General features: G+C 37.2%; 4 protein-coding genes and 1 long non-coding RNA gene across 19 annotated transcripts; 4 read left to right on the forward strand and 1 right to left on the reverse strand.

Annotated features, from left to right (window-relative positions):
* Positions 1-66,261: 66,261 nt before the first annotated feature.
* Positions 66,262-97,399, reverse strand: LOC148057632 (uncharacterized). 2 transcript variants are annotated; one of them, XR_015704445.1, is made up of 6 exons: positions 97,374-97,399; positions 95,539-95,609; positions 76,521-76,614; positions 74,167-74,288; positions 69,133-69,250; positions 66,262-66,605 (listed from the first exon to the last, which is right to left on the reverse strand). It is a non-coding gene; the product is annotated as an uncharacterized LOC148057632 (long non-coding RNA). The 2 variants fall into 2 exon arrangements; XR_015704440.1 differs by lacking the exon at positions 66,262-66,605 and adding an exon at positions 66,768-68,095.
* Positions 97,400-98,817: 1,418 nt separating this feature from the next.
* MEOX2 (mesenchyme homeobox 2) lies at positions 98,818-152,095 on the forward strand. The gene is made up of 3 exons (XM_009461161.2): positions 98,818-99,638; positions 137,735-137,907; positions 150,840-152,095. Exons 1-3 carry the CDS (start codon positions 99,128-99,130, stop codon positions 151,062-151,064), a joined length of 909 nt encoding a protein of 302 aa, XP_009459436.1. The 5' UTR covers positions 98,818-99,127; the 3' UTR covers positions 151,065-152,095.
* Positions 152,096-163,642: 11,547 nt separating this feature from the next.
* On the forward strand, positions 163,643-365,025 carry AGMO (alkylglycerol monooxygenase). Of its 2 annotated transcripts, none has more exons than XM_087756255.1 (13): positions 163,643-163,669; positions 178,224-178,354; positions 191,733-191,884; positions 251,858-251,961; positions 257,915-258,010; positions 271,950-272,016; positions 273,573-273,638; positions 273,754-273,833; positions 274,977-275,111; positions 275,605-275,721; positions 284,109-284,191; positions 285,331-285,436; positions 363,653-365,025. In XM_087756255.1, exons 1-13 carry the CDS (start codon positions 163,652-163,654, stop codon positions 363,731-363,733), a joined length of 1,236 nt encoding a protein of 411 aa, XP_087612381.1. In that variant the 5' UTR covers positions 163,643-163,651; the 3' UTR covers positions 363,734-365,025. The 2 variants fall into 2 exon arrangements, with proteins under 2 accessions (XP_087612381.1, XP_009459452.1); XM_009461177.2 differs by lacking the exon at positions 163,643-163,669 and adding an exon at positions 171,292-171,480.
* A 15,324-nt stretch (positions 365,026-380,349) lies between these two features.
* DGKB (diacylglycerol kinase beta) lies at positions 380,350-874,443 on the forward strand. Of its 11 annotated transcripts, none has more exons than XM_087773968.1 (29): positions 380,350-380,365; positions 482,940-483,025; positions 490,263-490,333; positions 539,025-539,285; positions 572,907-572,983; positions 578,911-578,931; positions 595,879-596,032; positions 598,928-598,963; positions 600,526-600,666; positions 608,895-608,944; positions 610,658-610,732; positions 611,277-611,396; positions 621,760-621,877; positions 624,621-624,709; positions 624,790-624,906; positions 629,168-629,266; positions 637,796-637,828; positions 641,616-641,732; positions 647,477-647,550; positions 654,719-654,793; positions 666,209-666,294; positions 668,737-668,826; positions 671,342-671,502; positions 732,843-732,907; positions 790,007-790,097; positions 795,626-795,821; positions 859,821-859,941; positions 861,841-861,901; positions 871,972-874,443. In XM_087773968.1, the coding sequence occupies exons 4-29, from the start codon at positions 539,216-539,218 to the stop codon at positions 872,077-872,079; spliced, it is 2,445 nt and encodes an 814-aa protein (XP_087630094.1). In that variant the 5' UTR covers positions 380,350-380,365; positions 482,940-483,025; positions 490,263-490,333; positions 539,025-539,215; the 3' UTR covers positions 872,080-874,443. The 11 variants fall into 11 exon arrangements, with proteins under 11 accessions (XP_087630094.1, XP_087630101.1, XP_087630106.1 ...); XM_087773975.1 differs by lacking the exon at positions 380,350-380,365 and adding an exon at positions 381,388-381,419; XM_087773980.1 differs by lacking the exon at positions 380,350-380,365 and adding an exon at positions 448,861-448,920.
* Positions 874,444-926,113: 51,670 nt separating this feature from the next.
* Positions 926,114-994,249, forward strand: ETV1 (ETS variant transcription factor 1). Of its 3 annotated transcripts, XM_087774039.1 has the most exons (13): positions 926,115-926,299; positions 926,826-926,959; positions 927,742-927,829; positions 929,599-929,646; positions 939,558-939,611; positions 960,198-960,327; positions 961,914-962,102; positions 965,912-966,159; positions 979,055-979,121; positions 981,551-981,621; positions 984,671-984,840; positions 988,845-988,946; positions 991,508-994,249. In XM_087774039.1, the coding sequence occupies exons 2-13, from the start codon at positions 926,915-926,917 to the stop codon at positions 991,727-991,729; spliced, it is 1,434 nt and encodes a 477-aa protein (XP_087630165.1). In that variant the 5' UTR covers positions 926,115-926,299; positions 926,826-926,914; the 3' UTR covers positions 991,730-994,249. The 3 variants fall into 3 exon arrangements, with proteins under 3 accessions (XP_087630173.1, XP_087630165.1, XP_087630184.1); XM_087774047.1 differs by lacking the exon at positions 979,055-979,121 and having other exon boundaries at positions 926,114-926,299; positions 981,553-981,621; XM_087774058.1 differs by lacking the exons at positions 926,115-926,299; positions 926,826-926,959; positions 927,742-927,829; positions 929,599-929,646 and adding an exon at positions 929,834-930,166.
* The last annotated feature ends 129,884 nt before the right edge of the window (positions 994,250-1,124,133 follow it).

Raw genomic sequence — 1,124,133 nt, forward strand, 5'->3', positions numbered from 1 at the left:
CGTATACAAGTATCAAAGCTTTTATGGGAAGTGTGGAAATAAATACCAAAAACTTCCCACAAATTCTGAAATCTGAACTGTGTCTTGGCTTTACAAATGACTTGTGGAGAACTATTTTTTTTTTCTAAAATAAACAACTGACAGCATTTACCAAAACTGTACTGTTTTATAGCAAATGAAGTGTGGGGGGGTGAAGGGGCATTTCACTAGAACGACTTTCCATGAGCGTATTCCATTTGGTCAATTTTCATTGGAAAAATAATAGTCAACTCTTTCCAAAGAATGCTTCCATTACAAAACTGAGAAGATCCTCTCACAGCCTGTGCAGTGACAAATATCCTTTAAACTGAGCGCAGAGTTGAGGTGATGATGAGCTAGGAGAGTGGCTTGGTGTGGGATCATTTCCAGGTGTAGAACTGCTTCTATTTTGCCCCTATCTGAGAACACATTAGGAAAAAGTAATAAGCTCCCTTTCCTCCCTATTTACTAATCCTGTTCATCCCTGGCAACACTTATGCTACATGTCATGATTGTTAAGCTGTAGTAGGTTAGATAAATAGGTCTGAACGTTGTAAGTTTGAGAAAGAAATCTGTTGTAAGGCTGGGAAGTCTCAAACTCATCTCTTTTCCCCAGAGCAAGTGAATGAGGGAGAGCTGGATCCTGTAGAGAGGAGTGGAATTAAAAGAGTGAGCTTTAAAGAGTGAGAAGAGTGTCGAGAGGAATCCCCGAAGACATCCCGTTAGAACAGAAACCACTGGAGAGGAGGGATGATCCAGTGGTCGACGAAAGGTCCAGGCTGAGAGCTGGGAGATCTACGGCAGCCCGAGGTAGTTCTTGAAAGGTTGGCTGCTTGCCTGTCTGCCTGTTTGGGGTGAGGTTGAAGCCCCAGACCTGTCAAATTCTGCGTGCAGTTCTCTGCTCTTTTGTGAGTTGGGGCTTGGATTTCTGACTCAGTGCCAAGGGCCTGTATGCTCTGCACCTACTGAAATATTTGGGGTATTGTCAGGCATTGTAAACTTATTCTCGGGCTGTGTTCATACAGAGCTATTCTTGCTAGCATTCCATACAAAAATATCATTTTAAGAGGTGTTGTGAAAAAGATCACTAGCTGAAAAGTTAATTTCCTGCCCAAATGGATGACGCCTGCAAGGTAAAAATAAATGTATTTAAAGAAATCGGCTATCTAAAACAGTCTATTTCAAAAAGAGTTTACTTTTGTCAATAAGGCAGAATCTTGTGAATCTACACACTTCATAATTTGCACATAAGGTTGGCAGTTTTTCCCCACTTTTTAGCAATGATTTAATAGCAGAGAGCTGTAGCAAGGGCTCAGATTACTAGGACTATATTATATTACACAATATACTGCAGCATATTTACAGAAGAACTTTATTAATTTGTATTAATATGAACCCACCCACTGTAAATTACTGCTTTTTCTTTCACCCTTTTTTTTTTTTTAATGCCACAGCAAGGAGCACATTTCAACCCAGCATCCTGAACAAGCAGCGAAGTGGCATGATGGTGGATGTGGGAAAAGGACCACATGTGAGAAATCTTCCTTTTAGATCCAGATGAAGACAACATTTTCCTCCATGCTATTGGATTAGTAGTCAGGAGACCCATGTTCTGCTCCTGAATCAGGAACTGATTTGCTGTGTGACTAAGTAACACTTAATCTTTCTTATTCAGTTCTGCAACAGTCTGTGAAATGACGATAAGACTTTGATGCCTTTGATATCCTTTGCTTTAAGGTCTTGTGTACAGTTTGTATGAGGTAGCATTATTTGCTCTTAAAATACATCCAGTGATTGCTCACAAAGCAGTTTGGTTGGAATTGCTGAAAACTGGAGTGGCTTAAAATACCTTTGCATAGGGTGTAAGAGGAATGAGAATTTGGTTCTTGTATCTGAAAGACTGTCTACATGGAATGTGAGACCAAATCCAAGTTAAGTTGTATAGAAAGCAGTTGTCTTTAGTTAAAACAAAGTGGTTCTTGAATCCAGAGCCAGTTGGGAAACATTTTTGTTCATCTGGACAATGATTAAGAATAGGAAAGAACAGAACCTGGCCATATATTATACTCCCTAATTTTAATGAGGAGATGATATTTATTCCATCTAAAAAGGTGTTTCTGGCTAATTACATGATTAAAAATTTGGCTTGGCATTATCTGAGCTTGTACAGCAAACCTGACCTTGCGTTTTATAGGATTTTAAATAGGATTACTATGAAGCAGAGAGCAACTAATTAAAAGATGGCAGGTTTCCAGTTTCCAGTTGATGACCTGCTGCTGCTGCTGCCGCTGCTGCTGCTGCTTGTTGCTGTCCCCAGAGTGAGGGGAGCAATACGATCCTCCGCTCCGGGATGTACAGAATGTTCTGTGGTGTTCGAGTCAGGCGCTCTATGGAAATTTAGCAGGATCTTGCATCCTCAGTGCTTTTCATGCGCTCTAGCTGGGGAAAACTGCCAGAAAGCCAAACCAAACATTTTTATGGGTTTCCTCAGGCCCTACCTCCACATCTTGTTGAAAAATTAAAGCACACAATCATGGGTGGGTCTGTTGAAGCAAGCAGGCACTATTATTCCAGGTTTTCAAGGTTGTTTTTCAGTCTATGGATCCAGTCAATTAAGGAAGAACACGTCTAAACTCTTCTCTGAAATTTCTCATGAAAAACCCCCGTCCAGGAACACTTTCCAAATACTGGTCAGCAACTGCAACAAGAAATAAGAGAAGGTAGAGGTTTTGCTAGAAGCATGAGTATCACAGAAACTTAGCAGTTTAGTTTTACTGATGAAACAGGGTTTCAGACGAAAAGGTCCAGTAACACCCCCATTCCCCATTTCACTCCCACTATTTGAATTCATAATATACTTAGAACAAAGTCTTGTCAGAATTTTTTTAGTTATTATGGCTAGATAGGAATTTAAATCCTATAACTAAAGTATCAGCTGTGGCAGCTTGGAGTTCAGTGCAGGTTAACCACCTAAATATTTGCCCAAATTTTCAGGTTAAGTTTTCAGTCCGTGCTTTGCTCTGCTAAGGCTATATGTTTATCATCACTTGACCAGCTAGTTGCAGCTTGTGCACATATCCTCAAACAAGCTTTAAATCGTACTTCTTGGCTGCCATCGTACTTCTTGGTCTTTAACCCCTGCATAGCAATGCCAGACAGTAAGCTTCATTTCTGATGCAATTTTATTGCATTCTTTCTGCATCCTCATCTTTGATCTAGAAAGATCATCCTGGCTGGATAGGAAGCTAGTTCAGGCTGTGTATTTAGTTCATGTTATAAAAATTAGTCTTAAACCTTTCAAGACATATGCATACCTAAGAGCAATTAAAGGGATTTTATTTCTGTACCCTTTTAAGAGATTAAACAGTAGATGCCAATTGTGCCAAAATGTTTTTCTAGTACAAACTCTGCAGGAGCCAAAAAATACAAGACATCTTCAGCCAGAGGCATTGCCAAGTGCAAGCATTCAAAATAAAACTGTAATGTGATTGGGTTGCATGGCACCATTTAATCTGAGGACAAATTTGCAGAATTTCCTGGCTAAAAGCCCTGAGCTACATAGTTCTGCATGACACGAATCTCTGAAATTGCTCCATGCTGGATTTGAAACCCTATTATTTTGGGGGGTAAATGAGGAGGAAGGGTGGCATCTATTCCTTTTGTACCTAAATATTACACATCTCCACTACGTTTATGATGAAACTTACTCTTTGCATTCTTACTGTTTTATACTGTGTTTTCCAAACTCTTATCTTTTTTGACTTGTGAGTCCCTAAATGGTATGAATCTCACAACTGCAATTCACTTGCATATATTACTTCAAGAAGGGTCTCATAATTCTTAAAATATGTATAGGAGACAGCGGGGGAGGGGAATAAAGTGATTTGTTTTTACTTCTGCATTGGCAGGAGAGAGATGGTCCAATCTTGTTCTAAAAGTCAGTGTCCCTAAAATATGCTTTATACTATGGGCTGAGCGCTGCCCACGTGAATGCTTTAGAGGCCTCAGTTCGCAACTACCTAGAGGCTCCTGGAACTGTTAAAGTCTCATTTTGTTCCTTCAAAGTGGAAAAAGGAGCCTGGCCCAAATTAAGCTAGGAGTGCTGTTCCCAAGGCATACCAAGCTTTATGGGACTTCAAGCACAGTATTTCAAACTCTTAATTCAGAAGTATAGGGGAAAGCAATCGCCACTATATTATGCCTCTTTTTCTAAACAATCCAGTATGTTTTCTTTTTGTGTAAATGTGATGCAGCTGGTTCTAGTACCATATTTACAGTAAATATCCTTTTTGGTAAACTAAGGGCTTATTGAGGCAGTGCAGTAATAATCTGTTAAAGGATTTAATCCACTTTTTGAACAGTTACAAAGCATGAATTTTTTTTGAATGAATGAACGATCTGAGCTTGTAAGACAAAATCTTAGCAATGCAAAAGATCAGAAATAAGCCAATGTTTGTATTTTTAATCCACTGTTTGTGAAAGAATTGTGGGTTTTGAAGGAATCCTGACTTTGCTTGAATTTAGCGAAGTAAGATCTAAGGGCTCTTCTGTGTTGAATTTCTTCAGGAGTTCAAATGAAAATATGGAACTTTCCACCAGAACCTATTGCTTGAATTTAATGAATTAATTAGACACAGAAAAATGTTAAAACGTGTAGAATGAGAATGACTTTCCTCCCTTTTTTAACAATGTTAAGAAAATGGACTTGTGTTATGGATCATAAAAACTATCATTGATGCAATCTGTTTTAAACATCATTTTATCCTGGTTGCTTTTTTTCTGCATCTTTTTGGATTAAACAACATTTTTCAGTAGAGATGATGGTTGTTACAGGCTGTTTTCTTCAAAGAGATTTTCTGCATATATCCCACCATGCAGAATCAAGTAAACTTGGAAGAAAAAAAGAAGGCTCACTTTTCTGTGAGCCTGCTTAACTATAGCCATATTCATTTATATGACATTAAATTATCTGAGAAACCTGTTTGTCAGAGGAGAAAACTAATGTTAGCTTACAAGGAGCTTTAGGAGCCTTTTAAGGAGCCCAAAAGTGTATAAAACAAAAAGTTGAACCTTTAATTCAATACTTTTTCAGTTATATCAGTATGACTCTTTAATTTTGAATTCACCTTCATTTCAGACTAGTCAAGCGCTATTTTAGACAGCCTGAGGACAGTTTTGGTCCTCAGATTTAAAGACCTTACATGAGAGTTCCTTTTGCCAGGTTAAAATTACTGACAGGTAATGGACTTCTAGCTGGGTCAGATGGCAAAGTGTCATCCTTCGCTGTGCAAGGCTGCATATTTACCCCACAGAAAACGGTCAGCCTATTTAGTCTTTTGCTCCTGCCTCTAATTTACAGAAAACTTCACTGTCACAATGAAAAAGCTGCTTGTGTAATATAGCTTTTCTCCTCAGAGAGCTTGATGGGCCTCTAGAACCAAGAATTGTGTCCAGATGGGCATTTATCCTTCCAGGTCAGTTTATCAGTCAGGAACATAGGAATGAAAGTGAAGCCTTAAGTTGTCTGTTCAAGTTCTTTAATATAGCCACCATGTATTTTCATAGTTTGTTAAGTTTTTCTGAAGAGTAGTTATGTTTTTCGCCTCTTTACTCTGGAACAGGTCTTTCATCAGAAGGTTACTGCTGTAATGGCTAGACACCATCTTTCAGTTTCCAGCCTCAAGTAATTTATGACCAGTGCTTGCTGACTTATTATTGTGCCAGCCCTGTCTGTTGGCTTATATAACTCTTCTGCTTTCCTGATGTTTACTTGCCCACCCCAAATTAATTTTATAAGGCTACACCAGCAGAACTTTCTTAGTTTCCTCTCACATGATGGATTATGAATTCCTCTGGCTATCCTAGTATGCCATATCTACACCTGTTCTAGTGATGAATTCATTTTCCTTTAACACAAGTTGTATGCAGTTTTCCAGATGAGGTCTCCCAAAGGTTGCACGGTTGGACACTAAGAATTTGCTACTCTTCCTTTAGTGTTACCTTAACAAAGCATTGCTTTGATAGCCTCCTGCAGTCATCTGGCAGTTCCAGAGCAGACTCTACTGAGTCTTTTCCAAATGAGAGTTTTAGTTCTTAGCCCTCAATGCATGTTTTGTTATTTTCACTACCGAGTGTCATCTCATTTCTGTTCACAAATATCCAGTTCTTTCAGTGGGTTTTCCTTGTCCTCTTGTATGGTGATGTATGCTTCTTTGTGTCATCTGCATACTCCACCTGTACTCCCATGTTCTAGAGCCAGGGCATTAATCAAAACGGTAAATCAAATCAATCCCTTGTGTTCATAACCCCACCTCCAGCCTGACCCTTTCTTTCAATTTTACACACTACTCTCTCCGTTTTTATGCTTTCTCCATTTTTATGTGCTTGACTTCATGCTAACATATGCTTTACTTAGAGACTGCACTCTGTTACTGAGCCTGGGAAGAGAATCCGGATCAGCATCTTTCTCCCTGGCAGATGTCTAACAAATAACTGAAAAATCCACTAGCAGACTTTTTATCTTATCTTCTTAATTATGCCTAGCCTAAGTAGTGCATCAGTTTTCCTGCTAGCTGTAGTAGCAGAGGTGAGGTCAGCGTTCATGCTGGGTTGGTTTTGGTTTTGGAATGGGGATTTCATTGGTTTGCCCATAAATAATTTCGGTTTTGTGTTTTTAAAATTGCTGGTTTATTTAGCACACTAAGTGAGAAAACATTCAAAACACATCTTCTAATTCAGAATTATGCTGAGACTCTCAACAATATACAGATGTTCCACATTTTGGTCATGTATCATCCCAGCTTTCGATAGATAGCATAACACTCGGCTAAACTGCAAGACTGAGACTATCTTGTCCTATACTGTCAGAGGAGCCAAGTCCAGGGTAAATTGTGCTTTCCTTACTCTGAATACAATTTTGTTGTCATTGTTGTTTGGTTGTTAATGGTGTCAGTTCACAAGTTTCCATTTCTTTTAAGGCAGGAGTACATCAAGATCCTCACTGAATTGCAGTTTAATAGAAAACCTCCAGAATTTGGGATGTTGGCTCTGTCACACACATAATGAGTCTGCCTTCTTTTATGGTTGTGTGTGTCAGAGTGTACAAATAGCTAGCTGGCTACAACTGCAGGTCTTTTACCCAGAACCACACTGGGAAAAGCATCAAAATGAGGTCCAGCATCTGAAAACAAAAAATTCTTATTAGATCATTCTTCACCTCTGGAATCCAGCACAGTGTCTATTGCTCTCTTTATTAGTACCTCAGGCAGCTCAAGCAATACAAACAGTGCTATTCTTGGCCTCATCTAAGAACAATCGTAATATCAGGGAGAGTTTCATAGTGGAATCCCATCTACAACCAAGTTACACCTCGTGTGGGCCAATGTTCTCAATCCTTCAATCACATAAACCAGTCAGTGGCTCCTCTCACTGGCACAAATAGTATTTCCCACCAGGGCAATGAGTCTTTCAGACTCTGAGTTTTTCTGCTCTCAATTCTGAATGCACATTAGCATTTGGATTGAGGCAGCTAGATCTGAGCAGGCTCCAGGGCCCATTAAATTTCATCATCTTGAAGTTCACTGGTATCATTGTTATATATAAAAAAACCCCACACTTAAAAAATGAAGCACACATTCCACATGTACTAAGTATAACTTTCATCACTACGAGTATTTCCATATTCAAAAAATGTGAATTCATATTTGATTTGTGCTTTATGAAAGAAACTATTATATAAAGCTTCCATTTTGGTTGAGTAAGTGCAGTTTAATTTGTAACTTCTCAGAGGATTAATTACAAAAAGAGAAACAATAATGACAAATGGAAGGATTTGTTTATCTAGATTGATTTAAAAATAAACAGGATCATAGGGCTGGCTATTAGTATGAACTGGTACTAGAGCACACAAAAACCTTTTTCTGGCTGGCTGGGTGGGTCTGGTTAAACTCGGTATGTCTATGAAACTGTAGCTAAGATCAGTAGACCAAGTTGAAGAATTAAATAACTGATTCACTTTTCAGAATAGCGTTGTCTTGCATACACAGGATTTGGAACTTTTCAAAGGTATTCTGCCCTTCACACAACCACTTTGGTATTTAAAAAAAAGATAAGGGCATATTTCTATCCACAAAAGTTGCAGTTTTGAATAAAAATCAGGTTTATGTTGGAAGTTATTGACTAAATCCTTAAAGGAGATTTTTTGAGTGTGATTTCCATGGATTTAGTTGCAAAACACTTAGGTACAATTTATTTATATTGTTAGTAATAATTAAACACAATAATGTTTTTACTCACATCTTTGCATTCTACCCCCACCTGGCAAACCAGGTTCAGTTCTGGTCACCTTTCTGTTAACCTTCTCCCTTGCAAACTGATTATTAATTCTGACTCTTTGTTTTTGGTTTGTTAGCCTGTTTCTAATTCATGGCAGTATTTTACCTCTCACCCCAATTTAGTTGCTGTAAGGTTTTTTATGCAACAAAGCAAATGCCACTTTAGAAAAAAGGAGTTGTGAAAGACTCTTAAAGGGACCTTATCAAGCACTTTAATCCTTTTTTTTTTAATATTTTGCAGGAAAGGAACTAATATAAAAACATATTTACAGTATAAATTTAGAAAATAATGAGATAATGAAAATATTAATATTACTCTGCTGTTTTGGAAACATAACTATAATAGCTCTGAAGTAGTACATGAAAGCCTGAAGGTGAAACAGAAAATGAGTCTGACTAACTCTGGGAGCCCAGCCAACCACTGATTGCAAGGAGTTTAGATCTAAGGGGGAGTTAGGCGCTGAGTGGACATACTAAACATAGTGATTAGAAAAGGAAAGAATTAATAAATACAGAACATTCATAAAATGAACCTTCAAGGCGATGGATAGTGCAAAAAGGAAAGTTCTTGGGCCAGCAGAATTCCTAGTCATTTACACATTCCAATGAGTGAAAAGATATCATATGGAAAAAGGCAACATGACTTCTAAAGCATCGCAGATATTCGTAATATTCACAATATTCCTATTTATAAACGAGGATGAAAGACACATATTAAATGTAGTTTGACATCTGACCAAAGATATAGCACTTTTGCATGTCAACTGATATTCTTGGATGCAAAAAAGAAATCTGAATTGGATTTCCTATGGCACAGGAACTTGGAACAACATGAAAGTAAAAGTTTTGGAACAGCAGTCAATCTAGAGATAGAAAGTGACATCAGTCAACGTGAAGTGACATAAAGAAAGCAAAAGGAAAAGTAGGAGGGAGCCATTTTGTGTTCATACTCCCAACAGGTACAACTACATTGACAAGATGAAGGAGAATGAGACAAAACAGAGACTAGCTGAAGCTGTCAGCCCATGTATTGACAATGAGCCAAATCCTGAAGGTGACTCATTATGAAGACGTAAACAATCCTGGTCGGTGACTCAGTGGTGAGGAAGCTTGGCTAAGACATCTGTAGTCCATATAAAGAAAACAGGATGATGAGATTTCTCTGGGGTATGGTAAGATAAACTATGGGACAATAATATTGCACGTGCCTATGATAGCCTGTAGAAAGTTGGGACATTCTTACCCTTTATAGCTCATGGAGGAATGTACATATCGCCAACAAAGGAAGCTTTGATTGGCATTTGCCAGAGGAATCTGAGAGGAGCACTGGAAATGGATATAGTGTGAATCTTCTGAGAGTCTGTGGAGGAAGGAAGAGGGTGGGTGATGAATATCATCATGTAGGGAGTGAATACTGCAACACAGAGAATATTACACAGTTTGGTCAGTTAATTTGTTACGGCTTAGAAACCACGATCTGCGTAGAAGGGCCATCTCCTTTCTGATTTTAAAAACTGGCAGTGTGTGCCCAGGAGGATCTCAGCAAAGTGAAATATGGAAAGAACATAGATTTTCTAAGAGTTATGCTCCGTAGGTGATGGGGATGATTTTAAATAAAAGGTGAAGATTATGCATCTGTGTACTGCTTGAAGAAGCACGCTGGACAAGAAGAAAACACTATCACTAATAAAAATTAGCTTCGGGTCTAAAATAAAATCTTTATAGAATGATTAGAATAACTAGAAAGCAAACATATTGCGCATTGTTTCAGTCTGCAACAAAAGAGAAAGCAGTAGGTGAATATTTTTGAAAAACTGCTTATAACATTTACGAAACATATGGAAGTGAAACCCTCCAGTTTGTGATATTGTAATGAAAAACTAGGGATCGGTGACAGCAGGCAAAGCTGTAGATCGGCTCTCGTCACTATTTGTAGACTCAGGCGTGAAGCAAGACTCCATTTTGATAGATTCTGTGGAAATACACAACAGATCGAAGATCCTTAAAGCATTCTATAATTTACAGGTGAGCGCAACTGAGTAAGAGTTTAGCAGCTCTGTGAAGACTAACAAACATATTACATCAAAGATGTCCTGCATTAGACAGAGAAATACTTTGCACTCAGCAATGAGATACCGATTTTTGAGTATTTTTTGAGTAGTTTGAGAATTATCAGGTGGTATTCTTTGGTTCTGCAGGCTTGTTTTCTCTCCCTAGCCACCTCTCTTCCAGAGAAATACTGCTTCACCTTCCACTACTCTTATTTTTCAATAGGTTCCTCACACTATTGCTGTTGTACCAGAAACACTATTTGATGGTATGTCGCAGACACTGCTTCTGCAGGAGTGGGACCTGGCTGTTGTGTCTGAATTTTGTGGCCACTGTTGAGGGAAGTGTGTGCGTGGCTCATTCCCACACCTGTTTCCTCCCTGTGTTTCACTGTCAGGGAGGTTCTCCGGGGTCTGTGTCATGGAGGAGCCTGGGTCAAATGATTTTTCTGGAAAATGTTTCTCTTTATGTCTATCTTCCTCTTTATACACATGAGAGAAATAGAGAGAAAAGATTGTTAGGAAGTCATTACTGAAGGAAAATAGAATTACAAGAGGTATTTCTCTGCTAGGAAGAGAGCTAGTCTTCAGCTATCCCCTTCTCATGACTCTATTTTTTTTCTGTTCATTAAAATTGGAATATTTTTCAGTTTCTAGGGTATTGTTAGGTAAAAAGTTAAAGTTGCATACAATGCCGAGAATTCCTCTCAAGAGATCAGGAAATGTTACCTTCTTGGCTACTGCAGTGAAACCTGAAACTTTTGTTTTGGAGTTGCATTTTGCAGACTCCAATCCTGTTTGATATTTGGTAAATGTATCAATTTGTCAACTAAGCACTAGATTTTTTTCAGCATTTTTTCCTAATGAATTCCTATTAAAACTACTGCAAGGAGACTAAGTTCCTGTTCATCATGAATAAAGTGTACCACAGTTTGGTCCTAAATGAACTGGTAGCTATGTACTTGCAATCCTTCCCAGCTGCTGACAAAGACCTGACTGAGCTGGCTAAGCCAGGCAAAGAAGCAGAACTTAAATTCTCAAGAGCTTGAATCATGGAACATAACTTTAAAGGAAAACATTGACTGGGGGTTTTGAAGGAAGTAGAGACATTTTGACCACTGTTGCTTAACAAATATGCTGTTTGTCTGTACTCTTTCTGCTTTTATAGAACATTTGAATTTCTAAATTAGTTAAAATAAGACCTTAATAAAAATCTACTTTTCGAATTGCCGTGCATGCTGCAGAGTACTGATAAAATTCTATCTACCTTGGCTCAAATATGGATTTCAAAGGTGGTTTTTTTTGTTGTCAGTTAAACATTTGGGACAAAATTAATTGGATTATTTGAGCACAGCCCTAAGTTCTGAGGGCATCTGGTACTGTCTATTCAGTAGAAAGCACTGTCTGAAATGGATGCTGCTCTAAGCTGCATGGAACAGAAAAGAAAAGCATCTGACAGGATTGTGATATCTTAGGAAGGCTTTCTTCTCATGTTCATCCAGCTGGCAATCAGCGTTGTACCTCCTGCAAAACAGAACAAAGCAATGAATACCCCTCATTCATTTTTCCCAAAATAAGAATCCATCAATCTGAAGAGATAACACTTAGGTAAACTAGGATCTTTAGAATTTTGGCTCAAATAAGGTGATAACTGAAGAGATATGTTAAGGGATGCAGGAATAACACTGAAGGAGAAAAAGGTGACTCATCAAAAATAATAAGAAACTATCTTAATTCTAGGAAAGGTACCCTTGGTGGTATGAACTCAAATGCTGTTTCAGTTGCTTTCTTATTCATGAGAAGCAAACAGTTGTTCATCTGCTGAACAGATTCACACTTTTCAATTGTATAATTAAGAACAATTATTTTTGGAAATCCAGGGTAAGGATCTCCAAGGCATCTCAGTGACTTTGGTTTACCATTAGATAGGCTCCCCAGGTGCATTTTTTTAAAAATGATAGTCAATATCCAAGTTACTTAAGCACTCCTGAAACCCTTACCTCAAATGCACATCTGCCTATCACTAAAGCGAGAGATGTTCTAGTCTCATATACAATAGCATGATGATAAACACACCGGATATGGGGTTTAGATGAGTCACCATAACAGTTCCTCAGGGGACCCAGACCATGAATAACCCTCAATAAGCCAAATTAGGTAGCAGTAAGGGAGGACCCTGTAACCCAGTCTGTTGCTATGTTTCAAACAACCCACTCTGTTTCTATGCTTCAGGCACATACTCTCTGTTAATACCCCGGGCCAGCTACATATTTCACAGTTAGCATCACAGAGGAAGTGTGGTTACTAATCGGATGTTACTCGCTCTGTCCCTCTTGGGTAGTTAAAAAGAAAGAAAAGGAAATTTTATATTGTTAACCCCCCAAAATTTAATCTCTGCTTTTAGCAGAGATTTATTGACCGTGGATTCAAAAATATGAATTCATAAACAAATTATAATAAATGAGCCTTCCTGGGATTTCAGCTATGGTCCCTTTATCCACAGCGTATTGTAAGGCACCACCTCGTGTGCAAATTGCAGTTAACTTGTAATTTGTTTTTAGGACCAGATCTGTAATACCTCCAATGCTTCTGTCACTCAGTATTTTCTCATTTTGGACTAACTGGACAACACTCTCCAGTTTACCGGACTGTACCAGAGATTTATTAGTTTAGAGGCTTTTGGATACCTTAAATCCTTTATGATCAGGAAACGTAATATTCTGAGACCAAATCTCTCCCAGATCACACAAGCTTTATCAGTTTTTGTCTGATGATCCATTTTGCATTGTTTTTATCCATTTACAACTTTGGCAAGGCCATATTTTAAAACACAAAATTAAACATTAATCTTCATTTCTCTCTTTCCTGGCCCTGAATGCTTGATTTCTCAACCTCAGTTTTGTTCCAATCTATTTTTGAATGTCTTTGCATACTTTGATGATATATTACTTATGAGATAATATGAAAATGTGGAATTTTAAAAATATCTACTCTTGCGGGTCATAAGGGTTTTTTTTCCATTTTGCTTTTTGAGGGGGGTTTGGGTTGTGTGTTCTTTTAACAGAAATTGCTTGACTTGCTGTGCTTCTGCCACATATTGGACCTCACATCTCTAGGCTGACACCTGTTATTTTCACAATAGCCACTTTTTACGTTCTTTGAAGTCGTGACAGGTGTTGCAAAACATAGGGGTTTTTTATATCATGTTGGCTTAGTTCTTATTAAAACCAGAAAATATCTTTTTTCAATTACTTGTTCTGCTTTAAAAGACCTCCTCTTCCCATGGTACAAAGGAAATGGATATTTGTTTCAGGGTTCATATGTTAAAATTAAGAAGAAGCCAGGTCTAATACAAACACAGAAGTAATGACCCCTACCTTTCCTGTGGTTTATTCTGTAACTGAGTTGTTATCACACTGGAACATGAGGAGGGAGTCATTGCGTCTTGGTTGAGAACACTAATGGACAACAGCCTTTGTGTTAGTAAATATTTTCAGTTTCTTTTGCACTGCACAGTTCTTTCAGATCTGTCACAGCTCTTGCAAATTCTCCTTGAGTAGTTTGCTGTGCCTGTGAGGTTCAGCTCGGAAACCTTTCAGTGTGCTTTTCCCTTAGCTTATCTCACTTTCTTTCAAAGTCAAAGTGGAAAGCAAAGGGGGATGAAGTCGTTTTGACCCTATTCCTGCCTCCTGATGAGTAAAGACTGATTTTCTTTTTTTATTATTTTATTTGCTATAGATTTGATAGAACTGACAGAGTACTGGTTTATGAAGAGGAGTGATATCTGTGGTGTGGAAGAAAATAAGGAAAGATTTCTTTCTGACAGATCTGAAGCACAAGTAACCTAGAGGTTCACATCCTTAGCTATAAATTCATAGGAAGATCCTTGGGGACTGAAAGACATATGACTTTTTTCTTTGTGATTTCCTCAGAGTTCTACCCTTAACTCCAGCCTTCTCAGAAGCATGGCCTATTGCTCCGTGGGTGCATTCCCTGGTGTATTTTCCTTGCTTGTAAGGTTTTGAAAAATCATGCCAGATCATGTTGCTATAACATTTTAACCTTGCTCCACTTGGGAATCAATATCTTGCTCCAAACACCAGTTGACAGACATTGGTCTTCCTGTTGACTTTCCAGTATTATGAATGACTCAGATTTCTGTGATAGGCTTTTAGAATAATTTCAGAGTAATTTGTAGAACAATTGCTTGCCTTGCAACTGCAATTTATGTGAACTGTAAAATTTCAATTTAGCAACGAACTTAAGCGCATGTTTTAATTTAAGCTTTTGCTTTATTCTACACATTCAGAAAATGCTTAAATACATGTTTAGGTACTTTACTGAACTAGAGTCACTGGCCAGTATTTGAACTGGTGAATTCCCAGTATATAAATAAAAATACAGTGTAGTTTGTTTTGGTACTACAAAAGCTGTCAGTAAAGCTGTCAGGTGCTCACTGCTTTATTTACCTCTTCCACTTCATTTTATGGCACATATTATAAATATCAAAATTTAAAAGTAATGCTGTCCTCTTGACCTTATTTCTTTTATAGTGAAGACTGGATGTGACTGCATGTCTTTAAAAACAAACAGTCATTTTTTTCAAAATTGTAACGTAGCGCTCACTGAACAGTTTTGATACATTTTTAAAGCCAATTGTATTGCTATACATATTTTTTTAAAAAATGTTTGGATGAATTTTAGAAAGATATTATTACTTTCTTCAATTTGATTTCTAAGCAGCATTCTGCATATAAAACAACTTTAAAAACTCACTTTATGAACTAGTTGGTAGATTCTTAGCTAGTATGTTTGAAGGCTGACCGTGCTCAAGCCAGTACACCCTACCTCTCAGCTAAACGTGCCTGTGTAGCTCTTGCATTGGGGCTGGATTGCAGTCGGCAGGGACCAGAGACACAGAGGAATAGAGGGAACTGCCTGCACCTGTCTGCACAGGCATATCTGTAGTTTCACTAGGTATAATTCACCTCATAGGGCTGGAAAAGAGCCCACACATTTTTCAAATCCCACTGGAGCTTTACTTTGAAGACTTAAGTGATAGAGAGGTCTCCTGATACCTACATATTCGGTGATAAATTGTACTCATTTATGAATGCATATACTATACCTGCATGTTGTTCTGAGGTGTTACCCATAGGTACCACATTCCTCTGATGATAGCTAAAGCCATTACACTGTTAACCAACTGAAAAAACCTAGGTGCCATTTAAACAGATGTTGTACCTTTCATCAATAATGCCTACTATGTTTTCAATCCACTGAAACACAAGGTGTTTTCTGCACCAGGTGATATAGAGCAATCACAGAAGAAGCTGATATATATACAAGAAACAATCTACATCGTGACATTAAATATCTAAAGTTCTGTAAGCGGTGTCTGGTGTGTTTCCAGAGGGGAATCATCTCTGAAGGTGGGTTAGCAGCTTTGGGGAGGTTGCTGTGGGGGACAGGAGTGGGGAAAACTAGGAAAATCTTCTTGCTTCAGAATAATCATTGTAGCCCTCTGAACTTTTAAAAGGCAAAGCTATTAAGGAAAAGCTCTAGTTGGTTTTTTTGTTTTTGTTTGTTTGATTGGTTGTTTTTTTGTAAAATGGTACAGCACTTACGTTGCTGCAGCACTTTTATTTCAGCATTGGGGAAGTGTGTTATATTTACAGCCTCATCTGAGGAAAACAATGTTTTATGATGTAAAGACAGAACCAGGTTCTCGTATTCTTCTTAATAGTGTGCAAACATCGTGGTCTCAGTTGGTAGTGTTTATAGCAGACATTTTTTTTTTTTAATTTGATTTGTGTGGTTGTGGGTCCCAAAGTTTCTTTAGAAAAATTAGCAGTTTGGTGTTGTGAAGGAAATGCTATTTGTAAAGGTGACTTTGAACTTAATCCTGTGAGGTGCTGAGCATTTGTAACACCTATTAAAATAAGGAGGATTTTCTGGGTTAGGCTGGCATTCATTATGTCAGCTTTCACGTTGCACTACGGTTTTAATCAGATATCACCTGCAAGTGTAGTGACTCTCTGCATTTTTCCTGCACTGCACTCTGTCATTTTTCAGCCTGGTTGGGATATTCAGCCAGTACGTGGAGTTGTTTCACCTGAGCCTGGAGTCACTCATGTATCCAGACAGAAAACCTACTCAGAAAAGCGCCTGGACATACCTTTAGCTTTGCATGGAAACCAAACCTATTCAAATGCAGGAGTGCTTTACTGACCTGGAGCACATGTTATTTGTACTGGGAACTAAAAGCACAGCTACTGTCTAGGTGTGTAATGACTTCCTCTGGCTTTTGCTGTCACAAGCAATGGTCCAGCCATTAGGAGCATCTGTTCTTAACCACCATCTATCTACTTCTCATTACTGGCAGGAGAAACAGTCTTTACTTACTTGTAGCCTTTATATGAGGAAAACTGCTAAAATAATCATGTACCACTGGAAGCAGAGTCGTCCTTTTGGAGAGTTAAACAAAAAAAGGCAGAAACTCTTCAGCAGTATTACGTGTTGTTTTCTTTAAAAGAAAATATTAAATGAAAGCAGAAATCTCCATACCCCAAAACAGTAGCTAGAAATGAGCAGCTTCTGCTACAAACAACATGTAATGTTTGTGAAACAACGATAGGCCTTCTGTTTTGCAGAGTACGGTAAATATAAGTTACCTTTCCATTTAAAAAAAATATTTTATTTTTTAAATGGATGCCAAGGCAATACTTGTTAACATGAGAAAAGGAGAGGGTGTGAAGGGACAGGGAAGTATTTTCATACTGTTTTCATTTTCTAATACAATGCCCTTGGAAAAAAAAGGCAGAGGATGACATCATAAATTTGGAATTCCAAGGTCACAAACAGGAATTCAGACAACAAATGGGAGGGTTTAGGAATGTACATTGTAAAAATAAATCTATCAAATTTAAAAAGAGAAAATAGTAGTATTGAAATGTGGTATTTCCAAATAGATATTTGTATGGTAAATGCATCCCTTTCCCTGAAGGATTACTTCATACATTTTCTAGTTTATTTTGTTATATTCAATAATGCAAATATGAAGAGGTTTTATATTTGTCTTTTTTTTTTTTTTTTTTCTTGGAAAACTACCACCGCTCTCTTAATCTTGGTATTTATCACTCCACAGGAATGCTTAATTCAGTTTTGAAGTTTCATATGATGCAGTAGAGTTTTCTGCATCTCTGTAGGTAGCAGCCAGGGACATATATGTAGCAGTGATAAAACTTTATTGAAAACTACATAACAGGAAGCTTTTGAGATGGAATTTTGAAACTCTTTTCTGGAAGGGATATTAGTACTTTTTTTCCCCTCTCTCTCCCTTTGTACCTGGGGTTTTGGCATTAGGATGACCTAAACAAGAACTGGAACTGCTGCTTCTTTAATGAGATTTTTCAACCTTATTTTTTGTATTAGATTGCCCAGACTAAAATCATAAAAATCTACTGTACCGTATAAACTATGCACTGTTGTTAAAAAGTGGACTTTTGCTTTGTAGGCTACCGTACCTATTTGTTCCTGTTTCCTTAATATTGTTTTCTCCAGATGTTGGAAGTTAAAACACCCTTGTTATTTTTTTTCCAGTGTCACTCTTTGTTACTTTCCATAGGCAACGTTCACCAAAGCCAGGCAGTGGAGGAAATAACAGATGTGTTAGCCTCAAATTATGGGCATAAAAATAACCTTAATAAAATAGGTATTAAGTGACAGCACTTTACAAAAATCCAGGTCTAATTTACTCTAGCCTAGAAAGCAATAACTTAAGGGGACCTCAGACATGCATCCACGGACTCCAGATAGTTTGTAGCAGAGCGACAGTAGCTTGGATGATGACAATCCCAGCTTGCTGTTGGCGGCACATTCCAGGAGAGGCTGTCAGGGTGTGTTTGCGCTAGACACTTTTCTGCCTGTAACACTATTGTTTGCTCGTAATTAATATTCCATTATAGACCTGCTAATTCTGCCAGAGAAACCCTCCCTCCTCCTTAATAATAATAGTAGTAACAACACAGCTAAGAATAAAAAAATCAGCCACATTCTGACTTTGAATGCAGACAAAATTGTCACCCTGGGTTTACTCTCCTTTTACCAGGCCTTTGGTTCCTGCTGTTCACAGAAAGCTGCAGATGGCTGCCTCAGCAGGAAGCCCTTCCCCCTTCCTTAATGGAACTCGTGGGAATGCGGGGATCCTGGAACCGAAGCCCTCCTTCCCTTCCAAACCTCCTCTCCAAACCCCTACTGAGTAAAAGGAAAAAAATCCCCACATCCCTGGAAACATTTTTGCCAGCCTGTTTTTCAGTAAAAACTTAAATTAACCACTTCACTCCTGATTATAATAAAGATTTGTTATTGAAACAGCTTCTCTTTAATGTACTGAATCATTTCCACCCGCTTATTGAAGTCGTCCATTTGGGTTGAATTATAGCGTCCTGCTTCCATTATGTAATAATTTCAAATAAATGAAAACAGGTTTGAATTCTCCAACAATTAGCAAAGTTTTAGCACGTTCCCCCTCCCCCCACTCCTTCCCAGACACCCCTCCAAAAAATGAGATTAAAAAAACTCAAAACTTTGGCGAAGTCACATCCCAAGTTTTCATCTCTTGTTAAAATCTTCTCCCAGATTTACTCAAACACATCATATGGGTTAAGTTACGGCTTCCCTTCATATTTATTTTCAAGTGCAAAATAAAAACAGCTTAAGCATTGTGATTTGATATTAGGAATGAAAGAGTTAAACGCCCGAACACAGCACTCCATTTATAATTTTTGTTAGGAGTTCCACACTGAGCATTAGAGTGAGGTGTGTCTTATAAAGAGGGTGTTTATATTGGATTTGATATAGTTAAGAGATTCAGCTTACATGTAATAGTCTCCTCTAAGAAGAAGCATAAAACAGAATGAGTTCAGTGGGATTTGCTGAAGTATAAAATATAGTATAAAAGTCTAATCTTATAGACTAGTATCAAGCACAGAAGAATTCATCTCTTGCAAAACATCCACTGCAGAAAGGGAAAGAAGAAAATGGGGCCAAATCTGTAGCCATTATTTTCAGCAATAACCTTAAGGCCTCCAGCATGCCCTACGTTTGCTCTTCCAACATGTGCAAATCAAGGCAGTGGGATGGGGTCCATAGTTCAAATGGATTGGAATATGTTCCTTACAAAAGAAAAAAAAATTAAAATTGCCCACTATATTTGTGGTGCTTTCACTAAATCAAATGGTGTTTAGATCAGGCCTGAAGAAAATGTGGAAACATTACAATGCAGAAAGAGAAATAATAGAAATTTTAGATGCATTTGTATGCTATAAAGAAAGAGGGTGGCTAGTGTCTATTGCAAAGGCTTAAGTAATAACCTTGGGTTCAGAATCTGGAAGTCTACAGTAACTATGTTGTATAAATAAACAATAGCTGGAATACAAGAAGGATCTTTGGATTAGAATGGTGAGCAATCCAACTTAAAAATGTCTGACAAGTCTGCTAATAAAGAAAGGCCGTCCTGGATGGCTCAGCTAATTGAAAAGATGCTGGGCAAATGGGGAAGGGTGGGGGAAGAACTGTTCTGCATCTGACTTAGGCAGATTTGACTTCAGTTCCACCTTCAGTGTGGTACCAAAGGTTTTAGTTTCCCTGACGCCCACAGAAAAAGCAAAGCCTCTTGAACTGGGATGTTATAAATACTGCAGAAGTAAGGAAATAGAAAGCACACTAAAAAGAATTCTTAAATAGTAAGGACCATATGATGTACCCTGAAGGCCAGTGGGGATTAAAGCAATGGTTTCATTAGCTTTGCAGTAAGAACAGTTCAGGGAGGACTGTAGAGTGGAAAAATAAATATACATCTGCACTTAAACACTAGCCTAAAAAGAGGAACATATGGTAACCTCTGGGTGCCAGCTTTTCTTAATGAAGGTTGCAAAGCCTGTTACATTTGATATAAAGTCTGAATGAAGACATATAAATATTACACAGCTTCTTAGAACTGATGGTATCACACTCCAGGGTTGTTACTTTGAGTTCATTTGCTGCCAACAGGGCCATGATTCAAAATACCATCAAAGGTTGAAAGTTTCCAAAACTGCATCTGCGTATGTAATTGTTAAGGAATCTTTAGAAGTACATATTAGGAATGAGAGGGCTTAACGGGAGGAACGGGCAACTTTTGAAAGCAGTTGACACCACTCGTGTCAGCTTGGAAAAAAAAAAAATACATTCCTGCAAAGCAAGTGAGTGCTGTTTGGTGACAGATATCAGGGCATCGCCAGTAGGAAAACAGGAATGAATAGAAAACCACTAAAAATAGAAGCACTGAAAGGGCAAACAGTAATTTTTTTTTTTTTTTTGCCAAATATGAGTGCTATAATCTACCCAATAATAAGAAATAAGTGGCAAGTGATGTCGTCATACAGTATTCTTGTCAAATGGTCAGCATTTGGGCTTCGTGGTTTTCAGAGACAGATTTATTGCCCACGATGAGGGGAAAGTTCTACAAAATCCACTCCATAAAAAAATGTTTTTGTGTATGATCTCATTCATTATGACTTTTACTATACAGCAGAATGAGAAGTGATCATAGTAGAGATACTTGAAAGGTGAAATGTGACCAAATGTTGCCTAAATATAATAGATAAAACATGAATTGCATTTCAGGAAAGAAAAGTAGTTACCCTGGAAATACTTTAAATGTTTGCATGTGTAATGGTTCTCCAAGACCCAGCACACTAATGATGGGCCATTGCGCTGAGCTGAAAAGGAAATCCATTCCTGTACACTGCCCCTATCCAAGTCCATTAAGAAATAATGGTTCTAAGATGAAAGTCTTGTTAGGGTTTCAGTGAAAATGTTTGGCACACCAGGATGAAAAGTCAACAATCTGCTTTTAACAAGAGACACTGGAAAAACTTTGGTTAACATACCACTGAAAATATTAATTCTCCTTAATGGCAGGATGCAACACAGCTTTTTATAGTTTTTGATCCATGTCATAAATTTGGCCATGACAAAGGGATACTCCAGCTTTAGCTCACTGGCAGGAACATTAGCTGTTTCCCACCACTAAAAGGTTAGGCCTTTGGATTCTCTGCAATGCACCAAAGGGCCAAATTCTTTGCGTGGAAATAAAATGACATAGGCCAAAGAGTGAGAGGAAAAAAGAAGCGTAGTCAGTGTGTAAGCTGTAGCAGATTTAATTTATCATCTCTGTTTTGCATCCATCGCCTTGCTAAGGGGTCTAAATACAATACCAATAGGAACATTTATTTTAAGATTAAATGTAGAGGGCTGGTGACAGTATAAATGTAGATGTTCCAGCCACTTCCCGTCTGTTTCAGGTAAATACTTTAGTGGGAATGTCTAGCTCTGTATGCTTTTTCTCTGTGTAATTGTATATTATCATGTAGTATAGGAGGGAAAGTGTTTCTTTTATCAGTTCAGTGCAATGAAATTTGGAATCCATTCTGAACTAGAATCTCTCCTCTGAAACAATGCTCCATTTGTTCAGCATATGAACATAGAGTTGCCTCTTTAGTAAAGCTGATATAAAAACTTGATAATTTATTACTTCAATAGCAAAGGCGCCTACTAGCTAATACCACCTTTGAGCCTGGTACAATGCGATCTATTTCCTTTACAATAAATAGAAGAGAACAATAGAAATTACACACCAGAAAAAGAATTCTTGTTCAGCCAGCTTGCAAATACAGCATTGTTCCATACACAGTAAATTTCAAATACAAAAACCTGAAAGTTTGGCAAACTGTGACTGATTTATGCATAGACTAAATTTCACCTCTAATGGCTTCGTCTATAGCAGAAATGTCACCTTTATGTAGAATATTGACTTAAAAATCTCAAAACACTTTACAGAAATATCCTATCCTGAGACATATTTTGTAGATCAAGAAGCTTAGGCAATCAAACCAAGTTGTTTGGCAGATGAGTGGCTAAAATTAAACTGGAGATTCCCTGGATCCCAGCACAGTGCTGTAGTAACTTCTCCTCCCTAGAGTTAAGTGTCCTCTGAAATGCCCCTTTTGGTATTCTTCCTAAATCGCTCTTTTGGGTTCTTGTCTTGTTTTTTCACTCATAGAATTCCATATCCTTCAATTATTCCTGATCAGTGAACTAAATTATCACCTTCATTGATACCAGTCTACCCTGCAATCTGCTGAAAAGCAAAATACATGCTTCAGAAACTAAAACTAGGCAGTGACTTCGTAGCAGTCAGTGGATACTGTCCACCACAGGTCTCCAGCAGGAGCATTATTTGAGATTCCTGTGACTGTAACTGTCACTGGAAACCACAGAGACAATCCATGGAAAAGATTATACAGTCCTAGAGTTTGCAAATCTGTGGGTAACTGCCATGAAATCAAAGGGCAAGACTATTAGTGCCATTGATTTACGCATTCTTTTATTTTTTTCTAATTCTGACCTGGGGCTTGGAAGCACCATCTAAGTGAGAAGTTTGTGAAGAGACTGTCATCTCTATGCATTAAAACTGCTGGGAATAAAGCGAGCTATTGTTGCATGTTTGGTCCTGGAGTCTAATCTTGATTCTACCCGCTGTTTTTTGAAAAAGGCTAATTAATCATACTACGCTGAGAGGCTTCTTTGTGATCCTATCCTTAGGATCAAAATACTCCCTTATTTCTCAAAGGAGCATTGGTTTTTAAAGATAAAAAAAACCCTGTAATGTACGTAAGTGTGATAAGTAACATCTTAGGTCACTGAACTTATCTGTCACTGTGATATTTCCTCTCCATGTTTGAACTAAGACACAAAATTGTTTGACATTTTCTGCTTATGTTAATTTTCCCCCCATTATTTTCCTTATGAACTAGCACAGTGCTGAAAACTTGAGTGTGGAGGAAAAAAATCAAGATTTTTCTATTAAATGAAAGAAAAAGGGAGAACTTCGGCACTGTTTTAATAACTTAATTTCTATGAAGAATTGGATTTTGTCTCTTTTTCCTTTCAAATCTTGTCTTCTGATTCAAATTTAATTTTGTAAAGCAACAATTTTGGTTTGGATGATATTCTTTAAAATTTTCTCTGTGCTTTTAAAAAAAGGGGTACAGAGGGGAGAGAAGGAAAGAGGGAGTAAAAATTTGAAAGACTGAGATGCAAGCGGAATCATGAAACTATTCAGTAGCTAAGACTTTTATTAATGAAAGTGTTTATCCTGTGCTTTGAACAGTGGGGAACTTAGATTTGGCCTGTCTTGTGACCTCCTTCCTGGCTTCCAGTTGACATTTTCTGAGAGGTCTACGCTGCTGATACTAGTAAGAGGGAGGGAGGTGTTCCAAGGAGTGAGAATATCATGCAATAATTAATAAAAGAGGTTGAAAGATGAGTAGGAGCCTAAGGAGATACCTCTTGGCATGTGCTGTTATTTATATGCATCTTTCCAGGTATCAGCGCTTCCAATCTTCTCTCTTCCTGTGACTCCCTGTGATTGCTGTCAAAAATTTGTAAATTATGAGTCCCTCTCACACTTCAATTGTGACATTTTTTTCCTTTGGCTTTTTAGACTATTAAAAAAAACAAAGGAAATTAGATGATAAAAAACAAATTAAAATAACTTCAGTATTTCCACTGTGAAATCTGTCAGATTTTGCCAAGTAATTCACTTCATGTGCTACAGTATTTGATTCTATACAGAGATAACAAATCTGCACGATGACTAACAGTAGCCTGGAAAAAGGTTTCAATGGACAGAAAAGGACTTAAAGCTGGTTTATTTTATTAGTTAATTGTTACTTTCTCATGTATGTTTTCTTTTTAACAAGTCTCTGGAACAAAGGTAGCCAGGGAAGCACAAGCATTTTTTGCCACCTGTTGTTCTCTCAGAGTACTATCAGGCTCGTTGGTCTGTATCCTTGGACTGGAAAGAGAGGGATACTACTGACATTTCAGGTAGTCTTTGAAGAATCAAAACAGGTCCTGGAAAACTGCAGCTGTCTAAAGGGGTTTGGAAATTGGCGTCAGTGGATGGGACCTGGACGGGACTTCCCTTGGCAGCTTCAGCTCCCCAAGGCCAAAGCTGAAGCTGAGATTTCACAAAGTGCTGGGTTTTATTTTATTTTTATTTTCATTTATTTTTAGTTTAAATAGCTAAATGGTCCCACTGGGGACTGTGATCGGCATGCACGCTATGGACCTGCCTGGGCATTGTAAACTAGGACAGAGTTGGCCTAAGAACTGACAGGCCATCACTGGTTTCACAATCAAATAGTTTAGGCCCTACTGTTTCAACTTCCTTTCAATAACTGTTGAATTATTGCCTCCTGTTCACAGACACAGACTGGCTGACTCGGTTAATCTTTGCCATGTCCAGCTTCTCTGGCCGATAGGAAGCAAAGTGGTGTCCACAACCTGGCTGACTTAGAGCTGAGATGTGTGCTCAGAAGCTTTTTGGTCAATTGTACAGGGACTCTGGCAGAGTGTGTTTTAGAGCAAGGATGTTGCATCACCCAACCAAGGGAGGAAAGCAACTGCTTTTCGCAGCCAGAATCTGTTCTTTTGGCTAGTACAGGAGGGGCTTAGTATCCTGTTTCTTTTCTTGGCTCTCCATAAACATCTGGCAGGGATGCCTATGTTTTCAATCCTCCCACTAAATTTCTTATTTTCTTTACTTGGTCTGAACAGAGTTCCATTGCAAAGTTTGCCTGATGACTTCTCTGATCAAGCAAGTCAGTCACTAATCACTGCTACTTTGCAACAGCTACAAATGGACACTCTTGTAAAATGGCAGAATCACCTTGGATTCAGCCCATGCTAAAAGCATCCATGGGGGAGTTGCTACAAACCCTATTGCACTTCACTCATTTATGTGGACATGCTCTGACTAATCCAGAGAGAAAATTTCAGGTTTTAACTCAATGATGTCATTACTCAAAATGTATCTGGTATTGTGTGGGATGCAAGAGGTGTGTGAGAAGGGACGGGGAGTGTATCGGGGTAAGGCATCCTTTGGCCTTGCACTGCTAGTGCTGACTGCCACAGCTCTCACCCACCCCTTACAGCAGTTGCACAAAATGTTTTGATTCTCAGCAGCAAAGCTGTGTGAAAGAGGAGCTGCACAAATAGCAAATGCCCTGAAATGATACAGAATTGGTTGGATTAAAAATGCTGAAATGATCCTAGCAGGCCAGCCACATGCCACGAAAGGCCCCTGTCAGTGTATCGCAGGAAACTACTGCTGGACCCAATGTCAGGGCCCTGCAGGCACTGCCAGGCCTGACTGCCCCTGACCAGCCTCCCCCCCGGCTCCCCCACCCTGCCCATGGCCCAGGACCCCATGTCAGCACCCTGGGGCCATCTATCCCTGCCCCAGTGATGCTGCAGCAGGGCCAGTCTCCAGCTCCCCACAGCCCTGCCATGGACCCCACCGAGCCGGGCCCACCCAGGGGCCCACGTCCCAGCCCAGCCCATTCCCCAGGGAGGTGCCTGATGTCTGGGGCGGGCGTGCCCCCGCTGCCCCCTGACTGCCCTGCTCTTGGCTGTGGTGGTGGGCCAGGCCCTGGCTGCCAGGCCCAGCCCTGCCCATCCCCAGGGAGCCCCTGGGGGAGCTCCCAGCCCCCGGTGTGCCCTGACACCCATGTCTGTGATCAGAGTGAGGGTGTAAGCAAGATGAACCAGCCAGGGGCCAGAAAGATGGTTTTATTTCTCTGTCGTCTTAGCACCCAGTCCCCAGCTGTGGTCTGTCTATGATGTGCAAGAGAAAGGTGACAACTGAAAAAAAAAAAGGGAAAAAAAAAAACCAAACAAAAGAAATTATGCTATGTAAAGCAGATATGAAATAATTCTTCCTGACTTTTATGTGAGGGGCTGAAACCTCGAAGTATGAAATGTGTCACATAACATGGAGGTGCAATATGTACGGTTGTACCAAAGGTGAGGGGATGTAGGAGATATAGGTCCATCAGTTTGGACATCTGAAAGGACTGCACTTCCATTTAGCCCAGTTTCCTCTCGCTACCTCTTCGTCTATATCAACATATTTATCCATGGAAGAAGAGGCCAAACAAATTTTCCTTAAAGCTCAATGAGAGCAAAAACTTTATTAGAGAGTTAGTTTCACCTTAGGAACTCGATGCCATAGTCCCTGACTTTCCCTGTGTTTAATCATCTTCACTGATAAGCTATTGTCATGTTTAAGGATTGAATTTTACTAAGTTAGTGTTCAGAAAACAAGTCTTTTAAAAGTCCTTGTCAAAAAGGCTGAAAAGCTTCTTGTTATTTTGCAGAATTTCTCCCTGTGTGTGCCTGTAGTCTGTGCTCAAGCTTATGTCTGATAAGCAGCTCTCCTTAAGCCTTGATTGAGAAGACTTGTTTTCCAGGCCCTGTATCAGTTCTGTGACCCTCCTTTGAACTCCAGGATTTGATATCCTCCCCAAAGCACAGACACAAGTACGGTCAAGTACTTGCCTTATGAGTGCTGTGCATAACAGCAGCTGGATTACTCCCTTCTCATTGCTTAATATTCTCAGTTTTACACATCCAAAGAAAGTATTTTTTTGTCATTGTGTTGCACTGACATTAAGCTCTTCAGAATATCTTTTGTGGTAACAAAAATTCCTAACGATCTCAATAAGGCACAGACTTCATCCTTAGTATTTAGATGTTAGGCAAGTCTGCAGTTTTCCAGGTTTACGGTCCCATGTTCCACCTGGGGAATGTTAGAGCTTCTGTTACTACAGCCAATATCAGTATCTATAGTTTGAAAACTATTCAGAATAGATTGAAATGAGAAGTTCCAGAATAGTTATTCCAAAACTTCCAAAGGTGTGCTCTGCTCATAGGAGTACGTTATATTTCAGTCATTGCCCCAGGGCTGGAAGGAAAGTGGGTCCTTCACATGTAGGGCTTCAGCAAAATGATAACACATTGGGTGATGGAAAACAGAAAGGTAACTCGATATGTTTGGAGTTTCCTTGCTCTTTTTTTCTGTATTAATTAGTTGCTTGCTTTCTTTTCTCCCACTCCGAGAAGAAAGGAGGGCTGGAACTCAGTAGATGCAAGAAAAACATAAAATTAAAAGCTAGAAAAATAATCAATATTAAGACTCAATAGGGGTAGTTTGGACGAGTTGCTAGGTCAGCCGCTGTCATGCTTATGTACAAAGGGAGAAAGCAGAAATGGGAACTGATTCCAGCTTTGCCAAAACTCTGTTATGAGCCTGAGGAAATAGATGATGTATGTCTTAGATTCCCAGTATGTAAAAGGCAGCTGATAAATTGTTTATTAAATACCTGGAGAACCAGTGACAGAACACACAAAGAATTTTTTTTTACACAATTTTGCTACAGCGTAATTGTATTCCTTTATTTTCAAGATATCCTTCCAATTTATTGCAGAAAGGAATATAATTGTAATCTGGACCTCAAGCAAGCCCTAAGCCCCACCAGCAATTTTGTACTTTTTTTACTGCAAGACTCTCTTATCACACCTATTTTGCCTTTGTTTTGCCATGATTTTTTTTTATCCCCCAATGTGCATAATATGGTCAATATGGTGGGACTGAAAAGCACATTTTCAATTGGTGTGCTATAGAACATAAGCATGGAATAATGCTATATATTCATGTAGAACTGGGTGGGTCTGCAGCTTCAGGACTCCAAATATCCAGGGATGAATAAAAATTCTCAGGAAGACTGCACATTCACTACATTGTTTCATGTTCAGCTATAAGATCATGCAAGTATCTGTATTGATATTTAAGCATTTCGAGAAAGAGGTCTGAATCTGTCCTTGCAGCTGTTGTAGAATTTTCTCCAAACTGTTACGTGAATCAGTTCCCTTTACTTGAATATCTTGCTACTTTACGAGACAAACTATGCTGTATATAACATATTTTGCACAATTTGCTGCAGTTAGAGTTCCCAGATCTTCCAATATGGGGCAGCAGTTGCCAAATCCTGGCAGAGGAGAGTCACTTATTTCCATCTGTGAAAATATAGTCCTCTTTCTCTATGTAGGCAGAGAGAAGTTGCTAAAACAAGCCACTGGGAATGTGGAGGAGATGGAGTTTGTTTTATGCTTGCTTTTTTTTTTTAATTTGCTGGCAGAGCAGAAGTAATGTGGCCCAGGAATGTTTCCATTTCTTACATTCTTTATTATGGTGAAACCTACACGTTAATCTTTCATGTGATGTAGTTTCTGGTCAGAACTGTGATTCATCCTTTAATTACTGGAGGTGTTTTTAACTCCTCTGAGTTGTTTTTCTAGCTAATTCAGTGTTTAATACCACATTTGAATTTCTTCCCAATAGAAACTGATGCTTTGCTCACTAGATGCCACTACGATATTTTAAAAGACCTCTGGAATGTATAATTTCTCTCTTCTCCCTCTTTGCGGAACTTTGTTCCACCCTTGGATCATATTTATCCCACACTTGGAGGTATAACAGATATATGTGAGGCTTCTGTATCTGAAAATATTTTTGTTCTTCAGTATAGCAATTTAGCAGCATTTGCTCATACTTACTGACAAAGAAAACCTAATAAAACAAACAGAAATGATGATGACTTTGGCTGAATCTTTCATGGTTTTGACTAGATTCTCTCACTAAGCAAATAGACTGTTAGCTCCAAATTTCTCCTGCTTCCTCCCATCCTCTGACAGTCTTTTCACATATGCCCTTGTCGTCTTTGATTTGTACCTTCTCTGCTTTGTTTTCTATGCTCGGTTCTATGTTCCTACTTAGCTTAAGTCTTTACTACTCAGTCCTTCCAAAAGCATGGGACTGAAATGATGTGTGCCCCCGGTGCTGCGTTTTGCTCTATTCTGGGATATCTTGCCTACTTTGACTTCAGTAAAGGGACTCTCTTAGGCTTGATATTCATATATTGCCTATCAGAATAAAACATAAATAACCATAATAATAATCCTAAATGAGTGTCTGCTTTTGAACAAAGCATTGGTTTATGTTTTTTCTTTTTTTAAGTCTGCAAAACACATTGCCACATTTTCCACAGGCTCATCTTCTGCACCTATCAAACTGCAGCTGTTATACAATCAGTGTCCATTTGGTCAGCCAACAGTAGAAATGTTTTCATTGAGACCTACACTGAACTCAGCATAATAGCAAACAGGTGGTCAAATTAGAAGAAAAACAAGTTTTTAAAAAAATCAGTGAGTGAAGCAAATGAATATTCAGGTTCTTAAATGTTGATCAGAGAGTGATTAAAAATCAGCTTATATAGACAGATGCTTTGGGAATAGAGCTATTGAAACAGTCCATGTCTTGTGGGAAAGGCTCAGTCACTGGTGGGAGTTGAGGGGAAAACTCAGCAGATAATTCAGATGAATATTGTTTTGTCACTTTCAGTATACCAATGGAAATGATGTGAACTTTTGGAGATGTATGTAAATGTATTTAGTTGATAAAATAAAATCCAAGCTGCAGCGTGCTGCCCGACTTTGGAAGCTCATATTGCATAATGATATTACTTCTTGTTGACTGGCAGAAGAATAGCGTGGTTTTACATCTATCTTCTGACTGGATGAGCGTTGCTACTAAATCAGAATATAAGCATGAATGGTCTCACTTTTATTGGACAGCTTTAAAATACACATTTCATCTGATTGAGCAAGCTTTAAGCTTTCTTTTCACCGAGTGCTGAATGTAAGTGAAATCATTAGAAAGGAAAACAAATATTGTGCAAAATAAATACTGTTATCATAAATATAATCTAAATATTGCTGATCAGCACATTGCAGAAGCACATTTATGCCTGTAGCATATCCAAGCTCAAACAGCAAATTGCTAACAACTGAAAAGAAAATGCCAGCATACTAATAATTTCTAATGGCATTAAATAATAAAAATATATCACTGTAACAGTAGAAAAAATGATCAGAGATGGTCATTTTGGCATACAAATAAAATTATCACTCAATAATTTTATGAATTTTTACAAAGTGAAAAATACTGCATCATCCCAACCTGAAAAAAAACTCATTTACTTAGGTATGGCACCATGTTAAGAAGCTGCCATAAAACTGAACCTTCGCTCATGTTTGTTTACACAAGAAACATCATGAAAAGTGCTTAAACTCAGTGCTTTGGCTGCAGCAAATGAACCTACCCTATAGTAAGGCTGCAAAACTTATTATTTATTAAGAGCAGTGACAAATGCAGTTAACTATTTATTTAAATGTTAACATTAGAAGTGTTTAACAAAGGGAGAGGAACCAGGAAGCTCAGTTAAAGTTGCAGATCTGTTCTGAAATCTCAGCATTGTTCCTTTTATTTTTCTCAGCAGCATGGGTTCAGGATGGAGTTGTTAGGTTTAAGTTAGAATTTCCTGGCTTTTTTTTGGTTTGTGTTAAACCTCAGTATTTTTAAACATACTTTCACAAGGGATTCCACTGGTCAATTCTTCTCCCTTTTTCCTTTTTCCCCAAGGTTGTTTTATGCATATGTAATCATTTTACAGAGGGCATACAACAATTTGAAGCACACTCTTTCCAGGCTGTCAGTTCCAAACTAGAATAACCAAATTTAACTAGTATTTTCTGTATTGCTGTTCCAGTGCTTTTTCTGTGTTCAAATCATATTGCCTTTTTGGAAAAAAAAAAAAAAAAAAAGAAAGAAAAATAAAAAAAATAAAAAAAGAAAAAAATAATAATAAAAAAAGAGCTTTTTTCATGCTTTCCAGGAGATCCAGCTCCAGGCTGACTTCTGCAGATAAGAAATGATATCTGGCTTTCTCTCTCTTCTGCTATCTGCATGCTACTGCTGTATCATGGTATTCCTCACCTTCAGTGGCAGCATACAGCTGCTGCTTCTCTTTCCGCTTAGATCCACTATTATGAATGGTACTAGCTGAAAAAATGCAAACAAACCATAGTACTGCAGAAGAAGTTTTCTGTCCTTTTTTAAATTCAACAAAAATTTCTTCTTAATTTTAAGAGGGTGAATATGAGGAGTCAATACTGAAAAAGTTAAAGTAGAAATGATGAACTTGAGTCAAAATTAATTTTTTCCCGTTTGTAAGAAGATAACTCATTTGATTTATTTTCTTCTTTATTAATTTGATTTATTTGTTTGATTTGTTTGGGGTTTTTTTGTTGTTGTTTCGCCAGCTCACCAGGTTGAGCTGTAATGATGAGCTGGAGTTCCCACACTTCCTTTGTGCCAGCCCAGGCCATCCTCCTGGATGTGTTGGGCTCTTTTCTTGTGGCTGAGCTGCTTTGGAGCAGTCTTGCAGTAGTTTATGAAATGAAATGCTGAAGTACAGGAGGGTGACTCTGAAGTGAGACGTTTCAAACTTCATATTTCATAGAATCATAGAATCATAGAATCGTTAAGGTTGGAAAAGACCCTTAAGATCATCGAGTCCAACTGTTAACCTATCACTGCCAAGTCCAGCTATACCATGTCCTCAAGCACCACATTTATTCGTTCTTTAAATACGTCTAGGGATGGAGACTTAACCACTTCCCTGGGCAGCCTGTTCCAACGCTTGACCACCCTTTCGGTGAAGAAGTTTTTCCTAATATCTAACCTAAACCTCCCCTGGCGCAGCTTGAGGCCGTTTCCTCTTGTTCTGTCACTCGTTACTAGGGAGAAGAGACCGATCCCCACCTCACTACAACCTCCTTTCAGGTAGTTGTAGAGAGCAATAAGGTCTCCCCTCAGCCTCCTCTTCTCCAGGCGAAACAACCCCAGCTCCCTCAGCCGCTCCTCAAAAGACTTGTGCTCTAGACCATTCACCAGCTTCGTTGCCCTCCTCTGGACACGCTCCAGCACCTCGATGTCCTTCTTGTAGTGAGGGGCCCAAAACTGAACACAGTACTCGAGGTGCGGCCTCACCAGTGCCGAGTACAGGGGCACTATCACCTCCCTGGTCCTGCTGGCCACACTATTCCTGATGCAAGCCAGGATGCCATTGGCCCTCTTGGCCACCTGAGCACACTGCTGGCTCATGTTCAGGTGGCTGTCAGCCAACACCCCCAGGTCCTTTTCTGCCAGGCAGCTCTCCAGCCACTCCTCCCCCAGCCTGTAGCGTTGCATGGGGTTGTTGTGACCGAAGTGCAGGACCCAGCACTCAGCCTTGTTGAATCTCATGCAGCTGGCCCCAGCCCAACGATCCAGCCTGTATTTCTTGAATAATGTTTCTGTTTTCACTCTGATTCAGAATTGATGTCAAAATAATGGAATTGGGCTTTTATGCATACTCACTGCAATGAGAATACGCTGTCCTTATACATGTATTTCACGGGCCCTACTTTAAATTACAGGCATGAAATTCTTTGCATGAAGTAGCCAACAGGTGTTGTTCTCTCGATCCCGGTGAAATACTCCCTAGCGCTCCCTGGTGTTGCAAGGACGGCTGCAATAGCAATAACGAAAATAATGAATGCAATAGTAAAAATGAAAAATGACCTATTTTTAACTGCTTCTTTACTCATAAGTCGTTCTGTTATTCCTGTTTTACCAGTATGTTAACGATGAAATCTAAAGCCATGCATTATTTAATGTGACAATATTGTGTAACTTTTCTCAACAGAAATTTAATGGTACATATTTTTTAAAAATAAAAAAAAAAAGTGAGCTCACCATTTTTAAAATGTGAGCTCACCATTCTAAGTTTCAGCACCAGTTTTCACTTGAGAAGTGTAATCATATTCTGCGGTTACAGTTTCTTGATAAAAGAATATATATATAAAAACATTCCTTTGTGGAATTCATTTGTGGAATTTTTCTGCCTTCTATCATTCTGGCGTGTGTGTGCACCATGGGGATCTGTGCTTTACAAACAGAAATTACCCATCAGATAGATGCATGAGATTATCCCCAATTCCTGTTAAAGGGAGCTAAGCATGCAGATCATTTGGGTGTTTTCAAATATTTCAGCCAAAGTGGGTATGTGGTCTAACTTTATTACTGTGGGAAAGCCACAAGCAACATTCTCAGTTGTGTAAACTGATCCAGTAACTTCAGCTTTGCTGATTTATGTTAACTGATGATCTGACCCAATGTTTAAAGGATATTAAACATATCAGACATACAATAAAAAATAACTGTTGATTGACTGTTTCTTACAGAACTCAAACACAGAGAATGGGCATTTAAGCCTTTCGGAGTCATTCAATATTCTAAATGATGGTTGAACGCAATAGAGCTATTCTAATCTACGCCGGCTAAGCATCTGATGCGATAGTTCCGACTGCTGTTAAGATAATTTGACTGTTTCTGTTTACTGTGGTATAATACAAGAGCACTGGGACAGTTGGCAAACTTAAATGGCAACAAGATTACTATAGATAAAAATAAATATTTTCAGAGCACATAATTAACTATTATGTTAACCAATATTTTAAGGCAAGGAAATTAGGATTGCAAAATCACTTTGCCCAGGATAAAAATATAAAACGGTCCTGAATTCTTCTGTTTCACTTCCTGAGCTGACCGCAAGTTTCTGCATGCTAGGTGCATGCTTTCTGTTAGGCATAGTGTTGCTTTGTTTTCATTATGGATGAGCACAATGGTGGTCGGAGGAAGAAGAGTCTGTTTTTCTCTGAATCATTTGACACTTTTCCCTGTCAGAGGAAATGATCCTGGCTCAAAGGACTCATCAGCCTGACCAGAATTAGCAATTTCCAAACTATTAGGTCAATGAAGGGATTTGCTAGGTATCAATTCCTTTTAGGCAGTTTAAAAAGAACTCTGTTCTGGCATCTTTCCAAATTTTATATTGTGCCTGGAATTTCAGCCTCCAGCCTTTCACTCCAGTTCACTGGAGTTTACCCAGTGATCATTTGATGTTGATGTTTTGCTTTGACACGGTGCTAACATGATGTGCTGAGGATGGAGAAAATATCAAAGAGCACAAAAAACTCTTTTGCTGTTTAAAAATATTTGAAACCAAATCTAAACTTTGCTGATAGCTGAATCCTTTCTTTTTGTGATTTTTGGATCAGATAGGCTTTTTATCCAAACTATTTATCCTAATCAGCAGTTGGAGGAGAGGAATGTTAAATAAACTATTTTATTCTGATTCTTTCTCTGGATGTTTACCAGGCTGTTGACAAAGGCCAGAGAATGTTTAATGACTTGGTGGGGAGACTTGAAACAGAAGTGGGGATCACACTGGATGCTCCTTATTTGCTTTCTTTCACAGTGCAACAAAAGGGAAATGATGACAGACCACCTCTTGATACCCAGTTTGATTAAGAAAATTTATCATGTTCCTTGTCATGAGTTCAAGTCTCCCACATTGAATAATATAAACATTCTCAAACAAAGCCAGAAATAGGCAGATAAGACTCAGATGTCTCTACTAGAGAATCTTATTCAGTCTAGATACGTGAACATGACCTCAAAATAACTCTCATGTAGAACTGGGGAGGATTTAAAAGTACTTGAAAACCTTCTCCCTATACCATCAACGCGGGTCTCCCAGTTTGGTGAAAGAAAAAGTGGTCTCCTCCATTTCTGAAGTCGTCTGTACATTCCTTGAGCTAACAGTAATCAGACACATAATCGGGAACTCATTATTTCCTGGAACTTTGAATTTATTTTCATTCTGTCAGTTCTCATATAGAAATTTATCCCCCAAATTAGAACAGCATTCTGGCAGTCACATTAGAGAATGTTACAAAGGAGATAAAAGTGGCATAGAGCAAAAATATATTTCAAGACTGTGTCATCAGATTTATCTTACCAAAGCAGGAAGATTATTTTTTGACATGAAGAGATAAATATAAACAAAAAAAGTACACATTTGTTATTTAAAGAATTTGCTCTGTTCGTGGTTTTGCACACTTCTGAGCACTCCTGGACATAACCAAAAAAACATTTCTTTAGTGGTTTACTCACAGAAATCATGCATTTTAGTAGTGTATTCTGATGAGCAATAGACACCTTTAAGAGACAAAACTCAGAACTTGTACTTTCATACGGAATATTGAATGTTGTGTTTGTATGAAAGTTTCAAGGAAGGAATTGAGAGGAAATCTGAGATCACGGATAGTGCTGTTTTTGTGCCATCCAAACTTGGGTTGCTGTAGGAACACTGTAGAATGAAGATATCGCCTGTCTCCACAAGTGTGACACATCCATTAAGTGGAATCCATCCAGCTGAAGCCAAAGCTTTTCAGAGCTTCAGTACAGCCAAACTGTGCCTTGAATTTTGGACAATGAGGAAACAGAGAAAGGATTAAGTTCAGTAAACAACGTGCAGAGGCAAATAGTTTTTCCAGCCCTAGAATCAGGGCTTGGTGCCCTAGCCCTTCATCTCTGGAGACCTGATTCTCATTCCAGGATAGGTAATAAATAACATACTTGTTTGGTCAAGTGGTTATCCTCCATTTGCCAGCTTTTAAGATTCTTATTGTATATTGTAGACTGGCTTTTCATAGGTTGATTATCTTCAGTTCAGAGTAAACTCCCAAGCAGAATTTTCAGCACACTCTGGTAGCTGAATAGTCTTTATAGGTGGGTGGTAGAAAAATAACCTTTATTTTTATGCAATACATATGGTAGACATGTGGCAGAAAACAGAAAATGACAGGGGATTTAAAACACCGTCAGAGAAAATCAAAGGGATAAAGTCAAATGAAGCAGATGGGCTTATGATGTTAGTGAGAGTTGATATGTATCTTTAGGTAGAAATTACATAATAATTTTGCTTACTAGATCTCTTCTAGTCTAGATGTAGGATTTTTACAATAAAAGGTATGTCTGCTCCCTGAAAATTCCAGATGCGGTAAAAAAAAAAAAATTCAAGCAATGCTTGTTTAGATAAAAAAGCTCTGAAGGATGGATCATAGCTTAAATCTAGGGAATATGATTTGCCCAGTAAAACGACTGAGAGTGCAGTCATGCAAAAGTATATAAGAGTATTTGAAAAGGTATTTCCACATGTAATATTGGATTGTTTTGTTTGGAAACATTTAAATCTGTAACTATTCAGAACTTTGACCTAGGGGTGAGAGGTCAAACAATAAATATGGTTAAATGGCGGGCATTTCTGGTCTACGGATATTTCACCTTGAGATATTCTTCTTGTATGAGTACCTTTGTATGTGGATACTTTCAGACCTAGTTCTTTTATCACATTCCTTAATTCAGTGTCTGAGCACCCTCAATAAGATACTGAGCAATAGCATGGGGTATTTGTTTTTCAGATCTCATTCCCATAGGGAAAAGTACGTTTAGATTTGTTTTGGTAAAGCTTCTTTTGATTTGTTCTTCTCTTTTTATAGATACAATTATGGTTTTACAAGTCCATCTAAAAGAAATGTGCTTTGACCTTGGAGCAAAAGGTGGTGAGATTTCTAAAGTTTATTACTTGGTGAGTGGGCCCATTTCACAGTTTTGAAAGGTCTGTGAGAAAATCTTGTCTCTTGCCTAGATAAACACTTGAATTACTGTAGAGAGCTGCACTGTTCCAGAGGAAGAGAGCTATTAAATATAGTCTTCACCCCAGACTTGAAGCAGTTTTATACATGCCCTGAGACATGGATGTTGGAAGAGAAGGCCTGACATTGATGTAATGATCTGTGATAGCAAGTTTCCTCATGGTGACTTCATATTCTGTGCCTGAAACTTGCCTTAGCTGATGCTCCAATGTGTATTGAGACTGAAGATCTGTTGGTAAAAGCTTGGGATATAACAGGATGCAGAATGGAGTTGGACTGGACAGGTGCCATGAAAATCCTAGTGAGGACAGCAAAGAGATTACTTACAGAGCTTTTCACTATCGTCCTTTCCAGTTTATGCTGTAATCTCCCAATATGACCTAGCTGAAATCAGCAATACCATATTAGTGAATTTCTCATTTTTAGACATTCATAAAGGTGTGCAAAATTTGACTCTCATCTTGAAGAGTATTGTCTTTTGACGTTTGAGAAAACGAATGAATTGTTGCCTTTCTTCTTGGACTGTTTTAATTGACCGTATGTCACTTTTTTAGTCTAGGCTATTTAGGCTCTTATAATGTTACCAAACATCAATGATATAGGCTATACTGGAAAATCTCATTCCTGAAGAAGTAGGTTGTTTTCTGGTAACATGAGTCAGCAGTGACTTCAGCATTTCTCTCTTTTTCCCTGGATAGGACAGAAGATAAATGTTTGGAGTCTGGATTCTTGTTTCTCCTTTTACATTTGTTGACAGCTCTGGTATTTTGAACGATAATATAGGGAAAGGAGTATAGTATCATGACAAGTTCAGCTGGAAGAGTATCCATCTCACTTACTGGACGTCATAGGAAGGAAGGCCTATTTGGTATTAGAAATTGTGTGGGTCCAAGGAATGGGTTAAGTTGGAGTTGGTGTTTTTGCAGGAAGTGGAAACAGGGGCATAACAGAAGTGGAAGTAACTTCCTGGTTGTCAAAGCAAATTCGCCTTGGACTGAAGAGAGATTTGAGGTCCTTATATATTCATACAGAAATGTTGGCTCTTGTGACAAGAAGAATTTAGGAAGGTTACCTTTAAATAAAAATCAGATAAACTTTGGAAAAATAAGATGAGTGAGAAGTATTGATCAGATTGTAATTCCACAGGAATTAGGCCAGAATCTATGGATAATCATGCAATTATTATCCACACTAGCCAGGTCCAAACTGATCAATGTGGTTAGATAAAGAACATATAGATTTGTATAGTTTGCATGAAAAATCTGGAAACAACACATATGGACTGGGTGTCTGCACTGGAAGTACAATTCAAGGGGAACAGAAAACCAACAGGAAACTAAATTTTAGAAGACTTTTCCTGTTAAAGACTTATTCTACTGTCCAATACACTGTGCCTACAGCAGTAAACAAAAATGTAAGCTTTTTCACTAGGTAGCAGTGCTGAATAAAAGAGAAATCACTTGTGCTGAGTAATACATTTAAAGTTATTTCACGTAGTTATTTCCATGGAGATATGAATATTTCTGACATGATAGTGTTCTGATGACAATGTGAATAAGTGTATGCTCCCAGATTCTGTTGACATGCACTTTAAAGACATAAGGCAAACATTTAAATCAGAGATGGAAGTGTGTATGGGAACAATTTTCAATTGTATAACTCCATGCAGATTTGGTATTAATGATGTTCCTTCTTACCCATCTGTGCGTAAAGCTACAAGATCTGATACACAACTGCAGCATCAACATGGCATGGCACAACCGATTACATTTGGAACTTAAGAAAAGTGTGTTCATGCTGCCATCTTGTCTTAAGTTTTGGGAGGGATTAATGAATCTAAGAAACATAAAAATGGAGTCAAGCAAAGTGATTTTGATCGGTAACAGGGAGTCTACATCAGTCACTGAAAACTTGTGTGGTGGTAATCATCAGAAAACTTTGGGGACTGGGAAGCCTGCTGTGGCTTGCAGTAATTGTTACAATCCCACCAAAGTTAATAGGATATGAATATACATAACTGTCCTTTGCACCTTGGAATGTCCTTTGCACTGCTGTTTGCTTATAAGATTTTTTATTATTATTATTTTTGTAATTGGGGACAGTAGGCTTAAAGGGCATTACAGTGATATTGGCATAGACTATAAAACTTATCAGATGTTCACTGCTTATAAACACAGTACACTCCCTCGCTCACTCTTTGATCTTATAACTAGCAAAAAAAAAGGGGAAATGACACTTAGAACCTTTTGTTTCAGGCTTTTAATTTAGCTTTATAACACACTCAGATTGCATGCTGCTGTATCTATTTAGTAGATCAAGAAACTGTGGGACAGAGGGGTTAAACGACTTATCCAAGTTGCAACAGAGATTCAGTGACAGAACTGGAAATAGAAGCCAAATGTCTTATTTCTCATATCTTTGGTCCAAGTCATCAGATTCAAGATTAAAAACCAGACAAAACTCAGGAGCTTGGCTGTTGAGGAAACTGGTAAGTTGAGTTCAGAGATTCTTATGCTTACAAGTAAATTTGTTTGTAATTCAGGTGCCAAGATAATAAATGAGATATAAATTATAATGCAATTCATACTTTTGCATGATTATTTTTATTGGAAAGTGCAGAAATCAAATCAAACTTTGCAGGGAAGCATGCTAGTTTCAATGAATTTTTTCTCAGGAGAGGCTTTGCAGGTTCAAGATGGAATTTGTAATTACAGAAACCCAACACAGAAACACTGGATGTGATGATGGCTAAATGGTTGGGGTGCTTACCCTCAGTTTGGGGAAAAAAGGCTCAGTCTGTGTTGCATCGATTAAGGATGGTGATTTGAGCCTGGTTCTTTCGCATTATCTAGGGACAGTGGTTATTCTGGTGATGCTCTCCTGCTGTTTTCTCTCAAAATACTCTAAAAGTTGTCTGTTTCATCCAAACACTACATAGGAAAATCTTCAGAAAATTATTTTTTTTTGCTATGAAAATATCCTTTCTTCTCACCCAGCTTCTAATATAGATCCTTCAGTAGTCTGTTAGTAACATGTTCAAAGTTCAAAGCCAGCAGTGATCTAAATCATCATTATATAACCGATACAAAATATCTGAGCCATCAAGACCAGGTGTTTACAACACAAAAATCATTACCGTAAATGGAACACATTTCTATTAGTTTTTGACAGTTTTACTAAAGCAGCCAAAGCCTGAATGGATTTTGAGCCAGAATATCCTGCTCAACTGTAGAAATCTTTTCTATTCAGGCCAGAGGTACGTTGCAGCAGAAGGCAGGGGCTAAGCACAGTTATGATGCGGAGAGGGAAAGGAGAAGTGGAGCTCTGCAAACCATATGACTGTATGTGACCCAGAGTTTGTGGTGTGCTAAGTGATGCTAACTGGAGGGGAAAAGGAAAGAGAGAGCACTATAGCCCTCCTGAGTTTCCCCTGCAGTCTGCCCCTAGAAAGAAGCCTGCTTTGTGTGTTTAACGAGGACTTCTAGCCTTCAGTACTCTTGATTATGTTTATTTTTTTAAATTAAATGATTTTAAAAAAAAGAAACTAATTGGATACTGCATCCACGAATCCAACTTCGTAGTTAACATATTGGGATGCTTGGACTGAAGCCAACTCTGTATTTTACTTTCTGATTTTTGGAGCATTATGTCATGATGAAACCAGAGAAAGTGTGTAATAGATCCATCCCCTTGTTATCTGTGATCTTACTAGTTCCACAGCTTGCAAATCCTCCAAATTAGGTTCACATATCAGCACTTCAGTAGTCTTCAGCAACATCAGCTTGACACAACATAACAAGCTTTCTGATACTGAAATGAACGGTTGCCCTCTTAGCAGCAGTGGTATAAACTGGATTTCACTTTCTTTAATGGCTGAGTAACTTTTGTTCAAGTATTACAGGAATTTATTTCAAACCCTCCCCCTACTTTTTTTTTTGTGTGTGTGTGTCTGTGAATTAAAGTTTGTCAGTGAATGGTCTCTTTCTCTGCAGAAAGCTTGAGCCAGCTGAACTCTGATATCAAGTGCAGAAGTCCTACTGATCCGTATATAAAAGAACATTGCAAATTTACCTCTTCAAAAGTTAGAAAATGATCATTATGTTTTTATAGATAACATCAACTTGGTCTCCTTGTGCATGAGAACTGCAATTAGGATGTTTAATGGCATAATTGTAGACAGCACTTTTAGGAGGCACACTGAGCACAGGATGAACAATCCTTTTCCTGCAGCCCTTTGCCTCATTTACCGGACACCTTCTAAGCTGTGCGGCAAGCGAGGCAAGGGACCGACGGACAATGGGCTCATTCACTGCAGAACACTGATTCATTTCTGAATCACCTTTCACTCTGCGCAGGGAATGAAACGGGGGGGGGTGGGGGTGGGGTGGTGTCTGTGGAAAAAATAGTGTGCGTTTTGTGTAATTAAAGATTGTATCATGATGTACAAGCACAAGAGAACGGTAGTACAGTTGAAAAGAAGTGCTTGATTTGCAGATTTCTTAACTGTTGCATGTGTGATGTTGAACCTGCCAGAATGGGTGTTTTCTTGTCGTTTTCTGATTTTGTCATAAGGTATACGTGTACACGTTTGGAAGTGGCTGTTCTTTATGTTCATATAGAATTGACAGTAATTTTAACATGTGAGGTGATTAAATTTGAACAGGATTTTCCATGTCAGTAAATGTGGCTTTATCAAGATAGAAATTTTCATAGGAAAGCATCCATTTTTTTTTCTTTTCTGAAGATTTCACAGGAGATAAAAATATTTCAGGTCTGTCAGTGTTTAATTTCTGCCTCAGCATAAGCTTAGCAATGACATATAGAAATTGTTGCTTTGGATCTTTCATGCCTTTCTTCCCAATAGAAAAGATGCTGTGCATCTGGACTATGTTTTCCATACTGCATGGCAGTCAGTCCCTGGGGATCCATGCTAGCAGAGAGAATAGATCCTTTTATTTCAGTTTGGATTTGACAGATCAGATAAAATACGTTGATTCAGGGATTTTGAAATAAGTCACCTAAAAAGCTGAAAAAGAATAAAGAGAAATGTTTAACTTTTGTCTCAGTTAATTATAAAAATAAGTATCAGAATATGAGACTTTCCTCTGGGGTGGAAAGTTCATTTTTGATCAGCTATGCCACTTACAGATTAGGCAAAGAAGATGGTTATATTGCAAATTCTGATTAAGATATACTATCTTATTTTTTATCTTTTTTTTTTTTTTATGATTTATATTCTATTTCAGGCTCTGTGTGTGGTCTGGACAGGGCCTCAGTAGAGCAGAGACTTCAAGACTTGTGCCAAGCTGTGCAATGTTATGGTGGTCTGATGATATGGGTTGCTGCTATTTTCTATTTTAATAACAACTGTTTTCTTTTAGCATTATAAAGCTGGCAGTTGTTAGTGTTTTTAATTGAACTACCCGTGAAGTGTGAATGATAGGTGGAGCTGGCACAAAGGATGATCCAGAATGAATTAATAATATTAATAATAGGACTGGAGTTTATTTCGCCTGCAGTGACTAGCCAATAGACTCAGCATTTGTGTGTATGTGTCTCCATCACCACCACAAGCCTTAATACTTTGTATAGTCTGTTTCCCTTTAAATGCTGCTTCAGGCTTCAGTTCACATGTCTTTCTTTAGCTCATACTATTTTTGTAGCAGAGCCAACAGCCTGACAGCACTTTTAAAAAAGAATGAATGGGGTTAAAGTACCCAAGTATTGATATGCTGTTTTAATGGCTGCTCCCCATAGTTTTGACTGCTGAGCAGTCAACTATTGGTAATTCACAGAGAACAAATGATTGAAATTCAGATTGTAGTTTTCTTGTGAACTGTATCACAATTTTCTTAGCCTAACAGTGAAACACTTCCTTTAGAAAAGTTCCTTCTCATAACGTCACTGTCAGGAAGGTTACTCCAGTCTGTGTTATCCCTGTCCTACCTGCCCTAAACGGATTAATTTACAGAGGTGGCGCTTGTTTCGAACATATATGTATCTAGCCTGTGCTGTGGTGTGCCTACTGGCTCAACACGTGTGAGAAGAGACTTGGGAACCTCGTCCAGGACAGGCCAGTGGGCTCTCATTATCCAGCCATCTGGACCCCAGGTTATTGCAGATATGACATGTGCAGTAAAGGCTGCCACACAAATATGTGTTATGAATTCAGCTCATTTTATTTTGAGTTATAGAGCTTTGAATTCACTCTGTTCCTTCATCTACAATAAACAAACACATGTGTATGTCTACACACACACTATTGCCTTTATATGCTGTCCCTACCTGCTCACCCACTCACACCCTGATTAGCCTCACTGAACTTGCTCCTGTGAAAGTCCATCATTCAGCTTCCATGTGCTTCACCTCTGTGAGGTTATTATTTCCACTCATCTCATACTGGCCCTTCTGTCTCGCTGACTGGCTTCAGTGACATTTACAATGTTCCAGGAAGATGATTTCTCTCTTTGTCTCTTTGTTAAATGAGGGCCATGACCATGTGTGGGGGGAGAAACCTGGCAGTTCAAGAATGGGAAGCAATTATACATCATACACCCTGTAGCTTTTATATTTATATTTTATATTAACGATTGCTGTGAAACGAGAAGCCAAGCCTTTGAACAAAGAAATATATAACAAGCTGGGACAAGTGTGGTGAGGCAAATGTTCATGTGGAACAAATATTTCTATAAACTGATTCAAGAGCACAGGAGAATTTTTAAGGGACTCATTTGCAGGACATAAATGCTGACCTTATGTAGTCTCTATGTATAGGAACCTTCCTCAAAGTTGTACTATAAAGTACAGACTGGAGTTGGAGGAATTAGTTTATAAAGAGAGTTGATTCCTGAAGCCTTGTCTTACCTTAATCTCTGAACCACTGGGGTAAGGGATCGTTTGGCGACAGCCACACTGTCTGACTTTGAGCACTCAACTGAAGCTCCCAGCCTGGAAGACTAGCCGTTCCGAACTCCTTACATGTACTCAATGGAGGATACAGACTCATCTAGAGACTGCTTCTGAAAAACTGCCTGACAACTGCCTGTCCCTCTCTACTCACTGTGGAAATATCAGGGAGGAAGACAGAATCCTAAGTCAGTAGGCTAAGATATGTGATGTGAAATGCCTGTATGATCCCACACTGTCTTCTGTCAGTTCCAATTTTTTCTTCCACAAGTTTAAATTATATGAAGATGTAGCAAAGTGGGTTTTTTTCAGCTTGGAAACCACAGGCATATATGGCATTGCACGTATTTTGGATGAGCCCCCTCTAGTATAATACCTGCTGTACATTGTCTGAGACTGTGAAGGAATGGATGACTTGAACCCATGCATTACTCTGGGCAGAACACAGTACAGCTACCTTTATGTGTCTAAATCACCATATGAAAACAATCCATTACTCTGAGAAGGCTGAATTTATTTAATTATATTAATTATTTACAAGTTCTTACATCATGAGACTCTTTGCACCCTAAAACAGTAACTGGATTTGTTACTGGATCTCCATTCCCTGGCTCCTTGTTTTTCTCTAAAATAAACACCTTTGGTTTCTTTTTTCCTTGTAGGCTTTTTAGTGACTTCTAGCTCCTATTCTTTCTTAACCTGGCTCTCATACTTCCTTTTGACTTTAGCATAGTGCTTTCTCAGTTAACCACATTTCCTCAGTATCTCTTTGGCCCCCTTTTCCAGTTCAGTTGAATATAAATAGGTACAGATTGCCATTCCAGCCATTTCTCTCTATAGTCATTGCTTCTGGTGTCATGTTTTATTAAGATGCTCTTTGAACTGATATTGTCTCTTCGCTTGTTAGGTACCTGGCATATTTTCTCACGCTAGAAAAATAATAAGGTCAGTCTGCAGAAATTCCTTTCAAACATTACTGGGTATCCTGTCTGGTAGGAGAGATGAACCTCTTTCTCTATGTTTAGATAGCCATCCAAATCCCTTTTGTCTCAGCCCTCTTGTGCATTGTTCTGGGAGTTTTCTTCCTGTGGACAGCTCAGCAGATTCATGTGGACCATCTCCAGGTCAGTCCCTAGGTTTTGCTGCTTTACAGCTCCCAGTTAATAAAGATTATGAAAAAAAGGGTCATTGTTGTCTCTGTTCCCTCTTGTTCAATTTGGAGGATGTTCTGGCACGCAGTAAGCTTCAGTGAATCCCGGTGATCTGGCACTGGGTCTGGGCTTTGCTTACTTCCTAACTTAGGCTTATAGGCCAGGAAAATGTTGTAATGTAGTTTCTTCTCTCCAGTTAGTCCTTGGAGATTCCTCCTCTTCAGATTCAACTGCAGACCTTCATATATTATTTTCTCTGCTGTTTTTTAGCTCAGCAGATTTCTTATAACTTCCTGCCTAACGGGTCCATCTCCTCCTCTTCACTTCTTGTATGAGCACGAGGTCATGGTGAGGTTGTTTACTCATAAGTCTGCTTCCAAAAACCCTTGTCCTTTCAGTTTGTAACCTTTTAAACCCTTGCAGGACTTTAAACATTTTCAGCTTAGTTGATTCTTTTCTTCCGAGTTTTCAGTTTACGTGATTAATCTTTATTTTTCAGTGTGTGTACTTGAGTGCTACAAGATTCTTATGCAAACACGAAAGACAAGAAATAAATATATTGTACAAGAGGCAACTGGATAGGAATGAGAAAAGGGTAACTTCAGTTTTAGCCTAACAAAGAAAGGAAAGAAAAAGGGAGCTGTGATTAGGACAGGAAAGCTCCAAAGAGCAGAAACTAGGCACCTGTTCTTCAGGTGTTTCACAGTTGGGATTGATTGATTGATCCCAAAGGACAGCGTTGTAAGATTGTCACGCTGAAGTTTGACACCTGTACTCTTTTCCCTGTACATTTGTGGTCACAGTTGACAGCGGATAAAATCTATACTCATAAAGTAGGATTTGAGCTTAAAAAATCTCTTTCTCTCTCTTTTGTGTTCAAGAAGGTCTGGACACAGTGTGAAATACAGACAGTGACAGTAATTTAGAAAATTCTGGGCATTTGTACATGAATAAGAAAACGTTCCTTGATTTTAAGAATATTATCTAAAAGCTTTACTGATGGTTGAGGAGCAGAAAGAAGAGACTGTCAGAATTATGGCTATTTACCTTTAGGCATTTAAAAAGTAAGCACATGTGGATGGCTGACCCCTCTGGTACTGGGAGAGAGGAACCAGAATACAGCAACCTAGTCTATCAAGTTGTGTTCCCAGATCAAAGGTAGCTAACAGCTGCTGGAAAGGGAAATAGGATAAGGAAAAATGCAGACCTTTGGAATGATATGAATCAAAGCAATAAAAAAAATTTCTTGGGATGAATCCTAAAGCAGCTGATATGGGAAAACCTGGTAAGTATACAATTTGTGTGAATTCAAAACCTAATTACCTTTCAAGGTAATACAGATAGGCATCTGGGGGCTTGTCTTCAGTGTGCATTCTACGTGAGTTCAGAAAATATTCAGTTAGGAGTTAATTAAGCATCCTGTCCAAGATAGGATAAAGGTGATTTTGCTATTCACTGAGCAGGCTTACTGTGAGTGAGTTAAACTGATTTGAATGAGGGATGCATCTTCTCTCTGAAACAGAGAAAATATCTGAGAGCCAGGATAACGATTAATACAATTTATTTAGAGTTTGGTAGGTCATACATAAAAAGAGATTTGGAACTGCTTTTTTTTTTTTTTTTCTACTTGAAGGAAATTGGATTTGCAAAATTATTCTTTCTCACTTGTCCAGAGTTAGGTGGAGAACTTAATTTTGAGCAACAAGAAAAATAAACTCACTATCTCCACCCTTTCACTCTGATAAAGGTTTGGAGAATGGGCCTGTAGGCTGATAATTACGTTGTTTTCAATGCTGAAGTCTGTTTTAATGGAAATATGTATCAAATAGTTTCCTATTCACAGAAAATGCTTTTCATTTTTAAAAAGTTTAAAGTGTTTCAGGAAATATTTTGAACTTTATAGTTCCACCCTCCTACTGACAAACCCATACTAGAAAAAAAAAAATCCAAATAAGCATCAAAAATGTCCAGTGCTCATAGAACCAAACACACTGTTTTAGTAATATCTTGTCAGCACTGCCATGGTTTCATAAAGCAGATCTTCACTGGAACTGTTCTTTCTTTCTTTTCAGACGTATACTGATATATTCAGATATATATGCAGAGAAAGCTCTTTTTCTTAGTTGCAGTCTTTTCATGAACAGTGTAGTAGGGTCTGTGCTGTAACCTCTCCCAGCCAGAGAGTCTACTGCATAAACTGCTCAGAAATATAATGATGTGTTTGGAGTGTGTGTGCATAGCAGTCTTCCTCCACTTTATTAGATCAAGTCATTGTATTTAATCTCTTTGCACACTTTGGATTGTGCAAAAAGAACAGAGACTGTTTTGTACATTGTCAGCACCTGACTTTATAGACCAGACTGAATTCTGGAAATTCAAACCAGAGCTCCAGTGTGTGGTACTGATTCTCCAAACCACAGCCAGCACTGGGCAATGCCCTCCCATGTGGTGCAATGTAAAGAAAAAAAGGATTTTGAGGGATGACAATGATCATTCTTAAGGAGAAATGTGACAGGTAGTGTTGCAGGTAAGATTTTAGTAATGGGAGGGTTTTGCCAATAGGGATGATGCTTACTGTTAAAGATAACTTCTCTTCTGAAGGGAATCCTTCAGAATATAGGGAGGGAGTGACCATGAAGAATTTCTTCACCTTTTCTTTGGTGATAGTGGCCAGCAGATGGGATTTCTGAAACTAGAGCAAGAAGTCTTTTGGGGAATTATATGGTGGAGAGGAAAAGCCTGAATGATTTGTCATTGGAAGACTTTCTAAAGTTGTAGGACTTGATATACCTACTAAAACTGAAAACCACCTACTAATTAGAAAGTAATAAGAAATCCTACTAATTAGAAAGTAATAAGAAATATGGATGAGTCTAACACTAGTGATTTTTTACTTTTATTCTCATATATAGTCAGTTTATAGGTCATTTGCTTTTTTATTGATTTGTGAGGACTTCATCAGACTACTTTTGTTCCCATGAAGTATAACAAGTAGCAAATGAACATCAATGGATTGAGTTACTTTGCACCCAAACTCTATGAACTGCCTTTTGTTTCTTGTGTTTTCTAAGTGATATAATTTAGCACAGAACTACTCTGAAGCTGCTTTTCTAATGACAGGTGAGATTGACTGAGACATGTGTACTATAATCCCTGCATTTGCATTTATTGGTCCTGTAGATGTGAACTAGAAAAATCTTACTTACAACAAAATTGGTATAAAAGAGATGACTTTGAACATACTGACCACACACACAATCAGTTAAAGCAGATGAGGTTCATCTCTTCCAGAACCTTAAACATAACACTTTGCACAGGATTCTTCGCCTAGGAATTCTTATGTGATACAAGTTCCCTAATGCTTTACTTAACTGTTATCAAATCGTGGCCTAGATTACATTTATAAATAAAAATATAGAACAGGACCTTCAGTTCCCATGTTTCCAGTTCGTACTTTAATCAACGTGAGTTTGAGGATATTCAGGCCTTTCCAGCATCAGTTATGTTATACAGCATTCATTCTTCTTTCCCACAGGACTCTGAATAAATACTAATTAAAATTAAGCTAAAATGTTCAGCTTTTTAAATATGTATTTTTTTTTCAAATGTACTTTTCTTCCGGATAACAAATGTGAATATAGACTTATTTCCTGCCTAACTTACTTTCCCATGCCTGCATGTTTTCTTCTTTTTTGTCCTTTTTTGTAAGAAGGAAAGAAATAGTTTTGTAGAAAGTTGAACCCACAAAATCCACTGGGTATTGTTCTATGCTAGAGATTGCTAAGCATAGTATGCTAACAATGGGCCAAATACTGTACTAATTTCTCTGGGATAACTTTTGAAATCTGGGAATTTTGCTCATTGAAGGAGGACAGCAGAGCCTTACCATACAGCAGAATGCCCGGAACACTTTCCTGAGCTCATTTGTCTATCCTGCTGTATAAGGTTTCTCTATACCATTGGTCTTTCACCTGGCAAGGTAATATAGTAAGACCTGATGTCTTAAAACTATACAGAATTGCTAATTCATTAGGCCTTTCCGTTAGTACCCAAATAGCTGGCCGAAGTCTGATATTGTTATCTATCTGGAATACGAGAAAGGAATTTTTCTGATTATGCTCCATTTTGGCTCCCCCTTAAATCTTTAAACTGATTGCTAACATGTCTCAAACACACACTTCAGACTTTCTGCTCTTTATTGTGTGACATGTATTAATTGGAATTAAACATTCCAATGCAGAGAGTCAAATATGGAAACGTAAAGGGAGGATAAAATTCAGGGCTAGCAAGAGTATTTATATGACAATAGTGCCAACAGAGCTGGTTAGCTCAGGGACTTGGGTCCTTAGTGAAGGGAGAAGTTTGAAATGGATGACAGAAGAGAAGAATGATGTGGTATTATAGTGTATGGTAGAGGTTAGGTCTGATTTTAATAGTGGGCTCAAACTTGTGGCTAACTGTCATTGTGAACACACCTTTGTGTAAGGCTACAGAGTGTCCTCTAACGGCTGTGGAGATGGGGGTAACGGGGAGTATGGAAAGCACTTAACAAGTTTCTCACAGAACACTTTTGTGTATCTCAGCATAACTTTTCCTTGAAGCCCAGGCCAGAGTTCTCACTTTGCAATTTCTTGGAAAGTACTGCATGGAGTCAGATAGGGGTTATGGCATTTATAACCCTAAATGTCATTATTAGTAATAATTTCCAGTTGCTGACAAAGGCAAAGCACCACACAGTTGCTCCATAAACAAATATTTATGTATAATACATGGAAAGTGTAAACAGCTTTCACAGTGTTTCTTAAATAATTTCTCAATGCGATCAAGAAGTTAACCTACAAGTGTTTCTTCCTGAACAGACCAGTACAATCTGTTATTATTACTATATACACTCACAGAATTTAAGTTTGTCTTGTAACATTGACTTATAATGTAAAGAATCAGTACTGCATTTGGATTTCAGTGCTTTAACGAATGTATATGAGGACATTCTTTCCTGTGTAATCTCCATTTCAGAAATTATTTCAGTCTGTGTGGCCTGGAATACAGAAGTGCAACTTAGATTTTTTTTTTAAAGCTGGCAAAAAGATTTTCAGTGCTTTTCAGACCTTTCCAAAATGCTTCTCTTGTCAGCAAACAAAGGTTTGGCAGAGCCTTATAACTAGATGTATTCAGCCCTTTTTCGTGACTTGCTTGCATCAGCTTGTGGGTGGGCAAATAAAAAATCAAGTATTGCCAAACCTGAGCACTCAAACATTATGAATTGGGCTCCAGAAATTCAGAAAACTGCTTTAAAATTCATGAACTTAAAAAAAAAAAAAAGTATTGAAGAGATGGGTCTTTCCATCTGCTCTGTGATGGTTGAGCATTTTGAGTCATAATTTAAAACTTTTCTCTGCAGCCAATACAAACCTAAATCTATTTTAAAGGGGAAAATTGCACTTAAATTCATGTGTCTTTGCAAGATTCCAGAAGTTGAGCTTTTAGGAACACCACCAAATAACAGCAGACTTGCAGTAAAATTATAGTAACTGCTGACATTGGAAGTGTGTAATCTGCAGCAACAGCATTACAGGTTTTGGGATGAGAGCTGACAGCAACATCATTCTTTCTCTATCATTCCGTTTATCCTCTAGCCAAGACCCTTGAGCTCCCAGTAACACCTGTGTGTATGACTAGAACTGGGCAGAAAGCAGCAATCCCATTTCACAGGGTATTTGGATATTTCTAAATTTAGTTTCATTCACGCAAAACTAAATTTAGACATGCTCTTTGAAATAGTGTGCTAGTCTTCAGACAGCTTTACTTGAAGTCCGTACTCACAGGAGCACTTTGGAAAATGGCATTGGCCTCATGGTGTCCTTCAAACACTCCAAAGAGCTTTGAGTAGAGTAGTCAAAAAAGCTTCACTGCACTGGAGTTTCCAAAGAATACGGTGTTTTGTCAAAATGGAAGCTTTTGGAAATGTATCAGGTTTGTTTCATTGCTTTTGGAGGGCAACAGATAAGAAAAAAAATATTTGTGGTCCAGGTTGGAAAAAAGAGATAGATCCCACTCAGCTTTTTTTGTTGTTGCATGGATGAAGAACTATTCTTTATATCAGAGCAAGAATTTGAACCTCTGATGTCCCAGGCTTTTGTAACAACCGCCATGTGAGAGACAGTTGAATTCCTCCAGCATAAATCTGCCACACACATACAAATTTGAGAAGCTTTGTTTTCATTCCAGTATGGAAAAGACTTTCATGTTTGGCTGAAAAAAAAAAAAAAAAGAAGAAACAAAAAAAGGAAAATAAAATTAAGTTGTTCTGGAGTCAGTAGTAGTCTGGAAGCCTTAGGAAGCTCCATCTCCTGGGGAAGTCTGCCTACCTTGGACCCTATGGGACAGAGGCTGTGGGAGTGAGGATCCTCCAGCTACTCCTTCTGGCTCCCAGTTCACCTGGGGGTGCTTCTGCTGGGCTGGGTGCAAACACAGTTGAACAAGAGACCAGGGCTTGCTTCAGAATCAATCTGGGATCTGGCACAATATTGAGAGATGGGAATTATATATCTATAACTATACTGATACAGATCGATCTCTCTCTCTCTCTCTCTGCATATATAGTTAAATGTACTTATGCATATAAACTTTAACAATTTAATTTTGACAAGTGCCAACTGAAGAAAAAAGTTTCTTCTGAATTTTTGTGACTTATTGCTGACTAGTCTCCTGCCTAACTTAGCTCTGAGCCTTTGAGAGTGTAAGAAGTGCTAAACAGCCTGCCTGCACTGGTAAATTATTCCAGAAAGACCCCAAAATATGTGTGTCTAATTACCCTACACTCTTCCAGCTGAAGTCTCCACTCTTGCTATCTGCATGTGGGCAGTTACATGGTTCAAACAAAACATGTTCTTCCCTCCTTTTTTAGAAATAACAAAATGTTGACATTTGACACATGAGTTGTACCAGTAACAAGGAAGCTGGATGTGTGTGTTTTTGAAAAGCACCAGTTTTGCTTTTCCCTCTCTTTGGGAACCTCCCTGAAAATTTGACTTAGGTCCAACTTCTTCAACAATTGGCCAAGACATAATTCCCAAATTTCCCTTTCCATCTCTCCCCACTGAACAATATCCTACTTCCCCTGACATGTCTGCTAACTTTTCTGGGAATCTTTATACAGACCACAATAAGCTCAATATTTTCAAGATGAAAATCCACAGCAACTTTTCCTCTGCCAGCCTCTGACCATCAGCTCTTTTCTTTTTTCTGTTTAACGCCAATGTTGATGTCAATCTTTCTCTTCCTCCGTCTGCAGCTCAGTTGTTATTTACATGCATCCCACACATCCAGACCCTTGTGTATTGTTTCCCTCTGCTCTGTCTTCAGTCTGCAACCCTGTCCCTTTGTCCTCCACTACCAAGATTCTGGTTCATACTGTGCTTATCTCATGTCCTAACGGCATTTCTTTTCCAGTTTACTCCTCTACACTATGCCATGAAATCATTACATATACCTCCTGAGAAATTCTTCCTGTACTTTTTCCTGACCACTCAGGAGGAGTAGAAATCAGTTGAAGATATGAAATTCAAGCTCTTCTTTTCCATATTCCATATTTCTCACACTCATTTGTCTTCTCCTTTGCCATATCCCAAAGCTCTTCTGAGCTATTTTACAGAGGTCACCCTTTTAGTTATTTCGTTCCAATTTTGAAGTATTCTATTTCACAAAATCTCCAATTATACTGCTGTAAAGGATTTTTCTGCTTATCTTATAGACTTGGCCCTGTTTAAACACTGCTGCTAACTTATTACAGAGATAAGATTTTTATTATATTTTGGCACAATGATGTGCATAGAGAGGTCTGTTTATATAGAAATGAAGTGTTTAGCTCTTAATTACCAGACTTCATCCGTCATCTCTGCATCCAGAGACTCTCTGTAGCGAAGTCTTTTACCAATAGGAAACAGTCATTCTCCCTTCTTTCTTTATGAACGCTCCAAAAGAAATAAGTGAATTAGCTATACCAAATACACTTTTGAAAACTGGAATTACATTGTTTAGCTATTACACCATCCGGTAAAATGACATATGAGACTATGTCATTTCATCTCCCCAAAGCAATAATGGTTTATGCCTGCTCAACTGTTATGCTTCATGGCCTTAATTCCTAGGCAGAAGTTCTGGAATCTGCTTTCTGAGATTAGCGGTGCCCTCTCGCCTGATTTTAAACAAAAATAATTGGAAAGGCACATGTACCAGCTTCCAGTTTATAAGAGTTCATTATTTGAAATCCCCTGAGCTCCTCCAATTAGAAAACAACTTTTTGACTTAATATCCTTCAATTGTTAAAAACTTGCGTCACTGAGAGATCACAGTGAAACGTAAAGGTCCCAGCACATTGGCACTTGATTGTGAGGGGATGTGATTGTTCCACATTTAGACTGGAAAGGGTTAGGAACTCCGCTTCCCAATGTGCTTAATGAATGAAAGGAAAATTGGACCCTTGAGCCAGAGGCAATGACCTAACTGAGTGAAAAATGTTTGCAGGTTAACAAGGGCAACTGTTCCTTGCTATAATTCCCACTGGAGGTGAATGACAAAAAAGGCCAATAAACCTCAGACTTTGGATTATTTATTAACCTGTTTTCTTCCTAGAAGAAAAGACATTACTGTAGATCTTGGAAGACAGAACTGAAAAAAAGTGTCCTTTTACAATGGGTAAATTAATGACCAATGCACACTGCTTAAAAAGACTAAGGTGTAGTATTTAGTATCGTTGTACTCTCTGTGATCAGTCAGATTTTTACAAAGGCAACTTCACTGGGACTGAAACGCAAGTATAGTGGAAATAAAATTGTTATTAAATGACACTAATTTAAACCATATTAGAACAAAATGTAACTGGAAATGACATATAAGCATTGTTGACACTGAATCAGAGAAACATATTTTATGTCTTGTCTTTACAAGCATTGCTGCCTAACATGCTGACACAGCAATCTGTAGCTTTCCTACAAGTACTCAGGAACTAGGGTGTGGTGGGATAGCCAAGTGTCCTGATGCAGACTGGAGCCTCTCTAGTTGGAAGTCATGCAAATCTCTTCTCACCCTGGAGGGCAGACTTGGTTTCCAATCTAAATCGTTTGTCATGAAGTAATGGAAAGATTCCTCTTGTCTTCACTGAGATCAGGTCTGGAGCCTAACACAGAGGCAAGGGAAAAAAATTGCAGGGTAAACGCAGAACAATGCAGGAAAAACCTTAAGACTAGTAATAACCAGTAGAGCAGCTGTCAAACTACCTTTACAAAAAAAATCTAAGTGATGCCTTTTCAGGAAACAATGTAGACTAGTCAGGAGAGAATTGAAGGGTATGATCCAAAGTTGAGCTGTTTCAGTGGGCTTTGTATTGTATTAGTCCCTAACAGAATATACAAATAACGTATTACTTCCTGTATTTGAAGTGCCAAAATGAGACAGTTGCAAGCATTCTGCAAACCATATGTCTGAATCAGTCTGGGACTGAAGCAAAAGGAAGGAATGTGCATTTGCATAATGCAACTCTCTCTGCAACATAAATATGGTACCCATAATGCATAGATGTATTTTGAGTAATGGGAGCTGCATTTGACTTTCACGTTAAAACAACCCTGTGTTTTTCAAAATGCTCTTTCCTTACCCTGTTTTGTACCTGCAAATGAAAAGGTGAATACCATATTTATCTATTGCTTTCCTCTCTGAGTGACAGAACAGCCTTCATGCTCAGATCTGCTCCTGAAAATGTATGATTAATTTTGTATGGTCTTTAGCTGTGTGTTTGCAAATCTCATCATTGACTTCAAAATGGCTAGATATTTGACATTTGATTACTAATTTTTAGCTAAATAAAGTATCTGAGAGAAGCAGAGGCTTGCTTTCTATCCCAATGACTTTTAAATAATGCAGGTCACGGTACCTTTGTAGGAAGATATAACTTCAGTTGGAGTTCTTATCTGCTTTCGTGTATGCATACAGAAAGAAATAGTATTTTAAAGATGGATTTTTTCCTATAAATTAAATTTAGTTTAAAATACAATGTGTTGTAGCACTAGTAGTGCTTTATTTATTTCTTTTAAATATTATTTAGCCTATACTATTATCCTTAACTTGATACTTAAGTTGAACTTGCATTTTATGCAGCGCCTATCAGTCAGAAACAAAATGTCCAGTGACATCTGCTAGCAGTGAGCACACTGATTTTTGCTTTTCTGGGACTCCGTATGTACTTTTCTGCCCCCTTACCTAAACCAGTAAACACCTGAATTCTTAATATCCTTTTAAGAATTAAAAAAGGCTGCTCAGCATTTGTGATAGACTGCAGGATTTGAAACAGGACAATCCAAATGATTGAAAACAGTTTTGTAAATAACCGAGCATGTAATAGAAGAGGCAAATATCTGTGGTAGTAATAGGGAAAAATGAATGAGTTAGAACTGGACAAAAATTTGTGTGTGAGAGCTCAAATTTAAATGTGTCTGTAAGGCTAAGATTCAGATACACAAAGCAGACCTTGCAAAATGTCAAATATGTTGAGAGGGTATGTATGGCTGAGTTGGGCCCAGAATGACTGATGAGTCCATGACTCACGTTGTCATCTTCTTGTAGACATCTGTTCTGCAGGGTTTCACCTATAGGAAATTAGTTCCTTGCAGGAAGGCGTTGTCTGTTTTGCTGTGTTTTTCTTGCCATGGAGAAGGAAAGGCAATAGTCATTAACAGTCTTGGAAGGCTATTGTAGATCCCGAGTACTGTATAACTGTAGTATAAAAATTGTTGTTGTCTCTATTGCAGTCAGTAGCACTGCCCCTGTATACTGCAGGCAGGTAAGAATTGTGCTTTCACAGCTGAGTGCAACACCTGAGCTAAACCAAGAGTCTTCAATAGTGTTATAAGATCTGCTGACTTCAGGATGCAGTGACCAGCTTGAGATATAAAGAATCATAGTATCATAGAATCATTTAGATTGGAAAAGACCCTTAAGGTCTTTGAGTCCAACTGTAAACCTAGCACTGCCAAGTCCACCACTAAACCATGTCCCCAAGCACCACGTCTACACCTCTTTTAAATGCCTCCAGGGATGGGGACTCAACCACTTCCCTGGGCAGCCTCTTCCAATGCTTCACAACGTTTTTGGAGAAGAAATTTTTCCTAATATCTAATCTAAACCTCCCCTGGCGCAACTTGAGGCCGTTTCCTCTCATCCTATCACTTGCTACTTGGGAAAAGAGACCAACACCCACTTCGCTAGAACCTCCTTTCAGGTAGCTGTAGAGAGCAATAAGGTCTCCCCTCAGCCTCATCTTCTCCAGACTAAACAACCCCAGTTCCCTCAACCACTCCTCAAAAGACTTGTGTTCTAGACCCTTCACCAGCTTCATTGCCCTTCTTTGGACACACTCCAGCACCTCGATGTCCTTCTTGTAGTGAGGGGCCCAAAACTGAACACAGTACCTGAGGTGCGGCCTCACCACTGCCAAGTACAGGGGGACAATCACCTCCCTGGTCCTGCTGGCCACACTATTCCTGATACAAGCCAGGATGCTATTGGCCGCCTTAGCCACCTGGGCACACTGCTGGCTCATATTCAGCTGGCTGTTGACCAACACCCCCAGGTCCTTTTCCACTAGGCAGTGTTCCAGCCACTCTTCCCCAAGCCTGTAGCACTGCATGGGGCTGTTGTGACCCAAGTGCAGGACCCAGCACTGGGCCTTGTTGAACCTCATACAGTTGGCCCCGGCCTATCGGCCCAGCCTGTCCAGGTCCCTCTGTAGGGCCTTCCTACCCTCCAGAAGATCAACACTCCCAGCCAACTTGGTGTCGTCTGCAAACTTACTGAGGGTGCACTCGATTCCCTTGTCCAGGTCATTGATAAAGATATTAAACAGAACTGGCCCCAATACTGAGCCCTGGGGAACACCGCTTGTGACCGGCTGCCAACTGGATTTGACTCTATTCACCACGACTCTTTGAGCCCAGCCATCCAGCCAGTTTTTTACCCAGTGAAGAGCACACTCATCCAAGCCATGAGCAGCCAGTTTCTCAAGGAGAACACTGTGGGAAAAGGTGTCAAACGCTTTACTAAAGTCCAGGTAAACAACATTCACAGCCTTTCCCTCATCCACTAAGCAGGTCATATTGTCACAGAACGAGATCAGGTTAGTGAAGCAGGACCTCCCTTTCATAAACCCATGCTGATTGGGCAGCTGTTCTCAAGAAGGTATGCTTGAGAGTAGCTGCTCAGGAGCAGCTGGCAGTGCTGCTCATGGAGATTCCCAGTTCTTAGGTCCAGTCTTCAATGTCATCCCTAGCATGACTGAATTAGTAGGTGTTACAGCTGTTTCTCACAGCTTGAGGCCTGGTTCAACTGTAGGGAAGTCTTCTCACCATCAAGTTGTAGATACTACAGAACTATGCTCTCTTTATGCAGAGCTAGTGCTCCTAAGTTGGGTGCGTAAAGTCTTTATCCTGTGTCTTTGTCTAGACGAGTCAGATGTATTTCTGATTTTAAGAGGAAATTAGGTGAAAACTTGCCCATTGTTGCTGGACATTGGCTGCAAAGTTTCATCTCTTGTCTTTTTATTGCATATTCTAGGGAAGTGTGAAAGTCCGCACAGTGGGTCTTTTTATTAAAAAAGAGGGAAAAAGAAATCAAAATAATTAAAATGAGAAAATAACAAAGATGAAAAAAAAATTGGTGGGTAATATTTAGGTTACTAGAAAAACGCTTCTTTGGGAAAGTAGCCAAATTACTAACTATAAAAGGGTAGGAAGAAAAACTTTTGGTGCCATGAAAAATTAATGAGTGAGTAGGAGGTCAGAACTACAGTGACTTGTAATTCAGCTCAGTTTGTATTAAACCTGGATATGAACTTCTGAACTTGATTTTCCACTACCTTTCTAGTTTGGGATATTGGTAAGAAATTATTAATCATGAAATATATCAGTTTCCTTCTGAGTTATATGGGATATTAGTGACTCAGCTGTACTGTTCAGAGATTTGAAAAGCTTGCTGCTCTCAGTTATCATTTATAGCTCTTTATACCTATGTACTTCTGTTTGTAATTTAGGTTCTTCTATATGTATTGTTTCAGAGTTTAAAAAATATGATTTTCTTCTTTAGAGTCCTTCAAACATGGATAGACATTTTTCTCTGTTAAATTCTAAACAGGATAAAATTACATTGCAGTAAAAAGCTAAGTTACTTAATAAAATAAAGATTTTGGACACAAAATTTTTGTTTAATTTCTGCATAAACTCTGTGTTATTCTTTAACACGATTTTTGTAGGCAACTATGCTACCACTTGACTACTGCTTTTTAATGTTCTGCAGGAGAAAAAAAATTGTGCACATACTGGAGTTTCAAAGCACAATCCATGTGTAGTAAATAAAGTTTTTGTATTTTTTCCAACAAAAATGAAATCTTATTTTCTTAACTGGGTACTTTTCCCAGGCAAATAGTGTATAAACTGAATAGGCCATGAAAGTTCACTGACAGAATTGTGTAAAGGTGTTATAATGACCCTAAAAACCTACTTATACACTAGTTGTTTCATACAATATTTGTAAACCTCACAAATATTACTATACATGCTTGCATTCATATCATCGTTGGCTATGATCTTGTCTCATAAATTAACTAAGGTTGGGTCTCGTCAGTTCTCAGATAGGAGACCTCCAAGGAAAACCCAGATGGTGCAGGCATTGATAGTGATTCAGTGGGAAGACCACCTACTGTGTTAGTACTCATTTTTCCTCTGGATTGAGAGCGTTGTGTTTGGAAGGACGTTGCTCTTCTTTTCTGAGGTTAAAAATCAAGAACCTGACCAAAACTAAGTATTTCAAAGCATCATAATAATAATAATGCTATCACACCTTCCATAAAAGTACAGAAGTGGCTCAAATATTGTCAGCTGAAATCAGAAAACTATTAGAATTAATTGAAAATGCCTTTTTTTTTTCCATTCTCTCTTCATTCTGTGTCTATCCACCCACTCTGTGAAATATTCACTGATAACTAACAACTAAAAGCAATTTTTTATCTTCATCAGCATTTTCAGTAAGCTTTTGTAAAACACTCAAAACTCAAAAAGCATGACTACAATAGAAAATGGGAATTCCCTGAGCTGGGAATTTGTAATTTGGTCCTTATCTTATTATTTCCTTTTGCAGCATAAACCAGATAAAATGTTAAAATGTAATGTGTTTTGCATTATTTCATTGACAAATGTCATCTTGTCTTGTGTCTCCATTCCCCTCTATGGGCTAGAATTCCTGGTTACCCCATACCTCTTTGGTGGAGTGGGGCAGGGTGCAGGCATTAAACAGTGCTGGCTGAAAATTTTGGGCCAGGTGCTCTGTGGCAAGTGAAGCACTATTTACTGTGCATTGTCTCAGTAGTCTGTCTATTCTCCTTATTGTTCCCCACATATTTAATGTCTTAAATTACTATTACAGTGCATCATGGCAATTCTTGTGTTTGCTTGTTTTTTTTTCCCGTTTCCTCTAAAGTTCTTTATAAAAACCAAAATTATTCACTGCACGTAGACATTTGTCATGAAAGAGAGTTTTAAATCAAAAAATTGGATGAAAAGCAGTTAAAGTAGAAACAAAGTGTAATCATTCCTGATACTATTCTGCCCACATGAAACTTCTCATTAGACAAGTTCAGGGCAGAAAATAAAGATAATTTTGCACAGTGTGTTTGTTGACTGTTGTCTTTCACCCTAGACAAGACTGTGGTTTAAAGAACGGCAGATATTCTTGTGGGCAAATATAGATTTCCTCACAACTAAAATCTGAATGATGTAATTGTGAATTTTGTATGAAGACTGACAAGATTATAACTGTTTTCTAATGTTTAGCACCTATAATTTTAGCATGGAAAGAGATTTTCTTCTAAATTAAATTCCTAGAAGCTTTCACAGCTTTAGAAAAAAATATCTTTGACATTGACAATTGGCCAATGTATTCATATCTATAAATGATGGATCTTTTTCACAGGGGATGTGGAAGACAGAGTTTGCCTTTTACTCTTGGAGTGCAGTTGCTGTCAGTGTGATGTGTCAGAGAGTGTACAGTGGAGTAAAACTCCACATACAGTTGCAAATATTCAGTCTATAGTGGGTTCATTGAACTTGATCTTAATTCTTCATAAACACAAAATAGTTCTCAAGTCAAATAGTATTTTCAGGGAAAGTCACAAGGAAATTACATGTTCTGAAGACACCAGCAAGAAATCACAACCAAGAATAGAATAACTGTAGACTCATAATGTGAAAGTCTCTACTCATCCTAAGATTTCTCATCGACAGGGAGATGAAAGAGGAGGAAAAAGAGAATAATTAATGAATTTTGCTCATAGTTTCTAAAAGTTAGAGATAGAGGTTCTGAAAATATATTTAGATCTTTATGCAAGTGATATGAAAACTTTGCTGTTTGGAATTGACCTGTAGGATGGTATCATCTTCAGGTTCCAAGAATTCATATTGTTCAAAACTAACCTGGGTTCCTGGAAAGTAAAATGGGAAATCTCATTTATTTTGCTAATGTTCCAGTTTTAGTAACTGTCATGACAGGGATGTTAAGAACATTCTTAGTGTAAACACTATTAACAACACTAAACTTGAATAAATTAAATTCTCTATTTTCACTATGTGCCCTCTGAAAATGTATCGGTGTAAATACTGAGCTAGACTTGACATAAGGTCTGGTTTTGGTGGAGACAACAGAGTAGGGTGTGTTTAGGAATAATCCTGGATTTCTTCTCACCATCAAGAAGAGTGGTCACAACTGTTGCGATCAGACATAAGACTACTGTCTATCTTCTGCTACAACTTTGTAGGATGCCAGAGGTACCTCAGAGTCAGGGAGAGGACTCCTATGAAGGAAGGGACCAGCATGACAAAGCAGCAAGGTGAAGGAATGAAGCCTTAAGGGAAAGGAAGTTTTTTTTTGTGAGAAAATGCTTTCTTCTGGGGTCTTGAATGAGTCTTGAGTTCCTGGGTCACCATTTCTTCTCTGACAGCAAACAAAACCCTAACACAAATCCTCCTGTGGCTGTTAGCTCCTCCGTTAACTCCCAGTGGCTGAAGTCTGCAAAGGATCTCAGTGTTTCAACCCTGTTGTTAATCACAAGGTTGATAATATGATACCAATTGACAGATTTTTTCCTGATTTTCTGGTTTGCATTTTTAAGAGAAAATAACATACATGCAAGAAACATAGAACAATATTTTTGTCATTCTGAACTTTTCAAAATTTTGGTTGTACCAGAACTGAGGCTGCAGATAATTTATAGTAATATCTGCTGATTTCAAAGATTTCCTTTGGTGGCAGGGGAGGAAAAGGTGCTTTGATGCTGCTGCATGGTTTTGCTTCCCCATTTTCAGAATGAAATGCTTTGATATTTCTTGTCACCTTGTTTCTTATTTTGAATTAAGTACAATATTAAAAACTACAGACAGTTTTAAAAGTGGAAATCAAAACAAACAGATCAACTTCAGAGAGCTTTCTTTTTTTATAGATTTGTAGGGCATGTTCAAAATTTCTTAACTGCAGAATTTCTGATGGAACACAAAGAGATAACTTGAATTCTTTTGGCATCTCTAATTATAAAAGGCTTTGCTTACATGTTTATCCACTATTTTAGCAGGAGAATATTTCAGCATACAGGGTGAAATCATTAAGGGGTGAATCGGGATGTTGTAGCAATGGGAGTCATTCTTGCTTGTTGCAGAGGCTGGGAGGCGTGCTGAATGAGTCAGGAACTGCAGAAGGTAGAAAGACCATCTTGCATGTACAGCAGCTCCATGGTGCCCTGATGATCTGGGTTCTCTTCCTACCTCTCTTTGCTGGGAGGTGGTGCCAGGTGACTCTATTAAAACTGGCTTCTCAAAGGCAGTCAGAAACTGTGCGCTATTTGCTTTCTGGGTGTCTGATGGCAGAGGCTATGGAGGACCAAGCTGCAGAACTACTCAGCACTCACAGTTGTAGCTAAAATCAATGGGCAACCGTGATTTTAAAAGCTATAGAATACTTGCTGTGATAGACTTTTTAAAAAAAACCATTCCTACATGTGTGAAATCAGTCTGCCAGCTCTAGCTATGTATCTCTGTTACTTCTGAATAAGAATGTGGATGGTGATTTCCCCTGAACTTATAACGGTATTATCATAATTTGTAGCTGATTGAAACACTATGCAAATTAATGTCATTGTGAAATCTGAGAGAATCAACACAGATTCCTCCTTCAGAGTAAGACTGAGCTGTGTACCAAAATGTGACATGAAGTCACACCTTGAATTACATAGATAAAATGGAATATTCACTAGATGCTTATTAAGAATATCCCCAATGAAATGAAAACTCTAAGAAAATACAGTAGGTGATCACCTAGTGCAAGACAGTAATTATCATGTATATGTTTAAGGGGACAGAATTAACATTTTGACTGCTTTGTTATGAAACTTCAGTGTGCTTTTACTGTAAGGATGTATTTAAGTGTGAGTTTGTAATATGTTGAATAGGTTGTTTCAGAAAAAAATAACTGTGGTTGGTACAAAGCTTTATTTATATTTCTTAAAAGCTGAATCTAATTGGAGTAAACTTTGTTTTTTCTATGTTGCGTGCTTTCCCTTTTTCACTGCTAGTGAGTTTCCTTTTATGCTTCAGCCTTATCATCAAACTATGAGGGCATTTAAGGACTCTTGAAGACAGTGTCCAAGTGAAGAGTTCTTCTTCCACAGTCCTAGTAGATTTGTAGTAATCCACTTATAATTTTACTTGCAGTCTGCTAAACTGGAATATACAGCTCAAAACCAAGATCTTCTAGAACTTTGGGGTTTGATTCCAGATTTGTTAAGGTTTATTACCTCTGGGAGATTTTTAAAAATGAGACTGTCACTGCAGAGTCAGCAGAGGGGCTGGCGTATTCACAATACACACTGATATAATAGGAATTAGGATGGATTAAAAGCTTTGATGGAAGGGTAGAAGTAGACACACTGTGTACAGTGCTCCCCACATTACCTCTTGCTCTGTTTGGGTTTCTTTGTGAGATGTCCTCTCTACTTTTACCAGAAATAGGTCCATATTACAGCCAGAATTTTCAAAATTGATTAAAGACTCTGAATATTGTCAGGTTCTGAGCATTCAACATGAAACATTGTTAAAGTTGCCTAATATTCAGAAAGTGCTCAACACCTCTTTTATGAAAATATGTTTCCTTTGAGCCAGGCCCATAAAATTATTGGTCACCTCAGAACATATAGATCTGTTTCCTTCCCCACTAAGCAAAAAAACCCCAGCTGGACAAAACTGCTATTACTTCTATAGCTTACCATGAACATCAGAGCTTGGCAGGATTTCACTACCTTCAGTTTCTTCTACCAGTGATGCATAACAGTGATTAAATAAGTTCTGTCCTCCTTTGGACTATGGCCATGGTTTAAACTGCTCAGAGGCAACTGAGTCAGATCAGGCTGAGTGCTACCTCCAAGCTCAGCCCCTTTTCTTGATCCAGTGTTCCCTCCTGGCCTCTGTGGTTTCCTCTTTGCAAAAAGCACCTCTCCATATTGCATTGGTTAGCTGCTTCTGAATTTGTGTGCAATATGATGTGAGGTAGCAGATTCCCTGGCCCACAGGTTATGTAATTTTACAACCTTAAAAGGTAAATTATTGATAGATTTCTGGTGCTCCAAAAACAAGTAACTGGAATATTTACAGAGTAAGATCTGGACATGATCTTTGCTTGAGTTTATTATTCTGCCTGTTGCTCCCCCATGCTTCCCATGCCTCTAGACAGACTCAGTTTAATATCCATCCCAGATATATTGACATCTCCAAGCTTCTGGCAATCACCGTTATCTGTCACACTGATGTGCTACACAGGAAAATTGTTTTGCATTTTTTGGTGGAGTTATAAAAAGTTATTGGCATAGGTAGTTTGGAAGACAAAACAGCTTTCTTACCCAGTGAGATAGCATTGTGTTCCAGAAGCATCTGAAGGGAGTCAAGCCTAGTCCACACATATGTTCTATTTCACATGGTGTGTTGAGGCCAAAATTTGGGGCCAGCTGCTCCTAAGTCTTTGGCATGTGCTTTTCTTTAACCACATTGAGCATTGCCTGTGTGTATGTGCTTGCACGGTTGTGGCCTCAGCTTCAGAGCCATATATATGTTTCTTAGCCTCTCAGTGTCTTTTTTTTCTTAAAAAAAAGGAAAATACATCATTTGGAGTCAAGTCTAGAAAAGCAGTTTGCTGTCTTTTGGCTTATTAAAATGCAGTAGTACCAGAAAATATAATGTGACAACAACCGCCTGACTTTTGCGTCTATATGGGATAGACTTTAATATTGTTTTAAAACTTAGACGATATAGGAAATGAAGCCTCAAAACTCATGTATTCTCGTTGCATGTAAACTGGTACTTTTTTGTCACACATGAGGACAGACATTAAAAACAACTTTATAAAGTATTTATGAGGTTTTGATTTACCACAATTATTTTCTCTGGCTTTTAGAGTCTCTGAATAGTATCTTAATGCTAGATCATATTTTCTGACAACAGAACACCAGATACACTGTAATGATTTGGCATTCAGCCTTTTGGAATGAAGGCCAAAACTGGCTAAATAAATCTTTTCCAATAGCAAGGAGCAATGATTGCATTGTAAACTCTGGATAAATCTGTGATATTACAAAAAGCAACTGTTTTGCAATAAATTGAATTGGAAAAAAAAATGTATGGAAAAAATTTCCCATACTGGAAAGATGCCAACATGGCATTATGCTACCAGAGTCTTCTATACTCTTGCAACTGAACATTTAATAATGTGACAGAACGTTTTTTTCCTTGATTATTACACTCAAGGTTGGGTGAGAATCCCAGAAGGGAGTAGTATTTAATAGAAATGTTAACTTTATTAATAACATATAAAACACATTGGGATTCCTAGTAGTCAATTCTACACATGGTTAAGAAAAGGCAGGTGGTCTGTGAAATAGCTTGGGCTCATGCTATGCAAGATTTCTATCACGAGAGACAAAGCTCTGAGTTGCTTTGTATTCAACTGGAGACACTGGAATAAAATATTCACTCGCATGCATTTATTGCTAGTGATGTATTACTGTAGGTCTTAGAGGCAATGCAAGAGATCAGGGCTGCTGTGCTAAACGCTGTGCGAGTGTGTGGATAGACATCATCCTCACCCAGAAGACCTTATAATTGTAAATACAGGTGCCTCAGACCAGGCGGAAAGGGAAGCAGACATTTAAAAGAAACGACCTATGGAAGCCACAAAACTACCAGTGGCAGCAGTGGAAGGCGGAGCGGTCCCAGAGGCTGAGCTTCATGCTGTGAGCTGTGACTTTCAGTCCACCGGAGGGTGGGTTGGTTTGTTTTCCCTTCCGATTTTCGCACGTGGAAAGACTGTATGGAAACACATAGCCGCACATTGATACGACTGTGCAGCCGTACAGGTCCCTCCAGCAGCTTTGTGTGTGCGTTGGACGGGAGAAACAAGAGGGCCCCGTGCTGCTCCTCAGGTCAGGGCCTGGGAGCGGAGGGGCGGGTGCCCTCTGTGACCTCCTGCTGTATCTCTTCTTGAGAAACTTCCCCGGTTTTGCTTTAAAAAGGGCCAGAACCAGCTGAACAAATGTATGGCTATTTGGTGTAGCGTTTCCATGCAGTTCAGGTTAATAGTTCAGTTACAGTGCAAAGACTAAATCCATGTTCTCCAGATAGTGTAGCCCCTACCTCAAAAGAAATAATAGTAAGTAGTAGTAGTAGTAGTAGTAATAATAATAATAATAATAATAATAAGAATAAGAATAAGAATAAGAATAAGAATAAGAATACAGCTATCCCATTATAGTTAGGCAAAGATTTGGAGAGGGAAGGACAAATCAGAATGCAGAAGGCCATACTGAAGTGCAATGAAAGCTCTCGATGGCTCATAAAGCCCTGCGAGGGCAGATTTTTAACTCCCCCGGCTTTATTATGACCCTTTGCATTACCATCTGGAGCTACTGCAGCAGCTACAATGAAAATCAGCAGGGACCGACGCCTTGCCCGGGCTCCCCGCTCCCCTCCGCTGCCGCTGCCGCGGGGCTGGGTCAGCGCAGCGCCGGGCGCGCTGCTCCGGGCCGGAGCGCAGTCGGCAGAGGGCAGAGCTCGGCCCCGGCCCCCTGCAAGGGGCAAGTCACCCTCCCCGGGAGCAGGCGGCAGCGGGGGATCTCGGTGGCTAAGGACGGCTGCAGTATGTACAGGCATGCAGGGAGAGGAGCCTTGGAGTATATCCAGGGCGAAAATCTTAAAGAGTCTTAGCAGCTGAAAGATGTCGAATGCTCGCCTTAGGCTGCGAAGCGTCTGGCACGCTACCGGGGAGTGTGTCAGGATAAGACTGGTACCGTGGCGCTCCAGGGACCGCGCAGAAAACCTTATGATTACAGCTGTAACTTGGCCGCCTCCTGAGTTATCGCCTTCGGTTTCAAACCTCACAACCCATCTGAAATGTAGCGATGTCCCAGCATGATGCACTTAGCACATCTGATTGTTTAATTATTATCCTCCCTTCCACACATGTAGAATCACAGTTTCACCTGCTCATGTGGCACCCACATGTGCTGTCCTGAACATCAGCGTGTGAGCGGCTTGGGATCACTACCAGTGTGGTATCTTCTTCTCCTGCCTTCGTTCATGCTCTTCATTCAAACCGTGGCTTCTGCACACTCCTCTAGGTACCTAATGCATTAACAAAATAATTGTGCAACTCATGTAATACTTAGCAGAATCTTTGTTAACTGCTTTGAAAGTGAAAAGTGCCTTCTAAATAAAAATAGTTAGAAAGAATCCTCGTGCAATAGCTAAACACTTGCCAGGGAAAGTAAATACAGTTTTTGAATTTTATTTTTTTAAAGGCTTCCCATCATTTAAAGCCACATGGACTTTAATTAAGTGCTATCATGTTGGCTGTTCTATGAAAGTATCTCAAGTGTTGCTCAATAAACACAACAGCATAGGTGTTCTCTCAGAACTATGTCAGAAAAGAAAATACATTTTTATTCTGAAAAATACCCACTCCAAGTGTTTTCACTGTCATTATGCAAAGAACACATCCCACTTCCTCATACTATAGCATTTTTTTAAAGTTATTAGGTGTTTAACTGCATTTCCAGAGCAAAAAAATTCATCTGAAAGAGGCTTCAAGGAAGAGGAGGAGGCAGGAAGATTTAGGCAGAAAAAAGGTTTGAGAAAAGCTGCCAATAAATTTATGTCCAGCAAATGAATGCATGTAAGAAGAAAAGGAAAATCCCTAGCAGGAAATATAGATAGACTTCCAGGAATCAGGTACTTGCTGTGTGTATTAATTAGATTAATGTGCTCCTGGTCCAAACCAAAGCATGCTGAACAATACGGAGAGAGGAATCAGTCATATGTTTTTGGTTCCTGTTACGGTCCATTTGCATTGTTTGGGGACTTTATGAAGTGTTTTTGTCACAGAGGCTGGTTTCCTCCACCAGTCTTGTCCTCTGGCAGGCTGGCAGCATGGTGAAGCATGGATAGCAACATTGCTTATGTTCTTGTAGCAAAGGTAGGATTCGGACTCTGTGTTTGGTGCTGTGGCTCTGGGTTCATGTTGTCATTCAGACATTCAAGGTAAGGGGGCCAGAGGGCGGATAAGCTTTTTTCCCAGCAGCTGCTAACAGAGTTTGCAATGCACACTTAAGATGCCACCAGACCAGAGGCAGAGTGATTTAATAAACAGAGAGTTGTCTTGGGACTTTGCGTCCTTTCCTGTCTCTGCCATTGCTGTCCTGCTGAATGACCTTTTCAGCCTAATGCCTCAGTTTCTTCAGCTGTAAAATGGATGCAGTAAGCATTGCAGAAGTCATCAGGAAAGAGCTTTTCTTTCTAGAGAAAAAATGTGATGTATAATAACTGGGCATTATTTATTTTTATCTGGGATGTTTTAGAAGAGAGGGCAGGTTTCGTGTGGTCCCATTTTCTCCTCCCTCATCTTTGCAATACTGTAAGGATGGTGTTAGTGTGTTTTTTATAATTTCTGCTTGGTTGTTTCACTCAGTTCAGAATAAATAAGTATCCATGTGCTGTTCGGCCAGTTTTGAATGCTTCTTCCTTAACATTCTCTCAAATAAGTTGAACATATATATGACGTGAAGTCCCTGTCGGCAGAGGAATCTGGCAGTCAGGCAGCAATTGGTCACAGAGCACTAAAATTAGAGGTAGGGAGTAGGTGAGAAATCTTAAGAGTCACTGTTTGGGAGCTTTTTAGATATGCAGAAGAAGGAGGTGTTTAAAAAGCATTCCAAAACTTAAGTGTGCAACATTACACAGATACTTATTTTAGAAAAATAGATCTTAAACTTTGTAGATTGCTTTCTATTTTCATATCAATAGGGTATTCAACATTTTCAAGTGATAGCATGCCAAGAACATCACAAACATTCAGCCACGGTCTAATTGTGCTGACTAGTTATTTCTAATCTGACAGTAAGCAGTGAATTGGTTAACAGTGTGGGTACTTAAGTGTGCATGTTTATGCTTCAAGGCTGACACTCCAGCAAGATGAATGGGGGAAGTTAACTTTGCTTGATGCTATTGTTTTAGCTGGTAAGGATGAGGATTCAACAAGATGAAAGTATGTTGGTTTACATTGTCAAGCCTATCTTCACAACCAGAAGCTAGAAACTTCCTTTATTATGAGAAAACAAACACATAAATTCTGGGAAATAGAATAAAACCTTCCATTAATCTGCATGAAAGCCTTAAATCATTCAGATTCATAGATTTGCTACCTATGGTAGTTTTTTTGGTCTGCATTTGGAATAAGAGTTTACCATGATCAGACAGCATCGTTGCTCGCATCCATTGATGGGCTAAGAAATGACAGTAATAAAAACAGATACAGCAGGCCTCTGTTTTCTTCGAAATGTAGCTTTTTGGAAATGGCGAAGAAGCAGAAAGAAATGCCAATAGAATACTACCTTGTTCTACTGAAATGTTCTTTCAGAAAAATAAATGAGGTTCTGTTCTTGGCTCTCTTTGTCTTGTTGAACAATATAGGATAACTCATTTGATCTAACTTTACACCAGCTTCCCAACTGCGAAACAAGAATGAATGAGTTATGGATGCTTTCTAAAAATGTTGAGAAATTCAGACGAAAAATTATTATGTAATCCCTAAGCACCAAATTGGATGACCTTTATTCATGTTGAAATAATGAGAACTGTTTACAGAGTAACCTACCGTTCACCATGAGTAAGGATGACAGAATCCAGGCTGGTTTTGTCTTGGCCCAAAGAATACTTTTGAACTTCTGTTTTTGTTAGGTTTTACAGTTCCATTTTCATAAGATTAAAGGGACCTGAAAATGAATAAAATTGCAGGTTAGTGAATGATGCTGTATGTTTGAAGATATCCACACTCTAACTTAATCACTGAACGTATCTCTGAATACTAGTATCTCATCTGTAATATTACTGCTGGGATTTTCAGAAAAATAGCATGTAATGTCAACTCTGTACTTAAACTGTAACCAACAAACCCTGGGGAGCTATCAAGTTATCAGTCTTTAGTACTGAAAACATAACACCGGTTTAAGTATAGCTACTCAAAATGGGTCAAGTTACACCTGGGTTATGTTTTAGTGGACTAAAATTAATAAGGTATTTTCAGCCAAACAGGCAAATTCATAAATGTAGATATTTGTAACCAAATTCCTGATTATATAAGCTCATTTTTATTTAACCCTGTGAAAATTGGTTAGGTGTACCCACACGCATGCAAAACCACCTGTGAACACTGAAGTTCTCAATTCCTTGTGGCACAGAACCTCAGGCTGGAATGGAAACACCAGCACATCAGCAGTCAAAATCTGGATTGGATGCTAAGATTTAAGATGTTTGGGTTTGGAGTTTGAACTTTGCATACTTTAGAGGTAGATGTTATATACTCTGAGTTGAGATCTGTAGTAATTGGTAGGAAATAAGAAAAAAATTGTTCCTTTCGAAACAGAAATGCTTATGTTTCAGATATCTCCATATATGTTCTGTCTTTCTAAAGGCAAAAAAAAATATTAGAGGTCATGATGTAAGAGCTAAATCTGAGCAAGTCACTTCTGAAGCAGCAGTAGAGTAAACATCTTTGGTGGCCTGGGTAAAACAGTTAATGTTTGTCCTATGTACATTTTAATTAAACATGTAAAGACAAAACTGCTTGTCAGATGGGCTACTAGAAATGGAGAATTTTGAGGCTCATGGCAGCCAGTATTTCACATTTACATTCACCGTTTTTCTGTGATTCTGTAAAGGTTATGTCTCTCTATTTTCTCTCCAATTCTACTTGTGAATCTCCAACAGACAGTATGGGTTTGGCCCCAAGTGATTAGGTCTCTTTTTTCAAAGCACATAAATTATTTCTGGGCCATTAATTCTGGGAGAATCTAATCCCAGTTCACTGTTGATTTTGGAAGGAATAAGTTAAGCTCTTCAGCCTATTTAGCAAGGTTGTCACATGTCTAGCTATATGGACTCTTTAACACATGCTTCAGTTAAAGATCCAGACAACAAACTCTAAGCTTGCTTTTTGTAACACTTACTGAAAAGTCAAAGAATCCACAGATGCCTAAATGAATTATGGTGCTACTAATAAAACCTTTAAAAAGCCTGTAGAATATATTAATCCAGTTTTTCCTAATGTTTTGAGGTCTTCATACATAAGGAAATGAAATTAAAAAATCCTTGGTACTATTGGCTTTATGCATGTGTATGCAATATTTAATTTTGAAATTAAGTATTTCAGAACTTCTGAAGTGGAACAGAGACACAACTGTCCTTTCCAAACTGTACTTTCCAAAATGCAAATAGCAAAAGAACACTAGAACCAGTTTTACGATGTTTCTGCACTTAGTCTTATGATGGATACCGATCCATTTAGTGGTTTTGTCTTTTAATTAGAGATATTTACATACTTTTCTCAACATACTTTCATGGTCATCACATAATTTTGTGCATATGTACATAATATCTATCTATATTAGAAAACTGTTATTTCCATTTTCCTAGTAGGAAATTGAGGCACAGAGAGACTAAGGGACTTTTTCCAGATCACAGAGGACATGAGTCAAAGCAGGCTAAATGATCTTGCATTTAGGGTTAACTTCTAAGTTACTATATGTCTTTCCTTAGGACAAATCAGTGTAAACAATGAATTAAACTGCTAAATGTTTGTTTGAAAACCAAACAAAACATTATTAATTTAATTTGGTGAGTAAAAAAACCCAACAACACAGAATATTTCTACAGTTAGCCTTATTTTGATGTGTATTTTGGGGAAGGGAAGAGCAAGATTGTTATTTTTTCCCATCAGAAATATCTATGTAGTTTGCCAATATCTGCTTTGGCAATACTTTACTATTAATGTATATATTTTGCCTTTTAGAAAACTGGTTTCCCAAGGTTGCAAAAAACCATGAGCAAAATCATGTGGCAGGAAACATTTAAACATGAAAATATGAAATATAGTTCAGATTTGATAAATTCAGTGTCAAAAGACACACTTCACGATACTTAAAAGACATCTTCAGCCTAAAAATACACTCTTGATTGAGAAGAAAATGAAGGCAGCAATAGAAATCCACAAAACTAAAACCAGGAGTAATAGCAATGAGTTTAAAACTGACTCTGGGGAAATATGGACAATTGACACAGGAAGCTGAAAGTATCTTTGAAAAACTCTGTAGAGGACAGAGGAAAATAAGAAACAATACTTTAAGTATATAAAGAAAAAGTGAGATCTTAGTAATGATTTAATCCAGTACTCAACAAGGATAGTAAAAACATGGATCATGATGTGCAAAAGGCAAATGTGTTCATGCACATCTGTTCTTCTAGAAAAAGACAGGAAGATCTATTTCTACCTTAAAGCTAATGAAAAATATTTTCTATCCCATCAGTAGCTAGAAACAATGCTCAACAAATATTATTACTTTTTTTTTTCCAAATTGGCAGGATCAGATAATAGCCTTGATGCAAGGTAAGGTGGTTTATTTCAGTGTATTAATAATTTTTTAATTATGGAATTCTGGGGAAATTGCAGAAGACTTAATTAATGCTGTGATTTTCAGTTAAAAATCTGTTAAAAATCATACAAAAGACTGACTAAAATGGAGGGAGTAAAGAAATAAGTATATATATAAAATAGTCATGCAGGGAAAGATATTTCTAGTGTAGTCCTGTGAGGATCTGTTCTTTCTCCAGCGCCATTCAATATCTTTAGCAAAGTCTGGAAGATGTGAAATTATCAATAGCAAAACTTACAGGTTGCAAAATAATTTGGCAATTAATGATTATGAAATGGGAATGAGCTAACCTGGAGTGCTCATTAAGATAGATTCATTAAAACAAGATATTTTTGCATAGACAAACCTGAGGTCAAAGGACAAAGAATTTACATAACACGTATTGGGGAACTGAATCCTCCAGAGCAGGTACTCTAGAAAAGACTTAAATAATAATTTGAAAGTAAGCTACCACAATGATGCTATGATTAAAATGTCAGATGCAATCCTTTCATGTCTAAGCAAGGGATGGAGAGGGTGATACTCCCGCTGTGGATGTCATTAGTGAGAGCATTCCTGGAATACTCTGTCCAGTTCTAACATTTACACTTTGAGAAGGACACTGACGAACTGGAATGGGCTCAGAAGAAAACTGCAAGAAAAGTATGAGGTCTGGGACATGTGCCTTATACTGAGACACTAAAGAAGCTCGATTTACTCAAGGTTAAAAGGAGACTTTATCACAGTCTGTAAGACCTTTCATGGAAAAGATGTTCTTGACCAGTCTGATTAGTTAACTAACAAAGTCTTTAAAATTAATTTTTAATTTTTAATTATTGCTGTTACTTGATCATTATCCAATTAATAATAAAGATGGAACTACTGGAAATTTAATTTTGACAATTCTGAGCTGGAAACAGAGCACAAATATCAAGTGATAGTAATTAATGTTTGGAACAAATTCCGACATAGCAATGTGCTGGATTTTCCATCTGTTGCAGTTCTTAAATTGAGCTGTAACATATCTCTCAGAAAGACACCCAGTCTAGAACAGATATTATGGCTGATGCAGAAATTGCTGTGTCCTGTTCTCTAATTTATATAGCAGGTCAAGTTAGAAGACCAAAAGGTATCTCCTGGCTATAAAATCAGTCAGGAAAAAGTAGCTAAGGTACACTATGGTAAAAAAGACAGCACATCTGTACTCCGAATACCACCATCACAATAAAAAATGGAGTGAAAAGGGAAAATGATGTTAAATGACAGAAGAAAGGATGACTGTTTTTAATGCATAGCTGACAATTAAAAGACCATATTTCTGATACTGAGCCTGCATCTAACTTCCTTACTTTGTCCAATTCAAGTAATTTTTGCTAGGTACAGTTTTGTTTAATTTGCTTTGTAATTTCTACTGATGAGTCTGAATTAAGTTTAGAGCATGCAAATCAAACACAATGATCATTGCAAAACATACTGGATTTGATATATGGTTGTTGTACGCACCAAGGAGGCACAGGGAGTTTTTCTTTAGCTATTCTAAAAAGAGCTGGAGTGCAGATGGGTCTGACTGAAAAAAGTATACAAATATATCACATGTGTGTTTATGGTCTTCTGTCCTGCTTAAATCAGGTTCTCCACTGGCACTTCATTCTACTCCATTGTTAAATGTGTGTATTAATGGCTACAATATTTTGCAAGGAAAGGCTAAAGGCATTAAGACTTTGGGGTTCTTTTGTTTGTTTTTTTTTCCCTAAAAGAAAGCATTGCGGTCTGTGATGAGAAAGGGCTTTATAGCGGCAATGGCACGTGTATTCATTCAAGAAACATAAGTCCTCTAGTGTCATCTAGTAATCTTTGGGAAGGTCCATAGATTCAAATGTGCATTATATTTTGTGTTTTATACATATGGGCCAAAATGCAACTCTGTTGGCTCAAGTCCTTATATAATGTTATCTAATGCACTGTTCTTTCATTTCTACTGTAACAGGCACACTTCTCTTTAGTGAACAAAAACATATATGTTTTTATGCTCTGCTTCATTTTGAGAATATGCCTCTGTTTATATTCCAAGCTCTCTTATTAAAACACATATGTCCTTCTTGGGCTGGTTACCAAAATGACTTCTTAACAGTCTTAGTTACAAACACTTTATGACTTCAACAAAAAGATAGTGTTAAAATTGAAAGCTTCTTCAAATAGGCAACCACTTCACAATTCTTTACCTGAAAGCTTTTATCATTTACATTGCTTGGTCTTTTCTCTGCTTCCTCTTATGCTTCTTCTGCCAGTGTTTGGTATTTGTTAAACTTCCTCATCTATTTAGAAGATTTCTTGAGCTTGGAAACTTTCCAGGGGGAAAAAAAAAAAGGCTTTCTGTGAACTCTGATAAATTATTTTATTAACAGTGAAAAGTTAGTAATTTCAGTTCTAAATACAAGGACTATGTGATTTTGTTTGTTTGTTTGTTTGTTCTGTTTTTACATCCCAGTAAATTATTCTGCACAAGTTTTGCTCATTTCTGAACAGATTTGGCCTCATACAGAAAGTCTTTAAGGATTTCATCTATATCATTAGAAAATACTCTGAGGGTGGGAACATCTGGAAATAAACTATATGACCCACTTTAGCATACTTTGCACTGTGAAAGCTTGTATATTATTTCAGTGGCCCCTGGAGCTGCTGTTCTGGAGAGTTTCGCTCAGCCTGGACCTCAAAACGACTCATCTCTTCTATCCCTTGCTCCCCCAAAATAAATTCATAACATTCAGGGCATGAGGGAGGATTGTGAGCATATTAATGTATAGATCACTTTTGGTTAAAGAATACTTTGCCCAGTATAGCCTGTATTCTTCCGTTTCAAGGCTTCTGCCTCCCAGCGCAGCCATGAAGAAATTGCTTCCTTGTCTCACCAGGAGAGCCATGACGGCAAGTACCTTGCTTGTTACTTACTGCTCTGTGGTGTATTAAAGGCATCTGTATTGAATCATTCATTTGTGCAGCAGTTTGTGCACAGCTTAGTGAATGAAGCAGTGAGCTAATGAATGAACATTCCTACTTAAAACAGACATATATATCTTTCAAGTTGTATTCCTTCATCTCGATGGCATACCTCAGCCCATTGGCTCAGTCCAAAGTAAATCCATAACATGTCATAGCTGGACAGACCTCTGATGAGATTCTTTTCAACAAGTTAGCATACTGTTAAGTCATTATTTTCAAGGTCTCTAACACAGAAGTCCCTTGTTGAACAACTTTGCTTTATTTGGCCCACTGTGTGAAGGCACGTTTGAGTGAGATTTTTAATTCCCAATTCATGAATATTATTCCAACACAAATGTAAATCTTTGTAAGCATTGGACTACTACTGTGCATTCTAGTAACATATGGAAGATAATACTGTGCCCATTCTTAATCACTTAATTAAAATAATTGCTGGAACAACTTTATATAGCAATATATAGGTCTTTTTTCTGATAAATTTGTGTGGTTAGAATAAGTCATAGGGAGGGATTTTTACTGACTTGTCAATGGTGGTGAGTCTTAAAGCAATAACTTCAGTAACAAGACACTATATTCATTCCCACTTGGACAGAGTCTTGAAGAAGACAGAGTGGAGCAGTGGTGCAAGCTGCTGCCGGGGCTTGTCTAGGGATCTCCTGGCTCCATGCTGGAGAGGAAACCAAGGAGAGAGTGTTGGTTGGCTCCCTCAGCCTACTGGTTGAATCCAACCTGTCATATTTTTAAAACACGCAAGCAACTGTGGGTGTCTTTTGGAGGAAGTAATTGCTTTTAGCATTCTTTTCCTATTGCTTTCTGACCACCTCAGTACTTTCTTAAGGTGTTGCCCTTTATAACAGGAATGTGAACTATAAGTAGGCCTAAAGAAAATCAACAGTGACTCAGAAAATGAAAATTATCTGGAAAAAACACATTCCTTAGGAATACAGTATCATAGACACTTGATTATTTCTTCTTGTGGAAGGGGCCAAGGTGTTTTATGATACCATACAGTTGTAGCTGAGATTGGCCTGTAGCCCAATCAACTAGTCATTCCTTTCTCGTGTATTTCTGTATTGGACTTATGCTGAAATGCCCACAGGAGATTTGGGTAACTCTCTACAAATGCTTTTGCAGGTAGTGAGTGTTAATATAATTTAAAAAATCTGTTGTTTTCCCACCCCTCTCCTACTCTTCACCTCTCTTTGTGAAAAAGGTAAATCATTCAGAGGTTGCTTTCAGCAAATACCAGTTTGTTGAATTTACAGGAAGGGCTGCAGTTCCTCTATGCGCATGATGCTTTCTAACACATCACAGGCATCTTAAATAAAAACCATAAAAAACACACATGAAAACAAACAAATTCCTTTCCTCCCAAAATATCCATACAGGAAAATGCTACATAGCTAAGTATGCTAAATACAACTCTACCAGTAGCTTGTGCACCAAATTATGCTCACTGAATTGTGGATATCCTTTTTGGAAAATAAGGGCGTAAGACTCCTTCTTTCTTCTAACAGCACAAGTTGAAAAAAGCAGACATATTTAGCCGTCAGCTGCCTAAGGAAATGTCACTTACCAATGTTTAGGATGATAGATTGCATCCTTTAGATGTACCATTCTCTCTCCTTCCTCTCCAAGGAGATCCATTCTCAATTTTTCACCCTTAAAACCTAAAAGAATCATAACAAAAGCTTCTCACTTAATTCATCAGTTCTACTTCCTTCATTTTGTGAGCATTTACATAGCATAAAATGTGGTGCTTGTGGCACTCTGCTCTTTGCCCACATGTGAGCTTAGGCACAGCTACGCTGGTCAAACAAGCGGAACTGCTTTTTAAAAAAATTAAAAAAATAAAACCCTGTCTCAAATGCTCTTAGAAATATCTATATGAAAAGGAGTTTGTCCCTCTCTCCCACATATAAAATTACTCTGAAGTGTTGTAACAAGTTTTGGATTATCAGCATTCAAAGATAAATGAGACCAGGAAAAATGAGAAGTCTAAATCAACAACTTCCTGTAATCTGTGATTAAAAGGGCTGGAATATTCAAAATTATTCACAAACCTACATAAATGGGTATTGGGAGTCACATTACGGCCAAGATCAAGTGGATAGCTGTGAAGACAGCCCAAGTCCAGCTTGACCAGCTCCAAGCCATGGTCATAAAACCCGTGACTGAGATGCCTCTTGCAGAGCTGGTGCTCTCCAGTGCACTGCACCACTGCGGGGCTCATTACGCCGGGGCACAGCACCAGCCCCGGGGTATTATTTGCGGGGTATTTGGAAGGTGAGCCTTTCGAGGCCTTCAGTCTTACAGCACTGTTATCTCCACTTCAGTGTCAGCTATACTCAGTGTGGACTAGACTCAGTACATATACATTTTTTTGCTATAGTTTACGAGTACTCTTCATAACAGAAATACATCTCTGAGATTTCTGAGTGGGGTCTGAGTAGCCTTGGGGTTGCAGCATTATAGAAATGAGCTAACACTGCTTCTGGATTTGAAGTGGCCATACAAGTAATATATCAGTGTTTGCCTGCAATATGTCTGAGCTAATTACTCTTCTGGATCCAAACATGCCAGCCCTGATCTGTCTGTGTCTATACAGACAATAATTGTCTGCAGATAATGGTGTACAGTTACTGACACTTTGGACATATATAAAGAGTCAGTCAGGAACTTTCCATTCATCATCTTGTACAGAGAAGCGGAAAAACAAACCCACCTTAACTCTTTATTGCTCTCTTTTCTATTTTAACCTTGGTGTTACATCTTCAGTTAAGTTTCCTGCATATTCTGTGTTCTGTACCGAGTGCAGCAGTGTCAACCAGAGACAGTAGGAAAGCTCCTGAGATTAGGCACTGCCCTGAGAGAAACGGTACTGGATCCTACTAGAGATTCTGCAGGTTAGTTACACATGACTGAAAATGGACAGCAACAGATAGATGTTAAAGGAAAACTGAAGGAAAAAACCCCAAATCAACAAGCAAATATTTCATATTTCCCCGAACTACTCCACCTCCAACAGTTTGTGGCTCAGGAACATTTTCATCCAAAGTGTTGTCTCATGCTTAATAGTCACTGGTTATTGCCATGAGTTTAGCTTGTGGCCTTGACAATCTTATAGCAAGACAATCTTATGACAAGTTATAGCACCCACAACTTCTGTTGTTCCATATATATGAAGAACTACCTCTCTCTGGTCATTTTGGAGGTGGTACCTGCTACCTTCCTTTGATTCCCACTAGTTCCTAAACTGGAGGAGAAAAAGTCATTCCTTATTTACCCTTTTCACATCACTCATGATTCCACAGACATCTATCCTACTGCATCTTTCTTCTGGGACCTCCTTCCAATTTGAAAATTAACCATTTAATTCTGTCTTGTCCCTTTAACCAATTAAGAGATGAAAACCTTCTCTCTTATCACAAGGCTGTATGGTTTTTTAAGAGGTTTTAGTGAAAGATCTTGTCAAAAACGAGCAAGCTTTATCTTTTTCCTTGTATTTGTTTAAGGAATTCCCTATGTCACTGAAGTTTATTTATACACCAGTTTTACTGTTTATTATAGCTTTAACTCATTTTCCTGCTACAAAATCAGTTTATTGGCCTGCACGTCCATTGATCTGTTATTTCTAGGTATTTGGTATCACATTAGCTGCCTTCTTGTCCATCAGTACAAAGGCATTTTTAAGAGGAGGCACTGAAGAGGCTAATACAGGTTTAACTCCCGTTAGCATGATGAAAAGGGAATTGAACACACTTCTCACCTGGCATGAATGGCAGCCCTGTAAGAGTGTGGGTCCTCCTTCAGTTTTGTGAACCATACCCTTTGTTTCTTCAGCTTTTTTTTTAATATCCATGAAAATAAACTATTTTTCATCAATGGAATGCTGCGCACATTGCATCACATCAGGCAAGAGAAAACAAAAAAAAAAATGTATTTTGGTTCAACCAGAATCAGTTGTGGTTTTCAGGGGTTTTTTTCTGGTTTGTCTTGAAAAAATAAAATCTCTATTTGCACAGCATAACGACTTTCCAGGAAACAGATTATAACATTTGATTCTGCTCTGAGTACGTACCAAGTTTTGACTTTTTTTCTTTAAACTAAATACGATGCCTCGGTTCATACATCTGTGAGATCAAAAATGCATAGTTCCAAAGCACCGGTTAGGAAATCTCTCAAAAAAGCCCAGGTGTCCAAGGAACAGTTTGACAAGCAGAGAGACAAAAGGAACACAGGGAAAGGAACAATGTCAGAGAAGTGTGAAGACAAAGGGTCTGGAGGCAAGGTTCGTGCTCAGGGTCAGAGGGGGAATAGAAACTCCACCGGTGTCAGCTTTCTCTCTGTAATGCATCTCTGTCTCAATTCATGCTAAATAGATCGGCACGTACTGCTGACAGCCTATTATTTTACAACCCATACGCTTTCTAATATATTTAGATAACAGTACAGTTCAATCCCTTAGCTAGATTATCAATAGGACGTAATGACAATCCACATATTTATAGATTTGTTTTATGGTAGCATAACAGTGAGAAAAGTGTTGTCTTTTCTGGGGACTCTGGTGACAGCAGTACTCCTCAAACGGAAGGGAGAGAGCTGGCCTCTTAACTGGCCTCTCCTTCTGCTACCAAGAGCTGTTTGGAGATTGAGTCAGCGGAGCCTAGGGAATGGCTCAATCTTATATAAAGCAGATATCTGCAGTAAGTCAGATTAGTTGTGCCTGAAAGTACCTGCTTCTTCCAACTGTAAGTTTGCATATTGTCAGTTAGGCTACAAATGGCTTAAGTTACGTGAGGTGAATCTCAGTTCAGGATGCCTAATCTTTTCACCACTAATGCTGCTGTATTATTTAGCCAGCAGAATAATATCTAGTTCTACTTTTGAGAACAGAAATATCTCAGGAAAAATTTAGTAAATTCCCAAATGATCTTTATTTACAGTTTGTCCAGCTTCTGTAATATTGCTTTGACTAGTTTTAAGACAGAGGAAGTTGGCAAGCTTTGTATCTATCCCCTATAACAGCAGTTACCATCAGAGGGCAACAGCCAAAGCCAATCCATCAAACTCGTCATTTGCAATGTCTCACTTTCAAACACCATTTCACACCACACCCTCAACATATCAAGAACAGCACATCAGGAATATCCGTGTATGAGGGCATGTGTAGATGGGAGGTATAATCTGAGGCTTGTTTGAGCTGGGGGTCATATATTTGTTGTATGAAGGAGATAGTAGTAATAGCTTGCGTATGTGTAAATTTTCCACCAAAACCAGTCGTTCACCAATCTCTAGGCCTTGCTTAATACATTAGCTTTCTGTCCCAGACCACTTTTTCTTCAGTGCAAATTCCTTGTACTTCTCCAGAACTGCCTCCTAATCTACAGCCAGTCAAGTGGGCAGTAACACAGGCGGCAGCTGCAGACTTTGCCTGTTGAACTCACAGGTTTCCTCCCTTTCCACAGAGCGGTGCAAAAGCAGAGTTGGGCTAACCGGCGTGATAGGACCTAGCCATATCAGCATTTTTAAATAGATTTCTTTCAAACAAATATAAATCCTGGTATATGAGGCCTGGCTACAGTTTCAGTGGCTTGTTTTTCTTTAACTAGTCAATGAGGGCTGTATGAAAATAAATTTGGTTTTAGCAAAATTTGAAGTCTATCCCAGAAACTGTTTTCTGTTTGTTTGTTTTTAAATCAGCTTAATTAAATAAATTGACATTTACACCTGGTACAGACAAGCTATAGCTTCTATGTTTTATGAAAAGATAGTAAGTTTCAGGTCTTAAAGTTATGACAATAATATTAAAAATATGATTTATGATCAAAGTTTTACTAATGTGTCTATATCCAGCTGTTGAAAAATGCTGAAAACTTTTCCAGCCAAGGCCTTATGGATACCTTCATTCCATGGCTGCTTTTTTTGTCCATACTTTTTTCCAAGATGCAGTATAATTCCACATTTTAGCCAAAGATTCCAGTCTCATGCTATATAGACTGTCAGTTGATTCTTTGTCTTCCTGCTCTTCTGCAGCATGCCAACACTACTTCTTGCTCTCCAGCTTTCTTTTGGAGAGCAATTTAATTGCATTTGAATGCCTGGTCCCTGGACTGTTCTGTGGAGCCAGGTAGCTGATGATCAGGAAGCCAGTCTTTGGAGTCCAAGATTGCAGCTGGAAGCTGCTGGAACAGGCTAACCAAAGAGGAGCTGTTGAAAAACAGAGCAGCAGCAGAGGCTGATAAAGATGAGCTGTAAAAGGCTGTCTTCAAATTCTCTCTCCTGTGGAGGGAAGTAAGTGCTAACCCTGGCTATCTGGAAAATCTCATGAGGCCACAGATCTAGAGGGATTATTATATTTTTTTATTAAAAATAAAATGTAGTTGCGGGATCTGAGTCCTCCCCCATACAAGAGAGTACGTGGGGTTTCTTTGCAGTTTTCCTTCTGCTCCCACTGAAATCAGCTGGAAATCACAGTTGATCTGGGTGGAAACAGAATCTACACAAAGTTCAGCTGGCTTTTCAGCTGAAAGCTCCCAAGGATTTTATCACTGGTCAAAGATTCCTTCCTGTCTTATGCAGAATTTTCTTTTAACCATATAAGCTGTATTTTTCCACACTAGCATATGTTCACAGAAATATTAGAACTGCCATACCTAATCAGACCAGTGGTCCATCTAGGCTAGTATCCTTGGCTCCAGATACCTTAGAGGAAGGTGCAAGAAAATTCGTAATATCGTATCCCAGAGGAAGTATCTTCCTAATCTTTGGCAGTTTTTGGCTAGCTATTGCCCTGAGCATGAGTGTTTATATTCCTTATACACTTTTATCCTATCTACATGTCATCTATCATGTATGTTCTATTGTTTGAACTATTCTCTACAGGTTTAGGCATAAAGGTCACAATAGGACAGAGGTCATAAGTCACAGTAGATCAAAAGCCACAGCGTGTCAAATGTTGTAAAATAATTCATGCTCATGTATACAGCACGTATATAAAGTGATAGCTCATGCTAAGGCATTGCCTCGCATTGCTCTTACAGCTACAACTCCCCTAAGAGCGTTATAATATCCTATTGACTTTCTTGTGGATTCATCGTGCTGTGAATTATTTCTGGCCAGTGGAATGCATGGAGTTACCTTTTGGGTATTACTTAAGCAGGCGTCTTGTGATTTTGCCAGAGATCTTTTTTGCAGGAGTCAAGGTGTGTATTGTTTCCCTAGATTTTTTTTTTTTTAAGAAAAAAAAAGAAAGGGAAAGAAACTGAAGATTTACACTTTGGCTTAAAGATATATTGGGTATATGAAAACAGCTCTTTTTTTTTTTCTCTCCCATAAAAGAACTGATCCCATGGTCTCAGCAGGGATATGTATGTGAAGCCACATTCAATAAACCTTAGGTGCCACAATTTTCCTCTATTTCCTCTTAAACCAAAGAATAGACAACTGCCACATATCCTTTTTTCCCCAGCATTCAATCTTCTTAATTTCCTACATGCAGTTACTCATGTTTTTTTGCTCCTCCGTCATTGTTCTGTTCATCTTGGAAGAAAAAAGAGATAAGGAATAAAACAAAAAGCTCTGTAAATGATCCTTTTCCTAAGGACACTTTACTCCTAACTGTTTGACTTTTCACCCTTTGGTTGCTTAGTGGAAAAGCCATTACTTGCTTGCTGAGGAAAAAGCATTTAATGAATCACAAAATCATTCAATTATTCTTAAAAACATTTCACATCACACATCTTTTTCCAAGTAAAGTGTGCATTTTTCACATTTAAATGGTGCATAACTGCCTCATACAATGTGTCCCTAGAGTTAGAGACATTTTAACAGAAGGGTTCCAGGACTATACAGAGCATTTTGATATATATTAGCATTAAAGACCTTGCATTAAAGATACAGAATTTCCTCTTCTCTCTTCACTGTCTTTCAACAATATTTATGTAAAATTGCATTTCTGCTGTTGTGAAACGTCTAGCTTTGTACTGAGCTGAGATCTGCATGCTTTGCTTACTTCGGCATGCTGCAGTACCACATGGTAAAAGTGAAGTATATAGTACAGCTATTAGCTAATATGAGGCAGCAAAGTGTTTGGAACGTTTTTTAAATGAAAGGACAATTTATTTAGGAAGGCAAGTAAGAGATTTCCTCAGAAATATACATTGTTCTCAATCGTTATTGAGCCTGATGCTGATCTCTCACCACTTTTTCTCTGTTTTTATGAGAGAAGTGCTTTCTGCAGACTGCAGTAGCTGCCATTTCCTACACAACTTTTTCTTTTTCGTTTTTTTTTCCCCTCTGAGGTTTTTTCTTAATGGACTTACGTTGTAAAATGTTCTTTTCTGTATTTTACGAAAACATATGTACTTTACCCAGCAGAATCAGGTGGCTGACTTGGTTTGTAAAACCAACTTGAAGGCTGCACTTTTGCTGGGGCAAATGGGAATCGGTCTGTTTATTTGAATGCCAGTATATGAAACTGTACCAACTAAGAATCTGGCCTTGAATTTATAAACTTTCCTGCACTTTTATATCCCTGTAATTTAAACAACTAGTTTTTTCCATAGCAATGATTTTTTTTTTTTTAAATTTAATAGGAAAGAGTGGTATTTATAAAATAGCTTTAGGCTAGCTTAGATATCTAACTTAGGCACAGTTTTAAGAACTAAACCTAGGTGTTTGTACTTCCCTGCATAGCTGGCAGAGAGACAGAGGTGCTGGGGGGCTGTAGGAGCAGGGAGCAGCTGCAATTCAAAGCACCTAAATCAGATGCCTGAAGTAGACAGCGTGAATAACCCTCTAGATGACTGGAATTATTGGACCACATTAGAGAGAGAGGAAAAAAGTGAGGCTGGCATATGGTGAGTGTCCTACATATGGTATGTTGTTTATATGTGTTTTTTCCGTTAGCATTTCTCTTTCCTTTGTTGCTCCACCTCCTCCTGCAGTCTCTCCTAACAAGAATGTTAATTCAGAAACTTTTGTGGTTGAAGAAAAGTTTTCAGACCGACCTACACTATTCTCAAGAGCACAAAAATCAGGCAAAATGAGTTAGCTCTCTCTCCTGTACTCTGGCTCACTTACACAGCGCTCTGTGTGTTTGTGCGTAATTTTCTATTTCCTTTTATTTCTCTGGAGCCGATAAGGTGTGGGGGGGGTTAAAATCACTTTGCCATAAAATTTAGTATATTTCACCCCTCAAACCCTGTGTTTTGTACACACTCAAATATCAATACATTTTGCAATAATTAGAAACAATAGGCGTCACTATGATAGACACGTGCTCTTCGTACTGCATTAATTCCTTCGGTCTGGTCAAATCCTGGTCTTATCCAATGTAGCTTCAGGGGGCAGCTCCCTTGTGCTGCCAAAAACAGGCTCCACCTGGTTCCGATTAGCTTTGCACTGGTTGGATCTGCCCAGTGATGGCGTAAGAAAATACGGAGCAGAGAAGCCTGCAATTGAAGCCGTAGATTCATGGCCTATAAAACTAAAAAGGCTATTATGGTCATCTATTCAGTCTTCCCCCCTGTGTAAGGGGCACCAGAACTTTTCTGAATTACTCTTTTTTTTTTTTTTTTTTTGTGAACTATAGCTTAGATTTTAATGGAGAAAAGCATTCAATCTTGATTTAAACCTTCCAGTGTGTTTCTCCAACTACATCTTCTAACCACTGGCTCTGTTATACCTTTGTCACTGGACTGAAAACTTTAGTGTTATCAAATTTCTGTTTCTCACATAGTTATTTATAAGCTGTGATCAAGTAACCTTTTAAGTGCCTCTATGATAACCTAAATAGATTCAGCTCCTTGAGTCTTTCAGTACAAGGAATGTTTTCTAATCCTTTCATCATTCTTGTTGCTTTCCTCTGAACCTTTTCCAGTTTTTCAACAATCTCCCTTGAATTGTGGACACAGTATTTCCAGAACTGGTTGCATCGGTGCCAAGGACAGAGATAACACCACCATATTGTATATTTCTCTGGTGATGTCCCCATGGGTTGTATCAGATCTGTATCTACCCTCTTGTACTCACAGCTCTTCCCAGCTGATTATCTGCTCTGCAGGCTTTTTCAGACTGACTTCAGTCTGCGGGCAGGGTCCCTACCTTGTGGCAGTGACATACAGTCTTTATTATTAGAGCGGTGTTTTATGTTTAGACCAAAATTTACAGTTTGTTTAACTGTGGCCAGTTTCCTGAGCAATTTGGGTTCCACAGTGACTTGGCTCACTATTTACTAATCTTCCAATCATTTCAAATGCAAGCTTTCTAAATATGTTTTCTTATCACTGATAAAAGAGTCACAGACAGAAAAAAAAATCACAGGGCCATGCCTTTGTGGGTCACTGTTAAAATAAACACCACTGGTTATTTTTCCCCACTTACTACATGCTTGAGATTGAGATTTGACTCTATTTAATAGGTACAATATTGATTTTAATAAATTTTTTCTTCACCAAAATATTATGATTAACAACTAAAAGACTTTCCAATATTCCTCTGCATATTTAATACTACTAAAATTACCTTTATCCTACCAAATATATACTCTTATTCAACAATATGTAGTTAGCTTTGGCAAGATAATTTTCCATAAACTTCTGTTCTCACTGCTTTGATTAAAATGAACTAATATTCCGAGAAGCCATTCCTTATTTTGCTTGAGATCAATGTGTGGTTGAAATGCCTATAGACATTTAGGTCATCAGATTTATTCTTTTTAACTATTGACGAAAATTTTTGCATAGTTGTCTTGAACCTCCCTAGTTCTCCAAAACGTACTAAAAATCCTCACTAACTGTGCAGACAGGTTCTCTGCCAAATGTATTAAAATACCTCCATGCAAATTATTCAGGTCTACTGATTTTAAAAATGTCTAGTTTTATTAGCTGCTATTTAACGTTCTCCTGCACTACTCCTGAAACTGAGCTTCATCATAATCATCTGATATGAGTACATCACTTGACTTTTTCCCAAAATACAGAAGAAAAATATTTGAGAAGGCCTTTTTTAAAAAAATGTTATTACAAAAAGTCCTAGTAATTTCCATCTAATAATGGAGCAAGGCAATTGTTAGGATTTTTTGTTCATAATATAATTTCAAAATGTCTTCACATTGTCCTTATCTCTGTTTTCTCTTTGTGACCTTTGGCTTTCTTTAGCAATGCTCTATAATTCCCAGCTTCTAATTTACATTAATTGCTACACTTTCCCCTGCTCCTCCCTTTTGTTTTGTTTTTTTAGTAGCTGCCTTCACATACAAAGTCATTTTATTATTTTCAACAAAAGCGTAGGAGGTTTTTCCTTGATTGTGACTTTTCTGAGGTGTCCTTTACAGTGCATTTAGCAGATTGAAGTTGTCAATCAGTTTTTTCCTTTAATACTTTCTCCAAATAACTGGTTCACACTCACTGTTATCTTTGCAAAAGCTGACTGTCTTATATCACCAAACACAAAGACTGGATTTTAATTCATTTGTTTATAACAAATATAATCAAGTTGTAGCTATGTGCACATCAGCAATTAATTTTTAATTCTCTGATTCCTATGTCACACCGAAGTCTAGTAGAGAATTCCTCTGTGTTGGATGCGGTTACGGAAATTGTCATTTTTAATTTGTTTAATGTAGCTGATGTTTTAGTATAGACATTCTGAGGTTTCCAGCTCATATTAATATTATTCCATACCCCATAAGCATTTTTTCCTTGTTAAGATATTTCATGACCTGTATGGAAGAAATACAGACTTTTAAAATTATTATTTCAATGTGACAGCAATGAGAATCTTTCAAATGAGGCATAAAAAGTGAGATATAAAATATCAGTCTGATACAACTACAGTTTGAATTATTGCTTCATAATAGAACGTGGTTTTAAAAATATTGACACAGTTACTGAGAGGTGTGAAAGTTTTAAAGTACAGAAGTCGTTTGGGTTTTTTTGGTAGGAGTAAAGTGTGAACCTGGATTCACAGTGTTCTCTCATAGCCTCTGTTTATTTACAGTATCATATGCAGGTTGCTCTCTTCAATGCTTTAAGCAGAAATAGATAACAGACTGCAAATGCAGCTACAATTATAACAAATTATAAATTTCTGGAAATCGGGTCTGAAATTCCAGCCTCTTTGAAGTCAGTAGCACTCAAATTGTTAGACTTCCAGCAATTTTCTTCGCAAAACGCTGTTCCATATTATAATGATTTAACTTGCCACTAGCTTCATGGTAAAGTTCACTAACTGGACCATAACTCCCAGTTACCTCACTCTGATTTAATCCCATTCTTTAAGAGGGTGAAACCTATTAAAAAATGGTATTAAATAAGAACGCTTTCAGGGAATGCATCTCCTAATTCTTGCTACGTGATTCCCTAGAAACATTTTTAAAGAGGAATACTGCATTTCTATTTGTGTCACAAGCAAACTATTCTTAACGACAGATCTGAACTGAATATCTGAGGTATACGTTTCTAATCTTAGGTATAGTTGCCTTATAATGATCCGGTTTCATTTCTTTTACCCTTTATCTTTCCTATTTAGATGAAAAGCTCTCCCGTTCAGTCCACAGCACATGATGCAAAAGGGCAAAGATCTCCATAGAGATGCTATTAAAATATTACTGATCATTCAACCGGTCACCATCTAAAATTAATTAGTGCGGTAATAAGTATTTTATCAGCAAGAACACAATGTATTACCTGTTTTTAGCGATTTTATGCCAGTACCTTATGGACGTATAATACTGCCTTACGTATATGACGGTTCGGAAAGGAAACACCAAACACGTTTGGAGAATACGATCAGTATTAAATGGATTAACAATAGATTTGGCTTCAATACAATAAATCCAGAGAGACTCTGCAAGCACAGGAACTAGCTACATTTTCTACACAGATGTATTTCCTACTATTTAATGTACATAAAACACATGAATTGAATTTGTTATTGGTATTCTGTACCATGAAGAGAGTCAGGAAAAAATCCATATAACCGTGCATGAGGGTAATGCTACATACGAGAAAATAGCATATTGTGCCAATCAGGCAAGTATTCACAGCAAAATGGTTATTAGGGGACGTTCATACGAGCGGGAACACTTGTTTGATTTGGGAGAGGCCAAGGTTGACCGGGCCTAGTGACTAATACACCCTATCACCAGTCCAGAATAGTTCTTGAGGCTATGTATCTGGGAAACTGGACTTTCTCTGCTCATGCTCTTTCTGATCAGATTTGTCTTTTTCTGGCAGCTTTTGCCAGCAATCAGATTCACTGGAAACATAAAAGAGAAAATGATTGCTGGAGTTGTGCTGAACAAGCGGAGCATTATCTTTCTTCTTGCTCTGTTTGCCCATGTGCACAATGAAAGGAAGCTGGCAGAGGTCCTGGTCCAGGAAAGGAATTAGGAGCTTTATCATCAGACAATAAGTCGAGCAAATTGCAGACCACAAACTACTCCTCTTCAGAGTACTGCTGAAGGACTCATGGCTGAACTCGGTGCCTTAGAGGTACTAGGAGGAAGTACAGGGAGCTTGTAAAGATGAGTAGCCAGAAAATGAGGGATGCTTGTGCAAGGTCTGCTGATGAGCAGCGGACAAAGGAGAACACAGAAAAAAAATCTAAAATTCTAGAGCCCTGATGTCCTGGTCTTTTTAATTTGTTTCAAAAGGTGCAATAATCCATCATACTTACTGCTCCAAAGCCTTTGTTGCTCACGTAATAATCTTCCAAAGGAGAGCACATTTAATGAAAGATTATGATAATGTACATGGATTATCAAATGAAACCAATAACTAAGAAGAGGACTATTTGTTTAACAGTGTTTCCATTCGATATAAATAAATGAAAGAAAATTTTCAAAGGAAGGAATTAAAAAACAAAGAGACTTCCACGACCAGTGAAATAAAATCTTTCTGCCCTTCATCGTCTTTGTTATCACACAGCTCTTCCTCAAATTCTGATTCAAGGGGTACAGGGGAGAGGTTTTAATATTATATCCTGTAAAATTAAAGATTACAAAGTGGAACATTGACATGGTGACTGAACCCCTTTGAGCTGGTCTTTGGAACCTTGGAAGGAGTCCAGATTTTTGCTAACTCTTTGTTTTCGATCCAAAATAATCTGGAAATAGTAGCTGTAACAGGAGTGATATTAACGTATACCTGTAATAAGGACACAAATTGGTGGAAATATGTCAGCTTAGTCCCTTCTACTAGCGATACGAACTTTACCTTAACATGATCATCTCACACAAATTCTTTCAAATGCCAAACGGTTTGAGGGTCATTTAAAGGTTTGTTTTTTTTTTTTTCCATTATAAATTGACACACACACAGAAAGAGAATTGAAGAAGATTAAGCAGAAATCCAATCCACCAAAAATCTTTAGGGGTAAATTGTTCCCCTAATAATTGCTCAATCTATAAACACCTGAATAAGATACCTAGAGAAAATTGTTTGAAATTCTTATAGACTCCGTACCTCTGAAGATGCTGCAAATCTGGTCTACTAACACTGGTTAACTGGTTACATAAGGAACCAGGGAATCATGAGCAGTGCTTAATTTTCTGGAGTGAGAGGTTTTCTTCTTTTCCCTACCCTTAGCTTGAGGATCAAATTTTCCATACAAATTGGCATGGTGTGGTAGATTTTCCCTCTGCTATTCCATATCCCTGATATTCTCTGTGTGGGGAACTGCCACTAACGCCAAAGGGATACTTGGCTCGTTGTGCTCTCCTGATAGCTACTTCAGAAATGCTGTCAGATTAAATAGCGAGGGACAGCAGCATTTTAGTTGTGATCCATCAGGCGGATCTGAGAGGAGCCGTTTGCCCTCAGAGAGGATAGACTTTCGAGACATATGGTGCTATAATGGGGGGGTGGGGATTTTTCAATTCCAATCCACCCATTCCGGATGAGAGAGACTGAGCTAATACCCTCGTGTATGGTACATTGCATCTAGCTACGGAAGTAGCGTTAGGATGGAATTTATGGACTCTCTAAATTGTTTGCCAGGAAATGTTTACTAGCTATGCACAATAAACGACTGTGAAAGCGTATTCCTGTGTTTAATATGATATGGTTATTTCCTTATATTTGGGTCATACTATTATGATACCAATAAAGGAAACTAAAAAAAAAAAAGAAGAAGAAAACAAACAAGCAACGTACGTTCATATTTATGGGACTTCATTTGGGAAAGTCTGATTGACTACAAATTGTGCAGGGTAAACTTACTGCATGCACCCCTGGATACGCGCCATGCCTGCCATATTAGAAATTAAATACATGACTTATTTTTAGAGCAAAATATTCTCATCATCAAGTCAAGGTATGTTTTAAAAAAAGATTTGCTACCGCAGCTGCAGGGGGTCATACATAATGAAATTACTGTACGTGTATAAGGGAAGACTACCCACCTCCTTTCCCAAATGGGTACACAGCTTCACAATTTAGAAATTAAACAGGCAGCTTTGGATTGCAGGCTGAAATCTTGGAATTTTGCTCTGGGATGTGACCTTTTCTCCCATAGAGCTCACTGTTGTACCAGGGACTACTGTACAGTTTTATAGGGTGTGTTAGATTAGATACATTCCCAAACATTTTCCTCAGCTAGGAAGCGAAGTCAGAACTTTGTCTGGTAATCTGTGCAAAGAGCTTTTTCTGCTCCTTCATTTGCTTTAATGCGAAGCTTTCTATTTTTGTATAATGCATCTAAGAACTCTTCCTATTATTAAAAGAAAACAGGCACTAACCTAATTTGTTTTAATTGTACATTAAGGGTTTGAGCCTGGAGGTATGCTCGTATTTTTGCATGGTTGAACACCCTCTTTTAGTGTATGCATGTGTGTATTTATACATCCAGTATGCTGTTCATGATAGGATTTTCAAAGTTTAGTAAACAAATCTCTGTAGCAATGCAGTTTCTCAGTTTCTACTTGCATTTTCTGCAAATAAGAATAACTACAATAGACAAACATACTTTCTCTCTTGCTTACTATGAATATAACAGGAGATTAACTGATAAAAATAAATGAAAGAAAATTCAAAATTAGACAGCTCAACTTCTATAGCAGATCATTTAATGATTTTAGTGCAATAAAAATTTGAAAATGTATTAGTAAAATATTTTATCCACCAGGTCTCTTTCATACGTGTTTGTTTCAAAATGCAATTTTCAGTGGTGAGGTTTTTTTAACCACAAGGAACAGTATTTAGGTTTAGCTGCACTTTTTGTAAATTGCTATTACAGTCTAACAATGAAGCTGATCCTGCGAGGTCGATGGGGAAAAGAAAAGACTCAGCACTTCTCAAGGTCAAGTCTGAAGACAGTTCATGTTGTAAAACATTTAAAGGATGAATTGTTTCTCTAAAATGTTTTCAGAGTCCCTGCAGTAGTAAAAGTATATGAAAAATACATTATTCCGTGATACTGCTAGAAGTAAAAAGTAGTAATAAGAAAGAGGCACTACAAATGTCTTGGTGACAGCAAAACTTGTTTCTACAAATGGGAATTTGTACGTTTGGATGCACTATGAATGCATGATTCATACCATGGGATATTAGTTTTCATTCAAACCTGATTGTTTCAAATGAAAGAGCTTTAGATAAGATTTTTTTAATATTGTAAATATCTATCTCAGCTTAATCCTGCTGCCTACAACTAATGAGATGAAAAATCCAAAATACTTCCAAGGCAGTTTACCTGGACAGTGTCTGCTTTATTAGTTTTAATCGGAGTTGCATTGGGTATCATGAAGGAAAAGGCACGGCTTTCAGTGTAACATAGCCAAGAAGCTGACATGTCTTGTGCCTTTCTCTTCCATTAGAGACATGCTATGCCTCCAGATGCTGCAGTCTGGATTTAGGGGCATATACTGCTCTTGCACAAATAAGAGTTGCATATGTTACGAGTTAATTCCATTTTGTTGTGTTCTCTTGCACATGGCGTTTTGAAACAGTTAAATGGAAAATATTTTTAGTTTACCGTCTTGTATTGAAATATACTTGGATTATTAAATAAAATCTAAATCCCTAAGTGATACGTTCTACAGCTCAAATGCACAAATGCGTAAAGTTCATGGACAAAATCCCTATAAGGGAATTGCACAAATCCAGACAGTGTCCCCACATACTGTATTTTGCATTTGTGTCTCATTCAGCTGAAAAGTATGCCAAATAACATACCTCTTCTTCGCTGTACAGCTGAGCTTCACCGAGCCCACAGAGTTAGGCACTTTCCGTTTAGAAAAGAAGGGGTAGAAATAAATGGGCTTCACGCTTTTATTGTGGGTATCTAATTTAAGTCAAATATATGAGATAGGCATCGGTGAAGAGAGGAAGGTGGCCCCTGAGAGTGATTCAGTGCGCCAAAGTCCAACACGTATACTTAGATGATGTGAAAGTGCCTCAAAGATAATCCCTTACTGGAGTAGTTTATTGAACCCACCCTGAGCCCTGTCTGCATTGTATCAAAGGACATGCAAGTGTGATGCCTAATAAAGCATAACAAATACAAATATCTTGGAAAGGTTCATTTCAATAAGTAGTATAATATATCCACAGCTCATCAATAAAGCTACATTCTGTTTTGGGGAAATAAAACAAAAAAATGAGTTTATGCAAATGTGTTTCTGGAAGGCGTCTGTCTCCTTAAGGTATGCCACTTGGACCTTTCTTCAAGATAGTTAAGAACTTGCCTTTTTTTTTTTTTTTTTTTTAACATCAGTAGTGTCATTGATGCCAGCAAACTTAAAATAGTTTCCTGAGTCAGAATTTTTGAGACAGATGCGATTTTGTCTTTTGGTGATGTCTCTGCAAATTAAGCTCTTCTTGGCATGTATTTTTTAGGGAAATCTTGCTTGCCTTTTTTTTTTTTTTCTCTCATTCTTTCACAAGCCATCTAAAAAAACCAGTTTAATCTAAAATGATCATTTCAAACAATTGTTACTTTGTATTTAATTTCTCCTATCCGGTATCTGTTGTAAGCGTTATCTGCTATTAGGCTTTGAGGAGCATGATGCAGCTAGGCATAGAAAAAGTACATGCAGATTTTAGCTCTTTGTTTCCTACAGCTATTATTAATTAAGGTTCCAATCTTGCAAATGCTTCTAGCCAAGCAAATCGCCATGAATGCAAACAGGACTCTCAAAACACAGGAGTACTCCCACATGAAACTGGTGAAATGAATAGAGCCTGAGTTCTGCAGGGCAGTGAATATCTTTCCGTTCCGAATACTAGCTAGTTAGGGGTTTCTGCTCCAAGTCTAGAGCTCATCACACTATAAATCATAAGCAAACACACCTGCAAAGTAAGTGACATAATCCCAGCAGCTATTAAAACCTAGATATTTCGTAGTTATTTATTCTTGATGCATAGATATACGCATATGTGTCTTTTTCTCACTCCAGAGCAGAGCAAATTAGAAATGACTAAGAATACACTCTGTGAGTAGTATTTTACTCATTAATGTGTAAAAGAGGTGATGAAGATTAGTGACTTATCACTCTCCTAACATCCCCTGATGGAGGCAGAATTATGAAATATGCCCCCTGCTGCTGGTCGGGCAAGGGCCTGGAAGTGTCAGCCAGGGGACAACAAATATTTCAGGTAATGGCGGGTTTTTTTCCCTACTTCGGTCTTTGTAATGTAAGCATACTGCGTATTTACCCAGTAAACGGGTATAAGTCATAGCATAAAACATTTGATACACAAAGATTTGAATCACCTGTATTTTTTATTCTGGGTGATTAAAACTTGAAGTATAATCAGCAAAATATTAACTGCGCAGCACAGTAAGAAGTAAGCATTGTGATAAATACAGAGTGCTGAAAATACACTTCGCCTTTTTTCCATGCACAACTGTGTCTGTATTTTCAACGGGGGCTCTGGTAAAATGTCTTTCAAATATATATACAGATCAAAATCCACAATGCAAATTGTATCAGATAATAAAATGAATAATATGTAAAAATACAAGCCTTTTTTTTCTCTGTGATTAGTAATTTTAATAGGAGAATGGACTGAGTGTAGTGTCTAACTGTCAAGATCTGGAGAAAACAAAATGGAAAACATATTTTTCAGGCATCATTGACTTGCCTGTACATGCACTTTGAATACATTTCTAAATACAAATAAAAGATACGTACTATTAAAGTACCCTACAAGGCTTGTCAAAACTGTTTTTTAGTTCAATGTTCTTAAGTGGAGATAATACTAGAAAGAATGAAACAATTCTTAAATTGCAATATAACATGCAGATTGGGAAACAAATAGCATTGTGCAAGATGGTTCAGTTTGCAAATAAATTATCTATTTAAAACAAACACGCACCCAAGTTTTGAAGAGAACTTGTTCTGGGGCTTTTGCGTATCTAATGTGGAATGCAAGTTTCCCATAGCTTAAACTCTAAAAGCACTCCTGAAACATCATAGTTCAGGTGTGAAGCCTCAAGTACATTAACCATTTTAATATTTCATCAGTTTATTTAAATTAAATAGGAAGCATAAGATATTTTACTGGTTAGAGTGGGCTGGCAATTCCAATAACTTTTAATGATGTAATGCAAACTTGTAAATCATTTTCAGTGAGGGCCTCATAGTTCAGCACAACTTTTATGTAATACACTAAATTGCTGGCATAGCTTTAAAATTTGTAATGCTTGGATATCATGAAAATTAGAACAGAATCCATATGTATATGGGAGAAGTAGCTGAAAATATGGATTCAGGCTTAAAGTTTTCATAGATATGTTGTAGTCTTTAAAGCAAAAATTGTGTCTGATGTGTGTGTTAAACCATGGCACATGTAAATGTTAAAAAGAGTGAAATGGAAGTACACCACAGAAATGCAATGTTAAAGTTATGTGGTACGTGTTGTGGTAGTGTAATTTCTCACAAAAAATGTTTTTATGGCGAAGTATAGTGAAGATACTGGTATACCAGAGGTTTATGAATGGTAAATGTGATTATCGTCATTCTTAACTAGTCAGGGATTCAGTATTTTTGGTAAGTCAGTCAACAAATTATTCATTTTCTGTGCAAGGATTTTCAGTTAAGGTATTCAAGCATCTCTGAAATGATGCATAATCCCCAGGCTTTATTATTGCTTATATCTGTAGGTTTCCATTGCAGCACAGGTATCAAGAGAAACAAATTATATTGCTTCTATGGGAGTTAAACAGGCAAAATGTAGGGGAAAAAAGAAAAGACTGAAAATAAACATACATCTGTTATGAATCTGGAATGACTCTAAGGTTAAATAATGATGCCTGCCTTCACCAAATTGCCATGGAAAAATACGAACTGATCATAATTACAGTACAATAAAACCTCGTCCTCTTGCTTTGGTAGGCTCTTGAGTACAATAAAATCTTTGGCTAAAATAAACTGAATTCATAGTTGTAAGCTTTCTCTTTGACAGTAAGGAGAATATTCTTAAATGGCGTAAATTGCCACCTTTTTGCTGACTTCAATGAAGTTATGACAACTTATACCACTCAAACGGTGGTCCCCAATAAGACTATCTGTCCGATCTTACTGTAATATGCATATTGCAAATATGCAAACCGCACACTAGAAAGAACTGTTCAAGAATCCTACTTACATTCTGATAAATATTCAGGAAGATGGTGCTCTCAGCCTCCAACGTAAAAACTGAGCAAGACTACGACAGTCCTGAAGAGGAGGAATTGTACACTGGTTCATTCAGGTCAATTTTATATGATCTCTTTCCCCATAAATCATAAGTTTTAAAAAAACCACCACCACAACCAAAAAACACAAAGCGAATGCAAATATTAGCCCATACATGAAAATATAAATGATGTTCCAAACTGTGTTGGCTCCAGATGTTTTTATGAGTTAAACAGTTTACTGTTTTCATATATTTAAAACATTCTATTTTTTCACTTGATGCTATAAGCTTTGGGCAAACTTGCTGGCATTGATTTAAGTTATGCTTTTGTGCCACATGTAGGTCAAACGCACATTCTGAAAAGATACAATACGAACAGGAATTCAATCATTAATATTGAGAGGTAATAACTGCTTACACTTTCTTCAGCAATTATTTTGCTGAGAAGCTTTGCACTGAAGCTTTCTTTGACTGAAAAGTCATAAATTTTTACAAAGGATGGTATCGCATAGCCATAGTTATTTGATAACTTCACACAGAAACTTTTTGAATCATTTCAGTAAGCGTTTGAAGTTGTTTATTTGCCTCAACGTTAGTTGCCTATATTTGCATTCTCCTTATATAGTTTAAAATGAAAGCATAAAGCTCTATAGAGATTTGTATTTCCAGTTCTTGCATGCTTAAAACTTCTTATTAAAGAAGTAATAAGAACACTTGATGTAGGACTCGTGTACTTATTAGGGGACTCAAGAGCCCAAGGAAGCAGAGTCCCGAATATTCAGATTTGGTTATGAAGCTAATAGCAAACACTTTGCCATGCCATTATAACTTTGCTATTGCGGTCGTCTTTTCTTTCTTCTTCACCTTTTGGAGCCTCTCCTACCTCTCCCTAAAAAGTGCTATTTGGCTCCGTCTCTTATTTCTCTTGGAAACCTAATCTTTCTCCCTCCCCCTCGCACCCTCTCACTTTCTTCATTGTGCTTCACTTATTTCACTTTTTTATCCTGTGCGAGAAATCCTGTGCGGCCATCCCCTAGAATTAAAAAAAGGCATTTTTACACCGGCTTGGGTTTGGGACTTCCCCGGCCCCTCGCAGCTGTGGCGGTGTCAGGGCTCCGGCGGCGGCGGCCCTTGCAGGAGGGGTCCTGGCATTCCTGCCCCCCCAGGCCCCGGCCCCGCTCCCGGCCCCCCCGACGGCGTCTCGCCCCCGCGGCCGGGGCGGGCGGACTGACAGCGGCAGGTTGGAGAAGCCGCGGAGCGGCGCGGAGGGGAGCGGAGCGGCCGCCGGGGGGGCCGCCCCGCCGCTCCCCGCGCTCCCACCTGGGGCCGCCCGCGCCCGGCCCCGCCGCCCGCCCCCGCAGCCCTCGGGCCGCCGCGGCGGGGAGACGGGCCAGGGCCGGCGGAGCCGCTGCGGGCGCGACGCACCGCGCCGGTGAAGTTGTCTGGCAGCTCTCGCTTCGTGGCACTGCCCGTTCCTCAGGGGCACCCGGCAGCCCCGTGCTCGCAGCCCGGCGAGTGAGCGAACCCAAGAGGGGTCCAGCCACTGAGTTTTCTTTGTACTCCTCTCTTTTAATATTAGAGCACATATTGAAACGATAAACACAATGAAAAGCACAAAATATTTCATCAGTGTTGTAACTGTATATTTCCTTTATTCTGAAGAAATATCAAGTTTTGAACAGTGCACGGAGGCAGCAACTTCTGCTTTGGACGCCACTCTCTTTTTAAAGACCGCATTGTTACAGTTAAATCTAAAGACAATTTTTAAAAAGCATTAGATGTCAGAAAAGGGGGGAAAATCTTACCGTCGAAAGACTGCTGCAGGTTCCAGCTCAGCCTGAAACTGCAGGGAAAAGTGGAGCAGCTGCTGAACAAAAGTTTTAGATTTTTTTTTTTAGAAAGTCTGCAAAACTAATTTCCCACAAAATAGGACTCAATTTCCGTTTAAGAAACTAGCTCTTGCAAATCTCATACAATTCCTGATTTTTTCCAATAGCAATTGAAATTCATTTTATCTTTCGCACATGGACCCAAGAATTTAGACTTAAATTGCAGGAGCGCAATGGTTTTCCTTTTTTTTTTTTTTTTTTTTTTTAATTTTGATTTGGGGGGGGAGGAGGAGGAGGAAGGTAGAGCGAGGAGGTAGGGCTAAGAAACAAAACGTTTGCGCAGTGGGCACCCTTTTGGTCAGTGATCAATAAATGCGTTATCCTAATTTAAACCAGTTAACAGCCGCCTTCGTGGCTACTGTTAATTCCACTACACGCATGTTAAAAAAAAAAAAAAAAAAAGCCAAGCCCAGACTATCTAGGTTGTCCCTCTTGAGCCACTAAAGACCCCAACGAAGAAACTGAAGATACGGGGAATAAAAATGATGCGGGTTCTCGTTTCGAAGGGGCAGGGGGCAAGAGGGGAGACGTGTCTTTCTCCGACCAGATTTGATCGCCCGGCGGGCGCCGGTGGTTTTGCTGCAGAACCAACCCCCGCTGCCGGGGGCACGGCGTGAGGTGCCTGCGGGAAGCCCCGGGGTGAGCCGGGCCTCTGGGTGCGGGCGGAGGGGGCGAACGCCCCGCACCCGCGGCCGCACCGCGCTCCTCGGCGCGGGAGACGGCGGCGGCCGGGCCGCGCTGCGCCCTCCCACCTGGGCGCGCAGGTGAGGCGCTGCCAAGCGCCCGCCAGCCCCCGGGCGAAAGGGGCGGCGGTAGCCCCCGCACCCCCGCCCGCCAGCCCCGAGTAAACCCGGCGGATTTGGCTTCGCGTCTTTATTGCCCTGGCCCGCCCGCTCCCCGGGGGGCGGTGGCACTCCGAGCGGCCCCGCCAGCCCCGACGGCGCGGTGATGGCCCCTGCGGGGGCCGCTCGACTGCGGGGGCACGGCCGCCCCCCGCCCTCCCCCCCCACCCCCGCCGATCCCCCCGGGGGGGGCGCGGGCGGCCTCGCCGGCCCCGGGGCAGCCCCGCCGGGCGCCGCGGTGGGGAGGCGGGCTCCCGCGGCCCGCCCGGCGGCAGGGGGAGGCGGGCTGCGTCCCCGCGGAGCCGGCCCCCCGCCGCGGAGCCGGCCCCCCCCCCGCGGAGCCGCCCCCCCGCCGCTGCCGCGGGCGCCCGGGGCGCGGGCGCGCAGCGCTGCCGCCCGCTGACGGAGCGGCTCGGCGCGGGGCCGGCGCTGGCGTTTTGGAGGGAGTTTGCATGTGGTCAGTGCTGTGTTGCTAAGCCAGCCCCCAGCTCACATTACACACTACTGTATTTATAACCTCTCGGAGCTGTTTCCCCCTTCGAGCAGTTCTCTGGGACCACCTTCTATTGGCTTCGACCTCTCCCACTTCTTGACATCTGAGCAGCTCTGAGAAAGGCTCATCTAGGTCCGAGTGTTTACGCAGCGGAGACTGGCCACTAGGGCTAAAGACCTGGATTATCTGAGCTCAGCTGCCTGCTGCAAAGTCTGTCGTTGCCGTTTTGGAAAAAAAAACCCCAACCCCGATCTGTTTACAGTGAAAGTTGACAAAGGGTGGTGAAGTTGGATCTTTCCTAAACTCTCCTGCCTGGAACCTGAGACTTGCATGCCATGGATCACACACTCTTTGGCTGCCTGCGCAGCCCCCATGCCACTGCGCAGAGCTTGCACCCTTTCTCCCAGTCTTCTCTTGCCCTGCATGGAAGATCTGACCACATGTCCTACCCTGATCTGTCTTCTTCTTCTTCCTCTTGCATAATAGCGGGATACCCCAATGAGGAGGGCATGTTTGCCAGCCAGCATCATAGGGGGCACCACCACCATCACCATCACCACCACCACCACCACCAGCAACAGCAGCACCAGGCTTTGCAGACGAACTGGCACATTCCTCAGATGTCGTCTCCTCCCGCCGCGGCCAGGCACAGCCTCTGCCTTCAGCCCGACTCAGGAGGACCCCCGGAGCTGGGCAGCAGCCCCCCCGTCCTGTGTTCAAACTCTTCCAGCCTGGGCACTAACACCCCCACGGGGGCAGCGTGTGCGCCAGGGGACTATGGCAGGCAGGCTCTGTCCCCGGTGGAAACAGAGAAGAGGTCCGGCAAAAGGAAAAGCGACAGCTCAGGTAACGGCTCACGCTTTCCCCTGCGGGGCGGGACCCCGGGCGGAGGGGGCCGGGGGGAGCAGCGCTGCCGGGCCCCGGGTCCCCCGCCGCGGCTCGGCTCGGCTCGGCTCGGCTCGGCTCGGCTGGCCCCGGCCCGGCTCGGCTGGCCCCGGCCCGGCCCGGCCCGGCCCCGGCCGCCGCGGTGCTCCCGCCGCCCGCTGACACCGGGCTGCCGGGTCGCTCCTTCCCTCCAACGCGCTCTCGGGATGTCCATCATTAAAGCAAGCTTTATTAGGGCTCCGCGGGGGGGAATAAAAAGGAAAAATCCAGCACGTGATAGAGCATGAAATCAAGGTGGTGGTGGTGGGGGGAGAGTTTCCTACAGTCAAGGAGAGAAACGTTTGTAGTTTTGGTGAGGATTTTAGCATCTGGTCCCGCGTCCCCCTCCCCCCCGGCCCGATACGCCACCTCTGCTTCAAAATTCAGAATATAGCGCGCTCCTTCCCCTCCGCCCCTTCGCCGCGGAGCTGACTGCGGTCCCGAGGCGATTGCACAACGCATGGAAACTCTGCCTTGGAAGTGGGGATTCGGGAGAGAAGCTGATGCCTTGCTGCCCCATAGGATCTGGGCGCGCCTGCATCAAATCCTCAGCGTGGAAGGGGCAAAATTTGGAGTCTGTAAAGCAAACGGGTGAATGGGAGTTTTAGAAAGCTGCTTCACTTCAGTTTGCTGGTGGCGGGGGCGGAGGGAAGGAAGGAGCTGTCTGACTTTTAAAATCACTGCAATTCTTACTTAGAGACAAGCGTAAAAACATGTAGACCCGCAGTCATTCCAGAGCGATGATTTGGCATCACTGAGCGTGCAAAAAACCTTGACATAATCTCCGCTTTTTAAAACGGCAAAGCCTGTCAAAGTCCCACTCTGACAAAAGCCACTCGGCGAAGGCAACGCGACTGATGGCACTTCCGTTAGGGCGCACATAAACCGGGGAGGCATCAAAAATATACTGAGACAGGCAGGAGGCACTTGAAAAAGAGAGGGCTCAACAGTTTGAAAACTCAAGAGCAGGCGTAGCGAATTGTTTGTTATCGAGGAAGAGAAAGTGAAAGGCTTTTCCAGATATTTATGAAGCTCACAACCGAAACCGTGACCTCTTTCACTCTAAATGTTGTGAGCTTGGTAAAGTGGTAAGCAACAACTATTTTAAAAAATAAGCCTCAAGGATACCGTCGTTTTCTTCATTGTCCATTACATTAAGGAACATGCACAGTAATTCAGAATGGGTTTAACTGAATTTCATCTGACGTAGCTGGTATACAGGCTTAAAACTCTTCCAAGGTTAAAAGCTGTATTTAGTTAAAACACTGGTGGCGAAACCTATTGTTACATCTTCGTTACATTTTATGAGATAAAAGGAATTCTCTGATTTCGTGAGGTGTATGAGCAATACTAAAACTGGAGTTCCCATTACTACCAGGAAAATAACTGGATGCCTGTCGGTGTAAGGATTTATTGTATTTGTCAGTCTATTTAAAGCTTAAGGAAAAAAGGAAATCAGTCCCTTTCACTGTCAGGGAAGTATCTGTATCACTTTCTGTTTATTTCATTCTGCAATGCAAACGAAAAAGACACCAGTGGGGAATGTCCCAAACCTTACCCTGAAATGATTGGCGTCTTCACTGGATTTAGTGGACAAGGGTTCGAGCCTTTAGCCATGGTTACCCTTATCTTGCGCTGCACTCCGAACCTCACTTTACAAGACTTTCTGAAGATCAAGGCAGGTAACTATTCCCTCCTCCCTTCCCCGAAGAAAAAAAAATATTGTGGACATTCACACAATTGTGAATCTCTCAAACTGAAAATAGGCATCTTTTGACAACAGCTGGGTAGCTGCTGTATCTTTGGTTTTTCTTCAGGAAAAGCCTGAGTTTTGGACTGAACATTTAACCCCACCCCTTTATTAATCCTGAACTCTGGTGCTAGATATTTAATGCCCTTCTAATGTATGGCAGCAAGAACTATTTTTAAGTTGCTGCGTTTCTATATTTGTCATCCATAATTGCCCCTCATTTGATTAAAAATCATCCCCTTTATTTCTCATGAATCTGTTTTTTTAAACAAATTACCGTACTTGAAAGGATTTCATCCACGCCTTCCCCACTTTTTGGAGACATATTCATCACACTTGGAACTACTTCAATAGGCGTTTGTATAAAACCCTAATAGTAAATAACTAAGAAGTGAAGAGAGACTGTTTAAGTTTCAGTGCCAGCATTCTGAGACAATTATTAATGCTCTTGCTTATTTACAGATATATTTCCTCTCCTTAAGCATATCACTTAAAGCCACAGAATGTTCAGTGTTTTCTGAATCCGTTCCGCATTTCAGAGCTCAATTAACCTTAGCCTACCCCTTTCTTGCACTACTCTGCTTTTATTTCTGAATGTTTAAGATCAGGAACATTGATTCATAAAGCTGAGTTTATAGATAAAGAAAGTAAAACGTGAACATTCCTTGTATCATTTATCTCCCAAACTAGTAACTGGTGCTCAGCCATATAGATACTCTGAAAATATACCAGCAGAGGTACCCCATTCTACTTATTTGTTATGCTGGTGGGAGTGTAATTTTTTAAAATTATAAACAAAAATCCAGAGGGTGAGCAAAATATTGGACGATGGCCTGTGTGTTTGTCCCTGTTCTTGTTCTTTTTTCCCTGGAATTCAGATATTGCAGGGGAATGGGAGGACAGAAATATTTTGCGCTATGCTCTGTTATACTTTTGTTTGGGATTGAGAAAGCAAGGTGAAATGTGCTTTCGTGGTAGTTTTATAAACTGTCTGACTTACAGTTTTCTTTTGCCCTAACCCAGGTTTTAAGCAGTTTGGGAACTTCCCTTTGAAGATATTGAATAGGCTGCCACAGAACAGGGTGAAATTGTCAACTGTCCTTGTTGTAAAGGACTGGGAAATACAGCTTGCTTAGTCATCGACCCCTGCATGCTACAGCTGTCGGTGTCTCCAGGTTTTGTAGTCTCTCTCTCATTGTCTTCAGAACATTCCTTTCAACCTGCGTAGGCCCAGAAGTGGGTCAGTAAACTAGCCTGTGAGTTGAGGAGGGATGCACACACATCTGTAGATGTTAATGTTTTGCGGTGAATAATGGCATCTGCATCCTTGCCTTTGTAACTCAGCTCCGCGTATGTCAAGGATGTAGGAGTAAAAAGACGATACTAAATTTGAGGATAGGTTGCAAATAAATTCGCTTATTTTAAAGTGCATTAATGGTCAGAGTTATCTGTGTGCTAATGAGGTGCGGATGAAAACCATGCTGAGTGTATCAAAAACATATTCTTGGAGCGCTTTGTTGCTTTGTGGTATGAGTTGTTCTATATGGAATATTTTGGATTTTTCTAATGCCTCCCCTTCTCATTACTTGCCTGTGACTTTTGAGGGCATTTTATTTTTGGTTTTTATAGAGTAGGTTTTGATTCTCAGACGATGCAGAACACATCAAATGCAAAATTACTACTGCGATTGTCTAAGTTGGCTTACTTAGGTCCAAGGTTTCTTAAAACTTCTGTCAGGAGAAAAGCATATTAATGCCTATATCGAAAGTGTAATATAGGCTTACTGAGAAATACGAAAAGAAAGTGAATCTGTTAGCCTTAAGGAAATCTAAAATGCTACGGCGAAAAAAATATCTGTACTGTGGTGAAAAGATCAGGGGGAGGCTGAGTACTGTTGAAGGAGTTCTAAGCACTACAACTATTCAAACATTTAATTGCGATAGATAAATGTATAAATAAATTTGATTCCAGTTAAAGTCTAATGTAACTAAACACATGACTCGAGGCATGAGCAACTTTTTTTTTTTTTTTTTTTTTTTAAAGTTTGACATGGAAAAATGTTTTTATATAGCGCAAATTTCCAAGGAAAGGCTACCAGGTAACAACAACTATTCATATATTCGACTGTATTTACAATAGTATCCTATAGAAACACTGCTGTTAAACCTACAAAAACATTTCAGGAATCCAGTGTTTCAATAGCTGTTCTGCTGGTTTTTGTTCATTGACAAATCACATGAAAAGAAAACAATACTATTTTTTCCAGTGTTTTAACATCTTTTATAACCTACCTATTCTCAACATGCAAGCAATAAAAAGTTACATCTCCAGGGAATTTATTTTAAACACATCTAAATACCATAAATCATACGTGCTTGTTTGAAATGGTCTCTAAAAAGCAGGTCATTTTGATAAATGATAATAAATACTGTGAAATCATGGGTTTTGAGGACTTCTGATTGGTTTCTGAAAAACATCAGTAAGAAAAATGAGCTGCACACTTGTAGTCAAAAAAAACTGTGTAACTGATTCATCAATATGTCTGTGCTTTTCAGCATGGTTGTAAATGGAAGAAAGAAAAAATACATAATAAAGCATAGTTTTCTCTGGAAAGAGTTAATTTGTTTGGTATCCAGTATCAAAGCATCACTTGCCATTAAAAAAAAAAACAACAACAAAAAACCACCTCTGTAGATTTCATGAATTAAACAAGTTCAACATCTGATGAATAATAATCATAGCTTTAGGAGAAAACTTTTAAGGCTGATTGCTTAGCAAATGTTGGGCTACCTAGTGGGCTACTTGCCGGATTGTTTAATAGATGAAAATTTGCAATATGTTCCCTTTTGCTCTCAGGAAATATAATCAGGAACTTTTCTAGGACTGTAAAATTTTTAAACACTATTTTACTGATACATTCTCAGAATTCTTTGCCCATAGCCAAAGAGTAATTTTGTGTGGACAGAAATAAGTATGGCCTCTAATTATGTATTTCTGTCTGTTTATATATATCATTCAGTAGGATTTACACTTCCCCCCCCAACCCGCCCTTTTAGAAACATTGGGGTCCCAATCCAGACATTCACTGCAGCACAAATGTTTTTGTGAGAAGGTCTATTGACTCTAGTGGAACGACTGAAGTGCTCAAGCTTTTTTAAACCGTTGGAGCTTAATTCTGTTACTCTGTTTTAAATCTTTGGCACAGAAATGTAATTGCATGTTATTCTTTTATTATTTGGTAGTAAGCACTATCAGGGATCCCAGTCTTCAAAGCAAAGTCGCTGAGGGGCCTGGATGAGTAAGAAGTGTGGTACTAGAACCAAATGCAGGAGGAGATATGGCCACATGGGGATTAAAGATCCAAACATTCTGGCAATATCTGGAGAAAATGTCACTAAAACTTTTCAAAAAATCATGGTTGTAGTTACCTTTCCGGATTTTTAAGCTGCTGTTGTGTGGTAGGGAAAGAAAAATGCTTTATAATTCTTGCAGATATTTACTGATAAAATATTAGGATTGCCTGATTGTTAGAGCATTGCCAATTCAGCATTATATATATAAATTGAATTTGAATTTCATTGGTTTTAACATCCTAGGATAAAATTTGTGCTAACGTATCTAGCATAACTTCTCTAGTATTTTGCACAGTAAATAATCAGATTTTTTCTGGATTTTTTCTGTCAGACTTGTTGTCCTTTTTAGACATGCTAATTATTTAATAAGTGCTTTTTAATTGAGCCTGTTAATCTGCATATAGTTTGCCATTTGGAAATACTCATTCTTTAGCAATGTGATAACTTGATATGCTGTATCACTAAAGTACTCAAGAGTAGGATTGAGCTCTGTGTCTTGAAATTCAAGGGAAGGTGACAACATTATCTTTGCTGCTGTCTGCTAATAATCTGATATTGCTCACCGGATTATTGCTTTCAGCAGATACAGTGTTACATGGCAGTATGAATGGTCCCTGTAGCATGTTTCTTTCAGTAGCAAAATGTATGCTACCAAGCACTTTTGCTAGTCTCCGGAAAGGAAGCGAAATAAATCTGGTTTCATCTGCTAGAATGAGCAAAGTTTAAATCCATCGGTAAAATGTAGTTGTGGTGGGGTTGGCTTCAGTCCTTAGTTTTGCTATGTTATCCTGTGTCCTTGTTCTAATACACTTAAGAATGCAACTTGAAAGGACACGAAAGGAAAGTAATATTTTTAAAATATAAATACTTGCATATGTCGCTAATAAGGTTTCTAACTAAAATAGTGTGGTGTTAGAGAGGTTTGATAAACAGTGCTTGAGGCTACTTCATTACATCAGTGCACAGCTGGGCACTGAACCCAGCCTTATGATCTGTCTCAAGCCTGTGCCCTGTCCTTTTATGTCTGTTTCCCCAACCTATACAATGGCAATACCAGTGCTTTCCTTCCATTTGTAAAGTACTGTAAGCTTTTATTTAATGAAAAGCTTTGTGTGCGTGTGTGTGTGCGTGCGCGCTTTTTTTAGTAGGCTTTAAAGACTTACAGATCTGCATCACCATTTCTCAAGTACTGCTGGTGGCAGGGCAGGAGCGAGATGGTGCGCAGCCACCCCTCAGAAAAAGCCGCCTTCCCATTACTCACCGGGGCAATCCCATCACCTTTACCAGCATGACCTTGTGTGGCTGCATAGGTGTGCAGAGCAAGAAGTCATTTGACTTCTGGGGTGAGTGTCTGGGGTCTCTGATGACCGGATAGCTGCTTTTCTATTGTGTTTAATGAAAGTTTGAATTCAAAAATAGCCTGATGCAATTGCGTTGGATGCACACAGTCTAGTCTTGTATGTATTTGAAGTATCTGAATAACTAAAAAAAGTTATTAAAATAAGTGGTGTATAAACATACCTGCTAAGGGAGGTTTCACATGGAAGATATTGATGACTAAACTCCCACTGATTTTTGGTAGGGCCAGATTTTTAGACATGCATTCTTACTGTGAATGCAGCTTAGCTTGGGAGAAGACGATAGACCAGTGAGCCGTGCTAGTGCTTAAGCTTTTTGTGATACGCTGTCTTGCATGCTTCCAGCGGCAAACACAGCAAAGGAATGCTTGTTTAAAAAAACCACTGCTGCCATCAGTCTTAAGATTTCTAGTGTGGTGGAAACACATTTGTCGTCCTTGTTATGTATTGATATCTATTACAAAATCTGTTTCCTTTGAGAAGTTTACCTAAACCATATCCATTTAAGATAATATTTTAATAGACTAAAATTTAAATCACACTGATGTTAAGCAGTCTCTGCTATTTTATACATATATATCTGTAATATCACTAGTGTAGAGTTGCATCCCTGTATCCTAGCATTCACTGAGTGATGCAAAGTGGAAAAAAATCATTAATATAATGGGATATAATAGTAAACATCTTACTGCCATACATGAAAAGTTGCTTCTGAAGTCTTCTACTAAACATTATAAATAGAAAACCTAGGCTGTCAAAATTCTACTCCTTAACGTTAATGATATTAAAGATGTCATACTTATTGTAGATTAGGGAGGATGTCCTTCATTTTGAGATCTTGGATCTACAGAAGGCAGTAACATACCTCCTATTTGGAACATGAATTTATTTTCCATATGGAATTGTGAATTTTACAAATAGTTTTGGAGATAGGGTACTTGACTGGAAGTCGTGCACATTACTAAACAGGCATGCGATTATACATCAAAAAAAAATAAGAAATCTTATTTGGAAATAGGCTACTGAATATTTGTTATTTAATGATGAGTGTAATCATTCAATATTACGCAGTCTGGAATCACTGGAGTTTCTTGCTCAAGACAAAGAAAAAAAAGCAGTCTGAGCTTTGTATTGAAAATTACCTGTGCTGAAAAAACCTTGCAGTATTAGGAAAAAGGGCCCTTAAAATACATAAACAGAAGAAAACATACATGAAAACTTAACGGTTATTTGAAGGAAAAGTCATTTAGTACTCAAACCTATGTTTCCTTTTATCTTTCTTTTCAACAAACGAAACAAAATAATTGACCAAACAGCAGAAGAAACAAGTCTCCAAGGAATGAGTCAAATCTTTCATTTATGATGGAAGAGCATAGTTCTACTAAACCAATAAAATCCAGTGGATTATGAAACCCTAACTGGAAGCCAAGTAATCTTTTTTCTTTCTTTCTTTCTTTCTTTCTTTCTTTTTTTTTTTTATGAAGCTGCTTCTTGGACTAGAGAAAAATTGGTTGATTGAACATTATTTTATAGCAAATAGGATATGAAAAACTAAAACTGAAACAGATTACTGCAGGCTTTTAAAAGTCCTCCTTCCTTCTGCATTCTCTCAGATCTCTAATAGCTATTTTTTATTTTTAGCAAGTAAGCCTGAACAAATGCTGCCTTACATAAACTGCATTAGATGCACTTCAGTATCCTCTGCCACCATTGTGAGTTTTAATTCTTAGACTGTGATCCTACGATGATGCCAGTATGCATTTAATTTTGTATGTTGGGAGATGAATGAATCTTGGGTGTGCTGAAGTCAAAACTAACTATTGAGTGGAGCCAGGACTTCACAGCAGAAGTAGTCATATTACTTTGATACGAACACACCTGAAGTTAAGTGTATGTTTACACATTTTGGTGAATTGGGGGCATTAGTCACTTAAATTTACCAAGCGGAAAAAACTGTTTCCCACTTTGGTCCTTCTAAAAATAGATACTAAAAAATCTGTTGGACATATGTGGACTGACAATACAGCTCTGAAGAGACTTGAATGAACCGTGGGGTTTTCTACCTGCCAAGCAAAAAATGGCATATTCCAGAAGAATGCAATGTACCCTGAGCGTGCACGGGGGCTTCCTTGGAAGGGGGTGTTTTTACAGGGTGAGTGAGGCTTCTTAGGCACATGGGTCTCAGTAGCTTTTCAAGCCTTTCATTTTCTTCCAGCTGTAGGCTCCATCTTCGTAGGATATGAGGGCAAGCAAAACCTACTTGTTAAAATGTGCTTATTACTGTAAAAAGAATGGTAGGAACAGTGACTAAATGTCTCCTAAATTCATGAAAATATCAGCTGGTTTAGTGAAGGAAAAAGAACTGAAGTCAGATGTGTTGATAAACCATACAATGGCATATTTTGTGAGGCTTTGCTACACTGAGCTGGTAAAAACAGTGTGAATGGAAGCCCGTGCGGCTACAGCGACATTGACTGCTCGAAGATGCCTTGTAAAGCTTTGTGCTTAGAACGCCAGACGGTATTTTCTGCCAGATGAAAACAGGAGTCTAGTGTGGGCTAAGGTGTGTTCACTCTTTTCAAAGTGATATTTTTTGAACTAGAATTTAAAACCTAGTAAGAGTCCATGAGGCATACTCGCCTTACGTAGGGCTTGGGGAGAACCGGGAACATTGCCTGTCCTTTGCACTTTGGAATTACTAACTTCATTGACTCAAAAGTGACACAGTAGTATTAAGCTCTTTTTTCTTTTCTTTTCTTTCCTTTTTTTCTTTCTATATTCTTGTTTTGGGAGTACCACAATGACCTCAAGCCGCAGCTGTGTGTTAAGTCTTTGCGTTCCTGAGGACGTTAGAACAATACACACCAATGGTCTCACTCCTGGCTCCCACTCCCTCCCTCCCTCCCTCCCTCCCTCCCTTTCTTTTTTTTTCACACAAGTCCATTTATGAAGGAGTCTGTGCCTGTATATGCTTTCAATTTCCATTTATCCTTGCAGAATGAACACTTTCTTTATTGTAAAACAAAAAATATCACCCTTTACCTTAATCAGATTTCCATTAGATGTTAACCTACAATAACTTAAGAACTGCAGTGATCCGCTAAATAGAACAGTACTGTTAGCCAATGTTAGTCTGTTAGGCAATGCAAGATGAAACAGTTATGGATCAGTGGAGCAGAGTCAGAAAAAAATAGGAGGCTTCATTAGAAGCTGTTCATAAGGCAACTTGAATCTGCAGCATTACCTTTTTTTGTATTATTACCACCTTAATTTACATGATTTTCTAATAGATTATATTGGGCCAATAAAAAGAGTGATTATTCTGTCTGTATTTTTTGTTTATGTGAAATAATATATTATTATTAAAAGTAGTAAATAGAACAACTTAAATTATAAATTAAAAAAAATGATGTGAATAAGCACAAGAGAAAAAGCTGGAGACAAGGGTGCAAATATTTTGGATTGGTTTACATGATGGAGAAATACGCTGCCAAACTTTCCTGTAGCTTTGGTTTAGCTTTGCATTTTAATTTTTTTTCTCCGCTCATTCTGACCCCTTGGCTTTTTACACTTCAATACATTGCTGCAACTTTAGGAGGCAAACATCTTTATTGCTTTAATATGAGGGTACGTACAGAAATCTAACAGTATTCAAACCCTATAAAGCTATCTTTATTTCACTGGTTCCAAATTGAAATTTAGACATGTAGAGAAGGCGCCAATTGGGTTTGCAGTCTGCTGGCATGAGAAGTATCAGAGATTTAATGTTTTTGTATTTGCAAACATATCAGGAGAACTTTGCCAGACATGACACCCAAACAAACACTTTTTTTGGATAGAGATTCTGTGTTTCAAGTACAGTGGCTAAATGCGTCCAGCCGTTTTGAAGTATGTTTGGTGAAATATAACTTACAGAATGACCCAATCCTTCAAAGTTCTTGGGAAAGCTGTTTCCTTCCCTCCTGCAAAAGCCACTCAGTTCTTTGCCAGTCTGTGTACTAATGCTCTAATCCTGTCAAAGCATAGGTTACCGTGTATAATTCTCCTGGAATTAACAGTGTAACATCATTGAAAAAGTTAAGCGCAGGCATGTCGGTTGCTACTCTGTCATTGATTCCTTCAGCTTGATGGTGTGTGGCTAAGAAATGTTTGTAGTTCCACAACATATGGATAGATACCATAAAAATATTATTTATGGAGGCTCTGGCTTGCTTTGTGTTTTTCAAGCATGTTTCCACAACTAATTGATAGTCTTAATTCACACACACAGAAACTAAAAGCTGCATCCATGTTAACCTTGAAACATATGGTTGACTTGATTATGTAGATAAGTGGAAAGCTTGGTGCTACCCATATAGTGGAGTCTGGCTACATGTAATTGCTGGCCTGTTAATTAAAAGGACCTTGTTAACATATCAGCAGACTCTTACTACAAAAGGCAGAGGTGAAATCCACACTGAGCTAGAAATGCAAGAAATACTGCTCTTATCTGAGCTGTTCATATGAACCTACATGGAGCCTTACTAGTTCAGAAGTTATTTGAGGGGAGTACATGTTCCCTAAATACTTCTGGAAGAGTATTTCTGCAAGTTTGGGAACAGCCATACTGAAACAAGTCCAGGGAATGTGTGTAGCATATTGCACAGCAAGCACAAAAAGGAGGTCTCACTAATCAGCCTTTGCACCTTCCCTGCCATGTCATTTAATGTCTCATATATCTCTGCTCTCCATAAAGCCTAAGAGATAGCTTTATGCAGTTAAGGTCAGTTTCTTTATAAAAGCAGACAGCCTTTCTTTTCCTTCCAAGGCAAGAATGCACAGATGTAGGAAAAAAATGCTCACAAAAGAGACCTGGGGGTAAGCACAAAGCATTTTTTTACAGGGGCAAAACAACTTTGTCCTTGGTTTCCCCAGTACAAGGCCGTGGGCTGCTGCTTGTTCTGAATAGGGTGAGAACTACGGTTTAGTAGATCTTATTTTGCCATGAGAGTTTGCAAGTTGCTTTTATCAATCTTCTCTCTCTCCAACATGTTTTCAGACTGTTTTGCAAATGACTTTTACACCACTTAGCAGAAATCAAATCCTGTTTTCCTGCCCTGGGCCTCTCTTGGCTCCTATTTTAACCCTGCCAAAACCAAAGCTGATGAAATGATCCTACCTTTCAATCATACCCTTTTGAAATTCCCTTCCTAGAATCCTTCTTCTGGTTCCAGCTTATCCTCTCAGAGTTAAACTTATTTCCCTGCAAGGCGTTGCCCAACTGCTGCTCAGCTGATGTTTCGGATCCTGTTTCTTATCTACCTCAATGTTTTCTCCGTGCTGTCTTAAGTGTGTTCTTCCTTTTTCCATTCACACTCTTCGCTGTCTTCGGTACAGCTCACGTACACGCAAGAAACATCCAGAAGCAATATTCTGTCATTATTCCATTGGCCCCAAACCATCAATTTTTTTACTGTGAGCTTACTTTTGGTAACTGCAGGTCAGTCCTGGCTCTTCTATGCATTTATGGTGTGTAAGAAAAGTGTGCGAGGCTGAGAGTAAACAGGAAAAAAAAAAAAAAGAGAAAAAGAAGATGTTTCGTGTGCTCTCTCTTCTCTTCTTGAGGTTTTAACTTCATAAGGGTGTGCACCACAGAGCAGATTTTGTAAACAGCTATAGCGGAAATCAAGCATGACCCAGACATGCCAATGCTAATGGTTAAGATTTAATACCAGTGATGTACCCAGTGTTGAGCAGGGCCTTGTGTAAAAAGAAAGTATTTGAAACTAAGCCAAATGTGTGAAAAAAAAAAGAATCTAGCGTTCTTAAAATGCACTCTTTTAATTCCAAGATTTTAGGTAGTAATTACTTGTGCTAGAAGGAATGTGCATCAAAGAAAGTAAAGTCTCATTTTGAAGGGGCCTGTAAACTCTTTAAATAGCATTGGCAATTTGTCCTTTCACTCTAGTTTTCTGTAAGGAGAATTTTGAAAACAGTAAATTTTTTTTTGTGATTCCATTTCATTGATATAATAGACATGAACATACATTTTTTGTGTGTGTGAGTGTGTGTGCATGTATGTACCAAATCTAAAATAACAGCAGATAGGGACCTGGATAGTCCACTTGATTTGACTGGACCAGCACTTGGTTATACTGTGCTATTTTATTCCTAAACGTGTTTTAAAAACAGTTTGGGGAGGATGAGGGAGCTGCAGGCAGGGAGAGAAAAGAAAATGTACAGGGGTCTTGCTGATACCTTTTGAATGCTTGGTCTTGGCAATTTTGCAGTTATTTTCAATATCTAGAGTTTTTCAGTGTAATATCAGCAAATAGAGTGCATGGTAAAATTACAGAAGATATTAAATCTGAACTCTGGAGACATAAACTCACATGAGGATCAGATCACAAGACTGGCTGCTTTCCGGCTAGTCTCCAGTGGGCTTTTTTCCATATCACAAAAATCACCATACAGTTTGGCACAACCTTCAGGCTCAGTGAAGAGGGTTCTGTTCCAGGACTGAAATAGCCAAAAGCACTAGATGCCAGAATTGAGGTGCATTTGCAGTGTAGGACGGAGACAGTTTTACAGCTTTTGTCTCAACTCTTCTTTGCCCTTGCTAGAAATAAATCTCTTTGGGTTTTGGTAAGAGTTCTATCAGCTTTATAGAGGAAAGAGGGAGGAATGAGACGCTAACCTTAGTATTTGTGACTTTATAAATAACGAAAACGTAGCCGTATGTTGTGTCAGTAACTCACATTTCTGCAGCACACACTAGAATCTAACAGACAGTATTTGAGAAGATTTTAAAACATTGGCAACCATATACTTTTCTAGTCAAAATTAGAAAAAATTTAACCAAGAAAGTTGCAGCCTTCTGAAAGTGATGGAGTCCTGCTCCCTTCCCCCACCTCCCATCAGCAAGCTGATGTTTCCAGCAACTTCAAAAACAGAAGACTTCTCTGTAATCCTAAATGTACATAAGGAACAGATTAAAGTCCCGATTTGCGAAAAAATTTGAGCATATGCTTAAGAACCATTGACTTCAATGGGAGTTAAACATGTCCTCACACACGCTTCTTGAACTGGAGACTAATAAGGATATTAAAAAGGATCAAGAGGCTGCCCCCCTTCAGGAAATGCTTCAAAACTGTCATAGCTGAAAGCTTTTTTTGTCATAATCATACTGACTTTCATCACTACCCTCCTCACCTCACTTCCGACCTTCACAAAAAGGAGAAAACAACCCTTCTCTCCTTCTCGTCCCCTCTCTTCTCCTCTCTTCTCCTCTCTTCTCCATGCTACTCTATGCCAGGCTGAGCTTTCTCTGGCTCCAAAAAGGAGAGGAACTACAGACTCTGCAGTGTCCATTAGGGTTACCATTATTTCCAGTGTAATGAATGTGGATGATGGTCAGATGGTACAGTGGATGGTGGTTGAACAGTCCTCCTGAGAGAATTAATCACAAGATAATTAATTACATTGCTGTCTAGCTATGCAGACCTAGGAATGATTGGAAGGACATAAAACACAGTACAGGTTAAAAAAAAAAAAAAAAAAGAAAGAAAGGAAACCTTGCTAAAAAGTCACACGTAATTTGCCTAGAGGAATCCTCTTTACAGGGAAAAAGGTACCCCCCACCAAACAGTAATCCATATTAATATTCTTTTATTAGACAAGTGACAGATGGAGTGAAGCAGTGATGACTAAAAGGCTTGAGTGTGGGTTGATTTCTTTCAATTCAGTATGACAAAACGGGTTATGTATATGGTTTGTGAGTGTGGTACTCATTTATTAAATGCTCATTTGGACTTTAAAAAATAGCTTGCCTTCATTAGAAGTCTCAGGAAACAGGCTCCATGGTGTAATAAATCTCACTTGCAGGAATTTTGGCCTGATACTCATCTTAAAATAGTCCGAACTTTCTTTTTCTGAACCTTGTCTCATGTTCTACTACAGTCCTAAGTAATTTATCCCTTCTCTTCATCATCCAGCTTTAGAAGGCAATTCTCATGCATCCTTATACACAGGATTAGTTAGTTTGGGGACGAGTCTTTGTTCTTATCTTTAGGTCATTCATTCCAAATTTTTCATTTTATTTTCTTAATGAAAACTCTTCCTACAACTGAAGGTCAGAGGTAACTTTAGCATAATGTCTGTTTAGCATAGTATCACTTATAGACAATAATTTATATAAGAATCATAAAGCAGTAGAAACATTAAACCTGAATATAGTTTTGAAAAGAAAAACTGATGAGAAGAATGTTCATGAGGTATAGCAAAAGCTGAAAATGGACTGTATGTTTCTTTCTGTCTCCCATATTTTATTAAATTAGCTCATGTAAATTAGTAAAGACGTTTCCTGCCAACTCTGTTTACGTGCTTCATGAAGCAGCTTTCTTTCATTCAAGTCAGAAAAACCCACAGATTTCCATCCGTGGTTTTGTGTTTTCACTAGTCACTGTTTCCTTTGCTGCTGTGTGTGTTGTAAAACTAAAATGAGATATCCAGTTTTTCTTTACTTTTGTCCAGTGGAGTCTACTTATTCATGAACCTGCTTGAAAGTGTTGAATGTTCCAGTATTCACTGTGATACGCCTGCAAAATTTCTGTCCTCTTAAGCAGAGACTTTCTTAAAATGTTTGAATTTGCACATTTCTGCAGAATGGGTTTTCCCATAGTAGAAAGAGGACTGGGAACAGACCTTTACTCTCCCAGGGTTAGTATCAGGTAATGCGATGCATTTCCTACATCATCTGGTTTAGTTGCAGAGGTGTGGCACTACCACATAGTTACATTTGCCTGTCTGTCTCAATAGTTGCCCTCTAACATTTAAATACAAAGTCTTATGACTACTTAGCACAGCTTTCAACTGTCTTAGGCTGTATCAGGGTCCAGGCACAATGATGTATCCTGGACTTTTGCAGAGCATTGCAGCTCCTGTATCAGGCTCCGCACCACTGTAGGATGGACGTAATTGTCCTGAGCAGCAGGAATTATGTAGCCTTAAAACTTCCCTTAGCATGGTGTGGCACAGCACATGTTGACTTATGTTCTACTTCCACATCATGATGCGATCTCCTTTTTGTTTTCTTATATAATTTACTTGGCAATTTTCTGCCTGTTTCTGCTACTGTGTTGTGTTTTATGCTGATTGTCAGTCTGTTCTGTCTTCATATCTGTGAGTTAATCTGTGACCACTTTTTGATAGCCAAGTAAGATGGATTCATATTTTTTAAAATGTATTAAACCAAGAAATCTTGTTCCAAAAGATATTGTTTTGAAAGTTATATTTTTACAATAACTTTATACAAACTTTATGTCTGCTACTAATAAAAAAGAAAATACTGCAAATAGTCCCTAACTGGGCATTTTGCTAAGTTAGTGTTTTATTCATCTTATTATACTAAGGAATTTAAAAGCTAGAAAAGCTGGCATTAAACTGAAAGGGCAATGGAAAGTTGGTAGCCTAAACATTTGTTTTGATTCATATGGAAGGAAAGAATTTGGACCAGATGCTTGAAAGAGCTCAGAACCCAGCAGCCCCCATTGTTCTTCATTTAGGTGCCTAAATGGTAACAGTCGGGTGTGCAGCTTTCTTGAAAGCTGATCCTTTTGTGTTGAGGCAGCTTTTAGGCTTTAGCCTATCTCTTCCTGGCTGTAGAACTTTAACTGTAAACATTTTATTCCAGAATTGTCCCTTATCTATATCATTCTAGCACTTGCTTATAGTTAAGAGATCTATTGTTAATATTGCAGGGCTGCAACTTCTTCAGTGTGTCCTGAGTTTTAAAAATATGTCCCCCTCAAGTTGCTTTCATACTGGGGACCTACTTCTCTGCATCTAATGCTTTGGTAATACATTTTCAAGGAGTTCAACCAGCGTGTGGACTCTCTGAAAAATTCAGTATAGTCATATGCTTTTGTTTGCTATAGGCTGGCAATCCTGTAAAATATAACATATTTTAAAGAAACCAGAGCTGTGCACTTTCTTCTATAAAGTAAGCTGCCAGTCCTAGAAAATTTCTTGAGTCAGGCTAACGTACAGGATGCTTGCAAATCATTGTGCTTATGCTTTAAGGTTCATAATATACAGATTATCATAGTATATGTAATTGCAAGATTGAGTTAAATCAAGATCAAATAAGGCATCTTGTGTGCCTTCTTATAGTTAAAAATGGTAGTAAAAATTGGCTCTTGATTTTACACAAGTTCTGTATACATGCACACACACTCTCACACAAAAATACAAACACAGTAAAAATACCATTTCAACTTTTATTGTGCTGTGGGCTGTATAAGATGTATAAGATGATTCAAAAGCTCCTTTGGACTTCATTCTTGGGTTACGAGTTTTTAAAATTTAGATATAATTACTAAAAGGAGGGGACTATTAGTAGGCTTAGAAGACTAATTTTTAATAAATAAGCCACCATACTACCCTGCACCCCAAAAGCAGAAAAGATGAGTGTCTTTAAAATAAGACACTGGAAAGAAATCAAGGAGAAAAAAGTTGAGCTTCCAACTCTGCTATAGACTTCTTGTATGAATTTGTCTACTAGAACATTGCACAGAAGCACCCAAGCAGTCTCCAGAGCTGGAAGTTAGCACATGTAAGTCATCATCGTGATTTTGCCAGGCAAACTGTCCCTGCTGAGAAGCAAGCACGTTATTTTGGGCAAATCACCCGGACTATACTCCCTACAGGAGTCCCTGTGTAGACCTGCTAGTTTCATTTCCTTCAGAGTAATTTCAATAATCTTTACACAGTGCTTTAATTATTCTATACTTCAGATCTTCAGTCTGTAAAATGGGCAAAACTAGCTTACAGTTCCTTATGTATAAACAGAGTTGAACCATTCAGGATGCCAAGCTAGACTGGGGAGTAGGAGGAGTCAAAATGCAATGATAATTCCTGTTACTAAATGCTGGGTGAATTACTGATCAAGGTATTTTTGAGCCGGTATATGGCTCCAAAGGATAAATAATACTTTTTATTTTATCATCTTAAATAGAGGCATTTTTATCATTTTGATGATTTTTTGAGCCAATTATTGGCAGATGTGCTTTAGCCAACCATATGTATAGAGGTGATGTACAGATATATTTCTCTGCCTCAACAAATATTCCAGCTTCTTTCCAAATGGTGTGTTTGTTTGGCTGATGCATGACCTCCGCCAGACATTTTTCTGAAATTGAATCCAGATCAAATGGAATGCCCTGCTGACTGGCTGGATCTCAGTGCTTGCCTTGATCAATGTTCCTCACCCTTATAGAAAATGGGCAGTTGTCAGGTTGTCTAGGATTTTCAACATAGGTTCCTATATGTTATCCATAAATCTATTTTACCTTCTTTGACAGAGGCAAATATCACATCCAGTTAGCACAGAAGACTACAGCAACATAAATTTGGTAGTATCTTGCTCTAGAATGTTTTTACTTATTTATTTTTTACATTGAGACTACACAGTTCTCTGAGTAAGCCTTCACATATTGCAAACCTACCAACTGCTGAAAACCCTGTGCCTTTTCCTCTTGTTGGACTGAGTTTGATCAGCCATATTGTACAATTTATATTGGGTCCCACTAAAGTTTCATATCAATTTTCATGTTTTATTGCTCTGATGTAAAATTCTCCTCCACTAGGAACTGTTGTGAATTGCCATATTGTGAATTGATTCTCAGAACTAAGAACTTCTATCCTGAGATTTAATTGGAAGAGATCAAACACCCATTTTTTTCTTGCCTGTCACTGACTGACTCATTGCCAGGAGATATTCAACAGTCTGGCTCCTTTTGCTGTATTTTCAAGTCTAAATGTAGGCCATCAATATACCTGGATATTTTTCAGTACAGTGGTTATTACATTTCTGTACAGAGCTCTCGGAAATTGTGTGAAGGGTGCTATATAAATGTACAGATTAGAGTGGAGTGGATTAAATAGGGCTGGATTTCTGGAATGCACATCACCCCTTACTATGAGTTCTCTTAGTGTGGTTAGAGCCAGCCTGTACTGCATGAAAATTTTTTTGTGATGTCCATTTAACCAATAAATCTGTCATCACTGACTGGTCTCCATTTCCTCTGAAATAAACAAATCACTATTAGGTTCTTTGAAGCAGCAGACTGCCAGGAAACACAAAAGTCACTTTTGCTTCATCCACGGAGATAAAGTAGTTAGTAAGTGGAAATGAGCTGCAACTGAAGGAGCCTCAGTGTTCTCACACCTGCTAGAAAGTACAGTAGATTTCCACACAGCAGGAATTCAAACAAATCTCAGATCACTGTGTTCAGTGAAAGTGAGCTTGCCCAGCCAAGAAATGAATTGCAGGCCCTTAGAAACTACTTAAAGAAAGCCAGTTTCACAGGGACAGAGGAAATTTGAAAGAGTCTAGGAAGCTCTTCTAGGTCCGTGACATCCATTGAGTCAGCTGTTGTTTGCCTGGCACCATATTTCTGACCTCCACACTTCTCTGGCTTTTGAACTAGGTGGTCCTCTGCTTGCTGCACTTGGTGTTTCATTCCACAGGGTACCTCTCTGTGCCTTGACTGCCTTTAGCACCAAGTGTTTTCACATGTAAGTTTGCATCAGCTTTTTCTTTACTCTTGAGCTGGGGTATATTTTATTGCAGTCTCTCTTTCCCAACAATTTGTGGCTTAAGTCTTATCTTTTACCACTTTCCAATGTGAAAAATGAGTCTTGAAAAGCTAGTAAAGTCCTTAATTCATTCTGGTTGTTCTCTGCTGAACTACTTCCACTGCTGAAAAAGGTTGTGGAAGTTAAGCTTCTGACAGGTGAGCATAGTTGTTGTAAAGAGAAAAAAATCTTGGTTTTAGGTTCTGTAACTCAGTTTTAAGTTAAGTAGTATAGTTTACTTCTTCATAAAAGTGAAGGAAAATGTTCCTGTTAAAAATTTGCAGTTATTTTCAGCAAAGTATCTTTAAGCTTTCTTCCTAATGAAAACTGACTTTTGACTTGTACAAATGTCTGTGAATATGAAAACTACAAGAAACTGCTAATGGAAGCTGAACTCATGACAGGAACAATCAATAATAAAAGAAAGATTACTTTTTTTAGGAAAATCTAATGAATCTTTATTAGGGGTGGACCCCTGGCCCAACAAAATCTGATGAGAATTTTTAAATGGGACAGCTTTACAACATAGTTTATAAATAGTGTTGAAAAACCTTTCCTGTTTCTTTATCCATTCCATTTTTTATGCTTGTTTCTAAATCATTTGATGCTTGTTAAGAGTTTTAACATCAGTATTTCCAGTGACATTTTTTCTTTGTTGGAAAACTGTGTTACAACAGTTTCAGTAAAAGTTCTATCTTGGATTTGGATCCACAGACAGTAATTTTTTTTTGTCTTTAGTCCTTACCTAAATCCTTTTAAGTGACTTATTTTCAGACTCGTGCTGACATTCCACTCTCTTTTTTATTGCTGGAAAATTTAATACTTCACATTTTGAACTCATGATAAAGTAGAAACTATTCTTGTAATTAGTGCAAACATAAACACAGGCTTCAGTTATATCCTGTCCAAATGCTTATTCTAACCCCTGTATTCAGATTGTCCTCTGATGCTTTGTGTATATACTGTGTTTTATAAGTTAATATGGACTTTGAAAAAAATTTACGTTTTTACCAGTAGTGACTTAAGGGGACATTCCTGTATCTGTCTCTTTCCTGCCATGGACTGGGTGTTTGCATGCTCCCAGCACAGTGCTGAATTGTCTCTGTCTTCCTTGGTGGGAAGATACTGGAGGGTTGAAGGGAACTGGAGAGAAAGACAGTGCTGTGCAGGTCCAGGGGGATGTGCTTTAGCACACCCTGTCCTGAGCCAGGAGCTTACCCCATCACACAACCTCACGTGAGGGTGGGATGGGGCTGCCCTTCTTCCTTTCTTTCTTATTCTCTGGACTTATAATTGATTGCATTAGTGACAGGGAGATGGAAAAACGGACCCATGGTAAAATGGTATAAAACGAAACCAAAAGGCGTATGGCACTTGCTGTGGTGCCAGATGCCAGATCTAATTTAGAAAACTTCTGGAAATAACTTGGGGCTCCAGTTGACAATATATATTTCCTGGCTCATGTTTAATCCCACGTAAGTGGTGTTTCTGTGAATAACAGAACAAAAGTGAGGAAAAGAAAGGCATATATCTGTCTGCCGTAAGTATGACAGTTCAATTCTTACAAAATACACTACTTGCTTATAAAACTGGGATTAGTTTCCAAATTACATTTGCCAAAATATCCTGAAACGAATCCATATACACTCTGAAAAAGTGCTTAGAGATGATTTTTCAAATGTGATTTTGGTAGTTTAAAAAGTCCTGAAACTACACAACTGTTTAGGTCCTGATGTATCACAGACATAATCTGTGGTCATTAGGAATAAATAATGAAATGGTGGAAAGAATTGGAGAGAACAGGAGAGATTATAAAACTTGAATTTCCTGAAAATGCTAAATCTAGCTGGTGGGAATGTAGGAAATATGAAGTAGAAGATACAAAGTCTGGTCATGCCTTATCGTTTTGTTTTGTTTTTTTTTTTTTCCTCCAGTTATCATCTTTTTTTTGTTTGTTTGTTTGTTTCCCAGAGACTTATGGCCCATCATTAACAATAAAGGCTGACGGTTGTTCACATGAAGAAGCATCTGCACACCTGTATCTTTGTATCAGTCAAGTAGCATGTAGACTTCTGCATAGATGGGAATCCTGTTTTTGCCACTTTAAAGCTGATCTATAAAAGAAATAGAGGGGAAAAACCCATAAGATTAAATAAGCACAGGTATACCTTAAAGGACGTGTGAATAAAAATTGCATAAGGGTTCTTGGATTATGTCCTTAGATGATTTATTTATGTAACTGCTAAAGCACCTTGTTACAGGAAGAAGGAAAATTTGAGGGCCACTAAACACTTAGCTCTACATTACATGAACTTCAAGGAATTTTAGTTATATGACAACTGTAAAGAATGTTTTTACATTTTACTGAGCAAATAAGGGATCACTTTCCCTGTTGATTCATTTAATATCTCTGAAGCTGTAAAGAAGGCAGTGAAAAACCAGATTTTTTCCAGATCAAAAATAGTAGGATGAGGTAGTGCTAAAATAGGATCTTCAGGCCATTTTAAATAATTCTGGAACTCAAAACTTTGAAACTTCTGTCTATGGTTTGATAGCCAGTTTTATAACAGTTAAATGCTTGGGAGTTTCCTGTTTACTTTGTCTTCCAACAAAAAACTGACCCCCAAAAAAGCATCACGCAGATGGTATAAATCCAATCAGAAGGATACTTCTTTTCTAAGAATTAATCCAGTCACATAAACCTAGGTTTGGAATGATAGGGAAAGTTCCAGGTAAGCATCAAAAAATTTCAGAGGTTGTTCAGAGCAAAAGCTACAGCTGCTTTTTCAAGGCTGGTTCACTATTTTTATTTATGCTGGTCAAGTACTTCTAGTGTGTGATGAATTGAAATAATAAACAGTTTTTAAGCTACTTTACAAGAATCCAAAGATGTTATGTTCATGAATTCTGTATATTAACATGGCAGAAAAGAATTCTGTGTGCACTACACAGCTTTTGTTTGTGTTGTGCGTATGTGCATAACTTATTAAACCAGAGTTAAGAGAGCTTTGTATCTGCTCCTGTAAGCCATGAATTCTGGAGCCACGCTTTTCTTAGGGGAATGGAGATTCAGTCTTGGGGGGGGGGGGGGGGGGGGGGGAAGACCTGGCTCTGCATTTGTGAGCATCTCACACTCCTAAGTTTTATAATTGTTTCAGTGGAACACAGTTGTCTTAGAAAAGTTGTGTCTTGGAGAGAAAAAGCTGCCAGGTTGCTCAGGCTATTTCTGTGGGGGGCTTTAAACAGCTAGAGAGAGGCCTTGAAGTGGACTCTTTACTTCAAGGGGGAGCCAGTGCACAGAGCAGGAGAGGAAAGTGGTATGTCATGTGAATCTTTATGCTAAGCAGACTACTTGTGTGTTTATGTATCAACTCAAACTTTTTTTCAGGATGCGTGACTTAATACCTGCATATGCATTACATCAGTTAGCAAATCTTGCTCCTTGGTGCCTGCTTTGTTTCGGGTAGGACGGGGCATAATCTTCATCATCTGGAGTGAGAGTTAAGCACAGTGAGAATCAATCCAAGCAAATACACAGAGGCTAGGCAGTGACAAGGGCATCTGCCTGCACGTCTTAACATCAGGAGGAGGGGGGGGTGAGGCGGAAGGCATTCAGAGAGAAGGAAGCATTTCAGACAAGTACTTTGGTCCTGTCTAGAGTCAGCTATGCTTTGTCCAAGTGATGATTTGTACCGCATATAACGTGCCATCTCCTACATTTTTCTTAATATTGATTTAGAGTAAATGAGGAGCTGAACATAATTTTTGGCATCTCAACATTATTGCCTTACTGGTTCTCAAGTACCTTTGTAGAAATATTGAATGCTTTGAGAAAGGAATGGTGTAGATATTCCAGGACATTGTATTCATAATGATTCACAAGGCTCTGGATCTGAGAGGAAAGTCTGTGTGTAATAACCTGTTAAAAATGGGATAGATGAAGTTGATGATCAATAGCAGCAGAAGATGTAGAGAAATGACTAATCCGGAACAGCATTGTGGGTCACTGAAGGTCATTTTCCTTAGAAAAATGGGTACAAAAGGCAGTGTACTTTCCTGAGCACTTTCTACCACTTATTTCTTTTCACACACGCTTTGCTGAGAATTGTGAAACAACTTATTGTTCATATCCTGTATGAGTGCTCCGTGGGATTGTGATTTGTAAACAGGTTTTCAGAACTGGATTTGAGCTAATGACTTTCATACACTATGTGTGTTCTTTTACGAAGTTTTAAAAATTATTCTGGTTCCCCCAAACATCTCCTGTGTGCAAAGGGAGTTTCAAAACGGCTGTTTTCTAAATATGCTTAGGAAGATGAAAGTCTAAATACTGATAAGTGATTTTACCCCTGGGCAACTTGACATGAGTTGCCTAAAAAGAAACGTCTGATTTTCATAGCTCTCTTACTGATAAATGGTTATCTTGCATTTGCAATGACACTTCTATAATTTCAGAAATTGCTTCTACCCTGAAACCATTTTTGGGTGATTGTGGCTTGTATTCCTGCTTCCTAAATATATTTCTGGAGTTTTAGGGATGTAGTATAGGGATCCCTTCATCTGTTTGAATTATTCATTTATAAAAGGAATAGATCATACACATATTACCAATTTGCCATGTAGAAGATAAACTGATTTATACCCACAAAGACTGGTACCCTCACATGTTAAAGCATCTGAATTACTATGTAGCTCAGCAGACCTGAGTATCTGTTGACATAGCTCTCACGAAAGGTTTGTTCACCTTCTCACAAAAGTGTGCAAAGGTTTGCTAAGAACTATATATATGTTTTCATGTTGCTTTTGTCCGTCCTTTCTTGGTTTAGACCCCAACATGCTTCTTTTCCTTAGCTTTTTGACAAACACAAGTCTGAGGACACTGCATATTTTGACCTTTTCCTATGATTCTTTAATTTCCCGCAACCTTTGAGATAAATTATACTTTTTTTTTGTCATAAGCATACTGTAAGGAATTTCAGAATTGCACCACTTAAGAAGACCATTTTGACTCAGAGAAACAGACTGTGTTGCTGTTGCTTCTGCAGTTGTACCTCAGCAAGATGTCACCTGAACATCATCCTATGCCCTGTCTGCACACCTTTGACTAGATCATACACAGTCTGACTCCTCCTTGCCCTTATTTTCCCCCAGGTCTGTTATTTAAAATGTGAGTTTCATGTGATGCTATTTATATGCAAAACAATATGTAACTATACAAATTTGGCCAGTTATTGCCACACCTTACTCGAATAAGGATCAAAGTCTTGTTCGAGATAGGAACTGTTGTTTTCAGTTAGATGAATTGGGAGACTAAGTTGAAGGATGTCACAACTGTGATGTTTTCCCCCAGTCTTTCCTTAAAACCTGCTCTGGTATAATACCCAGGATGATGATAGCTGGGATGCAGTGATTAACATTTTCACTTGTTTGTTACTGCCAGAAAGAAGTGAGGTGCAGCATATGATAAATGCATTGTCAGCTCTTGGGAGCGTGGACTTTCATTTGCTATTATGCAGTGTCCAATATAATGAGGAGGCCCTTTAAACAACACTACTACACTAATACTAAAGAACTATTTGGAAGTTTCTCTGTCTCATTCTATTTGTGCATACATGTCTTCATTCAAAGAGTGAGCTTCTGGGCTCTTTCTACAGTTTTTGAACCAAACAAATGTCCTCCTAGCTAGGGAACTAGCCTTCCTAGCCGAGACAGGTATTTCTCAGTCTTTGAATTTTAGGCTTTTCCAAGTAGTATTATAAAAATGTGTTTGTTTGTTTATTTTCCTTTAAGGCTTATTAGGGTCATGCATTAGTGTCCTGATAGTGTCCCTTCCCTGAGAATTAATGCTGAGTAATTTCAAGTTATAGCAAATTATCTGAAATAGGCTCCTATTATCTCTCAGTGCAAGTTAAAGCAAATAAAATAAAAACAAACCAGAATTACCTCTTAACTGATTAAAAGGCATTTTTGATGTATTAAGATACACAAAAGCAAGTGTGGGTCTATTCGGTAGCTTTTGGGGGCAGGTCCTATTTACAAACAGGGCACTATCCACACAAATAATCTTGTTTGACTTGCATGTTAATATATGGATGAATTAATGCAATACTCATTAATATGTTGAAGGAGGATGGTTAACCTGAACCTCTTATCTGGTCACCATTGATACAATCCAGGAAGGAATGACCGGTGATTTTTTCATGTTCTCAGCCTTTTCTTATCAATGTCTTCCTTATTTTGTCCACAAAACTGAAGATTAACTTGCATGGCAGTTATTGCAAGACAACTTTTATTATGTCAAGGGCTTCAAGGTCTGACATCATGAAAGTGAATGAAGAGAGAAAGGGGTTGATATTGAGATTTTTAATAGGGACTAGATCACCTTGAAAGGGGTGAAATTTGTAGAACTAGGAATGGAAGCCATCATTGAAAAAAATTTTATGTATACATTTTTATTGATGTGACTTAAAAGCTAAGGGAAGTAAAATGAGAACTTTCTGTTGTAATTGCATGACTATGAGATTTTTTTCTTCAGCTTTAGGTCTGGATAAACAGCTGAATGACAGAACACCAAATAAGCAAGCGGTCTAAATCCCGAAATAGAATAAGTAGATGTGTAACCAATGAGGTCTTTTATGGTGATGGTAGACCAAAGTCTCCCTTGGAAATAAGGTAAAAAAAAAAAAAAAGAAAAGAAGAGACAGACTTTAAAGGGAAACTACAACTCTCGGAACAATGTACTGGGATTCTCTGGTGGGTTAGGTAAAACACATGATACAAAAATCATTTTTTTTTTTTTTTTGTTTTACATTTTGAGGCATGAGAAGACACAGATTTCCTGCTTTCAAAAAGAAAGTGAAAATATATGGGAGTAGGAAGGCACCAAATTGTGTTTAGAAAAAGCTTAGTGTTCAGCTAAATGCACAGATGCATAAACTAAACACTTTTTATGCTTAAACCACTGTTTATATAGTAATGAGGATTTTCCATCAATTTCTTCAGTTAAACGGTAGCTGTCTTTTCGCTGTTTAATGGAAACAAGGCAGTCTTGCATAAAAACATCAGATGTAGCAGCATGTTGTGCTTTTTTATCTTTTATATGCGTTCAGCAGAGTCGTAACCCTAATAGACCAACATTTTAACCTCCTTTCCTTTTGAATTTTGTCTCAGATTTGTGAAATGAAGTGGGTCCAATTTTGCTTAAGAAGCAAGCTGGGGTTTGGATGATAGAGAATGTTAATATCCAGTTTTTGTTTTGAAAGATGGAAAAAGCTTGTTTATGACTACGAACATCCGCCAAATGCTCTAACACCAGCATAAATTAACTATTTACTCAAACCCATGTTTACATCTGTGAAAGAAGCTATTGCTCCATGTTTTCAGTGCCCCAGAGGCCTATAAATCCCCCAGAAAACATTGCAACAATGTAAAACAACCCAGTGCAGTTATTCAACAAGTACCATTTTTATAGGGCTGTGCTGTACGGGAGTATGCTCAGCATCTACAATAAATCCAAGTCCTAGTGACATTTGCTCTACTGACTGGAGTCACTAGGGACCGCAGAAAGGAAGGGAGATGCAAGTCATGCTAGTTGGACATTTTAAATAACCAGGCAGCAAGCAGATGAATCCTAGAAGTGCTGTGTTGCTAAGGAGCTCCCAGCAGAAGAGCGGGTAAGAGAGGGAATGAAGTTGTTCAATACTTACCTTTACATCTGCCTCATGACACTTTGTCTCACAACAGACAATTGAGATCGGATGCTTCAGTTTTTGTTTTATATCAACAGAAACTATCAGCCAGTACATCACAGGGATGGCTATGCTAAATGAACAGTCCCTCATTCGTAGGCATCCCTTTTGCCGCAAGATCCTGAGCAGGGATGCGAGAGGCCCATATTCTGGATGGTTATCAATGGGTAAAAAAGACTGGAAAAGCTCCTTTCTTGGCATTAAGGTTTTTCAAAGCTGTGCAAGTTTAAAATAAGATACCCTGCATAAAAATAGTATAATGTCCAATCATCTTATTTAATTGGGCAGAAACTCAGTGATTGAGTAGTTTAAAATTAGATGGAATAAAGTTTTTTATATTGAAAAGAGTAACGCCCCAGAGCTCATGTCTAACTGCTATAATTCATATTGTTGGAAAGCTGCAGACCTTTATTCCACTTCTTAAAATACCTCTTGAATTTGTGCCGTTTTGGAGCTGCTACATACTCTTTTTTGGAGCTGCCAGACCAGAGTACAGGAGGTATTTTTTTGAGGTTCAGAGGGGGATTTTTCTACCTCCCCCTCCTCACCCCAGTAGCACTGGCAAATGCAGCGTTCATTGTTGTTGCACGAAGTCCAGCCCTGGAATTGCTGGTTACTGGTATATATGCTGGATTTCTTTGTTGGTTCAAGCCTCTGCTTTTTAGAGTACACTCCTACATCCTCCAGTAGGTCTGCTAATAATTTTATTGCTCTTTTTTCCCTATTTCTGTGATCTGATAACCTCAAGTATTGCATCTACTCTTACTGCAGAGCATGCAACCCTAGGTTATATGGATGGGAAGAAGAGCAAAGAAATAAAACACCAATTTTAATTTCTTAGAAAGATGGAGTTCAACACTTTCAGAGTCAAAAGGCGGGATGATGTTTTACCTCCAGCCTGCCAATCGTTACTGGAGGTGATAACCAATCACAATTGAGAATGTGGGGACTGATGTGGGTTGTTTTACAGAATAATTAAATAACCTTTGTATTGTTTTCGGTGTTACAACTTTTAGGATGCAGAAAAAAAGTTATACCTACCCAACTTGTATCTTCAATTGTAATGAATGTTTCTTAGTTTTCTTATCCCAGTAGAGGTAGGTATTTAAAATGAGCTTTGTTTAAAAGTAAAACAAATACTTTTAAAACATAGATAGGCTTTACTATGCTTTGAGATGCACTGTCAGACTATTTTACTAGCATATTACTTTACCAAGAAGGCCTTTCTTCTCCAGCTTATACACAGCAAGTTGTGAGGTGAATGATGGAAGAGTCAGGCCATATTATTTAACATTTGTGTGCCAAATGGCATCTCTTATTTGGGAAAATAAAAGTTTCTACTTTTGCATTAGTATAGTGATCACAGAAAGACTTTCCATTACTAAAAAGGAGTTGGAAATGAAGCTGGGGACAAAATGACCTTTTGATTTGACTGTGGACTTGTGGTGTAATTATTGGATGCTCTTGGGTTTTGGGGGATTCTTGTCTTTTTTTCCTTTTTTTCTAAATATATCTGTTCTCAGAGTGCTCGCTTGAGACCTGAACTTTATGTACACACTGACATGTTTGCAAAATCAGGCCCTTATTACTGTACTTTCTCTTTCCAAATTAAAAATTAAGGCTATGTAAGGAATATCAACTACTTTGGAAGTAGCAGTCCAATTTAGACAATTAAAGGAGGCTTAGACCTCTTAGTTACTTTAACTATACTCTACCACAAACGTATAAAAGGGGGCAGTATAAGTATGGCATAAAAGTTTGCTGTCTCAAAAGCTCTACTTGAACCTGTAGTTGAAGTGACCTTCCGTCTTAGATATATAGTAAATATTTTCTTGCACTCTAATCTTAAAATAATAGGAAGTACTCCAAACAATTATGTTGCGGCTTTTTGCTCACATCAAAGTTGAAGTTTTTTTTTTTTTATTGCACCCTGCCAAAGCTTTCCATTATGAGTCACAAACTTTAGCTGTACAACAAGTTTGATTGTTAGCAATCAAGAAAAATTATTTATCAAAAAGCTCTCCTAGACTGTAAAATTAATAGTAAAATAGATTTAGCAGAAAACTTAAACGTGCACTGTTAGTTAGACTTTATTTCTTTTACAGATTTATTTCCTTTACCCAATATACTATTTAGAGAACTATTTGGGGTTTTCTGTTTAATTATGTGAGCATTTTTCCGTCCCTTAACAATTGTACTGTAGTTTGAAAAAGGAAATTGTGTTAGCTTCAAACATAAGAAATCCTTTGGGTGTTTTTAATGGATTCTGTCATTTATGATAATCATTTGAGAAAACACAAAGAAAGGAAAATGTGGCATGCTGCTAAGTAAGAGAACTTGTAAGTCAAAAAGAGCTGATAGTCAGGACTTCTAAAGTAGTCATTAGGAGGTTTTCTATCTAGTATTAACAGATAGTAATAGTTTTAAGTGAAAAATGAAACTTTCACGGTTGGTCTGAAAACCAATAGTATAAATAGTTTAAACATCTGAAAAATTTTATTTTATAACCCTTTTTATTTTGGTTTCCTCTGAAAGACAGGTAATTCCATTTAATTGCATGTGGGAAAGTACTTTCCACTGTTTTTCCATTTTTATAGTTAGTGTTATACTTCAGCACAACGTTGTAAAGTAAACTGTGAATGAAATAGTGGAATACACCCAGAACAGCCACCCTGTTTGGTAGGAGAGTGTGCGTGTATGTGTGTTTTTCTGTTCTTAAAAAAAGTCTGGATATCTACTAAAGGTATGTTATAAGCACAGCTGGGCCTGTTGGCTTCATTTTAATGCTTTCTGAGGGATAATAAGATTTACAAAACATGTCACTAAAACATATGCAGGCATATGCATTTGCACAGAAATCTATGATATTTCTTAAAGACCTAGACAGCGATTACATTTGTGCCTCATGCTGAAAGCTGTAATGCCACACTAGCTGAGCCATGTCTAAGAGGGGCAGCCAGCAAGGCAGGGAATGACCACGTGAAATTGCTTGTGAGGACCGCGACACTCATCAAGACTGTGAAATGGAAGGTGATTTGTGATCCTGCAATTCTGCAAGGTGCTACATACACTGCAGAAGCCAGTTACGAGTGTTTCAAAGGGACAGGTTTTAGAAAGAGTAAAAACATTTGAGGCAGACTGGGAAAAAAAAAGAAGGGAGAAAAGGCACACTAACATAGGATTAAGCAGAAATATTGGATGTTAGATTTGCTCCAGACACTGTTTTTTTCTGTCACATGTTCAACATATATAAAATTTTCACTACATCATTAAGGAGTTCCAAAGAAATCTGTTCCATGATGAATGGAAAAAAAAAATCAGCCAGTGTAACACACGTGGAAGAATTACACTGAAAAATACCACTGTGAAATGGCTTCCTGTTTCCTGTAGCAGCAAAATAATTCTTAGAAAGAGTTAAAGTAGAATTGTTGGTACCCATTTATATTTTCCTTTGTGTAACTGTATCCTGAAGACCTGCTTTGGAAAGATGGGTGAGTATGGCAATATGGAACCCTAAAGAAACTCCAACTGTATTAAACTTCTGTAAGTGTTTCAACTTTTATTGCTAAGTATGGAAAACTAAAAGCCTGGATTCTTTGGCTTATGTGCAAACTATTTATTTTTTTGTTCAGACAGGAGCTCATGCAATTGCAATAAAATTTTTTAAAAAAGCAAACTTAGAAGTCAGCAAGATTTTGACTGTAAGTAAGTTCTGCATGTATATTTTGAGAAAATATATATGTAGGAGCCTAAGAAAATACTTTTCTTTAATCAACTCAAGACTTATCATGATCATACACAATGGCAAAGATGCAGATCTATGTATACTTGTGAGAAAGCATCTCCTCAAAAAGCTCATTGGCCAAAAGGATTAAATCATCCAGAGTGCATTCTTTATCATCAAAGTATTTTAGGTTTGGTTTTTTTTTTTTTTTTTCAGACAGGAATTAAATATGCTCTTTGGTTAAACCTGAGTCCCAGAACACTGCCTATGTTGGCTGCTCTAGTATTTTTAGCAGGACAAGGGTCTCCCTGCTTCACAAAGTTAAGATGAAAACTACAACCCATCATTTTAGGGAGATAAGACTTGTTGAGAGGTGATCATCTAACTAGGTTCTGTATGTCACATGCTCTTTTCTTAAGCAGCCACTTTTCTACAGTTTGTAGTGCTTTAGATGCTTTAGATCTTTCATGTACCATCTTTGCAGAAAAAAAAAAAATGTTTTCCTAAGTACTTTTATACAATAAAGTAGGGCCAAAAGGCATATTTTAATGCCTCCTTGGAGTTTTGATAGAACTGCTATCCAGGGAAGGGCTTCCATCAGACCGATGGTGATGACTGAGGCATACACAGTGTTTGGGGTAGGTTTGGTTGCTCTTCACTTCTATTCTGCTTCCTTTGCATAGGAAAGAGCCTCTGTGGGAGATGTCTAATAGGTGAGACCCAAGGGAAGAAAGAGTATATAAACTCCTACCTCAACTACCGTTTTCTCCACTTGGATGTCTTTCTTCTAAGAGGCTTCTGCATGGAAAATTTCTTGGTTTAATTTTGTAGGTTATTCAGGAGGACCACTAATCTGTGGGGAGATGGTGCTGGCAGCTCTCACTCTCATTTAATGGAGCTCTTCTACATGAAAGCAAATTATAAAAATGGTTTGTTAAATACGTGAACAACCACCATGTGTATGTTATTTGATGCTGCATGTAAGAGATGTATCTCCAGAACTCCAAGTGGGAATTGGAAGTCCCACTGGATAAAGTCCTATTAAGATGCAGCCTGTAAAGTTTCTTTAAGGGAAATCGTGTGTCTCCTTTCCTAACATAAGCTGTAATTATACAAACATTTGGGACTGAGAGTAGTGTCTTCCACATGAAGATCTACTAACTAGTGTAATTATTCATATGAGAGAATTCATATGTTGTCTTCCATATTTGCATGGTTTGAAGAAGCGACATGTGCATGCTATATAGTTAGATTGACAAGATGACCTGGCAGAAGCACATCTTTTCCAGCATAGGTATCTTCAAGAACCTGCAGCATTAGCTATCACAGCGTTACGAATCACTGTTTCCGATGCTGCAGTGTAATTCCTAGACTTGTACTTTCAGGAGGCAGTAATAACAAAAAAAGTTGGCAGCAACAACTAGTAGGTAATGGTTTAGGATGGTATATAGCGTGTTTCAGAATACCCACAGGTTTTGCTGTGCCAGTTCATGGTTTTTTTGGGAGTGGATATGAGGCTGTTTTAAATCGTAAATTGTCACAGACTGGGTTAGAAAGCATTAACTCAATAAGCAAACAAAAGGTTGCTTTCACTAGAATGAAAAGAAGGATTCATGTAATTTTGACGTTGTACTTGTGCTACTGTGCAGCTTTGCCCGTTCGCACATGCAGAGTCGTGAATTATGGAAATGATGATGCTGTTTGTTCCAATTTTCAGAAAGGATTCTCTAAATACATTTAGTGAATTGCAGCTCCAGAAATACTTTTAATGACATTCTCAAAAGAGACACTCAGATTGAATATGTTCAGTGATTTGGAACTTTACTTTTAACTGAAAAAAATCTTCTAAGAATATTATTTAAATCGCTTTAAAGAGAAGAAAAATTATGAAACAAAAATAGATTAATTAAGTCTGCAGCATTTGGTTGCATAGTATCAACTGGTGCAAATAAGAATAGGTGCATCAAAATAAGCATAACTATGTAGTTTTGCATAGTCCAGGAGTTAACTAATTTTTTTGGTACAAAGATTATACTCAAAAGTAGGGAGTGAGGATTTGAATTAGGATCCTGCAAAGCAATGGACAATGTTTTGGACACAGGGTAATTTTACATATGATTTCTGAGCAACTTTGAAATGAAAATAGAAAAAAACATCATGGAAAAACTGCATAGTATTCTCTATTAAATGTCAAAAATGTTTGAAAGTGACTATTTCTGGGTAAATCTTGTTCTCACACGTAGTTGCTAGCAAAACAATAGGAACCATATGGAGACCTTTATGCCAGATCCTTGCTTGTGTCTCAGTGAACTATTTCATTTTGCCGGAAAATATAATTAACTATAAAGCAACAGAAACAATTAGATTAGGCAATTCAGCCAAATACCAGTACATGCTTCTGGCCATTAAAAAATATTGTTGTCCTCTCCATAATATCCCTTTGCAACTGTAATGGTACAAAGTTGCTTATTTTCTTCATATGTGTATTTCAGATTAATGATATTTTGCTAGATTATTGCTCTGATACTGAAGTTCTTTTCCCTAAGTTCATATCGTGAATATCTTGAAGGAAAAAAAAAGAAAAGCATTTGCGTTGAATCACGTATCATTGTTGTGTCCTATTGACGTTTAGAAGCTCTAAAGCTTTTGTTTCCATGTTAGTGATTTAAACAAATGTAGAGGAATTAAGTTTGAAACAAATGCTCTTTCTCACAACATTAAACTACTCAGAAGTAACAAGTTTTTTTGCATTGATTACTTTGTATAGATTGCTTCATTTTAAAGTAAATAACCATGCAGTAGTTGTTCTTTGCAAACACTTGAACAACATTTAGAGGAAGGTATGCAATTAAGAACATTTAATTTAGCCACCTTCACTATAAATTTATAGTGAAATAAATTTAGAAATAGGTTGTTCATGGTAGAGGCTTTCTGAGAATAAGCATTGGAAGATGTGAGTGAAAACCTGGAGACTGAATAACAACTCTAGGGGTGAAATTCTGATGGCCTTTTTGTCACAAATCATTAGTGGTTATTGTCACTACTCACTGTCAGTATGGATATCAGGATCTGAAAACCATCTACAACTGCTAATAGAGCGTTACCAAACTGACTGACTTTTGAAAATTCTTGTCTGGGATCTTCCATTGCAGGTATTAACTGAAAGTTCATTTCTGTCTGAGAAATGAAGGTATGTCAGCTTTTGAACTAATCCAAGAAAAGTAGCAGGTGCTTCTTGCACATTTTGCCTGTGATTCTGACCCAACCCAGTTAGCAGCAGATCTTTGTATCACGGATATTCTGACCAGTCTCTTTTCCCTATTCAGTGACCAGTCCTTTTTTTTCCTAGGCATGCATCAAAAGCAAAAATACCAAAATGACCACTTTTCATTTTCTACACATAGGGGTTAGATCCTGTGTTTGCTTGGTATGCTTCATCTCTCAGTGATGTAGAGAGAAGGAAATAGGAACTCTGGTGGGAAAATGCAAATGTTGGGATTAACAGCAATCCTTTCCTTAGAGTAAAGTCGAAGTAACTTTTGAGGGTGGGGAATAGTGCAATTAGTAATGATTCTTTGTAAAACAAATTGAGCTATTATTAAACTCAGGAAAAATCTAAGTCTCCAAAGATCTGTAGAACAGTCATTTATAGCTTTGAATGTCTTTCCAAATGGTACCCTCTACATCAGTTACCAACAAGCATTTTTGTCTAACAGGCAATATTAAAGATGCTGCCTGGAGTTTTTGAAAACTGATAAAAACAGTTCTGAGAAAGAGGTATGACCTGCACCCCTCAAAGCAGTGTTTAACTGCCCACATTACTTGACATCCAAAGAACAAAAGTTTGCAAAACAGAGACTGATAAGGTGCTAATACCTGCATGTAGGCTACATCTTCTGAGAGTGTGCCAGAATTTGTCTGGGAGAAGGCAGAGGACAGACGATATAGATTGCTGTATTTTTCACCAAGTGGTTTGTACCATCTGTATATATTTTATGCGTGCCTTTTGAGAGACAAGGAGTGCAACTTAGATCCCCCTAAGGCTTTGTTCTCTGTCTCTACACCTACCATTTGGCATAAGATGTAGCCAGTAGAAGAAAACTAAGGTTGCTGTGACTTTTTGCTTGTCTTAGTTGCAACAGCTGCAAAACAGATGTAGGCTGACATGAGTTCTGCCAAAAATCTCTTCCAAGTCTTCCACCCATTTTCCACCAAAGAGAAGCTAGTCAGGTGATATGAACAGAGACCTGAAGGTCAGAAAGAGATGGGAGCTCCCAATACTGGCTCTATAGAGACTGTTAAAAAGAAACAATCAGAAAACCTAGCTTTACTGCTTTGGAAATTAAAACAAACAAAATTTCTAAAATTACTATTCCAAGTAGTATGATGTCAATAGGAAATAAAAGGCAATCTGTACATGAACCCACAGCAACACTGCAGCAGAGAAAGAGATGACAGCAAGAGTTCATAACTGGTGTTCTTCTAACTGGCATCCATCTAAGTCTATTTTTAGATATATTTTCAATATCTCAAATGCATTAATCAAAATACCATTGTCTTGCTGGCCAGATCTTTGCTGAAACAAATTTCCTAGGATTACAGTTGTTCTGGTGTGTGAACCTCGGTGCTGAGAGGGAGTCAGCTTTCTGTGTACCTGTCTCAGGTTTCTGCATACCTCTCCAACTTTTGCTTTCAGCAATATTTGAATATATCATGTGGGTTTTTTCAGAGTATCTTGACTATTACAAATGAATTCAATGACATTCACAACAAGTAAATAAAAACCTGAAACTCTTCCACTGTGTCAATCTGCTGATGAAATCATACTGCTGACAAAACTGTGGCTGCCAAGCACTTACACTCCAAGGTAGTATCCAGCAATGGCAGAAATGTCTAAATAACCATTTGTCCAAGGATGCTTATATTCGCATAGGATCTCTGTGGGCTAGCATTGCTAGCAGTACTGAATCCTCTGTGCTGGCAAAGATGAAGGACAAATGCTACTCATGCAGATACATTTCCCTTTCCTTACATCAGTATCTCAGGAACCTGGATTTTAGATGCTAACCACATTTGTAAATTGGGAACTCAGAACCATGAGGATTAACCTGAACGATGACTTGGCTCAGTATGGTTTTAATTCTGTATTAATTATTTAATTCAGTAATTCTGTTTTCCTCATGGAACCATCTGCTTGTAGAATAATTGCTTGTGTTATAAATCTCAGTCACTTACAGAGATCAGCATCATCCTGAGAGACATTTGGATGGGTACTTCTGAAGTTTTTCCCTTTGACCATTCACAACTGCAGTAGCTACCAAGGTTTTATAACTTTGACCCCACTTGCTGTTGCATTTCCAGGCTTACGTCTCTTTCTAGTATTTAATTTTCAATATGGTGTCAGTGTCATCTGTAGGTGCATTACTTTTATTTAAGGTCGCAAGCTTTAGTTTGGAAACCAGTGAGCCATGGATCTTTCTTACAGAAAGTACTGACACAGGAAGACTTGGCTCATGGCCTCACACGGCCACAGGTTTATCAAGACAGTTAAGAGCACTTTAGCAGTGACTTGCATGAAATACTTTTCCATGTTGTACTGCAGAGAAGCAGTATGCACACCCACCTGCTTTCAAACATGTATGAAACACATCTCTGGTGGCATAAGAATGGTAAGTCTGAAGGCTAAGAAAAATGAGTTAGGTATCTGTCTTCAGTGATTCATTGGAATGCTGATATAGGGCTTTAAGTATTTAAGTTCAGGTCACCTACGTAGTATTTGGACCTTATGATGAGGTGGCAGACGAGGAAATTTCAAGGAAGAAAAGGAACGTGCATGTTTCTGCAATGGAAAAATGCGGAGAGAAGTTATAGTGACTCTAATTTGCCAACTAGTATGAAGGAAGAAATGTGAACTTCTAGGTTTAAGGTGGTTTTGATCTGTCAAGTTTTCTGTGCTGAGTTTGGATAACGGACCTTGGCCCCACACTGTAGTCATTGGGTGTGCTATCTAATGAGGTCCTATCCTAGAAAATCCCTACTCCAGTTGTGGCTGAACAGCTGCCAAACCCACTCAACAACGTTGGTGGATACCCTCAGTCATACACACCAGCAGTATAACCACGTCTGAAGCAAAGTTCTGTGTGTCATGTCAGCAAAAGTTAAGAGGTTTGGTGATTTGAACCCATTAGCTTTAAAACATTTTAAACTAATGACTATAGCACTGAGTCAAACATCAACAGTTCTTATAAAAAAAAAAAGTTCCCTTCCAAGCAACAGAGTAACTGACAAAAAGTGAAAACATAGATAGTTGACTGTAGTTTTGAAACCAGATCCACTGGCCAGTTGGACAGTTTCAGGCATGTTGATGATTCATCTGACACAGAGTCCCAGGGAGTGATTTCTTGTGGGCCTGTTCATTTGGATGTTGATGCAGGTTTCTATTTAAATCAGCAACTGAAGTGTGAATTTATCTGTGACATTTTTAAGATGGTTCATGAGGCCAGAATTTGACTAATGATACTCCTACTGATCTCCTGCTAATTTTGGATTTATAGGTGTTGTATGATACCCAAACTTATAAATGTCTGGTCCTTTTTTTTTTTTCCTTTCCACTCTCTCTTTCTCTGTTTTTTGGGGTTTTTTTTGGTTTTTTTTTTTTTATAGTTTGATCTCCATTTATTTAAACAGACTTTACTGACAGCAACAGAATGACTGTCACTGAGTTCAGTAGTTTGACTCAGGACCAAATGTACCTGTTTCTGAGAGTAGAAGGAATGAGGAGGGTGGTAATGAAACTTTCAGCAAAGCTCCTCTGATTGTGGCCAAAGTATTCCTTAGGCAATGAGCTGCAGTGGTAGCAAATTTCCTATACTGATACCAGCTGTGGCATTACCTCCCTACCTGCAGCTTGGCATGAGTAGGAGGAGATTGTATTATATGTGATGTGCTCACTGATTTCTTTTTGATGTGTGTCGAATTTCCTATGCTTCATCTGTTACCTTTCCCTGAAAGTGTAACTGGACTAAACCTTAAAGTGTGTTTGTTAAAATAGAGCTTTGACTTAAAGTATTAGTGAAATGATAGGAGAGAGAGATTCTTGAAGTATTACTTATTAAGGCACTAGTCAAATGATACACATCCTGTGCTGGGTGGATGCACTGAGAGTTGCCAGAAGTGGGAAGAAGTTGACGCTTTGCAGAAATTCTACAGAGAACTGTTAGGAAATGAAACACTGAAAAGTTTTACACTAAAGTTTGATGTGCGTGAATGGAAGCAGCAGCATATGACTGTCAGAATTACTTCTGCTTTCCTGATTTACAGTGAAGAATCCATAGGTATGAAAGCAAGGGTGTGTTTCTGAGAGAAGAAAGTTTGAAGAACGTAACTTAAGCACATTGTTATCTTTGGGCTTGTTTCCTATTTAGCTGTACGCTTGTCATTACTTCAATTTTTTAATCCTTTTTTTTTCAGATTCCCAAGAAGGAAACTACAAGTCAGAGGTCAACAGTAAACCCAGGAAGGAAAGGACAGCTTTCACCAAGGAGCAAATCAGAGAGCTAGAAGCAGAATTTGCTCATCATAACTATTTGACCAGGCTGAGGCGATATGAGATAGCAGTAAACCTTGACCTCACCGAAAGACAGGTACTGATGCAAAATAATAGACTTTAAATGCTTGCCCAATATTTACCAGTGGTTAGTATCTCCTCACAGTAGAGCTCTTCTTTATGTTACTAATAGATATGTTGACATATCAGATTGAATGTTTCTAGCAAAATGATATACATTTATTACCTCTCTGCTATGCAAGTAATTTATATTTTTATATGTACCAGCTACAGATTAGTTTCATCTAGTAGGCAGAGATGGAAGATAAAAGCACGAGTAATATATCTGTTAAACTGGTGGATATCTTTTCTAATTTGTCCACACTGATGTGGCTGAAGAAGTGGTAGGTCCCAAATACTGCATGCACAAGCAGTTGATTTGCCTGCATACAACAAATATGAGCATCTTGTTTTAGTCTATTAAATATATGCAGTTGCCATTTGTCCAGAGTTTCTGAACATCCTGTTTCCAGATGGCAGCAAGAATGGGAACACCATCAAAACTGGAATACAGTCATTTTTAACCACTTTATCTTACCCTGTGCTGTGAAAGCAGAGGAGACGATGGAATTTCTTATCACTGTTATTGGTTTCCTGCTCACCAAACCCTGGTCCGGGAAACACTTCTGCACGTGCTCAAGTTTCATCATGCATGTTGTCACATTGATTTCTAATGGAAATATTCGTGTTAAGCATGTACTGAAGTGTTTCAGGATCTCAACCCAACACACTAAACAGGTAGTCAAGTCACATTTTAAATAATAATTACATCAACACACACATTTAAAAAAATGTGTTTTAGTAAAGACATTTAGAATATTGGACTCAGGTACACCAAATCTGATGAAATACTACCTACAGTTTTATCATTAAAATTGAAAACTTTTTGCCCACAGATAGACAGTCATCCTTTCTTCAGGAATCAATGTTAGATTGAGGGATTGCTTTAGATACAATCAGTAAAATGACGATATATTCAAGGTAAGGTATCAAAATAGCACCATGATTTGTGAACTCTAGATATGAGAAGTTTTGCAATTTTCTTGAGTTTCATTAACACCTGCTATAAGCAGACATCTCAATAAAAATCCAGCCTTTTCAATACATATGCACACACATTTACTCTCACAAGCAAATGAAACAATTTTTTTCTTTGAAGGCTTCTAGAGAATGGCTGTCCCTTCCAGCTTGTCAAGAAGGCGGCAGTAATTTCTCTTGTTTGACTTGAATCCATTGCCAGGTTCCACTTAAATATGTTTGTTATATTTGTGAAGCACACCATTTTGTATCAAACAATTGATAAAATTTTGCCTTTTTCATTTCCACTGACTAAGGTAAGCTGGGACAATTAGATTAATGTAGAGTCAGTGCGGAACTGAGTAAAAATAAATAAATTTAAAAATGTATCTGCTGGCCAATTTGATGGGAATCAGTCAGCTGAATTCAGAAAACATATCCCCATATTTAATAATGGTGAATTTGGCCTGGAGTTTAAGTATTCTCCCTGATAAATTCTTTATTCTTTTCTGCAAAGATCAGGTTGAGTAGTACAACTAAACGAAGAGACAGTCCACTATCCTAAAGGAAATAGTTAAACTAAAAGCATTTAACATACTGAAAAGGGACAGAAAAATATTGAACATCATTGTCTTTGGAGGAGAAAATACAGCCTGTGCTACACAAGCACAGAGAATTCGTTTAAGTCATTGGAGCACTTGCTGTTTTCTAGCTGTCACATAACGTCAGTTCTAAGCATTCTGCTGATAATCGTGATAATTTCTACAGAATTATAATTAGTCTATCTAATTATGTAACGTAATTCTTCTCTGCTTCCCCAGATTATCACAGAGTGACAACTGAGCTGCTAGAGATAACTCCTTTCCTTCCTTCCTTCCTTCCTTCCCTTCTTCCTTCCTTCCTTCCCGCCGTCCTGCTTAAAGCCACCCGTGCTTAGAAAAGGAACACATTAAGATTTTTAGCTCGATGGACTCCAGTTCTGTATCTTGCCACAATAAAATGGTCTGAGAGAAATAAAAATGATAGCATAAAAACTGTATTGTTAATTGAAAACAAAAAGAAAACGGAGAGAAAATTCTGGACATACTTTTCAGTTTCTGCGTCATACTAAACCAAGTAATGATGTCACTTCCAATGTTGTCAATTAGAAATGTCTCTTTTTTAAATCAAAAATATTTCTTTGATGGAAAAATGGTGTAAATAGGCATGGAACTGGGTGTCGGTTTCCATGGTATATGGCAGTCTTCAGAAGTTGAAGACAGTAAATCAAAAGGCTTGACTCTTCTTGCATACTTGTTTTACATCAGTATTCCTACAGTGACTTAAGAAAAAATACTTAAGGGTGAACCTCGTATGACACTAATATTTCTTTTTTTTTTCCAGTTAAGCTACTGAACTCATATTCAGGACCTGTCTTTCTGTCATTAGCAGAATGAATGATTATTCTTGAGCGGGATAACAGCACTTATTTGTGTACTTACTACTGTTATTACTTTCTTTTACTAGCTGTCCCAACAGAGGAGATCATATTTGACACCTGTCTTAAACAGATGCAACAAACCCAGTCCTTTCTCTAAAATTATTATGACTGAACTAAAATATATTGATGGAATTCCAAAAAACCCACTCTCCAGTGAGGTAACATTTTTAGAAAATTACTATTTCTGGAACAGTTTTCCTTTACTATTTTTCCCCCAAAGGCTGCATTGCAGAAAATGGTACCTGATAGGCAGTAGTTCCTTTGTCTGCAATAAGTGAACACACAAGTGATAAATTCGATCTCATCACAGGCTATAGACCTATTTGTGTTGGAAGCTCTCTTGATCTCTCATGAAACATTGAATTGGCACACAGAGAACTGAACCTTGCTTCAGATAATACAATGACAAAAACCAGCAGTTGGTATCAGGTGAACTAATGTATCTGCTCAGAAAATAGGTTTGAGAGCAGGTCTAACCGCTGATGGAATGAATTGTTTGGCATAATTGTTTTTATTAGGTTTTTAAAAAATGAAAAGCATCATCTTATTCAGCGGGCAGAAGAACAAAAGCAATCTGGTGAAAGTATTGTTGGGTCATCCTAAAGTTACAACTTTCAGTTATTTCCCAAGATGTAAGATAAATCACGGAGCTTATTATCTTAAGAAAGCTCTATCTTCCTCTTGACTATAGTGATAATTTCAACCATACGCCGCAGCTTAAAAGAGGCACTGACCAACTAACACTTCATAATTACCTTCCTGGCATTTAAACAAGCTGTAGAAAAAAGCACATGTCTGACCATATTTAAAAAGCTATATAAGGGTATTAAAGTTTTCTACAGTCATCAAAGTAAGGCTCCATTTGGCTTTTGAAACAACTTACAAGATCAGTTAAAACATAAATGACTCATGGAAGGCCATTTCACAAAAATAATAATGAAAAAAACCCTCACAACATATGGATCAGGAGAAGGAAGTAATCCTATCACTCCCTAAAAAGGAAACCTGAGTTACAAGACAGGAGGATGAAATGAAATAAGTGCCTCAATTGCCTAGATATTAAGAGTGCACTTTGAGAGCATTATAAGCACATCTGGTGGTAGGATGGCTCTATTATGGTATTGTAAGAATTCCAGCAGTATAGGTACATATAATTCCTGCTCCATCTCTTATAGAGTGCACTCACAATCCCTGCTCAGCCAGCAGTTAATAATTTTCAGCTGGCAGGCCTCTATTATATTTTGAAGAGCCAGTTAGACTAAAAACTGTCTTAGCTCCCTAGATATTTGTAACCTTGACAAGCGCATTCTTGGCTTTTTTGTACATCCAGATAAACTTGGAGAAGGTTCCATGCAAACTTTTTAATATCTCGCTGTGGGATGAGGAGAGGAACCAGCTGCAGTGGGGTATCAGAGGCGTGGCAAAATGGACATTTTTATGGAGTTGGTCCTGCCAAATATAGAAAGAGTAGGAGATCTTTCCACCTCGCAAGATCTTTTTGCATGGAGCTAATCAAAAGAGTAATGTTGCAGTTCTGCAGGCTAGCTAAGGTTACCGGAATAAACAGTCCAAATATGTAATGCTTCTGTTTGCCAACATAAACGGAAAATCCCACCTAGTCAGATTAAATTCTGCTGATGGCAATGAGAAGGTTTATTTCTTCTTAACTTTAATTTCCAATACCCACCCAGAAGACACCAATCATTTATAAAAGGCCTGGAGCCATTGATTTTGCATAGACAAGAGACAAAATTTTGTCAAAATGAAGAGTGCTTTTGCATCTGTGTGTGGCTTCCATGTACGTGGTACCAACACAGGATGAGTGACAAAGGAAGAAGCTTTCCAATACCTTTTTCTACCAGAAAGAGAAGTGGGCAGCATTATAATTTAAATGCATATGGGGATGTTGGTATAGTATGTAGGGCAATGGGGCCATAACCCACACTGTAGTACTGCATTGCTATGACTATACAAATAATAAATGAAGTTTTCCATCAGAAAAGTTTCCTCCAGACCAGGTTACCTCAATCCTTCATCACAAGTGACTATATTAAAATCCTTTTCGGCATCGCAGAGCTCGTGGGAGGCTAATCATTGCATTTTTCAGACTTGACTGGTAAGGTAAGAGTAGCTCCCCTTAGTCACCTGTGTGAGAAACCAGGGAGCTCAATGTTCCTCAATTAGGTGTTTGTTCTGAACCACCTCTGGCAGAGTCAATGTCTCTCCATGCATAACACAGCATGACTAGTTTCCTACTTTAGGAACCTAGATTTCTAAGGTTAGGTGGTGAAATTATTCCCCTGTATGCTTTCAAACAAAAACAATGGATTGATAGGACAAGCTTGACCATATCTGTCTGATTTATTGTGCTGTCACATCTTTTCTGAAAGGCAGCTGCTCATTCCAAGCTTCCATGTGCTAAGCACTCTCTATACACACTATAATAATGAGCCTGTGTGGCTTGAAATCTTTTGGATTGTTTGTTTTATTTAAAGTAACACTCTTAATAAAATAAAACTCACTAATACTTTTATATTTTTTGTGAGCAATATAAATACCAGCAGTAAGAGTTACTCTGCTAACTCAGTTTGTTCTTTCTTAGGAAAGAATGCTCCTGGCAAACTTAATTATAACTCGTGCATAATTTTGATCTGTACGATAATTCTTTAAAAAAAAAAAGTACATGGCAAAACTTCAAACAGTGTATTTATTTGTGCAGTATTGATTGAATTCAAACAAGCAATTCCATGTGCAAAGATCCAAGTGCCTCAAGCTGTTAGCTGTGAATGGACCCTACACCTGCAGAGAAACGCCATGGGGTTCAGGGTGGGGAGAAACCTCTGTCTGTGCCAAGCTGCATATGCGATATAGACAGAAATATTAGCAGCTCATACAGCTCTGCTGTCCCATAGGCCTACTTTTTCTTAGACACAAGTCTGGAAAGATGCGGCTTCTTCTGTTGCCTGTTTAAGGAGATAGAAGCCTTTTAGGTTCGTCATTTATGGCCACTTTAGAAAACACAGAGAAGAAATCAGTGAGGAACAAATGGTATTGGAGAGGTACAAATGAACATGTAGAATAAAGGAGATATTTTTTTATGCAGGGCATTGAAAAATGTAGAATCTCTTTCCGGTTTCACTAGTTCCTTCTCCTCAAGGCAGGCCCTGCTGAAAACAGCTGCAGCTTCTTGAGGCTTACTAGCTTTAAAAGTGGATGTTGATTTTGAGGCTAGTTTACTGTCAAAAGACTCAGGACTGGCTTGTTTTGGAAGGCAAAAAGGTCCCTCCAGATTTGAAGTCATGAACTGTGAAACTAGTTTAAGTGAATACAAGTAAGGGTGCTTCTTACTTGGGCAGGGAGTTGGCTTCCATAGCCATAGAGCCCTAGAGGATTGTCATGGGCCAGTAGTCAGAGGTTCCTTTCTGCTGAGCCCCACTTCTTGACATTTGCCTTTCTTCTTACTAAAGTAGTAGCAGAAAAAAGCATCAACATACTCATCCAAAAGCCAGCCTTGATTACCCACCGTCTTTTAACTTTCACACTCAGTTGACCTGTGCAAAATGGGTGCAGAGTGATGCATGTTAGAATTTTTTTCTCATGAAATAAAATGCTCTACATGTGAGTAATTCATGCAGGTAAATGCTTACACAAAGAGACAAAGCTTAGCTGAAGGTGATCTTCCCCACAAATCAGTTTTCCACCATGTGTTTCTTTTGTAGATTTCTATATATACGCAAAGAAATTGGATGAAGGTAGACTCTGAAAAGATAAATTATAGGAGAATAATGTAAAGGGAGTTCTAGCAGCAGCCTCACAGATTGCCTTTCTTTGCCTCTGGATAAAGAAGAGAGACTAATTTTATAAGAAATACTCCCTTAGATTATGTACAACAAGCCAATAGGAGGAAAGAACCTGAAATAGCATGACCCATTCTGCTTAAGGTATGTTAACCTTGAAGCCTAGTTAAGAGAGGTTTTGAATAGGGAGGGTTAGCTGTTTGATCATTAAAATAATTTTGAAGATCAGTGGTGGAGAAGGTGGCAGTTCTTTGGATGGAGAAGAGGAAGGTAAACTGAAATGCTCTCAAAGACTTCTGAAAGTGGAATGAAATACTCCTATCACTGCTCTCCTCTGAAATATAATGTCTATTCCATCCCTGTCTAAACGTGGGAGGTAGAAAGGAGAATGTATCACCTAAGCAGTACCCAAACCTCAACTGACTTCTATGTAACAAAAAACCAGAACTCACTCCTACACCTTCCTGGGTGCCAAAAGCTCCAGCTGTCCTTTGTGCACCTGCCAAAACCTCCCCTTTTTCTCAACAGCTGCTGCAAAGTACTTGTGCACATTCACTGCAAAGTCCTGTAACGTAACACTGAGCAGACTGCTTTAAATCAGTGAGCAGGTGACTTAAGCAATTTTAATCAGAAGGTTCTGGTACCACTCATTAATTTCCAAAGAAAAGTTATTTTTCTCCAATTCAGGTATTTTTGTATTATTTCATAATAACTAAGAAGACATTTAATACTCAGATTTATTTAAACTGGTTTTAAGCTCAAAATATATGCAAGATTTTTAAGAGGAGTTTTTTAGAATAGAAATTGGAATTCCTTTAAATCATATAAAGAAGAAAATTAAGTTTAATTGAATAAAACTACCTTAACTTACTCTCCCATGTATCCAGCATGACTGAAATCCAGCTGAACTATTTAAAATCTCATGTTATCTTTAGTTACTGAAGTGAACTGATAACTCTGGCTACCATTTCTGTAAATATTTTAAACTAATAGATTTGATTCTTCCAACCCTTATATTTATTCATAGTCTAGAACAGGAAAAGAAACTTTCCTGGTTTTACATTCCTATGTGCTTTTATAAGTTTGTTGAATAAATTATCACAAAAATACTATTTTTATATATGCGAAAAAGGTAAGTTTCAGCAGTATAACACCAGTGATTTCTGTAAAGTTCAGGAGTTTGACCTTCTTTAAAACTTGGCAGCATAAGTGTACTGTCTAAAAATAACAGGAATGTTTTCAGAGCCAAAGAAAGTTGAGAAGTAAACTTTTCAATTTTTTTAATTTTGAAGAGTCAGGGTTATTTTTTGTTATCCATATGTTTGTCTGCATTAGAGGAAAGTAAATCGTCAGATTAAAAAAAAAATAATAAAAGAAAATGGACAATGGCTAAACAGGGGCAGAATGCTTAAAAGGCTTGGTGATGCGGTCTTTCCGACACCTCATTTAGGTATAATAAAACACGGAATTTGGGATACTGACTTCAAAGACTCATACTTAGAAATATGCATCCCTTATAGCAAAATAATACCTTCAACTGGCACAGCGCTCTTGTTTCTAATTTTTAAGGTTCGTGAGATATCAGGCCTCAAATTTTAATCTCGTTTGGGACTCATGCCACTAAAATCTGGAATCAAAAACCTAATTTAGGAAAGAATCTTTCATTTCAGAAAATACCTTTTTTAAAGAGAAATGTCTTTTTTCTTAAAAGAAGAAAGACAGCAGACGGTGCAACTAAGGTAATTTGAATTCAGTCATGCTTTCATTTTTCAGACAAGAATGTCTTTATTTAGAAATATTAATTATAGAAAGTATCTGTTTAGTTTTTCTCTGTAAGTACAGAATGCTAAAATCCCATGTCAGAAGGAAGTATCTGCATTCTACAGAGCATGGTAGAAGTCAGCTATTCTTAAAGTTAATGTGACTGAAGTTCTCTATTGAAGGAGTATTAAATCAGAAGTTTAGGTGATATGCTCATTTGGAACCAAAATGATGTGTTGATGTCCACATCATGAAGTTGTATTAAAGATATACATGCAAGACAGCACATAATGTGGCCCTTAAGCCTACTAAGGACCTATATATCATAAGTATATAATGATTACTTTAGTAATGTCGACACTAACAATGTCAGCCCCCTTGTTTTGAATCTCCTCCTGTGATTCCTACAGAGTAGACCTTAAAACAAATCGGTCACAGCAAAAACATTTCTCTTGTACAGCAGGAGATGCACAATGTGAAATCATTTACTCGTATCTTAAGTAACAGTCTAATCATCAGATGTGGAGATGCAGATGCTAAACAACTTGTTGACTAAGGGAAAAGAAACTGTGCTCTCGTGCCAGTAAGCAGATGTGCTCAATAGACTGGCTCATAAGTGCTGATTTAGAAACAGCTGTAAATGCTACCATCATCTTTAATATAGTTCATTTCCCTCCACTTCCTTTGTTTTCCGTACATACATATGCTTGCTCTATACAGTTAAGTTGTGCTAGTGAGAGGGTGGAGAAGAGGGAGTGCATTTTAATAAACAATAGGCAATCAGACCTGATTTTGGGAGGTGGTGAGCACTCAGCTCACTTAGACTTGAAAAACAGCATAACAAGGTTCATAAAACCTATAGAATCAAGTTTTTCATAGTAGATCTTTAAACTACTTTAAAAGGATATTGGTTTTGCAAAAGTTGTAAATGGCACAAGCTAGTTCTTTCACTGGAAAAAAGTTTAAGAGTTTTTCAAATTCACTTCAGTAAGGGCTTTTTCTCTCTCCTTTATTTTTGTTTTAATTTTTTCTTTATTTTTCTTTCTGTCATTCTCTCCTTTTGCTCTCTCTCTCTCTTTCTTTCTTTCATTCTCTCTTTATTTCTCCTCTCCTTTTTGATTCTCAGGGTGTTTTGTTCTGATGCATGTTTTGTGGAACACCTGTAAGTTTCACAAGAGTTGTGTGTTTGAAAAGCATAGTTTTCCATGAATTCAGATAAACTGACACTCTGAAGTACTTCACACAAAGTTTGCTTCACTTCCTTCCTATTACCAAAATATAGATGGATCACATATCAGTAACAACTATACCCTCCATAACTGACTCTTCAGCTCCAAAGGAAGTTCAAAATTCCAGTATCTGAATTTGATCTCTAGAGGAAATAACAAGTGAAGGACCTGTCTCATATTATTAGCACATGAGCATTAAAGACTTCATCTAGAGTCCATTGAACTAGATGGAAAAACTCACACTGACATTAGTGTACTTTGGATCAGGTCAAAAGTGGATTTCAGTACTTTATAATGGAGGGCATAAAGAAATATATATAAAAAATACGTAACGTATTCCCTCATATAAGAGTCCCTTTGTATGTTAACGCACCAACAGGCATCAAAATAAATGTATAACATTTTCAGTAATAAACTTTACTATAATTGATTTATAGCTTTTGAAAATAATCTTTGACATACTAGATAAAGAAATTTCTTATTTGATATTCTCTTAGTGAATCAGATGCAGATTATTTGAAGTCATTAATAAAAAAGCCTGAAGTTTTTTTTTAACTTTATTTTTTCTTTTTTAAATTGTTACTATTTTCTCTTTATGGGAAGCCTGACCATCTATATGCCAGTCAGTAGTATACCTTCTCCTATGGGAGCACCAGGGTTACTCTCTTTCCCCTACACTCAAGAGAGTGCATGCAAAAGTAGCTGGAGTCCTTTTAGCCCTACTTTTCTTAAATGCCATGTTTCCCAGACAGTGGGTCATGTGCAGACATAGCATATGCATACTGGATCCTCTGAGGAATTTATGTATCTTGTGCTTATTCTTGAAAAGGGAAATCATCGTCCTTTAATTGATTTATATCAATTAATATACAGATGCTGACCTAGACTCATCCTTGGTGGAGGCATTTCAGGGCATGGTCGGATGAACTAGTCTGAGGGCAGATGATCTGAATGAAGAGGTACTCCCCAGCCTGTCCGTGGCTACTTATTACCTGGAAGCTGGTGTCACTCAGTTCTCCTGGGTTTAACGCTCAAAGAGAGAGACTGGTTTCTACCGTGTTTTCGTGAAGTGACCTGAATTATAAAAAGCAGCAGCAACAAAATATTGTAAGAAAAAATGGAAAACAAAAAAGAATAATTTATTAAGTTGGAGTCAAAAAAGGCAAGCGAGCAGATGTGAGAGTTTAGCTCTGTCTGTGAGAGGAGAACAGAAATGAGCACCTGCATCAGGAGCCAGGCAGCAATCGTCCTGCTCACGTTTGTTCCAACCAGAACAGTTTCTGACAATGATTGTAGGACTATTAGCTTCAGTTTCTCAAGTATCCAAAAATGAAATGGACGCATCTGGAAGGTGGTTTGCCTGGATCTCTCCTGTTCCAGTAAGTTAAAGTGAGCTGAATCCAGGTCGTGCATTGAAATTTTTGCTTCAAATGCATTGCTGTTATTTTTCTTGAAACCACTTTTTGTATACATTATTATTTTGTTTTAGGCTCTCAATGCTGTGACTTATTCTGTCAATTTTCAAGGACATAAAGATATCCAGAGAATTGCTTAGATCTTCTAAACATCACCCCAAGCCTGTCATTTCTTCTTATTGAATAAAATTCTCTGGTCCCTTATTTCAGAAGAAGAATGATAATATTCTGTGGTACTGGGTTGAATCCGAAGTCTATTATTTTTGATGTTTAGATTATGATTGCAGTTCCATCTACTGCACTGTCTGGCACCAGTATAGTAGTGTCTTTTACAAGAGAAACTTCATTGTCTTAAAAAGCAAAAATAAAAAAAAAATGTCACCTTAACTTCCCCTGGAAAGCTGCCAATGCTGTACTAATGCTGTACCCTTTTGAAGACACTCTTTCCATGGACACCTCTGATACATTACCCGAGTATGAGAATTCCCAACATCACAGCAGCCAGTAATAAATACCTTCCCCTTTACACTCCTTTCACTTTACAAGCCAGATTCTTTGGCTCTGATGAGTTGACTAAAGGAAGGGATGTGCTGTTCTTTGAGGCTCTTAACTAACCTGGAATCATTTTGCTCTGTTCCCAAGTGATTGGCTTTAACAGCTCACATTGGCTGTAACAGGAATAGAGCATAAAAAAATAAATATACCTCTCTTCCTTCCCACGTATGTACATACAGATAGTGACGTTAACTATCAGTAGTAAAATTTTAATGTAAAATTCAAAGTGATAGGAAAGGTTAAACACTGCAATGTTTCCTGGATGTATAAGACAGATTCAGCAAAACAGCATTTTTGTGGCTCGATTACTCATGTTGTACAATATGTCCTGCTGTGCCTGTTCCTTGCTGTTTCTTTTAAAACTCTGAAACACATTCTGCTAAACGCAGCAGAGGATACACCGACATTGCAAGCTTTCTTGCTTTCTTTCCAAGTGAAAAGTTGCAGACGTTGTTTATTTTTCTGTGGAACCTTCATGTGAAGAGCTGCACAGACACACACGCACGAGATTTTTTAGCAACATTAACTCTAAATGGATCAAACCCAACAGTCTTCTATTCATACTGTTTTCAGTGACAATATTTTAAAAGTTGATTTGAAATCAGCCTTTAATCTGGTCTAATATATTTGACAGATGCTATGAACATCTTTTTTTCTTTTTCTTTTCTTTTGGCTATTGAAAAAAAAAGTCCTTGTGGTTTGCAGTGCTGGTACTTTAGAACTGTGCAAATAATTTAGGTTTACTTCCCCCCCGCCCCCCATATATTTCTATACAGAGAAGGGGAGGAGTGGAAATGAGTTTCAGCTGGAGTGAAATCTTGGGGTTTAATGTGACTTAAATATAGATACATTTTTAATCTTTCATGCTATGAATTTCTTTTCCATTCTCATCTGAAATTTTTTGCTGATTTTGACTCAAATTTTAAATGTCTTGCCTTCTGGCTTTTGGAGCATTTATTTGTCTGAAAAATTTGACCAGGGTCTATGGCTAAATGTAGTAGAATCGAGGATCAGTCAACTAGAATCATTTAAATACATTTGTGAAATAGACAAGGAAGTTGTAAGTTTTGACAATAAGAAATGCTCTTTCAGATAATTCAGCAAGTAAAAAAAAAAAAAAAAAAAAAGAGAGCTTTTAAAATGCTCCACCTGGAACTTACCACCAGTTTACAGAAACAAACAGGCAGAAAGCAATGCAGACTTTTCAGTGCAAGTTCCTTTCCAAAGTAACTACCCTCCTTTGAAGGGTAATTAATAGCACTATAAGCACAAGCGGCAGCAGTACGGGTCCCTGCCAGCAGACTGGGCTCTCTGTTACATGAGAGGTAGGTTCTTCTGCACGGTCCCTTGATGGGTACCATTTTGCCTCTGTTTCTCTGCCTGTGAAATGGCATGAATACGTTTTTCAAGAGTATGTTAACTTTTTAATGTTTTCTAAAGGACTCTGAGATCTTCCTGTGGAGCTATCTGCTGCAGATAACTCCTTTCCCTCCTTTGCAGTCATTATCCTCACATCCCAGGGTTCACGTCCTATCCAAAACTGGATCGCCTGCTCCTCAGGGAAGGCTTGCTAAGCTTTTTACCATACAGACAGAAAGGCAGCATGTTGCACATGAAAAAAAAGAAAAAAACTCAAGTGCGGTGCTACAGCTAGCAAGATCATTATTACCTTCAATGACCCCATTTTTTTTTCTTGTTTTGTCTCTTCCGCGAAGGTAAAAGTTTGGTTCCAGAACAGACGAATGAAGTGGAAGCGGGTAAAAGGGGGCCAGCAAGGGGCAGCAGCCCGGGAGAAGGAACTGGTGAATGTGAAAAAGGGCACGCTGCTCCCCTCCGAGCTCTCTGGCATCAGCGCAGCTGGTCTCCAGCACACGGGGGACTCACTAGCGAATGACGACAGCCACGACAGCGATCACAGCTCTGAGCACGCACACTTATGATACACAGAGAGTGTCCCAGCTCCGTTCTCAGGAAAGATGCTTTGCTGGCAAGCCTTACACAGGCATCGTTTACGTATGCAAGTGACTCTGGCAGTGATTTTTAAAGTTGTTATGGAAAATTCAGGCTTATTGTATCTGCTTTTATTGATTTTTAGATGGTTTACAGTAAGTGCCATGTCGTAAAGGTGCCTCAAGAGTGGAGAAGTGGAAGACAAACTTACTTTGAACATTCCAGATTTGTTTGTCATGTTTATGACAGCGGGCAGGTATTTTTGCTTTAGCTTGCACTGAAAATTACATTGCTCTCAACAGACGTTATATTCTGAAAACCACAGTGCCACAAAATCACTATCTAGTGGATAAGAAATGTATTTTAACTCTGTATATATTTACCTTACAGCATTTTCCTGTCTTCACTAATTTTAGCAATGCATTCATATTAGCTGATGGCAATAGTCACTCATGACAATAAATGGCTTTTTGTCTCTTTATTTTTGTTTTGTTTTTCCAAAGACATACAATACATGCAGATACTTTTGTTCAAGTAGAGAACAATACAATAGTGTCTGCTAGGACACGTCCTTGTATGACAGACAAAACAAACCTTATGTTGCATTTACTATCAACTGCTGCTAATAGGGTATTATTAAACTTACCTAGCTCCTCAATTCTTCTTATCTTATAACTGCAAAAAATGATTTTTAGGATCATAAGGATAGTCCAGTAGCCTGCCAAAAAATGTCATGTTCCACTCATGCTCGGTGGAAACTTCCCAAAGGATTATTCTTTTCTACTTTGTCATGATTGAGTACATCATTGATAAATACTGACACTCTGCAGAAATGTTGTCGCTTCATCTTCAGTTTAAAAAAAACAGCAGATAAGCTGAAAGTTATTATCAACTGCTTATGTTGGTAGAAATCAAAATATGAAGGTAACTCAGTATTGTGTCCCATGTGTAAAATCAAGACACATTTTCTGTTATAAGCTTTTGTGTACATACAGGCAAATACCAAAACCCAAAATTTAATGCAAACCATTGATTGTACTTTGTAAAGAAATATGTTTAATAAATAATCCTTTTTAAATAATTCTGGTCTCTCTACAGTGATTTCATAGGATACTTAAAGTGTTTTTTGTAAAAGTTCTAAGCAGCTCTGCCTTTTTGGGTCTTTTGGAACTTAGTCTGTCTGTGGACAACACAAAGCTATGTTTTCAAATTTAGGCTTTTAATCATGGATGAATCTTCTACCTTGATCCATTTGGGAAACTCTTTCCTTTAGCAGGAAAAAGGCATCTAGCAGCTAATGATGTCTTCAGCCAAAAACAACAAGAGTCTGTTCAACCATTTTTCCAGATTTAGAGCAAATATAAAGGGTTATTTTGTTGGACCTTGCTGAAATGGATGAAAGGGAATAAATATCAGGACGGGATGCATACTTATATTATCATGCCTTTGTTCAATAAAGCTGTTCAGGAGAAAAAACCAAAATATCTCAAAAAAATTTGGAGATTAATTGGACTGGGTAGTGTGATAGAAGGAGCTGAGTGAAAGAGCGAGCGAGCAAGAAACGTGCATACCCTAGTAAATGCTTGTGAGCATTCACTGAAGCTCTGCTATGTGGAGAGTAGGGCATCATAAAAGTTAAATGTGATCAAGAACTCTGTGGCTGTTTTCCAAATCCTTTCCACGGTAGGTTTGATCTTTCTTGCACGTTAACTGTTGTCATGATCATTTTAGTTTAAAAAATCCAAGCAATGGGTAATTAATTTCTTTAAAGACTTCAGAGCATTTTATTGATTCCAGCAGTTAAGGGTTTTGCATTTGTTTTTCAGTTCTTTTTCAAATGCCTTTGGCATACAGAATATTGCTGAGAATGGGAGTAGGACAGAGAAGTAAGCCAACTACTTGTGAATACTTGATATTTTTTGTTTTCATGGCTGGATGGGAAATTTTTTTTGAGGATTATCAAAACAGGAAAAAAACCCCAATGATTCAGTCTAAAGCTTTTTATTCTTGGCTGGTTTTTTTCTCCCTCTTAAATGAAATATAGCTAAATTTCAAAATGGAATATTAGAATGAAAAGTTGAAAAAAAGCATCTTGAATTTTCAAATAACACTTTTTAACAACAGAGATTTAGTCAAATACAATGTGACTTGTTTTGCTAGTAAAGAGAGGATTATTGTCTTTCAAATATTCTTTTTGCCAAAAATGCCTTTCAGGTTTGCAGAATTGTTTGTTGCTGTCTAAGGCTGTTGCTCCTTAAGACTGAATCTGAAAAGGGATCAGCCAAGTTGGAGCTGACATTTTACAAAACAAATGGAAGTGCTTTATTTACATTACCTGAAATGCCCCAGCAATGTGTTCCTAGCCCAAGGCATTTTGAGAGGTATATCATTCTGTTAGCCGCACCATGATTTGACTGGGATATTTGCAGTGGTGGAGCAGCCAATATGCGTGATGATGGCAATCTGTGAGCCATAATACCCTCATTACCAGGAAGAATTTTTTCCTATTGAGAAAGATAGTATTTTTCCATTTACCTAGTTTTAACTGAATCTGTTGAGACTTAAAGCACAGATTGAAGAGAGAGAAGCATGTGCAAATGGATTTACACTGCTAGGAGAATTTTTGTTTAGATAATTGAATGAACCTTCAAACAAAGGACCAAATTATGTAACTTTATATTATGGAAAAAAAAGACGACTAACCAAATTGATCTTCTTCCATCCTTTAAAAGCAGCTCAGACTTTGAATTTGGCTGTAAGGTGCTAACTGTATGTAGCAACCTCTCAGATTACTTAAAGACCTCTGGTGGCTTTAAACAACTGTTTTGTGGGTACAGCATTGGTAAGCGCAATATGGTGCAGAGAACCCACACTGGCAGAAGTTGAAGTTATGAAAATCTAAGCACAGTGAGCTTCCTACCATGGTCTTGAAGGAATTTATTTACAAGCAGAGCCCCACAGAAATACAGACAGGCTTCTTCCAGATTTCAGCTAGCTCGTATTCAAGGCACACACAGCAGCAATGAACACCCTGCGCTTTAACTCCACTTTGTGGGTTAGCGAGTCTGCTCAGGACTCATCAATGCAGATGATGTCTCATCTTGTTCTGAATACCCCTATTACTCAAAAACTGTCTTATGGAAGCCCCTGGGATCAATCCCCTGCTGTAACATATTATGACTTTGTATCAAAGTTTTAATAATAATTTTGTTGCTGAAAACAGCTATGAATTAAAGCTTTTGAACTATAACTTGAAGTTTTGATTTATCTTCATTGGCTTATATCCGCCTGCAGACTAAGAGGGTTCTTCTACCAATCTAGCCATATGGTATAGCTAAGACTATACCATTTAACAGATGAACAAAATCAAGCCCTAAGATTGTGATTTGCCCAAAGTTGTGCAGGCACTTGGTGGTAGAGTGAAATGTGATGAAACCTAGTTTGGTTTATTTATCTTTATTAGTTCCTGCTATTAAATAGTGGCTAATCACTTTTCATGACTTATTGTCAATGAATCCTGCTTCTGAGAACTAATGATGTATTTTTTGAGTTACAGTAATTTTGATATCTATCTGTCCAGAGTCTACCTCTCTCTGATGTTCTGTTATTAGTGTATCGCTGAGCCAGACACAGAAATGTGTACTCTTAGGAAACATACACGGAAAATATAACTGGCTGCAAAAAGGCGGTGATGTTTAACAGTTAATTTTCAACATGATGGATGATAAGAATTCCTTTTTCTGCTGTCTCTGAGGTACAAGGGTATATATTATTTGCAGGGTTTCTTTCTCTTCCCTTATGACTGTTGAGTTTTTATTTTGTGTTTTTGTTTACTATGGCTTCACCGTTTTCGGATTTATTTTGACAATAGCAGTTGAAGAGGTGTGGTTAAAATAACACCATTGCAAGCTGGCTGAATTTATTAAATCACAAATTGGAAGTAGTCTGAGAATTTAATTAAATGCATATCTTTTCTTGACTTTCTTTTCTTTTCATCAGATCTACAAATAGTCAAAAAAGAAGCACAAGAAGGAGAGACTCTATGCCTATGTCTTTCCACCACGGGCCAAGTTTCAAGGTAGTTTATGTATCCTGCTTTCTTAAATGAAGGCTCTGGCTGCTGCAATAATATTATTTGCACAAATAAAGAGAGAAACACCATTAGGACGTGCACTCTTCGTAGCTATGAGGAAACATAGTTATATAAGTTAGGGACAAAATGTCAGCTTGAGCCTTCATTTAGAATTTCCTGGCATCAGTCAGTTTACGTCTCTTGGGTGAGCTTGTATTTAATAGAGTACATGCAGTATTTAAGATTGGCTACAAGATTCGAGAAATTTTAAAGAGTAATGTTTAACCAATTCTGTACTGTAATTTAATATTGTTATGTAATGTGTGTGGATTGAAAGGGAGAATTCTGTACACAACCTGATGTCTATATTCATTTAAGAAAGGCAATGTAGCCGATAGCCGGCAATAACTGGCATAGGGTTTCAGTGATGATGCACATTATTACCTCAGATTAATAAGGACTTACTAGAGCTCATTTGCTTTTATATATTTCTATTCATTTTCATTTTAAGCCCATAGTCTTTTGACATAATTTACAGCTGAAAGCTGCAGTGTAGGAATCAATTTCAATGTAATTTAAGGCCCCTGGCTGTTAGTCAGGGCCTCCATGTGGCGTAATACGAGGTTATCACAGTCATCTGTACAAATTGCAAATGCATTAGAAGTTTCTCAGCCATTTATTACTTCTGTCCAAGTCGTGCATGCAGATCTGTTAGCCATTGTCCTTTTTCTGGCATCTGAACTGTCATGACTCCTATCTGTGGAAATTTGGTGAAACTTTACTTTCATTCAGTTAAAAACAATCACCTGGGCAGTAGACATGGTTAGTATCAACAAACAGTGAAGACCCCAAAAAGTGTTGTAAATGAAGAGCTTGTTAAATAGTAGCTGTAGCTGGAAATAATCACAGTTCCCTTTTTTGCAGTGCTTTTCTGTAGGCAGACTCCAAAGATTTTTTAAAGAAAGGTAAGTTTTGAAATAGCCTTTTTAATGGATAAATGACAAGGGACTCAGGTAATTTGTACTGGCCGTCTTGTATCATAGGCCCAGTAAGCCTTTTGGTTTTAGGTTCAGTGCCCTACTAAATGTGCTGTGAGGACTTTGTTCTGTTCTTTATCTTATTTGGCCTTTGAATGCTTTCTATGACAACCTCGTCCAACCCTTGCAACCCTGACTGCTTCCCCTAACAGGATTCACAAAAAGAGTAAATATGTGGTTCTTCCAAGCAGAAGTGAAAGATATAGTTGAGATAAGGTATAAGAATGTGATCCAGGACATTAAATAATAATTAAAATGGCATTAGCTCTGTTCAGAGGACTAATTGACTGGAATAAAGCATGTTGCCACATCCCTGTTCTTTCCATGAATAGTTTCATATTTTTGTGTACCAATGTGATTTTTTTAGATTTTTTTACCTATTGTGTTTATATCTATTAAGGTTATATACTTGAATTTAAATATTCAGTTGTGATGTCTAACAAAATAACATTACTAGGCCACAGAGACTTCTCTCTTGAAAGAAACCTTGTAAAATGTTATTTTACATTAGTGACCAACAAGATTCAGATTCACTTATCCTTTAAGTAAACAGTACAACAATTGATTTCTGTAGCAACTTTCTTGTCTTATAACCACATGATAATATCATGGGTTTTGTGTTGTAAAAGTGTGCTCCAAAACCATATGAAGCAACGAACGTGGCAAATATCTATAAAAGTGGTTTAGTATTTAGGGACAGATTCTCATCCTTAGTGTCACCACGAATATATAGACACTGTATGTGTTAATTAGGTTTGCTTACGGACTGCAGGATTTTTAGAAATATGCCTATTCTGAATGCTTACCACATTATTTGCCAAGAAAGTCACATGCACAGCTGAGAAAATACTGAAATGGGCATTTTCCCAAATTAAAAATTTATCTTGAAAAGTGCCCTTAGAAAATTTTTATGCAATATCACCACAGAAATGCATTTAAGAGAGTAAAAACTACCAGGGAAGAAAAAAGCTCTAGTTTGGAATTACAACACATTGTAAATAATTTTGTATATGTATGTCTATAATTCTCACATATATATCTATTCATTGGAACAGTGGAAATAAAATGCACAATTTTTTAGTTCATAAGCGATATGAAATACACCATAGAGCTGTTACTTTTCTAATTTTAGCATATTTGCATAAGACATTTGATTCTGATGACAATATTACCAAGAGTTCTCAGGATTCCTTTTATATAGAATATTTTTGCAAGAAAGAAGTAAAGATTCTTTTAAGGAAGCAAAGGACCTCATCTAAAGCCTATAGATGGCAATGGAAAGATTACGATTGATTTCACAGGGATTTGGATTTAGCCCAAAGTACACACAAAAGTTCATACAAATCAGTGAACAGTCCAGGATTAAGACATTAGCCAGTAATTTCCAAAGTGACTGTTGACTTTGTGCCTCCGTTATGACACACGGTATACCGATTTCAACAAAGTTTTGAGTACACAGTGAAAATTAGGACCACTTTATGGAAATGTGAGTTGAGGACCCCATATTACTAGCCAGTTAAGAAAATTTTGTTCTTGGTTCTAACAAGAGTCTTATAATACGAGATTTCTATAGCTGGCAAATCATCACATTAGGTTATTAAATTGTAGGTTTCATAACCAATATAAAAGAAACTTGCTACGCTGCTTTCCTTCTCCTGTAATTTGTGGCATTAATAGATAAGAAAAATAAAGCACATTCTATATAGGGGTAGGTTTGAACAGATGTTCCCAAATGGTTGCAGGGGGGTCGGAGTGTCGAGGAAGGTAAAACTTTCCTTCCACTCAGATGTCTGTCTTGAATTTCTCACAGTTTTTGCAGACAGTTTGGCTTACTTCCAACATACATCGTTGCCTGTCTGGTATGAAAAATGCCATCTGTGGTGTATGGAAGTTCTTTCTTTAAAAGTGGCCTGCTAATTATTCTTCAGGCAGGTGTTACTAAAGTGAAGTCAGGTGTCAAGCATGGTATAACCTTCGAATTGCCTAAAATTGCTGTTCTTGTATGTATTCCCAAAAGAATAGAACAGAATATTACAGAGAATTGAAATGTTGGTTGATACAGGATTGAGATGACTCATGCAGCAGTATATATTGTGGTGACACTCGAAAACTGAAAGTTAAAGGATGTGGGTTGAATAAAGTGCACAAATTTTCCAAAACAAATATCCTTCTGATTCTTATAAACTGACTTCCTATTCCTTTACATTTGCACTGTCATCTTGCAAAATGTTAAAAATCTTGATGCTCTCAAAAATTTCAGATGGGATAAAAGGTGGTGGAAAGAATTTCCTTCTGTGCTTTAACAGACTGGGAGAGCTGTTTGTTGAAAAGACCGTGGAAGATGGCTGTATTTTGTGAATGACACCTGCAAATTCTCACCTATATTCACTCTCCAAAACACTCGTGCTTTAGAGCTTTTTGAAGATTAATAGGATGGTTAATGGGCCAGAATCAACACATGGGGGCTGCAGGCAGCCATTCAACTGATCCATGAGCCCCAGCTCCCAGGATAAGCACTGCTGCTGCCTCTCATTTACAATAGCTAGTCTGCTCCTCTGTTCCTTACATGACATCAACCCTCCCAATAGAAGATGAAAACTCACCACACTGAGCCAGATGTTAAAACACTTCTCTCTCCCTAGCAGATGAGTGTTGTTAGGAGGTGAGGGATTACCAGCATAAATGCAAGGCTTCCTATTTCCTATGCCGTTTTCAGAAGTTCTTTTGAATAAACAGTCCTTTTACTCTTTGTAATCTTGGCGTTCAGAATGAATGACATTGTTAGTGGTTTAAAAAAATGAGGATGAAGAAAGCACAGGCACATTTACTCCTTTTGACAGTAAGACTTCGCATTGTTTGCTTTATCAGTGATGAAAGTAATCCAACTTTCTCCCCAGCCTTATGCAGAACCCTTGATAAAATATTTATGATAGATTGATATGACACTGAGATAAAGAGCAGTCCTGTAAGTAAGTGAGTAGCTAGTGCTGTTACATTTTTGGTCAACCCTGAGACATCTGGATGATTTTGAACTACCAGTCTTCTACTACAAAGAACAGTTCTACTTTCATAAGGACTTCCTCTTGTGTTTTCAATATCATGCATAGCCTCTGACTGACTTAGCATATTGCGATAATGAGATGTACACAAAGCACTGGCATGCAGTATTATTGAGATGATTTCCTTTTTGGCTCAGCCAGATTCCTGTTAAAAGTTATACGGACTCTTAAGAGACTAACAAAAGAAGAATTAAAGATCCAGCAATGGCACGAAGATAAGCCTGATGAAGCTCGAGTTAGGATCTCGGGAAAATTAAAAGCAGACTTTGTATGACTACATTTATTGAAATATACCATTGACATTTCATTACACAACAAACCCAAAAAAAACATAAAACCCTTTCTTGGCCCAGGTTGAATACCTATCGAAATCCCAGTATTTACTTGTTAGAGTGGATTCTTCATTAAATTTGCAGAATAGATAAACACATTTTGATTAGAAAGAAAGGAAAACAAAGCTGAAAACTGCACTGAAATTCTTCCTGTGCTGTAATGCATTAATGGCTAAAATCCATCCCATACCTGCTCACATTATGGATTAAATGAGGATGAAGCCATAATTTTGTGACTGAGTCCTTCCTACAATGGCCTTTTGAATGAATTTGTGAATACAGCATTTGACAGTTAAATAGGGAGATTTATTTTAATTCTAGCAGGAGACTATAGTCTCTTAACATGTTTGCAAGATATGTGCAAACACCTTCCACTGCCTCAGAATAGCAGAAAATCACACTGGTATATAAAAAGGCTTTTTCACTGAACAGTCCTTTTGGAGACATCATTGATGAGTCTGATAAAGCTCTGAGGACCAAGGCAGATACAGGTTTCACAGAAATTTTGACAGCAAAGATTATATTATCATCCAGGTATTTAAATTGGCATCTAAAGAATCATGCTGAAAGCTATATGCAGCTTTATGCAAACCATACACACCTGTTATCCCTATTTTTGCCTATCACTGCCGTGCAGCTCTCTCAGGTGAAATTTCACAGCTGTATAACAATTCAGAGAATGACAACAGAAGAAATGAATGTGAATAATGGTGTATCTAACTGCAACTGCAGTTTGCTTACTTAGCACTGCTTTGATTACTGGAATTACACAAACTGGACTTTAATCTGGACACTGGATTTCACTCCTCTGTTTTTTAGTGTCTCCTATCTGGAAGGAAAACAATGTATAGATTTTTTTTTTTTTAAGTTAATTGGGAAAGCCAAATATGATTGCAACAATTACTTATATCAAATACAATTTGTGATTTTTAGTAACTATGAATTGGCAGGTATGTCTTACATATCAACAGAGTAATAGCAAATTCCACAGACTAGCATCAATAAAATCATGTCTGGGTATTGTATCTCTCAAATGCAAAGAAAGGATGACAACGTATGGAAAAAAATTCATCAGCTCAGTTTCCACACTGATCTTCTCCAATTCAAGTACAAGCATGTCTTAACCTGGCATAAAACATCAGATTTCATTTTGCAAGTGATGTTGTGATGCTCAAGGCAATAAGGATATCTTATTTTTAAGGAAATTTAAGATCTTTTTTTGTGTGTTTGTGAGTTACAAAACTAAGTGAAGACTTAGTGATGTATCTGAGGTTAAATCAAATCATTCCTCTGAATTCAATTAAGCTGATTCATCAGAACTCTTCATAGATTATATCTATTATATCTATGATCATAGAGTACTCAATCTGTGAACTTTTTGGAAAACGTAATTCTTGTTCTGTGGAAACTTTGATATTTGAAATTAGTTTTCACCCTAAATCAAGTTGCAAAGTGAACCAGATCATAACAAAATCATCAACAAAGAAAACATTTACAAAGCAAAATTGAAACTTGTAGAGAACATACATATAAAAAATGTTTGGAGTTAGAATGCTGCTTTCACATTTCATTTTTTGTTTAAATTAAGAAATTGATAACATTTTGTTTTGTCTTCACACTACTGCAGTGGCTTAGGCATCCCGCATAGCTGTGCTTCAGAAAAACAAAATTAGATTAAGTACTTATGTGAGCAATGGAACAATTCAGAGAATTTCAGTTGCCCAAAATAGCCAAGAAAAAAAATGTAGAGATTATTCCCTTTCTCATTTGGGCAAATAAAAAGAAAACTCTCAGCTTCTGAAACACCAGCTGGCATAAGGTCCAAGACATTTTTAATATGATAATGTCAGTAAGATAAGATGTCTGTGGAGGAAGTTTATTAGGAATGTGCTTCACTGGAGCACATTGTCTGGATGTGACAGATATCAACATTATACACACTATTTGCATACCTGGTAGTTCAGAATTACACACCAAATGTCTCATTGCAGATCCTAACGTCAGCTACAGTACTGCAATGCTAAAGCAAATACGGATCTGTATGTGATCATTACATCTAGTGTCTAGCAGAGAAAAAAAAAAAAAACAAAAACAAAACACAGAAAAAAGGGAAAGAGTCCTCTAAGAATCCTTTTCATTGACAGTTTTCTTTGCTCACTACATTAGAGTAAAAGCCAGGGTTTGCTTAGGTCGAAAGGTAAAAAAGCTGAAAAAATATAAAGGCGAAAAAATATAAAGGCGAAAAAATATTGAGAGCTAAACTGGAGATATAGATCAACATGTTTCAAATTCCTTTAGCTTTGTGACAACACCTGGACTCCAAAGGTACACCTATATTCAGTGGCACTCCTCAAAGACAGTCTGAAGTTAATATTAACTTTCTTTTCTGAATTCTGAAGAGTTGGTAGAGGAAAGTCTGTGTTTATTCTCGGTTTCCCCACTTCCTATCCAATCCCTTCCTCTCACTGCATTCCAAATCCAAAGACATACCTCTCTGTGGCCCAAAAGAAAGGACTAATGATGTTACAGAAATGGCTCAAACATGTCAACAGCAGTTTTACTGACGGAGAATCGTGGTCTAAAATCGTCACCAGTTTACAAGTAACTATAGAGAGTTGTGAGGTCCATGTAATTTTTTTTGGAAACTGAAAAATGCAAAATAATGTATTTTATAAATTGTATTGCTTTATTCAGATTAACTATTCAGATTGTGCTAGATTTCGTAATCTTTTAAGAATGAACTTGCATTCCCCACGTAGCTTATCAGTCTCTTAAAAGCTAGAGAGATGATTCATGTCAAAATTATGGAGTTGATTCATTGCAAACCTACTCTAAGTAGACAGAACTGACCTTGATAGTTGCATCTGGACTCTTGCAAATCTTTTCCTAATTTTCCACTATTTTTGTCTCCCAGTATCTTGAAAAATTGCCGCAAAAACCCACAAACCCCTAAGCATCCCCCAAAACACTACACATACAAATCTTACTATTCTGATTGGGCTTTGGCTCAGGTATTAAACCAGTAAGTGTTTCAGAACAGGTAAACAGCACAGCAAAGAAAACCTTACAGACATCTTGATCACAGCTGCTGTATAAGTTACACCGTAACATTGGAAGGATTCCCCACAACTAAATATCAGGGAATACATTCCATACTTATGACATACAAATTTGAAGCCTATTTCATTCCCTGAACATAAAAAGAGATTAGCAACATTCATGAATATATGGAGAACTAAATTTTGGAACTAGGATGAAGGAGGAAAAAACAGGCATTTCATAAGTGAATTTTGTAGTGGATAGTCTTTTTTTCCTCAAAGCAATGTGTATGCGTAAATGAAATTTCAGTTATCTTTTCATTTATATTCATCATATTAAAAAGAGGACGAAAAAAGGCAAAAAAGCGCTTTTGCTATGGTAGAATGTGACATATATATTACTTGTAATTTGATTGATCATACTCATTTCAATCATTTATTTTATCAAATAAATTTTAAAGTTATTCTTGCTTTTCATACAATATTAAAAAGTGTGGGGCATGAAATGAACTTCAAGCTTGCAAAATGAAAAGCACTCAAAGAATGAAAACATTTATCCTTAACTTTAACAGATAGTTCCAGTGCTTATGCATTACAGTAGTCTTTAATTACCTCATCATATGCTACCTTGTACCAGGGCCTCTAACTAGATTTCTGCTCTAGATTTCAAATATTCCAGAAACTTCAGGGTTGCTATAAATTGGCACTTCCTCGCTTTCCTTTAAGCTTTTTTTTCATAAAATTTTTCCCCCTAATAATTATTTGCAGATTTTTGTTGTATTTATTAATTAGTTTTTGCTCTGGTTTTCATTTTTCTTTCGTCCAAATTTCAGCTTTTAGTTGTTTCTGAAAGCTTCCAGGGCCTTCTGGAGCTAAAAGCTTCAGTTTGTTACCTTCTGAAAGGGAGACTGTTGATTAAAAAGGGTCTGTGACTTCTGGCTTTACCTGATTGCTGATTAGGAAAGAACCTATTTAGGTTAGTAGGACTTCAGCTAGTAGGTATTTTGGTAATTAGAGAGCTGGCTGGGGTGTGAAGAGCATGCTGGAATGTCTCCAGGTAGGATGGGATTGCACAATATTGTCAGGTTTGGTCCTCAACACACAACAGATAAATTACCTGGAGTGCATTGAAAGTACTGGAGCAACGAAGAACGCCCTTACACAGGGCTGGGCTGTGGGAAGCACCTGGTGCTTCTTCCTGGGGTGGTCTCTGTGGGAGGTGTGCTGTGGCACTGGGTAAGGGAGCAGTGGGAGGAAGCGTGTGGCTGTGTAGCTTCAAGGATGACAAGCAGGTGACGGACAGGGTCTTCATAGAGCCCCTGGAACAGCATGAGCATCAGCTGCAGGATGTAACAAAAGAAGGAGAGCAGGAGGCTACTTGTGGATGAGTGGTGGATGGAGACTCTCTGGGTGGAAAAGGCTGACAGCATGTGACTCTGGGCAGCAGGAGAAAGGCTCCTTTTTTGCCTTCAGACCTGAATTTGCAGCATTGATGCAGTGGCTCAAAGGCAAGGAAGGGGAACAAACTCTGCTAAGGGGGAGCACAGAGACACCTGGACCAGAGGTGAGCACTAGCTCCGGAGTGGCAGGGAACAGTGGCTCGTAGACTCCCTTTGCGGGGGGGGGCAGAGAGGGTAGCAGTGTCCACCTTCTACCTGGCTTACTGGCACAGGGGGCTTGTTGCCTGCCAGAGGCCCAGGTAACTTATTCATTAAAAGAAAAGGGGATTTACACCTTTCCAAAGGTGTTCTACCACCTTTGGTAGCCAAGCATTTTACTCTCTTCATTTTGTTCAAGCGTATTAATTGCACTCAGCATTTATAACTCACTGTAGTTTATTTAAGGGAGTCATCCACAGAAAATAATCTCTCCGTCAAGGACTAGGGATTTGCAGGTGAGGAAGAAATAGAAACTATATGATTTTCCTAGGAAAAAGAAATTACTCCCTGTTCCTTATGATTCGGAAAAATAGTTGATTTAAGGTCAGATAATGCTTGAAGATCTCAAGCTTTAAAATATTACCCAGTTATTTTTATGAAGTACATCTGCTGCTGGTACTAGAATATATCTTTAAAAAGATGTTCAGTGTCAATTTATGACAACTGTCTTTCTGTTGAAGTTCAGATATATGTGCATAACCTTTATAATTCTCTAGGACTGTTCTTTACGATAAAAAAAAAAAAATCAGTGTTTTGGTTAGTCTCGCTTGAAAGGTAGTACTTCCTATGCTTCCACTCAGAAATGACCCAAATAATTCCTGCCTGCACCCATGCAGTAAAGTGGTAGCATGTGCTGTACCTCATGTCATGAGATATTTCATAATTTTGGATCTACCTAGTGTTGATATTCATATGCTCCTAATTCAAAAACATGAAAGAGACTATTCTGGTGATAACAAATAGTCGTAATCACTGGTCAGATAGTACAAAGATCTATTAAATAGGTTATAACATGTCTGATCAAATGATCTTGACATATAAGATATCTGTCCTGAATCTGAGGTTGTAAGCTATATAATGCTGACAGTAGGTTACAGCATGCAGCAACTTGAACCCTGGTGTTCCTAATAAATTAAACTAAAATAAGATTTTTCAGAAATAAAAGTGCAAGAAACTGCACAGCAGAGCATGCCAAATAAAATTTAGAAACACTCAAAACAGGTGGGCAGGCTGTTCTTCTAAAGTTACTTGATAGGCCTGCCTTGAAGATGGAATTTATTTTTCCAGTAACTCCCATCCCATCCCCTCTCCCACCAAAAAAGCAAAACACATTTTTCCTCAGTAGGAACAAAAGGTTAAAGTATTTCAAGAGCAGAAAATGCTGAAAAAATAATACAAAAATACCCTTAAAAACTTTCTGCCTTATTCTTCAGCCTGCCTGAGTACCCTGATGACTGCTTCCTGACTCATTAGGCAGCTGTGTTGTCTGCATCAGAACTGGGCATGAGCGAGTCAGCTGGTGTTGGGCTCTCATGGCTTAAAAGCAGCTTCTTGGAGCTGTTTCAGGTTGTGCAGTGATAAGCAGCCCAAGAAGCCAACTTCAGGGAGTGCCAATAACTGACCTAATTAAGAGTTCACCTCTTAAGTAGATTGGTAGCTGAACACCCAATAGATAGGGCAGCCTAGGAGCCCACCCGTGGGCAGCTGAACAGCCCAGGCAATGAGGCATGCAGGCAGAGGATGAACAATCATTTAGTCAGACCACATGCCTGTTTATTGACAAACCTTTCTACAGAGCTTAGGCATGAGATACCGAGATAAGTTTGATGTTCTGAAATTCCCAAGCTTTCCTCAGCAGGGTAGAGTCTAGACTACCACATCATCCTGATCATCCTTTCTGTTGTGAATGTCTGCCTTGACTTCAGTCCAGAACAACTCAAGCCAGTCTTAGCGTTTTGTTTTGTTGGGCTATTTTTTCTGCTGATGGAGCATGTTAAAATGGCTCAGCACAGTGTCTAATGACCACCAGGGCTTGCACAAGGAAAGCGCCGAGAGTGCACAACATGCAGCTGGAAGTGGGGGAGGGCTGAAACCGCTGCTTAGACTCTCTTGGGAACTTCTTGCCATTACAGCACTGTTCAAGAAGGCTAACATGCAAACATGTTAGAGGGCTTTCTGCTTGTGATTGGCTCACCAAAATGAGTCAGAGCTTCAGGATGAACCTCCCTGCCTGTCTTCCTTGCAGTCAGCATAGCAACTACACCAAAAGGGTTTTCTATCTCTAACACTGTTTTATCTGAAGAGAAAATAAACCAAAGTAGCTTCTGAAATACTGAAAACTGAGTTTTTGCTGTTTGTTGAGGACTAATAAAAATACAGAGCGTGAATGCCAATTCCCCTACTGCTCACTGTGTCCTAACAGGGTTAGCCATTACCTTTGGACCTTGTATGTCTCAGCTTGGAATGTCAGCTGATTTTCTGGGTTGCAGCAATCTCTGCCAGGTTCCTCTGGTCTCCAGGAGAACCTCCCTCCTGCATCTCTGAGACACTGTTGTCCTCTTCCTGATCAGGCCGTTGCCTCCTCTTCTCATGCTATATCTTTCATCTGCTATACCTCTTGAACTATCCACTCCTGGCTTCCTTGCAGCCCGATGGTCCCTTGTGGTTCCCATGGAAAGCACCATCTTCCTCTCCTTCCAGAAGATGCCCCATGACCCCACCCATGTGTCGCACCTAAAACATGGAGTACCAGGGAGCCTTCCTGTTGAGCCATAGCCCATCCATAAAATGCAGTATATAACATATATGGTTCTGTGAATAGGCAAATAAAAGAAAAACCTTCCATCCTGCTAGAGATTGGCTTTCCAGAAAAAAAGGATAACTTTGAAAAAGGCAGGTACTGAAGTGCTGATGTAAAGGAAGCATCAACTGTTTGGATGTAGTTGCATGCTGACATATGATAGCCTGCTGAAGCCATATTTTTGGCAAATGCACAGGAGGCGGTGACTCCGTGAGCTGTTCAGTTGATGTAATAACTTGCTGCTGCTGAAATGAAGAAGTCCTGTTTCCACCTCATTCTCCCATCTCTGGTTTGTAGCTGTGTGGTCCTGCCCTCTTTCTCCTGGGCTTTCATGCCAACTCCTGGACTCCCTGGACCCTCTCATGAGCCACTTAGCTCACCAGAGCAGTAGAAAAATTCAAAACTATTTCTTTTCTGGCTTAATTTCTTCCTATGAGTTTGTGAGGTAGATCAACTCATGGAGGAATCAGTCAGTCCCTGTGCCAGGGCACGGTAAATGGTGGAGGATGCCTGTTAGAAGGAAGGAGGGAGAGAGCAGTGCTGCCCACCCATTTCCAGCAGAAAGTCAGCATCTGGCTCAGCTAAGAAGGGGACCAGAGTCTAAGGTGCAAATGATTCCCATGTTCAATACACTACAGGACAGAAGAAGGAAAATAAGGAATTTTAATAATAATAATAATTAAAAAAAATCTCCATAAAAGAAAGGAGAAAGCTATCGGACATATCACTGTGTTTAAAACAAAAAAACAAACAAAAAAAACCCCCAACCCCCCAAAAAAAAACAAACCAAAAAAAAATCCAAAACAAAACCAAAAAAACCCCACCAAACCAAAATCAAACAACAAAAAAAAAACCCTGCTACATAATCAAGAATAGATGCTAATAACAAATAAACATAGATGATAAAGTTCTAAGACTAGTATGCACATTTATCACAGTAAGATTCCCCAACAGACTGCCTGAAGGGTATATTATTTTCTCTGGACATCTTGGCAACCCTTAAATTAATTTTGCTAACAAGTTGCACTGAATTAAATAATTTAGAATGATCATCTACGAGCATTGTTCTATGGTTAGCAGTCCTGCACAGAAGAAATGGAAAGCTAGCAGTAAGTGGCTAGGTGCATGGCATGATGTCGATTAATATTCAGAACATCCCTGTCTTCAGGTTTCTGGAGTCAGTATTATTCTGTAATTGAGAATTGTGTATTAATACATATACCTTATATAATATGAACAAATAAACACTTGAATAATTTTTTTCTTAAAAATTAGGTCTGTATGATGTAGGGTTTATCACTGGCAAAGACAACATTCAAAATATTTCATAATACCAGTTTTATAATAACACTGATGCATTTAGTAGTGCCCTAACAACATCCATTGCCAAGCATGAATATAGGTGCTGAATACCTGGGAAAAAAATTCTGACATCTGCTCATCACAATGTACTCATTTAAAGTGTGTCTATATTCAAAGATACTATTATGTAAACAGAGCAAACTAAGCCCAGCTCGGTTCTGGATGTGATTCAGTGTGCTGTGAATGATTGCCAAGGCAGACTATACCGCCCATCCCAATTTCAACCTGCCCTAATTCCCTTTATGAGTTTATTATTTAGTGCTGGTTTAGTGCTCAGAGAGACCCAAACAGGAAGCGTCTGGGCGTTCTCTGTTCATGAAGTGGGTGGGATGGAGTTCTTTAGAGAAAACAAAATATGATCCACCTACAGATCGTGTTAGGCCAGCTCCCCAATTTCCTTTAAGTAGAACAGAGGCTTTTGTTGCCTTAGTTACTGGAATGATCTACTAGTCAACAGCAGAATCCCAGTCTCCAGACAGAACATCCTTCTGCATTTTTGATGGCAGCATAGGATGGGAAATATCTACTGTAAAACGAAAAAAAAAAATAGTAGGTTATTTAACTCTGCAGAAAATAAAATAATAATAAAAAAAAATCAACTCTTGCAAAAAAAAAAAAAAATCTGCAAGGTCACTGAATGGAGGGAGCATTGTCTGGTAGAGGGTTAGAGCTTCCGCTAAAGCAACATTCCTGGGTGCTTTATTTTCTATTCCTTTCTTAAAAAAGAAAAGAGCGAGCACTGGAAACTGCATGCTAAGTTTCAAGGCTTAAATAGACAACAGCAGCTACATTTGTAGAACCAGATTACTGAAGTTTGTCTAAAACTTATAGACACTCCAGGTAAGATTTAAAATTGTTCTTCTCCTCACTAGAGGTGTAGCTATTGTAGTGCTATCATCTGTTCCTTGGACATAAAAGCTGGAAAATACAACCCATCTGTTTCCCCTGTAAGGCATAATCAAGTCCAAATTCTTTCCTTTAGTTCTGAAAACAAGAATTTCAGTATGGTGATACTTCGGTGATAATTTATATTGAAATGGGGGTCCAAAATAATAATTTTTTAAGAAATTATAGAGTCCCAAGAACCCGATGGATTTTCTTCTTTACCAGAATGGTGTGATATGAGGTAGTGGTTCCGTGGTACCTGAAACGTATCTCACCTTGTGTGGCCCTGGGCTCCCTTGCCCTGCTAATTGTTCTTCTCACCCCAGAGCAGTCCCCAGATACTGTTCACTGATAACATTTTTTTTTTTTTTTGGAATTAAGTTTTGGTCATTTTAACTCGGCAAGCTGATAGTGGAGCAAGATGAACACCAGCACCAGAGCAGTGAAGGGCTCAAGGTGGCTTGCTGGGACAGTGTGGCTGAGGTTAGGGCGAGTTCAAGGAGCTTGAATGCGAGAGTAACGCCATAGAAATTCTTAGGCTAATCTAAATGAAAAAGGAAACATTTTCTACTCTATGTCATTGCCTGCAATGAAGATCTAGTCCGAATGCTGTTGATTTGTGTGATTATGAGTAAATTCAAAATTTTCATTTAGATTAATTCACATTTTAGAAGTTAATAACTAGAGTTCTATAAGAACCGCAGATTACCATAAATTGGCATTGAAGTTGAGAACACGAGGATGTAATTTTAAAGCATTTTAATAAGTTTATTAATTTTTACTTGTATCGTAGTACTAGTATAAACTATACATATTAAGAGAGTGCCCGAATCTATTTCAGCATTAACACCTTTTTAAAATATTTGTGCTTTGTTCAGCTTAAAGTAAAATATTTTTATTGGTACTTCCAGTAATTTTCTGACATTCATGCACTACAGTATTGTTACATTATTCAAACTGCAGAATATTGTTTAAATCTACCCCCCCACTGTTGTTTAAATGGCAACATATTTAATACAAACATCACAAATGTCCATTACTTCAATTATTTTAATGTCAATTTCTACATATGGTTCTTTTTCTAAACAGAAATTTCAGCTGAAATTACCTGTCATAGGTCCTTTCCAAGACTAAGGGCTGATTCGAAGTAGAAAGTTTTTCTTAATCTAATGACTGGCAGGGTTTAAATTGTGGCAAAATCCTTTACAGCAGGATTTACAGTCCATTTCTTCTGCAAATTCGGTAAGTAGAACTGAATGTTTGAGATGAAGGGGTTGTTGGGACATTGTGTTATTTTATTTCTGGCTAATCTATTTTATCACAAAGCTTATTATTTGTACCAACACCAAACATATCAAGTGTGATTGACAAACATTTGACAGGGAAATGCATGCTCCTGAGCTTCAGACTGAAGGCCTGAACATACAAAGCCTGTCTTTATTCCGATTTCTATAAAGTCATTTTCTACAAGGATCTAGCAGGTATTTATTTTCACTGTTTCTGTATATTTCCCTGGTTTTCCCTCCTAAATGAAAGCCTAATAGATGGCTTCTAGAGGCTACCTTCAACATAGTCATGTTAATTGGATCTATATAAAATTGAGCAGTGATAAACACTTTTGAAAGCTAAAAAATAAAAACTTTTAATGGGAAGAGTGCTGGACTGACCAAAGGAGCCAACAAGTGCTAGTTCCACTTTTTTCTCAAAACCCTTAACATTTTAATTTTATACAGTTCTGCATTTTATGCAAAAGTCACAACCTGAGCAGTATTTTTTTTTTTTTTGTAGAAACCTATCTGAAGCTGAAAAAGGATAGCTTGAGCTCTGCTGTTCAGGGATTTTTCAGGGTGAGAAGGGAACTGGGACACGCAGCGGGTAGGTGTGCGAGGGCTTTCTCTTGACTCCCAGAAGTGGGCTATGCATGTCATGACACATTAAAAAAAAAAACAAACAAAAAAACCCCCCGAAACCCCAAACCTCTAAAGTGGCACCATTCAAAGAGAAATAAGAAATTCGAAAAAATAAATAAGAAGAGAAATAAGAAATTCGAGGCTTTCCCAAAAGCAGCCTTCAAGCTCCCCAGCGCCGCGGGGAAACGAGATAAGGCCTCCGAGCCGAGGTAACGGCCGGAGCGCTGCGCCACGCCGCGCCTGGGCGCAGGCGGCGGAGCGGGGCGGGCGGGAGGTCCCCGCTGCCAGCGCACCTGCAGCCGCGGAGCGCAGCGCAGCGCAGGGGGGCCGCGGCAGCCGCGCCATGGGCAACGAGACGGGCGGCCCGCGGGCGACCACGCCGGGGCAGCAGCTCCGCGCTCTCTTCTACGTGCTGCCGCCCGGAGAGAGCTCCTTCCGCACGGTGGAGGAGGTGCCCGACTACGTGGAGAAGGTGAGAGCCCCCTCCCCTGGCCTCCCCTCCGCCGGCAGCATCCTTCGCCGTCTCCTCCGCCCACCTTGCGCGCAGCTGCCGCCTGCCTTTTTTCAAAAGCCATAGGCGGCCCAAGGAAACAATGTCCGCGAAAGGGCATCTAAATTAAGATTAAATACCTTGTCTTTCTCTGTCTGCTTTCACTCCTGGGCTCTCTGTTCTGCAGGCTGCCTGTGTAACAAACTGCCTATGTAACCGTGCACTCTATTTTAATGTATTTTACATGAAGGCTCAGATGCTTTCCCCAGATAGCAGGAGCTAAAGTTTTCAGAGAAGCACCCCAAATATCTGAGGGTTGATGCTAACATGGTCAGTGCTGCTGGATATAATGACAGCAAAGTGAACTGAATAAACCAGTGAAACCTGATACTGTGTTTGGCTATTACGGTTCTTAAAACAAGCACAAAGTCAGGTCTTTTTGTGCCCTTAAGGCGAGTACTACAAGTTGAGTCAAAGAAAGAAAAATAATAATTTCTATTTAAAATAAAAAATAGAGATTGTTTAAGAGAATGAGAACAAATATTTGTGTTGGGACAGTGCTGTCTCCTAAAGCTCCAAGGCGAGAGTACAGAGGTCAGGGGTGAGAACTCCCATGTCAGCAGGCAGCAGCATATCCCTCCCTCCCCTCTGCCCTGCCAGCTTATCCACTTCCATGAAGGTACCTTTGCTCCCTTCTGTCCTGCCTATCACACATATCTTGGTGCCTAGCTCCTGCTGAACCTGGAACCAATGTGAGCTTTTCATGGAGACAGCAGATAAATGCTATTTTGCCCTTGTCAAAGTAAATTCAGTCCAGCTTCACTGACGATCCACACTTTACAGAAGGTCCTGTTAGCTTTGACTAGCTCCTCTGCCAGGTAAACCTTGGACTGCTGTGCAGGAGCTGCTGTTGGGCTGCAGTGGGTGAGTCATGGGTTGAGCAGGGCGGTGCAGCACCGTCAGCAGCTTTCTGGGAATGGCGGTGTGCAGCAGCCCCTTGCTGATGGCTGTTATCAGCAAATATTGCCCTTTTGGATAGGGTAAGCAGAAAGCTGCTGGAAACCCAGCCTGTGTGGGCAGTGTCTGGTCGATGGCCTGCTTTCCTCAGAGGCATTTTGCAACTAAGCTATAGTGTCATGATCGAGGAAGACTGTCTAGAGCTTGACAGTTTTGCCTAGTCAGCTGATCTCTCCCTCCAGCTCTATCGCTTTTCTCAATCCCTGTTACTGTTCCTGGATTTCTAACCACGTATCATTCACTTTACTCGCCAGCAGCATTCCTTAACATCCCTGGGTTTTCTTCTCCCATGCAGACCTGTGCAATATTCAGCTCAGACTTTGGCCAAATCTGGAATTTCTTTTACTGGGCACACAGCTGTAAAAGGTTGCGGAAGGACTTTTAATGCTTCTTTGCTTTATAAAAGTGCCTGCAGGGTTCTGCTGTTGTAGAGCACCATTGTGATAGGTTTGTAAGGCAATATATACCTTGCAAAGAAACTACACTAAAAAAAGATTTCCCATTGTCGTTATACTTTCCTATAGTTGCTATCTTGTGTTAGTTGTACTAGAATCCTGCACACCCCCCTCCCCCCCAGTGTATTTGTTGCCAGAACAGATCTTTTGATACTTGGTTAGGTGGGCGTGTAAAAGTATTAGTGGTATAACTGTCTTAAGCTCAGGCTTTGGTCTGAGCTTAGGCAGTGTTCACACCTCTTCTTCTGGCCAAGTGTTTGTGGGCAGAAGGTAACTATCTACCATCCCTCTCCAGCCGCTTGTCACTGTTGTTTATTTGACTTACTAGTCTGGCATCTTCTCTTGGGCTGTTTAGGGAACGCTTGGAAGAGCAGCAGATCTGTTGGATTCAGCAGGGCTAGGTTTAATAGTGACCTGATGAGCCATGCAAGAGGGGCTTGGAGTGGTAAGCCCTTGAGTTGGTACAAATACAAAAGTGGATGTCTGAGCTCAGCCCAACACAGAAGGAAAAAATTTATAGTGTAGAGCTGGTAATAAATGAAGGCCTCAGCTCAAATAATTCACTTTAAAAGACAGCAATGACGATGTGGGTGTGAAACAAACTACTGATTACGTTAGTGTCTCCTAAACAGTTTTGGTTTTTTGTTTGTGTGTTGGGTTTTTTTTTGGTGTTTTTTGGTTTTTTTTTTTTTTCTGGGACACCATATAGAAGTGGGATTTAGATCTTGGCTCTGTGATCTATCATGTATCAGATGGATGAGGGTATTTCTAGTACATTAGATCACATGGCTACAGCTGTGGGGATATGCACCTTCCAACATCAGGCAGGTGGCAGAACCTCCTAATTCACTCAAATATTCATGTTTTTAGTGACTGCAAAATTAAGCACTTTGGTGATTTACAAAATATATGCACTTCATAGGAGTAGCTCCTTTGAGCTAGAGTCAGCTGTGCTGTTACATCTGGGCAGCAAATGACAGCAGTGGGTGAAGCAGCTCTGCTTTTGAGAACAGAATAACTTAGTTAGCTTAACTTGTGTGGTGTATTTTCTGGCTGTGGTTATAGTACTTCCATTTTCAGAGGCAGGACAGCTCCTGGTCCCTGCATTGTGCTCTATATGTTGGCAGAACTGTATGTGAAGACCCCAAGTCCTGTTTAAAACATGAGCTGATGAGCTACCAGTGACTAATAGAGAAGGTCTGCAGCCGTGTCCAGGGAAAAGTCACCCTTCCAAGTAATCTCCAGAATTCTGGGAAAGGGGTCCAAATCTTGGACCATAATCATAGAATTTATTTTTACGCAAGCTTTTGTCACGTAGCATTTGAAACCCTTAATTTTCCCTTATTTCTAGGAAGAGAAAGTATAAGTCAGTTTTCTTTCTCCAGGGCAAAACATCCTGACTCTTACAATGTATACTGATGCTTGCCCTGTCCTTTCACGAGCATCCTCTGTTATGGATATAAGATGATGCTCTGCATGCTCTGGTGTTTTTTGATTCTCTCATAATCTCCAGATGGGCAGATGGAGTGCTGCTTTTTGCTTGCAGAATATAGTTTTAATGAACAACGACTTCACTTTTCTCCTTGAGACATTCTGAAATTATCACTTGTGCTCAGCAAAGACTTTCCTGAGTCAGACTCAGGGAGAGCACTTTCCTTCTGCTGAGAGCCCCAAAGTGAAAGCTTTAAATTTAATAATCACTGTTTTTCTTTTCTATTTACTCTCTGCTTTTGAGAGCCTAAAGATTAAGTTCACATTTAAACCCAATTCACATTTTAGGCTTTGCTTCTAAATAATGAGGCACAGAACCTTCGTATTTAGTTTTACATGAAAGTTGAGATTCTTATGTTATAAGGACCTGGGACTTTAAGAAAACAGAAACTGTTTCAAGACTTGCAATAAAACCATGAATTTATGCTGAGTTTCAATTTGGAATATTATTTTTTGCAACTGTATAAAGCAGAAACTGATTTTAAACGGTCATTTGCATTCTGTAAGAGTTGGTTACTTATAAGGGAACCCCTCCTGCTCAGTGCTCAGAGTAAGACTTTCAAGTTATGGATCAGTTATTTAGGTAAACCACAAGCTAATGCAAATCTCCATTAAGTATTTCTGGTGATGAGTGAAGAGAAAAAAAATGGAAACAGAGAGAGAGTGTAAAACATTTATAGACCAGAAGATATTAAAAGGATCCAGCTTCTGTCTCTGACCTCTGATGCCAACAGCTATTTCTTAACTTTGTGCCATTTTGTTTGTAGGGGCAATCCTTGAAAACTTGCAGAGCTACCTATCCTCAACAGGTTCCTTAAAAGTCTTCACTGTCATTTTAACTTAAACAAAAAAGGAAAAAAAAAAAAGTAATGGTTAGGCTAGTGAGACCATTGTCTGTCTTATTGGCTGTCTCCTTTTTTCCTGAATTATTTGCATTATCCTTCTGCCGTCTTATATCTCATCCTTAGACTGTACGCTGTTTGGGACAGGGAGTGCCTTTTCCTTCTGGTTGTACGGCATCTAACACAGAATGATCCTGCTCCGTGACAATAGTTGTTAGATGTTATGGTCACATAAATAATACATACTGGTCTTGACATAGTTGAGCCTTTTGATCTGCTTTGGACAAAGCTTAATATGGGTGTGTGGGAGAGAGGTAGTAATTTCTTAGATACTAAAAGGTATACCATAAATCTTTCCTTTTGCAAGCTCCTTGATGGGCAGGAGGTTAAGGCTGTCTGTTTCTCTGTCCTCCTTGCTATGACACTCCCTATCTGTGAGTCAAAAAGTGCTGTCAAATGCTTGGCTGTCTCATAGCTTCACAGTGGGAAGAAAATATTTAATGAAGTCAATGGGAAAGAAGTTAGTGTGTATTAGTATAAAGTCAAGTATTTTAACCATTTCAGAGGTTGCTAGGTAAAGTGAATCGCCACATAGAATACAGTCATCATATATTTCCTGTTCACTATTTTAATTTCATGAATAAAGCATCCCATTCTTTCTGTTGTGAGCCCATTCAGTTTGCTGTGCAGCTTCTGCTATTCCATAACTTCAAACTACCTGTAGTCTGTGCTAGACCTGGCTCCTAATATCGTGGTCAAGTGTTTCTTAGTTGTTCTTAATAACACTCTTTTTCTCTCTGCTGGAATGTACAGCTGTAGTCATTAGCCCTTGTTGGACAAGTTAGGAATCTGGTCTTTAATTATATCAATTAAGAATAGTACATTAAAATTCTTGTCTACTTAGAAATGAAGCAGCTAGAGCAAAACAAGGAGTATTTATATTTTCCTAGAATGTTTCAATGATTTCAAATGGAAGGTTGTGGGGCTTGGATTTTATTTCTTTATTTCTTTATTATTGATTTCAAGTATCCAAATATTTACCACATTGGTTTTCTTGAGTGCTGTTCAGGCTTTATCCATAGGTGTTCTTTTGCCTTCGAAGTTTCTTATATAGTCAGTTAACACGTATCCCAAACAGGCTTTTAGATACCTAAAATGCTGTTAAAGAGCAAGCTAGGCATCTAAATTAAAAAGTGCCATGTTGATATTAATCTCTGTTCATCTGTTATTGTAACCTAACCCTGAGCTGCTGAAGTTTATGAACTTCCACATTTCCTAGACGCTATAAATCTCTTGCTACTTGCATGGTTTGAATCATCCCATTCTTCTTGGACTGAGCAATCTGGTCTATATCCATCTTAGTCTCTTTAGTGTCCCAGCCTGGTAGGAATTCCCGGATCATATCTCACTTGGCAACAAAAATGAGCACCCTCCAAAATGCAATGGCATTTGCAGAGGCAACATGCTGCTTCCATTCAAATGTTGTAGAGGCAGGAGCAGCCTGTCTTCTACAGCAGTGCAGTTTGGAAGGTTTCAGTCTGTGAATCTCTATGTGTTTGCAGGTCACTTGAAGGGGGCAGCGGAAGACGACTAACAGGGCAAGTTTAGCAATGTGATGCCTCCCATAATGGTGCAGAAAGTCTCACTGGTCTTGCGTTTCTCTAGCCCTGCAAAACATGGTGGGAATTTTATGCCGTAATACCACCAAGAAGGAGTTGTCTGAATGTTTCCAAGGTCACCTAAAAGTTTTCCACAGAGTGAGGGAAACAGTTGAAGGAACATTTCACATGCACAGAGGTCTGATGCAAGTAAAATAGCTGCTTCCTATTTTCCTTGCCACAAACCTTCTAGATTTTGGTGGTGGTGGCTGATATGCTGCCACTGCCCCATTATTCCTTTCACCCCTGGAGTGCAGGTAGTGTTAGGACTCCAGCATTAGTAAAAAAGCATATGCTTTTCCAATTACTGTTATTCAATCCTTTTTTCCTTGCCTATGCTGATGAAAATTTGGGAACAGCTGTAACAATCTTTCTCCACTTATGAAACATGGTATTGTCACAATAATGCTACCAGTCCTACCACTGGTCACAGCCATACCTGTCTCTACTGGGTGCTGTTCTTGTAAATTTTCAACTTGCCAGTTGATCTGGGACGCAAGATACACAGTGTGACTTGAATCCTAGATTGAAGCAGTGTTGTGAGTGAGAAATGTTTCAGTCTTACTCATCATTGTACTTTTCTTCAGAAAGGCAGAAAATTATTTTACAGTTAGTACAACCCAAATGAAAAAAGGGACCATTGTATCATTGCTACTTGGTCTGGAAAAAGAACATGTTGTATGGCCCAAATTGGAATGGGCTGCATAGTTACTGGATTCTCTGATGAAAATGCATACAGAAGAGTGGTTGCTATCTGCAGCAAAAAACATGGCAACAGAAATACTGAGTAGAAAGAAACTCACTTTAATATGTCTTTCAGATAATGTTGCTGGATGCCAAATTCAGTGGTTGAACACATTTGAAAACCTCTTACATATCAAATCGAAAGCAGATTCTGTTTTACCTTGTGGTTAGAGGAGTCCACAAATGTTGCTTCTCTCACTGATTTGCTTGAATATGAGAAATACGAGTTTGGAAAGACTTTTGTGTTTTGTTTTGATTCCATCTAACAATTTATGTGCAGAAGATACAAAAGAAAATAATATGAGAAGAGGTTAGTGCACTGGATTTATACTGGTGTTGTGGATTAAATGGTAGCCTTGGTTGTTCTGATTTGTAAGGTCCGTGTGGAGCTTTATCACAGTAGCAGCTAGTAAGGTGCCAGCCAACCCAAGAAGCATCTCGCTACATAAACTGCTGTTAGAAAAGGTGGATCTAATTCTATTTGTGTTGTGACTATTTATCTTCAAACTCTTTTTCAGAGTATTCCATTCTTCATTGCTTTTATTGGGCTGGAGTTTGCTGTCAGCTGGGTTCAGAAGCGTAAGCTGTCAGGTCGGATCAATGATGGTATAAGTTCTCTTTCTTTAGGTATCCTGTCTCGACTGCCAGAGTAAGTATACATGTTGTTTTGGCTTAAGATTGTTTTTAGTCACTAAGAAGGAAGAAAAGAGAATTATATATTGAAGTTGTTATTGCTAACCCAAAATGATTAAACAAGGCATCTGGATCTTACTTTGCTAAAATGAAGTTGCATGAAGAGTGTAAATATCTTTCTAATATGTAAGGCTAAATATGACACTTGCAGGATATTTTCCAGCTCCAACTATATTCCTCTATATTTGATCTCGACTGATTCTGGGACTTCAGCTGTCTTGACCATTTCTTATGTTAGACTGTATGTTAAAATCTGAGGATTTTTTCATTAAACTTCAGAAAGAAGAAAACAAAAGAAAAACAATAAACCATGTCCATTATTTTCATTAGCCTTTAAAAATAAAATTTTGTGCATATACCCAGATTGATAGAATCATGAATATGCATGTAATCCAAAGTTCTTTGAACTCAGTCGTAATTTTGTGTTTGACTTCAGTGGATTTTAATGCCTGAGAGAATTGTTGCAAACATGGTCATCTAATCTACTCTCCAATGTAAAGGCCATAAGATTTACTTCAATTAGTTCACAGTGAACAGAGCTGTGTTTTAAAGAAATAGGCACTGTGGATTACTAAATATCCAGTCACAGGAAATCCAGCAAATTTTTTATATAAATTGCTCTAAGTGTTTTTCAGGAGCTCTAACTACTTCCAAGGAATATTATGGTTTAGATCTGCCTTTGCATGATATGAGCTTACAGATGATAGATTTTATTACATCTCTTCTGTTAGAATAGGATTCCATTTCTATTCTCCATGTGTGAATTTACAGGTTACCATCAAATTGCATATAATCTGTTCATTACATAAACAAAAGTTTCTATTATTTGAATTTGACTATATGGTGTATTTTCAAGTTACTAATTATTCCCACAGTCCTTTTTCTGAATCCTTTGCAGTTTTTCAGCCTTCTTAGTGTTGATGTCTCAAGTGCACTCCATTTTTCAGAAATTACTACATCAGTGCCAAATAATGAAGTCATTTGTTCTCTGTTTCTACTTGTTGTTTCTCCCTTTATATATCCCACGTCCTTTGAGCCATCCTTCATCCCCAAATATTTTTTTAGATTTCTGTGGCCTACATTCCTCATTCATAGGCAATATGTTCTTATATTTGGCCACATAGAAATACATGGATTGTACAGTTGGTCGTCCTGGAATACTTTGAATCCATGAAATGTTGTCTTTGTTACTTAGAGATCCGTGGTTTTTGTCATTGCAAATTTTACTAGAAATCTTCTCTTTCAATCCAGGTTATTGATAAAATACATTAAAAGAGCACAGCAACAAAAAAAGTATCCCTTCTGGTTAGTAGCACCCATTTTCTGAAATGTGCAAATCACCCACTTTGTCATCTATTGAACATTTGACATTTACTTGATTTTTTTTTTAAACTTTCTAATCAAGAAAAGTTTTGACAAGGTCTATGTCTGTGCCTTTAAATTATGTACAAAGACAACTTGTGGTGGATTATTTTACTTATCAGTAGTGAATATCATGGATGAATCCTTTTAAGGAGTTTGGTAGATGAATAATGTCACTTAGAGACACTTTCCAAAACTCTTCCTATATCTGCAAGTAAGAGGCATGAGATTTCAGCATGAGAAATATTCAAACATAGTGTCCAAGTTATTTGAGAATTTTGTGAAGCTATTTTTGTAGGTAGCGTACAACCTATATTCAAAGCATCTTGTTGCTTTTAATATGACTTGTGAGCATGATCTTGAAGGAGAAACATTCAATTTTTCCTTATATTGCAAGCTGTAATAACTTAAATATTTATCAATACATTAGACTTGTGTGTACCAACACACAAACCTGATACTCTAGTTTGCCGGCAGCTAATATTGAAATAGGTCAAATGTTGCTTATTCAACTTAACCCAAATTTTCTAGATAGTCATACACTTCACAGGTTTACCATGCTAAATACATATTTTTTTAAGCTGAAATATTCAGGACTGATTAAGTTAAACAAGGGGACTGAGATACATGTAAAGTAAGTTTGAATGGTTTTGCAAGGCCTTTTGGCTTTATTTTAAGAATACTAAAATGCTTCAGATGCACTTATTCCTGGAAGGAAATGCTTGCTAAGAAAACTAGCATTGCATGTGTGGAATGCAGCTTTGCAAGGTGCTGAGTACTTTTATTATTTTGGCACTCAGTACTTTGCTGCAGAATTTGGCTTGCAGGCTATGCATTTTTTCGTTCGACTAAGAATTGTCTTGCAAGATTTTTTCAACTGAGTGAACGAAATGATCCTTACGGACACAAACTTCACAGGATCAGGCAAATCTGCAGGATCGGTACACTTATTCATTGCTACACCAGCACAAGAAGTCTCTTCCATGTTGCTTGTGCAGCTCTCATGGCTGGAAATACAAGACCCTCCTCAGCAGTTCTTTCCAAAAGAGAGTTCTGTAAAGCTTTTAACTTTCTGGCAGAATGTGAAACAAGCAGCCAAAATACAGACTTTGTAATTTATTTAATCACATGTTAATATCAGAATTATAATGGTGACTGCCTACTGTAAAACCCCTTTTGTAAGCAAGAGGAGTTGTGAATAATAGACTGGCTAAATAGGCTTGAACTGAAAAAACAGAACAGTTTACCCTTCTGTCTTCTGCTTCCATGGTGTGAAAGAACTGGGTCAGAAAAAAAAGGAAAGGAAAAAAAAAAAAAGCACATTCAAAATCTATTGCTAAGACTTTTACTTCAGTCTTTCCCTTTCAGGCAGAAAAAAGGTAGGGAAAGCTGACAGAAACTGCTAAAACAATATTTCAGCAGAACCCACAGCATCAGGGGAAATAGTAGTGCAAATCATTAACAGCTGAAGGTTAGATTAACACACCATTGATTGTATCCTCTCCCAGGGACTAATTTTCATTTTCTCAACTAGCAGCAATGGTTTGCCACTTCCTTAAAAAAATCTGTGGTTGAATCTAAAATGGTGGGCTTCAGTCTGTTAGTTAGAATGAAGCTACAGATGCATCATTGCAAAGAGGTCTTTACATTTAATGAAAAAATTAGGAGTCACAGACCATATTCAGCCTCTGAGTATGTTTTTCCATTTCACAGTCTGTATAACAGAAGTACTACATATCTTGAGGGAAAACAGTATTTATTCAGTGTTTCTTACTTCATTGTTGGAGAAAATGCAAATCATAAATTGTTGATATTCGTATGCCAAATATTAAAAATGTAGGTGTAAGAGGAAAAGTCTAATTGGACAAGGTAATGTGTTTTGTTTTTAGGCTTATTAGACTCAACAGCATGTAGTAAGTCGAATTGCTTTGTGCGTACATATCGTCTCTTGTAAAATAGCCCGTACGTTTCTTAAATATAATTTTCTCTGCCTTAATGCATACTATGCATTCCTCTGCCTGTATGAATACTAAATGTTATATCCAATGAAAAGTAATTTGGGGGAAAGGGAGAAACTTGAATTACTAAGCTTACTCCCAGCATCCTAAATGTTGGTGGTTAAAAAATTTCTGAGAACTTTTATTCTAAATAAATAACTTTTCTAACTAACCATTGCCAGGAGACTTGAAATGCTGCTTTAAAAATATTCTCCCAAGAGAAAGTTTATTTGGGGTATAAATATCCACTATACAAGTATGTGCATTATTTCATATTGGCCCATTTCTTCTCTTAAAGCAGCAGAACATAAATCAAATCAAAAAGTGTTTGGGGGATAACTGAGGTAGGTACATTTTCAAACTAGTTGGGAAAGTCTCCATTCTTTATGGTCATGCTCAATTGCCAGTTTTTAGTGTTCAAATCTGCAACACAGTCATACAGTGTGTGAATGTATATATGTCTAACACTGTTTTGTCAGTCAAGTCTGCAATGAACTCCATTTCTAAAGAGACCATTACAATTTTTATACATTATTTACTTTGTTTTTTGAAACAGAGGAGATTGAAGTTCTCTGAAGTGGTGTTGAACATCAGAAAGGAATGAGAAAATGCTTTTTGATTACTCCATGCTCTTATGCATCTCAAGATATCTGTACACGGGCAATAATTGAATCAATAATTGAATCCTGTTTCTCCTGTAAACCAGCGTGGTTCACAGTTTTGTACATCATCTGGATTTTAAATAATCTTTTTCCAGAAGTTAGATTGAAGAGACAGTTTCATGTACATTTTAGACCAGCACTGCTGCCAAATGAAGCACATTTGACTCTGGTTGCTCATTCCTGCCTCTGCACCTTCTCTCCCCTTTTGCCAGCATCAGCATTTGTGTCACTGTGTGGTGAAGTGGCCCAGGAAGCAGATCCAGCACCTCCCCATCATATTAACCTGCATCAGTTCTTACTGTGCAAAATCGTGTACCAGAACAAGAAATGGGCTTAGAAAAAAGCAGTCAAGGTTGCAGGATAAGAAATACTCAATTCTTTTGTAGCATTACTGAGTTATCTGCTTTAAAACATACGTAAAATTGCAGACTGAAACCAGAAGTTTTCAGTTCTTAATAGTAGCAATATGCAGAACTGATTAGAATGGACTTGGTTCAAGTTGGTGCAAGCAGTTCACAACCCTGTGGAGCTGGCAGTGTCCTGACAGAACACAAAATACTTGCCTGCATGGATTTATCCATTAAAAGTAGGTCCTGGTTTCCTGAAGTATGTACTAGATACTTCACGTACGACTGTAGAAAATGATGATCTCACAAATTAGTGATTGCATCTCTTAAAAGAAAATTTGATACATGCAGTTCCTCGTAAATTATATTTTCACTTCAAGACTTATTAGGTACATTTTTTTCCTCCGCATCTGTTTGACTAAAGCTTTGGACAGATGTTTATTTAGAGCATGGTCAGATGTGTTGCTTCTGATCCAGCTGCCCCCTCAGATCTGCCAAGGTAACTGCACATTTAATTGCTCCCTAACCTGGTCCTGACAAAGTAATCCAGCTAAAAGCAGAAACAAAAGCCCCCCAAGAACTATAAAAGAGGTGTTTAAGCTCAGCTGCATTCATTTTGACAGAGCCAGGTCAGGGAGCAGCTATGCATGCAATTATGCTGGCAGGTCTGAGGGCTGGTAACCACCACACTTAGGGCAGTGATGAGCAGATGGGGCTAAACTGGAAAGGTAATCACTTAACCTGGTTAAATGACAAGTAAAGCTGCTGTGCCATGCCATGCCCCTAAACTAACCTAACATCTGCTACTGCACTTCTGTCCTTCCTGTACTCATTTACATAGTCCTCCCTTTCTCTTGTGTTGGTTCAGGTGCTCATCTGATCCTGTGCAGAGGTATTTCGGTTCACTATGGGAGCAAAAAGGTATTTGCTTAAGGCAGAGAGACAGGCAAGTGAGTGGGAATGTGGCAGCCAAGAGCTGTATTGGTTTAGGCTCTATTGAACCTGCAGTCACGACCATGCCTGCAGCAGCTAGCTGTGGCAATTTAAGACACTACCTGCCAATAGATGTTTCAAAAAAATACGATTTTAATAGGTAACAAGCCTGAAGAGACAGAATCTACTCACCTCCCCATTCCTCCCACTCTCCAAGTAGCACTGGGTAGTTATATATTTCATAAGAGCATGCTCCTGGCTGCACTGTCCCGTATACACGGCTAATTGTTCCCACGTTTTGCCATAGGTCACAGCCCTCACAGCTCTGTTAGAAGAACAGGTTTTGAAATAACTCACTAATCTTCCGTAGGTAAAGCAGTCAGAGTAGGATAAACAGTTTCAGTAAGGGGGTAGTGCTGTGCAGTAGGAGCTGGTAACATTTTCAGCAGGCAAACCTGACTCTAGAAGAGGGTTTTCTAAATCAGTTCAGTTAAGCTCCTGGCAGTGACTGCCTACAAGAACAATTTTTCTTTGTCTAATTAGTTTTTTTTGATCTGGTTTGTCATCGATGAATTGAGTGAAGCTAAATCAGTAAATGTTAGGATAATTAAGCCACACAAGAGTTACTATCTTCTCACTGCATCAGTTGAGCACAGTTTTATAAATTTGCTGAAAATCATGCTGTGGCCTTCGGCCAAATCCAGCTGTGCCCAGTAAAAATGCTAGCGCTTCCAGCCTGCTGTCAGGTGCTCATCACCACCTCCCCAGTCCCCTGTTACCGTCTCCACTTCTCTCGGTGGTGAGTCCTTCCTAGGCATATCAACAGCATTACCTTCAGTGGTTTAAATTGTAGAATTTTGTTAACCTGGTTCATTTTGTTTGAAGCAGGCTGGAGAGCACAGGAGTACCAATGAGCATCTCTAGACAGCCTGGCATGCATGGAGTGCTACTTTTTGGTGATGACTAAGGAAAGCTCTGAGCCAGAGTTTAAAACTCCGGAGTTTCTAATGAAATGACTTATAAGCTACTAAACATTACAAAGAAGAATTTGGGAGAGAGACTTGGGAGATTCGGGAAGTTCTCAAACTAATTGACTGAAACAACTGGTAGTCCCTACCTACCATAATGTTCTAGAGATTGCGGTATTTCGCACGAGCCTGTCAGGGAGGCAATTACTCTTTTAGGTTGTAACCTCTTACACAGACACAGCTGTTTGCAGAATGCATATTTGTCTATGTCCTTACTATTGCATCATTGCCTTTTTCTATACAGTGGGGCCTGTTTGTGAATCTCAGAGCCCAGCATTGCACCTGCCATGTCTTTAGAAACAAAGACAAGCTATCAGTGTCTGTTCTCAGATATTCTTGTGCTCTTCTGTGAAAGCACAGGCTGTGAACTGAGTTTGCCCTTATTGGAAATATGTTATTAATTAAGTTCAGTAGTCTCTGTAGCTCACAAAATATACCAATTTCTCAGACCCGTTAAATGTTTTGTAGATTTTTATTCCATGTTTCTGTATTTTTCTTTAAGATAAATTGTGTCAGTTTGCATGCATTTTGCAAAAAAACTCTAAGGAACTGCTTCTGTGTAGAGTACCCTTCTGACTGAAGCACTTCTCTGCTAAAAAATGCATTAAGCTTAAATCAGGAATCCACTAGGTGGAGCACAGGGGTAGCATTTTTAGAGCTGGCCAACCTAGTTTCATGGGTCAACACCTAGAAGTTATAGAAATTGGGGAAAAATGTCTCTTAATGATTCTGTAAATCAGTGTTAAAGATCTGAAAAGAATAGACTTTCACCACTGTGTATATCACAAAAACAATCATTTTAAAAGTTCAGAAGTATGACCAAAGCAGTTTAATAGAAATTCTCATGTAAATATTTTTCCTTATTTCATTATTTGATGTGCTATGATGTCTCACTGAAGTTACTTCACTGTATTTTTATAGACCATAGGAGGAGTCATCTGTTACCAGTTCCTTAATTCTAGATAAATTCAGCAAAACTAATCTGAGTTGAATGGAATACCCTTTTCTCTTTCCTCATTACTTCTGCTTATATGTGACCTTTGAGAATATTATTAGCTTGTTCCTAATCTAACTTAAACTCTAATGCAAATTTTCTGACTTCAGTGGAATGGCCAAGTAGGAGAGATCAAAATCAGATCCTCTATTGGAAAAAGGTACTAAGTAAGCATTTGTATTACACTTCTGTGGTGCTATTTATACAAATATTGAAAAGTCAGATCTGTTGTCTCACAGAAGACAATGTTCTAGAATCTCCCAGTATTGTGTATCCTGAATTTACTGGAACAGAATTTATTGCCCAGTGTGCTGGGCAGGTATAAATAGGTCTAAAGAAATATAACTTCCATAAAGGAAGAAGAGTAAGCTACAATGCCAGAAGCTCAGCTGTACTGAAGTTTTTAAACTAGGATTTGTAATCTTTTAAGGATCAAATGTAATTAAATTTACCAGAAGACCTTGCATAAACTTAAGGCAAAATGTGTTACTACTATGGATTATATCACTAAAGGCAGTGGAACTTCTCATGAAAATATTTAAGTTTTGCTGGATTTTTAATTGATTGCTTATTTATGTATGAAAGAGCAAAGATAAACAAGAGACTTGAATTATATAGACAGGACTTGGACTCAATAATAAGAAAGTGTAACACTGACTTTTGTTCTTTTTGTTTCCAAAACCTGTTGTTTCATGTTTTATTCCACCCACTACTGTAAATTAATATTAGTGTCTTAGATTAGAGGATAAAAAGTGAAGTGCAAGAGGAATAGGTTTGGTGAAGAAAAGGTCAGCTCTGTCAGACAAAACGTTATGCAATACTGCGTACAATACAGCTAGTAGGGATACCAAACTCACCTCCATTTTACTTCATTTTGCATTTGATAGGTTTTTTCTCCTTGAGGAGAACGGGGGATTTGCATTATTTAGGCTAAAATGCTAGAGAAGAAAGCCATACTGAGGAAGAGGAGAGGCTTTGATTCAGTTTTTGTGTCTGGTGGGAACATTTTCTCGAAATGTAGGTGCTATTTCCTGTAATCAAGGGCTTTCCAGAGCCTGATAATCATTTCCCAGCTGTATCATTTTGGTGAATTATTTTTTAGCCTTGGGTTATTTAATGACTGGTTTTGCATATTAAGAATGGGAGAGGATCATATTCATCTTGATGATAGAAAACAGGGAATAGAACTCCCACAGCTCCCTCTCCCTTTTCCTCCACCTTGTGGAAAGTTTGGCTTTGTGTTAAAGCGTGAAAAAAGCCTTGACTGCAGTATGTCAGGCATATTTCAGCTCGATTTGTGTCAACCCTAATAAGTCAGCTGACAAGGTAATAAATTGGGTGTCTGTTCAAGGCCTGGCACCTGTACAGGAAATAAAAGGGGATTTCAGTTGCAGGAGGTTTGCTTTGTTTTGCAAATGGACCTTTTCTCAAGGCTCCTCTACTTCCTCCCCCTTCTCCTCTTTACTGAAATCATGTTATCAAAATGTTTATTTCAATTGTGACTGGAGCCAGTTTTTCATCTGGAAAAGAAAGCTCTATGAGTATCTTTGGAAATGGAAATCCCTATGCTTTCCACTCTGAAACAAAGGCTTACAGACCATTTAATTATTCATGTATCCTGCTGTGACATATATGGTCTGAATAATTTCAAATTATTGAGGAGAAACTGCCTTTGTTCAGCATTTTGGAACTTTACATTCATGTAGTTTGAATCAGGCTAGGGAAACTGAATTTATTTAACCCAGGGAAACTGTATTAGTAATAACTCACTATTTTTAATGATAATATAACTTTGTGACCAGAGTGTCTTAACATGTTTCCCTCTGTGTCTGACCTCCAAGGATGCAAGTCTGTTAAAAGCCCTTGAGAGCTGAGCTTTTGTAGGTCCAGCTGTAGAGTTGTGTTTTTAGCTCAGGGGCCGCGGGTTGGTTCCCAGTGTGATGCGAGGTGGTGACTGCAATAGCGGTGAGAGCTGAGGCGGTTTCGTTGGGGTCTTCGCTTTTGACACACGGATGTTCCTCCGTGCTCAGAAGAGAGACAACAGCTATTGTCTCTGACCCTTTTCCCTTTTGGTGACTGTCCTGGGCACCATGGAAGAGGTTTCCTAAAACTGTGGTTTCAGGCTCTAAGGCTGGTCTGTGAGCTGGAGGAAGCAAAACGGGACCTAATATTCTTTGAAAAGAGGCAGCTGCCTTTCCAATTGAATTTCCTCCACCTTTTCCCTCCTTCATTATCCCATAGGGATCTACCGTAAGTAGATCTTCATGTCCACGTGGAGAGTTCATCTCCCAGAATTTCCTTCTTGGACTTTTTTAACTAGAGGAAGTGATAATCTGACCCAGTGGAAGGAGAAGGAGGGAAATGGTTTATTAAAAAAAATATTATCACCTTTGAGCAAAGTATGTATGAACTTGAGAAACAAGGAGATGAGAACCCTCTCTCAAAGTCAAAACAGTCGCCTAAGTGCATACTTTGCACATAGTAAGAAAATTTTCTGCAGAAATGTTCAAAATCCAAGAGGATAAATTATGCAATGTATATAATAAGGTTTTCTATATAGTCTGTCTGTTCCAGGATGTATTACTCCTTATGCAGAGTATTTGACTAGATGACAAAAGTCTTACCTATCTGCTTCTATCATATTTATGGTTAAAAACTAACATTTAAATGAGGAAAAAGTTTTCTTAAGTTCTCTTCAGTATTTTCAAGAAGTGAAAATGGAACTTGAGGGAGAAAAAAAGGAGCAATATAAACCTTTAAAACTCCAAGTGAACTTTCAGAATCATAATTGAATGCAAGCTCTGGACTTTCCTATCTATCACACTGTAAATTTTTAAAAAAATACTTAGCTAAGCAACTCTTCTTTCTCCAGCACTGCATAGTGATATGATGGATTACTTTAAATTAATTACCATAATCAGCTGGTGTTATGTGCTGTAGAGTTGTGATTCAAGCATGAAGGGAAGAATAAGCAAAGTCTGACTTGTACAGCAAATTACATGTATAAAAAATGTGTTGCAGGGTTAGCTCAAGTTTTACACTTTGGCCTCAGCCTGTGGAAAAAAAAAAAAAGAGGACTTGAGGGTGAAATACTGAAAGCTGATCAAAAATGGAGGAAATGCACGAGTTCACATATCTTTGGATGTACTGCAAAGGCATTATATGTTAATAAAAGCAAAAGAACAAAGTAAGAAAACAGTACCTAATAATAAGTGATACTCTATGTTGCAAGAGGTGTTTTAAATTTCCTGGTCATTGAAAAGATGTTAAGAAATGCCCATTTCTTTGTGTTTGAATAATATCAGCTCCCTTCTGACCTGTTGTGAAAGGGATTGAGAATTTATACTGAACTTTACAGATGCCTCATGAGGTGAATTGCAAAAACCTGGTTGGACACACATCATCTTCTTTAAAAATATTTATAGAACACAGCTCTTATGAAAATTAAACATGTTCCAGGTGTGTATGGTCCAACTTCTGGGCATAGCTATGTTGTTTTTGAAGTGGTAGATACACCTGTCATTGCTAGTCAAGAGAAATTCTTCATCTGCCAGCTGCTGAAATGAAACTTCATGGGTTTTGTTGTGTTTTGGTTTTGTCCAAGAGAAAAATTGAGATGATTGTAGTAAAGGTAGGAACGAGTTGCAGGTAAGATGTGGCAGCTGGCTGTGGAAAAGATATTAGTTCTCTTCTTCCGGAGCAACAACTCCTTGTACAGCTTCAGCTTCTCAGGATAAAATGGCGGATGTGATATTATTCTGCTTGCAGGCTAGTATTGGGAGCTTGGGATTTTCAGCTGACTTTGTTCCTCATTAATAGAGAAACTAGCAGCACAGGAGCTCAAGATGTTTCCTTCCAGCCTTATTCAAAACACTGTTATGGGACGAGGTGCTAATGCCAGAAGTATAAAAGCTCTGAATGGATATCTCTACAAAAATATGGAGGTGACCGCAAAGTTCAGTCATAGCATGGGGGATGGTTCGCAAGCTGAAACAGCCACGTTTTGTGAGGTTCCCTCTTGTTTCAGTGCAGCTACCCAAAAGGACAGGGCATGGCCAGACTGTTTTCAGGGATGTTTCCCAAGTGTGTGAAACAAGGCTTTAGAGAGGAGGAGGAGTATAATATGTCCTTTTTTAGTTTTGCAGATGCAAGTATTTTCGGGGCCATGCTGTAAACTAAATCATCAAAATCATATAAAAAATAATCTAGCTGAAAAAAAACGAAAAAAAAAAAGGCAGGTTTTGAGAAGAAGTACTGTTGAAAAGTGGCATTAAGACAAGAATGAGCAGACACGGACAGAGACACACATGGAGACTCTTTTAGGTGATTTCAATGTAAGGTGAAATTCCAGGTGAGACTAAAGTGAAAGAGAGATGTTGGTCTGTGAGCCTTTCAGCTGAGGTTTTGCAAGGCTGTGACACCTGTGTGCAGTTTGTTACCACCTCTATTCAAGTCGTGTCTTGCAGGTATGCCATTTGCAATCTCCATTTGAAGTTCCCTGAATTTGAATCCCTCTGTCTTCCTCCAACCATGAATATGATTTATAGATTTCTAAAATCTTCCACAACTTTGCACAAAGGTGTTGTTCTACTGATAATCCGTGTCGTGTGTGTCCCCCCCCCCCCCCCCCCCAAAAAAAAAGATACGGCAGCAAAACATCTGGAAATGAGATTAGTTTTTCCTGTGTGTAGAGATGGTGCTAATGATAAACTTATTTATGACTCTTAGGCCTTAAACTGAGGTGAATTTGAGCTATTCATATATATAAAAAAAGGATATGTGTGACTTTCCTACAATTAGTATCTTTTCCTTACATTTTTCTGCCTGCTGTTTTTCAGAAGCTGCCCCAGTTCAGTTCACCACAGTCCCACAAACATTTTCAGCAGCACAGCAAAAGGGGGTAACAGGAGAGGGTGTGAGGAAGCTGCTGCAAATCATTCTGTGGATTACTCTCTTCTACAAAAATGTCAGTTTAAATACACATCAATCTGCAGCTGAGGTGCCATTTCACAGCTACCTAAGCCAATTTTCACCTGGGCCACTCCAGTGCCCGTGGCCTCTCATCTCTCTCATGCTGGGGTTAATGCTTCCCAATCTGTCAAAAAGCTCACCCAGCAAACCCAAAGCAATTTGTTTGGAGACAGTTCAGCCTCTGAATCAGTGAAATGAGACGGGAAGTAGTGGAGCGCTGAGGGGAGGGTGTGACTGTGGCAATCCAAATTTGTATTAACCTGAACAGCTGTGGGGAGTTACTGCTGGATCTGGCCTGTGCATCCAGAGCTACTTTCTTTCTCCTCCTGGCCTCAGCACTGACCTGCGTTAGGTCAGGGGTAGCTGCTCACTCCCTGTAGTCCAGGAACTCGGCAGCAATAAAAGCTGCTGTCTGGTGGCTTTCCTGCCTTTGCAAATTCATGATTTTTTCTCCCCCTTTCTGGCAATCCTGCCATTTCCCTCTACCAATTGCCCTTTCCCTTCTTTTCAAAGGCACTGGGCTTTGTCTCCTCCTGCTGCATTTATACTCTTTTAAAGTGAAGTGATATGTTGAGCAGATCAAGTATCTCACTGCTCCCAAAAGTCTTGTCACTTTCCATGCCCTCCCTTACAATGGAAATAGCCAAGGTATTTTGATGTCATACGTTAGTGTTTGAGCATAATTGCTGCTATACTTCAGTCACTTGTGAGTTAGCAAGGATGGGTTTCTTCCAGACTTGGGAGAACAGGAACACCATGGCACCTGCCGAGCACAGGAGTGCCTCAGCCTTTGAGCATGCCTAATGCCACAACGCAGGTGGGGAATGGGTGAGGGCTGATTTTAAAAACATCATAGACCTCAAGTGAAAGTTCCACTGAAGTCAATAGTAGTACTACTTGACAAAAACTGCAGAACTTGGAGACTGGTTTTATGTGTTACAAAAAGACTCCCATCTGTTAAATGGTAAATATATAGTAAAAAGGTTCTGTAATTAAAGTTGACACAATTATTGATAAAACTTTTTGGATCTTTATTTCAGTGTTTTATTCAGAAGTGTTGATTTAATTAGTTACATCTACGTATGGAATAACTACAGACTCTTTGAACTGCCCTGGGACTCGCCATGGACGTGGTATTTGACACTCCTGGGAGTGGACTTTGCATACTACTGCTTTCATCGCATGAGCCATGGTAAGAGTTAACAAGTTTTTCATGCATTAAAATAAAAAATATATTAATTATTTATTAATAAAATGAGGTATTTAGTTTAGTTTCTGTACTTAATCTACTCTAAGCATATATAGCTGCTCTTCTTCCCAAGGATTACCAAACATTCTCTTTTACTTTAAGCATGGAAAACAGTTTATACATCATACGCTGTATAATATATGTGATTTTGTGAAAAGAGGGAGTATCATTTTGAAAGCAGTACCACAGTGAAAGTGAAGTATCATAGGAAAAAATTAGGAAGTGCATAAAAATTTAAGCTTAGTATCCCTATATGCCTGTATGAAAAACGTAGCGCAGTACAGATAACTATTTCAAAAGAACCTCGTGGATGTACAAAATGGAGGGCAGTAAAAAGCAAGGTCACCAAAATAATGGCAGGACAGCTGGGTATCTTCATCTGTTTCTGTGTGGTTTTAGAAATCTTCTTAAACATTCAATCATTGTTTAATTGGTAAATGAATAAAAATGTTTCTATACTTTATATATATATATGGATATATATACACCCATATATAAATCAGATATTTTAAAAATCCTGTCTGCAATTAACACTTGATGTTAATTAAGTAAATGCAAGCCTTGCCTTGTTTTTTTTTTAGAAGTACTTTTTTAACCCTACTTGCTTTTATACATGAAAGAGAAAAAGCACAGTTTAGAAAGGATTTCACTTTTATTTATTGTAACAATGGAGCCCATGTAAATCATGCCAGTCATTTCTGTACATATATATTGTGAATATGTAATAATATCGATCCCTATATATCTGTCTTGTTAAATATTTCTGTTCTACGGTGACAACACATTTTTGCTCTAGCCTTTTATAGTCTGTCTGAAAATGCAATAACGCTTTCTATCAGTCCTAATTTTGGGCCTGATCTAAAGTCTGTAGCAATGAAATAAGGATCTTCTTGTTGTTAAGAGACTTTGGACTGGGCTTCTCAAGGCAGAGTGCCCACAGCTCGCAAAAGCTGTGGGATCTGGTAACGATACTTTATGTAATGTGCTTTCAGAAAGGGAAAATGTTTTGATGCCTATAGGTCAGTGGAATATATGGAAGTAGGTAAGAAAGGAGCCTGAGCTGCTGCGGGGAGTGGGAGGGAGGAAGGGTCCCTCCCAGGTGGGGATGGCAGGCGGGCAGGCGGGGGCGAGAACAATGCAGGGTGGGTGCAGGGGACAACAATGGTGCGGGGGGCCGGGGCTGGCGGGGGGACAGGGCGGGAGGCGAGGAAGCGGGGGGAGCTGGAACAATGCGGCCGGGGGGACATCGCGGCCGCGAGCTGGGAGCCCTGCGTGGGCGTACGCGAGACTGGGAATACGCTTCGCAAACAATGACATTAACAGTGCTGGCAGGGCTACAGCCTCAGGCTGAGAACTGGACCAGAGCGGGAGGCTATTCCTGCATTTTAAAATAAAAATAATTGCCTTCAAGTGTTAGAAAATCACTAGCCTGGCTGTGCTTTCACTGGAGTCAGTGGTAAAATTCCCACTGGCAGAGAAGGGAGCAGGGCCAGCTCTGTAGTCTCTAAAGCAATTGCACGTATTTCTGTTCCTGCAGCAACTTTGCGTTTATTCTCGTCTGTTTTTCTATATTTTGAGAGGAACGTTGGGATTGTACACTTTGAAATTAATCACTCTAGCAGTTTTAGAATTAAAATCCAAACCAATTCTGTCTATCAGTAATGGAGTTCAGGAAACTGCATAACAAAATGCTTCTCTTGTCTTAAGAAGGTCAGCGCTGAATTGTTCTATAAATGTTAATTTACTCTTCAGGTTACGGAAATGTGCTTGCTTCCCTGCTACTCAGCAGGGAACTGATACAACGTTATAGAAAATCACTCTAAATGGAGATTTTAGCTTAACCAACACTCTTTTCTCTGGTCAAGCAATGATGAAATCCGTAGCACAGCTGTGAAAGTCGGCTGCTTCAGAAGTTGCTAAGGAAATACAAGCGTAGGAGATGCTTTTAAAAAATAAAATGTAAACTCCTGAAAAACACCTTTGCACTTTGAGAAGTTAGGGCCCTGGAACAGTCTCTGATACAAGTGGACAAAACACACCGTTGCACTAGAAAGTGACAGGGCCTGGTGATTCAGGCTTGGATCCTAGACCAAAGTTAAAAATTAATAGCACATGTATATCCCAGGAAATTCAAGCTGTGTGGGCTTATGTGTGGGGATGTAAATAATAGCACTAATTGTTTCAAACTGGAAAACTAAAATTCAGATACATTTTGCAGTTGTTTCTTAATACTTGATATAATTTTGATACAAAGAAGAATCATCATCATCATGTAGCTTTTCCCGTCTCCAAGCAATAATTCGATAACTCAAACCCCTGGCTTTTTACTACCTTATTTCATGTTGTCCATGCAATAATTGGATTGTCCATTCTTCTATTTGAATAAATAGTCTGAATCATTACAGATTTTCAAGTTTCTTCTGCAGCAGAAACTCTACTATACAATATCAAGTTTTTACCCAGCACTTGGGAAGCTATTTTTTCTTCTTCACTATATGTGTGTAATAGCTATTATCATAAACTGAAGTTATACAGCAACAAGAGGAAGTATTTTTAGGTGTGATCTCATTTTGCAAAGGATAGAGTTATTCTAAGTATGTGCTTGTGTTTTCCATTGTTTGCAGTAGCCACTAAAAAGTTAGAAAATAAAATGTTTCACCACTTATTCCAGCATTCTTCTGGGCCTGATCCAAAAGCCATGGCAGTCAATGGGAGTACTTAGTTAACCACTGCTTTTTCTCCTGGCGTTTTAATGAATTTATAAATCAATGTAACTTTTCCCTTTGTTTCAGTAAAAACACCCGTTATGGCTGTAGTATTAAGGAAAGCAAGCTGTAAAATCACAGGTTTTATTTTAGGTTTTTTTCAGGGAAGGATATGTGTGGGTTTGAGGGATTTTTACCAGATATTTTAATCTAGCATATATGGATTATTCCTCAAGTTTCCTCTCCAGGTGCAGAGTCCTTGCTGAGTTACTCCTGCTAGAAGGGGGGATTTGGTGGTCCCAGAGCAGTGCCGAGCCCTAGCCGTGGTGCAGCACACCCCTCCCCATGCCCTGGCCTCGCGGATACTCCTGTAGCAGACATATGACAACGGCAGTAAGGAATTTGGAGGCTCTGTAAACTAATTTCTTCAGCAGCCACACCTTTTAATCAGGGGAGGAAATCTAGAGACTTCCAGATCCATGCAAAAACAAGAGACGCGCTCATGCAGAGCCCAAGTCCCAGCTGTGGGGTAGCGGGGGGTTTCGTGGCCGGCTCGAGCGCAGGGGGCTCTGCTGAGCCCCAGGACACCCCTGGGCTGAGCAGGGCCCTTGGTAGCAGCTGTGCTCTAAACCCCGCATCCCAACAGGGGACAACGGGGAACAGTGAAATTCCAGTCTTCTGTGGAAGGAGTAGTTTTCAGTCTATGCTTGCCGGTGGGTTGTGTCCTGCAGAGCAATGTGGTTTTCTGTCAGCCGGGGGACCCTCCTCTCCTCTTTCAAGCCCTGGAAGAAGCTGTCCAAGTCTGGCAGCCAGCAGGTTTAGAGAGCCTGTCTCTTTTTAACAGCAGCTTCCAACACCTCTTCTTTTGTTCTCCTTTACTGCTGGGGAATTTCCATTGCTTCAGTGTCCCTCCCCTCAGACAACCTGGGAGAAGCGAGTTTCCTTCAGCGGGGCCAACCTCCGCAGCAGCTGCATTGTTCTGCCAGGGCTGTGGCGGCCCGCGTCAGGCGCTCGCCCCCATTGTCCGCTGGTGGCTTCCAGCTGCCCTGTGGGATACGTGACATGGTCCCTGTCAGTGAAAGGCTGAGCCAATATCAGGTGGTGGTTTGAGTTACGTGCAGAGTTCGTAAAATAGACCTCAACTGATAAGTATATCCGCGGCAGATTCCCCAGCTGCTACATAAAATTTTGAGTTAATGGCGTGTCTCTTAATAATTCTGAGCTTATTTATGGTGGATGAGAAATAAGCCTTCTGCTACACCAGGTGTATTCTAGAGCAATAGTCTCTGAGCTTCTCGGATTCTCCCGTCCCACAGGACTGACCTTTTGGCCAAGGCCAGCTTCTGAAGAGTCAGAGGACAAAGAGGAAACCCTGAAAACTCACTTCAGCTTTGTCCCTCAAAAGGCCATGCCTCATAGTTGTAGCAAAATGTCTTTCTTTCTAAGATTTCCAAGAATTGGAAGCTTTGTGAACTTTTCATCTCCTATTTTGTGGAATTTTTAAAAAAGGGGTTTTCTCTTAGCCATGACTTAAATTGCTTCTGCCTCTTCTCCCCGTAAGCATCTTTTGTTATAGTTTCATAGAACAATTTCTTCAGAAGCAGAGCTGACTTCAGAAGTTTCTGGCCACTCTTTCCTACACCATGCTGCAGTTTACCACCCACTCCATTCTGAAAAAACCCTCCTGCACGGAGACTATGTGCATAAGATCATGGAAATAGTCCATGTTAAAAAAAAGGGTTGTGTTGGGTTGCTTTCTTAAACAATTCAACTCAGTTCAGTAGTCATGGGGTCAACTGAGCCATGTCAAGGACATAAGCAACATAAGCCAAACTTACTAGCACAGAATCTATGGGATAACTGGAGACTTCAGAGAGAGCAGAGAGGATTTTTGAGTCAGTAGTGCACAGGCAGGTAACTCATTCTTTTATAAGGAACCAGAGTGGATAAATTGGGGCAGGTAGTGTCTGAAGATTCATGCCATTAAAATGACTGGAATGGGCAACAGTAAAACCTAGTCCTATTCTTTCTGCTAATTATATATGTAGCCTGCAATAATAATCCTAATATGTTATCACTTTGGACACCAGTACAATGGTTCACTGTTGAACGAGGAGATGAGTTTGAACTTGCAAGCTCGTTAAAGGAAAAGACAGCAGGGCTCAAAGTCTCTTCACCATCTACATTTACTGTTCATTTTTGGAGGGTGTATTGGAATCATATGATTGTGCTATCTTTATTTATCTGACCCATTCCTGCCTTTGAAGTGCTCCTTTCATCTGCATTTTATAATGTACTTGTCTGAAGTCAGTATATTAGAATAGACTTGTTAAGTAGATTTTATATTAAAAATTGATAGTATATTGAAATAATTCTGGATTTAAAGGATTTCAGATTTATAGGAAACTCATTATAATAAAATGATGTCTGACTTTTGTTATTGGGAACGTGGTCAGAGACACAAGGTTTTCTTTTCAGGAAAATCTGTATTCCCCTAGAAATACAGTAAACGACAATGTTCTTAAACATGCCAAAGGCTCCATTTGGGGGGCAGGGGGAAAGGGTTGGGTGGTGGTGGTGTTTTTTTAGGCTTGTCCTTGCATGTGGGAAAATGCCACTGTTTACCTGATGAGAAATTAGTACCATATTGATTATCCAGCATGAAACAAATTTAATTCCACCCCAGTGAAAGATAGAAAACTTTGGGAACTGTCAAGTGACTGAATGAAGCTCTGCTCTTTTTCTTGTCACAGCTTATGTTGATTGCAAAGGGAATTGAAACCCAGTAATTAAGAGAAAAATATTCTCTTCTTGTGAATTTAAGAAAAACATTTTTTGCCATTCTGTCGGTTGTTTTTTCTTATTTTTTAAACAGGCTTGGGAGAGCAGGATATTAAAATGCTGGCTGCTTGCCTCACAGAAATAGCTGGTTGTCATATTTGCTGTTCTATCTTCTGATTGATTCTAGTCTGATACCTGCAGACAGTGTAACATCAATTGAAAATAAATAGAGAGTTCATGTGATTACGATTCATTCCCTGCCTTCCAACTCCACTGTAAATAAATGACATAATTTGTTATTTCTATATGCTTATTTTTATAACTATATATTTTGCCTTTCTCTTTTCAGAAGTAAGAGGTACTCCTTTACCATGTGTTATTTTCTGAGTGGAGGCTGAATTTGTAGAAGACCACAGTCAATCTTAGTGAACAAAAATGTTGCATTCTTTCTGATATTTAAATGTATGTTTTGGTTGAAGAAGTTCACCTGAAAACTACCTCAGCTGCAATGAGGCTCCCTGACATGGAGTGGTCTAGGGTCCCATAGATTATAGGAGCCTGCCTGTATTGTTTTCAGGTTGTTATTGTTCATAATAAGTTCCTGTTGTTTGAAAGACTGTGATTTCTTGTATACTGGCAGGATTAATGTCCTGATATGGGGTGAGGTTGACTCAGTCTGTTAAATTTATTGCGGCACATGCAGATATCAGAAGCTCCTTCCTGTTTTACTTGAGAAGCTGTGAGATAAGTGACTTTCTGAAAAATCTCTGAAACCTGAAGGGTTTAGAACATTGAAATAAGAGGAAATCCGCTAGGGAGTTTTTGCTTAATATTAATTTCTGAATATCCAGAAGAGGTTTATGGATGAATAGATTTTCTAAATATGTGATATGCCAGAGGTTGTTAAGAATGATGGTAATGACAAATCCACTGACAGGTTGGACAGCAGACAAAGTCATCAGCTGTGGATTTTTGGCTATTTAGAACTGCTGTAGGATGTGCTCCAGAGTAGGCATATGATGTAGTGGAGGGTGGGACATGGCTCATTGCTACAGATGAGGGATTAAACTCCATGGGTTCAACATCTAATCCAAGAAGGCATAAGCTGCTTATCTTTGGGTGATGGAAAAGTATTAGGAGAAAAGTCATTATGCATGATTCTTGTAGTTTTTCTGTAAATATCTGGTAATTGCTTTTCTTTGCTACGGGATACTAGGAGAGATGGATCCCTATGGTTCTTATAAATTAGGCCTTGATATGAGTATAAAAGCACTCTTTTTTTTTTTTTGGTGATGCCAGAGACAATATATCTTTTAATCTTAAATATCATGAAATATGTATTCATGAAAGCATGAGCTGAGACTATTATGACACAGGTTTTTTTATATTAAAAATTCAGGTGGTAATTCCATCTCCTCTCAGCACTGTTTTTCTTTTCTCAGGCTCCCACCATCAAGAGATCTGGCAAACTCCCTGGTACAAAATGAAAAAGAAGCCATATTACTCCATTTTACTTGTTAGTTGTCTTTTCTTATGGCTGGAAAAGGGGCCAGCACAAGGTTAATATTCAAATCCTGCTTTGAAGATTTACATAATACATTGGCCTTCTCGAGGCTCTATACATAGGCATTTTTTAACTAGAAGGGTACCTGTGTGTGTCTGGGCGGTAGAATCTCATCTTTTTCCTACCTGCACTGCCTGGGTTGTTCCTGAGTGCACAGACTGGGGAAAAAGCTCTGGATCTGGTTGCACAAAAACAAGCTTGTAACATGCTTTTACAGTAAAACATTAGAAAATGTAAATTAAATATCCTTAAATATTCAAAACTGTGGGGAAAATCACTGTTCTTTTTCATCGACATTTTTCTTTAAGGTGATAAAACCTAAACTTTCTGAAGCTTGAAATGAATTCCAAAAGTCATTTGTGAAATTACTCTCTCGTGAGATCCCTATGAAATGTCCACAGTGCGTGAATTAAACGAGCGGTTGTAATGAAGAAACCGATACATTGCACACGTGGCTGTTGTGATTATGATCACGCTCCTGACTATTAAACTAATCTGATAAAAGTGTCATTGTGCATGAACAATTTAAAACAGTATCTTATGGGATGAAGTGGGAGAAGAAATTTTGCTATAAATTAGCGTGGGTTGACCATTCAAAAAGAGAGCTGTCTTCATCCATTCATATCCTTGGCTAGTGCTGCCCTCTAGTCTGTGCGTGTGCATTTTAAACAGGGGAAAAAAAAAAAATCCCTTTTTAGTGAGTGGAGACATGAGTATGAAAGCATCTAACTCACTGTGCAGAGAAACAGTTCATTTGACATACTTTTCCAAGTGTGCTGCTGAAAACCAATGAAATGGTGCATAACACTTGTACTTCTTAAGGTGTTATAGAACATACAGTAAAATGTGAATTATCCAAGCTTTGAAGTGAACCTTTTTGCAGTTAGCGAGTGTGGGAGAGGAGAAACTAGTTTTTCTGCAATAGTTTGAAGATTTTATTTTTATGGGGTTTTACCTGAAAAAAGGTTTGAAATAGTTCTATTAAAGACACTATTTGACCTCCTAAATGTTGTAGAACCACCTTCAATCAGGTGACTTCATAAGTTGGAGAGCAACTGTTGGGAAGTTCAACTACTTGTTCAAGGAAAGCAGTTCTTCTATGTCTGTCTTCTCTTCCTTTTTTGTTTCTGTCTTAAACTTTGAATATGTATCTTACGCTAGAAACTTACATTTAGAGTAAGTGAAAACCCACCTGAGAATATATATTCTTGTTTCCCTTGATCTAATTTTAAGCCATGTTACTTCAGCTAAAGGCTTCTTACTAAACTAGAGAGAAATGTAAAAATGCTCACTAATATTGATTTCCTGAATAAGTTGCACACAAATCACTTGATCCAGACTCATTTTAAACACATTTATTTTATGATTGGAGATGCTAGCTCTCAGTTTCTGTTACAGCAGCTTTGCACACTGTCTTGCTAGAGGGCTCTGTCCTGGGTTGGAGGGATGCTCGAAGAGGGGCAAGGTTCATTTTTATGTCCCTTCCATGTTGTGCCAATCTGCTGAAATCAGTAGATCAGCAATAAAAGGTACCAAATGTAACAACGGCTTTTAATTTGTGATATGAAAATGTGATTGTAAGGAATTAGATTTAAAGTGAAAGCACACGTCATATAATGCAGCAGTGGTAACTATTTTTTGTCACTAAGTTTTAAAGTAGAAGCAGAGGCCTAGAGAAATAAAAGGCATTGTTAAAACAGATGGCCCATGCTTGTGCTTTTTCTGTTACAAAAAGTTGTTGTTTTTCTCCTGCTGTGCTAGCAAAAATTCCCTGGTCATTATTGCTCTGTTTGTCAGTCTGTATAGTTTTAGCATGGAGAAAGAAATGCACAGAACGCCATCTCTCTGCATCCCTGCTCTGAAGCAGCACTTTAGCTAATAGGCGCTACGAAGGCCTTACGTACTTTGCAATTTCAAATGGCTCTTTTGAAATTTCTTATCAAACACTTTTCAAACTGTGTAGAATTTAGCTTCAGAGCACATTCACAGTCTACCTGCACGGAAAGGTAAGATGGCTCCGGGGGCACATATGCGGTTCTGTGGCTGGGGGATGCGGAGCAGGGACAGGGACCCAGCTCTCCTCCTGGGGAGATGGGCCACTCTGAAGGGCTTGGGCTCGTACTTCTGTTCTTCGGTGGGACATTGCTAAAAACTCCCATTTCTGGACTATTTTTGCTATTTTTGCTATTTTGCTATTTCCATTTCTTCCAGGGACACATGCTCTTAATGAATTTTTTTCTGTAGTTTAAATACAGTTTTCCAGTGTGTATCCATTAATACATGTGTTTTTTACGCTTGTATACATAGAATTTTTTAAAATTATATTTGGTATCAGCTGATGTGACTGAAATATTTCTGAGTGCGTATAATCAATCATTTCAATTAGCTAAAATAAAAAAAAAAAGAAAAAAGATCATAGAATCATAGAATAGTTTGGGTTGGAAGGGACCTTTAAAGGTCAGTGTCATGGTTTAACCCCAGCTGGCAACTGCCCACCACACAGCTGCTACCTCACTTTCCCCCCTGGTGGGATGGGGGAGAGAACCAGAAGAGTAAAAGTAAGAAAACTCATGGGTTGAGATAAAGACAGTTTAATAGGTAAAGCAAAAGCCGTGCACGCAAGCAAAGCAAGACAAGGAATTCATTCACTGCTTCCAATTGGCAGGCAGGTGTTCAGTCATCTCCAGGAAAGCAGGGCTCCATCACATGTAACGGTTACTTAGGATGACAAATGCCATCACACCAAATGTCCCCCCCTTCCTCCTTCTTCCCCCAGCCTTATATGCTGAGCATGATGTCATATGGTATGGAAGAGCCCTTTGGCCAGTCTGGGTCAGCTGTCCTGGCTCTGCTCCTTCCCAGCTTCTTGTGCACCTGGCAGAGCATGGGAAGCTGAAAAGTCCTTGACCAGTGTAAGTGCTACTTAGCAACAACTAAAATATCAGTGTGTTATCAACATTATTCTTATACTAAATCCAAAACATAGCAGTATACCAGCTACTAGGAAGAAAATTAACCCTCTTCCAGCCAAAACCAGGACAGTCATCTAGTCTAACCCCCCTGCAATGAGCAGGGACATCTTCAACTAGATCAGGTTGCTCAGAGCCCTGTCCAACCTGACCCTGAATGTTTCCAGGGATGGAGCATCTACCACCTCTCTGGGCAACCTGATCCAGTGTTTCACCACCCTCATTGTAAAAAATTTCTTCCTTATATCTAGTCTGAATCTACCCTTTTTTAGTTTAAAACCATTACCCCTTGTCCTATCGCCTGCAGGCCCTGCTAAAAAGTTTGTCCCCATCTTTCTTATAAGCCCCCTTTAAGTATTGAAAGGCCGCAATAAGGTCTTCCCCAGAGCCTTCTCTTCTCCAGGCTGAACAAGCCCAACTCTCTCAGCCTTTCTTCACAGGAGAGGTGTTGCATTCCTCTGACCATTTTTGTGACCCTCCTCTGGACCTGCTCCAACAGGTCCATGTCTTTCCTGAACTGAGGGCTCCGGAGCTGAACGCAGTGCTCCAGGTACTCTCCAGGTGCTCTCAGCAGAGCAGAGCAGAGGGGCAGAATCACCTCCCTTGACCTGCTGGCCACGCTTCTTTTGATGCAGCCCAGGATACGGTTGGCTTTCTGGGCTGCGAGTACACATTGTTGGCTCATGTCCAGCTTTCATCCACCAGTACCCCCAAGTCCTTGTCTGGAGGGCTGCACTCAGTCCCAAAGACTGTCCATTGCTAATTGCACCCTCGGTTTTACTGACTGATGCGCACTCCTTACAAAGACTAGGTGCATGATTATTTGCAAATTTGAAAAGGGTATTGTTTTTTTTCTGTGAGTAAGAAATTTAAAATAACTTTTTAAAGAAGACTAGAAGTGCATTCCACCCCAATTCCCAAATGGCAAGCTGTTCCTTTCAGGATATTACTCAGATTTCTAGAAGCTGGATGTCTGTAATAGCTTTCCTTGCTTGCTAAAAATCTAGTGAGGCCATTACCATTTAAAATACTTTATTATACATTTCAAGATTGGCAGTTAACATTTAAAGTATGTTTGGAGCAGACAAAACATTATTGTATCTGGACAATGTTCTTTGCATGTATGTTTCCTTCAATGCATCGTTATTGCCTTAATTAAAGTATTTAAACTGCTGAAAACGCTTTTTGAGCATAGGAATGGCAATCTTTTCCACACCACACTCTATCTAAATTGATAGCATGCTGGTGGAAGGTGTAACTTAATAAAAATTGCTAAGTGGATTTTTTTTGCCTTTTTTTCCTCTTTTTAATAGCTAAAATTGTCAGTAAATCCTTTTTTGGCATAACCTTTTTTTTTTTTCCCCAACCAAAGATATTTAAATAACCTACAGTATTTTTCAATTAGTTTTTCTCAAGAATCAGTAATTGTCAAACCTGAATAAATTCAGCAAGGTTAAATATTTTAAAAGTAAAATTACTTTTTTAATCTTAAAAATGAAGGCATGCTCTAAATAGGACATAAACATCCTGGTGCGAGAAGATATCTACAATGGTCTCATGTATAAATATGTATGACAGACAAATATCCCAAATAAGAATCACTTAGCTGTTATTATGGTATTCATAGTTGGATTCCACAAAGCACTTGGATTTTAGCACTGGATGTTGGCCTCTGGGCTACTTATTTTGATGGCTAAATGGGAATCTTAGTATTCAAAAAATTTATTTCTGCTTCTGGTAGACAAAAATTGTGAATGATCAAATCATATGGGTATGTATGCATGGGGAAGTGCAAGGTTTTGTAGGGTCTAGGAGAAGAACTCTTGATTCTACCTAGTTTTTAACCTTCCAGAATCTCTTACGCACTTTTCTTCTGAAAAAAAGCATGATCATGCTCAGCCTCTCTGAGGACAAGTAAGTGGCAGTCATTATGCAGCCTATCAGTAAAACCAAGAGGGCATTTCTTCAGACGTAATGCAGAGCAACCTGGGTACGTGAGCTTGTAAAGCACGGGTGAGATTTTCCGTTGTTACTTTTAACTTTAAAAAAGTTAAGAGAATTCCTTTCTATTTAATGAACATATGTCACAAATATCACTGTCGTTCTCAGAATACCTTGCTGTATTATAGTTGTAAGTTCAGCAACGGCAAAGCTATTGCTAAGTATAAAAAGGGAAGTGCAGAGTCTCAGATTGCAATGCCACTATGGCATGAGACGTGTTTTCACAAGGAATCATTTCAGAAATCAATGATGTCATGTTCGTGCTTTCCATGAACTGGAAACTGGCCTATTAAATTGAGACAGAAAAAAGTATTATTTTTTTGATTCTACAGCACAGTGGTGTAAGGAAAGTATACGCTTTATATGTGCATCATATATTTTACATACTTTTATGTTTTCTTTTATTTTCTTTTAAATTATAGTCACTATTAACACATATCGATGCTGAGATCCTAAAAAGTTTGTAGTCATAAAAATAAAATCTTATCTTTTCTTCAGTAAGGTAACCTATAGTGTGTTGCAGAAATAAAAATAAAAGTTTTTCACCTGAAGCTGTCTTTTAATTTAATATAGTTTTGACTGGAAATTACCTTCTGTGTAAAAAAAGAAAGGGAAAAAGAAAAAAAAAAAAGAAGGAACTGTTCCTGAGTTGTTTGTTGCCTAGAAGTGATAGGAGGCAGGAATGAGCAAACCTGTCAAAGCCAACTGTCAAGTCTTTCCCCCTATTTGCAGCTTTGCTCTTCTCCTGATCTCTCTTATCCACTCATTCTAACGTGAAATTTTAAAATTTTTTATTATAAATGTTGTTTTGGTACTTAAACATATATTTGATTTGTTGATTTAAGGTTGAAAAATAAATTTTAAAATATTATGGAGAAATGCAGAGTTAAGTATGTAAGGTTGTTATATCATTAGCAGCTTCCCTTGTACCACATGGGTAAAATGAATCTGAGTCATGAATGCTTTGCAGCATTCCTATGGGACAAATGGCAGTGGGCAAAGTGCCCACAGTACACATACAAAAACTATAAATAAATTCATACTAAATGATAGAATTTTAAGAAGCCATAATATTCATTTTGCTCTTTTGTCTTTTCAATATGGGTATGATTTTTAAGTTAACCTCTCTTCTAAGAGCATTTCAACTTCACCAAAAAGAGTTAAGTTGGAAAGCATGAAGCTGGGTCAAAGAAATAACAAAGGCGAACTGAGTGCAACCTCAGGTAAACAACAGACTTCAAAAAAACTCATTGCATAGTTTGAATTCTTTATTTCTTGTCCAAAACATTTTGATAATCAATTTCAGATTGGATACCAGGATGGTGATTTGAAAAATTTAATGTCAGCGGTAGCTTTAAATTACTGAATAATAAGAAAAACTAAACTCATAATTAGATAGATTCAGAAATTATTGACATTTTCCTTTGCTAAATATGTATCTTTGGTAATAACATTTGAGTCTCTTAGAGTTGATTTTTTCATAGGTAAACTTCAAAGTGTTTTGTAAAGGAGGTGAGTTTCACTATCTCCCTCTGTAAAACAGGGGAAGGATGGCATAGGCAGATGAAGAGACTTTCCTAGAACAGTGGCAGAGCAAGGGACAAACTCAGGGGTGAGCTGCTCAGACTGGTGCCTCCAGTCCAAAGGCAGTGCTTCCATTACAACAATTCTGCAAGTGAAGTGTTCAGGTTTTTTTTATTAAATTTCATTTTATTATCTTTTTTAAGTGAATTGATACTCACATTTCCTGTTTTGTGACTATCCCAAAACTGAAGTTTAATTGGCCTAAGTTTTGCTATATAGTTTATTCACAAATCAATCTGTATTCTTACTTGTGATTTGAGTGGTTTCTTCTGGATGTATGTAACACTTAAAACAAAAAAGCCTGTTTAAAGATGTAGGATATTTTGCATGCATTGCAGATATGACTGTGTAATAAATACAATTGCATATGTATGCTCTCTGTGGCTACAGAAGTACATATTCACAGAGTAAAAACCACAGTCAAAGGAATCCAGACTGCTTATTTTTATACTTACTGATATCCCAGGGAAGAAGGTAAAAAGCAGTTTATAAAACCTGGACAAAAGAAGGATGTAACTTTTTTTTGTATTCCCTTGGGCTGAATCTCAGCTGAAATAACTGACAGTTTTTGGACTTACCGAAGGAAATGATGAGTGAAGATAAATATCCAGATGTTTGCTGGCCAGATGTGTGAGGTTACATTTTGGAAGGCAGGAATGCTCTACCTGTGTCTTCTGAGAAGGAAGCTGTAAATAGTAAACATGCTAAATTTTTATTTCTACAGTTTGGGGGGGGGAAAAAAAGGGTTCAAAGCAAAGCTCTTTGTTTTGCCTTCAATCTAGCGTCTTAAGAACAGATGCAGGTTGCACATGCAAATTTGCACAGCATACAAGTGGGATTTTTTTAATGGCCATTATGTCTGCGTGGCTAAATTGACACCCTTTGTGCATTGTTTTTAATTTAGGGGAGATGCAGCTTATGGAACCATCTTAATTTTCCAGCAGTAGGAAATAGGTGTGTCGAGTCTTTGAAAGTTTCCTATTTTCTGTTCCCATGTTTCAAGCCACTTATTTACGACAACAAAAAATTTAAACCTTGACTTTTTCCCCTCTTTCCCCCGCCTACGCTAAGTCTCTCCCTTTCCCACCTAACATACAGATCTGCTTCTTTTCAAATAAATTGTTGGAAGCGGCTGCCTGCTCATACAGCAGCACAGCTCATCTCAGCTTGTGCTTGCTCTCAAACTTGGGAAGAGGAAAGAAAATTCTTGTTAAAGTCAAGTAAATAACTTAGCTGCTAGGCAGTAGGAAAAATATTGGATTTGATTGTGTATTATTCCCATATGGGTGAGATATATTTAAAATTGAAAAGGAAACCAGCTCCTTTAAAACTTAAAGGGACAGATTTTCAGAAATTGGCAGCCAATTTTCACCTATAATTGTACTTAATGTGGAAGGGATTTTCCTCTGCTGATGAGGGATAAGAGGGTCTTGCCACCAGACTAGCAGTGAGGCAGAGGAGGCCCCTTCCAGCACGTAGATGTTGTTACTGGCCAGATCTTTCTCTCCTTCCTTGGGCTAAAGATCTCCCATGGCCCACAGGGCCCTGGAGAGACGGGCGAGGGCTGGAGCCTGCCCCAGTGCATGGGAGGTGATGAACTCATTTATGTGAACTCCCCACTCCTTTATGAGCTCCAAAACAAGCATATGAAGAGTGAAACTTTGTTTTTTTATTAAAAAAAAAACTTTTAAATGGGGTTATCCTTCTCCTGGGCAGTCAGTATTGCAGCATGTTCCAGCACTGCAAACTCCCTTAAATGGCATGGCCTGTAATTTTAAATGGAAACAGCCTTGAAGGGTTTTTTGTTTATTGTGCTTATGTAGACTTGTTTTTGTGTTCCCATTCTGCCAGTGTGTAAACATTAGAAAACATAATAACCATGTAATTACAGAAGTCCAGTCTGTTCCTCCTTAGAAAAAATAAAGAGCTTCCAGAAATCCTTGTCTCAAAGACACAGGCTGTCCAACCCCAAATTTCTTCAATGACTTACTCATTTCTTCCCAGTCGAGTATGAGAACAAGTAGGCTCTGGAGCACGACCTGAAGATCGCCCATGGCAAGCATGCAGACATAGCTTGTTTCAATTTCGGTGTAATCCTCAAAACATTGCTTGGAAGTGTCATGTGCTCAGGACAGGGAAAGCTGTTCAAACATGCATAGAAAGTGTGGAGGTATCACCAGATGCAATACTTGCTGTCACAAGTCTTGCATGTAGAGAGGGAAGGGGAGCAGTTAAGAAGAGAGAACAAGGAAGAGAGATGGAGAGTGACCACGAAGAAGTGATTATAGAAGTGGTATAATCCTGGTCCTGGAAGTTCATCCCTGCTCCTAGGACAGCTGCTGCTCCCCATGAGGAGAGAATAAATTGCCAGGCCCTTGGAAAATCCCCTGCAGCTAAAGGTTGAGTAACCAGGTGGCATTTGGAAGCTGCTGGGGTCCATCACTGTGGTTATGGTGGGCACCGCAACCCCTCGGGAAGGCAGGGTTTCTGGACCCTGCCACCCACCTGCTCTTCCCACTCATGGCTGTGGTTTCCTCATGCAGGTGGGGGGACGGGAGAGTGGAGTGACAGTACACATAGTTCAGATTTGCTAGTCAAACTAGTTGTTTTTCAAGCATGTTGTGGTGGCTTATCTACAAGCGTTGCTGGCGTTGCCAGCTCTTGCAATATTATTGCCTGTCTTAAGAACTTTATTTGCGGTGTTGGTTTTGAAATAATTCTGAGATTATTTTTCTTTGGCTTTGATTTTTGTGCCTATAGGGCACATTTACTTTGGTTTTTTTCTGCATCTTGGAGGAGCGAAATCATTTTTATAATAGCGGAAAGGGTCTAGACTACAGCAGTTGAAGCACTAAGAGAAATTTTAGATATTGCAACAATAACTGTATAGAAGGAGAAGACTGGGGCAGGCAAAGTGGGGTGCATTCAAGTAGGAAAATGCTATGGATCTGCCTGTGTGAATGGGATATAGAAGCACCGCTGGATGTGGGGGAGAGCATGGGGAAGCATGAATGGAGCAGAGGAATGTGACAGAAAACAGTAGGCATTGGGGCTGTATGGAGGAATGTATGTGGAGTCAGGACGAGTTTAGGAGGAGTGGTCTGAGGCTGAAGGAGGAAATTTAGGATGGACAGATTTATGGCTACTGCATGACAAAGTTGAGGGATAAAGCCCTGTCCTATAGAAGCCTGCAGAAGTTTCGCTGTTAATTACAAAATGAGAGTTTGCACCAAAAATGAAGGGAAGTCCTCTTTTTATATCAGGCACTAAGAAACCCTGTATTTTCGTATACAGCTAAAATGAAGTTTTGCCATAAAGTTTCAGCAGCCCTTTCTAAGTCTGCTGAAAATACTCTAGTCACTTCCAAATTAGTTATGCTTCAAAAGCTGATGGTTGTCAATCAAATATAGTGATTTTTCAATGCGTAGGACTGGCAATAGTAGTTTTTAATGGGTGAGTTGGGTAAAATTGGCCTCTACTCTCTGTTATAAAGGAAAAGGCAATGGCAAGTGCTAGAGGACAATATTTTATGTATAGTATGTATATTTTTTTAATATTTTTAATCTCTTTAGAGATATCTAAGATTTTTCACTTGTTTATGTTCAATAAAAGGCTGTATTAATATTTTTTAGTTACATGCAGATTTATGTCTATTAGTTGAGTAATACAAGGATCCCTTGAGAGGTGCGCTACTGAGTGTTAATATAACTGCTGAAAAGTTTCACACATTTTTTTAGTTGGGAATAATGTCCAATATGTAGTGTCTTTTGTGTGAGGCGATAGCACAACATTTTACACATTAATCAAAATAATTCACAGACCTTACTTCATCTTCCACTCTAGTAGGATATGGTTACTACACAAATAACTTTAGGACAGGAAGTAAGAATAATACTGTAATTAACTGAAATTGCAGGGGAACTTAGGTAGTCAGAATGTAATTATGCAAGGCAGAACTCAGTCAGGAAACAGGATTAACTTTCCTGTTCTTTTGAAAAATGCCAGATGATTGCTAATATTTATAAATGGTTTTTACACATCAACTGCATGATGATGCCTGTGACAGAGGAGCTGCCTTTAAAATTACGCTAACCAGTTGGTTCCTCTCTGACTCAGTGATAAAGATGCTTCCTCCAGAAGCAGCTGTTAAATTTCCTTCTTGCAAGATAGAGTTCCTTAATGGTGTCACATCCAAACATTGGCCCAATCTTTATTAGTTTGTCAGGGCTAATTTGATTGCAGTATATCCAAAGTAAAGTCAAATTGAAAATGACTGAGTAAAACTGGTTTATTTTAGGAAAAAAAAAAAAGTGCATATTCTATGTTATGTCAGACACTGATACAGGAAAGTTCAGCAATGGAGTTCAGCATGGCAGATACTGGCAGATTACTGGCTAGTGAAATGCACAGTTATCTCTAACTTTCAGAGGATTACAAGACCCTTCCTGACTTTAGTAGGAATTGTTTATATAATCTGTATGATTGCTGAAAGTGTTTGCCATGTGGTTCAGAAGTAGCACAACAGAGGTAGAGTCAGAATTAAACTGTGCCAGAAGAAATAGAAAACAGGAATAGCTACTAAGTATTGTCAATTAAAATCCAAATGCAGGGAATGATATTTAGTTCAGGAAGAAATTCACTGTATCTGTGATTTGCTCTAAAGACAGCTTTAGAATGCTAATTGAAACCAAAGCATTGCAGCCCCCAAGTTTGACTCAGGTGAATGCTGTATTGGCAGTGGCTTTGAATGTTAAATATTAACAAGGTCACATGAGCCACAATGTAGTCCTACTGTATGCTATCAGTTCTCATACACTTGCCACAACTTTAATTGTAAGCCTGGGGTTATTCTTCAGGCAAGTAATGAATTTAAACTTTGATTATTTTATTTATTTATTATTTATAAAATTGTGTTTGTAATACTTTTAAGGATTTTAAAATTAAATACCTGACTATTATGCTGATCTTTGAAACAGCTTGCAATTGTTAGCTATTTTGAGATTGGGATTTATTTTAAAGTAAAAATTCAATTTCTTCTTCTAAATTTCTTTTTTATCCATAACTGTGAATAACTCCATTAATTCTCTATAATCTACTAGGTTGATACATTACAATATGATGACCATTAAATATGTTGTTTTGTGAAAGAGAGCATGATGTTATACTGATTACAGTTTAGTGTAAAATACCTATTTAGAATATTTAAAATAGAATATTATTCTCAATGCAAACTAAATGATAATTCTGCACCTAATTTTACTGCATTGACTTACTTAGTCTACAGGGTAAAATCACAATAAATCCTATATCCTCTTAATGATCTTGAGAGATTTGTTCTGCTTTTGACATGTATATTTGTATGGAAATAAGATTTCAGTAAGCTGTATTGCTTACATTAGATGCCTAAGTGCCAGTCTTTCTGATCAAATAGCATCTTGAACTCAAGGGCTGAGTTGCGACAGTTCTGTATCTTGCTTTAAGGAAAGCTAACCGAAAGCTTACTTCTGTCTTTTTGGCTTCCCATAGTGGTGAACAGATCAGCAGAGAGATACAAAATGTTAATCCTTTGTACTCACTAAAGTATGTCTGACATCATGAGCACAATTCTGTGGTATTTCTTGGGGAAAGACTTGCCAAGACTGTAAAGAAAATGTTTTTGCAGGGAGCCTTACTTTGTCCTGACATTTATGTGAAGACACAATTCGACATGAACCTTTTAGTCTTCCTCTTCCTTCAGAGAATAATGAAAGGAGCCTATTCATCCCGGTCTCTTGGTGTTTTTGTGGAAAAATAATAGTTCAACTACACAGGCCCACTCCTCATCTGAAATATGAGTAAGCCCTGGAGCCGGAGCAATCTGTGCCCACTGCATATTTCTACCAGGACGCTGGACTGTTGCCATTGTTAATAACGTTGAACCTAAAATCAGCATCCACAAGTGCAAGGAACAGATAAAAATACTTATAAAAGATCAATGCGTATAGTATAAATATACCAAAGATCACATTAGAAAAAATATGTAGGATAACTGTTTATTATTACATTAGGTTTTAAAATATTTGCACTCAGAAATGGCCTTCTCTCATTTTGTAGTTGGGGAATATTCCTTTGGGAGCAATGGCAGGATGTTTTCTGTTAACCTCATTTTTTTTTTAACTAGAAAAGGAAAACCTTTTCTAGCCAATTTTTCTTTTTTTCTCCCTGTAACTAGGTAATAAACTTGTATCTAAAAAAACACTTGCTAGAAAGTGCTGTTATCTGTTCAAAATTTACGGAAACACTGTAGTTTAATGGTACAATAACTAATGCTCAATTACAGAGGAATTCTTCCGGAAGAACAAGTCATGACTGCAAGTGCCAAATAAATCTGGTGGTGTGACATGGATAGTAAAATTTCATAACAATAGTAATCTGAGGGTTATGCTTTCAAAGCAGATTGTGTTGATAGTACTACAGCTGACCTGGCCATGTTTGATTTGGTGTGTATGTGGGGTATAATGCTACTGAACTATTGAGGATTAAACAGGGTGACAGGGTATATGAGGTGAAGAGTCATGAAGTTATAATCCAGATTAAGTACTTTAAAAAAAAAAAATGGTATTGTGCCTGTGGAGTTCTAAAAAGCCTGTGTGTTTCCTCAGATTGGTACTCCTGACTGCAGTGTTGTAACCCAAATGCATGACTATCAAAATAAAGGAAAACAATTTTGTAATGCCCTATAAGAAGAAAAATATTTAAAAATTTAAGGGGAGAGAGAAACGAGGGGAACCTCATTAAAAATTGGAGTACCATATAGAATGAATTTAAAAAATGAATCACCACAGACAGTCTCCAGGTAGTTAGACATAATATATAGGAGAGGGGTTGCAACTTCACTGCTACTGTGAGTTGCAAGACTGCTGCTGTGCCTAGTATTGGAGTTGACAGGGAAACGGGTAAAATTCTTAGATTCCAAATAACCTCAGCTTCCACATCCTTTTGGCATTCTGCTATTAATTATTGCATTATAAATTAATGCTATTTTTTTCCACCAATGATTTTTAAATCTTAAAACATGAATCCTAGTGTTCTCAGATAAGGTATGCATGTTTAAGTGCTTATATTTTTACTAATACATTAAGTAGAACAAAGTATTACTCAATTTATTCTTTTAGATAAATTCAAAAGACTTTCTTTTGCTGTAAGTACTAAATACAAACCTGCAACAAAGTTTTAATGATCCTATTTTATTACCTGCTAACATATTTTCTTTTAAGTTTTGAGAAAAAATAGTGTAAACCTCTATTATTGTTATGATTTAAGTTAATTTTTTTTCAGAGCATCACAAACGTTCTGGTAAAATGCACAGCTGACTTCTTAAAGAAGTCCGTTCCTCATTTATATTGCAGAAATGTGATAAAGATCCGAAAAATTTCTTACAATTTCAGGTTTCCAATTAAATGAGACAGTCCTGGCAACTGAAGACATATTTTTAATGAAATAAGATGAATTGCTTTTAGGACTAGAAGCTTTTTTTGCAGATGAGATGGTCTTCATTGTTTTCATTTAATAAGTGAATCAGGAACTTTAATTTTCTAGTTGGCTGAAGTGATGTTGGTAAGGTTTTGTATGAGCATGATTTGTAATGGTATAAATTCCATACAGGGTGCATAAAATAAGATTATTTTTAATCTTTAAGAAGCTGAAGAAATGAAGAACTGGGGAATTCATCTAACCCTTTTTTTAGTGACTGTAGGTGACATAAGAAGCATAAATAAGAATAGTATCTCAGAAGTCACTCGTCATTTGGTTGCTGGAAACATTAGTTCCTCAGCATAGCATAGGGAGTAATTGCTAGAGCAAATGGCTTTTTGCAGTGTCTTGGATATGGTGATGGCACTGACATTTCAAAAGAACATGTGTAGAATTCAAATGTTGTTTAACATACAACTTATATAATGTTTAATCATATATTCATTTTAAATAATAAGTAATCGCTCTATAGCAATACAGTAGCAAGTACCAGAACCTAGATTTTAAAATTCTAGGTATCAACAATTGATTATCAAGGTATGTAAGTCTATGGAAATAGCATCATTTTGAGAGGTGACTCCACAAAGCTGATATTTAAACGTTTCTATTCTAGCTGAGTGTGTGTGCGCGCGCTGGTAAGGATGGCAATTCATGTCTATTTGAGAGCCTGGTACTTTACGACCATAGAGAAGTAGCTCTCCACTAGCTCTGTGGATAAAGTGAAAAATGTTTCCATTGTTCAGAGTTCCCATCCTGGAAGACTAGGTGACCTAAGAAAAAAGAACAAACAGAGCTGACCTTGTGGTGGGGAAAGAAACAGGCATGGCAAAGAAGGGGCTGAATTTCTTAAGATTCTAGTTTGCCTTACTTCTTTGAGCAAGAGACTGTGAACTGTTGCAAGGTAAGGACTGAGGACAGTTGCTGCTGTTGCCTGAGAAATTAGGAGGTCATTTGGGTTGGACCTCCTTTACATGTGGAAAAGGTCAGCGGAAATGTTACTGGGGATGTGCTGAGGCTGTAGCATTTCCCTGCTGGCTTAGGAGGGAGGGCCTTTCCCTTACTGCACTGTGACTTGTAATGTACTTTACATCCAACCGTAGTGGAGGAAGTATGGAAAAGTCATCTTTGCAGGAAGAAATGTTTTTGAACCTGTGCATGTTTAATGGATAGCTATTTTTATGTGTTCATAACATTATAAATATATGGAGTATTTTCTATTTTAAAATGTTTTCTTGAGACAAATGAAAAACTTTAGACACTATGAGGGGTGAGGCCACTAGGGTAACAAAATGTATTGCTTCTTATAAATACATCTTTAAAATTGAGTCATGTAACTGTTGAATGACAAACAACTTCTGTTAGTCAATGTCTTGAAAACTCGAGAGCATCCCTGTGATTTTCTGTGTATCTGTTAACTTCTTCAACTGTTACTAAATTATACAACTGTTGAGTTGTACATATAAAAATATAAGCATAAATAATGCCTAAAGATGCTAGTAGATAATATTCTTGCCATAGTTTTTAATGCCATGTTCAATACATTTTTAAATTGTATTTAATTATAAAATATGAAACATTTTTTAAAATTATGTTGGTGATATACTCAGTATGGAGATATCTAGAACCAGAACCAGAGCTTTCCATTTGCCAGTCCAAAGTGAATTGTCAGTCACATTTTGAGGTCATATCTTGGACAGTCGTGGGCTTCTGAATCACTAGGCTCTACTTTTTGGTGCGATAACCTGTAAGGTGAGACAGATCAATTTACTGAGATAAACCAAAATATGATCAATATAATTTTCTGATTCACTGGATAGATCCCATTCTGTGATCTTGAGTCAGTATGAGAATTAAAGGGAAATATATAGATCTCTTTGACCCGAGCACCAATTTCTGATATTTTTTTAAAAAGCTTAGATTTAAGGTAGAACATTGTACTACTTTCTCATGTCTGAAGGGGATAACCTAAGGAATACTTTTTCCCCTGAGAGACTGAAGAACATTATCTCTTCCAGAATAGCTGTGTTCTGTAGTAATTGCTCTTGTGGAATTAACTGCTGCTCATGGGGACGTCCTTGATCTAGCTGCTTTATTTCTGATAGCCATGGGAAAACAGAGCTCATTGCAAGCTCTAAGACTATTCTGACAAAGCAGGATTAGTTTGTGTTATATTTTGCTTCCTTGGTTTGCAGTATGCAAAAGAACTAGCTGCAGGATAGCTTGGGTAATTCCACCCAACCTGTAGTCACCTGGGAAAGTCTTCACACTTGGTGGCTTTTATCTCATATTGCTTTAAGCAGGAATTAGCCTGTCCACCAAGGACACATAGAACGTATGGATCCTCTGAAAGCGTATTGTGCTGGCTGCTGTTTCACTGCCTATGGAAGAGCTTAATCATGGATTATGTTCAAGATCTGTGTTGCACAGAATGATGATTAAGTTTTTATGAATGGTTTTAATTAATGATGGCAGATACATAATTGCTAATATTCTTTTTGTAAAGGTAAGCATGGTTCAAAAATTTATAGTTTTATAAAAACATTTTTTTTTATGTGTGGGATGGCTCAAGCAGAGAAAAATATGGGTTTGTACAGCATGAATGTTACTTTACTACTGCCACATTCTGACTCAATAGCAACATGTGCATATATTTTTGAATGAAAGACTTTTCCAGTTGCTCAGTGTTCAGGATGAATTTATTATGAAATATTTAAGTGCCATTAACGTTCTCTTTGAGCAAAATAACAGCTTTTGTGGGAGGTCAGTGTTCATTCAACTTGTTTCCTTACTCTTAAAATTGTCCATCGTGTGAAGGATTTGTTTCATTGATATACTCTCCTACTGGCCTAAAAAAAAGCAGCAAATTCTAATTTTAGACAGGCTAAGCCCCACTTCTGTACACAGTAAACAGACATGTAAGGGACAAAATCTTCATTCCCTCTACCTGTCTTATTAGACTTTGGAAGCAGTAGTCTCTAGTTTAATAAAGACCCTGTCCTCCAGCTGGATTTGTGAAGGTAAATGCTCCCACACAGAGCTGATTGAAACTAATGCTTCTTTTATGTGAATATGTTATACCTATCTAGACCTTATGGCACTTGATACAGTGAATGCAATCCACTAGTCATCAGTATTTTATGAAAGTGAACAATTTAGTCTGTGATGTCTCAATATCCTGTCATATTACAAGCTTCTATCTGTCATTTAAATAATTTGCATTGTATAGTGCTCGTGGTTTCTTTATGTTGTTGATTTCTATATTCACTTTGAAACTTGATTTAAATTCCTTATGCCTTTTGCAGTACATTACCAATAAATGCTTCTTGCACGTTGTTCAGTTTATAGCAGAGAATATTACTTTTTTATTGGTAATTGCACAGCAGATTATTATGTGGTGAAAAAAAATCCATTCTTTTCCTAAGGTATAAAATCAAGTTCCTCTCTGTTTTGCGGATGTTAAAAATCCCTTGACACTCAAAGAAGAAGAGTGGGAGCATTAACTCTCAGGAACCCTTGGCTGAGTATCCATGAAAAGAGTCTTTCTCCTCCCAGCACAGGGGACTAAGCTTGTTAGGAATGCTTACTGTGAAAGAAACACTTTATGTAATCTTAATAAATAAAATAAATTTAAGAGCATTTTCTTAAGCAGGAGGGGAGGAATGGGAACAAGTTCAACTTTTTATGTTATTAAGAAACATACAGAGTAGGACAGATTATCTGAGAATTTGTCCAAGCTTCTAAGCATGAACTGCTTTGGGGAAAATGACTGTAAAAATAATTTTCCCTACCTATTTTTAATATTTGATAACTTCAGTGGAAAAAAAGATGTCATTTTTCTCCCTCTTCCAAAAGATACATGCAATAAATAGCCAAACCACTTGCACTGTAAAGGTCATAAAGGCCTTGGAAGTAACTTTTAACATGGTAGCAAAGAACCTCCTAATTATTAGAAATGAGAGGAGTTTTTTAGTCAGGGTGACTGCTCTGCGTACTCAAATAATATTAGTGCCTGGCATATAAAAATAAAGGTTCTTGCACTGTAATTCAGTATAATCAGAGCCTCTATAATGCTTTTATTAGTTTGCCTTGCAAACTTTTTACAGATTTTGCAGATTCACAAATTTTTCTGAATATGTAAAGGTATAACCCCCCCAGCTGCAGGAGTCAAGCCTTTAGAAACCCGGAGCGGTGCTTGGAGGTGTGGGTTATCTCGTCTGACACAGGTCTGGCAGATAGCAGGAGACAGGACTACTGTGCCTAGGGGAATTGCTGGCCGCCCTCGCTAGAGCCGAGGGCTTTGTGTGTGCCGGTTGTTAAGACAAACAGGGAAAGCGAGTGCCAAGAGAGACCGCCCTGCAGAGCTGCGGATAGATGTTATTATTTTTAAGAAGAAGCCCTCTGGTGATATAACAGGGCTGACCCTGTTAGCGGAGGCTTCATAAATCTTTCTCAAGTGAAAGTTCCTGGCCGCGCAGGTTGGAGGGCAGACAAAAGAATCAAAAGAGCCAGGATGTGAAGTCTCTGTACTGTACATGTGAGGGCTGCCTATGGGACTCTGCAATAATACAACAATAGCCAAGATTGCAAGGCACAGCTTCAGTTCACTGCCTGCTTTCAACTGCTTCTAATAACAGTTTTAATTTTAGATTCCTCACAGCCTTCTGCATAAAATCTTAAAGCCATAACGATTCTTTACCAGAAAAAAAGAATTAAATACCATTGAAATCTCAGCTTAGAAAACTCTCTCATTTCTCTCTTAGCAATGTAGTAATAATTAAATATGGTGATTAGAATGGAAAACGTAACAAGATGAAGTGGCTAGAATATCAATGTGTTTGATTCACTTTGACTTTCCACATATTTGCCGTGCTGTGATGAAAAGAACTTTATATAATGTATTATCTGTCAACCTACAGGAGACCTTTTTATATTGTTATCATCTGCTAATCATTTGAGTTCGATGCTTTGCAGTACAGGACCTTCTCAAAGCTGAATGAAGAAGCCTCCTTGGAGCATGCTGATGACATGCCAGTCTCACAGTCCAGAATGAAACTGAGAAACTTTCTTTGTGGTTAATACTTGCACCTGTTCAAACATGATATATGTGTATGGAATATACATAGCTGCTCTTACTCCACCAGTACTGAAGCCGCAGGTCTTGGTGTTTGCCAGCTGTGTACTGGTGACCCTGCAAATGGAATAGACACTTTTCAGGTCCAAAAATCACAAAACTTCTGCCATTTGAGCTAACTGGGCTTATAGTAGCAGTTAGGTGGTTTTGCGCTGCAGCAGGCCTTAGAGATGACATAATCCCTAATTCTGGGCTGTATCCGGAGCTTTTCTTTTATCCCTATGTGCAGTTGTGCATAAACAGTTGGAAATTAGTTGTGTTACCCTGGAATCCATAGTTCTTGTGTAAGAAGAAAGGGAAGGGTGGAGAAATCAAAGTATAATATTTAGACAAGTATGTAGGGCCAGTTTTAAGGCCATTTAAATTGAATAGGGAGACTCTTAGGTTTTTCTACTTGGAGCTGGAACAGGAGCAGAATGTATGTTGGTAGAGTTTATATGCTGTAGTGTATTTCTAGGGCAAGTTTTTCTTTCTTTATTCGCTATTTTAACATTTCAGCATATCATCATTCCCCCAAGTGGAAAATTTACATGAGGTGAAACATAATGAAAATAAATGAGCAAGTCTTGATTGGCTTTGCAATTTACGTAAAATGTTGGCAAGAGCTTTGATTAAAAGTTTAAGTTCACACAGGCTTAATCAAAAAGAAATTAAAATCCTATAAAAAGACTGTTCAGGATTCCCTTACAGAAACCAGAATTGTCAGCAAGAGCTAATTTTATGTGTTTATATCAAGACCAGGAGAAAGGAATGGAAAATAAAGCATAATGGGCAGTTGAAGTGTAATTAACACAGGTACATCGGTGTACTCCCAGAAAGTATGATAAATGATACACGCTGTAGAGCAGTCAGCTTGGGGCAATACTCTCCAGTGGAAGACTCCGCCTGATCTGGTTGACAGGGAAGGGTACCACCTCATGACATGAGCCAGGAATGAATGAGGACAACCCTAATAGCTGATAATGGGTGGACTTACATGTTCCTTTGCAGTAAATCTTCCCGGACTTTATATTCTTATGTTATAATCTATGCTCTTTTCTTCAATAGCTCAGGAAATTCTTACTGTACATGTTGGAAGTTTTTAGGCAACACATTATACCTAAATAAAATCAGACTACATTATTCTTCATGTGACTGAGTTACCATTCACATTATCCATCATCAGGAATGCAAGTTGTACATTGAAGTGCGTTTAATTACATACCAGGAAAGAAATGGAAAGGTAGTGTAATGAGTTCAGAATGGAAGAAAAAAATTGAGAAAATAGGAAAAAATTGAAAAGTGTTAATGCTGATTTAACAGAAAGATTCTCTGCATTAAAGATTTAGCCAGTCACACTCTTTTACACGATCTTCTACAGCTTAGCAGACTGGAGAAATGTGATTTTTAAAATGAAAGATAGCATATCAGGAAAAGAACTTCATTATTTCACAAGTGAAGATTGAATTATTTATGCTAGTCATTGTTGGTATTTTATTATTGTGGCCTGAGCCACCTATTTTATAGCAAATTTCACAAAGGTGTAGATCTGAAAAGAATTCAGCCCAATAATTCTCATTGTAGATGCCCTGACACTCCTGTGCTTTCCAGTCTTTACCAAATGAAAAAAAAAAAAACAGTTTCCACTGTGTGGATTTATGTAAGTAGGTAAGAAGCAAAATGAGCAAGGTCTGTATTCTTGATAGCCAATGTTCACCAAAACCTCTGAACTTAATTATGGATTTTTTAAATGGAAAATAACCCCAAATAATTTCACTAGGAGCATGTTATTACTGGGACAACTAATAATTTCCCTTTTGGAGGTGTGAACCTTTAATGTGTTTGAAGCTATTTTGTATTTTTGGCAGGTATTTGTAATTGTAATTAAATTTGAAATATGCCAAATGCTTGATCCTAATGGACTCTGGGCAGACAATAGCTTATAGCAAACAGGAGAAAATCAAGGTCCTACATATTGGCATGTGCGTTGCTGCCATAGTAGGCGATCTTTATTTTAGCCAGCTACAGACCTTTTATATTATGGGGAGAGTAATCAATAAATTGTGTGCTAGTAACAACTGTTCCATGTATCACATCATATTTCTGTATTTCAATACCCAGCAAGGGTAGAGGGTCCCCATGTTTTATTATACTGAACTGTACCTGTTCAGTTCTCAAAGCCAGGTTAGGAAGAGTTGTTTTCCAATTCATAGTAATTGCAAAAACAAAAAAATCACTTCCTTCTGCCAAAGGGGAACAAAGCAGAGCATTGAACAGAAAACTCTATTTACCCAACATTCTCACTTGCCCAATGTCTGTGGCTTTACAAAAGAATTGCAAGTTCTGCGAAATAAACAAACTACATTCCTTGTAAGAAATGTCCATGAGTAAACTACTCACAGTCCCTTAGAAAAAGCCAAAGGTGCTTTTGAAAATAGCAATTTAGATGCTTTGACATTGGGGCCTGAAATATCTAGACTGATTTAGCAGAGAACCATTTTTATATACAGTTCTGATTTGTCTTTTTTCTTTCTTTTTTTTTTTTTTTTTTTTTTTTTTAGTTAAGGAGGGGTTCAGTGTACAAGCCCCCAGTTTATATTGTAGATACCAGACATGAATGCATGTACTGTGCATGGGATTCTGTGAAATGCATTGACTTTTTAAATCTTGTAAAAAATGGGCATGGCCCATCATCAGCTTTCAAGGACACATTCATTTAGTAAGTGTTCAGAAAATACCAGATATGTCAAGTCTCGCTTTGGCAACAACTTTCTTGGAGATGCCCAATATTTTGCTTATGACTAAAGTAATGACGTTAGAAGGAGGAACCATAACAAATGCAAAATAAAATGGCTTTTGATATGCTTTCTATCTAACCTTTAGGTAGTCAGTATAAAGAGTTTAATGAAGAAAGAGACCATCTTGACTTAATCAGAGTAATTGCTGGAGATTTAAATACTGTTGCACACAAGTAATTTTTTATTAAAACTGATTTGAGAGAGTCTGCATTTAATATAAAAAGCACATTTTTCTGCTGGCATGGGAGTGAGAACAGCAGTGTGATCTGTGATGACAGCACGTGACATGTCCAGTGTCCTAGGATCCAATGGTTGTTTTGCTTGGCCAGGGTCATGCAGCAAATTCTATAGGATTTTGTCCCCCATTGACTGTGCTGGTGACAAGATCTGAAGTCACTCAGCGGACAGAAAATCAACAGCTATTCAGCATATTGCTTGCATGTGCTTGACTCTACTGTTTTCTGTAAGGTTTATTAGCTGCTTTCATTATTTTTTGTAGTAAGCATTGCACTTTCTGATCCAGAACAAGTTTAGACAGCAATAAAAAGTGATTTTGTGCTGCTTTTTACAGTTTTAACTATGTTTAAAAGTAGAAGCACATGACAGTTTATTGAGTTGCATTGATTTTAATGAGTTTTCAACAGCTCATCTTGAATATTTTTTTTTAAAATGTTGCAGTTCCAATGTGAAATTTCCTCCCTAAAGCATCTCAGTTAGTTGTTCAGATTACACTGTAAAATGAGAGATTTCCTTTTTCTTCTTTACTGGAGAGTTGGCATACAGTTTGTTTTTCAGTATTTAAAAAAATTGCTCAAACAAATACCAGCGTTTGTTAAAAATAATTTCTAAGTGTGTGTACCAGAGCTTCTGTATGCACACCTGTGAAAAAGAAACAGAGAACTAGAGTTGAATTCTCACCCATCAGTGAAGGAAATTCCCTTTTGAGCTGTACAGTGATTTGTATGCAATGTCTTTGTATGGCCCTTACAACTAGAATATCTCATACCTCACAAATGATATTAAATATTTCCTCCTAAGGGGATATTTTCTTTTCACGGTACATTTTGCAAACATGAGCATAAAAAGAAAATTATATATATCTAAATACATCTTTCATTTCAGTGTTTTGTTGGAGGACTTTTAACAGACAGAAGCAATTTTATTATATATTCTGTCTTTATTAACAAATAGTGTGCTATTAAGAAACTGAGAAACATTTTAAAGTACTGTTTCATGAACAAGTTTGTCTCCATTCTACTGATCCTTATTTTAATTTATGTGTAAAAAGCTGCTGTCAAGAGAGGGCATATATATATATGAGTTAGATGAAAGTTGTTTTTTCCGTAAGCAGTAATTCATGAATGCCACTCAAAAATGACCAATTTGACTTTGCAATGACAAAGAATGGCAAGAGTTTTCTTACCATGGAAGGCCCAGACATTGTTTTTGTGTTGCATGTTTTGGTGCTGTGTGTGTATCAGTAGCACATTACCGTCAGCTTTAAATCTTGCACAGCTGTTTTCCAAAACACACTTTTCTGCCAGAAAGGAAGAAACCTTTTCTCTTATGTATTTACTGTCCGTGGTGGGAAGCAACAAACAAGTGCTGGGAGTTAATCTACTCCTCCCACTCACCCCTTCCCCAACAACAAAAAAACTCCATCCATATATTTCTTTTGTCCCCTTTTCCACTGACTCAACATATGAATAATTTGTAGAAACATTTATAATTACTCATAGTTGATTTCTTCATAAGGACCACTTAGCTATGAGTAAGCCCATAGTAATATTCAAAGGGAGAAGTGTATATCTACATGCAGATTTTTTACATGTCTAGGTTGACTTTTAACAGTCTGAAACTTTGTATGGATGATAAATGAGCTGAGAGTGGTCACCAAAGGACAGACACGTGCATAAACAAATATGTTCAAGGAATTAAAAAAAAAAAATTAAAAGCATGCCAGAGAGCAGGGTACCTTTAATGTGAATGTATATACACGTCTCTAAAGTTTTTTTCATGATTTTCAGTCAAATTATGTATTGTCCAATCTATCTTCCTTTCTCCTTTGTACAAGATCTTTGGCTGGACTTCCGTGATGAGTTTCAAGAGGTGGTTCTATTATTTTTTTTGTTGGTCTTTCAGTATGCAAAATGCTGAAGTTTTTAGCTCTTCTACAATGACAAGCAATTAAAATCTTGAGACACATTTTGCAGGAAGTCTGGATTCACAGTCCTACCCAGGACTGGATAGGATTCACAGTCCAGGGATCCCTGCACCTACACAGCTGTTACTATTTGCACTGCAACACCTCTTGCCATCACACCAGAGAAGAGCAGGTCAGTCATCTGTATCCAGCTGACTTAAGTGCTTTAAACAGCAGCCTTTCAGGTGAGGAATCCTACTTTCCAGTCTAAGGCACAGATTTTAGGACTGCAGGGAAATGCTAAAGCATGAGATAAGCAGGGTTTGAAAACTGCTTGTTTGAAGTTTACTTTCGCTTGTCTTAAGTTCGGAACAGTGCGTGCCCTTCTGGACATCCATACCTTTCCCTACGCACGTGATGAGAGATAGAAGCACTCTCTGAACTTGATGCCTGACTTTTAGGTATTTCCATGCTCACTGTTGTTATGACTGTGTTTTTATAACTGGGTCCAAATGCCCTCCATGCTGGGAAAAGCAGGGGTTAAAAGGAAAACTAAACAGATGACACAGCCAAGGATGACAGTCCCACTTCTCCTCTTGTTTTACAATCCCAGCCAAAAACTAAGCCAGTGAGCTGAATTACCCTGCTGAGTGTTGTCGTGAATGCCAGAGCGAGCAGGCGTGTGTGGGGGTGTACAGGAGGACAGAGGGGAAGAGCAGCCGAAGAGGGACGCATGATCGCTGCTTTGGTTATAGCAAACTACCAGATGGGCTTTGCCGTGTGGTCTGGCTTCTCCCTGGAGCTCCCTTCCCCTTCCCACAGAAAACATTTCCTTTCCATGTCTCCAGATGCAAACTGAAGCAGGACTTTAAGGCCTTTCTGTTTAGGGTGAATCCAGTGCAGCCAGGGTGGCACAAGGGAAATGCCCATGGGGCTGGATTTGGCAGATTTGCATGTCCCTGTGTAAATCCCCATATTTCTGTTATTTTTGATGGACACACACTATTCAGCGCTGCCAGGGGAATCACGGGGTCTGCAGAGAGAGCTCTCAGATTTCCGTTGCTGCAACAGCTGAGTGCTAAACCCAGATAATGCTGGCAGAGGTGAAACATTGCCACCTCCTTCCAGAGCTTTGGAGGATGCAAGGTCAGAAGGAAATCTGTGTCAGGCTTTGAGAGATGCCAAACAGGGGCAAGTCTGTAGCTGAACCAAAGCTGATAATTTTATTGAAGAGAAGAAGCTGCCAATCCATAGGGCTGGTAGGAAGAAGGCGTGAAGGCAGCGGCTGGCAGGAGCTCTAGGAGAGGTGGGAGTCTCCCAGATATCCAAATGTCTTTCTAGTCTTTCTCCTGCTCCCAAGGTGCAGTTTCACTGATTGCTAAGCATTTTCCACACAATTTCATTTGCTTTTTTATTATTTGGCTTTTGAGGGAGGAAGTGGGCGGTGGGTGGGGTGGGTTTTTTTCTGGTTTTTGTTTTCCATCAGAAAAACTTCAGTGACTGTCCTGTTACTCCATCAAAAACATGCCACTGGAGCTTTAATTCCCTGACATCCTACCAGAGGGGAAGAGCGAGGAGTTTGGATAAAAGCTCCATTGATAAATGGCAACTCTGAGAATGTGTTGCCATTTTCTCTTGTCCTTTAGTATGCTGCTACAGAGTCAGCAATTTTGATGATGTTTGACTGTCGTAAGTTCATGTGAAACTTTTGGACAAGATGATTTTTAATATATCAAGTACATAAAAATGTGTTAAAGTCAGACTTCTGTCCTGGCTTAAAATCACTTTTAACTTAAAACCACTCTGAACTAGACTGGTCCAGTACTTTTTTAGGAGTCTATGTGAATCTGAAATAAAATAACAAAGCATGATAACCTGGGACAACAGCTTTTAGTAGATAACTAAGAAATCATTTTAATTCTGTAGAAAGCACAATTTGTCTTGCAATTTCATCCAATCTAAAATTTTAAGAATGGAAGGAATCGCCTCTGGCCAGGCCCAGAAGACATCAGCACATACTGGTACCTTGATACATTGTCATAATTTCATTTTTTAAATTATTTTCTGCTTTACCTCTTGAAGTTGCAGAAGCACTTAGTTTATTTGCTGGATGTCTGTATTTAAAATACTTGATGTAAATTAAAATTAATAGAATGCAGAAAGTAACCTCGAATAGGACTCATAAGATGTGTAAGTAGCCGAAATGATTCCACATTTGAAATATATAAGTGAAGAATTAAAGAACTGTGGAATGAATCTTGCTTTGTTTCAGCAGAAATCTTTTTTTCATCAGACTGTGGTTAAAAAGAACCCCAATCAGTTAAGCACAATAACTGTTTAACGTCAGATTTCTAATGTGTACTGTTACTATGTTTGTTCCCAAAACATGAGAAAAGCCTCCTCATAAACTAATAACATGTACTTCTAGTGGCCCAGCAGGATAGAATAAATATATCTGCTTTTTGTTAACAATGTATCTACTAGCTGCTTGAAAAATTTCATAATAGAAAGACACTCAGAAGGGAAATGAGTATTTTATTTTATCTATTTGTTTCTAATTTAAAATTGAGAAGGAAAGTGAAGCTTTTTCTGGCTATAATAAATTCAGATTTCCTAGAAGGACACACGGATTCTTTTGCACTTATCTTTTCATTTTCTATTCAATAACTCTTCCACAACATGATACATCATAAAATATTGTTTATACAAAACGTAATCAAAACCTTTCCTTTACAACCAGGTATTTTTTTATTTCTGAGTAGTTCAAAACCAGAAACTTGAGGAATATCCTTCCTAGGAAGATAGGGTCTCTGGTATAGCCACATGTAAACATTAAAAGGTCTTCTGTTTCAAGCCTCTGGTTGCTTTTAAATCACTTTAATCTCTGCTGCTAAAGTCAAGATGTAATGAATGTTTGGTGCTGGCTGGTGGATTTTGGAGATGGGCAGAATGCCGTGATGCCCTAGAAGACATAATTAGGGGTCAGACTAGAGAAAATCTTGCAAAAAGCTGTTTGAGCCATTCTTTGAGAAGAAAGCTGACACTGTGCTTCCATACATCAGTCAGCAGAGCTGGCTTGTGTCATCTCCAGAACTGTGGCCATTCAGATCATGCACAAAGAATGTGTCCTCTCTTCAGCGTAACATGAAATTTCAGTTTTTCATGTTTGTACTCCCAGCAAAACAACCAAGTGTGTAATTGTTAATCCAGACTGGTTTTACTCATCCATACCAGATACCCAGGGCTATTTTTGCCAGCCCTTGATACACCTTTTGTGTTTTGGTGGAGGAAGTCTGTACTGTACAATCTACTGAGCCAGAAAGCTAAACAATTCCAGCGCCTTTCGTTTTCCTGGGAGTCTCTGGGATTGCACATATCCTCACAGAAGGGCTGGAGGGCTTGACCAGAAATGCCACCACTCTGGAAAGACACTGGAGGAACAGGCTGTGAGAACACGGAAGGTCTCCGGGGAAGGGCAGCGTTGAGCCCCTTGGCTTGGAGGGCTTTTCCCACTGCCCAGGGTACCCATTTTGGAGCAGGCCGTGTTTCCAAAGTGGCTTCCCACTTGACCCCGGGTATAAACTGTTTTCCTGTTGGCTGATTAGGGGAAAGGCTGCAGCAGGAGATTAAAAAAAAAAAAGAGAGAGATTCAGGCTTCGTTCTGTATGCAGTGGATTATCTGTGACTTTGGGGAGGACAGTGCATGCCCAGCCCTATTTCCAGGGTGTTTCCAGCCACACCAAGTGCTTTCTAAAGAAGTCCCAGGAGCACAGTACTTCGCAGGAACAGGATGTATTTATTTGCCAATGTGTGGATTGAAAGACTGATCACATCAGAAAATCTTGGGCTTGACCTTGGGTTACACATATGTAATTTGTGATGTATCCACACACCATACATATACATTCATGTTACCAGTGTGCATATAACACGAACAGTTCCTGTGATTTGCATGTATCTATTTTAGGATAAGAAAGACAACATTGAGCCAGTGTCATTATTTTTCTCTTACAAGAAACTCAAAATTTTGGTAGTACTGCTTGATTGATTCCAGCTATAGCCAATTTGGCAAATAAAAAGTAAATTTTTCCAGTTTTTTAAGCAAGTCCATAGAAACAATGTTGGGAAAGGAAATTGTATCTGGCAAGTTAAAGCAGCCTGGATTGCTATCCTTTACTTCACGACAACATACACCCACACAAACTTTGAACTCCATTGCATCCTAAGTTCCTGCTGGCTGCATTTCCAAAAAACTCAAAATATTTCTAATAAAAGAATTCATCAGCCAGCTTTTCCCTCTGAGCTCTGAAGTAGATGGTGTGACCTGTAGTTACCAGTTTCCAAAATTAATGGATGAATCATAAGAAGACATACTTCATTCTTGTTTATAATTTGAAAATGTTGGCCCTTGTGTTTAGGAACTTTTTTTATTTTCATTATTCACAATTTCATTATTATAAATGTGGGAAAAGTTCCTAGTGGGAAAAGAATGCTGCAGACACACACACAGATCCCAAAGCCAACCCCCGCATTACAATTTTCCTATTGCCTCACATCTGGAACGTGTAACTTGCAAACTCAACCATAACAAGAATTATGGTTGAGCAAGTTAAAAAGTTTGCATTTGATGAGGAGAGGAGTAAGGTTGACCCTGATAAGGACATTTTTTTCTATACATGAAGCCACATCTTTTTTCTTAAAGGAAAAGAAACAGAAAATACGTTCTAACTTTTAGCCTAAACCCAGGAAGTTAAAACCCTGCTAATGAGAGCTCAAGCTCACACAGCTGGCTTACAATCAGGACTGACTGTACTCCACATTGTCTTACACATATATCCAGTCTTTTTTATTTCTTTTAAACAATCATCTGTACGTTGCAGCTGGGACATGGTGATTTTTTCATTTCATAGTTCATACCTCATATTTAGTGAATAGCACAGTGAAGGGTAAGTTGAAAAAGGGGTATTGGATTGGAGATTTTGACTTTATCTTCCATTAGACATAATTCAGAATTTCTGTACTAATGCTTGGATAGAGTAAAATAAGACCAAAGTCAAAACAATATAATTCACCTAAAATGATCATATATTTCAAAGTATGCTAAAATCAGAAGCATAAAAAATAACAGGTTTATTCTATCCCTGATATAACTCAACTGAATTCAGTAAATGTACTTCATAGATGATTGTCTCCTTTCATCATTTCGAGTTGGAGAATTAGGAAGTATTATACTTATGGAAACCTTTGCAAACCTGATGTGTCTGAAATCTTGATTATAGATTTTGTGCAAATTGACAAAATGTAGTTCATTACAGGTGTCTAAATGTGAGTTCACATTCCCATGAGCTATGCAAGAGTGTATAAAAAGCGTGAATCTACAGTTGAACAGTAATTTTTTATCTTCTCTATCTTACTTTGGTAGCTAAACTCTGTTAGAGTTTATAAACATCCATTACAGAATGACCTGAACCTGATTCAACAGTCTTACAGTCTTTGTAAAAAAAGATCAAACAGATCCAATTTCCATTTTCCATGGTCAAAGTTATGGATGGAAAAATTACACAAAAATTCCGTGAGATCATAACCACCAAGTTATAAGATTATGATTCTGTTTTCAAGGCTGATACTGCCAAATAGAGACTTGAGTCTTGCCAGAGGTGTACTCCATCCTGCATGAGTAAAGAAATGGGAGATCTGAAGGCTGACAGAAATCAAGCAGAAAGCTTGCTAAAGAACTGTAAAATAGAAAATTTTCACTATGATGCCCTAACAAAAGTTTCTCAGGAAGTTATGATTCAATAAACCCATGAAGACCTGCTGCATTTCCAAATAATAGGAACTGGGGAGGTATTAACTGAAAGGTTTGATTGCATAAATATAACAGTGGTGATTATGAGCAAGAAATATAATCAAGAAAAGGGAAAAGAAGAGATGGATCACTACCAAGCTACAATGAATGCTGAGGGTTACAGAGGTAAAGCTTTATGGCCTTACTAATGCTGAAGATGAAATTATTACAGATAGGTAAATTATTACAGATCAGATCTCCACAGCTACTGACTAATCTTTCTATTAACTGCTGATGAATTTACATGAGTTATTTGGTAAAAAATGGAAAGATTCCTGACTACTGCAGCTAGATGCATAACATGTGTTAGGCACACTTCTTTCAGATGTGTGCAATGAAAGCATCATTCATGGAATAGCTCCCAAACAGGAGTATGCTGTCCTGAGAGCTTAAATCCTCCCACTCCCGAAATGATCAGATCAGCATGAAGAATGATTGAACCATTCTCCCTGTCCGCTCCCATTGCTGATCTGTAAGAGAACGCTGTAAAATATAGGTGGACATAAGATTAGCATATCAAATGCACAGTGGAATTTGCTCATCATCTGAAGCTGAAAACGTTGGGTCTTCAGAGCAAACAATTCCCTTTGGTGAGAAACACTGTATCTTTTTCAAAATAAGTGGAGCTCATTAGCAAAATGAGCTAAAGAAATGCAATATATTATATTAACCTGGCTGTCACTTCTTTTCAATAGCTCAGTTTCCAGATTTTTCTCATGTCTTTTACAAATTCACTGATTTTTGTACTTGATGATGTACTTTTGGTGTTGTGTTTTTCCAGTTTAACTGCACAGAGGCAGCTAAATAATTAACAAGGATATATATTGACTGTGCAATAAACTTGGCCAAAATGAAAGTCATTGCACCTATGGATGCCTAAAATGATTGACTGCAAAGCAGGAGCCTGTGAACGGTACAAATTTCAAGTAATTTGATTTCCAGGTACTGAATCTGATGCTTGGCATCTAAACAAATCTGTTGTAACTATAAGCAAGATGGTGAAATGAAGGCATTTCCCTTTTTGACAGGTTTCCTCTTCACTACTTCCAGGCAGGTTGTTGCCTTTTAGAAATCTAAAACTGCTTTGTGCTGACAAAGAGATTGAAAGCCATCAATAATATTGGCTCTGCTTACCTTCCCACTGTACTGCAGAAAAGGAGTCAACCTTCTGAATCTTACAGAGGATCTGGCTTTCCCAGCTCAGTATGAGCACGTGATGTGGGGGTTGAAACACCAGTTTCAGCATTTCACTATGCTCTTGCTGTATGCCCCAATACCCAGGAGGTAAAAAACCCAAAGGAATCTAAATCCTACAAGACTTGGTACTTTCTATATATTTGACAACCCTTACCTGATGGCAGAAATTAGCTGCCTTACAAAAAAAAAAAAAAACCACAAAAAAACCCAACCAAACCAAAAAACTCATACTTGTAGATTTTTTCCATTTTACAAACTTAGATCTGATGATATAATATTACCAATATATCAGTAATTGTCTATGTTTAAATACATGTACATAGATAATGTGATGAAGATGACACATGATGATGTTTGAATATAAATGTTTTATTACCAAATATAGTACCTCGTCACATAAAACCAAATAAAATATCCAAAATATTTACCTAAAACTTAATAAGAACTTTAATTTTCTGTACTCCATTTTCATGTTATGCTTGACATAGTGGAAAAACAGTTTTCTCCCAGAAACTGATGAGATTAGGCTCTGCACCCATTATGGCGGTTGTCCTTCCATCAAGTGTGTCATTAGCTTTAGCATGGGTTTGTGGACAGATTTTCACAACCGGACTGTATAAATTTTACATTTTTAGCACTTAGATTGATGCTTTGAACCTGAAGGATGCACAGGGATTGCAGTCCTGTAATGAAGTGTTATAAGTATCATAAGATTTACAGAAGCAGTTCCTAACATATACGTCTAGTACATGTAAAGTACAAGTACTGTTCATATTTTATTAGTTACCATACTTCCTCATTCCAAATGTTTAGATCATTATTTAGAATGTAGCATTGTTAGATTGCTTTTGGTTTTAATTTTTTATTTAACTCGTACAACTTGGCTTGATTGCAGGGAATATAAATTGGTTTACATTAGAATGGATGAGTGTGTGACTGAACCTTAAAAAATTACTTTCTTTAAAGGTTTTGTTTGTTTATTTGTTTGGTTTTTAGTCAAATTAAGGAGTCGAGTGAAGTTTTCTGTTAACCTTTATCAAAGTTCTTTTAGATTTGTGTGCCTTGAGTTTGAATTCAGGTGTGGAGCCCATACACTGAGACATGCTTGGACCAGTATTGCTCAGAGGTATTTCTGGTGTAGCAGCAGCACTACAGAAGGCAGATTTTACTATTAGTAGGTTCTAATACTGCACTATTACTAAATCGCATAATTTTATTACAACTGACACAATAATTGTAGTTTTACTTAAGCCTTACCCCTTGGTCCTACTGAATACCGAAGAAAAATCTTCACTCTCAACAGAAATATTTTTAAACAGTAAATTTCTAGATTTAGTGATTTCAGTAAGAAAAAAAAAAAAAAGTCAGCAAGTGTGACTCAAGTGCATTATACACATTCTGAAATCAAAAGGAAAATTGTCCCAACCCCAAATTTGTTGTTGCTTTTTAATGTCATTGATTTAGTGTAGTATTTGTGGGTCTTCCTAGATCTATGTTCCTGATTTCGTAGGGACTGTTCTCCAAGGATGGGTTAAAATGTCTAAAGGACTACCTTGTGATGATGGATAAAAATCAAGCATTGAAGAATTCGCTCTATCTCTTTTTTATTATTTTTTAAATTTAATTTTTGTGGGTTTTTTTAGTCTTTTCTTTATTGTTACAGTGACAAGCTTATATTGATAAGGTAATTCCAAGTCACTGTATCTGAATTTTCCTTAATTTTCATCATTTAAAGATGTTTGAAATTTTGAAAGCAAAATTTTGCCTTACTTAGGAATAATCCCTTCGGGAAACTTTAAATCCCAGTCAAGAGCCCCATGCACAGAAAAAAAAAAAATTGGTCAGCTTTTCTGAAGCACCGACAGCTTTGGCTTAAAATTGCAAAAACACTCTTAAAACCACACCCCCAAATCTGGATATTATTTGGAAATATACCCATATGTTCACCATCCCTTGCTATTATTAAAAAATGGATTATTTTAGCAACAACAGGGTTTCCTCATTTTTGGTTGATCTTGATTTTGAGTTCAGGATGCAAAATGACAATGTCATGCTGAGGGCATTTCAGTATTTTGGAGACAATTTCTGTGATGAGAAAAAAACACTGGAAATGTTTAACATCAGGTTTTAACTTCTTACAACAAATTTTGCTTCTACAAAGCTTTAGTAAATACTAAACTTCATAAAGTCAGTAGAACTCTGATGCCATGAGTTGTTTTGAGTTTTGGATTATAAAAAAAATCAAGATGTTTTATTTCCTGATGTGTCAGAATAACATGACACTCAAAAGTAAGATTGGGCTTTTTCTTGTTATGTGCAAATTTGTTATTGACTTATAACAATTGTTTATGTGGTTAACAAAGAATCAGATTTCTTAGAGGCGGGCAAAATTTGGAATGGAAGATATATGCTTTACTTATTATTTACATTTTCTATAAATTTAGCCAATGTCATTGCCTTGTGGAAAACTGGATTCAGAATTTTAACTTTAAACAATAAAAGTATTTTGATGCTTGTCAGTTTTAGAAGAATATGTTTCCTTCCCATTTTTGTTATCCTTAAAACAAAAAAAATCCTTCAATTTCTAGTCCTAGCAAGCAAAGAAGCTTAATAGTAAACACCTTTAAACCTCAGAGTTTTTCAACATATGCATTCCAATCTAAGGAATTTTTACACAGAAAATATATGTTTCAAAGAGATTTTTTCTGAAATTAAAAATCAAAATTTGTTGTGAGAATGAAACTGATGCAATCAGCTAATTTCTTGGAAACTGTAAAAAGTGTCTGTCAGTCACTAGGAGAAAGATTGCAGCTGTGTAGGGTTTAATTTATTGTTGTCATGGTCCCCAGGAAAGAAATCTAAGTGGAAGGCAGGGAACAAAGTCCCATTTCTTTTTCCATGCATCTTTAAATACATCAGTAGCATCTGGACATCAGTTTGATCTCTAAAATCGAAATTGGGTTCAATAGAGTACGATAAGGTGAGAATTTCAAAACAGCAATAAAAGTAGCTGTTGGATCTCCAGCATAAGGGTAGCAAAGTGATGCCTCTGAACATGTTAAGCCTGGTTGGAGAACAGACCAGAAAGTTACTTAACAGAAAGTTAAGTTCAGGTAAGAGGAACGTGAATAATTTAAAAATAAATATTGAAACTATTCTTGCTGTATGTGAGGAACACCTGCAAAATGAATCAGATTTACGTTAGTGAGTGCTGTGGTCTTTGTCATCAGCCCAATTAAAAGACCCGGCTGAACACTCTATGGCTTTTTAATTCCCCATGCGCTTTCCAGAGAAAAACATACGTATGGCTGTGCAGATGCACTGCAGAGCACAACTGCCTGGCAGATCCCACCATCGGTGCGACTTGGTACATCAATTCAGGGCACAGCTGAATTAGTCGAGTACCATGACCGTGAGTCATCTCATCTAGCTAGAACAGTATATATATTAACTTTCAATGCTTTTGTAGGAAATAAAGAGTTTTGACCTTAACTTTGATATCCATTGCATTATAAGGTCTTTTGTACAAAATGAACTGAGAACAAGATTTCAACTAATAATTACTAGATAGAGCAAAACCACGTCTGTGATAAATTTCATTTTTACTGAAGAAGCACTAATATTTTATTTAAGTGATAAAGGATCATTTCATCTGTATAAATATACATATAATATAAAAAAAGTTTGGTTCTTATGTATGCTTTAATACTTAGTACAAGTCTGCACAATCCTGAAGAACTGGGGTGACTCACTGGGGTGAGTCATGTTAGCAAAATAATTTACACTTCTTACTTAATCCCACTGTCAATGGACAGACATGGTTGATCAGCTAGACACCAATATAGGTTGTTAATCAGGTTATTAGTGCTAATGACAGTTGATCCTGTTATACTCCCTATTTTTAACTCAAATTCCTACTGAAAGAAATATGCCTATTTTAAAATAGCAATTATTTTTAAAATATTGACATATTTAAATTTATCATGATCTATTTTAACATTTAGTAACAATACTTTTCCTAAAAAACTATTCTTTGTCCCTAGCATTGCATTGATTCTCTCCACTAACTGCCTAAGTCCTTTATTACTTTCCTGCAGCAATAAAGAAATTAAGACATTTTGGACTTAGTAAGTAAATAGTTAAAGTGCATACTCTATATCTATGGAGTTATAAAATATAAGTTCTTAATATTATAACTGTTAAAGTCTCCTTGGAATTTTAGTATTAATGATTTCTTTGTTCTTAAGTTACATCCCCTAGCCTCTCTTCTTGGAGGCTTTCCTTCATAGCTCCCTGAGCAGTACTGAGGCCACACATAGCAAATACATAGCTGATGCTTATTTATACAGGATTTGACCTGTCTGTTCTGCTCGCCTCTTGCAACTTCTCCCTTATGGCCTCAACATTTCACTCAGTCAAGCCCTGTAAAATTGTGCTTGTTTGTGGGAAGTACTTTTTATGAGAGAATATAGTATCATTTTCGTTGTTTTTTGGTCATTGTCCTCACAATTGCTATGGTAGAGTTGGTTGCACAGATGTATTTTGAGCTGAAAATTTTTCATGACTGTTATGTAAGGCTGCTTTACTTGCAACAGGCTTTCTCAGCTGTCCCTTGGCTGTGACCTATGACATCTTCACTCCTCTACTTCTAAAACCATTTCCTAACAGAACCCAGCAGATCTCATCTATGATAAATTGTAATTCTGTGTTGCAGCTGGAGATCTCATCAGATGTGCAGTGTGTTCTGGGGCTCATTCATTAATCCAAAATAGTGGCCACAGGCAAATCCCTACATGCATGTTTGAAGTTTTAAAGTTCAGTTGTGCTGAAAACTGGCCTAGTAAAATAGGCTAGGACTAGGAGCTGTGTTCATAGTCAGTCATCTCTACCTGTATACCAATGGGTGACTGCAGAGGAGATATCATTAGGTAATACATAGCAACATACTTACACAGAAGTACACAGAGTATGGTATGTTTATGAACTCAAAATCCTACATGCATGTTGCTCAGCTTTCTTGTTTTTACATTTGTATAACTTTAACTTCAAAGGAGCCATCCTGTTAAGAGCTCAAAATCACACCTAATCTCCTCATCTGTTGTCTGTAGCCTGCCTCTCTTCCATATTTTAAGTGATTTTGTACTGATCTTCTAGGCTGAAGAAGCATTAAATCCATCTTGACATGCAAAGTGACAGAGTGAATAGCTGAGGGGCAGAGAAGTGTTCTTGTTCTTTGTCAAGGCCTTTACTAGTCAGTAGAGGGTGGCCATGAATATAAGGTGGCATTTTTTGACCATGTTCTGCCTGCCATAAGCATCACTTGGGGTCATAGCAACTGGCCTAATTCTAAACCAGTCTCCCATGAGGGTGTTGTTGAGGTAGGGCAAAGCCGTATCTGGACAAATCAGCAGCAATGTATGACTTGGAGCTGGTGAGTTGCTCTCACAGGCCCTGGAGCTGTAGCTTGGCCATTCCAGAGACCTGGTTGACATCCAGAGATCAAAGCATTAGGTGTCACACTGAAAGAATTAACTTGTATAGATTCAGGATAAATGATGAAAAAAAGCTGGAAATTTCAGAGCAGAGCAGCTATATTTCTCAATAATCATCTCATTGATATTTTCTAGTACGACTGGAGATTAGTCAAGGAGGTGAATTTTTCTTGTCAAGACTTCCTCCAACATTTTGACATATAACAAAGAGTTACAAGGAAAAACTTTTTTTTTTTGTACTGTGCCATCAGCAAATTTTTTCTACCCAGAAATAAAAAATTAACGTAGTACGTTTCTGAAAGTGACTAGGAAAAATCTTCTGGATCTTTATGGTTGGTGATCATCTTGATTTATCTGAGAATTTAATGCAAATGCTTGTCATTTGTGGTTCACTCTTTAAGCTGCAAGAAAACCGCCCCACCTGTAGATTTCATGGTCCATGAGGTCATAAACTACATACTGCTTGGGTCATGAGGTTGGCAATTTATATGTAAGTTCCTAACATCTGTAGGACTCCAAAGGTGTGAAATTCTAGAGTTTAAGTTCAAAAAAGTTTATTAACGGTCTCTAGAGAGTCTCATTGTTTCACAGGCTTTATTATCTCCTGTTGCTCTAGTCTAGCACTGCAGCTCAAGAGAAGACTGACACAGCCTTCTGTACATACACACTGCTGAGGCCTCAGCACCTTACAGGATTAAGAGATTAAGAGTCAGGTAGAATATTGGTATCTTTGAAAATATGCTAGAAGAGTCATAGAGAAGACTGTGGTGACTGGCATGGAGTATACTGGTTTTGCCCTTGATTCTTTTCACTTTTTAAGTGTCCTTCTGATATTCAGACTGATTATATATGAGCATTCTGCTCTCCTCTGCTGCGTTAAAACAGAGGGAGAGTAAGTAGTCCAGAATAAATATCTTCATTAAAATATGCAAAAGCAGAATCAAATCTGCATAAATGAACATCTGTATATACAGTACACTAACATAATATTTAGTCAGATGATCACATACCTATTATGGCTGTGGCCTTCAAAAGAAACTCCCAAAAACTACCTCTCAGTATATTTTGCTGCATAATAAGCTCTTTCAGCTGAATTTCTTGCATTAATGCCTATTTTATTGTGCTTAAATTATGAAGCTGGCATTAACTGATGTAATGCATGGATAGATACTAAGTTGTTCCAGTTGTTCAGTTTCTTACACAAAGGCTATCGAGACTGTACATGGTGCAAAATAAAAGAAGCATTTTAAAATCTCTGTGATTCTGATTGAACAAAACACTTGAACACCCAAATAATCACATTCCATATGTAGCAGGTCCCAAATTAACAATACCCTTGAGATACAACTGCTCATCTGACTTTCCCTGCTATGCGAGAATGCTGGAATATAGTGAAGGCTTCTAATCTCTAAAACTCTGATTTATCACAACAGTAGATACATGTATAAACTAGAACAAGAAAACTCTCTGAATACGTATACCCAAAAACTTTGAAATGTGTCAAAAAGATGTGAAAACCCATGTATTGCCTGCCCACCACATCATTCCAGGGTGGGGTGCAACTCCAAGTAATTTGTAGTGACATCCTGATTTGAATAATCCCCATGCAAGTTTTTTTTTTTTCTGTGCTCCTTGGAAAGTCTCCTTCTTTCCATCAGCTTTGGCTGTGCTCACTCCAACTGTCATTCCATTGCCAGACCAGCCCAATATGTTTAAAGAAAGTGTGCTGTGTACTGTCACTATAAATGGTAAATAAACGAGCCAAAAACCCATACCATGTGTCAATGAAAATGCTTGCATATCTGCAGAATCAGGATCAAGAAAATGTGTGAAGTGTGTTGTTAAAGCTATTCCTGAAATATGATATATACTGGGAGCTGTAGTATACTTTTAGTTTCAAACTCTTCCTCCAGCATTCTTCTGGAATAATTATGAGGAAATGAAGCAACAATCAATAACTATGAATATTAGTAGCTGAAGGAAGTACCATATTTTATGCCTGCTTTAATAAACATATATGAAGAATAGGTATAGATAGTTTATACATTTTTGTAGTTTCCTCTAAGGCTCCCGATAGATGTGAACTGGAATTTCACAGTTCTTCATGTGGCCTCATGCTCCTGCAACTGGTATGCTTGAAGAGCTGAATCAAAACTTAGACTCTAATCCACCAAGATGTCATTTAAAATGTGAATAGACATAAATGCAGAATAATTTCTAAACTTTTATAAGGTGTATGATAAGCACAGTTTACTCTGTCTTAAATATTATACTGTATGATATCAAACTGTAGTGGAGGGAGCTATTTGGAAAGTAAAGATGGCTGCTGAGTGGATTGCTCTTACGTCCAGTTGTAATACTGTAAAGCTTGTCACTCCTGTACTGTTTGTTAACTTTTTCACTGGGTTATTAGAATCTTTACAGCATCAGAGTGTACCCCACAACTGGTGATAAGTCTGCTTTGCTAAAAGGAATTTACATCTGCTGTCATGCAAAAGCCATTCTCGCATTGAATTTTAAAATATCCTTTATCTTATATGTGAAAATTGCTTGTATAGTTTTGAAATAAATTAATGCAAATTGAGAGCTTAGAGATGTTAATTTTTTTCTTGCACCTGTGAAATGCCTTCCTGAATTTAAATTAATAGCCTCTGAACTGTGACCCATGTTAGATGAAGGAGAGATTTAGACATGGTTGGTGCAGTTGTAGATTAATGTGTCATGCAATCTGTGTGACTACAGGTTAGTCATGCCCATTAGTTTTCCTTCAAAATTTCATCTTTTGATACAGGAAATATGGTTTAACTTTAGATTTTGTTTATATCTAGTAGTACTTAATCCTCTAGATTAAGTTTTTGTCTTTTTTTTTCTTTCTTTCCCTTTTTATATGTTTTGCTACCTAATTTGTGTTACAAAAGGTAAAACTTCTGTTACACCTACCAGTTTCTCCTCTGGGTAGGCAGCATTGTAAATTATTAAATACAACTACAGACAGTGTCATGATAACTTTTAATGTGATGGTGAAATGAGAGCATTGATCTTATGTAATTTGAGTCAGAAAAATCTGAACAGGTAAACTATTTGTAACTTCTTACAGCTGAATAGGAACATAAGTAATATTAGTAACAGAAAAAAGGCCATCTGGTCCAGCTTGCCTGAGTTTGTTTGATTGGTTCATTATAATCTCAACCACCTGCTTTTCCACTGAGCTCTACTTCACCAGTCCTATCCTATTCCAGAAACAAATGTATATCTGTCTCTTGTACACCTTTATAAATCTTTCCTTATAACTTTGATCATTCAGACCTTAGGGAGTCTTATGGCACAGGAGATCCCAAAGTCTCAGAAGAGATTAGAGCTGGTAGGTTCTGAATGCTCAACAAATACACAGAAAGAAATGCTCCTGATCTAAGGGTTTGTAATCTAGTTTCAGAGAAACTATGTGGATGATTAGAAGAGGGGTGTGATAGAATTAGGTGAGCATCTATGTGGTGATATGGTGGCCTTGACCAATTACAAAATGCAGATGTTTATTTTGCTCTTAGATTTCACAACAGACACCTATGATATTTATAGACTGTACTGACATCCTGCGAAGACATGTATTATTCTTTTCTCCAATTTTTATCACGGCAGTGCTATCTTCCTTGTAATTTTGAGGGGGAATCATAGAATCATAGAATCATTAAGGTTGGAAAAGACCCTTAAGATCATCAAGCCCAACTGTTAACCTATCATTGCCAAGTCATAAGGAGAATAAGGAGAGTATTTAGTACTCTTAAACTACAGTTCTTTTCGCTAGTAGCAGAGGGAAGTAAGCAACAGCCCTGTGAGGTAATATTTTCATTCTATAAACTAAGGACCAGAGAAATTTACTGCCCATGTCTCTCAATGTCTCTCAATTCCCATTTACTTTATTAGACATGCTGCTTCTCTATGGCAGTAGTTAAATAACTGGGAATGTTATTTAAATGGCATTAAAATGATTTAAACAATCACTTAATACTTTAATCAGTTTCTACAAAATAATGTCAACCTTCATATCCTTCAAGTTCTTTATAAACACATGTGAATTTACTGTCCTGATGTGTTTCATCAACTAAGTCTAAATTAGGTTCAGTTGTGTTCGTACAATTTTCCTTTTTCCTTTTTCTTCCCCTTCCTTGGAGGTGAAATAAAGAAGGTTCCTGTCCTATAGCCACTATCCTAGATTTTGTAATACTGGCACCAGGTGCTGTAAATTATACTGCTTTGATTATCTGGGTCTTGATTCCCTAGTGCAAGCTCCTAGCAATTCCTCTGGAGTTTTAGCAAAGGATATTCTTAGCCTGGACTGGCACAGTTGTGCTGTGCCTCCCTCTGGCCACTGCTCAGCTGCTGCTGAGTGTCTTTTGGCTGTGCAGCTGAAAAAAAAGACTTCATCCATTGCTGGGACCTTCTACCAAAGAATGTAAATTAGTGCTGGGATGAATACAGGGCAGTCATTTAACTTAGAAGCTCTGAGAGCTCCCATGCTGGGTATAGAGATAATGGGTACTGGTGCGCATATAAAATATCCTATGAAATTATACATAAATGTTTACTGTTTGATATGTCTTAACACACTGTAAAACTTTGTACTTACAAGTATGTTTTCCATAAAAAAATCAACACTTTGCAGATAAAGAAAAAGATTCTCTGTTTCCCTCTCCTCCCCTGCTAACTGTGGGAGGAGATTGGGTGTGGAGGAACAGGATTTTTTTGGTAAACTAGAGTTACATTTGGCACAATCTGTCTAAAGAGGACAACAGCACACTCTCATTTTGGGTCAGTTTTTTTGTCTAGCAAAGAATTTTAACTGGAGATCTCAAAGCAGCGAAAAATTTCTGTTTTTATATTGAAAATAAAATACCCTACCCTTGCCAGATAATAATGACACTTTATAAAATAGAGGAGCCTATATTCCTTAGGCAGATCTGTTTCCTATATACAACTTTGTGATTGAGGTAAGTGTGCAGTCTAGTATCTTGCACTTCATAGCTTTAATGCTTATTTTTGTGTGTTTGGAAACCAAACAAGGTACAACAGATGCATCCTGCATTAAGCTTTCAATCTTAGCTTATTTTATAGCTTAGAGATAAAGATAAAGGGTAAAAATTAATTAATTTACCCTGGGATATATTAAAATGTCATAATTAATCAGTTAAAAATCATTCTTTTCCATACTTGGTATTTTCTGCCTCTGAAACCCTTTCCTTTCTGTTAGCTCTGCTACTAATTATCCAAACACTAGCTGTAGGCCTTTAAAGTCAGAAAATGCAACATCAGTCAGGAGACATGTGGCTGCAAAAACCAGTGAGCATGTAGGAGGAGTGCCTTTACAGGTCAAGTGCTATAGCTGTTCTTTGACAAATCAGTCTGAATTAGCATCACAGCAGCCTGTTGGTATTCCTGCTCCCCCACACCTCCGGCTTCATCTGTTAGCTGCTGCTGTTGCCAACCCTCATTTTAGACTCCCAGACGTGTAATCTGTTTCAGTGCTTGCTGGCAGTGCTGGAGCAGCTTCGACCCCACAAACATCACTACCAAAACTTATGGCAAACATTGAAATAGACTCTGCACCTGAAACTCCACTGTGTGTGGCTTTACCAGTCTTCGGCTAGTGATTATTTATTAATAATTAATTAATAATGGTGAAAGAAGAAATGGAATATAAAGTGACTGTTCTCACTGGTGGTCAGAGTTCAAGAGATAGTATCAGTAGCAATGGACACTCAAGTAAAAGACTTTCTTAAAGGCTGTTTCATGCCTTTTTGCTGAATGTGTTTGATCGTAGTGCCAGTACCTATATCCCCAGGGATGGCTCCAATGTAAAGATTGTAATTGTGTAGACCTGATTTAGGCACATGTCTTTGTTCCCTGCTGAATGGGTAGGGCAGGGAGTGGTGGGAGGGAAAACCTTGAATTCTTGAATTCTAGCATTCTGGTACTAGAGGCATCTGCTAGATAGTCCTAGCTGACACACTTAGGGATGGGCTCTACCAGATGGACCCCAGCTTGGTAGGGTATCGAGGCAAGCTTATATGCCCCCTTTCTTTTTCACCTTTAAATTGAGGCTGAGTGCTTTGACAGTTGCCTGTGTTCTGGTCACTTTATCTAATCTATCTGTCCACATGGCTTCCACGTCCTTCTTGTTAGAGTGATAAATGGAAAAGCCTATTAAAGTTTCAGCATGCTTAATAGTGTCCAGAATCAATTTGTTGTATGACAGATGCTGCGATAGGTAGCTACTTGAAGGACACAGAGGATCTACGGTTAGCTATGTGCTTTTAGAAATCAGAGTATAATATAAGTACTGACAACACTGGTCCAAATGTAATCTGTGGAAGTGCAGGTTTCTTTTTGTATGCATCACATATGCTGTAAATAAGCAGTATGCCTACCAAATACAATGGATCTATTAATGTTAAATAAGCATATGGTATCTGTTACTATATTGGTTCTTTTTATTTCTCAGAGAAATATAATGACACTTGTAAAACAAATGTATAAATAAATATGGGTGGCCAATCTCACTAAATACCCGAACTTGACTTCAAAGGGTTAACTGTCCTTTGTTTGTATAATATATAATGAACTTATTTTGAAATTTGTTAAAGTTAATGGATATTTTTCAACTGAATTCAGTAAGTTCTGGATCAGGTCTATAGAGCACACAAAACTCACGTGCATTGCCTAAAGTGTCTGTCTGGCTTTTTCTATGGTTTGCAAATCTACGAAGGAGTAGGACAAAAGTTGGATGTCAATGTTTTTCTCTAGAATATTTTAAAAGTTTATTTAAGGGAGGTGGTGTGTCTTGATGTCCCTCAGGCTTTCCTGATATCTCAGTAAATTTCAATAGATTCCTTTGCAAATCTAGTCTGCATTTCCACACATCTATCATTCAGGAACTTGGCTTAATAAATAATCTAAAACACCCTGCAAGAGAAAACTGTGTAGAGCTAATACCTCTTTTACACCAGAATAACTCCATTGGCTTAGCAGTGTTAATTCTTACTGTATCTGGCTTGGAAAAATGAAGAACCAAATAAATGAATGCAGGAATTCGACCTGCAAGGTAAAAGTTATGTGAAGGGGCCATGAATATTTCCTCTGAAAAAGTATGCTTATGCCTTTGAGTTGGAGGATTTTAATTCATTCCAGTTCATCCTTTTTTCTTTTTCTTTTTGTTTGTGCGTGTGTGTGTGTTTCCCTAGCATTCTTTGAATGTATTGTTCTGAGGGGCAAAAAGTAAGATTAATGTGGCTGAGTTAGTATCAGTTATTGTTTTCTTCCTAATATCCTGCAGCTTTATGTTGCTTTAATGTATGCACATTCAGAGTTTTGAACATTGTGGGAAAAGGTTTCACTGGCATCCATTCTTGCCATTAAAGTGCTTCCCATCTGAATATTGCCTGCCAAAGTATGTGGTATCCTGCAGAGCAAGAGGATGAGGACATAGATTGCAATGAAGCTGAACAGTTTGCACTTCCTAACGGTGACACCAGACATCAATCTTTTGTAGAGACAGCCCAGAATACAGGAGAATAAGAACTCTCACCCCCACTCCCCCACCGAAAAAACAAAAGGAGAATTATCTTCTCTTTTTTTCCATTTCATTCCAGCAGTTTCCTTCTAAGATCCTCCAAGATGAATACATTCTCAAATTGCATAAGCTGAAATTTCAGTGGCTGAGACGCTTTTGGGGAAGGAAAAAAAAGAAAAGAATTGAAGTAAAAAAAAATGTAGGTTCTCTGAAGTAACTTTTTTCTTTAAAAAGAATTTATTTAATTTAGTCTCAGTTCTCTTTATCGTCAAGCTAAGGAGTAGAGTGCTAATTTGGTCACAGTTAATGTGTTTCACACATTTATACCACAGTTTGACATCAGTATTCAGTAACACCAAGTTATATTATACAGGTTGGCAAATGCTCAGAACTAAAGATTGCTAGTTCTGTAATCGGCCATATTTGGAGAAACTTGAGTCAAGTCTGCAGTTTGTATAAAGTGGCATAGATCTGTAGAAGTCACTTTGCACCAGCTGCTGAGGATCTTCTCCTTTACACAGAAATTTGTTGCAGGTTTTTATTTTAATATATAAATCTAATTTCACCAACAGGATGATTTATAGTTGTGCAATTAATGAGCCATATGCTCCTCTTTGTAGTAAAAAGGTGCAGAAAGAGCTAAGTGCTGCAAAAAATTGCTACATCAGTGAGCTGCAGAAGTTAACATATACTGTGTCACTCAATCAAGAAGTTGTGAGGGTGTAAGGTGGATAAACCTTGCTATAACCAGTAGGAACCCTCAAGAAGAAAGGATGACTGAAGAACTTGGGCCAAATATTGGACTTATGCTGGGAAATGCTTGACGGGGCTTGGGACTGGGTTCACAAACATCATTTTGTGCTATGATTTAGCTATCCTTGAAACTGTTTTCAGACTCTTAGAGCTAAAGAAGTTCGTACAAAAGCCAGAAAACCCAGAAAAACAGGTACCCAAATCAAGATTTGTACACCCACGAAGGAGACAAGTGATTGTTTAACAGCTGCTGCTGTCATGGTTCCTCACGATTCAGAGACTCGGTTCTTTGCTACAGCAATCATCCAGAGCTCAGGCAAACAAAACTTTAACCAGCTGCAGAGCTGCTCCAAGCAACTAGAGAACTTGAACAATTGGCTTCAGGAAGGTGTGAGAAACAGGCTGGTTGGGCAAGTTGGTATCAGAATTTGTGTGAGACCTGCTGCGTACTGAAAGACTTGCCAAATATTCCACTATTTTCAGACGTTACATTACTAAAACTTCATTCCTTCTGTGTGTTTCTTCATCTTTTGAATTTTTCCTGTTTGTCTTTGTGGAAGTGTCCAAATCCAACATTTGCATGCTAAAATTGCTTTGGATCATTTATCTTCTCAATATCTTTCCCCATGAAGGAATGCACATTCATTTTCTATTAAAACTATGACTGAAGTCAGAGATTGAGTCACTGCGAATTAATTTCTGAATCCTTACCTAATAAACTTTATTCCTTTGTGGTTTTCCATGGCATGTGTGGAAAGAGACTGTTCAGTTCCCAGCAACTGTATGAAAAGCTCACAGGCCGTGGGTTAGGACTGTCCTAATGTCATTAACTGAGACTCCTACTCTTGTTTACATTGATATAATACGTTGCATGAAGTTTGATCCATGCAGCTTAACTTCTGAGGGAACTAATTCTACTAGAAGAGACTCAGTCTTCAGGAACACTGTGTTTTTTTCTAACCTTTCCATTGGTATCTTATGCTTACAAGGATGCCAAGAAATAACGTAGGGCACGTATGGGTTGAGAGGACCATTATTTTGACCTGGCCAAGCTCTGCTTTCCTAACCACATGATATCTTAAATATTTTACAGATTCAGAAGTGTATCTGAGTATAATTCACAGTCCCCCGGATTCTTGCTAAGAGGGGATATGATCTGGCCCATTGTTTGTTCTGGGTAGCATATGTAATACTTTGGCTTGTCTTGATTCTTCCCACGTTTCCCTAGACCATTCTGCATCTTAAGTTTTGCAGATCTTATTGTGGATTTTTTGTGTGGGAGCAGTTTTGTGTTTTCAACTGGTATGGCAGCAGATCAAGCAGGAGGTTTTGGCTTGTGGACAGATTCTGGAGGCAGGTTTTGTAGAAGGTTGCTCCCATTTTTGGCTTGTAAGCCATGGGAGCATATACCATGTATTACTTGATTATAAGTTAGCCCACTCACCAAATAGTTTGCTGACCACATACAGTAATTTAAGAAGAGGGCTGAAAAACAGAGTTAATACTGAACAAAGCACAGAAAAAGCACATTGCACATCACAGAAGGATCAGATGCTGAACGCCTTGTGAAATTTCCTAATTAAGCTACTGGATTGCAACCATGTAGGTTACAGAGTATCTCATGCTAGCGTTATTTTCTGTTTGACACTGGCTGTGTGACATGCCGTATGATTGCCCATCCTGGAATTACCTGGGTACCACAATGTATTTCATTGCAAAATGACGGAAGACGACTAGATAGTGCTGAGACTGAAGAAGTGCTTCTGAGTTGTTCCACTTCTCCTCCTGACACACAAACTACTGGAGCAAAGGCAAACGTAGTCTGTTTTTCTTATTATTCTAAACAGTAGTGGAACTCCTACTTTCTAAATTCTGAGAACTGATCTGTGTCAGGTACATGCACAGAGAGACGCTTCTCAATAAAAATGTGCAAAAGAAGAAAGTTAAGAAAATTGTTTGAAGCTGTATAGTGAATCAAGTCTAATTCACCACTTGAACTCAGATCTCCTTATGGCTAGTCTTTTTGATTTACATATGTGATCATCCTGAGAATACAAATTGCTAACGCTCACTGTAGCAAAGACTACAATGTAAGAAAAATGTGTCTTATTAAAAAAAAAAAAAAAAAGTGTACATTTCCCTGTATACATGCTGCTTTGTGTGTGGTACATAATACAGTCTCCCAGATAAATTCCTTGGATCTAATCCTGTTCTCATTAAATCCGCACAGCTCTACGCTTACACTAATGTAACTGAGGAAAGAATTTGTTCCTATAAGAATTATATTTCTAATACGAAGGAAGCAGAGGCTTTTGGCAAATAACCTGTCTTGCAACTCTTATTGAACAACACTAAAACAAAAAACATAAAGCAAAGTTGGATCAGAAGAGTAACAAAAGAGGGACTACACCACAACAGACTAAACAGGAGAGTTGTGTACGGATCATATCTACTTCTGTTGTGGAGATAACTAATCTGTGTAGGTAGATTGCTGTTTTCATGTGAGGTGGAATGGATTGTAGGGTTCTTTCCAAATTTTAATAAAGGCATCCGTTCTGGGTCCCAAAATACAGTTTTTTAGTCAACTTTTATTAAAAAAATATGGTAATTGTCTTTCCCAGTAACAAACTGTAAGTGGTGCTCTGTCTCAGTGGTTGTTCATCCAACGCAAGTGGAGAATCCAGCAGGGAATGAGACTCTTTGAAAAAGCCCTGCATGAGAAGAGACTTATTCAAACATTTCGGAAGAATCAACGGAACAGATCAGTTACAACAAGGCAGGAAGGTAGTAAGTAATCAAACAGTTGTTTTGTGAATAAGAAAAGCTAATAGTTTAGTGGAGAAATTATTTCAATACTATGTATACTTCTGTTTTATCTGTGCAGGGAGGGTTGAAATACATAGAAAAGGAATGAGTGGAAGATTTACTTTCCAGGCCATTTTTCTTTCCTCAGTCATCCTGGGATTTTTACTAATGCTGACTGGAGAGAAGTAGACCCATGAGATGGTCCCTTTTCTATTGCTTGTAGGCGAATGCAGCACAGAGTACCTGCCTCTGAAGCACTGCAGGTTACAGCTGCTCTAGGAAGCAGCAGTTCCACGCTGGGGTCAGCAGGGACCACATCATGGGCGCAGGGTTTCTTGCCACATGCTTGGCTTTGCGGAGATCATCATAATGTGGTAATCCGTGGCACAGTAAATGTAATTTTGATATCTTCTAAGTTTCTGGCTAGGTAAATTGTATTTCAGTTCCTCACTGAATACTGAAGGTATCTAATCTTGTAACAGATGGCAAGCATAGTCAAACTGAAGGTTTTGTTTAAATTTGAGTAGATGCTGAGGGGAAACTTTCACCTGTTCTCCTAGCTACAGTCAGCGTTGACTGAAAGAGAATGGAAACTTTACATGACTCATCATATGGATGTATTTCTAAATCATCTGTATTTTTTTCCACTTTACTTTAAACCCAGGTCTTATAAATCTGTGTTTAAAGAAATTACTCCCTTTTAATTAAAAGATATATCTAATCTTTCCTATTCACTAAAGATTCATCAAATCTTTACCATTTCACTGATTTTGAGGATTGTGTAAAATGGTTGTTTTCATTGACACCACTCCTTGAAATGACTACAGGGTTTTTTGGCATATATATTTTCTCCTGTTGTTAATCAAAATGTGGTGGGCTGTGGAAATGACTGAAAGCTACAGAAATGAACAACAACAAACTCTCATTTTGAACTCTCCCCATTATGTATTCTTAAAGAGAAATCTTATGTGCACGATGACCAGTTTCTACTACCACAAAAGAAATACTTCAGAAGTAGTGAAATATGGCCCAGGCATTGGATCTATCTTTGGGTCTCATAGAAAGGTATTTGATTACTGCCAAAAAATTAATTTGAAATAGAAAAAAATTAAGACTAAGTAGAATAATTTGTTGCCATACCAATATGGTTGTGATGGTGTGTGAAACAATTACATTTTATGTATTAATTAGGAGAAGGAGGGAGGGAAGAAGTGGAAAAGAAGGATAACATCATTAATCTTTTTTCCTTTTGGAAAACCCAGAAAAGAAGATAAAGTGGGACTGCTGCAAAAAGCCTGGCTCCAACTTCTTGATAACTGGTGCTTAGAATCGTAGAATCATTAAGGTTGGAAAAGACCTTTAAGATCATTATTGGTGCTGCAAGGCTACTATTAAGTCCCCCAAAGCCTCCTCTTCTCCAGGCCACTTCCCTCAGCCTCTCATTTTCTCTCTTCTATCAGTAGAATTCATATATTGGACTAATGCTAAAAAAGACAAATCTTCATTTTCCTTTAGAATTAGTGTTAGGATACAAATATCTCAACTGCTTGGAGTCCACTGATTTTAGCAAATGCAGGTCTGACTCTGAAATAACTTCATGGAGACTTAACGAGCTAGAGTGAAAACTGAGGGCCAGATGATAGTCCATCTATCATCCAGCAATTCCTGTGTAGCACCAATTTTCTTTCCTTCCTCACCTATCTACATGGCATCATTCATTCTCTTTTGGGATTACATGCTGATTCTTTTACAGTTTATATTGGGTGATAGAAGAAAATATTAATTGATTCTGTACAGTGGTAATAATAATATAAGATGTAGTTGTTTTGTTCTTTCCCAGATGCGAATAGCTCATCAGGTCTTCACCCATTAAGAGGAACCTGGGGAAAGCCAAACCAGGAAAGGAGGCCCTTGCTGTGCTAGGTTATAATTTGTATAACTTTCCTCACAGCCACATGAAATGGAAATGCCACCTTTATCTTTTGTTAGAGATAGTTCTTCATAATAGCAGAAGATACAGGTGGTTTCCAAGACCCAAGTGAGTGGAGTACTCAGGAACTTAAAGCTGGTCCCACTGTGAGCAGCAGGTTGGACTAGAGACCTCCTGCGGTTCTCTCCAGCCTGAATTATCCTATGATTATATGATGTTTATTCTCCTGAATCAAAAATAACATTTTTGTGCATATGTGTATTGCAGTTATGTATTTTTTTTTATTGTATTTACCAATCATATTTAACTTATAAAACATAAAAAAATTCCATTAAAGCATTGTGGCTTCTCCAATTCCATCACCTGCTTTTTTCCTGTGGCTTCACGGGAGAATTTGACTGGAGAGAAAAAAAAAAAAGCAGTAATACTTCCTGTTTTCTACATAGACTTTTTTAAAAAACTGTGTTGGAATTGGCCATATCTCAGTCTTTCTTTTTTGGTCATTATGTAATAATACATATGAGAAAGCGCATGTGAGAGAATCTTTTATAATTTCATTCTCATTCAAATAACTTTTCTCATTTTGCTTCAAGTTATCGTCATTATGAATGAAAAAATCAAACCACAACTCTTCTATAGACACATACATTTTGGTTTCTGTCGTGAGTAGTTGGTGAGCAGTCAGCTGTATTTCTTGAAGAGTGCTTGGTTTGTTTTTTACATTTGTGAGATGTCTTTTAGGCGTTATGATTGTGATATTTTTAATGTACTGATGTTTTACAGACTGAGTTTTGGGGTGATCTATTTCACACATTCATGATGTTATTCTTTTGCTTCAAATAAAAAGTTACTGATGATCAGTTTCTTCAGATACATTTTTAAGACAAAAATTATTTCTGATCATCAACTTTGCCTGTTTCGCCGAGGAATTTAACACAGTCTGTGCCATTGATGTCAGAAAGAATAGGATTAAGGAGCAGGATTTAATTTACTTAGCTGTAACAGAAGAAGTCAGAAATAGCTTTAGCAGTTAAATTACTTGTGGCAGAATTGTTTGTTTATGTCCCTAATATTCCTGTGGTATATTTTTGAATGATAGATCATTTAAGCTGACTCGCACATCTGAAAGATTAACATTTTACCAATATTCATTTACCTTATTCGATATTCTTGTTAGTGTAAGAGACAGTTTAACTGAAAAATGAATGCTAATAAAATGCCTTTTTAGTAATTCATTTCGAAAACCATTTGACCTTAACTACAACGAAAGTAGACTGTAAAAATCATCATAGATTCCCTTCCTTGAACTTTTCACAATGCTGAAAAATGACTGAGGGAAAGAAGCAAGATCTAGTTACTGTACCCTGTTTGTACAGCTGTACTTCATTGAGTGGAGGCTTGTGTTACACACAGTTTGTGATAGGAAGTAAATGCTTTTAAAACAACTAAGGAGACAGGTCTTTAACCTCCACCTTTTCAGATGCTTTGTTCACTCATTTAGCTTCTGTCGAGGTCTTGGGAAACATTTCAAATACAAATTATTATTGAGTACTGAAGCTCATCTGAATAATTCATCTCCTAGTGAGCTCATTAGGCGGAGATGCATTAAGACGTTTTGTTTTTTTTTTTTGAGAGAGAGATCACCAATTCTTGATATAGTGAACACTTGTTCCTTCAGGAACAAATGTGTTAAGTGTCTCAGGATAGTTGAAATGACAGGTTTAATTCAGCGATTGTAAGGATTTTCAAGGACTTAGAGGACATAAAAAAATGATGTTGTCATGTAAATTACCAAACTGTCAAAATTCATTAGATTTAAAATTCTCAGTTTCTAGCATACAAGACACCTTCTGTTACAAGACTATCTAGTCCCCTGAAATGGTGACGACACCTTGAGATTCATTAAGATGATTTTTTGGTGTTACTTTGCATTGCAAGTACGTGTTAATCACCAGACCTAAACTATTTGATATAAGCTTGTCACCAGATAATTTCAGGACTTTAAATACACATCATAAGATCGTTCTGTGAATGCGATTCTAATATTTACCAAAGGCACTTCTCTAATTGCTCTGGTGAAATAAGGCAGTGGCAATGGGAGTGTGCAGCTGGCAGACAGCCAGATAACTTTTAATTTCTGTAATCAGCTGAGGCTTTGTGTATACTTCATCCCTTGAAATACATGTGACCTTAAATTTAGGCTTATGATAAACAGGCATTATTTGGGCTGCACTAACCACCCACTTTCTCATTTTGCTATAATTAAGGTCATCCTCATAGCTGTACATCTGATGGCCATGAACATTTCTATCTTAAGCTCCCACTTAAGACTGTCCAGATATCAATATACAATGCAGAGGGGCCACACAGATCTGCACTTAATGAGAAAACGCCTTGAAAGGATTCAAGATTTTGAAGTCGTCTTCACTGCAGGGCATTAGAGGTGTCATGCCTTCAGAGGACATGGCTGACACTGGTTTTGCCCTTATTCCAGCAACTTTTTTGAACTGTAACACCATAGAGACACTGCTCTCCTTTGGCTGGGTCCAGAGTTCCCAGCAAGCAACCATTTGTTTTTCCATTTGTCACTAGTGGGCAGGCAATGGCTGTGTTTTGTGGTCTGTGGTACAAATGGGCTTGAAGATTTACATGTTTCAGAAAACTGTAAGCATAACAGCAGACACCAGTTAAGTTGTTTAAATTTGAAGCGTAAGATTTTGGGAACATTTTGTATCCCCTTCTAGTCTTGAAATATAGCTTCAGTAAACAAATGCAGGCCTGAAAGCATCCTGAGTCCTTGTCCCTCTGAATCCCGTAAGAGAGCTCCTACTGACTCATCAGGACGTAGCTCAGGCTTTCTAGCTGTTTAACGCTCATCTCTCACATCCTTCTACTCTTCCAGCAATGATTTTAGTTCCTGTCACAGCCTCGCCTTCCTCAGTATCAAAGTCACATTGACTTGTGTCCACTTGCTAACATTTAGCCCAGTCTACCCAAACTCAGCTCTGAACATTAGGTTTTATTACCTGCTATACTATGGTAAAATAGCAAAGTGTAAATTGGGGGATTAGTTGCTTTTACCTTAAGGAAAAAGGCCTTGGGAAACAAATGTTGCTTTGTTCTCTAGTACATACCTCATTAGAAATTATGTGTTTTGCAGAGGTTAATATACTGTGGGCAGCGCACCAAGTACATCATAGTTCTGAAGATTACAACTTATTCACAGCCTTGAGACAATCTGTACTGCAGAAATACACCTCCTGGGTAAGTTGCACAAGATTTGACAAATTCATATCAGCAAGATTTAGCGAAAGTGAAAACATAGTGTTTATTTCCCTTTGAAGAAAAACATATAAATTATTTAAGATGTTTGACACTGAAAGCACAGAAGTTGAAACTGAAGAATCTGAGAGTCATAAGCTTTAAAAACACATTCATTAATGTTTTTACAGCAAACTGAGAAGAGATACAGTAGTTAAGTTTAAGAAGGTTAATTATAACCCTGCATTTATATTTTCATAACTTTTTGAGTAAAATGGGACAAATTTTTTCATTCTGTTATTCATGCATAAGTACAGGAAAAGATCAGAGTATCACGTAACTACTCTAGAATATGTCTGTATAACTGAAAGGAGCAGGGAAAGAAATCATTACTGAAGATTGCTTTGGACATGTAAATGTATTTATTTTCTCTGCTCATTCATGTCATGTGTCGGTCAGTACACCACTGCTTTTACCTAGCGTTATCTCAGATACATTTTTTTTTAAATGATGAGGTATGTACACACGCAATACAAATTAAGACGAGTACTCATTTACAGATTTAAAAATGTATATTTCCAAATACATTCATAAATGTAACATACTATTCAGTGTTTAGTTTTGGGCCCAGGATAACTGCTGATTTCCTCAGTTGCACTCATGTTCTCTTTTGACTTTATTTTTTAACTCAGATTGTAGTTTGGTTGGTTGGTTGTTCTTTGTTTTTTAAAAAAGAATAATGACTTCAAAATTTGAATTTTCAGAATCAGAGTTCAAAAAGTATTTTTGTATATATAAAACATACAAATGCTCTTCTCCAATGAGGTATAATACTGGTGGTGGAGGAAGCCCACAGTCCTCTGGCAATCCCTACAACTAGCCTATGAACAAATGACACAAAGCCAAGAGTGTGTGCTCACACATGCAAATCCAGTGTAACTCCATTAACCTCAGTAAAGTTAGTCTGGATTTATGCTCACATAACTGAGCATAACTGTTCATAACTCTTTCAAGCCCATGACATTAGATGAGTTAAAGTGCTAGGTTCCAAAAAAATGACTAGTTCTTCTGGAAATTGTGAAACAGATACTATTCATTTTGTTTCTTAAAGTCTTCTCTGTAAATTGTTATTTTTTTATGCAGAAGATAGTCATCTAATCTAGTAGGAATGCCTCAAATTTAAATGGCCATAATGAACAATAGCGGAAGGGATGCATCTCTGTCACAACTCTGCTTCCTATGTAAATACTGCCATGTTAAAGATTTAACCTTTGCACATTTACCCATTGGGACCATATGTGCAAATGCTTAACAAAAACAATAATTCAAAAAAGACAAAAAGCCTGTGTGTGCATATGGGTGTGTGCATGAGCACTTTGTCTGCCTTCGTGGTTTTGAGGATGATACCTCAGAGAGAATAAAATATTCAGGAAGGCCAAGATGTCTGGCCACCTTAGATTCTGAAGACCATCCTCAGGACCACACCGGTATCACTTGACAAATAATGTATGTACATTTAAAATTCATTTGCTTTGAGCAGAAGGAAGGCAACATAGGAATCTATAATAGTTTCGTGTGCAGTGTTTTTCCACCCAAAATTTGGTATTAGCCAAGACATTTGATTAATGTAAATATTGGTTTACCTCCCCCTATAACTTTTGAGAGGTGTGCCAGTTTACTTTCTCCAAAGCCTTACTGTGCATGAACACAATTCTTGCTAATTTCTATAGCACTGCTGGTTTTTTGGACTGCCAGACTTGTCCAGAACCCCATGGATGCATCTACCTCGAAGCTGAAACTCCGTGAAGCCTTTAGTTACTCTCTGAGAGTGATCTGCTGTTGCTGAATGTGTACTGTTGAAAGCAGTTTGACGTGCAGTTTTGTGGAGGCTGTGAGAAAGTCGTGTTGGATGATGTGGGATTGTGGGACTGTTCTGCTGCCAGCTCTGTATGTGTTTTAAGTTAAATGTTATAAGATAAATAAATCAGCATATTAATCTGTGTAGGTTTTGCTTGACCTGATTGAAAAGATGTGAAATGAAAGAGAAGAGAAAAACATGCTTGAAGTACAATCAGTGGTGTGAGATGTACTCCTGAACTTGGAACCAAATGTGTATTGCTTCACATCTTTTGTACACACAGTGTTTCTGTTACTCCAGTGGAGGGGCCATAATGAAGCAGACCTACTGTTAAGACTGAGAGATGGTTTTGAAGCCCATTTTGCAGGAAAAAGATGTGGAAAAAAATGTATATTCATTTTTAAGACGAAATCAGCAAGCTAACGCTACATAAATCTTTGCTTCTGATGAAACACTTAGTTAAAGTGTAATTGTGAAAGGAGAAAGTAACATATACACCTTGAAAAGCTAAGATTTAATTCTATGAGTACTAGTTCTTAACTTTCCTCCAAGGGTAAGATTTGATTGCAAATAATAGATCCATAATAATGTGATAGCTTACCAGTTCTTAACTTTCCTCCAAGGGTAAGATTTGATTACAAATAATAGATCCATAATAACGTGATAGCTTTAGACTATACGTTTAGATAAAGGGTTGAATTATGTGTTGTTGGTTTAAAAGCAGTGGAAACATCTGTATATAAATCTGCAAAGGAAATAGGTAACACTGTTCAGCACAGAGTCACAAAGTTCACTTCTTATCTACTGAGGAGTCTGCTAGGTTTGAGATCTATAAGGGATGGGGTTTTTTTTATCCTTACCTTTAAGTCCTATAGAATCCTCACAGAAGTATAGCCCAGGTGAACTAGCTGTTGGCAGCTGCCCTGTGGCCCCGTTGTGCCCCACCAGTGAGAGCTGCCCACATCGGCAGGTGGCCCTGGAGACTCAGTGTGGAAACAGAAGGGCTCAGTGCAGGAAACTCAGCCCTCCTGCTAAACCTCAGGAGTTTCAACATTTTCCCTTTCTGTAGTGGAAGCATTTATAAGCTTTTGCTTACAAATGAGAGGGAGAAAGGTAGACCATGCAGCAGCCACACACCCTTCAAAAGGGGTAATGCCCTAAGTGTGAAGGCACACAGCTGCAGTGCAGCTGCCCCAGATAGCAATCCCTCTCCACCCCCTCAATGAGTGCCTTTCCCATCAGGTTATCAGTTATCGTGGCTCTCTCTCAATCTCTGTTGCTGAATCCACAAGTGGGAAAAGATCTGCAAGCGTGATAAGTGTTTTTCCGAAGTTTTGACCAGAAATTCTATCTTAGAGCCATGAAAGATTTTCCTCTACAGATTAGTGAAAGGTGGTACATTCCCATGAAATTTTTTCATTTGCTGAATTAGCATTTCCAGTGAAAAACTATTTAATGATTTTTTTTTTTTTCCCCTGACATTGGTCTTGTTGTTCCAGTAGAACCACAGATAGGACAAACCAAATCTTTTGTGTGGGAGATGTTTTCATTCCTCCCTATGAGTTCTACTTTTGTAAATGATCTTTGAAATCCTTTCTGTGCAAAATAAAGCTTACACCTTAAGGAAACATGAGGAAGCTAGGAAAGCATTCTCCTCTGTTAATCTCAAATTTATCTGTAGATTTATATAAAATTTCCCTTATCTCACCGCTAGCGGAGACATCCTAGTACTCATTGTGAGAAGTAGGTTAGAAAATAAATATGAAGATGATTCTTCATTCCACTCTGAGTCATCTGTGAATACCACCAAATTGCATCTGATACTTTTAGGGAAAATGCATATCATTTTTAACCCTGCTTTAAATCCTGCAACGACTTCCATGAATAATCTGAAAACCATCTGTATTTTTTTTTAAATCAACTTCCTCTCCATTCCTTTTAAAAAATTTCCTGCTCTTATCATGCCATTAGACAGGTACAATCAATAACAAGAGAAAACTGCAGTAGCTTTACTTAAATCTGGTCATGTGTCCTACTCCGTTGTTGGCTTCTTTGTAAGATAACCTTTGCGAAAAACCATGTCAGCCTTCTGGCGGTTATGGGACAAATATCTCTCAGTCTCTTTTTTTTTTTTTTTGTAGCTCCCCTACTTTTAATAATTAAATACTAAGGGGATCCAGCTTAGAGGAATGAGGAAAAAGGAACTCAGAAAAGAGATTGACTCCATGCTAATGTTTAGGGCATTTCTTCTAAAGTGTGGGAAGCTTGTACTACATTTCTGTTTCAGCATGGAGAACTGCACGTTTGAAAGTTGCTCTTCTGTTTAGTAGTCTTCTGCACAAGGCAGCGTAATCTGCATTTTCAACTCTTAAACAATGCTCATGCCCACCTCTACTCCAGAATTTCATGCCTAAAAGCCACATCCCCCCATGGCATTTACTAGCTTCTGCCTTAGCTTAGGTAAGAGTTGCTACCAATTTTTGTGAGTTTACTTAGGCTGAGTGATTCTTAGGGATTCAATGCACAAATTTCACCTTCTAAATACATTTTTCTTTCTTTTTTTGTTTTATAAATGTTACACAAACACTTCAGCCTTTGAGAATCAGACTGATTAAAACAAAATATCTGTTTACATTCTTTTCCCTAAGTTCCGGAAGCTCAGCATAGTTCTTCTACCACCTTTGAATTCCTTCACTTCTTGAAAAGAAGACCATTCAACCAGAAATGCCTCATATGTAGTTTGTGAGGCAGCTGTGATCCATGAAGCCTTTGAATGTAGCTTTTGAAATCACAGCTGTGCCAGTCCTACCAGGTGATTCTGAAACTGCGGTGACTTCAGGGTTTCTTTCTTGTGCTTCAGTCGTTGTGTGGTGTTGAAGCCAACAGACCGAGCTGGGATTGCAGGGCCTTAGTCCTCCATTGGCTCATGACAGTGAGATATGGCTGTGATGACTTTCTTGAGAGCATCAGTCACATCATGGGGATTGAAGTTCATTTGTTTCACAGCCCCAGTGGGACATCTCACCTATTGGGTAGGCCTTTTGACAAAAACTGAGGGAACATCATCATTAAATGCTATGTGCAGACCTACACTAAAGGATTCTGGCTCAGGAGGCCTATCATGGCTATCAGATTGCTTTCTCTGATGTTCGAATATTTGATTTTTGTGAGGAAAATAGGAATTTGAAAACACAGTTTGCTAATTTTGCTGTGTTTCACAGGGAGCTCTTATCTGCTGCCCAGATTTTCCCTGAGTGCTAAAGAGACTTAAAGTTTTGAAGATACCTCCCCTACTGTTTGGTTTAGAAAAAATCCCTGTGTTTTAGGGAAGGATTAACTTATTAATGCATCTGGTATAACACAATGTCAGGTAGAAGGGAAAGAAAAGATAAGCCTTTTTCTGAAGAAAGCAGACTGACTTTTAGCATGTGAAGGTCTTGGAGTCTTACTCTATTGCTCAGCCAGTTAAGCAATTAATTGTGAAATTCCTGGGACTTTACTCTCTGTGTAAGTTACCAGTGTCTTTCCTAAGTAAGCAGTTTTCTGAAACTATTCTCATGCTAGCACATCTTTAGAACTCAGCAACGTGTCGGGGCTTTGAGGGAGATGCCGTGTGGAAGTTAGGGTGTGAATTTGTAATTAACTCTGAAAGCCAAGTAAGCTGCCTTGCCCTTATGGTGCTCACGTAGGGCGTTTGGATAGAAAAGCTATAGTGTTATAAATTCACACTTGCTTACTCTGTGATAATTCTCCCCTATAAGTGAACCCTTCATGTCAAGGAGATGTTGCTGTCTGCTCTGTGTAGTACACAGAATAAATATCTAATCTCAGGATTTCTGAGTTCTTTTCTTGTTTTTTCTACTTGCTCACATTATGACTTTTGACGAATAACTTTGCAGCAATTTATGTCTCATTTGCTATAGCAAATCTAGTAGTAACATAATAATCAGTATCTATTCTACATAATGTCTGCATTATGGAGGTATTAGAAGAAGCAGTTATCTTGCGCAGTGCTTTGAGCTCTTGAGATGGTACTTTGTTATACCATCACAAGTTTAGAATGATATATCTAACGTATATTTTTTTCTCATTTTTCAGATTTTAAACTTGCCCATGGCTCTTTTCATCCCCCCTTCAGTGTTTGCTGTTCATCTGCAGTTTAATCTACTTTACCAGTTTTGGATACATACAGAGGTAAACGAGGTTTTTAAGCCATACCTAAACAGTTAGCCTGGAGCAGTGTCCTGGAAATCCGCTAGCAGCTGATTTATTGTGTAAGAAAAAGCTTTGTCTGACTTCTCTAAGGAGAAACATCTGTTCATTTTTATTCCTTTTTCTGAATATATATTGCTAAGTTTATAAGAAGCAATGAGGCCAGTTGGTCCCAATTAGATTAAAAAAAAAAAGTAACTGTAAGGAATCAAAACTTTTTGCTATTTTAATACTATATTTTCCTATCTTGCAGCTTATTAAACATTTCTGGCAGATACTGAAACTGATTTCATTTCTAAGATAAATATTTTAGGGAAAAATATCCAAAACCCAGTGCTTCTTAAAGATTGTTTAGAGTTGCAACTAAAGTCAGATATTGCTTCCTTCTTAATGCAAGTAATTCTCAGATGAAAAATGCTCTTTGATTATCTGATGACTATTTGTTTATGACTGCACCTACTTATTTGCGTTTTGTAAGTGCATAGACCATATCTAGTTTACATACATATACAGTTAATATCCCACTGTAATTAGTAAGTAGTTTCGCACCCTTCTCTGGTAGTTGAACGACCCTCTGCCTTCTCCCTTGCACTACAGTAAAGGTGTTTAAAGTATCCCATGTTATATGTCAGTAGCATATTTCTCAGTAGCTCCTAGTGGGCTGCAGGCTAATTGTCTCTACAACACTTACTCCTTTGATTATCCTGACTATACAGATGCCTTTTTCCCTCTGTAGTTTCATTATGTGATCTATAGGATTCTTTTGGAAGACAATTTTATTTTCTTTATCTGCTATTTTAGGTGATTGTGTTGCTTAAATTACAGTTTTTATTTTCTCTTTTCTGTGTGTTTCCTAAAAAAAAAAAAATTAAAAAAAAAAAAGGAAAAGAAGCTACTTACAGTGACCTAATAGCAAACTTATGTTGTTGAAATTTCACTTCTGTTGGGCACATTTCTAAAACTGTTAATACATGTCTGTTGCTCTGCAACACCATGTGAATAGGAAGGGCTTACAATAAAATGTCACACATATCACCAGAACTGGCATAAACTCAAGCAATACACAATTAAGCTTGTCAAAATGTTTCGAACAAATTTGAACACGTTGAAATTATACCAAATTAATATCCTGAATCACATGGTAGCAAAGTTTCTTTGACCATGCCTTAGGTTCCCCAAACTGGTTTTACTGTGTTTTATCACTAAGAAAAAGGTAATATGCCTCATTTACCTCTTCTCTGCTGTCTGGAGCCATTTGTTCCTTGCCTGAGATGTTTCTAATGTTCTGCTGCGTAGCAGTAACCCAATGAGTCTCAGCACTGGTGCCACAGTGTGCATCTAAAGTGAATTTCAGAGGCTTATGAATTGCCTTCATCCCTCTGAAGTGCTAAATCCTTCATAGGGCTTAAAAGGAATTTCCATAGCGTATGTGCCTTGTGCCAAGTTTAGACACTAGTCTAAACAGGAATGAATTTCAGTCTCAATGAAAAGATAAGCATTCCATACTATTAAATTGTTGTGCCAGTAGAAAAACAATGGATCTTTTGTACTGATCCAGTTGATTCAATCATAGATCTTTGTTTACAAGGGAAGATATTCTTAATGTTGATATTGTTGATTTTGTAGCATAGCTGAAATCAGCTGAAATATGTTGAAGTCATACTTTAAGGTCAAAAATGATGTCAAAATAGAAATAAGTTTACATCACGTATTAGCAGATTTCCTACTCTCAAGGGCAAGGGTGTAACAGACAAGAGAAGGGAAAGAAAGGATAATAGTAGCAGCTATTGCAGCAACGCAGGTTTATATTAGCCAATATTTTTGGTGAAATTAATACGATGCTTCACTATTATACCGGGGGTTTTTTTTGCAACAACTGTTACAATTTAACTGCTTAAAGTTGTGGCATTCCCAATTTTTTTAACAGTCCTTTTCCTGAATTTTAACAGTTCTATCTTACACAGATTATAGTAAAATGAAAATCTTTTCTGTAAGTCTCAGTTTCCAGCAGTTTCCCAACATATGAGATTTGTTTGGGGCTGCAGGTCTGGGGTTATATAGAAAACAGCATCCTGTCTCAGTGACTGCTGCTAGCCCTTGGTCTGAGAGCTGAGATTCATCAGCCCCTGGCAGCTCTGGTGTCCTCTGGGAGCCCATGGTGGGTGCTGTTACAGTATGTGTCATTAGGGGTCTAGTGGAGATATGATTCATTATTTCTGTTCTGCCAGTGCAAGACGTAATTGTTTGCTTCTAAAATGCAGAAAAATTTGATAAGAAATGTTAAGTTTGTCCTCACATTTCTGTTGCTTTTGATCAGTATCGGTGTTTCCTTAGGCAAGATTTGGCCCCATATTGACTAGTCAAGTATGTTTGGAAATCGTAACTTCACAACTTTTGATTACACGCCCTTCTCCTTCAGAAAAAGAAAATCTAGTAAGATACAGTAAAAAATTCTCTTTAATAGGTGATATTTTTTTCATAGCACTGAAAAGCTTAATAAAGGATATGCATAATTTATTGTTTTATAAAAGGAAAAAAATATATTTAAGTACTAGGAAAGAAGGAAAGTATATGGAAGTTTCTGAGGGAAGATGTTTTCTTTTAAGAGTAATTTAAATTGAATTCAGTAATTACAAGAGAAGGATCGTGCTATGCTAAAACTTTCTATGCCATGCCATGTTTCAGCCTAGAGCAAAAGTTTATAGCGAAAGTATGATCCCTGATATTTTCCTATACTTTAATTTAGAATGTGTCCAGTGCTGTTTCAAACAATGCTAAGAGAAGTTTCCTGTGCTATAACTTTGACCTTCTTCAGTATTTGTTAAGTCAGTTTTTGTTCAGCGTTCCTTCCAGCAGATCAGACATGGTCTATTTTATTTTAACTCAAGTGGCTCGTATATTCCTGTGAAGACAGTACACCAAATCATAACGATCAAAAGTACCCGCTCATTCTATCTCAGACTTCTTTATTTCCTGCATACTTGGTATGCATTAGCTTTTGGCCTTTTCTATAAAGTAGTACAGCATTTTAAACATCATAAATCTTATATAAAGATTATACTATACCATTCTTTTAGTAACAAAAAAAGATCTCTAGCACCAAAATCAGAAGGGGCTATTGATACGAGAAGGGCATTTCTGTAATTAATAAAGAAAGGCTGAGTGCGCTAAAGTGAAAACACAACTTTGACTTAAGTTATTAATTTGCATTTAACTATATTCTCCCATTAAAAGAACTTTGCTGTCTGAAGTCCACATTTTTTTTCACTGCTTCAGTGCATTATTGCACTGTGTACATGGCAATCTGAAATGATATAAAAAATTTTCCAAAGATTTTTTAAAAATCTCTTGAGCAGCACCAAGGTATTAAAATAAACTCATAATAGTTTATTTAAACTAAAAATGAAAATAAAAACCAAACCCAACCCAAAAATAACTGAGAAACACACTTTTCTGTAATGGTGCCTAAACATAGGATCTCAATAAATCAAAAGAAAACAGGTTTTGGTGCTATCCAATACTATTTAGGTCAACAGAATAACTCAGTCAGTAGATCTGCTCTTAAATGGTCTGGGGGAAATGTTTCTATGACTAGACCATTCTCATCTAGATCATAAGGAGAGTAAGAAAAAAATACATTGGTCAAAGCGCACTAAAAATCTAATTTTTCAAAAGCCACAAAATGTTTCAGGACTGTTACTGACAGACAGAAATACTCCATTTCAGTTTATTTTCACAGGTGATTCGGAAGGTCTATGGCTCATATTAAACTATATCCTTCCGTTATGCATTTATTACAACCAATAAGTTAGGTGTGTTTATAACCTGATAGACACCTGTGAAAAACAGAAATTAGTTTCTGTTGGTTTAGCTGTAATTTTTATGAGATGTCAAATTGTATTTGGAAAGTATCAACTGAATCAATCCCTGTTGGTAGTAATTGCAGCAGCAGATTATTCCTTGCCTGTTTGATCTTTGACATGCATTCATTTCTGCTTAATTTTCTAATTTAAGGAAAGACTGTAATCTGCCCTTTACCATACTCACAGAAGTCAGGTTTCTTAAGGCAGCTCTTCTCTTGTTTAAGTCTTCCTACCTCATCAAATTCTGGGAGCAGAAAAAGGTGAGCCACTACTGTTAACCAGGAGTACCATGGGTGAAAACATGCAAGGAATGGGAAAAATTTTGGCAACATCTCATGCAGGCTGGAAAGAGAGATGTGAAATTGCTACAGATATAGGCCAAAATACATTTGTTTTTGTCAGAAAACACCAATTCAGTAAAACCGAAACTTGTTGTGGAAGTATAGTGTATTTGTAAAAAAATACTTTGCACTCGTGCAGTGTGTACTGAGCTAAGTTTCTGCCTATGACTTTCTTTAGCTTTGACTTATGCTCAGGTTTTTTTAATGAAAAACATTGAAAGAGAGAGAAATTGTGGAGGCTTCACGCTTTCAGGAAAAGGAATTCTGTTCCTGGCCGGAAGGCATGCACAGCCTGTCAGGGCTCCCTGAGTACAGGTGAGCTCTTGTGGCCTAATCTTGAAGTCCTTACATCAATCAGCTCTTACCTAGGAAGATGGCCAGCTTCGGAAAAAATCTTCTATGTTTTGTTTTGTTTTGTTTTGTTTTGTTTTTCCAAATATAAGCATAGGGTCAATAAGGAAATTAAACAAGCAGATTAAAGAAACAAGTAAAATTAAGTAAAATACATAAAAATGTACATATTTCTTTTAAGTAGCAGTACACCTGTCATTACTGTCTCAATAGCAAAAGCTATTCTTGAAACTCTAGACGACATATGGGTCTTTTTAAGCAGAAACTATTTGAGACAAAAGTCTATTGGATGGCAGTTAAAAGAATCATAAAATCATTAGGACAATGTGATAAACAAGTAACAGCATGAGACAATAGATAAAATATTCAGTTATTTATTCTCGGGCCCTAACAATTGAGATTGGTCCACTATTTCTTTGCAAATTTCATTTTTCCATTTTCTTGGACCTACCTTTTCCACATTGTGTGCTGTAGTCTCATTTAAATAAACAAGAAAGGAATGCAGGAGTAACCAAGTGTAGCAAGGTTTATTTAAAGTACTTTCAGTAGTTACTAATTTAGAAGCAATTTAGTAATCTGTTTCTTAAAACTGAAAGGTAAATTTGATCAAGAAATGAGACTGAATTTGAAAAGCATTTTAACAAAACTTATTTGACTATAATGCTTTTAAGTGTTTGCAGTGGGAAGAAGATAGTTTTGTTTTTGTGGTTGTTTTGTGGAGTTGGAGAAAGATTTTTTGGTAATGAGCTAAAATCTCCAATAGTCTGCAGATGAAAAATGGAGATGCTCTGCTGGTAGGTAAAAAAATCTTGGGGCCTTGTTTACAAAGACATATATTTAAGCTTAATTTAATGTACTATGAATAGTTCCTATAAAATCAGTGAGTAATGAGTCAAATTTAACGTGTGGAAATTTTTACAAAATGGTGATATGCAAGTGGTATTGAATGGATCACAGTGGAAACAGAGTATGGTGGACTGGTCTGATTTCCTGGTCGAGGTGAGAAACATGGTTTGTTTGGTTGGGTTTTTTTGTTTTGTTTTGTTTTTTAATAAAGAACATCACCAGGAAAAGGTAAAGTCAGTAATAATCCAAGGTATTGAGTATAATTGTAAAATTGCAGTCTCTCTTGAATTTGATGCTGGAAACTAATTTTGAACTCAAATAGCATATGCCAACAACACCTTTCATTTTCTGTATTCTAATACATTGGTTCATTTAATGAAAGAACAAGTCTATTTTCTTTAATTCAGCCACTATAGCCAAAAATAGACATGGGTCTCTCTGATGTGCCCTTTTAAATTAGAAACACACATACCTGTCCTAGTCAGGTTACAAGGGTTCAGCCTAAAAACTTACCATTCATGAGACTTTTGCTAAAAGTCATCAAAAAGATGAATGCAATGTAGAGGTGATATATAACCATTCTCGTAGTCTAATGTTCAGGATTGTGTCTGACAACTCTCAGCGATGCAGATGATTTAAGCAGAATTCCTAGAAACAGGTCATGTCGTCCTACAGCCTACCGGCTTTTAGAAGCTAGATTTTCTCATTGTTACAAAGATCCAAGAAATTATTCTAAAACCAGTGGGGAATGAACTAATCGCTGATTTGCATAAAGAACAAAATTTTGGTTTACAAAAGAAAGTTCTGGTCCCGTTCCTGATAGCTGATGCTTTTATCATTCAGAAATTCATTGTTCGCCTGCACAAACTGTCAGCTCAAGCGTTTACTGTGGAGAGAAGGAGAACAAATAAATCAGTAAATACCAGGGAGATAAAAATACTTTCTTTAATGCAGACAGTGCCTTTGTAGGTCCAGATAGGATATATATACAATATAGACAATAAAACTCAAACATGATTCCAAGAAACAGAGATCTCACTACTTCAATCCAGCATGTCTGCCAAAAAGGCTTATTAGATTTTCTGACCAACCTGCAGGATGAAAGTCTTGTCATCATTGCACTTGCCAGAGCGTGAAGAGCAAAGCTAACAACACTATCGCTAAGCGGAAATACTAGCAATAACTGCAAAATATGTTCCACTTTTCCATGTTTCACTCCCCCCACGAGGGGAGAAAAGTATTATCTTTCTAGATATATAAAGCATATAACTGCTTTTTGTTTTAAATAAAAAGAATAACAAAAGAGAGAGAATAAAACATTTGTAAGAGAGCACACTATTCCTGTCCTGCTAAGTGTAGGCTGCACTTGACCACAGTTTAATCAGGAAAAACATAGTGGGATGAGGTTTGGAGTTCCTTCCTTGGCACCTAGGACCTCAATGATGATTAGGGTTGCCAAATTTACACCTTAGTAGCCCCAGAATGAACCTCTTATTTTAAACTTAACTGCTCCTTGGCACATTTAGGTATCTGAGTCTACCCAGAAGTGCCTTGACATGGTGAGTTAAGTATTTTACTCTTATCTAGCTTCTCTTTCAACTGAACTGCAGAATAGAGAGGGACTTAAAAATATGTAAGTCATTTAAACGAACTGAGTAGTGCTCTGCACTCAGTAGCTCTGATTTCAATACCGAGCACAGAAGCCATGATCTTTTTAATTCAAAAAGTGGCTGCTCCACAATAATTGGCTTATATTGGAGATTTGCATTTGATGGGCAACAATCTGGGCAGAGGAACCTTTCCCTGTTGAAGCTGGGTCATTAGTGAGGCCAGAAATGAAAAGTTTATGGGATAAGAACATGAGGAGGAACTTGACTTTCCATCCTAATAATTAAGTCCTTGAGTTTGAGTGTTGGCTTCTGGTCCTTGCACCAAAGACTATTCTTGCAAGAGGCAGCTGTGAAATGTTTACTTCGGCAGCAGTGGGCCTGACTGTTGCTAATCTGCCTGCAGAAACCCTAAAACTAAAAATCATATTTCAAGAGTTTTATTCAGGCCATCTGTGTCTGTTATGTCTCTGGAGAATTATCAAGATAAAAGTGAAATGAGCTACTTAGAGATGCAACACATTTCAGTACATTCTGCATCCTGCAAAACTAAACAACTCATTTACAAAATGAAGTTAATAGAATAACGAAAGGATATCACATTAATGTGGAGATAAGTTAAAGATACTGCTCTCTGTCAAAAAAGATAAATCTAATTTTCGATCTTAACGTATTACAGGTAATACTCCTGAATTTTTCTCATAGCTTGTACTCATTGAGAGTCTGTTTAAGTTAGTTATGGCTTCAAAGCCAACAGAAAATTTGAAAGACCCTTATTTGTTAAAAATGTAAAGTGTAGGACATTGACTATATTTTGATCTATTTAAAGAGGAAGGTGAAGACCTACACTTGGCTGTATTTTAGTTTATTTCAGGACTGTCATACTGATTTATTACTTTCCGTTTTTTTCCCCACAATTGCAAGCATGTATTTGTCAAGCTGCTGAAAAATACTGAAATTGTATAGTAATATTTCTCCTGAAGTTTGTTTAAAATGCTTAACTTGATATATTACTGAAAGAGTAACTTTCTCCGTGCTCTGCTATTTGTAATGCTGCAATTAAAACAACCAGTTAGTGTAGGTTTTCTCTCATTTTTAGTGGATAAATTGATTGAAACTTCCTGTATGTGCTCATCTTGCCCACAACAAGGCTTAAAAAAACGTTGCATCCACTTTTTGAAAGATTTAACTGAAATATTCACATAAGATGCCAATTTGATTCAAACTTTACCTCCTGGTTGAGGTGTAAAACAATGAAAAGTGACAAGAGCCTGCCTTCAAGATAATTTATTATAAACACATTTCTTAAGTCTGTGTGTTTATTAATAAATATTCCCTAAACTGGACTATCCATTAAAACTAGGCTTTCACCTCCCATTCCTACAATCCAGAGTTGTCAGAAATTTGCCCCCTGTGTAACTCCTTATGATCCCAACAGGCCTGATTCCTCTCGCTTGTTTTATTTCTAAACTATAAATATTGTTTTTTCACTCCTCAGTGTGGAAATTTGGCTACATCCATTTTACATGCTTACTGGAGTAGAAAACTGCCTAATCAGATAGGAAAACAGTTGGCGGTATATAAATCAGGGTTTGCCGAGGATTTCAAAGTGTGAAATTGGCAGACGAGCACATGTCCTAGGAGTTCTGCCTTTCCCCAGCTTCCCTGTAGAGATTTCACATGGCAAATATGATCACCAGGGCCATCTGTATAAATACATGGGTGTGTTGTCCTGAATTAACACAGCAGCTCTACTGGGGAATGTAATTAAGGTCTTATTTTTAAATTTCCCCACCAGACTGTCTGAAATATAGATTTATATACCAGGAATAAAAATCTTATCTTGATTTTGATAAGGAAATCAATAGTAATATGTGGTTTACTACCAAGTAGTCTAACAGAAACCCCAAAGTTAAGTTCAGAGTGCTCCTTGGTGATGCTCTGGGGATGAATTTGCCCTCTTCTGTCCTGTAGATCAGTAACACTATGATATTGAAAGTAATGCTGTGCTACAAACAGCTTTTCTTATACTTAAATAAAAAAAAAACCCTAACTTTTCTATATATGAATGGTTTTACTGTAACATTGCCTGCTCTACTCAGTCGACATTCCTTCCTAACGTTCATGTTGAAACAGAGTTAAGTAAAGATTCATGTTGTAGTGGTGACAGGAGGAGTTGTTACACAAGATGTAAAGTTTCCCTTGGATTTCATGTCACGATTTTTTCTCATTATTTAAACAAGAACTACATTGAAGTGGTGCAGGTACCAGGCAATAAAGATTTCCCTTGGTGCTGACAAACTCTGAGACCGCAAACGGAGGTGCTTACATGCCGCAAGAGATATTGCATAATGTTCTTTTCCTTTAGGCTAGGGATTGCTGTCACAGAGGAAACATCTTTATATAAGAACTACTATTACAGAAAAAAACATTTAGTTCTCATTATATATGTATATTTCACTTCCAGCATGTTTTATTCAGTAATGTATGGAAACCGTTTCTAAGCATGCAGCTTTTAGCCTGCCTTGTTTACTAAACGGCTCTTGGAATTGCTTCAAGTGTTGTCAGTAATTCTGCTTTATTATTTAGCCATACCCAAGTACAATAATGGAGGGAATATGTTGTTTGTTTTTAAAAAAAAAAAAAAAAAAAGAAATAGGAACACATGTTTTGTGGAGAGATCTGACAAAGTTTTTATAAGTGGTATACATAAGATACCTACATATCTGATTTGTAGTTCATCGAGTCCATTTATAAGGATTTTGGCAGGTAAAAAATTATTTTTGTGGCTATGGAATGTTAAAAAATAAATAAAGCAAACAGGAAAATAATTTTGCTGGAATGCTGCAGTTCATCTGTGGGTCATTGGCATGGGAGTTGAGGTGCACATGATGTGTTAATTGAGAGAGGAAAAATTGGAGACGGGAATTGATTTAGAAGAGTAGGTGTCTGTATCACAGACAGGGAAACAAACACAAACGTAACCCCCCCCGCTGTGTTGGTCAAAATACAGATAAGGTCATCGTTGGACAACAGTTGGGGTATTTCAACTTTTAGGAGATTGGTAACTATTTTTCTCTATTCCAAAAGTCACTGCAAGATGATGATATAAAGAACAAGAATATTTTATATTCACAAGCAGACTCTTTTTCCTTTCAATAGTATGAAATAGGGTTTAAAGTGCAGTTGATAGGGATATTGAATAATGACATTTCCCATTCTTTTTTTTTTATTTTGAAGCTACTTTCCAGTAAGAAGGTCTGAAACAAAACGTTATATTGCATACAAAAATTACAGTAGCAGAAAACTTTCTCTTTTTTCAATGAAAGTCCTGCCACAAAACCTGAGAACTCTGCTGCTATTCTTATCACATTTATTTTATTAATTTTTTAAATTTTTGATTTCTTTTCTTTTTTTCTGAAATGTGGACATTGTGAAAATTCTTATTCTAAAAAGCCGTTTTGAATACAAAGCTATTTTAAGCTGAAAATGTTTTGCTGTTTTGAATGACTGAGACCTAGTGGTGTATATACTTTGGTGATTAGTTGCAACTGCAGCCTAAGCCTGGTTACTGCTACCATGAACACTTACAAGCTCCTTAGCAACTGCCATTCTCCAAGGAAAATGGTTGGACACAGTGAAGGCACAGAAACGAGGGTAGACTGACAGCTGAAAGGTAGATGGGTAGGTGGAGTACCTGTCACTGCCTTTCTCCTCTCCGTTGCCTGTTAGGCATTCTTTTGAACATGGGCTGTTGTTATGCCACATTACATTTTGTTAGAGTCAATTCTTACAAACTTCAATCATTTCACTGTGATTTCAGTAAGTTCCTGTCAGCCCGAAATGACAGGGTCAAAGTCTTGCCTAGCAAAAATTGTCTTACTATTCTAGCCTTGACAATTTACTTTGGAGAAAGATCTGCTTGTAGGAGTTTTGCCCCCAGTAAGATGGCAGAATATAGAAAAATTCAACAAAATTCAACAAAATAATGATGTTCTTTGCCATGTGGTGCTGCAGGAGCCTTCAAAATTCAGCTTTCCAGCAGTGATATGTTTCTGTTTATTGGAATGATACATGGATATATTTATAAAATATACCTTTATGAAATATTTATAACATTTTTGGCACCAAAAGTTTTCCACTGACAATAGTTTTTTCAGTTTTAGAAATGTGCTAAATATATAGAAGTAAACTTACTGATAGCAAAGGAAGTTTCTAGAAATAGCACCCTGTTCATTTTGAATATCTGATGAAAAAATATTTTTGATGTGTTTTAGCCAAAGTGTTTATGGATTGCTAATTTCAGCATGCTGGATTTTTGCTTGGTTAGGTACAGAGTTCTGTACCACCTCTGAGCTTAAAAGTCATGCAGTTAAAATTGTTATATCAGATGATATTTCCATCAGCATGTGGCTAGTATGTCTTTGCAATGGCGATATCCTTGGCTGAATAATGAATTGAAGTAGGCTCAGGCATCAATCACTAATGGTACTGCAGAGAAGATATTTCAGTAGATTTGTAAATGTCATCACCCAAAGAAAGACTATGTAGTGGGCTGGGACCATTTTAAAGGATGAGAAAGGTTTCATTTTCCAGAGAAAATACTTTCTCTAGGATTAGTCAGAAGTATTTATTTAAAATTTTACATAAGTTTCTGAGGTCCTTAGGGAGCTCCAAGACACAAAGTTCTACTTTAACATACTGATATATTATATGGACTTTCAAAAGGATAAATTTTAATTTTAAAATATGAATTTAATCAGCTGGATATTGAAGACTTGAAGGCATTCATTATGAGGACATTTTATTATAATCCACCTGTAGGCTAAAAGTGAAGACTGCTGTTCCTTAGTGATTCTGGGCTCTCCTAGCACAGATTTGGTTTATTTTCACAAAAATTGTTAAAATACTAAGCTAACAATATATTGAAACCAAGTGGATCAAAGTTAGGTGTGGTCTAATAGATAAATCACTGCTTTCTCAGGTTCTGGGCTGCAGTTCAATCCAAGACATTTGACTCATTAAATTAATTTAGTAGTCACATCTCACATAGCATAAAACAGTGGGATTTTCTGCTTGAGAGAGGTGGGAAATGGAGCTAGCATGAATGATGAATTGTTTCTCACCTTTAGGTGGTCTTTTCAGGCTTGAACTTATTTTGAGAGAGAACTGAAAAAAACAAATGGTCCTACTAATGTTGTCCTTGGCTTCTGAGTTAAACAAAACAAAACAAACTTGTCCCAGTATTCTGCTTTTCCAGTCAAGTGTGTGTAGGATTTTGAGACAGATGCTCCAAATATTACAGTTCTCTCTAGCTGAAGAATTTGCTCATTTCTATAATCCTTTAATTACAGAAATGCTCTACTTAACCTATTAAGTAGAAGTTATTTTAGCTGTTATTAAAGACATAAATGAACAAAAGGTATTTGTTCCTTTTATTATGATATTTGACTAATTCATAAAAATTTAAATACATCTGAAGAATGTCCCATGTCTACTTTTTGAGTCCAGATCTACTCCCACTTGCACAAGTGTGAATTTAACAGAAATGGAACTGGCGTATTTTAGGACTTTGTTCTGTAAACCTTAAATGAACAAAAATCCTTGTATGTTTAGTTATTTAGATGAATGGGCCTGCTCTTATGAGTAATGACTGTCTGCCTCTCTACTTAATGTGTTATGTGTTTTTTGCCAATATTATCTCTATTATTATATTACAAATCACCCATTTCTGCAGTATGGGTATTAAATTTACTAATTAAGTTCTGTAAAAGACAAAGTGATAGGTTCTGGGTTTTGTTTCTTAAAGGTCTAAGCATTTTTATTCAACTGCCTTTCCCACCCCACCCCCCTTGCCTCCTTTAATTGCAAGACATTATGGTCATAATCAGACACAGTGAATAGATACCATTTTAGGATTATTTTTGAACGGAAATCTTTTTGGTCATCCAGTGATTGCATCTATTTGTGATTGGTGGTTTTGTGTTTGGGATTAAGCAATGGTTGCTGGTTTTGGGTATCCACACGCTGCTGTTGAGCTAACCAAAGCACAAAATTTGAAGTTAATGCTGGCTTTCCTCTGGCTCCATAATACAGCAGAATACCTAATTTAGCATAAGCCCTGTTGATACAAACTTAATTCATCAGCATTTTCTGACAAAGCTTGAATTATTAGAGTAAGTTTATGGCAATCAACACTTCTGTCATTTTTGGTCTGGTACTAAAATGATCAAGGCTAGATTTTTTGTACTGTTGAGTCGTTGCCTTAGACTGCAGCTCCACTATGAATTTATGCTGGTCTACTTTCTTTTCATGCCTCTGACTCATGCCAGTGTATTTGTGACCATATGTTGGATCAGATTCAGGAACTGATCCAGTTAAACTAATTTAGAAAAACAAAACGAAATTAGTTTTAACTTGCATTAGTTCCCTAATCAGGTTTGTTGTGTTACTGCATTTGTGCTGGGGTAAAAGAAGGGTATTGACAGAAGGAACAAGCAGTCAAAGGTACTGAAGGAGGAAGGAGTACTTGTTTCTGGTTCAGTGCCAGCCATTTGCTGATGTAAAGTGTTCACATAACTGGGATCTCAGAGCTACACTGGGTCCCAAGCAGTGCCAATGGATATGGGTAAAAAATGTGCATGAAATGATCTGTATGGAATCATGAACTGATAATAAATATAAGAGTAAAATGTGCTGATGGATCAAAAAGAAGTTTTTCACTTTTTTCATTAAAATTCTTGTAACAGTAATACAGTGAAATGGTCCAGGCAAAAAAATTGCATTCTTGGTTTTTTATGCAATTCTCCTTAAGATAAACATCCTCTTTATGCATTTCCTCCCCTTCTTTTCCCTCCTTCTTCTTGATTTTATACAGTATTTTCAAATTCATTGAAACATTACTTTTTTTAAGGTTATCACCAACCTTGGGCCTCTGGAGTGGATTCTTAATACTCCCAGTCATCACAGAGTTCATCATGGTAAGCTAAAAGTGTAACTTCTTATTCCTCAGTGTGTTTTTTCTCATGGTCGCTATTTGTATAATAATAATGAAGTACTAAAATTGTACTGTAAAATTAGTTTTACAGAAAGAATTTAATTTTGATCACTGCCTCAAAAATAGTCCTTGTTCAGTTAGAAATTTCAAAGTATTTTAAAAAGCTTTTTAATAACTTAAATTTAATTTTAAAATTTTTACATTTAAGATTAATTATTGAGCAGACATTAAGCCTGGATAATGTGAAATAATTGGAAGACTTTGAGCAAAACAATTACACGTTTGTAAATATGAAGAGCAATAGAAAAATATCTCATCCTTCTCTGACTACTAAAACATCACCAACTTGTCAATCACTAACAGATGCTTTTGCATTCAAATTTAAGCACTGAATATGCAACAAGACATGGTTACCTTTTAAAGAAGAACTGTTAAATGTTTTAGTGGAATTTGGTTTCAGCTGTCTGAATTATTGAAAAATCTCACTTCACACAAGTGCATGATGATTGACTTTTCATGAATATTCCGAGGTATTCAAGACCGCACTGCATATGTAAATTGGATTAATAACTCCACTGCATACTGAAAAATGTCATGAACATATCTGAGGAATAGAACTGTATTTCCTAGATGCCCTTGACTCATTCGGTGTGCAGAGATAACAAGTAAAAAAGTAATAGTGGAATGGAAGAACAAAATAATTTGAAACAGACTCAAATGCAGTTATATGTACAGAGGATGTTATTAATATTTATTATGTCCTCCATGTGTAAAGTGTTTATGGGGCTGTGTAGACTTTTTAAAAAGACTGTGGTGCTGTAAGTGTCTAATCCTTAAAATTTGCACAAGTACTGGTAATCCTGGGGGGAGACACTCTGCTCTTATTTGCTCTGCTGTAAATCCAAACTAATCCTGTGATCCCGATCAGAGTTAAGCAGAATCACACTGGAGCTGATCAAGTGTTGTACAGTCACTCCAGACAATCTCCACAAACTTGGGGATATGTAATCAATGTTTCTTTGCTCATACTTTTGATACAGCTTATATACAAATACATTCCCTAGAAAACAGATAGAAGGATTGGTTTTCCTCACACTGAAGTTAATAATAGTGAAGGCAGGATCAGACATATGGCATAGAAGATAGAGACAGCTGAAAGCCATTAATGAGATGATTGTGCATAAATGTATTTAGCATGTATTTTCTGAAGTATAAACTGGTGAAATTATTTTTTGTTTGCTTTTTAATTTGTCTTTATAAATATATTTTGAACTGAGTTTACTCTCCAAATGAATCCTTTTATTTCACAGAAATTTTGGGTATGACGCGTTCGATTTGTATGTTTGAGTAGAAAGAGAGCAATAAGCCTGGTAAGAAAAAAGAAATTTTATGGATGTATAAGAAGTGGTGTGTTAGCTACCTTTTAAAATTATTTTTAGATTATGAATTGGTGCTAATGATGAAGATTTCCCTTCATAATTCAGCTATATGTATTCTTATATATGCAATTACTGCTCTCATAAATTATTTTTATTATAGGTAGAAATCCTTACTGTATTGACAAAAATTATGGCGGCACACTCATTATCTGGGACAGGATATTTGGTAAGCAAAAAAAAAAAAAATGTTCTCTCTCATGTTTAGTTAGTGTGGCAAAAATATGTATACTTTTGAATTTGATTGTTGGTTGTTTTTTTTTTTTTTCTTCTTCTTCCATCAGGAACATTTGAGGCAGAAGATGCAAAAGTTGTATATGGCTTAACACATCCAGTAAATTCATTCGATCCCATCATGCTCCAGGTGCTATATTTGTATCACTGACTCTGGTATCTTCAACAGGCACTCATGTTCAAAAGAAACTCCTCTCTTAGGGAGAATTGGGGCCATCCTTGCATTACTGCACAGTCAATTAAATTATCTACAATTTCTTCAGTATTTCATTACAAAACAATTATTTCTACTCACTGCATAGAGCATATGCAGAGCTTGTAGTCATCATGAAAATACAATACAATAAAATTAACAACTAATTACAACGGAGATATAACAGGCCTTGGACGGAATGATGTCCATTTTGCAGTATGCAGAGCAATATGCAGTGACACACAGAGACAAAAATATGTATTTCATCTGTTGTTCATCTTCTCTAAATATTGCTATTTCATACATAACCCCATGGTGTAATATCTTTACTTTTTTTATCTCTTCTGCATATTTGCTGTTCAAGGTACTCCAGAATGATTTGTGTTGATAGCATTATATAGCAGCCATCATGGTCTCAACAAAACCTCCAGAACAAGTTGAACATATTTTTTTGTTTAAAAGAAAACAAAAGAAAAAAGAAGAAAAAGTACTTAGTGTGGTGTTTCTTAGATTTATAGGTCCAAGCTTCACTTAAGCTGGATAAAAATTTTCTGTAAAAACCTCCAGGACTGAGGAGTATTGAAGTCCGTGTTTGCTTTTCATGACTGTTCACCCACGGAGGCATCTCCAAGAATGAGAAATTCTACCTGCAGGGGTGTCTGGGCTGGAGGCTGTAAGGATGGCCAAAGCCTGTGCAATTATATCTGTTCCAGTCAGAAACTAAGTAATTTAGTTATTGATAGTATGTCCTGTCAAGGTCCCAGTAACCAAATTCTAATTTAAAACTACCATAAATATAGCTGTACAATATACCGTTAAATACTCTGGATTGATTACAGAAGAGACAGATTTTCCTCTGGGCAGAAGTCATTGTAATCCTCACTATAAACCAAAGGCTTGTTATGGCTTCTGCCTATTTCAGTCAGGTTTTCTGAACTTCTGACTGTCTTCATCTATTCCTAATTTAGTCTCTTTAGACTTTGAAAAATCATTTACTTGAGAGCTAAAACTGAATAAAATATCATGTTTTATTAAATTTTATTTTACTAACAATGAAAAATTACTTGCTCGTTTTTTCAGTTACGTCCCTTGGCTCATATTTGGAACACATTTTGGGCCACACCTGGATTCTGCAACAAGCTTTCTGTCATATTCAAAGGGCCAGGCTGGGGACCAGGCAAACCTAGACTTGGCCTTCCTGAGGAAATCCCAGTGGTAAATAGAACATGCACACACTTTCAGTTTTGTGTAATTCACTTGGACCTCTTAATGCTACTGGATCAATGTTAAAAACTCTACACATGCTATTTTAAATTAGCAAATTAGCAGTCATAAAGCATAGGGGAAGACGAAATGGGAACAGAAATTGAAGGAAATGAATGTTTTACTCTGTTTTTTTCTTTTTATTTGAAGGAAAACATATATTTTTTATTTATCTTTTCATTATTCATTTCCTAAAGAGATTTTCAAAATTGTTCTATAGAGTACGGTAATTCCTCTTTTTCTTTTAGCTGTGAACATACGCACACACGCACAGAGTTAAACTCTGTCTCACGCTAGGTAGTACATAAGTTTGATAGTTGATTAACTTTGTGCAATTATGTATGTCCCTTAATCTTTTTTATGTTTGTAAATATAAAGAATACTAAGTAATAACAGGCTGGAGCAGGTCACTGTCGAAGGCTATTATCTGTTTTGTTTCATACAGATCACTGGAAAAGAAGTTCCCTTCAATCCAAGTGTACCAGCTTATCTTAATTGCTATGCAGTTGTACATTTTGCTGTAATAATGGACTTGTTTACTGAACTTCTTGGTACTGTGACTGTAAGTAATTCCTATCTTTATGAAACAGCATTTCATGCTACCAGTAATATGACACACAACATATCTAAATAATAAAGCACTGAGCAGAGGCTCTACAGCCTGACTCATATCTTATTTAAACTATTATAATAATAACAACTAGATTCTGTAAAAAGAATCAACATAAATGGCTAAATACATAATTATATAATATTAAATATATACTGTTTGACATTGTTTATTAAACATATAATATTAAATAAATAAATAATATAAATATTAGGTACAAGAAATAATATAAATATTATATTTATATATAATTTATATTTAAATATAAATAATATAAATAGAAATATATAAATAAATACTATAAATATTAGATATAACATTTTAATTATTTACAGATTAATATGCTTAATCAATTAAACTAAAAAATAAGAAATGTTCTATAGAAAATGTATGTGGCTGCTTCAGTTTTTAGGACCTCATGAGAGGAAAAAGGTATCTCAGACTTGAAACTATGTAGGTTTTAAGATGTCAAGATTAGTCATATTGTTAGACGCCAATAATGCCCAGGCTTTAGAAGGAAGATTGCAAAGGTCTTGCGGTGCTTGCAGGTGGGAAGCTTGGTGTCAGTATGAGTTCAGAGTTGGAGGAGCACAGACTCAGGGCAAATCCTTCTTCCAGTTTTGAACATACAACAGCATTGACAGAAATATGCCAAGGAGAGGCACATATTTACCACCTCGCGTTTGGGCTGACGGGATCTCCCTGGTAACACGATATGGTTACTCCATGGATACCTGCCAGTCTTTGAAGGTGCACAACGAGGCCATCTCTGTCTACAAGAAGCAAGACTAACTGCTTCCATGGCTTCACAGCCTTCCAACCTCCTTTTCATTCTTCCTTCCTTGACAACGCTTTCTACTTTACTAAAGCTAAAATCTTCTAGTTATGAAGCATAATTTTAATGCTTCTAATATTCCCAGAAATCAATCAGAGACCTACCAAAACACCACAAAAGTCTACCAGTTTGGTAAAGCACCTTTTGACCACCTTCTTAAACCCTTTCTAAGACCTCCTTGGTTAAAGAGCTGTCTTGTTTTTCTGTTTATGTCACCTACATTGCCACAGGCCTGCTGTCAGGGTGCCAAGGACTCTCTGGGTTCTTCAGTCTCTGCTTGCCTGTGGATATGCCTTGTCCCAGCATGCTCACCCAGCGATCTCAGACACTTGGCCAACAGTGGTTACTGTCCCCTGACCACCTTGATGGACGCTGCAGAACAGCACCCTTCCTGCTGGGGCCAGGGCCCTGCCCACTGGCTGCCACCAACCCCCTCCCTCCCCCGCCCCCCTTCCCAAGGGAGCATACCCTCTCGGTGCATGCTGACACCTTTGCCCATGTCCAACATGTCTGAATGCAGCCAAGAGGCAGATTTCTAGAAATAACTCTCTTTTGCATATCTGACTGTGGTCATCCATGAAGGATTCCAAAGGATGGCAAAGCCATTTCAAAGCTATCAGAAATCTTGTCCGAACATTGACATTTGTTTTGGTCTTCTGACTCAGACATTCCTCTTGCATCCCAGGGCAAGAAAGGCAGGAGAGGAACTCTGCCTGCAATAATTTCTTGTGATACGTGGCAACAGGCTTATAGCAGCTCTGGCAGCTCTGCATATACTAGCTGCTACAGCCATTTTTTTTCATGTTTTTGGTTAGATGTATTCTGAGTAGCACATCAGACCAGTAGAATGATGCAATTTTTGAGAAAAGTTTACAGAGTAAGTATTTTATATATTTATTCCCTATGTAATGTAAAAGCTACCTCAGGCATACTCTTCTGATTAATATTAAGTTATTCTACACACTGTGTTCACCTCTGTAAAGGGTCACACTACAACCACAGGGAATTAAGAGATTACTAAGCCATCTGAGGCTTAGTCTATTCTAAGTAATTTCTGAGGACAGGAAATTAAGCCAAAGGTAAGGATAAATACCTCCAACAAATACAAGATATACAGTATGCATAATTGCCAATGTTCTTAACTTGAGAAAAGCCTCTGCAAGATTTTCCAGATATGCCTCTAGATTCCTACAGACCAGAAGCAAGTCATATTTGCATAGGGATCAAACTGTGGGTTTTTCGTTTAGTTGGGTTTTTTTTGTTTTTTACTTTGTTGCCATTGCTTTTGGCAGCAAGGAGTCTGCTCATGAGTTTTTTCTTATTTTATTCTTTTCTCTTTTTGCCTTTTTCTGCTCCTGAAAGGAAAAATAGATGGTCCAAATTATTTTCTCTTCTGATAACCGCAGCTGTTTAAGAATAAGTAATAAGGGAAGTTGAAAAATGCACCCAAGCCCCAGATGATCATTAAATTCTTGCAGCCATGGAGGAAACATCTTGAAGATCCACCATTTATGAACTTATTGTATAAAAACAACTAGAAAATTCTCTGCACAAAACTGTAGGGTTATAAGGTAGTAAGGATAAGGAGAGCAGGGGGGACTAGAAGCACCTCATCTCAGGACATAAACTTTCAGCGTGGGTGTAGAAAGTGCTGGTCCCAAGGCAGAGTTCCAGCATCGCTCTGCAGTGCAGTGGGGAAGCTGTCATGAGAAGGAAGCTTGTGTATGAATAACTTTACTTGGCAAAAATCTTTCTTCAATATCAGTTTTCCACTACACTGAGTTATGAAATGTCTATGGATACAACTGGAACTTTCTGTCTGGCTATGAATTATGTCATAACTGTGGCATAGCTCCATAAATGGAGAGAGCTAACTGTTTTCCTCATTTTTCGGTATAAGTTCCATTTCATAATAGCCATAAGACACAGCACACAGCTATTACATTTCTCAAGTGATTACAGTTGCTCAGTGTTTGGTCTCACGCCCTGTAGAAGTGTTAAATTTCTCGATCCATAAAGAGCAACCATATACCTTCAGTCTGAATGACCTACATTTAACTTATGAAAAGAGCAAAACAAGAAAGAACAAATATATATTTTCCACAGGAGAGAGCATTCAGTGTTTATTTTCTATATAGTGATCTGCACTACATCCAGAGAATAAAAATTACTTCTGAGCTCTGCGCATCTAGATCTGATCCAAAGCTCATCGAACAAATGGGATTTGGATCAGTCCCAGAGAGAGTGCTAGGAGTGTAAAACTGCAGTACATTCAAAGCAAAAGTCTCATAGCTCCAGAACTGCATGTATCACATAAATCAAAGTGAAGTGTACTTTAAACACATTTTGCAGTGTCTTTTTTATTGTTGATAGATACTGTAACATTTACTGTGCTTATAATGCTATGAATATGCGAGCAGTTTCAATTAGACAAAAAGTAATAAGGGATAAAATAGATCTCTTGAAAGCTGAGAATGCAATTAATGTATCCATTCGGTAGGACATCACCAAGTACTGTATATGGAATATTGCTAAGAATTTACAATTTTTTTAGCAATTCTAAGTTAAAATAAATTCAAACAGACAAAGACACCTAACAATACAAATTTCATAGCATTGTTTTAGCATTCTTCATTTGAATGTCGAAAGTGTCTGATATATGACAGCAGGGCATCTGTTAATTTATGAAACATGCTGACATCGTTCCTAGCAGTTCTTTTGAAACACTGAACCCATCAGGGTGAGAAAATGCATCCATGTTATTCTTCAAAAGGAATAAAACAACCTGAGTTCTCTGAAATATAAAAGTCCATTTGGACTATTTCAATGTTCATCTAAATACATATTTGGAATAACATATTTCCTTCATTTAAATGAATTATTTTTTCATTACTAAAAAAACATTAAAAAATAATGCTGTGGCATTCTGTTGGTTACCAAGCCATGTAAACTTCTTCCCAAATTCTATTCCCCCCCCTTTTTTTTTGAGGCTCCAAGATAATTTTAAAGCTTTCAATGGAATCAAAATCCAACAGAAATATTTTTTTCTGTTTGATTGCAGCCAATAACCACATTACGAAGTTGTGGCTGACTTGTAATTGGGGAACCTGCTGTGGTCCCACAGGCTTCTCTGTTTATACAAATACTCTAGTATATAAATACTCATTTATTTTATATATACATCCATGCATATTATGTTTAAGTGGAACGAGGATGCTAGCACTAACGAAGGTGTAAAAGGCACATTCTTTTCACACTGCAACTTGCAGTGTGTAGATTTAATATATGATGTTTAGTTTAGTGATATAACCCACTGACTATTTTGTTGGTTTTGGTAGAGTAATGCTTAGAAAATGGATGCCTCAGCTGCCAGCATCCACTTCATAGGGTGATATATGTTTGAAAGTAAATAAAAGAATGAAGGCAGCATGTAACTATACCACTGGACCTGTAAAGAGAAAGTTATGGAAGCAAACTAATAATGCTAAAATTTATGCTACATGGCTGGTTTTCTGAAAGCTGTTATTCCCAAATGGCATTATGGTGTATTTCACCATAAATTTCTTGGTAGTCGTTGACTAGGAGCACAAATGAGGGAACATATTTTTTTGCTCTATGTGGATGTGGTATATCTATAGTGAACGGTAACTTACGCCTTCTACCTTCATGGTCCCCAGTAAGGCTTTATGCCTCACCCTTCATCACTCTGGAAAGCTGAAGACTTGGGAGGTGGAAGGCTGCAACACTGTCCTTGGGCACTGTAGTGCCATGCATCTGTGTGAATCTGATGACAGTGCCAATTTGCAATATAACTGTGATCTGCAGGTTGTTCTTTAGAGTCCTCCAGTCCTTCACATTCTGGGCAACAGATGGTATTGGACCATAAGAAGTTTTACAAACAACTAGTGTTCAAAATGTTATGGTTCAAGTAGGAGACCATCTGAAGAGAAATGGAAATTGGCATGAGAAACAGAATCTGTAAAATATGATTATACCTGGCTCAGGTAGTTATTATTCCTAAGAACCTCATATAGCATTTTAACCATTTAAAGATAAAGGCTTGTTTATATTTGAGTTTGATTTTCCTAAATGATAAGGTTGCTTCCGTTCTTCTGATTTACTAACATTCATTAAAATGTATTTCTATTCTTATTTTTTTTCTGGAAATCCATGTTTAAAACTGAACTGCAATTTATTAATTTCCTTTCAAGTTCTTAATCTGTGCTTTTTTCTTCTGTGGTTAAATAAATGTGGAGAGTCAAATGATAACTCTAGGCTCGAATTATGCACATCTTGGAGAAAATGTTTAAGAGAAGTGTGCAGGGTTACACTCCAAATTCTTCTATTCAATCATTTGTTTCTTTGTGGAGAGAAAACTGCAGTTTGAATTACAATATTACAGTGTCTCTAATATCAAGCTTATCATTTTTTCAAGATCCAACAAAAACAATATAATAGAAAGACAATAAAAAAAATTACTGTTTCCTGAAAATATGCTAACTTTAAAAGAGCAATTTTTAAATTTTTTTCCTACTCTTCTAGAAATGGCAATTAAAATATATCTTTAAGCAAAGAAAATGATAGAAGTTACGAGAGAAAACACCACTAAAATATGACCCAAAAGTGTCTGCTTCAGAGAACTGTTTCCATCATCCACTCAAACCCAGTTCTTAGTGTAAGGCCCAAATTTAGCCTGTAGACTTGCAGTCTAGCTATTGGCAAGAAATAGAACCATTCAGAAAGTGCTCTCTCTCCACTGATTATAGAGAAAGCTTAGGTTAATAACAGGTTATTAGGCACTTCATTAAAGGCACTTAAAGGAAGGTAGAATGAATCAGCACCTCAGTTTTCTGAAAGTGGAATCACAAGGAAACCCAGATGCCTAGGACTTGGTGGCTGGTTTACTAATGCTAGCCAGCTCACAAACACTTGGAGGGCAGAAAAGGGTGAAATCATGCATCTCTTTTAATCTGCAAATTGGAGACACCCTTATTCATTCATAGCAGGTACTGCTGGATCCTTCCTGAAGACAAATATTAACATTTGTTCTCTCAAAACCATTGCAGGCTCATTCATTTTCCATGAAGTTTGATTTTAGCCATATATTGTAATGTAGCAATTACATGGCTTGCTTGAAATTTGGATTTGATGTTCAGTTCTCTTTCCTGCCTAAGGAGGACACAAAACTTTATGTTCTGTTTCTCAGAATAGTGCCCTACCACTGTGGGAACATTTTTAAGGCAGTTTGTAGAAGCTAGTGCCTTGCACTGGAAACACAAAGCAAGATCAGACCCACCTGGTCAGAAGGACTAGGTTTAAAAAAAGGTGTAATTCTCTAACTTAAAAGTGAGGACAGTCTCTAAGGAGGAAAGTCTTGAATTCCAGTCCTAGTTCTGGGGCAAACTCCTTTATTTGACAAGTAACAATCATTGAAAAACATATCAAAGCATTTCTAAGAAATTTATGGGTGACTTCCCTTATACCTATGCCACGTTATGTTTTTCTTTGCTCACTTCTTGAATTTTCGTATGACCCAGTTTCTACAGCAAGCTGAAGCAGGAGTTGAACTTACTGTGACTAGATGAGCAGTTTAAGAACTACTCATTTTATTAAACTTAGAGTCTGTGCCTGATTTTTATAAAAAAGTTCTGTCCAAAAATTTTGTCACTTCAAAATAAATTGCCTCATGTTAGCAATGGAAAGTCTTTTAAACTTAGGATAGTCGTGGGATTTTTGGATTCTAGAAATTGAAGTTTTCAAAAAGAGCACCCTCAATCTTTTATTGACGAATTTTAAAACTTGTATCTGGAATTTGCAAATGTATTCCAAGTCATACAAACCTTGATAGAGGACTATAAACCCATTAGAGCATTTTTTGCTTTCTTGATTTAAGTGACAGTCTCAACACAAAACTCCTATAGAGTCCCCCCAGGGCTCAATATCCTGTCTCCTGTGGTGGCTGATAGCAGATGCTCAGGGTAAGAGCATAAGAAAAGTGTAAAGAATATCATTTCTCAAGCATAAGTATATACAAGTAGATGATGGTGGTAATCATCAGTCTGAGGTTTTGTAAGTTTATCATAAGGAAGGATGGAACAGATTAGAAATGTAGTGATACAATAATGAGTTTGATCTATTCTGGTATAAATCTGTGCAACAGAGTGGCTTGACAGGTGTCATTTGTGAGAAGTGTGTTCTGGCTTGTAAAATGGTGAGGCTGCTGTTTAGCTCGCTCATTGCTGGGATTGTGTTTTCTTTGTTTGATAGCTGTTTCTTAAGGATATCTAAGTAGGTGCTTGTGATTCTTCAGTAAAACAACAGAAACCTACCCAGCCTGAGTGTGTGGTTTGATGTGTTTTGCAAACATGGGCACTGTAATTTCACACAGCTGTAAAACTTGAGAATATCCTCTTGTGGCCTCCCACGCTCACAGATACTTACCTTAGATCTCTTCGAGGGGTAGGGGCCACCACCGAAGGAAGGTGGGCATGTCACTGAACGGGATTTATTGAAATCAGGGCAGACATTCGTAGATTTTTATTTTTCCAATGCCTGCAATCTTAAAGTGCAAGATGCTGTTCATAAACCTTATTGCTATTGAAGCCAGAAAGGATTCCTGTAACTCAGCAAAATCCACTACTTTTGTTTGGGGTTTTTTGTTGTTTTATAAATGAAAAAACAAAGGCTTTTCAAAACTAATATTTGAAAGGAAGTCAGGGAGGGAACAAGAAAACTGATTAAATATTTGATTTTCAAAGGCAGCTGTGTAGAATACAAAAAAATATTTAATAAATGAAAAGAAAAAATTCAAACTTCACAATGAAAATAATTTCTGTTTTCCTGAGTCTTGTTTATATCATTTTGATGTAAATTTTAAGGACATAAATCCTCATGCTGCTATTCATCCAAGTACTAACACACATGTTAATGTTTAAAAGTGTTTTAAGTTTGATTGAAGTTAATGCTATGAGTCGAAGAGTTTTGCTGAATTGGGAACCAAGTGTCGAGTTGTCATGAAGGGACAACATTCATTTTTTTTCTTCTTAAATATGGTTATGTTGTCATGTCATGTGAATTCTTATTCTCACCAATGTATTGTTTTTGGTACCCATTGGGATTCATAGATGACAATTTTAAGACCTGATAACATAAGATGAAGAAAAAGAACAGGGCTGCTAGGATTTTTATCTAGAAATAAGTTTTTTCCCTCTTGGGTAAAGGCATAAAGGAATCAAATAACTTCAGGAAAACACACAGTGCAAAAGGGAATATCTTAATCATTATTTTGGAAATACAGCATTCAGGAAACAACTATAAAGGTGGTTACTCCAGATAAGTGTGCTATACAGATCAGATATTTTTGTTGTAAAATTTAAAGTAACAAATGACTTTAAAAGCAGACACTGACATCACTGAGTGAGGAAGTTGAAGCTACTGTTCTGTGAAAACTCAGTTGCTCTTCAGAAAATTACTCTAAATGAATTCTTTGTCTACTTTTTAACAGGCGTTATCACAGGGAACTATTCTCCTGAGAATTGGCTTTATCATTGTGTCCCTGACCTCTTTCGGACTACTTATGGAGAACAGGCAAGATACAAAACATGCTTTTTCTTTTCATCTCTCATTATGCCTTATTTATCATTATATGGAAATCTCAAGTGTGTCAGAAATTATATTGATAAAGAAATATAGGTACACTCAGACACATGTGCTGCTGTCTGTTGACTAGAAAATAACACATGAACAGCCAGCACCTAAACCCAAGAGTGTTCCCATAACAATTAGTGGCTATGTCTATATTGTCCCTTGCAGAAAAGTTATGGGATGGGCTACTCATGTCACCCTCTGTGCTTGCATTTGTTGGGTCCACATCTCTGGTTTTGGGACACTGACAGGCCAGTGAGACCTGCAGGCTGTTCCAAGGCTGTTCAAGTTCAGACTGCAATCATACTGTGTAAGTCCTGTGTAGCATGCCGTAGGTGTCAGATATAATGATGGTATATGAAAAGCACAGAATGTAGCTCAGAGTAGACTCAAAATCATGTGAAGGATGGTGTAGACTTAAGACTAAATTTAATCAGTATGGCTTCAAATCAAATTGGAGCTTGAATACACTAGCCCAGTGAGACATACACTATGGAAGTAGTCCATATGGGCACCGTGACCCTACAGAAGAATAAATAGCAGCTCCAGTTTCTTACAGAGAAACTATTTTGCCCTGCCCACAGAAATGTGGAACAGAAGCTTCATTTGAGATTGAGGTGCTAGCCCCGCTTTGCACCTGCTGTTCATTATGTTTCCAGACTTTCACTTGTATGGATTGAATAGTTTATTTCAGGACAGGTAAAAATCTGTCAATATGCCAGAGACATGTTAACTTAGTGGGTTAATGTGAATTAGTAAAAAGTTACAGATTAAAAGACTCTGAACTACTCATGTAGCAGTTTTCAGAATTTTGCTAGTCTTTTTGAGATCAAAAGACAATAGCCATATATATACATCTACTATTGTGTGAGTTCATATATAGTTTGTGAGTATGTGTATTCCTACCCCCAGCAAACTCAGTGTCCATATAAGATGTATACTATAAAACTTAACTATACGGTTAAGAAAGATGACTTGATTTAAGTACAGGACATTGCAGACTATTTCTACATTCTCTTTTTCACTGAAGTTAACAAAGAAGAAAAGATTGGACTTTAATCTAAATTACTTCCCATTTCTAGGCCCAAAGCAGGAATTTTTGAAATCGTCCGCTGCTTGGTCTTTGTAGGTGTATACAAACTTGGCTACTTAAGGAGTCAGTTTTCTTCCTTCGGCTATGCATATGAGGTAAGACATTTATTTTGAAATGTCTATGGTAATGACCCTAGATTTTTAATCTTTTTAGAAAAAACAGTAACACTACAAATTTATATTTTGCTTCCTTATTTTATATTATACTATTTTAGTAGAATATTGATTTTTTTTTCTTATTTCTTTATTTCTCACTTTTTGTGATTAACTTGTAAGAAAATTATTGGGGTTTGCTACAGAGATGCCAATTTACATTGACGAAAGTCGGGAAAGTGTCCACTTACCAGTTCTTGCAAAAATAATATATTTGTGGCCATATGTTTTGATGGGAATAACAGAAATATGTTGCTCAATTTGAATTGATTAACTCACCTTTCATGGGGCAAATCTGAAAATGCTTGGAGGCTGGACAAGTCTTAAATATCAAATATTTTGTTCTGTACTTATACTGTACCTCAAAAACGGACTTTTAGCCGTTGACAAACATGCAATATTGGACTAAATAGGCCTTTGGTCTGATTAAGTATGGTCTTTTTTTTTTCTTAAGACTTATTTTTATCCTGTTTGTGACTTTTGCCTTTTCATCTAACATTTTTTTCGGTACAGTTGATACAGCAAAAAGACAGTTATCAGCAAGCTTATTAACAGTTTGCTAGACTAGTAGAACTGTTATCAGAAAGTTAACTTTTGGCTTAAAACCAGAAAAAATGAAATAAAACAGTAGGGATCGAGACTCAGACCTGTTACTGGTGGAGTTCAAAATGGTTCCTTTGACCTGAAACATCTGCAAAATTTATAGCAACTTTCCTAATTGGAGGTTTCTGGTAGTAGTGCTAATTCTCCTGCTTTTCCAAGAGATCAAGAGTGGAAAAATATCTTATGCTACTGTGGGTCTTTTTGGCCTTCTGTTTTTTGTCTTTTTACCTGGGGTAGGAAATAATAATTGTTGGACAATATTTAAAGCTAGATAAATGCCATGAAGCAGGAATTGTTTTGATTTTTTCCCTTATTGTTATATTGTCAAAACTCTGGTGTATAAATCAAACAGTTCTTGAATTCCTTTGATAAGAGTCTGCCAGACCTGAACAGATATTTTAAGGTTTTTACTTGCTTAAATATCATTTGGAAAGTGTTTTCATTATTTACTGAGTAGCCTACTACAATAGATAGGCTTGAAGCAAAGAATTCTAAAATTTAGCAATTAATTCTATGGCCCTTGAGATATAGCTCTCAGACTTGAGATACTTGGGTATTCTAACTGAATTTGGGGAGAATTATATGTCAAAATATATACTCTAAATTAAAAAAAAAATTCATGTACTTGCTGAGGTGTGTGTGTACACGTGTAAAAGTGTCTCCTACTAAAAAGCAAGTAGAAGTAAAATTATCAGATTGTTATTTCTGATTTCTGTTGTTTGTAGTGAACTACACGGCTTCCTATTCTGTCATGAAGAAGAAAATAAAATGAAATGGTTCTTATTCTGTTCTTTACATCTATCTGTCATTAAAATATTAACTTCTTTGCCATCTGTAATTCTTTCCTACTGTACGTTCCTATCCTTTCTTCTGTCTAGTGTTTTTCTTTTTGTCCTTTATACTATACTTCTCTGTTACTCTTTTTTTAGTCCCTTGTTTGGCACTGACTAGGTAGTCCATGTTTAACAACAGGAGCACTTTGCTCACATTTTTTTTGCTTTGAAAATACTGAAAGACTAGGTGCTGCCAGAGAGACTAGAATACATAATGCTTCTGAATAATGCCAATAGATCCGCACTAGAGACTTACATTTTATCGTAAATCAGCAAGTTTGTCTTATTAATAGCTTTTGTGATGTTTGTGATGAACATCAAAGGGTCCCCCATTTTGATATAAATGATCCACCACCATGGGTTTTGCTCTTGTGCTCTCAATGCATTGTACAGTTTCTGGATTCATGGTAGGAATGTTCTTATGGGTGGTAATGTTGTTATGATGGGTTTTATGAGCAAAAAATTCTAAGCAAAGAGAAAATGCCAGATATTTGTCAATTTGTCTTGAAAAGTCTTCAAATATTAAAGTTTTTTGTCATTATTGACCTGATCATTTTGAACCAGCAGATACCAGAAAACATAATAAACAAACAAACAAACAAACAAATAAATAAAAGGTTTTCTCAGAAATTAAGTGTAAAATTTGTCCTAAAAAATGTTTCTTTTCAACATTATAACAGGTTATCTATCTGTCCGAGTATAATAGTGTAGATAACTTCAAAAATCTTGTGAGGCCCATAAACATAAATCTATCTCATAAGCATTTTTTTTTATTTCTGCTACATATGTCCTACTAATTTTTATCTGCTTGCTTTTCAACTTTTTTTGCTCTGTTTCTCCTTCAAATCCACTTATAATTTTTGAGAGGTGTAAATTAAACCATTTATTTAATCTTTCTGCTTGCCTCATACCTATCCCATCTTATACATCTAGATTTATCTGCCTTTCGTCTTTTTAATGTTATATTTTCAGTACTCGTAATTTGTACTATACTTAAATAATGTACTCCTTACCTTTTCGTCATTTTATGTTAACAAAAAACCAATTCTTTAGTAATCCAGTATTCATGAGCAAATAGGAATGAATGCATGACATCATGTAAAAGAATTTCTGTTGACTTACTTTTTGGGTCTATAAATTAAGTCTTTCAAGGGCACTTAGGGATAAAGAGAAATAGACTGCAAGAGGCATGATGGCACTACTCAGTGTGTCTAGAATTTAACAAATAATTCTATCCCAACATTCTTAAGTTAATGGTGCACATTGCAGCCAATAAGTGCAAGACTGATTTTGCCATACAACATGTTGAATATTTAACGAAAAATTATGTGACTCCTGTCTATACATGTTAGTTTTTCTGTCACTCTGTTTCATATGTTCATATTTCTCATGAATATTTTAGAACCAGTAGATAAGATTTCAGAAGTAAATATCCTTGCAGTACTATTTGCAGGGTACTCTAACTAGTAAAAATAGGTGATTTAGACCACAAATGATTGCATTTGGCTCATAAAAAGGTCTGACAATTACCAGAACTACTGCATGGGAGGAAGGCTTTCTGGGTAAAAACTAGGAGGAAAATACAGAAGAAATGGAGAAAACTAGGGGAGCAGTGAGAGAGAAGAAAAGCAGAGGAAACAAGGAGCGAGCCTTTCTTGTTTTGCCATTAAATTAACTCAGGTGGCTGTGAAAAAAGCAGCTAATGATTGCAGTTCCAGCAGGAGGAGCAGTCCTGCCCTCTGGCTCTAGCCTCTTACCCTCGCTGCCCATCTAATTGGGTCGGCCTTATCCAGCCAAAGATTTTTCTTCAGATAAGTGAGTTGATGCAACTTGCTGTGGAGCAAGAAAGCATGCATCTTCTGTTTCTTGTGGTGTATGTATTTCAATATGGACAGTTAGGTGAAAGAAGCAGGGTCTGCTTTTTTTGGAAGAAAAAAAAAAAAGTGATGTTTGAGGAAATTTTTAGATCTTATGAGAATTGTTTCCTGGGTGGAGGTCACTGAAAACGTTGATGATAAGGGCAGAGATACTATATTTGACTGGTTGTAGACAGTAAACTAAGGAGCTAATGTGTTTCTGCTTGAGGATCTCTGCTGCCACATCCTATACTAGTTAGTTTTCTTTAGGCTGATTACTTCATGCCTGTGTAATGTGATGATCATATATATTACTATAGCCAAATCATTTTCAGTCAGGCTGGGCCTGCAGTCTCCTAACCACCTGGAGGTAGCAGAAAACATTGCTTGTGTGTTCAGTTATGTGACAGTTCAGCAGGCACGATATGTAAAAATAAATCTGTGATGATGGTACATCTCTTCAAAGTGTTTCCATCCAACTGCTCTGGTTTGGCATCGGTCAGCATATTCCATGAGCTGATTTTGGTCAAGCACTGGCTGTTATTTGACAGTAGTACTAATGAGGAGCAAGTAGAAATGAAAGCCATTGACATGTTGTTGGAACTCTTGTCTTAAATATTTTCACCAACTCTCATAGTGGCTGCAACTCAGTACTGAGAAAGACTCTTAAACTAAGGGGCTAGGAGTGAGGAAGGTGGAGGAGGAAATACAGATGTCTGTCTTGACGTGCTTGTTTATCTTTTACCTTTGTTTCAGCTAGGGCATTGTATCTGAGAGTAAATCTCTTTACCCAGCCTCCTCCTGCACTGCAGCTTCCTCGGCTGCCTGGCTATGAAAGCATTGGCAGGCATGTATTAATTTACAGGTAGGAAGGATAAAAATCTAAGACAACTTTAATTGGGGAAAAGAGAGAAAAAGAGAGGTTGTATACACATGTGCTATTTTAAATGAATAATTTGTTTTCTGTTTTATGTGGGCATGTGGTGTGTTAGAAGTATAACCAACTTTGGAAGATATATAAAATATTGTGCTGCAGGGTATAATTCAGCCCTTAACTAATGAAGGCAGAAATGAACTTCGTTGTGGTCAAATTGTTTATTTACTCCTCCAGAGTATCTAAACTTGGTAGATGCAGCTGTTCCAAAAACTTTTGGAGACGGTATTCTGTACCAAATGGGTTGCTTCTCTGAGCTTTGATGCAATTCTGGTATTTCTTATAAGTGTGTCAGCTAATTTATCTGGATAAAATATATAAAATCTCTTTATTAAAGAACTGATTTGCACTGTATTCTGCATTCCACAGCAGTCCCTCTTAATGTGATATATTACCATGCTACTTATTTCTCCTTTCATCGTACAAAGACTTGCTGTTACCTCACTTGTTTCTCAGTGTAATTTACCAGTGTTGGAATACTGACTTATGAGTACTGACTTAAAACAAACATTTACTCATAAGAACTTATTTCCACATCAACGATAGTTTTCTGTTCTGTAGCATTTTTTCTTGGTTCCTCGTTATGATCATCTGTGCCACATTTCAAAGAGCAGCATATCCCATATTTGGTTTCCATTAAGGTGAAAGCTCCATGCCCTGTGCTATGATTTACGACCTCAGCATTTATGCAGTCTCTGTGCCCTAACTAGATTGGCTGGTATATTTGAAATGTATTTTAGAAGTGAAGCTGGGGATGGAAGGAAACTCTACTGCCTTATGATAAAAAGCCTTGTCAACACACATGGAATTAAACAAACACGAGTTGTAATCTGTATTTTCTATGTTAGCTTCATTCAGAAAAGTCCGCAATACCATGCAGTGTATCCCTGGGACTGGACTTTTAATATTCTTGACAACTGCCCTAAGGGGAATAATGTCCCTTAGAAAAAGTCATAGTAAAATCTGGCAGTAGATTAAGTTAGTTTCCACTTAGGTGTGACAGCAGAGTCATTACTGATTTTGGACTTAGCCAGTTTGAGAGTCGGCTTCACCACCATCAACTAAAGACTATGATGTATAGTTCCAGATGCTCTGGCCAATTGACCGTAAAATTGCTCCGCATTTCTGGCAGAGCAGCCAAGCTGGAGCTTTTAAAATCTCCACTCCCCGAGCTCAACACCCTCCCCCCTCTGCTTAAAAGCTGCTCATTATTCTTCTTCTGCCCGCTGATCTTAGCAAAAGAAAAACTTCTGGAATCAATTAGAAGTGTCTGCACTTGATGAGATTTGCACGTGAGTTCGGAATTGCGAGGCTTTGATAGTGTCAGCCAACAGCTGCAGTTTCAGGTGGTAAAATGGGGGAAGGAATTTTCCAGGGTTTATTTACAATCATAAAATAAAACAAAAATCAAGACAAGTTGGAAACCATCTAATGTGTCGTTAAAACAAAGCCTGAATTGGGTTATATATTTATTTTGTCTGAAAAAAGTAAACTGGTGGTTTATGATCAGGATCTTTTCAATTACCTTGCAATTATTAGGCTGTATAGAGTGGTTGTAATAAAATGCAAGCTGTGGTCTGCTTGCTGTAGTTTTAACTATGAAAGAGGCATCTGCTATTACTTTTGTCACTTTAATTGCTTGACAAGACAAGGAGGTAGTCATACTTAATAGAAATCAGAAGCATGCAGTCAAAGATGAAGCAAAGGTGGAACTCTGGAGACAGAAAATACGTATTCATGTATACTGTCTGAAATTTTGCATTTTGTTCTGTCAACACTCACAATGATAGTTGTAAAGTTTATTTTCTGACCCTTCTTAGCCCAAAGCAGTTAGTGATTGGCTTGTATCTGTATGCAATGTTTGCATTTTAAAGATAACAGTCATGCCAAATAAAATTATTAATGTTCAGTTATACATCTGAGAGTGTCTTTGTAAAAATGAAACTGTGCAATTTCACACATGTTGTTACTAATTTACATTGCAGACTGGCTTGGTTCATAAGTCAAAGCATAATTTTTCTAAAAGCCAGTAATGCTACAAACCCCATCAAACTGCATTCTTTTCTACATCATAATAACACATGGGTAATAATAGAAATCTCCATACCAGTGAATTGCTTCACCGATATTAATCCCTGGTGACAACTGAGATACTCCACATGGGTAGATGTTTCTGTCTGTGTAATTGCAGTTCCAGTACTAACTGACATTTTTTTTTTGTTAATGCATATATTTGTTTCATACCTGGATTTCTTCTGTAGAGGTAGTACTGTTAGGAAAAGTAATCTGTAGAGTAATTTTTAATTTGCTCTTTAAAGAGCTTAAGAAAGTAGTTCCAGTGAAGGAGCGCTCAGAGAATGCTTTGTTTGCATTAGTCATCTGTGTAAGTACAGAGGCACCTCTGCATCGCAACACAAGCAGGGCTGGCATACACTGGAGTGAGAGGCAGGTGTACAGACAGACCCCGTGCCATTTGGGTTCTGTAGGGGAGATGCAAAGGCAGTCGGAACAGACACGAGTTTCCTGTGCTTAACAGAGCCAGTGCTTACTGATCGCTTTACACTCTTACACATTTTATGTTCAAAGTTGATTTAACGTATAGCGTAGTATAAAACCCATTGTAATCTCTAAGAGTCAAAGGCAAGGCTAAGATGTGATTGCTGTGTCCTGAATGAAAGACACTGGCTTACTTGCTGAGATTTCCCATCCATGCACATGGTGTGGGGAGAAGCAGAAGATACCTTCTGCATCCGTCAGACTGTGTCCCCCAACCATGCTGAGCACCCTGGAGTGCGGAGCCTTCCAGCCCCACTGTGCACAGCCAGTGCATGTGTGTGCTCTGTGGCATGGCTGTCTCTAGCCTATCAAGCTCACCTGTGTGTAAGTGTTTATTAGGACAACCTGATATGCAAATTAGTAGGCTTCTTTCCAAAATCAGATAGTCTGCTACCAAAACTATTGCAATTGGCAGGTGGGAATTGTCGTAACCTTAAAAAGAGGAGAGCTGTGCCTGTGTTCCCAAGACCATGAAGGCAGATGACTTAGTTTGAATTTTATCCTCAATGTGACAGGCAGAGGGATTGAATTAGCTTTTAGGAGATGACAGCTTTAATTAAGTTAGCTATTTCTGATGTGCAATAAATCTGGGTTTGGCAGATACAAGGTGACCACAAAGAACCAACCTAGTATTTAAAGCATTTTGGATATTTTTGTCTCACAAGATTTAAATAGAGAAAACCCAAATGTAAAAAAAGACATGCAGTCCAGGGCTACCCAATTTATACATCTTGCAAGGGAGATGGAGGTACAAGATTCTTCATCCCATGAATGTCCACTCCCACTTCTGTAACAGCGAGCAGAACACGGCAGCTGTGAAAACTTAGCATTTCTGGAATAGAATGGCTGTGTAGGACCCACAGAATTGGGCTGTAACATAGACCATTGGAAAGCCAAATCAATACCTGTGTTTAGGAAAGCAGAAATTAACTCAAATATTCTGTAATATATTTTATTAGAACTCATTATTAAAAGCAATCTTTTGCAAAGTGTATTTTTTCAGAAGCTTCTTATGAACAACAAAGAAGAAAAAGGACAGTGAAAGTTGAGCCTCTGTTTTTCTACTAGCAGCACCTGAAATAACCACGGAGGCTGAAAACTAGTTCATGACATCTGGGCAATTGCATGCTAAAATCTAACCAGTCAGTGCCTCTTGTCTAAAGTGGGCAATAGATCAATAAGATAAAATCAAACCATTGTCTGTGCTGTGATTTTTTTTTTTTATTGCTGTCTTGTTTTATCATTCCTTTGTATGAGTTCTGTTTTCTATGATGTTTAGAGGCAGGGAATATAAAGCAACAATGTTATATTTATTTTTATATTTGGGAATTACGCAAGGCAAAGAGAATGTTTTAAAATTTCCTTCTCCTGCCAATGCCAAATAAAAATTGCCTGATGAAAGAAGATTAGCAAATGCTGTGTTTAACAACTGATTCCCAAATGCAGAAACACACAAAACAATTTGTATATTTTAAAGTTAGAAATTGGTGTTATGGGAAAAAAGTACATGTAAAGCTCTAGTTATCACTTGAAATGAAGGCAAAATAATGCAACAGCCCCCTATGATGTCTGGGAGTGATCACATCTGTCCTGACAGAATTAGTTTGGTTTATCTTCATGCAGAGCCCATGAAATGCCTGGAATAGGTTGTTTGTTTTGCTGATTGGAGGCTAATACATAGTTGAAAATGCCTGGTTGTAGTTTGAACATTTTAGATTTTATGGAGAAAAGGATGCTATATTTTGTCCTTAGCTATTACCTGAGTTCATTGAACATCTGCATATGACTATAAATCTCTAGATATATTTATTTCTCTTCTTGTTGGCTTCATGTAACTTGACTACAAAGAACAGTCAGAAACAGTTAAAAGTGGCACTTAAGCAGGATGTTAAGAAACAGAATCTGGCCATTAACTGCATTGTTTTATATCTCCATGTCTCCATACCTATCCATTTTCCTCTGTCTGCAAACAGTCTAGTTTTAGATTATAACATCTTAGGGCAGATACCTACCTTTGTGCATACATAAAGGGCCTACCTCACTTCTGTGCACTGTGTAAGCAGTGAATAGAGCTGCCATCATCCTAGTTAAATTCCTAGTCGTTTCTTATTCCTGGCTTTCAAGTGAAGCCTATCAAACAGTTGCCTTATTTAGAAAACTGGGGGTTTTAAGTATACATATTTTTTTAAGTTCTCTGTTGTCTTCAGCTGAGTACGTTCTAGCACATTATGAGATGCGTTCAGGAGTCTAATTCTAATACCTTGTTGGGTCATCTTTGCTTTTAATGAAAGTGTTGACCTAAACTGAGTCCATTCCAAATCTATCCTCCATACTATGTGTATGGATGGTAATTAGCTTCTGGGGTTATCTGGGCCTTATTAAAATGCATCTGCAGACCATAAAACATGTAAAAAACAGGAATTCAACTGTCAGACTTGTAAATTGGACCAAAAAATGTGTTACCAAGATATCAACAATGGAGAAGAGCTTAATAAATTTTAAAAATTAGGGTATAACTGGCTAGAATTTGCCATGCCCTATGGGTAGAAGTCTAAAATGTGCAGTTGGCTGACAAAAAATGGCATATGTTTTTATTTCAGAAAGCACTGAAAAATATTTGAGACTTTTCTAAATAAAAGGGTCCAATTTTTAACTTTTCTTTTCTCCCTCTCCTCTTCCTTTTATTACTTTTGCTTTTTTCTTTCTATACGTGAAAAAGGAAAAATAATAAAAGGAAATGAAGAGGATTAATATGAGGACTTACACAGAGGAATTAATTTGAAAACTTGAAAAATAAAAAGAAAAAAACATATTACTAATGGGGAATTTCCAAAAAGAACAATTTTAACCAGTTTTAGCAATTGTGTATTTGCATCCAAAGCCAAGATTTCCGATCAAATCTACTATGCTCCGGACAGACTTGTTCATACCATTTTATGGCCCTCTGTCATTAACTACACAGTAGTGAACATATTTTGTCCTATCAATGTACCGAATATTTGAATTGGTCAGTAAAGACTCACAGCTCTGCTGGAATGCCGAAACTGGCATTGCTCTGCCCCATTCACTCAAGTAATAGAGCTGTAGGAAAATATTATTTTCTGTTTCACTAACCAAATCAAAATAAAATAAAACCTACAAAAAAAACCCCAAAACCTCTTGGTTTTTTTCCCCCACTATTACAAAATAAAATTAGTCAAATGCCAGAAGAAAGTATTGCCTGAAGCAAAACTATCTCATTTAAACTTCTCCATTTAAAATAAAATCAAAAGTCCTCAACTTGCTGTAAATTCATTAATCTTGAAATGACACATTTCAAGAAATAAATTGTTTGATAAAATTGTCCAATCTCTACTTCCAAGAGCAGAGAGAGATTAGTGAGTGTTTCATCTGAGTGGCTATATGAGGATTTTGCTGTTGGAAGTAAGAAGCTTTCCATTAGCAGAGGGAAACTGGATATCAAAAAAAGCAAACACTGTCAATTTTTAACACAGTCCTTGGTATTGGTAGAATATTAGGGCCTGAGATTCAGATTAGCTTTTTCACACCCTGATTTTTTCTGTCATTATACATTATTCAAAGGTATCTCACTCGAAAGCGATAATTTCAGAGTAAGAATTTCTCAGTAGAGGCTCCATGAAGATCTTAGAAAACCCTTTCAAAGCTTGAAGGAGAGCTGGGTTCACCTATGTTGGGGGAAAAAAAAGGTCTCTGTTTTAGATGTATATGTGGTGCATAGCTATCAATTAATTATATCAAAGAACAAGAAACATTTAAATAATAGCATGGTATATTCTTATATAACTTTATTTCCCACTGTAATGTCAATTTGTACAGTGTTACTCTGATTAAGAACAGTGATAGAACAAATATAGCTTTATAGACTTAACTTTTATATAAATTGATGCCATCTTAACTTGATGGTTTTGAGTATCTTATTGGACTATTTATCATCTTCTAAGTATTTACTAATTTCTGCCAGGTTCTTATAAAAAGTCTCAATCCACTAGATGAATCAAATCTGCTCCTTCCAGTGATGTAAAACTGACAGCTCCACTCCTGGTTAGTGGAGAGTTAAAAAAGAGGAAAACAGGATCATTACTGGGTCCAGGTTTATTTTTTTGGCTTTGTAAACTCTGTGGCTTTCAGAACTTATTAGCATCAAATAAAAATCAAAAGCATCAGATTGCAAAACTAACAAAAATAATAGCTGTGAAAGCAGCATGCAACCAAAACTGGTCCATTTTTCCTGGACAGTCCACATAAAATCTGCCCAGCCAATTGCTTTATGTCCTCTGCTGTTTTATTTTGATCTTTGTGTAGATCAAATTATGTGGTCTTCATGATTTTATTTCGCTTTGTAATGTGCAGTAGTCTATGCTATTAAACTCTACACAAAAGCATATTGCTACTGTAAAATCCACATGTGTTAGACTGTGCATATTTGGGTATATATGCCAGTAATTTCAGAGAACCCATAATACATTTGGCAGCGGAGATTCTGATTTTCAGAACTGTTCATGTGTGGATAAATGTTTGCCTCTTGACTTAGACAGAGTCTTTAGAATGCAAATAATCTTTGGAAAATTGTGGTTGAAAGGGAACTGTGTTGTTAGCTTAATTGCTAAGAAACTGAAGATATGCTAAATATCTTATAAAACAAATAAAGGTAGGTCTTCTGCTGAATGTCTAGCTGTTTGAAGGACAGCTCAGCTAAGACACATCACATTTTTGCCTCCAGTCCAAGATGTGGTCATCTTTGGGGGAGGAGACTTGGAAATTGGTAACTGTAAAGTGTATTATCAAGTGAAACATTATTCTTTGTTGGACAGAGTATGCATATTCAAATAGTAGCCAGGTTAAAAGTGGGGTGGAAGGAAATGGCCTGGGAGGGAAGGCAGACATGACAGACCCTCTCCAGTCCATGCAGGACACAGCTGGTCCAAAGGGTACCCATAATGATCTGGGAAAGAGTTAGGGTAAGGATGGAAAGTAGGGAGGATCTGTACATTCTCCCAAACTCTTTTTATTACTTCCTTTGTAAAGGAACTGAATGATAAGAAGTTGCTTCTGTGATCCCACCCTTGCAGTACTGTAAAATTCAAACTTTACAGGGAGAGTGGGAAATGAGAGAAGAGCCTTGGGTTTATACAGCATTATCTGCATAGCTTATATTACATCCTTCCAGCCCAGCTGCCCTGATTTCTAAAGTATTTAGTCATGTCCTTGCAGACAGATTATCTCTTTGTAGTTTGGGGACAAGGTCGAGGAACCACGGTTAGATATACTAGAGGCACATGCTAATCTTATTTCCCCAGTGCTCATGAGTTCCTGAATCAGTGATTTAAGCTTCAATGTGATGTTGAGTTGTTGTTTTGTCCCAAACTGCAGAGGAGACATTGCTATTGTTCATATTCATTAGCAGAAGTTTTCTCCCTTAAAATTTGTATGAAGTCATCAAAGCTGCAGGTCCAGCTAATGTTGTACTAGTGCCAGGCAAGAATGCTGTATGACTTTTCTCCACCATCGTTTCCCTATTACAGTTAATGCAGTCCATCTTACTGAAACCAAAAAGCTATTGCCAGTACACCTCTTAAATTATTCTCAAGCTGCCAGCTGTGCCATTTGACTTTGATCCTTTCTTTCATGGTAATTGTCATGCTGAAATGTAAAACTAAAATATATTCTGCGCCAAGTGCCACCTTTTCTTACTTTTGAAGGATATTCGTCTTCATGAGCTTTCTGCAGATTTTACGTGCTATTAATAGTCTTCTGTATGTGCTATTGCTGCCATCAAGTGTAATTATATAATTATGCATGTGCAACTATTCATATACAGTAATTTTTAAGGAATGCCAGCTCTCTGGAGCTCATTCTCATCCAGCATTTTCATACTGGTTAGCTTAAAAATAACACTTAGCATTACATGAAATGCATGAAACACCTCGTTGTTTTATTTTAATGGGAGCTAAAAAATTGAAAAATTCTGGTGGAATATACACTTTGAAGTATGTTGCTGAACAGAAGAATAGATTGCCTTGTTATTAGATGAAATTTGGTAGTTTAGTGACTTGCTTTCCTGTTTTGTTTTGCTCTTGCTGTTAAGATAATTGAGAAAAACTGTGGGGTCATCAATGTAAATAAATGCCTCCATTAACGTGAACAATTATATTCACCTTGCAGGTGTTACTAAATGCTAAGAAAAACAGCTCTAAAATATTATTCTGGCCAATCTGGTTTAAAAGAGTCCTTTCCAAATATGAAAATGGATATTATTTCTGATTCAAAATATTTAGAGAGGGAAAAACCTTTCAACTGTTTATTTAGTGCTTTAGGGATCTCATTCTTAACATTTGGGTGGTTTTGATCTTTACTGTATTAAGGAGGTCCTGAAGCACCTTGCTGGCCATTCACTCTACGGTAGCAAATCAGTATTTTAATGCACTAATGAAAGGCTGGACTGCAAGTAGCAAAATACTTCATCACTACAATCACTGTTTGCAATGTGCTCCTTAAGAGTAAATATTTCCTTTATTAACTCTGAAGTCAAACTAGTTGGCATCCAGGTTTTCTAACAGTTGTTCAAGGTACTGTCAAGTCACAGAACAAAATGATAGTCCTGCTCCCAGGCATGTACAGTGTAAACATGAGATAAAAGGCAGCAGATGAATGTAGACAAACATTAGGACCATTGGAGGAGTATTTCTATGAAAACTGAGACTGTTGATAATGGGAGCTAACAGAATTAGCTCAGGGAACAGAGATAAGCTGAAAAGATCCTTGAACTGTTTAAAATTATCTTACTTTTGAAAAGGAAACCAAAGGAAATGTACATAGAGAGGAATGACATAGCCAAAGGGACAGTCTAAGACACCTATTTATTTCAGTAGCATTCTGGGCAGACATCAGTGAGGTATAACAGTTTTGGCAGAGAGAATTGCTATACTGGAGGTATGAGAAGACAAGGGCCTGGATGAGAATCCTAGATGCATGAATGAATAAGACTGATTATTTCAGGTATGTTGTTAGGAAAGAATCTGCACATGTGGATATGGGGAATCACAAGAGAGATGGGAATCGAAGATGATATATAGCAGTGATGATGATATCTAGAATTATAGGGAAAGAAGGAGGCAAAATCTAGTTGGAAACAGAGGAGATGATAAATAATTTAAACTATATTTAACCTAAGCTGACAATCAGGCACACAATAATATTGGGAAGACTGCAATTTAGTTGGCAAGGGGAGGGGGACAAGACTTGGAGAAGACAGTGGGATCTGCATAGAGATGACAGAATTTGTGCTGGGGGTATTAATATCTAGAGGAATATAAAAGCAGAACAAGGATAGAGCTTGCACAAAAACTCAGTATATGTGAGCTGTACATGATGGCATAAAAACTTGATGTATCTACTGAGCCCTACATAATGGCATAAAATAAACTTTATTTATACAAGATCTACACAATAGATATTTTCAGTAAAAGAAAAAATGAAAGAAATATCTTTTATTTAAAGAAAGATGTCCAAATATACAACAGATGAATAGATTTATCCTTGCTGAGTTCACAGTGGTGATAGTTTTTTACTTTTTTTTTTTTTTGAATACATAAAAATGAAATTTTCTGGCAACTGGGACCAAATGTGATCCCTGATCATGCTGCAATAGAGCGCTCTAATACTACAAACAGACTTTACTATCATCGGCGAGAATTGACTGAGGATTCATCTGTGGTATAGCAATTTTTCAGCCACCAATGTCTTCTTCAAAAGCAGGAATAAATTGAAGTAGTGTTGAGAATGCAGTAAACAATGCTTGTGACAAATCAATAGCCAGAAAAATTAGAGATCAGGGTGCTAAAAAGGAGTTAAATCTTTGCCATTAGCTGTCCTCGCTGGTACATACAAGAACATACAGACACCTGCCTTTAATCTGGGTAGAACTTCATTTATTATCTCTCTTCATATGAAAAAGGACCCTCTAAAATAAACTTTAGTATTTACAAACATTTCCAGAAAGAAGGAAAGAACAAATCACATAGAAAATCTGAAGTAATATATGAGCAACAATAAAGAAAGACTTCAGGAGAGATCTTCAAATAACTGAAGTGTTAGTGAGACATAAGGACACTGGAAGACTTTATGATGGGAAGAGGTGAGGAAAAATAAACTGATGAAGTTGTGTGAAAGGATGTAATAGAAGGAAAGGAAAGGAAAGGAAAGGAAAGGAAAGGAAAGGAAAGGAAAGGAAAGGAAAGGAAAGGAAAGGAAAGGAAAGGAAAGGAAAGGAAAGGAAAGGAAAGGAAAGGAAAGGAAAGGAAAGGAAAGGAAAGGAAAGGAAAGGAAAGGAAAGGAAAGGAAAGGAAAGGAAAGGAAAGGAAAGGAAAGGAAAGGAAAGGAAAGGAAAGGAAAGGAAAGGAAAGGAAAGGAAAGGAAAGGAAAGGAAAGGAAAGGAAAGGAAAGGAAAGGAAAGGAAAGGAAAGGAAAGGAAAGGAAAGGAAAGGAAAGGAAAGGAAAGGAAAGGAAAGGAAAGGAAAGGAAAGGAAAGGAAAGGAAAGGAAAGGAAAGGAAAGGAAAGGAAAGGAAAGGAAAGGAAAGGAAAGGAAAGGAAAGGAAAGGAAAGGAAAGGAAAGGAAAGGAAAGGAAAGGAAAGGAAAGGAAAGGAAAGGAAAGGAAAGGAAAGGAAAGGAAAGGAAAGGAAAGGAAAGGAAAGGAAGGGAAGGGAAAGGGAAAGGGAAAGGGAAAGCAACCTGATTTGTCAGGTAAATGGGGAAATGTTATGGAAAAAAAATATATTGCTAAATGGTATTGCTATCACATGTTTCTAGGAATAAAATGTCAATTCACTGGATCGTTCTCATGTAGGTCTAATAGGTGAAAATAGTGGTAAAATTAAAGTGAAAATTAAATCAACACAACAACTGCTTGAGAAGTTTCATAACAGCAAGTTTGGTGCAATTTTGAAAAAGTAAATAACATTCTGAAGTAAGACAATCCGAGTTGGTGGGCTTTTTCTAAACAAGAGAGAATGAAGATATACAGGCAGACATTTATGGTGAAAGTGGTACACACTGCCTTCTAAATGTTTTTATTTTTTTTTAACAACTGTAACCCAGTGCATGATTTGGGACTATTCTGGAGGATCTACCATGCCTGAGGGAATGGCTCTGAAGTTTCACTATGAGAAATATAGAGATAGTATTATTTTTTGCATTGATTTAATATATGCATACATTTTCAGAAGTAGAAGACATTATACATTGACTTACATTTAAATAGATTATAGAACCCAGCTGAAATGATTAGCTTCTTGAAAAGCAGTGCAGCAGGAAAAAACTTAGATGATTATAACATCTGCTGTGAAGTTTTGCATGTCATAATGCTATTTAAAATAGCCATAGTACGTACTTTGTGTATTAGTGAAAAACATAACTTGGAAATGTTTGCATCTGACAGTGATCTATTTTAAGTAAAAGAAGAATATTGTTTAGGTGCTAGTGAGAAGTGTGAATATTGTGATTGGCTACTGCACAGAAACTTGCAGACAGGTAATATGTGGTCAGCAAATGAATTGCTACTGTGTAAGCTTAAAACTGTAGATGCAAAAGCTAAAATAATATTTACCTATACATGGTATAAGGAATCTTTATTGGCAACTGGTATTCACAGACTATTTGAAAGGTGGTATTGGCCAGACACAAGTTATTTGGCAGAGATCTTGCCTAGTATATATTTGCAGAGCCTGTCTGCATAAGGATGCTGGCAGGTTTACCCTGATTTCTATTCCAGGTGACAAATTTCTATCCAAGCATATGAGTGATCAAATATTTTCCACTGGAATCTGGGCACTGTAAAATTTCTGAAGCTGAGTAGAAAAATTGCAGGATTTGCTTAAACTATAATAGCCTCTGCATACCAGTGTGACGGCAAAATATTTCCACTTGGACATCAGGGCGAACTGCACTGAATTGAACTAAACATTTTTCTGGAAGACTGATGGTATTTTGTTGCCACTTGTCAATGGCATCTTCTCTTAACCTAGAAGCTGTGATCTCCATGGTCTTCAGTTAATTTCTGTGTGAAAATTAAGCAACAGCAATGGAAAGTACTGGTGCACTAGCTTTATCTAACAAAGCAAAGAACTCGGTCCAAACCAGATGAAAGCTATACCATAACCGCATTAGCTTACTTCTATCCGATGCAAAGCCAATTAAGAAATAGAACAGTTTCCATTAGTTTATTTGTCTTTCCTGGAGCAATTGCAATTGCTAAACTTTCCTAAACTATACAAATGTGGAGTCTCCCCTTGTGACAGGTTGTTTAAATTTATAACTAAAGCTAGCATTTCCATCTCCAATAAAAGCCAAACAGACATTTAATTATGGAGCGTGACATTTTTGACTAACATAGAGCCAACAGAGCCTGTCAGACAGCCCTCATTGTTCATGAATTTTGAACAAATTGGGGATCTGTGAATTTATAGCCAGGTTTTTCTCTACTATTGTTTAAAATAGCACACATGGAAAATACGCCATGGGTGTGTTGTAATTCAGCTTTAATGATGTAACACTTGGTTTCAGTCAATTGTTGGAGGATTGCAGTAACACTGGTTTAGTGCTTCAGACATTGCATGTTCCTTAGCAATTATAGTCCAGCTTTTAATAATGGCTTTTGGCGGGATATCCACAAGTGAAGTCATAGCAATTTTGAAAAAGAGCTAATAAAAATACACCTGCCTTGTAGTGGAAAACGAGCCTTTAATATCTTTGCTTTGAAGTTGAGTGAAGCCCACAGCATTAACTAACAGATACCAGTATTATGATGCAGTAATCCACTCCCCCAGGGGAAGTCAGGGGATTGAAGTATGAAAGGCTGCTATTTTCTAGTCACATATATTTTAGTCACCATAACATCATGAAGGAAGAATGGGAATAACGAGGTGATAATAAAAACTGGAAGGGGTGTTAGCTGTAAAGTTAGGAATATGCAAAGCCATCACAAACCGTAATTTAAGGATGCTACAATTTAAGTGATGTATAATGAGTCAGTTGTTAGTTTTAATACAATTCCTTATTTAAATACATCCAAATCCACTTTTTGTTAGAACAATATATAAAATATTAAAGCAGCGCTTAAGAAAAAGAACAGGAAATATTTTTTTTCACACAACTTCTCAGCTTTCTATTCTGTTTCTATGCTGGATCAGTTTAGCTTTTGACAACAATTTTCACAGCCACTGAATATTTGCGGCCATTAATAACCCTCAGTTGGTTTTCTTCACCAAAAGATCAGGGTGGATTCGTTTTGCCCTTTTGTTAAATTCTCTTTTATATTCTCTCCTGATATACTTCATATGTTTTGAATTCTTTCTCATTTTAGGAAGTGGTTACATCGTTGTGGCATATACAGTCAAGTTACATGTCTTTCTAGGGCAGTCCATAATGCAGTTATAAACTTCTGCTTGGAAGAAGTATAACAAAATATATTTTCAATAAAAATGGTGGGAAAAAATCCAACCTCTTTACTTCTAAAATGAGAATAGGAAGTTGGAGGATCCATTCCTGCCTATTGCTAAATTAGTGACTGCTTAGGCAAATGACAGAATCTTTCTTTATGTTGGTTTAACTGAGTGGAAAATGCATCCAAGAATGCCCACATTATAATGCGTTTATTAGGTATGATTACTGTGTTTGTGAAGAGCCTCTAGAATTGCACTATGGAAGGCCTTAAGCAATTGGAAGTTACACTGTTGAAGGAAACACAGTTCCCTGTGTTCTCATTTTTATTCTGCACAAAACTTTGTTGTCTATTATGGCACTCTTCTCCTGTCACGACGACGGTTGTACTAGTCTTACTGTAGTGAACATGCCTGAAGAAACTTTAAGCCAGGAATGTATAATTAGAGCTCAGCTTAGGCTCACAGTTGTTCAGTGTGATATATTATACAGCTATTTTGCAATCATTGCTGTTGCAATTAAGATCCAAACTGCAAAAAAGATTGCATGGGTATATATACAAATGGGCCTCTTATCATAGTTGGAGGAGAAAAGAAAATAAAATGATTGGTATATTCTTAGCACAAGATTAATCTGGAAATCGGCAGAGCTACTTCCATATTAATCACTAGATATAATTTATGAAAAAAAAGTCTAAACCATTTTGGTAAGGAATTTGTCTGCAACCCAAAGTAGCTCAGGAACCTGCAGGATACAAATCCTACAATTAGACCTACAGTTTCAGCTGTGTTAGAGGCTCCCCTTCTTAAAATAACCAGAATTTGAACTGTATACCTTCAGGGCTTGATGCTGCTTCTCTCATCCTCACCCCCACCAACATAGTAGGTTCCTCTAAGTGGAGAGGTGAAAGATAAAGGGCGCTTAACCCCATGCTGGCCTGATCAAACACCGTTCCCTGCTAACACAGGAAGAAACATTCATCAAAGGGATATCACTTGAGTATGATCCTACAAAGACATGCACACATGCTTAACTTCATGTTAATGGGACTATTTAGGTGCATGAAGTTAAGCATGTGTTTTAAATCTTTGCTGGATTGTAGTCTATATTTTCCTTTCCACTAACCTGAGCCTTTACGCAAGGCAGTTACCTTACTGGTCTGAAATGCTGAAAATTCTCTCTGTCTATGGAGAAGATTTTATATGTCTGAATTCACTTATTGATCTTGCCTAGTTGCCATGGGATTTTAATTTTATTACGTCTGTGTTTTCTATTTTTATTTAGGGTTAGTAGCGCATTTTTACAAATTTCAAATAACTTGTATAAACTTGCTACTTTTTCAGAGCAAGTATTTATATAATTACTTTTCAAATAAAAATCCAAATAATTCTTATTTTATATTAAAAATCTATTAATAAACACTTCTAACTTTTGTACTAGTTTTTACTCTTAAATAAGTCTTTAACTTTCTCTCAACATTGCTATAAAATAAATAAGGCAATTACCTATTTTACTGATTTCTCTTGTATCGTTTTAGGAGTGAGTGAACTTGTGCTGAGGTTGGAAGATTTCCTATTCAGCATCCAATTTAGTAAAAAGAATGTAGAGAAGTGCTGAATCAGAGCAAAATATTTAGTCTCTGGAAATAGGAAGAAACATAGTGAGCTTTTAAGCTATTACAATATTCAATCCCATAGCTAAATTTAAGTACACTCTGCATTCAGTGCTAGTCACAAAGATTTTGTTGTGCTGGGTAAACCAGATATATCAGGAAGCCAATCCGTCACACTTCTTACAAACTTCATAGTACTGTCACTACATATTTTACTGCTGTTCTTCTCTTTGTAGAATTCAAGTGTGTAATTTGCATCATTACTCTGAAAGTAAATTGCTATTGAGTCTTGACACCTGCCAGCACTGGTGTTCATTTCAAGCTGTAAAGCACTACTTTGAAATAAATATTGGGAAACTCATTAAATGTTGTCAGCTGTATTATCCATGTTAGCATAAAATAATACAGGTAAATATTTCTGGATTCTATTTTCTACTAAAAAATGAACAAAACTCTTTGTGAACACTTTTCTATACTTTAAAAGTATTTTCTAAAGCTAAGTCCCACGATTTTTATCGATTTTATACACACACTATTTTTCCCATATGTTCCTATATGAAAAGCATGTACAGTTTCTGTTTTTATACTTAGAAAGTTCAACATCCAATTAAAGGATTAAGTGGGCCAAGTCTGACAAGAACTCTGAAAGTTAAATTCCCCTAGCCTCCATTACTTCCAAATTCAGACAGAAACTAAATTTCACCAAACTTAGAGACTGCATAGTACTTAAAGTCAGTAGAACCTAGATTCTGACCCTGGTGGGTCCTGGATAACTCACAGTCATTTCAGAGGAGTGGAGTGTAAATATCTGAGGAAATTATTTTATTATTTTAGCATTTGCATTAATGCTTATGATCATTTCTGCTTTACTCACTTCTAACAGGAATCTTCCCTGCCTTGTGAAGCGTATTTATCTGCTCCATCTTTAGGTAGACTGTGTCTAACTGGGTTTAGTGAATCTGGACTGAGATGTGTCATAATGAAAATTACCCCTGCAAATGTAATGTATTAAAACAAAGGTGTTTGTAATCATACATATTCAGCAGATGATTTCAGCTGGAAAGTGTATATAAATTAATATTAATTTCCTGTAGTGTGGATAGACTTATTTTTTAGAAGGTTGAAGGGAGAATGTGAGAGGAAGAAAAATACTCTTATCATTAGCTTGATGTGCCTTTCATACTTCTAGTCCCACAAACCAGAGTCGCCGATCCAGTTCAAAAAAAGATTCTGAAATATTTTTTTTTCCCCAAAGGGAACAAACTGTAACATAATGCCTGCCAGATAACTTGGGATCATCCCACTCTTTTCTTGAACTTCCACCAACTCCAGTACTAGTGAGTTCAAATTTCTTGTCTTAATCGTCAAATCTTCCATGCAAGTTCTCACTCTCCTACTCCATGCTCCTGACTGCATGGAGCTAGTTTCCCCTCACCTTCTGTTTCATCAGGGAGGTCGATCTTGAGCCTGTGCCTGATTGCTTAAGTGTTCATTCTATCTGGTTACTCCTCTCTTTCATTGAAGTGATTTCTTAAGTTACTATTTACTAATGTCTCCCTTAAATCCTTTCACAGATCTGCTTCTCTCAGGGCTCGTGAAAGACAAGAACCAGTGTGTTAGAGGACTAGCCAAAAAGAGACATTTAGATGTCTGCCGGCCTAAGGCATGTGCTACAAACATACCTCACAATTGTCTCTCTTATCTGTAAGCTCTTGTTTGTTGTTACAGGTTATAAGTTCATGAGAATAAAAAAGACAGTTTAAGGCTTGTTTGTAACCCTTCACTTATTGAAACCCTGATCATCATTTCAGCTGCAGAAGTTGACTGTGGTAAAATAGTAAACTGACAAGGCTAACCAAAATGAATTGCTGAATTATATGTTAATAGGCACTGTTATGTCTTAGTAGATTTTCGGCCAAAGACACATTAAGAATTTGCAAGGAGGGATCTGTGACCTCTGTGGGGGCCCTGTCCTGGGCCATGCAGCAGATGCTTTGCTGTGGCTGAGAGGGAGAAGCCCTGAAAGCAGGTACACAGTATGCTTTGTCCTGGAAATCATCGGGGAATCATTCAAACAGTATTAGAGAGCATTGTTATAATGAAACCCTTGAATCTGTGTACGAGACTAGAAATGGAAACTGACTGCTAGGAGGGAAGCGTATGGCTGAATTTATGTTGGGAAGACAGAAGAGAGTCATAGATAACTGCCCGGGGGCACAGACCTTTCACGCTGAGAATCGTGGCCTCAAGCAGAGGTGTTAAATCAGTGTTCCCAGACTGAAAAATTTTACATCACTGAGACAAATTCAAGCTTCCTGCCCTGATGGAGCCATCTGATGGAAGCTTTGAGCAGGGAGTTGGACCATGATCATATAAATTAAACCAGATTTTCTGAAGAGGAAATAATGCAGCTGTATACATTTACTGAGTCTTCTTCAGAGCGAAATGTCACGATAAGGTATATAGATGCTTTGCAAGTTCCTTTGAGGTATAATTTATATAGCTACTAGGCATATTAAGGAAGGGAAATTGTATATTGAAAGTCTAGTAGTTAATAGCTGATGACTAAGCATTAACCAGATAGCCAAATAAGAACTTTGCTACTTTTGGTAATTAACTGTGTTTGCAATTTTACATGTACAGCTAACTTGAAGTACACAATGATAGCCACTGAACTTGAGCCTCTTAAAGCATTGTATTTTCTTGGATCTGCCTAATAAAGGTGTTGCCATTTATGTGTCCAAATCAGTTTAATCTAGGCATAAGTCCATGGAAAAAAACACTCCATATTGTCACCTTTTCAATCATAAATCAGACAGGGTTTTAATGTTTTCTGCTTTAATGTTTTACATGTAGAGTGGTATGAATCTCCATGTTGTAGCTTTTCTGTGTATTCTGTAGATTACACCTGGCTGCCTGACAGAAAGCTGTCAAAGTAAGTGACCAGAATTAATTACCATTCGGTAGAGAAAAAATTAAATAGGGATGAGGAACTCATAGGATCTCCACAGAGTACTGTACTCCTATACAGCTCTCTACATTATGGTTCATTAGGTGTATAAATAAATCTTTTCAGTACACTTTGGCAGTATGGAAGTAAATTGTCATTTTAAATTAAAATCTCGTTAGTGAGATAGTATATACCTCGCTATCTGAAATACGCTTATTTTTTGTATTGTTGCCATTGACTTAACTGTTAGTGTTCTCTAGTCACCTGAGCTGGATAATAATAAAAAAAGACGTGAAATGATTCTATTCATTTTGGATTTGAACTTTCTTATACCTCTTCCCAGTGCTGCATACCCAAGGGAAAAGAATTCCTTTATTAAGTCTGAAGCCTAAAATTCCACTGCCTCAGCTCTTAAGAGGATTTTAGAAAATGAAGAACCCCGCCTACAAGAGAGGCTGAAGAAGGGAAAAATAGCCAGTTTACAGGCCTGAGGGGATTAATAAATCTTCCCATATTCCTTGGAATCTCATTGAACTAAAGTTACAGTGAGGCCACGGAGACAAAGGTCTTATGCCTTTTGCTTTCCTGATCAAAGTGGAAAATATAATTTTTTGGAGAGCGAATGGTATTTTTCCCCGCTTATTTTATCTCTAAATCTCTATGCCACCATTTGTTTTATAGATTGGAAATTCAGAACTTCAGGTTAGCAAATTAATTTACCAAATAAAAAAAATGAATTATAATGGTTTTGACACTGTAATGGTTAGGACATCCCACATATTGAAAGTACAAATTTGTGTGTTAATGTGGGAGAATTTGGAAAATATTTCTGTAATCTAAAAGTACACTATTTATGTCCATGCTGGAAAGATTGAAACACATTGTCAAACTGAAAACGTAGAATAGAAGAATTAAAGAATTTGCCTCTACTTAGACCACTCATCTGAGAACTGACGTGATAATACTTCCGCAATGTGATTATTTAAAAAGAAATAATCTACTGAATGCAAGGGAAGGGTTGACTAAACTTTAGTAAACCTAGCTGGAAAGGACAGAAAAGAGGAGGAGGTCAGTGGAGAGCAGATATTAAGGGGGAAAAAAACTTTTGGATAAAAGGAGCCACTTTCAAAAATAATTTTCAGGTTAGCCACAATTCGGAGACAAATACGAAAGGGTGGGGAGTTGTAGAACAACAGGCCAGCAAAGGAAACAAGAAAAAAAAAAGTATGAAAAAAATTCCAAGAGAAAGACAATGTTTATAGTCCAACAGGAAATGAACAATAAAATCATAGTGCTTGTGAGATGAGTTGAAAGGAGAAAGTGGAGAGCACAGAAGGGCAAGCTAAGATAATGCCTTCATTTTCCACAAGCAGCAGAATGCAAAGGGTGGTGAAGAAGGAATATTCCTGAATGTAAAAGGGTGAGGGCAAAACTGTGATCTGTGTAGCTATGTGCCCATCTTGCTTTGGCAATATAACAGTAAAAATGGGTAAGTTCAGGTAGTTTAACTCTGGAAATGGGGCCTTCTTTGAAACTGCCAGACTCTGTATTAGAACTGCTTAAATCCTGCATTTGGGCTGGGTTGCAGACTTGTAATGAGTCCTGTGAACAGAGAACAGAATACAAGTGTGAAAGAGCATCAGAGATGCTACTGACCTATGATGGTACCTGATGGTGTCTTTTTGTGAACTGCGTGTAGCCATTGTGTCACTGTTGTGGTTTGCTAGTATTCATGTCTGTTTGCACTCAACTTGCACAGATTGAACTGACTAAACAAGTTACAAAGAGGGAAGAAAGCACCTGTGCAAAGACTTTTTTGCTAAGAAAAGCAGGGAATGGAGCAGAGAATATAACACTCCTTATATAGGAAAGATATGGGTCAATTTTCACTTGTGAGTGTGGCCATTCTGGCAGGCCTTCTTGTGTACTTTGGATACTAACACTGGTTTGACAATACTGTAAGGCTCAATCTTTTATTCTAGTAACACATCTACTGTCACAAAAGTCCTGTATTTTTTTGGTTTTTGGAAATTCCTGAGTTACCTTATAGAAAGATGAGAAATTTCAAATGTACCGATGCCAAAAGAGCAGATGTAGTTTCAGCTTAAAAAGGAAAAAAAATTGCATAGACATCTCTGTGAGGGATTGTTGAGTATTGTTTGGTGTAGTGGCATCTAATTTAAGGCATCAAAGTCTTTTATTGGAGCTGGCCCCAGCAGGCTTATATAAGTCTGTCTGCCATCTCCCATTAGCATGTGCTAGTTGCAAAAGAATGTGGGAACCAACAGTGGATTAAAGATTAAATGAAGCTTGGATCTAATGTAAAGGAAATGCCACCAGCTACCAGAAGGTCCTTAATAACTCAGGTCAATAACTGTTTTCTTCTTGTTGTTGACGGTGCAAAGTTATTTGAATGTTGCAACATAATGTGTAGTCTCAAAATTGTCACAAAACTTTGAGACATTCTTGTATCCAAGACTAAGAGCAAATTCCAATAAAGATTTAGGAGCACAATCTTTTCAGATTTGCTTCATTATAAACTTCTCAGAGAAAATGCTATGTATCTTTTCATAAAATTTAATGTTAGAGATTTCAAACAGAAAGATTTAATAATATTCTTAGCAATATATTCTAGCAATTCAATTGCACGGATTATAAAACAAATCATGAGAATACATGGTGCTAAATGTCTTCTTTTTACTCATAGTTATAGTAAAAAGCATCCATCAAGTCACTGACATCTTCTTCCCCTTCAGTTGAAGTGTGGTGAACCATTTGTTAAAGCACCAAGAAACGTTTTAAAAATCAAAGGTAAAGACAACAAGGTCATTCATGGCTATTTACTCCCTACTGAAATGAATACCAAAGAATGTTATCTGTCATGAAATTCCACTTTTGTCCACTTTTTTAAAGAGACAAATGGAGAAAATAAGGGAACACAGATATAAACTTAGAAATGAATTAATACCTATGTGTTCACATATATATATAAACAAAAATAAAATATACATATATTTGTTGAACATATGTAGTAACACATGCACATAAATGCTGTATATCAAATAATATAGTATACAATATGTATCATAGGAAACACATTAAAAAATGAATTAATATTTGTCTTCGTAACAATAAGCTAGATCATCACTCATCCTTTTTCTTGCCTCTAGACTTTCTTCCAAAGTCTTTTGAGTCTGGTTTTGCCTATCAAAAATACAGAAATAGAGGTGGGGTCACAAATTGCTAGTACTTGCAGATGCATTGATGTTTCCTGATATATTGTTTGGCACTACATATTTGTTTTGCCAATACTATGATTGAGAAAGCAAAATCCTTAAAAAATATTCATTACAATTTAAATATTTTTTCAGGGTCTTGCAAAAGAAACATTTTGATCCCTTTTGTTAAAAAATGCAAACAAATTTTTTGTTTGAAGTGAGCCTGAAATCACCAACTGTTCTGTCCTAATTTTTTTTTTATCTCCAGGTGAACTAATAATGAGTACTTTATGTACTAATTTGCCTATGTTATTTTTCTTGTTACTTCTCCTGTCTAATCCTTAATCTGTGAGACATCACTCCTTTCTTACTGAATACCTACCAAGTGGTGGCTCATCTGTCCAACAGCATTATTTTTATTATTATGGATATATAGATCTTGTCTTGAGCTGTTCAAGAGGGAATATTCTTAAGTATTAAACAGACATTGCATTCTTGATTTGGGCTTTTTGATTCATACTTCTAGATTTTTAAAAGGATTGCCCTACGCACATCTCATTTTTGTGTCTAAAAAAAATTAAAAAAAAAATAAAAAAAAAAATTCACCTGTTACTCCTGCAGAACTGCTGTGCGCTGTAGCTATCAGCTGCAGCATATTCAACAAAGATGGGGTAATTAATAAATTTAGTTCAGCCTTTATCTTATATATTAGGTTTGCTTCTTAAAAACACCTTCATAAACAGAATATTGAAATACTGAGACCCTCTGAATACACCCTTAATCAACTTTAACCAATCTGCTGATAGATGCGTAGACATACAGACTGCGCCATGTGCTTGGGTTTAGTGATGGGACATAAAAACTAACAGAAATGAGAATAAATCATCTGGAGATGGTAACATATTAATAGCATATTTGTCTGCTGGGGAATGTTCTCTAGTCTTCAGAGATGCAAAATGTGAGTAGTATTGTAAATTTTAAAAGAAAAAGCCCTGAAGTAATATTTGGTACATTGTAATTAGTAGTATTTTTAAAATAATTGATTTTTTTTTCCCTCATCAAATTCTCAAACTTTTCAGCTAGAAAGTCACTTCACAAACATCTTGAGTTATAGGGAATCCACAGCTGAGGAACATGTGTTAGCTTATGTGGCAATGAGAAGTATCTGGTTATGCAATTTATACGTTTGCATTGCCAGGTTCCACGACAGACCTCTACTTCATTGATGCAGCATGTAATGCACTGCTTGCATGGGAAGACAAATGAAAAAGTACTAGACTGCTTACCATCAACTGAAGCTAATATGTCATGTGGTGAATGCAAAACCAAAAAAGAAAAAAAAAGGATGTGGTTGATGACAAAAGGTTGTTTTGGCCTCGGAACTTGTCACGAGATTCTGTAATAACAAAAAGTTCACAAAGGCTTAAGAAGAGGCTAGAATAGTTCATGGAAAAAAAAATCATAGAAGGTTTTTGTATATGTAGAATCTGTGGCTGGTTCAGGGATTCCTTGAACAAGGACTTGACAATTTGTGTGATTTAAAATTTCATTCAAATTCTTGTGCATAATATCTGATGATTATTTTTTTACCAACACACAACTAAGAAAGAAGAAGTGCTAACCTGTATTCAGAGGACTGCAGGCTTCTTTTTATTTGAACTCTAAATGTCAGTTTTCCATGAAACTTTGCCATTTTGATTTTATATGTTTGCAGTCAGGAATGGTATGGTTAATTCCTAGTAAATATCTGCTGGTAGTAAAGTAATTTGTGTTCTGTGAAAAGTGCTGGTATTCAATATAGACCAATCATCAATGATCACACTTAAACAAAAAGAAGCTGGAAATTACTGACTGATTCAGAAAAAAAGACTAATTTCTTTAAGAAATTGATTGTCTAATTTGCACAGTAACACAGCACAAATGGCAAGTATGGACAGATGTAGCTATTGTACATCAGTACAAAATACATCGCTGAGTTTGGATAAGGATTGTATACGATTGTACCCCAAAAGCTTTTCAAAACACACAAGAATAGTGAGAAATAGTAAATAACTTAAAGAAAAACGTGAAAACTTATTACTACCTTTGCTATTTGTATCTAAACAGCCTACTTTTCAGACAGAAATGTGAATTTTGATTTACTAGCATGTTTACAGTAAAGTTTATGGTAGGTACACCTGTGAATATGAGTATTTAAAGTACATCAGATTTCAAATGTGTATGTTACTTATAAGAAGCTTTCTTATGGAGTTAGAAGCTGTGACATTGTTATTGGAAGGGTCTTCAGACTATTAGATTATGAAAGTCTTTTCCTAAAGTTAACAATGACAGCCATATAAAAGGAACTTTTATGAGTTTGCACATACTTAAGTGGAGTTATAGATGCTGTAGGAGTATTGTCAAGCTGCCTGTGGTTTAAGAACTAGTGACAATAATGATTCTGTGACTGTCTTCCAAAATCTTCAAGTGGCTGATTGTCTTGAGACACCTCCCATGTCCCTCAGAAAGCTCAGAGTAAGGGAAGGTGAGGCAAGACAAGAAATTCTGCTGGCTTCCAGGGCCCTGCTGCTCCAGGGCTAGACAGAATTTAGGCTGTTTAGTAACTTTATCACAGGGGGACTTGGCACTTTCAGCCTTGGCTGTCTTCCTCGGCTAAAATGTGTTAGGGCCACCACTGTGCATAGCAGATGAAAGGTAGGATCAGGGATATGAAAGGAACTTTGGGATTGCCCTCTAGCCTCACACTGTTTTCTGCATTAGTCAAGAAATGAATTGCTATTTTGGCCAACTGCACTCCTAGAGATTCAAGGACACCTAAAATGCATTGCAAATAGCAAACAAAATAAGAAACATTACAAAAGTAATTGGGTTTTTTGGTGGTTTTTTTTTATTACTTGCCTTTTAATAAGAGTCCCCACAGACCAAGAACCCTCAGCTATATATTACAGCTGTTTAAAATTCCATTGTTTAGCAATCAACCCATTTTTTCTGAAAAGGATTAAAAACTAAGCAACACTTCATGTATGTGAAACACAACACAATGCAAGGCTTATTATCTTGGTGGAATATCACATTAACATGGCATGATCGGTGCTATATTGCCTTGGTGTTTAAGCTAATACATCTGAGTTTCCTCAGGCAGCACATGGTCTTTGCCCTTGTGGGCAAGCTTTTTATTTATTGATGTTTTTTTTACAAACGAACATTTCATTCAGGAAAATAATAATTTAAAAACCCTCACATAGTCTATAGCAGTATGTCAGAGTTATTCTAGCAGAAATTAAACTTTTAATAAAACCTTTCATCATATATTTAAAAAGGAAAACGCTGATCAGTGAACATCATGCACTGCCCTTTTGTGAGCAGTGATGCTATACCAGTGAATGCATTTCACATGCATTTGTGTCCTCTTTACCCTTATACACACTCAACACAGAAACTCAACTGCCTACTCCTTTTCCCTCCCACTTGCAATTCTCTCCAGCCCCCGACTGCAGTATAACCGCGTCCTTCTCGTGTCCTGCGCCCAGTTCTTTCCCTACCATACCAACAGGGATATTAGATACTGAGTGACTGAGTGACCACGTCCATCCTTCATGTAATACTGAGGGTACCGTGGTGGAGAGCCACAGGTTCACAGAAACAGGATAAGTGAGATGATGGGTTGGGCTCTGAAGGGCATAGAATACCACACAAAACTGATAAAATTCATAGAAATGGATACTGAACTGTAGGGCTGCAAGAATCACAGAAAAAGCCTGCAGTCCTGCCTTCCCCAGGCCAGAGTCAATAAGACTTCCTAACAGCCATCCTAGCAAAAATGTTTCTAACCTGTTCCAAAGACTTTCAGTGGTGGTGATTCCCCAGGCAATGTATTTCAGTATTTCATTGTTCTTGCAATTTAAAAAATTACTAAGCCTGAATCATACTTGCTATCTCTTGTCTTACCCAATGTGGATATAGTTTTATTCAGTTTGTTTTTCATACAACTATGTTAGTTGTTATGCTTTACATATGTATTTGTGAGGATTTTTTTATACATATATGTGTTTATAAATAGTTTATTTGACCTTTTGTTACAGTATGTTTCAAATATTTCCTGTTCATTCCGTCTTGTGTTTGGAATCAGGAAAAGTACACGATTTAGGGCAACTTATATCTTAATATTCTTTCTTCATAATGAGGGGTTTTTTGTTTTGCTGTGTTGGTATGTTGGGTTTTTTTAACATTTACTTCCTTAATATTGTTTTTTCTAAGGTACTACAAACTATCCTTAACTCCTTTTCACCTTAGATGTTTTCCTTGAGAATTTACAACCAATTCTGTAAGTTTCTTGAAAACATAATTGCTGCAGTGAAGTTCATTGTTTTTATTTCTTTCTTAGTCCTTCTTCATATCCCAATCATCACGAGGTAATATTTCATGGTCACTGTGACCCCAGTTGTCAAATTATTTTTTTGATATTCTCATTGTGTTACCCCCAAAAGTAAGAACCAAATACAGAGGGTTATTCCTTCTTACTGTTTTTACACTTTCTGTATTAAGAAATCCTATAGTAGTAAAAAAGCTTAAAGGAAAAGCTAGGTACTGCTTAATTTTTTTTTCCCCCAAAAATGTCATGACAGTTACAATTTTGTATTATTATCAAGGCTCATATGATGGATTTTGCCAGTTGCTTACAGAAAACCTCATACTCAATAAAATAAATTATTAAGCAGCCAAGATGTTGGATATGATTTTCAATAATATCAGCTTGGTCTTGTCAAGTAAAATTGACTCAAAATGAAAATGCAGACTTTTATGAAAATTTGGTATCACATTGAATATTTTTCTAGTCTCCTTGAGCAAAGGCAGCAGATTTTCATGTGTTCCAAACCTTTGCAGATAATTATTTTCTTTTTTTCTTTTTTAACATTATCCATGAGTTAAATATATAGAGTAAACTAAATAAAATATTATTCAGAGCAGCTCTATTACCATCTGATTTTGAACTTAATCTGGAATGACATACTATAAGCAGTAAGAACTAAATCACATGAGAATCAATTAATTGGCATTATCAAGAAGTCTGTAAAAATAATTACTAAAGCAGAAGTAAGTTTAAGATTCTGAAGCATTGCACTACCTGGAACACAAGCAGCAGGCAGCAGATATTCTATAAACCAGGAATTTTGCCAAACCTTCTCAGGATGAAGTCCAAATGAAATTTTTTCAACCCAGCCAGATTTTCCATACTGAACCAAGGAAATTGCAGCCCAGCAGAGTCCTAGGAGCCCTTGCATACACTTCATTGCAAGTGAATGTCTGTCTTTTTTTTTTTTTTTTTTTTTTAAATGGTGTCTGTATTAGATACCAAGAAAAACGTATGTTAACAGGCTGACAGAACATAAGATGTGAAAATACTGGAAATGGTGCTCGCATAACAAGATTTACGATGTGATGTGCATAATGTACAAACTGAGGTTTTGGTGCTGCAAAAGTTTACATACGTTATTAACATTATGTACATGAGTAATTCCTGAAGGATCAGATCCTACAAGTCTCATTCGAGTCACTATTATTTGAACATGTTTATGACTGCAAGACTCAGCTTGCTTATCAGAAGGAATGAAAGCACTATAACTTCCAAAGGTCTACAACAAAAACATTGCTGTTTCTTTATTATAATGTTCCTGTAAGCATTTGTTTTCATAATACCACAGAACAGTTTCCTTCATTTCACAGTCTCATCCCAGCACACTTATGCATTTGAGTCCATGCTTTAGACTTAGTTGTCACTGGTATGCTTTATCCATTATGCTGAAATCCCAAAATAGTCCCTAAACCAAAATTTAATCATTCTTTTTGTTAGCAGACCTACAATTGTCTCATAAAGTCATCAAAATAGGGTAGGTGATTACAGTTCTTAGATCTAGGTGAGAAAAGGGAAGTCATGCAGGAGCAGATAAGAGAAAAAGAAAAAGGAAAATCTGTATGCAGCATGACCTTAGCAAGTACATCATGATGGCTGAAATTATGTCCTGACATGATAAATGGGCAAAGACTGACCTGTTCTGCCAAGACTGTTGGGGCAGAGGTCACTCACACGGGAATGACTGGGACAGTGCTATCCAATTATAATGGGGAAAAAAAAGACTGAAAACCATTGCTAATGTGGTTGTAAACATTCTGTAAAAAAGGAGCCTAAATAACCACAGCTTTGATCACTTATTGCAACTGAATCTTTCTGAAGGCTTTTAATGTTTGTTTAAATAAAATTATGGAGTAAAAAAAATTCTTTAAATGAAAACCAAACCTGATTCACCAAACGTAAGCCAAGTTGTTCAGAGCCATAGCTGCTCTCTGCTGCAGCTGCTTCTGAAAGAATTACCCAGAGAGAGAACAGAGATAGATTTTACTACGACATGTAACTGATGAGTGATGACTTATTTCGGTGCCGAAGATGATTTGCAGTTTTGACTATAAAAAGGGTACATGTGGCCATGTATACTGGCAGCATTCATATGCCCAAGATATGTGAGTGTTCAGTGTAACCACACTTATAAACATGATTTAAATGAGAATTTTCTTACCCGTGGAGGAGGATGGGGCCCCTTGTGGGTGTATGAGTCTGTATGTGTGTGCTTATGAGAGACAGAGCTGTACGGAATGATGAATAGCACAGAAAAATATTTTTGTCAGAATAATGTAATTTGCTGTCCACATGTTCTTGGTACAAAGCTGATTTCAAATACCTGAATTATGGAGACTTTTTACCCAGGACTACATTCCAACAGGTGTTGTGGATCAAGTAAAATGATTTAATTGCTACTCTTTCAAGTGGGGGCAGGAAAGCAGTCATACAGCATGGCAGAGTGTCAGGGAGCAGCAGTTTGTAAGATTCCTGCTGGGGATGCCTGTGATGTGAGGAAGTCCTTCAGAAGGTGTAACCTGACTCTTGTATCTCCTTCCTATAACTACTGAAACAAAATCCAGGGGGAAGTTTTAAAGCGACCATCTTTAAAGGTGAAGGAGTACTCTTCTCTGATCACGTCTGTCAGATTGCGAATGTAAAGCCAGTAGTCTTGGCCTGGTTTCAAGCTGATGTGCATTGCCAGAGGAGAAACACCAATCAGGTCCTGGTGGTAGCTCTGCATATTGGATTCAGGCTTTTCTGCATGAAGCAGTTGCAGCAGCTGAAATAAGCCTGGTTCTAACTGAGGTATGATTTTCATAGAGTTTGAAATAAGTATCTTTAAAATGTCACATCAAGGCAGGGCAGCTTTGGCAAATACGCGTTATCCGTGGATGGGACAGCAAAGTCTCTTCCTCTCTCTCACTTATTTTCTTTTTTTCTTTGCAAGAGTGTTTTGGTTTGTATTTTTTTGTTGTTGTTTTCCCCTTCTCACAATTAGTGTGTTAAATTCCAGTGACTTGTTAAGGACTAAATTCATGGGCCCGCTGATCCAGTCTGCCCAGCCCTCTTCAACTTGTGAAAGTTTGGAATACTCAGTTGCAGGTGCTCCTTCATAGAAAGAGTCATTACCTAAAAAGTTATATGTCTTTAGCTCTTCACACCAAAAAAGGCAGTTTGTCCATTTTCTCTTTCCTTGAGATCTGTTTTGGTGAGCCTCTATCAGTTGTCGGAGGGCCAGGAGCATCACCCAGCAGCAGCACAGGCCATACTCTTCCCTTGCACAAGCTGCAAAGGTCAACATGAACAATGACATTCCAGCAGCCCTGGCAGGTCTAATTCATGGTGAAATCTATTAGTTTGTGGAATTGTCTTTCTAGCTCCATTCCTTGGGAATACTTAAAACATGTCAGTGCAAGACATTGGGAAATAGAGTCTGAAGAGCTTGTTAATCTTATGACCAATAATTTGATAATGCTGTTTTTTGGGGGGTTTTTTTGTTTGTTTTGGTTTGGTTTTTTGTTTTTTTTTTTTCCCCCAAAGCATCAGCAAGCCTAGATAGAACAGGAGCACACCTAGGGCTTAGGATAATGCCACGCATTGGCAGGACTGGGGGCCAGCAGTGGCTATGGCTGTGAAGAGCAGCGAGGGGCAGATGCTCTTTGACTGCTTGACCCTCCAGTTCTGCTGCTGCCTTGGTGGCAGGCTGCAGAAAACCTGCATATGTACAGTCTCACCTGTAGGACTTGGGCATGGAAGTCCTTGTGAGGCTCAAGTCCATCCTAGCAGGCTCTTTGTCCATGTGACAGGCAAGTCCATCCTGTCTGAAGAGCAGCTTCAGGGCCACTCTTGGCAGTTGGTGTGAACGCTCCCAGGGACTGCATCTGTCTTGTCTGTGTGCAGCTCTGAGGCTCCTTGTCAGACCTACCCACCCTGCAGGCAGTGAACTTCTCAGGAGAACGTAAGTAAAGCTATAAAAAATGCCCTATGGATTGGTGTATGCAGTACAGACATTTCGTGCTCGGAGTAGTGCAGTTGCAGCCACTGAAATAACAGTTCTAGTAACATTTTAATTTTTACTGAATGAAGATAATTTTTAGAATTTACACTATTTAGCTGATGTACTGAGTAAGAGCCATTGCCTCTAGCAACAGACATTGAGCATAATCACCTTTCAGATAAATCTTTTCCTTCAGTTTGTGAATTGGAGATCCCTGGAGGCTGGGAGGGTGTTCTGGAAAGATATCACTGCATGCTTGCCCTCTGCTAACACTCTTCCCTAGGCATTAGCTTTTGGCCACTGTTATAAATTGGATACTGAGCTAGACAGACTTTTTGATTTTACTAAGTACTTCCTTCTTAATAATCTTAAGCAATAAACATAACAAAAAGAAACCTGGCAGTTTGTCAGGTAAATTCCTTCCAAAGATATGAATATTTTTATATCATTTTACATGCATTGCTTGTTCTGTGTGGTCTGTTTCATTCAGTCTACACATATGCATCAGGCAGTGCTACTACAAGAAAATGAGACCACTTTCAAGTGCTGCCCTTTGTCCCTGTCCCCCGTCCCCCCCAAGCTGTCCCATATTTATTAAAGACTCTCAAGTCAATTCTAGACTTTTCTTCCTTCCAGAAAGAAATTCCAGATTCCCTCATTCCTAGTGTCTAAAGGTATGCTTGTTTAAAAATAAATAAATAATTAGAACCTTCCTCTTAAAATTTTATTAGGCAACCACACATTACTGTTTTGAGATTTTGGTTTTATTACCAATATTGATTATTACAGTCTGCTTTGGGTTATCCATGGCAGCTTATCTACATTGTAGATGTACAGCCTAGATAAATACAGAGACACTGAGCTTGATGGCTGCAACCCGGATTATTGGCTCAGTCCTGGCACTTGACAAATGATTATACTTTTTCTACAAAGTTTTTGTCCAAGAGCAGGCTAGCAGTTTTTGCTCAGAAAGGAGCATAAACTAATAAACCCAGTGGGATGTGCGTTGCACACTGAATTACGCACATGACCATTTGAGATCTGCCTGCCTGTGTCCCTGATCCAGTGGAGCTGGGGTTGTGGAGGAGCAGCGTTCCCATGGCTGCCTGTAACACTCCTTAACGCTACCGACTCCAGGAACACTTGTCATTTGGGCTGTTACCCTATGCTTTCGCAAGGACACAGCTCACATTCCAATTTGTGCCTACGCCAACAAACCTGTCTCCTTCATAAACACTGATCTAGGTAAATCACAGTCTAAAAGTACCATGTTCTCTGTAGGAAGTTGGTCAAATAAAGAGAAATCTTTTTTGTTGTGGCTCAGGACAAACCAATTTTCACCTGGACTGACCCAGCGTGAGCTTGTCTCTGTCTTCCACTCCTCTGCGTTTTTCTATTCCAGATGGTATCCCAGATGCCCAATGTTATTGTATATACCAGAGAGGTGACAGTATTTGTGTTACTGTTCAGTTAGATGATTGGAGTGCTTTCTCAGAGGTGTGAAGAATTTTTAATGTAAAGAAGAGTCATAACTAAGGAAAAAGAGGGATCCAGACAGAATCAAAGGAGAATACATGCTTAGACATATTATTCAAAGTCACCCATAGTATAGAATTGAAGATTTAATAATCATCGTCCCAGGGAACTTTTTAAAAAAGCATCATCATTGGAGAGTAGAACAGAGGACGTACAAGACTTTTCTAGGTGAGGACTAGAGGAAAGACCATAGAAACACAGAAAGACTGTTGATCTACAGTTCTTTTTTCTTAAATACAGGAGATATGTGGGCTCCAGACTTCAAATGGAGCCCATAAACATGAAAGAGTTTTTCCCTAGACTTCAACGGAAGAAGGTTTTTTCTCATGGCATGCTTTTCTGATGTTTTGATATGGTAGGGAATTTTGGTGGTTGCTGTGTGTGATTTCTGTGCATGTGTAATTTCCTCAAGCTTAATGGCTTTCTTTAATGGCATACATAATTCCATCAGTTGTTTGTAAGTCTCCTCGTGTTAAAAAGACATTTTCAGCTTGACCTGTGTAAGAAACCATATTGGAGCACAAACTGAACTTCATGCTGAAGGTCAGTTCTGGTACCTAAGGTTTTCTGTACACTTCTAAACAGATTTGAGCCTATAAAATTCCAGGTTTTAGATTTTTCAAAAGCTGCTTACTGTTCTTCATACTGATAGCAATAGAAAAATTTTTGGTTTGATCAGTTCTGAATGATAAATCACACCTTATTCAGATCCCAGACTGCATGGGGACAGCTCTTACCTACCATCACATGTACATACAATGTAAAATTACTATTAATGGGCTTAATAGTAGCCTGTCTTCCATATATTTTGTTGACAAATAGGCCTTGAAAGTGATATATTTTGTTTAAATGTTGCAAAGTAATGTCACACACCCAGAGATTTTAAATGATTTATTATTTATTTATGTTTACATTAACTAATAAACAAGCCATCACCATACAAGCAGTTTTCCAGAAAACCAATTCTAAAGAAAAAAAAGCCCTGATATTTATCATTCTGAATGATAACAAATGGAACCTTCACTTTATTTTAATAAGTTAATACTGTCGTGTGCAAACCTCCTTCTACACCTTGTATAATGAAATAGCTGTCAGTTTTGCATGTGGAATTAGGTATGTGGTGAATACATAAAAATGAACATTCTTCTGATTCTAAATGTGAAAAGCTGACCTTTTAAAAACACTTTAACAACTTCTAGTGTTATCATAAATCTTACCAATTCTTTAATGTTGCAGTTTTTTGGTTGCATGTATTACACTAGTTCTTCTACCAGTCAACTTTTTTTACAGGGAAATTTGGGCCTGGGGCCAGGTAGAGCTTTGGAGAGCTTTTAAGTTTGAGAGCCTGTTTCACAGCTGGAAAGCTCCCCAAAGTGAAGTGATCCCAGAAGAATATGTTTCCCATTACCCAAATCTCTACCAAATCATGCCTTGTAGCTCTAAAATAATTAAGACTTTGGAAGCCCCAAGAGGTCTTTTTTGATCCATGAATGAAGTTACCCCAGGTTCAAATAACTAGAACCTGACTCCCTCTTAACCAATGAAACACAAAACCCCTCCATTTGTCAATGTAACATAAAGAGAATGCTCCAAAATGTCAGCCTTTACACTTTAATGGATTCAACCTCAGGACATGTCAAGAGTTTTGATTGCAATTGTTGGAGATCAGGCTGAGGTGTCTTGTGCAAGTCCCCAGGGCAGAAGCGTTACTGTTCTATAAAATATGATGTAAACAGACACGTTGCTTTATTTTGAAGTTTGAATGATGATGAAATTGACAAAATCAGAAGAAACCCTTCAAGTCCCTTGTGTTGTTATTAGTAATCCATTCTTTTGCAGAGTAAGAACGCTATGATTAATTTTAAGAGACAGGCCACTGCTTCTGCTGTAGGAATAAGAAGGAAATAGATTTTTGTTGGAAAAGGTAGCATACCTGGGTATTATGGAGTCTTTTTTTAATTTCATATTGAATTAAAATGATAGAATGACTATGGAAGGTATCTTACTGAGAGAACATGTAGAGCTATGAAGCAGAAAGAAACATTTCCAGATTCACTAGAGGAAGAAATCCACTGGAAGGATTTTTCTGGAAAAGTAACAGGGTAGGGTTAATATAAGTATCCCAGCTTCACTGAGATTCAGAAAGAGAAAAGGATGATATTCACAGGCTGTGGTTCCTACAAGATGAAACTCGTAGGAAACATAACAACAACATAAATTTCTTTGCATTTCTTTCAGTATTTATTAGAAAAATTCAACACTTCAAAAAGTTTATTAGAACCTGCTGTGGGATTATGCAATGTCAATGTAGTTTTTAGTCTACTTCTAAAGTCTGTGACTTCAAAAAAAAGAAAATTTTGCAGGATGCTAACTTCTGAACATTTATTCCAGTATTCTTGTGCTTCTTTAGTGATTTGTGGATAGCTGGGAAAGAAAGCGGGATACATGTTGTGAGGGGACAACTGATGTCACTTGGGCATCTCAGAAATTAAATGTGCTCACAAATCAACCATCCATATAAATTTAATAATGCTTATTTGTAATTGATGATGAAATTTTAATCCCTCAATTACCATCACCTGCAAAATCTGAGAACTAAAAGTATATTCCTTAACTTGAAGATTTTTTTCTGAACCCAGTCTACTGACTAGAATTTCTGATGTGTAACAGGTGGTATTAATTTATTATATTTCCATATTTTAATACAGCATAAACACCATAGTAGTTAAAGTATTCATTTAAACAGCAAAAATGTAAGGAAATTCATCAAATACAATAGAGGCATTTACACACCTTGCCTTTAGTGTTTGCATATTTATGGTTGGTCTACCTACTGAATGATGATACTGAAATAAATGTGGCTTAAACAACATTGTTAAATTGGCCAATGTGCCTTATTTCTGGCCATATGAAAGTATTCTTTTCTTTATATGTTCACTGCTTAGAACCTGTTTTGGAAGAAGAGATGCCAGCTGATGGAGATTTTTTGCAAATACAATTATGTTCATCTCTTGAATTGCCAATGTTCCATCAACTGGCAGCAACTCCAGACACTGGTGATTGACAGCTAGACTAGACTGGTAGCAAAAGGATTTGCAGCCTCAAGAGAGACTATCTGAAGCAGCTAAGACCAAAATTCTCACTAAAAATTCTTCCTTACACTGGAAGTATCCAGACTTCAGATGCTTTGCTTGCTCAATGCTGCTGCAGTCTGAACATGCCTAAGTCTGGGACCAAGAAGAAGTTCCCCTGCCTATACCACAGGGACTCCAATTCCAATATACTTTTACAGAATACTGTCATGGCACTGACAGGTTCAAGCTCCCTTCAAGATGCAGCAGCAGATGTTTTGTTACAGCACACACACTGTTAGTACTTCTCCCTCTCTCCCCTGAAGTATAATAGGCTAGCAAAGACCGAAGTTGTTCAGGAAGCAGAAGAACGAGATACAATTCTTTTTTTCTTTCTGAAGAGGCAAATATACATCTTCTACCTTCCAGAACAGACTTTATTTTATCTGGTGAATGTCCTTTTAATGCAAAGTTTCATGTTGAAGTCGCATAAAAAGCAACAAAAGCACGGACTGGAATTGAGATTTCTCAAGTCAGTAGTTTGTAGAGTCATGTTCACCTTTTTTGGTAGACATTTTCTCTCGTTTCTTAAGTCTTTTATCCTGTTCTTGTGTAGAGGCATAATTTCAGCCGGAGTGGAAGACTGTTTTCCCTTTTTCAATACAGATTTTAGTATGTGTGTTGGAGCATGCAAAAGAATGAATGTGGATGTGAACTCCCTTGGACTAAGGAGAAAATTGAAGTAATCATCCAAAACAATTTATCTTGTGACTTTATAATAGCTGAATTTTTTGGAGCGTGGCTTTGTAAAAGTTGGTACAGTCATCACCACCTGCTTCTCTGCCTACATTATAAAAAGACTGACTCTTGCTCAGCTCTTTGAGGTACCCATTTGTTGGGTGCCTCACCTTAGGAAACAGACTTGAATACCTGACCCAGGACACTCATACAATAGATCATCAGTTAGGTCCAGAAGTATTCAGTTGCACTATAAATTGAAGTGCTTATTCTCTGGGGAGAAAAGGTATTTTTCTGTGATTGTTGGTTGCAGTTCCCTGTTTGGTGTCCTAGCCCTCTTGGACCTCCTTTTGAATATCTTTATTTTCCCTGTACGTTTATAAGGTGTCTTAATCATCTATGTAGAGTGAGTGGGATCCGGGTTACAGTTTCTTAGCACTGTGGATCCTGCCCTGGGTTACATTTGAACCTGTGACCCAGAGATGTAAAGTTCCATGTTGTATTTCCTGTCTTTTAAGTCATCCAGCTCCACCAAATGTATTCTTACTGTTGCTAAAAATGTACTGCATATTGACTGCTGACAGGTTAGACTCTTTTTGTCCAATTGTTTCACATATTACCAAGATTTGTACATCAGGCCTGGCAGCGTTATTCTTCCATGCTTAATGCTGGTCTTGTGCTTATATTTCAAGATTAAATTAAAGTGTTCCAGAAAAAAATAACTGCAATATAATTAGATTTATTGTTACATTCCCTAATTTTTCTATTAGTCACTTTTAAAATTGGAGGCCAAATTTTTGCTGGCATGAATTCCTTTAATAAATTCCTTTCTGTCCAGAGTTCCCTTAATAAATTATCGTTCTTCTTCAGTGTGAAAAGAGGTGCATTGATTTGTGCTTTGAGATTTCATGGATTAAATCTGACTTCAGCTTTTCATCTGTTGCATTAATCATATTTAACAAAAGACCTACACAGACAATATGTTTATAAGGACTGGTTATTAAGCATGCTGTTTCCAGTACTGTAGATAGCAGACATTGTCAGTAAGCAGCCAATTGTATTTTATTTTACTTTAATGTTACCACGTGGGAAGGCTGACAATTAAACTCTCTCGTGTGCTCATTTTTCAGGAACAGTGTGTTGTATTTATACCGATATTAGAAATATTTATGCATCCAGCTATTGGCAAATAAGACTGTTTTCTTTTTTTAAAGAAAAAGATGAGTGGAATGAGTAGTTTCTGGATGAGAATGATTAATCATGCTCTCCATGTCCCGAGTTAGAAGTACTTAATTTATAATTTGAAGAGTTATATAAATAATATAGAATGCTGTTGAATAACATTCCCAAATAGAGTTGGATTAACATTTTGGTACTTTCATAATTATATGGGACAATATTTGGGTTATATATTGCTTTAAATTCTATAATTAGCACTTCTAGTATGTTTTTAAGAGCAATATTGGTCTGAGGAGGGACAAGGAATTGGCATAGTCTTTGATTTCTTTCTAGACTAGAAATGGCTTGGTTATGCATATGTTTATTTTCATTTTCTTCATGTGTTTCTTCCTCTTCCTCCTCCATTTAGCCTTTCATACCTACCTGAACAAACAGACTTTCACTTCCACAATCAATATTTCATTCTGACTTTCAGCATCATTCATATTCCTTGCATTCCTTTTTAGCAATGCACACTTGCTCACTCATAACAAAAAACATGCATTGTGGTTAGGCGGCAGAGGTCAGCACTAGTCTTGCGTCAGAGGTCAAACAAGATCACTTACATTCTTTATCAGGGTCATTTCTTCTCCCTGGGTGGGATATGAACTTTTCTTTTTCTAAGAGAGGAAACAGCACAGATGTTCACCACTCCTTGTTCAGAATTTCTGCTGCATGGTTTATCATCATCCTTCATGTAAACTTCCAAAACAACAAGGCATGAATCACCCATAACTTATCCTACTAGTTATGTTCAATATTCTAACAGCAAAGTAACTGCACAGTGTATTTAAATAATACACTTGTGATGTATGTAAAAACTTAATTCCATATTTTTTAAGTTACATTTTAAGATTTCTCCAATAGTCATAACAAATATTTATAAAATACTCAAAGTGTTTATTTCTGGATTTTCACAGAGATGAATATATTTTTCTGTTGCATATGATTTCACACTTCCTAATATAACTTGACTTAATATTATAAATATTATTTTTGTTCCTTTTTTCCAAAGTTTGTACAAAATAAATAACATTTAAATGGAATGATTGTGGTTAAAAATGTTTACATCTCTTGTGATAATTTTTCTCTAGCTAAAATTAAGCTCTTTTGCCATTTTTTCAGCTGTAGAAAGGCAGTGTTACTAATATTTCTTTTTATTCTTGTGTTTTATTGATCCTAAAGGAAATAGGGTATTAATTATGCTTTCACCACCGAGTATTCCTCTTTCATGGATGAGTGAGGTAACACATAAGAAATTCTGCTACTAATCTTCCCATTCATGACTGAATTTTTTGCCAGTATGTGTCAGCAACATCCCACTTCTAGGTAGTTTTATGTCACAAGCATTTCTTAGAAGATATGTAATTCTCTATTCTGTTTACTTCATGCTTACCCTTTTTGTTCCCAAAAGTTGGAATATGAAACTAGCAGTATGAAAAAAAAAAAAACAACAACCAAAACCACAACAAACCTTCACTAAGAAGTTTCAACATTTCCGATGCTTTCTTCCACTTTTTAAAAAGTGTTGGGTTTTGGTTTTCCTCCAAAAACAGTAGATAATCCTCGCTATTGTGTTCACTTGCTCCAGAAAGCAGCATTTCCTATTTGTTTTGAGGCATCAGTACAACTAATGAGCCTTTTGGGTTCTCTCTCGAGTGCCTGGGTGATATAGCTCTGTCTACACTAGAAAATAGTGCAGCACAACCGGAACTGATCTCTAGAGCAAACTGGTTGGCACTGAAGATCTTAATCTACACTCTACATGTTTTGCTTTGGCGTGGCTGTAGCCTGGTCTGCGGACTGAATGCCCAGTAGCAGCTGGAGAACATTAGGAGTGCTGCCAGAGGGCATCTTCCAGTTGCGTTTCACCCCAAAGGAATCCAGTTCTAACACTCCAGAGCTGCAATGTGAACCAAAGTTCCGCAAGTGGGGGTGACCAGGAGATTTGCTTTTAGAGTGTACTGACCTCAAATAAAACACTGTGGTAAATGCATCCTTTGCACCTTAGCATCTTTCTAGGTATGGGAGAAATTCAGTATTTATATCAACTGAAAGCAGAGTTCCTCTTTTTTCCTCTGTCAACATTGAGCTGAGTTTGTCACCTTATATTCTCATATGTTCTGTCTCCAGGTTAGTTTGGCCCTTCTTGCAATCAGGTGCTGAAGAATTCAGTTTCTCATACTATTTTAAATGCCTTTTCAAACATATTGAGAGTTTTGACTTAGGTTTCGAGTGACCCAGGATTCCATTCCTTAACTGGGTATTCACAGAGAAAACAAGGGGAAGAGGAGAAAAACCAGGATCATGGGAGGCTGACATTACTTCTGACAAACCATATCCAGTACAACTGAGCCCAGACCTAAAAATTACTGACTCATATAACAAGAATAATTAGGTAAAGTCAATTTACTGACTTAACAGCACCATCCTATGTTATTATTGTTTGTGTTACAGTAATACCTAGGTGCCTGTTAAGGTTCACCATCCCATCATGCTAGAAGAGTCTCTTTTCCTCAGTCCAGGGACAGGACAGAACTTAATGAGCAGGTAAGACAGAGGGAAAAATGGTCAACCAAACAAAGTTCCCAACTCATTTTACAAAAGATGCAGTAGTTGTAACATAACTTATTGGCAAGGTGTTGGAATAGGCTAGGTGTTGGAGTAGTTGTTGATGTGAATAGTACCAGGCAAACAGTATTTTGCAGTATTTGCATGGACACATTCTTAAAATTGCTCTCTTGCTTCAAACCACTAATTAAAGCAGGGTGTGTGTATTATACGTTGGGAAATATGTGTGAGTATTTTCATGTACGGGGAGTGTGTGTCTATGTAGGGATCTTTCCATAATGGAACATCTGTCTTGCTGAAGTTATCTCGATGGGATTACCAACTCAGACATAGTTAATGGATATAATCCTTTAAGCTAAGTATTATTTTTTTTATAAAACCTGCTGTCACTGTACAAAAGAGTGTAGATATACACTATATGAATTAACTATGATGTTTACGTCACCACAATATGGCATGCTTACTTACTTCACATATATGCTTGACAAAATGCCTGTGTATGACTTCCTTTATTTCTTAGTATTTCCCTACCTTGACCCAGAAAGTTACAATGGAGTCAAACTTGCCCAGCAATGCCATTTTCTTTTAACCCAGTGTTGCACCTTAAAGCCACATGTAAGTGTGAGCCATCAACTTTGTATTTCTACTCCAAACCTTCTAATATTTTTTTAAAACGGCAAGGTTTCAGGGTGCACACTCTTATCAGTTGTCTCTAGTTTTGAAGAGATAACGCTTCATAAACCATCCTTCCTGATATTTTTAATACATATTTGTTTATAAACCAAATTAGCTGTGAAGATTTGTTAAATGACAAATGATACTGAGGTAGATTGACAAATTGTTCTTGTTAGTGAAAATCTAGATGCAAGAATTTGTTGATTTCTGTAAATGGAACAACTATGTGCAACTTTTGAGCACAGAAAAATGAAATACAGATATCTAGAGGAGCAGCAGACTTGTCATCACTCTGCCTAACACTTGCATCACATTATAATCCTGAAAAAGCTTACTGCCCTATTTCCATTAATTTTCATAACTTATTTTGGCTGTTGCATAGTCCAAATCTTGCATAGTCCCACCATTTAATTTTAAAATTTATATGCTTTGAAAAAATGTATAAGGCAAGAAATATTCTTTCACTCTTATGCTGTAGCTCAGATTTACATTTTTAGAGCCTCCATCAGCTTTGGCAAAACGAAGATTAGTTTGATCCAACTTCTGAAGCTGGGAGCTAGTCCAAGACTCTGGTAGTCAGAGATCTGCGAAAGCGTGTTGCTGCTCTATTACCTGACACTTTTGGCCCTATTTTCAAGATTTTTATACACTCTTTTTATTTTCTTGTGTGTATAGGGCTCGTATTTTCTTTTTCTCTGAGGCTGGAATCTGATACTATTTTCACTTAGCATCTTTTGCACGCCACTAACTGCATTATGAAGCAGTTCCCCAAGGCCAACTCCACTGCTCTGGGGATATGTCAACAAATAAGTGGTTGAGTTGGCTTAACCATGGAGATTCCCACCTCTTATGAGTATTTCATCTTAATTAATAAAACAAGCCTGAACTTTTACAAAATGCTGATGCTTACAAGGAGTAGCCTTTGTTTCACTGTGCCATCAGTTTTCTCGGCACCTGAACATTGATTCTGAGTAGAAAAAAAGTTGCATATAATATGCAGATGTACACTTGAGCATTAATAATCCAGCTATAATCAATCAAAGTAGGAATGGTCCAATTATTCCACGAATATAATTTACTGAATCAGTATCTGTGGATTAAGTTTGCCACAATGTAACTAGCTCTGCTGAAACAAGTAAGATGCATTGTGAAAACAGATATATTGTTAAGGGAAGTCTCTTATCTGCTTGTTTCTATACTTGCTCTGCAAACAATATTTAGATTAATTTATCAAGATGTTAGAATACAAATTTCAAATCTGAAATTTGCAGACCTGAGTTTCTATTTAGATATATTTTTGAGAATTTCTTCTTAATGTTACATATTATGAAGCATTTCAGAAATGGCTTTGAGGGTGATAGAAAGGCAGTATGTTCATACATACAGCTTAACCACAGAAGAAGCTGTATTTTTTTTTTTCAGGTAGAGGTGTCTACAGAGAGGTCATGATACAGAGGAGACAAAGGATTATTTTTTTTTAACTCTTTCAGCTCTGAGTTGTTTAGTTTTTGTTTGCAAGTAACTGCCACAGAAATTGCCATGTGGTGAAATTCCATCTGCAAGGTAAGATGTAACCTTTGCAAATTTGAAGGTTACCAAGGTATTTTAGGTATTCCTTTTCTGATGCAGAGAAAAACCAAAATGGGGAAAGAAAATGGAAAAGTTGGCAATTGGTCTTTACACACTTGTGGCAGTAATTAGAAAAATATCCAGAAAATAAAAAGGGTCATTATAAAACACACTGAATTAAAAAAAAAAAAAAGAAATATTATGCTACCCTAATTCTCCTATTCCAGATGAAATTGAATAAAAGGCAATGTTGCTAATTATAAAGTATCGCATAGTTCATTCAGTCAAAAACATGAAAGAATTAGTGGAAAATTAGGATGCTTTCACTTTGTTTTCTGATATAAATAAAGTTAATGTCTGACACTTTAGCAGTGAATTTTCTACCAGTGGAATATTTTGAATATTTAATGTTTTTGAGGTTTAGCATTCTGCAAAAAAAGATAGGGGTTTTGGTTTGGTTTTTTTTGGTTTTGTTTTTTTTTTTTTTGTGGGGGGGATGTTTTTTCCATCCCATTTCTGAATTCTCATCCACATATTCTCTGTTTTGGTGTCTAGATACACTTTTCTACCTTTTAAAAAAAAAGAGTCCCTCCCACTTTGTTCCTCTTCCCTCACATCCCCATCAATGCTCATTTTCAGGGAAAGAGAAAGGACATTAGAGGTACAGGGTATAGGGAACTCTTGACCCACTTTGCAACACAACAAGAAATAAATCGAACTCAAATGTCTTTGGCAATTTGTCGCAAATCTGTTCAGCTATTCTCCAAGACTTTTCCCTTGACACCAGCAGAACTTTCCACCTTTTTTAGGTTCACTCTGTTGCAAGTGGCCTACATCACATGCGTGTGCTTCAGCTTGACAGGTCACAGAAAGTATAGATTAGCCTTTCACCTCCAGCTGCCCCTCCACTCGACTTCCTCTAAGCAGTATTGGCTTCTCCAGCTAAAAACTGCTTTTCACATATAATGAAATTCACAAGTGCATTGGAGGAAATGTGATTTTTTTTTTTTTTCTGCCCCCACAATTTCAATAGCAGTTTATTCCTTTAAAAGGCAAATTGCAGAAGGGAATAACTTTGAAAGCAAACTGGAAATATAAAGACAGGAAATGAGTCTGTGACTGTATAACTGAGTTCATAAATGGGTCCTTTTTTGGTATGAAACTGGGCTTTTAAAGTAGAAAAATCACCTACTTAACAAAACCATTCTCTGTTTCAGCACTGCAGGAGCATGAAATAAATCCATGTTTCTTTCTAATATATCATACAGTCTATCAAACTATTTCCAAATGACCGGAGTTCTAGCAGTGCAGCAGAAGGTTCCATACCTCTGCTGGGATAGTGAATTTTTTAATATAATCCTTTGAATTTCCTTGTTCCTTCTGGTTTACAAAGATGCCTATAAATCCTTCCTTAATCTGCAGGTGAGACAAGTATATTCTTTCTGAAATTATGAGCTACAGACACTCTAACTTCCCTCAGAAACCCACTTCAGTTCTGTAGTGAGGATTTCTGCATTTTAATGCATTCAAATGTATTCTGCTGTGTAAGTTTCAGAATGTCTGTATATGCTCATTCTACATCAACAGTTATTCAGAATCACCAGGATTGTCCCTAGTCACTGAGTTACAGTGCTATCATATCAAATGGCATTGATGGAACACCTAAATCTTGCCTACACTGTTTAGGGCAGCATGCAACCACTATAAATTCTTACAATTTCTCTCTAGCTTGACTCGATCTCCCAGGTGAAAAATAAAAGTAATCAGTTGCTTTGTTTCCCCCCCGCCCCAGAATGAATACGTAAAAAACATGTACACACAAAGAATGCGCATAGTAAAGCAGTTCTGTAGGATTTAGACTGATTTCACTAAAAAGAACGTTTCCTTCAAGATTTCCTAATTTTTCTGCTTGTTGAGAAGTTTTCTCGTTTTCTGCTTCTGAACTTTGAGATGAGACACTCCCAAGTGTCTTTCCTTAATACACTGCCCCATCACAGTTTCTTCCTGCTTTATGGAAACAACTTTTCTTCCAACTCAGAGGTTTGAGGAGAAAGAAATATTGCAAATGCTGTTTATGTTAAACATAAAAATATCTGGGGGATTTTTGCAGATTTGGGTTACCTCAGATTGCATTGTGCATCAGAAGGTGAAAGTGCTGCATAGCCAGGACACCTTGCAAGCAAATGGAGAATAAAGGCCAAAATCATTGTGCGCATTAGAAGATTAGGGATGGTTTGTGGATATCCAAAGTCTTTTAAAAAAGATGGTGGTGAAGGAGCTGGAGATGATGCTGATGTCCTATTCAGTTCATGTGGCTAAGGCTAGCAGCTATGGTGGGTGACTGGGATCTCTGCAGGTTCAGATATTCTGCTTTCAGTAGAACCAAACTTAACCTTGGAGCTTTGGAATTTTTTTTTTTTTTCCCTTAAAAAGCACCCCTGTGCTCTAAAATGTATTTTACTGCTGTAGCCTAAAGATATCATGGTATTACCTTAAGGTATGTGGACTCTAGGGATCACACACAAAATGAATGACAAAATGATTGAGTAGTTAGGAAGAACATCCTGTATCTCAGGAAACCTCATATTGGTCTTATTTAGTCTTTAATCAGTTTTGTGGGGTTTTTTTGTTTGGTTTGTTATTGGTTTTTTGGGTTTTTTTTAATCTTCCAAGGAGCTATGAAACAAGGAATGATAATTAGATTTTCACTCTAGGCAGAGTAACAAAATACACTGCTATCTCAAATCATGATTAGCTACTAAGAAAAAAGATATAAAATATTGTGTGGGAGAAAAAGTGGAGGAGGGTGTTAATGATAGTTTGTCTTTGTATTTTTTAAAATAGTAAAGGTGGCACTCTGCTGAGTCATTCTACTATGTATCTGAAAATGGCAGATCAAAAAAACGTGAGTTATATTTGATTTGGCATTTAATTATGGTCAACAAAACCCGTGAAGCTATCATATTTCTTCATCCTTTGAATTTTATTTTTAAAGGTGATTTTGTCTGTCTATCATGTTAGAATGTGAGGTTTTTTCTCTCTTTTGATAGGTTGTGTAGGAATGGTATTTTCATTATTCCTGTAGATGGGAACTTAGAGAAACATTATAATTGTCTTCATTGACAGATGAATTATATTTTTTTAAAGGAAAAAAGAATTGACTGGATAACATCTTAAACTTATTTAAATATAATTCTTCTTTATGTTGTTTTAGAGAAAAAATGTCTTCTTGAGTAAAATAGAATAGACTGAAAACATCTTAAACTTATTTAAATATGATATTCTTTACTGTGTCTTATGGAGAGAGTTTCTTTTCAAAATTCTGAGCCAAATTCCACCATGTTACAGTCATACAGTTTATATTATTTTTAATAATAGTATATTTAATGCAAAATATAGCCTTCTACAATACTTTTTGCATTGAAAATTAAGATATGCTACCTACCTCATAATTACCCCACGGCTACAAAAATTAGTATCATTTAAAATTAAATAGTCAGTCTTCATCCAGTCTTAGACTTTTTAAAACATGAAACTTTTGAGTGGTTTGCAAAACTCAATCAACTCAAAGTTGATTGAAATATTTTCTTTTCATAAGATGTTTGAATATATTTGTTTTTATTTTCAATAAGTTCTTATGCTTAATTAAGCGTAAGAATTTTGGTGAGGTTTTTTTTCTGGACAGTTTTCTCTAAAATGTATTTGAATGAGATCAGCTTAACTTCTAGCCAGACGAGTATGCATATGTGTAAGTTTGGATGCTGGAGTAATCTGTATAAGGAGCCCTACTTTCTAAGTGACTCGTTCTCTTTTTGACTTGGAAGAAGATAACTTAAAATTAGCATACTGTCTTTCCACAAGGTATTTTTATCAAATGTTTAAAGGTATTTCAATGCGTTCATGTACAGAATATCACTAGAAATATTTTCAAAGATGGACAGGGATAGATACACAAAAAGACAGGCATCTGATTTCGTGCAACTACATCCAACTTCTGCATCATACCAAAACTCTCCCCTTGCCCCTCTGCCCTTCACTACAGTTAATGCTTAATCCCTAAAGCTAGGAGGTGGCCAGCTGGTGAGGTGGCCTAAGCCACCAGCGTTTCAGCTTCTAAATACATACCAGACAAGTTCAGATACAGTTATGCTGCTCAGACTACTACCAGAGTCTCAGAAAAGGTATTTCTCACCTATTCTTCTGGGGTATACTAATTCAGCAAGGTTCAGGACACAATTACCTCAAATAGTGCAACAAGGATCATCATAAGTAAATTGATTTACAGCTCTCCTAATTTGGTCAACAGCATGTCTGCCTATTTCTTACGTGCACCAGAGAGCTGAGTTTAGCTACTTTTCTATTGACTACTGCATCACTGGTTTAGCCCATGAAACATAAGCAAAAGGAAATGGTGGTAATGCCCTTCTAAAATCTGCCTAGGATTTGGAAGGAAGACTCAAGTTCACCATGCTTTTCTGCTGTTTGATATTGACCGTGCTTTTAAAATTAGGACTTCTGCTGTTCAGGAGAGGGCCAGAGTACCTTCTGTGGATGCTTGCACTCAGGCTTTTTTGTTTGAAGCTTTTGTTTGGTTTTGTGTCAAAAAAAAATCAATGCTCTATGAAGAAATTGAACTCAAGGTCTGAGGGCTAAACAGAGTGATCAAGCCACCAAGCGGTACTCCTTGTCTGTCTAGTTCAATGGGCATACTGAGCATACAGAAGGTACAAGAATCTCCTCTAATTTTCAGTTTAACATGAAAAACATTTTTAGGCACTCAGATCTGAGGGAGACTTCAGAGTTGAAAATATTAAGGGTAGGAAAAAGTTTCCTTTGCTCCTACATCTTTGAGAGGCAGGCCTAATGCTCCTACTGAGCAGCTTAGTGGATCGCTCCTCTGTTTGCCTGTATTTATGAATGTTTTTTGGTACTTTTAAAAGTTGGCATGTCCTGTATGGAACATGGATAACTCAGGGTGAGTACCTGAAGGTGTATTTGGCTTCAGGTGTTTGGCTCCCAATTCCCATTATTGTCTGTGAAGGTTAGATCTGTGCTACCTAAAAAGTAAAAGTAACCTTTACAGGATTTTTTTGTTTGTTTATTTATGCCCAGACCTTGCAATTTTTGAAGTTCTGTGAGGCACCTGAGAAATGTTTAGTCCTGTGGCTTTATGTATTCTAAAAGTTCACTTCCTATCACTGAAGCATCACATTCCTGGCAGGACTATGCTCCTAACTTCTAACTTGATTAACAAAACTCCCCAAGCTAGCCTGAGTTCAAACCTGTATTCCTCACATAAGCCGCCTTCAAGAATATTATTCCACACCTATTTGCCAGCTGTTTCCTTCTGACCTTCCTGTTGCTGAAGCCTTTATCCACCCTTGAGAAAGCTTCCAGATCATCTTGCACATCTCCCTGGACGTGCATTATCTCCTACGCTCCAGGCGTTGTTCCCTCCCATAACCATCCTAGTCTCCTCACCCAGCAGTGTTATGAACTCCTGGGCTTCAGGACACATTCTCTTTCCATGTGCCATTTAATTGGATGCTAGGTAGACAGTTTAGCATTATTAATAGATATTATTATTGAATAGTATTTTTATGCTAATATTTTAATTTTTTGTTATTTTCCTTGAAGTAAGAATCATCATTATGCTTAAACTTGCTAAGGAAAAAAAAATATTATTAGTGTATTCTGGTTTTTTGTTACAATATTGTGTGCTGAACGAGTCCAGCAATAATATATCTCTGTAGAGAGAGAAAAGGAAGACGGAGAAAACAAAGACCCTATTCTATAATTAGGCTTTCATGATGAAATTCAATAGAACAGATTAATTAACGTTAGCCTGATTTTTCAGGGGACCTTCAAAACTTTTGTACTTCACCAGCACAAACAAAACATGAGTGAAAAACATTTTCTTAAATCATAGGCTAATGTTAAATGACTCAAGGCCACCTTCAAAACCTCCACACTGTTCATAAAGGTATGACGATCAAAAAGAAGGGAATATTGCCAGCATGTTGAACTATACTGCTTTTTAACTGACTGCACATATAACTTTGAGGGCAGTTTATAGGAGAATGAAGTTACTGTGGCCCTGGACATTTTGTTAATTACTTTTCAGGGCTGGGTGAGAAGTCCAAAGGTTAATAGTGATTTATGGTTATCTCTGAAATTCTTAAGCAATGAAAAATACCTATATTTAGTCTAAGAACTTTGTTAGGGACAAGAAAAATCACCCTAAATAGCTCTTTGCCATTAAAAAAATAAATAAATCAGTCCTTGTGAAGAAAATAATTATCTCAAGAAATAGAAATGAGGGAATATGGCCTGGGAATATCCTGATAATCAGTTCAGGCAGGAATCAAATGTTTCGGATTAGGTAACTGTTCCTGCCGAGGTCCCTTGCACCAGAGTGTCTGTTAAGCAGATGAAGAAAAGTTGCTGGAACTCATTTTTCTAGGAGATGAATTTTTTTACATTTCTTCACTCTAATTGGTTACCTCAGTGTACAATAACAAGAAATTGAGAAGAGTGTTCCAAAGCTGCAGTTCTTGGTCCCCTGTTACCTCTTTGAGCTGTCTCATTAAGGAGGATGGGACTACAGACGTGAGTCAGTTCAGGATTTCACCCAGTGGAACATACTAATTTTCACAAGAGAGAAAGGGAATTTTCTCTAGTTTGCTGGTCCTTCTGGTTACTTTCCTACACGCTAAATCTGTCATCTGCTTACAGTTTTGCATGTGCTTATGTGCATCTAGCTGAATCTTAAAGAATTGCAGATGTATGTGTATTTCTGAGAAAGGCATGCCTATCATTCCTCTTTGAGTTAAATGGTCTTTCAAACATCCATCAAATACATATTTTTCTTCATGTAAAAGCTTTCTGCCACATGAGAGTTTTTCTTCATTAAAGCTAGGTCATGATTGTAGCATTGATAATACTTAGTTAAACAGTCTTAGAAATTGTAACTAAGAAAAGTTGTGTGTATATGGTATCCTGGATACACCCTATGTGGAAAAGAAAGTAGGTCTTTTTTATATATGTTTTGTTTCATATACATTCAGTTACCTGTATGCATGCTCTTGTGGTCTATACACAGTTCCATTGGGTTGGCTTTCTAGTGTTAAGCATTATTAGAAAAGTTCGTAATTGTGCTTTCATTGTTCATGGTTGTATCATTCTGTATTTTTTTTCTGAGCTTCTGTCATGGCTGATTCCTAGTAGTAACATCAAAAAGATACAAAGAGGGGAGAACAAAATGGAAGGAAAGAATGGAACAGTACTGAGAAATGAAAGCTAAAAACTAAATATATCACCTGCTTAGAACTAATCCCATTTTAACATGTTATAAAGATCTCTGTGAAATTTGATGATGCATTATTTTTCATATTTAGAGCTGAATGTAGTCCATAACGTTTTTATGCTTTCAGCTTTGGGGGCAAAAATGCCATACCAGTATCTTTAGATACCAAACAGTATTTAATTCTGAATGTAGACATTATCGAAACTTTAGGTTCATATTATTTCGCTCAGGTTCTTAAAGTAGAAGTGAGATGAAATGGAAGGAGGCTTATCATAAAGCTTTTCAGTCACTCAGGCACGTGTAAAGACAGCCGAGACTTTGGCAAGAAATATTTTGGAGTTTAGTGTAAGACTCTGGCTTTCGGCAGATAGCTGATATTTTCTGTATATTGTCTTTGTCCTCTACACTTTTTCCAACAGTGTCTCTCAAATCTGATTATGAGTAAGTTAAAAAAAAAAAAAAGGAAGAGGTACTGTTTCTGTGATTTCACTTTCTTCTCACCCAAAACCTCTTTGCCTCAGTCCAGCCACCTTCTTTCTATGGATCTTTCTTTATGGGATTTGCAGTTCTAAGCATTGGCAGTGCAGAAATGAGCATGCGTGCTTTACCCAGGGATATTCTTACATACTCTGAAAGCTGATCAGTTTCTTTTTGGTACTCCCACTGCTAATGGTATGATCACGCTGCTTTCTACTCCATTCTCCAGATAACGTGTACAGCAGTTTACTCACATTCAATGCACAGAAGGATACATTCACTGAGGAGAATTCCTCTGTGCATTATAACATGTTGACATTCCACATAAGTCACTTCAGGTGTAGATAATATGCACTTTGATATTATGTCAGGGCTAGAATTTTATAATGAACACTCAAATTAATCTTTATATTAATTTACATTTTGTATTTTATTAAGATGAGAAATGTATCCAAAATAACAAAATTAGCATCCCATACAGAAAAAGAGTAAGTGATTTAAATTACATTTTGTCTTCAGTAGCAAATAACCTGTTAGAGAGAACATAAAATACCTTTCTGCAAAAATGAAAGGTAAAGGACTGCCATGAATTATGCTACTTAGAACAGTCTAAATGTGAAAAATTCTGATGCACTTCATCTTAATTCTGAAAAGAACTTGTCTATAACACATATCCTTTGAGTCAATATCTTTTGAGTCAGTTTGTTGAGCTGCTGAGTATAATCTGTTGAATGAGTTTCTTTGTTTGCCAACAAGTCAACAGAATGTTAAGTTGACAGAAAAATCATGACTCGATGGGAGAAAAATGACTTAAGTGAATTACTAGTAAAAGCAACAACTTTCTAACAAACCTTGTGTCTGTTCTTTCATGTACTTTTTTTTTATCACTCCAGAACATCCCATGGTGTCAGATGGCAGATTTTATAGCACAACCAATCACAATTTGAGCTGTTCAGCAATCTCGAATTGTCAGTAAAACAAAAGCACCAGCAGATCTTTGTGCAAAAATGTAACCAGACTTTCCGAAACAAAGGCAGCCCTTGATTTTTCTTTCAGTAAATCCTAGTAACGCACTGGGTGAGAATGTGTGCTGCATATCCTTCGAGCACACCACAGAACTGGCAGCTGGGAGTAGGGCAGCTGTAAGTCTTTGTTAGCGCTGACTCTGGTCTGCTCTGGGACCGGCACCGCCAGCCCCTGCATGATTTAGAAAGTCTTGAAAGGCTGGGGTTACGGAGGCCTGTCTCTGGTTACATCTACTCTGCCTTATAGTAGTCAGTCTCTGTTTCCTTACGGGTAGGATCATGACCCAGCGTCTCTGCGGTGCTAGCAGATTGTCCTGGTATACACGTCAGTGGCCCAGCACTATCCTGAGGTAGCTGGGTGATTCTTGAAAAACAACTTAGGAATGTGTTTGTATGTATCTACCCCGGAAGAATATTGCTGGTTTATGCTTTATGTTATTTTATACCTGGGATGGAGAGTGGATGAGAATCTGATCCTTTTTTAGCATTTTAAATTTTATCATAGTGCACAGGCGAAATACATATGTGCCAAAGAAAAATGCAGAGCGTAATTTTGACAGGTTCTTAATTTTTTGTTGGGCATCCTTACATTATTTTGACTTATCTGAAATAATGGAACTAAGCTTGAATATTAAATGATGCTAGAGATGCGTTTGCAAGCTGCTGTCTTATTATTTAATAGTAGTCAACTAATTAAATTCTCTCCCTAATCCACTTTCTGTCACTCACTAAAATTGTGAGGGGGGAAAAAATAGCATTTTGAAAACTGAGTAGATAGAAAGTGCCATACCTCCGCTGTTGTTTTTTGTAAGTAATACTAATGGGGTAATGTATCACACCAAAGCAACTCATGTTGAATTTAAACAGTTTTGGAAAAGATGATTTGAAGACATTCGCACAAAACCACTGATTGGTGTGGGCAACCAACTGTGCAAATCAATGAATTGTTGCATAAATTCTGGCATTGTCAGTCATTCATGTTCAAAAGTATGACCACAAAACTGAAGTAATGGATACCAGCGAAGGCCTTAATTCTCAGGAACAGATAATTAAATGGTCTACTGACTTAATATTCGGGGGACCTAATCTAGAGAAGTGACTGGCTGGTATTTGCCAACTTCATCTGTTCTTAACAGGACCTCTAGCAGCCAGCCTGTATCACTCACTGCATGAGCTCCAGGGCAGACTGTCCATTTCCTCTTTATTCCATTATACTTTCTTAAAACATGAAATCATTTTCTTACAGCAGATCCTAATCTCTTATCAATAGAAGAAATAATTGGTTTTGATTTCAGCTTCCAGAAATAAGTATTATGTTATGATTTTTCTGTCAGCGAACACATTTTTAAAGGGGGAAATACTCTAAAATTAGGCGAGAGATATCAAATCAAGCGGAAATGCATTCCTCACAAGAGATAGGCTAGTTTTTCTTTTTTTTTTTTTTTTCCCTAAGTCATTAAAATCTGTTTCTGAAATCTTAACTTTATCGACTGCAGATAAGAGAGTGGAAATATGTGTGGAGAAATTCTTTTTTGAATGAGTTCCATTTTCCCATAACTCCAGTTGGGATGCATGATAAAATTATCAATGAAACGTCCTAACTTGATCCTTAACCAAAGGGATGTTGTCCTATGAATCATCTGTGTTTGTGGGAGGCAACACTGAAGCTAACAGAGCAGGAATGGGACCCAGATGTTTTCTGGGAAGCTGGTTGCACTGTAGGCTGTGTGTATTACCTAACGTAGGCGACCATATGGAAGAAAAGGTTGGAAACATCCCATTACAAGTCATATATCACTGAGCTGACAGCAAGGATTTCAGCTTGTTTTTATTTAAATCATGAAAGCAGCTGCTCAGCTGTCCAGCTGTATTAAATTTAACCCTTCTTCTGGCAAACGAATTTTGCTTTATGAAATGGCAGCCAAAAAATTTGGTGTGCTTGCAGAAAAACCCAGGTTAGAGAGTCCTGCAATAACCCTTGCCCCATCCAGCAGTACAACACTGAAGATGGCTACTTCTGCCGTTGGGTGACAGTGTAGCCACTCGATACACCTGTACTTCATGAAACACCAGCACGTCTCTTATCCTGGGAAGGCTGCAGAAGAAAGGTGTACACACTATATGAAGACAGTATTTGTAGGGTTTTTTTTCCTCTTAATCTGCTTATTCTTCAATTGTTGCACACCTTTAGAATGTCATTACAATTTTTTTTTCCATTTCTTATGCCCTTCCACTTTCTATTTTTTTTTCTATTATTATTGATTCTTTCTTTCTTTAATTTTCCTTCCTCTTCTCTTTTTGTGTTGTTGTACGGTGTTCACCTCACTCCATGTCCTGCAGCCTCTCTTCTCAACTCTTCTGTCTGCTTTTCCTTCCTCTGCCTCTATCCTTTTTCTTTTCTGCTCTCCCCCCTATTATTTTCTCTCTGTCACTAGTATATAAGTTTCTCTCAGGGATTGTCCCTTCCCTGCTTCTCTGTCCCCTTATATACACTGTTTACTCTTTACTGTGTCTTTTAAAGAATTTCCTCTTTCCATAGATTTGGTATTTATATAAAAAAGCACTTAGTTTGCAGAAAGGCTGTTCCCATCAGTAGGAAACAATTGTTGGCCTCCAAATCAATCCTTCACCACATGTGTCTCAAGCAGCTTATTGATTTGTTATTTTTTAGCACTCTTTTGCTAAAGAAAGAGAGTTTAACTGAAGCCTAACAGTTACAGTTAAGTAACAGCCATACAGTAAGTACAGACTTTAATTTCCTGTGTAGAAATCTGTAGAAGAAATATAAGGAGTATGCAGCATAATACTAAACCAGATTAGTAGTTTTGGCACGCTAAAGCGTGCTAAAGTAAGTTCGTCTCTTACTGTTTTGGAGGCTGTATTCTTTATTCTGTGCTATGTCTACCCTGCCCACCTCCATGTCAGTCTCCTCTGGTTTTCTGTCAGAGCATGGAGGTATTCTTATTTTACATCCTTCACGTCTTATATTGTAGTCATAGTCCTTTAAGACTATAGAATATTTTAGAAGGATTTCTTCCACATCCATCAATACAAGGCTTTGGTATAATGAAATGGTATGCTTACGTTTGTTAGTATTTGTATTTGGTACAAATATTTACATCCCAATTAATTCTCTCTTCCTTAAACACAGTAAAAACACAAGGAGCTCAGCAGCAATTGCTTCCAACCAGTGCTTTGCCTCAGTTACTGCAAGATAGCTCCTGGCATAGACACAACTTATAAACCTCCAATCCAGGCACTAAGATGTGGCTGAGGTAACAGTATCAATCCTTAGTTAGTTTTGGGAAAGAGGTAGAATCAAGAACTGAGATCTTCCACTCCAGTTAAGAGCAACAGAAGGTGTTGCACCTGGCCATAGGAAGGTTCTTCATGCCCAGGTACTGTGAAAGGCAGCCAAAACACTGCCCTCTTGCAGAAGTAACTTCTGTAATAATGCTCTGTCAGTAATTCCACGTGATTTCTCTAGTTTCTGGAGGTTCAGTTTTCTTCTTATTAAAATAACTTCATTATTTTTTTCCTCTCTTTTCCTGTTTCCATTTCCCTTTCTGTATCTGTAGGCTATTCTTCTGAAACACTCAGTTGTACACAGGGCATTATTTTCATGCCTATGACAGGTAGTCTGTTTTCTGCTAAAACCTACTGTTCTGACTTTCCAAGATTTTACTCGTTGTTCTATCTAGTTTGCACTCACCCACTGCATATAACATAAGGTTTGAATCTCTCTGTTCCATAAGACTAAACTTTCCCTTCCACACTGTTAGTTCAACCTCTGGTATCACATTAACATTCTGCACCTGTGTCCAACTTACAGTTAATAAACATTTTCCTTACATCATTGAAAGTAATAATCCAATCATTAGGTGTAGTTATCTCCTAGACAGTTCTGATTGGGGATGTTTCACTCGTACTTCTCCTCCTCCTGCTGAAACAGCCTTTCTTCCCTGCTGCAGCGGTGTCATCTCTGTGTGTTGGGTAGCATCTGCTCCTTTCACAAATACACCAGCACTTGGATCTGTGGGGAGACTGTGATCTGCACTGATTAGCACGTACCTGCCTGATCAGCTAGACTTACAACCAAAATATGCCTGAAGTATTATATTCCTTCAGGGGACATATGGAAAAGTTTTCAGGTTTTGCTGAAAAGTTTTGCTTCTTGCAAATATGGCAGTTTTGGTGAAAACAGTTAAGTTTGTTTCTTGCTATCACACATTATTCTCTAACTTTCTACAGAGTCACTGTATTTGCATTATTTTAAAAACATTGTGCTTTATCTCTGATTGCTATGCAGGACTTGGGTTTACAGTCATTCAAAGTACCATCATCTTCTTTTCCTTCCCAAATATGATGTCTTATGGGTATGTTCTGCAGGTTGATATATTCCTTTTGAAGTTTTTTTTTTCCTATGGATGCAAAATTCTTCAAATCTCTGTTGCTCAACCTGATAGCATGTTCTTCCTCACTTGTTTCTAGGTTTTTATGTAAATCTAAGGCTTCAGACTAAGCAGTACTTTCAAAAAGCTACCATTTGTTCAATATTTAATTGGTAGGATTTTTTGGTTTGTCTTTTAAAAAAAAACAGACCAAGTTCTTGACTGAATTTTTTCTAGTTATTTGCCACAATGTTAAGTAGTCCAGCTGGACTGGAGACGTTAACTTCTCTGTTTTGCCATTCATCAGCTTTCAAGGAGCTGTGTTCTCTTTTTCTCAGTTTCTCATACATGGTATCTAACTGTGAGCTAGATTCAAACCTTTATGAATAAGACGACTAATATAATTATTAGTATGTGTACTAATGTAACAATTAGTGACCCAACAAATACATCAGAAAAGACAGTGTGGAGGGGAAGTGGGAGAAGTATATCCCCTATCTACACATATACATGGTTAGGTATTTAGCATCTTCCAGGCTATCTCTGGAGCTTCTCAGGGCTCCTCTTTGCAGGGGCAGTGGAAGCCACGGTGGGTCTCTTCCTGCAGCACAAGAGGCTCCTTTAACACGTGGAGCCTTAACACAGAATCTCGCCCAAGGAATTCAACCTGATTTTGCTGTGAGGTCCTCAAGGTGGCAATGCAGACAAACTAACAGGTCAGAGTGCCAGTTTAAAAATACTGAACTGAGAACATCTAAAGTTTAGATTACTAAAGGGGTCGTTTTAATTATGTTTAATTTAAAATGTTCATCATTCTGACAGGACTGCCAAGTTCATGTAAATGAGAATTGGGCACAAAACAAGAGGGATAAATTTGATTTATGTAGTCCCATTAGTTACTTTGTAGATTAGAAGATGAGATCTTTTTAATGTAAAAAAAAACCCACAACAAATAGTTACATTCAAGCCATTAAAATGAGTCACTGTTTATTTTTTTTATTTTTGGTGCTTAATTCTCCACAATCATATATATTGGTAGTCATTTATCCCTTGAGGAATGCATACAAAATGTTGCTATTATGATTTTATATCATTTGTACCAATTTTACAAAGATAAAAATATGTGTATATTTATAATAAGATGAAGATGCAACTTCTAGATTATTTAAAAATTTTAAATCTCAAGAAAGAAAAAGCAGCTAACATGTTTAGACCAGAGATTTTCAGATGATGAATTTCAGTGTGCTTATATTTTGCAAAAGATTGTCTATGTATTAAAAAGGTCTGATTGGTGACAGGATGCTCCATGTCCTAATTCATAAACTGTAACTCACAAAAAAGTCAAAACCAAACTCTTAACAGTAAGAAAAAAAATCTTAAGCCGAAATTACATAAAAGCTTTAAATGGGATTTTTCTCTATACTTGCTACAGAGATGTTGCAACAGCAAACATAAATGAAAACACCTCCCAGTGCCAACTTTACAGCGACTGATGACTTAAATGACTATTAATTTTTGTGATTATGTGAAAAGATGATTAACTTTCCCAGCATGCCACTGTCATGTAGCCTGCAAAACACAATGTCCACTCCTTAGCATACCAACCTGGCAAGATTGCTTTGTCAGGGAAAAGAACTTTAGAGGGAATTTAACCTTCTTAATGAGACTTATATCCCAGATGCACCTATTTGAAGCTACCTCTAAACCTTTTTCAGAAAAGAAAGTCTTCAGGAGTTTCATAAAATTATACCTGATTTCTTAAAGAATTTTTGCAACTTGATCCACCCTCTATTTGAACTGCAATACTAGTTTCTTACATGAAAGGAACAAATATCTCACTTTAAAATGGCCACTCAGATGTAGTATTAACAAAGGACTACTTTTCTAATTTGGAGATTTTGCATTTTTCTGGTAAAATGCAAGATTTAGGATTTATAGCTGAAGTTTACTTCATGCATTTTATTTCCTTGAAATATTGCACCTGTTTATGTAAACTCATTTGGTTTGGTTCCACTTGTACTTGTAGCTCCATGCCACACTGCTCTTCTATCTGTACAGAAAACTTTTAAAGGAAGTGTTCCTAACATACATGGTTTGTCTTTTTTTCATTCATTACTATATTGAGTGCTGCTTCAGCTAAGCATTCCACAAATAAATGTACACAATAAATCTTTTGTGATGGATTACCAGGCCACACAATTATTTACAGAAACCACACAAATGCTCCAAGGGGAAATTAATTAATTATGTGAATTAATAAATATAAAAATTAATGATGTGGATTACTATAATGCTATGTAATTTATAATATGTTTCTCCCAGAAAATTCCAAAGCACTCTGTAGGCTACATTAGTTACTTCAGATACTCGGGTGTGGAAAATATATTTCTATTCTGTAGTATGTTATTAGATTTTAGCCGGAACATGAAGAGAAAAGCTGGCTCATAGAGCCAGGAATTTGAGGATCTGTAGTCCCGCTCTTTGTGTGCTTTTTAGATTGCTGCTATGTCTTCCCTGGTCTTTTTGTTGCATATAGCAGTAGCAGATTTTGTGATTTTATTACAGATTAAAGTTTAGCAAAGCATTTGGGGAAATATTTTTAGCTTGTGTTATGTTCTGTAGGTTTTTCTGGACAAAATATTTATTTGCATGGTTTCTTATTGCTGTGGGAACTGAACTTGATTTAGAAAGTTCTTCCAGTCATATGTTTCTAATACCCATATTCCCTGTAACTACTGTACATTCGTGTTTCATATTGTTTCAAATTGTGGAATTGATATATGTAATGGATTTCTAGTGTATATGTATATTTGTTTATAATGTTTTCATCACTACAATACCTGAGCAGTGATAACAATCCAAGTTCCAAATTGGTCCATCATGTCCACTTTGCATAGAGGTGACTTTAGAGTGGTTTGCCTGCTTGCTACGGCTTTAGAAACAGGAATTCAAGTCTCACTCCAAAGGCTGTTTCCAGCCGACAAATCTGTAAATGTCCATCTGATTATTTCAGCTGGAGAATCAGGGTGGTTGGATACTGTTAAACATGCTCATGCTTTTACCTAGTTAGCAGTAGCTATAAAAACTATTGTATTAGACTTGATGCGCCAGATGATAAGCTCAACTGGACTTGGGAGACGAGAGGCAGTTCTTGGGGGGCTTCTCAGGGACTGCCCTCCCAAAAGTTGTCAAGCACCTTGTCAAGTTTGTGAAGGGCAGATGTCTGGAATACAATAGGATGTCTTCATACAAGGTTAGACATATGTTTAACATAGATATAATAGAAAATTGAGTTAATAATATGATGCAGACACATAAAGCATTTGTAATAAGGCATGATCTGTAGGAAAAGGAGAACCCATAAGGAAATAGCCAAATAATTTTGATTAATAAAACTATTGTGAGGTCATTCTGTTTCCATAAAAATTGTGTATAACGGAAGAGTTGAAATGTGTTGAATAAATTATTCTTCTAAAAGTACATCTAAACATACCTTACAGAAACATAACAAACTTTTTAATGGCGATAAATCATTTTCAAATGCATTTTTTAATGCAAAAAACCAAGACAGAAAAGTTATATCTGCAGTTATGTCTTTTTGGTTGATAGGTTCTTCCTTCCCACTCCTCATCTCTGTAGTAGGCTCCAGTCACATCAATCCCACACAAGAGCTTCAGTACATTTTGACAGAATAATGATAGATGTATATGTGTTTACCCTTATTTCCTTCTTCCAGATATACATGTCATACTACACATTTTATTTCATTTTTAACTGACTACACCTTCTGCACAACTCACTGGTTAAGGTTTTATACCCTTAAAATGGAACTCTCATCTGATTTGTTTTCTAAATGAATATATTCTAGTACAATGTTTCATAAAGAGAGCATGGGTTTATGGAGATAAAATCATTAATATAGGTCTGATTGGTTTTGCATATGTTTTTTACTCTAAAATTAGCTATGTTAAAGATATATAAATAAATGTTACTTCTTTCTCTCTCACATTTTCCAGACAATTATATTTCAGTACTGAATATAAATTCACATAGGAATCAACAGACTTTGAATTCATAAGACTGAAAAACCACTGGGCAAAATTACAAAAATATGAAAAATATATTTTTCACTTTACAGTTATTACTTGTCCTTATTATGGATGTGTGTGGGAGAAAAAATTTACAATAAGCCCCTTCATGGCCTGTTCTGAAAACTATACATAGGGATACCATCGCAAAGTGGCCTTTGCCATTGCTCCATAGCAGCCTGTGGAAGACGACAGGTCCAGCTCACCCTGAGTGAATGCAGAGATCTTCTGGGAGCCACTTCCCGTACTACAACTCCCCAATATTTTAGCATGGCTCATGGCCTGGTAAGCACAGTAAAGCATGTTGATCTTGTTCCTCTTCCATGGATCAGAATCAGCCCTGTAATAAGGTCCCACAGAAAGCTTAGCTACAGCTAGAACGAGCCTATGCATTTAAATTAAGTAATTAATGAAGAACTCATGTTTGCTCCTCAAAAGCACAACATCTGTATCCAGACTTGTTTGGTTCCTCTTCATTTTTGTCTTTGTTTCCAAATGCATTTACATAATACTGTAGACTCTCAGAAGCTTTTTTTCAATCTATGGATAGTTCATTCATTCATTTTCTCTGGTTAGCAGCGGCTAGAGGTGCTTTTAACTCACTTTTTAAACCAGTCAGCTTCTCCTTTATTCTAAAAATTGGTTCTCTCTGATGGCATTGTTACGATATCAGTAGTAAATCCCTTTAGATACAGACTAATCTTCCTGCAGTATCTGACAATAATTTCTTTAACAATCAGGAGGAGACTCAATGCCATACTCCAAATTGTCTGTAATAGCCTCTCCTCAGGTTCTATTATCTGTCATCACTATAGACGTGCCTGTAAGTCTTCTATAAGATTATCTTGTTGCTAAGCTATTTTACTCATCTGGACATCATTTGTTTTATGATGCAATATTTGTTCTCGTAGCTGAAAAAATAAGTGGATTTCTTTCAGGCTTTCAGGGTTAATCCTGTATTTTTTGTGTGAATACTCCTATAGACTTCAGTAAGATTACTTTTGTGAGTAAGGGTTGCAAGATTAGATCTTATATCACATATATATGAATTTGTCAGAAGTGTGTCTACACTTCTGTAACCCTGTCCCCTTTCACTCTCCTGCTTTAATGGTTTTTATGATAACATACTTATTTTCCATATTTTCTGTATGATTCAGTATTTAAGTATGCAGGCTTTCAACGAAAAAGAAAAGTAATGTTGTGTTTTTATAGTACTGCTGAAAGTATGATTTGGCTGATGTATATGCATAACTGCAAAAAGCTTCTATTCTGAGAGTGCTTGAAGGACATAAAAATAGGAGATACTTTCAATAAAAATTGAATAATTCATTACAAGTCAGTTGAAGGGTAGAAAAATAATTAAAAGACCTAGCACAGCAAAATATTTCAAATCACTAAACTAAAACTAGAGATAAGCATATACTATTACCTAGGTTAATTCTAGGTTAATTAGGCATCAGCAAAACCTCTTTGATCCTTAATGAACAATTGAAAATTATTACATTCTTATTTAAATAGGTAGTGGGGGGGTTGATTCTTATTGTCACAAAAGGACACTTTATCTTGGGCAACCATCTAACATTTTCAAAGAACTCTGTCACTTAGTTTGGAGAAAAAAGGGAGGATTGCTCACTTTTTAGCTGCTATGTTATCAGATTCTGTGTTATAAATACTTGGACAAGAAAGCAGAAAGGTCAGGCACTGGTTCTTTTGGAAGTGCAATGAATGAGTTGCAAAGGAGAAAGTGAGAGAGGGCAGAATCAAGCTCTAGTGTGTAACACAGGCAGCAAAATTCCCATAACTCCTTCCCCTGTTTGAACAGTTTTGGGCAAGGTGTGGCTTACATACAGTAGTTCTTTTTCTGAATTTGTGACTTCCTTAACAGCTCAGACTCACTGACTTCTCATGGTTTGGTCAAGTGAAACCACTTTCTTCCTCTTGTTCCATTCCTAGAAGGATTCTTACGTGATCCATCTTGCTGGTGGTTTCTACCTCCAAGAGGGGGGCAGCAGCCTGCATGGCTGAGATATGAGATCACCACTCAGAGTGTATCTAACTTCTTACCCTTATGGCTTAGAAATATTGTATCTGCCATGCTGGATTTGACTTCACCAGCTTTAAAGCTTCTCTGGTCTGAAGGAGCACTCAGACACGCTTTTACAGAATACCTTTGCGGAAGCTGTCAAGCCAAAGCTATTGCTCTGTCTGGGGAATGTACTGGCTAGGAGAGCAGCTTAGCTCTTAGTGCAAGAACACTGGTAGCATAATTTAGTCATTGAACTGAAGTACAAATAGGTGTCTGATGTCTAGGCAGTGACCAAGACAAAAACAACAAAAAATTTTTGGAACTGAATAGAAATGAAAGGTCTTGATGAAAAATGGTGCGGAGAGTGGGAGCCCTGAGGAAGGCTGGTTGGTGGCTGTTCAAGTAGCTTGCTCTGAGTCTTTAAGCAAATGTCATTCAGACGTCTTGTAGGGAGAATGCCTTTTTGATTGTCTGTTGGGGAGAATTACCATGTTTATAGAGCTGCTCTTTCCCAAAGCACTTCCCCAAAGCTTTTTGTAGACAACATTGATCATCTGCTTACTTTCCCTGTTGATAGACAGATGTTTCTTCATTTCATAGGAAGAGAGGCTGTGACAGAAGGGGCAGGCACTGACTGAACACTGCAGGTAGCAAACAGGTGCAGCCATGAATGAGCTTAACTAATAGTCCTTCTGTTGATTCACTGACCAATGAATAACCATTAAATCCAGGGTTTTACAGTCTTATGTATGTGCTGTTCTGCTGTTTACATATCAGCTATAACTATCTACTATTCCATTTTTACTTACGTTAATTAAGTGTTCCTTAATTGGACTAATTAAGTCCATTTAAAAAATACTTATATAATACTTCAAAAGGTAGAACTGGAGAAAAATGTTGAAGGGTGTCAATACAAGGGCTTCAAACATGCTATGTAGCCTGTCCAGAACAGAAGCATAGAATTTTGACCAAGTATATCTTTGAAAAGATTATTGGACATCAATACGTATAGGCAAAAAATGGCGGATATGAATAATTACTAAACAGTATCATAAGCTACATCCTAATGTAATGTAATTTCAATGAAACTTATGAGGTAGCTGATGTTGTATACAATTCTTGGCCAAATCAGTGTATAATATAATGTTGCATATGTATTTTCTTTGACCTCAGAGTTATACTACAGATAAATGTGGCCCCAGAATTCAAAATCAAATCCATATTATGACATTCAGCCTAGTCTGATGGAAGAAACAAATCTTTCTGGAAAATGCATAGGATATACATACTTTATGTATGAGCTTCATTTTCTGTGTACATATATTTATATATGTAGATACACACGCACTTCTATGAGTGTTATCTTTTCAACAGTATGCAGTAACATTTTTTTCTCTGAAATAGTCTCTGCTTTCATAATTAAAGTCTTTATCCTGATCACTAAATTTCTGCTCAAGGTGGGAAGATGGGGAGCATTAGTGCATGCTCTCACCTTTTTTATAGTTTGAAATCCAGAAAAAAATCTTTTTGAACATTTTTAGTGTTTAGGCAATCAGTACCTGTGCTGCCAAGGCTTATTGAAAGCAGCTGGATGCCTGCCTCTGTCCTCCCCCTTTCTCGGAACTGCTGCCAGAACAGGTAGTCAGGAACGGAAAATAGAGAAATATTTGAGCATCTGTGCTCTCTCTCTCTCAGGAAAACAGCTGTGGCTTCCATAGGAAGCACTCATTTTTTCCCATCAGCCAAGAATCTGGATACCCCTGGGTCCAGTTTTGGCACAGCAAGCCAAGTAGGATGCAGTTTATGGCTTAAAACTTATGAGAGAAACCGTTCAGGCGGTCCCATCCCTGGCAGAACATTGAGAGAAATTCCCCAGGCTGCAAGCCACATGTGGGCCTCTGACCTTTTATTAGCACACCATGGGAGAGGTTAACAATTGTTGAGACTTCAGTCCTCCCTTTGACATACAAATATAACAATACCAAGTAGCCTTTCCAAGACAAGCATATTTAGGGTACAACATCCTTTTTAATCCAGGATTCAACATAGGGGGAAAAAAAACCCCAAACTAAAAACGTACAATAAGAAAAGGATATATTTCTGTAAAACTGAAGCCTGGATTGGTATTTTTTCCAACATTCTGCAACTGCTAATGATATAGTGATTTGTGATTTGTGATTTTTTTTTTTTTAAACCAACATAATCATGAGATGGAAACAAATTCTCACACAAGTTTTAGCTCTTCATGTGGTCAGTGCCATGAGTTAGGGAACTAAGATTGCTCAATAGCTGGAGCAATATAAGAAATGCATGCAATTATTTGATTTTTAAGGATGTCTGTTGTGTTTATCCAAGTACATAATTGTTGAGATAAAAAAAAAAAAGTACAAATTCAGAATTGTTGATATGAGGTTTGTCAGAGAAAAAAATCACAGAAGGCCAAATCTATGTCTTTTTGACATGTCTTTGTCTTCTCAGCGTTACTGTACTGAATGAAACTATCTTAGTTAGACAGGATTGGAAAGTAAGACGGGATTGGAAAGTAAGTCCTTTTTGGGGAAACAAAATCATTGTCTGTTTTGCAGCTAAGGAGCTGTAAAGACTAAGTGTCTTGCCTAATTTATGGCAAAGAATGCAAACCGAATACCCCAGCATCCCAGGCTTTTACCGTAACTCCTTGATTACTATTTCACAGTCTTAGAGGCAGATGGTTTTGACTATGCAGTCCCATGTTTTTAGTGTAGAGAGTATGCTGAGTGTAAAATAGGAGTGAGCTAGCTCATGCTTCTGCCATCAGTCTTTGCAGCTATTGTCTGAAGAGCCAATGTAAGCTGATCTCTAAATGTAATAATCCTATGACTTCTCTGACGGGAAGCAGATTCAACCCTGTCCAATGCCAGAAACTGAAAAAAAAATATTAAAGAAGTAGCAGATCCTGCTTTTTGTCCTTTTACTAAGGTGACAACCACATCTGAGAATGAAATTGGTGAATTCTTGCACAAGATTGGTTATTGCAAAAAAATAGTTGCTAAGTAATGGTTGTTCCATGTGCTAAGCAGTCTCATCTTTATTATCCACTGTTGGCAAAGTAGATCCTAGCAAATGTTAGTTAGAGGTGAAGAGTCCTTTTATATTCATTGTGAATAAACAGAAGCACCAGGTTGGTGGGGAGCCTGCACTGAAGAAGGATAAAGTACAGTGGTTGAGATATGGTTTGTTTGTGAACTGCTCCAACTCTCCAATTTTTTTCTGATGTACTCCTGATTAATAATTATTCCTCACTGCATATTTGTGTGTTTGTTTTTTAAGTCTACTATCTTCCATTTCTATTAAATTACACATTTTCTTCAGTATCTCCAGATTTTTTTTAAAACCATTACGAAATCTCCTCCTGTTTTCCAGGAAAAGAAAGATGCTTCATAGTTTTTTGTATTTTAGAAATGTCTGCTTTTTAATCTAAATTCTGATTTCCCTCTCATTTTGTGATATAATAATTGATTCTTCCTTTCTGGAGGTTTTTTCTTCCACTCAGTTCTGTAGCCTCCATACAGAAGTTTCATTTAGACCATATTCTCCTAGTTTTCCTAGTAGAAAGTCACATGGATCACTTGCATTAATTTTATTTCTTTTTATTCTATTAGCTAATTAAATAATATAACTAAATTGGCTTGACATGAGTGGGGATATCAATGATTTAGCCCATTTGAATAGATCTGTGATTAATGTTGATAACAATGACTTTTATATAATCAAAAAATGGTGAGTTTTCAGAATGGGAGTTTCCCCAGACAAGAATAGAAGCAACAAGCCAGAACACAGGAAGAGCGTCTTGAGAGCAGGCAAGAAAGAGAGACACCAATAGCCAGAAGGAGATCTACTTTTCCATGTAAAGGGATGGACAGAGGGCTGGACTGACCTCAGCACATTTTTCTTCTCCTTGGAACTTAAAAACAGTCACAGTTTACTGCTTTTGGCCTCAAAAGAGGGTTGGCCAGCAGGATGGGTGTGTTCTGTCTATCTTTAACTTGGACATGTATCTTCTATGGCAAGATTTTTCCTTGATGGTATCAATGAATATTAACCCATTTCCTTCATTCAGAAGTTGTTTTTTGTTTTATTGGTTGGTTGGGTTGGGTTTGGTTTCCTTACGCTGAGAACAGCCATTTATGTTCTCCATTTTTAAATGAAAGAATTCATTTCTCCTTGCAACATGTTGGCTTTAAGAGCAATCTTGGTCTCAAGTGACTTTTAGCCTTGATCTTCCTCTGTCTTTCTTGAATACTTTTCTGTTTTTTGTTCACTGTGCTGGAAATTCCTTCTGCTTGTCACTCAATTGTTTTATCCCTCTCTGCACATTCTTATTCCTTTCTTTCACGTTTGCCATTAGTCACAGTAGCCAGCTTTTTCCCATTCCCTCTTTTCAACATCTGCAGCAAAGCTTTTCCCATCAGTGATCTAATGTCTGTGGGTTATAGTTAAAGGCTGGGATTATTTTTTTAATATTTTTTTTTTCCCCACACAATGGAGAAATTCCCATTTTGGAGCTTGTAGCTAGTCAACTTTCTCTCAAGAGGATATTTAGTATACCAGTGAGTGAAGATCTTCCACTTTGCAGCGACCTTTGTCAGAGCTCTCCAGGTTGACAGAGTGCTCTTGGTTCTGTTCACCACCACCCCACCAGGGTGCTTACGCACAATAACTACTCTCTGAAATGAAACCATCTGTGTAGAAACATACAATATTTTATGTCTGCTAATGATGGAGAGATTGGACACTGACTTACCTAATGTTTTTCCTGCAATGTCAGTATAGTATTGTATTAAACAGACATAAAAATGAAGGGATTGAAGAGATTGAATTATTTCTGTAGATGCTTATTTGGTGAATGTTACACAGCTAGGTAATATCCAGTCCAAATTCTGAAATGTTATGTGTAGCAATTTTTCTTCTGTGTTCAAACTACAATCATTTTTTTCTGTAGCTGTAATTTTCCTGTATTTTCAAGCAAGGATGCAGGCATAAAGCAGAGGACTCTCCTGCATGATCTCCTTTAAATGAATTTACCCCATCTTTTAATTAAAAACTTACTTCAATGCAGGATTAAGCAGTACAGTACCTAAACTTTTCTTAAACCCATGACTGTATAAAAAGAATACCCTTACTCTTATCCCAGAAATATACATGACCAGTCTTTCTCGCATAGAGTATTGCATTTAAAAGCATTCAATTCTTTAAGCCTAGGAGAACAATTTAAATTTTATTAAATATAAGATCATAGAATCATAGAATGGTTTGGGTTGGATGGGACCTTAAAGATCATCTAGTTCCAACCCCCCTGCCATGGGCAGAGACACCTTCCACTAGACCAGGTTGCTCAAAGCCCCATCCAACCTGGCCTTGAACACTTCCAGGGATGGGGCATCTACAGCTTCTCTGGGCAACGTGTTCTGGTGCCTCACCACCTTCACAGTGAAGAATTTCTTCCTTATATCTAATCTAAATCTGTCCTCTTTCAGTTTAAAGCCATTACCCCTTGTCCCATCACTTTGTGCCCTTGTGAAAAAGTCCATCACCAGCTTTCTTGTAGGCCCTCTTCAGGTACTGGAAGGCTTCTATATGGTCTCCCTAGAGCCTTCTCTTCTCCAGGTTGAACACCACCAACTCTCTCAGCCTGTCCTCATAGGAGAGGTGCTCCAGCCCACTGATCATCTTCGTGGCCCTCCTCTGGACTCGCTCCAACAGGTCCATGTCCTTCTTATGTTGGGGGCCCCAGATCTGAATGCAGTACTCCAGGTGGGGTCTCATGAGACCAGAGTAGAGGGGTAGAATCACCTCCCTTGACCCACTGGTCATACTTCTTTTAATGCAGCCCAGGATATGGTTGGCTTTCTGGGCTGCAAGTGCACATTGCCAGGTCATGTGGAGCTTCTCATCAACCAACACCCCCAAGTCCTTATCCTCAGGGCTGCTCTCAATCCATTCTCTTCCCAGCCTGTATTTGTGCTTGGGATTGCCCCAACCCATGTGCAGGACCTTGCACTTGGCAAGGTCTTGGCAAGGTCTCGGCAAGATCTCTGCAGTAAACTATCAATTCAACTAAAATGAGCTTCATATTTCTTGAATAAGGGAGATTAAACTGCTCTTTATATGTAATTTAAATAATATCTTATAAAGTGAAATAGTTCTTTGCAGATGTCTGTTTTACCCTCCAACTTGTGTTTGAGCTATAAGTGATGCAGTGGGGTGTATGTAATTATGCTACAGCTGCTGACAGGCATAAAAGTAAATGAGATGTTTAATCTCAATGGGTACATTTCCTGTTTAAATGTTTAAGAAAACAAACTCAACAGCTTTAGCCAAACTGAGACAGGACTATCTCAAATATTTCATTTCTGCAACGAACAGCTATTAATAACTCTTTCAATCTTGTTTGGCCTGTTAGCCTGCAGAGATTAAACTGGTATGTTTACAGATTGAGTAAGTTTTGTCTTCTTAACTTTTATGAAAGCTTTATTTCTAATTGTTCATTTAAAATATAATAATTGAGAAAATTTCCATGCCTGTTGTTTCTCAACTTTGAGGGAAAATGGAGGCTGAAAAACTGCAGAATACTTAAAAAAAGGTGACATTCAGAATTAAGGTCTTCTAAAACTGTTGATCTTTGAACTTGTTTTTCAGTACCATGTTGTCATAAATGAAACTAAGGCAATATGGAAGAACAACAATTAGAAATTCTAAAATATTACTATGCTCTAGAATGTGTAACAAAGTATATATTTTGTTTGCAGGTTTTATGAAATTTTTAAGCTCAGATGATGCCCGACAATTTATAATTACTAAATAATTTTTTTAGAATGTAGTTGCAAAACAATGAAACAGACTTGGTCCAGGAGTTATTTTTAAATGTTCCTTGAACAGCTAAGAAGATTTTTTTTCCTTAACAGGGTTTTACTTTGGGGACAACTTGAAATGGCTAAACATTTAAGAATGATCTAGGAATTTATAGATCGAATTAGGTAACTTACTGTGGGAAGTATTTTCAGATGTTTCAATAAAATATGTTAAAACAAATTTCATACTGAAGAGATGCAGAGAGTTTAGGTATATGCTAATGAGTATAACATCGATACCATCTCCAGCTTGCTTATCACAAAGTGAAGATTTAATAATTATTAGCATCCTTTGGAGTTCCTATTCACATGACTGACAGCAAAGCTTCCCACTTTAGTGTTTTTTTGGTCTTTTGGGGAATGAGGTAAAACCTTCCTAATCCTAGTGCTTAGGTTGTGGATTATTCTGTGACCCAGGAGAGAAAGAATTTCATAAGTAACAGTTGAATAGGATACATATATCTACAGAAGTGATTTGAGAGGCAGTGGGCTGGTTTGTCCTGAATGAAGGGCATGATGCATGACGATACCAGGCTGGATGCACATAAGCTATTTTAGGTGTAAATATTACTGCAGTAGCACTGCCTGCATAAAAATCCCCATGTATTTAGCTGAGGGATGTGACATACTAGCTTGTGTGCAATGCCAGGAAAGTCAGAGTCAAGTTGGTGCTGTGCTGAGAGAGATTTAGCAGCTTATATCCTTGCTAGCTCAGGCATCTCTGCAGTGCACTTGATTTCATACTGGGGATGTGCCCAGCTGTGAAAGCAACAGAGGAATATATATCCTTTGTCCTGATCTTTCTTCGTCTTTCCTGGATAGGTAATATAAGCCTTTTAAGGTATGGCAGCCTATGTTTTCATACATTATCTAGCTTTAGAGTCTCAGACCATATTTTAATAAAAGAAGGAATGTTTAAAACATTTAACAGAATAGGAAGGAGATGTATATATCACTTCCCTATTATTTTCTCATTATCTGTTAATAATGAAGTATAAAACTAATAAGGTATATCATAGTAGCAAGAAACTAGTCTGTGAGTGAACTATCGATATGCTTTGTGGGGGCTGAAGATACTTGGCTTAATCCTGTGTGTGCCAACAGTCTCTTAATACATACCTTGTTCCGTGTCACGGACATGCTGAATCTGCAAGATATGTACTGCACCAATAACCTGAATGTGTGTCATGAACCCTTATGGATAATCTCCAGACATCCTGCTACCTTTACAGAAATCTTGGACAAATGCTGTGAAGCCACTACTATTGTAGTTGACCCTGTTCCCTTCTATCCACAGATCCTTCACAAAAAAAAAAAAAAACCAACAACAAAAAAACAGACAAAAAACCCAGTTTCTCACTTCCTCCTCCATATATTTCCAAGTACACAGAGAGGGAACCTTCTTATTTCTTGGTTTCCCTTTCCAGGTATTGTTATTGCAACTTTTTTGCTAGTGCGATCTTCTTGATCTGTGCAATGTACAAGATGAGAGATTTCTGGATCTGCTGTAAATGCCATGGCATTCCTCTACTAGCCTCAGACTGCTCATCTCAAAACATTGCACTGAGAATGAAGATCCATGTGTTTATTACCCAAATCCCAATTACCCAAAAACTTCCAGAAATAGTGAACCTCTTTCCCCACTTCTGAGACATATATTTTCTATCTATTTCCTCTGTGTAGTTCAGCACCTGAAGCAGTCCTGTATAAAGAAGTGGGAAAACAGCGATGGTATTAGTGAAAACTGCACCGTTTAGGTACTTGTGAAATCTGGAGTAGTTTATTCAACCATTTTGTTATTAATATCAGTATTTTTTGTTAACTGTTATATCAGTTCATAATCTCCATCTTTACTAGAAAAGGACAATGACATTACCCAGACACAGCCTTCTCAGATAAAAGTCTAAAAATGACTATCATTAGTATCGATAGTATGAAATGATTTCTGGTGCCTTTGAAGAAGCCATGCCCAGACTGTAGATATATAATATAAGAATATAAAAAGAACCTTAAACATGTCTGATTTGCAATATCAGTTAAACAATTCTCAGCATCACATTGGGAGGGCTTATTGTTTATCACGTTTACCAGTACCAGGTCCACTTTATTATGTGAACAGCCAACCCAATGAAGTACATGGATGTGCTGATCTTCCTGAGCCCTCTCTAGAGCTAGGAATACATTGCCCAGCACAGAGGTGTTCAGAGAATTCAGTATCAAAAACATGCCCATTCATGTGGTGTTGTACCCCAGATATAGCCAATTTGTTGCCAGTTGCAGACTGTCTCTGCAGCAAAATTTGGAGCAAATACATCTGGGCAGAGTCTGAGAAATGTCAGAGAATCATTGAATGATTTAGGTTGGAAGGGATCTGAGGTCTTGTGGTTTGAGCCTCTTTCCCCTCCTTAAAGCAGGGCTATCTGGACATTTGTCTACATTTCTAGACCAATGTCTAAAACCTTCTAATTCTATCCAGAGGAAAGACACTATGTCTAGGAAACTCAGATATACAAAGCCATTACAAAAGAGAAAATGGCAAAAAGTAACATTAGTGATCAACAACAAAGCTAATCATGTGGAAGTGGGTGCCTGAATTTAGCTAATTATTTTAAAGTAGTTTACAGCCTAATAAACTTTGATCACTCCAGTGGGGATTTCCTGTGAAGAGCAGACTCAGTCCTGCAGTCAATCCATTAGTTAAGCTATCTTTGTTCTTCTGAAGAATGTTATTTACATTTCTGTAGGCTTATTCAGAGAGAGAATAGGGGTTGTATGGAAATAGAAAGACTGTATGAAAGGAGGTAATGTAAATATTTGGAAGAGGACTGTCCTCTTCCAGCAGTCTAAAGCACAGTCTATAATTAATCTGTAGTTACTTGAACAGGTAAATGTAACAAGTGCTTATATTAAGGTGGCAAAAAGTTTGCATTTAACTCTGCTGGATATGTGGTTGTGAGAAATTCTGCTTTTAGGCTTAGCTGTTCCATATATTACCACTGTCCACAGTAATTCTTCATTTGAATACAGAAGTTAAACTATTGTTTTTTGGTAAGATTGTTTGTGGGGGAACTTTTCTCAGTGTAAAAAAATAAAAAAGTATACTATTTAATTCTATCTTTTTATTTCAAAACTGGCTGAATTAGGAAAATACGTGAATATTTTAATCAAGGGACAAATATTAGTTGTTTTGGACAATACATGAAGGAATGAGGAAAAAAAAGCCCAAAGCCAAAACCCAACCTATTAGGGTGCAAGAGAGTTGAACAGAAAATGCAAAATATCTGCATATCGGATTCAGGAAATCTGTTTTCCCAAGGGCATTATAAAAAATATTGGTCAACTATAGTTCAGGTCGCCTGGTGGAATGCTCTTCTACTGCTTCCTACTGCCTGCACTGTTGTCTGCTCAAAATTCTGGCACGCATCATCTCAGCTTTCCATTGCTGACATCACCTGATTGCACCATTCATTCAAGTGGGTCAAGCCTTGTAGCTCCAGAATATGTAGCAGCAATCAAAAGAAACTGAACTCCAACCAACACAGCAAGCTTCTGCTTGGTAGCCCCATACAGCTGGCTCTGCTCAGGGTAGGTCAGCATTATAGTAGTAGAGCCAGCCAGAATTGCTGTCATGCAAGGGAGGATGTGGCCCCTTAATTTTTTCCCCTGATGTTTGGGTTTTTCTGAAACTCCGTCCCTCACAACCTTGCAGCATTATTGTTTCATGAATACGTTATTTCCATCGAGTACTGGCAGTTCTGACATTGATAGGCAGTGAATCAATACTTTTATAGAATCATGAAGCCAAACTAGTTCTGCAGATCCACAATGTGCAGTATGTGGTTTTTCATTCTGGATATAATAACTGCAATTTGAAATACGCCCCCACAAGCATTGATTGCATGCTTTAAGAAATTCACAATAAAGAATTTAATTAAGAAAGAAGAAACTGCATCGCTGCATTTTACAAAGAAAAATTCACCCAAGATGTTTTTTTCATTTTTGGGCTATAATAGCAATAACCATCTTTAGCTGAGGACATTTCCTGGGGCTTAATGGCCCATGGCTGTGCTTCTTCAGGTGATCATCATCTCCCAGCAGTCATTAATCCCCTACAAATGCCCTGCACCTCAGTCATTAAATGTGCTTAAACGTGCTGCTTCTGAAAATGAAATACTTCTATATTTAATGCATCTTCCAGGAACAGGAGTGATCTTTCTGAGGTGAGGAATGAAAGGAGTTTAGTAACGTGTCAGAGAAGTACTAATTATGACAAGTGGATAAGATCTGTTTCTGGAAATAGCACAACAAAGAGTTTTTCCACAGTAAGAGCATGTTATATGTCATTTTATGTATGTCACGATTCACGCTCATCCCAATTACATAACAGCCAAATCAGAAATACAGATAGTTATTTGTAGTTGGTTTTCTTCAACAGGGCATCTCAGCATAGAAATAAAGCATGTCACAAAACATGAAGAGTATGTGCCTGCAGCACTGCTTAAAAATGTCTTTCCATTCCATAGCTGTAAAATAGAGCTATGCAGTTTTACAAGGTGTTTGTGATAATGCAAGAAAAAAAAAGAAGTTAAATCTTTCATAGTTAAAGGTCTGAAACTCTTATAAGTCAGTCTTTTGGTGAGAATTTTGAGTCTTTCTTACAAATGGGACCACAAATACAGCACCAACAGTATCATCAGAAGTTTTAAACACAGTAGACAGCCTACCCTTGCTCTAGTAGAATTAAAGCATTCAATGAAAATAGTCGAAGGGAATTTGTCTTGATAGAGGTTGAATGGGGATTGGATTTTTTTTATTTGATTGGAATTCTACTTACTGACACATTGTGCTATTTCCATCTCGTGCTGCTAAGTATGTAATATATAGATTACGTGAAGCCTGTACCTGTTCCAAACAGGTTGCGAGAGGGATCAGACATGTTGCCATCACATTCCCTTCAATGAGTGCAAAATGAGTACCTTTTAGGTATTGTGGTCATTTATTACTTATTTGGACATTCAGATCTCATGTACTTCGGTGAGTGACTGTGTAGATGAGGACAGAAGCAGATTTTTGGGCCATGCATTGTTAATGTTGAATGTTAAATGATGTTAATGTTAAATGATGTTAATGTTAAAATTGGACCTCTCCTAGTCAGTACCTTTTGATTGCAGATTAACCCGAAAAAAGAATTATTATAAGCTGACCTCAAAATTCCTTTTCTTTTCAATTTTCTCTGCCCCTTCAAACAAACAAAAAATCACCTGAACAAAATATCGTTCAGTATAAACGGAATGTTTTGTTTAACTCACAGTAAAAAATTTCACTTTTCACTCCTTTCAAGTTAGAGAAGTTTTTCTATGTGAAAGACAAAGGTTTCTTTCAGGAAATTTCACATACACGCATGTGCACACACTTTTTATCCTGCTCTCTTTCTTGGTTTTTGGACAAAGCTGTTACCTGAATTAGACTTTACCTTGCAAATACTCCTACTCATCCCAAAGCAGTTTTCAGCAAATAAACTAATGAAAAAAAAATTATGAGATCTCTCATTAAAATTCACTCACCAAAAAAAAATAAAAAATGCACAGAGCCAAGGACAAGATAAAGAGTATTACATCTTTAAGTTCTTTCCAATCTAGTTTATAGCTCATCATAAATAGCAGGTTGGGGAATAAGTACTGATCTATTGCACTGCAGCTAGAACACTTCTTTTGCCATAGAGTCTATTTAAGGCTACTTTGCGTATTTGTATCCTACCATGCAATTTACAATGTCAGCATTCTTCAGACCATTTGCCAAAAAGAACAGTTTACATTTTTACACCTGCCTTCTGTCACAGCGGTGTTATGATTGTCCTGTCATATTATATATGACTCTGAGTACTCCAAATCCAAACTCAATTACAAAGTAGGGAAGGTCATGCAGACTTTGCCAGTTATCTTGTTTTGGTACCATTCAGAAATGACAGATTCAAACAGGAATGTACACAATAAAGAGTAACAGAAAAAAAAGCCTACATTCCTAAAATGAATTTATCAGTATGCCTAGAATTCTTGTATAATTTTTCTACTCGAGAGCATTCTGTTTTCACCCATTCATTATATTTACAGACAAGTATAATTTTAAAATCTTATATAACATTTCTCATTTTAAATTCTGTGTTGTAGGTCTTGTTTTCCCTCTGCGCTGCATTCTGGGGAATCCAAATTATGAAGCGGATCACCTCATCCAAAGACAAACATCCCTGAAAGAACAGATCTAACATCACTTTAATTATGGAAACAGCACTTCGGAATAACCTTCTAAGTTCCATGGAATTAATCAACCATGAATCTTACTGAATTGCAATCATTTCACTTATGATAGGAGAGGTTTGTGATTTCATATGAAGGTTTGAAAGACTCATTAGGACGTGTATTCATTTTTATTTGATTTTTTAAAAAATATTTTATTTCTCCCCAATTTAAGTAAAATGTTCATTCACAACAAATTTTTACATTCAAAGGATTACAAAGTCTTAGAAACCATGTAAAACTAATTGCCTTTTGCAGTGATTTTGTTAGTAAACGTATGTGAAAAGTATTTTTCACAAGAGGAATAATTAAAATCATATTTGTTATAACCTGGTACAAAGTGACTGACTGTCTTCCTGTTGAGGCTAAACATAAACATATGTGAATGTCAGTTTTTCCGTAATGACTGAATTACACTAGAATCTCAATGTCATGCCCAATTCGGTGTTCATAACATATAGCTACATGAGGATGAGCAGTCAAGGCAAGAAAATGATTAAAAACAGCATGATAAAATAACTCAAACTAGTATGAGTTGAAACATCTTCAATAAAATTGGCTGATGTATGTGTTGTATAATGCAGACTTGCAGTTTACCCTGAATTATTTAAGGAGTGTACCTGCAGTTGCCAACTTTAGATACTGATTAAGCCAGCACTTACACATGGGTATCCCATTGACTAATATGTTACTCACGTGACAAAATATTTGCAAGGCTGGGCCCTTAATTTCTGGTAATTTCCTGCTGGGGTGATCTCAGGGGAGATGCATGTCTTGTCTTTCAGGAGCTGTTGGAAAGATGGTTTGTACTAAGATAGGAAAATTAAATACAAATGGTAAAGGGAGTCTCCAAACAGCAGGACTGGCAAAAATACTGGAGCTAGGTTGTTTTTCTTTCCTCACACTCTTCCAACTTTTTATTTGGCTCCAAGGCTTTTAGAAGTGCTTAAAGTCAAGTAGCTAAAAAATGTAGGCTGTCTTGCATGCTTCAAACTAGTAATAATACCTGGATTAAAAAATGGGTTTAAGTTTGGGTTGGGTTTTTTTCCCATTCCAATTTCCTTCAAGATGTTAATAACATGCTAACAGACATCTCAGATTTAGACAGATAGTTTACTTTTAATTAACCCTTATTTTCAGTCTCTAGCTGTAACAGATGCCACTGTCTACATAATTGGATGTTTCCAATAAATTGTCAGAAATACAATGAATACAATGTTATATAAATAAAATTCATCCAAAGTATAGTAATAGTATCAGCTTGATTTTATATAAATTTTTACTTTAAAAACCAAGTTTTAAGTTACTCCATTTGTATATCAAATGCCTTGTACCTATCACTTTAGATTATGCTCAAAGACTTTGAAATATTTGACTGAGAAAGCAAGTGTTAGTTTGATTAGAGGTACTAATACCTGGGATGCAAAGTAAAGATAATACCTTCTTAAACTGAAGGTGTGTTTAAGTAAGGGACTTACTTGTGGATCTTCTTCACTTTACGTAATGAGAAGATGAAAAAACTGGACCATGAAAAACCTAGAAGAAATCAGATTTTACATATTTGTTGAGAAGTTTAATTCAAACTTTTACTCATAACAAGGTAGGCTTCCAATGTCTTTTTAAGAAATGGATAAATATGATTATATACCTCTGAGTTCAAGAGTGGAAATATCTTGTGACTAACACAACAGTGCAACAGCCAGGAGCTTTCTCTGGTACTACCAATTCTAACCAAAACTTAGCATCTCTTTGCCTGAATTTCCCCATTTGTGGAATGGGTATGATGGAAATACTGATGGTTTCTCTCACCATAATTGAAGTATTGCATTTGGGATCTTTTCCTTACAAAGCTTTTATAGGATATTTAAGAAAATGACAGAATCTGATTCCAGAAGTACACCATCTACAAACTTCTTATGTGACTCCATAAGTTAATGTACCTATATTTTCAAAATTTGTACTAGTGACGTCAACCTCACAGGAATATTTTGAGGTCAGTTTAATATAATGACTAAGAAACATAATGAAGAGTCACATTGAAAGTCAGTTTCCTTATCAAAATAAATCCTTCAAAGAGACAGGAACAGGATGAAGATTTAACATTTTCTGCATTTAAAAATCTGCAATCTTGGAAGGACAATAATGAAGATTTGAATTAAATTAAATTAATTTTAAAGATATCCTAATGAATGTCATTTATTTACATGAAGTAATGAAAGGAATGTGATTTGAAAGGTAAATTCAGATTAAGATGTAAATGTCCTACATAAATCACCAGTTTCTCATTCTAGTCACTAGCAGTTGCCTACAAATAAATTCAAAAATACAGATAAACTAGTGACAAATATAAAAGGCACAGTAGTTTAACTAAGATCTTATCTGAAAGAAAACAACTCTACTCATACGAGGTCAATTCTAATAAATGAAATATGCAAAAAACAGGCATAAAGTAGAATCCAAATATACCCCTGCCTCAGCCTACTCTCTTGGCGATCCTGAACTCTACAGAAACCTTACTTTCCTACCTTAAAAGTGTCTCATTTCTCAGCTTGATGGGAATCTGGAAATGAAACATTCCTCAGTTTCAATTTAGCAGCCCTAGTTTGGCCAAATGGGGGCGGGGGGGGCTCTACCATTGGGAACATCTAACATGTCTAACAGAACTGTGTCCCTTATAAAAAGAAGCTGATGAAGACAACCTAGTCTTTAAAGCAGAGGCCCAATAAATTTCCTCTTTTCCAAGGATTTTTAAATCCTCATTTCATACTTCCAAGGACTTGCCATTGTGTATAGGTTGTTTGAAAGCAAGGTGCAGTAGAGGAACAACATTCTTCCCATTGCACACTGAGAAACACAGAGACTGAGAACGACTCCTCTGGCTGAAGACTTGATCATGGGTGTCCAAGACTCCTTTACAATAACATCCACTGGGTATGTCTATGCAATCATTTGGACACAGACTGGAAGCTAGGGTTTGCCTTTCCCAGTGAAGAGAGAGTTTCAAGGACAAGCTCATAGAAACACCCTTGACTGCAGTATTCTCCCATTAGCTATGTGGTAGGTAGCTATATCCCTGTCAACTTGCTTGTAATTATTTTTTTAAAATAGAAACTATTTCAATATTTTAGGCACCTAACACCAGTACTGGATCTAGTTCATACTGTCTTTATAGCTACTGCATAGAGTGAAACAGTCACCCCAAAGGTCTCTGGTTTTCAGTAATCAAGAGACTCTGGAGATTAGATGGCCAATGAATTGAATTATGTGTAGTTAATATATTACATACAGTTAATTGAATGAATTAAATGCTAACTGCAAACACTGGTTATTGCTAGGATATATTAGTAATATTTTGGAAGTCACCCTTCTCCCCTCACCTTTTTAATATTCCATTGCTTATTTCTTTAGAGTTTGACCAGGTTGTGTGGTTTGAAAAATTGTATGGGATCAAGTGAAATCAGGTGAATTATGTGAGGAAATTAGTAAACAAAATATTGATGCAGAACTAATAAATTTTGTGCAAGTATCTATTTTTCTTTTAGAGAGCCACTCTTTCATGTCTCTGGAAACAAAAATATTCTGCAGGCTAAAACCCTAGCCTCACATGTCCAAGTGAGAAACTTCATAAATAACACTTGTAATATTTGCAGTATTGCTTAAGACTTCCTGTTTGGTTTTGTTTGTCGTTAAACTCCTCAGTGGCACACCTTGGGGGAAAAATGTAGATAAACAGAACTTTTCTTCAGCAAGAGTGTTAAAAAACTGATTTTCCCTGCTCTTTCCAGCTGTTGTAATGTCACATCCCTACACATGGCCTTTCCTGGACTATGTACACGGCAATATCAAGTTACTGAAAACCCAGAAGTAAGCAGCTGAATCCTGTGTTCACTTGCACCTGACCCTGCACCATTCAAGTCACCGAAAAACTTGCTGCTGACCTCAGGATCGGGGCAGAGTGTTCTCTGTATGGAAACAAGGATGATGCAATATTTACTGCAACTCAAGCTTTGGTACAGTGCATTAATTAAAAGTAACACAGTTGCACAATTACTTGTTCCTGTAAGTGGCTAACATGGTGTTCTTTGTGTTATATTAAAATCAGGGTCCTTCGATGGATAAATGACGAGTTAAAGCTGTAAGCTATGTATACCAGGTAGAAAGGACTCAGGGCCCTTTCTCTTGTCTTTCTTGTCTCCAGTTTTCTCTCAAGCCTGTGGGATTAGGGACATTGTTACCTAAACCGTTATCTAAAAGGAGGTAGTTGATCAGATATTTTAAAGCTTACTTTTTACAGACAAATTTCTGTGAGTTTTCAGGATTTTATGTCATGCGATTAGACACTACTAATCTGAATGCTGCTGAAGGTAAGAGTTGTTCAGACTTTTCTTCTTTGCTCTTTAATTTGTGATAAAGAGCTATGGCTCAGCGATGGAGTTCATCAAGAGGAGCAACAACTCTCAGAGAATGCTCAAAGCATTGCCACATCTTGCAATATCATGCAAACTGTGTTGCCCACAGTTGAAGTTTTTCTTAAAAATCTGAATCCTGGAGTCCTGTGACTGCTGCTTTTTTTTTTTTTTTTTTTTTACTTATTTGCTTTTTTTAACAAATGTTTCTGACTGCTGAAAACGAGCTGTAGAAGGTTCAAAATCTAAGAGGCAAACAGAAAGATTTTCATAGGTAATATTTTAAAATGTTTTCCTTTTTAAACCACCCTAGTGATTACATGAGGCTTGACTCATGATTTTTAAACTCTTGGGACTGCTAATGCTGAATGGGAAAAAACTATTCGTGGTCCATCCTTTTTCCATAAAACCTCTGGTTCCAGCTTAGGCATATACAATGGCCATGAGGCAGAGTTTTTCTGGGTTTCCTGGTTCCCTGCTGGCATTTGACCTGTTCAGTTTGGAATTAAAACAAAGTGGGCCACAGAGTCAGCCCTCTGAGGGCCCACTACCGTCAGTAACTCAGCACATGCAGAGCTCAGCCACAGTATGTCGTGTTACCTATCACTCCCAGCAGTTCTGGTAAAAGCAAACAAGAGATATACTGTGGACTTCAGGATTTTCTCTTTCTACAGTGGAAACAAGTGTAAAAATACCGAGTTTGAAACTCAGATACAAACCACAAGGTAAAGCAAAAATAAGATATCTCACATACTGGAGAAGCACTTCCATATTAATATCAGGGCCAATGGAAAACTTGGCTCGGTCCTTTGTCATTTTTGCCCCACCTATGGAAAACAGCAGAAAAATGTGGAAACATTGAGTAAGAATGAACTGCTGAGTGTCCTTGTGTTTATGGTTTGGCAAAGAAAAGTGATACAAAATGAATCCTCTCTCCCCCGCCCCTTGCTGTATTTTTAATCCTTCCTCCTTTATTCTTTCTTCTCATTTTTCTGTCTGTCTGTCTCTCTCTCTCTCTTGTGTTTATTTATCTTTGCAAAAAATCCTCTCCTGTCTTGCATTAGGTTTGTTATGTGTAGAGGTATATAATGGCATATTTCATATCCACAAATATGTTATTTTATTTTAATAGATGAGAGCCAAACATACTTACCTAAAGGTGACTACTTTCTTTACTGTTCCTATCAGTCAGCAGGCTCTTCTAGTACTCAAAACACAGAATGCACTGCTCGTACATTGTTAATGTTATATTTATTTATTTCATATGTATCTGCCTAGTGTCCTCTAATGATTCATTTTCTAGTTCCATTTCAATAACATAGCACTGTGCTTTTCCCAGTTTCTGCTCCCTCTCATGTTTCTTTGCTATTAATTCCTTCTAGTTACTTGTTGTCCCTTCAGCGCTGTGCTTTAGCTGTCACTGTCACTCTCTGCCTCAGGATGTACTACTACAGTACATTTTCTGACCTGCTGATTTTAGTGTGGCAGAAGCAGGCAGCCCAGTAGTAATAAAGTTTGATTAAAAATAGATTAAATGAATGAAGAAAATCATGGAACATTTTAAACACTATGGAATTTGTGGTGTTTCTGCTACTTCCATTTTTCCACAAACCTTGAATGTAAGTACTTATCAGCACATAAATTACAATTACAGAAATGTTTGCCAGGAAAGAAAAATACTGTAAGACAATTGAACTACAATTTCTAGATCGAAGAATAGCCTATTAATTCACTGGGCGTGATCATGTCTTTTGCTGGTGTCTGTCTGCATTGAGGTCATCAGCCTGTTATATGAAGATAATGGCATTACTCCTTTGCTTCAAGTAGCAGCATTTGTGATTTCAGTTCTAACAGCCCTTTACTTTCTCTCCACTTATGACTCATGGCTGACTCATTACTTCTAATCATTCTGAAAGCACAGATTTTATTTTTGCTCTTCTTTTAATCACAGTGCAAAAAAAAATGCTTTGAAAGAAGGTAAGGTGTTATACGCTGCAGCAGTGTAAGTATGTACCAACATACTTATTTTTGGAAAACTTCAAGTACTCCCAGTTTCCTACCCATCACCACATACTGGATTTCACAGCGACGTCTAACAGAGGAAAGCCTCATGATCAGGGATCGGTGGGAGAAATGAAAGGGGTGTTTCTGAGATTCTGACAGCAAAGTTTGCCATTGAAGGTCAGATCACCTTTGGTTTTATTTTATGTATGACTTATTTTCCCTGAAATATAGCTGTAAGAGAAGAGTAAGGTATTCATGCCTTCATGGCCAATAATAAGATACATATTTGAATATATTTTTTTCTTTGCCAGCAATATTCCTATTATTCATGGGAAAATCTATGAGTGCCTCATGCCTATGGTTAATTATGTCTGATAATTGGACTGTAGTATGTGTATAAATGGTCTTATTAATGAAGAACAATGAACAAAGGTTTGTGCTACAGAAGCAGAATTATTGCTCAGTATTTTTTTTCCCCAGGATTTCTCCTTGCAAGAAAGCCCTGTGGTAGCATTGGAATTTAGTTAGCATAGTTCTGGGTGTTATAGGACCATGGAAACTTGCTGTACAGTACTAATGGCTTCCTCTTTGCACCTCTTTATGGAAGCCCATAATATTTTCCCTGAGGATCGACCAGCTCTTAAGATCTTACATGAAAAATAACTCATCTCTGAGTGTGGCTGAGAGACTGAGCATTGGCAGTGGTGGGCATTGTACCATATCAAGCAGCTGAAGCAAGGTGAGATGATCAGTCTCCCTTCCCCAGCATTTCCCGGGGGGAAGCAGAGATGGACTTGGGCAGCAAAAGTTGCAGAGTGAGAGAGGAGCACAGGTTATAGCACCCGGTTGGGGCAGCAGGGGAGTATGCCCTGGCAGGGGGATGCAGCAGGAGGTTGGCAGTTACAAGCCTATTGGGCACAGAAGTCAATAGCACAAAGTCCCTCTCATTCAAAACAGAAAGTTAATAAGAACAGATATGACAGAGAAGATGGTCCACAAACAGTGCCTGTGGCTTATTTGTGGGGGGTGGTGGTGGTTGTTATTATTATGCTTTCTTTGGGTTTCTCCTGTTCAGGAAGTTCTCCATCACACTATGCCTTGGGTAAGTGCAAAGCACATGGGTCTTCTAATACATAGCTGGTTTTTTTCTACCGATACTTTAATCAAGAAGGTGAAATGGTATGCTGGTTTGAGTATTTGACATGTATTCGCAATACATGTCTTTATGGTCCTGTCAGATTCTATTCTTATATGCAAGATAATGAAAATAGGCAAGATGTAGCACTGGCCATTGAAGCTGGTATAAACACATCCACTAAAGTGCATAATTTAGTACATTTCCTACTGTAATTTTCTCATTTAACAGGATAAGTATACACGGTTGTATACAATGCTTGTGAATGATCAGCAGAAACCACTTCTGGTTAGTGGATGCAGAGCTCCAGTATTTTAAAAAATTTATTCCTTTTGAATTTTCAGAAAGAACAAAGGTTCCGAAACAATATAGTTGTAGGCACTGTAACACAGACTAGTAGCTATGAAGTTAATTTTTATCAGTATGTTGAAAAAATAATCAGAGATGTCTTGCAGTCAGATTTTAGTGGGAAACAATAGTAATGACCAATATTACTGTTAATAAGAGTTAGAAAATATTGATCACTGTATTATTAATATTGGTAAAAGTAACTCAGCATTTCAAGTTCAGTTGCACAGTCTGAGCTCAGTCAATTTTGCCAAAAATGTGCACTGGGATGTTTTTGTTTTTTCTGGAAGATTTTCTGGAACTTATGGAAAATGTAGTTATGTAGTCTAAATATATTCTGTGGAAAATACTCAACTGTAAGGCCCATTTTCCTGTTAAGGAGATCTCAGAGCAACAGAATTAATAGTGCCCGAGTCCTTGAGCTTGTCTGCTTAGAAGATATGCATTTGGTTTCTAAGATGTGAAGATTTACGTCTGAATTCTAACAGAATAGGATATGTAGATATACTTTTGTGTTTTCCAGAAGGCATAGTCCTATTTCTCAACCACTCTTTAGTATTTCTGGGTAACTGCAGTCATAACCTCTGTTTTTACTAACCAGATATGCAACAGATGCTAAGGCTGAAAAGGTGCAAAATAGTAACACTACATGGCTTTGTTCTTACGTCTGGCTTCTCCAGGAAACAGCTTCTGATTAGGGAGAAGTAGCTAAAATTATGTAGAAATATTTTTTTCTTTCATGGTTTATGCATCTTATTTGCTTGTCTGGAGAAAATATATTAATTTTTTCAACTATGCATGGGAAGTCCTACCAACTTTTTCCTTTTCAGCTTTTCATAGCTGTGGTCATTGCTTACTTCACATTTTATTTTCTTTATCCCTATAGTAGGTCTGGAATTATAGGCTAGATAAACTCCTGTACTCTACATGTTTGAGAAAACCTGATTAATAAAATCCCATTAATGATTTTGCTGTGCTATGGCAATTGCTATTGGAGGCCGCTGCTTTTGACTTTTTCTCGCTGGATTCTTTGAAAGGTCTCAGTGCCTTTCATACACCTTCTACAGGGAATCTACACAAATGGGGAAGCCAGATAGGCTGAGGACCCTAGCATCATCTCCTGTGTATAGATTACCTGTGCAAGATTTTTTTAAGAGTCAAGTGTGGTGCTGTCTAGTTTCAATCTGCTTTCTGACTGCCCATTTTACAAAATCTCTGGAGGTGGTCACCCAAGTAAACTGCTTAGACACCATGTGTGAGGACCTGGGGTCTACTTTTTTGTAATGAGCTGATTCCAAGATGAAGAGAATGTCACAGAGAAGGTTCCTGCTGTCAGTAGCACATCAGAGAAGATTAGCGAGAGATGAAAGAGTAACCCCTCCTTTAACAAGAAACAGCAGGTAAAAAGCAAATGAAAACGCCCCTCGCTGTGTTCCCTATGAGCTAATTCTAGATTATATGTTCTCAGGTGCTGCCATTTCTGGTGGGAAGAAACCCTGTGACCTGTAGTGTGTGCTCATACTTAACTGTCTCCAGCATGCACTGATGCTTATACCTTTTGGAGGTTCCCATGATCCCAGAGCAAACCTGGTCTTGAAAAAAAATATCTTTAGGCAGATGAGACAGAGGCAGCAGCTTGGTCCTATTGCTACAGTGTTTTACTAAGAAGAGCCTGATCCTTGGCTGGCATAAACTGGGTAGCTGAGCTGACCTTTGTGTTTGTTTTTTTTTTTTTTTCTTTTTGACTCATTGAATTTCCTTACATCCTAAGCTCGTTAAACTATGGCTCAGCCAAATTCCCTGTAAGAAATGGGTTAAAAGGTAAGTGCAGTAACATATTGTAAGCTCTGTAGCTTAGAGCAGAAATTTTTTACAAAGACATTTGCATTAAAACACAAAGGTTCTCTAGACTGGGAGCCAGAGACTTGTCATTAGCAGAACCATCCATGTGTCTGTGTCTTTGAATTAATGCACAGGTCCAGGACTTTAGACAGAGTGAGAAGACTTCTTATGTGAGCAACAGGGCTCTAGGCTGAACAGATCATTTGCAACACATTATTCAACTGCACTTGTCTCTTTGGTCCTTCAGCTAGTTGCTTGTAAATAGACTAGCAACCTTTTGGACATATTTGTTACTCAAAATAACTCCAAACTGGAACAAGGTTCACAAGCAGATCATAGGAAGCCATGAACATGGGAGCTGTTTGCATTGGATACTGACATCTTGTGGTACAATTAAGTTTGGGGATGGATCCTGATGCAGTTTTTCCAAAACTTGCAGCAGTGAAAATGCTCTACTACTTGATCAAAATTACATTCAACATACGGGCTTACAGAGATTTATAGAAAAAGTCACTAGGTTTTCTAAAGGTAGCAAGCCCTCCCATTCCCAGGTGTGTTCCCAAGAATTAGGGGCTACAAACTGTTTTTTTATTTTTTGAAGTAGCTTATTTTCCAAGGCAGTAGAGCTGGTAGAGTCATCTCAACATCAAGTAGCAGAGCTGACACGGTAGCTATGTAGGGTTTTGCTACTCTATTCCAAGCAGTATAAAAAAGAGATTCAGAACAATGAAAGATTCCAATATTCACACAGAAAATAGGCTTTTTTTCCAAAGATTTGAAGGTTAGACAAAAAGAACAAAGTATCTGCTTGGTCAGTACAAAAGCTGAAAGATTTCTGCAGCATGGGCAAATAGCTCTGAAATAATTTTACTCATAAGTTTTATTTATCTACTTCAAGCAGCGCTGTCATGTTTTGACAGGTCATTCTAAAAGCAGTAGTAAAGCTTCATAGCAGACTTACTCCAGATGCGATCCAAAACAACAGGAAAAATGAGCATTTGTAAAACACAGTGCAGTAATGTGCAAAGTGGGCTAATGAAAAGATAGGCCATTTTTTGTAGTTGAATCAGGAGAGAGCAAAAAGCTGTCAGGAAAGTGCTTATTAGCCCAGACACACAGTAGGTTCGGTCTTACTTTCATATTCAGTGAAACAGTTAGATAGTTTTGATCTAATAGTAAGGGCTTAAAGAGCGAAAAGACATGCACTGTTTGGCTGGCAGCTGCTCACTTCAATGTCTAGCTTAATGAATTGTGCTATCATGCTGGGATTTGAAGCAGTCCAGTGAGTAAGGCTTCCCTGCTGCCTTTCTCTTTGACTGTATTACACAACCAGCTCTCTTTTCTATTTTGATAGTGACATCTATTGGAGCTTTGAAGAATAATCTTTTGAAAAAAAATTCCAAATGTATATTAGTAAAAGAAATATTGTTTGGCAACTAAAAATTTCAGTTAAATCAAAAGCAGATACATACCTGTCATCAAAACATATACAAGAATGAAAATAACGATGTGAAAAAGAAAAATGTGGCAAGAGTTCAAATCATATTCAAGAAAAAAATGTGCCTTTCTCTCTTTTGATGATGGGTGAGCTTAGAAACTTACTTGTCTGAAGTTTGTTTAGAAGAAACCCATCAACCAAAGCTGCAACCTCAGACTGAAACAAACACAGGATTTGATTGAATCCCCTACAGATATATGCAAAACTTTGACAAGTATTGACATGACCAAATCTAACAGAGTGGGTACAGTAGCAGTTAGCCAGTCAGCAAAGACTTGGCAAGCCTTCCTCATAAGAAACTGAAGTCTGTGCTGCCAAAGGGACAAAACCATCCAGATTATTTAGAATGAAATTAGCTCTGGCTTTTCTAAGCAAGCCATCTTCACACCCCTGGATTATATTGTGAATATGGCTTGTGTCTGCTTAAAGCTTACGGCAAAGGTCCTAGACTTGTTCAGAGATATAAGACTGATACACAATGAATAAGTGCGGCCAATGGGTTTACATTACAATAAATTAGCCAATGTATTTACATTTTTTTAAATATGTATATACTATGAGAAAATTTTGGCATTCAGTCCCTGGTGTCAGCAGTAGGCAGTACTGAGTAACACTACCTCACAAAATCTCCAGGAGAAATTAGGAGATCTGAAATGCACAAGGAGAGCATGCTGTGGCACAGTCCCCAGGACACCCCCTTTCCCTTCTGTTCCTCGTTCTCCTGAGGACTCCCAGAGTCCCTTCATGCACACCAGAGAAATGTGCCTTATTTTCCTCACCTCATGTCTCTCCATAACATCTGGCCTATGATGAATATCCTTATTTGAAAGTTTCATGTTTATTTGCTAGAGGCTGTGCTTCGGGACCTTTTTCCTGGCTTCTTCTTTTCTACAGGCATATGATAAAGAATTCCTCAATATTTCAGATGATGAAAGAAGCAGGAATTTTTTTTGTTGCCTCAGATTATAGATTTTGGTAGGGTTTTATTTTGGTTTGAGGTTTTTTGCATATGATTTTATTTTAGTTAATTTTGATTTTTAAAGGAAATTTATTTTCTGAAACAACTAAAGGATTTAATTACATTTTACTTCTTGGTATTGTTTCACGTATCTTAAGATCTGGGTTTGCCTTTATTTATTCTGGTGTATCTATCTTCACCAGTAGCAACATGGTTTATACGCTATTGACTCCATTATGATAATAAAAACACAACTCAGGGAGCTAGTCAGACAGGCATCTTACTATGAAATGAAGAGGTGAAGTATGGTCTTAGAATAGCAAACATAATTGACTCAAGCAATCTGAGTGCAAAAGTACTTGATAAAGCCTCAGATAACCTGGCTATTTTCTCAGCTGCATGTTTTGCAAATCTCTATGCATAAACCCCTTTATATACCATATAAAACAATTGATAATGTCTTCAGTTATTGTTCTCATATAAATAATATATCCATTTCTCCAGCTGCTGGGTGAGAAATGTTCGATTTTTACAGCCAGCGTTATGTTCTCCATTCTTATTCAGCATTTACAGAGCCTGAGGGAGAAATAAAATGTTAATGATGTTGTAAAGACACTTTTTATAATGAAAATATATCCAAATTAATCTCACCTTTCATTTATTTAATAGGAATTCTATCATGTTATTTGGTGCTTTAGGAATGTCTGTAAAAGGATAAAACGGGAAAGAATCAAGTAGTTTAGTCATTATATTGTGACTTTTCTGCGCAAATATTGCTACATAAGAATAATCCTGGTTTGGTACTGCATCCATTTGGCTTGTATAAGAAGTTTCAGTGATGTTAGTTCAAGTGAGCAAACACTGTAGAGTCACTTTTCTCTGTCTAACTGTGCTTTCAAGATCATTGATTGCTCAAATGGATATAAGGAGAGAATACTAGAAGCAGCAAATGAAATCTTCTTTCTCTAGGCTTGAAGATAGATATTAAGGGAGAGATTTATTTAACTGAAATGAGTAAAACTCAGTAAAATCTGTTTTTATAATAAAATAAGATCACAAGAAACAGAGACTAGGGACACTGCAAAGGTCTTTTATATAGGTACCTGGTTTTGGTATGTCCAGGAACTTCTAAGATGCCTGACCATCCTCAAGCAGACTCTGAAAAGGCTTTTAGGCCTCTCTATACTGCTCTTCTGTCATACAGTTGGGTGCATTAAGCTCAGAAAGGCTCCAGCCCAGAGCATCCAGGCATGATGCTGTGCTAATAATCTTCTTGGAACATTGTGTCCTGGCAGCACAGGACAGAGACATCCTGCCTGAGCCAGTCCTGTCTTATTAAAATCCACCTTCATCTCAGCTGTGACAGACCACAGCTCTGTGCAGAGCCACCTGGATGCCTGCTACATCACTTTCCCCAGCATTCAGGCTACAGGAAGAGCATGTTGGTTTGGGTACATCACCAGATCCATGTTGATGCAAGGTAGTAGAAAGGCACTGCACTGAAGTAATGATCCCTCCCAATAACACCTAAACAGGTTGTACAACAAGAGCTGCCAAGATTAAGGAATTATTTGTAGACTGAAGGAGGAACATAAATATGTAGGAAAAGTTCTAAGCCTAACTAGATGAATAGTCGTGTTAGAAACATACTAGGAATAAATCCAAAAGGAATGGAAAAAGGAACTCATCAGCAAAGAAAACTTTATCTAGGAAGTCAGACACTAGTAAGGATCAACTGAGAGCTGCAAAATGTTGAGCTCAGAACTTGTAAAAGGAATAGAAAAATAAATTCAAAAAGTATGCCTACAAATCCAAATGAATGCCTTGTTTCAGTTTTAAATTAAGAGGAAGATAAAGAACATGAAAGCAAAATGAGGACAGTTCATGAGTTTGAATATATAAAAAAGGAAATACTATTGGAAACAAAACTAAGTAAGCTTAATGAGTTCAACTTTGGGCACCCATTATTCACTGTTCCAAAATAATGAAGGAATAAGGATGCTTTCCTCACTGGAAAACAACAGATACTACACTTCTATTAGATAAAAGGAGAAAATTATTGAAGTAATTTGATGCTCATTAGGCTGACCTCAATAGAATTCAAAAGTGTTCCTAAAATAAAAGAAAAAAATTAAAAATGTGCAGGTAAATAGGAAACACAATAAAATGCAGCATGGGTTAACCAAAGCAAGGTCATGCCAGACTAAATTGCTGCAATTTCTACATGGGGTAACTGATTTTTTAGACAAGAACAGTACAATATGTAATCTATCAATACTTTAACAAATAATTTTATGTGATGCTGCATAGGAAAGTATTAGCAAAGCTGGGAGAGATTATGATAAATGCAGGAATTGTAAGGCATGTAAAGAAACACACAAAATGGATGACTAAATACACTAGGTCTTTTCAACCTCAAGAAAAGCCTGCTGAAAGGGAATATGATTGTGGTCTATAAAATCACAAGTAGAAAGGGCATCAGTAGGGGATGCTTATTAACTTTCTTTAATATTGGAAAATCTAGGTAACATCAAATGAAGTTATAGGCTGTTAGGCTCAAAAGAAAATGGAGTACTGTTAAACCTGCCACATAATTAAGCCGTTAAGTTTACAGCTATAGAATAAGTATAAAAAGTGTTTATGGAGTTCAAAAATATTTAGATGGATTTATAGAATTAAAAAAAAAAAAATCTATCATGGGCTATTCAACACAATCATGTACTTTCCCTAAGCATCTAGGTAGAAGGGAAATTTTGGTCTCACCCAGTTCACCTGTTCTAATTTTCTTAGGAGGAGGTGCTAAAAACAACCCTAGGACTTAATACTAGAACTCTTTAAGACTCAGTCTTGGGGCTATTATTATTTAACTGTTTTCTAATTACCTTGGCACAGAATGTTTGAGTGCAGAAATGAAAATTAGCTGATAAAGCTGAAAGACATCAGGAGAGACAGATCTGGGTATAGTATAATCTTAAGGAATAGAATAACAGAAATTTAATGAACTTTAGTAATATGAATGGCAATGTTATTTACTGAAAGGCTAATGACAAAAACCTGCTCTTAACTCAGAACACAAGTGGCCAAGAGTAATCGAGAAGGAAGAGCTGGATTTGCTAGTGAGTTCCAGGGGTCTCTAAAGGGCTGTGGTTGAGAAAGGAGGAGGTACTCAGTGAGAAATGCCTTGTTAAGATAGAAAAGCCTTAATGCTATTTTTACAAGATGCTGATGAGATCCTGTCCGTAATACTATATTAGATACATTTCCAGTCACCTATACATAGATGAAGGCAACAAGGCTATTTAGAGACTGCAAAAGGACTCATCTTTTGAAGAAATAAAACAAAAGCTAAGAGACAGTATGATTGCTTTTCCCAGGCTGTCTGTAGATTGCATGGTAGCTGGAATTAACAGGGAATTCCTCTTGTTCAGATTGAGGACACAACAAATGCTGCTTTCAGACCAATGTAACCAGCTGTATGCACCATAGGGATGAAGAAGAGTGGAAAGCATTGCCACATGCCAGCAGGTAGTCAGAACACAACTGGGATGCACACCAGAACCTGGAAGAATAAAAGGGCAGTTTGCATATAACCTTTAAGTCCTCAGAGAGTAAACATCAAGAAAGAGCAGTTGGTAAACTAATTGGCAGAGAAGCCTTAAAATGCAATGGATAAAGTAATTATCAATAAATTTAGAATAAAAATTTGAAAGTAGATGTTTTGAAATTGCTTGCTAATATGACTCGTTGCCTGTAGTATCAGAGTTTCAGAGTTCCTTGCCCTTCCTGTCCTAAACAGAGTAACATGCATTTTTACAATACAATGTGAGAGAAAGAAATGAAATAGGTACTTCCTTTCCTACCGTCTCTTGCGAACAGAAGTACAGAATTACTCAGCTGAGTAAAAACTCACTCAGCTTGGGTGTCATTAAGTGCAGAAACCTTGAAGGACTTATTCCATATTGGAAGCAAACCAAACTGAGAGACAACAGTGAACTTTTAGTCCATTTGTGTGGGTGGGTGGGTGGCTGGCTGGTGGGGCAGTGCTAGTGAAGAAATTAAGATTTCAGATTTTTGGTCTCTTCCAACTTCTATAGTAGTTGCTATTAAGAAGTAACCATTTGCATGTATTTATTATCATATCTGAGGAGTTACACAGATTTACACAGGAAATAGTAGTGCTAAATTAGACTTTTTAATGTTCGCTTGTATACATTCATATACAAGCTTAGACCTTGATATTTCACAGCAAATGTGATCAAGGTAAAATCTTTTGCAGATGTAGTTTGGTGCTTGCAGCAATGAACTGAAGGATGATACATTCTTATTTACTGAGTGCAAGTGATTCTGTCATCCTAACACCTAGCATGCTCTCCATTCACATCGGGCTTATTCTCTGGTAAGTTTATATTTAAATGAGGGTTTATCTTGACTGCTCGGAATTTGTGATACTGTAACAGATTCTACTCAACTTACATCACAGAGCGTGGGCTTTATTTGTGTGGTGTAATGCTTCCAGATACAGTGTACTTTATATATATATATCCTCTGACTTGATTGATATAGATACACTTACTGTAATGCATTCTTTTCACAAACATATCGAACTGTTTTCTAAACTGAAATCAGAGGGCTTGCTTACCAGTAGGAGTCACTGTTTTTCTTTTTTTTTTTTTTTTTTTTTTTTTTTTTTTGCAGTGTAGCCTAGATGAATTATTTGGTTTTCTGGGAATCTTAAATAGTACTTCATTATATCCTGTAACTGTTCTACTTTTTGTTTAAATATTTTAGGATAACGTTATTTATAAACATCAGGGTTCTTGTCATTTGTTTAGAAAAGACACCAACAAAAATCTTTCATTAAAGAAAGAATAGAAATTTACTGTAATTCTTATTAACTGGGGTAAAGCCTTTCTAATATTTTCTTTCCATCCTCTCTGTTTATATTGCTCTCTGTGGGTCCTTTGCAATTCATTCAGTATTTCATACTGTTAAGAAACTGAACGCTCTATTCTCATTCTTGTCACTGTGTTTCATTTTATTTACTACTTTGATCTCCTTCAAGATGTTGCTTGATGCTGTGTTAATCCATTGGCTTATTGCTGTTACAGTATTTCACAGCTCTCCTTTGTTGCTAAGCTCCTAGATAAATGAATCATATGACCTTGACAGTTTCTCTCTGTTAACACTGCTGTTGTTTTTCCTTGAAATTTTGTTCTTTGAATTGTAACAAACTGTAGGTCTAACTAAGGCTCTACAGCTAGATACTTGTCCTTAATTGGGGCTGTTAATAGGCTAGGTGAAGAAATTTGGCTAAACGAAGAACGCCCGGGGAACATGCTGCCTTCAACAGAAAGGATTGCATTGGTTCAAGGGTAAATTGTGAGGGATTTTTTTTCAGTGTTCCTCAGAATTTTCACTGGTACAACGAAAAGAGGTATTCTAATCTGGAGGTAGGTGTTATGATGTGTTATTACAGTAGTATTAATAGAGAACAATTTTGGCTTTTATAGTCTTTTTGCTATATAAGCAAAATTATTTTTTTGTCTCTAATGGTGGGTTTTGGGTTGGCTTTTTTTTTTTTTTTTTGTAAACTAGAGTTAAGGACCTTTGCATTTAGCTTGCTTAAAGGTTTGTTTTGTTCTTGATTTTGTTCTTGTTGTTTCACTTTTTCCCCTTTCCTTTGCATCTTCCTGGCTTTCTCCTTGCTTTATTCTCAGACCTTTTTTCTTATGCAAGCTTGAGATAGGGTTGGAGGCCTGCTTTGAGGTTGGTTTTTTTTGTTTGTATATTGGGAGTTTTTGCCTCTGCATAGAAATGGGCATTTAATTTTGTTTAGTATTAATCAGGTAGTTGGTAATATAACATTGCTCTTTTCATACCAGAGGACTTATGTTCTCAAAAATTATCATCTGTGTAATTTTGAAGTAGCCTCTAATCAGACATAAACTTGTAGAGAAGAAAATAGTAGAAAGTCACAGATGGAGGTGGTGGTGGCAGCCGCAGTCATTCTTCTGAGTCTTGTTAATGACTGACTGGTCCAGAGGGCTGGAGTTCTCCTTTCTGGAGTGTGCTGGCAGACACCTAGTCTTACTGTGTTGAATGACAGTGTGTATTTTGTCTGTGCTAATCTGTTATCTCTTTAGGATAGGGACCATGTCTTCTTACTATCATTTAAAACTATGAATGTGAATGGTAATGCAAGTATAACTTGTAACTCTCTCTCTCTTTGCATATTAATTAGTTTAGTATAATTTAAGTTGTGTCTTAGTATGTGTCCTGGGCATTATTTTTACTGAAGTGTGTCACTTTTCATTACATTAAATGAATACTCATTTAATTTCCTGTCTCACCTCTGAGCCCATTTTATTAATGTCAGGATTATTCTTACATCCTCTGGTTCTTAAATACTACCCTTATTTTAGTATCATCTGCAAATTTAATGATCTGACTTATTACAGCTTTATCTAGACCATTGAATAAAATATGAAAATCTGCTGGTGTTAATCTACAGCCCTGTGGGGTTTCAATTCTCAGCAGCTGCCTTTCCATTTTCCCTCCAATCCCCTGTTTTTCTGGGTACTGGTTGGTATCTTGGTACTGCTGATCCCTGAAGGCAGGCAACTGCATCAAATCTGGAGTCTATTGAAGTTGCTACAGTTCTACAGGGAAAAGCAGGTGCCTCAAAAAACCCAGACTGAAGATCAAGGATGGGAAAGAGTCAGACTTCAGGATACTGACCTTCAGATATGAAGGCTGGGTCACAAGTGCTTGATATTGGAGAAAAGTTTAAAGCCTACTTTTAATAAAGGTTTACTCCATCCACAACAAAAGTTTCTTAATGATAACAATGATCCATCATTTTGAATTTCCTCTGAACCTTTTTAAAAATCCAGCTATGTCAAGACTCTTGGTTTATCTAGGCTAATAACGTTTTTCATTTGTTAAAAGTAACCAGATTTCTTTAACATGATTTACTGTTTCCATATCCACAATGACTCATAATGATTAAATTGTGCTTATATAATTATATCCTTTAAAATGATCTATAAATGTAACATCTCTTTCTTAAAGATCAGACTCTGAGGCATAAAACTTCCTTAATTTGTCCCTACGGATTAAAAAAAACAAAAACAACAACAACAAAAAAACCCAAAACACTAAAGGTGTTCATTGCAGGATTAGGCAAGAGACTGACAGCTCTGCAAAAAAGGTTTAAAATTTGGTACTGGAGGGGATTTCCATTATTTTTACTGGAGTTGTGGGGAGAATGATGCTTGTGGACGTAAGAGCAGAAGAGCTGAGAGTCAGCTTGATTTGAGAGTGTGCGAACAAACTGAGAGAAGGAACTCTGTGAAGTATTTGTGTGTGAAGATTAGAGATGTGTGAATGCGGGCAAATAAAAAGAAGACACCAGGCCTTGGAGTTGGAGGCTGGGGAGCCTGAACTGGCCTCCAGCTCAGTGAGCAGGAAGAGGATGAAGCTAGGGAAGCCTGGGTATTTATGTAAATAGACCGTATCATCATGTCAAGAAAGAAGGAAGCTGAAAGTTTAAATGGTTTTTGTGAGTACATTAATATATTAAAAGATGTGGGGTTTTTTGGTTTGTTTTTTTTTTTTTTTTTTCCTGAAATGTTCCATACCTACAGTCAGGGCTTACAGCATGCCTCCATTTTTGAGACAAAATAATAATTAAGTATTGTAAAATATGATCACTGTAAGTCCAATTGTAAATCTGGTTATTAGGTGTAATAAATCATATTCTTTCTAAGAGTTAGAACAATAGTGCACAAAAAGATCATAACTTCTAAAATTATCATGCACTCCAATCTGGATGTGGTGGGGCCTTTGGGGATGGTTTGTTGTTTGTTTGGAGGTTTTTTGGTACCATCCTTTTGCCTTTGAATTATACGTGTCTGCGTTATCTTCTGTTACAAATAGTAACAATCTAGAGAGCTGAAGTTCTCAACCAAGCAGTTGAGGAAAGAAGACAACTGAGAGGAGACTTGACAGTAGTATGTTAGTACCACAGGGAGTGTGAGCACAAAATTGTTTCAATATTTCTCCGTTGCAGGAAGGGGGGAACAAAAAAACAACAAGAAAAATCAACCAGTAGGCATTAAGTAGTCAGAGCCAGGTTCAAAACAAACCAAAGGAGATGGTCCTTCATACATGTAGCTGACCTGTAGAATCTCTTGTCAAAGAATAAGGTGTGTGCTAAAAACTCATATTAGTCACTAACAATGGACATCTCCTCTATGAGCTTGTTAGTGACTAAAATAAAGGAACCAAGTGCAGCTCAAGAGGGGCTTAAAATAAAGCACTGAAGGGGTTGAAGGTTGGTAGAAAGCTAAGAAGTGCCCTGTTCTTATATTTTCTCCTTTGGCATTGGCTTTTTTTCCCCTCAGCCAGAGGAGTTGCTTTTGTCTTGTGTTGAGCTGTAAAAAGCCACAGAATTACCTGTTTTTTTGGCTATGGGGAGAACAGAGATAGGGCGAGTTCGTATTTTAATCTATTTCCCTTTCTTCTCTGACATGATCTGCAAGATGTGCTGTTAAGTCCCTGCAGCTGAATATTTTATAGTGATGGTGCTGAAAATTGCCAATATTAGATGATGTTTACTAGCTGTAGAGTCTTCTAAATTCTGCCATAGTGTGGTTGGTAAGTGGAAACTTTTTAAAGGGAGAAGGAACTTGGGCTGCACATATCTAAAATGGTTGCAGCTGCTGTCATTGTCTTCCCTGCGGGCCTTTCGCAAATGCAGCTTGATAGAGTAGACATAGTGTGCGCCATGCAGAGGAAACACAGGTAATATTGAGGGTGCTGTTAACAGTGGGATCCAGGTGCTTCCCAGCCTTGTTAGGGAGTCAGTAGCTGCAGTATTTGCTTTGCAGGTGCCTATGGAACCACCACCACACCACCCACACACCCCTTCTGTTGTATCTTCCATTTTGCAGGGTGATGGCAGGGGGGGAGAGTGGGCATTAAATCCCTGCTTTTGTATCTTGCACCTTGCAGCTTGGGAACTTACAGTTCTATCTGTATTTGTGCCTGTCTGTGGGTGAACTCTAAGGAGAAAGTGGGGGAGAGAGCAATTTTACAAGGCTGGAAAACTACTGTTCAATAGACTTTAGTCATCTGCAGAACCTTTTGCTGGCTGATATAACTTATTAACAGCACAGACTAGGCATTTATAGAGCCACCGCATTCAGAGTCTCTTTCACAGACAAGCTGTTCATACACTGCAGGACCACAGCACTTGGTGAAGGAGGCTGAGCAATCTTTATCGAGGCAGCAGTGTGACCTCATACCCTGCTGCTAACAGAGGCATAACAGCAATGGAAGACTAATTTTCTATTTCTTTCCCCAGAGTGTGAAAGTGTATCTCTTTTAGGTTCAGCCTTAAATCAAAGAATAAGATGGAAAAATTCAGTTCTGCTTTCACTGTTCCCCATTTATTAGGTTGAGAAACAGTTCTTCTATTAAGTCAGATGATACACAATTACATTCAATCTTATATTTTTATCAACTTACCAACATTTTTAAGTCACAATGGGGAAAAGAAAGTATGAGAATCCTAAAGAAGAGGAGAAAAATAAATTCTGAGGTTTCATTTCTTTATACATTCACACTTGGTATTAATACCTCCTGTTTATAAAATGCACTTCTCTTCATAATTCCCCTTTCCATTCTTGGGATGGACCATTGAGATAAAACTATGAGATCTGGACAAAAAGAGTGTGTAGTACATTTCTTGTACTTAATTTAGCCTAGACTTACTTGATAGACTAGTAGAATAGTAGCTAATGAAAAGAGCAAGAACAGAATAGCACATCAAAATGCAATGGTTTAAAACCACATCAGCACAATTCAAGAGTGCTGGGTTCATAATAGTAGAAAGTAGGATCTGATCTTTGAGAATTATAATGGTGATATAGATCAATGAGCCATCATGTAGTGCTCTAAGATCAGTCCATATTTTATGCTGCGGAAGCTGGTAGCTTAGATTTCTACTTTTAGAAGCAATAATGCAATACTCTTAATTTGACTCATTTCATTCATGTCAGTGAATGTGCAATTGATTTTGTGCTGGAAGAAGGGCAGAAGTACAGAAATTTCTAGACAGAGCTTTTTAATGAAGGGGAAAAGCGTTTGTAAAGACAATACTGTTTCTTCTTCACAGATGAGGTCCGTAGATTCATTATATCATTTGTAGATCTCTGAGGCACTGGGCTCGTCAGTCACAGCATCGTAAGAGCAGTCATGCTCCTAATCCTTCAGCCATTCATGACAGTTCCAGCAAATGCTGGGAAATGTTTCCAAACCTCTTTATGCAACAAGAAAACAAAATATTCAGTCAGAAAATGGATGAATTTGGGGTTTCTGGTCTACTTAGGCTTGAGAACTCTGAGGCAGAAACTGATTGTAATTCTCTGTTACTGAAACCTGAATTCAGTATTTTTGGTGAAAGAAGTTGCAAGACTTTAGAGACCATTTTCCTTACCTGATTCCTTGGCAACTTGGTTCAGATTTGCAAAATGAACAACCATTACTATGAAGTACTTTGTTTAAATTTTCTGGGAGCTAGCATAAACTGAATGTTAGTTCTCTTCAGATGCTTAGCTGAGGGAACAGGTAGACCAGATGATGTTCTTGAAGACTGGCATTAAAAACTTTTTTCACCATCAAAGAGTAATTCTGCAGTTCCTCCTCTGCTTTCTCTGGTAAAACTGCAGAACAATCTTTTTGCTGACTTGTTCAAGAAATTCTTGCAATCTTTGTGGGTTTAATTATTATTATCATTATAATTTATTAGTACTATAAAAAATATCTTTAGGTACTTTAAATAAACATTCAAAAAGTGAATGTTTGTATCTAGCTGTATCCAGTAGTTGAAGGTGGCAGCCATCCTGAACTCCCTGTTTTCTCTATGCCTCTCACAATCAGAAGTTTGTCAAGGAAAAATATTCTGATATGAACTAGTTTGGAAGTAGCTGTTGTTCTATGAGTGGTCATTATGGGGCTATGTTTAAGTCTCATTCCTAGCTTTCTGTTTATGTAATGGGAATTGCACCCCTTGGTGTAATTGCATCAGCAATATACATGACATTGAAGTGATGCAACGTGTGCTGCTGAGGATGATGAGGTCACTTTGGTTTAGTGGGTGAGAGCAGCGTCTTTACAAATGTTCCTTTCCCAAATGGCTGTACTTATCAGTGAGCAATTAACATCAAACAATTGTGTCTGGTCTGAAGTTACATCTGTAAGACGATTCTTATGATCAACTCCCTATATCGCTGGTGCTAAACCTTGGCATTTTGGAACAATAGGATGTTTCAAAAAATAAAATAGTATGACATAGTTAGCTTAGTTTATGCCTTTAACGTGAAATGTAATTCCAGAGCTATCCATGCTGTCATCTGCTTTCTCCCGTCAAACAGAATGGAGGGCACAATGCCTGCAAACAGAACATTTGCTTCAGTCTGGGCAAACGTGTCTCTTTAGAAAACAAAACTTATGACCTGTCTTCTGCTTGAACCAATGCATTTCCAAAGAGATTGTTTTCTAGTCTAAGGTTATTTGTCAGATCACTCTTGAAACCCTGGTGACAGGTATAAAGTAAATTCCAGCACTGCAGAAATTTCCAAAAAGGAGAACTTCATTTAGTTTGCTTGGGGGTTCTGTTCTTAAGTGTGCCAATTTGTGCAGGCATTGGACTTATGCAAGGGATACTTCCATTTCACATGCTACAGATAATACTATTGTTATATTACCTTTTGGTCTGTTTGCTGTTTCCTGTGTAGTCATCTTAAAATGCGTTTTATTTTCTTTAGTTAGAAAAAGTTTCTCAAGTACTTGGAACAAGTCATTTTAGAAAGGGTAGATTAAAACGCTGTAGCTTGAGAAAGAGTTGACCTAACTGCTGTAGTTGTGCAACTGAAGTAATGGTTTAGAGTGAAATTGATAAGAAGCTGGATAATAGGCCAGCAAGCAGGATGTCTGTAGTCCATCAAGGACTAAATGAGATCTATATAAAGCACCAGTGTAACTGTAAAATCAAGACACGTAGACTGGAAAAATTCCAAAAATAACATTTGAAGATATCTTGTAAACAGACCATGTGGTTCTGATAAAAGACTAGAACAACACTGTATTTAGCATATAGGTAAAACAGATAAACCAATTCAAAAGTCTTAATAGTTGCCTGATGATATCCAGTAAAAACCATCAGTCAACATGTAAGGAACTGATTCCCTGCATATGAAATAGAGCTGTGGCTTTAATACTTTATATTCAGGCTTTAGGAGAGGTAGATCCTTGTACTGTTTGGACCCAGTGCATAGGGCTATGCTTATTACTTTACATATTGTCTGAAGAAAGAACCCACCTGATAAAGGCCAAACCTTAAGGATAGCTGGTCTCTGGTTGGTGCAGAGACAGTTTCTCCTCTAATTAAATCACCAGAGTGGCTTGGTAGTGGTTGGATTGTTGACATGTTCGCTGCAGGCATTGGAAGAGGCAGACCGAAGCGGTAAGAAGTAATCAAAGTGGAGCACGCTTTCTGGGAACCATCGAGTGTTCCAGGAGACTGTGGCTTACTTAAATACCAAACTCTGCCACAGGAAGGATTCAGAAGTCACCAGACGAAATGTCACATGCTCTTCAGGAATTAATATTTGTCAAAACTCTGGTGTCTCAGGTCAACAGAATTTTCTGTCTCACTATAGTCAGAGGTATTTCTCCAGACACAACAGTTCCTCAGCAGATAGTTGTCTTCTAATGTTTTGGAGCTATCTTCTCAGTCTTACAATTACCAAAGGGCAGCTAGAAGGCAACGATGTGTCAGAATTCCAGAAAGTGTGGGTTTAAAAAAACAAAACAAAACAAAACAAACAAACAACACAAAACCAAATAAACAAACAACAAAAACCAACTCAAAACCCAAACTCATGCCAGTTTCAAAAGCATGGAGTTGTCCAGGATGCTTTTTAGACAGTCAGAAAAGAGGTACTAACAAAGTCTTGCAACACCATGTCATCTGCTCTTGGCAATAAGAGACATATCAGCTCCTCAGATAAGTTATGGCCATCTAATCATCTCAGCTCCTGTCTTCATTTATTTAACCTTAGTAGTTCTGAATGATTTGTTCTTCAGTTAAAAAAAATCTTGCAAAAAATGTTTGAAATTATAACTTTCATACACCATTTGCTGTGTGTAGGGACCACATTTTACCTCCAAGAAAGTATTTTGTTAATGATGTCTCTGAAGGTCGTCCATGCCTTATGCTAAGCATTCAGATGCCTACCAAAGAAGAGGCAGGACATGTTGAGGGGAGGAAGGAGAAGGCTTACAGAAGTCTTAATTCGAGTTCTGACTTTAAAGCATGAGAAATAGCTATATCCAGTTCATTAGATACAGCAAATAATTGCAGGATTATCATTCTATCCAGGAATAAGCTTTCTTAGGGTAGCTTTACTCCTCATCTTCACTCCAAAGAGAGGAGAGGCCTCTTTCATGCTGAGCAGAGAAGGAATCAAAAAGAGACTAAAATTCAGAAGTATCCTTTGAAATACTATTTTTAGGGTGTGTAATCTGTATTGTAACTGCTTTAGTAAAGAGAATTTCAGAAGGTCAAGATCCATTCAGGAAGCATCAGAGCTACAGTCCTCATGGGACAAAACATACCAGTTCTTCCAAAAATAAACCCAGTTACGAGAAATCACTTTTTTATTTAGGGGTTTTTAAAGCCCATCTATTAAATAAAAATCTGGCATGTTCTCTGTCTTCCAAAAGCTCTAAAAATTGTCATGGAATGCATATTCTCTCTAACTGGTTATTTAAATTTCTTTGCTTTTGTGAGGTCTGTGAAGTACAATGATTTCCTATTAACTTTAGAATGTGGATATATGATTTAAATCAAAAGCCAAGTATTGTGTGATCCAGTCTCCCAAAATCCCCCTTAGGCACTAAGAACAATGATAAACATAAAACATAAATCCCAGGCAGAAATCTAGATGGCTAATCCTTCATATATAAAGTCATTAGGCACTATTTGGTATGAAAATTCCCCAGGTATGCAACTTTAGTAGTTGTTGGGGTTTTTTTGTTTGGGTTTGGGGCAGGGAAGTTAATGCTTGTTTAGAGACACAGACATGTACAGCTTGTTCTGATCCAAATTTAGGCAGATAGATATAGTTCAAATGTTTAAATCTCTTGGAAAACAGACTTTTTTAGGGCTTCAGTTGGTCATTAGGAAGAAGATGGTGATCTTCTTTCTGCTAATCTAATTCCTTTTATTCTGATGTAATTGCAAAGGCTAGATTAGAGGCCATTGTTGGAAGTTGGAAATACTTGTCTTTCCTCTAGCTAATGGAAACATTTGAGGCAAGCAATTCCATCAGTTTTACTCTCACCTTAGACCAACCAAGATGTTGCTGCCTTGTGGGGGAACCTGAGAGAGTGGTTATGTTGCATTCAAAGTGAGCTACACAGGTACACATGAGCCCGAGAGTGATTTACAACAAACTGCCTAGAAAGGTTGAATTCTGTTCCTGTCAAGGGAGGAAGGACACACCTAATTTAATCATACAGGACTTTCTTTCAATGGTCATCAAAGACATTTAACTCTCTCATTGACTGTATATAAAACAATAGGCATAGCAGAGGCCTGTTTACTTGATCCCAGAAGGAACTTTTGCATTTTTTCTCCATGGAATATTCAGTTTCCAGGATTGCTGGGGCTGCTGAGCACTGTGAAAGTGTCACCCATTTGTCTTTGGTAACATAGCAAATGCCGAATATTTTATGGTATAGTAGAAGTTTAAAAGCCAATGGAGAAGTGTTGATTTTGTTTGTGGCAAAAAACTGCTTCATAGATAAAGGAGCACTATACAATTAAGAAGCTTATGTAATAGTGTCTAAAATATATAAAATTGTTATTGTTTAAATCTAGTATTAAAAATACTTGACATGCCATCAGTTAAACTTTAGGACCTGTACTCAGTGTTGCTAAATTGAATTTTATTGGCTTAAGATTTGTCAAAGAATACGGGGGAAAAAAAGATAATTTACTATTACAGGATGCAAAAATGAGCTGAACCTAATGTGACGGAAGGAAAAATATTTCAAATAATTTTTTAAAAAATTGGCAGTCAGTATGCTCTTGATGCAGAAAGTTATTAATAGATGAACACAGGGAGTAGTTCTAAAAACCTTCTTATTTATTCCTTGAACCTTGCTTTCTATGGAAAAAAAAAAAAACTAAAATAATCCATAGAAAGCATACTTCCCCCCTCCCCCCCCCCAGTAGTTCACAGATGGATAATTCATCAATCAGTTCTCAAAATAAGGAGTAAGATTTTCTTCCTTTTAATTATAATGTATCTCTCACAGTAGCTCCTATTCAGGACCAATTTAAAACTTGAAAAGGTGCAAGAACAAAATTTCCCTGCTTATGACCTTTTCTCCTTGTAATCACAGTGAAAATGTTTTCTGGAGGAGCTTCTAGAAACTATTCCAAGATAAGCAATTACCACAAGAATGTTAAATGTTTGGAGGAGTTTTAAAAAGACGGATGGGTGAAAACTCTAAACTTTTCTTTGTGGACAAATCTGACTGTATCAGTCTCTTTATGTAACTTAGCACATGAGCTTGTCATATGAAGCAATTACTCATCAGTCACAAAAAAAAAAGAAAGGAAGGTAGAGACTAGTGTCTTAGAAATCTGTGCTGTGTTAGCTACTTTTCATCTAGTGCTTTTCCAGGCAAAACAGTTGTAGTGGATCGCTATTTGGTGATTTAAAGCAGATACACTTCACAATCCTAGTGGGTCTTAATGTTGAAATATTAATGTCTTCTTCCTTTCTATCTTCTCTTCTCTCATGGTGCTTTTTAAGTTGTATGATATATTTGACACAAAAGGCTTTCACATTTAGGAAAAGCAAAGGATCCAGTAAGACACCTGGCTAAACAAAGACAATATGAATTTATTTTTTGTGGTTCACTCCCACCCATGTGAGTTAATTCATGTGTGTTTTATCTTAGTTGATCTGTCCTCATTCAACTCTTGACCTAGTCACATACTGACAGCCAACTCTGTATTCAAACACAGGCATTGAGCTGACTTCATAACCCTACTGAAAGTACAATAGCCAAATGTGCCTACATCAAACAAGACAGTGATGGAGTCCTGTAATGACTCATGCACAAAACCAACGAGGCCAGGTGAGAGACTGTCCAGTACTTTTCCCTAGATTTTGAGGGGGAAGAGGGATGAAGAAAAGAGCAGAGCCATGTGAAACTGGCTCAGCTGCCAGGGCCTGCAGCTGTGTCAACATCACATTGTAACTGCCAAATGTCTCTGTGACTGCAGAGAGCAGCTCTTATTCCATCTGGGAATAAGGAGCTATTTTTGACAAAACATTGCCTTCCTTTTAATAAATGAGATATGTTAGGATCTGTTTTAATGGTCTAATAGACTTAAAATTACTCTTTACAGCCAAATTATGATCCTGTTTTGAAGTCTGCTGGGGCCAATGCAGACACATTGCACACGTAAATGAAATGACACTTTGGAGCAATGAAGCATCTGCAGAAGCCACCACTGTCACTGCACTCACACCAGATTTGATTTGTCTTATCTGCTCCTTGTTTCATGCCTTCTCCACATGTCTCATGGGTATACATAATTAACTAAACTTAAATGACATGCAGCAAAGAAACTTCTATTAAACCTTTTACCAGATCACTTACTAACAGAATCAATCATAGAATCATAGAACAGCCCAGATTGGAAGGGACCTTGAAAGAACATCTCGTCCAACCTTTCATAGGAAAGGGACTCTAAATGAGATTATCTAGCACCCTGTCCAATTGCATCTTGAAAACCTCCAGTGACAGGAACTCTACCATGTCCCTGGGGGAGGTTGTTGTAGTGATTGATTGTTCTCACTGTAAAAAATTTTTTCTTATATCAAGATTAATTTGGTGGACATCTTCAGCCAAATTCACGTAGCTGCTGTAACAGATGAATCAGAAGAGAATTAGGCTAAATGCTCACTATTATTCTTGAGTCAGTAGAATCAAGAATGACCTGATCATCTAGATCTCTGTCCCTATAACTTCCACTCCCATAATGTTTAGCAATGGTTGTCAGATAATTAGGGATACCAGGCAGTGAGTGAGTTCAGGCATAATTTTAGACAAGTCTTTACTGTGATCCCTTTAGTACTTTATCAGAGAGGCCAAAATCTTCCTTTAAATCAACTTTCCTATCAGAAAGGGCCCTAGTATCACATGTATCTTTCTTGAGCTGTCAATGACGCTTGTGTTTGGGAGCATTCACATTCCCTCAGTAAAAGATCAGTCTGGTCTGTTGTCGATCCAATATTTAGACAACTGTCTTTAGACAATTGCAAATAGAAAATTTTAACTACTGGTTATTTTTACTGGATACTTCAGTAGAGGAATACCTGCCATTCCTAATAGTTTATTGATTGCTAAGAATCTTTAAGGGTAGCAGAACATGTGATACGGAGTCTTGGATTCAACTTTTTTTTGAATGATGATTTTTCTGTCTGTGGACATAAAGGAACAGAAATGAAGCTGATATCTACAGTTAAGGCAGTGAGAGTTTTGTATCTTAATGTTGTGGGAGATTTGTAATGTAGTCTATGCTTCTGCACAGACTTCTGTGGCATTTTATGGACTCTGTATAGCCTTACTCATTTGTCGGATTAAGCTAGTGTGTATGTTTGTGTGTTTTCCCACAAAAATTAACAGACAACATTTGGAAGAACTTTTGTTGGCCTTAGTAAGAACCTAGTTTGGTTTTTGGTTTGGGTTTGTTCAGTTGTCAGGTTCGCGAAGAAAGATATTTGTGTAATACTGCAATGGGATCAATACAAGCAAATTCTAACCTTTCATCTACCACATCCATGCAAGGAAGGTGGAGCAGTCCAGCCCTATGTCCTTTTTTTATTTGGATACAGTGTCAACTCTTTGATGGCTAAAAAAGGAGTCCACTTGTTGCCTCCCTCCCTTCAGAGAAAAGACAGTAGCCCAATTAGCACCATTTTGACATAGCTTTCTTATCACTACTGGCATACAGTGTTGGAGAGCCCCATTATAGACCATGTTTCCAGGCTTTTTAGTGAGCTATGCAGGCAGCAATGAAAGGAGTTGCATGACAAACTGCTTGTGGAGCACTGGACCTCAAAGTAAGAGGAGAGGGTTTGAGCATTGTTTTGTACTACAAGGGCAGCTCACTTCTTAGTGTCTTAGAAGTCATCTGTGTTCAAAGAATCACACTTTGAGAATCACTGATGTAGACCATGGAACTGGTTATATATCTTTCTATGGAACAGGTTGTGTATCTTTCTATGTAAAAGTTTTTTAAAATAATCTTTTAAGAAAATAAATACCTTGAAGCTTGTTTTTCCTTTGGTTTTGATGGGCATTTGAGATCAGCTTAGAATGGATAGACTATCTATCTAGATAGAATAGATATTTTTCATTTGATAAAAACTTGTTCTTTGAATTAGAAGGGAATGGTTTTGGAGGAATGTTAAAAACTGTTCCATCCTGAAAACTGAAATGGGAATAATTTTTTTAAAGTGATATAAATGTTTTCAAGGGTAGAAAAACTAGCTAAATTCAACTAAAGTTCATATTTTTCTGTCTTTAAAAAAAAAAAGAAAAAACAAAACCCAAAAAAATCCCCAAAACCAGAAAACAATAACCTATCTTTCTTGAGTTTCTTATTGCCAGTGTACAGATATTGATACTGAATTAAAAAAAAAAACACATAATTTCAGAACAATGCTTTCTTTAACTTAGAAAGCATGCAACTGTGTTGAGTTGACACAAAATACCTAATAACAAGGAATAGGCTTCGCACAATAATAACTTCAAAAAAATTCTCAGAATAAATGTTATTCATCTAATCTTTCACTTGTAATATTCTGAAGCCAATTTATAGTAATACATTACTAAATATTAAAACGCCTAAATCAGCAAGTCAGAAATTTAGCTTTAGCAATGGACTAAATTTCCTCTGTTACATCCAGCAAAGAATTGGTAATGAAGCACAGAGTGTTTCACAAATACATACATACTTCATAAGATTGTGTGTCAGCGCATGTGGAAGACATAAAAGTATTCTGGAAGAAGTTCAAAGGAAATATCGTAGTAACTATGGAAGCAAAAGCCCTTCTGCCCTATGTTGAGAAGAAAAAAGATTAAGTTAGACTAAAAGAACATCTTCCTTTTAGTACCAGTTTAGCCAAGACAGATTTGTCCCCCAGAGTTGACGAGGCTTTGAAAGAGATAATGATGAGGCATCTCCATAAAACTCCAAATGCTTTTCTTATGACCTGGGGACAGACTTGAAATGAGCACCTTACAGCATCATTCACTCACACATGATTGAAATCAAGCTCCATTTCAGAAAAAGCTCTTCCTTACATTTGGCTGAAGTTCCAGTTTTTGTGCCAAATATGGGAACTGACCATTTCAATTTTAGAATGGATCAGACTCTGGACTTCTTAATAATAAATAAATAAACTTCGTAAGTTCAGTATTGCAGAAATTTCAACTTTGAGTCAAAAAATTAGAAACATGAGCTTCTATATTCCAGTCCTTACATAAACCTTTGGATAACATTTTATTATATTAAACATAAACTAATCATAATTACATAAAGATGACAATATAAGAAAATGTTTCAAAAGGACTGGAGTCATACAGGGTGAAATTTTTACAAGAATTGTGGTCCATCTTATGTTCTTCAACCATTTCACCATTGTAATAGGGGTGGGCAGCGAAAGCATAGATGTAAAAGTTATGTAGTACAACATTATGCATCCCATGCTACTCTGAAACACCTTTTTTCTTTTTCTTTTCTTTGTTAAATAAAAAAATATGGGGTTTCTTTATACTTTTGTCTCATTTCTCTCTTCTAGGTTCATCCCTGTTTTTTTTCATTTATCTATTTTTCTTTTACACTGAAGGGGCGGGGGAAACCTTGTCCACTTTGTTTCAAGCTACATCAGTGTCAGAGTTTGGCAACTGGGAAATATTACTTGTCCAAGATCTGGAAAACTGTAGATATATTTTTTAATTTTGTTGTTAATTCTCTGCAGACAGTTCTTGAAATGCATCTGTCCTGTATGGCTTCTGTCATTTCCCAAAAGTCTCATTTGCCCATTCATGATTTTTTTTCCTGCAACTTAGCCTTTCATTACTTTGTGTTTTCATTATGTTGTCAACTGAGGTTATATGTCATATTATAAGGTGGATTACTTGCTTTTGCATCTGCTGCATGTAAATGACTTGAAATACTGAGTAGTATTTTTGCTCTGTATTAATAGTGTTGTGTAAAAAGTATATTGGACTTAATGTGAATTGGAAGATACTTCTGTAGACTCATCTATGCTGTGTTTCAAAATGACAATAACTATTTTTTAAACTTGAAGAATTTACTCCAAATCTTGAGCATTTTCTTCCCATGCTAAAAAGCCACTAGAGTAATGTGAATAAGTTCTCTACAGGTAAAATTTCACATGCAAGTTTTGGAGAGATTTTTGCCTTTCTGCCAGCTATTCAGGATTCTTACAAAACCCATTAGGCCTTAAAGCCATGCGAGGATTGAAAGGACTGCAGAAAAGTGATGTTACCATTCCACCAGCCTCATCTCCGAGGCAGTTCAGGACACAGTTTTGCAAGAGAGGTCTAAAGCCACACCTGCAGTTTTTGATTCTGCATTATGAGTTTACAATATGCCAGCTGTAGTCTCACTCGGAATGAATGGAGTTTACTGTAGGAAATATATAACAGTAGGATTTACTTATCTTTATCAGAAGAGCTTTTAATTTAGCTAACATCAATGCCTTGCCAGGGGAAGCACCTCAAAGCACTTTTCTCAGATTTCAGGAAAAAAATAAAGAGGCTTGGTTACCAACATCTTTTCTGTATGTCAAGAACAGAACTTAAGATAGCAGTGAAATGGTTAGACTGCTGCACTCAAAAGTGCAATCAAAGATATTATTGTACTCTGTTTTCTTCACACGTAGCTAATTATGTGAATGCTTAACCAGCACCCACAAAAACTAAGCAAAGTAAAAAAACTCCACAACATACCTTTCTGGTCTTATTCTCTGTCCTTAGCTTTTCCTATGTAAAATGAGAATTGTTACGATTACCAACCTTCTGCAGAAGACTTGGCAACTGATAACTCAGCAGACACAATGAATAGTTCTTTCCAGTTTGGATCTTTGGCCCTAGGCAGAGATAAAGCTCTAAGATCATCCCATTCTCCTTTTCTACTACATAATTATTTCTGCTACAGCAGCACCTTGGAGCAATAATCAAGCCTGAGATTCCTTGATGCTACAGAGCATGCAATTACAGAATAAAAAAAGGTCTCTGCTTCTCTGCACTGATGCACAGAGTAGTAAAAAGAGACACATGAGATGGGTAGAGACTCATGCAGGAACAGAATGAGAGGTGATATTAGACAACCTGTGACAGTCAGAGGTCTCTCTGTGTACGTGGTCAGGTGCTTGCACTGCAGAGGTTAAGTTTTGCAGGCTGGCTCGCAGAAGAAGAAAGTAACTTTTCAGACCTTTATGGGGAGCTCCTCTCTACTGGCTGCGGGTGCTGAGGCTGTGATTGCACTTGCAGCTCTCCAGCAGAGCAAAGCACTTGTAGCTGTTCCAAAATCTTCAGCCATGCTGCTTCAATGGTTGGTTTCCTTAGCAAAGGGTGCTTGAAAAGCAGAGCTATTTGTAATGTATTTCCTGCATTGCAGGGCTTGAAGAAAGAAATCTCTTAATTTACAGTTTACTTTATATCTAAAAAAGCAAATTCACTGCACTTCTGAACTGTCCTTAAGCAGCTTAGTATCATAACACAAACAGGGTGCTGGCTCTGTTACACACAAGATGGTGTTTAAAGACACAAGCAATGTATTGCAAACTCGCTCAAAACTAATTACCAATGTGAAATTCTGCTTTCTCATCTAGACTTTTCTTCTAAGTATATCTCTGCATTCATAAACTTTGAGAGCTTGTGAATATTGTTCTGTTCATAATTATTCTTCCATGCAACTTCCTAATTACAGTAGGTGAACTTCTTAAAAGATAATTCAATTTTTAAATTGGCAAAAGAGTCCCTCTGACAAAGTTAAGGTTATTCTTTGAATATGTTACAGGATCACAGTATTTCTTGTGAGGTTTTAGAGGCAAATGGATTGAGGAGGATGAGAAGGATTTTTTTGATATTGCTACTGTGCTTTCGGAGAACCCACAGGGTGTCCCCATCCATACTGTGCCATGAATCTCTACTTTAGTTTGAGTAATCTCAATTATCCAACAGCAATGCACTGGGGCAGGCAGTGAACCAGTCTTCAATATCAAAACACAGGGTAAAAATAAACCGTTCTTTTTCCAGAGTTATTTCAAGCCCTTTACTTCAGCTGACTGCTTCTATTTTCACTTATAACCTTAGTGTCAGCTGTGTTGTTATTTCTATGTGAAGAAATAGCCATGGAAAACTAGACTTGATCTTTCCACTGTTTTAAAAGGGATCTAATAGTCTTACTCTACTATTTCTTTTAAGTTATATTCTAAGCCATAGTACATAAAAACTGTACTATACAACCTGGTGACCTAGCTGTAACTTGTAGTACTTTTCTGCACTGTGTTCTCTCACTAGTGTATTTTCTTTATGCTATTATGGAATTTATTATAATGACGATAATATCTGGGTGCTAAGCAGGATGTGCTTCTACCCCTTTCAAATCAGTATAAAGTTAGAAAAAGGTCTTATGGCTTTTCAACTGCTTTGCCAACTGGCAATATGCACTATGCTGTTCCAAATTAAACTTATTTTTGTATCCCAATGAGGGAGTTAATGCTGATAGGGAAGTTAAACAGACATGGTAAGATGTCATCATAATGAATAAGTTATATCATACCACTTCTTCCTTAACCCCTCTTTCTGTCTAAGAGATTTCCAGGTAAGTTAAGGAAATGGGTGCTCTAAGGTGGGTGCAAAGCTCATCGGGTAACTGTACCAAGAGAGTGGGAATCAATTGCTAGCTGTCCCACTGGAAGGATGTGTTCATTGAAGGTTTTCATTGATCTTCTCTGATTCTGGTACTGTTCTGTATTTCAGCAAGGACCAATAGAATAAATAATAGTATGTTCATTGAACCGTCCAGAAGTTGCAAGTGAAGAGTAGCTACAACTCTTTTGGAAGATGGACTTGTAATTCAAAGTACCTTAGTAAACTGGAGAAATTATTATTATTATTGAAACTTCTGTTTTGTTTTGTTTTTTAAATATGTGCAAAGTTCTGTCTTTGGTAGAAATCATCAAAAGCAGAAAGACATGTTGGGAATTTGCTGTTAAGTAGCACTGGTTCCTGAGAAAAGGATCTTGTTTACTGTGAATTACAAACTGAATGTGAACCAACATCAGACTGCTATTAAAACAAACATTTTAGGAGTTGGATAAGGGAACAGCATTTGTAATGCATTCAGTATAGCATCTCTATTTTACCTAGCACTACAGTATTAGTAGCAGTTGGAGTATTTTGTCCCCTTTTGGATATCACATTGAAGAAATACCATTGGAAATTTTACAGAGGAGAGCAATGAAACTTATTGCAAATTTTGTAAACATGACCTATGAGCTGAAAGAAGTGGTTGTTCAGTTTAGAGAACAAAAAAAATACAGGGTGACCAAAGTCTTCCAATGTCTCAGTGTTATCTACCAATAGGAAAGGAGCACAACATTTTCTCTTCATTGTGGTTGTGATGAGGAATAAACAGTAGGCAGCACAATACTGCAATAGGTCAGATTTAAACAGTTTATCTAAGCATCAAATACAACAGTAAGGACGGTGAAGAATGGGAACAGACCAATAGTTTAGCCGATAGTTTAAACCAAATTGGACAAACATACTGGGAATGATTTAGAAATAATTAATTCTGCCATGGAACAGGAAGTTGGACTAGATAAGCTTACAGGATGCCTTTCACCCTTATTTTTTTGTATTCCATTAAGAATTCATGTGACTCACTAGCATAATTTCTAAAGTTACTTAGATAAGACTAGACAAAAGAGAATAAAAGGTAAAGTTAGGAGAAAGTAACTTTTGGTTTTTTTCTTTTTAAACAGCAAGTGTAGTTTGAAGAAAATCTGTTTAATTGAATGGTAATTAGGAAAACTGATGTAATTGAGAAATTTCAGTGTCACAGAAGAAAAAAAATATATATCCCAAACTGTTGTAGTGCAGATAGCATGTGTTTCCACTGTGTGAAAAGGCTAATTGTAGTTTTTGCTTTTGGCAAAGACACAAAGTTATTTTTTGCAGTTTGATATTTCTAATCACATCATAATTGCAACTAAATCTAACATATTGTATCACCACCTGCCAAAGTCTCACATTTGCTGTAACACACTTCATAGCAGTTCTGTTCTAGTCTATTTCAGCTGAAAAATGCAACCCCTGAAGTAATTGGAATATATGGTAAATATACAAGAAATAAAACTTCAAATTTTAAGAAATGGAGTAAAATGACATGGGTTCCTTACAAAAATTTAAGGGTTGGGGAATTTACAGTAGTAACATAGGAACTCAGTACAGAATAGATATTGCATATTAAATGTAGGATATCTTTCTCCACTTTTAAAATGCATTGGGAGAGTCATTGTGCTGTATAGGTATAATACAAGGCTTGGTCTAATCCATATTACTGCACAATCCTTTAAGGATAAAGAAAAAATGCTTAAAATTGGGAACTAACTTGCTGAAGGGAGAAGAACATAGAATTGCATAAAATATGCCAGTGAAAAATTGCAGAAAATGTGGTGAAAAGAATTATATTGCAATATGTCCTAAAAATATATGATATTAAGGTGCTGAAAAAACAGACTGTGCATGCTTACCAATCAGAAGTAAAATCTGTTCTCAAACGCAGGGCTTGCTCATACGTTGCCATATTTCATCCTTTCTTCCTTTACAGATGATATATAGGTGTGTCAGTGAGTTAATGATGTTTTGTTAAAAGAGGGAGAAGGTTTTCTCTTTTAATGAAATACATAAATGAAACAAATTCAATTGCAAAAATATGCCAACCTGAAAATTATTACAAAATCAAATAAAGGCCACAAACAAATTATCTTCAGTTATTCTTTTGACCACACTTTAAAACATTTGTAGAAAGTGAGCAATTATCCTCCAAAGCCCAGATGGAAGTAGGCAAGTCTGTACACACATGGGCAGAATCCATCCCTGTAAATCCCGCAGCTGAGGTTTGTGAATGTTCAGGAGGAAACCATACATCACTTCAGCAATACTCAGAGTGAGGAAAAAGGGGAAAACAGACTAGCTTTAAACCAATTTGTACAAATCATCCATTGGTTTCTCTGGAGGGCCAAGGAAAGAGAGAGCCTTTTTCAGTTTGTTTATTGACAATAGAATTCCCCAGTGGCTTTCCACCAACCCATTCCCAGTGTGCTCCTTCTACAGCAGCTTCACACAAGTGTCTACCCCAGATGGTGGCTTTGGAAGGAGGGTGGTAAGAAGGGAAGAAAAATAAATTCTTGAGGGATAGTGGGCTGCTGTCCAATTTTGTTTCTAAATAGGGTCTTACAGGGTTTTTCGATGCCTTTCCAGTTCCTTTACTGTAGGAATAGATAAAACCACTTGACACAGGTTTACTCATGCTTAACTAAGTAAAATTAGGAGTCTTAGGGTTTTGTTGGTTGTTTTGTTGGGGCTTTTTAATTTTTACATGTTACTTTTTATTTCCTAGAGAGTTGCAGATAGAAATTAGCAGTTCTACTAGTTATCCCAAGGGGGGGGAAAGAAAAAAAAAAAAAAACTCTGTAGTAAGATCAGTGAGTCGGAAAATTTTACTCTAATGGAATAAATTGTATTCAAATAAGACATACCTGTGCTCTTAGAGAATGGGATGTGTTTTGTAGTGCTGAGTAAAATGTATGCAGGCAATATACAAGGCAGGGAAAAGGTTAAAAGGGAAAGAGATATTGACTTTTATTTCCTTTAGAGCCTGTCTAGCTTCAGATTTTCTTGGACAGGTGGATTTGCTCTCAGAATAACATAGGTAATCCTAGAGGGTGAAGAAATTCTACTCGAATATTTCTTCTTCTGGCAGCCAAGAGGGCCAACCATGTCCTGGGGTGCATCAAGCACTGTATTGCTAGCCACTCGAGGGAGGTGATTGTCCTGCTCTACTCTGCACTGGCACAGCCTCATCTTGAGTGCTGTGTGAAGTTTTGGGTGCCACAGTACAAAAAGGATACGAAGCTACTAGAGAATGTCCAGAGGAGAGCCACGAAGATGGTGAAGAGTTTAGAGGAGAAGCCGTACAAGGAGCGGCTGAAGTCACTTGATCTGTTTAGCCTGGAGAAGAGGGTTTAGGTTGGATATTAGGAAAAGGTTCTTCACCCAGAGGGTGGTGGAGCACTGCGACAGGCTCCCCCAGGAGGTAGTCACAGTGCCAAGCCTGACAATATTCAAGAAGCATTTGAAGAATGCCCTCAGACATATGGTGTGAATTTTGGGGTTGTCCTATGCAGGAACAGGAGTTGGACTCGATGATCCTTGTGGGTCCCTTCCAACTCACGACACTCTATGATGCTGTGATTCTCCACAAAGTGACTTGGTACCAATCCCATCTTGTATTCAGGAAATCAGGTCCACATGGTTTTAGCTGAATCTGCTCTCTTTCAGTAGTAAGGCTGCCAAAGCAATGTCTCTCCTGAATACTACTTCTTCACATGCATCACCAAAGGAATTGCAAGGCATAAACATTTGTTATGGTGATGTTTCAGGACTGGCAACAGCACTTTATTAGGGACATCAGAACGGAATCAAAGAACAAGGGGATTATAGCATGCTAGATATTAATTTCTTTTTTGTTCTTGTTGTTAATGCAAAAGAAGAAACTGCATATCTTGGATTTTAGATTTTAAAATTTGATTGTGTTTAGAAAAGCACTTATTTCAATTATCATTAAAAGTTGGCAAGAAATCCAATGACAGAAAATACAGAAATGTTTTAAAGGGAGACTATGCTTACCTGATCTCTTCTTCATTATGAAAAACAAGAAAAATTAAATAGAACAACAAAAAAACCCACTATATTTTCAACCAGTAGTTTTTGACAAATGCCCAGAACTTCTGCTTAAGTGGAAAGATAATTTTTAAAAAACTCATCTTTAATTAAAGATTTCAAGTTATCACCTTGGGTAAACTGTTGAAAACTATCTGCTGCTTCTTAGATTGATACCCCTGTTTTAATATAACAACAAGTTTCAGCCTTTGGGTTTTTTAACTTTTTCTGCTTTTTAAAGACCCTTTTGCTGTCAATAATCCACTCAGAAACATATTGACAGGCAGTTTCTTTCTCAACCCAAGAAATTTAATACAGCTTGATTGTTTGAAATACCGTTTCTGTGAAAGCACTTTTATCTGCTTAATTTCAATGTATCCTCGATATTCAGTAGTAGATCTGTTGGGGTTTTTTTTCCCCTTGATTGTGCTTGAGAACCTATTTACATGACTGTTCCTAGGCTTCTGGAATATTATTCAAATATCTAAAGCTAACTATGCATGCACGTGCTTTGACTTTGTGATAGCTGGACTCTGTGTGGAACACAAAGGTTTTCAGAGAGTATATTGGTGGCAGTTGAAAAGTTAATCATGGATGATCTGATTTGCACGCTTCAAAAATTATTTAATTGCAAGAATTAAAAATGATGCTATGAAGTATTATTTTCATATATAGTAGAGCTGAATGGTGTCAGGCAAAATTTAGAAAGAAATTATGTCTAAATTTTTTTGTTCTGCTGATTCCTGCTTCAATTTTCAACTAATTAAAACATGACCAGTGGTTATAAAACAATATGGCAATAAGGCACTAGGGAAACGACTCAGAAAAAATTAAGGTAAATTAAACATTGAAAACCACTATGATGGTTTTTGGCTCAGAGAGAAGGAACCAGAATACAATGGAATTGCATTAATCATTACATTTGCCTGCATGTAATATGTGAAATAAGTACATAACAACTAATACCACCAAGGTGGTATATGTTGTAAGTCTCTTACTTGCTAGAAACAAAGGACCTTTCCTTTCCTCCTGTGCAGGCATTTATACTTGTATTAAGCTAGAATGGTAGCACAAAAGTAGAGACAGAAATTCCAGAGCTGTCTAAAATGAATACCAAGAAGTGCAATAATAAACCCCTGAAAGCAGCGCCCTCCTGGTCAGAGCTGTGTGTACCAGGCACAGCTGTGCACAAAGTTGCTAGGAAGGAATCCCTGCCTATAGGCCGTCAAACTTATGGTAGATGTAAGGCTGCTGCTCAGGGCTCTACGGCAATAGGATAGTGGAGTAGGCAGCATGAGAAAAGACCTTTAGCATAGTGTGGCAATTCTGCCACCCTCTGTAATCGTCTGCTTTACACCAGGAGCCCACCTGTTTTTTTCAGAGGAAAATGAAGGAAGAAACAGACCAAAGAGCACCTATTCCCTCCCACCATCTTGGGGACCATGCCTTGGTCAGCTCTCTAGACCACAGGCAATGCTCTCTACAAGGCAATGAATTCTACAATTCAGGGAGATGTATACATCTTTCTGATTATTACTCTGACCCAGAAAGCCACCAAATTACACACTTACCACAGTTGTGGTATAATGTATAAATATGATTAAGACATGGTTCAAAGGAAATATTGTAATTAATCAGCATGCAATAAAAGTACATTAGAGATAAATAAGAAATCCTAATAATTAACTACAGTTTCCGTAAGTGTTGTTTGCTAATGCATAAGTGCACAAGGAGAAAAACTGTGCAGAGGAAGGATGAATGAAATTGTAGCATTGGCATAGTGGTAATGGAATTTCTTTCTTCCTGTTTAATAAATATGCTCTGTGGGATCAAAGGAGCTACTGTTTTTCACTGATAAACACAAGGCTGGGTTATAAATCATCAGGAGTGGAAGATAACCTCAGTATTTATTCAAGAAATGTCTCAAGAAATCCAGTCTAGATCCAGCTAAAGATATATGAGGGCGGCTGGGCAGGAGAGTTAGGAAGTGAATATAGTGCTGTAACAGTATTAAAATAATTTTTTTCAGTTTTATTTCCAAAACAGTTTCATGCCTCAAACCATGTAACTGAGAAATCATTATAAAGAGTAGGAACTTTTGAGAAAATAGTGACTTGTTTTCAGTATTTATTGTAATAGAGATTTGTACCTGTGTTTGTAGAAGGAATAGTCAATTTATGAGTAAATCTGCCACCAGCAGGGTGAGCAGTTTAACTGTTTCAAGCCCTGCCTGCTCTAGAAATACAAATCAATGATAGAGAACACGGTAATTCAGGACCTTATTCCATTTAAAGGCATGCAAGAACTAGGAAGCCCTAAGGTACTATGCAATAATTAGTATTTTGAATAGCAATCAAAAATAAACTCTATGTTTTTGAAATGAAATGGACCAAGTTTAATGTTTTCTGAAAGTAAAAGACTGATCCCTTAAGGGTGTTCTCTGGTTGCTTTCTTGAACAGCAGAAAACATCTGGACTTTTCTTGTCTGGAATATTAGAAGAAAAAATGCTGGATGAAAGAGAAAATCAGAGACCAGAAGTTCCAGGCATGAAGCCAATTCTGTATTATAGTCAAAGACTGTGTAGCTGATTCAAAGATTGGTGTGCCTCCGGGATATTTTTTCAAGCAGAGACACTGGGGAAATTAGGAGGAATTAGCTGAAGGTGTGAAGTTAGACTGCATTGCATTACATCTGCATGGACATTCTCTTTCAGAAGGGTAGCCTTGAGTTTAGTCAGGTCAACCTTCGTATGAAATAAACAGCAGCGCAAGAGTTGGATGATGCAGTTAAGTTCACACCTTCAGTTAATTCATTTTAACTTCCCTAAGTGTCCTTTTGCAGACGGGCCCAAATTCTTGGTCAGTGATATCATAACATCATGCAGGAGGGCAAAGAAGAAAAGGCAACGAATCCAGCTGAAGTGTTCAAGGTTTAGTAGGAAACAACCTGAAGTTTCTAAAGGTGTTGAAGATTGAAGATTTGACAGTATAAGTGGGTTTCCTCACTCTATGCAAAAAAAACCAAAAAAAACAAAAAAACAAAAAACAACCAAAAAAAAAAACCCCACACAAACAAAACTAGAAAAAACCCAACAAACAAAAAACCAAAAAAAACCCCACCCCACATAATTACTAAGTGTATAAGAATTTATTGCTTCTCAGGGCTTTAGTGTCCTTTGCTAAAGAAACTAAAACACAGTATTGCAAAACACATCCTAAGTCATTGACTGAAGTGTGGCATACCCCTATTGTTTCTTCTCCTGGGGTGCTGGACTTGCATCCTCACATGTCTCTTAACAACCACTCCCATTTCATATATTTGCAAGTGTCAGATTATCTCCTCTGTAGCAGTCAGTTCACAGAGCTCAATTAATTTAATTCCAAAGAACTGACTACAATCACTCTTTCATTATGCATCAAAATATTATATATGATATATTTTTTGTTTCAAGGAAATATATATGTTTTATACAGCCTAATCTCCTTCAGCTCTTTTCCAAGCCAACACCAAATTGGGTTTTTTGATAGTAAGTATGATGCCGGTTATTCTAAACTACCATTTTTAACCAGAAAAGAGAGAGCATTTGCAGCAATAGACTTATAACAGTGTTTGGTTTTTGCCTCTTCAAGAACATGCTACATCAAACTGAAGAAGCTACAAGCCAATTAAGCAATATTCATCAGGCTTGTTTTCTTCATTTGTTTTCCATTGATTTTCTGAGTTGTTAACTGACCTTAATGACTGGGTTAAGATCAGCTTAAACATCCAAGATTTATAATGATTTCACGTGTTAAAAGTAGTTACAGAATGCAAGGACACTGTCAGATGGATATATGGGAAATGTCTTGAAATGAGAGTTAATGGGTTTGGAGTAGTTTTATAAATATCTTTCTGTAACCCCTTTTTAAGGGAATGTAAAGCTGCTAAAGAGAGGTTTTACTCTGGAAATCAGTACAATTAGAAAAAAAACGCCGAAATCACTCTTGTCTCCAGCAAAAATATACTCAAGACATTGAAAGGTAATTAACTAGCAAAGCATCTGTTCAATATTTTAAAATACCTATAAATAACCTGGTATCTCGGTCTCAAGAAACTTTCATATTAAGTTAAGGAGGACCCATTTTAATTTGTTTTTTGTTTTTTTTTTTTTTAATGATGGAGAATAAAATTGTATTTTAAAAAATGAACAAGAAAGAAGGCAAAGTTTTTAAGTAAACTTACATGACCCATGCTTGTAAAAGCTTATTCATTAGTTTTATTTCTCTGAATTTGCACTCTAGTTATGGAACATACAATGTTTCTCAAACATCTAACCAGTGCATTCATACAGACAGGGGCTGAGCCAATGGTCAGTAGCCCAAAGCTAGACACTGGATTGAAAGCATGTCTCCACCAGATTTATTCTTCAGGCAGAAGATTAACAAGACCTTTACAAATCGTGCCCCAGTTTATTGAACAGATATTGTTGCTGAGAAATATTATGCTTCAGTTTCTACTCTGGGAGATAGTTCATCATTCAAGTTTCCTGCTTCTCACCAGGGTAGAACACCAGCTAGGAGGCCACAACTGAGCCTGCAGAGACCAGGAAAATGAACTGAATTTGTTTAAGTCTTCATTTTGAATCTATTTTATAATATCATCTGTCTTTTCCTTTCTTTTTTGTTATGCTTTTCTTAAGGAGCTTAAGATCATATTGTTTATGTATTAATGCATTTTTTTTACTATAAACTTCATCCTATCATATTTTCTCCTGGAAGTGGCGAACCACTCGTTTAATGAGTTTGATTATTCTGAACACTCACCTACTTGTCTTGGTTTGTTTGTTGTTCCCCCCCCCCCTTTTTCTTTTTTTAGCTATGAATTTGCTGAAACTATACCCAATTCATGAAGTTATCTCCTTAACTTTGCACTTCTTGGAAAATTTATTACTGTCTTTGCTCAGGTCCATCTAAAATTGCTTCTAGAGCAAGTTGGTTGAGTGAGTCATCCACAGACTAAAAGATCAGAGTGACTGTATTTCCTTCCATTATGTTGTCAAAGACATTGTAGCGAATTCAGTGATATAGCACATAATGTCACCTATTACTGAAATAGGTATGTAGGGATGTATTCCTAAATATTTCTGACATTATCCCATTTTGCAACATGTACTTTTTTTTTTTCTACATTTGCACTGTAATTCTCTGTAGTCAAGAACAATAAGTCAAACTATTTTTCCCAAGTTCCCACTATGATTTTTATCATCTACTGTCTCTTACTGCTATGAAATGCCTATGAGTGAGTGCTAAATGTTCAATGTTTCAGAAGGAAAATATTTTCATTGAAGCAGATGCTTCTCAGATTCTTCAGGAGCCTAAAACATTGCCTGAAAGTATTGCTACTCCCCACCGTGTAAAAAAAGCTTTACAAACTAATAATTTCTTTGAAATGAATATGACCACCAGTATTATTTTCTGTGCAACACAGGAAAATAAAATTACCTTCTATACAAAATGACTAATCAGTGTTCAGAGGAGATTTATTCGTTCAAATTAAATGTTCAGTTGCAATCATAAAAATGGCTCCAATGTTCATTAGCTTGTTTATGCGAATGCCTGAGTAATTGCTTCCATCACATCAACCTTCCTATTATGGCTTTGATATTTATTTAATAAGTTGGGTTTTTTTAATTTCATAAGTGTCTGAGGAAGTACTACAATATGAGACCCTATCAGTAATATTTAGAAAATTTCAATGAAATGAAACCTATGAACTAATCATTTTCTGCAATGACGTTAATTATACGTCACATTCTTGTGACATATAACTGTGATTCATCTCTGCTATGAAGACGAGCTGCTTATGAGTTGCAATCCATTAAAATAACGTATCTCTCACACAAAGATATAATAATTAATTAACTGAAAAATGAGTCTGCATTTTTTTACAGAATTAAGCATGACACAAGACATAACAAAAAAAATTAAATGGAAGCTCAAATTATGAAATAGAGAGCCAAACCACATTATTATTTAGAAAGAAAAAGGCTTAGAATATAAAGGCAATAAGGAAATAGGATAATAAGTTTTGTCACTGTTTACTTTGGTAGTTCTACTGATGCTGTTCACTGCAATATTAGCTAGTGATCCTGTCAGACACACTACATTAATAACCTTTTTCAACTCCTCAAAAAATACTTGTAGTAAACACATTAAAACATCAGAAACATCTCTCTTTTATAAACTGTTCACTTCAGTGTCATCACTGTAATTCAGTGATTAGATTCAGACTCCTCCTTTCCTTGTAGACACCTTACTTTGTTTAAATGAGTAAGCTTTCAGACCCTTAAAGTCAACAGTCTTGAACTGTGAAAGAAAATGACTTTTGTATCTACTGACATTTCATTGCGAATGTTATGATTCTGTTGTTATACTACAGATTGGCAAATAACAGCTTATACAGAAGTTCGAGTATAAGCTGCTGTTTTACCCTGGAAAACCTGTAGGTATCTTTCTCTTTTTTCCTCTTTTTTTTTTTTTTTCTTTTTAATTAGCATTTTCTCAAAGTTACCAGTAAAGGATGCTAAAACCAATTGTAAAAGCAAAAGAGGAATTTCCTGTCTGGACTGTTCTAGGGTCAGCGTAGAGGCACATTAATTGTAACTTAACAATCCTAGTCCTTAGCTGTCTGGGGCCTGATCCAAAGCCCACTGACGTCAATGGGAACCTTTCCATTGCCTCCATTTTGGCTCAGGTCCTAAATTTCTGTGGCAAAATATAATGCTGTGAACTAAGCTGTCACCAAAAAATGTACTGCAACGCTTCAAATCTCAAAATAGCAGTGTGTGTACAGAATTCGCAGTAAGAATTGTATTGCTGTTGTTCCAAGATTCTCAAGCAGAAAGAATACTGCTGCTTTTACCTCCAAATTAGTGGTTTTCCTCTATAGAATAAAATAACCTATCTCAGTCACGTATGTTCTGTATAGGGAGAACAAATTCACTTTAAAACTGTGCCATGACGCTGTTTCTTAGGCAATTCTAATAAGATTACGAACATTGAAAGGGTGGTGAAATTGTGCTTCTCAATGGTAAATTCAGTAGAAGTATTAAAGCTAAATGCTTCTATTTTCAGTTGCCATAGAGTCATTTCACAAAAGTAAAGCAGAATTTTTCCCTTGCTGTTTCTCAGTAAAATGATTCATGCAGTCAGAGAATTTAAGGATAGCATGGATTATTAGGAGCTTAACTTTCTGAATACTGTACAGTTTTATATAGAAATTCCTGCTTATCGCCTTTTTGTTCATTGGAACTTTTTAATGACTTGTCTGAATCTATGTTCAAAGTAACAAGGCTCAGTGCATTAGCTTGATACATGCAATCTAACATGTCTTCGCTGTTGCATAAGCAAGCATTAATTAATAGGAATTGTTCTGTATTAAAAGATAAAACAGGAATACACTGAAAAGGTCATCAAAGATAATTACACCTCAGATAATATATATAATGATAACTTGTTAGTGTTTTAACATGAAGCTTACAAAAAAGGTAACCTGCTCAGCTGACTCTGACTATACTTCTATGTTGTACTTATCTGGCTTTCAGGAAAGACAGAACAGATATTAAAACTTGGAAATAAAGCTTTGTGGGATGAAAAAATTTTAGGTGAGACATTCTCGTCTGATGTGATGGTAGTTTTGACAGACCTGTACTAAAATTGGATCTGCCAACGGGTACTGGTTTTGTCACGTTTCTTTCCAATTTGGAATTGCTGCCTTTTGGAGTCAGTAACTAAAATATGATACCTACCATAGTTAAGAAACTTGCTATGCTCTGGGCCTGTCAAGAACAATTTCAAGAACATTAATCATTGTTTTATCCACAGGAATGTTATTTAATATAATTTAGCAAATTGGGGAGGGTAGCACTGAAAATGGCCAATGTTACACAATGGATTTGGGGAAACAAAAGGTTGTATTTATTTAAAAACGAACAAACAAACAAACAAAAAACCCAAACCAAACAGGCTTTCAGAGATTTCTGCATGATTTTAGGAATCTGACATAAAGCTCACTTTTTCTACAAATAGAGACAAGTGGAGTGCAAGGGCAAAACACTGCACATTATAACCTGACATCATTCGATGCACAGACTGTGAATCATGAGGTACTATATGAACCAGTGTTAATTAAAGTTCATTATTCTCCACTCACCCTACAATGTAAAAAACCTTACTGTTTCAGAGCATGATTCACTCCCTTTCTGCATGAAGATAAGCCAAAAATGCAAGGTTCAGTAAAAAGATGAATAATAGCAAATAAGGAGACACAGTGCCCTGAGAAAAGATAAAAGAATTTCTCATGTATTTCCTGTGAATATTCCATATTTTTTTGTTCTGTTTAAAGGAATCTGGGTTTTTGCAAGACTGTTCATTCACAAGCTGTGCAAGCTATATATAGTAGCGTTTACTGCTACAATAACACCTCAGCAAGCACTTTTTTCTTTGCACATCTAAGCCTGTCTAGCCCATTTTAGACTAGAAATAGCTCTGCTGCAGCTGTTGAACGTGACCAATTCATCTCCCACGCACTCTCTGCTCAGAAGTGCAAACTCTTCTCTTTCTGGAGAATTTCCCTGAGATTGCAGGCATCAGTGCATTTGAAATAGGGACACAGAGACTCAGAGAGGGATGCCATGGATAAAGTGGAAAAGGGATTATGGAAATGAAATATCCATATGGATATGAAACTTTGCTTCCATCAAATACTACAAAACAGTAACTCATGTATTTAGTTGCTGATGGGAACAATGTAAATACAGGATTATGGCTTTCAGACAAGTCCAGAAACCACTCCAGAAACCACTTTTGTGGTTTTAAAGTAGATTCACAGAGGTCTATTTTCAGAAGTAATATCTTCCAGTGATTGTTTTCATTCTGTCAATAAGAACTTTTAGGGGTCCAGTGTGTTGCAGTAAAAAGCAAAAAAAAAAAATCCCCTACAGCAGTGCTTCTTTACATAACAATGTTGATCCTCTTGTAAAGCAAACAAAAAGTCTTCCAAAAAAACTTAGAGGAGTAATCACAGTTTACAGGGCAGGTATTTGGGTGGGTCGATTTAATCAAAAGACTATGTCATTAACTGATTTTTTTTTTTTACTTGTTCTCAATTTATATGAGAAAACTAAGCTCTAAGACTAAGCTTTAAAACTAAGTTTTTTCAAACTGAAATTAAAAAGTGCTTTTTAAATGATGGCTTAATGTTACTGCAAACCCATAGGCATTAAGGATTCCCTTTTCCCTTGGGAGAAGATAAACACAACCTCATGCTGAGTTCACTCTGTTTCTAACCAGTACAAGTGCATTGACTTCTGTTTAATCCTGATTTAGGTGGATATCTGCAAGATTATGGTTATGTCCTTAACAAATAGAACTGCAGGTAAATCTAAAGCTTTAATTTTGAAAAGTAAACACTAATAATTCAAAACATAGATATAACAGTTGTAGATAATCAAATATGACAAACCCCAACTTTTAAAGTAAAATATGCAGCACTGAAGATATAGTATATTGATATGCATTCCCAGGGCTCTGTAACTCAAACTACAGGAAAATCACAGCTGATTGTTTGAGGGCTTTTTGTTTTCAAGCTAGCTGCTAGCATACAAAATCAACTCTTGATTGCTTGACTTCATGTTCCACTTGTTTTTCATCTTTTAATGCACACCAGTATACATGCAAAGTAATGTGGGGAAAGTACTTCAGTGATTTATTCTGTGTTCTGAACTGTGAGATTAAAAAGAATTACAGAAAACATTTGCCTATTTTGTGGGATGACAGAGTGATTTTAAAATCAAAAGTCTTTTGGAGAAGATGTCAGTATTGTATATGTCAGTGTTGCTTTTATTCCCGAAGAACTAAATATAAGAATATTATTTTCCCTGTAATGAGTTTTATTCTTAATATGAAATCAATTTATAAACACTAATATAAGTCTTTGCTGGATGTTCTTGATGGGTGAGATTGGCAGCACCTTGAACATTTATTTTGTATGATGTGGGATGAACTGATGCAATAAAACTCAGGTAGCTTTATTTTATAATGGGAGATTCTAAATTGTCACCCTTGCAACCTTTTATTTGCAGACTGTCTAGTAGTCTGACTGAATATCAGAGTCAATGCATTGGAGAAGGATTTTTGCTTTTGCATCCAAAACCAATAGCCCAGACACAACAGTAGTTTGGATATGTGACTGGAATGTCTTGATGGCATTTTGAGCATTACACACAAAATCCTTCCGTCCACATATTTTAAACTAATTTCATCCATGTCCTTAACTTAAACGTATATTCTCAAGCCTTGTTTCACAATTGAGTTACTGGTCAAGGTCTGAAAGGACAGTGCTTTAAGAAACCTTTTTTATCTAACTGAAAACTGTTAGGAAAGTTCAGGTTTCTGTAACGCAAAGTAATTCTCATATAGGAACATTTTCTTTGCTTCCCAGTGTGAATTTTCGTAATGAAATCTGAGATTCACCAGGGGATAGGAGCTAATATGAGCTGAAGATAACTAGATAGATTTTAAAAAGAACTTCAAGAGTTAGCATGAGGAGGAAAAAAAAGTAATAAAATACCGAATCTTTACAAGCAGAAGGTAAACCTGAACCAAGCATAAATTTAAAATACTTCTGTGGTGCAAATCAAATGTTTCACACAGCATTTTAAACACTAGGACATAGACCACGATAGAATTGAAAGGCTCAGTATGTCCTGAGTCATCTAGTCTTCTGTCAAGAGCTTGAAGTGATAAAACGTGGCAACATCTGAATCTTGGCGCTCTGCAGCACCTTGTGTTTCAGGCGCTCGTTTGTTACTGTCCATGGTGCTGCTTGACAGCTTCTGAAAATACTATAAAACAGGAGGCCTGTAATTGTCAGTGTTAGAAACACTCTCATTTTCATTAATATATTATGACATTGATCTTCAAATACATAATATATTCCCATCACAATATGTCATTCCCTCGCTCTTAATTCTTTTTATGTCACGCATACTTCCAGACACAGCATTAATTTCTGTATATTCAAAACACTGATTCTTTATGAAAATATCTAAAATATTATTCAAGGCAACATTTTCAATTTGAATGCTTTTAAGTGGAACTATTAAAACCAAATGTATGACTCTAAGTAAATGTTCTGATCTTTAGAAAACATAGTACATCACTCCTGAACAAGAATCAGATGCCTCTGAAAGAGAAGGCAAGAAGAGGAGGAATATGGGTGGTTGGAAGGGAGTTAAGTACACGGACACTGAAAATTAAGAGGGAGATATGCACAGGAGAAAGCATAAGGAAGAGGGAAAAAGACAATAGAAAAGAAAATCTAGAGTTGGCAATAGAGTAATAAAATGCTAGTATAATAAAACAAAGAAAACAAGGGAAGCCACTCCTGTGCCTAAGAAGTACCAGATTCTGCTAGTTCTATTTTTTTTTCTGTAGCACCAATTTCATTATCTCTTCACCCATATCACCTGCTAACACTACCTCTCGGCACCACATTTTACTTGATACTTCTGACCCTTTTAATTGTCTTCCTAGTCCTTTCTCCCAGCTATTTCCCTCTAACCGATTAGCTCTTCGTTAGGACTTCTTGCCATGTGACAAACATGGAGAAAAAAACACTTATGTAAACATTGGACTTTAAATGAGTTTGGGCATGTTGATTGTATACACTAGTCACCATTCTCGTGTTTATGAAGCAGATAAGAGCTCATATTCAGAAAACCTCAGAATGAAATAGATATGTTGTCCTGGGGGGCTGGTATGTAGCGCTCTTGGGAATGCTTTCTTGCTGCCAATCTGCTTTGTTACTAACATGACAATTGCAGTAAGTTTCTTCTGAATGTCTGAATTTCTTCAAACACTGTGAAAAAAAGACCAAACCTTACAGCTGATGGACTTTCCCAGTCCCAGTCAGATAATGAGACTTCAGTACAAGCTTGTGCTGATTTGTCCAGCCTACAGACAAGTTTAGTTGTGTACACCGCTGTTGGTGATTACTCAGGTATACATTTTTCTTTCTAAAATCTATCATTATTTCACTCTGAATTAGAAGGTTTTGAACTGGCTTCCTAAAAACTATCATATTGATTTGATGGCTGAAAGCCAGTTTTATACCTTTTGTGATCCTCACTGTCTGCCTTATAACACTGAGCACTATCAGTAACAGCTTATTTTTTTTCTACACTAGCCTAATTTTATGGTTTATGTCTTGTGGATGCAAATCTTGCTGGCATTATGTTCTCTTTTAGTTTCTTAGGAGCAAGCAATTCAGAATGTGAAACATTTAGAGGCTTAAGGTTAGCTACATGACACATTTGTAAGATCTGCTTTTCCTTTGAAACAGCTCAATTTTTATTAGATTTCATGAAGCACTTGAAGCCATTTGTGCCCTACATAACACAGCTGCATAGTACCTATAAAATCAGAAGATAAATGGAACTGGTTCTAAATATTGCAAATTACATTCTGATATAAAATCAATCTCTCTAAATTCAATTATTAAAGTCTTGTAACCTTTCAAATGTCTACAAGGACATACAGAACAATAGGTTGTTTGAAAGCATTAAATTATTAAAAATATATTTCTGCTGTTCCTTACTGGAAACCAGAGCTAAAGTCATCCCTGAAAATCACACTAGTAATAAACTTAGAGTTCTTTTTTAAATGTTGCTATATATTTCTGATTTGAACATTTGTAAAATGCAAGTAACATTGATATTTTGTATCTTGTGAGAGCAGAATATGTTAGAATTTGTAGACACTTTACGCTGCATTGGACTGTATTGAATTGTACACTATGTAATTGTGACATGAATCAAGCAGTGAAGTGGGGCATTAATAAAAATGTGTTACTGTATTGTCCATTTTGTATTGCAGTGTTCAGTCTCAGAGGTTCTCATTACAGAAACTGCAAAGTCTCTCTTTCCCCTGCCATTTAGTCTTCCAAAGCTCTTTATTTTGCAAAAAGCTGCTAAACAAAAGTGAGAGTCCTTAGACTTTTTTTGAGTCTAGGTAGCCCAGATGGAGAGTTCTGAGTTATGGCAGTTTCCTAAGTATCAAGGTCAAGGCCTGAAGCACAAAAATGAAAGCTGTTTGCTAAGCATTTTACATTTGAGTGAGACATTCAAAAGACAGACACATCTGACATATTTGGCAGCATCTATGGAAGTAGCAAATGTGATGAAAAAATGTGTCTGAGAAAGCAAAGAGCCTTCATGTAGTTTACCTTCATCTCTTTGCAAGGAAACAGATTTGTGTCCATTTTGTATATTAATTACGTTGAAGAAATGCCTGATTTTGCATTACCACTTTCTTCTCAGAACAGTTACTTGCCTACAAGGACACTAAATTTGCTGTAACTCAGTAAAGCGGCAATATTATTAAGGTCCAAATTCTGACACCTTTTTCTTTCCTGTGGTTATTTGTTGATTCAGTGGAAATACTGTTTTTTCACTATCCAGAAGGCAATCCTCACAGAGATGATCTCTAACTCCCTTACCAAACTTTTGCCAGAGGAGGAGATAAGTGCAGTACTGTGTGGTGATTCTCTCCCTGACAGTGAGAAGGATGGGTTAAGAGGTGGCAAGAAAACTGTGTAGAACAACAGAAATGGTAAAAGAATAAATATAAATGCTGTTTCAATCTGGCTAAAGTAGCCTGCAGGGAGGTTAAAATCATCAGATTCTTAGTTATCTTGCCTGATGAAGCTGTCCTTGCCAACACGTATAAAGTTGCTTGCAGACTAGCTGAGTATTTCAGTGTAGAGAGGAATATCACCGGAAAAGGGAATTTGGCCAGTCCAGATAAGGCTGGGTACCATCACATAAGAAAAGAAGGAAAAATGTGGAAAGAAAAGGGAGAGGGGAAACTGTTAAAAGAAATTATAATAGGGACTAGAAGTTTGGCTGGGCTATAATTTATGGCTATTCCAAGGGAACATTAGTTTTAATAATAACTGTCAGAAACCTTTAGTGTACAAATGTGGTTCAAATCTTAACTTATAACTGAAGCTGAAGAAAAACTGAATGCAGCTTCAGTATGTGTTTCAAGAGGAATGTTTTCTCCAGTTATTATTACTCTTAAGATGCTATGTGATTTGCACCAAGTTAGCTCTAGCTCCTTCACATGAAATGTATGCATTATTTTTACTCTCAGCCACTTGGAAACACTCCTGTGAGGCAGGAAAAAAGAAGAAAATACATTTTAAAATGAAACTCATTCGCACTGAAGTCAGTAATAGTGTTGCATTCAATTCAGTACGGCCAGTTGTGAATTGACCCATTTTCCTAATTTGTGCAAAGGAAAGAGAAGAAAAACTAGAGTGTTGTGCATGAAAAGAGAAAATCACTGGTACCTGGAACTTACATGAAGAATTCTGGGTGCTTTCGTGGTGACTGGGAGATTGGACATCACAGATCTTTAATGTAGATTGATAGTGTCATTATCTTGAAGCACCCTTGCGTGTGAAATCATGGTTGCTGACCGTCAAAAATTGTTATAACTTTACATGATCTGATCTTCTAACTGAAGATTTCTTATTTTCTTTCCAGTATATTAGCCTGCTTAACATTTTACCCAGAGTGAATTTGTGCTCTGCAGTGATTTAACATTCCCTCCCATAACAGCATATGTGCAGATACATAATTTCCATCAGTCCTACCTTGCATTTCAATCATAATTTAACATAATTAATAAAGTTCCACTTCAAATGTGAATTGATCCATATTAGAATTGGAGGATCAGACAAATTTTATCATTCCTCAAATATCAAGAGTTATAAAAGAATTACAAAGTAGTTTAATGCAGAATGCCTCTGTTTAACGGAAGAATGATCAATGTCGTTTATGATTTATTGATGTATTTGCATTGGTTTGAGCATTTCTGGGAAGCAAGGAGAGTTCCACATGCATTTTAAGTTCAAAGTGGCATTGTAATACCTCATCTGAATTCTAGAGAGAATGTATGCTAACCATTTACTTTATTCCACATATTCATACTACAGGCCCATATATCTGTGTTTGACAAGAAAAATGTATTCCTGCTTAACAGTAAAACATGATATACTAATTTGGCTACTTTGTGGTATATTTTTTAACCTTACAAAACCATGCAGTCTGTTTTCTAGCTGAGCAGATGTCCTGTGCATGTAGTATGAAACAAACAAGACAAATATATTTTGTCTTGTTTAACTTAGTCATTGTTTCTGTTGTGGAGCTTAAGTTTGATTCATACACAAAACCAAAGGTGACATAACCATCCCTCATGTATTTTCTTTAATACATTACAAATTCATTAGATCATCAGTTTCTAGTAAAGCAAAGTTTCACAAATATAATTAAAAATAAGTGAACATCTAAAGACCTATAAATGTGTTTCAGTCAGGAGTTAATTTCAACCTCCTGCTAAAAATGTACCATTGCAGGGGGGAGAAAATTACTTATGAAATAATAATACCTCAATATTAAAATAATATTTTTTTATTATCTCTTGTTCCCTTGTTAGGAAGCACGGTCCTCAGAGTGCTATCAAACTGAAAATGGCCCATTAACAAAATAGAATAGTAGCAAAAGCCTTAAACACTATCTCTGCCCTATCTCCCCACTGTGAAAGGGCTCAGAAGTTGGTTAATTTCCAAGAGACACTTAAGCAAAATGTACGTGAATTAAGAATTACTGAGCAAGTAACTACTCCTGAACTGTGCTATTTTGTGTGGCAGGAGTGCCCTTGTTACAGCAGGAGAGAGAAAAAGGCTGTAATGCAGAAGTTCTGTAAAATGTCTCTGTAGCATCATATTCATGGCAAACTTTACCATGCGTGGGTAAATGATCGGCCTAATTACATTTCTTATCTCCATCATAGAAGTCTCATTATTTCCTTCTGTTCCCCCATCTGTCTCTGCCCATCTGTTTTCTTTTATGGTTGGCCTGTAAGATCTTTGGGGCAGGGATTGTTTTTTATTTCTATGCACAGTATCTAATTAAGGAGATCTTGGTTTACAACTAGGAATTGTAAGCAGAAGAATAAAACAAATATTTCATAATAGAACTTCCATATGTAAGAAACTAAGCTATCAGTGAGTTATAAACACTTGAAGACCTCAAGACTTCAGACTTCAAGCAAATTAAGGCATTCTCTTTAACATATACATAACATCTGATATCTGGTTAACCTGTGTGTTAATTCCGTATGTATCTTTCCTTATGTCAAAAGTGCACAATTCACCGTATATTTGTTCTATCTGTAAGTCTGCCACAGAGTCAGATTGTCACAGTATTGTATGTTTATCAGCGTTAAAGTATTGTTCCAGAAGGCATGAAATGCAAATGCTGCTTTGGGATCTCTCTACCTAGTCTCCTGGTCTTGTCTATTTGCAGTATGCTGGGCAGGATATATTTCCAACTGGTTGCCAATGACCCACAGCCCCCCTTTTTTCATGCAGACATATAGATTCTACTCCTTGCCTCAGTGGAATGGGATTCTGCCTTGAGTCTGGAAGAATTTCTCTCGCTCCTGCTTTGGGATTATTAAGGTTTTACTGTCCTGTAAAAATGCTAAAACAGTCCAAGGAACAATCTTCTATTCCCCCCTAAAACAGTCTCGTTTAAAGAAATGGCAATGTGGAATTCTTAGAGTAGTGAAGATCTTATGAATAAAATACCTGTGGAATAAAAGTATGAAAACTGATAAAAATATCAAGTTGCAGCTGTGTTGATGAAGACGATAGAAGGCAGGGTATTTTTTACACACATATCTATTTTTCATGAAATCCAGTTCTTGCTGTAATATGTGTAAACTGGGTATTTAGGATTGAACTATGCTCTCTTCTAGCTCATTCTTTCTTGATTTTTGTGTACGTGTGATTGCATAAGGTAAAAAAATTGATCTAGGTGACACACAGAATTTTTAATTTTAGGATTTGCATCATCTGTGACACCTGCCTCTTTGTATGTTTGCGGATTTGTAAGCCCTATAGCAACACTGCTAACTTGTCTAGTTAGGAACTCACATTTCCCTGTGCATGAGTTTCATACATTTTCTTTAAAATTTCAGTAATCATAAAAGATGCCAGAGGAAAAGTTTAAGGCTAAAAGGGTTCATAATGGAACAAAGAACAGTTGGAGTTTTGAGTCTATAACAGAGGCACAACTTCTAGGTATCTTCAAAGACTGACTAGTAGAAAACCAGGTTGTGGGACAGTAAACAAGACAGCTTAGTCCACAGCAAAGTAATTTTGCTTAGTTTACCCTTTAGGGGAAGGTATTTACAACAAGTCAAATTACCTCACTTTCGCTTTAGGCTGGGCATGTCCATAGGAACCCTTACCATGGCTTCTTCAATAATCAAAATATATTGTATGCCTAAGCTTCTGCTATCTAGTGCTGTTGACATTTAGCAACTATTAATGGTAATCCTCTCGTTGTAGTAATCTTGCAAGTATTTATGTAACTTTGTCAATTATGCAAGAGCAACTATGTCCATTATTTCTGTATTACATAGTAATTTTTACATAGGCTTTTACTTTCAATTTTATGAAAATTCCATGCCAAAATGTGTTTTATCAAATCTCTGTAAAGTTCTGATTTATATTTCTAATCTTGAAAATATAAGAGTTGTTCCTAAAAGAAACACAGGAGTGGCTGTGTCTCCACAGTGGAGTGATGCCTTCAATGATGTACATTGGAGTCCTGATCCCCTGATATTGCAATGTATAGGACATGCACTCTCATATTTTCCTGTCCATTCTGTCTTTCCTTCCAATGGAAACCAGCATGCACCCAGTGGCAGTTCACACGCAGCTTTTCTTCAATAAGCAGTCAAGACGAAGCAACGATTCAGACAGCAGGGTTTCAACTCACATGGATTTCTTGGCACTTTGTACACAGTGACATGACCTGCCTTTCTCTCTTCTACCTTGGAAGACTTTGAGTGCCTTAGGTTTTATAAAACTAAGTAATTTCCCTAACCAAGGAAGGATCCTAGCCAGCCATTGCTTTAAACGTGGAACATAAAAGACTGTCAAGCAGTGCCCAGAAGACAGTGGTAGTTCCTGAAGGAGACTGAAGAAAATATTTTGCTAGTGTCCTTTAAGATTACAAGGGAAAATTTATTAGAACTTCAATCAAATCACACAGTATAGTCAGAAAAAAAAAAATGACACTTTGTCCAGCAAAAAGAATAATTTCTAGGAAATTTTAATCTGAACATATTTTGGGTCATAGAGGAGGATTTTAGCCAGTCCCAGTTCGGTATTCGTGTATAAAGTAAATAAGGGAAAACAGGGATACAGCAAAAGGCCACGTGTCGAAGTGACGTATCATTGTATTGAAGATAACGTTGTTAGTAATGGAAAACAAGTGAAACAGATTCACAATTCATGATATATATCTTTCACCACTGTTCACAAAGTCTTATTAGAAAATATATTTATTTTATATTTAAAAAAAAGAAAGTGACCTAACAACCTGAGGTATTCCTTTTTTTCCTCAGGTCACATTGTTTCATGTGGGTATTTATAGTGCATATGGGATTCTATTTCCTTTTTTAATCCCCCTGCTTTTCCATAAGTATGTAGGAAGTAAATTATGACTGACAGGTTTTGGAAAAAAAACAAAAAATCCTAAACAGTAGAATTGCTGAGTTTTAACGTAAGCAGAAAACACTTTATATTCCATGTAAAAACAAGACATTCCCTGGTGAGCTGTACTTTCCAGAGAGAAAAATACAGCTATTTTTAGGCATCTGTAATTTTTACTTAGATGTTTGTAAAAAAAACCCCAAAACATCATTTTAATCCTTCTTTAAGAAAGAGAGGAAGGCAGAAATAACAACTCTAATTGCCTGCAGTATTTTTCTATTTTTTACTTATTTCAGTTTAACAGTGGAAAATGGTTCATACCATTCTCATACAGGTGAATTTTCAGTTTATAACTAATGAATTGTAAGTGATTAAAGATAAAATCAACAAGCAAAAATTATTCTTTCTGCTTCTCACTCTCCGGAACTCTATGTCTAACAGTACATTCTAGCCATGTTAATCATGACGGATGCTATCTGGAGTGAGTCAAAAGGAATTGAATCTGTAATAATTAATTCAAGATGCTGAAGCCATAAACTAACTTTGTGAATAATTCATTTCACTTCAGTGTATGATTTGTTTATGAATAATCATGAACTATCTGGAATTCATTAGCTTATAAATATTTATTAACAACTATTGTCTCTGTATGTTTCATGATTCCATGTCTGTTTAGACTCCTCCAGAGAAAGAAAAGAGACATGTACGTGCAAAGAGGGAAGCTGAAGAAAGATGGATCACAAAGATTTTTAATTATTTCCAGAATGTTATTTCAGAAGTGACAAAAGGTTACCAGTGTATCAGTTCATTTCTCTGAGGTGATTATGTGAAAAGAAATATAAATATTAGGCCATAGTAAAGCAACTGACATACAGAAAAACCTAGCTTAATACTCTGATTGTTCATGTATTTGTACCTTTACAAATTGTAATGGGATAATCTGTCATCAAAACCTTATATATTTATGGCAGCAACCTGAAAACTGAGAGTGAAAGTTTCAAGGATGTTAAACTGAATTTCTTGAAGCCAAATTGCTTTTGATATAAGCTACGTCTACATGTCACTTCATTGCCTAGTGCATTGTCATTCACAACCAGGGCAAGACTGTTGTTTGTTTAAAGTTGTACTGCACAACTCACATCTTTTCATGTTATGTCCTTGCAAATTATTATAAATGTGCCATTAAAAAACTCTGAAGTTTTTCCCATCAGATAAATGTTCTCCTTAACTACATATAAATACCTAAATCCCTTTAGCAGCAGTTAAGAGCATAAAATCTGTTTAGGTTTCATATGTTATCTGGCTGCACCTCCTCTAAGAAAATGGAAACAAAGTTTAATCCTCAAGCAATTGCAAGAATTATTTTGTAGGCTCACAAAGTGTTTATCTGGGAAAAATAACTAAATTAGTACTATTTACTTTCACTCTGGTGAAACATTGAATCATTTTGGTGTAATGCTAAATTAACTTATTTTTTTCTTATTCTTAATACCACATATGAACTCATGAAAAATCAATTTGATACTGTAAGATTTGCAAAAAGTTGTATATTGCATTCCTAAGCCATTGGGCTCTTTCTTTAAGAAAAAGGGTAGGATAGCAGCAACCTGGCTGGGGTTAATGAAGAGCTTAATGATCTCCTGCTGTGACAAAAAGCCCCCTGGAAACAGCTCCTGTAAAAGGAGAGGTTCTGGTAGCAGGTGAGGAGCAGTTGTGGAGGAGTCATGAATGGGGGATTTTTGTGGAAAGGGAAGTTGACTTAAGAAGGTCATAGGGAAACATGAGGAATGGTTGCCAGATGCCTAATTCAGATTTTGGTCTTCCGTTCAGAAGAGAGGAGGTGTCTGGACTGATTCTGTTTACTTCTGAAGGGCAAGCAGTGGCAAAGGTGCCAGGAGTTAAGGCATTCTAGAGTCCTGAGTAATCTAGGGAGGGTATTATTTGTAATTTCCTGCCTCCCTGGGAGAGGAAAGATATCAAATGTAGTATGCCAGGTGTGGCCTAGGGCCCTCTGTGGCTATTTCAGGGACTGATATTCCCGGATGTTCCTCAAACCAGGGTATAGCTTCTGCTGATGGAATTATGGACATATACCTGTTATTGTGCACATCTGGTGCTTCTGGATGTGACCGCCAGCTGCAGATGCGAAAAAGGTATATGGTCTGTCTTTTGCAAAGATCAGGTACTATTGTTATAGTTGAACCGTAATAAATGCAAAGATCTGCTGACATGAACCGGGCAGTGCAGAAGTGCTGTGGGTGTTGACTGTCCTTTTCTGTCAGCATGCCTGAGCTGGAAGAGCTTGTCCACAGCTCTGCAAGGAATGGTGCAGGGAGCCTTGAACAGCTGTAGGTGAGTGAAGTGCCCTCTGGGAATGAAGAGCTCTCTAAACCTGTTGTACAATTTCTGATGACATTAATAGCTCCTGTGTTGTGCTGGCTTACAGTCATGCTGATGTAGTCCTTCTGGATGTGAAGAACAGAGAAGCTAATGTATGTTGGCCATGAAAGATTTCTTTGGGTTTGGGTTTTTGGTTGGTTGGTTTTCTTGTTCAGTCACATTGGATGACTATTTTAATGAATGAATGAATTCACCAAATCAGAAATAGCAAGTTCATTTAAGTCTGTACAGCTACTCAGTTTCACAGACTGCTGCCTGGATATACTGCTGTCCCGGACTCTGAACTAGTCTTTCTTAGTAATCTGAAACTTGTTTCAGACTTGTGGTGCTTTTAAACAGAATCAGGGGCCATGGATGGTAAGGTGAACAGAGCAAAGCCCAATAGACATACCTGTGGTTGAAAGACCCCCGTGTTATGCTGTTTAAGCTGTCATGCTAGGGTACTCCCTGAAAGTGGCAGGATGTACTGACATTTAATGGTGGTAGCTGGATAAAAAGTTATTGCTAGACTCAAAGTAAACTGATGTACCTGAAGGGCAAGAAGCTGAACTGGGTCTTTACCTGCAATTTAGGATACTGGCTGTATGTTGCATCATCTATGGCCTGTGCAGTTTAAGTTATGTAACTAATAAAAGGAAATGTTTGGTGTGTCAAAAAGGTAAGGTAGCTCACATTTGATCTAAATCCTGAATTTGAGTATGGGGTAGGAGGAAAGGAAAAGCCTCTGCTGTCTAAGAGTTATGGTAGTAAAAGTAACTAGAGGGGCCAGGTTGCCATTTATCCCTGCTTTCACTGTTGAAGCTGCCTTCCAAATCATCAGAGATGTACAACTCAAATTTAATAATAATTTAAACAAAAAACAGTACAGATTTTTCTCTCAGTTTATAATCCTGTAGACTAACCTCCTCCCATGTCTCCCATTATCTTTTTCCACTGAGTTAGTGCAGTTAGCAATGTCTGTCCAAGAGGTCTCTTAGCAATGTCTGTATTTTTCCTACTACTGTGAGGAAAACCAGTTTGTTTCCTGTGTTTCTCTGAGGACTCTTAATCTGTCCTTTCTTCAGTCCTTTCTTGTGCCAGATAACTGTGTGTAAAAGCTGATTCTGGTCTTTTTAATGGTTGATCTTCATCACTTTCCCAGTCTTAGGAGCAGGCTGTCTCTTATGCTCTACTATGTGGTCTCTCTGCTAGGTGCCTTCAATACATAACAAGGTAAACTCTGAACAGATGGATTTTTTTTTTTCCTCTCTCATATTAATTTTTCTCTTTGGTGCTAGTTGCCATTCATGCCAGGAGTAGAACTATCAGAATGAAGATTAATTCCCTTTAAACTTTTCCACCTGAACTTCTATTCTTTTTTTTTTTTTTCATGAAGAAAGACAATGTGATTATTTCTAATTAAACATCAGCTCCTGAACGTTTATATCAATCTTGTTAAGACCAGTATCTGTGCCAAAGAATGCCACTGTCAAATATGTGATTAAAATTGTATATCACTGCTAAAGGACTCTTCACAGAGGGATGGTTAATGACATTCATGGGAAGTACCTGTAAAGATAAATGAAAACATTTGTTTTGGTTAACAAAAGCTAATTTGTTAGATTTTTATGGGTTTCTAAAATACCTTTTAAATACTCTGAGTGACAAAACCGCTATGTTTAAATTTTAAGATTGTTTGAGCCATGTATACTTTTCCTGAAGCTTTTGCCTGCTAGGGCATGCAGGGATGCTTACAAAACTAGTGTGCAACTGTGGATGTACCCTTAAGGATTTGTATAATTTGATTACAACAAGAGCTGGAGCCTAGCTACCCTACTACTTCCTTACTACTTTTAGAGCACTAGAAAGAAAAGTAAGTTTGGGAGGCAGAGAGGGAGTAAATACTGTTATGAGGCTATTTCTAGATGGGGGAGGATATTTTTAGTGGATTTCAGGAGACCTACAAAATTTTTCAAATCTTGCTTTTTCTTGTTTATCATTAAACTCTTTAGTATTTTGCTGTGTATGTATGATGCACAAACCTTTATGCGATACTTCCTTGAGGAGAAAAAAAGAAACTAAAACCAAACAACAGGACTTGTGATGAAAAGCAAAAGGAAAGAAAAAATGCCTAAGATTTTTGTACTAGTTTTGGCTGGGCTAGAGTTAATTTTCTTCATAGTAGCTTGTCTGGTGCTATGTTTTGCATTTGTGACCAAAACACTGTTGATAACACAGGGATGTTTTAGCTATTGTGGAACAATGCTTACACAGCATCGAGGCTTTTTCTGCTTATCACACTGCCCTGCCAGTGAGTAGGCTGGGATGTATGAGAAAGTGGGAGGAGACACAGCTGGGACAGCTGACTCAACTGACCAAACATCTGACATCCCATACCATATGACATCATGCTTGCCAATAAAAGCTGGGGGAAGGGGGGATGTTGGGAGTTATGGTATTTGTCTTCCCAAGAAACTGTTGTGCATGATGAAGCCCTGCTTTCCTGTAGATGCCTAAATACCTGCCTGCTGGTGTGAAGTAGTGAATGAAGACCTTGTTTTGCTTTGCTTTGCTTTGCATTGCTTTTTTGCACAGCTTTTGTTTTACCTATCAAACTGTCTTTATTTCAACCTATGAGTTTTCTTACTTTTACCCTTCTGGTTCTCTCCCCCATCCCACTGCAGGTAGGGGAACTTAGGAAGCAGCTGTGTGGGGTTTAGCTGTCTACTGGGGTTAAACCACAACTGCAAAAATGGCTAAACTAACCTGAAAACAGAAAGATATGCAAGATTGTAGACTGACTTCCTTTCGTGGTGGCTGGTTGAACTCATTGCTTAGAAGAGCACAAAGCAGTATAGAAGTGGCAAGTTATTTTCAGTTTGTGGGCATGAAAACTACATTTTGAGGGGTGGGAGAAGAGGAGACAGGCATATTTCAGACTCAGGATAACTTTGGAAAAAAAAAAAGCTGAAGAAATAGTCTCAGCTGTGGAAAGTGATTTCAGACTTGCATCTTCTGTCAGTTTTTACTCTATCAGGACCCTTGCCCATCTTACTAGTTTCTAAATTGGCAAGTTTCAAGATTTGTTTTCTGGTTCAAGTGGTGGTTTCTTCTCTTTTTAAAATATGGCTACAGAAGAAAAAAAATAATTATAACCCATTTACCTGAAGCTTTAGTCGATATAAATCTATAATGTTGCACTACAAATTCAACAAGGCTAAGTGCCAGGTCCTGCACTTGGGTCACAACAACCTCATGCAATGCTTCAGGCTTGGGGAAGAGTGACTGGAAAGCTGCTTCATGGAAAAGGACCTGGGGGTGTTGGTCAACAGCTGGCTGAATATGAGCCAGCAATGTGCTCAGGTGGCCAAGAAGGCCAATAGCATCCTGGCTTGTATCAGAAATATTGTGGCCAGCAGGACTAGGGAAGTGATTGTCCCCCTGTACTTGGCACTGGTGAGGCCGCACCTTGAATACTGTGTTCAGTTTTGGACCTCTCACTACAAGAAAGACGTTGAGGTGCTGGAGCATGTGTCACGGGACAGTGGTTAAGTCTCTTAAAATGTACCACCACAGCGTGTGCAAAGAAGAGCAATGAAGCTGGTGAGGGGTCTAGAGAACAAGTTCTATGAGCAGCGGCTGAGGGAACTGGGGTTGTTTAGTCTGAAGAAAAGGAGGCTGAGGGGAGACCTTATCGCTCTCTGCAGCTACCTGAAAGGAGGTTGTAGCAAGGTGGGGGTTGGTCTCTTCTCCCAAGTAATAGGTGATAGGACGAGAGGAAATGGCCTCAAGTTGCACCAGGGGAGGTCTAGATTGGATATTAGGAAAAATTTCTTCACTGAAAGGGTTGTCAAGCATTGGAAGAGGCTGTCCAGGGAAGTGGTTGAGTCCCCATCCCTGAAGGTATTTAACAGAGGTGTAGATGTGGCACTTAAGGACGTGGTTTAGTGGTGGACTTGGCAGTGTTAGCTTTACAGTTGGACTTGATGATCTTAAAGGCCTATTCCAAACTAAATGATTCTATGGAATAATTTAAGTTAAACTTCTATTTGTATTGCTTTAATAAATAGTTCAGCAGTGTATCTTGAGCACTTATTAACTTATCTTTTGCTGATTTCATAAGTTAGTCTCAAAGCTGTCTTCAAGACAGCTGAAGTTTAAGTATGGCCCACAAGTATATTGCTTTAGGGTTAGGTTTTTTACAGGTGAAAATAATTCTCATTTTATAGATAGATTTCATAGAGCTAAAGAAAAGTTGAGACAAATTTTGAGCTAAGAAAATGAGGACAATAGAATCTGTGGGTGGTTATTGCTGTTGAAAAACCATACAGTCATTTGACATGCTAAATATCACTTTAGGGAACTTTGTCCAATTCAAGTTTAAGAGCTTCTGGGCCAGAGTTTAAAGGACTTGGACACCTGAGGTTGCACTTAGATGCTTAGCAGCTCTTCAAAATCCTACTAGGCTCTTATTTGCCGTTACCTGAAATCTGTAAAAACTCCAGCAGTCAGAATAAACTGCACCAAAGTGTTTGCATTGTTTAGCCGAACCCCTTGAGGAAAACCCCTTTGAAGAGAAAGGAAGGCTGCAGTAGGACTAAAAGAAGGCTTAGGAGGAGAGATTCAAAGGAGTCTTTCTTTTCTTTTCCACTTTAAAAGTACCTTTGAAGTAATTATGTTATGTACCAGCAGAAAAGCAGGCATATGCTGTGAAAATTGCTTATTGCCCTGTTTGTACCCACCTTTCTTCTATCCTTGACACCTTTCTTCTACCTTAGCTTTGCTGAATATGTTCACTTCTCTTATCCTGAGGTTGCAAACTCTGTGTCACAGAGTCATCTCTTTATAGCTGTATGCTCCAAATTTAATATTGAGTCATACTCTAGAGGCCAATGCAGTTCAAACACATTTTAGAGAAAAGCTGTCACCTTGAGGACACAAAGTTGTTTTTTTTTTTTTCCTCTTCCTAAAACTCAACTTTCTGGAAAATTAATTTTAGTGCAGTTGCTCTTGAGTACAATTTGTGGTAGAAGACCTTGCTTTCTTTTCTTCATTGATACCTTCTAGGAATTGTGGCATGTATAACTGATCAGTCATCTATCATGACCTTCCACTGTGGTTTTTTTTTTTTTTTTTTGTCAGGCAAGAACTGGGAGCTGGGACCCAGTGGGTGTAGATCCTGGGTGAGACTGGGGCAGTTGAGGCCCTGTTAGTGCACTTGTGGCCTTGGCACCAGGTTCAAATAAATCTTCATGATAATGATTGCAGGAACACTGAGGTGCTCCAAGTAGCTCACCATGGTCATTGCACTCACCCTCTGGCTGACAGGGCAGTTTCCACAGTTACCAGCTTTACTAGATAAATTTCCCATGCTAGCTCCTCTCTGTACTATAGGCCATAGCTCATCCGTCATCCAAGTGCTACAAACTCTGTCACAGAGCGGAAAATCCTGAAGAAGAAAGATTTGGCAAAGACTTTCTTCAAGCTTTCATTATCTTCAGTCTCTCTGGATAGAAGCAGCCTGTTTAGTTTGTCTCACTGTCTGTCTGGGACTATAAAATCAGGATAAAAAGAAACTTGAGATAGCTGAAATTCTGACCTGTCCTTGTTTCAGCTGGGATAGATTTAATTTTCTTCTTCGTAGCTGGTATAGTGCTGTGTTTTGGATTTAGTATGAGAATAATGTTGATAACACACTGATATTTTAGTTGTTGCTAAGTAGTGCTTACACCAGTCAAGGACTTTTCAGCTTCTCATGCTCTGCGTGGCGCACAAGAAGCTGGCAGGGGGCACAGCCAGGACAGCTGGCCCAGACTGGCCACAGGGCTATTCCGTACCATATGACATCATGCTCAGTATATACCTGGGGCGAGTTGGCCGGGGGGGGGGGAAGGGATTGCTGCTTGGGAACGGGCTGGGCATCAGTCAGGGGGTGGTGAGCGATTGTGTCACGTATCACTTGCTTTGTATATTATTATTGTATTATATTATTATTATTACTACTATCATTCTATTTCATTTTACTTCAATTATTAAACTGTTCTTATCTCAACCCAGGAGTTTTCTGACTTTCACCCTTCCAGTTCTCTCCCCCACCCCACTGGGGGGGAGTGAGTGAGCGGCTGTGTGGTGCATAGTTGCTGGCTGGGGTTAAACCACAACATGACCACCAGGATTACTTCAGTTATGCCAACCATAGCAGGAGGTGGGAAAGAGGGTCTGGGCATGTCCGAATGCATGCCTTCATGTCTTCAAGAAGCTAATGTGTATGCACAGTAAGTAATGTGCTAAGCAGAGTCTTTACTGAGATGCTGTCAGAACAGCATCTTGAGGACATGAGTGCTGCATTGAGTGTCATCTGGTTCAATAATTATTTCAGTCTAGGAGTCTGGGATCTGTGGATGGCACAAAAAAAGGGGGCGGGGGGAAATATGTTGTAGCTTTGGATTGTAGAAGCTTCCAGGTAGGACTTCAACAGAAGGCTTTTTAATGAGATAAGCATGCAAAATGCAGGAAGATACATATGAGGAGCATATGTGGGGAGTATAGCAGAAAATTGCTCTTGTGTCATATAGTTCTCACATACAGAATATCATAAAATTCTGTCTGGATATTTCGCCTATTTAAACTGTTTAGGACTATCAAGAGGTACCAGCCTGTGCCCCTAGTGCAAAAATAGCATGCTACTCATTTCCTTCTGACTTGACACCACCACCCCACGCCCCCAAGGATCAATAACACTGTGTCTAGCAGAGCAGGAATATCAAGGAACGTTAGCTGGCTGAGGGTCACACTTGCCCTTATCTCCTTTCGATAAATTAATAGCATGTCTCATTTATTTCTGTATCCACAGAATGCAATTGAAACTTGACACAAACTTACTAACAAGGTGCTGCTTGGCTGCTGCAGGTTGCTCACATTTCCAGCCTGTAGCTGGAGAGGGCCTGTGGTGAGGGGAAGGAGGTGGGAAAGACACTGTCTTAATTTGAGTAAGACCTTATCTCTGTCACCTTGGCTGTCAGCAGCTGAACTTTCTCATGAAAGAGGGAAGTGTATCCTTCTGTTGGTTTAAACTGGTACATGTGTCTGCCTGCTTGTTTAAAAGGAATTTCATGCTGAGAGTACCTGATGCAAATGCTCATAAAATTCACTGGCTTACTGGGTAGGGTGAGGATGTTAACTTTAATCTATCTGAAATCTTTGATACTTCGGCAGTCTAAAATCTTAGCAGAGATAATGTAACCTTAAGCACTGTTAGGACAACTCATGTTTTAGGTTGTCTAGCTTCATTATACATCTGTGTAACTTCAATTTAGCAATACTTCTAATTAAAATCATGGATAGTTCCTCAGGACAAGACCTACAAAATGTTTTAAGCTACCAGTTATCTTCAACATCGTGCACACAACTGGTTAGAAAGACATAATGCCAATTGAAAATACCTATTTACTTTTTCTTCAGTGTCTCTGCCTCTGAGGAAATGTCTTATTTTTGTAGTGCTTACCAGCCCGATTTGTGACTATCGGGGTGGGAGGTAGGCTTTGATGAAAGACTAATGAAATCAAATGTGTCCTATTGAAACATATTAGAAGTCAGCAAATTTGAGACTCTATTAAAGGCTCACCAAGACTCTTAATCATTCTCTAGAATTCTAAGTGGGTGAATATCTATTTAAATTCTAAAGAATGGTTAAAAAGCAAAGCCTTAAACATAGAGGTCACTATTTTCTGCAGGGATTTCTCAAAGGAAAGTAAAGATCAAATCTGTTCTATTCCTTGTTTTACAGGATAATTGGTCACCTGCTGGTAACTGAAACTTCACTTACTTTGTGAAGCCCTAGAGAAATCCTTTATTTTAACTGTGGTCCTGGTTTGGGTTTTGGTTGGTTGTTTTTTTTGTTTGTTTGTTTTTCCATTATTGGCAACTCTTTTCACCTTAAGTGCCCCAGAAAAATGGCTAAAAGAGAAAAAAGCAAAGGCATAATAACAAAGGAAGAGATAATGAACTACAGGGCAAAGCACTGAGTATTTTCCAACACTCAAGGACAGTTAACTATGAAATATGCTGTTCTTTTTATGCACCAAATAACTATAAACACTGGGTTTTTAAGTATATAAGTAGGCATGTTGCTAATGTGAAAAAAAAAAAATCTCTTGTTCACTAGTTATACATGATGAAGAAATGCAAAAAAAAAAGCATATAAATGAAGTTTAGCATGGAGCAGAAAGTGTTAAGGAAGAATAAAAGTGAAAATTTACAAAATAGTGACTTTCTTACTGTTTTTGTCACAGATTCTCATTATTAACATCTCAGCAATTATGCATAGTCTACAGACATAGAGTTAATAAGCATGAAAGATATCGTACCAGAGAGGCTTCACTGCAGCTATAGAATTAGTCACAAGGGTCACGTTTACCCAATTAAAAGAGAATTTTGAGGTTTTGTTTGTTCATTTCAATGAATATTTGGATGAAGAGGATGTTTGCTGGCTTTTTGTTTGGGGGGATTTTGTTTCCCCCCCCCCCCCCCCCAATGTTCCTCTATCAGAAAACATGCGATACCAACAGCAGCAGAATCGGTGCTGAATTTGACTGAAAAGGAGCGAGATAAGTGGCAATACTTTTAAAACAGGAGTAGCCCCTTGGGAATACTTATTTACTAGGGGGATTGGTGTTCAGGTATACTCTCTGGACTCTAGAAATCTTCTTTTCCAGCTAGCTGTTGCCCCTATAAAAAGCTGCAAGTGAGTGTAATTAGGTTGCCAACAAGAATTTATTTATGATTCTTTGTCTGTGAAACCCCTATAAAACAGGTTCATAAAATGTAATCCTCTCTAATCACCCAGGTAAAGCAAAACACCTGTAGCAGAAATTCTAACAAGCAATTTTTGCACCCCTTCCCACCCGTTATTAAGATATGCTTGTTCCTAAAAGGAGTAACTTTGCAAATTTTGTTCTCGTTGTTTTCTGATATGGAAAAGTAATGATGTCTTTCCCCTTGCCTATATTTTAAGGTTAATGTAACATAAAATTTTAGTTGGAAAATGGGGTCAACTTATTGTCAAAAGCAAATCTGGTTTCTTAATCTTGGCTGCCAAAATCTTTCACTAGAAATGTTTCAGTTTGTTTTCTAAAGTTATAGTTATGCCACCTCCACAAACTCCTACTCCCTAGCCCTCGCTCCTGGGGTCTAATGACATTAATCACTGTTAAAATGGAAAGTACTGGAAAGGACAGCAAAATTACACCAATCTTGATGAAGAAAAATCATATGGTGTACAGAGAGAGTGTTTAGCTTGATGGAAAATTACACAATAATCCCTTTGGCCTCTAGTGTTAAAGTTGGTGTTTTGATGTCAGTGTATTGTCCACTTTCTAGAAAGTGTAAAGCGGAGTTTTTTATTAATGTTTGGCTTTACTGAAGTTGCTATTAGGGGCTATCATTCTGCAGAATGTAAATTGTATGTGTGGCTACAGGCTGATAAAATTACTTTCATTCATTAGATTACAAATCTCTTGGAAGAAATAGCACTGATATTTTCCAGCAACTACAATTCAAATAATGCTTAGTTTTTACTGGTCCAATGGTACAACTTTAGCCTGAGGCATGATTTCTGCTGGGAGTGGTGCTCTCAGGTGATTGCACAAAATAAGAAAAGTAAGAATTTGTTATCCTTTAACATGCATGTCCAATAACTCTTCTGAGAGGAAGCATATTGGGAAGGGAGAATTCTATTTAGCAAAAATTACTGGGGCAGAAAGGTATGAAAAATAAATACCACTTATGTTAAATTTGATTTACTGAAGTACTTGGTGTACAACACTGTGTGACACTTCGGGTGTCAGGGAGTCCATGAAGATGAAACTTTAAACTCTGCTTCAGTAGACTGTAAGCAAGAACAGTATCCACTTTATCAGTTTAAACTAGAAATATTTATATACTGTTTCATAGGTCATAATCACAGTTAACAGAGATGAAATAGACATTGTTTTTATATCCTGGAGATTTTAAAGCGACTTTTGCATGTCTAAATATGCATTACGTTACCAAAAAGGCGAAGAGGAGGCTATGAAGTAATCCAACTGTGCTCTATTTTTCTTTCTTTTTTTTTTTTTTTCCAAGTAGCAGCAGCAGTTATAACTATACTTCCATTAATGTCTTGAGCTATGGACTGCATAATACAGCTTGTCTCTTGACTACTCTGAATGCTGAAAACTTCATTAATTCAAAAAGCAACTGAACAAGTTCATAAAAGAGAAATTTTGTATTAATTGTTTTATTAAGGGTTGCTAAAGACAAACATCTCTTCCTCAAGGTGTTCCTGAATGTCAAATAACTGGAGACTGGAAGAATTACTTAGAAATTGTTGCCATATAAGTGGTATGCCAATATAAATTACTGTAATAAAAGCCAAATCTCTTACTGAGCTGACGCAGAATGTTGAAATAATGCTGAAAATAGTTTACCTTATCCTAGAAAGAACAGAAGATATGAAGGAATTTTGATTCACAAAATGACAACACTCAATTCTCCTTTATAAAAACAAAAGCTCACAGGTTCCAGATAATTCAGTGTACAGTTGTTGCAGAGTTCTGTCCTGTAATTTGTTGTATAAGCTAACTCAAGTTGCCATGGAATCCTAATGAACAGAAACATTGCTGACACTTTTTGCTCCCCTCAACCTGCCTGTTCCTTTGTTTAATTCAAGTTTGATTCCTTCCGTATCCTGAAATGGAGGGGAATAGATGACCATTAAAAAATAAATCTCCTTGTGATGTTATTAATCAGCTTAGTATGCAGCATGATTAGATAAAGTTCTGACCTGAAATAGGAAAAATAATGTTAAAAAAATTGACTTATTTAGCAAATATTAACATATAAAATATAAGTCTCTTCACTTTTGGCATCATTATGGATAAAATGAATGAAAAGCAACTGGCATACATTTTTGTGAAGAAGGAATGGTATTTACTGGGGAAAAAATTATTACTCAAATGTACTAATTTATTGCTTCATTTTTGGATGTACTGATACTTCTGCTTATACAGAGTGGAGAACCCTATTATTTGGGTTCTGTGAGAGACATAATTTGATAAGCAGCTTTCACTGACTGTTACAGGAACTCTGCTTTTTGACTGCTGTGATAGTATTTGTCTTGGACAACAATGATGGGCACTACTACATATATTAAATGTTATATTAGGCCACAACCTTTTGTGAAGTATAATCTTCAAAGGAAATATTTATTCATATGTGCATATAGTCATGTGTTCTTTAAAATTCTTTATAATTTTAAAATAATGGTGTCTCATACACTAAAGCAATAAAGAATGAAATGGTAAGGACATTTTTCTATGGTATATCTGTAAGGAAGTTTTGGCTCCCATTACACTGAAAGCAGATTGTAAGATTTTTTTTTTTTTTTTTTTCTTTCTACTATTTCTTGGCCTGCCAAAGACTTAGGGCAAATCCTTACTAAAAAATCTTTGTCATTAAAATGAGATTCTGTCACTTGACTAGAGATTAATATGTGAAGCCCAAACCAAAGAGCAGCCAGGTAAATACATTCTCTTTTTGGTCTTCGATAGCTTTTAAGTCCAACTTAGCTTCTTGCTTGTGATGCAACCAAAATAAAACACGTTTAATGTATTAAGTTAAAGTTGCTAGAACAACTGATAAATGTTTCTTTACTCACAAAGAAGGAGACAAGGTTTATATTTTCAGTCTTTAGTCATGGGAGAATGGAATTGTACTGTTGGTTTTGTTTGATTTGTTTTGTTTTTGTTTTTTTTTTAAACTGACTTGCTTTATTGGCAATAAAGCTTATTTTTCTTTTAAAGTGGTTACAAGACTGCTCTTCCAAAGGCTTTCATCTCTTAATTCAATTTCCAAATTTTCTCAATAGGCTCTAAACCACCAACCAAAACAAATTGTTGCTGCCTGCTGTAGTCAGTCCACCTTCGCTGTCATTCAATTATAAATTTTTCAGTGGTATTACTGTCTAAATATTTATCTAATTTTGTTCCTTCAAGGAGAGGCTCACTCTAATGACTTTATTTATGCTGCAGGGGATTTGGTCCCATGCACTTACCATTTATTGTTCTCATTACTGTACAGGTGATGCTCTTTCCAGAGACAAGAGAATTTTGTCATAAAAACTTGAATCAAATTCAAGTTACTCAGTATTTGTTTTTTAGAAGTGAAGAGTAGGAATCCATGTATTAAAAAACCTGACACATTTTGATTTATTTTTCCAGTTTATCAACAATTTGGCTTATCTGTTGCCTAATGTTAATTGGTTAATGCATTAACAAGTAATTAACTATTTTCTGAAATATTTTTAGTTGTTTCTGGCTGTATATTTTGTTCTTCATTGGAACTGTCTGTTAATTTCAGGATCTATCTACCTATTTACCTACATGCATGCTTCTCCTGACTAAATCTTTCCTTCCCTGTTCCCAGGCTTAAGGTTCTGTTTTCCTCTGATTTCTTCATCTGTGCTACTCTATTTAGTTACAGCACAGAAAGCTCTTTTCAGTAAAGATTTGAAGAAACAAACTTTTAAACAACTTTTTCTTCAGAGGACCAAATACACTTTAAAAATAAGTGATTTATTTTTTTAGAAAGCTTTTCAAATGACAATTTAAAAACAATACTTAAAAATGCTGAATTTTTCTTACAAGTTGCACATCTCTGAGATGCTTCCTCTGGTCAATGGGTTAGAGAGTGAAACTCCTAATCACATTTGGCATTTTCTTTCAGAGACCTTGGCTGTGTATTTTCTGATGAATGTATCTCTCTGTTCTTGAATGAAGGTAAAGGTTCAGCAGGAGGAAGAGAGAGGGTATCTCTCCTCATGTACTAAAAAACTCACCTACAACAGGTGGGCACCACTATCCTTGCCTGAGAAGGTCTTGAATTTGTGTCTCCTCCTTTCTAAAGGAAGTTATATAGCCTGGTTGAGATCACTGTTTTCTCTGGTTGGACTTTCAAGAGAAGAAACCAGCTAATCTCTGTTCCACAGACCTAGTGCTCCTTTTGAAGAGTATGGATCCTGGAAGACAAGGATATCTTTTTGTAGCTGAACAGAGCACATATGCCCCAGAGTAGGTGTAGGTTTTCATGTGCAGTTTTCTTACTGGCTACCTTTAAATCCCAGTTGGAGATCACTTATTCACAGATTCTAGGTGCCCAAGGTGGACATCTAGGGTTCCAGTTTAGCAACCAGTGGACTAAAAATATAAGCTCTTAAATGCTATAATAATATGTTCTTAATACTTTTATTGCTTCTCACCGCAATTTGCAGGAAGAAAGAACCTTCTCCCTCTATGCTTTTTTTTTCTTTCCCTCATAGCTCAGGCATGAGTAACATATAGACCATACTTTTTAATTCAAAATCTCCCATCTACTTATACATTAATAGTGGCAGAAGTACCACCGTAAAGGGTGTGTGGCAGGTGTTTATCTAGGGCTTTAGGAAGGTGATCCAAATGAGAACAGGTACAGACCTTTATTCCTGGTATAAACTTATACTTTCCTATATTTACCAATTTTAATTGTAATCTTCACTGATCTCTCACGCTGCCTGTGTGACTTTTCTGCTTTTCTACGGGGACACCTATAAATGCAGTACTAGATCCTTCTGGAGAGTTCAGCCCAGACCAAGATATTAGTCAAGCAGGCCAGCAGCTTCTCAGCCTTCCTAAGCTTATTAGATGGTTGAGGGAAGGCATACAGAATTTCCTCTGAAAATACTGAATATTGTGAAAACGTTCAGACAGCTGCATGCTGACTATTTTTTAAAATATATACAAATAATACTTCAGTCAGCATAGATTTACATGATGTTCTTTCCCATTGAATCTGATTTTTGTATTGTTGCTTTAGTAGTTATTCTTTTTATTCATAGGCAGCTAGTTGTATTATAGTCCCATGTGGGGCCATTTTCAGGGCACTAGCAAAATACAAATACTGTCAATTTTTGTTTGGATCTTTAAGTCTACCCTCTGCACTGCAGTGTTATGGTTTTCTGATGTGGAGCTAAGCCTATACAAAAAAAAATACCTGCCCCAGATAATGCTGTTTCACCATTTAAAAGAAACTTATTCAGAATTTATTCCATAACCTTCACAGAATTGTTATTTTTCAAAGCAAAAAAATAATTTTTGCCTGGTAAAACTATAGTCTTCAATATTATTTTTTTATTTAATATTAAATTTAAAGGCTAGAGGACCACATTCTGGGAAGTGCTGGATGTTCTGTTTTCATTTACTTCAGAGACAGATCAGTGATGCAGGATGACATGATGTGGATTAATCTCAGCTTGTTGAGAGCTATGAATATTCAGAGGAAGCCTAATGATAAGGAGAAAATAAAGCATGTGGCTCAGCACCTCTAATATGTTTTGGCACTGAAGCCTCAAATTAAAATGCGTGAAATGAGAGAAAACTATTCTTTGGAAAATTCTCCAGTTTTTTTTGTTACTGTATCTTCACTAATTGTTTTAGCTATTAATTTTTAATCTCAACTGACTACTGGTGCAATTAAGATCATAAAATAGCCACAACTGACAAACACCTATGTAGTACTTTTTAACCAAGTTGAGCAAGCAACCAGGATTCAGTTATGAATGGTAATATTGAGCACACAGTTGCAGGTGGGAGGGTGATTGTGTGGGGGGTTGGGGAGTTGGAACATAAAATTCACAGGGCTTGATTTCTCCAGCAAGTGCGCTAGATGAATATCTCTTCAGAATGTGGAAGAATAAAATATGGAATAACATGGGAACTAATATATGGAAATAATCCATTAACTTTAGAAATCTAAAATGCCATCCACACAACTACCTGGTTACTAATCTGACTTAACAGTAAAAGTTCAGGGAACAAACTTCCAAAGCAAGAAAAACTGAACAAATAAATATAATTTAGAAACTGAGGGATACATATTGCCTTTTGGCCAAAGCTAGGTATGCCTAAATCATCTTACAGGCTTCCCTGATCATTTGGACAAAGGAAGTGTTGCTTAACACTTAACTTAACACTGAACTTAACATCAGTCATTATTACAGCTGATCAAAGATTAAGCTGATTGAATTGCCCAGTTACCATGAACCTAAATTAGGAAAATAGATTCACCATGAGATAATGGAGAGAGGCTTTCAGATGGCAAAAACAGGTTGCCATCTCTTTCTGTTACTTAAAAAAAAACAAAAACAAATCAAACAAACAAACTACCCAAAACAACCTCTGGAAAATGATTTGGTGTGTCCAGAAGGGAAACAGGCTAAAGCCATGTAGTAGGTAACAGCAGTTATAAAGGGGTGCCTCAGCAAGTATCTCTCAGGGTCTCACTTTCCAAGCCTCTTCCTTGCTTGAGTCCAAATATGGAACTATATTCTGACAATGCAACAGAAGAGGAAATACTTGATGCTTTTTATGCCATAGCCTTGGACTGTGACATTCATGAAGGAAAGGCTCCTGTTCTAGATGTCCCTAACCTCATGGGGCTTGAATCTAGAGATCCTATTGCCCAAGAGCTGCCCTAACCACAAGGCAAGATTAGGTGAAGTTTTTCCTTTGCTCCTGTTGAAGCCAGGAGACAGTCCAGCAAGGGACACAAATTTATTTGGCTTAGTGGGAAAGCAAGCAAGCTCTTCTCTAATCCAATCTTCCTCACTGAACTACTGTTTCAGGCCAAAGGTTCTTGTGGTTTGTAATATTTGTGTGGGGTTTATTGATTGTTTTTTTTTTCCTCCCTCCCCCATCCTGACTCTAAAGCAAAATGTAAAAACATCTTGCACTGCAGCAAGACCAGAAATCAAAATTGCATTAGAAACAAACTTGTTTTGAGTATTCTTAGATATAGAGGCCCAGCTTCAACTGGAGGAAAAAAAAAAAAAAAGGTGTTGCTTTCATTCAAAATATTTCAAAGACCGGATAATAAGAAAGTCTGGGATGTGAGAAGTGTGTGTCTGCAAGTACAGCTTAGAATTCAAGACTATTTCTTGTGCAAGTCTTTAACCTCTAGCCCTGTGTATACAAAATATGTATTGAAACTCTGTTTGGTAATGTTCTAATGATGCAGGTCAGGATTTGTTCTCTTACAAATGCCAGGGGAAGAAAAAAGAATGTAGGTTGCTGTTATCAAATATTTACCACCAAATGTGTTCTATGTCTCAGAGGTGTGAGTGAGTCATGTTTGAGTCATCTGAATCAAAATTTAAGTGAATAAGGCTGGTTCTCCATTGGCCTCAGCTAGTGATGATGTAGAAGGGAATTCCATGTCTAAACTTCCTTTATGATTTTTCTCTTCGTAACATGACACCAGGATTACTTTTTTTTTTGTGAGTGGACTTGACAGTCAAAGAAAAATAGTTTGTCATTTATGAAATTGATGAGTGGTTTTATCTGTATTTGGATTTAAATAACATCTCTTATTTCTAACTACACTTAATTTTATTTCTGCCCTTCTAATTTCTTGAATATACAAATATTGCATGCCAAATCAGCTGGGAAATTTAACAGCAAGATGAAATCAGGAAAGTGGCTTCTCACATTCATGCTTATTTTGTCCAAGCTGTATGTGAATGATGCTGGAGAACTAGGTTTCACACTTCTTTTTATAGTTGCATATTGAATTAATTAATTACTTAATACAGTACCTACTGCTGTGCATATTAGTTCATTTTCCCTTTTGGAGTCATTCCCTTTACTGTTGCAGTGGAGCTTACTGGTGGTATATTCCTGGATGCTGGTACATTGATGAAAATGCTAGGGAGGGTGTACCTTTTCCTTTTGCAAGTTGAGATGCCAGTGGCTGTTCTGTCTGTTTGACAGGCAATGTAAATCATTAAAAGTGATGTGCTTAACTTTCATAGCTTTCACTTCACCCTTACTTCCTGCACAAATAACTTGACAGTAGCATCAGGACGGAGCCACTATACATCAAATAATCACATCTTATAATGGCAATAATAGTATTTATGCTCATCCATTAAGTGGTCTTACTGTCTCTATGTGCTTAGAAGAAAAGTAAACATTGTTTGAGTGCTACAATGTGTAGTTCGGGGCGGGGGGGGGAGGGAACAAACAAAAAAAAAACCCAAACAAAACCTAAATTAGTAAGAGTGTTTTCCTGTGGAACCATGGTGCTGAGCTTTTTATGTAGCAGGCGCTCTTACACCTTTGTTTTCAGAGGTACTATATTCAGTCCTTCAGAAATATTAGAAAAAAGAAAAAAAAAAAAACACAGAGTTGTTTCTTTAGTTAAGAAGCACATCACTATCTGCTGCCAACAATGGTCTGCTTCTAATGCTGCCAATGAGTATCTTCTCAAACAAATAATGCTCAACATGTTCTTACTAATGGGAAATTTCTTGGATGGGTGCCTACTGTGTTGAAAGGTCTGCAAGGTTTAAGATTGCTATAGAAGAAAAACACAATTCCCTCTAAAACTTACACTGTTACCAAAGTATATCACATCTCCTTTAATGTATTCCTTTTAACAAAATCTGAGTCTATCACAGACAGTTTTCACAAAAAGAAATTTTGCTTTTCATAGGGCATTAGCTATTTATTGAAGAGAATAGACGGAGTGATCCAGGAGATGATCTATGTAGAAGATTCCTGTTAGAAAGCTTTTCAACCCTAGTAGGCAGAGGCATTAAAAAAGGCAATTGAACCAAGATGAACTCTTAGTAATAGTAAGGTTATTCTCTTTGTTAAACCTTAATCAGTCTAATTATGTTTTCAAAATAATTTGCCAGGGATATAATAGACTTTTTATTACATAAGGCCTTTAAATCATGTTTAATCATGATTTAGGTATTGCAGCTCACAAGTTTTTCTCATAATACCAGGCAGCCTGAAGTGAAATAGTGGAGTTTGCTATATAAATTTTAAAGAAACCTAAAACATTCCAGTGCCAGAATGTGTGTCTGGAAAGCAGACAGACAGCACATTAAAGTGCATGTAATCTGAAGAGTTCTGAAAATCAAGTAACTTATCCTCCTTAGTTAGGATTTAAGGTTTTGCATGGCTCTGTATCCTTGTAGGGTTTGTTTCATCTAGCTTATATTCCTATAACAAATGAGAATGTCAGCGCCACATAGAATGTTTTCTATACAGAAAATGCCCTTGATGCAAGGAAGGAGATAGGACTTGGATTCTCTAAAGGCAGATAAAGCTGTGTATGGAACTGGAGACCTGACCTGGGTTGGACATGACATCGGATAATTCCATGGAATTCCCCAGGGTGACTTCAGTCTCTCACTGGTATCTCTAGCTCCAGTCTGGCATGCTTTTTTTTTTTTTTTTTTTTTTTTTTGGTCTGCCAAGAAAGACAACACAACACATTCTACCTATTTCTTCAAATCCTACCTGGGCATACCAGGTAGAACCATTAATATCTTTAGTATGCTCTTTCTAGAGATGCAGGCTTGTAGGCACTCTGCCTATGGTTGTTCCTCCATCAGTACTGGATAAACTGGGATAAATATAGTTCACAAAGAACAGATGCTATAGAGATTTGTCCATTTTGGGTAAAATAAGAGCAGTAGAGTCCACATGCACATGAAAAACTGAAGCTGAGCTTAACATGCCAAGCATTAGCCTAATATTACTAGTCAATTATATCTCAGCCAACAAATATGCACTTCAAATGAATGATGTATTGAGAAGGTCAGCCTCTGCACCCATTGAAAATTGTTGGACCAAAACGTACTCAGATGAACTTGTGAATTTCTAAAATCTTATTTCAAATGCCAGATACTTTAGGGGTTTGCTAATAAATTTGTGTATGTATGTATAGCATGTATAAAATGTTATACAAAATTCTATTTCCCTTGTTATGCTCTTTCTCTTTTCCATCCCCTTTTCTGTTTCTTTCCTTCTCCTTCATTGCTATAGCTCATTTAACTTTCTTCCCCTTTTGCTTCCTTCTTTACATTGCTTTTCCTTCTCTACATTGCTTTTCCTTCTCTTCCGTTACCTGAACCAGTATGAATATACAGAAATATTCAGTGTAAGTAACACTAATTACATGTTGCTAGACTCATAATATAGCCACAGATTTATTTTGTATTTCAGCACTGAGTATAAGTAATTTGTCAGTTACATAACACCCTAAACAGAAAACTATGCATTTAAAACTGATTCTCTGAAGAACCCAGTACCATATTGTTAAAAGTCTGAAACTCATATTGGGTTTGTACAGCAATATGTTCAGACGTCTGCACAGGCAAATGCTTCATAAACTCTAAAGTACTAAAAAAAATATAATACCATGAGTCACACCTAGTCAGATAAATAAGGGGCCGATCATGAAAACATGAGGAAAACAAGACATACACAGAAATAGAATTTCAGGGTGAAAGTTATAGTATGCATTTGAATCACTTATATGGCAAATTTAATGAGATTAAAATTTAATCCATATTCTACTTGGAAGTGCAGCATTATTGATATACATGAAGACTGAGTCAGTTAAAGATGTTTTGCAAAAAGCACCAAACAAAAATTGGTGTTAGAGAATTAGGAATCAGCCTAAATGAAACAACAGTGATATATTTTCTAGTCCAATTTTTAATTCTTTTTGAAACAACACTTTTAGGAATTTAGAATCTGACCAAACTGTAGTAAAGGTATATTGAAAGTGTTGGAATGCATGAGACAGAGGCAACACTTTGTTTACCAGTCCAGGGACGTTTTTTGGACTACTGAAGTCATTTGAAGTACATTCAAATCTTCAAATGAAAACTGTTACAAAAGTAGAATGCTATTTTATTTATTAAATAACGTGGCTTAACTGAATTTCTGAACTTTCCTGGGAGATCATTTGTCTTACATATTTTGGTTTAGATTGTAAGGCCAGATCCAACAAGGACATAAGAAAGAATATCTCTGTGAGAAATAGCAACATTGAGGTTTTTATGCCTAAATGGAGCGCTCCATTTCATTAGTAAAATAAAAAGGTTCACTTAATATTGTCTTTTCAATAACTTCAAAAGAGTACCAAATGTTTTTCTTCCCCTTAAGTTTTCTAAACTGAAGAAAATAATTCTGAATTGCAGTTTACTGGCTACTGGTTTTCTTTGCTTAACTCTTCTTTTTATCTTCCTATTTCTATTCACCAAAGTCCTTGCATTCATCTTTCTCTTTCCTCTGGAGTGATTCTTACTCTGAAATTCGACTTCAAAGAGCTGAATAAGAAAGGATGAAATATTTGCATTGAGACAACAATATTTGTCAGAAAGCCCGAGACACGCTAAAGCGCCCTTCTCTGTGACAGAAGCATTTTTCAGTGCTGGGTGACGCAGCACAGAGACATCAACAGGAGTTCTGCTGGCAGCGCAATGAATTAAGCATGGTTTCATAAAAACCTGTCTCCTGGTTGAATTCTCTCACACTTAATACAGTGAAAACTATCATTAAAGGGTGTCTGTCTCTCTTCCTCCCCCCCCCCCATGTATTCATACTCTTTCTGTCTTTCTGTATTCTAATGAGAATTGGGCTCACTGGGAGGCATTAGTGAGTTTTTCCTCTAACCAACCATGTATTTCACAAACTTTTTGAGAATATAATACTATTAGGGTTTGTAATTCTTTGAAAAATTGGTGGAAATCAAACCATATATTCAGTTGGGGGTCAAGGAAAAATCTATGTATATTTATGCATTACAGTACAAACCTCACTTTCTTAGGAAACCAGGCTAAAAAGTGTTTCTGTTAGCACATTACGATGCTAAAATTTGTGCATTATAGAGGTCAGGCAACAGTACATTGCTAACAGCAAGCTGTGGACTGAACTGTAGGCAAAAGGAATGCAGTGAATACGGAGAACAGCTTTAATAAAAGATCCTCAGCTACATTCTTCTGCCTGCAGGCAACTACAACCATTCTTCCTCTATTGAGAAATTGTCTGACAAGTCTAAGATATAAAGTGATTCTACTTTGAGGTTAGTGTCGTAATCCTCAGGTCCAGTGCAGTGTCCAGCTGAGGGGTGTTCTCCATTCTATAATACCCCTCTCTATTTTACCAGCACTTTTTTGGAATTAACTTTCTGAAAATAAAGATATTTCACTGCTATTGACAGCATTGGGGGGGGCTGGGAGGGAAATAAAAGCATTTAGCATGCAAGCAGCATTACACCGACAGAGCACAAAGGAAAGCTTCAATCCCCCCAGCTTTGTCTCTATAGCTGTTCACAAGCTTTTAACACTTCAACCAGATGAACAATGTGCAGCCTTGCTGAGCGTATACATAGGAGCAGCTCCTTGACTAAGCTCATTGGAGGCAGAAAGATGGCAGGAACTCTTTGCTCTAATTTCTCTTAAGGCTTTGGAATCTACGTAACCACAGTTAAGGAATGGCTTCTCATCGTTTTCAAATAAAACAGGAATTGCCTTCAATATCTTATGACCAGAAACAGGGTATCGATGATTTTAGATAGGAAGCCGAGAAAGTGCCTGGCAACTCTTCAGTGGGTGACCTGGGCTTTAAACCAGTACACTGTCAATGTTTCAGAAGCGCAGGCGAACAAACATAATAAGTATTTTGGACACATCTTTAATAGGATGCTGGAGCTGGAGAAATCTAGTTACTACAGTCAGACAAGGGCAGAGAGACTGATGAAAACAAAGTGCATGATGACAGTGGAGAACAGGCATGAAGGGAAAAAGCTGACAAAACATTTGTAAATTGTGCTGAAGCTGAGGAAAAAAGGACAGGAAGGGAGCATAAACCAGGCCTGTTTTGTTTCCTGTGTCATTTTAATAAGCTCTCAGATCCTAGAACTTGTGAATAAAAGGGCTGAAAATGAGGTTTGCTATATGACAGTTTTCAGAATTGCTATAACTGGCTTGAATAATGTAGTTACCTCTTTTTTTTATTTGTGTAGATGAACAACATATTTTGAAGTGAAAGCAATAATTTCTATAATATGAGTTTTAATACCTCTGTGCTTCATTTGCTGAGGAAAAAGAAAGATGAGCTGGTGGTAGGACCTAGTCCGGGCTTTAAGAAGCAAAGGTTTTGTGTTTTATTCTCTGTGGAACTGTGGGTAAGTCATTAACAGGTCCACAAAGCAACATAGGTGTTTAAAGCCTACAGGAGTAATAGCTAATTTGACGCCAAGGGTCTTTATCTAGACTAAGATACCACTGAATTGATTATTGTAATTACAATTTATAACACATATACATCACAACGGAAGAAATCAAAAATCAGTGTCATTCACAGTTGAAGATTTTTTTGTACTCAAAATAGAAGCCATTTAACTTCATACTCTCTGACTTTAAAGCTTTGTTTATGTAGGTAATTTTTTTGTCTTCATGTGAATTTCTTTGGCGGTATTCATATTCTACAAGTTGATAGTTTTTTAGATATTTGGGTATGTAGCTAGACCTTAGTATTTCAATTCCTAGCTGAGAGAACTTTCAGTATGTTTAGGTTTTTATACACTGTTTCTTGCCGCAATTTTTGAGTGCTGTATAAAATATTATGAATTATATAAAGTCTTGTGAGCTTTCTTTTTCCATTCATCTCTTCTGTGTTCCTGCTTTCTACATTTCTAAGAGATGTCTTCTATTGTTAACACAATTATACAGCTTTGAATGTAGTATTTGTTCAATAGAACATACAGAAATTATTGTTTTTGAAAAAAATCTAGTATGTATTTTTGAAGAATATCAGAATCACACTAACTCCTGTTAACTTCAGCTTTATATTCCAATATGGCACCAAAAATAACCAAGGACTTATACCTGTTTTCAGCCTCTAGACGATTCATTTCCCACGATGGAAATGTTGAGCTGGCGTTGCTCATTTTTTGTTCTTGCCTGGGAATTCCAGCATAAGGGAACTTAGTAGGAATTCAGTTGAATCAAGTGCCTCATCTAGTTAGTGGATCTGGGCTAAGAGTACAGTTAGTAAAACTGGTTACCTACAAAGGTGATCTTACAACAAATAAATAAAAATTTGAAGACCTCGCTGTATGTTTACAACATAAGAAGGAATAAAAGAAGGGCAGCGGTTTTTTGTAATGTGCCTAAGGTAGCAACGCCCCCCCCATCCCCCCATTACATTAGCCAGATTAGCTATTTCTGTTTTCATGCTAGTATGCTAAGTGTACTAGTTCAATAGTTCAGAATACCCCTGAGCTGCGGATATGCTGGAGCTATCCTAACATCTGCAAGGGGAAAGCAGGGGCAAGTACTTCCTTTTGGGAGTTTACCAGTTCACATATACTTTCATTTTTTTCCAAAACAACACGTGTTGATAATTTTAATTAATATATATATTAGAAAAAATCTTTTTTCCAGTTCAGTTTCTCTCAAAGGCTGTGACAGAACACAGCTATTACTAAAACTCCAAGAATGCTTTCTACATTTATTCTTAAGAAGAATTCCTCCAATATTAATAGCTTTGTATTTTCCTTTAAATACAATTATGAGTTTATACTGTAACCTAAGCTTGTAAGAAGTGGACTCCTTTTAACTGAATGTGGCAGCGCTTATAATTCCTGCATGGGAAAATGGATTTGCCTAGAGGCTTTTATAAGAAGGAAGGGAAAAAAGCTAACAGTAGCTGAACAAGACTAGAAAGAGTTTCTGGAATAGAAGACTAACAGGATTCAGCCTGTACTGGACATCCCCTAGAGACTCATGGCAGATAAAGAGAAGACAACCAAAAGAGTATTTTGCATTTCTAGGGAAGATGATAGACATTTCTATTTAAATAGAAAATGAAAAATGTTGCAACGCCTTTTTCTAGCTGGCCTTGAAACTAAAGATTTTGATATTTCCAGTTCCGCTAAATGTGCAGTCCTAGGGAGTTTTACAGATTTGCAATATCATGATATCAGAAAGACACAACAAGTCTTTCATAGACAATACTCATAGACATGCCACTTGTGTGTAATTTATGCTTTGAATAACTCAGCAGTAGTGTTATGTCAGAAGGAATATAATTTACATATTTCCTGAGTAGTTTCAAGTTTAAGCTTATAGCTCTGTGTGAGAGGATAGTCAGCAGTCTTTCAAGAAAGTAGAAAATTATGTCCATGCAATACTAATATCTCCCAGCTCTGCCATACATGAATTTGCCAGCCCAAGCTTGCTTGCTTTGTGAGATTTGACAAGACCACGACATACTGTGGTTTGGTTACAGGCTGTGACTGCATCACAAGATGCACGAAGAAACATGGTAAGTAGCAGAAAGTTCAAGTAGCCCTGATGTATTACCACTCTTTCAGCAGGCAAGACATAGCATAGACATAACCTTTCCAACTAGTTGTGTGAAGCACATACAGTCTGAGCAACTTCTGTGGGATATAAATTAGGAAAGCCTCAGGAAAAAAACAATTCCTTCCTAATCTCTAAGGGAATTAATATTCTGCAGTAGACTAGCCAAATAATAATCATATAAACTACTTCATTAGGAAGAGTTTTGGTTTAACTGCTTTCTCATTTACAATTAGAGGTGTTAATTCAATGGCTAAAGGTCAGGAATTACTCATTGCTATCACTGTGTCTCAGAAGCATATCCAGGAAATGGTCATCAGCTTAAATCAGAGGTGTTAATATGCAATTAAAGGTCACAATAGCTTTTGCTGCATTAAATTAGCTGTGCCCCAGATGAACTTTTTCTGAAGAGATGGCTGCTTAGTTGAGCTGAATATACCTTCACAGGAACATCCCAGTTAAGCATCTGTTTTTTAGAGGAGCCAAAGACTGTGGTGAGACAGTTTTTGTACCAGCTTGGGATAGTTTAAAGTGCTTCTCCCACTTCTGGATAAAGGTGAATTGAAAAAGAAGAAAAGTGAGTGAATTCACTTTCATGGTGCTTAATGCTGAGCAGTTGAAAGAAGGTAAACTTTATATAGATCAGAATTAGAAGTAAGTAAACAAAGGTAAGCATGCTTACCTTAAGCTGTAGCTTGTAGGTCTACTTCCAGAGTGTTTCACGTTGATGTATTGTAAATTACTTTCTTGTTTTTTCAGACTCTCTGTTTTACCTAGTCAATACCACAGCTGTTGAAAATATGCAGAATTACCTTATCAGTTGTTTCCTATACTGTGTCTGGGCAGACACATATGCATTTGGAGTTGTCTTAAGCTGATTACATTCTTTTAGACCAGCTTCTTCAATTTTTGTGACTCCTTTTTTGAAGTCTTAAAATCGTTCTGTGGCAAGTCTTAAGCCTCTCTTAGCATGGTGTTGTCTGCAAATTCAAGAAAAGTGATTTTTCTATTCTATTAACCAGGCCATTGGGTGATGCTGAAATTCTTGTAACTATTGAGTATTGTCAGTAAAAATAACGAGCAGAATGAAAGCCAGGACATTTCTGTAAGAAATTTGATTCAACAAAGCTTTCCAGCTTAAAAATGAACCTGATAACTACCAAGATTAGTTTCTCAACCAGTTTTGAAGTATGATCCATTAAATTCATCCAGACTAGACTAGACTGCATGTTGTTAAATACATAGATACATCTTCACAACAGAGATTACAATCAATTCAAATACAGCGGTGGGGAGGGAAAGCTCTTGGGAATCTCAATGATTAAACACAGCTTAGTAAATAGTCCACTAATTGAGCTGCAGTAATCTGCTATGTGTATAGGTTATGAGCCTGTCATCTCATTCTGTAAATGAGTCATTTTACTTTGGAGTTGGCAAAGGCAGGGCAGCACATGTAACAAGTCAGAAATTGCATTTCTGAACCTTCAGATCTACTATGATTTTTTTTTGAATACTGCTAGGTTCAGCCCTATTTAACTTTGCTTTTATCTTCTAGTTATCAAATATGGTTGAAAACCATCTGTAAGTTCACTCTCTTTAAAGGATACCTGCATGACTGAAACCTTTGTGTTACTGTTGCAGCTGCTTATAAACCATGTGTTTGACTTACATAGGTATAGTGAAAACAGTATTTTTACTCCTCAATACTTAGGTGTGCTAGCATCACAATCTCAACATGAAAAAGCATGCTCACATCAGAAATATTACCGAGATACTGAGAACAGTCTTCAAGGCAGAACTCAATTGCATTTTTCCTCCTCAAAATACTCTTCCTTCCACATTTTACTTCTGCATATAAAAAGGTCATAAATTATTATACTTTGTTCCATGCTTAACAAAGTACACAAAGATGCTAAAAGTTACTGACGTTTATTAAACTTTCCAAGATCTGAGGATAATTACCTCCTAGTAGAACAGAGTTAGACTGTTCTGGCCACCTGCTGCTTTCCACCAGCATTCTTCAGCACTCACTAGATGGCTGTGTATCCTTATGTATGCTTATTTGTAAAGTCTAGAAGAGTGGTAGTAATCCCTACACCACCTGAGGATTTTTCTGAGTAGTGTGCATTCCAGTATACGGCTTGTTTACCTCTCTATCTAGGTCATCTTGCTTTAACCTTGACCAAAGTGACCCTTGAGTTAAACTAGATTCTTCTGCTATGAAAACATGCCAATCTCTGTACTAAGCTTTATGATGCTTCCTCTACCAACCTCAAATATCCTCCATCAAACATGATTGAGTACACTGGTTTCTCAGCAAGAGTATTCTCTTTGCATATCCGTTGTTTGGTAGAGAAAAATAGCTAATTATAGCTCTTTGTTCTCTAATAACTCTAGTGTGGTGGTTTTATCAGCACAGTTATGAGGAGGAATACAATGAGGCAGTCTTCAAACCTATAACCTCTCGGAAGCAAATGGATAATGAGTTCATAAGTTGCATACTGAAAGAGTCCTTAGGTAAACACATAAGTCTGGATCATGCTTTCGTTGAGTTAGACAGTGCAACCTAATACAGTTTGGAACCATGCCTGTTAACTGAGAAGCTATAGTAGCTGAAGACTTGTCACACTTCATCAAACCAAAGATAAATGCATTTCATTATTGACAGTACTGAATACTTAAAGAGAAACTGCAGGATGCTCCAAAATAGAAAATTACTTCAGGTAATTAACAGGTGAAAAAAGACACTTCTGATTCCTTCTGAATTTTTATTTTAGCTAGTGAAATATGCTTGCTCTTACTGTATATATCAATCTTTTTATCTTTTTTTCTCCTCTCATAAGGTGTTCCCAGAAGTCACGTATTGTAGCAACGTATTCCACTTCTGAATTTAGGTGGGGGGAATTAACATTTGTCCTTTTTGTTTCTTTTAAGAATCTACTCCTATTTTATTGAAAGCTGTCTTTTACTGTTGCATTCTTTTTGTACAATTTTATTTCACTTTATCTTCTGTTCTGTTATTCATTATCTTTCTAAAATAAACAGTCCAAATATATTTAGTCCTCTCCTGATGTGAAAGGATTTTTTTTCTGCTTTTAATAAATAGCTGTAGTCTATCTGGAATAATTTTTTGTATGATGTTTGTTGAAAGTTAAGTCATACAAACACATTATACAGGGTGATTGAGTATTATATCATTGACTAACATCATATTAATCTCAGTTTTATTTCATATTCCTTATTTGAGATTGTAATATCTAGCTTGTTTTCATGCTTACAGTACGGTATTAAGTTGAGTTTGAGGTCTAAATATCTCCATCACTCACAGTTGTGTAGTTTTTTAAGATATTCAGCCTCAGTCCAGTGCACTTGACTTTGAATACACTGCCCCAAATGCTATCTGCCACCATTCTGCCTAATTACCTAGGTAAGCTGAGGCTCTCTACAGATCCTTGATTAGTTTTTTGTTTTAATTGTCTCTTTGATTTTCTGTTGGCTTAAGTAATGGTATAGTGATTAGATGAATTTCCAACTGTGCGTATTTTTCTGCAGAAACACAAAGTTCATCTTAAAATTAAGTTCGGTTTGGGTTAGCAGATGACAAAAAAAACTTGAAAATACTTTTTATTTCCTCTTGTGCAGATACCTCAAAAGCATAGGTTATATTCTATTTCAATAAACGGTCTAGTATGGGGAGGAAAGATAATTTTGGAGAGAATTGTAGCTTGATAAATTTAATCCAAAAGTAACTGTTTGGCAAACTTATTGCTTTTGCTTATTTTTTTTTAATTTGAGAGGTCTGTTTGCAGAACTAAGGGTCATAGTAGGCATGAAAGAGACATAAGCCAGGCTTTTATACAAAAATGAGAGGTCTATATTTCCATAGTGTAAACTAAATCAAGCTGCACAACTACAGGTATTGAGATGAGAAAGTATCACTAAAGAGAACCCCATGATTCTGGAGTGAGGAGGCTTTCCCAGTAGAGAGAGATCCATTTTACAGAGTTCACCTTCCTTCTGTTTTAAGTCGAATTAAGATACCTTTACTTTGTCTATCTCCACCTTTTGTTCCTTTTTTTTTTTTTTTTTTTTTTTTTTGTCTTAGCACTTCAAAATGAAGAGTCAGAATCGGAAGTTACAAACCATCTCCTCCATAAAGACAAGCATAAAGACAGCAGTTACAAACTGAATTGGGAAGTATTTCACAAAAAATTAATTGGTCAGTATTGCCCTTGGTATCGGGGTCTTCCTCCTTCCAGCTGATATTGTCCTGAGCTGTTGCAAAGTGGTACCACTACTCTCACAGAATACCTTTTCAATTTTCATCTGTAATGAGTCAGCTCTACTCTCTGAGTGAGAAACTGTATTTTCTCCTCCTTACCTTGCTGGTCAGGTGGCTGAGGTTTGAGATTTTTTTTTTTTTTTTTTTTTGGCAGCAGAGGGTAAGCAATTTAAAAGACTAGAATAGGTATATGCAAAAAAATCATGCACTCTGCATGCACCTGCACATGCAGGTTTGCAGTAAATGGCTTACCTCACTGAAAGCCAAAAAAACTTGACATTTAGTAGATTATAAGAAGCTAATGTGCAGATTTGTAATATTATCAAAATCTAAGCTGTAGACTGCACACTCTTGGAAAATGTTTTAGAATTAATAATTTGGTTTCTCTTCTTGACTGCAGTATAGAAAAGGTGTGGCGACATGTGTGTTTATCTTGATAAATCATCAAAAATGCTTAAAACTTCTGATTAATTAGAAGAGCACAAAAACCTGTATCCTTGAGACAAATATGACACCTTAGCTGTTGTAAAAACATTAATATAAGAATACAGGAGGTGCCCTGATAACTCACTGATATTTAGAGCCCAGACTTTTGTTTCTGATTGCAGCAGTGGGTGGGATTACTTGTGAAGAGCACCCAAGGTGAGCCACTTTCACCAGTCCATTTATATTCTACTTCCCCAGCTTCCATATTATCAGAAATATTGTTTCTGTCTGTGCTACTAGTAGGCTAAAAGAGAATAAAGACTAATTATCTTGTGAAATACATTGGGAGGAAGAGAGAAATCAAGGCCATTTCTTTTCTTATGTACATGAACAAAACCAGCACTGAGAATGGAAGCCTTAAGGTGATTAAAAATAATTAAAATCCAAATGTCAGGTTTGAGTTAATTAAAAATAAATAAATTTTTTAAAAATCTGCAGAAGTAGTACAGAAAACATGTCCTGAGATAGCTGAAGTCATAGAAGGTCATCAGAACATTCAAAAGAGGTAGACTTTTTAAATTCAGTTGCACTTGTGTTAGCGCATGCATTGCAATATGATTGTTGGCTGGAGTTGGAGGTGAAGCTGTCGTGTGTGACACACTAGAGTATAATTGAAAGGATGGAGTGATAGGTTGGAATCGGTGCTTACAGCAGGAAAAGCAATCATCAGCGTGATTTGTACATGTATTAATACTTCAAGCTTTAACAAAACATAGGGGAACACCGCAGACTTTCTCGAGTATGCTGCATACAAGTTTTCAGTAGGAAATATGCGCTTGACTGTCAGTCTGAATGCTAGCAGATCAGACTGAACAAAAGGATCCTGATTTTCAGTCCTCTGTGTAGAAGACGATGCTTCAGGATGATATCTTGTCTTATACTGCCTCTCAGTCATGTCTCTTCCAGTTTCTCAAGCTCCGTCCACACAGCATGTTTTGTCAGCACGAGCTGTTGTCGGGATCATCTTTGCAGTCTGAGATACCTGTCCTGAACTCTTATGTTGCCTTATACGCAGAGTTCTTGGCAGTGTATCCATTGATCTGTCACGGGAGGCAACCAAGCTGACAGAGCCATCATGGTAAAGAACTGGTGCTGGACTCTGAAGTAGTCTGTCTTTGTGTACTTGAGTATTAGTTACTCGGATCTTTCATTTGATCTAGAAATGGTAGAGATTGTGAGCGCTAAAGATAGTATAGCACTAAAAACAATCCAAAAGTACTAGGACTGCAAGGAATCAAAGTGTTTGTCAATGATATTTTATTGCATCTCAGCAACAAAAGCTTGACGATCTTAGTTATGTAACATCCAGATTATCATTTAAACTGAATCACAACTAAAAATTTGTTAGTTTAGAATAAATTACTTCAGATATGGGAATTGAATTAAACTCAAACACCGGAAAGAGTCTGCTAAACCTGTTACTAAGCAGCAACATCAGTAATGGAAATACTTAAGTGGATACATAAGAGCATTTAGTCATTTTAAGAGACCTGGAATAGTCTGCTTTAAACCTATAGTTACTGGAAGCAGCTGGTGATATCTTGGTGTAAGAATCCCATGGACTCATCCCCTTCCTTACATGTTTTTCTATGTAATGTTTACATTCTGTGTAGTTATAACTCTAGTCTAACATCTGACTAGAGAATTCCCTATTACCATCTACAAAACAAAATATATAGGAGAAATATTGCATTCAAGTACGAGTTAATTGGTTGGTGTCAGAGACTTCTGGAAGGTAACTTAGGGATTTGAAGACACCTGTGTATCTTCACTGCTTCTTTTCACTGAGCTTCAGGAAGAGATGATGTGTTTTGGGAGGGAAAAATAATTAAAAATAAATTAAAAACTACATGTAAGTCAGCCATATTTATCATACAGTGTTGTGGATAGAAATGCACTGCAAGAAACAGTCTAAAACAGGTTATGCACCTAACATATAAAAATAGTAGTGCATTAGCTGTGAAGTTTAAAGAGCTATATTCATCCTGTAAGTATTGTTTATTATAGTATGGTATCTGAAGCAACTGCTGAGAGACACTGTTCAGCACCCATATCAACAATATCCATGCAGCTTGCCATATGTGAACTATTTTGCCATGGGTTAGTAAGGTGTTTCTCTAAAATAAATTAATTCTGGCTGTTCTGTATATGCCCTGACTGTTGAATTAAAGCACCGTACAGTAGGCAATTTCTTTCTTTATGGAAATGTTTTGCAGTGAGCAAGAAGACAAGAGCAATTTCACCTTTTAAAAATGAAACTCTGGCCTCTGATAGCTATTATAAACTCCAAGCAGATAGCTTCTCTTCTTCAGTACACTACCCGCAGTGAAGCATAGTGGGTTTATAATTGCAGTGCAAAATCATTTTTTTTAAAATTTGTTATATTCAGGGTCTATGGATTCAGATTGGTGCACAGTATCAGCTTCCAATATTAGATGACTATAAATTCATAGGCATTCTTAGAGACCAGTGATGTTCAATGATACCTTATCAGATCAGTGGGGAAATTCTGATGAAACAGAATTGATTTCTACTGTCATTTGTTCATTTGTTTTCCTCTACCATTTCTTCCTGCCCTCTGAGATTTCTTACTGTAACTGTTTTGATTAATTTATTTCAGACCTAACATTTGCAATAATATCAGTTCTTTGTAAGAAGTTTTATATGAAGTTTTATTATTAAACTATTTTATTATTAAACTAAAATTATGTATATTATCATCACACATTTATTTATTGCAAAACTACACAGAGTTAGTGATCCTCAAGGGGATTTTTTTTCGGAGATTAAAATTTTAGTGGTTTAGAATTAGAGGTCATAAACCTGGGATAAATATTTTTTTCTTTAACCCAAAAGATAATTAACAGTATCCCAAAACAGGACTAGTAGGAGGACTGCTTTATGATTTAATTGAGAATAGGAACTCTGTTCCATCACATTTGCTTTTATATTAAAACTTGACCATGATCTTCATTTACAGTAGTGATACCCAAACTAATCATATGGACAGAAAAAAGCTGAAATATCCCCTGTGACAAAAACTTGTGCATTTGTGATTTTAGTGCAATGAAAGATGCCACATATATTTCTGAGCTGGTGGATTTTATTGCTTTAACACCTTATTTAAGTAACATGGATGCTAGGCTAAATTGTAACAATGCTTTATAAAGTGGTTTTTTTTCTACATTCATCTAGCTAGAGGGCTCACTGTCTGCTATTTCTGTGTCCTCTTGAAATCAAATTTTCTTGTGTGTTCACTAATATGATTTAATCTGAACAAATCCATTTAGATGTGCTTGTTGCATAGAAAATAAATGGTTTCAGTGAGGAAGACATGCTAAAGATTTAAATACTACAGTATCAGTAAAAATTCAGCGAAATTACAGTTTCAGTTTTCTTGTATTTTTTAAGCTTCCTTTTGTTTTGACAATTGTTGATATTACTTTGGAGAAAAATTGTTTCAGATATCACAGTGGTGTTTAAAATTTCACTTTTAAAGCAGTCAGTCACAGAATGATTTCAGGTCAGTACTGAATCTCTGCTTTGTATTGTTCTGTAAAGGAACATCATCTTATATAGGGATATCGATGAAGAATTCTGTGTCAGATGATTAAGAGGAGCAGCTGGTAGATGTCTCTCTTGGCCTTTTGGATGAGTAATCCACTAAAAGATATCAGTTATGAAGAAAAACTTTAAAAATAACTACTACAATATTCCAATATTTATACTATTAACAATATTTTGCAATTTACGCATTTAAAACCTGTTAAATAATATTTTTCTTTAAGTTTACTTTATAAGGAAATAAAACATGCTTGTTTTGTTTTGAGTTGTTAATGTACCATAGACTAGAGTACTTTATTCCCAATTTGCACGGTTAAATCAGTAATGCTGTTTTTCTGCTTAAAGTATATGCATACTACGATATAAATGCACCTGACTTTGTGCCAAGTACCAAATCATAGGACAAAGGACTCTCTCATCTATTGCTCATCCTTTATAATTTAGTTCTGGTCAAACTTTTTAAAGCCTGTAATATAATCATTTAAGGATAGTTATAAAATGCCTGAGGCAGTCAGGCCTCCCATTAACTGCTGCTGATAGTGAAGAGCCTAAGTCTTGTTTATCATGTAGTGCAGTAATTACATTTCAAAATAAAAGATAGCCTTTCTGCAGAGTATAATCTTAAAATAAAATGTGGCAACCTAAGCGCTGCAACTCAAATCATTATTTAGGGACTTCCTGCAAAAGAGGCTGTGGTTTGACCGTTTGAGAGTTGCTATTGACGAACCTCATTCCTTTGTGAACCACTTTATATTCTAAGTTTCAAAACCTTTTTTTTGTTTTGTTTTGTTTATGAAGTCTTCAGTTATCGGTATTTGGCTACTTATGGATAGTAACATCTTTTTTTTTTCCTTTTTTTCCTAAACTTACTACCTGATCATTTGATTCGATGTAGCATATATGAATCTATAGTTATGTATGGCAGGATTCATTAGCCTTTTAAGAGACCCAGACTAAGCAATGTGTCTAGTTTGAAATAACTGTAGACCATGGTAGACGTAAGTAATGTAGACGGTAGTTAATGGGGAGAGAGAGAGAGGCACCTTTGGAGGATCCCAGTTAACAAAGATGTTGAAATGGTGGAGTGAATTGTTCTGGCAGGTTGCATGCAGTATAGATGACTAGCTTCAACTGCAGACCTAATGTGGCTAATAATAAGAGATAAGAAACAGCTAATTTCTAAAAGATATCCCACTTCTCTGAATTTCTCCTTATTCAACTAAGGCTTTTATTTCAAATATTTGGGATTCCAAATACATAGAATGTTCAAGATATGGAAACATATTGGATTTATGTATTGGTACAATAATATTTCCTTTTTATTTAGAAACCAGTTAGGTGTATTGGGTTAATTGCCCCTTAATGTGTTGAATAAACAGGAAAAAACAGGTGGTCTGGGTCAGGATTCAAGCTATTGTTGGTAGTTTGTGAGTGTTAACATCAGAAAATATTTTTTTTAAAAGTAATACCATTTGAAGAAAACATTTGAAATCAACATCAAAGTTTATCACCTTTCTTTATTAAAATTATAAAATTATTTCTGTTATCAATAGAGAACACCAGAATTAGCACTAATTTGATGCCTTGGCAGATTTCATATAGCACAAAGATTAGGTGGGTAAGAGGTGAACTGCAGCCTTCACCTACTTTCAGGGACAGAGTTCCCAGACAAAAACTGGGGAATATATACTTTGTTTCAGGAACTTCACATGATTGTATGTCATATAGCAACTACTGAGGGGAAAATGTGAAAAGTTTCACAAAGGTGACAAGTTGTAGGTTGAAGACGGGTGCTATAATGACGTGAAGAATGACCATGAAACTGAGAGGGTTTAGTGGACATGTGGTATTTCCTACTTGAGACTGAGAATACATCGCCTCTTTCTAGGGGATCATTTTCTGCTCCTTTTACTGTGTGTATCTGCGTATACCACTTTATACTGTAAGCAACTCTGTATATTTAAAAAGAGGATTATGAGTGCAGAGTCATGGAATCAGACCTAGGAGGTCTCTCTGTTATACTAATAAATAACTGGGATTTTAATTTGTATGAAGAAATTTTACAGTCAAACTTTTTTGTTTCATATTATTCCAGGTGTGGTTTTTTTTTTTGTTGGGTGTTGGTTTGTTGTTTTTTAGTTTGTTTGTTTTTTGTTTTTGTTTTTTTTTTTTTTTACAAGCCTGCTTACAACCAGAAGAATTCTACAGTCACATTTGAATTAAGGAATAGTGAAAAAAAAAAAAATCTAACGAGACTTGAAAAGGAAATCGATACAAAATACACTCAGGAATCAACACTGAGGTTTTCTCCAGATAAATTGCTGTACTGATTGTCATGAAGTATATTGATGTCACTGTCACTATGACAACATTGTGACAAGAACTAGCCACTCTAGGCTACCTTGTAAAAGGATCTGTCATCTGTATTTTTTTTTTTTTTTTGTATAAAAAGTGATAGAAATGAGAGCCTCTCCCCTAGCACAAGGTTTCATTTAAGGTTAGACGATTTGATATAGACATCAGATCAAGGTATTCCTGAACAAGTGACAAGCTAGCTTTTCAAGACAGGTAAGAACAATATATTATTCAAATACAATATGCTTTTACTTTTCAACTAGTAAAAACAAGAAGAAAAAAATTGCATTCTCTGAAACACAAGTATTGGTATGCAGAAAATTAATGTTTTGATATATTTTTCAAAAGTATGGCAGGATTTTATGTCTGAGGAAGTAAGAAACATTTGGAAGTGGAATTTGTGTAATTCAACTTGTAAGAGGATGGGGGGGTTCTGTATGCAATTGTTTCTGCCCTTGTAATTTAAAACAATCTCTCCACCTTTATGTATTTCTGGTTCTGTGCTATTTTAGCTAAGACACAGAATCTGTGATATACTGCACTTTTTCCTTTTCTTTTTTTTAATGATATTTTACCATCCATAGACCTAGTTTATTTTCTCCTTGTGTATCTGCCTGGTTTCTTCTGTTTCATAGATTTTAATGTTTGTATTTTCCCACATCAGTAATACTACACCGGTGTCAGCAAAATAGCTTGTGAAAATTGTAGTCTCTAGAAATATCACAATATTAACAACACCCATACTTCCTGTGTTTGTTAATATATATATATATTACATTTTTGGAAATCTGTTCACCAACTATAGTGCTTTTTTTTTTTTTTTTATATTAGCTGTTTAGAAACACAGAGTACCAATGTGATACCGGCATGGAAATACACCTAGACAAATTTTTCCCAGAAGTATTTGTATTCCTAATAAATCTTAACCAGATCTAAAACTCCTCTGGGGAATCCTTTGCATGTTTGCTTTGCTGTCTTTTAACTGTGCAAGCCTAAGTGAGCAGATTAGTAAGCTCTGGCTCTCTTGATCTTGATTTCAGTTAAAATAAATTTAACTGGTGTTGATTTCTAAACATGTCCAAACATATTTATCTGAAAGCTATTATTACTTCAAAAGAGAATTTTAGTCATTTATCAAGTACAGTATTCAAACATTAATAAGAACAATGATGGCTTTATAAGTTTTATTTTTACATTAATACATTGTTCTGTCCTTCAATTATTCACCAAGTGAGACCAATTCAATGGGAAAATTGGACAATCCAAAAAGTTATCATTTAGTTAATATTTTTTGTTGAGACCTAATTAAAAAATACAATGTTGAGGTGGGATTTCTGCATATAGAGTTTGAGGACAGGCATAAGTATTCAGGAGTTGAAAAGAAACCCCGTCTCAGGGGAAAACTATCAGGGTAACAAACATCAATACTCTTTGTACCACCAGTGCTCAATATATAGAGATCAAAAAATCAGAGCAAGTTCTTCCTCCGCTAAATACAGGCTTGAGAACTTCCTGTCATGCTGTGGAGCCCAATGTGCATGATCTTAAAAAAATAAATAAATAAAAAAAAACCCCAACAAACAAAAACTTCCCTCCTCCACACCCATTAAAAAGGGGATAGGATATCTGCTTTTAAAATAAATGTTCTGAGGTCCTGAGTGGGTTAGTTGCTTTCCTCCAAGTCAATTGCATTTAAGTTTTCTCCATCCTAATGTGTTAGATTACTTACTTTAAAACTATTCTAAGCCTGAATTAAACTACTTGTGTACAGGCATGTTGAAGAACTGGAATTTCAATTAACAGACTGAAATGAAGTCGCCTGAATATAACCTTTGTATAAAGGGAAGTAGTAGCAACAATCAAGGAAGGTCCTTTGGCTCTCTTTCACTCTGTACCATGTGAGATAATTCTAAGGATGCCTTGTATCTGTCTAGAAGTGAGTTATAAGAAAACTCTTCCTTCTCCTTTTCCTAAATGCATTCAATGCTCGGCTTTAGCTGAAAGATCTTACTCTGGCACACTAAGAGCACAAGATGGGCAGTTGCTTTGTGGATGGATCCTAGGCACAGGTGAGGTAGGAAGACACCAGGGCATTAGACTGCAGGAGGTGGCTTTTCCCATAGAGGAACCTGGGGAAATTGCTGCGGCCAGCAGAGGCTGGGAGGTACAGCAGCAAGGGCAGAGAGGATGCTCCCTTTGGTAGCACAAGTTGCCACTTTCTCTGTGCTTCCTTGCTGGTTTCAGAAAGGTGCAAGTCCAGGTCCCCTGGGCTCTGTCATAGCTCCAGCCTTTTCCTTTCCAGCTCTGCTTAGGTCCCAACCTTGTGCCTTTTGGAAAACTTAGTTTTGACCACATTGCTGAGAAACCCAGAGCTGGTTCTACCACTCCATAGTTTTACTTCTGATAGAGGTTAGTTTAACTCTGACCTTAGCTTTATTGTATAAGGTTTGACAAATCACATCTGGTTACTACTGACAGGCAATGAGGCCTTATTAAAATTTAAATGTTGTTTTTAAAATTGCTTAGTTGACCACTAAAAAGATAAATAATTAGCTTTATTGTGATCAGTAAAAATGAATAAATAATGTATTCCCATTTGCAAGTGAAAATTCTGATTTTGAAATATTTTAGAGAAATAGTAACATTAATGAAACAACTGTATATTATATAAGCATGCCATCTTGGATTCTCTGCATGTTTTGTCTTCTAATACGGTATATAAATGCAGAACATAAAGCTTATAACATTTTCATGGGTTTGACACTAGAATTTTCAGTTTCTTAGGAAAGAATAAATAATTGCAAATGAGAATAGACAGGCAAAGTAAAAACCCATCATTTTCAGACCCAGGTTTACCTAATTAAACCTACTATTTTAAAGTGGTATAAGCAGTAATCTGTTTTGGAAAGTGTAAAAACAAGTTTCAGTCAGTGCCCATGCTGATATATTTTATGGTTCTATTGTATGTTCTATTAATGAAATATATTTCCTAAATAACAGAAAAAGGATTCGTAATCAGACTAATTAATATTAACTGTTACATGCTTTTGCTATGTAGCACAAATATGTGAAGCTAAACCTCTCATTAGTGTTTTAAATTAAGCTGATTTTGCATTGTTTAGAATAAAATCTTTCTCCATTTCCTCAGTTCTTCCAGGGGTGTAATTCTGTAGTTTTCTCAATGAGTAAAACCACAATTATATATTATTTTTTTTTAACTTTAAGATAAAAACTGAGAGCTGAGGGGTTTTGTTTGCTCTAGATAAAATCTTAGAAAGCTTTAGAAATACTTCCATTTTAAGTCCAGTGAAATTTTGTAGTTTTGTAAAGTTTTCAAAATTCACTGTGATTCTAATATGGTAAAATCTAGTTGGAATGAGATGTCTATGACCACCACACTCTTCAGAAAGATCCAGGCAAATTGACGTCCATAGCAGAGCAAGAAGAAGGATACATTTGAAAAATTTGACTGGTCATGAAAATTTGAAGAAAGTGTTTAACACCCTTCTGTGAAAGCAAGATTATCATTTAAACAGTATAGTAATCAAATGCTTCCTGTACTAGGAGACAAAAGAATATTTTGCAACAAAGAAAGGTGTTAGGGAAAACTTGTTAGCTCTTAGGACAAAAAACTGGAAACTTAGAATCTTCCATCAGAAACTTCTGCTCAACAAGCAGCTGTTATGGAAGTCAGAGTTTTAAAACAATTTAGAACAAATATAAGTTTATATTGCGTATTTTCTAAATCATGTTAAGAGGTATAAGTCTGTAAGACAGCATAATTCTGAAATAGTTATGTAACAGTGGTGTCTTTTTAATAAGCATTTCTACCTGCTGAGTATATTCTAAAGTTGTAGTTTGCGTTCCTCTCAGAAGGGATGATTTACTACTTTTAATCATGAATGAAGTTGATTCTGTTCTTTCTTTTACTCTTCAGGAGAATTACTGAATCCCTGTGTACATAAAAAGTCAATAAACAACAAAGTTTTAAGCAAGGGCATCACACAGATTCTCTAGCTGCTATTGCAAATGGTGATACACAGGTTATAAAGAAATCAGTCTGAGCCGCAGTTTCCTATAGATAAACATTGTGCATCATAATAATAAATTAAAAAAAAAAAAAGGAAGAACTTCAATACATGAATTACAAAATAAAAACATTGGTTTCAAAATCATAAAGATAAGATTCCATAATAAGGATGGAAATGTACTTACTTTAGTTATTTTCCTGCATTTTAAATTGCGCTTCTATACAGCCAACCACATTATTTACATGAATGGGAACTGATTCTGTGTGACTTCTCTTTCTCCGGTTAGTAAATAACTGGGTGGTTTTGGTTTTTTTTTGGTCACATAGAAATAATCATTTCCCTTACAAAAATGTAAATGGGAAGGGGGTTGGAATATTTAAACTTTCATGTCATGTGTCTTGCCGATTATCATTAAAACTGTCCACAAAATATGTGAAATGTATTTTTCCTTAAGTGTCTATTTTTATACTTTTTGATGCCTAGGGATCAGTTTTATTTGGAGTTTAATTTTTTACAGTGGCAACTTCAAATTTAAATTAATCGCATCTTGGCATTAATTCAAATCAATCCTCACATAATAATCCACAAAGCAGAAACTGCAAGTTTCCTTTCAAATTGCTTTTAATACTCTTCCATGACTGTCTCTTCAAAAATAAATGGTAGGATGATCCTCTATTTTAATTTCCCACTCAACTCTGGAGTGGATTTTTTTTTAACATGCTGGATACTTCGCACAAATCTGCACTTACTCTTTCAGAGATCTAGTTGAGAAAGAAATCTGACCAGGTTTCTTTTACAGACAGCAGACTTGCTTCCAGTGTTCTTATCTTCTGAAAAAAAAATGAGTGACTAAAAAAGAAAGTATTTTTTCCCTGTTTTAGTTTATTCTTTGATCTGATATCTTCCCCCATGATGAGATGGAGGCAAGTAAAAATGAGAATTTCTATTATGAATACCAGGTTTCAATGAAACATATGCAACATGTAATGGAAAAACTGCAAAATCACAAATAATGGATAAATTATCTGTTGTTCTGGTTACCAACAAAGGCCTTTGTGATACAAATGCCTTATGCTTTGTGTGTTACAGGGATATTGAGTCTGCTGAATGCTGGTAAGTACATAGAGTTGGGATCAAACAAAAGATTGCAATGAACTTTGCATTTAATCAGAATGTGGATACTTATTATTGTTAAACAATTTTTCCTCATAAGGGAAGAATAATTATACCAGGTGTTGATGCATTAGTAATTCCTGGAAAGTCTGATAACAAATGGGCATTAGTACATTGGTGAACTGTTGCTTGTCTGCTTTGTAGGGTACTGCCTTCTTGTATTGTTTCTGTCTCAAAGCCTGTGAAGCATTTTCACTGCAAGATTTAAGATTTGACATTATGTTGAACACTTTGATTTTGTATCCACTCCTCAGCCCTTTGGTTTGGTAATGTTTGCCTGTGTGCAGCCCCACCCAGAATGTGAGTCTCTTAATGAATTGTCTTGCCAGCCCTGCTTATGAAGGGTATGAAAAACTTTCTCATTCAGATTTGAATAATTATTTCTACAATACATTTATTTATGAGTATACATCACACCACACTCTCTCCCTTTCTCCAAAGAAAAGATATAGGTAACATCAGTAACACTGACAATGGATATAAAGGCATTTGTAAAACAAATGCAGAAAACAAATAAGCCCTTTTATTGATTGAGTAATCTTCTAATTTCTCTTGTCTCAGTGTATATATGCAGCAATATTTTCCCAAATGCTTGTTTGGGTCTCCTCCAAATCAAAAAAAATAACGATTGATGTAACACTATATTGCTACTGATGAATCAGTGCAAAACATGCCACGTATACTTTTACATATGACAGAGGTCAGAATCTGATAAAGAGCCTTTCTTTAACTCAGTCCTGCCAATACTGTCCTCTTGATACTATTGTCTTATTATAGATATGTACTTATAAGGGTTATTTCTCTCAAATCCAGTACATATCCCAGGTTAAAGAGAGAGTTATGAGACCAATATAATTTTTAAACAATAGCAATGAAAAATGTATTATAAAGTAGATTGTTTTGTAAATCTCTGATAACTTAAAATTTATATGGTGCTTTGCATGTTTAAAGCACTGTGAAAGCACTATATTAGTTTTCACCTCTAGCTTGTAGCTAAACATTACCCTAATTTTATGACCTGGAAAAGTGGGAGACCAAAAATTAACAATGATGTAGTGAAAAGCCAAAAGCAAATGTGAAACATTCCAGATAAGATTTTAGAAATGTGTTCCCAAACCTATTGCCAGCCATACAGGTTGCACTGACTCTTATTTAGACTACAGTTTTGACTATAGCCTTGCTATAAAGGAAATAAAGTAGAAACAGGTATATGATGTTTAGCATTCACACTAGAAAATGTTAGTTGTAAGGGAACATTTATAATGTGTTCTATATTGTCAGTGATGGGTTTTTTTTTTTGTGAACTACTATAGTTTCACCAGTTTCATCAATGATATCTTTTGATATTACATAAATAATACAAGATACTAGGTTTGTGTGTACTATCAGGATTGCTTGCCAAGTGTATACAATGGCCTTTGGATGTCCTAACTGATGTCAACGTGAGTTAATTTTTTAATTAATTTTATGAATAAACTTTGAAGGATTCCTATTTAAAGATGAGCTTGCTAACCAGGTAGGCTGCTAGAACTTGTCCCATGTTCAGTCCTTTGTATTTATCAATTTCTGAGAATCATTAAGGAGAATGTTTTATAACTTAAGCTACGTGTAATTTTTTCATCTGTGAAAACATTCTCACAGGGTTGTTGCAGAAATAAGCCATAATTTAACTTTTTTTTTTTTAATGGAAATCCTCTTTCAGCTATAATTTCCATGTTGGGTTTTATTTTATTTTCCTAGAGAGAATACATTTATCTTGTGCTATATTTCAGCTTGGTTATCTAAAAATAAGAATCTGGAAATTACTGAACAGTAAATATCAGGTAAATTATTAAATTACCTCATTGCTAATAGCAGCCTCCTTATGAATACATTTTATTTACCTTCTGTATTAAACAAACTATATCAGGAACTAGGAGTTTCCAAACTGTGGTCAATGATGGATGCCCCAATTAGTGATCCATCAGGTTGCAACAGGCCCTGCCTTTGGCTCCTTCTTTCCCTCTCACGGGCGCACATTGCCACAGTCTTTCCCACCCTGTATTAAAGCCACATGGTGGCAGCTGTTGCCAGTCTCTTAAATACGTAACTAGATATGTATTTTCTATACTTTGATATTTATACGTACATGTGTAAATAATGTTATAATACATTCAATTATCACACATATTTAAGTATAATAATTTAATATTAGCATATTATAAGTTCCATGATAAATAAACACCTGAAATCTTAATGAAAGTGTCTAGGAATTACGTGCTTAATGTTTCCAGTTTTTCCTACATTTCTTTACAGTTGATGTATGAAATTACCAAGGAAAGTTAATCTTTGCCATTTTCCCATAAGACACGTGTTATGTCATGGTCCAATCTCTGTTCATCATAATAAAGTAGTTCGTTTCGGCAACTCCTAGGACAAAATGGTTTAATTTTATCCTATGTGTAATCTGTGGACAAAGAAATTATAAAATATAGCGAAATACAGTAAAGTCTATATTTGAAACAGGTAAATACTGGTAATTTCTGATCTGTTTCCGCAACCCTCCTGCTTGCTGCGGGCATTACTGCTGGAAGGTTTCCTCATCTTTTAGGCTGGTACCACACAGAGTAGAGTCTCCTTGGAAGACTGTACTGTGTTAATGAAATATCCAGTTACTTCAGATGTTAGCTGTGTTTGCCTGGTATGTTGTCTGGCTGAAAAATGGGCTGTAGTAGCTTCAACGGCATGCTGCATTGGAGTGGCTTTGTTGCACTTAATGGGTGCACATACAGAGCTTGTCTCAAGCAGACCTCTGCAAAAGCAAGGATCTAGGAAAGACTATGAGATTACAATGCTCTCTGTATCTTGCTGTCTTTTGACATTATTTCATGACATTTCAGTGAAATCTAAAAATAAATTTGTAGGAAAACCTGTTTTGAGATGGGAGTTTTGATTGGAGTGTGACTTATCTGAACTGACATGTGTCTTTCAGAGGAGGAACTCTGAGCTTCTCTCTTCTGCTAGAAAAGTGGAGAGAATATTAGTGGATTGAATGTGTGTTAATGTGGCATGTAATACATTCTTTGTGACAGAAGAATGTAAATGTTTAGAGATGAAAGTAAAATACCAAAAATTGGGTGAAGGGATGCAGCTGGATTAAGTAAACTGATTAGGAAAAGAGCCTTGGTAGGTAAATAAAATATTTTTCACTTCTGAAGAAGAAAAAATGCACTGCTAAAACACTACATAAATAATCTTGACTTCAAAGTGAAAGGTTCTTAAAGTATCTCAAAAATATGAAGTAGTCATTAAAAACTTGATGGAGGTTTCAAAGTAGAAATTATTCTTGTATATGCATGAGTAAATATCTTTTCAGTTAGAAAATGGAAAAGTAAACCTCATAAAGATTTGGGCTACCCCATGACATGGTCAATATATCTTCTCTAAAATCTTTATGAGAGCTCTGCACTGATAAACAAAAATCCCAGGAACAAAGTGAAAATACAAGTGGGAGATTTGAACCACAGTTCATGCAGAAATAAAACCAAGTTTGCTGTTGCAGATTATAAGAACCCACAAAGACAAGGTACAAAATGAGATATGGCACACATGATCACTTCGATATCACTTTCATTTTTTCTTCATAAAAGGAAGAACTAGGGCTTACCTGATGCCCTGAGACACAGGAGAGGAAAAAAAAAAAAAAGGAGGGGGCTCTGATATTAAACAAATACTTTATGGCATTTCATTTTGAAGGCTCAAAAATCAAAGTTAAAGGAAATTGAGATATTAATTTGTGCAAAATTGTGCACAAATTTCTTGTGCAATTTCTTTTTGCAATTTCTTGTGTATAAGAAATCGCAAAGCTTCAAAATGTGTTTGTAAGAAGAAAAAATAAAAGGGTAAAAGTAGTATCAGATGGAAGAACATAAAAAAGGTAAACATTCAGATATATACTTATTTAGATATTTGAGGATGAGGATGATGAGGTTGCATGAACCCTGATATAAATAAAACCACTCAAATAGCACAAATTCTAAATGACACTATAACAATGTCAAATTTTAACTAGATAAGAACCCACCCCAGGTAGTATTGTATATATTTGTTTCTACCTTCACCCTGAGAATTGCTAAAATCTTAGGAATATGAATATAAACTTTATATGTACATTCATTTCCTTGAGGATAATGACCACTGAAGGAATATTCCGGTTCTGTGAACATTTTTAGAAGTAATAAATAGCTCAATCATTTTAAAAGCCTGTTGTTATTTATTAGACTTAAAGAAATCTTTACTTGTCTATAGAAATGATGGTGGTGAAGGAATGTTGGAGGAATCTCTGAAATTTAAGTAATTGCAAAGATATAATTTAAATATGGACTGTAAAATTCATGAAAACATGAAACCTTCAATTTGATGAATTCTGATTGTAAAGCACATACACAAAATTTATACCTTGATATAATATATGGGCTCTTCAATAAACATAGCATCTTAAGGACAATGATAAATCCACCATATTGTCAAAATGTCAACCATCTCCGAGGAAAAGTAAAATAATATAAGATTATATTTTAGTGACTTGCAAAGTTTTGAGGGTTTTTTGTTTCATAAAATTAATAAAAGGAGAGCATGCCTGCTTTATTTTTATTTAGGAACTTATATTGATCAAATAACAACACAAGATGAACAATAGTAAAAACAAACCTCCAAAAAACCCTTCAATTCACAGAGAAAGAAAAGCATGCAACATCCTCCTTCACAGTTGGTTTTGGAATATCTTCAGGTGTTGCTGTCTGCCAACATTAATAGTTAACATCTTGACAGTTTAAACCATGAAGCATGAAAAAAATTACAGTAAGCAAAACTTGAGTGAACTTGAGAAAGAGTGTTTATCATAGGCACTGCTGTCAGATCCAGTCAGTTGTTTTCCCTCTTATGTCTTGCATTGGTATTCATTTCATTACGATAAAATATGTGGTTTGATGTAAGCAGCCTGGATTCTGCATGGTGTTCAGTTGGTAAATTTTGATGATGGTCTGGACCTGCTAGCTAGAATTGCAACCAGTATGTAAAGTAAAGATAATATTAAATGTCCAGCAGTACAAAAGATAAAAAAAGAAAAACACAGAAAAACAGGTTCTAAGCAAGGATAGGTACATTTACATTGATGCTCAGTGCATCTGGCTCTTGGAAAGGAATTGAAAATGCTTTGCCTGTCCCCCTTCAGGTCTCATATTCCATTTTTTGTTGCACTATGATCCAGTTCCAACCGAGGGAAAAACTGGGCTTTTGCACAGAATAGGGTGGTGGCGGTATAGTGGGCTGGGACTGCCTTCAGCCAAGGTGGTTTTTAGAGTTCATGGCTTCTCTTTCTTAGGAAAGATAGTTCTCTTATGCTAGGCTACTGTGAAAGACTGAAGAGTTAAACTCTCCTTCTGTATCTTCTCAGCTGAGTGTTGTAAAGTTTGACATAACTTCATCAAGGCCAGACCATGCTCGGTACATCTCTAAGGGGCTTAATTATGTACTATTTAGATCCTAAGCAGCTTTAGGCTGATGGCAATGGAGCTAATAAGCTCAGAAAAGGCAGTAACATGACTTGAAGTGCTTAAGGACAGAATCCTCCGAACTTCCTCTAAGTGAAGGTGCAATGGACGCAACTGAAATACCAGAAATTCTGTTTAAACAGGAGAAACTTCTTTACGGTGAGATGGTCAAATACTGAAATGGTTTGCCCAGGGAGTTTGTGGAGTCTCCATCTTTGCAGATAGTCAAAACACAACTGGATGCAGCCCTGAGCAACCTGCTGTAACTTACCCAGATTTGAGCAGGATGTTGGACTAGATGATCTCTGGAGGTGCCTTCCTATCTCAGCCAACCTGTGATTCTGTGGTTTGGGTTGCCTTATGCTCCTAGAGTACATTCAAGTTGTAAATTTAACCATTTATGGAGAAACGAATAAGAAACACTTCTAACAAGAACTTCAGATCTGCCACTGTGTTTGTGAAAGGTGGTATTAAAGGTGAATCAATCACATACTTGAGAAGTTTTGATCAATATATTTGTTCAGAGAGAAATTCTGTAAATCAGAAAAGAAAAAAAAAAAAGGTACTGGAAGAAGGACTGTAGAATCTTAGTCATATTTAGAGATAACTTTAAATGTTTTATTCTTCTTCAAAGGCACAGAGGTAATGGTATCTTATAACAGGTAATCCAAAACACTATCTCTGAAATTTTCTTAAAGTATTTCAACTAAAAAACTCCAGAAACTTAGACTGAAAAAATATCCTCAAAAATTAGAGAGGTTGCAGGAACGTTATATTAGAAGAGTGTTCATTTCTAGAAATGTTGTGGAGGAAGAATTAGAAGAAGTTCAATATTTTTATAGTATAGGGGGACTTACTTATAGCTAAAGCAGGTAAATGATACAAGACCTCATTCATCAATATTCCCTTTGGTTTTAAGGTCTCTTCACAAACAGGGAAAAAAAAAAAGGAATAGATTTGCAATAGTATTGGTCCACCACTAGCTTTAACAAGTGAATTGTTTCATTAAACACAAAGAGTTACGACAGACAGTCTGAAATGAGATTCAGTATTCATTGCTGTATAGCACTGTGTTCCACTTTTCTCCAAATATTGATGAGAGAAAATTAAAGGGCTCTAATCTAAATACTGTGTGTTAGCCACAGTAATGTGCAGTCCTCTTGTCCTGCACTCAGGCTGCAGCTGAGGGATAAACTGATATAATAAATAAACAGGTTTTCTGTCCTACATTCTGCAAATACGATTTTAAGCTATTGCTAGTCAGCAATTAATAGTTTGCTTTAAATGTGCCTGTGACTTTTTAAACTTACACATTTATACATATGTATACATACTCCAAATAAACAAAGATGACTTCACTAGTTCTGGCATACAGTGGAGCCTGGATGTACCCAGCATTAAACAGGCATTGTAAAGGAAAAAGTGGTGTTGTTCTTTTAGCTTTAACTATGTTATTGAACAGGAAAATGAAGACTTGAGTACTCTCATATAAGTATACAGAATTTAAAATGTCTGATTTCAGTATGGCAAAACCAGCTATTCTTCTTGTTGTAAATTTTGGTATGGTGCATAATCAAAGGAAGTCCTCCCTGGGAAAAAATATGAAGTATTCCAAAAAAGTACCCACTGGAAGTGAAGAAAAAAAAAAATCTAAGTAAATGTTGCAATAGAGCAAATCTTTATGTGAAATTTTTTTGTTGTTGAAACTAAGTTGGTGCTCAAAATAATTTGGCTGCTTATACCTGCCACTATAAGCATGAGCACAGTCAAACACAGCGATTTCCTCAAAAGTTCTGGGTCAAAAAAAAAAAAAAAAAAAAAGAAAATTACTGTTTGACCTACTTTTTATGCTATCCAAATGTTTCAGATGTAGGGGAGAGAGCTGCTACTTCCCAAGACATGGCTGCTTGTTGGGCAAGTTTATTGCGTCTCCCCACAACAGATGACCTCTGCATACAGAGGGCCATTTCAAAAGGAAGACCCGTAACAGCCAGCATCCAGTACTTAGAGAGCAGGAAGAAGCATAAGCTTGCCTCTTCGCAGATCTTTGGCAGCAGCACAAAGATGTGCACAGTGAGCACAGGCTGTTTGGCTGTGCTCTGCAGTGTCAGTGCCGCGGGCAGTGGAGAATGCTGGAGCGTGTCCAAAGAAGGGCAACAAAGTTGGTGAAGGGTCTAGACAACAAGTCTTATGAGGAGTGGCTGAGGGAACTGGTGGTGTTTAGTCTGGAGAAGAGGAGGCTGAGGGGAGACCTTATTGCTCTCTACTGAAAGGAGGCTGTAGTGAGGTGGGTGTCAGTCTCTTCTCCCAGGTAACAAGCGATAAGACGAGAGGAAACGGCCTCAAGCTGTGCCAGAGGAAGTTTAGGTTGGATATTAGAAAAAACTTCTTCACCGAAAGGGTAGTCAGGCACTGGAACAGGCTGCCCAGGGAAGTGGTTGAGTCTCCATCCCTGGAGGTATTTGAAAGATGGGTAGACGAGGTGCTTGAGGACATGGTTTAGTGGTGGACTTGGCAGTGTTAGGTTAACGGTTGGACTCAATGATCTTAAGGGTCTGTTCCAACCTTGACGATTCTATGATTCTATGAATTAGACTCCTGAACACCCATTGCAAGGAGGAAGCATTGCTCAAAGGGAACAGAGGGATAAAGATCTTCTTTCAGAGATAAGTTGGGAAAAGTTGTAACTCTTACTGGTTTTCTGAAGAGGAAGAAATACTCAAAACAAGTGTAGCATCATGTTTTCTTCAATCTACCTATTTTCTTCAGCTGGCTCTTGCCTCTGGGTCTCAGAACATACAGAAACAGGAGCTCCCTGTAACATCTTGCTTTATGTTTAAGAGCTTGAATCTTACTGCTGGTGCTTAATATTTTATACTTGATGCTAACGTCAGTGTGTGAGAAATACTGAAGGTTAAAATATGAGGGGCAAAAGAGATTAGAAAGCTGGAGAGACAACAAAGAGAGACAAAGCAATGCAGAACAGCTCAAAGGCCACGAGCAGAACATTATGGCACCTTGGTTTTAATGTCAGCAGGTGCTCTGTCTTAGGCTATGTTCTTCCAGCAAGAAATATATCTTGTTATTTGAGAGGTACACCTTGCAAAACAAAAAGTTGAATCTTATGTTCTAAATATCACAAAAAGCAAGTTATATAGTGAGCTCTGTTTAAAATTATCCAGGTATACAACCACTTCATTCAAAGTGAGAAAATAAGGCCCTCATACAATAGAAAAGTCAATTTATGATGAATCCTGCCACTGGAGTTGCTTTTCAGGGTTGACGGGTCTGAGAGATATTACATTCTGTCTGAAACCTTGTCAGACAAAACGACTGCAATGAAGGAAAACACTATCAATGGAATACTAATGTTTTCTTTGGCTAAATGAACTTTATGCTTCCTTAAAATTTCTGAAGCTGCATGGTAGTTAGTTGTTCAGTTTCCAGAAGCATTCACACCTTCAACTAAATATTTCTCTCTTCTTTATCAAACTGATGTACTCTTTTAAGAAGGTAGCTAGACTTATTTTTTTTTTTAAATTTATTTTTCTAAAAGAGATTTAAGTTTGTGGTTTATATCAATCACATTAAGTTTGTGGTTGATAGCATCAAAAGCATTTCCACAGATGCTTTTGAAAGCTTCCAAGGCTGCTTCTGCTCTCGTGTCCCAAAGTTATTCTGAAGAGCATATCTTGGGAGAAGTGTTTTTCTTTTCTTTTTCTTTTTTTTTTTTTTCCCTTTCATTAACATTAATTAAATTAGTCTGCTGATAATGCTAACAAGAATTCTTCTGGTGTGTCAAAGGGAGTACTATCTCCTAGTTAAAAACTGTTTTGACACTCTCAACTGTCTTTTGTAAACAAAAAAATGGTTGAATGTTAGTTAACTGGTTATAAAATAAACCAATGATCGGTAGGCAAAAGAAACAAAAAGTTCTCAATCTTGAAGAACTTTCATTGTGGTGCTAAATTTTTTCACCTTTCAAAAGATGAAATTTTGAGAACTATAAATTCTTGACACATTTATTTATTTACCCTCACTTTTGAGAAAGGTGGGGGTTTTTTTAGTATTATGCAAGCTATTCTCCCCTGTGCTTTTTAATATTATGTAAACTATTTTTCCCTCAGCACTCTAACTACAGTGTATGTAGAGCAACACAACTTTAGGGAAGGAAGGCAAATAAATTATGTGCCAATACTACACTAACTTTGGCTCCAATTATTTTGGAAACTTCTGCACTTGCATGTTATGACATACAGTTATACAGAAATGCTTATTATCTGTTAAGCACCAGGGAAGGCTAGGAACTCTACAAGACAAAAAATGAATGCCAATTTTGCCCTAAGTGTCTGACAAACACAGTAGAATCAGCTTGGTTGTTGAGTGTAATTATAGATATCCCATTCTTCTACACGGCTATCTTGATCAGGTTTCTTTCTGTCAAAATTGTAGAGGCTTTTAACAGGGGTTTGACTGAAGGGATTGTGTAAAATATGGATGAACCATCTCAAATGAAGAGAAGTAAAAGGAATTCTCATTTCCATTTCTGAGTTAAAATTCTTGAGCTGACAAAGAATTGTCAGGTTATGGCATTACATGGTAGAGATCTAATATGTAAATTCTATTTCAAGAGAGAACAATGGAGAAGACTCCAGTGAGTTGTCTTTCATGTAGAAACTTTGGATTAATTGATTTTCTGATCTTTATTTTGACAGTTAGTCTTACCCAGCATTACAGCAGTGCTTGCAAAAAAAATTACTGTGGGTTTTATACTTGCTGGAATGTATGTATAAGCATTTACTCTTACTGAGTATATTTTTAGATTAAATTAAAGGACATATTCATATTTTAATTTGGTTATAATTTTAATTAATGATAATGGGCTATAGAAAGAGTTTTTAGCATGCTTATCCCCTATGACATCCCTTGCAATTACAGAAACAGACATAAGTGCCTTTAAAATAATTGCATAGTATTTGAGTCATCAAATTAATCTTGACGTATAGGTATTTGCTACTACTGTAAAGAAATTGCTTAATTACAGGTAGTCAGCTGGAATTCAGAAAAAAATAAGCCGATATCCTTGTTTCTCACATTATGTTAATAATTACTTAAGATTTCAAGGCACAGACAGACCTAAATACTACTTAAAGTTCTATGATAATGTATGTCTTGCATTCAAACCTGAACTACTTACAAATACAATAAAAAGATTATTTTAATTATTGCTTAAAAACAGAGTAAAGTTATGTGAACTGATTTTGAATATTTTTTCTGAAAAACTGAAACTATTTTGATATATATTTACTCATCCTTTTCTTGTAATGTTACTTAATTGCAGCATCAGACTTATAAACTAAGCATCAGACTTAAACTCTTAAGCTCCTGACTTCTGTAAGCATTTGCAGGATATAATGTTGTTACAAGTTAAGACCATACCTCCAGATGAAATTTTGTAATGAATGTTTGTGGAGGGATCTCTTATGACCATTTGAGACCATGCCATACTTTTTTTTGTTTGTTTTTCCTTTTTTCTCAGGCTTAGCCATATTCCCACGGTTTAATTAGCATGTTAAAAAGTTAGGTGTTTCAGTATATGCTACCATGGCCTCCCTTGTACTCAAGCAAGACAAAAATGCAACCCATGAGGACAGCTCATACCATCCTGAGAAAGGTCAGATGACTCACCCTCTGCCGTTGCCTGTATCTTGCCAATAACTGTGAAAGAAGTTTAGCAGACAGATTATAAAAATGCTTATCAACAATATAAACTTACATATGGTGATGTAGTTTATTTCAGAAGCATTAAACACTGTCCCAATGTGAAGAGGTTTAAATGACTGAACAAGCAGGTTAAATAAGTAGTTTGAACTGTGAGTAAAATTACAAGTGAATGGGCTTCAGGTTAAGCAGACAAGTGATGAAAACAATTTCTAATAGTTAGATAGATATCGTATTTTTCTATATAAACTGGCTGTTTAAACAATGCATAAAAATGCGATAACCCTGTTGTTGCGAGGTTCTCTCTTGGCAAAATCAAAGCCTTTTTAGTTGGTTTGTAATAAGAGCTTGAAAGGTTATGAAATTGCCAAGGGCTACATTGTGCAAAACTTATTTACACTGATGAGAATTTTCACACGTGAGCTGCTTGACCGATGTCAGTGGAATTCCTCATACAAACACGTTTCCCCATGTGAAAAACTGTATAGTCCAGTCTTTGAGTTCAGATATATAATCTATATATATATAGATTGATTCAGTGAAATGAACTGATTGCATAAATTCTTGACAAATTGATGATGCCAGTATAAATTCCTCTAGACAGTGATTTAGCTTCTTGTAATTACCTGATACCTAGAATATTGTGGAGATCAGAACTAATATGTTTTTTCTTTTGCACAGAGTGTTAAATCATGTAAATAATCCACACAAGGAATTGCCAACATAGTTTTGAAATCAGACCACATCAGGACTGTATTGATAGCCTAATTGTTCCTTTCTTAATACTTGAAGATTACAAGTTTCTTGAAAAATACTTTGCATTTGTAATATTTCTGTTTTTCTTAAGATACCAGGTGTAGAAACCTTGTCAAGTTTCCCATGGAATAACACCTAAAGCACATGATATTGTGTCTCACATATGCTACCATTCCTGCCAAGCGTGCCAGTATTGTAAATTATAATGCTGTCCTGGTATCAGATGGGAAGATCTCTCTTCAGAAAACCAATAAGTGTTCTCTTTATTTGGAGCTGACACCACTGAATTAAAAGAAATGAAGACTAAATTGCTAAAATAGAAAGTAATATATATACACATTTAGTCCTGAACTGAGAACAGATGCATGTTTTCCTTGTCACATCACAGTTATAGCTCAGTGAGTCTATTGGAAAGAAATTTATGCCATGAGCTGAGAATTTCATACAGCTAACACCTTTCCACCTAAAGTTTAGGGATGGTCAGCACTATCCTTACAGAGTGATTTGATTCAATATATGGGGTCAGTCTTGGATAGTCATTTAAAAGGACACCTATATTTGCTATAAAAGGGGCATAGCTGCTAGCCCACTGAAGATGGTGATAGTTTCAATAACATGGTGGAATGTAGGAGTGACTGAATTTCAAAACCAATTCTCAGTGTTTGAAATAGTGGTGAGATCTGCAATAGCAGACATGTGGCAATCTGTGCTCAGTTTGGGGTGGGAGGAAGACTTCAGATCTTCCCACTTTTTTATTTTAGGACAGATATAATGCTAATTTAAAGAACTATGTTAAAGATTATGTTGAAGATTAAGAATATAATGTAGATGAACTACTAAATTTTAGGTTTTTACTTAGAGGAGATTGTTGTTTTGAGGTACAGAGTACCTCATTCCATACTTTACCAGAGCAATTATAAAAGATCCTGTAGCATAATTTAGCTTTGTGAAGCCTTGGAAAGAATCCAGAACCGAAATCAGTTTACTTCTGTCTCAACTAACGCTGAGACGCATCAATGCTAGGCCCAAGCATGCAAATGTTTTGAAGAGTTTCATCTGCCCTTTGCAATTAAGTTCCATAGATAACGTTGCAAAAGCTCTTGCCTTCCAGAGTTTTTTGTTCTGCTGTACAACCTGGCCCATTTTTGCTCATGTGCAATTGAGATTGACTGTGTTCCTGGACCTATAATTATTTATCTTCCACTGCATGTATTGTCTGTAATTTTTTTTCTAGATAAGATCTAAATTAAGGCATGAATTTAATATTATAGTTGATTGACTTTGGAATTACAGAATTTACCTGTTTTCCCTCCCAGTTATTATCCAAAGTGTAGCTTGTTATTTGAACAGTTACTGGAAAAAATTGTGTTGTTGATATACAGGCAGGAAGATAAAAAGTGCATACAAGGCAAAGAGCTTTTCAAATTTTTCATTTTCTTTTTTTTTTAGGAATATTTAAGTACGGTAGTTTTATTTACTCTGACAACGAAATGTTGCTCATACTAATGGTGACTCACTTAGTGTTTTGCTGAGTCTCTGTGATTAACAAAATACAATAACAGTACAAAATTACTGTAATTTGGGGCTTGGATCTATGACATGACTCCACTTTTCTGTTTGCTTTTCTTTGGGGCTGAAAAGGTTAGATGTCTATAAATAGGACATGATCCAATAATCTGTAGAATTGTCTGTCCTTTGCTTTTGAGAGTCTGTGACATTTTCTTTTGACGATACTGGGTTCAATAGCTTTAGAGAAGTACAATTGTGCTAGAAGGAAATGGTTTCAAGACTGATTTCAGCTCCATTCCCTTTTTTCTGTTAATACTTGCAATTTTTTTATATTATCATTTCCAAGAACCAGTTTCCAGATTGCTGGGGGTTGGAGAGAAACATTAAGTCTAATGGCATGGTCATACCCCATACCACATGCAATGTATTATCATAGAATCATAGAATGGTTTGGGCTGGAAGGGACCTTTAAAGGTCATTTAGTCCAATCCCCCTGCAATAAGCAGGGACATCTTCAACTAGATCAGGTTGCTCAGAGCCCCATCCAGCCTGGCCTTGAATGTTTCCAGGGATGGGACATCTACCACCTCTCTGGGCAACCTGTTCCAGTGTTTCACCACCCTCATTGTAAAACATTTCTTCCTTATATCCAGTCTGAATCTACCCTCTTTTAGTTTAAAACCATTACCCCTTGTCCTACCACAGCAGGCCCTCCTGAAAAGCTTGTCCCCATCTTTCTTACAAGCCCCCTTTAAGTGCTGAATACTGCCCTAATAATAACTGAAGAACTTTCCCGCGCTTCTGAGAATGAGGTCCATACATTTATCCAATTATGTGAAGAAGTTATTTTTTTGTTCTAAAAATTGCTTTAACCTGGCAACTTCCACTGGAATCAATACAAAGTTTAAAATGGTGATCATTACATAATGTTAATTTTCTCTGCGGCCATCACCTTAACTACAGTAACTCTAATTTTCTACACGGTGTCTACAGAGGATCAGTTAGTTTTGGTGGATTGTTGTTCTTTTTCAGACTGAAGAGTGGTATTTTGTACCTCAAAATTAAAGGATAGTTTATATATAAAGACATTTCCATAGTTTGCCCTTGATTTTATAGTGTTCAGTGTACAACATGGAAAAGTACATGTTCCATTGTGAAGCCTATCTGTATTGCAAGCCATAGGCAGTAAAGATGCCAATAAATGTCTGATGGTCTAAAATGTGTTCCCAGTTCCCATGTGCACTAGCATATCAAATACCAATCCATTTTGACTGATATAGACAGTTTGGCAGACAGCAAAATGCTCACACTTGGCTGTCTACAGGCAAACTTCTAAATCCATGTTTAGGCATAAAAGTTCTAGTGAAATAATTTTCAGTATTTCTGAGCCTTGGCAGCTGCTTTTGGCTTGGGGATAATTTTTAGTTATTCAGTTTCTGGAATCATTAATGATGGTAAATGGCAGTGAGTGGGTGATATCAACTGTATCTTTTTGAAAGAAAAAAAGAGGAAATATGAGAATTTAATCGTGACTTGGAATCACTGCAATCTTATTTGTCTATTCTAAAAATAACTGTTGCCATGAATAGATGATACTTTTTACCATGTTAACATCTGGGCAGAAAGTCAGGAGGTGCGTTTACTTTGGTTCATTTACATACAGAAGAATAACTTGCATTGTAGGTAGTGTGATTAAGGGAAATTTAAAGCATTGATAGGTAAAGGTCAGCTATCGAGAGTATGCTAATCCCCCATATTAGAAACATATTGTGTTCCAGGTAGTCCACTATCTCAGGAAAAAGGGGCTATAAAAAGTTTAAAAGACTGGAATGGATTGAGGGCAAAACATTATGGAAGAAGAACAAGGCCAAAGCTAGGTTACTTCAAAAAGAGTGTTTTTTAGATAGAACCCCAAGAAAATGTTAGCATTTTACCCCTCTTGATTTCACTTTGTCCATCTTTTATGTAGGAAGACCTCTATAATCGGTGTCATTCAGAAAGTAACTGAAACAAAGAATTCCCTTAATCCATCCGAGTTCCTTTATAGGAGTTGTACACTTAGGTTCATTTTTTTTTAACCAGTGTCCTTTGTTATGCATACTTTGAACAAAATACTCCAGAAGAATATCAAATGCAAATGGAAAATGGTAAATACTAAAAAAAAAAAAAATCATTAACATCAACTTTTTGGCTTTAGAAAGCAAGTTCTTCCACTCTGATGGTGCATTACTCCTGTGACATGTGCTAGCTTATGATGACTTCCCTGTATTTAACTACTTCCAAGACAAGTTGATATAACTCTTATTTGCATCTCATTTATTAGTAGAAATTGAAAAATACAGGTGGCTAAAATCTGGTATGAAGGCTGAAGAGAAATTTTCCATTACCTGTATGAGTAACTGTGTCAAAAAGACCTGATTGTCCCTTATCTTCTCTGTTAAGCCTTTTCAGTCTGGATCTCAAGAGAACAGCAGAAACAAAACTGTTTCTCAGCAGTCAAGCAGAGTCTGGAGACCTTTTCTGTCTGTCTTAGAATATATAAAATTAGTTCTAACATCACCATGCCTCATACAGTAGCAGGCATCAACAAACCTCATCCTGACAACAAGTATAAAAGATTAAAGCAGTACTTCATAGAATGTACAACTAATTTTCTTTAATTCATTTGATTAAAAGAGCATGAATAATAGAATTTGCCACAGTGCCTCACTGTAGCAGGTGATGTATGTTTATTTTTATAAAAATGTAAATATATTGAATATATAATATTTTAACCAACGTGTTTAAATAAAGTCATTTAAATAATGAAATTATATTTCCCTAATTAAGAAATGACAACAATTTAACTGTTTTGGCAAGATCTCTATCTCTCACTGCATTTTCTACTAAACAAGAAACTCTTGTTTCTGAATTGCTTTCTGAATTCCCTTTTTGGGGAAGCATCAGAAAGGCATAAAATTTTCGATTGACTCTTACTGGTGAAATCAACAGAAGCTATTTAGAACTTAAGTCACTTCCTTGACTTCCTTTCTAATTAGTATGATTACCATTCAAATTGAATTCAGATGGTTTTATACTGAGTCATGCTCCATTAAAATCACCATGTCTGCCTGCAAGGTAACTAGTACTACTTATCTAGTACTATGTATGTTTTGCTGTTTTATGTTTTTAAGAACAACATAATATTTGCTTAACATCTGTTTATGGCATTCTGACTTAGGTCCATAACTTCACAGGTAGCAAGAAGTAAGGGAAAGACTTCATACCCATACAAGCATGGATGGTGTAATTGATTTGAATGATGACTATAATGGCTCCAAAATCAGCTGGAGTAAAGAAGCATCTTCATTCAGTGTCAGTACTTATAATCACTTATCGGAACATGTCTTCCATTACTCACTACACATGATAATACACATAACGTTGTAGAGTTGAAATACAAGCCATACGAACAATAGCTCACAAACAGTTGGAGTTCATGCACTATTTCAGGAGACTACTCTTGATAGCATTTAGATCAGCAGCGGTGGTCAAAGATAAGACAATATCCAGCTTTAAACTCTAGAATTACACAGAGCATAAATCATTAAGGCCTAACTGAAATGGAAATGAAATTCTATTAAAAAAATTATAAACTCAGTCCTATCTGAATAGTTGATTCTGCAAAGATACATTAGGCATGTACCATTATGAATGGAAGGAGTAAGCTTGTTTCAGGATCATAGAGCATTATTAATCCTTCCATTTTTGTTCCTTTAGTTAAAAACAATCATACAATAGTATGTTAACTGTATTGATGGAATGAACTATATGCTTCCTCACATTCCACAGCATAAGGCTGTACATCACAAATTGCTGATCAACAAATGTGTGTGCATTTTGTCTAACTTCATTGCCCAAGCAGGGCGAAATGGCAACAGATAAATAGTTCAGATAGTGAGGGGTAAAGGGTATTTTAATAATGCTAATGACAGGGATGCCAGGAGCTTTTGTTTCTTCCAACAGCTCTTTAGATGATGTATAAAAATAACAAACCTTTTAGGCATTTTCTGAAAATTCATTAATTTTGTTGTAAGAGTCTAATTATTTTTGCCAATGAAGATAATTTCTGATCAGTCAGATCCCAAAAGCTGGACACATGACTGTCCTATCTTTGAACATATTCCATGCACTTGTGAAAGTAGGAACAGTGATGGCTGTGAAGAGTGCTGGTGCGTATTGCATGGAATAATTACTCTGTATTTCCTACATAAATTCTGCTTACATATGTTGCAATAGTATGCCATTTTTCATTCATGAGCTCTTTGAAATTTGTAACAATGTATGGAGGCAGTGTGAATTATAATGCACATAACATTAAAAATAGATATTATGGTGCAGATGGCTATTTGGGAGAATATGAAAAAAAACCCTTCCTAACAAAATTGGAATCTAACTTCTATTATTCAAACATGTCTTTCATTTATAGCTTTTTCAGTACAAAATTCCCCGCTGTGGTTCATTCTTAATCAAAAACTGTCATCTTTGTGGCCAACTGATTTTTTTCTTGTTTAAAACCTACAATTTACTTTGTACCATACTGCTATATCTTCAGGTAGGAGAAGTTCTGTAACTTTTCACTCAACTGGGACAGAAAATTGTTGTGGCAAAGGTGGCTGTGGTTTCAAATTCTGCATATTGTGAGGCAAACACTAGTTCTCATTTTTTAAGCAGTCCAAAAGGCAAGAAATATGTCTTTTTTTTTTTCTTGTTAAATATTTCTGGTGTACCTACAATTCATGCAGCACTCTATCTAAACAGGCTGCTTTGACCATGGCAAGTGTTGAGACTGAACTGCACTAGTATCAAATAAGATTAGTTCATGTTTCTGATATAAAATGCTCCTGCATATATAGTACAATGTTTTTGACTCTCAGTGTCTCTGTGGTTCATTACCCTCTGTAAACCTGATGCGTAGTCAGTTGTTCCTCCTCTAGTACTTTTCCAGCTGGGGATTATTCCTACATGTGATACTTTGTACTTTTCTTTATTGAGTTGCATCCTTTCCTCTTTTTTTTTTTTTGGATCACTTTTTCAATTTGTCAAGGTTACTTTCAATTCAAATCCTATTCACTAAAGTGCTCACAGACGCTTTCAGCTTGGTATTGTCTGCAAATTTAATAAGTGTACTCTCTATTCCATCATCCAGGTCATTAATGAAAATATTGAATAATACTGGATCCAGGACAGGCCCTATGAAACCCCACTCAGTATTTCCTTCCAGCTTGACAGCAGGTAACTGCCTTAAGTATAGATTCAAATTTGTTGTGCACACAGTTACAACAGTGTCATCTAGACCACTTAATTTTTTGTTTATTTATGAGAATGGTACATAAGACTGGTAAATGTTTTGAAACAATGAACATGTATCTACTACTTCCACCTGCCAGTAAGGCCTGTTACTAGTCCCAGGGAGAAAGTAGATGGGATTGATGTTTTCTCTTGACAAGTGGATGTTTGCTCTAATTTGTCTGTAGTCTTTGCCCAAAGATAGATATTCCAGCATTTTTGTGAGAATTGAAGTTAGACTGACTAATTTGTTATTGTCTGGATCCTCCTATTCTGTTTTGTCAAAGTTAAGCACAGCTGTCTGCCTCTTTTGATCCTACTGTCCTCCATATTCTCAGGGGAAAGGTAAATGCTGAGATTATTTCAGTTCATTCCTGCATTGGTTCCAGTAGACTGTAGCTTGCTGATTACTCAATTTAGCCATCACTTTTGAATAAAAACTGAAATAAAAATCTCCGGTAGTAATTTGGTAGCTTCCCTTTTTTTCTAATCAGCTTTTTGACACTTTTTAGTGTATTCGTATACTTTGTACAAAGAAAATTTTATTCATATACACATCTTTATGCCTAACTGTATAAAAATATCTCTTGTTTTCTTTTGGTTTTTTTGCTAGTTCATTCAGTTTTTACAGGTACTTTTGCAATTCCTTGTAAACAGTTTTTCACTTTACAGCCATGACTAATTTATTACCACCAGCAACTTTGTCATCTTCCTGTTGAGCCTTTTATGAAAATGCTCAACAGTATCTCTATGGAATTCTGCTGGCAACCTCTCCCCACTTTTTTGTCTTAAATAGTGTCCCTACATACTTGGGATATTCCTGTGTTCTCATTTTTAGTCGTATGAATTAGTTTTTACTCTTTGTAAAAATACTTCTTGAATTTTTGAACAAGTGTTATTTACCCAACCCTACTGTGCTTCCTAATTTTAAGTTTTTTTGAGATGGTTCATACTGTTCTTTCATATTTGTAAGAAACTGCTAGGTCTTATGTCCTCTTTTCTTAAAATAAAAATTAGCAATATGCCCACAAGTACTGACTAGGCCAGTGGTTAAGGTAAATGAAAGACTTCAGGTTGCCAAGATGTATTATTTGTTTATCTTTAGTTTTATCTGACTGTGGACTATTTGAGCCATTCCTGCCTCAGCAGGGCCATGGAGTATGGCTCGGTGGCACCCTGTAAAACATAGCGGGAGATTTACAGTAAAAAATGACCTAAATCTGTTCATGTTCAAGGAGATGACAAAAACTGTATGAAGTTTAGTGGGAACAAATTAAATAATTTTGAGTGCTGAGGTATGGATTAACAAATGTGTTTGCAAATTATATCTTGTTTTCATCATTCGGAGAACAGCAAATACAATTTAAGAGCTCTTATCTTCACTAAATGACAGATCTTGATTAAAACAATTTGCAATGAATTAGAAAACTTTACAGGCTCTAGAAAACATAGGAAGGAGTGGGGAAAAAAACACATGAAATCTCAGGCTGAGCTTAGAGCTTGTGAACATACACAGGAACTGCATTTGCTTAAACATTAGATACTGTACTTCAGGCTTAAGAGCAAAACAATCCAAGAAAATGTGAAGAGAAATTTTCTTGATAAACATTCTCAAAAAAGTATATTTAATTGGCATATGATACAGCAGTTTCTGGTGGAATGAAAAATTGCTGTTGAAAGAGTATATGGTGTAATTAATTATTGGTAGGCTAAGAAATGTTTCAGTTTTACAGTAGCTTACTAAATCGAGTTTAACCAGAACAAGGAAGGACCTAAAGTTGTATGTGGTGTTGTCTTAGTCAACCAAAGGCATCTTTTAATTTTGAAAGTTATGATGAATGGAACCTGAATTTTGTTAGGCTAAATCTCTGAAACAAAACTTTTGGTTGAATAAAAGGAGAGTTTTTTTGAACTTGCATGATTGGAAGTATTAAATTACTTTTGAGTTAGAAACTGTTTTATCTTAGCTTTAGCCTCAGGAGGAGTAAACAATTATATTTTGGGTGTTGCTGGACAATGGTTTCTTCACAGATGGTCAGCTGTTATTTTGTTTCTTTTGCTGTGCTTTTCTTTTGGTTCAAATTAAAGAAATCTGGCTGCAACCACCTAGAAGGCACAAGACAATTATTAAATAAATGACTACAGGTAAACTCCTTTGCTTTCACCTTAGCTTTTAGACTTATAAAAGTATTCATAAATGCATCTTAAACATTTATAAAGAAGATTAGAAATGTCTTAAATTTTTCAGCTCTGACAAATATAGTTTCTATGATGTTTGATATACAAAAACTATAAACCTAAGTCTTCTAGGAAGTCTGAAGAAGTTCAGGAACTGCTAAAATGAGTAGACTCTTAACATCTGATCTAACTAGTTGTAATCAATCGCAAAAGTACTTGTCAGAAGAAATAATTTCAAAGATCCATGAAAAAATCATCTTTGATATTTTCAAATAAAATTTTGGAAAACATGTTTGCTACCCAAGCTGTTTTCAGCTAAATAATGAATCAGCCATGAAAATACAGCTCCAGTTCCTTTGGCAGATTCCCCATTTACAAACTCCTTACAGTAATGCCAAAATCTGTTCCACTGCTTAAGTTCAATTTTAACTGAGAATGATGTGAAATGATACCTACCAAAATTCTGTTAAGCAGAACATACACTCTGAGTAGTAATGCATACAAACAATCTAATTATTTTTCAATAAATAATTTAAAGTTACAAAAATCGTACTTCTGTGGATGAAACTGTCTTCACTGAAGATAGTATTTTGCTATTGATTTCCATAGGTTCAAGTTCTAAAAATATTCTTAAGTCTCAAAATGAGTATAATAATGGCCAAAAAACTGCTGTGCAGAACAATGTGATGTAGGCTACCATAAGGGAAATGCAAACATGTCAGTCTTATCCTTATTCCACGGTAGCAAAATTCTTCAAGGAACCTACAGGGATTTGTTTTTCATTATTTTTCTTTCTTAATCTTTCTTTGGGGTCGAAAGATTGATCTTAAGGGGTTGTTTGAACTTTTCTTTGGCTATATATTTCCTATTTACATTTTAAAAGCTTTCTTGGTCATGGTAGCATCAGCTGGGACAGCAAGGGAAAGCAAATCTTTAGTGGCAAGACCCTAACCTAAAATTTTATTACAGTAAGACTGTGTTAGTGAAACCTTGCTTAACAAGTCTATCAAAACTAGTTTCTGACTCTCATTTGTTTAGGTTGTTTCCAGGATAGTATTTAATTATATTAATGCAAAATATGCAAGTACACAGACTCCATGTTTATACAGAAGTAAAACCAGGGTTCTCAGCACATCTCTGAGTTTATTTGTGATAATTTGTGCACCCCAGCTATTCACAAGTGAAGATGACTTCATTAGTGCAAAAACCCACTTCTGTCTCTTTACTTGGGAACACACCACCAAATCTTTTCCACAACCTTTGTCTCCGATGTGTCTGCCCCGAAAGTAAGCCTTACAGAGACCATCTTCTAATACCTCTGGAACAGTTTGCTCTGATTGCCATGAGCTCTGCTTTCATAAACTTTTAGCATGCAGCCTTAGTGCATGTTGCTTTGCCTGTCTACAGTGGGAAACTGAAAATCCTTGGACTTTCTCTTTGGGGAAAACTCTTTCTTTCAGTCTTTCATCATTATTTCAGCACTGCATAGTCATTTGAAATTAACGATGATATTAAATCTATTGCAATACATCATTAATAAGTATGTTATTTTTATCAGACATGCGATGAATTTTTGTTTGCTAAATAGCAGCTGTCATAGCCATATTAGTTCTGGGACATAAAAAATGAAACATAGGTTCTGAAGCCAATATTTATGTATGGAGAACTGGTGTTGTCGCCAGTATTGTGGCATTTCTCCTCCAAATAGAAATCGGCACCATCAAAAAGCCTATTTACAGATGAGCGTATATTTTTAAGTGTTCATTTCTTATTTTATACTGCCAATTTCGTTTTCCTTTTGAAGCTGCAAACTACAGTCCCAGAAGGCTTTTAACATCTAGAAGGTCTGTCCTTAAATGGGTTATACTGAGCTTAAGTGGATTATTCTAAGGAGAGATTTCTGCAGCAACTATGAATCAAGATTGAAAAGACTGAAGAGCTAAACATAGCCCCTGCTGCTTTAGGCACGTGAAATATTAATAATTGGATTTTGAATACATTATTTACACTTAATCCAGAAATGAGGTTGTTGTCAATTACACATAGGCAGGATTTTTCAGTTGTGGGTTTATTGTGTTATGCGTGTATGGACATTCAAACAGACTGTGCAGACTCTGCTCAAGTTCACCAGCACTGTTCTTCCAGTTGAAATGTTGTGGAGTTGATTCCTAGATGAAGGATATCAACAGGCAAGGTGAGAGGGGACATGGGAGGAAGAAAAGGAATAAATGAAAGGGTGAAAGGTAAACCTTGAAGAGACACTGCTCTTTCATTACCCTGAGGCTCATTTATTGTCTAAAGATCAGATCCTTCATATCTTGTTCAAACTGAATTTCCATAGGAGCTTGTTTTGGTTAAGGAACAAAGGTAAAATCCCAACTTTTTTATTGTGCATGTCAGAGTCCACTTAGCAAAAGTGTTGAAAATTTCTTATTTTCTATTTCAAATCTGTCATCAACTTATTAAGTATATCCATTTCATTAAAAAAAAAATAAATGAAGGAATAGCTCCTGTACGCCTGCGTGAAAATAGATAGAACAAAATATATTCTGAAAGAACAATGTAGCAGAAAGTGTTTTAAACCATTATGCAAAGCTGAACTTAAAAATAAATCCCTTTCTCATCATGCATGCTTCTGCTCAATAAATTTATCCTGCCACCTACTTCACCATATGGGATTTTGAGAGCGGTAAGTCACAGTGGATGTGTCTGTAAGTATCTGTGGCAGCGTTGAACACGTGCCTAAGTCAGTGAAGAGGTTGAACCTGTATACTCATAGCATAGCTCATTTGAGTACTACATTCTTTTTTAATCTATTTGCTGAAGTAGGGCTTTGCACACCTTAGATGTTCTCTGATATGGTATCCTGATATTATTATTGCCATGAGGTTCAGACCACCCTTTCTGCAATCCAAGGTTTGATTTTCTTTTTCTTGTTCCAAAATATATTAATGTAATTTTGCTCTTTTAAGTACTATGGAACAAAACATTTCTTGCACGTGTTTGAGATGCTGTTATCTTTCAGCTGATTGATCCTGTGAATTTACAGATGGGTATAAACACAGTGATAACAGTATAAAGTGATATTATTTCACTATAGGAAAACTACTCCTGTATTTCAATAAAATATTTTAAAAAAACCCCAAACCTTCCAACCAATGAAAAATATAGCAATACTTATTTATAATTGCTGTAACTCATGTCCAGAACCTCTAATGGCTGACTGCATTCTCTTCTGCCCTGTAAGCAAATATTCCTCTTTGTTCAAAGTACTAGGAGAACAAGACAAAGAAAAAAATGCCATTCCATGCTACTTAAAACATCAGTTTTCACTCTTTTTATTAAACACATTTTGAACTTTTTCTTCCAGAAAATAGTATATGTTATTGACCATTTCAATAGCCATTGTCAAAAGTTTATCTGCAGGGCCACAGTTTTAGCCTGGCATGCTGGGTGTAATTTGCTCTTTTTGCTATGAAAAACATAAAATAGTTTGCTAATAAAAAGTTTTTACACGCACAAGCCTGGATTTTCTCAGTTCCAAAGAATATGACTATTTTTAGTCAAAATGTAAGATTTTTTTGTCTTGCCCTTTTCCTTTTTATTGTTAAGCTGTACTTCTTATGAACAGATCAATAATGTAATCCTAAAGCTGCTCTAGATGGTACTATTATAATGTCAATGCTGATACCAACAGTATATATTTTTGATGTCAATATTTTTCATGTCATGTATGGAAGTTCAGTAATTCCCCATTCCACTGATATCCTTAAAAATTTTAATAGAGTAAACAAATGTGTTAAATACTTACTAGTAAAAAGCAAAATGATGAAGAGTTACAGATCATTCTTATAAAAGTAAATCATGATTAGATTCTTCTCTAACAAAACCCTTTGTGTTCTTAGTCTTTAGTTCAGCTGGGTACATTTGAAAATCTATTGATGACCAAAGAATTATAAAGTGAAAAGGAATAAATCGTATGTGAATCATTAGGATATATGTTTTGATAGCATCAGTAAAATAGACTTATCATTACAGAAATATAACTTCCATCTGATCTTTCTGCACTTTTTCTGCTTTAGTTAGCAATTTAAACAAAGGTTTGCACTCTTGCAGCGAGTTCACCTTCACAGAATAAACTTTCTTACTGAGTAGCAAAAAAGCGTGCATTTAGTTAAACTGAATTTTCCAGAAACATTTGAATGAATGGGGAGATTCTGAGACAGCTTCTAGCAAAAGGCTTATCTAATGCCCCATGTGAATGCTCAGTGTATTGTTTTGATTAAAGCTTGAATGGAAAACTGCTGATCTGAGGTAGTACATGTTATCCAAGATGCAGACAAAGCCGTTTTCAGCTGCGTAAACTGCAAAAGTGTTAGTGTTAGAATAAAATAAATTGTGTGCCATTCAGTGGGTGTACAATATGGGTTTGGATTGCTATTCTGTGATGATTAGGCATAAAGCTAAGCATACACGAATAATGTTTCTACTAAATTTATTTGCAAATATGCCTCGTTTGCAAAGACTGAGTTTAGCAGGAATATTAAGGGACATGTGGGATAAGGAAAATTAGGATTAGAGAAACCGTCATCCCTGATTTTTCTGCTGTATACTGTTTTCACTTCTACACTTTTCAACCTTACACCAACTGGTTTAGTTTACTGTAACTTCACAGTGGTTCAGTTTCCTGTAGTTTACACACCTCCATCTGTTTTATAAGCAGCCTAGAGTACTAACTCCACCAATCTTGGTTATTACAATGCAAGGCTGATTTTTTTTTCTTTTTTTTTGACTTAGAACAGCCCCCAAAATGCAGACTTAATAAAAAGCAAGGCAAAATGACTTGTTGATGAAAACACACTGATTCAGTGATGAAAATACCTTGATTTCAATGGAACTACATTATGGGTAAAAGTAACTGATTTCTTTAACAAGGGCACAGTTGCTGTAGCTGTTTAGTGCTATACTTCATATGTAAATGCTTTTCAAATGTTTTAACTTGCAGATTAAAGTAAACTGAATCCAGAAACAAGGATGGTTTTTGAAACCATGCACTGCCCAGCTCAAATCTGTCAGGTAATTCAACTGTTCTGTTCTCCCTCTGATGTTCCACAGTTATAAATGAATGGAAGATATGCAGAGCCACGGGTGATAAGCATGTTTGGAATAAACAATAGCCCATGGTAGTATTCTTGCTGCTGAGTGCTCTTGTTCAAATGGCCATGTTAAATCAGAACACACTGGTAAATCAAGTGCTTGATAAAACAACAGAATTGATAATTCTCTGCATCATACAGTTTATTTTTAGCAACCTGGTTTACATTTTTATGGTAATGTATTTTCTTTTTCTTTCCTTTTTTTTATATAATAAGTATTAAATTTGATCACTTTTTTCTTTAAAGTGTTTCATATAAACAAAGAAAGAAACAAACAAACCTAACTGATGCAGCTCCAGGAGGATGCATGCTGTTGTCTCTATACTGCTGTGTAAGAACAAGCTCCTGACAAGTCTACAAGGGTAAATTCTTTGCCTACCCAAAATATTCATCTTCTGAAAAATTCTTTGCAGCATCTCCAAGACACCAGAAGTGGGTATTTCTCATGGCCTATTGTTCGTAGAAGCTGGACTGGCAAAAGTACTATTGTCCTGGTACAGGATTTTAAACTAGAAGTTTTGCAGTATCAGTGATACCACAGGGACAGAACAACCCCATTGATTTAAAAGGTAGTGCTACTGATTTGCAAAAAAAAGTTAATTACGGGAAGGTCAAGGCTGCATACTCCATTTTAATTAAGTATACTCTGAATATTATTAAAAAATGAAAGTCAAATAGTCCTGTAAAATAAGAAAAAAAGAACTCTCGTACTTTCCTCTATTTTAAACACAACTTTAAATAAGTGCTTAGTGACAGACAACAGCAAAATTCAGCTTGCAGACTGAGACACTGGAATTTACATGCCCACACATTGGTGCCTAGGTGCAAAAAAATACACACCCCTTATAGTTGGTAAGGAACTGGTTGATACAGCCTAGACAGATGTCTAGCTCACTCTGAAGCGGACACCTGCATAGGGGCTGCTGAGCATCTCTGGGTTCTATATTCTGCATTGATTGTATTTTCACTGACTGTAATGGAAAACCAGTCATCTTAACCTGTGAGCTCAATCTCACTTAAAGAATCCTTAAAGTTTATGTAACAGGCTTGTTGTGGGTTTTTAAACCCACTTTCTATGATATTGTGAGGTGTGAACAAGCCTTTTTTCCAACTTCAGTGCCAGATCCAGAATTTACTATAAATATACAAGAATTTGAGATAAATCAGTATTAGAAAAATGAGATCTTTTTCACTAAATTCCAGTCCAGTGGACTGATGATGCATTTTCACTTTTTAAATCTTTTTAATCTTTAAAGAAGAGCATATATATCTGGAGACAGGTTTCTTATCAAATTCATTAATAGTTCAGGTCTGCATTTGTTCCTGATTTTTTTCAAGAATTGAGTCCTGTTGCATTAATGGCTATATGGCTATAAATTATTTTGACTGTATAACTTTAATGTTATTGTGTGTTCATGAGCTCTCACTTCAACTTGGTGTGCAATGGCAGTGTTTGGTATTTTACTTCATTTTCTCGATGAACAGTATGCTTTAAAAAAAGAGAAGAACATCTGGCCAGACTTGTAGTGGTAAATAAGTATGTAATTCATAAAATTTTGAACTGAGGGTAGTTCTTGAACAGTGTGCAATTATCTTAATGCCTCTAATGTAACTTCACAAACTACAGCAGTTTAATTGGGTGCCTTTGTACATACATGAAATGCAAAATATTTATTGTCAGTGGAGGTCTAGTGAAAACATACAGAAGTGGAATGAAACCCATACAAGATATGCATACAAATACTAGAACAATCCTTCAATAAGAATCTCCCTGTTTAGAAACAAATTAAAAATAAGAAAAGATATACTGACTGGTATCCAGAAGGCTGTTAACTACTGGCCATGCAGGAAGTGTTTCTTTAAGATTAGGCTGTACATGTAATGCAGTAGGAGAACTTTGTATCTGTATCTCACAGGTGCTTGCATGTTTCTGTTCATACTGCGTGTAGCACTTCTGATGTATGAATCAGTTGGCAAAAAGACAATTTGAAATAGACATGCACATTTAAAATCAATGTTCAAAATTACTTTTTAATTAAGGTGGACATTATTTCCCATAGTTACAAACATTTTTTTTGTTGTTAATTCATGAATAATAAAACTAGGCTTTCATTTGTTTTTCAAGGCTGAGGATTCATTTCGCAAGACACAAATTATTTTGGTATAGCTATCAAGAGATAACGAGGCAGCAGTGTGGCTGATTATGGAATGTCCTGTGGTGTAATCATCTAATACACAATACATGTTACTTTATGTTCACTTCCCCAAAGCAATTTTATTGCTTGAATTCTGAGCAGCCTAGCAGTCAGTCGGTTGCAAATCTTGCATTAGAAGTCTCTAGTTAAACCTATGTACTGTGCTTAGTATTTTTCCGTGTTGCTTACAGCTAAAACTTGATGACAACTAGGACAACTAAAGAGAGCATTCTATATACTATTCAAGGAAAAAAGGGGTTCTTACTCTATTTAACTATGCTTCACTTTTTCTCTGTTCTCAGAGTGTGATGTGATCATTGGCCTAATGCTGAAAATCTACTCATTACTTACAAGCTATACCGAGATAGATATGATTTCTAATTATAAGAATTAGGGCAAAATGTAAATATTAAAGGCAGCCTGTTACAAAACAAAACGAAAAAAACCTAGATAGTAAAAAATCTTCATACTGTATTTTTGAGTAGTTTGTTCAATTGACTCTTAGTAATGATTCTGGGGAAAGAAATTTCACTGTAATCCAATGGAAATTTAGTTAATGGGTTTAGATGGAAAGTTAATTAAAAGTATGTGGTTTCATACTTGCCATTTTCAGTGTTTCTGCTTTTGTAAAGAGAAAGCCAGGAAGAACTTAGAGGCCACCCTCTCTGGCTTATGTGGAAGTATACACTTCCAAAAGGTTGACTTTTAGTTATTTAAGTGCTGTTTCCAGAATGTCTCTCAGTTGTCTTACCAGAATTTCATAAGGCTATAGTGAATTGTACTGCATGTATGCTAGGCACTATCCAGAAAGAAGCAGTTCTACCTAATTCACATTTAGACAAGACAAATGAGTGGAAAAGCAGAACTCAAGTAACAGACACAGGAATCTCAGAGTTATCCTGCAAGTCAGCAGCAGGACCAGGAAGTGGAAAGATCTTGCGATTCTCACTGTAATATCCTGGTTTTTAGATAACAAAATCTTTGTGATTCTTAATAAAAATGAATAACTAATTTAATTAAAGAAGCACCTTGAAAGCTTCCATTTGTTTTGCAACCCACCTATTTTTTGTTTTCAATGCAGTAGCTGATTGTTCCACAGGAACTGAGTATCTACACCCCTTTGGTCAACTTGGAGTGTCTGGGAACAGAAAAAAATATTCCACGCCTGTGCAGTGTTTTTCAGTATTAATCAGTGTCCAGTGTGCTTTTCTTAGGACACGTTTTCTCAACAGAAATCACTTGATTATTTGCTGTGCAGCCCAACTCTGCTCGTTCCACAAAAAAAAAAAAAAAAAAAAATCTTTCAGCTGTCATTACACAGCACCAAATTTGCATATGGAGATAGACCTGTAAAATCTGCTACAAATTCAGGGAACTCTTTGGCCAGACATTATTTCTTTCAGAAACTGTACATTTCAAGAAAGACTTGCTATTACGTGAACAAAAATCTTAATGTTTCAGTAAGACCATTAAACTTGCTTTCATCTGCTTTTCTCTTAGCTGGGTTAGTAGAATACACTTGCCCTTAGCTATCTGATCTAACCATTGCAAGGAAAAGCTGCTGCTCTTCCTCTTCCTTCTTATTCTTTGCTTTTGAAAATATATCAATTTAAGGGGAACCTAATTATAATTAAACAATGAAATCATTTTCTTTCTGCATTACAATTATTAAATTCTTGGTTCTACTTTTCTGCAACATATTCACTCCCATTCTTGCTTATATATTATTTTGCCAAGGCCATAGCTTTGGTTCTGATGTTATGGGCCCAGTCCAAATATCAATTGAAGTGATTGAGACTCTACTTTTTCTACACTTGGTACTGGATTATATTTTAATAGCCCAGTTGGGAATTAGAAAAGTAATTACTTTTATTAAGAAGCTTAATTCAATGAAAAGACCCTTTCAAAGAACTTAATCTCAATTGACAGCTCATTGTGCCCTTAAAAATACAGGACTAGCACATCAGCAAACCAAAGTGTTGCTTCCTTGCAAGTGATTTTACAGTCAGTGCTAATGATTTAGTTCTTCGTTTGTGAATTATGCAACTTTTTTGAATTTTCAATTTATTATGTCTGTTCAACTGGGAAAATTGGAATGCTTCTAACTGCAGCATCACTTACTACTACTGAGCCTTGACAATTATTCTGAATGCCTTTTAGTAAGAAGGTGTTTTTTAAAGTTATTTTTCTTATTAATTAATATTAAACGCTTCTTATTCAGGTGTATAATTTGTATGCAGATGCAATATCTATGATTTTGACCCATTACTATAGTTTACAGCTTCTCAGCACCGTTTATCTGAGAATAGGTAACATCTCACTGCCTGCTTCCTGAAGACTGAGTATCATCACTTTTTCAGTTGTTTTTCTGCACTAGTTTCTAATGTAAAATATTACTAAAATTGCCTAACCTCCTTATGGGCATTATAGATATTTTTTAAAAAGTATATACCAAACCCACTGTGATATTTTTTCCTACCTGAGACGTGAAGAAATTATTAAGAAAATTATTATTATTAAGAAAATGGATGGCAGACTGATAGAGCATTCTAACTTGGGGAATTTCTCTGTCTTCTTCTCTTCCTTTTTTATATGTATTTCAAAATTCTTCTTAATTTACAGCTCATTAAACAAACTTCCCATTTCTCTGGTGTTTTCAGGATATTTTTCTATTTCCTCCTTGTCATTATTTAGTTTCTTTAAAAATATGGAAAGTTAATATGAGTCATTTAATCTGGTTGCATCCCTCAGCTTTTCCTCTGACCTCTTTATTTAAGGTCATCTTTCATTACTCCTTGCATATAGTTCATGGGATTCATTTTTTTCTAAAAATGAGATTAAAGTACATTTCTATAATACTAGCTAACAAAGATCTCTTCATTTTCGTACATCTAGGATCCCATCTGTAGCCTCTAATGATGAAAAAAAAAAAAAACCACCAACCTTCTTCATGAGAATTCAGTAAAATGGATTAATTCCTCCCAATGGATCATGAATAGTATAATTTAATAACTTCTAATTGATTACATTTGTGACATCTAATTAAAAACTTTAAAATAGTGTGAAGTAAGGGAATTTAAAACTATAACTGAGGTCTTTACGTTTGCTGTGGTTTTCAGCCAAATCAAAGCTCCGCATTTTTCCTAAATACAGGGTACTTTTGCTTTAAGAAGGGGAGAAGTAGCTCTTGCATACTTCTGATAAAATTTGCAAATTTGGCTATTGTGGGAATAGATTGGTCCCTCAGGCTGAGAAAGTAGCTCAGTTATTTAAGTAGTAGCTTTGAGCAATTAATGGTTGTCTTTGCATATTAAAATTGTTTTGCTGCAACATTTCTATTTAAAATGGAAATGTGTCATTGCACAGCCAGCTTTGCCACAAGTCCTTAGTGGTATCTTGAAAAACCTGTGAAGATCTGTGAGTCTCTGGAAGGGCTGCACTGTAACTCTACAATACCTCACTGAATCCTTACAGGGATAGAGTGCTTGTACAACATCAGTCTTACAAATTCTTCTCTTCACTCCATTTCCAAATGCTTCATGCCAGGCATTACCACTCTAGTACTTCCAGTCTCAAACAGACCTTGCACTGGGTCTATGTAAATTGGAATCCGTATTCTTATATGGAAATAACCTATTTATAGTAGGGAGAATAAGGATTCCAATTTACATAGACCCAGTGCAAGGTCTGTTTGAATATGGAAATAACCCATTTATATATTTTTATATATATATATATATATAAATTTATATATATATATATTTATAAATAACCCAAATAACTAAATTGTCCCTGCTTCCCACTGTGTGCACGTAGGTCAGCTGACAGATTAAACAGAACAGATAACTGCTTCGCTTATGCTGAAACCTTTCTCCCAGTCAAAGTGCTAAACTGACTGTCTCTTACCTGCTCGGTCATTGGCTTTCATAAAATTTATAAGAATTTATCATCCCTGAGATTTCTGCTCTTCTATTCTTCTTACCTATCTGTCAATTTTAGTTAAAACTGACCACTGTATTAAAACATTATTGAAAGATAGATCCAACAGGGAGTAGGAATACATAAACCTTTTTTTTTTTTTTTTTTTTTAAGAAACCTGAACCTGGCTAAAGACAAGGTAAACCAAAACCCTCCCTAGTCATGATGTTATTAGATCATATATTGATTTTTGAAGAGTTTTATATATGAGGAACATATTTTTTTAATTGGTATTTTATTTTAGAGAAGACTTCCAGCTTCAGTTAGTCCATTAGTTCCTCTTGGCAATGTATACCACACTGTGCTACTTAATATTATACAAAAGTACTGTTCTTCCAGAAGTGCTCTTGAATATTTTTTTAGATTATAATATATCAAGACAATCATAGCCTACTTCCTGGTCTTCCCAGGTGTTGTACTTCATTTATTTCTTTGTACCTAACTACAGTACTTTCTTTGTTATCCCTGCTTTCTGATTTCTATACTTGCTACTTGTAATCTGAATTCTATGTTGTGTACGAATGTTTAGACTGCAATATATTATGATTCTGATAACTTATAACAACTTAATAGCAAGCAGATATGAGTAATAGCCACATCTATATTGCCCTGCTAATCCATTCCTGAGGACCACCCTACTAGGGGTTCTCTGTATGGAGCACCTCTGTTCACATCAACATTTAAATTCCTTAGGCTCCAGATCACCCTTGCTGTGTTCACCTTGCATTGCAGACAGAAGCTACAGCGTACAACAACAAGCCCCTACTGCAGGCCTACAAAAGTGCTTTTTGCATTTGATCTTCCTCCTCTGCATTCTGCACTTCTTATAGGATGAAGTCCCTGGTGAAGAACCCATCTGACTCTTTTCATCTCTGCCAGTGGCTTCTAGTAGGTGGAACAGGAAGGACAGTGTAGAGTGGCCAAGAGCATTAAAGCCAATATTGCCCTTCGTGTAGACAAAGTTCATTACTACATTAAGTCTGAAATAAGTGAGTTCTGAAGAGGCACCATAACAGAGAGACATATACAAATATAAATCAACAACTCCTGAGGTGTCATCAAGGAAAATGGTACAAAGGAGCATGGATGCATTTGTAACAATACTTCAGTTATTTTAAATTCAGAATTTCCACTAAACCAAATGGGGATTAGTTAATAAGATGCTGTTATATGTCTTAGTCTTTCTAACATTAAAAACAGCTTTGCGAATAATGAATTTTTCATGAAATATTCTGTCACCTTTGTTAAAAGCAAACTGAAGGCTGTTTTTAAAAGCACAGTACCATTTGAATAAGACCTGAGTTTACACTCGTCTCTAAAAAAATTGTGTTTTACTTTTAAGATGACCATCACAGAACTGAAAAAAAAAAAAAAACAGAAGGAGGAAGTTGGACTTTGGCAATTGCAAACCATGTTTACATTTTCTGAAGGTGATTCAGGTGAGGAGCTGGAGAAGACCCTATCTATATCTTACCCCAGAGCCACATACATCATAGCAGCTCTGCTGGCTGCAGCACTATTTGGAACTGTCAAGCAGGATGATACCTTCCTTTCCTCTCCACCAGGCCCACTTTCCTTAATATCTATGTCAGGTGAAGCCTCCTACAGCAGGATCAGGGACCAATCAATAAAGAGTAAAAGTGGTGGATAAGGTCTGAAATTCCTACTCAAAAGTGCTAAAACACTGCACCAAGAATAACCATATGCAGGTGGATGACTGTTCATACATATGCAAATGTACAATATCAAGGAGTTAGTTTCCAGATAATAAGCCTGAATATATAACTGACAGAAATGAGCAAAATTTTCAGCATCAGGACTGTTTTTTTGTTCTGAGATAGGCTGTGCATGTTTATTCATATTAGCAGACAGGCAGCAGTAATTCCATTCAAGACAGAGAGACTAGTCTTGAAAATAAGGGCTCATCAAAGTGTTTGTTATACATTGAAACAGACTCAGCACTGCAAAGATATTAAAACTAAAATATAGTCAAAACTGCTAAAGTAATTACAAAAAATGGAGGAAGCATTAAATTAGTTGGTATACTCAAAATCTAAGTATACAATCATTAGCCTAAAAAGTGTAATTAAGATTCGCATTCAGGCAGTAGCAAATGCATGTATTGTATTTTTTGTTTGGTTACCTGATTTTGGTTTAATTTAGCTTTTAGAAGCAAAAATTTCCTTTGCCACATAGCTATAAGGTTGGAGTTTATACAAGCTGGATGAATATACCCAGTCCCATGGACTCAGTTTATATTAGAGGCCAAACCAGATTTGATACTCTATTGTGCTGGCCACTGAATAAGTATTCACATCAGAGAAACTCATTGCTCCAGATAATTTCAGTCTAGAGAAGTAAAACATATATAAGGGGATAAAAGGCTTGCTCTAAAAATAGTATAAATTATTGATTAGATGATCTAGGCAAACATTTATAACCTATGTGGTTCTTGCATCTTGCTGCTTAATACTAATTTCAACATGTCTCTTGTTCTTTAAAACTTCTTAGAAACCTAGAGTTGCACATATTAACATATCCAAAATGGTGCTAGTCTTCATAGTTGAGACATCATGGCAGTTCATGCAAAAGTTGAACTAGAGCCAAAACCAGATTTATACCGTAATCCTTTAAGCAGGTTTATCTGATAGAACTTTCAGAGCATATCCAACTGGTATTCACATCATCTTAAAAAGCATCACCATTTCTTTTTAAAACTTGTCAGGAGAATGAGAAAGTGACAAGAAAAAATAGCAGAACTTGTTTCAAACCTTTTCCGAAGGGGTTCAAAACCTCTGCCTCCCCCTACGCCAGAATTTTAACATTCAGTCTGGTCTTGATGGGATCTGTCTCTGTCACTTCTTTTGAGTTAAAAACCAGAAATTCTACTGTATTAAAATTGAGTTAAAAACATGGCTTTATAGACCCCCTAGGTGGAAAACTATCCTGGATCCCAGAAGAAAGAAAACAGAATCAAGTTCTTGGCCCTTCTGGAGGAGTACCAGCACAGCACCATTCCCGGGGTTTTGGTCCAAACCATCTTTTCTGTGTTGGTTGGCGTTCACAGGCAGTGAAGGTGATTAATTACGTTTCTGTGAGGTAAGATTTGCAAGTTTGTGTCCCTTCAGGAAGAGAAGTCTGAACTGGGACACTCACATCATATACTTCAACCGCTGGGCAACCCTGGGCAGCCTGCTCTTGGTGACAGTGTTTGAACCAGGAGGGTTGGACCAGATGACCTCCAGAGGTCCCTTCCAACCTCAACCATTCTGAGATTCTGCTAAGTTTTTGGAACTTTACCTCTTTGCCCTGTGGCTATGTTTCTGAGTGAATACAATCAATTCCCCTGTGGTTTGTACAGACATTGATTGTGTGTTTACAGTGGGAATGATTGAAACATGGCTACTATATTTAGTCTCCCGAAGGGGATATGAAAGAAAATGTCCCGCTGGAAGCCTAGGCATTGATCTGTTAAGTACTAAGAAAAATAAGGAAGTTGTGGACATCTTTAAAAGTAGAACCTTAGTTACCCAGGGAAATTTTTTTCTGACTGAATACTTGAGGTTTGTTGTGTTAAGGGAGGATTTTAAAAATTGCAGTCTTAAATCACAGTGCTTGTTTTACGTGCATAGATTCTAGATGTCAAAGTCAAGTAATGGGCCAACAGCAGAACTAAAGTACACAACACAAGTATCTAAGCATGCCACTGAGTGCTTTACTCACAGGATCCTGCTGCTCTCAAAAACCACTTCCTTTATTTTCATCCTATTTATATGGTGTAAATCTAGAATAAACTATGTTGGTAGCTGCGACAGTACAAGTAGAACAGAACTTAGCTTTTAAATAGCATGTCTTGTAAAACAAAATACAAGGGCAAAAGATGTATTGATAAATTGCTAAATTTTTCTCTGGAATCTGTATGTGAATCTGTTCCCAGGGAAGTGAGTGAAATATGTTTTTTGTTGCATACTTTCAACTGCATGTTGAAAACATATTAAAAAATGTGAGTATTTCAATGATGGTAGGAAGTATTAAAAAATAAAAAGTTTACTCTATTAACTTGTAAAAAAACATGTATATAAAAATTAGTTACTTGAAGTATCTCCAATATGACACTGATGTGTATATTGCATATAATACTTCTAATAAAGATACCAGTGGGCAAAGACACAGTACAAGGTACATCAAAGAAAAAGGTATACTTCTTTAGGGATCTACTCTGTTTTAGATATAGCAAAGTATCCTTTATTATATTATTATAAAATAGGTCGTGCAACTGATTTTAATAGATCCCTGACCTCTCAGCAAAACACAACTTCAGAAGGAGAAAAAAATATTCATATATTCCACCAAAAACTGTAAAAGAATCTGAGATTTAAGGGCTATAAATAAAGCAGGTGCCAGCTAGCCACTATTTGCCAATATTTATTGCTCTTTTTTCTCTAATTGCCTTGAATCCAGTAAAAGTTTCTTTTTGAAGACTGCTGGTGGCTTCCTTGTTACTAACTTAAGGAAAAAATTCTCTTTTTACTTTTTTTCATTGTTGAGCCCACCTTTTCTGCTTTTCATACTTAATTTTCACTGATACAAACCGTCTTTGGAGACATGTTCTTCTTTGTCTTCATTCCACTAGCCCTCTGGAAAACCTTTCTTTTCAAGCAATTAAATGCAATTAGTTCTTCCTTCTTCTCTACTATTTATTTTCTTTCAATTTCCTTTTACAGATAAGTCATCTTAACTATTCCTAATTTATTTCAGCTTTCCAGATTTGAACCCTTTATCTTGCTTTTAAGTTCTGTTCACTTTCAGTTATAATAATATCCATATTTCTTGAATATGTAGTGTAGTAGTATCCAAAACCTTAAGTCTTGATGCCGATTGTGTTGTTATTAATTGTTCTCTGCAGTCAGGTATACTGAAGTTAGTATAGTTTGATATACATCTCTGGCATACTAACATAGTATGTATCTTTCTCTGTATTGTTTTTCCCAAAAAATTTCTCTCCTGAACACATTTAATGAAAATGCAAATGAAGTAGGTCTAATTAGTTAGTTAGATCTAATTAGTTAAGAAATGCAGGTTTTGAATTCTTTTAGTTCACTTGCTTGTTTTATGACAAGTTGTACTCAAATATAGTGAGTGACAGGTATATGTGCGTTTTTTAATTTCAACTATACTTTAAAATCATTTCTTACAATTTTTGTTGTTTTTCTGATGCTCTCTTTTTATAGGATGTTTTTTCATGCTAAGGAAAATTGTAATACCATTAGCTCTCTATATATTTCTTTTCTTCTCTGCTCTTTACCATGTGCTGCACCAACCAGGAAAACGTTACCATTTTCTTTTATGGTTTACACCAAGTGTATTTTCATGGAAATTCCTAGATTAAATTCACTCTGTTTTTCTCTTCATTATTGATTTCCTAGTTCTTTAGTCAACTGTTGTCCTTCTCTCTCCTCTTTGTAAGCTCTGCACCTTTGTTCTCTGTCATAAACCACTTTGTACTAATACATGTTTAATAATAACCTGTAAAAGCTCTATACTGCCTCTGTAGTAGGTATACATTCTGTTCTATGCTACCTCTGTCAACTCATAAATCAAGGAAAAAGTAGCTGTTCTCGGTTCCATTCTGTTTTGTTCCTCTCATCAGATATGGTGTAGGGAGATAATTCTTACAAATTTCTTCTGTGTATTTATTTTTTGAGACATGACATTCTACTGCTGCCCTTTCATTGATCTACCTGCAGGAAGAACATATGCAGGCATGATGTTAAACAACATTAGCAATGTAAGCAAAGCAAAAATTAGAGAAAATTTTGAAAACAGAGGAAGAAAGACAACAAAACCAAGAATCCCTCAATATGTCTTTCATTTTGTATTTTGGTGACAGGAGTGATCTTTGGGAAAGGTACATACAGTGATCTAAAAGCATCTAAATTTAGTAATTCAGGCCATCAGGTTTTTTTAATGATTACCATCCAACATAGAATATATTACACTTGGATTGCTGTTAAATAAATTTTAAAAGAGAACAAAAAGCCTTCTTATAACAGATTACATTGGTTGTTGAATGTTAAATTGTGATTCTGCAATATGTGTTAAGATTCAACAAATGTTTAAGGACATGTCGTATCTTTTCACACAGTTGAGACAGTTCAGTAAACATACAGATGGTAATTAATGTATTAAAACCATCTTTTAAAATATAAAGCCATATTTGAGATATTTCATATAAATATATCTCTTTTTATAATGTCTGCTAGCCATATGCTTCTTTTTTATATCCTGCATATATATATAGTGAAGTGTAGTGAAAAAATTACGCATGTCACTGCTATAATGCTACATCAAGAAATATAGAGTAAATGCATTTTCCTCCCATCCTCATGCCCAGTTCAGTACTAAAGAATTTGTATCTTGCCTAATAGTCCTTATATTGCAGCGTTTCAGAACGAGTGAGCTATCAGGCATCTGCTTCTTAGGTAGTCTTTAATGAAATAGTGTCTTTTCAGACTGAACAAACATTTCTCATTTAGCATGACTAAGGGCTCATTCCTGCATCCAGTTGAAACCAATGGTAACTTTCATGTAGATTTTATCAGCTTGTCAACCCATTGCCTGCTATCTCTGAAAAATTTCCCACTGAGTTAAGATGGCTTTTGTCCGAGGTCCATCTTTGAAATAGGAACAACAGAGGGAAAAAACTGCATGTGTAGATGGCGGGTAAAGATGAGGGTAAGTTGTAAACAAAAAAATAGTTTTAAATTCATGGAAAGGAACTCTACTATAACTCATTTGTCTTTGCTGCTTTTATACTTGTCATTCTTAAAGCACTAAAGATAATATTATAAAACTAGAGTATAGGCAAATCCATTAGTAATTCAAGCATTGTTACACTCATATGACAATCTATATGATAACTGGCTCATCTAGGCTTTTCCAGCCTGGCAAAGGGAAGGCTTTGGGGACACCTAACAGTAGCCTGCCAATACCCACGAGGAGTCTATCAAGAAGGCAGAGATACGCTCTTCATAGTTATGTATGGCGGGAAGACAAGAGGTTATGGGCATAGTTGAAGTTGAAATGAGATGTTCAGACTGGGTATCAGGAAAAAACTTCACCATGAGGACAGTCTAGCACTGGATCAGGCTGCCCACAGAGGTTATGCTGTCTCTGTGCTTTGAGGGTTTCAAGATCCAACTGAATAAAGCCCCTGGGTCTGATCTCATATTTGATCCTTACTAAAGATGTCCTGAGAGCCTTTTCAGGCAGAATTATCCTATGATCCAGTATTCAAGGTGTGATCTATAAAATACTGAATAGAGGGGGATAATATCCCTTGAGCTGTGCTTCTGTTCATACAGCCCAGAACGGCTTGCTTTGCTGCCAGGGCTCACTGCAGGCTCATGCTCAGTTTGCTGGCTGCTAAAATCCCCAGGGCTTCTTCAACACAGCTGCTCCCCAGCCAGGCAATTCCCAGCCTGGCCCCATCACTGCAGGATTTTTTCTTTCCTAGGGCAGGGCTTTGCATCTGTTCTTCACAAATTTCATAAGGTTCATGTCAGCCCATTCCTCCAGCACATCTAGGTCCCTCTGGATGGCAGTCCTGCCCTTGAGCATGTCAAGTAGTCCTCCCAGTTTGTGTGTCTCACCTGCAGACTTGAAGAATGTGTACTCCTTTGTGTCCTCCAGGTCACTGACAAAGATGTAAGGAGAGATCCTTTATCCTTAAAGACGTAAGGATAGATCCCTGGGCAATTCCAGTTGCTATCAGCATCCAGACAGAGTACAGCCCATTAACCACTATCTTCTGAGCCCAGCCATCCAACCAACTACTCACTCATCTAGTTTTCACCCATCCAGTCCATAACAGCACAACTTGGACAGAATATTGTTGTAGGAGAAAGTGTAGAAAGTCTAGCAAAAGCCAAGATAAGTACCATCCACTGTTCTCCTCTCATCCATATATTCAGTCAGTTCATCACAGAGGACAGTCAGATTGATCAAGCTAGGCTACCCTTGGTAAATTCATGTTGATTGTTCCCACTCACCCTCTTCTCCTTCGTGTGCCTCAAAATGTATTCCTCCTCACCCCAGGAATCTCCCAGGGGCAGAAGTAAGACTGACTGATCTGTAGCAGTTAGGTAATCAAGCAAATATACCTGTATATCACTGTTGATCCAACAAATGTGAATTGAAATGCTTTCAGTATTATATCTTGATTGCACTAATGAAAGAATAGCTAAAGATTTGGTTAGAATATCTGGTATACTGGATAACAAGCTCACAAACAATAGTTCATCTGATTAATGTAATTTCCTCTGGTTTGCCAACAGTCCTTGATTTTCTCAAGTACAAATAATTTGCTCTGTTGCATATTTTGCTTTAGCTACAATAGGGTTTTTTTAATATATATATATATATTGAATATCAGTGATGTGAGTGGTAGCAGACCTGCAAATACCTCTGGGTATTTCACAAGATTTTTCTCCCTCTTGAACTGTGCAAATAACTATGCCACTCTGTGTATCAAGTGTATTATACATACTATTCTGTGCTATACACTTACCTCTACAATAGTTAACATGAAGTGATGTAAGCATGATCTATGAAAGGTCTTATTTCTGACAAAAATAGGATTCCTCTTTGGATCCCTATTACTGACTGCCTGTGAATTTTGCATTTCTGGGAGGGAGCAGTATAGTCCTACTGTACATTGACATTTCCTGATGAAAATACACGAAGTATAGAATTACTGCGTGCAAGATGTTTTTTTTCACTATGTTCCGTTTCCTTCACAGAAACCTTCATAAAGTGTAAGAATGACCTAAGTTAGATGAATTAAGTTTTGAGAAGTTTCTTTTTTTCTTTAACAAATTCGTTGAACTATATCTGCTTCTGATAACCGTATATTCTGAAACAGATTTTCTTTATATATAGCTTGCTGTTATCTCAGCTGAATTCACAGGGAGTTAGATGAGTTTTCAATAGTTTGCACCTCTGACTTTGTACAGTCATGTGGCCACTAAAGTCAGATTTGGAAGACTGAACCCTGTTTCTCCTAAAAGTACCAATACACAATAACTGCAGATGACTGATATTGTTGCAACTTCTCAATAGCAAATAAAAAATACTGGAGACTGAGAATTTTTTTTGCTGTTAAGGTTCTTGAGTTTGGTGCTTTTTCCTTTCATGAATGATATCAAAACTTAGGGCCCTCAGTTCATAATAAAACCATATTAAATCAGCAATCTAGAGTCATGCTTAGCAACACAAATAATTTATTTGAATATCCAAACACAGATCTAAGGATATAGTATAATAAATTTAAAATTTAAAATTCTGGCTGTGTATTCTAGACATCTGTTATTTTCTTTGCTGTGAGGGAATGAGCTGTTAAGAGACAAACTTTCTGCATATTTTGATCTGCTTATGGTAGGAGCTTGACTAAAGGAGGAGAGGACAGCAGCATATACAGTTTGGGCAGCATACTGCTTCTAGAACAGGACACAGCTTTACGCTGAAACCAGAACAAAGCTGCTTACATGAATGTGCTGCTCCCAAACACTGCCACCGAGCTCTTTGCTGAGGAAGCAGCTTGTAGCCATCAGCCATATTTCATCTATCTGTCATCCCTGACCTATTCTCAAACCGCACATACTACAGCCATGTTTCTAAGGCTAGCCATGTGAATAGCAATTTTCCTAAGTATTTTTCAGTTCAAACAAAAGATTTTAATGTTAGTGTCCCTTTAGTTTGACATCTTTTATGTTGATCTTTCACAGCTCAGCTGTAGTGAATCGGCTTTAGCCTGTGTAATGGTTGTTGCTTTTCTAAGGCTAATCAAATGTTAATGAAGGGGTTAATTTTTCTACTTGTGTCACAAGACCTCAAATTTAACTTTGGTGTTTTAAAGATACAAATGTCAATGGAGTTGTCATTCCACACTGCACATGAACTTGCTGGACCTTTTCCCTTTCAATAGGAATTAAAGTTGGACACTGTTCCAATATACAGCAGAAGAGAACAGTAAAGGCCCAACTTAACTGAGTATACGAAAGTTATGCACAGTATTAAAAAGTGGTTGTAATTGTGAAACATAATTTTACCTAGCAATTTTCATTTTAATATGACCTTGTATAACTGAGAGTGCTTGAAACCAATTTTTAAGGCAATATGGTCATTCAAAACTAGGCCCCTCTCTCCCAAACCACTAGATCAAGCATTTTATTGCAAGGCCTATAAAATTTTTGTGTCATACTGGAACAATTTATCACAATTAAGTAGCTGGTCACTGTACTTCAGTGGTTTGATCCATACTTAATAACTTGAGGCTCAAATACACTGGGACTGAATTCCTTCCCTGGGAGAGAAAGAATCTCTTGAAATCAGTGTTTTAAAGGGAAAGCAATATATTAAACATGGGAGACTAAAGCCAAGTACTTGTCATGTGCTACTATGGAAAGATATTTGTAAGGTTGGCTACTGGATCTGAATTTAAAGGCTAATGTGCATGATACTACACCTCCTAGAACACATTTTTCCAAAGATACAGAGAAATTTTTGTTTATTTTGGTTTTGTGTGCATATGAAGAGAGATTAATGGATTTTTTTCATAGCTAGTGAGCTTATGAAGGATCATTAAAACTATATCACACTGAAATTTTAGTTGTGAATGCCTTTATATCACTTACACTATTTATTGCATTATATAACATAAAAATACATTTACTTGTACACTTGAGCTGATCTAAATATTCAAACTCTTTTGTTAAAAAAAAAGCTGGAGTGCTAATGAGTTCTGGAAATGTGCTAATTCAAAACAGTTAAATGCCTTTTACTGTGTTGTGTAGAACCCAGTTTACAGACAGTAGGTACCATATAGTCTGAGGAAGCCACTTACAGTGCGCTAGGTGAATTAAGGATTTCTCCTTTAAGAAACCAAAAATCTTTATAAGCAAAATTGGGCTGGCAAGGTTTTACATGGTTACTGAAATAAAGAGGATTCCAAAAATTTCTAGCACTTGTGTGTTATGTGAAAATTCAACCCCCGAAATGCAGATTTCAGAAAGGAAGAATGGATGCAGTTACAAAATAAACAAAGTCTTGGTAAAACGTTTTGTATTTTCATACTTCTATGGTCTTATTATTATATAAAATTATTAGCAGTATGCTAAATTTTCATCTGTATTGCCCAAAACACTCTTCAAAGCTAAAGTCTTTTTGATGCCATATACCAACAAAGTGAATTCAGTGAGGAATTAGTGGTCATTAGAGCTAACCAAGCCATCAGGATCCCAGCTGATGTTCTGAGGCACCCAAGACTTGGTGAAGATGGAAGTTTGGCAGTGTTTGCACTGCTTAGAAATCTGTCAGTTTCAGGGCAATTTCTTTGGGTCAAGACAGATTGCCATCACACACACTGGGAAGCTGTCAATGAAAGTCTGATCTGCTCCCTTGTTCTGTCTCTTGGTAAGTGGGAAGCACAGGCATAACGACATTTAATTTTCAAAGCCTTGCTATTCGGTTTCCTCGTTTTTCTTTTCCGAGTAAACCTGCAAATTCTTACGGGCCCTAGCTCTGTTGTTGCTACCTACAGAGAGATTCCCAAACACGTGCTGGAGGACTGCGGGGGGACCAGGGCAGCATTTCCAGCAGTGCGGTTCGTGAAGGTCCCTCAGCAGGGACGGCCAAATGGAGGCTCTCGAGCCGGGCACGGCTGCCAGCTGCTGAAGCGGCTCCTGGACGCGGAGCCGGTCACCGGGCCGGCCTTGCCGGGCGACAGCGGCTGTCGCGGACCGGCCGGAGCGGCAGGGGCGAGGGAGCAGCCTCCCCCGGTCCCTTGAGCCGCGGACCCCGGCGGCGCGGTGCCTGCGCACCTGCGTGGGAGCCGCTCCGCGGCTTCCTCCTCCTCCTTCTGCCGCCGCCGCGCGGCAGCGCGCTCAGGAGCGGGCGGCAGGTACGCGAGGGCGGGCGCTGCGCAGGTGCGCAGGGCGGGCCGCGCGCAGCCCCTCCGTGCCCCCGCGGCTGCGCGGCCGCGGCCGCTGTCACAGCCCCGCTGCCTCGCAGCGGGCGAGCGGTAGCTCGGCGCGGCCACCGCCGGCGGGGAGACCGGCTAAACTTTGGGTAAGTGTTGCGCGGGTGCGGGGGCAGCGTCTCTCGGCGCTGGGGGGGCGGGAGGAGAAGGGGGAGCGGAGCGGAGCCGTGCGGAGCGGTGCGCGGGTGTTGCCGCACCGCCGCCCGAGTGCGGAGCGGGCGCGGGGCCGCGGAGTCGGCGGGCGGCGCCCGGAGGATGCAGGCGCCGGACAACAGGTACCGCAGCTGCGCGGGGGGCGGGAGGGGCTGCGTGCGGGAGTGTGTGAGTGTGCGTGTGAGAGTGTGTGTGTGCGTGAGCGTGTGTGTGTGTGTCGCCTGTCCCCTCCCCCCCGCCGCCCGGCCAGAAAGGGGGTGGGAGATGTGCTGGCGCACAGCCGCTTAAAACCGCGCGGCCCGGCGGTGGCTGCCTGTTCCCGGGAGGAGGGCGGCTGCCGGGATCCGCGCTGCGCCGCGGACGGACGGCGGCGGGGCGCGGGGCGGAGGGAGGCGGCGGTAGCGGCCCCGCGGGGCCGGGCGCGCTGGGCTGCGGCAGCCGGCGGCGGGGCGGGGGGGCTGGCGGCGGTGGCGCCGTCGCTGGCGGTCGCCCGGCTGGATGGCCGGTTCCCGCGGCTGCCCAGGGCGCCGGGCTCTCTCGCATCCCAGGGCCGTGCGTTTCCTCCTCCTGCATCGCACTGCAGTAAGTTCGCGAGTCGCTGGGCGGCTGAACTGGTTGCAGTCGCGGACCGGGGGGGGGCCGTGTATGTACGGGGGTGTGTATGGACGTAGTGGAGGGGCTCGGCAGAAAGTTGTAGCTAACCCTGCTGTATGGAATGTGTCGCGACTCGTGGCTTTGATTTCTAGTTAATGCCAATTTGCCTCGTTGACCTACATCACTTCGCTCCACCCCAGCCAGTGTCCTGGTGCTGCCTGGGCTTTCATTGATGTCTGGGTTCAAAACGGTGAATTGCTGAAGCATGTAGGGGGGGTGAGAACGTAGCGAGTGCAGGAAACAAAAGGTGCGACTGCGACCTTACGCTTTGAAAGCTGGTCTGGTGAAACTTTGAGTGTTGATGTGACAGACTGTTGTCTAAGGATCTTTTCAAGGAAGAATTAAAAATCCTGTACTAATTGACAAAACTTTTGGATGTCTGAAGTCAATTTAGATACAGTTTATTCTTGTTTTGTGTGGTCCAGTGTTGTTCTCATTCATTTTGTTGAGAAGAGTTTTATTTGTCGGGAGTGCATGTAATTACATTTTTCATTGTGAGTATCCTGTTTTTGAAATGGATGAAAGGTTTTCTCAAGAGATTACTGTATCCTAAGTATTTTTTTTTCCCCTAGCTAAACAAGCAGATTATAGGGTCTTCAGTTAATTCTTCTTTCTATTTGACTGCTTTTCTACAAATTTAGTGAGAACTTTATTAATTTTCAAAAGCAGGTTTATGTGGTTGATGTAACTTTAGAAAGCAGATGGAATAAGCTTTTAAAATCCATATCGTAAAATACGAAAGGGGATGCAACAGGATGGGGAAAACCAGTAATTCTTGCAGGAGAAATAGTCTTTGCTTTTCTTAAAGCCACTAAACATTTCTTCTACTCCCGTTTAGGTCAAATGACCTAACGTAGCAAGGTAACAGTTCTTGTGCTTTGCACTCAAATGGTATAATGCTTCTACATATATTAAAACATCATTATACATCCAAAAAAAATCTATATCAAGAACCTAATATGCATTCCTAAATGACTGAACTTGTGCTGTGCTTTATGGATAAAATGTCAGGAAATAAGTTATTGTTTCTCCCCAAAGTGATAATCCAGTATTGCTCAGAGCCTGAAATGCCTGTCTGGTACAGAATGAAAATGAGCATCAAAAAACACGGGGCATCACAAAGCAATGCTGTCCTCCCCGGGGCTTATGTCGTCCCTTGTTCATTTGTCGAGGAGGAAGGACTTTGTTGTTTATCATGGCAGGGAAATCCTGAGACAATTATTCAACAGGCTGAAACGTGTGGAGTGAGATATTTTATGCTACGAATTTGAAATATTTGGGGCCCAAATCTGTTAATCTAGTTTAGGTGCCTGCAAACAACTGAAGTTGCTGCTTTTAAGCAGGTTTAGGAAAAAATACACTTTTTCTGTTTTGTTTAGCAAGAAGAAATGTATATGAACTGTTACTTACAAACTGAAATAATCTTTTGTAAACACCTATAGATGTCTCAGGCATTCAAAGAACAGTGTTCAGTAGCAATGCATAAATGAACAGACAAGTTATTTTTGAAGAGTTTATGCAGTTTGAAAGCAACAAAGTTAATATCTGTTTTGAAGACCACTGGACATCAGTTTTTTGTATTTATAAGGAGATTCTGCACCATTTCTGTTCTGGAACTAAATGTCATTCAGGTAACACTTTATGGGACAGGTCTAGGTACCTCTTGCCAATGGAATGAGATCACTGGAACAGGAATGAAGAGAACGATAAGAGGGTTGTAGGAAACCTGCTAGAGCAGCATTTTGATAAAGCAGCGTGTAAATAGAGCACATTTGGGAGTAAAGGTAGTAATAGGTTGACATTGGAGAACTTCAGTTAGCTGGATGGCTGGACTGGGCTTCTTTTGCTTTGTTGCTTGTATGAAAGTAGCACTGAGTTCTTGTGAATGGCACCTGTAGAATGAAAGATAATGGTTAAAGTTATGTTTTATAATTAAATTAATAAATATTAACAGCATCTATAGATGAGACATAATGTTTAATTCTCTTTGAATTGTTATGACCCTAGAATCCTTGTTATGAATTAGACCATTGATAAGTTACACCTTCTGCACATAATTTTAACAAGTCTTTTTAAAGGCTCAATTATTTCTGATGTTTCCTTGGTTAAAGTGAACTTAGTTGTAAAAAGCACTTTATGTGATGATATCTGTATTCATAGTGTATCTTCTCATCTTTTGTCATGGTGCGAGTTGTCGACTGTTGTGAAAAGTGTGTGATGAAACATTCCCATCTGTATCTAGAAGTATGGAAGAGTGACAACAATCGTAAGGAAGAGGAAAATGGAAAGAACAGGTCTTGTTTTGTAGTTTGGTGTCCAGGAGCAAAAGAATTTCAGCCAGACTTTACCTGGAAAGGGGAAGGTACTTGAGAAAGACATCTATGTTTATTTTAAAGTTATGATGTGAAATCTGGGAGACATCAACAGAGTGCAATGCTATTGAAGAACCGGATGCTGGCCTGCTGAAAGCATTGGTTTTGGATTTCAGCTCGCTACTTCTTGTCGCTATCAAGTGAAGTTTGCAACCTACTTCAGGAGTTGCCAATTGAGCTTCTCACTGCTGTCTCAAAAAAATAAATAAATCAATAAAATGTACTGGGCCTTGCTCTGGATATCATTCACAATTTTTTTTTTATACCTGCGCAGAATGAGTTCTAAGTCTTATTCTGTAGGAATTACAGCATTTCACAGCCAGTTTAATCAATAGTAAATGGTATAAAAGGTTAAAAAAAATTCTTTCTGTGCAAAGAATTCCCCATAAAGGATCTGTTGACCTTCAGTTCTGAGTTTCTTCAGTCAGAGAACTCTTGCCCATTGTTTCCTGCGGCACTTAAAAAATAATTAGTAACAGTAATAGTAGACTTAGGACAATTATTTGTCCATACTTGTAGTTTTTCATAACAGTATTTTATTTATTATTTTCTCTTTGGGGACTAGCTTTATAGCTGAACAAGCAAATTCACAGTACTGGAGGAAAGCTTAGGAAGTAACATGCTGGGTCTCAGTGAAAAGAATTAGATGTCTGTAGTTATTTTTGATACCTTGTCTACAAGAGTGGAAAAATATATAAATTTGGGCTTTGAAACTGATATCAGTTTGTCAACCTGACCTAGTTTTCATTACACTAATGCTGCTCTTACTACGGATAGAAATGATCTGATGCAGGTAGGGTATTGAGGCCAATTTAGGAAGTCGAGAAGTACATTTTTGTTTATTTACTTATTTCTTTAGTTGAAATAATGATGAGTAACTGTCCCAAAACACCCAGTAAAACAGCTTTATGCAATGTAGAACACATTTTCCTTTTTTAATTGTTTCTGAAGAAAATAGAAGATTTCTTTGAATAATGTTTGCAGCAGTTTAGCCCTGAGGGGATATAGTCTTGTTTAGTTAGTTTGCCACAAGTTTAAAAGCTTAACAAATGTAAGTATTTGGAGACTGTTTAATTATTTCTTGTCCAACCCCTTGATACCGGTTTGGAATGTAAGTCTATGACTCTTGACACCATTGTGCTGCCCTAAACTATTTTTTAAAAAAATAAATAAAACAAAGAAAAGCAAACTTGCAAACACATTTGTCAGTTCAGTGTTACTAATTAGATTTCTAATTGCTGGGGCAGATTAACTTTTTATTTTTAAGTAATGTTTGTTATTTACTGTGAGAAACCATGAATAAAATGACCTCTAGGTACTTCTTTCCTATCTGTTAAGGATTTTAATTTTCAGGAATGGACCTTTCATAAATGCTGGCAGAAATCTTTAGTTAATGCAAATGACATGAATTATTTTTTTTTTTTTTTAGTTTGATTTTCAGCCACATTTTGATTATTTGGTTTGAAATTGTTGTGATTTTTTTCATTGTATGTTCAATGGGATGTATAGTGCTCAGTAGCAGTAATAAGTAGTTGACTCTCTAGTCCTTACAATAGGAAGAATCCCAACAGATACGTAATGCAGTTTTCACAGAAGTCTATGTTGCACTGTGTGCATCAAACTCTGTGAGCCTTCTGCTGTGAAATGGTGCTTTGCTTCCCTTTTGGGTTGTCTTGTGGGACACTATGAAGGATTCCAATGTAATGGTGGCTTATTCAGGAAACATGAAGAACTCACATGGGTATACTTTTTTCCTTTGTCTTCTAAAACATGTTGCATAAAGGAAGAGCAACTAGTCAATTTTATTCTGTTTGGTCTCCAGGTGGACACTTCCGATGCTTACACTGGTTCAAGTTTGGAAATTATCTGAAATCAGTCCTCAACACTGTTGACGTACATGTGGCTTTTTCATGCAGTTACATGTTTCCATGATTGTGGTCCTAGGTGGTCGACAAGCTAAATTTAAGCAAAAGATAGCTGCCTTGCTATTTGCCATTTCTGTATTAGCCCAGGAAAGAATCATGGATGAAGTGAAATCAGCAGGCTTTCCTGTCTTGTCTTTTGGAAGGAAAAGAAGTGGTGTCTTGTAAATCTAGTCTATAGAGCCTATGGCATAGACATAAGCGGTATGAACACTGCATCCCAAGAATTGAGTCTGCTGCTTTTTTCCTCTGGCATCTTTTGCTTCTTTAATTGTGGATTTTCTCATGTTTCCTGCATGAATGGTTGCATTCATCAACTGAATGGGAGGTAATAATTAGGATAAAGCCAGGAAGATGTTTTTAAGAAGGGAGGAAGGAAAAAAGAAAAAAAAAAAAAGGGGGGGGGGAGGGAGGAGATAACAGAATTAATAGCCAAAAATTGGTATTGAAGTAGATGAAAACAGACAAATATGTGATTACAGACAGGAATAAATTAAGCATGAAAAAGGAAATTTAATGGTTACTGTTATTATTTTCTTTTTTTTTCCCCCAAGTTTAGTCTTCAGAGAAAATATTTTCCTGAAATTTAAAAGAACTTAACCTAGTGAATTCTGTAAAAAGGTTTTAGGATTAGAAATGTAAAACTTGAATGAATCTCTTTTATATAGCCAGGATACTGCTTCCTTCTACTCCTAGAGTTTTTTTACTGAAGATTTTTACTTTGGCTATTTCTTCATATTTTGATAATTTAGCCCTCATTTAGGGATAAAAGTTTTGATAATATTAAAAATATACATAAATGGGCCTAATCTGTCCTATATTCAATATCTAAATACCATCTGGTTTCCTTCTGTCTCCTGTGATTGCTAATGGAAAGACAAAAGCACCTGCTGAGGGAAATTTTAATTTTAAGATGAGCATCCTATATAGGTCAATTGAAGTACATTCCGGATGCATCCAGGTCTCTCAATTCATTATAAAGGGTGGCTGGGATGAGTCTTTCACAGTTTAAGGTCTAATTTTAAGGCATCCGGCTTTGGGTGAGATAAATTGTACCCTTGGATATTTTCTCAACTAGAAGGGGAAGTGTAAGGGAGAATTGAACACCCTAAGAATGTATCAAATCTTCTCCATGCATTACTGAAAATAAATGCAAAGTAAAATAGCCTTAAAAAAGGTAGTTGCTTAGAATGGGCCACATACCAGAAGTTAGTATCAAAGGACCTATTTTTAAATATATCTAAATAAACAAGTGCTTTGGAGCGTTTCCATTTTTCTTCATGTCCTAAAAACATGGCTATGATATGTTTTTGCCAAAAAAACCCTCTATCTAATTCCTTATTAATAGAAAATATTCCAATAACACTTTTTAATGGAAAATAAAATTATAAAATTTTCTGAAAATTCTGGATTTACTTTGAAACTGCGAAGCCTTGCTCAGGCATTTAGTTTTACTTTGCTCTACATGTCACACACATTGAAAAACTACTACTACTGTGCCCAGGTTTATCTTCATATTCTGTTGTAAATTTAAAATTGTTTAGTACTACAATGACTTCTGCTCAGGAGGGTCAATGGGTCATTTTGCCTTTTTTTTTTTTTTATTAACTTTAGAAGCAGTCATGAAAAGGTTTGTGTTTAAACAACCTTACAACTTCTACGTCAAAGAATTCAAACCTTCTAAACAATGTAATCTTCTGTATAACAGAGAGAGAAAACTTTGTACTGCCCTTTGTTAGGCTTAGCATTGTTGACATGACTGTTTCTTCATAAAAGCAGAATGGCTGGAGGAGTCCTGGGGAAACCTCCCAGCTTTGAAGATTAGGTGTTGTTAATTGCAGTAGATTACTCTGATAAGAATATTCATTTACTTCCTCTTTAATTTTAAAATGCCAAGTGGTTATTTTGTGTTCCTTACATAGTAAAATACCATATTCAGTTATGAAATTTTTTTGCCTTTGTGAAGTCAAAATAATGACTCACAGAAAAGCTTTATATTCTGTCAAAGACTGTTTTCTAGAAATAATTTAGGCATCCAGAAACTATAAAACCAGCTTGTGAAGTTACTTGTACGTGTGATCAAGATATTTTTCTATCCTGTATTACACAGTGCACAAGTATGGTGATTTTTACATGTCTCTGTTGGTGTTGAGAAAAATAATCTTGGTGGATGATCCAGTACTTACGTCTAGTTGCACCTCTAATGAACAAGAGGAAATTCAAGTCTCTAGTAAGGATTTCTGTGCATTCTTATTCAGGTCTGATGAGCCGGAGGTCAGGGTAGATCATCTGGCAACGACAGGAGAATTTGTAGAATCACACAAATACAGTTTTTCAAATAACAGTAATGTATTCAATCATATTTCAGTGTAGTTTAATGAGCAGATAGCTGTAGAGGAAACTAATAAGAATATATGAGCCATATAAAAGATCTTATACTTTTAAAGAGTGCTCCTTCAGGGTTGAGGCCATACTCCTTCTGACCTTATCTCAGTTCAGGGCACATTCCTGATCAACTCTGGTCACTCAGTGAAGCTTTTTCATTTCAGATCCTACATTAGCGACCCTCAAAATGCTGTCCAGCTAAAGGAAGAGGTGACCTATTACCCTTTCAGTATCCTAACATGATGATGTATTAAGACAGTGAATTCTGCACGATTAGTCCAGGACCCTAATTAAAAGGGTAACCACTGCTATGGGGGTGGAATAATGCTTTCATCGTCTAGAAACCTTGAAAACTTCTGTAATTCATCCGTATTTCATCTACCATCTTAAGATAAAATTAAATAAGACCGTCATTTACAAAATCCAAAATAAACTACTGTGAAGCATGGATTTATAATGACAGCAATTACAGAACTGAAAGATATTCTTACTTAGTTTACTTGTACTAAGATCAGATCTAAATCTTCTATGTATCCTGACAAGGTACAAGTCCTTAGATTTGCTGTGAGGTCAAGGTCTGGTTCGTCGTGCATTATTTACATTCTTGGCCAGTTTTCACTGGAGAGCATCACAAGCAGGGAAAGTTTGCCAATTCTTGTACATATTTCTTGGCATGTTGTGCAGTTTTCATTCAGATTCAAATGCTTCATCTCTTCCCCTTAGAAATTATTCATCTTTAATTTATTCAGGAAAAGTTTCAGCACTCCTCCCCTTGTCTTGTTTACTGCTCTCCTTTGGAAATGCAGATATGTGTTTGGCAGAGCAGGTGCCATCTCTTTTAAACTATGAGCAAATTATTAACCCATGGAGGAATAAAATGCTGTTCCTCTCCAGGGAAGTTGATACATATATCCCAATGTGAAGATCTTCTGTACTTGCTGAACCTTATGTTATCATATCAACATGTACATTAATAACCATGCTTGATACTAACATATGAATATGAATCACATGTGTAGCTCATTATTGCATGTTGGTATCAAAATTCCTTTTCATCCTGTTTAGGCTGACTGAGTCCCAGTTCTATGTTTGAGGGATGCATTGACACTTACAGAGGTGTATAGAACCTCTATAAATAGAACCTGTATGTCTACTTTCTTTATAGAACCTAAATGTCTCGAACACTTAAAACCAGTATCTACTACATCCATTTAAATGTTTTAAGGATATGCGAGAAATGGTAAGGCTGTTAAAAAAGAAATTCCTTGTGAAAAGCACAAAGTTTGGAGAGATTTTTAAACCGTTCAAAAATCAAGTACCTGAAGGCAGAACAGCTGTGGTGATGATCTTCAACCTGTGGGTGTTGTAGAAGAGAAGATAATACTTATTCTTACCTCGTCTTCAACAATGTTGTCATTGTTTCTGCAGATTTAACACAAATTTCACTGAATATTTCTTCCTTTGGATAACCTAGTATAATAGATGGATTATTCTGAAGAGTTGATAATGCAGATTTAATTCCTCAATATAGTTGCAGTGGGATTCTGTAAATGACTGCAAGCACAACTAGAACTTAACGGGTTGTTTTCCGTTAGTTATTATCTAGTTATTTTTGGAAACTATAAATACTGTCAATAAAACCTGTTGTTTGTGTGCCCCAATGTTTGTGGGAAGTACATGCTGTATGCGTGGCAAGTGAATGCACACAGTACAGTGTGGTAAATACTGTAGCATGTACTTTTTTCAGAGCAAAGTCATTACTATTAACCAGTTTTGCCTGGACTTTTTATTTTTGTGGAGTCATATTCTGCACATTAATTAAATGTCACTGTAGCTTATTCATACCCATATCAAGACAAGGCACTATTAGCAGGACAGGTGAATGAGATCATTCTTCATCCCTCTTAAAAACATAAGGATAGCTTTACTGGATCAGACTGGAAGGCTGGCTGGACTAGTATGCTGTCTCCTAACAGTGATTACCAAGGGAAGAGTATAAGAATAAGCTGAGCGTCCCCAGAGCATTCCTCCAGGCTCTGACACCCTATACATATTTATTATTTTACAGGTCTCTGCCATATCCCATTGCTTCATTTTGAAGCCAGATGAATTCTAGTGTAATCTTTTGCTCCTTATGAGCAGGTTGCTCCATCTTCTTGTCCTTCTCTTTTTCCATTCTACTCTAATCAATTTGAAAATCCCAAACCTCTCTCTGTTATTCCAAATGCAAGTGTACCAGGGATCTATACAATGGAATAAATTGTTTTATTCTCTGTTCCTTTGTGAATACTTTTTTTTTTTGAACGCTGCTGAGCACTGATCTGATGTTTTCTGATTATAATTCCAAAATTTCTTTTCTGAGTGATAACTCACTGATGAGCTCACTGCTCATCATTTTAAGTGTACAGCTAGGATTTTTTTTTTCACTGTGCATTACTTTATATTCACCAATCCTGAGGCATATGAGACTATTCCAGTGGGAAATGGAGGGCAGTGTTAGCAAGCAACAAAAAGGAGAGTGAGGCTATTAGGGGATTTAGTGCCTATATTATACCTAAATTCTGTTTCAACTCTCTAAATCTTTTCCTGTATCTACCCTTAAAAACATTATGGTATCTGTGTTAAATGTTTCATTGGTATGGGTATAATACCAAGTAGAAGAATGATTTGATCATCCATTGGAAATGGGTTGTTTTTCTTTGTGAATAAAAAGAACATAGTAAACTTAAAATTTTTTAAAATATAAACTTCATAACAGTTTAATGAATCACATCTCTTGGGTAAACTTAGTCATTTAAAGAATTATTAGAAATAAAAATATGTTTTAAAAGTTCTTTTGAAATGTTAAGGGTTTTTTTGTTTTTCTGTGTTCGCTAGTCTTCTAATCATAACCTAATACAGAATAAGATAAAATAGTTAACCTTCTGCTGCAGAATACTTTGACTTTGTCCATTTAGAACATGGTTGTGTGTATATAAGTATGCATACCTTCTATATAATTTTATATTGACTACATGCTGAATATGCCAGCAAACATTCATTGTATGTTACGAACATGATTAAATTTATAGCTGTCAGAAGGTATCTATTACCGTTTAATTACTTACAGGAATTGAAGTTTTGAGGTCATAGTTAGAGAAACAGTTCCCAAACAAGTGACTAACCCTAACTGGGATGACATTAGTTCTGGATGGAGAAAATATAAGAAATGTTGTTTTTATCTAGATCATACGTCCAATAGAAGTGGAGTTTGTAAGTAACTGGTACTCTGTGTGTATATGTATTATTACTAAATAATTGACTGTATGTTACAATATTACTATTAAAAAAAATCAGCATCACCATATTCATCCTCTTTTAATTGACTAATATAGCAATGAGAACATGGACCTGGAATGGATCACATGGACCGTTGTGTCTAGTCATTTACAGCCTCAGGAAACCATGTCATAGATGTTTCATTCAGATGGGTTTCACTGAGCATCAATTTTGCACACCTTTACCACAAGCCACAGAATGTCTCCCTGCAGTCTAAAAAATAACTTAGGATTTATAATATAAGACGAAGACAGTAAAACAACAATGCTACAAGAAGAAAGAGGGCAAAATACTGAGATAATTTTAGTTTAGAATAAAACATAATACTTCAGTTATGTTTGTATGCCTTCTGTGCTCATCTGTGAAGATATTTAAGCAAAGCAGTTACTGTCACAATTTTTTAAGGTCTGCTATTTTAAATTTAAGTATTGGAGAAGATAGGAACAATATTACCTCTTACTGAAAGTGTGACTATTCTCACTGGGAGTCTGTTTCCAAGAATTGTACTTCTGTGAAGCTGGTGATCATACTTAATTGAAAAAAATACATTTCCCATAAATTATTCTGTATGCAGTACTTGTCATTATAAATAATGCTTGTAAATAATAGTGCTTATAAATAATATAGTATATAGCCTTGCATTACATCATTTCTTTAATCCTTTTAGTAGGAGTTAAAGTTCTGTGACATGTTATATCAATCTCTGTGAAATATTGTCCAGTATTTCATAGGTAGTCTGAACTGATGAGATAGACTGGTGCCACCCTGTTAGGTGTACAGTACAAAAATTTACATTACAAAGGTATCCAAGCAGTTTTAGCTCAGTAAGATGTGTATTTCGTAATAGCCACTGAAATGTTCTGGGCTAGTAAAATTAATGAATACCAAACACTATCAAACGACAGTGTGTTATTCTGTGGATCTGCACTTGCAAAGTTGAATATAGAATCATAGAATCATCTAGGTTGGAAAAGACCTCTAAAATCATCAAGTCCAACTGTTAACCTAGCACTGCCAAGTCCACCACTAAACCATGTCCCAAAGCACCATGTCTACACCTCTTTTAAATACCTCCAGGGATGGGGACTCAACCACTTCCCTGGGCAGCCTCTTCCAGTGCATCACAACCCTTTCAGTGAAGAAATTTTTGCTAATATCCAATCTAAACCTGCCCTGGAACAACTTGGGGCCATTTCCTCTTGTCCTATCGCTTGTTACTTGGGAAAAGAGACCGACCCCCACCTTGCTACAACCTCCTTTCAGGTAGCTGTAGAGAGTGATAAGGTCTCCCCTCAGCCTCTTCTTCTTCAGACTAAACAACCCCAGCTCCCTCAGCTGCTCCTTGTAAGACTTGTTCTCTAGACCCTTCACCAACTTCATTGCCTTTCTTTGGACACTCTCCAGCACCTCAATGTCCTTCTTGTAGTGAAGGGCCCAAAACTGAACAAGTATTTGAGGTGCGGCCTCACCAGTGCTGAGTACAGGGGCACTATCACCTCCCTGGTCCTGCTGGCCACGCTGTTTCTGATACAAGCCAGGATTCTATTGGCCTTCTTGGCCACCTGGTCACACTGCTGGCTCATATTCAGTCAGCTGTCGACCAGCACCCCCAGGTCCTTTTCTGCCAGGCAGCTCTGCAGCCACTCTTCCCCAAACCTGTGGTGTTGCATGGGGTTGTTGTGACCCAAGTGCAGAACCTGGCAGCTAGCCTTGTTGCACCTCATACAATTGGCCTCGGCCCATGTCTGGCTCAGTCCAGCCTGTCCAGATCCTTCTGTAGAGCCTTCTTACCCTGCAGCATGTCAACACTCCCACCCAACTTGGTGTCATCTGCAGACTTACTGATGGGGAAGGCTGCTGCTGTTGGATTCCAGTTAGTACTTTTTTTTGAAGTTCACTTATTCTGAAAATATTGAGATAGACTGAGCAATCTTTCCTATACTTCGAAGTTTTGAAGAAAAAATGATGTATAGGATATAAAATCAATGCATCATAATGCTGACTATTGAGATGTGACCTCTGGTATTCTGGGCATCTTGACAAAGTTTATCAAGTTTACTTTCTGTGTATTTTCCCTAAGCTATATTTGTGTTATGGCCTCATAGCAGATGCATGGAAAGCATATGCAGGCAGCTTCTAACCTACTGATACTCTGAGGGTGTTACATTAGGATTTAGACCAAAATGAATTCATGCCTCTGGAACTGTCAATGACCTTCCTTCTGCGTGCGGAGCTGCTACTGACGTACGTGGGAATTTCACTCGTGTTCAGGTCGTGGTGCATAGTCCCTGACAGAGGTTTCAGTTAAGTGATTTGCAGTCAGTAACATGGGAATTGGTAGTGAGCTATATTTGAAATGCCCTGCTACAGGCATAACTTCATTCCTTTTGGAGAACTGAAACCAGAAGATGTGTGGATCTGATTCTTAATTAGCTTTATAACCTTCAGATCTTTAGGTGATTTTCCTCATAATGGACTTGCACATAAAAGAAGATGCATGTGCAGATGTGAATATAACGTAAATTTTTTGATTTTTAGTACAAGAAAAATACGCTTGAACTTTCTTTTATTATTTTTCTATTTGTCTGGATCTTGCTATATTGGAACAGTACTTACAGCTCTGCTTTCTAGGAATATGTAAAATATATACATTAATTCTTAGAAAATGAATAGTTTGGTCATCAGTCTCCAGATATGGCCCTTTTGTTCTTGATCACTGTTGTTCCTCTACTCTGCTGTGTGTTATTAATCAACTATGCATTATACAATACCTTTTTCTGTTGCATTGGTGCCATGGTGGTAAGAATCTTAGAGGTATGGAAAAATACTAATGTAATCTGGGGAATGCTTTAGTAACAGTTACATTTTTTTTTTTAATGCTACATGGAAATATATATGTAGTGATACATAGATTAACATTTTTGTTTTACAAAACTCTTCTATGTGTGTAAGCTGCTTCCTAGACCATTATCTTAGAGTCAGTGAAACGTGCAACAGAAGGTGTGCTCAGCGCAGAATTACTCACTTTGTTGTCCACCCTTTTTTATAGCATTTTGGAAAAAAATCTTGTTGCATTTCCTGAAACAGACCACCAAAAGAGCTTCCAACCATGTCTGTCTTATACTCCCCGTCTTACATCCCCTGACTGCTGCTGCAGCCCTGTTTTTTAAATCTCTGCTGCTGCCTCCTCACTTTCCATGTCCTTGAGCTGTTCCTGCTTTTTATTTTCCACTGGATGTTGATAGTGTGTTCCAGGGATTAGGAACTGCAAAGATGGGAGCTGCTTGAGCTGAGATCAATGGCTGATAGGGCACTGTCAGTGGTGACTGCAGTGGAAGTGACTGCAGCAGAGAGAAACTGTATTTCTGCTTGTCCAGTTGGCTATTTTTGAGTATTTTTTGTTATTTGGGTTTTTGGGTTTTGGTAGGTTTTTTTCCCCCTTTTCCTAAAGACTGGGGAGAACTAGCATGTATAGGAAATGAAGGGGAAAAAGAGGGAGAACTATATAATCCATAAATCTATATCTTTCTTTTCAAATACTTATTGCCTTGAACAGATGCTGAGGGCTCCCCCCCTTCTGAAATGGAATTCCAGTAAAAATTCAGGATGCTTCCATGTGGCCTAAGCTCCAGCTTTGACTTAACTGTGCATCTTTTCTTTCAATTTCTGTGAACATCAGGTTTGGCTTGTACAGACACAGTAAAGGGGAAAGTGAATTGCTAACATCCAATTACCGGTGGGCAGGCGCTAACAGGATTGTCATATGCACAGTCACGCTTCATTTGCATTTTATTTCAGAGTCTTTTGGGTGTATTTCTGTTTCAAAATATTTACTTTTCTACTTGGGATGATTACAGCAGTTAGTGATATGTGAAAAGTCAATCTGTGTTCCTATTTACCAAGTGCTGGGGCTAAAATTTCAGCATTGTGTAAAAGTGAGAAGGTCCTAGGCAAAAATGCTCAGGGTTGAGTGAGTCTTTCCTTATTAAATGAAGGAATGGACTGTATTATTTTGTGGAAACCACTCCGTGAGGATTGCTTCTTCAGAGAGCCAAAGTGCTACTGTTGAAGATGGTTTGCGAGAGCAGACAACAGATTGACTGCCAGAGCAAAGCAGCAGGAAAAGTTGGTAGGAACAACCACCACATGCAATCAAATAAAATCTGTTGCTGGCTTTTTTTTTTTTTGTGTGTGTGTGTGTGTATGAGAGAGATGCTTAGAATCATTTTCATGGTAGGTAAAAATGCAGTGGGAAATGGTTGTGTGGGTTTGAGAGATGCTCTGGAAATGCTGTCGTGTTTTTTGGGAAAACCTGTTGACCTGAGTGGAAACCTTGTGACCGCATCCTGCACAGGCAGAGCAGGAAAACTGCAGCTGCTGCTGCCGGTTCCTCTTGTGCTGTGGAGGGAGGCACAAGAATGTGAGAATGGGAGGTGAAAGATTCAGGATGGGCACGTTCCTCCTCAAGGGTGAGAGGAGCCAGGACAGCTCTCAGTCTGCGAGCGAGGCAATGTGCTGTGGCTTTGGAATGGGTAGAGCAAAGAATTTTTTTTGTTTGAGGACGTAAACTAAGCCCTTGGTGAATTCCAGAGCACAAGAGGAACAAACAAAATGTTGTGGTGAGTGTTTGAGCAACATCCAGTTAGAGAGATGTGAATTGGTGCTCAGAAGAAAGAAGCACGCTGGGATCAAGGATAAGTTGGAGGCTGTGATGTCCGGGAGGTGTGAAGGGGGAGACATTCTTTGACAAGGGAAAGAAAGATGTGGCTTCATGTTGGTGTTGCAATTGCTGTGATTTCATATCAAGTTGTTAGAAATTTTTACGATGTTTTGCGTGTCACTTTTTTTTTATTAGTAGTGATTCAGTTTGGACCTATTTTGACAGGGGCATCATCTGCATGACTAAAGCAATTCTAAATACGAAAAAAAATGCTCCCTACTTCATTGATATTCAAACAAACCCAAAACAAACCAATCCCAAACCCAGAACACCCATGTGAAGTGTGTATTGCAAAACCAGTGATATCTGTGTGAGGTGTGGAGGGTGGGGGTTAGATTCAATATGCATCTTACATGTTTTAGAATTATTATCCGTATCTATAAAATTGAAGAAATTTATGAAACTGGTGAAATGAATATTGAAGTTCTGTGATAATGCTCTTAACTGTCATCTGGCTACTTTACTGCTGTCTGCCTGGACGACTGTGTAAAAGGATACAGCACCTTTGAACTAGACCATGTGACCAAAACCCACTAATAATCTAAGAGCATTGGTTATGCTATCAAAACATTGGAATTCTTAGGTAATAGCTGTTTAATGAAGTTAATGGAAGCTTTTGTCCTAATTGTAAGTCAGACATGAGATAATATGAAGCTGTACTGATGCAGAAGGTTATTGTTCTTTTGAAACGGGTTTCAGATGACTTCACCAGGGGATTTCTGGGGGTGTTCCTTTCTGTATCTGTCTTAAAATAACAGCTCTGGTGCAGTGTAAATAAAGATAGTATTCCTCTTAATATAAAGTATTTGTTTTGCACTTAAATCAGAACCTTATGATTATTTTGGTGTTTTACAGATATCCCATTTTCAAAAGTAAGTAAACAAGGAAAGTCGTGGTGTTTTCGCAGCATTAAAATTTATAGTTGCATTTTGTGTCAGAGAAATAGTCTTAAAAGAGAGTAGACAATAACAAGACATGACAATACCTTCTTCCTTTCTTGATGTTCTGTAGAGCAGATGAAGTGCACCTTATTTGGCCTGAAGAACTTTGTTCACAGTGTTGCCACAGACTAAAAGAAAGGTCCCCCTCCCTCCCTCCCGTGGTCCTTTCTGTGGCTGTGGCATCTGCACTGTTTGCAGTGTATCCTGTGGAAGGACTGAGATGTCACTGGTCAACATGAGGCTAATGTTAGACTGTCAGATCCTAAACATTTTTGCTCATGGCCGTCTGGCTGTTCTAGGTCCATGCCCCCATGCTTGCTTACTTTTGCTGGTATGGATGATGCTGTTGGCTGTTCTGCTGCTGCCACAGCGTTTGTGGGTACCTGTGGCACAGGGTGTTACTGATGGGGGTGTGACTGGAAAGGAAGGGAGCCAGCAGGACTTGCCTCCCGGGAAAACTGGGACTCACCATGCAACCCCTACATCGTGGGAATCCTCATCTGCCTCTGCAGCCATGGAGCTGTCCCACGCGTGACCGTCAGTCCATGTACCTTCTCACCTGTTTGGGAATAGATGAAGATTAAGGAGATAATTTAGTGGTGATGCTACAGCTTTCTGAATTTTTCAGAATCTTTTTCATCAAAAGTATTTAAGCTAGGTAAAAAAAGTACTTTGGGACATCTTGTTCCATTTATTTTTTAAGACTATTCTCCATAGAAATCACTGGAGAGTTCTTCTTAAAACAGATGGCACAATGTGGGCCATTGTAATGCAATTTTCTTTGTAAAATGCTGTGTCCCAGGGCAAATTTACCACAAATGGAGCAATCGTGATGTCCCATAAAAGAGAAGAAATGTGTTTTTGAAACTTTTGATATATCTAAAAAAAACGCATAACTCTGCGGACTCTGCCAAGCAAGCAAAGCTTGCTATTTTCAGTAAAGTATTTTGGGGCTTTTGGAGTATTTTGAAACTGCTAGTACAGTAACTGCTTTGACTCTTCAGGAAAACATTGTACATCGAAAATTTTAAACATCAATAAATACAGTATTATCTGGAATTATGACTAGCAAGAAGACATGTTAGATCTCTCTCCCCTTGAACTTTTTGGCAGAAAAATAACACACATTTTTTGTTAATATTATTTACTGGAACTTTTTAGTTAATATGTATAGATTTTAAAGCCATAAAATAAAGGAATACTGTATTGATATCAAAATAGAAATACTTAAAAGTCATCTTTTTGGTTCAGAACTAATCAGTGTTAGTACCTATCTGATCTTTAGTGAATGTTCTCAGAAGATGAACTGAAGCTGTTTCATTAGTAAGTATAACTTTATAATTTAAAATATAATCTTTGGAAAAAGAATTCCTCATGGGAACAGTTTTAAATAACCAATAGAATATTTTCTCTCTGTCTCTTTTTTTTTTTTTTTTAAATGGCATGAGCTATACCAAAATAGGATGACCTTAGTAAACTGAGTGACTTACAGATCACATAGCTGTGATATTCTTGTGATATAAAGATGATGCAAGTGGAGCAAACTTTTTTAGGCTACATCATTTCATACGTAGAAGAATTCAGTTGTGCATGTTTTAATGCAGAACAGGTGAAAGGAATGACTCATAAATAACAAATAATTTAGTAAAGCTAAACACTATTATTTCTATTAAAGTAACTTTTTTTAAAATCACATATTCTCTAATTGATGAAAGTTAGTTTTACATGGGTGTTTCCTGGGAAGGATGTTATACATGTAGATCCTCCGTCTATTGATAAAAGTAGACCACACAAAGGACTTTGGAAAATCTCTTCATTTAAAAGCTTTCATGGATCAAATTCAGGATGGAACAATAGAGAATAATTCTTAACCCCTAAACAAATCTGCTTGTTTTTAAAAAAAAAAAAATGCATTTATATTCTTTCTTGGAAGATTTCAATGAAATCCAAGCTCTGTAATATACATTTTTCATATACAGTCTTCTCATAAAACATCCAGACCTTTAGTGACGACTTTGTACAAGTAGATGGAAGAAGAACTACTAAGTACAGACTTGGTTGCTATATAAAGCAATTATAGGATAAAAATGTTGAAAAACAATGAAAGATTAATTGTGACTTAACAAGCTTATGCCTATTCATAATTAACGAAGTTTTTCTTTATAGTTTCTCTTTAGTAGTAGAAAGCTGAGCATAAACCTTGTAGGTAATTTTGCAATTTACAGGATCATGTGGAAGTTCTACAGGGCCAATTTTTTAACTTTTTTAGTTATCAGTGTAAATGAAATTTTAAACATTTCTGTTTGAGACACCTTTGTTTCAGTGAGTAGACCTTCAGTTGGCTTAAGATAGTTACACACGCAAGGTCTAAACATTAAGTTGTAGGATCATAAAGACTGAAGTAAAGGAATCAATTTAAAAGGACTTGAGCTTCTGACTTGCAGTGCATCAAGTGCAGTGTGTGCATCCCAGTGCCTCATCTGTGAAACTAACAAAAACAGCAAAACATACTGCAGGTTGAAAGCAGAAAGACTTTTATAGATATAAAATAGTGTGATAAATACAGGTTTGCAGTTGTTTGTAATTGGTGCTGCTGCTATAAAAGATAAGAATATTCATTCGTGGAGGCAGTACATCTGTAATTAGTATTACCAGGAGTGGTAGTGCTCTTATTTGATACCTCTGTTCTGTGTGGGAGTGAAGTCCAGAAGATTGAATTATGTAATTATTCCACTTATAGAAGAACAAGCATCATGTTACCAAGCTGTCATCCACTTTATTATACTTTTTTTTGTCATTGAAGAGGAATTCTTTAATAACTTAAGCACAGAAACAAAAATGAATTAAGTTTCTTTTTGTGTTTGTGTATTTATTCTGCTTTCCTTACTTTATCACCCCCTTTGATTTCTGGCTTTTCATTAGTTACCATACTCTAATACATAAGTCTTTTTGATGTAAGGCTTAAAAATATTGTCAGAATGGACTAAGTTGTTTTTCTTTCCCCACTACATATGTTGTCGTGGTTTAACCCCAGCCAGCAACTAAGCACCACACAGCCGCTCGCTCGCCCTCCCCCTCCTACTGGGGTGGGGGAGAGAATTGGAAGAGCAAAAGTAAGAAAACTCGTGGGCTGAAATAAGAACACTTTAATAATTAAAATAAAATAATAACAATAAATTGTAGTGAAAAGGAAAACAACAACAATAAAGAGAGGAACAAAACCCAGGAAAAACAAGGGGTGCAACCACTCGCCACCTGCTGACTGATGCCACGCCAGTCCCCGAGCAGCGATTGCTGTCCCATGGCCAACTCCCCCCAGTTTATATACTGGGTATGATGTCATATGGTATGGAATAGCCCTTTGGTCAGTTGGGGTCAGCTGTCCTGGCTGTGCTCCCTCCCAGCTTCTTGTGCACCTGGCAGAGCATGGGAAGCTGAAAAGTCCTTGACCAGTGTAAGCACTACTTAGCAACAACTAAAACATCAGTGTGTTACCAACATTATTCTCATACTAAATCCAAAACACAGCACTATACCAGCTACGAAGAAGAAAATTAACTCTATCCCAGCTGAAACTGGGACATGTGTGTATATATATGTTTTGGTTTTTTTTAAGGGAAACAAAAGCTAGTGTATCAAACATTGTGTATCTTTTGCTTTTTAAAGCTGTGGTAAAAACAAATTGCATAGAAAATGATTAATTGTTTTCAAGTGACAATGTTTATGATTCAGAAGTATACATATAGATAATTTGTAGTTCATGACAAATATAGTAATAGCAAAAGAAGGATGACCTACACTAGAAGATGTAGAGTGATGTAAAAGGTGTTCCAATATGGAGATGGAGATTATTTAATATTTGTTTGGCTCTTGACTGCCATTTGTGGATAACATTAAAACTCCCTTGGGCAAAATCCTGTAGGTCCCCAGTGGTATTGCAGAGCATGAGGAAACAAGCATCAACTTTCAGCAAAGTCGAGGGAAATTGTTTCAAATTTCAAGCTACGGTCTTGTAAAGTGAGTTCAGTTTTGTATCCAACAATTGCATATATAAGGCAAATTGCTCACTGGAGTATCATAAGAACTTCACATGCATTTATCCTGTGTCTCTTTTCAGGTAATTTTGAGCATGCTTTATTACTGTATTCTAAGCAGGCTGTTCCGAAGTTTATCGGTAGTACAGGCAAAAAGAACTGGAAGATGGCAAAATTGGACATTTGTCTTCACAGGCTCATAAGGACAGGTGATGCTGTCACCCTCAAGATGTCAGGAGGGACAAAGTGCCACCAGTGGCCCCACCAGCAGTATATTCAGCAGTTTATAGACAAAGCAAACAAAACCAAAAACAAATCCTGAAGGATATGTGTGTGCAGTCTAGACCTGCAATAGGATACTAACTACCCTTTTCTCTCAAACTATATAATAACATAGTGTAAGTTAAACTCAAAATTGATCTTAACCTATACTTAGCTTAAAGTTTCCTGCTTCTGTTCTCAGACTTGAGGAAGGGCTTGTGTGTCTGAAAGCTTCATGTGTTAGAAAATATTTTACTACTTTCTGCCAGTCCCACATTTCTCCTATCTTTAGATAATCATACTTACAATAACAATAACATTAGCGCCAAGGACTACTGTGTAAAAACATAAGCTAAATCTGAGGAGAATTAATTGCAGCACTTAAAGAGAGAAAATAATTAGGTAGAACTCCAGAGAAAAACATGCTAGAAAAAGATAACAGAAATCCAAAGCCTTTCTCCAGAGAAAAAATATTTAAGAAATGCAAGCATAATATAAGCTAGCTCAGCCAAAAAATTCCCAAGGGAAAGAGGAGACAGGATCAACTTTTTTTTTTCTTCTTCCCTTTGAGATGGGAAAAACACAGGGAAACACAAATTGACAAAATTAAGATTTTTTTTTTTTTGTATTGAAAACTGAACGTCATGGAAAAAGAACACAAACTTAAGTTTCATAAAAGTGGAATTATATACCTTTGTCAATTAAAAGTGCAATTAAATACCAATTTTTAGTTGTTTAAAAAAACCCATGGGAATGTTGGCATGCCTTAGCTACAAAGCATTCTGGAGACAGCTTAACGTTTAAAATGGCGGGGTTTAGAATGGAGTCTTTGGATGAAAGGCTGAACATTTACAATATAATGACTTAATATCCTGAAATCAGTGGGTGGAGGACAGAAATTTCATTGTCGTCTTCTCATATTCCTCTGGAAAAATCAGCACAGTTAACCATGAGGAGGTGGTGGTGTCCCATCTGAAAGATGAGTCAATGTGTTAAAGTTGTGTCTTTACAACTGTAAGTCTATCTGGGTGGGACAGACAGACAAACAAATGAAGGACCCTCAGTCAGAAAATGCACTTCCATCCCTTACCAAATCTCTTGTGTGTAGTTCCACAAATGCCAGTTCTCTGTCTCAGTTTAGTCAATGGCAATATATAACCTGTAGGAAAATTGATAAGGGTATGAGATAAGAGACTCAAGGTATGTTTATGCTGTTGAAAGAGATGAGGCCAAGCTGCCTTTTAGTAGTAGTTTCAGGTGCTGAGAGCTGTGAAACTGTGGCAGCACGGACTTCAGCATTGCTTGAGCATGTGCGCAAGAGGTTGGGCAGAGGTGCAGAGCCTGCCCTGGTGCTCATGGTGCTGGGCCAACTTGGCCATTCGCTTCTGGCTTTGCTTCAGTAAAATTGCCTCACATGTGCTCCACTTGTGCATCCACGCCTCTGATGGCAGTGTGGGCGTGCCATCAGAGCAAGTGCCAGGAACACACAAGTGGTGATGTTCACAGAGCCTTCACAAACCTAGAAATTATTGTCTCCTTGGAGCTGAGTTTGAACAGGTCAGGAATCGCGTGGGTGAACAGTGAATAGTATTTTGAGATGCTGCTGCCATCACATAGGTTCCTTTGGCTGCAGGTATGTATTCCTGCAGGCAAGGACCTATCCCACTTTTGGTAGCTCGCTATCACTGAACTCTTTTATAGTAATACTAATGAATAAATATGAAACTGTTTGTAGTTGTCTAGAAGGTTCCACACTGTCCCAGTGGACAGTGACATAGTGCCGGCTATTCATGTCCAAGGACTACAATAATTTAATCAACTTCTGCATGTAGCTCTCTCCCTAGGGAAAAAAGAAAAAAAAAAAACCCAGCTAGTAGAAAACAACACAGCATGAACTTCTGCTATAAAATCTATTACCTTGCCTGTTAACCTGATCTCTATTCTGTGTACAGATTTCCTACTGAAGATTAAATCAAGTTCAAATTCTCACAAGTTATTTAAAAGGAACTCCAGTGCCCGGTTCCCAGTTGACTTTAAAAGTGCATAAAGCTTTGGAATGAGGACAGCAGTTAACAAATCTTTTCCTCGAGCGCAGTGGAACATTTTTGTCACAAGACTAAAGCATAGCTCTTCAAAGGCTTATTTCCGAGCACGAAGTAGGAATTTCTGCCCCAGGAAATTAAGGATCATCAGAAATCTTCCCCAGTTGTAAATTACACTTTTCAGCTTTGCCTTCCTCTAATGTAATCACCCCTAGAGCACGTAAATATGGAGAGATTAATTAAAACCAACAATTAAACAAAAAAAACCCCTGTAGCTTATTACCAACAAAAGTTAATTGTTATGCAGAATTTACAGTTCATCACATGAGTGGGAATGGAAAGAAAAGAAGAACACATGGCAGATAATAGTCGAAGAGCTTAACGCTCTGCTAATATGGGCTCAGATACTCGTGGTGCCAGCTGTGGGGAGACCTGTGTAAAGTTCACACCGAGGGGTGCACTTCTATAGTTGGCTTTCTTGGAGAAGGTGGTAGATGCACACTTTGGAAGGCAGAGGTTGCCCCTATGATGTTTATTTTGTGATGTTCTAAATTTTGAAGGAGTTTTTGGTAGATATGTAGAAATAGTAGTGGGCGACATGAAAAGAATTGTGATGAATCCTCTCTACAGAGTGATTTATCCAGTGGACAGCCAAATGTGCTGTATTACAGAGAATTTCCTATAGATTACATAGTTATACCTATCAAATCCTGTTCTTTCTGTCCTGGATTACTTTGTTCTATTTATTAAAGAATACCAGTCTTAGTGATTCAGCCTTCTTTTAAGGCTTTTAATATTCAAATAGTATATTTTTGAAATTCACTGATTTCAAAATACTAACAGCTGTCTAGAAATTTTTCTGTCTAAACAGTTTATTGGCTGCTTTTTGGTAGGGTAAATTTTTTTTTCTCCTAGTTTCAATATGTTTATAATCAACCATTTATACAATAAAAATATCGTACAGTGTGATCATTTAGTCATAATTAATACCAAATTTTAGTGGCCCTATGGACAAATTTGCTTGTTTAGTCATTGATGTAAAATGATAAGAAGGAGGACTCACTCCTCAAATTTCCTTTTTAAATTTTCACTTTTTAAAATCTGTTTTCCTAAAATTGTCGTTGAGAACTTTTTAGCATTGGGAACAGCTCCATGCCTCTCACTTAGAGAAGAATTTTGAATTATGTACTGTTTCTCTCATAAGCATAAAATAAATTCCAGTTTGAAAAAGTGTCAGTTTAGTTTATTCAGTTATATTATTTAAAACAAGAAGAAAGCCTTTAAAAACCTATGATGCATCAGCACATATACATTGTGCTATTTCCTTGTCCCAAATTCTCCTTAGGTTTCATTTATTTCAGTATTTCTTTTAGTGAAGAAAACACTGGGAAATTTGAATGTAGTTTTTCTGACTTGATAGGTAATTAGTGTTGCAACTTGGAAATAGCAAGCCTAGGAGTTGGAAAAATTTAAGATCTATCTGAAGTTGTTTTTAAAATGGTCATGTGAAGTTAAGGTTCATAAAGAGCAAAGTAAAAAAAATATATTTAAAAACGTATGCTTGTAGTTTAAATGTAAGTAACTATATTCTGTTCTGTTGCTATCTTGCATTCTGATTAGGTTTTTGTTGCTAGTATTCCTCACTGTCACAAATTGTAGTATTGGTGAAAAGTTTTCTCAAAGATTCAAGTATTCTGCTTATCCTGTCACAATGGGTTTTGTGCTGCATGTATTCCCAGTGTTTACTGATATATTACATATAAATAATTCGAGGAAGTGAATTTGAATAATTGCTTCTCTGAGGAATACAGTCCATAGCTTTGTATTAAAATTTAAATGGATGTTTTTACATGCCCCAGACTAGTACACCTGGGGATAAAGTAGTCAGGAACACATTCATGCTTTTGAGTTGTGTTGAAGTCACTTCTTAAAAGGGAGAGCTTTTTAGCTCGGTAAGCAATTTTTTTCTAATTTCAGTGTACCAACGTTTAGAGTTTATATTTCAGAATGATGTTAATTTACATCAGTAAGCATCCTTTGCTAAATTGAAAAAGAATGTGTACTACTAAAATGACTTTATGTATGCTAAATACTGTGAAAAACAAGAGGATATTGTTATGTAAAATATACAATTTCTGTAGGAAAAAGCTCTTGTGTTTTGTTATGGGGGCTCTTTTTTTCATCCATGCTGTTAATCTGCAATTATAAATAATCATAATACTTCTGTATTTGAGAGTAAAGAAATCAGAATGCTAATTAGCAGATGCTTTTGATTGGATTTTTTCCCCCCCAAATTCTTCAGAATATACTTTCAGCTATGCAATTTGGAGTATTTCTGACATTAGAGACATTGTTTTCTACAAAGTGTAAAATGAATTGCAGGAATACCTACACAAATTGTTTTGTGTATCTGTATATAATGCCTGCATTTCCAAAAAAATTAGAGATTGTTAGGTTTTTTTCTGTTTTTTTGGTTCAGCTGTTTTGACAATAACAACCTTAGCGTGGAGAATGTCCTGGGGGTTCAATAGCAAGCCCGGTCCTTCAGTGCCCTGGAAGTATTATGTACTTTGATCTTAACAGCTTAATTAATAGAGAACAAGTAGTGCAATAGTGCATCATAATCCCTTATATATTAATATTACATAGATCTTAAAATACGGTCACAAGAGAATATATTTTACACATGAAGGCTGAGTTTTTCTTCTACAAGTATTGATGAAATGTGTACTTTTCCATTGCTTGGTAAACCCACAAATGACACTGAATTTTCGGAGGAAAGATGCTTTGGTCTTTCACTAAAAACAACATACTTGCTTTCTGAACTGGTTGCAGGAGTTAATACAGAAAACTGTTTCATGTGTATGTGTATGTGTCAGCATGTAGTATCACATGCAAAAATTCTCCTTTGGAAAATCCATGATGTCACTCACATTGAAATCACAGGATCTAGCTAACTGTGGTGAAGGTGTAGGACCCAACTGAAGGAAATACCAAGTACATTCTGTACAGAAAAATTCTTTAAAAGCATAATTACTTCAGCCTTCATAGCTATTGAGGTATAAAATATTCCGTGTTATGTATTCCTATTGTTCGGGCAAAAATCACTAATCAGTCATGCTGTGGAGAACTGTAGTTTCCCTGGAAGGAAACTTGTTTCCTTAGGGTTCATGTTCTCTCTCCCTTTTTTTCTTTTTTTTTCTTTTTTCCCAGTAAAAACATAAGCATACTAAATCAGAGGGAAATGGGAGAAAAGGACTTGAAGGTCTCAGTCTTGTGTAGCATGGAAGATGCTTACTTAAGATCTGTCATTTTGTCACCTGCACCCCTTCTTGTCATCAGCCTTACCCTGTGCCCCCTTTATGGAGTAATGGGCAATTAATGATGAAACTGTATGCGAGATATACATTATGGAAGGGCTGGTAGAAAGCAAAAAATGGCTGAGTAATTAAAAAAGCCAGCTTCTAGGCTGTTTTAGGTTTCCCTGTTATTGTGAACACAGAAAAGTCCCTTAAGACATGCATTAAGAAGAGTTTCATGCTTTCAGTTGCGGCAGTGAGGATGAGCCCCCCAGAAGAAGCCCACCTGCCTCTAAGGAGGAAGCGGAGGGAGCTGGGTTGGTTGAGGAGCTGGACATGTATGCACAGGGCACAGTCCTCTGGAACTGAAGTTTGAAGCTGAACTCAGTGTTGTTGATTGGTTTTGTAGGACTGAAAGTAATTCTTTTCCCCCCTATACGTTCTGAAAACTCCTCTTTCCGTGCAGTGAGGACTTTACAAGGTGTAATGAGATGATTTGAGTGTTGAGGTTGGCGTATAGGGGATGTGCCTTTGTATTTGTTTTTTCCTCCATTGTATATTCCTTTCTCTTCTCTCTTCAGCCTTGTTTCTGCAGAGCAACTGAGGGTTTCAGTGGCATGAGGAATTCCTGGAAATCTAAGTTTGTTGGCATTGTTGGCTGAATGCTAAGTAATTTGATTTGTAGAGTTTTTAACAAAGCTTTGCTTCCTAGTTTGGGTATGTGGCCTGGTAGGAATCCTGACAGAAAACTTAATAAACCCTCAAATCCAGAACGAAAAACACATTATAAAAGAGAGACTGGAATTCTAAGACTTATTACTGTTGGTGGGTAGAGGAGGAAGAATTTTTTTTTTCTAATTCTTTTTGTGATAAAATGAATGGTTTATTAAAGTAGTGTTTCTAATTTCTCTTATTTGTAAAGGCCTGCTTTGTGTCTGGTTCATAGGGCTGTGAATCTTGCCTAAGCAGATACTAACAAAATGTGTGCACAGATCTGAGTTTCCTGGAACAGGTCAAACTCTTAAAGGATCAGTAGAAGAGTTCCCTACCTGACATCCTGTGTATTTTAACTGTATGCTGTAGTGTGTTCTTCAAAGTAATTTATCTCTGCATGGAGATGTCAAATCACTGTTTGTGTCTGTTTAGTGCTGCTGATCTTTATTTTGCTTGCCAGCAAGCATATTTGATTAATGTTTAAGTTCAAGGTTTTTTGTGTGGTGTGGTTTGTTTTGTTTTTGTTTTTGTTTTTTTTAACCTGCATGATAGTATTATCCCTGTTACTGCTTTCCTCTTCATGTACTTACGTATAGGTTTCTCACTGCATGACCCTCCTGGAGTACTGAGAAAAAGAGCACTAAAATAAAGTTCAAAAGAATGCACTTAAATTAAACACTACTGAAAAAGAGAATATAAATTAATATTCTCTTCTACAGAAATTAAGATATTGTACAAGATATAGGTGATCTTGAAATGTTTACCTTAACAAATGGCACACACCATATTAACACAAATATGCCTTGATGACTTTTGTCCTCAGCATCTGTATAATATGCTTGATTTCTTATAGCTACATTATTATCTATATAAAATGGAAAAATGCCACTATAAAAGGTTTAACTGAAAACTAAAGGATGCATGGAGCAAGGACCTTTCCTTATTTAGGACTCCCTTGCAGCAGAATAGGAAGCTAAAAAAGGAAGCCTCTGTAAGATTCCTTTTGCTGAGATTTTCTCCATTTTATTTCTGCATATTCCTGCATCATGTGCACTGAGGTGGTGTACAGGACCTGGCTGCAGTCCAAAGACTAAGTCATCCTCAGAGGACTGCCTACCTCCCCATTACTGTTCCCAGATTAAACCTGGCAAATGAGTTCCACTAGATCACCCACAGTCTCCCCTTTCAAAGGAAGGAACTTGCATTTGGAGAGTTTTCCAAAGTAATAATGTAGCCTTAAACGCTGTTATATCTTCCATGATAACTGCTGGCTTACACACAGGCTACATGTTCTTTCCTGTGGGCTGCCATGCCCAGACTAAATTTTTCTGTTGCTCCCATCTCATTGAGGCCGTGTACCTTTTCTTGCAACACTGTTCATAGGCAGTAGAGCCTACATCCGTTTTCACTGCCTGTGTACGCAACAAACCCTATAGACAGTGGTCAGCTAAAGGTATTGGATGTGAATAGATTGATCAGTTTAGAGAGCATGGCAGTTATTACCTTGCTAGCAATAGCAATTCTAATGGTGGGCTGCTTGTCACAAGTATTCATATTAAATAATTGAGATAATCTTTAACTGTACAGTATTCAGCAATGTTAGCTTTTACAGGTAATGAAGCTAATGCAGTTAAGAATACAAAAAGTACTACTGGATGAAATTGTGGTAGAAAATTTTGGTTCTATTAAATCAACTATGCAAATATAAAACCATTTTCGGTAAAACCTAATCAATTGTTAAGAATATGAGAAAAATATGTCTATTTGAATGAATAAAACTGTCTTCAATCTAATCAACTGCCAGAAATGAAACATCTCTGATTAATATGTCCCCATTGACCATAGTTATTTTCTCTTCTTGTAAATAAGAGGTTCTCAAGACAGAATGATAGCTTTTCTTTTTGAATATCACTTTTAGCTTTTGTAGTTACTGCCCTTTTTCTGGCACTGACGTTGATTCACTGCTGTTTGAACGCTGATGTGCCTTGCACTTGGCTAACATTATCCACATTAATGTTGCTTTTTCCCTTCCAGTCTCCATGCTCTTATTAGTTTTTGTTATTTGTTCAATCAAAGTTTCTAGATGTTGCCTCTTCTAACTTATACTTATGTTTTATTCTAACTTGAGGAGTTGAAGAGTGTAGGAATCTCTTCTCGTTCAGTTTTAAAAAGACAAGGCAGCTGCCAAGTAGTCTGTTGCACAGTTGTTGTATTTGGATAACCTTACTTGCTCATAATATCGGTACATATACTCAAATAATTCACCAAGAAGAGCCTCAGAGCAATGAAAACATGCTCTTGGACTAAGGTGTCTTCCTTCCTGAATTTCTTTGTCCAGGGATAATAATCATATATATGAGACGGAAAAAAAAAAAGATGTTGTCTATCATTGGGTTAGTGTGTTTTTCTTCATACGCTTCTGTTCCTAGCTACTCTATTTCTTTGTTTTTTGTTTTGTTTTGTTTTTTCTCTCCCCCTTACGACATTTTGCTCCTTTTTCTCTCCTCTGCTAGCCGCCAACATCTTCCTCCTTAGCACTCTTTCCATTACTGTGTCAGTCTCTTCTGGTCTGAATTTTTCCTTTGCTCTTTTTATAATCTGACCCTTGTAAATGACACATTGCTAGGCATATAAAGAGATTCCACTTATGGTCTAAAATTAGCTTTCTAGTCCAAGCTTGTCATCTAGGCAACCTCTGTAATCAATAGCGAAAGTTAAATACCGCAAGAAGGCAATTCATCACATTTTAAGATTATGTTGAAACTGGAGGGATTAATTGCTGTCTGGGCCACCTGTCTCTTTCTGCTGATTAAAGAGAAAGCCCTAAATGACAGCCTCGGATGAGGTACCTGGCTTCCAGATGGCTAAAATTAGATGAAAAGTATCATACCTGTTGTGCAAGGAGTGGTGTTGGTAATGCATTGCCTTTGTAAGGACTGTCCTATGGAGGTAAAAGCTGCATAAAATTGGAATGAGATGGCACCCACAGTTTGGTCTTTTTTTTTCCTGAACTTATTTGCAACGGTGCCAGCAGTTATATTTGATTTTCAGTAGTGACTTCAGCAATGTGACATTCTAGAAATCAAACCCCTACTATTTTGTTAGAATAGTTAATATTTATGTAGCTCTCATATGAATTTCTCACCAAACTGCAGAATCCATTTCATTTTGACATGGGGAGTTAGAAGCTTCAGAACATTTCTGACAAGGCCACACAGCACTGTACAACAGCGTAGTTGGTTACAAACCCCGTTACCTGAATCCCATTTTAAAATCATAGGGAACTAAGTTTACTGATAGATAGTATCTACTATTGCTGTGGTTGTTACAGACACAGAGACATCCCCACACAAGCTGTCCAGATACAATTTGATCATAAACAATCAATAATTTTTGATTATCAGTGCTGCACATAAGCATTTGGAACTACAAAAATAAAATTTGGAAATACATATAAAACTATTTATAGACAAATATTGTATGGAAAGATTTTGAGCAAAACTATGTAAGAAAATATTTATCAGTTACAATTATTTCAATAATAAAACTAGTATTTATGCTTCTATGTTTGATCTTCTTTTAACAGTGCTGTAACTCACCACTGAACCAACACACTGGGAACAGTTTATAGCATCCAAAACTTCATCCACGTAGACTGAAGTCATCTCTCCAGTCTCCAAGCACTGTGAACTGAAGCTCCAAATCTTTATGGAGTTTATATCACCTGGGTCAAAGGGAATGTTTTTCTGATATTTAACGAGGACCCTTACTGCCAGTATGACGAGCCAGGAGAAGTGGGTTAACCTTAGTCCTGGGGAGTTCTCTCAGCTTCAGAAATATGCGGAATGTAAGTAATTTTTAAAATATGTGATTTTATGGCTAATTAAAAATTAAGAATATTTTGAATGCAGAATATAATATTATTATGGTATTATTCACTGTCAAGTAGGAGGTTAAATTATGGTTTATGTTTATGTTTTTTAATCCAAAAGATATGTTCTTTGGAGGAAAGAAAATAATCAGTTGGGGTCTGTAGCTTTTTTTTTTTTTTTCCCTTCATTATCCAGTGTGGTACCATGTAGACCGACTATAGGTTATGTGACTGTGGGTATTTGAAGAGTCTATTTTTATGGCTTTGCCATCTTAAATTCACCATAACAATTTGTTGCCACTACAGTGGGGTTTGTAGTTAAAAAGAAGGCTTGCTCAGTCATGGAGGAAACATGGAGATTCCAGGAGAAACACATCTAGGTGTTCAATATGAAGATGTTTCTAATACGATAAACGATGTGAAGTAGGAGTTGTCCTGTGAAACAGCAGGAAACAAAAAACTCTTTAAGATGAACATCCAGCTCTGTAGTTATTTCTCAGGCAAAACTTCCTTTAAGTTGCCTGAGCAATTTAAATGGCTCAGAATTACGTGCTTAAAGGGCAGATGCTGAACATGAGAAGTTAGCTTTAGGAGGCAGTTTATGAAGCCTGATAAGAACTGAACTGGAAAAGGTAAAGAACATTTAAGAAGTTTTCCTGTATGATAAGTAATCTAAATTTATATTTTTGAAAAATGAGAAAATTTCATATGATTTATGAATGTTGTTGATTTATTACTAAAGAAAACGTGCATATATGGTAGAATGCAGACTGCAGATTGGGGTTTTTTGTGCCTATGACATCATGGCATATACTTAATTGTATTTCAGTGTAGTCATCTAACAGAATAATCATAAAATGATTATTAGAGTTAACTTTAATAGTATATTCCACTGGAATGTGATTGAGATTCATAATATTTTCATGGTATCAAGTTAAGCTATGAATGATACTTTATACAATGTAATGTCATTGAACCAAAAAAAAAAAATCAAGTAGAAATATTTACATGATGCTTTCTGGAACAGATGTATTTGAGTCTGACATTTTTCTACAACTGCTGTACATTTTAAAGTATTCTATTTATTAACAAGGTATGTTTCCACCCCATGCCACGTTCTTGTCTCAAAGGATAAGCTATAGAGATGAATACTGCTTTAAATCCTTAATGATGTTACCAAATAAGGAGCTATTTTGTTTCTCATTTTATATCGGAATATAAGACATTGATACCTGTCCAGTATTTAATCACTTAGGACCTCCTCCTTAAAAGAAGGCCTTAAAGATCTAGTATGAGTCTGAGAAATGAAAATATCCATGCTTTTTAGTAGTTCTTTTATTTGTATGTAATGCACAGAAACATTAAATACAGGGAAACAAGATGCAATTACATGGAGGTTAAAAAGAAAACATCCAAATTTTGTATTGATGTTCTGTTGCCTTCAGAGACCATTGCAGAGAAAATTTTGTATTTCACGTTTGACGTGAATAAGCTTGTTTCGTTTAAATTACATCACCAAATGGATAGTAAACATAGTATAGCAGCTTAAAAAAACAAACAAACAAACATTTACTTCTGAAAATATTTACTTCTTCCTGCGAAAATATTTAAAAATGATTCTTCCTTCATTTTTTCAATACCAGAAATTGGACACTTCTAATAGAGAGAGATAGAACAGTTATGTTTTTTTTCCTATGCATTCCTATAATTTAAGCCTTCAATGCAGCGTTTGCCAAAATATTTCTTGTCTTCCTTATGGAAAAAAAAAGGGTATTTCATATATTCCTTTTCTTTCTGCTTCCCTTTGCTCCTCCAGCACTTCTTGCACAGACGATAGTTCAGAGCCATTGCTTTAACCAGAACTATTGGTATCAGGATGAAGTATTTGGTGAAATTGGTTGTATTTGTTTGTGTTCAGGTTTGTGTGTGTATATGAAAGAAAGACATTGTGTCTTTCAAGCTTCCTCTCCTTGTCTGGAATAGAAGGATGTTAGTTGTTCGATGTGAAATGTGATGCATCTTTGTATAAATACTTCAATTTCTGAGGCAATTAGAAAAAAAATTGTTAATGGTGTATAGACTTTGATATACAATGCCAAGGGAATATAACCCAGATATGGGCCTTATGTTTAATTTCTTAGCTGTACAATTTAATTTTGCTAAATGACCGAATAGCAGTATCTTTAAATGTGTGATTTAAGACTTAAAATGCAATTTAAAAAAATATTTAATTGGATCCAACATTTTTGAATTTGATACATTTTTATCTAACATGCAGAAATATGAAATGTTGTGACAGTAGATGCTTTTACTCATTACTGTGTAGTAATTAAATTGTGGAATTTTATGAAGTTTGAGTATATAATTGCTTTGATATTTCATTGTCATTGTTGAATATGGCAAGATAGTGAACTGAAAAATCACCAGATTTCTAGCAGAGTCTGACTGGCTTGGTAGAGTTTGATTTATTTAAAATAAATAAATAAATAAAATAAAGGCATTGTACACTTCTCTCCAGCACTTGAGTTGAGGTACCAGTGGGTCTCCTGCAGGAAGGAGAGATGATCTGGGTGTCAGAAGGTAACACTGTAAGGAGGTTTGACTTTGTGTTGGTGATGAGTCCCCAGCCTTGCCTTGTGCTAACGAGCTGGTTTCACTGAAGGACTCCACAATACAGTAGGGAATTTATAGCCAAGTGATTTGTTTTCTACTCACCTGCTGATATGTTGGGGTGTCATTTGCTCTGCCTTTCATTCAGTTTGGTGTATAGACTTTACTTCATAAATCTTACCTAAATTACAACATTATTTTAACTATGGAAATTTTTAACAGATACTCTTTCTTGAATTTACAAAATACAATGTTTATAATCCCTACTTAGTTTGAATCAGGCTTAAAGTGAGTACTGGAACAAAGAGTACAGTCTCCCAAAGACCTGTCTACCTTGGTTATCAGTGACTTTGGATCATACTCTTAGTGGCTGATAGTCACATTACTTAATGAGGTCACTGGAATCAGAATTACTTTTGTACAACTGTGGTAGGTTCACCTTGGTCCTGCCAGCAAACCTGCTCCAGCATGGGCTTCTCTCCATGGGTCCAGAGGTCCTGCCAGGAGCCTGCTCCAGTGTGGGCTTCCCATGGGGTCACAGCCTCCTTCAGGCACATTTGCCTGCTTCAGTGTGGGGTCCTCCATGGGCTGCAGGTGAATATCTGCTCCACCGTTAACCTCCATGGGCTGCAGGGGGACAGCCTGCCTCACCATGGTCTTCACCACAGGCTGCAGAGGAATCTCTGCTCTGGCACCTGGAGCACCTCCTCCCCCTCCTTCTTCATTCACCTTGGTGTCTGCACAGTTGTTCCTCTCACATATTCTCACTCCTCTCTTTGGCTGCAGTTGCGCAGCAGTTTTTTTCCCCTTCTTAAATATGTAATCTGAGAGGCTCTACCACTGTTGCTGATGGGCTCAGCTTTGGTCAGCGGCAGGTCAGTCTTGGGGCCGGCTGGCATTGACTCTGTTGGACATGGGGGAAGCTTCTGGCATCTTCTCACAGAAGCCACCCCTGTAGCCCCCCTGCTACCAAAACCTTGCCACGCAAACCCTATACAACAACAAGCTGAAATATGAAAAGAACTGGTCTTTTAAGTTCATTATACAAACATACATTGGATTATTTTTTTAATCTGAGTCAATTTTTGCAAGTATTTGATAGTAAGAAAGATATGCATAAGACTGAAAGAAAGTAGTACAGCCTTTCAAACAATAACACCTACAGAAAGAGTTTTTTCTGATGTATTAGTGTACACACGTTTTGGTGTGCAAGTGAAAAGTAATAATACTGGATGGTAAAGACTTAATTAAAAGGAAACATGAAGAAATTCTTAAACTGTTCGAGAGGAGTGTACTAGGCTGACCTGAGCTCAGTGGGTAGAATTCAGAGTTCCCACCTACACCTCTATATCGTATTGCTGTGCTCAAATACTAAGTGTTGATGATTCACAGCATCTACTATCACTGATGCAAAACACATACCTTCAGTAGGTGAGCCTAAAGAGGGGGTGCGCTGAGGTGCCTTGCCTTGTGCTAACCAGTAGGAAGCTTTAAGCACAGGGTGTATTTTGATTTCTGCTTCTCTTTGGAGCCTAAGTAAATTTGGTTAAGAAAGTTTGCTCATTTATTTTCAGGACAGGAGTTGTTCTGCATTTCATGTGCCTATCCACCCAGGAAATATTCTCTTTAAAATGTGTTTGCCGGTGTGTTGCATATTTGCTTGGTGGTCAGAAAAAACCCTCACAGAGTTCCCTTCGCAAGCTGAATCCCCTCAACCGAAGCTGGCTATGGAGTGAGATAGTGTTGATAGTGTTTTTCTTGTGTGACACCCCCAGCCGCTGCCCTCCACACAAGCACACACCACCTTTCTGGTCTGATAGCCTTAGTTTTGATCCAGTGTTGGAAGGGGTGGTAACCCAGACTATTCTACTGCATAGCGGACAGGTCACACTTGTAGGAGTTGAGGGATTTCAATTTGAGTCTTTTGCGTTCAAACTGAGGTTCAACCTCGTATCGTCAGTCTTTCCTCTAACCAGAAGGCAAGTCTTTCTCACTTCCACCTGTTTTATGAAGATGACCGTTGCTGCCAGACTTTGCTGAAATCAGTCACATCTGCAAGTATTATGGTTTCTGCGAATAGCAGAGGAATGGGTCCATCCAGGTTCTAAGAGAGAGATTAAATACCTGTTCTTATCTTTAGACTGTAACAGAACTTACGAGGAGCCTAGATGAGTTGCTTCTCTTCTGCATCAACTGACTTTAGTCATGTAAAGGAATTTTTAAACCATATTGAGATACACGCTGCACAGAGAATAAACTTAAAAGTACTTCCAGACTTAGGTTATACATGCAGAACTGCAGCTGATTGAGTGTGGACATTATAGATCCAGCTGTCCTGGGCTTAGAGGTCTGAATTCAGCCTAAATCCCCTTTTTAGTCGCCAAAGTAGGTGTGTGAATCTTTCACTATAAAGCCCGTTAAACTTCTCACATGGATTCTAGTGCTCAGACAGGGACATGTGCTTTACACTTTCTGACTGAAAGACGCTTTGCTCCAGTTCAGTGTAGTTCTACTTTTAATTCATCTTTTGTCGGCTTGATGATAGCCTGTCTACTCTTGCAAGTATAGTTAAACAAACAAGGCCTGCTTCTAGCTCTGTGTGCAAGATATTGTCCTTGGTATCTCATTGAGAACTTCCTACCACATCTTGTCTGCTTGGCTTCTTCATCACATATTTATAGTATGATTCTCAGCTTTATCCAAGTGTATTGTCTGATGAACACAAACCAGGAATGTAAAATTTCTTTCCTGAATACATACCAGCTTTTCCCAATTTCCATAAATGTAACTGAACAGCAAAGGCCAATGAGTTCTCCACCACTTGTTCCTAATCACAAAACATTTCCCTCTAAGTGACACTTAGAACTTAACAGTAAGTGAATATCTTCCAGTAAATTAATCCAAGGAATATCCATAATTTTGTTTTACCGAGTTATTTTCGAGCTCAGTTAGAGGCAGCTTCCGATTTAAGACCTTTCTTCATCTGCTTGCCATACTTAAATAATTTGGAGCTTCAAATGAATTTTTTGGAACAGTTTAAATATTACTTTAAAAAGAAGAGGAGTGTATTACTAGGACTCAAAGAGCATATTACCTAATACTTGTCTTTTTGCAGTTAATATGCATGTGTGTGGTTTTGGAAGAATAATTATTTCCAAAGACAGTTCCTGTGTGTCCTCCTTGCCCATCAAATTAAAAATCTCCTCTCTCCTCTTGTTTTGAAGAGAGAATAGTAGAAAATATTTTGCATTAGATCTTCGTCTGGTTTTAAAATGCCTCAGAAGAATACGTGAAAAGAAAGAGAACTGAGATAACTGGTGTGCTTATTATATAGTAGTAATAATAACAATAACAACAACAACAATAATGTAACCCACACCAAATACTGAAGATTCTAAGGAAATCCATGCACTCAAGAGAAGAAAATTCGTATTTTTTTTTTCTCCTTTAGATTTCATGATCAATGCTGGCTGTGGGAAAGAAAGGCGAAAAGATGCAGGTTTTTTTCTGCATAAAAATGGCACTTAAAGTGCATAGAGTAATGTACCTACAGGACTTATCAGGCAGAGACTGTTTCTCCAAACTGTATAGTACCAAGTATATGCAGAGTTCTGTACTACTCCTAACAGCAGCCTGAATTGTAAGGACATTAGAGAGAAACAATATAAATAGCTTCATTGTGATTATTATCTGTATGGTAAGTTTGATTAGTTTGGACAGGGTTTTTTGTATCCTTTTTATTAAATGAATTTTGTATCTCCTTTTTATTAAATGAAGTTTTATGGCTATTATGGTCCAAATTATATTTTGAGGGAAGTTTAGAGGATCCTGCTTCAAGAGGAAGTGAGAAAATATTGAAGGGACTGGAAACAGTTAAAGCAAGACTATTTCATGATTCAGCTAGGCTTTAAAAGAAAGAAGGAAGGTCTCCCTTCCCTCAGTAGGCAGAGAGAGGTGGAGGAAAAGGCCTCTGAGCTCTGGCAGCATGTGCACTCTGGGGAAATAGCTTGGTTTTGTGTTGTCCTTTTGAGTTTGTCAACAAAATGTGCCCTGAGGAAAAAGCCTGAAAAAGACTTTTTGCAAAACTTTTGGCAGTGATTTTTTCCCAGGCTGGTGGAGGAGAACTTGGGCAGACTGTCACAGCCTGAAGATAGAAATAGACGTTGGAGTGCTACTGAAATGGCTGTGAGAACAGGAACAGCATCAGCAGCTGCAGCATCTTTTGATGTAGCATCAATAGCTACTGCAAGAACTAGACAGTGTAAGAATTTTATAGGGGAACAGGAAAGAGGAACTTGTGAAAAAGATCTCTGAAGAGAAACAAGAAGGTCAGCAGAAGTTTTGGGCCAGAATTAAGTTGCCAGGCTCTCTTGGGTGGGTTTGATTCTGTGGCCCTCACAGATGGAAAAGATTTTCTTCTACTACGGGTATAAATGATAACCTGAGGGGGACTTCATACATGTGGCAGCTGGTCACCAGCAGCTATGGGCTATTACGCAATCCCTCAGAGGGTCCCAGGCTTCTAGTGCCACATGGAATTGTGCTAATTCTAATGAGGGAATGGGCCTCATCAAAGAAAACAGATTGCTAAAACCAGCTATTTTTGGCTGTTTGGAGAGAGAAAATTGCTGGTGATTACTCAGAATAGTTTTACCCCAAGTATTGGATTTTAGGGGTATGGTGGTTCTGCTGCTGTTAGTCAAGGTGGAGGAAATTAAGTTCTCATAAAGTTTTGTCAGCCTGTCAGACTCGCTGAAAGATGGAGTCTGCCAGCGCTGCCTGTATGATATCCAATGCACTTGGAGAACTTTATGGAGAAGAATAATGAGTCTAGTGAGAGATGCCCTCTTTGCATGCAAGGCCTGTTGGGGGTGGAGTGGCCAGAAAAAGGGACCAATTCATGATTCGTGGAGTCTGAATCCCAGTTCTGAGTCTGTGACTGGGGACTAAAACTGTGACTAAGAGAAACTGGAGTCCCACTCAAGGGTTTGGTAGGGCACTTGCTTTAGTTCTTCTGAGAGGTGAACTATGAACTATGCTTATTGATGCAACACTGTAATTTCTTTCTTGAGATCTGTGAATTTAAATCCCTGGTGCACATTCCTGTGTTGTACCAATTTAGAGAAAATGGGATAGAAATATTATATCTGATAGGTTTAGGCTCTTGTCAGATTTATTCTTAAAAAAAGCTGATCTCTGTCCAAAGGAAGGTGGTTATATATAGTCTGTGCTAATGAGGATATTGGATCCAACTTTGACTCATGTTAGACTGAAATCCAGAATAGGAAAGATACAAAGTTGTGAATTTATTTTTTGTTTAACCGGTCATAGTTGGGACTTGGCTTCTGAAGATTGTTTCATAGATGAAGTCATTGTGGGGGTGCAGAGCTGGGCACCAATGTCAGCTGCAGAAGTATTGGTGGATTTCTTTCCTTTCTCTCATCAGGAATTCTGTGTTAGGACTTGGAGAGAATGTACGATCGGTATGATAAGCTGAGCATTTCTGAAGGAAAAAAAGCTGATAAACATAGAGTATAATCTGGATCTCTGAGGTGGGCTTTCTAATGACTTAAAATGCTTAGTGTTCCTGCCATGATATATGCCTATCTATGACTAGTAGATGTGTTTTTACCCAAACAGAAGCCAGGCAATTCTCCAGTTAACCTGTCTAGGGTAAACAGTGTTATATTGACTCTATCCACAACTGTGGATAAGGATGTACCTTCTCGTGGCAGTCAGGTGGAATACTCAGGTGTGTGCAGAACTTTCTTCCTGCTTCCATGCCCATACTGAAGAAGAGCATCCAACTTGTTTGAGGTACGACAGGCTATTTAGGGAAAGGGACAATGGAGAAGAGAGTGCTGACCTCCTTACTTTGACTAAAGGGTCTATCAAATTATGCAGGAGTTACTTTATTTCATGACAAAGGCAAATGCTTTTGAGTCCTTTCAGTCCCTCACAGGCTACTATATATTCTAATTTAAAGCAGTCTTTTAGGAACTAATGGCTTTCCTAGAACTTTATTTGAATTGTACGCAGTAATGGCACTAAGTAATGTCACATTGAGTGACTTTTTCAGTATCCTAAAAGTGATCTTATTACAGTATTATGTTCATGTCTTAGCTAATTTCAGGGATTCTGCCCTGTCTTCTGACTGCAAGAAACTTTGTATGCCAGCTGCAGGGACACATGTTTTATGAGAGGAAAAGAGTGAATTTATATGCATTTGTGACTATCAGATGGCAAAATATCGGGCATACGCTGCTGTTTATAAGATACCCTATTCCTCTGCACAGGGTGCTCCCAGAAATATCTGACGTGTTCAGGAGTTCTGATATAAAGGGACTTTAGCCAGCAAAATGCAAGACTACTGTTGCTGCTGCATGCTGTTGACTGGAGACTGCTAGCAAGAGGTCATATATCATAACAGAAAGAGACTTAGTCCGTTTAGTAAAAGCAGAGAAGGCAATAGGCCTTTGTAATTCAGAATTTTTAAAGATGTTGACAAATTGGTCCAGAGTAGGATCAGTTCAATGAAGCACTAGCTGTTCTTAGCTTCAATTCCTGTCCTAAAGAACAGCTTCTGGCTCCTGAATGATTGAGTGGCAGGGTCAAAAATACAATGGCTCAGAAACTTGCAACTTCCATTTAGGGGTAACAAAAGTACTATGAAGCAAATGGCCTCAGTTGTGCTAGTACTAACACTTTATTTGTCCATTTAGGAAAGCTAGCAAAAGTGTTGAAGCTTTATACCTATTTAGATCTCATATGGAAGAAATGTTAGAGGAATTAGAGAAGGAAAAAATTGCTGCAGCCTGTTAGATAGTACCAAACTGCATTGATCCCAGACTCCAGAGATAAAATACTGTTAGAAAAGGCTGTAATTATTACAAACCCATCATCTGAGCACACAGAAGCACTGGCCATGCTTTGTGTGTGATGAATAGGATGCTGCCCCATCATCAAGAGCACTTGGTGGCCTCACTGGAAGATGGTAATTCTGCTTGCAACCATCTTGTACGTCTGCTTCATCTGGGAGAATGGGGGAGAGAAGGTGATCGCAACACCTGGAGAAGATTGTAATGTTTACTTAGTCCCACTGAGCAGTGAAACACAATAGTTCAGTACAATACAGGTATTGAATTGGTTGTTCTGAGACTGGATAGTGTTTGACCTTTATTTTTAGGATAATCATATTGTTTTCTAGATCATGCTACTAAGTTTCCAGTGTTTCCACTGAGGGCATAGTGGCTGTTTAGGTATCTGGGAAAGATTAAGCTAGTCAGAGCTCTAGCACTGCCAATAGTAACAGGGCTTGTGTTAACTCTTAGACATGCAGATAAATCCCTGGTTCTTAAATAATATAGTCAGGATCTCAAATGCTGGTCCTTTGTTGCAATAGAAGGAATTATGAGTAAGTCTTTAAGGGAAAAGTCAATGACTATGCATTTCCATTTTCAAGGATATTGTTGCAAGAAGCAAATCTAAAGACTTCCTACAAAGTCCAGAATAGAAACCCCAGTTCTGAGGTTCCTGTGGCTGTGGGATCCATGGTGTGTGGTGGCTGGCGGTGATACCTCCTGTCTTAGAATCCTGAAAGGCAAATGGTGTCATCTCACCTTGGTTTCTGTTTCCTCTGTCAAAAATAATGATTTCTTTCTAGAATTGAAGCTACACAGATATACACTGCCAGTCATTAATGCCCGGTGTTGCAGCATCAGCTGTCACTGGTGTTGAACACATATTGTGGTTATTGCAAATCTGACATAAGGTCATAAAATTACTGAATGTGTATTTATACACCGTAAAATGTATAAACATTGATTATTCCTTTGTTACATTTCCTGTGTTTCTATGTGTCTTCCATATTTCTTTTCCTTTATTGTTTCGTTGTTTCTATGGACATTTGCATGTAAACAGTGAGAAGCTTTTGTTTCTAAAGAGTTCATCTGTTTCTATTGCTTATTCTGTATTATAAAGATTTGGGGGATAATTCAATTGGTTGCTGTGGAAATGAGCCTGATGTCACAAACAGAGAATTACAGTTCACCAAGCCTTGAAGAAACAAAACGAAGGGAGAATGGACTAATTGGGGAGCCATGTGACTGTGGCAGAACCTCAGCTCTCATTAAAAGCATGTATTTTTAGTCCTTGTGTTTATATAGAAGAGCTTGAAAGTGTAATTCAAATGATGACAATCCGTGACTCATCAGACAAACTGAAAAAAAAATAGGTCTGAGAGAAAGGGTGATCGTTTTTTGCTTTTATGAGATTTGAATTCAAAGAATCAGCAGCTTGTGGCGGGTCCCCTCAGCCAAGCAAAGCTTCATATGCCTGAATAGAGAAGGGGAAAGCTTCTCATCCAACTCATCCGCTGAAAAAATATACTTTGCTGTTCGTGTTACTGCTTACACTGTTCTGCTTCTCCTGGATTTTTGAAGAAAGAAACCAAAGCTGCCTTCCTTATTGCTCTTGGGAACAGGAGATAGGTTGCTCTTGATGGTTCAAATCAAGAATCAGAGGCCTCTGTTTGAAAAAGAGTGGGCATAGGGCTGCCTGATGGTGTCAGAAGGCCTCTCTCCCTGTGCCATTTGTTGGGGTTGAAGGGCCCTGGATTGCATTCCTCTCTGTTGCTTTCTGCCAATTAGAAGAAGCAAAAATTTTAAATGTGCTTATAATTATGTATGTTTTCATTGTTTTTTCAAGCACTAAAAATATATTGCTTTTTGTGTGGCTTTGGAAGATTTTTAGTGGGTGTTATGGAGTGTCACTGCATAGTTTTGTTGGCTGCATTGCAAAATGTAATGGCTTTTTGAGGACATTACTGATTGCTAAATTTGTTTTTAGAACTGTCAGATTTTGTGTGGATTATAATTTTATTAAAACCAGTATAGAGAAAAAAACTTGTGATTAAATTCCAATGTAATATTTTTTGCATAGTTTCTGAAAATATAAATTCTTGATTTTATTTTCAACATAAAAGGTTATAAATAATTTGTGTTAATGAGACACTCAAATTAATTGTAGCAGTATTGATAGTTATTGATAATGAATTTGTTTTGAAGAATGTACTTCCCAGAATTAACTGGCCTAGTAATAGATGTTTTCATTCATGAAGGCATACCAAATAGCTTTAAAATGCTTTGTTAACTATGGTTTGTTTGTTGTTGGTTTGGTTTTTTTGTTTTTTGTTTTTTTTGTGTGTGGTTTTTTGTTTTTTTTTTATGGAGAGGGTCATTTCTACTTTTAATACGTTATTTATGTTTGAAAGTCACTGCAGAGATGGGACAGAATCTAGCATCCTTACGTGTATCAGAATAGATTAATTAAAGATCCTGGCAGTCATTATTGACATCACTGCTTTGGAAGAAAGCATAGTCTGTATATTGTATAAGAGCCTATATATTGTAGAGGTTGAAATGAATGGAAGGAAACACAGTGAAAATTTTAGATAGTTATGAGAAGAGGATGGGAAGACAGTTTATATACTAAGTATGTGTCTGGGTGCTGTATTGAACAGGGGCACTTCAGTACTGGATAGGCTCTAAGAGTTTGAGAAATTATTGAAATGATATTAGAGATGATGAAAGCAGAGTAAAGAGATGCAAAGAAAAAGAGTGGCAAGATAAGTACATTACTCTAGTTTTGAACTAAGGTTGCAAATAGATGGTAATTGTACCATTTTAGCAGCATGAATATAGGAAATTCAGAGTTCCTGGGATGAAAAAGATTGAAGTCCCGAAGGGAAAAAAAATATAAAAATAATTGAAAATTAAGCCATGGAAAAATAAAACAAAACAAATGGCTTCAAACAAAGTTGGGAGTCTGCCAACTTTTGGTAGACCAAAGTTCATGGATCCATGCTATTTTTACAACTCATAGGTAATGCATTGAGTGATTTAAGGAAACTGAGAGAAGAGCAGATCTCAGAAAGAGATGACTAGGACAAAATTAAAGTAGGCTTTTAAAGAGTCAGAACAACAGACAGGAGACAAAACAGAGCTCAATACCTAAAGGTTGACTTTTGGATATTCTTATTTGACGTTTGGGTGTTTGGTCTTAAAAAATAATTTAAAAAGAAATTATGAAAAACAGATGGTGAGATTGAGAGGAATGACCTGGGGCAGAAGGAAAAGAATTCAAGTAGAACCTTAGTGGCGAGCCAACTTTTATCTGGTAACAATGATTTAAATTACTGTAAGATAACTATTCCATCTCCTGTAGAGAGCCTTGTGAAGTTTTTGTATAAATTCTTTATTATTAAAACCTGTGAATATGTACATAAGTGCTATTATTTTTAATTCTAAAGCTTGACTACTTCTTTAGCTAATTTTGGCTGAGGGTGAATCCAAGTAAGTACTCAAACTGGAATTTGAAATAAGCCACTTGCATTCCCTTTGGAGGTGCTCTTATTCTAGAATAGATCAGAAATGATTATTCATTCAGAATTATTTTAGTAGATAAGATGTTAGTTATTTAGGAATTAGCTAATAGTTAAAGGAATACTGATCTATTTCATATTCCTTTGTTTTCTTTTAAGTATAGAGCCATAGTTTTATATTTTGCTTCAGACACAATGAATTCTATCACGTTGCTCGTCAAGTCCAAGCTCATTATTTCATCTATGGTCTAACATGTGATACATCCAAAGAGGACCATTATATCTCAAAACAGTATATGACACTATGATATAATTTTAAATTATCAGTGCTTTAAGAGGATTCTGGGAGTTTAAGGGATCCACAGAAAGAATGACAAAATATAATGAAGTTGTCCCAAATAGTACAAAAGCACATTCTGAAGGATTTCCCAGTGTAACTGTGTGTTTAAATTAAAGCATGCACTGAATTTTTTCTGGAGTAGGTTTCAAGAAGCAAGTGCCAGAGTAGCAATTCCTTCTAAAAGAGTTCTAGAGATGTAATGACTGATTATGTAGGAGGACTACTAAGCTGCTCTTCAAATTGCAAACTCTCCAAGACAGACTCTACTCTTAAGATAAATGCTTTGCAGCTCTGTGTACACATTGGAGCTTAAAGTTATCCAATCTCCTATTTTTAAAAAGAACCCGAATAAGTTTACTTTAAACTTTATGGTTTTCTTACCATTAACAGCTTTCATAAGAACCTGAGTTCCTTTTTTTCCCCTCCTTTTTTCCATCTCCATTTTGTTATCTAGCCACAAAACCTGTGTAGCATCTTTGGCTAACAATACCCACTCCCATCCTGCTCCCCAAACAAAACAAAATGAAAACGCCCAAACAAATCCAGTCACCTCTACAGCTTAGCATCCTGTCCCTGGGAGGCATGCATCTGAAAAGTTTTGTAAGGGGTCCAGGCACAAATACGTTAATCTTTATTCAAGGTCTGTCTTGACATAAAAAGCAATACCAAATTTTGCATAATTATGCACGATGGGTTATAATCACATCTCCATTTAAGTCTTTTAGTGGAAACTAGCAATGTGGTCTCTGCACTACAGAAAGTCTTTGGCTTGAAACTGAGTCAGACCTCATTGAGTGTTGTGTTGTTTCTAGTGAATAAAGCTGCGTAAACTACTCTAAATAACTTGGGATAATGAATAAGAAACATATCATGTCACTGCATTTTTTTTATGTTAAACTTGCCAGTTGATGCGTGCTTCAGCTTTTATCCTGATAGATATTATTTAATGTAAGGAATGACATGATTTTATTGGACAGGAATGGCCACCTGAGATGTTATATGTACAGAAAGTTGTTGTCTCCATGCAGAAAGAACTTGTCATGTCCTCTTTTTTTTCCCCTTCAGGAGTCATGTAGTAGCAATCAGGGATACGCAAGAGCTCTGTTCATACGGGTTTGCTGTTCATGCTGCCGGTGATGGAGAAGTTGTGTTCACTTGCTGCTGGCTGCTACACAAATTATCGTGCCACAGAGTAATACATGTACTGTTCTGAGGTGGTGATTAAGGCAAACTCCGTTAGGGTGTTTAATTGTGATTAGTCTTGTATATAACAGCAGGTGAGTTTTCATAAGTGCTTCTCTTATTCAGACTGCTAATATATCACTATGAAGTTGTCTCTTAATAGCATTCTAGTGTTTTTAGGCCAAGCTTCTTACAGACCACGTACCCATACCTCTATCTTTCAAAAATAAAGAGTGATAATAACAAAAAACATATGCCCACAGTTCTCAACTAGTTTTAGCTTAGAAGAGTTGATCATCTGCTTTGTTTTACAGGTTGTGAAGCATCTCTGGGGATTTGATTTCTGCATTGTTTTACTAAATGCCTGTGTTTATCGCTCAGTCTTTTCCATAACTGCTGTCTCAATGCCCTATTCTGTTTTGAGGAGTGGATTCTACCTAATTTTCTTTCTTCTTTTCTGAAAGAGATGAAAACGCTTCCCATTTCTCCCACCTGTTTAGTTATTACAAAACAATAATTGTTATGTAAAAACAAAACAGATGGAAGAAGTGGCAAACATTTTCATCCCTTTCACAAAAGGAGGAGAACAAAGTCCTTTTATCATAGCAGATTTTTATTATTTTCTTTATTCATTATTTTCTTAACCAGTTTTTAGTGTTGATAGTTATGCAGAGTATCAGTCTTGGCCTAATCTTTCATGAAACAACAATTCACCAGGAGAGATTCCCACTTCTACTGATACTGGCTTTCAATTTAACATAAGTAAGTCTTCAATAGAATTCTGAAAACATTATTTTCTTTGCATACATATTCTAGAGTTTGTTTTTTTCCTCCCCCTCTATGCATATTTAGTCTTAGATAAAGGTTTAGTAGCTTGTGCTGCATAACTTCAGTGGTCAGTGGAGCTTTGTAAAAGTGGGTACTCCCAGCCCTTGCCAAATGACCATCAGTAGATAGCTTTGGAGCTTGCTATCAGAGCCGAGATTTTTCAAACTGCTTTTTTGATTGACATCCAGTTGCATTTTCAAATTTTATGCAGTAATGCTGTTGAACTAGTAATTCTAACAGTCATTTTAGGGGAATGTAGAATTTTCTGCTCCATTTGCATTTGCAGGTCTGGAAATTCAAACAGTGTCGTAAAACTTCTAAGTGTTTTTTAGCAGTCTGTTTTTGAAGTTTTGAAAAAACGGAGAAAATTAATTTTAAGTCTTCCTGACTCATAAAAATTAAATTTTGTTTTAACAATATTAATTCGTACAGGGTATGCATCACTGTTCTCTATGAAATTAATTCATTATTTCTTCTGAAAAGACCATCCCATCTTATCATGCCTTCTCTATTTTTAATCATAGTCAAAACATGGTAGATTTTTAAAATTACAGGAATCCTTTTCCTTAAAAATGGTGCAGATCAAGTACAAACATGGAGAGAGTGAACAAAGAGGCAGATAAGGTCTGATTTTCATTAGCTAGTTATTTTGATTAGAAGATTTTAAGTATGTAGCCGTCAGGAATAAAACATAAGTAGTTAGGAGGCATAGGTGAAAAAAACAGGAGCAATTAAGAAGATTGGAGAAATTTTGGATAAAATAAAAGTAAAGACGAAGAGGAAAGAAAGCTTAATGGGAAGCAAGGTAGTATGCATGGAATGATCTAGGGCTTATGCGAGGGTTGGAATAGAGAGAGAAGTTACAGAACCGAGAAGAAGGTAAGGTGAGAATAAAATGCACAGTATTCCTCCGGTGGAGGATGAATTCCTCTGGTGGAGGAATTCATTCGTTGTGTTCTCAGAACAGTAAGGAGTAATACTTCATTAAAAATGTATTTATTTTTCTGTATTCAAATTATCTACTGAATCGCATGCAAGCTTTTAAACAACTCAAATTATAGCTGTTCCTTTTAAAATTGGACAGAAGTCAATTCCTGATCTTTGTAAAGTGCTCAATGCGTTCACAGGACACACAGCAGGTGGACTAGGAAGCCTTCATTCTGATTTTCCCACTTTTATGTGGTTACAATTAACTCCATATGATGCACATTGTTGTATTGGTGATTAAAGTTTCCAGGGAATGACTTGAATTCTGATAGCTAGAAAATGGTGTGTATTCTGTATGCAGTGTGAGTCCAGCACTGGCAGCCATGTTGCTTTGTTGAGCTTTTGAGAAGCTCCAGCTGCCTGCAGGCTGGTCTCCTTACTCACGCTCTCGGCAACACTTGGCAACTGATCCCCCCTACGCTTTTCCGACAGGTGTCCCCATTTCCACCCCTCCCCTGCCGAGCTTCACATCCTCCCCCCTTCATCTCTCTGCCGTCCTCTTACAGCAGTGCCATGTCCAGTCCCCACACAAACAGCTCTCCGCTTCTGCTTAAGGCCATCCTTACAAACCTGTTTGGAAAGGGAATGAATGCTCATGGGTGAAACTGAGAACCTGCGCAGAACCAAAAGGGGCTCTGTCTATTTACCTGTGTCGTGGAAGCTGACTTGGATCTTCTTACAGGAATAAGAGAAGGCTGTCATGTTTGGGAATTTCCCAGAGAAGCAACATGTTTGTGCTGTACTTTATAGTTTAGTATAAAGATTTCTAAGCTAGAAATGAGCAGTAAACTGGAGCAGCAGCACAGCTGGAGTCTATTTTCAGTTTATTTCAGGAGCTCTAGAATTCCTCCAGTGTCTGATTCAAGCTAATCAGAGTATCTTTACATAATAGTGCCATTTGTAGGCACACAGAACAACAAATTCTTTTGATGAAACAAAACATGGCGGTGTTCCCTTTGAAACATTTGGATGCTTACAGAATTAAATATTTCAATATTTTACTTGGGAAAAAAAAAGTAAAGTGAAACCTGGTTGTCGAAGAATATGAATATTGGGTTTATTGGAATATGTTATCTAATGAAGCATTTGGTTTTCTTTTTAACAAAGGAAATTTCTATTAAAAGTTTTATCAGGTTGTTTTGATGGGACAAAAGCAAATAGTTTGCACAGTCTAAATGTAACATTTAAATATAAGTAAAATCATTAAGGAGAGATTTCTGTATTGCCTTAGGATTTTGATTTGGGTGATCTCATTTCTGAAGGCAGCTTCAAAAATTTCAGCCTTTACTTTGTTGTCTAAAATAAGTTATGCACCTGTCTAGCCATTTTATTTATATTCATATCCATATCTTATCTTGGCTGTGTTTTGTTTTTTTTTTTTCAGATTTAGAGTTTGTTAGAAGACACAGAAAAGGGGTGTAAATCATAGATTCTTTATTTTAGTGTGACTTATATGAATATATTGTCTGGTTTGCTATCTGTGAGTGACACTAAGCTTGAGATATTCTGACAAGGGTCTGGCATACTTCTTAATGGTGCAGAGGATTGTGCGTCACTACTTTCAGGAGACTGGGTCGTTATTATATGACTTATCTTGAAGCCATGATCTCATACATATTGAAAGCTAGTAAGTCATTTATTGCCTGTCATTTTTTAAATGCACAGCCTGGGATAAGCTCTATTTTGCTAAGCGCACACAATGTTAGAGAAGCATTAGAATAAACCCAAGTCATTGCTCTGTGAGAAACTTGAGCATAAATGTGGCTACAGTTTTCTTATATGCCTAATCCAAGACCCCATCCAAGCTTAAAAATTTACCTTTTGAGAGAGTTTACCTTCTAAGAGAATGAACAAGAACATGTGGGGCTAGGGCTGCAGGAGGAGTGTGACAGTCCAGGTTGGGTCATCCTAAATGCCAAGTAAAAATGACGTATCCTATATTTATTAATTGTATTTGTTAGGGAAGCATGTTACCTGCTAAACAGCATTCAGTAAATTCTGTTTTTACAGTTGTTTTATGTTTGTCTATACAGTGGTATTTCAAACATATGATAGGCTCTAATAAAGCATGGCACCATTGCTTAAGGAAAACCATGCTGCTCAGCTTATCCCCATAGACATTAGAGTTTATCTTTCCTTGGGATGAAATGTCTTAGATCTTTTCATAAGATATTGTCTACTGTGTATTGCACTTACTGCATGCCTGGCAGGCTCCAGGACTTCCAATGTCTTTTTTCAGGAACAGATTCCTTGGGTTACAATGTTCTAGAGCAATGTTTTTACGACAGAGGTATTCAAATGTTTTGCTTTTTCTAATTCTGAAACAGGATATAAGACAGGAAAGGAAGAGCCCAGCTTGAAAAGCAAGGGAGGAGTCTAAAACATTTCCTTTACCCTCCTTTGAGAAAGCTGTGAAGTCCCTGAAATCTAGTTCTGTTTTTCTTTTCTTTGTGCTCTCTGATGTCTTACACTGAATCAACCAACTTTTCTTTTCCTCAACTTTTCCTGAACTGAGGCAAGCTATGCCTAATAAGCCTCATCACAAGCAGTTGAGTCAGAAAGTTCACAAATGGGTTGCTCTTCCATTTACTTGGAATGTAACTCCATTGGAATTGGAATGTAGCTGCCTCTCACCTAGTCTGTTCCCCAGGTTTTTAGGTGAATTTACTTCTAATCCTTCTCTTGCCTCTTTTTCTTTGCATAAGTGAAGCTATTTTATTAACATATTACTACATTTATATACTTTTAATAATCGATCTTATGGAACATTCGGAATGTTCAGCTGCAAGTTAATGATGAATACAAAAATTTGGGAAAAGTTAAGGTTCTGCTTGTGACTATAATTTCCTATTTCTGAATACTCTAATATTAACTCGTAATGTTTTGGGTTTTTTTTCCTCATGTAGAGAGCGTTTGATGGAGTATCTGTTTTCTGAAAAGGAAGTCATCCTTTTAAAGCATCAGAAAGTTAAGGTCTCTGGAAACTTGGAAAATGATGAGATCATACTTTTAGATTCTTTAAGGTCTTTCGAAGTGATATAGCATTTCTAAGAGCTTTGTCTTTTTAAGATAAATTAGTTACAACTTGGGAAAAAAAAGTATGAAGGAGCAAAGGAAGAGAAAGGTGAAAGAAGGGAAGAAGATCAGAAGAAGGGGTCCCTACCCATGGCAGGGGGGGTTGGAAGTAGATGATCTTTAAGGTCCCTTCCAACCCAAACCATTCCATGACTCTATGATTCTGATCAAGTCTTCTTTCCTCTTCTGTTTTGTCTTGCTATTTTTGAAGTCTCCTCTGCGTCTTTCTAGCTTTCCTTCTCCCCATCTTTTCTTTATCTTCTCTTGTTCCTTTTATCCTTTTTGGTGATTAACTCTTCATCCTTTTTTCCTTCTCATGTCTTTTCTGCTTGCTTTTGCTCCGTCAGATCATCTTTGCTGAAATTATCGTGATCTTGGATGCTCTGGATAGTATCATTGTTAATCTTCCTAACTGAACAATATAAAATTAAATAAACAAACCTGTCCTATGTGAGCATACTGAGATAGAAGTGAATGGATTAGGAAGGGATATAAACCTGAATCCTGGGACCTGGGAGTGTTGTTAGTTCATTACCACTATGTTGCCTTTTGTCTGTGGCAACATCAAGTTGATGAATGCCAGTGTCATGTTACTGGTGTTTTGCTACTAGGTTAGGTAACTTAATGTTGTTATAATACCTGTATTTTAGGGCTGCATGTTCATAAAACATTTCAATAAGCTTGTGTTAAGTTTATATTAAGCTTACAGTAAACAGACATTTATCTTTTTCTTCTAAATATACATTGAGTTTAGCTTAGCAGCATATCTTTGAAGTTTGAAGCATAGGTGACAGAAAAGATGTTTCAGTAAATTGATTTGTTTATCCCAGTTTTTTTCCCTAAGCTGTAATATTATGGATTGCCAAGGTAAATGATTCTTGGTCCAAAGGTTATTGATTGTTGACAGAGCTTGTGGCAGGGATGATTTACAGAAAGACCTAACCAAAGATGGGGAACTCATTTGTGATTTGGAAACAAATTTTGGTGGGAAATTCATGGTGAACTTGCCAGAAATTGCTAAAAGATGTTCTGACCATAATGACAGGTAGAGGACAAAAATACTTTATAAAAATCAGTGATTTAGTCAGTATTGTACTTATAGGAACTGTCTATAGTGGGTACTAACCTGTAATGGTCCTTTACATGGAATGAATCAGTATAGTATATGTTCTTCAAGGTCTGTCTATATGTATTGTGCCATTTTATAATAGATCTATCATAGGGCTGCACGTTTCTATAGAGAAGGATACTAAAAGGTTGATGATTTAAATAAGTGGAAGAAAAAGTAACGCAGAGTATGCTCACGTGACAGTCAAATTGTGATTATGTCTCACACAGCTTTAAAGAAACTGGCTTATTTAGCTACTTTTGATATCTCAGGAGTAAATTTTTGACACAGAGAAAGTCAATATACTTTCCAAATCTGTGAAACTGAGGTCTGTGCTGATGCAACTGTACTTTTATCTCTATGCCCAGTCATTTGGTTATGAAAAAAGGAGCCACAGTTGCAACTTTTGACTTCAACACAGACAAAACCTTCCCTTGGTAGAGACATTTTCAGTATATTTGGTAATGACCTGTAGGATGAAGGAAAAAAAAGAACTTTCTAGTTAATTTAGAAAGATCTGCTTAGACTTCACTGAGGTGGGAAAGCCAGATAACCATCTGGTGTGGAAATTAGGCAGCAGGAATGTGTTCTTATGAAAGATCCTGTTGTTTGTCTGTTGTTGTCACCAAAGTTTTTCAGTCATTGTTTTTAAGACCTTATTCTGAAAAATTCAAAGGTGGAAAAAGACTTGATTTGACTTACACTGTCATTTGAACCGTAAAAGGGTGATATTCTACTAACCTTAATATAGAGTTTTTTTGAGAACTGGAAAGGGTAATGGAAGAAGATGCTGGTACTGCTGTATTGGGTATACCTCTAGTAAAGTCTCTAAGGTAACTGGTTCAAGGATGATTATAGCAACAGTTACTGCTGTAAATGGAATCTGCCGTGCCATGTTGTTAAAGGAAAGGCAGACAGTGCCGTGTTTTATTTTAAACATTCCCATCCTACTAAGCCATGGCAAAAGTCCTGAAATCTTGCATTCATCATTATAGCAACCTCCATAATTATCAGGAATAAACCCCAAGTTAATACAATATAACTCTGAAAATTTTGTACTTACTTAACAAGTTCTTTATCTTATTTGGCATAGTTCTTGGTATTCTTGTAGGTAAGAAGCACTCTTACTGTGTACATACTCAGATTTCATAGAACTTTGTTTTACCCTTTACTCAGTTAAGTTATATGCATTTGTCGTATACGCTGCATCTTTCCCAGTTTATTTGATGGGGTTTTTAGTTTGCTGGGTGGTAGATTTGTTTCATGACGTCCATCGCGTGTGTCTTTTTTTCTGTACACTCAGTGACTGAACTTGTTCAGTAAGTAGGAGTCACTTGGCTTCCATCCTTTTCACATGATGCCTTCACAGTTACATCTTTGTTCATTCATTCTAGTATACTTATCCAACAGTCCATCATCATGGTTGGACTTGATGATCTTAAAGGACTTTTCCAACCTAAATGATTCTATGATTCTACAATCAGTGTTTTAAGGCAAAAAATGAGTCTAGATCTGTAGTACTTCTCATTCCTTTCTCAAGACAATTCCTTTTGAATAAAGGTCTGTCTTCCCTATGACTCAGATTTGCTAAAAGTAATCCATTTTGCATTTCCCTAAAACAAAACATTTGATTCTTTCAAAGACAAGGAGGTAAGCTTATAGGGCTGGACAGACAAGTTTTAAAACAGATACCTGTGTACTACTGTATTCATCACACACAAACTATTAATTGGTGGTAGCACACAAAAGAGCAAACATCCATCCTGGGGAATAAGATTGGAGAAAAATGAAGTAAGTAGTGGGAAAATACAAATGAAGAACAGATTGATGGGATAAAACTGATGGAAAACTTTAGGATTAAAGATACTTCTGAGGGACTAGAACAAAGATGGCTGAGAATTTATATATTCTTTTTTTGTTTGTTTTATTAGCTGAATAGGGAATTCCAGAAAGTGATAATGGAGAAAGAAATAAAGCTTAAGAGAGCAAATGAACTTTGGCTTCTAAGCCTGTAGAGGGCAACTAACCCAAGTGTATTAAACTCCTTAAATTATATAGTTAAGCAGATATTGTTTAGGATCATTAGAGAGCTCTGTAGACTTGCTTGAGGGAGCTACTTATCTGCATAATGTTATTACCTTGCCAGGTAAGTTTCCATGAAAATGCAGTCTTCCTTGGAGTGTCCCTCTCCGAGGACTGTTTTTTTTAACATTAAAATGTCATTGGATAACATCACAAATAGTCCTGGTAATAGCGTTTAATGCTGCTTTTATCAATGGACTATATTATAAGGTTTATTCTTGCTTGCTATCTGCTTAGAGTCCTGGAATGAGCAAAGAATTGTCCTGTTCCAGCTTTGATATTAAATTGGAAAGGTGGAAGATTAAATCCCTTCAAACTAAGGCAGATATAGACTTCAGGTCTAATGTATTTGTAGTGAAAGGGAAAGGATTTGAGATGCATCAAGCAAGGATCAGTAAAGCACAACTCTCCAGGAGTGTAAACTGATCTTATGAGCTTTCCTTTCCTTGATGTCCATGCATAGTACCTCACTCCTCTACTCTCTGTTTCTCAAATATTGTCTGTTATGGTCAATATTGTCCGTAAAGTCTGTTAAGAAATTAATGAAATAAAGCAGTTAGTTAATAGGAGAAAGTACTGACTGCTGACAAAATAGGGACTTGATATAGCAATTCTGTAAAAGACCTGTTTAACTGTACCGAACTTGGACACAGAGCTCGCTTAGATGGAAATAGAATTTTTAAATTTTGAACCCCACAGCTAGAAGATTTATGGAAGTAGTACTTGAAACTTGAAACATATTTGTTTCTGAGAGCAATGGACATAAAGCAGACTTCTCAGAATAGGTTTGCCATGGCAATTGTTAAGGTAAATGAACATATATTAACCTTAGTTAATGTGTGAAGGTATAATATAAATACTGAGTTATTTTGCTGTAGTAATGGAAATAGGAAAACTCCCAGTCTTTCTAATATACAATCAAGACAAATTTGTAGCCTCTTGTCAGTCCTTTATTTCATTAGACTTCAAGTTCCCAGGCTTTAGGAGAATAATATTATCCCAAAAGTTAGATCTTGAACTGGAATTGAGACTTTTGATTTTTACTGCTCAGTCTGTAGCCTTTTTTCTTTGAGTTTTATTTAACTCTATCTGTTCAGCAGTATGCTTTTTCAGTAGCCTTATAAGGTAGCTGAATGTGTGAATACCACAGTGGAAACAATCTCTGCATGAGACTGTGGCTTTATAATGAAGCAGTGGTTGGGAGGCTGTGACATTCCTATGCATTCCTAGCAGCTCATTCCTATGGACAGCACAGCTGTTATTTTTTCAGTGACTAACTTTAAACTTTCTATGATATTAGTGTTTCCACAGGTTCAACACCTGTAATACCATAAGTACTCAAATATTGTATCCAAAATGGAATTATGGCAAGATTCTCAGGAGAAACGGTGGAAAATCAGAACTGCTGTTGCAGTGTCAACAGTTTCAACACACACAAACTTAAAAACCCTGTACCAAGGAAATGCAAATTGGAGAGACAATAATGATTTTTTTTTTTTTTTTTTTAATCAGGAGTATTGGGTCATGAACCTTCAGGCAATTTCTTATTATGTAAACTGGAGCACAATTTTAACAAATACAAAATATTGTGTAATGCTCCAAGCGATCAAACCTGCTTATGCGGTCCAAAGATTATAGAATGTAGAGGAGACTTTTTCCCTTCCCCAGACTGTATATGGCCACATTAAGCTAATTTTTATGGAGATTTGATAGGTTAGATCAGGTAATATCTTATTGATTGTAAAAATTGACCTGAATTCACCAAATTGAACATATATGTAGATGTGCATGTATGTATAAACTAAAATGCAAGGGCTTGGCAACATTCTTGGCAACATTGTACGTATGTATACAGTGTATATATAACTACACCACGTGAAGTCTCCACATACAAATCTAGTCAGACAACAAAGAATTTTGGGTGTGCCAAAATAACAGTACACAATAACAGTACTACAGTACTTGATAGAGTTTTTGATAGTTTTGATTGCCACTAAATATTGAAAAGCTTTTGATAGAGTTGTCAAGGCTTGTTTCTCTGAGTCCTGGGGAGAACAGGTTCTAGTGAACACTTTTTCAGCTGCTCTTTACTACTATACCAAGCATGTGATGACGAAGAACAAAAGCTTAGGAATCATATTTAGAACAGACACAGGGCAAACCAGCTTATTACTAGTACGTATCCTCAGCAAGCACAGGAACCTTCATCATTTGTAGCTCAAGATCCTGAGCAACGTGTACTTGTGTTGCTAATTCTTTTAGTTTTATGGTCTAGGTAAGTATTTGACTTTAAAGCCTTTGCTTCCAAGAGAAACTATAGTAGACAATCATGATTGCAGGAAGTGCAGATTTTGTTTTTAAATAACATTTCTTTGCAATAGTAAATATATCTTGAAGTGGAATATAGATCTGTCTTAATGGATCAGAAACCTGTAAGAAAAATAAAACCAAACCGAGTTGGATTTTTAGTTTTAAAAATAATCCCTTGATTCAGCATTTATATTGCCTTATTCATAAGATAATAAATCATTGCATGTTAAGAAAATTGCCTTAGGTAAAAGTCAGAAGAAGCTTTGCTTCCAATGTCAAGAGAGCTAACGTTTCATATCTGAAATACAGTTTCAGTGCATATGATGTCAAGAACTGTCACTATGTAAACCTTTAAAACTTTGTAAGAGGAAGAGTAAAATGAAGGTGATACTTTGGAAGCGAGAAACATGATAAAGCAAAATGGTATGTGTGTGGGAAGTAACCATTAAATCTTCCTGCTTCAAGAAGAGTACAAAACCATTTCAGGAATTGTCTGTGCTGCATGGAAGAACCAGATGTAGCTTTGAAATTATGTCTTGCAATGAAACAGGGGCTTTAAGGCAGCCTGCTCATAAAGAAATGGGTGTAGAAGGGAAGGCAAACAAACAGCAACAAACCAACCAACCAACCAAACCCCCAACTGCACAGGGCAACTTATACCACCTGAGGAGCTTCCCCCAAGCTCTTTAAAATAAAGGCAGGCAATCAAAAGAAACCATGGTACCTTGGTAAAACATGTTTCCAATTTTGACTCACCCTCATGGTGAACAGGTGAAATGTGTTAGCTTAAACTACTTCACAGTTTCCCTTTGCACAGTTAACTGTATTTCATATGATGTGTGATAATTTAAGTGGTAATGTAAACACAAACCCACAAGTTTTTAACATCTTTGTATGCTTTGGTATTGTTTAACCCCTTTGGCAATTTCATATTTGGGATATATGTGGAAATATGAGTAAGTATATGTTGAAGGAATAGATGGGGGAGCTAAAGTTTACTGATAGAAAAAAGATCAGGCATAAAAATAACGTGCTAGGTAGAAATAAAGTATCTTAGGCCCATCTGTAGAGGCTTGGAAAGGTTATATGGTAATGCTTTCTTAATTTTACTTTTAGCATTTTTTTATTTTTATTATTTTGTGGGCTTCTATAAAATATTAATAGGTATCTACTTCCATGTTAGTTGGAATGTTTCAAAATATTTCTAATTTCTGTCAGAGCATGCAAAATATTTAATTTTAGACATGTGAGCAATCCTGTGCCATTTTTACTCCACTTCTTTGAGCTACTTGTTTTTATAATAACAGCAAAAATTATTTACTTTTTTTTATAGACCTGTGTTTAAGTACATAGGTTTGTAAGAATGTTCATATAACCTGTTCAATACTTTTTGAAGCCATAGTTAAAGTTTAGGTTAAATAGGTAATGAGATCAAAGTATACATATTAAAAATCATAAAGAATAATTTTGGGGAAAATAGAAACAAATGAACTACTGTATTTTTTAAGGTGTAAATTTCAAAACCAGTACAAACATTCTCAAACTTATAAAACCAATTCCCTATTTCTGCTTAAAATCAGAAATAATACATGCTAAATTTCAAACCAAACTGATTTGAGTCTTCGCTGTTAGAAAGCTAGTGCTTAGAGTTAGTCTTTGGGGCGAAATATGTTGTCAATAGCATTATTTCCTTAATTTAATAGAGAGTGGTTTCATCATCATTCTAACTGGAAAGGTTATGAGCTGGCAGCCTCTATCAGATACTGTGACCAGCTATAAATAAGCAGGAAATGAGAAAAGGGAAAGAAGGAGCCAGAAAGTTACTTGCTGAAGGTTTGTATTAGTTTTCAGGCTCAAGCGGGGTGATGGAATCTGAGGGCTGGAGTGGTCTCAGGGCAAGCTGTTTCTGAAGCATGGCATATTAACTACGTGCACAAATACTGCATTTTGAAGCTGAGTTAATACAAGAATGACTTGCAATATCATGGTTTTCTCACCTCATGAATTTAGGATGAGGGAATGTTGCCTCCAGGCCCTAAGGAGACTGCCAGGCCTGAGTGTCCCTGCCTGGCCTCCCCCAGGGCTCCCCAGACTCTGTCTATGGCCCAAGACCCCATGCCAGCCTCCTGGGACCAGCCAGCCCTGCCCTGGCAACACCATAGCAGGGCTGGTCTCCAGCTCCCCAGAGTTGGTCCCACCCATGGGCCGACAGCCTCAGGCTTGCCACATCCCCAGGGAGATGCCCAATGCCTGGGGCTGGGGCTGCCCCCCAGGCTGCCCTGCTCCCAGCAGCGGGAGTGTGACAGGTCCTGGCTGCCAAGCCCGGCACTGCTGCCCTGGGAGAGCCATGGGGTCCCGGCCCCAGGGACACCCCAGCCATTGCATCGCCTCACACCCTGACCCTTGCTCTCAGAGATGCGCTCTGAGGATCTTTCAGACGGTTTCAGCTTTAATTTTCTGAATGCTGGGAGACAAAGGAGTCCAAAAGAAGCTAGGTAAGTTAGCTGTAGTAATTTTAAAATGTAAAAGATGTTTAGTTCCTTTTCTTCTCAAAATGTTTTTAAGTACACACAGGAATTACCTGCAGTTCCTCTCAAGTCCTGGAGTACATTTTTGTCCTCTACTTATTTCTTCCTTTCAAAGCTTATCCCACTAGCAGACAAAAATTAAGCCTCCCCCTACTCCCCCCCCAAATCTCTGTTGTTTGCCATGTACTTTCATTTGAACATCTGCTGTAGAGAAGTGGGATTCAGTAGACATTTTTTATTAATGTGGACTAAAGATGTGCTGGCACAAGCAGTCAATATTGCCTTTTTCACAAAGAAGTCCTTGGGTATCTGCGTAAGCATCATTTAGTACATGGCAGTGGATAAAATGGATCCATCTTCCTGCTCGTGGTGCTGGGCCCCAGCAGGGAAAACGGGCATCAGCATCAGGAGGAAGAAGTTGTCCTCCTCTGTCCTCACCTCCCTCAACTGCCTCTTCTGCCTCCTCCATTTCCAGTTGCAGAAGTCACTGGCCACTGTATTTATTTAGGCAGCATCATCCAATTCTGCCTGCGTTTTTAAGAAGCTTCTTCCTAATTGTTTTTCACAGAATTCAATGGGAATATGATTTGCTGGAGGGTGTAGTCACTCAAATTCTCCAGTTTAAGGGGTGTTACCCAAACCGTTAGTAGCAACTAGTGAGGGGAGATCTCCTTTAGACCACTGGACGGTGATTGCCTTCCCAGCCTGGCCACTCTTTTCAAGGCCGCAACAGGTTTTAAATTGTTATTACAAGAAAACCAAAATTGAGTGTTTATCTCACTTAAGGTTTTAAATATTTGTTTCTTTTGTGAAATTGGCATCAAAAGACCTTTTATAAGTCACAAACCAAAACCAAGGCATGACCTATATTGAAAGAACTTTGCCAGAGAGCCTGCAGCCATACGTATGGGAAGCACAGGACATGTAAGCTACTACCTTCTGCTGGTTCAATGTCAACCATCAGGCATGTCTTAGCAACACAGACATGGTGCAAGACTGAGTCATACTAGGTAAACCATGTTTTTACTGGAACAACCTTTTTTGTTGGAAGGTAAACAGTTTTTAGCCTTTGGTAGTGCATACAGGTTGTTGGCAGGCTTGGCCTTTTTAAGATACTGGTATTTCTAGACCAGTAAAGCTTTAGATTAACCATAGCTATAGATTGAGCAAAAACATTATCTAGTTCTCTGAATAAAATAAACTATGCAAAAAGAAAAAAAGCTATGTGTATAAATTTATATATATATGCACACATTTTTGTATGGTTGCATTCACGAAATAAAGGAAAGTCCGTAGATGAATATGAACGCATATAAAAATTGTGATGCCAACTAAGTGCTGGGTTTTTCCTAATGCTTCTCCTTGGCTTATTTATCAAGCACGGCCTTCAAGTTTGAGCTAGGCTTTGTTGGCATGCAGAAAATTGTGTATTGAAGGTTGCACCTCTTTTTTCCTCAATCATAAGATGTATAGAAAATCTCTTTCCAGCTTCTATATATAAATTCTGAACTTGACCATGGTAGGACTTTGGATGCCTGTGCTATTTTTTATATTGTTTAAAGTTTACAAAAGGGGAATAGAGGTAGAAAGTGGTTATTACTCTTATTTTTTTATTGTGGGTGTTAAAATTAGTTATGGTCCAATAAGTATGCAGGTTATGATGAATTTTTTTTTGAGATTGAAAAACATATCTGGATTTATAAGGGAATTATTCATAAGCCAGTCATTGTTTTCTAGTGCTTATTTCCCTTTAAGTTGTAAACCAGAGTTTTGTATAAGTTTTCTTAGAAGTCTGTCTTTTTTTTTCTTTTTTTCTTTTTTCTTTTTTCTTTTTTCTTTTTTTTCTTTTTTTCTTTTTTCTTTTTTTTTCTTTTTTTTTTCTTTAAGAAAAAATCCTTTTCAAGAATTTCTCTGGGAGGATGGGAAGAAAATGCAGACAAAGTGTGTGATCTGGGCAAGCTTTCCTTCTGTTTTGTGTTTTCTGATTATGGGAGAAATGGTACACCAAATTCCAGTCTCAACTGAGTGCTCAATCTTCCTCATCTAAAGTTGAGTCACTTTAAAAAATGAATCATAATTTTTAATGTGGGCCAAATCTTAAACAGTTTTGAACTTAGTATGTAAATTTGTCTTCAGTTATAAAAAGTATCTTTGTTAGGATTGAAAGACAGTTAAGGAAAAATCAGACACTTTGATGCTTTTACATATGCAGGTTTCCTATTTCTAGTGTCATGATTTTAATTGCTTATTTAATTTATTCTGAAACAATACAACATTAGCCCAAGTCTCATCTATACATCTATTGTTTTGGAGTCTTTATTTTAAAATAAAATTTCTGCGGCACTGTGTGGAATCCTGCTACTTTTCTCCTGTATACTAGTAATAGTTTTTCAGTTATCAGTCTTCCACACCATGCATAGCCTGTTTGTTCTGCCCCAAACTCACTGGAGCATGAGGTGGGAAACCATCTCACCTCATCCAAGGAAAGCTCTGATTCCTAGGCCACAGTTTCCTGTTTTCTCCTTCCATCCCCTTGGCTAAATGAACACTGCTGCATTCTATCCAAATTGCATCAGAAGACGGGTTGAACAGTAAGGGTTTAAATCCATTCAGGCAGAGGAGAGGACTGAAGGTATTCCATATTTTGAGTGAATGCCCAAAGCACTGGGCTAGTGGGTAATAAAAATAATAAAATTGTGAGAACAAAAAGAAGAGATATGTTGCATGGAAACAAACTTTATATTTAAAGCTACCTGAAATTCATACTGTGCCAGCTAAGATGGGATTTAAGCACTGCAGTGACAGGCTATGTGCTGTATCTACACATATTTAGAAACTGTCTCTCTTGAGGAGAGCTTGGAATACAGAGACTTAGACAAAGAAGGAATTTGTCCTTGATTTTAAAAAACAGATAAAAGAGTTATCCAATGGAGTTCTATTTTAACACAAGTGGTGCTTATGAATTTACTGAGATGCTCACAAAGTGGTAAGTTGCTTAGTTATGCAGAACATCTGTACTTGGAGGTAACAGTGAGAACACAGGTTCTGGTTTGACGCTTGTGTTTACACCACCATTTTCCAGTGAGAACTTAGATGATTTGGATCAGACTAAACAAAATGTAATGGAACCAATAGCATTGTTGTTATTTCCTAGTTAGGAAATGTAGGAAAAAAAGTTAGGAAAATTCCTTGTTACTTCTATGTGTAATTTCTGGAAATTTTTGTCTATTTTTGATGCAAATCATTTACTTGATTTTTTTTTTAAAGTAGAATTGAGAGCATATTATTGGAGTTTATCATTTTTATTGGCACAGAGCTTTCCAAGACAATGCCTCTTTTATTTCTTTTTTTTTTTCTTTGTTATTTTTGAATGTGATCCCCAAATAAGAGTGAAACTTGAAAATTATCCTATTCTTCATATCCTTTTAGGTCAACTTATTAAAGATGGAACATGTTCCTAATACTAGTTTGCCTTCTAGAGGCTGAGGAAGGAGAATTACTTTTTCTGAGAAATGTCAGCACTGTTGGAAGAGTATGCATGCAGAAGATTGTCAGTTGGCGTTTGACTTAAAATATTGATATGTCATTTTGTAGCATTTTAAAAGATCTCAGCTCATGTTAGATTGGATACTGTCACATGAACTGAAAAAATGATTGAATGACTGTGAAAAAAAGATTGTGAAAAATGGTTCTGCCTTGGCTGTGAAATGTATGTCATTGTGCTCATAATAACTACAGCTTCTGTCCAGAATGTGGAAATCTCTTGAAGAGTTTTGCTGGGACAATCAAAGCAGAATTTACATCCACAGACCCTTTTTTCTTGACAGTTATTTCAAGTATGGAATTAGCTATGCTTTTTTGGATGTGACTGCTTTAAGGTCATGCACAAAAAAGGTGAATAGTTGTGTTGTTGCTAGAAGAGAGAATATTTTCTATTTTAATGGTACTTGACTAAGATGAATATGAACAAAATTAAAAGCAAAGATTTAATTTCTTTTAATAAGTAACATAACAGGTTTTTGGTTTTAATTACAGTTGCATAGGCATAATACTCATTTAAAGTTGAATAGAATTTATCTGGCAAAATATGAAATGAAAGAAGCATGGTCATTGCTGGGAGAAAACCTCAAGACTGTTGTAAAACTGCTAGAAAGTGGGCCATTTCTATTTTATTTATTTATTTACTTATTATTTTCTTTGGATAATAAAAGGTGCATGGGGAGACCTTGCTGTCTTTCTATTTTATGTGTGTTTAACCTCTTTCCTCCAAAGTTCAGAAAAATCGTTTTTTAGGATGAGGTTCAGTCACCTCTGTCATGCAATCTGCTCATCTCACACTGCCACTGTGATGATTATTGACTTCATTATCATAAGATGCAATGATTTTGTATGTAACCTTGTATATGACTACTAAAAAGCATATTTAAATAATAGAGAACAAGTAAAACAGAAATTTTTGTCAGTCATCAATCTGTGTACGTGTCCTAATCAGAAAATATCTAACCCATCAGCTTCTAATTACAGTTCTTAATAAAATTTATTTCTTAACATATTTATTCTTTTTATAATTTTATATCTTTTTCACATAAAGTTGTAATTATTTGGTGTATTTCAAATGACAGCAATAAGGTTATAGATGACTTTATCAAGTAAGTATTTGCTGTGACTGCCCATGAGACCAGCTAAACTCCATTAGTTACAGTTGACAGTAACATTGACATACATCCCATTAGTGAAAATAAACTGTTATATTGAGGCCACAGATAGTCTCAGGTGTTTTCATCTGAGAAAATGTCATAAAATGACAAACATTGGAAAAAGCGGTTCTTATTACAATCTAAACTGTATATGGGGATTGGGGGCAAAAAAACTTCTCCAGCACCTCTTAAAACTGAATTTTACTGGTGTGTCCTGTTTATAGGTGTTATGAACTGTTACAAAGCTATTTTTCTAATCCTTTGCTGCTACATTTTCTTCTTCCAGGTCACATAATTTACGAAATGTACTTTTTTAGAGTCAGGTTTAAGGTACTGAATTTCTTTAACCTTTCAGAACTATTACAATGCTGTATTTTGCTGATATAATTAAACAACCAGTAAGACTAGGTCCTAATGTTTGTAATTTTAAGTGTCTAACTAATTGCTCATGTGATAGTCCTGTTCTTGGTTCACTCTTTGCTCCTTTCCTTCTAGGTTTTGTTGTAGAAATAAATGTGCAGCCATTCAGTTTACCTGTTTTCTTCTGTAACACATCTGCTATTCATTACTTGTTCATGGTTTACTTCAGTGTTGTGGCCATTATGCACATTTGACCATTATGTACTCAACTACTGCATTTTAAAGAAAAAATTGAGTTACAGTTATTTTTGTTGTATTGCTGAGGTATTTAAAAGATGGTTATGTGCATGATGTATTCTAAGTGAATCTGAGTTTAAGGGTTTTACATAGTGGCAACTTATTAAAATAAGTGTTCTGTTATTCTGCAAGGAGACAATTAAAACAAATTGGGAAGGTTAGACCTATGTGCTTCTGAACTGCAGGGATTTTGCACATACGTTGTCTGTTAGACAACGGTATTCCTAAAGTTACCGTAGCTGACAGTGGTTAGAATATCTTAGAGGTCTGCAAAAATTGAGGTTTTGATAGCAACATTGGTTTTCTGTGACGTGACCGCAGAAAAAGATATTTTTTTTCTTCAGGGTTCTCCTTTGTCTTGATGTTGTCGGGCTCCTCTGACAGTTCCTTTACTCAGTGGCATCTATGCCAGAGGAGATTTAGTAACGCTGTTGGGAATGACCATGTTCCATAGATGACTCAAGTTTCAAGGACGAGAAAAGTGACTTGAAATAGTCCTTGCAAACACATCCTTCAGAAATATGCTACTTAACAATAGTTAAGGATTGGGTCAAAGAGTGTTTGTTTCTGAGTGTTCTGTGTTTACTCGCTGATTTTTACAGTATTTGGTGAGAGGGCACAGTATGTTCTCATTTTCTTTGTGCCCACAGCTCTCAGAGTAGAGAAAATTTACTAAATGTGCATTGAGAAAATTACTAATGTGCATTGAGAAAAGCTATTAGCAGTTTGATTGTTGTTTCTTTAATTACAGTTAATATTATGTAAATCAGTTTTCTGTATTTTCATTTTCTCTCTCTTTATTCTTCATCCAGATTCCACCAAGAAAATTAAGGATGTCTTAGAAGAGTTCCATGGCAGTGGTGTGTTAGCAAAATATAATCCTGAAGGGGTAATTCTTCTTCTTTCTTCAATGGTCAGAAATGGTGGGGAAAAATATTTACAAATGTTGTAGCAAATCTAAGCATTTGAAATAGAAGATTATTTATAAATCAGCTGTTCAGGGTATTTGAAACTGTTTGGAAAACAAAAAAATGAATATTTTGAAGAACTAAAAGTTTATAAACATCACATTTGGCAGACCTGCTTAATAATTTACATAAAACCACATTTTCTTTTGTAAGATTTAAACAGACACAAAAAAACCCCCCAGACTTATGGTAACGTTAACATGCTTCCCAATTCTTTTTAAAGACTGGAAATGTTAAGCATAATTTCAAAAGATAGAAAAGTAAAATCTGTTCAGTTGAGATTTCTTTTTAAATTCTGTTTCTCTTATGTTGTTTCTGGTAGGGGGGTCCCCATTATTACAGGGGAATTTTTTTCTGATGTTATGAAACAAGGATTCAGCTGAAAAAAAGTGTGTGTGTGCATTGTCACTACTAGATTCACTACTAGACAAAATATTCTGTTTTGGCTAGTAGAAAAAGCCAGATTGTTTTCTTTTGTTATCCTCAATTGCAGTTTGTATCTGCTTAGCACATCCTAATAGTGTGATTCAAAATGTAGCTAAATATAAACCTGTTTCAGTAATGTTTCTAACTATGCTTGCTTTATGTGGAATTCAGGATAGAAAAATGTGCTAACCATTATAAAAATCATTTGATCTTACATTTCAGGATGTAAAAGACAAGAATTATTGTCAAGTAGGGTAGTTATAACTCATTAAGTATTGAAAAATTCTTTGACACTTTGAACTTTGCAAAGCATAATATTGGTCATTTTAGTTAGTTTCTGAGGAAAATATTTCATAGTTCAGTAAAATAGTATGAGTTGGTCTTGTAAATGATTATCTTAAATCTGCATTATTTTAATTAAATAGAATCATAGATTATAAAAGGATTGGAATGCTGTGAACATCTAATTTATTCTGCAGTGTAACATAGGCTGTAGGATCTCCCTTAATTGATTCCTGTTAGAAAGTAGCCACTTTTTTTTAAGAAAAGCGTGAACTGTTGATTTACAAACTCAGTGCTTGCTCTTTTTTTTTTTTTTTTTTTAATTCTGCAGTTTTCTTCATGTTCATAGTGTATGTGGTAAAATGGTCTTAATTTATTATTCAGATTTTTTCTTGAAATTCTGCTCTTTTCAGTCATCATGCAGTGGTTTCAATTTTGTGAAGTATAACCTTTTAAAGTATAAAATAATTGTGTATTTTATGCATATTTAAATAACACGTCTCCATGTAGGTAACACATTATCAAATTATCAATGTTGATGTATAAGCAAATCGGTATTTAAAGTTGTGAGATTACTCTCTTTTAACAAAGTCATTCCTCCATTTTGGGGGTACGTGGAGGATGAGTTACGGCAAAAAGTGATTAGTATGGGCACCTGGGACAACTGCTCTGACTGAAGCCAGGTGGATTTGCAGAATTTGTGCAAAGCTGGAAGTAACAGAGTTGATCCCGAGCCAAGTCTGTGACTGTATGGCATTTCCCAGAGTTTTTCATTTCACAGCAATTAGTTTGCGGAATTCTACCAATGTACTGAAACATCCAGGGATTATAGAGGAGCACAGCACCCAAGCCAGTGAGCAGGATGGGAGGATGGAAAAGAAGGAGTGCAAGTCAGACACCCTGTGGTGGCTTCAGTGTCTTCAGCAGGGATCAAGCTATTCACTACTACTGGGTCAATGTTGGATGCAGGCTAAACCTGACAGCTTTTGCACTTTGCTGCTTAGCACTTAGACTTCAGGGAGTGCAACAAAAGGAAAACACAGCTAGCAGCGAAGCTACTTTGGAACTAGTAGGAATTAGCAGCTCAGGTTTCATGCCATAAGCTGCTGAACTGGAAGTGAAGTGGCTGAAATTTCCTCTGCAGTTGAGTGAATATTCCAAGTCAGACAGAACTGCCTTTGCACAGGTGTGTCTATATTTTTGGCATGCATTCAACCTGCTACGTGGATAAACTCTTTACAGAATGATTTGCAAGTTGATTGTATGTGGTGAGATGAGGACTCCATGACTTGAATATACTATGTTAAGTAATTAATTATTATCTGTAAATGAGATGACAAAAATTGACTGATCCAGCTGAAATCAGTCATAGTGCAGCTTTTTACTTCCACATATTATAGACTGTTTTGTTGTTGTGTTTTGTAGAGGATATCATAATGTTTCCATTTTGATTCTTTATTTCCTAGATCATTATCTCATAAGCACTCCAAGTATTCTTCAAGTCTTGTCAATATTCTACGAAAAGGTGTGGTGGCAGTTTTTTACCAATAAACATGGAGCATAGAGCTATGGCAGATTTAGCAGTGTGATATATTTATGTACTTGAGAAAAAGCCTTAAGAACTTCCTGTTTCAAGCTTCTCCCTGCTTAAAGGGTTTAGAAATTTATTCCATTCCATTGCTTCTATATTGCAGTTTTTTATCACAAGCTGATTTAATGGGACACAAATAGCAAAAGAAAAGCTATTGGTATTGGAAGCTTTTTACCTGAAGTCATCTGGTTTGTTTTTCCGTTATCTTGTATCTTGTCAAGTGAATGGTTTTTGAGCTTAGTGGAAATGATGTATCTGATTATGAGAGGGTCATCTAGTATAGGGAGTTAATTTATGGAGCTTTTACTCTCTGCTTTCAGTGTAAGGGGGATGACTAAAATTTCTACAAATGCTACTGAACCTCTGCCCTTCCACCTTCTTCTATAAATCAATGTCAAATATGTAATTAAGACTAGATTTTATACCAGATGTAAGACACATAGGTAGGTTAAGATCAGCCTCTTGGAAAGCTGTGATTACAAATAGTCTTTCCATCATCTGATATTTATCTAAATTAATTAATTTCAGCCATTTCACTTTGAAGGGAGCACTGAATAGGCTAGCAAGAAGTAGGAAAGCAGATGGAGCTAAAGACTGTATCCAAATGGGCAGTAAGTACACATCACTGTGTGATTGTAGTCCTAGTGTCGTCATCTTTTTTGAGGGATCTGTTAGAATGCATCATAATTTTGTGTTTACCTGCTTACCTAATTACCATCTGGAGCTCTTAGGGTTAATCAGTGCATGAAGAGTGAGGGTAGAAGGTGCACGGAGAGGTCTCAGACAGACAAGCAGTCAGGGTGCAGCTTGGGTCTGCCCGTGGCGCAGGGCAGTGGTCCAGAGTTCTACAATTTGGATGTGGATAAAAAGAATAAATGTGCATATGCAGAAAGACCAGGAAACCAAAAATTTCCAGGAAGGTTATGACAATGAGTTCATGATAGAAGGCACATTCCATGATCTGATCTGCCCAGAGAGGTGGAGCCCCAAGTTTGGCAGAATGTTTGCAGTCAAGTTGCAATCATCTGCCTACTCGAAAGGATTTTTGCATTTTGGAAGTAGTGCGGATGCTTCTAAGAAGCTTTCTCCAGGGTCCTTCTGATTTCCAGAGGTTTTAGGGTTTTACTAACTTAAGTCTGTGAACGTATCAAAGATACATCTGGTACCTCTAGTTTAGCAAAAGTCTGGCACAATCAGTGTAATTTATGCAGAGAATACAACTGTATTTATAATTTTAAGGTAGTACCTCTTACCGGGAAGTAGTGATAGCAGTTTGTGATTAAGGTAGAAAATAAATACAGCGCCTTTATTAAAAGGAGTAAAAATTATTAGAAACTAAAGCAGCATATAATGATGACTTTTGTGAAAGTGCTTGGTAGTGTTTATAGAATCATAGAGTCACTTAGGTTGGAAAAGACCCTTAAGATCAAGTCCAACTGTAAACCTAACACTGCCAAGTCCACCACTAAACCATGCCCCTAAGTGCCATATCTACACCTTTTTTAAATACCTCCAGGGATGGTGACTCAACCACTTCCCTGGGCAGCCTCTTCCAATGCTTCACAACCCTTTCAGTGAAGAAATTTTTCCTAATATCTAATCTAAACCTCCCCTGGTGCAACTTGAGGCCATTTCCTCTCATCCAACCACTTGCTACTTGGGAAAAAGAGACTGACACCCACCTCACTACAACCTCCTTTCAGGTAGCTGTGGACAGCAATAAGGTCTCCCCTCAACCTCCTCTTCTCCAGACTAAACAACACCAGTTCCCTCAGCCGCTCCTCATAAGACTTGTTCTCTAGACCCTTCACCAACTTCGTTGCTCTTCTTTGGACACGCTCCAGCACCTCAATGTCCTTCTTGTAGTGAAGGGCGCAAAACTGAACACAGTATTCAAGGTATGGCCTCACCAGTGCCGAGTACAGGGGGACGATTAGTTCCCTAGTCCTGCTGGCCACACTCTTTCTGATACAAGCGAAGATGCCATTGGCCTTCTTGGCCACCTGGTCACACTGCTGGCTCATGTTCAGGTGGCTGTCAACCAACACCCCTAGGTCCTTTTCAGCCAGGCACCTTTCCAGCCACTCTTCCCCCAGGCTGTGGTGTTGCATGGGGTTGTTGTGACCCCAGTGTGGGACCCAGCACTCAGGCTTGTTGAATCTCATACAGTTGGCCTTGACCCATCGATCCAGCCTGTCCAGGTCCCTCTGTAGGGCCTTCCTACCCTCCAGCAGATCGACACTTCCACCCAACTTGGTGTCATCTGCAAACTTACTGAAGGTGCACTCAATCCCCTCATCCAGATCGTTGATAAAGATATTAAACAGAACTGGCCCCAATACTGAGCCCTGGGGAACACCACTTGTGTCTGGCCACCAACTGGGTTTAGCTCCATTCACCACAACTCTTTGGGCCTGGCCATCTAGCCAGTTTTTTACCCAGCGAAGAGTATACTCGTCGAAGCTGTGAGCAGCCAGTTTCTCCAGGAGAATGCAGTGTCAAAGTCTGTACTAAAGTCCAGGTAGACACCATCCACAGTCTTTTGCTCATCTACTCAGCAGGTCACCTTGTCACAGAAGGAGATCAGGTTAGTCAAGCAGGACCTCCCTTTCATAAATCCATGCTGACTGGGCCTGATCCTCTGGTTGTCCTGTACGTGCCATGTGATGGCACTCAGGATGATCTGCTCCATAACCTTCCCCAGCACCGAGGTCAGGCTGACAGGCCTGTAGTTCCCTGGATCCTCCTTCCAGCCCTTCTTGTAGATGAGCATCGCATTTGCAAACCTCCAGTCATCTGGGACCTCCCCGGTTGGCCAGGACTGCTGATAGATGATGGAAAGTGGCTTGGTGAGCACTACCACCAGCTCCCTCAGTACCCTTGGGTGAGTTCCACCTGGCCCCATAGACTTGTGTGTGTCTAAGTGGTGTAGCAGGTCACTAACCATTTCCCCTTGGATTATGGGGGCTTCATTCTGCTCTCCGTCCCTGTCTTCCAGCTCAGGGGGCTGGGTACCCTGAGAACAACTGGTCTGACTATTAAAGACTGAGGCAAAGAAGGCATTAAGTACCTCAGCCTTCTCCTCGTTCTTTGTCACTGTTTCCCCCCGCATCCAATAAAGGATGGAGATTCTCCTTAGCCCTCCTTTTGTTGTTAATGTATTTATAGAATTTATCACTGCATTCACTTCTGATTAAGTTGTTTCATTAACAACTATTCTTGGCAACGAGTAATTTTTATGGTGTTTTTGAAGCACACAGGGATGAAAGACAAACATATTTACTTTTTCTTTCCTTAGTTATCTGTCATTGCATGGTTAAAAATAAATTGCTTGCACTCTCTAATCAAGACTAGAATGCTGGCTTAGAACCATTTTCTTGACATATGTGCTAATGCAAGAAAATGGGATATTCTGTCTAATATCTTAAACTTGTTCATCTACATCACTAACCTTTCAACAAAAATAGTTCTATTATAAAAACAGAGCCTGAGCGTTAATGGCACTGCACTAATGTATGTGTGTTCTTTCTCTCCTTGCATGCGTTACAGAAACAAGATATACTTAATCAAGTAAGTAATTTGATTTTTTTTCCCTTTTGTTATGCATAGGAGCAGTATCTTTTATTTTGTAGATTTCCACTGAGATGTCACTTATTAATAAATACTGCATGTGGCTATTCTGTCAGGTAGACAAATATTTAAAGCTGAGAGCAAAGTGCACTAATTTTCTGCTGGCAGACTTTTTCACTAGGTGAATTTCATTTTTGTCATTCACAGTACATAATTTTACTAACATTAATTGAGAGGAATATGAAAAATAAGTTAAAAGCAAGTAGTTAACATGTTCCATACTTGTCACAGAAATTTCTGCTTACTAGTGAGATCTCATAATGGTTTGTATTATTCTGAAATGACAATAACACATCTCAGAAAAAATATTAAATATTGTTTCTATAACCGTATAATACCATTTATATGTAGCAGGCTTAAAAATGCAGATTTTATAATTTGAATAAGGCTTATAGTGTGCTTTAAGCGATTGTGACTTTACAGCAATTGCAAGAGAAATGGTTAAAGAGCTGATCATCAACCCAAGACTCTATTCCTGAGAAGCTTCAGTAGCCTAAAACCAGGTATAAAAATACAATAATAATAAAAAAAAACCAACTAGGGAAGAAGGATTAATCAAGTGAACTAGTTTTTTAAAGGACCTCATTATTCTTCCTTTGTAGCACAGAGGTGTTAAAAAGCCCCTGCTCTGCTGCTCTGGGAAGGGGCAGCCAGAACATGAGAACAATGAAAAAGTTAAGAGACTGAAAGGATTAGTTTTGTAGGAACACCTCACTCTCTGGGGTCAAAGGCCGGTTGAGCTTTTGGAGGTGTGCTACTGAGAGAAGTACTCCCTGTTCACAAAAGGGCTCAGTTTTCTTCAGATGACCAACATTACTTTTTTAGTAAGGCAACAGAGTGACTGCAATGGATCATGAAAGAGAAGGTATTCAGGTTAAAGCAGTGTGTCTAGGACCAGTCTTGAGACTACTGTCATTAGTATTTTTGCTAATAACTTTGTCAAAAGAAGTAGATGAATACTAACAGAGTCAACTCACTAAACCAAATTTGGGAATTGTTGCTAAAATGGAGAAAAATCTGAATATTATACTGGAAAAACTTGATGATGTTATGGACTATAGTAAATGGAAATGTAATGAAATGCACTAGTGCAGAGTTTGGTGTACCCTGGGACTAGTGGCATTGTTAGATAAAGAGCTGAGTGTGATAGTTGGTCACAAGATGATTGCAAAGCATCATTGTGGTTTGGTCGCGAAGAAGAGAAATATATTACTGGGACACTGTAATAGTATTCTTGTGGCCACGGTGGTCTGAGAACAAGGCAAGACTTGTAAGAAAAGATAGTGTCTTAGGCCAATTGACATAAGTGGAAAACTAGTTAAAATTTCAAGCACGTAGAAATACGGATTGAAAGAAGGATTTTTGTACTGTTTCCCTCAGCCTACATTCTTTGATCTGACAGAAGATACTAATTTACTGTAAAGTCCTTGCCTTCTGATATATGAAGTATTTCTACTACAGATAAGGAAGATTTAATTTTCTATAAAAAGGTACTGCAGAAACCACATCTTTCTGCTTTTGACCAAATGATGGGACTAAGGGAACTGAAATTGGAACTAATTTACAGTAGGGTTAGTAGGATGTGGAGAATTATAGGTTATCTGTTATGTAGGAGAAGCTTGTCCCTCATGTAAGAAACTGAGGACTAAGAAAGGATGTTGTATCTTTCTAGCTACAAAAGAGAAAAATTTAGGAACTTGTGAGTGTCACCAGCAGAAAACTCCACCCTTCAGACACTGGCCACTCAGTGTTTTTCTGGCTCTCTAGGCAGAATTTCTAGGGAAACAGCTTCCTGGATACCTAGAGAGTTGGGAAGCCTGCCAGGCAGAGATGCTGGCAGTCTGGCTGTGAGCCTGCTTTCTGTGGAAAGTGTTGAGGGCACCGAGGTGTAAAATGTTTCAGATAGTCAATTTCTGCTGCAAAACTGTTCAGTTTTGAACATTTTTTATGATCTTTAGTGGTCCCTCTGTCTTCTTTCCTCAGTGTGTGCTAACATCTCTCTCTCCTTGATATCTTCCTTCCCTTTTGATACTTCCCCTCTCTGCCTTCAGATCCCATTTTTAGCCTTTTTTCCCCTACTTTTTTTGCGTTGCACAGTATCTTATGTTTAAGCTTTATGAGCCTCGTATTGCTTTCATTTACATGTTACCTGTTTAATTCTCATAGTTTGTTAAATGGCTAACTCAAGGACTATTTTCAAGTTCTGATGTGCACTAGATACTGTTTCAAAGTATTTTAAAAGAGAGTGAGTTTATTTTTTGGTTTATTATGGTATCACTATCGGTATTTAGGTAGAAGTTGATAGAGAATTCTAAGCTGTCTTGATATTCAGGCCAGAGGGACCATTCTATTTCAGAGAATATGCTGCTTAAAACTGCAGCATTTTTAAAGGAAAACAAAAAAGAAGTGGACGGTCACACTGGTGTCTGTGTTATTTTTAACATATTTTATTTGAAAAGTGACAGACTGCTGTGACAACATTTCAGCTCCTCTAACAGCACGAAAACAGAGTGTAAATATGGTACCAATTATGGTACTGAGTTATAAAGTATGAAAAATGCTATCCTCATTTTCATATTAATTTGAAATATCAGCTAAGTTGGTCTTTTCTTAAGGTGAAATAAACACAGAAATAAATTCCTTCAGGAAGGATACATTTAGTGTATTTCTTGGTTTTTATATTGCCATTAATGAATATTTAAAATTGATGCTTTTCGGCTCAAGTATACATGCAATGGTGCAATGTTTATACATAATTAGGAGTTATAACTATTTATTCTGCTAGTCATCGGTGATAGATTTCATATTATTTAACTACTTACTAAGATGCGTTTAATATCAATGGAAAAATATTTTTCTGTGGTTTTAAATTATTGTAATTTTAATTGTATTACCCTGTGCCTTCATTTGATCACTGCATGTCTGAATGAATGTTGTGAAAGAAATAGCAGGGGAGAGGTATTTGGCTAATGGGTGTTTGGACTCTGTGAAACAGAAACAAGTAAAAAACATTTTCTTAAGAGAACAGCATTTAATGTTGAAATTTTGTTTAATTTATAACAGAATTCTGAAGCCATCTAATGAGTGCTGTGGTGGTGCTATAGTGTTTTTTGGTTTACATCCTATTTGTAGCAGTTGGGTAATAAAGGACTATATGGTGCTTGTAAACAGTTCTACAGGTGTTTATATTACCTGGCCAGACACAGGGATTTTTTGGGGATTCGTTCATTTTGCTATTTTATTCGGTTTTAGTCTGAAGCATGCCACCTACTCCATTTTTCCTAACTTCTGTAGTAATTGTAATTTTCAGATGACCAATTCTGCTGGGACAGAATGCAAGATATCTACTCTTCACTTTGTTTAGTATGTAATAATTTATGTATATTTCTTCTAACATTCTTTATTGGCAATACATGTAAAATAGACTCTAGGTGATAATCTCCTACAAGATCCTTCTAAAAGTATGTGCCTTAGCACTCTTTCTTCTTAAAAAAACCCCACCTTTATATAGTAAATATAGCATATCTAGTAAATTTATGTATTAAATATATGTATTTATGTGTGTGGTACATATGGATATACATACTTACACACATATATAATCATGTAGAAAACCTGCTGGTAGCAAAATTTTATTTTTTCTTACCCAGATAGCAGACTGAGATGAGACTGCATTGGTTGGTGAATACATTCCAGATTTATTTTAGTAATTAGCATCAATTTATTTTAATGACATGAGAATGTAGTACAAGGTTATGCTTAAAAATCTAGTTATTGCATAAAAATTGAGTCTTGCCATTTCCTTTTCAGAGGTTTTGTTGAGTTTACTTCTTTGAAGAGACATGCTAGCTGCTCTCAAATATTGCAAAGTAATTGTTTCTGATAGGAGACATAAAGGGAAAATTTTGGCAGTTATATATGTCCAATATCCACATATTGTAATATGCAAATATTATTTGGCCATATGGACTATTTGGTAGGAGCAGCCTGTGAGAGCATGTGGGTTTTTTTCTGGTTTTTTTTTTGGGTTTTTTTCCTGGGTTTTTTTCTGTTGTTTTTTTTTTCTCCCTGTCTTTTTTTCCACATATTTTGGCAAAAGTCAGGTTTTGAAACATTGTCAGAATCAATGAATCTTCCAAACTTGGACTTTTACTAGGGATGCTTTAGCATTGCTTTTCACAGCTAATCATGTAATTGTCACTAATGCACTAGCACTAATGTGTGCAATTGTTGTCATAGTGTTATGTGTGAATCAAGGCCCTGTAACATCATCTCCTTTTTCAACAGCTCATTTTTCAGATATTGGGTCAATATAAATTGTTTAAAAAGAAAGGATCAATTAAGGGGACCTACCCACAAACAAAAATAACCTACAGCTATTACTGTCAGTAGATTAAAGCTGATTATACTCCACATTTTTGGCACCATTTGGAGATCAGGCAACATAATTTAAAAAGTAATTAATTGAAAATTACATTTCAACATAATTCTCTTTCCATTATCTCTGAAATGTTCTCTTTAATAAGTGAAAACCGTATTTCATGGAAGTCTGCTGGAAAGAATGATTTCTCTACCACCCCCCAGCCCTCCCTGCCCACCTTACATTCTGTTTTTCAGGATGACGAAAACAGTGGCTTATGTTGAAATACTTTGTACAAATTTAAAAGAAGAAAAAGACCAGAGAAAATGTGGTATTTTAAGAGAATTTATGGGTGGAGATTAATTCCAAACACTAGATCATGCCTTGTTCCCATTTATGTGACCAATGTGGTAGGAAGGAATAAAAGGAGTTATTATTCTACCCCTCCCTGCCCTGACCCATCCACAATGGCAACTCTTTTGTCAAGAGACGATTAATAAGTTGCTTTTTTGCATCTTGGGATGAGAAAGAAAGCGGAGTGATACGACTTCTCTTCATCCAGCAGAACTGGTTGTTGTATTTACACCAGCTAGGAAAATATAGGAGGCAGTTAGACCTCTTCTATTTCGGTTTTGTGTTAGGGTAGATCTTGGGTCGAAAGCTGTCAGTTTTTTCTGGCTAAATTATTTGTTCTCTTCAAATGTCTTAATATGCTAGGAGTTAAAATATTACATAGTGTAGTTAAAACCTCTGTGTGATGGCACAGAACATACACATAAATGCATAAATCTTCGCAATATGCATACTTGGATTTTTCTTGATTTTACATTTCTGTGTACCATCAGTAAAGCTGAAGAGCAAATTATAAAATTGCACAGCCTCACTGCAGTAGGAGAAGGAAAGAAGTCAAATACTCATGGTATAGTATTTCCTTTTTTTCACTAGTTCCCCACTTCTCCCGCCCCATGCATCAGTTCTGCTCTGTGAGGTGGAGGAACACGGGATGAGTTCCCACAGCTGGCTTGCCTTACCTGTAATCATATTCATAGTTAGGGACACCCCAGCATGAAATGTATAATTTAAGGGATATTAACTTCTGCTTACCACAGGGCGGGGGGAAGCTTAATTGGTGTGGGGGATCCAATAGCTGTACAAATGCTTCATATCTTGTAAGAAGTAAGAGGCCAGTGAAAATTGCTGACAGCATGTCAAATTGTTGGCTTATAGTTTCCTATGTTCTTGCTTACAATTCCTGTGGGTCCCATGTGCATATTTCCTCAGCTCCCACCAATGCAGATTTTCATTACAAAACAGATAAATTGTGGGAAATTTTGTGGCATCATCAATTTTAAGAAAGTAGAAGGCAACACTGTTGTATAGGACCAGTCACCTGAGATCAGCCCTATTCAGTATGTGGTGGAGGATGAGCAGAACATTTTACATTTGCTCCAGATTGTGGAAGGACAGGTTTCTGTTCTCTGCAGAGTCTGGAAAACATAGAGGTGATCCTATGCTTTCAGTTAGCCAGGATGGATCTTTCAAGGCAGATTTTACAATCTACTAACCTTCAATGCAGAAGGAGTTCAGCCACCTTCTTTCGTCTGGTATACAAGATGTTAGAAGCCATTCTGCTGTCTGGACAGAATCAGGTTTTTAGGGCACCTCCATAGCCTGTTGTAACTATAATCAGAAGACCAGAGAGCTGAGCAGTTCCTGTATTTTCAGTTGAGTGTTGTTCTGTGTATGTCTGATACAAAATTAGAAAACACCTGAAATTGTCTGTTATTTTTCCAAGCATGGTCGTAGCTGCTACTCGGAAACCACTCCTTCAATTCCTGTTTTTCCTGAGATTTAGAGACTCAACCTCTATGAACTAGCACTAAATTAGTGTAATGTATTTATCAGTGAGTGCTTGAGAAGAAACAGAACTCTTATCATAGTAATTGGAGCATTTTTTTAAGCATATTAAGCATAGACTGACCTCCATTTCTTTTTCTTTGAAGTCCCACATATTCTGGAAATCTAGGATTCAAAAGAAACTGAAGAGTGGGAAGTAAGAGCTCTGCTTTATGCCATTGGCGTAGAGTAGGAAGAGCAAGTCAGATATATACATGCTTTAGTGGTATTAGTAAGGTAAAAAGCTTCTCATCACATATCTATGAGATACGTGGGATAACTGTGAAGAAATGTGCATACAGTCAGGATAGCACTATGGAAAATAATGGTTGCTTTATTGTCAGTTTTGTAGTATTCTGTGCAGTAACAGAAGAATAAAATTCCAGACTACTTTGTTAACTGAGATTAAAGAGAGATTTTTAATACCTATAAAAATTCAAAACTAATTTTAATATTTTTAAGTTTGTTTCTTCAAAGTTCAGTGTTCTTAAGTGATCAGTGTCATCCTGGAAAATCTCTTGAAAAATGTAGTTTATCCTGAAAACTGTAATTTATTTATCTTGTCAGTTGCCAGGACTTTAATCTCTTGGTGACTTTCAGGTCTGAAGTCAAGATTCCTTAGTAACATTTTTGTCCAGTTCAATGATTGTCATTTGTTTGTATGTGTCTTTTTATGTGTGCTTACTGTCCTGTCGTAGGATTTCCCATGGTATGTTGAAAAGGATACACTAGTGATCAGATTCCTGAGGCAGAGAAGGAGACTAAAAGCCCAGGTTAAAGAATTTTCTACAGAATTGGCTTTTTAGACGTATTATGATAGAAAAATACGAAGGCATCTCAGAATGCTTGGTCAAAGCCATTAAGGAGTTTTCCAAGAGCTTTTAGGAGCTGGGGAAGAGGGAAATTCAATGCTTCCTATGGAGGGATTTTCTTTTAGATCGTACCTCAGTTCTTCCACTGAGTGCAGATTATTCCTTATAACTCAAAAGAAACCCTCCTCATCTGCCCCATTACCATTTTCCTTAATAGTGTCTGGCAGCTACTGCAAGTTGGTTGCCTTTAGATGTGGTTGAAGTCTCTCAAGAGTCCAAATCTGGGGTCTGTAGCTCTCTTCCAGCCTTCCTTCCCACCCCATACACACTCACCCAGTGATGCCTCCTTGGCTGCTGCCAGGTTGAAGGAAAAGAATTAAGGAGCAGAGTTGCAGTGGGGATAGAGGTGCTAACAAGTTTGGAAGAAGGATTGATAGTTGCTGCTGTTTCCCCCTGTGCCTGCCTGGCTCAGATATTACCTCCCCACATACTCCAGTCTGTCCATAAGTGGCATCATCTCTCTCCAGATTTTTAGTTTAGACAAAATAGGTGCTATATGGTATTACCTTTTGCAGCTGCCACTTTGTATATCCATATAGCTAGTGTTGTTTTGGTTTTATATTCTTATATTTTACAATATCTATAAGGCATTGTAATTGATTTCTTTGAGTAACTGGTTTTTATTACCTTATTCCAATAATATTATTATAAGGATAATTCTTGGCCTAATTATTTCTGTTTTATCCTGGTTCTTAAAGGGCTATTTGAGGGAAGGAATTTTCTTCAAGGTAATGGAAGTTGGCAGAGCAAATCCTAATTGTTTGTGTTTGTAGCTTACTTGTAAAGTGAAGGATGCCATCAACTTCAGAATAATTTCCACTACAACACTGGCTGGGTGTGGGTTCTCTAACAAGATTAGTTCAGCTGAAACTGAAGATCTGGGCAAATATGTCTGTATTTGCTTAGTCAGACATGGCAACAGGAATGTTCTCGTAGTATTTCGAAATAAGACAGATTAATCTGTCTTGTTTCACTGTTATAAAAACTGCTTCTGCTATTCTTAAACATAAGAAAGTAATAGTGAGTTATTTGCACTGATGGAAATTTTTGTATGTAATCTGTTCATGGCATTAACGTTACAAAAAACCCAAACAAACAGTTAAGTGTTTTGGACTAATGCATATTTGCCAAAATTTAATTGTAAAATATATGCAACATATGAGATGATATGTTATAGTCCCAGAGGCACTGAATGATTATAGAATCATAGAATCGTCAAGGTTGGAAAAGACCCTTAAGATCATCGAGTCCAACTGTCAACCTAGCACTGCCAAGTCCATCTACACCATGTCTTCAAGCACCGTATCTATCTGTTCTTTAAATACCTCCAGGCATGGGGACTCAACCACTTCCCTGGGCAGCCTCTTCCAATGCTTGACCACCCTCTCAGTGAAGAAGTTTTTCCTAATATCTAACCTAAACCTCCCCTGGTGCAGCTTGAGGCCATTTCCTCTCGTCCTATCACTCGTTACTAGGGAGAAGAGACCGACCCCTACCTCACTGCAACCCCCTTACAGGTAGTTGTAGAGAGCAATAAGGTCTCCCCTCAGCCTCCTCTTCTCCAGACTAAACAACCCCAGCTCCCTCAGCCGCTCCTCATAAGACATGTGCTCTAGACCCTTCACCAACTTCGTTGCCCTCCTCTGGACACGCTCCAGCGCCTCGATGTCCTTCTTGTAGTGAGGGGCCCAAAACTGAACACAGTACTCGAGGTGCGGCCTCACCAGTGTCGAGTACAGGGGCACTATCACCTCCCTGGTCCTGCTGGCCACACTGTTCTTGATACAGGCCAGGATGTCATTGGCCCTCTTGGCCACCTGGTCACACTGCTGGCTCATGTTCAGGTGGCTGTCAACCAACACCCCTAGGTCCTTTTCCGCCAGGCAGCTCTCCAGCCACTCCTCCCCAAGCCTGTAGCATTGCATGGGGTTGTTGTGACCCCAGTGTGGGACCCAGCACTCAGGCTTGTTGAATCTCATACAGCTGGCCCCGGCCCATCAGTCCAGCCTGTCCAGGTCCCTCTGTAGGGCCTTCCTACCCTCCAGCAGATCAACACTTCCACCCAACTTGGTGTCATCTGCAAACTTACTGAAGGTGCACTCGATCCCCTCATCCACATCATCAGTGAAGATATTGAACAGGACTGGCCCCAGTACTGAGCCCTGGGGAATACCACTCGTGACCGGCCACCAACTGGATTTGACTCCATTCACCACCACTCTCTGGGCTTGGCCGTCCGGCCAGTTTTTAACCCAGCGTAGAGTGCACTTATCCAAGCCGTGAGCAGCCAGCTTCTCCAGGAGAATGCTGTGGGAGACAGTGTCAAAGGCCTTACTAAAGTCCAGGTAGACAACATGCACAGCCTTCCCCTCATCCACTAAGCGGGTCACCTTGTCATCGAAGAAGACCAGGTTAGTGAAGCAGGACCTCCCTTTCATAAACCCATGCTGGCTGAGCCTGATCCCCCAGTTGTCCCGCACTTGCTGCATAATGGCACTCAAGATGACCTGCTCCATCACCTTCCCCGGCACCGAGGTCAGGCTGACAGGCCTGTAGTTTCCAGGATCCTCCTTCCGACCCTTCTTGTAGAGGGGTGTCACATTTGCTAGCTTGCAGTCATCTGGGACCTCCCCGGTTGACCAGGACTGCTGATAAATGATGGAGGGTGGCTTGGCAAGCTCCTCTGCCAGCTCCCTCTTTATTCTCGGGTGGATCCCATCTGGGCCCATGGACTTGTGAGGATCCAGGTGGAGGAGCAGGTCAGTGACTGCCACCTCTTCAACAACTGGGACTTCACTCTGCGTCCTATCTCCGTCTCCCAGCTCAGGGGCCTGAAAAACCCGAGGATGACTAGCTTGACTATTAAAGACTGAGGCAAAGAAGGCATTAAGTACCTCTGCCTTCTCATCATCCTTCGTGGCCAGGTTACCTTCTGTATCCAACAAAGGATGGAGATTCTCCCTGGCCCTCCTTTTGTCGCTGATATATTTGTAAAAACATTTTTTGTTGTCTTTAACGGCGGTGGCCAGTTTAAGTTCCAGCTGCGCCTTCGCCTTTCGGATCTTCTGAACAATGATCTCTCTGAACAATCTATAATTGCTGTTTCGTTTAATAAATAATACTGTACATAATAGTATGTATACATGATTATTTTTTTATAGATATGCAATACATAAATTTGTTCTGTTTCTTTTAGCATAGGCTTAGATCTAAAATGGCTTACTTCCACTCTGAGTGAAGTTAGCACCCAACTCTGGTATGGCAATTTAAAAAAGAAAAGAAAGAAAGAAGTTGTCTCAGACATTTTCTATAAAATTTGCCTAAGCACCTTAAATTCTTCCATGTGTCCAGAAGTACTGCCATAACAGCTGAAACATTTTGGTATCTGTTTTGATAGATCTCCCTGACTAGCCTGATCTCTTAAACATATTCAGATCACCTCCTCATTCAAAGGATTATTTCAGTAATTTGTTCAGTAACAGTTTTACAAGTAAATATTTAATTGTTTTGTTGGCATAGACATACAGAAACCTTTTTTCCCCTCAGTGAATCTTAAGCTCTTCTGTGATATTTGGATACTCTGTGGAGAAAGAGATAAAATTTGAATTTCCCCAGGCAAAGAAGGGAATTCAGCCAAGGTAACCCCTACTGGGGAGGTGTCTTTACCAGGAGATTTTTTTTTCCAAAGGTGGGAAAATCTGCCACTTTCTCTGTGCTTTCAGAAGGAAATGGTGATCTCCACTGCACTTGGTGCACAGTTCCTTTTTTTAGTGTTTTTTTTTGTTTGTTTGTGAACATGTATAGTGAGACCTGACAACACAGATTTTTGTACCCTAATTGTCTTAGATGTGAGGCAAATAATAAAATCTCCAATCCAGTGAAGATTGTGACATTTTTGTTCATGTTCAGAAACAAGTCTGTGGGCACCTTAGGAAGCCGAAGTGAAAAAACTAAAGGGTTTATCAAGTATAAGTGCTTTATGGATTAGTAGCACTTGAGAGTCCTTCAATATCCCAGTATGAATAAGGGCATCAATACAATACTGACATCCAGCTTTAGGCATATTTGTTCCTTTTCTGAACTGGCCCATATTTTTCTCATTAGACTGTAATTAGCTGCTTGGTTTTACCGTTACGAAATCGAGTAAGATGTTTCTTAGTCTGCACAATGTTGTGAAGTAAAAGTCATGCCTTATCACGGTGTATTAATGAATGGGCACAGTTAATAAAAGCATAAAAGACCCCTTAGAATGCCTTTCTCTGTAAATCTGTTGTGTTATGTAGTTGGATGCAGTGGGGCAAATCCAGAGTCTTTTTTCCTGTGGTCAATCATTTAGAACTCATTAGAAACTTCGGTCTGTTTCTTCTTTTTCAGTTTATTGTATGGATCTGTTTGGGGGGAGCTTACAGAAAAGCAATAATTATGGATTAAATTCTTCTTGGCAGTTTAGTGCTGGGATTAATTTTGAAATTTTGTGAATGGTTAATTAAATGTTATGGATTGTCTCTGACAATTTATCATGTACAAAAGATGTGTATTTTTAATTTTTCTCTGTACTGAGTCATAGTAAGTCCGGTTTCATGTTTGCTTTCAGAAAAGCTAAAAAATGTGTAATGGTTGACACATTTTATTTGCTAAAAAGAATTTAGAAATTAAAACTGTGCAGTTTTGCTTCTGCCATCTGTCCTTTCTCCTTTCCTTTTCTCCAAGGTGGATATATACCTTGCTTTTGAATTTCAGGTGGTTGAAAACATTGATAAAATCTATAAATCGGAAATGATAATAATATGAACTGCTTCTAAAAATAGTAGTAAAATTAATTTTATATGGAAGTTATGGTTTAAATTAGCTGAAACTCGATTGTGTTTTTGAATGTGTACTTCTCTGGGCTTATATCAAAATGTTTCATTACCAAAAGAACTTTTATTACCCAACAATATAGAAGATTATAAAGATATATAAAGTCTTATTTTGTAAAGTTTATTTTTGTAAGACATAAGAAAAGGAGCTCCAGTAAACTTGGTGAATCAGTTGTTTAACATATAAAAGGAGGAATCCTTTGTATTATATTGATTATATATTATATTTATTTATATTATTTATATATGATTATAATATATATATTATATTTATTTATATTATTTATATATGATTAATATAAAAACACCTACCTTTCTGTGTAGTACCTTTTTTATTTGAATCAAAGCTAAAACAGCACAGATTTTTATTCTTTGTTTTTCCTGTTCTCTGCTCAGAAGATGTAGGACAAATTATTTGAAAGTTCTTTCATGTTTCTCAGAGCAACTGTTGGCTGCTTCAACCATGTCCTTATATATCTCCCCATTATGTTGAACGTTTTCCTGAGATCCCTAAACTTGTGATCATAATCTCCCTATGCCCTGATAGTCTCTTGTGAAATGGAATGAATTAATTCATGTGCCAGGTTAATTGTAGTCAGTTTGGTACATCCTCTCATGCTCCCATCCCCTCGCTGGGGAAACGTCATGGAAAATGCCTCTGAAATGCTAAATCCTTCTTTCTCAGGTTCATTTGAATTCAACTGGAGCTTCTGGAAGCTAAGCAACTGTTGAAAATTAAGCAATTAGCCTGCATGCTTAAGAAAACATCTACCATCATGGCTTATATATTATTCTGATATTATTGATCTGAACTGTTTAATTAATGCTTATGAATTCATTAACAGAAATAAATTATTTTCAAACCATACCAAAATTTATTGAACTTCTCATCTGAGAAATTCTGATATGATAGTGAGATTTAAAAGGAGAATATTGTGGTTTACGTAGCAGAGTGAGCATGTTCCGTGTTAGTTTGGAAGATTAATGTCCTCTGCTTTCCTTTTTTTGGTTACCAAAATGTTGTGGGGGCTACCAAAAAGTAGCTGGGGTTGGGGGGAAATGCTAGTAGTTAGAGGAAGGCTAATCACTTACTGAAGCATCTTAATATTTTAGAAGGGTAAAGGTCCATGAGGAAAAAGAAAAATACTATATAATTGCAGAATAGAGAAATACTCATAATATTGTGTGTTGTTATTTCAAATTAAGCTGAGCAAATGTTTTGCATCTTTAAGTGTTCTGTTCTAAATGAACCATACTGAATACTAAAACTTCTACTTCATGATAATACTCTTAACACCTGTAAGTCTTCTACAGTGGTCCTCACAGGATTTCGTTTAAGAAATTATTCAATTTTTCTACAGTTATGTAACGGCTTATGTATATTACAGGGAGAGAGAGATGATAAAGCACTGGAAGTAATTTAAAGTGAGCCTTTTTTGAAAGCTCACCCCTTTTTCATTGGAAAGCTAGATGGATAATTTAAACTACTCCTAAATCTGCTATAGTCTAGCTCAGTTCTGTTATTTACTGTATATACATTTACAAAAACAAATTTCCAGAAATGTCTGGATTACTTTAGAGCTCAGTTCTAATAGGATAATCTACACCAAGTACGTTAGGTCTTCTTGAAAATGTTTTTCAGCTATGGAGTATTAGAATCACAGGTTTTGTGGTTTTTTCATACAGGCAAGAACCTAATCACAGGGCTCTACACATAGATCTCCTTTAGGCAGGACTGTTGCACATTCGTTTGATACAGCATGTGGTTTTGCATCTGCATTTTGGGCTATTATGAACATTTTTGATGTGTATTCAAGTCACTTACCAGCTCCTAATTAACTTTCAGCATCATTTGAAAGCTTTTGGTTATGCAATGTCTGACCTCTTGTTGTATGAATGTTGCTGCTTTCCTGGGGGAATAGAGGTCACAGAACATGTAAGAGGAGAGGATAAAGCACTTCCAGCTGAAGAAATCTGACTGTAGAACAGCCTTATAGAACAACCACCCACTTTCTTTTTCCTTTGCTGAGCACCTTAATCAGTGGCAGTCAAGATGTATATAAATATAATAAATGGACATGGCAGCCAAGTCATGTCTTACTTTGATATCTATTGTCTTTCCTGGCCAGAAAATATAAGACAGTTTGGAACACTTGCTTTGGAGGACACTGGGGTAAATGATAATCTGACCATCTTCAGAAAATATTGGAAAGTTTGAACATCTTTGAAGAAAGAAAGTCTTCAGGAAGAAACACACACATAATTTTAACCTTATTTATTAATCCACATCTCTACCCAGGCATAATTCTGAGCCTATAAATGGAAAAAATGTACCATTAGGAATTTAGTTATTGCTGGCAGCTTGGTGGACCAATATCACTCAGGCAGCAGTTTAAAAATCTAAGATAGCTGTAAACTCAAGGAATATTTTTGGCAGTATATACATAAAATTTACAGACAAGGTAAATAAAAAAAAGCTTTATGTAATACAGAGGTATTTTATATATCCATCCATAAACCTTAACTTAAATGGGATTATAATTTGGTTTTCTGTTTTCCTTTTTCACTTGGTTATTCCTCTTTGTATGTAATTTAGTGAAATAGCTAAGACATGTTTCATTAATGAACAATCTAACAAAGCAATTTCATATTGTTAAAGTCAGTTGATTTAGCGATTAATGTATTTGTTATGCTTGCAGATAAAAAAATACATTTATATAGTGTAAACTAATGACTAGTTTACTTGGATGCTGATACAAATCCTTTTGCCGTAGTGGTTTCATAGTTTATAAACAGTGAATTAAATGTCAGTGACTTTATTATTGAGGAAAAACATAAAGTTTGTAGCATGAGTGAAACAGGGTATGAATTGTCAAAGTAGAAGAGAGCAGCTGAAACTGTGTGATGAAACAAAGATAGTTAGTCCATGTCCAAGTTGATTATTTACATTTTATGCCCAGCTTGAGTCTTGTGGAGGCCATTTTTTTTTCAGTCTCTGCTATTTTTGTGTTCAATAGGCAAGAGGTTTACTGATTTCACTGAACTTCTTTCTCAAGTGAGGTGTTCTGGATTAGAAGCTCAGCATAGATACCCTCTTGCCAAGTTTACATTCCTAATAATAATGACTTGCACAAGATCAGCAGTCTGTGTTGTTGGTCCCTAGTAAGGACAGTGATACACATTTAAAACATTACCCTGCAGTAGTTAGGTCTTGGCCTTAATGGAACACACCTTATTTTGTGTGGACATAAAATTTCTACATCTCATAAATATTAAAAAAAAAAAAAAAAAAAAAAAGAAAAAAAAAAGGAAAAAAGGGGGGAAAAAAGGCAGGGGGAGAGAAATCTCTGCTCCAAAGTGTTGAAATGATATTAAAGTAATTGTAAAAACTATTTATATATATATTTATATTTATACTGTGACTCAGATTCCAAAGTGACTGCGGCACTTTGAAAATTTAGTTTCAATTTTCTTTTTTCTGGCATGGTCTTGAGCTGATTTCTTGCTAGTCTTTTCCCTCCTAATGCTGCATTCACTGTACTGAACTAAAGGAGTTGCACTAGAGTTTTCTGTGGAGAAATGGAGTATTCCCGAAGCATGGGGAAATGTCTCCAAGTTGATTTTGTGGTATAACGTGGCTTTATCCCTTAACTATTTAATGGTGAAAAGTTCCTGTCCTGTTTGATCTAGAAACAAAGACAGCAACACTATGTTTTACAGATGAATGAGTGATAAGCTGTTTTAAGATCACATACGTAACAGAGTAGCAACATTGATAAGTATGCAGTTGTGTCACAGTTATTTCTGACATAAAACTGAAATTGTCTTAAGCTCTCTCGATATGTTTCAGGACACCTTTACCTTTGGTGGTTCTATATTAGCAGGATAAAATGGGATCATAATGCTTTACATTGCTGTGACCTCATTGCAGTCTATACCTTCCTCAAGGCGGGCAGCAGAGGGGGATGTGCTGATCTCCTCTCTCTGATGACCACTGACAGGACAAGAGGCAGTGGAATGAAGCTGTGTCAGGGAAAGTTCAGATTGGGCATTAGGAATAAGTTCTTCACTGGGAGGGTGGTCGGTCACTGGAACAGGCTCCCCAGGGAAGTGGTAATGGCACCAGGCCTGTCAGAGTTCAAGGAGCATCTGGACAGTGCTCTTAGTCATATGGTTTAGTTTTAGGTAGTCCTGAGAGGAGCAGGAAGTTGGACTTGATGATGAGATACTCTATGATTCTGTGATTCATTTTATTACTTAAAACAAACAATGCTGTTTTACCAGGAGAAATCATCAATAAAATTTCATTAATTATCTCTTTGCTAGCAAAAGCAAAACCAAATTAAACTAAATGAGAAATGTTTCAAATCAACAACTTGTTTTCCCCTTTAAGAAATGTTGCATGTCTCAGCACTCTCATTTGACTATTAGAACCTGTTTAAGACAGGATGATTAGTTTCTCTTGGACAAATACCAGCAAAACCTGTTGCCATCTAGGAAAAGACAGGAAGCCTTCAATTCCCTGAATTAGGCATCCAAAAATCCCCTGCTTGTGGTCTGCCTAACTGTGGGAAAAGCTAAGACTTACTAGGTACATCCCTGTGAGCTCCATAAGTGCATGAAACTTAGTTTTGGGGTCCTGATACAAGTGCTCTGAATTTACTCTGAGCTATCTTACACTGTGCTCTGAGCTATTGCAGCAATACTGTGAGTTTTCAAAGTAATACTTAATTCAATAATCAATCACTTTCAAGAATAGGTCTGCCAGGCTATATCTTCAGAAATCAGTATTTCAGAGAGTCTAAATTTTTTGTTAACAGAATATTATTTGATGGATTAGTATGACAGTTTTTGCAAAATGAACAATTCAAAATACTTTTTTTCCCCCCCCCCACTCTAGACGATTGATTTAGAGGGGTTCAAGCTGTTCATGAAGACTTTTCTGGAGGCAGAGTTACCAGATGATTTCATTGAGCATCTTTTTACATCATTTAGCAACAAAATCTCTCACTGCAGCCCGTTAATAAAAAACAAACCCCAGCACCTTTCTGGAGGTAAGTAATAAAAACACAGTAATATAAGAGCTGAAGGTTCCTTCCCCCTGCTATTTTACTTCTAATAGCTATAAATATATGGAATTCTAAACTATACGTATTTCTTTTTCTGTTCTGAAATTGTGAGGAGAAACTAACTCAATCACAAACAAGAAATACTGTGAAAAGAAATGGAAATGGAATGGTTTCGTCTTTTTAATTCACAATAATGATGTAGCTGAGACACCAAGTGGACAGTCTTTGTCACGTTAATGCTAATCAGATTGCTATGGTTACATGGTCTTGCTGCCTACTCTACTGTATAAACGCTTAGAAAGCTTCATGCAGGAGGCTCCTGCTGATGGCTCTGCAGTTTCTGTGCACAGTTACTGCTGCTTCTCTTAATTGTCTAGGTGTGACACCACTATTAGTAATCCTACATACTTATCAGCTACTGATATTTTAAATGTCTTATAAGTGTTAGCAGTATTTCTTTTCCCAGTGTAAGGATCTTCTTCAATGCAGTTTGAAATTTTCATGTTAAACTGAACACTTTTATTAAAAGTGATTTTGAGTTCAGAGGACATAACATGTTAAAATACTTCCATGTGAAACAGTATTAAAAATTACCAACTTACCAAACTTTATGAAACTTTTAAAGAAAATTTGCACAAGAAATTTAAAGTTACCTTCCTAACTTGAAATATTTGGTTGAGCACTTTTAGCAGTTTGGGAACTCTATCAAAATCCAGTAGTCAAAAGCAGAAGCTAGACTAATTTAATGAAATAAATTGCATGTTTTGAACAGCTGGGATAATCAAGTGCTTAGAGCGAGTTACCAAATGGTTTGATGGGTACTTAATCTCTTGAATTCTTTATATGAAGATTAGGTGTCTTCAAATTGCACCCCATTCAGAAGTTGTGAATTTGGTACAAGTGCTACTAGCTGAAATGTTAGCTTTTCTTGCAGATACCAAGCAATAGATTTCCACAGGTGCCTCAGTGTACAATAGTTATTACAGGCTTTCAGATATCACCCATTGAGTCTGACCTGTTTGTTGGTTTTTTTTTTTTAGTGCATGTCGTTCTCAATTGTCTTAAATAGATGGGCTTCAGTTATTTTTCTGTATTTAAGATTACAGCACCTGTTATTTACACTTCTTAGCTGTATATTTCCTGGCAAAAAACACCAACCAACCAACCAAACCAAAAAACCCATGTTACATTATCATCTTCTATTGTATTATAATGTATATATGTAATGGTTATTAACTCTAATTAGACTTAGCCGAAAAAACTTTTTTTCTGCTAGCAAAGCTTGCTTACCATAACGAGGGTATGATTCTTCATATAAATCTTTTTTTCATTTGCTTTGAATTATTCAGGTATCTTTTTTTTATCTTTTCTAATCAGAACTGCCATGAACATCTCCTTCCACAAATATCTGCTTTGCAGACAGTACATTTCCAACTTCCTGGGCTTTTTTAGTTATCTAGACTGGTTCCATGTGCAGAGCAGTAGGCTTAGTAGACTATGGTGTAATCAGTTGTGTGGAGTATTCAAAACCTTCTGTTGCTTATTACAGCTCTGATAATGACTTACTGACAGGTTTGGGCAAGTCATTTAGACCGGTGATTCAGTCCCTTGCCCTTAAAGATACTTTGCAACAGAATCTCTAAGGGCATGCCTAAATGTATTCTTTATTGTATGCTGCAGGGTATATTTTGGATGTCATAAATTTTCAGCATTGCATTTTTTTCAACTATGAATATAGATTCTGTTGCCTATAAAGTCTCAGCAGCACAATTTCATTTCCACTTTCTTGACTTTTAATTTTTCATTGAATTTTTCATCATGTTTTCATCAGTGAGTAGCATCAGCAATAAACATACACTCTACCAGCCACCAAAATTTGTAATATTTTACACTTAACACTTTTTGCCTGATAACTCCAATAGTAGCTGCCATGCAGTGGTGCATATTTATTTATTATGCTGTGTTTTTACATATGTTGTCTGACTACTATTATTTAAAAAAAATCATCTTGTATCATCCTGGTGTTGTATTTTTATGGCTTTGACACTTCCTATGTAGAAATGATAACAGCTGGTTTTAGGTAATTGCCAGATTTACAGCTAAATTCTGCCCAATATAGGCCGTACTCAGCTTTCTTCACTTTCACTATAATTCTCTCTGATAGATTTTATTCTTATGTGTGGTAAAATAATAATAGTAACAGTAGTAGTAGTAGTAATATTCATCATTATGTTTACTATTACTGTTGTTTAAACTGTATGCTAAGTTTCTTACTCTGATGTTACCTTCTAAAATTTTTTTCTCCTTTACTCACTTTTCCCAGTTTGTAGGTAATTTTCATCTTTTTCTGTTAGTAAGGACTTCAGAAATAATATAACGTGAGACCAGATTAGTAATCTTCCATATGTATTTAGTGTAATACCAGAAGGACTGTTAGATAAATTTTTTGTATCTAAAGCATGTTCAGAGAGACAATTCGGTTCACCTCATGCAAGAGTTATTTGTGCTTGAAAATATACTGTTCATACTGTAATTCAATTGCATGAGATTTAAACTACATGTTACACCTTTATAATTTGTAGCATTTAAAGGGAAAAAGTGTGCATTGGTACATTTTGATGTGCAAATGAAAATTACAGAAACCTTTGTTTTAGGATATCTAGTAATTTTTAAATGTTGCCAATAGTGAAAAAAACTGTCCATAATGAGAAATAAATTTGTCAGAAACATTTGACCTGCTTCTGGGAAATGGAAAGATGCACCAGAGCTAGAGAAGATCACAAGGAAAGTAGCAGGGTTCATAAATCTCTCTGGAATGTGTCCATTTTTTACTTGGTATCTCTTGGTCCGCTCATGTCTGTTTATAAATTGTATTTTCAGTTAAGGTGTCTGAAGAGAGATGGAAACAGATGCCAGGTAAGCAGCAGCAGTGTAAGTCATCTGTAAGTCAGCACATTGCAAGCCACCCCTCTCCCACCTCTGATTAAGAAGTAATACTTTAACCTGTACCTTGCAGCTGATTATAAGTTAAAAGATACCTTAAAATTTGTGTTCCTTTTCTTTTGGATTTCAGGACTATACATTTTTGAGATGAGTTAGCCCAAGTTCTATAATATTTTTTATTCTGTGCATAAGATTCACGTAAGACTGGAATGTGAACTATTTGTGTAAATTGTGTGACTGAAGCGAGCATCTTAATTGATGAACATTTTATAATGTCTTAATTTTAAGGGCACTTAACCAACACACAAGCTCATTTAGTAGAACAATGCCCTATTAAATCTTTTTATTCATTTAAATATTTACTTTAAGTCTTTATTATCTGCCTGAAACCATGAACATGAACTTGATTCAAAGATATATTTTCTGCAGGCCAATTTGCTCTTATTTACTGAATTTTTTTTTAACGTGTACTGCAGTAGACCTTTGAAAATCAGAACTGTAATGAAGTTTTTCAAGATAAAAATAGGGGAGGAAAAAAACCCACCAGAATTCTGTTTCCATTTGCTACAGTAATTAACTTGTCCAAGACAAATGGATGAGAGAAATTATGTATGCAGGTTATGTGTGCAATAGTGAATCTGTTCTGAATTAGTTACAGAAAATATTTAAGAACAATAAATCTGTTTGTAAAGTTTCATCTTTAACATCGCTAAAGTTAGTGAGAAATGTAACAAACTTGTAAAGAAAGTTTTATTGCTTCTTTCTCTGTGTTCTCCTGTCCTTCCCCTTTTTTCCCTCTATTGGTCCTGCAGATTCCAGTAATACCATCAGAACCAGTCATATTGATGTTCTCTTGAAACAAAAAGTTTGGCAATGTTGAAACTTGTATTCCAAGTGATACACTGGAACTGCTCTTGATCACAACGTTTGAGCAATTATTATCACTATTATTTACATTCTGTGTTTATTTTCATAGTATTCTGTGACTGAGGCTTCCATGTTTTAAAAACGTGTTGCTCTGACACACATCTGAATGTCTTTTTGGGAAGACTACACACTTGGGCGTTATCAGAGTTTTCTTTGACACTAAAACATCTTCAATTAGTGTAGCTTGTGTCAATCTATAAGTTAGATGAAGCTTCTACAAACACAAGGAAGTGGATGCAGCATTGGGCAGGAATTGTTTTAATACTTAAACTAACATGTAATGTACTAGAATAAAAATATTCACCAAATTTTTGGTGAATCAGATCCACACAAATGAAAAAAACCAGTTATGCCATTCCCATAATTGATTTTTTTTTTTTCAATAGTTTGCTTTATCTGTATAATATTTTAAAACCTCACTATCATTTTAATTCTGCCTTTGCTGGATAAACTATGAACATGAATTGCTTAAAACTTCACATTTATATTTAAATAAAGAAGTCATCTGGGATTCACATAAAACAAAGATGTGTGTATGCAAGAGTTATGTTTTCATTTTCTGCTTATATCATATGTTAAGAGTAACAAAGGCTATGTGTTATTTCCAGGTCTGAGACTTAACAAAGGTACCTCTACCTCCCGACCTCCTACTCCTGCCAACTTACATTTACCAGACATGATCCAGCTGAAAGATATTGTTTGCTATTTGTCACTGCTAGAAAGAGGAAGACCTGAAGACAAGCTAGAATGTATGTTCTTTTTTTTTTAAGTTAATTTTATATATTTATTTCAATAAGTCATCAAAAATTCTGTTTCTAAATTTTCTGAGTTTAAGACTCAGTTTTGGGTAGCTGCATTATAAAACTATTGTTCTAGGTCACCATTATTGCAGAAATTATCTTTTATTCTTGCTAATAGTATTAATTCGATGAGATTTTCTATCTTCTTTCTATTCTTTCTATCTTTCTATCTTTCTTTCCTATTATTTTTCTATCTTTTCTATCTTTCTTTCTGTCTAGCACACGCAAAGATGGGGAGTAAGGATCATACATTCTGCAGTTAAGATAATCCTTTCTATGCTGTCATCTCTTGATTAGTATCAGATCTGAGAAAAAAAAATTAAATATACTGAGGATGCTTAAGAGATACATAGAAGTGGTTAATAATCTGCAGAAAACAAAGTAATTCAAACAAAGAATAATAGTTAATATAGGCCGTGGGCTCTATAATATTAGTGAAAACAGAAAAGCCAAGAATGATCTGAGTCTGCACCATTATTGGGAATGAGTGTTTGACACTGGAAGTTAGAAATTACTTGATTTTTTTTAATTAGGGGCCTAATTCACTAAAGCCCAACACCTCTACCTGTTCAAAAAATAACTTGAGAGTTTGATCTGTGAATCGGACTAAAAAAGAAACAATTGGTGTGTTTCCACATTATGGAATTTTGGAAGCCGATTTTCCAGGTAGATAAACAGTCAATCCAATCATATAGTCCTTACTGAGACCAAATATACTTTGGTATACGTAGCTGGTCTGTCTATAAAAGAACTGTGGGATCAGGCTCTAATACTGTATGGAAAGTAAATACTCAATATGATAGGAAATGCAAACAGTAGGGAGCTTTTGCCGGAATGAGAAATTCATTACAAGGTTACACGACTGCATGTTGTTGAAGTATGTTGATGTTTCATTACCTGTAGTTAGTTTACAATGACTACTTTGTACTGTAAGATCACAGATACCTTTGCCTCAGCAAAGACTGTAAGAAGTCGTCCCCAAATTTGGTAATAGTAGTTTGGTATCATATGATTAGAATGTAAGGATGTATGTGTGAATGTGCATTCAAAACACAAGCACAGGAAAACTAAGGTACTAGGATTGAATTCAACTTGCAATATAATAACTGTTTCATGGTAGCAAGTTATGCAAGCCTTATCAGAGCTCTGAAGAGCTTTATGCACAAACCATACATGAAATGGAGATCAGTGAAAATATTGAACAGGACTGGCCCCAACACTGAGCCCTGGGGAACATCACTCGTGATCGGCCGCCAAGTGGATTTGACTCCATTCACTACCACTCTCTGGGCTCAGCTGTCCAGCCAGTTTTTAACCCAGCACAGATTGCACTTACCCAAGTCGTGAGCAGCCAGCTTCTCCAGGAGAATGCTGTGGGAGACAGTGTCAAAGGCCTTACTAAAGTCCAAGTAGACAACATCCACAGCCTTCCCCTCATCCACTAAGCGGGTCACCTTGTCATCGAAGGAGACCAGGTTAGTGAAGCAGGACCTCCCTTTCATAAACCCATGCTGGCTGAGCCTGATCCCCCAGTTGTCCCGCATGTGGTGCGTAATGGCACTCAAGATGACCTGCTCCATCACCTTCCCCGGCACCGAGGTCAGGCTGACAGGCCTGTAGTTTCCAGGATCCTCCTTCCGACCCTTCTTGTAGAGGGGTGCCACATTTGCTAACTTGCAGTCATCTGGGACCTCCCCGGTTGACCAGGACTGCTGATAAATGATGGAGGGTGGCTTGGCAAGCTCCTCTGCCAGCTCCCTCTTTATCCTCGGGTGGATCCCATCTGGGCCCATGGACTTGTGAGCATCCAGGTGGAGGAGCAGGTCAGTGACTGCCACCTCTTCAACAACTGGGACTTCACTCTGCGTCCTATCTCCGTCTCCCAGCTCAGGGGCCTGAAAAACCCGAGGATGACTAGCTTGACTATTAAAGACTGAGGCAAAGAAGGCATTAAGTACCTCTGCCTTCTCGTCATCCTTCGTGGCCAGGTTACCTTCTGTATCCAACAAAGGATGGAGATTCTCCCTGGCCCTCCTTTTGTCGCTGATATATTTGTAAAAACATTTTTTGTTGTCTTTAACGGCGGTGGCCAGTTTAAGTTCTAGCTGGGCCTTTGCCTCTCTAATCTTCTCCCTGCATAACCTCATGGCATCCTCATAACCTCACGACATCCTCATAACCTCACGACATCCTTGTAGTCCTCCTGAGTCACTTGCCCGTTCTTCCAAAGGTGGTAGGCTCTCCTTTTTTTCCTGAGTTCCAGCCAAAGCTCTCTGTTCAGCCAGGCCAGTCTTCTCCCCCGCCTGCTCGTCTTACGGCACATGGGGACGGCCTGCTCCTGTGCCAGCCTTCTTGGACTCCTTTGCCCTCTCAGGACTGCCTCCCAAGCGACTCTGTTAACCAGACTCCTAAACAGGCCAAAGTCTGCCCTTCTAAATTTCAGGGTAGCGGTTTTGCTGACCCCCTTCCTTACTTCTCCAAGAATTGAAAACTCTATCATTTCATGGTCGCTGTGCCCAAGACAGCCTCCGACCACCACATCACCCACCAGGCCTTCTCTGTTTGTAAACAGCAGGTCCAGCGGGGCACCTCCCCTGGTTGGCTTGCTTACCAGCTGCATCAGGAAGTTATCTATCTTCCACACACTCCAGGAACCTCCGAGACTGGTTTCTCTCTGCTGTGTTGTATTTCCCGCAGATATCTGGTGAGTTGAAGTCTCCCCCAAGAACAAGGGCTAGAGACTGTGAGACTTCAGCCAACTGCTTGTAGAATACTTATGTTTCCTCATCCTGGTTGGGTGGTCTATAACAGACTCCCACCAGGATATCTGCCTTATTAGCCTTCCCTCTGATCGTTACCCATAAGCGCTTAACCTTATCATTACTCTCATTGAGTTCTAGACAGTCAAAACACTCTCTAACGTACAAGGCTACCCCACCACCTCTCCTTCCTTGCCTGTCCCTTCTAAAGAGCTTGTAGCCACCCATTGCAGCACTCCTGTTGTGTGAGTCATCCCACCATGTTTCCGTGATGGCGACCACATCATAGTTTTCATGCTGCACAATGGCTTCCAGCTCCTCCTGTTTATTGCCCATGTTGCGTGCATTGGTGTAAATGCACTTCCATTGGGCTATAGATCTCTTCTCCAACACAGGCATGCCACCCCTAGGCTCATCCCTAGCAAGCCTGGTTTTATCCCCTTCCCCCTTCTCATCTAGTTTAAAGCTCTCTCAATGAGGCCTGCTAACTCCTGAGCCAGAATCCTTTTCCCCCTTTGCGACAGGTGAACCCCATCTGTCTCCAGCAGGCCTGTTGCCATGTAAACTGCCCCATGATTGAAAAACCCAAAATTCCACCTCTGGCACCAGCTTCTGAGCCACGCGTTCATGAGATGGGTCTTCTTGTTCCTTTCCGTATGCCTCCCACCTACTGACGGGATGGAGGAAAACACTACACATTTACTACATATAAGTAAGGACATGGTTATTATATAGGTTTATTTTCTACTTTGTCATACAGACTTGAAATATACCACATATTGTCACTTTTTAGTGTCTAAATAATGGCTTATAGTGTACCATTAGTATGCAGAATTCCTTGTTGATTTTAGTTGAATTGTCCTTGTAAATTAATGGTATAATTTAACACACTGTCTGAAATAATTTTATAGCAGTAAGTCCTGTGGCTGTAAGGTAAATTATAAATTAGTAGCAGTGGAGTGAAAAAAAGAAAGGATGGCTTATTCCAGAGTTGCCAATGTTAATACTAATACTAATCTCAAATCATGGTTTTGTTTTTTTTTTTCTGTTGACAAAATAAGGAAACACACTGAATCATAGCTGAGTGTTTGGAAACTTGACTTATGACAAGCAGAACATGGAAGCGGTGCTTTCAAATAAAATCTGATACAAGCTCGAGGATTTTTTAAGATAAAATACACTAAGAGGAAATAGTGTTTAGGTTTTGGATCTATATCATCTATGGATTTTCATAGATTTACAAATATTCCAGCAGATGAATGGATTCTCTAACCTATTAACAGTGTATTCCTAGAGGTCTTAAGCACTGCGAACCCCACCTGTTTGACATGCTCAGCATATCTATTAGTCATAAACTCTATAGGGCCTGAATATAAAGCATATCCAAACTTTCCTAGCAGAAATACATTGGAAAAATTTAAGTTCTCTTTTTAAGGTCATATTGCAAATAGTTCAAGGTGTATCTAATTGTTAAGTACCTTCATGCTCTGTGGCTCAACCTGTAGACTTGACCGATAGAAACCATTTTCTGCTCTCCATGTTATTTTCACATGTACCAAGCTTTGCTTGCTGATGTCCACACTATGATTCTTGAAAGTGTAAGAAAGACCCCTTGTAAATATGCAGGGTAATTCCTAAGAACTGAACAGTGGTGTTTCGTAGCTCAACTTTTCTTCCTATAATGACCCCAACAGCAGAAGTTATTTTAGCTCACAATTACATGAGGCTTTATCAGCACAACCCATACCTCAATTTGTATGTGTTTTTTATCTGTATAACTGTGAATGACAGACACCTATCTCCTGTGAAGCTGTTCAGAGAAATGCCAGGAGGCAGTATGAAGGGCATTAGACATAAATGGTGTGGAGGAAGCATCCAGCCTCCACAGGTACCTTAACTTTACAAACATAATATGCTTACAAGTGCTTAAACTTCTCTCCGCTATTATGAACAGAAACTCCAAGAATTATGAGCTGTGGGGTTTTTTGCAAGTTTCTGTTATCAAGACTCTCTCCAGGTTATTCTGTTTCTGTTCTTTTCATACCAACAGAAGCTTCAAGAATGCCACACTGTTCTTTTGTATTTTTGCAGTAATATGACTAGTTATAGTCTGTCTTTTTCCTATGCTATGCAGTTCTTGGACAGTCAGGCTTCTGTGGAGAGTGACAAGCTTTACAGTTTTCAAAGTACATGCTCTGGTGAAAACAGAAAGTGCATTCAGCACTTTTGTGCATGTGTTTTTGAGAATTAATTCCCCAATTTCTTCTCAAAGGAACATAATTTTGAACTTTTGGAATTTCTGGGATGCCACCTTTTGTCATATGCAAGATTAGAAGTTCAGAGGTTGCAGGTGAAAATATAGCAGTGCAGCAATTCATCTCATCTTGGTAATTTTATTTTAATACATTTTTAATTATTTACAAAAGGTGTGCATCTAGTAATAGAAATTGAGTGGCCAGACAGTACTATCAGGTAAGGAGACAGGGAAAGAAATATAAAAGATTGACATGGGCTCTTTAGTTTGCGTCAGAACTTTTGTTCAGTTATTTTTATCGTTTTGTTGTTGTTTTTTCTCCTAGATTGTGTAAATCAGCAAGAACATGAATATTTAGCACGGTATGAATAGAAAAGAGATTGCATGCCACACCAGTAGCATAGTTTTTCAGTCTAGCCAAGAGCACAGATTGAGCCTTTTCACTACCCAATACATATGTAAGTGGAGAGACTTTGTTTGCTACAAAGGTGAAACAGTTATAATTATGCTAACGTCTGTTTTTAAATGACTGATTAGAACTACTGATTCATGTTAAAGGAAAAAAAAAAAGTTGTAAGCACTACTTCTCTGGAGTGAGTGAAGATCAAGGAGATGCTAAAACTTGCTTTCGTGATAGCTGTAGAACATTCTTTCAACCAGTGCATTACAATCACAGAGGAGGAGGAAGAAGGAGAATCAAATGATTTTAACTTTATTACTGAGTGATTCAGTGATTCATCCCTATGGAAACTGTGAATGCTTAATGGTACCTTTGCCAGATAATATTAGCTGTTGTGCTCTAAGCAGCTTTGGTAGAAGGTGTACTAGTAGGGACAGTACCGATCTCTGGTGGCTTTTAGCATTAACTGTTGTTTCACACTGAAACACTTCTGCTATGTAATTCACAGGCAAAGAAGGATATTTTTATAGGTTTTTTTTTTTAGCCTGTAACTAATGAATAATGGACCTTTGTAGCCTGAAACAATCTACTACAGTAAATATCTTCAATCTCATATTACAGCTCTTAAGAGCAATGCAATCTAGTGGAAAAATTCCTGACGTGGTAGAGATGTATAGTACTTACCTTTTTTTCCTCACAGTTAGGTGAACAACTTGGAAATAAGATGGGGGATATAAGGGAAGCAAACCAATCCATAAAACAGTTAAATATGTTTTGCTGTAAGTCAAAACCAATCAAATTCTTTCTGAACTTTACTTTCTAATTTCTAAGAATTCCCTTTCACTTCTCATTATATCGTCTCCTGAAAACCATGATAAGCTTTGCTTGTGGAATTTATTGGACTGTAACAGCATTTGCTGTGGATCCAATGTGGTGGGATTGTTCACTGTTGAATAGGTCATATGTTATGTTTCCAAAGACATCTGATAAGACGGTTGTAAGCAGGTTGCTTGGGTTTTATAGAATCGTAGAATCAGAATCGTTAAGGTTGGAAAAGACCCTTTAAGATCATCGAGTCCAGCCATTAACCTAGCACTGCCAAGTCCACCACTAAACCCTGTCCTCAAGCACCACGTCTACCCTTCTTTTAAATACCTCCAGGGATGGAGACTCAACCACTTCCCTGGGCAGCCTCTTCCAATGCTTGACCACCCTCTCGGTGAAGAAGTTTTTTCTAATATCCAACCTAAACTTCTGCTGGCACAACTTGTGGCCATTTTCTCTCGTCCTATCGCTTGTTACTAGGGAGAAGAGACCGACCCCACCACACTACAACCTCCTTTCAGGTAGTTGTAGAGCACAATAAGGTCTCCCCTCAGCCTCCTCTTCTCCAGACTAAACAACCCCAGTTCCCTCAGCTGCTCCTTGTAAGACTTGTTCTCTAGACCCTTCACCAACTTCGTTGCCCTTCTTTGGACATGCTCCAGCACCTCAATGTCCTTCTTGTAGTGAAGGGCCCAAAACTGAACACAGTACTCAAGGTGCGGCCTCACCAGTGCTGAGTACAGGGGCACTATCACCTCCCTGGTCCTGCTGGCCACACTATTCCTGATACAAGCGAAGATGCCATTGGCCTTCTTGGCCACCTGGTCACACTGCTGGCTCATGTTCAGGCAGCTGTCAACCAACACCCCCAGATTTTGCTGTTAGTCAAGGCATTATAGTGTCCTGGAACCACCTGTACATGGACTCTCTTCTTGCCCCTTAGAAAACAGATCTAGGGGGAAAATATGAACACTTTTGAAGGGCATGGTGTTTAGATTTCAGAGCTCTGACAAACTGTCCCAGAAAGTAGGGATGAAGAATGAGGTATTTGTAGGCTTCTGGTTTTCATCTTTAGCCTTTTGCTACCAAAGCTTCAGGCTTCTTTCTGCTCTGCAACCTGATGCAGTATGTGATCAGCTGAGTAAGCAGCTTTAAAGTATCTTGGTAATGGTGGACGTACCCTCTCTTGTGGCTGGAATCAAGTAATGATACAAACTTGAAAGTATATATTTCTTCTGGATATTGTCAAAATGCAGCTATTCTTGTCTGGGTGGCTCCCCAACATGTTGGGAATACATTTCCAAATTGATGAAGCAAGTCGTCTTGGGAGGAGTCATGCTGGCAGTCTGTGAGGAATGTTTATTGTTGGATTTGGCTGATAGATACTTCAAATAATAATCCTCTGTTTTATTTATTTGGTCAGAAAGCATTTCTAAAGCAATATCACTATTGAATAGTGACAGCTGCAACCAAGGGAGTAGGATAGCATTGTAACTTAAGCAGGCTTATCAACATTTGCCTGACCAATTGTGTGTTATCCGATGTTTGGTGAGATGACAAAGAAGGGCCTTTTGGTGGTACACATCATGAATACAACTCTTCTCTAGGAGGAACCAGAATTAAGTTCACAGACCAAATTAGCTGTTGGAGTGATTATGTGGAAAAGGTGCCATTGCACTGTCCTGCCAATATGTCTAATTGGAGGCACTGTGGCAGGGTAGTTGCTGAGTGAACCTCTCACATAATACGAAGTGTTTGGTGGGTCTACAGTTAGTGTGATCATTAAAGGAAAATGTTAAGATTTGTCCTTTCTTTGAAACTTGGGTTTGGTTGTTTTGTATTTGGTTTTTTTGTTGTTTGGTGTTTTTTTTTTTTAATGAAATAATGTTGTTACTGTGTTTTCTAACTGAGTTTCCTTCTCTTTTTGTTTCCTTTTTAGTTATGTTTCGTTTATATGATACAGATGGAAATGGATACCTGGATAGCTCGGTAATGTTTTTTATGTATTTTAATGCATTGTAAGAGTATGTCATAATGGCGTACCTATACAAAACTACATTAATCCAAATCAAGTTTGTATTTATCCTGAATTAATAGAAGCAGTATAAATTATAGTTGATAAAAAGTCACCCATTTTGGAAGTAACTCTTGAGTTTTCTTTTCCATTAAGCTGCTACTTCTACAACTGTATAAATTTTCGAATGCTGACACTGCTATCGTTGAGTCCTATTCTATAGTCTTCTGAGTTTTAACCATATTACTGTAGGGGGCACATTAATATGATTCTTAAAATTCTAGTGTGCCACTTGGAGATGTGTATGAAAGCACCATTTGTAAAGATTTCGTTAAAAGGGGAAAGTGTAAGAGTCACACAGTGGATGTTTGTGGAGAAATGTCAGAACTTCCATGTTGTTATAAAGAACAGAGGAACTATATTAAAGTTTTGAGGAGTAGCTCAACCAAATATTTGAAGGAAAATCAGAGATATAGCAATCATTTTAAAAATGTAACTATATCATAGCTACTATATAGCTACTAATATAGCTATATTTCTGTTAGGTAACATAAAAGCATTTTATTGGCAGCTTTTTTCCCCCCCCTTTTCCCCCCCTTTTCCCCCCCTTTTCCCCCCTTTTCCCCCCCTTTTCCCCCCTTTTCCCCCCCTTTTCCCCCCTTTTCCCCCCTTTCCCCCCCTTTCCCCCCCTTCCCCCCTTCCCCCCCTTTTCCCCCTTTTCCCCCTCTTCCCCATTTGCCCCCCATTTGCCCCCCATTTGCCCCCCTTGTTTCTTGTTTCTTGTTCCTTTTTCCTTGTTCCTTGTTCCTTTTTCCTTGTTCCTTGTTTCTTTTTTCTTGTTTCCTTGTTTCCTTGTTTCTTTTTTTCTTGTTTCTTTTCTTGACCCCTCCCCTTCTTTTTTCTTTTTTTCTTTTTTTCTTTTGCCCGCCTCCCTTCTTCTTTTGTATCTCCCTGAAGTAAGACAGCATAAATTGGATTGGTGAAGAAGAGGAGGTGATTCCTATAAGTGACAGAGGAATAGGGAAGTTAAGTTATATGGAGGTATAAAGTAAATACTGTATCATAGTTTTAGGCAATACAAAATATGAATTAGATAACTAGTGCATAGTATATACACATGAGAATTCTGAAAGGTTCTAGATAAGCATTTGAGCATGTTTACAAATGAAACTGTGTATATGAATATGGATGAGCACTAGTGATATGTCATCAAGGGAAATTACAACACTGTAAGAAGATATCTCTCTATTAGTTTATACTGTCCACTTTATGCCTTATTTCCATGAGAAAGTTGTGAATTATACAATTGCTGTCAAAAAAATAGTTTGTTAGAGTGCTGGAGTTTAAAGGACCTTACATCATTATATCACAGAGTGGACTTCAGATCATGAAACCAATGATCAACTAGGAAGGAAGACTCTATTACTACTTTCAACCCAGAGGCTGTGCTTTGGTTGTGGGGCTGTATTTCACCTCCCTGCATGCTTTGTGGTCCATGCCTGATGTTTTGTTAGTGAAGCGGATTCATGTAAAAGTGGACAGCTTCCAAATGTAAAGGACGTTTCATTAGCAGCATTGACAAAACAGTGTCACTGAATGCAATATGTTTGAATTATAGGTTGCTTGCAGTAGAATTTGTCTTTATAATATTGCATTAAATATTATCATTCTTTTTAATTCATCTGTAGGAGCTAGAAAATATCATTGCTCAAATGATGCATGTTGCAGAATACCTTGAATGGGATGTGACTGAACTAAGTCCAGTAAGTATCTATTTTATCACAAGTTTTTAATGTTGCTAGAGATGGCATTCAATAATTTTGTGATACTTCATGTCAACATGTGATTCTACATATTAGTAAGATAGAAATAAGAATAGTCTGTGCTCCACTATGACACTGTCAATTAGCACTTTTATGAGTTTTTCTGATGAGATCTGATCTGTGAAACATTCTTGCTACAGTTCAAGGCTTTTCTTCAGTGCCTGTAGTAATTAACATTTATAACACAACTGGTTTGTCTCTGAAGGTTTCTTAAAAGTAACTACCTCTTATTTGTATTGTACATAGTAAATACACAACAGGACACAACTTGGTTTGGGAGATTTAAGTAATAATAAAATGTAAATAGGAATATGGCCCTTCATTTTCTGAACTGTCATTACTCATTTTACGACAGGTGTCATACAAATAATATTTTCCTTACTTTTTGCATGCGGATGAGGGAATTGGAGATCTGCACATGTTCTAACAAGAAATTGTTGTATTAGAATATGGAATTTATGAGATTTTTCATTAAACTGTGTAGATCCTTCATGAAATGATGGAAGAAATAGACTATGATCATGATGGCACTGTTTCTTTAGAAGAGTGGATCCAAGGAGGAATGACAACAATCCCACTCTTGGTCCTCCTTGGGTTAGAGAATGTGAGTATTAACATAAAAGTGTCAAGTTTCTGCTTACATGTCAGCTGTGGCCCTCAGGTTAGTTTCTCTGTGGCCTGTATAAAGAATGGCTTTTCTTTGCTTTTCTTTACTATGGCTGAGTGACATGCAAAGGGAAGTGGTGTGTCTTCAAAGTCAGAGGTACATTAGCATGTTTGAAGCAACACCAAATGAGCCAGCTCTAGAGCTGGAAGCTTTAAAAAACTGATTTGTCCTGTTCACAGCATATCGTTAATTCCTAGCTGCAGTAGTATCTGTTAAGAATGTTTTACTGCCCATGTGTACGTTACAGCTGGCTTGGAGCAGTCTAGGCTTCTCAGCATGGCACTGTGTTCTGTGGCCTAACCATACTGAGTCACAGGACAATCTAGGTTGGAAGGAACTTCTGGAGATCATCTGATCCAGCCTCTTATTAAAGGCAGGGCCACAGATTGAGTAATCCAGGGCCCTGTCAAGCCCAGTCCTGAATAATTCCAATGAGGTGGATTCCACCAGTTCTGCGGGCAACCAATCCCAGTGTTAATTGTTCTCAAGAGAAAGAGCTTTTTTCTTAGGCACAGATGGAATTTCTTCTGCGGCAATTATTGCCTGTTGGCTCTTGTCCTGTCATGATACATCCCTGTAAAGATAGGTCTTCTGTCTCTGTAACTACCTTAATAAACTATACTACGTAGCAATATCAAAGAGAACACTTATACCAAAGGATAGAGTGCTGTGAAAGAAGAGCTTATGTTCTGTACATTTACAACTTCACATTAAAGATAAGACAGATTTAATATGATCAATTTTATACCAGTTCAACACAGCTGTTTTAACACTGGCATGTTGCCAGTGCCACCTGCTGTCCTGTATTTGAGCTAATTTTGAGCACATGTATCTTAGCATATGTTTCAAATGCTTTTCTGTTATTTGAGAGAAAACATTTTTATTTAATATTTTCTGAAGTCTTTTTCAGATATTGAGGTGAAATAATAAATAATATTTACTTTCCCATATACTGCTACAGCCTGAACTAAACCTAGACTGTTGCAGTTGCTCTATGGTATTTTATTTGCACAAAGACTGGTCAGACTGAGACTTTCCATAGAGAAATATGCAACAAAACAGTGCATTTAGCAGAAGATCTAAAATTCTTGCAAAATCTTCTTAATCAAATTACCAGCTAAATATCTATCCTATATTGAGGATAACTTTCAGTACATTTGGATCACTGTAAGTACTAGTTCCCTAATTCTACATGTGTGACTGAGTAACAAAAATGTTAAATTACTTCCCTGTCATCAAACAACAGATCTTTGTCAGGCTGAATTCCATTATTTCCACAGAATTACTCTAAACAAAGGGCAGCAAATGCTCTCAAGCAATCAGTATAGCAGATAACTGGTAGTCATTTTCAGTACAGATTTTTCTTTTCTGACAGACAGTGTAGATGTTATGGGAGTATTTTTCAGTGTCTACACTTCATTCTTTCTAAATTTAAAACTCCTTAAATTCTGTGATAAGTTAATGCAGGTCCTTCTGTAGAGGTTTATTTTCATATTAAAACAAAAGGAATTAGAAAGAAGCTATGGAAATGTATGTTATCAGACATTTTATCCTTCTGAGTATTTTTACTAGTTATTAGGTAATTTATCTTGCTGTGCATAGCTTTACTATGGAAATAATAAAAATACGTAAACAGTGATGAAAATTCTGTAGTCTGCTATCAGCATGGGTCAGTGTTTCTGTCATCAAGAGTATTCAAGATATTCTTTTGAAGAGACGTAAATGTACAGCTTTGAAAAAATATTATAGTGGTATGCAAAATATGCTTTTGCCTAATAAGCATAGTTTTATTAGTTGAAAGTTGGAGTAAAATGGATGGGGTGGCTTTTAATGCTTTTTTAATATTTTACTTTACCGTGAATGAAGTCGATTACCTACAGAACTGTGCAAGCTGAATTGCTAATCGTTTGCTAATGATTTACTAGGAAATGATGCCATCCTCTAAAAGGGCTCCCATTTTTCATGTTAAACCATTCACATAATATGTAGAGAAAAGCCAGATTTTAAAATTTTCCATTAAACCAGCAAAAAAGTTACTACTACTGTTTGTACACAGTTCTAAATGATCAGATTTAAGTGTATTTTAGGAGTCTGAAAAGTTAGATCAAGAAAGTTAAAACTGTAGTGCCTGTCCATCATTATTTTGTGTAAACTGATAGCATGATTTTGATGGTTTTACAGCATCTAATGTATTACCCAAGCTCTTCATTCCAGTGCATCATTCCCGTTACTGGAATGCTGTTATTTCATTTTACATGCTCTTGTTACATTTTGCAAACCCAGCTTCCCAGGACTCTTCTTTTTTGGCTCTCTTTCTCTCTTGTTTTAGTTATGATAATGAAAAGTAAGATAAGAGTCTTTTGGACTCAGTAATCAAATAGTAAAGTTCTGACATATTAAAGTTTTCCACAGGCTGATTAGTATGTGAAAATAAAGGGCATAACCTACTGGCTTACGCTGCTTAGACAAGTCCAGGTAGTCTTCACATGTTGAAAATAAGCAAAAAAAAAACCCAAAAAAACCAAACAACCAAACAATTCTCTCACCTTCTTTTAACTTTAGCCAGCTATGCTTTGGTGTATGCTGAACTCAGGCAATGATGAAATTTTACATCAAAGAGATCAGTTTCAGAGCTTGTCCAGTATGATAGTGACAAAGAATTGTCACTGTAGTTTATTTAAAAAAAATTATGATACCAGTGAAGTCTTTGTTTTGGGTTGGGGTCCATTAACTTACTGTAATGTACTTAACTGTTGTATAGACCGTGTACAAACAATAAAAGATTCTCAGCTGGTGTAATTTGTTATGCTAATATCAGTGAAGCTAAGATAATTTATTTCAGCTGAAGATTTGTTGTAGTACCTTCAGAATTCAGCTACGTTGTTTGTATTTAATCTGTAGGTTCCTTTAAGAGCTATATGAAAAGGTAAGATATCATGTAAAAGTTTTATATTGCATTTAAAGCCTTTCAATCAGTTTTTATTACATACTTTATTCAATGCTTTAGTTACAATAATTGAAAAAAAATTGAAGAAGCATTTAAGTGAAATATGGAACTATATTATACAAAAATAAAAGAATAAACAAGTTAGTGTGTATAAACAATGGGGTTGAGATAGCCTAATCTTTCACAGGTTTGTGGTCTTTGCCCTCTGACTTCATCAGTAATCCCCTTCTGAAAGACATAGGAGTATTAGGTTGTTATTACAAATATTAGCCAGCCAGCTATTGCCAAGTTAAAAGAAGTAACAAGGAAATCTGCCTGACTTTGCTTCTGAGCTCTCTCTCTCTCTCTCTCTCTGCCCCGCCCCCCCCAGCCCTTTCTCTAGACTTTCATGAAACTTCTAGTGCCCTTTCAAATTTAACTGAGATTACTAAATTAATTTAAAAGTTTCTGGAGCAGTTTAGAGTCATGTAGATAAAGGGACAAAGAGCATAAATAAGTCTCATTTCTCTAGGAAATCAACCTAAATATCCAGTTTATTTTATCTTACTGGGTTTTATGCTTTCTATTTCCTCCTAGAACTTGAGTTTAGAGTTGCTGTGATCTCAGAAATACAGAGAGTTTTGTCTCTGGGGCTGTTCCAGGATAGAAACAATGTATTCTTATTTTGGTGCTTTTCAAGGCAATTGGTGTGCTAAACAAACAATTTCAGAACAACATGAGGAATTTAAATAAGAACTTAATTGGTTCTTATTCTATAGGGGTGCTGTGATATACATACTATTTGGACATTTGTTTTGCAAGAAAAGACCTTGGAATTGTATATGTGTATAATTCATTTGTACTTGGATGACTACTTTTTCCACTTAGCAGTGGTCGAATGTGTACTGCACCTACTGAAACTCTTATCTTTCAAGACCCATAATTCTTATTCTGAGGTTTAGTTGTGCCAGTTTCATGGAAGTTGTTCCAAGAAATTCTCTCATGAAAAGTGAGAATTTCATGAAGAAAAAAAAATTATGTAACTATAGAGGAAATTGTTATTTATGTGGTGCAATTTTTAATAATAAATGTATGAGGTAGAGTTTTTTGCTGAGTGTCACACTTCAGTCTGCAATTTTCACAGTCCTCATCAACTTTCCAAATTTATTTTTGCTCCTTAAGGCAATAGTTTGTTTGTCTCCCATCCAAACACAGATTGGATAGAGATGTCCCTGCATTACTCCTTCTGGTTGATAATTAACATGTTTGGGAAGTGGGCTATTGCATACTAGTGACCACTAGGCTATTTATTCTACTCCTCCACAGTAGAAACCTTCAAAGTTTCTGACCTTTTCATTTCATTCTGCATTAATTTAAGTAGATCAACATTGTCAGTGAAGTTTGAGATCCTAGCATTGCTTCCGATGTCCTTAATGACGGTTTGCTCCTGAGGGTTTTTGTCAGCCGTGAACATTGTACTCTGCTCTTCGCTAGGAGTTCCTGACTCACACAATATTATTCCACCCCGTTCTGATAAATGTGCTTGATTTCTCTTCTAAAATAATTCCATGCCAGATATTTTGTTCACACTTGTCATGGTTTAGCCCCAGCCGGCAACTAAGCACCACACAGCCGCTCACTCACTCCCCCCACCCCAGTGGGATGGGGGAGAGAACTGGAAGGGTGAAAGTCAGAAAACTCGTGGGTTGAGATAAGAACAGTTTAACAATTGAAGTAAAATGAAATAGAATGGTAGTAGTAGTAGTAGTAGTAGTAGTAGCAATAATAATAATACAATAATAATACACAAAGCAAGTGATACACAATACAATTGCTCACCACCCACCGACCGATGCCCAGCCTGTCCCTGAGCAGTGATCGCTGCCCCCTGGCCAACTCCCCCAGTGTATATACTGAGCATGACGTCATATGGTATGGAAGAGCCCTTTGGCCAGTCTGGGTCAGCTGTCCTGGCTCTGCTCCCTCCCAGCTTCTTGTGCACCTGGCAGAGCATGGGAAGCTGAAAAGTCCTTGACTAGCGTAAACTCTACTCAGCAAGAACCAAAACATCAGTGTGTTACCAACATTATTCTCATCCTAAATCCAAAACACAACACTATACCAGCTACTAAGAAGAAAATTAACTCTATCCCAGCTGAAACCAGGACAACACTTGTAACAGATCATTAGTACCCACCCCTGTCAGTGATTGTACAAAAAGTAGGTATAAACTGCAAGTTCACAAGTGCTAGTGTTTAAAAAAATCCTGTTACAGGAGTGGAAAGTATTTTATTCCCTGTTCACTGGCCACTAGGTGTCACAGTTGCACTGTATCTGGTACTGTACAGTTGCTGAAAAGCAGCCCTAAGGCGAGAGAGAAATTGAACAACAGTAAATGCTTCGTAAAGTCATTAATAATCTGAAACCAGGCCACTATGCCTTTCTTTTAAGTCACCAGTTGTAATTTTCAACCCATTTCACCTTTTCAGTCAAAGTAAATGTCAATGGGACAAACACATTTGCGTTGAAGTATGACTATGCTTCAATTAAATCACAAGGAAATACAGTTTTATTTTGGATCCTTAAGCAGCAAATATTGTGCTTTTACACTCAAAGAGTTTAAAAGGTAACTCTTTTTTAACCTTTCTGATTAAATATGGCATGGAATACTCAAATGTGAATCCACACTTGGGAAATACTGCTTATTACGTTGTATATTACATTATTGTTGGCTTACTTCTTGAGCTCTGCGTACGTGAAAGTGGAACCAAACTGGGAACTTGCAAACATTTGCAAGTCTGGTGTGTGACCTGTCGCAGCATGAGGAGTCCCTCTCAGACTGAGGTCTGAAATGACTGTTTAGTACCTACGCAGTTTCGTAAAGTTGTATTTCGTTCATTCAGCGAGGAATGAGGGCGATCTGGCTTTGTATGGTCCCCAGTAATATTTTTGTAAGTCCTGTCTGAATTCTGGCAGGTGAGTTTTCTAAAAGGCTGAAGTGCTGATGAGCCATATGCTATTTCCATATGTACAGAGGGCAAAACCAAGCCCTTGCTAGAAGAAGCTGTAGCTTACCCTCTTTGTGCCAGCTCCCTACCAGCTGGGAAGCAGATTTACCGAGTAATAACGGGAGCTGTTTTACCAGTATCATTTCACGGCATTGCCAGCAGAGGGGGTAATGTTAATGCTTTGTGAGACTTCATAGCAGAAGCTGCTGAAAAAGTGCACATCTGTTTTCTTGACAGTGCTGTCTACTTTTATGCTGTGCTAGCTCCCGCTTCTTTGCAGGAAGTTTGCAAATGCCTTTCCTTACTACAATCCTGCTTTTCCTTTTGCCTATAGGTTGGTAAAAGGCCAGGAGAAGTCAGGAGTAACTCTAACCTGTTCTGTATATAAGGTGTAAAGTAAATGGTATTTCATGCAGGTATACAAATTTACCGTTATTTAAAATGTAATTTCTGCAGCATTTCAGTCTCTGCAGATGACAGGTGACTATCAATTTAGGGGCAGGGAAACTTCATAGTGTGGCTAATTATGAAGCTTGTTTAAACAAATTAATTTCCCCTCCTGTGCTCCCTTTTCTATGCTGTCGTATTCTCATGTGCGTATTAATGCTTATGCATTTCTGGATGATCAGGATAGTACACTGGTGAGTGCCTGGATGAAGGCTGGGGAAGTGATTCCGCCCCCCCCCCCCCCCCGCTTCTTCCTTTCTCCAGCACACACACTGAGACACACACAAAATATCTTGGAAGTTAGAAGTGAGGAGCCCTTCTGAATAGCATGTCTCTCGAGTCAGGTTAGTCCCTCTCCAGTTGAACCAGAACAGATTTAGAACCCCCTCTCCCCAAACCAAATTGAACAAAATCAAACCTGACCTGAATTCTTTGCTGAGAGCCATCAAAGGAATGTAGAATGTAACTGCATTTGTATTAATAGGAGGTGCTGCATGGTTTAATGGACACTCTTCTAGCCTCCCCACAGACTGAACAATATCCAAAGATCAGTCATAAAAATATCTTCAAGTCACGTAAATGTTTTTAGAATAAATGAAAAGAAAATAACAGTAGGCAGTGAAAGAATAACTTAGCAGACTCGCTAACGTCCTTTTCCCTTGGTTGCTTGTTATTGACTCTTCTCATAGAAAAGACTGAGCATGCTGGTATTTCAGACACTCTAGCTATTGTAAGAGGGGATACTTGCTAGGATGAAAATTTATCAGTGATTTCATTACCTTTTTTAAGTCTCAGAATCTTGAGTTTTGTGCTTGAAACCTTAAGATCTCTTTGGCTACCTTTATTTACAAATATCTAAAAAGCTGAAGTAAATTAATATTAAACCAGATTAGGGATGTGTAGCTGAATTCTGTGACTACATGGGATTTTCCACTAATTCTAAGGCTGACTCTTTCATGGTTGACTTGCTTTTTAAGCCAGGTCCTTTTGGCAATCAAATCCATGGTAGAAGGGTCAGGACCATAAGTTAAGAGAACCGTTGTTAACAAAATAAATGTTACTATTGTCATTATGTGCTAAAGTCTGTGTGTGGCATATGGAGGCTTCATTTTCAGTGATGTATAATGAAGTGAGGAAGAGATTTTTACTGTACCTGCCCTGCTTTGAGATCTTCTTAATGACTGTTTGTTTTTAAACTCTTTCTCAGGATATGGAAGCAAAATGAGTGAATGTCAGTAAATGCACTGATGTGTCAGAATTGTGGATTTTATTCATACTTAAAGACTTGCATTGAGGGGGTTTTGTTTCACATTATGTCTTTTTTTTTTCTTGGCAGTGTTTTAAAAAGTTATGTGCATGCATAATCATATGCAGCACTTTATTGCTTATTTTTGGCAGTGCACAAGAGCAAAAATTTAATTTGCTATTTTCCAAAAGTGCATTGTGTTTATGTAATGGATTTGCATCAGTTGCAGTCTGTAACACAGTTAAGTGTTTTAATTGGCAGAACACCCACATCAAGACTTGTTTGTTTTTCTGATAAGGAAAATGCCAGCTAAGTTAGTCCATATGTTCTGTTCAAGTAAGAAGCGACATATTCACATGTAATGGCCATTCTTTAAAAATAAAATTAAAATGAAAAAGTAACACAAAACTAATGTGGAAGAGGGGCAAGTTTATGCATAATTATGATTTTTTGTTAATTTTCAGAAATAGCAAATATTTTGCTAAGGAAAGCTGGTCAGCTTGCATTTTAAGTGCTTGTGGTTTATGACTGTATTTGTTGATGACCTGAGTAATGTTAAAATAGAAGTGTACCTTGTTTACTGTTTTTTCTCAGAAGGATTTACATGGTCCTTATTGTCTAATGAATAATTGTCTACTTTCGCAGGACTTGAAACAGATACTATATTGTAGTTTAACAATATTTTAAAATTGTGTGGAATGTGGTAGTAAGATCGAAAGAAAAATAAAAGCTACAGAGCTCCATTTAATGAAATACATTCTCTTCAGCTGCCAGTCATGAAGGAGCTTGACAGGCTTCTAGTGTTCCACAGCTGCAGAATCTATTTCTGCTTCTTCAGGGGAAATTGGAAAACTTCCATGCTCTTTGCCAGCCTGAGAATCCCACATTAGGCATCTGCTCTCCCCTTTCTGTAGAAAGGGGACCCTGACATTGCCCAGCTGTCAGAGATGGCATTTGAACTCCTGCTGATAATATCAGGGGAACTCCACTTAGGCTCTGATCCTGATATCTCAGCAGAGAAAAAATATTCCAGCTGACTTCAGTTTCTTTTGTTTCTAGGTAATTTATAGGAATTATTCAAAGTTGTGTTCTGGCTAGGACCTGGCTTTGAACCAAACATTCTTAATTTCTTGGAGTGCTGATTTTCCTTCAGGATTTTTTTTCCCCCCGCAAGGATGAAGTCGTCTTCTTCATCTTTGACTCGTCATTAATGGCTAACTCTCAACATAGAGCAATACTGATTTTTAAGGACCTAACTCATGCGGTATACACTAATATAGGACAAAACTGAATTTTTATTAGAATTTATGTCCTGACTTACATTGACTGTCCTTATCAGTGAAAGCCATCATATTATTGAAGATCTAGTCAGGAGTACTGTATATAGATGATGACAAGTAGTAGTAGTAGTTTGATGTGAGAAATCAGAAACTGGATGAGGACCAGCTGTTGATGTGCCTTCTGAGAACCAGAGGTTGATGTGGCTTCCTTTAGCTATGTGACAATTTCTTTTTTTTGTTCATGAAACGACCAAGAAGACTGTAGTGTTTCAGTAATGCACAATCAAGAATCAAACTACTGCAGCCCATTTCCAGCTGACAGACATTTTATCTATTTGATATTTTGTCTATTTGATAGCCTTTGTTCCATTGGATGTTATATTTGGTAAAAAATAAATTAAAAAAGAAATCAAGTGATATTACATTAGGCTAATATATATTTTTTTAAATCAAAACCTCTGATGATTGCAAAAAGCAAGAAGTCTGATGGCCACACTTGCCAAGAAACCTGGTGTTTACAGAATTAATTTAACATCTGTACCAAGTGCCCATAATTTTAAAAACATTCTAATAACAGTGAGATCTCAGACTGATTCCATTAAGAAGGAAGTGGAGAATCATGCAACTGAAAGCTTACTTTCATAAATGTAAATGATTTGATAATATTTTAGTTGTATGCATAAGTTACAATGGGCCCCTGAGTTCTAAGTGCTGATCAGTTGATCAGTCTATTCATGCAAGATTTGAGTATAGTACTACAGCTAACTGAAAAACGTGGGCTTAAATGTAAGGAATTCAATTTTTGAAGAAGGGGTCCGGGATGTAAATCTCACCCTTAAATACTTGCTTTTTGATAGACTATCAGCAGGAGATGAACATAAATTAAAGCTGGCAGTAGGTCTTATTGTGGTGTGATTAGATTTCCCACTTAACATATGTTGATCCATGTCCCTAATTCTAAGGGTCATTAAGATTATCTCTGTAGTTTTAAAAAATCCTTTCTATTGTTCGTTTTGAGGAGTTTTACCTTCTGACCTACAGCACCTTTATTTTTAGAATTAGTCTAGAACAAATTTTAGTTAGTTTTAATACTAGTTGTAATTTAATATCAGCCTAGATTTATTGCTAGCATTGTGTTGCAGTGGTTACAGCAGCCTGATTTTTTTCTGAGTTGTTTTTGAAACACATGGATGTCCATGAGCTTCTGAAGAATTTTTTATTATATCATTGCCTGTGTATTTAGAATTATTATACTGTGATCTGGTGCGGAGTATTAAACAAAGTAACAGCTTGTCTTTTACGTTCTTGAGTCAATCTCCAATTTTTATTGGCATTTATATATTTCATTGTTCATTTTATTAAGTGAAATCTGTTTCTTTTATGTCCTGTGCAGAATGTGAAAGATGATGGGCAGCATGTATGGAGACTGAAACACTTTAACAAGCCTGCCTACTGTAATCTTTGTTTGAACATGCTAATCGGAGTAGGCAAGCAAGGTCTCTGCTGTTCTTGTGAGTATAAGTATTTCAATGTCCATTTGCATACATGTCTATTCCTAGAAATGTTGTGCTCACTGCATAACAAAGAACTAGTAGCTTCCTGGTACGAAACCATTTCCAGAACAATGCTGTTTCTCCCCTTGTCTTCTATGCTTGAGTGCTCAAGGTTCCATTTTTAATTTTTCAGGATATTGGGCTTTCAAAGCTGTTCGAGAGTGTTTTCTGTATTATAATAGTTCTTAGTGTTAGTTCTCTTTGGAGTCTGCCTCTTTTCTTTTTCCCTTTTTTTTTTTTTTTTTCTTTTCTCTTAGCAAGTATCATGCTTAAATTTCAACCTTATATTTTTGTTATTCCTCTTTTGTATTTATTAGTAATTATTCATATTCTTTAATAGGTATCAACTTGACTAGCATTTAAGTCCCAATTTGTTTATTCAAATTTTGCACAGAATTCTTGTTTTGTTAATTGTGAAGGGTAAAATCCCAGTTTCTCAGAAATCAATTTTCTGTAACACTTCTAAAGTTTTGCATGTTTATTTGGTTTGTAATCATAAATCTCAGTCTTGCCATCCTTTCATATTTTAACTGATTATAGATTTTAAGGTAGAGTAACACAGAAAAACTACTGCGTCTAATTTGACCTTCATTAGACTATTAGATGCACTTACTACAGTTGAATTCCTTGAGTTATATCTATGTATTTCCTAATAATCTCTGTTTGACCAGCACATAACCTGTATGTTGAGAAACCAAATCTTGCCAAAAGATACCTTGTCTCTGTTTGAATGTTTCAAGAGATGGATGATCCATATCTTTCTTTTGTGGTGTGTTCCAATGATTAATCATCTTTTTTTAAGACCTATTTTCTGATTTGAATATGTCTGGTAGATGGTTCCAATGATTGGTTCGTGTTATGCCCTGCTTCATTAGATTAATGAGATCTTTAGTACCCACTGTATTCTTCTCATGATGGTATCAAGTCACCTTTCATTGTTCTTTTTGATAAATTGATCAGTTTCTTAGTGTAACTTACTTTCTCCATTTTTGGTATGAAAGACAGCCCATCACAGCTGATCAGGACCTTTCTGCCTCTACAGTTCTATTGATTTAATTTGAGATTAGTCTGAATGAATGAGGGTTTTGGAATCGACCATTTCTTTCTCCTCTGTGGGCCACAGATCTCTTTAAAACATACTTCAGATGTAAATCCTCCAGATACGCATTTTCACATTGTATAATTTCATTCACAATACTATGAAATGAGAGAGAGACATTTATTAAAATTCGAAGTGGAATATATATATATAAATATACATATAAAATGCTGAATTGACTATTAGATCTTGAAATGTTACATTCTATAATATTCTTTTATGTCAGACTGATGTAAACTTGATCCTTGTGAGGGAATATAAGACCCATATATGTTTGAAAGAGAAAATTCTACTGAGCAAATAATGTAGATGATCAACTTCAAGAGTTATCAGAAATGTGTAGACGAGTTGCATGAAGTAAACTGCCCCCAAAAGACCAGCCTTACAAGTGCTGTAATTTTCTCTGCTGCAATGTACCTCCTTAAAATTTATTCGTTATTGTGCTTGGCATTTATTTGGTGAGAACAACGGTCCCAGAGTATCTGAAGAACATGAACACGTTCCTTTCAGTTACTTCATGCAGCAAGGGGCATTAGTCTACTTACAAAACTATTGCACTATTTCCTTATCTTGCTAGAGCTTCTTCTCCAATATATTTTCAAAGCATTGCTATAGATTTCATTATTTGCATTTTAGATTGTGTGGGAGGAAAAAAAAAAAAGGAAACTGCAGGGGGCCTCACCATCCCTCCGTGGTCCAATCAACAATGTTACTCCCTGCAGTTTGTCTGATTAATGGCTGCGCCTCCCACTGGGTTTGTGTAATAGGTGCAAGCAAGGTGTTTAGAAGTACTTTGTGCTTAATTGCTCTCGAGGTCAAAAGCGTGAGACATATACCATGCAGGGAGAAATTCATTCTCAGTTTTTAATAGTTGACTCTATTGAATGCAGGTATAAGCTGTAGCATTATTTCCTCATCTAGGCACAGTTGTATAGTTGAAGTCAGGAGAGCTTTGCATTGTACCCTGACATTTGTATGTTTTCCAAATGCAGCTAGTGTGATCTTTACAGACCTCGTCAACAATAGTAGTTACCTAAAACCGGTGTGGAGGGAAAAAAAGCTTCTCAGGAGTTGGTATTTGGGAAAGTAAGAGTTAAGTTGGGGTAATTACATGGAGTGCATGAAAACAATTGTTATCTGAAAATGAACTAATCAGCCATTTAAGATTTATAAATCGATAGAAGGAACAACATAAATTCATTGGCTTTTATTTTTGTGCTTGCCAGCTGCTCTCATGCCTATAGTTTGTAAAATATAGATTTCTTTCTACTAGCAAATGACACCAAACCATTTGGCAGTCACCGATTTGTCTTTAATATTTCTGTCATTTGGGAATTATTTTGAAAAAATTTGGTGAGCTCTGATTTAATTAAGCATTTCCTGTTATGCAATGATAGTGTATTCTTGGATTTCTCACTTGCATAATATTTCCTGTTCTAATTGGCCTTTTGTATTCCATGGAAAAAGCAGTTTAGTTTGAGTTTTCATTGACTGATTGGATTGATTATATAGAGATGGCATGCTGGTAATGTTTTTTGTTTCATAAGAATGTAGTCAGAAACACCATTGCCTCAACATCTATTAATGTGTTTCTTTTTTCAGTTTGCAAGTATACAGTCCATGAACGCTGTGTGGCAAGAGCTCCCGCATCTTGCATCAAAACCTATGTGAAGTCCAAAAAGAATACTGATGTAAGTTTGGGGTAGCATTAACGTTGCCATGTATCTGTTAATTTAGTAACTCTGTGTATATCCACACTTTTCTTTTGCAGGTGATGCACCATTTCTGGGTAGAAGGAAATTGTCCAACAAAATGTGATAAGTGTCACAAAACCATAAAATGTTACCAAGGCTTGACTGGACTTCACTGTGTTTGGTGTCAGATCACAGTAAGTATACTGTAGTAAAACCTTTAGCACACATTAAAGAGAAAAAAATCTCTGTATCTTTTTTATAGCCTCATAATTCAAAGAGTCTCATTCAGTTGTGTCATCAGGAATGGATAGTGTGTGTTTAAGAAACAGCATATGCAGAATATTCATAGGAGTCCTTAATTGTTGCAAGCAAATGCGCTTAAAGGTGTACTCTGCTTCAAGATAATATACAAACGGAAATAATATATGTCATTCTAAAGAGCAGTTTTCCCAATCAACATTACAGAAAGATTATAAAGGAGTTTTCAGTACCAGGGAAAGTCAAGGTCACTGTGACAATAGGGCAAAATCCTAATTTGTGGTGTACTGACAGGCAAATGAAATTGAGGACATCTGGTAGGATACAGTGATTTCAAGTGTCTGGGAATAATAGCAGAGACATCTTGATAATATACTAATCTGTGCACCAAGTCTAATATATACAACTTTCGTGTGTTCCTTATTCAGCAGGAACCAATAACTGGAACTAATGACATTCAAGGAACACTGCCCTTATAAGTGAGATCTTCATGCTAGAAGGAGCAATGCCAGTATTTCTGTTCCTAGCCAGGGCAGGATTTAAATCTGTATGGGGAGAGATTCAGCCTTCTTCTAGGGTTTTTGCTTTTTTGCTGATATCATTATTATTATTGTTATTGTTGTGGAACAGCAAGTTGTTTGTTCAGTGTTTTAAATAATAATACGAGACTGAGGCATTAGTGAATGTTTGTTTTCAACATACAAGTTTGGATGTTTTATGACATATTTTCTTAACACAAGAATACAAAATATGAAACATCATCAAAGAAAATAGATCCAGGATACTTTCAGTGATAAGCTGTTATGATTACTTAAAAACCAATATTTCAGAAGAAAGCAAATATCTAGTCCAGATTGCTGTCAAAATTTGGATAATTTATGTAGAGAGTAAAACACCCAATCCAAAATTTTTGCATGCAGATAATTAAATTTAGGCAATGGCTGTCTGTGTTTAGATAGATAAATAAGAGTGTTCTGCTCTAGATACAGAAGTGTTTACATCTGTATAATACATGTATATCATTCAAGAAATACATATTATGTAAGGCTCCCTCTTAAAGTCAGAGGAAGTTGCAAATTCTGTAGCTCCTGAGAAAAATTATTTTCCCATTATTTCATGTGAATCTGGATCAGATTTGTAAAGGTGTTTTACTTCTGGAAGATATGCATCAAAATTTAGAGGACTTCTGTAAGAAATTATATTCACTGAGGAAATCCCAAGGAATGATTTATCATTGAAGTCACTGTGAAGGAAGAGGCTAAATTATTTTGACAATATCTTAGGTGCTTGTGTGCATATTTAAATGCTTAAATATCTATCAAAATTCCAATTAAAAATGGGCCTATGTTTTTTAACAGCCACAATTGAAAATGTTGGCACTGAGGTTTACAATTTTGCAATTGTATTTCCATCAGTAATTTAAAGATTCTTATTTTCTGTAAAAATAATGTTGTATTTTCAAAATAACTTTATTAAGCTTTTTATTTAATTTTTATGGCTTCAGGTGTAAATTAGACACATAAGTGAAAAATGAGTATTTTTAAAGTTTTAAAAATACTGCAAATTATTTGTTTTTCAATTTCCCATTCACTTTTCTTGCAGTTCTGTGTATTCTATGTATTCTATTGCAATAACTTTCTTTGCTAATAGTAACAGTAATAATAGTAATAACTTTATTACTGAAAAAACAGTGTTTTAAATTTCTAACAGATAATTGATTTTTGAATGGATATTCTGTAGTTATATAATTATCATCAATTCCTTCATACGTTTTCAACTTCTTGTACAACAACACATTTAGGGCTTGTTGCTGACATATTTTTGTAACGTAAGAGGATGCTAGTTATTATGCAACTAATTCTGAGCCTCTTTCATGCATTTTAAATATCTCTCCTTTTTACAACTTAATAGGGTCACTTCTAATGTCAAATAACTGAATCAAATCCTGAAATTTAGAGATGTTTTTCATTAAGGAGGCTTGTTATACCGAGTTCTCACCCAGGCCCATGATTCCCTCTTCCATATACTCTGTAGGTAGTTCTCTATCACAGTCTTGTAAATGTTTTTTTTCCTCGTTTTGTTTCCAGCAAATATGCTTATTCCTACTTCACAGGCATCTGATTGTGAGGGAGGCAATATTCTAAAGGAACTAGGTTTGGAGTAAGGGAGTTTTGGGGAAACATATTTAAAATCAGCTAAAATATTTTTTTGAGAAGAGATGCATATTATTTTATTTCATTGTGTCAAAGTGTTATTTTCATTAAAGCTACATATCTTCTACCATTTCTGTTGTCTGCTATGCACCAATTCTGTTGTCAAAGATCAGCAGAGACTAATAAGAAGATTAAGCTATTTTTTTCGTAGATAAGTTTGCATGCCACCGAGTAGCAAAGCTGCTAATTACCACTGAATGTGTGAAGATACTTTTATTTGATGTAACATGGCCTGGTGTGCATTAATTATGGTACAAGTAGCCTTACCACTGAGGCAGAGAATTAGCATGAAAAATGATTTAGATTACAGGGCTACCAAAATACCCTCACAATAAGGCTTTAATACTCAGAGTAAATCGAAACTCGTTAGACTTTTATTTTCTGTTGCTAAGTAACTGCCTGAAAAGGTAACTTTGCAGTATAAATGAATATGGACAAGGCTAATATTAGGTGCCGTTCAGTTCAAAATTCAGAAATGTTATGACAACATTAACTGTTCCAGATAACTTTATGAAGACCCTATTACCGGTAAAGCTTATACACATCAGCAACTGGTACAATTTTACTGTAATTTTAATAGAGTTCATACTGACATAGTTAAATCATCTAAGGGAAAATTGGAAAAATGTGATTTACAGATGCAGACATTGAACTACAGATTTTATAACAGCTATTGAACCTGTTGAACTAATGCTGTATGCTACCTATTATACTAGTTAAATCACTTGTTAAATAAGATTTTAATTCAAAATTTCTGATATTTATTATCCTGGTTATTTTTCTTTAATGCAAATATACATATCTTCTCAAAAAATAAAATCTTCATCTCTGTGGGAAATGCATGTTACCTGAAGAACTTAATGCACAGTTTATTGAATCAATGCAGAAATAGAATTGTAGAATCATTTAGGTTGGAAAAGACCTTTAAGATCATCAAGTCCAAAATAATAAACTTTCACCAAATTTCACAACATGAAGTTGTATTTTATCGTGGCTATCTCAATTAATATTGTGAAGAATACCAGTTAAATGTGAATGCTTTGCATGATATAGGCACACAACTGTGCCTTTGTATTGTGTGGCTGGATATATATGTTGAAATATTCTATTTAGAGACATTTGAATTGAGTTAAATCCTAAAGTATCAACAAGAACTCGTGATTGCTAATGCAAAATATTTCAATAAATAGATCATTATTTGTTGGCATTTTATGTTGATGTTATATGCACGTTTTTCCCTTCCACCTTTTTAACAATAGATAAGTAAGTTAATGTTCTTTCAGTCAGCAGACCTGAGGATATTCTTTCCGTGTTTTCAGAGCAGAACTCTCATTGCTTTCAGGAAAACTGGATGAATGCTAAGAATAAAGTAGAGAAAGGAGAGTAGTTTAGGTTCTTCAGCAGTCAGTAGAAGCCTGAACATTGATTCAATCAAGACCAAAATTTCCCCAATATAGCTTAAAGCTCTTAGATATTCCTACATTATTCTCTTATTTCATATATATTTTCATAGATATTGCAGCATCACAATTGAATCAGTAGTGACTTTATCAGCTTCAGGTAGGAAGCAGAGTTATACCAGTAATACCAAAGGCTGCCCTGAATTACCCCAGATTGCCCACTAGTAGTAAAACAGAAGTTCCTGGCTCAGTGCAAGAAGCTATCTTCTGAAATGAAGGTTTTGATCACCAATAACGCTACGCTGACCTTACTGTACTGCCGTGCAATGTTGTCATTTGGTGTGCTGGACCACATGTGCAATTTCCAAACTGGAAAATATTTTGATCCACTGTTCTTTCCCTCAATATAAAGTCATTGGTTTTGAAAATCCTAAGAGGCTTTTCACTGCAGAGTGGTTCATTTTCCTTGTAGTACTTTAGTAATAATTAGATTAGTTAAACTCACCCCATTCTAGGATGCCTATTTTCTTAGACTGTAGTAGTAAAATATCGAAGTTGAATCTTCATTTTCTGTCTTCCTGTAGTTGCATAACAAATGTGCTTCACATCTAAAACCTGAATGTGACTGTGGACCTTTGAAGGACCATATTTTACCACCCACATCAATCTGCCCAGTAGTATTGGTGAGTTGTCCGTATGTTTATTTCAGATGTAGTCCTCTGTCATAGGTAACGACCAAAACGATGCTGGGACTGACTGCCGGAGTATTTGTTAATTCACAGAACTGTGTGAACCTTAAACACAATGGGTAATCCTGGCTGATGAGTTTATAGGCACAAGCATGCTTTATGCTCTGCATATTGCATTTTCCTTCATGTGAGAATGGTGTTTTTGTAGGGCGTATTATAACTGAAGCTGACTCAGGTTTTATCGCTGACTCAGGTTTTATCACTTACTCAGACTGTACTTACCAGAAACTGTATAGGCAGAACACTTCTACATTTTACATCTTTTATAGATCCAACTTCCCAGAATAATGAAGTTATTCTTATGGACAGTTTTTGCTTGGGATGCATATTGTATATCTGCAATGCTGAGGTCTCTGATCTAAGCCGGAGGTTACCTAGAATGATGACACTGGTCTTGCAGTAAGCTATGCATCAACATTATGGTATATTTTATTCTGCAGTCGTGGACAGTAAATTTTTCTGTCCACAAAAACAATAACTCAGTTCAATGAAAGTAAAAATGCATGCTATGTGTAGGTTTTATAGAAAAGAGCTGACCAGTTTATCATGAAAAAAGAGCTTTGGAATTAACTTATGTATTCATATATTAAATTGGATGTTTTATGCTGATGAAAGTCATAGCATCATCATATTCATAACAGAACAGACGTGTGGTCCTCTTACTTTAAATATATTTCATAATAAGAGTAAGAAATGCTTGAACTTAAGAAAGAATGATTTATTGCAGGGAGGAAAAACAAAAAAATATACCTACTAATCTTAAACCTGCTTCTGATCATTAAGAATAATATTCATGCCCATTGTAAATTATTTGTTTTCTGATTAATCCTTTTGGCTGTTTGTTTATAAATCTGCTAAGGGATGGATGCTAGACTTTGGCCCTCTACTTGAGTAAACTGGGACTATTCCATTGCTGTCAATGAAGGTAAAGCAATGGAAAGTTGACTTTAATATTTATGAAATATTCTTTAATATTTTTGAAAAGTCATAAGAGTAGTTCTGTAGTTTGTCTGTAATAGTATTTTGATACTACCTAGACAAGTTCTGAATAACAATGGTAAAATATTATTTTAAGTTTTTTGGATGATTACATTCTGCATCATATTATTTAATTTTCAGGATTTTAAGTAATATTTTAAAATTCAATGTGAAGAAATTATGATTTTGTTATTGGACTGTTTTTGTTTTATTGTTATTTATTGTTTGCCATTCTTATAAACTGAATAAAAGCCTCAGCATGAAATTTCATCTTCAATTATATTTGCGTAACTCCATTTTCTTTTCAGGAGAGGAAGAGGGATAGAGGAATTAAGACTTTCATTCCACAATTGGAGTTTAGTTAAGTTGTTTAGAGGATATATAAAACCACTCTAGAGTCAAATCACCCTTGAATAGGTTTGTTTTATCTGCAAATTTTGAAGGCATAAGCAGAAGTAAATATGTTTTCCTGTATCAGAATCATGTTTCAGTATTACATACTAATAATGTAACATAAAGCATGTATTTCAGCACAATATATATTGTTAGAAATGGCAAATATATTTTACTGTGATTTAATGGCAACTTTATAATTTCGTAGTATATTTGTTCATCTAGTAGTTTCTTCCAAAAATGCATTAAAATCCAGAGTATACTTACGTTACAAATAATACATCAGTGACCTAGCTAATAGGAATTCCTCCTAGAAACGATTGATTACAGTGTGCATATTATTTATCTTAGTAATTTTTTAATTAGTTTCTCCCATTTCCTGTTATGGGGATTCCTTTTGAGAAACAATACTTCAGTGTATGTGAAACCAGCACTCTCAATAATGACAGCAAAACCAGTGAATATATCCATGTCAAAATTGTCTAAAGATACAATAGTAAGTGTGTCTGTTAATAGAAATGATGTGTGCAGACATATCAAATCTGATATACCTGCCAGTGGAAGGATCTTTCACCTAGGACACATTTAGCTTCAATGATCAGCTGAGCAATAATATTCTTGCAATGCGACATATATGTGGAAGATAAAGAAAAGCAGATAACCACAATGCTTTCTGTACCAGGTTTATCCTCGAGTATTTTTAGGTATCAGAAAAGAATGTATCTCCTTCTACCATAGAATAAGTTATAGGACTTGTGGGAAAATATCAAGTTGAAAAATCTTATATCTTTGATTTCCGAAAAGTTTTGGCCTTCCCTTCTGTCTGTAACTTTGGTAGTCCAGACTTCTCCCAGAAAACTGTGAGAGTTAATCTCAGACCAAGATACCTTCTCATAAGTTTTCCTTCAAGAGTACAGGTTAAATCCCTTCTTATCTCGTCTCTTTTGCAGAACTAGGGATATTCATATTTTTACCTTTCTCATCCAGCATGTCTCATATCTTCAGTTCTTGTGAAGTCTAGCCTCAACTCTTTCTGCAGAGATGAAGAGAATTTTTTCATAAATTGCATTTCACAGCACCATGTATTATACCAGAGCTACCAAACTGGTGTCTCAGCTGCAATATGTTGTTCAGGTCCATATCCTTTCAGTTTTTCCATTTCCTAGGTATCCACTGACATCCAAAATCACTGCTGCAACTGTGAATGAATAAAAACCCTACCCTTCCTGATTGTAATATCACAAAGGGTGACATTTCTCTCCCCCCTAAACATAACCATCTCAGCTCAGGTGACTGTTCTAAGTTACTCATTTAGGGTCTCTTTAGACACATGAGAAGATTCCTCCAAAATAGAGTGATTGGCATGAACCTCTCACAGTGTCCCTTTTCTTAATGGCTGGAGAGAGAACCTAAATGCCTGGTCATGTGAAAGTTAGATGACTGGTCTAGGTTAAATAAGAGGGCTCCCATCTTCAAAACTGCACAAAATGGAACTTGTCAAATGCTATTCGTAAATATGATAGGCTACATTCTCAGCTGAAAAGAAACCACGGGGAAACTCACGCAGTTGATACTGTGTGTATCATGAAAGAATCACATATCTGTCTAGATTCAATGCTGTAAAAAGATTTTTCATCTCACTTCAATACTTTTAAATGTTTTAGTAAAATGTAGTCTGTCAGCTTTAAAACTAGTCCTTTTTACTTTTCTGTTTACCATATATAAGGCTTGTTGTATGGTGAAGTTTTTTGTTCAAGTTAAATGAGTTTTGTTATAAACTGTGTGTGCAGATCTCAAGTGATAGTCTTTTAATAGATGTCAGATACACTTTAATGTTACTCTCTTTTATTTCGGTAACGTTTTAATTAATTCATACTGATTGAATAAATGTACATTGAGACTTGTTTCCTAATGAGGGCACATTTAGAGGAAAGGTTTTGCATCATTCTGATATCCTGTGGGTAATTATATTCTAATTATATGGTGGGGGGAAAAAGTCTATAACTCAGTGCTGATATTGTTCATTGGACCCAATTAATTACATGCACATAATGAAAGTTCATGATAAGGTTGACTGGCAGTGAGTTTAAAAATCTTTAACTCAATTGAATCCTAGCCTACCAAGAGTACAGAATTAGATCATAACCAGGTTAAAAACTGGGTATTGGAATGAGATGAGTGAGTAGTGAAGAAAAAAGTTTGGTCTCTCCTTATGATACAGCTTCTCTCCCTCCACCCCTTTATAACACAGAAAGGGGAAAATGCCAACATACATTTTGGCTTCTTCATTTCATGCCTTCCTTTACTTTGCTCCATTTATTGATGTACACATAGGATGTTCTAATTCATATTTATGTTTGTAGAAAAGTAATGAGATTTTTCTATTTCCCACCAAAATAGATAAAGCCTTGGGTAATGACAAATCAACCAATAAAAGCCTACTATTTAATAAATATATATTTATTTCATAATGTATGATGATTTTGAGTCTCCTATTGTTTATGTGAGTTTTACAATGAATTATTTTTTACTTGATTTCTAACATTGGTTTTGAAAACTGTAATTAAAACTGTTGATCATGGAATAAAAAGAAAATTATGGAATAAATTGTAAAACATAAGGTACCCTGATTACGGTGTGAGCATTACTGTATGGCAGTTATCACTGTCTCCATAGTAACCAGTTTATTTCAAAGGGGGAGGGTCTGGTGTAATTTTGAAGACAAGAAGTGAAAGAAATAAAATTTACAATTGGATACGTTCCCTTGTGTTCGATTTTCAACTTCTTTGTTCAGCATTCTGGGACAAATTGGTCATCATGATAAAAAGTTTGGAACAACTCACTTTTTGTTTCTTTTCTCTTGGGAATTAATTTGGTTTTTCTTTTGTCTAGTGAAGATGCTTATAACTTTTTATGACAAAATCATTTAAGCATAAATTCTATTTATATAAATATAGAATATATATCTAGAGAGAGAATTCGGTATATATAAAATATATAGAGAATTTTTATACATCATAGACTAGATTTGTTTATATACATCTAATATAAAATACCGTCATAAGTCGAATTCACTTGATGTCTTATTTTAAAATATAAACTGCTATTTATTTTGGTGGAGAAAACAGTTGTATCTGATTTGGGTTGGGTTTGGGTTGGTTTGGCATTTTATTGTACAAGAATATAAATGTTCAAAAATTTTTTTGTTTGTAACTAGTTCTACTTAGGCACGTAAAACAATGTACACAACAGATGATTACAAAAGTTTTAGCTAAGCAATGTGCCTTGTGCAGCTAAACGATATACATTATGATCTGTAGCTTCAAACTTTTGTGTAAATATAGCAAGTGTGTTGAGATGCTGGCAAAAAGTAATACAGAATTAAAGTTGAAAATATTGTACAAGAATTTTCTTTGACTATCAGTATTTAGAGAGACTAGATAGAGTAGCTAATGGCTGTGTTATAGTTGCAACATAGTTCAATAGATACTTTTTCCATGTCTGATAATGCGTTTGTCGTGGTTTTACCCCAGCCGGCAACTAAGCACCACCCAGCTGCTTGCTTACCCTCCTCTGGTGGGACAGGAGAGAGAATCAGAAGAGTAAAAGTGAGAAAACTCATGGGTTGAGATAAAGACAGTTTAATAAGTAAAGCAAAAGCCATGGATGCAAGCAAAGCAGAACAAGGAATTCATTCATTACTTCCCATCAGCAGGCAGGTGTTCAGCCATCTCCAGGAAAGCAGTAATGGTTACTTGGGAAGACAAATGCCACAACTCTGAACGTCCCCCTCTTCTTCCTTCTTCCCCCAGCTTTACATGCTGAGCATGACGTCATATGGTATGGAACAGCCCTTTGGTCAGTTGGGGTCAGCTGTGCCGGCTGTGTCCCCTCCTAACTTCTTGTGCACCCCCAGCCTACTCACTGGTGGGGTGGGGTGAGAAGCAGAAAAGGCCTTGACTCTGTGTAAGCACTGCTCAGGAATAACAAAAACATCCTTGTATTATCGACACTGTTTCCAGCACAAATCCAAAACATAGCCCCATACTAGCTACTATGAAGAAAGTTAACTCTATCCCAGCCAAAACCAGGACAATGTTTTACTAATACTGTTTTCCTGTGAGGTGGGTAGATGTTACTGACACAGGAAAGCAGAGATGTAGAGAGAGAAAAAAGGGACTTAGCCCTTGCTGGTTGAAGAATGAGCTTTCTTAATCCATTTTCTGGATTGGTTGCACTTGCTGGTTGAAGAATGAGCTTTCTTAATCCGTTTTCCATTTTTTAATCTTAAAATGATTCTTCTGTTTTTATTGTAGTAGAGATCAGTTTTAACTCAGTTGAATCCAAGCTCAACATGGAGCGCAGAAAGTCAGTGCAGTGTGTAAGCATCTTTATGAGCAACTTGATCCTTTGAAGCTGAGTACTAGCCTTATTCTGAGTTTCTGAAAAAAGATACTACAGAAAAACAGTTTTTTGAATATATATGCTTCTGTGGGGGGAGGAATTTAAATCTGGTTGTTGAATATTAGGTAATACATAGCAATTGAAACATTTAAAAAACAAAACACTCTTTTCCTTTTCAATTGTGTATCATATTGCAGATTCTGTTCTCTGAGAATCTAAACCAGACTTGAAATATAATGGTGTGCTTATCTACACTAAGAGCTTTTTCATTTCTTTGAAGTCAGAAGGAAATTAATAATTGCCCTGGAGGAAAATGTATCTTCCTAACTAATTATCTGTTCGGCAAACACAGTTCAATGTTAAAATAATAAGATGCTGATAAACTGAAATGGCAGCCATTCAATCATTTTAAGTTATATCTAGTTGCCTGCCCACAACTCATCAGTACTGTCTGTCCCTAAGTTTATTCCTTACATCCTCTCCCATTGGTGTTTAACATGTTTTTATTTTCAAAATTCTTTTCCAACTCTTTTATCTTTCTTGGATGATGTATATAATTGCCTGCTATAGCCCAAGTTCGTTTTAGGTTGCAAATTAAATTAGAAGTCTTGGGTCCTACTGTTAGTGCATGTTGATGCATACATTGAATGGGTGCAAGATGTAAGGCAAGTTATCTTCAGCCAACTAAATGAACTAAGGCTAACATGCTAAATAAGAAATACTTCATTGTGATTTTGATGTGTAATTCTTTACATCTTCATTAAGACATATTAAACAATCAACACAAAGGATGTATATATATAAAGTTGCCATGTAGCAATTCCTTGTTCAGAACAGTCTTGTGGTCAGCTATTTCAGAAGGTATTCTCAAATGACATTGTCACTGTACCAGTCTTGTCTTTTTCCATGTATTTTGGCTACTAGTATTATGGGTGACAAAATACCACCTTCTGATTGACATAATGTGATTTTTTTTTTTTTTAAGCTGCAAATGTTTCTATCAAGACAGCTCTCAGATACAGTAGAAGCCTTATCTTTCCTTTATCGTGTGGGCATGTGCAGCTCACTGGACAGTATTTTTGCTAGTGAATTGGTCACTAATCTTGTCCACAGGATGACTTTTAGCTTCAGCCCATGGATGTAGAGCTGGGTATTGTGCTACAGCTCTATGAGCTTTCATGGCAGCATGATGTGGTGTCCTAATATTGGCCCTTCTGGTTAGTATGTACACAGGGTTAAAGCTGGAAATGTGGAGAAAATTTTCTAAAGTAAATTTTCAAAATATTCTAGCACATCTAAATCATGGTTAGTTGGGTGTGATATCTAATAGATATTACAGACAGATTGCTCCCCATGGTTTTGGGGTAGTGGTGGTGCGTTTTTTGAAGTTTTCAGGGTGTCTGAATCTTTGATTCTCTTTGGTTACTGTGTAAATATGGACAGAAATTGCATGGAATGGAATTGTAAGCAAGGTCTTGAATACCACATAGGTTTACAAAGTTACAGTCTAGGAGTACCTATTCTAATATTTCATTGCATATTAAAGCACAGGTTTTGTATCCCTTGGAGATTCCTACGTCATTAAACAAAATAGCTCTAAGGAATCATGGAATCATCAGTTCCTCCAAGTTCCTTAAAAAAACCCCAAAGCATCAGTTTGGTATTCAAGATGCATATTTAAACTTTCATGGCCTTCATCCTGCAAACATTTGAGGATACCTTTACACAGTATTCCATGCATTCCATCTGATCTTCCATGACCAGATTCCCCTGATCAATATCTTTCAAGCTTCAGAGTTCTAAAATAAGATATATTTTTTATAACTGTTTCAGTTTATGCATATTAACATGGAATTTGGTTCTCTCCTTATGCACCCTCATCCCCAAGCTGAGCGTTAGGGTATATGCCTCATCTGAAGGCATATAGTATAAAAGAAGTAATTATCATACGGAAGTAATCTCAAGTTTTCAGTAGTTACTTGACAAACTGTGTAATGGTATTAGCCATTCACTAATGGCTTTAGAATGCTATTTAATGTAATTGTTGTTTAATGTGTAAAATAAAATGTTTTGATTAAGAGACAAGGTGAGAAAAAGCAATTTTTGCTGCATTGGCACTGGGTTCTGTGTCAGCAGATAAACTGTAAAAATGTAACTTTATTAAGCCATTAGTTACTCTTCATCTGTTTTCTTATACCATCTATGATAAAGTATGATATTTCTAAGTGTCCGTGTTTTGTGTAAAGGAAAAGACTGTACGTCTATATAAAGAAAGTGTAGAAATACTTTTTGAGGATGAATGTTTTTAGTTGTAGTAAAAGAAAGCTTTTTAAATAAGATTCCTCACTTTGGATGCGGATTCAAAGACTTGGAAGATAAAATAAAAAGAATACTCCCCAGGTACCAAGTATCTCTTTTTACTCTTCGAAAGAATATAGTCCTCAGGTTTTCTAGTATTTTTAGCTGGTGATAAAATGATCCCACACACACTTCCCAGAATATAAATTATATAATATGACAGCCAAAACATTGGGGGAGTACGGTTGTGCAAATGTGTAAAAAAGCATCATGTACATTTGTTGTTAAATACAACTGCTGCAAGGTAACATTCCTCGTGAGTGCTCTCTCCATGCCCCTTGCCATCCCAGCTGTTCGATGTTGCAGCCTAACATTCTCTTTTTCCAACAGACGCTACCCAGTTTAGGAGGTTTGCTCCCTGAGGTGCGTAACGGGAGGCATCCATATACACACGAGTACTAACAGATCATGATATTGTACATTCTTCTTGCTATAAAAGTGCATTTTGGGGCTGAACTAAAAATCTAGGCATGATATTCTGTGTTGTCATTTGAAAGGCCCTGTCTTATTTATCAATTCTTCTTTCTTATTTGGATGAATAAGGGATAGACACAATTGAATAGTTCCTATCTGGCAGTGATCTCTCTGGAGCAATACTGAATGGTAGAAGCTCCAGTTAATGGATATTGACTTCAAAGTGGGAGTTCAAGGGGAGAAAAGAAGGCACGAGAGGTGCAAAAATGGGTGGAAAAAATTTTTGTTGTGGTAAGTACTATTTTGAAAGGTATGTGCTCTGGCACATACCAAAGGAACAGAAAAGCTTGATTCTTTGAGCCATCAAAATGTACAATAGCTTTTAAAATGCTGTATTCAGCATCTCTATCAACCTCATGCATGTCCACTAAACAAAATGGTTCATAGATACATTTATCATTTTGTGTACTTTAATTAACAAGATATTAAATACAGCACAGCTGTTGTAGAAACATTTCTTACCTTGAAAAAGAAATTTTTGCATTTTGTAAAACCATTTATTCAATGCATGTCAAATTTGTCTTAACATTGCTAGAATTTGTAGGCTGATATCCACAGGTGATTTTGTTAAACTGTTGTTATCTCATAAAAAAATGACAGTTTAGTTTCCGACACTCTTGGATGGCTTAGTAATGGTATAGTTCCTGAAAGAAAGTTATTCAAAGAGTCAAGTATGACTGGATTAGAAAGCCAGCTTTCTATTTCATATATAAAACAAAGTATCTGTGCAAGAATATTTAAAAGAGATTTTTTTAATAAAATGGTAAATCTTTTTGTGTTCCATTAATAGATTTATTCAATAGAATTAAGATACACATTATTATATTATTTCATACAAACTGTAAGTCAGATCCTCACTAGTATGACACATATCTAAAAATTACAGGATATATAACTCTAGGAAATCTAGAATATCCTATTAGCTTCTTCAGAAATGTTTCAGAGAGCACTATTGGTACATGTGGTGACATGTATTATGGTATCATATGCATATAAGATGGGTGATACAAAGTACATTATTTTTACTTTCTTCAAAAATCATCATTGAAGGAAGCAGACCTTCAATGATAATGAGGTCAAGTATCCATATCTGATTTTTTTAATAACACTCTAGACAATACTGTATCATGAATATAGTTTTTTCTTTATATTGTGTGAGGTGTATGGCCTAATCTTGTGTAGTCACTGCTTAGGAGAAGCTGTCTTTGTGAGTCAAGCAATTGTTTTACTTACGGGACAGGTAACACAAATTGGAGAAGGAATGTTGCTGATGCAGCGGTCATAGGGCCAGAGCCAGCTGAGGGTATTTGCAGCTGTCTGTATCGTGCTGGAACAAAAAAAACAATATCCAAAACTTTGCTTGAGGTAATTGTTACTGCATTTTGCTAGTGAATGATTGATAACAGCAGGTTTGGGCACTGTGGTAAGCATCCTTTATGTAAAGGCAGTTCTCAGCAGTGTATAAATACCTTTCTCTAAGTAATACCATGATACATGCAAGAAGATTTTTAGTGCCACACTTTATAAGTAGGCATCTATTGAACAGTGTTTTTTTAACCTCTCTAAATACACATACTCAGTGTACTGGATCTGTTCCTTTTTCTTTGAACTATCACAAATGTGTTGTTTAGCTTAAAATTTTTCTAGACTTTTTAAAATTTGCTCCCCTTCTCTGATTTTCGTTAGAAATCAGAGTTTTTTACTAGCTGTGTATCTGCATTACTGACATCTGATTTGATTTTTTTGAAGGTGTTGCAATATCCAAGAGCCAGATTTGGCTGTAATATAAAATTCTGTTTAAAACAAAAGTTCTTTAAAACCCCAAAGCTTTTTACCGATGTAGCAAAGTATGAAGCTTCCTTCATACTGAAGTTTCTTACTCTCTATCCTTGGGACTAACCAATACTGTTGTGCATTAATGTTTTGTGTTAGTTCACAAATGTTATTCTATTTGGATGCCTCATCCTAGTTCTAGTTTCTAAAAAATAGCCAAATAAATAAGTGCAGAGTCAGTGATTTCTTAGACCGTGGTATGGACAGTGCTTGTCTGTGTTTTGAAGGTTAGGGCTGAGATGAATAGCTCTAATTGCTTTTACTGTTTTCTGTTTAAAGCAATGATATTGTAGTCTAGACTCTTGGACCTCCTCTTGAACTGATCAAGTTACTCAAAGCGTCCAAGAGCTCAGTTAACTAACCTCTTAGGAATCTCTTTGCATATGGGAAATAGTGTAGGCTCCCCTGCTTCTTTCTTTCTCTTTTTCTCCCCTTTTTTTTTTTTTCTTTTCCTTTTTTTTTCTTTTTTTTTTCTTTTTTTTTCCTTTTTTTTCTTGTGGCATAGGTTTGTCAGTCCTTTTATAGGAAATGTGATAAGATTGCCATGGTTCCCCAAAGCACTTGGCTGCCCAAAGCAGCCTGGGATGACTTGGACCACTTTGCATCAGGACTGGATTGAGGCTGTGTCAGTCTCCAAATTCAAGGAAACCAAAGATGGTATAAACACAGTGATGGTCCACATCTGTGTTACAGTAATACTAGGAAGGCACTGTATTAAGCCGGGAGTTATTCCCTTCCTGCCAGAGAATCTGTGTCAATGTTTCTTACCAGTTTAAACTGCTCCAGAAAGAGTGGCATGGATTAATTGCTAGTGCAATCCCTAAGGCTTTATCAGAGGTACCACAGAGATGGATTTGGCCTGGTATGGAACGTAAATGGTAACATTTAATGAACTGCTTACTGAGTGCAGTTGCAGGGGGTGCAACAGTGTCCTTCATGCTCCTTTCTAGTGCAGCAGCTTTGTGCCAGCCCATTCCCCTGACTAGTTTAAAGCCTCCTTGCACTTGTGAAGTGAGGAAAGTGACTGGGGTGCAGTCGGGATTGGGAACACTGATTCTATTTGATAAACATCTGCTGTCTTAATTTATGGTGCATTTTTGGATAACCTAAAAGTACATGCTGGGTGCAGTTTATAAATAGGATAAATGAGATACAACGAGCAAGGACTTCTTTTTTTCGTTCAGAGTTCTCTGAAATGCCCTGACAACAGTTGAGAATATAATTACAGCAACATACTTCTGAGCTTTCCTTTTTCAAATAACCATCTGATTGTGCTGTATATCAGCATCAAAAGATGCCAACGGCTCAGAATCTGATGTAGATTCTGGTTTCTTTCTGATAAAAAATACATGTTATGAAAAGCCACTCAGCCAATTGATTATGGTACCTTTAGAACAGGTATATTTTGCCAAAGAGGTAAAGTACTCTTGAAGCATCCAACTTTTGCTAGCAGTTAGGATGAAGTTTTCATAAATTACTGATCTCTTATCAACGTGCTTATTAAACAATCAAGTATTTTGTATGATTGGCTTTCCAGTTTCAGAATGCCATCCGTCAGATTATCTTTTCACATCATTGCATTAATTTGTGTTGTGACTGCACACTTTTCATCCATCTATTGCCTAGTCATTATGGAATGTCCAGGCACATAGATAGATGTTATGTGAAGTTGCCAGACATTGTGTAATAATTTGACTGAGATCTCATTTTCATTAAAGCAGAATCTGACATTACTCTCTAGTCAAAAAACAATTTTGTGGAGGCACAGTCTCAGTTACAGTTGTATAGCATTCTATTATGTGCTAAAACGTTACATTTTCTTCTTTTCTCTTCTTTTTTCAAGGAAAGACAGGCAACAGTGAAAAAAGAAAAGAGTTGTCCACAGCAAATGAACAAACTAGGAGAACGGAACAAAATGCAAAGAGCAAATTCCGTCACCATAGATGGACAAGGTCTTCAGGTGTGATTATTGTTATTTTAATTTTAAGGAGATACTTCTAGGTGTATGAAGACAATGATAGAGTGAGCAATCTTTAAAGTGAAATATTTCCAGTACATTCACTTTTCTAATATTTCATGTTTACGTATTTAAAAATGTAATAATAAGGTAAATTCTTCCATCCGTACAGGAGTCCTGTGGTGCAAATCTGCTTCTCATGTCATTGGTAGGATTTCCTAAGACATTAAGAGGGAGGGAAAACCAGCTCTAAACCACTTGTATTGTGGGGTGAAGCTGAACTCGATGGTTTTAGTATCTGTCATGCAGCATCGTGTGAATTTACATTATAAATCTCAGTCTATGTCTTGATAACTGTTCACTATTCTCGTTTGGACCTGTTAATTAATAGAGTAAACTTCAATGATATTATTTGTCCAGGTATTTCAAAATAGGGTATTTGACACATCAAAATTAAGAGTGGAGAGAAGCAAGGTGATTTTAGTAGCAGCAATATCTAGAATAAAAATGCAAGTTTTTTCTACTTGAAAGGAAAACCTGTGTGTGTGATGAGCTAATGTTATTTTAGGGAGGTTACTTAGAGGGATGCCAGAAGTTCTGCCTGAACTGCTTGACTTCTTTCCCTTAAGAATGAGTAGTTTTGAGTAAAGTCAATGTTCACATATATGATGCCGCTTCTTTATCTCCTCAGGACTTAAAGGATCATCATGATAACAATGTGATAACCATTTGATATACATAGTTGACTGTTCTCTATATCTTTTGATGTGTGGCAATTGAGGTTCAGTCAAATGTGAAAGATTCCGTTACCGTATATCAAAGGCTGTATACCTCGTAATTATTTCATGATATACCTTATTGTGTCAGGATAGAAAGGCTTATTTTGTTGTTTCATCTTTTTAGATTAGTGAAATGTTCTTGTTATGACAACTCAAAAAAAAAAAAAAAAAAAAAAGAAAAAGGAAAAAAAACCCCAAACCCTAAAACCTATGCAGTCACATGGCTGCTCCGTTGATCGTCTAGTAGACTATTACAGCGATCATTATCCATGGCTTTCAAGGTTCTCTTCCTGTACTTACCACCCTCACAGGCTGCACTGCTATCCAGATCATCCATGACAGTTAAAGCATGAAGCAAAAGAGCTAGAATATTCATTGACAGAAAACTCAAGTTCTGTCTAATCAGGCACAGTGTGAAGAGTTGTTCTAATAAACTGGTGCTAAAGGAAGCACACAGAGTTTTCTAACTCTTGGGTGATATCTGTGCAATTCCAGTGAGCCCAACTGCTCTAGACAGAGGAGCATATTTGGCATCTCCTTTTGGTAGCAGCACCATGTATCATTATGAATTTTGGTTTTACCCCAAGCATTAGATTGCTTATGCTCATAGTATATTTTCAGGTATTTTTAGAGTCTCTATTTCCCACTCATGGGATAGAGTGCCTGGGATACAGTGCCTGATCTGTTCAAAATAGCAAACTCCTAGCAGCACTGACTCTTACACACACAACCTTAAATTATTAAAATTTCTGCTTTCATATCATGATGGCATCAGATTTTCTTTAAGTTTGTTAGTATGATCCAAAACTTATGTTTTATCTTCTCTTTCCATGATGAATCCAAAGCGTAGAGTTCATCATTGCTTTTATTTATTATTGCTTGAGAAGAAGAGAAAGCAGGAGTGAGGACTAAGATGGTAGAATAATTATTAAAGGGATTTAAGGTGTTTTCTGAAGTGCTTGGTATTGTTCTGTAATGCCACCTCTATAATGTAGTGCATGATGTAATACTGGTAACCATAGTGGTAGCATTAGAAATAATTCTGCAGTGATGACGCTAATTTGCTGATTATACTGTGGTCTTTGGTTTTTTCTATTGGATAAAATTGGTGTGGAGTAGCAGAAATCCATCTTAGCACCAACTATTAAATTTTTAATGGGTATCAATAATGATAACCTGATCATTGTGAAGGCCGAGTGGATCTCGAAGGATACCGTAGTGGAAGGCTGAGATTAGAGATACTGCTAGGGTTTTTTTTTCACTCACAGATTGTATAATTTAGGAACTATTTCCACAAAGATGTAAGATTCCATAAATACAACTGATAATTAATGTTAGTATTTCGCTTAAAGATGGTCTGGAGCAAAAAATTTCTGTAGCTGATCAAAGTATACTACTCTAATTCCCCCATATCTAGCCAAAGCATGCTACTGTGATTCTAATACTGTAATTTTGCTGGCATGGTCTCATTTTAACATGATTTTAACATGATCTTCAGTGATTTCAAAGAACAAGAACAAGAGAAGGATTTTTGTGACTTTTTTGGAACCTTTTTTATTCAGAAAACTTTATTATGATGTTAATTGCATTTGTTTATGATTTAAGTTCCCAAGATAACAAATCAAAGATATACCCAGCAAATCTTCATACTAGTCCTGTGGAGACCTCTGTTTTCAATATGGGAGAAACTATATATAATTGGTCTGCCACTTTTTTTTTTTTTTTTAAATGTGAGTCACTTATACTATAACTTTGTGGAGATTGCCTTTAAATCATGATAGATGAAGGCCTGAAAATGTTCACCAAGTTAGTCTAAATCTTTAGTTACATTGTTTATTATATGGAAAGGTCTATGTTATCTACAAAAGTAATTTGGAAAAACTGTAATAAATTAATTGAAAGAGACTTTATTTTGGAATTGAGTGGAATACAAACTGGTTATTAGATTTTTTTTATGGTCCTAAACCTTCTGCTTTTAATAATATGGTTAAATTTTGAAATAAAAGATTTAAAATAGGAATAAGTTCATCAGTTAGCTTTTGTTGAGAAAAGTATCAAGACCAAACCTTCCTTCCATCAGACAGCAGTGAGCAGATAACTTTGCGGCAGTGGAGATCTGCACGACTTAAAGACAATTAATCATAGTTAAGCACATTCATCTTACTTCTTTCTAGCTAACCAGCATAATGATCAGGATTATTATTTCTAATTAGAGGAAGTAATAGATCATGTGTAACCTTAGGATGAGTCTCATTAATTAACCTGCGTCCTAAGGGATTTCAGTAGGTAGTCCATCTCTGTCACAATGAGCACCATTGGTTTACACTTAGTTCACAGGAACAAACATCATGGGAATTGGCTAAATAACTAAAATTGATTAAAACAGTAGATAAAAATTAAATATATGACAAACTTCACTGTATCCTGCAATTTGATATATGTTTCAACATACAGCACTTTACTGTAGCAATATACTGTGACAGAATGTGATACCAGGTTGGTTTTATGCTAGGTTTAAATTCCACCGAGTTTGCTGGGGTTTCTCCTTATTTTTTGTATATATTGGAACAGATTTGGATGCATTGTTTGTAAACTTATGGATGGAGTTGACACACTAGTGCCTAACGCTTCCTACTAGAAGAAAAGCGCTTTTAGACGCCTATAGGATTGTATGCCTGTAGGATGCCTCTATGACTCCTTAGCTGTCATGTTCTCGGGTTTTGACTTAAATTACATTTTATGAAATCTTCAGCTGAAAAGCTTTTGTTATTTCAGGAATTACGAATAAGGATTTGGAGCAAGAGCTTTCAGTGTATCATTTTAAACTGGCCACCACCATTAAAGATACCAAAAAATGTTTTTACAAATATATCAGCGACAAAAGGAGGGCCAGGAAGACTCTCCATCCTTTGTTGTATGAAATTCAACAAGGCTAAGTGCCGGGTCCTGCACTTGGGTCACAACAACCCCATGCAACGCTACAGGCTGGGGGAGGAGTGGCTGGAGAGCTGCCTGGCGGAAAAGGACCTGGGGGTCCTGGTTGACAGCTGCCTCAGCATGAGCCAGCAGTGTACTCAGGTGGCCAAGAGGGCCAATGGCATCCTGGCTTGTATCAGGAATAGTGTGGCCAGCAGGACCAGGGAGGTGATAGTGCCCCTGTACTCGACACTGGTGAGGCTGCACCTTGCACACTGTGTTCAGTTTTGGGCCCCCCACTATAAGAAGGACATCGAGGTGCTGGAGCGTGTCCAAAGAAGGGCAACGAAGCTGGTGAAGGGTCTAAAGAACAAGTCTTATGAGGAGTGGCTGAGGGAGCTGGGGTTGTTTAGTCTGGAGAAGAGGAGGCTGAGGGGAGACCTTATTGCTCTGTACAACTACCTCCTTTTGGAGGTTGTAGTGAGGTGGGTGTTGGTCTCTTCTCCCAAGTAACAAGCGATAGGATGAGAGGAAACGGCCTCAAGCTGTGCCAGGGGAAGTTTAGGTTGGATATTAGAAAAAACTTCTTCACCGAAAGGGTAGTCAGGCATTGAAGAGGCTGCCCAGGGAAGTGGTTGACTCCCCATCCCTGGAGGTATTTAAATGACGGGTAGATGTGGTGCTCGAGGACATAGTTTAGTGATGGACTTGGCAGTGCTAGGTTAACGGTTGGACTCGGTGATCTTAAGGGTCTTTTCCAACCTTAATGATTCTATGACGAGAGGAAATGGCCTTAAGTTGCACCAGGGGAAGTTTAGGTTGGATATTAGGAAAAACTTCTTCACCGAAAGGGTAGTCAGGCACTGGAAGAGGCTGCCCAGGGAAGTGGTTGAGTCCCCATCCCTGGAGGTATTTAAAAGACGGGTAGACATGGTGCTTGAGGACATGGTTTAGTGGTGGACTTGGCAGTGCTAGGTTAACGGTTGGACTCGGTGATCTTTTCCAACCTTGATGATTCTATGATTCTATGATTCTATGATTTTGAAACAGTCTAAGCTTCACCTCTGAAGTTGTTAGTGCATGACTTCAGAGATGTTGACTTTGAACTCTTAATATGCTTTTAAACATTTTAGAATTGATATATGTCTAAGAGTGATAATTTTTAATATGAATAGTCTAGCTTTATGGTTTAAAAACAAGTATTAGAGAGAGATCATCTGATGTAATTTTTTTATGTTCTTCAAAGTCTATGGAGCAAAGGCAGTGAACACTCACGTCTTAAAGTATCTGAAAGTGCAGACTAACACTATTACTTTGAAGGAAGGTGTTAGTTTGTAAAGCTGAACGTCGATGTGAACATGTAAAACTTTGCATGCACAAAAGAATTAAAAGACATGGTAGAAGTCGTTATTTTCTTCAGTATATCCTCCTTTCCATTCTTTTCCTCAGGCTTGTCCTTCTTCCCTGTGTTTTTCCCTTCTACTTTTTTAAGTTTTCCAGCTTTCTAAGGTGTTTAAAGGAACTCATTATTGTTATGTTTGTTACATTTTAAGAGGTGTGTGATTTCATATCATATCAAATATTGCAGGTTTGTCATTTAAAAAAAAATAGAAAATTATTCCGTCAAGTTTAAAATTTCATATAGCTATATTTGACCTTTATAGTATAGTGTCATTTCTCACTACAAAATACAGTTTCTTCATAACTTTTTCCATAGGAAATTGCTATCAGAATCAGTCATGCATTTCTTGTGTTTAAAGTTTTTTTCTCTATTCATGGATGTAACCTATATATATCAATATTTCAATGGAATTATAGGTTAAAATGGCATCACAGCTGTAAGACAGACAGCTAGAGTTTAAAAAAATAGTCACTTGCAATTTGTGGCAAATTAATGAAGTGAGGATTATTGCAAATTATGGAATTGCTTCCAGCTGGATTACATAGCAGAACATAGAGTTTGCATTAAGCTTTTTGTTTTCTGTCTACTATAGGAAAAAATGAATGCAACACACAGCATTAATGAGTGGCTGTGTTATTCCCTTCTTTTAGATCACTCCAGTTCCAGGCACTCATCCACTTTTAGTTTTTGTCAATCCTAAAAGTGGTGGGAAACAAGGGGAAAGGTAAGGTTTATTTTCTCTTTTTTTCCCTGCTCTCTTTCTCTTTTCTGATCTCTGTGATATGTTTAAAAGTGAACATTAAAAGTTTGTATATAAAAAGAAATCCAACATTTTATACTGTTATGCCTTACATTTGAACACCCCATTGCCCTCTTTAGAAAAGGTACACACTAACATATAGCTACAATTTCTGCAGTTAAAAACTAGAATGATTTCTACACAACAGTTTCATTTCACATCAGAAAAAGTAGCTATATTCGGTGTATGGTTTTGTGTGATTTGCATGAAGATGTGAGTTGCTATATTTTGCATTGCAACTTTGAAATTATAACAGTTTTCTTTTAATCTCTGTAATAATTATGCAGGCAGGCCAATAATTTACATTGGAAACAATATTCCATTTTCTAATGCATGACTTGCCTTTTAAAGATTTAGTGAGTAAACTCTCCAACTTCTCCATAAGATTTCCTAAAGTGAAGAAACCTTTTGATTTCTTTAGATAGGATACATTCTAACAATCCAGTTAAAATATTAAAGTCCAATCGCACAAATTTTAAAGACATGCTTAGTTTTATATATGTCAGTAATTTGATTGATTTAAATTCAAAATGCCTACGTTTATGTTTAAATGATAGTGTATCAGAGGCATGATAAAACAGGTAAGGAGCATTCTCCTCCTACTCTGTCCATCAAACTCAGGCAGAAATGCTGAATTAGTTATCCCCTGAGCAGACTTTTCAGAGTGTACTTCAGAATCACAAGTGCTAACAATATGGCCATTTTTGATCATCACATAAGTCCCCAAAATTTTATAGCCTAGCTTACAATGTCAGTGGTGTAATTTATCCTTCAAGTCTTGAAAAAGGTTATGGTCTTTTGGCTGAGATCAGGCTGAAGATGACACCTGTGGATACTGGGTGATATGGGTACCCAAAAGCACAAAAGGAGTGATCCAGCATGTTTCTAAAGCTTGGAACCAAGCAAGTAAACTGCAAATGGGTCAGCTTTCCCTACCTCTTCCCCACTGCCTGTGTTAGATCACTTCTTTCAAACAATGTCCCTTAGAGTAAACTGATAAAAGGGACAAAATCCTGCAGAGCAGATGCTAGGGGAATTCTCAGAGCTGAAGAACATTTAACAAAAACTGCACTCAAAGGCTGCTGAGAGAACAGGTTATCATTAGGAGCTGATTATGTAGTCCCTGGACTGGTATACCTAGATATCAGCAATGCCAACAATGCTAGTTGTGTCAAAGGCAGTTAATGGTCTAAAAGATTAATTCTAAACAGTTTCAAGAACATGCCTTTGCAATCACAATAAAACAATATGAGACATGCTGAGCATTCATGTTCAGACACAGTAGTAGTGTGAGGTAGCCCTGGTCTTCTGTGCAGTGAGAGGCATTGTGGAAGGTAATGCACTAGCACTCACCTTGACTTTTATGTAGTGCAGATATGAAGTGAGTAGATCAGGTATCCAGTCTGGAATTATGGAGGTGTGAGGCAGGTTAGAGAGCTGCACTTACATATTAATTATAACCTAGAAACAATTTAATGAAATGCTGTTTCACAGCTTTCAGCTCCCAGCTCGTAATTGGTCTCAAGTGTTACTATCTGAATGGGCTTAATGCACAAGGGATGTCATTTAATGTTAGATATTCTCCAGAGTAAAAGCAAGTTTAAAACCTGATCCCCTTCCCAAGCTCGTATTCCTATTCACGTATTGCAGTCTGACACTTCTCAGTTTATGTTAATGCAACTGTTACTGATACCAAGCAGATCACAGGAATGATTTGAATTTAAAAAATGAATGCCTTATACACGCTTCATTCACTAACACCATTACCTACAAGTGTCATTACACAATGAAGTGTATAGCATGAGGGCATCCACCAGCAGCTGAGTATAGTGAAGTATGAGAACCTTTTAAATTGGCTTTGATGCCACACAAAATAAGATGTTAAATTGCATACTAATGTGTCAAGGTTGCACTCGATATTTCTGTGTTAGGAGGAGCACATCAAAAGGTCAACTGCATAGTCATGTAGACATATCTCAAGTCATTCGCCAGCAGGAGATAATATCTCATGATTAGATCTAAAACTAGATTCAAAAAGGTTAAAAAAAAAGAGTACTCTTCCACATATGGACTATTTTATTAGAAAGGGGTTTTTCCTTCTGCCTTTTAGGTGTTAATGTTTCATATCAATACCAGTAACATAATAAAATTATAAAGTAAGGATGTTAAGAGTGCTTATTAGCTTGAAGAGTTAATCTAAGGGATGAAAACATTTTCAGGGAACAATAATATTTAACATTTTTACTTTTCTCATTTTTATCTGGCTGCTCTACACTTCGTAACCAGAGAGGAATCCCATATTTCCCCCCCCGCCTCCAATTTTGTGGCAGTTATATGTTGTGAAAAGTAAAATCAGAGAACATTTGAAGACATAAATAGCTTTGTAAAATGCACAGTTAAGGTGATTCAAGTCAGGCTTTGTGATTATAGTGATTTTGTAATCTACTCAGGAATTGAGAGGCTAAGAGTAGAGGATAGGCTGTAACAAAAGTAAGATTTCCACAGCAGTGAGGGGAAAAAAACCCAAACCACAACCTACTAATTTTTGTAGGTGAGAATTTCATTATCTTGACTCATTCAGATTAAGGTGATCTTTTACTGAAAGCTATTCTTCAGTCTTTGCTTAGGATTTTCTGTATTTGAGAGATCACGGTGAATGAAGTTATGATTTCTAATTGACTTTCATTGAACACAGAAAGGTTATTGCAGATACTGTCAAGACTCCAGTGTTCCCACAGTTCCCCATATGAGATTTTATGCCTTGCCATATGGTAACCCAGCCCATTTCATTGCCCTTAGACTTGGAGAGACTGTATGCATCCATCTGAAAACCAGTTGAATAAATGCACTCCCCCAATAATACTCTGTCATTTGCTTTTGTATTTTGCAATTTTTTTCAAATCTCTCAAATGCAAAGGAAAAGAACTGAGGATCACTTTAAGGTAAAAAAGGTTAGGTGCTTTAGTTTTAGTTTTTGAATGTTGGAACAGAGGGATGGTGGGAGACAAATGGATATGTAGAAAAAGCGCATTCTGAACATGACGATACATTCTCTACAACCATATCTAATTACCTTATTACTATGTTTTAAAACTTCAGTTTTGTTAGAAAGCCAGAGTTTTACAAAATGTATGGTGATAAATATCATGTTCTTCTTGAATAGGTTTCTCTTTTAAAAACCAATGCTATGACTTCAGATATAATTGCAAAATAAAGAACTATGAAAATAACCCAGTTATACTTTCTTCTCAATGGAGATTAATACTTACTGCCCATCACCTGAGACGTAAATGCATTTTCAGTTTTTTGGACTTAAATGATTTAGTCCAATGGATAATACATATGCTTATAATAAAATAGAACAAAAATATAATTCAATGTTTATTAAGAAGAAAGTAGCAAATTAGAATTAAAGTTAATGAGTTTAAGCCTTTCACACACCAAAAATAGATTTTAATTAAGCATGAGACTGGATAGGAGTTCAGCAAACCCAGTCAGGTGTCTTCCTCAGGCTATATCACACTGTAACATGTTTTCAGTGATTGTGCATAAAATGGACAGGTGTGCTTAATTTAATCAGAAAAAAACTGCAGTACATCCATTTCATCCTAGAGCTAACAGTTCTGTATGTCGGTGTTTAAGATCTGACTAATCAAGACAACAGCTTTCAATAATCTGTGAATAGAATGTATATATTTAGTACATCATTGACAAAATAGTTTCTTTCAACAGAAAGAATATACAACAAGAACGTAGTGCTTCTAAAGACTGTTATTGTTAAGGGTAATGCTTCTCACATAAGAATCCTTCTAAATCATACTGTTGTTTTGCCATACTCATTACTTTGTTTTCCACTTCCCCATTTTCCAATTTATTTGCCTGACCAGCAGGTGAGTTTAAACAATTGTTTCCTTGACAAATGTGCGGTTGGATGCACTGGAGATCAGCTTCCGTACACTGACGTTTCCTGCTGACTCCACGTTCAGTGTCTGTGCAGTACAGGTTGATGATATATTTGACCTTTGTTGTTTTCAAGTAACTTTGGTTCAAAGTGGCTCTTCCCTGCTACCCTCTGATTAATCTGGCTTTGTAAGCTTTCACTTAGCATTGAGACAAAATGTAGAAGCAGTTTCAAATGATCTTTTTTGAATATTATATGTCTAGGAGAGAAGATCACTAGCATTCTTTTACTTTTGGGGAGGAGTCCTTGGCTTCTTTCTTCTCTGCCATTAGGATTACATTAAGCCTATATTGACCACGTCTTGGGTAGTCACCTCCCAGATGACTGAAGATGCATCCCCCAGTTGGCACAAGGCACTGCTATGACCAAATTCTTCCCCAGTGTAGTCAACATTACTGCCAGTTTTGAATTGCCAATGGGTTTCTGTCTTTCTTTTACCTCTCTAAAGTAATGATCTTATGACTTCAGAAGATAGCTCAGTCTCACTCAGCCCAAGGTGCACTCAAGAGTATTTTCCTCAGCAGCAGAGGTGTTCAAAGATGATCCCAGCCCTCTTGGGACACTGCTGCTGTAATTTCCTGCCTCCTCAGTTATGCTAGTGCAGCTATTTTGAGGTTCATATGAGACCATGGGCATGATTTAAGTAAAGGGAGAAAAAGACAATGGAGAAACTGTTCTGAGGATTTTTATTTTAAATTGAATCTGTTTAGTTTTCCAGATCACATAATAACCCTACAAACGGTTATGGAAGCATAACTGTTTGTTGATAAACTGTGTCGTGAGGTAAGAGCCAGCTGGAGGTGGTGGGGACAAGGCGTAATTTCATGAACTGGCTTTGTTCATGAAATTGCACTCTGTCACAAAAAGCTGTCTTCTGGGGCATTACCCGCTACATTGCCTCAGGGCTTTGTCTGCACAAATTTCCAGTCACAGGGAAATCATGTCCAGTTCCTTCCTTACATGCAGAAGCAAGAAGTTCAGAGATGTCAGTATCAATAGGCTATTTAGTACTGCAGATATAAAACTGGAAGGCTAAATTACCGTCCATTTCTTCATCTTGCATGTGTCATACTGTTAGGTCTAGTTACAATTTAGTGTGAGGGCAAACATTTATGGACAGTTTCTTCCTCTTTTTTGGAGAATTTAAGAATAGAAATGAACCATCAAGTTATGAATTTTACACAGACTAGAGTACATAAATATGTTACAATAACTTAAAGCGTGATGTGTCATTTGCAGTGAGTCATTATAGAGTGATTATTTGGTATTGATGTTCGATTAGTACCTGTGAATGGCATGCAGTGAATCAAGCAGGATTCAATGTAATCTCTTCGTTATTGCAGGTGGACTTCTGGGTTTTGGCTAGAGATGCCTAGGTCCCTCTTTATTAAGAAGGCTTTTATAACATTTCACTGATACCTGACAACAGTATTGTGAGTGTAGGTAATGGCTAGTATGTTTTGTAGCACCACACTTTTAGGCAAATAACTCTTAAGCCTTTGGGACTTCATAACAATACATGACCTTACGGTCAGCTACGCAAATTAAATTAGCTGCACCTTTGATGAGGTTAAATCCTATGTCACTGAGAAGCAACTTACACATACTAACTAGAAAACTAAAAAAATAGAATCCTTTTACATTGGTAAGGTGCTGCAAATTAAATGGAAATATACTGTGTTGTTAATCCACTGTCAAATGTCTGATTTAGTCATCATCACAACCATTGACAATGATGTGTGCATGCTTGCAAATTGAAACCAGTCATTTCACATTGACTTTTTCTGTCAGGAGTGGCATCAGGAATAGATGGTGTGAGTGTGTTTGAATACAATGCTTTATGAAGAAGCTGATATTGCTAAATAATTGAGAAGTTAAGAAAATGTTCCAATTTGGCAATTTTAGAGATAATTATAAAGTTGTTTGTATTCAGTATTCTTACACCTTTGTCTTCCACCTAGCCTGATAAATTATGCATTACTGTTAAGGAAAAAAAATCCTCAATGTGCACATAGATTGTGTCTAGACAGTTTTATTTTGCTGAATTTGAAAACGTGGACATTTTAACTTAAAATTCAGCTCTTATTATGCTTCTATTTTATTTAAGGCAGTAAAAAGAAAGGAAGAGATATTTCAGTGGAAAAATATATGCTTTCTTAAAAACATTAAAATATTAATTAGCTAGAGGATATAAACATTAAAATTAAAAGCAAGAAACAGGGGTTTATAATTTAAACTATTGTCATAGATCCCAGGTATATATTTATTCATTCTGAGCTCCAACTCTTTCATGTACTTGTTTCTACATAAGAAATGAACCAGCTACCACATTGTAGTCAATGTAGGAAATTACATTTCTAATATTTGTAATGAAGAAAAAAAAATGTTTGTCATACTTTTAGGACAAGTAACCTCAAATTGATAAAGTTACAGTTTGGGAAATATTCTACCATTTAAAGAAAAACTTTCTGGGAGTGGGACAGCAAATGGGGTCCCTTATGGGGTAGGACAATGCTTTTCATGCTGTATCAATAAATTGCTTCCTATTATTCAGATAATTTAAAAATATGTGTAATTTAAGTAAAACAATGGTTTTGAATCTCTTTCATTTTCTTCCCATTCAAAAATAATCCAAAGGAGATGTAGCTGACAACAGATTTGCTTTCTCAGAATATTGTTCAACCTATGGGGATGTTTTTGGTGGGTGACAAAGGCGATTTGCTTTTGCAATTAATTATACTTGTAATTTTGTGTTAGCAATAAATTTCAGGAATAAATCTGTCCTTTACCATGGAGTTACTTTAATAGGAACCAACATGCTCTTCAAAATGCTTTTTTGATTCACCTTTCCTTGTGTCATTATACTTCCTTACCCTACTTTTTTTTTCTGTCTGTATACAGCATTTGAACTGTAGTTAGCTTCTAGCACTTCTGTCTCAATTTTATGCCCATGATACACTGTATGTGTGAATTATAATTGCTCTGTTCAAATATTTTATTTTTTTCTATAAATGAGATCCTGCAATTCAAATAATTATAGTATGTGTTAACTTCTTTCTTTCATTGATAGCTTTAAAAAAAACCCCAAACATGCAAGTAAATATTTTGTCCTTGTCTCTTTTACCTCTTCAGAATTTATAGAAAATTTCAGTACCTTTTAAATCCTCGTCAAGTTTATAGTCTTTCTGGAAATGGACCAATGCCAGGGTAAGTCACAGTTAATATTATTACCAGGAACTCATTTAATAAAATGCTACGTAATCAAATGAACAGACTGAGGCACATATAGCATGTTTTGAATGTATCAACACTGCAGACCTCTGAATGGCTGCAGAAATTTACAGGTATTATTTGTTTACATGTACAAATAAAACTACGTATCATATGTTTTACTGATAACCATGCAGTACTCTATAAGAAACAGTGTGATAAATTTCATTCTGTTTGCAGCTTTTACTGCTATATCAGCAACCCGAGTTCGTGTGGGGGTTACTTTAGTTCCAAATATCATGCAGCCTCAAAGACTGACGTGCAGGACATACATTTCTATTACATAAACACATATGTGCACATACATATATGTCTGTGTAATATATATATAGTGTACATATATATTCTTATGCATGTCAGATACAGAATGTTGTTTCAAATTACAGTGGCTGCACACTCCTTATCAATTCCATAATCTGGGGGATGTAGTGGGCGGAAAATGACTGGACAGGCTAGATTATGCAGGCAGTGACTTTTTATGGGGACTGAAGTGTTATCTGAACCAGGTAGTATTGCAGTCACTCGCCTAACATGCTTGTTCCATGGTTCTTCGTATTTTGTATTCATGTGAAGACAGGAGAATTGCAGTATATCAAATACCAACTTTTGCCACCTGGAATTGTCTCCTTTTTAAGTAGTGGGTACTTTGGTAGAAGAAAACAAGATAGACCAGCACTGAGCATCTGGTCTGTGTATCATTTTGTATGTATTGGATGTTATTTAGTTATGTCACTGATACAAGTTTACATCAGTGAGAAGAGTTGCAGAAGGCTGTTAGGAGATATTTGTCACTGACATGAAGTTTACACTGTTGTTTGAATACTTTTTTTTTTAATCTTGGGAGTTTTTATTTGTTTAGACTTCTTTTCTTTTAAGTTGGAGGAAAATAAGATGAAGGTGGAAATGTACGTGGTTTGTGCCTTGCAAAGTTATATTTGAGTTGTTACAGATATATTACTGGAAAGAGTATGCTCTGGCAGTTTCTGCCAGTACTGCTGGTTTTAAGGCCAAATATACAGCAAGCTAGTCTCTTCTAAAACCATTCTACATCAGCTGTACGTTCATTTATTGTGTCAGACCTCGGATGTGTATAGCATTGATGAAAGCGAAAAGCGGATTGGGCCCAATCCTTTTTGAAGTTAGGATTCTCAGGATATCTTGCACTACAGTTGGCTAATGTGCAACCTGCAGAATGGTGCAAAACCTGCTCAAAAACTGAAAATAATGACATGCATGATTTCTTTAATGCCTTTAATTTTATCCTGTACCTGAATGCTTAGGCTGTTTTATTTCTCAAATGGTATTTCTTGTTTGTGTTTTGTTATGCTAGTCTTGACACATATGGAAAATGTAAAAAGTAATCTTAGTCCAAAGAGTAAGTAGACTATAAAAATTGCAGAAACTTATTTCAGGAATTTATAAGAAATTTTAACTGAGACAAAACTAGTAACCAATATTGTTTCTTTCATATGGTGTAATAGAAATGCCAGAGATTGAGGTGACGACTTTTAAAACAACTGAAATATTTTTGTTCAAATTAATCTTATTTCATTGAGCCTTTTTTTTTTTTTTTTTTTTTAAATCAAACCCCAGTTACTGACTACTTTTCTGTCTGTAACTGACTCCTGGTTCTCATGTATCTCGTGATGTGAAGGAAAATGTATTTTAAGGCAGAAGCACAAGAGGGCAGTGTTAAGTTCAAACTGAATCCCTGCATTAAAGCGATTTAAACTTTAGTCTTTTGCACCAGGACAGTGTTTTTTAGAAAATATTTTCAATTTCTCTTCCTATTAGGAATCTAAATAGCTTACTTCAGCGTCACTTTGAAGAAATTTATAATTAATTTTCAAACAGACACTGCATTTTACTAATCTTGTTTTGGTATATTTTTTATTCATTCCACAGAAATGAATAATCCTAAATTTCCAGTTTATCTCCTGCCATCGTTTCTTGCCCCTGGCAGTACTATGTAGGCCGCATATAATTTGTCCCTTAAGCGAGCAGTTGAATAAACTCTGTATTTCACTTACCAGTCCTTGTTTCCCTTTCTGCGAGGGCTGGATTGCCTAATAAAACCTGCCCATCCAACCATCCGTCCACTCACTCATCCATCTCTATATTGCCAGTTATACTGGATGGTCAATCAAAATATTACATTTATTTAATATTGTCATATGTGCCATTTAGATTGAATTGGAATAGAGTGGGGGATTGCACAGCACAGAGAAAAATGAAAGTGTATTCTTCACACCAGTTACTGTTATTGAGTGGAAAGGGATAAACATAATGTATATTTATTTTAAAGCATTTATGATAATTGTAATACATTTTAACTGAGTATTTTGAGATTTTTTTTTTCTTTTGAATACCAATTTCAGGCATGTTTACTCAACCTATAGAATGTTTATAATATTAGGGTAGAATTTGCATGTTTTTGGTAGAGCCAAACTGTCTGCTTTAACCCACAAGTTGATGTTTGTTTTTTATTTATGATAGTATTTTTCTGATGGGCTGCTGTCATCAACCAAGAAGATAACATTCATAAGCCTTCTAACTCAAGTTCCGAACATCTGTGGCTAACGTGAATTAATATTTCCTGTTCATTGCTGTCAAAATATCTCCTGTTTAGATAACAGGGAGAAAGACAGGAGAACTATGAGACCAGTAAAATCCCAAATCTTAGGGGGACGGTGAAACTGATGTATTTTTTTGAAAACATGAACAGCTCAATCACTAGGTCTTTCGTTCTCCCTCTTCAGTGGGATAACCATGTTCTTTCACAGAAATGTGTTGCAATAAAGGGCTCCTTAGCAGACCTGAGCTGTAACAGGGTTAAAATAATCTTTGTTCAGAGGAAGAAGGGCCACTAGTGGAGTCCCAAATTTTAATTTCCTTGAAATATGGAAATAATACATGCCATTTTCCCTTTTCAATCCTCTCCCCTAAAAAAAAAAAAAAATCAATAAAAAACCCCCAGAACCCCACCACCGCCACCACCTTTCATTGTATCGGTTATTGTGGCTTTTTTTATAAATAAGCTGGCATGTAGTAAGTCAATAGAAAAATATTGTGAACAAGTTGACAATGAATTTTAGTATTGCTATCTGAATGTGCAATTACTCAAGTGGATGTGTCACCTACTTTCATAATAGATGGGATGGTACTTGGAGAACTGCAGGGACAGCAACAAAGACGTTTCTTGTAGCTTCTTAGCATGCCTAAGCTAAGGTTTTCGGAGCTGTTTATGTCAAGACTCATGTACATAATCTATGTAGAAATATGTACATGCTGCAAATAAATCACACAGCACCCGACTCTCTGACATTGACTCCTTTCCAACAACAGAAACTGACCTGCTGCGAGGCCTGAAAATCAAGGAGCTCTCAGCCAAAGGGCAACAGTACATTTAAACACTGGTATAATAATTAATGGTTTAGACATTCTTTATTTGGGAGCAGAGAGAGAGGGTGAGCTGGAGCAACTCTGTAAGCTCTGCAGCTGAACACAGGCATAAAAGGTACTCCACAGTTGTAGAACTGCCACAGTTAACAAAGTGACGTGAAAATTGCCAGGCTGATACATTGTGTAATTTGTGCCTAGCACCTGTGTTTTTAGCCTTGAAAAGAATTTCCCTGTTTGGTTGTTATATCTCTATAGGAGTCTTCTACTTCTGACAACAACTGTTATTGTGGATTTAATGATCTTGAAGAATCTGAAATTCAGTTATTGTTCACCTCACAGAGAGGTAAATAATAGCTGGATGAATAGCAGTCAAGCCACAGACCCACATGACTCTGTAGAGAGGTCACCATTTCACAAAGGCTTTGTCCCTCTGAAAAGGCTCCTGTTCCCTTAAGTCTATTATTTAAAATGTCTAATTTATGTTATTTTTATACTCTATAATAGAAATGATATCCACAAAAGTTGTATTTCTTTGTAACTCCCTTAAGCATTTAATTTGGAGAGCATATCTTTTTTAAATTCTATCCGCAAGTTTACCTCAACAGGCCTTTTTAAATCTTAAATTCTGTCCACTTAAAAGATGCCCAAGACAGCCAAACTGAATCCTTACAACTTACTCTGTAATTTAGTTGGGAATCTACAGCACCTGGGCCTTTATAACTTCACAAAGCAATAGGCCTATTTTGAAAATTACACTATTTTCCTTGATTATTGGAATTGATTGCTAGAGCATTTCTTTGCTGTTGGACATTTGGAATATACAAAGTATTCTGGGAAGACGTATACACCAAGAATATTTTTAGAACGTAAGAACTGTATAGTTATTTTCTCCTGAACAAAACCGTGAACCTGGTCCGTATTTCTTTGGAAGAATTACATTTTTGCTAAAGAATGGCAAAGCAAGCCCTAATGGGTTGGTTATACTCTAATGATTAAAGTTATAGTTGTGCACCATAAATCAGTAGTACTTACAACTCAATAAGTCTTCACATGTGAAACTTAAACCATGGGTTTAGGGATGTGTTTTAAACAGCTGTTTAACAATATTTTTACTTGTATGGCGACTGTGGTGTTTGCTGCATACATAGCACAAGCTTTAAATATTGTAAATATCACCAATTTCCACTCCTGTCTCTGTCTAGGCTTCCGAAGTTGTGAGCCAGATTCATTCACCTCTCTCTTAACCACCGTAATTGTTCAATAGTGAGTTTGCCACACCCTTACAGCCTTTGTTGGAAATTTGTTTTAAAAGCCTCTGCCACATCCTTTAGCCTGCTTATTAGTTTGATCTTCTCTCCTTGCATCCCTGAATTGGTTCTCTTTTCCTGGTCACCCCAAAGTAAGCTTTTGACTATCACAGTTAAGTTACTTCTGAACGTATGACATCTAGCCTCTTTCCTCCACCCACTACCCAGCATATATTGATTCACTTTTCCCACAAATGGTTCTGTATTTCTTCCTCTGACTGGCATCTCTCTCTCCCAGATCTGCAAGGCTGCTATCCATCTTGTGGGTATTATGCAGATAAAGCAAATTTCATTCTTGCAGGGATCATAGGTTTGACACTATCATTGTTGTTCAATATCTGTATCAGAATGATTTGGGACTATCTGCTGACTATAATGCTATACTGTAGAATTAGGTTGGTGTACATCTCAAGCAATAATTAAGGAAAATGTAACTCTTGGTTGGACAGGGCTTTGAGCAACCTGATCTAGTGAAAAATGTCCCTCCCCATGGCAGGGGGGTTGGCCTAGATGATCTTTAAAGGTACCTTCCAACCCAAACCATTCTATGATTCTATGATATTAATGTTATATTTGAGTGTGAAGTATATCATATGGACCAATGTTTTCAGTGTTGGGTACCTGACAGTAAAATGTCCCCTATATTCATGGAGCCCCTCAATATTCCATATGGTGACACACTGAAGGACTGGGATCTTGTTTTCCTAAATGTGCCGTCATGGGTTTTAGCAAGCCTGTGATTTGAACTTAGCAGCCACCTTTATCTTTAGAAAGTATGAACTGAAAACAGTATTTTCAGCTGTGATATATGCATCCACCAGTTAACTTTTGCACATTAAAATGCCGTTCCAGGAGAGGAATGTATTGCCCCATGCAATGATAAACTGGATTTATTGAAACTGTTTTTATTAGAGTGATTGACTGGAATTGCTGTCTCATGAATAGTGTCATTACAATATACAGAAAACTGTAACTGAGAGTTGTAATGAGGTTAGAGTGTGTATGTTGTCCAGCTACGTGGCCACATCAGCTTGGCAGTCTAGAAGAGGAAAAACTGTGTTTAGTTGTCATTCATATACTCCGGTAAATAACCATTTGTCAGGGATTGTATTTGATTTGTTTAGTAAAATGACAACATGGTCATTACAATAAAGGAGTAAACATTGCAACATTGCAATTGCTTTGTCTTCCAACTTGATACTTTCCTCTGGAGAGTTAGTTTAAGAAGAATCCGTGCTGAGTTGAACATCTAAATTAGTAAAATTGCTAGATTAAGCCCAGCATTGTGAATTCACAAGTGGGCAAAGTTTCTAATTTATAGGGTTCACCTGGAAGTGTGAGATATCTATCAGATTGGTCCTTTGTCAACATAAATCTGTTAATGAAGGGTTAGCAGGCTCTAATTTGCTTTGAGCTGGTGATATTTATGCTGAACATTTATCTTTTATTCACTTGTATTCACACACAGCATAAGTTCTATTCCAATATGCAAATGTCATACTGGTTCACTTGTAGTTATTGAACTGATAAGTTACAGATGCCATTCAAGAAAATTTTCGTAATATTACTGTATTTGATTTATGCCACACTTTATGAAAAATAAATATTTGTTGAATTTAATGATTTTACATATTTATTCAATATTATTGTCTCAATACCTTTAAGGCCAGCCTATGTTATTACTCCATATATGGACGTTTTGAAACAGAAGTCATAGCAAATACCTTTATGATTAACAGAGAAACTGTATTAATAATGCAGAGCTTCTGAAGTCCTCTGTCTTGCAGCTGATTACAATTAGATGCAAGTATTGTAATTGGCAAAGTTAATGTACTGTGTATAGTATTACTGGCTGAGAAGCTATGAGACAAAAGTATTTACAAATTTTACTGATCATCTATTCCTAAATTATTCTCCTTTTCGAAAAACTGAATCCAAATTACTCAGGGGTAACTGTAAAAGCAGCTCAGTAAAAACATGGGCTTAAGCCACAAGAGCTGAAGTAGCTCTAATGCCATTTAGAGTATTTAAGAGAAAATTTCTCTAATGTAGGCAGATACTAAGTTCTGTTCCCTTTTTTTGCGCTTTGATCTTCTCTGCAGTGGAGAAATTTACCCCGTTCAATAGTACTTTTATATCCACTGATAATTTGCAGTTTACCTTACATTTAGCTGATACCTGTCCTGAGATACCAGTATCAGTGGAGTATTCTTTGCTTGGTCTATTGACAGTTTTAATTTTTGCTTCCACTGTGAGTGAAGGAGGCTGGCTGAATGATTTCATACATTGCTGTTGTTATGCCACTTTGTGTGGCTGAGCACCTGAAATCTCTGCATAGTGCACTGCTTCTGGGTATGAGAAAGTCATATGCAGGTACCTAAATGGAAAGCATTGCAACTTATGTTTTAAAATAGATTTACTGTGACTGGGACAGGATTTCCTAAAACAATTCCATAAGAATAAGGGCGGGGGGTGGTATCTGTGCATAAATGACTTACATGCACGATTCAACAGCAAATAGTTAAGTCCTCTAGCACTGGTGTTTTGTTCATAAATAATTTCTCTGCATTCATATGGATTTGATGAGGTGATTATGAAAAACTGAATTCGAGTAGTATAGGTAGTTGAAACAGTTGCCATCTTTCAGGTGGAAATTACTAATTTATCAGCGGAAACTCCATAATTCCCTATGCGCGTGATCCTTGTGTCTGGCAAAATAAAATAAAAATAGGCTGGTATCAAACACCTTCAGTGGTTTAAATTCATTTGTTTTACTTCCAGCAGATAGGGAACTGGGTTAGGGAAGACTGAAACAGGTCAATTTACAAGGGAGCTATCAAGATGAAGATATCTATTGATAGGTTTTCCAGCTCAGTCTTATGACTGAGCCCATTTACTGTGTTAATTATTGACCCTGGACGAAGAACTATGTGTATGCTTATGGAATTTGTAGAATGTGAAAAGTTGGGGGATACTGTAAAAAAAAGGGGAAGCTGCAGTTTAATGATATAAGAATTCGATCATCAGGCAAGAATTAGATGATCTTGTCAATTTTGATGATAGAAATACAATCAAATATAATAATCTCTTGTAATCCACATTTAGGGATTGGTTGTATTTACCTTTCTTAGTAGAAAGAAAAATGGTTCATTTTCCAGAATCACTTAACAATTCACCTAGCAAAAATATCCTGCTGTTAAGTGATTATAAGGCCTTAGTATGCAGCCATACATTTTTTTGTCTTCCTGTAGATTATTGTAGTTGTGGCTTTTCATCTTTTATTCCCAAATGTATCAGGAGTTTTGTTTGTCCTGTGGTAGGAGATGTTAGTGGAAGTTCTGCTGATCTTTCTTGCCTTTTTGCCAGTAATTGAAGAATAGATGTAACCTGGGTTACAGTCTGTACCAGCCTAATGTTCTTACATACCATTCCAGCTCCACTGACTTATGTTAAGTGATGTAGGAAAGCTTTTTACTGTTATGTCTATAAAAATCAAATCTGTATAAAAGAATATCTACCTATTCTCATATCCATAAATAAAAGGGGAATTTTTTTTAGTGGCAATATTTTTCTTCATTGAAAAAAAAAAAAAAGTGATGTATTAAATGATTTTGTGTGAATTATAGTACAAATTAATTTGATACCAATAAAAGACATGTTTTGGAGTTTCTGATTTACCTGTTTCTCATATCCTATTTAATTTCTGTCAAGGTTATTGTCATAATTTCTGTAAAGTTTATTGATATAATAGACATCTGTGCTTTGTACTTAATGTCATACTTGTCATATTGTGCTATGTAAATAGTAATCATCTCAATTGTTAAAAAATAATAATTTTTTTAAAAGTAGAGATAAAATTTTGGGGGAAGAGATCCATTGTAAGTACTGTTTTATATTTTTATGTTATTTGATGTTTATTATATATATACCTAGAATTCTTGTGCAATTTTACAAATCAGTTTAAGAAAATAGGACTACATTTTCTATTCTGGTCCTTTACCTTAGTCTGACAGTGCACAAAGCCCTTATGATGACTTCCATTTTTTTTTATTTCCACTTCAAACCATTTTTACTACGTTCTTTTCCAACAATATTTTTTTTCCAAGCCACATAAAAATGTTCTGTGGATAAGAGGTAACAGGTGTTATTAAAACACTGATTGACTAGAGCTATCTTGATAGGCAATACTTACTCTTTATCCTACGTTCTATTAAGAAATCTGTCAAATACTTTCTTTACAATTATAACACTTACTGAGTTTGAACGAAACCTTATAAACAGAAAACCACGTTCCCTTCCCAACTCTTAATGTAGGCTGCACATTCTAATTCAATGAATGAGATTTATTTACATATATAATTATATAACTATTTAATTTTATAAATTAATTTGATTTTATAAATATTTATATCTGTTATAGTGTATTTATATACACTATATTTATATATGCAAATATACAATGTAAGGTATATTATGCTTTATTTTTATGTTTTTTATGTATTATGTATTTATATAATGTATGTATTATTTTTATATTTAAATTTATAAAAAGAAAAAGTCATGTGAACTTAATGCTGTATTATGAAATTGTTTGGAAAATTCACTGTGTATGACTATAAAATGCTTCAGGGGAAATATGAATGAAGTTTACTGAGAATTTTTTTGACAATATGGTTTTGTCAGATTCTTAAATCCCCCACTTTCTTGGGAAGTTATACTTTTTTGATAAAGATTAAATATACAGTCAAAACAAAAAGAATGTTTGATAGCCATATGGTGAGGATGCTTGTTTATGAAAAGGGAGACGGAGGTTTAGGTCTATGTTCTGCCTATCTGGATTAATGCTAGCATCAACTCTGTACTTCTGGTGTTTGTTTGTTTATTTGTTTTTCCAGACTTTCTTTTTGACATCTGTTACATGTGGTAGAAATCCTTAAATATTTATAGAAGTTAGTACCCTGCCATCACCTCTGGGCTGTAATTTGATTTTAAATTAATCTGAAATACCCTCACTACTGGAAGCAATATAATTAGATCTGCTAACTTTCTACAGACCCAACACATTGGGTCAAAGTGGGAATACTGGTGATGGGAGGCATTTGTCTCTTTGCCAGGTCTTGTGAAGTGACAGAGGTGCACACCTGTGGGCCAGGGCATATCTCAGTGCCCACTCTTACAGTGGGAGGAGGTGACTTCCAGCAGAGGGTCTTTCAGCACATATGCTTATTATAAGATGTATTGCCCAAGTGTACCCCATCAGATTTGGCACATGGCGTTCTGAATCACAAGAGATCGTATAGCACTTGTCCTGTGGACATATGAAGTAGAACATAAGAGGTGAGAAGGGCTTAATTCTATGTAGCTTTGCTAACCTGGAAATTCAGATCTAAAACTAATAGAACAAGAAGTTGTACTGTCATCTTCTACATCTTAACGTTTTGTGACCATTGTGCTTTCCATGTCCTTCTCCCATGCTCTTTCTTTTACTCCGTACTTGTTCACGTGTTCTTGATTTTATCAAGGGGCCTAAAAGAATTTTTAAAACTTTCTAAGGACAGGAGCACCATTTTCTGTGCAGCATTAAATTTTCATATGGAAAATAGCTAGAATTAAATGCTTGCAAGTTATTGTGTATATTTGTATTTAAGAATTTGGGTACAATGTACTAATTGTGCATTTATTAGGAGATTGCAAACTGTAAATCAGAGCTGGTCACTAGCATATAGAATATGCATTAAGATGTCTGCGACACTAATGATATAATATTTGTGAATGTGCATACACACACACACATATATAGTAATGCAGCAAAATTACTGGAAGGTTTTTGTCTAGTCACAATTTATGTGTAAGGACTAATTTCAGTATGTGTCAAAAGCTATCCTGAAAAGATGCTTTTAAATTTTAAGTATTTAAACTTAGAATTGTTTTAATATATCCTTATTTTTCACCATTAGGGAACATTGGTATTGAATGAAGTGGATAATGAGGTGGTGATACTGTCCAGCACTCAATGGATATGGAAGCAGAAATAGCCAGGCAAACATTACCAGAGATATTTAACTTTTAAAATATGGTTTGTAGGATGATTGAATTGGTGCATTCAATCTGATGCTTACTCATTTTGTATTAAACCATAGTGCAAAGTTGTTTTTATCAACCACAAAATGCTCAGCTTATTATGTATTAGTGTACTATCAGAAATATGTGTTTTTTCATACACTTTTATAGCCAGCACCTCACAAGGAAATGTTGTGGCTAATACATTTAGCCACCTTAGACTTTTCTGTCTTGAGAGACTACATATCCATTTATAACTAGGTAAACAAAATGTTTTCTGACAATAGCTTCAAACAAGATTTGAACCAAGACAAAGATTTGGATTAATCATCAGGTCCAAGCTATTTCTAGTATTAGTGTACCATAATAACCCTTGAATTAACAATTTCATATTAAATTTTTCAGATAATACAATGTTGGATTGTATTTGTCTAAAAAATGAATGCATGAGCAGAGGTGATTATTATTTCATGTGTTCGCTTGCCATTTACTATTAAATGAAATGTCTTAAGCCATAAAATGTTCACATAATGCACAATGCATTTATGATAATTAAATAGATATCTTCATTTACTGTTTTTAGGTTAAATTTTTTCCGAGATGTTCCTGAGTTCAGAGTACTAGCATGTGGTGGAGATGGAACAGTAGGCTGGATTTTGGATTGCATAGGTAATCAATAGCATTTACATAGTTCTGCTTGACTCATGTTTTTCATTTTACTGCTCTTTCCTATATACCAAAGTATGGATACAGCTATTTCAAACAAGATCTTGTTCATTGAAATTTTTGAAATTCTTTAGTTTGGGGCATTATTATTTTTAAGGATATTCAAATTGCAAAGGATATTCAAAATCCCTAGATAAGTCCAGTGTTTGTAGTCCTCTGGATTTCCAGAAAACAAGACATTTGAATCAATCTATTTTAATTTCAGTTCAAAGTCTATTCCCCAGACTGAATCAAACGTAAGTTATTTCTTTTAAGACCATTTACCTTAGCTCATTTGCTTTTTCAGTTACCAAATTTTTGTTTATCCTCCATTATCCCACAATGGAGATAATGGGATAACAGTCTTTTGAAAAGGACTGTTTGACAGCTATGTAGATGCCTGTGCAGCAAGGTATGTACGTCATTTCAGTTTTGGAGTTCTTTCAGTCAGTTGGCTGTAAAGTCCTCTGTACAAATCATTAGGAAGGCCCAGAAGTCATGATATTACAGACTTAAACTTCTCAAGGCTTATTAGGGAGAATATCTCCCACACCACTTGGTTGTTTATTTGGCATTAGACGGGCTGCAGAGAAAAAAAAATGTGAACGAGTGATGATGGGAATTAGGAAGGAGATGAAGAGAGGTCAAAAGCATCAACTGAAAGTTTCAATGACGAGTATTTAAAAGTGTGTGCTTTGTGGAAGGTGTGGACCAGAAAACCTTTTAAAGTTCAATGAAAAATAAAAATGATGTCATGGAGAAATGGATTACAACAAAGGCATATGTCTTGGTTTGGGGAAAAAAAAAACTTTTTGCAAATATAAGCTATTGATTGTAACTCTGGAATAGCTTTCAAAATCGAAAAATCAATGTACATAAATAACAAGTGTATTGCCTAAACTTGGAAGGAGTGAAGTTTTGCAGCTGTTAATTGTGTCATCACCTTTTTCTATGAGATCTAAAATGCCATGCAGTTACTTTCCCTTTCAGTGTCATTATTTGAACAAAAGACTGCATTTTGTCTTAATAAAATACTATCATCTGCATCACATTCTGTGGTACAGAACTAAGAAATAATTTGAAGGATCCAGGATCCATTTGTTTCATAGGTGCAGGAAATAGATTTTTGAATGCTGTCTTTTAGAGAACAAAGCCCTTTGGCCCAAGTAGTGTATATAAAGTTTAAGAAATCACCTGTTTTGAGAAACAGACACTTTCTAGTTGGATCTTTTCTTCCCTGATCTGATCTACAAAGAATCTTAGCTGAGAGCAAAGCAAGAAGAAAAAATAAAAAGAAACAAACCACATAAAAAAGAAAAAAAAAAAAAGCTTTTTTCTCCTCAGTTTAAGACTTTTAAACTACTTTTTTTATTATTATTCTATTAAATGTTAAATTCTCTTAAAGCTTTGCAGTACACTGGTATTGTAAACACTAAGTCTTCCTAAAGAATTGAAGAGAGAAATTGATAAATAACAAGATGTCCCTGCCATGTCCATTGGATATATAAACTCCTGCTGAGAATTGATGATAATTATGCAAAATTCTATGAACGAAATAGCTAATTGTTTAACTATTCAAGTATAACTGTTAAACTAGACATGCTACTCATTCCAATTAAATGGGAAATTTGACAAATTATATATTTAAAATATTATACCTGGGGGATATCTGCCCCACTTCCAGCTTTCAGAAAGGCTGTATTTCTTGACAAGGGTTTTCCCATTGGATTTTGAACAGAGATCCTTTGGCTTGAAATGCTGGAAGAGTACTGGTAAAGAGTCAAAAGACACAGTAAGTTCATACATTTCAAAATGTTACTTATTAAATACAAAATATTGACTTAGAGACTTGATCAGATAGATCAATGCTCATTGTGAATAGCAGGTTTAATTCCTGATGAGCAAAACCCTGATGTTGGTTCCAGGGAGTTCTTGGTAATGGTGCTCATGTGTAGACATGAATCCAAGTGAATACACAGTTAAACACAAATTTGGTCACCCAGATGAAAAAGTACAAGATTCATCTCATTATTCATGCCCTTAACTATTGCTCTTCTGCATTCATAGCTGGGAATGGCAGAGCTGAGAGCAATAGAGAGCACAACATGTTCAGCCTTGGAAAGATCTTGAGTATCATTGTTTATGAATGTTTATCACATCTGTGGGTTACAAAAGTCCTTGTGATAACAATCGAGTAAATTAGGATTAAGGATTGAATATTGACTGGGGAAGGGGCTGCATAATGGAGTGGCTTGGTGAAATGCTTGTTGCTGAGCAGGCAGCATAATCTCATATACAAAACATGTATCACTTTCACTGAAACAAAACCTAACACAGTTACGCTATCAGTACCATACAATTAGATTTTTTTGTTCCTTAGTTATGTTTTTCCTTCTTTATTCACAGAGAAAGCAAACTTGATTAAGCATCCTCCAGTTGCTATCCTGCCCCTTGGGACTGGCAATGATTTAGCAAGGTGTCTGAGATGGGGAGGAGGTAAACACAAATTAAAATACAATGCATTATGTAATTAAAAGGAAAAAAATAACTTTTGCATCAAAGTGTACTCTCAACATTTGGATTTTTTTTTTTTATGATGTATGTAAAGAACTGTTATCACCTTTCCTCTTTTTGGAATTAGCTGTCTGTAAATGTTATATGAATGATTTTATAGATATTAAAGGTCGTAATCACTCTTCATACCTTGTTTGTAGCTTCTGCTGACACCAAAAAGGCTCCAAGGTGCAATAAGAGTAGTATACAGCTATTTGGTTGGCTTTTTACCATCTGTATTGCAGTTATTTCTTTGATCAATACCTTATAAAGGGAGTATTCTTAAATGGATTTTAATTGGGGCTGTTCTGAAAGGGTTACTGAAAACAGCTAATAATGGGTTTGGAGTGGTTTCATCTTTTTTAATATTCATAAATATTAAATGAAAAATGTGTCTCAGCCTCAGACTAGTTCCTTTGATCCACTCCCCTTTTCTTCTTCTACAGAGGATTCCAGACAATAAGTGCTGTGGTGCTATTTATCAGGAAATGAGAAGGCAAAGAATGCTGAAAGGAGAATATTTGTAAAGTCAAACCTTTTATACCCTTTGCATCCTTCCCTGGATGTATGGAGCCTTACTCTCAGCTCCTCCAATAACTTGTTTCCATTCAGGATTTGCATTACAGGTGACTTGAAGGAGACACAAAGAAGAAAGTCTTAGGCAAGATGCAGTCTCTGATGAAAGCATGTCAGTTTATGGGCTCACAGCCAGTTCTAGTTCAGGTCTCAGTTGGTCATTTCAGTTAAGATGTTGTGTATTTGGAACTTGGCTGTTTATTTGGAAGTTCTCAGCCTTTGTAAATACCTCTTTCTTCTGTTTCATCACAGCAAGTTTCCTTTCCAAATGTCTGCCTTGTTACCAGATAGTCTTTAGCAAATTCTCAGTAGTTTCCATGCTAGAGAACTTCTTTGTTAACCATAATGTTCTGTCAAATCATCTGAGGACCTCCTTTATTTTCTCTGTCATGACTGGTGATTGCTTATTCACATAGACTTAGGAAAGAAAAGAAGAAAAACCAACCGAAACCCCAATCAAATCAGCCTTGCTTCACTTCCTAAACAGTTCATAGAGTCATAGAATAATTCAGATTGGAATGGGTCACAGGAAGTCACTAGTCCAATCTCCTGTTCTAAACAGGGTCAGCTAGGAGAGCATTTGATTACATTAGTCAGGACCTGTCCTTCCATTCACTTCTATATATTTACCTTCAGTTTTGAGTGATTCCATCTGGACTAAAGTCGAAAAAGACAGTATGAAAATATTCTGGGTTTCATCATTCTTTGCCCGGTTGCTTCGTGGTAGACAATGCCATGACACAGATTTTCTGGAACTTCCATAGATGGGAGAGGAGACAGGGCTTCCAGGAACTAAATTGCTGGTGAGTGATCTCAAGGATGCAGACAAATGGAATTGTGCATGCTGCTGTTATGCGGTGGTTGGCAGTAACTAACAAAAACATACTATACAGCCATAAAGAAATACATCAGCAATGGGTTTTGAGCAGGGAGGTTTTGAATGGCTTTGCTTGCTGAAACTGTTAATGACCCAGGAAGTACGTATTGCTTCAATACGAAAATTTATTTCTGATTTGAAGAAGGAATGAATCCACAGATCTTAGTTATCTATTACAAAGTCATTTTGTCTGAATAGTACTCAGAGTTGATAATGTCACTTAGTAAAATACTCACACTTTTTATCCGTGCACACACACATACTGTATATTGTTTACACACTCCTGAGTATACACAAGTTTTCTAGTGAGTTTAGCATACAGTGTAGTGAACTACTACTACTAGTGAATTACCTAAAGACAAGTGAGAGCTTCTTGGTGAGTAAGATCTCTCTGCAGAGCAGGATGAGGCTCATAAAGAAGGGGTTGAAAGATGGAAAAATATTAGTTCTGCTGATAAGTCATCAGTTATGGATTTGAAATTTTGAATTTGTTATGCTAAACCACATTGAAACAATTGACAAAAAATAGTAGACAACTTTTAACCTTTCAGTCTCTGGTCAGACTTCAATCAGACAAATCTACTGTATGTCTTTCTTCCATAAATGTTGAAATCAAAGGAATTTAAATATTGAGATTAATTTCATGGCAAGAACATTTTGCAAAGTATAACCTTAGCTTTTTGGATAACTGCTATAATAATTTGGAAAATTCAAGGGATTGGCAAGTTTTGAAGATCAAATTATTTTCTCCATTAGAAATCTGATGCCCAGTGAAATCTGTAGAATTAATCTAAGTTTACATTAATTTAGCTGAGTGCAGAAATCAGGTTTGTATTTGTAATCCTTTTAATGACAGGTGCTGGAAAATTGTCAATACTTCAAACGCAATCCTGCTTTCAGGTCTTATATGCATAGTTTTAATTTTTCCAGTCATCTAGAAAGAGAAAGAATGATTAAATGAATGAATGAATGATTGATTAAATAATCATTTTCATGTTTTGCTAGGTTATGAAGGTGAGAATTTGATGAAGATCTTAAAAGACATTGAGAACAGCTCAGAGATTTTGCTGGACAGGTGGAAATTTGAAGTAATACCCAATGATAAAGATGAGAAAGGAGACCCAGTGCCTTACAACATCATCAACAACTACTTTTCTATTGGCGTGGTAAGACTTATGCTTATCCCTAAGTGATTTTCTTTTTCTGTTTTGAATGAATATTTGCATTGCATGTCTTCAAGTGAAGAATTGTTGGCTACAGATCATTTATAATGTTATTTTGCTAGTGAAATGAATACATAGACGACTGACAGCAATTTACATAAATTTACTTCCACACATTCAAACGAGAATTATTTTTCAGGACCTTCTACCTTCCCATCTATAAAGAAGATATTTGTGTTGTTCCTAATGGTTTATGAGCAGCCATAGCACTAAATTTAGATTGTCATTATGAAGGTCCTATAAAAATATAAAGGAAAACTAATCACTTAATAAGAACTCTAAGTAACCTTTTTCGTTAGTATTCACTTAATCAGAACTATTTAAAAGAACAGTGGCATTTTTTATTTCTTCAGGGCAGTTTTAAATAATAAAATAAAATAATATAAAAAACGCCCGCAAGTATCTTCTTGGTTCTGTCTTATGGGGATATTCACAGTTAGAATGAATTATGAAGAAAAGGGGTTTAAGAAGCTTTTTGTGTCCTAGGAACTGCATCTCTGGCTTGTGCTTCTCTATGGTTTCCCGTTATATCTGCTATCCACACTGTGTGTATGAGGGGAATTAGGCATGTCCAGTGTGACTCTTCAGCCTTTTGCTTTGGATATGCTTTCAAACACAAGCAGAAGGCGGACTGTGATGAGGTCCAAATTTCACAGATTGAATAGTTCATAAATAAGATTTTTAACTCGGACGCAAATGAAGTCTAATTAACTTGGGAACACTCTCTCCAATAGCTAGCTCTGGCTGTTCTGAAATCAACTTGTTCCACATACGTTAAGTGAATCTGTAGATTATTTTTTTTATAAAAATCAAAATCCACTTCTAATTCTACAATCCAGTATTTCAAAATTCTACAGAAAATTGTTTTAACGGGAAGTACAACATACAACATTGTAAATCCAAGGAAATTAAGGATGTGTGCTTAATTTATTTGATCACTGTGCTTCAGCATTAACAAGGTTCTGCCCCAGCTTTAAGTGGTTGATGAATTTTTTACATTTTAATTGCAATTCTGTAATTTTTGATACAGTGCCTATCAGCAACATGCAGAGACAGTCTATTCCTTCAAACAGTTCCTTGGCTTCCTGTACTGTGTAGCCCTAAATGCTGAAAAAACAATTAATCAGGTCTCCCCAAGGTTAAGATATTTAAGTAATAAGAAATTATTGTTGAGCTTTTTTTTGCTTTGATAGTTTGGATTTATCCTCTGTTGTTCATAGCAAGTGCAGAGAACACCTAGAAGCAACAGGAAAAAAAACAGAAATTAGTATATAGAAGTATATAAATGCAAAGCATATGCACCAAAACCAGTGCAAAATTAAGTTCATAAATCAGAGAGAAAGTGCAAAGGAAAGTCTTTGGTTACAGGAAAAATAATACCACGATAACAGAAAATGCTCAGCACAGGGGGACATATTCAGTGACTTTGTCAAAAGGGAATATTGATGCTAAAGCTCACAGATGAAGAAGGAAAATGAATGTGTTATACTAAGGAAACAAGCAAGAAGTGAGAGGGAGGAGGGATGAGATTTTACACCTATATATTAATACAGTGCAATTTAAATGGTTTCTAAAATGTAGAGTACCACCACATGTAAAGACACAGCACAGAAACAGGAAATTGAATGCCAAGTAGATACTGGGACATCTGTGAATGTGCTAGGCTTCAAAGAATCCTTTCGCATTTTTCAAGGGAAGAAAACAGAATTACATTCAAGAAAAAAAGTTGAACTGAAATTATACAGTGGCAAGATCATAATACTATTAAGGACTATGTAAATTACTTGTAGAATACTGCAGGAAGATAGCAGGCTCTATACACCAGGCTCCATGGACAACCAGAAGACTCAATTTTCAGTTAAAAAGTTTAAATTCATAAATTTAATAACACAAAACTTATGATTCTTCACATAATAGAAATGTGAACACCAGAAAATTATACCAGGAATGGACAATACAATATGTTGCATTGAGAAAAGCTTCTAAAATTGTACAATCGCATTTTTGAAGGAGTAAGATCTGCCAAGTTTGTCATACATGGGAATATATAAAATGCCTGCTTCTCAATTTCGTTAGTGTGAATAAGACAAAGCAAATAGAGAAAATCAGAAATTGGATTTGAGACTTGCTAAAATTATGTAATTCATATATTAGGTAGCATTCATAATAACTCAATAACTCTTGAAAAGGCAGGCAATATGTTTGCCTATGTAAATAGACAACTCAAACTTGGCTACGAATAAAGTAAACCTAATTTCATAAAAGCAAAATTGTTTTCAGTACTCAGTGCCTAATACAAACTTTGGCAAGTACTGAATTGGGAAAGCAATGATCTACCACCATGTTGCACACCAGTCCATAGCTGCTGGTACCCAAGAACATAACTGGAATCAAGCCTATAGCAAAAAAAATACTAGTGCTGCCTAAAATGTTATATTAAGAGAAACCTAAAGGATTGGTATCATAGATTATGTTGGTCATAGAACCATAGAAAAATCATTGAGTCATCTATCCATTCCTTTCCCTAAGGTAGTGTCGGTGGCACTTGCCTAATTCCTGGCAGATGTTTATCTGGTTTGTCTCTAGACATTCCCAGTAAAGGAAATTTGGCTGTGATGATCTGTATTACTTTGTTGTCCTTACTCTGAAATCTCCTTGTCATATCTAACCTAAGTAGTCTTGGTGTAGCCTGGGACCAGGTAATTTTGTCCTGTACAGAGTGGAGAAGGAAAACAAATTATTCCATTCCTCTGTTAAACTACCTGTTACTTACTAAAAGCTCTATCAGATCATCTGTTAGTCTTGTGTTCTATAGCCTTTCTATCTCGAATTTGTTCAACCTCACAGCAAATGTTTTCTAGACATCTGATCACATGTGCTGCTTTTATCTGTGTTCAAATAAAACGTGAGAATTAATCCAGTTACTCCCTTTGCTCCATATCTCTCTGGAACCATAGTGCTCCCAATTAGGCACAGTGCCGGAGTTGGTGCCTTATCAGCCCTGAGTGGAAAAGAGGAATTAATTCATGTCTTGCAGAGGATACCTTTATGAAGAAAAATCAGCCTTCTTAATATTAGGATGAATTTCTTTATTCATATTTGACTTGTGATTCATTGTTAATTTCAGATACTATTCTGAAGAACCACTACTTCATCTCTCATTTGGGTTTTTCATAGGTGATTCTTCCTGCCTACATGCAGAAACTTACACTAAAGTGAATTACACCCTCTTTTCATTTTTACTGTTTCTCCAAGGCACTGTGAAAACTAATGGTAACCTACAATATATTGCACATTGCCTCTTAGATTCATGCTAAATAATAAGCACAGTCTCTAATCCGATATGAATAGAACCTGCTGTATGAATTTTGTAACAGTATGGCAGAAATTGTATTTGACAACAAATAATCTCAGTGTATACTTAGAAAGGCCAGGGGAGTAAAACTCAATAAAATTGTGCTTGGCATGGTCCTCTTACTGCTTTAGGACCATAATTCAGGTTAGAAGGGATTTCAGGAAGTCATTAGTCCAATCTCTTGTTCTAAGGAGGGTCAGCTATGACAGCAGGTCACATTGCTCAGGGCTTTATCCAGTTGGGTCTTAAAAACCTCCAAGGATGGAGATGGCACAACCTCTTTTGGACAGCCTGTTCTGGTGCTTGACTGTCCTTATGATGAGGATGTTTTTCCTTATATCCAGTCTGAATCTCTCTTGTTTCAACTTATGTTCTTTGTCTCCCATCCTCCCATTATGTGCCACTGTGAAGAGCCTGGCTTTGTCATCTTGATAACCTCCTCATAGGTACTTGCAGGCTTCTGTTAGATCTCCCTGAAGCCTTCTATTCTAGCCTGTGAGGCCAGGTCATCCAGCCAGTCTTTTTTTTTTAACCTATTTTCCACCAATCAAGACCATAATATCCCAACTTGGATACAAGAATGCTGGGGTAGACAGTGTTCAAAATCTCGCTGAAATTGGGCATGACATCCACTGCTCTCTCCCCATGTACTAATCTGGCTTTTTTTATCATAGGCAGCAATCAGAAGGCAATTTACCCGTTGGAAGGAAAAAGATGCACTAAGTTGAAAAGGAATGTTTTGCAGTACCATGTGCATGTGAAAAGTTTGATTAACATGTTCAAGCCAAAAAAGGCATTTTTTCTACAGCAATCTCAGAGCTCTGATACGTACAAAAGTGTATGTACTATACTATGTATAAGTACAGGGAGAAAAGTATGAAACAAAGTGAGATGTAGTAGCTGAATGATTATGTGCAATGTTCAACCTGATGAAAGCACAAAGCACAGAAGAACCATACAAAGCATAAGCCAAGCTGTGTGTCAGTTTCAAAGCAGGAGCTAGAAAACATCTAAGAGCAATGTAGAATAAGATAAAGATTTTCCAAGTGCTCACATCCATCATTCTGTCAGGATGGCAAGATACCAGGAGAGAAGTTCCATCTGCTTCCCAATAATACTGGAGTCACTGAAACAAGCTAAATATCCAAGAAAAATGTGTATTAAAGCAGTCAAGTCATATTTGCTTTAAAAAACAACCCCTCCTCCCCCCAAAACCAAACCAAACCAAAACAAAAAAATCCCTCCTCAAGAATATAGTAGGACCATCTGAAAATGGAAGCTTGTCTTGGAAAGTCACAGATTCGGTGAGCTGGACAAATATAACTGATAATATTAGGGAACAAATAAGCAGGCATGATAGAGACAGGAAACATCAGGCCAACTGTCAGACAGTGGCAAGTAAAATTACTGACATATTTTGGAGAAAATAAAAAGTTATTTTCCCCATAATCTACACAACCTGCTTTAGTAGTCGTACATTCATGCGCTAGGTTGATATTAAACAGTGATCATCAAAGATAGAGTTCAATAATGTTAGTATTGGTGTGTTATCCCAGACTCTATTCTAGACAGTGGGCTTGCAATACATTTCTGCAATTGCTGCAGTAATGGAATTTCACTCATGTCACATCATTTAGCTAAATTGCTGAGGTTATAAACAATTTACTTAGAGGGAGCGTGTATGTAGACAGAGTATGTCAGCTTGCACATAGTATTTGTCATGGTTAGCCTTTTCCCCATGGATAAAACAACATAACTTATGCTACTTTCTACAACCGCTCAGCTGCTTACCATTAATAGTGGGTCAACACGTATATGTGGACAGTGACTTCAGATAAGCTTGTGTACTGTAATACCCCTGCACATCTGGTTTATTTTATCCTAGCTATTTTCCATGTCTGTATCCCAGGCCTGTATTAAAAAAAAAAAAAAAACAAAACACCTTCACTAATCAATTATATAGCATAAATATAAATACGGGGAAAATAAGTGAATATGGATACCCCCAAAAGTAAACGCTGTATTTGCAAACTATTACTTACAAGTCTAATCTCAGATCTTGCCAGGATCAAACCGTTTTCACCAAACAGTCAGGGAGTCAAAACAAAGCATAGATACACATTGTTAATTACAAAATGTACCAGTGGATGGGCATATGTTCCATGAAATTCACAATAAATGTACCCAATTCGACTACACACAAAACATATAAGCATGAAAGATGGTGAAGTACTCATTTGCTAAGTAAGACCTGAGCAGTAGGACATGGAAGATGAACAACCAACATACAATGAGGCAAACTCTTGCATAAAACCAAGAAACACAAAAAAACAACTTCAGAACAGTCTTTGTTACCTTCAGAAGGACTTGCATCTGCACCATCATAAAACCATGTAATGGCACGGTCAAAAATTTTACATAATGCTAAGATGTGAAGGAACAATCCTTTTAAACTTAGGGAAAAGTAACTTAGTTATCAAGCAATTTTAGTTAGATAATAATCAATTAAAATGGAGTGACTGTCAAGGCTATGCATCTTTTATGGGGAATTTATTAAAGAATGTTAAATATGTAGGGAAGTTAAAATGCTTGTTTTTAGTGTTTCTCAAATGATTGTCTCAAAGAGAGACAAAAAGGGTATTTTGATAAAAGCTTTCTCAAAGAATGTCTCATTAAATGTTCAATTGTGATTAAACATTAGAAACCTTGACTTTCACTAAATGCTTGGTTGAAAAGAGCATGTGGAAGGGGGGAGAAGCCATCTTATATACTTAGGGATAGGAAAAATGGAGAGAGAGCAAGAAACCTCTGCTACTTAGGCTTGCTGTGCTTTCTCTTCAAGGTGGATACTCAGGAGAAATTACTTGGTTTCTGTCTACCTGGGCTTTCTTCTAATACTTAGGAGAGTCAGGAGAACCACAGGAGTTCTAGGAACAAGCCATAGATATGCAGGATGCAGGATGGAGGCAGAGTTGTGTAGGCAAAATCACTGTGGAGTTTCAGGTTTAATTTGTTGATTAAAAGCTCAGAAATAGGATGAGCTGGGCAAAGTCCATTCACTGGTATGATTATAGAGGACAGAAAATTCACTCATACTCTTTTTTAATTATTTTTTTTTTGTAACTCGCTTCTGCTTGGATTAGTCAATAAAAGTTCCTGGAAAATTGGCCAAAATGTCCTACTAGCAGTGCTATAACACATTCATTGAAGATTAAACAAACAAACAAACAAGCAAAACCCAAACAAAAAACCCCAGAGAAATCAAGCAAAAATTATAGTGGAGTCCTTTAAAAAAATCTCATTGCTATTTGATATCTCACAATTCTTATTCCTAAAGATAGGCGAGTACTTCAGAGACTCATGGAACATCCTTGACTGGAGCAAATAGCTGTAGGCCAAACCAAAGGTACAAAGGTAGTCAGCTGAGTACGAAGCATCATTCTGCAGCGGCCAACTTTGCTGGACCCTGATTTTTTACATTTATTATGCAAAGAACTTGGAAATTTTTAAAAAAATATTAATTGTACTCAAATAATAACTGACCTCAAAAAGGCTAAAAATGTTTAAACCAAACAATTCATCTGTCTCCCATTGACTTCCTTTATAGTTACTCATAGCACTTTGTATTGTTTTCCATTTTGTGGGTAATAATACTGAAAGAAATTATGAATAGGTTTGCATTGCGTTAAGATGAGAGTCTAAAGTAGGTTTTCCAGAAGCAAGCATAATTCTGCATTTATTGTTCTGCCATTGAATTAGTTTAGAGTTTAGCCTTTATGGAGCCAAAATTAGGTCAACATGAATCAGTATTGAAAATCCTTTACCGTAAACATTTTCTTCTTTTGTTTTCTCTCATTTTTTTTCTCTTAAATAAATCCTAAATTTATCTGATGTTAATAGGAGTTAAAACTATTAACTGTTTAACTGTAATTTGAATTTTTGTAACTGCATAGGGTATTACAGAGCATACGCTACTAAGCCTCTTGCAGTGCTGTAATTAGAGTGTTGGAGCATAAGAAACTGAACTTTCAAACATCTGCATTGTCTCTTAGTGCAAGTTTCATAGAAAGAAATATTACTGAGATAGATTTTAAGGTAAATTATACTAGCTAAAGTGTGGCACAGTGCAACCTTCCCTACATTAAAACAGTAGATACCATTCTAAAATGAAAGCAGATCTCATTGGTGTCAGTGCAGTATTCAAGGTGTAAGAGTAAACCAAATGCTGTAGTAATGATGAGTATTTACAGATAGCAGCTGTTAAGATTATACTAGCAACCATTGTATATCCTTGTGTTTAACTAGAAATGTTCTGTGTGAATGACTGATTAGGTAACTCTGATTTTCATCTCAATTTTGTTCCTCTTGGGCCAGATTCTATTCAAATTTTAAACTAACTCGTATTTTTGACCAAGTTATGTAGCTGTTACATATGTAAAGAACATACATATTCTCTCTGTTCACACTTAGATGGATTGCCTAATGGTCTGGCCAAAAGGACTGCAAGGGGTGCTGTCTCTTAGGATAACAGCAGAGTCCCCTAGAGGCTTACATTCTTTGTAGATCTAGAATTGCTTCTCCCTTGTCTAGGCCGATCAGCTGAGTGCATACTTTAGGTTTGAGCCTGCTTGGGATCTTTGCTATTGGTGGTCTTCTGCATACATACCCTAAAGAGTCATTGTCAACAGAATCAAGCTCCTTTAGGAAGCTTAAAGCCACAGCTAATCTTACTCTGATTATTTCATTTGCACAAGATACTTAAGATGTGGAAAACTTCTTGTCTGTCTACTTACTGAGACAGGATTTAAATAAGAATCTTCCAACATCCCTTCAGTTGAAACTTTGCATACATATGCAAACATGTACACAAGAACATATTGGAGGGAAAAAAGGAGTGGAATGCTCTAGGACAATAATTAAGACAGTAACCTGGAAGAGAACTGTGATATCCAGATTCCGGTTCCATCTGTTGTTTTTGTCCACTTGATTAACTTCTACATGGCAATTCAGAAACTTCCACTACTATGAATGACTTCTTTTCTAACATCAATAGATACAGAATTTTAATGCCAAATCAGAACTGACACAAGTAGAACACCTCAGTCTTCCATTCAGTTTTTACGACATGTGATAATTGATTTCATAGCAATATGGTGATGTTCTCACTTGGATGATCTACAACAACAATATTTTTTCAAGTATATTTAGTTAAGGCAATAAAGATATCTGAATTTGCCTGGAAATGTTCTGTAAGTTCTTTGAGAAACAAGTCAGCATTGTAGGCTGGATTAAAAAAAAAAAATCAATTATCAGTTGGAGGGGAAACTTCTTTAATACTAGTAAGTAATACTACAATCAGGATGTGTTCTCTGCAAAATTATTATCACAAAGTAGTAAAGGTCTACGACAAAGACAAGTGTACTTTTATGACACCTCATATGTTACTATCCAAATGCACTATCAAATAGATATTTGCATGGTCATGATTTAATATCCTTCAGCCTTAACCAGTCACTAAGAGCCTCTTATTATGCCAGTGGGGAAAAATATGACTGCTTAATTCTCATAATCATAAATTTGAACTTGTTATGGGTCTGCTTCCCTCTCACTATACTCTATGTCATCAACCTCCACTTCCATTACATCTCCTTAATTCTGTTTTTTTGCAAAACTGTAAGAAAAATCTTACATAGAAGCCATATTTTTGGCTTTTCTCCTGAAAGAACATTTCATTAGCACCAACAGAAATTTTGGCTATCAGAATTTTTAGTCACTAATACCAGAGTCTAAGTAGAGTTGTTGTTCTAACTGACAATGCGATCCCATCATCTTTTATTTCATCTATGTTATTTTAGGGTCTGTCTATTTCTACAAAAAAAGGAGTTTATTCTGGTATATATAATTTACAAAAGGGAATTAATTTTAGTTTTGCGGTAGCCACATATATTGAAATTTCACAGCCTCATAGCATTTTGCTGTTCGTGGTGGTTAGAGGGAAATTTTTTTTCCATAAGAAAAAATCCTAGGGACATTTGCTGTTTAGACCCTGATTCAATGCAGAATTTAAGCACATGCACATCTTAACGCTCTTTCAATGCTACATTTGAGTATGTGTTTAAATTTCCCTGATCTAGCGAAGCAGTTAAATACTTCGTTAATTGTTTAACCATTTTCTGCAGTTTCATTAATATGACTGGACAAATGCACATGTTGAATTCTGGGCATTTGGTGTAAGCTAGTTAATTATTCGAGTGAGATTTCTGGATATGCATAACTAAAAATCATGTTTATTCGTTTGCTGAACTAATATGAATATAAGCACATGCTTAAGTGATTTTGTGAATCCTAATCATCACTTTGAATGTGCTAATGGAATGCTATGATATATTGCATTATTTCTGTGCCAGTGAGAGAAACATTTCATAATAAACAATATTATTGCTCTGTAATCTAAATCACTTTTTTTTCTGCAAAAAGGGTTAAGAGAATGAACAATTCATCTATATGTGAATGTAAATCTAATTTTAGAAGATCCGTATTGATATTGGGTATATCATAGCCTCAGTCTTGTAGCCAAATCTGTAGAAGTGATTGCTGTATCTGTGGAGAGAATTCTGCTCTCTTTCAGAAGGAGCATGTTCAGAATAGCTTCAATTCCAGATTCAAAATACTATCTTATTCAGAAATTATTGGTAGTTCGATCTACAGTTATCTTGTTTAATCTCCAAACATTGCTGACCTTTTACAAATTACTTATTCTTACAGGCATTTGTTGTTTGCATGTTTGAACCATCTTTACTCTTTTCGGCTTTTGTTGCTATTGAAATTATTCTGCAGAAATTTTGGACATAATACATGGCAAATAGGGGTGATGCAGGTTTTTTTGTTGCAGGTGGTTATAAATTTCATATGGCAGAAAGCCACAAACACATACCACGTGCCATGGAAAGCTGGATCTGTAGAATAATTCATAGATAAGGTGCAACAGGAGCCTCTCTGAAAGTTTCCCCTCGCTGCTGTGCAATGATATGTCCTGGGACATGGAGAATGTGAATTCCATAGCTAGAAATACTAAGCCTTAGAGTTGGTAATATCTATACCGCAACACTGCTGATGGTGTTTCCTGCTAGCTAGTTTCCTTCTACCACTGTGGATTTAGTTTACCATGTAAATCCCTCTTGCCATCATAACCTCTTACCATTCATAAAGTGTACCAGGGTACCCTAGCAAGACCCCTGTACTGTACTGCATGCAATGTGTAAGGTACATTCATGCAAAGAACTGAAGAGGCATAGTTTACTCTACTACTTAATGAATCTTACAACTACAAAAAATGATAGTTGCCTGAGCTACCACTTCTTGTGTTTTATATAAGTATAAAGAAATTAAAAGAATTTAGATTATTCCTACTGTTTGTTTGGTTATTTATTTATTTTAATTGTAATGCTAAAGAACGTATGCCAGTCTGTGCTGGAACTTCCTGAAAATATGTATGTATATCATACAGATAGATTGAGAATTGTGTGTGTAATTTCCCTTATAGCACAGCAAGAATACTGAGGACTGTGCTGAATTCACTCTAGGTTTTTGTCAGGTTCAGTGAAAATACAGTTCTGTGGGCTATATTTACATTAACGAGTAATTTGGCTCAGTAGGAGTGTAGCAACTGATGCTGAGTCCCTTCTGTCTACAAAACAGGCACTTTGGGAGTCTCAGTTCAAACTGGATATAGTCTGTTGCCCTGCAGTGAACTCTCCTGGCACATGCTTGTCCTAAGGTGACCTCTAAGACTGGTCATTGGTTTGGCCTGTGTGTCCCCATATTACGGGAGGAGCACACCAGCCACGCTAGACGTGTTTCCGTCCAAAGGTATCTGGCTGAGGTGCACCGGTCTTTGCTTCAAACAGAATCACAGGAAGTGGGGATGAGTAAGAGATTTGCTTTAAAATTTCATTGTGGCTCCAATGGTTTTGCAGTAAACTTGAAAAAGTCATATAGGAGTATAGTGTCTCTCACTTTGACTTTCTTTCTTCCCCTCCTATTTTCCCACATAGGTTTTTTTTTTCTTTTGGCAGTTTAGGTATTTGAGACTCTCCTTCATTTAACATTTCTTGATGAGGTTAGAACAATGTTGAATACCTTGAACAAAGAACGACTCCCTTGTTTTAGATTTACGAGTAGCTCATGCACTTGCTGTCACTTATTACCCATTCCTGTCACATAAAATTGTTCTTACAGTGTGAAATCAAAGGTTAGAAAGTGACTTGTTTCCTATAGTCACTAAAAACTTCAAGAAGAATCATTGGGAGAGTCTTTGGCTGTTACCCAAATCCTTCTCTTTAATTTATAAGGGATTTGGAAAATAGAACAATTTATAGAATTGAGAAGATGTATGTTAAATTTCTTGATTGTGAAGGCTAGTTATATTAAATAAAATGCAATGAGGCATTATAACTTCACTAAGCAGATACTATAAAGGATATTTTGTGGGCAGAAGTGCAGTAAAATGATACCTGCAGTCCTCTAGTGTTTTGTCTTTGCTTACTTTAGCTAGTAGAGATTTTGAGTCTTGTATGTTTAGGGATTTTGATGGGGGGTTTTGTTTGTTTTGTTGTTGGGGAGGGGTGTTGCATTTGTTTCCATAAAGGAAGGGTCTACAAAGCAGCCTAGCCAACAGCTACTGTCGCAAGTGACAGTTATAAATGAGAGTATATGCCTAAAGACATAATTAATCTGCAGTGAGCTCGGAACAGCTCCTTAGCTAAATGCAACTAAATCAGCTACACAGTGTGTAATTAACTTACAACTATATTAGTCCTAGTACAATATTATTCATTATATATGTAAGTTATTATTTTCTCCGTATGAAATTTGTAATATACTAAGTAATGATTAAGAGTTCATTATAGTATTTCATTCATATTATCATAACATAATTGTGATGTATGTTCATTTTGTTAATGCTGTTATTCTTAGTTGTTCTTAAAAGAAATGTCAAGGATATCAGGAAAATATGATGTGGCTTTTTTGCATATGGGCTGAGAAGCATCTGTATTCAAATGAAATTGAAATTTTAGTCCTCATCTTGATTTCTTATTTCTGTGTGTGTGATGACAGGAATGTAGTGAGGAAAGGTAGAAGCCAAGAATACTTTATATTGAAGTCAAGAGTAAGGTAAATAAGCTTTAAGGTTGGTCATAAGACTCATGATGAGCTTGAAGTAGGAAGAAGCTTGGAGGACAGAGGAAATGACTTGAAGAAAAAAGACAGAGATTTTGAAGACATGTGAGGCTAGCAATGGAGGTAAATTGCCTCTGGAAAACGAGTTTACGAAACACATAAGCTGTACAGAACATAAGGTGGGCTGTGTGTACACTGATACCTTAACCTGGCTAAGCTACGAAACCTGTCTCTGTGTACACATGTAAAACTATGTGAAAAATAGCTCAGATTTAAATTGTAATCATTCTGTTTTCATGTGAGAGTTAATCCTGATATGTGTAAACAAGTTTATGTAAATGAGTTACTTTACCAACTTCTCCCTGACAACATCATTTACCTTTTTCCCATGCCATTAAAGATCCTGTCTCAGAACTTTACTTTCACAGGTCTACCAGAGCCCTACTGAGTCTTTTCAGACTGCCTGTCTGTAGCTGAGAGTGACCAAAGAAATCATGATTATGCTGACTCAAGTGCCCATTGAGGACATGAAGTACAGTTATTTCTGAGAACACAGTATAAAAACCAATCTATTACAGGTAGCAAAGAGGGAGATCCATTTTATATGCATTTTATATCAAATTAAATTTATAGATATTTAATTATATACATTTAAGAAACAAATTCTTAATTAATTGCTTAGAATTACTTAGTGGTTAGAAAATGAACAGTGTGATAGCCATTGGAAATTTTTTTCTCTGCCTTTCTCTGGCTTAGTTTAGAAGAACAGTCCTCCTGTTGACTGCGTTCAAAATTGCTGTTAAAACTAGAAAATTCATCTGGGGTATTGATCCTTTGGGTGCACGATGAATACAGTATGATGCTATGCATCTGTTATGTAGTCATAGCTGTTGTGTTTTCAATGCTATGAGGGAGAAACATAAATCAAAAAAGAGTAAGAAAGGCTTTCTGGCTACAGATGCAGGGATAAATAGGAGACATACACAAACATAGAATTCTGAGATTTAAAGTGGGCACCTCTGCAGATTTAAAAGAGAAATCCAGTGTGTGAATCGGATGTTAAACAGGCACAGGGAATTGTTGTTTTGGCATCTGCCATACAGTCATACGTACAATGACTGTCTGTGCTCAATCTTAAGCCCAGATAGCAGAGACGTTATTATTTTAAAAATCCAGCAAACACTATTTAGGAAGAAGGTTTTAGTTCTAAGAGACTTATATATACCTGAGAAGAGTTCATGTTACAAAATATATAAAAATAACAATGGTATATCAGCCATTTAAATTATGTGCATTATTGATTTTATGGTGTATGTTATACAGAGGGCAGATATTATGGGGGAAATATCTAAAAATCTCAGAGACCTAGAGCTGTCTGCCATTTAACATTATTTACATATCTAGAGAGTTGATAGCTTAATTGAGAGTCCAGTGGTACAAAAATATTCTTTGTATCTCCAGATCTGCATGTTTTCTACATTTTTATGGCAAAGTCCCAAAAGGAACATGATTTAACTAAACTGAAAGTGGGTGGATTTAGCCAAGAAACACTTAGTCTTATGTTACCATCCGAACCAGGTGGAACTAGAGGCAAATTACTGAACATAAGTTATTCCATGTCCTTACTGGAACAATTTGTACTAAAGAACCTCTACAGACACATAGCCAAGGAACTCTCTATTCACTATTTGTGATTTTACAGTTTCTTCATTCAAACTGGAGTTCTGAGAGTAAAACACAGCATATTCTTTGTTTCTGTGACAATCCCAAGAGTACTTAGGCTTATAACATGCCAAAGAATGGGTCAAAATTGTTGCCCTTATGCTGTCATTTTATATAACTACTGGTGGTGTCACCGAGGCTGAATGGGCTGATGTGGCACACCAGAGTAAGAGTCATAGGACCACACATTTCAGTCAGTGCTTTCCAGTGCATCCTGCTAGGCAGTCTCACCATAGAGGATGATCCCATCAAGAACCGTGCAAGTACATTGACATATTACACAGTGTACTGTGTTAGAGTATGCACCCACTTGCACCTGCACCTTAATTTAGCACCACCAAGCCACATACACACTCTTCAATAACCGTGTAATGTAGACAGGGCACCTCTTCCATTGCAGGCTGTGGTACCATCCTGGTAATGAAGTGCCTGCCTAGAGGGCTGTCCTTGGCATTACATGCAGTCCTGCCTCAGTGGAAAGACTGTTCATGCGGCCATTTCGGTCTCTACAGTGATGAAGGAAGAGCTTCTCAGCTGCTGGATTGTCTAGGGCGTTCACATATACTCTCCTTACTTTTCTGCTCTGGCTTTTCATGTTTTCTTTTTCCCTATACTCTATAACTCATAATGTTATACTTTATAACTCGTGATACGAGTAACTAAGCATCAGAATTGGCACCAGTCACTTCAGAACTGATCATGGTATTAGCCGTTTACAGTTGCTGTCTAGAGCTGTTACCCTAAAAATTCTTTGCCACATTTGTCCCACGTTTAAAAATCGATTAATCCATATGTGTTGCATGTTACTGCATTACTTCTTTCTTAGATGTATCCTTGGCACTCAAACAAATCAGGTAATCCAGAATGCTAAAGAAAATAAATAGCAGAAGTCCTGGTGTTGTCTGGCGAAGCAGATGCAAATTGGGATTCTATGGACTTTTAAACAACTGGTATTTAGGAATAGCAAGATACAACAATTTACATACATCCAGACTTGCCAATCTTGGCCAAAGAGAAAAAAATTTCAGTAAAACCTACAGCCTGGGAAGTCAATTCTGACCCCTACAGGGCTTGTCTAGATTGCTGCAGCATTTTGATCCCCTTAGAGAGTAGCAGGAAAAAGGTCTGCTGCTTTGCATCTGTAAAATTCCATAGTTGATGACTAAGAGAACTCCTTTTGCCGTTCTTCCATCTTAGGCAAACTCCATGTCAAGGAGATGATGTCAGATGTTCATTGACATGTTTCCCTGTTTGAAAAGGTTGTCTGTTACCTGACACATCCAACTGGTATATCATCTACCTGAAATATCCAAACCTGCCAGGGTTATAGGGAAGGAAGCATCTCTACTTCCAAACAGCAGTGGTTGAAGAATTTTCAGGGAAGTGAATATACCCAGCCATAAGCATTGATGCCTGGGTAGCGGTTGGGTAATACTAAAAACAATTTGTCTTTGGACTCTGGTTTTCTACTTGCCTCTCTTGATTTCAGTGAGAGTTTCGCTATGATGATCCTATTTCTTTTGTTCTGTCACTTTTACACGAAGTATGTTATGAGACTGAGAGGAGGAAAGGCCCTACTAATGTCTAGAAAAAATGCTGTGTTAAGCTGAAAAGAAACATGGTGGCAGGAGGGTTCTTTGATAGTTCTTCAGTTCAGGAAGATAACTGTCAGTTCAAGTACTATTTTCTGCTTTCGTTGCAAAATATCTCTGAAGAAAGTTTAGCATTTTTTGAAGGAAAAAAACTAAACAATGGGGGTCTAATGAGAAAAAAGTAATTTTCTGTGATCATTTTTGAAGTTATTAGATTAATAAGCACAGCCTTAGTTAAATGACATTTCTCTTCTTAGGAGCGTTATTGACATTTTGATATGAGACAGAGAGACCTTTAATGAGATCTCAATCAAAGGTAATATTTCTATAATGATACATGAATTCATAAATGCTAGTCAAATAAAAATGCTGTAGTCCATTTTGGCCTTCACCTTATGGAAATCTGTACAGGTCATAAGATGAAAAAGCTCAGTGAATGACGACTAATACTCTCTCACTTGACTGTCTAATTATGTCTGGCTAATTGTGTGAGTTAATGTTTGAAGCTGAATCTTGCAATGTAACTTAATCCATCACCCAGACAAAACGTACGGAAAAAGATATTGAAATTTTCTCCTTTGTTAGACATATGATCTCCTTAATGTTTGAGTTGATGGTGATTTCCCTTCTCATGAAAAAAAAAAAGAGGTGTTAGTTTAAAAAAAAAAAAGAAAAATTTATATAAGCTGTATGTTAGCTACCAAAGAAATGTGCAGACAAGTAGACAGCTCCTTAAAATTCCTGTTTCAGACTTTTGTTTTAACTAATGGTTTTTGTTAGGAAATGCTTTGTTTTACTAGTTCATATTACAGTTGCTTATATTTTGTTGTGGTTTCAGAGGGCAAAAACATTAAAAAATCAGCACAGCACATGAATTTTTTTACTACTTGAAGAGAAAAGGATGAAAGATATATGAACTGCTCTTTCATCTCTGCTTCAACAGAGAATAAAGTTTGACTGGTAGAATCTCTCTCTCTCTTAGTTAAGCTGTTTTTAGGGATAGAGCATAGACACCAGGTTAAAATCCTTGGTGATCTGAACCTGTGACAATATCAAAGCCTGAGTCCAGTTATAAGCATTGTGACACCAGTGGCAGAGAGGGAGGTCACTTGCCTGTTAGCTTCTAGACACTACAGAAAATAACATTTACTAGTACTTTTCAGGAAATTCCCAACCTCAGAGCACTTGGAAAAGAGGCAGATTTCATTATCTCTTTTATTCATCGCTAAAGTGACTTTTAAGAGGCCATTCAGGAAGCCATGGGTAGAACTGGGAACAGAACCAGATCTGTTGAGTTTTAGAGAAATTTTATCTCGAAGGGAATGCTGCCTCCAGAGTACTTTCATCTTGAGCTCTTAAGTCCACTCCCCATGTGTGGAATAAAATTATTTTTCTGCCATAAATTTCTTTGCATGCTTTGAATTTATGCTATTAAGTACAGATAAAATAGTGATGTTATTCTTGTACTTTTGATCATCTGCAAGTAATCTCTGCTGTGGATTTTCCATTACATGGTTAAAGATATATATCATGCTGTCTGAGCATGAGCCCAGAATCAGAGCAGCCTTCTTCATGTAATACTGTTCAGATCAGGTCAGAGATAGCGTAGGGATGCACAGTCACAGCATCACTAACTTTTTTTCTTCATTACCTCTTTTTTCTCTGTGTTTATAGCTTAACTGACACATGGTTTAATCCTGTTCTTTCTTTAGTTAAGTTATCCCAAGTCCAGTTATTTGAAAAAAATGCCTTACAGTTATAAATTTTGACCTAAAAATTTATTTACTTTGTTATATAATAGATAGCCATATAATCCTTCTACTCCCACAACGTCTTCAAAATCTAAAGAAAATAAAATCCTTAAAATATTTTTTGACAAGGCAAGAAGGAATATTGTATTTAGGATTTTTCAATTTCTAGGCTAGACAGCTTTTGGAGATAAAATGAAGAGATAGTAAATGGGTTGTGGTTGTATTTTTGAAACCCTATTTTCAGCCTTGTTGTTACTCAATCTAGCTTTATCTGTTTGAATGAGAGAGGCTACCAGTGTCTTAAGAGGAAATTTTTCTTTTCAGAACTTCTTAAAAGCTCGGGGCCACTTCAGTCTAGTCAGATTTATCTATATAATTTGAACATTTAATTCTGAAAATTTCATGCTACCACTGCCAAATTCTTCTCATGATGTTGTGGGGCTTTTTGTGGTTCATTGGTTTTGGTTTTTTTCTTTTCTTTTTTATTTTTCCCAGCATTTCATGGGAAGAAAATGTCCATGTCAGAAAATGACATGAACAGCAAATAATCAGGACAATCAATATTTCTGAATTGTCAGATGAGATTTTAAAATTAAGCTTACAATGCAAAGCAGCACTTAATTTTGTGTGCGCAATATTAGATACCAGTTTTGCCTATATGGCAAAACTATTGTGTGTGTATAGAAACAAAGCATAAAAAGAAATCATGGGGCTAATGAATTTGGGTTCTTGTAACTTTTGTTGCCACAGTATACCTGCATTTCATAAGCGATTTTCAAAAATTTAAGTAACTACCTCACCTTGTTTCATTTTGTAACCCCAGAAGTAAGTACACTTGATGTCACTTGATTCGCAACTACATTCATGTTACTAGTTATCCCTTAAAAATGGATCTCATGAATAATGAAAATAAATCCCCTTTCTACTCCCATAGCAAGAGGTTTTAAGTGCTACCACCTGGCATCTTAGCAAAAGATCATAATAAGCATGTTTTCTTACAATAGTTCATTGAGATGGTACATGGCAAGAATGAACAAATTTCCACTCTTAGAGCCAAATTAGAGGCTCAGTCTCTACTCAGGCAAAAATCAATAGCAGCTTTGCCAGACCAAGACATAGATGTTGTTCTTAGAAGCACGATTTATAAAATCCTTATTTTGTCTTTACTACTTCTGTTCTTCTTTGTTCTGTAGGAAGTTTAAAGCCAAACCGCTCTTCTTTCTCCACTGTGTGTTCAGCCTTCTTTTCTATTTTATCCATATATCTATTCTCTCTTCATTTGTATTCCGCCCTTCACTCTTTTCCACTCTTTGTGGTTCATTCATTTATCCTGTAATGCCCATTTATTATTACCTCATCTTCACCACTCTCTCTTTTTAACTCTGTCACTTATCTGTCACTTTTGTGTGACAGGAATTGTTCCTGCTTAACAAAATCAGTTTCTAATTCCATTTAGCTAAGTAGGTTCAACTGCTTTGTGTGGACATTGAAGCAGTTTAAAAGTGGCTAAAACAGTTTTAGCTTAACCCAATTAAACTAAATCAATTTTGACCACTCTTTAACCACTTTAAAAGCAACCACACAAATGAGTGCATCAATTTTGTCTAAATTAATTTAGATAAATCAGCACATTTCACATCTGTAAACCCTTAGTATCCCTTTTCCCATTCTTTCTCATCAGAACACAGAGTCCCACACATTTTCTTTTTGTTCCAGTACTCTAATCTTTGGACCAGGCTGATTCTGGAATACCTCTGAAAATTGTTTCAGATGAACGGACTGCAAAATACAAAATTTCAGAATACAAAAAATGGTTTCAGATGAACTCTTATTGCACAACACTGTGATTAACTCAATACTAGGGCACAGAATCTATTCTTGGAGATTAAGTTCACTATCATTAATTAGTGTACACTTCAGCCTGTCAGAAAGGTTAGCAGGACTTCTCAGATACCAAATATTGGAAATTGCAAAGGCAAATCTCAAAGAATAAATTAATTAACAAGTATGTTATCTGGATCAACCTCAGCCTTTCCTCTCCTCTCATTTCTTGGGTGGTAGTAGCTATTCTTATCAGCCAATATTAAGAGTTTTCTGGTTTAACACTGTTAGATATCTAGAGATGAAGCATGGGAATTACACTTAGAAGACTGCATACCCCAAAGCAGCAACTCTGAAGTGCTAATTGGCCATGTTCAGTAATCACTTGAATATAAGTTGTTGCTAGGAAGGCAAATATGATCCTTGAATTTCTTCTGAGGGGAACACTGAGTAAACATAGTGTGCTCTGGATGCAGTATGGGTAAATTTGTCCAGCCGTGGCATCCATATTTCAAAAAGGATGTTGAAAGATTCAGAGAAGTTCAGAAAAGTGTGACAAGAGTGGTTCAGAAGGTTTAAGAGCTTTATTGCAAAAGACACTGAAGAGACAACTTGATCAGTCTAAATGTACCTTAATGGGAAGAAAATACATGGTAGTCAGCAGTCTGTTAAGATAATAAAGATCCTCAAGATATAAGCTGAAACTAGAGAAATCAAGGTTGGACATGAGTCACTGAAACTTAAAAATGAAGCAAATTAATCAGGGAGACAATCTGCTTACTTTCATCACTTCGGCTTTCAAGTCAAGACAGTACCGTTTCTGGAAAAAAAATATATAGCTCAGGAAGAAATGGTATTTATTTATTTAGGAACAGCAGTGTTGAATGTTATTTCCTGTTTAGGCAGGAAATCATAATGAACTCTGAGTAACCGGTGAATCCTTAGTTAGTGGGACCTTTCCCATATAGTTCAACTATACCAGGAATTCCCCTTCCAAAGGAAAGAAGGAGGGGAAGCAACAGCGCACAGGTGGGCTGTTGCTGGGGCAGCCAGGGCTAGTCCTTCCCGTTCTAGCCTGCTGGAGCTCCCCTGGCTTCTTAGTTCCTCTGTCTGCCTACGGTCATTTCCCGCTCCAGCATACATAGTGTTATAGTGCTGCAAAAGAAATTTCAAATGGCAGGGTAGATATACAACTGAAAGGAGGCATAATCTTCTGAAAGCAACAGAATTGAAAAATATTGCAGTAAGTATAATAATAAGACTTAAGTGTATCAGTGTAAAATAAGATACAATATTATGATGATGGTGTCACAATGACTACTGTACTTATTAAGCAACCTTTTTATGATATGTAATACTGTGAGTTTCTATTTTGTATGCCAGTTATGAGAAGGAATTTTTTATGTAAAGGAAAATATGTGGAAAACTAGTAGGCAAATTTCCCATTTCTTGCAAAACTAAAATATATAGCAGTTTGATGTTTCAAAAGCTGACTGACTTGACTTGAACCCTATTACATATTTCTTCATGGGATGGTTCATAATGTTCCCAAAGTATTGTCAAAGCAAATGCTTTAATTAAAAAACATTCCATTCTTTAAATGTCCTCCTTGATCACATCATCTCAGCCAGTCTCTTCAGCATTTACTCCCTTTTCTGTTTGAAATCTCTTAAAAAAGTGATTGGAGTTGATATGTGCCATGTGGGGCTTCACTGAAGATATTTAAAGACTGCTGAATTTAAAAGGCCCAATTGATTCATATGACAATTTAGAAGTGGGGTTAATGGCAAGAATAATTTTTTAGTTCAGAGAAAAAGAGTAATTGAAACTGCTGCAGGAAAAGAGCATGTACATATGTGAAATTCAGTTGAAAAGCAGCACAGAATAATTATAAGGTCTTCCTCACCCTTGGCTCACTGCTTAAACTGTGTAGAGCTGTGTCATTTTGTGTACCATTTCTCTTTAACTATATTTGAAGTTAAACAGCATGTATGGTGTCTTTTTCTGTCAAGAAGAGTGACAGCTTCTATAATTCCCTTGTTTCACAGAGTATAAATATTCCAATGACTGTTTTGATGGCTACAGTCATTGAGTTTTAACATGTATATTTATTGATTGCCTTGTTCTGATAATTTATGGTCAGCTGCCAAGAACAACTAAGCCTTGCAGTTAAGGATGTTTTTTCAAGTTAGACTGAAAAAAAAAGGGTTTCTAAATGTAAAACACATGTAAAATAACACCGATTTCTTGTATTTGGGTGACAGAAGCAGACTGGGCAATTGATAATCCCTCGAGAGGCGACCTTCTGGAAGCCCCTGCCTGTCATTAATTTGCATAAAATTTCAAATGCAGAATGCAAACACTTATGAAAGTGCTGCTGAGGAATCTCTAGCTCCAGGATGTATTACATAGCTTGGCTGGTCAGATCAATCTAGAAGATTGCATACTGGGCACTATATTCTTCTTGAAAATATGTAGACATTTACTTCTTGTGGGTGGAATATAAAATCCCCCTGAATGGCTGCAAAAATCTGCATTTTCTGCTAACTTGGATATATCCGCACATATAGACTGAACATCTAACCAGTTAGAAACGCCAAGTGGATTTAGGATTCTTATCTTTGGGAAAGTTTTATTATGCTTCCATTCCTGATTTAGCTCTCATTAGCAGAAGCAAAAATTGGTATTGTTAGTTGAAGTGCTGTAACAGCTACAGGACTCCAAGGTCAAACTGGTAGCTAGTGTCTCAAATGGATGCAAAATGCATGGTAATTGCAATGAAAATAAAAAGTAGACTATAGTTTTATTTGCAGTGAGGCTCTTTGTAATTCAGTCAGTATAGAAAGATGTCTTATGTCAGTACAAATTTAGTGAAATGGGTAATAGGGCTATAGCCCTTTTATTCCCAGGGCTGTTTCCAGAGCAATGCATATCTTGACCTTTATGGTGTTCAACAAATTCAATATCACAAACATTTGACCATGAAGGCACAGTCTTGTTATGTGTAAAAGCCTATGATGAAATTGTACATTAGTTTGTCCTGTTTTAGAACAGGAATGAAAGTTTGTCTTCTCCTAGATAAATACAAAACATCATTATCACACTTGCCAGGGATAGCGTTATTACGCAATATTATTTATATCATCTGTAGGCTAAGGGACTGGAATATCTTCAGCTTATGGCCCCATCAGATAGAGAAGAGAGTCAATATGTTCCTCTCCTTGTTGCTTTTGTAGCCAGTTGGTTGAAACCTTATGTTCTGCTTTGTCCAGTCATTACCGCCCTTGAATGTGAGTGGCCCAAAAGCTTGATAGAAGGGAGAACCAGGGTTTGTTTTCTTAAGTATGGGTCAAGCTGCAACCTCTCTGGAAATTGGCGCTTTTATGCCACAAAGGGTAAGATGCCTTATAATTTCATCATGAAACTTGCCTATGGACTGTTGTATTAGGTTCTGTATAAGCTATTGCTTGCGAACACGATCGATATTTGAGGATCACACAGAACTTGCTTGGGTTTTTTAAGGGTTTTCACAACTATTCTTTGTTTGAACCAGACTGTATATATGTTGTTTGTTAAAAAGGAAAACAAACCCAAAAAACTTATTAGCACGGTTCTGTTTTCTGTGGTGTACCAGTATTTAGCTCTCACAAGGTCAGCCAGATGAAGTCATTATTTCCTATAAAAAAACAGGGGAGCTTTTTTCCACCCAGACTTTCTAATGAACCAAAGGCTTGTCCCTTTACCTGGCCAAAGTGCTTTTAACTGTGCTTTTAAATTTGCGCTGACATAAGACATATTTATATACTGAATTACAAAGAGCCTCACTGCAAGTAAAACTGTAGCCTACTTTTTTTTTTATTACCGTTACCATTGGCAAGTATCTGCCAATAGTAATTAGAGCCTTAACTAATTAGCAGTCACTACCAAGTCATAAATAGTTAGCCCCCAGTGGTTTTTTTTGGATACTGGGATCTGACTGTGAAGTTTTTAAGCACACGATCAAGGTCTTACTGGTTTCATAGATCTGATAAAAATGCGTGGTCCTATAGAATCCTTAAAGAATCGTGTGTTTAAATTCGAGCTACTCTGGTCATCAGGCTAACTACTGATTAAGCTACTGCAGATAATTCTAGTTGTTGGTGCTATTTTAATGTTAATTTGTGAAAGATCTATACTGCATTACAAAAAATTGTGAGACTTACTGTTCTCTTCTTGCACTTGATCAAGATTTAAATATTTTTGCAAGCATCTAAGTACAATACAGCATTGAATGTGGATGGAGTACATCCAAGTATCAAAGGGTACCAAACAGCACTGTCAGTATGCCATCTAGACATTAATTGCCCACATAAAGGGCTTACTAGCACTTTGCACGTAAGTTGTATAACTTGTGACCAGCTGCTTCCGTGTGCGGCACGTAACTGATGGGAACATATGGCTTTAATTAAGTAGCCTATTCTAGCTGATTTTTAGGCATCTATCCACATGGCATACAATATTTGTTGAATCCAAATCAAGTTTCACAGCTGTCTCTTGAGATAAACTGATTGACTGACATGAGCTGCTTTTAAACACTCTGTCAGGTTAGTTCCCATAACCTCAGGAGATTCAAACAATGGGGAAAAATGGCTCAGCCATACGCATCAAAACTCATATGATGAGGCCATATAGATAGATGTATATATGTTCAAGATTTCAGGCTCACCTTAATGGATTTCTGTAGCTACTGATGCTGGCAGGCAGCAACACAGAGCCAAAACGATGAAGAGATCTCCATGTTTTTCTGCTTTGACTGTGCTATGTACAGTGGCTCGACACCAATCTGAACTTTTACAGTAAGGACGTGCATAGCAATTGTGAAGTGGAAAAGAATAATTATCAAAATGCAAAACTGATGCCTCACTGGTTCACATCAGTGTAGAACTGGCTGGTGTTAGCCATTAGGAAAAACAGTAAAAAAGACAGCTATTAAATACAATACAATTCTTCTTGCTTTAAATAAGAGTTTATTTGTTAAGTGCATTGAACAACAGCTGAGTGAATCTGCATGTGATATACTCTGATTGTGGGATGTACTTGCTGATGTAAAGGAAATAATATAAAAATCAAGGTTATGAAATATGAAGAAATATTCATACAGCTTATAAAAGTGCAAGTGTATTTTCAGTAGTCTCTTGGAGTGATCCATGCTGAAAAGGAACACAGACAATCACAACTGATCTCACATAATACACTGACCATAAATTTTACTAAAGGTTTCAGGTATAAAATTAGAAGTTTTGTATTTTATTGGCAGGGTTGGGGAACACCTTATGTGTCTGAGCTAAATCTCCAGGTTTTTTTCAAAACATTTATGCATTTTATTACACAATATGTAGGAAGTGAAACATGGGCTAAAAAGGATTATGAAAATAATTTTAGAGGCCATGAAATTCTTCTTGGGTAAATTAAGCACTTGGAAATCTGATTGAATCTTATAATGAATTCTGATTTACTGATTTTCTATAGTATAGTGGTGATGGCAAGAGCCCAAAACTGACAAGTGCTGTGAGGGAAGGGTGAGAGCACTCTAAATGCCAAGTTTGGAGCTCTGTGATTAATAAGCTGTCTCTGGTCTCTATGAAGATACAAAGATAAACTAAAGATTGTGAATTTGAGAAGATGTATTAGTAGTGATAACTTCGTACAGTCTATGATTTATACATCTATGGTAGACCTGTGCTCTGTGACTTGTAGCACTCTTGACAATATTGTGGTGAGCTGGAATGTTATTTAAGTAAGAAGAAATAGGCTTAGTCAAAGGATGGAAGTGGAAGATACCTTTCTTGACACATCTACATTGAATAGTAAAATAAGCCAGACTGAGAGGAAAACGGGCGACTGACCCTTAAACAAAGGAATAAAGAAGGTAAATGTAACCACTAAGCCCCTCAAGGCTTAGTCATTCATGGGGATTAGGAGTGGACTAGTTTCCTTATCTTCCCTAAGCCAGACAAGATGGTATAGCAGTTAGGAAAGACCTTTAATACTAAAAATAGTCTTGAAATGTGTTTTATTGTTATTTATTGCTATATTCCACTCTTATAATGACTTTTGAATTTTAAAATCAAGAACTTGCTCCTTTTTTGCTAGAATACATTAGTTTTCACATTTAAACTTATTTAGTATTTTGTGTGAATTGCGTTGTAAATAAATTTCAAATGCCAGATTTAAACAGAACTAATAAATCCAAAGGAAATGATGTTTCAGATAAAGCTCGTCATGCCTCGAATTCAGGACAGTCATGACAAGAACTGACCTTTTATTCTGTGTTTGTATAGCTCTTCTTTGCACTGGGAATCATGACAACAATTTTTAAATGCTGTGTTAATACAAATAATAAATAACTGTATCCTGGCACAGGACAATAGGAAGAACTTTCATGAAGGCAATCACAGTATTTTTGGCTGCAGAAGGCAGTATTTTTGTAGGGCAAGTAATACTGTGTTCTGTGTTCACACCAAAATTTCTAACCAAATAGAATTAATCTTTTAGAATTAATCTCTATACAATTAGGTTCATCAGCCTTGGGTCTCAGAGTGTCTGTGTCAAACTGCTTTGCTCAGGGGTTTTCTAACTATTTTAGAAATGTTTGAAATAACATATACCTGCAGACTTTAAGGTTCTGTTATTAGCAGCTAAACCCTTGCCATTTGGAAACCATGGCAGCAAGATATGATGATGTCAATGAGCAAATGGCTGTGTATCAGGGTGACACAAATAATGGTTAATAAATTGAAGACAGTTGTTTTTTAGAGAATTGTTTAACTAATATTGAAACCTCGTATTAGAAGTACTTCTGATCTGTGATCAGGGATTCTCAGCTGCTGAATTTGACTTGTTTAATTGTGTGTTAGTAACTGAGTACTGCCTAGTTTCCAGGGGGAGTGTGATAGAAACTTTATACCAGAAGATCAAATTAAAAAATCAGTATGATGATACAAAAACTATTTCTATTTTCCTTTAAGAATCGTTAGTTTTAACCTAAAATTGACCTGCAGATATTCTTTAAGAAATGAGTTTTAGTGCTGACTTCCCGCACAGAACAAAGAAAAAGCTGAGTAACGGCACAAAAGTGATTTTAAACTTGCCTTTCCCTCAAAGTCCCTTGTACATTGTGAGTTACTGAGAAACATCGCTGTATGCTTTCACCTGTGCTTATTTTGGCTGTGCTCTCTCTACAGTTCTAGTTTTCCATATTTCAAGGACTAGAAATTTTGTTTCAGTGAGGAAAGCTGTGTATCACCTGCCAGTGTGAGATAGGAAGGTTTGTTTGGGGTTGGTTTTTTTTTTTCACTTTATCCAGTTAAGGTGTTTTGTTGGTTTGGTTTATGAAACGGTGTTTTCCATTCCCCAGAGAAGAAAAAGAAAGTACTGTCCTGTAGACTCTGCACTTGGCTGTGAGTTGAGTCCAAGGCACTTTTGCTTGTTCTGCTTTTGACTCCCAGTAGGTACATCTGTGTTGGTAGCCCTGCCAGTGTGAGCAAGGGGTCTGCTCCCCTCCCCACTGTCCCATGCTAAATGCTCCACATGTAGCTCACATTGGTTTCTTCTATACCGCTCACCAAACTTGCTATGTCTGTGATTCCCCTTGTTTGATGTATCTGTACCTTGCAGACCCCATTTTTGCAGCGGGATGACATCAGATAGCTGAGAATAAAATTAGGCATGAGAGAATAAAATTGTGTGGGCAGCTGCCTGGTTACTGGGGATATTTTTGTAGACTGGGACTGAACCAGCTCAAGCCAGTTTTTTGTCATGCTTATGGAGGAGGGGTTGAAATTCAAGCCAGCCCCTAGTCTGCCTCCTGAAATTCAGTGCTGACCAGGAGCAAAGTACGAACAAACAGGCAGGTTGTGTGAATGGAAATGAATCTGAGCTTGAGGTAGCAGAGTGATGTGGAAAAACACTGGGCAACTTTAGGACACTGCTCAGTGTACCAAGTCCCCCTGTGAGACTAGGAGGATAACACTAAATGTTGTAATGCACTTTAGTCCCATTAAAGTCAAAGAGAGTGTTCCTGTAGACTTTAATAGACTCTCCACAGAGCCTTTGAGATTTTAGGTAAAAGTATTGGTCAAGGAGCCCATTAGTGTTCCCATTACCACTGTTACTGTTTTATTTAAAAATAAAAGTAAAAACCAAACAGAAACAACAAACAGCACTATTTAGTAAACACATCTGAGGTAGTATTTTGACTACTTACAGTCTCATTTATATTTCTGGTGGTTTCCTCTGGCAGTGAATTCCTGATAGAGGGAAAAAACAAATAGCATAAAGCCTTAAAGAAGTCACTTAAAAAAGAAACAGCAACTGCAATCTTATCAAGACTTCAGGAAATTCTATATCTCTTTTTTAGCAGTAATAAGATATTTTACAATCCTGATTATTTGCTTGTATATGCAAATTATTATGTACATAATAACTTTTCTGAATTCTTACTACATTAAGTTTGAGCATGTTAATATATGGCTATCTAGTCCATGATGTGGGTGTTTATTCAGTGCATTCTGAGGATTGAACCTCTGTTTTCTAATAATGGTGTGAAAAATATTTATTTCAAACATATTTAAGAAGTAAATAAGAATAAGTGTTTGCACTACAGTTGTAGGGATAGAAGTACTAGTCACTTAATGCATAGGGATTTTCGATCATTAATTCCACGAGCATTGAATTTTGTGTATTTAAAAATTGGAACAGAGAGAGCAGAGTAGGCTTCAAATGAAGCACTCACACTTTCAACACTTGTGTAGTCAAAAAGATACAGGAAAATCATTAGAAAAAGCTTTTGAGAGATTTCTTAAACTTTACTGGTTTTGTTGATAAGGATTGAATGTGTAGGTTTTGGAGTAAACGAATTGTTCTGGAAATATATATCAGACACATACCTGAAATATATAGTTTTCACTACAGTAGCTTCAGAATTACTTTATATTTACTGCAGTGTACAGGTAGTTGTGCTCACAGTACTTTTACCACTATGAAAGCTTTTACAATCTACTGTTGTACTTCACAAGTAAAGGAATTCCGTCCTTAGAGTTGTTACTAAGATAAACTAAGCTGCAAAGTGTTTATGTCTTTTGTTACAATCACAATCTAGTGTAAGAGAAATCAGAAACCTGAGTGAGAGGAAATTTCTCTCTAAAGATCAGAAAAACTGATCGAGTCATCAATTGGATATGTATATTTTTAGTAACAGTCTTCATTTGATTCTCAAGAGCACCTTCGCCATATTACTGGTGATGGCCTGAAGTAGAAAAGTGATCAGCTCTTCTCCAGGCAGGGTGAGGAAAGCATTGCAGTAGGTTAATTATTGAAAAGATTGCTGCTCTGAATTTATTACTCAGATATTTTTAGGATGGTCTTCATTCTGAAAAGAATGCCAAAACCCCCAATTTTTTATTTGTAACAACTAGCAATTTTCTTTTAATCAGTACCACTAAAGCTATTTGAATCTAAGCAACATAGGTTCAAGTTATAGCACTGGATGTTTCTTTTTAACTTCTAAATAAGATAACCATCTATTTGTTGATGGCATTGAGGGCAAATCTGTAAAATGCAGAGCTAAATTTAATATTATTCTTATCATCTCTTGCAGTATTTTTTCCACGACACCTAAGATACTTCCTGTATATGTTGTCACGTTTCTTTACTTTACAATTGCTTGAAAGCACTCTATTAATCTAATCAAGAGTTTTTAACAGTTCTTTATTAATTATGTTTTATAGTACATTAGTCAGCAAATAAGCAAACTGCTAAAATGCTGTACATGTACTTGTCCTAAGTTGGATGTTATGAAGTCAGTATTGCCCAGTGATTTTTTGGTATAGCTGTATTCTCTGATGTATTAATCAGAAAAGAGACTCCACTGACACATTTGTAACATCTGCTGACATAGGCTTTCATAAACACTGCTGAAGAGGCTTTCAGGAAAATACATGAATTCTGCACTCGTTAGCACTGTTGAACTTTGGGAACATTCATATATGTGTGGTCTGTGTCTGTGAGCATGGTTGCAAGTAGTCATGGTTTGTCACTATTTACTGGTTTGTCACATCCAATATGAAGTCCTCTTCTGTACAACTGGAGGGTCAGGTGGGAAGGGGAGTGAAGGAGGGAAATAAATGCAGAGAAATGCAGTTTCCTTGGAACTGAGGTAAAATTTGAAACCTCAGTCTACTATGATTCAGTGGCTGAATTACTAGAGCAGGAGGTCTAAATTAATGTTTCTCTCTTTGCCTTGCTGGCTGGGGTTTTTTAGCAGGTTAATCATCCGTTTTCAATCTACATTTTCTGTTTCGCTTGTATTATTTATCCTACTGCTTTTAAATATACATATATTTAAATTGATTAAGAGTCTAAATTGGCAATACTAATCTAGTAGGTTAGAGTGCAAACCCATATGCTGAGTGTAGAAAAGCCTTTAGTAGCTTTTAAGATTGATTAGTTAAAATAAATAACTATTCTGTATTCTCCAGTAGCCAGAGAAGGTTTCACTACACAGCATTTTACTGTGGATATTTCATATGATTTAACATTTAATAAATTGAACTTTTAGTCATGTTTAAAAGAGAAGCAAGAGTAATTTGTATGCATTGGCTACTGATTGTAAATTATAAATCTGTGGGATTGAGTTCAAATTTCTAATTGGTGGAAAAAAAAATCAGTAATTAACTGGGAGGACAGAAACGATTTTCTATCAAAGCTGTCTTCCACAGAGAATTCTACTAAAGCTGTTCACGATTATAAGGGTTATGATACATGGAAACACTATAATTTGTATATAAATGTCAGCATGGTATAATCTGATTATAAAATGCTTTTGGAAATTGGAATGTTCTGATTGGGTAAAATAGTTGAATGCATAACTATCTGCTTAGAGCTGCATAACTGTATTGGGCTCCACAAGATAAGGATGCCTTGAGAAGCAGGGTAGATGTGAGTTATAGGCAGTAGGAACAAAGGAAAGAAAAAAAGATCTTTGCATTCTCTATAGTTGTAATCTGATGGATGCCTACAAAAGCATAAACTTCATGGCACTGCAGTGTCCAAGTGCCTGCAGTTTTGCATTTATTTTTGGACAACTTTACTTATGACCACTAGATTTCCTGATTTTTCAGTTGAAATTTATGTCTAATGTCCATATGCTCATCTGTTCTAAATGTTTTCTGAAGCATTTAGCACTTAGGAAATTTGTTTTGTTTTAAAAAAATTAAATTCTTTATAATTCACACTCCTTTTCAGCAGATGCCAGAGGAATCGAACCTTTACTTTTATGAGGTCACATACTGGACAGATTTTTGACAAATACAAAATCACAAACATGTATCCATATCCACTTTCTTATTTCACTCATGCCTTCATTTCCTACAATGGGCAAATAAAGTGACATCTAAATAAAAAGATACGCTACTGAAGTTTTAGATAAATCTTCGCTACGTGTAGAGACTACTCAGATTGGTGAGGGGACAGTTCCTTGGTGCTTTTTTTTCTTTCTTTTTTTCAGAGGAGTGGGTAGAAGGTGGAGAGAAGGGTTGGTGATCTGGTTCAGATAGAAAGTCTACATCAGTGTTTGTTTTTGCACAGGTCTACTAGAAGAGTTAACCATGTCTGGAGAAGCAGTGTTGAAAGAAAAGTAATCGGTGCCCCTGGGGGCTGTCTGGGTACTCCTTTATTTAAGTATTATTTTAATCATATTGATCTCGGTTTTTTTCATCTGGTTCAGATTTAAAAATAGAAAAGAAATATTATGGTAAAAACAAACCTTTTCTCGTATTATCAGTTTGTTAAGAAAATGTGGCTACCTAGCTTTCTTCTCCTCTTTGAAGTTTATATTTCTGTCTCAGTACCATGAATTTTATAAAAATATCTGTACAGATGTAGATACATATAATTACTGAAAATGTAGAAGTACTGAAAACGTAGAAGTGCTGACATGATATAGTTTAGCTGTATTGGTATACGTGAAGTCAGGGATCAGGGTCTGGTTGGTCTGTTGTGGGCAACTGAAGAAACAGCATTAAACTGTACAAAAATGATAACTTTAACAACTGGTTTCTTTATGAAAACAGTAATGTAGGAGGATTCCATTTCTTTATAGTCCTGTGTTGTGCTGCATTAAAACTTCAACTGAGGATGAATTGCTAGTGGATCTACAAAATAGTAATCCACATATCTAAATCTGTTGCAAGAAGGACCTTAAGAACTTCAACTCTTCATTGGTTTTCCTTATGCTTGAAAAGTGTAAAATATAGTCTTGCTGAAATTCCATGAGCAAAATCTATTGATATCATGGTAAATTCATTTCTAGAGAAAAGGAATAGTCCTAAGAATTAGCAACTTAGTGAAGAAAAATAGTGCTGATAGACAGAGCAACAGTAGAAGGCAATTACACAGTATATAGAAACCCCCATATTCTTCTCTTGCCCCCTTCAAAAAACACTTTTGAGATGTAGGGATTTGGTCTGGTGTTAAATGCAAGCAGGTGTGGCTTTGAGCTGCCATGTTTATTTAAACAGCAAATGAAGAACTGAATGGTTAATATACATCAGTAGCCATTTCTTTTCATTTCAGTGGCAGTACTCATCTGGGTACGGTAAGGTTCAGCACAGGTTCATAATCTCTGCTGTGCCACCTGAAATTGGACTTGGTGCTAGAAACAGACCTGCAAAAAGCAACAAGGTCATGAATGGTGGAAGGCAAATGAACTTTTCCTCAGTTCTCTTGCTTTGTTGTTCATTCTCTGGAATTTTTCACTCCTCTTTCTGCATGGTGTACCTAAAGACAGAACTGACTGCCTTGTCCAGCTCATCACTCTGAGGAATCTGGGTGCAGAGAGGGAGCTTGAGTAGACAGCAGGAACAAGTGATGGATGGGAGCAGAGAGTACCAGAGTGGCATAAGAAGGTTTATTTAAAAAAAAAAAAAAAAAAAAAAGTATGAAAGCACAGATATAGGATGTTGTAATAACTAGGAAAGACACCTTGCCTAAGCCTCAAAGGTGGCATGAGCTAAATCACAGACACGCATCAGATGAAAATTTTGCACATACCTGGCAAGGATTTGTAGCTAGTTTTTTCCTTACCTGAATCTACCCATGCTGTAGCACCTTCAGCTACGTAGACCAGGGGACTATACATCAGCTAAATCAGTCCTTGTACCATTTTGAATGTCTTAAACTAATTTATTCCTCTCTGCACATTCTTATACAGGAGATAAACATATGGGCTTTTATCCCTTGAGCTTCAAAACATATTTTTTGAAGCAGAGTTGCAATCTAGTGTGGGCAAGTATTCACTGAATAAATGGGATTTACAGTGTTGTTTATTTATAGACTTTTATATGGCTCTCTTTGCAGTAGAAATGGTTGCAAATGAATATAATTTCACAGTGTGTTTTGATATAAGAAAATAGTATTCCCATTTTACAGAACCCAGGGCCTGAGAACAAGAATTTAAAAGCACCTAAATCTTCAGGAAATCATGTTCTGTAGTGAATTTGTTTGAAGAAACACAGGTAAGATTAGATGATGGTCTAGAAAAACTTTCATATTTTTAGTTATGTTGGCATTCTGCAGAAGAACTTGCTATTTAAGGTTATGTATCTAATTGTACTCTTTAGAAACTGCTGTGCTACCAGGGAGTTATGGAGATACAGAAGGCTGATGTGTACTAGTCTGTGTGAGTCTTTCTAAGTTCAAAGACTGATTAGAAGTCAAACTGTTTTTTTCTCTCTGCTCATATTTGGTATATTTAGCAAGATTATTGTTGTATGAACATGACAGGTTCATTTTAGGATGGGATTAGCGGGAGATTCTATGAATTGATCTAAAACATATTGAGAAAGTCCCTTTTGCAGCTTTGCTACTGTCAGTTTTGTTGGGTATGAAATTCATGGACAAAATATTTACTTTTAGGAGGTTTTTTGTTTGAGTTTTTTAAGTTTTTTTTTTTTTTTATTAGAGAGATAAAATGCATCTGCTGAAATTTGCAAAGAAGCTAAAAGGAAGGTTTGCAGGACAAAAGATCTTGAAGTTATTTTAGAAGGCCCACATCCACTGTAAAATGTATGAGTGATATGCTCTTAAGTCACTTGGGAATCCACTTCTTTGTCTGAGCAACTCTGTTGGGGGAAAAAAAACCACCTTTATTTATATTAAACAATGTTCAATTAATTAGTACAATATTAGAGTAATTTTTCCTGAAACTTTTGTACGTTTTTGTAGAAAAATCAAATAACTCAAAATAAAATTGTATTAATTCTGACTGTAAGCAATCAATTAAACAAAGAAAGTCGTTGTAGGAAATCTAGTGTAATCATAAGTAATAACTCTTATACCTGATATGAATGAGAAAAATTAAGTTTTAGTTTTAATTAAATATAATGCCAAAAGGTATTCAAGCCATTCTGACATATGTAGAAGATAGAATAATAAAGTACAGACCCAATCTTAATCACTCTGCATTATTAAACATTAATATACTGTCATTAACAGTACCTGTTATAATCCATGTCATTTTGTGCCTTGCAAGAGAAGCACTCATCTCCTTTCAAATACTAATCACAAAAGCAGATGCTTAAGATACTTGAATAACCCTTTTATTGCCATGCTTTGCATATGTGGCTCCAAAGGGAGTCTGAGAAGTGTCAGTGGGTTATATTATAAAAAAAATGTTATGCTCTGGCTGTGGTGTAGTGGGCTTCTCTAATTATACTGTAAGTTGATTCAAATAGCAGATTCCAATTTGGATCCATCTCACAAGCACATTTTGCTGAGTATTGGACAAGGTCCCTAGAAATGTGATGCCTTGCAGTCCTGCAAGAGATCCCATATTTTTTTACTGTTTTTCCAGTCCCTTGAGAATTGAGGTTGCAATGTACTGCAACATTTTCCATCGGTGAACTGGAGTTGATACACTGCTTTCTTGGTGTGAACGAAACTAGTAGATATTGTAAAATTGCCCAGTTGACATAAGTAAAATAAGTCATTATGCAATAGAGCTGAGACAACATCCTGCTTTTCAAACTATATAAACCTTATTGTCTGTGGGTAGGGATTGTAACAGAATAGTATTTTTTTCCTACCTTTCCCCCTGTGATGTTAAATCATTTAACATTAAGCCTTATTGTCCATCTGTGAGGTAAGTATGTAATTGTCCCCTTGTTATCAATGGATAGTTAGATTCAGAATAGAAAAAGTGTGCAGTTAAATCCAAATCTGGGCAATCTGAAATACTGATGTTAATGTGGTCTCAATCATTATACCTCTACTTAAATCTCCTGCAGTAATTCTTAAGGATTGTGGAAGATAAATGGTTTACATTTTTTTAGGTATTTATTCATTTTACTGTCCTCCATTGCTGCCTTAACACACTCATACCCAAGAACAGAAATTGCATATGTAAATACTAAAACACAGGAAAAGACTTCTGAAGTTCGTTATATTAGCAAAATGGAAAATGGAGAACATAATTATTTTTCATATATGTCTTAATGGTAGTAGATTTATGCATACTAATACCAGATGAATCGTAGTAACAGGAGCTAAGTCATTTTGAGGCAGAAGTGTATGAATTACTTTTTTTAGTTGACAGTTTCCCTGTAAGTGACTTGAGCAAGGTCACAAAGACACGCTAGTACTTGCTAACTGCTAAATGACCATAAAACACCTTGCCCTTCACTGTAAGCGCATCTTGGATTTCAGCACAGAAATTTATGATCCACTTCTGGTAGAAGCTGCTGCTTTAGTTTTAAGACTTGGTAGGAATATGGTTTTGCCAAATGCCATACTGAAACGTGAGGGTTACATAGGTTCCTTCTTATTATAGGAAGACATGTAGTATTTGGATTCTTTCCTGGGTTATCAGTTCCAATTCCTTATCGTTTTTTCCACATTTAGATTCACCACTGGAAAAGGAATAGTGCTCAACATCATTCTCCACCCTTGTATAAGCTCAAGAGATATTCTCCTTCCCTGTTTTCTGTCCTCAGCCATCTTTGCAGCTTCATTGATTTTAAACATGTTCTCTAATAAAATGTACATGACCATATTGTATATCTGTGTGAGCATCAGGCTGATTCCAGCAAAGTTAAAGAGATGTGAAGATCTCGGTAATTTGTGAAAATCAGTAGCTGGTGTAGGAGAGAGGCTGCCTTTGAAAGAAGAACAGACAGAATTCAGCTGTCAATCTAATTCATAGCAATAGTGGATTAACTATCATACATTTAGTTCTGAAATATCTACAAGAGGCACAGTTTCTTGGCCAGCAGGGTTTTCTTGGGAGTTAGAGGTACATAAGCATAACAGACAGGTATGTAAACATAACATACATAAATCAGTAAGAAACCAGATTTCATCAGTTCTGCTGCTTGAAAAACAGTTTCTTAAAGTTCATTCATCTGTACCATTTTTTTATCTGGTTTGTTGAATACATCATTGGCATAATTTTCTCATATAAAGAGTGATTTTGATTTTTATCTTAATGTCTTCAAACTTCTAGCTCTTGCCAGCTTTAGTGAAGCAATGGCTATTTAAGTTCTTTCTTGACGTCTTCATAGTTTTCATTCTAAAACGGTTGGTCTCCAAAATGTCTGTGGTTTTTTGAATAGTCCTAGCTTTTTGTCTTAAACTTTTGGTCTTTTCTTCAGATATAAGTTGCTGTCATTTGGAGGTTTCTTGTGTATCCTCATTCTGAATTTTTCTCTTTCCCATTTTAATCAGTGCTGTTGTTTGCTGGTCTTTCTTGGTGAGCCTGAAAAGATAGGTGTCATTCATGAGTCTATTTTTTCACTCTCCTCCTACATAGGACAAACCTTCCAGTTTCATCTTATAATGTCAAATCCATCATGGCTTCCAGGGCAAAAGAGGGCAAATTTAGGAGAAATGTGCCTTCTTTTGGATTCCTGAAGCATATTACACAATCTGCTGTTGTTACAGCTGCCCTAGACAAACAGGAAATTTGAAAGGCTTTTACTTTCACGGCTATGATAAGTATTATAGTGGAGGGATGGATGCCATCACCAAATATTTATCCCTCTGCTCAACGCTCAACATCCCTGTCATCTGCATAGATATGTAATTTGTTTTCTTTCGTGTGCCTGATCAGTTTAACAATCCAGGCAATAATCTATGTTTCTGATGCCAGTTATTAAGCCAAACTTCTTTTTCAAGGTGTAGTGGGAAGAAAAGGTTTAACCAACCATACATATATGGTTTACTGAAAACTACTTGAAACTTTTAGCTCCGTGGGTAAAAATATTTTTTGTTCATGTAAGCTTCATCTCTGATAGCCTATTTTACATATAGTTGTACTGTTAAATCCTTTTAAGAATAGACAGGTTCTCTCTGTAAGGTTAAAATGTTCAATATATTCAAGACATACCGCAAAAGCAAAGAGCTAATTTAGCAGGCTCTTCACAATTACAACTTTGTTTGGGATTACACTGCTTTTTTTCTGAATTTTGTTTTCTATCTCAAGCAAACTGCTATCTTTCAGTCAGTTCCTTGCACAAGTCAAACAATGGGCAACTGCTAAAGGTAACCTATAATCACACAGCTTTACCTCCACAAATATTCCTACAGTTCTTCGTGATTCCTTATATATAAATGGTAATCTGAAATCTGTAACATGTTTACAGGCCATTTCCTGTTCCTATTGAAATCAGTAGTAGGCTTTTTGTTGTTCTTGTTTCAAGGGCACCAAATTTGTCTTCTTGTTTGCAAGATTGTTTGGCATATGCAAAAGGCATCCATCAAGAAATGTCTTGAGAGACTATAGTTGATGGTCTTTAGTGCATTGTATTGAACATTGGTAGGTACACTATTGAATCAGCCCAACTTATCTGTACGGAGTCAACTTATCTACACTGGCGAATTTGTAAGGATGGATCATTTAGTAAAACTAAATAAATTGCAGCTGGCAAAATTTTCCCTAAAAAGTTATACTATTACATATTATGTAAGCAAAAAAATCTTGTACCATTGGATGGGTGCTGATATAGAATCCAATATTGTTGCTTGATAATAAAGTTTAGTAAACATCAGAAGACTGGTTTGAAAAATTAAGTGAGCATTTTTTATTTTTTTTCTGATAGTGAATTCTGTTTACAGAACGATGTCTGTGTTTTGTTTTGTGGGGTTTTGTCCATTATGTCCAACATTCAGAAAGATAAAAATTATAAGTTAAATAGCAAAGTAATGTTTGTGTTGCATGGATGTACAAAACAAAATGTAGTTATTTGCAAGATTTTGTTTGGAGCTTGAAATTACAAAAGTTTGTATCAAAATCCTGATTGTAAGAATTTCTGCTCATCTAAAAAGAGGACAAAAACATTGTCATTGTAACCTCTGCGTACAGTCAACGAACCAACTCAGCTCTAACTGCTAAGCATATATAATGAAAATCTGTGGAGGATAAGGATCTTAAGGATAAGAACCAATCACTGAAATGACATGGAAAATAATTTCAAGTAACTAATGGGCACAAAGATATCTTAATCTGTCTTGGGGCAGTTTGTAAGCAGAAAAGGAATTCATTCTGTTGAAAAAATAGCTGGTTAATAATTATTAGCTGTGCTAGAGTACTGAAGAATTTAAATGAAATTTGCCTAGGCAAAATCATTGGTTTGGATCTTCAGATGTAGCTGCGACACACTGTAAATATACCAGGCAAAGCTGAATTAGAGCTGTTTTGTAGTTCCATGATTATGGGGACAGATAAGGTTTGTAAAGTTCCAGGTACACTTGATTGTACCCAGCCATGGGTGTGTTCATAGTGCTTTGAATAATTCCTGTGAATCTCCAGAGTGCAAGAACATTTTGTTCTTTTATTTCATGGGAACAGTTGTATAATCTGAGAACAAGAAAAAAGAGGAGGATGTTCACACAATCAGTGTGCAGTTTTGCAGCACAGGCATTCCCTTACCCAAAGGCCAATTCTGTGCTCTTCAGATCAAGACCTTTGGCTGCACAGTATTACCACAACAGCAAGCAACAAGTAGAATGGGCCTGGGAAACTGGGGCCTGTTTTCATAGCTGTACCTTTTTTTTTATTATTGTTATTAGTTGTTAAATGAAGTAATAAAGAAATGAACACAGGAGTTCTCATGAAACTCGACTATCTGCCATTTTCAGCTCCAGGGGCATTTTATATTTGAAAGATAATTTAGTACAAAGCTGGATTATTGATGACAATTCTCTATAAACATCAGCTTGTAAGATCAGGATGGACAACTGTTTAGACCTTCATGGCTGGGAATCATGCCATTACTACCCACAGCCGATGCACATACATGGCTATTTGGCTGTGTACCTCATGCCATCTGTTCAGATGGCATTTTGCCTGCTCACAAATTGGTTAGACCTGTGCCAAGAGCAATTGCTCTAGATGGTTACACTGCAAAACACTGCAAGTGGCTCCTATTTTGTACGGAGTCTCTCTCTTTTGGACACCACTTTAACACTTTGTTATATCCTGTGGGCATATCTGTATGCTGCAGTGATTGGAAACAGAAAAATATAATGTGCTCATCCTAACTCTTTTTTGCTACTGAAGCTACCTTTTCTAAATCCAAAATGGGGAAAACAAAGTACATGTCATTTGAGTTGAAACTATTTCTAATTTTCCATCTGAAAAATACTTGTTCCCTTTAAGTAGGTAAAAGCTAATCAAAAGCTCACAGAAGTTAATAGGAATATTTGCACTGATGTGAGTGGGTTTGGAGTTGGAGTTGTAAATTATAGTAAGTTGTGTGCTTACTAGTGGACAAAATCAGGTCAACAGACAGTTGCTGTATGTGGTTGGTTGGTTGTTTTCTGGGATAAGTTTCTGAGAGAAGTATTGGGTTACAGAACTTTTCCTTTCTAGATCAGTTATTTGAAGTCAGCTGAGGTATACAGTAACCAAAAGTTATCACCAAGTGACATTTATACAACCTATAGAATAATTCTGCTGAGTCTTCTCTATTGAATAGATATCCATGTCATACAGTTGGCACATTTGTTGACAGCCTCAACTGTGAACCATGGAAGTGAACTTATTGCTTGCCAGCAGAAGTAGCTCCTGTAGGTAAAAGCCAAAGGATATTGGCAAGGAAACCTAAGCTCGGTGGATAAATATAGGACTTTATGTAGAAAACACTGTCATCTTGCCAGTTTTTATAGCCAATAAAATAATTTTAAAATCAAACCTAAAATAATATTTTTGTTACTAGCAAGAGCTACAATGTAGAATTCAGAGTATGTGCAAGTGTAAAGGAATTATTTTCCTGTTTCTCTTTGAGTGTCATTAACTATAGGAGTATTGTTATTTTCCTTCTATGAACTTCTCCCTGTGCATGAATGTCACTGCTCAGTTTGAGCATGCTTAGTTGAATCAGGATGATATCATTTACGTGGGTGAGTTTCCATATATTGGTTAGTGGGAGGTATGATATTTTGCTGATTATAATCTGGAGGTGTTGCCAAAGCCCTTCATCTGAGTTTCACATAAATAATACTGACTAGCTTTTGATTCTTAGAGGAAACCCAATGGGAAAGAGCTGGATAAGCCTTTAAAAGGAAAGTAAAGAGATCAAAAGTCAGAGCTGTTTGGAGGGCAGGATGTAGTTTGTTTGTAATTTGGGTGGATTTTTTCTTGTTTGTATAAATCACTATAAAGATAAGCTGAAGATAAGATAAAGTCCTTACAGAGGAGGACTATAAGGTCCTTTTAAGTCCATTATAAATTTTATATTGTGCAGCTCCTGTGTTGTGAAGTGACTCATAAAGCTGATGACCAAAATCCCGACCAACTGAATATCTGTAAAAAAATTTCTCATTAATTTAAAAGAGGCTCAGTTCTTTGACCGCTGTTATTCTCACTGAAATTTTCACTAGTAGAGCAGTTGATACTTGTTCCCATGATTGAAGCCATTTGGTTCCATCACTCGTAACAGATGAAATTTTGTCTAAGGGCTGTATCAGTTTTAAAGAATGTGGAGAATGCTTTAGAAGGTCTGTCACTGCACATTCACACTAGGCTGATACAACCTTTAATCCCTTTTTAGTTTCTCAAGCAAACACCATTACACGTTCCATGTTCTAATATGGTTTAATAATTCCAATTTTGTTCAGTAAAAACAGATGACAAGAACTATAGAGGTGAAAAAGATACCAATAATGATTTTGTAAAAATTGACACATTTTGTACTTTTCCATTTATCTGTAGGGAAGACAGTTAATACTGAAATCTATTGTGTTCACACTGAAACTTGTGTAGTACTGTTAGGCTAAAAAAGAATATTTTACGTTTACTTATATTTTCGTAATAGAAAATGGTCCTCTTGTGGAAATGGTGAAACGTCACCATTTTATGTGGCATAAACGTACTAGCCATTTGATGGGCAAAGTAAAAGCTGGTAAATTCTCACAGGTCTACTGTGCACTGCATTCTAAGCTGAAAATTGGATGTAGCTGAATACTCAGTGACCCTTTAGCTGAGGCATTCTGAAGTAATCTGAATAGCAGTATTCTTCAAAAATCCCCGAAACATTGGGAACTGATTTGTTTTACTTCCATGCAAATGAATGGGAATTTTCCTTTCACTTCATTGGGAGTAGGATTGGATGTTTCTTGAGTTGACCAGCACAAAGTAACATTTATAGGCAGAAAAAGGAGAGATTTTTTTCAGCTCCAACAAGTTCATTTTTAAAAGGCACTTTGCTGTAACCATGTAAACCTATGTAACCCTACAGTTTGTTAACACTGAACTTTAATGAGTCCTGATAAGAAGCCAGTCAGTGGATATCCATTTAGCTAGTGATGATCTGAACTCCAGCTGATTGTCCTAGCAGCTGTGTGACTTCATTACCATTAGAAAGGCATACAGCCAAGCCAGCTGGAATCCAAAGAGGCTACTCAATTCACATAGCATGTCAGTTTTTTGGTTTACGTATCAGAATTACAAAGGACTCCTATTTAAAAAAAAAAAAAACAAAACAAACAAAAAACCCCAAAACTACAAAAAAGATTCTTTATTAAGATATAGTTTAAAGGCTAAGTTCAAAATCATTATTATACCAAATGGAGGCTACTTTGTCGTATGGATGTTTTATTTTTTTTGTGCCATGTTATAGCTGTTTATATTTCTTTATTTAATGAAAACTAGACAGAACATTTGCACTTTTGGTTACAAACACAGCCCTATCCTATAATTCCTAATTTCTTAGTTAAGAAAACAACGTTTTATTGTGTTTTGTATTAATGTTTTGAGAATACATTATTGGTGTCTCTTACTGTTTGCAGGGAAAAGGAACTGCTGTTCTTTGACAATACAGGTTTGCGAAAAAAAACAACCCATAACTGTTGTAATAAATAGTACTTAACTGCTAGAGACAATATCCTTGAGGAACATTTCTACCTATGGCCACGGGTATTTTTAAAGTGTACAATGGTACAGAGTGAGAAGGTGAATACAGAGGCCTTAGCACTGGTTTGGACATATAGCACACGATAATCTTCTGTTTAAAAAAAAAAAAAACGAAACAACCCGCCCCCAAAAACAAGGGAAGCAAATTCCAGTTTACAAGAAGGGCATGAGGGAAGACCCAGGAAACTACAGACCTGTTTTTAGTGTTGGTGCAGACTCACCTGGAGTACTGTGTGCAGTTCTGGGCCCCACAATTTAAGAAGGATGTTAAGGTACTTGAATGCATCCAGAGAAAGGCAACAAAGCTGGTGAAAGGGCTGGAAAGCATGTCCTGTGAGGAGCGGTTACAGACACTGGATTTGTCTAGTTTGGAGAAAAGGAGGCTGAGGGGTGACCTCATTGCTCTCTACAGCTTCCTGGGGAGGGGAAGTGGAGAGGGAGGTGCTGATCTCTTCTCCTTGGTATCCAGTGACAGGATGCATGGGAATGGTTCAAAGCTGTGCCAGAGGAGGTTGGCTTGACATTAGGAAGCATTTCTTTACTGAGAGGGTGGTCAAACACTGGAACAGGCTTCCTAGAGAGGTGATCGATGCCCCAAGCCTGTCAGTGTTTAAGAGGCATTTGGACAATGTACATAATAATATCCTTTAACTTTTGGTCAACCCTGACGTGGTCAGGCAGTTGGACTAGACGATTGTTGTAGGTCCCTTCCAACTGAACTATTCTATTCTATTCTATTCTATTCTATTCTATTCTATTCTATTCTATTCTATTCTATTCAAATAGTTCCATGAACTGTCTTCATAAGTTTGTGTCTAAAGTAAACTTTTATTGAATCTATTATATTTAAGCAAATGAAAAGGATATAATTATGGGCTTGAAATTTAGGGTAGATATCCCTGCAGAACCAGAATGAGTAAAAACTCATCTTGTTAGTCAAGAAACATTATTCCTACTTTATATTTAAATTCTTTTTCCATGTACTATAAAAGTAGTCCACATAAAATGGACCAGAATGCAGGAAGGACTTTCTGAATGAATTACTTCATCATTAATCCACTATATGTCTGCTCTGTTCCTTGCGTGCACCTGCACCATATACGTGTGCAATCATGTCTCCTTTCTTGCTCTCATCTTTTCTTCTGTGTTCCTTCTGAATGAATCTTTTATCCATTCTTCATAAAAGCATGACTTTCCCTGTAAAAATAGAGGACACAATTTAGCCTGCTGATAATATGCACTGTTTAGACAATGAAAATGTGGGTTTCAACCATAAATATCTGAGCATATTCCCAAAACTGGGTCTTCTGTTTCTTGGGTGACTGTTTCAGACTCTAGCTTATTGTATACAAGGTTGCAGCAGCAGCACTATTCTCTTATTAGGAAAGTAATAAAGAAAAAAATAGAGATTACTAGTATACCTGAGGTGTGCCTACCTCTTGATTAGTGTGTATGGTTTTGGTCCTCTCATTTCGCAAGTGTTGTTACCAAAATGGAAAAAGATTGAATGAAAGGCAAGAAGAATGATCAAAGATATGAAAAAGCTTCCACAAGAACAGTTAGGTAGGCTAAAATTCTTTGGTGTAGAAAACACAGCAAAGATGATAGGGTCTATATAATCATGAGTGAGAAGGAGAGGGCGGGTGATGAATTTATGTTTGCTGTTTCTTGTAGTATAAAAACTGAAAGGCATCAAATGAAGGCAAACAAAAGGAAGCATTTCTCTATAAAGTATGTAATTAAACTGCAGAACTCCTTCAAAGATGCTTGCAGTGCCTGGGCTCAAGACACCATGAAATTCATGGAAGAGGCATTCAGTAAGGACTATTCAACAGAAACCTCTGACTCTCAGAGAATAATTCAGATTAGAAGGATCCTCTGGAGATCCTCTAGATGAACCTCCTAATTGAAGCAAGTCTAATCAGATCAGTTTCCTCGGGGACTTCTCTAATTGAATCTTTAACACCTCCAAGAATGGAGATTCCACAACCTGTCCGGGCAGTGTTTGACTTGTGTCTTTGTTGCCGTTCATCCTATCACTGTGCACCTCTGACAAGAGTCTGGCTGTCTTTTGTGCATCCTGTGATCAGGTAGCTGTAGACAGCAATAAGGTCTCCCATTGGCAGCTTTCTTTGAGGCTGAACAAATGGCTTCAGCCTCTAGTCAAGGGGCCTGTGCTGCAGCCCCTGAGCAGCCTGATGGCCCTCTGCTGGACGTGTTCTAGTATGTCCATCTCTTTCTAGTAATGGGGAGCCCAAGACTGGACAGTATTCCAAATGTGGTTTCACAAGTGCTGAACAGAGGGGAATGCTGCCCTGCGCATGGTGGATACACTGTTGCTGATAGAGCCCAGGATGCTGTTGGCCTTCTTTGCTGCAAGGGCGCACTGGTGACTCATGTTCTACTTATTGTCCACAAGGGCCCCTGGATCCTTTTCTGCAGATCTGCTTCCCAGACAGTCAGCACCAGCTTGTATTGTTGCATTATTCCACCCCAGATGCAAGTCTTTGCATTTGCTGCTGTTGAAATTCAGGAGGTTTCTGTCAGGCCAGTTTCTGAGCCAAAAAATTTTTAAAGGCTGAGAGAGTATTCTGAGGAAGTATCACTTCATGCTTTTAACCCCAAAAGGAAATAAGAGACTGGACTAGATGGAGTTATTTCATAAGCTCTGTTAAGCTCTTTTAAAGAGTAGACATTAGTACCTCCTTGCAGGTCTTTGGATACTGAGTGAGTGGAGGAACTTTGCTGAAGGCTCCAGTGAAGAGGACATAGTGGTATGGCTGGATAGATTTGACTTATAAAACATACTGGAATTCGAGTCAAGTTTTGAAGTACTTGGTTTTATAGAGCTTTGGGTGTAGTTCTGGGGTTTGGGTTCTACTCTGGAGCTAAGCATCTGAAAGCTAGGTATTGTGTATTCTTTATGTAATCTAAGTTCCTCAGAGAAAACTATTTCAGAGATCTTTAAAGCAGAAATCTTAATGAAGACAAAATTTGTCCTGCATAGACATTTAAAAACTGGTATCAGTTTGTTAACAGCTTGACTTTCAGCTCTGAGCTGTGTCCTTAGCTTGTCTGTCTCTGCTTTTTAGATAAATCTATCACTTGCTTTGGAGTCAGAGAAACTTGAATCTTTTCAAATTTGTTCCTTTGGTATATTTTTTTTAATATACATTGCAGGAGTAGTTGTGAAGTAGAAGAAAAATATTTCTAGTGCCTGGAAAAGAATTTCTTTTTTTTCCCCAAAATAAAACAACCCACAAGCCATAGTATAAGCTATTCAATAGATTCTCTTAACAAAATGTTTCTGTAATATTACAATGAAAAAAATATAAAAGAATAAAAGTAGTGCAGAGCTGCAGTTTGGCCTACAACACATTTATAAGAAACACGTTTCCTAAAAAGTTTTAATTAATGAGAGACTTTTAAGCATAAGCATCAGTCCATTCATAGTCAAAACTGTAAGCTGGGCCTTAGTTGTGAATATATTTGAATCACTACATGTTTTCTTTATCAATAGCAGTGTTTGTAAATTAATGCAAATGTTTTTCTTGAACAAAAATTTGAGAACCAGACTCTTGATCAAATGCAAGAAGCAAAGCACTTTTCAAGATAACATTGGGAAAAAAAAAAGAAACCAAAACGAAACCAGCAACAAACCATACTACTTTGCACTAGTACATTGACCCTCACAGGAATGAAATTATCTGTGTCATTAAAAGGTTAACTTTTAGTTATATGACTGCATCTACAATAGGAGGAAAATGGCATAGCCAGGAAAATCTGAAATCACACCTTTGCACAAAACTGAAAGATTGCAGAGTTGTCAGAAGTTTGTAAGGTAGATATGCTTAAAGGCATCTAATATATCCTCCATGCCAAGAGTAATTAGAAAGAAGAGTTTCATGTAAATAGTCTAAATAAACATCATATACTTTTGTATTAGAAATTTTTGTTACTTGTATAATATGCCTTCTAAGATGATAGATATTAGACATTACAAAAATCTGTTTTATGTTGTAGTTGATAGTAGACTGTAGTTCTTAGAGGTGAAATTAGAAAAATGCTGTTTCAAAAGGAGAAAAAAAAGCAAGGCATTAGGTTAAATATTAATTTGAATGTCTACAATAATGGGTACATACGCTATTTAAGGAAGTCATTATTGCACTGTGTAGTCAACAAGAGTATCGATTAGAATTAATTCACTACAAAAAGTCTCCAATCATTTTTAACATAAGTTTTTCCTCTTTAACAGAACCCTGAAGCTTGTCTTTTTCGTGGTCAATTTAGCAACAAATTTGCAATTAATCATTTGTTGATTGCAATGAATGGTCTGTCGATAATATGCAGCTTACATTGCTAAAAGGGTTATACAGAGCTTTATTGTTTTCCTTTTGTCTTGGGAACACTTTGTCTAGCTGTGTTTCCTAGAATGGATTTTGACTAGATGTTTTGAAGTAACGCATGCCAGTTTTAAAGAGACACCATGGACTGCTCTGAGAGTATTAATCAAGATATGTCCTAACTTTCTTCTGGCATTACAGTATTTGGACATCTGTTCTGACTCCTTATATGTGAAGTAGGACACATTGGCATAAATGAAGGGTTTCATTATCTTAAATGTCATAACATTTGTTTGAATTACTTTGTGTAGATTTTAAATGCTGAAATTGTAATCTTGGTTTTTTATAGATTTCATTGTCCTTTCAAAAGACTATAAAAATGGAAGCCTTTTAAAAATTCCATCCATAATTCAGAAAGCATAATTTACAATTTGTGCAATAACAGTGAAATTGCTGTAGATGATACTTTAGTAATTTCGAACAGTATAAGTATTTTTACTGAAAGGAAACTAAGGGCAAAAAACGCTTCTTATTCCAGAAACAGTGTTTTTGTCACAGATAATGTATAAATGAAGGCCATTATGAAATGTGCCTTTGGGGAATGTTGACATGGATTCATTTCTTTGGAATGTCATGGCAGCTCAAACTGCAACTTTCATTTTGTCAGAAAGAAATGTCTGTTGTGTTCCAAGTTGTCCTTAAAGGAGTGTCTCAATAGTATATTTCATGCATCTGGATAGGAAATAGCTTTGAATACAATGTACATAGCTGAAACTAAAAGAAAGACTGAATTCTGGTCTCAGACTTTTCCAAAAGTTTGGAAACCTTTCATTTGCACTGATCTTTAAATTGCATAAGTTTTTGTAGGTTTTGATTGTTCATTAGCAAAACTAAAAGAGTAGTAAAAGTAGGATTTAACTGATTTACATTGCCCTTATTAATGCTAGTATTATACAAAATAGTTATATAACCATTAAAACATTCTTACTGCTAGATAACTTCTGATGTCATATGGATGTGATATTTATGCTTTAGTAAAAGTTAATATTAACTACATTTGTCTTTGCTGTAATTACAAGGATTACTTATTACAAACATTGGCAAGACAAGTGTCTGCTTACTGTGCAGCAAATTTAGGAATACTAGCTTGTCATTTTGTATTGATTACATTATTTAAGTAGCTGAGCAAAGCAGCACTTTACAAACAGGTGCTCTTTGATTTGCAAATTTATAAAAATCTAGTAGCAGCTTTCAGCCTACTGCATTGTTGTTTTTTAAGGTGAAAAGTTGAAGGGTGATTTAAGTATGCTTTCATTTAGACCAAAGATTTATTTAGAACTTCTAGCTCATGAAGCTCATGAAGCAAATTAAGTTATTATTACCAAAAATCCGTGTGGTTCTCCATCTGTAAAATATAACTATCTGTCCTGGAGTTCAGAGAAACTGTCCCATTCAAGTTATTTGCAAGGAAATTTTATGGACCTGACTTTGGCCATGTGCTATACATGCAAATAAAAACATAGTTTGCCATTTCTTCATACTTATAATACCTCTCTTGCATATACATGGCTACATATTCTATGGCTTATTTCAGACTAAGAGCATTATTTTAATGGATACTGGCTTCAGAGAAGAAAGAAACTAAAGAATTTATTTTCTCACTCTTGCTTGTTCCTGCCTCTGCAGTACAGCTTGCTGCACCCTAAGCTGATAGTTTGGGGAGTAACTGTAAACTAGATAATTAATTTGGGGAATTGTACCCCAGTATTTAGTGTAAACAACTTAGCCTGCTGGAAAACCTCATCTGTGTTGAAAATCCTGAGTAAGTGGGACTTATGCAAGGAGTTTTTATGCAGATATAGAATCCTCCCAAACAATTTGAGGCTGAGAATAGGATACTGGTATAATATATTCAAAGCTACCATGAAAGCCGTAAGTTGCTAAACAACCATGACGCACTGAGCCTGTCCAGATGGTTAAGCAAAAAGCATTATGCAAGTGCACACTTGGGAGGGGGAATTTTTTGTGAGAAAATTTAAGGAATTTCTCAGTTCCACTCATCATACACTTCTCTAGACTTTTTCACCAGTCTTCTGCAAACTTGGATCTATGGCATGTGAAAGACAACAAAAACATTTCTTTAGCTCTCTCTGAAGGATCAACACAGTACGTCTAAAGCAATTTGGACATTTTGATTTCTTGGATTCAAAATTCTGTATGTGTGAAATCGTAATAAAGGGCTTTAGTGCAGTTTCCAGGGTTTCTAACCACATCAATAACTGAATTTTTTATTTTTCTGTGAGACTGCTTAATAGTGAAGTAGTATTGCATAAACCAATAGTCAAATACAGAATTGGGAGTTTCTAACATTGCTGGGTGTTTTTTCCTTTTCAGCTGAAGCCAATTTTAACTGCATGTTAATTTTGTTAAAATATGTTTACAGTTCTGAATTATTAGTGAGCTGGGTACAGTAAAGGGCAATCTTTTGTTGTCCCTAAATAACAATATTCTGATAATAACCTGTGAGTTATTGCCTTTATACCACATAATAGAACCTCTCTGTGGAATAAATAAATATATTTAACCTCAAAGCCTTTTAATGTCCAGAGACTACAAAAATAGGTACTGCAATCACCTCTGTGTGCCATACACTGGGTAGATCTCTGTAAAATGTTTTACATACCTAAATTATTTAGTCAAAGCAGCAATAGAGAAAGCTTGATCTGTTTCAGGAGGAAAATATATGTGAATCAATTTTATAGATATTTACTTTCCCCTCCCTGGAAGTGTTCAAGGCCAGGTTGGATGAGACTTTGAGCAACCTGGGCTACTGGAAGGTATCCCTGCCCATGGCAGCGAGATTGGAACTAGGTGATCTTTAAGGTCCTTTCCAACCCAAACCGTTCTATGATTCTATGACTATACCTACCATAAACACGTGTTCATATTTGGACATATTGTAACACTTTGCCATATATCCAAATACTAAGTTCGGAAAAGGGTTTTTATTCTATAAGCCATAGCATGTTTTATGTTTTTTTGGAATACAGGATCTTATTGTTCATACAGACTATCTCTTTCAGCCCCTAAATGCTCAGTAAGATGACATCTAGTTCCATTTTTTAGTCTAAAATGATGGCAAGAGCTGATGGCCAAAGGAGAAAAAATCCTTTCAACCATCACCCACTCAAACTGTGAACAAAAGAGTTTGCCCTCAGTACATGGCACTTCCATGGCCTTGATATGTAGTCATTTAGAAGTTACATCAGGCATTTGGCAGTGAGGACTTGATTTTCTTTCCACATTGGAGTATTCTGCAGCTGCTCATTTAACAAGAAGCTTATGGTGTAGGTAAGATTAAGACTGCATGAAAGATTGGCAACATAAAATTGTGGAGAGCCATAACTCAAAAAAAAAAAAAAATCCTATGCTTGAGTTAACTGTGCTTCTGGACCAACAGCATTTGAGCCTAAGCAGTCCTGAATACCGTGAGAGAAAATGGAGCTTGTTTTGCCATTCCAGATATGTTGCAATAAGTCTTTAAATAGCAGGCTACAGAAGTAAAATATATGAAAAAAAAACTAAGCAGCAAAAGCAAGGGGGGAAATTAATACAGTAACATGCAAGCAGTATCAATGGAACAGTATTTGGCAGGGGGGGAGCAAGGAGTGAAATCCCAAATAAAAACAAAGTCCTCTAGGTCAGTACATTGTTGGTAGGTGGATCTCACATCTAAATGCCTAGCTTTATGACCCAGATAGATTTGGAGACAGTGGGAAGAGTAAGTCTGAGGAAGGTGTTTTCTTAGACATGACTCTTATGCTGAATACAATGAACAAGTACCTTAGCCATCCACAGACTCTGAACTCATCACTTCATCACTGGAGATACTCAGTTGGACTATGCAGGCCAGTGGTATTGGCAGGGGCTCTCCTTCTCCTGCAGGGAAGTCAAGTTGTGGTGAATTTATCAGCTCAGGTAAAAAATAGGGGGTGGAATAGAAGAAAAGGGCACTAAAACTGATCCTGGAAAATGATGTCAGAGAGGGAAGTTCTGGAAGAAGATTCTGGGAGAAATTCCTGAAAGGAAGACAGTTGGTGTTACCGATAAAGAGCTGCTTGTCAAATAATTTGGAATGTACAAGTTAACTTTTTTTACAAGTTATCCTTTTTTTAGGACAATAAAAACCCAGAAGTTTGGCTTGTTTGCCACAAATCAAATGGAGAAGATGGTGAAGGTGAAGAATGTCAATGATAATGCAATTAGAAAAGGTGGACAGGGCAATCCCCAAATCTTTCCAAGGAAGAAGCTTGATGCAAATGAAAAACACTTTTAAATGAAAATCTGAAGAGAAGAAGAAAACCTGTGTCTGATAGCTGGATGTCTGCTTAGTTGGGGATAACACAGGTGAAGACAAAAACAAGAAAATAAAGTAGAAGGATTCAGAAAATATTTTGATCAATGCAGCACAAAAACAAGTGCAGATATTGAGCAAAAGTCAAGAAAGTTGCTTTTAGGCCTATAAGAAAGAGCAAAGAGGCTATATAAAAGATGTGAGGAAGAGGATCTTAGAAAGTTTGTTGTGAATCAGTGGAGAGAGAGAGAATATCTGCAGCTAAATAATCTAACATCTAGCCTTGACTTATGAATATGTTGGTTTTTTTTTTTTTATAAATTAATGTTTGTTTGTCCAATAGGGAAGATAATAAATAATATTCTAATGCAAAAATTTAAATTTCAAATTGAAAACATAATGAATGAGGAAAAGAGGGACCTTTTTCAATTAAGAGAAAAATATTCTTTCAGACTGTAAATCAATGAGAGATGTTTCAGTGGTTTGCATACTTCTTATAAAAATAAATATCTGCTATGGAAACAAATGTATAACATAAATATGTATTAAAATTATAAGGGTCTGTTGCCAAGCCTTTGACTAACAAGTTATGGGAAGTTGCTAAGGAGAAGTCAGGTGAACATTTATTATTTGATCCCTATCAAGCAAGTGAGCATATAAAATGGGTGGTGATACAAGATTTGGCTTGAACCCCAGTGAAGATTTCAGAGTACTGCTCAAACTGTTGCATTTCAGGCATAGCTTCATAAAGTTAAGAAGCTAGATGTGCTCAGCTTCTGGTATGATTAATAACAAACAATTTCCAAACAACGATTCAGAACAGAAACTTGTTTACATGCCTTTTGGAAGAACCTTTCCAAAGAGGTTTGTTCTTACTGTTGAGCATACTGGGAGGACAGAGAGATCATTCTGCCAGTTTAGGCACCTAAATAAAGGGCCTAAATTTAGCCCCTGAAAATACTACTCTAATATCAATTTAATCAAAGCTCAAAATGAAAATACCCAGAGGGATTTGGGTTTTTTGTTTAGATGTTTTGGGTTTTTTATTAGGACGGTGTTTGAAAACCATAAACAAGCTGAGTTTAATTTTTTCAAGACTGTGCACAGGCAATTAATCCTTATCCCAAATATGCTTTTTTCTTTATGTTAAGTTTTTAGTGTGATGGCAATAATTATTATGTCACAAAAAAATGCTTAGTAATTGATTTTTTGGGGGAGAATTGCTCACTTCTCTCTCCTCAGAAATGCAAAAGTGGTGGGCACGAAAGTCTAGGCATTCATTTCAAGCTAGACAGGCTCTTAGTGTAAACTTTGTTTCTGTGCTTTTTACTGAAGATATCTGTGAGCCATTGCTCTGTGTTTCTGAAGAACTGCTAAAGTAACAGCCAAGCACATTGTATTGCATTGCTTGTATTGACTTCATCTGATGATGATGATGGAGATAGGATGCAGAATGAAGTCCCAGTTGTCGAAGAGGTGGCAGTCACCAACCTGCTTCTCCACCTGGATGCCCACAAGTCTATGGGGCCAGACAGGATCCCCCCAAGGATACTGAGGGAGCTGGCAGAGGAGCTTACCAAGCCACTCTGCATCATTTATCAGCAGTCCTGGTCAACCGGGGAGGTCCCAGATGACTGCAAGTTAGCAAATGTGATGCCCCTCTACAAGAAGGGTCGGACGGAGGATTCCGGGAACTACAGGCCTGTCAGCCTGACCTCGGTGCCGGGAAAGGTCATGGAGCAGATCATCCTGAGTGCCATTACGCAGCATGTGTGGGACAATCGGGGGATCAGGCTCAGCCAGCACGGGTTTATGAAAGGGAGGTCCTGCTTCACTAACCTGGTCTCCTTCGATGACAAGGTGACCCTCTTAGTGGATGAGGGGAAGGCTGTGGATGTTGTCTACTTCGACTTCAGTAAGGCCTTTGACACAGTCTCCCACAGCATTCTCCTGGAGAAGCTGGCTGCTCACGACTTGGGTAAGTGCAATCTGTGCTGGGTTAAAAACTGGCTGGACAGCTGAGCCCAGAGAGTGGTGGTGAATGGAGTCAAATCCAGTTGGTGGCCGGTCACGAGTGGTATTCCCTAGGGCTCAGTACTGGGGCCAGTCCGGTTCAATATCTTTATTGATGATCTGGATGAGAGGATTGAGTGCACCTTCAGTAAGTTTGCAGATGACACCAAGTTGGGTGGAAGTGTTGATCTGCTGGAGGGTAGGAAGGCCCTACAGAGGGATCTGGACAGGCTGGATCGATGGGCCAAGGCCAACTGTATGAGATTCAACAAGCCTGAGTGCTGGGTCCCACACTGGGGTCACAACAACCCCATGCAACACCACAGCCCTGGGGGAAGAGTGGCTGGAAAGGTGCCTGGCGGAAAAGGACCTAGGGGTGTTGGTTGACAGCCACCTGAACATGAGCTAGCAGTGTGCTCAGGTGGCCAAGAGGGCCAATGGCATCCTGGCTTGTATCAGGAATAGTGTGGCCAGCAGGACCAGGGAGGTGATAGTGCCCCTGTACTCGGCACTGGTGAGGCTGCACCTTGAATACTGTGTTCAGTTTTGGGTCCCCCACTATAAGAAGGACATTGAGGTGCTGGAGCTTGTCCAAAGAAGGGCAACAAAGTTGGTGAAGGGTCTAGAGAAGCAGCTGAGGGAGCTGGGGTTGTTTAGTCTGGAGAAGAGGAGGCTGAGGGGAGACGTTATTGCTCTCTACAACTACCGGAAAGGAGGTTGTAGCAAGGCGGGGGTTGGTCTCTTCTCCCAAGTAACAAGCGATAGGATGAGAGGAAATGGCCTCAAGCTGCGCCAGGGGAAGTTTAGGTTGGATATTAGGAAAAATTTCTTCACTGAAAGGGTAGTCAGGCATTGGAAGAGGCTGCCCAGGGAAGTGGTTGAGTCTCCATCCCTGGAGGTATTTAAAAGACGGGTAGACGTGGTGCTTGAGGACGTGGTTTAGTGGCGAACTTGGCAGTGCTAGGTTAACGGTTGGACTCAATGATCTTAAGGGTCTTTTCCAACCTTAATGATTCTATGATTCTGTGACTTTCAATCTGAGCTGTGTCCTTGATTGTGTTATGCTCAAACTCATTGTGCAGAATAATTTGGGACAATTTCAACATAGTTCTTTATCAGCAGTTATCAGAAATGCTACTAAAGGTTTACCACAGAGGTCTTTTTAATATACAAGATATTTAATACACTCTCTATATGGCTATGTTGGCTAATTGCCATGTGATCACTTTTCTTTTTCTCTTTTCAGTGACCACATAAACACTCAGCATGGATCTAGAAGAACCCTTCTCTAGTTACAGTAAATTTAGGGTTACCAAATATAAAGAAAGGAGGATGTGCTCAGTAACACAGTGTATCCTCAGCAGAGCTCATCTTACAGAGTACATGTCCTCTGCATCGTATTGAGTCACGGGGCACAGTTTGTTTTAGTCATCTAGTCTAACCTAACTGCCTTATCTCCCAATCTTCTCTGATGGTCCTTTAATTTGATTAGTGACTGAAAAACATAGATACATAGAAATTTAATGTCAGTTTCTAAAAACCAAAATAGCTCCTCAAAGAAAGTCCTTGAGATACTGGTACAAAGGTTTGTCTTACAGGACTGGTCCCTGGACTGGTCCCTACACAGCTGGGACATGTGGTCACCCTATGTGAAATGATCAATAAGTAAACTCTAATGAGTCAATTTGTGTACATGTCCCCTAGTTGTACATTATAAAGTTATCTACAGGAAGAACATAGGGGTGGGTCTTTTTTTTTTTTCACAAACACATCTTTTCCTGCAAAGTGAATTCCACTTCGTGTTTTTGTGAAACATTTCCAGTACCAAATTATGCATATATAGTGTCAGAAACTCCACAGAGATCTGACTTCAAATGAAAAGGGAGGGGGAATGTGCTTATATTTGAAGGCCTGATCCAAATATTTTGTTAAAATTTCCAGATATGCCATCCTCTGGTCTTTTGCCTATCATTTATAAATACTGTGGTTACTGACGTTTCATCCTGGGTTTAGAGATATTACCTATTTAAATGAGTATTTAAAATATGAACTGTCACTTGACTTAGTAATACATGTACAGCTGAAATGTATTTAAACATGACCATCAGAGGGCTGGCTGTCAAGAATATCACTGACAAAATGAATAGCATTATCTTGACAGTTTCTGTGGTTTTCTTGGAAAGCCAGGAACACAAGTTTCTCAGATTTTTTTTTTCTCAGATTTTTTCTTACGAAAGTGAATTATCATTATCTTTTAGTAAAGCTGTATCAAAAAGAGCTTGAAATCTCTTCTTGCTCTGACCTTCTCAAACTGTCACCTTTCTCAGATATACTGGCTCAGAATATCAGTAGAAACTAAGACAACTATAGTAACTAGTGTTTCACCAAAAACTAACATATTAATGAATTTTTTTTAGAAGATCTCTTACTTTGTTCTCAGGTTAATGCGTGTAATTTACTAAAAAATACCTGGGAGTCAAATATGAAATGACAGCTTGATTCAAACAAAGCAGGACCTGAAGTTTCTTGAGTACCTTTTTATAGACTTGGATCATTGAATGGTTCAATAATAGCCATATTATTTGCTTATCTGAGACCGTTGATTATTATGGGGTGGGAAATATTAAAAACAAATTATGTATCTATGTGTTTTGCTTTTTGTGTGTATTTGCAGAAAGTGGAATGCATAATCGTAAGGATGTTTTTTTTATCTAGAAAATAATTTTTAGTCTTAAGCCACTATAGCAAACTTTTCTTAATCTATTTTCAGTAATATTTTTTGTATATCTGTACTATTCCACATTAATAACTGATGTGAGCTAACTGGTTGTTCAGGTTAGATTTGCATTCTGATCCAAAGATTACAGGTTGCTGAATTATCCCTTAAGCTTCCTAGCCCTGCGGATCCATTAAGCCTTAATTAAAGAAGCATCTTAGAAAAAAATAATCAGACCATTTATATCCAAAGAAGATGCACATTGGTCATTTGTTTGTTCACCAGCATAAAAATTATTATTTAATGGAAATTTTAATCACAGCAAGCTTATAGATAGACATATATTAAATGCATTAATCTTTCTATAAGGTTATTCACAATGTATAAGGTTACTCCTCTGAAAAGACTGCTTCAGATTGCTTTCCGGTAATGCTAATACCCATTAAAAAGATGAATATATATGTGTGTAAGTCAATCATAAGGTATTAAAGAGGTGTAGCAACTTAAGCTTCTTTTCTTCTTGGCAGGTCACTTTGAGAAATGTCCTAGTTCAATTAAAATATTTTTTCCATTTCCTAGGAGTAGATTCAGATATGCTCTGTCTGTTCTCTATCTTATCTTCACTGTCAGGATTTAAAACAAACCTGAGTGAGATATAAGACGGATAGTCCAGCTACTTCGGACTCTGAACAGGTTCAAATTAAGGGTGTATATATGTGTATATGTCTGCATGTTCATCATGCATATGTCCAGGTTGAATATTTGGGAGATACAGAGGTACGTTTTTTAAGAGTCTGTTTACAATTTTGTCAAATTTAAACTGGGATAAACTGCATCTTGTGTTCATCAAACACCCATTCCTTCATCTCTGCTTTCAAAATGATACAATAGTGAGTGGAAACCACCTAAACTAGAAAGGCCTACAAACAAAAACAAGGTGTGGTAGTTTTCTTCAGATTAGATTGGTGATACTATGAAATGAAACTTCAGAGAAATTATCATCATCTAGGCTATTGTCATATATTGTGTATGACATGTAAATGACTGTGAAAGTACTGTATATCTTTAAAAAGAAATGAAGTATTTTAGAATAGTAGCATACAACTGAAATATTCATATAATATTCTCAGAAACACAAAATTGTCTAATTAGTTACTTAGTTCTGTTTTTAAATGCTCTGTATTCAGCATTATTTTGTGCACCAACATTGATTTTGATGAAAAAGTATTCCTGAAAAAAATCTCCATTCTTGGATGCTTTGGTGAAAAATATTACAATGCTTTAGGTGTAAAATGAGCTTTGTGACTGAAGCATGGGTGTAGTGAAAGGTGCTAGTTTCATATTACAATGATCCCATAAGACCTTCCTCCTCCTTTCACCTTGCAACAGGCCTGACAGCATTGTTTCTCCTCTAGTATATAATAATAATTATTATTAATAATAAAGCTCTTGCAAATTTTAGGCATGTTTGTGTGCACTTATGGTGTGTTACTTTTAAAAATGGAAAATATTTAAATTCAGGTATAGTACTGCTGGAAAATTGTATTTCAGGCTAGCATACCTATCAATTTATTAATAAAAAATTAATAAATAATGCCCACAGGTGATATTAACTATGGACCAGTATCTGACTGTCAAATGACCTTTCTAAAAAAACCTGTTCACTTGTTACCTTGCTAGGTAATATCATGAAGCATGTGAGCTTGCTTTACTGACTCCTGGGTTTTCTCTTTTATATCAGTTTTATCAAATCCAAAAATAATTTCTCATATTTTGCTGGCCATCCACAATATCAGGTACAAGGAAAGGTCAGCATATTAAAGCAACAATATGCAAACAATATTTGACTTACCATGCATGTGGATATTGCTCTGTTTCTCAGTATAGTTAATTAGGTGATTTTAATATGGTTTGTGACACAAAAAAGAAATTAATTCTCCATGGATCCAACAACAGTTCTATGCTCTAAATAGGTTAGGCTAGATGCCTCTTTTTGAAATGGCTGAATGAAGTCTGCTAAAATGAAACCTTTTTCAAGTGTAGCCGAAACAGCGCGCAATGAAGGACCCTCTGCTCTCCTCATCCAGAAATACAAAACTTTTAACGGTTGTTCCTCAGGAATCAGGGATGACATCTGGTAATTCCTGTAGCTCTTAGGAGACAGAATTTGCATTCCTACCCACTTTCAAGTTCCTGTTACTTTCAGTTCTTCCGGTTGTTTTTCATTTATTTATACTAGTCTGTATGCTACTATCTTAACAAGTAAAAGGTGATAGACGTTTGAAAAACAGAAAACTCAGTGTAGTTTCTCTTTTTTTTCTCTTTTCTTTTTTTCCCCTAAAGCAAAGGATTATTTTGCTAACAGGCAACCAGCATGGGCTGGTGTCAGATTTTCCTGTAGCATGGAGTTGTGGTTGGGAAGAGGTCCCTGTGCTAGGGAATCTAAGGACTCTGTACGTTGGACTCAAGGGTTCAAAAGAGCAGTTGGACAGTATAAACTAAAAGAAGCCTTAGCAGCTCCCCTACTTTTGAGCTTATCTGTGTGCAGTTACTGCTCTGGTTTTACAGTCTGAATTAATAAAAATAGCCTTAAAACAATTTTTGTATGAAATTGGTCTGACATGGGCCTGTCTTGTGTTGTGCTTGTCAAAATTAGCTTTGTGTATTACTCTTTTTACCTCTCAGCTCATTAAGTTAGTTGATCCATTTTGGAGTCAGAAAATGTTCAGGCAGGGGAAAATTTTTATCAAATCAACCTTGCATGGAAACAACTGCCTGTTTGCCATCTGCAGTGGGCATTGATCCCTGGCTTGTTTGTGCCTTGCATTTGTTATGCATGAGTAAGCACATTAGCCTTTTCATTTCATTCATTAGACAGTTAGTCCTTGATTAGTGTTTCCTAGTTTCTGTCAAATATGCTACTACTCCTTTATTCATTTTGTCTTGGGTCTGCCTTTTTCTTTTGCTTCAGCATGTAGAAAATTAACAGTTAACCACAACAGTAGTCCTTTTATTTCTTTTTCATGTAGAACTGGCTAACAAATATACTTTTCTAATGTTGGCACATCTAATGTGGGATAAACTATGAATGATGGGTCTTTCAAAAGTTAACAGAGTTATTATTTTAGTTCAGCTGGCAGGCTTTGTTTAGAAGTGTGATGTCTCAGGATTTACTGTCAGCTTTATTTCATCCGTCTCCAAGAGCTGTGGGATCACCTGGATACTTGTGGATATTTACCTTATAAAATTGCACATAAAAATAAATTTAAAGTAATGATGAGTGCAGTTTGAGAATATAGCACTGAAAGTTTCAGATGACAGTTTGGATGACAGGACAGAACAATAAGGCATTTTATGAATACAACCAGTTCATTCACTAGGGGGTTTTGCTGTTATTTCCTTACAGGACAGTAAATGTTAAATGACAATTCCATTCTTAAAGATAATAGAAAAATAAATAAATAATGATGTGATGTGCATAAAGCAATAAACTATATACAACTTTAGAAACTACATAAGATCATGAATAAAAGTGAATATTTCAATGGAGCCAATACATTTAGTGATGCCACTAAATGATTTTATTTGATCAGTGATCACAAGTTTTGCCTAAAAATCCTATGCTATGCTATATCCTTATGTAGGTAGATGTCATGGTTTAACCCCAGCTGGCAACTAAGCACCACAGCTGCTCGCTCACTCCCCCCCCCCCCCCCCCCACCACCACTGGGGTGGGAGAGAGAATCAGAAGAGTAAAAGTGAGAAAACTCATGGGTTGAGATAAAGACAGTTTAATAGGTAAAGCAAAAGCCGCGCACACAAGCAAAGTAAAACAAGGAATTCATTCACTATTTCCTATCAGCAGGCAGGTGTTCAGCCATCTGCAGGAAAGCAGGGCTCCATCACATGTAACGGTTACTTGGGAAGACAAATGCCACAACTCCGAACATCCCCTCTTTCCTTCTTCTTCCCCCCAGCTTTATGTGCTGAGCATGACGTCATATGGTATGGGATAGCCCTTTGGTCAGTTGGGGTCAGCTGTCCCAGCCGTGTCCCGTCCTAACTTCTTGTGCACCCCCAGCCTACTCGCTGGTGGAGCGGTGTGAGAAGCAGAAAAGGCCTTGACTGTGTAAGCACTGCTCAGCAATAACAAAAACATCCTTGTATTATCAACACTGTTTCCAGCACAAATCCAAAACACAGCCCCATACTAGCTACTGTGAAGAAAATTAACTCTACCCCAGCCAAAACCAGCACAGTAGAGTGTGTGTAAAATATTATGTCTTATTTATTGTTATTTATTCATAATCTTAAAAGTTTCTGTAAATGTTATCAATCTATCAGAACAATTTTACCTTTGACATGATATTAAAGTTCATATATTTATTTTTTCAAAGTACCCACAAGCCAGTAAACCAAACCTGAAGGTTGGACCAGTCTGTTCTCCTGAGGGTGCCCTGCTTAAGATTCTAGTAAATAAAAAATTATCGTAGTCATAAAGTGTTGCAGCCATGTTTGATGTTAGTGGGTACCTATATATCTGCACAAAATGCTTGCTTATTTGAAATTTATATTAACACTGATTGGTTTAAATAAAAATTACTTTAAACAAAATATTTTGATCATGTTTGGAATCAGAAATACAATAAAATTTAAGTATTTAATTTTGGTTTTTTCCCCTAAATGCTAATTCTCATAGTTTGAAAATAATTTAAAATGTTGCTAGATATAGACTTCATACTGAATTTAATACTTCTCTCAAATTCTTAGCTTTTATATTTCCATGACCTTTTAAGTTGGTAAATAATGTATTTTTTTCGTATACATGATAGTTGATTATAGTGATGGTTATATTTGTAGTTTTTGTCAAACTCTATTTACATGGAAACTGGAATTAATTTAAATTTCTTACTAACTGAACTAACTCTTCTTATATTTATATTCTTATATATGCAGTATTTTAAAACATAATTATAAAACCATGATCCAAATGGATTTCTCTGTGTTTACTATCTCCTGCAAGAGAATGAAGACTTGGTAGATTTCGTACTTTTACACCTCATTTAATACATACATTAAAAGATGAAAAAACTTTTTACTTTCTTAATTCCCAGTTTGTAAATTTTTAATGAATTAGTATGTGAAATAAATATTGCATGATCTGGAATGAGGAGTTATTTTCATACCTGCAAAGGATATATAAAAGTGCTGTGAAAACTGATTCTAGCCTATCAGTTCCAAATATTCTATTTTCAGCAATCCCACCACCACAATGGTTTGATTCTTTTTAAAATGTTATACACATATAAGTATTTTATACAGCTGTTTCATTTCACATACGCATTATTTAAATGTATTATTAGCATCATTTACTACATTTTAAAATATTTTGATAAAGTATATTTAATTTAATTAACAAGTCTCTTTTTCATATCAAAAATCCATTCTTCCCCTCACATGATTTCATACCCTGACATATAGCAAATAGGGCATCTTCTGGCATTTTTTCCCATTTTCTACCAAATTTCAGAGAAAGCTATTGGATGGCCATATGCATATATCAAGCTATATGCGTATAAAGTAACTCTGCTGAATCTATCACTCACCTTTACTAAAGGAATAGATTTCATAGACTTTATTTAGTATTCCAACAAGAAAGAACTGTATGAATGGTCTTATTGTAAACCTTCACCAGATCTGGATGATACTTGCTATGCAGAAGTGGAAGACACTTTCAGTAAACGTAACTATCATGTCTCATTTCTAAAAAGGAATAATGGAGACTAACAAGTGTAGTAAATTTTTAAGTTCAGATATATCCCATTCTTGGAACAGTGTACCTGTGAGCTTTCTGAGTGATAAGAGTATTGCTCCTGTTGAAAATAACAGGTCACAAAACACCTTACAAACAATATGCCTTGTTTACAGTTTTGGTCTTCCGTTTTGCAATTTTCCTGTCACAATAGATTTATGGTTTTCTTTTTCCTGTTAGGATGCTTCGATTGCCCACAGATTCCATATCATGAGAGAAAAACATCCAGAGAAGTTCAACAGTAGGTAAGAATCTAAAAATAGTTGCATATGAAATGATTCTTTCCATGTTATTAAGGTGTGTTCTGTGAGGCGTTAAATTTTGCACATCCTTTAAAATATTGATTCTTAGAAAAGAGAGGAAATTGGTGCATTTTATATTAAGTATATGCTCTCAGACTGCTTGTAGTGTAACTGTTTTATATCTGGTATTTCAACTGCAATGAATAACATTATAAATAAACTGTTCTCACATGCGAAATGTTTGACTTGTAAGACTAGCATGGACAAGATGATGCATTGTGGTATCTGAGGATCCCTGAATTGACACTTTGCCATTAGGCACTGAAGAACACTTATTAGACAGCTGCAGATGGTGATCCTTATGTTTCATTCCCACACGCACACTGGTACATTGACAGGGGGCTCTTCCATATATACTCTTAGTAAGGGCAAGTGAATGCCATTTTACACATAAATGCTTTTATCATTAAACAGCTTTGGATATGTAAAAAAGTCAGGAATGAGACTTTGCATCTGTTCCTTGTGTTGCTTTTTGATTTTGCAATGTTATCTCAGAGCTTTTCTAGAGATTAAAAATGTATTACAACATGTACTGTTAATTCACCTTCTTTCAATATCTGGTTTGTTGAGTAGATAATATTCATAATGCAATGCTTATGTTTGTCTCTTCTTATTTAGGTAATTTAGCACATAACTTATGATGGGTAAAAGCAACATTTCAGAAACTTTAATTAACATTTAAAGGCACATGGGGAAAGTAAGAGACGAAGTTATTGTGAATAAATGGAGAATATCTAGATGTAATTATTAACACAAATGTTTCGTCATTGTGAGCCTATCCATAGACTTTCTTTAGTTTTCCATGAGGGTGACCTGGAAAGTCTTGTGTAGATGCAAATCTTCGTAGACCTTGGGATGATAAAATATGCTGTTTGTGCTGTTGTCTTAGAGCTGTACAGAACGATGTTTGAATGTGTTTGAATATTATCTAACTGCTTACTGTTTTCATGTTGAAAGTATAAATTTTACGTTTAACAGTCAGAGATGAGGGCTTTTTTCTTAAATACTCAATCTGTTTAGCATCTATGCCATGACATACTATGACCCTGAGTGTATGTTTAAGTTCCACAGTAAACATTTATTTTCTATGACCTCCTCTTCCTACCTTCAATGCTTCTCATTCTGAAAGAATTATACTATGAAAAGATTTGAACTCAAGCCTGATCTGCACATCCCAATGTATTATACTTGTTCAGCAGGACTAGAGATATTGGACATTTAGCAAATGCAGATATTCTAGGCCCTGAAGATAAAGCTAGTTTATCAGTGGTCTTTCTGCATATTTTCAGCAGTTGGCAATTATAATTTATAAAAAGCTCAGCTAATAACATGAGTTTCAGATCAGATTTCATGTCACAATAAATCATATGCCATTAATAACATCTGCTAGCAGACTCACCTTGAAATTCATCTATATTTTAAGGAACCTGATGTTTCTAACATTATCTTAAGGAAATTAATTACAAAAATATATAGTTCCAGTCCCTACGTGCTTTGGTACTGTGATATTGAAAGAATTTGAAAAAAGCAATGATTCTCAGGGTATTGAAAGGCTATTCAGAAAGATTATGCATTTCTAAAAAAGAACGTAAAGACTTGAACAAAGTATTGTAATAGAGACTGATGTTTTAAAATGTTTCTTCTTTTCTGTAGTGAGAAAAACATGCAGATTTCTATTTTTGTTGAATACAATTTTCCAAATGATGTTAGTTCACAAATAGTTTGTTCCACTAACAGTTATTTGCATGTGGCAACACTCCATAATATATTGCAGCAGCGTTTTCCTGTAGTGTGAAAATAAAACCCTTTTTTAGATGTCTGCTAAACCACAAGACTTTCTTCACCAAAGTGTGGAATTTTCTCTGCAATATAAATGATTTAGGATCAGCAAGTCCAGCTCAAGTCAGACTCATAGTGGGCTCCATAGTTAATAGCACTTACTCATTTGAAAATCCTACATTGACACATATGAATATTTCGAGTGATTTAAAAAATTGGTTCTTTTGTGGTTCTATGTTAGTTTTCTCTTGCCTGATTTTCCAAGGTTTTGAGCTCCTACAGCTATCATTCAGTTTTGTAAAGCAGGTCCTTGCACTGAGGTTCTGCTCTGAAAATGAATATGTAAAAAGTTTCCTCACTGAAGAGAAACTTTAAGTTTATGCTGTGTGCAGAGGTCTTTCGAAACCCAAAGGTGGTGTATTTGCTTCAGTGCAGTAAGTTACGTTAAGTTTGGTATTGGAGAATCTTTTGTTTTAAATCCTGGTAATGATCCTCAGATTCCTGAGGGCATTCCTTGACACTCTGCTCCCAAGTTTCGCATGTAATTAGAGCATACCAATAGGGAAACTCCGGACACATACTTTTGTGTGAAAGCAGAATCTTTCTGTACTTGCTTACCTTCTCAAAATGAAAATGAGAGCATATCACAAGGCTTGGAAGGACTTTTTGATGATTACTAGCCAATATTGTAGAGTGCTTTGGAAGTAGGTGGCTAGCTAGTTTCCTAATAATTATTAGGAATTCTGACACATTTTGAAACTGTTCATAGATATTAGACACAAAGACTTAGTATTGCTGACATTAAAAATAGAAAGAAAGAAAGAAAGAAAGAAAGGTGTGGATTTCTAAACGGCCTACAGATACTTAAACATTGAGGTCTTTAGAAAATCTCAGATTAAGTATGTGTAAATACTCATGAATTAAAACTCCACGTTATCTGTTGTTTCTTAAATCTTCACATGACTTAGCAGCTACCTTGTGACATTTCTTTTCAATGAAGCACCTGTTTGTTTCAGATTCTTATTAAATTGAAATGAAGTCCCTTTGTCAAAAGAGTCTTCTGTGTTCAGAAGCTTAAGTTTCACTGAAAAATGCTTAATACATGCCTAAATCACTTGGAAATGTTATACTTGTAAGCTGCAATATGGAATGGCTCCATATTGTTTTCCAAATAAGGTCCAGCATAAATGTCTAACAGTGATTTTAAAATATTCATTACTTGTTCCTAAAAATGGATCTGCAGGAGAAGAATTTTTCTTCTGGTGATAGTCAAATAGAAAAGAATGGAAGTGAGAACACAGTAGCATCCCCACCTCTGTCAAAAGAATGAATCCTAATATGCCATTTTAAGTAATCGTGTCTTCAGATCATTAGCACACATTATCAGAAACCAGTACTGACATTGCATTAAGATTTAAATGTGTTCATAAAACCCTGAATCTCAGCTGTCACATTACCCACTCTACAGATCTGAAGCACTGAGAACCCGGTGCTTGAAAAAGCAGGGTTCACTTCCCAGCATCTCCTGCTTAAGGGTAGGGTCAGATTTTCTCATTTCAGTGTGGAAGGGCTGAGTTAACCCTATGGGGAAGAAAACTTGCAAAAGACAGCATTGCAAGTAACAGTATCATTAAACTAGGACATACTGTTGAAATAACGATTCAGTTAGGCCAAAATGACCTGCAGGGAGATCTGTGTAAACATCATAGACTCGATGCTGGGAATAACAGATGTATGAGTTATGTGACTGGAATATACACAAAGAAACAAAGAATATGTTCAACAAAAAATAATTCAAGTTGATATTAACTATTCTAAAATAATATTCAGTTAAATTAGGCATGCTAATTTGACTTTCTAGCACCCCATAGCATAAAAGACATTACTTAGTCTCAGTAAACTAAAGTAGGATTTACAAAGTGCATTTACAGTCTTAAGTACATCATCTTTGAGATTTTCAAACATCAGTCTATTTTTCTCTTTTATGAAGAGGAAATCCTAAAGTAGAAAAAGATCCTATTCCTAATAACTCGATCTGTATCGTGTTCTTGACCATGTACTTTTGAGATTCCCTTTCAGCTTGCTTAATTATGCTTTTATTTTGTGCAATAGCTATGCACTTAACCTGTCGGGAAATTTTTAAGTAATGGAAGTATTTACTTTGTGCAAGTAATGTCCAAAAGAATAAATGTTCTTTTAATGAATATGAGTGAAGGAAGTTACACTTTTGTTTTGACCTATGTGTTATGTGACACTGGTTTAATCTGGAAAAGCCACAGAAAGAAAAGGTGGGATAAATGGCAGGTAAAAGAATCTTTAGCAAGTTCTTCCATGTGTTCCAACTTGAGTACTGCACTACACAATGTAGTCATCATAGTATCATATCTTGCCTGACCTCAAGAAAAAGGGAAAAAAATCCTGTCATGCAAACACAGATTTCTAATCCAACCTCACAGCAAAGAAGCCAGAACACAGTTATTCCACTTGAATATTGGAGATTACCCAAATCACGTGCTGTTGAAAGCAAGTACTAGTTCCAGTTTGGTGACTGAACGCCACAAATCAAAAAAAATCAGTGTAACCTTTCTCATTTTTGCATAAGGCAACCTCAGTTTAAAAGCAAAATCATTTGCCAGGGGGTGAATAAACTGCTCCATTCTCAGATATACTTAGCCTTTGTTTTAAAGTCGGCTTATTTTAGCTTTGAATTGAAAAGCCAAAATGTTTAATTTTGAATAGAACAAACTGTTTTGATATTTTCATTATTCTTCCAGTTTTTCAGCTGAAGTGATGGAGTCTCTTTGGTTATATATACTAATCATCAACACAAAATTCTGAACTTGAATGGCAGACATGTCAGTCTCTTTCCTTCAACCTCTCCCCTCTTTCTGGTTGTGACTGAGCTGAGAACGCTTAAAAAGAAGACACTAGCCCCACAGAGAGACCAGATTGCAGACATCTGTTACCTGTCCTGTTGAACCCACAGGTTTCTTTTCATGAAAGGATAAGACCCCAGGGAACAATACCTCTGAACCCAGGCAGTATTACTGCAACTGTAGTCATCAGAAGCAGCAACACAAGGTGAAAATATTTATGATAGAGTGAGAAATATTTTCACATGAGCAAGTGATGACTTGTAGGTAGACAGCTTACTCTGCCTAGCTCTTGCTTTTAATGTTTATAGACAGAAAGAAAAAATAAAAAGAATCAACATAACATGTTCTTTTGTCAGACTTCAAACACGTAGTAGCTTATCATTAGAAAAAATGCCTGAAGTGTATAATGTGTGCTTGAGTTTACTGAGCTGGGACAAAAGAAGATACTTGGAGTATAACACTGATTTAGCATACCTATGTCTGTTGTCTACAGAGCAAAATGACAGCAGTCGGCATCTGCAGTATCTGCACCTCTCTGATGCAAGATTTCTTGTTTTTGTCATTTCTCTAGAAGGTGGTAATAGGCTAAGGCCCTCTGCTTGAGAGACTTCTTACTCTGTTAAACTTGATTCTGTAGTGGCTATCTGTGAGGCTGGTGTGGTTGGGGAACCTTAAGTTCAGACTCATGAGGACTAGAGGCAGTGTGCTGTATAAAATATATTCTAAGCAGACATCCCTACATCCTGAGCACCCCCTGTCATTTCAAAGTACATCTTTGAAAGCAGTGTGCTGTATCAGACCCTAAGCAGAGCAGTGAATTTATGTTTGTACTCTCAGGGTCCTCAGCTGTCAAATTCACTACCGCAGGACTAAAATGGGGTCAGGTTTTGTACTGTTATAATGGTAAGGGCTATCTGGTTATTGGGCACTTCTGTTGGAGGGGGTTGTTGTGAAACACCTGCCATTCTGCACTTTTAAAAACAAACAAATAACTGAAATATGTAGTATTGATATTGACAAGATACCAGAGTGTTTTTTCCTTTAAGGAAAGTTATGTGTTTTAAAGATATGTAATGATACTCAGTTGTTAAAGAAACAGTTGCTTTGGTAATTGTCAAGTAAAATGTATAGCCGTGTTAAAGGGTGAAAATCATTGCATTGTCTAGGAGAAAGGATTGTTTAACATGGTGCAAAACCATATAGAGGGATTGGCACAGCATGCATTGTGCAAGTAACAAACTGTTGATTCACAACAGGTCTATCCATATGTTATAGGCCAAGGTCAATAAAATCTAATTTTCTTCAACTGATGTCAGGCTGGTAAAGGAATTTATTGAAAATGATGTTTCATTACTTAGAATAGGTCATTGAACCTTTTCTATGGATTGAAGTGCCTATTGGATGTTCTACACATTCCTTAATTAAGTAAAACTACTGCCTTTTATTACAATACGTTAAAGGCAAACTTAACTATATAGGAATTAAATCTCAGTCTCTTTCCACTGTTCAGTCACACCATTTGAAATAACAATTATTAACACAATGATAGAAAAAGGTTTCTGACTACTTTCATTTGTAGTATATTCACACATGAAGGGAGTCTATAATAGATATGAGACACACTGTAACAAAATACTAAACTACAGCTTGCTATTTATTGCTTGCTGATAAAGTATGGTCAGGTATTTATATACAAATAAATAAGGTTATTTTCCCTGATTTTCATGAGCAAACACTGAATAAAATGCATCATGACACAATTGTTTTTTATCAAATATTGCTTGCTTTTTTTGGGGGGACGACTTATTTTTATAGTCGGTACTAGTGAATATTAACAATGTAAATTTGCAGCTGATTTTCAAACTTCATTTTGGATCAATTAATCTTCAGATTTCTGAAGCAAATGGCAAATCTTTACGTAAGATTCATGTGGATATATTTCATGTTTACAACAGATGCTGGGCTAAACAGTTAAGCAGCAGCCATTTCTAATATATATCGCAAAACCAACAAAACCTTCTTTCAAAATCCAGTCAAGGTTGCTAAGTGGCCACAGTGCACTTACGTATGATAATATTGACAATATCGAGGCCATTAAAAGCAATGAAATGAATTGTTCAGGAATAAATTTTACACTTCCTATTTAATAAACATAAACACATTATTCTTTAGTACAAAGAAATTAAAATTTAATCACAACATGAAAACCTTTGCTCTGAACTGTGGGTACTTTATGGGACTTTATTTTAAATCATTTATTCCAGTAATTAAGCCCCTATTTTTAGATAATGTTGTTATCCAGGCATATACTACAGTACCCATAGATAATGAGGAGAGCCCAAATACTCTTTTAGTATAGCATGGACTGACATGATATACAGCATGTGCCTTTACTTGCCTTGTACCTTAAGTTATTAGAAATTGGGTCCTAGATTTGCTTCAGATCCAGGATCTTACAGCTAATATACCCTAGGCTTCCAACTCTACACACACTCTGAAATTGAAATTAGTTTTTGTCATATTAGAGAGATTTATGTAATTAGAAAAAAAAAATTAAAATTTAGCGACTCCTCCTAAATCTGTGTTAGAACAACTGTTCAAAATTCATTTTTTAATAGATTACCTGAAAAGTAATCCTTTCAACCAATATGCTAGCCCCTGATTAAATATCCTATAGTTCTTATCTTTGCTAATTATATAACTGAAGTGATTTTAAGTAGTCAATGTATCTAATAAGGAGCCTGTGTCACCATCTCCATCACTTCAGATAATATTTTTCATTTTCCACTTTATTCTGTTTGAATGTAGTTTGCCTCGCTCATGTCTATGTATTTTTATGTAAATAATTAGACTGCTTTCTGAGCTGATTTCAAGCCTCTTGCTTTTATTGCAATGGGTTACATAGTCCTTTCTAAGAAATGTGCAAAGCTAAAAGTATTGCCAAACTTATAGTATATAGTAAAGTATAATCTGTGTATCTTAGAAAATAAGATCAATCCTGTGGATATCACTCAAGTAAAGTATTAAATCTCTTTAGCATTGATGTACCCAAATTATATTTTCAATTTTTATTTTTATATTTAATTGTATTTTCTTTATATATATATTTATTTTTATATTTTGTATTCTATACTTATACCCAAAATATGGATTTTTTTCAATATCTTTGTGTATGCATTTGTGTGTGTGTGAAACCACTACACATTTTTAAGTATATTGTCAGAAAAAAGTACAAAACTATAAACATCACCAGAGAAATATTAAGCTGACTTCATGATCTAAAGGGAATGGCTGTTGCTTATTTTGATATGTGACACTACTACAACTGAAGCCAAGTTTAGCTAAAAGATAAAAGTAGTTTAAAGTGATATTGTCAGTCTTTCCCTCACCGCACTTCATAGTCTGCCTAACAGGAGAGCTGATGTGTTTTGGGAATACTGTTTTGGTCATTTATATCTTTTGAGACTAAATCATATATTTTTTTATGTTCTTGCCGTTCCTAAGACAGGCTTACTCCTATTAGGATATTTCCATGTGCTAGCATGGAAAGAACACCCCTCTGGCTTCTCTTGTAACTCTATTACGGAATGATTGGCGACTATTGATCTACATTCGCTTCTGAAGTAGAAGATAAACAGATGTTCATTTGCTATCTCACCAGTGGTCGGGGCGCTAGTATCCTGCTTTCAACTTTTTCCTTTGTCAGACAGAGAAGTTATGGGAATTTAAAAGATGTTGCTAACCTGCTCCAACAAAAATTCTTTGTGTTTATTTAGGACTCTACTCTGCATTTCAGGAAATACACGTTGTATGTATGTTACCTGTCTCTGTTGAGTGCTCTCTAATATTCAGCTCTGGTTTGTGTAAAAGGCTTCAGATTAACAAGGTATGTGGCAGATTGTTGGCTAAAGGATCAGAATACCCCCCTCTTCCAGCTCAAAAGGCCCAGGAGGACTCTCTGGAAAAACTGTCAAGACAGGATACAAGACAGGCAAAGAAACATGTGGGGAACAACAGAATTTTGGTATCATTTCTCAAAGTTTTAACAAACAGTAATTACAGAATTCTGAATTCATTTACTGATCGGTGATTGCAAAGGTGAGCCGGATGCTTGTGGTATGTTCGTATGTCATGGCATAAAATGGATCACAATAGAAAAAGCAGAAAATCATTGGACATAAAAACTGTTACCTAGTAATTACTTGGAATTTATTAAGCTTGGAAAGTTTTCAAATTATATCCAGTTTCAATCCCTGGAAGTGTGCTTAGATATGCCAACAATTAATATGGTTCCTTAGGTTAAAAAATTAATACAGTATTTTAACATCATACTGAATTTACATTAAATTGTTTTCCTGATGATAGGCCTAAAATTCAGGACCAGGGTATCATTTGAATCCATGTGACATAGGTAGATGTGGTAAAAGCTGCCTAGGATTTTGATTTAGTAGTCAGAGGAAGAGGCCATCTGTTAGATTTGCCATTTTTTGTTCAAATTAGACTTAGGGAACAGCTGCAAGTAATATGGTTTCCTGGTTCTTGAGAACCTTTCAGTTATGCTTTTTTTAATAAAGATTTGTCCATATGAGGAACAGCAAGGTCTGTTAACCTTTCTTGCAGCATGCTATTTCTGAGCCAATTATGAAGATGTCTAAAGGCATTGAATGCTCTTTGGACCAGTAACTTGTGATTTGGGAGTATAACGGCCAACTGAAGAACTTTCTCTGTGGTTAAAATATTTGTGCTCACAATATATTAAAAACAAGGGCAGCATTGATTTTTTTATGAGCTAAATACTTCTTGGACTTTTTTTCTTTTAGTTATGATGATATATTAATAACTACAGTAGCAGCAGAAGTAGCAGAAGATTCTTAAGTGATTTGGATTTTGATAGTAAAGCCTTGAAGGCTGTGTTAAGCTGTCAATCTAGTTCTTTATCAAGATTTTGTTGATGTTCAAAGAAAGAAAAAAATGTGTTAATCAAAGAAATATGTTCTTGCTGGTATGAGGCAGCTGACAACTCACTCTGAATGAAATCTTCAGTATGTTTAGTTGCTTTGATTTCATAGAGAATTGCAGTGTAAGTGTTCTGTGGAAGAGATTTGGGAAGATAAATTTAATTGTCAAATTGTTGTGGACTTTTAAAAATTAAACCTGAGTGGATTGACCTAACTCAGTAGGGCTTGTGCTTCAAAAAAACCTTGCAGTAGCAAAGCTGCACAGCAGCCATGCCACTGCAGCCATGGGGCTATTTTTATACTGGCTTCATAGTGAGGGCACTCAGCCAGGAAGAGGGAGATTGGGGTTCACTTCCCCTCTTCCGACAAGGAGCAATCAGACACATTCTTACTTACTTGGAAAGTGTTTTAATCACTAAACAACAAAATAGCAGCTGGACTACAATGCAACTACAAATGCCATAGTTTGCAACTATGGCAGAAACACAGAAAACAAGTAAGCAGGTGGGAATTTGACTCTGTCACCAGATTGCCAGGGCACTATCCCTGTGAAGAGGCATTTCTGTATTATTTGAAGTCTGGTAAAAGACTAAGTTTTTAATCACATTGCTTAAATTACTAACAACATTTATCTACTACTTTATTCACATAAGCAAAATAAATATCATAGAAACTGGACACACCTGCTGCAAAGGTGATGTGTAGCATACTAGTATCTGCATAGCAGAATGAGAGATTCTCAACTGCTTTTGTTAAATCTAGAATAAGAAAGCACAGACACTAATCTAAAGTATTTACAATCTGGCATATTGCCTAAGCGCACACAGCCTTCCATCTGCCAAAGCTTCTTTGACATCACCTACAATGCCCAAAGACACTAATATTGTAGGATAAGGGTATATAGCCATGATGCAGAACAGTCCCTGTTGGAGAGACATAATAGTCAGACACAGCAAGCACTGCCAAAGAGAGAACTACTTAGAGTTACAGAAAGAAGATGCCTGTCAGGGCTGACCTGAGCCTGCTCCAACTCTGCCAGTTTCTCAGTATCATTCATGGACAGTCACAGCTGACCTGCATAATGAACTGCAGGTCTGCTTCTAAGCTGGATGACACTTCACGGTCTGCGTGGAGCACACCACCACATGTTCTTCTGTGGTTTAGAGTAGATTTAGACTACCTCAAGCATAAAGCAATACCTTATGGCTGTCTTACTTGTGTTTCCAGAGCCATCTTGGTTAGCACTAGCTCTGCAATCCTGGAAGCGTGCTCCATTACGCAGTGGAGACGTGGCTGAAGTATGGCATAAAACGTGCAGTGTTTTATCCTGTACTGTGTTTTGAGTATACTGGATCACAAGCTAGTGGTCACCCATCTCTCACATTATACCAGCTTCTTGATCCTTACCAAATGTTTTTAGCTGTCTCGAGTAAAAGAAGTCTTTGAGATGAACTTTGAACTTTTAAGTCTGTTCTTGCTAAAGGGCACATTCATCTTTTGCCTACTTTTTCCTTCCTCTGGCATGTGATGACTTCTCTTGTTTTTCTTTCTGCTTTTGACTCCTTTTTTCCTTGCCTTTCTTGACTTTACTTTGTTTCTTCACCTTATAAAGTAATCAAGGATACAGATTTCAACAAAACTGTACTCTTGGTTAAGAAGGATTTCAATTTTTATTATAAAGCTAAATTAAGAGCTGCTTAATGCTCATGGTTTAGTGTTTTAATAAAAAAGGAAATGGAGAAGCTGACAGAGCAAGAGGGAAGTGCTTTTCAGCCATGTCTCTTGCTTGAAGTCTTAAGTGTTGCTTTGTTTGGTCTATTTATTATATTTTCTGAAGGTTTTATTACATAATATCTATCTTTTTCATGACACTTTTCTTCTCTATGAAATTACAAGATGGTGTACGGCTGCATGTGGTGTACACTTCTACCAGAATACTCTTTGACAATGTAAAGTTAAGTAATCAAACCATAAGTATGCCAGTTTAGAGCCCTGAACTGCTAGCACTCTTAAAACCTGTAGCCTGGAAGAGGACATATTCAGTTCCTGTGTCAAGATTTTGGTGTACAGTGCAAAGTCTGAGAACTAGAGATGCAATCTTTTTTTAAAGCATATAGAAATGAAAGCCCAGTGCATCCTGTAAAAATGGGAAAGTGACATCAAGGTTTAGAGAAGTGTTCCTTCCTCACTAAAGTCTGTTCAGAAGTATAAGGCAAAGTGTCAATGCTACTGCAGGCTAAACAACTGCTAACCTATTTTGCTAGAATTAATTGCTTCTATGTTTTTTGAGAGCGTTCTGAAATACCTATCTGTGAATATTATCTTGTTCTGTTCTCCAAGAATTTAGATTTGGAAATAAGCCCAAACCTGTTGGAAAAAAATCAGTTCTAATAGGTCAGCCAGTGTTTCACTGAAATCCTGATCTATCTGAGCTTTTATATTTTTCACCTTTTATTACAAGGCATGCTTTTGATCTTCACATTTATAAGTTAAAAAATTCAGAGAGGTAGAGTTTAACATAAAAACATTGACTTTATGCTTTGTTTCATTAACTCAAGTACTGTCTTGTACATTAAAATTAAGTAACCTTCCAATATTTCAGACTGATTGTCTTATTTTACAGAGTACTGGTAATGTCCCATATATAATATCACAGAATATTGGACATTTTTGATGGCTGGATATACCTTACCCACAAGCCGCAGGAGGTCAACATTTAACTGTATCAGATAATACTTAAGGAAAATCAGTGTCTTTATAGCTGAGCCTTTTCCTCACAAAGAATATGAATGTTACTGATAACCAGAATGACAGTTTTATGAATGAAATAATTATTGACTCTCCTGACCAGTTTGATCCATCTTTCTGATGACAAGATGCATAGATTTTTTTAAATTTTCTGTATGGATAGGATATTCAAACTTTTATGACAGCTCAAGACTTGATATTTTTATGACTTTTATCCAGTCTTATAGGATAGAAGAAAAGAATTATGTAACACATGGAAAGAACAGAAACCTGAGTTCTTTACCTTATGAAATTCTGGATTGCCTAGGAGGGCAAAGTATCCTGCTTTCAAGAAGGAGATAAAAATACGTAGTTAGTAAGGCTCCCTCAGATGATAGTGCTGGGCGGGAAATCATTTCCCTGATGCAAGAACATTTTTCCTATTTAAAGAGAAAGTTAATTTGGTTAAAAAATCAGAACCTGCCTCAGTGACAGAGAGGGAGCTTTGCCTCTCCTACACTTGCTGCTATCCTAAGAGCTGCAGTGCTTGCTTGAAGTGAGATAGTCCCAGCTTCAGCATGCTGACAAAGACTCCCCTTCTCCCTCTGTGCTTTTTAAGTAAAGTACAAGTTGCCTTAATATGAAGTTAGCCTATGAGAGAAGGTTTAGGAGTTTAGTTGGTTGGTTTTTAAGTCTGCAGTGGAGAATGTTTATTTATACAAAGTAGAGCACCTGGACAGCTTGAAACCAGTGGATACAGTATAAGTCCATCCAATGGACTTCTTCATTCTGCTGTCCTGCTGCCAGCATGAAAACTCCAGCAGGTAACATTGACAACTGGTAACACTGAAAACTGTGGCTAGAATTGCAAAGGTAAGAGCACTTGCCTGAGATGTTGGAGATTAAGTTCAAGCCTTTAGTGCAAATATACACACAAAGTGTGTTGCCTAAATCCCAGTTGATGTACATTGACTCACCAGAGATAGTTAACAAGGGGTAGCTAAGTATGTTTTTATATGTAGCTTTAGGCTGATATTCCATCTGTTAGCTAACAACTCTTTCTCGATGAAAATTTCATTGAAATTGGCTTCATTTTATGTAGGTTTTGGTTTCACTGAATAATATAGCCTAATCAAAAATGACTAAAAATAATCCAGGTTAGCTCTACATAGAAGTCATAATATGTATCCTGAGAGGGGAAAAAAACAAAGGCAACAGCCTGCACCATGGTTTTTGACTGCAATAACGGGTGTAAGAAAATCTTTATTTACTGGTGAGCGCAATAGGATTTCTTCATTACAGAGAAGACAAGTATGACCCTGTACTTGCTTACAAGCTGGGTTCCTGTATGTATTCGCAAGCTGTGACATTCTACAATTACTGTAGAGAAGGCCTTTGACGATTTGGAGGTGAAATTTCGGTCTCAGGTAGAATGATATTTTAAATAATGATGTATTAAATATTTCTGTCAAGATTTCCACTTTTCATGCCATAGGTCAGTCTAAAGATTACTTCCAGAGGCATCTTTGGCAACTCTTCAGATTATGTTTGGGGTTTTTTTGTCTTCTAAGTTGAAATACAGAATGTGAATTGTCTGTTTTACAGAAAAAGAGATAGACATAGAGAGATGTCAGTTTTGTCCCCACAGCTTATGATTTAGATCAAAAAGAGGAAAAAAATTACATTATCTACTTTGTATTTAGTATACATTTTCTACATTGGAAACTAGTGAAAATAGGTTAAATGTTTGCTAAATTATAACTCTCAGTAATAAAAAACACACATAGAACATATTTGTTTCTTACAGCTTTAGAAACAGTTGATATCCTCATTTGTACTTCATAATCCACCACAGTGAAGGCTTAATAGACCATTAAAGAAACGGTGGGAAGTTAATTTTAATATGTAATGGTGTGAGGGGTTTTATTTTTTCCTTAATACAATGAAGCTTCTAACAATTTTATTTGCAAAGAAGATGATTATTTAATAAAGTGACAAACTGTCCCACTGATAGGATACATTAATTTTCTTCTAAAGCTGTTCCTTGTACTCCATAAGAAGGTGATAATTAGGTTTGCAGATTAGAATAACATAATCAGACCACTTGTGTGGATGCTTGTTAAAATATATTTTCCTCTTCATATAAGCTTCATAATAATTAAAAACTGTTTAAAAAGAGAACCATTCTTTTTCGGCATGGACTTCTTAAATGAATCCTAATAATATATCAAGTTATTCTTAAGCTAATTCAACTTTTTAAAAGGTTAATATTTGAAAAAGAATATGGGAAGTGATTAACTGATGAGTTTAAGTATTAGCATTAGGTTTTGCAGGAACACCTACAGTATAAAACAGCGCTCATTCATATCCTGATTTAATTTCTTCCACTGTCACTCCTGATTGTTCCATTTAATCTTTCTTAAGTCACATAAAATTATCTTGTATGTGTAAATTAACAATCACTTTCTAATTCCACTGCAAACTTGAAGCACTGTCAGAGAAAAAAAAAAAAAGATATTGGCAGTGATTAATTCTCTATTTTAAACAAAACTAAATGCAGTTACTGTTGAGGTAGAGTGCACACAGACTGGGTTTTCTGGTGATTCTAGACTCAAAGGCAACAGAAGAATAACAATGAATGTGAAATCAGTGGTTCACATCTAAACAATCGGGTCTTGTGTCTATCATGTTGGATCAGTGCAATATCCACTGACCTTAAGTTTTAAAACACTGAAGCCAATTTCCTTTGCTTGGGATTCGTGCAGTATTAAATGCTTCTTAAAACTAACTTCCTGGCCTAAGTCCAAGGTGGGAAATGTGCAGGCTAAGATCATTTAAAGTGCTTTTAAGTGTTCCAATTCCATCACTTTTAATAAGATTGAGAATTTTTTTTTTTGTATAGTTGAATGAAGTCTTATTCTAGGGAAGAGGGGAAGGGGATTGTTAGAGGGTTTTTTTTGTTGTTGTTTACAACAGATGTGAAATTAGTCTTATACTAAAGAAGAAAAACTGTTTTCACAAATATGTCTGGGTATTTCATCAGTGTGTTGCAAACTTTCAAGGTCTGAGATGTTTCATTACAGCAGTTATGATCAGTGTGTTGATAAAGGAGGCCTGATTTAAACACTAAAAGAACGGCATGTTCTGGCTAGAAATGATTTCAGTTTCAAATAACTGAATGCAGAAAAAAAGTGTTACATTAGCAAGGGTTCACTGAGTTATTAAATATTGCAATCGTCTAATTTGTACATACGTTCTTGTAAACCTTACTTCGTGTGCACAGTTCCATATATATATTTGATATACCAGCTTAATCAAATTCAGGTTGCTGTGGGGACATTTTTTATGGACAAGTAAAAAATAATCAGTTTTTTTTTATTACCATTATGGAAGAAGTGGAGGAATATTTTTTCTGGTGTGCTAAATATACATACTGAAAAGGACAAATGTTCAGTCATTTACAGAAGGGGATGCAATACTAACTGATTTAACAGCACTAGATTAATATTATATACTCAGTCATGCAGGGATTTATAAAATATATTTTTAATATTGTTAAGTCTTTTTTTTAATCGTCCTTGGATATTAACCAAATTTTCTTATCATTTAAAGTAAATCACATGACAAAGATTACCCTGTGCTCTTGCCCAGAAATTGATCAATAATGGCTCTATAAGCCTATAGGTCAGCAATTTAGAAACAATTGACCACAGTTTCCCCTTTCTAAATAGACCATTCACAACAATCATCATGGTAAATAGCTACTTTGAATGGCATTTTGTGTAACATTTAATTCTAGATATTTTTGGTTGGACAAGAAGTGCTTATAAGGCATCCAAAAAATGGTATTTTTAAAAATATCTCTGAACTACATAATTTCTCAAGGTAGTAGTCATTAGCTGAAAGTCCTTCTTTCTTTGTGTTGAGGGAAAAGGTAATATAGGCAGGATGTTCTGGGGGTAAGTATTCAACCTTGGTCTCCAGAATCCAAAGCCTAATGAGGTGTATGCCAAGCTTTCCTCTTGGAACTTTTGACTTTTATAAGTGTGCAAACAGCGTAAGGACAGCAGGAGTATCCTGTCAAATCCTGTCTAATGGATTCTGAACACAAGCCACCTGCAAATATCATAACTGAAATGTTACTGGAATATCATGATGGTCTCCCATCAACTTGCGGGCTGCAAGCCTTTCTATATATAGTAAGCTCTCCACAGTTGAAAAGAAGGACCTGTAGGTGCAAGTAAGTGAAGAAATCCTGTCACAGCTCTGTGTAGGACTGCCTGTACTGGCCTTCCTTACATAGGAAACATTGCCATGTTGCAAGTAGATGGTTTATAGAGACCCAGCTTCAATTCCAAAGCATTTCTGGGCAGTAGGAATTTGAAAGAGAAAATGCTTACGGATCCATAGTGTCCTGCCCCATCTCTAGTTTTAATGTTGCCTTTAGAGGCCAGGCTTTGTCTTTCAAATAATAATCTGTGTTTAAACACCCTAGAAATCATTGCAAAATTATTAAGGAAGAGAATTTAAATTTCAATGATATTTACATCATTAGCTTTATGTGTATTTATAACTTCTCTCTCACTGCCCATGAATATATAAGACCTTAGGTGAGGTCTTCAAGGATAGTGAAACATATAGGTATATAAAGATGTAAATGATTTTCCAGGGAGTCTAGGAAATTATGTCCTCTGAAATTCAGCCCAAGGCATGACTATCAAAGGTTATTTAATCCTTTTTATGTATGCTAGAAACACAAACGCTAGTGAAAAATGTGATGTAATTTGAGAAAAGAGTTGATGAAATATATAATGAGCATTATCCCTTGTCCCCTTTTGCAACAAACTTACTAATTATTGCAGTGTTTCCTCTATTGATTACATTGCTATCCTGAGTCTTCATCTTGCCACAGAGGGCAAGCAGAGTGTGCTTTCCTAAATGGAAAAATATTAAGAATTAGTAAAATTATTGTGGGACTTTAAATGTTAAAAATGTCTTAGAGAGTAATAAAGGTTAGAAAGTTTAGCAGGTCACCACATCTTTTTCTTATTACTCAGATTTTAAACCATTCAAGTGTTAACCTTTTGAAAAGGAGAAAAAAAAAAAACAGGCCAGATGATTGGGAGATACTTAATTATCTGTTTCTTTAAAGAAGATATAGTCAGGTCCAACCTCATTCAGCTGCCAACACTTGCATAAGGCTGCTGGAGAGAGCTCCTATGAATACGCAATTGCATGACCCTAATTTGGGATAAAATAATGCATCTAACTATACTGTTATCTATAATTGATGGGCACTTATGAGTGTAATTCATTGAAATCTCACCTCTGGCCCAACCTCTGCCACTCCAGGAAGCAAGATTGATATCACTTTTCTTTCTGGTTTTATCCAAATCATTGTGTGAGCTTATAGGGGGTTTAAGCAGTAAATTGTACACAATAAGCATACAGAAGAAGCCTAGCATGAAGTAGAGCCTTTTAGTAACAGAGCCTGAATTTGTTTGTTTTCTTTTTCTTCTTTAAGAATATATATATAAGAAAAAAAAAATCACTGTTTGGTCCCCTGCTAAGACTAAGCTTTTCTTCGAATGTCATCCATTTTCTGGAACTGTAAAAAATTGAAGAGCTTTGCCCTTTTGACCTGCTAATACATCTCAGTCACAGTTCACTGAGAAGCTGTGACAACATACATGCTGATAACAAGGCAGACTGTTACATCCCATTTTTTTAAATCTTGACTATGTCAGCATTACTGTGACACAACTCATCAGATTTGGAATAATGTAATTAATTTATGAGATTTCACATAATTAAACTAGTCACCTGTGAATATATCCAAAGGGATCTTTTATGTTGCTAATCTGGATTTTTTTATTCTGGTTTTGTGTATAACAAATTGCTTAATCTGTATATTATTGGATGATTGCATACAATGTTACTTCTAGATTAAGTAAGCCACCTCTCATTTGTAGAGGCCAACAAATGTGTTGATATACCAGTATGATTCTCTATACCATGTTCTTCTCCTACCTCAGTTTTGCAGAGTCTAGAGGCCCAAAAAGCAGCATCAGTGCTGTGGTTCTCTTGCACAGAGGCATATGTATGAATAAAGCCCGAGAAGAGATCATCATACACGATGTGACATTTGCTCTTTTCATGGGTGTACAAAGTTCAGAGGGAACAGCTTGTGGGTAGTGGTTCACCTGGCAGCAATCACTAATCAGAAGTCTTTTAGAGTCATCTAGGTTCAGAAGCCACTTGAAGTTAATTGTTCATTCTATTTTCTACTAATTTAAAGTGATATAATCTAACATTTAAATTTTACTGATTAAAAATCAGTTTACCTTGATGTAGTTTGTCCTAATTGAAAAAAGATGGCAATTGTGTTAAGGGCATTTCCATTGAATCAAAAGAAGTCTTTATGTACTGAGTTGCAAAAAAAACACCTCTTAGAACAAATACAGGCTTGGCCACTACTTTAAGTAAAAAGGTGCAAAATCTCCTGTCAATAAAATCAAGGCAAGAGCTGTGCAATATATTGTTAAACTTTCTGTTGAACAGCCACCGCTTGATCAACTGTTGACTAGGACAGTTGATTTGTTTCTATACCTAGACTGGGGGAAGCGATTCTACCTGTACCACATCCTGTTGGTTCAGTTCTTGCTTTTAAGAATTGCCTGAAAACCAGAAATAATTTATTTTTCTATCTATCTCACTGAAAATCCATTTTGTATTCCATTTTTTAATTGTATTAGGGTTAGAAGATTTGAGCTTTTTTGTTTTTCTTTTTTTCTAGTCAATGTTAATATTGAAGGTAATTATTACAACTGTGTGTGTGAATTTCTTTTGATTCAGCAGGAATAACCTTGATAAAATGCTCAGTTTTGCAAAGGTGCCCTTTCAAGATGCAAATTAACACAATTACCTTAGTTGAAAACATATTTTGGAGGTATGCAATCAAAATAATAAACTAGTTAAATAAAGCTTGCATGTGCAATCACATTTGGTAAATAAAAAATATTTTCTAATGAGAAACTTGATACTATTTGTGTAGTGCCGTTTTTAATTCAGGTTGTACATAGTTTCAGTTTTATGCCATTGTAAAGGTAGGTGCTTCTCTCCTCTGTGTGGCAAAGTAGGAGATAAACAGACAACAATTCCAGAAATGGCTTAAACAACGTGTCTGGAGAAGAAAACCAGCAATGCACAATATCCAAGTCTTCCTCTTCACCCACACTCCGCAAAATAATTATGTGGGACAGCAGGATAGGGGGGGATTAAGTCAGCACTCAGCAAACAGCAGATGCACAGGCTCAACTTCATTCTTCACAATCCCTGGTCTGAGATGCAGAGCAAATAATGCTTCTTAGAGAGGGAGAAAGTACATAATTATTGTGATTAGCCCCACAGCAGTTCATCTTCAGATGAAGCTAAACCAGGGAAAGAGTCTTCACAGTGGCTCCCAGACAGCTGTGGGAAGAGGAAAATTCCTTCAGATTGGCACGCTGTATGGCAGTGATGCTGTGACTCACTGCTTTCTATATGGGTGCCAGTCTGTCCCTTTATGCCTTCCGGGGAGTCATAAAGCAATTTGGAAATATAATGAATAAAACTCATTTGTCGTGAATTTCCCAGCAAATATTTTAAGCTGTATCAAAAAAGCTGTGTGAATATTCTGTTGTAGGGCCTGCTTTGACAGGTATTTTCTTATTTCTTTTTTATTTTCTTTTTAAGTATGGTACTTTGTGACTTGCATTTTTTAAAAAATATTATTACTGACCATCTCATCCCATTTACTTTAAATGGCAATTTAGAATATGCACTATTTTGGTATCACAGACAGATCTGTAATCTGGGTTGCCCTACTTTCCTAATAACTTTATCAACAGAGTTTATTACTGGTTTGGCTACAGAAAGCTAATTCCTTGTAAACATAGAATAGGAATCCTAATGAAGCTGCTGAGCTGCAGTGCGAGCTTTGATATTGAAAGTGGGAGGGAGAGAGTTGATCATATTGAGTCAGAAGGAATGAGCATCTTGTAATATCTGATAGAGAACGTGAGTTGACTAGATTATAGGATAACAAAAACTTTACTTTTGTTTTTATGGAAACTGTGTCTGGGTAAGAAATGTAGGATTTCCCCTCTCACTAACCTCTGCTGGTTAGGGGATCTGCTTTGTTTCATTATCCCAGATATACACATTCTCATTAAGTATCCATGCGAAGGTTTATTGTGGATAGAAGAGTCAAATCTATTAGTTTTCAATTTCTTTTTACTACAGTAACAAAAACATATTTTTAATAAAATAGGCAGAAAGAATAACCTGAGGGAGTAGTTCAAGCCCTCCTGACTTAGAACTGGCAATCCACAGAATGACATAGCATTTAAGCAAACGGATGGAAGATGGAGATCAAGAGCTATTAAACATTACAGTCTAGTTGCAACTTCCAGTACAGAAAGTCTCTGAACTACTGATGGCCAGAATCTAGAAGGGAAGTGTTGCTCTGTATTTTTCTTATTTACGAAGATAGGAACTGAAGGAAACATCTGGGACATCAAATTCAATCCATTGCTGTCACAGATGACAATGCAATAGAATTACTCAAAAATGTCCATAGATCATCAGATCCTCAGTACTGTTACATACTTCTCTACCTGCTACCAGAAATTTAAGATAAATAATGAGAGACCCAAAATCATATTGTGCAATGGAAAGAATACAGAGGTGATAACAGGCACCAGGAGCCCTACATCCCTGCAATATGAGGAATTAAAAACCAAAACACCAACCAACCAAACAAAAAAAACTAAGGATAAAAAACCCAAATCCTTCCACGTGAACCCAGAAGGCAGACCCTGGTCTATGCTGCTAAGTTAATGGACAGCTGGCCTCTGTCCTGGAGTATAAATTCCCAGGTTAGCAATTGATTTAACTTTTGATTATGTGAACAGGAGTGCCACTTCAGGTAACTTAGTGGAATTTGGAGTGCTGGCAAATATCTAACCTAAATCTTTATTTATCTATGGCCAATCTATAGTCAGAAAAAGAGGGGGAAGGAGCAACTCTATCTGAGAAAGGTTACATATGTTATGTATCAAGAAGAAAAAGAATTCTTCAGAAAAGAACTAGTTGTTTGTTATAAACTTACATTAAAGATACCATGCATATATATCACAGATTTCTGTATTTTAAAATTAACTTTTTAATTTTTAAATTAGTCAAATCAAAGTTCCATCTATCCTGTTACTTTGAGCTAACGTGGACATTTCACTCTTATGGTAGGAAAAGAAAGTGGAGTTTGCATGAAGAAATTAAAAGGAGGCTTTTATTGAAGTAGTTTATTTTTTTAAATGATGACACACTCAAAACTGAAGGCAGCAGCCATCCTTTCTTGATAAGAGAAGAGAAAGGTAACATGTACTTATTCAATGCTATTAAACAAAACCATAAGTGAATTCTATTCCATTTAATTTCTTAAAATATTTTGTCAGCTTCAAGGTTCTAGAATCCAAACCAGCGTAATGATAGATCAAGAGTATTGCCTGTGGTTTCTGAATTTGTAGAAATCACTTTTAACTAACACTGCCATATATTTGATGTTGTATTATTAACTTCCCTAAAACAGATGGCTTTTCACATCTGACCACGTGTTCATAAACTGAGCTGACAGTCATTGTCAGCTTCTTTCATGCTGTTTAAATATCCAAGTAGCCTTTCTATTCCTCTGGTGCTGCTTTCAGCACCTATCTACCACAGCTGAAAAACTAAATCCTTGTACTTTGTCCCCTCTTTTGGCCTGTATTTGAATTAACCCCTACTTACATATAAGTTGATTAAATTCCAGATTTATCCATTCACAACACACAGAACTATTAGTGAAGAGTGGTTGGGTATGTGGGTTATGATAAAAAAAAAAAATTAAAGGAACATTCTTTTCCTTCCAGATATTATAAGGAAATTTTGATGTATGTTTCTGACGCTTCCCTTGTTACAATCAACACTATTGATTTTGATGGAGTAATGCTCACTTAGAGCCAGTGAAGATCTTATTTTCCAATAATGAAGTTGCAACTATTTTCACCATCAGATGGAACATAGCCTCTTTTCCAGTGGTATAGGAATAAATGCTTTTATTGTCCACTGAGATTTATTAGCCATAGCCTTTATAAACAGGCAAATGTCAAGATGCTGCAAAATATAACATTTGTAAATAATATATCTGATGTGCATTTCTGGTGATTCCTTCATTCCTTAGGCAGACTACATATATATTGTATTCCATTTCTGAAAAGTAACTTATAGTTCCATTTTATTAAGGATTACACATCCATGGATGAACATAACACTAACAAACTGTTCCACAAGCAGCTGAACTAATGAAGACTGATTTCCTACAGATGTATGTCCTGTGACCCTTAGTGTCCTTGCTGTGACAATCCCATTTTCACATATGGTCTAGTTCCACATGCTGATCTGTGCTGTGTGTTTCCGATTAACCAATCAGTATTTGCTGATTTCTGGGCTTTGTTACAAATGGAAAAAATGCCAGACACTTTCTTTAAACTGCAATTATCTTGTTTGTGTACAGGCCATATATCGATGAAAGAAGTAGTTAATTCTTTAAGGGCTCATCAACTATTTCGTGTTTTGTAATTTTGACTGTTCTTTCTCCCCGCTCCCCGATATAAATCATTTGTAGCCTTATACAGTCAGATTCAGATAAAATTTGGAATTTGATTGATCCACAGTATTGCATCCAATTTAGACATATTGTATGTGATAAAACTGTAAGGTCTTAGAGTAATTGACTCTTGAGCATAATGGGTTATAATGCTGTCATTAAATGACTGATTGGTTGTTCTATGCTATTGCAAAGAAATCCTGTGGAAAAGAACGTCTGGAAAGTGCAGATGTTCATCCATCGCAACTGGGGGTAGATTTGTTTCTTTTGATGTGTAATTGCGACTGATAATTGTATAGAAAAAAAATCAGGATGTTAATGTTTCAGAGCTCTTTCTCTTAACATGCATGACATCTCTATCCTAATGTTGTCATGTCTCTGACTCCTGACACTATCCCTCTCACTAAGCTACCTTGTATGTGCATGCCCAGACAGGAGTGACCATTTTCAGTATGTCTTAATTGTATTGTCCATGCTCCCCTTAATCCCATCTACTAAAGTTCTGCTGGCTCTCTTTTCCTCTCAGCCCCAGCCCAGGACTCAGCATGTATCTTGCTGTTCATCTTCCTTCCAGGAAACTGGCATCTGAAAATGCCCTCAGGATAACCTTAAGATGGAGAGGGCACAATGCAGGTTATTTCCCAAGCCCCTACAGGAAATTATTGGTATTATGCCACTTAAGTCCATTTGAGGAATCTCTATAAATTTCTTAGTTTTCTAATGAATCATTTGAAGGAATAAACGTCATCAATGAATTGTTCACCTAAAGTGGGTCATAACTGATTAATTAAAAAATGAGCAAGCAACATCTACTTAAAATTTTGTTCATGGTCTTGTTAAGCCCTCATTTGTGTCTATGCCTACAGTCCTACATGTCTATATCAACATACATCTGCTTGTGAACTGTGTTCCTTGTAATGCTTTCTTGTACCAAACATACCTACTGAACCTCACATGTGAGCACATGTGAGGATATCTGTATAGTGTGCATTTAACTTGAAGTACTTTCTTGAACATGGGGGCTCTTAGAACTTTTATAAAACTTAATAAGTGGATTCATGGGTACATTAAATAGGAAATAACATTGCCTGGAAGAGAAGGAAGAAATAACATCCTATGATATAAAGTAGAATTTCTGTCAATTTGATTGGTTTTAGTCCTAATTTCATTTACTAACCATTTTATAAGAGACTGTCTTATGACATACCTCTTTTCCTCCTAAGTATATTTAATGTCCTAACTGAAAGATTTCAGTGATTTCCTAAGTTATTTCTTGTTTCCTTTGACATCTGTCATCATAAATAAGTTGGACTCTTTTGTCCTGTGATCAAAAGACGGTTCCCCAGATTTAAGGTAGCCAACGTAAGGTAAAAAACAAAAGCAGCCAAGGTAATTTGTAATCTTCCTATGACTCTAGGGAACTATAAACTGCCTTAAGTTTACTTCAGTTATGAACTCCAGTTCAGATCATTCCTGTTTTAATTGCTAAGTCCTTATAATGCCACCATTGCATCTCCTCTCTAAGTCTGCAAAAATATTCTGTAGCAGTTTTCCTCGTTCCAATACTATCATTTACCTTATAGACCCATATTTCCCATTTGTTTGTTGTGGGTTTTTTTATGTTTCTGTCAGTCCATATCCATTTGTGATCTACTGTCTTTAGACAGGAGTAGTCTTTTTTCCATGTTAGTACAGAGTCTAGCCCACTGACACTTAGTTCATGATGAGAAGTATTATTATATACTAAGATGACAACTAGTATCACAGGTCATATGAAGTGAGCAGTCATAAATCAGCTTTGCTGTACCCTCATTAGGACTGAAACAGTCTCCCTTGTTCTTTGGCCTTTTTTATATTCTGCTATGGAACAACATATTATTCAGGAATTAAAACTTAGTAAAATAAAATCACCTACTAAATGAAATTTAATAAGAGCTCTGTACTACTTGTTCAGATTCAACAACTTTTGTTAGTATGTTCCTGTGAAGGAGCACCTGTGAATTAACTGTTTCCAGACAACAAGAAGTGGTTGAACACTGGGTTGGTGTTCTGTGGGCAACTACCTGAGTAAACATATCATCTCTTCTCTTTGATTGGACCTGTTCTTGTAGAGTTACCAGCTCATCATCAACTAGTTTGATAAAACCTGACTGAATAAATTGTGTGGCTGCCCTGAAAGATTTCTGTTTTGGTGGTATTATGTTATGCTAATTATGTAATCTATAGAAATGCATATGAATTACATATATATAAGAGTATGAGTGCATGCACTGGTGCAGTGTGAGAAATTTCTATTTCATACTTTAAAGATTCAAATATTCGCTGCATTCAGGGAAATCCAGGTGACAATAATAGCTACTGTCAAAAAGTTATGTTCCAGTTGTATTTCATGTAATTTAATTTGTAGTATTTTGTTTTCCTCATTATATATACACTCCGTTACATAATGTTTTACTTTAGTACAGTAGAGTAGCTGGGTGTGGATAGCATTTGTTTACCAAAATAAGAATTCTGTGTAGTTTTGCAGTATCCTCTGTTCTCTTCCTTTCCTGCAACAGTGTATATTTTGAGTCACCTTTCTAATTTTCAAGAGAGTATCACCAAAACTGGGTAGACTCCATTCTGAGAAAGCTTATACAAGGGAACCCAAACTCTGAATAATACTAATTTAACTAGAATGGAACACATCCGAGAATGTACATCAGAGTTGTACAATAGTGAAACTATGATTGTTTTCTGTGTGAAGTTTCATAATTGTGATTAGACCTAATCATTCTGTTTTGAGCAGCCATAATAATTTCAGATTCTTGTTATGGAGGCATTTTACAGTGTTTCCAAAAAACCTATAGAAAAAGGCTTTTGCAGAATTGTGAGAAGCTTTTGCATTTGTAGAGAATGAATTAGGCCCATTTTCTTTGCTGTTGACAAAGTACATTCCTTTTAATCTAGTCATTATAGGGAAAGTCAGCAAAAGCAGGGGAGGAAATACAGAGAGATTATAGGAAATGACTGTTTAAAATACATCTGCAAATGAGTAATGCTGGGCTTGTGTTGCAATACCCCATCAATTTTCCTAGTACTGTATGCTACAGATATGCTACACTGTGCATTTGCGTGTCATCTTCTTACAGTCTTAAAGGTGCTCCTCTATTACCAGACATCACAGCATCATATAACCAGAATTCAAGGCATGTGTTTTGAACTTGATTTAATAGCAAAAGTACTGACTTTATAGGTTTATGTATATTGTTTCATTTATCACTGCTTAGAGCCCAAGTTCATTGTGTACTGTGGGGAAAATATGTCTTGGAAAGTCCTGGAAATTTAACCAAATTAAGGATTTAGTTCAGAATTAATAATGATGTAATATGTAGAAATAGTTGCTTAGTTTTTGATATGTTAGATAGCAATAATGTTGCTCACTTTCACAGTCAGATGATCTCTCAATCTTTGTTTCTACAGGTGCTAGCTTATTAATGCAACAGAGGGACTAAGTATTCCTACCGATTATCTTATGAAATTGTAATTGAAAACACTCTGACCTATTTTTAAGAAGTGACTTGTTCTGGTTTTTTTTTCCAAAATAACAAATCAATTAGTACCATATACAAATTATTTGCCTCTAAAAACCCATTTAAAAAATCAATTTTTTAAGCTTTAAGTCATTCATTCCTGCGTTTTATTGAAAACTCAAAAATAGATACGTATTTTTCATTATTAAGTTTTGTAAACAAATTCATCCCTAGCCCAACTTTTAGTGGCAAGTTTAAATGTAGAACGTATTTTTAAGAGCTAAGAATAAGAATTTATTGATAAGGAGAAGGCAGACTGTAGTGTATCTGGACAAATAGTACTGTTGTAAGAGTGATAGATCTATCTGAAGAAACTGTAGGAAACAGAATATAGAGTTCCAGGACAAAATGCCAATAGCTGAGAAGACTGACTATTTTTAAATAAAAGCAATGTTCACTCTGGAGTCCAAAGCTCCCTCTTTTAAAGCTAGAAATAAACATCTGTTAGTTTTTCCATTGTAAACCTTCATTTTTATGGGTTTATAATAGGGTCATAAAAAGTCATTCCTTGCTGAAACTTGACATCATAAAAGGCTAGGAAAGTCCTTTGGGTAAGTAATAAATAGATTAAAGGATGATGGAAAGGTATGTTTTCAGTACAAGCACACCAAAACACACACAAAATCTCACCTCATTGTCCATTTGACTTTTACCCTTTAATCATAGTTCAAAGCTAAGCAGAATTTCTTCTTTGAAAAGTGTACTCATGGATTCAGGAGATACTTTTCCAATTCCATCCTAAAGTAAAGAGAGAAAACTCAGGGGGAGTGAACTTCTATGAGGATCTGGCTCCATCAGCAGAGGAAGCCTGGAGGTCAGAAGATCTCTCCCAGAACTTCATCAATTTTTGGCCAAATTCTTGGCCCAGTGTATCTTCCAACCTTGCATGTCACTTCCTTCCTTCCTTCCTAGTTCTAGCTCATTAAAAGTTTTAGTCATATGAATTTCATGAAAATCTAGTCTTAGTTTCTGCCTTACTAGCAAAATAAAGATTTGCAAAAGTAAACAAAACAAAAATACAAGTTCACAACACAAAAGCCTTGTAACGCAGCTGAGAAAATTGATGATGGTGAGTTTTGTTACGTACAAAATGGCAGCACAGGCCCCGCTCCCTTGAATGTCGATATCAAAAATTTATTATTGTCTTTGTTTGGTTCTTTTAGTTCTGGATGCAAAAGTGAAAAATACATGCCATTTTCAAGCATTTGTGAATTCTTTTAAGAAATCACCGGCTATTCTTACATGGACACTTTTCCTTAGGTGTGATCTTGCATTCACTGAAAATCAGTGGAAGAGAGATACAAAAGCACACCACTGGTGCTGTTTTTAACTCTTCAGACATGATTCTAGCAAGCAACTACCAAATAACTCAATTAAGTTTAGCCATAAATAAGCCAAGCAAGCTGTGACAAAAGTTCTTGAGGCAATGGTCTGGAATAATTTTTTAGATTCAGTTACCTATCTACTTAGATCATAAACAGAGACAAATCACTTAGAACTAAATAATGATGAAGTTGAATTTGAAGCATCACTAATGTGAGCAAAAAGAGTAATATATGGAATAAACTGAAGATAAGGTGCTCATGTGGCTCCTACTTTGTAAGTGGTTGACCTGAGTACTGTTAGTCTCAAAGCCTGGTGTCTGGAAACATGCATATGGAGAAGGCAAGTAATTCTATTATAAATACAGCTTCATTGGGATATGCATCTTCTTTTTTTTTTCTTTTTTTTTTTTCCCCTGAAACGTAATTACACCTAATCTTCATTCACTGTTTTTAAGTATAAAATTTTAAACAGTATTACTCTGAATTTGTATGGTTTTTACGTATTTGTTTCTTAGTAACCTCCATGTGTATTGCTAATGGTCCATGACCATTTAAAGGTTGTTATATGATTAAGGCATATTAAAATCACTTGCATAAAACAGACTCTGGTAGTTTCAGGTTTCTTTTTATGATCCTTTTGTTTGTGATGGTTAATCTACTTGTGACTATGTGGTAAGGACTGATCTGATATTCACAGTATATTTTCAAAAGATAAGGCTTCTGCAGTACTTAATATGAAAACTGCCTCTGATGGTGAATCATGCATGAACATTAGAAAGGTAGGTAGAAAGGAAACTCCTGTTTGATACAAAGAACATTATTGTTTAATTGCATAGGTAGTTTCTCGAGCAGTTGCACTATGGAAAGACTTGTTGAGGCCAAATTTTTGGTGATGATAAGCAAGACTATCAGCTATAGCTTCAGGTAGACTGGATTGGCATTATGCACATTTGAAATGTTAGTCCAAGATATATGAAATGAAATACGTGTTTGGATCAATGCTGACACATGATGATTTAAAATTCATAGCTAAGCACCGTTAAGATGAGGTTCATACCAGAATCAGAATGTGGCTTTTCCTTCCTATAACTACATCTTTGATTATGTATCTAGCAGAATAATGATCTGGACAAGGGGATCAAATGCACCCCCAGTAAATTTGCAGACGACACCAAGCTGGGCAGGAGCATTGATCTGCTTGAGGGTAGAAGGGCTCTACAGAGAGATCTGGACAGGCTGGATCGATGGGCCAGGGCAAACTGTATGAGATTCAACAAGGCTAAGTGCTGGGTCCTGCATTTGGGGCATAACAACCCCATGCAATGCTACAGGCTTGGGGAAGAGTGGCTGGAGAGCTGCCTGGCAGAAAAGGACCTGGGGGTGTTGGACAGTGGGCAGCTTAATATGAGCCATTGGTGTGCCCAGGTGGCCAAGAAGGCCAATAGCATCCTGCCTCGTATCAGAAATAGTGTGGCGAGCAGGACCAGGGAAGTTATTGTCCCCCTGTAGTCAGCACTGGTGAGGCCTGCACCTTGAATACTGTGTTCGGTTTTGGGCCCCTCACTACAAGAAGGACATTGAGGTGCTGGAGCGTGTCCAAAGAAGGGCAACGAAGCTGGTGAAGGGTCTAGAGAACAAGTCTTATGAAGAGTGGCTGAGGGAGCTGGGGTTGTTTAGTTTGGAGAAGAGGAGGCTGAGGGGAGACCTTATCACTCTCTACAACTACCTGAAAGGAGGTTATAGCGAGGCCGGAGTTGGTCTCTTCTCCCAAGTAAGAAGCGATAGGTCAAGAGCAAATGGCCTCAAGTTGCTCCAGGGGAGGTTTAGGTTGGATATTAGGAAAAATTTCTTCACTGAAAGGGTTGTGAAGCATTGGAAGAGGCTGCCCAGGGAAGTGGTTGAGTCTCCATCCCTGGAGGTATTTAATAGAGGTGTAGATGTGGCACTTAGGGACATGGTTTAGTGGTGGACTTGGTGGTGTTATGTTTACGGTTGGACTCGATGATCTTAAAGGTCTTTTCCAACCTAAATGATTCTGTGATCCTGTGAAGGCAGACACCACAAATGAGAAAAAAATCATCAGGTTGGAGGATCATTTGATAAAGGAGTTGCTTGTTAAGTAGAGTTAGATGATGTTTTTTTCCCATAGTAATGCCAGTTCCCAGTTCAGCATAACATAATGTAACTATTTAATAACAAAGATAATTAAAATTGCCAGAAGAAAATCTGTTAGATAAATGTGAAAGATAATAAGATGAAGTATGGAAATAGCCCAGTAGTTAGTACAATACAATTTACTGAAGCAGCAGTTGTGTCGTGTTGTTATTCACAACCTCAAATACTAATTGAATTAATTTTTGCGAAAGGTATCAAGTTTCCCGCTTCAAAAAATGGTGGGAGAAGAAGGAAGAAGGAGCATTTATTTTAGATCTGTCATAGTTTGTGTCTGCCAAAGAGGAGAAGTGAAGCTAAAGACAGAAGTAGATTCAGGCTATCTACTCTAGTACAGTTGTCTCAGTGCTTAAGTATATAGTGCCCAGTAATTCATGGGAGGTGGTCTGAATCCTTCTAAAATTAGCACGTCTAAGATCTGCTTAAATAGATTTTAGGTAAATATAAGAGGTCTCAGTAATGTCCACAGCACTTACCAAAACATCCAGCAAAACCAAAGGATTAGTCCCCTGTATTCATTTGGCTCTGGACCATTTACCTTGCTAGAACATACTTTGTTTTGGAAGAGCCATCCTTGTTAGAATGGCCAGTTAAGGAAGGAAACTAGGAAAGAGCTCCAGAATATTTTCATTACCAAAGCCGTAATCTAAACTGAATGCCTAAGGAATCAGTAATGCAACTGTAAGTAAATGTTATTTATGAAGAATAATTAAGCATTTGCTATCTTTACCTTTGAGTGCTATCCTTTCTAGGAAATTTACTTTTAGTTAGAGAGTAGCAGTTCATTTTATATCTTTCATAGATGGGAGAATCAGAAATAAAAGATTTATTAAGCAAGCTTCAACATGTCCATTTGATGTTTTACTATTAAAGCGTGAATTTCTTCAGAAGAGATATAGGTTAGCTTATCCTCACTTAGAGAAGAAACTGCTTAATGCAATGCCAGATCAGGGTTATTATATCAGTCATATGAATCTTATAAAAAGCCAAAGGCAGGCAATCGTATTTGCATTTAATGAAACAGTGATTTTTGTAATGTAGCTAACTAAGGGAAAGAAAGATCTTATGCCAATAAAAATCTCATCAGGTGATGGCTTTGACAGAGCATCTCAGTATCCTTGTCACCCAGAGCTGTCGTAAACAAACTACTGATGAGACAATGATAATAATTAACATAGTGTTAATGGAACATAGACACTCACAGCTATTTTTCAGCTACAGTGAGCTGAATGAATGCCAGGCAGTGCATGTGGCACAACATCATAACATGCTTCTTTTTTATTTGCTGTGGTAGCTGTTGGATCTCTTCTTATTTTCAACCACAGATCCTTGCTGTAATCTGATGGTATTCATTTTTGCCTTCAAAGACACTGTACATCAAATCATAGTATTTAGAAATATCTAATGGAGTAGAATCTTGTGTATTGTACTTTCAAAAACTGGCTGTTTTTTGAAGCCAGTTCACCAAGTCAAAATTCTCTCCTTCATTCTGTGCTTATAATATAATAATAGATCATTGTTAATGAAGATCAGCCCTATCTACAAAATAATTTTTTTACTGATAAAACTGGTGTAAAAAAGAAACAAAAATAATCTTGATATAGCAAAAGGCCTCAGAACATTTCCTTCCTTCCTTCCTTCCTTCCTTCCTTCCTTCCTTCCTTCCTTCTTTCTTCCATCCTTCCTTTGATTGGGATGAGCGGAGCTTCAAACATGGGTGTTAGTGGCCATAGATAATTTTTGGCTAAAATGCTGGCATGTTTGGCTGACAGCCTAGACGCGTTCCCTCTCTGGGACTTTTGGCATCAATGTTAAAGAACTGTAGGTTGTTTTTCATGGGTAATTTAGGCAAATAATGAAACACATTCCACTGTGTTCCTAGGCATGAGGCACAGAAAACTAATAATGGCTTTTGTCTTGACTTGTTATGTCACCACCTAATCTCTGATAGTAAGATGAAATACCACCTCTTTGCCTTTTCTTTGTCAAGGTATTACCTGACTAGCATTTTCTCCTTGCAAATGTGGTTTGAATCTGTCCAGATGCCACATCTTAACTTCTTTTCTAATCCTCTCATGTCTCCTTAACCTTGGCTTCCTAATTCTCTTTTCTAAACAACATGTTCAATCAGACATATAGACTCCAACCATTTAAAAATAAACTGAGGAATAAATGTGAAATAAATGCAAATTGGATGAAAGTGTTACCCTCTCAGGTAACACACAGTAATATTGTTTTCATACTTAGTCCTTAGTGTTCTTCCCTTTTTTTGTAAGAACCTTGGCCTGCTCCTTGCAAAAGCTCCCTATGCATATAGGAAGTCTTACCCAAGGACTTTGCGAGACTGTCCTTGAGTTACAAGTGACTCATGAAACACGGGGCTTTGATTCCAGTATTGGCAAATAGTATTGATTTTTTGATTAAAAATGTTGGTGGGTTTGAATATTTCTGGTCTCAATTCTAAATTCCTGATTATCAGAAAAGCTTGCTTTCAGTTTATTTGTATTTATTGTGGTAGAGAACATTTTAAAGTTATGCTTTGAACACTCCCTTAGGCAAAGTAGTAAAGGACAAATATAAAGTACCCAAATATATTTTTTTTCCAAATGACATGCTTTTTGAGGCCTGACGCATGATTTTTTAATATTAGAGTTGGCAATACTGCTGTTCCAAATTGGAAAACACCATTATATAAGAAATAATAACATTGGCATTCCCTCAGAAATCTTCTATCCTTCCAGAGAATAGAAGCCTCTTATCTGATCAATAATGTGGGAAAAAAAAAACACGTTTGCATTAAATGTAAGGGGCTTCTGATTCACAGACCATCTTTTTGGTTTGTGTTTCTGACACAATTGTGTCCTGTTCCATGACAGAGGTTTCTCGTTGCTGTAGGAATAATAAGAATGACAACAAAAATGTTCCCATAAAAATTACAAATTTTTTTCCTGTTGTCACCATCTAGTCAGTTGCACTTTGATTTTGGAAAATAAGTACTTAAAATTTTGCTCATAAATAATTTTAAATAAGCCTACTTGAAGGTTTAGAGAACCTGGAGTACTTGATCTCTGTAAGACAGCTCTCTTCATAGTCAGGGCATTTGTTTGGAAGGTGTATACCTATGTAGTCAGGAAAGTGTTTCCAGTGTGGGCTGCAGAGCACAGCTGAGCAAAGCTCCAATCTGAATAGGACTTCAAACTTTTGGTATCATTTGAAGACATAGCAACAGACCAATAGATGTAGCAGATGACCCTACTGTATGCACAGCTTTACCGTCCAGTCCTAAGGAACTGATGTGCACTGACAGTGACACCTTGCCATCTTAGACTACACTGTGTAATACATGTTCTACTTTCTAGAGCACAGATCCTGCCATGGGCTAGATTATACTGTGTCCTGTACATATGCTACTGCTGCTCTATACTCCTTAAGTTGTCCGAGTATGGTCTTAGTCAAATCTCGACCCTCCTGAGAAGGCATGTAGGTGACATCTCTGAGTCCAGCAACAGGAAACAACCATAGCTTTCCCTTGAGCTCTCCTACAGATGTACAACAGTTTGGAAGCAAGACAGGTCTGGGCTTGAGTATGGGCTTGAGTTCCTACGCAAGAGATGCTATTGATGTAACCACGGACTATTGTGCAGCTACAAGTTACTTAGTTCTTAGGAACATATGGCAATTTGATTGATGTAAGTTACATCAATTCATTTTAAACATGGTATCTTCTGTAATTTTGTATAATTAATTTAAATGTATTATTTTGCACTTGAAGAAGACGACATCAAAGAATGCAGGTAACTTCAGAGCTCTAGTTCACAAAGATTTAAATTGAGATGTTATGTCATCTTTCTGTTTTTAAGTTAGCTTAAAGTATCATCTGTGCAGAGGTTTAACACCGGAAAGAATGATGTATGAATTTCAAACTAATGTTATTTCTGGTAGAAAGCCAAAAGATGTTACATATTTGCCAGAAAATAACTTTTCTTATTTATTTAGGTAAATAATGCAAAATCATTATGTACTTTTCGATTTCTTGCTAATAATAGAATAATATTCAGGGGTGTCCTTGGTCCCTCGTGCACAGGCTATAACCAGTAATTTTTATTTATATTTTTATTATAAAAAATGAAAGAGTATTTTTTTGTTTGGACTTTTTTTGTTGTTTAAAAATATTAAGACCTTGAGAGAGATTTAGAAAGTAATTTCCCTAAGGAAAGACTTTATTTTAGAGTTACAGTTTTATAAAGTTGGAAACAACGTACAGATATGTTTTGGGGAAAGTTCTCAGAAATTACCTGATACTTTTATAATTACTCAAGACTGAGAAAAGATTGAATCTATGTTAAAATACAACTTTCTGTTAGACTTAAAAATGAGAGCTGATGAATAACATTCCATAAGTCATTTGCCAACTCTGTATCAACTTGCAGTGCTTGGACTTGTCCATATTTTGCCCCAGCTAGCCACTGGTTTTGCACAGGTGAAAACAGCTACTCCAGGAGAGCAGGCTGGTGGAGGATATGCCATGCAGCCCCTTTCTGCCTTGAAAGATGGAGGCTTTTATAGATTGCTCGCACTGGCACTACAGCACTATCCAATTGCATCTTGCAAACAAAGATATCTGATGTATATGAATGCACAAGCAAGCATTAATGCTGACAAACCACTAGATCTATATCTCTCTTTGCTGACATGTGAGCTTGAAACAATATGACACAGTCCTCCCTCAGCCTAAACAGCTCACCAGGCTTGACAAGGACTCTAATAGAAGATGAGCAGTTCTGCATCGTAAGGCTTTCGTTGGAAAACATGAAAGTACTGCTCTGTCTGACTGCTCTCTGAACATGCTAGAAAAATGACAGATAGTCAAAATTAAGTGTCATGTTGTTCACATGAAAACAAAGCAAACACAATGAAGCTTTTAGTGATAGGCACAGGTTCAGTTAAGACTGTTTTGCCAGTGCCTTGCAACTATACATTAATGATACTTTATTCAAACAACTGCTTATGCATAAAGAAATAAATTATTTTGGTAGGCTGAAATTCATTAAGTTGTTTCAAAAATGGCTTTTCTTCTCTCTGAGCCAAGAAGGATAGATTACTGTTTGTGTTAAAGAAATGGCTGTAAAATCCAGACTGAGTTAAGACACATATATTGAAAGCTCAAGCTATGAATGTTGGCTTTTGGAGCCCTTTGATTACATCAGTGACAGAAACATTCTTTAAATCTTGTGGTTATGAGAAAAAGTCGGAAAATATGAGCTGGCATAACCAATACCATTTCTGTCTTTGTCTATTGATAGCTTGAAACAATTATTCTAAGAAGTGTGAATTATCCCATTTTCACTTTGCAAACTAAAAACAATGCAAAAGGAAAACTGCATACATTGTGACAGATGCATTTGAATTTTCCAATTTCTTCATTTTTCTACTCTTTAATCTAATATTTATTTTCTTCTGTAAATAATTTTTGGCCTTCCCATACTTCTTTCCTGGCTTATCTTGTATGGTTTTATTTCTGGCTTATAAGGTATCTACTTAATGTTAAATATTTAAAATTAAAATGTCTGGTGTGTTGTTTCTAATCTGTAACTTAAGGGTTTAATAGTATTTCTTTGTTAAAAGGGAATTAGGCCTTTGAATATTTTTAAGTCCCACAAGACGTTTTTAGTAAAAATCAAGGCTTGTCTTAGTTGTGAGAGAAGCTGCCAGGTTTTATTGACATACTAATAATCCCGAATGGGAAAATTTGTAATGAGTACATCCTTTTAGATGAGTGCTGTGTGCCCTTGAGATGTCTGATTATGTAACTTAGACACTTAGGGACTGTCATACAAAAGGAAACATCAGCAGCAAGACAGAAGTCTGGCTCTGATATTAAAAAAATAGAGGTTTGTGTGCTCTACAAGGGAAAAGAAACAATAGGCCACATTACTCTTTTTGTATACTGTTCTTAATCCAGATGTTTACCTTTACTGCTTTAAAGGTTGTTTGTCTCCTAAGGCTCTTTGTATTGATGCTTGATTATATCTTACCTGCATCTTTTGTTCCCGCTAACCCCAGTTAGACGACAGTGAGAACTGCAAGTATTTTGCCATCATAATCATCATCATAAATCATAGGCCATAAGATCTGCCTTGTGTTTAGACGAATCAGCTTTTTTATTGACTGTCTTCCATAATTAATAGCACTTTACTTTGTAAATCAAATTAGCCCACTTTTTCTATAAAGATTTAGCGTGAGATCATTTTTTAAAACACTAGATGACCTTGACAAAAACAAGGGATCAATAACGTGTTGATTAGCAGTTTATTTTCTGTAATATTGGATGTTTCCCTTGTTGTTAGTTTTTCCTGTTGCAAGACTTGTAGAGGTCGAAGGTCATTGATACCTCCTGGTAATGCTGTTTTCCATAAATAGTTGATTCTACTCTTGTCTAACACTGATGGATTCACTTAGGCATATGTGTAGATTTTGCTAATGTGTCTTTTAATCTACATTTTTTAAATTACAAGATTCTGGGGCTGCTTGTCAGCTATTTTGCCAGAAATAAATACAGTTTTGGTTTTAATGGGAGAGAACTTAAGTTCTGACTGTTCCCTGAGATTTACTTCAGTGTTGCCATGGCTAAAAACTGTGCCAATCTCTAGAAAAACATGTAGTGTGGTGGTAAAAGCAACAGACTTCGAGGTGTAGATTCAGCCTTCTTAAGAACAGACTTTCCAGCTGTTATTAATTCTTCTATGTCTTAATTCCTCATTTATAAATAAGAGCAATAAAATTATAATTCCTCATTTATAAATAAGAGCAATATAATATAAGGGAAGTCAAGGTACATTCAGATTGTAAGGGCCTCAGTTAAAATGGTGATGAAGAGCAATAGGATACTGTAGGATACTGGAATATCGAAGGTAGACTTAAGTACCTGCTCTAGTTAATGAGAGACTAGCAATTCTATCAGGGAGAAAATGGCAATACTGAGACATTTGTTCTTGTCTCAAGCAGGTATTAAGCATCCATACTTTTCATTGAATGAAAAGACTCATAAAGCAAATCTAGAATATTCCTGACATTTTTCAGTCAGATTCTTAGGCTTTTAATTTCAATGTTAAATTCAATAAAAGTTCCTCCAGCTGTGTTCTCCCACATTATTTTCAGAAGTTTTCAGTATATGCCTGGAGTGGGAGCTCCAGGACATAAGAGATGTTTGCAGGGCCAGTGACCCTACCAACACAGAGCACAGTGCCTTTCCCAACTCCTGCATAAACATCAGCAGCCCTCACTCAAGGATGAACGCAGAAGGCCCAGTCCAGTTCCTTCTCTCTAGCTGATCAGGACTGATGTTTTTTAGTGGCATATACGCAGGCCCTTACCCTCTTGATTCACAGTCCTGCTCATATAGTCACAGAGCCATCAAATATTATCCTGGACTTCAGGTCTCTCCCATGTCCATGCCCAGATCCTAGGGTCAATTGTGAGGCAACCAGGTTGCAGTCTGGCCTTGAAAATCTGAGAGGATGGAGACTGCACAACCTCTCTAGGTAAACTGTTCTGGTGCCTTCATGCCTTCTGGTGCCTTCAGGTGTCTTTGGTGAAAAAAAATTCGTATGTCCTATCAGATCGTCTCTTATTTCAATTTATGCCCTCTGTTTCTTTCTGCCACGATACACCATTGTAAAGAGCCTGGCTTAGTCGTGTAGGAACCAGCAGGCTCTTATTTGTTCCCCAAATTGTGAACCAAGCCCAGCTCCCTCAGCCTCTCCTCATAGGACAAATGCACCAGCCCCAACCACCTTGGTGGCCTCTGCTGGATGTGCTGAACTTGTTCTCCTTTGATGGTAGGATTACCTGTGCTCTATTCTTCACTGATGAGGTTACTTGGTTCCTCTGCCTTTCATTACTCCTTTACCAGGTCTTTGTGTTTACTTTGATCAGCCTTCAGTCCGATAACCTAAACCAGAAGTCCTTGTGCCAGAAGCCCATCGTCGATCGAACTTGACATGTAGTGTCCCAGAGAGAATATGAGGGCAGGACACTGCATTACATTCAGCAGAGGCCTTAATGCCAAAGGAAACCGTGCTAAAAGTCATATTCCCAGCTATGAAAACTTCTTTAGTCACTTGAAAGCAGAAGTCTGCCACATGACCTGCACAAACACCTTTTTCTCAGTTACATGACATGAGCTTGGGAATTTCTTTCAAAAGAGGAATGTTAGAAAATTAAGAAGTCTCTCAAGTTCAACAGCTGTCTGCCTGCTCCCAAGTGCTGACTGTCTCAAAGGAGTTGTAGTTTACGTGCTTTTGTCCCATTTTTCCCCCATGGTTGAATCACCTATCCTGGCTGCATCTCTCACAGTGCCTTTAGGCTGTCAAGATGCATTGTGCGAGTCTAGCTGGAGGGGTGACTGTCCTGCCAGCACCTAGAGCACCTGCCCTCGGAGCTCACTGCTTGTCTTCCTAGAATAAATTCCACTCTCTCACAGTCTTTAAGCACAGCAAAGGAAAACAGGAGTGTCTTGAAGTTGGGCTCCCTATAAGGGCTTTGCACTAGGGAAAGTCTGTTTACCTCAACTTTAAAATCATTTCCATGAGGAAGAGTTGTTGCCACTGCTTCTGATAATTGTTAGCACTTGTAATGCTTCTGTTTTGTTGATGCCATGGTGCTTTATGTACGTTGGTGAGACTGCTCATTTTCTCTTTTATCTGTAACACGAAACTTCTGCTCATATATTGATCAACTGAGAATGGTGATCAGCTCTGAATATTCAATCACTTACTTAAACTCTTAACTATGGGTAACTTTGGGTATCCCTTTACACCTCATCAGCAAAGCTCTGAAAAGAACTTGGTTTCCTGAGTCCCAGCATTGGGGTAAAACATTCTGCTCTAGACCCGAGAGACAGCAGGAGCAAATGAGTGAAGAAATAAGAGATTGTTTATATAGAGCTCATTTTCTTAACATAATCACATTTTAAAATAACCAAATTGATTTATTTTTTTTAATTTGCTCTCTGGCTAAAACCAAAGGAGAAGAAGTTTTACAAACATATGCATTATGCAAAGTAAAGAACACTGCTAAAATCAGACTTTCAAGAGTGCATTAGGTTAATGCCTTGAAAGGTAAAGACTGAGATCCTGATCCAATTGAAACTGGTGTGAATTTTACTTTTGAGTTAGCAGGTTCAGATTTCATTCTAGATACAAGATGTTGGGGTGTAAGTTCCCTTACCAGCTATTAGGGTATGAGAGTGTTACAAATGCCTAAAATAATTATCAAATTATGCAGTTTGTGAAGAGTATTTAGTTCCTGCACAAAGCTGTTGTTAAATAGGACTGAGATAAGAATATAAAACTGAACACAGACGATATAATTATTTCAAGGAAATATCTAAAGGTTTTAGTTTCTTTAACAGCATTTAGGTTTCAGCATTTTTTAATGTAACAGGAGATTAGAAGTATATTGATTGGAAGGAGCCTGTAATATGCTACATGAAAGCCAAAACTCATTTTATGTATATTCTGTTTCTAGTACTTTCTTATAAGCGTGTTATGCAAACTAGAAGTGTATTGCCTATACAGGCTAATCCATAGTTATAATTACTTTTATATATTTTAATGTCCAAAATATTTATACAGAATTAAGTAGTTATTTCTTACAGTATAATGTAATGTCTTTGTAAGAGAGCTATAAGAAAACATTACTAGCAAAATTTTCATCTTATAAAAATTGGAAGAGTGGTAAATAATAATTAAGAAAGGTCAATAATACCATTGTCTGGATAATTTGGTCTATGTATTTTTTAAAATGGCTATATGGAGGGTCAAACATTTGGATATCACAAATGTAGATCATGTGTGGACAATGGAGAACTTTATTTTAGAGAACACTGACTCTGGAAAGGACTAAATGGTCATGCCTGATAATAAACTGAACAGGAGCTTTTGAGGGTGGTTCTGTGGCTCGGAGAACGGATACGATCTTCGGCTTTATGAGCAGGGGTATGACACATATATAGGAAGGCGATTCTTTAAACTTTATGTGCTGTTCATGAGACCATTGCTGTGATGATGTATGCATTTTTAGTGTCCAGCCTTTAAAAAGAACATTCAAAATGGAAAAGGTTTCTCAAAAAGCTGCAAAAATTGTTAAAAGTTGGGAAAAAGCCACCAAACAGTTGAATCTTAATCATACATCATAAAAAGGAGAAGATTAAATTATGAGATGATCATAGCAAGTATCTGCATGAAATGTCATTTAATTGTAAAAAGTTGTTTGGTTTAGTAGATGAAAGTATTACAAGGCACAGAAGCTGCAAGTAGGTAGATTTGATGTAGGAATGAAGAATAGAAATGCTCACCAGTAGGCATAATGGACTGGTGAAAGAATTGTCGCACAAGTCATTCCCACCACAGTTCCCTGAGAACAAACATAACAAGGAGAACACTATCCCACAATAAGAACACCAAAAGCAAACAAATACCCCCTCCCAGAATATCAATCACATCACTAGTTTCCTACAGTGATGTGAACCCCCAAGTCCTATGGAAAAGTAGAGGAGAGATTTATTTTTGATTTACATCTTGCATACCAAAAGAGAAAGGACAAGAACCATTTTTGTGAAGTATTTTGGAAGGACACCTTTTGTGATGCCTTTTCAGGCGCTCCATTCTGTGGCTTTGATTTCTTTGACTTGTCTTTTCACCAGACCTCATTCTCTGCCAAACATTAGTGACATTCAGAAGACTTTAAGGCTCCTTTTTTAAGGTGTATGAGCATTATTTCACACAACGTTAATAGATATTTTCAAAGTGACATGTACGTAGGAACTTAAGTTCTATTGATTTTCATTACATGCGGAGTGATCTAAAAAAACTTCATCAAACCGAGTGAATTGCTTTAGGGACAGAGCAAAGTTGTGAGAGAGAACATCGGGGGGAACTCTGGGTGCTCTCTAGCTGTCACCTAGTGGTGATCCCAGTACCAACAGCAGCTCACCAGAGACTAAAGCTGCATTTTGGGAATTGCCACTGTCATAAAGTTCCATTTGTCCTTCTGTACAGCATTGCTGTTTGTACTTAACCTCTGAATTTAGATGATTCATTATAAGGATCAATTTCTTAATCATTATTTAGGACTCTGTCAACTCTCCTTTTGAGTTGAGGACTGTTTGTCACTCACCTAAATGTGGATGCAATCCAGATAAGCAGTTCTGAAAGAAAAAAGAATGGTTACTTATTATAGAAACTATTGCTCTTCAAACCACTTGCCTGAATAGAACCATAGCCCCCATCCTTTTCCTGTTTCATTCTTCCTAATAATTCTTGAATTAGAGAAAAGAATGTGTGGCAGTGTGGCAGTTGTGGCTGTGACTTTTATGTATATTTGTGTAACCCCTCTGAGGGCTGAGTGTGAGGCTGTAGATAAAATGCAGCACATTCCTGAGCAGACAGCAGTCTTCATGTGCCTAATTTACAATATGGATCTAGTCACAGCAACTAGTAAGTAGTAAGTGGTGGGTTTTTTTAAATGCTCAGAGTATCTAGAGAATAGTTACTAGGTATTTTTTTTAAATGTTCAGTGGATGCTAAAGTTGTAGAAATAATGTTTTGTTTGTCATGCTGTGATGGACTGTATTCCTTTATATGTATGTACACAATAAAACGGAGTGCTCAGAGCAGAGACTGTAGCTCTCCCTGGCTGAGAGCACAGCACAGATTCTGTGATCTGAGAGTACAGCCTTTTAAAACTTCAGTGTTCAAAAACGAGCGCGCTTTCTTGTGCAATCCTAGGTAGAGGGAGGGAAAATCATTTTAGTCCAGCAAACATCTGGTAGCTCAGGAATGAAAAAAAAGTACTGATTGGTTCCGACAGCTGCCTGCTTTGCAGTGGTATTTAACCAGAAATATTTGAAACAGATTGATATGAATAATGAAAGATTGCATGATGTATGACAGAAATAAACTTCACCACAATTTAACTCATTAACGAAGAAACAATGTTACGTATATAAGAAAAATCCTTATTTGTTGTTTACCTCATTTGTGATATTTCATTTTTAATAACCTGACAACAAATAATATTTTTATAATAATTTTCTCCGTCAGGTATTGCAAGTATTTCACTGTGAAATAGGTTGAATGGGATGTCATTGTCCTTTAACTTTAACAAGTGCTGCTGATGGATGTGGTCCATTTAAATGTACAACAGAGAGCTGAACTAGATAACGAACTTATTATTACTCTCTGAGGATTACAGGTTAGTCCCAAAGGAGTGCAGTAAGCTAGAGAAAATCGATATCTACTGGCTAAACAATAGCCAGAAGGCTGACTGGAGATATTGATTTACTTTCTAGGCCATTTAGACCTTAATGGTGGAGAAAAGCTGAAGTGCTGTTTACTTTTCTGCCAGAATCGACCAAACAACCAGTCCATTTTTTACAGACTTTTGATTGATTTCACTTAGAGGAATTAGAGGTGATTTATTTTTAAGCTGAAAGCAACTCGTAAATATCTCCCACTACACAGGTTCCCTGAGAGTAAATGTTAAGTGGAAATACTTACTGAGATACTTTGCTGCAAATCAATGTGAGCAGGTAATACTCCTTGGTAGGAATGGTCAGGTGTTGGACACCTTTCTCAAGAGTGGTCAAGCCTCCAGTCGTACTGCGTGAGACACAGCACTTTTCAAAGTCCCAACTTTTGCGAACAGGTATGATTGCTTGGCTGAATTTGTGCCAGCTGTACCCTGCTGACTTAGAAAAGGGCCACGGCTGTGAGAGCGTAAGTGGTGCTCAAGGTCAGTAGCGAGCAGCTTTAATATTTGATGGATGAAAACAGTAATTTATCACGTGACAATTGCCCATGATACTTCATACTCACAGCAAATATCTAGCTGTAAGGAACAACTCAGAGAAGAAGCAGGCTAACGTTTTGGAATGAAGCATTTTCAAAATTAGACACTTTAAAAAATGCGCCTGAGCGTACTGCCACATATAGAGACATAGCTAAAGAAAACATATTATGTTCATTATTTCCTAGAGATAACCTGTCTGGAAAATGATTTAGGTTTATACAAAAGACTGTCAGGTGTATTAGGGCTGTGAATGTAAAAGATGGGTTACTAAAATCAAAGGAAAAAATTCTTTGGCATATTCTCATGGAACTCACAAAAGTAGAGCTGGTATGTTAATAATATTCCTATGCAGAGATGAAGCCACAATTTTATATTAATTACAAACACGTAGTTTATAATCACTACTTAGGAAAATTCTGCGGGAACATTTTTTTTTGAAAGATAAGACCTTTTTTCAGAAAGCATTGCATAGTTCTGCCTTGACATAATAGTCTCTGTTGTCTACTGAAAAAAGTGCTGTTTTCACTAAACAGGCTTGGCTTTTTCCCTCCTCTCCAGCCCCTTCCCTGAAGGGAGTTGTACTTGGTTAATGTGCTGCTTATATCTTAACACAGAAACATGTACCTGTTACCTGAAAACTATAATTACAGTCAGCTCTAGAGCTCACACAAGAATGTATAAATATGGATCTTTTCAATCTGAAAGTTATATTTCAAATCCTACGCCTGTCTTATGCCACCTCTCCTACCAGCTAAATCATTAATCCTATGCTGATACATTTGATTCAGCCTTGGCACCGTGCTACATAGCTGAGAACTGATGGGAAGAAGAAATATCCCAGTATTTTCCCTTTCTCTGGCCAAGCCCCTAAACAACAGAAAAATCTCATTACTGTGAGGTAAGAGTGACTAGGATTTGTTATATATTGTACAACGATAATCATTTTTACTGCCCCTTTGTACTTGTAGACTGATGCAGAGGAACTATAGAGAAGCTGAGAATTTCAGCATATACTTCATCCTAGTTCTTTAACAACATTAAAATGACAAATGATGAATTACTGTGGGTTCTCAATTGAAAAGCTGAAAAAGTTTGGTACACCCTATTTTTCTAAAGCATGTATTTTGTAGTCAGCATGCTAAGCTTTCACTTAAGAATTTAGTATATGCTGTTGTGAAGTCTCAAGCAGAAGATTTTGCAGACTCTTTCATATGTGGTTTCTCTGAGCTTTTTTGTTTGTTAAGATTTGGGTAAGTTCACTTGCCCTTTCTCAGCTGTAATATTGTATAACTATATTTTATGGTTTTTATTACTTTTCTTCAGCCCCAAAAAGTTTATGGCAGAATACATTTTGAAGACCTTTTTAGATGCTAGGATTATATACTTTAATATACCCTTAGATTTGTTTTTTTGAAAGAAAGCCAAGCCTGCAAGCTAAATTCTGTGAGCTTTATACAGCTATGAGTGTCAGTGGAAGTGTTACCTGCAGTTCTCATGTAACTACAGTGAGCCCTATGAAGCAGCATTTTATGTGCTAATAATTTGTATTTCCTTACTGATATGTTCACAGTTCACAAAAAGCTATGCATGTATGTTAACAAAAGATGTGCAGCTGATGTTTTCTGTATGTCAAATAACATGTCTAGATTAAAAAAAAATGTGCCCATTTAACATCAGGTTTGTCTGTTTTGTCTTTTTCTTGTTACTTTTTTAATTCAATCTATAGAATGATTGAACTGGAACAAATGATAGATTAGATATATTTTAACTTTCATTTAAGAGTGGCTTCATTTGGCTTAGTTAGAAAATTATTAACTTACCTAAAATTATGAAGTTTTATACTGAAACGGAGTCCCAATTCTGCAAGCATTGAAGTGCTTCATTTTGTCTGTATATATGACTTCGATTTCTTAGTTTACACCGTACACCAAACAATCTGGACTTGTTTGTTTAAGTTTATAAAACTGGTTAAGCTAGTGCAATTTTCAAGTCAGTCAGTCTTTGGAATCTTGCAAATCTGAAGAAATCAGATCAATGCCTCCAAATGACAGTATCTTCATTGACCATGTTTGATTTCCTTATCAAGTTTAAGTGCTAAAGTATTACTGACTTTAAAGCAAAGAATGATTGCTTCCATTTGTCTCAGCAGATGAAAAGCAGTGAGTAAGGATGAGGTTCAAAGAAATCTAAATCGGGGGGGGGGGGGGGGAGGTGTTGGTTTTTTTTTTTCCATGCAAGTGAAGTGCATTAGGAAAGAAAACAACAGCTGGTAGCATGGAGCTGTGAGAGATTTTAAAAAGCTGGGGTGAAGTAATGATTAGAAATGCAATATGGAGCTGTAGTATAAGAAGTAAAACTGAAGGCACTGAACAAGACAAATATAATTTAGGCAGAAGCACAGGTCTAATTACTAGGCTTACTTGATAGCTTAGAATTATCACCCATAAAGGTTGATTCCTCACCAATTCTCTGGCTGTAGAGAAGAATCCTACTAGACATTGGTGCTAAATTTACTGTTGCTGTAGCATATGATTATCCAAAAATTAGAAAGGCAGAAGATTTCTTGAAGTGATCTTTGTGTATATCCCTGTGAAAAGGGTCTATATCTACAGATGTCCCCAAATTGGAATGTATATAATCACCGGCACATTCCATAGAAGGCACATAGGGAACCACTTTATGGATTTATTTTAAGTATTCTTTTGAAAATATATCAATTTCTGCTTGATTGCATGTATTTTAAATTGTAATGGAGCACAGGGATTAAAAAATAAGTGTTCTCATTACAACATTCTAAAAAATGAAACAAATGACATGCCAGGTGCATAGCAGTTATTTGCTGATAATCCAGCAAGATTTTTGATGGAATGAGTCTTGGTCACATAGCTTTGTACAGAGGAGCAAAACCACTACAGTGTTCTCAGCTTTACTTTCTGCCTGGAAGCCTGCCTCATCCTTTTATTAGGTGCTGTTCAGTGTAGAAAGTTTCCTAAATTTGTATTTTGAAGGGTAAGGTGGTAAGTAGTTATATTAGTAGAATTTATTATTTATACAGCTATCATGTGCATTTTCAATGCTAAGTCCAGATTTCTACTAAGTAAAGATCTTCTGCCACACTAAAAATGCATTCTGAAGTCTCTGCACATTTACAGAACCGCATTTTTAACCACAGCTGATGACTGTGTTCAGTTTTCAGGGGAAAAAAATGTTGCCTAAAAATATAGACTCACAAATATAGCATTAATTGTAATATTTTCAGGTTTCTAAAAAATCAGTGGCCTTTTAAAAACAAAACTCATCCCATCCTACCCCACAGAGTAGAAATGAATGTACTGTTATTTAATAATTGTGAACTTTTGTTTCACAAAGAGAATGAAGCTGGGCCCACGTGTTTCACCTGCCTGTTCTCTCCTGAATGGTCTGCACCTGAGAGCTGGCAGCTGTGCTGTATCCCTTCTGTAGGAAACGAGGAAGCACAGTGTCCATGCATTTCCTGGAGAGAATGATAGGTTATATGCCTATTTGAAAAATCCTACAAGATGAGACTAGAGAGGAAGGACAGCTAATGTTGCCTTTTGTATTTAAGGTGCTACAGGGAACACAGGTGGACTGGGTTCAGTTCCTGGCTTCTTCTGTGGTAAGTCACTAAAAGTCTTAGGTATAAGGATGCGTAGATGCCCTGTTCCACCTAAGTACTCTTAAGGGTATGTTATTTAAATTATTTTTTAGCAAGTAAAATGAGGAATAATGAGACTTCATTCATCTTGTAGGATTTGGGGGGAGGAGTGGGTCTTCGGTTTAGGTGTAAGTGTTTTGAAACAAGATGGGTTTTCAGTTTGCGATTAGACACCTCAATGTAGGCTTCTAAAGATGTCTGTGTACACATGGACTAGATGTCAGTGCTCTGTCTGTAGGCAGTGGAGATCTACTTTTTCCTCTCAATGAAGCCTGATGAGCAATTCTGCTTACTCAGGTCTGGTGAATCACACCTTCAGTTCCATTGAGTAGATGTCTTTTGTCTTCAATGGGAATACAACTGTGTAGTTCACAGGTAGACAAATGCATTGACATGGCTAAATATGTTGTTAAGCTGAATCTCAGGCAAGAGCTCTCATTCTTAGAAGTGGTCTTCTCATATGTGTGGAATCAGGAGGCAATGAAGCTTGAAAAGGGTGAGGCTTCCTAAACTCATAAACCTGCTCTTTCAGTAAAAAAAGAAACTTTAAAGTCCTGTGAATCCCAGTCAGACAGGCAGAGATGTTTAGTCCTGCCCCAGTCCTATCAAGCTTAAATATTTCTGAAGGAATCCTAAGGAGAAAAGATTTTGTCAAAGATTTTCTCCTACACAGAGTCTGATGTTTCTCCTGTGTGCTCACAGAAGAGCTGCTCATTGTTTCCCTTACAGCATTTGATTGCTTACTTTTTTTTTTTTTACTTCCTTAGTTTCCTCATTGTGTCCTACTTGGGAATGGTATAAAGCATGGTGTTTCAAGTATTTTAAGGGAATAGAAGGATTTTTTTGGCAAGAATTGAATAGCAGTATTGAGATACTTTGTTTTTTCAGTGGGAGTTAAAATATTGGGTAGAGAAAAAGATTATTTAATGACATATAATCACCTGCATTGCAGGGAAACAAAACTGGTTTATATGTTTGTTTGTTTTCTAAAACAGAGCTACAACTGTGCATGTGAAGCAGTCAATGAGGAGTTGCTCCTTGCAAACCTGTCCCTGAACCTCTGAACCACCTTAACAATGGTGTCATTAATTTAAGTACTACTCAGTGTCATATCTGCTTTTACATATCCACATTAGTAGTAAGGGGAAGGAAAATTGTTTTATTCGTCTGACATAATTTAAAGATGAAATGTGAAGGTCTATGACCTTGCTCTGAGATAGTAGGTCTATTATAATATATACAGTGAGGGGTTTTTTTTTTTGTTGTTTTTTTTTTTTTTAACAAAGCTTTGTTGGTTCTCTAGTACGACCAAGCCTGGTAAATGTGGAACTGTTTATAGGTTTATTTTTGTTCATGATAAAAAACCTCTTCAGATTAATGAGTCACTGGTGCCTCAGCATCTGCTCCCAAGACTGGGGAATTTGGGAAAGAAACTGAGGGGAAATATGAAGATAAAAATAAGTAAAATGTTAAGAGCAGAAATCTTCATGATGGGGAATGGACACAAGGAATTTAAGAAGTGTTACAGAAATGTTCATTTAGTGGAGCAAAATGAAAGACAAAATCACAGATGTAACGAAGATACTTTTTGAGTAAACGTTTTGAGAAAATAAACTGTATGGATTTTTGGTCCTACTAATAACTGCTGTTAAACCAGAATATATTCCAAAGCAAGTGTCAGTGTTCCTTATTTAAAACAGATACTTCTATTGCAGATGAGAAACAGTACCCTCTTACATGGAGGAATATCTTGTAAACTGTACCAGTCAGGTATCACACTGTTTTATAACAGCTGTTTTTTATACCAGGTGCTGTAGGTTAACCTCCTGTAATTTTTCTCAGTTGAGTGTGCCACTTTTCTGTAACTCTAGGAGAAATACATTATCTTTTTTTCTCATGAACATCCTGTTGCCTATTGGCACAGAACAGATGCAGCCTGAAGCACAGCTCAAAAGTCATCCAGTTCCTCCTGCATTATAGCACCTAGCATGTATTCTGCGGCTCTTAAAATTATTAGAGTGTAGTGTTTATATTTCAATATGGGCATTTTTATTTGTACTTTAGGATAAGATACTCTTCTGTATAGATGTAATAGGCTTCTCTCCGCCAGAGTCTGTAGTGTAAGGAGGGTATATGAGAAAGGCATCATAGTTAATCCAATGAGAACAGGTTTCGTAGCTAATTAGTGAAGAATGTGCGTTATGGATATGACTGTCATTCTGGGTTTGCTCATATTTTTTTCTGGTAGCCCTAGCAGAGGGAGCACTTCCAATCTGGCTACTCTTTCTCTCAAAAACCTAGACAAATTACATTCTGATCAGTAGCCCAACAAAATCAGAAAACAGTGCACAGACCTCCAGTGAATTTGTTGCACCTTTTGCCTGCAAATATACAGATAATAGATGATGTTTGGGAACATCAGCACCTGTCTGGAATGTGTGAACTGACTGGTACTGGTATTATCTGTACAAATATGTCAATCCAAATGAATAGCTGGAACCTGAGATAACAAGTGGTAATGGGTGGTGAGACATTTATTGAAGAGAAATAGATAATCCAGCAAAGATGGTAAGAGAAAATAGAAAATGTGCTTGGGACCAGAAACATAAGAACATAAACATACCCATTTGGTGTAAGCCAAAAGGTCTATCTAGCCAGGTGCTCTTTCTCTAGTGCTGTCTACCAGTGGGTCTAAAAAGAGAAGAATGGGGTAACGTGTAATATATTTCCATATTTGCATTACTTTTGTAATGTGGACTTGAGTGGTTATTTCTTTCATGAATCCCTCCAATCATTTTTGAACTGATGTAAACTTCTAGCATTCTGTTAGCATCTTATTTGCATGCTGTGTAAAGAAACCTTTTGTTTGTTGCATCTACTGCCTCCTAAGTCCTTGTCATCTGTCCTAGCTTTTTCTTGGGAGAGATGGTGAATAGTTGTACCTTGTTCACCCTCCCCATGGCATACATGACTTTAGAGAACTTTTATATCTCTCTCATTTATCACCTTTCTAGGCTGAAGAGTTCAAAAGATGTTCAACATTTTGATTGTTCCCACTTTCTTTCTCCATACTTTTCCAGTTCTATTATACTCCTTTCCCCCCCCCCCCCCTTCCCCCCACCCCATTTCCTCTTTGGGGAGAGGAAAACTGCACATAGTATTCAGCATCACAACACAATTCATGCAAATGCTATTAAGCACTGCTCCAACACTTCTTTCAGCTATTTTAAGCCCAAGACTTTGTCCCTGAGAACTCATCACTGTTTGTAAAATTAGGATTGTTTTTTATTTTCCTCGATGCATCACTTTACACTTATCCACATTAAATGTCATCTACATTTTTATACCCCACTCACTCAGTACTGCGAGGTCCTTTTGCAACTCTTTATGATTTGTGTTTAGTACTGCAAGTGATCAGAATGAACAAGGTGTCCAGGAGTGGGTTCTTGGATGGATGTGAGAGCACAGCTGAAGGCAGGAGTAGAACTGAGCAGGCAAGGGGGAAGGATGATAGTTACAGCTGGAACGAACTGCAGACAGTTCGGAGAAAATCAGGCAGAGAGCTGGAGAAGTGGGGCAGGCAGGTGGACAGTGGAGACTGCAGACCAGCTGCACACAGAAGTACAAGCTACAGTGGAAATTGGTACTATAAAGTATGAGAGAAAATGAAGTCAAATGCAGCTTTGCAGCAGCAGAACTAATAAATGTCAGGAAGAGAGGATCTCACAGTGTTACTTAATGTTATAAGCTTGTATGGGGTAGCTTTCCAACTATGGGTGGTATTGTATGATAATGTGAAAATTTTATTTATTGTGTAAAAACTGGAACTGTTCTTTTAGGATTTTAACTTTTTCTGCACTTATCTATTCAGTCTCTGCTTATGCTGTGTCCCATAAGAGATTAACACTTAGGTTTGCCATAAGTACAGTTGGTAATGGAAAAAGAAAAAATTGACAAAGATGTCTCTATTAAAATCATGCCAGTCACACATAAATCTCTTATGGATGTGCATCTCCACTGGCTATTTCCTTACCTTTGCGTATGATTCATTATAAAGCAGAACAGGAATTATATGATTGTTAAGACAGAAGTGGAAAGAAAAGAAGAACATTAGAAAAAGTCATACATTCTTATTAATATATATTATGTGCTGCAATGAAATCATTTTTACCCAAGTATAAAATTACCTAGATAATAGATTTATGAACAGTAAGAAAAGATGGAAAATATGTTGTCTCTTGAAAACTTCTGTGAGAGGGATAGGACTTGATAAAAATATTCTTTATATTGAATTGTACAAAGCATTAAAATATTTTTTAGCTACTGAAGTTTTATTTATTTTGTCACATATTTAGTATTTAATTAGCTAAAATCCAATGTATCAGCACACTTTATTAGCAGAAATACAAAGTACAATCACAGTGACACACAATCCGCTGTAAATTTTACTTCACTTGCTCTTGAATGTATGTCTCACAGGCTGGCACTCAATAAACCAAAAGCAGCAACTTTAGGTGCACCTTAAAAAAACTTCTCCACAACCTGAGAAAAATCAGATGGTAAAGGTTCCAGGCACTTTTATTCCCAGTTGCAGGAACAAACTTCCATAGCTGCTTCTGCTTCAGTTGTTCCTGGGTGCAGACTTTTTTTTTTATCCATGCATTGAGAACCAGCACTAGGGCTTCTATATTGGTGTTTTTTTAAATGCAATATGAAATTCCAAACTCTAATAAAACAGGACACAGCCACAGATTAACCTAAACAAGTTGGGTTGTTTTTTTCTTTTCCTTTTTAAAAAGGGGTAATTTTTCTCCCATGAATTTGGCTAGTCTTTTTTTTTTTTTTTTCTTCTTCTTTTTTCATATTGCTTCATACTATAAACTGTCTGAATTAAAATCATAGAATCATAGAATGGTTTGCATTGGAAGAGACTTGTAAAGATCACCTGGTCCAACCCCCCTGCCATGTGCAGGGACATCTTACTAGAGCAGGTTTCTCAAAGCCGGGTCCAACCTGACTCTGAACACTTCCAGTGATGGGGCATCCGCACCTCCTCTGGGCAACCTGTTCCACTGTCTCACCACCCTCGTCATAAAACAAATCTTCCTTATGTCTAATCTAAACGTACCCTCTTTCAATTTGATAGAATCATAAATAATAATAAACCTTCCTTAGAGCTAGATTATTCCCAGCTGTATGCTACGTGGAGTTTACACTGTTCTCCAAAGTCTCTGGTACTAACCACTGTCAATGACAGAATATTGGAACAGATGTTCAGCTTTTTGCCCAGTATGGCATTTCCTCTACTCCCAGTTTCATTTTTAGACCTTATTATCCATATTTTCAGACTTCAGAAATATGTGTTTTTACTTGGGTCTCCTTTAGGATTATTTTCTTTTTCTTCCCTTCTCTATTTTATCATCATTCTTCTTTCAGCATTGCAGAACTTCAATGCATTTTTAAATTACATTCCTGTCTTTTTCTCATTCTTCTCTTTCTTGATTCCTCTATTTTCCCTGATGATGATCTCCTTTTTTTTTTCACATATACTTGTCACCCACTTTCTCCTCTTGGACTCTTCACACTTTCTCCTCTGTGGAAGTACACCTCTGTCTCACACCTCCATTTCTGCACACTTCTCTGGTATTTTTGATTCCCTGCAGAGGTGGTTCTACACGTTATTCCACATTTCCTTGGAACAGAGCACAAAAGAGTGAACAAGGGGGAAAAGGGAGCCAGAGAGACCTGTTCCTTTTAAATACTTACCCTGAATCTGTGGCTCTGAGCACCTTCCAGAAATGTGGTGAATGAGATGATAAGCATCCGCTCTATATGGCTTCTTTCCTATTCTTTTTTTTTTTTTTCCATGGATTTTTTTTTTTAAATTTATTGCATTCTGTACACTGTTGTTCATGAATACTGCTCTTAGAATGGGAGCTTTATGCTGGAAGCTTTATACAAGTTGATGATATAGACTGAGACCAACTCTTGACACTCACTGACAAACAAACAGTACTTCTGCAACATAATTGAAATAGCTCTAAAAAAAAAATGTTTTCAGAAGGCAGTGCTTAAGGATTAGATTTTGAGGAACAGTATAGTTTATGGAGGAAACCAAGTGCTGCTTGTCCATGAGCAGACGTTCTTGCACAGATTTGTGGTAGAGATTGCTTCCTGGCATTGGACTTTTCAAGGAATTTACCTTGGAAAAATTAAGAATCCTAGTAGTTTCATGAGTAAAAATCTCTATACTTTGTATAGGTTAAAGGATAAAAGATGACAGAACTAGAGACAAAAAATTGTTGTTTCCCTGACATATGAGAATATTGAAAATAAAGCTTTCCCAGAGTGTATTTCCAAATGGTCATAATATAGTTAAATTCTATATGTATTTTCATGCAGATGGCCAGAGGCATATTCTTGATGCAAGGCCATCCTTGTGCTAAATTTAAAATCTCTGCTTTGAAAGTGTAGCTCTATTAAAACAGTTCAAAGTGTATGTTATCAAACACACTTAATATAAGCAAATATACATGGTTTTCTCCAGTCATTTTCAAAAATGGTCAAAGTATTTCAGCTGAGATTTTGTAAAAATTGCAGTCAGAAATTTCCTGATGTAGAAATTTTTAGCTCAAGTCATTGAAGCTTGACACTGCATAACTAAAGTGGAAATAAATATAATAAATACATATAGTACATATAAGAAGTGTGAATAGAATGTGGTAGAAAGTGTGACAAACTTACAAACGTAGCAATGACCAACTGCCCCAACTGTAGAGCATTAAGAAACAAATTCATATTCTGGTGTTAAGTTTAAAGATGCTCCTGTTTTATTGTCGTGACCTTTTATTAGCAGCCTATAGCTGGTCTATTGTTATGCACGTTGTGACAGAGTGTGCATACTGCAATGAAGTATAGATGCTCTTCAGGTGTAGAATGCAGTATTTACTATTTCCATATTTAGATACAGGACAATTTTTCAATGACATGCCTTGTAATTGCTTAATCAGAAAGGTTATATAAAATAGTTTTAGCAGTAGGGGGGTTTCTGATTAACTAATAATGGAGCAAACCCATATCACAGACTATTTTGATCATTTTGCCTTGATTACCAAACATTAGCCTGAACTTTTCCAAGAAACATATCCAAGTTTCTAAGTCTAATATTTATTCACAGTATAGAAACACTATAAGAAATGACAGTATTAGCCTTCCCATACTGTCTTGCCAATTTGTTTCATCCATGTTTAAGAAGATCATTCCACTTATCAGAAAATTGACCAATACTTGAGGGTATGGAACACTGCCAGCATAAAAGGTGTTTAGGCTCTTGAAGTACAGTTTTGTTTTGTTGTTCCTACATCCATAGACTGTATATATTTTGACATACTGTAATCCAATAGCAAGATTAGATATGTCAGCCTTTAATCATGATTGATGTTTTATTTATATTGTATTTTCAAACACGAAGTTGTTTAAGAGTTTAGCTATGCACTTTGAAGCATATACAAACACACTTTCCTGTAAAATAATCTATTCCTTTTCCTATTCCAATAGAACCAGTGTTGTAAAGAAAAGTGCTACTATATAACACTTAGAGAGAGAGAAAGTAGATGTTACAGCAGCCCGTGATTCAGTTTCTTACAGTTTTAATGCTGCAAAATTGTCATTAAATATGTATTTGTTTACTGGTCTAAAATTTACTTACACTATTCTGAAAGAAATTAGAATGGCCACGAGAGTAGTTCATTAATCTTCTAAATGGACTCTTCTACTATTTGCTGCTGTCTTGATAAGCAGGTAAGCCTCACTTGTTTGAAAGAGGAATGCAAGTGAAAGGTATGAATACAGAGATTTGTTTATTATTAGAAAAAGTAGAGTGTTTACTATAATAGTAAGACTGGTCTTGCTTATGGAAATTTTAGTATAATTTGTCTTGATTTCTTTACATTTAACTTTGTTTTGTACATATAAGAAAAGATACAGTACAGTTTTCTGTTCAATAAAAAATATAGTGCATTTGAATAAAAACATGCAATCTAATCTATTTCATGGCTGGTAAAGGGAGCTGGTAAATCCTTTTGAAAATGAAGAATAAAATTATTTGTATCTACATCTACCTTTGTACTCGAAAAGCTGTTGAGTAGGTTGTCTTTCTATCCTTAAAAACAGAGATATAGTAATCTACAGAAAGGAGGACAGGCTCACAAGACTACATTTTTTGGCCTAAAGGATCTTATAGGGTATATTAAATGACAAGAAATACATCTACCATCAAAACCTCACCTGATAAATGTACTTAATCTTCTCTCATATAGTTATACAATGTTTTGATTTACAGATCTAAATGTTCTAGTAAACCTTGAGTGCACTGACAATGCTGGGGTTTGTTCTGCTGAACTCAAAATACATTAATTTGACACAATACATTCTGAATTACTCTAAAATATATCTGTCTATTTTATCTTTGCACAAGTCAAAGAGTTTATTATATACAGTGCTAAGAAGTCAATTTAAAGTAGACTTTTCAATAGAGAAAAAGAAAAGATGCTTCATTTGAGGTAAAAAAAACTGAATAGCAAGAGGAAAGGCTCTCAAAGGAGAAGATGGAAAGGCTCTCAAAGAAGATGCAAAGGCTTGTTGATCTTAACAATAGGATCAAAAGAAATGACAAAGTTTTTTTCTGAATACTTATATCAGGCTTTTTTATTGTTTCATTATTCATTATCCCTGTGTAGAAAGTTGCAGGAAAATAACTACATCCAGATTTTCCAAAAGGACCCAATAGGAATTCAGTACTTTGTTCACACTTGTTTGGAAATTAAAGGACTCTACATTTCTTCATAGACGTTGGCATAAATAGAGCACTTGATCCATGTCAGCATGTCAGTGTGCTAACTAATCTGCAGGCGTAGAAGAAACGTACATCAGATCACTTCCACTCACAGACTCTTGGAGTTTGGAAGTTCAATCTGGTCTGAGCCCTTCTGGTTGTTAGAGCTCTTTTGAGAATATGCCATTTATCCCAGAGCAGGTTCTCAAAAACGGTTTCCAAACATTTTCAGATTTTGTGTGCAAAAACCTTTGGAAATGCCTGTAAATTCTTCTTCAGAAATGTGTTGATTTCTCTCTTATTATTCTTCTGTTTCCCACCCCGTGCAGGCTGCCAGGTTGGACACCCTTGCACACCTCTGGTACTGTACCAGGAACTGCTGGCTCACATACTGTAGTGCCCCTTCTCCCTTTGTGATTTTAAGAGCCATTAAGTGGACTTCAAGAGCCACTAAGTAGACTTTTAGGTGTGATTTGAAATAAGTACCAAGGGTAGGATTTGTACTTTTGCTGGCATGTTTGACAGTCATCTACGTCTGCATTTCACTCTTCTCCGCTTCTAGCTTATGCCAACCCAGTCATTTTCAAGTTCCAAGCACACCGCACTGTGTCTTTGTCAGAAAACAGTTTATACAAGTGGATGAACTGTGCTTATATCTGATTCCTAAGTGTGAATAATGAATTCTAATTCAGTGTCTTTTTTTTTTTTTTTAGTTTATCTTCTTGTTTTGTTACACAATAATAATTACTCGTGAGAGTTAAACAAAACTGCACATACTTATTTGAAATGGTACTGCTGGTGTCCTGATTATATTTAACAGTATGCAATAAATCTGGTAAAACAGAAGTGCAGTCTTTATGTATTTAAGAAGAAAAAAGTGTAATCTCTGCCTGCTGTCATGACAAACTAAGCAATTTACTAGCATTTATATCCAGTTTTATTTTTCTGTAGAATCTGTTAATGAACTTCAAGATGCAGGTCCCATCACCCATTTAAAATGTGTCTATGAGTTAATTACCTGGTAATACAGCTCTCCTACTGCAAAATATCTAAAGATTGTTAGAGCTGGAATTTTTATTTTCTTTGAATATCTCATCTGTCATCATGAACAATAAGCTTTTACCTTTCCCTTTAACTAACTTAAGGTAAGCTATGTTTTTTTCTTGGCTCTTCTTCATGATGGGAGTGCCCTGCCTGCACATTCTAGTGCTCTGCGGGATAGAGATTTTAACCATGAATCAGAAATCATATAGTAGGTATAAGACATGAAATAAAATCAATACATTTTTCTGAGGCATGTCACTGGTTAAGTGACAAAAAATATTCTGATAGTCACTGAAAAAGAAAAGTCAAAGGTACATTTGAACCTGTCAGTTCAACACATTCCTGTTATCCCTTTAGGGGATATCATACAACTTGACACCAACATTTAAGCTTTGAAAATTATGAGCTCATCTATTTCAAATGGGATGTCACATGTTCCCAAGCCTTTGCCATTACTTATAATGGAAGACAGGATGATCACTTTTGTCACATATTGATAGTGAATAAGATCTTTCTTTTTTCTTTTCTTTTTTTCTTGTTTCAGAATGAAGAACAAATTTTGGTATTTTGAATTTGGCACTTCGGAAACTTTCTCAGCCACCTGTAAGAAGCTGCATGAATCTGTAGAAATAGAAGTAAGAAACTAATTGTTGCCTTTCTCCTTGAAATGTCACTAGTTTGGCTGAAATGCAGGGAGCAAGGGTGCAGAATGCCTGAATCCAACAAGGCAAAGCAGTGCACATCCTTTCGACCCTATATTCCAAAATATTATTTTTATCATGTCTATTTGTAGTCTAGCCCTGCACACTGGAACAAAGTTCAGTTTGATGATTAGTGAAGTCTTAATACAGTAGACAAGGTCAAGAGGTGAAATATAACATTAGAAATCAATAGGGAGTGTGGCTAGGTCAGATGGAAAAATGAAAGACTGTCGGAGGGAGTGAGAGCTGCTGCAGGATTAAAATAAAAAAAAAAAATCTTATTATTTCTAGGTCCCAAGTTTTTATAACCTTTAAAACTCAATTCCCTAAAATTGTACTTACTTTCCTGAATAAAGGTTAAAGAATATATATTTTTTGGAATCATTCCCCTTCATTAAATAGCTTTTCTCTCTGCACAAGGGGTCATCTTTCCATTATACATCGAACATTAACTGAAAGACACAGGATAGTTACAGACAAAATAGGAATTTAAAATAATGTGCCACTGCTACTTTGATGGCCATTACATAAACTGTTTGGGGGGGCTGATATTTATAAATCAGTAAATAAAAAATGTGAAATGAGTGAAGGTACAAACCTGAGAATTTAGGTTAAATAATGAAATCATTTCTCAAGAGGATTATGGTGCCTTTCCTTTCCAATAGTAATGAGAAACAGCACATCTCAATGAAGTATTTGTATAGTAGCATGAGGCACTTGGAGAGGTATGGTGAGAGCTATGAGATTCTGGTCAAAGCCTCCTGAAAGGCGAAGGCTGAAATGATCTGAAGGGACCATGGGTCTGGTAGTAGAACAGTAACAAAGACTACTGAGACTGAAACTGTAAGACCTGTGGTGCCAGACTTGCCTGATATGCTGTTATGTTTCTTTTTAAAGTGGAAACATGCTCCATACATGTTAGATTAAAAAATTAATAAAAATCCCAAACAACCAAATAAAACTCCTGGGAAAAACAAACCAAACAAAAAAAACCCTTGCTTCCCAAGACGGTGCTTCACACATCTGGGTTTAAGTACATGTAGCCTGAAAAATATTTGATTAGTTATTAGAAGAAATGCTTACCTGATTTGATTTGATTTTAATATACTGCAAGTTAAATGTACCTTTTGATTAAATACAAATTGAAGAGCAGGCTTTCCCAAGAAAATATTTCTATCTGGCAAAAAATCTTATATAACCTGTAAGATGTGATGATCTTTAACCATCTAATTGTAACCATTGAAAGGGTGATGAAATGTTAACATACCAAAGCAAATAGTATGCATACAAGTTTGTGATGCTGCTGATACCAGTTGTATAATTATTACCAATTCATATCAATAACACTATTATTACCAATGAAGTATTAGATTGCCAGTATATTTTTGTTAATATTCACTTCATCTATCCTGGTCATTATCATTAGTCCTACAATTAGGAACAAAAATCATAGGGGAAATAGTTTCGAAAATGTTTACACAAGAAGTGTTAGGAGGTAGTTATTTACAGATTTATTTAGAATGAGTAAATTACATTAAATGAACAATGCTTGCCAATATGCTTGTATCTAATGTTTCTTGTTTGTATGTTATAAACAGTTGGGAGTAGCACTGTTTTCATCTGATTTTTAACCTGCTGCCCCTTGCTTGGGGATGTTGCTGTAAATGAGAGGTTGGTGTACGATACCACATTTCACTCTGAATAAAATGCACAAAGAATGAGTTTGCTCCACAGCCAAATTTGAAGGAACAAAGCCCATGAAGATTAAGGATCGGTATCCCTGAGCTGGGAGACAGCAATCAAACATTCTGTGGGCAAACCCTATATTTGATTTCTATCCTAATTAAGCTTGGCTTTCCTGATATACGATCATGTCTCTTATATTCTGTATATTTTCTTCTGTGTGAGATGCAGAACAAAGTTTGGACAGTAAATTCTTATGTTATCCAGAATAAGATGTGCTTTTATTTCCAAATTGGGATCCAAGAAGTCGAGGAGAGAAACATAGGCTCTTAAGAAAAAAAAAAAAAGGGCAAAATTAAGTATTTATTTTTAATAATAATGTATCAGTAAATGAGGCTTAAGACTTTACAGATTAGAGCACTTACACTTTATTTTCACTTCAGAAAAAAAGAAAGGTGTGTGAAGTGTATTTAATGAGAGTAGGCATAGATCCAGTATAAATGGAGATGGCATGGTCCATACCTGCAGCACTGTAAAAGCATTGTGGGACCAGAGGAAACCTACTGTACCACCTGGTATTAATGGGTGGGGGAAAGGAGTGTAAAGAATCATGTATTCTTGCATGATATTGCACTTGGTTAGACAGCAAAGCCTTCGTCTGAGCTGTTTTCAGGCATGGATAATGTTCTCAACTTTGAGACGATCTGAAAAATTTTGGTCTAATGAATGAAGTGTAAAAGATGATCCCTGCAAAGGGACTGAGGCCAGGAAAGAAAGCAAAAAAGGAAAAGAAGTGCCAGTATTTATTTCTAATCTAGGTAGGCACGCTCCGCATTTTAAAAGCATGCTTTTGTTCTTGGCAGCATCATTGTATTATTTGAAAGAAAAAAAGAAAAAAAAAAAAAAAGAAAAGGAGCAGAACACATCTGTGTTTTGTTGTTGTAGTGTATGAATGTGTTAGGACAACGCAGAGGTGCCTATAGCGCAAACTTCTTGTCTGTGTATGAACAAAAGAAATCCTCCTTTACTAATTCAGAAAGTTCCTCGTCACTGTGGGATTCTGAGGCCTAGTCAAATAATTGTCTTAGTGTACTACCTGCTGTGTTCAATATTGAGTGAAAATGGAAGCCAGACCCTGTGCCATCCTATTTCACAATTCTTCTTTTATTTAAATAATTCCAGTCAGTTTGGGGGACGCCAGACCTTTATAAATTAACAGCAGGGAAATACCAAAGGTGTCAGATTGCATATTTATCATCTTTCTCGTGTAATACTTAAATATGTATTAAGAAGTGACTGACATAAATTAGGCAGATTTCAGAAGCCACAGGCCGTGGCTTGTAGAGGACCCCCTTCTGCTTGACATTTCATCCTTGTCAAAGATCAAATTATTTTAATTTAGGCTGCAAATTATAAGGAATGAAGACTTCTTTGTGGGAATTCCCTCTGGTAATCTGACTTTTGTTGTTACTGCTGCTTGTCAGTGTGCAAAAGATATAATATGCATGCAAATAAGGTTAAAAAATATGTACTATCTAATTATCCAGCCAGTACATTCCACTTGAAGACAGTGGGAGGCCTGACACACAGTATGTGTTTGATTCATTGAGGCCTGCAGGGTATTTACACAAGATTACTTTTAATTATGAAATTAATATCTGTTTATCTAGAATGTATAGCAGTAAGTGAGCATACACATGAGCAGAATTTTTAGTAAAATAAATCATCTTAATATTTAATACATAGAAAATATAGGGGGGAAAAACAAATTTGCTTCCAAAATAACAGTGAAGACCCATGACTTTTTTCTTGTAAGAAAAGTGTGATTAAAACGTTACACTTTCAATTACAGTAGTTGCCACAACTGCCAACTTACTTCCAGATATGTCTTTTGACTTTAAAGGTTTCCCTATATGAATATAATCCACAGGTTTAAAATTTAATTCTTGAAGAGCAAATATGAAATGGAAACCTTAATGTTGAAATTGTTCTCTCTCCAGATTTACACTCTTAGAAGAATTAAGAGGCAGAATATGCCTGATAATACAGTTCTGTTTTGTGATCTCAGAAAGTTTCAGGGTAAACAAATAATTACATGCAGTTATTTTTGAGTTGTACTTTCCTTTTCTTCTTGAAAGCTGTGATAAAGTTTTAGGCAGAGAGGAAAAAGTGCCAGTGACCCACAGAGCAGCAAGCTGCAAGATGTCAGTGGACTGTTACTGAAGCATGGTTAATTATTTTTCCAGTTTTCTTCCTGATTATTGTGTATTGGAATTACAAACTAAGACCCGTAATCAGTTTTAAATGCATGACTGGACCCCCTACTGGCTTTCAGAACATTACAGGAGCAGAATCTAATGTTTTAAAAGTATGCTGCTATACACTATAAGGTGCGTGTGACTTGCCAGGGTGTCTATATAATCTAGCTATGTTGTGAGGCATGAAGCTAATCCACCTCTAGTCAAGGTACAAGTATATAAATCCTAGGAACTTTGGCTGGTTCAGTGAATTAATAAGTAGAACTGGATGTTTTGCCTTCCACCTGCAGGTTCAACTATAGTTATCTGAAGTTGGAGCTTTTTTCCTTCTGTGGAGGTTCTTCAGTATTTTGCTGTTTTATATGGGTTATGAACTTCCCCTCATCCTAAAACAACGTGGGTGGGGAGGAAGACTTAGCCTGAGTAAATTATAGTATATGAAGGCTAAGTGTGTCCTATCAAGCTAGGTACATCTCATCTGATGTGTGTCAGGTGAACTGCGTTTGCAAATGTGGTAGGCTTTTGCCACCTGAGAAGATGCTGCAGTTTGTTACTGAACAGGCTGGTAGGTTAAGGTCCCTGAACCATTCTTCTGGAAGTGAAAATTATGGTCCCTTTATAAAATATAATTTGAAGCCAAATTTAGCAAAGGAATGTACACGTACAAAATGCTTCAATGTCTAATGTTGCTGTAGGAAGCAGGAGAAATACAGACTAGTGACACAAGGTGCCCTACAGTAATGATTCCATCACTGAAGGGACTGTCCCACAGAGTAAGATTTCTTCTGTGTGTCCAGTAAGTCTTGGAAGGCTTTTAGAGCACTGATGCCTTTTCTTTAGCTCCGTATCCTGTGTTTTCCTTTGGCAATGCTGCATATTTCAGAGAACTGGCTGATGGAAGTTCTGGGCTAAGAAGTGCTGTAGCTGCATCTGCATTTTGCTGTACCCAGTTTTACTAATCTTACCTCTCAGTAGGAGTTATTAGTCAGGCATAGCCCTATGCTAATGTGCCAGTTGTGCCTTTGGATTGAAACTAACATCGGTGTGATGTTCTGTGCTCTCAGGGCCCGCTTAGACTCTTTTCCATAAAGCTGTATATGCTCTGTATGTGGGGACTTTTATATTCAGTTTCGTGTGGAAGGAATTTTTGTAGTATAGAAATTTTTGTAGTATAAACATTTTTCTGCTGATAGCGTAGTGAAGCTACAAATATATTTCACTTGGGTCAATGAATAGGTATCAGATAACAAGACTCTACCAAATGGTCCCACACTTAAGCAATCAAGAGCTGAATAGGAATCATGTTTTGCTTTCTGAATGAGGATCTGTTCCTATCTCATATCTTCTTTCCAGATACAAGTATATATCTTGCATGTAAACACTGAATAAACCATTAACAGTGTTAAGAATGATGAATTGTTGAAGAAAAATATCTGATAGGTAGAACATTCTGATTTTTCTTTCTCTTTTACTGCTTTCTCTCTCTTTTTTCCCCTTTCCTTTTTTCTCCTTGCTAATCAGTGTGATGGAATTCAGCTAGACTTAACCAATATTTCTCTGGAAGGAATTGCTATTCTGAATATTCCGAGCATGCATGGTGGATCGAATCTTTGGGGAGAGACAAAGAAAAGACGTAGCCACCGACGGACGGAAAAAAAGAGGTCAGATAAAAGAACCACTGTCACAGATGCCAAGGAATTGAAGTTTGTATGCCAAGGTAAGCTTACAGATTAATATAGGCTATCTGGCTCCATACAGTCAACTCAGTTGTATAATTGCCCTTGTATTGCCTCTTGTCAAGAAAAAGGATAGATGGTTCTTAGCTATTTCTTTTCTTGTGCATTTAGCTTTTCTGATGGGAAGCACTGGAGCAAAGGCATAAACAAAGACGTGCTGACAATTACAGTCTATATACTTGCAGACCTGCCTCGAATGTTACCTGATAAGCACACTAAGCACACCATGTGGCACTGTTTGCTACTACGATATTCAGTCTAGAAGTACCTGGAGTTTTTGGAGTTGGAAAATGCTTACTGAGCATTTATAATGCTTCTTAATGTCAGTGTGCATAAAACTTGGAGATAATCATGCCTTGTTTCTAACAGACTTTGGCCTGAGGCTGTGGAAAATTACTTCAGAGTAACAAGAGCAAGCTGTCTATACATTTTATGTTACTATACTGTGATGCTGTAAGCAGTCCTTGAATGCATTGCTGTAGCTTGCTTGCATGGGTGTGATCCACCCTTTCAGGGCTCTTATGCTTTCCTGGTGATTAGGAGCATTTGCTCCATAAATTTTGACAATAATTTTTGAAAAAAACTACAGTATATAGTAATCTCTATTCTGCTTTGTCAAATCTGAATACTATGCATTGTAACACATCACTGCTAGTCACAAGTGCTAGTGACTATAAAACACTGTTCTGTTCACACCAAGGGATGAACAGACTAGACTTTAAAAACTTTTTTTTTCTTTTTATCCTATGGAAAAGAGTATCTCCTGCTTCAGACTCTCTTCCTGCTTCTCCTTATTCAGACTGAATAAAGATCGGGACTTTAACTATCCGATGTTATTGTGATCCTTTGGGATATCCTATTGTTTACATTTCAGCAGCAGTAATTTTTAAGTCACTAGTTATATCTTAGTTAATTAACGTGTATTGTAGTTTTAATCCAGCTAACTTATCTGGATGACAAAAGTTTAGGAATAAAGTAGTTTTCTGTGGCTTGGAGCTTGCAATAGGTACTAGAACTCAAAATTTCTGTGTGTTTTGGCAATTTGACATGTGTTCTCAGTATCTCAAAGTAACTTACCTATATGCTCTGTCAGCTGAAGTCTTATCAGTTGCTAAACTTCTGCGTACACTACAATTTCTGTATTACGTCCTGATGTTCAAGAGATGGAGGCAGGCTATTGGGTAATGGACTCACCAAAATTTTTCCCTTTATGTTGCTTCTGAACATAGGGAGACAGGACATTTCACCCTTTTGATAGTAGCGAAACAAGATGTTATAACCTCTTTAATCATTGAAGTCATGTATATATTTGATACATACGTAACAGTAATTTCAAACTACTGACTATGTTTGGTGTATTAGAAGGGCATTGGTACACTCCATTTCCATTTTACCAGACAGGAAAAAATAATAATAAAAATATTAAAGACTGAACAGAAAATCCTACATTATCTGTCAAAGTGTTCATAATGCAAACAGTAAGCACCTTACTTCAGAAAAACTAGTCTCATGACTTAGTTTCTAATCACTTTATATGCATTGTGAATGGAAGTAGCTTCAACCAAAAGGCAATTTCAAAGCAGAGATTGACTTCTCAATATCTTAAACTGGAACAGCTCTATCTTGTCACTGAGTACATGGATAGTATTAGTGGTTGCATCTACAGTAGCATTTTAGTGCTTAACAGGAGTACATTTATTGGATTTCCCAGTTGTCCGTGTTTATTGCATTCCAGTTTGCAACACTGAGCAGTCTTGAGCATGCAAACTGGGTTCCTTTTAAATGGGGGGGGTGGGGGGTGCAGGCAGGGGAGACATACTCTGACTGCAAATGGGTGCTCAGTCCATGGAACCAGGTTAAAACAACTCAAAGTAAAATTCCAAAATGAGCGTGGTGTGAACATTTGAGAACCAACTGATTTGCTCTATGGATCCACTCCTATTTTATACTGCAAAGAATAGTCACTTCATTCTGCTAGCTAAGATAGGCTCTCAGGTTAGAGTGTGCTTCTTCATCTCAGTATTCAAGATTATTGCTGAATAATGGAATTCAATCAATTTTATGTCTAGGCTTCTCAAATAGTTTTGATAAATCTAAATCTACCCACTGTGGAAATAACCGACTGCCTGTCACATCTAAAGCACTATGATTCCTTCACTAGCTTTGTACAAGCAAATCCGAGAGCCCCTGTTGTCTAGCTGATTGTTTTCTTAGGCACATTTGGATTGTACTTTTTAGTTTGAAGAAAACATTTTACAAAATGTTAATGTCTGGTGCAGAAATAGGTATTGCTGTATTGAGAACCGTGGTAAATACATACCTGCTTGTTAACTTCTGTTTGTTTATTTACTTATTCTGAATAAATATTCTTTCAGTTCATTTTATGTCCAAATAAAGCATCTAATCACTTGAGAACTAAACACTGCACTTTCTAGGAGACAGTAATCAAACATCCTCATGTTTGCATGCCGATATATATATCGGGTTTTGGTGTTGGGTTTTGTGGTTTGGTTTGTTTTTTTTTAAATCTACTCTTCTTATATGGGACTTCTGAGTGGCATGCACATTTAATTTTAGTCTTTTTCAATTGCAGTGCAACTGTGGGTTTTTTAACTGTGTATCAATCTGTATTCTTGTTGTCTCTCTGCTTTTATGGTTTTATAACTTGACCATAAATACGTGAATTGAAGTTTAGTATTCAAAGTCTGAGCTCTGAAATAGGATACTTGCATGGACTAGTGAAAGCTGTCTCCTCACTCTGGGTAGTTTGTTGCCCCTGAGCACATTGCGTTGCTCCTCTCGGAACAGCCCCGGGAGGACTTTGAGAACTTCCAAAGAAAAAACCTCTGTGAGGTCCTCCTGCTGTCCTCCCCCTGCTCTTGTGTGTATCACCTAACACAAGCCGTGTACATGCAACATGATCATCACTGCAGGAAAAAGGGTCAAAGTTCTGCCAAGTCTTTTTTCTTTCTTATATATCTGTACAATTCAGGGAAGGTATATTCCTCTGAGTCTATTCCCCTCTTTTCCCTATTTACTATTGTCACCTGTTGATGCAAAAAGGCTTGCATTTTCTTTGCCCTTCCCATTATCTACCTCTGCCTACTCAATAGCAATTTGGATTTTAAGTAGTCAAATGGACATCTGCTTGGAAAACAATCTGATTATATGCATATAATCTGAAAAACAATATACCGAAATGTAGCAATTTAAAATGTGCACTATTTAAATACATTCCCTGCTTATCTCGTTAGGAGTTGTGCATGTACACTAAAGAGCAAAATTTGGCACTGATGGCTTATAGGTATGTGCATCTGTGTGTGTATCATATATTTCTGTCTTAGTAGTAACTGGTTTTGATATTTTCATATAAAACATATATATGAAAATATATTTGTCTGATTAACTTATAACTCATTGGAAAGAAAACCTTATTTAGCTGTAATGTACTAAATATTATCCTATTCTTTGTTAATGGAAAAAAATACTACAGTTTTCATTTCAGCTCCTTTGCAGAAGTATAGAGGGTCTTTCAACAAATGTTATTAGGGTAAAAATCAGATTTAATTTTTTTTCCTAATTTAATTTCATTTTAATTTCTAATTGATCATTATCATTTCTATTGTATGAAATCAATGCATTAGGAAAAAATATAACTATAGATATATGTGACGATTCATGAAAGCAGATGATTTAATTAGTATTTTGACTTTATGAATCTGACACTTGCAATGTTTCCATTTGTTGTTTTGTTTTAAAATCTTCTAGTATGTACATATCTATGATATATCTATCCACAATCATTTTTTTTCTATGTACACATTTTAGATGTAATTGTGAACTATCCTAGAACATTATTTGGACAGGATTTTTGTTTGGATATACACAGATACTGATAAATGCCAAAAATCAATGCTTTAAAAAGATGAACATACTGCATAGAAACTAAAGTATGAGTTGAGAAACATAAATGTAAATAACTGAGCTACTTGTTGTTTGGAAATTACATCCAAAACATAAGTTGAATCATGACAACATATCTTACATGAAATACATACCACTTATGTTAAGTGTTAAACAGCAAAATTTTCTTCCTGACGGAGACACTAAGTAAAATTTTTAAACCTTTTGTGACAAAAAGGAAGTAATTCTTTTGAAAATCTCTGTAGTAAACTTTTTGCTGAGTCGAGTAGGATTGGGGTGAATGTTGTTACGCTTTGATTTGCTTTCATTGCTGAAGTTCAGTTAGATCCCTGTCCTGAAATGGAATCTCTTTTAAAGTTTAAAGTCTCTTAAGACTTTATTGCAAACAAATATGTAACTTGTTTTTGCACGAGTATTTCCAGTCACCTCGATAGACTCATTCCTGAAGACAGTAGCTATGAACTATTAATGGGTGAAACCTTTAGACTGTAAATATTTTGGTGCAATACTTTCTTCCTATTTGTTTTTTACATCACGAGGCACACTGATACTTAACCAAGTATTTATAAAGTTGATCTGCGCAGCTTGTTAAAAGGGCTGCAGTGTGCTATTACTCAGCAACATGCCAGACTACTAGACTAATTCAAGACAATGTGCATTCATGTCACAGCACCTAGGCATAAACCAAGCTTACCAATATGATTCAATAACTCCATGTGGAAATCTCTGATAATAACTGCATTATGACTTTCTGAATGGAAATGCAGACATTTTGGAAATAGAATAATGTGTACACAGAGAGTTCATTACAGTTAAAAGTAGGGGACATGCAGAGACTGTGAAGGCCTTAAAACACTTAAAAATATCTATACATAGTAAAAGAGGAGAAAATACCTTTCTCATTAGGTGTCAAATTCCACTCTACAGGGGAGGGGGAGAATCTCATCCCAAGCTTCCCCATAGGGAAGACAGTTTTGGGCAACGTAACCATTAACACATTACCACAGAGAAAAATAACCAATTATAGCTATTTCATAGCTGGTCTATGTTACGACATTCAACTTATAGAAATAATGTTGTTTAGGCAGAGCATCTAAGTAAAATAATTTAATCGCTGCCTCGACAATCTTAACTAGGTGGTTTTGTGCAAACTATATGTATATAGTTTGATGAAAGCAAATAGTAGTGATATAATCAAGTTCTACCAATTTTAGTAATCAGGTGTGTAGGTTATTTGTGTTGCTTTAGAGAAACAAAGAAAGAAAAAGGTAACTTAAGTTGATCACAATATCTGTTTAAGAACTTGAGGTAATACATTTGGTATTCAGAATTCAAGGAAGCAGAAATACGTCTAACTAATGAAAACCAGTGACTAAACCAGTTAAACATCAAATGAAATAATAATTACACACTGTTCTGAGCTAGGCTCGAACTCACTAGAATAGATAACAGGGATGTATAAACACCTTGCATTTGAGATAGCTTGCAAACCATTTATGGTCCTTTTTCAAGAAGTCTCTACACAAACGGAGGTATATGTCTTTATCCAAAACAAAGATACAAGAAGGGCATATATGCTGGGAATACCTTGCTGGGTAATATACATAAAGGTTTATAGTTCTGTGAACAATAACAGAAAAAGAAAAGTGAACCTGGGAAAATAGGAAGCACCAAACACAGAAACAGAAAATCTGTTGATGCATTTCTTAGAAAAAGTGAAGACAAAAGACAGCTTTCTCAGCCATATTCTGACAATAAAACTGTTAGATAAGCAAAGAGACTGCCTTCTGTTCAAGTCTTCCTACGTTTAAGGAAAAAGATCTTTTGTCTGTAATGGTAAGGAAGAAGTATGAAGAATGAAAACCTAACATTGGTGTTCTTTTCCTAAAGAAAACAACCCAAGAAGACCTGCAACTTGTCTAACACACCAGAAAAAAAGAAGAAACCAAGTTTCCTTAATAAATTTCCTTTACTAAATAAGTTAAGTTTAAAAGGGTCATGGCAGACAGTGTGTCTCAGTTCCCAAAAAAGGTAAAAAGGAAGGAGGATCCCTATGCGTCTTTGTCTGCCTATTTGAATAGGACTAAACACGCATATATGTATAGGGTCAAAGGATTAAGTGTATGAAGTTCAGGAGAAGAGTCCAGTATTATTTCAGTGTAAATTACTGTAAAACCCATGTGAAACTTATTTCTAGGGTGTAAATTTTGGAAACATACACATGGTGAGTTAGAGTGTTGCATGAATCTAAAATGCTTTCAATGCTTGTCTCACAAGTCCACTTCATTTAGTTATATACCTTTCTTTACTTGGAAAATAACACAAAATTATCCTTGTGTGAAATTTTCATTTCTTTCCTAAATTTTGTTTAATTGCTCTGAAAGTAGCAGCATTTTTCATGGGTTTTGGCACTTTATTTTCTGTCCTTTATTGAAACTAGGAAGGCAGAGAAATCCCCTAAATAAATAGCAGTTAACCCTTCTAGTCCAGATACTTCAAAGTTTAAAAATTAGGAAAAAAATCCTAAATTTATTCAGGCAATTTTTTTTTATTTCCTGTCTAAGCATGCACCATATTCTAAACATGTTAAAGCATAAATTGAAGCTTTAACCTAAACTTCACATATTTCTATGTAGAATTTCTTGTTACAGTTATGCAAGTGTGTGTTGTTTACAGTAAATCAAATTCCTGTAAGAACTGTCAGAGTTAGGGTGCCATTAACTTAGTGTCTAAAAACCAACCCTACAGCCAGTAGATAGAGTCACCTCAAGAAAAGTGTTTGTCCTATGCACAAATAAGGGTCTAAGCTAGGCAGACTAAAATGCTCACTGGAGGTGACTCTGTCTCCATTTATTGTAAATGGTGCCTAAGTAATAGGCTGGGTTAGACACCTCACTTCTAGGTGACCAGGTGGTGAGATGAATTTCTGTATGTGCTGCATGAGGCAACAGCTCATTAAATACTTGGAACAGTCCTTGGAGCAGGAATGGGAACCAGGTACCACTCTGCCAGGTAAGCCTTGTTGAGGTGAACCACACCCTTCCCTATGGATCCAGTGCAGACGTGTCCCATGTCTTTCATGAATGCTGTAGTTGCTAATCTACTGAGCAGAAAGGACCATGGCAGAAAATCTGTCTTTCCAGTATGTGCAAACCCTGCTTGGAGTATATATAGCTTCCTGGTGTTGGGGACTCGAGCAGGGGAACAACTGTTTGGGGGGTTATAGTATAGGCAGTGTTGGGAAATAGAGTAGCATTCAGTGGTGCTGTAAACTGCCCCCTCTTTAGTTCAGACTGCATTATTTTGTCAGCTTTTAAAAATCTTCATGGTATGCTGAAGATCCCATTTCCTTTGTGTGCATTTGTGTTGCAGCAGTCAGCCATTGTACGTTGCCTCTTCTATCTGCTGAACAGCAGTAATTGGCCACGATGCTGGGTATTTTGCTCCAGGTCTCAAGCAAGAACTCAATAGGCAGTGGGAGCTGCTGTCTCACTGAAAGCAGCTGCATGGTGTAGCTCATCAGTGTGAGAGGTGTTGATCTCTGGCTTTGGCAAGGTTGCACATTCAATGAGGGCAAGGAACTCTTGCCAATTTTCCCCTGTGGAAGCACCTGTTCCTGCAAATCCAGGACCTGCCTAAGGCAGGATGCAACTGAGAAGTTCCTTCTACTGATATAGTAGTCCCCAGTTTTGGTCATTCCTCTAGAAGCTGTGGAGCAGTGTGCTTCATACTGTGATGTGCTACCACTAATCAGCAGTATCTTATCTCTGTGGAGGCAGTGATTTCAGGGGGTGAGGAAAGAGAGGAAGAAATGAATGTCACAGTTTTTCTACATTAACAAATTCCCACTTCTTTTCTTTTACTTTAAGCAATGGGTTGTGAGTTTAGACAGGGTGTAAAGGTGAGAAAGGTGCTGAGGTACTCAACATGACAAAGTGATGGAACTGGTAGTTTTCCTAGCTCAGAGCCTAGATTTTGGATGATTTTATGAGGGATGGGTTGGTATTCAAATGCCTTTGTCCCATATTAGCTACTGAAGATTGTGTGGCTTTAACTCCTTATTTTCACTGCATGTGCCCATTCACTGGAATGACAGGGGTAAGTGGTACTTTGTCCTATCCACTTAGTTAAATTGAGCATTGCACCATTAGTTTGTAAGATCTGAAAGGCAAACGTTCATTTTACCAAGCTGTTAAAGATAGCACAGTTTTCCTAGTAAGAGAACGTGGGCTGGACAGTCATGATTTGATTATGCTATTAAAAAAGACTTTTCCCCTCTTTTGCCCCCCCCCCAGCAGCAAATCTTTAGGGTGCACACTTTTCCTCTAGATACCTTTTATTACTCAAGAGGTGCTCTGTTCAGCAGGAGCCTTATTCATACAAGTAGGCCCATCAGCCTGGGGGATGGAGTCCGTAACTCATAACACAGTTTAAATCTTTTAGAAATATAAATACAATTCCTTGTTGCTGTGAAATACTGATTTTGTTGTTATTAGGAAGTAGTAGGACCTTGAAAAATGGCTTGATAGTCTGATTTGGTTTTATATTTATAAAGCATGTATATATGTTTCTGTGCAATATAGATCATAGTAGAAAAACAATTTCCTTTTATTTACAAGGCAGTTGAGATTGTCATTGTATTATACCTTTTGGTGCACAGAATGTTCATTTTCTTTCAAACGTTATTCATCGAAAGGGGATAATTATGGTGTATTTCACAGACTGCCAGAAGGAAAATGTATCTTTGAAAAGTTTCATTTCCCTTAAGTTGCTCATTTTCTATAGGAAGACAGAGCTATTAAGTAACATACCCATGACAAAGATTGATTAAAATGGCATAAAGGACTATCTTATCTCTAAGTACAGGGATTTACACGTATAACTCCTATGACATTAAATGCAGTAGGTGAAATTAACTCTAGCTATTGTATAAAAAAAGCCCCAGTAAATTGGTTTGTACAGAGAACAAGGTGAGGGTGGGAGGGATGGCATGTTAAGTAGCAAGTGAGAAGTATTGTTTTAGGGTACACCTACAACATAGCATGCAAATAAGCAAACCAAGTTCTGTGCCAGCAGCATTAATGCAATATTCTGCTGGGACTCATTTTGGCTGCTAAGTAGTGGAAACACCTTGCTGATGTGGATAAGCTTCTCGTATTCACCCAGCTCCTTAGAGCAGCCCAGGCTCCTCTGCAGTGTTCAAGGTAAATTTAGCCTGGGTGTGTCTGACCTGGAACAAGGGACATGCCTTTATGTACACCTTGTGCAGGTTCTATGCACAGGTTCATATGACCTGCTCCACAGTACTCCCAGTGCTTAACTCCACTTTGCTGGGAGCCCTTCATGAGACTTGCACCTTATTGACTCAGGTAAATGAGTACTTACCTGTGTGATAGCCATTAGTTAAGATGTGGTAAATGATAAGGGATATGAATGGAATATCCAAAGATTTTGATTTTTTTTCCCCCCTACTCACTCCAGAATTAGTAACAAGTACCATTTTTCATCATAGCAAAAGTGACCCGCTTACCCAGGCTCTTCCCTGCTCCCCCCCCCATTTCTAGTACTGAACACAACAGCTTTGCTGGTGTTTATCTGTGTAAAGACTTGACTTTCACTTGAAAATACACCTTGCAGGATGTAAAGCTCTATAATAGTTAGCCCTTTTGTACATGACAAGAGAAGCTAAAGTTTGCCTTTCCTGAACTCTTTCCTTGAGTCTTTCCTTCATGTTGGTCTTTGCTCTGGCTATAACTTTGCTACCATGTTTCAGCAGCTCACCCAGCGTAGTGGCAACAGTATGGTGTGGTCAGTCTAGAACTCAGAGTTTGCTAATATAGCAGATGAGTAGCTGTTACTTAAAATTTACTGTGCCATGCATCAAATGTGGATATTTGTACAAGACCATTAGCACAGGACATAACTCCTTTTTGGGGTGGTTACACTGAAATTATCAGATTTATATAAATGAATAACAAAGTACCATAGCTTAGGGCAGAATTTAACATTTTCTATAACTCGAAATGTGGATGAGAAAAAAATAACAAGTTTCAGATGAAAAAAAAAAAAAAAGTGTGTGTGCATATTTAAAAACAGATATGTTTAATTGACATTTTGGCTTTTGTAATCGCATAAATATGTGCCTTTTCCTTTACTTCAGCAAGAATTCCATAACAAACAAGTCAATAAATTAGAAAAAAAAAAAATCCTTGTTGGATATATCTTCTACATTGTATATTGATTTATGTACACATACTTACATAATTTTTTTTCTTTTTCCAGAAGCATACATTCTCATATTTTTGTAGAGCTTAATTTTTATTTCCTACCACTATATGGCATGGGTAACAATTATTGCAGAAGTGTTAAACCCATCTGAGAACAGAAAGTAGCCCCATCTTAGTTATAAAATAACCATATCCTATTATGGTACTTTGATACAGAGTTTTTCTTTAATTAACAAAGTGAAAACATCTGTTACTGTCTCAACATAGTTTTTGAGTTTCATACCAGTTTTATAATTCATGTGTTTCCCTGCTTCTGAAGTTTTTCAGATATAAATTATTTGTAAATGTTACTTTTCTTCCAAAAGCTTACAAAAAGTCAGCAATTAACTAACTACAACAGGTGTTTCCTTTCTTGGGGAAAGGAATGCATACGATTATTGTAATTTAGATTCCTATGTGAGTTAAGGAATTGGCCTACTATTAGAAAACATTGCAAGCACATGGAAAATGATAAAAATGAAGTAGAAAGGTTGGATGAATTTAAGACTGAGACAGTTTTAACCCCTTCAGGCTCTCTTTACACTTGACTGTTGTGGTTGATTTCCCCCCAAAAAAAAAAATTCTAAATGTGACTTGATATGTGCATATATGGTTTAGATTTACAGTAATATTTTCTGATGCCAAACATATGTTTTTCTATTGTGACCTTCGTAGAAGAAGCTGCAATAACCATTCTGCAATATTCAATTTGTTTAATGGCAGACAAGTATTCCCTAGGAATGTCTGATAGCGTATTACTCAGATTGTATGTTCATTTAACCTTGCCACAGGTGCCTGAATCTTTAGATTAAAGATACAGAAATAAAAATAGAATAGCCTAGCAGATCATTTTTGGCTTCTGTAACACAGAATCATATCCTCTGATCCATTCTAGTTTTCTATGACTTGTTAATAGAAAATTTCAAGTTCCTTGAGTGTTTGCAAAAGGTGTCGGATTGACAGCAATTTAATTTTGATTAACAACAGGAGAGACAGCCTCAGTTAATGTACACATTAGTATTACTAATAAAAAAAATAAGTAAAATATTCTAAAAATATTGGTGATATGAAGAACCCAGTAAGACCACAGGTTGGGTGTATATACACTGGCATTACTCACTAGAGGTAGTAGTAGAATTTACAGGAGAAAATTAGTGTTTGTGTATAAGACAGAAAGCGAGATGCGGAAAAAGAAACATATATTAAAGCAAAAAATGTCAGGTTCAGTCTGTTGTATTAAAAAAGCTGAATTTGTTCTGTTGGGTTTTTTTCCCTCACTTTGCAAAGACTTGTGTTAACCAAAGCATTCAAATATGTGTAGCTATAAATATATATTGGAATCATGCAAGTATTTTACTAGTGCCTAATTACTCCACAAGGAGAGAGGTTGGTGTTTTTTTTTCCATACTTGCTGTTATGATCAATTTAAAGATTGGTTTTTTTCCTCTTTCTCCATTTGTTTTCTTCATATAAGCACCCGTGATCTGCTAGAAAATATGCTGTTAGCAGAGAACTGTGTAGCAAAAGCACGTGTCCGATCACACCAACAAAAAGCACTATTTGGTAGTAGCATTATTTCAATCACATATTTACGAAGACCAAGTATAAGTTGGGTGATTTTGTTCACTTGTGCTGATGATAAGTCAAATTAAAAGAGAGGAGGTTCAGTCGGACCCCGTCATCTCCATGACCTGCTCTATTTTTACCTGCTGCCTTTAAATCGTAGCCTCCCTCCTGACACTGTTAAGCATTGCCAGTAAACCACCAGGTTGTTTATAAGAGCACATTGTAAAGTAGGTTGTATTGGAAAGTATGAGCTGCCCAACAAATTAATGGCATTGTGAGGTGCTGCCTGCTGGGGTGAAAATAAATTGTAAGATAATATAGGGAGACAGGTAATGGGCACTAGCTATGCTGCACAACACTTTTCAAACTGCTGCTGACTGTGTGCCAATAGATATGGCAATAACTGTCAACAAGATGTACAATACTTTCGCATTTACACAGTGAGAGTAGAAAGGTTGAAAGAGTTCTATAATTTTATTTAAAGTTTAGCGCCAACTATTTCTGGACCTACTATTTCCAGGCAACAGGGTTACAAACACACCGCTTATCTTTCATGCGTGTCAGTGGGAGAGTTTTTTATTATCATCGGAAGTCCTTGAAATTGGACGTAAGAAAAATAGCAGTAAAGCAGAGGTATATACTTAATTGTAAAATCCAAGTAGGTACAGATTTTGCCATTTATTGTATATGTTGTGATTTCTGATAGCACTAAATCGTGGTACCTATCTATAGGCCCAGTGGGTGGTTCCTGCAGGCAAGACATTTTCTGGCTGTGCTTCTTTTCCCTGATATTGAGAAAGCACAGCTTAAAGCTACTGTGTTGGCTTTGTTGTCCCCTTGGCAATGCGTTCCATGCTGCAGAAATCTGCAAGAGGCTAATCGAACAATTTTAAAGGTCCATTGTGCAAGGCTCAGGAGTTGTCCCATCATCCTCCTTATCAGTATTCAGACACGTCTTAATACTTACAATAACTTTTAATGGTTGTTAACACTGCAGAGATGGTAAAATTATGGGTCTGAGCTGAATTTTATTTTTCTGGTTTGCACCTCCTCAATGGAACTCGTAAATACCTTCTATGTGCATTATTTTATAATGAAGACTCTGGTTACTAGTTAAATACTTCATCTTATCAGAAAGGCTTGCTTATGTTTTTTGGTGGCTTCAGCTGCCAACCAGTAAGAAACCTTCTTTAAAATATGGACTAGAGCAGCCATGGATTTGTAATAAATTAAAGACAATGTGTACCTTTTTTTTTCGGGGGGGTGGGGTGGGGTGTCTAATATACTGTTGAATACAGGAAAAGGAATTATATGCTTTAAAAAATCAGTCTTTTTAGAACCCAATAAATAATCTGAGGCTGACCAAACCATTCCTTGTATTACTTTATATGTACTGTATGAACAAATTGGCAGTTAGTAATTATTATTTATTTTTTCTGTGGTAACACCCGAAGGTCTTGGACACTAGACGCTTTATAAATACAGATCAAATGGATGTTTCCTGCTTGAAGAATCACAGAACCAAAGGATAATTTAGGTTGGAAAGGACCTCTAAAGGTCATCTAGACCAACCCTCTCTGCTCAAAGCAGGTCTAATTAGATCAGGTTGCTCAGGGACTTGTCTAGAACTTGCACTGTAAAGAGTCTAAGAATTTGTGATCTAAAGTTCATTTGCTAAAATCTAAGGGTTTGGTTCTTGAATGCAAGGTTAAGAAGTCCAATTTCATATCGTGTGTATGTGACCCTAATTCAGGCAGTCAGTATGTCATTTGTTTTATTTTCATCTTTCTTATTCACTCGATCATAGACTTAGCTGACCCAACAGTCCTATCCCAGAGGCTCCTACTGCTCTCTTAGAAATAAGCGTTCTCTGCTGGTGACTTGCCTTCTGGAAAGGGCCTCAGAATACCCACCCATGTGCAAAATCAGCACTGTCATGTGAAACCGCAGAGGAACTGTCACCCTGACTGGCAAATAGTGCACTGGAACTGATCCTCTCATTACTTTTTCTGATCAACGTTCCCTGCCTTTTCATTTCATCTCAAGTTCATAAATGACCCTTTTTGGCTGCTTCAGGTGCATTCCCAGTATGTTCATTAATTCGCTTACAGAGCTGGTTAACCCATTGATGGCCAATGTGGTGACACACGTTGAATCGTAAGTTTGCATTTAAATCTAGTTAGAACCAACTGAACTTAGGTGTCTTCCTTAACCCACAGTATGTTCTAGAAAGCCTCCTCTTTGTTTGTCTGGATTCTAGATGTACTTGAGAATAAAATTTTCCTTCTAAATTCTTTCCATTTCTCCTTATTGACCTCCTACTTCAAGTTTCTTTTGATTTCAGTTTTATATTCTTCTGAGAAAGTGGTTGAAAGTTTAAGACCTCTGCTTAAAAATAATGGTAATAAGCTTCCTGGAGTGCAAATGGCCTCATATTTGTATGACCTTCTACAGATAGTCAAAAGTTCCTCATAGGTGGCTATTTTCTCTAGGCTGTGTGGAAAAAAACAATTCATGACTCAAGTTTTTAAACTTATTTTATTAAAAATATTCTTTGCCAGTTTGAGGATGTTTAGAACCATTAGCTAAGAACTGATAAAATGGATGATTAAGTCTTTAGAGCATGAAAAAGTTATGTTAGTAAGAAACAATCAGCAATTTTTGTTATAACATCGGAAATCATATTAAGATGTAGACACTTTGAGAATTACTGAGTAAGACGTAATCAGAAGACATTTAAAACATCAGATAATAATTGCTGTATAATTAATTTGGGGGTGATGGAGTTGATTAATCTAGCTCTGTCTGAAGCAATTTCTATCGTTTTCTACAGGTGAAAATCTGTGTGGTTAATCTCATATATACTGACAATGCTTTTCAACTATAAAATTGCAACTCAGTTATCAAAATATATAGAGCTATCAAATCATGAGGATATATGTAATGTTTATTTTGAAATATGCTCAGCCTACAGGCCCTTTTCTGTAGTGAGGCACAAAGACTTAGTTCAAATATCACTGCAACGTAGTCACTCTGTTTATCTATGCGTCCAGGTTTGCAAAACGTTGTCTGATGAGTACCTAAGCTCTATCTGGGTATAAATACTAACAAAGTAAGACAGCATACTACTATATGACTTCGCAGTAACTTGTGTTTTAAAATTTGACTTGTATTTTAATGTAAGAGTCAACCTAATATTAACATAAAAAGTAGAGGAAAAATTTCTAGGTTACAGAAGCCCGCCGTAGAGGGAGGAAATCATGATATGTACCTGCAATGTATATTGAAAAAAAAAAAAAAATTACTCTGTTCTTTTGGGGTTTCCAAGTGTATGAATTTTCTGCTTACATTTTATCAAAAGAATTTTTTGAATATAAAGAAAGGTCACTTTGATCAGACCTCTGTGAAATCATTTCTCCTTGAAAGAAAGAACACTGAACATCAAATCTAACATTGCTTGCTGTGATAATAATTTAAAAAGATATGTATTTATAGTGTTTGAAATTTAAGGTCATCTGCTGATTACTGTGTTGGACGGTGACCCCTACTAAAGCATTTAATTGTGTTGCTGCAGGATTGTCTCAGAGTTATGATTCTTGCATATATGAAAAAGTCAGTTTAGTGAAAACAAACGAACAAAAAAGATGTGGTACAGCATATGAAAATCCCAAATATTTTATCACAACTAGAAAGAAGCTATATCTCTTGCACTTTATTCCCCTCACACTTTCAATTATCCTTGTGAAGAAAAGAGAATGCAGATGAATGATAGACAAGGTTTCTCACCTGGGCATCTCTCTTTGGCCCCACTAAAACACTTTGGGAAAGGAGTCTAAAACAGCTTCTATTGACCCTCTACTCTGAGCTGCTGAGGCCAGTTGCTGAGGTCTGTGTGATACACAGAACATTGCTGGTCTTTCTTTCTTCAGACATGTTCTTACTACCTCAACATATTCAAAGTATGAAAATTTGACATGATGTACGTAACTGCATTGGTCCACTGATGGTGTTTGGGTCACTTCCTACTCGCATGAGTGCATCTCTATGAAATGTCTGCTCTGTTAAATTGTTTTAATATGTTGTGTCTTGTATTCTATGTTGAATTACGAAGTAGACATATGTCAGAAAATTCTTGGCAACTTGTTGGCAGTACCAGAAAAGACACAGATCAAAAGGGCTTTGTCCATGTTTATCTATGGCTTTGTGTAGCAGAGGTTTTGTGGGTGGAGTGACGATTGCTTCTTTGAATGATTAGAGGTTATGGGTCTTAATCAAGTTCACTTTTACATTAATTTCACTCAGCCAGAGTCAAAAGATATCACTGGTGTAAAACTAGTACTATATTACCGAATTCTTTATCTGTGTCTTTCTGTATATCACGTATCTGAGTATGACTCTTATTTTTGTTACTTAAAAAAAAAGAAAAAGAGATATTTTATTAAACTAATGGGGGAAAAAAGTATATTTAATAGCATATTATCTGTTTAAAACATCCACCAAAACCCTGTTAAGACTGCCTATACCAAATTGGTAGTATGTCTGTTTAGTACGTTGGTGTTCAAAAGTTATTTCTTTACAGGCTAACTAGAAGATTTTATAAAATCTATTCTGAATAACTTTAAAAATATGTTGAATAGTATGTCTTGTCAAAATCTGAAAAAAAATCCCCAAATTGTCTGATGTTTCTTGAGGGTAATATCAAGGCTTTGGGTAGCTTTGAGAGATAGGTAGTTAAAGAAAATTTCACTCGGCAGTTGGCTCATGGAAAAAGATTTGTTCTGCTGGGGGAATAAAAGGACTGTGTTAAAACAAAAGCTAATAGGAGAGAAGATGGCCTTTTAGCTTTAAAAGTGAAGGAACTACTTGCAACAACTTGAAAGAGAGAGTGACATTGTGACCAGTGAATTCAAAAAATCACTAGATTCCTTTCATTGTACATGCATTAAATATCTTTTGGTCTAGGCCACATGTTTGATTTTTTTTCCTTTTTTTTTTTAAGGGATTTGGGGGTCTTCTTAACATATGTTCCATCATTATAGGAATCTGACAAATCTATGAAGTTTATGACAAGTCTTGCCAATGTGAGCTGCTAGATAATTGACAAAATGTTGCTAGATAATTGAAAAAGAAAAATCCATTTAACTAACATATATTACTTGTACAGCATGGTAGATGACACTGTTACATATCTAGCAACAAAAAAAAAAGTGGCAGAGCATGTGAAGTAGCATAGCTAGGTTATCTTGGCAGGAATAGGAAGTCAGATGAGTGTGTGTTTCTGCCCCTCATTAGAAAATGCTTCATGCTGTGTGTTATGACCCCAAAAAGGCATTACATGCAGCTTGGACATTGCTGTTGTGATGGCTTTGCGTGACGATAGTGGTGCTGCAGGATTTATACTGTGAAGTATGTGTGTTTACAGTTGCTGTGTTTTAAAAGTAATCTTGAAGGCTGCCCTAATCTGAAAAGTTAATTAAACCAGTAAACAAAGTAAATCTCTTAATTCAGTGTTATGAAGCATATTTGCGCTTGTTGTGCATCAGCTGACAACCTCCCAACAAGTATTTCTTAAACACCTGTGCAATCACAGGATACTTACTAATGAGTATAGTAGCCTATCCTTAGTTGTGTAACAACTTTTGTATGTAAACATTGGTTCCCAGTAGTCTTTATTAATGCAATCTTCTTAGTAATGTAGATTTTGTGCATTAAACCAACTGCATCTTGAGATCACCCAATTTCTTATGTCAGTGGCTACTTTTCTTTGACTTCCCTGACCTCACAGCAGCTGTTCATACAGCGATTATCATCCAGCGGAGCATGCTGCTGTAAAACAAGCTTGCATTTTAAAAATAGACCTGTTAATTTAGTGTATACTTTTATTTTAAAAGAATAAATTTAAAATTCAGAGAGGAGGTTAAGGAAAAAAAAAAAGGTATTTTAAAGCAGTTGTTTATTTTCTTATAGTATTTATGTATTCCCATTTCACCCACCCATAACAAAATACTTTCTAATTGGCACGAGTTCAGCCCGCTCAGAATTGGTACATGAATACAGAACTGCATAGCTAATAGTTTCATTTAGAGGACCACACACAGTTGCTGCACATGTGAGGGAAGCAAGCTGACAGATGTCCACATCCCCTGGCTCTAAGAATAATAATAACCCTCCAACCTAACAGACTGTGAGCAGGAAAGGCTTTCAGAGCACTGTCACCTTTTCCCCCCACTGAGAACCAAGTACATTCCTGCAACTTTTTACATGATTTTTCCCCAGTCCAGGGATAGAAGTTGCATATCTGAGCGTCATGTAATAAACTCCCCTTATAAGAGGAGATAAATTTCTGTCCCTTTATAATACAAAAATATTGTCACTTTTCTCTACAATAATAAAACCTTGAAAGTCATCTCAGTCTCCTGGAAGCAAGAATAAAAAGTGAGTATTCTTTCACACCACAAGGAAGACTGATGTAATGGTTTAGTAGTCATCTGGAATTAGCAGGTCAAGTACCTGCTGTCCCTCCTCTCCCCTTCACAGAAGACCAGACCACCTAATTTATTTTGCCCCACATGCAGTCTGCACCAAGATCTCCAGGTCTTCTGAAAAGCTCAGATTTCAGTAAAGAAGGGCTGCTTTTTGGCTCTTCTGGTTGCAGAAAAATACCTGGGTGAAACTTAAAGACTACTAGAAGGAAATAAATAAGGAATTGTATTTCTTTGGAGAAAAAAAAATCTCATGGCTATGGGATACTACTCATATGTTCTAACTGCCTGAAACTAGTGGCACTATCAATTTTTGCTGCCCATTATAAGGAAGAATAGCAAAAGCAGAATTTAAGTATTTGTCTAGAGTTTTGGAAGAGAGGCAATACATTATTTACTACTAAAATTTCCTAGACTCGAAAGTTAGAAATATTGTTGTAAATTGAAAGTTAAGAACATCTAAAAGCTGCATGCTTTCACCTGAGGTGTTCCTTCAATTCTTCCCTGACATACCGAGTAGATTTTGAAATCTGCGTCACTGCATGAGATACTCAGGAAGAAATGTTTGTATAGGAAGAGCCATGGTCTTTTAATTACAGACTGTGTTTATACTAATATCACAGCCATCAGCAACTGCATCCATGCAGTGTCAGCAGTAATTAGCACCGCATATATAGGCCTCTACTCAGGAAGAATTGCTGAATGTATGATTTAACAGGACTGGAAGTGCTCTGACACTATCCCACACAACAGCATCTTTAGTATAAACTATAAGTGTCTAAAAAGGAGTTGCTGTTTAAGTACAGATCCCAGCTTACTCTGCACTAACTTCCCCAAGAAGACAGAACCAGAGTTACCTTCCAGTAGACTGAAGGTGAGAGATGTATGAGCAGTATAATGCAGCATGAGCAGGGTCACATCTCATTTGACATTAAAATTTCAGTACCAGTCCCATTGACTTTCACGCAGTTATGACCATGGTTATGCTTGTTAAGGAGATAGCCCAGTGTTAAGGCACTGATATAAGAGTGTTTCAATGGACTTATTTCTGACTTACAGTGCAGCCTCAGTTACTGTAATGGAGACTTAAATCCTCTGTACTGCAGTATACTGCAAGTTTAGTATCACAAGTTACTTGGACTAACTTATTTACACAGATTTATACAAGCCTCTTCTTCAGAAGTGTATTTTTCCCTTTCAGTACTAAACTTATCTCTGCAACATTTGTTTACTAGGTCATTGGTATTCAAATCTGAGTTGGTTCTTAAACCAAAATCCTGCGTCTTCTTAATAGCATGCAGAACATAGTCCCAAAACCACAGGGAGGGTAAATTCATTTTTATTTTATTTTCAAATAATGGAGCCTTTATATATTTTGAAATGAAATTCTGCCTTCAGCTGGAGGTTTCTCTCCTTCTCTCAGTCATGGGGTTTTGGGTGCAGAAAGCTCACTGAAAGATGGGTGAAAACGGTAAATAATTTGAAAAAAATACCATACATTCTAAAAATCTCCTGCTCCTTGCTGAATTTGTTTTGGCATGCAGAGACACTAATGCACCTGTGGAGAGAATGTTCTCTGTAATGGATGACATCTGGTTTGAAGACAAAAGTGGAGTGTCAGTAGACATAGTTAAGGGAATGACAGTGGTAAGAGCCGATCTTGCTGGCAACTGCAAAGAGGTCTCTGAACAACTGTTTGAAAACACACGCAGCTTTCTCAGAAAACTCGGTGTATACATCTAAAATATCTGCAACCTGCTTACAAACAATGCTTAAAAAAAAATGAAAAAATAAGACATAAACAAAACAAAAAAAACCCACAACCTTTTTTTGTTAGAAAGAAAGATCTGCCTTAAATTTCTAAGATGTTTTAGAAGCAGTCTTGCAACAGGATTTCATGTCCAATAGCGTATAGAACAACAGTACATCTGTTCATACAGGCAAAATTCTGCTGCCTGTATTATTTCTTATTTAGACAAAAATAAGGATAAACTTCTTTTGAGATTTCTAATAAGTTTGGTTTTTTTTTTCCATTCTTTCTTTTTTAAGTTTAGCCACAGTAAGGCCAAAGAGTTGTTCAGCCTTTTGTAGGCTCCTTAATTTCTGTTGGATTACTGACTGCATCTATGATTAAACACATGTATAGTCCACTTAAAATTTGTTTGTTAATAAGGTTTGAAAGACTTTGTCAAAACTCATTTAATAGTTTGACCCAAAATTAAGATACAAAGTCAGGTTAATGCTTAACTATTATGAAAATTGTTGAATTCATTAGCTAGGAATTTCTCAGAAATCATCCCCTCTTTGTACAGAAATGGATACTGATGCTTGAAGACAGAACATCCTCTGTATTTATGTACTTAAATGTGTATAAATCAAAATCTAATACAAATGAGTGAGAAAATAAAAAGGAAATAGAATGATCTCTGCTTCTAAAGATCCTACATAAAAAGAACAGCTCCTAATTCACACTGATGGTACTCCTTATTACTGCAAACCTTATTATTAGAAATAAATCCAAAAAGTATTTATTTCCATTCATTTTTATAGTGAATGCCATGTAGTTCTTTTAGAAAGCAACTAGTAAATACCTAGACTATTTTTTTGTATGTGATTGACAATTCTTTCCTACTGCACTGTAAGAATACCTGCCTTAAAGAGCTAGCAAAGAACTGTTCCTAATTACACTTCATATTCTGGGTAAGACCTAGGTAGAGAAAGACCCCAAAAAAAAGTAACAGTAGAAACTGAAGAAGACAAGTAGACTTTTTTTAGTTGTACAGTCTAGGTCTTGCAAACCTTGGCATAGAAATCGGCTCTGATGTTCATCACACCTACCTTTCGACAGTAGCTGCACAGTAGCTGTCTGCCTAACCAGGGCATGCTTCCTCTTGTGCTCCTGAGGTAGATGTTTGAAGTAGATCAGATGAATCAGATTGTAGTCATGTCTGTTATTCAGAGTCAGATATGGTCATGAATAATTGGGATTAATTATTGACAGGAATATTGCTTTCAGAAATATTTGCAAAGATGTAGTCGATGAAACAAGATGTCCCTATAACCCACACACCAATGCAGCTGTGACAGGACAGTCTAAAAGGGGCATAAGATAAGCTTGAAAGGTTTTTTGTACTAATCCTTCTTCCTACTGTCTAACAGTTTCCTTAATGTGTCAATATTTCATTTACATTTGTGTGACTGTTCTCTGAAGGGAATGCTAATAAAGGTTCCCGATGCTAAAATCGTTCTGAGTTTTTCTGTGTGTAGGAGTCAATATGATGCAAACCAGGTGAGAGACTTGATTGAATCAGGCCATGACAGATAGGTAGTTTTCCAGCAGCTGTCCCAGAAGTATCTGCCCTCCCAGCTGTTTGTACCCACACCTACATTGAAGACAGGCCACAAGGAGCAGGTGGGGGCCAAAGCAAATGTAGCTGAGGTAGCCAGACCGAGGTGGAACATCTGCTCACGCCTTCACTGTACAGTGGATCAATGTGCTGCAGAGCTCCTCAGTAATGACTACAAGTTTTTGATGGCTGTGTTGTTAAAGATACCTGTTTCTCCTGCAGAAAGATCAAGAGATTTTCTTCTGTTTCCAAAAGCAACAAATTCTCTGTGATCCTTTGGAAAACTTTTTTTTTTTTTTAATAGAAATTGGCAAGTATGTCCAAGGTATAGCCAGTCAAAGTCACTGTGATTATTGTTCCTACATGTACGGCTGTATAGATGTAGCAATACTAATATGATTTAGGAAAAGAAATGTGCTTTAGGACTGATTGTGGTAATGAGAACAGCATTATGCCCCTGTGAAGCTGACAGTGGGCATGAGTTTCTTCCTCTCTTCTCTACAGCAGTGTCAATATATAATTTGTGCAAACTGGCGTATGAAATATTTAAAAATAGAAGACCCAATATACCTGTGAAGTATTCATCATTCAAAAATGAGTTCAGAGTAGAAATAACGTTAAGTAAGTGACTGTTTATTTTTCCAGTGGAGATATCTTTGTGAATATCATTACTACCAGGCAAATAAAATATTTGCAGGTTTATTTGTCTGCGTCTGGAAAGATATATTCACTCATTCAAGCAGGCCATGAGCCCTCAAGAGTTTGGACTAGGAGAAGCATTGCATCTGTGTGATGGCAAATTGAATCATTCAACAGCATTCCTTATTTTGTCCCCTTATTAAGTGAAAAAGTATAAACCATGTAATAAGCATCTACATAAGGCAGATTGCACCTGAAATGATTTCTGCTATTCATAACCTTTTAGTAACAAGCAGATTTCCAACACAGTAATTAACAGGTGTTCTTCAAGAAGCCTAATCAATATATTATCTCTTGTTTTGAATAAGCCTCTGTACAAGCAAACAATGAATAGACTTTTGTTTAGTTTACCTAATTTTCTCTGAGTTCCAGGAAACTTCAATCCCAGATATATAAATATATGTCTTGAATTTTAAGGAAAAAAATTATTTTAAGGATCAGAAACTTCCAGTTCTTTAACAACCAATATGTGATATTAATGGTCAAATTTCAAAGTATTAATGAGGCTCCTAATATCAGTCAGGAAATTAGATATTAATAATGGACCTGAATCTAACCCAGTGAAATACTCCAGAGCTTTGGAAGCATTCATATTCTGATCTCAACAGGAGAGAAACAGCATATTTCATGGTGCAAACAGTCCAGCTAAGTCACTTATGTGACAGGATGGCCTACATATGGCAGCCTAATCTTTCAAGTATCCCACAAAGTAAACTGTTTCCACATCTGAGTCCTGCTGACAAGGCAAGGCAGCTAACGTTCCAGGTGTTTTCAGACCAATGTGTCTCACTGACTAAGAGGAAGGACAAGTGGGAAGGACTGTTTCTGTGCAAAACGTATTCTTGAGAACCACCTAAACTGAGCAGGTAACTGAAACAGTACCATATATACTGTTGGTTTTGTATATGTTGTTAGTCATGGAAGATATTTATAGACTAAAAAAAAAATGATGTTGTCCTGAAAGCCTCGTGAATGAGTTTTGTATCAAACTGTTTGAACTGGGATCTTCTCCATTATTTTCCATCAAGGGCCACAGCCCAGTCTCATTTTCATGATAGCATCTCATTTTTATTAGTTTACAAAGACTCCAATGCATAAAAACCCCAAGAGAGCGATAGCAGGATTCAATTCAGTAGTAGTTATACAATATATTGGAAATAACTATTTCCTCTAATTTAATATATTGCCTTCGTCTTTGGGTACCAAAACACAGTCTTAAGAAAACTGCTTTCCTCCAGGCTATATTTTACTTTCACCTGTCTCTAAGCTAGGCATATAAAGTAGCTTTCTTTCACACCTTAGCAATTTACAGGAAAAGCAGTGTTAATTTTTGTCATTTTTTGTTGTTTAAATGATAGAACCCCTAATTCTCAGATACTGTATAAAAGCTGTATTCCTTCTCCAGAATAAGTGTAGGCCTTTTGGGGAAAATGTGTTTGTTTGAATAGTGCATGGGTGGATGGAGAGTGAAGGACTCGATCCAGATCTGAGTGTAATACATAGTGCTCTCCTGGGGCTACTGAAGGTAGATATAGTGTGACTATAAGTATTAGCAAAATTCAGGTTGCACTTTGATAGACTAAGTTGTATTTCTTACTATCAGGTGAAAAACCGTCCTGTCACAAAGCACTCACTGATCGCCCTTCCCATTCAAATTAATTCATAAGACACCAATGATATATTTATGTCTTTATGCTGTACTACATACTGTACCTCCATACCACTCTGATTTTAACTGGATAAAGTCCTGCAGTAACCAGAATGATTTTCCATAGATCCATATGGTCTGAGTAAGTCACAGAATTGTGACCCTGAGTCCTTGTGTGATATCTCTCACATACATAACATTCAGTGATCTAGAGGTGGTGAACATTCCCTGTTTCTTTTGGGGTGCTGCTCAGGAATATCTCTTCCTTTTCCTCTCCAAACTACATTTTCCACCTGATTCAATATGATGGGATATCTGATAGGGACTGGGGCAGGGGGAGCCTTGCAGAATGCATGGAAGGAAAATATCAGGAAATTTAGAAGACAAGCCCCCCAAATAAGACTTCATTCTATTATCCCAGGGAGGCACATCTCATCACTTAGATACTTCATTTAGCTGCCGAACTGTGGGAAGCCTGTTCACATCTGCCCACAACTCCTAAGTGACTGTTGATTTCAACTGGTTCATCACCATGGAGTGATATATAATTCTACCAAAGGTATAAAGGCATGTGAGCTGTGGACAAAATATGCAGACAGTCTTTCCTTAATCATTCTTACTCTGTCAACTTTCTTTTGACAAAACTCACCTATTAAATTAGTTTTTAAATTCAGCAGTCTCCTACTGAAAAAGAGGATTCTTCTGTCCTGTGCCTGACCCCACAACAGCAAACTCTCTCCATCTACTGGGATTCTTCCATGCCTCGTAGTATTACTCTGCTATACCAAAAAATAGATATTAAACAGTAAATCTGCTATGGAGCAAGGAAAAAGATGTATGACAATACTTAATGAAAGCTAATTGCTGTATATTTTATAGGTGTAAAGTAAGCCTTAATCATAACCCTGTTAGGTGCTAACATTCAGTCTAGCTAAAAAATGAAGTGTTGCAATAATACCAAGCTATTATATTGGCTGTGCTTACACTAGGGAGTTACTAAAATTAACTGAGAAGAACTACATGCCCACTTTTACATGAGCTGCAAGCTGACTGCTTATTGTGGTGGTTACAGTGTTCAGTGCAAGCAAAGATATTATAAACTGAAGTCATCGTTTATGAACCCCTAACATGAGGACTGATGGTACAGTACCCTTCATTTAAGGAATGGGAAAACTCTAAAATTGCTTTGAAATTTGTAGTAGCTGGAAACATCAGCCTAGCCCAGCTTCCATATTTCTCAGTTTGTCCTTTGACTGATCATTAGATTAGTTTAACTTTAAACCTACAAACATAAAACAGTAGCTAAAAAGTAACATATTGCACTTTTTCTTTAGTGAAATTATGATTAAAGACTGTTCACCTGGGAAAATCCAAATCCTCATCGTAAACATAATGGTGCTTCAAAGGAGAACTAATGATATAGTTTATGAATTTTAATTTCTGTTTCAAAGTCAGCAAGTGCGCTTTCTATAAATGTAAACCATCTGTTGGCACCTTCTAAAAGACTAGAATTCAGTTCATCCAAGTATGAATTATTTATTTAGGATTTTTTTCCTAAGTAAACTCTAGGTTTTCTTTTTTCCTCTCTTCCATAATAAACCATGTTTCTGCGTGATGTGAAGTTTCAAAATCAGCGCATTCGTAACAGTAACTTTTATACAATGTGAGACGTTTTGAATTACGATTACATCATAAAGACAGTGGAGAGTAGTTTCAGTTGTTTCTGTGGGAGCATATTTTGTAACATGTCAAATTATACTGTTTTATATGGGCATTTTTGCCTTCAAGTAACATCAATTTCAGGAAAAGAGTAAGGCAATGGTGGAGTTGCTATTGTAGGTTTATCACAGTGCCTTGGAGAAGTATGTTACTTACATAAGTTTCTACAGGCTTAATGAGATTATAGATCTCTGTATACCAGTTTAGTATACATTACATATAGATTCTTTCATTAATTTAACAACAGCTAGATTAAATCTGTAGGAATACACTTCCAATATGCATTTATGTTGAAACTTTGGTGAAGAGATATGTTCATGACTCTGTCTTTGGTAGGAATTCAAAGTGAGGTGCAGCTCCAGATTCTAAAGAAGCCATGGTTGGTGCTTGCTAGTTTTCATGACGCTTACATCTCACGTGGTTTATTTATTTATTTATTTCCTGACAGCTGTTCTTGATGAGATATATTTGGACACTTGGGAGAGGAAGCAGAAACAGATGATCTATCTTGTTGCACTTTGCTAATTAGAACAATTCCCAATGACCTCCATCTGCATAGGTTCAATTTTGCCTTTGAATCATGAATCAACAAACATTTTCTCTATTTGATAGCCCACTGTTCCTTGATCCTGTGAACTAATAGTACCTTAGCCTTGTCTTTCTTTTCTATGGGCCCCAAAAAACCACTTCCTTTGCTAGTAAGTGAAATTTATTGCAATGAGACCTGAAGAGGCTAGTTTGGCAGCAACAATGACCACATCATCAAACATAAACCAATTTTGTCACAGCACGATTAGTGCTAACAGGCAATGTTATAACTGCTTTTAGAAACCATCCCTGTTACACACCTTATTTCCATTAGAGCTTTCCACCTGTCATTCAGTGGCCTTTCACATTCAGTCTCCAACCATTTCTTGTCTTTACTAAAATTAGTCTCTCGATTGCTTATATTTTGCCATTCTTTTGCTAGATGAATGTGAAGTGTTTACTGTCCTGTAGGTGTTACTGTCACTTCTGGTGCTGTTAATTCCAGTATGCAAAGGGAGGAGGGGTTATGATGGAAATACAGATCAGTAAAAATGCCGTTTGGTTTGGAAATATGTGTTTATTCATCACCAGCTTCCAAAATCTGTGTGTCCCTCAGCAGTGGTTTCTTCATAAATCTTCTTTAAATTAATTTCAGGAGGTTTTTTCCTTCTTGTTTCTTTCCTGTTTTGTAAGAGTGTAAAAGTTGAACTGAGGCGTGATGAGCGGTGTCTTTTACTGATTGCATATTTCCTCATATGGTGTGATGAGTTTCCTATGGCTGCAGACACCTTGTGTTTTCAGAATCATTAGGGGAAGGCTTGGGAAGGCAGAACTCATAAGTATTTAAGCACTTTGAGGCTCATACAGGGTCACCATCTGGAACTGCCCATTTCTCTCCGTTTGTTGTAGAGAGGACCTGGAATGACAAACAAACTGACTTCAGGTGTTAAGTAAGTGCCTAAAAGTGACTGGAATGAAGGTGCCCTTTCTCCTCCCCACCTGCCCCCTCTCCACCCCCCATACTTTAACAGGTTTAATTTCCTGAAATCATGGATGTATGTCACATTATGTAATTACTTGGAGCTGTTGTCCTCTAAGTTCTTAAAGTACTTTCAAAGTTATGTTCTCCAACTGAATACATTTTTTTAAAATTAAAGCCTTTGTAATCTCATTTCAATTTCAAACCAAATTCAACCCTACGTAGATCTTGATTTGGTTAAATAGTCGTGTGTGTTCTTAGCTTTGAGAACACATGCCTGTCACGTTGTTTTCAACTTATGTTCACTGGATTTACACAGGTACTAAATGTTCTCATAAATACTTGCATCAGTTTCTCAGGCTGTGAGACCCCATCAATTCATTAATGTAATTTAAATGTTGAATAAGCTTTATAGTTCAGGAGATCCATTATTGACATAAAACATGAATTCATACATGTACACATTTATACAACACACACACCTTAAAAATCCTTAAATATGTGACTCAGTGGTTAATCCTTCTTTGTCACAGTAAGAAAAAGTATGAAGGAAAGCATTAATGTCAACTGAATCATTTGATAGTACACTGTATCTGAAGTAATAGTAATTAACTCTTATTATTGATCTGTCTCGCTACAAAAAAAGTTGGGCTCACCCAGAAGAGCACTAAGGTGTAGTAGGTGCTTGCTCACTTACTCGTTTGCAGGTTTTCTAAGAGTTTCAGGCCAGAGCTGGCTCACTTGACTGCCTGCCCGCAGCTCTATGAAATATAATCAACACCAGAGGCAGACCAAGTTCACACAAAATATGGCAAAGAGACATTTTATGTGAGAGAATATGTACTTTGATAGGTAAGCCCGTTATCATCCTCGTTCAAGTAAACACATGAACTTATCTCACCAGTATAAGGACACCACTGACAGATCTCAGCACATGAAGTAAGACAAGAAAAGCTCAAGATTATCAGCAAGAAAGTAATAAGCAGTTGCTGCTTCTTTCCTGCATCACTAGCAAATCTACTACCTTTGTCAGTAAAAGCAATGAATTAATAGTACAGGGAAATAGTATCAGAGTTCCATTTAAAAACTTCTCTGCAATATCTTTTTCACCTGAAATTTCATTTAAAATGCATACTATGAAAATGAATTAAATAAGATTTAAAATTAAAAAAATCAATATAATCATTTTGACTCTCTCACTGTATTTTGGTAATGTTGAAATGTATTTATGGTATTTATAATACAATAACTTTTTAAAAATATAACATGGAGTATATATATTGTTTATATAATGAAACATTTGCCAGAATCAAAATAAAAAGTTTCAGTGTTATTAAAGCAAAATATTTCCGTTTGTTTAGAACCAGTTTTGCTAAGAAGGGTAAGAAAATGTCAACATTTTTAATTTTTATTCCAGAAGTGCTGGGTTTTTATTCCAGAAGTTCTTTCCTACACAATGGAATTATTAGCTGGCTACTAGCTTTTCAATCTCTTCTCAGTTTGGATTTGGACTCAACACAGGTAGAATTTGCATTTCTTTCAGCTGACAGCTATGTGGTTTTTTTATCTTTGCTAGCATGCTTTGAGACCACATTTTCACAGCAGAGCAATCTTCTAGATCAAAGTAAATGAGAGAATGACCCAAATTCTGTTCTCTTAATTGGTCTGAGTAGTTTTACTTATTTCAGTACAATTGTTCAATGAGTAACAAAGACAAGCCAGCAAGCACAGGAATTAAATAGATTTTATTTAAGCAATTTTGATTTTCCTTTGTTTTTTCATTCTCCTGCCCATTCCTCTGGAGGAGAAGAAAAGTTGGGGGGGGGAAGGGAATTGCAATTTGAATTTTAAGGAATGATTCCGTGTCTCATATATAGCAACCACTGAAACAAAATTCAGTGCAGCATGTAGCACGTTTGCACCGGTTTGGTACAATTCATCATTTAGATGGAAACAGAGCTGCTCTGCACCAACCGAATTCAAACACGCTCTCCTGAGATAGTGACAATGCTTAGTGCAACTGGGTTGCTACATATTCGTAAGGATAACACATGCCTTCTGCCTTCACCTTTCTGCTTGCCCAGATATGCTGCTTGTTGACACAGAGGGCTGTGGGCCAGCAAAGCCAGAGCTCCGTTGTGTCCCCTTTGGGAGAACCGTGGAGCATGTTTTCTCATGAGAGCTCTGTATACTATGGCATCTGCTATTATCCTAATGGAGTTTCTACATAAACATTTGAAGTCAGAGGCAGCTTCCTTGTGCTATAGACATTTAACTTAAACATTTATCGTTACGCTATAGCAACTGCGCAAGGCCAACATCTCTCAGTCTAGTTGGCTCAGGGGCTTGTTTTGTAACACTCTCTGAGCTGCCAGCTCTCAAGACATTTGGTGTTTTTCTTCAGTCCCCAGATCATGGAATCACGTGACACAGTAAGAATATCTTTCATTTTATTAAAAAAAAAAAAAAAAGAAAACCAAAACAACAAAAAAAGCCCTGAAAGATAAAAGAACATTTTTAGCCTCCGTGAGCACAAAGGAACACTTGGAAATATTTCTTTCATCAGCACCTAAACCTGAATAAAAGGACTCTTCCTCCAAGCTGTATGTTTGTATTTTTAAGAAAGTCTCATTCTGAGGCGGCAGACAGATGATTTCTTGAACAACTGAGGATGCCTGTTCTACACTCAGGATACATTAGGTGTTCTTGGGACAGAGCCAGAAGACTTTTTCTTCTTTTTATTGAAGAGTTTTCATGTCTTTGGGTATGAGGTCTCCTTAAAATTTACTGTCACTGACATTTCTATTGAATTTAGAAGGTCTAACCTCATATTCAAACATTATTATTATTGATTTGGGAAGTCATAAGAGGGGTAGTTATATGTTAGGTATTAGCACACTTCTGAAGTCACCAATTACATTTTACGGAGAATAGTTTTCCTCCGTTCTGTTAGTGGTGTAAGTTATGAATAGTCATAAGTTATTTCTTAAAAGTTTATTTCACATTTGAAGACATTGATGGGTCTGGGATTCTGGTGAAAGCCTGACCTAGATTGCCTAGGATGCAAGCTTGATAGGTCTCTGCCTTGTTTGAAATAATAACCCACGCCTAAACAGAAAACCTGGCCACTGTGGATTTTGCCATTGGTTCTGTAGGGACAGCATCTGACTCTGCAAATGCAGCCAGACATTGCAGCCAATAATTTGTACTGTGGAAGGATGAACATACTGAGCGGGTAGCCTGAATTCTCTCTCCTCTAACACACTTGGTCTGGAGATCACTGCTAGGGCAGTGTAAGGACTGTTTCTTACAACTGTTTTGGCTTGGATGATTTATTTGGCCTAATGTCCAAATCTGGATTGCTCAGTAATTTACAGAAACATAATTTTGTAGAAGATGAAGTCAAAATTGATATCCACCAGAGACTAGCAATAGAAGGAAAATTATGTCAGCCTGCAGGCAGGTCATTTGACTGAGTTAAACGAAATCTATTTAGTTTCTTGCGTACTCTGAACTGAAGAATGTAGATTTGCCTTGCACTTGGGCTTTTATGTAAATGTGTGTGGAAATATACAAATTACAACTGTTCAATAATCCACTACAATTTATTATATTTTTCTGTCTAGTTATATTACATCTGCTGCTAGTAAAATACCCTGCTTCACAGTATTTTATTTTTATTTCCTTTTTTTCCTTACTTTTTATAGTCCTCTTGAAGAAGGGCATTTGACACTCTTTTTCTCAAATATATGATTTAGACTTCTCATCCTTTGTAAGTTTTGTATGTGCAATGCCATGTGGTCATAATAGTTTTCTCAGACAATTAGTGGGTTTATTTTTCCTTTAACATTTTCTGAGACTAGAGAATTGGCTTATGCAATAGGGTCTCCAATTCAATAAATAAATATATCCACATGCAGCTGAAAAATATTTTTTCTAAGAGCTTTTTAGCACAAAAGTAGTGATTTTTTTTTTTTAATATGGAAAGCACAAGAATCTTATAAGAGTAACTGCTATATAATCGAACGATGTCACTGACTCATTGATCCAGTTCATCTTTCTCTGAATACCTATGCTGGCTGCTTAACAGAGATGGAAAGAATTCCCACAACAGATAAATATGAATACCTGAAAAGGAAGTTACTTCCTTACCTCAAGCAAATTATGGTAGCCTTATGTCTTGAGGCACAAAGTCTGTATTACCCCTGAAACTGTAATCATAGCTCAATTAATATTTCTATTTATCTTATTTATTTAAATTTGTTTCAGAATCCTCTTTTACTCCCTCCTCACGTAGTAGTTTCTGCTGTGGGTTCAATAGTTTATTTCATAAGAAAGCTGGTGCTTTTTTCATTTTTTAGTTTTGCTTCCTTTTAGTTGTCCTTGAGTGTTTCCATTTTCTTGCATTATAAGACAGTATGTCGGCCTAGTTGGGAAGCTGTGAGGTCCTGGATTTAGGGGAAAAGCTAAGATCAGAACTGATTATGACAGAGAAAATAGGACAAAAGGATGATGATGTTCATATGAAAAAGATTTATAGTGGAGAGGCTGAAGGATCTCTTTTGGGCTTAGTGATACTTACATAAACTTCTCTTCAATCAACTTTTTCCCATGGAAAATTGTATGTAAAAAGGGATAGTCTCTGTAAGGTAATGCTCAAAGAGTTTGTTGTCCTGTTTGGAGGAGCTCTGTTTACACAGCAAAGCCAGATAGCCTGTGAAGTATTTCATATTCCTTGACATCAGAAATCTGTTATGATTCCTACATGTTGGATCCCTAGCATTTCTCATTTATCATGCCTTTGAGCCTTAAACTTTCTAGCAGACAATTTTTAACATTACTCTTCTCTGGAATCAGCAATAACCTTGCCTAAGTTGTAAAAGCCTGATGTTCAAACTATACTTTGTTTTATGTGTTCCTACCCTTTCTTGGCTTGATTGCTTATATCAGTTCAAAAAAACCAACAAGTTGGAAACAAAAGCTGCAAAAATGATACGAGAAGGATGCAGTGGCTGCTGCACCATTACACTGTAGACGAATAGTAGACTAGTGTGTAAACAGATGCAAGCCAAAGATGAATTCAAAATGAATGAGGGGAAGCAAACAAAAAGAGGAGTTAGGAAAATAGTATTTGGGAATATTTAATCCTTTTGCTGGGAAAATACCATGCCAGTGGCATGGCAGATCTGTCTCTTCACTGTGGTATAATCGGAAATTCAGAAGTATCTGCCTTGGACATACATTTTTAAAAAAAGGAGAAAATCTACCCGTGTACTTGCTGAACACCTTTTTGCTGGGGTTCAAAGTGAGCTATTGATCAGGTATATAGTTCTAGGTTATTACTAGACCAAACAAGGTTCTGCTTTGTGAACTCAGATGAATAAAAATATTTTCCTCAGACAAATAAAAATATCTTACAAGAATCATGTCTGTAGAGAAACTGAAAACCATTATTTTATGATTTTATAACTAAAACATTTTTTAACTCGAATTTAGTACCACCACCAAAACATGAAGGAAAACAGAGGGAAGATATGGAAAGGGAAGGTAGGCAAAGGGAAAATACTTACAGAGAAAATATGCAGAAAAGTGACACTCCAGTATGGAAGAACTGAGGTGTGTGTTATTTCAATCATGCTGGTTTTGTTAATGTTGACTGTAAACAACTGATAGGGCTCACCTGCAGTGTTTTGAGTTAGCTAGGATTCAGGAGAGATTAAGTTACTGGCCTGCATGTCATTTTGTGACTGTCTCAGGCAGAGGGGATTGAAAGTCATACTAAGCCTAACACAAGGATAAGATGGAGCAAGAAGAAATGTCTTGCTTGAAGTAACTCAGTGTAAAGAAAAAGTGCTTTGACTTGTACAGACTTTTAAGCCTTATATTGTTTCTTTCAGGTGAGGACTTCTAGGCTGGGAAAGTTCATCTAAGTAGGCACTGAGCATGGTTCATGATGCTCCCTCATCAAAAGATATACTGTTCTGTATCTGTTCTTCATAATCTTAATCTTCTCTCCACAATCTTTACAGAAATCTGTGCTGTGTTAATTCTGGAATGGTTTGTAGCTCTTTCTGTAAATCACATGAGTGCTCTGCTTTCATACCTGGGAAGGTTTAGCAGCTGATGTATCATTTGACCTCAATAGTGTAATATTCATCTATTTTTAATAGTAAACTATATTATTAAATAACTTTATATTTTTCTTTTGCCCTCACTGTAGATTTTTTGAAATGTTAAGAAATAAGCATCTTTTTTTTATATTTTGAAAGGCATTGCGCTCTGATGCTCACGTTGAGATTTGAACAATTAAAATCCCATTTTAATGATCTCTTGCTGTCATCACTGGTCCCTCTGACAACTGCAGGAGCTGGATAAGCATAGCAGCATTTGCTGTAGAGTTTCCACATATGTACGTTTCAGCCTGAAAAGTACTGTATGCAGTCATTCAGGGACCATAGCTAAAATTAATTGACTCAGCATATTTGTCACCTTAATAATTTTGACACAAAGTTTTTGTAAAATTAGCACCAATGTAAATTTAATGGGACTGACACTATAAAAGAAAAATAAAACAGGGAGTCTAGAAACATTTCTGTGCAATTTAGGCACATCTCTCATGTTTACTGTCATAAAATTTTATGGCTGCATAGAGCAGCCAAATTATCTACAGGAAGCTAAACATTAATAAATACCTCTTTAAGTATGCAAGAATAGATTAGGTCTTTTCAGGAGAGTTGAGAGCAGCAATTCCTTCCTTAGACAAAGGAATCTACAGTCACATATGCACGTATCCATCCCATCCTGTTCCCAGTTGAACCAGAGGAGATTTTGCTGTTGTCCAAAGTAGGTGCTGAATCAGAACTACAATCTGTATCACTTCTTCAGTCATCCAGTTTTATCTTGTAATGGACCTTCTTCCTTGTAACAAGAGTACAAACAGATAGGACGTTGGTGAAGACTGAGGATACTTGTCAGTGCTGGGCTGGACTCTCCCAGTGCTTCTGGAAGGCTTAGAGGGAGCAGCAGGAGGACATGTGCAGTCAGCTGGGCACAATAAATCTATAGCTCTTCTGGCCTCTCCTTTAGTCTCTGTATGAGCTGGGAGAACATCGTCTGTCATCTATCCTATTGCACCATTACATGTGCTTTCAAAAGGATTATACACACATGTGAAAATTGATGGAGTAAATATGGCTTGTGTGCCTTTTATTTTAGACTGTTCATAGTGACAGAGGATCATACAGGATGGTGTAAGCTGTACAGAGTTTTGTAGTGTTTTCAAACACCATTGTCTCATAGCATTTCTACTCAACAAATAACCAAAAGTCATTTTCATTAAGCTTGGATCACTTGTGTCTCAGAGGAGTGATTCTGGGGGTATGCAAGTTTGCATGAATGCAACATGTACTTCTGTGAACAGAAGTGCAAGGACACCATTACTACTGCTGCTGCTTAATGCAACATTAGGATTTATCAAACTCTTGCTACTCTTTGGATATGAAACTTGCTCTCTGGAAAAATTTGGGGAGTGAGTTCTGGAGTAACCAAGTTGTCAATTGCTGCTGGGTGCCACTTGGTGCCAGTTCTCCATCAGGTTGCATCTCTGCAACAATCTCTCACCATTTTTTCTCCATTTGCATGGTCATGCTGGGCTAGCATAGCATGTCCCTTGATACTTTTATGGCACAGCCCTCACAAATCTTCACAAATTTTCTCTAGGATTTTGAATTACATTGTCTTTTGGATCACTGTTTTCTTCTCAACAGAAAGTAGTAGAACTTGCCTCACTAGCTGACCTAGCATAGCCTAGCTGCATGATTCCTATGTAATCACATACAACCGCAGACTAACAGAGCACAGGGAAGCTCAGCCTTGTGCTGTCTTTGGTTTTGACATTTCAACAGTGGAGATTCACAGAACTGGAATAAACTAAGCAGGCTAATATTAAGTCTGTTTTCAGGCACACTCTGATTTTTAGCATCTTGGCTCTGCCCATTAATAGAATGGGTGAGTTGCCAATACCTTTCAGTAATTTTCGTCACCTTTCCTAATGCAACAGTGTACCAATTATTAACTACAAGTTTATGAACATGCATCCTGCTTCCCATTCCAACTTCAGCATGCTGCTAAGAGATATGCCATTCGGAGGAGTTAGAAGGGAGCACTGGGGCTTCAGCTACCTGAGAGCTCTCCCAGTGTGCTCGGATTTTGTTACAGAGGTGAGTTTAGTGCCTTTTTTCCTTTCCAGATAACTGACCAGCAGTTATGTGTTCTCTTTCAGGCAGTGGCTTTCCTTTGATTATTTTTCTCAAACACAAAAAAACCTTTCTTGAGATTACAAACAAAATGCAAAATTTGAATCAGAAATTCCCCAGATGTCTTATGCTTTCTCAGTATTTTCTGGTAATTATAACAATTTGACTTATTATGGAAATTATACAGCTCTTTTACAATGGCATAAAAATTCTGAAATGTTGCGGCATGAAACAGAAAAGCAAGGTAGTATTATAATATGAGCTGTGCTGAGACAGACAAGAGATACTCTACTCAGAATCTCGCTTTGTAAATTGACTTTCTGAGAATTTTTCAACTTGAAAGAAAAAAAGATTTGCATTCTCAAGCTTTTCATGTATTTCTCAAAATGTTACCCCAGAGTGAGAAAAAAAGAATGGCAAATGGGTCAGTGCACAGTAGCTAAATAATTACTGTTTTCTGGACTCACAGTTTGACAGTATGAATTCATCTTGTGTGTTGGGGAAAGAGATTTGCACAAATTTGGGCTAAGACACATGTCCAGTCTCTGAAAAGATACTGGCTCCGTCCTCTTTGCACCCCCCTTCAGTTATTTATATGCATTAATAAGAGCCCCCTGAGCCTTCTCTTCTCCAGGCTAAACAGTCTTGTCTGTTTCAGCCTTTCCTCATAGGAGAGGTGCTCCAGTTCCTTAATCATCTTCATGGCCCTTTACTTTAATCTCTCCATGTCCATGTCTCTCTCGCACCAAGGAGCCCAGAACTGGACCCAGCACTCCAGGTACAGCCTCTCCAGTGCTGAGTAGAGGGGAAGGATCACCTCTCTCCACCTGCTGGCAATATTTTGTCTAATGCAGCCCAGGATACCACTGCCCTCCTTTGCAGCAAGGGCACATTGCTGGCTCATGTTCAACATGGTGTCCACCAGGACTACCAGTTCCTTTTCTGCCAAGCTGCTTTCCAGCTGGGTGGCCTCCACATGTACTGGTGCATGGGGTTGTTCCTGTTGTACCTATTGTGTTCAAAAGTGACAACTAAGCTTCCCATCTTGTACAGAGTTACCTATTGACCACATTTAATCATGTCCTTTTCCTTTAATGTGCCTAATTTGTGCTTGGATTGTTTCAGATCCCATATTCCCATATGTTCGCAGTTATCTCTATCCACTCCCCAAAAACACATCTGTACCAATTTCAGAATTAATCCATTAGAACTTTGTGATAAAATATTGTATTAGTGGATACATACACTAAAGAAATGTGTCCTTGCTGACTTAATTACCAAATTCAGTGCATAGTCCAGCCACCAGTAGGGTGGACTATGCACAAGTTTAACTGAAAACTGAATTTGACTGCTGGATATTACAAAAAAGTACTATCGAAATCATCTGGAGTACAGTAAATTGTGATCAAACACGATGTTAAATCTTATTTTAGAATATTTAAAATGTAATAATAATAAAAAAAACATTGAGGCACAGTATGGAATGGATTATTTGAAAAAAAGATGAATAGGCCTTTTGAGTCTGCAAAAGAGAAGGTTTAGGGATTATGATAGAAGCCTGTGGGATCATGAGATACTTGCAGAGGATGAATGGGAATTGCCTGTTCCTTCTCTGTCCTCAAAGAGAAATGAGGAGCTATCAAACAAAGCTGGCAGAAGTGAGGTGCTCACTTTAAAATAAGAGAGTTTTATTTGTTCAAAACAAATCAAAAGAAGTTTTTTTACACAACAGTTAGAAAACTCACAGAACTCCTTACCAAAGGAAGATCACACTTGAACCTGATGGACGCAATTTTAAGAAAGTAAGGTCAAGCCAAGATAGTGGACCAATTTGTTTTTAATACAAGTAGAGTATCAAGTGAAATGCCTAAGATGAGCATTGGTCAAGAGTTGAATCTCTGGTAATGTTGATATGTGACAAATATTAGCATAAGAAATTAAAGCAGTGGAAATAGTCACAAGTACAAGACTGTAAACAATTACAGCTTAGCTGGCTGAGGAAATCTTTAAGACAAATGTCTTACTAAATTGTACTACAGTTATACCACACAGAAGTGGTAGGGCAGATACAGGAGGTGACTTGCCCTCAACGCTGACAGTAGTTTCTAGAGTCAAGAGATAACCATAAGTTGCAGCTTCCTCAGTATCTGGGACTGTTCAGCTCCTGCATATCCAGTCTTTACAGCCTATTCTCTGGATAACACCAACTTCAACAAGAGCCTCAGCACATTTGGGAAGTATGCCTTTCTACCTCTCAGAAACTGGGAGAGGCTAGAAAAGTCAAAGCCCTTTTAATGTAGTTAGAAAATCCTGATGCTGTTAGAAGATTAACATCAGCAGAGCCTACCTTAACTTTCTCTGTTAGCCATCCACAGACACCAAGAACTTTCCAACAGTGGGGAACAGGAACCGCCAGCACCTCAGCTGTGGTGGCTTCTCAGCATTTGAGCAAAGGGTTCACATTCTCTCGTGATGTGTCTAACAAGGGGACTTTGCATGGATATAGACCCATATACAGCTTGCTACTTAGGCTAGCCTAAAAATGATACCTAGGACATGGGGAGATGTAAATAGCCTGGTGTTGTCGTATTTATGAAGTAAAACTAGCAGTCTGGAAGTGGCACAGTCCTTTTTCTGGAGGCTTTTTCTAAGGTGGTAGCTAATCTCAGGCACTGAACACTATATCCCAAAGGGTTAGTGGCCATAAACTTCTCCTCTAACATGATAGGGTCGACATCCTTGGCTACATTTATGGCTGTAAATTAAATGGGGAAAAGCCTCAAGCCCTGGCACATGCTCATTAGCAAGAATACTCCCCGGTGGAAACAACTTTCTTAGATAATGTCTGGGCACAGGCCAGGGACTGTTCCCAATAGGCGGTACTGACAAAGCTATACTGTTATCTGGGACGAGAGAGTTTAACTGTATGGAAGGAAGCCATTCTGTGCCAGTTAGCCTCAGGGTCAGAAAACCTGACCTTGTTTAGTTTAGTATTACAGACAGAATACTTTGACTGGAAGGCAAGAGGAGGGTAAGACAAAATGCAGATGGAGAACACAGGCGGTCGATCCGTGGGTGTAGGAGGCATCATACTGGGTGTTCTCAACAGAAATGTTGAGATCTGCTTGCACAGATAATACTTATTCTCAGATGATCCAGTAATGCACAGATCCAGTCTTAATGATCACCTAAGCGCGATCTCAGATCCTAGAGGGCATTTCTTTAAAAGATCCCTGCACAGTTTGGAAAGACTGAGAGCAAACATGAGGATGGCTTCCAACTTCGTAAAGCAGAAGGGGATCATCTGTTCCATATGTACATGGAGAACAGAACAACAAGTAATGGGCTTAAAGTCTGTCAAGAGATTCAGCTAGACTAGAAAAACTTTGTAATGGTAATGAGAGCAAGGAACTGGAATAGGCTGCCTGGGGAGGCAGGGGAGTTTGTGTTGCAGCAAGGCTGTGAGAATGGCTGAGTGGCATAGGTAAGGGGCTCCTGCAAGTCTCTGCTTTTTTTGTCTGTGGTTCTTTACAAATGTCTGTGTTCGTCATGTTTAAGATTTATTGTAAAAGTGTTGGTTGCAGGGGAGCATCTGATTCCTCCTGCTGTTCTGCTCAAAAACTGCATCTTAAAACAGCACAACACCCACTACCTAAGGTAAATTGATATAGTTGTGTAGCATGAAAGGCCTCCATCCAGTAGCTCACCAGAGGAAGCTGCACAAGTACAAACCTAATTTTAAACCAAGGGGGTATATCCATGCTGCTGTTTATACCACACATCTACATTGACATATATTTCGTTACTGGAGATAGGCTCTATTCGGCTCTTCTGCTTTACTTCCTTCAAATTGAAGCCCTACACGAGAAAAGAGTGACTAATGTCAAGACAATGCATTGACGGGGATAAAGAAGAGGGACAAAACAAATAACACGTGTATCATTTGTTTTCTAAATTTACACATTTCCTGCTCTAATTTGATCTTTTCTTTTTTTTTTTTCCCCATCGTGGATCGCTAATGCGTCTTCTGGTTTTCAAGAGTTATCTTCTGCTTTCTCTAGGAAGACACAATTCTCATTCAGAGGGCAGGACCTCTTAGGGCAGGCATTAGCTATCATAAGCTCACTGTATTGCTAGAAAGTTATTCATGTTCCTGATAACAGCCCAAAAGTAGTTTTCAGAATGTTTATATTGGATTTAGTGTCTTTCCATATTAGAGATTTCAGTATTTACTAAAACAATAATGAGATTAAAAACTCACCATGATAACAGGCAGGTCCCTATGACTTCTACAGCAATCTATGGTATTAAAATGATAATAGCTACATTTTATGAATTAATTCAGAGCATGCTGCAGTGGACAGCAACTGGCTTTGCCAGAAATGTAGAGCAACAACTTAGCCTTTGTCCCTCAATGTTGTTAGCCTCCTGCTTTACTTCCTTTAAATTGAGGAAATAATCAATAATACCAGCTGCAGCTGTTTCTGTCCCTTTGTCTGCCAGCCAATCAGTTTCAATTGCAAAATCAAAATCACAAAGAAGCCTGCACTCATGGAATTAGTGAAGCCCAGAGACTTATGACATAATACAGTCTCTAAGCTTTTAAAACTAGAAATTCTGCAATGAGAGCTAGGTAAGTCCATATACCTCTCTGCCTTCTTTCTCCCTTCATGCAAATGAACATATATCACATATGCACACACATACCCATATTTATACGTTTTTGCTCTATCAAGCTAACGTACATAATATTTGAAAGTTTGTTTGGGTGGGCTTTTTTGTTTTCTTTTGGATGTTTTGGGGGTTTATTTTTTACAACTTTAAAAGGGTGTCCATAGCTGTAGATGATGTATAAAGGGGAAATATTTGGATATTGGATTTCCAAATACAGACTTCCAGATATGGACTTCCAAAGCTGAGTTGCATGACAGGATATGTATGCTAGACTGTTATATAACTAAGCCACTGTAACTTAGACCATATATGAATACAGGTACTTATCCACCTGTTCTATTTGGACACAAATAGTTCTAAGGATTTTGAAATGGCAGTTCTATAACCTCAGTATTAATTATGCTAACCTGGGACAACTTACCTTCTTTTGAGACATTCAACTTAATTTTTGAGATTTTTTTTTTTAATGTTGTGCTGCTCACCTGGAAATTAAGATGCCATACTTTAAATTAAGATACATACATTATGAGGATAGTCATAAAAAGGACTTCTTCCTGGTTGCAATACTTAAGGGTAATCCTGAAATAGGTTTTTGTGAAGGTTTCCAGAACTTGCAATAGAGGCAAAGAGGTAGCCAAGATCCCCTAGCTGTTAAGGTATAGTTAAGTTCAGCAGACTGAAGGAGAGGTAAATTGATGGCTTATGTCTCTTCATTAAAATAGTTTCATGAGAGGGAGTATGTTCATTCCCTATGTGCTCAATATAAATTTTCTTACATTTCATTTGTTTTCCAAAGCAATTCTGTCTGAGTTAGATTGCCTTCTAAAATTAAAAATTTGATCCTTAATTAGGTTAGTATTTTAAAAGAAAAGAGCAATAGCGTTCCAAAATGCAAGAAATCTGAACTGCGTGCCTCGTTGTTCCTCTGCCAGACCTCACAGAACAGCTTTCATGGTCATTTATGCCACTCTTCTCTGACAGAGAGAACAGAGAAATCTATGCTATAATAGCTGCTTTGAATGCACTTCCCCTCTCCTAGCAATGCTCTGTAATGCTGCTTGGGAAACTCAGATCTGTACCAGGTGGGGAACCACGAATCCTGCCCGTGCCTGTACAAAGTGAAACCACGTGAACTCTGCTATTTTCTGGGTTTTTTATTGAGTAAATAGGTATTTATCCATAAATAAAGAGATAAGCAGATGAAATAGCAATATTCAGCTCTTTTTGAAAATTATTTTCAGTGATCTGAAAGTGAAAATCCAGTGATTTTTTTTTCAGGTAGAACTAACAGTATTCTCTACTGCTATTGCAAATGACTGTTGCAGTACATTTCTCAACTGTGAGTTTATTTTTCACTGATATGCCTCATACTGAGTTTTAATGGCTCATTCTTTGCTCAAATCTTTGCTTGCGCTTGCTGCTGCACGGCATCAGTGTCATGTTAGAAGCAATCTCAAATTATAAATTGTTAAAAATAAAAAATACTATGTGAAGGTTCATGATTTAATTCACCATGATTCGATTCATCTTGATTCAAATATTGAAGTTGGAAATCATCAATATAAAGGCCAAATAGTTCTGAATGTTAGTGGTGTGTGAAAAATGGGATAGAAAAATGTATATAAGTAGCTATTGTTAAAATACTTACATTTTTTTTTAGTACAAATTCTGTTCCCTTAAAATTAGTAAGTCTTGTGGAAAAGATATTTTTCTTTGGGGGGAGAGGGGATTGAAAATATCATTGCAAATTAATAATTATCAAATAGTCTATTGAAAACTTCATAGAAATTATAATATTGTGAAAATTAGAGAATTGAGGGAAATTATTTCAGAGATCAAGTTTCAATAAATGTGAAGATAAACAATTTTCATAATGTTTTCAGAAAAGTGTTAACTACCAAAAATACTGTTGTGTAGGAAAGTGATAAATACAAGCAATGTGAATCCTGTGAAATAGAAAAACTCCATAATCCAGAAATCTGGGAGGTGCCATGACTTGTGTGGTTATAAGTATCTAAGCCCTTTTAGCCTTTTGCATGTTATTTCTTGAGAGACATCATTACACAATCTTACGAATTTATTGTAGATGGAATTTATCATAGCATACAATAATATTACTGGTACTTTCTTCCTGCTGAGTCTATGGACTGTGGGTCTGTTCAGCAAAGTGCTGTACTCTGTGGGGAGAAAGTCTTAGAGAGCATCAGAGAACGCTCTTGTCATTATCAGTGTGCTCTGCTGTAGCCATCACTGCTATTCCTGTATCTTTTGTTGCAGCACTAAGCAGCAGGTTCTTTTCCCATTTCTAAAGACATAATCTACTCTGTCTGACTGGAAATGTATCTTTTACTATGAATATAACCTTTGGTTATGTTACAGATCTTTAACACTTTATCATGCTTTAAGAAATGTTTGACTGGGTTCGGGGATTTATGTTTCAAAGTGGTAAAGATAACATCATGCCGTATTTCATTCTCCTAGCCAAGTTAGTTATTTTAGATTTTTTTTTTCTTTTTTTAGTTACATGCATCTGATTTGTGCCGCTATTTCAAAAGGTGATACAATAAAATGCTTCAACTTTTTAGTTTGGGTACAATAGAAACTAATAAAAATTACAGCCACTGTGGAGCAAATGCAGAGCTCCTGACCAAAACCACACGTGACCCAACTGAAGTTTGGTTAGCCAAGGTAGCAAAGAGATAGCTGAGTTAAATCTGAGCCAGATTTGTCCTTTAATGCATACAAATCCTATAGTTAATGTAGCCAAAATTCTGGGAACCCGAGGTCCTTTAATCCCCCATGACATTTGCTAAATGACCCCTTGTAAGTTTGGTTTTCCCTGGGGGAGAAGAGGTGGGGGGAAGCACTCGCATATATATATACACAATCTAATTCTACAATTGCAAATGCAAACTTACTTAAGCAAATCAGGAAGGGAGATCTGGCATGTTGATTATTTTAATTGAATTGTTTCCCGGATCAGTCAAGAGATCAGAGCTTGTTTATTTATTTTTCTCAAATGCTTCTTTTTATGCAAGTGTACTATGAGTATTTACGCTTTTACTTCCTCTCTGCCCCTCTTTTACGTTACTTTTCTTTGGGGAAAAATTTCTCCAATTTTTTCCCCTGTGAAACTATACACTCTATTGCAAAAGCTTTCTTCGACCAGGTTTCCATCGCTATAAAATGTCTGCTCTTTAAAAATAGAGGTCTGTATACTGTAGTTTGGCACATGTTACTGTGTGTCTTACTGATTTTATTTGTGTTTATTTATTTATTTTTGATAGGCATTCTGTGTATGGATTTACACATGCTTTTTCTTCTGAATGCATGATGCAGATCAATTTGAGGAGAGAAAAATTTGATACTGTATGTAACAGACTGGCATAGCCTATACTGAGGTAGAACTGCTTCAGTCCTTATTGGGCCCACAGCACAGTATTAGCAAACAGTACATATTATACAGGGGAGCAGCATAAAACATGTCATTTTTATGTTACTACTTTGAAATCGGATAAAAACTGATGTGCTGCCCAGTACCACGGCGTACTGTTTTCCAGCATGATTCTCTGTGTCTGTCTGATCAGTATAATTTATTGTTTTCATTCAGTATTTGCTGAAGGAGTGGTTTTGTTTCCACCATAAGGTGCAGTGTTCTTTCAGATCAGTAGAGTATTATACTGTCACTGTCTACTACACAATGTTTCAGTGTTTTCATCACTCTACCAAGAGTTTATAATCCAGCTACAGAAATTCCCCAGGCCAAAACATGACATTCAGGGAGTTTCAAGGACAAACAACATATTTTAAATCATCCTAGTGTTCAATTTGTAAAAGTATAATAAGCACATATCAAACTTTGATAGTTTGATTGTATTTAATTTAGGAACAGTTTCATTTTCAAGATAAACTTTGATGTTCAAGAAGTTAAAAGTCATAATTCTTGGGCATGGGGCATTCAAATGAATTAGTATGTAGCATAATGCTTTACTGTGGCTCACGGCATTTGGTAAGATCTGCAGGAGGAAGTCATCCAGTCAATGCCGTGAAATAAATTTTAATACTAAAATATTAGTATTAATAGAAAGATAGATGTGTGTAGCTGACTCCATGTTTCCTGTTTTCAGGAATACTTTTTCTTGCTTTCCTCCTAATCCCATGACAATTATGTTTGTGGTTACACATTGACAGTCCCCCAACATGCTGTGGAAACTGGTAGGCACTCTTCTGTATGGTTTAAACCCTGAAGGTATCACCTAGTACCAGGAGCTAATCAGTAAGTACTGCCACTGTGTCTGTAATTCCCTTTCCTAATAAAAGGCAACCTTGATCCACCAGTGCCCACCTTGTAACGTGGCTGGAAGGATCAGATCCTCAGTGGAAGGGTCCATTTGACACTTGCCACTTCCCTATGCAGCCAATGAAGAGAGAGACCAACCTAACTTGGGCATCTTCTTGAGACTTAATTGAGGTAGATCTCTCTCTGTTGATGAGACAGGGAACTTAGGTTGGATATGCTCATCTCCTCAGCTCCTTCCTCCTCCAGTGCCCCCTGAACAAGGTGCTAGAATTTAGATGCAGTGGGTCGCAATCTGTTGTAATAGCAAATAAACCAGTTAAGTTTAAACAACATCAGAATATACTGCATTTTAAAAGGAGATACTGTGACGTTAATAGAATCAGTGTGCCAGGATCCAGTAAGCAGTGTTAGTAAGAGGTGACAGGACATGGAAGATGGCATAGAATGAATGATACAATAATAAAGGCACAGCAGATGGCAATTCTGGTACTAGGAGTACCAGCATGGTTCTCCGTAAGCTGAGAGAATGAAGGAATTAATATAAAATAAGAAAAAAAGGAAAAGACCAGTAAGTATATGTTATTGATTTTGCTAACAGAAAATACTAGGCCAGAAAATACTGGTACTTTCCATAGAAAGTGAAAGACAGTGATATAAGAAATCTAACGTAAATAGTAGACTATAAAAAAGGTAATGCACGCTTTACCATAGGAAATGGTAATTTTAATTAAGGCTTTGGGTTGGGAGAAGTTGGTTGGTCATTCTGAATCTTCTTACCCCGTTTTTTGCTGTGTAAATTATGGTACTTAAGAAACTATCAGTGCTATTTCTGCATTATTGCCCTTGAGAGTAATTTGTGGGCATGGAAGGAGAAGGGAAGGGGATAGTGAGTACTGCAAATTCCCTCATTTGTTGACAGGTGTGGCTGTACCTGCTAAACAGGAATACTCAGTTTTCTCTGTTAGATTGTATATCCATGCATCTGCATCCAATTAGCATGTTTTGGTACTAAGAAGAACAAGCAGGGAACTTGCGCTTTTTTTGGAAATATTCATCAAGATTTGTTTTGAGGGTTTTACAGGGATTTTTTTTCTTCTCCTCCTTCCTCACCCTGTGTTCAGGTTTGTTTTCTTTTTCAGTATGAAAACGTGGAAGAACAGTGAGTTTACGTTTAATGAGGATTGTTTGAAATGAATGATAAGGAAGTAAAAGAATACCTAGAAAAACTAAATATATACATAAATCAGCAGGGCCAGATGATGTTCAGTCAAAGGTTCTTAAAGAACTGTCAGAATAAATTGTGGATCCACTTGGCATAATTCTGACAAGTCATTAAGAACAGGTGATGTACCAGGGGTCTGAAGAAGAGCAAATGGCTTGCCAATTAGTTGTAAACTGGCAGATTGGACCACCTGGTCCAGCTGTATCTGAAATGTATTTCCCTTAAAGTTTTCCTCCCAGATCTTTATTCCTAGGCTACTGGGTTCACAGTTCGCAACAAAAAGAAATAACTGAAGACTTTTATATAACACAGAAAAGGAAAGAATATACAAACAAAACTAAGCCTCACAAGCCTGATTGGGTCTTTAAACCTGGTTGTATAGTTGCTACTTGTAAAACTCACTCTCTTCAGGTATTTTTCTTTTTCATTATCAAAGGAACTTTTTATACCTTTTCTAACTGATTTCTGAGCCTCAGCTGTGCTTTCAGCACAGAATCAAGTTGGAGAGATTTAAAAATATAAACGGTCAAAAAGATACTAATATCAACGATCGCATTGGCCATCACCTAAAAGTAAAATGCTAAATAAAATGCCTTCAGTTTTCAAATAAGAGGGCAATAAGTATGGGAAGTATTATTACTACTGTTCATTTTCAAACATGATGTTTAATGTATTTCTACAAGCAAGCATAACGCTCATAATTTCAGGTCTTAAGTTGGAGTGTCTTACACCAAATGTGAATGTAGGTTGTTACAGTCACAATCTGGTTAAAACTGAGGAGGATAGTTAGATAAGGAAATATTAGGAGATATTTAATATTAAAATTGGATAAACACCACAGGTAAGTGTCTGCCTAATAATTCTTAGGTTTTTTTTTCAAATGGTTAAGACTGTTTTACATGCTTTTAAATGATGTATTTAATTTGGTATGGACAAAAATTGTGTTGAGATGAAAATAAAATGTATCAAGCCAGACATAATCTGTAGATTTATGAGCTTTCGTTGCATGGTATGAAAATAAAAATTCAGTGTTGGTCCAACATGCTTCCATATCCATTCAAGTATATACTTTAAAATGACCAGATAGAGGTTTCTGTTTATCTGTGAAAGCCGCAAAATACCATGCCAAACTGCTAACTGGACTGCAATTTTTTTATCAGTCATCCATACAAGAAACTATATGGAGGAATATATAAACATTAGTTTATATAAGTGCTAATGGAAGATAGGAGGATTTTTTAAAAAAATTACAAAAGTTATTATCTACATGCTTTGTGTATGGCAACAAGCCGTAAAAAAAAAAAAAAAAGAGCCTGGATGTCTGAGCAGCTGATGTTTGTAGCAAGAGGAATAGCAAGGACAGGCTTAATTCTGCAACCAGTATTCACATTGAGTAACATCTGTTCATGTGAATAGTCCTATTGAGCTGCAGGCATACTCACAAGCTCAGAGAAAAGCCATGCTACTGTATACAAGTGGCTTTATGATGGTCAGCCTAGAAAGAGATCATTGGCATTGTCCAAATGAGCAAGGACTAGTCAGCTTGAAAAAGATGTGAAGCCTGGGTGCTCAATTAATAACTGAATTTCAGGGTTTTCCTTTATACTATGAATTTCCTTCATAACTGTCCTCATTCACTCATTCATGCCTATTAAAATCTCCATGGATGGAAAAAATAGTTGTGAAAAATAAGCTGGCATTTGCAAGAAGGCTGAGTGACTGAGCTGAAGTGAGGAACACTTCAGCCAAGGAAAATGATCAGTCTGCACTGGGGTGGAATTTCTGCTGAACTGGGGAGGGAGCACTGTTCAGTGACATTGCCTAGTGCACACGTGTGTGTGTTCTCTTTGACAAACCTCCCTTGAGAGTCAGCAGCGCAATGCAAAGTGTGTAGTTTACATCTTAATCTCTTAGATTAATAGTAGCAATTATTATTTTTTTAATTGTCTCCTCTTGCTTATTATTTATGTATATTCCAGTACCTCCTAAGGAGCCTAATCAGATAGCAGAGTTACAGGGAACAGAGTACTGCACAAACAAAAAAAGCAATCCATGCCCTGGAGAGCTCGCAGTCTGCTCAGTGCTTTGTTGATGATCACGGCTAATCATTGATTTCACATGTGAAAAGAGAGCTATTGGAAAATTTTGTGGGAATGTATATATATTAAGGTTTCCCCAGTCCCATGAGATCCAGAAGAGTCCAGACCTATAGCAACTCTAAACGGTTCTATTAATTCAATAGGTACAATTGGACCTGGGTTGTAAATGGGATATGGTGACTTTTCTGAAGGTACATAGCAATTGAGCTGAATGGAATTCAAAACCCTTGACTTTTCTCCCTCTGTCTTTGTAACTCTGTGATTAATATTTAGGTAAAAATAAAATGAAAGTGTTTAAGTGATAATTTCTTACACAACTAATCTGATATTACATCCATTTAGGAAGCTAAGATACCAAACACATGGTGGTTATTTTATTCCCACAGAACTGGCAGGCTTTGGAGCAGATCCCAAATAAAGATCTATACTTCATATTATTAGCAGTAGTCATGATTCCTATGATGCAACCTCAAAATATGGTCCTGTTTTGTGAAACAGGAAAAGCAATAGGCAGTCTTTGTCTTAGCCTTTATAGCTGAAGTGTTGCAGCAAGAAAATCTGTGTGTGATGGGGGCTAAGCAAAAAAGTAATTTCAGTTTGATAAAGCTTTAATTAAATTTTTAACCAACAGCTTTTGCCAAATAAAAGATTAAAAATGTAATTGAAAAGAAATTACAAGTAGTATGATTAGATAAACATCAAATTTATATAAAATGTTTATTGTATATGCATGTGGAAAAATCTGTAAATTTACTTTATGAAGTGTTTTATGTACACTGACCGTAAAAAGTAAGTTAGAAGAACAATCTTAAGGCTACAGAGTTAGAACTCAAAACATAGAAAGTGCTAATATTCAGACAGTCTAACCTTAATTCAGTCCTCTTGTGAAGACCACAGTTTTCTGGACTCCATATAGTGTAATACATTGTATTTTTCATGTTAAGTGCCATGAACTTCAGTGTGTATAGTGTGCTTTGATGATATAAAGAACTGTTTAAGAACTGGGAATTAGCATTGGCAATGTAATATTCCAGGATATTTTGGAAGAAAACATATGATGGAAAAAAATATCTCAAAACTTAGCAATTAACTCTGTTTTCCCTCACTGCTCTCCTTTTATCTTCCTCTTTGTTTTTGTTTGATTGTTTTTCATGCTATAACCAAAATAGCATTGATTAATTTTATTTTATTCTAAGAGGATACTTCTCCATTTATTCAACAGATTTAGGACTGGGTCCAGTTCTCATTATATCTGAATATGAGTTGAGTCAAACTTTTGTTGAACTTTCTCTATGCTTGCTATTGAGAGAACACTTGTTCTTAGAGTTTGATTTTGTTTGATTTTTCCTTGCATAAATCAGGATGAGGAATCTTAGTTGGGTTTTTTGATATTAACTGCGTAGGGATGTTTCTGCTCTTGCTTGTTTATTATTTTGTGTATCATCTGTTGAATTTAACAATATGTTTCTATTTTAGTTAAAATAAAATACCTGGAATATTCAATTGGTATTAGGTTTTGCAACAGCTTGGGGGTTCGTTTCTGGTGTTTTACAAATTCAAAAATAAATAAAATAAAAATAACAAAACCCCCTGAATTTTAAGCTCAGATTGACTTGGCAGTTCCCTTTATATTAATTGTATACAAAACAGTTTCTTACAAGTAGTCAAAACACTAATGTTTTTCCTTGCACTTTTTAAAGCCCTTTTAACTAACTGAACATTGCCAGAAATTACAAGAAGCTGATAACTGCCATATACTGTTACAGTTGTTTCAGCTTCTGCAGTAAGAACTCAAATAAGATTTTTCAAGAACGCTGATATTTTTAGCATTTTGTAACTCTAGTGACCATTATCGAGCAAAGGCCGTGAGAAATTAGATATTTTAAAAGTAGCAAATGGCAGCTTTTACAGTTATTAAATAAAGCTTTGATTCATGTGGGTTGATGGCACAATTACAGCATGTTCAACCCAACTCTTGAAATATGATTAACATAAGCTGATATTGTAGTTAAATATTTAGGTGATGCACAAGACATTTTTTCTTATTGATTCCTAATATTGTTCTCGTTTTCTGGAAATATCACAAGCTGTATCACACATACCTATAAACCTGGATGAACTCCCTTTTCCTTTAATTTCTCCTATTCATATCAGGGAGGATTAAAATTATGCTAAATTTTTCATAAGTCTAATATCAATAAATGAATATTTAATGAAAGACAAAAACAGGCATACAGAATAAACTGGTTTCAACAGCTGTGAACAGGTTTTCATTTAGTGCATGGCACACTTACCTAGGACTCTCAACTCAAAGAAATTAGATATGTTATAAATGGATGAAAAGAGGACTATGAGTATTCAGGCGTTATAAGTCTTTTTTTTCCATATAATCCATCAGTTGTGAGATCTTCTTTCACAAGCCCTAAAGCATTGTTCCTTTTCATTGTAGTCAGCCAAAGCAGCTGGGTCTTTATAGCTGCAAAATGTTTGCTCATGACCAACTGCTGTTTTGTATACCACTTTTCATCACTAGCAAATATTTTGTTTTTCACTATTACTCCACGCTTGTCATAACTCGTCGAGGAGCAATGTTGTAACATGTATCCAATTAATCAATGACTTCTTTGTCTCTTCTGGCCTGATTCCTCCTGTGATGTATGCCTAGGGAGGTGTGCACACTGCAGAAGATACCCCAGACTAGCAAATGAGACCGTGCAGACACAAAAGTCCATCCGTAGGACTCCAGCAATAGGATGATCTCCTCAGACCTTGACAGCTTTGCGGTAGTAGATTGAATGTAATTGGCTGGCCAAAATTATTCTAAAGATGTTTTGAAATGCGATTGCAATATCTTATGACAGGGACACCTGATCCACTTTTGAAATGGCTCCTGAATAAGCACAGCCATTTTGCCTATTATAAGATAACCACATCAGCCATATGGTTTGTAATCTGTTGCTGCAGAACTGTCAGGACCCTTAGGCTGTGATCTCTGCCTACAGGGCAGTGATTCTGATGAGTCTGTGGTGCTACCCTTGTCTAACAGTAGTAGCAATAATAATAATAATGCATACAATAAATACAAATGAAACATATGGACATATGCATCTAATACTGTATGACTGTGGAAACTTATCAGGCTCATGACTGCCAAGCACTAGATGCAAGACTGCCTGGGAATCCCGGGTCCTCTAGGCACACAAAAAGTCATAGCTCAGCAACAGAGCTCAGAAATGGAATGAAGTGAGTTTTGCTAATGTATAATAATACTTATTTATGAAATATATTTTATAGCAACCATCCAATTATTTCAGTTATGTAAAATTGCAACATGCTTTTGCCAGATGGTGTTTCATATCGGGTCAAAAAATAATGAAGGAATTTGGCGTTGGAACTGAAGTAACAAGAAAAGATGAGTAACTAGGGATTGCAAATTTGTTATAGCTTTTTTTTTTTCCCTAAAATCAAGCTTTTGTAATGTTTTTTGAGTCTCTTCCCTGTGGATTTATTTGTATTTATTGCATTTTTGTCACACCTTGTTAGAAGTTATCAAAGATAATTTACAATGTGGTGAAACAAACTCCCAATTCCCAGAGAAGTGTAGACTTAAAATAATTTGTCCTTTTTTAGATTATTTATTAGACATATTCAAGAGGTTTAATCAGTGGCTGGGGAGGGAAGGAGGTGATTTGAAATTGCCAAGAGAAAGAAATAGTTTTCTACAAACGTTTCTGAAGAAATTCCTTCAAAGCTCAATATGTCCATTTGTACTATCGATGACATTTTGTTCCTGTATTGAATAGAAATGTAGGTCTTGTTAAAAGTGCTGGACAAATAAAACATGGAGAGCTGTGGTTCAGACATGTTAACAGTGCATGAACATGAGTAGGTTTTGTTGTCCCAGAATACAAGCACTATTCTTGTGTTTCCATATTTCTTTTTCCTTTTTTCTTATTTTTTTTTCCCTTCTCTTCCTAATCCTTTCTTGGGAGCGGCTTCAGCTTTCATTGGTGTCATGGTGATGGCGATCAGGCCATTGACTTCCACCTGAACTAACATGATCACTCGTAGTTTTTGTAAGTTTTCAGCTTTATACAACAATTGATTCCTGAAATCTTTGCCTAATTAAGAAATAGAAGATTGAGCCTGAGTCATTTAATACAGTAGGTCATTGTCTCAATGGACTCTGTCGGAATTTCACATATTTCAAAGATTACTAGGATTGGACTTCAATGAGTACATCACAAGTGACTGGTTTTGCATCTCCTAGCCATCATTTCAGCCAGCTGTCTTGTTCTTTCAAGTATTTTAAGTCTTCTACCAAATATCATCGATATTTCTATGAATCAGGTATGTCGCTTGAACTTGAAATGAAAATTTTCATTTCATTTTGAAGGTTGATTTTAAAAAGTGACTTTACATAGAAATCTGTAATTTCTCCGAAGGGTGGATGTTCTCAGAGAAATGTGAAGTTTTAGTCCAACTTTAGTGTCTTAGAGAGAAAAAGCTTCCTCTACAGGCATTTTGATCAGCTTTAAACAGATCAAAGGTACAATTCTTCCTTTAATGTCTCTTTCTTTCCGAAGGAAAAATGCTTATTTTCCTTAACCATACATTTAGAAAATACTAGTAACTGGCCTTTTGCTTGTATGAAAAGCAAGACACAAATAAAAAAAAAAAAATGAGGCTAAGATCCAGGAATGGAAGGATTGCAACCTGTCTTTTGCTATGCTAGAATTTAAAGCCAGATGTATAATACAAATACTCTAGTGGAATATGGAGGGAAGAGGAGAGATAATCTGATACATACAGATGCTAGCAGTCAAAATTATTCAAGCTGTACTGAAATTTCCTTTGCACCTGGCACTGGAGGTGTTAGCCATGCCAGTTCAGTCCCTCAACACAGATGTTCTTGTTGTACCACTTCTTATGTGTAACATTTAGGTTTCTGTTTAGCTCGGCATAGCACACATAAATACTGTAATCCAGAGGCCACCCATTTATTAGTGCACCTGCATCTTCCACTTTCTTTAATTCCCTTAGTATATTGCAGTCCCTTGTGCTGCTGATCCTAGTGCAAAGTAGTGTTATGGAAAAGAAAATTCAGCTACTATTACCATGCATGAATTACAATGATGAAAAATATTTTTCAAAATCAATTACACATTATATTATACAAGTAAGGCTGAATTTTCAGATGCCTCAAATATGTAAATGCAAACCTGTTTGCTGTACACAACCTTATATTGCTTTATAATTAGTATTCTGAAATCATGTACCATAAAGTAGTTACCATAGAGATAGGCCTGAATAAACAGAGCACCTAACAGTCATGCTTGAAACATGCATGTAGTCCGTTTGATATCACTGGATATCCATGCTTAAATGATTTGTTGGGCAGAGACCAAAATTAAGGTCCTTTAAAAATTTGTCTTATAGCCATTTGTTAAAAGTAACCTGGAAGGTGAAAATTCCAAAGCATTAATGAACAGTCTTGTGTCCTTCCAGATTAATTTCCGTATGTAAGCAGAAAGCAACTCTCCCACCCTTACTTTCCATTGTTTAATTGATTAGTAAAATGAAAACAAACCCAGAATGATTGTTCCAAACTCAAATTCAATTTGAGATTTGCTCCTTCTGTTTTGGACTGGAGGCAGGACTTGTCAGCCTGAAAGGTGTCTTTTCCTTCTGTATCAGTTGGCATGACGAAGGGTATGCACTCTCCCTAAAAGTATTGCCAAACAATATATGGCATATATTGTGCTAATAGGACATACAATAGAACTAACAACATAAACAACACAACAGCATGTCCCATCATGGCCCACCTAGAATCCCATATACTAAATTAACCCCAGGAGCTTCTCAAGTTCATATGTGTCTGAACTGAAAAAGAGTAATCTTATGTACCTACTACTTCAGTTTTGGCCCCGATGCCTAGAAAAGGAATTTAAACAAAGATATATAATGAAGATTAATTAGTGAAGTTGAGAAGTAAAAAACCTTTCCTGAAGTGCCATCCTATCACAATGCCAGTAAGTAACCAGGAGGCTTGTCCACCCTCTGGAACTGCCTGAATGTAGCTGGTCAGGAATTACAGCACAACTTCTTTCAGGAACTCCAGATGTTTTGACTACTGTTCAGAGCAGGATTGCCATATTCAGGTTTAGCATAGTCCAGTCTGAAAACACCTAAAGTGCACATGTATTCGTACAACTCTGATCTCCTTATCTGTCTTTCATGCACTTTCTCTTACTCTACATCATTCAGAACAAAAATGAGAGTGAAAAATGAGAATGAACATGAGAATCATTCCCTTAGTTTTCTAGGTCTCCTATTTTGCATTAAACTCCATGAAGATGTATTTTTCTTACCATGTCAAATCTCTCTAAAGACAAATTCAGTAAGGCTCCACGTTTCAGTATAGATTTTCTGCTCAGGATCTCAGGATGAGTTAGCTCTGTGCAAGGACTTTGCTTCTGTATTTCTCTGATACCTGAAACATTGTGAGCGCTGGTATAGCTGAATAGTGTGTGTTCAGATCATTGTTTAGTAAAAGATTGTGGCTTTCATTTTGTGGCAGAACATCATAACCAAATAAATTATAACCAGATACAGTTTTGTTTGTAAGTTGTCTTTTCTTCTTTGGAATGAAATAAAGTTTGTTTTTTCTATTTGATACTGTTCAGGACCAGAGCACTAAAAATAACTTGAGTCTCACTACTGTGATATTTGTAGCTGACTCTGGTCTTTTTGTCCTTGAGAAGAAACTTGGAACTGTTCTGTAGTTGTCTTGATCATGGTTATGGAAATACCTTTTCTTCCTCTGTGTGTTGTAAATGACTGCTGAGAAATGCTATTGAAAAGTAGCTTGATGTCAGTCATTAATACTTAAAATATTGAAAGATATAATAAGAAATTTATTTTTGCTTTCTTTGTGATCCTTTGAAATGTCTTTCCATGTAAAGCACATCAAAGCAGACATTTATTTTTCTTGCAGCACTATTAGAGGTAACTTACCCCTTTGGTTTCTCCAATAACAAAGGTTTCTGCATATCCCAGAACTGTCATCTTATAAAACAGTAATAGTACAAAAAATACTGAGTTTTTACCAATATGTGTAGTTCAGATAGGAAGAAAAATATCTGCAATTGCTTGTGTGTAACTAGATTAGATAGCAGAGACCAAAACGCACAATGACAAATTATGAGAATAGAACAAATTCAAGGAAAGTAGGCACTGGGAAAATCTGCTCACATACTTGGAGCTCAGCCCTGGAGGCAGCAAGCACATTGTGTCCCATCAAACAATGAGTAAGTAGGGGTGTATCACTTCTGCAGGCCTTAGCCTCCCCAAAGGAGCCAACACGTGATAACACTGGGGTGGTAGATTCAGCAGAAAGTTAGCTTTAGACACACTGCTAAGTTGACCAAGCATGCTAGCTTGTCTCCCAAGATTCCTCTTGGTGACAACAGAGAAACACATGCCTCTCCAGAAACCAAACCTCTTATACTCTTCCTCTGGATCACTGTCTGGAAAAAACTCTGAGCTTTCTTCAGTTCTCCATATATAAGTTCCCAACACCATTAGAGTTCCTCTGAAGATACCATCTTTTCATCTGCTCCTTCTGTTGCTCCTGTGTCAGGCTTGTTAGCCCTTTGTGAATGTCCTGGAAATCCTAGGCCACCTCAGACAATACCAAACACATTTAGTTTAGTGGGAAACTAAATCAAAGCTTCTTTACTTTCACTGACTGCAGGAAGTTTAGAAAGATTGTCTGATTTACTTAGATGATACGAATACCTACCCCAGAGTTCACTGGATTTGACTTCATTCAATTGCCTGATGCTCCTTCTGTACAAAGAGAAGGTGCGGACAATGTTTTTAATTGAAACTGCAATCCCGAGTGTGATTGTAGCATTTATTTAATTAAATTAACCCAGGTACTGAGAGACTGAGGGCACAGAAACTTAGGAGACCAACCAGCGACTAAGAGCTTGGAGTCTCAGCAAGCTCACATAGACTATATTGATGCCATCACTGCTGTGTTTTCTTTCCTGTTAGTACCTATCTAAATAACCACCTTGGGTATCTCTACCATGCTGAAGACTCCTCCTCCAGCTGCAGTAGAAATACATAACCTTGGATACTTTAATGCAGGCATTCTAGGCCATCAGAAATGGCTAAAAATGATCTGTGATACATCTCATTGATTTTCAGAATACATTTCTGGGGTTAAGCTCTTGGTTAATAACTAAAAATTGCTGTTGTTCAAACCAGTATCCATTCTGCATGCTGTGATCTCCAAACACCGTGGAATACTAGCACGGTAGAGGAAGCAAATGGAATTGATTCTCATGAAGAGAAAGAGGAATGAAGATCATCTTTGGGGGGTTTCTGAGCTCCCGGACCAAAATTACTACTGCTTTATTCAAAAGGAGTTTTAATACTCATGTAAGTGGAATGAAGATTTCTTTCTGGCGAATAACTAAAAAACTCTTTGGTGGATAAATATAGGGGTAATGCCATTTTTAGAGTTTGCTACCCTGCAGAAAGGGAACATTTATCCACAGTTAGTACTAGTCCTCTTAGAAATGTACAAATCAAAGCTGGTTTTCATTGATCAGATTTCTGCATTTCCATCAATATTACTGTATTTTTCTTTTCTAGGCTGTGGCATTTTCATAGGCTAATCAAATATCCAATACTACTAGGAGCCATTTAAAGTGAATGCCAGAACTACTAAGGAGTAATTTGAGAATTAGATCTATTTTTGTTAGGTGAAATGATCTTGACTTCCTCATATTGTATTGTACCTGATGCTCAGTAATATGATAGTATTAATACAAATAGAAAGATATCCGGTTTGAAGTTCTTAAATATCTGTTAAAAGTGGTGAGCAGTCCAAGCACATTAAAATTCCATTTTCCCCCATACAAGTGTTTGCTGCAGATGACCCCCACTGATCTTAAATATATTTCTGTATCTGTAACTGAATAGAGGTTTTCCGTACAGCATGTTCTAATGGTACTCTGGCCTTTAGCCAACAAGGCACTGAATAAGGCTATTTTTAAAATACAGAAACTGGGAACAGCTGCAGCAATCAAATTTGATAAAAACAGAGAGGAACTTTGCTTTTTTTTTTTTTTTTACGGTTTGTCCAAGTTTAGACTCCTTTCATAGAACTGCTTTTGTTCTGCTGGATGAAGGGGGTATAAGAGTAACACAGTGAAATCCTTTTGAACAAATAACTTTTAAAAGAATACAGATTAAAATAATAGGGGGCTTTTTGGTGCAGCAGCATGTTCAATGCAATTGTACCTCAAACTATTAAAAGAATAAATCTATAAAAAAGAATACATTTTGTCTGCCAAGCTTTACCATAAAAGACTTATCCATAATGATCTCCCGAACTGGAAGGTGAAACTTCTTGTTTCAAATGTTGAACATTGGTATTTGGGAGTAGTTTTTGGGTGGAAGTGATTTAATTTGAATGCTCTGGGGTGCGTTGTTTTTTTTTTTTATTTTTCTTCTTTTACTATTAATCAAAAAAGTTTCTATTAAGAGCTCTCCTCTCCTTCCCCCTGGTAAGCTGGAAAAAAAGTTCACTTAAGGAAAAGTTTTACAAAGGCCTTCTGTGCACATTAAAAAGTTTCATAAAATATTTAATTATAAGGACTGATTCTTCCTTGTTTGCCTTCCTATTTTTTTGGGAAACTTGTCATTCAATGATTAATGAGAGTCAGGAGATGATTATATACACAAAAAAAAAAATCCGTTACACAGTAGTAGGCTGCGCTGTATCCATTAAATGATTCCATCTGAGGACAGAGTCTCTGTGCTAGACTGACACAAGATACTGGGTGAAATCTGGGCCCCACTGAAGTCAGTAAGAGTTTTGCCACGGAATTCGACAGAGACAGGATTTTATTGATTACATTCATTTTAAGTGTCAAAAATAGCACACTTGCATTCTTACCCCATTAAAGCTATTTAGTGCGTCATCAATTCAGATGGTAGAGCAAAAATGTACTGAATTTCTTACATGCATAAATGTGGATATATATCATGTCTGTGTATATCCACATAGGTATAAAATGTATTTGCATTTTTGTGTGTGTTTATATATATATAAAATATCTGCTTAATTTATTATCACCATATCTGAGTATCTCACCAGGGTGAAAATTACAGCAGTGATATATCTTCCTTTCTTCACACGAAGAGGCAGGCTTAGCTTGGTTTGTTTTGTTTTAAAAACAGGGAAAAAAAAATGGAGACGAGTAAAGACTTGAGTTGAGAATCAATACTACCATGAAATAGATGTATGGAGCCATGAGATTTTTTTATGTTTACAAGCAAACTCAGCAATGCAAAATACTCAAAACTGGGTCAAATACTATAGTTGTAGGACTTGATATATATCCTCGAAGTCAATATTAAGAGGGAGAACAGACTTTTAAAAGCAAAGGGTTGAAATTCAGGAGTTGCTGATTTGTTTCTTGTCTCTGCTGCAAACTTCACATGTGATCTTCGCCAGGTCAGTTCTGCAAACTCATGTGCTTAACTTTACGCGGTAGAAATAATATTATGACTCTTGTGGGTCTACACATAATATATCCAGCTGAGTATGAGAACAAACCTTTTGCAGGACCTAAACTTGTCTGTATATAATTTTCACTTTGTAAAATGGACATAATAATATTATTTTTCCCCAATGCTTTGTCTGTTTTATTTGTCTATATCATAAATTCTTGGAGACAAGAGCTGTCTTTTGTTGTATGTCTGTGAATCAGTAACAAAACAGAGCCTTGACATCATCTGGACCTCCAGGTAGAACTCTGATATAAACAATTATAAACATTGAGGCCTATGTTACTTCAGGTAGTTTCTCTAAAGCAAAGCATAACAAAAAGCAGAATGTATAGATTGCTCTTGATTTACTGATTTCTTGTAACTGGGAATCTAGAAAAAGCTGTTCATTTGAAATCAGCAGAATACTGTGACATTAAACGTGTTTTTAGCTTTTTATACAACAGCAGTCCCTATCCCTGCATAGAGAAGCAACCCCACATTCCTGCATAAGGGGTAACTGTAGATTTAATACATGCTGTGTTCTAGGAAGATACTGAAGCATTCATGTGGTGCACAGCATTGAGCTCAGGAGTTTTTCAAGGATCCTCTGGCATCATACCAGTTTTCAAATTCTTATCCAGTACTTTAACTGGAACCAAAAAAATTCCAGCGTGATGATTACTAGGGTTTGATTACATTCAGTAAGCCATGGAGCCCCTTCTCTTCGAAGACAAACTGCTGCCAGAGACAGATTTACCACTGACCAACAGTGTTTTTATGCAAATGTGCCTGAGTGAGTGCAGTAACCCCAAGTTATAATAGAGTCATTCAATCTCTTGCCAGGACAGCAATATTTATATATTGCAAAGATAAATTGGATATCAAAACCAGTTCCATTACAGAGGGAAAGTTCTCTATGTAAATCAGTATTTCTAATCACACCATGCTTCTTCCCACCCCCTAACCCATTTTGCTTTCCTTGCTTTATCTTTATAGATGAATTCCAAATGTGTTTTTCTCTTGTGTGTTCACTTCGAATATTGAAGCATTTGGCTAATGCCAAGCTAATGGATAACATAAACTCCTCACTAGGAAACTTTAAAGTCTCCAAGTGTGTTTCTTCATGCCTTGGGGAAGTGCTATAAAGGGCTTATATTTACGTACAGTGTTTTGTCTGCTACTTGTGCAGGTTTCTGTTTGGACCTCTCTCTCCTGCTGCCTGATGGGAAGGAAGGGGCAGTCATCTCCCTAGTGACTTTATCTCCCCATCAGGAATGAGTGCAAGGGGTCAGATGCCCCTCTGCAGGCTAGTCACCATCTGCTGACAGCAGCGCTCCCCCGGGAGAGCTGGCTTTGTTTACTGACGGGGCTAACGTGACGAGACACGTGAAGTACTTTGGTTTGTGGAAGAGGGCAGGAGAGGCATGGTGCTATGAAAACATTCCCACACGCTCTAATGGCTCATTCACATAGAAAACAAGCGAGAGCCTTCAGCTCTTTCACAGGGCTCAAAGTAGAACAAACGGACTCAAGAACCCCAAGGCACCAGTCAAAAAACACTTTCCTAATGCACTAATACTGAGATGCTCTCCATGATAGCTTACCTATGAGATTTCAGCTCTCATTCAGGCAACTAAATGACCTGGCTAGATTGAAAAGCTGCTCAGTATCTGGTAGTTGCTGTTGTTCACTGTGAGCTGCTAATTTCTTTCTGAAAATCTAACCTTCAGTTTCCTAAACTTTCTGAAACTCGTTATAATAGGTGAAGTATGCGTTGGAGAATTTTGTCAGTACAGTTACCAATTGAGTATTTTCTCTTTAGAATAAAATCTATAGAAAGCAGAAGAAATACAACATGCCTAAAAAGAGACACATTTTTTGCCCTATAGTTGGTAGACACACACAGATGCACACATGAGTGTGTAACTTTAGAATATAATTTGAGGATCAAAAAGAAGTGGCTTTCTGAATTAGGTCTCAAACACAGTTGCGATACATGTCATGGAAAAGTCCACATTATAAGCTGATTTAAGTGATGAATGATGTTTAGTGAACAGCAGCATTCATTATTCTGGGCTACAGTTCATAAGATGTATAAGAAGACAACACGAACAGTGATATTATGTCAACCCACAAGTTTGTGTAGCTCAGTATCTGACCTCTAACACCAACCTGTATTGCATGATTAGAAATAAAGCATAAGAGGGCAAACTTACAGTTATTCTTCCGTTAAGATACCCTACCAAATATGTATCAATTCATGATTTAGGGAATTTCAAAGTCTAGTGTGGCTTCATGGTATAACAAAATATTATGTAAAAATGATTTCTTGCTTGTTCTAGAAGTGCTATGAAACTCCTTAATTCTTACATTTTGAGAAATACTGAATTACAGTACTGTCTTCACCTACTCTGTGACACTCATTATTTTCTCTGCCTGTATCATCTTTCCTCCATTCATCTCCTTACTTCCTGAAGGGTCCTAGTCTAATTTATTTTCATACAGAAGCTGCTTATATTTGTTACCATGTTTGTTGCTCTGTCATTTCCTGTGCATTGCTGAGTGGACCAAACTGCAAACTCCATACTGTATGGATGTACCAATCATAATATTTGATGATATTTGATCACTAATGAGCATTGAGCTGATATTTTCATAGAAGTAGCCACAGTAACTCCATAATCCTTATTTCTGCATGACAGTATCAATTGTAGCCCAGCAAAATAAATAACATGTATATATGGACATATACACGCAGGCACGCACACCCCATATTTATTTTCAAATGTAATATATATGCATATTACAGTCTACATGTACGTAGTTAGCTCTGTTATATGTAGTTAGCTGTGTTTCCCCTCATGGGCATTAAGTTACATGTATTGAATTTTCTGCCTTTGTATTGCCCCATTACTCAGTACTTTAAAATTCCGAAAATTTTTTATAATTGGCTTTTGTCTTTACTTCATTGAATTCTCAGTAACTCACTATCTACTTTTATTTCCAGATTATTTAGGGGAATATGTTGAGCAGCACAGATCTTTCTGAGAAATCAGTGATAACCTTCCACCAGAATGAAGAATGACTTCCCTTTTCCTATCTTTTAATTTAATAGAAGACCTGATCTCTTTTAATAGAGCTTAGTCTCTTTCAGAGTCTTTGGTGGGGACCTTTTAAGAACAAATGTAATCCATTCATTGATGTCTTGGCCCTTTATATTCAACCTGTGTTCCTGTAGCCATGTAACATCTTTGAAGAATGGGACTAAAATATACACATTCCCTTTTCCACTTTTGCTCAATCTGAGCTCTTATCAAAGTCAATATAGCTCAAGGATTTGTTGAAATGGATATGACTACGCAAAACCACCAGGTCAAATATATTAGCAAGGGCAGGAGCACGAACCAACCATAAGTTGATAATTGCATGTTACATTTGCTTTAGTTTTTACTGCTTCTGAAGGAAGGTTATGTCTAATTTAAGGTTGATTCTAAAAATATTAATATTTGGCCTAAAATAACCCCACTTTGGGAATGTGCCACTGAAAATGTGAACTTTTTGAAAAGGCTTCACTTTTTTGGTAGATAAGAGTATTGTTCAGTTCCATCTTCCAATGTTTAATATACCATATTTTTTGAGATGTGTAGTACAGATCAAAGGGCAGGATGTGGCCCTTAGTTACCTGCTGTTACTGGCATTAACCTCACAGCTACTGAAAAATGATGCATCAAATTTCTATCACTGCAAATGTCACTATTCTGAAACTTGCATATGTTGCCTGAGCTGTCAGTAATAAAGATCTGTTCTTAATTATTCTCCTGTTTAAAAAAATAATAATTTTCTAATAACCCAGTGAATGGGAATTTGATGTTTTCTTTGGCTGGAAACATTTTAATGATTTAGTACATGTATAAAGTGCTGTGTGCTTTTATAATATAATAGCTTTTGCAAATGAGTAGGACTTTCCCATTTGAATCCCCATGGCTATCAAGAAAAGCAGAATTGTTTTAAATCTGAGTTAAGTTTAAAAGTGAGTAACTTAAGGAAAACATTTTAAGAGAAAAACAATTCAGCAGAAAGCCAGACATACAAAATTGGGTTTACATGTATTACAGCAATGCAAACTGTAAAAGTGTGTAGTTAAAATTAATCATACTGTATATTTTAATCTTTTGTCCATCTTATTGCTTTTCCTTAATAGCAAAGAGTAGTGTTTATTTTTGCTTCATTAATATTATATGGAACTAATTTCACTGTGATGAGAAAATGAAAATAGCAAAGAATAGTAAGAAAGTATAAGAAGAAAATGAAGGCTTTGGATAGTATCAGATTTTCTGGTTGGAAGCAGAATAATCCAGACCATAAATCCTATTTGCTTTTAATACTCCCCCCCCCCAGTCACAGTACTTCTTTACTTCTTTCAGTTAATTACCTTCATTCAAAGCCCAAAGAAGTGAACAGAAAAGACTCCCTTTGAAACTTTGGACTAGCCTCATAGATATGATAATTAGCATGAAATTCTACCTTCATTAAAGGTTGAAGTGTTTAAAATATACAAAGAGTAATGGGCTTTCCTTTCTTTGTTTTTTCAATGTGATGATAGACTCTAACATTTTAGCTCATTGCTGTGCTTCACCGAATAGTGTACCTTTTGGAAACATGAATATTAACAGCCAATCTATAAAACACACATAATATACAGCTAAAAAAAAAAAAATGTTTCTTTTCCTTGTCCATCTGGTCTTGGCAATATGTATTTAAACACTAACATATAAAACATTTCATACAAAACACCCTAGTTGATTCTGGATAATATTTCATTACCCTGCTCGGTTGCTTCTCAAACCAGACTGGTATATTACTGTTTAAGTTTCTGGTTGTATCTCTGTTTGTATCTGCAATTCTAGACAGAATTTGTCCTTGCTCCTTGAAGTCAAGCAAACTAATATTTATTTTACCAGAGACAGTATTTATTTAAATATTTTCTGAAGTTTAATGCCAAAATGCTATGTAATCAAAAAGCAGTGTGAAACAAAAATATATAACTGGGTGCAAACAAGCACTACAAAGTTCAAGAAAGCTAGATGAATAGTTGCTGTTATAAGGGTTTTTGCCTGCTCTTTTTGCATTGAATCTGTGCGCTAATTGAGACAAAGATCCAATGTAAAAAATAATATGTGGTCTCATAATTAAAGACTATAATAATGCATGCACACAAAGGCTGAATTAGAGTTGTACATGTCATCTGGAAAGGATTGTATGGAAGAGAATCCAATAGGGTCTGGAGCACTGGCTTTTCCTTTACCAGATTTTACGTATCTGTTGAAACAATGGACAGCATAAATTTCTAAACTGCAACCATCTCATCCTATGAATGTCAGGTAACCTAAATGAAGGAGTCTTTCCTATTTTCTCATATAATAAGATTATTTGTTCAGTATGTATGTATTAAAATATGCCATGGAGATTATTATTGTATTTTAGAATCATTTTGGTCAGGATATTTTAGAATGGTGTGACAACAGGCCCAGGTATATCCAACCTTAAAGCTGCAATCACTTCTTATGAATCATCATTTTTGCCAGTTCTGTTCTCCACATCTTTTATTATCAGCTGGTCTTTTGACAATTCTTGCTAGTCAGGATGACCACTGTCAAAATGCTGTCTAGGCAAAATGTGTTTTTTCAACTTTTGCAGATCTAAGTGACCAGCTTATGGAAGTGGTTGGTCTGGAAGGAGCCATGGAGATGGGACAGATATACACAGGACTGAAAAGTGCTGGAAGACGGCTTGCCCAGTGCTCATCTGTTGTCATCAGGTATCAGCAGCTTTAATTTGCACTGCACTGGTGTAATGAAACAGTAAAGTTTCATATATTATCAGTTCACTTTCTTTGATAGTTTAATAGTCATAATTACTGTACTTATTGCTTGTGAAAGTATCATTTTTATATATAAAATATATATATTCCATCCATATTCTATGCCCATACATCTTCCTTTCTTTAAATCTGTCAAAAAACTAGGAAAAGGGTGTTTACATTCAGTCTTCACATGTTGTATTCAACTGTCACTTCATCCTATGAAGAAATATTGTCAAGCAGTTGGAGCAGAAGGAGTAAGGCATGAACATCTTGGGGTGTATTATTGACATACACTCCATGCAATTTTGAGCAAAAAGTCATTTACCATTACTTTAATACGTTTTAACCCATTTATAATGCATAACTCACCAGGGAATAGTAGCATGTAATTAGTGTTTGTAAAGCACTTTTTTGATCTGTGGAAGTCAAAGTGCTCTGTTTTTAATCTGTTTGTTATGTACTGAACACTGACAAGTCACTATTAATAAATGTGTTGGTATGTGTAAGCCACTAATGGTGGAGCACACTAATTTAGTTGTGTTTTATCATTTACTATGCTAAAAGTGACCAGAACGTTCACAACAGAGGAAACTTGGATTAGGACTCAAGGAGAAAATAATTATTCTAGCTTTTGGATTAGATAAGGACTGGAAAAGAGAGAGATGGTCAACTCTTCCTCAGTAAAGAATTTCTCAGGAAGAATTTTTCAAAATCTTAATAAAATCATAAGCTATACAGTTTTAAGCCCCAAAAGCCTAAAATGAATGTAAAACAGAAGAGCAGCAATAAAAATTTTAAGAAAATAAGTAGTAGTTGCTGAAGTGCCTGGCATATTTTTGAGATTCTCCTCAAGGACTAGGTGGTGTGGACTTCAAAAGTACTCTTTCATGTGGATGAGGAAAAGAAATAAGATCACAGAGGCATTCCAACCTTCTCTGGATACCAAGAGATAATTTTTATAATCCCACATCAGCAGGACCACAACTGCAAAAGATTCAGAGTGAGAGCTCATTGAACATTCTTCCCTTCCTCCATTTATGGCCATAGATAACAGTGGATAATCCCATGAACTGTTAGTCATTTTCAAATAATGTCCAAGCCAGAATTTCCATTGACCAACATGAGTGCTCAGTTGACTCATTTCTCCATGTTATTTCTAATAGTCTTGTATGCAAACTATTATAATGCAGAAATACAGGGTTGGAAAAGACCCAAAAAGATCATCCTTTCTCATTTCTCTATACTTTTCTTAATGTGGTATCCAAAACTAGACAGGGAACACTGGCTGTAGCTTTATGTTAAAATCTGTGCCCCTTTACTAACAATTTAAATTTATGACATGATATGTTAAAGCCTTTGAATATAGTACAACTGTCATGTTATGCGAGTGCTCTCTAACCCAGAGTTAGACACAAGCGTAAAAACATCTTTTATGTTTCTAATAAATGGTGATGACAGAGGTAAAATTTATTTCTTACTTCCTTTATGGTAGTCAGTCTAAATTATAAAAAATAGCAGAGCTTCCTTTGTCTTTTCAGTTAATAAGGTTTATTCCTGAAGTTCTTGCGTAATTCACTCTTTATTTCACAAATTACAGACTACTCTCCTGTGAGAGAGTAGCATATGTGTGAATGTTTGCAATGTTTTTGCTTTGTGTGTTGAAAAATCAAACTAAGCCTACTAAGAGAGTAGGTTACTTTTGTAAGCATGTTGGGTCATGATGGAGATTACATAGAAGCTTAGGGGTAAATCAGGGTTATATGTGTGTGCCATCACATATATGCCTCCTTAATAAATACATTTATCAATTTTGTCTAGTTACTTTTTCTTATACTATGAAATATATTCCTTTAGGACCAGCAAGTCTCTGCCTATGCAGATAGATGGGGAACCTTGGATGCAAACTCCTTGCACGGTAAGGATACTGTTATTTCTAGGAAGAGAACGGGACAAAAAAATTAGGAACGTTTTTTAAAGAGTAATAAAAATTACAATAGTCAGAAATACTAATTGATTTATTCACTTCCACTTCAATGATAGAAAGAGAATCTTTTGGTTTAAAAGACAACCATTGTCATCAGCGTTACCTCAATTTACTTACATAACATCTTCACACACTGTTATTATATAGTTCAACACCCACTGTATTTTCAATTTATCATGCTGTTTTTTCCTCACAGGTTAGGATGGAATAAAAAGGTATTTATTTCAAAAGTTTGGAAAATACTCAAAGGGTGCAGTCTCAGCATCCCTTTACCCAATGTGATCATTTATTTATGATGATGTATCGGATTTATAGTCACTATTGCTGAGGAAAAAACAATGTTCGTTTTGATGCTAAAATGTATGAAGTAAATAATTGTTCTTTAAAAATTTAGGAAGATTTTCCAGTGTGCTTTTGAGAGTTATGTCAAGGAGGTTGCATTTAAAGCTAAAGTCTTGACTGTGCTGAATTATACGATAGAACTAATATTTTAAAAATCCTTACAGTTTAAAGGAGAAATTAAGGAAATTATTTAGTCTCTTGTTTCAGTGCCCACACATATGAAGTGAGGGCAGGTAAACAGCGATCTGGATAGGATAGGATAGGATAGGATAGGATAGGATAGGATAGGATAGGATAGGATAGGGAGGAGCTTGCTCAGAGAAGGTTCTTTGAGTAACTGTTTACAGACAACACAAGAAAGGTGTATCTCTAAGAACTCTCCATTTTCATCTCTCTCCAATAAATTATAGAGGCTAACTGAGCATTTGGAGAAGATGTTGAAGAAATTTAAGCTCTTTATTGTTGAATATAGTCTTAGTAACATGTTTTAATATACAATTTTACTAATTTTGTTTCCCTAAAGAAGACCTGTGTTTTTAAGTAGATTAATTGCTGTAGCTTTGCAGCTTGTAAGTATGACAAAACAGTAATGTGACAAGGAAGAAATCCCACTACAGATGGGAGTAATTCTCCAAACTAGGGTACTGGATCACTTTCATGAGCTTTATGTCTGTAGTAGAATTAAAAGCTACACAAAAAAAGTAAAAGGGAGCACCTTCAGTAAGGTGCTAACAGGTGTGGCAGCTGATAATGTACATGTTAGGATGACAGAAAAGGGTTGTGATAGTTCACGTTTACCAGATACACCATAGTGTACAGCTGAACAGCAGGGAGAATGCCTGAACTCTCATTCTCTATGGTAAATGCTCAAATGCTGCAATGAGAGGAGAACCATGTGAACACACACTGTGTGAAGGCAGAACAGTGGGGATTTTATGAGACTTATTCCAGGAAACCTTTTGGAGTTAAGAGATATCATTATCTTTACCTCTTCTACAGCAATGTCTCAGTGCAGAGCAACAGTACTGAACGCAGCAGTTACTTGCTCAAGAAAAACATGTAATTTTTCAGTTGCCAGATTACGGAAGAGAACTTATGGAAGGATGCTGGCAATAACATGTGCTTTTTTTGTCTTGATTTCTTGCTCTGTGCAAAATCCCTGCTATCTGATTGATAATGCTAGCAGAAGCTGCCTGAACAATTGAGGACAAACCTGGAAAAAGAGACAGTTCTTACATTTCAATTACTGCCTTGAGGAAACAGTAAATTATTACTGATAATTACTGCTGTCCAGTTGAAGTACCATTTTAAAGGGGATGGAAATGGCATATACTTATCTGTGGAACCCATCCTTTTTGCTATACCATTGTTAAGGGAACAGACTTTGTGTTACATAAGAAAACCATACTGTTGAATGTATATATTTCCTCTGAAAAGAAAATATGTGAACTATTTGTCTAGACTACTGCAACTCTATGAAATTTAGATATAGAATTATTATTTTATGTTATATTATTCATTTTTCAGGAAATGTTTTTTCTGTGCTGGGGAGCTTAATGTATTTATTGCAATTGCTCCTTGCATTAATGTACATGTACCCCGCTCTGTTTTCTATATCTTACAAAGGAAAAACATGTATGGTCCAACCTCTCCCCTCCTCACTAATTCTAACTAAACTGCAGTTTTTCCTTGAAGTTCTCTGCAAAGCAGATAGGAATTTCTCCTAAGACAATGACAAAGGTGGATGTTAGCTTTCTCTCAATCGAAGTTTAGGATTTGTTTTCTAAGTGTATGCTTCAGAGGGGTCTTTGTTTGGAAGCCAAAATGTATTTGATTGCATAAGTATCAGGATGATATCTCAGTGATGTGTATCCAAAAGCAGAGTCGAAAAAAAAAACATAACATCAAAATAAATTCTTATGTGTGGCCAACTATGTAGCCAATTATTTGAACCTGCAAGAGCTCAAAGTTCAGAAAAAAATATGAGGAGACCAATATAAGAATCATGAGCTTTTGTCTTCTCTAGAGGCAAAACTGCAGTTTTCTCCCAAAATTACCTGAATGCAAATGATTAATGACCAGTTTTTAAATGGAAAAAATGTGATGATCAGATAAAGAAATCAATGGGTTTAGTTCCTTAGGAAACATATGAGAGTTTGGTTTTCTTTTTATTTCCCTTCATAGGAAATTTCTTTCCCTAGCTCTTACAAGGAACTGAGGCTCATATACAAAGATGCTGGCACTCCTACATCATGCACTGAGACATGGGGGGACATTCTTGTTTCACAATAGTTCACTTCACTTATTAGTTTACTAGCTATATGGCTTTTAGGACAGAAGCTACTGTCTCCACACAGTACAGGCCTGCTTGGATATACCATCTCACTAGTTCTAGGGGAGAGACCCCTGCACCTTGTTCTGTTGCACAGACCAGTTAGACACAGCAGATGAGCCTCAGGTTTTTGATTCTTTGGTGCTCCAGCCAGAAAGCTATTGTTAAAAAGAAGACTGCTATCCATCTCCAACTGTCCTTCAGAAAGTTGAAATAACACATTTTATTTTGGTATGGTCATCTCAGAAACTTCAGTGTCATCTAAGTTCAGTAGTTTTATGTAAAAATTACAGAGACTAAATGAGAAAGAAATTCATACGATTGGCAGGTATTGAATCAACCCTGGCCCAAGGTATAAGTGATTAAGCTCAGAAGTCCTCTTCTGTTTCTGCTTCAGGTTTTGATACAAAGGAGAATATTTTGCAAATGATTTTTCAGGAAATTGAGTTCAACATGATCAAAATTCTCCTGCTATTCCATTATGCATATTAAGGAAAACAAGTTCTGCATCAAGTCCCTGTTATGCATGGGATGCAGGCTGCACATGCAGTCTTGGAAGTTTATTTCCTGTTGAAGGAATCAACACGTTTATGTTTGCTACTTCTCCTTTCTGACTGGAAAAAAGTTTTATACAAGTAGCATGAGTTGCTGACAGCTGTCCCTTCTCATGCATATAGAGATCCTGTTCCCCCAAAATGACAGTGTGGGCTCTGAGAAAGTACTGTGGGATGCGATAGGCAATGCAGTGATTCCCCAGAAGCTGTGATCTGTGATTTTTCATTCCTGCTATCAGTTTTAGTACTAAAGAAATTGTCATGTGCTTCCTTTAACATCTTTTATGATCTTCTATTGCACACGCACCTAGCATCCCTACAAAGAGCAAGAATGCATTCCTGTAGGTCCTGTGCATACTTAGAAATGTGAGTGGCTTGATCTAAAGATCTGTCATCCAGAATTATTCAGTACGTTGAACACATGCAGACTGCAGTGTCTGACAAAGTCACTCTGCTCTGGTATAATAAGATGCAGAATCTGAGCATCAAATTATATTGTTTTCACTAGTTTTCATAGAGGAGTCTTTGGGAGAAGGAAGGATGATAATGTTAACGTTATGTTAAACATCTCGTCTGATTAGCTGAGGAGGAAATTCTATCAGAGCTCTCTCAGACAAATATAGCAACATGAAAGATATCCATGGTTTCACCTGATCTCCAAACAGGTCATTAATAGTAATGAAACTTCAAAGACTCTCAAGTTAATTCGATAAACTTCTAGCTTTAGCCATCAGGATTTTTTTTAAGAAAAGTAATCTTTCAATTTAGCTATATAACTTATTAGCATTGTTTTGAAAAAATCCATAAGAATATTCCATCTTAATTAGAAATAACTGTGATTTCAGTTCTTTCATCTATTCCTGACTTGGTTGGCATCATATCTGAAAGAGTGTCAAGCTTCTAGCAGCATTAGATTAAAAGCAGAAGACAGAAAAGTCTATAGAAGATGCAAGAATGTTGCCTAAATGAAGGAACTAAAATGAAAATCCAGTCAGAGCCCACATAACTGATTGCCAGAAATATAGTTTCATAGACATCTGAAACACATAGTATTTTTAGAATTATTTGCTGATGGGAATACTTGTAGTAAGCCATTTAATAATGAAACTCAGAAATAATATTTCAAAATATTATAGTTTGAATGCACCTTAAAAATAAGTTTTGAATGAATGAATGAATGGTTTCTCTCTAGCCTTTCATTTAGCTCCTAGAGATGTCATGAGCCTGAGCACAGAGGTCCTATTGAAGTCCTACCTTTGTAGTTCAATCCAGAGAAAAACAAGAACTAAAAAAAAAAAAAAAACAAAACCACTTCTACTAATAATCACTATTACGCCAGGGCTGGATGAAAAAACTAAAAGAGAGTTGCAGATTTGCTTTCATGTAGATCCATTGGATCCAACACTCCATAGATCGCATGGAGAAGCTGCAGCTGTATTCTAGACTCTGTAAAGTATCTTCTTTCCAGGTCACTGAATGTAGTAATATTTTCTTATCAGTTGTTCATAATGGGAGAATTTAAACTTTTGTGTCTGCTTCTTTAGAACAAAGCGAAACGGGGTCCTTAGATATGGAGGCTGATTTTAGTAGAATATTAGGCAATTATTACATAGTTAACCCATAAATGGAAGTCAATCACTAGAAAAAGGTTTTGGTATTAGACTAAAATGCTGCATTTTTTTCCCTTTTGAGCAACAATGTGCATACATTTCTGTTTCAAGGCCAGAGTGATTTATCAAGTTTCTAACACTTTAATTTGCAGCTGGGCTTTATTTTTTGTGCTCACAGGTACGCTGCACGTTAATTAGTTTTGTTTACCTATGCATATTTTTTCTTAATTTCACAACAGTAGTTTTTGTAATTGACAAAGCAATTTACTGCATGTGTGCTTTCTGCACCCCAGACAAATACTCTAACATGTAGTGCACCTTTCTTTCCAGTTCAGATTGTTAAGAAAAGAATTAGTTGTGACTAATTGCCAATTAATTTGCAGTGGTTTTAGGGAGGAGGGGGGGAAAACAATTGCACCTACTAATTAAAATTTAAAATATTCCAAAGTGTCATCTTTAGGTGTCTATGGAATACATAATTTCCATTTTAGTTCTGCACTGGATCTGTAACAACCCTGAGCTTGACAGCTCCATTAATTTAAAACCTCAGTGATACCTATTAGTACAAAACATGAAAAAAATGCCATTAATCATTTATTTTAATTTTGCAGCTCTGTCATTTTCTCAGTATGTTTAAAAATTATGATGACACCATGATGTTTTCCAATCTACCTGTGTGAAGGGGAAACGGATCACACTACTTAGGAGAGAGACTAGAGTATATTATTAGAGCTTAATTAATGCCAAACTGATTAGATTTGATTGCACTTTGCACAATAATATTGTTAAGAAATCTATTTAAAAGATGTGTTGCATAATGCTATATTTAAAACAACTGGTCTAGATCTGAAGAGATTTTGACCAAAATGCCAAATAATGCAAGTCACAGGTTAATTTTGTTTAGTACTGTCTACATTCTATAGGTCTTAGTCATATCAGAATACCCAGTACAGCTCTTGATCACCTACGGGAAGATAAAAGTATCTGGTACTCTTACGATACAGAGGTGTCGTATCCCTCCATTTCCTGCAAGGGGAGCACCATATGGGCATCTAGACTGTGGGAAAACCCTCATACCCTCAAAACTACCAACATCCAAACTGTGCTGATAACATGGAAAAAAGTGACTGTAAACTAACAGATCCACCTTGACAAGTTTTTTTCTGTCAGTTTTTTTCCTCTGTCCTCAAAATACAGGACTTCTTTCTTTAACATTAATTGAAATATTATAAGCAGAGCTGATTATATGTTTCCAGTTTTCTCTTGTCATTTAGCATTGTAGTTAGTACCTGTATTTGTAGCACCATGTTCCATGTTAATAGTAAATATTTAGGCATTCTGTGAAGTCAGGAACATGAAGGTAACCAGCACATATTGCAGAAAAAGGAACATGAAAGCAAAACTGACTGACCTAAAAGGTATAGTTATCACACTAAAATTATTGATGCACACTGCATTTCATTTAGTGGATGCATTGTATTAATGTGGCTTCAAGGCATATTTTGAAACTCTGACCTGCCTCTGAAACAAATAAATGTCTGGTTTATTCATTTATAAATGTCTGTAGTATCACGAATTCAGGCTTCTCCTTTATCAGAAAATTTGCTATTGACACATGGGGAGCAATTGCCATCTCTTCTTTTAAGAATTATGCTCTTTTTTAATTAGATCTGGTGTTCCTTCCCACAAATACGTCATTGGACATACTTTCTAATACTGGAAAGGTGATTTTGAAATTGCAAATGCAGTATTTTTCTGCTAAACTTATTTATTAGATATACCAGCCCTTTAAATTTCTGTGATCATGAACTCATCGATTAAATCTTGGCTTCAGTTAGTGAGTGAGAGTTTTGCCATTGGCTTCAACAGTTTGCATTTAGCCTATAATGTTGTGTATCAGGCTTACAACAAAAATCAGTGATATCTTAGCAATTCATGCAGCTATTTACTTTCCCCCTAGATGGAATTTTGTTATTTCCTCGTTTTGCCTATTTTTAAATATAAATTTGTGCCAAATAGAAGGTTTTTTACTCCAGCAGCATGTCAGGCACTCCCCTAATTTATGTTTAAAATGTCCTCCGTATTTTCTGTAAGTTATTGTATATGTTCAGAAAAACTGAATAAATTATCTCAAAAATTATCTTCCAGAATTCCATAGTAATTTGTATGAGTATGTTTGTTCAGGATATCATCAATTCCTAAAAATATGTTAGGTTAGGGTTTGAGCTTTTGGGATTTTTGTCTGAGCACTCTCTTTTTCTCGTGTGTGTGTGTATGGGTATCAGAGATTCACCTAGGAAAAATTAAAAACAAAAAAAAAATAGTAGGTCTTATTTAAAGCTTTTATAACTGTGCTTCTACTAAAAAAGACATGAGGTTGCTTGCTGAATGCAAGAGAAACTGGATGGTAGAAGTTAGTCTATAGACACTGCATATGCATGCACACAGGATCTATATACAGCTGTAGGTAGAGATTTCTTTAACTAAACTAAATCTTGGTTACTTGTAATTAAAGGTTTTTCTCTCTTTTTTTTTTTTTTTTTGGTCCATTTCAGTCTCCCAAACAGCACTTTCAGTGTTCAGTCCCACTTTGACCTACAACGCTATTTCTCTCTCTGAGACCCTTAGCGCTCCTTCCCATCTCTACATACACAAGTATGTGTCACCCAAACTCACAGCACCACCTCTGGCAGTGCTGCCAGTATGAAAACAGAAGCAGAAGTGAGAGTCCAGGGCAGAAATGCAGTGCCTGAAAGTCTTGAGAAAGACAAAATCAGCCTGTTTCAGGCAAGATAGTGCAATGGTCCAGCATGTTATTACAAACACACTGATCTCTTTTTATCACCCAAAGATAAGATTTTTTTAATCTTTTTTTTTCAGCGGGAAAATAAAGCATCAATGGTTATCATTGTTAGCCAATGCAATGCTAAAATATACTACCATGCATAAGTAAACAAATATACTTTAAATTTACACTTTATTTTTGTATTTTCAGAATGTAAAATATATTTTACACCACTGGAATCGTGCCAATTTATAACAGTCGAAAATATGTCTTGGAGAAATGCATATAGGACTCCATCCCCATGCGCATGAGTGGTTAATCATGTTCATGCATCTTAGCTGGTCTCAGCTGATAGGATACAACATACTGAAGAGGTCACGGTCTCTGAAACAGATGGCTCAAGCCAAAAAAGAACATTACAAATGATAAACATTTTCTCAATATGTAATTGCACTCATCCTCTGGAGCATTGAACAGCCCCAATCCAACATGCAATCTGTATGGGGTCTCAGGATTACCTCACCTCTTCATACTAAAGCCATCTTTTGAGCTTTGCTCTTTTATTCATTTTAAGATGGAATTACTTTGATTTACCTCTGAACGGAAACTCTGAGGCCATTTCTGCTGCCACATCATGGCCAAATCTTGCAATAAGCTGAACCCTTATGGCTCTGGAAGAATTCATTCACAGCAGCTGCAGATTACTTCATGTACTGATCCTCAGGATCAGGTTGATGTCATCACTGTTCCTGAGCCCCAAAATATGTTTTGTGAAGCATGTGAAAGTTACAAAAATCCTTGAGGCGATTTTCCAGGACCAGATCATCAGCTGGTATAAAGTGACATCAATGAAATAACGCCAGTTTACCCCAACTACAGATTTGGCTTCCAAAGTGGTGCCTGAAGCAGAATTTCTTGTGAGAAAATATGTTGATGCCAGTCTTTGAAAGCGAGAGTTATTATCCATGTGCAATTAATCTAATTTGCCAAAAAAAGCCCGTATGCTAAATTTGATACTAATGAACAATGTTGACAAAAACAGGTCACGTATGAAATTTGAGACTAATGAACTAAGGTGGCGTGGAAATGAGCATTTGGAGAGTAAAGTAAAGGCTCTATTAGAGTTAAACCAACCCACTCATTCTGTTGAGATTTTTATGTTTCTGTCTCCTTATATTGTAAAGTAAATTTCCACCCCAAGAAATATCCTGATCTATATTTTAATGAGCCTCTCCACGTGACATACATTTTTTGTTTCATTACTATTAGTGAATGACAAGTGAAGGATATTCATTTTAACTTGAAAATGTCAGGTATGCACTTTAAGAGATATATTTTTCCAGTTTTTAATGAGGTGGTGTTTCTTTTTGAAAGAAATACCCATCTCTGATGTGGGTACTATGCAGGTGACAACTGATATTTAATAAGTGATGGTTCTTGTATTAGTCGTAGTTCACTAAAGAAAATGTCTCAGATTGCTTTTGAAAAACTCTTAGCGTCACTAGCCCAAAGGCAAGATGTGACCTTTTTATTACATAATGAGAATCATTTATTATCTTACAATGTATCTTAAAGTCACAGACAAAATGCCACTTTGATAATTGCTTTCAATTAGCTTTGAGCATAGCATACATTCATAAAATGTCTTCTCTAATTTAGACTTGAATTAGAGAAAATTGCAGACATAATCTACTTTAAGGTTGTCTCATTTAAGGTGATTCGTAGTTTTATATCAAAGAAATCAAAACGGGTGGCTTTAGAGCAGTCTTACAAAGTGTTTTAAATAGGCTTTTCAATATTTGAGTCTATTCTATTAACAATTAATTAACAAATTAGAATGCTAGTCCATCTTTTTTGACCTTTTTTGTATATTAACTTTTGACTTCAGTTCATAATGGTTATTTTGAAATTAAGCAGTGTCATGTGTTAAAGGAGAAATACAGCTTGATTAGATGTATAAATAAAGCATACAAAGACATAGCTTGTATCTTAGTAATAGGCAACGGCTTGGTCTGTCAGCATGTATGTCCTTTCCAACTTTTAAATTCTTATTCATCTTGTAGATATGTAAAATATTCAACAGCAAGCAATAAATCCCACACTCAAAAAGTAAGATCACATATTGGCATGTATTTTATTGCATATGATTTTTAATATTGATTGTGTGTATAATTTCAAGTATTTGTGGAAACAATGATTACACATATATTGGTTTACTGCATATGTAACATCATTCATAAAAAATTCAGGTATTTTCCTTTCATCTTTGATTAAATGAAGAAGGTTTGGAAGTCGCATATTAAGATAATTTGGGCATCTCAGATGCTTGGAATTGAACTAGCTCAAGGGATAACTGGTTTTGTTCTTTCTTCCCCCAGATAAAAATTACTCACAAGAACCAAGCCCCCATGTTGATGGGACCTCCTCCAAAAACCGGTCTTTTCTCTTCTATCATCAAAAGAACAAGGAACCACAGCAAGGAATAAGCCTATGTAGTTTAGTTTTTAGAAAACCAATTTGCTTTGTTGGGCTTTGGAATATTTATGCTGGAAATCTTTCATGAGTTTTACTTCTACTATCTTCTACTTGCAAAATCATGGATTTTGGTTTAACAGTTTCCGTAACCAAGCTAATGTAAAACTATGCTATTAGAAAAAAATATTGTCACAGTTTTGTAGGCATTTTGCATGATGAAAGCAGATGTTTACATAAAGTGATACAGCATATTTTTTGTTGCATGCGTTACCATTTACTAATCTATGGGCTAATTCTGCCATGGAATATGAGAAGAGAATGCCATGGATAATTTGAGTTTCTCTCTTTTCCATTTCAACTTTTTCTACTACAATGATCATATGCCATAGGTTCAATAGTATCTTTTGAATCAAACATCTTCACTTCAATAGCCAATTAGACCTGTTTCAGAGTAAAGTTTATTACAGGTCTCATTAACCCGTACTGTTAGTTTATCATTTCTTTCTACCCTGAGAATAGTTTTATTCAGCTAAGCATTAAAGTCTTTTATCTTATTCTGATAACTTCTATGTATGTGAGTAACTGTACCTGCTGAAAACATCTAACAATGTGTGCAGTATTCAAATGATCATGATTACTTTTGTGTAAGTTTTTGTAGGATTGGAAGTCAGTGCAAGTTTGAGCAAAAACTATAAAGCTAAGGAGACCATGCTAAGAGTGAAGATAATAATACTTGCAAAACTAGCCATCAGTGTTGTTTGTTGAAACACTAGAATTATTTTAATGAACAATACATCTCTGTAACATGGCAAACTTTAAATCATTCTGCGTATTGACTGATAGAATAGTGCATATGCACACAAACAACCAAAGCTCATGCCTAATAAAGTGCATTTCCCACCAAAGATTTAGTGAAGGATGCTTCAGAGAAATGGGTTAATGCATAATTAATCAAGCTCACTGAAGTAGACTCGCTTCTGAAAATTTACAGTTCTTTTGATTATGTTGGCGATGTCCAGACAAATGTTGGGGTAGGAAAAAACATTAAATTAATTGCAAGTAAATACTCACTTTTCATTTGTTTCATAAGTTGATAGACACAGACGCATCCTCTAAATATTGAGACATAGACACGTACTCTAAATATCGGAAAATTCAACTTATATTTAATATTGTTGTCATTATTATTTATACATTTGTGCCATCCACAATTTACTCATCCCCTAAATTAATCTCTTAAGGAAAGAACAAACTGTTATCTATTCCACTTTGGTAGTCTGCTGTCTAGAATCAAAACATTTCTTGTCATAAATTTTGGGAAGGCAGTTGCTCAGGTTTTTACTTTCTTAGCCCTCTGAGAGACTTCCTAACAGCTTAGAAAACATAATACAGGGATTTGTCTGAGGTTTGCACAGCACTGTCTAATGTTGAAGGGAAGTCGAAGCATAGCAACTTTTTTCAGTCTTGCATATAAACAGTCTCAATCAAAACTTTTTGTGCAGTCTTAACATTGTTCTTTGTTCAGAGTGAGCTGCTTCTCAGCTCTGCATGTCTTAAATTCTCAGAGATTTCATCAAAAAACAAACAAGGAAAAAATAAAACTGCTTGAAATGCATGATTTCCCATTTTTATCTAGACTTTAAAATGTTAATGATTTATCAAATCTATTTTTCTATTGATTCATTCATCCATTAAAAAATAGTATTTCATCATTCTGTAGTGCACGGTACTGTGCATGTACTTAAATAAAGTTACTATCATTTGTTCCTCAGTATAAGAATTCAACAGAGTCCTAATTTATATAATAGACACTGAAATAAAAGTCAGTATATAGTTGGTAAGGATTATGTCTTTGAAATATACAGTCTGTGTTCTGTAAACATTAGGAGGTAAATACCAATTAATGTTATGTTCAGCATTAGGTAGAAAAATATGAAGGCAATTATTTGCTAAAATTAAGATCCTGTAATTCCCCATTCTTGGGTCCAGTGGTGTTGACAATTACGGTTACCGTAGGAGTAAACTAATATTTTTCCTGTGCTTTACAAACACACAGAGAAGCATTCAATGCACTCCTTAGCTGCAAACATACGTAAGTATAGAGCAAAAGATATTTGCAAAAAGAAGGAACTTGCTGACATAATATTACATAACGTGTACATTGGTTTTATGAAATTATGGTTACAGGTGATAAATATTTTCACATAACTTGACATAGGATTTTCTACCAATGCTCTCAACTTTTTGTGGCAAAAATGTGTTTAACAATAATATATAATGTGCTCTCTATGATTATCTCATGAACATTGTAACTCTGAAAACAAATAAAATTATACATAAGCTATTATTTAATAAAGTATGCAATTTTAAATGTGCCAGTCTGTGATAGTAAATTGTTCACAACACACTTTTTCATATAAAGAGGGATAGATGGGTTCATATAATCACAATTACATACAATTCTGACTAGATGTATAAAAGGTAAATGAGATCTGTTGGTCAGTATGTATCAAATTCTCACTGTAGCAAAATATAATGGAGCAGCCATTTTACTATATTGGCACTTATCATAGTAGTGACAGTCTGTCTATTAATATTGTTTGTTTTTTTAGTATGGCCTCCAATAATTTAAAAACATGCTCAGGTTGAAAGTATTGATGATGAAAAGAAAATCTTGGAGTACATAAAACAGTATGAAAGGAAAATGTTTGATTTAATGAAAGAGAACTTCGGGGGGGTGTCTTTTTTTTCACTCTTGTATGCACAGAATTAACATCATGAAATTATACACTGGTATATGAAATGAAACAAAGAATATATGCATGTATCTTCATACAGCTGAAATAGATGCACTGTTCTTACATTGACTGAAGAGTAGTAGCTGTAAGCCTTCCACTGTTTACAATGAGGCATTCTTTAAGGCCTCATTAATGACATTTGCAATATAAATGGAAATTACAAATATGTAGGAATGATATGTGACACTGGATTTCAAAATTTTTCATCTCCCTACTAGAGCATTGCAGCTGGGCAATGTGCTGAGGAAAGAACATGACGTCTCAGGAAGAAATCTTAACTTCTGAAATTGGTTAGCATCACTCTCACTTTGCATGAGTTCCTGTTAAAAGGAGGTGGAAGCAGAATTTATTGCAGAGACGAATACAGAATTACTGTTTCCAGTACTTGCAAGATATTTGTATGCATATCATCATGATTATTTAAAGCTAGGGGGTTAGACCTCGTGATTTAGGCTTATTGGTGTGTGTACGTGTATGTGCATGCTAGATCAGGTAACGTGCTGATATGCTTAGGACTTTGATGAGCTAGGAAGTACTTAGTTTCTGAAGCAGAAGTTGATGTTCTATAACATTCCCTCACTCTTATCAACTCTGTAGTATTGCTTGTCAATTGCAGCAATGATTAGCTAATATCCAAAATTATTTAAGGCAAATAAAGTCACAGACTTCAACATGTTTCAAAATAAGTAAGAAGTAATATAGTCAAAGAATGTGTGCGTTTGATATAATTGTTGTAAGAAAGGGAGAAAAAGACTTCTATTTTTTAATCTCCAGGTTAATATTTGTTTGCTGAGTCTATAGCTATTCAGTGATTATTAGTGATTTAGGGTACTAATGCTATTCTGTAACAACCCCAGCTGGCTTCTGCGGCTTGTAATTCTGAGGTGGATCATAGTGAGACCAAGGCTTTCTGGGAAGCAGTTACTTTAGAGAAGTGTTGTCCCTCACCTCTCTGGAAAAGTGACTGGAGAGAATGGCTACAAAACTGAAAAAAAGTCAGGAATAATTATCTTTAGACAAGAAAGCATGAGAAGTTCAGAGAACTCTGCTAAGGAATGGCAAAACAGGTGCTCAAAATGATGCGTGAAATGGGTGGGTTGCTCCAAGACAGCCCACAAAATGGCGATGTGGGGCCTGGGAGGCCAGATGAAGGCACTCAGGGTTAACGAGCATTGATGTGCCAAGGAACTGAATTAATTAGATTAATCTAGAAACCCTTTCCATTTAAGGCTGAAGGACTTGAATAGCATGTCTTCCCTTTATGGGAAGAAAGATTGTTGGAGAGGAGTTAGGCCCAAGAAGAGGAACAACTGAGCCCTTTGCGTGAAGGAAGAAGGACTTGCGGGCAAAGGAGAAGGATGGCCAAAGGAAGGTAAAGGACTTGTGAGGGCTTTGTTTATTTCTGAGTACTTTCATACCCTGGAAAAAAGAAGGCGTTTGCCCTTGCTGTTAAATAGCAGTTTGCCAAACTGCTAAGCAGTTAGCACAAAAATAAATAAATAAATTTAGAAAGCTGAGATGAGCCTGAGAAGCACTGCTCAATGTTTTATGCAAGAGTGGTGAAGAACGTGTCAGCCTCTTGTCAGATAATTGCTGCTTGTCTCTAGCTTCATCAGGTCTGAAAGCATTTTGTTTTCTCTCCTCTGTCCATAAGGAAGGAAACTTCTTGTGGTCCTGCTGAGGTGAGTAAAAGCTTTACAGTAGCCCTGACTGGAAAATAAATAAAACATAGGTGAGATCTGGAAGCTGAATCTGTTAATGAGATATAAAGTAATAGGTTAAAATCCGCAGCATGCAAGGCTCTGGGGGTGTGCTGTGCAGCAATGACTGATGGTACAAACTCTCTTCAGGTCTGTCAAGATTAGCTGGTGTCTGCTCAACCTGGCTTGTACCGTGGTGAGCCTCCTGGCTCTTATACCCTATTTACACTCAGACTATGGATTTTTCAGTTGATTTTGAAATAAGGAGGTTTGACCTTCCCTGTTCTGATCTGTGTGTCTGTGGCACAGATACAGATGGAGCTTTCCTATTATCAGGTTCTCTTAATTTTACAAATATAGCTGAAGCAGAGAAACTTCTCTATGACCGTTGACTTCCATTATGTGAAATTGCCCGACAGCTTGAAACTATAAAGAGGCCACGATACATTCTAGGCATCTAGAATCTGGGCATGGTGATATTTCACAGGTTGCTTTTTTTCCTTTCTGATTCACAATTCAAAGAGACTACCTGAGAAGCACCTCAGGGCTCTCTTTAAATATGACTCATACAAAGAGTAAGTGATAATCATCAGGCTTTGTTATTTATAGAAAGGTGGTAGCTGTGTTGATAGTAAAACAGCAGTTTCATAGTGAGGTGCCCATTTCTAATAAATGTGGAAAATTATTTGCTGGGTCTAACTGAGTGAGATTCAAAGATTTTGAATTTTCAGGTCAATTTTTAGTCTAAAGTTGATAATGACTGAAAATACTTAGCTGCCGATTTGCCTATTTGAAATAAGCTTTTGTTTTGTGTTTTTTGTTTTGTTTGTTTTTTTTTAACCTAGGGTCAAACTCACATGTTGTGAAGGAGCATAGCAATTTGCATTAATAAGTAGCTTTTCTGGACAGGAAAGTGAGCGCTTCTTACTGTTTTGGTGAAACTCATACTTATGAGCCATGTTCTGCCTACCAATAAGAGACTACAGGCTGTCAATCTTCAGACATGTCAGTCTATTTACATTAAGTACAAAAAAACCCCACATAATAACAATTCTTCTTTAAACTATATGTATCTGCAGAAAGATAGTGGTGATTTGTATATCCCTCAGTGAGGCAATCGGACGTTGCAAAATGAGCATCAGCACTGTACTTTCTGCCCAGCCATGAGGTTGGCTGTTGCAAAGGGTGTGCTGTGGGGTTTTTAAGTGTGATGGTTTGTTGTTTGGTTGGGGCTTTTTTTAGTAAATATAAGTGAGTTCCAAACCTCTCCTTTTACCCCAGAATTATAAGGACTAGAACGTTGATTCAGACACATATTTTATATGTTTATGGTGTATACATAAGTAAGCAAGCAAATGCAGGAAGATCTGTTCCATTTGAGCTGAACTTTACTTCCATTTGTTGAAATTCAGTCCTATTACTGAAGGAAAAATGAACAACTTGTTAATTTTAGGTAGCTTGGGAAGATTTTGGGGAAAAATGGGTGTGTTGTGTTTTTCTCCTGAGTAGTATGACCTTGTTATAACAATATATATATGTAGATTAAGGAATTTTCACCTCATTTACATCAATCACTCCTTTCTATGGCTATATTCTAAACAGTGATTTTTTTTTTTTAATTTTTTTTTTTTTGAAAACCAGCTTAATCTGTCTCTTAATGGTTCAATATAATTAGTTTTCAAGATGAAGTTTTGAAAGATTTGGTCCAACTGTCTATTCTACAAAGTCAAGCCTTGCATTGAGATGCAAATTGAGGCCTTCATACTTTGTCATTAGTGCTAGTCAAAAATTCATTAGCCTCCATTTCATCAAAGTATACAAAACTATGGAACCTACCTTCCCTGATCAATCTATTTTTTCACTGGATTCCCATTTCGGAGCAAAATCAGATTTACCTTTTTAAATGTCAAAATATTTTGTGCTTCAATGTCAAAAGGAAGTGTAAGGTTTTAATTTGTTGTATTCATTAATTCTGTTTCATTAAAGTAGTGATTAACTAGTATTGTAGTATAACTGACTTTTCAATTTTAAAAGCAAAAAGTGAATGAAATAATGCTCTTATTTTATTTCCATATGAATATAATTCTTATTTCCTTTAGGAGAATTTTAAAATTCTTAGTATTTTTTCAAGATCCTGAAATGAAAGTTTCAACATTTGCGCTGCTGCAATTATCACCAGACTAAAAGCCTGCACATCAAATTCTAGTCTTTATTTAACATCTCTGCATTTTTATTATTCCAATAGCTGCATAAATCCTAAAAGTTATCTTCAAGGAGTTGATTTTTGATTCATAGTTCCTCCTGTTTCAGATTAATTTGTCAATACAGATCTATCTTGTCGCCAAAGAAAAACAGAGATAATGGAATAACGTTAAACAAAAAATTATTTCACATAGCCTAAAAATTTACCAAATACCTTGATAGTTCTCTCAAAATCCAGCACTGGACTCTGGTCCTCACTAAAAATAGAATGGGCAGACAGTTAACTTAATAATGGAATTTCCCTTCTTTATCCTAATTATTATAAAATAAGTGAATAACAGAAGAATATTTTAGACTAGGTATTGTAAAATAAATTATTGACAAGGCAAGTATAATACTTGTAAGTGTTTCTTCTAAGGTACTGAATACACTATCTCGATTGACAATAATCGTTCAATCACATTGATAAGGCATTTGTGCGTCACTGTAGTTTGCAAAATCCTGCAGTCCTTAATGTGTGTTTCAATCTTTTGAGTGAATTATCAGCTAATACTGTGTCATAGTTAATCTGTGAATGCTTTTCACCTCACAGTTACCCAAAACGTGTATGCTGTCTGAAGTTTTGCTATTCCTCTTTTGGTTGCTGTACCTTTATCACTAAGTAATGATAGAGTGTCTAACCCATTTGATATCATGTTAAAATCCTTGCTGTGACAATCATCAGTTTTATTTTTATGGTCTTGGGACAAGAGATGAGTGGACTCGCACGAGGTTAATGGGGCTTTAAGAAAATGTTATGTTCCTTTGGCGCAAGATAAGGTTCTCTTCTTCTGATGGGAATCCTGTCACTTTATCAGATATAACAGCTTTCTCTGCCAGAGTTGAGCTATGAGTCTGTGTGAAATGATTTATAGTTTTTCTTTGGCTTGCCTGCTGAATCTTGGACAAAAAATAAATCTTACGGCAGATGCCAATTGTTCCCTGTTGGTCTCTGTGTAGAAATATGTACTACCACGAGAGCTAATCAAAGCATTCAAATACAATCAGAGCAGTTGTGTAGACAACTGAGAGCAGAGCAGAATACCTGGGGTCAGACTCACAGAGGCAGAAGTTGAAACAAACTGTTAGAAGTTCAGAAAAAGTTAAACTTCCTTTACTCATTTCTAGAGTAACATCTATCTAAAAATGTAAGAGTACAAGTAGGTAATAAATAAGTTTGTAACTTACCACTGATAACACTCATTCCTCTGTGCAAATTTGTGCTATTTTCTTATCTCAAATATAGCACAAGTGGTAACATTTAACTCTTTTTCTCTTGCATGCTTCCTCCACAAAACACAGTGCAATAGCATAAGGTATAAAAGCAGATTTTAACAAGTGCAATAAAATAATGTTTTAAGGAACCTGAGATACCTTCTGGTCAGGACAGCAAAGGGATTTGCAGGAAAAATCACATAATGCCATTTCCATCTCTTCTCAGTAAAAGTTTCTAAAAGAGGGGAGTTCTGGCAAAATTACAACCTCATTTACTCTTTTATTCTAACTTGTTTATAAATGAATTTGGAGAGTTGCTATGATATGAACCTCGTTAGAATAGGTAGCTGCAATTGTGTAAGGGAGGACAGAATATTGTGCCAGATCTGGTTCCCCTTACATACAGAACCTCTTCTGTAAATTTTCCTTGATTAGAAGCAGCCTACTTGCAAGGTACAGAACCACAGAGGTAGTCACTATTTGTTTAATTACTTGGTTCCTTTAAGGTGTTAAAACTTTTTTTTAGCACAGCTCTGCAATGGCTACTATAAATATTTTTTCAAGAATAATCAACATTGAAGAATGACTTGTATAGGAGATGGCAGCATACGATATAGATAATTTGTGTGTCATGCTACTTCTGCTACACCAATGTGGATCCCCTTGAGAGCATTTAAAGTCCTAATGTAGAATGTGACACTAAGTCATAGCTTTGGAGATTATGACTGAAATATAGCCTTGTTTGAGACAATGTTAAAGTGAAGTAGGGATGTGGAAGTGAAATCCCAACTCCACTGAAATCATTGGTTTGCCATTGCAGTCACAGAGACAGGGTTTTGTCCCTGCTGTCTTGTGGTAGGGCTCAGAATGTCTTTCCTGCCTCAAGTAAAACGTCTGCAAAGAAGTCCAAGAAAGAGATTGAGAAGTTCTGTGCATTCACACATCAGTAAAAACCTACTGAATGCTTGCACCTGTAAAGGTTCCCCACACTACTGGGCTGGAAACCAGGTCACCAGGTCTCATCTTTCAGCCAGATACTCATGTCTTCCTCTTTCTCACTCTTGTCCTGTGTCCTTAGCAATCTTGTATTTCTGTCTCCAAAAGCCTTAGCTTCAACATGATGTACTGGAGTATGTTTTCACCTACAGGGTTCTATTGGTTGGTGGTTAGGCATTATGCTGAGAAATGCAAATTTGAAGTTTCTCAGATTAATGAAGAAATCAGACTTCAACTTCCCAGCAAATTGCTATAACCACTGTTATGAGTCCTGCTCAGTTAAGGACATGTCCTTAAACTCCTCCCTCTGAATCTCAAAGGCATGAGAATGTTGAAGCTCCAACTAAGTGGTGTTCACCCATAGGGTTTTATTTTGCGTTTGCCAATTGACATGTAAATTTTATGGATTCTATGCGTAAATGTCCCTCTCTTATCACTATTCAGAGCCTTAAAAATCTACCCTTAGTGCTTCGAATCATGTTGCTGGGGTAATGTAATGCCAAACTTGAGTACGAATAAATAGTTGCTTTGAACCTAGCTCTTGGGACTTGTGTGCTCAACAGAGTATTGACTTGGTATCAAATTCTGTACTGTTGCCTTAAGAGGCCCCAACGCAGTGCTGCAAAACCACGTCTATGTACAGCATAACACAGCCCACTCCTAATTATTTCTGCCTAGAGTAGCTGCTGCTGTTGGATTTCTTGTCTTTTCTGCTTAAAACAGCAGTGACGCAGTAGTGAGTCAGGCCTTTGCCAGTGCTTAAATATCCAGTGCTAGGTGCTATATAAAAACTTTTTTAAAAAAAAAAAAAAAGGCAGGCATGTGTGCAAACCTTGATTAGCATGTGGTATGTTAGAGGTATGCAAATTTTCTACAAAGTGTAGATATTCAATCTCTTGCATTAACATATAGCTTTTTGTTTGTAGTATCATTTAATGTCTCTGTGTCTCTTCTGACTGCTGTTTTGTCATTTCTGGCAGCCATTGTGCACCTTCAAGCTTGTGCTGTCCTAAAGTGTAAAGCCAATCTCATAGCTTATTCGTTTCAGTGTTATTAGATTATTAATTAACAGTTATTGTAAAACATAACAACAAAACATATTTTGTGACATTTTCTCCACAACTATAATCTGAGGAAGAGCAGTGGTTACTTGCCATGAGACCAAAAAAAAAAACCCACCTTCCTGAAAACTACTAGTCTTACTCCTTAGAAAAATGTTGCATGTGGATTTATGAATCTTTTTTAAAGTTAACTCATTGCTTTAATCCAGTGGTAAAGGAGAACTGAGAATACTTATTTTAAGTAATCATTTTACTTGTCACATGGCCATACTGAATGTAGACAAGGTACAAAGTTCTTGGCCTCATTTCTTTGCCTTCCATCACTGTTCAGTTTCATCCAGCTATTCCCATGCATGTCATTAGGCTGGACTGCTACTTAGTATTTCTCTGACTTCTGGCTCATCACTTTTGTATCTTTACCTTCAGTCATAAAATAACTGAGTGTCTGCATTCTCCTCAATCTTTGAAGTTTTTGTTTGTTTTTCCATCACTTTGTTTTCCCTCTGCTAGTTTGCTTCCTTTGCTTTGTTCCTACACTTCTAATTAAAGTACTTGCTATTTTGATCTCAGTCACAGCCCTTGTAAACTTTCTTTCCTATTCAGATCCATTCAGAGTCCACCTCTAAAAGATTCCTGGTCTGTCAGTTCACAATTTTATCTTCTCTCAGGAATTGTCCTCAGAGCTTTTTTCTCCCTGCCTCCCCTTTCTGGTTACATTAGGCACAGGCTATTTGTCTTCACTTATGAGGCCTTTAGTGGCTTATGCCTACTTTAACAAAAGGTATCTTTATGTCTATACCTAAAATCATTCTATGTTTAGAGCTCTCATTGTGTAGAATCTGTTCGATACAAAAGCAAGTACCTATTTGTATGATCTATAACTGATCAAGCCATGATGACATTCTGTAATGTGTAGGTGTAGATTTTTAAAGCAAAGATTTTTGGGGTTTTAGCATATAGTGATCTTATATTTAATTAAAATTCCTCTGGAAATGTCTACAAAGCTACTCCATTACCTTCTTTCAAATCCTTCCTTCAGCTATCTACAAAAAGACCATGTTTCAGCTATCACCACAGAAATCAGAACTTTTTTTCTTTCATATTCCCACATATCTGTTCTTAACTGTTTTTAAATTACAAGCTTTATTTTAGGGGTGGGGGGAAGGGAGCCCCATGGTCTGTGGTGCTAGAGCATCCAGCACAATAGGAGTTCTGGTCCACGGCTACATCATTTAAATGTTAGAGCAACAGAGATATATCCATGTAATGTTATGTTGGCAGATGCATTTATAGCCTGCTGATGATTACATTGCATGTCCCATCTGCACATGATCTGCAGGGAACATGAACCCAGCTAGAGGATTTACTTTGTCACAGTTTCAGCTTTCTGTTCTGAAACTTTTTCATTCTTTCTCTCTTCTGTTGGCCAAAACAACAACTGTGACATACAGTGGGATTTCACTTCTTCCTACTGTATTCTCCCCACTAGTAGAGGGAACTGTAAGACCTTTGTCCCACAAGGGCCCCGTGGATGTGCTGCTTTAAAAATCCCTCCCCATCCCTGCCTCAACAAAAAAAAAAAAAGAAGAAAAAAAAAAAAAAAAAGGGGGGTGGTGGTGGAACCCAGTCTGCCAGTCTGAGATCCAGCAACCTCGGAGGCTTTTGGAGAGATGCTGAATAGACCAAGATCACATCCTTCCTTTCTCTCCTGTATACCACAGGGAAGCTGGCCTTGCAAAATTTTTTGACATTTATTTTTTTTGCCAGTGGCCTGATCCAAGATCAGAAAGAAAGATGCAAAAAATCTTAGTCTGGATTTTGACTTCAGTTTTCAGGCAAAAATACAAGCCCCTTTACTGTGATATGGGCATGCAAGATTAGAGCTTGAAGGCCAAATATGACTACCTGAGGTTACAAAGAGATTCATGGCTTAGAGTGCCTCCCTATAGCCTACAGCGTGGCACAGCAGTGGTGATTTCTGGAATGGAGCGTATACTCCTCTGTTTTGGTATGTTTTACCTGCTGTTTTCCCTTCTGTGACTGCTTCGTTTCCATTCCTCCAGTGAGAAGCTGCATTGTTAAGGTTCATTCCATAACTTTAGTGAGGGAAGTCTGCAAGCATAAAGAAGTATATATTTTAAAAATAAAGAGAAATAACAAAATGCAGAGTTTGTCATAACTTCCAATAAGCTACCTCAGTTTTGTTCCCCCCCCCCGTTATTTCCCATTGGTGTTTGCCCAGGCGGGATGTGTTCAGGGATAAAAGAAAGAAAGTAAGATTACTTGGAGTCAGGGGAAATTAATGTGTTATTTGCAACAGAGCTGAAGTGCAGTGCATTGTATAGAAGTAGCTTTAATTAAAATCTTTATTTCGGAAATAAAAGAAGTAGGTTGAAGTCCACATGAAAGAAAGGAGGGAAATAAAAGTTGCATTGTCTTGCATTTTTCTATTTTAGAGACTGCCTGCAAGCTGAAGGCACTCTGTGCCAGGCTGCACCTCGTACGTCACAGGCTCTGCAGCCAGGTGGTGGGAACACTGGCTGGCTATAGCCTCCTGAATTGGCTACCTACATAATAGCCTGGGTTTCTGCAACTTTCTCAGCCTGCTTTATGAAGGAGGCACTATCTTAAATCTACATAGTACTGATTACTCCATCCCCCTCTCTAATGTGCTCTCCTGCCCTGATACCTTTATTACTAGTCTTAAATACTTTTCCCAAGTTTTAATAAAAGGTATTTTGTGCCTTCCTGGACAAAGACTTTCAGGGTGTTTTACGTCACTGTATGTAGCTGCAGTCTTTGCTTCTTTACGTTTTCCTGCATAGCCAATTCTTCTTCTCCCAGACCCTATTAACATAGGAACTAAAACATCAGAGAAGAACTTCTTGTACAGTATTTCTTTGCCATATACTTTTGGGCAGGGAAATAGACATGTTTCACTATCCACTCATTTGCTGGCCAGGTAGTATGTACAGAGGAAGCTAAGTAGTAAAAGGGTTAAATATTTTACTTCTCCCAAGATTCCCAAGATAACTTTTTATTTGTTGCCACCTGTTCACTGAATGAAAGTATAGAGGAAACGTCACTATTGCTGCCTTATGCATTTCCTTTACAGAAATTACAACATTTGGACTGGAATCTCATTCATTGTAATGTAAGTCCACAGCAGTCAGCTAAATTGTTCTAGATTTCACATGAGATTGGAATCTGACCTGGAATGTTAGTTAAGTATAGTAAGAGCAGGATGAAGAATTGTTCTGAAAAATATTTCAGACAGCATCTAGCCACCTGGATTGAGTCTACCGCCATCAATGTGTTTTGCAGATGTGAGAAGACATTCCAGATTCTGCTAGCTGTACTGGCAATGGTGGTGTTACTGCCTTGAGTGGTCCTTCCTTTCAGCAGTAGTATGAGTTGCAAAGTCTGGCTCCCATCCCCAAGGTAACCTACCTGTTTTAGAAGAGATCTTTTGTTCAGCAGACCTGTCTTCCTTGAGAAGCAATGCTTGTTCAACTCCATAGAGAATTATTTATCAGTTCTGTCAGAAATGCTTTAGTAAAGTGAAACAGTATTAAATACGTGACTAGTGGTTTTTAAAATAAGAAAAATGGCTAGCTCTTACAAAAGGGTTTTCATCTTGTATGTTGGGGAAGAGAAAAGCCAAATGAAACTTCTGGATTTAGAGTCTAAAATAAGCTTAAGCAATGTTTGGGTTTTTTAAATCACATTAAAAGTATAAAATTGTTTGCTTTTCACTCTAGAAAATGAACTTTTGGAGACGTCAAATTCTCATTGAGAAACTGCTTAGCTCTTACTCAGGCAGAGTTCCTGTTGGGCGATGTTGTGATCTCACCACTAATATCACCTGTAATATTCAGTTTATTTCAAAGAGGGACTTCTTGTTGATGTACACAGGATGCAAGCTTATTTAAGGTTTGCTTGAGGAAGAGATACAAAAACTTGATTGAAGATTTTGACAGTTGACTTATTATGATTTTACTGACAGGGCATTATCAAGACAACTCTTGTTGTCTGTGAACAGAACAAAAAGCTATAGACTGCAAAACCCACAAGACAAGACTGATTTTTGCCAATTAAACACCTACTTCACCACAGGCAGCTAGAACTTGGGACCTAACCTGAGATGTGTGGCTTTGCTTGTTCTTTCACTCCCTGTGAGCATTTGTTCATTTACTGCCATGCAGATAATGCATTGCATTTCACAGCACAGCAAGTTTAATCAGGACATGTCATCATTAATTTGTACTGATATGCCCTGATGGACAGGGTTTTCCAGGAGCATGACTAGCTGTTTATCAAACAATCGTCAATTCTGGAGAAGAAATGGTGCAATCCCCCTGTTGTTTTACAGCATCTGCTTTATCATCTGCTCACAGGAGCACCTTCCCCCCCCCCCCCCCCTTCTCTGGGTTTCTCTTTTTAGCTGTCACTTGTAGACAGCTTCATTTATTTCTGCTGATTTCTAATTCCTTTAGGAGAGATGTCTAAAAGACACGCTTGATTTACTGAACCATGTTGTGGAACTGAAATGGTTAACGATGGCAAGACAAGACTAAATACCACAATCTGCATTTGATTTCTGAAGCTTTCCTGTTATTTACAAAGTGTCTCCTTGAGTATCATAAATAATTTACAGTTCAAAGTGAATACTTCTAAGTGCTAGAAAGCCAAATTCACATTTATTTCATTTGCTAATGTTTCTACAATATAACACAAAGCATAAAAAAACCTCTTATTGCTCTATAGTTTAACAAAAGGGCTATTAGATTAGCACAGAAACTCAAAAGGACTCTTATAACAGCAGGTTAAGGAGAGGTGTTAGTTGTTCAGTCTTGAAGTTAGAATTTTACCATAGTAGGGACTGCAAGCACAGAGGATTTTACCTGACTAAGGGCACCAGGGTTAACCTTTTAGCATGCAAAACTTGTTATCTCACAAGTGCATTGTTTTATTGCTTTGGGGAGTCTCACAGTGGGAATAACCCAGAAAGCTAATCCTGGAGAATAATGATTTCATTTTAGTTGAACATACTGTGAATTGCTTGTAACAGGTAGAAGTACCACACATAACTTCCAAAATAAAATAATCGCAAATACTTGAAGGAGAGAAATGCCACAGAAATAAAAAGTTTTGTCACTGATGTGCAATTAGGCACATTGACTTTAAACTCTTTCTGTTCTTGTTAGTATCACATAATCTAAGCCAAGTTAAGGGATCTGCTAGAAGCAGTGATTAGTTGAACACTTCCACTACTTTACCTACAAAATAAAGAATTTCATGTTTTAATGTCTAGGTTTTCTTGAAGTTAAACATTCCAAATGTTACTGGCATAGAGGGAGGCAGAAGGAAAAAAAAAAGCCATTAATCTTGGGGGCAAAAAGCAAAAGTATAAACTAAAAAAAGAACATAGAAAGCTTACTCTTAAAAAAAAAAATCACACTTCACTGTATAGTAACTATACCATCTCAAGATAAGTGACCTCATCAGAAGATTTGCTAAAGGAGATCAAACCCCACCTGTCATTTTTTGGTAAAAAGATAAATATAAACTGTCCCATACACACAGACCAAACAAATCACTCTAAGGGACATCCCATTTCAGCTGAAATAAGATATGAGCTATATCTGTAAATGATATCTAATATTTGAATGATATATAATTTTGATACTATAGTATCAAATATTGACAAACATAATCAAATATCTGCAGAATTTTTGTAAAGAGAGGGAAGAATTTGTTAAGGACCTCTCTACATTCAGCTTATTCTAACAAAATAGTCCTAGCATTACTCAACTGACTGATTAAGTTTTTCATAAATCAGATGAATTTATTATCTGTCATTATTTATATGCTATCTTTTCATTCTGAATGATCAACATTTACTTTGCCCACCAAAGTTGATATAAAGGATCACTACATTCACTGTTAAAATTAGTCTCCACTGTTTAATGTTGCCTAACAACTTCACAGAGTAGTGGGAAGGGGAAAATAGTCAATGCCCAGAAGGAATTTTAGGGAAATAGATACTAACTCATCAGATCAACATTTCGGCACTGGGGACAGGTTCTTAGCTGAGGTAAATAGGAGTAGTTGCCTCAGAGTCAGTGGAGTTGATTTATTACCAGCTGAAAGACTAGCACTAGACTGACAATGTCCCAGCCCCTGTGAAAGGACATGTACTATTCTCAGTGAATACAAATGGGGTGGGCTTTTTAAACGGGCCTGAGTGGAGGTTTTGTGTGTCTATGTGATTTGGCAAGTGGTCCGTTTTCTGAAGCCTGAAACGATTTGCAAATTTGGAGAAAGAATTCAACTAGAGGAGGGGAGGGGGAAAGAAAAAGACAAGATTTTTGGTAAATGAAACTGTAAGGACAGGCTGCTTGTGCAACCCTTCTATCAAGTGGGATGGAGCTAAGGGCACTTCCATGGCAAGAGTCAGCCTGAAACCCTGTCTGCCTGAAGGGACTTGTGCCCTCATCCTCCAGTTTCTACGAGAGCTCTCTGTCATGAGGCTTGATATACTGGGGTTGAGGGGATCCTTTCCTTTCCAAGTTGCACTTTAAATATACTTTGGAACAAGCCTAGAGTGTATTTTTGGGGAACAAATTAGTAAATAGAGTGTCTGTTTCATGGGCAATAAATGCCTTAGAGCAAGGACTTGGATTTCTTTCTGAATTGATGGGTTTCACAGAAGTTGTAATTGACCGCTGAAGAAATGAGGAACTTATTAATTTGTGGCAGGCTAAGAAGGTGCTTCATACCAAGCCCCCAGCCTCACCTCCCAGGGCCTCCATTCCCTCCAGGATGGTCAGGCAAGAGTGCATAGGGGTGCAGGAGAGAAGCAAAATGGCTGTGGCACATTGGACACACAGGTTGCAAGTGCTCAGCTATAGTTAAAGTACCCTCATGCATAGAATGAGATTCTTTAGTAGATTTGATGTAGGTATTGATAAATTCCAAGTTTTCTCAAGTGTATTTGATGCCATTGTCATTCATAATCTTAGTTTAATACCAGAAGTCACAGTGTGTGAAGTGGGGAAGTATTGGTTGTGAAACATTTGGTTTCTTCAGCTTTTTAAATGAGTAGTTATTTGTCAGTATTTCACAAGAGACTTGCAGATTATTGAATCTGGTCCTTACTTCAGCTGACAGCATTTAGCGAAAGAATAATATTTTATGAAATATAAATATATAGCTATATATATGCATATTTATGAACTGAAAACTGCTATAAATGTAGTAGTTGTAAGTTTAAATGTAACAACTAATTAAGAGGTGCGGTTTCAATGAACAGAACTATGGTATTGGTCTTTTAAGTGCAATTTTTCCTCCCTTTAAAATAATCTTTACTGTATTGATATTGTCTTCATAACTAAGGATGCAAAGCATTCCACTTCAAAAAAAAAAAAAAAAAAAAAAAAAAAAAAGAGAGGGGGAGGGTGTAAAATGCCAGAAATCCTTGAGGTGTATATTCATAATTTGAAATGTAGTTAGAACTGCAGGCAGCTTTAATGATAATGTTAATTCCCTCCCGCCCCGCTCTCTGCTAACATTCAAATCCACTATTTCTTCTGGATTTGGTTTGGCAGTCGCATCCCACTCAATATGAAGGCGTGTGAGAGAGAAAAAAATCAGTCTGCTAGCATACTATATTGGACACAATTTCTTACTCATCTCATGGCACTAAGACTTCTTTTATCTGCAGGAATGCCAACTGATAGAGCAAATGACAGATGAAGCAGTCACTTGCAACAGTTTGGGTACAGAATTCAGGATACTTCTGTCCCCCTTGTGAAATGCCCTTTGGTACTGGGCAAAAAAAAAAAAAAACAAACAAAAAAAAAACAAACAAAAAAAACAAACCAAAAAAACCCAAAGCAAAACAACCCCAAAAAAGAAAAAAAGCTTGAAAAAAACCAGTCACATTTACAAAGGCACTCAAATAAGCTGGCAACCAAATCTCAAATTCCTTTCTACCATCACATGAGAGCTCCAAATATTTTTTTTTTTCCTAGATACACAAATTGTTGGGGTGAAAGCTGTCAGTAACTGACTTGTTAAAGGAAAAGAGCAGAGTGTCCTCAGTTTCTGAGAGGCTTAGGTTACTCTTATTAACTGACAGTTTTTTTTGTCTAATTTACGAACATATTGAACACCATGAGAATTATACTGCAGCATAAGGAATACATACAACTTTTAAAAAGGTAGTAGGACTGTAGTTCCATCTTTTCTTGTCCTAAATTCTTTTAAATTTGTTCAAAAGATTTCCCCCTTGACAGTTTTAGGACTTACCTTCTCAAAAAGAAATTGCTTATTGCAAAGCTTTCATAAGCAGCTTCCACTTTCATTTTTTGTTAGTAATGTAGTTCTTGCCAATTTTTATGAAATATTCTTACACAAAATCACAAATTAGAATCACAAAATAATTTAGATAGATACCTCTGGAGATCATCTGGTCTTAGCCTCCTGCTTAAAACAGGCCTGCAAGCCTAAAATATCTGAGTTTAGACCAAGGTCTCATCCAGTTGAGTTTTGAGTATCTCCAAGGACAGAGATTTTACTATGTCTCTACTGCAGCATCTGACCACCTTCTTTGGGAAGATCTCTTAGTGTCTAACTGGAAATTACCTTCCTGCAATTTATGTCCATTGCCTCTTCTCTACTCCATGCGTTAAACTGATCAGCCTGTAGTTCCCTAGATCTGGCCTTCCTGAAAACAGGTGTGACATCTGCCTGTCTCCAGTCCTCAGAGAGCTCCCACATATGCTAGTTCATTCAGAGACTGCAGAAGAGTATGTCTCAACAAAACTTGCTGGCTCCACTAACAGCCTCTGAGATCATTCAGTCTTGTCTCATTGATTTGTGTGTCCAATTTGTTTTGAGTTTCATTTCACTCTTCATTTTAACACAAAAAATACATTTCCCAATGTTGTTTCCCAAGACTTAGGAGGCAGACCTGAAAGCAACCTTTACACGTTAAAGCAAAGCAGAGGTGATGTACCTCATTCTTTTCTTGTCTTCTGTCTTTAATAATAATGTCTTCTGTCATTAATTTCTCTGCCCCATTCAACAATGGACCCACGCTTAGTCTTTCTTTTTCTTCCAAGATAACAACAGGTTCTTATTGCCTTTTGCATCTCCTGCCATCTGAGCTTTGCCTTTCCTAATTTTACTACTGAATGCCCAGAAAATGTTTTTATAACGTTTTTGGGTAGCCCAATGTTGCTTTCACTTTCTTTACACTTGCCTTTTGCGTTTAGGCTCAGTCAGGAGTTCCCCATTCAGTCAAGCTGGCTGTGCTTGACTTTTGCACATTGGAATGGAAAATTCTTGCACTTTGAGACTGTTATTGAAGGTCAACCAAGTCTCCTGGACCCCTTTGTCCTTCAAGGCAGTTTCCCATGTGATTATGCCTACAAACTTTGACTATTTGACCTCCTCATGTCTCTCAGGATCTTAAACTCTACTGTCTCCTGCTCAGTTCTGCCAAGGTTACCCTTGACTACTGCACTCCCAACCAGTTTTTTCTTATTTGTGAGTAGCAGCTATGCCAGGAAGGCATACCCTCCCTCCATCTTCACAACTTATGTCAAACAATTGTCCCTGACATACTCCATAAATCTTGTGGATTCCTTGTGTCCTGAGATGTCCCCATTCCAGCATATATCAGTGGGGTTAAAGTCATCCTTGATGAATAGGGTATGCAGTTATAAGGCTTCTTCCAGGTTTTTCAAGAAGGCTTTGTCCCCTTCCTCTTCTTCATCAAATTGTCTGTCCTCCATCCATTGCAGTTTTCCAGTCATGGTGTCATCTCCTATTACGTCAAAGTGTAATCTTTGACAATCTCCATCAACTTTTTTTTTTTTTTTTTTTTGGGGGGGGGTGTCATCAAAATGTAGAGCAGGTCCACTTTGCACAATTTATTTATTTATCTATTTCTTTGTTTACCTTCCTCAACGTCCCTGAAAAAAAGCTTACTCAGATTGGTACTTGCTTTAAACATTAAAATCTATGCATTTCAATGTTTAAAACTTTACTGTCTGGGATTCAGGTTTAAACAGTTTGGTTTTTTGGGTTTTGTTTTGTTTTTATGGTCTGAACGCCCTGAGTTTGTAGTAGGATGCAGTCTAAATTTTCTGAATGCTGAGAATTCTCCAGTGACTCTCTAGCTCTCGCCAAAAGGACCTATACATAATTGATGTGCAACTGAGGAAGAAGACAACAATGTCTTGTCTCGGAGAACCACAGTATACACCAGGTTCATGAGTGAGCACAGGGACAATGACAGTCTAGGAACCAGGACACAGCATTGCAGCTGGGCTCTTGCACCAGGCTAGCCTGTGTTCTCTCAGGTTCCAGTCACCAAATTATACTGTGCAGGTAAAGATTTTGTGTTTTATACGGTATGACTATATTATGTCTTGAAAAATAATATCCTGTTTTACGTCATGAAAACTTAAAATGTACAGATAATCTTTTGATTTACTGGAATTTGTTCCTTATCATCTTAGTGGAAAAAAAATACTCCACGTTATGTTTCACAAAACAAAATGGGACCAAAATGTTGGTTCTGTCTTGAAGGAACCAAAATACCTTCATACACGAGTTCATAGCAGAATAACTGAATTTTGAAGAAACTAACAAATGGCAGTGTCATAGTCCTGTGTTTATGTTCCTCTTACCTATTCTGTTGCTCAAAGCTTTCACCTAGCAGTTGCTGAACATCTAGAAAAACCCAAGTGATCTCTTGGAATAGTAAAAAGGCAGAGTTAGTCAATTACATTGCGAAGACGGGCAGCAGTCCAAGGGTAAGAGCTGACTCTGCAAATCTTAATGAGTGTAAGATTCACTTGTGAGCCTCTAAATATACAGACCTCATAGATGATATTTCCAGTGGATTCCTGAACTCTGGGAACAGTCCTGATATGACAGTATCCTTGTCACTTGTCTTCACTGAGTGGAAAATTGTGCTTCTTTTTGAGCAAACTCCCCTTTGTTGGGGTTGTCTTTTCTCTTAAATACTTAAAAAAAAAATGTTAAATATTTCCTCAGCTTGCTGAACTTAGTGCAAGCTGGTTGCTAGCTATGGAGATGGTAGCTTGGTAGACGATTTAAAAAGAACATTTAAGTCTGTGTATGCTTTCATTGAAGACAATGGGTCTATCAGCGTTCTTAAAGTTCAATATGTTTTTAGGTATTTTGCTGTAATGGGGTTGTTCTTTTTAGATAAATTTCATGACTCAAATTTTTGTAAGTAATCAGAAGGTACTCAGCTACTACAGATAAAAATAGCAATAATTCTTGCTTTCCCTTCTGTAGAGGAAATAGCTCAATTAGCTATTTTTATTTGCTTGCTTGTATGCAAGTTACCATCCATGCGGAAGTTAGATCCATCCAAGACAGTGAGTCTAGTGAACTTCATCATCACCAAAAGATACCCCTCTATCTATGTCTCAAGACAGATTTTGATATCTGGGAACTTATGGATTGGTGAATTGTTGCTCAGGTTAATTTTGTCTCTGGCTTTATAGATTTAAAGGACTCTCTGAAGGCTTTGTTTGGAGAGAAATTTCCTTACATTTCAACTGAGACAAAACAAACTTTTAAATCCTTCGAGCCTTCATGTCCATGGGTTAGGTACACAGCATGAATAGGAATACACGTTTACCGGCTGAGCAGAGGAGCTAGTTTCCATTAAGGCAGACCACATGGTGTTATTAGACATAGATAGGAAAGATGGGTTAAATTCATTTAACTTCAGTCAAATGAAGCTGGGACCCTGCATGTTTATATGTTGATAAATAACTGATAATGATAAATAATTAATCATTAGACTAATCTAATGTTCTTACCTCAATGCTATGTCATTGACCTAGGCCCTCTGTTTACTAGCTCTTTGATGGCAGTGATGACTTATTCCAGCCTATTTCTGACTTTGAACTGGAAGGCATGTTGGATCAATCAGAAATGCAGGCAACATCCAGCAAATTTTGGAATATATAACGAAGGTTTTTTAGGTTTTTGTTTTTTTTTTTTTTTAACCTGAAGCAAAACTGAATAGTGAGAAAACTGGAAGAGAAGCCTCTCAGAAGGTGCACAAGAGACCTCAGGGAAGAATTTTGAGTTGTTCGGAAGCTCATATCGTTAAAAAAATTAAACAAGCAACTTACCAAAACAATGAGGCAAAGATCAGAGAGAAAACTGAGGCTTAGACTTTGTAAAGAGAGGAACAAACTACTCTGCTATTCCTGTTCTCATTTCTGTAACTGCTTGTCTGGCATACTGTCTGGAACCCTTTAATTCACAAACATCTGGCAATAAAACTAGGAGATTACCTTTCGTGTTTTCATCGCTTTCAGCCTGTAAGTCTTTGAGCGCTCTGCTTCCTTGCCTTTCCAAGAATAAATAAGGCTTTTTGAAAATTTCTGCAAAAGTTCATGGAATTGGATTTCACTTTTGTGTAACAACACAGATATTTAATCACTGCAAATGAGTTCCAGGTGTTGTAATCTTCACTGCTCAGGTTAAGAATATATTTCTGGAATAAGTGCACCTCGGCAATTTTATTACAGTGTATTGTATTTGTTCCTATGTAAAAATGTTCATTTTATCTCTCACTTCCCAACCAATTGGTGGTAATGTTTAACTATTCTCTTTTTTTTTTTTTCCAAAGATGTCACTTTTCTTCATACAAAACTGTATTAGTTGCTTATGGATCCAGTAAAACGAGTTATACTTTGTGTTTCTTTAGAATATTATTTAATTTTGTTGATTAATACATGAAACATCACAGTTTCAAAGAAGCTGAAATGATTTGAGAATATAAATCTAGAAAAAATGCAATATGAATTAATAGCTGTTTTCTAATAAGAAAAAAAAATCTTCCTGGAGATTTTTGGGTAGTCTTTGACCCGATGTGTGCACTCTTTAAAAATTAATGCTCCTTTAAAATAAAGGCTTTAAAATTTTGAAAACTGTTGGGGGGATGTATGTTCTCTAGTTTTTAAAATTGATCCCTAGCACTACTGAATAGGAACACTCATCCTTAGAATTATCTGTTACTTATTTCATCCCTTTTGTTTCAGAATCAGCTGCAGATTATTTTTTTTTTTCCTCAAGCAAATTAAGAACTGTGTTGATTAGCTTGTTTATTATATGACTCAGTATTGTTTCTGCTCTGAATTTTAGCAGTTTTCTTTGGTCACTGGAAGAGCACTAAGCCCTGTAGTGCAGTCCAGCTGCTGTCTCGCCACTTTGTACACTACATGCTCCACAAACAAATCCTAAAAAGTCCTCTGAGGGAAATGATAGACTTCTGGCATAGAATAGATTGAGGATCTGTGGGATTTGATTCTCTTCAGTATAAGGTTGTGGTTTTGGTCTGTGTTTGTTTTTGGGGTTTTTTTCTTGTTTTTTTAATCTCTTTTCTAGATACAATTTGACAAGCATAAGGAGCATCTTAGCTCATAGCAAATCAGACAACAAATTGCAGCCCATCATTTTTCTTCCTACTCCCTCATCCAATGAGGAAGGAAAACATTACGTCGCTTCTTTGTGTGAACAGGTTTCTCTCTTATGTACTTGGCCCACTACTCGCGGCAGTGAGGAGGAGTGAAGCCAAAGTAATTCCTTTTCTTTACTTCATTTGGTCCTTTCCCAGCTTTTTGTCAATGGAGTCACAAATCAAATGCTGCTGAGGGAGAGGAGCACTATTTCCCTGGATAACATAATAAAAGCGGTGACAATGTCCCTCTCTTTTTATAAAGCGGCAGTAGACTTGTCCTCCCTTGCATTTGGAATTAGTCAACGAGAATCTGGGAAGGATAGGAAAACAACCTGTGGAAACAAAGAACTTGAGTTTTGACCTGAGCTTCTGTCAGGTCAGGAGCATAAATAGTACTTCTTTGATAGGGAGTAAAATAAAACAGTACTCTGTTTACTATTTGTTCCTCAAGATACTTGGATACTCATGCTATTTACCTCTGTAGTGTGTGTGTGGCGTGTGTGAGGGGTCTTTTTTGGGAGAGACGAATCATAACGACAACTTTTCGCTCAGTGAATAATTGGAAGTTCGACTGGTCACATCACAGGCTTAGGAAAGGACAGACACAGATGCTGTGGGAGCAGCAGTGACTGTGGCTATCGCAGTGTGGCTGTGATAATAGGCAGATACGCTCAACCAGGTGGCATTTACTAATGCGTTTTCTGGCGTTCCAGCAGAATGGGCTTATCTGTTCACTTTACGTTATGCTATGAGTAGCAAATAAGTTTGTATTAGATTTCTTGGTTGTTTGGTTTTGTGGTTTTCTTGATACGTCAATGCTTGAGACGTTTTGTTACTCAATCTAATCTAATATCTATTATTGAATTTTCAGTTTCCAAATCTGATCTCCATTCTCTCTCAAACTTTTCCTTCAATGCATTTAGCACACAAGAAAAACACATTTTCACTTATTTCTGTCTTAATTTAGAACACAGTGTACTTTTGATGTTGTTTTTTTCCTTGACTCAGAAAAAATGAGCATTTTGTTCTCTTTTTTCTTTGTTTTTTCCTTTCTTTTTTTACATCTGCCTGTAAGTGGCATTTTTTGTTCTCATGACATAAAACACACCATATTGTGATACTGTTTGTGTCATCTTCTCTGTATGCATTTAGGGCTTGTGAAAAGTGACAACTAGACCAGCCTGTGAAAGTGAAAGTTCCTGACGATCCATAAAGCAGATACTCATAAGCAACAATGGGAACTCTCATTCTATTGCATATCATTTAAAAGTTAACTGTTGGGATATTTCTAAGGTTTTCCTTTGATATCTTGCTTGTGGACATCAGATATACAAATGATGGCTAATGTGACTGAGGCAAACTAACATACTTGACTCATATTTATAACAAAGACCTACCTGTCAAAAGCAATTTGTATTTTTTTTCATGCCAGCCAACTGATCTAAATTCGTCTGGTTTAATTTCATTCAGCAGTTCAGGAAAAGATCATTGATTACTGATTCTTTAAAAATTCCCTGTTGTGCTACTTCTAATAGATAGTTTCCACCTTTGACATTTTTTTTGTATGTGTATTTTTTTATATGTAATGATAGGTATAACTCTGTTGCTACAAGCAATTGCCAACCTCAACTAAATACCTCTACAAGTATTCTAGTTTAGAAGTACAGTTTTACCTAACATTTGAAATGTCTAACAATGCATCTAAACATTTAAACAAGATCTAAGTGAAATTTAAATTTAAACAGTTAAAAGAGAATACCTGACAACTATGTATGTCTGTCTACAGCACTTCGTTACGTTGTCAATGTTTTTGTGGAGTGGGGCACTAATCAGCAGTGGGATGCCTGTACAGGACTGGGGGATGTGGTCAACAGAGCCTATTTAGTAGCAATGAAAGGGCATACCTTAAAAGCAAACGTTTAATTTACTTGCTGTCAGACTGTGACCCATACTTCAACTCCGTTTTTGTGAAGTCCCTGTATGTTTTGATTATTATCACCTAATGGTTCACATTTGGTACCTCAAAACAGAGATAGAAAGTGCTCAAACCCCAGAATGTATGCAGTACATGAAACTTCAATTTCAAAAAAGCCCATTCTTTTCTTCTTCGTTATCTTTTAAACCTTACCACTTGTGCACGTACAGCTTATTTCACTACTTGTGCAAGATTTATTTTATTGAGTTAAAAACTTAGCAACAAGCTAGCATGATTGTTTTTGCTTTTTCTGTCTTTTAATGCTTTTCGTTCAAAGAGAAACTTTTTCTACTTGAATATTTTTTGTTCACTGTGATACAGAAGATGAATCCAGATACCTTATTGTTCTTATGGGTTTTGTGACTTATAAAGCAGAAGAGTCATTGCCTGTACTGTTATTTTGTCTATATTTCATGATCTTTGATCTTTCAGCCTTCACTCTGTTGCAAATAGAGTTTCTTCTAGTACAAGCAGCTCCTGAAGCATCCACTTTGGCCATATTCCACCTACACAGGTTTCTTGAGGATGTTCACCCTGTGGTTTCACAGATTCTGAAACAGGAAGCAATTTAGCAAACTCTATTCACTGGAAGGGTCAAATGTCCTTTGCTTAGAAAAAGACAAATGACCTAACACCCATTACCATCCAAGTGGAAATAACTCCTTGGGCCTGCTGCTCAGTAACTTCTCTTGTCTTTGTTATAGTATTAAATGTGTTGTCTTATTTTCTGCTGGTCCTTTACATTCTTCACAACACTACTCCTTTCAATGTGTGTTTTATATGAGCAAAGTTGAAAATTTTATTTCACATCTATACACAATTTACACTTAAATATAGATATATATAATGCAGTGCTTGTTCTCTCGTTCTCTGTGCGTTGGGGAAAAGAGGTAAGAGAAATTAGGTATGCGGTTCCAATTAACAAGCTCAGGAGTCATAATCTTGAAGTTACCGTTTAAGCTATGTGAATGATGACAATATATCCAACTTTGAAAATAAAAGCAGTTGCTTTCAAAGCAGCTTTTTCTTCTTATCACTGAATTGGGAAAGAATAAAGCTTGAGGTTTTTTCCAGAAAGGTGTATGTACATTTTCCCTCTGCTAGAGACAGGAACAGAACTTGCAGAGGTTCATAACTATTGCTTCATCATCATACTTTTCAGTGAATAAATACTGTTCATCAATAAAACCTCAGGCAGACAGTCAATAATGGTGGAATATTAGGTAAGGCTACAATGAATGTCTTGATAAATTTATAGGTTGGTGGTAAAGACAACAGAAAACTCTGAAGGCTAAAGAGAAGGTTTTTAAGCGTTCTGTAGAGATTAGAGCCAAGTCATTCACTGGAAATCAGGTAGTTGCTTTACCCCACTGGGAAACTTAATACTAAAATCCCACATAACTCTTAGAAATGTTAAAGAACAGTTATGTCAACAGCGTTATCTTGTCCTAAAGATTCTTGCTTAGTTCTGTATGAAATTTTATTTTCACTTGTTAGTCCCACTGAAAAGCAAGATAGAAGTTTGTTTGCTAGACATTTATAATGAGTTACACGTTGCACTGCATGAAGTTTCTTTTAAAAATTCCAAATGTTACATGTGGTACCTTACAGATATATGGCAAGCCATGCTTTAACAGACTGTCAACCTAGTACATGAGGAAGTACGGTTACATCAGAAGTCACCTTCTGAGGTGGGTTTAGACCATGTGAGAACCCCTTGTTTCTAATTCTGTGCTTTAAATTTAAAACCTTTTTTCCTCTGTTTATAGTAGTGGACATACAGTAAAGCTACATTTTTTTCTTTATGGCACCTAAGCGGCAGATTATCCATTTCTTTGTAGAGCTGAGTGCAAGTTAGACAATATTAAAAAAGTAAAAACTTATATGTTTAAAAATGTAGGCAAGAAAGAGAATTTCTAGTTTGTCCTCCTGCAGTATAGGGTCAGACTTGAGAGCTTTGTTATCATACTGTTTGTGTTTGGGGTTTTTTTTTTAGTGTTTGTTGTTTGTTCCGCCCCCCCGCCCCCCCTCCTTTTGGGTTTGCAGCCATTTGATCTGGCTGCCAAGAGTATTAGAGATGACTACTAATAACCCATTGATTCTCTGTCTGCTGCAATGGGTACCAAACGTGGCATTGTCTAGAGCTCATCATGTTTGTCCTGGAAAGTTAGCAGCACAACAACTAATCTACTGCAGAACAGCCTTTCTGTCCATCTCTGAAATGTCTTCAGAAACTTCTCATTGCTCACCTGTTTTGACTTCCTTCTCAGCAAGTTGTGGATAGCAGAATACGAATTAATGTTGTTTTGTGCCTGAGCAGCCTTCTTGACTGGTGCCCTTTACAGTTCCGTCAGGAAGTTGTAAACGACTTGTGTAAAATAGTATTTTCAAGTGTAGAAAGGTTCTGAAACCTGCTTGTACACCAGCACCAAGATAAAACTTTAATTTGGGTCCTGTAAAATGCATAACTGAAATCCACGTTGTAGATTTCTTTATAATTACCTTGTCCATTAAAAATTATAATCCTTGACTGATAGGCACCATGATTCCTAAGATGTAAGATATAGTTCCTAGGAATGGATAAAAAAGAGTATACTCACTTTTTTAGTGGGTAAGAAGTGTGTTATAAATCTGAATATTCCCTGAACCTACATAATTAGAATATCCAAATATCATTTAGTCATTAATTACTAATGTCTTAATAAATATGAAGAAATGGAGTCCTATTCATTACCATTCTCTGTTTGCATAATCTTCAGGGGACATAAAGGGTCTCCTGGGGGTGGGGGAAGCCCAGAGAGGAAGGCAATTTAGAGAGATGATAACTGTCGTGTTTAAAAGGCAAGTATTTCTGATATTTGGAATGGGCCATTTAAGAATATGATGAGGTGGCTTTTATCTGTTTTGCACATCCTTATCAACCATTATACACCAGTTGTTTCTGTACATCTTTTTTTTTTATTTGGGCCTAGAGATGATTTAATGAAATATATTTATGCTCGTTTTCATGAATATATAGGATTACATTACAATATAAGTAGAGGTATCTACCTTAAAGGGTAGTGTAGGAAACATAGGAATGCCCACATTCTATCACATAAAAATGATGAACCTGCTAGAGGTATAATTTTGGAGTCTGTCCACAGGAGGATGATGTCTGCCTGATAAAGAGAACTTGATGGCTATTTACAGTTGCAGATGTGGGGTAGATAAGACTTTTATAGAAAATAGAGAACAAGGCTATGCTTATCTCTCTCTTTACTTTTTGTCCCTCTCCCCCCACCCCCACCCCCGTGGTGTTGAAAGGTAGCAATATATTACAGAATTTTCTGGTATGATGACGCTACTCTGAATCAATAAATGAAACCTCATGTTACACAAAGGATACTGAACAATTTTATTTTATAATAGGTTGCAGAAAGTGACCACACTTTGCATTTCCTGCCCTTACAGTGGTTTTTGGCTTTCAAAGTCTCCATCAATATAAAGAAAGTAAGAGTCAAGTGAGATACAGCATGCACCAAAGAGGCATGAAAACTAACGATAAGGTAGGAAGCAGACAGATCTATACCAAGGTTCAGGTTACAGTCATACCTCTGTCTCCATGTATGTTGTCACACTACCCCCAAATGCTGAAGGCTGCTGCATACTGAAGAAGCTATTAGCATCTGAGAGACAGGTGCTCTATCTAAAGAATAGTACTCACAAAAGATCTCCATTGGGCTCTGCGTTACCACATTGCATTTAATTAACTAGCAAAACACCCTGAAGTAAAACTAAATTAAAGGTCTCACTTAAGCCAAGGAAGGTGAAGAGTTTCAGAGTTAATTTGCCACATGATATTTCATTATTTCAAAGGTAACCTGCAGCTCTTATATAAGATCAGTTATGGCTAGCTTCGTCTTTGACATAGTAAAAGCCTTGAATGGGTCTGTACCTTAAGCAGAATTTCTTCTCTTTTGGCCAAAGTAAATTTACATCGTTTGCAAAGAGTTTGTACACCAACTCCATATTGTCTGAGATGCATTATGTACAGTATTCTGGGAGCAGCAAGCAGACTCAGTTTCTCTTCTTTATCTAGATGGGTGAGATAATGGTTGTGAAGTTCTTTCTCCCCCTTTACTTTTGGAAAATCCTAACAAAGATGTAGGAAGCTACCTTGGAGTAGAAGGAAATTTTTACTTACCTTCTTTCTTTTCTTCATGTAATTTTGTGTGTGTGTGTATATGTAATCCAAATCACAATCTATCACTCCGTGTTTCTACTAGAGAAGAAAAAAAAGCCCTCTTGAAAAAAATTGGCACCAGCTATCTGTTCATAACTGACAGAATACATTGGAAATATAAAGCAAGTTTTCATACTGAACTTCTCCATTTCTGGTGTTCAGATAGGCTAGTTACATAGCCTATCTAAAGATGCTGAATATTTACATTTTAAACATGAAAGAAGATGTTAAAAATGTCATTTGTCTTTTTCCTTTCTTTTCAGTAGCCAAATTATGTATAGACTTTTTCTATTGACATCATAATGCTTGAGAAGTCAAAGGAAGTGTAGGAGACAGTGATCTATTCCAATATCAGTGGAAATATACTAACTCTGCAATTGGCATCCTCCATGGAAGTTTAAAAGTCACTTTTCAGAAGTGTAAGATCCATTCATTGGAATGTATGGAATACATCTATGGATAGACTTGTTCTGATCTCACTCATAAAAATATCTACAGTACATACACATTAGCTTTCCTTAAAATGCTTACTTTTTACAATATATATATGTTGTACCTGTTATAGAACTTTATCTTAATAAGATCAGTTGCATGAAGAGTGCTGTGGATCTTAACTAGGCTATTCACATGACTAAAGCTACTGGCATAGTGCAAGATCAAATCCTGAGGACAGTAACCAATGGTTACTCTATATGGCTAAAATTTATATTTTTTTTTTAAGAAGCTGGCTCAGAGTAAACATAATACTGCATTTGACTGCTCTACAGTTGGAAAGATGGCAGTAGAAAACAATTGTAATTAGAAGAAAATCCTATTTTTGGCTAACCATTTTCATCTCAGATTTCGGATACTTGGAGTTTAAAGCAACTGCCGTATGAAAAACGAAACCTCTGTAAAAGATAAGGGTAATGCTGATAACACAAATCCCATGGAATGTCTAATTACATGTACTGTTAAGGAGCTTCTTCTAGTAAATACTAATTTACGACTTCAAGTCGCAGTTTCTTTGATATAGTTCACAACTGCAATAACCTCTTTGATTCATTTACATTATTACATCTCAAATATTTTGTTCTAAAAAAAGTTTAAAATGTAGCTTTTATCTATGTGCTCCTTTAGCTGCATATGGGATTTTAAATAATGCTGATCTTCATTTGAATGCAAGTAGCTATAAATACCTATATATGAAAAAAGCTACTGTCATTATATTGGATTTTTAACTTCCACTTCTGTAGTAAGGAGGTGATACTTGCATAAACAATAAGAAAATAGGGTGAAGGTTGTTAAGACCATCAGATAAGTTTGTATTTGACTTTATGGAAGAACCTATGCCTACATAATTATGGTCTCCTTTCATTATTATTCTCAATACATGACTGTAGACTATTGGTAACACTGGAATGAGTACTATTTTATATTTCTATCTGCAATATCTCCCCTCATGCTTTACCCAGTTACCTTTACTCTGAGGCTAGAGGATGAGTTGTGTGCAAAGATGGAAGAACTGAGATTGTTTAGTACAAAAAACAGAAGATTCCAGAGAAATTATAGGGCTTCAATATGTAAAAAAAAGTTGATGCTAAAAGGGAAAGAATAAGCTCTTTGCCTGTGGATAGGGCAAGAAGTGATGTGATTAGTCTGACCATTAAGAACAACAATCTTGATGTAAAGGACAGTTAAGCGCAAGAGTAGTTTGCTTGGGGAGATTGTGGAGTCTGGTGCTGGAGGTTTTCTAGGAACTGGTTAGATAAATGTGTTAGGAGTGGGTTTTGTTCTGTGTGTGGCTTGGGTCTGGGGATGGACTAGATGGTCTCCTGAGGTGTATTCCAGCCCTATTTTTCCATTTCTTCTATAAAGCTTCCAGTACAGATTGCATGAAAACCCTTCAATGCCTATCATGTTTTTATGTTCATGGATCAATTCAGCATTTTCAGTGGTCTAGTCAGTGCTTCTTTGCTGGCCTGAGTAACCCCTCAAATCTCACAGTATGGAGGACTTGTGGCATGCAGTTGACCTTAGATACCCTTGACAGGATTTACATAACCTCCACCACCCCCAAGAGGAAATGCTTTGATTTAGCTGCACTTGAAGCCCTTACAATATCAGAAGTTTTAGTCCTTTTAATTGTACAGTCATTTGCTATCTGTAATGTCAATATGAATTTCTTAAAACCAGAAATATTACATTTTACAGTAGCCCTATGAAAACTGGAAAGGGAAAAAAAGCCAAGAGCAATTTGTCTCAACTAGCTACAAGAACTTGAAAACAGAAGAAAAATCTCAGTTGAAATCTGCTTTAGATTTTATAAATCAGTGATTTGAAGAGCATTTCTTAAGGATCCCTCATATAATCTTTTTTTGTACATGGAGGCTGTGATAAGCATTTTACACTAAAAAGGATGGAAGCAAATTCTGTTCTGAAAAGAGAAACACTAATTTAAAAGACAATTGAATAAAAACTTATCAGAATTTTATGGCTTTGTTTTATTTTGGCATTCCTTGTCCTTCTTGTCTCTTAGAGTTTGAGTATCTGTTCTCTAAGATTGGTACCTTCAGTCCTGAAATCAGATTTAGGCACAAAGAGTTGTGTTCCTTCCATTAGAAAGTCAGTATTTTATGTTTTTGCCTGAACTAGGCACAACTTGCATCATATGTTTACAACAGCAGTATGTAATTACACTAGTAATATTTGCATTAGCAATAAAATTTCAGTGGCAAGATTTTCTCTTTGCAAGGTGTGGAGACTGTAGAAGCCCAATATTGCCATCAGCCAGTCATGTACCTGAAAACTGAGTGCACCCTGTTACAGAACCTGCAAACAATTAAAGAAATTCTTGTGGATTTGTTATTTGCAATTAGCAAGTCCTATTACCCCAAACAGGTATTTTACAGGCATTGGATTGTTCTAATACAGCATAACTTTCCAGGAAAACTTGTTATTCTGAATTGAATTACTGAAAGTTCAAATGTTAACTAATAAAGCAGCTTTGCTTTAAAAATTACTATGGCATAATTTCTATAGAGCTATTCATTAGTGCACATTATACCTATACAAAAATCACCTCTATTTTGTTTACCTCTGTGCCACTACATTGCGTATTTCCTGAAAGCTTTCCTTTGGAATAACTGATGCAAAGCAGAAAAATGGAACATTGAGAGTAGAGGTATTGAAATTTGCATTGAAGTGTATTGACATGGTATAATCTGTAGTGATTATTAGTTTGCAACATGATGAGACACCCCCGAGATAGGAATATATATGTCTAATACATCTATGCCATTTTCATGACACCACATTATTTTTGCAATGGAATCCAATTCACTTTCCTCTGCATAACCTCAGCAATTTATTATGCACATGTCCAGTGAAACCGAGGGCCACAGGGCTTTGAAGCCAGTCTGAGGGAGAGCACCTTCAGAGCAAAAACTTCACAAAATTGTCTGGCATCTCTTCATTTTAGCCCTGTCCTCCAGAGAAGCAGTACTAAACTGGACTCTTAGTATGAAAATGCCTCTCTGTCACAGTGTGCATCCTCAGTGAAACAGTAACAAGCTTCTTATCCTGACTAGTTTACGTGAAGTGTTAACAATTACTGGAAGCATGTTTATGATATGACAAGGTAGTTGAATATTCAAAGCTAATGCTTGTGGTCTCTTCTTTGACTTAAAATTTTGTTGTGGGGGGGGAATGGATGGACACACACACACACAAATTAAGCGCAGTGTGAAACTTAAATGGATTATTCTTTATACCAAATCCATAATCTACTATTAGAGCTAAATATTCCCAGGGAATATATCTTCCATTCCAGTTAAGTTAAAAACAAGCAGCTCCCCACCTTCACCTACACAATGCTACAAATTTAAAATTCACTTATGAAGGCAAGTTTTACTCTAATTCCTTCACAAATATTAATGCAGCAGTAAAGCATATGATGTGTATATATAAATATTTTATAAGTGACATTAGGGTAAATATTCCTTAGAAAAGGTGTACTGGAAGGGTGAAAAAAATTGAATGTATGAAAGTTTCTTTTCATTGTGATCAAACTCTTCTGAAGTTAACAGAAATGTTTCCACCAACTTAATGTGGCTTTACATGAAGAATTAAGGGACAGATCAAATAAAGTTGGTAACTTAAAGTGAGTGTGGATAGATTTGTCACCCAAGTTGAAAATTAGAAATTCCTACTTCTCTGCTCTGCTTCTCTAGAGGAAGTCAATGGAATAGGCATCTTCTTTCCTTCTTACTTTGAAGTTACCCAGAACTAGGTATCGGCGAATATGTAGAATTGAAAGGACAGAGCAGCTGAAGAGTCACGGTGTGACAAAGCTTAACTGGCATCCAGAAACTGATTTTCTGCCTAAGTAGCAACAGGTAATCAGTTCAGTAAACCTTCTTAAAGCCTTCTCTGGAGATATAGGAGTCGTGTCAACACCACTGCTTGTTACAGCTAGTTATGTCCCACGTGTTGGCACAAACAAACCCATCATGTGACTTCACTTGCATGTGTCTAAAAAAACTATGGCACTAAGATTAAAACAAGTTACAACAGTCTGAAGTGGACCCGTTTCCATGCATTTGGAGGCCATGTGTCAACTACAGTGTAATGAATTACACTAATTTTGACAGCCTTAGTCTTTTATAGAATTAGATTTGAAATACATGGGGATTATATTGTTTCCAAAAGCAATGTACCAAAATTTTCCATGTGTCTGTGTATCTAGTAGCTACAGTAAAATTTTAGTCATCCTACAAGAAACACTATTTTGGTATGCAATATCTATACGTGGAAGTAAACTATTTGCTTCATACGCAATTATTATGCAATTATTTTTAAGATGAAGAGGTGTTTTAATGCTGAAGGTGAGAGGAGTTACACTTTCTCAAGTATTACACAATGACCTTTTTTTAAAGTCCTCTTAAGCCATCACTAGAGAGTTGATGATGCTCATACAAATCACTCAATTATTGATTTCTGAGCACTTTTAAGATTTTCAAGATGCAGTTTATATGCTTGTATAGTTTAGAAGATGCACCACAGCTCATGCTTTGGAAAAGATGCCAGATATTTATGGTTGTATCTCACACATGACCTCCCAAGGAAGTACTCCTATAGCTGAAGTGCAGTCAAATCAAAAGAATAAAAAAGAGTGAAATGCTTTAGCAATAATTAACAGTATCTAAAACCATCAGTCTCTAAAACCCAATAGACATGACAATATGAAGCACAAATGGCACTTTTCTTTCCATGTAATTTCTTTCTTAAAATTTTTCTTGAAATCCTTAGAAATTTTGTCAGACACTTCCCTTTAACTCATCCATGTAGACAGATGTCAAACTAGAAAGAGGTGTTTAGCCTGGAGCATACTGTGAAGTGGTGGTGGTGGTGTTTTGGGGTGGGGTTTTTTAGGGCATTTTTTTTTCCTTGCATTAAGGAACTTATTATACAGCACTCCTTCAAGCAGATAGCAGTGCTGCAGTTTAAGATGAGCTGAAGTTTGTATGTGGTCTATTGGAAAATCCATAGGAAGGAGTGCCTTTTTTACTTGCTTGAGCAGATGTGGATTAAATTCCCCAAATAGGGAACACCATCTCATTCACGTACATTGATAATAATATTTTCTTCCAAATTGTTGACATTTAGGACTAGATTTGTATTTGTCTTTAGGCTTCTGAATGTGTTGGTAATGCATAGCCCCTATTGATTTCAGTATGGGTTAGGAGCTACATATCCATCTGTCTTTAGACACCTTTATATCTGTCAAAACCACAGTTTTAACTCTCTGAATACAAAGTATTTCCTTTCAAACTCAATTTGTTAATGAGTCATAAGAATGACTGTTCTAAACAAAAAAATTTATTTTTCATAACTATAAATCTAAGTAACTTAAATAATTTTAAAGTATTTCTCAGCTCAGACTGAAATTTAGAGAGTATAGAAAGATAAACTTATATTTTGTGACAAAAATTTTAAAACCTATCATTTATATGCAAATACATATGAGGTGTACTTATTAATGCTATTTTCAATTTTTGTTTGTAGTATGCTATCAGAAATATTTTAATTTCTATTTCTTGGTTAACAATCTAGTCTCTAGTAGAATTTTAAATAGAGTTAACTGTAATTTTTGTGAGAAACACATTTGTTCACAGGCAGGACTGAGGTGACATCTTTAACTCACCAATTGGATTTTTACAATCAATAAGAACTTAAAAATTAGGCCAACCGTCTTGCAGATTACTATAAAACCCAAATCATGGGCTAACTTTAAGTTTATTGCTATAAAATCTGCAACTTCTGTTAGAATATTTTTAATGTTACAATTGTCAGTTTTCATCAATGAATTATACTAATATTTTTATAAGTATTTCCATACATAATTATTTTTCCATTGCTTCTTTTTGGCAGAGGATGGGGTTGCACAATATATCCAGGTGAATAAAGAGGATAGCTCAAGGACAGATAATCTGGTTTTTACGTGTCCAGGCAGAACTGTCAATTTCAAGTTCATATATGTATAAAACTGAATGTTTCTTCAGATACTTTAGGGGAAAAAAACAGCCCTATGTGTGATTGATTTCATGACTGAGAACTTTCCCTCGCAAGCTCTTTATCTACCTTGTTTCTTTGCAGCTTCTATGCTGCAGTCTGTTAAAAGCCATGTAATTTGGAAAAGGGATGCTTGTGTGCTTCAGTGGCTGCTGGATACTGGGTGGGGAGCCCTTCCGGGTGAAAGGGGAGATTAGACCTTTCTGAGGAGCAAGTAATCATGCACAGTTGGCAGAACCTTCTGAGGTGCAGCATGGAGTAACTGAGCTTCTCACTTTAAAGAATATTATTTATACAAAAAAAATCCACTTTTAGAAATGTAAAGCTTTTCATTTTCAAAGAGGAGAAACAGAAAGCACTCATGTCAATGAGAAGTTGCTGGAAGTTCCCCTTAAGATACTGGCAAACTTGGGGTGTCATTGTGCAGATGAATAACAGACCATTTTGTCAGATACCAATTTTACAGTTGGCTGGGCCCTAAAAAAATCGCTCTACTGCTTAAGGATAGTACTTTAAAAAGTAGATCTTACTGAAACCTTTTCCCAGGTTTTCCTATTGACTTAACCCCCAAAACCAACCAACCAACCAAAAAAAAAAAAAACAACCCACAACCCCCACACACATTCAGTTGCAAACAGCACAGACTGTATGTCTGTATGATGCTACCAAGGGTTGATCTCTGTTCTTAGGGATGGACATGTCTGCAGTGTTGGAGGGCAGAGGGAAGTGTGCTATGCAGCACCCTAACTGTTGTCTTATTATACGACAAGGAAAATGTATAATTCTGAATAGTATTGTCAGACATGGGTGACATCCCTATCACCCTCCTACTTTTATGTTGTCTGTCCCCAATAAATCCCTCTCTAATCTGTATTAGAGGTCCAAGACTTACAGTCTTGTTGAATCTCTCTGTGGTATACTGGTTTATCACCTACAGAAATGAAGTACTGGCTCAAGTGAAGATTATAACTGAATGCAGTGGATGCTTGTTAAAATTATTTATTCCACTCTATTGCAGTTTCATAGCAGAGAACGGATGGATTAAAATGTGTGCTGATTACTATACAGCTGGGACTTTTTAACAAAACGGCTGCATACTTGTGGTACGCCAAAGAGCTAAGCTATGTTCTCAGAAGCACTTAAACTGTGAATCTATGAGGACTCTTACTTGTGGGGATGAGGTCCCAGCTTCAGTCCCTCGGCACGCTGGGCTGTGTTCCCTGTGTGGGTGATGTTTCTGGGAAGCATGGGAAAGTTCTGGGAGTCTCTTTGGTTTGATATGGTCGAGAGAAATACAATGCACTCTGCTGCTTTTTGTCTCCTTGTTTCTTCCCACACACTTGTTCTGTTCAAATGCAGTAAAAGGAAAATACACCATATTGCATAAAAACTTCACAAACATTTGAACTGCATTCTATTTTCACTTTAAGGAATTGGTTTACTTCAAATGCTAGGCAAATTAGGTGAACTGGAACATACAATTAACACAGCTTGCCAAGACAAACCGAGCTCAACTCTAAATACGATGGTTGCTACCACCTTGTCAGTAGTGTGTGCTGTGTATGAGCTGAGATCCAATGTCAAAATTCATTTTGACTTGAAATATGAGACTAAGTTTTTCCTGTCATCTCCATCAATGTTTTTCAAAACTTTTCACTGAAATTCTGAAGTATATATGGAAGTCTTAAGCAAAATTTCTGAGTGTAAAAATGTCAAGTACCTGTTATTTTGGCTGTGCCCATTCCATCTGACTGTCTAGTGTTGATGTGAGGACATTATTTTTTACTGCATGTGTTCTTTGTTTTTGCCCATCTTCCTGGGGAAAAAAAATTATGTAATTCCTGTAAATCAGACTCCTCAGGTGATATTTTACATCCCCACCCACCCCCTGCTTCTTTCAGGACAATGTTCTTCCTCTTCCTGATTTCAGTGAACATAAAGGCTATAGAAAATTTAAAGATTTGCCTTCTGTCCTTTGGTACAAAACTAAATAATTGTATATGACAAGTATGTGCTTTCCTAGTCCCATCTCAAGATCTCTAGACCTCACTAGTAGTAGTTACACTGGGCATTACCAAGGACAGCCTTCTAGTTGTCATACTAGACAAAAAAGTCCTGAGTTCATTCTGCATAATTGCCATCTCTATGGAAATTTTAGTCAGAACAAGAAAATTAATATCAGTTTGGCTAGCAAAGCAGACTAGCATCAATAAATAAAATTAAACTAAAAACTGTTGTATCAAATTTGACAAAGTAAATTTTTGTTTAGAATTAGCAAAACGTGCTCTGCTCCAAGGGTGATCATAACATTTGACCAATTAAAGCAACAACATTCTTAGCCTCTTTTTTTTTTTTTCTTAAAAAAAAAAACCCAAAAACAAAACAAAAACAAAACAAACAAAAAAAACAAACAAACTGAGATGATCCTTTCAGGTCATGCCAAAAGCCATGCAGCTGATGACTATGGAGTGAATTGGTCAGCTCTTGCAGTTTTCCAAATCTTTTCTTTAGGGTTGTTAGATGTGGCTCATTTGATATTTAACATTTTTGATAGCTCTTTCTCTTTTACTGCAACAGTTACTACACCACTGTTTAAAAAAAATACTGCTATTAATAAACAGCATATGACACTATCATCATCAGCCTAACTAAGCAAGCTACATTTTTTTTTTTTGTACTTGTCATTCTGATATTTACTAATTTATCCTAACAGTGATAAATAGGATGAATGTGGTTTTGTATTCATGCTGAGGTGAGTTATGTTTAGTGTTTCACTCTAAAGCTATGTGTAGTATTTTTGTAATAGTTGATTCTGGAGATGTTTGTACAGATAAGAGAGGGCTTCTGAACATGTTTCTATATACTTATATTGCACCATTAAACATTCAGAACAGCAGATGATATCCATATGGAAAGCATGACAAATATAAGAAATGCTATATTCAGACAGAAAAAATAAATTGTGTTTAGTGGTCTTGCAAAAGCACCACTACAGTTGGCAAGAACACTTTTCTTGTTGACAGTCTTTGCTCAGAAGCCTAAGCCTAAATGCTCATCAAGACTCAACTGCACTCTCGCCTTAGAAGTGTTCCCCTTGGAAAAGCTGAGGGATGTTTGTCAGACAGTACTGGCAGCACAGATTTCTCTGCTATATTAAACCTAATATAAAACTGCCACTTTTTAAATGCGCAATGTGGAGACTTCTTTGAGTTGCCACTCCAGCATTTTCCCAAAGTGCTCAGTTCCCTACAAGATGATGTGCTTTCATTGCTGTTTTTTGGTTTTGTTTTTTAAGTAAATACCAGAAGTATTTGGTCTCTCTTAGTTCTGAGCAGGGAGGTATTTGTGCTTTCAGGAGAAAACTCTGAATTTAAGCTCTGATAAGGGCTTTCTGAATGAGCTTGCAAAATTTCACAGGCTGCACGACTCTGTAAGCTACGTTTAGCTAACTGCCTCACATGCAATAAAAGACCTATTGCTAAAAAGAGCCACAGAATAAATGATAAATATTTAGAAGTTATAATAAATTATCTCTGATAGTCTTGACTTACTATGCTGTTGCAGCAAAGTGTCATGGAAAGACTATTGAAGAGCCTAAGCTAGTTTATGCAGAAACTACTTCTGTATCATCAAGTGCCTTCTGGAGAATCAAAAGCCACTAGGAAGCAACCATTAGCTGGAAAATGGTGAAATCGCATCCTCTTTCTAAAGCTGTTGAAGGAATTTTACAAACATTGTCTCATTTTTTTGTGACATGAGATCAAGTCCTTTCTTCAGCTCTTAAGAAATCAGTGCAGTCTACAGTTGCTCTTTTCTAGTAAGGAGGAAAGCTAAAACAATTACAGACGCACTAGTTCAATCGTCCTTCATTACTGTACCATATACTGGAAATTAGGCCAGCGTCCCTCTTTGTAGCCGCTGGTCATTCCGGATTAAAACTATGTGAATAATTCACTTTTCTTGGGGCAGTTCCAAAAACTTGAAAGGTGAATTTGTTTCAGAACAGCTAAGATATTTTTAAAAATTCATTCATGAAAAGTATCTATAAACTTAAAACCTATCATTTAGGGTAACTTGAAATATCTCTATCTACTATTTTCAAACATTTTTAAAAAATGTCAAAGACTTTTCTAAAAGAAACCTAGTATTTTTTAAGTGTCAAAACAAAAATGTTTTGATTTGTTCAAACTTGGGTGGTGGGCTGCTTTTTTAGGTTTGTTTTTTTAATAGGAGGAAATCAGGAATACTTGAAAAACAAAGTAGTGATACATTTTGGTATACCTGTAACTGGACTTGTCAGCTGGGAAAAAAAAAAAAAAAAAAGCTTCATGTAATAAATTTAACTGAGAACCAGTACAGCAAAATACTTCTGGTGAAACTAGGAAAACTTGATGTGGAAAACACCATAATGTCTGCTACACGGAGTATCCAATCTACCACCTTTAAAAGTGGAGCTGCAGCTCAATCATCCATCCAGCATTTTCCATTGGTTTACTTATCAAATATGCAACAGCACACAGGAAATGTACAATTTTGTGAGGGATGATTTAAAAAACAACAACAAATATCTCTGCTTAATGGGCATGGAATGGTTTTAAAATCATGAAGGTAACTACAAGAATTTCACAGATTAATTACTATTAGAGAAGAGAGGATCATATTTAGAGCCCATGGACTGAGTAGATTTAATGCCCCCTAGTTCTCCACGGTATACAATACACAGTGATACAGAGAATGAATTGAACTAATAAACTGGACTAAAGCAGTAATAGAAGAAGTGATATGTATGAGCCAAGATCTCAAATGTACCTCAAGTTTGTGCTGAGGAGCTGCCCCACACCCAACAGCTGAGACAATTCAAGATTAGAGATGCCAAACAATCCCGGTTAAACTATTAAAGCAAATGAGATAGTGACACATTTCTCAATGTTTAGCATCATATTAGATAACCTATCCAATTTTTTTCAGTAACTGGTAAAATTCAGGGCCAAGTAAATGGTCTGCAGGTAATTCACAACAGCTTTGAACATGTTCCAATCATGGAGGTGCCCACAGTAAGAAACCAAGCACTCCTCTTTCTGTGATCTATTACAGAAGCAAAAGGATAGAGATAAGGAGAATAGATCCAGAAAAACTAGCCAGCCCCACAAAAAAAAAGCTTGGGGAAATTTGCCATATTTATTAACCAAATATCTTTAAACCTCTAGGAAGTTCTCTACTTTCGGTGAACTTCCAAATGCTTTTTTTTTTATACAAAAAAAAGGAAGAAAATTAAAGGAAGCCATATCAATTTCTCAACTTGCCATATCTTTTTTTCATATTTTTCTGATTTCCTCTGGATGAGGAAATAAGACTGTATGTACATAATCATAGAATCGTTAAGGTTGGAAAAGACTCTTAAGACTCTTAAGATCTTAAGATCATCGAGTCCAACCGTTAACCTAGAACTGCCAAGTCCACCACTAAACCATGTCCGCGAGCACCACATCTACCCTTCTTTTAAATACCTCCAGGGATGGAGACTCAACCACTTCCCTGGGCAGCCTCTTCCAATGCCTGACTACCCTTTCGGTGAAGAAGTTTTTCCTAATATCCAACCTAAACTTCCCCTGGCGCAGCTTGAGGCTGTTTCCTCTCGTCCTATCGCTTATTACTAGGGAGAAGAGACCGACCCCCCACCTCGCTACAAAGCAGAACTAAGAGAATGCCTTGGCAAACCTGTAAGTCTTTGGTGCCTATGTGCTGGTACAAGACAGAAGGAGGAAGGGGGGGATTTCTAGTCCTATTTTTAAACTCATGATGTTCTTCTAGGATCCTGATATAACCATTTTAAGTAACAATTCTATTTCTAAATGCCTTTTTTGAAATTAAATTTTAATTCTCTGAATTCTTTAACTGAAGTTTTGCTTCTCCAAGTCTTCAAGCTGAGTCAGAAATCATAGTTCAGAAAGCAAATCTAGGCAAAGTTCCCTACGAAAGAGACTATCTGCATAGAATGATTACTCCTATAGACCAGCAGATTCTCTAGTGATCCTCTTTAGACTGCGAGAGGAAATGTGTTTTTAAGCAGCTAGTGCAAAGGGCTTTAAGTATAGACAAATCTTTCCATATTCATGTTAGTGAAAATGAGCACAAACACATGGAGATCTCAAGTGCATAGTAGATATCAAGTAGGTGAATAGGAAACACTTGATTTGTGTATGTGTAAAAAGTTTGTGTAGTGAAAGTTTCTTTAAAGAGGACACTGCGCTGGTTCTTAGTTAGCAGTATCTGCCTCGAGAACAATTGGCTTTTGGATGACGAAGGCATTTTGACTTACTCAGATGCAGACTTTTGGCAGAGAGTGGATTCATCTTGCTTTTGATCAAGGTAAGAGAAGATGCTTTGATCAGAATAAATGACATAAGTGATAAATTGAAAATTAAATGACCTCATAATGAATCACAATGATTGTTAGTAACATTTTGCTACAGGGTTGTGGGGGAAAAAAAAAGAGAAAACAGTCCTTTTAATTATGTTTTTTGTAAGCAGACCTTAGAAAGTTGGAAAATTGCTTTTACAGAATCTAACAAAATAAATAAATCTCATGGTATGTATCATAAGGTTGCTGACTGATATCTTTGAGGGAACAAAGTATTTTTATATCTGAAATGATAGGATCTGTGGAAGATGTTTTCTTGAGCCTAAACAACAGATTGGTGTGTCGTCTTTTCCTTTTTTTTTTTTTTTTAAATTTTCAGTGGTACATTTGAAATAGAAATGTTCTTAAATTGTTTGCCAGTTTTGAACATCCAGAATTTCCAAACGTTTGCTTCCCTGTTTTTTAAGGTTGGTCTTTCTTCTTTTCCCTCTTTTATTCTATAAAGACTTATAGAGCACAAATCAGGAAATCTTAATTGTAGATATATTTATTCTAATTCTTTATGGGAAACTTGCAGCTCTATTTAATAATAAAAAAGTCTTAATATATTCCTATATGAATAAATGGGGGAAGATGTTAAATGGGGGAGGGGAGGGGAAGGCATTTTCCCCTGCTTTTGTAACAATCATTTATCTGATATTGGTTGTCTTTGAGAGGTGACACCTTCTATTCTAGCAAAATAATTTCTAATTTTGCTTTCTTTAATTTTTCAAGCTCTCAGCTTCAAGGCTTAGTTTACTCTCTCTCTGCTTTTGCTGTTCTGGATTCAATATTTAACTCTGGAATATGGATATGTACTTTATGGAAACTCTATTTTTACTGTGTGATTCAGCCAAAATACTTAGATATTTTGTCATTTTACCATTATAATTTGTTGATGGATTTTTGAACTAATTTGACTTTATGTATGTAACCATGGCATTCTTGTTGTCAATAGTCTGAGCTGAGTTGCATTATGCATGGCTCTAACAATTTACACATTGCTTAAGCTTTTGAGCATTGTCCAAGATTGTCCTAACAAACCGACCAGTGTCTGTCAAGTACACCATTTTTTACTATCCTAAGGGTAGAATTGTGAATGGAATATTTATTTTTTGCACAATTTTAGGTGTTTTTAACTGCTCCTTTGTATCTGTGTCATCCAAGGAACTTGTACCAAAGATGGCATCTTTATGAGGATGACATGAACCTCGCTGGGAGGCAAGGATAATTTTCATCCCGTATCTTTTAGCTTTTGAAATTAATATTTTGACACCCTATGAAGAGAACTTGACAGTAAAGAATGGCATGCAGACCAGAGAATGAGGCAACAAAATCACTATATCAACTTAGAAGACTGAAAGTCCTCGTTGGAAGGTTTTTCTTTGACTTGTAGTTCAGTGCTAGCCTTCAAACACTTAGTACATGTTTTTGCCATGAATTAAATTTAGAAAATATAATTTAGTAATCAGAATTGATAAAGCAAATCAATATCAAGAGAAAGCAAGCAAGTTCCATAATTCAGGTATGTTTTCCTTTGTATCTTCCCTGTGCAAAAAAAAAAAAAAAAAAAAAAAATCACAATGACTCAGGGGACTGTGCTTAGTAAATTTGAGCTTTCCTTTGTAAGATGTGAATAGAAGGCAGCTTTCTTCCTTAGGCCATCATCGAAAGCATAGTGATGATAATAGAAAGAGTCAACAGAGTTTGTAACAGGAACATCCTGAATAAAGTACCAGATTTCAGAGATTGTAACCTTAGATATAAGAAGTCTTACATTCTTATGGTTTTCCTGAGGCAAACCTACAATCTGAGGACTTTTATGTCATTCTGAGCTTCTGTTCTTATTTGCACTGCATTCTAACTGAATGAGAAGTGGGGTTTTTTATTTTTTTTTTTTTAAATATAGCCTAGCCCTGTTCACAATGGGATTCCAACATTTCCTGTTAGAATCTGATTTACCAGGAATTTAATTAATCTCCAGTTCAAACTGTACTGCAGGCCTCTAAAATTAAAAAGAAAAATAAACATAGCAACTGATGTTGAAAGAGAGCTAAACTTAGCACTTGAAACTAAAATTACAATAAATAAAAATGAACCCAAACCAAAACTGAAAAAATGAATGCCAGTGAAGCCTATTTTGTTCAAAAGCCAAATATGATTACTGTGTTTTAAATCTTAGGTTAAGAAATAAAATAGATCATGGTATGAATGGCATTATGTAATTACATAATCTGAGTCCTATCAAACATAAACTGTACCTTTTATATTGCTGTTTTTCTTAGAGATGTTTATTTCTTCTCCTTCCCTCTTTCTCAACCAAGATGTGATTTCAAAACACAAGCAAATAAATGTCAAATCCTTCTGCCTCTGTTCTGCCATTCCAGTTCTGAAATTCTGCCAAACTGAAAATTTCCATTCAGACTGACTGGCATTTGTTGAACTGATCTTTTTTTTTTATTATTATTATTTTATTTTAACACTTTTTCAAAACTAGTGGAAACTTTGTGCAACCCTTGCTGTGTCTATGCATGACACTTTAACAGCAGCTGCTTCTGCAGATTTTTTTCACAATAGTACATTTTTTTTTCCTGCAGATGCTCTGAAAACTCCTCACAAAAAAAATGCAGTTACTTGTAAGTCTTGGTCTATGGTGTTTCCAAACTCATATGTAGAGCAGGTACCACCCAGTTTAACACCATGCCAACCTAAGAAATACAGAGACTAAAAAAAATGCTACAGTAAAGAGTAAATAAGATAAGTGGAAAACTTGTTAAAATCTCTGCCCCCTCCTCCTCCTTTAAAACAAAACAGGAGATTGTACAGACTTTGGCTTCAAAATCTCTGCTCTACTACTCAGTTACACTTTTTTAATTATAAAAATGAATAGGTAGAAAAATATGCACACAGAAATAGATGGAGCAGAATGGCTTATGAGGAAATTCTTATGTAAAAAAGGCTTTTCACATTTACAGTAGAGTAATTTCTCCAGCCTGCAATGTGTTAGAAAGAAATGCAAGACCATGAAATGTCACTATGCTACAAGAATCCTTCTCGCTCTTTGTGGATGATACACATGCTGTTTGCTTATTAAGGCAGCATACAGTTCTTGGAAGATGTACTATTTTAGTGATAGAACCAATTTTTTTTAATATACAATAATGGAAAGTCATCGGTGAATTCTTCTATGGTAGTGCAGACCTGAAAAGCCTAAAACTGTGTGGATCCATAGTAAGATATTTCAGAGAGCAAGATGCTCTTTTTCTGGGGAGCTTCCTTTAAGCTGCAGTCATCTTATCTTATTTACTTCCCTATGGTGAACCTGTAGCTGTAACAGCAGCAGTAGCAGGTGGGGCTGGACCATATTTGCCCTGTTTGGCCCTCTTTGCATGTAATGGAGCTTCAATTCCACCTCCTGCTTTCCAATTCCATCTTTTTGTTTGTTTGTTTGAATGCAGGAGATTTTAAAATACAATTTATTTTTCAAAACAGACAAAAAAATCTTTAGGGCAAAATAAAATCCAATACGAACCAGTAATTTAAAGAAAAGAATGCCTTATTAAAACATGATACTTTAAAAATGAAATTCCTAACATTCGAAGATTGCATGTTCTTCCCTTCTCCCCTCTTTTTCAAATACTGAAAACTAATGAATTGCAAAGTTGCGAATGATGGTAACCTTGTGCACTCTATGTGGAAGAAGCCTGTAAAATCAGAGCTGAGTTTGGTGACCTAATATAGCTAGGTCAGAGAAGCAATGAAGTCCTTGAATATGACTGAAATCCTCCCAGCATTCAACATTTGTCCCTCTTATTGATCCTCGGTATACTTGCAAGAGCCTAATTTTCCTTTTTTGAAAAACAGGGGTAATTATGCTTTCCTATCTTGCTAACAGATTTTGGGAGGTGCAAATGAAAGTTTTTAAGCGCATTAAATTCACTCATTGACAAAATCGCTTCCTGCTTCTAAATGTTCTGTGCCTGTTATGTTTTATAATTCTAAGGGTTCAAATGCTATTGTGTTAGTATATCTTCTGTGACATTTATTATTTCTGTGAAGACTTGCACAACTCATTTTGGGGGTATCTTGCCTGTAGTTCCTGTACATCATACTTACTCATATAATTAACGTACATATAATTTTAGGCTCCGTTTTTAGGTGATTTCTTCCCACCTGGAATTTCTTTCCAATGAGGAATTTACTATATGGCTAAAATAGTTGTTTAGTCCTCAATCTAAACCTTGCTTTCAAGAAAACATTAGTTTTTCCCAGTCACTGCCTACCCGCAATTTTCTTATCTCTGAACTTCACTTTCTCTTTTGGCACCTCTGCCTGCACACACCATGTAGTGCTATCAAGGACTTGTAGTGCTCCTTATCTGTATTGCCGTCCTCCCCCAGTTTCCATGGCCTCCTCAACCATCTTTTCTAGAAGCACTCTGCCTTTGGTTCTTTGCAATGTCGTTTACCCTAACTGTGATATTGTCTGCTCTAGGTAGCTGTCTAATAGCTCTAGTAGCCAAACAAGCAATAACAAAAGCCTGCAGTGTCCTGCATTTGCTAGTTTTTGTATGGGAAAAGTTTCCATGGAAAGCTCAGGAACCTCATATGTTGTGTTCTTTCAAATGCTGTCTTAAAACCTCTCATTTAAAATGCTTCTGCCTGGCACAGATAAAAATCATAACTTGCTACTGCCTATTTCATTACTGCTGCCTCTCAAGAATACCAGTTTTGGGGGAAGGAGGGAGGACACGTTTTCATTTCTGTTTGATAAATGAACACCTGTGCTCTCTAGGGCAGAGACTGGCATCTTTATTCAGCACCTTCACAGGCACAATAGAGCCCTGCTGCCAGGCTGGCATTCTCAGCAACTGAAAATTACAGAACATATTATAAGTGGCAAAACTGAGAATATAATGTAAATGATCTGATTACCCTCACAGAAGTTAACATAGTCCTTTTCCCCTACATTAGCCACTCCATAACACATACGTACTTCCTACTGCCAAGGGACACAAAAAATTAATTCCTTACCTGAACACAAATGGCAATACATATCTCTCATCCTCCTGCCAGCAAAGCACCTTCCTAATTAACTGGAGATTCGGGCGGTGTTTGTCTCTGAAACAGCATTTACAACAAATATGGTATTCAACTAATGTCATGGTTTACCTAGGTCTTTATTATTTGTTTCTGCTATTAAAACAGGTCTTTATTATTTAGAAAAGCATTAAGAAATACTATTCAATGTCTTTTAATTTCTTTTTTCTATAAGTAATCTATATCTGCTTTTTCATGTGCTTGGAGCTGAGCTTAGATTTTTTCCTCTTTCTTTGACTCTAGTATTTTTTCTCTTGGAATACTCAGATGTTGTATTTGGACATCTGGGTTTAAGGATGGTAGGCATGCAAAAACAGACAGTTAGGCCTTAATGGTTATAGGTGTTTATGATTTCACATATGTGTATTTAGCTCCAGATGGGAAGACTAGGATATAAAGAGGAGAGAGTCACAGATAGCTATTAATAGTGCAGGTAATGCTAATAACATGATGTTAACATGTTAACACTGATGTTAACATCAATATAGCCATTGCCTGCTAATATTAATAGTTTTGATGATCGCTGTAACTGCCAAAATTCATAAATGAACATTCGTAGAGAGAGGTCATATTTTTTGCTAGCCCAGTTGGTGCAGTTACTAAAAAAGAGGAGATAAACTTAAGGCCCTCCTTTGGGTCCAAAAGCTTGTTTGGTTTTTTGTCATTATAGACACTCGTTTAATAAATGGCATTGCTTTTTCCTACAGACCTCTTGCTACTATGTTAATATCTGTGCACAAGCTCTGAGCATGTCCAATAGTGATCTTGAGTGAGAGTCTGTAATTCTGAAAGGCCACTTTGCATCATCTTTGTGTCTTCTGGATTTCAGGCTGTCAGAAGGGCTTAAATCATGACCAAAGCCATTTAATGTGTACTGAACAACTTCTAAACAACAGATTTTCCAGCAAACTTAGTAAACACAGTCTTCAAGCATTTCCCTTCATTTTTCTTCCTTAGTGTTTGTCTTAGACTATAACTGCATCAGGAGATTTGAGGTTTTCTACAACCCCTATGAACTATAGCGGGGCAGAAATCTCATATAAAGTATGTGAAGGATTCTGAAGTGTTTGCATGATTCTCTCTTGGTATTCATAAGGGAGGACATGCAAATTAAAGCCATCTGTGAGATTAGGGGTTGTGCACAAATTCTTTGACTGGCCTGATATCCAAATGACTTCTAGGCTACTTCATTATGTCTTAATAATGGCTGGCCATTTCGTTAGTGTAATTGCAAGGAGAGCAAGCTGGGAACTTCACTGACCCTGCAAGAACCTATTAGAATTTACATTTACATGTTTTTACTTGGTTTGTTCTTCCAGTGACTTGTATATTGCTATATTAGGTCCTGGGCTAGTGTCTCTTTTATTTTATTTTGATTTGCTCAGTTGGTCAGGAAACGAGCATTGTTGGGACAGGATAGTGATGATTTATATGAATCAATCAAACTGTCATTTAACTTGTTCTCTGGTAGTTTGTGGTAGAGGACTGCTTACTGCTTCAGTTGTGATGGTATGCAGAGCTGAGTGTTCTTCCCTGAGCATCAATTCACACGTCTAGATGATCCACTCCTGTTTTGTAGCAACTGTTATTGAAGTTACTATGTATGTGTACCACATTTTTTGCCCTTCACCGATTCAGAGGGAGCTAGATTAGGACAATCCAAGGAGCTACGTGCAGCCAGGATCTCCACAATCAATAGTAACAGACTTTCTATTATTTTCAACAGTACTTCTCAAGTGAAGAAAGTATCACTGACTCACTTTATAGGCACAAAAAACCCCAATGAGATGATAGGGGTTGCCTGTGCAGGGATTACCCAGAAGACTACTAGCAGAACCAGAACAATACTGAGGTTACTTTGCTCCAGCAAACGGCCCAGTGCTCTAAGAGAGTTGCAAGGCCTTCTCCTTTCTAAAGCTTTTATAGTCAGCCCTAAGCTTGAAGTCTTAGTTATGATGAAGGCTGAAAATACTACTAAACTAAATTTACTTTTCACCTTTCTGCAATAAAAGATTTGTTTGGGCTTTTGGTTTCTTGCACTGTTTGTGGAGTATCTTAATTTTAGTTTTCCTGGCTAGCATAATTTTCTAGGACATAAATGTTTACTGAAAATTGTCTTGCATTGCATTATTAGGTAAACGGGCATTTCAATGCTGTTACTTACGGAGGTCTCTAGGTTTGTGCAATGCTGGTTTTAAATTACAGTGATGTATGCAATCTGTTATTAATCCATGTTAAAAACAGTGAAACTGGGATTACTTCTTTGTTTTCTTTCCTTCTTTCTTTGAAGATACTTGTTTGCATGTATTTTTAATTCTACATCTGATAGTTTAGCATATGGATATAATCGTTATGTGTTTTCTTCCTACTGGTAGTTTCCTTTTTCTTAATTTAAGGTTCAGTCCTGGATGCTGTATTTGAATCAAAGGCTTTACAAAAAGTCATGCTGTTGGGCAAGTATCTGCCCTATTCATTTCTCCTTTTCTTTTTTTTTTTTTTTTTTAAATTTTGCTATTATTTACTACTTTGTTGTATGCCAGTAGCGTCGTGATAAAATAAGCACTGTTAACCTGCTGAAAGAGTCAGCATCAGGAGGTTAAAATGGGGTCAAGGGTTAATTTACCAGACAGAAATCTCATTAGGTTTTCATGGTTTTGCTGTAGTCAGTCACATACTTAGTTCTTATTTTATTGAGTCTGCTATAGACTATGTTTTAAAAGTTGCTGCTCAACAGTTGCTTGGATTGACAGTATCCCTTTTGTTGTATATGAGGCCCATAAGTACATCATGTTTACTGGGAAAATGACTGGAAGGAATGGTTAGGCTAAACAATTTCAGAAAAACAAGTGAAATTTTTTTTAACTTCATGTTGTTTTGAAATTTACTTGCCTATTATATTTCAATTGTGACTATCCTTTTTCTGAAGGATTTTTTTTGGTGTAAGCATAATTTTACGAAGGTGTCCAAAAGGTTTATTTTTTCAGCATAAAGCATTGTTGAGTGTAATTCTCTGTCTTGTTATCAAGTTATTTCATGTTCTTTTTTTATATATATTTTTTAATTATTTTTTTATATAATTTTTTTTTATATGTATTGAATTTAGATTTTACCATACTGGATTGTGATGGTTTATTTCTTTATTTGAAAATGTCATTAAACTCCTCTCACATTTTCCAGGAGAAAACAGTGTTTATCAAATCTTCTCTGTGTTCTGTCTGTCTGGATTTACTTCTACTTTTTATGTTACAGCAATTATTTGTAGTTCCATAGTGTGTCAAATCAAGCAAGAAATATATATCTCATTGTCCTCTTTCAGATAAGCGCGTGACATATATATTGCCATTATGAAATGGAAATAATATATAATTTTCAATATATAGTGAAGCTTTATACTGTAATTGAACATGTCTGTTTCTAAAAGAAAACAAGTATCTTGTTTCTAAAGCAGTACCATTAGAAAAGCTGAATTTTTTATGCAATTTTTGCTAGTAAAATAAATTCAGCACATTTTTTTTAGAATATTTTCAATTTGGTAAAAACAGTTCAGTCTTTTCAAGTAAAAATAAAGTTATTTTGAGGTTACTTTTTAGTTTTCTAAAAGGATTATTTAAAAAAAACCCCAAGATATTTAAGAGTACTGTTTTCTGAAAATAGTAATTAAAACATAAAAAAAATTATTAAAAACACAAACAAACAAAAAACAAAGTTGCAAGAATTTTGGACAAACATGCAAAATTACAAAATAATTACTGTGGCTGCACCAGTTTACATGTAAGACAGGTATGACCGGTGATGGTACGAGACTACATTTCCGCACACAGACCTTGGAGTGGCTTGCCAGTAGATATGTGGGTTAGTTTTTGTTGTTGGTGTGGTGTTGGTTTTTTTTTTTTTTTTTTCCTGTAAGCATCTACCTCTTAATAGTTAATGAAGTTTCCCTGAGTACCACTCAGCACAGTGGCTGAACAGAGAGGAGGATAAAGCGGGCTTCGAAATAGCTTTACTCTTCCTTTCCTCCCCAGCATGTGTGAAAGGGCCAGATAGGGGGAGGAGGGAAGGAAGAGGCATGTGGTGTGAGGAGTAACAGCAAGCAATACAGCATATCTCTTGCCCAGAACACCTTTAATGCACGGCTCCTCTTGGAGTTACAGCCCAACTGGGAGCACAGAGAGCTCTGCTGTTGCAGCGTGCTGACCTCCTCCAGCTCTGTAAACTGGGGTGCCAAACCTCTGGCCATGGGGGTGTAAGTGCTGGAAGGTGGCCATGGTGCTGTGCCAGCAGCGTGTGAGGTGCAGGCTATGGCGTAGGGAAGCGCAAGATGGGATCCAGCGGTGCAAATTTCACAGGCAGTACCTAATACCTGATGGGTCTGAGGTCCGTCGGAAACTTCAGTTGGGGCTAGTTCAATTAGCTTGCCTGACTGACACACAAACAATTTTTAGTGTTTAAAGACAAGTCAATCCATCGCTGATTTTGGTTTAGAAAGAGTACCCAGTGAATTCTGGCTCTTCAGGAGCTGGTTGAAGAGCTGGTCAGCAGGGCGGGATGGACGACAGGAGACAGTAGCTACATCAGTTCTGCTGGTCCATGGGTTACAGTGGCCACATGCTCCCCAGGGACAGATCTGTAGCCACAGCCTTCCCACAAGGCCATCATCCCTGGCTTGGCAGCTGCTCTATTCTGGGTATGGGTATAAATAAGAAAATGATGGCCTCATTATCCAGGAAATTTCATTTATACCTGGAGCATTTGGTAGAGTGGTATTCCCCTATTATATCACAAAAGTGGCTTACATGGGCAGTAACTCAGAGATTGGCCAAGAACACAATAAAATGATTGTAGGTTTATACAACATTTAGAATATCATAACTTTCTTGCAATTCCAGGTATGCTGGGGCACGTGTGTGGAAACAGAAGCAGCAATAACACAGAAAACAAGCTGCTGGTGGTGGACATTTTCCCTGACGAGGCTGTATGGGAAGGACAGAAGTGGCAGGAACATGGTGCTTCCCTCTTCCTTGGCAGGACAGGACAAGTAGCAGGTGAGTATGAATATTGAGATCAGAAAGGAGGAGAAAGGGAAATTAAAAAAAAAAAAAAGGTTGTGGCAGAAACTAATATGCTCCAGAACAGACCATAGCAAAACAACTGTGATTTTCAAAACAAAGTAGTATAGAAGTAGTAATCTGAATATTGTTAATACCACTGCAGGCAATTTATGCAAAAGCAGGTTTATTCAGTTGCTTTTACACCCTTAGCTACAAAGAAAACCCTTCAGAAAGGGCTGAGGGCAAAGTTGGACTTGCTAGCTTGGGGCTCTGCCTGTTAATTGCTGAACTATACCAGATCATAAAATCTGAAATTTCATATCTCGCAGCAAGACAGCGTTATGAATACCAAAATTTACCACCTGATTCCTGCAATACCTGGAATTCAGTGCTCAAAGAGAGAATAAATATAGCTGCTATATGAAACCACACAATTTGCTTTCGTGCATTTTGGCAGTTCAGAAAAAGCAGAGTTTTTGGACACAGCCCTCCAACAGCCACTCTATACAGAGAAAAGAAAGCTCACTTTCTTTGAGAAGTCCTCAGAAATCCTGAGCTTGATATGTCCTGGCACCACTGCACCAAAAAAACCCTAGATCCGGTGCCTGGATGCTGCCAAATTCTGTCCACAAAACCTAGAAACTATGTCATCATAGTAGAAATAACAATTGCTTTCTATGATTCAGCTAAAAAAAAAAAAAAAAAAAAAAAGGCGACCGCGCTGAGATGCCACCAGATCCTGACAGAGCTGTGCAAAGTCTCCGCCGATGTGGCGTGAGCCTCTCGCCGCGCTCACCTCTCCCTCACCTCTGGGCTCCCGCGAAGTTTTGCGGGACCGCTCTGCCATCAGAAAAGCCGTGTGTGTGTGTTGTTTTGCTTTTCGGAGTCAGGGTGGCTAAACTTTTTCTGGTTTTTAAGATAAATTATGTGAAGGGAGGGGGTTGCCCTGCCCCACGGGGGGTGTGGGGGACGCGGTGTGCCCGCCGCAGGCTCCCGCGATCCGTGTGGCGACTCCGCCACGCGCCCGAGTTGCGATTTCCGATCCCCGCCACCTCCCTCCCTCCCCCCCCCCCCCCCCCCGGCGGAGGAGCCGCGGGCAGAGCGGGGGCTCGCCCCCCGCGTCGGCAGCAGGGCCGGGGCGGGGGGCGGCGGGGCCGGGGCCGGGGCCGGGGCGGGCGGCGCGGCGATCCGGCGGGGGGCGCGGGGAGCCAATGGGCGGCGGGGATCCGCCGGCGCGGCTCGGGGGCCCCTGGAGGAGGAGGAGAGGAAAAACCACGGGATTGAGCTCTGTCAGTGGCGCTGGCTGCTTCCAAGGGGGAAGTGCCGGGGAATAATTAATGTTTTTATTAAATTTGGAGGGAATTTTTTGCAGCCGATCGCCGCGCGTGGCCTTCAGGTGGGTCCTCCCCGCAACTTTGTCCGCCGCCCCGCAGGATTGCGCGGTAGTGGGCTGCACAGGCGATCCCGGGGGGGAGAAGGTGGCTCGGTGCGGGGGGGGTGGTGGGGGTGGGGGGTGCGTGTGTGTGTGCGTGTGCGCGCGTGGCTGCGGCTGGCGGGCGCTGCCGCCGCCGCTGCCGTGAGGTGCGCGGCGAGCCCCGCCGTTCGCCATTACGAGTTGAGCACACGTTTGCGAGAGTCGGGGCTGCCACTTGCGCGGATCGCCCGGGGGATACGGCGGGGAGTGTAAATAAAACCCTGCCTCTCGCCTTGCTTTCTGCTGCTGCCTCGAAGTGCTTTTGCTCCGTGTTTTCCTGGCAGAAGCGTGTAAGCCAGGTGAAGGCAGAGAAGGGAGGGTTGTTTTTATGAATGGGACTCTTTGAGGTTAATTAGCTATGCAAATTCAAGCAGTTCATTCATGGCTGCTTTTTTTTTTTTTTTTTTTTTTTTTTAAAATCTAAAAGCCATCTTGTATTCCCCTCTAGGCTGATTGGAGTCGAGATCCCGAGGAAATCTCCAGATCAAATGCCCAGTAAATAAAACACTGAGCTAAGACTTGTGGAAGAGCTGCAGAATGGATGGATTTTATGACCAGCAAGTGCCTTACATGGTCACCAATGTGAGTGATCAGTTCAAAGTTGGTGTTTATAAACTTGACTCCGACTTATTTCTGTGGGGGAGTTTTGCAGCCAGAGTATCTGCTTTGTTACCGCTGTAGGGGTGATTCTTCATCTGGGAGCTTTGCCTGCAAGATGAGCCTATCTTCTTAGTTATTTCAATAAAGCATCATGCTCTTTTAAAGACAGTTTTGGGATGATTAAAAAATCATGCACATGATTAGTGGATGAGAGAGGCAAGAGCAGCAACAGCTGCGTTCAAAGTTTCTGGCTGTGTTTGCCTGCAATGCTCAGAAGAATGAAGTTGAGGCAGACGTTGTTAACATTTTTTTTTTTCCTCTTTTTTTTTTTTTTTTTTCCTTTCAGGACTTTGCAAACTATGTTATAAGTAACACAGGGAAACAAAGCAGTCTATTATAATTCATATCTGGGTTCTCCTGTGTAGCTTATGCAGAGGGGATTTATATGCTATTGTGTAGGTTTGTGTACTTTAGATACTAAAAATACATGGTATTGTGTTACTGCTTGAACACATTATATATGTAACTGTACGAATAGATGTCTACATAGATAGATAGAAATGTGTTGCATTTAGACACAGGAATCTTTTGGAGGATGTTAGGTCCTCAGCAGTATCTTTTGCTAGAAATTGGAGGCTGCAAGACGATCATTTCCCTGTTTGAAAATGTAAAGAATTCATGCCGGCTTTGAGTATTCTTGATTGAAAAAAACAACAACCACAAACCCTCAGATTTCTAAAGTAACTGATCTTTCCTGTTTATAGAATCCGCGTGGGAGAAACTGTAATGAGAGACCGACAAATGTCAGGAAAAGAAAATTCATTAACAGAGACCTGGCTCATGATTCAGAAGGTGAGGGCTTGTTCTCCCCCCCCCCCCTTACTAATGCAGAGAAGCTTTTTGAAAGCTATTTATTTATTTATTTTGGAGATAAATATATCTAGATCGATCTGAAATAAACAAGACAAGAAAATTACATTTACTACTGCAAAACAAACTAGCAAAGGCAATAAACTGATAAAGTTGATATTCTTTCCTTGACTTACCCTGTTGCATTTTAGGTACTGCTGCACATGTGGCACACGGATGTCATGCACTGAGGCCAAGCCTTTGCAGCATCTGACACAAGTCATGGCACCTGGCTTCTTCACCTTCGGGCTTCTTGAGATTCAGGGCTTTCCTCATTAGTCCCATCTTTTAACATCCTTTTCACTGATGTGTGTTCACTGGTCGTAGCAGGAGTGAGAATGCCGGTGTGGAGACTGTTAGTTTTCACTCTAGCTTTACTGTAGAGGTAGTAGTCAGGGTCCTGGTGTCTGGTAGCCTGTTTCTATTGCTGTGTAACACTGTTAGGGTTAAAAACCCTGGCAAATTCGGTTAAGGAGCTCTAGAGTGGATGAAGTTTTGGAGGGCCAAAGATTTTGTAACTTAGTCCCATCAGTAGCCACTCACATGATTGCTAGACTACAGTTCTCAAGCTACAATAGCTGTTAACACTTCTTTATGTTACAGGGTCAGTATAGATGCTACGCCTACACCCCTGTAAGTACATAAGACACAAAGGAAGGTGTATAGGGGCCTACAACTTACCACTATATAAATCTTATCAGGGTGAAGATACATTGATACACTTTTCCAAATCCCTACTTACTGGTTTGGAAAAGTTTATTCTAGGGTAGATTGAAAAGAAAACAACTTTCTGTTTTTCAGTTAAGTGATTTCCCAACATGAACCTGAGGTATCAGTCCACAGGATAAATGAATAGCCTCTGTCATTTAAGTGTATGTAAATAGTTATCTGTCAGCATTCATAAAAGAGGAAGTCTCTCTCAAAATACAGTAAATTAAAAATAAACCATTTGTCAGTTCAAATATCCTACTTAGTCTTAGTAAACAGAATTTTCATAACTGAGTTTCTGAGCTTTGCAAGTAAGCCGAATGCTGCTCTGGTTTACATCCGTTATAAGCAATTGATTTCAGTGAATTGCAAAAAAAGATAAGCTGCTGCATAACTCAGTCCATGGAGAAAGTGGTTTCACTTTTAAAAAGTACAGTAAGTATAGCATAGAGGAAATAGTGGTGATTCTCTTGTCATACAAAGTAAAACATAAGGGGAAGTACAAAAGATTTCCCATTTCTGTTTGCTATTGCAGCATTTCAGGTCTTTGCTTCAAAATTTTTATATGATAGTTACAGCCCTACTAATAAAAATACTCAGTCATTGCTCAGGTAGAACTCCCATTGAAGTCCGAGAGAGCTTTATCAGATATTGCAGGAGGAGGCCCGAATTGTATAAGGAGAAATAGTTCACCTGTAAGAAAGATTACAATTTTAAACTTTTCTATGTATTGCTGAATAAGCCTTTTATACTATGGAGCTTGGTTAAGATTCTGGTTATTTCAAGAGTTGGTAAAATAATATAGTAAGTACTTCTTTTTTATTAATAGGTGTAGAAAAATCATTAACTGCAACCTGAAAATACCTGCGTCGTCTGTATGTTTGACTGCCAAAATAGAATTCATGTACATTATTCTTCAGGAAAAATATATTTTCGAACATATTTTAATCCTATGAAGAGATTAAAGGTGTGAGTCTTTTATCCATGTCTTCATCTTTTTGCAGAACTCTTTCAAGATCTGAGCCAATTACAGGAGACATGGCTTGCAGAAGGTAAGGGAAAAAACTGCTTGTAAAAAGAGGAAAAACAACTCTGGAGGGGAAAAAAAAAAAAGTCCTGAACTTGCTGTCTTAATGTTCAGCCCAATTAATTGAGCTCTAAAAGAGCCACCTCATGTGTCATGCATACATTAGAGCCTCTGATGAGTTTGTCTTTGGGGACTCTGGGGCTGCTCTACCCAGTGTCATCACAAATTACCAGGAGAAATTGCTTCCAGCTCACAATCACATCTGCTTTTGGCAAGAACTAATGCACCAAGACTTCAAGTTCTAAGCCTCTGTTCAGATTTTAATTGCAATTGATCAGGTTTATATTATTGTACCTCGAGAGACTACATACAGCCAGAACTGGGCTTGCTGTTTCCTTTAGAGCAGCACATATAATTATTTGGTGTTCTGGTGGAGTACTTTTCTGATGGCAGAAATTAGTTTCTCTGGGTTCATCGGGACGGGATGCTTCAAGATTTAAGTGCAAGTGTCTTCTTTCCACCTTGTTCACAACACAGAACATTAGGTGTGTATGGAATACTTAAAAAGTACTATTTCTTTTTTTTCTTTTTTTTTTTTCCAGAAACCTTTAAATATTTTGCATGTTATTTTTGTCTTCGTATTTGTAGTTGTGAGATTGTGTACTGGGTGATGAGAAAACTGGCATCGGTCTGTTTTACACCTGCTTGTGCTTTTAAGTATTTCAAATAATCTTGCAGAGCACATTCTGCTGAAGCGAGAAGGTTTAAGAACAATAATGTAGAAATCTGAATTCAGAGTAGCTGTTGAGAGATTCATTTAACAATAACAAAAAATGAGCTGCTGCATTAAGAGAACTTTAACAAAATGCAAGGTAGCTTTCTGCTTGTTGAAGTGTATTTGTTCTCTTCAGCAATATTTTCTGATTTTTTTTCCTTTGATATTTACAATCCTGTTTATGTCATGAATAACGATTTTTATGTATTGTCTGTTCTTAATATTTCTGATTGAAATTTTTATGTAAACTTCTGCATCTGAAATAAACATGATTTTGATGCAAGTTAACATAATCTCTCCAAATTTATCCTGATTTAAATGAATGTGAGTATTCACATATATTTAATTTTTATCCTGTACTGGACTATGCACAGTTGTTTATAGAATAGATGTTATGCTTTTTTTGGGAAAGGAGGAGTGTTGGGGTGAACTGCTTGCTGCTGGTTTTCATAGAAAGAGGGAAATATTGCTGATGACTACTTGCCTACATACTGATTTTGTTTTAACAGCTTTATATATAGTTAGTGAAGTTCTTAACCTATAAGTAAGTTGTGGGGTATTGTTTATTTTGCTGACATTTTTATTCTCCTAGCATTATTTTTAGCATGTGGTTATTCTGTGTGCAATCAAAAAGTCCTCTTTAAAGTAATGGATCAGAGGATATATTTTTATGAATTAATATGGTTCTTTTCTAATCATTGAAAACAGGATGTCCTGTACTAAGATCATTTTTGTAGTATAATGATCAGATACAACTGTAACTGTCTCCCTGTGGTAATTTTCCTAAGGATCTCTTTATTTTCTATCATCTCATTCATTCTAACAAGCCAGAAGTATGTTAAAATGCTACTCAAAAGATACTATTTTTTTGATGGAGAGGAGAACTTTTAGTTTGATTTTTCACTGGCATGGATGTTTTTGTTTCTGAAAATGATTAAATTTCTTTGATCATAAGTCAGAAAAATACAAGCAGATTCATAATGCATGTGCAGATAGTAATGTAAGTTTGAAAAATAATATGGAATGTAAAACTGGTTTAATCATTTCTGTAGGTACATAAGTGACTGTAATGGCAATTTTTATTCTGGAGGCACTGCTTATTTTAGACTAGAATGAATTGTTTGAAAGCCTTTTTTTCTCTTTAGCTGAGTCTACTTCACTTAATAAATTTAGATAGGTTTTGAGAGAGAAAGGTGTCTAGTCCTGTGTCAGCTAGGTTGAGGAACCTTTGTAAAAGCAGATAGCATCATCTGGTAAGTATTTAAAAATGAAAAAAAAAAAAAAAGTTGCCTTTTCATGTAGCAGAGGATAATAACGCTAAATGGTGTTATATTTTTCCACAGCATATTACAAATAAATATTACAAATTTTTCAGTGTTATAGAAATATTTTAAGAAATCTGTGTGTTTCAGGCCACGCCATGGTTTTAGCTGTTCCATAAAACACAAGCTTTGCACAGCTTTTCTAAAGGCTAGACTAAAACTGAAATAAAAAGTCAAGATGAGAAAATAAAATATTGAGCTATTAACTTGATCCCAAATTTTTATTAAAAGAACCCACCCAAAACAACTTTTGGTAGTCTTTATAATATACTAGTGTTTGAGTATATTCTAGCTCTGCTGAAATGTCTACATGATTGAGCTTAGCCAGGAAACAGATTTTGAAATCAGACTTGTTTACCCATTGCTAGATGTGTCCATTTATGTTCTTCTGGACCTTCATAGGCTAGAAGTCTGCCAATTTGGCAGCATCGGTAATGTTTACATATTTCTTTTCATAATGCTCTGGAGCCAGGGAAATGACCATGAAATTTTAAAGCATCTTGACCCTTTTTAAGAAAAGCAGTGGCAGCTGACCAGGTTTCTCCCACGAGTTCAGATCCCCACTGAGGAGTAACCAGGTCAAAAATCTACTTATTAGTTAGGAGAAGAAAGTGAGTTGCATTTTATGACACACAAAAAATCCTTGTGGATTTTTTTGTTTTGCTTTTCCTGAAACTATTCTTACTACATCACATCTTTTAGCCTGGAGATTTTTACAGTTAGTGTCACCTGTGAGAAGTTGGTGGCAAACAAGTAAACACCAAAAAAATGTATTATTTCCTGATTGAAAATGGTGGGAGGTTCACATGTATTAAAGAATTATTCGAAAATGTAAACAATTCAGTAGCCTCTAATATTTTATTACTCCATAATTAACAAGCTGAATAGTACTTTCAGAAAACCTAAAAATGTATTTCACTAGCTGCATACTAGATTTTTGTGGAAATGAGTTTTGCTTCTTACTCTGTGTAGTATTAAATACGTAGAAAAGAATCTAAATTATTTTGATGTAAAACTTACTCTGAATAAGGTTCCCTCATGGCAATTGTTATGCAGGACAGAAGATAGATTATAACTGTTTCCTGATGCCCTAAATTGAAAGTGGGAAGCCTTTAATAATTGTTTCAACCTTCAAACTTGAAAGGAAATAGTTAAAATTGCCTATTGCTAACCAAGGAAAATATTATTCAGATATTATCTTTTGTTTTATATTTAAATAACTTGATGGCAACATTTTGTCATGATAATATTATAAAATGACTTTATTGATTCTGTATATTTGGAATCAGATTGGTTTTGGCCGATAGCAATTGTTCAGTGAGTTGAAAAAAATGGTTCAAATATTAATCCAATGTTATCTCATCATGGTAGCTGTTACTTCTTATTCTGGAATAAAAAGAAGAGAGAACAAATCTTAGTGGGTGAAAGTCTCCTTTCCGTTGTGAAAGCATTTGGGTTTGGGCGAATAACAGATTAACAAAAAACTCAAATTTTTATTTAAAATTACTCTTTCAGATACTAGTTTCCCCTAGAGCTTGTTAAAAACATGTAAAAGGCATCCCAAGTAAAGACAAATAATGAATTTATGCACTAGATCTGCTTCTTAGAGCAACAGATAATACGCTTGTCAGATGGTAATAAACTGAGAAATAAAATACAAAGTTCTTTGGGTCACTTGAAAAAATACAAAGAGATTAAGTGAACAGTAAGTGGTTTGAAATAATAGCTACAGGTAATGGGTTCATGCCTCTACTGCAGCTTAGCTGCATTTGCGTGGATGGCTACTACAAGCTACCAGTGTTTAAAAGACAGTACCTGGTATCTGAAAGTAGGTTATTCTCTCAAATAATTAATACCCAGATTTGGAATGACCTTTAGGAAATCAGTTTCTGCCCTCTGTTTTCCTGTCATGAAGGATGCACCGTTGTCACAGTGATGTGTAAGCTAGTGTTGACTTCTAGTTTATTTCTTAAATGAGGAGGTATGAAAATGAGTAGTTTCTAGTTCTCAAAGGATTATTTTTAATTAAAGAAAGTGGTAGATCTTCAAATATTAGTCTAGTTAAAGTGCCTTCATTTAAATCAGTGTAGATGTGTAGCAGCTTAACTAGCTTTCTTCTGCCAAAAAGCTGTAAAATTTACCCACTGTAAGGCAAATGCTATGTAGCCATATTCAAGAACTATCCACGTTTCTTTAGGCGCAAAAATAGTCAAGAAATTATAATTTAATACCTCCATGGCTGAAATCTGTCTCATGGGGACAGACACTCTAAAAAGCAGTGAAAAGATTTTCATTTTGGAATTTGTAATACAGAGAATAGCTGCCTTTTTTTTTAATTTTAGTGATCAGACATATTTGCCTTTCAGATACTTATAACTCTTGATCTTAAATATCTGTGTACGAGAAAAGTTAGATTAGGCACAATGGGGGGGAGGGAGGGGGTGCTCTTTTAAAAAGAAATCCAAAAGAAATAAACCCACCAGAAATCTACAAGTCTGAAAGTCTGTTGTGTAGGAATAAACTTGTTAACAATCTTGTTTGCTGGAAAAGTAGATGCCTTTTACTCAAAAATTTTCAAAGGCATAATGGGGTTTGTGAACTGTGAGGGCTGTAGCTATGTTAAATGTGAGTGTTCCTTTTAAGCTAACTTTTTTCTCATTTTTAGTATAGCAGCAAATGAAGAGCAGATTCTACAAACCCATCTTCATATTCCTAGGGATTATTCACATAAGGAAGAATTTTGCGATCTGGAGCTAGTTTTGAGCTGTATTTAAGTTTGTTAGTCAGAGCATCTCACTTTATGTAAAAAGGGTTTTGGGTTGTTTTGACAGCAAATCCAGTGCTTATGGGAAGTAATATTTTTTACCATCTTGAAATTTGTCACTGTTTTGCCTTCTGAATGCTCCTTTGTTAGAAACAGTTGTTCCTGTGGGAAAAAAAAAAAAACAAACAAAAAAAACCAAAAAAAACCCAAAAAAAAATCAACCAAACACCCCCCTCTTCCCCCCAGCTCTTTCAGGAATACTTAAAATTTGTACAATCTTTCAGATATTCAGAAGTAACAATGAATCAAAGAAAACTCAATAGACTCATTACTGTTGAGGACTGAAGTCTTACTTTAGCTGAAGCCAAAATACTGTTGTTCATATATAATTCCCTGTCAATTTCAATTTCTTTTGCCACTTTGAATAAATCATTGATATTTTAAAGTGAATTGCTCTTAGCTCTAGAAGTGAAGCTTGAGGTCAGAGAACACAGTACTGCAGGAAGTGTTCTGCTACCCAAAACAAAGTCTTAAGTGAAGTGAGGAGGTTTGCAGCTTCTTGTTTTTCTGGAAGGTTTCCGTTTTTTAACAGCAACACCTTTCCCTGGAGTGCAGCTGAGCTTTTGGAAGCAGTTTGTGATTGGGAGAAGGAAGAGTTAAATTTAAGCCCTTTGTAGTTCGCTTAACTTTTCATTTATTAAATACGTTCCTCAGCAGGTCTGTGCTGCATCTTGAGACAAAGCAGTGAAATCAGTGTGTTTATGCCTAAAGTTCAAGTTTACTTTGCTGTAGCTTTCTGGAAGGGTGTGACATGAAAAGCTTGTGGTTGGGGCCACATGGTTCATGCTGGACTGTGTTTTTGTGAATGGAGGCAGAACTCCAGTTCTGACTGCTTGTCTTGAGGAATTGCTTCGGAGATCAGCTGTCTCATTCACTGGCAGAAAGAATGACTCATACATCTTCTGCCTTGTTTGGCTCCAGGTCATTGTTACAGTGGATAGAGCTGGTTTTAATTAAATATTAACTCCTTTTGTCCTGGATGCTTGTTAATGGGGGCTTTTTATTTTTGTTTACTTGCAATGAAAGCAAGCTAACAGGCCCTAATTTTAAACTTTTTTTTTTTTCCAAATTGCTTTCCCTTTGCAAAATCGGCTGTCAGTTCAGCTTTTCAAAGGCTTTTTAAAGCTGTAAAAACTACAAACAAGTATTTTTGTGCTGTGAATGTTTGCTTTTGGCAAACTGATTTTAACTCAGTAGGTAGTGAAACTGTAAAATCTAAACTGATAATATCCTCAAGATCATTATTAACATTTCTGTACACTTCCCAAATCCTCTTGAGACATTATAGCTATAATCAGAAGAAAAAGAAAACTTTTGGTAATAGTCTAGACTGAGCTGGATAGCTTATGCTGCAGATGTTCTCTACTTCAGGAGTTTGAGACTTGATGACTCTGAATGTGGAATGAACTAATGTAGCTGCTTCTGCTATTAGCAGTAAAAGCCACGTGCTTAATATCCTTCAAAACCTTTTATTAGTCTTTTGGAATATACTTGCCTTCTCAAACCCCCATAATTAAGTAGCTCAGGGAAATATTCTCATTCAGGTAGATGATCATTTCAGAGATCTTTTTCAATTTTCCTCTGAATGGCAAAGTAAAAAAAAAAAAAGTTTTGATGATTTATGCATTGTGTCTTGTGTTGAGTACGTTAACAGAAGACCAATGAAGGTTTTATGGCAGCCTTGCCTGAATTGCAGTATTTGTGAATAAAAGAAAAGAGGAAATGAATGGCATACGTATCTAAATGTGCACACAGTTGCAACGCTGCAAGTTATATTTTCCTTTCGGAAATTCAGGTTGAAGCGTCTTTACCTGTCTAATTTGCTACAAGTCTGCCTGTAATTATCCAAACTCAAGGTACAAAAGCCCTCTTCCCTTTGAATAGTAATGGGATGATGTATCCCAACAATTTGCCCTCTTCCAGCAAAATGCTGGTGGAAGAAGTCTGTGTATTGGGCTGATGATGGTTGATTGCATTTCTGCAGTATGATCGTGTGCAAGTTTCAATTCTGCTAGTTTAAAAATAGTATCGGATTAAACAAAGGAATAATTTAAGTTCTCATTTCCAACGGTTAGCGGGTCCTTTTAATTTCTTTGTATAGGCTTGTGGGCTTGTTTCTAAGGTACTGATGCTACTAAAATTAGATTCCAGTAGGAAATGTATGTTCCTGGGTTTAACATTTTGGATGTTGTTATTTGTTTTGTTTATATTTGGCAGAGTTTTAGACACTTCTTAACTTGCTGTATTCCTTTTCCTACAGAGGCTTTTAAGGCTATGTCAATATTGTATTTAAAATACATTTTGACAGCGTAGTCTCCACCTATATCTAGAGTACTGATAAAGTGATGCGCCTTGATCTCTGTTAAATATGCCTTCATAAATTTTGGTGACCCATGAATGAAGTATATTTTTCTTGTTTACTCCAGACCAAATCAGGGGTAATGACAGTATCTCTAAAGTAATATACTGGTTTTCTGTGACAAGTCAACCAGATGTATTTTATTTTTTCTTACTCTCTGGCTGGAAAAAAAAGAGCTCATTTACTGATATATACATATCTCTCTACAACAGATTTGTTCTGGAGTAAGTCAAGTTAAACTGGTAAAACCAGAACAAAGCATCGGTAAAGCAGTCCAGTGTGCAGAGTTCAGTCTAGAAAGTTATATAAGATTGCTGTCCCAGTTCTGCAATCACTAAATGTAGCTTCCTGATTTCAACAGGAGGGGTTTTGTTTTCTTTTAGCCTTTTTCGGATATCCGGGATTCACAAAGTAACATATATATATGTGTATATGTATAAAAAATGCATGTATGTGTATAAAAAATTAGAGTCATACTAGCCTCCTTACTGCATTTAAAAATGATAGCTGGCTTAAGAAAAATGCGTGGGATGTGTCTTCTGTAAACAAGAAATTACTTGATAAAATTACTTTAACTTTAAAATTACTTTAACTCTGAATGTACTCAAATGTACTTCAAAAACAATTGGAAATGTAAGAAATCATTAGGAACTGATTTTTAAGTAGGATACCTTGATTTCATAATTGGATTCTTCTGTGACAGTCAAATATTTGGCATTTTTGTAAGGAAAATGCTTAACATTTGCATGCAGTGAACTGCATGAAATGTCAGAAATTGCAGAGTGCTAGTATTTGGACTCATATTGTGCCTGAGTTCATTTCTGGTAAAAGTCCTGTGGTTTCTCTGGTGGAAAGAGAAATTTAATGCATCAAAAATACTGGGAACATTTGGTTTGGTAAAATACGTGTTTTATACAGCTTCAAACTTTGAGGAGCTCGCATGTCCTCAGAGGTACTGGTTTCTTCTAAAAGGGTAGGTTATTAAAAAAAACTAACAACAAAGAAACAATAGCTATGTTTTTTTTCAGAGTAATGCTAATTACACTTCGTGTATTTATCTTACACTTCTTTTCAAATCTGTTTTTGCAGATTTCCCAAGGTCATTTGTTCTTAAGGGGTATTTGCTGCAATTAAGACAGTAGGACTTTAAACATTTATTTTAAAATGGAGAGCAAATAATTTTTCATATAATGAGCCTGATTCTGAACTCTTTACCCAGGGGAAAAAAAAAATCTCTCAGTTAAGTCATTAGAAATATTTCCTGAGTAAGGATTGGAGGTCTGGTCCATGAAGAGTACTGTAGTGCACATTCAAAATAATTGTGAGTAATTATAATTAAACATGTATTTTTAATTCAAACAAATTCTGTTAAAACTGGTAGCAATTGCACATATATAAAGGGGAATGTACGCTTCCTAAACTTAGAAAGTGTTCAGAATAGCATTAAAGTTCTATTTTATCATTTAACGTATTTAATGGTGTGGGTAGTTGCTGTTTCGACAAATGATTATATAACCAGTATTTACGTCTCAAATCTTGTTGGGTAACCAGATCATGGCAAATGTTAACTTTTAATTAAGATCATATGAATTATTTTCTCGTGTTTAGACAAGAACTGTGTAAATTGAAATATTTTCAAACAGATAATTTTATGTAGCTTTGCTGTGATGATTCTGAGTTAGTGTATGTTGAGGACAAGGTGACAAAGTTCAGAAACAGTAAGCTGGATCTCTCTCGGGATGTACCCAGAACGAGTCGTTCTCCTAGGATGCCGCTTCTCAGCGTAATGTTTGACAGTTATTTGAATGTATTCACCTATAATATACATTCAGTGGTATTTCAGCTTAAATGGTATAAATGAGTTTACAACACAGTATGAGAGATGGCTAATGTCTTAGATATACAATGAAAAGGAACTGTGGTATCACAGACGCAAAATTATGTATCAGCAGACCGTGAAACGATTGTATTTTATAGCTCAGGTTTGTGATGAAAGTTTCCTAAAAGTGAGGATGTTCCTACACAAGGTGAATGGATGTTAATAATGATTCTTGCTTTAAGTAAATATTTTTTTTTTCGATGTCTGAAATTTTCTTATTGAACCAGGAATTCTGTGGTCTTGTAAAATAGTTCTTTTTGAGTTTTTAAAACAATAACAAAAAACCTCTACTGTGTTGACTGACTTCAATGAAAAATTGGAATCGCTTTTGAGTAAGCCGAAGGTGTGGTAGTTTGGGGTTAAAGATGCATAAGTGTTAAACATTAGGATTTGGTTTTATGTAGACTTTGATGCAGATATTTTGAAAATGAGCACTGATGGATTTTACCAGTGGCATGGTAGGTCCAGACCCTCATGCAGGGAGTGAGGCAGTGCCAGTGTCAACCACGTCCTCCCATCCCCATTGCTCTGTACCGGTGCTGCTCTGGACTCACACTGCACCGCACAGCTTCACCCCAGGGTTTATCTGATACTAAAATGATGTGCTTGCCTGATTTTCATACTCGACAATGAGAAAAAAAATCCGAGTTTTAATCTTGGCTGTGCTTCAAATTAAGCACAAGAGTCTTTATTTATGCTTTAATGGCTTCTTTTAATTCTTTCCTTGTTTTTGTTTTTTGTTTGTTTTTTTTTATGTTTTTGTTTTCCTTTCTTCAGCTCAGGTACCTGACAATGACGAGCAGTTTGTGCCAGACTATCAGGCTGAAAGTTGTAAGTATAGTATGAAACATCACTTTCTTAAAAATATGTATTTGTATATTTATATTTGGGTCTTCATATTTGTCATTTATTGTGTCATTTGTAGTCATGTGATAGCTCCTTTCGCGGGTCGGTGACATCAGCGTGATGAATAGATAAAGTGGCATTTTGACGTGCAGCCTAAAGAAGTTGTTTGGGCTGAAGGTATAACTTTTAGCAGGGGGCCCTCTCCTGTAATTCCCACCCCCCAGCCCCAGGGAAGCAAGGAAAAACTCACATTGTGGAGGTGGAGGGAATTTCTGTGTCCGTAGAGTAGAGTGAGGAGAGGAGTGTGTTGAGCCAGTATGGATCAGATATGGTGGGACATAGGAGGCAGCTCTGCTGAGCAGAAATCAGGCTGTTCAGTATGTTTTGTGTATAAATAAATAAATAAAATTCTCCACATAATCAATCAAATTCAGCCACTGCTGAAGCATTTGTAGATGGTCTTAGCATGTGGCATTTTGTTGTTCAAACGAAATTTCCCTTTGAATTAACAGGAGGAAGCAGGAGTTACATTACACTGGATGCTTTGCATTGTTTGCTACTTTACTTAACATGTCCCCAAACTTACTTTTTTTAAGCCTGTTACCCCTCAAGTCTTGCCTTTACCTGCTAAAGTGCTACTGTTCTGTTAAACGCTGGGTCCCCTTCACTGTACCTGCTGTTCTGTGGTTTTGGGTGGTTGCAAGGGTGTAGTAAAGAAACGGCATGAGAAACATTATCTGATGAAGTCACAGACTTTTTGGAGCTTCTCTATGCATCTTTCTTCCTCATGGCAATGCTTCTCTCCATCATCAGAGGTCTCTTCTAAACAGTGTCTGCTGATTGCAGCAGAGCACATGGTAGCTTTTCTGTCTTGCTAAACAACTTAAATAGTTTATCCTATCAGAGTGAATTACTGCAGTTCACTAAACCAGATAGCTGTTAAATACAGCATTCATGTACTGAAATGTTAGGATTAAAATTAGAGAGATTAGAAAGAATTGCATTAAAATAGTCCTTAACCTAAAAAAACAAATTCAGACTTGTTGAGTTTTCTTATAAAACTTTTAGAGGATTTTCTCCAGTTATTTAGAAACTGTTCTAAGAAGAATTTATTGAGAGTATTCATAACAACATTTTGAGGGGAAAAAAGAAAAAAAAAAAAGTTTTTTTCATCCCCTGGACTCTGATAGTATACCTGCACAGCAACAATGTATTTTTGTTTTTCTCTAGAAGTTCGTGTACATAGACCAACCAACAGTCATGGTCACTTTTAAATTTTTAAAGTTGCCCTTTGTAACAGTGGTGGGTTTTTTGTTTGTTTGTTTGTTTTTTTACCTCTGGCTTCAAAGACTTTTTTTAAAATTAAATTATAATATGAAAGCCAAAACTGTTCTACCAGTTGAAAATCGGATACCTTATCCTACTATGGAGCTGTGTCCAAATATAGTCATGTATGCATACGTCCTTTGTGTAAGAGTACAAAGTTCAGTTAGGGCTTCTATTAACCCACAATTATCGTTACACAACAAGTCAATGATTCTTGGAAGATAATTTGTGAATTGTGAATGAAAAGCTCCATTGAAGCTGGTCGCTGCTTTTGGTGCTAAAGAAATTCTCCTAATATGGCTATTTTATTAATGCTGTTAGCCACAGCTTACACAGTATTATCAAAGGAACATTTATTTCTTCATTTCAGTTGGTTTCTTTATCTTAAGTAAAGGTCAGGAGAGCTTCCTGGAGAGTTACTCTGGCAAAGGTTATGGAGTTTGAGACATATACTTGGATATAATGTATGTAGCTGTGGGCTCTGCGAAACAGGAACGGAGATCAACATAACCAAAGCCATGGGGAAATTACTGCTGCTGAAGTAACACAATTGTGACTGTTTTCTCTAGGATCCAAACCTGCCTTCAAACTCCATTATAATGACTTACTATATATAATCTAGAAGTCTGTACAGTGCTCAACCTGTTACTGGCAGCAGCCTGGCAGGAGCACTTTTTTTTTTTTGCCTTTTTTTTTTTTTACTATTTTGATTTTTTTTTTTAAACATGGGAGAGGATGGGCAAGCTTTCATAGGTTCAGTATTGAATACACTTAATTGAGCCAAAAATGGTGACGGACAGAAGTATAAACCAGTGAAGGAGGTCACGGACGCTTTCTAGTTCAGGGGCAACCACACTGTGGTCACCCACCTGATACAAATTTCACTTATGGAGCTGTATATAGGTAGGGGGGTGTGTGTGTGATTTGCAGAATATGTAAAGAAAACTGAAGTGCTCCACCGAGACAGTTACAGTCTGCAGTCCAGGTACAAAAATTAGTGACATTTTATTTCTAGCTTCATTGCTTGAGAAATGGGCTTTAAAACTGAGGTAGATTTGTGGTCTTAAATTGAAACTTGTAACATTGAAAGGAATTGTAAGAAACTTCGGTAACAGTAGCAGTACTGGAAAGCTGTGGTTAAAACTTTCTTGCCTAGAAATGACCAAGTTAGTCAACTCTTGAAGCAAAGATGTGGAAGGCAGCGGAGGAACTGATACTGCCAAGAACATGTGCTGTGTCCTAGCACTGAGCAGGATTAAATGCCCCTTAAAGTGCCATGCATTTTGCGTTTCTGTTCTGCAATAATGATTTTAACTAGTGAAACTGCACTGGTATTAGTAACTAAGGGAAACATTTAGTTTAGATTAGATATACAGTTCACTTTATCCACTTAGGGATTTAACTTCAAAGCTAGCTTGGGACCATGAATATTTCAATTATGAGTTGCTATTAAACTTCAATCAGTTTTTGAACAGCAACCATAATATATATATTTATAGTTAGGTGTGGGCTTTAGATATTATGAGTGAGATCAACAGCTAGCATAACTTCGTATGATATTATTGATGTTAGTGGAATTACGCACATTTCTACTAGCTAACGATCCAGCATGTCAGGCTTCCCCTTAATGCTTTAAACTTCAGTTTACCTATTTAAAGTTGAATTTGTTTTGTTACTCCATTATGTCTTCTGGAAAGAGGTCCTTCCTACCATAATAATCTTAGAAATGTCGGCACTTGCAAACGTTTCTTTTTTGTCACAGAGTCCAAAGCCCCATCTTGTCCATCCTGTATTATATTTTTATTAAATATTTTTTTTAACTTTGGATACCTATCACAAAGAACATTTTTGTAGTTTAGCTCAGAGTGAGCAGAATGAAGAGTAGATAACAACTAGCCTGTTTGAATGAAATTTGAAAAACAAATCACAGTTTAGTTTCTTGTAACCTGCTTTCTGCAACAACTGAACTTTTTGAGTTCTAAGGGAGAAAAATGGGTATAAGAGATTTTTTTCGGCTTGCAATTACACTGGAAAAATACTGCAATTGCATATTAAATAGTGTAATTTTCTTACTCTTGCATTTCCATTCTCATAAGAAATAAAAATTCCCCAGAAAGAGGGAGGAATCACTTTTACAGGCATTTACTTGGAAATTCTCTGTTAGGGAGGTTGATTTTGCCCCGTTCTGAATCCAGTTCTACGCTTCAACTGACCTGTTTGCTATATATTCAAGCGACTTCCTAATGGCTCTTCTTTTAATAATTATGTGAAAAGTTGTGTAAAGCAAAAATGCAAAATCTGTTTCTCCAAAAAGATGAATGCTTTTTTTTTTTAAATCAGCGTTCTGTATGTGACACTTTTTGCAAATCGTTGTCTAATTCATAAGACTTAGTTAAGCTGTTTTTCTGTCCATATAAAGTCACTATTCACGTGTCGAGAGTGGTGACCTGTGCTAACTTCCTCAGATAAGGTTTCCTATTGTTTCAAGTCCATTTTCATATACTGAGGAGGAGCCAGATCCTGAACTGGTTGTAATCAGTGGCGAGGCTTTCAGATACTGTAGAACAGCAAGGACTTTCCAATCTAGGAGTAAAAATGAATAAAGTGTTCAGTTTGCTCGAAGTCAATAGCTGTTGAGGTGAAGATTGCTTGCTCCCATTGTTTGGATGGTTTCTATGACAGACACAAGAGGAAGTAGGTAGGATTTGCTGATGTTTAAAGGATGTAGTTGGCAGAGAAAACTTGGTATTGTCAACAATACACCGATTTGTAATTCGACCTTGGTACAATTGGTTATAAATGGGGATTACGCTGCACCAAACCCGATTGCCTGGTGTCTTAATAGCATGATTGTGTTTTGTTCTGTTTTAATAATATGTATTTACATTGTTCTGTTCTTCCAGAGTTTTTTTTTCTTTTCTCTTTCTTCTTTTGCCCTAAAATGTAGGTTACCCATTTAAAATTCATGATAAACTCCAGTTATTTGCTTTTTATTTGTTATTGAATTTCTGCTAGTGAGGATTTGTGCTGTGCTTCGCCTTCTTGATGGGTTTCCTTCTTTCTCTTTCATTTTGTTCCTGTATTGTTTCCCTGACCATCACAGCCTTAACTTAACACTGCCAAGGGGTAAATGTTAATGTTAGACCACAGCTGTTGACAGTAAATGGGAAGGGCTGGCTGTAAAATCCATGGTCCTCCATGTCTGATTAAACTTTAAGATAGGAAAAATACTTTTTTTAGTAGTGATTTTGTTGCTGATCTTTCATGACCTTTATTCTTTCTCTTACCTCTGTTTTTTTCCTCCAGGTTTAGCAAAGGAGCTCTTTCAGTGTAGATGCCAGGAGCCTTAAATTATTCAGGGATGTGCTTTTTAGATGCTCTGGCTTGCAATCTTTAAAAGCCTGTTAAAGAGAGATTCTTTACATAGGTTTCAGGTAGCTATATTCTTCTGTCATTTTAACTAATGGCTTAGGATATTCCAAATGCAGTTTAAATGAGGAAAAGCTTTAATATTTATTTACATGTTTGTAGCATACAAAATCATGATTTTTTTTTTCCATTATCAGATGAAAAATGCTCTGTTTATTTTCTTTTTTTTTTCTGTGACTTAAATTTCAAAAGCGAATTTCAGAACTAGAATACCATTTCCTGTTTGCTTTAGTATAGCAAGAACTGGCGAGCAATTGGTAGAGGTTAATTTTCACTTATTTTGACATATTTTTGAGAAAAAAACCCACACGATTATAACAAAATAGAAAACACCAGAATAATATAAGTTCTGATGGGCCTACTGAAGTCAAAAGGAGATCTGTTTATTGGGTTCATTTTTGTTTATGATGCAGAATAGTTTAATTTTGCAGCTTCTAGAAAAAATTTTAGTGGACTGAAAAAAATGACAACATTTTTTAACGTGATGATTCACTACATAGGCAGCTGGTAGTCATGTCTTGGTAGTGCACAATGTCCTAGAAACTGCAGTTGGTAGTGTTCTGGTTTTCTGTGTGTGGCAAGTTGCACACGCCACCGTGTTTTTAGGGGTTTTTTGTTGATTTTTTTTTTTTTCAAATTTCCTTTTTTTCTTTTTTAGAGCCTCTGTGGCTGGAATTGCCTTTTCTTAAGTGTAGCTCTGCAAGTGTGGTGCTGCAGCAGGCAGTCGGACAAATATCCTACAAGGTGGTGCTAGTTTTTCTTGGTGCTTAGCTGTTCCCTGGTAGGGCTTTCTGCTGCAGCTGTGTTTTGTTTCTTGCCACTTGTCTTGAAACTACTTCCTTTGGTAGGTCAGACGTTGTCAAATACAGAGACATTTACTTGTTTATTTTAGTGCATGCCCAACTGTGACAGATTCTTTCTAAAGGGCTGTGAGAGTCGGGGCTCTGTGGTTTGTGCCTGCCCTTAGCTTTGCATGACCTTGGGCACGTTGCTTAACATCTTCGTTTCTCGGTTTGAAGTAGGTACAGAAATGCATGTATCGCTCTGCTGTGAGATATACAGCTTTCTTAATGATCACTTATCTAGAGATCTCAAAAGCATTCTACAAAGAGAGTCCAGTGCAATTGCTGTTGTAAGAGCTGGAGAGGTCAGACTGAGGAGTCGATGCTGACCACTTTATCTCCCTTCATAGTTGCCTTAGATAGCCTCACTTCTGTCATTGTGTCCCTGAGCACTTGTTTCCTTTGTTTAAAGCAGGACTGAAACTGTTACCAGCTGTTAACTTTTTTTTTTTTAATTTTCATTTGAAAGAAATTAGGAATTGATGTCTTTTGGAGAACTTTGTGGGCTCATTTTGTGGTTCATCACCGGGCATTAGCCTGTGCTAATATGGATTGTTTTCCTTCTTCTTCCTCTAGAGCATTTTTGGAAATATTTAAATTTGCCATAGTCGTGACCTTTTCCATAATTGCAAGATTTAATTCTTGAAAAAGTTCTACCAAGAGGCAGACTGTTGACCATAATGCCTTTAACTTGTGATCTTAGTAGTAGAGAATTTGTGGGTTTGCTTTGAATTTAATAAGCAGTTTCTGTTTGTTTGCTTTTCTGCTTGTGTTCTTATACTAAATCTCTGGCTTTGAAGGTGCAAGGACTTCAGGTTCTCCTGGGTTGTTGTAGTGGTAGTGGCTCACAGATTGTGTAAATAGTGATCATGGCACTAGCATTGTGAAACAAATGACAAGACCCCATCGAGTACATAGCTTTTGATTTTTAAAACTTTTAAAGTGGAAGCTATTCTTTTCAGAGTGCCGTGCATGCCGTGATGTGAATTTTATTGCTAATGAAAAGGTACCTCTGGGCATCTCAGCAGAGACAGCAGCCATATGATGCAGATGTAGTTTAACTGCACGGGGCCCCTGTGAGCCTGATGGTCTCCAGCTCTCTGGGGCATGGAGGAGTCCAAGCAGCTGGATAGGGCTCTTCATGTGGGATTTTGTCCCCCTGTCTCCCCCCTGGCCTTCCACTGGCATGTCCCCTCAGCCAAGCTGACTTCAGTTCCTTTCCTCAGAGCCCAATCCTCGTTTGCCGTTTTATTGCAGATTAAAGGCTTGGGTTGCATGTGGAGGTTATCAGCTAATGAATAAACTTCAGTCATCCTGTCCTGTGATAAATCTGTCTTGTAGATCAAAGATGAAGCATGTAGACCTTTTTTCTTTCAAATGGTAATTTCTTAAGGCTGTCAGATCCCTTCCTAAGGTCTGTTTACATAAAAACAAAAACATTAAACATATTTTATTCAAAATGTTGAATTTTCAGTTTTGAAAAAACCTTCTATTTCCTCTCTGAGGAAGCCTCCCCTCTTCCCTTCCCCATAAGGACTCTGAAGATCCCATCTGTGGAAATACAGGCGAGCCTCACATTGTAACTTGTAGGCATGGCAGTATTTTCTTGACACTACCGTTATTTCTGTTTTAAAACAGATAGTTGTTTAGTTAATTTCATCAGGAGTATGTATATGTATTAGAGCCTCTGTTCAGTTCCAGTTGTATTAAACAAAGTACGCAGAAAGTTGTTTCAACTGTATTTTCACGCAGAAACCAAACAAGGCAGATTGAAGGGTCTTCGTGATTCTATTTTGATACAAAACTGTTATTCTCCTTAAACTACTTTCCATGCAGTGTTTTTGCAAAATGTGTTTTGTATTCCAATTGCAGCCTAAATAATGATTTGAAAATCCATAAGCTCTGGGATGGTGTAAAATAAGGAGGCAAGCTGAGTTCATCCACTTCTATTTATTTCATATGTTTCTCTAGGTAAAATGTATTTACAGTCTGTATCATTTTTTGTCTTTTTTTTCTTCTGCTTGCTGCCTCAGCAACTGAAGACAGAAGTCAGGCTCTCCCACAGACTGCCGTGAAGTTTTCAAAGGGTATAGCAGGAAAAAAAGGGAGGAGAGAGTGACAGTCCTCAAAACATCAGTTAAGGATTGGAGAGTCTGTGACACATTCATGTCATGTAGGACTGATATCGCTAGCCGACTGTAAGCATGCAGGAAAAATAACCTTTGTTTCAGGTTCTGTGTCCTTTTGTTTTGGTCCTATGTATTTCAGTACTGGGAAGTAATTAAGGTGGAACCATTTATAAGCTGATAAATATGGATAAATTATGATATTTATTTATTTTTTTTATTTTTTTTAGTTTTACAAGTCGTCAGTGTTTTTTCTAGGAATGATCTAAACCTAGTCTAAACTGTTAAATGGAAAACTGATTACTTTTTCAAGGCATGTGCTCGTCTTTTCCCTGAGAAGGATTCTTTTCCTTTCACTTATTCTTCACGTCCTCCCTGTCTTCAATACATTACTCTTACCTGTTCCTGGACTATAGTTTGACCTTGATGAGGTGAATAGAGAAGTGAACTGTCTTGGTAAAGGATATCTTTATTCTTACATATCTATTTGTTCTGTAAGCTGAGGTTTATGCATGTTAGAAAAGAGTGAATCATTAGCAAGTTTATTTCTGGTTGTCTTTTTTTCCCGTGGCTGTTTATGAACTTATTCAGCAAATGTGGTTGCCAGTAAGTTAATGTAGTGAAATATTTTTTAGCAGTGACATTTACTGCCAAGTCCTGCAGTCACTGAATTGGAAGGTTACTGACTGGCCAGGTTTTTGTCTTTAAATTTATATATTATGAATTGTCATCAAGGACATTTGAAAAATTACATGTGCAAAAACAATTCCCAGTCTTGCTAATTTGATCCTCTTTGTTCAAATGTTGTTTCCTTTTTGCTTCTAATGTATACCTAAAAAAGATAAACAGTTTAATTTTTTGTAATACTCTGTCTTCATGCTGAAATGGAGTGCAATGTTTCCTTATTAATCCATCCATAAATAAAATTTCACATGACCAAAGCACTAACATAAATGGAGACAAAAGAGACTTTGAAAAGTGTCAGTATTCAGTAAAGACCAAAAGTTTCAAGCATTTGGGATTAGAATTTGGGAGCTGCATTTATACAAGTGTATGTGTATGTACACAGTATATACTCAGTGTGTATATATACATATTCTGTATATACATATATGTGTATATATACACGCATAAATGCGTATAAGAAATACACACACCATGTAATTGTCAGTCTTACTGATTGCATGCATGTGTAAAATAATCATACAACTTCAGGAGCTATTGGCTTCAGAAAAAATGTGCAGTGCCTGTATGGGTAACGTACATTCAGTTGTGAGTCTCGTATACAGTAAGAATGCTTTAAGTAGCAGCAGAAGCCTTAAATATCTGTGCTGAGAACCAGAGTGTGGTTGCAGGTGGTCAAAATGCCACCAGCTCCAGAAAGAGCACTTTGCTGAGAGTCTTTGAATATCGGGCTACTTATTTAAGTCCTGACTTTATGTTCCCAGACGTAACCACTTCTGACAATGGCTTCTTTGTTTCCCTGTTGAATCAGTGATAAAACTTGTGAGCTGAATTTTATTGTTGACTTATTTCAATGGCCCACACCTTTTCCAGTGGAGACTGCAGTTTTTGCAGTGTTTTTTGGTAGTGAACTAAAGATTTAGATTTCAGCCTTGCTTTAATTAACTATAAACTGGATCTGTTAGAGTTGCCTTGCTGGTGAGCATTTGTGAAAATTTAACATTGAAGCATGAAGGACACTTGTATTTAGAGTGGTGACAGTCTCCTTTTTCCAACGGAGTAAACAAAAATCCCATTAGCTACCCTGAGTTAGTGTATACTTGTTTTATAAATGTATACATATTTTTATTGTTAAAGGCAAAATCAAATTAAAAATCATCTTCTCAAAATGCAATTTTGTTCCTTTTAGTACCTATCGTTGTGAGTTGCTAAAATAAAAACAAATTGTAAATAATCTTCTAAATTAGTTGTTCAATTCATCCTAGAGAGAGCTCACTGTGTAGTCCATTTCATTATTTATTGGCTTCTCTTGCTTTTGCATATTCTTGAGTAGCTAACTGACAGACAGGCATGATTATCCTTAAGGATAATCTTTTATTATGATGCTCTTTTATTATGAGGATATTCCTATTTTTATAGGGAAGCAAACTGACACACTGGTTATGAATCTCTGAAGGTAGGCTCCTAAGACTGAGCTATTTCAAACTAGAAGCAGCCTTCTGAGACCAGTTGTTTAGGTTATGAACAAATGGCAGATCTAGAGATTAAATCCAGTTTATTTCACATTTTGCGCAGCTGCAAGTACAAGATCAGCAGCTTTCTCTATAGCTGGCTATTAGCTCTTTGCATGAATACATCAGAAAAGAACAACAACAAAAAATAACTAGATTGATGTAACTTGAAACTTTTCCATAAGAGGGGCAATGAGGCAGAATCAGTTCCTGTTTGTTTTCTGCTGTGAGCATGCTTTCCTAAATATCAAGTTGATGATACCTTTAAGATAATAAATACAAAAAACACAAAATGGTTTATTTTAAAGCTTACTGTGACTTCTGGCAAAAATACTTGTTATAATTTCCAAAGTTTTCTTTATAATTCTGTTTCTATAAAACCTATTAAAATCCAGACCCGAAACCCTCAAACTGCAGATTTACCTGAACTGGAAGATGTGTGTGTGTGTTTGTGTGTGTGTGAAATGCTGGGATATTATATCACTTGAATATTTTAGTAATGGAAGTTATGTAGTATTTAGCCATTACCTCTTACAATTTAAATTAAATTTTGGAAATTGCTGCAAATGGAAATCCTGTGCTCAGAAAAGCACAGAGACCGTGATTTAGTGGCCAGCTCTTCTCTTTGCATTTAACTTTATTGATAGTTCTCAGGTAGGAATAAAATTTAAGTTTTCTCCGAGGCTTAGTTTTACTTTAAGACCTTCCTCTTTAGCAGGAGTTCTAAAGGTAGATGGCCTCGCCTTGCGCCCTGCCTGGGAGCCTTTGGAGCCACGTACATTATAAGTAACTGTAGGAACAAATGCCCCTGATCTCCTCCCATGATTTTAACACCAAAAGCTAATGCAGATGAAGAGCAACCCTGTTTCTCTGTGAGGTCCTGGAGGTTGCAGATCCAGTATAAAGGGATTAAAAATTCTTTAGATTTTTTTCCCCCTACAATCATCTTATGCTATCCACGGGTTTTAGATCAATTGCTACAGAATCCAGCTGGTTTAATTTTTATTAGGTTACTGCTTCCTCCTCCAGAGAGCCCTAAGCCTTTGTTTATTTGGGGGGCAGGGGGAGAGGGAGAGCTCTTCCTCCTGCCTCACCTATTCTCATCTGACATCAAAGCAAGCCAGTTTGCTCCTCCTAGCTTAATCCTCCCTTTCTCCCTCCCACCAGTGTTCTGCAAATTTCCTTGTATTCTTCTCAGAGTTATCCAGTGTCCGTGGTATTTGTCAGCAGGTTAACTTTTGCCCTGGAGGTACTTGCTGGGAGGCAGAGCCCCCCTGGCAGCGCTTTCCCCTTGTCTGCTTGCAATTGTGAGTCTCCTATGCCTGGACAGGTAGCTGTCTGGAAGGGAAGGGGAACACTGCATGAAGGAAACATAAATCAGAATAAAGCAGTGCCAGTGACAGCATTTCTGTTACATGGCTGCTTTCAGAGGCTAAGAAACTGCGTCGGTAACTGTAGCTCCCTCTGCATGAAAATACCTTCTAGATAATTCTTAACTGGAAGCTGAAATCTTTTGGGGGTGGAGGAGAAGAGGGGTCAACTAACCAAAATCATGTCAAACCGGTCCTTTGCTTGGGGATAGAAGAGTAGAGACAGTCTTCTAATACCCTGTGGCAGTTCAGCCAGTTAGCAGCTGTCCAAATATAGTGACAATTTAGGCCAAAGGACCTATAGTGTCCTAACTGTTTATAAACACCTATAGGTGTTTACTGACAGCCTGTTGAAAAGTTTGTCTTGTAATTGCTCTGTCTTTGGGTTTAGGGAGAAGGTTAACTTTTATTGATATTTACTGAAAGCCCCACCCCCCCTTCTCTAGCCAAGTGGCTTACCCTTTTGGGTGGGCTTTTTAATTTTGGTATACTGAACGTGCTCGCAGACTTCAATTTTCAACCGGCATGGTCCTTTTAAATGAGAAGCCAAGTGGCTACAAATATCTGAAGTATCTCAGTGCTGCCTTCAGCACTTAGAGCATCACTAAGCTGCAGGTACCCTTAGTAACTCTAATGAATATTTCAGAAATCACAATGGCACAGACAAGCAAATGAGGGATATCTTGCACTAAAAATGGGCATTTATAGAATTGAACCAATTATTAAGCTGTATGGATACAACCTCTATTATTGTGCCGCCTCCTCCACCCTGGCTGGGAACCCTCCACCTCTCAGGAAGTCTGCATCCGTTGTGGCAGGGGGGTCTTGCGTTAGCTACCCAGAAACAGCTAAACTGGCAAAAATTTTTGGTGTCTTAGCACACAAGCTTTAGAAAAGCACATTTCAGTTAAAGAATGGCATTTATTTCCATTTGTGAAGAAGCATCTAGAATAATTTCTTTCTGAACAGGGGCAGGAGCGTCATTTTTAGGAGTCATATAAGCTGTGCTGTAGGGAAGTGGCATACGTCTGCATTATAATGACGACTTTGTCGGTCACTTTTCCCCATGTACAAATGCCCTTATATAAACCTGCTTTATGGATAGTGATGCAACTTTGATGTGCTGTAGGTACAGTGAACCCATCTCTGTTCTCTACTTCAACCTTTTTTTTTTGGTCTCACTTGTTATTCTCAAAGGCTTTATGTTAATGCCATATCGTAGTAAGGATAGGGAAAAATTATGGTGGATATGTAGAAGTAACATAATCTAGAGATGAACAGGTGATCCAATTAATTTAAAATTGATTTTCATCAGTACTTGGTTTTTTTGTCTTCTATTCATTAATTTGTAATGCTTTCTGCTTTAAAAAAAAAAAAAGGAAAAAACCTCTCACTCCAAATCAAGAGAAAGTTATTTTAACAAACAATCCTTGTTAATACAGATGCATAACTGCAGATTTTAAGGTCCAGAATTTCCCCATATCAGTTGTAGGAAAATGTGCTGTTATTTTCCATCTTGAAACTCTGTAGCAGTAAACAGGAATAAATTCCAGCTTTCAGTGCAGTTCATCTTCACCTGCTTGCTACTTTTTCCTAATTCAAATTCAGAATCAATATTTTTTTTTTTTCTTCTCATACCATGTCATCTGAAAACAGTCCATGTAGACTTTTAGGACAAAATCCCACAATTTTGGGCTGTCTTTTATTCTTCACCCCCCCCAATCCCTCCCCACCCCCTGAGGATTTTAAAGACTATACTATTATGTAGCACTCTTGCAATGCGGTGTTCAAGTAGACCATTAATTGACATGCACAGTATTGTATGCTTTAGGCTGGAAGAGAAAATAAGCAATTTGCTTCATTTTGCAGAGTGACTTCTAACTGTTATTAAAGTGCATTTGTAGTAGCATATTTTCCAGTGAAGGTGACAGATTACTTCAAAGCTGGTATTTTCTTTTTGTTAAACAAGGTTCTCAAATAGATCCATCTTGCCCACGTATTCTATTCTTGCCAGTTGGCTTTGAAAGCTGGTGCTTGGGCTCATCATCAGAACTAGCTTCCAAAAAATGAGGTCCCATGCTGTTTCTATCTATTGAGCTGGTAGGGGCTGGAAGGATCTGATCTGAAGCCAAGGCGAACACTGAATTGATGGAATCATATCTAAGAGGTTTGCCAAGTACTGCCCAGTCATGAAGTTCCACTTTCTGGGAAGGAGCACTGAGACGAGGGGTGGCAGAGCATTCGCCGTGATACTGTCTATCCTCAGATTTCCTTCCCTGGACTTAGAGCCAGGCCACCATGCAGGAAAGAACTAGCTTTTTGTTGAATGCGTTTTTACACCTTTACATCTTGTTCCTCTCTTCTGCATGCTGCTTCCCATTTTCTCCCCAGTTACATACATGCATTTGAAGAGGAAATTAAGATATTACACATATTTTGACCATACGTAATGTATAATTGCAGATGCATGCTTGCACATTCGGTATGCTTACTTCCATTTGACTCTGTGTGCACGCATGCAAACACCCAAACACACATGCAGACTCTGTTACAGGTGACTGGTCACCACTCAGTGGGACTAGATGGAGGCCAATTGTCCTTAGGGGCGAATTCTGCATCTTAAGCAGGTTCTAGTTCTCTAGATGCAAACATAAGATGAAGAATAATACCAAGATGATGCACTTCTTCAAACAACTACTCGACAGGATAGCTTAGATTCCCGCCACCCCCCCCCCCCCCCTTTCGTTTGTGAGATCGTGAAAGATCAGGTCTCTTGTCTATGTTCAGTTTTTATATAAACTGCCAGGATAGTCTCTGAAACCACAGTGATGATGATACACATCTGTGTGTCAGATATCCAATTTGTCACCAGCTTCTTCCAATATCTGGCAGAGAGCAGGACCTAAATGAAATCCAGTTGACTGGAGCTCAGCTAAGATCTGATAGAGGTGACTTTGATAAATCAAATGGTTGAAGAATTTGGTGGAGTCTGTGTAGGTGTAATCTGTTCAGCCACTTTTAAATCAGTCCACAGTCTTCAAGTCTTGCTCATCTTTGCACCTGTTGCAGTGGTCAGAAACTAAAGGACTTTTTCGCCATTGTCTAGGCAAGAGATTGCCTAGGGTGAAAAGAGTTGCAGATCTTGCCTCAGTCATCCGTGCTTGCAGTGACTTCTGTCTTTGGCTGTTGCAGTGGTCTGTATATGTAGGCTTTAATTCAAAATCACTGGGAACAGTTTAACTGGAAAGACTCAGTTACCAGCCCTTACTGTCTTTCCATCCTCCTACCTCTCTTCATCTGTCACCTCTCCCAAATGATGTTTTTATTTCAGTTTTTGTTAGTATGTTACGCAGTATGCCGCATTCAGCTGCAGTGGCAGTAACCTCCAGAGTATGAAGGAATGGTCAGCTGGGTCTAGTACCTGCTTCAGCTAATTCTTCCTGTTCATTCCAAAGATTACCAGTAAAATTTGTTGTCTTAATATATAGTGCAATGAAATGGAAAGAGCACTCTGCTTTGGCATCCTGTTGTCTTTAATCAGGTGCCTATTAAATGGTTGTTGAAATTCAGAATGCAGCTATCTACAAAGGTCTGTAGCGCCAGTCATAATGATCTAGAAATAAATAATCAATAAATAGCCTCCAGAATGCAGAAGGCTATTGTTCCATAAGTTAAATACACATTTTTGAAACCTCTTCAGAAAATAATGTATAAAGCCCGGCATTCCCACCTAGAAGGTCATATAGAAAGTATTTAGTTTTGTAGCTCATTGCATCAGATATGGAAATACCTATACTGAATGTATGGTTCAAATGGTAAGTAACTGTTGCAGAAATAGAGCATTTCAGGCCTCATATGAACCCACAATGTTGTGTTTGGATTTTTTTTTGTTTAAATGTCTATTGATAAGAGCACCTAGGTCATTGCTATCACCTGAGAAGTAACCAGCACTTTACCCTCCTTGATGAACTGTTCAATAAACTGTTTATTGAAAGTTGATTTTTTTTTTAATTAAAATGCCTACCTGTTGTACTTATAGCATAAATAATTTGTTTGAATCATCAGGTGAGTGCTGTTAAGTTATAGTGAGCGAGGACAATTGCAAAAACACGAATTAGGGTCCCTGTCCTTAAGTGTATTTCAGTTTGTATTTTGATAGCAGTTTAGAAATGTTATCGCCTGTTTTGTCACAGACATAATTCACATCTTTCTTCAGGCACTGTAAACAAGAGAAATGGTTTAATGGCTCCATAAAAGGCACTCTGTGCTGATAGCTGAGATTAGACCCTTTAGTAATGGATTTTTGTGTGTTGGGGGAAGGGGAGGGCTTGGCAGAGGTAAATGTACTGGAAAAGAATCTTGGAGAGACTCTGATGTATCTGAAGTGCCTGCTGCATTTCTGTGTGTATTGGGAGATAGATTTAGTGTGACAGTATTGGCTTTATCAGTACAGGGGCCTTCTCTTCATGCTTTTGAAATTTTACCAAGTACTAACTTGGGTCACCTCAAACAGTCTAGCACCTGGAGTTGTAGTGGTATTAACTTAAATATTTTTACATCTTCTGTCTCTTCGTCTTGCTGTTAAGAAAATAAAATCCCCTCTATTCAAATGTGTTCAAGAAATCTCTCTAAACTTACATTGCATATTAATAATTTTGCCTCAATTGGTCATAAAAATGAGTTCATACATTTACTAAATCGGGTTTAGAGGGTGATTTGATAGCATAAATGTGAAAAGCAGTTCAGAAACGTGGCAGAAATGTTTAGGGCATGATTTACTGTGACTTCCCAGTTACTTCCTTTTCTCTGCAGGTACACAAAGTCCTCAAACTTAATACACGTAAATGTAGTATTACTTAGGAGACATTGGAGTTCACTAGCACAAGCAACATTGCTGCTGTCAGTTGATTTTATACCATATAGTAAATGCTCTTGCCCTACAAGTGTTGATAAGAAGACATCTTTGTCTCTTTGGTCAGTGGAGTCAATATTGCCTGCCGTTAGCCAACATCATTGAATTACCAGTAATATTTCAAGCCTTTTAAAAATATGTTTAAATCAATTCTTCTTCTTCAAAAAAAATCTGATTTTATTTTGTGTTCTAGGCAGGAATGTGAAGTTTGAAAATTATAAAATAACTTCTTGCTCAAAGGAGAAATGACTTGCAATTTCACGTAAAACATTCCTCATTTTTTCTTTAACTTGAATAATCATCTCTTGAATTAAAAATATTTTAAACCACTGCTTTTATATTTGATGCGGTGCATTTCTGCGGCTTTCTCAAAAGAAGTGATTGTTCTATCTGTACAGAGGTAGTACATTTACTGTTTCTCAGGCTAGAAAGTATACAAACCAGTCTCCTCTAAGACAAACCAATTCTTCCTTTAATTTCAGCGTTCTTAATAAAATTGTTCTTCATTTGGGTCTTACACTAGGTGTTATTATGAACAAAATGTTTGGGGATTAGGCTGTTGACAGATAGCAAAGGAGAACAGCACTTCCAAATGAGGGGCAGCGGGTTTCACCGTGTGTTTTTTTGCATGTTTTGTGCGAGTTTTCTTCATGGTGAAATTATTATTATTGTTTTGTATAAAATCTAGGTCTGTACAACAGCACATTATGTATAACATGCAAGCCTTCTTACTCTGCAGATGTAGATAGATATATTTATGCCCAGAGAATATGCATACAGTAATGTATTATACCTTAATCGATTTGCTATGGATGGTAGCAGTCCTTCTGCTTGCCTTATATCTGCACGTTGGCTTCAGAGGAGCTCCAGACAGGGTCTGTGGATTGAGTCTGTTCTGATACCGATAAGCCTGACTTTCGCTGGTAGTTGAGATGAGGTGTTGAAGCCATGCATCTAAATACACGTTGTAAGATTGTTTGCCTTTCAAGTTTGGAGGTAGTTACCTGTAAGTAAGCACTCGGGATGAAATCTTGGCCCTTGGTCACTTCTTAATAAGATCATTATTAAGGCAGAGTGCCCATTACTTTAATAGGGTTGAGACTTTGTTCTGGGGTTAAGTAAAATGAATTTGCCACCAGGAAGAAAGAAGTGGTGAGGAGCTGGTTGTTTGAAATGTCATTTTGTTAATTTGGATGTGTTGGTAGCTTGGTATGCTGCACTAAAATTAGATTGTATAAATAAGCAACCTTGCTTTCCTCAAAAGAAAACGGATTGAAAACATAATATGAAATCCAGCTTAGCAAAATGGTGTATGTTTAAAATCTGTTTTAATACGTGCACTATAAAATGAGTGTCACACTAAAATGAAGAGTGACGGGTGGAGGGTTTCAGTGATGATATGAGAACTGTTTTGAATGTTTGAAATTTTACTGTTGGAATAAGTCTGTCATCTTCAGCCACACATAAGATGTGGTTTGAAAGGTCAAGTAGCCTTCAAGAAAGACACCCCCCCCCCCAAATGCAGTAAGTATTATTCTCAGGCTATCTTTTTTCCTTTCTGCCTCTAAAAGTGTATGCTTAAGGAGTTACAGATAAAGCTTAGCATGGTGACTGTGTCAGGGGACTGCCTGAGGAAGGCTTTAAATTTTACAGCTACATTATCTTTCTGGCCGTAGTTAAGATAAAGATCTAATATAAAATCACTTTGGACTGTAATGCTTTCCCTAAATGAAATGAAGGCGTTAACCTACTTGATTTGATACACTTTACCCTAGCTTATAAAGCTGGGAGGAAGGTGAGGTAAACTTTAATTAAAACTACAGCACACATGCCTTCTAGCATTGTGCCCTGTACCTAGGACTGTACAGTAAGCAAAATAAAATGTACCTCGCAGCCGAGGCAGCAGGCTGGAGCCGTGTTCAGTGAAAGTAATTTAATTAGTGTTGATCATGACTCCAGATGATGGTGATTTGATAAGGAATAATTTAGTACTTAACAGCCTTTTACATGCACCAACTCCATGTGGGAAGGTAAAGCAAATTGCACAAAATGAATGTGCTGCTTTCACTTGTGCCTGTGCCAGTGAGCTGGAAAACTGCCTGTTAGCAGACGTTCAGGCTCTCAGCGCTGTGATGAAATACCCAGCCAGTTCTCCACGCAGGGCTGTGGTGTGGGAGTCTCTGTACTCCCGTTATTTAAAAATAAATAAGGGAAGTAATTTTTCATAACAGATTAGCTCCAAGGAAGTAGCAAAGTTAAAATAAAAAAAAATAAATTAAAAAATAGAGCAGCATGTGGTCTTTATGCAAATATGTGATACTGGCTTTAAAAAAGTCTTGTTGCAGTTGTGTTTGAATTCTCTGATTCAAGTCAAAGAGATTGCCTACCTTTGTGTCAGAGCAACCATCCTGGATTTGTGGGGCCCATCATATGCATTAAATGTGTGGCGTGCATTATCTGACCAAGACATACAAGGAGAATCAGCAGTAAAAGTGCACTAGCTAAAACCTGAAAAAAACTACTGGATGCCAGCCTGCTTTGCGATTATGGTGGAAAGCTGACTAGGCTGCATTTGGTGTATTATTAAATTTGAGAATCCTTATTCAAGAAGTCTGTATGGTCTTTTATTTTAGTGCAAGTTCAGACAGTTTTATTCAGAAAGAGTTCTTTACTTGTTGTGACTTTCACCACTTTTCATCTCTGGTCCTTAAGTTACTGTGCTGTGTGTATGTATTTGTGTACCTGTTTTACTGTCTGCTTTTCCTTTGTAATCTTTCCAGGTAATTGACTATTATCCACCAAATATAATAACTTGGTAGCAGTTTTAGAAATTCTTGTGAGTTTTGTGAAAATATGTGGTAAAATAACATAGTGCTATCTTGCAGATTTCTCAGCTGAAAGGCAATAGTAGAAGTTGTCATGTAGTAGGGTACGAGAGGACGTTTGTGAAAGAGCCTCTAAATGTTGTCCAACTGTGGGGAAAACCCATGGTGAGAATCTGGAATCCAGATCTTACAGATACTTATAAATCAGTTTATTGGTTCTGATGCTCACTTCTTAGACAGCATTTCATTAACATCCTCCTCCCCACTGAAAACATGCGTGTGTATGCAGGTGCATTAGTATCAGAAAATATATAGTGTGTAACAAATTGTCTTTCCTAAGTTCAGGTACAAGGGAAGGGGCAAGATGCTACTTGTTGGTATATAATTATGGCCTGATTTTACACTGAGGTTCTCTAACAGGGACTGCTGCACGTATGTGGATTTCCACGGCAGTGCGAGTGTCTGTGTCAGGCTGGAGCGTGATGTTCAAACTATGGTGTTTTGGTGACAACATCAAAAATCGGTGATAAAATTGATCTCCAAACTCTAGGCTTCTCAGAGTTTGAAAATGTATTTACAACCTCATTTTATTTAAAACTTGAAGGGTGTGTTTTCAAGCTGTTAAATACCTGTCTTTTAGTCCTTTGTCGTCCTAGCCACTTACTTGAGATTTGTCTATGTCAGGTGAACTTTGAATTTTCTTCTGCTTTATTTTTTGTTAAGGTTAGATAGGAAATAAGGAAAGTTGACTGGCTTGAACTAGTATGCTGGTTAACCTTGTCTTTTCCTTTGGCCTTTTTCTTAATCCAGACCAACTTGTGCTTCTAATTAATGCCGCCTTTCTGTCACACTCCCTCTGTTCTTTTTACCTTTTAAAAAAGTAGGATTTTTTTTCTCCATTTGTGTCTGTATCGCATTTACTATTGACTTTGGTGAGGCCAGGATTTTATCCTGTATATTTTTGAGAAAAATTACTGAAGCCATTTCTTGTGTATTTTTTTCTGATGTTACTTACAACTAAAGGTGCATGTAATCATCCAGTTTCATAAGTTTCACTGCAAGTTTTCATGCATTCTGTGGGACAAAAATTACTGATCATATACTTGAGGCTGATATATAGGAAATTCATTTTGGAGTCATTTGTGTGGCACTCTTTGAAGTGAACCACTATTGCATTTATAGCTAAAAGCTACCTCACTAGTATTACTTAGAAACATTTGGTGCCTGGGAAGTATTTTGCCTCTGACAACATTTACAGTAGTTAAGCCAAATATAAGTGGGCTGTTATTTTCCTGCTAATGAGATGGGATCCTGGCCATCATTCTATTAAACAATAAAAGTGCTAATAGCCAATGTGAAGGATCTCTGGTGTCTATTTTTCAGTTGACACCCAAAGAAATATTTGAAATGTTTATTTCCTATATTGTTTTTAGTATTACAATGGTTTAATTAATCATGTGTTTAATTAGCAGTATCTAGCTTACTTGAGAAGGCTCATTGTTAATATTGTACTTGGGTTTTAATTACATTTTCTTTCTCTTTCCAGTGGCTTTTCATGGTCTCCCTGTGAAAATCAAGAAGGAACCCCATAGCCCATGTTCAGAACTTGGCTCTGCTTGCAGCCAAGAGCAACCATTCAAGTTCAGTTATGGGGAAAAGTGCCTGTACAATGTCAGGTAAAGCAATCAGGAGCATGTTTGCAGTGAGAACCGCTGATTTAAATGAGGACTGACTAAAGAGTAATAAAACCATAATAGAGATCTTATAAAAGTTACCTCTTCAGCAGATAACAGACTGATGAGATAATGCATTTAACTGATGAACACTGATGGAGTTGTTTACAGTTGTATCAAACACTTACATAACCATTTTAAAGCAGTGTTTTTCATCAAAATGCATATTCCCCATTCCTTCTCCATGGGAGACAGCCAGACTTTAAAAACCCAGGGTGCAAGTGTGAAATAGAAGGAAGGAGTGTCTTGTTTTCTGTGAGTTGTGTTGAAAGTACTTTCAAAATGCATTACACACATCAGGAAAGAGAGAGAAATCTGTGTAACAGGCAAGAGATTGGCAGGTCTAAGCAACACATTAGGTATCTGACAAGTTTTGCAGATGTTATATGTGTGTATTCGTGGGTGATTACAATTTAAAGTAGTATTTCATTAGGCTCTGTGTCTTTGTTACCCATTCAAAAGCAAGTTGTCTTCTTTTATAGGGATAGATAATAAAAGCTTTATTTATTTGTGGGTGATGGAGGGGCTTGATACCACTGCATTCTTTATTGACTCTCTTTTGGTTTGCACTTACGTGTCACTCCTTTCTTTAGTGTCAACAGTGAAGGGTTTCTTATTGACATTTCAGTCTATTTTAGAATCTTTCATCTAGCTTGTGAGTTTTTATTCTCAATAATGTACTGCCAAAACTGTTAGCACTTAAAGCATTTACATTTAACTTTTTGGATATGAAAGGGGGGAAAAAAAAAAAAGACTGGCACCTTTGCCAGTCATAGAGGAGTGATTTTGATTTAAAAAATCAAATGCATACATTGATGGATTTGATGGATGCTAGGGGACCTGACAGGAAAGTATTCAAGTTCGTCCTTACTATCCGCCTAATGTCTGTATTTTTCCTGTTTAGAAAGAGGGATGATCAAAGCGTGCTCAAGTCCTTTCCTGATTTGGGACACCTTTGAAAATAGCATCTATGTATTTGCAGCACCAGCACTTTAGTTTTGAGAGAGAAAGGAAAAAAAAAAACCTGTTGGGAGAGGCTGCTGACATCCCAGTGTGGGTAGCTAAGTCAACATACCATTGTTTTTCTGGGTCAGATCCCTTCCCTCTAGCTGTATTGTTTTACTGTCTCACTTTGTGGTTTGTGCAAGCTCTAAAAAAGAGTCTTGACAGGCACTGCTGGCTCTTTGTGCTCTAGTCCAGGTGCTTCTACTTTTATGTATTTTGTATAACTCCTGTTAGAATGTCACTGTAAGACTGCATCCTTTAAAAATACTTTCCTGTGCCCCAGAGAAGAAAATGCTGTGTTGAACTACTTGCCTCTAACATGATTTTTTCTGTGCTCTTCACATTATAAAGTAGACAATTCCTCTCCCCCAAAGTGGTTAATAAGGTAACTATAATAAAAAGCTTATAAATGTGACACTTGTTTTTTGGTTTTTTTTTTTTTTTCTGGATGTAGATGCTACTTTTTTTTTTTTTTTTCTTCAGAGAAAATAACCTGACCTTCTTTCCCCTTGTCTTACTGACAGTGCCTATGACCAGAAGCCACAAGTGGGAATGAGGCCCTCCAACCCACCAACGCCATCCAGCACTCCTGTGTCACCGCTGCACCATGCCTCCCCAAACTCAGCTCAGACTCCTAAACCTGACCGGGTTTTCCCTACCCATCTCCCTCCATCCCAGTCCATTCAAGACAACAGCTTCCCTATGGACCACAGGTAAAACACAAAACATGTGAGGGACCCATGCAGAAGGCATTTCAGTTGTGGTTGCAAGTCTCTTAATAGGGTAGCACTGGCTTCGTGCCCACAACTATTCCCTTTCAGGTTGGGGGACCAAGGTGAAAGCCAGCAAGGCTGGTAAGAGTGTCAGAAATACGTGCAGTTTATGAAAGGCTGGCACCCGACTTGATGGACTTCAGTATGAGTTCATATTGGCAGCAACAGAGTTTTAATGACCTGCTTCTGTCTTGTGAGGGTGATTACAAGCTGCTAGATAATCTCATCTAGGCTTCCTTTCCCACGAAAGGTTGGACCAGATGGTCTTTCAAGGTCCCTTCCAACCTGGGCTATTCTGTGATTCTGTGATTCACTTGAGGCTAGTAAGCCCTGCGAGGTAATGAAGTCACTAGCAGGCGTGATCCAGGCTATAAATAACTGGCCTCTTGCTAAGCAATTCACCTATCTAAGAGATAAGTGGCCATGTTATGGTGTTACTGCTTCAGAATATTCTTTGGAAGGGTGGATCATTTTTCCAACCCCTTTTCAAATATAACATTTCAAACAAACTAAGATGCCAACATAAACTGTGCTTAAATAACATTAGTCTGAGTAAAAGCCACAAGAGCTAGAGACTAGAATTAAAGCTTAAACTGTCCTTAAGTCACCCTCTTTTGTTTTGATATGTTAGAAATCCCCAGCCAACTATCTTTCTTAGCTCCGTTTTGCAACAGATATGCTCAGTGGATTTCCTTGATTTTTGAGACCAAACACTTGTTTGTGGAATTCTATGTATTCTAACCTTTATTGCATGAACCTTTTTTTTGTCTGCTGTGTTGTGTGATTGTGGGCATTTAAAGTTTCAGCTGTATGTAAAGAGATATATATGTTCGGAAACTCGACTTAGTGCTTAAACGTTAGCAAATTCAGAAGCACCTGAAAAGAAAATCACAGTTGTTGGGAGTGCAATTTGCATGCTTCTGCTCTAATAAAGGCTATTATCTCCAGGGATTTGTGCAGATCACTTCTGAAGGGGGTTGCTAAGGTTTATATTGCTGTTTTGTGCTCTGCTAAGATAGTTTTAAATATCACCCAAGGTTCTCTACAAGCCCTCCTGGTGGTGAAGAAACACTGAATTGGTCCCTTCAGCTGCCATAGTCACCGTCTTTTCTCCCTCCGTGGACTGTGGTCTAACCACGCAGGCCCCCAGTGAAGCCAAGCAGTGGTTTTGATTACAGGATGGTGGATAAATGGGTTTCTGTATATACACCAAAGTCAAGTTGTCAGGAGACTGAAATCTCCAGAAGCTAAATGGCTTCTGTGCAGAGAGCAGTAATAAGATTTTTCAGATGAAAAAAATCTTTTGTTTTAGATCAACTTGTAAAGAAGGTACTGAAGCTGTATGTCAGGCCTAATTTCAGTAATTTCAGACTTGCATACACCTTAGTATATTTTTCTATACCCTTAACATTTGCTCTGCACAAGCTTTGTAGGCTCTTTGCATGATTCCCACCCCCTGCCCTGTCTTTGATGTTCATGTTCTTTAGGGCATTTTGCACTAATGCTTCCCTTCCATGACAGAACATAATGTGTTCTAGTGAAGTCCAAAATAGCTGACTCAGGCCAAAAAAATCTAATTTTTCTCTTTTTTTTAAAGAAAGGTACCTTGTAGTAGAAGATATTTTTCCTCATTTTCTTATTTATTTTAAATCTTCTCACTTCCAGTTGTTTGAAGCAAACGTGTGCTTCATATTTTTGTGAAATTCAAATCTTCCTGATTTACAAGGTAATATGCTACTACAATGAGTGTGTTCAGAAAATGTCATTTAAACAAATGACCTACCTATGTGAGTTCATGTATAAATCTGTACCTCACGGTGGATTTGGAACCTGCATTGGTGGCATAAGATAGCGTTAGTATCTAGAACATACAGCCCATACATCTTCATACAGGGCATGAATATATGAACGATAAGTGGTCCTAACAAGTACCAACAGGAATCAAATCCACTTGTGTAAACAAATGGCTTGATTCCATACAAAGCTTCCAGTACAACAAGTATTATTAACTTCCTCTGAGGCTTTGTGAGTGAGCCTGTTTCTTATTTTAACTTCAAGTTGCAATTTTCTGATTCACTCCTTGACAGTTCTTAATGATAATTTCTGCTTCTTTTTTTGGCTAATGAAAAAAGGAAAAGAGGGAAATGAATGCAGTGCCAGTCAGCCTAACTGTTTCATAATACATTTGAGTTTCTAAGTTTATTTTCTGCAGGTGTAGGTGGAATTGCAAAACCCAGTGTTACAGTGCAGTACTTTCTACGACAAAATATAATATTTACAGCATCATGAAAAAAATTAATTTTGTCTCCACTACTACATTGTAATAGTTTCTATCTCTGTAGCTCCTGCAGTATTTGTAATTAAATGATGACAGTAAATATTTGTCAGACCAAGTTCACAGCAGTATTATGACAGATGTTAGTAGAGTTTAAATTATTTCAGGAACATGTACTACATATGAGTTGATAGTCAAGGATTGTATTGCCTGTGGAATCAAACTCCTGCGTTCTTCTTCACTCACCCAGTTTTCTCCAAGAGAATGGCTGCTTTTTCTTGTGTGAACCAAAGTCAGTTCAGATCCAAAGTACAGGAAGCTGAAGAATGATTAGTTCTTGATTTTTTTAGTGTGACAGTGAGAAACTTGCAGAGAAAGGCACAGGTTTTTTTCTTGTTTGTTTTTTTTTTCTGTTTTCCTCTGCATCTGCTGTGGATTAGTGCAGACACAATATTACTACAGTGGTGGTTACCGCTACTGTGGTAATCTGAAGGAGGCGACAGGAAGACTTTGTGCAGCTCATCAGGGCGCGGTGGGAAAATAGCATCTTTGTATTCTTCTCTATGCTTCTGAACCTGCAGATGTCCAAGTAATTACATTCACGCCTTTTAGTGCAAGTAGATACGTGTTATGGAAGAAACAACAAGCATAGGTTCTCGAGTAGTGTTGCATGTAAATGAAGTTAATTTAAAACTGAATTCTCAGATTTTATGGCTACCAAAGAGCATTTGGGAGTAGTGAATGGCAGCATGGCTTGTATGGATGACTTCTTTTATGTAGAAATGACCAGGGGAACAAGTTAAGGCAGGAGGGGAATTCTTAGGCATTGTTACTCTTAGCAAAAATTTGCACCCTCTCCTTTTTCTGTTGTGCTTACATTCCCTTCCCATTAGAGCTGGAATGCAGTGCCAGCATTGTAGGTAGATCTCCCACAGCACTATCCCCAAGAGGACAGAACTGGACTTTTACCATGGAATGATTCCAGATATTATGGCAGACAATCCTCTTTATCCAAAGTGTTTGTGTTTGTTGTGGTCAGAATGGTTTCTGTGTTATAGTAAGAATCGTAAGTGTAAATTACAGTACAAGCAATATGTTGCTAATACTTGTGAAAAAACAGAGAACTCTCCATAAGCCTCCTTCATGTTGCTGTGGTAGGATGTCAGTCTTTCTGCTGGTTTGAAGCTGGTGTGTTTCCTGTTTGCCTTTTCTGTTAAGAGAAAATATTGAAAGCAAGGAGGATGGTGGTGGGGACAGGTCTTAGAGCTGATACTACTAGGTGGGGTTTTTTTTGTTTCTTTGCTTGTTACTGTTCTCCAACGCAAGGGATCCTGATGGGAGCACTTGGCATTATCATAAACAAAATGTTTGCTACTCAGAAAGTGATACAGCCACTAATCATGACCTGTGAAGGTCTTTGGGAAATGGAATGTAGCTCAAGTCCTTTACGTGACCTCTCTAACTTGTGTCCTAGATTTCGCCGCCAGCTCTCTGAACCTTGCAATTCCTTCCCACCTTTGCCTGCAATGCCAAGGGAAGGACGTCCAATGTATCAGCGCCAGATGTCTGAGCCAAACATCCCTTTCCCGCCTCAAGGTTTTAAGCAGGAGTACCACGATCCAGTTTATGAACACAATGCTATGGTTGGCAGTGCAGCCAGTCAAAATTTCCCCCCTCCTCTGATGATTAAGCAGGAACCTAGAGATTTTGCGTATGATTCAGGTAGGTGAGACTCTACTTCTGCATAGTAAATAAATGAGTCCAAGCTAGTGCTATTGATGTTGTGATCGTATGAATTGAAACTTACTCTTTCGGCTTCTAAGTGTCCTGAAGTAATTTATGTCTGATACAGCTTATGAAATAGCAAGATTGCTACATAGTACAGTGTATCTCATGCCACCGTTGCTGTTGCTTGCTCTGCAAAGGATTTCATTTTCCAGACTCTCTGTCCAGACAGTGCACAGGTTAGAGAAGCTGGGGAAGAAAAAAATCATGGGTGCACAACTGAGCTTTGCTTAAGATGGGGCTTGTTCTGTACTATCTCATCTCTGACCTCTGAATTTGTGTGCTCCATTTTACGAGCTCTTTCATTTATCTGCCAGAAATAGAGGACTCTTTCTCCTTCTGCTTGCACTACTTTAAATCAGGAGTAACTCTACTGAAGTGGGGTTTATACAGCTATAAAACCAATGAGGGAGAAGAATCAGCCAAATTGGTGTCAGCTTCTCAGTTTGTGCATACTGCTGTGTTTTGTGGAAGTACATAATCTGTAATGCCAGGTTGCTGATGTAGAGAATACGCTGTTGCTATTAATAATGTTTACTATGATTGTGCTTATAGGACAACTGGAATGGAGCCTTATTGCTCTACAGACAGTACAAAACAGAGGAGGTGGTGGCAGAGCCTGCTCTCAATAGCTTCTCTTCAAAATAGAAAGATAAGCTGTAGAAAGGATAAAAACATAAATCAAGGGAATAACATTGTAAATGTTTGCCACAATTTAAACATAATATTTATATTGTATTTGGGAAAAGAGAGAGAGAATTAGGGAAGCAAAAAAGGAGTTTAGTGATGACTACCAAGTAACAAGGAGAAGGAAGCTGGAAGGGTGGTATGGAGAGAAGCTGAGGTTAAAACAGCATGTAGTGGGCTAGGTGGGGTAAACAGTTGATCAGTACCGAGCTGAGAAAAAGTAATCAAAACACGTTTTTCAGTTCTGGTGTAAGTGATTTCTGCATGTTCTCTTGTACTTTGTGTATGCCACAGTGTTGAAAGGGATAGATTTCAGTGAGTCCTTACTGTGCTCCTGGAGGAGCATGCATCGCTTTCATACACATGCACACCCTGAGATGGGCAGGGGGAACGGGTGGCCCTGTCTGACTCAATCTCTTCTGGGTGCTGCAGTACTTACAGTGCTTTCCTGCTGCTTTAACCTCTAGTTAGATGCTTTTGTAGTTTATTTCCCAAAGGCTACATGGCAGCTGAAGTGAGGTCTCCTTTTAAAGTTTAGCCCATGACATACTCTCTTCCAATTTGATACAGTGGAGAATTTGTTTTTTATTGTCCTTTCTATAGCTAACTTAACATTGTCTATTTAGTGGGCTATTTTGTGGTATCATTGTTGTAAAGTGCTTTGTTTTGAATTTATCTCCATGTTAGAACAGGGGAATTTGGAAAGTAGAGCTGCTTTCTCCTTTCTTACTCTTGACAAGTAAAGAACCGGTCCTTGGGGAGATTTGAGTTAGGCCTATACAGGGAGGGAACCAAAGGTGAAATATTTCTCCAAATTGAAATATAAGATAAAAATGAGTTCAGATTACAAAGATCAGATTTAGAACTAAACCCGTTCAGTGATGAAGGTTCTGAGATACATGGCTTTGGCAATCATGCATCTTTAGTCTTACAGAGCGGCATGGGAGAGACTGTCTGCATAGTTAATGTGGCAATGGATAATAAACAGGGGACTGCAGCTTCAGGCACTGCCAGTCCCTTGCAACCTTCACAAGCACTGTTATTCATCCTGCTAAACTAAAGGGTGAAAAAAGATCCTTTTGTAAGCATGCTTCATATTTGGCTAGGAAGTGGGATGGATCTCCTTATTGCATAGTATTATGTTAAATCTGAGTTGGCTGCTAGCATTCGTTTTTCTTTGAAATATTCTTTATGGAAAAAAGAAAAAGGAAATTTTATTCTGAAAGGAAAATGTGCAAACTTGTATCCAATCCTGTCATGCCTTTTTTTTTGTGCCAGCAAGAACAATATTCCACTTTATAGTAATGATGTTCAAGCAAAATTGTTGTTTCTTTTGTAGATGAATAATTAGTTTTTAAAAATGTAATAGCTGTGTAACCAGTGGTCATGAAAAATTAATCTGTTGGTATCAGGAAGTACTTTTATTGGCCTCAGAATCACTGCATTTAAGTTGACACATCTGTACACTCCATAAATTGCAGTCAACAACTGTGGTCTGTTGATATTTTGTCTTGTTACCATCTGTTCTCTAGAAACCATCATTTTCCATCCTTGCTAAGAGTACATTAAATAACCCCTTAGGAAACATAATGTATTTGTCACTGAATCATTGATTTCATTTTTCACCTATGGATGTTCAGGGAAGGAGGAATGCCAGAGTGAAAAGTCTTTTTTGCATGGTATTTTATTGCAACTCAGATAAGAATATAGAAACATACTTAAAAAGTTCATTGTAATACACTGAGATGTTCCTTTTGGGATGTTTTTGAAAGAGCCTCATAAAAGTTCATTGCTTTTGTGCACTATACTTTTATACTTTGTGGGAAGCTGGTGAATGAAAAGCATTATTATGGAATGATTATAACTCTATTAAAACATGACATTAATTATGACATGGGAAATGGCAGATCAATTAGTTGTAATTGTAATTGCAGGTATGCAATTTCTACTGCAGAATGTTTGAGATAATGGAAAAAGAAAAATGTCAACAGAGTAGAAGCTCTTCCTTATCCATCCACACTTCTAGAAGTCACAGTGCATCATACATGTTCAATCAATCAGACCTTATTTTCTGCCTTGGATTTTTTTTTTCCATGGCTGCCAGTCAGATGTGTTTAGTACTTGATGCTGTATCTAGCAACTTTAAGTACAAAGATGCAGCCAAGGACATACAGAGCTTTGCAATTTTTGCATCATTACGGAATATACCCCAGAAGGCTTCCCAAGACCTTTGTTTACAAGGATTAATAGTGGGCGTTCCTGTACAGTTAGCACTTCTAGAATTCAGTTAATGTATTCAGTTATTTAAACAAAAAGACTAAACTTGAGATGCTTCATCTATTCTGGGCTTTGTTTTGAAGCAGGATCTTTGCAAGCTTGAATCTCCCTACGTAGTGTAGTCTATTTGCAAATTCACTAAGGTATGACTCTAGCTATGCATGTGTCAATTAATATTAAAAGTCTAGTTAAGTTATTAGTTAATATTAAAAATGTTGTTAAGTTTAAATCTCATATTCTGTTTTGCCAACTTGAAATAGTTAGTCTGGTTGGAAAGCTTTTCTGTGACCATGTCTTTGGCTGGGAACTTTGAAATTTGTTACACGGTGGTGTTAAGAGATAAGTAGAGGAGGAATAGTTGCTTGCATGTACTTACTACCCATTGCCAGGAATTTATATTTTGAAATCTAGATAGATTCAGTCTTTCTTGAGCAGGTTAGAGGCATTAGCAGGGCTATGCTCACAGTTACATTTCAGGGTAGCCTCACAATTAGTACGCTTGAATGGACCTTAGAAAATATAGATTCTGTCCCTGTCACTTCCAAAGTTTTCTTCCAAGATACTAGTCGCATCACTTAAAGAATGAACTATCCAGACAGAACTATTAGCCTCCACATCTTGCTCTCTGGGTTGCTAGTCCTTTTAATTCCTGAGGCCTCACAAGCAATAAATACGTTGTGTTGGCACGTTAGAATGGATGAGGAACTGCCCCTCCATTAAGAGAGATGAGCGGAGGCAGAGAGACACATCAGATGTATACCTCCTCATTTTGGGTACCCAGTTAAGACTGGATAATCTTTAAAGAACATTATGTATTGCATATGTTCAAAGCTTAGCTCCTAGGGACTTCCTTTGTACTTCTAGGTGAGGAAGTATGGGAACATCAGATTAGGGTCCCTGTGTAAGCACTGCAAAAATAAGAAATGCGTAATACGAAAAATCTGGTGGAAGTGACGTGACAACTTTGGAAAACTTTGTGGGGGCTGGAATGGGCTTTGTGGAGGCCTAAAATTGACCATTCAGCTGTATTAATCTTGAAGTCATCTTTTCCTTTCTTGAAATGTTCTGCCTCGTTAAGGATACAACTTCCAGCCTCTGTAACAAATGAAACAGGGTCTCCACCTGCAAAGCTGTTTACTGCATGGCTCTCCCTCCCCCAAACAGTTTTGACCTGTGGACTCAAGAGACAAGAGTGCCGAGGCAAAAGGCTGTGTCATAATTCATTTGCAACAAAGGAGTTGTATCAGGGTTGCCTAGGAAGTTGTAATTATGACACTTCTTAACCTCCTAAGTTTGCTCTCATAGGTATAGGATATTGTTAGCATTCTACCATCCATGTTATAGATGTGTATTTACCTAATGACTGGGAACAGAATAAAAAGCAAGAGCCCTTTCAAATACCTGACGTGGGGTTTTTTGAAAAGCAAATCAATGCAAATTAACGTGGAAGAAGATTCCTAGTAGCACATTCTTCCCTAGAGATCAGCTGACATGTCCTTAAATTTGGGAGTTTGCAGAACAGCATAAGAGAATGTGTTGAATTAAAATTTCAAGGAAAAAAAAACCTAAATTTTTTTCTTGGAAATATATTTATTTGCAGATTGCTTTTTTTCCCCTTTCCTTTTTTAAACAGCAGTTGGATATTCTATTGTAGTTCTTGGAGGTAAAGTTTACACATTTGGAGATGCTAGTATGAAGGAAAAAAGGAAATCTTAGCTGTCAGTCAAAGTCACTGCAGGTTTGCTTTTTTCAGGATATTCTCTAGTGCATTGACCAGTGCGGCATTTAAAATGGCACAACTCATGGTGCTTTTACTACTGTCTTTAATTATATTGGCTAATTTTCATACAGTGCTTTGAAAACATAAAGCGCTGTATGAGTGCTAAGTATTATTACTACAATTATTCCCCTGGGAGATTATTTCACAGACTAATAGACTTCACAGTTAAGAAATATTTCTTGATCGTAAGCCTAAATTTTCCCTTTGATCAGGTCCATTCCCTTGCTCATAGCTACACCTCTTTGGCTCATCCTAAACAATTCCTTGGTATTAATGTACCACCTCTAAATCTCTGTAGACAGTTTGCATGTATACTCTTAGTCTGTGTGTGACTCGTTGTTGAGATCTTGCTTCATAAATCCTCCAGCTGCTTAATCTTTTCCTCAAATTCTGTCTAGGTTTTCTTTTTTGTTCCTTTTCCTTTTTTTTTTTTTTTTTTTGGGGGGGGGGGGATCAGGCTGCAAATAGTTGCAGTGTTTTTGAACATAGTTTTATAAAATGCTCTGTGAAAAAGAACAGACTCCATCCTTTTCCTGGATATGGTGCTTCAGTATGCGCATCTCAAAACTGCATCTTCTTAGGGCCTTAAAGAAATCCTTTTACACAGCAGTACAATTGTTCTCAATGAATATCTGGCTGGCATAAAGGCAGGAGGGGATGAGGGATAGGGGTTTGCTCTTGAGTTCAGTAGGTTTAAGAAGTCTTCCCTCCTCATTTTTGGTTTTGCAGGTTTCCCAAGTCTCACATCTATGGCTTAAAATATTTCACCCTCTTTGTTTCAGGAGCTTGTCTTTGCTGTGTTGCTTCAGTGAATGAGCATGAATTTTGTTCAGTAGTTAAGCTGCACTACACTTTGTACTTGCTCTTCAAACACGTAAACACAAATCTGCTGTTGGATGGTATGACAGTAGTATTAAAATAATAGTATCTGAGGGGGAAATGTGGGAAACCTGGACTTCAGAAGATTGCTGTGAAAGGCAGAATTTTAACTTTTCACTTGCTTCCCATCTAGCTGATTTCCTCTATTCACTAGTTCTGTCTGAAAGAAATCTGCAGTTAGCATAGAATTCATTTTATAATATCTTCATGAACAAAGGAAAACCTGAATACCAAGTTAATGTGAGCATATAGGCAGGAGATCATACATCTACTTTTCCTTTCAAAGCACACAATACAATATGAAAAATTGTCCTACAGTCCCTGTTTCTCAAAGAAATGGATAAATATCCTCTAAATCTACAGTTACAGTAAGTGGCACTGGCTAATGATTTGATTTGAGGATTGAGAGCGCAGTCTGGATTTACTCTTTGTGCATTAACGCAGGTCAAATGGACACAGGCTGCATTTTAAATCAGTAATGGAAGGCTGAAGCCTGCCTTAAACCAATCACACCAGCCTTACCCAAGACCGATTGATCCCGAGAGACTGAGCCCTGTGAGCATAGCTTTTATATGAATGGACTCTGTGCAGCCTGAAGTTTCATTCATAAAATGGATGCGGGGGGGGGGAACAAAAAAAAAAAAACAAACCACACACGCCAAACCCTGGAATGTCCATTTATGCAGAGCTGAAGGGTGTAGTGTTCCCTCAGCTGCTGCTTTTGCCAGTTGCCTTAAAGTAATGATTAATGCTCCTTGGCCCTGCCTGCCTGTAACCTGACACCATTTATGGCCTTGGTGTGTTTCTAATGTATAGTGAATGAGAAGGCTACATTCTCAAATCAGAAACATAAACAGGAACTGGTTGGTCTGAATTCCATTCAAATATGTCACTTCAGCCGTGCAGTGTTTGTCCAACTTCGATTTTACAGGCAGGGGATGGGGCGGAGGAGAAAAAGCAACACAGACATTTTTGCAGTAAGATTACCAACAAAAGGAGCGAGGGAGAGAGAAAATACCGCTGTCTTGTTGAATTCAAAGGGAAGCGATGTTTAAAATACATTTTACAGTTACTGAGGTTAATAAAAGCAAATGCATGATTTTAAAGTATGCTCAAAAGATCAGCTCCATGTGGAATTTCAATTCAGAGCTGAATGTATGAGCCTTTGTTTTCCTGTTCTGCTGTATAAAAAGTTACACATCGCCTAGACAGGCTGTTGACATCTGGTCTCAGAAAATGCATTAGATGTTGTCATAGATCTAAAAACCAAAGTTGTGGAAAGGAAGCTGTTTGCTTAAGGTTTTCTTTCTGTGTGTGTAATAATTCCACTTAGACATGAGCTGGTGGGGCCAAATCTAGTTCTCCAGTACGTTTTTGTCAAGTGAGATGTAAGAAATAAACTTAACAAATTCTAATTAGCTATTTTTTAGAAGGGAATGTATGTGTATCTATGAGTGCACATACTTCTAGATAATTTTTTTTCTAATTGCCGATACAAAGGCTAGTGATAGACAAAATGAATAACAAAACCTTCCATTCTGAATGTTTTTAAACTGTATAATGATTTGGGAAAAGAATACTTAATTTTGAGGTTGATTTTTAGAGAAGATAGTGACTCTGTTTTCACCCATGTAACTTCAGTGCACCTACATTTTTCATGCTGAACCTGCTAATGAAAAAATAATGCTGACTTTTGTATTGCCAGGATTTTACCAATTTGTAGGACTCTGTTGTAATTACATAGCTTCTGAGGGGATAGTGCTTTTAAAGGCGGTTGAACTAAAACCTAATCCACCAGCATTTAAGTTGTGAAATATGCTCAAGCAATTCCTGTATAGGGTGGTTGTCATTAGTTCTAGTATTTCTACCTGAATGTCTCTTTTTGGAGAGACATACAAGTTTTAATCTAAGTGTGTTCTACAGGTTTACAAAATCATAGGTTTCATGATCAAAAAGAATCATTTGGTACTTCTCCCTGCAAAATACAGATCAAGGATTTTTCTTAGTGATGCCTCATGCCACCTTAGCCACTTGTTGCGATCTAGTTTGAAGAATTGCTTTTCTTACCTAAAAAGCCCTGTCCGTTTCCCAGTGATTTCAGTACTGCTCTTCACCCTTGAGCTGGTCAGAGCTTCTCAGTGGTGGTAAACAGCTGCTTTCCACCATGAGGCTAAATGTGTTTCAGTGGTGGATGAAGTGCTCCTTTGTAAACAGTTTGTCAGCACTCTTGGAAATCCATGAAGAAAAAAGTTATTTACAGTGCGATTGTGATGTTAGTAAGTTTGAGGCCAAAAGTATGATGTGTTCTAGCTCAAACATTTTATTTTAAGACGGCTGCCTTTGTCTCTGCACTTGGTAAAAATCTCTCCCACTGCACCAGCCACCTCTCCGTGTACCAGAGAAATGCCTGCATTGCACAAGGAAGTACTTGGCGAAGCCCTGCAAGGCACTGAAGGGAGGACTGGCATACTCACAGTGTGTGTAGCACAGGGTCAGACTGACGTGTGAGTGGTGCCTGGGAGCTAGGTTGGTCCCAGCTACCTGAGGGGCTTATGCATGCCCTTCTGTGCCTGGTAGCACAAAGGGAAAGAATCTACATGTGCTGTATTTCTTGCCTATGGGAAGACAAGTGTCACTGCACATTTAAGTCTGTTTGTATAGATGTACCAACTCCGAATTGCTGAAATAGGAGCCAAAGCCTGTGTAATTACTTTTCAGACCAAAAGAACAATTGGGGAGGATATGGTGTAATTTAAATTACAGGACTGGCTGTATCCCCTGGGAGCTGCTTCTGTTCTTAATATGACTTGGTAATAAAGTGTAAATCAGAGAGGTAGGTGGGTAAACAGTAAGAAGGTTTCCAGTGTCATCACTTTATTTTATGCTTGTAGGGAAGGAGACAAGTTTCACATATGAGTTGAGGTGTTTGATGCGTTCAGGTGACTTCGAGATGAATTCAAGTGGCCAAGGCCAATTGTGTGAGATTCAACAAGGCTAAGTGCCAGGTCCTGTATTTGGACAGCCCCATGCAATGCTGCAGGCTTGGGAAGAGTGACTGGAGAGCTGCCTGGCAGAAAAGGACCTGGGGGTGTTGATCGACAGCCACCTGAATATGAGCCGTTGGTGTGCCCCGGTGGCCAAGAAGGCCAATAGCATCCTGCCTCGTACCAGAAATAGTGTGGCCAGCAGGACCAGGGAAGTGATTGTCCCCCTGTACTTGGCACTGGTGAGGCTGCATCTTGAATACTGTGTTCAGTTTTGGGCCTCTCACTACAAGAAAGGCGTTGAGGTGCTGGACAATGTCCAAAGAAGGGCAACAAAGCTGGTGAACGGTCTAGAGCACAAGTTTTAGGAGGAACACCTGAGGGAACTGGGGTTGTTTAGCCTGGAGAAAAGGAGGTTCAGGGGAGACGTCATTGCTCTCTACAACTACCTGAAAGGAGGTTGTAACGAGGTGGGGGTCAGTCTCTTCTCCCAAGTAACAGTGATAGGATGAGAGGAAATGGCTCGAGTCGTGCCAGAGGAGGTTTAGATTGGATATTAGGAAAAATTTGTTCACCAAGGGGTTGTCAAGTATTGGAACAGGCTACTCAGGGAAGTGGTGGAGTCCCCATCCCTGGAGGTGTTTAAAAGACATGTAGACTTGACGCTTAGGGACATGGTTTATTGGTGGACTTGGTAGTATTAGGTTTGCAGTTGGCCTTGATGATCTTAAAGGTCTTTTCCAACCTAAATGATTCTATAATTCCATGATTCTTTGACTTGTAAGCAGGCTTGGTGCGTAAGGCAGCTGCTCACCAGTACACCGTACAGTTCACCTGAGCTGTCATGCAGAGACTAAGGCCAGGCAGGTAGCTTAACTTCTTCACTCACCCTGTTTCAGATTGCATGCACCTTCTAAGTCTTGGTCTCCCACCTCTCTGCGTGTGCATGTATGTAATGCAATACCTCTGTATCACACTGTGGTTTGTCACATGCACATGGGCAGTGTCCTGGGCCTCCAAATCTTCAGATGTTGTTGATTAAGTGAACGAAAAAGTAACTCAGAATTAGAGTGTAATGTAACGTGTCCTTAGTTAAGAAGGCTATATAAGGTCATAACCACAGGAATGGCTGAAGAATAAATCCTGGTTCAGGTTTCCAGTTCCTGCTTTGCTCTGCTTCATTCAGGAGAAGACAGTCCAGTTGCCTGCAGAAGCTTCGTTTTGCCTGTGTCTTGCCTGGCTAGGGACACGGGCTGAAATTCTGTTTGTTTCTGCGCAGGGTGTGATTGTGGGTCTGAAACCCGGTCCTTACCTCTGAAAAACAATCGGTAAAGAGGATTTCAGGACTCCTTACCTTCTTTGAGTTATACAGGGCTGAGACAACCTAACCCTTTAAATTCTGGTATGGTAATTAATATGAAATACTTCCTTACCAAGGGACCACTCAAGTGTCTTACTCGATAATGAAACCTAGAACCTGTGCCTGCTAAATTCAGTAGCAGATTTTTCTTGTCCTGAGGAAATCTGTTTGGGCTTTTTCTGCTTTGATGTATTTTGATTAAGGCATTTCCAGTATTTTTCTCTGTGACATTCCTAGATGAGAAGGCATTTCTGCAGTGTCTAGATTACATGCAATTTTAAAACAACACCTACTGGGAAAAAATGGTTTCAAACCAACGTGATATAAGGCCATACTCATTGTTTTAAGATGACTGCTATGTTGCTGCTAGCAAGAGGAGCAATGAAGAATGACTTCTAAGTATTCCAAATTAATAATAAAAGATAAATTGATTTTTGTCTCCATATTTTAGTTTGGGTTTTTTTTTTTTTTAAAGGGACTGCTGTTCTTGAGATGATGTAACTTTACAATGTGAATTACTTCATTAAAAGTCTGAAATAAGCTTGTGGTGTGTCCTAAATCCAGGCACATTTTTCTTCAAAGACTGAAAATTGTGAAAAGGTGATAGAATCAGTCACCTCAAACACTTGGATCCTGCCCTGGAAGTATTTTATGCCTAATTCTGTCTTGTTGTCTTGAAACAATGCTTTAAGGAGAAGAAAACATATAATTGCTCTGTAATTTCTGCACTAAAATGTTTTCTTTTGAAGTAGCTCCGCTTAGCTAGTAAAAATACTTCTGGGTCTTAGTCAAGCATTTAGTACAATTTAAAACTGCAATGCTAAATTTCATTGGTTGGACTTTTTATTAGATAAGGTAGAAATGAAAGCAGCAGGCAATTTAATTAGCAGTAATTTTTCTGGGCAAGTCATTACTTTGATGAACTTCAGAGCAATGTTTATGGCTCCTAATTAACCATGTTAGTCATTTGATTGAATAATCACTTTGGAAATGTTTCTACAATTTGATTAGAGTCTGACCCACTCTGATAGTCATAAATTAACTGATAGCACTTTAGGATAACAAGACTCTAGTTACTTTACGAGAAATAAACTCTTCCTTGCTGTATTTTTCGGTCCTCTGTGGACTGTTTAAACACAAGCTAACCAGAAGATTAAGTAATGGTGGTACAAACAATGCTTGCCTTAGAAAGACTCCAGATGTTAATTGTAATTGACTTAGGAGCATGGGAGATGAAACCCCAAATTGGCTAAGAACACAGCTTCTTGGATGCATGCATAATTCTTTACTCCATATACTCTGCTGTATCACTTTGCAAGAGTGGAGTTCATGAGTCAAAAAGGGTTTTGCTGCCAATACTAGTGAATTTTTACCTAAAATAGAAAATAGCATCTGTTTCAGTTCTCCAGCTTCCTCTTTTTTTTTACGTAGATTTTTCCATTCTCCTTAAAATTCAATCTACTTGGTAACATGAGTGATTCCTTGCAGGTGAACCACTACTCATAGCCTTGACTTCTAGTCTACAGAGCAATACTTGACTCGGATGATCACTGAATCAGTGATTCCTGTGGTTGCTCAGAATAGCTGCCTGAGACGTTAAGAGATTCTCGAGGCCTGAGCAGGCAGGCACTGAGCATTTCATCGAGAGAGGAAGTAATGAAGAGTTCGGCACAGATGTGCAAGAGAGACTGTGGACTGCTAGAGGAAACGTAGTAATACTGCCCTGTGTTTCACTTGTTTTGTGAAGTCAGTGTAAAACCTCGATTTCTTATCCTGCTAAATCTTTGATACTCATCACTAGTCAGTGAACAGTGAAATTCGGAATCACAGTCTGAAAGAGTCTGTAGGCAGTGTTGGAAAAATAATGTCTGCTCTTTTGACCTCTGTTTGCATCTCTTAGAGTTACAAGTTACTGGTAACAGATTGCATAGCTTAGGGTAGGAGTTTATCACAAGATCAAATACTCTTTGTTAAGCAAGACTTTTGATATCCAAGAAGTGGGTTAAACATGGTCTAGAAGGGCAAACATTTATGGTGTATTTCTGTTTGCAAGTCCCTGTGCACAGGATGTGGCTACTTGGGAACAGTGCAAGACACGGGGGGAAAAGAATAGAAAGACATTTAAAGAACACTATTTTCATTAGTTCTGTTTGGTTTTTCTCATTCTTCTTGCAGATTTGAGTAGAGGTGGGGAATGGCAAATAAATGTCTGTATTACTTAGAATGTGTGCACAAATTTTTTTTTTCTTTTGAGGGGTGCTCCTTTTTGCTTAGAGGTGTACAGGTGGAGGGTGAAATTGATGCATCTGAATTCCTAGATTAAATGCTTAGCAATCACAGAAAATTTCATTAACCCTTCAAATCCTTAACCGGACTCTAAAAAGCAGTATCCTACTCTAAATTCACTCTGACATTCCTTGTATTAATGTGGAGTTTATAAGTCTCCAGTGTGATTGGCAGGCTTTTCTGTGTAATTGATTAAAAATGATAGGTCGAATTAGTTACAAAGATAGATATACAAGCACAGGGTTTAAAATATACTGTTTTGTGTGGATTTTTTGGTCTGTGAATGGCCTAAAGTGTAATTGTCATGGGAGTCAGCTTTTAGCAAAGTTGATTACAATAAGGGTTTGAGTTCAAGTGCCTATGATAGATGGGATCTGTGATCCTCACATTATGATTTTTCTTTTCCGTCATGCCTTATGCGTGCTGCTCTGAAATGCTAACTGTGTGTTGACAGGTTTCCCCTCGCTGTAACTTGCATCCTTTTTGTTGCTCTTCTGCCTGCAGCCTGTCTCATTGATAACCTGCACACTTTTAATTCCAGACAGTCTTTTGACTAGCATTGTCGTCTTCTCCTTTCAGAAGTGCCTAGCTGCCATTCCATTTACATGAGGCAAGAAGGCTTCCTGGCTCACCCAAACAGAACAGAAGTTAAGTTTACTATTATGTATAGCTTTTGTATGAGAGAAACGTGAAAAAAAATTAAAAAGCCTGGAGGGATTTGGGGTTCACTGGTTTAATTCTGCTGCTGGGAAGACTTGCATCATCTTTCTTTCCCTTCCCAGTCTTGAGTTTCTGATGCACTGATTTTTTTGTAGCTTCTTCTAGTGCCACAGGTTGATCAGGATAGAAGCAATTTTGTTATGAATTTACTCATTCTGCTTTTCAAGGCCTCTAGCAGTTGAAAGGAAGAGATGCTTAAAAAATTGTCCATTTCACCCATTCTGCTCAAGTGATATTTTCCAGGCTATTGGTGTGACAGGCTCAGTTAACAGTTAAGTAATCTATTTTATACTTTAAAAAGTATTCAGTAAAGGTTTTTGGCTTTTCCTTTTCTTATGATTTTTGCGATGTTTTGGTGTTCCTTAGGCCCAAATTCTACAGCCGTATGATATATACCAAAACTCTCAGTGACTTCAGTAGGGCAGAGCTTAGTTCGTTGTCAAAATTAATAATTCTGAGTAAAAGCACTTTATATGTATTAAAAATAAGAAGGCCAACAGAACTAAGAAAAAATGACCACTGAAAGAGAGGTTGTACCCTCTCCTGCTTTGGTGTATCTTTTTTGTCAATACATGATAACTTTTGTTTGTTTGTTTGTTTAGGGTTTATTTGTTTTTCTTCCAAGGGGCAAATTTCTCAAACATGAGGGAGATTGTTTTTGAGATTGATGAGAACTCAAGACAGATGTATGAATCCAAGTCCTCTAGTAAGACTTCATTCACTAGTGAAAAGACACAAATGGAAAGATAGCAAACCTGGCTAAAAGCCCAACTGCATCTGGGGTGGAATAAAGGCAGAAATTAGACATAAAAGGTGGTATTCAACAAGGAGGGTGAAACAGGAGATGGAAATTTATAACAGTCTTGGTAGATGAAATTATCTAAAACATAAAGCTTGATAAGGGAAGAGAAAGACATCAGGGAAAAATCCACAAATTGCAGGGCTAAGGTCAACATATTTGAGTTTTAATCACAGCCTAGATAGGGGAAAAACAACCTTGGCCATGTTATGCACTCATAAGTACTTGGAGGTGGTAAAATTGTTATGAATGATGTAGAAAAGCAGTGATGTTCGATAAATATTTGCTTTCTGTGTTCAGAAATCAGTCAACATGATTTTATGGAATAAAGGTCATGTCAAATCTGGTTCTATTCTTTGTTGAGATTAAAAGTCTGATTGATAAAGATATTTGTATCATATATTTGTATCATACACTTTTTATGGCATTCAATTTGCCACTGCATTACATTCTGATTAAGAAGTTAGCACAAAGCAGTATCAATAAAGTACACATTAAATACATTAAGACCTGGCCAACTGACAGATCTAAAAGTGGCTGTCACTGGGCAATCATCTCTGAATGGATTGTTTCTATTATAGTTCTGTAGGAATTGATACCAGGAGTGTTGCTATTCAACATTTTCGGTAAAGATACGGGACAAAGTTAATAGATAACTTTATGGCACAAAGATAGAGTGGTAAATAACGGGCAGGACAGGGCAGTCACATAAAGCAATTCGAATTGTTTGGTAATCTGGGCACATTAAACAAAATAGTTTTTTAATATGCTGAATGTAGACCAGGTCTATGGAACTAGGAAACAGTATATTGGAAAAAATGATTTTGAGATGGGCCTCCTCCTCCTCGGCTTCACAGTGGGAAACCAGCCCAACCAAACATTGCAACTGTATGGCAAAAAGGCCTTCTGTAATATTTTCACAGTCAAAGGGAGGGTCATAGGGAGGCAGGAGAGGAGATGTTTTGTTTCACTAAGTAGCACTGGTGAGGCTGATACCGGCATGCAAAACATGCCAGTTCTTAACCAGTTCTGGTTAAGCAAAACATTAAAATAATACTGAAAAGTAGTAGTGTACAGAAAAGAGTGCTAAAAAGAATGCAGGGTTGCAGAGAGTGTCTTTTAATGACAAAAATTAAATTTAACAGAATAATCTCAATTGGAAGAAACATCAAGGGCGTGACTTCTGTGAGTATGGGGAGGAAATAGTGAGTAGGGCTTTTTTATTCTCGCAGGGAAAAGACCCGCAGGAACTAATGGTTAAAAGTCAAAGCCATGCTAGTTCAAACAGGAAATGAGACAAACATTTTGGAATAAATCATAGAGAAAAATGGGTGCCTTTTCATTTTTGCAGGTGGAGATTAACAGTCTTTTGGGAATGCACACATTAATTAAACACCCCTGTACTAAGGCCAAAATGTTGCGATTGGGCGGTTTGTAAAGGATGTGGGATATTAATCTGGTTCCTCTATGACTTAGTGTTCCCTCTGGCATTAAACCTATGATCTCTTCTTTCTCCATGCGTCTTTTATATAAACACCTCTCTCTTTTTGACTTACAGGCTGTATGTATGAAAAGGGACCTAGGCAGTTTTATGATGACACTTGCGTTGTTCCAGAGAAGTTTGACGGTATGTATGACACATCTCTCTTTTTTTTTCTTGTGTGGGGAGATGAAAAAGGAAGAGATGAGGGACTTTTCTCTGTTGCTGATCAAAAAAACTCGGTAACATTCCAATTTAGGATTCCTTAACACACCATTTGCGGTGCGCCCAACCAAAGCTGACCTTTGTCTCTTGAAACCAAAGTCTCCTTTTCAATAGGATGTCGTTCAACTTTTGCCAGTGAAAGATGCTGTATCCAGAGTTGTGGCAGAGAAGCTCAGTTCCTGTACTGTTGAGAAGTTAATAGGAGGATTTCCATTGCACTGATGATCACATACTGCTTGTTGTTTGAGATTTAATGAAAGTTGTTCTTACAATTAACAAAACGGTGGAGAAAGCATCAGCTTTGGTTTTACTGAGGATTAAGCCTCTTCTCTCTCTGTCTGTGAAGTGATGAATAGTGGGGAGTGAGTGTATAGGGCATTTTTGTGTTTCTGTCTGTATTCGCGCTACGTTAAACATTGTACTAGTGGTTTATTTTTCAGTGGGATTGATAACAAATCAATGATCTTTTCACAACACTACCCATTACAACAGATTTTTTTTTCAAGAGGGATTCTGAGGTCAATTAAAATAAATGGCTCAAATTATCCTCAGTTACTCTGATGTAAAATCAGTTTCCTGGTGTAACTCAGTTGATTTCAGATTTATTTCATTATAGACAAAGTAGATGGACTCAGTATTTCTTGCCAGTGACTCTGTTAGTCTGCAACTTTGGGAAGTAATTTGGAGACCCAATTACTTAAATTTGCTGGAGTGGCTTCTTTGTGTTAGCGTATGTATGTTCAGCTTTATTTAACAGGAAAGATTAGATACTTTCTGATAAACTTGTGAACAGCTCTCTGACCATAGCTAAAAGGAGAGCTGGAGAACTCTTGGGGTTCTTCTCCTGCTTTATTTTGTGTATTTTCCCCCGAGAATCACTTATATGGATTACAAAACTATTGTGTGTCTAGCAGCATTTGTTGTGTTTGCTGAAGAATGGGAGACTCCAAAATGAAAGTAACCCAAAGAATTACACATTCCTCAAACGGGGAGGTATCACGTGCGTTCCAAGGTTGGTAAGGAATAGCAATAAATAAATAGAGGATTTTAGATAATGTTAGACCTAACTGAAGATCGCTCAATCCAGTATGGCATTGTCACAGGATTGACACATTCACTGAAAGGGCGATTTATTTGAAGTCTACTTTATACCCTATCTTTGGAATGTATGCTTTTTTTCTCCCCCTTTTTAAAGCACATCATGTTAGCTTTTTTTTTCTTCCCCCAAAATGATTCTGGACCTGATCTGTTTTCAGTATCAGTGGCAAATTCATATTTACATCTAAGGGAATGGGATCAGACCCTGTACTACAAGAAGTTAAAACTCTTCAGGAGTAGCATTTGTCTATGTCTTTCTTGAAAATCCTTTTTGTCTGTTTGGGTTTTGTACAGGGAAGGGAATGAAAAAAGAAAAGAAATACAAATAAAGTAAAAGAAACAAATGTTTGGAAATATTTGTATGCTTGCAAAGCAAGCAGTCTGCTGCTAGCTTCTATGACTGTCCATTGAGAGAACACCTTGTGCTCTAGAAGATTGATGTTGTGATACAAATAGGTGTGTTTATACTTGTAGCATGATGACTTTTGAAGAAAAAATAGCAGATGTGTTGTCATGTTGTGGCCAATAAAGCAAAAGTGGGATAAGCGCAGGACTAGCCTTGATATTTCAGAAGTAGATTCTCAGCTGCTTCGTTTGAAATCAAAGATCGGCACAGGCGAAGAATCTGATCCTCCGTAATACTGCACTTGCTATTTGCGCATTGCTCATCTATCATTAAAAGAAAAATCCTGTCCTTGAAAAAGAAGGCCTTTCAGGACTGGAACTTGAACCTCACATAAACCAAAAAGCCTTGTGCTGATTTATTTGTTTTCCACAGCTATTGACTCAGTTGTCTTTCCTGATTACAAAAGGAAGTACTCCATTTTTAATATTATTATTCCTACTTTCACTACATTGAGCCGTTCTGTAATGGCCATCAGAGCATCCTAATGTTGTGGTTGAATGTAAAGTCCTGGCTTTCCTTATTAAACAGGTCACACTGCTTATTGGAGAGTATTGCTGTTCTGGTAGTTGAAATGAGGAGTTTTACTAGCATATCAAAGATTGCTGTCATCGTGTGCGGAAAAAAATATTCTCCTCTTCAGCATCAGACCTTTCAGCTGTTGTTGTTTGCATGAGTTGTTTAGTATGAATATGATTTAAAAACAACAGAGACACAGTGTGGATGTCACAGGATATTTTTTCATTGGCAGTTTGTGGAACAGCTAGCAGAATATTATTATTGTTTTTCAAAAGCTTCCTCTGGACTTGAAATTTTAGAAAAATTAACTTACTGCTTTTCAGGGGGAATACTAATCTAATATGTAGATATGAGTAAAAGTAACATGTGCTTATATGCAAGTCCAATATGCCACAGAGGAACTCGCATATCTGCAGGATTTGCATACCTATACATAAAGCACATGCTGTTTAAGTCCAAGTCAAATACTTTGTCAAATTTTCCTTAGAAGTATTTGCATGCAAAAGAAGTTTCATGCAATAGGGTTTTGTAGCTTTATGAAGCATACATTACATTTCCAAAACTGGGGTTTGCGCAAAGTATAGTACACAAATGCAGTTCTTCAGACATCAGAGTTGCTTACAAAAATAGTTCATGCTCTTTCAGATAGAGGATATTGCAAAATGGTTTGCAAGCGAGATTTGCGTGTATCAGAAGTAAATGGGGATAGGCTTAGGGAGACTTCCATAAATCATGACTGAATTTAGGTACTTATTATATGAATATGTTACCGTAAAAGTGTTTACAATTAGCAGCTGACAGGGGAATGTTGCATTTTTGGGTGGCTGGGTAGTAAGAATTCTTTCCTTCTGTTTTGTTAACCCTAATGATTGCTTTGCCGTTTTATCTGACAAACTGAATGATCATGCTTTTTGTGCATTGCTCATCTAACGTTGTTGCTATTCTGTGCAGGCGACGTCAAACAGGAGCCAGGCATGTACCGTGAGGGACCCACGTATCAACGGCGAGGCTCGCTTCAGCTGTGGCAATTCTTGGTAGCTCTTCTTGATGATCCATCAAACTCTCACTTCATAGCGTGGACTGGCCGAGGCATGGAATTCAAGCTGATTGAGCCAGAGGAGGTGGGTTAGACAGACAGCATGCCCTGACATCCACTGCCACATCCTGCAAATTTAATAGTGCTCCTTTGGATTTAGGCCTTGTTTTCTTTCAGTATTTTGCTTCAGTAGCACTTTAGAAGGGTGACAAAAAGGACTGGCAAGGGAAGTGCTTCAGTTAGGACAGAGGTGTGGTTAAGCATAGACTTGATTCCTAGTCCCACAAAATAATAAAAATATTGCAAGTACTGGAGTTACAAAATACTTGGCATTAATTGTGGGGCCTGGATTTTTCAGAACCACTTCATGGATAGAGCTGTATTCCAAAATCCTTTGAAAACTTGACTGTGAACAGTCTTTCAACACCAAATATTCTTCGGTGTGAAGATGTGGGAACTTGGAACTTTTAGGCTGTAGAGTGAAAGACCCCAAGTCTGACAGATGGCAAAAGAGGAGGTTAAGAATGTCAGGCAGTAAAATCCCATCAAAATTATATAAACTCCCCTCTTTTTAGAGTTGTCTTCAGAGTCTTCCTGCTTATCTGTATTGTTAGATTGTTTAGTGCACACTTAGGTCCTAGGCTTGCCAAACACTCATGCACATGCACAGCTCCCCTGAACCATGAAGGACTCGTGGGGTAGATAAAATTACGTGTATTCATGAACATTTGCTGAAGCATGACTTAGTTCACTTGTGTGATAAACAGGAATAAATTGAACATTTTATTACGTGAACTTTTTTTGACTAGGTAACACTAAGTAATCTATCCTGTGTTCTAAACAGCCATGGAAATTGTTAGAAAATCTATTGTGCCTGAATGTTATTGTAATACTGATGTGGATTATTTGATGAGGGTTGTCAAAAAGCAGTATCATCCTGGTTTACTTTTTTGCCCCTTGGGCAGGGTTGGGTAATAGAGGAGACTGCAGCAGATTTCCATCAGGATCCCCTCTGAGTTAGAGCTGAGTAGGAAGGTTCAGGGGTGTAAGGCTTCTGCAGTCCACCAGCTATTTCTGCTGTTTGCCATCTGTCTGCTGGCATTAGCAATCTGAAAGCTTTCTTGCATTTAAGTCACATCATCTGCCAACAGCCCTAAAGGGATGGTAGAGTAGCTGGGGATGGAGACAGGACTGATGTCCCTTTCCTTCCCAAGATGGTCTGGGTGAGGGGGAGGTTGCTGCAGGGACCTCTGTGCTGGCTCTAGTTTGTCTGAGCTTCCCTCATGCTAGTGATAGTCACTGTGGCAGATCCTAGCATTGTGCATCTGAAGATTTGACCGCAGTCTCAGTCGATTTGATACCGAAACTTTGCTGGCAAGTCTGTGGCCTTAGCAGGCTACATAGACTTAGTTGTGTGGCCTGGCTCAGAACAGAGTGAAATCTCTGGAAAGGCTTTTGCTTGATTTTAGTGAATGAGATGTCTGATTCTTTCCCTCTGCCCCAGTCTCAGTATTTTTTACCGTCTTAGTTTTGTGTCGTCTTTAAGGTATGTCCAAAGTTTTTCAAGAGTGAAGAGATTTATTGAAAAATGGTTTCCAGCAGATGGTGCAAAAACTTTATAGATTTTATTAGCTAAGGAAGGGAAAGTAGCAAAACAAAACCCTAAGGTTTCCTTATTGTGTAATTCCCTGAAGAACTGGATATTCTGATTTAACTTAACCAGATCATCTGCTTGTCTGACGTTGTAGCAGTCGCTTTGTGTTTTTGAGCAGCACTGCATCCAAGATCTGGGGGAGGCAGGCTACTTTGAAACTTGCTCACTCCTGTGTGCTCTTAGGGAGTACAAAGGAGCATAAGTTGTTTTCATATGTATGTCTTGGATCTCACAGAAACTGTCAATTAAAATAAGAATAGCCTATGGGAAGTTGCACACTTCTGTTGGTTGCCAAGTGTAAATTGAAGGGAAGTCAAAGAGTTTGTTGGTTCAGCTGTGGCAGGTTAGGATGTCAATAACATGACCTTTCCATCCCATCCATTTCTGGAGGTTTATGCCATTATAGAAAAGGTGGCAACAAAAATGAATATGTGTCAGCTCCTTGAGCACCATAGTTCATTCAGAAAGTAGCTAACTGTGAACTGTGGAGGCTAAGAATTGGGTGTAGGTCCATTTATGCTGCCTTGTCACAGGGACAGTAACCTTCAGCAGGAAGGTGGGGTGGAAGGCTAGAAGCCTGAATCCCTTCCACAGACCAAGACTTGATAAATACTGTGCAGTTCAGGGACAGGAAGACTTGCTTACCGAGACTACTTCTGGACCTGCTTGGTTGTTTAGGAATGACAAAATACCACACAATATAGCATATTCTCAACCATTATTTTGTTGTAGTTATCTTTGCTGTGTATTTATTTATTACACAAGCCTGTTACGTTGGGGACTTCTAGGACTCTAAAGAGCAATGGGCAAAAACTGAAATACAGGAAGTTCCATCTGAATATGAGGAAAACTTCTTTACATTGAGGGTGACAGAGCACTGGAACAGGCTGCCCAGAGAGGCAGGAGGTATTCAAAACCCGCCTGGACACAATCCTGTGCAACCTGCTCTAGGTGAACCTGCTTTAGCAGGGGGCTTGGACTAGGTGATCTCCAGAGGCTCCCTTCCAACCCCAACCATTCTGTGATTCTGTGACTCTGATTAATGCAGAAAAAAACTTGGCAGCAATAAACAAAGAGTGATGTAGGCATGTTTTACAAAGATGAATAGGCGAATCAAGGTTACGCATCTAGGCCAAATCTACAGCTGGAATAAATTGACATGATTGGAGGTATGTTTCAATACAACTATAACATAGCTGAAGTTAGCAGAGCCACGATAATTTATATAAGCCTGAAAAGCTGCACCACTGAAAGGAAATAATGCTTTAAAAAGAAATTTTAAAAATTTTGTCCAGACAGAGATCAAAGTAATGGATTTTGCTGTTGTTATTTAGTCCCCTTCAATTCTCAGTGCTGCATGTCATCTATGATTTGCATCAAAAGGCTCCAGACACCTATGGGAAAGTTTCGTAGAGCAGTCTGCAGAGAAACTTCTTGGCTCTTCTCTCCTTTTTCCACAGCTGTATGCATATGCACCTCTCAAACATTTTTATAAAATGTGCTTTAAAGAGTTCATTAGCTCTGACTTTTTTTCCCCTCCGGTGACATGATAGTCATTTGTACAGCCAGTAATTGAAATGTCACCGACAGCCGATTATAATTTCAGGTGGAGAATAAGCAGTTAAGTTCTTTAAACAAAAGGTCTCTTTGTCCAGAACTACCTTTGGCAATAAAACAGGAAGCGTAAAGGCAACTAGAAATCATAAGTCAGAGTAGAAGGCATATTGTTCTCCATGGAATGGCTTCACGAGTTGCTTGCAACTCACTTTTTATTATTATTTTTAAGGAAAATTATGCAACTGCAGCTATGAAGTTTCTGTCCCATTCTTCATGCTACCATTCCAAGCAATTACCCTGCCTCCTCTGGTAATTCATTTTCTTTGCTGAAGTAATATTTAAGACTAGGAGTTGGCTTTTGACTTGTATCTCCTAATAATCTCAACATCGCTGTCATTCCAAGTACAGTCTGTATTAGTTCATGAACTAAGTGTGTATGCATGTGTGTTTAATATAACTTTGTGTTCTGACAGCAAGGAAAACACAGGAATAGTACATTATCCACAGTATCAAACTAAAGAGAAGTTTCATCTTTCATGAAAGTTTTCTGGTGGAACTTGATAAATATTTTTTATGTAGCATTTCTTTATATGGCTTTATTTTTTCATTGGTTTTCTTTATTAAAAACAAACAACCCCCCCCCAACCCTCCACCACATTTGCAAATGAGTAAGTCTGCTTCAAGTTTAATGGATGACTGTGTGTCCAGTTAAAAATCATAGCAGTACATGGGAAATTCAGGTCATGTCAACCTTTTCTCTTGTTTATTCGTTGCACCTGCAGGGTTCCCCCTCCTCCATCCCCAAATAAAGTATCTGATGATAAGATCTGCTTGTTAAATGCATTTAACAAATCAATGCTAATCCATTTTTGTGGCAGGTGGCACGTCGCTGGGGGATTCAGAAAAATAGGCCAGCTATGAACTATGATAAACTCAGTCGATCACTTCGCTATTATTATGAAAAGGGAATCATGCAAAAGGTGAGTAGCTAATTTTGTATTAAATTTCACCAGTGTTGCATGTTAATCTGTAAGTCAGTTTACGAGGAGTACTTGTAACTGTATTGCTTAGGTAGGTTTTTCATCTATTTAGGCAAACACTAAGCTTTTTCACCTATATGTAGTATATGCATGAAGATATTTTTTTCTATGTAAAAAATGTTGTGGTTTTAGTTCACGCAATGCATGTCATGATTATAGGGAAAGATGTAACATTCAAAAATATCCAAAAGAGCTTCCTGGCACCTGGGAAAGGCAAACAGTAGAGTACGGTATGAATAATGTTTTGCAGATCTAAATTAGCTGCCCAGCACTTGGGTACTTTGGTAAGTGCAAGATAGGGGAGAAAAATTATACCTATTAACATACCAAATACTTTAATATTTTACCAATAGTGTTGTAATAATACCATTTTTAAGTGGAATTTAATATTTTATAATAGGCTGAATTATGAGAAATATTTAACAATAATTTATATATAACAGTCTGGTCTTGCTGACAGTATTCAACCCGTCCTTCTACTTGCTGATTTACATGTATGTTTTTAAATTTTGGTATGTAGTACTATGTAGATTGACTGAGAGAGAAATCAATAGGAGAGACCTGTCTGCTGTATCTACAAAACTAGCAGGTGTGATCAAAGATCATAATGAACACCTTGTGCTGTAAAACTTGTTCCATATCTGTTCACTTTAGTTTTGTGACTTGTGATGACTAACATGTTTAAACCTGCCATTTGCCAATTCCATGAATGGAAACAATGCTCTCGGCTCAAGTTACTGGGCAACTTTTCCAGTAGGCTTTGTGAAGTCTCGGTTTGGAGTTGCCTGTTACAAGTTCTCGTGCTTTGATTATGGGATCGTTGTAGTGCTCTCCTTTTTCACTATCCACAAGTCAACCTGGACAACAATCTGGGCTAGTATTGGCTTATGCAGTACAGTGCCTCATCCATTTTTTTTGTGTCACGTAACTGTGCATTGAGTCTTTGTAAAAGTGGACTGGAGACTGGGTCCAGTCGGGGAGAAGCAGAAACGCTTGATTTTGCTGGGTGGTGCTTCAGGCAGAGGAGGTTCTCATTGCAGGTTACAGCTCACCTGCATAGGCAGTTGTGCCGGCACAGTTCAAAGGTAGCACAGAGGCAAGAATAAGTAGCAAAGAGAGTGAAACAAGTTGAAAAGGTGGGAACAGGAGTACCTACCATAAGGCTGATAATGCTGCCCAACCCACACATCCATTTAATATGGAAAGTTTACAAGTACTTCTCACAGTTAGCTTGCTACCTCTTAAACTACTACTTTATTATCTACAAAAATGTATTTAACACACATTTTAAAAGCTAGTTTGGATGCTTATTTTTCTGACATAGTAATGTTTGAGGTTTGCCCTGGGATCACCCTATCTGGCCAGTTAGTGTATGTTAAAAACTAATGGTGATTGTAGATTCATAGCAGGTTTCTTTACTGCAAGGTTTGTGTGCACATTTTTCCCCTTTTGTTTTAAGTTAAGCAATGATAACAGGTTATGCGAATGCCTGATTTCTGAATGCAGCCTTCAGTCTGTCAAACTTGCTGACATTAATTTGATGAAAAAAAATTCTACTGCAGGTATAGCCTCTACCAAAACTTTACATTATTTGTAGAATAAATAAGCTGAAAATTTAAGGAGGTGCTTCAAACTATTTTAAACCCATAAGAATAGAGTTAAGTTCGCAACACTTTTGCCACTTTCATTCTCTCACTTCCAATGCTGTGCTAGCTGGAGTTGCAAGAAGCAGACAATATGATCTTTACTTTAAAATAATGACCATGCAACATGGTTCATATTCTTTAAATAAGGTGCTTGAGAAGACACTATTGACTTTTTTTTAAAAAAGTAAGACAATAATTCCATATTGTTTTTATCATTCTTTAGCATGTAGGAAAATGAAGCACATTTTAGTGCTATTTCTAAATAAGGGAAAACTTTAGGATCTTTGGACAAATTGCCCCTCCATAAGCAAATCCAAATGTCCCAGCTTTGCATGAGGAATTGCTAAGTACATATTAGCCTACATATTTGCTTACGCTGTCCCTGTACAATCAGCATGCACTATAACTAAGTGCTTTTATATTTAAGTATGAATCAATCTGCGTAAAGTGAAACTCAGATCTCTATCATGCAATGTGATTCTTTTTTCCACTTTGCACAGAGTGTTGGACTTTTAGTCATTTTATTTTGCCACTGTAGTGACAATTTGTTTACATTTTCCAATAAGAACAGTTCCATTTGTAGTTAAGTATAGGAAATGATCGCAAACAAAAGTTTGGACGTAGAATACCTAGTCCATCTTCCAACAGGATATTGCATGAGGCAAAACCACGAGTGTTCTGCACAGTCTGCTTCTCCAGATCCCTGTTGTCTTTGCTAGGTCATTGCCTTACCAGTTCTGCTGCTGCGTTATTAATTGCATAATGAAGGTGGGTTCTTCACAAGACTGTTGAACTTGGAGTTGCAAAACCACAAGGCCTTACGCTGCACCCTTTTGTCCCTTCTGTTGTCCTAAGGTGGCTGGAGAAAGATACGTCTACAAGTTCGTTTGCGACCCTGAAGCGCTTTTCTCCATGGCTTTTCCAGACAACCAGCGCCCCTTACTGAAGACTGACATGGAGCGCCACATCAACGAGGAGGACACTGTACCTCTGTCCCACTTTGATGAGAGCATGGTCTACATGCAGGACGGTGGCTGCTGCAACACCCACCCCTATAATGAAGGCTATGTCTATTAACAACAGTGACAGTGAAGGGGATGTTTCCCCCCTCCCTTAGGCTTCTCCTCTTTCACAAGACCCAGAGGAAAGCTGAATCGACTTCAGTTTGTTTTTTAAATAGTACACTAAAAGGGGCTTTTCCTGTTGCATTACTCCTATGGTCTGCCATGGACAGCGCACTTTATTTGAAAGGGGAGGGTTGGAACCTAAATGTTATTCTGTGTAACAGGAGGAAAAGGGTGGGTTTGCTTTATACTTAAGTTTGGGAAGGGAACATACAGGTTTTAAGTACAAAAAAGCTATATCATGTCTGTTTTGTTTCATATCAGCATAAGATATTGTACATTTTCTCTGGGTATCCGTAGTACAGTTAATTCTCATTGTGCAAAATAACCACTTGGTGATGATATCAGCACAGCGTGCCTAGGGCATTTGTTTCTTGCCATTCTTAATTGTCTTTCTGCAGTTATAAAAGAGAAGCAAAGCGTATACCACAGCATTTAATTTAGAAGCTTGCAGTGGCAGACCTTGCACCTTGCCTCTGAAAACAACCAGATATCTCAAGTTTTTCCTTTTTTTTTTTTTTTCTTTTTTCTTTTTTTTTTTTTGGTATGGCCTCAAAAAAAAAAATCCTGTTTAATGACAGAGACGCCATAAATACAGGGACCAAGCAAAATCCCTGACTTCAGACTGCAAGCCGCATGCCGTATCTGGTGCCACGTTGCTATACATATATGGCCCATGCTATGGCTTAGACCTTTCAAGATCCATTTGAGGGTAGTAATTACATGTGGTAGGCTTTCTGATGATCATGTCAGCATTAAATACAGGATCACGATCAGGAGGGAGAAAACACTTTGTATCCTTCCATTTCCTTTGGTACATAAATAAGTTATTTAATCAATAGGAATTAACTGTACTAAGTCACATATCTAATTATGCTGTTTAGACACAGCAAGCACTCCTTGAGAAAAATATCCAATACACTAAATAGGTACTTTAGTAATTTTTAGACACGGTACCCATTAATATGCATTTAAACCTTTTACTGCTGTGTTATGTTGATAACATATATAAATACTAGATAATGCTAATGCTTCTGCTGCTGTCTTTTTCTGTAATATTCTCTTCGATGCTGAATTTACTATGACCATTTATAAGCAATGCTGTAACTACAGGTAGCATTTCAGGACAAAATAGATGACTTGAACCATTTATTGCTTAGAAAATAGCTTACGCCATAGCTGTGCTATAAGCAGCTTTTATGCGCATCCACAAATGACTAGTAAGCTTCAGCTTGCTAAGGAAAGCTCTGCAGAACCTTTTGTAATTTTCAGTGGAACGGAGACTTAGACAAACTGTCAAAGAATACCATGAAGTCACTGTATGACGTTGTAGTGCTGGCACTGATGTTACCAATCAACTTGTTTTGGACACTAAATGTAAATGTGATCAGATATGCTCGGAAGACAATTTAAATTTTGAGGGTTTTTTTTGTTGTTGTTTTTTCAAATTGTTTTATTTTTTGAGAGGGGTAATCTTGAACACAAGCCACACGCTATTCTGTATGTAAAATGAAGGAAAAAAAAAAAAAAGGCCCTGACAAAAACCCAAAAGTTTTAAATACTTATGAGCACCTTTTCTGAAATATAATATTTCCTAGTTTGAAGGGAGCGAGAAGGGGTAAGATCTGGATTTCTTTTTTTGCCCAGTGAAATTTAAATAGGTGTTATATGGAGTACCTCATTTTCCTATATTCCCAAGAAGCGGGAGGAAAGTGAGTGCATAACCATAAAACAACAAGAATAATTTTCATCATAATGGATGGGTTTCAAAGACAATCCTAGGTGGTGGGTTAATTTTCCATCCTCTGTCAGTTAAGACACTAGTTAAGCTATGAATATTTTAATATGCAATTAATCAAAAATACAGAATTAGTGGTCACTAGAAACCACAGGTGCATAAAAAACATTTGGGCAGGTATTTAATTTACTCAGATCCATAAGACAACATATTTTATGGGAGTGTATATATGCCTTAACATGTCACCTAATTCTGTCATCCGTAAGTCTCAATGGCACTTAAATTTTCGATGATCAAGCCAGAATCAGAAGTCTAAAATTGTAGAATTAGCAAAAAGGAAAGGGAAAAGGTCGAGTAAGATTGTTTAAAAAAAATGTGGTTTCCATTGAAATAAGGTTCAAATGAAACATGCTTTGATGAAAAGTCCTCGGATTGGTTTTGGTTCTTTAATGTCAGCACGGAGCGCCTCTTGCCTGTGGCAGGATGTGGTTGGGAAAGGGGTTGGACAAAAAAGGAAAAAAAAGAAAAAAAAAAGAAAAAAATGCATCAAATGTGTAATATTTAAGAAGAAATATATATATATATCTGTATATGGTAGTGACTCACTGAACAAAACAAGCAATCAGACCAACATTACATGATCTCTCAGCAGAAGATATAAAAATCTTTCACTGAACTGATTAACCCTTTTTAAAATGTACCTAAGAGGTTTATTTAAAGTCTGTTTTTATTCCACTTTTTTGTTTGTTTGGGGTTTTTTTTTTGTTTGTTTGGGGTTTTCAGGTAGAATAATAAATCTGGCAGCTGATTTCTGCAAGATTGTTGTGTATTGGATTCCTAACCATTTGGACTGGAGAGGCCCCTGCAGTAAGGTTGTTCTTTTGAAAGAGGAGATGATGGTCTGTTCCCAGTGCCTAGAATGGCTTCCTGCAAAATGTAACAAAAACAAAAAAAAAAAAAAAACAAAAAAAAAAAAGGGAAGTGAGGAGTATGTACAATGTGTATGTATATATGAGTTATAACCAGGAGTTAGATTTTCAAAGCATCATATTTGACTGACAAAAGTGAGGGGGATGGTCTATGTAAATCTAGAGAAAGATTGATTTGGACTAAGAACACTTACAAATTTTCACAGGGCGTTTTAATACCCTACTGAATTTGAATGTGGGGTGTTTGGGGCTGGGATGGGGGTGCTGGGGTTTTGTTTGTTTGGGTTTGGTTTTTTTTTTGGTTTTGTTTTCAAGCTGTGCCACAAGCGGAGGGAAAACGCAGGCTTCACTTGTGTTTTTAGAAGGAGCTGCAATGGAGTTAGCTTGTGCATGTTTGCTTGTGCATCTTTTTGCTACCCAGAGCAGTGGGCAGGCCATGGTGGTGCTACTGTGAAGCAAATCCAGGAGGCATCACTGCAAGATCCACGCACTATGGTACGACTGTAGGCGCTCAGGTTTCCCCTGCTATGACAGTTGCACCGGTAGCTGAACGGAGGTGGAATTAGGACTTGCAAGATCCCCTCAGAATCCATTTGAGAGACTTAAGATTACAGGTTTAGGGCAACGCATACATTTTGCTTTAGGGATATGACTTTCCATGACAGAGAGCCTAAGCCTTTTCTCTCCAAGGTCACGCCAGTCTAACTTTCCCACGCACCAACTACGGTGCAAATCTTAATATTACCTTCTCTGAAAGCATGAATTTCATATGCTTGTCAGACCAAATCTGCCTGCTTTACTTACAGTTAGCTGCTGTGGTAACTAGGGGAAATTGGAATACAGGAACATTAAGGATCATTTTCTCCAGTAATTCCCTGCAAAGAGCCCTTTGCTCAGAATCTTTTCGTCTTTGGGATTCTCTGGTACCTGGGACTGTTCCCCAGGGATTAGTGCTTAGACTTTTAGTGCCCTTGACGTCTGACTGCTTTGGGCTGCAAGTCCATCTTCACAAAACAATATCATCTAGTAAACATTTTCACCTTGTTTGTGGTTTTTTGTTTGTTTGTTTTTTAATAGCAGGAAATAGATCAATGTGTGCAAAAGGTATTATGAGGAAATCTTTGAATTGTTAATGGCTGTACTTTCTCCTCTGAAGAGCATTAGCTTCAGTTCACGTACTACAGGAAACAGAACCCATGAACAGCCCTATTCAGAGCTCACGTTAATAGCACTGAGGACTTTTCCAAATAATCTCCTTCAAAGATGTTTTGGGAGTCCTAATTAATATTGTATCTTACACCCTAAGAATCATCACTGAAATACACTTGGATCTAGCTGTAAGAGCCTAGGAGATTAATTTCTCTGTTCTCTTTGCTGGTTGGTTGTTTTTTTTTTTGGTTGGGGGTGTGTGTGTTTGTGTTTTTTTTATCAGAGGCTACTCTGCTTGGAAGGGAGGTAGCAGCTGGGAGCAGGTGCCTGTGCCTCAGAAATTCCAGTTCAAAGTCCCCTGCGTTTTGCTAAGATACCAGGCTGAGAACTGGAGCATCTGCAATACATAACTGAGCCTTGCCATCCTTGTGCTCTTATGGAACAGGGAACTACAGTGCATCATCTTCTGTTGCTTCTGCTACAGGAGCGGTAATCTCTGGCAGAGCAGGGGGATGGAAAGCTAGGGGCAGTTGCATTTTAAAACTACAAGATTACCCAGAGGATGTCTGTCAGATCCCTCAGAATCATAAATGCATCAGCAAAGCACTCTGACTTACCGCCTAGCTTTTGTGACTGTGTAGGTAGGTAAAGTTAACTTCATCTTTTACTTCAGGAGGTTGAAATACTGTTTTCCCCCTTGGACACAAATTTAATTTCTGTGGGAAGTAAATATCTGTGCCATCTTCTTATGTAATAGTCTGAAAATGCCTATGAAGAGTCTCATTGACATTTTCCCAAAGAACTATTTTTGTGTGAAAATGACACAACAAACATCACCAAAAGAAGGGGTAAATAAACTCCAAGAAGGCACCCATACATCATGTTCTCCAAAACTATAGCGTTATTTACCCTAGAAATGTATCATGTCTTTAATACTGCTGCAGTGTTATCCTTATTACATACTTTCATTGGACTGACCTCAAAAATACACAGCATACCCTGAAGTTTTCTTGGGAAACGAGCTTCCTGCTGTTAATAGAGATTACACAAAGGTACCCCTGAGGCAGGGTCACAGTCAAGCATTTGGAGCTGTAAGACGTAGTTCTGTCTTTGTTCTTGGAAACCTCTGTGGGCATTTATGCCTATGTCCATGCTTTTCACTTGCATGGTAGGAAGGTAATTGCAGCCATTGGTTGGGGGGGTGGGGGTGGTGTTTATTAGTTTATGAGTAGCTATGATTTGTTTTGTTTCAGAAGAAATGTCTCTATGTATGTCTTTCCACACTCCAGGTAACCAGGTAGATACTTGGGGTCCAAAATAGCATTTTTGCTGTGTAGAGGCTATGGCAGTTCCTTGCTGCTGCCCTAGAAAGAGTAGAGGTGATTTCACTACTTTCTTGCCCCCTCCCCTCTGTGACAGGACACAGCTGATCTATCTGAAGATAGTTTAAACCAATTCTTTGCTCACCCATGATATTTTAGTGAACAGTGTGCTTGTTCGTTAGTTCAGTGGCACTTTATAGAAGCTCAGGTACAGAGAGTTGAGTGTTTTAGCTGTACTGCAAAGGGCTCTCTATAGTGGCTTTCAGTCAAAGCCTTGCATGGGGAGTGGCATATGGCTACACGACCTAAATAGAGGCAGAAGGAGGTGGTGTTGCAGAGACACCAGCTCCTCAGAGCTTGAGACGTTTGCTGAAATATGCAGTTTAAGGCTGCTGCCTGGCCGGCTGGGGTGAGCCTGCCCTCTAAGACCTGGCAAGGAGCTCTGTGTGCATGTAGAAAGCCAGAGAGAGCATGATCCCAGCATGCCTGGGTGAGGCACAGAGATGGAAAGAAGTCTGTCGGGGGGAATCTGGCCCTACTAACTAGCTAATCCAGAGCTGATTAGTACAGGAAGGAGGAGCTTATATGACCAATATAGTAAATCACAGAGCTAATTATTTGAAAGACATGCTGCAGAAGAATCATAAGAAATGATGGAAAGTAATAAATTCTGTAAACAGCAGTGATTTTTAAGACCCCAGTGCTTGTGGGAGTGCTTCAGGAAAAGGAAGAGAGAAAGTAAAACACAGAAAGGGGCAATAATATTAGATGAGAACAACAGGAGTCAAATCACGAACTGCATTAGGGGACCTGGAAGATTGCAGTGTTTTAGATAAGGAAGGGACTAAGATAAGTACAGAGTCAGTAAACTGAGATAAGAGCAAGAGAGAGAAGGTAATTGGAGGCAGTGCACTTTGTGGTCAGTGGGCCGAATGTGTTAGGCTAACAGAGCTGCACCAGGGATGCGTTTGGCCCCAGTAGTATATCCCTAAGGACAGGAATATCAGAACTGACTTTGGAGTGATTGTTGATAATTTAGTGGAACCATCTGCACAGTGTTTGGTAGCTGTTAAAAGAGCAAACAAGATATTGGAATATGCAGAGAGTGTTCTGGGCTATAAATGTAGGGACTTTATTGTCCCACTATATTAAAAAAAAAGAAAAAAAAAAAGAATACCTTACAGGATAATGGGTCAGATGATTGTGGGTTGGTGTGAATCAGCTTGGTTTCCTTGAAGTCAGCTAAGTAGCTTTATGCTAACAGAGTCTGTGGCCTGTTTTTAGTGGTGTGTATGCCTATCTAGTGTGGTATATACACAGGACACTTTTACTCGTTACGTTATTCAGAAAGATATACAAATTATCAAGACCTGGGGCATAGCATGAGACCAATCATAAAAGATGAAATTAAACAAAAATATATGTGTTCTGAATTCTACTGCTGTAGCCAACTCGTTCCATTTTTATATAAAGCTCTCTGCTGGAGCTCTATACATCCCCTGAATTCTTGCAGTGGTCTTTTGTGACCGATGCAGACTGTATGTGCTGGGGTCCCTGCTACAAGTGGCTCTGCATTGGTCTCTGCAAAGGTGGCTGGGATTTGTAGGGTCAGGCCGCCTTCCCAGCTGTTCACAAAGATCATGTGGACATTTAGAAGTCTTAAGGCAACTAGCAAATCTCAGGGACATTGCAGATTCAGCCACAAAGGCTAGACCTGCAAAGGAATTTCAGCCACTTATCTGCTCCATATTACAAGGCTCTGTGAGCCCAGACATAAGTATTTAGGATATCTAAGGGCCTCCACAAAATCTTTCAAAAGCTGGAGAGCTGAACCAGGGCTTCTCTGCTTTCTGCAGGAAAGAAATGTGGGAGAGACAAAATGAATGAAGACCTAGATCTGCATCTACAGAGAAATAAAATGAAGAAGACCTTTGTATTATTATTTCAGAGTTTCAGCATGACACTGCAGGAGGGTGCTCATAGGAGCTAAGGCAGTCAAATGTTTCCTTGGAGCCCAGAATAGATGCCTACAGCCAGAAAAGGACTGTTGGTTTTATGCAGTGCATGCATGTGCCTGCTCAGCATTCAAGCTTTCATGAATTTGTTTTTTGGTGTTTAATTCTTCCTAATACGTAGGGAATATTCTGCTCAGTAACATGTTATCTTTTAGACATTCTAATGCTCTGCTTTATAGTACGTAAAGTTTCTTTGTGAATTTAGCCTTAATGACCGAAGAAGCACTGCCACATAAGGAAAGGTCAATTCCCGGAACTGTGCAATCCATTAAACTGAGTAGTTTCTATGATGATCATGATCCAGCCTCAGGTAAGTGACGTAGCTTGGCTGTGGCAAAACCAGTCCTTGAACCTCAATTGGCTTATTAATGCTTTATGCCAGCTAAATGCCAGGAAAGCATCTCCACACATCATGTGACCTTCTCTTGCTTCTCTGACTGCTTCTGCAGTTCTGATCCCCACATCTAAGGTTATGGGAGACCTAGAAAGATACTGAGAGACATCATAAGAATAAGCAAGGCTTACAAATGGCTTTTGTATTAGCAGAAACTTAAAAGGATTCAACTAGGGACAGGCAGTGGAGAAGGAATAAAATCAAGATCTATAACATGAATTGTTTGGAGAAGAAGAATAGGGAATCAAAATTTACTGAGCTTATAATAAGAATTTATTGGGGGGGCAAGACAAAAAAAAGCAGTTGAGGCATTTAAAGAACATTAAGGAAGTACTTTATCACACAGCACCATCATTAACTTGTGAAATTCATTGACGTAAGCTGTTTTGGGTGGCACAAGTCTTAAAAAGATTAAGAAAAATTGCTTAGACAAATTAATGGAAGAAATGGCCAACAGCAATTCTCGACTATGATGATGAAATTGAACTCTCCAAATCAGGAAGTCCCTACTACAGAGACTGTCAGGCCTTCAGAGGACATGCCAGAGCCACCCTCTTCCCATACTCTCTTTCTAAACACTGATGCTGGTCTATCCTGGGATGGATGGACCTTTGGCTACAGGTGACTTGGTATCTCCTGGAAGTGAGTATTATTTGAATTGAAGCAGAAGCTGGCACAAAGTAGTGTTCTGTATCCTGCATTTTGTTTGGCTCCTGTGATTGAACTAAAAAGGATGTAACATAACTGGCTTAAGTAGTTTGGGTGTTTTTACACTAAATCTGTAAATTTGAACCTGGAATCCTTTGCCTCTAGGATTTGTTTTCCTTGCTAACAAACACACCCTTTACAAAGAGCTATTGTCAACTTGAGTGTGATTACTAAGCTGCTGACATTGGGGTTGGAGTTATTTTTAAAGGGAGAAGAGAAACATTGCCACTTTTGTGTTTAACTGGGAACTGCATGTCTTTCAAAAAAGAAGAAACAAACAAAAAAAAAAAGAAAAAAATTTGACCACTTAGTGAGTAATATGCCCATTTTATATCCCTGCCACTTAACACCTAACATTTCACCATGAAGTTTTCTCTCTGTGTGACATTTTTGCATATAGCAAGCTAAGGCTATTTAGTAACGTATAGGGTTGAAGCAGGACTCAGAAGTTATAACCCCCCAAAACAAGGAGAGAGAGAAAACCATACTAATGAATGTCTTTCTCTTCTCATATTACCTTTAACTCTATCAATAACATATTCCATAATGCTCTAAGTTCCATCCTCAACAGATAACATTAAGCAGTACATATCCTAATTTCATCAGACTTGGACTCTTGCTTAAAACCTTAGGTGACTTCATGCATTTATATCAATTGTATCAACAGACCAGTGCATCTGACTCTCTGAAAGCAGGTGCGGATACACACAGAGATTTCTCATGACAAGATGGTTTGGATTATGATGGGATGGGTATGACAAACACAGCAAGAGACCCAAATCTCTCATGTAAAATTACAGAAAAAGCTCTGGAAATACTGTGTATGTGGTTCCTTCCGTTAGTAGTATTTTTGGAAGACAAAAGGCAGGTTTATTTGGTTGATTTGTGTTACTTGGGGATGACCCCGTGCATAAATTGTAATGGGAAGTCAGTATTTCTGAAAATTTATGTAAGAGGATCTAGCCATAGAAGCGTGACCTGCTGACTCATTGTCCCAAAATGGTATCAGTCTAAAATATCATTGCAAGTGTGAGCTGAATTCTCTTACAAGCCCTAAATGGGACAGAAAGCAGTTCCGTACATTAGGAGGACAGTGTGTCACATATGGCTATATCCAGTAAGGAAGAGCAAAGAAAGAATCCTGAGACCATTAAGCATAAAAAAAGAAGATTATAGCTCTCAGTCTTGCTGCAAATTGGCAACTACAAGCTGTAAATTGTAATTCATGAGAAGAAAAAAATAGCTTAGAATGACTTGCTCAGAGACCTTTAATTCTGGGGCATCAGATGAGTTCGGCTTCTGTTGCACTGCACACCCAGGATCCTCTTTCTATCTAGAGGTGTAAGTAACTCAAGCCAATGGGTTTTTGCACTATATGAAGTGGTCTCAAATTTGCTAAGAAAAAGTCTATCTGGAATGTTCAGCCAGATGTGTTAAAGTCACCATGTTAAAAAAGCGCACCTCTATATTGATAAGATGAAAAAATGGGAAGCAGTACCTAGACAGCAACATTATTGCTAAAGAAAAGGATCCAGAGGGGCTTATATACATAACAAAAAGGACACCAAGAAAAGCAAGCCAGTCCAATGTCTCAGGTTTTTAATGTTTATATGGGTATGCGGTAGCTTCCTTTTTTTGCATGAGCCTGCTTTATAAGGGGAAAATAAGCTCTCCCTTAAAAATTTAATAGGTATCAAACTTCCTAATCTTTTTTTTTTAATTCTTATTGCTGAAGGATGAAACTCAGATTTAAAACTGAAGCCTGTAACTCACTCTTTACTGAATGCAGTTGTTGCTATGCCATAGTTATAGAATACATCCATGGAGCAATGCAGTGTAATATTTTTATTGACATGGATGTGAAGGAGATGTATTACCATGACCAAGCTGCTTGTTATTTCCATGCTGTTTATTTGTGAAGACAGAAGTACATTCTACAGCTCCTCCCCCAAAATAAAAAAGGCTTTAATAGCAACATTCCCAAGTATCTTCTATTTTCTCTGAGCCTCATATGTTGAAAAAAAAGAGAGAAAACTATTCTTCAAATGTTTAGAAATTTTTGAATAATGGCACAGGCTCCATCATTTGTCTGCCTATGAAGTTAATGACTGTGATGGCAAGTCTCAAGTCCTGACAAAGGATTTGAAAGTGAGATCAAGTCAGAGTGTCTTAGAGAAGCAGCACAGATGTGTTAGCTAATATTTGTGCACTCAACCACATATTCAAAGTGCTTCTTTCAAGAAAAGTTATCAATGGTTTCAGACATTTATAAGACAGAAGTTGATGGTGCCCGTCTTGCCTAAACTACTTCTAGAAGCTGAGCTAATGTGGTTGACTCTATCTCAAGTTGTTTTCTTGCTCTGTTTTGTTGAAACAATGAAAATTATCTTGGATGTCTCTTGTCATGGCTTTCTCTGGGCCCAAGCTGTCTGAGGAAATCTAAAGGTTAATCATCAGGAGGCCTGTCCAAACCTTTTGCAGTTGTGTTGTGGATGTGGAAATGGAGAGAATGGCAATAGGAAGGAAGAAACCTTCCATCTGCAAAAAATGGGACTTTTGAAACTTTTTTATATTGTACTGTCATCATCTATTTTCTGTGGAAAGACTCAGAAATAACCACCTCATGTTATAAATTTATCATGATAAGGCTATAGGAAGCTCTAAAAATGCCTTGAGAATGTAGGCTTTGAGGACTTAAAATTCTATTTTCCCTACTGAAAATCTCAGGGTCTAAAAGCTTACGAAGATATCAGTTATCACATTCTGAATGTTTTTCTAGATGTAGAAAACTGTTTTTAAGGAGGATCTGAGCTTTAACCAAATTAGTCTGTTGTGATCTTTAGTCTGTTGTATTTTTGGAAGGAAACTCCAGATTTTGTGGGAAAAGGGGGGAAACTTTATCAGAAAAGGAAAGAAAGGAAGATTAGGTTTTCCAGGGTGCTGGAATGTGAGGTTGCCCAATAGAGCAGGAAAAAGAAAGTTAAAAATTCATGGATAATTATAGTTGACATATAGCTTTGTGATTTACTACATGGATACTATTCATGTACATAGACTCTATAGGCACTTTATATAATAGCCATGTAATTAATGTATACATTATTAATATATAAGTGCTTCTATTAAGAGATGTCATTAATGATCCTGCCATCCTGAAGCTGTAAGACACAACTTAGTGTGATCCCCATAAGACATTTTTTTCCGGTCTGTCAGAATTAGACAAAAAAGCTGGAGAAAATTCTTCCCAGTACATAAAATCGGCTAATAAAACTGTATGATATTTCAGAAGCAGCCAGTCTCATTGCCCAGAAAGGGAGCACACCAGCTGATTTTTGGTGAGGCAGGTAGAAAAGATATGGAAGTGGATCAAGGAGGACTTAAAATAAACTGGCAACAGTCAGATCTCTAGGAACAGACTAGAAGAAGAACTGCACTGATATATGTATTCAGAGTAAAAAATATAAAACTTTTTGTTTCTCCTTTTTCCAGTTTCAAAATGCATGTGGAAATTAGAAAAGGACTGAGAAGCAGTTCTGAGGGGAAGAACATTTAACAGATTCGTGTTACTGCCATAAGATAATCTATTTATTTGCTACAAACTTCTGCATAACAATAGAAAAATTTTCAGCTTCCCCTGAGAACTGTAAAACAGAATGCTTCACAAGACTTCAAGAAAAAGAATAATAATTAGGGAATTTAAGGTTAAGTATAATAATTATGACAGGTGACAGAGACTTTAGGATTACAAATATAATCGACTGTCAAAAGAAGTTAGAGAGAAGAATATTTAGTCACAATGTTTCAATATACACAGTTCAAATGCTTTCTCTGAGTCTGCCTTGACTTGATGTCCCGCTGCCTTTTTTATACCCGTACGTGATGTATGGTTTCCTGAATGTGTGAACATTCTCTGGGCAGGTGGAAGCCTGAACTGTGAAAGGACAGAGACTAAGGACCAAACACAATCTGAAGCATCAGTTTTTGTCAACATCTGCTGGCAGCAGAACTCCACTTAATGGCTTGGTAAGATCTCCAGCATTTCAAAGTGGTGCTATGAATTTTTCTGTACAGTTTAGATAAAACAAGAACTCTGAAGTCCATTGAATTTAACAGGACTGGGTCCAAGATATCCCTACTCTACCTCATTATCATATGGATGAAGCTAATCTTGTATGCCTTATTGGGTTTTTCATGTTTACTTGCTATGAGGACACTGATTCATTCTGCCTCTGCCCTTTCTTTATACATTTTTATAGACAGTGTGAATCAAGCAAGGTCAAACCAATCAGCACAAATGCAAATGAAGATAAAAAGTAAAGAACTGGGCTGTGGCATCCAGTTGTTTGCTGTCTTCTCCATGCAAATCCAAGAGTTTTTCTTCCTCTGTGGTGTTTTTTGAGCTGTAACAGGCTATTACTTATTTTTATTCTGTATCTCTGTCACCACCAGAACACTGTAATCTGCTGTTTCTTCTCTTCAGATGAGAAAAATCCTTTTTTCTTTTTATCCCATGTACTTCACTTGGCTTGGGTTCTTCTTCCGTGTTTTACACTCTTTCATTATGAAAATCCCTTTTTCAGGAAGCTAAGGCGGACATACCAACTTATTCAGATGGGTTAACATATCTTACAGAGAGTACTGTGGCAGAGAAACAATACAAAACACAAGTATCTACAATATTTAGTCTTAGTGTATGAAACATTTGAGCATAAAGACCACTGTAAGTCTATACAAGGATATTATGCATTATTAAATACATCTTCCTTGTTGAAACATATGGACAGAACTGTTTCAAACCCTTACTTGGTTTGCCAGATCAGGAGGAAGGATGTTCATCATTGACTTGTGACCCAGGCAGCCCGGGCTGTGTTTACAGCACTGCTGGTGCCCTTTTGAAAAGCTCCTTATTTTTCTGTTACCCCTTGTGACAAACAGAATTCTCCTGCCTTTGTAAAATGCTTTGAGATCTACAGATAGAAATATTCTGTGGCAGCTAAGAATTAATGCCATTGACTGGTTATATCAGCCTTTGATGTTCAACTTGCAAATTTTCAGTCCTGTCTAACACCTTCGGATCACAGATTTCTTCTTAAAACAAGAAAAACCTAAAAGATCTAAAACTAACATTGTATTTCAGGTCTCAAAATCATTGGGATATCAGGCAAGCTGCAATTGCATTTGAGAGGAATTGAAGTATATAGTTTATATATGTGAATGAGTTTCCTGAGCCTCACTCAACTCACATTTTTCTTACCTATTGATAGAGTCCTAACAGTGTTTCTTCATTGAAGCATGTCCTGCTTACACCTAAAGTATTACTGGGGAGCAGCTCCCTAAAGAAATATTAAGTATCTATTTTGTGAATAATATGTTATAAAGATTACAAGAGAAGTATAAAAATGTATTTGCATCAGAGATAGTGGAAAAATCCTTTCCTAGCATGTGTTTCAGCACATGATTAGATTTTGGCCAGGTATAAAGTTATTTTAGAGGACATTACCTCACTAAAAGTAAGTTACCCTCAGTTGAGTCAAGGTCATTTGTATACTTTGGAGATACAGCCTCATGAAACAGATAAGCAATTACCTGAGGTTGTCCATATTCCCAAGCAGTTAAGAGCTTCCTAACTGCACTGAGTGCTATACAGTTTTTCCTCACAATATTATGGGATCAGAAAGTATATTTCCTGCTTTACAGGTACATATTGAGATATGGGTGAGGAACAGTCCCACAAGGATTCATCTGATCTGGAGCTGAATCCAGCTGCATCCAATTCAGCAGCTGTGCACTGGATGCAATTTCCTACTTCTCCACACACAGAATCTCTAAGGAATTCTTCTGATGGGGGCTATGTGACCCTCACAAGGAGCACTGCATTCAGGCAAAGCTCCTGCACTGAATCCCAACCCCACCTTGGTTGTCTGCTGTGGAATTTAGCAGCCCTGCAGAAGTGATTTCTCAGACTGCAGCTCTTTCGTAGACTGGAGGTCAAGACAGCTGGCAGGAGTTCGATAGGAAGGGAGAGATACAGGTCCTGTGGAAAGCTCACTGCTGTGTTTTGGCTGAGCAGCATTTTATGCCACTGTGTGATGCATGGAGTTTTGGGAGCCAAGTATTCCACTCTCATGTTTTGATCCAACTCCTATTTGAAATTCCCACAAGATGTCTTGGCATCTGACGTATGGGCTGATCCCTGATTTCTGCAGGAGTGCTGTCAGGACAGACATCTCCTTCAACCAGGACCCATAACAGCAGCTCCACTCAGCTGAAAAGGATAGAATCATGTTGATGTTTTTGGAAGCTTTGTAATTAATTAATTAACTAAAATTAATTTAGTACTTAATAAAAACAGGGGCTAAAGATCTACTATGTGATCCATTCAAATCACAATGCCCTTTCTTTGAACATGAGCTATTAAAAGTACAGCATGAGCATGGCTCATATGAGACCTTAAAATTTGTTTGCTTTTGCACCTAATGCCAAACTTAAACTCTGTTCTCCTAAAGCTGAAAGGCTAATGTACTAATTTATAGTGTCATGCAGCTGCCTATTTGGTTGATTTTTCTTTTCTTCTCACAGAAGGTTAATTTCCATAAAAAGGATTTTGATTTGACTGGGCTTGTTTGGACAAGATTTTATGGGATTTGGTTTCAGTCATGGTGTTTGATGTCTCATTGCATAAAGAAATACAGCACAAGGACAGAGAATACTGTTTAATTTTTCACTAAACAAGCCTATCAAGTGTCTTTTTGTATTAAATGTGTGTGCAGGTATGTTGTCCTGGGCTAGTGGAGTATTTTCCCACATCTAACGCTTAGCAACATAATGTTAACCTAGAGCTTTTTAGTTACTCTGGTCTTTGTGGTGCTTATTTTCAAGGAATACGTAGCAGAAGATAAAACTGATTGAACTAGATGATAGGCAGTAGGAACCAAATAGTTCCACTTGTCAGGTCCTGAGTTCATAGTTATCTGGGGAAAATATTTGATTGCTAGAAAGTTACTGCAGAAGTTTTCAGCAGCCATGTGTTAAAAGTGTGGTGACAGCTACACAACCACCCCAACGAGATAAAACAAAGTTAAAGTAGTTGATAGATCGAGCCATACAGATCTTGAAGAAGTTGGTTTCTAACAGTTGCTTTGTAATTAGAGCTAATAACATTGATTAATAATAGAAGAAATGTGAAAGAACCTGTTGATTGTGATTACTTAGATTCCTTTGGCATTCTGGGCTCTCTAGCATGCAAGGATCAAAATGTGGAACAAAAATTTCCATCAAGAACCTGTAATATAACTAAAGTAGAGGGAAAAAAGTCTCAAAACAGTAAACAAATCCATCTTATTTAACTCTACTGGACGAAATCCAAGTTGAATTCAGTCCTCTACAGCCTTGCTGAATTTAAAGCCATTTGCAGGAGGGGTAACTGATGGCAGCATTTGCCCTTGCAACTCATTTAGAAATACATCTTCATTTGGCACAATCCAGGAGAGATGAAAGGCAGCAGCACTTTATGAGCTTTACTGAGCAAAAAGGTTTAAAGCAGCTGACAAGCGTCATAAGATATTGTGGTACCAGTTTGTATTGATTGTGCTAGAGGGCACCTCCTTGTGGAAGAGGATTGATTTTTTTTGTGTTTTCACAGAGATTTTAATAATCTTTGTACTTTCTGTCATGTCGCAAAGGCCCACATGCAAGACATGTCTGATACCACAACTTTAAATGATCAGCCCTTCAGCCTCCAATAAGCATCAATTAATACTGTATAAAAACATCTCCAATGCAGTTACACTGAAAACCAGTTTTTGTAAGTTATAAGGTCAAATTCTGCACCCATGCAATAGCAAGGAAATCAGTGCCATCCAGGAATTAAATTATCTCAGCTTCAGAGAGAGATTAAGAGAAAGAGTGCTAAGTTTCTGATTCCTTGTTAAGAAGGTCAAATTCTTTCTTAAACTCATGAAAATGTGAAAGCTGTTAATTGCAATCATTTGAGTCATTGGATAGAAAATCATTCCTAGAGTTTTTTGTTTTGTTTCTTTACAGAATTGTCATGCCTCTGTCGGTTACTGAGGTAAAAATTCACAGAGAAGAAATGACTAGCTAGTTAACTTTTTCAAATTTGGGCAGAAAAAGCACTGAAGAGTGTGTGTTTTCATGCCTTATATATGTAGGCATGGTCAAATGACTATAATATTCCTAAAGGTTTATCATAGGTCAATGATACTCCTATCAATAGGACAGTAGTTCTCCATGTGGAAAACTCCTGTAGAATTTAGCAGGGTTTCTATTGACTTTAATGTAATATAAAAAAGTTTGAATGGAACACAAAATATTATGTATAGATTAAAAAAAAAAACATCTTTTCAATAATAGGATAACTATAGTAATTTTCAAAGGGTGTGTCAGAAAATTTCTGTTGACTTCTATTGGCCTTTTCCATAAGATGAGGAAATCTTTTGTTTGTAAGTCCACGTCCAACCTACCATCAGGTGCCAGCTCTGTTGGGCTGCAGTGAAACATCTGCTCCGGCAAAACTGGTTGTCGCAGCTGCTTCAAACAGTAAGCTGTGCATTTGTGGTTTCTCATGACTGCAGTAGGTGATGTCCCCTCCCTGAGTCAGTGGTAACTGCTGGAATTGCTTGGCTGCTGCAGGTGCCATGGTTCAGTCATGAATGTGCTCATGGTGCATGCCATGAAGTGCTGAGCCCTGTATCCCAGCTACGTGCCAGTCCAGGTATCATTTTCTCTTCTACTTCCATTCCTCCTGTCGTTGTAATTCTCACCTTCTTACTTTATGTGTCTTATTATAGGCCTGAAACAGAAACTGGGGTTTTGCCACAGAGCCAACAGGTAGGGCAATTCTTCCATCTTTGCTGTTCTGATTTGGCTTTTAGAAGCAGCATTGGCAATGCACATTCCGAAATTAGTTGCCCAAAGTCAGATAGGGAAAATATTCTATGCTGCTTTATTTTTTGTTTTGTCTTAGCAGTGCTCACAAAAGCCTTTTGAATGTCCTGGAGGTGTATATGTGAGTTGCAGCCATTATAATGCAAATTACAGATTAAGACCAAATCAACATGGAGGTAAATAAAATTAATAGGACTATTTCCGCTGACATCCATAGTAGGTTGATCTGGGTTAATAAGATTTATGAAGTAAAAGCTTTCTTTTACTGTATATTCATGCAGTATTTTGTTAAGTGGGGTCTGGAATTTGTTTTTTACTGCTGCTGCACTAAAAATAGCAGTGATGTAATGTACTTTGCAAATACTGAGCTTTACTGTGGAACCTACAGTTGCAGCTTCTAACTTTTTCTAGTTTGTAACGTTTATTTGTAATTCTCCCTGCATATTCATACAAGGAGACTTCAATTACTTAAGTGCTGGGAAAAGTAAAGAGCAAAGAAATGAGAAGATGGAAAATGTTGGATGGTTCTTAAGAAATAAAGACTGCTTTTATTAAAAATAAATTAAATAAACCTTCATTTAGTTACTTGTTTGTATAGAACATTGAAGATGTGAGGGTGGACAGAAAAAAAAAAGTGTCTTATTTTTACTGAAATACGAATCTGGAATATTTCAGGACAAATCATACTCTGGTCATTATCAAAACCATCAACACTATTTTTTCCAGAACAAATATGCAAACAAAGAAAAGACTGCTTCTTTTGTACAATACTGATCAGAAAAGTAGAGAAAAGAGTAGAGAAAATGTGGAAGACAGACAAAGACAGAACGAGTAACGCAACTTTATGAATCAGCAAGTATTGGCAGTGCTCCTTAAACTCTTAACCAGCTGGAAAAAGTTGGCTCTGACTGCAAGCTTGGATACAGAATATTTATATTCTGCAGGATAGCAGAATAAAAAAGAAAATATATTAACTAATTGTATGAAGGTGAAAAGAAATTATAAGATTAGCTAATATACATATAAAATTCTTTATATACTACATGTTGTATATTACATATTTTGCATCGTGTACACAAGGAACAACTACTGCCTCCTCCAAGCATGTGAATCTTGATTTCTGATCTAAGATGATGGTAGGGCTTTCCTTATAGTGCAGTTTTCATCTTTTCTTCAGCAGCTCTTTTGGGGAATGGAAGGATAAATTCATTTGAAAGAGACTAACTGAACAGTAGAAGAGTATTGAAGCGATGAGGTTTTTCCCATACAAACCCTGCATGTGAACACTCTGCCTCAGAGTTAATTTTGAAAGCCTCTGTTGTTGTTTTGTGTATATATATATATATATATATGACACAACCCAAGAAGTTTTTAAAAGGAAGATGCAATGTGAGATCAATGCTGACATTTGGGGATAAAAGCAACCAGATCCAAAACACTTTACCTAATTGACATAGTGGATCTTAAAAGTAAGGTTGAGATGTTCAGGGATCAACTGCATAATTGTGTCACTCAAGGAGTACAGAAGCCTGATCAAAGAAGCTTATAAATATCATTAGAGACAGAACACAGTAGAATACTGTACATGGGTTATCTCACCCAGCTCTCTATGTGACTGTTTCATACAGTATGCATTCTATTGTTTTAAAAATATCACTATTTAACTTCCAGCTCTGCCTTTAAAAACAATATTGAGTAACTGAGAAAATATTCCCATGCAAATATGATGTTTTATTCTTAGAATTAGTGTGGCATAGGTAATGAGAGCTAGGTAATGAGTTGTGATTGTATAGTTGATACTGCATAGAATTTAACAGCTACTATTGCATGTCTGAGATGTCAAATCTTTTCTTATGCAGTCATCAAACATTTCATGTGATCTTGTACAGCTGGATAGTGAGATGAGATACAGCTGGATAGTGGTTGTAGGACCTTGCAAAGATCTGCGTGTGTATCAGCAGATGTATTTCTCTGACAGGAAGGTAGAGTGATGGTAACTACAGGTCAACCATCTGAGAAAAGATGAGAAATGAATGAGCCCAAGGGCTCAATTCTTAACCCAGAAACACGAGCACGTATGGTTGGTTTGCTGTGTTCCTTGTCAGTTTAACTCCTTTGGTTGCATGATGTTATCAATGATGCAGTATATTTTCATACTTAACAGTGGAATTAGTTCCTAGACTATATATTTTCACCTTGGTATGAAGAATTTAGATAGGTAACTTTTCTTTAATGTTTATCAAGGGAAAGTATGCTTAAAATTTGTTGTCGAATATTTGTCGTATGAACTACAGACAGCTAGGAAAAGTGAACGAGCCACAGTGCTGTGTGCCCAGAGACCTGTCCTTTCATTCTGATCTTTACCTAACCTACTTTACAGGGATGGCTATCATATTCATTTCTCTGTATCCAAGTTCTCTGTCTGCAAAATGGGAGTAATTGCATTGATTTGATATTCCCAAATGAAGAATGTTATTATTAAGCATAGTGATTGATTATACAGCCTTCTATGAAGACTAAGTTTTTCCAGAAATGGCTCCAGTGGGGGTCGAGGGAAGAGCACCTAACCATCTAAGACATACTGAAAACTCAATAACTTTTATTAAGCTGTTGACTGATTTTTGGAGCACGGTTGTTGACATCCATAGGACACATGTAAGTGTATGACCACAAAGGAAAGGCAGAGGACTGGCAAGTAGGGGGTGAACAGAGGGAGGAACGTGTATACTTCCATAGAGATTATCAAGGGAGAAACAAACGGAAAAAGAAAGTGGAGTGGAGGGAAAGTAAAGAAAAGGAGGAAAGGATCATTCTGTGACTAGAGCCATAGGAAGAGTAAAGGTGGTTGGAGAAGGAATAGAGGTTAGGAGAATATCTAGAAAAGACTAAGAATGGAGAGAACTGGAGAGTCATAAGTGAAAAAGAGGCAGATACTCATGAACAAGGACTCCTTATTAATAATTTCTTTCTGAACCACCTAGCCTTACAGCAGTTTGTACGCAGAAGTACTTTTCTACTGCAGGAAGATGTGATGTGGTCATGAAAAAGCAAATGTAGTAGATCCTTCCTGGATCAAGGAAGTTGTGACCAACAGAAATTGAAAACCATCAGTCCCATTGTTGCATTGTGCTGTGTTGGCTATGTACTTCCAAAAGGACCTGTAACTACGATGGATGCACAGAAAGGAATACTCGGGGCTTATTTTTTCTAGATTGGTCACGGGACTGGAGAGTCTGTTATGTGCCAAAAGACTTGAATGAGTGCAGTGGTTACAGCAAAAGTGCATATAACTAGCATCTATAAATACTTTCTGTGGTTTTAGGCAGCAGCTAGTGCCTCGAACTACTCGCTGGCTCTTGTTTCTTGGTTTCCCAGCATTGGTCCTATGTGGCCCATAGTATCTATTTAGGATGCTGATGGAATAAGTGACATTTTCTAGGTGGTGTGTCCACCAGTCTTGGTGTGAAATTGAAAAAAGCACCATAATATGACTCATTTAATCTTAGGAGGCTTTTGGTTTTATCATCAGCAAATTTTACTAACTTACACATATGCAATAGATTTAGTTGTACAAAAACTAAATATAAAGTAGGACCGTGTTGTTAATGGTGGAGGAATGCTGCAATTGTGCATGATGTATAGTTTTTCAGGTGAGTTAGTCATGGTGGAATCCAGTCAGTGAAATACTGCTGAAAGATACTTGAGACAAAAATCTGCTGAAATCGCAGCAGTTCAAATAGGATTTTAAAAAGGGAAGTATTGAGATTCTGAGAATTATTAGAAATTGCTGCTAGCTAAATGAGGTGGATTTGGTCTCAAAAGTATGTATTTGGAAAGTAAAAAACCAACAATATTAACCTACTGGTTTGTTGCACTTTGAATAACTGTAGAGCATTCTGGGGAAAAAAAAAAAAAAGAAGTTATATTTAAATGGACCATGGGAACTAATTTGTAAGTAAACCACTGACTATATTTTTATGCTTATTAGCTCCCATCATTTCAGAGGAAGATTAAGCTTTCCACAGAACCCATAAACATTTAGTTTGTTGTAACTACAGATTTTAATGGTTGAAAAACAGGCTCATCCATCTGTTGGAGACCAGCAAAACAAATACCTTGAGTTACCTGTATAAGCTGCTTTCTCTGTAAATGTAGTTCTAAATAGGCACAACAAGAACTGATAATACTCCTCATTTTTTAGACAGGATGTCAAATTTAGGGTAAATGATGCTAAAAAATATTGTAAAATGGTCCCTGGCCTCTGTCAGTGCAATAAAATGATCACAGCAGTTTTTTTTTCTCATCAAAGCAGATGGCTTTAATGATTTTTCAAGCCATGCTTAATTCATCTGCAAACAACAGAGATCGGTTTGCAAATGTGTACTGAAAGAGAGAGATGTTACTGTTCATAAATGCTCTGCAAGTTTGTTTTGCCCCATCATTAGTGGCAAATGGTGTTTACTTAAGGTAAATTATTTTTGTGAACTGTCTCAGAGTCAGTGTTGCAGTTGCAATAAATTACCTGTAAAATGAAATGAGCATCACCTGGTTAATGTGGCTAGTACAATTGACCTGATAGAATAAGTAAAATTATCTATTTTCTTTTGAATTAAAATTGCATTATAGAAATGATCGCCATCTTTCCCAAATACTTGTTTGCTTTGCACTGTAAAACTGAATGTTTTATTTTTTTCATAATTTTCTATTGTGAGTTTTTTATTGCTGTAACGTTGTTCTTCAGCAGCAGGCAGAGAAAAACACATGATCAATTCACATATGGATTCATATTTTTAAAATAGCTTTGTTTTTGTATGGCATCAGAAATTAGTCAGAGAAGAACGATTGAAGAACCAATCTGTATATGATAACTTACAGGAGGGGAAGTTTTAAAATACACTGAGTAAATAAAAAGGTTGATTCTGGCTTCTTTATGTCCCTAGAAGAGGATATTCAGTTATTCCTAAAATTGTATAATTCCTCTGTTTACCTAGTGACTGAAATATAACTGGAAAAAATGTTTGTGTTTAACGAAACAATGGATATATTTCTGAACACTGAAACTTAGTTCTGAAGAGGCTTTCTCCCATTAAAAGCTTTGGATTTATCAATAACTCTGTTGCTCCAGGCCATAAAGAAACTGAAAATTTTATTTCTGTCTATAAATATATAACAAAACTCTGAAAAAAAGAGTTTACTTTTCCAGAACAGGCATTTATCACTTATAGATGTGAGTAATGTACCCAATTAGGCCATACAAGACTTGTTTTCTTTCTAAACTGATCTTAGTAGAAGTTAAAATATGTCTCATGATTTATGATTGATGGTTTGCCAGCTAAACCATTTAAAATGTAGCAAGAATAGACAAAGGTGTTGGGATGACACTGACTATAATAAATAACATGAGATATGTGTTAAGAAAACTGTGAAATTAGATATTGAAGAGCATTGATGCTTGGGGTTGTAGATGTTCTTGATTTCAAACTGGAATTATAAACAAAAGAAAGTTGTGTTAAATCATTTAAAAGAAAGTTAGTTGCAGGTGGCTTTCCTGATATGAACATTATGTGTTTCTTCATAACGCTAATTTTGGACAGTCTAAACATTCGCATTCAGGCCTCATCAAAATGTTCAAGCATTTATGCAATTAATACAAATTGTTCAGTTCCTTTCCATGTCATATTCTGTACTCTTCCAAGTCACTCCCATCTGAGGGTGCTGTAAAAAGCTGTGGTCTCCACACCGCTCAGGTCAGAAAGGGCAGCTCAGAGCTATGCCTGCATAGAGAATTTGGGTGTGCAGAACACAGCTAATCCCAGAGGTGAGGACACTTGACTGAATCAGTAGCTACACAAAAAGGATTTATTGACCACCCTCATTTCAATGGGTGGTTATGCAAAAAGCCTTTTCTGATTTCACAGGGCAGATTTTTCAGACCTTGGCTTGCAGTCCTGATAAGATCGGCAGTAAGAGATACACAAGGTTTATATGTCAATATAAAATTTTAATTAGGCAGACAATAGAAGGGATATTTTCCAAATAACCTTCTTGTTTCACTGTTAGAAAGAATACTTTAAAATCATCCTTATTTCAAAACCTTGCTGATATAACATTATTCATGATGTCAGTTGTCTGGGAGGAAGATAGCAAGCCCCTACATGCAAAGTTGTGACATTTTTGAGTCACAGCAATTAGTTCAGTTATCTAACACAATACAAGTGAAAGTGAGAAAGAATGGGCCAGAACAGGAATAATCCACAACATGCCTTTCAATTCAGATGGGGGGTCAGGGTTATAAAGATTGCATTCAAGATGTCAGCAACAGTGTTAGGGAGCATAATTTAGCAGCGACGTTCATGCCTAATGCCAGGAAAGCAGCTGGCATCCTACAAGAAATACGCTTGAATAGAACACAGTTCAAGACATTCAAGACCTTTCTGAGAGGTGAAAACCTAGATGAAAATGCAGCCTCGGAGTATAAATGGAGGATCTGTCTAGCACTATGCTGTTGGCCTTCTGTAAAAAAAAAAAAACAACCCACAACAAAAACCACAGTTGGAAGGTGGGAGGAGGGGATTGTATCCTGCTAAACTGTGAGTTTCAGTAATAAGGCTTCACTAAGAAAAGTGCAGCATAACTAAATTTAACATACATTCTAGAAGAGCAATCAAATCATATAGCCAGAGCTTCAGTGAATAATTCATGTGAAACCTGATGAGATAAAAGGACTGACATGAGAGAACACCATAAATAACATACTGTAAAAAGACTGAAGACCAAAGATCTAGTCTTTCATCAGCAGATATAAGGCAACATCCCCCTTTGGAAATGCTGGTTCTTCTTCGCTCAAACTAGTCAACTTGCATTTTCACATTTTTTAGTTGGGAAACTGACAGAAAGCAAATTTCCCAACAGACAAATTTAGTATTGATAACTTGCTACTAACTCTAATTCTTGCCAATTCTCTAATTTTCTCAAATTGACATTTTGCTGAACAGCATGATAAATATGGGACCTTCTTTCCATTCCCAGTGACTGTGAACACCACAACAGTCTCTCGGCTGATCTATAATCCACATGACACCTTTAACCATTTCTTCTCTTCGGTGTACACATCTCTGCCTCCTCGTCTGAGTCTCACTGCTTTTCTTGATCTGGTCTTCTAGGTTTGGGAAGAGGGATGAAAAGGACACACGCACACACTGAAAGACTGAAAATCACTTTTCTGGGAAAAATGAACTTTTTTTGAATATGTCTCTGCTGCAAAAGAGTAATGGAAGTGAAGCAACACTTTAAAAATAGTGATAATGCAGCACTGCAATGGAACTAGTGGCTGCAGTATATCTGCTGCATTGCCTGAAAGCCCATCTCTGTCTCTTCCACTGCTATATAGCTGTGTTGCTCTTGGGAATTTTGGTTGTGGCATTATGACTAGGACAGTCTGTTTTTTTGTCTCTCCCCCAGTCTTTGCAAGAACACCTGGGTGACCTTTGCCAGTATGCGCCAAAGTGCAGCAGGAACAATCTCTGTTATTGCTCCTCCTAATCAAAAAGGACACCTATGCTAGCCCACTGTACCACAAAGCCATGCTGAAGATGTTTGTAAAATTTATGTTGTAGATGTGTTATGCTATGGTGTGAACATTCCCTGAGGTGCAAACTGCACTCCTTCCCAAGAATTTGCCTTAGTCAACTTACTTCTGACTACGTCAGGATGGGATGCAGGTGTAGTCCCTTGTTTTCTTTGTAAAGAAATACTTATATACAGGCAATAACAGAGCATCTGTGACTCCAACAGGTTCCTTTGGTGTAAATAATCAGAAGATCAGTATGTGTGGTGGCCCCCATGGTTTCCACTGGTGGGAAAGGGTCAGCTGGAGACTACAGTGAATTGTGAACTATGCAGGTGCAGTATATATGCTGGATTGTTCTTGTGTTTAAAGTTAAATATACTTACGTGCTTTACTGGACCAAAGCCAAGATGCTCAGCGCTATGCAAACCTGAAGTGCTTATAGCATTTAAACTAGATCTAGTCATGCTATTTTCCATTAACGTGTTAATTCTGTTGAAAAATGCAGATGTCACAAAAAAAGAAGAGTAATATTTTTGCAGGAGGAAAACCAATCAAAACTACATATACCATTATGGTATGATAACTCTTATAATCTCTTAACTCAACAAAATTTTATTTTGTTAAATTAAGTCAAATTAATTTCTTTTCAGATTAGTTTAATATTAAATATCAGGTTTTGGTTTAGCTTTATGAGAATAATAGTTCAAGCAAGTCACTTTTAAATGGCCTGGGTGGTTTAGAGCATTGTCTTGTCCATGTTGGAAAGTGGAATTCCGCTTATCCCAGCTGCTTACAGCATCTTTGGAAATCCAAAAAGAGTGGAACAGTATCACATGGCTCTGTGGGACATAATCAAACTAGACAGACAGTTTCATATAAAAAAAGAATTGTCTGCCAGCTTCACTTCTACTTGCTATAATGAAGTACCATAATGAAATTAAGTTTGATGCTGAAATGACCAGAAGCAAATTGCTTCACCTTTGGTACCATGAAAGAAATTTTTTTTGCTTATACTTTATGAGTAGTTCTGTTTCAAGTTGTCACCCCAGTTTGGAATCATGATAAATGTTGACATATGGCTACTGTCTATACAGCATCTCCCCACTCCTACTTAGCTCTCAAAACCTTTTCTTCATGGTCTGTCAGAGCCATTGCAACTTAGTGAACATTTTCTAAACCAGCAAAATGGCCTCCCACAGCCCATTTGGATTGCTGTGGTGGGCCAGTGTCTGATTCACTGCAGTGCAGTGGTAAACCACAATGTCCCAAAAGATACTGGACTTTCTGGAATGCAAAACTGACATTTGTCATTTTAGTCTCCTCCTTATACATTGCTCTGAACAGCTCTGCCAGCCCCAAGGAGAAGGGCCAGAAACTAACCTTGATTAACCATTGGATTGATTCATCTAGCAGTTCCCTCAGCTGATACTTTTTTTGCCTGTGAAGTTATTTCCCAGGCTTTCTATTTATAATGCATGTAATGTCCCCTACTGGTGGTTTATTCGTGGAGTATAGTGGTACAAAAATATATATTAGAAGCAGACAATTTAGTCCTAGACATGCTGGTTGTCTCTGAATTTTATTGAGCAATTGTTTCTCTTGCCTGCAGGCACTGATTCATTACAACCCAATCCAAAAAACAACCTTGGATTTCAAATGAGTAACTGAGGTCAGAAATTTGGCATGAAGCGCTTAAACCAATAGTGGAGGAAATTACTTTATTACAGAGTTAGGCTGATATTTTCAGAGGCAAGAATAACTCCCATTAACATTGTTGGCAATCACGCAGCCTAATCCCAAGCACGTAACTTAGAAAACTTCCCCCTGTGTGGACAAGTGTTCTCAATGAGTTTCTAAATTTATAGAAGCCTCAAAAGCCCATAGTCTCTATGTTTTGTTCTTAGAGTCTACAGCTAATTCCCAAAGGTTGGACTCCAGCATAGCAGCAAGCAGCATTTTTACTAGGCCAACAACATTCAGCAAAGAAATATTAACATATGTATATTATACATTCTTATTTTTAAACATAATTTTCATGATTCCTTTTTAGTCTATTCCCAATAGATGTCTGAAGCACCATTGCTCTAATCTCTACTGACTAAGAAAACATGCAGTAGATTAGGCAGTAGTAATGATTACCAAGTGCAGGGCCCCTGCTGTTACACTCAAATGACAAGTTCATCATGAGCTCTGTTTCTGATGTTCAGCTGCTTTACTTCATTATTCTCCAAGAAGCAAAGTTGGCAAGTCACCACTCTGCTCTGAGAACAGAGTGACAACATAACAAGAACAGTCAAGGCTTAAATCATGATTTTCACAGCACAAAAGTTTCCAACAAAATGTCTTCTTGGTTAGTATTTTCTGTTTGTAACTTTCAAGGACAGTATGAAAAAGACTTATAACAGCAACACCACCAACAAGTTGCCACAACCTATAAGCTTGTGTTATAATATCCATTCCCTATAGCTCAAACAATCTGTCTGAAATCTGAACGCAAGTCAGGCTCGTAGTACTGCCACGCCTTGGAGTTCACAAAGCAGAAGTTCCTTGTTGAATAATTTTGTTCTTGAATCATAGAAAGTTGCAAAAGCTGTTAATATGTCAGAAAGAGAGGAAGCTGGAGCAAGAACCTAACATCTGGATATATCCTGAAGAAGCTCCCGTTTCTCAAAGAGGTGAGGGTATTAATTTCTTTACTTTTTTGGTATTATGATTGCTATTAATTCCCTTTGGATAAAATTCAGCCCCTCACTCTCCCCACCTTCACAAAGACAGAGCTTCCAAGCTGTCTGTCGAGAAATCTTGAGTCAGAGAAACTGGCAACTCCTCCACGTTTACTGTCTTCTGATTTTGAGGCCTCAATCTGTATACATTCATACGTAACTGCATTAGGTATATTCCAGTGGCTCCTGAGACATTGGTCTGCTTGTTGCTGGCAGACAGCCCCTGTATTCAATTACCATAATTTCTGCCTGGGAGGGAAAATGTGCAAGAGAGACAGTACCGTCTGCAAAATGAATAAATAAATAAATAAAATGCACAGAACAGTCTTCTGAAATCCTCACCTTCCTCTGTCCTGGTTCAAGCAATAAAGACTATGTAAGCCATGAATGATGGATATGCCCCATCTAGTATCTGGCAACATGGTTACACTCATTTGACATTTTAATATGGAGACCAACACAAAGATATTGTAACCAGGATCCCAGCTTCCTCCAAGGAGGTAGAGATTGCTGCTCACTGGTAGTGCTTAGGTGGCACCAAATCTCTTGGAGGACTGATGTAAAACCAGTCCTGAAGCTGTGTGCCTCTCTTTGGTTGGTGTTTTGGGAAGGAAGAAACAATGGCTACAAGGAGCTGACAGAACCTGACAGGAACAGATCTGGTATGGACTACAGAGCTAACCTGGATGGTGACATAAAGCAAGGGTGGACACCTACAGGGCTCAACCCAGTCTGTGAATGGGAGTAGTGGTGTGTTGTTACTGTAGTTGTCTGGGTTTGGCCAGGATAACAGAAAAGCTATTTGGTCTTGGTAGAGTGAAAGACAAATATTTGGAGTGAGATAATATTTGTCTGAGAAAGACAAATAGGGTGTGGATGATGAGTTATGTATGAAAGAAGATAGGAAATCTGCGTAAGTCATGCAGGACAGGTGTGTAGACTAGGAAAACTGGAAGAAAAGCAGTTACCAGTTGACAGTTGGCAGGACAGAGAAGATAAAATAGTGGGAGGGAAGAGGGCAAGTGGAAGTCTTTATAGAAAAGGGAATGTGAAGATTCAGGAGTTTCCAGTATTTTTAACTCCATTGGGAGTAAAAAGGTAATAGTGGACAGAGAAGGAAGGCATTGTTGTGACCAATCAAGCTATCTACCTGCAAATTATTTGATAAAAAGATAGACATGATTCCAATAATGTTTTGTTTTGTTTTGTTTTGTTTTGTATTGTTTTGTTTTGTTTTTCCAGAGAAGCCATTTAGAGATGAATTTGCACATTGCTGTTCCAAAGAAATGTTATTTTTTGAAGACTCTGGGAAATACAGAAAGTCCATTTTTTGATCCACTCATTCTTACACTGCGTTTTAGCCATGTTGTTCTAGAGAGGACATAATATTTTTAGATTAGGAGAACGAGATACTATTCCTTACTAAAACTTCTGAAATCCTCTCATTGTAAATTCTTCATTAGTTTGATAGCTTCACACTATACACAGGTACCTTAAGAAAGAACTGTATAACCAAAGAAAGTCAGTTCTCTGACAGCAAGGTTAGATGAAGTATTTACTATATACCTGTGGTAAGAAAGAACCACTTTAGTTATATTGTTTTTTAATCTTATTGTCAGTGTACAGCTTAGATTTTAAAAAAGTGGAATCTATTAACCCTGTGCTTCAGCTTTACTATGTCTACAAAGAAAGGTGATGTGGAAGGACTGCTTTGGACTGAATACCTAGCCCTGCCTGTGACAATTGCCCAGCTTCTTCCTGGCAAGCCCAGTCCTCTCTGTATTCATTTCAAAGCCGATATGTGCAAATTGCTTTGCAGTGGTTATAAATATATTCCTGGTAAAAGGGGAAAAAGTAAATGAATTTCCTCTTGAAAGCTGAGGTTGGTGATGAACAGTGCAGGCTTATACAGTAACTTTCTAAATTCTGTTGCTTCTAGGAAGGTGATTCAGGACCCACGACTCAATCTTTAAGAAACTGTATCCCTAGGTTTTTAATGAGCCTAGATAAAGAGCATGGTACTGATTCATAAGACATCTCAATAGGCATGAGCTCAGATGTATAGCTGGAATGAAACAAGGTCCTATGAGCACCACATCTGGAAAACAGATCTATATCAGACTATGGGTAATTTTCATGGAATCAGAATGGCTCAGGTTGGAAAGGACCTCTGGAGGTCATTTGGTTCAACCCCCCCTGCTCAAGTGGGACTGGCAAGAGCCAGTTGCCCAGGACCATGTCCAGACAGTTCTTTAATATCTCCAAGAATGAAAATATTTAATTAAATTTTAAATTTAACTTTTGAGTTTCTGAAAGTGCTCCTCCCTTTCCCTTTACATCTGTTATTGAAGCAGCAGGCTGTACACTAACATGTACAATGAATCACTGGGAACTCACAAGTAGCCTCAAAAGCTTTGGTGTGAGCATGTATTTACCCCATCACTCGGGGTGTTGTTTCATAGCAGTATACAGCAAGCCAAGGCCACAGGCCTGCTTATCTCTTGCCAGCCTTTAAAAAGAAAGAAATTTTCTGCTGGCTCAACTCCATGAACTAGCTCACTGTCAGATCACAGAAACACCAGCATAGGTGAGAAGGAGGGATTGAAACTCTATGGTCAGGGCAGAGATGAGGGGGAGACAGGACTGTGATCATTTTTATCTGAGTATGACTTAGAAGTCCCATACATTTGACATAACGGGGAGAACTGAAATACTACGGAAAAAGATGAAGTACAAATTATTCTCATCTTGGTACATGTTGATGAAGAGCTGATTCCTCTCTCAGGACACAAAGTGCCTCAGGCATCTAAGCAAGGCAAATATTCAAGTATCTTTACTGAATCTTAAAAATAGTCTGTTACAATTGCAGGGTAAGGTAGAACACAGTATAAATAACAATGGCAATCATACTGATAGCTAGGTCTTTCCTATCCAAACTTACTGTCTTCTTTGGTTAATACCCTTAGGTTTTTATTGTAAGAGGTTAAGTATTTTTCTTCATAAATCATGGACAAATTGAAGCTAAAGTATCTTCTCTCATTCTATGTCATGCTCAGCTACAAGAGTCAAGCTAAGTTACTGCAGTGACTTCAGAAGTAACGAATTATGTTATTAATGTAAGTGCGCAAACATTGTAAGAACATAAAAGTGATTTAGATTGAAGTGATTGTTGAATTTGCTGTTTCAGCTCTTTTGGATTTTATCAGGATAAATTTATATATCTCTTCCTTTGTGCTATGTATATTCCAAATGTTTTTCCCACCTTCTATTTCTTTATAGAAACATCATTATTTCAACTATATCACTTTTCAATGTAGAGCCCTACATGGGCAGTGATTTGTGAAGGATTACTTGAACAGCTTACACTATAATTGCCTGAAATTAAAAAAAAAAAAAGGGAAGGAAAAAAAAGCTTACAGTAGGTAAAGTATATTGGTAATATCAAATTGATTCTACATGCAGAGTGTCAAGCCTGCTGTCTTTGCAGCAAAAAAATATTGTTTCAGTTACTGTATGTCAAAGAGCAATAATCCATCTGCAAATAAGCATTTGCTTTAAGCTGTATCTTGCATGTGAAGACTTCATCCAAAAACTGACAACAAAAATACAATCTGTAACTTCCATTACTATTATTATGCTTAGGGGCAAAGGGACCATTTTGAACCAATAAAACCAATGAAATTTCTTATTATGATTAGCATACCGATAGCACAACTGTCTTTGCATCCCCCTGTGTTACCCAATACTTTATAAATCCTGAGGCTTAGTCATCCAAGCTGTTGTTCACTGTGTGCCTGACCAAGGGAGCTATGTACCACCTTATTCATATGAGGAAATCAGGTAGAATAATTACACTAATCTCTCTAGCTACACCATTGTAACCCCCCAGGTACAACCTACCTGCAGTGACTGAAGCTGACAGTGCATCACTTGTGCTCAATTCTGCACAAGTGCCGCACTGCTATAGCTGGAGGAAAAACACCACTTTATGCATAACTCCTGTAAATATAGGGGCTGTTAGAAATGTACAAGAGGAATATGCAGTGAAACTGATACATGCAACTGGAAAGCATATGTGTAGGGGCAATCAGGCTGTTTCAAAAGTGAATGCCATAAGAGGACTATAAGATTTGGTCCTCTCATCACCTCTCCATGCAGCACGATGAAACACCGATGCAACACATGATATGCTGTTCCGTGCTCTTTTGTCTTCCGTGCTGTTAAATTGAACTCAGAAAAAAAAGGAGAGCCTACTGCCTTTGGAAGAAGGGGCAGGCGACTCAGGGGAACTAGAAGGATGTTGTGAGGATATGCAGGGAGAAGATCAGAAAGGCGAAGGCGCAGCTGGAACTTAAACTGGCCACCGTCGTTAAGGACAACAAGAAAAGATTTTATAAATATGTTAGTGACAAAAGGAGGACCAGGGAGAATCTCCATCCTTTGTTGGATGCAGAAGGTAACCTGGCCACGAAGGATGAGGAGAAGACAGAGGTACTTAATGCCTTCTTTGCCTCAGTCTTTAATAGTCAAGCTAGTCATCCTCGGGTTTTTCAGGCTCCTGAGCTGGGAGATGGAGACAGGACGCAGAGTGAAGTCCCAGTTGTCGAAGATGTGGCAGTCACTGACCTGCTCCTCCACCTGGATGCCCACAAGTCCATGGGCCCAGATGGGATCCACCCAAGGATACTGAGGGAGCTGGCAGAGGAGCTGGCCAGGCCACTCTCCATCATTTATCAGCAGTCCTGGTCAACCGGGGAGGTCCCAGATGACTGGAAGCTAGCAAATGTGACGCCCCTCTACAAGAAGGGTTGGACGGAGGATCCCGGGAACTACAAGCCTGTCAGCCTGACCTCGGTGCCGGGGAAGGTCATGGAGCAGGTCATCTTGAGTGCCATTATGCAGCAAGTGCAGGACAACCCAGGGATCAGGCTCAGCCAGCATGGGTTTATGAAAGGGAGGTCCTGCTTCACTAACCTGGTCTCCTTCGATGACAAGGTGACCCGCTTAGTGGATGAGGGGAAGGCTGTGCATGTTGTCTACCTGGACTTTAGTAAGGCCTTTGACACTGTCTCCCACAGCATTCTCCTGGAGAAGCTGGCTGCTCACGGCTTGGATAAGTGCACTCTACGCTGGGTTAAAAAACTGGCTGGACGGCCAAGCCCAGGGAGTGGTGGTGAATGGAGTCAAATCCAGTTGGTGGCCAGTCATGAGTGGTATTCCCCAGGGCTCAGTACTGGGGCCAGTCCTGTTCAATATCTTCACTGATGATCTGGATGAGGGGATTGAGTGCACCCTCAGTAAGTTTGGAGACGACACCAAGTTGGGTGGAAGTGTTGATCTGCTGGAGGGCAGGAAGGCCCTACAGAGGGACCTGGACAGGCTGGACCGATGGGCCGGGGCCAACTGCATGAGATTCAACAAGGCTGAGCCAGCAGTGTGACCAGGTGGCCAAGGGGGCCAATGGCATCCTGGCCTGTATCAAGAATAGTGTGGCCAGCAGGACCAGGGAGGTGATAGTGCCCCTGTACTCGGCACTGGTGAGGCCGCACCTCGAGTACTGTGTTCGGTTTTGGGCCCCTCACTACAAGAAGGACATCGAGGCACTGGAGCGTGTCCAGAGGAGGGCAACGAAGTTGGTGAAGGGTCTAGAGCACATGTCTTATGAGGAGTGGCTGAGGGAACTGGGGTTGTTTAGCCTGGAGAAGAGGAGGCTGAGGGGAGACGTTATTGCTCTCTACAACTACCTGAAAAGAGATTGTAGCAAGGTGGGGATCGGTCTCTTCTCCCTAGTAACGAGAGATAGAACGAGAGGAAACGGCCTCAAGCTGCGCCAGGGAAGGTTTAGGTTAGATATTAGGAAAAACTTCTTCACCGAGAGGGTGGTCAAGCATTGGAAGAGGCTGCCCAGGGAAGTGGTTGAGTCTCCATCCCTGGAGGTATTTAAAGAACGGACAGATGTGGTGCTTGAGGACATGGTATAGATGGACTTGTCAGTGATAGGTTGACAGTTGGACTCCATGATCTTAAGGGTCTTTTCCAACCTTGACGATTCTATGATTCTATGATTCTATGATTCTATGATTGCCTTTAAGAAGAGTGATGTAATTTCTGTTTGTGTGAATCTGCACTGTACTGAGCTTCACAAGCATTTCCTCTCTATGGGACAATCTTTTTTTTTCTTTAGCTATGCACTTTTTCATACCATTGTCCAGACATCATGGGTCTTAGGTAGACCTGTCTTAAGCTTTCATAAACAAAATTAATATTTACCTCCTTCCTTGGTTGTACTAAGGATGATGAGCAGGGACCTGACAAGAGTCAGGACTCTCCTGCTAGAAGGGCCAAAGGGAAAAGCAAACAAGACAGGCTATGGAAAATTGGACTAGGTGCTAATGATGTTTCTGGAGGAATAAGAGGATAGAGGGGGGACTTGTGCTTCTTGGGGATCCCTCCCCTCCAGCAGTCACAACCCATACACTCCAAACTCTTTCTAAGCCTGGCTTTCTTGGGACTCAGCATAAGCAAAAAAGCCAGTGGAGTCATGGCTGCTCCAGTCTGTTGCTGTAGTTTTATGCCTAGATCTGATTTTCTTGATAGTGTCAGAGTTCCGTAATAACAACACCATTTTTGTATTTCTTGATGCCTTTGATAATTTTGCTGACGTGCTAGTCTTCTTGGTCAGATCCTCAAAGGTGTTTATATGCCACCTCACTTTGAATTCATTGAGCATTAGATAGCTAGATGAAGGCTGGGCACAGAAACAGGTTTGAGGACTGAGTGCATGCTTCCTTTGCTGGGCATCCCTTTCAAGTGATCCCTGCCTTTTCTTACTTTCTTTGCTATGGTACAGGCTTCAGCTATGTGTTATGCTGCAGTGTTTACACATTTCAAACAGGCAGCCCTGGGGTATTTCACTGCAAGGTCTGTTCTGGCGAACTTCAAATTGAACATAAAGCAGTTTTCCTATTGACTTCACTTAGATTTAGGTCAGGCCTAGATGCTGGGGGGCTGGGGGCATATTTTAAGGATATAGAGTTATGCAAATTCCTGCATTTGAGTAATGAGAAAGGAGGGGATGATCCTTTCAGATAGTTACCTGCCTCTTATGAGTGCTGTGAAAGACGCTCTATGTTCTGCGTGGTGCTGTACTGGGTACCTGAAAATGCCAGCTGGGCTAGGTGGTGGTTTTTGTTCCTGAATATGTGTATGTAAGGTGCGTCAGGATGACACTCAGTTTCACTTGAAATTGTATCATTTGACATCAGTGGAGGTGCCCAAGACAAGAGCTCCCAGCTTTCATCCAAAAGCGATGACAGCAAGGGTTTTGAAGGAAGGCTCTTCAATTCAGTGCTTAATTCCCCGTGTTGGTTTCATATAGTCTAGGGCTAGGGGAGAGGGCTGGCTTTTTTACATGTAATAATATATCTGTGAACTCTGGAATTCCTTAAAGGAGTGGCCCAGGCCTAAGTGCGCTGTCCAGGCAGAGAAAGTCAGGGCAAAGGGAGGGAAGGATGGGTAACACACTGTGAGTGGTTAGCAAGTGGAATGAGGCACGTGACTAATAACTGTAATTCTTTACAACTATAAAACCATCTGAAACTTTGAATGAACTTTTAAATATTTGTAAAGCTGTTAGTGTTACAAACAGGCATTTGTTACAGTGAAATTGAAGCAAACAAGCAAATCAAATAACTCTCTTGCTTCTAAACATTCAGATTTTGATTGGCAGGTCTGAACTTTTGACAACCTAAGAATTCAAGTTTCCTCTTTGGAACCAGTTGATCCTTTTCCCAAAGAACAGAGAATAGACTTGAGCTAAAAAAAAAATAAAAAAAAAAAAAAAAGAAAAAGCAGAAAATAAAAGGAGAAAGAAGAAAGCAAAAAAACCCCTCAGAAACCAAGCTAAGTCTTTCTGGCTTCTATTCTCTCTCTCGTTCTCTCTCTCTCCCCTTCTCTCTCCCTACTTTCTCGCTCCACCACTTGACTGTATCATACTGTGTTGCTGGTTGCTGAGGTGCTGCTTCACCTTCTGCAATGTTGCTTGATCTTTGATTTCCTGTGAAGCACAATGAATCTTACATTAGAGTGTGCAGAGTCAGGTGGTGCACCATCTGTTCCCAGGCTCTGAAAACACTGAGTAACAGAGAGCAACAGAAAGCAACAGCTACACCAGTTTCATCAGCATATTCATATTCACACAGTAACAAACAAGCAGATGACTCTGTTTTCAAGCACAGAAAAGCATTTTAGTTTTCCAACAGTTACCTATTAAATCCAACATGTTGAGGTGGGTTTTTTTATGTTATTAAAATATGTTTAATATTCATTAACGTGGCTCAGTCATAGAATATGTTAACCAATACATACTACCTAGGTGATTTGATGTTATGGAAACCATGTGACATAGACTGCAAAGTAGTGTTAATATAACTGTATTTAATAGCATCTGTGCATGCAGTGACTAAAAGATAGCTGGAACAGCTGCAAAACTGTGGTACTAACACAGTGAAGCACAGGTAATGGAGAAGATCAGTGAATCCCTAGCTGCCAACCTATGATAATACTTTTTTTTTTAATGTGCACTAACATTCTGTTAAGAAAGCATTATGTGTACCTGACTTGCCATTAGAAATCTCTATGCTACCTTACTAAACATTGGTTATGAATCACAGGCTACAACTGTTTTAACTATATGTTTTCTTAACTGCAATTTAATCAGACAAAAAAGAAATACCTTGAGTGCCTTAGAATATGCTTATTGGCTGAGAATAATTCAGCTATAGAGTCAAAGTTGCTAGGACATGTGCTTCTGATTCTTTAATGTTCCTCTCCATATTAACGCTAGAACAGCTTAAGTCAGATTTACAGGAGCCCAAAATCGCTTTAACTACTTTGCTAAACATTGTGCTTATTATAGAAGAAACTAGAAGAAAGATTTATCACATTTTTAGAAACGATTGAAAAAGCTTCATTGATCTTCCTGCACTTTAACTTTCCAACACACTTGTTTTGAAGCACTTTATTACAAGAGGAATATAAACGTTCAAAAAAAAAAGTGCTTCTGCCAAAACATGAGGAAATCAGGGGAAGAAAGAAACAGACTTGTTTGACACTGGTATATCAGTACTCTCTCTAATGCCCTCTGTCTCTCAATATACAGCACTAAAAATAAAATGTATCATCTCATGGCTAGGTTTGCCTATTCCCAACTGAGCTCATGATTTGATGAATGATCTTGAGAAAGTTACTATATGCTATAGCTTATCCAGATACAAGTAGGGACAATGATGATAATTTTGTATATACAGGATTTTTGGCTCAGAACTGTTCATATATTTTACAACCATGCATTTATAATGCTTTATAACTTCCTTGAAAGATTACATACCTCTAGCTGTATACAAAAGTATACTAATATTTGTATTATTTTACATATGTGCATATGCATGCACGTGCTATATGGATTATATACAATATGTATAAATGTAGCTATATAGACAGAAAATAAACAAAAACCCCTTGTCATGCAATAAGGTAACTGCATGGTTGTAAAGCATTAGAAGATGTCTGCGTCAAAGACATTGTACTAGCACAAAGAAAAAAATTCCTGCCTAAAAAAAAAATGCTGAGCCCCTCACTGTTGCAAACAAGGCAACGGGGAAAAAAGTCAGATGACTTAAAAAGCTGACACAAACATATTCTGTGGGCTTGGCAAATGTTGGAATCAAAATTAATTTTGCATTGTCTGAGTTTGGACTGATGTTAAGATCTCACAGTTAGTGTGCAGAGGAGCTAAGGCTTTTGGCAGATAGGGGTAAACACAGAATATGAAAGTAAAATGCAGCAGGAAAAAAAACAGTTAAATTAGACATGACTTCTGATTTTCAGCCTGGGCAGAGCTCAATGCCTAGCTGGCTCAGCCCTACGTTTCATGTCTAATCAGGATGATCAATTAAGAGATTTCTCATTGCTTAATGTGCAGGTATGCCCTAGATCAATGAGGCTTAGAAGTCCTGCAATCAGATGTCCCAAGCTTTTAACCTTTGATAATTGAGCTGTAAAAGGTGCTTCCTTCTCATTCTTCTCCTTGAAGCCTTCAGGAACATGTATCAGATTATTCTTTGCCTGTTAATTGTTTATTTGAATGTAAGAGAGTTTGACACTACATTCACTGACCTAAACAGCAATATTTCCATTGAACTCATTGGATTTGTCTGCACTGTTACTGTTTGGGGGTCAGTCCTCTCTGAACCAACGTAAACACATGGGTGTCATGTATGCTGGAATAAAGCAAACAGCCAGACAAAGATAAGCTGTTAGTAGAAGAGTAGGTCCGATGTTTTTCACCAGCCTGTGTAGCAATGTCTGTGAATATAAAGCACAATGTAGAGAAAATTGAGCTACCTCTAAAGGAGGAATTAGGTGCGGTTCAACTGCAATAGCTTCAAGTTGCATCCTGGCTAATTTATTTTGCTCTGCAAAGTAAATGAGGGATGTCCATCTAATCCAGCTCTCCTACAACTATAGCATGGCTGCAACTGATTTATTCCTTCAGATGCAAGGAAGCACAAACCTTGGTCTAAAAAAAGGCTACTAAGACAGAGTTTGGGCTGTGAATTTGTCCATACTCCCACTGGAGGTCTGTGGCTGAGCTAGAAATCAGGGGCAAAATAGTGCTCTATCAAGGTGACTGGAGCCTTATTCCTGTTCTTCAGGAATACCTTTAGGCTGGCTAAGGATCCTTGTGGGTTAAGAAACAGACCCCCTCCTCCCCAAATCACACATTTGTGCACATAGGTGCACCAAGCAGCATTTGTCCTCTTATCTTTGGGCCAAGTTTTGAATTGATCCTGCTCGTACCATTTTCAGATATAAGAATGACTTTGAATAAGATAGTGATGACTAGGGCTGTTAATGTTTTCCAATAGCTAGTTTCACAAACAGTCAATTTAAGGTTAACTGAACTGATTATTACTTTTTTTTTTTCTTAAAGTGAGAGTGGAAGGGCTGTATGAAGCTGAACAGGAGCCTCTAAGTGCAAAAAGTAGTCCTGAGGGTGGAAAAGAGATTATCCTTCACTTTCTTCAAGGTGCTGTGGGATGTCAGCTTCTGTTCAGGATCTCCTGGGATCGTGTGGTGCCAGCAGTTTGTATGGACTGGCCTCAGCTGGGGTGCAGACACATCTGGGGAGGGACTATGTGCAAAGACCAAACAGTTGCCAGGGCATTGGCACTGGAGGCATCAAAAAGTGAGTATATGCTTCTAGGACAACATGGACAGAGTTGGGAGGGGGAGCTGGGATGGTGTGAGATTGGACCTAATGTAGATATCTGTTTGAATTTAAAACTTTAACCACATAATCTTTTTCTCTGCTGCTTTTTAAAATTTCATTATCTATTGCAATACAAGCCTAAATTAAAATTAATGCTGACCCATTGACTTGAATAGGTGATGGCTCTAAATTTCAGGGCACTGAATTTGCCTATGTTCACATTTCCTTCAATTACAATGACAGCGGTTTTAATTTAGACTAATATTATTTGGTACATATTTCTCTTTCTGCTGCCAACTGGGATCTCCATGGAGAACCTGAGAGATTGTGACATAATTAGTGGAGATAATTTTCAAAATGCCAGAATGAGTGAAGTTGCAGGCTATCCCTTTTCGAACTGACTTGCCAATTTTTTTTGCTAAAATGTGTTATGATTCCCATTTGTTTAATATTTATGAAAAACTACAAAGTACTTACCAGTAGCTATACTCTGCATTAATCACATTTTTACTATTATACCTGTTTATGACTTAATTAATTAGCATTAATTATGCTAAATAATGTTTATATTTATTATTTTGTAAGTGTGTTCCTGTATTAAAGGCAGCTTATTAAAGAAAGTGGCAATGAAACTTTTTGAGGCCCACATATCATTGAAATAGAAGTTGCCGATCTGCCTTTTAAAGATACTGTAGAAACTTGAAATGATAGATGCAACCTGAAATTATCCCACAGCTGAAAAGCTGTCATGTAACAGAATTCAGAGGGTTGCCTGATACAAAATGCTAGCAATCTCTATCACTATGTACCAGGCTCTAAGCCCTAGTTGAGTTTTCACTAGACTGGACGTGTTGTCTGAAACGTTAGAATGACACAGTCTGAATCACAGTTTAACATATATTTTCTTGTATTCAAATTACTGCAAGGATCAATCCTGCTCAATATGAACTTTCTGAATGCAGAAATTCATGCTAGGATCTGTGCACTAGTAGCTACATTAATGCAAACATAGGCTGACAACTGGCTTGTCATTGACAAGAGCAGCAGCAGGAATTTTACTTACTTCTTTTGACCAGATTAAGTCAAATGTCTGATATCACCCTCATATTTTGGAAGGTAGAGTCACATCAACTGTTCATTCTGTTATAAATTACCCCTTAAAAATTATGACCTTGTTTTCTGCTCTACCACCTGTGCTTAAGGAGAAAAGTGTATCTGGATTCAAGCCCAGTTGTGAATATATATCAGTCAAAGGTTTTATACACAGTTGACAAAAAACCTTATTTGTCAAGATATATTTCCTTTATCCCAAGCTAATAACTAGTTTCATTTGCATCAGCTTCAGACAGTATGTGCAAAGCTGACACTGAGATTTTGCCTTTCCTGACTGGAAACAGGCAGGTGAAAGAAAAGGAAAAATAACAAAACAGTAGATTTTGGAAAAATCCTAATTGGATGGTATTCATTTTGCTGAAGAAAATTTTTGCTCCATTTGTAAGACAGTTGATCTTGACTTCTTTTTTGACATGCTATATAATCTTTTGAGAAGACACACCATGTCTTGAAATTGATATTAAAGTATAAAATCTAACATACTGCTTTACTGGCAGTTGAGTTAAAGCAGTAATGTGCAATACGTTGGCAATGCCTCATAACTTCTCAGCTATGTATATTCGTATGCCTTCGTATGTGGGCGGTAGCTTACCCATCAGCAAGAAGGCTACTGTAACATGCTTTGTTGCTTAAAGTGCCTACAGATAAGTTGGACTATTTGAACCTAGTCTGATTATATTTACTGCTTATTGTACGTGAACAGTAAATGGGTATCTTTTTTTCAAAAATTAAAATATACAGATGCCTTTTGGATCTTGTATGTATTTGTTAGTGATGTTTGACGAATAACTAATTTTCACTGTACTTGCCTGATTTATTTTAATGGCTCAGGAATATGAACTAGCAATTGCAGCCCTTTTAGTAGTGAGTATAGTGTTGGATATGAAATAGGAAAAAGAAAAATATTTTTTTTCACCATTTGTTAAATAGTTACAAAAATGCTTTAGATCCAGGTAAATCTGATAATTGTGTAAACTGGAAAATTTATTGAACATGAGCATAATTTGGAGTTCAAAGAGAGGAACGTGAATTCTCCATTCCCCTCTTCCTACCAGCAGCTGAGCTGAATGTTATAGTAAACTGGAAATGACAGACCTTCACATTTAGGATATGTGGAGTAACAGAAGGAAAAGATTGGACAAGCTCTTCAACTTGATAGTGGTTCTGTGAAATTGCCCACTGTTTTTCAGGAATACTGACATTACTCAGGTTTCCTTATAAGAGGTGGAATGACCCAAGAGTTCTGTATATTTGTGTGTACATAAATATTTTGTTCAATAAAACCCAGACATAATGTAGGACTTCACAGTACCATCTCCCAGATTTTGTGTGTCCAGTGAAACAAGTTGGTTTGAACGTGAACTGTTTACACAGCTCTTAACATCTTGACCACCACCATCTTCCTCCCAGATATGAATAATTTCACAGCTAAAACAATACCATTTTTCTGCTTGTCCTCCTGTTGCACACTATACCTTCTAGATCAGCAAGAAAGGACATTTTCATGAGAAAAACCATCCAACAGATGTTCAGCTGGAAGCATCCTAAGAAATTTGCACCACAGGATACAAACCCACCAAGATTCACAGAAAGGGCAAGTCATATCAAAAGTTAATAGTATCTGAAAAATTAGTGCTGGGTTTTTCAGGAATAGCCTATTATTGCAGGTCAATACTCCCTAAATTCATAAGCTTTTAACATCTCCACATGTCCTGCTGTACTCTGCCCAATGATGTATTTTTTGTTCTTTGCAGACGATCTTTAATTGGAAAATTGTTTAATAAATCCTCACATTTTATCTCATCAAAGAGAGACATAGCATGTGTAAATATTCATTACCACTTCACGTTTAAAACCACTTTGATAAATTAACTTCATAACCTTTAGAGAACAGGAAGAGACAGGAAGCCTGGATATAACAGAGACAGTGCATAAAAAAATGGAATAAAAAAAAAAGTAACTCAACACAGTCATTTGAAAACGTGTTTAGAAAGATTCTGATTGTGTCTATTAGTAGAAAGGAGATTCACATCAGCTCTCTTAGAGGAGAAGATGAATTACCTTCTTGAGCTGCCAATCTCACTTTCCTGTCTGTAGAAGTAGCTTCGTCCACTGGCTTAATATAACTTTAATGTCACTGTGACTAACTCCTGTGGATATTTAATAACCACAAACAATGACATACAGTAGGAAAGTTCAGCTGTCCTAGACAAGTAGCAGATAATACCTCTGCATGCTGCCCACTCTTCACACTTGCATACCAAGCACTAGTCATCTAAGACTTTAATGACAGCATGTCTTAGCCCAAATTTGACAAGGCAGTCTGGTCTCCTGTAAAATGCTGTTAAGATAATTTTCTTAACTCATCTCTTCAGTCCTTTAAAGGATCAAATTGCTCCTTTCTCTGCATCTTTTCCCACATTTGTTGTGTGAGGTCTGCACTGCTTGCTTTCACCCTTAAAGTTCTCCAGAGCCTGTCTCCACCCCTCCATATCCTTCCTATTCATAACTGAGTCTTCACTATTCGCTTCTTGTATCTTCAGTCACCTTTGTGCTTTCTCTCCCTCTACTCTTCATGCTGGGGAAAATCTCTCTGTACCTACATACACAGCTACTTTATCATCCCCCTTTCATCCCCTCCTCAAAAACCTTTTCTTTGGGGCCATAAATCTTAGCAAGCAGCTGACAACAATTATGATGTGAATGTGCTTTGACCCCTATCAATCTTAGTGACCAATATTATCTCATTGTTTCCCTTGTATTCCCCCATATGTCTGTATGTATCTATTGTCTCTTATCATACACTTCAGGTACGTCTCCATAATATTTACAAAGCTAGTTGCAGAACAGAGAGAAAATACCTGAAATAACTTTAAATGGAATGGTTTGATCATGAGCAGTAGTCTCATGTGCAGTATAGATGTGTCCTTAAATTGCAAGCTCGCTGAAGCAGAGCCTGCTTTTTTGGCAGGAGTAGCATAGCTTCAGTTTGTAAATAGGTCTCCTAAGTACGAAGGCAATGCAAATAATTACTAATAATGCCAACGAAAAAACATCCTGTTACCAGACAAGCTGATTAGCAGCTGAAGCGAAAGTAGAGGTCTCGTCTGCATGAAGTGTTGAGAAACAAGCAAATAAAATATCCTATATCACTTTGTACCAACCCTCTTCAAGGTTTGCTTGTGCTAACGCTTTACAGCATATGCACATCATGCAATTTCTTCTGGTTTAATTAGAGATCTGTGAGGAGTGAATTCTCTGGAGATAAAATCTTCTGCTTATCCTATCCACTAATTATCTGCTTTTTCTTTGAACAGATATTTGATATTAGAATCTACTGTTCTTGAGTAGGAAAAAAAAGTTATTCTGACCTTTGATGTGACATAACGCATAGTGAATGAATATAGAGAACGTGATGAAATGTAGTTAGAACGGTCTTTGGAGTGCTCAGATATACAGCACATAAATAAAAAGAATTATATGAGGAATCTTGAGAAATTGCTACCTTTTTTTTTAAAAAAAGTACTAATATCAATTTAATTGCAAACCCTAGATGATGTTATTCACAAATTAGTGAGGTTTGCTTTCCTAGCTAGTTTGGTTCATTTAGTTTATTGCTGAAAAAAATGGCCAATTGTTTTACAATAGAGTGGAGCATTATTGTTCCTCTCTATTTAAGCATTGTATGAGAATATTTCAGGTGCTGATGCAGCTTAAAAGAGCTCTTACAAAAGTTAAGAATGTTGAAGTGCAAAAATCATTTTGGCAAAAAGTAAAAAGTGTGGTCAATATTAGACAGAAGATGCTACTGGCACAGTATCAATGATTAGCAGCATCTAGGTGCTACTGTTCAGGTGTTACCTGTCAGTTTTGGAGATGTTAATGTTTCCACATTTTCCTTCACAGTGCTACTGGATAAATCAGATTTGACTGTTGCTGTAAGAAATATAGTTACGGGGATCCTTGCTGCAGTATAACAGGTAGGACTATGACGTTGTTGTATTATAAATTCTCCTTCTGAGGAAGTTGAAAAAAGAAGGTAGTACAAATTGTGGCCGGTCACCACTTTGCTGGTTACAGTCAGATTAAACAGCCCGCTGTTCAGCGTTGGCCGTAAAAGCTGTGTTTGCTTTGCCCTCGGCCTCACGCTGCTCAGCTGTGCATGGCATCGAGGGGGGCGGGAGGAAGCAGGCACCCCTTGGGCCCGGTGGCTGGAGCAGCTCCTGGAGCTGCTAATTTGATGCCCCCTCAGGCTGAGGAGGGCATGGTCCCTCTCCACTCTCCTAGGGGAGCGCCTCTAACCGCTAAGCTATTACATGTGGTTCCTCCTTTGGATTTATTTTTGAAATAAAACAATGAGGTCTGCTCAAAGAGCAATTGCTAAAGCTTCCCTCAGGAGAGGATTTGGGGCTGAGGGTCCTGAGTGGAAAGGGAGTGTCTGCTCACAGCTCGGACCTGGGAATCAAAATTCCAGAGGAGAGAAGGGATTGCAGACATGATTGGCATTTCCTATTAGCTAGACATAGGAGATTCACAGCTCCTTAGGAAGCTTCCCTTCACTGTATGATTTTTTTGGGAGCATCTTTTGGAGGTGCCTAATTTTTCATCTAAATGGCTCTGAGAGGTTAGGCATCTAACTCAGGTCTCAGGACTCCAGTTGAGAGGTTAGAGGCGCCTGGTTCTAGCAGTAGTGTGAATAGGAGCAACAGATTCTAGCCCTGGGTCATGCTCTCTGCCTCCAGTTATTTATTAATTATCTCGGATCTGATAAAATATGACTCATTTCAAAGGACTCAGGAAGAGGACATTAAGATACAGGGAACTTTTAGCCTTATTATTAAACAGTGTCAGGTTGTTCTTATCCTGACAACTGAACTCTTTATGTGGCAGTCACCAACTTCATAAATTTCTGACCTCTCCTTAATACGCAGCATTTATGTAAACCAGACAGAGGACCAAAACTGTAATTTCATGTGTAAGAAAACTCCAGCCAAAGGCCTTGCACCAGTGTTATGCCAATGTGACTTCCTGGACTTCCGAGGAGTTACTTCTAATACATACTGATCGGATGAGGTCTAAATCAGGCCTGTACTACAGCGGATAATTCAGTTTGCTAACTCACTTCTCTGTGTTCCAGTCTTTATTATAAAGTTAATATATTTATGAGGAAGACATAAATAAAATATTGTAAAAGTACTGGAGAAAGAATATTTTCCTTTAGACAAAGTATATATATAAAATAAAACAGACTTGGTTACTGAAATAAATCCCATGATACTTTCACAGAAGTAAGAACATTAACTACAAAATCCCAGCGGATTTTCATTCCTCACTCTTTCCATATAAATGGACTTGGAAGTTAGAATTGCTCTTCCTGCACCTGGAGCCAGGCAGGTCTCCTAGAAGTCCCCACCAGCCAGGCTGAATTTTCAGGGATGCTAGTTTGCATCATTGGCATATAGGGAAATCATAGCTCCCAATGAATAGGGGACAGTTAATGACATTTGTACAGACAAGGCCACTTTGTCTGATAAAAAGTAGATATCTAAATTCAAAAAAGGGAGTCAGAGAGTCTGCTTTCCATCACTGCCTGACTCTGATGGCCAGAATGAAAACAGAGAAGTGGGACAGCAAATCTTTAGCTTATTGATTAAGGACACTGGCATGGTGTGTGCGAGATCTGGATTTTGATCTGTGTTCACTGGACTGTTTACAGCTTGTTACATTCAATGGTCTGGGTAAATAACAAACAAACAGACAAATGAGACCAGACCCTGCGAGCAGGCTCTGGTCTTCTGCTCGGTTAGGCACCATCAGAGACCACCAAGGACCACCACTGCCCCGCAGAGCCGGGCTGCTTGTCCAGCCATGCAGCTACTGAAGGGCTGCCTGCCCCCAGCGGGGAAGCACAGCTGCTGCGGGGGGGACCCAGCACCTTTGGGACTCTTCTGTTCTGTATGGAGTCTCCCTTCTGGAGGTGAAGATCTACATCTGAACCCCCCCCAAAGACTGCTGAGGGAGGTGAAACACAATTTCATTGATGTATAGGCAGGACTGTGATGAAAAAGATGCACTGTGCTGTGAGAAGGGACAGACTTCTCAGTAATTTTGTATTAACCAGAAGGGCAGTTCTGAGGTAACTCAGCAGGGCTTGGCTCTTGATCTTGAAAGATTCAGAAATAAAACTTAGAAAGTTTGAGCCATACCCTTGCACCCAGGTCTTGGTTCCTTACTGAGTTTGCAGGAGCATAGTCCCCTGTCTTGTGAACTGCCCACCTGTCTTCAGAAATGATACAGGGAGCCGGGCAACCACACATGCGCTCTGGCTTGCCCTCCTGGGGTGAGGGGGTATCTTCTTAGCCAGTGGGATGCCTATATTTTATTTATTATTGTGATCTTGAGTATCACTTGGTGTTAAACCTGAGGCTACCTCTACATTTCAGTTGTGGTCTAGAAAGCTAAGCCCTAGAATAATATTTCATCTTGCTGCTGGAAACAGTGTAGACCATAATAGGCTTAGGCTAATTTACCTTGTCTAGTTTACCTGGTGTTTGAGCCAGATTGCCTTAAGCTACATAAAGGTATCTCTATATCAGTCTGATGTTTGCAGCACGACACACTTAATTGTGGAATCCTCCACAGACTTAACTAATTCAGTCTTGTACAGCAGATAACATGAATCATGAATGACTATTTTTGTAATAACATTTCTGAGTAAAAAATTCAAACTTCAGATCACCTTTTGTGATGCTGGCCCAGCTCCTCTTACAAAAAACATTTTGAAAGAGAAACTTTTTTACCATGGAGGAACTTTCAGAAGCAGAAAAATGTATGAAAAACTTGACAGACAAAAAATGCTGACTCTTTGATATCCTTGATTAGAAATCCTGTAATTGGGTATCATGTCAGTTATCATGTTACTGGCAGCAATCATTGGGAATACATCTAAATCTCTTTTCTTTCTTTCTTTCTCAAAGAAATATCATTCATTTGGGTGCCTATTCATGCATAACGCGATAGCCCTGGGGTGCAATTAATTTTAGCATCTACAGAACTTAGTATGACAAAAAACATTGGCAGTGTCATGTGCTTAACTGAAGGCTGTACGATATCACCTTTATTGAGGAAAAAAAAAAAAAGAGATTAGCCATGGACACAAATATATTAATTAACTTAATAATTTACTAATTAAGTCAGTTATATTTTCTGATAATGCATTCTACTATTCTGTCACTCTCGCAGCTGTTTCAAATCTTTGGAGGACTGCCTAGCAGGAAAGGTGTTCAGTTCTGGGGAAAGACAGAGGGTAGATAACTCTCAAAGAAAGCTAAGCATAATTGAAGTTGACTGTTATGCTGCTTAACGTAGAAACTTGATTTACACGTTTCCTACGCAGACGTGGAAGAGATATTCTATAACTTAGGCTAATACATGAAGTGGCAATAAGAGTTTTCCCTGTGAAAATAAAGAAACTCCATCTATCATTGCTAAAATTTCAAGTTTTACACTCAGCTTAAAAATGGTTTTATTTTCTTATCTTTCTTTTGGCTACCATTGACAGCAAAAAAAGGCCCGGCTCACTCAATCCAGAGGTTCTTTGCAAAATAATAAAATAAAATGATGAATAGAACTGATGCAGGGATGAATTCTTCTTTCTGGTTATCGAGAGTGTACCATGGTCACAGCCATCTTTGAGGATGGTTCTTCCTGACTCAGAAGCTCCAGGGTCCTCGTTGTTATCCTGTAAAATAAGCAGTTCTATTGCATGATGCCCTTCTTGGTGTAAGATCCACCTTTTTAACAATTTTCAGTGTGTTTTACAAATGTGTCTGTTTTAGGCATAACAGTGGCAGAGGAACAAACAGAGATGAGAACTGTGATCCAAAAGATCTCCACTACCTCTCCTGCCTCTTTTCCCAGGAGATGAGAAAAAGGCAAGGAGTCTTCTCACCTCAGCAAGTTGTTTTCCTCCACCATCATGTTGTGGGCACTAAAGAGGTAATGTTTGTCAGAACTGCTCCCATTTTTCCAGCCTCTGCCATAATTTGTAAGGGGAAGGTCGAGCCATATGAATTTATCTTCCTCTCCTTTCCTTTCTTGAGACATAGGAGACCACATAGAGGTGTGTTTCTTACTGTCCCAAGTGCATATGGTAGGACTAGTCATCTTTTGCTCTATTGGGTTATTGTAAGTAACAAAACAATAATTTGCAAGGGCATCGGGAAGATATTAAAAAAAGAGAAGAAAACAACTCAAGCTGTGTATTGAACTAGTGCAGATACTTCTAAAAATATCATTGTAATAACAATTTTAATTTTTTAAAAATTAATTAAGATTCAGTCATCTTTTGAAGGACTAAGGACAAACCAATGATATCATACAATGTAGTGGTACTTCTAACTCTACTTTTACTTTATTTTTTTAAATGAAGAAGCAATTATTGCATGGTTAGCGCTACTAAAACTATAAGGGCCAGATGGAGCTCTTCACTTGACTAAAGTCTGAAATACAAAGACTTAAGTAAATGATACAGTAAAAGCTTGTTAATTTTCATTCTGCTAATCTGCCCACTGCATAATTAACACACAAAAAGACATTCTTTTCTCAGCTTCTCAGCAAGGATTTGATGTTTCAGTGTTATAGTATGGTTTTGAATCATGAAGAATTCGTTAGTATTACAAGTTATAATACAGGCCATTTAGTATGGGTTAGCATTATAATTATTATATGGTAGTATACATCATATTATTATTATATTACTATATTATTACACTATATCATATATATTGTTATAAATTATATGCATATGTTATATATATAATATTATTATGAACAGTAATTGAAATGTTAAAGTTTTTTTTAAATGTAATTTCTTCTTCTTCTTCTTTTATATAATTATTTCCCTGCCATTAAAATATGCAGGCATGATGTACTCAGAAACTTCATCTCCTTCCCTGTGAATCCCTCTCCAGCTTTTGTTAATGAAATTGTTAGACTATAGAGACGAATAAGTGTAGGGGTTAATGGTGACTAGTCTCTCATGCTTTCTTTGCTTTCTTATGAGAGATATGGGAAGCCACTTGGGAACTGTGTTTCCTATTTCCCTAAGCAGACATGGTAGGACTAGTTGTTCCTTGCCCTACTTAGTTATTGTTGATAACTGTATTGTAGGTGTAGGCTACTAGCTAGGATATCGGGGAGATTTTCAGAAGTAAGATGAGAACAATTTAGGTTATCATCTACTGAACTTTCATAGGTAGATTTGAAAATCATATCATTCAAGTTCAGTAATCTTTTGATGATATAAGGGCAACTGATTCACCTATGTAAAACGTAATTGCCATGCTGTTATGAGACCTGATTATTATTGGCTTTAATCCAGAATATACTTCTTCCCAACCTAAAATATTTTGATAATTTTCATTAACAGAGCTGCCTCCAGGGAACAGGTCTGTATTCATAGAGCTCAGATTCTGGTGGCTCAGATGTTGGACATAGACTTGAGTCCTTCCTCTGCATTTATCTGATTTCAGCTGCTGCTGCTGATTGTTTATTTTAATTATGCAAATAATTTCAAGTATGACTCTGGTTCTTCCATGTCAATTGTTCACTTATAGTCAGTCTCTCATTTTCTCAAGAATAACTAGAATGGTAGTGAAAAAGTTTCAGAATTATTCTTCATGACTCTGTCATAAAGTTAATTTAAAAATATCATGCCATGATTATACATGAGGTAAAAAAATAGGTGCTTTTGTCCACCATCCAGAAAAAAAATCTCTTAAATAGCTCTACTTAAAATTGATGACAGCAGGAGTAATTATTTAGTTTGGGCTAAGCTGTCTACTTTTCCAATAAGAGTGACATTTTGAAAGCACAAACAGAATATTCAGTGACATAGAGGAGAAATTTGATGAATTACAATGCACCTTGTGATATAGTTTCAAATGCATAAGGCCAAAGAACATCAATAAGTCTGAGTGGTCATCATCTCTCTAGAGAACCAAATGCTGTTGACTTGTTAGTTTATGCCCTCTGCTAGAGAAGCCATCGACTGACAATGACAACCTTACTTGCTATCCACATTTTATACTGAAAGAGGTTATGATAAGACAGTCTATTCAGTCCAAATGCCCTGAGCCTCCATAGTGCTTAGGAAGCATTTTGACCATTTTGATAAAAGATAGTGTAGAAAGCATTCCTAATGTTATCAGTAACTTTCCACATGTGATTGGAAAAAGGAGCTTGAAAAAGTCCATTCTGTTGTGTCAGCAAGGTGCATTATTTTGTTGCTGAATCAAAATTAGCCTCAATTGGTTCCAGGATGGGAAAGCCCCTTCAAGGGCTCCATTGCAAATTTCATGCCAAGTAGTGTAATGCTTTTAGGGATCTATTCAGCTGAAATTATACGCTGGCTTCTACGGATCTGGCTTTTGTACCTAGATGAGCCATTCAGCAGGGAGACCAAATAGGGCAAAAATGCATCTTTATTGAAACAAGATGGTGTCTCCCTGGCTGGGCTATATGTGTGTATATATCCATATATGTATTCTACCTTCTATCAGTGATCCATGAATCACAGTATTGCAGAAGAAATGGTGTTCCCAGGTAGCTATTGGAAACATGGCTTAAATTAAAACAACGAATCTTCTCTTTCAGCTTAATGATGGTATATTCCTTTAACCATTGGCACAGAAGCTCAGCACAGACACTCTCGTTCCCACATACTTCGATGAAAGGCTGACCTATTGTACTCAAATGTGATGCACATACTGATTCTCAGCATGCCAACACTCATGCCCATCTGCTAGGATGGCACTGTGCCCGCCGCAAAGGTGGGACACCATTCTCAAGAGGCCTAGGTGCCAATTGTCTATACATTTAAAAGGATAGTTTAGAGAATACAAAAAGTGACACTTTCTTTGTGGGTTCTTTCTGATGCCACAAACTAGTTCAAACATTGTTTGTCTGCGCCAGGCAGAATTTTGCTAATTCTGCCTTATAGTGAGTATCACCAGAAATATGGTCTTTGAAATGATTCATAGACAGAATTCCAGACAGAAAAAAAAAAAAAATCTTAAAAATGTTGCTAGGCAGAGTCAGCAACCATAAGGTAGAAACTCCCCCAAAGTTGCCCCTACTTTTAAAAAGAAACAATTAGGAAACTGCTGAAGGCATAAAAGCCAAGAAACAAGTATCTGGAGGGCGGGCATCCACCACACCCACTGCTGGGACATGGAGCTTCATACAGCTGTGTCTCTCCCTTCTCAGCTCTCCTTGCTTTATTTTGGAAAATGCAGTTTCTTTCAAATCAAAGTGGTTGCACACAAAGCTCAATATGCAATCAGTCAGATTTGCAAAAAGACTCTGTGTGTACCAAAACAAATGCCCATATTCCTCTTTGGGAGAAATAAAAAAGAACTGGGATGGTGGAGGAGAGGAATATAACTCTCAGATCACTTAAGCTTGTTTCACCTTTTTCTTCTGGCTTAGTCAGCTTTTAAGGATAGGAAATTTCAGTTTACTAAAGTTTTTTGGACATCCAAAGTCTTCTTTCTAGAAGCAAGAAAATACCATGCTCTGATATTAGTTGACTGGATATCGATAAATTTGTATCAGAAACGCCCTTCTGTGGGAAACACCTGGGTGATGGCAGTGGGAAATCACCCAGGTTAAGGCTCTGCTGGAGGCATCACAACATAAGACATGTTAAGGGGCCCTGGAGAAGGAAGGGTAGTAAAGTTAGCACTGGTAAAAGAGAGGGGAGGCAGAGTTAGATGAATCCTGTTGCTGAGTTTGATCTATTTAACAAAACCACCATTCCTCAAGTTGCCATCCAGGTCACTGCCTTATCCAGTTCAGTATTATTGGATTTAAGTCCCCAAAGTGGGGCAAGTGTGTTTTACCACCCAGTCACATTTGAGGGAAGAGTGACGTCCCACAGAGGGTCAGTGACTTTTGAAGGGGTGCTCACTGTTTCACAGGAGCACATCTGCCAGGGCCCGAGTGCATGCTGTCACATCCACTGCTTGTGTCACACACGTGTCACTGCTGAAATCTGAGGGAGTAGGTCTTTCTCAGTGTCACACTGTTGATGAAAGTTGAATTTTTGTCCAGTGTGTATATTATACTTTTCACACTGAATGCAAGAAATGTTGCGATTCTTCAGGCTGAGCATTTAAAGTTAGAATTTAGTTTGCACACCGTTTGCATATGTGTCTGTACATATTTATTTTAGAGCAGGAAGAGGGAAAAAAAGAGCTTGTTTCTGTGGTATGCCTTTTAGAATAAATGTTGAAAGTCCAGTGCCTTAAGCCTTAGCATTTAGTCTTCATTCAAATCTGTGTCAGAACATGAAAGCAGAACCCAAAATGACTAGTCTGTAAAGATATTCAGGTTACAACTTCAGCAAAGAGGATGAGGGATCCCTTATCTCCAGATAGAAGTATTTCACATGTGACGTAGAGAAGGAGAATATGTCTCACACATCTACACCAGCAGGGAAAAAGTCTACAGTCTTATATCTTGCTGAGAACTTAATTCTCTTTAGAAAGTTTCAGGAACAAGTCTAATTTTCTTCTCACTCTCTGCTAATTATGTTGTACGCTCCCCATTTTCCAATTTTGAAAGTATGACTAGGTGTCTTTCCGGAATGGTTGCCGTGATCAGACATTAGCACACATTATCGAGCTCGATACAGGGTTAACTGGATGAAATGTAATGGCTTGTGATTTACAGAGGTCAGACTAATGCTCCCTTCTGGCCATCAAACTTTATGAATCTGATTTTCTCTGAAAGGTTTTGGTCTCCTCAGAACATTACTTATAAAATAAACTAACTGGAATCAGAAACAAGTTTGAAAAGAAACTGCTTACATCTCATTTCTGTTTCTGCTGCCTATCTTGGCCATAGCACGATCAAGATATGGAAAATAATCTGCACATTAAGCATGTACGCTTAGCTAATTTTACAAATAGCTTTGAGGTTATATTTGTTATGTCTGGCTTATATATAATGAATGGGTTTATTTTCCTCTCTTTCTTCCTCTTTGTTTTCCTGCAAAGCAAAGACTGCGCAAGTGGCCTATACCCCCAATCAATGGTGTCTGCACAATTAACTACTAGAAAAGAGCCAAGCCCACTAGGTAGCTGACAGCTGCTTGAATTTAGGCTGACACCTTTAAACTGGAATAGAGACAGCAAACGTAGCTGATGCTGGGATGTCTCCATGGGGAATATGGTAGATTAGCTAGCTCAGGATGTAACTTCTGTTGCATAAATACAAACTACTGAGCATTTTATGGGCCTGATCATTTGAAGCACCAGGCTGTCAGCATTTCCAGATCCCACTGAATGTGTGGGCAAAATGAAGATAGCTGTGTTATCAGTAACATTTCCTCACAATTTCTGCTTTTGTGAATCATGTCAATCACTTTTTAAGTCCACTCTATAGAGCTAATAGGAGAAGAGTCTTTCAGATCCTTAATTACGTAGAGAAAGGAAGAAAAACAGACAATGGACAAAAAGAGTATAGACATTGATCCACTGTCTAACCACAGTGAAGTAGAACTGCAGGTCTGAATTGAAGAGCAATAGTTTGCGACTGGACAAACTCCAGAAGGAACTCATCATGAGCTTCAACATCAGCATGAAGTAATTTAACTTTCAATAGGTCCTCCTTCCTTCCTTTCTTCCTTTACTCTCCTTCCCCCCAATTCGCAGTTTATTCAGGAAAGAGTTCTAGAGCTGAAAACCTTAAATATAAATGAAGATGAAGCCAGATGCATCTTTTGATGTTACAGATCTTTTAGCAGCTAATGAGAGATGTAGTGACAGACATTAAAGACAACACACATCTAAAAGGACCAGCCCGGGTCACTGTGCTGTCATTTTAACCTTTCTCATAGTCCATTCATATCAATCTTGTCAAGAACTAGCTAAGATTTCCTAGATTGTTATGATATAGGCAATGCTGAGTTAGGAACTGGAACATGATTATTTATCTTACAACTCTGTGTAACATATCCTACTAAGGACGCAAGCATTGAATTGATACAGGAGAAGCAGTCTTTGCTGTGAGGGTTTTATGCTGTAAGGAACCAAGATAGTCAAAGAAAGAGAGAAAAAGAAATATCAGCATCCCCATCTGAGAGAATGGAAGGCAAGGCACGGAGATTTTGAGCATTCAGCACATGGCCATGCAGAAATAGGTGGCAGCTGTAGGATTTAAACCAGATCTCCTGACTTTCCATCCAATCCAGCTCTATAATTATTCATTTCATCTGAAAAATATGCCAGCAGAGAAGTCCTGTGCTGCATCTGGTAGTAGGCTGAGGATGTAGATCTTTACACAAGAAGGTTTGCTATCACTGCTGGCATGCAACATGATTTCAACAGAGCTACATGCTGAATTTTCTTCAAAAATTCCTTAAAAATGAAAGAATGGTGTCCATTACTGACTGACAATAATTTTTCATGGCCTCCAGATTCAAAGGCTGAATACATCAGTCTTTCAACTGTTACTTGCAGTAAAGGTTGCTTGGCTTTTTTTTTGTTTTGTTTCTTTTTTTTTTTTATTTCTTTTCTTTTTTTTTGTAAGAGTGCATGAGAGAATAAATCTGAAAAACTTGGTGGTCAAGGGCATAACCAAAATATATATTATAGGTATCCTAGCTGTTCATGGCCATGACTAACTTTGTTAGTCCTCATAATTTTTGGCATGAAATAGTCTTTGACTGATACTGATTAGTCTACCCTGGTTTTGGGCACACAAAACAAACTAAGAGGTTGTAATCAATAATGAAAAAAATTCTTCAAACCAGAACAGCTGCTCCGAATAATTTATTCTTTATTTAACCAATATGCATCATTTTTCTATGCAGCTTACTGTTCTAAAAGCAGTAATGCCCATATTTCAATGCATTAGTCTTAATCCCATAGTAAATGGAAGTACTGTATAAAATCACATCTCACTTTTGGTTTGTAACTGAAAACCTAGAAACAAGTAAATGTTGTTTTGCTGAGTGACAGTAATGAAGCATCTATAGAGGATGAGGGTACTTATGTATGTGGTTGGATGACTTATTTGCTTTCTTACATAGTCCCATTTACCTTTGTTGCCTTTAGGTCCTCTTTCCCTCTCTCTTTTTGTTGGATTACAGACCTAAGCTTTTTTTCCTGCATTTCACTACCCCTAGTCTAGAGCCATGAAGATCTTTGAAAGTGTCTGATGCTGGTATTTGCAGTAGATGGCACCCTTCTCTCTTACCCAGTAATGAGACAAGGTATGGATTGTTTTGAATTTAGTGTCGTTGGGGGGGTATCCAAAACAGAGGCCTGGACCAGTGCTGCTGATTTGGAATCCAGTAACATTCCCAAAAAGAGAAAGAGGTGCCAAGGACAAAGTCCATTTTGTTATTGCTTTGCAATGTCAGCTAGAGACTGTTATTCTTCACTCTCCTTCTTCTACCATGAAGAGACAGTACAAATGGATGCTACTTTTCTCTCTTGTATTTCAGTGATAGATAAATGCTGTTACACCTAATTTATTGAGCAACCCAATGTGTTTCACAAGGGAAAGGTAAAAAACCAGATTGTGTTTTGTGTCTGCTCTACAGCGTACAGCACATATGGAGAAAGTTCCCTGGGTACAGGATTTGGATGAAGCTGATGTATATGGTCCTGTCCTCAGGCTTACATGTAAAGAATGCCTGAGGGGGCTCCTTGAATGCCATTTTGGGCTTGAAGAGGCAAGTTCCATAGTACTGAATGTAATGGTACTATGATTACATCAATATCATCCTGGGTAGTATAAAGCCATCTCTGCTCCACACTGTGTGTTTGTACCTTTGTGCCATATGCTATTTAGTTTCCAACACATGATCACTCTGCTGCCTATTGTGCTCTAAACCAACTCCACTTCTGTTTTTAGTGAAGTCTTCTAATCAACAAAATCAACTTCCATTGCTCTATATTTGTGTGGCAAAGCAGAGACTATTTTTAGAAGCTGCCATTTTTTATAAACCTAAAAATTTGTAGCAGAAAAAGCTGTGAAAAGATAAAAATGTCTATGGGAAAACCTGATCACTAAAGTTATAGAAGATAGGTCTTTAAAGCAGTAAATTTGAAGATGGTGGTGAAGAAATAAAGAGGAAGACTCACGCGAACAGGAAGACTCAATGGGACCTAGTGATGGGGCAATTAGCCTAGGACTTTGGAAAGATGGACTCAGCTCCCTGCTCTGCTACCAAGAGTTGACACAGTTCTCAGCAAGTTAATTGTCTCTCTGCTATCAGGGTATAATAGCAGGAGATGAGGACAACAGCACTACACAGCCTCACGGGAGTATTATTTGGGTAAATTAATGAAAGACTGTGAGATATTCAGCTGTCATAGTGATGGGGAAAGAAGACAAGGAGAGGGAGGGGGTGAAAGAGAGAATCCTGATGGCCATATACTACAAACGAGCAACAGAGAAGCTCTCTTGCAAAGCCTGCCTCAGATAAAAATGGTCTTGTGTCTGCATGATTGGGGGATTTCAGGGCATTCAGCATACCATACATAAATCGGCCCCCAAATACTGAAAAGTCTATACTTTCTACTCAAAACTGATAGAAGTAGTTTCCTGGATCCTGTTTCCTATTGCCTGATCCTGTCCTGAAGGCACACGTAACAGCTACTGTCCTGCAGACTGAATCCTGCAGCTGTGGCTTGGTAAGCTATGACAAAAGGTTGATAGGACATAGGGGGACAACTTCCAGGCACTGTGGTGTAAGGTGGGAGGGTGCACGAAGTCGGAGAAATAGGACTGAAGATGGGATTTGGACAGGTACTCAGACCATGCAGCTCCTTATTTGTTCTTCCCACAAAATGCGGGACCACACTTCAATTTTTGCTTTGGGAATTATTATGGCTAGCTCTGGGATAATTACCTAAGTGAAAATAATTGGTATTATTACCATATATTGCCAGTAAGAAAAGCATTTCCCTTTCATGCCCTCACGCCCATTAATTGCATCTTTAGCAGCAATGCTTTGCAGAGGTAGTAGTGGTGGTAAGTGAGATGCAGGTCTTTTCTAGAAGCTCTTTCTGAGACCTCAAGCAGCTTCCTGGCCTGATGAATGCTGCTCCTTCACTGTCACCCTGTGAGGTTTGTTGTGAGTCACAGGACGCTTGGCCCCCACACGGCCCGCAGCACAGCTTGTGCACAGGGCTCTCTCCTGACCTGAATTGTCTGATGAAGGGCCAGCCACATTTACTGGCACTGAGAAAAGCACAGGAAATGCTTCATCTCCATTCTCAGCACCGGTGGAGGGAGGCAGGCTGATGAAGGAGGAGGAAAGGAGAGGTAGTAGCCAAAGGGGACGAAGGTCCTGGCTCTCCATCCGTGAATTGGTTTGTGTCTGTTGGAGCTGTAGCCGGTAGGAGTATAGCAGACTTGAAGGCTGCAAGGAGTGTTCTGCCTCTGTAGCCATGAGAAGACACTTGAATTAATTTGTAGATGAGGGAAATGGAGCATGGGCTATTCAAAGGTCATGATTTTCCAAGTCAGGTTTCTAAAGGTTTGCATCCAAATCTGTTCTAAGTGAACTAAGCAGAGCCTTTACAGCTTGAGTCACTGCTTTGTGCAAAAATCATGGCAGCAACACATGCCTTAAAATATCACAGGGAATACATTTCCCTGTTAAGATACTTCTTGGGCAAAAAAGCTTAGGCTTTCCTTCTAGGATATATTTACAAAATAGACCAAGATTTTTACCTTTTTGGTCTTTAAGAGTCTTGAAAATTTATATAACAGACCAAAACCATAGAAAAACTGCCTTCTGGGTGTTTGAAAACAGTTATAATCCAAAAATGTGAAATCTTGTGATAATTTCCAATGAATAACATATTCTATACTTTATACCTCTTACAAACACTGGAAGCGTGGCTATGTTTACCTTTCAAAACAGTAGTTAGGTGAGGGAAGGAAAAACACTTTCTGCTTAATTTGAGTTTCATCCTTTTTTCTGAATTCAGTTTCATCCTCCAAACTTTCCACAATGAATTTGGACCTCAGTCTAATTGAAAGAGAACTGACTTTTTCTTTGCTGCCTGCAAGAAGGTCTTGATATTTCCTTTTGTTTTGTGGCTGAATCTAACTAAAACGTGATTTTGCACAGATTCCTTTTGTCAGACGTCCCCAGTTTTCTATCTAAACTGATCTGTGCATTCACAGAGAAGCTTCATTAAAGATCAGGCCAAGCAGTCTTTAAAAAGTACAGGGCTTCAATGATAGACAGATGGTGGCTTTCATGATGTCAGGAAGTGTCAAATATTATGGTTGGCTGCAGAATGATGGCTACTTTCCAAACAGATTGAGAAACAGACAGAAAGAGCAAGAACACCATTTGTTGTATTTAGATACATTGTGAACAGAAGGAAGCAAGACAGAGCATACTTTTACACATCTTTTTTCCACTCCTTGTGAAAACAGTTTAGGATTTGTTATGTTATATTAGCCCTATCATTATGCAAAAACATGTGAAAGCCAGAGATGCTGATATATAAAAAAAAAATGTTTCCATTGTGACTTTCTCTGGTTTTATTTGCATTTCCATGGGTAATTTTTTTTAACATTATATGCAGATAGAAACCTGTGATTTCACTTTTTTTTTAGGAACAAAGCTGTGCTATTAAGATACTTGCAAAAAAAATAATTTTTTTTTTTTTTTTATTAACCTATATGTTCTTCCAAGCCCCTGTTTGGGAAGGCACTCATTTAAGTACTTACTTAAACTCAGATAATTGCTTTGGTGTTGAATAGGTGTGGGCTTTGTTTGATATCTGTGTTGATGCTTTTGGAGTTGGGATTCAGAATGGGACAGTTTTGAAATATGATAGGTGTCAACAGCTAAGTAGCAAGGATTTTAATAGAAATATTGAAAGACCAAGGTCATGCAACGGTCTGTGCCTGGATGGGTGGCTTAAGCTGCACAGAGCCTGAATCTCATCAGCAAGTCAGAGATTGCTGGTGTCTGAGGGATGGGGCAGATTTTGTCCCTAAAAATAATTAAAAACTAATTCTTTACTAGAGTAGTTTTTGGCCCTGTGGAATTCAGTGTGAAAGATGCTGAAATGCGTACCCTTGGTGTATACTATTTTACCTTGGGAGTCTACATCAGGTCAGCATTTTGGTAGAGCAAACTGAATGTTCCTTACGACTGTCAGCTAGAGAAGTACATATCCTATATGGGTTTTACGTGCCTAGCACAATTACTGGAGTGGCTCTCTGCCCCATGGCTATAAGGCAGAGATGTAAGGATGCTCATTGTACACACACTCATGGATTAACCGAAGGACTCTGCAGTTGATTGTCCCTGGGCAAGACCATGCCTCTGGCTCTGAGGACACTGGTGTGTGTGTGCCACAGCCTCTCAGGGGCCATGGGGCAGAGCTCTGCAGGAAACACAGCGTACAGCCTGGGCAACGGCAGGACAGAGCCCAGAACATGGGGCAAGACACTGAGGCACGAGTTCACCTTTGCTTGCTTACAGTCTTAGTTAGGCTGGTCTGTCAGATGGTTAAGCAATGGCTGATTTAAAGGTAAGGGAAGGAGCTGACCTAGGTCAGGAGGGATAAAGAGGAAGAGAGGGCCTGTAGGGAAGAGACATCTAAGAAGCTGGGAACTAGGACAGCTGCCCTGTGTGTATTCGTGCTTGTTTTATTTATTTATGAGCTTTTCTATGATGCCATTCACTATCTGTGTATAATGTATAACAATTCCTTTCCTCGTCATTGCTCTCTCAGAAAATCTATTTGTTTCTCCAAACTAATACATGCTTATGTTTATAATAATTAAACCCCTCTAAAAATAAATGACCACATTTGGGAATATTTTTTTATTCTTTTTGCTTGTTCTCCATTCAACAGTGGACTAGCTGAATCCATGGAGCCATCATGTGAGAATAATTTTACACTTCCAAATTATATCAACATTTGCAAACAGCATAGCAATTACGGTCCACAAGGAATCCCCTTAACCAGAATCCTGTTGCTCTGTGGAAAGAAAACAAAAACTGTAGATTGGAGCTTATTCCTGGCTTGTTAAAGTGCAGTTTTTGATAAATGGTGTACAATAGAGGGATTGAATTTTTCTGTTTTTCTGCTTTTGCCAAATTTTCTGTAAGATTCAGTATTCCCCCCTTTGAATACTGGATATGTTTATTTTTTATCTTTTTCTTATTTTGGTCCTTTTCTGTTTTTTGTAAGGTTGTTATGTAGATTGAAGACTTTTTTATCTAATTCATTCTTTGCCTATTTACAAGCATGGCATGAATAATACAGAAAATGTCCACAAGTAATCATTAAAGCTCTTAACTGAATTCTCTTTGCCCATAGACACACAGAACCCATTCATATTTACTTCTTGGTGAAAGAACAATCAATTGAATTTTACTTTTAGCAGAAAGGTTTATAAAAAGCAATAATGTAAATTTTGTTTCATACGAGCATTTATGGAAGACTGATTTTGAGGGGGAACACACAACTCTGTGCATGGGAAGTAGTGTTTTTCACACTCGTTCAGTCAGAGAACAAACAGTGTGACCTGATTTACCAATCCCAAATAAGCAATGCAGCTTGAATTTCAAATATTTGCAATCAGTTTGCAGGGTAAAAATTCAGATATATTTGTTGAGTACATTTAAATGAGAAAATCATGATCTGCTGATGGATATTCCATGAGAAGAAAAAGAGGCTAATTTAGTCAAAGAAATTACAGGCAGAGAATTACTCACTCAGCGCTACTGGCGAATAGTAAACGAGTGGCACCAAGGTTTTAATTCAAACACTTAACAAAGAAAGCAACTAATAGCGTCTTCCTTTTTCATCTGAAGTACTATAAAGCAGAGGGCTAGCCTTTCTGCCAAATTGCTTTTACAGAAATGTGACTTCCGCCTTCATTATTTTTACTCAAATTGCATTAATTAAAAAACTAACTCTCCAGCCCTGACTTTGATCTTGTTCTCAGACTGGGTGTGTCCAGGTTCATCTTTATGGACTTTCTGATTTGCTGCTGGATTCAGATCAGAAGTCACAGTCTGCTTGTCTGCAGAATATTCTTCCAAATGATACCTGTCTAGGGGAAAAAATCCATTTGATTTGATACTTTTCTTAATATTTATAATAAATTGGAAAGTTATTAAACAATTTCCCATGTTGAGAGATATTGCCCATCCCTTTTTTTTTTCTTTTATAGTGCAGCATTACATAGCACAGAGTTAAATAGTAATTTTGAACTCTCCTATTCATTTTTTTTTTAAAAAACCTACCACACCTGGGAAAGCTCATGTAACGTTCTTCTTTCTGGAGCCCAAAACTCCTCCTTAGGCAGAATTTCTCTATGGAATTTGGGCCCTTTGCATAGTGTATGGATGTTGATTAAAATTTCAGGTTCTTTCTTTGGTTAGTAATGGGATGATTTACTGGTGGCATCAGTTCTAAATAAGTATTGTGAATAATAGCTACAGTGGCATGATAACTGATAATGCTAATAGATTTTGGTTGCCTGAGGAAATACCATGATGTTTGGCTTAGGATCTGGAAGCCAGTTCAAAAGCATGACTACGTCTCCAGCCTAGTGGTGAAAACAACTGAGTCTAGTCTCTTGTCTGTAAGGGAACTTCTCTCTCAAGCTGTGAGCTCACTATGATACGAGGCAGAAGAATTGCTGAATGAGCCTCTGAAAAATGCTGATCAACTAGTGGAAAAAACAAAATCTTATCCACTGTCTGAAGGTGGGACTTCCTAAGGGTATTCTATTAGTGGCCTTGAGTTTTGTGCCTTGCTAGGGCATGTGGATTCTCATAGGGCCTCCTCTTCATTGCCTTCCATAACTGGGAAAACAGTGTCTTTTCCACAGGAGGAGGGGAATGAAAGATGTTCTATATCTAGAAGTCTTTGCAAGCTGTACATTGTAGTTCCCATCTCATTGCTTGACCGGGTGATGGATGCTTTTACCCATCCTCTGGGAGACATGCAGCCGGTTGTGTGCATAAACATGTAATAGCCTATGGTTGCATAACCTGTCCCAGTTGTTCACTTTCAAGACAAAGTGGGGGTCATGGTGTAAAAAAAGGTCCTCATTTTATGACCAGAAAGCCTAAGGATCCTAATTGCTCTTGACTGGAAGCCACTAGGAGCAGGCTCATGAAGCATATTACCACCTATATCAATTAGTTTTCTTATGGATCATCTGCATTCTTCTGTATATCAGCAAGGTCCTCTAGCCCTAGAAAATCCAAAATGGCTGTACACAGCATAGTATTAGAGAACAGTCTTAATTACATTTGGTATCTCCTGTTTGTGCCACTCATGTATTCCCTTAGATGCTGAGTCCAGTCATTCTGTGAAAGCTGCTCTAATCAACCAGGAACAATCACTCCCTCCTTAGGCCTCTTTCTGACCTGTTGTGATGTAGAATAAATTTTATAGCTTTAAGGCAATAGCAATATTAAAAAAAAAAAAAAAAAAAAGTGAAATTGCCTTGTAAAATGGCCAGGAACGGGGGCAGGGGGAGAGAAAAAGAGACAGTTGCATATTGTAAATATTTGACTTGTGATATTTCATAAGATCTTCAAATTTTTTTTAGAATTCCTATATTCTCCATTGTGGTAATAGGCTACACAAATAGAGAATAGCCGTAGATAACTTTGGTAAGGTTTTTTGACACTGTCTTGTATATTATTTAGACAAGAGATCATAGTTGTGATTTAATTACGGCAAAACAGTTGTAAAACTGTGCGATAAATACACCAAGAGAGTAGTCATCAAAAGTTGTGAAGACGGTACATAATGAATTGGTCCTCAAAGGTCTGTCTTGGTTATGATTGTGTTCAGTGTTTTCATTAATGGCTTGGACAAAGGACCAGAGCTTACTTTTGACCTCTGCTCATGATACCACAATGTGTAGCAGTAAGTGTACTGAAGTACAGGGTTAGAAACCAAAGTGATCTCGACAAACAGAGTAGCAGTTTGAAAAAGCAAAACATAAGCTATTCAGCAGAAACAACTGTGAAGTATTGCCCTTGGGCAAAAATAATCCACTGTGCAAACAGAGGATGAGGAACTTGTTCAGTAGCAGTTCAGAAAAAGATCTGGGAACAATAAACTTAGCATTATTCAACAGTATCATTCTATTGAAAAAAGGAAAATAACACACTAGGCTGTATGTTGAGTTGCCCCTGATATGCAAAATATGTAAAGTGAACTCTCCACCATGGTTGGAACTGACAGAGCTTCAGTTTTACCCATGTACAGTTTCAGATAATGGGATTTGAATGAGAGGGAGCCCAAATGAGTCCAGACAAGCTGGTTAGAAGTTGGGAACAAAAGAGTGATAAAATTGAGTTCTTCAGTCTAGGGAAGTCTGGGGAGAAGGGGACAATGGAAAAAATCTTCAAATTAATTCAGGGAAGAAAATAATTCATCCCTAAGGATGGGACAAGAGGTAGGTTTAAATTTCGACAAGAAAGACTTGGTTTAAACACGTTTTTCTAAGTGTCCAGTAAGGACAGTGAAGTCCGCACAGGTTTCCTGGGGATGCGGTGGTAGTAGGTTAATGCTTGCCCTTTGGGAATGATGAAGGTACAAGTGTTTCCCTCTCCAAGGGAGTGGAGGACGCTCCATGACCTCCTGAGATCCCCTCAGGCCCTGCTTTTTGCTGACTGTGATTACTGTCTTGCCCCAGCTTGAATATACCAAAATATAACTGAATGTTACAGAGTTTTGTTAAAAGGGACACTATCTGTATTAACAGATATTTAAGGTTGCTCAGTTTCATGTTATCTAATTATAAAAGAAATACATTGATTAAACAAATTCAGAGGCTTTCAGTATTTCAGCTGCTTTTTCTGAGAGCTTATTTCCTTGCAGACTTTTTCAATAGCTATCAAGTTTGCACAAAATATAAATAAATGGCTCTCCATGAAGATGGTGCCATTCTTTACGGAACTGCATCAGTGATAGGTCAAATTTATATTGCTCTGCAGCACGATTTTAATATCATTCTGGCCTGGTTTAGGCATAATCAAGTCTTCTGTTGAAAGAGCTCTTGTAAGGAGCAATTAAACATTAGTACTTTAGCTAAACCCATATTAAATTATGTCTTGGAATTTAAGTATCTGGGAATCATCTTAAATCTCAGCTTGAATTTTAGGTGGTATTGTATCTGCAATTTATATCGAGGTATAAGACAATCCGTTTGCATCTTGATTTAGTATTTAGAGTTTGAAATGTTATTTTATTATTAAGTGTTCTATGCAACTGTTAGTAAGGCCACTAATAGATTAAGGTATTATTATTTATGATTACAGCTTCTGCTTTTCAACAAGAAAAGAAGCTGAACATTCAGCAGGCGAATTTTAATATGCTTTTTGAAAGCCATGAAGTAAATCAAATCTAGCTGGGTACCCTTTGGCAGGCACGAGTGGCAATTCCAGCCCTTCCAGTGAAGATCATAAAAGGGCTTTGGACCGCTGTAACACTAAAGGCTCAACCTTTCTTTTTAGGCATGAGCAGGAGAAGATTATCTGGAAAAGACTTAAACTACAATTATCTCATTTTCCCTTTGCTGTGGACTAGCAGGACTAGCACTGAGCCTTCTCAACGACAAGTTGATGTGTGAGTCTGAGCTCTTCGAAGCAGATTGTGACAGTAAGAACAATAATTGGGAGTTCCACCAACTCCAAAAGTAGCCCTGCAATAGCAAGTCAGCAAGTATATACAGTTTAGATTGACACTGAGCTGAAATGAGAGAAAATGATGCCTTGTATCTTGATCAAGGTAGATCACCATTGAACATAATCTCTGAAGCCTAGGAAAAGCTTTATGTGTGTGATGGTAAGTTTGTTTGTAGATTTATTTTAGTGTTAAATATGTCCATTGTTTATGTTTTAAAGATATGTTCAATTTATGTCAGTATCATTTTGATCACTGATGGAAGCTTACAGGTTAGTTTCCCTGTCAGCACAGAGATATCTCAAAGCATTAGGGAAATAAATACTTAAAAACCCAAAGGAATAAAGAAAAATAAATTAATGTTATTTACATCATAGGAAAGACAGGTCCTCTGCATAAATCTCTTGTGTTGAATATGTTATGTTTATTTGAGCCAGATTGGATGACTATGAGCTGCATAATTTCCTTTTTACTTTTCATGTAAGACACAGTGCAATGGCTTGACAAAGAAAAAGCAAAGCTATATTTGCTATACCATACATGTGCTTTGTTAACATAAACAGTAAAGAGAGATTATAGTACATGATATTGCCTAAACATCAGTTCTGTGATTATAAGAACTAATTTCTCCATACTGAAGGTTTGTTCTGAAAACCCTTTTGTGTTTTAAGAGGGTCTTGCCCTTCTCCCAGTTTTGAGTTTATCAAGGAAGAAACAGAGATGGGGAAACCAGCCTTGTTTCTGTGTGTACCTACAAGACACAAACACTGATCTTGTCCTAAGATCTAGCTACATTTTTGAGAACTGGGTTGCAAAAAAAAACCTATGAAATTCTGCTTCAATAAGCCATGTGAGGACTATTGTTGGCTTGAAGACTTGCCTAAAGACAGCCAGATTTGATCCTATGAAATTTGTCTGATATACATAAAATTAGTTTTCAGGAGGTTGGATGGAAACTATATGATCTTTGTTTTACTAAGCACTTATTGTTAGTAACAACAAGTTAGTAACAACAATAACAAGCCTATGCTTGTTAATAAAGCTCCTTTTTGTGTAATCACCTGACCCAAAGAGCAAGTACAGTAGTTATTAGATGACATCCTAATCATATGTATTAAGACTGTTTCTGATTTGGTAATATTTAGTATCAACTTCCCAGTAATTAGAAAGTTTATGCTAGCTTCTAATAAGACCTTGACAGAAGACAGTGTTACCTACTTAATTTTGAAAGGTAATGTAACCAGACCTGTGACTAGTACATCATTCAGGGACTGGCTCAGAAATCAATTCAACACAGGCACCAACAGTCAAGTTTGGTGTAGAAAAGACTCTGTCTGTCTTGCCTAATATATTCAGTATGTTTTCTAGTATTTGAGCTACCTATGTTATCACCAAAGTAGCAATGTCTCTAGAGGCTATTCTAATTCTGTGGTTTGGAATTATTCCTCTCCCATCCCATATACTCAGCTTTAGCTTTTCTTGCTGAGTGTCATCCCATTTCTCTTAAATCTATTAATTCTGATCCTTTTACATTTTCAGTTAAGATACACCAGCATTCTAGCTACCTGGGGGCATGGGATTGAGAACAGGGGGAAAAAGGACACCTTCCTCGTGAATTTACTATTAGAACAGCTGGAGAGAGACATAATTACTGTAGTCCCATCCAACCTTAGCATTGCCACAAAACAGCAAAGATGGCATTTAGCTGAAACGTTCCTCCATAGAGCTTCATTGCTTTACTTTTATTCATAGCTGAGAGCTTAGCCTATAGCAACCTGTGCCACAGTTAATGAAAATTGAAAAGTTACATTATATATTGTCCTTCAGGGTAAAAAGATTAAAACATCAACTTTATCTACAAAGACGGTTTCATTCCAGCTGCTGCATTTAGGGAGAGAACTGCACACAAGGCATATACATTATCCAAGTGTCTCTGTCCCCAAAGAATGGATGAAAGAATGTTTTCTGGGCATGAATCTCTATTTTTTGGAGAAGTGTTATGATAATTTGTTGTTTATAGTAGACTACACCATAAGGAAGGTTTTACATGCAGTGTGAAGACTGAGTGATGAAGTCATTCACAAATTCTGCTGGAAAGGGATAGATGGATGGGGCCCGTTATTGAAGTAGCTTCTTACTTGAGTAATGTAAAAAGGACAGGATAATGGCAAACGATTTCACTGTCTGTGGGAGCCATCCTGGTCTTTTGTTAAGAAATAAGATACCATGGCTCTGGTTCCTGACTGTGTCTGACATAGCAGACGCAGCAATAAGCAGTGGTCCAGGGAGTGAATTGTAACTTTCTGAAGCAATTCCAATCACAGAACAATCCTGCATAGTTGGTCCTTGGTCAGCTACTCTTTATGTCACTAAGATAAATTCCTATATACTTATATTAATGGAAGGCAGCGTACAGCTGAGCTGACTCCAATATGAGTTCTTTCCCTTGTGCCTCTCCTCTCACAGCAAACGTCTGTGAATACAAAGTGGTGGCAATAGCATTTGTTAGCGACCTCTTGCTTAAGGTGCGTGCAAAAGACCAGTATAGTCTGTGTGCAGCTCCTGGGAGTTCTCCTTCACCACCAAAATTCCCCAATGTCCCAGATTTCTACCAGTAAAACTCAGGCTTGACTGTACTGTCTCTGATACAAGTATAAAACAAGGAGAAGGAGTTTAATGAACTGGAGAATAAAGTACATGAAATATTTTTTTTTTTTTTACTATTATTGTATATCTCAGATTCTTTTTTTTTGCTATGTGACGTGGCAGTTTTGCCAGGGCCCCAAGGGCTGCTTTGCTGACACCTCAGTTCAGCAGGAGGGCCTCTGTACAGTATAGTAGATTTGCTGGCAAGGACTAACTTTCCCAGAGCCAGAGGCTTGCAACATAACCTTTATACTCCAATATCTGCTTTTTAGTTTGTAGTTTTTCTCCAATACATCTTCAAAGAACAGCGAGCAACTCCCTGGGAACAACCGCTACTGTGTTTCATGTTCTCCTGGATACCTTGATCAAAGTACAATTCAGCTTAAATAACAAGTAAATGTTTCTTTATAAGTCTTAAAGTCTTTCAGCATAAGATTAGGAAAACACAGCATTATAAGAAAACAAATTTAAAAATGACATTAGATCAAACATGTATGTATCCCTAAGAATCCCGAAGACAGACTCTGACCATCAGATGTGGAGATTCAGTGTTCACATCAGTGCTTCATCCTTCAGGTATTGTCATTGGTACAGCACACCTTCTTTACCTCTCCCAGAGCTCCTCATCCCATATCAGTTATATTCCTGGGGAACTGTGGTTTAGACTATATTTATAGGTCGGTCTCTAATAAGTGAAAATGTAGGTTGATCAATATGGAGCCAGGTGTTTGTAGAAGAGAAGATATCCCATTCTTGGCTCACATATATCAAACAGGCTGTACATGTTCTATGAAACTGTTCTTGACTGTTTTTCCTGAGACAGAGCATCTTCCATACTCAAAGACTGTTTTGCCTATAGAAGAGCAATTCTGAAAACTGTTACTGCTGAAGCTACAAAATATATATTGAATTCCAGATGTGGCTTATGAATACATTTCAAGAAATTGATGATACCTGCTGCATTACCAGCTTCCTGTAGGAACGACACATGACATGGTATTAACAAAGATGACAGGCCTTGTTATGAATTGTGCTGCTGGAATAACAGCAACCTTTTAATCTTCTCATTTTTAGGGATTTCTGTGTTCTACCTTGTGTCTGGTTTCTTTTCATACTTCAGCCATGATACCCTTCCATAAAAAGTGCAATGTATTTAGGATTCATCCCCTTCCAGTTAGCTTTGTAAAACAAAACAAAACAGAAATCAGTAAATATGCAGACATAAGACATACTCAATTCCCGTTAACATTTATCACATATAGCCAAGGTGGCTTTATGATTAAGGAAATGACCTGGCACTTGGGAGACCTAGATTTAAACTCTATCAATGATTCTCTATTTATTTCTGCTGCAGAAAAACACTTAAACATGTGCTACAAATTAAGGACATGCTTAAGTGGTTTGCTCTGTCGCAGGCTATAGACCTTGGGCAAACCACTTTGTCTCTCAGAGTCAGATTGTGAAATCTTTTATTCAGCTTAGTGAGCAGTTTCATACACAACTAATGTCATTGATTTTAATATGGTTAGTCATGATAGTAACCACTTGCCAACCTGAGGTTGGTACCTCATCTCTCCATCTGTAAAATGGAGTAATTAAATTTCTGTGCTTCCCAGAAGTGGTAGTGTATTACACACAGGTAATTTTCAAAATCCTGCTTTTTGCAACTGCTTGAAGTATTTTCACCAAATCTCTGCATACATGCTTTGAGCAGATGAAACATTTCATTGTCTTTTATTTTATTGAAAAGTTGCGTAAACAATAGCATTTTACCATACTTATGAGAAATGATTAGATAAATCATTTCAGAGGAATATGCTCACTCTGTTTACTATAAGTTTATGGCATATTCAGGGAAAATCTTCCCTGCCTGTCATCTTTTAATATCACCAAGTCAATATGCTTTATATGTCATCTACCTCAGAACAAATCTTGGAGGAAGGTTTTTAAATGAAAAAGAAATAGCCTGCATTACTATAATTATTTAGGTTTTTTTGACCTGTGTCTCTTTTACCTATTAAGATTTTTTTAATCACTACCAGTAGTGCCAAACCAACTGGTATGTTCAAGATAAGCTATTATGAGCTCTTTCATGTTCCATAAACCAGGGTATGTTCTTGATTAGGCAGTCTCTGAAAGAGGAAAGTCACAGGGTAGTTGTACTTAAATGGCAAAGAAAAAATTATTGAGAGGAGAAAAGGAAAGGCCGGAATCTGAATCAAAAGACTTCGACTTCACTTGGCCTAGCCTTTTATATCTCAGTAGAAGTCAATGGAAAAGGAAAATAATCAGCAAAGTAGCATCCATTTATAGATATAGATATAGATGTGTATACATTCATGCACACACACACATATATATATCTCATATTTGAGTTTCATCTTCCCCTTTTTTAATCTCAAAACCAATGGGGAATATTTGATTACAGGCTTGTCTTTCAAAACCATTACTAATTCCTTCAGTACCTCCAAAATAAAGGCTTTTCCCCCCCTATTTCTGGTGGCCCCAGAAAGCAATTTTTGAATGTTGAAACTGTAAGAATAGAGTCAGTCATTAGTCTATCTAATTAGATGCTTTGGTCAAACACAGCAAACACTTGAGTGAACCTGGACAATTATGTCATAGCAGAGCTGGGACTTTAAAGGACAGAAATACTCTGATGGCATAACAAGTGTCAAACGTCATGGATGTGTTTTTGTAGTAACCAAATTATCCTTGTGAACTTGACCCATTTCACTAAGCTTTTAAAAATGTTGATCGCAAGGCTTGTAATGAAATTTGTTCCACTGTGTGCGATCATGTGCAGCCCTTCAGCTTGAGTCAGCCGGGCTAGTGGGCTCCTTTGTCAGGCTGAGCTCCTGCTCTCTATTAACATCCCAAACAGTGCCTAGCTCAACTTTACAGCTCTTAATTACATTTGTTCCACTTTGTGCAATTAGGCTCACTCCATGCACCCAGCCCACTGGCTCTCATGTAGGACTCCAGAATGTTGCAAGTCATGGATATTTGTCAGAAAGGTATGAAAATCATGGAATCCCAGACTGCCTTGACAACCATGAGAAAACTGCAGCCATTGATACCAACACAGTACCCAGCTCCACAGCACTCAACAGTGAGGGATTTTGAGTGCAGAGCAAGAACAAAACGACCAAGGAGATATGTATGTGTAGAGGAGAGGCTATGAGAGAAAGTAATAGGAGCCATGGTTACCCCTGTGTGTTGGTACTCCTCCTTTGCGTTGATTGCGTGGAGAAGGAACAGTGTTACCACATCGTTTTCTGCCAGCCATACGCCAGCTTCATTAGCCTCAGCTGACTTTTGCAAGCATTTCTTGTTATATGCCCTGCCTACCCTTATTTGACATAAGATACAGTCTGTGTATTTATATATATATATCTAGAACATTCAGTACAACAGTCCCTTTTTGGGATCAAGAATGAAGTCTTTACTTTGTAACCATGTTGGTATGGGGTCAAATGAATTTCCAAGGATATGATGCTAAGGCAAGATGAGATACGAAGTCACCTTTTCTCTGTGTATCTGCCTGTGGTCTCCTCCTGCCCTTAAATGTCATTGAAATTTAGTATATTAGTATAGAATCATAGAATCATAGAATTGTTAAGGTTGGAAAAGACCCTTAAGATCACCAAGTCCAACCATTAACCTAGCACTGCCAAGTCCACCACTAAACAATGTCCTCAAGCACCATGTCTATCCTTCCTTTAAATACCTCCAGGGATGGAGACTGAACTACTTCCCTGGGCAGCCTGTTCCAATGACTGACTACCCTTTTGGTGAAGTTTTTCCTAATATCCAACCTAAACTTCCCCTGTCACAGCTTAGAGGCCATTTCCTCTTGTCCTATCGCTTGTTACTTGGGAGAAGAGACTGGCCCTCAACCCTGATCAAGGTCCTTTTCCTTTTTCAGGAAAGGAGAGGACACTAGAGTGTAAGACTTGGCTAGGCAAAACCATAGCTGAGCTAATCCTGAAAAAAAAAAAAAAAAAAGGAAATTTACGATGAGCCATTAACCTGGTGTTACTAGGAAGTCTGTGGGTAACTACACTTCCACACACAAATTCTCTGTAAATGTTATTGCTATGTAAATGAAAGCTTTCCAGGCAAAACTCACACAGGCACTCCAATGCCCTCAATCTAGTTGCTTCTGCTTATACCATGGCTGATTGTGCCATATTCTGCTTGCTGACCATTTTGCCTAACACAGTACATAAAACATAAAATAGCATTTATTAATCTAAAACCCAGGCAATACCTGTGAAAATCCTGAGATAAGTATAAGCACTCTTAGTGTTGACCTTTCTTCATTTCAGTGGTTAAAACATCATTACTCCGATCCTCACAATTTAAGAAGAATTTAGTGTATTTGGAGGCAATATTTTTCTACATATAGGTCATAATCTGCTCCTTTGAACAACAGGCAGTGAAAGCCAAAGAGTTCTTGTGCCATTAGTGTAAAATTTCCTGCACAGCCTAACCTCTGAAGCGGCACTCAATGGCCATTTCTCCTTGTTCGTTCATCTGACAGAAGAGTTTGGCTCTCTCATCTTTGTAGCTATCCTTCACGTTGCCAAAAAAGTGGCTGTAATATATCTGTTTTTAAATACCTTCTGCAAAATAAGTATCAGCTAGAGAAGATTTTTTTTCCTAATCACTGAGAAACCTTAACAAGTCAGCATAAAATGCCACTTAGCAAAGTACTAAGTATTTACCAGTTAGGCTCTTACTTTAAATGTGGCAGTATTCCGTATGGTGGCAATTCAGAATTCAGTACAGCAGTACTTGCAGAAGTAATAACCTGTCACCAAAGCATATACTTTTAGTAGTTAAAAATAATAAGTCTTGTTGGGGCTAGCTAATAAGCTTCTCTGGTGTCCCCTAGAGAATGAACCTCTATGCATGTGTCAGCCTGTTGCCAGACAATTTTCAGAGCTGGTGGCGTGACACCTTTGAAGTCTAAGCCAGAAAGAAAGCTTAGAACATTTTTTTTCAGCTTCATCAAGGCTCCCCAATGCTTAATGGTGTATGCTGTAACTACACAAGGCTATTTTCTAAACTAATCTAAACTAATAAATAATGAACTTCTTTTAAAACTAGAGATATGCAGAGAGAAACCACCAGTCCATGTTCATGGCAGCATAACGAGAGGCAACACGTTACCATGTTTTGTAGGTAGGACATGCATAAAACAGATACCATTCTTTTACTCTGGTAAAAATCTTGGTTCAATCTTTTTCCTTTTAAAGAACAATTTAAGCAGTCAATAGTCCTCAAAAACTTGTGATGACATCTATTTTTGCAATAAAATCCCTTTCTGGTTATATTTAAGTCTTTTAGATAGTGCATGGGAAAGATTTTAGCCTTCTTATGAAATATCCAGGAGGCTGAAATTTAAAACTTCACAGTAACTCCACTGTATTCAGGGGCCTCAGATATACATCTTATCAACTGTTAGAATAATTTCAGTTTGCATCACTTCCAGAGCCTGAAAACTCTGCTATTCCTGGATTTATTTCTGTGGTGCCAGTGAGATATCTGTGCCTAACTTTTTTTGTGCCGTGGGAATCTGTCCCACTCAACTGAAATGAAATATGATGAGTGCAGCCCAACAGACACCCACTCATGCCTATAGATGAGACAGTCAGAGGTGGGGTAAATTTTTCCTAGATGAGAACAAAGAAATGTAGTCTTAATTGATGGGAAAATAGTCAGCATAGTAATAAGGCTTTATAACTTTTAACCTGAAAGCCAATAACTCCCACCCAGCCCCCCTAAACCTGCTCATACTCTGCGCTCTCCAATGGCAAGGTCTCCTTTCTTGTATTAGGACAGGGGCACTTACAGATGGAAGTCTCTTTTTATCTTTTTTTTTATTCTCTCTCTCAGACAGAGCCTTCCTTAGAATATTCCTTCTTATTTTCTCTTGTGCCAACTTTAAACTGGGATAGCAGTTTCTAAATCCCTGTTTTTAGTAATTCCACTTCTTACCACTTTTGGTGCTTATGCCCAAGTATGTCTGCTTTGCTGATGCCAGCTGTCTGTCATCTGTTTCATTGTTCTTGCACCTTAAAACCACTCACCTTATATTCTCTGTGGATTCTGGTCTTCACTTACTGCTGTCCTGTTTCTGTGCTTGCACTATGTGCAGCTTTTGCCTTAAGTCTTTTAGGGACAAATTTACCCTATAATATAGCCATCCACTATGAAATATGCAATGGGCCAAATTAGGGCATCATAAACATTCCTGACAGTAACTGTAATGATTACATATCAAGGTAGAGTGTTTGATGGGAATGGTCTGGAAACTAGTGAGCTCTTGAGAAGAGTTGGAGAATGCTATTGCATTGATGAATAGACATTTGCAAGTGTCTCTTGGGCAAACCATTGCTGGACAGAGAAGTTTGGGTAAGAATATTTGAAATGCCCCAGTGGCCAAGCACATCTTCTGTTCCTTCCTGAAAGTGCCAGTGTGAGTGGAAAGAGACAGGGATGCTGCCAGCCAAAACTACTCTGACAGGAGAAGACTGAATGTTGGATTTTTTTTTTACAGTTGTCACCAGGTGATGTTGTTCATATGTTATTCCCTAATGAATAAATAACACATATGCTATTTTCAAATGTGTATATAAATATAGTATAATATTTTGATGTTTAGGAATCAACTGTAGTAATAAATGCAGCAGCTTCAAGATGTCTCTCAGTTACCATGTTTATAATTTACATGGGGCAAACAAAAACATCAGTTCTCTCTCTCGCTGAACATTTCAGTCAATGAGAAATTTTCCAGTATTCAAAGGGTCTTTTGATTCTTCCTGCCCAATTTTAGCACTGTAACCGGTATAAGCTAATTGTATAGCCAGGTGTATAGATAGTCATGGAGGAAAATGAGCACTTTCACTGGGAGATTTGATTAAATTATTTTAGGCAAAAACTTCATAATGGATTGAAACTACCCAAGCTTGTATCATTAAGACAGGCAGTCCTGCCTTCTACCACACTCTGGCTTCTTGTTTTCAGCCTTTTGACATCCTCTCTTTCATGTTGCTGAATGTAACTGTGGGTTACATCAGGGAACTGGTCTGGGTTAAAGTTAACCTGTCTTTTGACAGGCTGGTTTTGGTACGAGTCAGTTGTCTGGCCTGTTCATCACATTGACAGCACTAGGAGAGGGATTTGCAGCAGGAATGAGCCACTCAAAAGGAGTAATCATAAAGGGTGATATTAGACACCTCACTTAGGATGAGATGACTCACTGTCTGCATGCCACCTCTCTGTTGGGTTACAATCAGAGCTTGCCCACCACACAAGGCGCTTTAGATGGCAAACTTAAGCAAGGTTAACTCTACTTGAAATAACCACTATACTGCACCCTTCTGGGGGCCCCATTTTTCTGAATCGGACAATTTGACCCTGCACACTGCAATGCTCAGAGATGTGTGCATACTCCACCTGGCACCTTTTGGGAACCCTACAGTTCATTTCCTTAAACTTTGAAATCAAGGAGTTATTTAGAATGACTTCTTACTGGGATCAAAATCAAACAGACAATAGGCAGGAAACAAATGTTCAACCGAAGGGGCAAATGTTACCCTAAGGCTACAGTTACAGGTTAAGAAATGATCAGTAGGTACCTTCATAACTTTCAATGCCACAAATAATTAGGGGCTGTTACACAAGTTATGTATATATAAAATTGTGACTACTTTACAAGTTTCTACTACTGGGCTTATAAATGTCTGTAATATTGACAAATGGTTACACCAAATTTATGGCTTGGAATGTTGTCTCTTTTGGTAGGAGTTAGGTAAATGTGATGTAACCTTGTTTAGTCTGTATATAATCCTGTTTCCCTGTTCATAGGAAGAATCAAGTGGAAAGAAAATATTTTTGATCCTTACTGTGAATTTATTTCAGCTGTAAGTCAACCCCAAAAGCCAAAATCTTGTATATTCTTATTTTCCCAGGACCATAGTGTCATTGCTTCTATTGCGCCGTCTGCTGTTTACTTATTCCCATCTTTTTATACATCTATGTACCAAGCTTTTATTTCATTTTGATGATACTTTTATAAAATCAATGCCAGAGGAAATCCCTACATTCACAACATCGATGGAAAAAATGCTATTGTCTTAATTCTCTGGTTTTATAATAGACCATAACGTCTCTTTCTTTTTCACAATTAAAAACAACTCTTCTACTCAAGAACCTCAGGAAAGTGCATTCCAACCTAAACCAAGTCATATTATGAATGTCTCTGATGTGTATATAGAGTTTATCATAACTCACTAACAACGAATAAGTGGAACTTCTACCTATGTTATAAAACATATGTATTACAAAGTTTACTAAAAGCCATAATATACAGCAGGAAAGATAATGAGGATGACAACTAAATGTCATACAAACTATAAAATTTTGTAGTCTCTAAGCTTTACAAGAAAGACAAAGAAGAGTGAAAATAAAAACTATAAAGAAAATAAGAAATTTCATTTACTAGTTCTTGAAAAATTATCATGTGCATTGTGATAACTGATTCTTTTCTGAAAGTCCCTGATCCTGTAGTACTTAGCTTTTATTTAAAAATGAAATATATTTCTAGACCTCATAATTGCACAGAAAAGCCTCAAAAAGTGAGCTGAGTTCACTTGAGCATCTCAGAAACCTGAAGTTAGAGATGTAAAGGAAGAAAGGAGACTTTAATGTTAATTTTCTGAGTTTTGAAAGGTTCTTTAAAAGTTAAGGTTTATTATATTGAAGTAATATGAATATTACTTCTGGTTTTAACCTTTAGAATATTGGAATCTTAATGCAGTGTTAGCCAACTGCATTTTTTAAGGCTGAGGGAACACAGAAGGAGAATCATAGGATCATACAAAAATTTAGGTTATAGGGAGCTTTTGGAGGCCATCTGGTCCAGCCTTCTGCTTGGATCAGGGTTAATCTGAAACTGGATCACGTCGCCCAGGGACTTGTCCAACCAAGTTTTGAAAAATCTCCAAGGACAGTTTCCCACAGTTCTTGGACAACCTGTTCCAGGGCTTGATTATTCTTGTGCATTTTTTTCCTTAAGTCCAGTTGCAATTTTCCTTCTGCAAATTGCGGCTGTGGCTTCTTTCCTTTCAATGTGCACCCATGCGAAGTATCTGCCTCTGCATTTCCTGTAACTCCCCTTGAGGCAAGAGGATGCTGCAAACAAATACCTTCCCAGCCTTCAGGCTGATCAAATCCAGTTTCCTCAGCTTTTCCTTGCATGTGACTTACTCCAGCCCCCTCTAAATCATGGTTTCCCTCCTCTGGACTCTCTCCAGTTTGTGAGTATCTCTTTTGCATTAGGAAGCCCAAAACTGGTCTATGGACATGAATTCACAAGGGCTGAGCAGTGGGGATAATCACTTCCCTCGAGCTGCTGGCCATGCTCTGGTTAGTGCAGCCCAGTCTGCAGTGAGCCTTCCTCACTGCAAGGAGCTCGGCTGACTTTTGTTCAACGCTTTTGTCTATCAAAACCCACAGGTCTGCTTTTGCAAACCAGCCTTTCTAGCCAGCTGACTCCTAGGCTGTATTGTATCTCAGATGCAGGACTTGGCATTTGTCTTTGCGAAGTTTCAAGGAGATTCATGTTGATACATTCCTTGATAAATCTGTGCTGAGTTCTCCAAATCATCTTCTTCATGGATTTCAGAAGGACTTGCTCCATAATTTTCCTTGGAATTGAAATGAGGCTGATCAGCCTGTAGTTCCTCAGATCATCCTTCTTTCTTTTAATCATGGGAATAATGTTTTTCCAGTAATCAGGGACCTCTCCTGTGGACCTTGCCACAACTTTTCAAAGATGCCACACGACTGCCATCTTCCTGAGTACCCTCATGCGTCCTGTCTGATCTTAGAGTCTTGCATATGTCTGCACATTTAAGTAAGCCCTAACTTGTGCTTTCTCTGCTTTGGATAGTACTTCGCTGGTAGCTTTGCTATAGGCATGTAGCTGTGTGGAGTCTGAGAGCAGACCTTGCCACCAAAAGCCAAGCCAAGAAAGCACCGAGTTCCTCATTATTTTCCATATCATTTGTCTTTAGGTCAATTGTCCTTCAGCAGTAGTCCCACGTTTTCCATGGTCTGCCTTTTGTTTTTGACATATTTGCAGAAGTCCTTTCTACTGCCCTTTACATGCCCTTCACTAGTTACCTCCAGGCAAGTTTGCCCCTCTTAATTCCATCCCCCTGCATACCCAGGTAATGTCTCTATTCTCCTCCTTAGTAGCCTGTCCCTGTTTCCTCATCCTATACACTTCTTTTTTGCATTTCAGTTCAGCCAAGAGTTTTCTGTTCAACCACACTGCTGCCCCTGCTATAGATGCCTAATTTTTTTTTGTGAGATTAGGACGAATTTTTCTTGTGAATTAAAAAGGTTGTCTTCAAAGGCTGATCCACTCTCCCAGACTCCTTTGCCCTTCAAATCAGTCTCCCATGTAAGATGCTTCATGCCAATTTCTTGAACAATCTAAATTTTGTTTGCTTCAAGAGCCTGTGATAGGAGCATTTCTTCCAGCTGCTTCAAGAAAACGTCATCTACCTCCTCTGTTTCACTGGGAGTTCCGTAGCACACATCCAGTGCAATGTTCCCCTTTCTGGCCTCCCTCCTGATCCCTAAGTCCTCCACTTGCCTCACCCATCGATGGAGGAGCTGCATGCATGCACTACAGCTGCTTTGGTATAAAGAGCACAGCTGCTGCTCCTCATCTTCCCTGTCTTTCCTAAAGAAAGAGTCTCTATCAAGCTATTGCAGCTGTTTAAGGTGTTCCATCACAACTTTGTAATTCCTGTGACATTGTAAATCTGTGACTGCATACAGACATTGCTGCTCCCTGAGCAGTGCATATTAACATACATGCATTTGAGATGGGCCCTGAATAGCCCTGCTTTCTCAAAGATTGTATACGAGCCTTCTCTGTTGCCCTGTCCCATGCCTGATTCCTCCCCCCATGTTCCCTCACTTTCCCCCACCTTTGGTCTCTGTCCCCTAAAAAATCTAGTTTGCACAGGGTTTAACTCACAGACAGACCAGATGAAACCCTGAAACGACAGGTCAACAGCATTTTTACCCATGCATGACTAAATAGATTTAACTCATAAAGTATTGAACTTTGATTGTGTCTACCTTTTTAGGACAAATATTATAATCTGAGAAAAAGAGACCCAAATTTGTCTTGGATAAAGTGGTAAAATGCTTCTGATATCAGAGCAGCTATGCCAGGTCAGAATCTGACATGATATGTTGAATAACGAAGAGGAAAAAAAAAAAGGTAATACATTATATATTAGAAAACATATACTGGAAACCATTATTCTATGCTTGGAAAGCTTTGGGCATTTTTTAAAGCGATGAATATCTCTGCCGTTTTCAAAGATGATTTAAAACAAAGTTTACTTGCAAGCTGTAACTTGAGACTGTTGTGAGTTATACCACTATTTTATTATTCTTAATAGCACCAAGTCAATCCACAGATATTTCATCCTGCAATTTTCTTCTGTTATGAAAATGCATAATGTTAATCTTTGTAATACTTTATAAACTGACTATAAACCAATGTTTATGGTCAGTTAATCATTGTATTACTTTGCTTTAGGTAATTTAGTACATTACCATAATGTAACAATCTACTTAATATAAATTTTAAAGTGAGCACAGTGCAAGTTGCAGGGCATTAATATATTATGTCTTCTAACCAGAAATTCAGAAACACAGCTAAAGTTTGGATGTGGGTCAGATATTTTCTGCTTTAATTGACTTAGTGTTTTGCCTGAGGAATGCTGTGATTTTATGACAGTCACTAAATTATTATTTATTATTATAGTATGTCTTACAGTTCATTTATAAGTCCCAACAGGATTGGAGCAACCATTGCAATAATCACGATACAAGAACATCATATGAGAAAGCCTGCTTGAACACCAGACGGGATACAGTGTAGGATACTGTTTCCACAAACACTGAACCATGTAAAATCCCACTGAATCCAGTGGAGATTTAAAAGGTGGTGTTAGTGGGAGTCCAACTGAAAAGCATTAGTGTTAAGACATGATGACATTCATGATTATATGAAACAAATGAATACAGTGGATGAAGAATGATGTAAAACTAGTAAGAACTTGTGCTTTTGGAAGTTAATCTCAGGAAGACTTCTTAAACATTCTGTTTCTTGTTAGCTGGTGAGTTAAATATAATGGAATTTCTTGGGTCTCACCAATAGTAACTTCAGAAACTTACAAGACCACTATGCTCCTTAGAGGAACCAGACAGCTGAAACAAAGGAAGCTTCCAGCCAAACCAAGAGACCTTTCATAATCAAAAAAAAAAAAGTAAATGCTTCTAACATCACTTAAGAATCTGAATAGTAGTGACAGATAGTTTTCATTGGATATTGCATGATTAAAGCTCTGCATCTTTAAGTGATGTAGAAAAGAGCACAACAGACACAGACAGCTGTCCCTCTTCCCTGAGAGAAGGAAAAAATTGTTGGCAGAACACAGAGAACATTGACATGAGAAAAGGTAAAAGAGAAAGATTAAGGTTTAAGTATCATCATCTAAATGATCTGGGTCTGATTCCTGTTATGGTTAGAAAAAAAAATACTTTTTTTTTTTTTGTAAGATCACTTTATCACCATTTTCTACTGCATATACCACAGCTCTTAGGCACCAAACTTTAGCTAAGTGCTCTGCTTAAAATAAAGGCTTGCATTACACGTATCAAGAATACTATTCTTCTTTTATGTAGCCAATAACAACTAGTATTTTTTTTTCTTTTGTAATTGCTTCTATAGCTTGCTCCATACATAATCTGATATATCGTGTGCTCACAAGTCTGCATTTTTGTTTGAGGTAGCTGCATTTCAATGTGATGGAAGTAATTTGTTCATCTGCAAAGCTAAACCTTTGCCGAAACTGGAATTGTTTGTGATAAAAGAGAAAGACATGGCAGGAAATGGATCCAGTCTCTTCTGGCTGCTACATGGAAAAGAACGAAGGTGATATATTGGGCTTAATTGTTGAAGACATGACACCACCAAAAGCATCATGCTTAATTATGAAGGATAACACACTGTTATTAACTTAATCTTTCAAAGAAATACCAATACTACTCATAGAAATCAGACACTTTTCACAGAAATAATTGCTACAGCATTTTGACTGCTCTTGAGCCCTGAACAAAGTCAAGCATATTTTTGCATTGCCTTAAAGTAAACGGAGAGGCAAATTGTGGCTCAAAGATACAATGAGTCTCCCGGTTTTCCCTTTCAGTGCTTGAGCTCTTACATGCTGGTGCAACTAGGTCACACAGTGCAAGATTCCCTATTGTGGTTATTCTTTTTATTCACCCCTTACAGCTCCCCTGGGTGTTAGTAATAAAGGAGTGTTTTATTCCTTTATTCTCCCTCCTATCCTGCATAGCCATGCAAACTGGGTCACAATTTGGGACTATAATTTGTAAAACATCTGTGGATCCCTGCAACACTTCATAATCTACATATGTTTGACCTGCCCAAAACTACATAAACTTTGAAAGTATTTTATTTGGGGGCAGGAAGGGAGCAATGCAAAGAGAATAGATTGTCCTTTTTTTTTTTTTTTTTAATCATGTAGGAGAACAAAAACTGTAAATGGTTTCATTATAATCATATTTACTGCATGTGTGTCACTGCATAGCAACATTAACCGGACTGAGATAATCAGTATGATTTCATATTTTAATGTAATGAGATTACATTGAAGTTTAACCTCTGTTCTGATTTCCCAGATTCATTACATTTTATCCTAGACTCTTTACATTATTTCTGTAATACATTTTGTTATAAGTTACTATATGTATCCTGAATTTTAAGTTTAGATGAGTGCAGTTTTTCTTTGGAATGGTATCCACATTTGATTTTATTAATATGACATAATATAGCTTCCTTAACTGTTTAATGAAACAATGACACTTTTGACAGACATTTAAGTGTATATATACCATAACCTCTAAAACAGTTCAGTTAGATTAATAGAAAAGAAAAACTATGTTCAAAAAAATTTTAAATACCCACATGGAAAAAGTTAATTGTAGGCTAGGCACTGTTTTATACTTCTCATTTCTACTTTAGAACACCCACCCACCCCACCCCCCCCAAATTAGATATATTATTAAATGGCGTAAAAGGGAAGATTTTGTGAAAATATTAAACAGAAGTATAATTAGAATGGGATATAAGCCCTAACTTGATATATGATGTTACATAGAGTCCAGTCATTCAAAGAGTGGTAGTAGGACTAGTTCGGATATATCATATAATCCAAATGCAAACAGGATGGATTCAAAATCCAGGACTAAAAGGCTATACTGAATATACTTTATCATTCTTTTGCCTCTTCCTTTCAGACATTCATGTCAACATTACTGAAGACATTGTTAGTTTTCAGCTAATAGGACTTGTACCAAAAGGCCTTTTTTTCAAGAGAATCTGATTCCCTTCCACCCTAGATTAATTGGCCCATTTTGCTGCTGCTTCTGGGCTTCCAGTAGTGGTTGGGAAGCCACCACTTCTCTTTAACCCCTAGTGTGATGCTTCAGGTTCTACCCATAGCAGGACTTACTGAGAGCTGAGAGTGGACTTAGCTGATATGCTTTTTGAAGACTGAAAATCTATACCATGAACTTGTGGTAACAAATCTGCTATTGACCAGGGCCAGATAAAATCCCATATGCCTATGTAACTAGAGAGCCTGGAAATGGAATTGGTTGGAAAAATATTTTTTTTCCAGTGAAAATGTGTCAACTGCTAAAAAACCCTATTGAAAACAGGCATATTTTGTTTAGAAATAGTACAGTTCCTCATGGGAGATGGCGACTGAATGACACAACTTTTGACTTCAAAAAAAATCCCCAAGTTTTCCATCAAAAGAGCAGTTTAGAGAAAGTGCTGGAGACCAGACATTACAGTGAACAAGAAAACCAGGCTTAACCTGCTTCTTTGTGCAATTATTTGTGGGACATTGCATACGAAGAATGTGCATTATTCTTGAGAAGGCCGTGAAAGGCAGCCTTGGAGACTGAGCATCATTTTCCCTTCAGAAGACTGTGTATTGGCCTAATCCTGCCATCTCAAGAACTGAACAAAGGGCCAACTGTCCCTTACTTCCTGCACATGCTGCTGTGATTTAGAAATAAAAATGTCATTTTTTTGGAGCTGCTTAAATAGTCTGAATCCAAGACCTTTATTTTTTTTTCTTTTAGTCCTAGGAGACACTTGAAGATCATGTAGAAACTATTATGACAGCTCTATTTCTAGCAGTAAATGACAGAGCTGAAGGAGGTCTTGAGATCTGGGGGTGGGGATAAGAAGACAGGAATGAAAAGGGAGGTGGTTCTCACCATGAGATAACACAGGCAGTGCCTGTGCCTTAAGAAGCTGAAAGTATCTCTCTCAGCAGGGTGCAGTGGAAAGAACACTGCAGGGCAGCCCCATTCACAGGGACTACTCTGGCAATCAGATGGCACATACACCTTCACATAGAATTACTGTCAATTAAAAAGAAACATTTCCAATACTTTATTTAAAAAAAAATGGAAAAGGAAACTCAAAGCACATGACCTGGTCTGTCTGATACCTACAGATCATGAACCAGTTATGTGCAAAACTTCATGAAAATTTGATAGAACGCTATACATTGGCTTCAGAGGTGTTGTTATTAAAAAAGAGGTTAATTAACCTGGATTCTCTTAAAGTAGAAGATACATAAGATAATCAATATATATCATCCTTTTCTCTAGAATATCCTGTATTAAAGTGATAAGAACTTTTTCCATTTTATTCACCCCTTTTTTTACATATTTTTACTGATACAGGATTTCTTCACACACCCCCCCCCCCCCCCCCCGAAAATCACAGTCTACCCATCTCTTCATGTCTCCTTAAACATTTGGCAAAACAAACCCTATCTCTTCTCCAAAACATACTGGTGGAATAGTTCAGCAGCTGTTACCTAGGAAGACCTGCCCAGTTGTAGCCACTGAATGTGGGGTGTCCCTCTTTTTGCTTCTGATACGTCTCGCACCTAGTCTTTCTTGTATAGCCTCAGACACTCAGCTGTATCACATATGCTTTGTGCCTGGTGCTATAGGTTTCTTCTTACATTTGCTTATGTGTTTGGACTGAGCTTTCCATACTTGGTGTTCTGCTTGTGGGTGAAAATTTCAGCTGTGATAATAATTCCATTTCCAAAACCAGTGTTTACAGAGGCAAGGGCAAATTCTTAAAAACATTTAGATGACAAAATCTAATATCACCTTGCCTTGGAAAAGGCACTTGAAATTTCTGAGGAATTGTCAAGGCCTATGGTTTTCGTCATCCATAGAGAATTTTTGCCTCAATGTGAAGCTAGGAAAAACCTAGTTTGTAGATGCTCAGTAGCAATTTGTTAGAGTTTGGCAGCAAAATTATACTAATTTTCCAATCCCACTGAGCCTCCCAACTCTTGTGTGGCAGACAGCTTGCACACCATCATAAAGCTGAAACATTTTGTTACCTAAAATATATTATTTATTGTAAAATAATATCCCTAGAGACATGTGACATCTTACACAGAGATGTCACCAATCTCTCCTATAAGGAAAGGTGGCACAGTGACTTTAGCTTACCTAACAAAATAATATGCCACAATCAGAGTTGTAGCAAGGATGGGATGAAGGAGGAGGTAAAAGAGTCCTGTCCTGAGCAAGGTGCCAGGCCACTCACTTCTCTTCTAAACACGGTGCTATGGTGAGGGAGTGAGAACAACATAGCAGCCAAATGAAGACCATTTTTCTTTTTTCTCCTCTTCTTCCAGTATATGTATGTCTTGATGAAAATGATCAAATCCATGGTACAATCCTACTGTGCTCAACTGCATAAAGGAATTTGAATGTACAGAACTGTATTGTTGGGTCCTGGGAGTAGGATGTACTGAGCACAGCCAGCAATGTATTCATTGCTAATAACTTCCAAATAAGAGCAGCAGCTCTATTGGAGGAATATTCCTCTAGTTCACTTCATAAGATAAAACCCTCCCACCTTAATATAGTAAGGTCTAGGTCAACTTTTTATATCATGAAATGAAAATGGACACAATTTTACTGAAAGCAGAACTTGTCCTGCTGTGTTTTATAACTGCCACATAAGTGTTTCTGTGTGTGTACATACAATTTCTCAGTGCCCAAGAATTAAATACTTGCCTCATAATGTTAGTAATAATAATATTAATAATAGTGGGTTCCTTACATTCCACGGAAAATAAAGATGGTCTATTACTTTCAGTAGGCACTGGTAGGGAGCGTGCACAGGTCACAGTATGTAAGCTATTAAGATTGAAGGCCTCTGCACAAACTGCCTTGACTGCTTTTTAAAGGCTAAGCTGCACAATTTGTCTTTCATTAAGAGCTGTTGTGCAGTTTTGTGATTTGTAGCTAGCTCACTTGAGCTTCCAGAGCATGTACTTCTATTTTGAGATCTTGTCAATAAACAAATAAGACATATGCTTCAGTGAGTCATCTGAGCAGAGCAAACTATCACAAGAATCAGTTGACCTGTACTTCCTTCCTGCTACTGAATCTTTCTCTACCTTTTCTTGTTAGCACAAAGTGTGTCTCTGTACACCTCACGAAACAGAGAAGCCAGGGATGGGAAGACAAGGTCTCTTTCATCCATATGGTTTTATTTGTGTTCCGCTGGCACTGTTATAGTCATACAGTAACCAACATAAATTTTTAGTTTTATTATCACCTCTAAAAAGAGGCAGAAATGTGAAAATTGAAGCCAGAAGGTTTGTATCACAGGATTAATTAGGCAGGGCCAAGTGGAGTCACACTCCTCCTGGCAGTGAGTGCCTCAAGAAGGTGCCTGCCTTCAATTATGGAGCTCACAAAGCAATTAAAAACCCTGTTTCTTTTTCCTGAGGTGTTACTTGTTACTTGATAAATCTCTTTTTTTTTTTTTTTTTTTTAAATTCTCTGGAGATCTGAACTGGCTTGAGGTGTAATCTACTAGGGTAGATATTCATGAAAAATTGATTTAGCTGGAGCCTAAGTGCAATAGGTTTAAAATAAACCTGAAAGGAATGAACCGTGTGTTTCTTGGCTGACATTTTATTGGCCATTTTTTTAATACACACACACACGCACATACACACAAAAAGAGACCAGATAATTAAGAACCCAGACACTATGGATCTCCAGGAAAGAATTTTGTCACCGGGACATATGAATCAAATCAGTCAGCCACCCTATGCATTTCCTTAAGCAATACAGCACTCTTGATTAACCTTTTCCTCAGTACTATATATGGAAGTTTTTGAATGGCAGGGTTGCATGCACATGTCAGTTTTAAACATATGTTTCAGGCAGCCGTCCTCCCTGGCATATTGGAAGTTAGTACTCTGTTTCAGCTATACCTAGTTTATAGGATGTGATAGCCTTTCTCCAGATTTATGAGCCTCTTTGCTCTCCTGGTATTACCAAGAGCTGTACCACCGTTGCTGACTCTGACCCTTTGTACCAGGACTTCACATCTGATTTTGTGCAGCTGGACCTGCATGTTAATGCTTTTGCCACATTCATTTCAAACACCCAACTAACTCCTTCCTCTCCTGTTATTTCCCATGACAGATAAATAATTCAAAATATGATATAAAGTATGGTGTATATCTGGTTTGACTAGTGCTCTATCAAGACGTGTTTGAGCTATAACAATGACCTCATACTTCCTGTTGAGGAGGGAGAAGCAAAAGGATATTTAAATCAATAGAATAAGGGAGCCATAGCTGTGGATATTGCAGTGCGTGTGAGATTTCTTCACAGATATGTGAAAAAAAGTATGATATGACATTATAAGGATGTAAATAATGACCATTGGTTTATTATTGTTTGTAACATTGGAATGCCTGTATTCCCAGGCTTCTCCATTAATGCTGCCTAAGAAGTAATTATATTTTTTAAAAAAAGCAGTGGGGAACAGAGATTTTTTTTCCTCCCATTGTGTACTTTATTTTTATTATTCCCTAGTTTAAATATAACCCACAGAAGAATGAGAAAATTCTTTATAAAGGTCATTAAATAAATGCTGCTGGAACAAATCTTTAAACAGGATCATCACTGAAATGGGAAGTTATGCATATGGAACACTTTTACTTGTAGTACAGATTAAACAGTTGGCAAAATAAAGCTTTAGAATGCCAGACATTATGTGTCACTAGAAATCAATTCTGACAGATTTTATTGAGCCTTTTACCCATATTATTGCTGCTATATTTTTTTCAGTTAAAAAAAAAGGGGAAGAGGATTGACTTTTTCATTACAGGTCAGCCCACTTGGCAAAGGCTATCCTGTCACATGGCACACTTTTATACCGATTTTGATTTAATGTTCATAGAATGTTTATCAGAGGAGAATGTCAAGATGACAATAGTTTCACATTTCTGAGCCATTGCCAGAAGAATGCTGACACATTCTTTCATGGTTATTTCAGGACATTTTAAAAGTTTCAGCAATTCCACCATACACATAAAACAAAACAAAGCAAAAACTTTTCTTTTTTTTCCAAAGTTATTTTTCTTTTGGTTTATGAAACTTCACTATTTCTTAAAATTAATTGGCAACTGGGGGAGAGCAGAGCAATATATATTCTTTCACTCTGTCTAGTGTCTTGTCCCAAGAAAGATTCACCACCGGTATAAAACCATTTAGTGCCAGTGTATTTTGAAGTTGGGCTGCCATATTATCTATATATTACTTTCTTCACAAACTCATATCTATTCATACATACAAAGTACAGTAGTTTTGTAATGAGCTACCAATTTTCACATAAGTTAGGGAGCTACTGATGCAATTTACTTAAGAGCAGATATATATAAGGACAGCCACAGGAAAAATATATAAAATAATATATTCTATTTGGATTGCAAATCTGATCCTGGTGTTTACTGTCTTTCTTATTGCAAGAACTAGCTAGGATTCAGTTGCAATTCAACACTTTTAGAAATAATTAGGAAGGGTTGTAATATTCTTAGTGCATACCTACCCTGCACCCTGCTGCCACAAGATGTGTCTGAGGCCAGAAGTTTTGTAGACTACAGAAAGAGAGAGTCATACTGTTAGCAAAAATACTTCTAATAGACTGAAAAAACCCCAAAGAATCAACAGCTTTAGAAGTGTTCTAGGATATTCACCAACAGATAACAAGCTGGAAAATAGGCTGTGTATCCTCTATCAGTAACTTTATTCACAACTGCAGCTGGGTCAAGAGTGAGCTGAGTATGGCATGTTTCACCCACTAACATTGAATCTGGGTTTTAAAAAGTATCACTGTACTCAGAACTGAGGCCTCATTGTGTGAAAATGATCAGTCCTGCTGGCTTTAAGAAATAAGAAACACATTTTTTAGGCGTCCTGCGTACTTTTGATCATCTTTCTTCCTCTCCTTAGGTTTTCTTTAGCTAGTCTTCAAGAATGAAGTTCAAAAGGCCCATTTGGTTAGGACAGGAACCATAAAATTGTTAAACTTCTGACTTTGCTTGGTCTCTCTGGTGCAGGCAGAGAGCTGTAGTCTTGAGTCAAGCTTCCTGTGATGCCTCATACTAAATCACAGGAATATCTTGTCAAGCTTCCTGTGATGCCTCATACTAAAGAGATATTACAAGAAATATAAATAGGGACAAAATCTTAATAACATAAACCAAAAAAACCAGGCAAACTTTTTGGAACTCAGTTCACATTTTTATTGAGGGTTCATGTTTATTTATTGTGGTATTTTTCTGGATTGTCTGATTATGGGGGTGCTGTCCCTGGGCATTGCACATGCTACAGGAACAACCAAATTGCAGATTGCTAGGCTGGACCTTGCTATGCTGGTGCAAGGCATCGACTCGAGCCTTGCTGTGAGCCAAACTCCTCTGTGAGAACCTCTGATGGGAGCAGGGGATGGAGGAATTGCTCGAGCCTCCTTGCTGCTCCTTCCTGAGACACCAATACTCTCTGTTATTACATGACAGCAAAGGTATCCACTATGACACCAAAACAGAGGCCACTGCTGGCATGCAAAGTGATCACATTAGGCCACAAGGGAAATGTGAATATACATCAGAATATGCACCTGCTGCATGATGTGAATAGCTCTATTTTGCTTATGTTGGAGGAGAAAGTGTACCTTCATCACCATATACCTACAGTTACAGTCATTAGTTCTTCCTTTTATACTTAGTATTGCATTGTACAATATTACACATTTACAATACGTGCATTTATCTACCTAAAGGGAAAGAGATTTTTCTTTTGAATAATGTTAACAAAATCAGGCTTCATTTAGTAATCTGGCTCATTTGCATGCAGATGAACTTTATACAGATCTGTTGTGAGACCAAATTATTTTTTTTAAGAAATTTCTTTTTTTGGTAATGACAGTGATGGTGTCAGATTTAGCAGCTGATATCTTACAAGAAGGAGCTCTATATATGCCTATGGGTGAGAAAGGGATACAAAGAACAGAAAGAAGTTAGAGGTACAGGACTCTTCAATGGGAGATTCTCCCAGGCTCCTTTATTCCAAATATTGATAAACTTTAATTGAACTATAGATCCTTAATAACAGAAGAAAGACACAAGCCTTGGGAACACAGAGTTCCAGCTGGAGAACTGTAGACTTATGGCAGGCAAATCTGCAAGGTATTCTACTTTTAGCAAATTTTTTTGAGAAGTAATCAATGTGCCCCTGGTCATTTTAGGGGGTATTTTAGAATAAAAAGGATTATTCTTTTGACTATCCTATCCTTTTTTAATTTCAATGGATAATTTTTAATATAATTATTTTTTGTGGACAAAACTCAGTCTTGACTTGAGGTATCTATCATGTGATTTAAAGGTCATTATGAGCTGACAATTCTCCTGTTTGTGAGTGAAGAACATCCAAAGTCGTAATTACTTCCAGAAATATTTTTCAGGACTTCACTTGCATGATAGCCTTTTTTTCCCACTTTTTTAAGAAAGGAAAAGCAGCACTGTGAGAGCATAAAAGGCAGTTTTCATAAGGCAGTTTTCATAAGGTACATGGGTTTACACTAAGCTATAGACAGAGTCACCTAACAAGGTATTTAATAAATCATACATCAGATTAGACCAGATTAGATAATTTATTTCTAAAAATTAGGGACATTTCAGTAAATACCGTTCTATTTCAGGAATATTTGTATTGAGTCAATAAGACATGACAGCTCTGCCTATTAGAAAACTGGAGGGAGCTATGCTCCATGGGAAATTTCAGTGGTGCTTTTAGAACACGTGCGGCTTTAGGGACTCTTCCATTGATTTCACTGAGCTTTAACGCAAAGGCTGGCCAGGAAGTTCTAGTAAGAAAGCATAATGTTGCAACTATTGTCCAAATCAGTTTTAATTAGTAGCAAAGTTTAATAGTATTTTCAGCTAGGGATCTCTAATTACAAGAAGGTAAACTATATTAATTATATGTAGTAGGTATGTTTACCTTCTTATCTACATATCTACTACATACTATTAATATAGTTTATTTATTTAGTCTCCTTGTGAAGAGCTATTTACATGTTCTTAGTTATTTCTAAGGACAAAATTAAGCTTAGTCTGAAAACAGAGCAGATTTTAAGTCATCCTAAATCAGCCAATGGGGGTCAAGGAAAATACAAGGATTATTCAGTTCCCTGGTGGATAGGCCAAATATTTTTCATTTTTTCCTGCTATTCATTAGTAAAACATGGAGTCAAACCAAACTATTTGTTAAATCGTTGACTTGTAGGATTGCCTTATTATTTTAAACTAAATGTAAAACTTAGACATATCTCGATATCTGTAGAGTCTAATCGGGGTATATGTTCTATCATCTACTCCAATGATCATTTAACAGTGCACTCAGAGGTGTTCACCCACTTCAGCCATAGCTCATGATGTTAAGTGGTGACTAACACCACATTTTAACTGTCCATTATCTGTTACCACCAATTTAAATTCTGGGAAAAGTTACCCTTATAAATGAACATCCTTCTTTGGCTTTTATGTAAAACACCACTGCTCTAATAATAAAGCAAGTCCATCTTCTTTAATAAATTAAACAGGACCCTCATTCTCCTTTAATAGCAAGATAGGAAGTCCAAAACTTATTCTTAAGCCCTTAAATTTAGGGGAACTCTAAAGTAGATACAAATTCTCAAACATAACTGTATTTCTGGTCAGCTACGTAGAAAATTTCACTAAATGGCTAACCTAGGAGACCACAGTTTCTAACTAGATCCAGATAGGTTAACACTACCTGATAAATTTTGATCGACTGATTGTTCTTTGGTGGGGAATGAAGGAACTGTAGTGCCATGAAAAAGAGACATAAAATAAACTAAAACCATAACATTGAATGGTTTATTCTCATGTAGTGACTGCCTGATGGATTAAAAAAATAAAATAACCTTCTTCAAAGTTCTCATCAGAAAAATCAATTTGACTGAGACACAAAGGGTTGTTATTACTATTTTTAAGCAAAAGTCTTATTGATAGGAATTTGCTTTATAACAAAATACCTTATAAAATTATACTCCACAAAATAAATATCACAAAGTAAAGGTGAGTCTTGAGTTACATATCCTTCTTAAAAGGCAATTACAAAGCCAAGTTGTGACATATAAAAAATGGCCAAATTTTCTGGTTTCCACTAGTAACATTTTTAACAGAAAATTTTTGATGCACTTACTCAATAAATAAAAAATAAATAAGAACTGTTAAAAGACACAAGTACTTACAACTCATCTGATACATAGCTCTCTGCTCTTTATGTTTTAAAAAATAAAACAGACTTATGCAAAAAAAACTCACCCCAAAACCAGAGACTACAAGTTTTGGATATCTTATACGGCAGTGCCACAATTTCCAGTAGACAGAGAATGAGTTCTGTATTAAAGACTAATGCAGTTATATATTTTCTAGCAGTTATGAAAGTATGCTTATTGTGAAACCATTGCTAAAATAATTAGTGGAGAAAAAGAAACAACCTTAGAAATTCTTTTCTACAAATTGAGTTGGGGAAATGTAGAATGATTATCTTTTTGAGGGTAAAATCATTACTTTAATGAAGTAAATAAAAGTATTACTACTGTTTTGAAAAGAACAGAACTTTGGAATGATTGTCTGTGGAATAAGCCACATGTACATTTTTAGATACCAAAGAAGATGAAAATGAAGAGAGATAATATGAATATATTTAGGGGAGTTTCAAAAGCAAAAAGTTTTCTAACAAGCCCTGCTTCAAAAGCACAGTAAGTGTTTCCTTCCCTTCCCCATTACTCATGATTATGGTTTCCAAGGCTAACTGACACCTTGGAAATCCACGTAACCAGAACAAAACTGTTCAGTATGTACCTACTACCTCAATGTATAAACCCCCATGTTTTTCTCTTTTTGTTTTACATGTTATCTTCAATTGTGATGGTATGATATATACATTGAAAACTGTGTTCATGAAGACTTGGATGTTGCTGCTTGATGCCTTTTTTTTTATAATGGTGTGACTGCAATTAAAAGTATTACAGATTTCTGTTACACTCGATGAGATGCAGAGAGATCTTATTATAGAGTTTTGTTCCATATTCTTCAGCTGACTCTTGACAGGGCTGAGCAATCTGCCTGGAGAAGTGTCAGCTTCAGCAAAGTTTTCCCCACACTGGCAATATTTGCATTATCCTTTGAGCACACTTGAACCCTGGCTGCCCTTTCTACCCTACTGCCTGGAAAGGCACTAGCTGTGCTGCAGGAAAAGATCACAGGGCAGGGGACGTGAGCCAGCTCTAGTCCTTTCTCTTTTGACAGTTGTACCCTTATTTTCAGTGTGAAATGGGTGGTCCTTGATGTTTCTGCCCAACAAACTCCTCTCCCAACCCGTGGCAGCATTTTGCTGATGTGAGGCAGACAAGAGAATCAGCATCCCTTTTACAAGGTTGTATAGTGTAGGAACTATGGGCAAAGGAGCAACAGGTGCCCACGCTGTGGCAACAGTGACATGCTTGACTTTAAGCAAAGGCATAATGTTAGTTATTTCCAAATAAGTGAATAATAGGCAATGGGGATTAGTGTTGTTTACGAGCTACAGAGCAGGAGTTATTTTATGTGTGTTGTGAAATAGTTCTGCTTTATTTCAGGATTTTTTTGTTTTCATGACATTTCATCACTTCTCATTTCCCTCAAAATTAGATTGTAAACTAAATTGTTCATTCTTTATTCCAGTCTCACAGAAAAGAAAAAGAAAAAAACCAAAAAACAACCCTGCAAAATAAATATTGCTGGTGTCTACATAATGCATAGACTTCAATGTACATTTTATGCTTTTTAGTGCATAGTTATGATGTATTGGTAGAAATAAACCCAGTAATGTTGACAAGAGAACAAGAATATTTTTTAATATGTAATCAGATAAAGCTAAATATGAAGTTTTGAAAATGATTGTAATTTTTCTCAGAGAAAAATCTGGGTGCTTCCTTAGTTTCCATCCAAAATAAGGAAAATAAAGAAATAAAAAGTAATAAAAGATGAAACATAAGCCTTTGAAGTGCTGGCATAATTTCAGCCATGGCTGTCTAGATTTTAACTGAGAATAGGTTCCTAGTTTAACTAAAAAGTCATTCTCAAACTTCTATTTGCTTTTCATTTTTTCTTACTTTTGAAGATGAGTCTATCTGTATACATTGAGCCATGACACAGATATCACTGAAGGCTTCCAAAATATTTGAGATTACTTTTGATCTATAGACAATTGACAAGACTTCTTTCTTGCCCTCTGTGACAATTACAGAAGTACTGAACTTTTCAGTGGCAGAAAAACATAAACCTTCATTTTATGTGAGCATATGTAACCATTTTATTATTGTGCTCTCAGATAGGAACATTTTTTCCTCCTTCTAAGTTGAAAAGATTCTCTTAGAATTGCTTAATGTCAATGCTCATATCAAGGCAACAGCAGAAGATCAGAATAAATGCCAGCATTCACCAGTAAATCAGAGAAACAAAAAATGAAAAAAAGAAAAAACGCTTAAAGTCAACAATTCAATGGAAACACATATTTCAAAACATTTTTTTTTTAATTTGCAGATCACTGGCACCTGGAATATAATATAAATTTCTCTTAATCTGCCATAACACTATCAGACAATTCAGCAAAAACTTGAGGAATGTGAGAGCAAAAGCACAGGAACATTGAGATGGAAAAGAAGAATAAGATATCTAACATTTAAAAAAAAAACCCTGATATAGTCCTCATAAGTTGTAGTCTGAACTAACTGGTATTATCTGAACTAACTAACCCTACCTTAGTTTCTTGCACACTGTAAATATAATGATAGTATAGTAACGTTAGATCCAAAGGGATGTTTTGGGAGCTTTGAACTTGGATATTTAAAGAGAAATAGTAACTTCACTATTAGTCAAGAAAGCTCTCTTCTGGAGTACTCTGCTGATTAACCAAGCTGTCTGTGAAATTCATGATGCCACCACAAGATCAGGCTAGAAGAGGATAAAATGCCCATTTGGAGATCAGAAAATTTACTTTACTGGCTAGAGGAATGCTTTCCTTCACTGAATAAATGTATTGTGAAATATATTAGAACTGAGTTATATTATGCAGGCACAGTGGTTTTTTTAATACCAATTAGTATTTCATTTTAATTGCATGCCAGTTTAACTCCTTGAGAATCTATATGAGCAGGCTTATGGAAAGATGAGAGAGAGATACTGAAGACCATCACAGACAGTGCTGCTGTTATTTGAATTTCTTTTAAAAGAAAGAAAGTTCCCACACAACTCAGAGAGTATCAGGAGCAGCTGTCCTCTATCCTTCTTTTAACTATTGTGGCTGAGACAGTGATTAGAGATGGATAAAAGGTTTCTTCTGCTTTTAATATGAAGGTCTGTTTGTAATATGAATAGTCACTTGCTAGTGACCATTTTGCTCCCCTGGCTCATCTATGTCTCCATCATATAATATCATCTCCTTGGCAGGTGTTATAAATGTGTCTGTTGGAAGACCCTGGAGGTGAAAACTTTCTTACAGATCAAACGGCTGCTCAATAATGAAATCTAGCACAAATATAATGTAGTTTCTTGTCTTCCTTGCAAACTGCTTGCAAACCCTTTATATTGAAATCAACTCTGTAAGTTCTAGGCAAAGTTTAGGATCCATTCAAAGGTAATTCTTAACCAGAAAAATAGTTAAAAGCAGCCACAGTCTACTGTTAATAATATTGCTAAGAATTGTAGCTGAAATTGTAATTTGTTTTATTAGGTGCTAATTAGTGTATACCTTTATTGCCTGAGATGTTTTTTTTTATTCAGCAGACTTGCCTGTTGAAACAGATCTTGAAATGGGGCTGGAAAGCCTAGAAACAGTACAGTGGAGACAACATTATGTGCACATGTACGTTATTAATTCTTACACACTTCCCATTATACAGCCAAATCTAGCCTGTCATGAGCAGAGTTCTGCATTGGAGAGGACCAGCTGTATGCCCTTATGCCAAGACATCACTCACCCTAGTCCTCAGATGGGTGGGACTCAACTTTCACTCCTTAACTACTAAATACAGGGGAAACAACACCCTGTTGATAGAAAGCCAGTGATAGAGTATTGCTCTTCAATGCTGAGTGAGGAGACTAGGCATACCTGTGTCTCTGAAAATTAATACAGCTGGGTTTTTTGTATCAAATGTTATTTCATAATGACAGCCAAACTACAAAGCCCTCTAAGCTTACGCCTTCTCTGATGCTGCACTGCCCTGTGTGCTTTTACAGTTTTTGGAGCCAATTATTATGATGCTTTCCTAGTGACACAAAACCTGTCTGTCTTTTTTGACACATGGTGGATGTTCTAGAAGGCTCTCAATCCTCAAGTGTGTCCTCCTATAAATTAGGTATGCTATTGGCTCCGATAAAAGCCTAAAGAGAAGCTACTTTCTAACCATACAATGTAATCTCAATTTAAAGTACTACAAAATTCGGAGAAGAGGCCTCTATATATGAAAATGGTGGAGGCTTGAACATAAATTGAAAGCTGCCACGGGGAGGCCTGAATGATAGATTTTGGCTGAACCACTGAGTAAACTTTTTTTGCATTTGCTGCTTTTAGAGCACAAGGACACAGGTCAGGGATTAGTTAAAAGATCCTCACCAAACTCAGATTAGGAAAAGTGATTGCATCTAGCATGATCAAAAGAATGTACAGGTGACTTAGTACCCTTAAGGTTTGTTTGGAGTGCTTCTTTTTCTGGGCTAGTGGCAGAACAATAACCTACACTTTTAGAAAATGAATGAAACAATGAATGCAATCTTTGCCATATGCTGTAAAGCTCAAGATACATCTTAAAAGCAAAATAAAAACAAAGCATTATTACTATAAAAGAAATAAATATATTTATCTGTAGTGATCTCCAAGAACTCTGCATAATAAAATAGTAGTAAAATGAACTAAGTCTTGAACACAATGGCTCATTCTTGATTACACACATGCTGAGTTTTATGTAAATAAATCTACAAGAATTTTAATGACAGTGTCTGTTCTGGAGAATAGGATTTTTTAATTTTATTTGATCAGTGTTGGAGAGTATAAAATGTCAGAACTATTATTTTCTATTAACTGTATCTGGCATTGGCATAAACAGTCAACTTTGCCAAACAGTTGAGTGGGTAAAGAAGTAAGAAAAAGAGAAGAAAGTGTTTGTCAAACTTAGTAAAAACTTCACAATCTATGTACAAAAGACCTCATCTGCTTGCACTTTTTTGTTTAAAAAATATTTTATAAAACCAAAATCCTTTTGATATTGTTCAGCTAAAAAAAAAAATAATAAAATCTCACACATGTAAGAGTTTGAATGTCTGGCTCATCACAATTTTAATTGTAAATCCCAGGAAATGCAGAGTATGAAAATTAAATTAGGAAGTGCTCAATGGATTGCAGAGTAGTAAATTTTATTAAATTTCTTTACAAAATAACATTTGGAAAATAATTTAATAAAAAGCTGTATGTGCCTTACTAAGAAACAATGAAAAAGGTTCAAGCAGTTTTTAGTATATCTAGAATATTTTTACAATGTCTGTGTGCTTAAGCAAATTGCGGTTCAAGCCAATGTGAATGGATCAAAATCTATGTACCTTTAATCTAATACGTAATTTATGTATTGATTACTGAAAATACAATTTTTTATGACAAACAGCATGATTCTTTAAAGCTATCTTATATGAACATTCTTTAAGATAATATAGCAAATTTTTAGCTGTCTTTGAGAGTTGCAATCTAATGTTTGTCACAGACAACACATTTAATTTCAACTTTTAAAAAACTGTAGTATTCCAAAACTGTATAGACTTGTGTAGTATTCTTAGTAAAAGTCATAGCCTGTTGTCCAGATCTGTTCTGGTGTAGAAATCCACATTTCAAGAAATGAACAAAATATTAAATTTATGTCTGCTTTTTTCATATCGAGGTATGTGGCTCTCTACACCAGGAATGTAGATTTTTCAATAGTTGGTCTTTGGAAAGACAAATCAGACACCGTCCCTTATTTTTCCTTCTGTAGCAGTATTATAAATGAGGTATGAAAAGAAATAGAACTAGAAAAATACACATTTGCTATGTATCTTGGAATAACTCTACCATGTTAGTTCTTATTGCTGAAATGTATGGGACTTCTGCCATTTGGATAAGTAAGATGAGGATTTCTTGTTTGATGGGAAGGTAATATCAAACCGGAATTTATGAAAGACACAATGATGACACCAGTATGCCAATCTTCCTTTCAGGACAGTTATTATTCTATAGGGCAGTTGCAATGTCCTCAGAGCTAGAGCTCCAAATCCTCCAAACCCACATCTTCAAAATCTTTTCCACTAGCAATCTGTGGCAATATTTTCCTGTCACCTTCTCATGCAAGCCTACTGAGCCAACAGAACAACTACTTTTAAGAAGAGTAAAAAAAAGCTTTTCCTTCAGATGAAAAGAAAATTCCAGTGTTAAATGGCAAAATCCCACTTTGTTTCTACAGGAAGCTGTTCAGTGCAAGCTGTTCAGAGTCCTTCAGCTTTTGTACATGAAATAGCTGGAACATTGCTCAGATTGATCCACTTGATTAATTTAATTAGTATAACTAATAATATTAAGATCAGAGAATTGTCCAATACTTATTTGTAACACTGTCAGTGCATACACTCAGTTAATGAAATATTTTATTAAAAGGAAAAAAGAGAGAGAGAGAGAAAGAGAGAAAAAGAGAGAGAGAGAGAGAGAGAAAGAAAGAAAGAAAGAAAGAAAGAAAGGAAAGAAAGGAAGGAAGAAAGGAAGAAAGGAAGAAAGGAAGAAAGGAAGAAAGGAAGAAAGAAAGAAAGAAAGAAAGAAAGAAAGAAAGAAAGAAAGAAAGAAAGAAAGAAAGAAAGAAAGAAAGAAAGAAAGAAAGAAAGAAAGAAAGAAAGAAAGAAAGAAAGAAAGAAAGAAAGAAAGAAAGGAAGGTTTTCTTAAATCTTGTAAAATCTTGATTTTAAGACCACTGGCATTGCCAAGAAGAAAAATAGCACGTGAGACATCTTGTAGATCTCATCATCATGAACTCAGAGTGATAGCTCTGAGGACATTGATGTCATCAGCTCAGGAGAGCGTGTCACATAGAGATCTCATGCCTCACTGTCCTAGTGCCTTACTTAATGCCTGGATGCTTCTCTTTAATACAGTGAGTTGCCTTACATTCCTGAGGATCAGCAGAGAGTGCAGGAAAGCTTTTATTTCATGCCTCATTTCTTCCAATATCCTTGGAATGATTTACCTCCCTCATGTTCTCCTGGCAGTTGTGGGAAAAGAAGAGCATTGCAAATGAATTGGTATTTCCCTGTATGTGGCTACATAGGTGTAAACATCACAGCACCAGGTATACAGCAACAAACATTTCAGTGACGAACATGGTTATCTTAGCTAATTAACAGGCACTTGGCTAGCCCACTTGTATGGACTGAGGACTGGTGGGGGAGTTTCAGGTAGTACTGATGTGCTTCGAAGAAAAATACTATTGATTTAATCAGGGTTAATTGATGGGTCATCAAGGAAGAAGGTTGACCGCCTTCTATGCCCCAGACAGGCCAACATGCAGCCCCTGTCTGAGACACTGCTGAATTGCCGACGTGTCACTCAATCAATATCTATAAGACATTTAACATCCAAGTGTCAAGACATTTTGAATGTAAGGTCCCCTCTCTCAAATGTAAAAAGGGGGCATATATGCCAATCATATTTGCACCATGGATATGCCAAATCAGTAATTTTTAATGAAAGCTACAGGGGAATAGCAAGAGAATCAGTTGCCAGCCAGTGAAATATGCTCCTCCTTATATAGTCACACAATAAATCCTAACCATTTGTAATCAAGTTTTGTTCAGTTTTCAGATTTTATTTTAAGAATTGTACCTGGTAAGCACGACCACTGTCCATAATACAGGTAGCCGGTAAAAAATGAATAAATTAAATTGCTCTATAACTTTCTTTAATAGGAAGTGTAATATCAATCAGTCAATAAGTATAAATAATACAGGCACTGAAGAGTTCCCCAGTGAGCTTAAATTTAGTAACTCACATCTTTTCACTTTAAATAACTTTCAGCCATAACCTGTTCTTCCCCCTAGCAGTCCATCCCAGCTTTTCGTTACGAACAGCGGACTGTGGTACCCGAAATCACATCTTTTGCATAGCAAATATTGCTTCGTTGCCGACACCCCTCCATTGTTAAGGTGTCACAGGTTCCATTGGAAAGCCACAATCCTGGCAAGAGTTTCTGCTCCACTCAGCTCATTCCAAAAAGGGAAAAGCTTGATAAAAGGGCCAAAAGTTATTATGTCTATCTTACTCCATTCCTAGTACAGATAGAGATATGGATAGGATAACTAACTGTTGCCTTTTTTTTTTCCCAGGCAAATGTAAGCTCACTAAATACACAGAAAGGTGAGCAGATGTGAACGAGTTCTGTACTTCAAACTGCAAAGCTGCAATTAATGTGAGGTTGCTTTACACTGCACATTAGAGTTGAACAGTAACATTACAGTAGTGTTTAGTCCACAGGAGAATAGCAGGGCGATAGACAAGGCAGCTAGAGTGAAACTCCTTCCTACAGCAGCATTGTGTGACATGTCTAAAGTTAACTACAATGTGGAACTGCAGTCTTTAGGCTTTTACTACAAATTCATGACTCCCGTTAGAGGAAAAAAATGTGAAGAAAGAAGATGTAAAAGCAAGCAAACAAAAAGACAAACAGAATGTAAAACAGAACCACCCCTGTTTCCTTTTTGTCTCTTCTTCAGCCTTCCACATCCTTTTGTATTCTGTGTTGAAACCAGAATCAACTATGCAGTATTTATAGTGATGTTACTCTCCTGATAAAGTATGACAGAGGCTGTGGCAACAATCTAGGGCTCAGCAGGGAAGCTGTAAGACAGCTATTTTTGTAATGTTTAAAATTATACTAAATTAATAAAAATAAAATCTCCTGCTGGGCTTCCAGTTTTAAATAGCACATTGTGGTGTAAATGATCAGAGCATCAGGGTTCTGCTAATTTAGTACATATTATAACAGTGAAGACATTAAAAGATCATAGCATTTTTCATTTTAAAAACAACACTCTGTGAACTGGCTGAATAATTTCAATAGATTATGCTAGGAATTGCTAATATATTCTTAATGGGATAGAGAGAAATGGGAAACCTGCATATGGTACCTTTTAGGGGTTTGACGGTATAATTGTTTAGAACTCTGTCAGGGAGGACTCTCTCTGTTCCCCAGATTGTAGCAGTCTAACTTACTAAATTACCACCTCCTAAAATTAGAATGCTACTTAAAAAATAATAACTATATTTAATCTTTTATTAAAGCAAGATGAAATATTTCCTAATAAAGAAAAAAAATTGATTGCTTTAGAATTAGAGGACTTCCAGTGTCTCATACCTGTCTGGAAAGCTTCTGCAAAGTGGCTTTAAAAACGCAAAGCATATAGTAGGTTAGACAGTCATTGAGCACAGGCCTTTTGGAATCAGCCGGAAAGCACCCACTAACTTCACCTAAAAGGATCTAATTTATCCAGCAGGTATGAGCTGAAAGCATTTAGTCAGATGTTGGACAACACGAAGTGCTAATGTATGCACAAGACCAACACCTAAGCAGAGTAAAAGAGGAATGTGATGACAGAAGTTTTCATAGAAAGGATGTAAAAAATGCAAATAGTCACTTGACAGTAAACCCATATACTGGCTCCTTAGATATTTTTTCCCCTAATACTGGAAACCTTTGTTTTCATTGTGGCAATTCATCCCTGTTAGAAAAGGATCAGAGTAGCAGGAAGCAAAATGAGCCACTTGCAACAAAACTAAGGTTAGACAGACGAATAAGAGTTTTAGCACTTTGCGAGTACATATTGCTATGGCCCGTGGGTGGAGCTATGCCCAGAGTAATAACAACAGGACATTTATAGGGGAAGTGCAAGCAAGGTAACGTACACTGAGACATCTCTTCCTCATTCCAGTTTTTCTCACTCTGGCTTTAAAATAGCAGAAGCTGTGTTTGAAAGCATGGAAGACTTATGACTACTGCTAGCGTTTATGTTTTCTCATACGAGACTATTTATTTTCAAAAGTACTGCTTGTTAAGTAAATAAAAGACAATATAATTTTGGTAATTATTATGTTTACAGGGAGCTGGGACAAGGTGAAAGTCACTGACATTCTTGTTGAGCTAGCTGATATAATGCGCCCTGAAATAATGTGTTACTAGTGAAGTCATGCAAAAAATCCCTAGAGCCAACGCATTGAGACCATGTCATCCTTGTGAAGGGAACAATATTCATACGACACTGTGGCAGTCTAATATGTGTGTATCTTAAAATACTGAATAAGCAAATAAAAGCAATATGACTGCAACTTCTTGGGATGCATTTTAGACAGCAGTTCATCAAAATGGACACTCAAAGCAGCTCACTTTCTTAGACACTCTCAGTCTGAAAAAAACACTTTTCAAGCCAGATCAAGTACTTCTCCTTTGCTGGCTCACTCAAGTTTTGCTAAAGGGTGAGCTGATTTAGCACACCATTAAATTCAATAAAAATCATAAAATTTAAATCAGTCTTGCTGTAATGCACAAAACTGACCAAGACCTTTACTTTTTTTTTTTTTCATCAGGAACTGCCAATTTTTCAAAGCTGGAATTTTTAATACAAATCGTAATGTTTGGATAAAAGCTTGGATAACGTGGACTGATTAGCAGCAGATTTACATCCCCCTATCCATCATCCTTGTGGCATCTCAGAGGCCCACTTGGCAATTGGGAGAGCAGCGACTGAATTTCTGGTCTGAAGAAGAGAAAGAATTCAAATCTGGGTTTCCTGTATAATATGTCTGTATCGTGATTGTGGGCTATAGTGGATTCAGAAGCTGAGTATGAATGTTACTCTTTGTGTACGTGAAAGAACTCTATCATCTGATTTTCATTTTTTACTAAACTTCCAAATCCAACTTTTTTTGTGAAACCAAATTCTGAGTTACTAGCCAACACCAACAATAGAGGCAGAAAATACTGTTTTGGCATAGCCTTATGAAAATCCCACTTTTTGGAGCTTCACCTCTGTGTCTGCAGGGATGTTTTTTTTCTACCACTCGGCAGTTCTGTGCTTCCCTCCCAGCTGCTAGGGTGGATGACGCATTTGCCTCCCTTCCCTGGAGGGCTACAGAAAGGGTGAATAGTTTTAGTCCATAAGATATCCGAGGCATAAAGACTATAAAGGTTACATCTATACCCGTAAGTAGATTGGGAGAAAGCCATGTGGCATGGCATGACTGACACCAGCTTCGCTCCTTGCTTTCCAGAGCAGCGAGGCTGTGCTCAGCCTGGCTGCTGAGGCCAGAGTCCTCAGATGGGAACTGTCCCTCTGCAAGCCACACCGTGCCAGTATCGTGCCAGTGAGTGTGCTAATTATTAAGCAATATGATAAGTGCCTGAGTTGAGCTTGTACCCTGGCTTTGTGTAATTTGTTAGTACAGTAGACTTAGAAAAGAGAAGAAGGCACAAAGGAGGGAAAAGAACATGTGTAGATCCCTAAAGTCTTAGATAGTTAGACATATAGCCTCTTAACTCATATATCACTTTTCTCAAGTTTCTGGTGAGCTGTCCTATAAGGCCATATTTTACTGACCCTTTTCCAGAAAATCTATAGGTGCCCACTCAAATGTAACTAACTTTATTATTAAGAACGTAGTATTTAGTATTAATGAATAGTAGTATTTAGAACTGAAATAATATTTACTGTGTTGAACGCAACAGCAGGAGGTCAAATATTGATGCAAAGCCATATGCTGAGGCTTAGGCCAAACATATATCAACATAACCAGATAAAATTAAGAAAGCACTGGGAATAGTTTACAACTCTGAAATGAGCAGAAATGCAGTTAATGGCAAGTGGTTGCTCAGTATTTCGACTGCTTTGGTTGTGGGTGCTCTTTTTCCACTTTTGATTTTTGCTCATGGAGACCATAGTCTTTGTGTCCCAAAGCCTCTCATTCCTACTCACTTGCACAGTGCCTGCCATACTTTGGGTACAGCTGGAATGTAAATAACTGCAAATAAGACATGCCCCTGTGAACACACAGAAGGACAAGTTTTTGTATTTTTTTCAACCACAGATGCTCAAGTATTCCCAATCCTGGCTGTGGAAATGCACAGATGCATGAAGGAGACAACTTGCACCTTACCTCACACACTGGAATAACCTGTGTGATGATACATTTTTATCTCTATGAAATCCGGCATGGTCCTAAAAAGGCCTTTAGCTCAGATGTGTCCCCCAAAGCTTTGTGTTGGAGGTTTCTGTCCACCCCACAGGCTGGCCACCCGAGTCTTCACCATTATTCTGAAGCACTTTTTATTCTCTTTTCCAACCCTTTTTTCTCCCTGTTTCATTCCTTGTGCTGGCATGTATTCATATGGATTTTTTTTTAACTGTTATTAATTACAGATGATGTTTCTTCTTCACACTTGACCGCAAAAACAGACTGAAATGGACATTTATTGAATAGAAATGCAATGCACTGCACTGCCAGTTCATGTGCTGCTCAGGCAGATTCTGAGGTCTTCCTTCCCTCTCTACTGCCCCCATTTCCCCATGTCCATAATTTATTAAGCTCAGCAGCTCTGTCAAAAACCTGAAACTATAGCTCAGCAGCACTAATTGCTACTTCCATCATTAAAACTGATCCACACTCCCTTGATGCAACCTAACCAAAGACTAACAAGACAGACAAAGGAATCTTGTGCTCCCTCAGACAAATAGGGAGGCTTCACTTCTACCAAACTAACTCTTTCAAAAGGTAAATAAATACAAAAATACAAACAACAGCAGAGAGCATTGGCATATCCTGGGGCTGTGAACCTGCCTGTTTATTCAAAGGATGATGAAAATGTTGGGAGGAATATCAAGGTGGCCACAATTCACCATTTAGAGAAGAATATTTATTCAAGACACCAGCTTTGTTGCAAGGAGTCTGAGATCAGATAAGCAATGCTAAGAAAACACACAGGATTCTGGAGAACCCATTGTTCTGGAGAACAGCAGGAATAAGATTACAAACAAATTTTCAGATGATATGTAGAACTATGATCTCCATGGAGGCAGAATCATATGAGATATTTATATGCATGAAACAAAGCACAGCAAAACACAGTTTGTTTCTTTTGTCAAGTGAATAAGAGACAGCTCATTTGTGAAGAGCAAATACAGGGCTCACACAGGATTATTACTGCTGTGACACTAGAAGCAAGAATAAAACAACTAGATAGAGCACAGGTAGTAAAATGCTGTGGAAATCTGAGCCAGCCCAGGTGCTCTATGCTATCTCTAGAACCCATTTCCAAATGACAGTATGTTTGCAGAGTTCTTGCCAAGCCCCAGATGATCCCAAAACCTTTGGGACATGGTGATAAAAATGAGTACTTGCTTTCTATATAGGCATATACAGGAGAGAAAATGTCCTACTCTCTACTGAGCTTTCAAAAATAGGAAAGAGACGAAACAAACTGTAGAAATAAAAGATCACTTTTCACATCAGGGAGAGGTCACCTCTGTATTTCCACAAGGATCTGTGCTAAGATCCATTCTGTTCAACATACTCATAGGTAACACAACAAATGGAGAGCAGACCACGTATGTTGGTAACACAAACATTATTACTACAACAAAAGAGAGCGTGAAGAATTGAGCAAGGACCTCATGACAGTAAGTGACAGAAATGGGGGATGACATTCAATTAAGATACAGGTCCAATGAATAAGGTACAATGGGGAACAGAAAAAATAAATCTTGTCAGCCACAGCTGGCTGGAAAGGGGAGTAACCCTTCCAAGAGTAGCCTGCCCCAGCTCCTGTCACCTCTTCTTAGCCCCAGGAGGATGTAACAGATGCACTCCTCCCGTTTGAACTAACTGAACTTTGGTCCAGGCAGATGCTCAGCAGGTAGGCCTAATCAGAGTTAACCCTATTGTGTGAGGCTATCAGTGAGAACCCAGCACCAAACCCAAAAAAAAAGGTTTCGCTGGAGAATGGGCTGATAAGCATCCAAAACTGCATTAACACAGCAAAAAATCTGACTACAAATCAACCACTTTACACTATAAATATCTGCAGCCATCAGGGCCCGTTGAGCTCTCTCTCCATAGCAGCTGGCGGTGCAGCAGTGATCTCCCCTTGAGTAGGGATGCCTCTCAAGGTTACCTCTCGAGGCTGAGAGATCCCATACCTGACACCAGATGTCAATGGGTTGGTAAGTGACTTCTTTTGCACACATGTAACATTTAAGATATGTATAGCAAGCTTAAGCGATAATTTTTGTATCCCATACTAACTTTACATGTAGTAAATACTAGAGTTTTGACTGTCAATCCATCTGTACTTGTTAAATATTTTACATACCTAAATTTACTGATTAGAACTCAATAAACTAACCACTAGATCAGATCTGTCTGAGCGATCTCTGACTCTTCTCCTGCGACAGAGGAGAAGCAAGCCCAGGGATTCAGGATGCTTCCCTTCAGCACAGGCCTCCAACCCAGTTCCTCTTCTGCCCCAGACTCCCACTTCTGCCCCGTAAGCAACAAAATGCCATCTTGCTTATGCTAGCGAGCCTAGCTGCAATGTGTCACGTTTGTGTTCCTGGGTTGTGTCTCACTCTGAATGTTGTAATGCAAGAGTGCCATGGAAAATCCACTCTCTCAGCCATGCTAATAATCTGAAAGGTCCCGAGTTTCATAAATGAAACTGAAGTTCAAATACCAGATGACATAGTCATGGTAGCACAATAATAGTCTGTCTTTTTAAGGTGGCCAATGACTGGGTTAACCTAGCTTCCTTTTCCCAGGTGAGTTAACCTTTTCAGTAAGTGTGGACTATGCGAATTGCAGAGATGAACGGGATTTAATTCTCTCTGTGGCTTATAAAGCCACAGTGGTCTTGTACTGTGATTCAGAGTTGAGATTAAAAAAAAAAAAAAAGAAGAAAGAAATTAAGGAAGCTGAAATCAGATTTTGGTGTAAATAACAGACTTTAGGACATAGCTATAAACTTGAGCAAGGAGACATATTTTTGTCTTTTAGTCCATGGAGGTTTAAATCTGCATGAGCAAAAGTAGGAAGTGCAAGGACTGCAGAACCAGAAATAATATTCCAGTGACTAGGTTATAAAAATAATAAATTACAATACTCTGTTCATAGCATACATTCACAAAACAAATAGTTTGAAATATCAGCTTTTACCATTTGTTAGAAATGCATACACCCAAGGAAAAATCTAAAGCCATAACATGGGTAAGAAAGGAAAGATCTCATAGATTATCTTGATTATGACATTCATAACCGATTCTCTGTTCAGCATAAAAGAAGGAACAATATTGCACTGGCAGAAAGGTATGTTAGGTAAACTAACATAGTTATCTCAAAGTTATATCTCAAGTTATATATCACAGTTAATATCTCAAAATATTATGTGCAGATGTACACTGCTATCGTGATTAACTTGCATGACTGCTACTATGACTACCATCTTCCTCAATGCTTTCTTAGGCTTTTTCTCATTTTTTCTCATGACTTTTTAACATATCTTTAAATAAAGTTAATAAACGCAAACATTTTTTGTGGCTCTTTAGATTACTGTCTTTGGCCACAACACTGAAAAACTTCATTGCCCCAGCTGTGTACTTCTGTCCAATTTGCACTCCCTCACAACCATTGCCATGAACAAAGGTATTCTTCTTTTCTTTCTTTGGGTTTATCTCCTTAGCCAGCATCTACTTTTACCAATTTCTGATCCCTACTCCAATCTCTACTTCCAACCTACTTTATTTCATAAAGCAAATGACTTTGAATAAATAATTTATTCAAGTTCAGACTTTTCTTCCTGTTGTAGAATACCTATGAAGCAATTACAGCTTTGTCTCTCAGTCGACAAGGCACGCAGCAGCAGCAATGGTAAGTCCTGCAACTGGGCACTAGATTGGGGTGGAAAAGGGAGTTTCCTGTGCTGGGGAACCCAATAACAAGCCTGGTGGGGCCCTCGCGCCAAAGAGAAACAGGCTGCTCTTGCAAGCGAGGCAGACGGGGCTTGGGTGTTGCTGGGGCAACTGCAGGAGATTTAAACAGGCCCCAAGGGAGCACGGGAACCAGGACGGGCAAACAGGGCGTGGCGCGTCAGAAAGGGTGTGGCACGGCAGTTCACGCAGGCAGAGCGAACAGGCAGCTGACAGCTCTCCTTGTGGCCTACACCCTCCCAGAAGAGACTTAGCTGTGGTTTCCACTCAGACAAAAGCCATTGCCAGAAGGTATGTGGCGACGCAGACGGAGCTCCCACTAAAACATGCAGCCACCCAGGTCTCTGGCTGCAGGGAGTGCCAGAGCCTTGCTCTGGTGATGGAGGGCTGCTGAGACACCACCTGCATGAGGTGCAAGCAGGTGGAGGATCTGCTCAGCATGGTGGCAGAACTGAAAGAAGTAGCAAGACTGAGGAGTATCAGGGAGTGTGAGAGGGAGATAGACTGGTGGAGCCACTCCCTACCATCCCTCAGACAAGCACGCCATATGGAAGCATCAAGAGAAGGAGAGGCTCCCCTACCCTTGTGCCACCAGGCAGAAGGAGGGGACCCAAGAGACAGAGGAGGATGGATGCAAATCCCTGCTCGGCACAGCAGGCAAATCCTCTCCCAGCCTATCTCGCCCCCCCCAGGTTCCCTTACACAATAGGTATGAGGCTCTGGAACTTGAGGGCCAGGAGGATGAAGATACGGACAGTGATCCATCCAAGGGGTTGACTAGGGGGAACCAGTCAGCCCCACACATTACAACAGGCACTGGTAAGAAAAAAAGAAGGGTAATTGTCATCGGCGACTCCCTTCTGAGGGGAACAGAGGGCCCGATATGCCGACCGAACCCATCCCATAGGGAAGTCTGCTGCCTCCCTGGAGCAAGGATAAGAGACATTACCAGGAAGCTCTCTAGGCTAGTAAAATCGTCCGATTATTATCCACTATTGGTTGTTCAGGTTGGCAGTGATGAGGTAGCTGATAGAGGCACAAAGATGATCAAAAGGGACTTTAGAGAACTGGGGCGATTACTTGAAGGATCAGGAGCGCAGGTAGTGTTTTCCTCCATCCTGTCAGTAGGTGGGAGGCATATGGAAAGGAACAAGAAGACCCATCTCATGAACGCGTGGCTCAGAAGCTGGTGCCAGAGGTGGAATTTTGGGTTTTTCAATCAGGGGGCAGTTTACATGGCAACAGGCCTGCTGGAGACAGATGGGGTTCACCTGTCGCAAAGGGGGAAAAGGATTCTGGCTCAGGAGTTAGCAGGCCTCATTGAGAGAGCTTTAAACTAGATGAGAAGGGGGAAGGGGATAAAACCAGGCTTGCTAGGGATGAGCCTAGGGGTGGCATGCCTGTGTTGGAGAAGAGATCTATAGCCCAACTGAAGTGCATTTACACCAATGCACGCAACATGGGCAATAAACAGGAGGAGCTGGAAGCCATTGTGCAGCATGAAAACTATGATGTGGTCGCCATCACGGAAACATGGTGGGATGACTCACACAACAGGAGTGCTGCAATGGGTGGCTACAAGCTCTTTAGAAGGGACAGGCAAGGAAGGAGAGGTGGTGGGGTAGCCTTGTACGTTAGAGAGTGTTTTGACTGTCTAGAACTCAATGACAGTAATGATAAGGTTGAGTGCTTATGGGTAATGATCAGAGGGAAGGCTAAGAAGGCAGATATCCTGGTGGGAGTCTGTTATAGACCACCCAACCAGGACGAGGAAACTGATGAAGTATTCTACAAGTGGTTGGCTGAAGTCTCACAGTCTCTAGCCCTTGTTCTCGGGGGAGACTTCAACTTACCAGATATCTGCGGGAAATACAACACAGCAGAGAGGAAGCAGTCTCAGAGGTTCCTGGAGTGTGTGGAAGATAGATAACTTCCTGATGCAGCTGGTAAGCAAGCCAACCAGGGGAGGTGCCCCGCTGGACCTGCTGTTTACAAACAGAGAGGGCGATGTGGTGGTCGGAGGCTGCCTTGGGCTCAGCGACCATGAAATGATAGAGTTCTCAATTCTTGGAGAAGTAAGGAGGGGTGTCAGCAAAACCGCTACCCTGAATTTTAGAAGGGCAGACTTTGGATTGTTTAGGAGTCTCGTTAACACAGTCCCTTGGGAGGCAGTCCTGAAGGGCAAAGGAGTCCAGGAAGGCTGGATGTTATTCAAGGAGGAAGTCTTAAAGGCACAGAGGCAGGTCGACCCCACGTGCCATTAAGTCGAGCAGGCAGGGGAGAAGACCAGCCTGGCTGAACAGAGAACTTTGGCTGGAACTCAGGAAAAAAAGGAGAGCTTACCACCTTTGGAAGAAGGGGCAGGTGACTCAGGAGGACTACAAGGATGTTGTGAGGATATGCAGGGAGAAGATTAGAGAGGCAAAGGCCCAGCTAGAACTTAAACTGGCCACCACCGTTAAAGATAACAAAAAATGTTTTTATAAATATATCAGCGACAAAAGGAGGGCCAGGGAGAATCTCCATCCTTTGTTGGATGTGGAGGGAAACATTGCCATGAAGGATGAGGAGAAGGCTGAGGTACTTAATGCCTTCTTTGCCTCAGTCTTTAATAGTCAGACTGGTCATCCTCGGGGTTTTCAGGCTCCTGAGCTGGGAGATGGAGACAGGACGCAGAGTAAAGTCCCAGTTGTCGAAGACGTGGCAGTCACCAACCTGCTCCTCCACCTGGATGCGCACAAGTCCATGGGGCCAGACAGGATCCACCCAAGGATACTAAGGGAGCTGGCAGAGGAGCTGGCCAAGCCACTCTCCATCATTTATCAATCAGCAGTCCTGGTCAACCGGGGAGGTCCCAGATGACTGGAAGCTAGCAAATGTGACGCCTCTCTACAAGAAGGGTCGGACGGAGGATCCCGGGAACTACAGGCCTGTCAGCCTGACCTCGGAGCTGGGGAAGATCATGGAGCAGATCATCTTGAGTGCCATTACACGGCACATGTGGGACAATCGGGGGGTCAGGCTCAGCCAGCATGGGTTTATGAAAGGGAGATCCTGCTTCACTAACCTGGTCTCCTTCGATGACAAGGTGACCCGCTTAGTGGATAAGGGGAAGGCTGTGCATGTTGTCTACTTAGACTTTAGTAAGGCCTTTGACACTGTCTCCCACAGCATTCTCCTGGAGAAGCTGGCTGCTCACGGCTTGGATAAGTGCACTCTGCGCTGGGTTAAAAACTGGCTGGACGGCCAAGCCCAGAGAGTGGTGGTGAATGGAGTCAAATCCAGCTGGCGGCTGGTCATGAGTGGTGTTCCCCAGGGCTCAGTGTTGGGGCCAGTCCTGTTCAATATCTTCACTGATGATCTGGATGAGGGGATCGAGTGCACCCTCAGTAAGTTTGGAGACGACACCAAGTTGGGTGGAAGTGTTGATCTGCTGGAGGGCAGGAAGGCCCTACAGAGGGACCTGGACAGGCTGGACCGATGGGCCGGGGCCAACTGTATGAGATTCAACAAGGCTGAGTGCCGGGTCCTGCACTTCGGTCACAACAACCCCATGCAACGCTACAGGCTTGGGGAGGAGTGGCTGGAGAGCTGCCTGGTGGAAAAGGACGTGGGGGTGTTGGTTGGCAGCCACCTGAACATGAGCCAGCAGTGTGCTCAGGTGGCGAAGAGGGCCAATGGCATCCTGGCTTGTATCAGGAATAGTGTGGCCAGCAGGACCAGGGAGGTGATAGTGCCCCTGTACTCGGCACTGGTGAGGCCGCACCTCGAGTACTGTGTTCAGTTTTGGGCCCCTCACTACAAGAAGGACATCGAGGCGCTGGAGCGTGTCCAGAGGAGGGCAACGAAGTTGGTGAAGGGTCTAGAGCACATGTCTTATGAGGATTGGCTGAGGGAACTGGGGTTGTTTAGTCTGGAGAAGAGGAGGCTGAGGGGAGACCTTATCGCTCTCTACAGCTACCTGAAAGGAGGTTGTAGCGAGGTGGGGGTCGGCCTCTTCTCCCTAGTAACGAGTGATAGGACGAGAGGAAACGGCCTCAAGCTGCGCCAGGGAAGGTTTAGGTTAGACATTAGGAAAAACTTCTTCACCGAAAGGGTAGTCAGGCATTGGAAGAGGCTGCCCAGGGAAGTGGTTGAGTCTCCATCCCTGGAGGTATTTAAAAGAAGGGTAGATGTGGTGCTTGAGGACATGGTTTAGTGGTGGACTTGGCAGTGCTAGGTTAATGGTTGGACTTGATGATCTTAAGGGTCTTTTCCAACCTTAACGATTCTATGATTCTATGATTCTATAATCTATTTGTTTTTGAAAGTATTTCCTAATTTTGTGTGAAGAATTTTAACCCTATGGCCCAGTCAGGCAAGAACTTTGTCAGTATTTTGAATTAAGTCTGATGCTGATGGCCTACAGCCAGACGAAGGTAGGAGTGTGAACAAAGTATCCTGGCAGGTAAGATAGTAACCATCTGGGGTAAAATGCTGTTTCATTTAAGCTAACGACAAGACCAAAATTTTGGGGACCAAATTTACATTGTTTGTCCTTGGCGGAAAGAATGAAATATATATTACTTTGTTAGGATAGGTAATGTGATCGTAACCACATGGTGATTAAAGAAAGCTGAGCACCGATTTCAACTCTATTCTACAACACTGAACAAAATGCAAAAAAGAAAAAAAAAAGCATATGAATTAAAAAATTAATTCCAAATAATTAATTGAAATTTTATTTCTTCATAAGGTAGAGCCATTGTATTGGTGCTGGAGTTAGAACTCTTTGAGTTGGAACACAGGACTTTTATGGTGAGATCCCCAGAGAAGACCAAAAACATGTTCAATTTCAAATATCTAGATTTTATGTTAATGTAACAGAGAATACTCTTTCTTTTTTTTCTTTTTTTCTTTTTTTCTTTTTTTCTTTTTGTTGTTGTTAATATTATTTTAAGTAGTGGAAAACTCAGGCTGACTAGGAAAGACAGAAATAGCAACAACTTTATAAAGAATTCTCTGCCAAAATCTCTGCTTGAATACTTTGTCCCTGCACGGAAAGTCCTTTGCAACTTGGTTTCAGTCAACTTGGTGGCTTTTAGATTTGCAGCAAACTGCACAGTAGCCTCTGATCCCTGGGAACTTATTGTTTCTGCCATCTCTGAAGCCAGCACTGTTTCATCATTGGTTCTCTCAGTGGTCTGCAACTCTCTCCTTGAGACGCAAAGCCTGCCTCCGTGCTGTGACTCTCTCCTGCCTGCCACATCCTCTAATCCAGAAATTTCCATCCTGAGCAGAACCAGTTACTCCTGGAGACAGGAAGAATCTCTCCATCTAACCCATCATGGTTTCTGTTTCCTCCCCACAACTTACTCCTACTCAGTTAGCTTTTCTTTTCCCAGAGACCAGCCTTTGATGATGCCCTGGATCTGACTTAGATATCCGCCTCTTTCAGAGCTTCCTGCTGAATTTGTCTGAGAGGTGCTGGAGCTATAAACACAGCTGCCTAAAGCACAGGGAAGCTTCCAGACACTGGAGGAAGTGAAACTGCTGTGCAGGAAAAGGGTAATTCTGCTTTCAGAACACTAAGATAGAGATAAGGTAGATAAATGACTAGAAAAGGAAAAAAGGCAAGCCAAAATCATAGCCCTTTCATAGAAGACACTAGTGAACACCCAAATCTTTGCAAAAGTGCAAGACAAGCATAGTTTCATTAACTATGAATCACGGAGAGAAAAATAAAGTCCATCAGATGTTGAAGTGTTAGACTTGGCTTTGAACAGTGCACAGTTCAGAGAAAGGGGATGCAATTTTTTTTCAGCTATCCCAGATTTGTCTTTTTAAGTAAGCAAGATTCTCACCATTTTTCTCCACTTAGGGATTTCCCGCATAAAAGAGGGAAGCACCTTTGTATATTCCTATTAAAACTTTCACCGAGAGCCCTTGGAATGGTTACTAGCATTCAAGTCTAAATAATGTAACAGACCTAGACCAAATAGGACTTAGTTAACAGATGCATATCCACAAAACCACCCAAAATGTTGTGTAGTCATAAGTCACTTGTGACCACACAAAATGTCCCGCAGGTTACCCTTTTCTAGAAGCAAATTTCACGCTGCAGTTTGCATTCCTTTTCTGTGCACCAGACTCAATGACCTCTGAGAGAATGCAAATATAAAAAGATGAGCCACATTTGCACCAAAAGGGATAATTAAAGAGAGGAAGGAAATTAAGCAAAGAAAAATACACTGCAAATTTCAGAAAATCTACCTAATAGTGGAATAAGTGGATTGAGGGATGAATGGTCTCCCAAGAGATACAACAGAAAGGCTATCTGCTTGGATTAGTACTAAATGGAATGAACAAAACACTAGAAATTACATTGCAAGGAATAATTTTGCACTGACAGGGGAATGGTCAAGATAATCTAATAGTACTGTTCTTCTCTAACCCACAAAAACTACAGGAGCAAGTATCATGAACAACTCTTTTTGATTCTCTCTTGCTTTGGCACTCTTCTATACTCAAACCTTTTTTTATCCTCCCAAGAGCTGCTTATGATGTGATGTAAAGCTGGGTCCAGCCGGTAAGGAAGTGAAGAGAAGGACAGTTTTGGGAGGAGTAAGTGTTTACCTTCTTCAGGGTTTTTGGCAGGTCTAGTACTTCAGCAGGTATGACTGTTTTAGCAGGTGTGACTGTTCTAGTGGGGTGGCTGTATTTTCCTTCTTTCCTGTTCACTACCTTGAAGGGATATTGGAGAGGGCTACAGAAGCCTTTGTTGTTTTGAGGCAGCTGTTCTGATTGCTCGCCAACACAGTGCTGGTCTTAGAGAATCTGCTGACAAAGAAAATGTAGGAGGCTCACGTTTGTGGGTTTTGTTTCTGTTTTTCAAGGGAGCATGCCCCTTGGGAAACAGCCTTATGACAGCAGGCCAGAGGGGTGACATACGTGTGAACATATGTCACTGCCCCCTGCGGTAACGTACATGCAAACATATGGCACTGCCCTCCTGGTGCATATTAGTTGTCAACAGACACAGGAAGGACCTTGCCCTGGTTATGTTTTTTATCATCCATATGGTTTTCTATTGCTCCTGATAGCAGATAAATTACAACTACTTCCCAAAACTCTGTCTAATAATAGTTTGTGTTTATTCCAAATATAGATGCTTACTCTTTCCCTTTGGTACTTCCACAGAATTCATTGAGAACCAAGCAACATCTTTTCATTGCACTGCAGGACTCTGATGAATTAAAAGCAGAGGAAGGAAAAGAGAAGAGTCAGCAGACACATGGCCAATGAGGTGAATAGCTGGAAGTGGACATGCAGCTTGACCCCTGTAACTTAGAAGGGGCTCAGCCTCACAGTAAAGAAAAGTCTGACTTCCACACTATGTACATACCACTGTGGCCAACAGAGCAAAATAGGAGTGACCCAATATAAGGAGACAGTGTTTCCCTAAAGAGTTTTACAAAATGACGTGGTGTATCAAAAGCACAGTTGGAAGGTAACAAAATGGAGTCAATTAACATATGAACTCTTTTTTTTCCAATGAGAAATTAATCTACTAAACAAGATTCTAGTGAAGGCTCCACCGGCAAAAGGACATGTCATCTCTAGGTGATGCTGAGGTTTCTATTTTCAAAGACTAGTTACATGAACCATGCAGATAAGGAATCTGAGGAGCAGCTAGAAGTGGTTCTGTCTTTGTTTACTACCTCACCGTCTCTTCTCAGAGGTAGCACCAAACATGCAGCCAACCAGTTCAATTGCTATAATAATGAATGTCTAAAATGTCCTCAAAAACAGTGTACAAAATCAGTTTGTTTGAAAGCAGTATTGACATCTCAAAGTCTGAGACACAGGAAAATCATCCAGCTGTCCTGCCCTCATAAAGTCAACCTCCTTATCTCTTCCTTTCCACACTCCAATACCCCAGCCACACCGTAGGAGCTGAAGCAGCTTCCATTTGTCTGCCATGCATCCAACAACATTCAGTGTTTCTGCTGAGAAAGGAGAAAGGAGACTACATGTGTATCACACTAAAACAAGAAGCAACATTATTCTTGAAATGCAGGTCTTCGCATATTGGCATACTTGGAGAGCTGATCCCTCCTTTGCTGTTTGACTGGTAGAAGAACACCTGACCCATACGAATGGTTGTGGTGCAGATTGAGTTTGCACAGGTACAAAAAGAACAAGGGCAATCAATCACACCATGTTAACTTTAAAAAAATTGCTATGGGCTTGTACTACCTCAATTTAAATGAACTTCTGGCAAAAGTTTTCCAACATTGCATGCCAATGAAATACTTTTGAATAGGTTTATGTAGACGCTCTCAGAGCAGTTTTGATGGAGTGTTCATAGTATGACTGGTATCAAACAACTCACCCTAGCAAAGAACTCTGCAGTCAGACTCCTTGGGTCCTTAGGGTGATTTGGAAAGCACTTAAGTTGATCAGAACCTGTGTTCCATTGTTAGCTGGATTTAGTACAGTAATTAAGAATGGGCAAAAGCTGAGAGTTGTATGCAATGGCAAATGCTACATGGACATAAAAACTTCTCACTTGGAGTTATGACCGAAATGATTTGGTGAAGTCATGATCGGTGACCATTCCAAACTAACTATATTTTTAACAGGCCAGGAATACTATAAAAATTAACGAAAAGCAAACTCTTAGGACATATTGATGGGATTGTCTCTTTCTTTCAGGTGGACAGAACTTTATGACAGGAAACAATGACAGGCTAATGTAAACAACTTATTTTGCCTACCTTTGTATTTCAATACAGTAGTTCGATATAACCACATTTCTCCAAAGACTCGTATTCTGTTATTGAAAGGTAATGGTGGGAATCAACTTAAGAACATGTAAAATGCAAGATTTTTTAATCAATGAGAAGCTATTAATTTAACCAAGCCTTCCTGTAATAATATTGAGACAGACTGTCTGCCTGTTTTTACATTATAGCTAGCTTTGCAATCTGTACAGAATCTAATGAGGTGTGTATTTTTTTGTGACTTTATTGATCGAGAGTAGTCCTTAGGAATTTAATGCTGCCAAAACCTTAGTATCTCTCTCTGATTTTTGAGCGGTTGTTTGCTTTCTGGAACAACAAAGTTACTATTTTAGTAAGAGCTGTTGACTCTTGCCACTACACATGGAACTGATTTAGCTGGTCTTCACTAGATCACATTAAGCTCAGACCTGATTAAGCTCAGACCTGATGTGACCCAATGCATCAGAGATCTGACTGACACCCTTGTAAAACCACACTGATGCATCATTTGATAGGCTCATTAAAGCCATGCTGCACATGTGTGGCCCAGCGGCAGCATGATCCTTCAAGTCCCCAAATAACAACAGTGATATTCTAAGCAGTTCTTGACTCTTTGTATTCAGAGTTGACTGAAAACTCAAAGCAAAAATTTGGGGTAGACAAATGAATACATTTGTAAGACTTACTCAATAGATCCTACTAATCTAAAAAATATGCCTAGATTTAAGCATTTTTATCCCACCTTCATAATGGGATCCCACCTTCATGATGGGATCCCACCTGCTGACTTCAGGAGAATAGTCCACAGCTGAAATCCAACATAGAATTAAGGTATTTTGTCAATTGCGGCTTTATCATAGTCAGATCTTAGCTTAGGAAAATTTTACATATACATATAGAAGAGAATCTGTAGCTAAATATCCTCAAATCACTGAAAAATTAAGAATTGTTGATTTCTTTAACTCAGTTTCATAGTTATTTGATGTATTCTTTATTTGCACTGACTTTTTGGTGTAATATCTGAATGTCTCCCATTAGGGTGTTAAGCAATATGACTAATGTCTGAAATATGCTACATACTCTGGAAAAACTTTCTTTGTGTATGGAAAAACAAAACAAATGTACTGGCATGTGGAAAAAATAGAATCAGTGATACATCCCTCACTGTTGAATAGAGCTGGCTGGAAAATAAGTATTCTGTTTTCTGAAAATGTCAAGGTTTTACAACTTGTGTTCATCCCGCATTAGAACAAAGCTAAAAAAAAAAAAAATCCTCCTTGCGGGTAATACAGTTTTGCACATTCTCTTGGAAGTGGGAGACACAGATGAAATGATGTCCCTGCTCATTGCTTGGGGGTTGGACTAGATGACCTTTAAAGGTCCCTTCCAACCCAAACCATTCTATGACTATGATTCTATGAAAATTCTCTATATTAGCTACCAAAGCCACTAGAGTTTTTGTTGTGGAGTATACATGTGCCATACCATCAGTTTACTGCTTCTTAAGTTCTAGTCTGAGAAATGGCCTCTGGGAAAGCGTGGTGGAATTGGAATGGTCTGTCCTGGGGTCAGTCTGCTCTAGAGGAGCTCACCTCCCTTCTCACATGGCAGCAACACAGACAGAAATAAGAAGGAGCTCAGTCCTCAACATATATTTAGTAAGGTCATGTGTTATACAGTCTAAAGATGGATCACTCATTAAATATCCAAATATGTTTACTTATTAGTAGGGGCACCTTGTTTTGTTAGTTGTCTAGTGCATTTCTGTAACTTTTATCTTACACATCAGCTAACTGAAATATAGTACAGAAGAACTATAGACTGATGTTTAAATTTTTTGATGAAAATTTTAGCTATAAAGAGTTCCCAGTCTTGGAACATTTTTATTTCTGTCTGACAGAAATAAAAACAAAAAAACAAAAAAACAACAAAACTTTGAGTTTCCAGTGAAAAACAAATTGCTCCTAAAAATGTTATGCTATTCCACATCAACAGTGGAGCTAATGTTAACATGAAATTATTTGAAAGTTAAAAGAATACTTAAGCATGAGCTTTACTTGTAATCAAAGGAAAAATTACATCAAAGTCAAAGGCAGTTTTATTGACATCTTTTGGGCCAGAAGTTTACATTTTGATTTTAATGGGACACCTTGGCTGTTTGAAATTTATGCTTTTAAAGACTGATTAATCAGGACCCAGGTAGATCATTTCATCTCTCTCTCTAATCACAAAGGTAAAATATTTTTTAAAAAGTCAGAATAAGCTGATCTATACTCTGTTACCTGTATGTATCTATACCCATTGCTTGCAATTAATTTTAACTTAAAAATGGGGAAATAAATCCATCTGTTAGTGATTTTCAGTCTATATTCGGTGAAATCCTGAGTTCTCTGAATGTCTTCTAAAGGTCACTCTAAAGCTTTTTTGGTTACAAAAAGTAATGAAGAAAATGAAGTGTGTTGCCACACTAGGCTACAGTTCAGTATAAAACTCTTCACTTCTGCTGTACAATGTATAGGGGCCTGCAAATTCATTAAGGTGCAGACTTTAAATCTGCATAATAACTCTTGCAAATTGAAACGTATCGATGATCTGAATCTAAGCAATTCCAAAATTAATTCAGTGGACTTTCTACTTTTTATTATGAACTATTATTTTTGAACACTTCTAAGAGAATATATACACCTACATTCAGAATAATTCATTAAACAAAGATGTTTGATGAATTTGGTGTAGTGCAAAGACTTTTAAAGTACACCTTTAGTTAAAGTGAAAACAAAAACAAAACTATAACAATATTTCAATAATCACAATAGAAATAAATGCCAAATAAGAATACAGAAAACATAACATAAGATAGTGTTTCATGGGGAAAGGAGACCTAAGGTGACTGGATATGGATATGTACCCACTAGCTAACAGTGTATGACAAATGAAACATATTTAAGTAGCCTAATTTTCTTTCTGATTTAATAGGATCCAATAAATGGAAACTGTATGGCCAGAATAATGAAAAGAGCACAAAATTTATCTCATTCTGTTGCGTCCTCTCTGTGTTCTTTTGTCCTTTGATTGCACTGGTGGATAATATTATTTTGTTCCCAAGGAAATATGTCCCTTTGATTAGGTTGCAGATATTCTCTCATTTGTCACTGTTCTATCAAGCTATGCCATGTAACAGCAGGAACCCTTGATTATTTAATTGCTTGTAAGAACTCATTAAATCTTACTATCAATCATTGGACATATGGCAAATATCACCCAATGGCATGAGAGGTTTTAACAGTGATCTGTCACTGGGGCATACCCTTTCTTTAGTAGCACAGGCCCTTTGTTTAGTTCTCTGATCATCATAATTTTTAATTAATATTGATTTGCAAAAGAGTGTTCATGCAGTGGCCTTAATCTATGGGTACAAGGATAACCTTCTAACAGGAACATTTGTAATTCCATATAAATATCCAGAAACCTCATCTAAGAGAGTTTAACCTTTTAACAGTGTTTTGTAGATGGTGTTAGTCTGATGATAATCTAATTTAGTCTTCAAAGTGGATGTGGCTCATTAAGAAAAGCATATAATAAGAAGTCACACAATAGGCTTTGCATCAACACCTTGATGGGATCCTATGAAGTATCTGTGATGATATGAAGGAAGAAGACATTTTTCAAAGTATAGAATATTATCTGTAGCTAATAGAGGTAGCTACTTATGCAGCTACTTATTTTGTCTACAACAAAAAGCAAGTCAAAGAAATAGGAAGAAATCACACCAAACATTGTTCAGTTTCATCACAGATCCTTTAGGGTTTAGATGTTATAAATACACAGAGGAATGGACCTAAAATCATGAAAAAATCTCACTACTGCAAAAATTCTGCCGTGGGTATGTAGAGTCTAACAACAGGAAAATTTAGACTCTGCATTCTTTGCAATCAGAACTTTATCTATAGCTAATTTTACCTGAGGAGATTCAAAATGAACAATGCTCTAAAGACAAATAAACTTTCAAAGGTAAAAGTTTATAGCAGTTGCCAATGCAATTATTCCATATTTGCAATCATAAAAGTTAGACTACATTTGATCCTCTTCTTGTGGTGACAACTCTTTTACTCTACCGGACTCACAACCTTTTGCCATGTTCATTAGTATTACTTGGAAATTGCAGAAAGCAAAAAAAGGAACCAAAGCACAAAACACTTCTTTGATGAATATATTCAACAAAACACTTGCCTCTATCTTTCTTATTGTTGATATACTGTTACTTGGAGAGAAATCCATGAGCTCTAAGCTATTACTTTGTAACAGCTTTGTCTAAAATCCTTTTTCTTTTGACAATTGTGTGTGGAAAACATAAGAATAATTGATAAACAGAAAAAAGCAGAAGCTGGAAGAATTCCTTCTCTGAGTCAGGCTTCTATTATATATGCGGCCTGTGACGTATTATGCTCTTTATTTGATCTGTGCCTCTGTATCCTTTTAAGGTGACATATAGGTTTTACCATAGCAACGGTTTAGGTTTGGGAAGGGGGGTTAAATTCTAAAATGATATTTGTAGTTTCTTGGAACAAATTTTTGGATATGGATCACAGCTGGTGTCAATTTGGTTTGAGGTTTTGGTTCAGTGGGTGAGCTCTACAAAAGAACTGGAGATTTGAGTATCCATAAATAGTAAAGAGCCACAGACACTTTGCTTTAAAATAAAGTGGAAGGGAAGTTGTGAGAAGAAAGAAAGTGCAGCAGGATCTAATTACCTGAGATATGTATCTGCTTTTAAGTATGGAAATAATGAAGAAAAGAGGCAGAAAAGGAAAAGGGATTTGAGGGTTGGGGTTTTTTTGTGCGGTAGTATTTCAGGCTACATTTTCTTGTTTTATGAACTACTGGTTCTATATGTTTCTGTGTATTAATCCCTATTCTGTTAATAGCAGTATTGTACCAGATACATAGTCATAATTTTTCTTATAGTATGTTGTTTAAGGATTGTATTATAGGTTTTGCAATAAAAAATAGCAGCTTTATATTTTCATGAGGACTTATGTTAAGATTCCCACACGTTTTCAAACAATTATATTGATTTAAAAATATATAATATATATTTTTAATCTTAATTTATTAATGTCTGATCCTCTTCCAAAGAGGATTCATCTATGTCTAAATGACTGTATGCATGTATACAGTCTGAGGACAGATTATTCAGGTGTTTTGTATTCTCTGTTGAAGTAAACTCTAATTCATTCTTGTGGAGGCAGAACGCAGTCCCATAACAAGGGGAAAAACCTTCATGACAAATATTCAGCTGCATCTAATACATGCTTAACATCATTATAGCAGTATAAGGAACATAGAAGAGTCATTTTCCTTTCCTGGAAAACACCGTAAGACTGTCTTAAGATTCCTCTAAGCAGTGCTACCTATGAAAAACTATCCCAAGCAGCAAACAAGATACCATGGCTCATGAGAGAGTTGTTTGGAAAATGTTTGAATGAATATTTTCAATTTAAGTACTGTTTTGTTTTGTAGTTTACATAAATACCTTGACAAAGGTTACAGATAGATAAATCAGAAATTGTAGTGGTTTTATGAGAACTTAATTCTTGATTTTGGTCCTGATTCTTCCCAGTTTTCCATGTTGTGACATTGTTAAAGTCTTTATTGTGCTTTTTACTCCCCTTTTGCTTAAGTTTAATAACTGTCTAATGTAAGATGATAAAAAAATTCAAGTATTCTATTTGAGATTCTAAGAATACTCAGACTATTTGGAATTTTTTCTCAGAATTCAGAGGAACTAAGAATTTCCACTGTGTCCCCCAAAACCGTGCCTTTATGCCCTTGCTACACTTTCTGCAGGGTTGTTTTAGCTAACTGCATGTACTGAATGTCAGGCTGGCAAATGAAATACTGTCTGATATAATGTTATCACAGAAATAGTCATGAATGAACTTTAAGAGAAAGTACACCAGCACTATCGTTCTCAGGTCTGAAGTTATCACCTCAAAATACTTCTTCATGATCTCCCAAAACAATTATTCCACTTATTGTATAGAAATGGGTCCACTTGATTTACTTCTGCCTAAGACAGTGGAAAAGATGTCCTTTTCCAACTGACTTGAGATCATGCAAGCAAAGTACTCTATTAACCATTCAGAGCAACAGGTAACACCTTGTTTTCCCAAGAAAATGTTTTAACTGAAGGACTTCACAGACTTAGGCTATTAACAAGAACTAAAATACATTACAGTAACTTCATTGCTTCCAAGGTAGACTTAAACCAAGCATGTCATCTCAGGAGTAATGAATGATGCTTTAGGGTAACAGACAGTTATTATCTTTCTCCATAGTGATATTTTGGTGGAAGTGTACCAAAGACACTGTGAGATTATGCCACAAAGTACAGAAAGTCTTCCAGGAAGCAAATGAATAAGCTTTGCTATGTGAGCATAGAATAAAACCCATTAAAATCCATTAAAGGAACCCAAACTGTAGACAGAAGGTAACGGAGGATTGATTTGTTGTAGCCGTAAAGGCAATAGAATGTTCATTTATTAATTAAAAGTACATTTTATGTATTGTGATGTGATAAATAGTTTGACTGTTTAGGTTAATTCCCTCAGAAATGTACCTAAAGCTATTAACACTGATAAATTATGCACTACTACTTTTTAGATTTCTGATAGACAGTCTTCACAAGTATGCTCCACTTTATTTTCAGTTTTAAGCAGCAGTTTTGTCTAATCATATTTGACATTTAACTATTGCCACTAAAAGCTTCTTAGCCAGAAAAAAGCCAAGCTTTCACAGTTTTAACCCTGCTCCTTTTCCTTCTTTTCCTGTCAAATACACATGCATATGAAACTCAAAGTTTCCTATTTTGAAGGACTCTGCTGAAAAGAAGTAATATACTCTTAACTATGTACTCCCTTGACTTTATACTCCCTTTAACTTGGGAGCGCTAAACCAAGTAACCCCTGTATAAAAGAAATGTTCAAAATATGACAATGACATTTTTAGATATAAATAAATACAAAGAGAATATTGAAGGTATATGTGCATAAATAAATCTATATATTCACACACATCAAAATCCTGGGAAAATATATTAATCTCTGTTTCTTCTAGTAGGGTATTAACTAAATTAACTATAGGTGAAAAGCAGAAAATATTTTTCATAGAAGTCGTGTGTCTTTGAATATATAATGCTTTAAGTTTAATATCTATATTTTGTACATGTATATATATAAATACAGTGTCTGTATTCTGATATAGACATATCTCTATATATTCTATGTATTCTGAGTACTTAGCACTGAGCTTATTTCTGAAAATCAGGCATCTATATAATACCAAGTTAAAAAATTCAACTTAATATATTCACCGTTTTCTGTAACTTTGAACATGTGATCATGTGTATATTTGAATGAGTGCATATGTTTCTGTATGTGTGTGTTCTGAAAAACAGCTTTTTTTGACACTTTCTGATGGTGGTGATGGAGGGAGACAAATACCTTTCTCCCACCATAATTTCTGAAGGCATTTAAAGGGTTCATTGTTTCAAATCAAAGAGCTATTCATAATAAGTTCCAATAAAATGCAATCCATCACAATTTTACATGAGCAGAAGCTTTCAGCTTGTGTATATTTTGTCAGGAAGGCAATTTAAAGCTTATAAACACAAATCACATCTTTGGGTTTTAACCACAAAACATTTACACAGTACTGACCTACCACCTACAGTGTCTCAATACACAGCCAAGATGTAGAGCACTCCACTTGCAATAGCAGGCAGGACCATGAAGCAAGGACTTGAATACAGCATTTTCTTTTGGGGCAGACCAGGTGTTGAAGCATCAATTCAGCAATTAGAAGATTGGGAGAGAAAAGGATGTTTGTTTCCTTGTGTTTATATCCCTTATCAAAGTGTTTATTGGACATAATAATTAAAACAGTTATTTGGATCACAGACATATCTGAAACAGGTTTCTATATCCAGGAAGAAGGTCTCTGGGACCATTTATTTACCCCTTTTCCCCCCCCTCCCATATTCTATAATGATGCTTGTAAACTAATAACTACATTGACTGGATCCACAATTGCTATAATACCATAGCATCTCTGATCATTAGCTGACTTGGCACAGTCTGTAAAAAAACCCCTAATGCATAAAGGTGAATTTCTCTTAGAAAAAAATGTAAAGAAATATTATTTACTCCATTTTAATGGAGGAGAATTGAAGCACAGAGATGCTCTATTGTTTGCCCAAGGTTAAAACTGCTTAAGTGACTTACTCAAAAGAGTCTGAATCAACTATTTCTGTGGGCTAGTCTGTCTTAATATGCAAACATTACTCTTGTTTTTCTTAGTATTTCCTATTCTGGGAATCTTGAAAGAACAGTGAAGATTCATCTTGCTAGGGAACTGGTATTCATAGACTCATGAATCATAGGACAGTATTAGCTGGACTGGACCTCTGTAGGGTATCTGGCCCAATCCCTGTCCAAATCAAGGCTAACTTGGAAGTAAGATCAGGTTAATTAGGGCATAGTCCAGTCAATTTTGAAAGCTTTGTGGAAAGTCCACAGCCTTTCTTGACAGCCTGTCCAGCCCTCAGCCATTCTCTTGGTGAAGAATTTTTTCCTTGGATCCACTTGCAATGTCTCATGCGGCAACTTTTTATCACTGCCCCTTGTCATTTCATTGTGCATCTCTGAGAAGAGACTGCCTCTGTTTCTCCATAACCACCCGCTATGTACTTAAAGACAGAAAATAAATCACCTTTTAGCCTTCTTTTTGCCTGGCTAAATAAACACATTCCTTCAGCCTCAGCTACATCATCCTGTATGCTTCAACCCCTGATTATCTCAGTAGCCCTTCTCTGGCTTTGCTCCAATTTGTTGGTACCTCTCTTGTAGTGGGGAGCCCAACGCTGACCATGGCACTTCAGATGTGAGCACACACACAGGGTCTCAGGGGGAATAAACAATTCCTGTGACCTGCTGGCTCTGCTCTTTCTAATGCAGCCCAGTATGAACTTTGTTTACCTTTTGCTGTGCACACTGTTGACTCATGTTCAACTTGCTGTCCACCAGAATCTCAGGGTCCTTCTTTGCAGGACTAGCTGTTTTCCAGCCAGTTGGCTTCCAACTTGCATAGATGCAAAAACAGTACTTTCCCCCCCAAAATAAGGTAACTAAGGGCTATATGAGATAAAGTTAGTTATATTTGAGGAGAAGGAAGCTATTCAATACCATCTCAACATGGGACTGCAGTCTGACAATTACTAAATATCCTGTGTTTCCCATTAAGATTAAGGGAACTTTCAGGACCCAAACCCTTTAGAACTTAAAAAGAAATCACAGAAAAAGATTTATAGAAAACAAAAATCACTTTGTAATAGAAAAGTGGATAACTTGCTAGCCATTGTAATGTATAGTGATATATTCTTTAGCAGTGACATTGTTTTATTCCAAACAATCACAAGTCAGCAAATGGTTTTAAAAATGACACATTTACTGTTACCTATAATTTGATTCTGTTACCATGTCCCTGGGATTTATAACTCCCCCACTGGATCTTTACCCCGTTCCTACCATTAAATTGTTATCCCCTCTCTTTTTTTTTTTTTTTTTTTCCCCTGTCATTTTGGGTCCATGTACTTTTGGCATTCTTAAATGGCTGCATATTGATTCTGGAACTATTAGCTGTTACTGGCTTGTTTGCACAATTGAATCATGGTCCCAAATGAATATTTTGTGTTATAAAATACTTTCCAGTGTATTAAGGAGCCAACCAAAAATGAAAGGGAATGGTTATTCTAAAATCTTTTTCTCATTTGATATTAGCAAATTGTTTCAAAAATTCAAATCTTGCTTCTTTTCTGTGCACAAACTGCTTACAAAAATGAGTCTTGTGCCAGTTGGAGTGTTTTTAAAGCACATACAACTCTAACCTTTCTTAATCTAATTTACATATTAAAATGTTTGTGGTTCCAATTCAATTCGTGCTGATCCTGCCATGGAAATGTGGGAGGACAATGTTTAAAATAATAATAATTCTTTCCTCTTTCAGACAGCCAAGCATAGAAGAGAAGAGTTCAGAGTATGTTGGGAGAAGAAAGAAAACAAGCCTGGATTCACTCATTTTTTTGCTGAAGTAGAGCCACATACAGAATCAGTATATTCACAATAGAAGTTTTGGAACAAGCACAGATGGTCTGATAAATAAAGAAAAGAGAGTAGTGAGAGAAAATCAAGCTAATTCCACGTTGTGGAACGTAGCTGCAGAGGGAGAAGATGAAGAGACAGAGACATTACCGCTGGAACAGAGACTTGTTGCCATGGGAGCAGGGATAAGGATAGCTGGTACCCTGGAGGCAGCAACTGGGGACAAAAACAAAAAAGAGAGGGATAAGAACTTGGAACACTGTATGTATAGGGGACAGACTCTCCCCCCCCTCCCCCCCCCCGGTGTTAAAGCACCTAAACTTCCTAAACGAAGCCCGAATTGCCTTATTCCCAACCTATGTAATCACAGGTATGAGGGGGCCAAGGCCAGAAATGCAAAACTTTGCAAGGGGAATATTAAGAACCTGTTACAGAAATAGTTGGTTTTTTTCTGACGAATTTGGAATTCATTGTTTTCTCTTCCCTTTGCACTCATTTAAAAATATACATAATATGTGAGATGCAAGGTGAACATCCATGTTCACAGGCTGATATCTTGTGGATCACTAAGGAAAAGACAGAGACATTTTATCCACAGAAACAGAAGATTCACAGTTTCTTCCCCTAATCATAAATATTTATCATATATATATATATATATGTGACAATAAGTCATAGATTGGCTCATAGGAGTACAGTGACAAATCTAATACTATGAGGGTTTGACTTAGGGAGACATATAATTTTTAAAAACCTTGCTAAATACCGCTACAGATACTTTTCAGTAAAATATAGCACAAAAATTCAAGCAATATCCTGATGTCATGGGACATAACCATGGTTCAACAGGGATAAAATTTGCTCTAGGATTTCACCATGGATCTTTTAGTCTTATAAGTTACTTTAAATTAGGTTGCCATTTCCTGTATACAAATCCTGTATTGTGGTTTCCCATTTTTCCAAACAGCAGGCATTTTAAATAGAAAAGATCAGCAAAACAACTTTTCTCCTGCCATTTTCCAGGTAAAAAATAAAGGCACAGAGGGTACAAATATTTAAATTTCTGTAGTATAGTTAAACATCAAACTTTTGACCCTCTGCCCCATGATTTACCTGCAAGATTTTCTTCTCTTCCCCACAAGTCTGTCTTGCGCTAATTTTCTTTCATTCTACAGTATGACCTGATTGTTCAAACTCTGTGACCAAAACCCCCGCTTTGTAACCTTTTTTGAAACTGTATATTAATGAACACAAGCAGGACTTGTCAGTGCAGCAAAAAAATAAAACTGCCTGTTATATGCAAAGTACATCTTTAATGATGTTTAAAAAGGAGCTAAACATCTCTATGGGAATTCTTAAAACACTTATCTCTTAGGCCCTTATTTAGTTTTGTGAGTCTTTGTTGTTTAACAAGCTGGAGAAATGGGTCATCTAATGTTATATTAATCAGTAAATTAATATTTTAATTTGATTTTCTTTATAGTTGAGATGCTTGCGGCATCTCCAGTGTTTTCTCTCTCCATACGCTGATGTTAAGCAGTATCATTATCATATTGTACCTTGGGGTTGTGAGATAACAGGGTCCCGTGATAGCTCTATTCTTAGGAGAGTGGGAGGTTTATGATGACACTTATACATTTTAAATGGCACATGGAGGCTCTCATGTAATGAAATGTCTTACAGCTGAGTCATAGGCTTTTCTACGTTGGGCTTTTCAGTTCATATACTTGAAATCACAGCTTTCAGGTCCAAGTAGGTGATACGTTTTGCCAATCTTTTGATACGATCTTTACAGTGTGCTGGAGTAAAAATCTCACTCATTCAGTTTTTCATGAACAGTCCTATTTTGAAGGTTTTTGATAAGTTAGAAGAGATATGACTATCAATAGATGAAAAGGAGAGAGAAGGAAAATTAATTCATTTTTTGAAGGTTAAGTTCTAGTTTAATATAATTTTTCAAATATTCAGTAAATCAAATCCAGAAGATACACAAACTTTTATTTAGTATTACGAGCTCTAATTACCTCTTTGAAATCTGCTTGGAAAATCAGAATTTGTGATTAGATCAGGCCAGGCTGCCTGTGGCCCTTGCATGTCTATACAACAGCCAACAGAGAAAGTGTTCTCTTTTTTGCTCTCTTATGCATGACCTTATAACAGGTCAAAATAGTGCTAAGATGGAAATGGTTCACAGGTCACTGTTAGGTGAGTACAAAGGAAGAAACAGTCTTTGTTCCTTTTACCTCCTTAGACAGTCACAATCTGACCTTCTCACCTTCTTCTTTCCCTCTAGACTCCATAATTGAGGATATTTACTGCGTCAAAGATCCCATGCCTAGTACATGCCCCCTCCTTCTGTTACAAATACACAAATCACACGTCCTAGTGCATGTTCGCTCTGGTCCAATGGTAAGTTACATGTCTGAGTGAAAATATATGCTTGGTGATACCCTCACATACCAAGGTCAAAGCAAATCACATTCACACATTCCATATCACAGCCAGTTTACTGGCCATACGTCAGCACATGCACCATAACATATATGACTGTAAAATAGCCAATACTTTATTGTTTCTTGAGCTTCACTGGCTTTGTAAGATAGTCATTCACAAAAATGCATCCAAATGCAGGTTCCACTTATGCTCACAATTATGCAAGTGCAAAACTGGCCCAGCAGGAAGGTAGGCATGGTGACACTTTCCTTCTTTCCCTTCCTCCCTCTCTTTTTTTTTTCTTTTTTTTTTTTTTTTAATTTGTTATATAACTTAAGGCCTGGGACATGAAACGGCATTTTATACATTACATAGTGTGGGATTCTAGGTTCAGGGACCGAGTCATGTCTGGCAGCCCTTAGGTGCAGTCAGAAGCCTTTTTTCCCCATCTCAGGAGAGTGGTATCAGCTTTCCCACAGATCCCACAGTCCACCTAGATTCATAGAATCATCGAATTATAGAATCATAGAATAGTTTGAGTTGGAAGGGACCTTTAAAGGTCATCTAGTCCAACCCCCCTGCAATGAGCAGGGACATCTTCAACTACATCAGGTAGCTCAGAGCCCCATCCAGCCTGACTTTGAATGTTTCCAAGGATGGGGCACCTACCACCTCTCTGGGCAACCTGTTCCAGTGTTTCACCACCCTCACTGTAAAAAATTTCTTCCTTATATCCAGTCTGAATCTACCATCTTTTAGTTTAAAACCATTACTCCTTGTCCTATTGCAACAGGCCCTACTAAAAAGTTTGCCACCATCTTATAAGCCCCCTTTAAGTACTGAAAGACTGCAACAAGCTCACCCCGCAGCCTTCTCTTCTCCAGGCTGAACAACCCCAACTCTCTCAGCCTTTCTTCATAACAGAGGTGTTCCATCCCTCTGATCATTTTTGTGGCCCTCCTCTGGACCTGCTCCAACAGGTCCATGTCTTTCCTGTGCTGAGGTCTCCAGAGCTGGATGCAGTACTCCAGGTGGGGTCTCACCAGAGTGGAGTAGAGGGGCAGAATCATTTCCCTCAACCTGCTGGCCATGCTTCTTTTGAAGCAGCCCAGGATGTGGTTGGCTTTCTGGGCTGCAAACACACATTGCCGTTCATGCCCAGCTTTTCGTCTCTACCAGTACCCCCAAGTCCTTCTCCACAGGGCTGCTTTCAATCCCTTCATCCCCCAGCCTGTATTGATATTGCGGGTTGCCCCAACTCAGGTACAGGACACTGCACTTGTCCTTGTTGAACCTCATGAGGTTCACACGGGCCCACTTCTCAAATTTGTCCAGGTCCCCATGGATGGCATCCCGTCCCTCAGGCATATCAGCTGCACCACTCACCTTGGTGTCATCTGCAAACTTGCTGAGGGTGCACTCAATCCTGCTATGTTATTGATGAAGATATTAAACAGAATTGGTCCCAATACACACCCCTGAGGGACACCACTTGTCACGGATCTCCATCTGGACTTTGAGCCGTTGACCACTACCCTCTGGATGCGACCATTCAACTAATTCCTTATCCACCAAACAGTCCACCCACCAAATTTGTATGTCTCCAATTTAGAGAGAAGGATGTTGCAGGGAACCATATCAAAGACCAGAATCCAGATAGATGACATCCATAGCTCTTCCCATGTCCACTGATGTAGTCACTCCATCATAGAAGGCCACCTGGTTGGTAAGACAGGACTTTCTCTTGGTGATGCCATTCTGGCTGTCTCGAATCACCTCCCTGTGATTCACCTCCCTGATCCCTGAATCACCTCCATGTGCCTTAGCATTCAGTCAGCCTCAAGGCCAGAAATGATGTGTGGGCCATTGGCTGGATGACTGCACCAAAATATTTTGAAGTTAAAATGAATGGAAGAATCTAAACAAATGTGCTTGTGATCTTAACATGACAACAATAGAGTTAATAGGTAATTTTATACTATGAGTTCCATGGAAAATATTGTGATGATTCATTTAAAACTTGTGTAGATATTCACATTGGTTTTGATTGGTACTAGTTTCCTTTGAGGGAAGTACTATATTTCATTCTTTTTTTTTACAAAAGCTTATAAACAAGAAAACAAACCTCTGAATGGGTTTTGAAGTAGGATGAAGTTCTGAGCCTAATTCAACGCCAAAATCCTTTTGAATTCAAGAGTAAGTTTACCGCAGTTTTAACATGGAAGACTTTTAGATAAGTATGAAACTTCGGAGGTATTTGGCTTCATTGTGAACATTTCTCACATCCCTAGCTATCATGTTATTAGGGTCATCACTTGCCAGTATCAACAGAACGAGCTTGTGCTTTCAGTTACTCCGCACAGAAAGTTGTGGGGACAGGTTTGCATACCTAAATGATTTTGAAGCCCCACCTTCTGGAGTCTTTACCCACACCAAACAACATCTGTCTTCAAAGACAGTCTCACCAGCTCCAAAAGGAGCAAGTCAATGGACTATATAACTAGGGACAGCAGAAGGTGTCTTAAAAAGTTGGGTGCTCCAGAAGTGAACATGCATGAAAAAAAAAAAAAAGAGGCAGTCTGCTTAAACTAAACCAAATAACCTAAGGGGCCTGGCTACACTCCCATTTTTACATCATATGCAAAAACAAGTTAGGAAGAAGTTGCTTGCTCTAGCTACTTAAAAAATAGATTGAAATTCCAATTCTTCTGTCCCAAAAGCACAGCAACATTTTTTTCCTCTATTGATTATCAGTCCACTTCAGTTGAAACAGTCCTGACTAAGATCAAAACCTCTTTGAAAAGATGACTTTAAACCTGATGAAGTACCAGCACCACTGCACTATGCTATCAGATGGGTATTTTTGGAAAATGAAAGTAAATCAATATTAATAATATAAACCAGAAATTGATTGATTTTGCCATTAAAATATGTAATGGTGAAAAAGCCCATATCTAATGATTTTTGTTAAAGTCTGTCAGTAACATATTAATTAAAATGGATACACGAAAATATTTGAAGACATTTGTAAGACTTACTTGGGTCAACCAATTTTTAAAAGCAAAAGTTCTACCATTAATAAATTGGAGAAAGATCATAGCCGTTAAGCAATAAGGATGTAAGTCACATGAAAGGATGATTATGAGAAATTTGAAAAAAGAATTTGCAGTCTCCATCATTCTCTGTCTCTTACAGTCTAATAAGTTAACTTGTACTGACTGGCAAGAGAGGTGATAAAAACTGATAATTCTTTAAATGACACTAATTCCAGGATGTATGCAAAGCCTCACCAATGCCTTAGCATCTATCAAGGACATATTAAATAACTCAAGGTAGTGGATTAATATTGTGTAACCATCTTCAGAAATTCTAAACCATCCATTCCAACATCCTTACTAGCATTGATTATGAACCATTGAATCAGTACTTTATGTTCATTTCCTTTCATTTGCTTTATTTTACACTGGGGAATATTTGCATTTGTACTGTGTTCCTGCTTCAAGTCAAACACACTTTAAAATTCATACCTGCCTTAATGCAATGGTAACTTTGGTAGCCTGTTATTGTCTTTGACAACTATGTCCTCCCCTCCTCCACCCAACAGGGGAGAATGGCAAAAAAAAAAGGGGGGGGGGGGGAATAAAGAACTAAAAGGCCAGTGATTTGATAACAAAATCAACATAGAAATAGCTAATTGGGAGATTTGGAAATTATCAGCTAATGTATGTCAATAAAAGTCTAGTAATGATTTCCAAGAAAAGTTAACAAAAGCACCACCAAGAAAATGAGGAGTTAGAAAGCACATTACAGCAATCAGTAAATCATTTTGAAAAAGAATCAAAATCACTACACAGAACTGAAAACCACTAAGTCAATCCTTATTGTCAAGCCTAATGTGATCCGATGTACTGTAGTGAGGGAATGGGAAGGAAGTGTCTACACCACATGTTGAATTAAAGGGAATCAACCAGCCATTTACTTTCATTTATTTAGTAACCTTCATGATGAGATCATCAAATATATTGTCTCAGGAATCATAGAAGGCTACTACCTCGCTCTCTTTTTCCTAGCCCCCCCTTTCCAGTCTGATTTTTCTGTCAGAGTATTAGATCTGTTAAATGTATGGGGTTTTTTGGGGAAGGGTTGTTTC

Source organism: Nipponia nippon, unplaced genomic scaffold (assembly GCF_047370975.1).
Source record: "Nipponia nippon isolate SJK-2023a ecotype South Korea unplaced genomic scaffold, ASM4737097v1 scaffold_1, whole genome shotgun sequence".
Classification (NCBI taxonomy): Eukaryota; Metazoa; Chordata; class Aves; order Pelecaniformes; family Threskiornithidae; genus Nipponia; species Nipponia nippon.

Coding starts and splice junctions, on each gene's coding strand:
- MEOX2 (XM_009461161.2), top strand. CDS start 99,128: ATGGATCACACACTCTTTGGCTGCCTGCGCAGCCCCCATGCCACTGCG. Junction 99,639..137,734: donor AAGGAAAAGCGACAGCTCAG/GTAACGGCTCAC, acceptor TTTTTTTTTCAG/ATTCCCAAGAAGGAAACTAC. Junction 137,908..150,839: donor TTGACCTCACCGAAAGACAG/GTACTGATGCAA, acceptor TCTTCCGCGAAG/GTAAAAGTTTGGTTCCAGAA.
- AGMO (XM_009461177.2), top strand. CDS start 171,352: ATGGGCAACGAGACGGGCGGCCCGCGGGCGACCACGCCGGGGCAGCAG. Junction 178,355..191,732: donor ATCCTGTCTCGACTGCCAGA/GTAAGTATACAT, acceptor TCTTTATTTCAG/TGTTTTATTCAGAAGTGTTG. Junction 258,011..271,949: donor AGTTTTGGATACATACAGAG/GTAAACGAGGTT, acceptor ACTTTTTTTAAG/GTTATCACCAACCTTGGGCC.
- DGKB (XM_087773968.1), top strand. CDS start 539,216: ATGACGAGCCAGGAGAAGTGGGTTAACCTTAGTCCTGGGGAGTTCTCT. Junction 654,794..666,208: donor GGAAATGGACCAATGCCAGG/GTAAGTCACAGT, acceptor TACTGTTTTTAG/GTTAAATTTTTTCCGAGATG. Junction 861,902..871,971: donor GGATGCAAACTCCTTGCACG/GTAAGGATACTG, acceptor TTCTTCCCCCAG/ATAAAAATTACTCACAAGAA.
- ETV1 (XM_087774039.1), top strand. CDS start 926,915: ATGGATGGATTTTATGACCAGCAAGTGCCTTACATGGTCACCAAT. Junction 966,160..979,054: donor AGATTTTGCGTATGATTCAG/GTAGGTGAGACT, acceptor TTCTCCTTTCAG/AAGTGCCTAGCTGCCATTCC. Junction 984,841..988,844: donor AGCTGATTGAGCCAGAGGAG/GTGGGTTAGACA, acceptor TTTTTGTGGCAG/GTGGCACGTCGCTGGGGGAT.